The sequence below is a fragment of the Acanthaster planci genome, linkage group LG05, assembly GCF_054643075.1.
Source record: "Acanthaster planci isolate LZ-2023a linkage group LG05, COTS_SCS, whole genome shotgun sequence".
Classification (NCBI taxonomy): Eukaryota; Metazoa; Echinodermata; class Asteroidea; order Valvatida; family Acanthasteridae; genus Acanthaster; species Acanthaster planci.
The window spans coordinates 4266025-5241847 of NC_141781.1; the positions used below are offsets into that span (position 1 = coordinate 4266025).

The 975823-nt window shown below is 42.3% G+C and overlaps 47 protein-coding genes, 3 long non-coding RNA genes and 2 pseudogenes across 94 annotated transcripts in view; 24 read left to right on the forward strand and 28 right to left on the reverse strand.

Annotated features, from left to right (window-relative positions):
- Positions 1 to 18129, reverse strand: part of LOC110986786 (uncharacterized) — a 128118-nt gene extending 109989 nt beyond the window's left edge. For 2 of the 7 annotated variants that reach the window (XM_022248986.2, XM_087137321.1), the window contains exons 1-2: positions 5777 to 6455; positions 3929 to 3980 (exon numbers count right to left, since the gene is read on the reverse strand). In XM_022248986.2, the coding sequence (XP_022104678.2) occupies positions 3929 to 3980; positions 5777 to 6241 (517 nt within the window). In that variant the 5' untranslated portion in view covers positions 6242 to 6455. Of the gene's footprint in view, positions 1 to 3928; positions 3981 to 5776; positions 6456 to 17950 lie in introns of those variants that run through there. The other 5 variants (XM_087137325.1, XM_087137322.1, XM_087137327.1 and 2 more) reach the window with 4 other exon arrangements.
- LOC110986800 (uncharacterized) lies at positions 15204 to 34439 on the forward strand. The gene is made up of 12 exons (XM_022249009.2): positions 15204 to 15721; positions 18786 to 18837; positions 23016 to 23150; positions 24875 to 25495; positions 25771 to 26121; positions 27165 to 27251; positions 27937 to 28419; positions 29041 to 29124; positions 29681 to 29722; positions 30450 to 30536; positions 31391 to 31537; positions 32046 to 34439. The coding sequence occupies exons 1-12, from the start codon at positions 15254 to 15256 to the stop codon at positions 32669 to 32671; spliced, it is 3183 nt and encodes a 1060-aa protein (XP_022104701.2). The 5' UTR covers positions 15204 to 15253; the 3' UTR covers positions 32672 to 34439.
- Positions 34440 to 34866: 427 nt separating this feature from the next.
- Positions 34867 to 57502, forward strand: LOC110986782 (uncharacterized). 3 transcript variants are annotated; one of them, XR_015425193.1, is made up of 4 exons: positions 34962 to 35188; positions 35971 to 36477; positions 52581 to 54530; positions 55225 to 57502. XR_015425193.1 is itself a non-coding variant. In XM_087136640.1 (3 exons), exons 2-3 carry the CDS (start codon positions 36088 to 36090, stop codon positions 52686 to 52688), a joined length of 498 nt encoding a protein of 165 aa, XP_086992766.1. In that variant the 5' UTR covers positions 34867 to 34945; positions 35971 to 36087; the 3' UTR covers positions 52689 to 57502. The 3 variants fall into 3 exon arrangements, 2 of the variants coding, with proteins under 2 accessions (XP_086992766.1, XP_022104668.1); XM_087136640.1 differs by lacking the exon at positions 34962 to 35188 and adding an exon at positions 34867 to 34945 and having other exon boundaries at positions 52581 to 57502; XM_022248976.2 differs by having other exon boundaries at positions 52581 to 57502.
- LOC110986783 (uncharacterized) lies at positions 46078 to 58299 on the reverse strand. The gene is made up of 3 exons (XR_002599190.2): positions 57826 to 58299; positions 47393 to 47521; positions 46078 to 47074 (listed from the first exon to the last, which is right to left on the reverse strand). It is a non-coding gene; the product is annotated as an uncharacterized LOC110986783 (long non-coding RNA).
- Positions 58300 to 58410: 111 nt separating this feature from the next.
- LOC110986792 (hydroxylysine kinase-like) lies at positions 58411 to 71665 on the forward strand. 3 transcript variants are annotated; one of them, XM_022249001.2, is made up of 10 exons: positions 58411 to 58583; positions 60310 to 60660; positions 61395 to 61552; positions 62351 to 62540; positions 64269 to 64529; positions 64915 to 65145; positions 66103 to 66540; positions 67496 to 67638; positions 68006 to 68192; positions 69641 to 71665. In XM_022249001.2, the coding sequence occupies exons 2-10, from the start codon at positions 60312 to 60314 to the stop codon at positions 70138 to 70140; spliced, it is 2457 nt and encodes an 818-aa protein (XP_022104693.2). In that variant the 5' UTR covers positions 58411 to 58583; positions 60310 to 60311; the 3' UTR covers positions 70141 to 71665. The 3 variants fall into 3 exon arrangements, with proteins under 3 accessions (XP_022104693.2, XP_086992765.1, XP_086992764.1); XM_087136639.1 differs by lacking the exon at positions 69641 to 71665 and adding an exon at positions 69407 to 69582; XM_087136638.1 differs by lacking the exon at positions 58411 to 58583 and adding an exon at positions 59694 to 59768.
- Positions 70885 to 76802, reverse strand: adal (adenosine deaminase like). The gene is made up of 9 exons (XM_022249002.2): positions 76651 to 76802; positions 76134 to 76288; positions 75466 to 75614; positions 75231 to 75312; positions 74237 to 74363; positions 73647 to 73727; positions 72964 to 73099; positions 72431 to 72531; positions 70885 to 71927 (listed from the first exon to the last, which is right to left on the reverse strand). Exons 1-9 carry the CDS (start codon positions 76687 to 76689, stop codon positions 71733 to 71735), a joined length of 1065 nt encoding a protein of 354 aa, XP_022104694.1. The 5' UTR covers positions 76690 to 76802; the 3' UTR covers positions 70885 to 71732.
- Positions 76803 to 77026: 224 nt separating this feature from the next.
- On the reverse strand, positions 77027 to 81738 carry det1 (DET1 partner of COP1 E3 ubiquitin ligase). The gene is made up of 3 exons (XM_022249040.2): positions 81410 to 81738; positions 79054 to 80666; positions 77027 to 78395 (listed from the first exon to the last, which is right to left on the reverse strand). The coding sequence occupies exons 2-3, from the start codon at positions 80613 to 80615 to the stop codon at positions 78203 to 78205; spliced, it is 1755 nt and encodes a 584-aa protein (XP_022104732.1). The 5' UTR covers positions 80616 to 80666; positions 81410 to 81738; the 3' UTR covers positions 77027 to 78202.
- Positions 81739 to 81950: 212 nt separating this feature from the next.
- LOC110986775 (heterogeneous nuclear ribonucleoprotein K-like) lies at positions 81951 to 163325 on the forward strand. Of its 2 annotated transcripts, XM_022248957.2 has the most exons (14): positions 81951 to 82086; positions 123636 to 123832; positions 144511 to 144620; positions 149639 to 149695; positions 150716 to 150759; positions 152898 to 152964; positions 153673 to 153771; positions 155927 to 156055; positions 156733 to 157136; positions 157454 to 157505; positions 158166 to 158196; positions 158816 to 158868; positions 160136 to 160305; positions 161733 to 163325. In XM_022248957.2, exons 2-14 carry the CDS (start codon positions 123787 to 123789, stop codon positions 161761 to 161763), a joined length of 1293 nt encoding a protein of 430 aa, XP_022104649.1. In that variant the 5' UTR covers positions 81951 to 82086; positions 123636 to 123786; the 3' UTR covers positions 161764 to 163325. The 2 variants fall into 2 exon arrangements, with proteins under 2 accessions (XP_022104649.1, XP_086992614.1); XM_087136488.1 differs by lacking the exons at positions 81951 to 82086; positions 150716 to 150759 and having other exon boundaries at positions 123802 to 123832.
- A 111-nt stretch (positions 163326 to 163436) lies between these two features.
- amacr (alpha-methylacyl-CoA racemase) lies at positions 163437 to 169996 on the reverse strand. 3 transcript variants are annotated; one of them, XM_022248961.2, is made up of 6 exons: positions 169874 to 169996; positions 168553 to 168842; positions 167626 to 167769; positions 166623 to 166783; positions 165204 to 165390; positions 163437 to 164625 (listed from the first exon to the last, which is right to left on the reverse strand). In XM_022248961.2, the coding sequence occupies exons 2-6, from the start codon at positions 168800 to 168802 to the stop codon at positions 164210 to 164212; spliced, it is 1158 nt and encodes a 385-aa protein (XP_022104653.2). In that variant the 5' UTR covers positions 168803 to 168842; positions 169874 to 169996; the 3' UTR covers positions 163437 to 164209. The 3 variants fall into 3 exon arrangements, with proteins under 3 accessions (XP_022104653.2, XP_022104655.2, XP_022104651.2); XM_022248963.2 differs by having other exon boundaries at positions 165261 to 165390; positions 169814 to 169988; XM_022248959.2 differs by having other exon boundaries at positions 169814 to 169988.
- Positions 169997 to 170243: 247 nt separating this feature from the next.
- On the forward strand, positions 170244 to 181422 carry LOC110986801 (mortality factor 4-like protein 1). Of its 2 annotated transcripts, none has more exons than XM_022249010.2 (11): positions 170244 to 170313; positions 173056 to 173102; positions 173376 to 173443; positions 173728 to 173817; positions 174788 to 174936; positions 175650 to 175738; positions 176241 to 176342; positions 176630 to 176721; positions 177247 to 177349; positions 178265 to 178334; positions 179328 to 181422. In XM_022249010.2, the coding sequence occupies exons 1-11, from the start codon at positions 170283 to 170285 to the stop codon at positions 179495 to 179497; spliced, it is 1011 nt and encodes a 336-aa protein (XP_022104702.1). In that variant the 5' UTR covers positions 170244 to 170282; the 3' UTR covers positions 179498 to 181422. The 2 variants fall into 2 exon arrangements, with proteins under 2 accessions (XP_022104702.1, XP_022104703.1); XM_022249011.2 differs by having other exon boundaries at positions 176262 to 176342.
- LOC147799028 (uncharacterized) lies at positions 181319 to 181611 on the reverse strand. Its single transcript, XR_015425295.1, has 2 exons — positions 181552 to 181611; positions 181319 to 181514 (listed from the first exon to the last, which is right to left on the reverse strand). It is a non-coding gene; the product is annotated as an uncharacterized LOC147799028 (long non-coding RNA).
- A 7-nt stretch (positions 181612 to 181618) lies between these two features.
- snapc3 (small nuclear RNA activating complex polypeptide 3) lies at positions 181619 to 189569 on the reverse strand. 8 transcript variants are annotated; one of them, XM_022249047.2, is made up of 9 exons: positions 189454 to 189569; positions 188176 to 188420; positions 187808 to 187915; positions 186768 to 186828; positions 185534 to 185635; positions 184720 to 184970; positions 183719 to 183871; positions 183078 to 183185; positions 181619 to 182652 (listed from the first exon to the last, which is right to left on the reverse strand). In XM_022249047.2, the coding sequence occupies exons 2-9, from the start codon at positions 188391 to 188393 to the stop codon at positions 182505 to 182507; spliced, it is 1149 nt and encodes a 382-aa protein (XP_022104739.1). In that variant the 5' UTR covers positions 188394 to 188420; positions 189454 to 189569; the 3' UTR covers positions 181619 to 182504. The 8 variants fall into 8 exon arrangements, with proteins under 8 accessions (XP_022104739.1, XP_022104736.1, XP_022104740.1 ...); XM_022249044.2 differs by having other exon boundaries at positions 189414 to 189565; XM_022249048.2 differs by having other exon boundaries at positions 189420 to 189563.
- A 99-nt stretch (positions 189570 to 189668) lies between these two features.
- On the forward strand, positions 189669 to 230217 carry LOC110986787 (spatacsin-like). Of its 2 annotated transcripts, none has more exons than XM_022248990.2 (44): positions 189669 to 189881; positions 191439 to 191629; positions 192059 to 192283; positions 192904 to 193768; positions 194605 to 194725; positions 195633 to 195783; positions 196259 to 196672; positions 197209 to 197300; positions 198225 to 198410; positions 199898 to 199969; positions 200586 to 200722; positions 200868 to 201079; positions 201207 to 201441; positions 202578 to 202778; positions 203520 to 203626; positions 204082 to 204224; positions 204474 to 204638; positions 205535 to 205604; positions 206534 to 206699; positions 207055 to 207272; positions 207812 to 207920; positions 208830 to 208989; positions 209561 to 209762; positions 210731 to 210823; positions 211723 to 211865; positions 212178 to 212378; positions 212910 to 213017; positions 213256 to 213460; positions 214329 to 214537; positions 215816 to 215953; positions 216459 to 216629; positions 216957 to 217124; positions 217736 to 218075; positions 218818 to 218972; positions 219470 to 219607; positions 220063 to 220135; positions 221646 to 221825; positions 222719 to 222861; positions 224387 to 224491; positions 225156 to 225324; positions 225542 to 225618; positions 225836 to 225985; positions 227344 to 227495; positions 227935 to 230217. In XM_022248990.2, the coding sequence occupies exons 1-44, from the start codon at positions 189679 to 189681 to the stop codon at positions 228107 to 228109; spliced, it is 7938 nt and encodes a 2645-aa protein (XP_022104682.2). In that variant the 5' UTR covers positions 189669 to 189678; the 3' UTR covers positions 228110 to 230217. The 2 variants fall into 2 exon arrangements, with proteins under 2 accessions (XP_022104682.2, XP_022104684.2); XM_022248992.2 differs by having other exon boundaries at positions 221673 to 221825.
- nol6 (nucleolar protein 6) lies at positions 229739 to 251284 on the reverse strand. Its single transcript, XM_022249027.2, has 24 exons — positions 251047 to 251284; positions 249762 to 249936; positions 249263 to 249379; positions 248302 to 248481; positions 247387 to 247555; positions 246640 to 246771; positions 246197 to 246357; positions 245963 to 246083; positions 244537 to 244700; positions 243865 to 243980; positions 242746 to 242926; positions 241986 to 242108; positions 240768 to 240916; positions 240063 to 240333; positions 238315 to 238432; positions 237246 to 237400; positions 236648 to 236811; positions 235783 to 235935; positions 235230 to 235327; positions 234468 to 234592; positions 233975 to 234064; positions 232723 to 232926; positions 232251 to 232352; positions 229739 to 231384 (listed from the first exon to the last, which is right to left on the reverse strand). The coding sequence occupies exons 2-24, from the start codon at positions 249909 to 249911 to the stop codon at positions 231226 to 231228; spliced, it is 3402 nt and encodes a 1133-aa protein (XP_022104719.2). The 5' UTR covers positions 249912 to 249936; positions 251047 to 251284; the 3' UTR covers positions 229739 to 231225.
- A 1376-nt stretch (positions 251285 to 252660) lies between these two features.
- Positions 252661 to 259736, forward strand: aagab (alpha and gamma adaptin binding protein). 2 transcript variants are annotated; one of them, XM_087136738.1, is made up of 8 exons: positions 252661 to 252773; positions 253542 to 253729; positions 254395 to 254494; positions 254865 to 254966; positions 255423 to 255494; positions 255978 to 256355; positions 257299 to 257403; positions 258160 to 259736. In XM_087136738.1, exons 1-8 carry the CDS (start codon positions 252710 to 252712, stop codon positions 258276 to 258278), a joined length of 1128 nt encoding a protein of 375 aa, XP_086992864.1. In that variant the 5' UTR covers positions 252661 to 252709; the 3' UTR covers positions 258279 to 259736. The 2 variants fall into 2 exon arrangements, with proteins under 2 accessions (XP_086992864.1, XP_022104699.2); XM_022249007.2 differs by having other exon boundaries at positions 255978 to 256340.
- Positions 259090 to 288443, reverse strand: LOC110986798 (sucrase-isomaltase, intestinal-like). The gene is made up of 23 exons (XM_022249006.2): positions 287553 to 288443; positions 285227 to 285375; positions 284141 to 284309; positions 283307 to 283403; positions 282884 to 282996; positions 282062 to 282187; positions 281228 to 281356; positions 280654 to 280767; positions 280299 to 280361; positions 279533 to 279646; positions 279068 to 279152; positions 278509 to 278638; positions 277639 to 277772; positions 277375 to 277409; positions 277014 to 277130; positions 276542 to 276690; positions 266485 to 266569; positions 265756 to 265812; positions 264722 to 264852; positions 263380 to 263468; positions 262596 to 262645; positions 261362 to 261523; positions 259090 to 260664 (listed from the first exon to the last, which is right to left on the reverse strand). The coding sequence occupies exons 1-23, from the start codon at positions 288066 to 288068 to the stop codon at positions 260602 to 260604; spliced, it is 2877 nt and encodes a 958-aa protein (XP_022104698.2). The 5' UTR covers positions 288069 to 288443; the 3' UTR covers positions 259090 to 260601.
- Positions 272625 to 273982, reverse strand: LOC147799029 (uncharacterized). Its single transcript, XM_087136737.1, has one exon. It carries the CDS (start codon positions 273849 to 273851, stop codon positions 272625 to 272627), a length of 1227 nt encoding a protein of 408 aa, XP_086992863.1. The 5' UTR covers positions 273852 to 273982.
- Positions 288444 to 292724: 4281 nt separating the features above from the next.
- On the reverse strand, positions 292725 to 328520 carry LOC110986778 (uncharacterized). 5 transcript variants are annotated; one of them, XM_022248967.2, is made up of 8 exons: positions 327951 to 328520; positions 312205 to 312352; positions 310764 to 310856; positions 309526 to 309618; positions 302187 to 302531; positions 300777 to 300942; positions 298540 to 298659; positions 292725 to 296702 (listed from the first exon to the last, which is right to left on the reverse strand). In XM_022248967.2, exons 1-8 carry the CDS (start codon positions 328338 to 328340, stop codon positions 296519 to 296521), a joined length of 1539 nt encoding a protein of 512 aa, XP_022104659.2. In that variant the 5' UTR covers positions 328341 to 328520; the 3' UTR covers positions 292725 to 296518. The 5 variants fall into 5 exon arrangements, with proteins under 5 accessions (XP_022104659.2, XP_022104656.2, XP_086993461.1 ...); XM_022248964.2 differs by having other exon boundaries at positions 302034 to 302531; positions 327951 to 328519; XM_087137335.1 differs by lacking the exon at positions 310764 to 310856 and having other exon boundaries at positions 302034 to 302531; positions 327951 to 328519.
- Positions 312592 to 332656, forward strand: LOC147799030 (transmembrane protein 186-like). Its single transcript, XM_087137336.1, has 2 exons — positions 312592 to 312599; positions 330821 to 332656. The coding sequence occupies exon 2, from the start codon at positions 330876 to 330878 to the stop codon at positions 331665 to 331667; it is 792 nt and encodes a 263-aa protein (XP_086993462.1). The 5' UTR covers positions 312592 to 312599; positions 330821 to 330875; the 3' UTR covers positions 331668 to 332656.
- Positions 332657 to 335910: 3254 nt separating this feature from the next.
- Positions 335911 to 340174, forward strand: LOC147799031 (uncharacterized). The gene is made up of 2 exons (XR_015425442.1): positions 335911 to 336522; positions 337295 to 340174. It is a non-coding gene; the product is annotated as an uncharacterized LOC147799031 (long non-coding RNA).
- A 2430-nt stretch (positions 340175 to 342604) lies between these two features.
- On the forward strand, positions 342605 to 711879 carry LOC110986820 (sodium-dependent phosphate transport protein 2B-like). Of its 2 annotated transcripts, XR_015425441.1 has the most exons (7): positions 342605 to 342761; positions 346459 to 346663; positions 347164 to 347439; positions 347996 to 348300; positions 349063 to 349156; positions 350004 to 351032; positions 710606 to 711879. XR_015425441.1 is itself a non-coding variant. In XM_022249041.2 (6 exons), the coding sequence occupies exons 1-6, from the start codon at positions 342750 to 342752 to the stop codon at positions 350903 to 350905; spliced, it is 1794 nt and encodes a 597-aa protein (XP_022104733.2). In that variant the 5' UTR covers positions 342605 to 342749; the 3' UTR covers positions 350906 to 352080. The 2 variants fall into 2 exon arrangements, 1 of the variants encoding a protein (XP_022104733.2); XM_022249041.2 differs by lacking the exon at positions 710606 to 711879 and having other exon boundaries at positions 350004 to 352080.
- On the forward strand, positions 381764 to 444983 carry LOC110986817 (gonadotropin-releasing hormone II receptor-like). Of its 3 annotated transcripts, none has more exons than XM_022249036.2 (4): positions 381764 to 381961; positions 437778 to 438641; positions 440948 to 441155; positions 441560 to 444983. In XM_022249036.2, the coding sequence occupies exons 2-4, from the start codon at positions 438069 to 438071 to the stop codon at positions 442039 to 442041; spliced, it is 1263 nt and encodes a 420-aa protein (XP_022104728.1). In that variant the 5' UTR covers positions 381764 to 381961; positions 437778 to 438068; the 3' UTR covers positions 442042 to 444983. The 3 variants fall into 3 exon arrangements, with proteins under 3 accessions (XP_022104728.1, XP_022104729.1, XP_022104730.1); XM_022249037.2 differs by lacking the exon at positions 381764 to 381961 and adding an exon at positions 404187 to 404497; XM_022249038.2 differs by lacking the exon at positions 381764 to 381961 and adding an exon at positions 422216 to 422298.
- LOC110986774 (uncharacterized) lies at positions 448844 to 457833 on the forward strand. Its single transcript, XM_022248956.2, has 7 exons — positions 448844 to 449518; positions 451762 to 452004; positions 452325 to 452410; positions 452670 to 452758; positions 453330 to 453524; positions 454079 to 454208; positions 455247 to 457833. Exons 1-7 carry the CDS (start codon positions 449195 to 449197, stop codon positions 455911 to 455913), a joined length of 1734 nt encoding a protein of 577 aa, XP_022104648.2. The 5' UTR covers positions 448844 to 449194; the 3' UTR covers positions 455914 to 457833.
- LOC110986773 (uncharacterized) lies at positions 457394 to 483596 on the reverse strand. The gene is made up of 17 exons (XM_087136636.1): positions 482933 to 483596; positions 482712 to 482771; positions 475738 to 475841; positions 474992 to 475090; positions 473745 to 473843; positions 472751 to 472900; positions 470161 to 470400; positions 468725 to 468823; positions 468460 to 468558; positions 467429 to 467527; positions 465517 to 465525; positions 464532 to 464729; positions 464045 to 464143; positions 463862 to 463954; positions 463079 to 463277; positions 460156 to 460278; positions 457394 to 459428 (listed from the first exon to the last, which is right to left on the reverse strand). Exons 1-17 carry the CDS (start codon positions 483363 to 483365, stop codon positions 459367 to 459369), a joined length of 2265 nt encoding a protein of 754 aa, XP_086992762.1. The 5' UTR covers positions 483366 to 483596; the 3' UTR covers positions 457394 to 459366.
- slc30a5 (solute carrier family 30 member 5) lies at positions 491532 to 507107 on the reverse strand. The gene is made up of 17 exons (XM_022248952.2): positions 507009 to 507107; positions 506717 to 506858; positions 505101 to 505223; positions 504426 to 504492; positions 503999 to 504084; positions 502933 to 503020; positions 502272 to 502356; positions 500913 to 500989; positions 500081 to 500251; positions 498295 to 498580; positions 497523 to 497734; positions 496669 to 496826; positions 495953 to 496082; positions 495206 to 495431; positions 493897 to 494123; positions 493059 to 493187; positions 491532 to 492551 (listed from the first exon to the last, which is right to left on the reverse strand). Exons 2-17 carry the CDS (start codon positions 506761 to 506763, stop codon positions 492372 to 492374), a joined length of 2292 nt encoding a protein of 763 aa, XP_022104644.1. The 5' UTR covers positions 506764 to 506858; positions 507009 to 507107; the 3' UTR covers positions 491532 to 492371.
- Positions 510895 to 516623, forward strand: LOC110986811 (protein fem-1 homolog B-like). The gene has a single exon (XM_022249028.2). The coding sequence runs from the start codon at positions 511881 to 511883 to the stop codon at positions 513825 to 513827; it is 1947 nt and encodes a 648-aa protein (XP_022104720.1). The 5' UTR covers positions 510895 to 511880; the 3' UTR covers positions 513828 to 516623.
- ppcdc (phosphopantothenoylcysteine decarboxylase) lies at positions 516171 to 588648 on the reverse strand. 2 transcript variants are annotated; one of them, XM_022249023.2, is made up of 6 exons: positions 588553 to 588648; positions 575844 to 576020; positions 559959 to 560060; positions 534337 to 534465; positions 522825 to 522993; positions 516171 to 517674 (listed from the first exon to the last, which is right to left on the reverse strand). In XM_022249023.2, exons 2-6 carry the CDS (start codon positions 576006 to 576008, stop codon positions 517610 to 517612), a joined length of 630 nt encoding a protein of 209 aa, XP_022104715.2. In that variant the 5' UTR covers positions 576009 to 576020; positions 588553 to 588648; the 3' UTR covers positions 516171 to 517609. The 2 variants fall into 2 exon arrangements, with proteins under 2 accessions (XP_022104715.2, XP_022104714.2); XM_022249022.2 differs by lacking the exon at positions 588553 to 588648 and adding an exon at positions 579653 to 579815.
- On the forward strand, positions 559974 to 594479 carry LOC110986804 (uncharacterized). Its single transcript, XM_022249014.2, has 3 exons — positions 559974 to 560114; positions 580159 to 582692; positions 592171 to 594479. The coding sequence occupies exons 2-3, from the start codon at positions 580847 to 580849 to the stop codon at positions 594114 to 594116; spliced, it is 3792 nt and encodes a 1263-aa protein (XP_022104706.2). The 5' UTR covers positions 559974 to 560114; positions 580159 to 580846; the 3' UTR covers positions 594117 to 594479.
- LOC147799032 (uncharacterized) lies at positions 597811 to 605187 on the reverse strand. The gene is made up of 2 exons (XM_087137270.1): positions 604751 to 605187; positions 597811 to 603731 (listed from the first exon to the last, which is right to left on the reverse strand). The coding sequence occupies exon 2, from the start codon at positions 603685 to 603687 to the stop codon at positions 601783 to 601785; it is 1905 nt and encodes a 634-aa protein (XP_086993396.1). The 5' UTR covers positions 603688 to 603731; positions 604751 to 605187; the 3' UTR covers positions 597811 to 601782.
- Positions 605833 to 615917, reverse strand: LOC110986779 (uncharacterized). The gene is made up of 2 exons (XM_087136774.1): positions 613871 to 615917; positions 605833 to 610342 (listed from the first exon to the last, which is right to left on the reverse strand). Exons 1-2 carry the CDS (start codon positions 615730 to 615732, stop codon positions 608290 to 608292), a joined length of 3915 nt encoding a protein of 1304 aa, XP_086992900.1. The 5' UTR covers positions 615733 to 615917; the 3' UTR covers positions 605833 to 608289.
- LOC110986802 (uncharacterized) lies at positions 618044 to 642268 on the forward strand. The gene is made up of 2 exons (XM_022249012.2): positions 618044 to 618425; positions 634892 to 642268. The coding sequence occupies exon 2, from the start codon at positions 635528 to 635530 to the stop codon at positions 637496 to 637498; it is 1971 nt and encodes a 656-aa protein (XP_022104704.2). The 5' UTR covers positions 618044 to 618425; positions 634892 to 635527; the 3' UTR covers positions 637499 to 642268.
- On the reverse strand, positions 632683 to 667534 carry haus1 (HAUS augmin like complex subunit 1). Of its 2 annotated transcripts, none has more exons than XM_087136712.1 (8): positions 667305 to 667534; positions 665668 to 665837; positions 663916 to 664048; positions 662910 to 663044; positions 660939 to 661062; positions 659926 to 659991; positions 658725 to 658844; positions 632683 to 633750 (listed from the first exon to the last, which is right to left on the reverse strand). In XM_087136712.1, exons 1-8 carry the CDS (start codon positions 667346 to 667348, stop codon positions 633502 to 633504), a joined length of 1041 nt encoding a protein of 346 aa, XP_086992838.1. In that variant the 5' UTR covers positions 667349 to 667534; the 3' UTR covers positions 632683 to 633501. The 2 variants fall into 2 exon arrangements, with proteins under 2 accessions (XP_086992838.1, XP_086992839.1); XM_087136713.1 differs by lacking the exon at positions 632683 to 633750 and adding an exon at positions 656880 to 657799 and having other exon boundaries at positions 667305 to 667511.
- Positions 648104 to 657532, forward strand: LOC110986807 (uncharacterized). Its single transcript, XM_022249018.2, has 8 exons — positions 648104 to 648216; positions 649295 to 649343; positions 652495 to 652629; positions 653214 to 653265; positions 653958 to 654163; positions 654750 to 655002; positions 655891 to 655953; positions 656441 to 657532. Exons 2-8 carry the CDS (start codon positions 649312 to 649314, stop codon positions 656591 to 656593), a joined length of 894 nt encoding a protein of 297 aa, XP_022104710.2. The 5' UTR covers positions 648104 to 648216; positions 649295 to 649311; the 3' UTR covers positions 656594 to 657532.
- LOC110986814 (stimulated by retinoic acid gene 6 protein-like) lies at positions 668988 to 688802 on the reverse strand (annotated as a pseudogene). Its single transcript, XR_015425314.1, has 20 exons — positions 688528 to 688802; positions 686242 to 686344; positions 686026 to 686111; positions 685565 to 685707; positions 684369 to 684507; positions 682709 to 682757; positions 682335 to 682454; positions 681265 to 681356; positions 680949 to 681004; positions 679933 to 679994; positions 678667 to 678817; positions 678135 to 678210; positions 677431 to 677506; positions 676819 to 676867; positions 676199 to 676322; positions 675316 to 675435; positions 674313 to 674476; positions 673535 to 673693; positions 672787 to 672989; positions 668988 to 671155 (listed from the first exon to the last, which is right to left on the reverse strand). The product of XR_015425314.1 is annotated as a stimulated by retinoic acid gene 6 protein-like (transcript).
- On the forward strand, positions 692081 to 711879 carry LOC110986812 (stimulated by retinoic acid gene 6 protein-like). 2 transcript variants are annotated; one of them, XM_022249029.2, is made up of 20 exons: positions 692081 to 692512; positions 694552 to 694675; positions 695360 to 695445; positions 696264 to 696406; positions 697659 to 697791; positions 698873 to 698921; positions 699477 to 699596; positions 699705 to 699811; positions 700596 to 700651; positions 701117 to 701178; positions 702844 to 702994; positions 703407 to 703482; positions 703704 to 703779; positions 703907 to 703955; positions 704292 to 704409; positions 704553 to 704672; positions 705911 to 706074; positions 707054 to 707206; positions 707554 to 707738; positions 709320 to 711879. In XM_022249029.2, the coding sequence occupies exons 1-20, from the start codon at positions 692466 to 692468 to the stop codon at positions 709650 to 709652; spliced, it is 2352 nt and encodes a 783-aa protein (XP_022104721.2). In that variant the 5' UTR covers positions 692081 to 692465; the 3' UTR covers positions 709653 to 711879. The 2 variants fall into 2 exon arrangements, with proteins under 2 accessions (XP_022104721.2, XP_022104722.2); XM_022249030.2 differs by having other exon boundaries at positions 707554 to 707748; positions 709320 to 709510.
- A 655-nt stretch (positions 711880 to 712534) lies between these two features.
- armc6 (armadillo repeat containing 6) lies at positions 712535 to 718049 on the forward strand. Its single transcript, XM_022249042.2, has 6 exons — positions 712535 to 712750; positions 713630 to 714289; positions 714619 to 714764; positions 715747 to 715878; positions 716591 to 716728; positions 717187 to 718049. The coding sequence occupies exons 1-6, from the start codon at positions 712576 to 712578 to the stop codon at positions 717388 to 717390; spliced, it is 1455 nt and encodes a 484-aa protein (XP_022104734.2). The 5' UTR covers positions 712535 to 712575; the 3' UTR covers positions 717391 to 718049.
- A 956-nt stretch (positions 718050 to 719005) lies between these two features.
- On the reverse strand, positions 719006 to 730226 carry LOC110986791 (MAM and LDL-receptor class A domain-containing protein 1-like). Its single transcript, XM_022249000.2, has 13 exons — positions 730076 to 730226; positions 729324 to 729488; positions 728506 to 728700; positions 727787 to 727930; positions 727322 to 727455; positions 726303 to 726384; positions 725749 to 725904; positions 725268 to 725521; positions 725073 to 725157; positions 724641 to 724757; positions 722856 to 722987; positions 721598 to 721714; positions 719006 to 720063 (listed from the first exon to the last, which is right to left on the reverse strand). Exons 1-13 carry the CDS (start codon positions 730119 to 730121, stop codon positions 719816 to 719818), a joined length of 1875 nt encoding a protein of 624 aa, XP_022104692.2. The 5' UTR covers positions 730122 to 730226; the 3' UTR covers positions 719006 to 719815.
- Positions 730227 to 731335: 1109 nt separating this feature from the next.
- On the reverse strand, positions 731336 to 744711 carry LOC110986825 (MAM and LDL-receptor class A domain-containing protein 1-like). Its single transcript, XM_022249050.2, has 16 exons — positions 744525 to 744711; positions 743389 to 743589; positions 742808 to 743082; positions 741986 to 742061; positions 741684 to 741860; positions 740813 to 741057; positions 740352 to 740436; positions 739345 to 739458; positions 737307 to 737471; positions 736584 to 736858; positions 735876 to 735951; positions 735128 to 735298; positions 734440 to 734684; positions 734173 to 734257; positions 733603 to 733716; positions 731336 to 733401 (listed from the first exon to the last, which is right to left on the reverse strand). The coding sequence occupies exons 1-16, from the start codon at positions 744613 to 744615 to the stop codon at positions 733163 to 733165; spliced, it is 2634 nt and encodes an 877-aa protein (XP_022104742.2). The 5' UTR covers positions 744616 to 744711; the 3' UTR covers positions 731336 to 733162.
- Positions 744712 to 745477: 766 nt separating this feature from the next.
- LOC110986815 (melanopsin-B-like) lies at positions 745478 to 748087 on the forward strand. Its single transcript, XM_022249032.2, has one exon. It carries the CDS (start codon positions 745898 to 745900, stop codon positions 746981 to 746983), a length of 1086 nt encoding a protein of 361 aa, XP_022104724.2. The 5' UTR covers positions 745478 to 745897; the 3' UTR covers positions 746984 to 748087.
- Positions 748088 to 748913: 826 nt separating this feature from the next.
- Positions 748914 to 781534, reverse strand: LOC110989938 (uncharacterized). 4 transcript variants are annotated; one of them, XM_087136643.1, is made up of 17 exons: positions 781011 to 781322; positions 779838 to 779990; positions 778726 to 778971; positions 777723 to 778028; positions 776772 to 777003; positions 775922 to 776091; positions 774600 to 774810; positions 773853 to 774016; positions 756108 to 756342; positions 755715 to 755881; positions 754848 to 755049; positions 754063 to 754229; positions 752963 to 753182; positions 752447 to 752613; positions 751556 to 751721; positions 750985 to 751155; positions 748914 to 749996 (listed from the first exon to the last, which is right to left on the reverse strand). In XM_087136643.1, exons 1-17 carry the CDS (start codon positions 781057 to 781059, stop codon positions 749858 to 749860), a joined length of 3165 nt encoding a protein of 1054 aa, XP_086992769.1. In that variant the 5' UTR covers positions 781060 to 781322; the 3' UTR covers positions 748914 to 749857. The 4 variants fall into 4 exon arrangements, with proteins under 4 accessions (XP_086992769.1, XP_086992768.1, XP_086992770.1 ...); XM_087136642.1 differs by having other exon boundaries at positions 754848 to 755052; positions 781011 to 781319; XM_087136644.1 differs by lacking the exons at positions 773853 to 774016; positions 774600 to 774810; positions 775922 to 776091; ... (3 more) ...; positions 779838 to 779990; positions 781011 to 781322 and adding exons at positions 756635 to 756801; positions 757141 to 757363; positions 758873 to 759181; ... (1 more) ...; positions 760512 to 760661; positions 762654 to 762903 and having other exon boundaries at positions 754848 to 755052.
- Positions 763458 to 767220, reverse strand: LOC147799033 (uncharacterized). Its single transcript, XM_087136647.1, has 2 exons — positions 766976 to 767220; positions 763458 to 765765 (listed from the first exon to the last, which is right to left on the reverse strand). Exons 1-2 carry the CDS (start codon positions 767046 to 767048, stop codon positions 765500 to 765502), a joined length of 339 nt encoding a protein of 112 aa, XP_086992773.1. The 5' UTR covers positions 767049 to 767220; the 3' UTR covers positions 763458 to 765499.
- A 2243-nt stretch (positions 781535 to 783777) lies between the features above and the next one.
- Positions 783778 to 796096, reverse strand: LOC110989935 (uncharacterized). Its single transcript, XM_087136645.1, has 11 exons — positions 795807 to 796096; positions 793229 to 793387; positions 792101 to 792349; positions 790775 to 791080; positions 789812 to 790040; positions 789193 to 789362; positions 788086 to 788302; positions 787375 to 787541; positions 786521 to 786701; positions 786139 to 786309; positions 783778 to 785700 (listed from the first exon to the last, which is right to left on the reverse strand). Exons 1-11 carry the CDS (start codon positions 795853 to 795855, stop codon positions 785589 to 785591), a joined length of 2010 nt encoding a protein of 669 aa, XP_086992771.1. The 5' UTR covers positions 795856 to 796096; the 3' UTR covers positions 783778 to 785588.
- Positions 796097 to 797321: 1225 nt separating this feature from the next.
- Positions 797322 to 827037, forward strand: LOC110989943 (uncharacterized). 4 transcript variants are annotated; one of them, XM_087137080.1, is made up of 22 exons: positions 797325 to 797574; positions 799443 to 799835; positions 800638 to 800778; positions 801754 to 801921; positions 802916 to 803266; positions 804068 to 804196; positions 804844 to 805014; positions 807614 to 807970; positions 809859 to 810215; positions 812129 to 812482; positions 813255 to 813608; positions 814379 to 814732; positions 815517 to 815873; positions 818128 to 818271; positions 818447 to 818647; positions 819364 to 819714; positions 820166 to 820294; positions 820659 to 820871; positions 822598 to 822948; positions 823724 to 823852; positions 825413 to 825569; positions 825895 to 827037. In XM_087137080.1, the coding sequence occupies exons 1-21, from the start codon at positions 797490 to 797492 to the stop codon at positions 825547 to 825549; spliced, it is 5226 nt and encodes a 1741-aa protein (XP_086993206.1). In that variant the 5' UTR covers positions 797325 to 797489; the 3' UTR covers positions 825550 to 825569; positions 825895 to 827037. The 4 variants fall into 4 exon arrangements, with proteins under 4 accessions (XP_086993208.1, XP_086993206.1, XP_086993205.1 ...); XM_087137079.1 differs by having other exon boundaries at positions 797326 to 797574; positions 825413 to 825562; XM_087137081.1 differs by lacking the exon at positions 797325 to 797574 and adding an exon at positions 798256 to 798377 and having other exon boundaries at positions 825413 to 825562.
- A 2739-nt stretch (positions 827038 to 829776) lies between these two features.
- On the reverse strand, positions 829777 to 831619 carry LOC147799034 (uncharacterized; annotated as a pseudogene).
- A 4042-nt stretch (positions 831620 to 835661) lies between these two features.
- On the reverse strand, positions 835662 to 878878 carry LOC110989940 (chondroitin sulfate synthase 1-like). The gene is made up of 3 exons (XM_022254656.2): positions 878740 to 878878; positions 876055 to 876970; positions 835662 to 840973 (listed from the first exon to the last, which is right to left on the reverse strand). Exons 2-3 carry the CDS (start codon positions 876829 to 876831, stop codon positions 839363 to 839365), a joined length of 2388 nt encoding a protein of 795 aa, XP_022110348.2. The 5' UTR covers positions 876832 to 876970; positions 878740 to 878878; the 3' UTR covers positions 835662 to 839362.
- A 2506-nt stretch (positions 878879 to 881384) lies between these two features.
- rprd2 (regulation of nuclear pre-mRNA domain containing 2) lies at positions 881385 to 895483 on the reverse strand. The gene is made up of 10 exons (XM_087136705.1): positions 895065 to 895483; positions 890881 to 891010; positions 890153 to 890253; positions 889869 to 889930; positions 889493 to 889619; positions 887995 to 888170; positions 887442 to 887562; positions 886722 to 886820; positions 886209 to 886319; positions 881385 to 885756 (listed from the first exon to the last, which is right to left on the reverse strand). The coding sequence occupies exons 1-10, from the start codon at positions 895213 to 895215 to the stop codon at positions 882188 to 882190; spliced, it is 4647 nt and encodes a 1548-aa protein (XP_086992831.1). The 5' UTR covers positions 895216 to 895483; the 3' UTR covers positions 881385 to 882187.
- Positions 895484 to 895525: 42 nt separating this feature from the next.
- Positions 895526 to 908103, forward strand: utp15 (UTP15 small subunit processome component). Its single transcript, XM_022254654.2, has 10 exons — positions 895526 to 896046; positions 896732 to 896824; positions 897492 to 897676; positions 899498 to 899802; positions 901104 to 901239; positions 901895 to 901979; positions 903021 to 903185; positions 903524 to 903625; positions 904903 to 905095; positions 906475 to 908103. The coding sequence occupies exons 1-10, from the start codon at positions 895954 to 895956 to the stop codon at positions 906720 to 906722; spliced, it is 1605 nt and encodes a 534-aa protein (XP_022110346.1). The 5' UTR covers positions 895526 to 895953; the 3' UTR covers positions 906723 to 908103.
- On the reverse strand, positions 908089 to 919055 carry rrnad1 (ribosomal RNA adenine dimethylase domain containing 1). Of its 5 annotated transcripts, none has more exons than XM_087136710.1 (9): positions 918977 to 919055; positions 917318 to 917435; positions 916462 to 916583; positions 915173 to 915365; positions 913634 to 913819; positions 911795 to 912611; positions 911081 to 911273; positions 909608 to 909792; positions 908089 to 908875 (listed from the first exon to the last, which is right to left on the reverse strand). In XM_087136710.1, exons 2-9 carry the CDS (start codon positions 917429 to 917431, stop codon positions 908790 to 908792), a joined length of 1896 nt encoding a protein of 631 aa, XP_086992836.1. In that variant the 5' UTR covers positions 917432 to 917435; positions 918977 to 919055; the 3' UTR covers positions 908089 to 908789. The 5 variants fall into 5 exon arrangements, with proteins under 5 accessions (XP_086992836.1, XP_086992834.1, XP_086992835.1 ...); XM_087136708.1 differs by having other exon boundaries at positions 911795 to 912608; positions 915128 to 915365; XM_087136709.1 differs by having other exon boundaries at positions 911081 to 911237; positions 915128 to 915365.
- A 308-nt stretch (positions 919056 to 919363) lies between these two features.
- Positions 919364 to 930489, forward strand: LOC110989942 (gamma-secretase subunit Aph-1-like). Its single transcript, XM_022254660.2, has 7 exons — positions 919364 to 919557; positions 921671 to 921809; positions 924454 to 924597; positions 926374 to 926486; positions 927134 to 927256; positions 928406 to 928533; positions 929151 to 930489. Exons 2-7 carry the CDS (start codon positions 921697 to 921699, stop codon positions 929304 to 929306), a joined length of 777 nt encoding a protein of 258 aa, XP_022110352.1. The 5' UTR covers positions 919364 to 919557; positions 921671 to 921696; the 3' UTR covers positions 929307 to 930489.
- Positions 930490 to 931884: 1395 nt separating this feature from the next.
- LOC110989945 (uncharacterized) lies at positions 931885 to 942749 on the forward strand. Its single transcript, XM_022254670.2, has 6 exons — positions 931885 to 932044; positions 933620 to 934188; positions 937132 to 937492; positions 939178 to 939246; positions 940019 to 940146; positions 940622 to 942749. The coding sequence occupies exons 2-6, from the start codon at positions 933790 to 933792 to the stop codon at positions 940856 to 940858; spliced, it is 1194 nt and encodes a 397-aa protein (XP_022110362.2). The 5' UTR covers positions 931885 to 932044; positions 933620 to 933789; the 3' UTR covers positions 940859 to 942749.
- Positions 942607 to 946462, reverse strand: LOC110989944 (uncharacterized). Its single transcript, XM_022254667.2, has 2 exons — positions 945888 to 946462; positions 942607 to 945261 (listed from the first exon to the last, which is right to left on the reverse strand). The coding sequence occupies exon 2, from the start codon at positions 944983 to 944985 to the stop codon at positions 943156 to 943158; it is 1830 nt and encodes a 609-aa protein (XP_022110359.2). The 5' UTR covers positions 944986 to 945261; positions 945888 to 946462; the 3' UTR covers positions 942607 to 943155.
- Positions 946463 to 948279: 1817 nt separating this feature from the next.
- LOC110989948 (neuronal acetylcholine receptor subunit alpha-10-like) lies at positions 948280 to 962401 on the forward strand. Its single transcript, XM_022254674.2, has 7 exons — positions 948280 to 949186; positions 953601 to 953740; positions 955496 to 955540; positions 956488 to 956597; positions 957543 to 957799; positions 959581 to 959865; positions 960423 to 962401. The coding sequence occupies exons 1-7, from the start codon at positions 949114 to 949116 to the stop codon at positions 961016 to 961018; spliced, it is 1506 nt and encodes a 501-aa protein (XP_022110366.1). The 5' UTR covers positions 948280 to 949113; the 3' UTR covers positions 961019 to 962401.
- The last annotated feature ends 13422 nt before the right edge of the window (positions 962402 to 975823 follow it).

The following is a 975823-nucleotide window of genomic DNA, read 5'->3' on the forward strand; positions in this document are numbered from 1 at the left end:
AGTGACGGAAATACGTCACGAGGGGGGGGGGCATAGCTGACGTCGACGCGCGGAGCATTGTGGGTAAATTTTTGCGAGGCGCGCGAGCTCTCTCAATTTGGCTGTTATCAATTCGACATTTTTTCTTTTCTGCCTGATTGCTGAAAATAGTCTCACTACACTTTTAGTTCATCCAGAAGTTAGATTGATAACCAATCATTTGAAACATATTGTTGAAAGACACGTGATCGGTGATGCTTAATAAGAAGATAAATTACCGTGATTATACCAAGGCCATGTTTTTATCATGTAAGCCGACACCATGGTCTGTGTCAAAGCATTGCCATTGGCTAACCAAAACTTAAAATAACGTTTCGCTAACAGGAAGTGAGGTCATGCATAAAGTAGCCATTCACGGTGCAAAAACCATCAGCGCTTCCCGGCGCCCTATTCGGGCGCTGGAGGACGAGCGAAGCGCAGCGGGTCTGTGAAAGTAAGTCATCATCCAAAACAGTTTTTCCGTAGCTCCGCTGAGTGATTTAATTAATGTAAAGAAACACTTTAGGGCCCTCCTGGGCACCAAAGCTTGTCTAAGGGGACCCCAGCGTGAGATCCTATGCTTTAAAGAAAAATGTGTAGGGAAAACATAAGCGAGCATACTTCTCAGAGTATTTCGAGTGCCGAGTCCGTTTTCAATATGTGGGTGGAAATAGAGTCAGAATACCACTAGTCTGGCATTTTTGGTGGATGCCAAAAGGTAGACGTGGGGCCTGTCTGAGAGTGCAAAGTGCCACAGCCTAGTCACCTCGCGACTTCGGGTCCACTTAAGTGGGAATAACAGTCCGGTTGACAGGACTTCAACCATTACATTCTCGTCGCTCAGGATGTGGTTTGCTAGCACGCCCATCTCCTTTTTCATCTTGCCCACTGTTTAACACACATGCCACTTTAATCATAGAGCAAGGATGCTTTAATATAGGCGTGGCTTGAAGGACAGGGTGCATTCCTGGTGCTTTCAAGTATGACACCGAAGTTGCGTTGTCGTATCATTACCGCTCTGCCTAATGCCTGGAAGTTGCGGATGGCACTGAGTTTAACTTGAGGTTCCAGGTTATTGATGTGAGGTCACTGAGACTCCAAAGTTCTTTATGATTGCTGTCCGGAGTCCTGGGATGTGTTGAATAGTTTGTCAGCCTGGGGACAGAAGGGGTCCAGTCCTTGGGACTCTCATAGGTTTAACAGAGTCTTTAGTGTTGGGAATGCTAATAGGAAGTCATGCACAATACACATTGTCTTCTTTCCTTCGTACCGACTGTTGTTGGCTAGGCTTTTGCTCGCCGAGATGAAGTCACATTTGGGAAGAGGCTCGTGACCTGGTCAGAAGTTGTACGGCAGGCATTTTTCGAGGTACACATGTACTAAATCAAAAGGCTACCGCCATTAGTTCGCCAGAGACCTGTGACTCTTCTTTATATTGTACTGTTTGAACCTAATTTGGGCTTTTTCTATGTCTTTCCTTGACCTTGGCTTAGTCTGAAATATTTGCCCCTCCAAGCAAGCACGATGGCCATGCAACCAGTCCTCATGCTGAATAAGTTTTGACGTTCCAACAATAAAAACACTTTTACAAACCTCAGATGCGATTCCAGGCCTTTTTCTTAAGCCTTCTGCTTCCTTACCCACAACACTGTGTAACGGTACATTTATGGTTAACAAAACTTGGTGTTTTAATGCTTAACAATGGAGGTAGAAAACTTTTTTCCTCCCATGAACCCAAAAAAAATACCTTCAGACTGCACTACACTAAATACGCGCCAATATTGAAAACAGTATATGCAAAATATAGGACAGAAAGAGTGCTCTCAGGTGACTTCCAGGAAGGAATGGCCTCACGCTTTTCACTAGACTTCAGTTTTCTTTTCAATTTTATAAGGGTTGGCCGAAAATTCCTCGAATTCCCCCAAACAAGTAGCGCATCCAACTCCGACTGTATAGCCGCCCGCCGCTATGCAAAATAGGCCCACAGCAGTGCACAGGTTGGAGGTTTTGTGAACGAATACTCCGAGTTGTAAGCCGCAAGTCCCGAATTCGTGACTTGTAGCAATATCTCTATGATCTGTCCCATCTAATTATGGCACCTCTCCTTGTAAATAACCCCCGGGATGACAAAATATTGATAAGCTCGCTCGTAGAAATCTACCAATTTAGTGGAATGCACTCATAATACTTTCCCAACTTTTAAGAACAACAGATGGCGCTGTTACAGGTTTTACAAAATTTAGTATTATTTTGGAAAGTAAAGAGCAGGTTCTTTCGAATTCTGAACTTGGAAGTCCGGTTTAGTTTTAGAGTATCACTTTGCCTTCTTTTTTCGACCAACAGTGTCGGGAAATTTAGGGACTTGCTAAAAGGATCAAAACCATTCTTGAAAGTTGAAAATAAGACGGCACACGCTGTTCATAATGTCTCCATGCCTTCTTTGGTTTGAATTTTCATTCGGTCTACGCTACGCAGAGGCGGTTGAAGAGGGAACTGATCCGAAAAGAGGGGTTTTCCTACCTCTGATGGGGGGCTGTATAGGGAAGGACACTTGAGGAACTGACATACCATCAGAGTTTCCTGTGGTCAAGAGCTGATGTACCCTTACCGTGTCTCGTTGGACAAAATGGAGCTGAGTATGAATGCGACTGCCCACCGTGATCCAATGAGTCTTCCTTATATATAAATAAGTGAGGAATTGTCTTTTGTGCGATGGGGGGGGGAGCGGGTTAGCGTAGCGGTTCTTTCCTCGCTTTGCACCAATGAGGACCGGGTTCGAGTCCCAGCTTGGCCCAGGCTTTAAGTGCATTTGGTTTCCAGTCCATACTCGCTCTCGCAGGTTTTCTCCGGGTACTCCGGTTTCCTCCTGCCTCTAAAACTGCAACTTCTTCCTAACTCCGTAATTTGATGCTGATTAATAAAGTGTATGAATAAACGTACAGTTATTGGCGCAAATAGCCGGAGTTGCTGAAAGCGCCATTAAAACAAAACAACAACAACTTTTGTGCGATGTTTGTTTGTGCGATGTTTATAGCTCTGTGATCATGTGTCTTGCTGAAGTGGAGTCTTCAGCACATAGCTTTGAGCACGCCTAAATACACTACCGTGTCCGGAGCTTGTGGGGTAACTCAGGCTGAAGAAGATTTATTTCAAGCAGTGCAGACGAACAGATTTTCACATTTGGTAAGCACTCAGGATGTGCACCCCTAAAATAGTAATAAAGCCCTTGCTTGCATTCTGGTTGCTGCAGAAACGATGGAGTGCAAAAGAAAAAAAAGCTGTGCCACCGTGCACATCCATTCACATTTATCTTATTTACATTTTACATGCCATTTCACCGTGATGTATGCGCACAGAACGCTCTCCCACAGAGGCAACCCAGGGCATTTTTTTTCAGGCTTAAATAATGGTTTTTATCACCGACATTTTTATTTTGAGGAAAAATAATCACTTATACTTCGGCTTCTATCGAAACTTTAAAAAAATTCATCCCTCTCCGAAATATCATCCCAGTATCCCGCCCATAAGCAGTCCCAACCCTAATCAGCCCTATCATTAGCAGCCCTGATCAATCCGAGGTGCGCGCTAACTTCACATCGGTGATCCAGATAGGGCTCCTGAACTGTGTGAATGACTATTCACAGTGTTGCCTTGTCATTCGACGAAATTAAGTAAAGATTCGCACTTTCAGTGAAAACTTAAAATTACAAGAGTTTCAGACAACTTAACGATAGATTTAACACACATAGTGCTACGGTTTATGGTTTAGCGTTGGTATTTGTAGATATTATATTATGTTATGTTCTGACAAAGAAACACTTTGGCACATCAATGAAGTCCTAAAATCAAAATTTAAAAAAATGGATAAATGGAAAACTTAAGAAATCTCAAGAGACTGTTTCTCTCTTACCTGGTGGGCACTTGGTTATTGTTTCATTACAGAAGGCTCTTATTGTATCCATCTGCAATAAAAACACAGCAAAGAAACCCTGTTTTCTCTTTTGTATGCATTCAGATTTGTAAAACAACAACACTGTATTCTATGCACTAAAAGTGTATTTTATGATGTAGGAACACCTGACTTGTAATTATGAAGAGGAACAAAGGGATTTGAACCTGCGACCGCCAGAGCACCATAGGTCCACCGGCGCTCCCCCAACCAAGCCATCCAGCCCTTTGTTGGCGTTTCTTCCCGTTCGTCAATCTTTTAGGTCGAGGACACTAATTAGAAGCCATACACACCCGTAGTACCGTAGCCAGGGATAACACAAGAAGACAGAATGCAAGCAGCTCATCGGCGGCTTATCCAGCTTTGGTGTCGGGGAGGGGGCAAATTCAGAAGCGAATGCGGCTTCGGGCTCGTTTAACATGATGTTGGGGGGAGCAAAATATCAAAAGCCAGCTCACCCACGGTCCCGACATCCTGGCTTTTATTTCCTTGTGTTGTTTTCTTAGGATTTTTGTGTTAATATTTGATATTAAAATGAATATACTGATTACTTTCTTTTCTACTCACCTATAAGGTGTCATTTCTAAAGAAAAAAATTCGGGAGGGGGGTTCCCACCGCTACTGGATACGCCACTGAAGCAGCTCTAGTTACATGTGAGTTGCAAACATGGGAAGTGGGGAACGGGAATTGATTCGGGGCACAACTCTTGACAGGGAAGTTAACGAATAAACAATTAACAGTAGAGGGGGTCAGTTTTTAGGGCTTTTTAAAGTAAATTGGTGATTTCATCGCTTTTTCATTTCCCTTTTCCCCCTCATTTTTTGGCTTTTTTATTTTTATTTTTCAATGGCTACAAAGAATGGCTACATGCATTGTTTGGCATGCACAGGGTTTATCCACAACGAACACAGGGCCAGGGATCCCCTCGTTTTTTCTGTTTCTCAGTATAACGCAATCTACATTTAGAATTTGCATCTTGGCATGAACAGAAAAAAAGCCCTTTAAGCTTGTTTTAGTTGAACTCTGAATATTTATTTGAACAGATAAAATCAGAGAAAACGCGGCTTGGTCTTGCTTTCATAGGATAACTTTTCCCTTGAACGGCTGTTCCAGATTTCCAAGGTGTACTAAACAATGTGTGCTAACTCGTCATGCAACGAATGCGTATAACATCTGTTACATTGTACAAAAAAAATGTGCGTCTTCTTCCGTAATTTCGGTTCCTAATTTCTTTCTTCCCCCTTTAAGAATTTGAACGGTATTTAGGTGGCAATGTGAATTTTGAATTTTCTTCTAGATTTTGTAGTTGTTACGATGCCCCTTAATACAGTTCACCTACACTCTTAAAACAACCTGATTTTCCTAGTTGTTCAAAATTGACTACGGATTCAGTCAAACACCTACGCTGACGTTGGCAAATCAAGCTTTCTGACAAGATTCCTATTCGATGCCTTTTGAGACATCAATGAACTGACTGAAAAAATCAAATCAGATTGACTAATTTGCAGTTGCACCCAGCTGACCCTGAAGAGCCACTCAAATTTTACTGAATTCTAGTCAGATTTGACTGATCCTTTTTAGAGTGTATCACTGTTGTGAAATAAAGTCGTAAATTTATTTTTGTGTGCGGTTGCATAGTGATGCACGTGACTTCACGTCTTTTAAAAAGGCCTTTTCGTCAGTGATTTCGCTACTGAATAGTCCTGAAGTGTGCCACAAAGTTCCGGCTCTATTGGAAACGTTGACCGTTAACCCCCGCATCAAACTCAGTTTCGCGGGGGGGGGTGTAATAAACCGTGTTCACTTACCGAAATGGTAATAGGTAGTCTTGCGCAGGCCTCAATGGACGAGACCAAGATAGTGCTGGTACCCTCGTTCTGAAAGGTGAATCTTCGCACCCTGTTCTGCCCCCGTTGGTCACCTGTCTCTGGTTCGACCGGTGCCGTCAGCTCCAACTCGGCCCGTACTTGGCTTTTGTTGTGATGATGACGATGATGTTGATGCTCCACCACCGGGGCTCCATCCCGCTCAGGATGCGCAGGGCCCCGCGCCGAGTGACTCTTGGAGCCCTTCCGCGGCCGCACAGTGATGTTAAACAGCGTCTCACCGTCCGGACACGAGCATTTCTGGCCCAACTCGGTTCTCAGCTGCGTCATAAAGACGTAGGTGACCGCAAAACAGGTTACTGAGAAAGCGGTTAATAGTATCAATCCAAAGTAGAGGATTTTGAAATGGAGCGTGTGGGTACACGCATCGCTTTTGTCCGTTGTCATGTTCAGTAACGAGTAAAGTTCTCTAATGATTGCGTGCCACTACACAGTACTTGCTGTATGTCCAATGAATGTGTAACAAATGCTCAACGCACTTTTGTGCGTGAGGGTTGATGACCTCACTCAAACTTCCAACCAATCCGGTTCGATCGTAAGTGTGACGCCACTTCAGTTTAAACCACGCCCACTGCACATGTATATAGAGTTTTGAACCATGAAACCGGTGGTTAATGCGCAACTTGACTGTTCATCCAATGGGAGTTTGTAATTCGGGATGCGCGCGTGTATGACGTGGTCACGAACCTGATAGTTAACTGCAGCAGTTAATAGTAGTTAATAGGCAGCAGGTGCAGGGCATCTACAAGCCTTCACTGGTAGTTTTGTTTCAAGGGTGATTTTTCTAAGCTGGCTTTTAACAAAACGATATCTCTTCTTTCAACTATATTACTTACATGACAAAAGCAGGATTATATCAAACGAAGACAGGAAAAACACTGGCGTTCCCCAGTGCACTAGGGATGCATTACTTGAAGCATGTAATTTTCGTGTCACGGTGTTTTTCATAAGCGGACATCATATTCAATAATTCCTTTAAAAAATTATAGCGTGCAGCCCTGTATGAAAGTCGAGATTTATTTCCTTTAAAACTTGTCTCCCGAAACGCAATGTTTAAAGTTAAAGAGGGGGAATTATAGGCGACAGTTATGAACTGGCTTACGTAAAGAATTTCCAGACAAACAGGAACTAAATGTACACGCACAGTGATCGTGAACCCTCCTCATGCACCTGACCTGGATACGGATCACACCATGTTCGATGTACTCTTCCTGGGGCAAAGCACAGAAAGAGCTGAATACACCACTTATTGTAGGACAAGATATGTCATGATTTATCACATTGGAGGCAGCCAGGGAAGACTTTACTTCAGGAATTTCGGACGATTATAACTGTCACTTCTTAACACCAGGAAGTTGGGAATAAAATAAGCGAGATACAGATAAGGCTTACAAACTTTCGAAATCATCGCAAACATCACAGTGTTTCGCATCATTCAAAACAAAACAGGATCTGACTTTCATACTTTCAATTCCTCTTGATATTAAAACAGTCACTTAAAGAAGAACGCAGACTGAAAGTGAAAGGTCACGGATCACTCGGCCAGCTTCCAGAACCCTCGCACGGCCCGGGGATTTTACATGGGGCCCCCCGATCACGTTCTATAATTTTGGAATTTGATTTCTGAAACCACTCACACACACACAAAAAAAAACTCATGTCGGAATTTTATCTTTATGTTCTTCAAGTAATATTGTGGAAAAGTTACCTGGAGATGGGTAAACATTTCAAGAATTTCATTCGCAATCTTTCACTTCCGGTATTTCTTGTGACCTGATGCTCTTCTTGTCAGCAAAGCTTTGATTAAGCCTTTTCATGAATGCAGATTATTCTTTTAAGTTCACTTTTTAAAATTCTAAACCGCTGAATTTAGGATGGCTCCTGTTATAATTTCAGTTCACATAAAGACTACACTACCTTTATTTTGTCTTAACTTTTTATCTACGTACAATTACACAGAGTTGCACTGATCGTGATGTGTTTTAGATTTTGGGTGGCGGGAGATCACATTTGTGCAAGTTATTTCTCGGGCACTTTGTTCAGTTTTCACTTAATATTCAAGTAAAGATTTCACTTTGAAAAAAAAAGGTGTTCGACTCTGTTTATAGAGAGAGAATGTAGAAAGTTACAGCGGGTAATGAAATTCTGTCTAAGATAATTAGAGCAGTTTGCAGCAGTTTGTAAGCAGTTTTGTATTACATAAGATAATTAGACTTCAAGTCTTAAAGGTGGTGTATGATAGCAGCGAATGTGCTGTAGATTAAGGTGAGAGGTCAGAGTACTCTCAAGTAACAACTGGAGTAAAACAAGATTAATGTCTGAATTAATTTTCTTGATGGTGGCAGACTGCTTGATTGTGAAAAATACAACGGAGGTAGCAGAACCCGATGGAAGGTTATGCCAAAGTTAGGAGACCTCGACGAAGCTGATGACAGTGCAATTGTGTCATTAAGACTAGGCCTACATTGTATACAATATAAAATGCAAACTAGAGTCACGAAACTGAATGCTTTTTCTGCAAGGGCTGGATTAAAAATTAACGCCAGGCCTTGAGATTGAAGTATTGAGAATCAACAGTAAATCAAATGACAGAACAGTGTCAGGCGGTCAGCAGCTAATGAGGTTCATAAGTATACATACCCAAGTGCAAATGTTTCTAACAAAAGCGGAGGAGAAGACATGGGTGGTAGGATATGCAAAGTAAGAGTTGTGTTTTTGAAAATCAAGCAAATATGGAATTCAAGTAAATTCACATTGCATGTCAAATTAAGACTATACAAATCACTAGTGCTGTCTGTTCTAATTGAACTGAACATGGAAAATAAATGAGGGAGACGGGAAGAAGTTGGACACATTCCTGTTAAAATACCTAAGAAGGATATGCAAAATTAGATGGCCGCCTGCTATTTTTAATCACGACATACTGAAGTTATACAGGAGGAAACAAAAGCAAGGGGTGGAAATGGCCCAAAAAGAGAGTCGGCTGGCCAAAGACAACAGGACGACGCACCGGAGGCCTTGGAGCGAAGCCAAATGTGGCAAAAGACACTCTTGACAAAGAGCCTTAAACTGTATAGGCAGTGGCATAGCGAAGGATTTTCTTTTGGGGGTGTGCCAGAGTATTTTGCCGACTTGTTCGCCAACTTCATGTCGTGTAACATTCGCAAAGTGATCCGCGGTACGCTACATTTTATGCTTCAGGGGAAATGCTAAGGGCCGACGTATGTCGTTTACTAATTTTGGATTCATTTGCCGACTGAAGCTCTATTTGCCGACTGGAATTAATTATTGGGGGGAGGGTGTCGCACCCCCCCACACACACACCTCAGTCGCTATAGGCCGAAAAGGACTAGTGAGATGCAGAAGTGAAATATTTTACAAAGGTCCCTTAAAAAAAAAACAACTAAGGAGGTGATCTTTAATTCTCGGTGGGGGTACCGAGGCCCGTGAATTAATCCCCATTAATATTAATAACTGCATCGCAGAAGGGTCAAACAATAAATTATAAGTATCTTGGAACAATGGTGGACGAGAAATTAAACTGGAATAGCAACAGCGAACTGTGTAGTAAATTTAATCAACACGTGTATTTCATGCAGAAATCGAAGCAGTTGATGTTGACCGGATTACTTTGCGTTTATTTTATGAGTCTGTGGTTCACAGTATCACAGCAGAATAAGACAAGGAGTGAATGGGTAAGAAAACCGCTCGGCGAATTATAGGTTTACATTTGCAATGCCTGGATGTACGGGTTAAAACCCAAACGGCTGCTAAGTGTAATAATGAAATAATCTGAGCCATCCACTTCTGTTTTTTAACGGTACCAGACTCCAAAAACCAAACGCTCAATCTCTTGTTCCCAACTCATTTACCTGTTTAACCCCTCAACCACGCGGTAAACAACATTATATACATGCAAGGGGGGGGAGTCGTTTGGTTTAGGGTTCTGATTTCGTCTTAATCTATAATATAATAGAGTTATTAATGGTATTTAATTAACTTTATCCTATTAAAAATTTATGGTTAAAATGCCATATGTTTTATGGTGTTGTTTTTATGTCCGATTTTAGTGAGTGAATTGCTGAATGGAACACACTATCCGTATTTTTGTAATGTAAACACAATAAATACGAGTTTGAACTTTCAGATGTAATTTTGTTTAAGATGTAAATAAATGAAGAGTAATTGCAAATTCTACCTTTTTCACCTTAGTTATTTTCTCTGTTTCAAGGGTTCAGTATGCGCCTTATTAGAGGCATTACTTCAAGGCTCTGTACAAACAGAAAAACAGAAAGATCACACATTCACCCGTGTAGTCTTCACAAGTTAACGAGATAAAGAATTCCCAGTCGATCAGCCTTACTACGAAACGAAGTGTGAGTATTTTTGGCCCGAGCTCAAAACAAATCGGGGCGGATAGAAAAGCAGGATATGGACAGGGGGAAATGGGACACCATAACAACTGAAATACTGCGTATTGTAGTAAGAGAGAATTTGCCACACTCCTTACAGCGTACTGTAGTAAGTATCAAGCATCTAGCGTTTGACAAATTGCACTGTGACGGATTGATACTTGTATGTTGAAACCAAGTGTTGTGTGGTTGCCTTTACCTAGTTTGGCAGGAAAATAGCAATACCTCAATGCAGTGGCGTAAGTTTGTACCAGAAATTGGGAGGATGGGGGACGGTGAATTGTGAGGGGATGACTTGCCTGGCAATGGAAATTGGTAAAGCTGCCTTGGGGGTGTGGAATTAAGTCAAACTACTTTTTTGACTTCCTTTTTCGTACTTTGAAATCTGCCTCAGTCTACAAACTCAATGCTTGCTTTGTAGAATTCTCAATGTTCTCACAAAATATCGAAGGTAAACTCACCATCGAAATAAAAACGGGGAAACATGAAGGCTACAAAATGAAAACTGAGGGCGGGGAGCAATCTTATGAAACCAGAACATGAAGGCGATACCAGTTTTGCATTTGAGCGCATAGCGATATAGGCTAACATATTCCTGAAAAAAAAAACCGTGGTAGAATGCGATTCGCTGTGGATTTTTCCATTGCCTTGGGATTCCCTGACAATCTGCTTTGAGTTAAAAACACTTCTTTCCTCGGTGGGAAAGAGCTATGTTGGTCTCCAGTTTCTTGGTAGTGACCATTTTATGTGACCTCCGTGGTAGTGACCGCAAGCGATTTTTTTTAAACACGATAAGAAAACTCCACTTGAATAAGGGGGTGTAATTGTGGCACTGGGAAATTGTTTCTTTCAAAGGGAAGTAAAGTCCGACATTTCATCAGAGGAAGTGTCCACCAGGAGTGAAAACTAGTCTCCTCTCAAGACTGGCAATAAAACCATTTTTTCAAAGGAAAGTACTCGATAAGTATCACCAGAAAGAATCGATATGTAACAATTCTAAAAAAAAATACACGCTGACCGCGACACTTGCATTTCATAGGGTTTTACGAAACGGGGCTAGAGGACAGGATGGGGCTAAGTTTTTCTTTATTTTGAAATAACAGGCTTGGGCGACTTTGACGAAGTCCGAGGCTTCCAACCCTGCAGATACTCTTACACAGTCAGCTCTGATATCAGGCCGCAGCCAAGGCCGTTTTCCAATACTCAACTTCGTCTCTGTCTCAGCCTTCGTTCCCAAAACCAATCCCCGATTGTGGGCCTGAATTAAGCGTTTAAATTACATTGAATTACTGTAATTTTTGGCTCTCGTACATCTTATTTGATGTTCTGTGGCACCATTAGACTAATTACTGAGCTTACAGCTTTAAAGTCAGCTAGTACAAAAAACAGTCGAAGCCTGAGACGGAGCCGAAGTTGAGTATTGGAAAACGACCATATTATTCATGACTGGATTTGTAGCGCCCTCTGTTGGGCTCGGGAGCAAAAATAAGAAGCAATATTTCTTTGGCTTGATTTTTCCCTGGTAAATAAAATTGTTCTCCTTTGGAAACGTGTTTCCCTTCTGAGCAAAATGGGTCGATATTTTCATGATGTAACAAAAAAAAAGTGAGAATGGCATTTATTTTCTATGTTCTCTACGTTTTTCGAAAAATTGCAGAAACCGTAAGTAGGACAGGAGGCGGTTGGTTGCCATTTACACTTTTCAAAAGATCTTACAAATGAAGACGATACCCAGATCACCAATCATCTTTTCTGTTTTCATTTCAGTTTGTACGTTCTAGGCGTTTCTCACACCATAGCACTGACCGAACATACACAAAAATCATATTCCTTGGTTTAACTGTCAAAATGCCTTTTTTTTCTGTCAGAGCAGTTTCCTGCAGTGTCCACACGGGAAATGTATATAGACGTGGTTATTTTGGAACATTTTCCCTCCAATTTCAAACCCTTTCCTAGCTTACCTTGCTTGAAGCACAGATAGAGCAGAGAATTGAAAAAAAGTGCTTTTGGCCATGAGAAAACCCTTTTTTTCCCTGTGCTCTGACGATCACAAAAGGGTAAAATGTATTACCTTTCCTTTTGTTTGCCTGCCAAATAAAATCCTGGGCTTTTTTTTCTGACCCGTCACGATAACGTGATTGACGCTTTTGACTGACATATCCACCAAAATAAAAAAAAGCTATTTGATTTTTCTTCCTCTGGACTGCAAAATTTTACTGAAGCAATCTCTTATTCCTGATGTCCGGTCTGTGTACACACTACTCAGTATTTGTTCGATAGGTGGAAAAACCGGTATGATGAGATTAAGGACTAAGTGAATTTGCTGTACTTTTGTCTCGTTAGGGGGCCTGTGTTCAATCGAGGCTTGGTCGAGGGAAAAATGCCCGAGGCTTTTCCTAGTTTTCTGAGATGCGGGACCTAGGAAAGTAGAAAAGTACTTTGGAACTGTACAAAGTCCGAGAAATGATTACAATTTTGACGGACATGTACAAGTACTTCACTGTACCTTTACAGCGTTAGTTTTGAGAGGCCAAATCTCTTTTATATGCATTTTTCAGTTGTTCTCCAGTGTCGTAAGTATTGGTTAATTTTGAATGTGGGGTAATTTGACTGGTCACATGACCACTGTGGAAAGCTTTGAGTGGTTGCACTTGGAAAACTACTGCGCGGAAAAAAATTGGCTTTCAGTAAGCTCAGCCCAATTACTTTGAAATGCAGTTCCTATGCGTGGAACTCGAAGAGGGTGGGGCTTTTTTCCTATCGGCCTAAAAAGTCTGATGACATCAGTGCACTAGTAGTATTACAAATAGACAAGTTGCATGCGAGTTCTAGTGCAGCATTTTAAACTGAAAAGCGTGACAAGAGATTAATTTTATGCTTTGATTCCAAACACCCTGCAAGTGTCGTAAATTTGTGCCGGAAATTGGGGGATAGAAATGCAGAATTGTGTGTTTGTCACGGGGGGGGGTTGACTTCCCCGGTCATGGAAATTTGAAGAGCGGGAAGGGGGTGTTTACAGCGCATGACACTGTTTAGGGGGCGATGTTCAGGATACAGATTTACATCTGTAATAGGTATTAAATTTATGCAGAATCTTACACCAGAATGGCATATTTATGGCTGTTTCGTTGTTCTTCCTTTCTGAGTGATTTCGGTTGTTAGGAAGTCCGAAATACTTTTCACAGTCAGCTTTAACCTTTTTTTTCTCGCGATGAAAAAGTGTGTGTGGGTATACAACCCCATCCCCAGGACTTACTCCCATGCACCCTGTGTTTCATATTCTATGCATGTAATTGTGTGGAGAGCATAATATAATTGTTTGGAAATGCAGAACCTACAGAGACCACCTGAAGTATTGCCGATTATCAGCTATCAAAAGGTTTTCAACTAAACCATCTGTACATTCTTTAGTGTCGGTATTTTAATTACAACTACAAATCGTCGTAATCAATAATGTCTATCTTTACCTTTTTCTATTCGAAGGTTCACAGATTGCTCTTTATTAAGCTATTGGGCCCGATATTGAACCAACCGATCTTACATTTGTTTTATGTCTGGAAATGTGTAGAGTTTAACATCTTTCTGAAAATAAAATGCATACAAATTTTGCCTTCTGCCAAACAAGCTTGTGAAGATGTGTACGCTTTAGTTTTTTCAGATGGTTTTCTGTGAGTGTGCTTAAAACAAACCTTTTTTTTAATTAAAGAGACCTTACAGGAATTTAAAGCAGGCTTATTTCCCTTTTGATTTCGGCAAATGTAGAATCAGGTTGCTAATATTTTTCCTTTAACAACCACTTACCACCAGCAAAAAATCAGAAACACTATTTCAAACGCGACTTGCGGATCCCCACAGAAGCCATGCGTTCTGCTGCTTATCCGACTCCATCACAAAATGGACCAGTTCAATTGGGCATTGTTCTGGCCGTTTGGATAATCACACCTCATTGGGCTAATAGCCTTTTTATTTCCACCTGGGACAACGTTCACCGATTGGACTCAATTCTAAGCTGCGATCCACATAAAAGCACGGGTCAGAAGGTGCACGCTGGAAGACCATTGTCACGGGCACGCAAGGCGCCGAAAATCCACAGTAAATCGCATTCTGTCGAAGGCCCCATGTTGTGTACGCGGAAACTGTTCTGGTAATTTTTGGAATAGTTTCACACACTCAACCGATTTTCAGGTGACAGTCTCTTTTATTTAAGTTCGCTTCCACTTTTCACAAGCGGTCAAGTTTCTGATTCAATGCGATCACAAGCCAAATTCGGTTTACTTTTCGGAATTGCACTTTGCCTCTTTCTTTTGACGGTATCCTTTCTCTGACGTTCTGGAAATGAGTATCTGGGACCCCATTTGGTGTGGAGAGAGCACGTTTGAGTATGCAGCTTCTAAATGTCGAATCAAAGTTCACTGTGTTTTTCTGTTTAAATTGAATGGATGAAGCCTCCTAGAGTTTCTCATCTGAATAAGAATGCAAATCTACACAAAAACATAAAACTATTGGCCCTTTGCGCCTATTCCGCTGTACAGGTAGATGAAACAACATAAAGAATGTTAAATCTGAGGGCAAGGTAGGCACATATGACCCTGAGCTGTGAAATTTCATCAGAAAAATTGAAAACTACAATGGAAAGTAGGAGTAAATTTTGCTCTGTTCCAATTTCCGCCACGGTCTGGTTGTCTATCTTGGACCCCCAAAATTCTCATTTTTATTTATGCAATTTCGAAAGTAAACCCTGGTCTCGTCAGGAGCCAGCTAGGAGTATTAAGGAAAATGGAGAGCACAACTGTCAGTAAAACACTTGATTGACGAAACGCACCTGCCGTCTGCAGGGAGGTAATTAATTAGTCATACAACTCCCATTGGTTGAAAGTTTACGTGAGGTCATCCTAGGAAACGCGCACGTCGTGTGTTCAGCACTGTGGAACATTTCGATGACTATAAAGTGGCACACGGAAGCCGATTAGTGTGCACAGTACTGAAGATGGCGGGGGACAAAGCCGGCGATGGTGTCCACACTCGTCACGTCAAAATCCTGTATTTTGGCTTAGCACTGCTGTCGATCTTCACGTTAGCCTGTTTTGTGGTCACCTACGTCTTCGTGACGCAGCTGAGAACCGAGCTTGGCCAGAAATGTTCGTGTCCGGACGGCGAGATGCTGTTTGACATCACCGTTCTGCCGTCGAGCGGCTCCACGGGTGACTCGGCACGGGGCCCCGGGCACAATGACCGCGGTGGTATCCAGGCGGCGGAGCACCAACATCGCCGCCGTCATCATCACGAAAGCCAAGTACGAGCCGAGTTGGAGCTGAGCGCACCAGGCGAGCGGGGCACCGATGACCTGCGGGGGCTGAACAGGGTGCGTAGAGGAGTCACTCAAGGGGACGAGGATCCTAATTCATTTAGGGCCACGTCCATCGAGGCTTATGCCAGACTACCTATTACCATTTCGGTGAGTGAAAAGGTTTACTTTCTCGCTGAAAAGTTTCAGTTACGTGAGCGTTTTCGTATTAAAGCTGGATGTGATGATAACAAGTTACATGTGGGAAATGAGTACATGTACATGAATGTCATTTCCAATTACCTGCTGAAATTTCCTACAAGATGTGATTTTTTTGTTGGGGGGTTAACTATTGTGGAGGGTTGTACTTGAATTTGTCTTGTAATTTGTTAAAATCAAGCTCTTCTATCCTATAATAACAGGCACTACTGATAAGTGTTTATCATTTTAGCCAAGTGTTTCATTTTATTGGTTCAAAAACAAACTTACCGAGATAAGGTGAGAAAAACCTTGGTCATTGCCCTACAAAAGGAAACATGAACCCCTCTTCAACAAAAGAGGGGTGAAAGTTTTGGAACCCAACCCCTAAAGATCAAAGGTGCACTCAGAGTCAACATCTGGAAACAATTCACAGGTGAAAATTGATACACTGGAGGTGGGGGAACTTTCTCAGTGTTCCCGACAGTATTATTGCTACAATTATCCCCCAGGTGTGGCCATAAAAATATTCAGTGTCAACAATACACCATCAGAACGGAAGCCTGGTTCTATGTGGGCCCAACACCCAGGGGGGGGGGGAGCTCCCACCACACCAGGACCATTGAAATAGTGCTTGTTTTCACTGGATTTCTTCTGCGTGGTTTGGTCCTGGAGTCCCATTTTGCTTGACCTGCCCCCAAAGGGTCCTGGTCTTTTCAAACAGGCCTGAAGTCATTTGAGATCACGAATAAAAGAAGTTCAGAAGCTGATGTCTGCTATACTTTATTTTATAAAACGGCCCAGCCCTCATTTTCACCTCCCCCAGGCTTTCCTTTTCAGTGGAGAAATTACCAATGACAAGAATGAATTGCAATTCTAAATTCCCCGTAAGAAATTGATTTGAGACCCTGATTTTTTTCCAACAAGGCCCAGTGGGAGTCAACTTGGTGAGTGCAGATTTGGTCCTAATTAAAGGCGTCATGTTCATATTTATTCGGCACAAACATGTATCTTTGCATTTTTGCTGGGAAGTACATTTTGTGTGCGAGGTTCTTTCAATTCACTTTCCCATCAACTTCTAGCACTATTTTTTATGAGCTCCCATCTTCAGTTTTGCCCTGTCTTGTGCATTATTTTCAGTAATTGCACGTAACCCTTGTCTCAAAGGAGTAAAATGTAAATCCCTTAATAAGTTGGCAAGATGTAATAAGAACGTTTGTGCAACTAATGTTTAGGGTGCAACCAGCATACCCACATTATATTATGCTAGCTCTCTCTCTGATAGTTACACATGCAGTCTATGACGAATCTTTGAAACCCGATTTGTTTTGGAGGCATCAGCTTATACACCAGCAGTAATTTGTAAACAACTTGACATTGAGACACATCACTTATCGCCAGTGGACCATCTTGCTACTGATCCCAGTCAGAGGAGCATTTCCTCCTCGTCTGGGATAGATAAAATCTGAACATGTACACACAGGAGATACACATGAGGACCATACACTCTGGTACCTTGGGATCTCTGGCCCTATATTGTAAACACCACCCAGGCTCAGTCTGTTTTCATTGACAATTGCTGTTTACTTTACTCTGATCCCGATAACTCGGCATGATTTGTCAAAATGTCAGCAAGTTTCCAATGAACAAAGGCATAGAGTGTGCTTGCAGCATGATGGATGGAATGTTTTGAACATTTACCCCAGATTAAGGGCACTTTACCATATTTTTCATTTAAAATGTTAATTATGGACTTGAACATTTTTAATTTAATGATTTCATGCTGTTTGCCCCTGCCCAGAGATTTAGGATATTTTGACCTTCGACGTACAATAAAACATAAAGAATTTTCTCATTTTCTGAACATGGTAATGTAATGTCAAGACTGAACAGCTTAACAATCAATCAATCAACAATAGTCTGCAGTTTCTAAGATCAAGGAAACATGATATTTGCCAACGATTTTAAAAGAAAACAAAAAAGTTCATGTCGGGCAGCTATCACAATCTCTTGGGATCCCCTAAAAATGTTAATAAGCACAGTGTGTCTTAAGTCCATGGTGTGACAACTGCATGTGCTACATGAAAGTACATGTACATGGAATTACCAGTACATGCCTCAATACACTGGTATCAAAGGAGACCTCTGAAAACCCCAACCAAACAGTAGTATTTGAACAGACACATCGCCGTGTTTACATACCTTGCCCAGGGGTCCTTCCACAAGTAGCATTTGGGGTATTCTGAACTTCTTTTTCTTTTCACAAAAGGCAGCATCCAAGAGAGAAAATGTAAACAATTTTTTTCCACCTTCTCCAGTGAATGGAATGGTAGAGACTAGTTTTTCACGCAGGATCCTTGACCCATTGTCTGCTCACCTCTTGCTGTCAGAGTATGGCTGTGTGGCAAAATGGCATCAGATGTTGAGCCTTAAGGGGTGAAACCCTCATAAATTTGTCAATATTTTAAGGGTTGCACTTCCAATTGTCTTCAGAAATGAGTTTAGGCTGTTGTAAAGTGTGTGGGTTGTATGCTTCCCCCCTTCTTTATTGGAAGTTGTTCCAGGAAGAGCTAGTTCTTCTGAGTGGCACTAGGGATTAGGGCTTGCAGAAACCCCCTTTCAAGGTTTCATTATATCACTGCTAAACTACTAGGTTTTTTGCTTTCTTCTTACTGTTTTGTGTCCGCACTATTTGTATCCATAATCCAGTCCCTCAGCTTTTTTCATGTCTAGTGTTGGATAATATGAAATACTTTGTATTGGAATTTATTTTGTCTCACATGTTGGAAAGTTTTTGTTCTTATCAAGAATGTGTTCCGATCAGGAATGTAGAAAAATCAAAGTAATATTTCTAGCTATGTGTATTTGCTTTGGGTGACTTTAAAATCACATTAACCGGTTTATTTCTTCCTAAATAGATCTTATTATTTAAAGCTTTCTTACTTTTAAGTGGATGTCACAGGAATACCGTAGTTTACTTAATAAACAAATGCTGACAGAGAAGGAATAAAATATTTGCCATACTTTTTTTTCACAGATTGACTCGATCACAGCATTTTGTAACAAGACTATAAGCAAATGTCCACCAGGTGAGGGAAACCGTTTCTTGAATTTTTTTGTTGTCATTTTAATATCAATCATGTTTTGGGTTTCATCATTATTTTTTTGTTACACTGTATGTTTGTGGAATTTTCTCGCTGCATGTGAATGTTGTACTTGTGTGCCTCATAATGTCAAGATATAATTGGAAAATGTTAACACTAGATCCAAAAAAATGCCCATAATTCAAGTGACATGGAAAATTTGTCTTTTGCACAAAGCAATGCTTTGTGATAGTGTAGAAGGTTTGAGCCCTTGTCTCTGTCATTTTGTCATATTTAATGCATCCTTACATTTATCGAAATTAGTTGTTTATCCGCATTCTGTCAAATAAAATTAAAAAACAGAAAAGGATGGAAGTGTTGACATGATTTGGGCCATATTTTTTTGTTCTTCTGAAACGCTAATTGTACGAACCCATTCTCAGTGTACATGCAGTATGCTAAATATAAAGCAATCCTGGAGCCATGGCCAGTAGGTAGAATATGTGGATGTGTTTACCATAGCATGTGCTGGATTGTTGGCATTCACAATTGCCTGGAAGCTGTACGGCTTCCAGTTGGCCCGTAGACTGCTGATAATCTTTGGACCTGCTGTTAGGTGACTTTATCAAGAGAACTCACCACAAATCAGACACATCAACAAAAGATTCATCTCAAGTGGAATTCCGGTGACAAAAATGGAAGAAAAAAGGAGTCATTGTGCTGATGTTTGCAACACAAAGTTGACCTCTTAAACAAAAACAATACAAAGTTCATCTTATCTGTTTGTTATGGGATACAAAAAGATGACAAAAAGCTCTTATTAAAGATCTATAGTCTGAAATCTGACATAAAACCCCGAACCTTTCCTTGTAATTTCAAAGCAAAATAGAGTACCGAAGTGAATATGTCACGCGCACAACTAGTGTGTAAAAGGCATTAGCGCGAGAACCAGCGCGTGAACCAACACGCGTGTGTACTCCATTCGTTTGCACTGCACTTTCTGGTTCACAGTGACGTCACAAATCGGTACTCTATTTAATATTGGTGTCATTTTTCTGGGGTGAGTTAGCAGCATAAAAACTTATTAGCATTAAAAATAATGATGATGGATGGTATCAATATAGAGGAAGGAAAACAAGGCTTTATCGAATTTATGGAATCAGAACTTTACGGGTCATAACTTCTTTGCACTCAGTTTTTCCAACTTCACACAATTGGGACCTGGCCCTCGAAATTTGTGCCCTCCCCCCTGCTAAAATTTTGCACATTCACCCCTTCATTTGGTTTTGGTGCTTGAACTACGTGCGATACTTCTGTAGATATCTTGTCACAGTTGGCGCATCGGCGCTGTGAAAGGGTAAGAAGATCGAGGGCACTTTGTACAGTTGTCCCTGTATGGAAAACAAATTGGAAATAATTGAAAAAAAGAGGAAAACAGGAGGCCTGTTTTCTTGAAAATACCTCAGGTTGCTGCTGTTGGTGGTCTCATCACAGTCTGTTGCTGCTGAATACTTTGACCTCCTCCCCAATACAGTGTACTGAAATCATATTCAGTACTTACAATCTGGGTAGTAATATACGCTGCTCTCTTTTTGGAGTTAATGTAATCACATACATGCAATCCAACTTAGACTTGGCAGTGTTTGTTTTCCTCATGAGCCTGCATCCAGACTTTCTAGGTCAGGCAAGCTATAAATATGTGGCTGAATGACAGTGGCCCACAGGCCTAATGCGTACAGTCAGGGATCGCGCCTGAATAGATTTACAAGTTCACGAGATGGTAAACTTAAAGTGCTAACGGGTAATGTGCTTAACCAGATGTGAGTACTTGTGTATGGTGTGAACGTGTCTTGTTCACTGGCAAAGTCTACATATTTTGAGCATGTGGTCATAGGTCACGTTAACTTAATAATTTTTACACTCAATGAAAAGTTTCTAGTTACTTTAACGTTAAGTATTGTTTAGAAGAGGAGTTGCTGGAGCATATGAAATTCAGTCGACTTCCCCCTCTTTGGTAAAGAGACCAGAAAGAATAACTGAGAGAAGCCAGAATAGTAAAAAATCCCAACACGAGGCCTTACTCAAAGAACGAGGAGTCTGGTCACTAGTCCAGGGTCTTCATCAATATGAAAGATCCTTCCTGCTTACTTCTCTACCCCTGTTTGGAAAAGTGTTGATGGAAAAAGATTGCATGATACCCTTCATCTTGATGGAAACAAGCAGTCAATGGTTCTGTCAGAAACCATCTCTGTAATGGCTCCTTCAAAACTTAGAAATACTTTAACAACTGTCTGATCATAATTATGTCTTGAAAGGCCAGTCAGTATTATGAAGACCACGTCTTGCCAGTGACAAGCTATATGTATTTATTATTAGAAGCTGTCTGATCCAGAGATGATAACGGAATGTGTGTTAGAATTGTATTCCGCAGTCTAATCTTTAGGTAGATTACAGTTACTAGAGGTGGCTTGAAGAAATCATTTTGAACTGACCTTGCTTTCTGTTGTCTCTTTGGTTTGTTTGTTCGTTTGTTTTGTTTGTTTCAAAATTGTGGGTTGTGCCTTTATCAGAGTAAGGATGTTAAGCGCTATACACTCTTACAGAACTTTTCAACTATTTTGGAAAACTTCATAACTTGTGTGACTCTGAGTAGGTCTTTAACCTGTGATCCAGAGCAGACATTAACAATTGACCACCGAGCTTGGGGGTGAAGGTTCTTTGACTTTGAGCTCAAATAATTTTTTTCCATCAACTTTCTTGGAAAAAGCAGAATACCCACTGTTGGAGGTAATAGCATCTGGTTAGATAAACAATGTTACACATTGTGGTAATTTGAATTGTTGAAGCTATTTGCCACCTTGATTGTTGGGCCGGGCTGGGAGGGGGGGAATTCTGGGTAACAGAAAGGGGGCACCTGACCTGCTAGGCACAAAAGCGGATTAAAGAAGGGGAAAGTAAATACCTGTTGGCAAGCTTCTATGGAGATTTTACTCCTGCGTGCATCTTTCAATTTGAAGTGCTGTGTCGAAAAATCAAGCTTTCAAAATCAGGGAAGAAAATTAAGAAACTTGAATTTTGATGTTTGTTTCATTCATTCATCAACAGATCAGCTGATAAGCAAAGCATTCTGTCATCCAGCCAGCTATAGCCTGCAAATCTGCTAATTACTTGATCTGTACCAGTGTTGTCCGTCACAAGTCCTTTCACAACCCCTTCATAAGTCTTTTCACAAGTCCCATCTTTATATGTAGTAGGGTGAATGACAAAGGAATACTATCAAACTTCATTTGAATGGCTTGTGACTTGGCTTTTACACTTAACTTATGATGGGCTTGCATTGGACTTCCGAGGACTTGTGGTGGACATAAATACAAAAATGATCATTTGATAGTTTGGTTTAAGTTTAAAGAAAAGAAATGGCACATTTCCTCTTTATCGTGCTTATTTCATTTTTAATTCTCTGAAAAAGTCCTACCCCAAAACCGATAAATGTGATTAAAAAAAAATCAGATTACTTAACTAAAGGAAAGAGCTTCTTTACATGCTGTCGTAGCTGGTTTGTGCTTTTTTACAGCCTGTTTTAGGCATGGATGATAGCTTATAGTAGCAGGGTTCCCACGGCCTGGAAAAGTTATGAAAAAGTCATGGAAATTTGTTTTTGTTTTCCAGGCCTGGAAAAGTCATGGAATTTTGTAAAAATGACTAAAGTCTTGGAAAAGTTATGGAATTTTTCAAACATTGTGTGTGATTTCTATTATCAGAAATAAGTGCATAAAATGCATGATCTATTCGCAACTTTAAAAGTCTGAATAGTCCAAATATTGGGTCTTGAATTTCCATAATTTGGTCATGGAAAAGTCATGGCAAGGTCATGGAATTTAATTGTCCTTAAGGTGCAGGAACCCTGTAGTAGCATATCCAAGGGGCAAAGAAACAAGTTGTCACTTCTTCCGGTCTGTTGCCAATTTTTTTTTCATGAATTGCAAGTGTCAGAGTTTCAGAAATAGTGCTGTACCTCCTTTCTGTGAATATGAAAATACTTTTGAAAAGCATTTCTAGAAAAAATAGTCTGATGTTCGTCTGCAGGACACAAAACCTACGTATTTCATTGGAGTAGCTGGAAGATTTCAAGAAATGTACGCACTATTGGTCCAGTCAAAACCCCTTGGTCTTTTTTCCCTCAGGACCCCAAGGTCCAGCTGGCAAACAGGGTAGCCCAGGACCACAAGGCCCTCCGGGTAAGCAGGGTGCAGAGGGCCCGATGGGTGAACCAGGAAGGCCCGGGGAAGAGGGTAAGAACTGCAACTGCAGCTCAGACAGTGAGTACATTTTGTCCCAGTGTAACGGTCCGGTCATCTGCTGTACTGAAACGTGGTAAAATGGGGTAAAACAAGCATGTGTGAAGTCGGTGGCATAAATTCTTTCTCGCGAGTGTGTTTGGGGGGGGTGGATGTGACAAAATCAAAATATTGCCTGACGGAAATTTCAAAGGGGTGCGAGAGGAGGATGATGGACACCATGTTACCGTACCAGAGGTGCTATTCATTAGAAAGAGGTACATCATTTGTTTACTTGGGTGCTTAACCCTGCTGAACAATGCTTTATATTACTTCATGCGAAAATTGGTGTTTTCAAAGTTTTGGGGCTGTTCTCATTGTCAATGGCCCATCCCCCAGCCATGAAGTGTTGAGGGAGATATATACTTCCACCTGTTACATTGACACCCCTGCATTGATAATCCCCTTACTGTGTGCTGTTTAATGTACATGCACCATTGAAATATTTTAAGCCTGCTTGGTTGCAGGCCAGTTTTAACCATCTGCCTTTTACGTCTTTAAAGTTTTCTTCAAAGCTGATTGGGTGTTATAATCCATGAATGTGCATGTTTTTGGAAAAGAAAAATTGAAATAATTCTTTAGAAAATACAAACTGTTCATGAAAAAGGAAAAGTTTCACAATGTTGGGAAATTTTAGTCCAACCTTTTCTAAGTTTTATTGTTTTATAATTCTAAAAACAGCAAAATACTCAGTTGACTAGGCACACACTAAAGGGGCTTAAATTTACCATTCCTGTTGCTGTTCCTTCAACACATGTGTTGCAACTGACAGTCCTAAATGAACTCTGACCTCACTTATTGAAAAACTCTCATGAAAGCCCATGTGAATGGATTCCAATTCCTATTAGGTCCTGATTCCCCAAAGAAATGATGTCCTAGCTTTCGTAGCTCTGGAATCTGATGCTACAATTGGGAACTGCCAGATTCCGTAATTTGAAAGGCTACAGTGCAGACGTGGTTGTTGACAGCAAATGTTAAGGGAAGTCAAGTCCCTTGTCTGTCCGTTTAACGAGCAGGTGCTTAACCCCCAGGGCTCTGCAGGGCATCAAGTGATTAGGAATAACTCTCTTTGGAATGGACGCTAATCCCACAGCAGTCTACCCTGGCTGACATTAGTTGTGTTTGTTACGATCATGATTTTCAATTACTTGGTTGATGTCTGTCCTCTAGATATCTGATTTTGGCCTGCACTTCTGTTAGCTAGGTGTTCTCCACATTCAGAAGCCAAAGGCTACTGTAGAAAAAAGTGATTTTAGATCGAAAAATACCAAAGATTTCTTGAATAATCTGTCTGGCAAAGATTTAGTTATTTTTCTTTCTAGAGGGAGATTATTCCTTTGGGAATGAAGAACTTTAGAACTTGCAACAGTTTCCAAAGCATGCAGTTCTAGGCTGGAGGTCATAGACTCCAACGCAGGCTGTCTTACAAAATGAGTTGTCAAGTTAAAAGCTGTTCTCCGTTTGAAACTTGCATATACTCCAGGAAGTTTTTATATCAAGAGAACTTGAACCCAGCCTAAGCTTATTTGCACTATGTTGCTTTACAAAATCAAGTCAACTTGATTACTTGACCTTTACTTTGACTGTACATGTGACTGTATGCTGTGCTCTATCTTTGGTATCATGTAGTATCGGCAATCATGCAAAATAATTAACGAAAACAAAAGTGAAAACTTTGATTAGAGAAGCTGTGTTCCCTCTGACAGATTTCACCCTGTTGCTGGAGAAAACAACAGAGTTGGCACTGGGAACAGTAATTGGGCAGCCTGGACCCAAGGGTGAAGCTGGGGAGATCGGACCTTCTGGACCTCCGGGTCAAAGTGGTGAAGCAGGACCACAGGGGCCACCAGGGGCTAGAGGTGACCAGGGGGATGTTGGACCAATGGGTCCACCTGGTGAACTAGGACAGAAGGGTGACATAGGGGATGAGGGACCCCAAGGACCCAGAGGTGATCCGGGGCTAGCTGGACTTGATGGGATGCCTGGTGATCCAGGACAAAAGGGTGAAGTAGGGGAGCCAGGACCGGTAGGTCCCCAAGGACCAATTGGCCCACCTGGAGCCATTGGGTCCCAGGGCCCTGATGGAAGCCCAGGACAAAAGGGTGATTCTGGTGAGATTGGACCCCCTGGAGAGCAAGGTGTTCCAGGCAACCATGGCCGACATGGTAAGCACGGAATGAAGGGGGATAAAGGTGAGAAGGGTGAACTGGTTTTCCCAGGACCAATTCGGATGAAAGGTGACCAAGGTGACACTGGACCAGCGGGCATGCAAGGATTGAAAGGAGAGGCCGGCAAGGATGGCACAAACTGCTCTTGTGTTGACCCCGGTAATTTGATTTGTCAACATCATGTACCCCAGTATTTAGATCTTTATTTTTTTTTTATTGGCATGTTATTCATTGAATGAAAGGCAAGTCACTTGGTTTTAAATGCTGTGGATTGCAAGTGGAAAGTACTGTGCAATTCATTTAGGGCCCATCCTGACAGTCAGACACTATTTCAAAAGATTTTACGTGACGATAATTTTGTTATTGCTCGAGATTCAATCTTGGAAGTTACAACTGCATGAAATAGATAATTTTAGGGAATGCTTTCTTTGCAGATGCTGACATGATGGCAGAGTTACTTCTTCCAACTTCTGCCGCAGCAAAGCAGCAGCTTGCAGGTCCCCCTGGCCCACCTGGTCCCCAAGGCCCGAAAGGTGAAAAGGGTGAGGCAGGTCTCAGGGGCTATAAGGGTGACATGGGTCCCCAGGGTGACCTAGGTCCACAAGGACCTGAGGGCCCGAATGGCACAGCAGGCGTGAAAGGTGCAAAGGGTGATGTGGGTGCAATTGGACCACCAGGGCCCAGGGGTCGTAGAGGTGACACTGGGCTGGAGGGCGCCAGAGGTCAGAAGGGTGAAAGAGGACAAGAGGGGCTTATAGGTCCTGATGGGGCTGCTGGACCAAAAGGTATATAGTATTTAATTATGCCAATAATAGGGTAATGGGACAATATTAAACTCAGTACTTGGGCCAAGAACGACACAGTAACAATGTCATGCCTCCTTCCGCTTTAAAATGTGATAGTCTAAATCCAGACCCATCATGCTTTTATTCCCATTCATAAGAACCTTTTGGGGCAAAAATATAATTAGTGGAATATCCATATTTTCCTGATGTGTGTGCACAAACAGAAATCTCCCTATGGAAATTGGTGTGCTGTGAGATTTGACAGAGTGAAAATTTGACTATGAAGTGCAGATACATTATTAGTGTTGTGCAACTTGCGAGGGAGTTAGAGTCCACAAAAGTTTGTGTTTCAGGCTTATTTATTTGTCATGAATGCAGGAAGAGTACTTTCTCAGTCATTTAAAAATAAAATGACAGCAAACAGACATATAAAAATATTATAGATTTAATTATCTATAATATGGGCGATTCACAACAGTGCGCCTCCAAGAGTTTGCAATGCATTGGCCATTCACTATGTGCAAAATCTGTCGACAGACTTTGCATGTTGTGATTGGCCAATGTGTTTCAAACTCTTCGAGACACACTATAGTGAATCTCCCATATTAGAGGTCACAAAGAAATAACAAATTAAGTAACTAAGACAACAGGAGTCAACATTTCATATATTAGATGTAAAAGTGTTTGAAACCAGTTGATATCTCTATCATCGGTTAAAAACCCCCATGTGACAGGCTTTCGACGAATATTAATGGATAACCTGAGATATTCATGAATGTCACATGAAATTGAAAATGGAGTTCAAATTTAAAACGTATCCTATTTCTCCCCGGTAGCTTTTACCACTGTGTTTCTAATTAAAAGATGAATTCTTGGTTCTTGGCTTATTCCCTCTTTTGGGATAGCCTTTGACAAACATCTATTTTCTGTTCACCCTCTCTTTAAGATTGCATACCAAGATTGCTGTATCAAAATATCGACCTAGCTATAGTTTACAGTAGATGGAAGTGAAGTGAAGTGTCTGTGGTATTCTTATTCACAAGGTGAGAAAGGTGACCAAGGAAATGTAGGTGATACTGGACCCATTGGACCACCCAGAGTGAGGGGAGAAATGGGAGATCTGTGTAATGGTGAGACCTTTTGAACTTGGCTTCATCACGTTGGAAGAGATCGATCCAAATCCTCAAAATGGGAGTTATTAAGTGATGGCAGAGAGATATTATGACACTTATGAGAAGACCCTAAACACTTGTGTCTACCAGTGGCATTCCTTTGGGGGGCATCTGGCCCCTTGGAAGCACTCCATTTGAATTTTTGAAATGCGCTCAACCTGTGTACAAGCCATTGTTCATTCTGCTTTCTGTGCCTCCTGAAAAAATGGCTGCACCCCTGGGTACTGCCCCACTCCCTGAAATGTTACCCTAGTTACACCACTGGTGCCTGTACTCATTGCCAAAAAAATGCAAGGTTGAGTTGACGTTGAGTCATTTGGTATTATGTTTGAACCTTTCTTGCACATAAATTCTCTTTGAGGCAACCTCAGGATGTTCTGTCAATTCCTATTCTACCATTTTAAATTGCAGTATACTTGAAAAGCAGAAAGCTTCAACTGTAATCCCACAGTACAGATATGATTTTTACGTCAATTAAGCAATCACTTTTAAAAATTAAAGCTTCACAAATCAATATAAACATGTTGCTCAGCACTTTGTTTAAGAGTGTAATAAATTTTTCACGAGTTCACATTTATATAGATATGATTGAATACCACATATTTGGTTTTTTGAAAAACAATTTATTTCGATTTCTCCCCAGTTACTGCTTTCCTTAAGGAATTGATGGAATTGGACAATGAGACTCGCAAGCTTATCCAGGGTCCACCCGGGCTGAGGGGTTCACCAGGCCCCATTGGCCCCAATGGGAAACAGGGAGAGCAGGGCCCCCGAGGGGATAAAGGTGACACTGGGGAGGCTGGGATAGTGGGCCCACAGGGCCCCGTAGGCCCACCTGGCATGAAAGGCACTCCGGGTGCGAAGGGCCTGGCTGGATCCTTTGGCTACCCAGGCGATCCTGGTGAAAATGGGGACCCAGGACCTCCTGGACCCCGAGGGCCTGTTGGGGACCCGGGGCTACAAGGCCAACCGGGCATCGATGGGCTTCCGGGCAAGGAAGGGGCCAAGGGGGACATGGGTGACAGAGGCTCAGATGGGTTACCGGGTCCCATAGGGGTACCGGGGTTACCTGGAGCCAATGGAACCCAGGGATCTCCTGGACAAAAAGGAGACAAAGGAGACCGAGGTGGGTATAGTGCTGATGCTATTTAATGTTTCCCTGTTTTAAAGTAGAAAATGAATAATCAAATAATTTTTCCACATTTATTTGAAACTATCGTTAAAATGAAGTGACAGTCTCTCTACGTTTTGCCCAGATACAAACACAAATGTCAAAGGACCTGCACACAGAGTCATGAAAATTAATGAACTTTTGCCAATTCAGACACTTTGACCGTGTTTAAATTTTCTGGCAAGATTCTCAAACCTTGTGTAAGTAATGTAGTTTGATATCAATAACCAGTGAAAACTTTTGAACTTTTACTGTTCTAAAAGGTGTCATGAAAGGTTAATTAAGAGTTGAATAGGGTTGTGTGTTCTGTTTGTTACTCGCAAAGGTACCCGGTATCTCAAAAGTGAAGAAGAGTTGCTGATTGATAATATCTTTTAAGGCAGAATACACCTACATTTACATGACCAATGGGCTTAAACCTTGATTCAAGTCATGCCAGCTTAAGGCAAACATGGAACCAATTACACCTTTCGATTATATTAGTTTCAAGATAAAAACGATAGAAAGTTTATGCATGTAATAACCTTAGCAGGGTGATTAGCTACTTCAACTTAGTGGAACACATTACCTTGATAGGAAAACTTGGTCCCGAGGGACAGCCTGGACGAGAGGGGACCAGAGGACAGAAAGGAGAGAAGGGAGACCGAGGCATCGCATCTGGTAGGTTTGATGTCATCACGATAAAGAAATAAACACATACCGACTGGGCAGGAATGCTCGTCTGTTCACCTCAGTGGAAATGTTTCTCGAAAGGAAGGGTTTGTTGAGATGTGACACTCATATAAGATGAGGTTGGCTAGTAGTTTTGAAAGGAACCGTGTGGATAAAGAGGCCTCTTAAAAGTTGGACACCTTTAAAAGTGCAGTGTTTTGGAGCCAATTTCAGCCAACAGAGTGCATGGCATCACAAGGGGGCAAGAGAGGACAGCTTCCCCTCTTGAAAAAATGGAAAAAGAAAAATGGGAAGAAAAGAGGAGAGGTCATAGAAACAACCAAGTTCCTTGAAAGTCCCTTGGAAGAGGCCCCCTCTACCGTTTATTGTTGGTCAGTGTGCCTCTGATGAGAGCCCGTCAGGAAACCATTTTTGCACTTGTGGACCACTCACAACTGCACTTGGAAATCATTCACTGGCTTTGGAGGTCATGTGGCAGATCTCCACACCAATAAGGAAGTACTGGCTAAGATTTTGTTTGTCTTTTCTTTCCCTTGTGGTCCAGGTATGGTAGAACTTGGCAATTCTGGTGATAATGGAAAGCCAGGTAAGATTTAAAAACTGCTCAAATGAGAAAACTTTATATGACTTTTCAAACAATCACCGATCTGAAGGTTATTTCAAATAGTGATAATTAGATGAGCCGGTCCCCTTTCTATCATCTGTTGACTCCCCCCAGGTATGCTCCACTGAAAGATTCTTTCAATAAATTTCTCCCTGCTGATGAACTTTGGAAAAGTTTTAAACAAAAGAACACTTACTACGCTGTGTTCTTTATTTTGTCATCCCTCCTAAAACATGCTTTGTGGGTGTTTGCTTTTGGAGTCAATCGTTTCAGCATAGCATTCAAAACGTACTTCATCACTTATCAGGGAACATTAGAAAATCTCAATGGAAAGCTCATATGTTTCATAATAACACATATGTAATGACTCAAATTGAAAATTTACAAGTAGTACAGATATACTGTCATTACCTTTCAACTTGGAAAGTTAGATTTTAATAAAGTTTGAAATACTCTTCCCAAGCAGCAGGGGCTTGCATGTTGACTAGTTTACACAGTTCCATTTCTTCCCTAAGATTTTTTTGTTTTTAAAACCTTGAAAATAGATGAAAAGTGAGAGCATGTTAAAATTTTGATGCTTCTACAAAAAGCAATTCAAAGCAGAGATTAACGTTTTATCTGTTTTTTTTGGTCATAAACTGTTCGATAAGATAATAAATAAAGTATGATAAATTAAATTCACCAGCAATTGTTTAAATTCCACCACAAGCCCCTTCAAAGACTACAGATGACCCCACGCCCACTACAAAACCCAAACAACCACCAGCAGTTGAAATGGAGAGCTCTCCAAATGCAGGTAAGCCCTACAAACATTCTGAAGCCACTAGTTACATTGGATACTGACTGGGAACATAAAACGATAATGTGGTACTTTCTCTAACACGTACTTCTATCTGGGTGAAACCAGGTCCAAATCCCACCAATCCGAAGTTGCACCCAGGTCACCCTGTGAATTGAATAAAAGATGGTTCAGTGGGTCCTTCTTCCCCAAAATATATGTCTCAAGGCCTTCTGCCCATAAATTGACCATCTTACTCGGATTTGATTCAGGAAACAGTGATGTTTACTCAATACAAACATCTATCAATAGGTTCTCCCTCTCTGTCTACAAACGAGTCATCTCTTCTTTTTACTGCCCTTGCAGGACAAGCTTAACTTAATCCCCAATTTTTTTCTTTTTGCCCTCAACAACTCTGGAAATTTGTATTTTTTTAATCGTAGTTCAACAAAGTTTCTACTTGCCTCTTATCATGGGCAGAAATCTCTCCTTGATCGTGGGAGGGGACATTAATTTACATAATTTACACTTTTTTGTGCACACTGAGTTTATTATCTTATTCCATTTATAAAAACTCAAAAAGGAAAATCCTTGATCCATCAATTCCTTTAGTATTTTGTTTTGCTTAAAACATGGAGGGGATATTTGACATTGTGTCCCTCCATATCAAATTCATGGGGGAGACGTGTCCCCCCCCCGATTTCCGCCCATGCCTCAATTACTTTGTAATAGTTGACGGGTCTGTTGGGCTGTCCTATGTCAAATGTGTGAAGGAGTATTCAAGAATCAGTCCATTGTCTCAGAAAGGAGACGTTCATCAGCCAAACGAATTCGCATGTTGTCCCCCTTGTTTTCCCTATTTTAATTGCCAGAGTGCGTGCTGGAAAAGATCGGTGCTCCCGTAGACCACGAGTATGGTAATACCTACTGGGGTTCTTGGATGCAGGATACCGCCCCAGACCCACCTTACCCCGACAAGATATGGATCACCAAGCATCTCCTTGGAGACGTAATTTATGGTAAAATGTTTATAAAATAAGTTTTAAAAATTCCCACATTTTGTAATCCCAGCTTTCTGAACAGCACGAACTTGCAGTTCTGAAATTCATTTAGTCCCTTTTTTGCTGTGGTAATTAAATTTCTAATTAAAACTGGGATCATGAAAAGAATATGAAATGAGAATTTCTTTTTTTGTTGTGAAAGAACAGCAAAAGTAAGGACAAAGAACAGAGCTTTTAATTTTCTTGCTTGAATATTTTCTCTTGCTTTCGTACCTCTTAGGAAGACAATTTGTAGATTAGAGACTCAAAAGTAGATTTTTATGTCTCTCAATGAGGACCGGCCTGGGAATAGGGATAACATTTTCAGTCTCCACTTAAACAATCATCACATTTTCACTTGCAATCTGAAGGTCATTTTCCAACTTTGGACTGGGTGTCCACTCAGAGACAGAGGCTACAGAGGCTAGAGAGGAAAAAGAGTTCTGGGTATCTGTTTACATTTATGAATCTGTTTCTTCTGTTGCAGAATACAAAAATATGGCCGCCCTGAAGTCGGGCATATACTCTCGGTACTATCGCCTGACAGATGTCTGGTCTGGTACGGGCCATGTAATCTACAACAATGCCTTGTACTACCACAATGGTGGCTTGCCCGAGATAGTGCGCTATGACATGAGCTCAGAGAGGGTCACAGCCCGGGGCACCATCCCGTTTGCCCTGTACCGCAGGATGAATGGATACGGGTACCTCTACGACTCAGACTATACCTACCTTGATCTGGCCATCGACGACAATGGACTTTGGGTGGTATATAAGACCACAGAGCACAACCAGAACCTTGTAGTGTCCAGAGTGGACCTGGAAAATCTCTCAATCATCAAGACGATTGTTTCCAATCACCCCCAGAGCTCTGCTGGGGACGCCTTCATCATCTGCGGCTGGTTGTATACTACCAAGAGCTCCAAGAACTTCCACTCCACCGTAGACTTTGCTGTGAATCTTTACACCGGAGATGAACTGGCTGACGCGGATATCCCCTATCAGAACGGCCACATGCAGATGACCGTGATGTCCTACAACCCAAGGAATCAACTGATATATGGCTGGGACAAGGGGTACATGGTGACATACAATGTCACCTTGACTACTTAACCCTGATCAAAATGAAGTCGGTGGCATAACTAAGGGGGTGGGGGGGGTTAATCCTCATTTGCAGTGCCCAACTTTTGAAAACCTTAAAAATGAACACAAGAAATATATACAAGCCAAAGTTCATTTGCTTTCTGAGTCCCTTTGAAAAACTAGTGCACCCTGGGTGCCTCTCCCCCCCAAAAAAATAATTTGAGTCCAGTTGTGTGAACATTGGATGGAAATTCTGAAAATGAATGGGACAGCTTAGACAAATTTATCCACTTGAAAAAAAAGAAAAAAAACAGCAAAATATACAAATGTGCAAAGTATATGCATACTTAAATACACATGCACTTGCACACAAACAAAAACTTTGATCTCAGCGAATGGAAATGAAAATTTGGATACCAACTCTCAAACTGACCCACTGAGGGCTGTGCCGAATATCCGATTAACTGAATATTCGATCGGTTATCAAATATTCGAGTACTATTTTCCGAATTTGAATATTCAAATGCAAAATCATTCTTGCATTGCACATTTTTCCTTTGTTTTAAATGAGAAAAATTGCATGTTTGCACGAAAAAAGGCTTGTTTCAAGTTGATTCAAATGAAAAGTGACAGAAATCTTACAATGATTCAAAAAGTGAATTATTCAATAAAAAGTTTAAAAGGAAAAGAAATTTTCAACAGGGCAAGAAATATTGTTCATCTCTTAAATCTTGCTAAATCGTGGCTGGAGATACTCCTAGATGTGAGAAGCTATTACAGTGATTATAATGTACAGTTGTGTGCATTATTGCAACTGATTTGGTATAAGATTTGTTCATCAACAATCTGTCGGTCAGTACGACCGAATATTTGATCAAATTGAAGGTTGAATCACTAACAACCAAAAACCCTGTTTGACACTGCAGTTGTAAATACATACCAACAACCGCTTTTATACATATAAGAGTACTGTACGTTTTGAAATTTTGCAATTTTGTGCTTGTAAGGCCTGCACTGCAGTATTTGGGTGTTGCCATGCACACATCTGGATCCCAGTGAAGACGAGACTCTGAGAGTTCTGGAGGGCAATTTTATGCCAACTGGACAAGGAGAGGAGAATGTATATCAAGGCCACCGAAATCTACAGTGATGCATGCACATGATTAGGCTCGTCACTTTGACAGGCTTGGACAGTATGATAGACCGAATCATCTCAAAACATGGAATACAATGGTGGAACATTTCACAGCCTGGGCTAACTTTGTAAATAGTGTAGCAAAATTGAAAGCAGTTGAAATATATAGCCAAGTAGCCATGGGAAAAAGTTTTGTAATATCTGTAATTTTTCATCTATAAACATGTAGAGTTTTAATTGTCAAGTTTATTATGTATATGTATAAACATGTAGAGTTTTAATTATGAGATTTAGATTTTATAGAAGTGTTACTGATATCTTTATTTATATTGTCACTCAGTGTGCAGTCGAAAACCTTCAAGACCATCACCAGGCCCACAAGATCATTTCAAGATAACACAAGACATCCTGTCAGAATTCAAGTCACAAGCAATTCACATGAACTGCCAAAAGCATTCCTTTGTCAGTGTTCACCCTGTTGCGTGTGTTATAAAGTGGCCTTGACTGCATTACTCTACACAATATTCAATCCGGTCACTTAAGTATGTGTGTACTGTTTATACTCTGTCTGCTGGACAGTGTTTAATTGTTTACTGTTCATTCAAAGTGGTGTAAATAATGTTTGTATTCTCGTATATTATTAAAATGTCATTTTAACTCTGACTTCATGTCCTGTTTTTGCATTTCGCCTGAGATTTTTTGACAATGAAATACAACACCTTGGCCTTGCCAGATTTGTTTTACATAGACTTGTGTTTGTTACCTGCACTGGGGAATTTGGAGGTTAACTAAAAAGGGGAGTCCTTTGCAAAAAGTCCGATCTCTTTTCGCCCTACCGAGTCAATCTTTTCCAGAAAATACCCACAATTCCCACAGTATTTCACACAGTTTAAAAATCTTACGATTAGATTTTGACCGGTTTAACTTGTGGCGATTCCCACTCGACCTCAAATTAAGCAACAACCAATCAGTGAAGTTACGATGGCTGATCAACTGCCGCTTATCAGCCAATCGAAATTGACGAAAACTTCCCGTCAGTGTCATTGGATGAGGGAATCCCGTCTGCACGTCAGTGATCAGAAGGCTACATCGGTCATCAACTGCTAGGTGATGACGCCCTCAGTCTTTTTGCAGTAATTGTCGTGGACTCTGCAAAGCCAGCACTGCAGGTACGTTACGTGTGCATTTTTACCGCACCGGTGTGCCGCTGTACTTTCGTGGCAACGGTAGGCCTAGGTCGTATGCACGTATATACTTCATGTACATACATGATTGCATAGTCCTGCCGTGCCCAGGCCAGTCCAAAGCTGAACATCGCACAGTTTGGGTGTGTGTTTTTGGTCTTTAGCCTTTATCATTGTACTTGCATATTTCAAGTTAACGCCGTGTGAGTCAGTGCTGTTTGCGTCGTGGTAAGTGGATTCTTAAAAAATTGAAGATAAAACATCGTGTCACGGTGCACTGACTAACGTTAGGCATGGGTTGGTTGGCGATTCAATGAAGCAGAGTTAAACCACTTGTTTGGTTCGTTTGCAAATACGTTCCGTTATGGTTATTAAAGTGCACACGTAAAGACATTACACACATTGTAGTGTTTATCTTGCCGTTTTATCATTCAGTTTAGAAAACTCATAAACTTATATACGCTATTGCCACATTTACAGTAACCGTGATACGGTTGAAGAGATGCTTCGAGCCAGGGTCTGGGAAAGTGTTAGGCCTAGACCATTTTTTCAGGGCAGGAACTTCGTTCTTGACAGGGCAAAGCAATTTCTTATTTGCAAAGTGCACTTGTTTTAGAAAATCAACTTGTCTACGGTCTAGTATGGGGACATTTCACTGGGCATTGATGAGGCAAAGACCAGGGGCACCAAGGCAATTGCCTCTGATGTCTCTGTGAAGTTCCTCCCCATTTTTTTTTCCGCGAAAGATCTGTTCTGTGTGGGTGTGTAAAATCTAATTACTGTTTATATTTCCTGCATTAACAGTTAAGCATACCGGTAGTTGCATGTTCATGTATAAACCAAACTGATGCCACACATTTAATGTATTTGTTGCCCAAGTACCAGATAAAAAAAAAATGGATCTTGAAGATTTCATAACATGTAGGTTTGCCATTTCTTTCTTTTCCTCTCAATGAAAATGGCGACAGTCTCCCTAGTGGATAACTCCTTTCTCAAACTGACTATTTCAGATTTCCAAAACTGGTTGCACCGTGGAGAGTAAAGGGTTGAATTTTGTGAGAGTGCAGAGCAGCTGAATGCATACATCAAAGGGGACTGAATCAGTGGCATCCCCAAAGTACTCTTGAATGTACATTACACTGACCACCTCACCACAACCAGAATCTGAGATGACAACTGCCTCTACTAGCCCACCCCCAGCTGAGGAGCTGGAACGCACCGTGGAGCAGTCCGGCCTCATCCTGACCAAGAAGAACATCGCCGATGAGGAGTCCTTTGTCGTCGAGCTGCAGGAGGTCTTCAATGTGGGCTACCTGACGCTGCACCCACTCTTCGCTCTCCCCGTCTGCTGGGCCTCAGCCAAGATCCGGCCTGCCCCGAACCGACCTCTGAACTCTGACCTCTTTGACAAGCCAGACGAAGTGCTGGACATCACCACAGTTGTGGCATTCCCGAAGGAGGCAAAGAAGCTGCAGATGCCAGCACAGTTGGATGTGTTCAGATGCAGCAGAATAACGGTGAGTTTGACAGTTGGACTTCTGGAGACTTGGAAGGGTGATAGCTGGATATTTAACTGCATTTAAACAGGGTAAATATTGAAAACCCCAAAATTTTATTCAAATGACCTAGTGTACATGTATGTACAAGTAATATTGATTGCAAAACTTCAATTGTAACTTGTTTGATAAGCTAGTCCACCATCACAATTCATTACTAGGGTGCTTTTATGAAAATTGGAAATTTAAAACTTAACAGAACAATTGCTTGCAAAATTTATTGATGCAGTGGTAAATTAACATGCGTTTGCATGTGTTTTGTATAGGGATTCAACTTTAAGATTTCAGTTCACAATTTATATTCCCGTGAGTATTTTACGGTATTCACTGCATAGTGCAGGCTCTGTGTCGCTGACCACAATTGTATTGCTGCTAACCACATTGCACAGTGCATTCTCCTGTGTGCTTTGATGTGATTCATTCAATGGAATGGAATGTCAGTATTTGTTTTTTTTACAATGGCTGTTACCAACTCCCCAAACCTGTCTTGTGAAGAGAGCTGTTGTGTCCGAGAACAATCAAAGCATGGACTCAATTACGAGTGGAGAGGATGGAATAAACTGAAGTATCCAGTGTGTTCAGGGTTGGTCATTTAAAAGTAAGGGGCCTTGCCCTGACTTCAAAATCAAAGTCATGATATGAGAGTTATCTTGCAGTGAAGCATACATGTACTTTGATTCTCTGTGGGTCAGGTTGTGTCTGCTTCTGTGGTTTATTTACCCTTATCATTCAGTATTATTATATTTCTCCCCATGATGTGTTGTTCTCATTTACATGTACACGTGTGTTCAGGTTGATGTCAGAAGTTCCATACATTGGTGTGGAATTTATTTTCAGCAATTCACAACCTGCATACAGTACATGTTCAGTTTGATTGTCAAAGGTCGGCGCACCATTACCTGTACAGATAGATTCTACAATTTACAAGTTCTGAAGTACATGTGTGATGACTGTAGTGCATGCATGTTGTCACCTGATGCAGGGCAGACAAAATCCTTTCTTGTGCCAGTGACAGCCAAAAACACCCCTATCTGGCTGTGATGCCACGGGCAAAATATAAACTTGTTTGTGTGCCTGCCATTTATGCATGTATACCTGTCTACATAACTTCCATGCATGTACACACCGCTTGACATTCATATCAACACAGTCTTACATGTATGGAAACTAACTTGTGTTCTTAAATTGAGTTGGCTAGATTCAGGGTGCGTGTCCTCATGAGTTGGGGAACCCTTAATCCCCAGAGTGCAAACTACCCGAAGTGCTCAATGGCACTTTAAGCTCTGCTCCAAACACCAGGCCCCATTGTGTACAAGTAGCTACTGGAAGGCAGAGTTGGCATTTTCCTCCACCTTCCCACACTAATACCATTCTCTCCTGCCTGGTCTGTGATTTCTGTATCTGAAGTGCTCAGCCCAGATTGACTGATGAGGAGACTGCATGTATTTGGACATTCTTCAGCACCTCGTGAAGGGCTTAGAAGAGAGGGGTTGAAGCCTTTCATGTTGGGTCTCCTGTGTATGTTTGCTGTTGTGCCTTGGGCACTGTGGAATTCCTGTCGGATTCTGGATATCAGGGGCTTTTAACATTTGATCCATGGAGTGCAATCATGTTAATGCAACATGTTCTTTTGGGTGTGTTTTTCACTGTACATGAATCAGGTTGCTCCATGGGGTGAAAAGTAGGTTTTATTATCGGTAAATTTGTTTCAAAACAAACTGTCTCTAGCACTCTCCATACATAACAAATAATTAACTTAGAATCTGTCTTGCATTTTCTAACTGAACAACAGAAGGAAACGAAATTTAGGATGCCATGTGCAATGTTTGTGTACCAGTACATTTTGTAGGTTCCATTATCGGTAAATTTGTTTCAAAACAAAGTGTCTCTGGCACACTCCATAGATAACAGATACATGTACATGTAATTAACTAAGAATCTGTCTTGCATTTTTTTTTAATGAACAACAGAAGGAAACGAAATTTAGGATGCCATGTGCAATGTTTGTGTACCAGTATATTTTTGTTGTATACAACATTTGAAAGAGTCAAACATAATGCTTGATAATATAGTCATAAACCCACACAAACTGAACATTTGGAGCCATTGTTGGATATTCCGTTTGGACATACTGTACATGTAGTTTGATTGATGGTCCGTTCTTTACAGTGTAGTTAATCTGTGAATTACTGAATACATGTACATGTAGACAGAAAAGGTGATCAGCTGATGGTAGAATAGACCTACAACATAATGACGTAATGCAGTGTTTACCGCGGTGCATTTTGGGTGAAAGGTGGGGATGTTGCAGGAACGCGTCGACGTGACACGTTATGTGTAACGTATACTATATGGCGTGTGTATCGACCTCACACGAAAAAATAAAAAATAAAAAAATCCCGATTATCATCCGAAATAGTCCATGTGAACTGCTGTGTTCCATTGTGTTTATCAAGCACTCAACAAACGCCAGAGCTGCCTTTTTTCAACTTCCACGGGACCGCAAAAGGCGACAGATTTGGATAAGTTCCGTTTCCGTGCCTGGAAACAACCTCCCCCACTCACTTGTCCACGGGGAAAATCGTTGGATCCAGTATATCGTAAGTTTTGTCTCTGCCTACAAAATGTAGACTTCATAAAGAGGTTGGTCCACGTGGACTTCACTGTGATGGCCTTATTTCTCACGGAACTTATCCAAATCTGTCGCCTTTTGCGGTCCCTTGGAAGTTAAAAAAAAAACAGCTCTGGCGTTCGTTGAGTACTTGATAAACACAATGGAACACAACAGTTCACATGGACCATTTCGGACAATAATCAGGATTTTTTTCTTTCTTTTTTTTCGTGTCAGATCGATACACATGCAATATACGTTAATACACATAACGTTCCTGCAACATCCCCACCTTTCACCCACAATGCACTGTGGTAAACACTGCATTACGTCATTATGTTGTAGGTCTATTGTCAACAAAATACTGGCATGTTGACCAATTCTGCAAAGATCTTGAGATCTTAATCTTGTGATATTGCACCGCTTGTACATGTACATGTAGTACAACATGTACGTACAACGTACATCTACATTGTACTTGTTTATGTGTACATGTAATACCTGTAATGTATAACATAAAGACCGATTCGCTGACACCGTTACTTGTAGTGTCCCTGCCATTCAGGCGTGCATTCCTAAACTTAACGCATGCGTGATTTTGGTTAGCAGCGTGCCTCCATTGGCTGAGGAAACATTTCAATGTGCATCTCATTTGTACAGGCGCATGGGGCCACTGCAGTAATAGCTCTTGATTCTTGTCACCGGATTGGTCTTTAACTTCAATTATAAGTAACCACTGGAGATTGTGCCTGCCTTGATGTACAGGTACCAGTATGTAAATCTCTCACGGGCAGTGACCTTCTTGGTCAAGAGTTGACTCTGTAAAAGGAAAAAAGTGCAGGGAAAGTACAGTAATGTGCGATGTGAACAAGAGTGCATGTAGGCAGCAAATGTATGATGTATTTCAACATCAGGGTCAATTCTGCATATATACTCAATAGAATTGCTCACAGTATTCTTTGGGGGGGACCACTTTGAGTTATGATTTTTTTATTTCAAGCAGATTTGTGATTTTTATTAATTTCTTTCACTTCCCCATTTGCTCCCCTAATGATGCTTACAGTTACCCTGCAAGTTCTTTCTACAGAAATACAGGAACTGGCCACAATACATATCTGGCTTGTTAAGATGGTTAATGCTGGAGCAAGTGATTGCAGTGATGAGAACTTGCCCTGTCTTGCCTCTGGCATGTCTGGGTATAGTGTGTAAACCAGTAGGCCAAAAGTGGATGAAGTGCATCTCCTGTGGCATTTGTCGAACATGTAGTCATACAATCCTTGTTACAGGAGACCCTGATCATTCTGATGGTACTCAGTGCATTAGGCTTGACAGAAATGGGATCCCTGCAAATAAAAAGTAACAAGGGTCTACATGTAAATGTACTATGCACATTGTTTGTTTGTGGAATATCAGGTTGCATAAGCCTAGACAAATTACAAAAAGGACATTGTGCGTGACCACACATGTAAGGATATCTTGTGCTTGCACCATAGGGCTTTCATCTTAATATTATGGACATGAATTAGAAGCATTGTACCACGTTTGCAAGAATCCAACTTAGCATTCAAGTCCAGTAATCTGGTTGGAGAAATTCAGGATTGATCATCAGTTGTGATCATTTCATTTATGAGTTAGTTTGGGAAATAATGTAACACATCTCAGAATAACTATAATTAATGTGACGATAAACTGTCTGGGCTGCTCAATGACCTTACAAAGTTACATGTAATTTTAAGCTTCAGTCATTTTTTGTAGAAATTGTCCTTGAATCTCCAAACTTAAAAAGAAAATAGAAGAGTCAAGGCCTATATAAAATAATGTTTCAAGGGCTGTGTGGTCCTTTCTCCATCAAAATCAAACAAAACCAAGTGTTGGATTTTGGCAATGTTATACCGTATTTTAGAGTTCAAGGATGCTGTTCCCTTACATTTTATTGTACCCGCATTTTCCAATTTTTGGTTCACTTGCAGTTCGGTTCAGGTTGAAAAGTTACCACTACCAGAGGATGACCCAACTTTGTTCTATTGTTTTATTAATGTCCAAGGTGTCAGTGCCCCATACCAGCAAAAATTTTGAAATCCTGCATGAAAGAAAAGTACAAAAAAAAAAGAGTTTTTGCATCTTAAGTTGAGAAAATTAAAATTTATCTGCATATCAAAACAACTCACATTCAGCAAGTAAACGAACTTGGTTTTATATTGTTCAGAAAACAACTACATGTATACCAGCATATTGTTTGATGCATTCTGTATATGTACAATGTACATGTATGCTTCTTTCAACATTACATGTTCATGTAAGTGTAGAATCAAGTATACATGTACTTTGAGTATAGTTAGTAATTTATGTTGGTTTTGATAGCAAACAGAAATTTATCAGTTGAAAAAATAGAGTAATTTTCTATGTAAATATCATATCAGTCACTGAATTCCATTGCTGTAACCTTGATTTTTTCCTCATTTGAAACAAAGGAAGCACGTATGCATGTACATGTACACCATGCTGTGCTCTGTTTAGTCTTTGAAACTGAATACATTCTTTTTTGCCCAGGATGTCAAAGTTCAACATTTCTTCCCAAAATGACAGGAAGTATTGAATTGATTGATAAAGACCTCCAAAGGGAAGTAATGATGTAACCCCGTAACCTTTGCTGTTTTCGGACCTACATGTAGAAGCTTCCTGAATTTTGAAAGAATGAAAGAGAACTTTGCAGAAACCCAGTGACTCATTCAGTACATTAATTAGATGAATGTTTGCAGCATTGATAGTGGCAGTGTTTACATGTACCCCAGTAAGTTGCAAAGTCCTGAACCCAATTAAAAACATATCCATCACGGTATGCGGAAGGATTTTGTAGGACTGAGAATTTGGTGGGCTGAGGAAAGCAGCGACCAGGGTCCGTCGCGTGACACAGGGCTTTAGGTAAAAAATGGTGTCAGCGTTTCCTATTAGATTAAAAAAATTATAATTAGGGTAGAGGTTCACATAGAATCATGTAGTTGTGTATTTAACATGTTTTATTATGCTTGTTTCATTTTTCGAGCCAAAACCGTTAGGTGTAATGATGGTCAAGTAATTTATGTTTTTATAATTTGTAACCATTCACAAATGATGCAGTTACCAGTAGATACACTAAACTACATTGAATGTACATGTCGTAGTATCAGGTCTGAATTAGCCGAATATGGAAAGTACATATATGTAAAAAGATTGCTATGGGCACAAATGCACAAAATCAAGCCATTTTTTAGGCTGAAAGTACAGGATGACATGTACACAAACAGGTACAGTGTACATGTACATGCACATACATGTACTTGGTTGGCATTAAAAGCTGCCATTTGTTATTTTTTTTTGAACAAAAGAAATGAGTTTGAGTTTGGGTTGGTTTGGGTATCTGGAAATGATAAGTTCTTTTTTTTTCTTGATTTGACCCAACCGTTGAAAATAAATTGCAACCATGCTTTTAAAATGCTTTGAGTTAAAGTGAAGGAACAGAGAGCTTGCCATTCATTTTTTCTGCTCAGTGTGGGATTTTAGAGGATTTGGGAAGGACCATGCCAAACATGCCGAGAAGAGGTGGAGGAGAGATTCCAGTTTTTCATTTGTGGGAAGTATGATTTTATTTGATTCAGGATTGATACAATGGAAGGTACACATTTTTAACGCCAGAAAATTAGCTCTGCAAACATTGTCTGGTCTGGACAACTGCCATCTGTTTCTCATCACAGATGTGTCCCTATAAAGCATTCATGGTTCCTTCTGTACCAGCCTAGACCAACAAATATTTACACTCACTGGGAGCAAATATGTCCCTAGCCAACCCAGGACCTCCTAATTTGTGTACATGACCTAATTTGGAAACCAGACTGATGTATACACAGAAATTAGGCATGGGCCACTGTTTAATACCCACAGGGCCCTGTAAGGGTTGGTCTTGAACCCTGTAGATGCACAGGACCCACCTGCCTTTTCATCAGCCACTTTTTGTCAAAATAAACAAGTCCCTGTGCACAGCTAAAGTGTACTGTCTAGTCCTCAGGGCTGCAAACACCGGGTACGACAGCCCTGGATGTACTGCAGTAGTACATGTATTATTTGGCAAATCGTGTTTCAACCTTAGCTGTTTTGAACTGTCCTGTTGGGCACCATGCTAAGGACATGTACGAGTATACCAGTATGTACACGTTCATGCATGTTATAATATGTACATGTACACATGTATTACATGCCTCCGAATTGGCAAGCCCTCCCATCCTATTCCACCTGATACTGCCTGAAGCTCAGTTGTTCACTGGTAGCTGTGAAATGGCCTTGAAGTTAAGGTGGAGTCTTGCCTCAGTATGCATGCTTGGTGAGTTTTGATTCAAAGGTTTGTGCAAGCACATAAAGGTGTGCAGGGAGTAATATTGGTACTCAGTACAGTGCATGGTAACCAGTGAAATCTCAGAAGCTATATTGTAGGAAGCTGTTGCCTGTCTCCACGGGGCCAGGTATTGACATTATTTCCCTACCTGATCTGTCTCCCCCTGCCCCTGCCCCCAAATTTCACTGTTCTGGGGAAAAGTGGAACTTCAGGGAAAACTCTCTGCTCACAATTGTTTTTTCTCCCATGTATGGTACCATGAGCACACCAGTAAGTTTACTGAAGAGGCCGGGGAGCCTTAAATACTGGCACATGTACACTAGGGAGGAAGTCAAAAAAGCACATTGGGCAGTAAAAATGTTGACAGATTGATGGTGACATATTTTTGTGAATTGCATGGTGCATGCCCACTAGACATGCAATGATGCACACACCAGTAAAAAGGTAAACTTTTTATTGCATCATTCCCCCCCCCCAAATTTTGTTTCAAGCAAGGAGTACATGTTTATTTTAATGCCAAACATATGCATACATGTACACTGTCATGATTCTGTCATTCAGTGTTTATAGTTCAGTAGTCTTGAGAGTAGAATCTGGGATTGTACAGTACATGTACCAGTATGTTTGTCTCCAGAAAAGTGTTCAACCTCATTTTACAATGTATAGCTCCTGGGTATTGCTGAACCGATTTCTAGTGAGGTTATATTTTGCAACAAAAACCCTGTCTCCTAAAATCCTGCAACGTGCAATCCGTTATTTGCACACTTGAAAGAACCATTTATCATCCATCCAACACAATCCCCTCCTATCAGAATGGACTTTTTTATGGGTCAAGTTTGACTGTGAATGCAACAGTTGTGTCAATGTCACAGGTGGTTGCTACACAATGCTGAGAGCAGACCGGTGTCACTGATGATGTGAATAGGAACTGATATTACCCACTTCGTGGTTTCCAGTTTATTGGATGCCAGATCATTCCGTGTCATTAATTGTGGAATTTAGTCTCATTTTAAGAGATCTTTAAAGGACTCTAGTACTCAAGTTGACCTGCATCTTGCGATTCTCTTCTCTGCACCTGTCAATTTGGGCATTCCATGAGCTCATTCTAGAATAAAAGACTGAATGCACTTAAGAAATGCATTGTGGCTACATGTACCAGTACATATACACAGTCTGCAGCAAAATTGTAAAGTAATTACCGTAATTCTGTTGTTGGAAAATGAGTATTATTGCTTCTACTGTGCTGTTGTCACTGAAGTACTGTATTATGGAATGGTTCGTATGTTTGCGCGTGCTGGTAAAGTGTACATGTATGTAATTTGGTTCTGTTCTCATTTACAATTATAATAGCCCGAACACAGGTGCACCTACTGGTAGTGGATACATTGTGTATATGTTCATAAATACAGGTACTGATGCATGTACAGGTGTACACCCTGCCTTGGTTGAAATGAAAAGTGCAGTGAAACCAGGCTGCACTCCATGCATGATTGTGCATGCTGAACAGTTTCCATGGCATAGATCTCAGAATTCGTATAGACGGGTAAGAAACAAATCCCTGTGTCGACTCCTGTGTTGTACATGTACATGATGTACTGGTAACAGGCACTGTATACAGGATATTACATCGTCACAGCCTACCAACTGCCATAAGCTGCATGTACAGTACATGTTCTGTACCACATATCGGTATGTACCTGATGCACATGTACAGTATGTACGTGTAGTCATGGGGACAGCAGTTAGTGAAGAAATGGCTTAGCAAATACATAACAAACGATGTACCCGTAAATTACAGCAACTGGCATTGGAAAACCAGATTACTGTCTCAGACCTGGAGGCTGCATCATTAAATGTCCATTAGTAGAGGGTTATCCTCATGGTTGGCTTATGAAGTAACATTTAATATATGTTACAGGACTGTAATTCAATAAGAACAAATGCTGGTGCAGTGTTCAGTGTAAAGGCGGATTCATACTACTTCAGGCAAGTGCGAAAGCAGCAAAATTGTGTCAAACCATTTGTAGCACGAGTGTTTGATTTGATGTCACAAATTCATGTTTGTGTTTGCTTCTGAGCCAAATGTGAAAGGCCTGAAGAATGCCCAAGATTATGGACGTCTAAATTTTCACACACCAATGTTTTATTTATGCATGTACATGTACGGTATACATGCATGTACATCACATGCTCTGAAATTGTAAAAAAAGAAAGAAAAGAAAAGCTACCGATAGGATTTAATCTGAAGGTGCAGGTGGCAGATCGGGGGGGGGGGAGTTGGAAAACCCTGCTTTGAGTAAACAAAATGGGAGGGGGGGAATGGAGGAAATAATAAAAAAATAAATGAAATTAGTGCAACAATACTATTGTAAACAATGTAGTGAGTTTCCGCTTGCCGGCAAAAGTGAGATATTAAAAAAAATCTCCAGACCGACTCCCCCTGGAAAATATTCCCAGATGATAAAATATTCCGTACCAGAGGTAATGATGGTGTAAAGTGCTGATGTAAACATCATGAGCGCATTATACATGTACATGTAGTAGGACTCATTTGAATCAAACACAGGAGAGAAACCTCTTACCGGTGTGTTTTTATTTTTTATTATCGCGGCACATCAGGAGTCACCATCCCATAGCTGCCGTGTTGTTTGTGCAGACACGGAACCAATAAATTTACCCACTGAGTCTTGTGCAGATCCTCTGCAATATTGACCAAGATTTTCTCATCCTGGTTTGCTGAACTGAAATGGTATGATTGATTGAGTGCACCAAGGACCTTGAAGGGACTTAATCAAGTTAGTTGCTTCCAATAAAAATTGAAACTATCTACAAACAGGCATGTGATATGCTTACCAAATCGAAACAGATGATTATATGCCTCACAAAGCAAGCAGTGCAGTTCCCGACTCAGAAAAATATTCAGATAAAACTCAGTATCTCATGATTTTCCTTCGCAGTCTTGCATGCACAACACAATTAATAGAACGAAAGAAGATATTTTTTCCCTCGTTCCAAATTTGTTAGTGAGGAAAAAAGAGTCTCTGTGCACCAGAAGTAAACCAAGTTGAACATGTTATTTTGAAAAAAAAATCCACAAAAATAGCTAGTCATTTAATAATTAAGTATTTTGAGGCTTGGAGCTCACGGTCTCATGAGCCATACAAACAGCACTTCGATCCAACCCACTTCAATTCCGCTTGAAGATTGCTTTCTCAGATTTTTCTGTTGTTAAGTTTTAAGAACCTTAAACAGTCACTGTAAGTCAGTTCACCTTCAAAGTGCTGAGACAACTTGTTTGTCCAATCTAGTCTATTTTTAGCAAAACGTGAAAATCTGTCTAATCCCTCAGAAGCAGGTTTAGTTTCCCTGTAGCACCGGCCTTCGTCTGGGAAAGGGTGACTTGCGTACAACCTGCCAGATGTACTCGGTGCTCCAGTCAGGGGCAGCAAAGAAAAATCCAAAAGAGTCTTGGCACAAGTCAGTCGATCCTTTCTCAATCTGAGCAGGCTCCACAAACTCGAGGTGGGGCATTTTCTCGGTGTACGGTAGCCTGCCATAATTCAGCAGTCTGAACCCCTCCACTGTAAATGTCAGACAAGAATTTCTTCAAATTAAAATTCTAGGATATATGTACCAGCACACCACTGCAGTGCTAAGTCTGTGCATCCTATACACTTACATGGTGTGATAACAGTAGACAAGATTACTTGTGACAGATACTGCCATCAGCAAGTCAGATTAGTTCATATGAAGCCTTTGGTGCCATATCCTCTCGATCTACAAAGCATGTTGGATGGCACGCATAGAAATTCGCCTTGCTGGAAAAATATTTTGCCTTCCATTGGAATAACTTAACCTTTAAAAACACTGAAGAATAATTCTGAAAATGGCACAAATACCTGTACATGTCTGTGCGATCCACAAACAGAAAAATTGCTAGAAGTTCACATTCACGTCTACTAGCTAGAAGAACTGAGCTAGTAAGCTAGGCTTGAATAGTTGCATAGACTGTTGATCTTGAAGTGATTCTGAATAAAATGAAAATATGTCAGGGAAAAACGTTTTAAGGAATAAAAACAAATTCTTGTATCATCAAACTGGCATTTACATGTACACACACACATACATGTACTTCTGCATAAAGAGGCAGACTTTCGTTTTTTTGTCAATAGATTTTCCACACCACTTGATTTGACAAGATAGAGCAAACATACTGTACATGAACAGTATTGACTTAGAGCTGTGAGGCAGACTCCATGGTATTCATCACAAGCCTCCCATCTATGCAGGAAACATTTACAGCTGTGCAGCAACACTTCTTGAAGCTGCAGCCCTAGTGCATCCCATCAAAGAGATCCGCCATTTAATCCGTTCGTGCCTAGTGTGTGAGGGCCTACAGGTACATGTACGTGCGTCGTGCTCTGCATTTTACAGTAGTCTCCAGTGACTTAGAACTGTACAACACTACACAGACTCATCTTTTTCGTTTCTTTTCTTTATTTGCGTGCAAAGGGATGGATCTCCTGATTCATTTGTGTGCAGATTTGTTGCCACAAAAGTTGATAGTCCGATATTGAAATGCCACTTTCTTGTGCATTGAAGCATTTTTGTTCCACAGCAAATACATGTATTTGAAGAGTGAAGAATCTCACCTTTACAGTATAAAAAAATGAATGGCCACTGGGTGCGTGTATCATAGTTACTATCTGATAACCTGTGAAACAAATGAATTATTCACTGCCCTTTTTGTTGAGCTTTAGTATTTCTTAGGGGAGTGTTCCACTGAGAGAAATATTGATTTTGATAAGTAGGGCTTGGAGTTTGCTGTTGTCCAAATAATTGTTTGATGTTAAAATGGCAATTACCAGTGAATTAAAGTTGTGTCACTTAAGTACCATTAGCCTCTGGTTCGCGTGAAACTTCCTTTAGCATTCTTTGGTTTAATAAGAGATTCATCAGGAAAGAATAACTACAATGTAAAACAATTTAACACAAGTGCCGATGGGCTTCCTCAGTGGTTTCTTGCCACTGGGAAATAGGGATGCACAACGTAGGAATGTATAGGTGTATTTGAGTTGATTGAATTATGCGTCAGGGCCCAACACGAATTTGTGATGTGGTGTTAAATATTGGCCCTGCAAATATGCAAAATTTGAATGCATTTCAACTCGCGCAAAATGTTGCCGCAAATCGTTCCTGGAGTCAAATTTGCTTTGCTTTTACGTTCACCTGAAGTACGATCCTGCCTTCATGAAAGTCATTTAGGGCTGATACAGCTCGGGTAAATGGTCTGTGGATACAGTGACCAAAATTGGTACATGTAGCTGTTACATGTACGGGCACCTTGGCAGGACCAAACTAGGGGCCTGGGCAGGTGACGTTTCTTCAAGATGGCGTTGTTTCTTGCACAAATTTTATGTACATGTAGATGTATGCAGGCCCATCTCAAGTTCAAGAGAGTCGATGTGGATGCCCTGCATCTCTTGAAATTAAGAGTCAACAAGAGCACATGGCGTGCAAGGACACTGTAGGTTTTGGCAGTTTTTTCCGTTGGATCACTTTTGGAGAGAGAAGTTGCCATACATCAAAATCACCTACCTCAGCCTTGGTTATGGGAATAGTGGGTCACATATTACATATTATAAACTTGTTCCTAGAGAATTCAGCACTCAATCCAGTTACAGCATTGTGTGTCTTTATTTGAACTTGCTATTCAAAGGGGCCTGGGAAACACCTGGTGTACAGACGCCACAACATTATTTTCCTTTCCAAAGTCCACTCACTGTACACACAGGCATGTCCGTTATTGACGTCTGCACATGTATCACGCTCCAATATTTTTTGTTCAAACTTCAAAGGACCCCATTACTTCCAAACACCTGCAAGAAGTGGATTTTGCTCAGTGCGTGCTCGTGGCGGGAAGCAAGCCCGCATAAATCAAAACACGTTGCACATGCTTGACGGCTTGTTTTCATTTGGCTGAAATGCAGTATGCAAGTATTTGTTTATCCCCCTACACTGGATACACCAATGGTAAAATGATACTCGCGGGCAAAATTCTGGGCTACAGTAATGTTGATGAACACAGTAATGACAGAATGTTCAACAAACTTAAACAATACCTGTGCTATTTGTCAAAGTTTTCTTTTAAAGTGGTACAGTTGCTTGTATGTGAAGAGGAACATTCCAGTCATAAGTAGTAGTTCACAATTCACATCCTTGATAAATTGTTTCAAACAGTACTCCGTAATTTGGACACCATGGACATCTACCTACCTGTCCATATAGGTCCCAGTACCTTACCACATTGCTGAATATTTTGTACTGATGTCTAGATATACTACGTGATATTTCCTGGGCTTTCTTTGAAAAAACTTCACAAGGTTGCTCCCGTGGGACCGGAACCCTTGACTTTTTCAGGATTCTTGACCTTTGTCAAACTTTGTGAGCTCTATTTCAACCCTGGTGGGAACACATCGCATTTTGCAAAATACAGGAATATTTTGGGTTGAGTGGATGGCCACATTACCAGTTGAGTGTACATGTGTAGCTGAAACCAGAACTTCATAGCCTGGTGTCTCATTCTTCTCATCTTTCACCTCAAAGGTGTCAGGGAGGAAATTAAGCCCCCATTCAGCGTGGCAAGGATGATGGCATTTGTGCCTAACCAGACCAGTTGTCTAAATCTTGATGGCAGCAGTTAAAGATGTGGTCTGTCACCAGTGGCAGTTGAAGACAAATATCCTGTACATACATGCACCTGCAGATCCATTAAGCTCTGGCCCATCCCTTGGACTTGATCTACCTCTAATGTGCATTTTAACCAAGAGTGAATGAAGCAACGTTGACAGATGTGGAGTTAAAGAGTTCATACAGTGAATTTTACATTCTCTTGAGAACATGTTTCATGCAACTTCCATACCACTGCCCTCCTAAATGTAGAAAAACAGCCTCTCTTGCTGAAAGGTGATTTTTACTTGTAAAATTTTCCATGCTTTTCTTGATAATGACGTTTCTGCCTTGCGTGAGATTACACTTTTGCTCAGAAATATAGAAATTTCCATTTTGGGCAGAAGTGGATTTTGAATTCCATATGTACAGTAAGTACATTTGAAGCACTTAGTCGTCATATTCATGTATTGCTTTTTTTCCTGTGGATTTGTTTGCATGGAGCACGTTCAGTAAACTAGCCTCTTGACGACAGCTCCACTACAAATGCTGTCATTTACAAGGTGTAGATTGAGGTGGCTTTTTTTTTTATTTGGATTGGATTGGAGCTTGTCGCAATGATTGGAAGGGATTGATCCATTAAGGCATTGACATCAGTCTTGGTCCCCTCATGCTCCTGCAGTAACACACATTTAGCTCCAGGCTGTTCATGATGCTGTCAATGGAAGCTTGTTGGAGGGAAAACTCTAGTGCCCACTAATGCAGTAAATTCTTCCCCTTCATTAACTTCTATTGTGCGTGCTCATATACATTTTCCTATGTGCAGAAATGGGTACATGTACATGTGCTTATGTGGGACTGTTTATAAAATTGTTTTGGGGTGGTGGCGTAATACAAACCTCTAACCGTAGCCTTGAACAAAAAGAACATTTGGTGAAATTTAAAACTCACCTTTTGTTCAGAATTACCTAGAAAATTCATGCAAGGTCGTTTCATTTTTATTGCCCCAACTCAGTTGTTGGCGAAGCCACTTGCCCTGCAAGAAAGTGAAATCTTTTAAATCAAGGTACATTGTACGCATGACATGTATTCGGTTTATAATAGACTGCTCATAGCGATGATTGCTAGGAATTCATGTCTCACATTTGGGCAGGGTGACGTTATATGCCGGTAATGTGCTGAAGTAGCATCAGGTGCAGGCCATTCTATGCATGAAATGGGTTTGCAGTTCACTGGCGAGGAATTTGGCAGGTTGGCCAGCGATACGTGCTATTTCTTAGACGCAGTTCGCCTCATCAATTTCATCACTGTTTAGCTGTGACCCCTCGTATCATTAGCTGTAGTTGATACATGTCAGTCCAGGATGGATGTTCACAAGTTCCTGTCAAAGGCAATTCAGCATATTGAGGGTCTCTTGAGGCTAATTTGAAATTCAAATCTTGATAGTAAATGGGGACTGTGAAACCCTGGGGAAGAATGCCTCACACCGTGCCAAGTGTTATAGACAAGCGATTTGTTAAATTCCTTTGGAAAAGAGGATGCTTTGACCAGCCATATGAGGGTAAAACAACGTGTAGCTTTATGATCAAGTAATTGTAGTTTACCAACCAAGGATTGCCATACATTGATACACCAGGGCCTTGTTTTGCTTTTGATATTACCAGCGCATATACGGCACATGCACTTGAAGTTACGGGGTACTTAATGTACATCTATCTAGACCTGCTGATGGTTATTGGATAAATAAATGAAAACTTGTGCTGTTTGTCAAGGATTTTGTGCTAACAGAGCCTCCTTCTATTTGTTCTGTTTCAGAGAGACCATTTAGCAGTAGTGAACCTACAGCAAAACACACTTAATCTCAGCCAAAAGGTTGCTTAAATTCAGTGACTTAAGAATAGAAGTCTCCATGCTCCTTCAACTGTTGGCCCTTTCTGCCATAATATGTACTATGTTTGTGCTGTTAAGTGGAACTATGAAATTTGGTCCTTTTTATCTTCATGTGAATGCAAAATGCAAAGCAAACTTCAGATGTCATGAGGCATTTGAAGTAAAATTTGTTTGAGTTTTAAATAATTACATGTATTCCGATAAATTTCACAAATTTGTCATGCAAAAAACTACATTTTGCCGTTGGCTGCAACTCTTGGAGCATTTAGGATCAGTGACATATCGTACTATTATTTTCATGTGAATGTCTCCCTTTTTATTTACGGATGAATTAAATTGCCTAGTGATAACTGGCGGAGTGACCATGCCCCAGAGTCGACTTGCATGGAATGGTCCAAACCATCCTACATTTGGGCAATGTTGATGGAACTAGTCTATAGTTAATTAAGTACAGTCCTTACATGAAGTTGCCCAGAATTTATGGATCTTGGGTTTAAAGTTGTCCGTCTTTTGCTTTTTCATTTTCAGCTACCACCAAAGAAGCTTGGGGGATCAAATGAAGATGCTCTTCTTATCTACTCATACAAACCTCAGGAGAACAACAACAAAACCGCAAATGATGTCATTGACAAGTAGTGTGATCATGGAACCTTCTGGCATCCCCCCAGTCTCTTGTGTGTCTACATGATGATGATTAGCCCCAACCATCCGGGATCCATGGCTGTTAGAGCTAAACCACTATTACACACCTAGGGCTCCATTCCCACAAAAAGGATAAGTATACAGGATTTGTATTTGGTTTTCTGTACAGCACAAGACTTTGTAGGATTTAGCAAGGCATCCAGCCTCCCCTCCCCCAAATCCAGTTGCCAGTCAGTTGCCCCAATCTACCAACATCTACTGTAAAACACTGGGCAGATTCTGTTGGATTCAGTTTATTATTGCAGAAGCCAGAGAACCTTCAATTTCGCCATGGGACTCTACTGGTTTCCAAAGTTTGCACAATTTGTTGTTGGGAATAATTTGTCGGGGTGCTCAGGTAAAAATGGAGTGAAGGGATAAATACAGCCATTTGACTGCATCTCTAGATCTTAAAGAGGGACTTATTTTATAATGAGAGCAAATAAACAAACATAAAACAATAAGATCTTACAACCAATTTCGAACTGAACAGGTGGTACAGAACCAAACCCTAAAACAGAATACATTTTTAAAGTGCTGCAATAATAATCCAGAGTAAACTCTGTTTATACCAACAAAGTTACTGGGATTTTAAAATATGAAGAAATCAATTCACAAAAATGATTTCCAAATGGAATTGAAAGTTCAGAAGTTAATCCCCTGATGTCAATAATGTGAATTGTATCTTTTTACAATCTACAATTGTATGTAGTGTTTCACACTGAAGAATTATAAATTTGTACTGCACCTCTGGAAGATTTGAAATGTTCCTACACTGCCATCCTTATGCATGTAGTTGATACAGTAATTATAGTTTCGTAAAGAGTGTATAGGAATAAGCAGATGAAAAATGTACACTTAATCCAGTGTGTTTAAGGACTTTTAGATAAATGGGTTTTGAGTTTCCCAAGTTGGAGCAGATTGTGCGCCCCTGTTGGGATGCGAGACCAAAAAAGCTCAATATCATGCACTGTATCAATCAGCACTTGTTGAATGCACTGTGTATGTACTTGTATACATGTATATCACAAGAATTGTGTAGGGTAAGATGTTTGGAATTTCACCATTATCCATGGAATGTTCGAATGGCAGTTATTCCTCATAAAGCCAGACTATCTTTACAGCTGTAAAAACAACAGAGAGCCATTTCAACAATTCTGGATTCTGTGTCTGAAAAGTTTTGGGCTGCATGAAAATGTGTACATTTTGCACTGGTTTGTAATTGTGCTCGGCGCATGAGAAATGTTATCCTTCAGCTAATGTGTACGTGCGTGCTGTGCATGTCTTAAACAATTTATCATCGTCAAATTTGCTTTTATGGAAGATTCAGAATTTGTGACCCAACATTCCAAAATCAGGCTGAAGTAGGTACAACAGATGTTTGACTGTGATACTCCTCTGCCCTACTGTGACTTTTTCATGCTTCAAGGTGATCTGTGGTCAAAATTGGTCTGCAGGGAGCTTTGGTAGTTGTTGGCAGTGAAGGTTGTGTAATCTGTATTTTAAGTGTACATACATTCCTAGCATTTTCCTAGATAATGTTTTACAAATCTTCAGCCTAGTTTTTGAATGGAAGGTCACACTGTTAGGTCTTTGGATGACTACATTCTGGATATCTTTATGCCTGCACAAGAAGTAGTTAGTGCTTTCATTATATGTACAGACACAAAAAGTAGTTGGACGTTAACCGCTTTTGATCTGCCATGTGTTTGTACACATGTATTTAGTGAGAAGACCTCCTGTCCGGATGATGTCATGTTACTTGACTTAAAGAATACACATTAGCACAAGTGTCTGGTAAGTGTTAGAATATGATGATTTGCCCTAAGGATAGCTGGCTTTTTGTTCATATTGTTTTGGACAGTTTGACCGAGTGCACCTGCTTGTTAAATAATATGGTTAATGGTCAGGGAATACCATAAATCTACCTTTTGTGCCTCTGCACGTGCAAAACACCTATTTGCATAATTTCATGTTGCCCTTTTGAGCGAGGGGTTTATTGTACTCCTACCAGCCAGACGGCCTCTGGTCTTCCTCATTCTAGAAACTGTTGTTGCAGAGAGTCAGGTGTAATAAAACTGCTTCTAGTGTGGGTGCACATGTAGGTGTACATACCTGCTAGCCCAATCAGGACAGGATGCCAAGTCACGTTACATGTAGGTTTGCAGCGTGATGTCCTATGCCAATGCTTGTCCTGATACGATGTTCAGTGGTCAGTTGTGGGTAATGTTTCCAGAAAGTGAACCATGCAGAGTGAAGGGGTTTTTATAGGATGTCTTTCCATTTGACTCAATTTTGTTTTGGAGTAGTGGAGATTTACAGGCGTGGTAAAATCACACCTGTAGACTTGCTGCAAAAGGATAGTAAAAACAAAAAAGAGAGGAAAAGATCATATCACTCAGTCTTGCAAAATTACAAATTGTGTTCAAACAAATTAAAAAAGCAAAAATGCTCTTGTAACTCTTGTTTGGTGTGTAAACTTGAAAACTAGGAAACGAACAAGCATCACACCGCACCAGATGCACAGTCCATGTTGCCCGAGTTACCGTATAAAGAGGTGCATTTCATCTCCCCTACTGAACGAAAACTTTCCCAAGGATTTCTCGTTTGATGCCCTGGCCTGTCCACATCAGAGAAGCAACTGCTCAAGCATGAATGCTCTAGCCCTCCTTCCTGTACTATCGCATGCGGAGTATATCTCCATTGTTCCGTGCCTGTTTGGATATTGTAAACTATTTAGAGTGTGAAGCATTGCCTAGCAAATCACAGTGATGTAGATGATAAATAGATCCTTATGAGATGTAATAATGCATAAAAAGCTTTTTATTCATTCATGTTAAACTGTGCTTGGTTGAAATTTATTTTAACTTGTGTGACTCTTTGATACTAGATATTTTTTAGCACCTTCAGTTATGACTATCTGAATTAAACCTTGAAATTCATTATACTAGTTAGCACTTTGTTTATAAAGAAAAAAAGTACCTTGAATAAAGAGTCATCTTGTCATGAATATGCAATAATAACACATTACATGGTGTGTAATGTTCACAATTTAATATGCCCACCACTAATGCCAGAGTTTCTTCATTTAATTAGTTGATTTTCAGTCCAAGCAGTGAAAATGGATGATTTGCCCCCAAATAAGCCATTAGCAAGTTAAATTTGAATCAAATCTGGTACACAGAGTTGTCTGATTACATATAAATGTAACAATTTGAACTCCCCAGACTGAAGACACTGTTGCTATACCTTGTGATTCGGGGCAAGCTTTTGCAGAACGACCACCATCCCTGGAATGGACTAGTTCCTTTGTGCCCTTCTTATCCATTGAGAACAGTGTATTGTTGCAAAGTGTCTCTTATGTAACCAAGCAAAAGCTTACCCCCGAATCACGTTGTATAGCAACAGTGTTTTTAGTTTGGAGATTCAAATTGTTACGTTCACATGAATTTAAAGATCTCAGTGTACCAGATTTTGTTCAAATGTAACTTGCAAAAGGCTTATTGACTCACATGTATTTCCACGTGTATGTATTTGAAAATGTATGTAAAATAGGTTGAGAATTTACAATATTTCTACGTGAACAGTAGTTTACATTGTAGGTTACCAATCATGTTCAAAATCATCAGTGAACGAAGTTGGAAATGGTTCTCTGGCACCTTTAATGTTGGCCGTGAATAGCTGTTAAAAATGCAGATGTAGGAAACAATGGCATTTATTGTTACAGTACTTGAAAAGAAATAACCCCCAAACTGTTGTCTTAAAATACTAATATGCAAAGCATGGTATCTTGTGTGAGCTTCCTTTTATTTTTTTGAAATTCTATATGTTATATGCATTCCTTCTTTACTGGTATGTGCTTTTTGAAATATTTATTATAACTTTTCTGGTATAGCTTGGCTAATTATACGTTCGGTGTGTGGGCTTTCGTAATTGTTTTAACAAATTTATTTATAATTTGGTCGGTAAAGATGATGCGAGACCATCTTGATGAAGTGAATTATTTGGCGTACTTTTACTTCTAATACCAGCACATTTTGACGCCTGATAAGAGTTGATGAGTGGTGTTGTCCACTTCTCACCCAAATCAGGAGAATTGAAAGCAGAAATCAGATCTGACAGTTACTCAAGAAAGGAAAAAAAGATGAACAAACCAAAGCTGGAAATGTAGAGCTCAAGTCTTGCATTTCTGTCATTCCTTGCCCCAGTGGAGGTGTAACCTTTGACTCCACCATACAAGGCCAGGTCATACTTCAGGCGATTGCCAAGTGAATTTGACGTCATAGAACATTTACAGCAAAATTCAGTCAGGTTAAAATGTGTTCAACATTCCCAAATTCGCAGCGAGAATATTTGATCAGACTTGACATCTCTGCATTGCAGTACGAACCCACCTGAATAGGTAATTCATTATGGTCGTACACTTAAACATTGACTTGCCAATCATGTCAAGATGCACAGAAATAAGTATGCTTTCCCTTGTCAATAATAATCCTTATAATGTTCAGCTTACCCAGGTATTGTTGATTAATTTTAAGAAAAAAGACCCAAGTTCTTCATTTTCAGTCATTTACCTTGATAGTTTTTGCCCACTGCATCCAAGATTCTCACAAATAAGCATTCCATTTCTTTACATCCAAAGAATATGCATAAAGACCCACTTTGTGTTTTAGGTTTATAAATTGCAGTTAAGAATACTGTGGTATCTTTTGTGTTTTTTTGACTGAACTTTCGCTTATGAAAATCCAAATAAAATGTATGCATCAATACCTTGTGGTTGTTTTTTCTTGTTTTTGTTTCCTTGAATGTTGGTTCTTTGGCTGACAAATACCAATACGTGTATTAAATACAACAACGATTGTAATTGTGTAGTTCTCACACAAGCAGATTTGTGGGGCTTGCATGCCAGACATATCATAGTGCGCTAACCATACACACCTAGTGTGGACTTGTGAACAAAAGATGTTCACCTGATGCAGGAAAGGAATAACGATTTAAATTATACAAAAATGAAACTACTCATTTGCGGTAGCCACAGAGGTGAAAGACAAGCTTTAACCATGCTTCAACTGAGCTAAGTACATGTACATACCATTTTGAACACTGTCTGCATGGAGGAAGGACATAAGTTAGAGCACCTGTACCGTACATCCATGAACCACTTCCAATATTCTGGGTGCAGTTTGGGCCAAGAAATGGTGTGATTGTGTCAGTATGGCCCAGGATCATCTCTGTAGATTCAGGGGCACCCATCTGGGGGCAAAGCAGACAAAAATGTGACTGAAAATTTATCAGAAGAGCCCCAGGAAGCTGAGGGATGTCATTTGAAAAATGGTCGCTGATAAGACTTGGGAACATTCACTTTTGGGGGGGTGAGTTTGTTTTGGGCTGAAAATAAAAAAATTCATCGGTTAACCTACTAAAAATTGAAAATCAAATGAAATTTGGACCAAACAACACATTGTTTTTTGTTTGAGAGGCCTCAGGGACTTCATCTGCCTGCCATGGGGCTCCAAAGTTGGTTGATTTTACACTATTTTCAATAGAGCTTGAATTGGTTCAGTGCACCCAGTTCTGTGCGACCGGTCCCCTGCGTAACGAATGCCACGCCCACATACTCCATCGTTAATTTTGCGCAGAAGAGGGCGCTTCAGACATTATAACAAGTGTTTTGCATAACATGGTCAACATCATGTTCGTTCGATCGCACGTGCATAGCATAGCACGGACATCTACCCGCGACGGTCATGCTGCAGTGCATAGATATGTGCTTGGACTTTGGATTCGTCCGTTGTAGTTCATGCATTGCTTGGTGGGCCACGCAACAGTTACGCAAGAGACCATGAGAAGGTAATAGTACAAGGTGTCTGTTGTGGATTTTTATGATAGTTGTGGCACAGTCATGACAGCAGAACTATCAAAATTGCCTGTTTTAAACATTTGGACATGGTTGCCCGACAATGTCCAAATGTTAAAAAAGGCGATTTGTGTGGTCCAAGTTACTCGGACTGTCATAAGTCAGACTTCTCATGGGACATATATATGGTGGGAGGAGGGCATGCACAATTATGAAATATGAGATTTTCAGTGTTAATAATAATGAGCTAGGCTAATAGTTATAAACCTGTTGAGATTTTAAGATGTTAACACGAGATTTGAAGTTAGTTCCTCTTTCGACGTTCGACATTCAGTGTTGAGCAAGTAACCATTTGACATCTGAACATTGAATAAGTAACTGTTTGACATTCAGGATGCACATCCTTAAAAGTGATGGAGTGAAAGGGACAACAACGCACGCCCCGCCATCATGCACATCCATTCACATGTACCTAGTTTACAGTTTATGTGCCATTTCACAATGTACATGTATACACAAACAACTCTCAAACAGATTGAACCGAGGGCAACAAGTTTTTTTGGGTCAAACAAGCTCTGAAATGTTGGCAACGGTTTTTAAGGGCAGTGTAATTATTTGAGGAAAAAACGGTAAATTTTTTATACTTGGTGCTTTCATCGAAACTATTTCAAATACATCAATCCCACGCCCCAACTCTAAATGTCTGTTTTTTCAAAGTGCTTCTGTACACTTCAGTGACCCCGTTGCCTCCATTTCAACCAGGGCAAAGGCTACCCCCAGAACTGTGGGGTCCCACGTCCGGGGCGGACGTGGGACCCCACAGTTCAGGGGGTGGGCAAAGGCAGTTTTCAACAGTTGAAACGGCTTTGATGAAAGTCGTGTCGGTGGAGTTCTTCGCTTGCAAACCAGAGTGGGAAAGTGAATGCATCAAACCATACTTTTCTCAAATCAATATTAAATACCAAACCCCACGCCCTGCCTGCAGATTACATTGAATCTGATGTCATTGTTCTCAATCAGCGATGACTCCTGGCAACCCGGGGCATGGTGTTTTTCACGGTTAAACAAGCCCTAAAATGTAGTTGGCAGAGTGTTTTTTAATCCCTTTTGCAGGCCATCTCTTTTACGGATATGTATTCTGAATTAAGAAGGATCTGAAAACTCATTTCTTCAGTGAGGTATTTAATTAATTTCATTGCACTAGCGCCTTGAGCACCTTGGTGGATCTGTGAACTCTTTAAATCGCTGTTATTATTATTATTAATGTCAAACAGTTACTTATTCAACGTTAAACGACTGTAAAGTCACAGATGTTACATTGCTTCTTCCCATGTCCTCCAGTGGTTTGTGCCTGATATGGCTGCCCCTAGAACTGTGGGGTTTGTCGTCCGCCATGCTCCCACAGGAGAGTGGTGGACGATGAACCCCACAGTTCTGGGGATATGATACGGCAGCATCAGGTTAGCATAATCCCCAGGAAGCTTAGACGGTTTCAGGAATGTTCAAATGCTGTGAACCCAATGTGCAGGGATAATGATAATACATGTACAGTGTACATGAGTGCCTTTAAATGACAGCTAATGTTAGATAATGTTGGCCTAATGTTAGATAATGTTGGCCTAATGTTAGATACTGTTGGCCTAATGTTAGATATTGTTGGCCTAATGTTAGATACTGTTGGCCTTATAAATGCTTTGGTATTATGATTTCATCCCTCAGACATGGCTCAGCAGGCATCTGCAAATGGCCAACTCCAACTCTATCCAGCCTGCCTGGACAACAAAGGCGCAAAAGCACTGGTCAGCAAGCTCTATGGCTGGTCAGTTGATCACATTAAGAAACTACCGGGCTATGATGACCTGAATTTCTACATCAGGTCCGCCAGCACTTCCTCCCAGCACAGCGAGTTTGTCCTCAAGGTCATGAACTCGCGGGATTCTGGCAACCGTGCCTGGTTGGAGGCCCAGACAGATGTCTTGCTTCACCTCACTGAGCGTGGGATCCACTGCTCGACCCCTGTGAAAAATCTGCAAGGCGATTACCTCAGTTTGGAAGAAATAGTTGATGAATGTAAGGCTTGTCAAATTGGCTTGTACAGTTTACAAGCTCTCTGTAAATTGGAGGGGTTGATAACAGGAGCTGTAGGGCATGATCAGTCAATCAGTACGATTATACTGCCAGTCTGTCCAATATGAAATCCCTGACTTTACTTCCCTTTTTCTAAACAATCTTTTACAACCATTAACAAGAAAGTACAGGTTGATTGGCTTACATTTGTATTATTAGCAGATTATGCAATAACACCAGCAAATCATGCAAAGATTGTGCAGATTAGCTAATCGATTTGGACAGAAATTATACTGATATTCAAAATTTCTTTGCAGGCTTTATCTGAACTGGAACCACTGTTATCATCTTACAGTATTTCTTAGGCTTGCCGTTTCAGGAATTTTTCAATGCATCCATTCTGAAAATTTAGAATGCAATATGGACAAGTCAGACTAGACTGATCCATTATTTTGATGTCACATTGGCACTGTGTTCATTGGCACTACACTTGCAGATCCCTTTTTAACTGCGACATGTGTGTGCGTTTTAGTAAGCCATTGCACACCTGTTTTCTTGAAACTGAATGGTTCCTGACTTTAGTCTGGACTGCTGAATAGTGACACAATTGAAGGAAACCTACGTGTGGTTGAACGAACATTTTTATTGCTTGATGTAGCCTCACTGCACCTTTTAGTTTGTAAATCAAAATGTGAGACAAAGAAGGAAACATTTCTTTTGTTTTTCTCTCCCTTCAGCTGGCAAGCAGCCGGCAGGCCTGAAGTTCATCGTGCGCATGCTGATGTTCCTCCCAGGCAAAATGGTCAGGGACCTGTACCAGCCAAACATGGCTGTGCCGGATAAGTGGTTCTACGTCATGGGGCAGAATCTGGGAACTATGGACAAGGCCTTGCTGGTAAGGCACATGGGTGATTGATGTTAGACAGTATTTGGTCATGTGCCCAGTATTACAATGTAGGCTTTAGTAAAGTGCCCTGTCAAAACAGCCGTCAGTGTCAGGGCAGAACTCGTTATTAAATATCAACATCCCCCGATTAAGGTCTTCAGTCAGCTTATCGTACATATACCTCACAGAGGTCTTTTTAACCAGGAATCGTCCTGAATCTTCCGAAACTCCACACGTTTAAAAAAAAAAAACGGGTCCATTCTTTGCACTCTAAAGTCACAGTGGCTAGGTTTTACTTTCTTCAATCCTGGAAAATCTTCCCAAACCAATCGGTAGATTTGGGGGAACTTGGAGGGCTATATGTTTCAATATAGCTTTTATTACTGTAGGGAATGCAGGGTGCACATCAGAATTTTACAATTTTTTGGGAGGGGGTCGTAAATTGGAGGTTAAGTTTATTCAGGTATTTTTAAACTCTAAAGAACGTCATGAAAACTTTTTGAAACAAGACTTGAAATGTTTCCCAATCTCGTGTATGCTATATCTTTCATTTTTGGAATGACTGATGATCATTGAGGTCAGATGTGGTTAAAAGAAAGTAGCGTCACTTTCGAACCCAAAATATGCAAAAATACAACAAAGAAGTCATTTGACGAAGACATGGTAGATTTTTATGATGACATGAACAGGAGGGACAAATATTTATTTCCAGGTGTAAAACAAATTCAGTTTGAAGTTGGTGGAAATCTGCATGGTTTTATGTACTGCCAAGAATGGCTTTTCCTTGTTCGCTCATCGACCTTGCAGGAATTTCATGAGCCATCGCTGGCAGTCTTGGAGAAGCAAGCCTCTGAGTACAAGTGGTCACCGCAGTGCGTTCCACATGTGCGCGACATCCTCTGGGCGGTCACAGATATAGACAAACGCAAGCTGGCAGAGGGCATCCTGGATGAATTTGAAGTTCAGGTCGTGCCAAAGATTGGTAGCTTACGACGATGTAAGTAAAATTAAAAATGGCATTCCCAAAGTGTTTTCAAAGTTAAAGGCAGTGTATAGAATTTTCATGTACTGCAATTTGTCTAAATTTGCCAATTTTGTGGTTTGTGATTTACTTTGTGTATCACTTCAAGGACCCGTTTCATTTCTTGAGTTCACTGCTTTGAGGGAAATCAAGAAAAATGCTGTTCAGTTTTTAACACTCATAGCGTAGCTTGTGTAATTTATCTTGCAAAAATCCATGGGCCACAGGACGCTCCTGAGTGCCCGGACAGTGCACCATTTCTGGCCCTCAAATATGCATTTTATCCATGGCTTTGAACAATGACAACAAACTTCCACATTTTCATTGAAAAAATGTTAATTATTTCAAACGAGTCCAAGTTATCTTGATGATCTTTGAAAAAAATGTAACATTTGTCTTTTTTAAAAAATGACAGCATTCCTGGTGGTAAGATTTCACAGCTTGTCAGGTACTATTAACCACTTCCTGCTGGTGGAGTTTGCACATGTGGGACGAGTTAAAGGGCAATTTTTCATGATTTTTCTGTTTTCAAAATTGTTCAAAAATTCATAACTTCATTTACTAGATGCTTACACCCACACGAATGACTGTCTGGTGGCTACTCTAATCTTACAGGCAACCTCAGTTGACACCAGGGTATTGCAGCTAGGCCTGCCGCCCAGTAAAGAGAGCCCAGAATTGTGTGGTGTCGCATAATTTTCTTTGTTCCCCAAATTGGCCCGGTGCATTGCCAAATGGCAGTGTTGTCTTTACAAATGCAGCCAGATTAGCATGCATCAGTATTGTATCGCTCATCACTGGAGTGCTGGAGCACTCTTGTCCCCGCTGATAATCCGCGGTTGCTGAATGCCACAAACAGTGGTATACTGTTTCAAAACAATGACGGATTACCTCCGAAAATGCCAGGACTTTGCTGAAAATTTTTGGCAACTTCCAGCGGCTCTGTCTTTCGTTCCAAGTCCGGTCTTTTGTTAAAAGGCTCAGTTTGTTTTGTCTGATTTCGGGCACTCCGGCGGTGCATATAAAGCCAACGTCTCCAGTCCCAGGCTCCTTGGCGCTGAGTGGTGAAGAACCTACTTCACACTAAGAAATTTCAAGATAATTCAACAGTCCCATTTTTGAGATCTTGCAAATCCCATACACAGTCTTTAAATTGACATAGGTACACTCTAGGTTTCCTTTGTGGTTGTAGGTGGTTGTAACTTAAGTGACCAGGCTATAGAATGAAAGTGTCTTGTGGCTAAGGTCACTCGTTTGAAAGTTATTCACTTTTGAGTCGTTCAACAAGTTTAATATAACATTTTTCTGATATTTATGAGATATAGATACCATAGATATTTATGCACTACCAGTACATTCTGAAATACTGTTTGTGAACTGTGCATGTCATGATTTTGATGTGGTTTTTCTCAACCAGGGTAGTCCTATAAGTTACCAAAAACTGTTCTCTCTTTGGGTTCAGGGAAAAAACGAGTGATACCTTGGTTTTAGAAGTGGGTGGAAAATCTCAGATAAATATGTAGCAGAAACCCCACAGAATCAGGTAGGGACTGAAAAGCTAATCCACATGCCGGCTTGGATAGTAGTATTCGAACCTGGCCACAGAGATAGAAGGCAAGAAAAGTATCACTTTGCTAATCCCACATACCTTGCTATGATGGAAGGACTTGAGCAGTTAGAATTTGTTGCTTGTCATTTCTCTAGCTGTAATCCATACCGACTTCAATGACATGAACATTATCAGCTTGGGCAATGGCCCTGTGCCCAGCAAGGCTGACTGGCACACGGCCGGCGGCCCGGACATTCCAGCCCATCAGGACTCGCAGCTCCAGGCCCTGGGGGCCATCGACTTCTCGGACATTGTCTGCTCCAGCTTGGTGTTTGACCCTGCCGACTCCCATGCGTATATGATGATGAGCCAATTGAATGGGGATCCGCTGGTCTCCGGTGGACACTTTCTGGCTGGTACGATTCTGAAATGTTGACATTCAAGTCTTGCCAGTGAGCCAAATCGGCATTTCAATTGTGGTTGTGATTATCAAGACTTTGGTAATTCAATATGAAAGCGGAAATGTGCAATATTAGGTCAATATTATGCATAATTTGTAAACAAAATGATATTTTTTCAGAAAAAAACGAGAGGGAAAATAACAGTTGAAACATTTATTTGCAGTTTCTTTATTGAAAAATTTCTTCTTGCTTCCAAGTTATAAATGATATTGAGATTTGTAACAAATGGCCAATCACAGTTTTCGCTTTGACGTTAAATAACAAACACAGAATGGTTTCTGCTGAATTCCACGGTTATCAAGGCTTTGACATCTTATTTTTGGGATCATTTTATTATCAGGCTACAACTCGGTGCTGCCACTGACACCGACAGAGCTGGGTCTGATCCGGTGCTGCACCGCGGGCCGTCTGGTGCAGAGCCTCGTCAATGGTCTGCACGCATACTCGCAGGATCCCAGCGACGAGTACGTGCTGGACACACAGAGGACAGGCTGGAGCGTGCTGGAGCAACTTTGGAGCAAGTCCAACGACCAACTCCTGAGCCTGTGGGACAGGATCGCAGATTTATACCGTAAATAAGCATGGCAATTTTTACAACAGAGCTATGCGAATAGATTGCTGCAGTTAGCTAGGCAGCCTGTAGCTCATCCAGATGTGGTCAGGATTGACACTGCAAACATCGGGCCTTTTGACATAAACAACTATTAAATCGAATCATTCCAGCGTGTAAACAGTTTGCAGTAGTCTCTAATTCAGATCTCTATTATTGATTTTTAATTAAACAAAACGGAAGCAGAATTTATGGTACATGAGATATATGTATGTCTTTAGTGGCATTGTGTCATTTCGTTGCTTCTAATATTGTAAGAGTGCATTTCTAAATGGTCACAAGGCTGACCCTAGCAATCTCTGCCCCCCCTGGAAAATATTACCAAGATGGTGAGCATGTGATGTGTTAGGAGGTCTTCAAGTCTTGGCTCTGTCGCTGTTTTCAGCTTTGCCCAATTTTTACCCCAACCCCAAATCTCCAGTTTTTAGCTCAGCAAACAGATTTTTGCTTGAGGAGTGAGGAACAGTTGAGCAAATGAAGAAAGATTTTTTTCACCCAGTTTGAACATGAGAGAAACCCGCTAGTGATTTCAGTGTTGGAGATGAAGCTAACATTTGGGAAACTCCCTTGCCCCACAGCGAGCGTAAGGTAAATGCCGCTTAGAGCCATTTCAGTGACTGTTGTAAACTTCATGATGAAGGAGCTGTCACCAAGCTGTGATTGTTTTTGTCCAAGATGTTCAGTATTCGAAAGTTTAACAGCTGCAGAACTTTTCACGGAATTAACCGTGAGCATGCGTACAGTGTACATGTACATTGTGTAGTGTTTCTACACGTGCATGATTTCATCAGCGTTGTTAATAAATCTTTTCTGTACATCAGTTCATTAAACGTGGTCATACATGCTCATCTGTTATCAATAATGTACCAAAGACCTGGTCAACATACAGACTCCTAATAGATCAACCGATACTGACAGGTCCATCTGTAGTGAAGTCTCCCGTGTTGACTCACTCCGAACAAGACACTGACTTGATGTCAAAGTCTGGCAGTACAAGAAAAATCAAGCCTAGCCTCTCTCCAACGGATGTGAAAGGACTGCTCCAGCAATTGTACCCCATCAAGACTCAGCACGTCGAGGAGATCAGAGAATTCATCAGCTATGACGATCAGAACTTCCACGTCCGACTTGGAGGCGGGGAGTCGGCAGCGAGCATGGGCGGCCAGGAATTTGTGCTGAAGGTGATCAACTCCGAAGATTCGGTTGACAAGGGTGCCTTCGATGTGCAAATCGCTGTCCTGCAATTCCTGAAAGCTAAGGGCTTCTGCTGTGCTGCACCAGTGGTAAACACGAACGGGAAATACCTGAGCTTGGAAGAGGTGTGCATGTCTTACGAAAGGACAGATCCTGATAATGGTGAGACAGTTTTTTCCATGTATAGTTTAATATTTATTTCATAAGACACTGGGCTGGCTACAGGGAAATTTTTCATAATGCCCCATTCAACTTTGAATTGTAAGTAAAGTCCAAAGATCATATAGCGCCGAAGGCGCAAGATGGATAACTCTGCCCAAGGTGCAATTACCATGGGCGCCATTTGAGCAAGCGATATGCGTGCGCAGTTTACGGTAATGCTTCGGCGCAGGCTCACCAGGTGCACGTGCCTGCCGTGGCGCCTGCGCCTGTGCATTAATGTGCATTGCACAGGTGTATCGCTTGCTCAAATGGCGCCTATGCGATTACAACGTTTTATGTGTGTTTACGGCAAAGTTTGCCATCTTGCGCCGCTATATGATCTTTGGTCAAGTCCTAGGTTCTGCAGCGTTCATATAATGTTGTGGTTAGTATGTGTCATTAATAGCAATACTGGGACACTGTAACATGTCTGCCGATCAGAATAAGAAGTCATCACTGTACTAGAATCGTGTTCACACGTAAATCTTACTCTTAGGCACCAATTAAATTTCAATAGATGGGGTGTTGTAACTTGACGTAATGGATCCATATTTTTGTTCAAGAACAAATGCAATGTTGGCGTGATTGTAATGTCATAGTGGCTAGACAGTGAGATTTGGCCAGCAAAATAGAAATAGTTACTGCGGTGACAATAACGCTCATGGACAGATGATACGCATAAGTTACATGCCTCCTTGACGAATAGGATGCCGTGAATTGCAAAGTGTATGCACGCTTGAGTGTGGAAATGAAGTTACTGTGCGTCTCCTCATATAAGTCTAAAGTTGTGTACCATGGCTGCCGTGCTGCACAGAGCAAGGCTACTCTGTGTTATCCAATGTTGGATGGCAGTGCTGGTGTCAGACCAGCAGTCTAGCTGCAAACCACATGAAGTACTTCCGTTGCTCCTCTACAGGTAACCCACAGCAAACTGGAGTTTTCCTGGTCTTTCTGCAAACGTACCTCCCTGGCCAGATGATGAGTACAATCGAACTACTTCCCGAACAGCTGTGCTTTGATGCAGGAAGAAAACTGGCTCAGATGGATCAACTTCTCTGGGTAAAACTTCGCATTCCTAGAAATTTTCACTTGAGGAAATCCGTCTAATTACTGAGTTCGTTGCGCTTAATGCCAATCAGGATTACCCTCTGCCTGTTCGGATTTGACTAATTTTAATGACCATCTTTTTTTTGCCACTATCTGCCTTGAGCAAAGCATCCCTCATTGATTGAAAAGATCTGTGTTTGTGGGAGTATCCATTTTGTTGGTAGCAACAAAACTGTAATGCTAAAATTGATATTTGAGGAGAGTAAGCCTGCTAGTAGCAGTAATAGTCAATGTTGAGTCTATTTCTGGACGGGTCATAAAGTTTATCGTTTCCCTGGTACAGTTTGTTTAAAAAATCCAAACCTTTTTTTTTTTGCAGGATTTCCCAGACCCTCCTGACAGCTTCAAAGGCAGAGCAGCAGCCAACATCTGGGCCCTGGAGAGTATGCCCAGAGTACGCGACTACATGGGTGAGGTCAAAGACCAGAGGAGACGAGAACTCGTGGAGAGCATTGTCAAGAGCTTTGAGGAGGAGGTTGTCCCCCAAATCAGCTCGCTGAGAAAATGTGAGTGCCTGATGTAATCACGAGAAGCTAGTCTGGTGATACGACTTAATGGAGTGACAAGGACTTTATTAACCACTTCGTGCCGGGGCATTTTGCAATGTTGAGGATGCTGGGCCGGCATGACTATCATTTTTTCCGTTTTCAAAATCCTTCAACAATTCATCATTCCATTTAACAGTCGTTTATAGCCACACAGAGTAATCTTCAGGCACTACTCTAAGTTGACAGGTGACCTTCATTGACGCCCGATTATTTCAGCCAGGCCTGCAGCATTGTAAACAGAGCCCAGATAGTGCGGTATTATATAACTGTCTTTTGTTCACGAACCTGGCTCAGTGCACTGCTGACCTCTTTTCAATAGGGGCCAGATTAGCATGCAGCGGTGCTGTGTGGCTCTTCGCTGCGGTGGTGGAGAGCTTTTGTCCCCGGTGATAATCCGCTTGCTCTAAATACCCCAAACCCTGGTATACAGTTTCAAAATAACGCTGGATTATCACCACTTTTGAGAGTGAAAAATGCCGGTAATGCCCAGCAGCCTGGTCTTTTGTTTGGAGTACGGTCTTTTGTTACAGGGCCCTGTTTCCTTTGTCCGAGTTCGGAGACCCCGGCCACACATATAAACCATACGGCTCCGATTTCGGAGTCCCCGGCTGGTAGTGGTTAAGGCTTGCCTCGCAGTAGCACAGCTATTTTGCCTGGTCTGGAGATGTCCAGGTTCTAACTAGGGACTAAAATTAACTTTTGTTATTTAAATAGTTAAATCACTTGTTTCTCCCACTTGTGATATATCTTAAGGTGATTTGAATTCAAAACTTTGTGTCAATTCTTTTTTAACCACTTCCTGCCGGGGATTCCGGATCCGGACACATATGCTTTATATGCGCGGCCGGGGTCTCCGAACTCGGACAAAGGGAACAGGGCCTTGTAACAAAAGACCGGACTCGGAACAAAAGACCAGGCTGCTGGGCATTACCGACATTTTTTCACTTTCAAAAGTGGAGATAATCCAGCCTTGTTTTGAAATAGTATACCACGGTTGAGGGCATCTAGAGGGAGTGGATTACCACCGGGGACAAAAGTGCTCCACCACCGCAGTGATGAACCACGCAGCACATGCTAATCTGGCCCCTATTGAAAAGAGGTCAGCAGCGCACTGAGCCAAGTTCGTGAACAAAAGTTACATAACACCGCACAATCAGGGCTCTTTTTACAAGGCTGCAGGCCTGGCTGAAATACTCGGGCATCAATGGATTTTGTCTGTCAGGCTAGAGTGGACAACAGACAGTCCTTCATGTGTTTGTAAGTGTTCAGTAAATGAAGATAGGAATTTTTAAAGAATTTAGAAAACAGAAAAAAATGATAATTATCCCGGACCAGCATCATCAACATTGATAACTGCCCTGGGTAGCAAGTGGTTAAGAGTCACAATTTCTTGTTTTGATTGACAGGTCTCATTCACAGTGACTTTAACGATGATAACATCTTAGTTGCTGAAGTATACTCTGGTCCAGATTGTGAAGACGCCGACTTGTTGCCACTGACCAAAAAGAGAAAACGGCACCCTGTGTACAACATCACAGGGGTTGTTGATTTCAGCGACTTCGCCTACAGCTGCCTGGTCTTCGAGATTGCCAGCGCTATGGCCATGATGCTTTACTCCAAGGCGGCTAATCCCACTGCTGCCACCGGCCACCTCCTGGCAGGCTTCCAGTCAATCATTCCCCTTACTGCCGAGGAGCTGGGGCTGCTGTACACCTGCGTAATGGGCAAAATAGGGCAGGAGCTAGTCCTGAGCCTCTACAACAGCCGGATGCAGCCAAGGAACCCCCACGTGGCTTTCACCCAGGGGCAGGGGTGGAAGTACATGGAGGAGCTGTGGGGAGATCCCGGCGCACGAGCCAAGGTTGAAAAGCTGTGGAATGACACCGCTGCTTTGTACAGAACCTGATGACTTGAAGGGTTATGAGTGAAGAAACAGGGAGACAGATTAGAGAAATTGTGCTCATGTATACAACCAAGGCTTTGATGACAAGACCTTCCTCAGGGATGTTACGGCAGGATGTTTAGTTCACTTGTAACTTCAAGGACATTGCACATGTTAAGCTTGTGTTGCACATGTAGTTGAGTCTATCATGTGTCCAAGCAATAGACGCTATGCGTTAAGGTGGAAGTCAGAGGCTATGTGTTATTTTAATATCTTTACAATGAATGTCCAAAAGGTTTACTCAAGCCTATCCCAGAGGGAGAAAGGTATAGCCTCTAACATGACGTCATATGCATAAGTTCTATTCCATCATAGTATCATCAGGTCCCAAGCTATTCAAATAAACTGACAAAAGCATTCCTTGATCATTGTTCACTGTTAACTGAGGCTAGTCTTGTGAACGGACTTGGATGGACTCAACTACATTTCTATTACGCAAATTGATTGTCTTTACTCTGTAGTTAACTATCTATCGCAAATAAAAACAAAGTTGTGCTCAAGTACAAAACCCTTTCATAAAGTATTGCTGGTTATTAACAAAGTCAAGGCAGATGGACATTTTGAAATCTTCGCTGTTGGAGAACTAGGAAAAGGTAAAGGCAAAATTTACGGCTCCAAAGACACCAGTGCTGTCTAGGGACCCGTTTCTCAAGATGCCTCAGGAAACGAGTCCTCACCATTTGTTGTAATAAGCAAACACTTCTTCCATTTCTTTGGACCAAGCCCATTTATCTGATCACATTAATTAAGCCTTTATTGTGAGGTTTCACAAGTCGAAACACAATGTATTTATCTTTACAATACTACACACACTTGAAGCGGAGGCTATATTTTCATGAGATCATTTCTGTATTTAAAAAAAAAGTAAAAATAATGCAACTGAAGCCTTGTCTTTATGCACAAAGTAAACCTGAGTTGTTAACTGAATGTCTGTAATGTTCCTTTTCGTAAGCTTCCTCAGCATGTCACAGTTATTTAAAAAAAAGCCTCTCGGACTTCTGATTGCTTTCTGGAATGTACAAGAATTACCATTGCAGATTTTGGCTGTAGTACAAGGGTAGGAAGTCGTACAGAACTTGGAAAAGTGAATACATGGTGTACGTATATTGCTTTATAGTTGTGCTGTGAAAAATCTTTCAAAAGTTAAAAAGCCGAGAAGTATGGCTCTTGACTTGGGCTTGAGTTTTTTAAGTAACTGAGGCTTTGGTTATGGTGAGCAGTGACTCATTGACTTGTCAGACTTTGGATTAAAGTTGGTAAATTTTACCAGATGATGCATGTAATGATTTAGAAGAATAATTTTTTTTTGTGCTGAGAATGTCCAAAAATGATGAATTATTAACATTATTTGAGACAATGGCAAGATATGGAAAGGAACTAACTAGCTTGTGTGCTCAAATTCTAACTCCTGGCTCTGAATCGAAACATTTGATTATGATAATAAAGAAGATTTTAGGTAAATATTTCATGAGTAATTGAGAACTGGAAATTGAACTGACTTGAGACTTTGGCTCTATACTGTGGCCATGCAGAATCCTATTGAAATACCAAACTCGCTATGAAGACTGTAGTCTGGATCTTTCTTGAGCCCACATGTTTCTCAGCCAGTGTTTCGTCTCGTCGTCGGCGAATATGCACGCTATGCTGCCAAAGGACAGTTCCCACATCTGCTCGTGGGTCAGGTTGAAGGTGGTAGCCGCGATCTGGTACTCTTGGGACAGGCTTGTGGCAAAGATGCCTTTGTCATCAGTCTGGAGAAAAACCAAGAAAGATACAGAGAGCCCAAGATTGCATTTGAAATGGCTACAGCTGCTGACTGCAGCATATGAGTTAAAAAGAAAAACTAAAGCCACAGCCTGTTTACATGGCTTGTGGGCTATGTGCATTGCGAAGAGGGCTTTCTGTAACTTAGCTTAGGCTTCATTGTTACAAATTTACCCCCTTTTGATGAAGTTATCAAGTTTCAATGCAGCTCTGTTTTCTGGTAAGTCAAATTGTTACATGCACTGTTACATGTATTTCGATATAGTTCTAATGTTGGATGTCTGAAACCGGTGGAGAATGAGACGAAGCTGTGATGGGGAATAAAGTCTATGCTTACCAGTGAAGGTTATTCACTGGTTCCCGTGTTTCCATTTGAGAATGCAAACCACGGCAGAGATTTGCTTCAGATGAACTCGGTAAACTAGGCTGGTTCCCCTCGGGGACAGGAACTTCTCTGAGTTTTGAGAACTCTCCCTAACCCAGTACTTACACATATGACACACGGGTGGCCACGCTCGTACCAGTACTTGAAGTGGTGGTTGTCGAACGATTTCACCGTCTGGCCTACCATGTTGGAAGTGAGGCAGAGCTCTGCCAAGTTAAAGAGTGGAAGGGAAAACAGTTTAGAAATACAGCATGATGTCTGCTTACTGCTCGACACTGGTGTGACGGGACTTGTTATAACCCCAATGGAAGTAATTTCTGGACAATTGTATATGTCATATCCAGAAAATAAACGTTCTTTTCTGCTTCAGTGCAGTCCTGTGCGTGATTGCATTTTCTCCCTGGTGCAGGTTATTGACGGAGATAGATATTGTCGGTTTTAAACGCGATAGCGTTCACCCCAGTTAGTTCGCAATTTAGAAGTTATATGTGAACAAGTTGGGGATCGCCAACCAATCCACTTACCTGATGGGATTAAGCAAAGGGGTCACTAGAGGTCAAAGGTGAGGAAAAGAGATGTCCCACTGTAAACATCACCGACATTGCCCCCCTCAATTAACAGTCACCTCCCACTGTTACCTAATGGTGTTCGATGTTTGCTGACAGCTTCCACAATCTCTTCCGATCCACCATCATCCGACTGTAGGAAAGTACCGTGGCCAATTCTGTCTGGAGGCACATGCACTAGTGACAGACTCTCGGCTGTGTTGGGAATCTAGAGGTAAATAAAGAAGAAAACTTGCCTCGCTCTGGTGAATTTGAAAATTGACCTTATTTGATACTGCACAACACTGTGATATTCTTACAGTATAGCAATATGCCCACTAAATAGCCTGGCATGCTGTGGGCATTGCCAGGAATTCTTTCCTGGAGGGAGGCAAAATGTTTCTTTCAGGGAGAAAAGCAAGGGGGGGCATTCGGCAGCAGCAAACTAATAAATAATTAACAGCAGAAGGATGTCGATTCCAAGCTAGTTTCAAACAAATTGGTGATTTCCATCCCATTTCATTTCTATCATTTATTTTCTTTTCGTTTCTTCCTTTTTAGTTTTATTTTTTTTCGGGGAGGGGCAAGTATCTAACGCCTCCAAAGCCTCCTTCCACTCTGCAAGAAACCAATGCCCGGAAAGTAAGCATTGAAGCCAATACTTGGGCTTCCAGCTTCCTAGCTGGCAAAGGTTCAGCCACAAATGCATTTAGCTGGAACCTGAATACCGCTTAACTGCTATCACCCCACAGGGTAATTTGTTCACAGCAATTCACCTCTGCTATGTGTAGTGCAAGCTTCAGTCCACTCTCCCTTGCATCAAGGAGCAGAGGTATGTACTGCCTCGCATCATTCTTCTGTAGGAAAAGTGCACGCAATGTCACTGGATGTTTAACCGCACGGAGAAAGTGCTGGCAAAATAGGAGTACGTCAACCTTGACTTCTGGTAAGGTGATAAATGTTAATTTGCTTACAAGCTTTTGAAAAGCTATGAAGGTATTCGTGAATTGCTTTCTAAAAAATAAGGAAACAGGTCCTCCTTGAAAACAAGGACGAAAGACTGGGCTTTGTACAATGGTGAATACATGTCGTTGTCATGTGATTGGCATGAACCACTTCAACATAGCATAAAAGGACACACCCGAATGGACATTGTCCAGGTGCTGTAGATGACTGTGGCAAATATATAAGATGACAAAGGAAACAAATGACACGACAACTTTCCACTGAATGTGCCCAAATTGAAACAGCATTGAGGTGTCCACAAATTTCACATTTTTACAGCTCCAAGATTAGTTTGGCCCAAAATTCCTTCAAGAAAATAGTCCATACGTAGGCCTTGGCGCATCCCTACTGTGACATGTACCTTCGGGTCCCCACTGAAGTCGATGCCCACCACCACACCATCACTGCTGGCCTGGAACTCCCTTGCAAGCTGAACCGTCTCACGGGCCGTCTCCAGATCTCGACCGCGGTCGATCGTCAACAGAAATCTGGGACGGAAGGGGAATTACAGGATGGCATTGTGCAGTCAGATGCAACAGACCCTTTGCCGATGGTAGCCACCTAGGTATCTTTTCTTGTTGTAATTCACTGACAGTAAACATTACTTTGTATGCCCTGTGCTACAGCAGACATGCAACTCTGTGATGGGTGGCAAGCAAAGAATTCCCTGAAATTTCTGTGAGGAAACTTTGGAAGGTGATATTTGGCCAACTCACAGGAAAATAGACTTGCTTCCTCAGTCCGGTATGCCCACTGGGGTTTCTTTGTTTTTTTGGAAGCATGTCTTCAGTCAGATATAAGCACTTCAGGTACATGGACCAAAGAGATTTTTTGAAACACAAAACCCAGACCCAATAGCTACCATCAATTACATTATGATCATAACAAATATCGTCAGTACACAAAAGGAAAATAAGGGGCAAACTAGGTAACCTTGCATACGGGAGAGACGAAATCAGGAATGAGTTGCTCTGAAGTGACCTACCAAGGATCTTCACGACCATCGGATACCAATGCCTGAGATTGGCTGGCCACTGCGTACGACATCCAGAGATTGCTGCAAACCAACTCATTCGATGGGAACCAACATATGGACCAGCTTCTAGAGGAGGGGACAGACACTAACTCATATGGACCAACTGTGTTGAGTCACTGAACTAGCCTCCACAGCGGAGATTACGATCATGGGAGATCGTTATGTGTGGCATGCCTTTGTTGTTGTCTGACGACAGTCGACCCGATGATTATGATGGCAAGGGCCATGTGAAACACTTCAACGGAAAAAGGTCACATGCTTCCCAAATATGGGAGCTACAGAAGTCCATAACGATAGCCCTGCACACCTGCAAACTCACCTGACTGTGATGTCAATGCCATCGTCTTTACACTGCTTTATTGAAGACAAAACTGCTTCCACATAGCTTCTCTTTGTCATTCCTATATTTAGAAGAAAACAAATGACAGCAGCTCAGGTTCTACCTCCCTTAATCCTCCAAAATTCCCCAAAGGGTAGGTTAAGATATAATTCCAAAAATCTTTGGGAGAGAAGTCTTCCCTATTACCTAATACTTATCCATCCAAGCCACCTACCAGTCTCCGGTACATCTTTAGGAGTGCTCCGCAACTCCAAATACTTGATGCCATCCTCAGCAAACTCTCGGATGACATTGCGGGTCACTATCGCAACAGCTTCGCAACTGTCAACAAGCTGGTGGATTAACTTGAACATTTCAAAGCAGCTAAAGGTGAAAAATGGAAGAAGGCATGTCAGAAAGAGATTGAAGGCAACTCATTCCTCAGAATATCCTGCTGTAATGAAACCAGCAGGTCTCATGAGGCATGATCGTTGAAGTATTTCAAGGACAAATGAAACCTAAAAATCCCTCCATGCCAGCTGAAGTGGGGAGGTATTTGAACTTGGTTTCCATCCAGGGTTTCAGTTTCACACATATCCGACAGGATATAATTTTATCCCCCCCCCCGTGAGAACTCTTCACGACATGTCTGATGTGTAAAACGATAAAAACCTTTCGAACATGACTCTCCACATAAAGCAGGAAATGAAACCCCAGACTGGAAAACAGCCTACATAGCACGAGGCCCAACACAATCATGTGAGAAAAACTCACTGACTGTATTTGCTACTGCATAGAAAATGCAAGCAGATTTCCAAGGGAAAAACAATTATTAGACCTGTAATTACAACAAAAATAAGAGTAGGGGATACAGATGGACAGAGAGAAGAAAATACTAGGTACCCATCCAGTGTCATTTGTTCTCCTTTCTCCACTTTGTTCTTCCATTGCCGTAGCGGACTGATATCTGGTTGCGGTTTCCCTTGTTCCTGATTCTTTGCAAGTAGTTCTTCAATGGTTTCTGTACTTATTGAACCATTGATATGGGCATGGAGCTCCTAATTTAACAAATGAAAACCACATTGTCACAATGAGCGTGGTAAAAATATGTGGCAGACATGGCAGAGGTTGTGGATAACATTTTTGTTAAAAGTGACATAGGCCCTAGGCCTATCTATCATCAGAGAGTCCTCTATATATCCTAAAAAATCTAGACATGCTAGTTGATTTCGATTCAACAGTCATGGCCCGTATCACGGTAGCCATGGCCCTGTGGGGTTTTTCATTCGCTGCGCTCCCGCCTTCGTCGTGAGAGCTCTGTCTCATCTCAGTCATGTCACGTCAGTGACAGCGTCCACGGGTCTGGGAGTCCGACAGACAACGGAGGCAAAGTCCATAAATTCGTCTTCTGAACACTTACGATTTTAGGCAGGTGCTTGTAAAAAGATTCAACTTCCATTTCCGAGTTTTTGTCGTGGACCAAAGCAATAATCGATGACCGCTGAATACAGGCCCAACCCACTTTTACCCTGAAAATATCATGAACTCGTGATCATGGGCGCTGCCATATTGTAAATTATTAATATCATCCTATAGAGGGCGACATTCATTTGGACCATTGATGTCACAGACATGAAGTTAACTATGTCTGTGGTTGATTCAGAAATCAGTTGCATCCAAAAGTTGAGCGTTTCCGTCAAAGTCTGAATATTACCTTTATATGAAGGGTGGGTGGCTCTGTTTCGAAAAAAATTCGTAAACAATCAGAACAAAACAGCACCCAAGTTACCAACACATTGTGATAGATTAACTTGAAGCTTAGCACCTATTTATTCACATTCACAAATGCAAAATATATAAATAGGGAATACCAGATGAACACAAGATCAAGGGAGTTGGAACCATTTCCAAATAACAAACTGACATAGGGGTGTCAATGGTCTGATACACATATCTCCGAGCCTTTTGGACAAAATTATTGACAAAATATTGTATGCCAAAGGGGTGTTGAAGCTGAAACAATGCATCCAACACAAGGAACACAATTGTCCTTGTAACAATGCCACAATAAATTAAGACCTGCCTACTAAAATCAAATAACGTAACCTTTTCCCGTCCCATATCAGAGGTGTTTTTTTTTTCTCACAAAGTTGATCCTGTACTAAGGATATCCCACCAAGCAGCGATGTGTTCTAAGGAGGAATCTCGGGGTGAAATGTAATGAAAATATTTGCACTGAAAGCTTGAAAAAACAGGGAAATATGTTGAACACTCAGTTCTCCTCTAATGGAGAATGGAACATTCCCGGTGTGCTATGCTCAGCAAACAATGTTGGTTTAAAAGCAAAGTATTACAGTGATAACGGCACTAGCTGAAATGGACCAAATTTGATTTTGGTACAAAAGTGCTTTCAGCTTCATGCATTTGCCAATTTTTTTTTTTCTCACCAGAATACTACACAGAAAGTAATGTCTCGCTACTATAGAAGGCTTATCACAAAACTGGTCCAGAAAACCTAAAAAACAACAAAATTTAACACTGTGGGCATAAAATATAAACCTTCAAGCATAAATGGCCGGTAACAGCTTACACAAAATAAAGATCATTTAGCATCAAAGCCAACAATGCGAATGCTTTATGTTTTGTCTCTATTTTCAACCTCAAACTTCAGTCTTATTTTTTTTAGTTTTTCAGAACGAATAAAATGTTTGTCAAGCCCATAACCAGGGGTCTCATTGCACAAATAACCTTTTTTTTTCTTTACAAAAGTTGCCAACTTTTTCCAAAAATCTTAAGACACTCTATTTAAACTGCTCTTATATTTGATACAGTGCAGTTCTGAATTTGTTTCATCTGAGTTTTAATAAAAGATCAATCGTCACTCAGCCGGTGTCATCTTCAAGAAGACAGAGCATCACTCAGCAGCTCTCAAGAAATCCCGTCTTCAAATGTGTGCACAGCACAATTGAAGTCTAGTCCATGGGCTGGTGTCTGACATGGAAATTGACCACATACTCTGTGTTAGTCCGCTGGACTGATATTGCGAAGGGCTCGTAGGGGTGAAAGGTGAAAGCCACTAAGCGGCGAGCTGACGGTGGAGATGGTCGGCCAAGCATCCCTGCGTGGATCTTGAACTTCAAGATGCCAGAGTCCCGAGCATAGAACCTTCATCGGTAAGACAAAAAGCAGAAAGTAATGTACTTATCATAAATACTGATAACAGGATCATACTCCGCTGTGGGATGAAAGGCTTTCACAGATGAATTCCAATAAACAATTTTTAGGATATTGGAAATATTTCTGTGGAGATTCTACTGAATTAGTGAATTATGGAATGTACGCTGGATGTGGAGTCTGTTAAATCTATTTAAGTATTGTACATGATAAAAAGGATTAGTTCTCCCATTGAACTGATGTGCAGGAGATCAGATAATACTTTTGGCATTTCTGGTAATTAATACAGAAAAACTGGCTTTGACAGCCAGCTGTAAAGTTACCCATTCCTGGCCCCTGGTTCACTAAAACAAACCGCTTTCATAGAAATGCCAAGCTCTTCCTCCAACATAGCTTCCATCCATTTCAGGGAGACTGTTTGGAAATTCTGAGGTAGATTGCGCTGATAAAAAAACTGATATAGCATGGACAATGCAGCAGCAGAAATCTCTGTGATTAACTGCATATCCCTCCAGTGACACAGTGAGCAGCTCAATGACACTGACCCCTTGCTAACAAAATGACCAGTGAACAGTCAGTCACCATTACACAGCAAGAAAAAGTGCTTTCAAAGGGTATTTCATGAAAATTAATGTGCCCGGAAGTCTACCTGATTGGGTGATCTCCACATGCTTTGGGTCTCTCCATAACCGACACCCACTTGTCATCGTAGCTGAACAGAGAGAGGTCCAGGTAGGGGCTGCTGCTGTATGACTGGGAGCTGATTGGGAGCTGGGCCAAGAGCCTCTTTACTGCCTCCGTATGCCCACCGTACCGCGCGTTGATGATGGTGTGCTTGAACCGTCTCTGGATCTGCCGGGCATAGATGTTGCTGGACGCGGAGCAGGTGAACTGGGCGTGAGCGTGCAGAGTGGCATTGCGGAAGAGATCGCAGAAGTTCTCAAAGAGCTCCAGGAGCTCCTCGGAAGTGTTCTCGAAGACTGCCACCACCTCAGTGGTCAGCATGTTGTAGACGACAAAGAAGGAGGGCTGGGAGTTGGGGTCCTGGGTCCGAAGCGTCACCACGTCCTCGCTAGCGTACTTTATCAGGAGGTGGTTCTCGTCCAGCAGCTGGATCTTCCACATTCGCAGCCAGCGGAAGTAGTCAAAGTACTGGAAGAAGCGGCGCATGGCTGTCGGCGTGCCCTGGTCATGGGCCTGCCGCCACAGGTACACCAGGAGCCGGTGTTTTAGGGAGTTGATGCTTGTGTCCCGGTAGGGCCGTGCCAGGGAAGAATTGGGCGGGAGTAGGCTGCCCTCCTGGCTCGCCAGCAACACCAGTCCGTCATCTTCATAGCAGAACCGTCCTATTGTCCGCACATCGATGAAATTGCCATCTGAGGTGACCTGGAAGATGTGGATAGTCTGCTGTTGAACTGATAAAACCGCTAGGATATTCTTGTAAAGGTAGAGTCCCTGGTTGTGGGACAGGAAAACCTTGTCGCATTTGAAGGTCCGTGAATCACAGAGAACCCCTAGCTGCAGGTCCACCAGGTGTAAGGAATAGTCCTCCAATGGTGAACGCGGGTTGGGGGAAACTGACTCATTGTTCCGGTAAACATCATAGAAATGTGGATATGGTTCTTCGGGCACGTAGGCCGCAGATCCCACAATGACGTAGCGGCCGTCGTCCGTGAAGAGACTACACTCACGGTTGAGGTGCTCCCCATTGGGGGCAACGCTGACAACATGATGCAATGCAAAGAATCTCTGGAAGAGCTGTCCACGAATTCCCTGCGCTTCCACAACATCCACAGGTGCTTTTTTGCTTATCCTCTGCAACAGGTCACACGCTGCAGCTGGCCCTTGGAACCTGTAAATCTCCAGTGATGTCTGGTCGGCAGAGAAGGCGATGAAGTACTTCCCATCCGGAGAGAACTTTCGCAGGAAACAAGGTGGTTTCTCAACATTCACCACCGTGAATCCTGGAAACACGTTCTGGTGGAAGGACCTGGCGACATGGAACTGCGTGCCTGGTTTGCACCGATGGGTCTGGCGATGGAAGAGCCTATAGACTATGTTCTGGTGAGGAATTTTCCGAGGGCGGATGAATTCTTCTTCTGGCAGATTTACGCTATGTTTTGTAGTTTTTCCAAAGTTCCCTGTGGAATCACTACCACTGTTACTATTTACAATCAACCCATTTTGTGAGATTTCTTTTGGGGTGGTCATAACTCATATTTGCAAAGCAGAAACAGGCAGAATTTCTGAAACTCTGTTAACCTGAAAGCAAAAAAAATCAAATACAGTTGTAAACATTCTACATAATTTACTTTCCTAACTGCTACAAAGTTCTAAATCTTTATTACCAACAATTAACATGGTTATATAGAGATGTGCCTGTTTGGCATGATCAGTCGATCTTCCACAACTGTGAATGAGAATGGTGATCAGCTGATGGTGGAAATATTAACAAATCTTGTTAAAAGATTGACCAATCAGGCAACAGTCGACTGACTGCACTCATGCTGCACAAACTGTACTCAATACACAAATGGATTAGGATTCATGAGTACAAACAAGGTGCATGTATGGGCTACACATGTCATGTATTTTTATAAGGACGTATCACATAAATACATGCATAATGCTTTGAACTTGCGAAAAATAAATTCGCAGCCTTACCCAGACTAGGCCTAGGCCTATGTCGGACATTAACGTGTGTGATAGTATAGTCACCGGGTCCCTAATTTCGCCACTTACTAAGAAAACCAATCAGACTTAACAATTGGTGATGAAATTAGGGACCTGGCGACTATACCATCACGCACGTTAGTCATGCTATGAGTATTTGACTGGGCTACACTTTGTAACTCAAACAGGACAGACATGATAAAACAATCAGTGAATCACTGTGATGTGACATGGGGAGCAAAAACATTTACCATCATTTCTAACAGTGACATTCTTCAGGAGATCATGTTCAGGGAGTTAGGGGCCTACAGTAATAGTACGTTTTCACTCACCACACAGTCAGTAATTAGGACATGAAGGATGGCACTGGCAGTGTCTTACAAACATCAGCACAGCAGGCCGGGCACGATCAGGGCGATTTCCAGCACGCAAAAAGCTGAACAAATTCTAACGATCAATTGATTAATTAAATAACAAATCTTGCACTTAAAAATAAGCGCGTTTATTATTCCTTTAATCTCGAAAAATATACCCAGGTATAGGCTGCTCGTATTATATTACATTTCACAAAGCAAAGAAATGTTGACGTGAGCGTGAGGCATCACGCAAATTACTCCATGGAGGCAGCCATATTGAAGGTACGTTTACCATAGTCTTGAGTGATTTTTCCGTGTTAAAGAAAAAAATGCAACAAATGCAAATTGGACATTTGAAATATTGCCAATATATATCTAACGAAAGGCTGTAATGAAAATATACATTTTTCATGTTTAATGATTATTATATTTTATTTTCAAAGCTCAGTTTAACAAGTTGAGACTATGGTAAATCACGCGGGCATATGAGTTTATGTACTGCGTGCACGCGCCCGCATGCACGCAACATGCCTGAATGAGCTGCATTTTATACAAACGACGTACACGTACTGAACGTACGTACATGTACACCCAACGCTATATCCTTCCTTTGTGCGGGATGCTCAAGGTACTTCCTCGTTTGTTTGCGTATGGTAAGTACTTTTCTCCTAAAAAATGCACGTTCACTGTTGTTTATCTTGTAAAATATATCATTGTTAGACAAAGCATGAAACACACGTTTATTTTAAAGTTGCAAAGCTGCATTTTATACTCGTTTAAAGAATTTTCACGACGGTATTTATTTTGATGGAACCGTCGACATCAACCCACTCGTCGTGCCGTGTGCGTCGTGCATGTTGCATACAGTGTATTGGGTTGCAGTGTGTGAATTTCGTTGTGCCTGGGCACCATGCGTTTCCATCGGCTTCGAGTTGAAGTCAGCTCGGTCACACAGCAGTTCGGAAGAAGTAGTCATCCCATTTCTAAGGCAACAGGTTTTTAAAAAAAAGTTACTAAACGTACCAAGATCTAACATTGTTAACAAGACTTTGGCCTAGGTTTTATTACTATGAGTATGAGAACTGACTATCATAACCTTTTTGATGCTCGCAATGCACAAAGCCTTATTTCTAATACCACTTGAGTGATTTTGCATAATTATTATTATTAGGCTATTACTGGTTTATTTTTAAAAGTACTCTTACTGCCAGTGGCAGAATTGTGAATACAGTTTACATGTACATTAAAACAGATTAATATAAAATTATACATACATTTAAAAGGGAAAAATTATAAGAAAACTGAAGGCCTTGAATACCTTCAATACCTTGCAGTAAAAAGCACATTAATATCAGTTAAAACATGCAAAAAAGGGTAAAATTAAATAACACAAAAATACAAATTGATGCCATGATGGAAAACAATGCCGTTTACAAAATGTTATACATATAGTAAATAGAGATAAGGGGGAAAGTGCAGGAGGGAGAAAGGGACATAAATATTGGATAAGGCCAGGAAGGGGTCAAAGGGAAGGGGAGGGAGGGGGTCAGGGGTCAAAGGGAAGGGGAGGGAGGGGGGTCAGGGGTCAAAGGGAGGAGGAAAGGAAGAATCGATAAACGAAAGTAATAGAGAATAAAAAGCAGGAAGGGGATATGGACTTAAATATCGGATAAGGTCAAAAAGGGGTCAGTGGGAGGGGAAACAAGGGGAGGGGGTCAAAGGGAGGGAGGGGAGGAATAGATACACAAACTACATGTAGCAGGAAACGTGAAAGAAACATTTAACCAGTGCAAGAAAAAGGAGATCTATTTTACTGTTAACCCCTTTGCGCCGGGACGCGGCTAGAGCCGCCGTAAAAATTGAGATCCTCAGCCCGCTTTCAGCTATTATTCTCGGCCCACGCTCGAGCGAACACTGTGAAAGAAGGCAGACCCTGGCTCTTGTATATATGGTGATTGGCCTTTGTGTGTAGCCCAGAAATGAAAAAACCGAATTTGCATCATAACAGGGCCACAAACCGAGAATTTGCGGTTTGGCAGGTGGCCTTCGTGGCCAAGCGAGGCTGGAATTCTTGGAGTCGGCTTTCGAAAAGAAATTCCCGTCGTCAAGGGGTTAACATTTATATTTTCAGAATTTGTGACTGCAAACATGGATACTGATGAATAAAGATGAAAAATGGATCATTCAGTAAGAAATCCTACATAGCATTGTGTTTCCAAGTGCTACACTTCCTAAGCTTTTTCTTGATAAGTGCTTTAATTGAATCCAAAAATGTGGATATACAAATGTCTAAATATCTCTGGAACGCAGTGCACTACAGGGGTCCTTCATAAATCAAATTGCTTTTGATGTACTCAATCCAGCTGTATCAAAAACTGATAACCTGAATCTGGTGACTCATTACCCATTTTTCTAGGCTGCTATGAGCCAAAACATGGTGCAGCATACCGGTAGACCGACCTGATTTCATTCTTCAAATGTTGTCAAGCTTCCTGAAGTATAAACTGAAATAGGGACATTTTAGGGAAAATTACGGTACTCCATGAACATGTACATGTCTAGTTGGGGTGCTCACAATAGGGAACTCATGGCAGGGTGGTTGCAACTCACCTTCGTTTGTTATCGATACCTGCTGCGGGCACTGGGCCATGTTGAAACAGGCATGCTTTATGGAAGCGGGTGCATCATGCTTCATGCACGCACCTCCCGCGTGCTTCGCAGTCGTTAAACCTCGATAAATCTGCGGTCAGCTGTCGGGCGTGCAACGTGTTGATGCTACACGTAAATGGGATCGTGGTATGAGGGCTGACCGCATGCGAACGATCATCGTGTTTATCGTGCACGTATTAACTCTCTCCATAAGTGTGCCCGTACATGTACAATTTTTCCCCATTAGGAGCCAATGGCTACCAAATACTGTTTTTCTGTTTAAAGGGTTGTATGCATGACCGTGAAAGGCAGACTTTCCTTGTCCACATGAAGGGTCATGGGAGCCCTGAAAGGTGTGAGCTATCAAGTAGGAAATGGAATTGGGGAAAAAAAAGGTTCCATTTTGATAAATATGATAATAAATGATACACTTCAAAATTTCGATTTTGGAACATGACCTTTGTCTCTGACCTTTGTTTGTATTTGTAAACGATAAGGAAATAGCAAGGTTCTTGGTGAAAGGAGTTCATTTTATTGATTGTCAGAGTGTGAATTATTTGGTTTAAATACAGGTACCTGTAGACTGTAGTTTGGGCATGGCATAAAATAGTATAAATTTTATCGTCAAATATTGTAGAAAAGGAATGATGTTAGGGTGAGGAGCCATCTTGCTTCATTGCTTGGTAAATATTCATGCTTTCCATATAGGGAGTTCACTGTAATCATGCGGAAACAGCTGCTCTCATGAGCCACTTCTGGGCAACACATTCCAGTGTGTGAATGAGTACATGTACAGTACCTGTCTGGACTGGACACATGTACAGTACATCAGTACTCAAGATTGTACATGTCCATGTAATCAACGTGCTGAAGTGACAACTACAGTATTGTCAGAGTGGCAGCTTTTGCTTGTGATGAGCACCCTCTGTTGGCAGATAGTAGAGAGGTTTCAGGCACAGATATTGTGAGGTGACCCACTGCTGTGTACAGCAGATTGTTTCCATGGTGACTACTCACCAGCGGTTGTCTGAAGATGGTTATTTACACATGCAGGTGACTCCTGCCCTCTGTTGTCATGCTGAAGGCAGTTTGGGATGAGAATAACGGGAAGAACATTGTCAGTCCCCCCCCCCCCGAAAAAAAGACAACAGACAGTTCACTTTTGTTTTCACATGTGCTGTGTATCACTGATGCACAGAACTAATGCCACTGAAAGATCTTTTGTCTGCACATTGATCATGGGTGCACGAGTTTTTCAGAGTTGCCATTTGATGTGTGATCGAGACCATATGAAATAGATGGGTCCGGTGCTACCCTGAACCTTGAGTTCTTTTGTTTGGTTTCGAGGGTTTTTTGGAATCAAAAGTGAAAAGCCCTCGTATTTTCCTGTAACATTTCACCAGTGAGTTCAAGTAGTGATTTAGTCAGTCATACCACTGTCTTCCCACTTTGTGTGGCCAGTTGGTGAAAATTTGTTGATGTCACGGGGGAGACTCACAGAGTCAGCTGAATAATGCACAGTGTCCCAAATGGTAGATTTTGAATAAAGCTAATGGCAAAACTTCTAGCTACATATATATGTGCTGTATTTTTGCTACTAAATTCTTTTAATGGAGTGCTTAGTGTAAATTCCTTCTTGCTACCAGTAGTTGGTCAGGAAAATTGCAGATTTTGTAATTATTCGTCAACGGGTGACTGACAACTGAAATCCTGCATAATCTACACTCGGTATAAATGGTAGAGTTGCAGAGCCATTTAATTTCTCCCGTGTTGAATTTCATGTTTGTGATGGAAATGTGGAAGGCCACAAATGGCTCATGAGAACAAAACGGGCTTGGGGAGTCCATGTTTACTCTGCATTTTTGAAAACAGAATGGCCCAACTGTCCAATGTCTAAAAGCCCCTTAGGCTGTTAACAGACAAAACGTAAAGCTCATGTTTGCTTTGTGGCTGTCTTCCTGCCACGAGGTTCATCTCTTGCACTTTGCACACACAAATCAAAGATGGACTCTTTTCCTGCTCTTTTTTTTTTTTTTTTTTTTTTTTACTTGGAGACTAATTGATGAAAAAATAATTTTCATGCAGCCACGCGTGTGCTTCGGAGTATCTCCTGCAGAAGAAAGAACGGCGGCAAATTAAATTGCTTCTCTTCATTTTGCTTTCACTGGTTGGGTAAAGTGAATGAAAATGGGGATGCCGAAAATAGAAATTTAATTTACCTCCTGAAATAAAAAGGGAGAAAGATGACTTGGCACCAGACATGTACACATGCAGAATGTTTCTGGAATTGTAGATGGCTTGTTTTTTTTTTATTTGTGCGTTTGATATACGGACGAGGTGATTAGAAAGACTTGAATGAGGTAGCAGTCATTCCAAACAGTGTAAACTGTAAAATGAGAACTAAATGAAGGTTTGTGCACAGGTGAAAATTGTATACCCGTATTTCTTCTTTGATAGCCTTTTATGTAAATTTTAGACACCTGACCTGAAGGGAAGTACACATTCATAAGTGTCACTCTGAAACCGACTTACGATAATTTACCAGTCTCTAGAATAGTTTGAGGTTCTTTCTTTGCTCGTAAACATACATGTACAGTACCGGTATTCAGTGTTCCTTGACATGCTGCGCTAAAAAAGTAAAAACAAATGGGCATTCAACTGAAGCTTTTGCCAGTCGGAACCCTGTTCAGTTCTGCAGTGTCCTGAAGAAAATCCTGGGTTTTGTGTGAAGACCAAGTGGCAAGTCCCATCATATACCGGTACATGCATGTACATGTATGTACTCTTGTGTTAAGGCCTTGTAACATGCCACACAAGTTTCTCATGCCAATTTATGACTATTTTTTTGAAGAAATTGGACATAAATTTTGGCATTTAGTACAGTCATTCGTCATCTTAAAAAATTAACATCATTCACTTAAAATGTCTCACATGTCGAGTGTCTTTATGTGCTCTTGATCGTTGTCATTTTTAATGCCCTTTCGCATTAATTTCTTGGGTTTTACGCAACAAATGTATTCATGTTTTCCATGAAAACTGGCAAATTACGTTCATTGTTCATTTATTGGTTTACACCAGTATCAAACATTTATTTGTCATCTATTTTCTATGTTGAGCCTGTCAGGTTTTGTAAATTTGTCTTTTGTGTGTTAGTAGTGAGCCTTTATGTTCTGTGGGTTTTCTGACAATGGGGTCAATTTTTTAATGGTTGTAATAATTTGAGCATATCCCACTAGATGAGTTTTCAAGTAAAAGCAATTTATTGCATTAGAAAGACCAAACTGGGGTCTTTGTTGTGATGTACATGTATCACTTAGTTTGGCGTCCTGATGAATGTGGACACTACGTGTACATGTATGTCCAGGCGAAAATAAACAGGGTTGATTTACATGTACCGGTACATGTGGGTGATTCTAGAAATTAGGGGTCCATTTTTTTCATGTCCCGGTCACATCTGACATACAGGTACATGTATGATTTTGCAAGTTCAGAACACATTTTGTGATTTCCAGAGTGAGGAATTAATGCAAATTACCTGCCAAAGAAATAGTTATACCCGTACGTGTAGTTTGAAATCAATTCCGGTGATATTTCCCATGTCAAATAGCAAAGATAAGATGTAACAGGGACACAAAAATGTCACACTTTTGGACCCCTAATTTCTGGTATTACCCATGTACAGTACCACTCAGGCAAGATTGTTGTAATGGCTTTTTACTTGGAACTGGCATTGGTGACTTGAGACTCAGTTTATGTACATGTACATGAGGCCATATTTTGCTTCCTTCGTACAGACCTTATCCACATGGAAGCCATTTTTGAACTTATTCCCTAGGGAGTCCCTGAATCTGTTTTATACTTTGTAAACTGTTGATTATGGTTGCTCCAAACTGTTCAATAATTGCCATGTGTTCCAAGCCCCTCTTTCAATATTTTCTAACTATGGCTGAAAGTACTGACATGTACATGTACTATACATATTTGTACATATAATCATTAGTTTGAAATTATCAGAGTAGATGGGCACTAGTTTGTCATGATATTTCATTTTATTGCTTTCATTGCAACTCTAACATTCAAAAATGAAGAGTAAACTGCATTCAATTTCGATATGGCTGACTCATGAATAAAGGCTGTTACATTATTTTGCGAGGGCAATGTCCTTATGGCACTTGCGGCATCTTGTGTGCCATTTGAAGATTGTCACCCCCACAAAGCCCACTGCAAACCTTTTTGATTTGACCAGTTCACCAAGATCCTCAGGCCATCAGCAGCACAGACCAGAGAGGTGTGTGCTGACAAATCAGACCAATCTGATCTTACACTGGGCAAGTGAAGGAAATCAAACGTGTCTGAGTTTTTGCATCCGATATTATCGTATCGGGTTTCTCTGGAGCCAGTTTTTCCAGAAAGGTGTGTGCGGGCACCGAGTGCAGTGCTGGTCATTCCGTCCAAATTAGGAAGAAATTCATGCAATTCAAAATGGCAGTGTCTGTAAAAACATATCGCAGTCATTTGACTTGCCATCTTGTAATTGGTGAGAACTGTGCATACAGTATGCGTGGGCAGTGTTGTGTATCATAACGGTGACTAAAAGTATCCGTGATGCGAGGATCTTATGCACTGGTCAAATAAGAAACGTGCAGGCGGGCTTAAGAGTTATGATTTAGTAAGAAATGTAGTGTTTGGGGAATGTACATGTATGTATGTAAGGGTCTATTGATCAATGGCATTTAGATAAAAATGGTAACGGTACATGTACATGTAGCTGCAGGTACTTTAACCCTAACCCCCCAGGCTGTTTTTGCCAGGGACCTTCCTCAATCCTCCAGAAACCTCCAATTTGGGGGTGAAAAAAAATTGGATTCTTCCTCGATCCTCCGAAATCCTCCAAAGTTTCCTGAAAATATTATTCAGAGTTGTGCCTACTGCTTCAATCCTTCAAAATCCTCCGGCAATTCCTGTCATTAAGTTGAGGCAGTGTGAATGGGATTCTTGAGCAGTGGGGCTGATTCAAAAGAAATATCGGGCTGAATTTATGCATGACTGAGCAGGAACAACACAAGGTCTAACCCACGACCTTCACTCGTGGCATCCTTCGCAATTAGCCATGCACTATTGCCATTCACCCTCAATCCTCCAAAACCGCCCAAAGAATTTTGGAGGATTGAGGAGGGTTAGGGTTAAATACTTACATTTCTCTCAGAGATGCATTGTAAGTTTATGCCTATTGCATGTGGAATAGGTCACAAGGAAGAAGACTCTACGTACATGTACACTGTACATGTACCAGAGGCTATAGACTCGTTCTTGAGAACAAGAGAAACTTACCGGAACTGTGCCATAAAAATATTTGATTTTTCTCAATTTTGGTTTAAGATCTTAATGTGTTAGTTTGTGTGTGGAACATATTCTCCTTTGTATCGTCTGATGCTGATGTCACTTTGGAACTCTTTACCGGAATCTGTGAGATTATCGAAATCACTTGACACTTTCAAGGACAGATTAAAATCATATTTGTATAGACAGGCGTTTGGTTAATATTCTTCAACTTATCGTTATTGGATGTCTTTGCTTATTAGCGCCGTGAGCGCCGTTAGCGGCATATACTGGCGCTCTATACATGTTCATTATTATTATTATCATTAAAACCAAGAGTCCTACATGTACATGTAAATTCTCCAATTTCAGAACGAATTTACATACACCCTAGGAGGTTCGGATTGAGTGAACATAGTTTCCGAAGGAAACTACATAAGGAATGTCTTGACATTCTAACAAGACAGGGCAATGCGTAAGCTTTTCTTTAATAGTGACACGTCAGGGCTGTGGTTTAGGAGAGCGGTAAACACAAGTCACTCATCTGATCGAAACTTGTGAGTTAAATGCTGTTGCTCAAAGCAGCATGAAACCTTTTGGTCTGTGCCAGGGGAAAACATCATTCATGTGACACCTTCTTGACGAGCTACACGTGGCAGTGCATGTGCGTGTAGAAGCCAGAAACCGTAGCGAGATGGGAGGGGGTAACTCTTCCCAGAATATATGGCAAGATGCTTTGTGTGAAGCTGAGCCTAGTCTTACTGTGCTTGTACAGTTGGGGGAAAAAAAGTTTATGTACATGTACATTGTACACTTGGTAAACAAACGGTTTTCCTCAATTTTTTGCTGTTTGAAACAGTTTTGCCAACTTCTGTGTGAGGTCAGACAAATTGTGTCTCGGCTAAATGTGCATCGTGTGTGCTTCAATTGAAAATACAGACATTTATTATGGTTCAAAATATTAATATTTCTGAAACATCATTTTGTGAAAATTTTCATCTACCCCCTTATTGTCGTTTAAAAACACTTCAGAAAGTGGTCCTTGCGACTATGAGATGTGACAAAAAATATGGAAAGTGGCAGTAAATATTACGGTTGGAGTATGTTGAATTTAGACTTGTTTTGGTAAACATGAATACATGTACCGGTAAGAATCTTGTCGCTGGGTGTTTCATTTGAGGCATAAACCATGTACATTAAGTACAGGCCCATCTTGTCAGTCCTCATGAAAAGAAAAGTTGGTAGGAATGAGTGAAGTTGTGAAATTCATGGAAAACTGTTTTGTTCTACCAAGTGTAAACTTTTGGCTCCAACTGTTCGTGTACCGGGTATAACAATGACTTCCACCCCTCCAGCTCGCGGTCAAGTATCTTGATGTGAACTGATTTAATCTCAACATGCTCATGAATATAAAAACAGTGCAGGGGTAGGTGTAACATTTATAATGAGCCTTAGCGGGGAAATTCAAATTTTTAGAATTTGCATGGAGTGCCCAGGTCACTTTTAAACTTCTTTCCTAGTCTACTCTCAATCTGCTGAAATTCAGTACTAGACTTTGTGATTGTATGGTCTGTCGTTACATGTACACATGTACGTAATTTATAATAAGTTTACGGCCACCTGTAGGTTAAATTAAAAATAGTAATACTGGTGCAAGCAGTCCTTACCGGTAGGTTATAGCCTGTGAATTCAAGAACGGTCAAAGTTTCCTGTACATATTTAGTGCTCACTTTAAATATCCCTACCACGTCATGTTTATGTGGTGTGTATGCAGAACTTATGATGTCTTGTCGTAACCAATTAAAATCTCATTCTAAAGCAGGTGGAATACTTATTTTTCCTAATATGCATGTACACGTAGGGATCATTTTCTCGTTTCATAGAATCAGGAATGGGGAAATTAAATCCCAAGTCGGCAACTGAACAAGAAGGGAGATGAATGCAAGAGATGCGCTGAGCTGTCTAGCATCCATCCAATGGTGCACTGGCCAAAGAATTGCAGAAATAGTCACTCTGAGCCTTTTGCCATGTTTGTGTATTTTTAAAGGCTGCATTAGTGTAGGTATTGGTATGAGCAGTTTCACCACTATTACCTGTCAAGAATTTTATCAATTTTCTTGCATTGTATCAGCTACCTTACATGTACCACACTTTACGCCCCCCCAAAATTTGAGCGTTGCGGTACATGTGCCTATTCATTTCAGCTTTGCGCTTTAGAAAAAAAGCCATTCGTTGCTGCCTTCCCTTGACCCATTTTCCTCCTTGCGACCCAAAACGTTTCTCGGAGGAACATTTGTCTCTTTGCCGTGCCTCAACTTGCGGCCGGGATGAGAAGATTGGCTTAATAACGGTAACCATCTTTGACTTGGGCTTTTAAGGTTCCTGTTGTTCTGGAGACCTAGATTCATAATAACAAATGGGGGCTTTCAGAGACCGCTACAAATGAAAACAAATTGCCATTACCACTACGTATTTGTGCACATTCTTTGTCCAGTTATGGCTGTTTTGGAGTGCATCTCTTAAGACTGTTCAACGTTAGCACATTTACAAGTATAGATTTTACGTGTACCCGGTACATTGTCTGAATCTGAAGCTGCTGTGCATGCAGAGAGGCATTCCTCCAATAAATGGACGGAGAAAATTTCAAAGAAATTGAAATAGTTCAAAATGATGTTCTTAGATTTTGTTTGAAATGTGTAGGCTACGACATACACACATGTATCGAACTTTCCTTTTATTATACAAATTTCCGTAAGAAGGGGAGGGGACTTGCACAACAGAAGAAAAAAAAAAGTTATGTACAGTGTATGTATGATGATATAACGCATGATATACTGTACATGTACATGTACAAACAGTATATTACAGTTCCCATCATGGGTAGCATCACTGTTTCAGCTCCTCTCATTGTGTCGGCCGTCTTCAAATTTGCTGTTGTTTTCATCAGTCAGCCATGAATGCCAGTTTGAAGTCTGATGGATCAATATTGAGAGTGACTCCTTCCTGGCGTTTGCCTCCATCCCCCAAATTGTTGTTGATTGTCAACTTGACATTTGAAATTAAACCCTACCGTGGCTTTTGTTTGACTTCTCCCCCCCACACCCCAGTTATAGCAAGCTCCAGCCGACAATGGCTGTATTGTCTCACTGTTTTGTAGGCTAAGACAGTATTTTAGCTTCATTGTGCAAAGAACAGTTCTGATGAGAAATTATACCCTTCATGCCTGCCAGTAATCAAGCACACTGGCTTCTCTTTTCTTTTTCTTTTTTTTCTCCGAGGGTGGAGTTGGAAAGATGCAGCACGCACGTTTCCTCCATATCATGATTGAGTTTTACTTTTCAAGTATATAATATTAAATTGCCTGTCCTTGGTGCATCGATTCATCTGCCGTGGCGCAGGGTCTCTCCATTGTGGACGCTCATCCATGGCACGTCAATATTTCATCGCTGACCAAGCACAAGCAAATTTTGAGAAGCTATATTCATGGCCATTATTAATGAGGATGTGAGCCTGACTTGGCCCCGGTGGCCCAGCCGTGGCTGGCTTCCCCTGCTTTTCCAAGCAGCCAATTGGAATCCCACACATCGGACGGCGCCATCCAATCAGCGGCTCCCGCACGACGCTAGATGCTAATAATGGCACACACTGTGGTCGTTCATTCATAAGACTTTAAAGCGTGTGGCGTGGCCATTGTGTTGTCATCAAGCACTCGGCGGTGACTTAGTCAAGTGGTTAATGGTGAAAAGCTGAGCATGGCGCAACCAATCAGCAGTTGACCTGTCACAGCAACTAACCCGTGTAATTTCCTTGTAACGTTAGGACTTGCATGCTGTGTCTCCTACTAGCATACTCGCAGGAAAAAAAATTAAGCAGCAGATATGCACTTCATACCATTCTTAATGAAGTACTGTACATGTCAGGAAAATTTATTGCCAAACATACATGTATATATTTAAACAAAAAAGAAATATGGCATTATGTTTCCTGTGTCAATGTTGATTTTACAAATTACATTTTAAAGATTGCTCAAGTCATTGACAGTCGAGTTGAAATTTGCATTGTTCTTTAGCTACTCAATTTATGTATATTGTTTTTAAATACGGCAATATGACAATGACAATCTGAAGTGCATAAACCGCTTAATTGTGCTTTGGTTTTCTCACAAGCATTTTACTTTGCAGTGTGTACCGAGCCACTCTTAGATTTTGACATCATTAAATTGTTTTTATTCACGAGCATAAAATGACGGCCTTGAAAGCACTGTTATACCTGTTATATACGTATGTCCCGAGAGGATTTCTTCTAGGTTGGGACGTGATGTCGAAGGGGACTTTTTCCAATGCAACTGTGTCTTGGTTGCTCTGGAAAGTTGTTGACTTTAATAAGTTACGCATTGGAACTGGCATGGCTTTTAGCAGATGACAGGGCCTTCAAGCAGGCTCATGTCTCCAAATTTTTTTTTAAAAGGGGGGGAGAGAACCTACCAGTTTGTATTTCTCTTTTAGACTTTGGCCGCTGCTCCAAGCTACCCACAGCCTTGTGTCTGTCGTTGATGAATCACTAATTCCTAATGTATCAGAAGTCAGGAATTGCAGGTGCGAATTAGCTTTCCCAGAAATTGCATAAATTTTGGTGACAAATAATAATTGAAATCCGGGCATTGTACGTGCATCAGTGGTGTAGCAGATAGCTTCCTGTATGCCTATATGCACTAGTACGTTGTACGTGCACATCTACACAAACACCTGCCTAAGAAAAAAGCTCGTCTTTTAAAAGAGAGGTATCAGCATAAAATTTTATTTCTTGAGCGCAAAGTTAGGTTGTAAATTTGATTATACACAGTGCACGATATGACTATTATGTGCGCGTCAGTGGTTTTAACTATGATCAAGAAATAATCACTTGCATGTACATGTACCGGTAATTTGAAAGCAGTATTTTCTAGAATACTGAGGAATGCTCTGAACATGTGTACAAATACCCGGGGTGAAATTTTTCCTGATTTTTGGACTTTTCATCAGGATTTTCCTGCTTTTCAGGATTTTCCAAACAATTAGGAAAATGCTGGAATGTTCAGTAATGTGTTTTTGCTGATAAAGGACAAGAAATGGGTATTTTAAGGGGTGCTGATAGCTGATAGCATGGATACCGGTAGATGTACCAATCACAAATGTACGTATTTGGGTCATTCCGTGAGGTTAGGGCACAATTTGTGACGGTGTCCTAGTTACATGGGTAACTTTTACCACCTGCCATGACCTGTAAAGTAGGTCATTTACTCTGTAAAATAAAGTGTGTACCGCTGTATTCAGCCTTGCAAGATGTATGTGCCGGTACATGTATGTACGAGTATAGCAATGTCGGTTTGGAATCCACATGCAGGGAAATAGCTGTTCATTTTTATGGAACCCTCGCAAGAAATGGACACCGTCGCAAATTGTGCCCCTACCTCATGGAATGACCCATTTGCTGTGGGGCCCTCAAAGCCTCTGGTGGTTAATTTCATGGACGTTTCATTTTCCTCCGTTCACATGTATGCACTGGTACCTGTACAGTGTACCGTACATGTATGTACAATGTACATGTTCTGGTAAGCAGACTGTACATGTACAATCTCTGTGAGTACTTGTGGGCACATTGTCACGTGTGCAATGTACTTCCAAATGAAAAGAAAATCAGCTTTCACAAATATTGGTGGTATTAAAAATACATGTGTGAAACTGGCACATGGGATGATTTCCAATACAGTAGATTCACCTGGAAGCAAGATTCACGTGTGATGAATGAAGTGTGTTTCATGAATTCTTTGATGGAAAAGACGGTCCACGCTTGTCACGAGGGCTGACTTGGGAGCACTGACCAGGCCCGAAGAGAAAAACGTGACCAACTGGAGATTGACCTCGTACAGAAAGCAACGAATTTGAAAGCAGAGACACAATTTTTTTATCCGTCTACTTAAGCCTCCAAGACATTCACAGGCAGAAGCCGTCGGTAGGAACAAGTTAATTCCTCTGGAGTACAGATTGGAGTGATTACGCATGGTACACGTGTAATACTGCTTTGCTTGATGAGGTGAATGTTGAGCTGGCTTAGTACGATGCACAGGTACTGGTGTGGTCAAGACTTGGGAAGTAAGGACTCCTTATTTGCAGCATTTTACTTGTTTGCAATCCACTCTGACTAGAAGCATCTCTCCCTTCCCCCCCCCTAGCAAAGAACAGACAGGCTGGTTGGGACAACTTGGTGCACTGTCACTACAAACATTTAACAAAAAAAAAAAACCATGTTGCACTAACAGTGAGCGTCCATTGTTAGTGCACCATACTTTTGTTAGATGTTCATAGTGTGTGCCCTACCGAATAGACATTGGTGGCGTATCCACTAATGGAATCCTTTTTCTAATCTTTGTAAAAACATGTCATCTTTTGTTCCTGCACAGAGCAGATACTGTACATGTACATGTAGGCCTACATTTAGTCTGCTGTTTTGATGTTCTTTATCACTCGTACTACATGTACACGTAGTACGAGTGTAGTACATGTACCAACACATACATAAATTGTTTTATTCGCAAAGGATGCTCTTGTCTAGCATGTCTATTGTGATGGCGTCATGCTCGGGAATGGTTCCAAATTCATGATCACAGTTTTGTCAACCATGCGAGATTAAACTACACATTTGAGCCTGGAGGTACATGTACAATGTACATGTAGTGGTACCCTCCCTGGAACCTGCAAGCAAGCAGGGTACTTGCATGTGGGGTCCCTATCAAACTAGTCCCACAAAGCTTCCCTTAACTGCGAGTTTTCAGTGAGCACAAATGACAGCAGGTGCAAAACCGGATTGCCCATTGTATAGATTCATTTGTCTGATTGCAGACTACATGTACATGTATGACAGAAATTATCTCAGCACTCACAGACCATTTAAATGTATTGAAATATGCCGGTACATTAGCCCAGTGGATGTCATCTACATTGCATTGCGACTGATGTCCAGGGTATAAAAGTCCAATTACAATGGGAAATTTTTTTTCAATGGTGTTTCTCACTTTTTTACCTGGCGGAGGCAGTTCAAATGTTGTTCACAAGTGCCTTGTGTCCCAAATTCCCTAAATACTGTGTTGAAATTACTAAATATGCCTGCAGACAGCGTTTTTTGCAGGAAATTTAACTTTATTCTTTCCGTCATGAACAGCCTATGTTCCTCTAGTATCTAGTATACTCGTTTGCACATGCACGATATGCGTAGCAACCGACCGCCCTTCATGCATGCGTGGAAGAGCTGTGGGTGTGAAGAAGTCGCAGATAAAATGGGCTTCCAGAGCTATGGCTAGGTCTGTTGTCCGCTCGTCTCCATGCATTTTCAATGGGGCGAAGACCTAGACCTAGCTCTGAACAACACAACTGACCCAGTGTGGGCTGAGCCATTTCGCGAATGCGCAAATGCATGATACTAGACGAATGTAGATTGTTCGCACTGTTGGAGGACTTTTATACCCTGGACGCCAGTGGTACTGTAAATGAAGACAATGTCCAACCTGGGCTACATGTACATGTACTGTACATGTACTCACTGGTGGATCAGCAGGAACATGTTAGATGTAAATGCAGTAAAGGTTCTGAATGTACATTACGTACCATATTACCAGTGCAGGTGCAGCTACATGTACATGTAGTTGGTGCTATAAGAGACATGAACCGGTAGATGAAGACAGTACCGGTACATGTACATGTGCAGTGCCAAATGGGAGTAGCCAGCTAATCATCTCTCCCATGTCCACTGAGAGGTTTTCACAATTTTTTCATTATTTTTCTGTTATTTGTCAGTATTTATTTAATGAACTGAGCTGCACGGACATACGTGTCATGTCTTCCTGTCATTGCATCACCAATCAACAAACGACTTCTGCTTGACGCCAATCGTCTGAATTTGTCTCAGACAGAATTCACACATAGATGTATGAGTATATTGTATGAATGCAGAATTGACTTACTGAGCTTTTCAGAGCCTGCAGTTGAATGTCCTTCTTTGGAGAATTGCGCATGCATCGGAGCATGTTTCAGACCGTTCACCTAATGTGGATGAACTTTTTTGACCTTGTGATGTCTTGCCAGAGAATTAAAAGATTTTAAAAAACAGTGATTTTTTCCTCGTATATTTGTAGCTGGTTTACTTGTGCTGTGACATGAGTACTAGTGTGGAACATACATGTGCCTGCACATACATGTACATGCATTGTGAAACATTCTGCTCATTTTCAGTGAGTTTAATAAGTTTATCTGATGAAAGTGCATTTTCTTAAACATACCGGTACCAGTCAGAATTTTCTGTGCTTTTCCTGACAAAAACACGTACATGCATGGGCGGTGTTACTGAGATGCTGTTTGAGGAAACAATATTCATCACAGGTTTTTTAGTTAAAATTGTGACTCCACAATGTGCTTATTGAAAACATTTTGGGGAAGACTTGGCTCACTAGTTTACTGTCATGAACTGAAACAGCAACAAATCCCTAGTGACAAAAAACTTGATGAAATATCCCAAATTCTTGCAAATCTTGGTGCTGAAACAACATACATTGTTCACCTGTACACCTGTCATTTCAAACTAGCCGATATGAGGACATGTATAACCACCACATGGTAATTTCAGAATTAATAATTGGCTAATTTATCAGTAGAAAATCCTGAAGGTTACAAACTGCTCTTAAAAATGGCAAATTTAAAAAAAAAAAGAAAATCAGGTTTAGTGTGGAGACAGGTGCATTTACAAGTACTGCATTGAAAACTGTTTATTGCGTAGGCCTTTTATTTTTGGATGTGCTGTTGGCATTTAGGTAATGTAATCATGTGCAAGATTTGTTACTTACATGCACGATTTTGTAAATATGTGACATTATGACATGTATGATTATGTAATGGTACATGTACATGCAGTGTAAGGGTATGTACAATGTTTGTATGTATTTGTATGTGCCGGTATCCATTGCTGATTTTTTTCTGTCGGTGTATTCTGAACTGGAAACTACCGGTAAAACTAAAAAAAAAAAAATCCTCAACAGGTACATGTACGTACACGTATGTGCTTACTCTACATGTACTGGTATGTGTACATGAGTTATTTATGAGCGCCTTAATGAAAATGAAAATAAAGATCGTTGCACATCGTGTACAAGTATGCCCGTCACTTGGTCATAAAAAGTACAAATGCCTCCCGGGGTGGCGTCAGTGTACCGTACATGCTGGCAAGTTGCATCACTGCACTTTTATGCCAGAAATTGCCTGCGTTAATGGCTCTGACCTCTTTTTTTCTCTCTTTTTTTCCCCCCTATACGGCATTACAATTTGTTTGATGAACAAGGAGGCATGATCTTTAATGACCAGTTGGGTTGCCGGTAGTGATACAACATGTAAGAACGAATTGGGGGAAAGAGCCGAAATGAAGCAACTAAACAGAGTCATATCGGGGGGGAGGGGGGATGGGTCATCGCTGTGAAAAACCGACACGGTGCATGTTTGTCTACACGTGAAACATGGACTCATGCATCGACATAAAAAGGCTCGCAGATGGTAGATTTGAGCGAAATGCAGCCACGTACCTTTCTGTACAGTGCTACCCCGATACTTGCACACGTACAATGCAATTTCTGAAAAAAGCCTGACCCAGCCAAGACAGCTACCGTACTACATGAACATGTATGACAGCACACGTTTAATGTCATACGTGTACCTGTGAGTGGCATGTGCTTTTTTTTTTTGACCGACCAATTCTGACCCAACAGTGTGACGTCAACAGTGAGCAGAGCTAACAAACTAAAAACTCAGCTAAAAAGCTGAAGTTTGTCTCCATTAAACTTACCGGTAGTGGTCTGAACGATAGATTGTCCAATCAAGTGCGACATACAATTAATATATATTTGTTGTTATTTTTCTTTGTATCTAGCGCCTTCAGCGCCTTCCATCAGGTGGATACGTGCGCTTTACAAATCTCCATTATTATTAATGTTATTATTACACAATTGCATAAATTATACATTTAATAGCAAAAAGTGGTGTACACTACTCCATTTCCATTTTCAGCAATGCCAGTTTATCACACTGCTGCTACATGTACATATATGTACAGTGTACATGTACCGTGCATTGTACATGTCACCTACATGTACTGTGAGTTAAATGCAGCTATCTTCGTACTTTGTTGAGCATTTGGAGACTGATGTGACTACCGACTTTGAAGTAATCTGACGCAGACATTCATCTGTTACTTTATCTTTCCAATATCTGACCTACTTGTGCATGTTTATGTACATGTATGAGTTTCGAAGATTTGTTGGACATGTAATAGTATATGTGGGTAATTCCAGGAATTAGGGACCAAAAGTGTGAGATTTTTGTGTCCCTGTTACATCTGAAGTTTGTTATTTGATATTGATTTAAAACTATTACTGTTTAGCAGGTAATTTGCATTAATTCATCACTCTTGGAAATTAGAAAGTGTGTTCTAAACTTACAAAATCATATGTCAGATGTGACAGGGACACCAAAAAAAAAAGTACCCTAATTTCTGGAATTAGCCATATTCATGTATATGTACGGTACATATTTACAAGAATGTGAACCCTCGTTTATTTTGAATTATGGGTGTACATGTACCGGGTATTGCGTGTGTATATCAGTTTAAAAAAAATAGATCTATGTGTGCACCCTGTTTTCCTCTCCCGGCATGCAGAGAAGTAACGATGAAGAACTCACCTGACTGTACTGGTGATAAGCCTTCTGATTCTTCCTGACCTGTCTTTTTCTGTTGTGGCTGCTCAGAGCAGTAAGAACCCAGAAAGCATCTCAGAGTGGTTATGTTTGATGTCTCAGACAGTATCAGGTTAATGTCACACCAGGTCATCCACCCAAAGAAAAATCGACCGTGTATAATAGGAGCCCCGTCCAGTCTGGACGAACGGCCTGAACCGCAGCGCACGGTGTTTACCACATTAAAAGGTAGACAGAGGCAAAATGTTGCCTGCTGTACCGGGCACATGCATGCTCTTGTAGGCTTGGACTTATCCATACTCCTGTTTGTGTGCAAATGAATAGCTGATGTTTGTTAATATCGGTGGGTACCGTACATGTAGGTGTTCACCATGTAAAGGGGATAATTTTGTTGTGAAGACAGCTGGGACTATCGGTTGATTGTGGGGGAAAAAAAAGTTGTCCCGCAATGTTTTTGATCCCCACAACATCTACATGTTATTTCAACATGTGTGTGTGGTTCTCCCACAACTATGAAACCAGTACTTGCAGAACCTGACAAACGAGGTCTGGCATGGTGGGTTGAGGCGCCCCCCCAGAATAAGCAAAATTTCTGTGAGCAAAAGTGCACCACCAAGCAGTGGTCGGGATTGGACAAGCAGCTTTATTATATCCCAGCAAGATTCAACCGGAGACAATAGCTGGTTGAACTAGTGGTATGTCGATCTCAACAGAGCATACATAAATTTTACATTCGGTCTTGTGATACAGGTACATGTACATTGTGCGGTGTCGATGATGAACTGATTGTACATGTACTGTATATGCCTTCATGTAGTTGTATTGTGCTCGGCCTCACATTTCTCAGCCCCATCTGCTTGTGGTTTTCATTTCTAGTTGCATGTACGTGTCCATGTATAACATACTCAAACTGCAATGGATGTACAGTACGTACATGTACCGGTATACTTGCACATACATGTCTGTGCGGTCTTGGCTCCATACTTTTTAGCCATTAATAAAAATGCCATCAAAAATTTGCCGGACTGTTCATCAAGTGAATCAATTGGGGCACCGGGTACAATATCAAGCGTGCCAACACTGGGCAAACATTTACACTTTTGCCGTCTGCCATACCAATAACAACCCCCGCACCAAGTCTCCCAATCAGCCTCCATAACATTGTCGGGCTTGGGTATCCATTTTATCGACTACCTGTGACACAGGAGCAGGTTCCCACGTCTCATTACCCCCTTCCCCATCCTAGCCTCCTTCCCCCCCCCGTTTCTGAATGGCCTTTTGGTGGTAAAGGCCTCTGTATATACTGGTTACTAAACAGAAAGTAGGGTTTTCCATACATACAGTACATCTTGCCACCGTCCACCCAGTCAGTGCGTATCTTAGTATTGACCCAGCACACTAGCTGGGGTCTTCCCATCGATTGGATGATTGGCTCCAGGCTGCCTCAGTATTTTTTCTTGTCTCGTCTCTCCCCCTCCCCCCCCTCCCATTTTTCTCTCCGTCATTTTCCTTCTCTTCCAAGAGACCAACAGTGTTTCCTGTCTTCTTCGCCAATCAGTGAAAATACAGTGCTATTGTTGGTATTCCAAAAAAAGGTTTTTTTTTTCTGCCTTATGCATTTTGTTGGTGAAGCTGTGGTTGGATGACATGTGAAGTGTCATATCAGGCATGCATTCAGCACACGTTGATGGACATGTACATGAACATGTGTATCAAGTACATTTACTATACCGGTACTTCTACTGGGCAGTAATGTAGTCGAGTACTTTTCGAGTACCAAGGATCTCTGCAAAATTGTGAACTGGGTAAGAGGGAATAAAGCTAGAGTGCATGCATGTAGGCATTTGATGGTACATGTAAATGCACAAAGGTAAGGTTACAAATTAAATACGACTTCAAATATCCCCAGTTTTGTAAAATTTAAGTTTTAAGGAGAAAAGTATTCAGAGAGTACTCAGCTGAGTACATGTACTTTTCAAGTACTGGTAGTTTTGTCCTAAAAACTTATCTTTTTTTTATTAAAAAACAGTGATTGTCTGGAGTCATCATCGTACTTTGTAAGCTCACCGGTACCTTTGTGCATGCACCATCAAATGCCCATGTATCAGCACCTCACCTTTGTTACCTCCCAACTAGTCAAATATTAAATAGGCAGAAAACTTGGTACTCAAAAAGTACTCGACTGCAACACTGGTGCTGGGTGCTGGTACATGTACCTTGATCAATCGAGAGAAAGCTGTGCAAGAAGCATGCATGTGTACTGGCACATGTACGTGCACAGGTAGTTGGGTTACAGAGACATTGGCCTACATGTAATGTACAAGTGATCATGAGGCTTACCTGTATACATGTATATTGAAACACAAAAGGACTTCACTAGTTTTAATTTGGAACAAGCAACATGATAATGTACATTCAGCACCTGACATGCCTGACGTCTTTTGGTTGAACTCCCTGTTTGCTTGTACCCAGCCTGTTCACCCCTTTTTCCGGTATCATTTTTCATGTACATGTACATGATGAATGGTTGTGACACCTGCAACTTCATGTACTGTACTGATACTGGTACATGTACATGTTTATTGGGACAGGATGGGAACATTATACATAACGGTTTGCCCGTACCCAACGTATATTAATAAGCACTGTATGCTCAGTGCTTGTCCGAGAGATGGGAACAGTTATTCTTGTTGTACCGGGTGCGGTGTGTTTGGACAAGCTGAAGCACACTTAGTACTGTTCAGTGATGAAACTTCCACGGATTTATCCGGAAATCTGGATATCCGCGCGTCAGAAATATGTTTCCCAGATTTTCCGGATTTTCATTGATTTTCCGTCCCTGGTGAAAATACTGTACGCGTTATAGCGAGCCTAAATCTCGTGCCGTATCATGTAAAAAATGTGAGCAGAACGAGCTAACATGAGTAGTCTAAAGAACAGATCCATCTACAGACATCACACATGGACACGACTTCACGCTCGCATATAAAAAAGGCCCTCTTCCCTTTTGGGTAGAATAACACCTTGAACAAAGACTAGAAGCTGGATCTCTCATGCACATGCGCGTTGCTACTCATCTGACATTTTTTGTTCTGAGCCGTGTGTCATGTCAAGCTGTCAAGCGAAATAATCTGCTTTTCATCCAACAATTGGCAACATGTACAAAGTGGTAGATCGGTCACACAATATAAAGGACAAAAATATCAGAAATGTCTTTAGTTGGAAATAGTTGGAGGAGAAGGATTGCACCCGAGATTTTCTGTCGGATTACGTCCGGAAAATAGACCAGCTGGGATATGCAATTTGTTCATGGTGCAATGACAGACTCAAGTACAGCTCTTCTGGTAAGAAGGACTTGAAAAACACACCAACTTGTTCAATGTAGGCCTACAAATCTCACCTTAATTTCATGCTGTAAACAGGAGAAAATGTCAGGAAAATGTGCCAGAAAATGCCTCAGTTTGCACCACAGAGCATCTAGAACCCAAAATTTCCTGGGGTCCTTAAGCAGCCATGGACCCCATGCCGTAGGGGCTTTGTGCTTCGCGCTCGCATTATTACAACCGCCATGATATTTCATGGTTTTTAGGATCTCAGGATATTTGGGAAATTTTGAGTTTCATCATTGAACAGTCTGGACTCAATAGTTTCAAACTTAACAGTACAAAGTCCAGTAAATTGAATAACACATGTCATTTCTCTTTTCAAAGGGGTGTGGCATAATTTGCAAGTCATAATCATCAACAATGTGGTTTTTAGACAAGTCATTACACATTTTCTTTTGCAAATTTGCTCCTAAAATCCAGTCTGTCTCCAATCTCCTGTGGTTGCTTTGAACAGAGCTTACTTTGAAATGTTCCACGGGGCATGTACTTTGCATAAACTTGATAACCCAAGAGACATAACCCTAACCTACCTTAATCCTCCGGGTGGTTTTGGAGGATTTGGAAGGATTCAGGATGAATGATGATCTGAACATTGGAGGATTTTGGAGGACTGAGGATGAATGGTGATAGGAGCATGGAGGATTTTGGAGGATTGAGGATGAATGGTGATTGGAGCATGGAGGATTTTGGAGGATTGAGGATGAATGGTGATAGGAGCATGGAGGATTTTGGAGGATTGAGGATGAATGGTGATTGGAGCATGGAGGATTTTGGAGGATTGAGGATGAATGGTGTTTTAAAAGGCTGGAGGATTTCAGAGGATTGACGATGAATGCTGATTTAAAAGCTGGAGGATTTTGGAGGATTGAGTTTGAGGATTGAGGATTGAGGATTGAAGTACTAAAAATCAGTCAAATAGTGGTGCTTATGGTCACACATTATACTGTTTCAACAGATATGTACCCAAGGGCATTGTGTTCCATTGTTCACTGCTGCTGGTCATAAATTACGCAATCCTCAACTGCAATGCGTTAACACAAAGGCACATGTCTGCTTTGTTTACATTTTACAAAAGTAAAGCCATCAGCAAAAAACCAGCTTCAGTCCAGTAACCAACCTGATGTGCCCACCAACTAAGCCCCCCCCAAAAAAAGCCATAGTAGGGCCATGGAGGATTTGGGAGGATTGAGGATTCAGGTACCTTTCATTTTGTGCGCAAGCAAAAAAAAAAAAAAAAAACAGGATTGGAGAGGATTGAGGATTAGCCCTAGTTAAAAAGCCCTAGTGGGTTAGGGTTACAGTCTATCAATCTGATTTGAACAGCTGTTGGATGTCTCACCATGTCAGGATGCATTGTCCAGGTACATGTACATTTATGTGCCCATATCTGAATGGCCTTACTCTTTTATTGCAAATTTCCATATTATGAAAATATAAATTCTTGATTGACAAGACTATTTGCATCCTGTGTAGTGTGCATGGAAACTGCACACGGGTACAGTACATATCCATGTCTGGTGGAGGATTTTTCAGTAAAAGATCATCAATTTCTCATACCAGTATTTACCAAGACATTTTCTGGGGGCATTAAGTTCTGTGCACTCTGCATAAGGGCAAGTTGCCGTGATTAACTTCTTTATTTGTCCAAAAAAGAACTAATTATTTGGACAACTGTACATGTATTTCTCCCCCCAACCTTTATCATAGCGGTACATTTACGTTATGGTACTGGGATCATACAATCCAGAATACTAATAAGAAAATGAGTTCAAAAAATTCTTACAATGGTCACATTATTTGTTTGAATTGACAAGGAGACTTTGCCCAGATCAAGGCACAAGTCACCGTGTACACGGTGAATGCACCTGCATCCAGAGGGTTTTGGTAAATTTATTTGGAGGATACCGGTACATGTACATGTAGGTTAGATGCTGGACATTGCTTTCTGTCCTCTACACCACTTCAGTGCCGGTGATTTTTCCTTTGGTTCGTGCAAATTCTCTCCGCTTTTGACTAACCCGGGCATTGACGTCACTGAGATTCTCTCTCCCCCCTCCCGAGTTTACCATATCCTAGGCCGGTTCCCTGAGGGCCTTGGAAAAGATGATTTCCCCAGGAATATGACGGAGTCAGCGCTGGCCGTGGTAACAGTATGCCATAGTAAAACCCTGGTGTTTTGTTAGTCTCGATGACTTTATTGTAAGTACATAGGCAAGCGTTGACTGGGGCTGATAGCTTCTCGTACATCGAGATGATTTAGCTGTTATTAAGCTTCCATCGATACCTCTCAAAATTATGGACTTTTGTAATAAAATCTCCATTCCATTTTCTTTAAGGATTTGTTGAAGTACGAAAACATTTGTCTTTGTGACCCATGTAATTTGGTCAACAAGATTGTACTTATGGCGGGAAAAACCCCAAATCAACTGCCATACGTGTACCTGTCCCAAGTGATCAGCCGTCAGGGAGATGTCAGACTGCCTTATTCACTCTTTGGGACTCTTGGATTTGAAAGAAAAATTGGAGTGGATGCTGATAAGATAGTTTCAACGGGTCTATAATTTCTTCCTTTTTTCAAGTTGCATTACTTCTCTGTGCATTCTGTGCTTATTTCCTGTGCAGTGTGCATTGCCTTTGAAATTCTGAGTGTTAGATGGGGAACAAATTAGCCCCATTTCTTTTGTTTGCTGTGACTACCGTAGCACCACACTGTGTTGGGGAGACTCCTTCTATAAGATAGTGATGCTCCGTGTCCCCATCGGTTTTGCAGCCATGTACATAAACATGTACATGTACATATGTACCCGTATCTGTACCGATATCATTCAACAGTTCTGTTCAGTTCCCACAACCGCATGGTGTTTTCTCTAAATATTAAAACTTGAACATTTAGGTGCTTTGATACATTCAGGTTTTAAGAATCGTAAATTATATTTTTCACATCTTTGACATCAAGCGTGTTGACAGGTACATGTATAGATGTCAGGTGCCACTATCTACAGAATTCGCCAGAATGTAAGGGTAAGGACGCAGGAAAATCCAGCACATTTACATGTCATCTGGTGTGATGTGGTTAAGCACCCCATGTAGAGTAGAAAAGTCACAGTCACGTGCACTAATAGCACCTGTACATTGGAATTCACTGAAGAACATTTGAGTACAGATTGTAGAAGCTGCGCTCGGCCAGCGAAAAGCTGAATCATTGGTTTGCCCCTGTACTGACCAGTATTTTGAAAGAAAATGCCGGTTCTAAAAAATTCCATGGCATCATCATCCCTTGCTCCTCGGACTTCAGAGGCTGAAGTACCGTGCTTGTTTTTATTAACCCGTTCCCTGTGTGTTTGCATGTACTGTCATGTACACTCAGTGAGCAGTGCATGCTGAATTTTTTGTCATTACAAGGACCCATGGTCGGCTAACATGCAACTTGGCAGCAGACTTCAGATTGTCCGTTGTGACAATTCTGGTGGACATTGCCTGCAGTGTACGGAGTACATTGTACATGTACATGTACATGCACTGGCTCTGTTTGTTACAGTTTTTTCAAGTGCCCACATACTGTATGTACATTCAAATGGAAGACCTGTTGCTTTGTAAACTTTTGCAAACCCTTGGCATAAACAAGTAAGTCTCTGAAAACTTCACTTTTAGCTGACAAATTTCTCCCATTTTGAGGCCTCCAAAATAGCACTAGTGTTGCCAGATTCAGCAATTTTTAACGGAAAAAATGTCGGAAGCACCGATGTGACTGTTTTTAGATCAGTGGCTGATTAAATTGTGGCAACATAAATCAAGGTTTTGCATTATTGTTTTGTTTGGTAAGTACGTGTACCAGTATTTTGATACGTGCATGTACACCGCACACATGAGTAGTGAGGGGCACTACGACTGGTAAAGTGACAGTGGAGATCCTTTCCCGAACCTGAGAGGCACATCCATCCACGTCCATGGACATGGTTGTACATGTAGTTTATTGAGGTACACGTACAAATGTACATTTCTACTTGTAGGATATTCACGTGAACAGAAGATCTGAATACAGTGTACCCTCCAAATAGTACATACATGTACCTGCTATAAATTCAAAAGAATTGTAAAAAGATCAAATTGATTTTGAAGGACGTAGTCACCTTAACAGATTCAATAGATTCTTTGAAGGCATTAGCAGTTGTTAGTGTAGCTGGTGGGAGACAGGTGCATGTATGGTACATGTACATGTGCTAGTATTTCTGGTTATGCAACTCTGCTGGATATTGTACTGCAGGTTCAATTTGTTAATTGTCAAATGTTAATTGTCACAGTTGGGCTTGCGATGAACAGAAATCTGGAGCAAGGAATACATTCTACCTGCACATTGTACAACACATGTACCTTCATGTCAGATGCATGTACGTGTACATGAACATGGGAATGTCGTAAACATGAGGCATTTGAACAATTCAAGCTTGTCATCATGTCTGTGGTTGGTAGGACACTTGCAGTAACAACTTGAACAAAGATTAAACCAGAGACTGGGCTGAGATAATTGACAACCCAGTCCCTCTTCGTAAAAATGAATCTTTTTTGTAATTACATCGCACTCATTTGTGTCAACTCACATGTACATGTACTGGTACTGGTACATTTTTGACGTCCATGCATATACATGTATGCACAAATGTTGGGCTCCAGATCACATCGTCATAGTTGAGTTGAGTCAACAACTTGTAATGGTACCAATTAAAAATGTGGGGGGGGGACCTCTGTAATAACGCTAATTGCGGGAGGGGCTGATCCATTAACATAATGTCCTTGTAGAAGCATCAGGTGGTATCCGGGTGTACACTTGCTAATTGATGACTGGGCCGCCAGCTTGACATTAAACCACAAGAAACCTGCCATCCAACGCTGCCTCGCAGGGCTGGCTCATGTGATGCCAACTGTGACCGTCGTCAAAAACCCATTTGTGGAATTTTTAATGTAGCCCTGTGGATAATGTCCAAGTTATAATATACAATACATGTAATGCTGGACGGCAAGAAGTATGGTACATCACAGTTAACCTCGGGTTAATGTGGGGGGGGATGTGACTATACAGTTGTTGAATGGTGTAAATGTACTTTTTGGCTTTGGCCCTGTAAATCATCTTAGTAGGTTTTTGTAAACATTGTACAAGTTACAACTTGGGTGAGCACTTCTATGCTCCATCATAAAACTGATCCATATATGCTCTGGCTGCTAACCCATGATTAAATCTGCCAGCAGCACAACTGTGCACCTTCTTCTATGGCGGTAGCAAAATGCTGTGAAGACCTCTTTGAAACTCTTCCGGAACACTTTGTTTCAGATGTTGCCAAAGACAACACTGCTGAAGGAATGCAATCTTATTGCACTCTGTCTCACAAAATACTTTTTCCTTTCCTGTCTGAACTTGATCATTCCAGTGTACATGCATGTACAAATGTCTACAAGCACCATCGTACATAATAGATTCTGTATAGAGGTGCATGTTGTATGAACACTTTCAAAACCCTTGAGTTGAGAAATCCCTTGATGTACATGTACAGGTATATGTACATGTACAGGCAAGAAGTACATGTACATGTTTATTACATGAGTGTGCATAAATGATGCTGGAAATTATCAGTTTAATACCAGAATACCCATAATCCTGTTTGAAAAAATGAAATCAGTGGTTTCATGAAGAGATGAATTTCTTGAATTTATTCCTCCACCATGCTAAATTTGTATCCTTGATGTTGATCATTTTGAACCATGTGAGAAAATTTAATGTTTTCATGAACTGATAAATTTCATAGCCCTCACCACATTGTTTGGCCCCCCCCAGCGATAAAATGGTTTTCAACACTGAACAGTTACATGTTCATGTAGCCGGCATTGATGTATTTCCATGATGAAAGATGTCTGGTTGATAAACTAGACCCACTTTACAGTTTTGAAGTGATCCCCCTCCAAATCAGGTCACCACGGCAACATTTCTTGTGACATCTTAAGTGCTCTCCAGCCCGTACCTCTGGGGCCCTGCGTACCCGTACATGTACATCCATCCGCATACGGTTGGACCACCCCGGCTGGCAATTTCAGTACAAGTCATTTGTACAGGATTTGTCCTGTTGCGTTTCAGGTGGGATAATCTACAGTGACACAATAGCGCCGAAGATTAATGTCTAATTATGCAGATTAAATTGTCAGGTCAATTTACTGGGAATGTCGTAAATTTTCTCTTTTGCTGAAGTCCCATATATATGTACATGTAGATGGAATACTTTAGGCCCTTTATGGATGGAATGCATACCATGAGTATAGTGCATAGTGCTCCACCATTCTTTGTCTGGTGCGTGGTGACATTTCATGGGCCTGCCTTGCACTGTGAACATGTACAGTATTCAGCTGTTGCAGTGAAATGTACAGAAGAATTTTCCCACTGTGTACATTACTTGTACATGGCAACCATACATTTACATTTATTTCAATGCTACTCTAGTTAATCAAGGGTGATACAATGATACAATCACATTGACAAACCGTGTACAGTGTATCTAGATATATTGACAGCTACTTGCAGTTACATCAATATAAATTGATATTTAAACTCAATAGGCAACATCTTGCTCTGGAGTGAACCAACAGCCATTGTGCTCCAGCGTATGAACAGACAAACAGACGAGAGACAGTCATGAAGACAAAGCACATGAAATGTGTAATACAGTAATCAATTATCCCCATGACAATGTTTCAGTAATATGTAATTGGAAAGTAACGTTGAAGTTTTCTTGTAAAACCATGGAGACTAGGTGATGATCCTGACTATTGTGGATGATTCTCTGGTAATTCTGGTGTCATGTGCCCCCGGTGCACATTGGTCAAACGGTTTTGGAGATTAAAGTTCGCTGCTAGAATGGACTGGTACTGTTTGTAGAAATGAATGTTGGTGACACGTGGACTTGCTGGGATTGCGTTTCAAACAGTCCATGTTCACTATTGCACTCAGTGATTGTTCACTGTATGTGACCTGCACCTGTTGAACGAAGCAAGGCAGAAGGAAGGGAGAATTTTCTTTTGTTTTAAATTTATGAGCAAAATTGCACTGTGGAGGTTTGTTCAAAGCAGACTCAAATGAAAAGTGGCAGGATTATATACCTTATGATTCAAAAAGAGTAAATCAGTCATACAAAATTAAAAGGCAACAGAAATTTTCAACAGGGCAAGATGTATTATTCGTCTCTTAAATCTTGCTAAATCATGGCTGGAGATACATGTACATGTAATCCTAGATGTGAGAAGCTATTACATGTGTATACATGTAGATCATAATGTAAATTTGTGTGCGTTATTGAAGTATGGTTTGTTCATCGACAATCTGCCAGTCGGTACGACCGAATGTTCAGATATTCGATTGATGTGAAGGTCGAATAGTGAATTATTTGAATTGACTCTGCCCTTTTGACCTCATTGCACATGCACATGTACACGTGTAAGTTCTCGACTGACCATTTTACAAAATGATGGTGTTTGCAAACTTTTTGACTGCAGACATCCTTAAGAGAACTTACACGTAAAAGTAGTCATGTACAGTAGTCACATTGTAAGTCTCTATTTGCTGCTTGCAATGTATGTATGGGTACCAGTACGTGTTGCACTCATTCATTTTGGTTACCGGTACCTTCTGGAGAAGACCTTCACGTTATTGACAAACCGATCAGGGAGAATAGAAGGCATCGTGTGTCGCGTTCTTGATATTAAAAGTGAACAATAACATCAGCTTCAGCTCTGTAGCTCGCTGCTCGTGCCAAATTAAGTACATGCACACGTAGCTCCATTTGTGCAGAGTCTTCATGATGTCCGGCCTTCCACTTTGATACACCGAGTAACAGGTACCAAAAAAAAAAATAATAATAATAATAAATAAAATAAGATTTAAAAAAAAAGAGGGGAGAAAAATCATTAAACGTTAATTTGTGCCAGACCCGTGTCGGCACTGCGTCTTCCACTCAATGACTTTCCTCAAAGGATGCCTTGGAAAGCAAAGGCCTTCAGAATGTATTATTTCTCTTTTATTGACTGGGGGGCTACCTTGGTGCTCTTTTGACATGTTGTTACGAAGGTAGTTTCATTGGGAGTCAGTGGCGTTTCACGTTTCTTTTGACTGGCAGCCAGAATTTGATGTGACAATACGTGTCCCATATATACAATTCATGGCCCTATCTAGTCTTTGTATGCATGCCCTAGACATCTTCATTACCGAGTGCTGCATCGTAGTTGCTGAGTTGCTTTATTGTGTGGTATGGACTTCCAAGGGTTTTTATTCTGAGCCATCAGGACCTTGCCCATTGGATTCACCTGCAATTGCGGTGCTGCTAATTGAGGACTCTATTCCTATGTGCACAGAGTGCCTCTGTGACTTGACAGTGATGTCGGTTTAATAACCAGCCTGACACTGCCAAGTTTTTTTGATTGGGAAATCTGCCGGTATTGAGATTGCTGCTGGATTCCATAATTGCCGTGCTCGGGAGAGATGAGGGAGGGGTGGGGATGTGGAGCACAGGTACATGTACATGAAGTTGGCTGCCTTTATAAAGATAGATTTATTTGGGAAAAACCAAGAACAGACTCCTGTTTGAAGTATTTGCATTTGCTGAAACCAGCAGCAAGAACAAAGGAGATTTTGTTCTCTTCTCAGCTCAGCAACGGAGTGTGCTCTTCTGCGTCACAGCTGTATTTTTTCCCTACCAATTGACTCGTAAAACTACTGGTAGCCGATACGACTTGGTGTCAGTACACAAGCTAAAAAAAAATCACTGTGTTAACAAATCTCACACAGGTGCTGGTATCATACAGTGTATGTAGCAGCACAGAATAAATGCTGCTACTGAATATCAAATTGAATTTTTCATTTTAAAATTTCATAATTGATTTAATTTAAATGAAAATACAACCCTCTTTTTAAGTGTAATGGGGCAAAGGTATGGTATTTCTGCAAACGTTGGCTTCCCGTGGAAAAGGTAGGAAATATGAGAGTGGTCTATACCCCTCCGAAACAAAACTGAAACAAAAACAATCAAACAGTTCCTCTAAAAAAACAAAAACAACGAGGAAAAGAGACAACAACAACGAATCCAAGAAGAGAGGTTGCTGAGAGTTTGTTAGGTGCACTCAACCAGTGGTTTTTATACATGTAGTTTGGGGGAAACATACCGGCACAGGTATGGTGCTGTAATGTGTGCACCTACATGTACGTGTACATGTAGGAGTTGTTCACCATGTTTTGGAAGGGATGGAACCAAAGAAATGAGTTACTTTATGCATCCATTGGCATGTCCGACAAGCTGCGCTCTTGTTCTCACTGGGGTTGACATACATGTACATGTACCCTTACGTAGGTGTGTATATCTTTCTCGACTACCAAAGTGGATGGGAAAGTTTTTATGCTTTTAATTGATACTATGGAATGGACATTTGTTGAAGTTTTATTGGTCGAGTGTCATGCTTGTGAGTACACCGCTATGCACATGGTAGTGGCAGCAGTAGCCGTGTTTGCTTAATTAGCGGCCTTGCTTCCAGTGGAGGTATAGGGACGCCTATTGTTCACTGCATGCATCACCTGTTGCGCGGCTGCCAGCCCTCCCTGGTGTGCGTGTGTTGGAATTTCCCTGACTCTGGAGAAAAGTTGTGGCAGAAGCTGATTGGCCGAGCCAGGGGCGTGGGCCGAGAGGCCTCTTTGCTACGTGGACGCATCTCAGAGGGGAAGAATGGGGAAGAATTTTTTGTTGACTATAATGAAGCCGGTAACATTTGTATTTTAGGTCCAGCTCCCACGTTGAGTCTGAAATGCCTCGAGAATATAAATGTCTCTTCACAATGCTGCAACCAAATCTGCACATTTGTCACGCACATGTACCGTATATTTGCATGTGTTAGCTGCATGCCGTTCTTCCTGTTGAAATGTGTGTAAAATGAATCTTATCAAAACAGTATGATCACAAATTTCCATGGTAATCAAATGGAATTTTGAAGATGCATGTACCAGTAGTCACCTGCATGATCATGGCTTCAGTAAATTCTGCATTTGTTTTTCTCCTCCGTAGATTGTGTGCGACATGCGCTGCATTTCTCCTATAGATTTGTCTAAAATGACATGAATTTTAACAAGAGTCGAAGAAAATTCGTGATTTGAAATAAAGATGGAATGAAAAGGGAACATTTTTGTTTCCTTACACAGTGCCACCGTGACTCATAGCACAATAACAGGCACGTGTAGCGGCACCTGTTTTTTCGGTCATAAAGTAACACCAGTAACTTTGCCTGACAAAGAAGTGACATGCACATCCGTCCGTGTGTACATGTACACGATCCAAGTTGTATGATGATCAGTTTCGTTCTGACCAGCCAGCACTGTTCAGTTTTATGTGCAGAGGATGCTGCAGTTACTCCCCAATGGAGCAGGCCGTAGTCTCAATTACGGTAATGCATTCTGAGTGAGTGTAATTTTTGGTACAAAGGACACGCACAAACGTGCACAACTACATGTAATAATCATGCAGTTCTCTTAGCTGAAATGGCAATTAGAGCATTATTTTACCTCTTAGTTAAAAAAAAAACCCTACGCGGCATGTTGAACCACATGCATTTTGGTTCCTGCAAAACACTTGGCAGAAAGTGAATACTACGTACATATAAAAAGAGCACGCTCTCTGTGTAAAGGGATTGTTTCTCCATACCTTTTTTTCTCAAGTTGGGCCCCATTTTCTATATTAACCTTTCCACCTGCCCCTTAAAAGCTGTGTGTACATGTGTATGTAAGTGAAACCCCCCCAAATGAAAATTTCTACACAATATGTACTGATCTCGAATTTTCAAAGCAGGTTTCTGAAGTGCAAATGTCAAATAACACTGAGGAATGCAGAAAGAATAAAGCTTTAAGAAGTGTACACGTATGTATAAGATTCTGTTTGAGTACATGTACAGGTAGGTTATTGTAAGGTGTTCCAAACCTGGCAATGTTGGGTGCTTTCATAGAACAACTTTGGACTGATGCAACATACTGGAGATTACATGTAACCATGGTAACTGGAAACTGAACTGATGTTTTGTGTGAACATTTTGTACATCGTTATTTTATGGTCAGATTGATGGATTAATTTGCATACATTTGGCAAAAGCACTAGATAAGCACTTTATATTTTTATATTTTATAAAATTTTTGGCTCCTAAACCTTTCGTGGTGAAGCAGTTTTTTGGGTTTTTGGTGCATATTGTTACTAACATGAATCATTTCCCATTAGATGGAGCCATGCTCTGGGACAGAAATCAAGGCTCTAAGTTCTAACCATCTTGTCTAGTTCCTTCCACGACATTGCATTCCCCCCAAAATTACATGAAGTCGATAGTTTCATTATATTTTCATTAGGCACGCTCGGGGCAGAGTTTTATTACGTTAAAGGCATGGTACAACTGTCATTTCGTGCCATGGATCTGATCTGCCTCCCCCCCAAAAAAAGAGTGAAGAATAAAATCAGATCAATAAATCAGATTTATGATAATCCGAAGACGGAAAAAGAATTGAACTCAACTTTATCCTTTGACCTGTGGAAAAATGATTGCTCTATCAGTATTCAAATCCTGTTTCCATTTGTTGGTCCTCTTGTAGTATTGCTTGGAATGATATGGCTGTGGGAAAGGCAAGGGGAAATATTGGCTAATGAGTGATGCCATGGCTGTCTTGCTGTGTCTAATTACAAGTAGCAGCCAGTCTCTCTCCCCCTGTAATTGGCAATTACCGTTGATGTCTAAATTGCCCCCCAATTGGTCACGGATGAAGCATCCAAGGTTGGGTGCAACTATGGTACAACAAAGGAAACGACCCCAGACTGGATAGGGATGGGGGGAGGGATTCTGTCAGTCAAGGGAGGGGTGTATGAGCCCCTCCCTTCAGCACAGTTCAGCACAAGTTCACTGATTGTCCAAGGATAAAAGGAAACTTGATAGGCGACCTTTTCCAAACTAGGGTCTACATCTAGGCTCTGTTAGATTTCTCTTCTGCATTTTCATCACATAAACTTCAAGTGTTTGTACATTCTGAATGATAGGTGGAGACGTTGGTCTCTCCTGATTGTGCTTTCACTGCATAAAATGTGACTACCTTTTGAATCCTTGGTAGTGTTCAAATTTGGTTGTTTTCTTGTTGAGCGCACGTGTCTTGTACTGGTACATGTACATGTATGCCCCCGGGAGGCCTTTGGACTGGAATCCCCAGGTCAGGCTGTGCAAAGCAAACGATTTAAATTCAGGTGAGCGGCGCTCTGTGGAAGACCATGTTAACAGACGTGCATGTGTCTCTGTAATTTTCCTGTCAAATGGACTGACTACAGCAAACAAAATTTCTACATTGTGCTTTAGCAAGGTGTATTGATACATGCAAAGCCGGGTCCCTTGGTGACGACCAAGTTGCAAGGAGGGAAAAAGGGATGGGGAAATCATGGCTCGCGCTTGGCATGAGCTTTGAATGCAGTTTATTTGTCTTGACTCATTGACAACGACACTGTTCAGCAAAGAAGTCTTGAGGATTTGCCACAGTTTTTAGGAATTTGAATGGTGTTGGAGCAGGGTATTCACTTGTATATACACCCAGCATATTATCATAACTCTACATGTTTACACACATAGTGGACCTTCATGTACATGTAGCATTTGCAGTGTTTTTCTTCTTCTCTGGGCCACAGCGTAGTTCATTGCACTTCATAGTTACACAAGATCAAACACTATTTTATGTGACGTTTTGATTTTTGTGTACTGTGAACCGTGTTTCATGGAAATGCTCACACAAATGGGATTTCATGAAAAACAAAAGTGAAAATGCATGTACTGTTGAGGTTTCCAATTTTGTTCATAAGTCCAAACGAAAATTTTGTGGAATTTTCAACTGAAAATTTTTCCATCCTTTGTGTTTTCTAGGCCTTTGGGAAACTTCAGACTACTAGTACAAGCATGTGTACATGTCTACACTCACGTTCATGGAAATTGATTGCCTTTGGCAGCTTTACTTGTGTCTACACTGGTTTTAATGGTTCTTGTGACAAAATCCATGTACACGTAGCACATGCATGTGAGTGAGAAGTACATACATTGACGTTGACCTCTCCAGGGCTCCAAAATCCATGGGTCAGAAGGTTTTGGAATATTTGACAGGATTTGGGAAGATACCGCACGGCCCCCATGCATTCGTGTTGGTACAATGTACATTTACCTCAGGATGTTCAAGGGGCTTGATGCTCGTGAGAAGTGAAGTACAAAGAATTCCTTTACTGTTCCAGGATTCTGATTCATTCTCAGTGAGGATGCCGAGGGAGTTAATGCACTTGTAAGATTGAAGATGCACTTGTAAACGTGAAGGGGTCAAGGTCTCTAGAGCGTGTTACGGTGTGGCAGGTACATGTATGCATGCGTGAAAATATGCATACCTGTACATTATATATAACTGTGGGTTCATACTACATACCCTGTGGTCTTTGCCGTATGGCTGCATACATGTTACTATAGTTGATACTCGTACCAAAGAATGTTCACCCCCTTGCTGAGAAACCATTCAGCTCCAGTGTCCCAGAAAAGCTATAGAAATCGCATGAGATTACATGTACATGTACTTTGTATTTAAGCCAACACTTTTTTGGCTGAATTAATGTTTCCTTGGGGATGTTCGTGTACTTTCTTGGGAAGAAGGAGCATCATTGTAGAATCTTTTCATAAGAATTGGAAAAGTACATCCTGTATACATGTATGTACATGTTTGTGTACTGTGAAGCTGTTTTGCTTGTACATGTATGTGGAAACATACTGTACAATAAAGCAAAAAAAAAGCATAGCAACTACATACATGTACATGAACAGGGTCATTCTCCAATCTCCATCCCCTTTGTGGTTTCAAATTGTTGCACAGTTACGTACATGTACATGTACATGTACGTGTACATGTACACGTACATGTACATGTACACGTACAGTTACATGTACATGTACACCTACTGTATATGTAGGTCTGTGGCCACTTCTTCAGCCCACAGGTTGCAGGTACATCTACACTGTACCTGTACTGTGAGTGGTGTGGCAGAGGGCACCGCCTTCCCTGTAAATTTCTCCTTCGTCGTCGAGATTAATGTGGCTGCAAGTAGAGTGCAGCGAAGTGCATGCACTGTGCAGTTGAACTTGGTTGGAAAGTACTTTCAGATAGATGTGTACAGTGCTGTTCATGTAGGGGTACTGAGATGTGTACTTGGTCTTGAACCTCTCCATCAATGTCACAGTTTTAAGTGGGAGAAACTACATGCACATTGCAGTATGTGTGTACCTTAAGGTCCTGGTTTATCTTCCAAGCAGCTTGAATTGAAATACAGGGTCTTTGCACGTGTCGTCCTTTATTATGTGAATTTTCATGTTGAATGAAAAAAAAAAAATCTGCATTATCTATACAATGTCCTAAAAAATAAAGGATGCTTCAGCTGTTTTTCCCATCGCTATTAATTTGTGATATTTTTGTTTTTTTAGTCCTCAACTATGGGCTTCATAAACAGAATCATTGCGTGTACTGTATGCTTAAATATGCATGGCGTCTTATTTCAGTAACAAGTAGTGATGTTTCATCTGTGCATGAGGGGGATACGTACATGTACAATGTATGTGTACACGTGCAGTACCAGTATGGAGGGAGTTGTGCGCAGAGAGCCCTGTACACCTGCCATAGCCAGTCTGGTGTGGCTCGTTAATATTTCATCTCTAATTTCCCCAGTGAAAGGTATGCTGGTGCACTCATTTGTTTGCAAATTGACATTGATGAATATATGTATGTCTCTGTGTCCAACCTCCCCCCCCCACACACACACACACTCACCATTCACGGAGTCATTGTGCGCCTTTTTTTTTTGCTTTTTCCATGGAATCTCAAATGTGGCATTCTCCCTCTACGTGTGCCTCAGGGACTACCGGTATTTCTCAAAAACAAATTTTTCTCATCAAGTCTCAAAAAGTGGAAGGTACCGGTAGTACAATTTTGGTACTGTTAATTCCTACCCCCTCCACCGACTTCAAGATGTTTACTCCTACATGCTGCAATACAGAGGTATAAATACATGTAAACGTGTGTTTTGAAGACACATTTTTGCCCGAGATAAAAGGGTATTGTACATTGATTTTGATAAAATAGTAAGTCTTTATGATTTACTGTACATGTATGGTGTTTCCTTGTATTTATCTTGTGTTGTAAATATCTTGTGCCCCTCTTTAAACATTTCAGATTTGCTCTCTTCAGTGTAGAAAAAAACTGAATAAATTCGAATGTCTGTGTATTTTTAAAATTTGAACCACAAAAAAATGGGAAAAAAAAATAGGTCTCAGTACATGTACATGTATACATGTATGTTTTGAACCATGAAATTTGAGCAATGGCACACAGCTGTGAAATTGATCTGAATATGAAACGAACCATAATCTGATTTAGTCATGACCACTGATTCATTTCGAAGGGTACTTTTGTCTCTCCCATATCCTTTGACAATTGTGCGTACAGGTCTGAAACACACGTGCTACGTTGCGTTTTTAGCGCTTGTACTCACGAAAGGTGATGTGCAGGAAAAAAAATTTTTTCTGGCCAAGCTTTGCGCCAACTTGGAAAACCTTGCAAAATATCTGACAGCCCCTCTCAAGCGTGTAATGATAGCCCAAAGCTCGCTACTCTGGTCGCACGAAACTCGTTCCTATGAAATTACATCCTGTCCCCTTCCAAGACAGTGTCGGATGAACATGCACAATGTACCGATGCGCATGTGTGACCCGATCTGACGAAAATGAGTCGCAAGTCACAACAACCACTGTGAGGTGGAGAGACCTGTAAGACTCTTCCCATGATAGAAATCAAGAGGAACCCTCACCATTTTCACTGTGTGATACTTCAAAACAGCGAGCTCAGATCATTCTTTCAGATCAAAATCAAAAACAAAATTAGTTGTAAACGATTGACTTCCGTACATGTGCCTTCACTGCCAAAAAATGGTTTTCTTATTTGGAGGGAAAAAAAAATTCTTTTCCTACGGAGTGAAACAAGGAAATATTTTGGTTCGATCACTTCTTGTTCTGAGAAACAATTGTTTCTTGTTTTTGTATCTTATTCATCTTAGAATTCTGAAGTAAACATTTTTTTTCCTACCCCTTTCTCACTCTTATGGTGGAAGAAAAACAAGCTAGGTTAAGATTTAATTAGCCGTTTGGCTACACCGCCAAAGCAGCTATTGTTTTCGTTCTCTGGTTCACGATGGTGAAGTATAGGACACTTTTCAAGAGACAAGAACAGAAACTCCTCAAAATGTCCTTCTTTTTCTACAGTTCTAACAATGAACAATGCCACAGACAGTCTGTCACGTTTTTTTTGAGAAAACTGCAAGGTACAGTTGCAAACATTTGAAGTACATATGAATGTTCATGCAACCTCACCAAATCACACTTTCCAAATATTTTTCTCCCACCTAAAATTCAGTACATGTACATGTAGGTTTTTACCTCTTGGCAGAAGAGAGCTGTTGTGGTTTTTATTGTCTGAGACATGTTAGATGGATGTGCATGCACACGTTTCACAATCAGATTTTTGTTCGGAGGCCGAATAGTTGCCGTCCATGCTTATGCATAGGAAGGCACAATGCCTGCCAGGTTATTAATATTTTTTATTAACTTTGTTGGGGGTCTGTAACCCTGACGACAAATCTTCCGGACAAATTCTCACCAGTGACCGAGCTTTGGTGGTAAGCTTTATCCTATTATGACCCATTATTTTCAGGAGAGGCCTTTCACATGTATGAAGGAGGCAGATGATGATTTTTTTTTTTTTCCTAGTTCATGCCTGGGACCGCTGTGGTGGATGTATTGTAGCCTCTGATTTAGTAGTCTTTGCCGTCCTTCCTCACAATACAATCCAAGGTGAAGTCGCTCTCGAAGAAATTGACATGCAAGGGGGGGAGATAAAAAGAATTGTGTGCTCGCTAAAGCGACCTTTGTTTACATCAACCAAAATACATTTCATATTAACGACGAGAATCTTTGCCTAAGAAGGGTCTCTTTAAGTGGAGATTTTAAGGGGCTCTTTGGAGTCTGGCTTTTCCATTACGCTGCATCCTTTAACCTTCCTCCTCACTCTTCATGGTAGGACAAAAGTGACGGGTGAAGAAGAAATTTAAAAGCACCCTTGAATGTGTGACGCTGGCGTCAGGCAGGAAGTATTTTTATCTTAATCTTCAAGGGACGTTTTGAAACTGGTGATTGAATAAGTTCTGTTTTTTCTTCAAATTAGTTACTCGGCTCTGGATACATGTACATGTAATAACTGCTGGTGGTGTGGGTATACATGTACATGTACTTGTCTGCATGCTTTGAATGTGGTGCACATGCCTGCACATGTACTAGTCATCTGTAAATTTGTGTATCATCTTTGCATTGGTGCCAGGCACACAGCACCCATGGTGTGTAGTTGTGGCCCATGCCTCTCTGTTGGTCACCAGTGGCAGGGTACCAATGCAGCGAATGTGGTACATGTATACATGTACATGTTCCGGTACATGTGTACCGTACAGATGCATGTTGCTTATAAATACCAGAATGCAAATGTACATGTACCGGTACTAGTACATGTACATGCATGTTTTTGAGTGGTATTTGCAGGTAACATTTTCTTTTTTTGTTTAATTCTAGCGTCTTGTAAGGTACAGGTGGCACCTGTCATTTTTGGGAAAGTTCTACACGTTCACATGTGGAAGTAGCGGTACATGCTGTCATAAAATTCGGGCTTTTCATTTGATTTAAGCAATATACTCATCTCCATCAAAGGGTGTGGCATTGAGTAAAATACTGTATGACGTGAAACGTCGAAAGGAACAAACCGAGTAAATGATGATGGCGACCGTACGTGTACATTTGTAATTTGCCCATAACAAGGCCAAGTGGGCTCGGGACAGCTGCACCGCCTGGAACACAAGCAGGAAACATCTCCTCATCCCAAAGTCCGCTTTGCACCGAGATTGGCGTTCATTAAGCCCACCGCTCCATCATTTGGCTGGCAGTTGAGCCTCTTCTTCCTTCGTCTTCTCAGCTCGTCCTGATTCGCAGCGCGGTATGTCAGTGATCTCATCGTGGGAGGCTGTTGTTATCATTCCGTGGGATTTCATATTTAAAAAGGAAAAAAAAGAAAAAGTTTCTCCAAAGACCAACCAGTAGATCAAACTTCATACTGGCATCGCCAAGTGCTGATTTTAATGCTCTCAAATAACTCAATAAAAAAATTAGATTTACCGTTGTAGACGTGTCACACGTACAAGTTGTATACACGTATGTCTATATACATGTACAAGTCATGAACAGACAGCTGTGTATGAATGATGATATTTCCCCTTTAATCATTCATATTATGTAAATACTCTTTATGCTTTATCACTCTATAGTGCAGGTAAGGTTGGAATATATTTTATTCTTTATTCATGCAGCTGCGGGTGATCATATCTTGTTAACACACGTTGTATGCTTTATCACCGTCAAGTACCGGTATAGGTAAAGTTTGCATGCAGTTTATTCTTCGTTCCCATTGCTTGTGTCGTTATTATTGCATTTTCATGGAGTTGTACGCGTACCTCGGTGATACGTCAGCGCCTATCTCTGCTCAGTTACAGTGACATGCTGTTGGTGACACGGATTTCCTTGCTGTTTTTGTCCAGCATTTGTGTACATGTATGTCAGGGTTGTTATTGAAAGAATTTCTTTTCTTTTAAGAGCACCACGGCATAAACCTGATATGCAGTAGCATGTGAAATATACATGTAGCATGTGGAACCGTACAAGTCTGTACATGTTTTGTGGTTTGATATTTACATGTAGCATATTATCCCCATGGCAAAATTGTCGGTCCCCAGTTATGATCGGTAGAGGACGCTGTGCGGTTACATTTTAAGGATACTTGTACATTGTCATGTACGTGACTCCAGAATACTTTTGACCATACCGAGTACATACAGAGAAATCAGAGCTACGCATACAAGTACTCTCACTGGTACCTTGCTAGCACATGTTGATCTAATTTAGGAAGAATGACTAAATCTCTCACAAATGACGCATACCGATCATCTGCAGATTTTGGGTGCAACCCTTATTTTTGTTATTGGTTTTTTTTTTCATTTTCTTGCAAACAAAGTATTGGTTAAGTATTGTGTTAGCATGTCAGAAATATTGGACAAGAGCACTACTGTATTTTAGCCTGGGGAATAGCCATTCTTCATACCAGTCCATGTAAAGGGAATCAGTAACAGAGCCTTTGCTGTCCTTGTGTCTTTGACGTAAACATTTAAATTTATCTGGTAAGTTTGTCACACAACGTTTTTCCAGCTGGTGTTTGACTCGCCATTTTGTCTACGTGATTATTGAGAAAAAAAAGTAGTTAGCTGCTGAAATGTCACAGTGGCTGAAATACAGACTTGAAGGTCCCTCTCGCAGCTTGGTACATGCCTGCCTGATGTCGGCTCACTTGCCTCTTGTTTTTTCCCTTCAAGTCATGCAAAAGTAATGGGAGGCCATGGTGAAGTGACATTCGTAAAGGCCAGAATCACTCAGACGTGTAACGCTCTGTGTTTGCTACACGTTCAATATCATCAGGATGAGTTACCTGTACGTTTAGCTAGGATGGAGATTAGCGGGGGGTAGATGGAGTTGGAAGGGGGGGTTACGTTTAGTAAATGAGCTTGGCCGTGAGAGCTATAAACTGAAAAACCATGCTGGGCAAATACGACACTATTGTGCTCACCGTCATAATTGCACTATTTATTGTGGTCACTGTAGCCGGCCGTACCACTTTCTAACAACAATAATGACAACGGGCGTTATTGCATGGCTTGTGGGTAGTTCAACCCATCATCACAGGCAGACGCATGGCACACTTGGCTCAAGGCCCTCATTTGAATTGCTAATCAGGCAGCCCTCTCTCCCGGTCTCCAATCCTAGCAGGTCCACAGTTACACACTGCATGCATGTCCCATCTCCTAATGGTCTCATTTGTCATTCCAGAACCCACCTGCTCATTGAGACGGCAGCAGCGGATTGGACGAACCCGCATCCATAAAAAAGGAACCCGTGCCTGTCACACGGCAGTCTGTCAACAGCTAGCGACGACGGGATTTACAACGTGCCAAGTACTGGCTCTGCTTACTGTAGAACGATGAACATCGACAACAAGCTGCAAAGCATGGCAGACGGCGGAGACGGTGAGTACTGATCTTCTCATATTGAAAAAAAAAAAGAAGAAATCCTTCCCCTTTCCCACCCCTGTATCATTTTTAACGTCCAAATCTTTGCAGTGGTACAATCTGACCCATCAACCGTATCATCTTCCAGCCCCTGAATCCCACGGTAAACGTTCAGTGATTGCAGTACTTGCATTCACCATTCCCATTTTTTGGGGGGATGGAGTTCTTTGAAAATGTCAAGCCTTGATATGATTGCATCAGTCTTGCCTTTGAAAGATTGCATTTTTCCTTTGCACGAGCGGACAGACCTTGGTGATGTTTGTCAGTTTTGTGCGCGGAGCACAATGGAAGTACGGCAGGGTAATTTTTTTCCTCTGTGATGACTGCAACAACAAAAGCAAAAAAAAAAAAGAAAAAAAAGAAGATTGACTGGCATTGTTTATGGTTCCAGGCAGGCAAACAGTCCCTAGCGATGTGTGTTCAAAAATCAGCTTCTGTTGCCTCTACTTTATAGGGTTTTTAAGCATATGCTCAGGGATAGATTCAGGGAGATTCAGGCATAATTAGGGATTAATCTTCAGAGAAATCCGCGAAGGCTCTGTCACCAGATAATGTGAGCTGCCGAAATGTAGCTGTGGGCGACAGAGAAAAACTAAACACAGTGGAAAGTGGATGGAGAGTGGAGGCAGGAAAGATGGGATGATTCAAAGAAATGGCTTGACCAGACAAATCTATGAATAAAGGGAAAAGCTATACATGTGATAAAAGGACTGAGAATAAGGATGTTGGATGAGGAGATGTACATGTAGCCTGAAAACAAGAAACATGTTTGTAGCAGTGCTGAAAAACATATTGTTTCCAAGTGCTATCTGTGTTAGTGTTCATCTTCTTTGCGTGGCTGTTTTGCTTTTTACACGGTCAGCATCATGCGCGCCGGCTGAGAGCAAAATGTGCTCACTTCAGTGAGTTCAGGCGTTTGGCTTTAGGAAGAGGGGTTAGGAATATTCCAATAACAAGATTACTCGCTTCTTGCGCATTGCCCGAGTCTATCACCCGAGGCATGCAACTGACAAGGGCTGTTTGTCACAAAGTTATTCCGCCCGAATGGGCCCATTCTTGTCTCTCAGATGATTACAAACAAGACAGGAGTGGATGACGCCAATGGCTGTTTGCAGACGTAATTTTACAACAACACAGGTTTCCCCTTCCCCCCAAATTTAGGCATCAGTGAAACACAAAAAAAGATGGGAAAATAAATGAAGTGCTAAATGCTTGTTTGCTTCCAACTGCAGATCTCTACTATTCAGGTGTCTTCATTTATTCAGGTACATGTGCATGCATCTACATGTACATTTACAGTGTATGCAAAAAGATTGTCTCTGCTTGAGTTTTCACGGGGGGAGGGGGCAGTGTCTCTATTATGTGCATACAGTACGTGTAGCTGGTACATGCAGAAAAATTGTTTGTCATGCTGTGAAGAGGAAAAGCAAGGGAAATTGCCTGAGTGGAGTAATGCTTGGTTGCTAGGATGAACAAACAATCCCTCCAGCATAATGCATGTGTTTTACACGAGGCTGCTTCAGTAGTGAAGTGGGATGCCTGGCTCTTTGCATTGCAATGACTCATTAATAATTCAGCCCATGGGATCCACTTCATTTCATGAAATATTGAATGACCACTCTCCCAAGGATCAGAAATTCAGACGGGTCTCTTTTTTTTTTGTTCTTTTGTTTTTAATGTATGTGAGGTAAAATTTCTGTTGTATACATATAGGTCGTAACAGTGCGTGTTGGAAATTTGGGTGTGGTTGAGTGCAATCTTGCGCAACATTGATGGCTCGATACTAGGTAAACACACTCTCTTTGTCGCTAGTATCACGATTAGCTGGGCTGCGCGCCCTTCTCCTAGTCTCCATCATGGATGGCTGGCGATGCTAATCGAGCTGTTGGATGATTCCTATGAATATCATCATGAGCATTTTTTTCTGCTTGGCAACAGAAGAATGTTGAGATCACATGGGTAATGCCAGGACCAACTGGCATTCATTAATCTGGCATGAGATAATTTTTAATTTAGCATGCACAGGGTGTTGTTTTCTCGTGTGGGATCCCTGTAACAGCGTACAATTTGCATGTACGGTATGTGAATGGAATAGCCCATGAAATTCACTGGTAAAAAAGGGAAGCAGGTTGAATTTAATACTACAGTGCCAGGCATTTTGCTGTCCACAGCAAGAAACAATACAGAGGAAAGAAAGTAATATTTCCAGATTGATGAAAAACATCTTGTTAGGTGCTGTGAAGAATTCATTTTGAACCACTTGTACAGAGTACATGCTCCTGGATACTGCAGTGAATTTGAAGGAGCACACATGTAATGGACATTGTACGTATGTACTACGGTAGGTTTGGGATATTGTATTGTATTGTATTGGTTCTGGTAGGGTACATGTACATGTACATCATCTGTACTGCTGGTAGTACATTATGCCTGTTGGAAGAGCATAAATTACTGCATGTTCATGGCTGAATTATATTCTGATGAATAATGGTGCCAGTGCCTATGCACTGTACATGTACATGTACATGTACAGTACACATGCATGTGGCTTGATATTCTGTGACATGACTTTGAACGTCAGCAGGCACAAGCAACAAACTGGCCTACACGTGCATGCTTATTATGTGCCGGTACTTTTAACTGGTTCCCGCAAAATGAGCAGTTTCATTAGTTTGGTGCTTTTGTGTGCATCAGAAAGGGCAAACTCAGCTGTCTGTTTTAATGCACACGTAGATGTACATGTACGTTACACCTCAGTTTGGCATCCTGATAGACATAAATGTAATTGTGTCGGTGGAAATACGATGAGGTTCCCATTGATTTGCATTGTGCAGGATTCTTTGAAAGGCCTTATAAATTCATATTGTACTTGCAGTACATGTATGAATCAGAGTGACACTGGTTTGTAATGTTACCTTAACATTAATGTTACATTAGGTTTTCAAAATGAATCACTATCCTGGGCTGTAGTTTTAACCAAATGTGCCTTATATAAAACACTTCAATTTGCGACAGATTTTTACACATTAAAAATTGCTCCTTTTTGAGCGGCTCCAAATACCTGGTATCTTGTTCATGAAATCCTTGAGGAGACCAATACACCTTAGAAATTCCTTGTGGAGACCTGTTCAACCCATTCTCCTGGGTCTCCACATGGTACCATGTACATGTACATGTATCTGTCCACAGCGGACAAAGCCATGTCTCCACTGGGGTACAAATTTTGGTATGTGTGTACATGTATGTGTACATGTATGTACTTTGACAAATAAATTCCCCATCCCGCTTACTGCATCAATGCCACCTGAGCCTGCCCTCTGTTTCCTGCTCTTGCACATGTTCATACATCCCTCCTCAATGAAAAGGGATAAATAAAAACTTTAAAAAAAAAAACAAACAAAAAAAACAAAAAAACGACTCTTGCCCTGTCTCCAGCCACTACCATTTAGGCTTTCAGTGCATTACCTGCGCTCAGCGGCCAGACATGAAGGATGTGGATATGAGCTTGTGGGAGATGGATGGGTTGTTGCACGATGGTTGCCAGAAGGGCATTTGGCTCTTTGTACTCTTTAGTTTTCTGTCTTTGCTGCCTCTTCCTTCCACCCCCCCCCGCTTTGCTTCCAGATATTTTCACGGTAAATGCTGACGTACGCCAGTGATGAAACACCTGATGTTGTGCAAGCGACACTCCATATGAGTTTGGGCTGCATGAAGTCATTTCATTCTAATCTGCTTGTGTTTTTCTTCTTACACCTGTTCATAAAATACTTGTTAAACCCCAGGCAGTGATTTGTTTTAGCTGTAACCCCCCCCACCACCACTACTACAGCAAGAAGAGGATTCATGTTCACCCGCGCTCGCTGAACATCGGGCAATAAAATTCTAGAGGCCTTCACAACTGTTCCAGAGACTTGATTATACCGTACATGTGCATATGTGCTTGTACATGTAGTTAAACTTTTTTTGCACTTTGAATAAGACTCCAAAGGTTTACGTACCGGCACATGTATGTGCATGTCACCAATTCTGCACTTGGATGCAAAATCTATGCTGTCCATGTACTGAAGATACACAGGGTTCCAGGCTCAAGTTGGCAAATTTTTAAACATTTACCATAGTTTCAGCTAAATACAGTATGCATGTATGTTGGCAGCCAGTTCCAGCATGTACAGTGCTGTGATTGATAAAACTGACAACAATTGCCATGAATGGCTTAATCCCTTCCTGGTACATTTTAAATGCCAAATTACAATATATAATGCTTTCCACGTGACTTGAGAATTTGCTTCTTTTTAAGTGTGGTTGAAACCCAAATTTGTCATTTTTGTGGCAAAAATATATACGTGTACATGTAGGTTTTTGCCAACATTTGGTCACCAGATATTGAGAAAGATGCATTTTGTATAATATTTTTTGCATGTTTTATTAAAAATTTGTTTGAATGTTTATATTTCGAAGGTTAATCTTCACAAGGAATTTTCAGTAGTTGAAATTTTACCTGTTTATGCTGTATATTGCACTGTACTGGTACTGACCATGTGTGATTCCTATTGAAATGATAACAAGAGTGACTTTTTCCCCCGTCCACTACTGGTTATTCTAATGTGTCACATCGACGGTTATCGGACAGTAAATGCTTCAAAACCAGGGCAGCAAACATTAGATTCGCTCCTTCTCAAGTGAGCTTTCCGGAATAAGAAAACAAGGTCCGATCCTCTCGATGGTGAGCCTTCACTGCCGAGGATTCGGAAACCCGACACTGTAGGGCGAAAGATTTTCAATGACCGTACATAACCTATAAAGTGTTCTCTAAATGTCACCAACCTTCTCAGTTAGGCAGTCCTGTCCATTTTTTTCCCCCTTCTTTCTCTCTACCAATGAAATTCAGAATTATTTCCTTCCCATACTGAATTCCATTGCCGGTTGTTTTCCCGCATTGGGGTTTTTTTTTTCTTCTTCTCGCTTTCCCTGTCACTATCGGAGAATCTTGACGGGTGTCTGATTTCTTTGTCTCCTCTCGTTTTGTGAATTCTCTGCAGTTTGAGGTTCTCGGGGAATTGTTTTTAGGAGTCACAGCCTGAATATAATTTTGTTTTAAATCCATTGCAAATCAGAGTTTTGCTGCCTTCTGCTGGCTTGTGTGACATGAGAGTGTGAAATCAGATCGCCTGTAAACCTTTATTCATTTTTCTATCATTGCTTCATCCATTCTGTTGCTACGAAAAATTCTGTCGTGTAATATGAGCTGTGAGAGGACGGTGAGTTACTCATCCTTTTCCATGTGTTCGTTCATCTAGAAGTCCGCTTTAGATGTGGTTCGTGTTTTATTAAGAAATAGTAGGAGCTTGAGTAGAGATTTTTTTTTTTTTTTTACAATTTAGAAATGAGGTTGATGTCCACAGTTGATTGGTCACCACTGTATGAAGTAGGCCTCGATTATTGTATCAAGTAGTGGGCAGGTGTTACAGAAACACACTCATTCATATCCTTTTGGGCTATTCTGAAAATAGACATTCTCCCAATTTCCTCCGCTTTCCTGGTCTTGAATTCCACCCATGAGGTGTTCATCTTGCGTGCACATCACGCCTGACTGATCAATTCGAAAGAACGATCGGAGCTAAATTACCTACATGGACGGTCGGAGTCTGGTTTGACATTGATGCCCCCGTGGGTCCACTGTCAGTGGCCTCTCTCCTTTCTTTCATCTTCCCCCCCCCTTCAAATCCATATTAATCTCATGGAAATTTACCAGGAGGGGCATGGGCCTTGTGCTGGCCTTGCCTGGTTTAGGGAGGAAAAAAAATAAAAAAGAAAAAAAGCTACGGTATCTACAATTCCTGCGTCTGCATACACAGCCGTCGTCACCATCTCTTGTCGTGCAGGCCGTGGTTGAACTTGGAACCCCGACGAAGATTGATTTCTCGTTTGGGGGCCGGCATATTTCGTCCCGTTGCTGTAGCACAATTAATGAAATCTGCCTTGTGATGGTTCCAGTCCTGCTAATTAATGGATGACAGTTTGGTGTACACACGCAGGCCTCCAGCTTGAGCTTAATTCCCCCCTCCGCCCGTGCTACTGCGTATCAGAGGTCACTTTGTTAAAATGCGCCAGAAATTAGGCAGGGCATTTAGTAACCAGAGTTCTGACTCATAATGTTTGGTCTATCAAAACAGTTACATGTAACTATGAAGCCAAAATGAGTCTGTATACAAGGAAGGGAATTTATTTACACACTCTGTATGCAAGTATACCCTGCCTTTGGGAACTCAGTCAATATTTGACTAGCCATAAAGGTATCCATATTGTCTCTAAGCCCTTTTTTTTTTACTTGCTTGCTGACCTAAAAAAAAAAAAAAATCGCCCCTGTTTGTCCAAAGATTTGGGGTCTCTGCTCCTGAGGTTTTCTCTTCAGAGTGAGGGGGAACTGAAATCTAATTGACAGGAGGGGGAAGGGGGAGAAGGCAAACACAATAGGGTAGAAGTGCTGGGGCTGAGGGGAGGGGCGTGAGTGAATTGTGGCCTGGGTTTATTTGCTTGAGTCCCGCTCGGTTTGGTACATCGAGGCTTTGTGTCGAGATGGAACACCCTGATGTCAAAAGATGGGCCATTTCCAGGTACACAAAGAGAGATCATCCGCGAAATTACTTGCCGTCGTTTAATATCAGTCCAGTCTCCGCCTTTTTAACAAATAGTTCCATTGTGTGTACCTGTGCATATGTATGCGTGACTCCATAGGATTTGCATTGAAAAGTTTACATTGGTTGATTGCGCGTGTATATACAAACAGGGTTGATGCAGTGGTTTGGATTGGTTTAGAATCTGTTCATGCACCATTTGTGAGCACTGGTCACTGCAGTTTATGTACAGTTGGTACGTGTACATGTATGTATATAGTTTTGTTCCATATACAGTGTAATTCCCGGTCTGCAGATCTTCGTGTGTAACGCACTTCCGAACTGTTGTGTCCCGGTCATTGTTGCCAAGTATATTTTTTGACAAATTTGTTACTGAACTGGTGATCTGTTTTTGCCCAGAAAAAAAGAAAAATGTAATTAAATAAATTTGGTACATGTAAATGTGCAATGTATATGTGGCAAGTATGTAGAGTGTGGTCTCTCAGGAAGTGAGCAATTTCTCAAAGTCTGTACAAGAAGAATTCAAAGACACACACATATGGGTACTTTACATATACGTGCATATTTGTATAAATGAAGCAGTTGTGCTGTACCGCAGTTGATTTCAATGGCTTTTAAAATGATAATGTCCACAATTTGGTTGGAAAAATACATTAACATGTACCGGTAAGTGCTGCTCATGGACTTCAGTATGTCACATGAAGAGGCGCTTTGCTCTGATCAGTCTTAATGAGAAATCTACACGGTGGCTCTCTGTGTATTATCGCTGCTATCTGGCCACCTGATCCCACATTGCACAGCGTATCCCTTGCATTGTGCTGGACGATTGATATGCAATGAAAGCCAGATTGGAGAGCAAGGAGGAGAGAGATGGGAGAACAGAGGCCAAAACGAAAGACGAAAAGAAGAAGGAAGAGGGAGGGAAAAAAATGGTTTGTCTCGGGCTTTGATGATATCATCCAAGTCTGCTGCATGTATACATGTAGCGCCGCACTCCCAGTGCAAGCTGGGAATCTTTGCAGGTCTGCTACTGCTAGTCACCATCTGCTTTTCCTCCTGTAATAGGCCAAGAGTGGCCGAGAGAGCTTGGGCCCCAAAAGCCATCATATTCCATCACCTGAATCAATTTTGGTTGTGGCATTACACCGTTATCTTGGAGGGGAGCTTTGAATGGCTGAGAGGACAGTGCCGGCCTGTCGAAGGTTCGCAGCTTCCATGAAGCTGGGTCTGTGTATTTTTTGCACTGTTGTTTTCTTTCGTTTTTCTCTTCACTTTCAGTTGCTGAAATTAAATTTAACCTGTTTTGAATAATTCCCACTGAATGACAAACTCAAAAGAGATGCAAGAACGTGGGTTCTGCAGGGAAATGTGCCACTCAGCAGTACAATTATAAATGTGTCTGTCCTGCACGAGTGCATGAATATTTATGTTTGTATCGGAGCACAGTGGCAGATAGCATCGTTTTTTAGCGGCCGATTCCTATCGGGCTTGATTCAGCCAGAGCGCCTGATGCTATCGAAGGCGCGCGGGGCCAAGACTGTTTCCAAAAATTGCATCTGACAAGAGTATTGCTGTAGATGCATGGCAATTCTGGCTGCTAAATTAATGCATTTTGAGGAGAGGGTTTGGGATGGGTGGGGGTAGACAGCAAAGGAAAAGACTTACCACCGAATTATTTACTTGAGAGCTTTATCTCTGGTAGAGCTTTTTCTTTTTTCCCAAAACTGTGGAGCTTCACTTATAAAGGCATAATACCGGTGGACAGGACACCATTTTTTCCCTTTTGTTTCCTCAAAAGGCATTATCACATGTCCATTAAGAAGTTTTATTAGTGTACAGTGTAGGTGCTTTTTATTACAAGCTCTTGAGTCCTGCAAATATAAATTTGTTGCTGGGAATTAAAAAAAAAAGGCCAGAAATTTGCTGGACATACATTTACATTTGTGTGTACTGTCACAAATTGCATGAAATTGAATTGTGACAGTTGGTTTCTTTCTTTTTTTGGGGGGTTCATAACAAGTGAACATGTGTGCCTTTGTTAGCATCTAAATTTGCATCAAACTGAATACAGGTAGATGTGTCAACATGAAAATAAAAAAGAAAATAAAAAAGGACCTGCCATTGATGGATACTCCCACTTGTTATGATTGAGGGCACCCACGGCCCCCAGAGATTGAGAATCTACAATCCTCAATTAAATATGGCACATGGGCAGAGGTGGGGGTGGGGAGTTTTGTCGCACCTGTCATGGCCTGTGCGGGTCAGAGATTGACAGGTGAACCGTGAGGGAGATCGGTGCTGTTTATTTTTGATAGCCCAATTCTGTGCAAAGAATTTAAAGCAGGCACACCAAGAAAATCTTAATGTTTATTAATTCTTAATAGTGGACTGGTGATGCAGTCTTCAAAATTTATCAAATATTGCTTTGAAAAAAAGAAAAAAGAGTGGAAATGTAAAGTTTTATTGTTTTGGGCCGGACGAAAGCACTCAATTTTGATACCCACTTCCTCCTGGCAATTGATGCACAAAAAGATACATCCATAAATCGAATTTATTCACCACTTGTAGTTGCTCCACCTGCACAGTGTGTCTATTGCGAGGGGGAATTGGCGCACAGCCGTAATTTCCCTGGTGTTGCAACTTTCTGGCACGCGAGGGGCGACGGGACGCAAGCCCGCTCGACCACATTGAGCACGTTACTGGGGATTTACGAGACTTGAGTTTGAATATGTCTGCATCGATCGATAGCTGGAAGCTTTTACAAGAAGGTAGAGACTGACATCAGTTGTCCAGTCATAGGATTGGCAAGGGATAAATGAAATGCGGAGGGGATGGGGGAGAGGCCTTGGTAAATGTACAGTACATGCACATGTATGCAGAAAATCTAATCAGAACTACCGGGGTACGGTAGATGTGCATGCACAGGTGCATAAACCTGTAGGTCCCGGTGAAATACATGCTATTGCTACATGTACATGTACATGTATGTGTACATGTGTACCAGCATTTGTACATGTATTTACCTGTGCAGTGGACATGTGTACCAAGTGACATGTGCAAGCCATTGCCACAGTGGACATTGCGATAAAGAAAACAAATTATCTCACAATCCGAGCTTAGCTTACTGGGAATGGTCTTGCTGCATGAAGTCGATTCAGTCAAAAGTCCTGTCTTCCTTTGATAGCAATGCAACCATGGATAGAGTAGAAGTAGACTTGTGTCACTGGGATTGAACATGTTGAAAGAGTATGTACATGTACCAGTGCATTACCCCGGCACCAGTATGTACATGTAACTATGTATGTTCATCAGAGGGCTTGGGATGTGATACGTCCATTCAAATACCTATTGCCTGCTTGCTGTCAGGATATTGTACATTTTGCTTGTCTGGAGCAGAGTGGGCAACCCAGCCGGAAATTCGGAAATCCAAGTGCATGTCGGCGTTGCCACGCAGCAGTGCAGTCTGGTTTGGAGTGTTGTTGGCACTGCGCCATGTTCACCTTGCGGCCCGAGCGCTGAAATGCCACCTTGTAGCAGTGTTTCGGTGGAGATATTTTGACAAGGCCCACTTTTGCGGACCTTCAAGTGACATTCACCAGCCGGAATGCATTTGAAAAAAGTAGTAGTGACATATCTGGAGTGTTACAGTACATGTACTACCGGGGCTAATTTTTACAATCCTTGTATTTTGATGTACATGTACATACATTTTGCTGCACTGTATGTCATTCTTAACCATATTGAACCCAGTCCCTCTTGTGTCAAAAGATGGCATTTTCTTTCGGATTTTATTTATGGGATTTAAAAAAGATAACATTACAAACAACCTTTTTAGGTAAATGTAATTGGCACATTGAACAAGCCTCACACTGTTACGCCGTTAGATTCTGTTGCATGTGCATGTATACATGTACATGTATGTGTATATTCACCTGTACATGTACGTGCACTGTACATTGTACGTATAGCAGAATATGGACATGTCCAAAGGCATTATGGTTGAAGGTGAGCAAACTCTTGCAGAGTTATGAGACTTGTCGACTTTTTCTCTCCACTGGTTCCTCTTTGAACCAAATTCAGGATGGTGTTTTGTATTTTTGTGTATGCAAAATGTAGTGCCTGTTTCTCAGCAAAGCAAGTCTGGTCCTAGCTGATTCGGCTCATCAGGCCAGTGTTTATCTCCGGTTTCCTAGGCATGAAATGACTGAGAATATTTCTATTTAAACTGGATGGGATGCCAGTCCATCGCTGGTTGCTTGCCAGCTAATGCTGGTACCCATTTATACTCCTGGGTGGAGAGAGGCAAGCAGGGGTGAAGTGGCTTACCAAGGGCCATAACATACTGTCAGCAGCTGGATTCGAACCTCCAACCCTGTGATTGGAAGCCATAGACCCTAACCACTTAGCCACTTGCCCCCTACATGTAAGTGAAGCCTATCCTTAGACCCTGTATATGGAACCACATTATACACGTATGGTATTATGACAGTACAGTACTTCTGTACATGTAAATGTACATATTAATGCACACTTTGAGGTTTATAACACCCTTGCTTTTCGTGCTTTTCTGTTGCCAAAGAAAGCAATTCCCAACTTTTTGTAGGGGCTTGGATGTCATGTTTATCCATTTCCCCGCTTGGAGCAAGCCCAGTCCTGCCAGTGCTGTTTGCAGGCTCCATTGCCATATTTTCATTGCCTTCACTGTTAAAACAAAATGAGGAGGGACGTGGCGAAGAGCGGTACTGGTTGAGATAGAAGTAAAAGGATGAGGGGACAGGAAGGTGTACCAACAGGTGATGGGCCCCGCACTGAAGCATCCTTCTAAGCTAGGCTCATTGTGGAAGGGAATCTTCAATTTCTCCCAGATCTGTCTTCCTGCTTCATAATGTTGGAATCTTTGTCAAGTTGGGTATTTTCCATGATGGTGACATGCAATTTCCATCCGTCTTCCGTGCGCCTACAGGCTTGCGCCTCTGACCTCAACCCGTAGGACTAAAGCTCTCCCCCTTCTCCTTCAGCCATTGTTGAATTATTTATCCTCTGACGCTCGTAGCGGGATACTGTTACTTTATACCTGGGCATTGTAATTCGGCAGGAGTCATGTTTTTAAGTGAGGCCGTTAATCCCCTCGCCTGACTCCTCGCAAGCGCGGCCCTGGCCAGTGGCAGTACGTGAAAATTGCACTTGCCGCCGGTGAATGCCTTCCAGTGACTGGGGGATTGGGATTCTGTGTCTCCGTCTCTATCCCCTTTTACCCCTTAGCTGGCAGGCTTACATGTACAGTACCTGGGAAATGCTGAGGCTTCTTGCGTTTCTCTGCTTCCGGTGCTGTTCCAACTCTTCTGCTATCAGTACCTCGGCAGATGTGCATGACTGAGACTAAAGATGCCTGCAGACACAAGTGAAAGTAATTATACGCAGCTGTTTGTTCAGAACTACATATCTCATAAATACACATGTAAAAAAAAAAAAAAAAATTCAGCTCCGAGCTGTTCCCCAACAGGATTTGGATGGGTCTGTCAAGATGCTTGACTTTCTTACAGGTGGGCTTGGAGGGAGATTTTCTCAGTATTTGGTAGATTAAGTTGTACAGGAGATTTTGTGTCAGTGACAGTGTTAAAGTGTCAACTTGGACGTGCACATTTTGTACTTGGTCAAACTTGACAATATTACAAAAAGAAACTGATTATTGTTTGGAGCCAGTTTTCAAGGCTTGTAGGAGAGTAATGCATACCTACTTGTAAATGCATGCATTTGGATGCCTGAAAATTGTGTCAAGTTCAAATACATGTACAGGATTCATCAGTCTTATCTACAAAAAAATTCTCTCCCTTGTAAAGACGACAAACCGTCGGCTGTTGCCAGTGACTTGAGATACACTGCGAAATAAGATTGTGCTTATGGGAGGAACGATTCCCAGTAATATTTTCTGCCGCTAGCGTCTCCGTCATTGAGATGAGATTGTATGGCTACACCACTGTGGGATGATGGGGAAAAAAAAAAAATCCTGTGGGCGGCGTGAGATTGCTCCACGAATGAAACCGATTTCTGTGCCCGTCCTCTATTTTCTGAGCAAGCTGTGGTTGGCCAGCTTCTCTCTCCCATTTCTTGTTACGGCGACCTGGGGGAAAAAAATTGTAATCAAATTGAGGAGATAGCTGCTGAAAAACTTGTCTTTTTGCAGCTGCAGTCTGTGTTTTTGTCAAGGTCTGGCAGGGCAATGGAGACTGGACATGTTTGTTTAGTAGGAATTGGATTGTCTGGGTAGGCAGACAAAGTAGGTACATACATGTAACGGCAAACCTTGTGGGGCTTTGTTTTAATACCTCTCAAGTGTTTTTTTTTCTCTCAAGCCATGGAGAAGGGACTCTTTTGGAAGGCTGTCAGATTTAAAAGTCAGATGAAGATTTCTCCCGGAAATCTTGGACGGTTCTGCTTTGGGTTGACGAATTCCTGTTCCTTTAAGGGATGTGGGAAAAGAAGCTCAGAAATGAATCAAGACTGCACATATTGATGAGGGCATCATTGAAAGCAGGTGTCTTCATTTCTTGATTACATACTGGTACCTACACGTACGCGACGCATAAAATGCATAGCATCACCCTGCCAGGAATCACCTCAGTAGTCCCCCTGTGCAGCCGTTGGTGGGGAGATGTCCACAGTTTGCATAATCAGTGGCCCCCAATGCCGTTCCCTCCCATTATGTTGAAGGGCCCCAGAGATGGCAGGTGGCCCAACACGAAAAAAATGTAATGCATGTTGCAATTAAGCTGGCATTTTATGCATGGATTGCCTGGCAGATGTCGGGAGGTGTTGGTTCATATTCGGCGCTTTGGCCCGTCGTTGCTACTTCTCTGTATCTCTTGAGGGGTAAGCCTTCAGTATCACTTAAAAAGAACACACTCTATGTGCATCCATCTAGATCACACTGGAAAACTTCATGAGAGATATTCAAGAGTGATTAATTGAATCCCAAATGATGCCATCAATATTTCTTTGTCAACCAGGAGACTGTAACAAGTTTTGTGTCTCAAGTACTTGCTGCCCAGCTACGGTACGCAATTACTCTTTGAGGAATTTTCCTTCAGTTCAACCCAATATATTTTTTTTTATAGAAAGTGGTCATAAACCATTAATTTCCCCCCCTCCCTTTTTTTTATTTACCTTGCACGTTCAGGTTGCCTCTTTCTGTTAGCAGATCTGAACGTGATTCATGTTTCATGGGGGAAATTTTTTCTTCACTCGGCCAAATGAAGGATACCGTAGCTGGAAGATTTGAGCAGGAGACGTGTTACCATAGTAAGAGCATGCCCCGTGTTTGTGCAGCGGCATATCTAATGAATATTTTACAGAGTGCGCTAATTTTTACGTAAAAAAAAAAGAGGGTTGCCTGCTGTTTGCAAAGGCATCGTAGGTGTACATGGCCTCTTGCTGTTTCTTCCATAAATTTTGGATTGTGGACGTGGCCGGTCTGGCTCTTTTTTTTTTGGTGGAGGAGGGAGGCATTTTTTTTTTTTTTTTCTCAAGCAGGATCGGCAGCGTTAGCATGTTGCCCAGGCCGTGCAGGCGGGGTTTGTCCAACGTAAACCCTCCTTGATCTCAAGTGCCATACTGTGCTGGGCACGAGTGGCTGGCAATGCCACGCATTTCAATATTGCCCTCCTTGTGCACATTCATCAACTGTGCATGGGGTACGTACATACATACGCGTACCCTGATACCTCAGTGCCTTGTGAGTTAATTCTCTTCCCCTTCCCCCTTGGCAATTTCTAAGTACAGGCAGCCCAGTGGACTTGAAATTTTGCCAGATGCTCGGGTTTAAACGTTTGACCAAATCCCAGTACAGGAAGTTGGAGCACTTTGTAAAAATAATTCAGAATGGAGTCTGCAAGGACATGTTTTCATTCACGCAATTGTTCTCACGCCAAGCAGTTTGAATTGGAAGGTTAGTACATGTACTTGATAGTTACAGACACTCCCTGCTACATGTACCAGCATTTGTTCTGTATTTGTGACATTGTCACATTCAGATCCCCCAAATGACCAAAAGAAAGAACCCTGACTACTGTTTATTTTCCGAGCAAAAGCCCTGCAGCCTGCCTCTATCCATTGATGAATTACATGCAATTCTCAGAAAGTTAATGATAAACTTGGGAAGGTATCAGTACATGTATCCCCCAAAAGTGCAATTTAATTTTTTTTGGGGGGGAGGGGAGGGTGGTCCATCTTTGTGAATTCAGCTGATCCGTGACCAGGAATTACTCGCTGTAATCAAATCACTTTGGGTTTTGATCAGATCCTGAAGCTTTTTACCTTCATCAAGTGCTTAAATAAAAATACTCAATCTCTTTGCCGTAGCAGCTATTCCGTATCCAGTGAAGTCTCTTACAGAAGGACCCAGCGCACCTGCATCCGACCGTGTGATCAATAGACGCGACGAGAGTGAGCAAGAGAGAGAATAGTCCCCGACTAACGGAAGGAAAAAAAGTCTCCCTGGTCATTAGCAAAAGGGCAGAGTTCCTGTGGGTAAATGATCCTATTGGATGTGAAAAGGCTGTTATGCCTCGTGCATCCTATTGGATGTGAAAAGGCTGTTATGCCTCGTGCATCCTATTGGATGTGAAAAGGCTGTTATGCCTCGTGCATGGTCACATACATGTATGTTAAAAGAAAAAAAAAAAACCCATTCAGGGAGAGAAATTCTGCAGAGATTTATGCACAGTGGTCTGTAATTTCACTGTTCATTGCAGGAGTGTGGCAATGCCATGTTTATTCCCTTAGTATGATGTGTGACGGTCGTATACTAGTATTTATCCATGTTCACGGATCTTTGTCAGGAAATACGCTGTAGTTCTGCCAAGAGCAAGTAAAGTTGTGGAAGAGCGTATGTTTTTTACAGTAGGATAATAGGAATGAGTACATGTACATTGTATAATGCACCTGAGCTGCTTGTTGTCTTGGGTGTATTTTTTTTTTTCAGCAGAGACCATTTAAGGCAAATTGCCCACGTACATGCATGTACACCAAAGGTAATGGTGTATGGTTTATGCTTAAAAATGTCCAATGTACACATACTGGTATGTACGCTACTGCTACCTCAGGGATGTTTCGGGCCTAGGATGTTGCAGAACAAAAAACCCAGTGAGCATGCATTCTGTGTAATGCAGTGGTGCACTGGATGCGGGGGACACATCACATAGGACAATTCTTCCTCTAATTTGACTTCATTCGATTAGCTACTAATCGGTGCCTCCGTCACAAGAACTTTGTGTCCGCTGAAAGCCGCTGCCCCCCTCCCTTTCATGGCAGAGTCTTTTGTTTCCGTGCCTGGGACTAAGCCGTGGACCATACCAGGTTTTTCTCTTCACAGGACGAAATGATTTTGCCGACACGCCTCATTACATATTCTCCCAGGGTGTTGTCATTCCAGCGTCATGATGTCAATTTGGAACGGGCCCAAGGTCCCTGCGTTTGTATCCAGAAATCCTGAACGGAACCCGTCGCTTTGTGCTGTGTACCTCCATCCGCTCATTAAGAAAATTTACATATCTGCAAGACATTCCCCTAGAGAAAACAGATGACTTGTTTTCTTTCAATTTTCCGATTTTTTTTTCCCCCTCATACATACTTCGGCAGATGACAAAGATGATAAAATTGCATTCAATTTTGAGTGAAATTGAATTCAGTGCTTTGTTCCTCTACCCCTGCTGAGGTTTCTAATGCCCTCCGCCCGCTCTCTAAACATGAAGGGAACTATTGCAGGTACAGCAAGCAATCTTCCGAAATGGCACGGATGACTTATTTCATAAAGTGATGATTCATATTTGGGGGACAAAACGAAAGAAGCTGAAAAGGGGAGTAGGGAACGAGAAAATCTTGTGATGGGGGGACACAGGTGAAGGGAGAGGAATTTTGAGACCGAAAATTGTGTGAAATGTGGTTAGGAGGCAGAAGCATTCAAACAAATTCTGAAAGGGACAGTGGAGAGGTGCATATACCGTACATGCATGTACATGTACGTGTCCTGCAAATCAGATTAATCTTTCCTGCCCCCGGGTCACTCTACCCGGTAGGTGCAGTTGAAACAATACACAGGCATGCAACTTTTCCTGGAATCAGCTGATTTCCTTGTTTTTCACTCCTCACTCATGCCACTGAAAATTGAAAAACATTGAACAAAGTCTGGTTGCATGCCTGAATACATGTACATTTACTAGTTTGGGCGGTCAAACATGTACATGTATCAGTACACTATACTCATGAGCATCCTGCGTGTACCGTGTATTAAGAAAACTGCTATACCGGTACATACATGCGTTACCTGATTCCATGTCAGAATCGATTAAAATTGATTGAACTTGATTCCATTCTTTGAATTAGAATCATGATTCTACTTTTTTGAGGAATTGATTTCCTACGGTCATTGATTCTGTTTCCTACAGGGTACATGTATTTCCCCGAGATTCCAGGGAGTGCCCCAAAAAATAAGATCTATAAGAGTTCCTCAAATCATGACTCCTGGATGGAATGGGATTGATTCCAAAACTGTTATCTTTTAACACTGTTTTGAAATTTAGTTTGAGTCGGTGTTGCCGTGCCCTCTCAGAACCACCCATTATTTTTTGCGAGATTGGAGGAATTCTAACTAGTGATACATGCGCGCGCCAATGTACATATGTACGGGATGACGCATTTATTGTCTTGCCAGCCTCCTGGCCGACTTCTTGCCGGTGTTTTGGTCAGTTTCAATTTAACCTTCTTCTTGTCTCCTATACAAGTCCTCCAAAGTTACTGGTACATGCAAGTGTGGCTCCCAATATGTTGGAAGAAATGGCAGCCATTCCCTAAAAGTTCTCATTTTGGACAGTCCCAGAAACTTTGTCCACGTCTGGACCAGTACCAGTATTTTACAGCATTTGAATATCGTTTGCGTTTTTGAGTTATGCACAAATAAACATATGCACAGTGTATGTATGTATTTGGTATCATCCAGTTAAAGAAAGATGCAAAGTGACTTCTAAACCCTACAACCAGCAGAGCCACTGATAGTAAAAACGTTTTCATTTCAAATGCAAGGAGACCACGATGCACAGTCCAACATACGTACATGTATATTAGATTTACACATCACCTGTTACAAGCAGTTTGGGCTGGAACATCTTATGATCAAATCCCAGATCCGCCGAATGGGTGTGTAGTCTTTTGTTTTGTTTTGGCATTCTTGTTCATACATGTACGCATACAGTGCAATGTTAGTGTTTCAGTGACAGCTGTTTTTTACCCCTTCGGGCTGTAATCTATGAACCCCCTTTGATGGTCTATACATAGGGCCACTTCAATCAGTGTTTGTTACCTCCATAAAATAGCAGACTGTCCACAGATGTGATTGATGTTCATTTTAATACGGCCCATTAAAGGTGTGTACGCTGTCACAGCAGGGCAGGGCAGCACTGAGAACGATTCCAGTGCAAGCTGTGCGTGTGTCTGAACTTGGGCATTGGCTCACAGTTAAACTTGCTGTCCTCTTTTGGATTCTGAGCAATGTTTTTGTGAGGACATGTACGGATTGTAAGTTATTCTTTGCATGAATAACTTGTGGTACTGTGTTTGAGGTCTTTGCCCGTAGTTCTATCGGGGACAGTTTGCATTGAATCACAAATAACTCATTAGTTTATCCCGTATTTGATCATCATCCTGCAACTTCATTCACTTGGGTCCTTTGATGAAGAAAGAATAATCCCTTTGGTAGTCCTCAATCTTGTGACCTGTGTGAATCCATGAATGTGTTTAACAGTTCAGGAGGCAGTGTCAGATAACTCGTAAAATAGCCTGTGAGATCACTCAGCCAATGAGGAATGTGAATCGGGTTCTCTGGCCATCTGCAGCCCCAGAACCGTGATTCACCAGCCTCGCGCCGCCGCATGCAGTGCTTGGTGGTCGCTATCTAAACACGGCATCTCGCTTAAACCCGATCGTCATCAATATTGATGTCTGGGCTTGCTGGAGGCCCCCTCTCTGGAATAGATACTATACATGTTCATATGCGGAGTCCGGGTTTAGCGTATACTGGAAACTAACCGAGGGTCGTTAGTGCGTTTGTTGTGCTGGTGTGGCTTTGCACTGCACCAGACACCCCACCTCTCCTCTGGATCCGATCTCCCGGCAGGATCGGATTACAGGTGGCTCAGTGCAGGAGTCAGTGGTGGTCATAAATTGTGCGGATCGTTAACAATTTACCTGGCCAAGTCGTTTGCTTTTAGGGGAGCCCCTCTCTTAAAGTTTCATCGGGGTGCTGCCGTGTAGATTTGCAGAGTTGGAGATTCGGTGCTGGCGCTTTCCCAAACTGCTTCAAGTTATCAAATTATCAAAATCAATGCTTGCAATGTACACTGTACATGTGCATTTGTGGTACATTGTAGACATGCTTGTTTATGGAACAGTGTTCTAAAGTACATGTGCATGTACATTTAGTTTCAAACTTAAAATGTACATGTACATGTACATGGAGTGCTTATACATGTAAATGCATCATGTGCTGTTGAAATACTGTTTTTGTAGATTAATTCTTGTCAATCAGTGTGTTGGCTGTTCATGTTATTTTGTCCTTTATACTCATGCATCCTGTACATGTACATGTACATGTGGTGGAAGGGGGAGGGGGCAGGGAGGCCACTGGCTCCTCCCACTTTTTCAACCTGGAGATAATGGTCCCACTTTCGGCAGGTCCTTTCATGGCTGTTCAGTGCCTAAATGGTCTCACAAATGTCGTCCCCACCTCACTTTGAAAATGTTCCGCCGCCATTGTGTACATGTATCAAGATAATGTGTTATCCTCATCGCTATTTTTGTAGTGCGTTATTCAGCAGAGGTCATATTACATGTACGTGTTTACTAGGATAGTCAGTCCAGATGAGAACAGCAATCAGTGGAGCAGATGAACCTCGTTGCCACCTGTTAGGGATTTGCCACTGTATCCAACCACTGCTTGGACGCATCCTGCCGGGCCTGTTTGTGACATGTCGGCACACACACGGGCAATCTTACACCCCCGACCCATTCTGATCTTCCCCTTTGATATCACCTGTGGCAGGTGATTTGCATGAGCCTGTCTCCCTGGATCTGAAAAGACCCAACTGATCTCACCCCCAGTTTTCCTTTATTGCATTTTCACAGCATCTGCCTTCAATGTTTCTTTCCCCCTCTCCCCATTTTTTTTCTCTCTTCGTTTGCTCGCCCGCTTGCCTGGACACTGCCAAATTGAAAATCTGCTCTGTGAATCCTGCCGACACATTAAAATTCAGAGTCTGGCCAATTTGCCCCGGAGTCAGGAGAGTGTCTCAACAACTTAGATTACCACCCCTCCTCCCCCCATCGTTGCTTGTACCATTTGTCTTCCTTCTAGTGGAAGACGGGCTTGGTGCAGATCACATTCGGCAAAGCGGGACTATTGGAAACGGAAGGTTGAGAGTGCAGTGGGAAGTGCATTCAGATCTTTGATGGTTTGATATTTGCCAACTGAGTGAAATGTGTTAGTGCAACTGCTCCTTGAAACATTTATCTTGACACCTGAGTGGAGCCGATTTTGTGTGCGTTTGATCAGTGGCTTTTCATGGTCAAAATGCACGCCAGTGCGGATACTGATGCATGTATCAAATCTATTTGTTGCAGCTCAAGAACTCGGCAACAAATTGGCAGTTGAATATATGAGCGTCTTAGTGGCATTGCTTCTTGAAAACTTTTTCTTGAATCTTTGGAAGGATGGGCCAAAATTTCATTGCATTTCTTTGCTTGTGAAATGTACATGTACAGTATGTGTTCTTATGGCCTCATATTAATTGTCAGATTCCTTCTGAAAGTCGATTCACTTACTTTGGATGCTGAGGAGAAATGGGCCAAAATGTTTTCAGCGCACGTAAACGTACATGTACTGGGATATACTCACTTTCCATGTAAACAATCTCATTTATTTAGCCCCTCTTTTTTTTTTTTTACCTCCTTCAGCCCCGAAGCGTTCTGCTGAAGATGGTGGCGGTCAGAACTTCAAGCGTGCCCGGGGAGGCTCCGGCTCAAAGTCTGGGGAAATCGAGCTGCGTGTCCTGATTGAGAGCAAGGTGAGTACCCTAATTCCTGGCCAGGATTTGTACCCCCTTGGGGGAAGGGTGAGGGGTGAGGGGAGGAAATTAGGAAAGCCTTTGCATTGGTGATCTCTTTCTGGAAGAGTTACAGGAATTTGCGGCCCTAGAAACATCCTGCATCTTTCTCCAGGGAAACATTTACATGAATATACTTGGTGATGACTTCCGTTGCGAGCTATTAGGAACAGATTTGGTTACTGTTAAGAGGTTTTGAAATGTGCCGAAGGACATAGCTGTCTCTCGTGAAAATACTAAAGATCAGAATGCTTGGATTATTTTGTCTGCCTTTATTCGTGTGTAATCTATTAAAGAAACCTTGTGTTTCAAACATGAGCGGTGGACAGTTTTGCATGAGAATGGTCACACGAGTAAGGTACAGGTGATAAAAAGATAAATGTTCAACAACAGTCTGTAATGCATGTGCGTGTGGCAAATCTCATCCAATAGTAAAGTGCATTGTATCGCTGAGCAGTTTACCACTTGTGAATCTCAGGTGTCCATTTGCCGAGAGTTTCTGTGTGATTGCCTTCCTCTACATTAGACAAACCAACCATGACCACTGCCGTAAAACTGTCTCAGTGATGGCAATGGATCTTTAAGCTACCAACATTTTTCTTAGCTTTTTTTTTTTTGGGTAGAAACTGCCTTGGGACATTCTCTGTAGTATTAACACCTTCAAGAGTCCTCCAAAAAAAAAAAAAAATTAAAACGATCTTCGCACTGCGTCTCCCTCCTGCAGATGGAACGGCCAAAGTTCTCAAATGACCCAGGGCCACTGTGGGGAGAGCCACTCGTGCTGGCAAGGGAAGACGTGTTGACTCTTCCCAGCCCAGGGGGGTCGTGGATAATGCTGGGGATAGTTGTCTTAGGCATGTCTTAAGACTCTGGGAAGTGTCTTCCCGAGAGTCTGCGCTTCCTCTTCCGTGTCTCTGAGAGGCAAGTCGAGACCACTCACATTTTTTTTTTTTATTTTTGGGTCTGTGCTCTGTCTTGGGGACGTCATAAATAAAAAAAAGCTGCTGAAAAATTAGTCTTTCATTTCTCAGTAGTGTACAGCATTAATTCAGTAGAGTAGTCTTTTCATTGAGTTGCCCCCCCCCAAGATTAAAATAAGGCAAAGAACAATGCTGATTCAAAAATGTAATGAGTACATATTTATATACATGTATCTTCAAAGAGGTGGCAGCATGCAGTCTGGTGACATTGTAGAGGCTGTCTTGGAGTCCCGACAGCAGAGTTCGGACACAAGGACTGCATTCACATGCACGGTGGATGGAGAAAGTGATGAGATGAATCATTGGTCATTTACTGCTTGGGCAGACATTTTGTGTACAGTGCAAGTGCAGTCTGTGCACAATGTGTACAATGCCACACGTGCTATAATGACATGACTCCAAGCTGTTGCCTGTTGTGGGCTCGGATGCCACATTTTAATTACACTGGGAATGCACATGTCGTGTTCTCTGTATTTGCACCGGGAATCATGGAGTAATGGATTGAGTGGGACGCGAATGGGCTGAATGTAATATTTGCACAAAGTGATGGCGACCCTTTCTTAATTAAGTTGACATTACGTCCGCCTCTTGAATGCATGCTAATTTCTAATGCAAATTTCTAATGTCTCTTTCTTTTATGGGGTGTGCGGGCGATGCACAGTTAAGCTCAACCGGGGGGAGCGTTTTCCTGGCTTCCATGGCCTTAATTTAATGAGTGACAAAAGAAACAGGTTTGAATCTTTATGACGTTGGGGTCTTTGTATGGTCACTGTATCATTAAGTGAGGAATTACTCTGTGTCCTTTTTAATTTGAATGCACATGCAACTTTGCTACCTTTGCCAAAGTGTGTAAATAACCGAAGACTTGGATGTCTTTTGTAAGTGCTGTTTTGGTATGTGTGGAAAGGGGGGTGTTGCTTTTCTGACGTCAAGGGTAAATCATGCAAGCAGGTTTAATAAGATGGAGAGAGCACTATCGCATGAGCAGCCCAAAAAAGAGACAACAAATTGCACGCGCACATGTCGTTGGGGAGGGCAGAGGAAGGAGTAGAAGGGACAGAGAGAAAAAAAAAAAAGGAATGAGGTTGTTAGCTGTCGTGCATCTTGTTAGCATGACAATAACATGGAAGGGGGGATGATTTCCCTGGGTAGCTGTAGGCAGGGCCATTAGTTGTTGAGTGTCTTGGCGTGTGCAGTCGTGGCTGGGCTTCTGGCCATTCCCCGGGACTCTTGTCTCTCTCTCCCTGCTCGCACTGGCTGGCGAAGAGTATCGTACGGGAGGGGGGGGGAGAGGGATTGCTAGGTTGATTTATAGCCAGAAAGTTTCTGTCCCCAGGAACGGTCATTCATTAGCAAGGATTAAACAGCGGGAACTGGAAACATTTTACCCATTTTTTAATGAGTTGTTCGGTCCTACTGTATACCACATGTACGTCTTAAGAAGGAGGATGTTGGATGAACGCTGTAAAAAAGCTATAAACATCTGAAAATAGGTTGTAAGGTACATGTACATAAAGAACATTTTATCTGCATACTGTACATGTATCTACATATACATGCCCGCACATGTTGTAAAAGTCTGTGGAATGTGAAGAGTAGATACACATTAAATCAGTGAGAAACTGTAGCCTGTGCATGCATTCTATCATTTCGAGTTATTTGCGGAAATCTTGATCTGACGGGGGAAAGTTATACACACGTGTGTAGAAAGAGAGTGATGAGTGCTGTTCATTGCTGGCATACATGTGAGATCTGATATGGATGGCAGCACTTAACATTGGAAGTTTTGGACGATGAGAAACATTGCAGATAAAAAGTCCTAAAATAGGTCGGATTGGTTGTGAACTATATGAATGCTCCATTTCCTGAGGAGACCCTGGCAGTTCTGGGCTGTAAGACGGTCGATAGTAGTTCCCAGCACATGAAAGGCTTTTAGGAACTCCAGGGACTTGCATAATCGTATTATAACTTTTGTCTCTTATCCTCAAAATGTGAAATTTATTCAGTGCGCGGGTCGGTGTTGAAAGGAAAAAAAAATTGGCTCTGGATGTAATTCGTTTAATTCTGTCCGTGCAGTTGAGAGCCAAGGCCAAAGTATTGTGGCTTGCTGAACACAGGCGGTATTAGGAATTGCTGACGATGCGTGACAAGCCTATTGAGTGCGTAGAGGCCCCCACACGGGCAGACCCTCTCCCCCAAACAAAAGCCAAAGTGTATTTGAACAGTTTGCCCCGTGAATGCATTCATCCCATTAAGCCTGCCACCTGGCTGTATTTTAGTGCCACGCTCGCATTGTCATTCTGTCTCCTGTGGAAAATGACGGTCTTTTTTGGACACAAGGTCTTGTTTTGAGTCATGTATTTGTTTTTGTAATCTGTACTCATCAAATAGCATTTGTCCTGGGAAAAAAACTGACATGTTAGGATGACTAGTACTGAAGCGTATTTGAAACAATAGTCTTCACGAAGTTGTCTTTCAACATTTATGCACATTTGTACTACATGTATGGATGTATCACAATATTCAGTTTACACATGTACATGTAGTTCACATGTATAATTTCTGCAAAAGACAATATCAAACTAAAGGCACATGCCAAAATGTAGATGTACATGTACACATGTACATGTACAAATACATGCTCATATATTTGCATACATGTGCATTTATAATATCGAGAAATTCACAAAACTTGGAGGACCTGATGTTTTGATCCCAGCAGAACCTTTCTCTTTCTTTTTGCCTTTGAGAAAGGTTCTGCTAGGATGGAAACGGGATTTTTATTTTACATGTAGATCACTGCAGTCAGCAAGTAGTTTGCAGCAGTTTTGTATCACACGTGTATATCAAGAGATTGTTTCCATTAATTTAATTGTTTCAAAATTGTATGAGATGCAGCAAGTGTATGTTCATTTTCTTGCTGAATTATCCAGGAGTGTTGTTCAGTGAACTACAGTAAAGGAAAAAAACAAGACAGAAGATAAAATTCCAATAAGAATAATGTAAATCAATCAATACAAGGGCTCTTAATTTTGATTTCTGTACATGAAAGTTAAGTTGTGTTTAAATGTAAAATATTAAAATTGACAGACGTGAGGGTTTAGAGCTTTTCTGTCAATGTAAATGTAAAAACAACAGCAAAAGATGTGTAGTACTGTGAAATGTTTTTATTGAAATGAGTTTTTTGATGAGGCTGTACTCGAAAATGCATGCATAATTTTGAAGGTTCAGTGGTGCCAATGCATCAGTGGGAGGTCAAAAATTGAGAAAAAGAATGACAGCTTTTACCGCATCCAGGAAAGATCGCGCGTGCCCGCCTGCATCTCGGCGGGGTTTGTGCCAAGGGCTTGCCTTTGTAGCAATCACAAAGCCTGCAGCTATTCCCAGCAATGCACCGGGGGTTGTTTGATCATGATCATAGAGCAGTGCGCACATCATTGTTTGGTGATCTCTCAGCTCAGTTTTGATCAGTATACTTTGTGCAGGACCTACATGTGCAATGTACCTTTCATAGGAGGGTATGCATAAAGATTGTACCATGGATTTTGTATTAAGACTCTGGATTGAAAACATTGTTAAAAAGGGAAACTGGCTCTGCGTATCCTTCCCAAATGAAGACCTGGCTATAAAGGATTGTCGATTTCTGGTCATGAGGAAGTTAAAAATGGTCAAGACAAAAGAAAGTTATGATGACCTTTCATGTTTTGAAATAAACGGTTCTGGAATCGAAAATGGGGTTGGGATGAAAGTTTACATAAAATCGCGTCATCACATGAAGTTACATGCAGGCCATCTCTTTGTCCTCCCTGATTCTTCCCAATTCATCGGGAGGTTTGGGGAGGAGTTTGCATGGGACTGAGACCTCTTGAAGCACTTTTGCTCCGTCTTGGAATACGAAAGATTTAGGAAGCCTCCTTGGAGAAACGTCAAGGAAGTTGTGAATAGTGGAGTAACCCAATGATTTACGTGTAGTTCTGTTATTTTTGGTCTTCCTCCCAGAATGCTGGTGGCATTATCGGCAAGCGTGGTGAGAACATCAAGCGTCTGCGTGCCCAGGTTAGTTACTGGTACCATCGTTGCCGTTCCTTTTTTGTTTCGTCGGCCTCAGCTGAATTCTCATGACAAATTGCTGGATCAAATGCAATTAGTTCACTGGGAAAAACAGGTTGTCCGCCCCAATATCCATGATTGAAAGGGGGTCGTCTGAAAGCGAACATACCTGGTGGTGAAATGGTAACTAGGTGACAGAGGAAACAGTGCCTTTTAAGTGAAATTGTTAGAGCCTGTACATGTGCAGTAGATGGTGCTTGGAAAGAAAGATACATGCTACTTGTTATTGGATAACAAAGGTATAAAATTGTCATGGTTTGTGGAAAAATCTACATGTGTACATTTATTTTTGTATTTCATAATGCTACTTTGTGTGGTTTTATTTTGATGAGAAATCTGCAAAGAATTGCTGAAAATCAGACTGTGACAGAGATACCCATTCCCAATACCTGGAAAACCTGTATTTTGAAATAATTTTAAAATTGCTAAATTTCAAGGAATTTTCTTTTTTTTACGCTGAATTCCACACTGGTCTTGTGAGTCGTAATAGAAAGTAACGTCAGTGGGCCTGCAGTCAAATCATGTTGAAGCCGTCAGATTGCACAGTCTTTTCAAGCAGAGAGTTTTATGCAAACTGCAAGCTGTGCTTGATTGTTAACCCATTTTTGTAAAAAAAAAACTGTTTGCTCTTGTTGTCAAATACTATGCTTCTTGATTAACGGGTTCCCATGCCCATTTTCCCATGATGCCCTTCTCTCTTCTCCCCCCTCATTCACGCTGGCCACCCTTTCGACCACCATGGCTCGGGCCCCGCCTTCTCCTCCGTCCGTCCGGCCCTGATTACGATCGACGGCCTTCTTGGTTGTTATGCGATCGCTGTGCCCGATTACCGCCCACTTTGCCCCATGGTCCGGCCCCTTCGAAACACGGATATCCCGACTTCTTCAACCAACGTCCACCGTCCACCGTCACACCATGGCCCGCCTGAACCCCTCGCGGCCCGTGGTCCAACTTCCACTGGTCCAGTACACTCCCCTTGTAGGCGTGCCCGATTGCTGTGGGCCCGAGCGGTATGTCCAACCACCGAGTGCCATCAGGCATTCGCCCCAATTGTAGCTTCACCACTTTAGGTGTATTCTGCTTTGAATTTTTGGCTTTTTTTTTTTTTCAAAGATCTAATCATTCCAGTTGGGACTCTCTCTTTTTTTTGGTTGGTTTGGTTATCTTCTTTTAACACTGAAAGAAAAAAAAAATTTGCCTAGTTGCTTTTTTTTTTCTTTTTAATTTCCTCATTTGATGAGAGTGGAGGGACTCCAGTGAGAGAATTCAATTCAGTGAATTTTGCAACAGGAATTCGGGGTTAGATAAAAATAGCAGAAAAGGGGAATGGTGTTCCAACATGTGTGTGTACGTGCATGTACATGTACTGCACAGAACCCATTGGTAAGGACAAATTACAGAGAAGTCTCAACAGTGTGTCAGACATGTCGGGCTCTGGAAAACAGTATTGTAAAAGGTGGTTTCTTAATCTCTCAGTATTTGTAGTACCTGTACATTACAGTTTCATACTTGTAAATACACGTATTGGTCTGTAATATGTGTGTTTAATGAGAAGCGTGGACATATATGACTGTGTGTCATTTGGGATTTGTTTTGGAGAGGATTTCCTTTTTTTCTTTGACAGTTCATATTTGAGGTGATAGCGTTCCACGCCCTTCTACATGTACATGTATTGCATCTAATATACACTGCACTCATGCTTGAAATCTTTGCTGCATTTTTCACTCTCTCATTTTTTTTTTTTTCTTTTTCTTTTTTTTTTGAATGTCATACAGCGTAGTTTTGAATTTGCATCATGCAAATCATGTTGCTGTGGATTCATTGAGATTTTTGAAATTACCTGCTGAAACATGACCCCCACATTGAAACCTTGATGTGGATTTGCAGCGTTGTGTGTGCTTAAGATTTACAGGCGGTAGTGAATGTGCTGTACGTATCGGTATATGTGCAGTTTTGTTGGTGTACATACATGTACATGTACGTACATGTAAATGTACGTACATGCACATGTACGTACATGTACATGTATGTAATTTTAATAAATGGTCAGGTTTGGATTGTTGAATAAAATGTACATGTAATACATTTTGAATGTGGCGACATGTAAATGTACATGTATGTATGCAGTCAAAATTTGTGGGTCGATGTGTACGTGTAAATATGACTCATCTCAGCACCAATGTTCTGGCTACAATATGCTTCATCAGTTTTTCGTGTCGACTCAGTTCCAACCGCAAACCCGACATGTTGAAATCATCTGTGTCACAAAGCTGTCCACGAGGTGAATTTCCATTGGACTGCTGTACGTGTGAACGGTGTACTGGTTGGGAGCAGAATAAGCTGTCAGGATTCTTTGGATCCTTTGTTGCCAGTGAAGATGGCTTCATGAATTTGACAAATTCCTAGAAATCACCGATTTAAAAAAATAATTTTATTGCAGTGCTCTTCAATTCCCTAGTACTCTGCTTTATGTTTGGGGTACTGCAGTTACTCAAGACAATCGAACATCATATACTGTAGATTACCAAGGTGTTCACAAGAATTGTTGGTGATTGCCAAAGAGGCATGTAAAGTGCAGAAAAGTTTCCGTCAATTTTCAATTTGAAGTGCTGTCATATTTGCCCAGCAGAAGTTCATCCTTAGAATTAGTCCTTTGGCATTCTATTTGCTTTTTTTTCACATAGATTTTATAACCCATGCTTTTGGTTTGACGAGGGATCTTGCTAACACCCTTTGAAAACTAGACAGGTTTTTTTTTCATTTTTCTTTCTGTTTCTGCCGAGAATCAAGGAACTTTTTTTCCCACAAACCTGCCTTTGGGTATCAACGTTTCTTTCTTGTTTTTTTTTTTTGGGTTTATATTGGTTGGACAGGGTTGCAGAAGTCCCTGAGGTGCCATGCTCTCTCATATTCATTTTGGTTTCTGACTGATACTTTTGAGGGTTTTTTTGGGGGGGGGATAAGAGAGTCATCCACACCAGTATGTCCCATCAGCCTCTCCTGGTCTGGCTTGATTGATAAGGCAATCGATAGGTCAAATCGCTGATTGACCACTGAACGTTCATTAATGAGATTGGCTTTACCCCGTTGAGGGGGGGTCTTTAGAGAGAAGCTGATGCTTATTGTTCTCTTTTTCTCCCTGGCTTAGCCTGCTCACCGTCAAAGCAAACAAGGACACTGCCATTGACTGCCTGCTGGAGTGTGTCGCTCTTCAAGTGAGTATATTGTTTTTGAGAATCTGGGTATTTTTTTTTTTTTTTGGTGGGGAGTTTGTTCGTAGAATGAATTTATCCTATCCTTTCTGGAAGAACACCGGAAAGAATTATTTTTTTTTATCTCGTACAATACGCTGTGTGGCCCAGGGGTTACAAGTACATGTATACTGCATATTGATGGCAATTGTGCTTGCTGCTCACGCATATGCAAGTGTGAGTTTGCAAAGGTATAGTTTTGTTTCTTCTTCTGCTTGTATTCTTTCCCCGCTTCTCTTAAGTACTCTTTGTCTTTCAAATTTAGCAGTCATTCATGGGTACAAAAGCCTTTTTTCAATGAAAATCCTCATTTAACTTTTGTTAGCTTGCACAGCACAAAAAAATGAAGTTTTACCAGTTATCGATTATGAAATGTAGGTAATATTTGGGAAAGATTTCAGCTAGGGGTGCATTTTCACTTCAATTTGAGAATTTTTTAATAAGAAATTGGGCAGTTGTTGCACATCTTGGGATAACCCCCCCAAAAAAGGGAAATTCTGTAATACTGTGGAATAAAATACTCCTCGGTAACTGGTATAAAAGTAAAAACAAAAACAAAAAGAAAAGTTATGAATTAATTTCATAGTTCTTTCTTCAACTACTACAAGTCACTTCGAATATTTTGCATTCCAATTTTTATCTTGAACTGTTCGCTCTCTCTCTTGTGTTTAGAAATGTGAGGGGGTGCCGGAGGTTCGTCTTCTCGTTCATCAAAGTCATGCTGGAGCCATCATTGGACGTGCAGGCTTCAAGATCAAGGATCTCCGCACTGTAAGTCAAGGCTGGCTTTGTGTTCTGTAATCTCGGGGGCCTGGACTGTTCTGCAGGCTGCTGATTTTGTCTTGTGTCAGAGGCTTCACGAGGGGGAAGGTGAAACAGTAATTTTTAACAACGAGTTTTTGCCCTGGCACTATCTTCATGACACTCTACCGGTATACTCGGCGCTTGTCCGAGAGCTCGTGAAAAAAATCGCACTGGCTCAGGTGGGTCTCAAATCCACAACCTCCTGCTTACTAGTGCAGTCATCTCAACCACTTGACCGCCGAGCTTGCCGGGGGTCGGCTGGCTGGTCCAATGTAGCAGCTGGTACCGCAAACTGTCTCAATACACGTGCACTCTGTACATGTAGGTGAAAGTTGTTGGATTGAGGAACGCCAGGACCAAAATAAATCCTGAGACAACTCTATCAAAAAAAAGTGGTTTGATGACATCTTTTATTTAATTACAGTGAACTGAGAAAGTTGAAATTCGGGTTCCTGGTGCCAGTCTATTCAGGCGTGCAAAATTTCCTCTCCTGAATACATGTACCTCCCTGGTGAAACTCTTGTCAAATGAAAAACACTACTCCAAGTGTGACACAGCCTCGGATTCCCTTGGTCTTCATATGGCATCTCAGTTCACTTTCAGCAAATTGCTGTGGGACTTGGCACTCCGGTTTGTTGCATTGTCCGAGAAAGTGCAACTGGTGAAATGAAGAGGAAACGGTCATAAGACAGACGGACTTGTTGATGGAGAAAAACCATTAGGAGAGCGCTAAAAATAACTGGGCTCTGTCCAGTTTGTCCGCTGGGTATTTTCAGCCTTGGAGTGAGCTGTGCCTGTCTGTTAAACATTTCAGACCTGTACATGTACCAAGGCAAATATGAAAATCTCAGTATGGTTGCTGCTCCATCAGTTATTATACATAGTGTAGGAAAAAATAATTGGAAAGCTGTCACAGATGTGTTTGTCGCAATCTGTTCTTCTGACAGCTTGGGTTGCACAGATTTATTGTGCTTTAAACTGGTACATGGAAAAAGAGTGGTCCTGAGAAGTCTGTCCAGGGCAGTCCATTCATTAATGGACTGTGATAGGAAAAACACCTCCAGGGGACATGCCTGTTATTTCATCCTACTTGTTGTATTTGATATCCTCCTCTGGATGAAATCAAATATGACTTGGCAAATTTTGGTCGGCTCCTGTAATAAATAAAGTCACCCCGGTGTGAAATATTTTCTGTCTTTGTTGGGGGTATAATAGTGAGGATGGATGATTTGTCTGGCCTTAAAACAAAACAGCTAGGTTTGAGCATTGTTTGTACAAGTCAGGCTTTTTTTTTTTTTTGGCAGCTTGCCAGCTGTCCGTCGGGATGACAGGTGGTATTGGATATGTGTGTGGCTTCTCGTCATAGTTTGGCAGGGTTTAGGAAGGGGGGGAGGGTCGCTGTCTGTTATTGATTCTCTCCACTTCCCCCCCCCTCTCCCTCCCTCACCGTTGTCCCAGACTGTCCTGTCACCCTGGCCTGCCGTCAATGGTGGTTCCTTCTAATTGTATCTGAGATGGGCCAGTGCATTGGGACCTACCCAGGTGTTGAGACGTTAATGATATCAGAAGTATTGATCAGGAGTGCTTGTTGAGGAAATTGAACTTGGAGGCCTTCATGACAGCTTCAGAACCGTATGACTCAGCGATGAAGATGATGATATTGTAGTGTTTTGCCAACCAATCAATGTTGATGTGATGTGTATGTACCAAAGGTTTAATAACTCAGTTATAATTTTATTGTACAAATGATTTTTGATGTCAGTAGAATATAAGGAATTGGAAAGGACGTTCCAATTTAGGTACCGAATTGTAGAATTAGAATGAGAAAAGGAATCAATCATGTGTCATTTAAATTTGATTGTCAAGCCATTTTGTGAGAATCTGAATTTATGAGAAAATATTTTCAGGAGAATACGAGTTATTTGAATTAGGTGTTTGCCTCGTAAGAGTCAAGTACATGTACATATGAGATGTATTTGAACTCCAGATTACCTGTCAAAATTCCTTTCTGGAGTCCTCATCAGTGGAAAGTGCCAGACGGTAAAGTTGAAGCTGTCAAGTCTGGTAAACCTTGCCGTTGAGATGACTGTGGAGATTTTGTTTTTATCATTTTATCTCGCAGAAGACTGGTGCAACCATCAAGGTGTACACAGAGATGTGTCCCAGCTCATCGGAACGTGTTGTTCAAGTATGCGGCACACTGGAAGTCATTGGTGAAGCAGTTAGAGCCATCATGGAGGTGATAGAGGATGTAAGTACATAGTGTTTTAGTGGTTTATAAAAAATACTCTGAATGGCAAGACATCTTCAACCCTATGGAGGAAGGCCTTGTTTTTTCTTGAAATTTTCTGGATTCTGCCAAAGTTTAACATTACAGTATGTAGGCATCCCGCTGTAGGTTGGTCATGCTCTCAGACCACATTAAAGACATGGAAGCTGAGTAAAGTCAAAGTTTGGGCAGCCGTAAATCAATCAACCCTCCCCCCCCCCAGCCATACTGCAGGCTGCTTAGGAAAGAAAATGTGCTTTGCCAGAAAGAGCAGGTAACCAGCCAACGTGTCATATGGTGTATAAAGGAAGTCACTGGTTCCCAGCTAGGTCTTGCTCAGAGGAGAAAATTTGCTGAGCAGTGAGTCACAAGTCACCAGAGCCTCTTTTAGGCAAAATGCCTTTAAAAGATTTTTGCTCAATGGTAGAGGGAACTCCGGAACATTATCCACCCGTCAGATTTGTCAGGATGCCAAACTGATTGATACATCAAAACAAAGACATCAATTTGTTCAGTCTGGAATTGAATCTAAAATGAAATTACCAAATGAAAATGGTCTGAAGACTCATTTCGTGGGGTCCAGTCACATTTTCTGCCATTCAGCTCCATATCGTAGGGCCCTAAACTAAAGCAAGCATGTTTTCCTTGCTGTTATGCAGGTCCCCATCAAGGGCTTCAACCAGAAGTACGACCCCTTCTGTGCCAAGGAGTTTGTGGCACATGGTTACGGGGGCTTTGTCTCCGAAGCCCCCTGGGAGGGTAACCGTGGTGCTCGGCCTGGTCGGGGTGGTGGTGGTGGTGGCGGCGGTGGCGGTGGAGGCTTCCGTCGAGGAGGCGGCGGCGGCGGCGGTCGCATGGACTCCTACGGACCAATGGGCGGTGGCGGCGGGGGTGGCGGAGGAGGTGGCGGCCGAGATTTCGGGGCCGGTGGGGGCGGCGGTGGAGGTTTCTACCCGGATGATGGTGGTTTCAGGCGAGGAGGGTTTGGCGGTGGGCGAGGCAGGGGCGGAGACCGAGGAGGCCGGATGGACAGAGGGGGTGGTGGTGGTCATCGGAACTACAGGTGAGAAGACCGGTATTTGGATTACAACGCGGGCCATTTTTCAAACTGCTTCTTTGTGTACTCCTTTGGCTTTACTGATGGGATACCCCTAACTTCAGAGATTCTATCTGAATAAAAATTTTTTTTTTTTTCACTTCAGAAATATCAGATCATGGGACATAAAGCAAAATACAGAAGCGTTGTCATTTGGTCCGAACCTTAAAGGTGTATATATGGTTCCACAGATAAAGACAGAAATCCAAACCAACACATTTCTTGGTGCATGTGTTTTGTGTAAAACATTGAAATAACTCGATGCACTCTTGGCTTTGTTGCAGTGACGATTCATTTGGTGGAGGTGCCGGTGGAGGGTTCAACCAACAAGGCGATGTAAGTACAGTTGATTTTTTATGGTAGTTTTTTAAGTCGTTGGTTTGCCGTAGCAGCATGCGAAATATCTCTTTTGTGAGTACTTGTGGTTCTGAAGAGATCCGGAGGGTACTCGGCATTTTAGACAGTATGCTCTTAATGTTGATGCATCTCTGTATTAAGATGGAAGGAATTCCGGGGGGAGGGGGGTGAAGGCAAGATCCCTTTAACGATTCTGCCAGCCTGCTTTGACCATCTGCTTAGCACAGAAGTGTGCTTAGATTAGACAACAGGTTACCCGACAAAATGCCATGGAGTGATAGGGATGATTGTTGTAGGCATCCTAGCCTCTTGTGCCTCGACTGCCTCTGGGCATTGTTCTCCCGAATAGATTGTAGTGTGTGGGTAAGTTTAGACACAGTGTGATTCTTCTCTCTGCCAATCACCAATCCTCCAAAATCCAGCACATCGTTCTACATTTTTTTTGGACTGGTCAGCCTGGCCAGGGACACTTTACCTCGGACTTGACATGCCAACTGTGATATTGTGCTAAAAGTGTGGCATTGTCGTGGCTTCTGAAAACTTCCTGGAATGCTTTCCCCTTTGAAATTGAAACCTAGTTGATTGTGAGTGCATCGTGTTATATAATTTCTGCTTATTTTCATCCTCTTGTCATCACAGCCCAGCGGCTACCAGGGAGGCAATTTTGGGGGTGAGTTTGCTACTTTTCTGGCATGGCAACGGAGGGCTTCATTTTAATAAATACGAGGAGAGCTAAAAATCTCTCTCCGTAATTCACCTTGTTGATTTAAGGAGAGCGATTAATAAATCAACATCTGCATCATAAACCAACATCTGCAATCAACATCAACAGTCATAAATCAACATCTGCCGGTTTGAAAAAACCACGCACTCCTTAAATTTTTAAGGAGCGCTTTTTTTTTGCTCTCCTTGTTAAACATTAAGGAGCGCGGAGGAGCGCGAGCGCGAGCGCGCTCCTTTAAAATGAAGCCCTGCAATGTATGTATACAATGTGTATCTCAACAAAACAGGGTTCATTTTTAAGCTGTTCTGCATTGAGGTTCCGATTGCATGGTATGCACTGTTGGCTTAAAAATACAAGTAGCTTGTCTAAGGACATCCCACTTCTAACTTCTGAACGCATTATCTTATTTTTTTCCCCCCCCCCATGATCTGATGTCATGGAAGGGTGCCCTTATCATACGCAAAAAGTGCAAGAATTTTGGAAGGTGGGGTACAGGAGGAAAAACCCTTGATTAGCTTAATGAAAGATTTTGATTGACTCATTTACTTTTTGTTTTGTTTTATAGGATCTGGTGATTCAGGCGAGATACTCACAAGCCAGGTGACTATTCCTAGAGAGGTAAGATCCTGTGTATTATTCCTCTGGATGAAACACTGCTTTGTCTCAATTAAAGGGGGGTACATGTATTGTGCATTCCAAGGTCACTAGGGTCAAAGTGCGTAGGTCATTAGAGACCCCTTGGCATAGAGGCTTTTGAAGACGCGCTCAGAAGATGTGTCAACAAGCCTCTGGCCGATGAGTAACAGTTCATACAAAAGACAGGAGGAAGTGTATTCATTGGTCAAAAACCTGCCGATCTAACTGGAGATTGTTAGTTGGGAGGCAGTGATAATCTCTTTACACCTGGCCGTCAGATTGCAGGTGTTTTTCAGGCCGACTCTTTGATGACGACGTCATTTTTGTTTTGGTGTGCCCTGCGGCCCATTGTCTCTCTGTAACAGTCACTTGTATTGAGCTCAGCATTGGGGGTTCTGGGATTTTCGGTTATTACATTGCAGGCCAATGCCCAGGGCAATGTGGCACTGATAAGATTTTTCCTTTGCCAGGAAATTTGCCGAGTCTACATGGCATCTTTGTAGAGTCTGGCTAGTAAGCAGTGGCTGGCCATTTGCTTGAATTGCTGTTACAGAGTCGAAGGTCACATGGTTCCTTGCTACTTGGTCAAGGGACCATAAACCTCTTGTCAAAATTCCCTCCCATTTATTGGGTCTGCCTTAGAAAACAAATTCCTCTTTATATTCCAACTCCATGTTTTAGCTAGATTGCCAATTATCTGACCCCAAAATAAGGCGCTGAGAGTTGTCATGCTGATCCCCTCAGAGAAAAAAAAAAAAACAACCTGGCTTTCCCTTCAATTAGTTCGAGTCAAAGATATTATCACTTATACACTGTCAGAAGTAAAAATGCATTGAGCAGATTTTTTTTATCAATAAGTTACCCTGTACACTGTCAATAGGTAAAAACCATTCTAAATGGGGGTTAGAAAAATCAAGAGTTTGTCCTACTGGTACATGTATATGGGTAATTTCAGAAATTCAGAAATTGTCCCTGTCACAACTGACATACGAGTTGTAAGTTCAGAACACATTTTCTAATTTCCAAGAGTGTTGAATTAATGCAAATTGCCTGCCAGACAAATAGTAATCGTTTGAAATCAAGTCCTGTGATATTTCCATGTCAAATAACAAAGGTCAGATGTAACAGAGACACAAAAATGTCACACTTTTGGACCCCTAATTTCTGGAATTACCCATATCCCTTGTGCAGAGAGTTTTCTTCTGTTTTCCCATTTTCACTCTGTTTTTCTCTTGCTGTCCGACTCCAGCTGGCTGGTTCCATCATTGGCACCAAGGGCAGCCGGATCCAGGTGATCCGCCAGGGCTGCAAGGCCAAAATCAAGATTGAGGAGCCCGAGGAAGGCAGCTCGGATCGCATCATCACCATCACGGGGACCAAGACCCAGATAGAGAACGCCCAGTGGCTCCTGCAGTCCAGGTACGGCCACCTTCCCCACATTGTCTCTTCTTCCCAGTTCTCTATCGGAACTTTTCTCCCAGATCTGTGAAGACAAACTTCTGCCCAAAGTTTTGGCGGATTCTGCGGCATAGAGCAAGATAATCCCAGCTGCTGTCTGTGTCAAGTACAAAGAGTGGGTTCCTGCACAGTGGTGGGATTTTAGATAAAGGATGTATCCTGGCAATTATTGAAGTAAAGGCAGTTACTTAGGGACACCGGAGAGATGAGGGCGCATCAAACTGTTCTTCCTTCACAGTCGACGAAGTGGATTCAAGAGACTAAGAGAGAGCATTGCATTCAGCTGTGGATTCTTTTTTTTTTGTTTTTGTTTACTTTTTCCATTCACTACGAGTGAACTACACTTCAGAGGGCAGTGTTGGACCCTTGAATGCCTGTCCCCCCATGGAAGACTAGTGATTTTGTTGTTGTACCAAAAGAAAACATAAAATCACTGTCTGCCACTGGGGTGGCTGGCCCAAGCAACGTTGAGAGTCCTGAGCCCGCTTCCAATGAAAGGCATCATTTGTACTCAACTCAAAAGATCACTAGACCCCACTTATAATTTCCTTGGCACTCCCATTGCAAACACAATTTTCTGGCAAACGAATCTTTATCAGGTTTGTGGACGAATGACACTTAATGTGTTAATCTAGGAGCTTTTGTGACCCAAGGTCACAGCAACGCCAAAACACCATCGGCTTGTGATGTAGTGTTTTGATTTCACTGCAAAAGGTCACAATGCTCCAGGATATTACAGAGAGTTGCATCTTTCCATAGAGACTGAGGCATGAGCAGCCTAGAGCACACTGAATTTTGAGGGCAGAAGTTTGCTTCGTTTACTGACGCTGCAATGGAATCTGTCTGCGGGAGGAAGCATGCTTCATCTCTGTGCCTCATTTGCCACCTGTTAAGCAATTCCTAGAAATTAATACCACCACTTGTAAGGTTTTTCTTTTGCTGTTACTATTTGTTTTGCCGACCTCTCCCACTTTGTGCTGCCAGACAGTTGACCAACAGGAATCAGCCGAGTATTAAGCTAAGTATGGTGACACCTGTTGTAAGGGACCCTAAGCCTGACCCTGTCGGATCACCAGTGCAGAACTTGCCTTTCTGTTATCTAGCTTCAAGGCCGGCTCATGCTGACAAGCAAACGAGAATGTAAAATGAACTTCACAGCAAGGATGAAGGGGGATGAAATACAAAAGAATTGAGCTGGGAATTTTTTGTACAAGTACACCTGTCATGCCTGTACTTGCTCCGAGCTCAAAAATTACATCCCCGTACACATTTGACTTGAGTGAACCTGCCCTCTGGCTCTCGCACTGAATGCCAAATTCTCTGAAAAGAATCTTTCTCTGAATTTGTTAAAACTATTAGAATTGTTTTTTTTTGTCTTTACAATGCAGCGTGAGGCAGTATTCTGGACACTTTTTCTAAATGGGCAAGCGAGCTTGAGGGGCTTCAACACCAGCTGGACATCAATGCATCTGGCAACACATCTTCCTTCAGCAGGGAACACAGGATGTTTGTAATCGGCATTTATTGTCAAACTGGAGCTGCTGGCTGCTAGCAATGTTACTGTACATTGGAGTAAACCCAAGGGATGCATATAATGATAATTCCTATGAAAGCAGTTGATTAGTACCAAATGCAACCGTTTAGCCATTTTCCCTTCTGTTTTCCTCTAGCTTTTAGAAAAACATGTATTTTTGTGTGTATAATTTTTATCGACTGATTTGGGTTTTTTGCATTCTTTGAAGTGCTGCTTGTGTACGCAGATGAAATGAAATAATGAAGAGAATGTTTTGTTGAAATTGAGTCAGCCTCTGAAAATTTGATTGCTTCTAGAAGTCTTAATCCATGTTGGTATATTGACCGATGAGATCCTTGCATGGAATTGTTTAATTTTTAGAAAGGTTGTTTTCCTCACATTCGTCTGCCTCTGAAAATTTGATTGCTTCTAGAAGTCTTAATCCATGTTGGTATATTGACCGATTAGATCCTTGCATGGAATTGTTTAATTTTTAGAAAGGTTGTTTTCCTCACATTCGTCTGCCTCTGAAAATTTGATTGCTTCTAGAAGTCTTAATCCATGTTGGTATATTGACCGATTAGATCCTTGCATGGAATTGTTTAATTTTTAGAAAGGTTGTTTTCCTCACATTGGTCAGCCTCTGAAAATTTGATTGCTTCTAGAAGTCTTAATCCATGTTGGTATATTGACCGATTAGATCCTTGCATGGAATTGTTTAATTTTTAGAAAGGTTGTTTTCCTCACATTGGTCAGCCTCTGAAAATTTGATTGCTTCTAGAAGTCTTAATCCATGTTGGTATATTGACCGATTAGATCCTTGCATGGTATTGTTTAATTTTTAGAAAGGTTGTTTTCCTCACATTCGTTTAAATTTTTAATTTCAGCTTACATTTTGAATCGCAACCGTTCACCTGATCTGATTGAGTTGATTAAATTACCAAAATAGTCACAGTGAGGATTTCTTACTGAATTTCCAATGGACAAAAATGCCAAAAGTTTGATTGATTTGAAATCCCCAATTTGTAGGATTTGCACAATTGAATTATAGTTAGGTCATGAATTGACAAGTAGTTACTCAGTTGAAATTGATTGTAAGGTGTAAATCATTTCTGCTTCTAGTTCTGTATTATGGTCTCGGCTACATGTAGTTACCTCACTTATACATGGGTCATATTTACCAATGCATTGCATGCTTTGTCCTTTAAAAAGGCAAACAACTAATGACAAATGTAAATTGCAAATTTTAGTATGGAATTCATGTATGATAATGCCGCCCACCTTGTAAAGTCACGCCCCTCCCCTTTTTTCTATTAACAACAAAAGTAGCAAAAGGCATGCGAGATAAGATAAAAGAACAAGTGTAAATGATGAGAATGGCTGGTGTTTTCAGTTTTGACGGATTTTTCCTTTTTTTTTTACATGGAGTTTTGAGCGGAAATAAACCAGTGATGCCTTTTCCAAAGAATGTTGTTTGGGTACTTGATTAAATGCAAGGTAGTTTAAACAGCATGCACAACGATCGATGGAGCAGCATGAGATGAGGTAGTACCAGTAATGAAAGTCCACGACAAGTAGGTCCTCATCAGTAGTCTATTTGCCTCCCGTTCCTGCGGAGGTTTTACACATTTCCATACAGGTCATTGTCTTAAAAACATCGGCATACTTGCAAATGTGACAGCAAAATACACGTCATCCATTGCTTCAATACATTTCTGGCAAATTTAGAAACTGTGAGTTCAGGGTATAAAAAAATACGTGTACATGTATTCATGTCAGTCCGAAAATGCAGAAAGAAAAATAAAATGTGCATAAAATGATTGCAACTGAAGCAACTAAGCTGCATTGTTCACTGGCTGTAGTTTAAGACACTCCGGAAAAATCTTGTACGACGAAGACTTGGGCACAACGATCTCCTTAAAATTGCCTTTAGCCCATAAAAACCATAGTTTCAAGCTTCATTAATTTATCACAATTGATTTAATCCCTTGCCCTTAGCTTATGCAAAATGCCCTCTGATGTCACGATTTCAATAAAAGTTTGATGACTACAATCTGCTTAACCCAAAGAGGGCGCTGTGTAACCTAGCAATGCCTGTAACGGTGTACATGTAGTTACCACAAGATGACTATCCAAATCGTCTGCCATGGGAATCACTGAAATGGTTAGTTCTGGTGAGAGATCATGTGGCAATGCTGCTGGATGCCAAAGTCCAAGCTGAACCATATTTCTCCTAATGCTGTCCAAAGTATCAAAATCGTGCAGTTTCTGTCTTGTCTATGTACTAGCAATCTAGGATATTTTTGCATCATGTCCTCTGAAACTGAATATTTTCCAGGCTGTAGGAGAAGATCACAGCTTTGACTGCTGCGCCTCCTGTCCCACAATCCCTCTGTCTACCAGGCTCTGAATTTCATCCTCGCTCAGTCCCACTTCCAGGAGCACTGTCTTGGTGCCCTGCCCGACTGCCGTCTGCTCGGTGGTCCTCACAACGGCTGGCGTCCGAGATAGCCTGGGTGCAGGGCCGGGCTCCATGCCTTCCCCGTCCTCGGACTGCAGGAAGGAGCCTCCCCGTGCCTTGTTGTGAGGGTGTTCTGGTGCGTCGTCCCCCGTCAGCACTGGGGTCACACAGGCGTCTGTGCCGTCAAAGATGCGGCACCAGTCTGCCTGGGTTTTGCTGGCGAATATCCTGGTGATGACTTCCTTGGAGGACGGCCAGCTGTGGCGGTCCACTTGAGGGGGGAGGTCAGTCTCAGACAAACCAAGACCTATAAAATATATTTTGATATTTTCAAAAGAAAATCCCGAGACCCACTTTTTATGTAACTTTATACTCTTCAAATCATGAAAGCATAATTAATGTGCATTTTAATATCAACAAATCACCAAAGAAAAAGAAATCTGGGACTGCACAGTATCAAAAATTTTAGCAGTTTGCGCACCAGTCGATGCAACATTGAGTTTTTCTTCCTGGAACCTCACAGTTTTTATCATAAATATGGAAATTACAGTCAGCGCAGAAGCTAAACAGGCATACAAAAATGAGATTACTGAACCACGAAGGTGTATTGTCAAGGGTTGTAGTGAAACATTGAATGCGAGTAAAATTATGTTCTCACACTATCTCAGTTGTATATTGCTTTGGCTGGGTATGCTTTTTGGGCTGTACATTAAATTTCAAAAATTATTATAAAATGCAAATTCCCATTGGCCTATCAGTTTGGTTTTTTTTTTAATAACTGAAAAGGGTCATCAATCCAACAAATTGATGTGAGAGACAATGAAGTCTACCATCTGCTGTCTGCATTATAAATGACGAAAACTCTCCTCAATAACCCATCTGTACCTTTAAGCAGCTCGCTATAAAATTGGGGCTCCAGGGCTCCTACGGCCATGTACTTGCCATCTGATGTCTTGTAGGTGTCGTAGTAAGGGGCACCAGTGTCTAATAGACCAGTGCCCCGCTCCTTACCAGTCAAACCCAAGTCTCGGGTGGTCCAGAGGAATGAGCTGACATAGGCCGAGCCCTCAACCTATGAAAAAAAAAACGTAGGCGAAAAACTTGCAACTGACACTTGTTTAAAAATTTTAAAGGCTAGCTGTCCAACTAATTGCTGTCACTAAAATATTAATGTGTGCATTCTACATGTGCATACCGGTGAGGTTTAACATGTGACATTTTATGGGTATATTGAGAAAGGGCAGACAAAGTGGATATAATCTACTTGTTGTAACAAGTCACTAGATTTGGTGCCTTGAGTAGAGTTGAATCACTTTAACATTGTGAAACAAGTCAAGTCATTAGGTCAAGAAGTTGAGTCGAGTCACTATGCAGTCGAGTCGGGTCCAGTCAAGTACTGAGCTCGAGTCAATTGGAGTCACAAAATTTTGAACAAAAAAACAAATACAAACATAACCACATGTATGTTTTTAGTATTGTTTATTTCCATTTAGACATACTGAAAACAGATTAGGGTGACAGGTATCTAGTCAACTTTTAAAATTTGCTTCTAATTTTTTTGAAACTCGAGTTTTATAAGCTTGTACTCAAGTCAAGTCTCCATGAAAGATTCAAGTTAGCGACTCCAGTTGAGTCATTTACCTGTCAGGACTCGACTCAAGTCACCAAAAAAGTGACGAGAGTTGGATTAGAGTTAAGTAATTGACTCGAGTCATTACAGTTCTGATAATGAGGCAGAATTACGGGGAGCAAATACATTCAGTCATCTCTAAAATTTTCAAGTATGTTGTGTAGGAAGTGGTTAAAGATTATTCTAAGTTCACTTGCGCTTTTAATAATGGGGTTTGCTCTTCTAGTAACATATACATATATAACACTGGACATTCAGTGTTTGTCTGAGAGATCGCGAAAAATTCACTAGATTACTCAGGTGGGACTCAAACCCATGACCTCTTGTTTACTAGTGCAGACATCTTAACCACTGATATTGCCGGGGTCGGCTGGCTGGTCCGAGTCAGCTGTAGCAGCGGATACTTGCAATCTATTACAAGATGTATTTTAGGTCACTTGGGCTCGCTAACCAAAAACAGTTCATTTCAAGATTTTGTATGGACAAACAATCCTAACATAGCAGGTGAGGCTTGAATAAGCTGTCACAAGAGAACAATTAAACACGTGCCCTGCAGAACTGTAACGACTCACTACCAAGTTTGTTTGGTTTAATGAGTTCATCTGCATCATTTAAAGTATGTTCACTGCCAGTCCAATTATCACAGCCTCCAATAATCTGCGTGCTGTACCTACCATGTTGGCATCTATGACTTGACCTTTGCCCGACCGAGTTCTCTCCAGCAGTGCCATGGTGATACCTAGGGCACAGATCATCCCACCACCGGCAAAGTCTGCCATGGTGTTGACTGGTGGGGTAGGCTTCTCGCCTTCACGGCCAAAGAACGACAAGACTCCTGGATAGGGCCCAAGAGACAGTGGAAAAAAAGGTGGGGGGAATTTTAAACCAAGATCCCCAAATTGGATGGGAAACTGCAACCAACCTTTTTAATTTTGGGGGCTATGCTTGGAAATAAGTTCAACAAGGTCAGTTCCCTTGCCAGAATACCCGGGATAAGGTATCAAGAATTCATATCCTGGGTCTATTATCCCGTGGCCATGCAGATGTGAGCTCAAGCTACATGGAAAGAGTCTATCTGTAAAGTAGGTGCAAAATGGATTTCAAACTGACCCATTCTAAATATCTGTGAGCTCCCACTTCATATGGTTACAATTTAAAGCACTCATTGTAAGGTACCAGAAGTGGTTGTCGTACAAATCGTGGTCAATGGTGCAAAAAGTACAAAAACACAAGCAGCTGCCGGTATAGGACCAGGTTTTTTCGAGGATGCATTTATTGGTGTACATTTGTGAGGTGGCATGTCGAATACAGAGTAAAACTGAGGAGAGACGGAACAAAAGTGTAAATTCATCAGTGGTCATGTATGTGCTTTACAAAGTAAACAGGGGGTGCGTTCGCGCGGTTAGTCCTGTTAACATGAGTAGGATGCGTGTGCATTACACTCGGGAACAGGAATATACTCCCCCTCTAGCAAGAGTATATGCTTGCTGACCCTCGGGTCATACTCCAGCCGTTTGAGCGCTGAGAAGTATACTCGTGTCAATGTGAGTAGCTCGCTCGAACGCACCCTTGGTGTCAAAAGAGTCCACAGAAAGTTAAAGTGCATGACCAATAGACATTCTCAGCTTGGATAAAATTTCATTTCTCTACTTAACCTTTTAGGTTGTTTTATTTTACCCGAGAGTCCAATGTAGTTGATGTCGTGTCCAGCCATTTGCTTGAAGGGCCCTGACTGGCCAAACCCTGTCATTCTGGCATAGATTAACCTGGGGTTGTCCGCCATTAACACTTGAGGTCCCAGACCCAACTTCTCCATTACACCTGTGAGAAAAAAAAAAACAAATTGCAAAACATGATCTGCTGATAATCCGAAATTCTTCATATTACATTGCAGAGTCCTAAAGCTACACACTGTGGGAGAATGCATTACTAGGAGATGGTCTGGTGAAAAAAACCCAATCTGTTATCACAAGGTACATTTGGAATCAGTACTCAGTTACTACTTTCCTTCTGCACAATAACATGCTAGCAGGCTATGAACCCCCGAGCTGGACCAAGAAAGGGTGCAATTTTTCTAGCAACAGAGGCTCCTTTGGTGAGAATTGCACTTCGCTGGTTCACAAACGACTATGCATGTGTACAGGTGTGTCGTTACCAGCAAAATGAACACTCCCAACCTGCATGGCTCTTGTGAGTGAGGGAGTGCTTCTGCTTGAGGTGGATTGAATTCCAAATTTTTCTAGTTTGATCCATGCTTCCCATGGTAGGAAGAAAACCCAAGATTTATATCAGGACCTCAAGTTTTCCAAGCAACTGTTTCATGTCTACAACGATGGAATTTTTGGAAAAACTGAATGAGAAAAAGATGGCCAAATTTTTATTTTCACATACATATATTTATTCTTTCAATCCTGGTGATTCCAATCTTGAAAAATATGGAAACTCACACCAGTCTCACATCTCTTCAGAAAGTCTAACCCTTCTGAAAGAAGGCTTTATTAAGCTGACCGAGAGTAACTAGCGATGGAAGGCGGGGGGGGGGGAAGAAAAGGAAAGCTCCCTGGGGTCCCTTAGCCTGGCCCATCAGACCCATCAGATGTCTACCTGGTCTGTAGGGTTCAATCAGAACGTCTGCCGTCTTGCACATCCTCTTGAAGACCTGAACCCCCTCAGTTCTCTTCAAGTCCATACTGATGGACCGCTTCCCCCGGGACAAACGGTCCACGGTGAACAGGCCCTGCCCCAGACGGTCCACCCGGATCACTTTGGCCCCAAAGTCAGCCAGGACCATTCCAGCAAAGGGGGAGGGGGCTAGGCCCGCCAGTTCAATGACTCGGGTACCAGCTAAAGCCATGGCAAATGGATGAGTTTGTTAACTGCAGACACAGCAAATGCTGAAAAAAATGAATTAATTGGGAATAAAGCTTTCAAAATTGCAAATTATGAGTTGGATCTTTATTTCGGTACACTATGCTCTTTGAGCTGTAGAAGAGAGAAAAGGTAAAATAACACGATTGGTATGCCCAAACTACATGCATGAAATAACACTGTTTGGTTCAACAAAAGGTGGAAAGGTCACGACAGCCATACAGCTCTGCCAGGCCAGCTATAATCAGGAAATTTTGATAGAGCCCTAAAAAACCTCAAAAAGTTAATTTATTGAGGGCCCTATTTATTTTTTTGTTGGCTTTGTCCCGGTGGCTCTGTTCCTTGCTCTACGGGACAGTGCGGACATCCGGGATTCCTGCAAAATGACAGGTACTACACCGGTGAAAACAGCGACCTTGGCGACATACGCATGCACCAGCCAGTCCGAGGATTGGGTTATACAATCTTGTCTTTGATCTGTACGTACAAGCGCTCGTTGCAGTTGTTTTTACCGGCCGCGATGTGGTTGCTACCCGTACTTTTGTGAAACTCCCGGATGTCCATGCTGCCCCATAAGCCTTGTCACAAATACTGCATGGGTGATTTTGCACAATGGTAGAAAGGTATTGTGGGAAGGAAAAAGGGGAAATGTTTGCTCCTTTTTCCTTCCCACAATGCCTTTCTACCATTGTGTAAAATCACCCATGCAGTATTTGTGACAAGGCTTATGCTCAAGCCCACCAAAGCTTTAAAAAATCCCAGAAACCGGAACTTTCTTCCCTTGCACTGCATGAGGATTGCTAGAGAAAGTATTGAAATTCTGAACACAACTGGATAGCCTAGTTCTTTTCAAAGATTTTGCTGTTCCAACTTGGTTTTGGTAGGCTAACTAGTAAGGGGGTTACGGGTAATAAAATAAATCTTTCCAAAGTGTATGTAGGATTCATGCTAGCCTATTTGCTTATTCGCTGAAACTGAGGTCCAAAAGGCAGATTACCAATGGGGACAATGAGCCGACAGGTGGCAACAGTGTACTCCCACTATGTGTGCCGTGTACCTGGTCCTAGTGGGAGGCCCTGCGCAAGGCCTCTGCGAGAGATCACCAGGCACCGGCACCAAATAAGCGGAGGCCCGGTGGCCAGCAGTCTAGTGTAAGCATGCAGTGTGTGAGTACGTACATGTACTTCGCCAACAATCAGCGCAGCTAGCTTGCAGTGCGGCGCTTGTGCACATGTCATACATGTCAAGCGCGGGATCACCACTTTTGTGACATTTAGAAACAAAACAGAAAATATACATTAAAGAAATTGTATTTTGAGATAAATTGAAAATACTATTCCATTAAATAATATTTTTACTGATTTTTATAATATTTGAAACTTTTTCTGGTTACATATTTTGTAGTTTTACTCTAAGTACTTGAGATTATTTTTTGAAGTATTGAGAGAGACAGTAAAATTTCAAACATGGCGCCACCCAAGACAAAGTTTGCTGAAGGTCTGTTTGGTTTTAATTTACTGTTTGGTGTTTATTTGACATTCTTCCGGCACGAACTATGAATCAATACTACTTTGATGTGGCTTTGTGATAGGCGTAAATTTTATGTTTCATTATTTACCGAAAAGCTGAAAAAGCATTTGATCATAATTTAGGCCTACCAGTGGTATTGCCATGCGTGTCGGACATGTTTATAACATTATCATAGATTTGTCAGTGCATGGAGGTCATTGTTACGCCCCAACTATAGCGTCTGTCCCAACTATAGCTGGGACAGTCCCAACTGCAGTGCTGCTGTTGGGCTGGCCTAACTATTGTCGACCAATTTCTGTTGAAAATTTATCAATCTTTTTCAAGTGTATGGCATTTTTATGCTTCTCACACTTGGCACTTGGCAAAATATGGCACTTAACCCCTTCATGTCGGGAGGCGTCCACAGCCGCGGCTTTGTGTGAGGATTAGTGCATACCACACATATAGTCTATTACCATGCAGCTGCTGGTTCAATGGGGCCTGCTGCTGGACAGCGCTTGCATACTGGGCATACAACAGCCCAGCATCAGCAGTCACGGTCAAAAGAAACCCAGCGTGAAGGGGTTAATCATGTTAATCTATGACATAACATTGTATTTGTAAACAATATGACTTTGGAACATGCTGGGTGCATGCACACTGGACCTCTGTGCTGTAGTTAGGCCGGCCCAACTACAGCAATCTAGTTGGGACAGGTTTAGTTGGGGCTGATGCTGTATTTGGGGCGTACCTTTATGACTGCAGAATGAACATGATGAACGTAGTCAGGATAGTGAACAGGCATGACAGGTGATGTGTATATTTTGCCATGACTTTGGACTGCATTGTTGCATTAAACAGCCAGCAAGGCACCCACATAATCATGATCATTACCACAAAGCCTTTTTCACATTTCATGTGCGCAAGCTCAGAAGACTAAAACTGAGGGGAACAAATTCATGACAACGATGTTGTGAAACGTTTGTTAAATGTATGCTCGTGATTGTTAGTGTTGTTGAAAATTCGTTCCCTTTTAGCTTTTTCCACTTACTCGTGCAACATGGCGATGAAATGGGAAATTGGCTTACATGAAATAAAGGTGCTCCTAACTGTACGAATGAATCGCAGCCAAACACTAGACTTCAGCACATGCTGCTTGGGAGCCCCATTTCGGGCACTAGGCTTTATACACAAAACCAGGGCCCGAAACCGGACAAAAGAGCTGGCCTTGTAACAAAAGATTGCACTTGGAACAAAAGACCGAGCTGCTGGGAATTGCCAATATTTTTTCAGTTGTCAATAGTGGAGGAAATCCGTCATTATTTTGAGAGATTACATCACTGTTTTCAGGCTTTCAGCACGAGCGGATTACCACCGGGGACAAAAGCAATCCAGCACTCCAGGGATGAGCGATACATACCGCTGCACACTAATCTGGCCCCTGTTGAAAAGACCCAGTAGTGCACTGTGCCAGTTTTTGGAACAAAAGAAAATTACATAACATCACACAATCTGGGCTCTTTTTACAAGGCGGCAGGCCTGGCTGAAATACTCGGGCTTCAATAGATGTTGTCTGTCAGATTAGAGTAGTCACCAGACAGTCACTCTTGTGGGTGTAAACGTCAGTATAAAATGAAGCTATGATTTTTTGAACAATTTTAAAAATGGAAAATCTTGAAAATCACCCGGTTTTATGTTTTGCAACTTCAAATTTCAACCGGCAGCAAGTGGTTAAGGAACGAGAGTAACAACTTTAATGTAACGACAACACATAAGAGGAAAAGATGGCGGCGCCTAAGCAGTAGAGGCGCACATCACTACTTGGGGACTGTCCCTGTGTATTTGGAGAAGTCCCCTTATTTTGGGACCAAAAAACCAGTCCCCTAAAAGAGAGAATGTCTCCTTAAAAGGGGACATTTTTTCCCAAGTGTGCTTAGGTCAAAAATATCCACATGCTATTTTCGATTTTTTCTCTCATATTTTCCATTCTTATTTAGTTATTTAAATTGTTTTTATGAATTTTGTGCAATGTTGCGTGATTAAATGTCTGTTATCATAAAGAATTGATTTTCAGAAAATTGTTTGGATGCAGTCTTTCCCCACCCTTTAGGTTCCATTACAGACTCCTGCTTGTAATCGGAGAAGTAAATGGTAGAATTTTTTTTTAAACAGCAGCCTTGGTGTTTTCTTCTGCTGAATCCAATTAAGGCATTAGAAGGATCCCCAGGGCAAGGGTAGGATCCCCATGCCCACTTGAAAAAAAATTTGTCCCCATTTAGAGGGACATTCTCTCTTTCCAGGGACTGGTTTTGTCCCCAAATAAAGGGACTTCTCCAAATACAAGGACAGTCCCCAAGTTGTGATGTGCATCTCTACTGCTAAGGGAGCCGGATAACAAGTTGTGAGAGGGCACCATAACACAACTGGCAGATCTAGATGATCCAGTGCTCGTGGCCGACACCACAGGCCTGAACAAAAATTATCACAATGACAGAGTGACAGTGTGGTCAAGTGGTAAAGGATATGTCACATGGAACCAAGGCAGCTTACCTCATCAGGCACATCGTGTTCATGTTGCACCACTTTTGGAATTTGTTTCTTCTGTTCTCTCTGACTGCCATTCATCTTTTCCACCATCTTCCCTCACCTAGGCCTGTTAGATAATGCTGTTTAGTAGATGGGTTGATAGTTTCATCATCTTGAAGTTTTTTATTTCTTATTTATCATAAGGGGAGAGAGTTCTTTGTTTTCATGGACCACTGCTGTATGAAGCAAAAGTAAGTAAATACACTGGACAGCAAAAGAAACTTGCCACTTCTGTCAAAGGCAAGTTTCAAAAATTGTACAAAAATTGTTTATTTCTATGAAGTGAATTTTTATGTGTGGGCTTTGACAGAAGTGGCAAGTTTCTTTTGCTGTCCAGTGTAGTTTTGCATCCATAGATATTAAGAATAAATACAAGTTATTAAATTTTTCTGTAAAAAACTTCTGTATCAGTGCATACTGTTGGTGCTAAGAGCTCATTTATGTGTTTACATTTTTTTATTCAGTGTGTAAAAGCAGTGGTCAAAGATAAAACAGTCAAGTACTACATTCATTATAATGGCTGGAATAAAAAGTGAGTATACATATCCTTTCTGTATTTTTTACTGTGAAAATAATGATGCTTCCTTTTCACTGAGGCATATGTATAAGGTTCTGTTTTATTTTTATGGGGAAAAACAATGGTCCCATGGAGAAATTTGTTGAAGATAAGGCAAAAATCAATGCATCCTTGTGCAATATTTGCTGCTGTTATTGTTTGGATAGTGTAACAATGCTATCCTGTTCCCTAAGTCTGATATTGCCGATGGTCTAATTCCTGGAGGTGTTGACATGAATTTCTTTACTTTTATGCATCAGCTGGGACGAATGGGTTCCAGAGAGTCGAGCGCTCAAATTCAACGAAGCCAACCTACAGAAACAAAAAGAACTTTTCCAGGCCCATCAAGCGTGAGTAGAAAGGTCACTGTAGACCAAAGATCGTATAGTGCCAAAGGCGCAAGATGGATAACTCTGCCCAAAAGATGTAACTACCATGGGCGCCATTTGAGCAAGCGATACGCCAGCACAGTTTACGGTAATGCTTGGGCGCAGGCTCACCAGGTGCATGTGGCTGCCGCAGCGCCTGTGCATTAATGTGCATTGCGCAGGTGTATTGCTTGCTTAAATGGCGCCTATGCGATTACAATGTTTCACGTGTATTCACGGTGAAGTTCACCATCTTGCGCCGCTTCGCAGCGCTATACGATCTTTGCTGTAGACCCCTCGCGTTAAGGCGGAGTCAGAGGCTATTCTTTACTGTTTTAAATGAATTGCAGTGAATGCACAAAAGGTTTACTCGAGCCTATCCTAGAGGAAGAAAGAAACGTCCTCTAACGTGACGTCATACGCAGGGGGGTACATTGATCTTCGTCATTTTGGATCCTTCAAAATTTGCCTGGATTGTGGAAGATTCAAAAGATGCGAACACTGTCAAGGGGGATAAGTCACAGTAGCAGGGCTTCTGCTGTGGCTGTAAATTTCTGCAAGTGTTTCCACGCCTGGTTCGTTTTATACTTGTAAACAAGCGCACAGGCTGAAGTTTGAGTGACACGGCAGGAGACTTCATATCTGTTGACAGCCAGTTTTTCCTTTTGCAATCGAAAATGGACAGAACAAAATTTACCTGTCAGTTTTGACATTAGAACTGAATTGTTTTAATTGAAAAACAAAAATCCATCCCTAGTTATTATTCAGATATCTCTTACACAGAGAAAAACAAGCGCAAAAAGAATTGTTTTCTCGGTGTAGATTTTTGGGATGGGTCATTGAGGTCAAACGCCATTTTAACGGGGGGGGTGAAGTCTGCAGATCAGAGATTTTATCACATACCCTCAGAAGAGCTCAATCCATTCCAAACTGATTGTGATTTTATTTGTAGAAAAGCCAAGCGAGCTCGAGCCCAGAAGAAGTCAGACAAGCCCAAGGAGGTGGATAAAGAGAAGGAGAAAGACAGAGAGAAGGAAAGGGAGCGAGCCCCAACGCCCTCGGCAGAGAAACCTCCCACTAAGAGGACCAAAACTGAGACAGGTATGCCACCCCTCTCCCCCTGTGGTGAATGTGCTGTGAATCCCCTTCCTGGGTCTTTTTTCCAAGCATTCAACCTCGGTCCTGTATAATCCTTCAACCGTCTGTTTAAACATTGGATACAGCCTCGATCCTCCAAAATCCCGTTATTTCTTGACTGTGCTCCTTGGAGATGTAACCATTGCCTCATTCCTTCAAAGTCCTCAGAAAACAACTGTCTGTGTTTTGAGGCAGTGCAAAATATATCCATGAGCAGTGAAGATGGTTTTAAGTGTAATCCAGGTCTACACTGACCCATGGTTGAGCTTAAACAACTGAAGATCTGGCCTGAGACCATGATACAATTGATCCTTTAAAGCTATCTACACATTTTTGGGCAGGATGGGGTTAATTGTAAAATATCCTGTGCAGGGTTTTGAAGTGTTTATTAACTGTGATAGGTGTTTTGAGGGACCAGATGGTACATGTGAAATGAAGTGTAATGTGGAAGTGCATTAAACTGCTCACACTAGCCTTATCAACAAAAGATTGTACATGTACAGGGTTTTATCAGGCATTGTGTACTGCACAGAGGATACTTCAATGGTTTTGAAGTCTCTGCACTGGCAGATGTGTCCAGCCGTATCCTGGAGGTCAGTTTCTGTAACTCTGGACTTCATTGCTAGTTTCTATTCATCGATGGTTACTGATTGCTGGGCTCTGATTTTTGTTTCCAGCCGCAACTGCCGTGGAGTCTGTCAGTAGCACACCAACACCAGAGCCACCCAGGAAGAAAAGGGCACGGGTTGATGCCACTGTGGAGAACGTAAGTCTGTAATCAATATATAATGTATTGATCAGATGATTAGTGATTGGGTGGTTAAAGATTAATGTTTGATTAATCAAGGCATTATATAACAGATGATAGTGTATCAGTTGATTACTAGACACTGATGGAGATATTGATTGACAGATTGATTTATTGGTCAGTAGAAATGAATGATACTAAGGGCCTGATAGTTGGCCAAGCCAGAGCTCACTCCTTACCCTGCCAACTTTGAGTGTTTGTCAGTAAGGATATAACTGAAACTCAATTCATTAAATGTCCTATTTTTGATGATGTGAAGCGTTTATCGTTAGGAACTGTTCGAAGCGAACCACAAGGCCTGATGCAACACAGTAATAAGGCTCGCGAACAAAGAAAAAAACGGTCGAATTTGAGAAGATGGATCGGAACATTTTCAAAATCTGTTATGTCCAAGCAGTGCTGCCCCTCTGCAGCCAAACTGAATTTGCAGTAGAGAAAAGAAGTCAATAATTGATTTCAGGAGGAATCTTTTGTGAACAAGGTGGAGATCAAGGTCAAGATTCATGACGAGCTGAAGCCGATCTTGGTGGACGACTGGGACCTCATCACAAGACAGAAGATGGTAAGAAAGGGTTGTCCTTTTGAAGCTTTCTCATTTTTCCCCTTAAAAAAGGTTTTTGTGAAGGGTGAAGATTAATTTTGTTTATTCATGTATGTCTGTTCACAGGGTATATAGATAATATGTGTTAATTCCTAGCTGTAGCTGTCATCATAGATTGGATAAACCACTTCATACTTTGTTAAAGGAAATCAGTTAAACTTACACCTTTCACTTTGTTGCCCTTAACCTATTCCCCTGGGCCATTTTCCCCTTGTTATCCACCCCTTTGTCCTTTTTGTGGCCTGCAGTTGCTTCATTTACCTGCCAAGAATACTGTGGACTCGATCCTGGATGACTACGTCAAGCACAAGAAGTCAAAGAAAGATATCACACCATCCAAGTAAGTGTAGACATTCACAGTTTGTGTACATGTAGTTGTTGGACTCAAATATCAAGATATAGATGTTACTTAGCCAAGTTCTCTTTTCAGCCTCACATAGATGGCAGTACATTGATCTCTAGGTTCAGGTGCACATTTAACAATTATGTTGAATAAATGAAGTGTTGGGTTCAATCACATGCTCATCAGTTGACAAGACTGATGACTCTGTGTGTTGTGTTGGGTTCAAACGTGGCCTTAAAGCATCCCAAGATAATTATATGAAAGTGTAAGGAGAAGAGTTCAGCAGTGAAAATGAATTTGCATCATGAAAATATCATTCAGAACAATTGTGTACCGTTAAGTTTGGTGCCTTCAAGCATTTCCCGGTCATTTTGAGACAAATTTAGTTCTGATTCAACCGGAGACATTTTGAAAATTTGCCCGACATGATGCAGAATTTCAACTCAAAATGTATTTGAAATGGATAACTCAATTGTTTGTTTCTCATCGGTTCTAACGTTACCTATTTGACGTTCCCTCCAGAGAGAGTGCCATTGTGGAGGTAACCCAGGGCTTGAGGGAGTACTTTAACGTCATGCTGGGCACACAGCTGTTGTATAAATATGAGAGACCTCAGTACGCCGAGGTGAGACATCGAAATCCCCCCTCCCTTCCCCCCTTCCCCTCTTGAGAATGTTGTTGTTGGAACATTTGTTCGCCTGGCCCCTGGCACATGGCAGCATACCTCTGCATTGACAATTGTTGAGGTTAGAATGCACTGCTTGTAGCTCAGTGCACTCCAGGCTGGTGGTGCTACCTGCCCCGTTGAGGACTATCCCGTTGTCGGCAACAGACTTCTGCATATTCTGCACTAGAAGTGTGCCAGCACGCATACACACAAGTGAGATTGGAGCTAGGTAAAGGTCACGAAACAAACCCTGATCATGTTAATACTTCGAGCCTGTGGAGCGTAATATACCCATTGTTGTCATCAAGTCTCCTCAAGATTGTCATTGGACCCCTCATGATTATCACAAGACCCCACAAGAGCATCTCAAGACCTCCATTCTGAACTCAAGTCACAAGCTATTCGAACGAAAGGCAACAACAGCATTCCTCTGTCACTGTTCATCCTGTCAGTTGTGACTGGTCTTGTGATGGTCTTAACGACAACACTGAACGTACCACATAAAAATGCTGGAGCTCTAGGTTTACATAACGTGAGGCCAAGTTCCTTGTAATGAACTTCAGTCGAGTCATGTGGTACTTTTCCACGAGTGGGATAGACTAAAATGGTGTATTTCAACGTGGTGTATTTCAACGTCTTTCATGCTTCTTGAGAATGAGAAATCACTTTAATATGATGAAACATCCACAGTGAAATTTAGTTTAGTTGAAATGACATTTTTTTTGGTGAATTTGCAGATACTTGTCTTGAATCACTAATCCATCTATGAGTGGCCTTTACGTGGTATAAAAGATTAAGCTTCACTATAGTGTACAGGTCTCAGTATTTGAAAAAGTGAGTCTCATATTTTTATTGTTTGATTTACTTGCACAGATCCTAGCAAGTAGACCTGATGAACCTCTGAGTAAAATCTACGGGGCGCACCACTTTCTCAGATTATTCGGTAAAGAGACCTAATGGCTTATGACCATGATAGATTGTTGGAAGTTTTATCGGTGACAGCTAGTCAACCATTGGTCGATTTCACCCGGTACTCAGGATATATTATGTGCACTGATTACCAGGGAGAATCGACCAGTGGTCCGTAAATGGTCGCTGATCCAACCTGCCCTGGAATGCAGACTGGAAGATCCGAAGGGTTTTTCTACATCTGGGCTTCCTCTCTGTCTTTTATCTCCAGGCTTCAGTTTTTAGAGATGTAGTCACTGGGGTTGAGACCCTTGAAGATCCACAAAGCTTCATTTTCTGATGCAGACACATCTAATAATATTGAGGCTAACGTTTTAACATCTGGCCACTGGATTCTACAAAATAGGCATTTGAAACTGAGGAACTTAAGAGGAGGTCAAGGATCGAGAAAAACCCTGAGTTTTTTCCCAAATTGCAGCCTTGTCTTATACTTTGTGAGGCTCCCTGCCCTTCCATTATTTTGTAAAGGGGAGAATATGGGAACCGATCTAGAAATGGACCTTAATCATAGCAGTAAATATCCAAGCCTTATTAAATACCACAGAAGTGCCTGATGTACTGGGACATTGTACATTTGAGTCCCATCCTAAAAAATGAGTGACAAGTCATCAAAGCAATCTCTACCAAAACACAGCTTACGGAAAAAATGGGCTTCATTAAGACATGTTTTGTGAGATCTGGGTCCAATTTCATAGAGCTGCTCAAGCACAAAATTTGTTAAAGCACGAGAAAACCTGGCTTGATAATTCAGGTAACCAGCCAAAACTCCATTGAGGTGTCTTTGGTTGTCCTTTCTCTATGGTTAGAATGACAATCAGATAGAGTTTGAGCTGGTAACCTTTGTTCTTTAAGCAAGTTTTTCATGCTTAAGCAAATTTTGTGCTTAAACAGCTCTACGAAATTTGCCCCTGGTCATGAAGTTATGGTGGTTACACACACCAGTTTTGATGTGGCTCTCTGGTTGCAGTGAAGCTGGGCAGTCTGTTGGCCTACACCCCGCTGGACGAGAAGAGCGTGCAGCTTCTCCTGACCCACCTGCAAGACTTCATGAAGTACCTGCACAAGAACTCCTCCACCCTCTTCAGCACCAGCGACTACGAGACGGCGCCACCAGAGTACCACCGCAAGGCCCTCTGAAGATGCGATTGATGGAGTCGGTGCTGTTCATTCATCCCCACCTGCTTTCGTCGGCCTGCGCGACACAATTTCTTCAACTCCTCATAAATTAATGTGAGCAGTAATCGGGGTCAACCGTTTCTTGTTCACCATGAAACGTGCACAGAATGGACTTACACTAAGGTAGTCAATTACCCACAAGGCTCTGTAACACCTGTACTTTACACGTTTCAGTGGAGGGCATAAAGCCCTTTCCTTCACCCTGTTAGGTGCTGGTGACAAGTGAATCTATGTTGCTGTATACAGCTTTGCTGGGGTCGTATTGAATGGGGCTAATTCCTTCCTGGTCGAAGGTCAACGAAAAAGTCCCTACAGTGTCGAAGTCTGTTCAGAAAGTTCAGAGGGAGGAAAGTAGATCTAAATCCCGCAACTAATCCAAGCCTGACTGAGCCTGACTATAGCCTTGAGGATCGGGAATTTAGCCCACTTTTTAATACCCTAATGATGCCATTCTTGGATGATGGGAACAGTCTTGCCAGGCCCAGGTGTAGGTCCAGGTATGGGATGTTTCCGAATCCCAGCATCATCTCAGGATGTGGCTTCTTGCCTTTTATTTTCCTGAACTTTGTTTTCCAAAAGAAAGCCACCTGTTTCAATGCAGTTTCTTTATTTTTTGTTGCAGAAATGTTCAATAGTCTAATGTAGGAACAAAGTTTGGAGATTTTTTACTGTGTTCCTGAAATGTTGAAAATTAATTTAAAGCCAAAATTGAGGCCAGAGTAGGAGATGAAGCCCAAATTTAAAACATGGCTTCAAGCTCCCCCCCCAAAAAAAAACAACTCCAGAAGGGGCTGTTGTTTAAATTGAAGTCAGAACTTGAACTTTTCACTGGTATGGATTCAAGCTTTCCCTTTTTTACCGATTTGGCTAGGACTTTGATCCAAAATTACTGTCAATTCTGAAATGTGGATGAAAATGAGCAATCACATTCACTCTACAATGATTGAGGTTGCTAATTTGTCACAGGGAGGTGTCTTTTTTTTGGCCATTGTACACACCAGTCAACTCGAGCAAAACATCAGACTTGAACATGTCCCTTTGGAAAGGAGATTGGCAAATCTTTGCATTTCATTTCTAATCTTTGTACAGATTTGTAAATTTTTTAATCATTGTACTCCTAGAAACTGAATTTCAGAGTTGGGAAATATCCTCCTTCGTCTTAAATACTTTATACCATCTTCAGAAGTAGCCTCAAGAATTTTTATTCTCCTTTTGCAAATGCACAGTTTGTAAATGACGCCATGTTTGTGATGGAGAAGTGTCGTCTTGCTAGTTGTGTAAAGGACCAATTACTGCTTTGCAAAGAAGGTTGGTTTCTGAAGGAAGTTGTGCACCTTCTCAAAGATTCAGACTTAAGAAAATCGCAGGTTTTGAATGCATTTAGATGCAATTGGGCTAGCTCAGAATCATGAAGGTATTATGAAAGTGTTTATGTTAACACCAGAGTTGAAGGCGATTGTATTCTCCCCCGTGTTGCCAAAAGTAGGTTGTGCCCCGACATATTAAATTCAGTGAATTGACACCTCTAGGGCGAGGGTAAAACCAAGATATTCAGCTCTCCATTATTGATGAGAGTTCGTCACTGTTGTACTGAAGACAGGAATTGAAGTTTAGATACGTGTAGCTGAAACCAATCCACTTTTTAAAAAAATGCTTTTGTATTACTGCGCATAACCTTGATGGGGGAAAAATTCAAATTTCCGACTTGCGTCCTTTAAGGTGTGGCGATTAATTGCTTAACTCGATAAATTATTGACATACAGGTAGCTGAAACTAAACCACTCTTTGTGAAATTCTTTTTTTACTCTGTACGACCTTTTTCATCAATATGTAAATACAAGTAAGTCGTAGCTGTAACGTGTAAATTAAACACAAAGCAAACAAAACTCTTTCAACTTTTCCTTGTCTTTGATTATATAAAAATTCTGTCGTCGTTTGTAACAAATGCAAAACGAAACATCTGGCACAAGTTTAAATTCTGCCCATGAAGCTGCTTCTTTCACGTCAAATCGAACCTACCTTGAAGTTTTTATATGTACATTGTTTCGTCAACTGCAGAATCTGACACATTTACACACACTTCAGTTTGTGATACCAACTTGTCATACTGCATTATCCACCTCATGTAAATAAGCTCAGGTGTTGCTGACCACAGCATGCAACTCCAAGTGACTTTAGTTCTAGTAAGTTCAGCATCATGAGAGTAATGAGTTGGCACCCTCGTGTCAATTCTCAATCAGAAAACAACACAGCGAACTCAATAGTTGTTACCGTGTGCGAATGGGTAAGGCAAGCAGAGGCAAAATTACATGACTTATCAGAGATTTTGTGTTAAAACGTCCTCGGAGGGCAATGTTTTTTTATCACTTGGATATGCTCGAGTAAACCTTTTGTGCATTCATTGTTACTAAATTCAAATAACAAAAACAGCCGACACATCATGGAGACGCCAGTAACACATAACCTCTACCACAACCCTGGTTACAGGTTAAGTGCAATGAACAGCTGCAAAGTCCTGGTCTTAGTTCATTTGAATAGTTTGTGACTTGCTTGAAGCTATGTGCAGATAACATATGTAAGACTTAGTACATACTTGACACCGAATATGCCAACTGTGTGTACATTCGGTTGTAACCTCTTAACCCCTTCGCTATGGAGGACTGCTACTACCGCACCATTGTGTGAGGATTAGTGCATACCACACATACAGTCTATTCACCATGCAGCTGCTGGTTCAATGGGGCCTGCTGCTGGACAAAGACCTCCATTCATGGCATGCCACAGCCCAGCAGTCGCGGTCAAAATAATCCCGCCGTGAAGGGGTTAAATGCATCATTTGCGCACCTGTGACGTGCAAATGAGTTTGCAGATGTCATCACCAGAGTCAAGGCAATGAGCGAGCCATGCCCTCAACAGTTCCTGTGCATATCTCAAGGCTGCCTCTCTCCTGCCAACAGACACTGTCCGGCTAGCTGAAGATGCTAGGGTCAACAAAGGGGTAGGCGGTGAAGGAACCCAGTTTGTTACCCTCCTTGTCATAGTGGAGCATCCTGAAGCACTTCTCGCAGAAGAAACTGGGATCGATGCTGGAGAAGCTGTCCCCCACTGTTTTCCATCTGCCCAATATAAGACAAGGAAATAAAGAGAAACTCCAATAATGGTCAACTGGACTATTTGTCCAACAGATGGCCATTTTGCAAACCCCCGCTTGTGGGCTTCAGCATCATTCCCGGTTGAATAATACTTAGTATTCTTCGGTGGCCAAACCAAAACGAAATAATTTAATTTATGGCCTCAAAACCAAGGGTTGAAGTTCCTGAAAACAGACTGGTTCCCAGTCCCTTTTGTATATTCTAGACTTTAAAAGGAAAAAAGAGGAAGGAGCCAATCTGTACGGACATAACTTGTTGGTTTGCCTGCTAGTTCTAATCTTCGGAAATTACTGAATCCTCGTACACCCAAACACTAAGCTTCCCCAAACTGAGAATTACATTTGAAATTTAACCAATCTGTCTAGCACAAAAAAAATGGAAATACTCACTTGGCAGTATAAATGTTGCAACAGGTGCAGAGGATGCGTTTCCAGTAAGGTTTGTGTATCAGTACTGGGTATTTGCTGAGGTCTTGAATATCAGTGTTAGTGAGCAATCTGGACAGGAAAAAGGACAAAGTTTCTATCGAAAAGTTGCTTCTTGAGATTTTTGGACATGTTCTCTTTGATTACGAGAGTAGCTTCACCCTTTTTTCACATAAAAATTTTCCTATAAGATTTTCTTGAATGGAAGAAGGTATACAAGTAACTTACATGCTAAATGATGATTCCTGAAAATTTAAGACCCACAAAATGTGTCACTTTTTTCTCGCAAAGTGGTAATTTAAGAGATTTAAAAGCTGCTTGCAAGAATGCTGAGAAGGGATTAGTTTTTAAAGATTCAGCAACTGATTCTCTCACTTAAATCATTTTTCTTTTCTTTTTCAAGTGAATTCTGTATGCTTCCTGGCAAAAAACCATGCACGAGACGATTACGAGACTATGCTTCATTGACATGCACAGACAATATAACAGGCCTAGGCATTATAACATCTGAGAAATCACAATGCTTCTCTGAGAAACTGTGGTTGAACAAAACTGAGATTACAAAAAAGGAAAGGCACACACAACAAATCTCAGGTTTCCGTTACCTGAGATCGGTGAACACCATGATGTGTTGGCAGTTCCCCACATGGCAGTACAAGTAGGGATAGCCTAGCCTGATGTCCAGGTCATTAAATGTCACATCGTCCATGGACTTGGAATACGTGGTCTTCTTGGGTTTCATCCAGTCTGTGACGACCCTGGGGAAAAAAGCAATCCAAGAAAAAAAATGTCTAGGCTCCTAGTCACTATTTAAAAGCACTGTGCAAGACAATCTTAGCAGGGGGGTTCAATCTTTGTACTGTGCATCCACATCTGTGCATGAGGACTGAGGAATCACTGTGAGGGTTAAGCAGTACATTGCTGTATTGTCTTCACACAGTCCAAGGGCATCTGCAAAATTGTACTTCAGTGCAGAATTCTCATTATGCAGCCTTTGAAGAAGAAGTCAAATAACCAATCCTTCCAATAATCTGGGGCCCAGTGGAAAGTGGAGCTGGGCAAAGGAGTTTGCTGAACAAAGAAAAATTGGTCAGCATAAGGTTACCAGCCCAAATGCAGTGAATTCCAATAACGGCTGTTTTGCTTTGGTGCAGTCCTGCCCAGACCTCTTTCAATGTCAGTTAAATCTCTTACTGTTCAGTTCCATAACTCAGTCTTTTGAACCCAATGAATGGGCAAGCTTTCTTCCATCGGTCCTTCACCGTGCAGAGCTACAAGGCACGTAGTGTACAACAGCTGTCCAGTTGTGGTGGTAGGATATAAATGGCCAGTGTTTTTACCCAACCATGGCTACTTTTGCCAAAGGACACACTTCTTAATTTCACATATAATGTCAGTTAAATCAACAAGAGATGTAAACAAGTTAACAATCGAAGACAGTGCAGACTCCATTTTTTTTATTCATTTATCACTTTGTAATCCAAACTTCCGAGACTGTAATGTATTGTATATTTCTTGTTACCGATTCCAGGCTTTTCTGATTTGCGACCACCTGACATGTGGCCCTGCTGTGAGGGCATGTTGACATGATAACCAAACTACATACTGGCTCAAATCTCGGCTGAGGGGATCTCGGCGGTCATTGTAGAAGGTGTCCTCGATCAGGAAGTATGAGGACTTGTACACGTCCTGCTGCTTGACATCCTGGGGGGCGTCAGGGACCTGACTGTACTCGCCCGACGCCACTGACATGTCGGCTGCACAGATGATCTTGTCCCTCAGTGCCGTAAGCTTCTGGTCCGCCAAGACTAGCAGCTCTCGGTCAATGAAAGTGGGTCTGTAGACATTTTTCAGATGCTTTTGGGAAGAATTGGGGACCAGGTATTTTACTCTTGCGGAATATTTATAAATGATTAAAGGACAAACGTCTTAACTCCAGCCCATCCTTGCAAGATCTTGTAGAGTTTTTAATCCTCAATCCTTTGGCATTCATTCTAGGAATATTCCCGAATCCTTGAAAATCCTCCACTGTGCAAGAACCAAGGGTACATGTCTTCAAACCTATAACTTTTCCTGAGGAATCAAGCCCAACGTAAAAATAGGCCTAAATCTAACTAGGGTAAACTGCCCTGAATCCTGGAAAATATATCTCAAAGGAGTTTGAAAAATCTAGATGGGTTGGGGCTATAACATCCACAGTGGCAAAAAGGCAACAACTTAAACACACTTCACGGCATGAAGATCTTAAGGGTTCAGATTATGCGTGATTATTACCATTTTGTATTACTGATCACAGTTATCTCAATTTATTATTGAATACTCCAGTAAACTGTAAAGTGACACTGACATATCACCTTTTTGCAATATGGACTCAGTGTGAAACTGAAGCCCAATGAGGATAAGTGTTTAGAGCTGCTTACATGGATGGATTGTGATGCTCTGAACAATGTGACAGAGAGGATGGTCATTGGTTTCTTCACACAGACTTCCTCCTCTTGGTCAATGTAGGCACTGTAACATTCCTTGAAGGAAATGAGAAGCAAAACAGAACAAAAATGGGTAACCGGTTTGGGGGAAACTAAAAGGCAAGAGTGTCATGAGCCAAGATTTTTAACAAAAGACAAATTTAGGATATCACTGAAACTCTGTATTAAAATAGTGCTTTAGGTTTTCTCATAAACAAACAGAATAAAATAGATTTAAACAGAAACTGACAACTACATGACCATATAAGAGTGGTACTGAATTTCATGACCTGGTTTGAGAATGTGGACGTCCCTGTCCGGTTGTCCTACGAGGCAAGTAAATAACAGCGTTATCCCATTGAGTTGTTCACAACTTGAAATAACACTCTTGTCTATGCAAGCCTCTGGCTACTGGCTACAACCACTTCCCATGACCCATGTGCTATCACTAGCCACAGCCACTTCATTTTGGACATGCAGTCTGATGCAGTCTTCAAGTCACTAGCCACAGCCACTTTAGTTTGGACATGCCGTCTGATACAGTCTTCAAGTCAAGTCACAGTTATTTTTGCTGACATAGGATGGCACCATGGAGCTGTGGGATGGCACCAAAAATTGTCCTGATATTTGTGACCCACTCTGCACAAAAGGGTATTAAGTCACGCAATGCCACAACATGTAATGGCCTGTTCTATTTAGAGAGGGCAAAATTTCTGCAAAAATGCAATTTTGTGTTCTTTCCTTTAATAGCTTCTATATTGTTTACATCTTCAGAATTTGTGACTACAAACATGGATACTGATGAATAAAGATGAAAAATTTATCAATCAGTAGGAAATTCTATATAGAATTGTGTTTCCAAGCGCTACACTTTATGAGCTTTTCCTCGAAAAGTGTTTTTATTGAATCTGAAAATGTAGATATGCAAATGTCTATGTATCTCTGGAACCCAGCGCACTGCAGGGATCATTCATACATCAAATTGTAGCTTGTGATGTACTCAATCCAGTCATATCAAAAACTCATAACCTCAATCTCGCGACTTAGTACCCATTTTTCTAGAGTCGGTCACATTTGAGGAAAACACTGGAGCTCAGAATGGTGGATACACCAATCAAGCCAGCACAGTATGTTTTAAACAAGAAAACCTTGAGGGGGGGGATAAAATTCAAATGTGCCCCTGACTTACTAGGTGCACGTCTGTCCTTCGAAATCGCTTCTCCACTTTCCTATATTTTTTGTGTCGTAATCTGGGGAGGCAGAACAATTAATCTGGCCATCAAAATGAAAATTTCTGTGAATGCACAAAGAAAAGTCCTATGTCGTACCTCTCAGTGAAGGTCGACGACATACTTATTCCTGAGAGCTTTGACAGTGCTGTTACTCATCACATGGCTTGAACTGAAGTCCCAAGTTACATGTTTATATTCATTTGCAACATTTTTCCTTCACAACTACACAATAATCAATACTGGAGTGTGCTTCCTAAAGGTTGCTGACATATGGGAACAGGCAGGGGTACGAAACGCAAGCTGTACACAGTAATAGAATGCTTCATAAACAACCTGTCTATGCAGGGCAGCATCGACCACTCAAACTCCTGCCTTTTTAACCCTAACAGCCCTGAATATTACAAAGTACTACTAAGTAGTAAAATGTAGCATTCAACACTGTCGCTTATATGAGTACATGACCTTATTGTTCTTTGAAGCCATGAAATAAAATACATAAGACAGTGTACCATACAATGGTCTGGCACTATGAATGCACGATTTTATTGTTCTCTGTACCAGTAACAATGGAGGGTGCCCTAGCCACAAGTACTCATTTGTAGCGCTAGGTCCCTCAGGCTCAGACTGCTACTAGTATTTTGTTGTACTGAGCACTGTAAGCCAAACAATATACGTGGCTGTTGGGGTTAAGGCGTAAGACTATGTATGTTGGTTTGGAACCTCGGCATCCACAGGATGGTTGTAAGCTACAGGTATACAAACTGACTGGCGTGTCTTTTGCTTAAATAACTTGGTCCTATTTCAAATAGCTGCCAATGCAGAATTCTGCTAAGCAGGGAAAATATTTGCTCAGCAAAATATAGAAAAAAGTCAATGGCCAAAATTGTACACCATGCATACACCTGCTGCAAGTGATTCTCAACTGATTTGTGCTCAGGACGAAAATGTGCATAGCGGATTGCTGTGAAATTCAGTCCTGGTCATCACTGTAGCTTACTGTAATGTCTTGAGGTGTTCAACTCCTGCTGGTATGCCTTGTGGTGTGCCTAGAGATCCTTCATTAAGTGGACAGTCATCCTCCGCTGGGCAATGCAACATTTCTACACTGTCAAACCAAAAAATACCCAAGATTGTTTGTTAACAGGACAGAGAAAATTTGATGAGCAATTTTCTGGAAAAAAGCTAATATTTTCACTATGTGAAGAGTTTTGTAGGTGAATCGAGATTAAGCAAGCAATTTCACAAAACTGATTGAAACAAAAAAGTTAAAACTTAGATATAGACATTGTTTCCTTTCATAGAATAAGGTGAAGTCATCATTCCAATTTAGTAATATACTCCAACATTTTGGAACTAAGGACTGACCTACAAACTTTTTCCAGCTCGTCAACAACCTCCTCTTCCGTTCCAATCATCTCAGCCATCTCCCAGTTGGATTTCGGGATCCTCGCTGGAAGCATGGCCTCTTCCGATCCCAACACTTTTTCACACTCCTTCAAAAAGTCGCCCACATGTAGCAAGGGTGACACAGTGAAACCCGGCTCATCCATGTACCTCTCTGAGGGTCCAGCTTGGTCCCCCATTTCACTGGACCTCAAAGAATGTTACACCTGAACTTGAGAAAAGAGAGCGATGGTTGAGAGCAATGTTATTGCTTCTGTTGTTATCGTTGGACTTGGTTGCTTTGATTTTTGGTCACGGCATTCCAAGTAATAAAGACCAGCACAACCGCAGGGCTGAGTCAGTTCAAATACTTGAATATTCAAGTATTTGACCTTCCATTCAATCAAATAATTGAATATTCAAATATTTGTCCTTTCATTTGATAGAATATTCCAATATTCTGATGTACCAAATTCCAACAATAGGTGAAACAAACATTTCTACAAAAAGTAAACAAGAAAGCTTTGATGGAATACGCAAAATGCATTCATCTTCACATACCTTTAAGTTTACTCACAGTACCTTGAAATAGCATAATTACTGTGCACTTTATTTACCAAATTTCTTTTTTATTTTATTTATTTTTTCCCTCCGAATATTTGATTTCAAAACAGACATTGAATATTTGATGATTAATCGAATAACGGAATACACGTATGCTAAGAATTGGCACAGTGCCACACGTATAACCATGGAGCTATGAAATAGAGCTTCGTGATGTAATCAAAATGCAGTAAGGTACAATGTAGCTAGCTTTGGGGGATGCTAACCAGCAGGATGCAAAACAGGATGGACGGCAAAATCAGGATTTTCTCAATCATTCTGAATTCTGCCTCTCTGAGCCCAACAGTTCTAAGAATTTTGTATAATGGTAGAAAGGCTTTGTGGGAAGGCAAAAGGTTCAATGTTTGCTCCTTTTTCCTTCCCACAATTCCTTTCTTACCATTGTGCAAAATCACCCACACAGTATTTGCGATAAGGGAAGTTAGGCTATGGCCATGGCTATTATTCTGCTGCATGTGCAGATGTGTGGAATTCTTCCCCTCATGTCCCCTGCTTTTGGTCATCATGGTAGTGTTGGGTCAAAGCATGGAGGAAGGAGGGAAAATAATGTACACGTGATTCCTAACACAGCATGCAATTACTCAACAAAATTTCACCTGAACCTGTTTCCGAATAATGTGGCAGAAGCAATGTCACCTTTCCTACAAATTCACAGCAGTCACAACCAACACCACCGGCAATGCACCATCAATGCATCATCAGGAGAAAACAGCATTTCCAAACTTGCGCACCTGACAGGTCACTGACTAATAAACTCTTTGTTCAATTATTATATTAGACGTCTGGGTACAGTCACGTAGGCACAGGGCTACCTCTAGTGCAGTACTAGTGAACGACTGTTGCATGTTTCATTTACAAAAGATGGCTGTGTCAACACCAAGCTTTGCTGTTTCGTTACAAAAACTCACGAATTCAATCAAACCTGAGGACATACTGAACTTCTATTATGTGTCATCCGAAAGAGGTTTTGTTTTACATCATAAAAATGGTGACGTTGTGGTTGTAAATATTGGAGGCGAACCAGAAAACAACAATATCATCGCTCGAAATGTTCTACAGTTGCGGTAAGTAGGTAGGCCTGTGCGGCCGCGTCGAACTAGGCCTAGCCTAGCTACATGTAGTTAAGTAGTTTGTGTTCTTAGGGCTCACATCATGTATTCTCATTCTTGTTAGGCCTGAATGGAACTACTATTTATTTGAAATAAATTCGAATAGGCCTTTCCTTAATGCCGTTGACAAACATGACGAATGTAGGCCTATGTGTGTGTGTATTATTCTATTAATTTGTATTTCTTGTGTCTTTTATCATGTTTATTTATTTGGTTTTCGTTTTTGCTTCTGAGTTCAGTTGTGCTGTTGTAAATTGTGTAGATGGCACTGGGTTATTTTATTACATGAAGTATCATTCTCGCAGTCATCAGTTGGTTGAATGTCAGACAACTGGACGATTTACCTGCTTGAATTGGGACAATCCTTTAACTTGAGCGTGAGACAACTCGACCGTTGGGACCACTCCACCATTTACATGTACTAAGTCGTCCATTAAGTAGAACAAGTCAACTTTGATGTGGTGACAACTCCACTGTTAGAGGCATGTGCAATTACCGTGGTGTTCAAGACAGATTGCCATTCAGTGTGTTTTTGCATTTACTTGGGTTGCGTTATGCTGCGTTTCAGCATGGGAGGCTACTTATAAATGGAGTGTGATATTTCCATCCGTAAACTGAGCCAACATTTACATGTAAACCTTTAAATATTACTGTGACTTGACGTGGTATCACGCATTTCATCATTAATATTACTTCCTGTTTGGATGGCAGTCTTGTCACCTAATTAGCCTTCTGTGGACTGAGTTGGTGTCAAGCAAACCTAACCCCACCAATTCAGTGATCAAACTCAGACATGCCAATACAGTTTTCAGCCTAGCCGTGGCTGGACGCCCACAGATTGTACAAGTCGCCATATTTTCTCTGGTTCACCCACGTACATATTCTGTAGTTGCGGGGATGTACGCTTGTCGTTGTGCTGATTTTGTTGGAATATGCTGTGGGGACAGAGAAATATCCCCACAACTCGGTCATAATTTGCCTAACAATGAAAACTTCCCGTATTGCGTAGAGGGCCCATATAATCACAGACCCACTGACACAGTGGATTTGTGTCAGTACACGACTGATCACAGCGGATAACTTGTCTCAAATGTTGAATTATCCTGAGTCAAGTTGCCAAACAATCAGTTTGTCTGAGCCCCTGTGGGCATGGTCGGTTAAACCATGTATGGAGGAACACCTCCATGCTTGTGCAGGGCTGACTGTGAAATCTGCTGTGCAGAAATTGGTTGCTCCTACATTCACACCGGAGAACTTGCACAATTATTCTTGTATCCAGCAAATAATCATTTCCTTGAGGAACTTAACATGCAATAACCATAACGTGATGCATCGGATGTCAACATCCTACATGTGCAGTGTTCTTCCCTTGAAAACAAAATCCTCCTGTCACGAAACTTCTTCCTTCACATCTTACCAATGGACAATGCTTCTTTTTCTGTTTTCATGTAACCACTAAACAGAAGTAGTGATCTACTGGTATTTTAGATATAAATCTCTTTTAAATCACAGCTTACACTCAGGCAGGAGGACTGAGGCTTTGCCGCAAGCATCATTGTCCTTTCTTGCTCTAAGTCAGGACCTCTGTCTAAGCCTACACGATGTATCCTTGGGTCGTGATTCGGAGTTGGTCAGATCATCGTCCAGTGCAACATGCACTAAACGGCAGATGGAGACATTGTTGCAGGAGCACTGGAAAGGAGGCAAGTTTAATGGATACCCAAGAATACATCACTGTTGGCCACAATTGGTTGATCTGCGTAATTGTGTGATCTTGTGGGTGGTGAGATCTGTGTACTGTTTGGAGGTTTCTAGTTCAAATAGTGTGCTGGTGTTCTAGGCAATCTCTTTGTCCAACTTTGTATTGGCAGTGCTTGAAACCCTCTTGAATACGCTGCAGCTTAGAACACGGGGGCTTTTATTTTAAAATTATTCCCTTCCCCCCGAAGTAATACCTCATAAAATTACCTGTAAGCATTAAGATCTAAATTGAATTTAACCAATGTGTGTGGCTTGTTATCATGATTCCTTTGCAGAATCGTACACCTCTGAAGTTTTATTTTTGGTTATGGTGATTATGTAGTTGTTTAAACATGTTTCAGTTTGATTGTCACTTGCTTTGTTATTGACAGACTTACATGTACCTGATTCATCCCACATCCATCTCCTGGCATTTGAGTCATCGACGGCAACCGTCCTCTGTGGCAGCCTCTTCTTAGAGTTGACCCTCCGGGAGGACAGAGAGCCAGAATCCAAGGAATGCCTGGCCTTGGTCTGGGACCCCAAGGAGGGCAGCGTGGTGCACTGCCAGATGCTGCATGGATTGGTCTTCCTGTTGCACCAGTCTGGAAACATCAGTATCCTCTACCTAAGCCTTTATCGAGCCCTTTCTCAGTTTAGCATTTTTGCCCATGGCTACGGCTACAGAAACATGTCTTTGGTATCATTTGGAGCTCTAGCCATTGTAGCCAACTACAACTGACTCAGACCCTAACCTGTAAAGAAGTGGTAGAAATAACTTGCACTGTCTTGATCTTGAGTCATCAAGTTCATTTTGAACTTCAGTTGAATATCTGAACTTGTTGGGACTTACAAAAAAAGTCTGTGTACAGTATTAGGTTTACCACCACAAGCCCTCATTTTTCATGATTAAACTTTTGAAATTTATGTACGGTATTTGGTTTGCAGTTTGATGCATTTGTTCATGTTTGCTGGATCTTTTTTGAGGAAGATAAATTGTACCTCCCAAAAATTATTAGTTCATAACTTAAGCATTTATTACAATTTTTCTATGCACTTGTTAATGCCATTTAGATATGGTTACGTTACTGACAGGTGTACATTGTATGTCATTGAATTCAAGAGTGTAATTTGTCTTACCTGATTTGTTGATTGTAACTGATAGCCATCAGTGTCATTTGCTCAAGATCTTTTCGTGGCTGGGCAATTTCTCTCTTTAACTCTAGTCTAACTGTAGCTGTGCATTCAGTGAGCAAGAAAGCAGCAGTAGCCACCGTCAACTTCCAGAAGTTTCTCCATCACATCTTCCCCAGCGCTAGCATGGAAATGCTCCAGCCTCTCCACCCCGAACACCTGGAGGTCAGTCCCGACCTGCAGACATTAATTCTAACACAGCACCAGGCTAAGTTCAACATCTACAAGGTCAACCTCAATGAGTACTTCGACACCTACCCGTATCACCTCAGAGTTCAGAGGTCGGGTAGGTTTACTTTCCCTGCAGGGAGCTGGAGAGAAGGGGATGAAGACAGGATCACTTTTCTGCACGGTGGAGTCAAAGTTCAACAGGAGGGAACTGGTGGAAACAGGAGCTGGTTGAATACGTTTTCATCAGCCTCGAGGGTCATCTCACGGACTAAGATAATGCAACATCCATCCAGACAATCAGATGCTCTTCAGTCATTCCATCATCGTGATCCAGCATCCAGAACCGAGCCTAACTGGCTTGAGCGCGTGGGCTTGACAGAACTAACTACCTCAAAATCTGGTACCACTTTCACAGAGCTGGTAGGCTCGGGGAACAAGCATAAACTCGGAGGCATTTCTGGCTTTGACAAGCCCAGACCGAGGCAGGAGTCCCTCGGTTCTTACCGGCCGAAACTCATCTTCAAGAAGCGCGACGATGAGTCATGCTTGTCTTCCAGGCCTTCGGCCGCAATCAGAGCCACGAAAGCCTTCCGGGACCTGAAGGTTGCTGGCATGTCCCTTACAAGGACCTCTGCCGTGATATGGTACAGAGGCAATGCCAAGCTTGACGTGAACAAGGGACAGTATGGAGGGGTGTGTCTTATTGACCTGAGGACAAATGGCATTGATTACTTCAGGTAAAGTTTAGATATAACTGCAGTAAAATCATCTGTAGACATCTTACATGTTCCTATTTTTTTTCAAGAAGTATGCTATGGAAAGGTTTCACTCAGGACATCTCAAGGAGTTTCCAATAAGCCTTTTTGAGTTAAATCTGATTAAAATCTGGTACACTGAGTTCTCTAAATTCACGTGAACATACCGATTTTGAATTCTCCACACTAAAGACACTGTTGCTATACCTTGTGATTTGGGACAAGCTTTTGCTTGGTTACATAAAAGACGGCTTGCACCAATACACTGTTTCCAATGGATGAGAAGGGCACAAAGTAACCAGTCCATTCCAGAGATGATGGTTGCTACATGTGTGCAAAAGCTTGCCCCGAATCACGAGGTATAACAACAGTATCTTTAGTCCGGGGAATTGAAATTGTCATGTTTATGTGTAATCAGATAACTCAGTGTTCCAGATTTTATTCAAATTTAACTTACAGAAGGCTTATTTGGAAATATTTTGTGTCACTTTGATTTATATAGTACTTTAAAAAGGAAAACATTCTCTGATGACTATCAGAAATGAGGTTGAAGTTACTCTTGTCAAAGATTTTGTATTGTGTTGCTTGATTCTAGAAAGTTCACACTTACACTTACCTGTACAGGTACACGTACATTTGAACTCTCCCAAGACACTTTACTGCTGTCACAGAGACCGATAGATCTGAGTTTTAGCAAGCCTAATTTTGTTATTGCAAAGGAGAACCCCAAAAAACAAACGAATAAACATTGCTTTTAGGAATGCTGGATATTCCCATTTGGGTCTCAATTCTGGTTTAATTCATTCCTAATGGGGCAGCTTTGCAGAGCCTGTTGCCGTCACCTTTTCTCACGACTCCAGCCATCCACACCTTCTCTTATCAAGTGGCAGCGTTGAGGCCATTGCCTATGGTGTGGATCAGGAGACTCTTGTCAATAAGGTGTGTTACGGCAATTTCCACTATTATCCCTTAACCCCCACCAGCCGTTTTGTGCTGGTAACCTTTCCTGATTCCTTTGGAATCCTCCACTGTGCAGTTAACCCTGTGAACGGTAGCTGGGCTCTACTGTTCTCAATCCTGCAAAATCTTCAAAACCTTCTGGATTTAAAGGTTAGAGGAGGTACACTGTATCCGCTTTGAAAAGAAGCACCCCCTCATTGGTTGAAAGGAGTCATGTTGATGGGGAATGTTCATTTTGTTCGTAGTGACCTGACCATAATGCATGCATTTGATAGTCATTGCTGAATCAAAGAAGTGCAGTTCCCACCAAAGGACCCTCGTTTGCTGGGAAAACCGCAGTCTCTTGGTCCTGCTCGGGCCTCATGGGCTTAATTCCCCCACTCCCAAATCTTCTAGCAAACCCATTGCACAGTCTTTAGACTTAAATTTTCAAGGGTTATCAAGTCCATTATTAAAAAAAAAATGGCTTGGCTCTACCTTCCTCCATCCTGCAAAATCCTCCAGAATTCCCTGTGTGGATTTTATAACATACTGGTATTCATTAGCCTTACTTGATACCATAAAATCTTGCCCTGATCTTTTGAGGTAATTGCTAAAGATGTATGTATGTTTTTTAAATCATCATATATTTTCTTAAAACAACGCTTGAAAATGCAGCGAGTGCAGCCATTCTAGCGTGAGTTTAAAAATAGATTGATAGTCAATACCAGTCATTTGCTCACCCATCAACAGCATGGTGTGTACAATTTACCTGTGTGTGTACGCAATGTTCTCTTCAGCATTTCTCTGCTTATTCCCTCTGCGCTGTCTGAGTGAATTCACATCATTATGCATTTCCGTAATCTGAAACCTCTTTATGTCCGTTCTTGGGGTGCGTCACCTGTAGCTGATGATCTTCTGCAGTGCCAGCCTGGCTGAGACGGTATGTCACTTGAATCAGTGGGATCATTACTCCATACCCATACATGCCCTGGAGGTTGGCCTCAAGCAACGACAGCTAGACACGGTGGCCTTCTTCCTCAAGAGCAGGGAGAATGGTAAGAAACTGACAATTTTAATTGTCTCATGTTTAATGTTCAACTACGCTCTCATTTTGTCAACTGATGAAAGCGCATTGGTTCTGAAAGAAGCCCAGAGCATGGGAGCTAAATTTAGAACTGGTTTTGAAAGAAAGCTTTGTCTAGCATGGTCAGCTGTCAAGAAAAAGAGAAATTCACAAAAAAACTTAGTTGTCTGTTTGTAAAGCACCTAAAAACCAAAGGAATAGTTTGATGAAAACTCTTGCATCAGGTCAATTTTTCTTTAAACTAACAGTCTTGCAGGGCAATTCTTTTGTTCCACAGGGAAACTTCCTTTATGCATACCCTGTGGAACAAAAGCACTGGCCTATAAGATGGCAGCCATGCAAACCCTTTATATGTTGTCACTAAGTATTCTGTTATAACTGCAAATTCAGTCCAGCTTGGCCTTCCACTGCCTGCCCAATAAATGTTTAATTATAAATGGATGTAGTTTTCAGGTACTGCCCAGTTCCTAGCTCTACAGCCCGCGTGGGCAGCCCCCGCACCCCCCCTCCTCCTACGGCCGACCAGACCCAGCTCTGGCCGGCCCTGGACCTGCTGATGGCTTCAATCCGCGCCCACGCCCGTGAGCACCAGTCACGGCAGTACGCCCTGCAGCTGCTGAACCTGACACTGGCCCACGCAAACCGGCTGGTATGCAACGCTACGGAGACAGCCCAGATACTGCGACAAGAGGAAGACGGGGGTGGGCCGGGCATCCTGGAAGGGTTCAACCTGACAGAGGAGGTGTTGGCGAATGCCCTCCAGAGGCTGAGGGGGTACATCCAGGAGATGTGGGTGTACCTGAACGGGTGTCCCAAATGGATCGGGGAGAAAGAGACAGAGGAAATGGCAGTAAACACAGGTAAGTGGTCAGGCTTCAGTAAGCACCTGAAAGGCTAATATAAAAGCAGAATTAGAAGCTGTCATAGCAGAGGCACCATAGTAAAAGTCCTGGAATTACTTCTCAATTTCTAGGGTGGTAAAAGGCATGGAAATTTGTGAAGACCAATTTATTTTAAAGTTGAAAATTGTGCAAATTCATGATTTACAGTAGTTTGGGAAATTTTGATTTTGTTGATCGATAAAACGTGACAAATTTGACAAGTTTCAGTTTTGCATTCAGAGGGTTTTCATATGTAGAGTCCATCGAAATAAAGACTTTCAGTTGCGAAATGAACATAAAAGAAACTGCATATCATAATAACAGGCTTGTAAAAACTGTTGGAGCTAGGAGATTATTCGGTTACTGTGACTAAGTTTGAACTTCTTCTATTATCAAGGAAATTCACTTTGCTGGTCAAATTCAGCCTAGAAAGCTGTGTTTGTGTGTCAAGGCTGAGGAGAAAAAAAAATCATTGTTATAGTCTTGACAAATATTTCAATAACATCTTGCTACAGATGAGGTTGATTCGGGGTCGAGAAATTACTTTCTGCCAGAGGAGAAAACAGCACAGATACACATCAAGAAGTGGCAGAAAATGGCACAACAGGTGAGAGTTACTGGACATCATACATCACGTTGTCTTTTGACAATGAAAAGTCGAAATTCCACAGAAGTGGACCGCAAAAAGTTAAGTAACTAAACAAGGTGTAAACATTCTTTTGACGGTGTTTGTACCATATTTTTTAACTCGAAAAATGAACTTTGTGGTGAAATGTTTGTAGTCGTTTTCCAATGAAGTCTTGGACTGAATTTGTTGGCACGGGAATATCTGAACTTTGTCGATTGGTGTGCTGCTACACTCACTGGTCATTTGTCACAAAACTATTCCGATGCATCAAGACATACATGTAGCAGTGATCATAAAGCCTGGTTTCCACATGGTCATTCGTAATGCAGACGGTCTGCAAGACCTGAAAACGCAGACACGAACAGAAAAAACATTGCATGACATCATTCACCCAAAAATTGAAACAGAATGTCATCCAAAACTCCCTGATTTGGGGGGGAAAATACCCTTTAAATGGACTGTACCTTGTCTTGATGCCAAATCTGCACCCCATCATGTATTTGGTTGATGGCAAAGTTGAACCTGGCTTAACTCTGCCGATCGTTCATAGGCTGGTTTGGGTTTTTCTGCGTTGTTGGTTACACAGCTGTTTGGCATAAGTCCGTGTTGCTGTTTGCATCTTGATTGCATCGTCCTCTGGGTTTCTTGCGTCGATGTGCAAACCAGACTTTACCCTCTGTACATGGACAGTGTACATGTACCTCTTATAAACTGCAATTCACCATTGGGATCTTCGCTATAGTCGCAGTCAAATGTGATGCATTGGTTCACCTCTTCAAATTCAGTTGTTGGGTTAATTTCCAAGTTCATGCTGACATTGTGTATGATTACCAAGTAGAAATGAAGTGTGGTGTCAAATTGTCATTGTTGATTTAAATATTGGTGAATTTCTTTTGCTCTTAGGAAGTGATCCAAGATGCCATTTTGAATCGCTGTCTGCCACTGGCCCAGGCCTACTTGTGCAGTTCCCATGGAGCGTCAGAGGGTAATGTTCAGATGTCAGATTTGATTGACCAAGGGCTCCATCTTGTGCTTAACTCTCTGCTAAATGCTGACTTGGACACGGCCACCAAGATGTTGCAACACATGGTATGAGTCTGGATTTAACCCTAAAAAGCCAGATTTGTTTTCAGATCTTCTTGGCTGTCCCAAGACCAGTCTTCCTAAAACTTGACATGGAAGTTGTATGTAAAGATATCAGTTCATTTGAGTACTTTGGTGGACTTTCAATTTAACCTGACGTACAGTTTTAATGTTACAACTACTTTCATGTATAGTTTACACTCTCGGATATCAGTTTACATGTATTAAGCATGTCAGTAGCAAACGTTACAGTTTTTGCCAAAGTGTCTCCTAAAATTGGTTTCAAATTGACCACATGACCCCTTTTGGGGTCAACACATCGGCAGCCAACAACAAGATTACTCGTAGTCACAGGTGTGCTGGATTTTGCCACTCTGAGTATACTTGTAGGAAATGAAATGCTATTTAATGTAAATTGAATACACTGGCATCACTGTAGAACATAACAAATACCCTGCTGACAGTGTGGAGGGCATACACCTGTAAAATGCTCATGTTCAAACAGACACTTGAAAGGTACCTGTTAAATATGCGAGCATGCGTACAGCGCTTGGCAAATGGAAACGCCCCTCTGATATTATGCTCAGCAGTCAATGCGTTAACCATATGCTGCTGGGTTAAATTAGAAGTTGCATGACGTATTCCCGGGCGATTTTCAAGATTTTCCATTTTCAGAATTCTTCAAAAATTCATAACTTCATTTACTGGATGTTTACACCTACACAAATGACTGTCAGGTGGCTACTCTAATCTGACAGACAACATCTATTGACCCCGAGTATTTCAGTCAGGCCTGCCGCCTTGTAAAGAGAGCCCAAATTGTACAGTGTTGCGTAATTTTTTATTCCCGAAACTGGCCCAGTGCGCTGCTGGCATCTTTTCAGATGCAGACCAGATTAGCTTGCAGTGGTATTGTATCGCTCATCTCTGGATCACTGGAGCACTCTTGTCCCCGGTGGTAATCCGCTCGCGCTGAACGCCTCAAACAGTGGTATAATCATTCAAAACAATGACCAATTTCCTCCGCCATTGACAGCTGAAAAAATGTTGGCAATTCCGTGAACCTGATCTTTTGTTCCTAGTACGGTGTTTTGTTATGATCTTTTTTTGCCCAATTTCGGGCATCTCGGCTTTGTGCATAAACCAACGTCTCCGGTACCAGGCCCCCCGAAGTGGTTTAGGTAGTTGCAATAGAATACAATTTCTAAAGAGTGGAGCATTCTATAGTTGGTAGAAATACCTCCATTTTTCATTTAAATCAAATATATGTGGACACAAAAACTTTAAGTGTGCTGGGTAAAATGCTGGGATAACTCATCTTACAAGTGCACATTCTAAGCTTACTGCAAGTTAATAGGTACCATTCGAAAATTATTTTGTTTTGCTCAATTTTCAACACTGTACATTCCTTGGAATAAGTACGTTAGTGGATGGATCTGTGTGATAACTTGTCCATCAATTCACTCTTTTTGCGGCTTGTGTTTTAACGTCAGGGCTATGATGTCAACACAGAGTTGAAGAAGATGTGTCTATACACAGCTAACCACAACCTCAGAAACTTCTTGGTGAGTTGTGTTTATTCTCCTGCAGCTTGTGAGAACCGTCTTTTCAGGGGCATTTACGTTTAGGTCATACAGTGTTGCAGGTGCACCTAGATCTGAGTTGGATGTCCATGTGTAAAGTGGTTGATGTAAATGCTACCCTGTACTTCAGAAACAGTCTGAAACAGGTTCAAATATAAAATAAATTTGAAGCCCTGGTAAAATACCATCACCACCACCACCACCACCACCACCACCACAAACAACCCACGACATAATAGCTAATAACAAAATAGCTAACAACAACAACAACAATTCGCCAGTTCAAGGTCATTGTCAGAGTTTTATCTTGTGAATGGTTGTAACTCTCCACATCAGGCAATGATTCCAAGTGCAGTGGCTCAATTTAAGTCTAGAACTAGTTTTTTTCTTCCTCTTTGATATGTACTCATGTAGACTTGAAGTTTACTCTTAGGCTCTTGTTTCCTCAGACTCAAATCTTTAACTACAGACCTGCTGTCAAGCCAGTCTGGGTTCATATTTAAATACGAATTACGATTGCTTTGTAGTAATTTGCATTAGCCTTTCATCAATGAATTTTATAATGAATTCATTACAAGTTGATTAATATTCATTTCAGATTGACCACCTCAGCCAATCAGGACAGTTTACAGTTGAGGAGGAGGGCATGATAAGCTTCATCCACCAATTAGAGCACCTGTACACATGCCAATCATTTGAGAGGGCAAAAGCATTGGCCTTGGAAAGCGGGAAGAGGTAAAGGAACAGTTTTGTGGTTAAGCCTTTTTGTGACATCTCTCTGTAAGAAATCTGATATTTAAACTTTTCTTCCTCGTCTCGCTCTTGCTTGTGTCATTTCGGTGCAAGTTTTCAAATGCCTTTGGCTTCTGTATTCCGTCAGAGCATGGGCAGGGGTCGTCCCTCCCAAACAGTCCCTGAACTTCTGGGCGCAGAACTTCCTGGAGAACAGCCTTCACCGAGGCGAGCTTGTCATCAGTGAGCCACCCAACTGTGAGAACTTCCACTATGCCCACATTGTGCTGGAGTGGGTTCGAACCTGGGACCAGGAGATGAGAGAGCGAGTTTTACTGGACGTTCTTCTGAACTCCAAAGGTGAGGATTTTTGAAGAAGCCATGAAGGAGGTAAATTGGACTAATGATCAAGTATCCAGGGGTTTTTGTAACTCTTTTACTGAATTCCCCTGACTGAATACATCGTTACTGTACCGTTTTTTTTCAGGTATCTCTTTCAGACCGCCCGTCTCTCCTAAGTCCACGTGGCGCTATCTGACTGCCCACTTCCACAGCAAGCACCTGGTGGATTGGATTACTGCCAGCCTGCCCCGAGCAGGCAGCCGTGCCAAGCCTGAACCCCTCAGCCCTGTCCTGACTCAACCACTGTATGCACAGGGGGCGGATGACTTGGAGGGCTGCCCAGGCTATTTGAGGGAAAAGATCCTGGATGAACTTGCATGGTTTGTCATGCTCATGTTTTGTTTTTTAAATCTTAAAAAAATCCAGCAGCTGGTCATTTGAGACGCTTTGTATTGTAAAACACTGTCAGGAATTTGAAATTTTAAACGTAGAATTTCACGGAGGTCTTAGAAACTTCACAGGATGGTTTTGACTTTCCATACATGCATGTGTTAATGCTGGCAGTGAAGACTTTTGAATATAGCCTAAAAGTGTAGCTGTAATGAATTTTTCTTCAACACAATTTTTCTGCATCGTTGTTCCTCAATGTATGAAAACTCTTACACACTCCTATTTGGTTAAATGCATTGAAAAGTGCACACTTTTCAATAATCAAATTTATCAGTGTTTTCCCGGACAAGTGAGGGCGCTGTTGCTGTGAAGTCATCAAGGGAAGACATGGCTCAGTGCATAGGTATTTCTGGTTAAATTGTTAACCCAGAATTTACCTACTGAAAACATTTCTGAGAGAGGGGTTGATGGTTTCTTATTGCTATGCACATAAACAACTATGAATCAGCAAAGAAGGGAAAACTTAGTCAAGGAAAATCTACAAAAACGCAGGACATTTTTGTGTACAAACCCATGTAACATTGAGGCTTCTTCCTGAGATGACATCACCGTTTTGCTCATGGATATAGAAATACTCATTAGCTTAAAAACCGAAAAGGCATTAAAATACCCTTTGAAATGATGAAACTAAAGTTGAAAATAAGGTTTATTGAGGCACAAAGTTGCATTTTACAGGTTTTTAGTAAAAAACATTGATTGCAACTACCCTTTAGTATGTACATTTGTGCCTGTGTTGACACTTTGACTGTGATGAACACTGAAAAGTGTGGTCTTGTGTGGTATCAAGTTGGGAATATGGAAGTTTGGGTGTTTAATGTATCATACAAGTACCTACGCTGCGAGATTGGATTTGTATCAATGGTTGAGTGGCACAGACATCGGCACAAGTTAAGGTGGATGTTACAGGTTTGAGTCCCATCCACTTGTGAAGGTATTGGCTACAGGCTCACAGAAAATAGTTAGCATGAAACGCATGACAAATTGTGTTTGCCAAAGGCAAACCAGATATACTGAGAATCTAAATAAGGTTAGAATGATTAACGATGGTTTCATATCCCTTTGACAGTCGTGGAATCTTCTCGTCCATGGAGCTTTCCAAGTTTGACCAGCTCTTGACCCGACTCAGCCGCACCTTACAGGTGTATGCAGATCCACCGTCGCTCCACGGAGACCTTGACATCAGGGAGCGATTCAACCAGTGGTTTATTGAACTCTGTCTCAGGGAGGAACTGCCTAATGTCTTGTACCTCTACCTTGACTACTATGGGTAGGACTGATTCTGTCTTTTTTAGTTATTTTAGCACAATCAGGTGTTTTAATCCTGACTGCCTTGGTTTTGATTTGGCCAGATGGACCATATACTGCAAAAAGACTACAAGTATTATGTTAGCTGAAGTAGCGTCTTCTTAAATGTATATTGCTTGAGTTGCGAATTGTGCTTAACAGCCGAGGAGATTGAATTTCAGATGCATCGCACTACTGAGTCCTCGCACTCTATTGGGCATCTGGCGATGAGAATTAAAAAAAGAATATTCACTTTTAAGTTGGTCATCAAAGCAGGATTTCAACAAAGTGTAAACAGATACCAATCGTTTGGAAACTTGTGACCCACCAGTTCAAAACTAGGCTGAAGAATAATAAGATATTATCGGGAAGATGATACCAGTACATGTAGACATGTGAACAATGCACATTCCGCAACTTTCATTGACCTTAACTACCGTAGCTTTCCACATACAAAATGTTCACTTTGGATCTTGTTGAAGTATGAAAAATCAACATTGGGAGATGCTTAGACAAACATCCAAATTATTTTATCTGCCGGATTTGGGGATATTCAGTCACAAATTAATGACAAAGCAATCACTTTCGGTGAGGAACTACACTTGGATTTGCTTTGTACTGACCACAACGACCAGAGAGGCCATTGGCTCACTGCAAAAGCGTCTTGAATTGTGCTTGTAGACGATGGTTTCGGACTTAAGTTTTGTCACGTGTTCTTTTCCAGGTTGTATTTGTCTGAGAATGAAGTGATATCGATGCAACCACCGCTAAGCGAGAGTCGATGGCTAGAGATGCTTCTACACTTCCGATGGGTCGGACGGCAAACGACAGGTAACACAGACAGTTTCAGATTTGCAGTTGATAAACTGAAAGTGATCAAAGGAGGATTTGAACCTGAGACCTTGGGACTGAAAGTTCTTGTGGTTTACTAACAGAGCTGTTTAATAGTACATTGATCAGCTTCATTCTTGGATGCTAGTCAGATAGCATATAACCCACGTTTTGGGGCTCAAATCTCACGGTAATCAATTTTTTTAATCAAATGATACCTTTAAGTAGCGAATTAAAGTGATTTGGAATTCTAGTTGGAGGTCATCTGAAAGTTTTCCGAAGTTGGTTTCGGGCAGGTAGGCATTCCTTGGGCATAAGTGATGGAGAATGGAGAGTGGAGAGAATGGCGAAGGAGAATGTTGCAGTTGTTGAGTTGGGTTAAAACACTTCTGATTCAGAATGTTTCACAAAGGATGTTCAAGTTTCATTTCTGTACTTAATAAAATTCCTTCCAGATCCTTCTTTGATGTTCCAAGCCAGCCTCTCCAACTCCCAACTGTTGCTAGGTGACAGCCAACCAACAGTCTCACAACTCGTATCCAGTCATCCACTGGTTGCCCTGGCAACCCTCATCTTTGCACCAGGAACATTCTCTGAGGTATTGCATTGTCAATGTGTCCTTCGTCTCGTCCCTCCAAACTGTCCTCCCGTTGTACAAGTAATTGAACACCAGTTAGTTCAAATTAGAAGTCAATTTGGAATCAAAGTACGTGTCATTGTTTGCTAAATGTGAAATTGGAGTTTGTGGCCATTGTTACACTCGAAGAGTAGACCGTGGGGCTTACATCCTGCCTTATTTGTAAGCCATAATAATTTTGGTGGGAAACACTGTATGTGTTTGCACTAGGCCATGACCCCAGCAACCACCGTTGAAGAGCAACTGTGGAAGGTAGATTCCGAAGCCTTGGAGATGGCCCTGAAGGCTTACCCTAAGCTACAAAAAGCCGTCTTTCCTCCTATCGATGTAGACGGGGTCAGTCAGCAGGATATCACTGTCTACCAACTGCTACAGGTAAGGATGGATTTCAAGTGTCTGCGACCCCACAAGTCGGAGTTGTTGCTTTTTGTTGTGGTTATAGGCCTGTCTGTTTCAGTATCACTGTCGTATTGTTGCCAACCAGTAGCAGGTAAACTGTTATTGCTGGCCAAGAATACAAAATAAAGGGTTAACAAGTAACTTGGAGTGAGCAAAGCACCATATTATAAACATAACTTAATGCTAAATGAAAAAAGTCCTCTTGTTAACAAGGCACTGTACTTTTTCAGGCAAAACCTGACTCCAACCAAGTGTGATATTTCTGTAAACTCTGGTCACTTATACAGCAGCTGATTTCACAAAACGTAACTTTAAACGGGTGCTATACTTATGTTTGATCTCACGAAAAGTTGCGTAGCTGCGCCACATTTTAATAACATTCAATTTCTTAGAAGAGGACAAAAATGGCTTTTACGATGGCTGTCCTTTCCGCTATAACAATAGTCATCAAACAGTGGTTGAAGCACCTCTGCCCGCCATTTTGAAAAAGATTTTGTCTTTTCTTCGTCAGAACTGGACCAAAAACCTCGCCGTTCTCTTACAGCCAAAGGAGTTTTTCATTACCTTTGAAATGAAAGTTGTACATTTCTTCTTTAAGCCTTGTTAAATTCAGCAATGATGAGGCTTAACCGAATACGATAAGCTAGTCAAATTGTTCACCTTTGCTCCATTTAGTGCAACTAACGCCACCTGAAATGACTGCATAAGTTATGCCATAATTTGTTGTGTAAGTTCAGTGCATAAGTTTCGTGAGATCGGTCTTAAATTGGGGCGCAACTTATGCACTAAATTGTGGCGTAAGTTGCGTAAACTCTCGTGAAATCACCTGCAGATAGCATGCCATATGGGAGAGATTTTTTGTTGTTGTGCAGGGCAACTGTCCATATGATCCAGCCAGGTTGTTTAAGTGGCAGTCAACCAACCCATTGGTCAACAAACGAGGTGAGCACCACCTGTCTGGCTCAGATATTTTGAAGTGATCCAAGTCTAACTCAGAGGGGCTGGTTGGTTCTGCAGCATTGTTTTAGCGACCCCCACCCGAATCAAGGATGGTTCATGCTTGGCATGTAAAAGAACACAAATGCGAGTTTGTGATTTGGGACCAAATATTTTGCACTGCAAATTCACAAAAGTTGAACACATTTCAACCTGGGCCAAAATTTGCTGCAAATTTGTCGTGATGTGGAATACCCTTTGCTTTCTCATTCTCCTGAAGTATGAACCCAATCTGACTAACCACCGCTACTTGTAAGTGGGACTTGCACACCAAATACGACATGCAATAAGCAGGTTGGTATCGTAGGATCATAGCATGGACTACGTTCTTCACATTTGTAAGCTAGACCAGTTTTAGCTTTCGCACCGCAGCAGTGGCTCTCTGTTGTGTGGCAAGTGGGGGCGCTTTCATGCTACGCTTACAAGTGTGCCGAACGTAGTCCATGCTACGATCCTATGATACCAACCTGCTGACAGCATGGGGTATTTGGTCTGCAAGCCCCACTGAAAAGTAGTGGTGGGTAGTCGGATTGGGTGAAGTATGAACCGGCTTTCAGCCCAGTTGCTTGAAATCAACCTTTCAATTGTCACTTTCCAGTTGTTGGAAGTGATAATGGATGGGAATGATAAGTGTGCTTGCTATTTCAGTTTAATGTGTAGCTGGCTGCTTCACTCCATAAAGTACATTTTTTTTATTGCTACATAAATAGTGAACTTGTGAAATTTGTACTTATCTTATTTACATGTATGTGTCGTAAAAACTTCACATTTTCTGTTCTGCCTTTACGCTCAAATGGCCTGCACTTTGTTAGCTTGCCCAAATTCTACTCAAAATGTTCTTCCTGAAGTCCTTTGCCGTTTTTGTTCTTCCTCAGATCGTACCGAGATGCCCCATTTCTCCCAGCAGCATCTCGCCGAGCAGTACGCCTACACGGAGGCCTTCCGTTTCACCCACTACCTCTACCAGGGCCGGCCCTCCTTTGCCTACCTGGCATTCCTGGCCAGCCAGCTCCAAGGAGGAGGGACCCTCACCAAGAAAAAGTAAGTTCCGCACCGACTTCTTTCTCTTTTGTCTGTGATCATGTTGATTTTAGTTTTGGCCTTGAAATTTAGCACTGGAAATTAAAGATGCTTTTTGTGTACTTACCATGGGTCATGTGTATTGCTGTAAAAGTTTGCAAGGATGTGCAGTAGGTTGTGAAGGACTGCAAAGTTCCGAGCCATGTCAGAACTTTTTTTTCATGGCATATCTCTATGTTGTGTATTGCATTTTGATATGATTATTTGTTTGACATTTCATTGACAGGATTTTAAAATATATATCTTTCTATACCAGTATTTGCTTGCACCCATCTATTGCATATTCATATTCTGTCATGCATATTCACGCCACCAGAGTCCTAGCAGCATACTTAAAGGCCTACTGCACAGCCATCAAGTACTTCTCCAATCGTACGATTGCCGCAGCGTGCGTTGCATTCGTTGAGATGCTGGGGCAGGACAGCATGTCCATGCGAACTGACCTCCAGACTGCCCTGACCATACTGGAGAGCAGCGAAGTGAGAGGTGGGGCCAAGACCAGACAGGAGAGAGAGCAACTGGAACAGAATCTGGGTAAAATGAGCCTTGTGCAAGTTCACTTTGAGTTCAGGTGAAATCTGGAATCTTGGTGGTGCATTCCGAATTGGAATTCATAAACAAAAATGCATTGTTGAAACCTTCAGTTCCGGAATAGGCTGGTGTCTTTGTACACTTCCTACCCCTCAAGAATATGGTATTGGCCTGGATTTTAAAATGAAATTCAGCCAGGAAGTTAATCCCTTGTGACTTTTCTGAATATGTTTGTTTTTTACCATCAATGCGAAATTCAAACAGTCATTAGAATACTCATTCCATGGCTCTCATTGTCCAAAATGTTGGACATTTCTTACCCACAACATTAATTTTTGAATCTCTAGTGTCACTGTAATAAAGCAAGATTTTCAGTTACAGAATAGCTCAAGATCCAATTTTGTCTGAGATGATTGGTCACAGTCAGACGCCTGGTGCACATCTTCTTTGATACCTATAGAAACTTTATAGCATATTTATATTTGAAAATTTTTAAATTTGATCTAGAAAGAATGAATGAAATTTGTCCCTCTTTCACACAGTCAAGAGGCTACTTGCTTGTCTCCAAGGCTCAAGGAGTAATGCCGAAGAAGTCCTGAGATTGCTGGAGGAGGCTATCACCATCAAGCTCAGTCTTGCAAAAGTGAACCTGTGAGTGTAGATCTCATGGCTGAATTTGAGTGAACGACCTGATTGAAGTTGCATAAGTGCCCTCGTTTTACTTGCCCGTGGAGGAGAGACTTACAAAGGAAAGAACAGTTTCTTCTGGTCGGTGGAGGTCAGTCCTTTGTTCAGGTCTGTCCTCCATGGTAAGTGCCTGTGCTTGGCCGATGAGAGAGTTTTATATTATCACATTAGGAAACACAGTGCCTTGTTGCTGAAGTAAATCACAATCGTGGTTCGACGTAAAACACATCGTGTGGTTATATATAACAGGTTTTGCCCTTACCCAACGTAGATTAATTGGGTTGTCCCACCCGAGTAAGCTTGTGAGGTTTTTTTCGCAAGCTTTCGGACAAGCACTGAGCATACAGTGCTTATTAATATACGTTGGGTAAGGGCAAAACCTGTTATATATAATTAACATCTCCCAACGCAAAAATACATCTTGAAAATAGTTGGCGGTACCCGCTGCTTCATTTGACTCGGACCGGCCAGCCGACCCCGGCAAGCTCGGTGGTCGAGTGGTTAAGACATCTGCACTAGTAAGCAGGAGGTCGTGGGTTCGAGTCCCACCCGAGTAAGCTTGTGAGGTTTTTTTCGCAAGCTCTCGGACAAGCACTGAGCATACAGTGCTTATTAATATACGTTGGGTAAGGGCAAAACCTGTTATATATATTTAACATCTCCAAAACGCAAAAATACATCTTGAAAACATCGTGTGGTTGTCTTTGTGGTTTTGAGATGAGGATTCCCCACCAAAGCCACCCTGTGCATACTAAGGCGGGGATGAACAAAATTGCCCAGCGTGTGAGAAACGCCCATTGGAGCCTAAGCTGATATTTAATTACGGTCAAGACTTCTATATTTTTCCCCTCGTCTTCGTTTTTCCTTCATCAGGTCATCCTGGGAGGCGTCCGAGGAGTGGTCGATAGTCATCCTCTTCTGCCGACGTCACCAACTGCCTCTTAGTGCAGTCTATCCAGAGCAGTGTGCTTCAGACAACCAGTGGCTCCACTTCACCTGCTTTGTGCAGGCACACCAATATCCCAAGCAACAGGTGGGAGCCTCCCTCTGAATAGGGGAAAAAAATATGCCATGTTAGGTCTATGGAAAAAGAAACACAAGATTTTATTCAGCACTTTCTAGCATGGAAGAAATCAAAAATAGTAATCCAAAATACTTCTGAAATACAGGAAGCATTTTTTTGTTTTGATTTCAAGCCTTTATATATATGTGTGACTTTGTTATTATGCGACTGGTACTGTGACCGGCTGTGAAATTTTTTTTTTAGGAAGGAGCAACCAGTTATATGATGACCTTGCATAAAGAGGATTGTGGTTAAGGGCTAAGACCTCTATTTGATATAATGGTGTCAACTCTCCAAAGCACAGACATTCCAACATCTCGAATATTTCTTCTGTTACCATATCAAGCAAGTCCTTCCCTTAGAAGTTGATTTCTGTTTTAGTACTGAAATTTACCGTGGGAGGGAACAAAGGTTTCTAGCCAGCAGAAAATCATATGGTGAAGAGCACCATGAATAGATCTTCTTGTCATTAGAATGAACAGAGCAACCTTTTCTCTCCACAAAGTTACATTATCTGGAAGATTGTCACGATTCCACGCAGGTTCTGGACTTACTGTCCAAGTTCCGCAGTGCCACCATCAAGGAGCATCTCCAGGATGCTTTCCGCAATCTCCATCTTGGGCCGGCCATCATTAAAGATGACCAGCCCAGTCGGGCCGGACGGCCAGCCTCGCAGCCCACCCCACGCATCCGAGACATCAAGGCCCACTACTACCAACGGGTGGGATTCCTAAGGCGACACAGTAAGTCAGTTGTAATACCTTGCTTTAGCGTACATCTTTAGTGTGACGGCACCATGAAGATTTTTAGGTGTTAGACTACAGGCTGTGTAATAAAATGTTTCTTGTCTGGATTTTGAAAACGGGAGGAGGTAGTTCATTTCTCAAGGGGCAGATTTTTGAGAAAAAAAATTCCTGACTCTCTGCTAATTCTTTGTGTCTCAAAGGGTTTTTACCCCACTTTCAACACTTTCACTTACACATCTAACACTATGTATTTTAATTAAATAGATACATCTAACAAGTCAATATGTGTTTAAAATAAATTTACCTATACCTGAAAAAACAGAAGGCTGGCCAGGAAGAATGCGGTGGTCAGGAACAAGACAGTGGTTTATTTTTGTACTTGGACTCAAAGGTTGACCTTTAAAACATTATCCACCTATTGATTGGAGGGTGTAGCATTTCTGAGGAGTGCAAGAGGGGCCTCTGCCCCAGCCACCATGCTACATCTCCAAGTCTTGTGAGACTGTAAGGGAAATATTCAAATCTTTGGTTTGACTCCGGGTTCTGCCTTGAACTTTCCCCTTAAATGCCTGCTTCTTGCCTGAATTTAGGCAGCCAGCTCTGGCAGATAGTCCTCATGCAAGAACATCAACTTAGAAGGCAGGATGCCAAAGTCTAGCATATTTTCTTCTGAACAAGTCATGGAGAAATAGCCTGATTCAGTGAAGGATTTGTGGAGTTGCTAAAGAGATGGGAGAAAAGTAAGAGAGAGGGAATTGTATGGGTTGTGTTTTCAGAGAAAAAAAAATCCCTTCAACTTCTCCTTGCAGTTTTATTTCTGCTAGCCTCATTTTGTTGGTGAAGGTGGCGTTCATATCTGGTCAACAAGTTCAATTTTGCAGAAGTCCAAGTCTGAATCTAAAGATTTTACAATTTTTTCAAGGGATTTCAAGGGAAAGTGACGCGTATATTTTTCTTTAATATAGATACTGACATGAGTTCTGAAGATGACACGACATGCGGCAGTGAGGATACTGTGTCAACAGATGAAAGCACCCCACAAAATGTCCTACCTCAAGGTAAATCAGATCTTCTCCATACATCACAAGTATGAAGCAAACCAGCCTCTTGTATATTAACCACTTCCTGCTGGGCCGGGATATTTATCATTTTTTTCTGTTTTCAAAATTCTTTAAATTTTCCTATCTTCATTTACTGGACACTTACAAACACGTGAAGGACTGTCTGGTGTTCACTCTAGCCTGACAGACAAAATCTATTGACGCCTGAGTATTTCAGCCAGGCTTGCAGCCTTGTAAAAAGAGCCTAGATTGTGTGGTGTTATATAACTTTCTTTTGTTCACGAACCTGCCTCAGTGTGCTGCTGACCTCTTTTCAATAGGGGCCAGATTAGCATGTAGCGGTGCTGTGTGGCTTGTCGCTGCGGTGGTGGAGTGCTTTTGTCCCCGGTGGTAATCCGCTCGCTCTAAATGCCCCAAACCGTGGTATACTCTTTCAAAATGAGGCTGGATTATCTCCACTCTTGAGAGTGAAAAAATGTCTGTAATGCCCAGCAGCCTGGTCTTTTGTTCCGAGTACGGTCTTTTGTTACAAGGCCCTGTTCCCTTTGAGTTCAGAGACCCCGGCCAAGCATATAAAGCATACGTGTCCGGATCTGGAATCCCCAGCAGGAAGTGGTTAAACAGACCTTCATTTTAAAAACAACTCTCTTTATTTCGGTTAACGTCACTCTGTCAGGTTTATGCACAAGAAAAATTGAAAATGTCACTTTTTCACTTTAAATTTGGTTAATATGTTTAAGAGATTAACAAGGATCTATAAGGGGACAATGAAGCATAACAAAAACACTCTGTGGAAATCTAATAAACACGCCTCTCATGTTGCAGAAACAGAAATAAGAACAGGTATGCTTTGGAATAATTGCTAATTTCTTTTTTCTGTCTTTTTTTTTCCCCAGAGCTCGACATCAACAGAGTTCCCAAGGATTTGTTTGGTGTCCTGTTTGAATGTAATGTTGCGCCAGTCCCCTGGAAGTCATTGCTTGCTCATGCTGTGGCCCTCCAAGAACCTGTACTTGCTGTCATTGCTGCCTGCTATAAGGTACGGCGAGAGGGAGGGTCTAGAATGGAAAAAGTCATATCAAAAATGATTAGTCTTGATCTAGAAATTTGCAAAATTATGTCACTTGATAATGCCGTCCAGAAAATTAGATATGATTTGATGAGGTGTGTTTTAGGGCGTTGCAAAAACAACATTTTCAGCTCTGAGGTCGTTGCAGAACTCACACAGGTCAAATATGGCAGTTTCCCCCCCTACTGATTTTTTGCACTGGTGCCTCAGTTCCACCCCAAAAGTTTCCCAGACAGGTAACTTGTCTTTTGGATGGTAATATTTGGGTCTTGTTCCCGACAGGATTGTGTGACCTTAGACTGTCTCTGCACCTGGTTGTTAACCTCGATGGATGACCCAACCTCAGTAGCAAAGGTCACCGAGTCCATGGCATCTGTCCAGTGGCACAGCTGGAGTCTGGTAGAGCTGGCGGCCATTGTTGAGGTTGCCATGGCAACTGACCTGGTGACTCTGCTTGCCAAGGGATTCTACATATTTGATAGGGTAGGCTTTACGGTTTATCAAAGCAACAATGATATATCAGAAAATTAAAGAATTTGTGTTGCGACTTGATTTGGTTATACCTCTAATTTTACAAGTTAAGGCCAGTGACTTTGCAGCAACAGTTTGGATTTGAAGTGGCTCAAATTTTCTTGCTATAGATCAAGTTCTTTATTGCGATCACTTTTCTAAAAATGATGGAAAGAGCACATCATATGTTTTGATCCGAGGCCATTCATAAAGTTACAAAATAAGCCACATCCAAATTAGACTGGGAATAATCATTTGTTCAAGAATTTGAAAGGATTTCCAATTTAATATTAGAACATTGGTCAATCTGTTGTGGAAATAATTCTTGTTTAAAATGATTGATCAAAATTACATCATTTCAACACAGAGGATAGTCAGCTGTTCATTACATCCTTAGACATGAACTAGAACTTATTACCTATGTTTCTGTGTCGCCTGGAGTAGCTCTTGTACTCGAAGAATGTTTGGAGGAACCCTCCTGTGATTTTGTTTTTGGTGCTTCAGGACTGCACATTGAATCCTTTCCTGAATTTCTGCGAAGCGATGCTGGTCAAATGTGACACATCGCAGGCAAAGACGTGCCTCCAAGACTTCCATACATCCATCTTGAAGGTGAGTGATTGTTGGAAGTGATAGTGAAATAAACTTCGGGGAATTATGTTGGAAATGGTCTGTAGAAGCCTCTGTCCTGTAGGTTGTTGACTGTTTCAGGGAATATTCTCCTGTTTGTTGAGAAACGGATTACTTTGGAATGACTGAGTAAATGCAGGAAACAGTTATTGTATTGTCACTAGATGTGTTGCAGGAAAGTTGCAAATTTAGTTTTTGTTTTCTTGATCTGAAAAATTAGTGTCGTAGGAAAAGCATCAAGGGATTGGTGGGCCAAACTCCAAAGCCCATGGCAGCTGTCAAGATTGGCAACTTGCAGTGGTATGAAGACACAGCCAGCTCTGTGGTCCACTCCATGGTGTCTGCCTGCACCACCTACTGGAGTACTTGCCGTCTGCTTGACGTCTTGGCTCACACCAATTTCTCAAGGATTGTATCCAGAGAAGGTCAGTTCCACTTGTTAGGGACAAATACAAGTGGTTATAATGTTAGTTTTCCAACATTGTCTTTATCAACTCCAACTTGCTGGGCATTTTCTTGCTTCGGTGCCCTGATGAGGGTCTTCCAAAAGCTTCAACAGTGCTGGAAAGCAACGGCACAGTTTTTGCACTGAAATATTCCAAGGGACACTGAAACCTATGTGAAGAGTCAGCAGCTGGGCTCTGCCTCTCTCAAACCTAGAAATCTTCCACAACCTCCTGGTGGATTTTGAAGGATTTTGGAGCATTTGGTGTAGTTGGGTGGAAAAGTGTCAAAAGTCAAGCCTCCTCATCGTCGGCTGCTTGTCATGACTTTGCCCACTGCTCATCTATTCAGACTTTTATTCAGGAATTTGCATGTAGAGGCCTCCGGTTTTCACATTCATTTCATGGACGTGACCCAACACAACAGAAAGGGTTAAAAGTCACAAGAATCCCTTGTGAGCTAGAGGCCTTTAAAAGAATCTTGCTTTATAGAAATCACAAGGAACTCTGGATATGTCGTACCCACACAATGCCAATTTCCAGTCAGGATGCCAAACCAAGTGGTACATCAAAATAAAGACATCAGTTTGCTCTTTCTTATGCAAACTAAAACTAAAAAAGGCCTTGAGACTCACTTTGTTAGAACTTGTCACGCGTGAAATCAATGCCTATATCAAACAAAAGCTCTTGCAAAAACAGGCAGTGTAAGCAATATGAGACTTAATCTGCTTGGCCCCCAACTTCACCTCAGTTTCCTTCTACCAGACACTAAAAAAGATTGTCCTCCATTTGTACACAATTTTCAATCTTGATTTGTTACCAAACTGGAAGCCCTTTTTTTCTTTCACAGTGCCAGATTACAACAAGCTCTACAAGCTGACGCAAGCCCTGACGGACACCCCAATACACACCCGCATCACCTGTCTGTTGGAAGGGACCGAGTACATGGACGAATGCCACAGGGTATTGGAGTGCTTGAAGGAGGCCCAGTTGTTTCAGAAGGCCAAGGAGTTTGCCACCGTTGCCGGCCTGCCGGTCGATCAAGTTATAGTAGAACAGGTATTGTAGTTAACATTGTTGATAGTTTAACCACTTGCTGCCGGGGAAGCCCGTTTTGAGCACCATGGGTTTATACGCAGAGCCGGGGTGCCCGAAATGGGACAAAAGAGCTGGTCCGTGTAACAAAAGACTGTACTCGGAACAAAAGACCTGCTGCTGGGAATTGCCATCATTTTTCGGCTTGCATTTTTCGAAGGTAATCCGTCACTGTTTTCAAATAGTATGCAGTAAACAGTATAGTGGTTTGGGCATAGTGCGCCCGCGGATTAGCACTGCGGACAAAAGTGCTCGAGGGCCCCACTGATGAGTGACACAGCACTGCTACATGCTAATCCAGCCCTGTTTGAAAAAACGCCACTCGCATTCACTGGGGACTTAGGAAAATTACGCAACACCTAAAAATCCTGGGCTCTCTTTACAGGGCGGCAGGCCTGGCTGAAATATTCAAGAGTCAATGAAGGTTACCTGTCAGCTTATACTAGCCACCAAAGAATCATTCGTGTGGGTGTAAACGTCCATTAAATGAAAGGATGAATTTTGAAAATTGAAAATCTTGAAAATCGCCCGTATGTGTGCACTGCAGTTTAAAAAGCACCTGGCTGCATGTGGTTAACTAGGGATTTGAACTCCTGGGTGTGATTTCTCCAGATGTTTCGACAGAGTTTAGGATTTTTGTAACCCACACATTCTGAGGCTTAACCATTCAGGTAAAGAAAGTACAGGGTTTGTATGATCATGGCCGTTTGTGAAAGAACCCGCGTCTTGTTAGCTGTAAAGAACCCTGAAAAAGTTGCAATGTTTTATTGTCTTCTGTACAACTCCTTGGCTGGATGTTTTATGGATTTCTCTTCATCCCCCAATCTCACTCCTGGCATTATTTAGGCTTTTTCTTTTACTAACTTTCACTGCAAAGTCTTTTCTGCTAAGAAATTTTTTCTCCTGTTTATTGCAACATGATTGAATACATGCATTGTTATACTTGCATTAGTGTTTTCCTCTTTTAGTTCCAGCGTGGTTGTCTAGTCTGTTACTGAGTCCAAAGTGGTAGCAGCAATAATTAGATTGATGTCCATGTGGTCCAAACTGAGCTGTTATAATTTTGGTTATGTCTAGGCTGCAGTTCAGACATAACCTTTGACCTTTGAGTCTTTGCCTCATAGGCCTTGACCCCTTGACCTTTACCCTTTGCCCCTTTAACCCTGGAGTTGTTTTATTACTAACTGGTCACAAATATTTAACCTGTTGTCTCTCCTGGCTTTCCTCCTTGAATGTATCCAGCTACATTGTAGTCTTGCCGGCCTCCAGAAGTCCCAGGTGTGGTATGCGGAGGCCGGCCGCATGATCTTCTGGAAAACCTGCCACAATTCCTTCAAAGCCAACCACGTGTCTGGCAGGGCTGCATCAAAGTTCTTCCAGGTGAGGCACAGAAATGCGCTAAGTACCCAACATTATTTGCCTCTTTTGACTTTCCACTACTTATTTCTGCTTATCACAGAAAGGTGCTAAGCTGTATTTCCTGTGTAGTAAGCTCAATGAAATTTGGCTTGGATGGAATATCAGGATGCAGCAAAGCACACAATTTTATGTAAGTGTAAGCAAACATTGCTTACCAACTGAGACAGGAACACAGAAATAGTGTGGCCTTTATTACTGTATTGCAAAGATTAGTAGGAAATTGGGTTTCATGCATGCAGTATAAATCCTGATACTCTGCTTATTTAGTGCAAAAATTCTTTGGTTGTTCTTTAAGTGCAGAATATGGATCTCAAGCCTGGAATTTCTAGGTTAGTCGATCTGTGAAATGAGGCCAAAATAAATTTGGAAATAAAGGCAGCATACGAGGACTTGAAGCCTTTATACTGGTAATGAATTTCTGAAAACTGAGTGCTAGCATCTGAAGCTTGTTATTGTATGTGTATAGAGCCTAGTGAAGGAACAGAGAGACCTGTCAGTCAGGGAGAAGGCCAGCCTGCTGAGTCTGGCTCACCGGTGGCTGGTGAAGGAGACTACCAAGTCCCCTGAGCACAAGGCCGACCTAGAGATGTTGCAGCAGGAAGCCTGGAAGTGGAGACTAACAGCTGAGGTTGAGAAGGTATGCATGAAATGTACACATGAATATTTGCTTGGATTTCAGTATCACCTGCCTCATAAATCGTGGAAAAGTTCAGTTTGTAATCTGTTTCTCTTGTATAGTGTACCATTTAAAGACGACACAAATTTTTATTAATAATTAATAAAAATTCTAAGTTTAATAAAATGGTTTTGAGCCACTTAAACTTTGAAATGTAGACAGATTGAAATAAAACTGTGAGTGAATAATTTGTACATTTGTGCATCTTTTGGGACATTAAAACACACAAAGCATGACACCTAACAACAGAACTTCAATTGACCACTTCTTTTTTTTTTCAACATTTAGATGGACGCTACCCCTGTTGCACCGTCATTGCTAGAGGGGGCCTTCAGCTCAGACCATACAGAATGGTTCGACGAGAGGGGCTTCAAGTGTCGGTTGTCAGAGGAGTTGATGTACATTGCGGAGATCAAGGTGGATGCGTACGCCCCTCCTATCCTAAAAGACGAAAAGGTGAGAAGGTTTGTTGTGGATAGAGACTTGTCTTGTGATCTGTTTGGTAGGCCTGTGTACTGGTGATGGCACACTTTGTTTACATGTTCACATTGCTATGGAACCAGTAGGGGCCCATGGTCCACTGATGCACCATAGGGAAGCACACATAAACAAAGTGTGATGTCATCAGAACAGGGTTCAGGGGTAATTGAAGAGTCTGAGATGAGGCTGGAGACCAAGTTAAGTTGTGGAAAAAGGATTTTCTTTTAACATCACAGGGCTTGTAGCCTAGTGGTTTATAACTCCGGATCATGGGGTAGGGGGTTCAAATCTGGCAGCTGGTTACGTGTTACAACCTTGGACAGTTCACTTTACCTTCGCTTGCTGTCTGCAGTCAGGATTAAGTGGGTTCCTGTGATAGCAGAGATGGTTATTATGTTTTTAGTTGTTTGTGCCTGGAATGGCAGTACAGAGCCCTATTCTCCCGAGGGAGATGAGATAGTTTCAGGAATGTTCAGATATTGTAAGCCCAATGTGCAGGGATACTGATAATATACCGGCACCTTTGAATTTCGGATTTTGTTAGTTACTGTGCACATCCATGAATATTGACATATTGCACACTGCAGGAGGTCCAAGCCTTGAATCGGATTCTTGGTCAGCTCCTGGACAAGTGTTGTATCCGGCAGGCCCACCGCCTGGCCGGTCAGTTCAACCACCCTCACCAGGATCTGGCAGTGGTTCTGACCAGCATCCGGTTGGCCTCGGGCCACACGGCACCCGGCCACCTGGAATCTGAGATGAGGCGGTTGGTAGTGGCAGCAGCGGGATCGTCAGTGGCAGCTGCGGGATCAGCTTTGGGGTCTAGAACTGGCATGCCCAGTGGTATTGGGAGAGGCAGGACACGGAAGACCAGTGATGCCTGGAGGGGGATGATGTCCAGAGGCATGCTGACAAGATCTGCCAGCAGTGAGTGTCTTGACGGTCTGACCAAACTGAACGTGGAATACCCAGTTTTACCACTGAAAGTCTTAATTGTAGATGACACTCCTGTATGGACATATGCTGATACAGTTCATATACTGCTGCTCCTTGCCATCCTTGGTCATGCTGTAAGAATGGCTAAATAACTAAATAATAACAGGGTGCTTTTCTATGAGTAGTAACTTATGAATATCCTCCTAAACATTTGTATGAGCATACTAATAAAAGGAGGATTTTAGGGCTGCCAACCTGCCACATTGGCACTCTCCCAGCAGAGCGCTCCTTCTTTATGTTTGTGGTCCTTCATTTGCTTCAAATTCTCATACTTAACCATCCTCCATAGTTGGAATCGCTCAGTCTCCTTACCACAGACAGAATGTATGGCCCAAAATGCAGAGTTCCCTTGGCCTTTTCAGGGAGTCGCCAACTCACAGAAAGGGATATGTTACTCAGTGCAGTGGCAAACTTACCGTACTGCTTCCTCCACTGTGCAGACCTTCAAGTATTACCTACCAGTTCGTCACTGTCCTTGTAAAAGTGGATACATGTGGACTTTTTAATACAGGAATATTTTGGGATCATATCTTTGCCAGGTACATCTGCAAAATGCTTTGCAGTTACCCTAAACCCTTCCTTCTTTTTTTTATAATAACTTAGTTTATCCTCAAGCCTGGAACATCGATATCATGAATCAGTCATACATTCTTTGTATCATTGTGTCTTGCAGCTGTAAGTGTCAGCAGCATGGCTAGCCTGGACCCCACCGAAGACCCAGAGGAAGTGGATGATGCACTACTAACCATTGAAGCCTTGTGTGCCAGCTGCTCAGCCCAGGCTAGGCAGTGTTGTGACAAGATCATCAATGCCTACAGGATAGCCCAGGTAGGGTTGACCATGGAGACATTATCATTGTTATGTGTTCCAATAGAAGTTTGAATATTAAAGAGTCATAGATAGTTATAATAATGTCATTTGTTTGTCTTATCATGTCTGTCTCCATAAAGAGAATGTATTTATTTTTAAATCACAGAAAATTTTCTTTTGAAGGAATTTAATCAGAATTTTTTTCCGTACCAAACAAATAATAAGAAAATTGTGTTTTTGAGTTTTGTTCCAGAAATCTGGAAGAAGTGCAGTTATCCTCATTCTGCATTCAATATGCAGAAAATTTCTGATATTTATACAATCATGAAAACATTTTGCACTTGTGTTCATTGTAATTATTTAAAGATGCCTTATCAAAGGTAAAGGAAATTATGAGAGTGTTCTCCAATGGGTTGCATTCTTTCATGATTTGTTCTTAGAGTTTCGGTTCTTATTTGGCATTGAGTCCATGGTAAGAACTCTTTACTCCAATCTGACTTTATGTTTGGCCGCAGGTCTTAGGTAGCACCTATGGGTCTGTGGTCGTCCAGGCACCATTTGATAGCCTGAAATCCATACTGCGATGCAGTCACCCACAGAGATTTGCCCTGGCCAAGACCTTTATCCTGGCCAATGAGATGACTGATGAACAGGCAAGTTGAAGCATTGCCATTGCTGTGGTATGTGGACTCTGACCTCTGGGCAGTTGTTGTTGGACCTTTGTTAGCGCCCGGTGTTGCTGATCAGAGAAAATCTTTGATCAGGGAAATGCTTCACTAACCTGAAGTAACGGGGGGTAGGGGAAAACTGAGCCATGCCTCCCAAGTGGGAGTTTTTAGATGTTTTATCCTTTAAAAGAAGGAATGACACCTTTTTGTGCCCCCAAGTATGCAAATCGCTCCAAAATTTAGCCTTGTTTCTCAGAAAACATAAAGATTGTCATAAAGAAATTGTCAAACTTTTATTCCCCTTTCTCTCCTCAAAAAAATTACACTGGCCCCAGAAAATGTGATTTAGGACTCGCCCTTGAAAGCGTGATCAAAAAGCGTGTCGGACTGGATTTTTTTGCTGGTTTTTGAAGGCCTCACATTCTCCCAATTACTGACAGGTTGCTGGCTTTCTCTGTGAGGCTGTTATCACAAGCCTGAAGACCCGCCAACCGCCACCTCGAAGGAGAGAGGGTAAGTTAGTGGCTCTACAGCTCTTACACCGGTCCCCTTGCCCTTGGTGGCATCTTTTGGCAGATAACTTATGTTATGGTCATGGCAAACTCGTGGTATGAGCCCTGAGCCAGACCAATAGAGGGCGCAATTTTCCTAGCAAGGGCAGGTCCGTTGGTGGGGACTGTCCTTTGCTGGTTCACAAGCAACTATGAAATGCCTGACCAACATGGCTCTTTTCAACTGATGAGGGGGTGCTTCTGCTCAAGGCGGATTCCTTTTCAATAAACAACACAGGTTCTGTTGCATCTGCCTGTATTCTGGAACCTTTGGATTCAGATCTGTTAGCTTTCATGATATAAATGCACAAGAGACAGCAAGACAACTGTGACCCATCCTTAAGGCAGATTATATCTGTTTGCATGTAAATCCCTTCTTTCATAACTACAGTAAATCACCATTCTGGTGTACTACTGTACTTGTACAATGGCTCCACAAGTAATCGCTAAGTATCCCAGTGAGCTTTGAAGCTATTCATGGTGAACGTAGCAAGTAAAGCCGTTTCAGACAGGTGTTCTAGAGTTGCGCCGAACCAGATTAAAAGCAAATTTTGAACTGAGTACTGCAAAAGTTTGACATTTGAAACAATTAGGAGCAACACAGGCGAAAGATGGACATTTGAAGGCATTCGGAATGACAGCAGAGCGACTTGGTTTCAGACGTTGCTTTTTTCATGAGCTGAACCCATTGCAAATGTATGTATTAAGTTCGTCTGTCTGAAACCAAAATTTAATTGGGCTGACCCAAGTCGCTCTTAATTCTATGTGGTTCGGTGCAACGCTAGAACCCCTGTCTGAAATGGGTGTTATAGAGATTTGTATTGTGTGGAGACGATGTTAACTCAGGTGAAGTGCCCCACACCTCACCGCCTCCAGACACAATAAGCAGCTTCATCATTGGAACCTCTGTAGTCTCCAGACGATGGACAGAGCACACTGTCTGATATGTCGAGTACCATCCAGTTCTTTTCAGAACTACACGTTTTCCGAAAGAAATATCATACCCTTGGTGCTATCGCAAGTTTGTATAATTTAGCGGGAACCAGAAGCTCCTCACACATGAACTGAAACAAATGCATTCCTCTGCCAATGTTCACCCACTGCCAGTAGCGAAAGTACGCCTATTGATCAATGAAAGGCACCAATGATTTATTCTGAAGATTGGCATTCTAGAAAGAGGGTCTTAAACTCTCCTGTTTCTTAATAAGGAGTCGAAGACAAGGAGAGAATTAACCAGACAACAATGCATTTGGTGCATTTCATCAAGCATCAATGATTACAGTGTACTTGATGTTGGTCAGGCTGTATTCCTGCTGTTGAAATCTGTAAGACCACTGCAATAGTGGGGCATCTTCATCAACTGTTGCTATTCATCTGACAGTACTAGTCATAACCAGTGACAACTACTTGTGACGTACCTCTTCAGTACCCTACTTCAATCTTTTTATTGATGTGATTTTTCTGATCTTCAGGCAGTCTATCCTCTCGCCTCTCCTCAGCGTCCCTGAGCTCCTACGTTGGCCAGGAGATCGGGGAGCGGGAAGAATTTGGCCAGGCCATCCAGCTCTGTCGCAACCCGGCCATCTTGGGCAACCGGCTGCTGCAGGAAGCCACCTCATTGGTCAGCTTGGACGATGCCAACACCAAGTCAGGTCAGTGGGACGTTGGCGGAGGCTGAAGCTTGTCAGTGCTAAATCTTGACTTAGATTTGGGTCCATCTATTGCTAATTTACATCAGGCTGCAGGGTGGACATTAAGCTGTTTATAGGATAAGCAAAACATGACGATAGGATAAGCAAAACAGCGGAGAGCCAGCTACAGACAATGTGCATCCGAAACTGTGCCAATCAAAATCATGTTGTTACCATTTCCATAACTTCAGCTCCAACTGTTTCTTTGTAAATCTCAAATGGGTGAAAGATAATCCTCTTTAAACGTAATTTTCCACAATTTTTTTAACTCTCTGTTAGAGGCCTAACTTTGCCTGAATGGGACAGAGTTCACATTCCCATCTCTAGCACCTTACAAATCTAGCCATCAAAATCTTTTGAAATTCCCCAATAGGTTTCAGAAGATTTTGCAGGATTGAGGAAGGTAGAGGCAGCACGCTATTACTTTCCATTAGGAGTTTGTCCTTATAAGTTGGAGTACAAAACATGTGCCATCGGGCTCCTGCACAGTGAGGACTTAGAGGATTGGGAAAGGTTCCTTCGTAGGGAAATATCTTGAGACTCTGAGTTGATATAAAACCTACAGGTTCTCCAACACATGGCTTGACTACACTCTGGGCATTCAGGCACTGAGTTGGTTTTAGAACTGCGAAGGATGGAAAGTTGCTAAGTGCAGAAAAAAAACAGCCCAGCAGAAATGGGTCACCAGCCAAAAAGCCCCACTATGCACTCTGCCTTTGACCAGGGCTCTGGAAATTTTGCTTAGCATATAAATCTGCTGAGCAGTATTTCTGCTCACCAGCAACCCCCTCCCCCACCCCCGGTTCCAGAAATCCTTTCCAACGTCATATTTTGATGTTCCCTTCTCCTCACAGTGTTCACTATGGAGGTTGAGCTCATCATCCGTGCCCATGATTGTCACACTGTCTGCTGCAACATGGAGGGCATATCCAATGTACTTAGGAAGTGTCGGGAGTGTAGCAGCGCCCTAGCATACGCCGAGGAGTACAGTTTGCTGGTGAGAAGAGTGATGCTTCTTGAAAAATGTTTAAATCATGTAACTTAGGGTCTTCTGTGAAATAAAGCTGTGGATTTGAACATAGTACCTGAGTACCTGACCTCCGATGTCAGGAAACAGCCTTTAAATTATGGAATGAAGTACTTGTTACCAACTGTACAAATTACTTAGTAGTGTTGCAGTTGGGTCCATCACAATCCAGTCACAAGGTCCTTCACAAGGCCAGTCACAAGTCCCTTCACAAGGCCAGTCACAAGTTCCCTTCACAAGGCCAGTCACAAGTCCCTTCACAAGTCCCTTCACAAGGCCAGTCACAAGGCCAGTCACAAGTCCCTTCACAAGGCCAGTTACAAGTCCCTTCACAAGGCCAGTCACAAGTCCCTTCACAAGGCCAGTCACAAGTCCCTTCACAAGGCCAGTCACAAGTCCCTTCACAAGGCCAGTCACAAGTCCCTTCACAAGGCCAGTCACAAGTCCCTTCACAAGGCCAGTTACAAGTCCCTTCACAAGGCCAGTTACAAGTCCCTTCACAAGGCCAGTTACAAGTCCCTTCACAAGGCCAGTTACAAGTCCCTTCACAAGGCCAGTTACAAGTCCCTTCACAAGGCCAGTCACAAGTCCCTTCACAAGGCCAGTCACAAGTCCCTTCACAAGGCCAGTCACAAGTCCCCTTCACAAGGCCAGTCACAAGTCCCTTCACAAGGCCAGTTACAAGTCCCTTCACAAGGCCAGTCACAAGTTCCCTTCACAAGGCCAGTCACAAGTCCCTTCACAAGGCCAGTCACAAGGCCAGTCACAAGTCCCTTCACAAGGCCAGTCACAAGTCCCTTCACAAGGCCAGTTACAAGTCCCTTCACAAGGCCAGTTACAAGTCCTTTCACAAGGCCAGTTACAAGTCCCTTCACAAGGCCAGTTACAAGTCCCTTCACAAGGCCAGTTACAAGTCCCTTCACAAGGCCAGTCACAAGTCCCTTCACAAGGCCAGTTACAAGTCCCTTCACAAGGCCAGTCACAAGTCCAGTCACAAGCAACAGGTTGAACAATTGCAAAAGAATGCTTTTGATGCAGTTCATTTGAATAGCTTGCGACTTAGCTTATCAAAGACTGGATGACTTCTTATGGATGGCAAAAGGGAGGGTTAAAAGGATTTTGTGGGTAAATTTAAGAATAAGACTACATGATTTAATCAATGCAAAACTACCGTCAACGTTTGGCTTCTGGTTGTGTTCGTGTGATCACTGAACGTGATTCATTGTAACTACGGTTTCAGAAGTCTCGTATAACTGCCATTTTAAAGGTACAGTGCCTCTTTTTTTATGGATGGGGTTTATCTCTGATTTCAATCACCAGTGCCATCTTGTTCATTTAAAATAACATTTTGGGGGTGTTTTTGCCACTGGAAAACTGCCTCTCGTGATAAAGCAAGTAGATTGCCCACGGAGGAAACCTGGGATTCTTTTAAGTAGGTCAGGGTATGTTGTGTGTAAATGTCACCATTTCCTGCCTATCTTCTGCATCATCTCAGGTGCGGTTACTGACAGGTGTCGGGAGGTACTGTGAAATGTCTTACATCTTTGATGTACTCCGGGCTCATCAACAGATTGAGCTGCTCTTGAAGAGACGAGACAAGGTAAGATGGTCGCCTGTAATGCTACAAAGGTGTGCACGACGGACTAGAGGTTGTTGATTCATGCAGTTATGTACAAATTGGTTTTGTTCGGTGTAATTAGCAACATTTGAAATTGAAGAAAAACCCCATGAAGTTTTAAAAGATTTATAAGAAGTTAACACACTGATCGAAAAACAGTATGTTACACTGCCACAATTTAACAACATTTTCACATTAAAGAGTGGAATAAAAAGGGATCGTTCTATTTTGGTCCTTTACAATATCCGTTGATATGTGGGGACTTTCAGGTCTTTGGCATGTCTGGCATATTTGCTATTCACACAGGGCTTTGTGAAGTCAATTTCTTTGCTTTCTACCTCTGTGTGTCAAACTCAAGATCTTGTGGGTAATGTTTTGTCAATTTTGCAATCGGAGACCAAGCAAGTCATTAAGTTAGATTCCTCATGTCTGAGGCTTTGCTGTGCAGTTCCTTTACCAAAGATATGACATGTAAGTTGGGTACATTTCCATTTTGAGTTAGAAAACAATATAGTCTCTGATGGTCACTGCAGCCGGAGTGCCGGCAGTCATTGGTTTGTCCATGTACAGTGAACAAACAAAACCCTGAGAATGACAGAAGACATCTCTAAGTATCAAGCATGGACTTTCCCCCTCCTTACTTCAGGATGACAATCTGAAAGTTGCCTTGCTGGACTACCTGAAGCGTTGCGACCCTCCCGACACTGAGGCCTACAACTTTGTCGCCGTCAAGTTGGAGATGAATCGAGAGATTGCCGAGCTGCTGGAGAAAGATGCGCATGAACAGCTGAAAGCAGTGAGCAAGAAGACGATGGGTAGGATGGCTTGAAGTGATTGGAAAAGATTGAAGTGATCGGAGAACATTTTTTCCATTGAAGAAGCTTAACGTCAGTGATTTTGCACCACGTTTTGTGTTATGCTTGAATGTACTTTGTAAGAAACTGGAAAAAACCCTCATTTTAATGGGACTTGTATTTGCTGAGTTTGCTCCTTGGTGCTTCTTTATGATTTTTACTTCTTTCTGTTGGTCAGATGCCAACATTGAGTTGCAGAACAGTCTGCAAGTCATCTTACAAGACTTCACCAAGGCCGCCCAGAGCTTTGCTAAGGTACGATTCACCAATCACAGCTCTGAACCCTGATTTAGTTAAATCATTGGTCTTTAAACCGTGACGCCTCATGTATGGTTTCTACACCATGTACCAACATAAGATATACTGAGTCTGTATATGATGTGCCTCTCCATGGTGGTTCATAACAATTACATGCGCCACAACAGTCATGGCGAATGCAACTCACGTAAACAACCCTTGTCATCGCTAACAGGACAACTGCCTACGTCATGCTGAGCAGTGCGTGAAGCAAGCCCGTCTGGTCGCATTACAGCTTCATTTGCTCCCAACCAAGGCGCAGGTCATTAATCTAGACTCCAAGGCCTTGGCTGCGTTCATGACTAAACACCAGCGATTCCATGAGGTGAGTGGAGGCTTCTCTTAGGGATTGAGGCTGAGCCTGCTGGATTGATAGAATGAGGGGCATAGATTATTACTAAATGAGTAAACTGGGTCGTTAAAGTGGGTTAACTAGGGTAGTCCATTGGGCAAACTGGGTTGGGGCATCGGCTAGCTGGGGTTAAGTGGGTGAAACCGGGTCAATTTAAAATGCACTTAATGCAAACGAAAGTGCTCATATCTATTTCTACTGTTTGGATAAGTTTTCAGCAGTCACTTTACATGGTTATCAATCACATCAGTGGGGCGGGTTCAGTGAGACAGTAGGGTTTATCAAGTGAGATGTGTGGGTGGGTAGCTTGTAAATTGTTGCGGAGTAGATCAACTAGGTTAATCAAATGAGATGTGCAAAGTGCTGGTTTGACTAAGAACACTATTACATAGGGCTACTGGGTGAATCCAGTTGGACAACTGCGATTATCAAGTAAATGGGCAGTGACATTAATAGGCACACTAGGTAGTAGAAGTATGTTAACCACTTGCCTCCGGGGTTTCCAGAACTGGGCACCTTGGGTTTATACGCATAGCTGGGGTGCTCGAAATCGGACAAAGGAGCTGGGCCTTGTAACAAAAGACCGTACTCGGAACAAAAGACCGAGCTGCTGGGAATTGCCAACATTTTATCAGTTGGCATTAGCGGAAGTAATCCTTCATTATTTTGAAACAGGGTACCACTGTTTATGGCATTCAGTGCCAGGGAATTATCAGCGGGGACAAAGCGCTCTAGCGATGAGCGATACATTACCGCTGTATGCTAATCTAGTCGTATTTGAAAAGACGGCAACAGCGCACTGGGCTAATTTCAGGAACAAGGAAATTACTCTCTTTACAAGGCGGCAGGCCTGGCTAAAATACTTAGGCGTCAGTGAAGGTTCCTGTCAGATTAGAGTAGCCACCAGACAGTCATTCATGTGGGTGTAAACCTCTGGTAAACGAAGTTATGAATTTTGAAGAATTTTGAAAACGGAAAATCTTGAAAATTCCTGTAACTCGTCCCGCAAATTCAAATCAAACCCGGCAGCAAGTGAACGTACTGGTATGGTGAGATGACAGGGAGCCCTGGTGTAGAAAGACATGGTTATCGATTGGTCGAATGGGGTACCTGTGTCGATTAACTTGGCAAACTGGACTAACCTCAACTCCCTGGTGCGAGTGTAAAATCTCATTGAAATCAGAGGACTTAGCCCTGTTAAGGTTAATCAAGCATGATACTGCAATGATCCTTTCTTCATATGGGATCGATATTTTCAGGTAAGTGGAGTATTTTTTTAGGAACATGGATTTTGCCTCACTAAACCATTTGGACTTGTTGACTGCACTTAGGCTCTTATTGTTGCCGATGCTTACGGCTCACACACCTACTGGCCTGATGCCATCTACCACAATGTGGTTATCCAAGGAGACTTCAAGTACCTAGAGGACTACAACAAATGCATGCCAGTCAACGACTTGCTGTTCAGGGATGTCGCCAACAAGTAAGAGACCCTGTACTTCACAAACCATTTCCGTTGACCAGGAATCCATATTTCTTTTTTTTTATGGTATAGAAATTAACACGGTTTGCAGCCTAATTACTTGTGTGCATTTGTTGCCTTTGCTTGGAAGTTGAAATTGGCAAATACTGAAATGTGCATAAGTAGGTTGAACACTGTTCATCAAGTGCCATGTGACGATCACCGTGCGAGGGCATTACCTGAGGCCTAAAACGAATGAGAAGAATCAGAAAATTAAGAAAAATATGGGAAAACTAGGGTTCCAAAGGGTGATATTTTTAGCACATGCCACAAGCCCAGTTATTGTTGGAAACAATTTGTCCTTTTGTTTTTGACAAGCCTGTCGCATCATGTGTATGAATTTATATTTATTTGCACGAAGTGAAATTGTTGAAGTTCATTCCTTTTTTCCCCCCTAAAGATATCGGAAAGAAGGTAGCAAGATGTACCAGACTATCTGTAACATGAAGAAACTATTGAGTCATTGTGAGGAGGTGCTGACGGCTTACAAGATCGCTACAGAGCTCAGCTTCCAAGATGTGGCAATGCGTCTCCTGGAGGGGGACGCTGGGGCCTACTTGAAAGACGTTGCCTGAGGCATCCCGCCCAGTGTTGTAGTCGATTCACAAGCCCTTCCACAAAGAGAGACCAGTCATAAGTAACCGGGGAGTGCTTTTCTCACAGATCATTCATGGACAGTTCCAAGAGGGACTCAGGGGCTACGGCTCATAAAAGGAACATTTGTTAATGAGTAAAAGGATGATTTTTAGGGATTGTTTCCCTTCCAAAAGTGAAAGTTCCAAAATTTAGCCTCACCTCTCTGGAAGACCATATAAAGTTACGTAAAGTCCCAACTCTTTGGCCTTCCCAAAACAACTCCCCCCCCAAAAAAAATACGGTCCTGTCCATGAGTTCATTTGAATAGCTTTCGACTTTCAGACTGGCTGACTTGTGATGAACTTGCCATGGTGTCGACTACAACACTGAATTGGCTCCCCTCGATGGCTTGAGCAACAACAGCTTGGGGCTATTGATGATGATGTAATCATTTTGTCACTGTAACATTCCAAACCGTTTTTGTACAGTCTTTCACTATCATTGGGACCAGGAGTTCTGTATCATTACCAATTCCAATGTTACCAGTACAGTTTTATATGCTTGATTATAATGAAGAATTGTTTGTTTCCGTTCTAACAAATACAAGGCTTCTTTCTCTTCCTTTGGAGGGGAGGAGGGATACAGCAGAGTTGACGGAGTAATATTGGATGGCTTAAAGGGAGATACAAGAAGATATTACACGAGCTGTAATGACACTGCATGAGCTGAAGACAAGCTGTAACAATATTGAAGATTTTTTTTTTTTTTTTTTACATTTATAACGGGTTTTGCCCTTACCCAACGTATGTATTAATAAACACTGTATGCTCAATGCTTGTTTGAGAACTTACGAAAAAATTCACAAGCTTACTCAGGTGGGACTCGAAAATACATCTTGAAATATTGCAGGAGTCAAAGGGGAGGGCAGTGTTGTTACAGTGAGCGCACTTTAGACTTTTGAACAAGCTATCCAATATTATCATTTATATCAGGTTGACGGTTCCGTCCAAGCAAAATTAATTTGATCAACTAATCAAATCCTTCTGCTTCAGCATTTTAATTTTCAAATGTATTGATCACAGAAAGGTATTAACACTGGCAGTGTGTGCGATTACGCCACACAAAGTAACAAGCAAATGTGATTGCGCACGAGTGTGGTACCGCCGCAAGATATTTCATACTCGAGATTGATTCAAGAGAACTATGTAAAAAATATACTGACGTGTACTTCCAATAACTGCACACTCTGCTTTTTCATTTTAAGTACATGGAAGCCTAATATGAATATCTTTTTGTGGCAATTGGGTTTATGTGACAAGCATTTCATGATAATTTGAATTTTGTATCAGGGAGATGTCAATATTAATTAATGTTTGATATTATTCTGAAGCAAATCCTGTATTTTACAGAGTGACATTTTTTAAGGATAAAATCCAACATTTGATGAATAATTCTGTCAAACAACATTTGTGTGAAATTTCTATTACAATTTAATACAGGTCTATATTGGATGGGCATTGGATGTGAGAGAATTAGGAAGAGAGAAATTTTCTAAAAGTGCCAAAGCTTTTCATATTCGTATGGAAAAATAAATATTTGTAAATATGTAGAACTAAAAATGTACTGCATCTTCTAATTCTGAAATGAGCAAAGTTAGGGATAATGATTCTTCCTCAGAATTGGCTCACTTGCATCGTGGACCCCCCCAACAAAAAGGGTTGTCCAGGCTTTGATACACTGGACTAAACTGGTCTGTTTTCCGGGAAAAAACTTCATGGATTTCTCTTGTGGGGTGAATCAGCTCTTCAGAATGTTAGAGACTAAAAATCCTCTTTTCAGTATTTTTGATGTTTCATTTGTTAATCAAGATGGATTTTAGTGCAGTTATGTAGACAGTATCCATGGAAACATCTCCAAGGAAACCGTCTTTTACATGTTGTTGATAAATATACAAACAATGAATGTTTATGAGAACAGATCATTTCATCAGTAACAAAATGAAACTGAATGAAATGTTTCCTTCCGTTGCACCAGTGTCAAACCATTTCAACAGCTGAGTAAATCCCAGAATGAATAAACTCCAGTACCACCTACAAGATCAAAAAAATTTGTGTGGTGGCCGATAAGAATATTGTGTGTTTGTAGCGTAGGATGGATGACGTTACCAACAAGTCCACAGATTGGATTACAGGCTTTTCAGGTGTTGTATAAGAACAACACTGTTCAGATAATAGTAAAATGAGACTTGGCATGACAAACTTGCCTGGAAAAGTAGAAAAAAACCGAGGTTTTTGGCATTAACATGAAATGGCTTCAACAACGGGACGTTAATAGAGGAAAATTAAGTTCATTTTGCAACTCTTGCTAGTTGGAAGAAAAACTAGTTTTACAAATGAAATGATACAGATTATTGGAATTTTATATTGAGAAACAATTATTTGAGTAACTGTGACTTGGAAAGAGTTCCATATACCGACGCCACCTTGACACCCTGTGCACAAACCCTACGGGACTGGTCTGAAAAATCTAAGTAACAGACTTGTTTTTTCCCCTCAACTGAACTTTTTTTGTTTTCTGAAGGCTAACAGGTCACTGTGGGGAGCTATTACTGGCATCCGTACATGGAACTTTTCCCGTCACATTTGTAAAACATTCCACCATCCATCTCATTCCACCATTATTAAATTTGAATAAAACCTGGTATTCTGAGTTCTTTAAATTCACATGAAGGGAACAACTGGAATTCTCCATATGAAAGACATTGTTGCTGTACTTTGTGATTCGGGGGTAAGCTTTTGCTTAGTTACATAAGAGACGCCTTGCACCAACACACTGTTCTCAATGGATAAGAACGGCACAAAGGAACCAGTCCATTCCAGAGATGGTGGTCGCTATGCAAAAGCTTGCCCTGAATCACGAAGTACAGCAACAGTGTCTTTAGTCTGGGGAATTCAACTTGTTGTTTATGTGTACTCAGATAACTCGGTGTACCAGATTTGATTCAAATTTGACTTGCAAATGGCCCGTCTGAAAATCTTGAAGTCCTGATACAACCCCTTTTCTGTCCATATATCTACCGACAGCTCAAGGCCCTGTCTAAGTACTGCAACATTCTTCATATAACCCATTTTTCTGTCCTTATCTCCACCGACTGCACCAGGCCTTGACCCAGTATTTTGAAGTCCTCTATGATGGCTTCCACGTTGGGCGTCACCACGACCTCTTTGGAGGTTGAAGCGCTCGGTTGTGGCATCATACCCTTGGCTTGAAGAACCTGAAAAAGTTGTAACACACAACCTATTACCTCCTGCAGGTATAGAGTTGAAAAAAAAGGTTCCTTGAACTGAACCACCGGTTTTACATGCATAGCTCCCCCCCCCCAAAAAAAATATTTACGTTCAAGTATTAATGGCTGGAAACTTGATTCAAAATCTGTACAGTAGTGTTGAAACAAACTGCTTCCTCAATATAATGTAGGTTTCCTTCTACATCGGTGTAATCAACCTGTCATATGTTTGCTATCTTGCATGGGGCACTACACGTAGCTGACTTTACTGCATGTCAATTGAGATCACCCATATCCAAAATAAACCTAAACCAAATAATCTCTGTCAAATGGACAGTTCCAATTTTAGTACAAGTGGCGACAAGGAAACAAAATTTTTAATGCCGAAATACATAAATTTCACAGTGGTGTATGTATTGGCAGTTCCCCATGCAGAAGTCTTTGCCCCTTAGGTAAACCCCCCGTTGGAAATTTGGATACACGTATGTGCATGGCCTATGCACAAGCCACAGTCATTCTGTTTTCAATTCCTCTTTGAAATAAAAGATTAAGAATGCACCCTCCCCCGGTGGCCCCCCCCCCGAAATTGTACCCTGGTTACGCCTCTGGAAGCTTAAAATCAATTCATTAAAGTTAAAACAAAATCCTTCTTCACGTTTGTGATGTACAGTGCTTTTTGTCTGCTTTGTTGAAGCCAAGCCATGTATAAACTTTTTGAGGGTGCGACTTCAGTTTGTGGCAGCAGTGTGCCACAGTGGAAAGCCATAGCCGCAAAGAAGTCTGTGGGTGTATGATACACCTGATCTCTGTACGGCTCTTGAACAGTGACATGACCAACTTGAAGAGTTGTGTACCTTGAATGGTTGAGGTTGGAAGGCATTAGGGTTCCATAAGACGGCAATGAATGAACCCCCATGACGATCATGGAAGAACAGGGCTAGGTCACCATGGCAACTCTAACAAACAAACATAGCAATGTATATGAGTCACACTAATTGACAGTCTCTTCGGAAGTCATGCCTAATTCATTTAAAATGACCAATTTGCGTGCATATAAGAAAATACACACAAATACACACACAAAAATGACCAAATCAAGTACAGAAATCAAACTTTCCAAGAGAGATGTGACTTAAATTAAATTATTTCTAAACGATACACGTATAGAATGAAAGACTTATCAGTTAATAGCAAAAACTGTAAGCAAATTGTAAGTTTCTTAATATTCTAACATTTTTCCTTCATCAGAAAAAACACACATTGCATACATGAACCACAAAGTTCTACATTCTAAAAAAAATCACACAGCAAAGAGAATATATATACCTCTAATTCCTTGAGGTAAAGAGAGACTGGATCAAAGTCAACCACTGGCAACTGAGAGCTTTTCTCTGTCAGATTCCCCTCCATACTTGACGTCTGACCTGGTGCCCCGCTACTCCTGTCCACCACTTCCCCTCGTCGAGGGACCAGCTTGGGTCTCAGGTGGATGACCACATCGTACAAGTCAAGGGGTGGCCTGAAGACTTGCTGTAAAATGCAACACAAGTTTTGACAATGTACGTGCAGCCTAAAATGCAAGTGGAATGGCAGAGTGGAATGTGCTTGCGCTACAGAAGAGGTGATCTTAGATTACCATAAAGGCAAACGCAAGTGTTACCGACTGATTCTGTGACCAGAATGAACAAGTTCAGAAGTATTCAGACAGCACATGCTTTAAATGAAGCCGCCCATTGTAAGTCGTTTGTGTGGGTTTCATGAAATCAATCTTAATTTGTTGAGCAACTTATGCAAGAAAATGTGGCACAAGTGGAGTTAGGCCACTGCGTAAAGGTTTGTGAAATCGGCTACTGGCATGACATCAGGTGCTTTGCTCTTGAACAACTCTGCCTTTCTGAATTAGCAAACTGGCTCATTGGAACCTTAGAAGCCATTACTGTGGTGCCACTATGGGTGGGTAGTGCACACCCACTCCATGCCTCTTCAACCAAGAGGGTGTTGTCATTTGCCTAAATGTATGTGTGAGTGTGAGTCAAGTTTGAGAGAATGTAGGCTTGAGTGTGATGCCTTCGCAGTAATGGCATCTTTTCAGATTAGTCGACACACACCAGTATCTTGACAAATTGAGAACCAATGCCAGCGCGTGTTGGAAAACATGGTCCTGCTTTTCAGTGAGAGCTAACCAGGCTTGTCTAGGGTCAAGTTTTCTTGCCTGTGGAGGATGCGTGCAAGGCACGGCAAACACACTGGTAATATAGTGTCCTTCCAGTAGTATTTCAATCCCTTTGAGAGTTTTTGTTCCCAAGTAATGCAATGACAGCTTTCTAGCTGGTTTATATTATGCATGTATATTTTCAGCACTTAAAAAACAATCAAGCAATATCGATTTCATTTGTTTGTTTAAGAGTATCCAGAAACTATAAAGTTAAAGTGCTTAACAGAGAGCCAGCTTCCCCAAGATTTCCTCACAGATTTGACCTTTACAGCAGTGCTCAAAACTGAGAATACTTATCACTTATGTGTTCTGTCTTGTTTAAAATGGTTAAGTAGGACATTCTGATCTTGCTCTAGTTCTAACCTTGAAGTCCACATTGGTGTCTACAACCATCATCTGTGACATCAAGACTCGTAGTGACTCCTTTGCTAATACTAGTAATCTGCGAAGAATCTGCAAAACAAGACAACATGGTCACAGATTTCAATGTGCAACATGGACAAATTTGATTATCTGTCGGGAGAAAAACTCCCTTGGACTTCCACCTATCAAACGAATGTATTGAGAACAGAAATGTTTCATTGATTTGTACGCAGACTTCCTTGCATCAAATTTTAGTGGGGCATACTGGTGGATTTTCAATTAAACTCAAAATTTAAGCAGTGATGCATTTACATAAGTTTGCTTTGATCAAGTCAGATACCTCAAAACCCTGCAAAATCTATGATCCAGGCTTCCGTTTTTGCAGTTTTGCCTTGGGAAAAAGAACACATCACAGTTCGCATTAGGAGACTAATTTTGTGGTATGAGTAACATTGGTCAATGACCATGTGCTATTTTGATCTCTTGGGCACACCTGAGCTGTCGGCTGTTTCTGGGTCCACACTGAATTGTGCTTGTCAGTGGGCGTGGCTAGGAACATGGGTGGGAGTTGGCTCCTCTGCTCCGTGAAATGTTGGCGGATTTCATCGTAGTCCGAATCTGTCTCATGAGAAGACACACACGGGTTTAGGCGGCACGTTCATTGTTTATTTGGCTACCAAATTGAACTGTTTCTGTAAGTTTATTTTTTGATTTTACAAAGTGTTTGAATGCGAGTTGTCCATGAGAGCCAGCTGCAGCGAAATTTCCTCTAAAAATATCTAATGTTAGTAGCAATGTGGGGCTGAGCTTGAGAAAACCTACAAAAACGACGGCATCATCAGAAAGTTGCCCATGTCTTGTGCACTGTGTAAGGATACAAGATGAAACTCTTTAATATCACCAGCTGGTACACTGGCAAGGTATGACCTGCAGAAGTAGGTACCAATAAAAACCCTTTTTATTTAGGAAAAATGTGTTTTAAGATTATAACAGATTTCGTAAATTTAGCTGCGTTTTGAAACAAAATCCCACATGGAGAAGCAATCCATCATTCCTTTCCGTATTTACTCCAGATTGCCCAAAATTAAAGTAGTGCTTCTCCATGATTATTGCAACGGATTCGGATGCTACGCAGTTCAAGTCAAACAGAGAAGGAAGCTGTCTTTAAAGTCTGTTTTCATCTGTAGTTACCAACATCCTTTCTTGCTTAAACTCAGCAAGAATGGCTCTGTCGCTAAATCAGCCCCAAACCAACCTTGCATTTCATTGTTGAGATTGATGATGACGGCAGTGGACTGCCAGTCGTGAGAGCTTAACAGGTGGAGAAATCGCAGGAAACCAACCAACGGAGAACTACACACAAGAAATCAGACAATATTGATGATGAATACTGTGTTCAAGCCCATAAATGAATGAAATGAAACAGCTCTAGAAAATTAAAGGTACTGTATTTCAGACAGTTTCTAGCTGGATGTACATATTGAGATTTCAACTATTTATATAACTGGTAATAAAAAAAGTTTTGTTTCATCAAATAATGACAGAGCACTTTAGGTTCTTGGTGATAAGTTAGGATAAAGAGACATACACTCTCTGATTGTGAGGACTTTCTATGGATTGAGGACTTAGTATTTGTAGTTAGTACTTAGAAATTATTGTGCCAACATGGTATACATTGTGAGGACGAGTGTAAATTGTGAGGGCCATATATACTACGTGTGAATCTAGAGAATCTGGCACTCACTGTGAGGACCTGCTCCCAACAACGAGGACAAAGTTGAGGCTTCTTCTGAGGACATGGTACTCACCCAGGTACTGTAAGTGGAGCTGGCTGGAGGAACAGGTAAGCCACCAAGAGGTCAATGGCCTCGTCTGGCACATGATTGGACAGAAGTTGGGCACACAGCCACCGCTTGGCTAGACGGGCGGTTCCAGAGAAGGGCACATGTTGTTGCTGAAGCCTGAAATGAGATTCAGCTGCAGTTGACTCATGAGTTGATTGCGAGGAATTACTTGATCTATGAGTATGTTCAACGAATGAGTTTGTCACAAACAGATGTCCATGGTATAAGCTGTACGCTGATGGCGGAGAGAGGACAGAAATGGGTCCTCATAACAACAAGATACAACGAAGACAAAAACTTGCAGTTACACCCAACACAATACCGGGTACCTCATACATCATGCTTTGTATGCAGGACACAATTATATTACATGAAATCTGTCTGCTGACAACATTCATAGTTGGATTCAGTGCATCAGGCAAAGGAAACATACCGGATATCTAGTTCCAAAATGGAGCATATTTTTGTGAATTTTTTTTACAGGATTGTAACATGGCTGACAGACACAGTGCTGCACTGCTGTAACTACAACTGCTCAGAATTCTTTGCTAGCACATCAAAAGTACAACGGTCCCAATGCTGCCACAATCTTTTCATATGAATGATAACAATTACTTTTCTCTATTGTTTCTGTTTTCGTGCAGGTTCTTGAAGGTACTTGTGATAAGAATGAAGTCAACGACTGCAATTCCCGTCTGCCTTTCTCGACACCATAGCATCCTCAATCCTTCCTCAAGTCCTCCTATGCTTCCGAGTGAATCTTGGGCACTTTTTTTGGGGGGGGGGGGAGAAGGGGGGGTTAAGATTGACAACTGTGACCGCATCTCACCCATGCAGCGTGCTGGTGAGTCGTGGCAACATCACCGTCCTGATCTCCAGCTCCAGAGACTGAGGATTATCGCGCAGCACCTTCATACCGTCAGGTGTAACGGTCTCCTTCAAGAGGCCGATCTCTCGCCTGTGAGCGACCTCCACGCGGAACACGTACCCCTCCTGTCATCAAAGTGGGATACGGAAGTCAGTCAGGACAAGTGAGTCAGAAATAAATCATCGTGCTGGTCAAGTGTTTGGAAATTGGTCACTCACTCCATCCTGATGCTGACCACGTACTGTGATGTACATATGCTTACCTACTCATATATTCTAAGTTACAGTTTTAGGAGTTTGGCAGTCAATGGAATTTGGGGGCTCTCGTTTATTTTTGAAAGCTCTGCACATGCATGCAAATAAACAATATTGCAATACCAAGCAATACAGGACTTTGTACAAATGTACAGTTTCTTTCAATTTCAGTTGTAATAGCACACATGGGTGGTTACAAAATCAGGAAATCTGCTGACCCAACACAAATCCGCCAGCCTTTATGCACAGTTCTTGATATTAATTTTAGTAATAATGAGAAACAAAATGCTTGAGGTGGCTCCCACCTTGAGAACATCGACGTATTTGGGTGTGGCTGATGTGACCAGTTTACACTGATTATGCAGCAGTTGTCCTAATCGGATGTGGAATGCTGCCTTGATTCGCTGGATGGCTGCAAGGTCATCTGGCCACTTGCCACTGCCTTCCAGTTGGCAGATTACTGTTGGATGACATAAACCAGTACAAAATTGTGAAAAATAACGACAGCTCCACGGTTTTAAAGGGTTAGAGTGTTAGGGTCACCATTTTCAAACCTGAAATCATCCTGTTTTCAAATACAAAATTCAAATTAAAGATGATTGTTAAGGTCCCAGGCATGGCGATTTCTCACAATTTCACTCATTTAACATTTGTTACCTCAAGGGCATATCTTGACAGAATTGACTGGGACATCAAAGCAAGGAATGAATAACTGTTTGTGTTCACAGGCAGGACACAACTGTATCTCTCAATAAGCCACACAAATTATTCCCAAAAGCAATTATTTACCTGAGTAATGTGATTATAACCTGCTTACATTCTGGAGTGAAATAATTTATCCTTTTTGCTTTATCCCTCTTAAGGTGAAAGGCAGGGGAGGTAATGGTTTTGTTTGATTAGCTGAAATATGCAAAAAAATTGGCGTCACGTTACAAATTTTCTCGAGGGAGGTCAAAACCATGTTCATAATGACCAAAGTAAAAAAAAATCATACACCAAGGCAGAAAATTCTTGACAACTACACGAGGGTAATTCCACAAATTACGGGTCCATTTTTTCAATGTCCCTATCACATCTGACATATGATTTTGTAAGTACAGAACACATTTTTCTAATGCCAAATAAACAGTAATAGTTAGAAATCAATTCCGGTGATATTTCCATGTCAAATAACAAAGGCCAGATGTAACAGGGAAAAAAAAATTACACTTTTGGACCCCTAATTTCTGGAAGTACCCAGGAATAAAACAAGCATTATAATTTATTTTATTGAAAGATATTTCACTGACAAGGTCTGAATGTGAATTACCAGCTAACCTGCTGGTACCCACTATTAACAAGGTACAAATGAAAACTATGTAGATTATAACCAACCTTTGATGGCTGGTACCCAATCTGGGCAGGGCTGATTCGAGACAGGCACTTGAATGTAACCATGGATGCGGGCTTTGCCGACCAATTTCCTGGCCTGAACTGGAGTGGGTGGAAATACCTGGATTGTGTGTAAAGACAGAGAAATTCACACTGTGAAGTCACAAACACCAAGAAAAAACAGAGGCAGGCAAACCATTCCTCGAGGCTCATACACACGTCCAGTAAGAGTGCTGGTCAAGTGTTTACTGCTTTCAACCCAAACTCTCAGGCATGTTTGGAAACAACCTCGCTAACTTCTCCACTGAAGTCACTCTGACACCTTCTCCACTGAGGTCACTCTGACACCTTCTCCACTGAAGTGGAAGTCACTCTGACACCTTCTCCACTGAGGTCACTCTGACACCTTCTCCACTGAGGTCACTCTGACACCTTCTCCACTGAGGTCACTCTGACACCTTCTCCACTGAGGTCACTCTGACACCTTCTCCACTGAGGTCACTCTGACACCTTCTCCACTGAGGTCACTCTGACACCTTCTCCATTGAGGTCACTCTGACTCCTTCTCCACTGAGGTCACTCTGACACCTTCTCCATTGAGGTCACTCTGACTCCTTCTCCACTGAGGTCACTCTGACACCTTCTCCATTGAGGTCACTCTGACTCCTTCTCCACTGAGGTCACTCTGACACCTTCTCCTCTGAGGTCACTCTGACACCTTCTCCATTGAGGTCACTCTGACTCCGTCTCCATTGAGGTCACTCTGACACCTTCTCCATTGAGGTCACTCTGACACCTTCTCCATTGAGGTCACTCTGACACCTTCTCCATTGAGGTCACTCTGACACCTTCTCCACTGAGGTCACTCTGACACCTTCTCCACTGAGGTCACTCTGACACCTTCTCCACTGAGGTCACTCTGACACCTTCTCCACTGAGGTCACTCTGACACCTTCTCCACTGAGGTCACTCTGACACCTTCTCCACTGTGGTCACTCTGACTCCTTCTCCACTGAGGTCACTCTGACACCTTCTCCACTGTGGTCACTCTGACACCTTCTCCACTGAGGTCACTCTGACACCTTCTCCACTGAGGTCACTCTGACACCTTCTCCACTGAGGTCACTCTGACACCTTCTCCACTGAGGTCACTCTGACACCTTCTCCACTGAGGTCACTCTGACACCTTCTCCACTGAGGTCACTCTGACACCTTCTCCACTGAGGTCACTCTGACACCTTCTCCACTGAGGTCACTCTGACACCTTCTCCACTGAGGTCACTCTGACTCCTTCTCCACTGAGGTCACTCTGACACCTTCCCCACTGAGTCACTCCGACACCAATTTCAGGCAAATTAGACACACCATTCTCATGTCCATCCTCATGTCCATTTTGTCATGACGGGTAAGCCCCCAGAATATCAATTTCTCACTGACACACACCCAGTGCACGGGTCAGCACACAAAAATGGGTAAACTTTAAATGACCACGACAAAACCCTTTGTCGGCTTGAATTGAACCTAAGATGGACGTCTATACAAACGTGCCAAGTTTCAATAAGATTGGTCATGGGGCAGATAAGATTCAGGAGGGACCCGAGGCTGAGAGAAAGTCGAAAACACCCTTCCGCCCCACCCCCCAAACAACTTTTTAATTCTATCCAAAGGAAAGACAAATATTTTAAATCCTTCATGTCCAGGAAACCAGAAATAAACATTAGCCTGATGAACCAACTTGGCTTGGGACTTACCTCGGTGTACCTCAGCACAGGGGAGATTCCCTGCACTGACGTCATGACCAGTGGGAAGCCCTTCAGCCCCCTGAGATCCTTGCAGACCTCGTTGTAGGCCTGGACCAAAGTCATGTTCTCCTCCTCTCCTGTGCCAGGGTGGGGATCCTGGGGTGGGTCCTGGGGTTTGCTGTCCGGTGTGGGCTGTGGTGTGCCCTTGAGAGGTTGGTGGAGGATGGGGTCCAGTTGGTCACCAACGTAGGTTAACGTGTCCGGTGAAATTCCCGCATGACTGTGGGAAAATTGACAACATCTGGAGAATGATACAGATTCACTCCTACTTGAAATTCTTGTCTCAAACACAATTTGGATCTTTGTGAAAAATCTGGTAACGACTTTCTCAACTTTTTTTTCAATTCCATATATTGATCCGTGTGCTGTCCAAGATCCGACACATTTTGAGTATAAAATCACATAACTCAACACTCTATTTCATGACAACATTCAACAGTGCACTGCTTTTTGCAAATTTGAATTTCCCCAGCACTCCAAACTCTGAAGGGATTGTTTGTTATGCGTATCTGCCACTTGTAAGTTTATCTAATAACATACTTATCACAGCCCAAGCAAAATCCCCTTTCACAAGTTTACAATTTCAACTTTAAAGAGTTGATAATTCAACTATCAGTGTCAGTCCGTATGTTGATTGCATTTTTGGCTACTGACATTTTGCAGAGGTGTTTGATGATGTGACTGCAGATGAGCCGCTTCTCAGCAGCCGTCTGACCTGGCCAAACCACGGCCTCGCAGATGGAACCGTCCTGGAATCGACGTAGCTCAGAGCCTTCACCCCAAAATTTCTGAAATTCCTCTGCCTGGTGGACAAAATTAAACAGAGGAATGAACGCAAAGCAGCCAGGCATTTCCCAACTGTGGAAACCCAGCCTAACCAATAAAGTAAAAAAAACAAAGAAAATTCAGTCCCAGGATAAGGGTGCACATTTACAATGACAGACATCAAGCAAGCTGACACTTCATTGGTAGATGGTTTCATTCTTAATTTAAAAAAGCAAGCTTTCTGTGAATACTTTGCACACCGCTGGGTAGGCTTTGTTTAAGTATCCCATTAACTAACACTAAAATTCACATTATCTCAGTCAAAATGACCAGATATGCCCAGGTGCATGTCCTGGCACATGCTTGTGATATAACCAATTACACCAGAGTGGGTGTTGGCCAAGGTGCAAACTACAGGCGCAGGTGACTGGTGAGAGGCGTGACAGTTGTTCAGCACATGTTTTAATACAAGTGTGAGCACAGGTGCCATCATGACCATAAAATGTGGGTGCCAGACTGGGTTCCTTCTGCAGGTGCCAGTGAAGGTGCTAGGTATAGTGTAAGCATTGACACAGCTGCAATCCCAGGTAACAGCATAGCACAGGTGCATAGAACAATTTGAGCATGAGCAAAAAATGAGTTGCAAGTCCAACTGGAGCCAATTTCACAGAGCTGCTTAAGGACAAAATCTGCTTAAGCATGAAAAAGCTTTCTTAAAAAACAAAGGTTATCAGCTCAAACTCTACATGATTGTCATGCTAACCAAAAGACAGCTAAATACGATCCCAAAACAATAAACATAACATGGAGTTTTGGCTGGTTACCTGATTTATCAAGCAAGGTTTTCTCACGCTTAAAGCAAAGTTTGTGCTTAAGCAGCTCTATGGAATTGGCCCCAGGTGCAAGTCCAGATGGAAATACAAATTACTGCTGCAAATGAATACACAGGTGCGCCGGCTACTTACAAATCGCTCTGTGTGAATTTGAAATATAAAGCTAAACAGGTTGTGTACATCAGTGTCTAGGTTATTCAAGCTGAGCTGGAACTCTGCAGCATGCGCTGACTGATCAGCATCACCTTTCAATTTCATCCTCCACTGAACTCACCTCCGGTGTGTTTGCCTCTGGTCCTCTCTCCAACACGCTGCCGGCAAATTCTTGATTGAGAAGCAGGCCAAAGGTCAAAGGACCCATGTCCTCTGGTTGAGGGGGGTCATCTGAAATCTTCCACTTTGGAAGCAGAAAAAAAGTTCCAAGTAGTTATTCGTGACTCACTAGAAATACAAAGTTCAATCTCAAGCGAAAAGGGTTGACTTTGTTGTGACTGCATGGCTTGGTGATATTGTTGGCATACACAAAATTACATCTATCTGACTTAAAAATTTCATCAACAGTCACGTGACACTAGATTTGAATGGGCCTGTTAACCCCAGCAAAGCCTGGCGGTGAACTACATAAGATGTATGGACGTCCGGCTTGAGTCCCATGTGAGCGAGTTGTCGGACAACACTGAGGGTGCAGTGCTTATTAAATCATCTAAGTGTAAAACGCAATGCTAATTAAAAATGACACATGGCTGCCTTGTCTAATGCAATAGCATTAATCTGTGTAAATGTATCAAACTATTAGCCCTAACAGTCCTCAGTCCTCCAACAGGTGAAGGATTGAGGAGTGTTAGGGTTAATGCCCCCGAAATCAGTGTCGTAGTTGGGTACATTACCTCAAGTTCGAGCGTAAGCACAAAGAACTTGAGAAAAACTATGAAGACAAATATGAGTAACCCCCCCCTAAAAAACACAATGCTACCGCACCGATAGTAATGGCCATCTGGTCGTCTGCAAAGCTTGTAAATGATCCTGATCCAAACCTGTTTATCTTCTTGGAGACGTACTGCTATCATATCCACCCTGCTCCCCAAGCCACGATGCAGCAACGCTAGCAGTCTTGGCAGACACGTCTTCACGCGGTCCCCGCCATGGTCTAGCAGACTGTCCTCCAGCTGCTTGAAGCGTTTACTAGACTCTTTCAGCTGACCCAAGTTATCCAGGCTAAAAAGTTGGACATTTCCTATTTCAGTTATTACTCTTTTCTATTATTTCTCGCTAAAAACAACATCAGCATGGTGCTTCTAGAGCATGGTGCTTCTAGAGCATGGTGCTTCTAGAGCATGGTGCTTCTAGAGCATGGTGCTTCTAGAGCATGGTGCTTCTAGAGCATGGTGCTTCCAGAGCATGGTGCTTCTGGAGCATGGTGCTTCTGGAACATGGTGCTTCTAGAGCATGGTGCTTCTAGAGCATGGTGCTTCTGGAACATGGTGCTTCTGGAGCATGGTGCTTCTAGAGCATGGTGCTTCTAGAGCATGGTGCTTCTAGAGCATGGTGCTTCCAGAGCATGGTGCTTCTAGAGCATGGTGCTTCTAGAGCATGGTGCTTCTAGAGCATGGTGCTTCTAGAGCATGGTGCTTCTAGAGCATGGTGCTTCTAGAGCATGGTGCTTCTAGAGCATGGTGCTTCTGGAGCACGGTGCTTCTGGAGCACGGTGCTTCTGGAGCATGGTGCTTCTAGAGCATGGTGCTTCTAGAGCATGGTGCTTCTAGAGCATGGTGCTTCTAGAGCATGGTGCTTCTGGAGCATGGTGCTTCCGGAGCATGGTGCTTCCGGAGCATGGTGCTTCCGGAGCATGGTGCTTCCGGAGCATGGTGCTTCTGGAGCATGGTGCTTCCGGAGCATGGTGCTTCTAGAGCATGGTGCTTCTAGAGCATGGTGCTTCTAGAGCATGGTGCTTCTAGAGCATGGTGCTTCTAGAGCATGGTGCTTCTACTGGAGATTTAAAATTTTACATTAGTGTCCAATGTTTGATCAGCAAAGGGTTAAATTGTGAAAATCTGAGTACTTTTTTCAAACATGCTTCTGAGCTGATCGGTGACCAAAGATTTTTCTGTTTATCATGAGCAGAAACTAACACTCAAACAAACTCAAAAACTCACTGAAAGATGTGATCAAACTTCCTTCCGAATGGCACTGGCATCATGAAGAGAGAATCAAATCCATCAATGGCAGGAGTGTCCAAGTAGACCTTGGCCAGATTAGCCTCATGACGGACCTGTAAAACAAGGAAATAAGACAATGTCAATGACCACTGCTAACTTTCCACAAGCACACAGAGTTACTAACACCATTCTTGGCAGTTAGAGGACTCCATACTTATAGGAACCAGTGAAGAGCATGTCAGATCACGAACATGCCTTGGTTCATGTGCATGTATATAGAAGAGAATGCTCATAGCTTAACCTAACCACTTCAAGAATTTTTTTGCTTTGCAATAATAAAGTCTATAATGAAATCTGCCTTTTGCCATTGGACTTTTCAATGCACTGTATATTCGGTACTATACTGGTGACAGAAAGTTCACAAACTCTTCCTAGGTTAAGACTTAAGCCCATGGCCTTCTGCTTACTTATACAAGTACAGCAATTTACTCAATATCATTTGAGAATACACTTTGAAGAATTTTCTGCAAGAAAGTAAGGTATGAGAAATGTTCTACTCGCGAATTCCGAGAGAATTAAGTTGACTGTTTGTGGCTAGGTTTTTCCAAGTTGAGGTGGGGGGGGCCATATTGCATTGCGATATACCAAGAAATGAAGTTCCCATAATACCTGCTGGAAAGTAGCCTTGGTCATGTCAGCACAGAAATTGACGTAGCCAGAGGAATCCAAGAAGACGACGTCAAAGTGCTGATGAAAGTCCTTGAGGGCTGGGAGGTGTTTGTCAGAGGTGTCTGAGCAGAGGGTGATACCATGGGTGGTCCAGTCACTACCCGCTGTGCACCGAGAACAGATGAAAGACATTTGTTAGTTCAGTGCCACTTGAGCAAAGCAAACAAGAACTTTTGCATCAGGTAAGGTAAAATCTACCCGGGCAATCTACCCAGGTACAATTAACAAAACAGTATCAGGGAACAAGATCAAATAAGCTTCCTCATGAATACGGTCTTTTTGATCAAACTTCCTAGAGCAGCTGAAAGCAGATAATAATGCATAGCAAATTTATGGGCTAAGCAAAAAAATCAGCTGGGAACGAGTCACAGGCAATACCCATCACATAACACTCTAAGTTGGTACCCTGTTTCTGCTTAGCAAATATTTCCTGTGCTGAGGAGCCTCCTGCAAGTGGTCTCCTCAGCTCCTTCCTGCTTTCATTCATTATTTCTCAGGTACATGAGGACAGAAACAGCAATCACAAAACAAAATATTGGAAAATTACAAAAAAACACAGTACAAAGTTCAAACTGGTTACACCCCAGAGGGATTGCCAAGAAGCAAACTTAATCACTACCGTGAGGCTCTCCTAAGATGCTATCAGAAAAAGGAAGCTGGACACTCACGGGAATAAACAGGACACTAATTGTCTGCTGCTTATAAAAATAATTAACATATAATATCCAAAAATAAAAAAATAACTAACACAGGTATAAATAAGCTTATTCCTCATTTAGTAATAGGATACATGTACATGTACACTGCGCTAATAACACAAAAATTCACAAATTACAATAAAATTCTAAAAACCCTAAAAACTTCCACGTGTAAAATCTCAATAGGTCAAATTCAGATGATCCAAAATTAATCCCAAATGACATCTACAAAACGTGTCCCCCTTTAACAATGTGGTACAACCCTGACTAATCAAAAATTAAAAACACAGGCCTATACACAGAATTAAAAACATGTACATGTAGGAACCCACTCCCTAAGAACAATCTAAAGATTGCATTTTAAAAATTACCCATTAAGATAATGATAACGTTGGTTATTCAAGAAAGCGGTCAAGCCCAACATGACACTGTCATGAGTCATGAGGGAGAGTTGGTGCTGGCCGCGTGTGGAAGTCCCACCATGTTTGGTTTAAACTTTTAATCAGTGTTAAATTGTGTTTATTTCAATTATTTTGGGTCTTTGTAAATAGTTGTTCTAATAGGTATTTTTTTTAATATCGTTAAGCACTCCTGAACATTTTTTATGAAATGAGCGCTATATAAATTGAATTTAATAAACAAAAATAATTAAGCCTGTCCCTGCTTACCCAGATAGTGGACGGTGTTCCTGAACACCTGGTACCCGCTCATTAACTTGTTAAGGACTCGCTTGGACAAGAGGTAGGCAACCAGCATGGACATGACGAACCCGCTGAATGAGTGTGCTCCCTGTGAACAAACATAACTAGATGCATTAACCCTAACCCTCCAAGGTCATTCCGAACCACAAGGAAGTTGCCCTTCAGAGGTTTAAAATGGTCACAAGGGATTGGACAGCAAACCTTATCCAGCTGGCGCTGACGTAGCCAGACTTTCAACAGCAGTATGCCATCTTTGAAGCCTGGGAAGTCTACGGCAGCGTTATAGAGACTGTGCAGGTGGCTCTCCATGGACATGTCGGCTAGGATGGAGCTGTTATAACAGGGAGTGGCTGGAAATGTCTCTGTGAGGAAAGAGTGGGAGATGGAACGACTATCAGACATCAATGATAGAAACTACTATGTGCCATACCGGCAGTGATTTGATGTGTCACCTTGAATGGAGGCCATTCCAATGCTTTAACAAAAGGTATGTAGTTCCTGGTAATACTTGAACTGGCCATCCTTTGGCAAAATCTTCCTGGTACCCGGGATATACTTCATACATAGGTTTGGCAAAATCAATCAGTGGTTGACAAACTGTCTCTGATCAAGTTCGAAACCTGCTCAATTCCTAATGCACTGACCTTCAATCTCACTCTTCCCTGTGTACCACTGCTTACGGATGTTACTCTTGCTTGGGAGAAGTCTGGACTTCTTGAAGTTACTCTCTGGCAGGCACGGATGCAGTTTAACTTGAATATGTTTGACGTTTTTCCCTGTGGATGAAAAATAAAAAAACAACTCGGTTACACACCCTTCACTTTGCTTCGTAAACGCGATAATATACTCTATCATCTATACGTTACTGCAACATTTGAATTCCTTCCCGTATCTTCCAATAAAGGCCGTACATACCTGTAGCTTAGACATGTTTAGACAAAGTAAGAGTACTTTCATGCAGTTGGAATTACACGAGTGTTTGCTACTTTATAGCTCCATGTGTCTACTTTTGCCCATTTCGATTGGAAAACATCTTATTCTGTTCAACAGAGTCCCCTAAAATGAAACTTCCATCCATTTGTAATCACTGCTGGGCTGCACGGTATCTCTTCACTTTGGGTAGTGAATCCATCCCTGATCAGGAAACAGCCCCAGCCAAACCCACCTGACTTCAATACCATACCATTCCAGAATATTCCAGAATATTCTTAGATGCAGGAACAAAAAATGCATGAACCCAAACCCTGTGTTCTCTGGACTAAAAGCTGCAAAGAAGACAAAGGTAAACAATATTGGATCTCAGACTAGAATCTGGGAGGGCCAAGGTTAATGCTTACGGTGAGTGTTTAACAAGAGAGGAAAAACGATTGACACATAATAAGTATCCTCACCGGCAAGTTTGAGTACGACCACGGGTCTCATGTGGTTGGCATCCTTCCAGCAATAGTTGACCGATTCTACGAGGTCATGACCTCTGAGCTGATTGGCCAGGTATGCGCAGTACAGCGCCCTCTTGTGGTGATATCGGAAGTTCAGGTAGTCTTTGGGTTGTCGGCAAGCCTACAACACAAGCAGCAGGTAAAAAGAAACATTTAAGAAGGAGAAAATATAAAAATGAGTATTACCCTGCAAAGTACGAGAAGTCTGATCAAGGTAATAGCAGTTGCTGATCTAAAGAAGGAAGAATCCTTTGCCAGTGAGCTAAACACTACAGGCTGCCTTCTGATTTCTGATGTGATCCCCTCCGAGCGGAACAAAAGAGGGTGTGGTTTTTTGGTACTCACTGGAAAGGCCTGCCATGAGGCACGCAAGTATATGCGCATTTGACGTGGAGCATGCTGAGTACGCGTAACTAATTTAGTCCGGCATGTATGGTCTTTGCGTACACACAGAAAGTGTGCAAGAACCTGCTTGTAAACACCTGTCTTTCTTTTCACCGATTGGGGAGCGCTTCAGCACGGGGCGAATATGAGTCACTAACTTTCAACCAACCGGCTAACAAAAAAATGTACAATTTGGGAATGCGCAGGCTGCATTAATGTAGGCCATGACAGCCCAGTTGGTGGTGCTAAGCTTTCATGATGTCACTATTCAAAACCTCGATCTTCTAAATCATTCTGTATCATCCACAGATTTCTGTTCATTTGCTCGGATTCCCTTTTGAATGTTCTCAATTAAAAAAGAACACAATTGCCTGTGTGGTAGGACACTGGCGCAGCAATCCGCAGGTTGTTAATGTAGGTTCGAATCCCGCACTTCTCAATGTTGCTTTGCTTTGACAAATTCCATTGTAAATGCATATTGACCTGGGGCATCTCCACTGCCAAGTCGATACTGAGGTCAGGCTGGGTCAGTATGTCCAATAGGAAGCTCCCAACCACTTTCACCGAAGCTGGCTTGTGGAATGACATCTGACCTCTGACCTGCGAGCGGTCCCAGGATGTTGGGCACTTGACATCATTTGGAAGCCAAGATGGATCAGTTATCTGTGCACAAGAAAACAAACTGCATTTCAAGACCCAACAAGCATTGAAAACCACATTCAAACAAAATTTGGGACAGGTCATTAGTAATGTCAGATAAGGGAGTAGTCTCCATTGAATAGTTTCCATATAAAGTCAGCATGTATACGAGTGAAATAAAGGTATGAGCTGTCTAGTCTTGGGCTGTTTTTTTCAAATCGTAGCCCTATCTTCAACTCAAGATCGAGAAACATTTCCAGACATTTACTGTTGGAGCAAAACGAAAGCCCCTCAAGCTTAGGCCTATTGGCAGACAGTTTGATACTTCTGTGGTAGCATCCTAGCCCTAACAGCCTTCAATCCTCCCATTTCAATAGGATTTGACATACACCCTAGGGGGATAGGGCTCAATTCATGGGGGACTCAATTCATGATAAAGCCTGAGGTTAACGTTATGGGTTGGAAAAGTTGGTAGCGGATCCAACTGGGAGAGGGGTCTACTGGACCAGCACACATGCCCCTCTATTTTCAATTTTTCTTTTTTACTTTTAAATATACTTTTTTTATACTTTTACATATTCATATTTTTCCTTCTGCTCTAAACTGATAATTCAGTAACTTCAAAGGACAGAAACAATTGATAAAAACATGCCCTGCTTGTATGAATGGGTTTCATCAATATCTAAGGCATCCTCTTTTCTATATGTGTGTCACTAGTGGGTGCCGCCCTTTTTTGGTAGATGCTGGATCCACCCCCTGAAACTCCCCTTGGATCTTCAAGAATGGCCTGTGGTATACACCATACCTCGTCTACCTCCTGCGATGGCAGGCTTGTCAGGATATCGTTCAGCTCCTGCAGGCTCTTTGTGATGAGTTGCTTCTTTGTCTCCTTGACCCGTACTTCACCGATCAACTCTTCCATCTGATAATGGATGCACACCAGGGGTTGAATATCAAATAAAATAATATCAAACTATCACCTAACAGTCGCGGTGAAAAGTTTACATTGACTTAGACCGAAACTATTTTATCACAATTTAAGATTTCATACCAATCACTGGCGATCAATCCTGATCAATTACAACATCTACAAGTAATACATCGGAAACACGGCTTTAGTTTTGAACACAAACAAGATGTCCTGATGAGCAGCAGAAAAGAGAGTGGTTTTCCGAGCATGCGAAGTCTTTAAAAGATAAAATTTGCAATCAAACATTTTTGAGTGGAAGCATGGGCAAATGTACATTTTCAATCACAGTGGTACATTTCACCTGCGCGAGTTCAGACGTTTAATGTTAATGTACCTGCATACGGAACAGGTTGGACCGATACAAATTTTCTGTTTCTCTCAGTGTGTTCAGCTCCTCATTAGTTGGTGGCTTGTACAGTGCTCCTTTACTCAATTTGGCCCTCTTGAGGGGCGGAGATGATGGCTTGGTAGGAGGGGAAGCCATGCTACTGGCGTGATATCTTGATGATCTACAAAAAACAAGCAAACAAATAAACATCCCATCAAACAGAACAAAATAAACAAAAAACCAAACAAGTGTGCCTGAAGTACTATGTGAAAGTACTTCACACAAATACATGTTAAGACACATCTAATACACGGACTGAGAGATAAGATACCACATGTACCAATGGGCTCTCCCAAAACTTGGGCAGCAGTTAGATATGTCTTGACATGGAACAACCGTCGAGACGATGAGGGGGTCAAGTGACGTAATGTTCAATGACCTTATTTTAAAGATGGCGACTGCGAGAGCAAGCCCGTGAGACTGAATGTGTGAAAGCAAAAAGACTGGAAAATACCAAAACGTGAGTGAAATCATTCAATAAATGGCGCTAATAAAGCGGAGAGGCTAAGGATCATTTCTGTGTGCAAAAAAAAATTGGGGCTACGATTATAAGACGGTGCGCCGAACTTTTTCACTATGCCGACACGCAAATTGCATATAGGGATGTGTGGCTAAGGATGGAGCAGTAGCGAGAGTCCGTGCCACGCTAGTGGGGCTAGTCACGCCCCAACTACAGTGTCTGTCAAAAACTGTAGTGCTGCAGTTGGGCTGGCCCAACTATAAATTGTTGACCAATTTCTATAGAAAATTTCTCGACCACGTCAACTTTATCCAAGTTTATGCATCTCACACAGGACACAATTTGTCTAAACATGGCACTTCATCTATGACATGACATTGTAAACAATGTGACTTTGGCACATGCTGGGCACATGCACACTGGACTTTGCCGAATCAATGCCGGAGTTGGGGCACAACACTTACCAAATTGTAGGTTGGGAGCAAAGACAAAGTGGTAAAACACTAACAGCGCAAAATGGGTGCAGTGATTGAAAAGCTTGAACAGCATCTTATTAAAGTAGTAGGCCCTAAGCCTGGTAGTAACAACAAATCAATATGCCAATATGCACACCGCGCCGTACTGCTGCACACGCTTTCACCACGTGTTGACGTTCACGTTCGTCGTGTCAGCAGTGCACGGGGGTACCGGGTCATGCCAATCGCACTAGTCGCAGGGCAGTCGCAAAATAACGAATAGCAAAAAGCACATAAATTTATCGATAGTACTTACCTTCTCAATAAAAATCAACTTAACGCAGCTCATTTAACCCTCACACTATTAAACCACAGAGCAAAGACACAGATGACCATCAGCTCCGGCCAAGCGAACGTAGTCGACAACAGACCTTGCCCGCGGCATGATTTCACCTTACTATAATTACGGCGGCGAAATACCGTACACATAGCAGTGTGATGGCCGATTTACGACACATAACTCAGCCTGAAGTCAAATTTATTCTTTATAATGAATGGTATGTAGATTTCTCATCTTACCCAAACATTGCCAACTATTTGTTCTTGCTGCCAGAGTATTCAGGAATTCTATACATAGCTTGAAATACAGATCAATCGAGGCTGTTATTTACTTTAGTTCAAGTAATATATTTGAGGATACAGTGCAGTCTAATTTTTGTGATTTTACCGAAGGTGTCACCAACTTCATCAGATCATTTTTTTATTTACGCCTGGTGTGAACTTTTTGATCGCTTTGTGGGGATTTTTTAAAACTCAACGTCGTCTTGGTTGCAGGCTTCACCCCTTTTTTTACTACCCCTGACTTCGGAAGTTGTTACCTCAGTAATAAGTATTTGAAAACGGCCATGCAGTCAACCTTAAAGGGATAATGATCTGTCCTGATTGCGGTACATGTAATAAGTGAATAATTAATAACAAATAGACATATGGAATTAAATCTGCATCAACGTTTTTTGAACACAGTCTGTAAATTTATCTTCGGAAATCAATAAAGTGTCAATAATGGATTGGAGAAGATTTCACTCCTTGTTTCAAAAAGAAATTAAACATAAAAAAACGAACATTTTTTCTTTTTATGGAAAGTGGATCCTTTGAGTGTACCAGAAAAATACAAATTAGACTGATTAAAATCAGTATTAGCCTTAAGCTACTTGGTAGATTTTTTTTCATACCAAACAGAGCCTAGCTTTAGCTCATATTTGATTCGTCTTTGTCAAGACGTTGTTGTTTTGTTGATAAGCAAGAGGGCGCTCACAAGACGAATACTGGAACGCACGAACCACAACTAGCCACGCGTTCAAGTTGTGGTTCGTGCACAGACCACTGACCTACATTATAGTAGAGATCAGTGCTACCGTGACAGCTGAGAGTACGAGTGGTTCGTCTTGTGACCGCCCTCTCGCGTTTCAACAACACAACGACGTCTTGACCAAGACTCGTATTATGTAGGTCTACTCACTCATCTTTCATGCCATAATTGAATTAAAAACAGTCTCATCACTTGTAATCGTTTTAGCTTAAACAGAGAAGTGCTAATATCATAATCCAACTTTTTGGGCTAAATATCTTCTCTGCTGATGTTGTGGGCGTGACAGGGGGACGGGCGTTGCTGCCCCCGGAAAATGAAACGAAATAAAAGAAAAAGAGAACAGGAAATGGAAATCACAAATTCACTTGAAAAAGTTCCCAAATGCACCCCTCCCAATGTTAACTGCTCATAAGTTCTTAGCTCTTGAGTACTCAGCCCCCCCGAAAATTCATTCCTCTTAGGAAAAAAAATGGTTTGTCCTTTCCTTGGAAAAAAATTCTGGCGACGCCCAATGACTGATTGCCCACGTGTTGATCATCGGCCGTTGTAATCAGAGCGACGTTTGGGACCGTAGAAATAGCGTTGTGCGGGTAAACAATTATATTTAAAGATGGCGGCGCCCTGTGTGTTAGTTGCCAGTTGTTGTTCATTGGAGACTTCGCATATTATAAAGCGTGAGTTCTTCATCAAATTTGTCCCTGATCTCATAAAATAACAGTGGCTGTCAATATTTGCAAATAATAATGCAACTTTGTTCACTCTATTTACATGATTTAAATTTATACATATCACCTTGGGCATTATCATGATAATATTATTGGAGCCTAGGCTAGGTCCACCACACACAGCGCGCCCGCGGTCTCGAAACGCTACCCATAAAACTATAAAATTGCACGTGCGGGGAAAATTTCCATGTGAGGCATGTGTTTCAAAACACTTTCGCGATTGGAAAATCAGCCCGAAACGTCCAAATTTTAATATGTAAGAATAGTTTGATGTTCGGAGAAAACAATATTAACGGCTGTTTTTAACTCGATTTTGTAGCATTGTAAAGAATGTACTTAGTGTAGCTAATATCTTGCCATGCTTGCTGGTCACTTCAACCATGTCAACATGGTCAAGCGAATGGGATAGCTTGTGTGTCTGTGTTTTGATAAAAATTTTTGCTAGAAGCTACAATTCTGCGCACTAACTGCATGTAACTTCAAATTTTTAAAGGTAGGCCTCTTAGGCCTAGACATACTTGTCAGAAATTGCTGAATGGTTCTCAGTCTTAAAAATTAAAATCCTCCAAGCCACTAATTATAAATATAAAAGAAACATTTGATAGACATCAGTATTTATTTAAAAAAAAATAAATATCAAAAAAGAAGATTGCGTTCTGTATATTTATTTCACATAAATCATGTTTTCATCGTTGTTACTGAATATTAAACCAACAGAAATTCTCGGAACAGAAGAGCTGCCTCCTGCGTCGCCCATTATAGAAGACATCGTGGGATACCCGTGGTCCATAGAAAACAAATACTACACCGCACAGGTTGAGATCTGCAGCACACCATCAAAGACAATTGGCGATGCTGAATTTGCTGAAAGACTTGAAGCTGTTATCATCTTGTGTGATGACAAGGTATAAAAAGTTCACTTGGGGAGGTATTTAAGATGCTAATAATTAATGAGCGTGACTGAGAGAGGACGCAATTTTCCTAACATCAGAGGCTTCTTTGGTTAGAACTGCACTTCACTGGTTCACGAACAACTATGAAATGTATGCATTACGGTTTTATACAGCAAAATAAGTACCAATGACGAACATGGCTCTTTTGAACCAATGAGGGGGTGCTTCTGCTCAAGGCGAATTCTAGACTGAGTCCGGTATTCACACCATGGAATTAGGCTATAAAACTGACTAAGGGGTAGTGTCAATGCAATGCTAGCATTCATTACTGTATAGGAGAGCACTGATATCTGAGAAACCACCTGCACAGAGGTATTATGTCTTGCAAGGAAGCATGAATGAGATCCTTATCCATGTTGATGGAACCCGATTGAGGTAGTGGATAATGTATCCTGAATCATTATCTATGCAAAATGTCCGAAGCTACTTTAAGTCACTTATTGTACATGTAGATGTCAGAGTTGATGCAAACGTCTCAAACTTGTAAAATGTATTTAGAATTGTGACATTATACTGCTAGCTGCCTTCCTTAGTTGATTTTTGCAAAACTGTTGTTGGACTTTTCATATCAGATGAAAATGGTGAAATTGTTATTTTTTGGCCATTCTCAATTGCAGACCAGCAGTTTTGAATCAGTCAAGCAATGGATGCCATTCATAGAACAGTTATCCCCGTCAACTCAGATATTGGCTTGTCAACAGTTTACTCGGAATGGAGGTAGGTGAAAGGTCAAGATGAAATGATCAAACTCAGTACTTTTTCTACCGATACTTTTATGGATGATGGAACCACCCTCTCTTATGTGGAAATCTGGAGAAATGCAAATCCTGGTCATTCTTCTGAAGCCCTCCAAAATCTTTTTTATTAAAGCCCAGTTGGTAAAATGTCCAATTTTTCAAGTAATTATAGCCTTGCTCTGCCGTCATCCTCAGTGCTGCAGATGTCCCTTGAAATCTCTTTGTAGGTATTGAAAGAATGGAGAGGGTTAGGGTTTAATAGCAGAAATGGAAAATGGTAACTCCCCTGACCCCGTCCACCTGTCTCAGTTGACTTGCGATCGTTAACTGTTTGCTCCCTCTTGTTACAGAGGTATCAAGACACATGGCTCAGCTGTGGTGCCTGGATAACTCCTTTGAGTTAGTGGAGCTGGAACGAGCTGAAGATGAAGACGAAGAGGACGAAGATGAATGTGAGACTGGGATAAGTTTATTCTTACGAAGTTTGGCAACCTTTGCTCTTTTTAAGTACGAAAAAAAGGAGGAGGCAATATAAAGTTCACAAATGTGCTGGATATCTGTGAGGAGAAATCATATACTCACAATATTTAAATATTAAATATTTATTATAATTTTGAATAGTCTATCAATCAATAAACATTACTTTCATTATGTCAGTTTTATTTAAGTAACAAGTAACAAAGAAAGGTAATAACTAATACTAGAAGGAGTTGTGAAGAAGGCAGGAAAATAAATAGGTAATTATGGAGGCATTTCTGAAGCCCCTGAGTTTTGAAGTGCTTTCAGAATGCTGCATGGCAATATTGATAGCACGTGCAAATTAATTCAAGTCATGGATTTGCAGAGCCCTTGGCCATTTTGAGTGATATTTAATGTGTTTTGATTGTTTGTCTGCCATTTCAATGCAGATGACATTACTGGAGTCAAGCGCATCATCTCTGCCCTACATGCTCACACATGGTCCAATCTGGAGTTGAAAGGTAATCCACTGTCCAAGGCTCGGGGCCCACTTTCATGTGGAAAATACTGCTTAGCGATTTTTATGTGCTGAGTAAAACACAAAGAAAAACAACAGCAGCTAGAGCCTACTCATAAGCCTTGTGGCACAGCATTTTGGGTCAATCACCTGTTTTATTATAACCAAAGTTTGCAGGACCAGTTAACTCCTTTGCTTAGCAGCTGTTTGGAATTTGTCCCAGTTTAACACCAGCAGTGCCGAGGGTTGTCTCTATTGTTTAATACTGTGATGTAGTATACAGTAAGACGTGGTGGACATAGCCAAATTATATCTATTGCGATGATACAATAGCTGTTAGTACATACCGTGGAAATATAAACAGATGTCATTATTGCCTTCATAACGGTTCAGCTACTCCGCTCTGAAATCTCCACCACAAACATCAATTACTCTCATATCCATTTATACTTTCTGTTTTTGTTTTCTTCAATTACTTCATTCTCAGAAAGCAGAGGAATTTTTGGTCGTCTACAATCTGAAATGCTAAACGCAAGCAAACAGCATTCGGATGAAGAATCCACACACAGCAGTGCTGTGAACTCATCACCTGAGCCAAACACCCATACACAACTCAGGACAGACACAGAGCCATCTGCAGTAACAGTTACAACTGACACGGACAGTACCTCACCTGAGAGCAGTGGCCTACCTGCTAATGATGCAGTACATTGTCATACTGCTGGAGAGAAGACCAACCAGCCACCTGGCAGCACAACTGGTGCAGAGTCTAGTTCAGAAGGCAGGGAACAAAGTGGAAATGATAGTGCTTCCTCTGGAAAAGGAGCAGCCTCAATGCAAGACAGAATAGGTAGGAAAACACAACGTAGGGTTCTTTGCACTTCTTTAAAATGATTTTTCTCATGATCAGGATGCATCATGCATGTTGCCAACTTGTGGTGTGCAGAGTTATTAGAAATGGATATCCAAATAAAGTAGAACATGGATAATCAGGAAATAGAAATAAGAAGATGCAGGAAAAGTTTGCATTAAACTGGTCAATTCTGTCTGATCCAAAAGCCTTGGCTCATAAAAGTAGAATCTCTTTTAGCGTTCCATCTACCTGCTTTGTTTACTTGACAAAAACCTTTTGAAACCATTTCATTATCTTTCTGTATTAAAGTCCTTAATTAATTTGTGATGTTGGCTGTTGGTACCCAGCCCCGTAATGTTAATTTGGTCCCTGATGCCAACAGTTACTTGGGTAGCCAGTCCCAATATACAACCCTACTCACAACCTAGGTATGCTATAAAAGAAAAATTGTTGTGAGCACCTGGTCTGGGAGAACTGTGGTGTTTGCAGAGTGCTTGGAATCTTCCTCAGTAAGCAACCAACACATTTATGGCTTCCAAAGACTTGGTTAGCTCTGTAATCTGCCTTGAGTAGAAACACCCCTCATTGTTTGATAAGAGCCATATTGGTAGGGAGTGTTCATTTTTGTTGCTAGCAACGAGACTGCAATGCGTGTATTTCAGGGTTGTTTGTGAACCAACAAAGTGCAATTTCCACCAAAAGAGCCTCCGCTGCTAAGAAAATTGCGCCCTCTCTTGGTATAGCTCAGGATACTGGCAGCATCCTAATGAACCCATTACATCTTTCTATAATACACATGCCCATAGCAAACATTTACAGTCCCTATCCAATGCCCTCCATGTACGTCATTCCTGGACATAGGCAAGTATATTCAGATACAGGCAAGTTTTTGTCTACCTGTGTGGTCCAGCAGGACTCCTTAAATTCTGACTTTTGTCCTCGTCATGTTTCCTAGACAACTTGTTGAACGATGACATGGAGGTGTTCAGAGCTTTGGGGAATGAGGACCCAGGAGAAGAGTCCTTTGAAGAATTATTTGCACGGATGGCTGCCATGAAAGGTAAGCAGGGGCTCCGAGCAGCAAAGCAATGGGCTAAATAGAACACAAAACAATGGATCAACACTTAACAAAACAGTCTCAAGAAATCTCAAGAAAAAGATATACATGTACAGGTAGGTCTTTAAAGTATGAGAACAGTTCTGGTTTCATTGTGGAGGGAAAGAAGTTTAACAAACTATGAATGTTTTCAAGTGAGGTTTACTTGCTCTGAGAGACCAAGGGCATACTTCCATATGAATGCCATTGCACCAATCTTGATGCAAACGACGAGGAGTTGATACTTGCAAAAGTGGCTGTATCTGGGAAGCAGTAACGCTGCCCCTCTCCTGAACTTGTTTAGGTAGTCTGAAGTGGTGTTTTCTAGGTATGGTCTCTCCTGCTGGGGTAGGGATTCCAGTTCTTCTGTGCTGCACTTCCTTTCACTGGAGGATTGGTTGAGACTGGAACCTGCCCCTCAACTAACATTTTCTTTGACAAACTTGTTCCAACCTGTTTCAGCTGGACCTTGGTTTTTGCCTTTAAGTCTGAACTTCTTGTGTTTTTGCTGACGAACCATTAACAGTGGAAGGGTCAATTTCAAAGTTCTTTCAAGCAAATTTGTGATTCATCCCCTTTGATCTCTTTTTGCTATCTTTTTTTTCCCTTCTTTATTTGTTATTATTCCGGGGGGGAGGAGTGTAAGGACTTCCCTCATCCCTCTTTTGCAATATGCATGGACATGTATGTGAATAAAACTTGGTTGTTTTTTTTTTCAAGAGAGGGCGGCAGGTTTGTCTGGTGAGGAGCGCAAGAAATATGCTGAGAAGGTTGCCATTTCTTTCTGGAAGGCTTTAGGAGGGGACGACGATGAAATAGATGGATTGGATTCAGATTAGCGTGGGCGCAGAGAAAACCTGGCTTGTCTAGTTTGCACACACTAAGTGTGAGCCTTTGTGAGCATAATACTTCACGTTGACTCAATGGGAAAAGAGTTCGACTCTTGTGCATACAGTGGTCCGAATTACCTATCTTAGGCATGGACATCTGTGGAAAAATATTGAAATTTGTATGATGAACCTTTTAAATATTGCTGATTTCATAGACTTAATTCTTAATACTTGAAGTGATCTGCTTAAAGGTCAATTGTGTTCATGGGATAAAATTTATTTCCGGAATGTGAAGTAGTCAAACATAGCTGGTGGCTACAAAAAACCCTAAAATTTCTAGTAAGACAAATTACACAGTTCAAAACGTATCTCATGATGACTATATTTTCTGTGATTTTTTTAATGCAGCGGAAGGGTTATCCTATATTCACTGATTTATAAAGAGCAAATTTCAAACAGTTCTATTCAAATTCACTGTACAGTGAAGATATTAATCTATAACGTCCTCTAGCAGAAGGCAAAGAAAGGCTCTTTAGGCAGCGTCAAACAGCCCACATCATCTGTTCACAGAGCACAGCCAGGGATCATGTAAATTTTTGCACATGAAGGGAAATTGTAAAAACCAGGGGAAAAAAACCCTTGTAGCACAGGAGAGAATCAACAAACAACTCTTATCACATATGGCCCGGGCCAAGAATCAAATCCCAGGACAGCAAGTGATGAGATAAAGATATACCATGGGGATTATGAGATGTCCAGACATCAAAATGGCTTGCAGTTACTATGACAACCGAAGATATGGGCACAAAAATGCTAAAAATTATTTACAGCACTGAAACCTTTAATGTTATGCAAATAAGATTTTTGCAAATCAAATGAAATGTGCCGTGGTCATTTTATTTTAAATCATGTGACAAACAAAGAAAATCCGATTGGCTAAAATATATGTTATCAATCATTTCTCTTCTTTTCATTGATTAAGCTCTGCATGACCTGAAAAAGAAAGACGATATGTACACAAACGACTTACGAATTTCATCCAAATTGAAACCAAGAGTAACTACTCTATTATGGTCACTGTCTAAAAAACAGCAAATACAAAAGTGTCGCCAAAATGCCTGAAAGTAGAACAGAAAATAATTCCTAATTCTGGGTATTTTGGAAGAAAAATCACCATAAGTATTCCTTGTAAAGCTCAGTTGTGAAAAAATGGACTTTTGGTATCGCATCTATATTTCACCTGTTAATTGATTGAGAACCAAAGAACTTGACTCTCTATCATTTCTTCTCCAAGAGGGAGCTCATTCTAAACAAGTGAAAGTTGTTGAATTTTAATTATTCGTCAGAGTTTTCTTTGGATACCACTGATGGGTGGTGACTGCAAAGCTTCAGTTCTTTAAATACAACAAGTTTTATTCTATAAAATGTTCGATTCTTGTAAATAAAGTGGAGAGGAAGCTGAAGAAATGAGTGTGATTTCTAGCATTTCATTTTGGAGTTGTTTTGCATCCGTGTCGTAGAGCTTGTATTGAGGTTATCTGCCAGCGAACCTCATTCAGCTGTGTTTGGTCCTTCATATCTTAGTTGCAGCATAGAGTACCAAAGTGAACACATTACGTGCACAATTATATGGGTAAAAGCATTAGCACAAGCACTAGGACATAAACCAACATGCACACATGTACTCAATTTGTTTGCACTACACTTCCTGGGTCAAAATGACGTCACACTCTGGTACTCCATAGTAATACCAGAATTGGCTCTGCTATGTCAAAGAGAGGCTGCACTGGCAAGCTTTGCACTTTTGAATAGATACTCATGCAACCTACACAGCAATGATGATATAGAGGAGTCTCGGTTCTGCAAGCAAAACCTCACTTTCGTCTCCGTATGCCAGTAGTTAATTTTCAACTTATTGGTTTTACCCTTACACTTCATGCCTTAACACTTGTATGCTAAGTGTTGAATAAATGTCATAGTAAGGGCAAAACCTGTCATTTAAAATTAACATCTCTGCGATGCAAAATACATCCTTGGAGACATCGGGGTAGTTTGAAGGGCATGTATGGCTCGTTCAACGGTAACCTTACTGAGCAAATACTTGATCAGCGCCTGGTGTCAGGTAACCTGGTACCCTGTGCTGTTGTTGTTTCTTATTAATTTTGCCATCAAGTCAAACGATTTCCTGAATTCGTTAACTACAAGCTTCCGTCTGTCTTCAAGCTTCTGTGTGAGCGATGAACTACATCTGAGAAGCCTTGAAATTACATGCCGGCAGAACCATCTTCTTTCTTCAGTCAGCTGTGAGTGGGTCAGTCTATTTGGTTTATCTCTACTGCCATTCCAGGATGATGTTGTCAGTCATTGGATGATTCAAATTTTCGATTGTTAAGACCTGCATTTGAAAGAAAGGCATGCAGTGTCATTTTATGGAAACTCCTGTGAAAGAGGAGAGAATTCCAATTAAAACGAGCAGATCTAGGGGGCCACGGGGACACGCCTCCCCCTCTCCCAAAATAAGTATAAAACCTTTTCGTACAGAGATGATGAAAATGGGGTAATTTTGCTTATTTCATTTCCTTTTCGTACAGAAGAATGTAAAAAGCCCCCAAATGTAGCCCCACCCCTTAAAAAGGGCTGCAAAGGATTAAATGAAAATGCTGTTCTGGATCTGCTCTTGGTAAAAAGAAACACACAACAAAATCATTAAACCATATACTTGTCTTTCGAACTGTTTGGTTAGCTATTTTGAATACTTGGAGAAGGATTTTAGCTTTTTATTAGCAACTTTTTTTCCCACTGACACCCCTTTTCATCTTTGTCGTGGATTTTACAGCACCACTGCATACCACTGGCACAGATCCAACACAGCAATTACATTATTAGCAGCTGTGAATTTCAAATAAAACCTGAAGGATTGCATGGTAGGTAGAAACTTAAACACTTGAACATTTGAACTAACATGCAAATAGAGCAAACTATCTAAAATGTTAAGTCTTAAACCTACAACTCTTTAATGAAACATAGTAAATGGTGCTACTGTGTAAAAAGTCTTTTCTTGTTGGATTTGGATTTGGAGTTGGATTTCTTACCATGTTAGCCTGATTGAAGTTCCACCTAAGGGAATTCAGCTCTACATTCTGGTACAAGACTTTGCTGACCAAACTTTTAACGCCCCAGATCTTGATGTCGTCCATCACCAGATCCGCCATCAGTGATGGATTGGGATCCGTGATGGTGGATTGGAGCACTCTCTGAAAATATGTGCAATGCAACAAACACTGTCATTGCAGGGCGCTGATTTCTGACAAATATTATGCCTGTACTACAACAACAACAAAAATATACCAGGGATGAAAAGAGATGGGTGAGCGAGATGAATGTACTCTGTACAGAAGAGAAAATGTTGCAAAGCAAGAGAAAAAGTATTGAAGTTTACTGTCTACATTACTTAGCACATGTCAAAACATTTGCAATCATCATATTTAGACTGGAAATGTAGCCTCATAGAGACCAGCACATGATTTTTAAACAGTTATTGTTTACCTATGAAAGATTATCATTACTCGGCTCAACCAAGGTTATTACTCAGCTCAAACAAGCTCATTACTCAGCTCAACCAAGCTCATCACTCAGTTCAAACAAGCTCATTACTCAGCTCAACCAAGCTCATTACTTAGCTCAAACAAGCTCATTGCTCAGCTCAACCAAGCTCATCACTCGGCTCAACCAAGCTCATTGCTCAGCTCAACCAAGCTCATCACTCAGTTCAAACAAGCTCATTACTCAGCTCAACCAAGCTCATTACTTAGCTCAAACAAGCTCATTACTCAGCTCAACCAAGCTCATTACTTAGCTCAAACAAGCTCATTGCTCAGCTCAACCAAGCTCATCACTCGGCTCAAACAAGCTCATTGCTCAGCTCAACCAAGCTCATCACTCGGCTCAACCAAGCTCATTACTTAGCTCAAACAAGCTCATTACTCAGCTCAACCAAGCTCATTACTTAGCTCAAACAAGCTCATTACTCAGCTCAAACAAGCTCATTACTCAGCTCAACCAAGCTCATTACTTAGCTCAAACAAGCTCATTACTCAGCTCAACCAAGCTCATTACTTAGCTCAACCAAGCTCATCACTCAGCTCAACCAAGCTCATTACTTAGCTCAACCAAGCTCATTACTCAGCTCAACCAAGCTCATCACTCAGCTCAACCAAGCTCATCACTCAGCTCAACCAAGCTCATTACTCAGCTCAACCAAGCTCACAAGCATGATAGAATTTCAGGCATAATTATAACTAAATAACATTCTCAACTATTACTCACATTTCCTGCAATGTATTTCGCTATAAAATAGTCTCCAGATTCAATAGTGCCTGAAAGAAATGAAACTAATTGATCATAGCAGAAACGGTACAAAATTGTTCACCTCAAATCAGATTTGTTTAATTTTTGCCAAACCTCCTGGTGACATCTGAATTATTAAAACCACACGTGGTACATAATCTCCAAACAAAAGCATTTCCTTTCCTGCAATAACTCTGGAGTTGCATAAACAAAACAAACATAACAAAATCAAACAACAAAACACCTTGACAGCCTGATTATTTTAAGTAGCACAAACAAAAAAGTGGCACCAACTGAAAAAAATGATTGCCTTATTCAAATGATTGCACCTGCAAAACAATAACAGTATACTGGTGACATTCATTACTGATGTCGCCAGGATTTTTTCAGGGGTAGATATCACTGTTTTCAGGGGGTAAAGTTGCCGGTGTTGGGGAGGGAAGCATTTACCTGCAGCAAACTGATACACAGTGAACAGCGGAAGGAGGTCAATTCTGAGATACTTTCAAGTAAATTGGTGATTTTTAGCTTTTTTTGTTTCCTTCAATTTATTCTTTTTTCCCCATCTGTATTTTTGAGGGAGAGAAGTGCCTTTCTTCCCTCAACCCCATGATACCTATGACCATTACCTATGTTCTTCAATCTCACCTGTAAAAGATCAGTGCTCTACACAGCAATCACAGTCCTCACGCGTGCTGATTATCACAAACAAAATAAGGAATCGCACGGCGTGCATTGTGTCGATTCTGTGTCCTAAGCTTACCTTTTGTTTCGCCGTCATCCCAGAATAGCTTCCCCGTTGCCTTCTGGGAATCGTCCAGGGCAACTATCAGTCCAAATGGATTGGTGCGACTGGAAAACATAAATACATTCAATTATCACAACCATGGAAACCTGTGATACAACAATTTTGACAACGAGAGATCTTGCGAGATGAAAAGAAACTTTAAATTACAACATGCTACCTTTTGGGAGACGGACAAAACAGGAACATAAGGGCCTTCATTGAATTTGTTAAAAAAGAAAACATGAGTTTGTGCTATTTTTACACCTTGAAAAAAATGTAAAGAAGGTATAGACTGTTAGCTTGCCACCGGTAGCATTCTGTTCAATCATGCCAAATGAATGTTAAAGTTTTTTCTTATGAAATTAAATATTTTGTGAACTTGTCTCAAAACGTGTCTTAGAACCAGGTGATTACACCATTGATACAAATTATATCCCAACACCTTCAGGCAAGAAGGGTTTATTGGGATACCTCAGTTAAAGAAAACAAAATAAATGATTGATATGCAAACCACATTAGGCTTTAGAGGGACAGGAAGTCAAGACACTTTCTCTTACACATGTACACTTGTAATTGTTTGTTTTTGCTTCCATCAGTTGAGCTGAGGAGGAAAAGGGCCTTTCCTCCCTCAAAGAACAGGTCACATCCAATAAACTTTTTGAAATAATTACAAGAAGCGTGGTCCTGGGAGATAATCCCCGCAACAAAAACAGTTGAGTATAAAACACCCAGACATAGGCTCCTCACCTGATAAAGTCCATGAATGACAAATATTTCTTGAAATGCATTTTTCTCATGATGCTGGACAATAGCATCATTCAGGATAACTTATAACTGCATTGAACAGATCCCACTTTCCAAAGGCAAAAGTGTGAAACCTCACTCTTAAATAGAGTGAGAGTCTCTAATAAATCTACTCCAAAAGAGAGAAAAACACTCTAAAAGAGAGAAAACCACTCTAAAAAGAGTGAAAACCACTCCAAAAGAGGGAGATTTCCACTTTGCCACGAAGCCATATTGGGGACAACTCAAAAAAAGAGTTATCCTCTTTTTGGCTCCTCTGCTTGAGTGATTTCCACTCTTTGGGAGTGATTTTCACACTTTTTGAGTTAGTTTTCACTGGTCTTTTGAAGTAGATTTATAGCAGACTCACTCTTTTTGAAGTGAGGTTTTCACTGCTTTGTCTTTAGCAACTCGAGAATGGGTCGGGTAGGGGACACTTGTGGTGGAATGGAGGGGGGCAGATCGCGAGACAACAGAGTTTGCTCTAATCACTTAGCTTGCTGGCCATCAATGCAGACAGTGCACACATACAAACCTGTACACGGTAGAATTAGCCGGTTCCTGGGTGGGCAATATCCATCCACCCCGCACGTGAATGTTGATTTCAGCCATAGGGGTGTACATGCTGACGGTGGTCTTCTCATAGCTCCGAATAACCTGGGTGCCCTGCAGGTCGAGCACATCACTGAAGTGAATGGGAAAGTCTTGCACTACAGTCTTGGCTTTATTGATTCCCCATTCAATTAAGTTTTAATTTTACATGTTTTCTTATTCGTTAAAATCGAGCTGCAAGCCTCTCTATGACCAGCTGACCAGTTACTGTCTTGAATGTATTAGATTTAACTCATTAGGATTTCTGACACTACCATTAGGGCTGAGTCAATTCGAATAATTCACTAGTCGAATATTTGACTTTCATTTTATTTGAATATCCGAATATTTGGTCGTACCAATCAGCAGATTGTTGATGAACAAACCATATACAAAATCAGTTGCAATAATACACACAATTCTACATTATAATCAATATAATAGCTTCTCACATCTAGGAGTATCTCCAGCCATGATTGAGCAAGATTTAAGGGATGAACAAGACTTCTTTCTTGATGAAAATTTCTATTCCTTTTAAATTGTTTAATGAATAATGTACTTTTTAAATTGTTGTAAGATTTATGACACTTTTCATTTGAATCTGCTTGAAACAAGCCTCCATAGTGCAATTTTCTCATGTAAAACAAAAGAAGATTTTCCTTTCCTTTTTATGAATTTGTATTCAAAAATTCAAATTCGAAAAACAATATTTAAATATTTGAAAATCAATCAAATATTCAGTTATTCAGATATTTGGCACAGCCATAGCTACCATTCATTTTTTCGTGGGTATTTTTATGATAAGTATCCTTTTCTCTTGCCTTACATACTTTTGATCTGTTTGTGTTGCAATTTTGGCTAAAACAATGCAGAACAATCCCAGTTGATCTGATGACGTGACAGAAATAAGAACCAGAAAAAGGAGACAGGCTTTATTGCAATCATGTTCCAATTAAGGTGTTTGGCAGTGAAGCTTACCGTTTGGTAGACATACCAAGGTCCTTCAGGGACATAAACTTCCACAAATTCTGTTCCCTGCGAACAACAATGTTTAAATTTTGGTTTAATTTCGACTTGCATTGTTACAATACATGGATTTTAATGCTTACTCCTCAAAAGCCTTGTGTGACATTGGTATAAAAAAAATGAAAGGTACAAGTATTGTGATGACATATGTCATTGTAGGGTGTCTCTTATTTCATGGGTCTACAACCATAAGAACTTGAAAAGTGGGTTTGATGCTAAAACTTGATGTGTCAAGTGCGCAACTAGCTTTAGATAGCAAAGATACCAATCAATATATTCTTGTCCGTTGTTTATATGATGATTATAATGATGAGATTTAAAAGCCCATTGTGCCCAATCATGTTCCCTTTCCAAAGCTGAACCTCAACTGAGAACATCATGACAAAGGACGCAATGTCTCTTAGAGATATGAAATGGAGACTGATCATGTGATTCATGCTATAAGTTTACAGTTTCAAGACCATTCCTGCAATTGACCAACAAATTCACATCTGCTAATTTACTTTCTCATCAAGTCCACGGATGTCAAAGAAACAAATGCACATAGCTCAAGGGACAGACAAGCTTGGCACACACTAGCATGTCGACAAAGAGAACCTGGTCTAGCATTGAGAGAACGGATCACAGAGAAAGGAAATTGGGAGGGAAGGGGAGAAGATACTGGAGTGCTTAAAGTTTTACCTCATCCAAAACTGGGCTGATGAGGAGGGCAGGCCCCCACAAGAATTGCCGATCAATGTCCCACGTTACACTGTCTGAGGTGAATCTGAGAAATGAATGTGTAACGGGGAAAAATGGCACACTTCAGATGAGAATAAAAAAAACATAAAGAAGAGACTTGAAGAAAATAAAACACTTGGGGAACTCGCAAAACAAAAAAAACTTTCAACAGGATCAAAAGGGAGGAGTCGCAAGAAGTCTAAAAGAATAGGGATACGGGAGCTGAAACTTAATTCCAATAACAAAATCTTTTATTTCTTCTAAAAAAATATCCCCCCAAAAAGGAATGCAACTAGAGAACTAAAAAAAACAGGACTAAGTCGAAAATCAGAGAATTGTTGAAACCAAACCTAAAATGTAGGGGGAAATATGACCAAGACCAAAATTAAATTTAGAAATTAGACCAATCCTAGCCCAAAGCAAATCTGCAACAGAATCAAGGTAAGGCTTAACCAATTTAAAACAAGACCAACCCAAACTAAAAGAAAAAAACCAAGAACCTACAAAACCAACAAAACCGACAAAACCAACACAGCACTTAAGAAAAGTTACAGATCAATCCAACTCAAGCATCAACTACCTGTAAGTCAAAGGAAAAGTAATAAAAACCATATAAATACAAGTTGAAGACAAAGAAATTAGCCAATGCACAAAGTACTACTCTACACATCCACAGTTGCTCAATCTACATCACAAACTTTTTAGCTTCAGTAACAAACATGTACAGTAAGGCTGAGACCTGCCCAAACTCGTGAATATCAATGAGGTAATAAACAAAAGGTCCAGCCACTTCCAAGAAGGCAGGCCACACTAATCCTTAATCCCTGCAATTACCTAAGCCTCCTGCTGAAACATGTGCACAAGCATATGGGAGTTCATGAACAAAGAAAACTGACTTGCACTGGATGCATGTACTGGCCACATGGTTACAAAATACATGTACCTACCACACACAGGTAAAAGCACAAAAAATTGATAATAGAATATACGCACTTGAGTTCAAGACTACATAATGAAGAAAAGTAAAACAAATCTATCTGTGTTTCGTCATATGTACCAACTACATGTAAGTCAGCAGAATTACACTTCAACTCAATTTATTCTGCTTCACTTTCAATCATGGTATGGAGTGAATCTACATAGCAATCCTCATCCTCATAACCAACTTTAACTTAAAAGGTTCATAAGCACGGACTTAAGAATCAAATCCAAAAGCAGAGAACTAGAATCGCAGATACAACCTATTTGCTACTAAAAAAAGAACTACATAGACTCCATCGTCAATCTTCCTAGTGAAGAACTTCCAAAAAAAATGCACTTGTGTGAATACAAACACTATGTTCATATTTAAACAGGCTAAGCAACAATAACAAAAAATATCCGAGTAACCCAAAGGTTTTCAGCAATGATCAAAACACCTTGTAAAAGTTACAGTCATCTAGCTAGAATTTGGTTCAAATCTTACAAAAGAACACTTGGCCAATAATGTGAGTAAAGATGAAACAATATCTCAAACAATGAAAGTGACATCTATCATCAAAAGCAGTCAGCTGACACAAAATACAAAAGTCTTTCTCTTTAACAATACAGATTAATACAGAAATAAAAGTAAACTCACCAAGTCCACCGCAGGTCTAAGCTTTCAGGGCAGAACTTGACTGGTATTTAACAGGTGTGTTACTTCACCGACTGCCAACCTGCTTACTGAGACTTGGGCTCAAAGCATGCCCACAGTGCCTGTCCAGTTGCATGAGTCATCAAGTAAACAATTATGAGGGGCACAATGCAACTTAGGATGGGTAAACTAGGGGGTGCTACTCCTATGTGTGCGTGGACATTTGCATTTAGTACCAAGGAAATAAACTAAGTTAAATCTGCCCCTGCTACACTCTCGCCTCACTAAATCCATTGCTGTCCTCAGCAATAGGCAACAGGGAATAATCGCATTAACAAAAATACAAAATCGTGGATGCTATTTACAACTACTATTGTCGTCACCTAGTCCCTGTATCTCGCGGGCAACCTGATGATTCGTCTGGGCCGATGATGTGTCTCTACCGTCTCAATGCTGCCATCATCACTGGGCTCATCACCATCAGTATCGGAAGGAGGTCTGGACTCTGTGTCCGTTGAAGAGTGACTAGAACTGACTAGTGGAGACTTTGTTCGCGGAACAAGAAGATCTGCTGGCACTTCAGCATCTGAGTCGGTCTCGTTGCTCTCCTCTGACGCATAGAATGGACAGATGGTCAGTAAGTTGCGATGGATGGTTCTGGTTCTCGTGCAGCCCAGATCCCGAATGATGTAGACTGGAAGGTTCTGTAGCTTCCTGACTACTACATGTGGCGTCGACTCCCACCGGTCCTTCAGCTTACATCTGCCTCTAGGAGTTTTGTTTGCAACCAGCACGCGATCACCAGCCTTAAGTTCTTGATTGTGCACCTTCAGGTCATATGCTGCCTTCTGCTTTTCGCTTGCCTTTGTAGCCATCTCATTCACGGTATTATATGCCACACGTAGGTGTTCTTCCAACCGCCGGACGTATGAATGCTGGTCCCCGACATCAGGAGCGGACTCTGGTGTTAGTTGTGGTACTAAGATATCAACTGGCAGCTTGGGCTGACGCAAGAACATCAGGTAATAGGGTGAGTAGCCAGTAGACTCGTGCCGGGTGCTGTTATATGCATGTGTAAGTGCCTCTACATGCTCTGCCCAGTTGACCTTCTCTGTGGCTTCCAGCGTCCCAAGCATTGACAGCAGCGTACGGTTAAACCGCTCTGTCATGCCGTTACCCTGTGGGTGATACGGTGTCGTCCTACTCTTGGAAACACCTAGAAGCTGACACAACTCCGTCACCACCGCTGATTCAAAGCATCTGCCCTGGTCCGAATGCAGGCGCTCTGGTATCCCGTAGTGTACAATATACTTCTGCCACAACACCCTGGCTACGGTGATCGCCTTCTGGTCTCTGGTAGGGAACGCCTGCGCATATCGAGTAAAATGGTCAGTGACCACGAGGATGTTTTCTATCCCACCCTTTGACTGCTCCAGGCTCAGGAAGTCCATACAGACCAATTGCAGTGGGCGAGATGTCTTGATGGCCTGCAGTTCAGCTCTTCTAGATTCCGGGGTCTTCCGTAGCGCGCATCTCTTGCACTTCTTAATGTAGGACCTGGTTTGCGAGTAGAGTCCAGGCCAGTAGTACCGGTCACGAACTAGGTGGAGTACTTTGTCAAGCCCAAGGTGACCCATAGCGTCGTGCAGACGTTGTAGCACCTTCTGTCGCATGACTCGGGGAAGGACTAACAGATGCTGTATTTGACCATCATCATACTCCCTGCAGTAAAACAGCATACCACTTCTTACGCTCAGCTTGTCCCACACCCGTATCAGCTTTCTAACTACTCTTGACTCCTTGGACACCTGTCTTCTACTCGGCTTGGCCGGACTTTGACGTTTGAGATCAAGGACTCTCATGATTGCTGCATCGTTGTGCTGAGCCTCTTCCAGGTTTAGCCCTTGCACACAGCTGGTACCACAGCCACTGTCACCGAGAGACCTCTGAACTTCAGGGTCACCAAGGGAGCCATCTTCTCGACTGGGGTCGCTCTGGCAGCTGGACGAAGGGGATTCCACAATTGGGAAGGAGACAGCATTACTGATGACCGGCATGGTTGGTGTTTCTCCAACCACAACATCTGTCTTCCCATCAGCGGCATCAAGGATTCTGGTTACTTCGGCCTTCCCTATACGAGACAACGAATCTGCGTTTGAATTGGATTTGCCTGGCCTGTACGCGATGTCCAGGTTGAAGATAGCCAGGTCGCTCACCCATCGCTGGCCTGATGCATCTAGCTTAGCCTTCTTCATCACATAAGTGAGGGGATTGTTGTCTGTGACAGCGGTAATCTTGTGCCCATACAAGTAATCCCTGAACTTGTTGGTCACAGCCCAGTGTAGCGCGCGAAATTCTAACTTGTGGGCAGGGTACTTGGCCTCTGATGAAGTTAGAGTCCGACTGGCATAAGCAATCACTCTCTCCTTGCCATCCTGTACCTGCGCCAATACTGCACCTAGACCACCACCAGATGCATCGGTCTGCACTATAAATGGAAGACGGTAGTCTGCATAAGCCAGGATCGGTGCTGTGGTGAGCCGATCACGGAGAGTCTCAAACGATGCTTGGCACTCGGCTGTCCAATTAAAGGGCGGGTCTTTGCCACCCCGTGTACCTCCAGTCAATGCAAACAGTGGACCTGCTATCTTTGCATAGCTTCTCACAAATCTCCTGTAGTATCCCGTCAGGCCAAGAAAACTCTTGACATCTCTCTTGCACTTGGGTACTGGCCACTCCCTAACTGCTGTGACCTTCTCAGGATCTGTGGAGATGCCGTCACCTGACACCACATGGCCAAGGTACTTGACACTGCTCTGCAGTAGATGGCACTTGGTAGGCTTGAGCTTAAGCCCATGCTCCCGCAGTCTTGTGAATACTTTAGACAGGCGACTAACATGCTCTTCTATGGTGGAACTGAAAACAACAATGTCGTCCAAATATAGCAGCACACTGTCAAAGTTCATGTCTGCAAACACCGTTGCCATCAGCCTCTGAAAGGTAGCCGGAGCATTCATCAGACCGAAAGGCATCCTTGTGAACTCAAAAAGGCCCATGGGAGATGTGAAAGCCGTCTTAGGGATGTCTTTCTCAGCAACCTTAACCTGGAGATAGCCAGACGTTAAGTCAAGACAAGAAAAATACTTGGCCTGACCCAGAGCATCTAGAGCCTCGTCAATCCTGGGAAGAGGGTAGGCGTCCCGAACGGTGCGAGAGTTAAGCTTGCGATAGTCCACACAAAGTCTGATTTTACCATCCTTCTTGCGTACCACAACAATTGGCGATGCAAATGGGCTTTGACTGGGCTGAATCACTCCTGACCTCTTAAGCTCCTCTATGTGGCTCTTGACCTCATGGAATTCAGCGGGAGGGATCCGTCGATATGGCTGCCTGAAGGGGGTCGGGTCTATGAGGGGAATCTCGTGTTGCACTGTGTGGGTGAACCCCAAGTCATTTTGGTCCTTAGAAAACACATCCTCGTTCTCCTGTAGAAGCTTAGTCATAAGCTGCCTCTCTTCACCAGACAGGGCATCAAGATCAACATCAAACCTGGCCTCTAATGGTGCACCAGCTGAGGTCTCATGGCAGTGGGCCTTCGGAACTTCCCTCGTCTCTTCGAGTACCCGGCTTGGACTGGACAACACCTGTCGACCCATGACTAATGTGGCCAGAAGCGTGTTACGTCTTACTAAAACATCACGTGTCGACACATTGAGGACCCGAACAGGGACCTTCCCATTCTGAACCTGGACGAATGTGTTTCCAATGGCCAAGGAACCTCTGCCAGGGGCCTTGTGAGCATCTTCCACGAGTGCCTGGAATGTCCTTCCCCGGGTAAATCTGGGTGCCTCTGCCGGAATATCTGCCTCTGCACCAGCTTTCACTAGGAACGGCTTGCGGCCCTTGTACCTCAGAGTTCCAAACTCACCATTCCTTTTCATGAGGTCCCCACCATCAGCATTTATGTACTGGAGGGCAGAGTACCAGACTTCTGATGTTTGCTGCACCTTCTTTAGAAATCCTTTCCCATGTCGATCATGTAGGGCATCCCGGCAGGCCCGGAGAACATTAGTTCCCAACAGCCCTGGAATCTTTCGGCGGAACTCTGTTGCTGGGACAACAAACACCGGAACCTGTTGTACTTGGCGTCCGAGGACGTTCAGGTCGACCAGGATGACCCCGCTGTACGGCACTTGTTGGCCTCCAGCACCCTGAATACTGACACTTGTCTGCCACTGCTCCTGGGCTTGAAGAAGAGGATGGCTGGCTACAAATTCATCAGTGATGGTACTCACTTGTGACCCAGTGTCTAGCAGGACAGTGCACTTCCTACCAGAAACGGTGACCTCTACATCACTGACTGGCCCTATCAGACTCTTCTCTGGCTTGTCAACCTGGACGTTGTCTCCGACGGGGTTTCCTCTCTCTACAGGGCTCTTCATTCTACTAGATAAACCCACTGATCGCCCATCATCAGAGGGTCCTTCTAGTTTAACGGAGGTTGTTGGGATGAGGTGGAGGTTGGCAAACTGTTCTGCTGTAGCTGGTACCTTGGCTCAGGACATCTCCTGGCAAAATGTCCTGGCCGACCGCAGTTGTAGCATGTTTTTGTTGCCCCGTCAGACCTCCCTGGTGGATGACTGCTTTGATACATGCTGCACTGCCGTCCTGGATCCATCTGAGCATTATTCTCCAACCACCCTACACGTCGTCCAAGTTCCATCTGGTTTGCAAGGACTTGGTTGAGCATGGTTTTCTGCTCCTCCATCAGCCTTGTCAAATCATCCACTCGGGGGTTGGTGTTTTGTTCCGTCGTTCCTGGTGATACTGCCTGCTTCTGCACTTCGATCTTGGGAGCACTTGTTTTCGTTGGGACATGGGCCATGAGATGATAGGAGTTCCTCATCATCTCCTCCTGGTGATGTTTCTCTTCAGTGATAACCCTCAACTCAGCACGGATGTCTTTGAATTTCATGGTCCTGGGTCTCATAGGTGCTAATCTCTGCCTGTAGTGGTTATCATGCAGTCCCGTCATGAATTGGGTAGCCAGAATGAGGTCTCGGCTCTCTCCGAACAAGTCATGCTGACTATGTCGTCGCCCCACCTCCTCAATCCGTCGCAATAACGCCTCAAGAGCGATGGCGTAGTCACTGGCTGCCTCCCCTGGTTTCTGTACTCTGCTGTAGAACCTCGTCATGGGTGATGAAGCTGAGTTGTCTTCACCAAACTCCTCCAACAGTTCAACAAAAGCCTCCTCCGCTGTAACTCCCGAGGGCACTCTGCTCTCAAGATTGAGAACCACATCCCGCGCTCTTCCTCCGGTGTTGCGGACCACCTCGTGGAACTGTACTGCATCCGGTGCCTTCCCCTTTGCCTCCAGTAGGTACCTCATATCTCGTACCCATTCTTCGATGCGGATGCCTTTCTCTTTGCCAGTGAAGGCCTGCACCCCCTTCACTTGATGCGTTGTGACTGTCCTCTGTGTATCATATACTGGTGCGGATGCTGGCCTCATGATGGGATCAAAACCGCACATCTCAAGTGGGGTGAGCTGGTGTGGGAAAGTTGCAGTTGGGGGGTCTGGGTGACAAGGAGTGACAGGTATATCAGTCATCATGTCAACTGGGTTAGACTTGATGGGAGTAGACGTCCCCAGGTGGGATGGAGTTTCCATCATGAAGGTCACGGTAGGTGGACTTGGAGTTGCGGCCATCGTGAAATTTCACTGTTCCTAGGCTCAAGCACTGTGTTGGTTGACCCTAACCGATATTCTTGACCAGAAATAAGAACAAAGAAAACCAAGCCTCATGACCAGCAACCTATACCCCTACTCAAATAGATATCTATAGCTAAGTTCGTAATGAACAGTTTCCCTAACCTGGATTCTCCACCAAATATAGAAAGAAAAAAAATGTAACGGGGAAAAATGGCACACTTCAGATGAGAATAAAAAAAACATAAAGAAGAGACTTGAAGAAAATAAAACACTTGGGGAACTCGCAAAACAAAAAAAACTTTCAACAGGATCAAAAGGGAGGAGTCGCAAGAAGTCTAAAAGAATAGGGATACGGGAGCTGAAACTTAATTCCAATAACAAAATCTTTTATTTCTTCTAAAAAAATATCCCCCCAAAAAGGAATGCAACTAGAGAACTAAAAAAAACAGGACTGAGTCGAAAATCAGAGAATTGTTGAAACCAAACCTAAAATGTAGGGGGAAATATGACCAAGACCAAAATTAAATTTAGAAATTAGACCAATCCTAGCCCAAAGCAAATCTGCAACAGAATCAAGGTAAGGCTTAACCAATTTAAAACAAGACCAACCCAAACTAAAAGAAAAAAACCAAGAACCTACAAAACCAACAAAACCGACAAAACCAACACAGCACTTAAGAAAAGTTACAGATCAATCCAACTCAAGCATCAACTACCTGTAAGTCAAAGGAAAAGTAATAAAAACCATATAAATACAAGTTGAAGACAAAGAAATTAGCCAATGCACAAAGTACTACTCTACACATCCACAGTTGCTCAATCTACATCACAAACTTTTTAGCTTCAGTAACAAACATGTACAGTAAGGCTGAGACCTGCCCAAACTCGTGAATATCAATGAGGTAATAAACAAAAGGTCCAGCCACTTCCAAGAAGGCAGGCCACACTAATCCTTAATCCCTGCAATTACCTAAGCCTCCTGCTGAAACATGTGCACAAGCATATGGGAGTTCATGAACAAAGAAAACTGACTTGCACTGGATGCATGTACTGGCCACATGGTTACAAAATACATGTACCTACCACACACAGGTAAAAGCACAAAAAATTGATAATAGAATATACGCACTTGAGTTCAAGACTACATAATGAAGAAAAGTAAAACAAATCTATCTGTGTTTCGTCATATGTACCAACTACATGTAAGTCAGCAGAATTACACTTCAACTCAATTTATTCTGCTTCACTTTCAATCATGGTATGGAGTGAATCTACATAGCAATCCTCATCCTCATAACCAACTTTAACTTAAAAGGTTCATAAGCACGGACTTAAGAATCAAATCCAAAAGCAGAGAACTAGAATTGCAGATACAACCTATTTGCTACTAAAAAAAGAACTACATAGACTCCATCGTCAATCTTCCTAGTGAAGAACTTCCAAAAAAAATGCACTTGTGTGAATACAAACACTATGTTCATATTTAAACAGGCTAAGCAACAATAACAAAAAATATCCGAGTAACCCAAAGGTTTTCAGCAATGATCAAAACACCTTGTAAAAGTTACAGTCATCTAGCTAGAATTTGGTTCAAATCTTACAAAAGAACACTTGGCCAATAATGTGAGTAAAGATGAAACAATATCTCAAACAATGAAAGTGACATCTATCATCAAAAGCAGTCAGCTGACACAAAATACAAAAGTCTTTCTCTTTAACAATACAGATTAATACAGAAATAAAAGTAAACTCACCAAGTCCACCGCAGGTCTAAGCTTTCAGGGCAGAACTTGACTGGTATTTAACAGGTGTGTTACTTCACCGACTGCCAACCTGCTTACTGAGACTTGGGCTCAAAGCATGCCCACAGTGCCTGTCCAGTTGCATGAGTCATCAAGTAAACAATTATGAGGGGCACAATGCAACTTAGGATGGGTAAACTAGGGGGTGCTACTCCTATGTGTGCGTGGACATTTGCATTTAGTACCAAGGAAATAAACTAAGTTAAATCTGCCCCTGCTACAAATGCATAATCCGTGAGAGATGTGCTCATCACAGATATGGCCAAACAAATCATCCGAAGGCAAACATGACATATCCTCATGACAGTATCCGCCCCGAGCTCAAGTGCATGCCTCATGGTTCGCCTGTGCGGTGAGTACCAAAAAAACATGCCCTCTTTTGTTCCACTCGAAGCGGAAAGCCAGGTTGTGGTAGGGGCAGTTTTTCACAACAATATATAACTGCTGGTGCTAATTATGAGTCATTGAAATAACCAAAATGTGGCTGATATAATCAGATCAATCAATATCAATTCCTGATCAGAGCAATTATGATAAGCACAGCTTGGACATAAATTCAGGATAAATCAAAGATGACAGATTTACACAGACAGGTCTTCCAAGGACTACACTGAACAGATTACATGCCTACAGCTGCATCAATCCAGAGGCAAACAAGTTAAATCAATCAACTTCAGTTTTTTCAGATGATGGGTAAATATGATATTCTGAGATTAGGCAAGAGAAAAAAAAATAAAGTACTTCAAAAGAAAACACTTCACAACAAAAATGTTGACAAACGACAAGTGATTTTGAAAGGGATACCGTTCATAATCCTTGTATAACACATAAAAAGGAGCAGCTTTGTTTTACTGAAAACTGAGGTATTTTAAGTCTGATACTTACTCATGCATAAGCGGTCTAACCACAGTAGATCCCATGGTGTGTGCCTCGTAGAACAAAGTGTATAAATACGGCAGCAAGGTGTAACGGATCAGAAGAACGTCTCTCACATCCTTGGCGAATTCCTCCCCAAAAGAGGCTGGATCTTGAGGCTTAGATGTACCAGAGAGTAACTTATGAAAAAGTGCATGTAATGCATGGCAGTCGTAATGTAACGAAAACTGGCATCCAACCTGGGCTGGCATGGCAGTAACTTTAATAAAGCAATCAATGGGCTTGGTAGCCTTTATAAATGTCATTGTTACTGCTACTTTTGTCATCATAATTTCTCATTCGGATCACAGCTAGTGTCTTCAATGGCATTGCCACAGTCACAAATGGTTCATTGCCATTAATATTGTCACTATTCCACTCGTCCACCTTCTCAGCATTGTATAAGGCATATTTTGTCTGAACCAAAGACAACGGAACTCACTATATTATTCAAGCCGTTGTGATTTCTGGCAAAGGGGTAGAATGCCCCTAGCAGGCTCCAGCGCCGACACAAAGACTCGGTGGTGTCCTGGAAAAAGCCGCAGATGTCTGCACCGATCTAGATCCAACAAGGCATGAGAGGTTAACCCATGAAATGTTTAAATTTACAAGAATAAATATTGTTCTTTCTCCTTTGCATAGGCACTTGTTCACTCTCTTTATACATATTTTCTTTCTTATTTACTTTTGTGGTTTCTAATTTGGTGGAAATCAATCTAAGTTTGACTTGAAAAGTTCCTTAATAAAGCGACTGAATTGTGACTAATTCATAATAATGATAAAAACCATCAGCAGATACTTACGTAAGGAATACCAAACAGATTGAACTCAAGCATACCTAGATGGAACAAAATAAATATCATTTCATTGAAACGAGCATTCAAAAATATAAACACAATTGCGAACTCACAAGTTTAAAAAACCACCAAAATATTTATCTGCAAACATCAAGCTAAGTTTTCATGTGTATCAAGAGGAAACTTGATATGCCTTATGTGCTTTTGCAGTGATACCTTTATAAGCTGTCAGCTTTAGAGATAATTCATGACCGGGGTTGTATGTCTTACCGATGATTGACTTGTGCATATCAGGCCACTTGCTTGTATTGTCCCCAAGCCAGTGGCCAACGTACTTGCCACTCCCTGGGTAGGTAGACCTAGAGATGACAATGCCTCGCTTGCCTGTTGCTCTTTCATTGGCGCTGTGATGCAAAGTGGCGAGACAGAGACAAACAAAAGCAATTCTTGAGCAAACAGCTACATAGAGGCTTTGCTGGAACTCAAGCCCCTCCTTCAAATCTCATGACTTACTATGATTTATAGGTATTGAACAAACACAGACTCAAATTGACAAATCAATGACACCCCAATGCCAACCTGGCCAGTCACTTAAGGACACCACATCCAGAGGCAACATCTACCCACAATTCATGCCAAGTTTCTTTTCAGTTTGAAGTAACCCTAAAAGGGACATCTTGTGCTATCTTACAGCCACGTTAGGTAATTATTTTAGTGGACAAAATTACAAAAACAAAATGACAAGTCCTATGATCGATAACAATTAACTCTAAAGAAGTCGCAGTCAGACCCCCTAGGCCTACCCATTTTATGGGATCACTGTATACTTTGTTTTCATGCCGTCTGCCCTGAACTATTTTCTCTGCAGGTTTTCATACAGATTAAGTGCCTAGTAAGCCATCCAAATGTTTAAAAGTAACAATGGTTGAAGAGCTGGGGGCGCAGACAGGAAGGACATATTAATTGGGCAGGACATTTTTAAGACATAAATTGTAAAATAATATGTTGCAACAGGTATCAACACGTGGTCACGTTCCTGTTGTTTACATATAGGGTTGAAATAACTGGCATTGCCCAACATGATTTTGTGGACGATGTTCCACTCAAAGTGAAAGGTCCCGCAAAAATCGTCAATCTTACACAAGGGAAGGTGATGACTGACTCCAACCATAGAGACTGTGCATATTGTAGTGCATGGTCTTTTCCGAAATGGTGCGATGTTGCATGGCATTCATGCAGACTGTCTTCTCAGCCAAGTTACCCCAAATTCCTGGCCATGCAAATAAAAGTGGAACTCAAATATTTGATTTGATTGAATAAGTTTCTTGTCCAAGTCTGCATTTAAAAATCTGTTTTACACTGGATTTAGAGCATAATTGTAAATATCATTGCAAACAACTAAATATTACATCTTAAAAATTGATCTGTTTCAATGGACGCTCACAATAAAATTATTTTATAAACAGCAACCACAATCAATAAACAATACAAAATTAACAATGGAAATGTCATTTAGTAGTGAAATCTGTTTCACTACTATATGCCTTATTAGCTCCGTGAAGATCTTCTGGGCTTTTGCCTAAAAGAGCATAGAATTACAGAACAAAGTAATTAGCATATCCAACCCAATAGGTTGTCACTTTTCATTGCAATTTTCCCAAGACAGGAGCCAGAAATAAACGAATGACTGAAAACTTACGTGGACGGTATGGCGGCCTGTCGTATTTGTTGTCGGTACAACCTTCCGTTGATCCTTCGACAAAATTTGCGGGTTCATTCATGTCCTGTAGGAACCGGATGTTTTTTCCATTTAGTTACACATGTACATTGCTTGGGATGCCAAGTCATCTTCGTTATTAGGCTAGATTACTTGTGTGTGTTTCTGCCACTTTTTATGGCAAACCTCTGGTCCCTACTGCCTGTTTATCATCAACTGTGGGAAGGGTGACTAAGTTCACATATATCTAGTATTTCCATGAAGAATCAGTGGACAGGAAACAAGCAAAGGTGAGAAGTGAACCTTCAACCTCCAGGAGACCGAACTGGCAACCCAACAGCTCTGCTGTAATGAAGTGCTGGATTTTCCAATTTCAACTAATGAACTGAGCCTGGCAGGAGAAATGCATGTTAATGTCTTGACACAGCCAGCTGGGCACATACTTACAATCCAGATTCCATCAAACTTGACTCGGTTGTAGAAAGCAAGAATTTGGTTGGTCCACCAATCTTGTGTGCTTTGTTTGCGGAAGTCAGGAAAAACAGCATAGGCACGGTAATTCTTTTGGAAATAAACAAAAAATAGTACAAAATACAATATAAAAACAAATGTAATTATATATCCCATCATTTTACAATTAGAAATATGTTGGCCTATATCTTAAACCAACCAGAGCCAAACCAAAGCAAAACAGAAGAAAAAACAAAACAAACTGCAAAAGGTAATAGTCTTTACAAATTGTAAGTGATAAATGATGCAAGTACATGCATCTCCTTGATGTCATGTTTGCATGGAAGTAGGCCTTCACAAATCCTAAGGTTTCTCAAAAGTTTCAGCTGATGTGAATTTGCATGAAGACATTCAACACAACTGACTTAGCTGAAGCTGCGTCTGGGAAATTGTCTTGCTGTGGCTGTTGCCTTGCTGTAAAACTCATTCGGGCCATGCTCTAAAATGAAATAGGCCGTACTCATGACAGTGGATGGTGATCGTTGAATTTTAGTCTGAGGCACGGATGCTTGAGAAAAGACTAGCATGCACACCATTCGGTTCACCACCTGTGTCTTGCATGTGGCAGTGGCTGTTATCAGCTAGTCTTGTGTCAAGCACCATACAAAAACGGGTGGTGAGGATCTCACATTATCACTTTGATCAACTTGACTAAAGGTTTGTGGTTATAGATGAATTATAATAAGCGATTACGTGGTCTCACCTTGACTTGATAGTCCCAGTCTTGGTTTGGATCGACAACAACGCCTGGTAGATCAGGCCATACCTATCAGGGAAAAGGAAATCAGGTTCATAATTAGTTATTTTTGCAGACGCTTATTTGTTGCTGTTATTCCTGTCCCTTGCTAAAGAACAGTGCCGAACAAAATTGAGGAAAATATTTTAAATGTATACTGAAGAAATGAACAAGATAACAAAACAGAATGAATGCCTATACCAGAGAAATGACAAAGAAACAACACACCCTATCCCATCAAAAAGTCATAAATTTATTCAACAACAGATAGACAAACAGACATGCAGACCAGCGAAACAAAGAAAAATGTACAGCTGATGACCTTTCCATACAGGTCACTTTCCCCGTCTGGACCCTTGATGTAGACGTCACCGGTCACGCCCTCGTCATATGCGGGATACGACCCAGAGGTCTCGTTGGCAGCAATGGCCGGATCCTTGGGTAAGAAATGGCATAAAAATATCTCTGGAAAATAGATTCATCACAGAAATAACAAGATAGGAAATAGTTAAAGAAAATTTACGTTTTGAGTATTTATCATTTATTGAAGACAACAGACCTGGACCAAGATCGTGTGCAAAAGTGAGTATTAAAATTTCACGGTATAAACTCAGTTATACAAAGCAAGATTGACTGACATCTGGTAATTATTTCACCCATATACGAATTCTCAATCCCCAAGATCGAGTGGCAGTACCGTTTTATAAGTACTTTAATGAAATCAGCAACCATTAAAGGGGGAAAGGCAATTTGCCCACTTCGTCGTCGTCAAATCTAGTTTTGCGTTGTTAGTAAATCATGTTTGTTCAGCCTTGCATTTTCTTGGCCTCCTCTGGAAACTGTAGGTACGTGCATGGGAAATCAGCAATCACCTCATCAATCTATCAGATTCATACCAAGATAATGATGTAATGAGTGCCATTGGCTTTGAGTTCGTCCACAAAGTCCCCGAGTCCCTGGTAGTTCTGGCCGATGGTGAAATCCATCTGTCTGTCCATGTAGTCGATGTCACCATACTGTATGTCCTGCAACATATTCAAAGATTTTTCTGTTGGTATGTCTCATCAATCAACCACTTACATCCAGGTCAATGTCAATAACTATCAGATCAGTATCATTCAAAATGGTTAGTTCCGTTTTAAGAAAAAAAATGCCAAATATCTCTCAGACAAACCTGATGGATCTATTTAGTAATCAATAACTTTACTGCTACTACTGTTAATGTTCCATACAATCGTTGTCAACACAGAAAGTATGAACTTTATGGTAATTTTGTACCAATTTGCAGCCTCGTCCACTCTCCGTCATGGTAGGCCTTATTCATTATTGTTTCTCAAATTACATCAGGCATTATTTGTCAACTGTGTTACAAATTCATTGTTGATAAAATAACAGCTCTTTCCAAAAAGGTACCATGCAGGTTCTCTCTCAAAATGAGCAGAATCTGAAACCAACCTTGATCGATACTTTTCTGGGCAAAACCTACACTTTTTCTGACTCAAAATAACTTATATTTGTCTTTTGGCCTGACAAATCTCTTTTTTGACCAAATTTGAATAATTAAATTTGCAGTAAGCAATTTGTGTAAATAATGCAACAGGCACCATCCCATTCGCTGTAATTATCAATCATGACTGTTGGAGTCATCATATAATTGTTTCGATTATTACTCAATTCAAAACATTTGACAACGAAAAATTAATGTTAACAGCGAGGCATGGTTAACCTACCAATGGGATGTCATACTTGCGCATGCCTGCCACAACTTCCTTAACTCTGTCCAAAGAATTGTAACCATAGCGACAAAGCTGGAAACCAAGTGCCCAGTATGGCGGCATGTAGGGACGCCCGATTGCCTGCAGAAGTATGAACCAGGAAGATAATGTTATTACAAAGATTGTTATACAAAAGCAGAAATCTTGTGCCAGCCTAATTTGAATGATATATCAGATTACAACATTTAGCACGACTCCCTAATAGAGTACCGAAGTGTGATGTCACTGGGAACCAGAAAGTGCAATGCAAACGAATGGAGTACGCGCGCATGTTGGTTCATGCGCTGGTTCTCGCGTGTATGCCTTTTACACACTAATTGTGACGTATTCACTTCGGTACTCTATTGTCTATCAAAAACAAGTACAATTTGAGGGCTGTGAATATTATGAGACTGACCACTTTGAATCACTCATCTTGTTGGATTACATATACAGAAACTTACAGATAACTGTGTTTTTTACTTTGGGAGAGTTTGATGAGTGAAGTTCTGCAAAGATTGTTGTTATTAGCTGAATAAGATATACACTGAGTAAAATTGATTATCACTAACTTGGCAGTAAAGGACTAATTGCCGAGTAAAAGGCATGATTTCTGTACACTGCATAAGCATTTCAATTATGAAACCAACTATGACCCATTATTACGTAGTTGCATGTGTTAGCTAAAAAACACCTCCGCACTTTCCGAATGCGGGACTTTCAAGTACAGCCAAAGCCAAAATTACTTTCTGGTACGGCGGAGATAGGACTTCTTCCACAGTACACCATTTTACTCACCTCTGTGTATTGCTGAACAACGTTCTCAGGAGTGGGCCCAAGGAACATATAGAAGTCCAAAATGCCTCCGATAGTATGGTAGGTCAGAGCTGGTGTAGGTTGGAATGCTACGTCTGAAAGGGAAACAGAAAGAATACTGTTTTACAACGACTTTTTGGGGGGAAGGATGTTGCATCCTGACTCTACTACTGCGGCTGCGAGGAGTCAAGAAAATTTTCTGTTTCCTAACAAATTAAAAGCTGAAAATGTTTCTCCGTCCCAGATTCAGGTCTTTTTAGCATTACTGCAGTGGTTGACCTTTATTGAGATGATATACGAGGAAAAAAGGTGTAGGCGGGATGCAAAATTCAATTCTTTCCACTTTTTGTAATAAGAGCCTCAATTCCTTCCACGAAATACATCAGGGCAGGGCTTGGGTCATACCCATTGCATTGCTGTTCAGTAGCAACACCCCATGGGCTTTGTAGTCTTCCTCAAGGCTCATGTAGAATGGATGGACACCGTACAGATTGGCATCCCCCTGCACACAGAGAGAGAGAGAGAGAGAGAGAGAGAGAGAGAGAGAGAGAGAGAGAGAGAGAGAGAGAGAGAGAGAGAGAGAGAGAGAGAGAGAGAGAGAGAGAGAGAGAGAGAGAGAGAGAGAGAGAAAAGAAAACCTCGTTTTTTTTCTTGGCGTCCCAACTCCCTGTTGAGGTGATTTCGAGCCCTACATACACTGATAAAGGCATTGAATTTTCACCCAAATGGTGTCAAAGGGGAGGGGTGTTACCCTGGGGAAAATGAAAAATAAAAAGGGGACGCAAGAAATTAAAAAAAAAATAGGAAAGGGGATGAGGAACTCATAAATTTGCTTAAAAATACCCCACTCCCCTTCCAATGTTCACTGCTGTGTGCTTCCCCAACCCTGTTTCCCCTCCCCTGGTAAAAGTGCTCCCCCCTCCCCATTTCCTTCGCAAAAAATCCTGGCAAAACCCATGTTTTTACTCCAGGCCTTTATCTGATTTTCCTGCTTTTGAGATTTTGTTTGTGTTGTAGAAAATTGTAAAAAAAAAATGATAATAATTTCTGTACATTCTTGGGTTTTCTTTTCATTATTTTCTCAGTGATGTTCCTTCTTGTGGGACACCGTGTCTTATAAGAAAAAGAAATCCGGCACAAAGTAAAACGGCTGACCCTGTACGCGTTCGTGCAACGTACACTCTTGAAAAATAGCCGTAGATTTGCAAGGTGTCCTGTCAAGGCGACCGTACTACTTACGCCCGGCGGTTGATCGCGAGAAAACATGCCCCATGATGTCCACTGGATGTTGTGGCGGAACGACGGGTGTTCATTCTCGCCGAAACCGTAGAGATTGGAGGAGGGAAGGGTGGTGGTGATTTGAAGGAACTGATCAGAAAAGATGAGGGGGCCCAATGACGTGTCCCATCTGGCGATCAAAGGGACAATAAATACAGTCGTTCAAGATTCCGCAGCTTGACTTGCATTAACAATAGACAGATAGATCAGCAACAACTCGACAGTGCAGTATCAAGGGAACTTTCAACCAATCAGGGCCATGGACGAGACACCGCGGGAAGCGAAGACGTATATATACCCCACATGGACATTGTGCGTGAACAAGACAAGGTGCATTCTTATGTCACAGTGACTGACTTTTAATAATTATTTACGGGATTACTCATAACGATATCCCCTTATAACACGAACCCCCCCAAGGGAAATGATAGGTGAAACACTCAACTGAAGAGGGGTCTTCAAACTTCATAGCATTGCTATAGGGGACGCTGCAGAGTTCAGTTAAAAAATTGATGGGCATTTAGCTCTTGATTACAGTAGGAAGAAGAAGCAATGGGAAGTAGCACCTTTGACCTTGAGTAAATTACAGCCTTATACAGTTCCCGGGCAACAACGGACAACGAGCCTTCAGTGGTGTACGTACTCAACACATTATTTCCTGTCAATATTGTCACCAATGATCTCTACAACGCCCCCATAGCAACCAGTTCCTATCCCCACGTTCTTTGTTTGGTAAATAAATATTTCGGTTTTCGTTTCCGATAGTGACCTGATAGCGCACCGACTTTCAGGGTTTGTGTAGGGCGGGCTTTTCATCACTTTACGTTGCTATTTAGTTTATGGGGACTTTTATTCTGCTCTCAGTCATTTCTTTCCTCCTTTTGATTCTCTTTTCCTTTTTGTTTCGTTTTCTCAAGAGGAGCTGTCATGTACATCCTTTTCCCCAACACTTTTCGCATAAAGTCCGTACAAGTAGAGCCACTTCATTAAAAAAGACTGAAATACCCAACTGAAGATACAGCTTAAAGTCTGCTTAGCTCCACTTACAAAATGGTACCAGTGTCCTTCCGAGTTATTTTCAAGGTGAATGGATCTGAGGTGAAGGCTACGTGATACATCATTCTTGCTGGCTTGGTCCCAGAAGCTTGGGGCATATCCAACGGGACCTCAAACCGCTTGTTAGCAGGATCATAAAACTGAAACAAACCGGTCCCAAAAGTAATTTTATATCTCATAAAATAAACGTCACACATCGCGTCAACGATTTGTTTTCAAATACAGGAAAAATGCCTCTAAACAAAGATCTCACAAGAATGACCTGGATAATGATCGTATATCTCGTACAGACGAACTTCGGAAAAAAATCAATTTCATAAAAACAAAGTTGGAAAAATATATCCCATAAGAACGGACTATACGTAAAACTATACTCGACTTTTGGAAAAGATATGGCATTATGGAACTTTCGTAGAGGGTACCACTTCCCACAAAGCAGATCGAGGTCTTTCAAATTCGGCCGAGTACGTTCAAACAATTTATAGCTCTTCACGGAGACGACCGCGGCTTAATGTGTTTGATGTAATCCTCAATGACGACAGTACGGTTTATTTAGGGGCGTACGCATCTAACACCGTATACACCCTTGTTTGCTTGAATAAAATGTCGTCCCTTAAATAAAATAAAACAAACGTCTTATCACCTGCTGATATGCCAGGTCAATAAAGGCACTATAAACAACGTGTTATGAAACGTGATTTTTTCCGATCATTGGACCCACAGGCCTACATGCGTTCAAAATCCATCGCCTGCTGTAAGCAAGAATTGCCATCCACCCCTAAAATGCGTTCAACAAGCAGCAGTACGTCCGACTGAACTCCGACGCTGATCCATAAGCAAGGTTGAACTTGCCACCGGGGCGAGAATCAAATAAACATTAAAACATCCCGACTGAATACTTGTTTTTGATTTCCGGATAATGGCAGCGCGGAACTTCTCTACACATTGTTTGATTTGAAAGACAGGAAGATAGTCATCATGGTTACTCTAAATGAGCAGTGATGCGTCTTAGTGGTTGTCATGAGCTTTTTGTTCCGAGAAGAGGGACAAAGGTTTCGAGATGAATAAGCAAAATGGGTAGACGTTTGTTAATATGGAGGGTGACTGAGACGATTTGTTTTGACTGACAAATTTACCCCCCCCCAAAAAGAGTCATTTTTTTCCCTTGCTCAGTGGTTTGACGAGATTAACATTTTCTGACCCCTTGATTAAAAAGTAACGAATTTGAAGTGCCTTGGGCTCTCGTAGAGCCAAACAGGAACATTCGTAATATTCGGACACAGTAACTACAGGTGAGTCCAGGTAAAATATTTACGATAGCCGGAGACAGCTTGGCCTACACGAGAGGTCTGACAATTGATAATGACTCTTGGCACTACCAAGCAATTCGAGAGATAACATTATTCAACGGCTGTCTACCAGTTTGGTCAACACGATCTGTATCACCACGGTCAACATGCAATGAGGTCGAAGCCAAAGTTGCAAGAACAACTTTCATCCCCTCCCCTATTCACGGCCATACAGGCTAGGGCAGCAGAGTACAGCTGTTAATTTTTTTTACTTGCAGTATGGGGTTCATGGTCGAATTTACCAAAAAGGGCCGTTTTTTGTTAGGACGTCTTAAAGTCAGGGTTAGCCTCCACCCTTTCAGACCTTGGCCGTGCAGCGACATATTATACTGAAACTCATTGTAGACTATAATAGACGCGAATGTCTAGTTCACCTGTAAAGTCCTGAATCAGACGCAGCGTTTTGCAGAAAAGTATTTCAGATCATGATCTATCGAAGAGCACTTTTCCTGTCTGCAAACATCAGCAATGAGCGTATAACAGAAGTTAATTTTAACATTTCACGAGACTCGCACGTCAACATGTTAAATGTTGACGTGCGATTGTCTCAAAATGCCGACAAGACGACTTTAAAACTCATGAAAGCTCGACACGAAATCGAAGATGCAGAGCAATACGCTGCTGCGGAGTCGGCCCAGCTGCAGCAGCTCCCTTGAGGCTGATTGCATTAAGTAATCATTCATGTTATATAAATGTACATGTACTGTGCCACATAAGTCAAGGCCACGCGACATGCAGCATGCACACACCAGATTTCGAATGTCTCGTCTAGCACTGAATTCTATTTCTTAGGCCTGCTTGAGTGTGCTTTCTACTTTTTCAGGGAAATGGGTGATTTCCCTCAGAAAAAGGGAGCAGAAAAAGTTAAATGAGTCATTTTAATAATGTACAAAAAGTCCAGGAATATTGTACCAGGCCCTTAACGCAACAGAGCTAATTAAATCAATTGAAATTCTTCAATATCTCACCTTAAATCGTAGCCGATATTCGGTCTGAAATTCGATGTCCAGAATGAGTCTACCGATATCAGCGTCGAAGAGGGTGGGCGTGGACGGGATTCGGTCCAGCGTGATTCGGTACCCGGACGGCGTTTCGGCCTCCTTGCCCACCATGCGGTACCCGCCGTAGTTCTTGGGGAAGAAGCACTTGGGGGCCCCCTGGTCAGCCACGGGCGCGGAGTACCGGCAACCCCTCCTGTTGCACTCCGCCTCCGTCCCCTCCTCCCATCCAGGGTGACAGTTGACCCTCATGTAGTCGTCGACTGCCTCCGTTGGGGTCGGGGGAGCCTGGGTGGGTTCGGGGCTCTGGTTTTTCAAGTAGTCAGGGTGGAAGAAGTAGGTGACGGGAACCGTCACCGCGGCCACGGCCAGCGCCGTGAGCACCACGGCTATAACAACCATACCAACTCGGCCTGATCCGCTCTTGGAGGCATAGCCATCATCAATGTCCATGCTTCCTTTCACCATCGTTTCTTCTCTGGACATTCCTCACCGAGAAATGCCACCGATTATCACACTGATTGATGGAGTGCACCTCTGTAAACTGTGGCACAACCCCCGTCGATCCCTATATAGGGCGTGTTATGATTCTCCACACGCGTACCGTGCAAAGTCTAGATCGCTATCTCGAAACATTCAAATAATGATTATGAACAAGTACGAAGACACTTGTTCCACCGGTCCAATGACAAGTTTCGATAAAACCTCTTCAGAATTTCCTTACCTGTTAAAATACAAAAGGTTTTATTTCACTTTAATTTTCTAGAGTAAAAAATAACTCATGACCTATTTGTTTAAATGAAGTAATGGGATCAGTGCAGCGCTGCGTTCACGCCGTGTCCTCCAACCCAACTTGAAGTCTGAATCCTGTACAAGTGTATGTCCTTTGAGGTCCCCTATGGAAAAGAACTTCCCCATTCAGTGCAAACCTCAGCTCAGCGGAAACAAACGTTGTACAAGGAAACCCAGGATGCGCCACAAGTTAAGGTGTGACTTCCCTTGTCTAAATAGTGATAAATAATGTCCAAACTCAACACTGAAATATTCATATATATTCCTAAAAAAAAACCACACCCGTATCAAATGCAAAAAACACACATTTTTGTTTTTATTCAGTAGTTTTTGGTGTGTTCACATCAAAAGAGAGCATTTCCATCCCTCTTGCAGAGTGGTATTGTCACCGCGATCACGGTAGGCCATCCGGGTAGTGTGTCCGGTGTGATGAGTACGCATGTCGTGTTCGAGCTGCTCGTGTGAGTTCAAAGGTTATTAGTTTATTCTATGTGGGGCGCACGTGCCCCCCGTGCACAGCGGATGCCCGCGCCTTCCCCAGGTCTCCCTCCATTTGATATCTGTGAATAATCTCTGTTGAGTTTATGTGCAGCTGCAGATTATTTTCTTGTGTGGTGCTCCCTTGAAAAAATGTGTGCAACCCGGGTGCCTCCCGGACATAAGCCCAAGTTACGCCGCTATATCTGTGGTTTGGGAATGTTGAAAATACATTTACATAACAAAATCCCACTTGATCAGACGTAGAAAAAAATCAGTCCACAATATATGTAACAGATTAAATAAATGTACCAACCCATGCAATTTGCGAAGTACGTTCTTACACCTCTCACAAAGCAATTCAGTATTATAATGAAAGTTGGATGGAGTTCTGCTAGGGCGATGACACCAGACACTCTCCAGATGACTAACTAGCTTGTCCATTCACGTTCAAATCATCTTTGGTGACTGTAGAAGAGATCTTTAGAGTTAAGAGGAATGAGCTTTTTGTGAAAATAAGAAAAAATTGAGTATCGGGTAGTCAATCAAGTATCTCGGTTTGAAAAAGGTTAACACCGGCACAAATACGCATCAGAGGCGGTATTCCCTCGTTCGCAGCTGTGAAAAGGTGGGAAGCAGATTTCAACAGAGCATGGACGTACATGGGGGGGGTATATATCCCCCATACTCAGACTACTGAATCACCCCTCACCCTTTTTGTGGTGAGCACAAAAATACAATAAAGCGGACTGTGAAGAATTTTCCAAACTTTCAATGACAAAAATGCGTTCAATATCACTCAAAAAAGCAAATTTTTAAAAAGCCATAAATATGCCATTCTAAATAAATATTACAGATATATATCAATATCACGCACATCGACCTCTATAAAGAGTCAAATGGTGTCACCCCCTGTCCCCCTTCCGATTTTTATATTTTCATGGATGGGCACGTCACCCCCCCCCCATCCACCATCATCCTCCATTTATCCGACACAAATTTACGCCACTATAGCAGAGGAAGAAACAGAGTTAAAGAAAAAACAATGAAAGTATAGCTGGCCTTCAACTGCCTCCCTACGGAGCACATTGATCAAGTGTACCAATTTAAATAGTGATGGACGATATAAAAACGATTGACGGTGTGTGTTGTTTACGGAACTAAAAACCAAAACACTAAGCTATTTCATGGTAAGGGGATAGAAAAATGCGACAACAGCTTTAATTAAAAATAAAATAAAATGTAAGCAAGTCCCAGCCCGCGACAACGTAAAATCGACTCAGGGTTGGAGTTCAACAACGACGTCAGTTACTAAACCCGGGAACCCAAGGACAGTGCCACAGTTTTTTAAAATACGACCCATCCCATAAAGACACAACTTGGAAACAAGGAAACAACTTACTGGACGGGAGATATAACATCGGATTTTGCACATCCGCATCGCCACTGGAGTCCAAATATTTACAAATGAAGGTATGAAATAGGATATTTCAGTTACGAACTCGTTGCTAACAGCATCGTATTTATGATTCGCACAGTGGAATCAGCCAATATTGAGTTCAGATAAACAGTGCCTGAATAAAGCCATCAAATGTGATTAGTGGGTCGTTGGTGTCACGTGTCTATGAGTTGTCTTCTGCAAACACGGGTTTCTTGTTCTCGCGCTCGAACGGCGGGAACACGACTTAAGAACACTGTTCTCGGAACAGGATCACACACCAGCTCCTCGTCAGGGTTTTACAGGAACACACGGAAAAACTCGTGAGATTTTGATTTTTGAACAGCTGCAAAAAGTAGAGAGAGGGCTCCCAAATCCATAGACCATGTAGACAATGGGAAGTTTTGCAAAATTAACATTAATTATTTTCTGTAACACAGAAATGAATGTTCCTGTTATAGAAAAGAATTCAGCCCATCCAAACATTAACTCTCGAATAACGCAGCCTGCATGGACGCCGCCAGTTAGTTGCATGTTGCTTGTCACTAGCATCGCTGGTTTGTTCCCGGCGTTCGAGCGACCGACCCACGAACAACAAATCGAGCTGTTCGTGAACACATGGGAACAAACCGCCCGAACTCGGCCACTGTCTCCCGTCAATAGCGCCCTCTGCTGGTATATTAGTTGAGCGTGTTGATGAATAAACCAGCCGCTTGTTAATTGTTGTGTATAAGTCAGGTGTCCAGGTCAAGTTTATTTCAAGTCAGGTCTGTCCGGGGTACGTCATTAAGTTTTAACCAATCAGATTAGCCATCATCTCGACAAAGACCAACTTTCTAGGGGGACGGTATACTTCGGTCCCAACGGACTCGTCCCTAGCCGCTGGCAGGTTGCCACATTGACGTTATCTAGCTTACATTTTGGTGGTGTATAATTGTGAGAGGTGCGTTCACTTCACTTAGATGTTGCTTGAACATAGTTTTACTAGCTTCTCTTTGTTGTAAGGTTTGCTTTCAGGGTGAAAATGTCTCACTCCTTGTTGGTTGTTTCATTCATTAAGTATTTATGCAAATTGTGAAAAGTACATGTACCTCAGTGTTTTGCATTTTGAAAACCGGATTCATGTTTGGTAGATGCGTGTGACAATTTAAATTCGTTGGATCGCTCAGATAGAAAGTTTATGGCATTCTGGTATTGTTAATCACCAGTTTTAAGGACTTGGAGAGTGTATTTTGCATTTCTATATTAGAAGCCCTATGGGACAGGTTTGGACTAATTGTCACTGGTATATTTTATAGTTGGTCCAACTGATTTTCAAGTCCTTTTACACTGGGTGTCTGCGTCCTGTCATGAGACCTACATGTGTAATGCTTGGCTTCTGTTTGCATTCCGCAGTGAAACTGTGTTTATGAAGAAATGCCTTTTCTTGTTCCCTCATATTCCAGTGAGTTTAACCTCAAGTACTTTTAGAGATGGGCGTTGCTCCCACTTTTGTGTTTGCCTGTTTAAGGCTCATAGTTGTCAGAATTTTGTGGTACCTGGTTGTTTGAAGTAGCACTTTATCTTCATTGAATAGTTTTCTCTTAGGTAGAATTTTTCAAGTGTTCAGTGTACACATTTTAAGGAAGTTGTTTCCTGTATTATACTGTACTTCTTCACTTCAGCTGAACTGTGTAACCTCCTGTGAATCACGTGGAGACAAGCTGTAGATGTGACCTCATGAGAAAATCTTGATCATTTGAGAGGTTCTGATGCAGAGATGAGTCAGGTTTTGAGCAGGAGTGTTCCTACTCACGATTAATCAATGTAGTTTTTATTGCGCGCACTGTTATACATGCATAAAAAATATTTGGTTTCGTTTTGTACCACTTGGGTCGCGTGGTATTAAAGGGTTCAGGTAGCGAACATGTAGAGGGCTGGGGATTCCTCCATTATCATTAAGTTGGTAATTTGACCTTTGAAATCTGCAAGTGTGCAGGGCATGATTTTGGGCAGGTCCAAGCTGCTTGTATTTGGCTGGAAGTGGCCTGCAGTGTATTACTTCCTGGTGCAATTTGTGATACTCTTTGGGCACCATGGAGGGGGATTGCTAGAAGTTTTCAAGTCTCCTTGGTTGGCTTTTGACTTTGCATGGGGTACGCTCGGGGTTACTTCGGCCAATTTTTATCCTGGAATAATATCGGGCTAATCCTACGGAAGTATGAGGCTCCAGTCAATATTCTCTCTTGCCGTTCTTTACCCTGCCTGGCTTCGTCCTCCGATTCCCCCTTCGGTGGCGGAGGGACTGCGAACCCTGAGCCATCGGCCGGGGGCCAGACATATACATACGAAATGATCAAAGTAAAAAAAAATTAAAAAATACACAAGCCACAAATGTTTTATGCAAATGTTACCACTCTTTGGAGGAAATAAGTTGAGGCCACATTTCACATCCATTCTGCATGGACACCAAAGCTTTCGTTTATTGGTTTCAGACACCACGGGCCCCCACAGTGAGTTATAGAATTATATATTATATACCTTTTTTATATTTACAAAGTACTTTAAACAACCGAATGCACTGCATGTCCGTGCTAATCATTTTCTTTTCATAAAAACAATATAAACCAGTTGCATAATTTTAAAACCGAAAGTCACTTATTCAAAAAGCTTTTAGTTATTACTTGATGGAGGACGTGTATCTTGTTTTGCTTTACAAAAATGTGTCCAAATGTGGCGAAATCATTTTTCTGAAGTTTCAACCAAACTGAGTGACCTGTTAAATGAATTTCTTGAAAATTAACCCAAAATCAAATCGGTCGGCGTAAAATGCAAGCCTCAACATTCATACAGTGTTAAAAATAGCTGCGGATAGCATGGAAGGTTGGAGGCTTTACAAATACAAATCATACTTGCTTGAAGAAAAGCTAGATTTTTGTTTTTGGTATCAGGTTATCAAGATCAACAAACAAGTTTCAAAACATGTCTCCATACCTCACAAAATGTTATGACATCTGCAGCCGTGATTAAAAAATGTACTTCCAACGATTTCACCCAAAAGGGAACAATTATGGCTCAGGGCAACACATTTTCAACATTTACAACCCGTAAAAAAAGATGACAATAATATTCTCAACAAGACGGCAGTTCCTACCCTCCCCGTTCTTATTATCTAGTCACTGCAGCTCTTAATATTTTTTGAACTTTGACCTTGATTAAGCAAACTCTGACCTCAAGCCACAGTTACCATAGGGACAAGATACGCTTTAAACGGTGAAATCACAGGGCAAAACTCTACCTCACAAGCAGTAAAATACTGGGCCCAGTGGACCTCCACAAAGCTCACAAATCGTCATAGAGTGTCAACACTGCTAGAAATTTTTACTCCCCTCTGTAAAATTTATCTAATTATTTTCTAATAACAGTGTGGAAAGTTTGTGTTTATTTTTCTCCGTTGGTCAGTTACGTATACTACACTGGCAAGGGAACCACTGACAGCGATGAGACCGGAAAAACGATTTTTCTTTAAAAAGAATGAAATTCCAATTTTAAGGGCCTTTTTAAATCCCAGGTTGTTCTAGATTCAGCCTTATCTATCTTCTTTTGTCATACCATGTTACAGTTCCGCCAGGAAATGGGAAGATTACATCAACAAAACATGATTTTGAAACACTAGGAACACTTACCTCAAGTATGCTATCACATATAATTGCTAAGTTTGGAATATTATCTTCTTCACATACAACAGGTAAAATTGGATTTTGTTAAGAACAGAGGTACGTTAGCAATGGCTTAAGGTTAATCTGCAGTTCAACAGTGACCCAAGCACTGACAAGTTTTCATAGTCTTATTAACAATAATATACACAAAGCACATAATAGTCAATGCCATACACATGTACATTTATATACACTCTTGACGCTGTAACACATCTTGATATAATAAACCTTTGTAGAGATCTTTCTCAACGTATATTCATCTTATTATTATTATTATCATTTTGTTTTTTTTAGATATTTGCACATTTTTGTTCTGTCTGTTGGACTATAAAATGAACAGTGAAATATGTCAAAATGAAAACAAAAAGTATGAAATATGGGAATAAATATGTGTTTGGCTGGTCTCTGCTCAGGAGAATGGAGGCAACTATGGCCCGAGCAGCAGGTGAGGGCATTATTAGCATTCATTCTCCTGACCAAGCACAACTTTATTCCCATTCATAAATACCGTTTTAGTCGGAGTCAAAAGAAGTCAACATATGATGGATTTCCAAGGAGTTTTTTCAAGAGTATTACTTTCATATGCCCGAACACCCCTGTCTATTTTATGGTATATTCCTTGAGCAAGTAGTCCAGAAGAATCTCCATATATAGACTTGGCATGCATGTGACAAGTTTTGCGTGCCACGGTGCACGGAGATTCTTGACCAACAGGACTGGATTAAACTGTCTGGTATCCAGGTGCCAGCGCTGCGGACATTATCACATCGCAGTGGGCATTATCCAATGTTAAAGCATGGTCACGTTGCGCATTGTTGAATGGGGAAATTGTCTAAGGTATCTATGAATGGATGTTGAACCCTGTTGGAATTTACTGCTACACAATTGCAAATAAGCAAGGAAGAGTCCTTGTTTCACCTGCAGTACCTTATTGCTACTCATCTTAAGCTACACTGGAACAATTATCACCGTTTCTGCATTTGTTGAACAAACAGGTGATGTGTGTTCAGTAAATGCTTTGCTTACTTTGAACACGAGTGTACACGTTTTAGACATATCCAGCAGCACATTGTAACTTATCGTTAACACTTTGAAGCTTTTCTTAATTCAGGATTACTTTACAGGGGTGTACTAAGCCAGAATGAAGGTGTGGGTGTTGGGGTGGCTGTGAGTTTGTTTCTGCATTCAATTGGGGACCCTGAACAATAGACAATAAGGTCCCCGATTGACAGAGGGTCCCCGATTGACAACTGTGTACAAAACATATGGGTGGTCTTCTAAAAAGTTAGAGTACAAACAAAGAGGAACAATAGGGGGTCCCCAGTTGCAGGCAAATACACACTTGAGTGTGTGTGTGGGAGGGGAGGAGGGTACCATCCTGCATGTAGTGACTCACATAAAGAAATCTGTATGGATGGAAGTCTTACGTCTATTTCAATTTCTTTATCTTACAAAGCCTTAGAGCATGGCTGGGACATTTTATTCTCTTTTTACTTTTCAGCTTTTTTGTGGTTATGGGGGAGGGGAGGGGGAGAGGTGATTCAACCCTCTGAACCCTCTCTACTGCACCACTGATAACTCATACTGGATTAACGTAGCCACTTTTCCAGCAAGCAGCGGGCAAAGCGCGCAACCACAATGGCACCGGAAAGTACGGCGGAATACTCAATATGAACATATCAGGGTCCCATGTCATGGAGCAGCTCAGACAGAAATACTGCTTAGCAAACTTTCCTTGCTAGGCAAAATCAAGCTGGGAACCAGCTACAAGTGACATGCATCAATAGAGAATTTAGCTGGTAACCTGCTGTTGCTAAGCAAAAATGTTTCCGTGCTTAGCAGATTGCAGTGTTTGGCAGCTTCACCAGAACTGGCAACTGGGATGGTGGTCAAGGTAGATGACCATCGAATTCCAACATGAGCAGAGCTCTTCTCCTTCCCAATGTCTCTCCACCTACGAACATCGGTGGCATGAGTTTCTGAATGCCCAAGCTCTGATGTGCCACAGCAAAGACACGGTGTGTCCTCTACAACTCAGGTAGACAAGCATTGTTTCAGCTATTCACTACTCCAAGGGTGCCAAGTTCTGCTAGTCTCTGGATTTGACAATACCCCCCTGGTGTCTGACACAATGACAACGTGATCCGTGACATGCAATGTTCCCTTTAGGCAATGCTGTAGCACAATGTCAATGTCAAGCCAAGCACAGGAAATTTGTCTTGACAGTGTATGTCTCACACAGAACCTCAACACATGGTTCTTCTCCGACCAAATGAACTACAGCTGTGATTTGAAAGTAACCAGATTCACTGTCAAAATAAATGTTCGCTGTGGAATTTACAAGAATCAAACCTGGAAAACAGTCTTTGAAAATGGAAGTCTTGAGACTGGATTACTCACATTCAACACCAAATAAGTCTGACGTGGTTACCTAATTTTCTGTGTATCTGATTGCGATTAATGGCAAAGCATGGTCACAAAGGTGATGACAATGAGTCAATCGGTGGCGAGCATGTCCAAGAAGTGCAAGATCATAGCATCTGGTTCTCCACTGGATGCAGCAGGGCCATGTGCTCTGCTCCTCGGATGTTGAGCTTGTGTGTTGTGTAGTAGTGTATCATGGGTGGGATGCCCTTAAACGGTTTGCTGAACTCCCCCAGGATGTAACCTTGGGAGTTGCAGACGATCTTCATGTGCATGAAGCCTTTGGCACTCCTGCAGCCCAAGGGAAAAGAAATTCAAGACAATTGCTTGTAAACATTCAACGGGAAACAATACTTGTTCAACTTGAGAACACGAGTTGTTTCTACAAGACACAGTTTCAGTCACATCGCTCGTTTCCTCATCGACATATTGTTCCAGTTTTGAGCACTGCATGTTCTTGTAACAGGAATTTTTTTTGGTTTAAAGAAAAATATCGAAGCTGATGGAATACGCCCTTCTTTTGCTTACAGACATTGAGCACCATTTTGTATTACAAAAATTTTTTTTGGTTTAAAGAAAAATATCGAAGCTGATGGAATACGCCCTTCTTTTGCTTACAGACATTGAGCACGATTTTGTATTACTCTTTTGATTGGATACTGTTGCTACAAAAACAAAAGCCTCTTCTTTTGCTTTTCTGATTTAAGGTGAGGTCATATCAGTTTGAACCACACCCAACTGCACACATAGTTACATGAAACCACGGAACTGGAGCTCAACATGAGTGTTCATTTAATTAGGTGCTTGTAATCAGTAGTGTATACATATGAATGAGGAAGTCACTTACAAACCGGATAGACATGTAGTACCATTTTACCTGTGTGGCAATCTGTGCATAAACTTAATAAGTGGTTGGCAAAAGTTTTCTTGCCCAACTGGCAAATGATCTTTACATGACCATTTTGATGGCATCTTTTGCCTGAACTGTTTAATAAAAATCATGCATCACGATACATAATAAACTTCAAGCTCTCTGAGTCATGATTTTGGCTTTGCCAGAGATGAGGCCCAGCGGTTACAGTTTGTAACTCCCATGCGTGCGGTGGCAGTTTTGATTGGAGCTGCTTCTTACATGTTGAATGAATCACTTAACTCCTACTTGGCTCTCTCTCTCCACCCAGGAGTAGGACTGGATACCTGTGAGGGTAGAGATGGTTGTTGTGTTGTTGGCTGTGTGGGCCTGTGATGTCAACAGTTAACTGTGTATTCCCCCCTGGGTGCTGAGATGGTTTCAGGAAACGCATACGGTCCCACTGGGCAGGGACAATAATGATGTAGCACTTTGAGCATCACTGGTGGTGCTTGTGGACACTTCGTGTGATCATTAGGGTGGCCATCTATTCGCTCTTTGCACGCTGCCGCAACGGGCAGGCACAGCCTCGATCTGGCAGCTACATGTAGTAGAATCGTGTCAATGTAGCTTTTCAGATATTGTCCAATAGCACGGTACCGGTATAAGAGGTGATGCAGCACATACAGATTTACTACATGTAAACAACATACACGGGAATCACTGAACCGGCTAGTGTGAAGATCAAGATCGAGCCTGTGTGTGTCTGTGGCAGCAGCGTGCAAAGAGTGAATAGACCGATCTGGTGACGAGAATCAGGAGCTAACAACTGCGGTGGCCCCACGCGCGTGTGCAAATGACATGCGCATTGAAATGCTTCCTCAGCCAATGGGGGCACGCAGCTAACCAAAATCATGCATGCGTTAAGTTTAGGGATGCACGCCTTAAGGACACGGAAACCGCAAGAACATGTAATGGCGTTAGCGAATCAGTCTATAGTTTGCCAACCTGCGGTTTGCACAAAATGATGCTGTGATGTTGCAAATGAAAGTTAACAACCATTTCGCGGTCCAATTGTAACCTGTGTTGTAGTCAAGACCCCACGAGACCATCACAAGACCAAGACAAGACCTCCGATCTGGATTCAAGTCAAAAGCCGATCCAGGGCAACTGTACCAAAAGCACTCCTCTGTTACTTTCCGCCCCATTCCTTGCGACCGGTCTTGTGATGGTCTGGACTACAACACTGATTGCGACTGAAACAATGATGGCGCTCACTTGAGGGAGAGAGAGTAGTCCTTCTGAGCACTTTCACTCTGTCTGACCAGGTAGCTGCATTCCTTGCACGGCTTCAAGAGCTTCTCGGCTTCTAGTCTGGATAACTTGCCGTGGTAGAAGCTGTGGGAATTAAAACAGACAACAACAAAAGCACAAAATTTGCTTAAGCGGGAAAAAACTTTGCTTAGTCAACACAGGTTCCCAGCTAAAACTCTATCTGATTGTCATGCTAACCAAAAAAACAGCTAAATATAATCCCAAAACAATATACATCACATGGAGTTTTGGCTGGTTACCTGATTTATCAAGTAAGGTTTTCTCGCGCTGAAGCAAATTTTGTGCTTAAGCAGCTCTATGAAATTGGCCCCTGGTTAGTGTGTTGGACAATTCCTTCCCAAGAGAGGGGACAACAAATCTTTGAACTGGTGTCTGTAAAAATTCAGTAAACACATCCTACATATCAGTGAACAACTGGCAGTGGAAGGGGTGGAGAGGGGAGGTGTGGCCACTGACCCCCACCCCACTTTTTCCCAGGGGGGGAGATAATGGTCCCAACTTGGCAGGTATGGCTGATGCAAGAATGGTCTTACAAATGTCCCTTACAAAATTGTTCCCTTGTGTGGTCAATGTTCTAGGCATCACTGGTGTAAATCCAGGAGAAAAGGGGGGGGAGTGGCCGTGGAACCAGGTGCCATGGTATTCAGGCAATTTGGGGGATATTGGTGAATATGGGAGAATGAGTTTTGAGGTTATTTATCATTCCTTTCTACCCAGAGGTGTAAAAAGCCCTTAAACTTATTTTCACCTTTCCAAAAGAACAAAAATGTTCCACGTAAGGCTGAGTGTCACATTCCTCAATGTTTGTGCCCACATTTGACAGCGACTTTAACTACAAATTACTGGAATTCACTTGATTCTTACAAAGGTAGGGTTCTTGTCTTCTGGACTAAAAAAATATAAATGATTTTGAAAGCTGAAGTTCACGCCGCTGAGCACCATCATAAACACATCACCAAAGAAATTACTGAGGTACATGTAGGCCTCGGGTGCATCGGCGACCATAAATTGCCGTACCAAATGACCACTATACACGACATCTTTTGCATACCCCGTTGTGCTTGATAACTCAGATGCAAAACTGATGCAAAACTAGAACCAGTTAATGGGGGAAAAAGGGCCTTAACCACTTGCCCGTGGTATTATTCCTCTATATGGTGTCAGGGATTTTATGGCTTTTGACACACCTGAACAAAGATATTGACAAATGGGAGCAGCCACCAAAACTGGACTGGGAAAATCAGTTTTTAAAGAACTGGTACAGTGCTCTGGAGGTTGTAGGTTTGATTCCTGCTCCAGTACATTTCTTTTGTTCATCTTTTTAATTTATGTGTACATGTAAGCACCTAGTCGGTACCCTGTATGGTGAGTTTGATGGGCAACATTATTCAGTGACAAACTTAGCCTAAATGTGGTATTATTTTCGGCCGAAAACACAGACTTTTTTTACAAATGGCATGATTCCATGGCCACAGTCCCTTACAAAGTTGGGCTTGACAAATACTGTCACTTGGTGGTCAATTGTTCAAGATTTGTGTCATGTTTCTTGCTGCATTACTAGTTTTTAAACTACAAGACAACGTCACGGAGCAATATTTGCTACCATGCCTGGCATTGGCCACTTGAGGGCTCCATCCACACTATGTGGTATGAGCCTGTGTTTGTCCAAACTTGGTGCGAATAAACCGATTATGCTCGTTAAGTCACATGACCTACATGTATAGTGGGAATCAAATGTCAATCAACATGGCGTCTTTCAATAGCGAAGTGTTTTTTGTGTTGTTTACCAAAAATAAAGCAGATTTTGGGTTTTGTACTCAGCAAATCATAAATCTGAGTAATTTACCGACCGTTGCCTTTACTTCTAGTAAATTACACCTATGACGCTCTTTGCTATGGAATTACACCATGTCTGTTGACGTCTGACATCCACTATAGATCACATGGCTTAGTGGGTGCAATCAGTCTCTTACTAGAGCATGGGGACAAGTACAGATATTAGCCAGTACTGTATACAGAATTCACTGGAGTGGGTTTAAATGTTCTCTGTGTTACTGACACAAAAATCCCTACAGGTTTACACATCATTTGGTGTGAAGTGATAAAGACTAATTTTGTGGGATCGGGTCACCCACGACCCCCCTCCCACTGGCTTGTCAGCCCCTTCTGTCAGTCCTCACCTCTGCTCGTCCAGGCTGAGGTTAGGATCGATCTTCTCCCCTTGCACCTCATGTTTGTGCCTCAGCTCCAGCTTCAGCTCCGTGTTGAGCTTCCGCGGTGAGCCCCGCCTCAAGTTGTCGGGCGTCGACGCCCCCGACCTCGACACCAGGCTCTGCTTCTCTTTCTCTGAAAGGCAACCCAAAAATGAACCCAATGTACTGTACACCCTCCCATTCAAGACCCTTATTTCATTTTCATGCAGTCAGAAAACATTAAGGCACCTTTCAGTTTTTTTTTTTTAGTGCACTCCGTACGCAAAATTTGCAGAGAGTGTTCATTAAAGTTTTATAGGAGTAAAATGCAGCAAATGAATGCAGATTGAGGTTGGACTGAAAAAACTTATGGCAAGGCAGCCTTTGACGGTGAGTACATGTACAAGAGAGTGAGATTTCAAAGCTTGCATATTCAAGGAAGCAGGTTGAAACACCTATGGAAACCTTGATTATTGTACGACTTGGTGCATCATATGCACTGCAGCTTAAATGCCTGCTTTGAAGGGTGGTTTTCTCAGAAGTAACTTTGAAGATTTCCACCCACCGGCATCTGATACATGAACCGTCACCAGCTTCTGACAAAGGAGTCTTGGCTTAACTGTTTTTTTTTTTTTTGGACAAGGGCAGATGAAAGGAAGCCTTGATTGAAAGTACAAAACCTATATAACCTATGTAACCAAGTTTCTTAAATGAGAATAATTTAGAAAGGAAAATGTTCTTAATTTCGTATCGCTGCATATCTATTGCAATATTATGGGTATGTTCACAGCTGAGATGTCAACAGCTCTGATATGAAGGGATTTTCATGATTTTTTGGGAAACAACAGACAACATTAGATAATGTTTGACATTTGTTCACATTTGGGAAAACCAGCTGTTGATTTTGATCAGCATGCAGCATGCACCTCAAACACTAAGTGTTTAATTTTCTGGATATGTAATTTATATCTCTACTTTCAGAAAAAAAGGAAGAAAATCTATTTCTTCCTTTAATGCAAAACTACCAAAATCCTGAAAGGTTGCTAAGAATGAGTATTTCTGTAGAAAATGAGCATTACAAGAGGCATTTCTGCGTGTACCACACCCGCCACAAAACTGCCACGCTGTTCAATTTCAGACGGGTCTCACTCAACCCAAAGATCCCGTTTTTGCATGCTGCTGGCTGCACAGTATCAACAGAGGGCGCTCTGAATGGAAACCAAGGACGCTACTCTTTACCCCCACCTGTCAAGACCTGCGACATTTGCCTATTCTTCTGTATCCATTCCCAGGGCTGGTCATAATCATCCTGTGGTCGGGTGTCGCTATCTGGACTGGTTCGGTTGATCCCGCCCAGGTGCGCGACATCGGACTTACTCCGTGACCGCTTAAACTCACCGCCTGGTGACTCCGGCGGTAGCCGGGGGAGGGCAGGGGACCGCCACTCCCACGGGTTGTCGTATTCTCCCTGTGGCCTCATGTCGTTCTGGGGTGTCTGGTCGGGGGCAGGGGACAGGGGCGGGTCCGACAGCAAAGCCGTGCCATTCTCCTGGGGGTCCTTGGTGGCCCCGGGTGCTGCCTCCTCTCTAACGTTTATCTCCTCCCAGAATTGATGCTCCTCTGGAATCTCGCCTGCTGACGTCCGCCTGGGGATCTCACTGGTGTCTGGCGGTTCCTCATATTGATGCTGGTGTTGTCTCACTGATGATTTGCCTTTGGAGGGTGGAGGTTGCTTCTTAAGATCTGAAAACAAGCAAGCAAACCTACATGATTGAACCTGTTTCAGTACGAAATCCCTGTGGCAAGTTGGCCAATTATCGAACAAAAGACATTTTGCTAGTTCTACAGAACTAGCCAATTAAAATGGGTAAGATAGGAACATTAATTTGTCCCACAAACTTGTACCAGTTTTAAAACACTGTGACTTAAAAGCAAATGCACATTAAAGTCCATGCACTTCCCCTAAATTAGAGTCCCTCTTGACAAGTTGTAAAAATTCCCCTTATGAAAGTAAACTACTCTATACTGCTAATGGCAGCAAGCTCCAGCAGCAACTGTAGCTTGACAGCCGGTCACTTGCTTTAACAATGTGCAGGTGCAAGACAGTCCCAACCAAACCACCCTGATCCTAGCATTTTTGTGAGATTCCGTCACCACAAACACTTTGCCGAGATGAACACATCTCCATGTGCTCTACGATCTGGCCACTTTTCCATGGCAGTGATTCTCCTCTGTACTTACAAGTACATGTACATGTAAAACGGTTAATGATAACCAATGGTGCAACCATACCAATTGGTCTGGTACCGGGCGACTGGACTAGTCCAACCATCCAACTATGGTTAACTATAGTTGCCAACTGAACTTGCCTGAGACACTCTTATCCACGAGCCAACAAGAAGGCAATGCACAATTACTATGTCTCTTCAAAGCAAACTCCAGCATTACCATTCAGCCTATCTTTACTGTTGTCCTTGTGCTGACAGCAGTGAAACTAATTGGAAATGTTAGGGAACAATCCATGAACATCAGAGACATGCTTGGTTCTTACAGCTGAAACAATCTCAGGAGATGTGTGGGTCATAAAGTACAGGGACCGGTACATGTGCATGTATGAATGTCATTATCCATTGTCCAGACATGTTTGGTACATGTACATGCACATGTACTTTCAACGCAATTATTGTGCTTACTACCAAAATACTCAGTTGTTTTATTGTGAAAAAAACAAGAGGAATATTGATGACAATGTACTGGTATTCAGGTGGCCTAAAGTCTTTAATTCTGTTTGTTACATGTATGCATTATTGCATTATCCAATGTTTGCATGCAGCATTAAATACAGATGTGGTAGTAAACTTGACTCTTAGAAACCACTAGACCACATTTCTGCTTTAGTCAAACAACATGTATTGATGCTTAGACTTGGTAATGGGAAGTTTAATTTCACTATCTTTCAACACCCCCCCCCCGGAAAAAACACAAACACTGACAAAGGTATGATGCAGGCCATGCTTGAAGCTCAGTATCAAATACGAACATGCATTACCATGTCATATGAGCTTTTCACACACATCAGCTCACCCAAGTAAACACGCTCACAAAAAAAGAGATTTACACAGCAAGAGAAATAGGAGGATCAAAACAAGAAGAGGGAGCTTCCCTGCTTATGGGACAAGCCAGCGTGCAGTGTAAGAGATAGACACTGGTGAAACTGAAAGAAACTAAGAACAGGTGATATCGAAAAACAACAGACTCAACTTGAAACTTAGCCATTACCAGAAAAAGGAATTTCCCACCCGGCACCAGATATCAATAGCACATGAATGTTAATTTATATAACGGGTTTTGCCCTTACCCAACGTATATATTAACGTTTATATCAACATCTCCTCAATGCAAAAATACATCTTGAAAATAGCACATGAATGATAAACCACCCTTCCTGCTATGCACAAGCAATTACATTTAGCGATCACTTAGTTAAAACAACATGGTACCAAGACTGGGAGATAAGCCTGTGGACTGACAACAGGAAGTGATGAATGGGCACCCAGAAACAAATCAGCAAATCCATAACAGGAGTTCACTTTCAACACACAAATACATGCAAACCATACAAGCATGTACGTATCTGTGACACAAGTGACAAATCCTCGGAGCTAATTTTTGAGTTAAAGGCCTTTGAAAGAATCTGACCATGATGCGCGACAGGAACCTCAAAAGTTTCCCCCACGTACGTGTAATGTTCATTCTCACCAGGATGTCAAACTGGGTGATAAACACTTGTATCAAAAAACAAAGAAAAAAAAAAACCCCCAAAAACAAAAAAACCCACATTTCTTCATGAATCAAAATTCTTGGAAATAAACTTCAGGTCTCATATTGTGGGATCCAGTCACAATGTAACCCAAATCACTGGACAGCCGCTTACATCTGGACACCAGGTCAGTTTTGCAATATTGCGATGGATCAAGGACTACATGTACATCTGGGTACAGCCAATCGGCTATACTTCCCAAATGCAGGCTTACACATGTCATTTCCTAATTTCGTTGGCGCACAGAGAAGAAAACTACACCTGTGTTGCATTGTGGGAAATTCTAGACTATTCCTGGGCAGAATGCCGCGTGGTTGGGGTGAACAGACAATGTTAAGAAAACTGCAACAACTGTCCGAATCAATGTGTAGTTAAAATGTAGACTAATGAAAAGTCTGTAATTAATTATGATTTTTTTAATGAGCACTACTGGTAAAAATGGTATTGATACACTGTCATGTACATGTATGTGGGCTTTGTATGCATCTCTGGGTACCAGCACATGAAGATAAAACTGATCTCATGCAGACAACAAGACAGTTGCATGTACAGAATTAATATAAACTGCAAAAGGACATTTTTTGTTTATAGCTATTTTTTGGGGCAGGGGGGGTGTATTCTTTTTCAACAGGCTTATTCAGACAAAACACATCGCGAATGCCATTTAAGGTGTCTGTCTAAAAATTCTGATCAAATATGTCAATTGCACCAAGGCGACAGCATCACACTGAGTGTTGACAACGCGCCAACTTTACCAGGGTGACAAACAACTTCCAATGCCATTGCAATGCGACTGTGAAAAATTTCAGAACCCTGGGTGATGAACTTAACAGGCGCCTTCTGAAACGCACTGCAGTCTATACTGAATGGCGAATAAATGTGGGGGTGGGCGGGGGGACGCATTATGTTCCTGCGTGATAAGGCTGGATTGTGCAATTAAGTCATGTGTGCATATTATATGGTGGTAAAAATCTGCAAAGGCGACAAAATGTCTGCCATGGGTCAAATACAAGGACGTACATGTACGCTACACTGAAAACAAAATGTGCAAAACTGAGCACATGTATGCATTTCTCATCATTATTTTTTCAGCCCGTTCGAGTAACAATTTACTTTTCTATTCAATTGCTGTACATGCTGTCCAGGTGAATTTGTGAACGTCTGAGAGAAATGCCCGCCATACATATAGTTGAGATCGTATGGTAAACGTGGTGGATAGTAGGCATATGTAAGTGTACATGTATTTCTCATCAAAGGCAAAAAACAGTGCACGTGATGCAAACAGGAGCAAATACACTGTACACGTATGCATGTCTACATGTGGACAACATCATGATTCACAAGACTGCATCGTATTCCCTACAACAAAGTGGCTGAAAAACTCACTACTCCCAAACAAGCACCAGACACAATCTAACAGACACAAAAGACTGTAGATGGCATGGGAAGCGGATGGTGTGTGTGGTTTCCTGTTGATGTGGTCCATGTCAACTAATGCAATCCTGGTCCACTAGTTGCACAAGGACATATTCAAGTACGTGTTGGGCAACTGCTGACAAACAGCTGGGATGCCTGGCCGGCCCGCATGGATTTCCAAACAAGTGTACTTATTAAATAGCCCACTGGCATCTACACATGTAACTCAACAATACTTCATCCATCCTCATTAGCAACATAACCAGTGCCACAAACTTCTAGTGATGTAAACGGCCTCTTATAACCATGTACATGTACAATGTACTAGTACCGCTACGTGTGCATTTTTTGAGTTACATGTAAGGTGCAACCACTGATTTCAATTTATATTGTCAACACTTGTTTCTGAGAGTTCCTGGATACTTTTTACTGTGAAGCATAGATGTACATGTAGTTTCTTGAATGGTGAAATGAGGGTAAAATTGCCTTTTTACGTATTTATCACATGGATTACATAATTAATGCCTTTCATATACTGGTCTGAGGATGATGTGCTCTGTGGAGTTGGTCTGGGGTTGTCTACGCAGTTTTTCTGATTTTTGTTCTTTAAAAGTGAGTTTGTTTCATTAATAAAATTACACCCGAGTTCAGTCTTACCGCTGCACTGCCTGTTGTTGCCTCGGATGACACAGTTTGTTTTGAATTGTTGGCAGAAGTGGGGGAACTGCTTATGAGACAATTGTGGAAGCCCGCACGGGGTTTCCACTTTCCAGTCATTAATTCAATCAAAGTCTACCTTTGAAATAAACATGCACTGTGGCATGTTCGATGCTTTTGATCTTCCTGGAAAGGACAAAGATTCTGTTTGTTCAAATCTGCCCATTAAGCTGCAAAACTGGAGCTGCAGGTTGAAACAGGAAATGCCTCAGAACAAATCACACACAAAAAGGTACCATTTCTTTGGTGAAATGCCAACACAGGTCATGAATACATCGTTCGTGTCCAATCTCTGTTCAGCTTTTCAACCTCGTGTCATGCTCGAGTTGTTGTCGAGCAAGCTGAAGAGCCACTCTTCCTTCAAAACTCAAGAATGATGATGAATAATGCGAGAATGAAGTATGACAAAATACGAACGTTCCATATGGGCCACACAATAAGATTCGGGACAACTTGAAGATAATAACTGTATTGAATACTGACCAGGAAAAGCAGAGCTACAATAACATTATGCACAACTTGGAAAAATAAAAACTTTGCATTTGCACAATATTCACATCAAGTACATACAAGGACCGGTAGGGATAAATATGCGCATGCATAATTGGGTCATTGGCTTGAAACAGAACAATAATTAGTAAATAAGGATCATGCATCATGCTCATCTAATTACGGTACCATTAGAAATCATTCAGCTATGAACTGTGTTGACAGACCATGCAAGCCAGCGCATCCATTATGCATATTATATCAAAATATACACAGTGCCATATGGAAACCTGCAGTCACTCAGACACTGGGGCACACAGGTGTGTCAGGCAGCTGTGATAGAGCCAGCAGGGACGTTGTGTAAACTATGGCCCCCAGAAAGTTTGGATTCAACCTAAAATTCTACTTCAAGGCTTCAATCCCAAAATGCTCCTCTGGGCATGGAAATCAGAATGAGTGCATTTATCCCAATGAATAGTTTTCCACAGGAAGCTTGCAACTTAATGGCTGCACAAAAACAACAGGCAAACCTTCAAATTATCATCATGCTAAGAATGAAACTAACTTTCTTGCTTCATGCCAAATTGCAACTTTGGAGCAACTAGTCACTTTAAAATGGAACCTTTCTCCATTCAAAGATGGTAAGAGTAGCATAGTATGGCAATGCGTCTTCAAACAAAAGAATTACATGCTGAAGCCCTTCAAAAGGCTCAAGGTTAGCACATTTAACTTTCTTCTGCTTTTCACTGGTAATCAGCAACTGTGCATACATGTACAGGTAACATACTAGCCCGGAGTGCCATTTCGACGGAGAGTAAATACTCAGTTACTTAGATTTAGTTCTTTCATGCTGGGGTCACAAGTCAATCCCTAGACTCTTTTGAGTGTAAAGGAACCAGGAAATGGAAATATTTTTATACATTTTACTAAAAACCCTTGAAATTGCATCTTTAGGTTTCCATTAACCTTATTTAAATTTCTGTTTTGCAACTTTAACCCATATTTTGATGCTTTTGGTTTTTATGCTAATGCATACATGTATTTGCATATTCATGGCAGAACTAACATGTCATCTGTGGCACTGATCTCAATGTTACACTGATTTGTTCACAAACATTTCTAAATTTTGTTAACCACTGCTATGGCAGATTTCATTTTCTTTGGCAATTTATTGCTGTATAAGTATATGGCAATAATCCGGCAAAAATTCTTTTCACAGAAATGTTCCCAGATAGCAAATTAGTGGTTCACATTTTGAACATGAAAACATGCAACCCAACCTGAACCATGTTTTCCTGGATTTACATCAAAGCAAAAGTGCCCTCTCTTGTCCAGAAATGCTTGGCCAATTTTTAATGTTGGAAAAAGTGCACCGTTCAGTTCACTTAACTCAAAAAAGATGTCAAACAGTCTTCATATATGGAAGAAGAGTACAGAGACACACAAAAAGTGATTCTAAGAAAAATTCATTTCCTGGAACCTTTAGCTTTATATTCCTTGGGTCTCACTTCAAACTTTATCCCCAAGTATGCATTCATTTTAGGGACAGGCTAAATACTTGTGAGATTTTCTTTCCTCAAGGAATCAAGTGAGAAAAAGACACAGCCAAATGTGGAGTTGGGAGACAAAAACTGATGGTTTGCTCTCAGGGAAAGCTGCACATTTTCACAGTTGAAACTGACAATATCATTCCACACAGCCAGCAGGTGGGATTTCAACTAGGGTCATCATCATCATCAGCAACAACAGAACCAGGGAGGCATCAGTGATAATGGGTGCTTGGACTGTGTGTCTCATTTCTGAGCCGAAATGAACCCGTTTTAGTGACAGAGACATGAACTTGTGTGCGTGTACACATGACTGTGTTGTCTTGTGCCGTGTGTACACAGTGGCAGGATCCAGGTTCATTATGGCTGCACTCGCATGTGCCACTCTCAGTATTCGGGGCAGCAGGCAAATGTTCTCAGATCACACCGCATGAACGAGCAACGTTTACCTTTCTGTGATCTTGAAAAAACCACGTGATTTAAAAGCATACCCCTGGCCTGATCAAGAGTATGTCATTGCTCACCCGTGAGTTATACTGCTGTCCATGCACCCATGAATAAACAGAAGTGTAAGGGAGAAACAGGAATCGAAGGGAATATGCGGACCTAGGTTCTCCTTCTCTATATTCCTATGTGCCGGTAAATTCCAATGAATCTACATCCACCACTCTCACCACTCCACATGCATGCAACTGAGGTTTCTCTAAGAGGCAGAAAAAAAAATGCGTCCAGGAGACTTCATACTTACGTTTGATAACATCGTACGGTAAAGAATAGTCATCCTCTGGGATGGCCATTCGATTGGGATCCCATCCTTCTTCTGGGATGTGATGTTTGGTTTCTACGGCAACGTTAGTGTGCAAGCAAGGGTGAACAATGCAATAAAAAGTGAGAAGTCAGTCAGCGTGGGTGGGGAGTCGGTCGGATGCTTTCTTGCTCCCGAGTGTGAATTGGTTGATAATTGACAAAGCCTCCTCCTTGAGATGGGAGATATTATTTGGATTCCAGCTAGACGGAATGCCACATATCAATGCGGCATCTGCACACATGTACATGTACTTGTTTGCCGTTACATGTGAATATTCTGTCTGTAGTCAAAATCTGCACCTGGTTGTCATTATGTGGGATAAAGTCTTTCTTATGTCCAATCCCCCATTCCCTGCTGACAAGAGAAGCCAAGTTTTGTTGTTAGCCTTATTTTTGATTCAGCACCGTGAAGTCAGCAAAGTCGGCATCAGAAATTTCAACGATGAAAATTTCATATCATGATCAAAATCAGTGGAATTAGTAGACTTGCTCAGATTCATGATCAAATTTGATGTGCTAGGATTCATGATCTGATTTGATGTGCTAGGATTCATGATCTGATTTGATGTGCTAGGATTCATGATCTGATTTGATGTGCTAGGATTCATGATCTGATTTGATGTGCTAGGATTCATGATCTGATTTGATGTGCTAGGATTCATGATCTGATTTGATGTGCTAGGATTCATGATCTGATTTGATGTGCTAGGATTCATGATCTGATTTGATGTGCTAGGATTCATGATCTGATTTGATGTGCTAGGATTCATGATCTGATTTGATGTGCTGGGATTCATGATCTGATTTGATGTGCTAGGATTCATGATCTGATTTGATGTGCTAGGATTCATGATCTGATTTGATGTGCTAGGATTCATGATCTGATTTGATGTGCTAGGATTCATGATCTGATTTGATGAGGCATGCAGAGAGAGAGAGAGAGAACAATCTTCAATTCAGAGTTTCATTCCGAAAGATTACAGCCATAATTTTCCTCGTCAGACTGCAAAACAACAGCTTTAGCCCTGCACACTGCAGATCAGGATAAATCCTATGCAACTTGCAGTTTCAAGTTAATCCATTCTGACCTCAACAATTAAATCTGTCTCGCAGTTGCTCATTTCTCATGAATCATTCCTTTTGATTCAGTTTTGCTTTGTTGGGGGCATGCAAACTTACTTTTGACAATATCATACGGCAAGCTATAATCATCATCTGCGTAGGGCTGATTGGGGATGGGGCCGTCTTCTGGCAAGAGGCCAGATCGCATCTCTTGAGAAGCAAGGCAGCAACCATTGAGGAAACAGAGCAGAGATTAGTGGTTATACGACATTAAAGTTAATAGCAAATGGCACTGACTGTAATACTGCATTAACCAGTCTAGTTTGAGTAGCAGGAAGCCTGAGGCCAAGCAAAAAATTGGTTGTGTTTCTACTACACTAGAAATTTGAGTTGGCAGATATTGGTAAAATAAGATCTTTCTTTTTTTCTGGAGAGGAAGAGCTTTAAATACTTTAGCTGAAAATGATCAAAGTAGAATTACTATCAAGATCTTTTGTTTCTGGTGCACTCATATGACTGCCCCTCATGTAACTCAAACTGCCAGATTTAATCAGCTCTGAATATTTACAAGTTAGTCTTAATATAAAAAACAGATACTTGTGGATACATGTAGTACATAAGAATGAGCGAATCTTTTTCAAGTAAAAAATACATGTAGCTGAAATATTTTTTTTAAAATGAAGGGCAATCTACACAAAAATGGGCGACGGGTTGGATACCAGAAGTGTAACATTTTTATTTCACTTTGAAGTAAAAGATACGGCATCTAGTTTATTTTCTAGGTTTGCTGATCTGAAACACAACCATTCTTTCGTCTTTGGCCTACATGTAACCTGTAGAATCACTAGCAAGCAAAGAGAAATAGTGTTCAGGCTGTTTACTACTTTTCTTGGGGAGAGCACACGGGTGAGTGGGAGTAGAAAGAGAAAGTTTCAATGGAAACCTGCAAGGCACTGCATGAAAGCCACAAGCTCATAGCACGTGTTTGGAGTGTCCCAATGCAAACAAAGCTGAGCTGAGCCATTAGTTATATTAGTTTGCAAATGTTCAAGACACCAAAATGTCTCTTGTTATTGGGCAAAAGACGTAGGAAACGTTAATGAGGGTTTTGGCCGGCCACAGAGTGTTAGAAAGTTCAACAATATTTCACTTATATGTTTTCATTCAAAATGCTTACAAAGTAAAATTTATTTTTGTACACATACTGCAAAGATCATTTATGTAAAACGCTTGTATTAAAAACAAAAAATGACTTCACTAAACCCACAACAATGTATCATAAACTGTCTCCATGTACTTCTGCACATTACCATGAACTCTTTATGCACCCAGTATACTATAAATACATCATAACGGTGTTCCAAAATAGCAATGGAAATGAACTAATTAGCTGATCATTCGCATGATATCCTCGACACGCATGGAGCTACATGTAATGTTAACACAGGGGTGCTAAGGCCTCTTATCGGTTTTCTGGTCCTGAGATCAAAGAGATAACTCGCCAAATTGACAAGAGGTGACAACCCGCGCTGATGACGCCCGAACACTGCTGACTTACGTTTGATCATTTCGTAGGGTACCGAGTAATCATCTTCCGCGTACGGTCTGCTGACGTTGTGGCCTTCGGTCCGGGGTGGAATGAAACCGCTCTCCATGGCTGCTTTCAGGACATCTTTGGGATCACTGTAGTCATCCAAAACGATGGGCTGCATGAGAGAACATAAACACAGACAAGAAACAATTGATGATCAAAAATTTATTTGTTTTCCCCAAATGTACTTGAAACCATTGCTTTAACCACTTCATGCTGGGGCATTTTTGAATGTTGACGATGCTGGGCCGGCATAATTATCATTTTTTCCATTTTCAAAATTCTTCAAAAATTCATCATTTCATTTAACGGACGTTTATAGCCGCACGAAGTAATCTTTAGGCACTACTCTAAGTTGACAGGTGACCTTCATTGACGCCCGAGTATTTCAGCCAGGCCTGCAGCCTTGTAAAAAGAGCCCTGATTGTGCGGTGTTATGTAACTTTCTTTTGTTCACGAACCTGGCTCAGTGCACTGCTGACCTCTTTTCAATAGGGGTCAGATTAGCGTGTAACTGTGCTGTGTGGCTCATCCCTACAGTGGTGGAGCGCTTTTGTCCCCAGAGGTATCCGCTCGCGATAAAGCCCCAAACCCCGGTATACGGTTTCAAAACAAGGCTGGATTATCACCACTTTTGAGAGTGAAAAATGTTGATAATGCCCAGCAGCCTGGTCTTTTACTCGGAGTACAGTCTTTTGTTAAAGGGCCCTGTTTCCTTTGTCCGAGTTCGGAGACCCAGGCCACGCATATAAAGCACACATCTCCGATTCCGGAGTCCCCGGCAGGAAGTGGTTAATACTGTACATGTTCACTGTTACCATATCTGCTCTGAGCAGGAACAAGAGAGGTGGCATGTTTGTTCATGTACATGGCAATGACGGTCCTTTGGTGGGAGCCCAAAGTGTGCATGCTAAGGTTCACATGAGTTTCTCATGGTACGGTTTGCACTGAGCGTGCACGACCAATTTATAGAGTCTTTGAGTGTACGCTGGGCATGTGGTGTAGCCCTTCCAACCAGCCTTTCTCCTCTTTGTCAACAACTTGTACATGAGCTGGCCAGGTGGCCCAGCTATACATGTACATCTACATGTACCTGAAAAAAAATGAAAACTTCAAAATGAAACCATACACCCTTGCCTAATTGAAGACCTGGGCACAGGATGAGCCTTTTCATTTCCTTTCCTCAATATTATGAATAATATATTTCTTTTGGACAATGTTTCCAATCAAAACAAAGAAGTATTCTGTACCACACTTGTACGTACATGTACAGTGCATTAATTTAAATGTACATGTATTTCCTTGTTAAAAGATCTTTTATGGTATAATTACCACACTCACAAATTAAAGTATAGATGGAGGCACGGTGGAAGTCCGGCATTCACCGTACACCTGCACACCTCATAGTAATCACTGACAACATCAACACTAGAAATTGTAGGCCGAGCATTTCCTTGTACATCGCTAGTCTAATCTATAGCCAGCGGCATTTCAATCACATCCTGTGTCTGTCTCCTCTCAGTACGGTCACATACGATGACAGAGCAATGACAGCAACATCCAAGGCTAGAGCTTTCTCTATTTTCTACCAGACTCTGGCCGCTGCGAGGCATGGCCCACATCAGAACAGAAATTGAGAATTTCGTCCTTCATGCTCCCATAACTTGGATGAGGAGAAAGTGCAAGGACATATAAGTCTTAAGATGCACATGACTTACACGGTACCAGTACAGTACATGTACTGTACAGCCTGAGAAGGTGCAATGAACTTTTTACCAAATGCATTAATGTAAATGTGATTTCTTGGGCACACCACTTACACATTGAATCCTTGCGCTCCCCAATTAAGGGTGTCTTGTGAGTGAAAAGTTTTCAGGCAATCTGATCACGAGAAACCTATATTGCATGTACATGTACACATGTTTTGCTAACTGAATTTGAAGTTTTAATGGCAGTAAACTCTGCATCCATGTCCATGTACAGTACATACGTACACATGTACATGTACATGAATCCTTCAGGTGTAAGTGGGCCTGTACTCTTTGTCTATCTTGCATATGGACATGTATGTACAAGAAGTACACAACCTACTGTACAGTAACTGTATTAAGTATTTTTCCACACAATATCCCACAAATGGACTGCTACAATTCAGTATAATTATCTGTAATTCAGCATAATTAAAACTAAGCAAATGTACATGTATATATCTGTATGAGTAATTTTCATTATTTATTTACAGCACTCCTCTTGCTATAGAATCATATTATGAGTTAAATTTAAGGATTTAAATTAAATTACTTGATTAAATCACATAAGCAATAAATGTTACCACCTTTAACTTTTATAAACAGACTGAGCCCAGGTACCGGTACACACCGCTATATGTACATTGCACTGTACGTGTGGACGTACATGTACATGTACCTGTCCAAGTACATGTACATGTATGTACCTGTCCAAGTATGTACCTGTCCAAGTACATGTACATGTATGTACCTGTCCAAGTATGTACCTGTCCAAGTACATGTACATGTATGTACCTGTCCAAGTACATGTACATGTACATGTATGTACCTGTCCAAGTACATGTATGTACCTGTCCAAGTGTGTACCTGTCCAAGTACATGTACATGTATGTACCTGTCCAAGTACATGTACATGTATGTACCTGTCCAAGTACATGTATGTACCTGTCCAAGTGTGTACCTGTCCAAGTACTAAGCATGTACCTGTATGTACACCTACCAAGGGTAGTAGAATCAAGGTTTTCAACAAGGCTCCAAGTTTTGTCAAAGCATGATAGACATGTAGTTCACAGGATTTTGTTGTTTTTCAACCAGAAAACAACATGCACCATAAGAAGGAAGGACCAGTGGTTCACGTCATTTTTTCACTCACTGGTCTTCCCTGGTTGGCAACAACACCGTATACACTGTAATTTTATGACTACATGTACATGTACATTGTTTACTGCTACCGTACTTTACCAGGTTTAATTGACAGTTGAAGACCTTAGATTGTCATTTTACATAATGATTATAAATCATCCGTTGAATCCAAAAAGTTGTTCTGAATTAAAACAACTTCAGTGACTTGAGCTACATAGGAAAAACCCTGCCGACCCAGATTACTTGATATCCATGTGCGTACACGTACAGTAACAATAATAATAATGACAATTTATAGAGTACACAGATCCACCAAGGTGCTCAAGTCGCTCGTACAATGAAATTAATTAAATACCTCACTGAAGAGAGGAGTCTTTAGTATGTACTAAAGGGCTCAGTAAAGTGTATAATTTGCCATTTAAAATGTGTGAAATCTGGAAAAAATCTGTGAATCATCTGGGAAAAAATGAAAGTTTTGCCACTACCGACAAAAATTGTTGATTTAAATCAAAGATGAAGTAAAAATTACTTGATTTAAGCCAACCTTGATAAAAGCCAGTAAACGTATGTAAGCGTAGATGTAGGTTTGCCAGGATTTTACATGGTGTTACAGCAAACCTTTTACCTGTACATACTATGCACCTTTATCCGCCACCTTCACCATGAAAAACTTTGAATCTCATTCTCCAATGTTTAGTTGTTTCATTCTGCCGAGCTGGGACCCATTCAGCATTATATGTACGCCTAATGTGAACAAAACCTTTCTGACAAGAATATCAAATAGAATCTAAAAGCTTTATGCTATTAACTGTGACAGTTTGGGGTGTATCTACGCCCTGCACTTGAATACAATGTCTCCTGGCCCAACATCTACTCATGGGCTTTTAGCGTCACACAACCAAAACCCACGTGCTGGGTGCACTTTTCACAACAAAGGCAGGACATTTATACAGGCAGTCCTGCTCAGGGTTTTCTATGCCTGCTTGATGCATTCCTAAATCAAGGCACACATGTACATATATGCCCACAAGGAAGTATGACATCATTCAATGCTCCCAAAAATAGAACATGGACACAGGTTTTTGTCCACGGTTGTAATGCAGCACACAGGGCAGTCTGTATGCACGTACGTGTACATGTACATGTACATGTACGTACACATTTTCCCAAGCACAAAATGAGACAAACTGATTTCCTAGGTAACATATTCCAAAAGATAATTGAAGACTAAGGTGGCGTTTGTCATCGTTTGTCAAGACTACGTGTACATGCATCTACCGGTATTTAGGGCTGAATTAATTAAACCGATTTTCATGGTTTTTTTTTAGGTGATGATGTAATAAATGAGAAACAAGAAATTAAGGGTGATTAAAATTCATAAAGTGCTGCCATTCTGAATTCCTGAATTCTATGCATGCATAATTCAAGTAATTTTTATGGAATTATTCTGACAGGCATGCACATGTACCTGTAGAAATTATGACATTGTATAATGGCATGATGTACAAGATTTGGGTGAAATCTGCCCCCTCCCCTTCCCCAAGAAGCAGAACATTTATTCAAAATGCATCCGAGATTAAGGTGGGTAGCACTCTGGGTTGTCTACGCATTTTATCAATAAAAACAGGTACTGAAAGAAAAAAACCAAAACAAAACATGAAAATTAAATGAGGAAAAAAAATCAAACCAAATAAAAAAACAAGTTTCTGGACCACCATTTTACATGTATATATTCCGGCAGCTCCATTTACATGTATAAATCTTATAAGGGAATTTATACACGTACATATGCATTATATAGTACATGATGTAGTGATTCTGTTTTGACAAGAAAACTTGATACTTTCACTATAGTCAAGCAGAGCTATCATCACCACAAACAATCTCTCATCCCGTTCAAAACAATCCTAGGAATTTCTGTAAATAAACTCAGCCAGGTCCACCACGGAGGGTTTGCAAGTGTACAGGTATTTATTGGAAGGCTACGAGTATACCATACTAGAAGTGTTTGGATTGCTGAAGACCCATGTACATATACTGTTTACCTGTATCTTTCTTTGCCGGGGCTCACATTTTTACAGCCAATTTACGACTCTACCATACATTTCAACCCATGCAGCTCCCTTGGCCGAACCATACCGGAATAACAGGAAGCTGAATGTTGATGAGCGAGTCCCATGGAACAGACGAAGACATAAAAAATGCACCCTTTCTGAGTGGATATCTGCCTTCAGGAAGTGAGTGACAGACTTCACAATGAACATTTACATGTACCAACAGACAGAAAACTTAAGTTGTGTGCAATGCACTACTCAGTTTACATTATAAAGGCATATCATTCAAACCAAAAGGTTCAAAACTGTGACCACATAAACGGTTGCCTGGTGGAGTTTCGTGGTTTTGTTATTAAATTAATAAGACATGTAAACATGTAAATGCAGGAAAGGTACCCGGAGGTTGTACATGTACAGTAGCTCTATGGTTGAACACACTGCACATGTACAGCTACACATAAATATAACATAAAACACAGTCAGATGAGTACACAATGTAAGTTCACATGAATTAAATAGCCTGTGGAGTTCTGGCAATGCATACAATACAGCTAGTCCATGTGTGTTATTTTATGCACACAGGTGCCATTGATATCATAATACTCTTTTGAATTAGATATGTGTACGTGACCATGTACATGTACCGTACATGTATGTGATATCAAACAAGATGAAATCTGATCATTTTTACATTTTAACGTCCAAAATACAAGCCAAAGATTTAGCTCACAGGCGTTGGAATGTAAGGAGGTTTGACTACAAGCACACCTGCTGCAAAGACATACAAAGTTCAAGTACCCAACCAATGATGATGTACAGTTCAACCAACAGGTGTGATCATGACAGTTACAATCTATGGTATGCCTGCCCGAAGAGGACAATCCACCCTAATGGTGTGAATACTCCAACCTGCCATTCATTTGTCTCTCTGGTCTCATCAGCTTGCCCAGCACCTCAATTCACTGGTTCCAGGAAATGTTTCACTACGTAATTATTCCTTTGCCGGTGTAATGTAACACTCAACCAGGATCTTGACTCCTACTGTTGATGTACGCACATGCACCAGGGGTACAAATGTACAAGCACTTCCGCATGCAGCTGAAAGGTTAAGACAGGTTACAAAAGAAACTTTTTCTGAAGTCCAAACTTGTAACTTGTTCTCAAGTGACTTACACACATTAATTCTCAAAACTAAACAATGCAGACAAAAATGCACGTTATGCATGTGCACGTGTGACACACGTTTCACATGTACCGGTATATCTTTCAGTATTTTTTTGAGGAAATCAATTTGCAGTCCTGTTTTTTTGATCCACTAAAACAAGTCAATCCGTATGAAACAAATTTGTTGTGTACGTGTTTGTTTTATTTCTATTCATACATACATGTACATGTACATTTTTTATACTGGTACATACATGTACATGTAGGTGAAACCCAACATACATGTAACTAATGCAATTTCATAAATGGACATAACATGTATAGTGTAAAGAAATCAACAATACATAGAGGACCAGCACATGTGGGTGCAAACAGAAACATGAAAATGTAACAGAAACATACACATGTACCCACAGAAGCATGTACAACATGTACATGTACATGTATGTACATACACATGTACATGTATCTACATGTGCATGAAACAAAAACATGTACATGTACATGTGACAGAAACATGTGCATGTACCCATAGAAGGATGTACACTGTACATGTACAGGTGCATGTAACAAAAACATGTACATGTACATGTAACAGAAACATGTGCATGTACATGTATATTTATTGCTTTCTTATAAGAAAGCAATTCCACTTCCACACTGAAAGGAAAAAATATACACAATGCTTTGTCACTAAACCCTAAAATCTCCTGAGAAACATTGATCTTGTGGCCATGGTAACAGCCAGCTGACATCTTTTAATAAAACCCCTGTTGCATACAGTATGTGGAGCATGATTGCCAGCTGAAACAAGGGCAACTGAAAAGGAAGAAATGAGAGAAATCTGTCAAAAGGTTCACACTCCGTTACACTGAGGTTTTTAATAACAGACAGGTCAGTTTCTGTCACAGCTGAAAAAGAAGCCAACCTGTCACATTTTTCTTTTCAAAAAGACCATGACCAAAGACATCAGCACACAAAACATGTACTGTATTTCCCCCTGTGCTTTTTCCCTCACATCTGCTCCTCAAAGGTGACAATCTTTTGCTCTAAAGCTGTTGGGGGACAGGATGGGGGAATGGGAGAGATAGCAGGATGACGGGCCCTTAATATCAGGTAGTGGTAACTGGGAACAATCCACGGGTGAATCTTGTCCAAATGTACACGTAAATCTACACGTATGCCTAATGCATTGCCAGTCTCCTAATGTGCCCAATCTGCTGGCACCCACAGGTACATGTACATGTATTGTCTCATCAACTGACACTGTGCATACAATTACACTAGCTGCTTTTAGTCTGATTAGTTTAGGGATGGCATTCAATTAGAAAGAGATTCGTGATGTTTATCCAAGGTTCGATTACAACACCAACCTCTGATTACTGTGGCTATTTAGCCTTGATACCTGTATCAAACAAACAGAACCGCACAACTAGTCAGAAATATCTGGTGAATTTGTGTGTACATTGTAACCACGGCTAATTCGTCACCCCATGGGCTATATCCGAATGTACGTGTACACGTACTTGGCTTCAACTTGACATTACACATGTTAATGTACTACTGTCCTGACTGCAGCCACTTCCAACAGAATTGTGCGTACATGTACACTGTACATGTAAATTCAAGCTGCAGCAAAATCATTCACACATACATGTACATGTACGTATGCGTGCATGTATATGGCATGTTCTTCATAAAATGGACCAAAATGCAACTCCAGATGTCATTTTTCAAAACTTCTAAAAGGGTGACTTTGATCATGTAAAATACAAATTAGCACCTTCAGATTTATAAAAACTATTATATGGGGATAATTAGGCATAATATGTACTTATGATGGACATTTGGTTGGCTACCAGTGCAAATCAAATGGAGTTGAATTCATAGTTTTACGTCAAAGTGTTTACAACAGAGGACTTGATTTCAAAACTTCTCTCAACAAGAAGGAGAAATCAGTATATTTTTCAACTGATGTATTTTAAAGCACTTGAGAAATAACTTTACAAAAATATAAGCCACGAAAAAAAGAGCACAAAGTTGATGGAAAATGATGAGAAAAGTTTGGCTATCTTCATTCTCGTACTGTTTATAATCAATCTCACTATACCAACATATTTGCCAGGTCTTGTATCTTTCGACCACAAAAAATTATCTTTTAAGTTTTGCTACATCAAAAATTTATAATGAGTACAATACGTTTGTTGCGAACATCATATTTGACAAAATTTTGATGACGTTCGAGAATTTTGACAGAAACTGCACGATGTTCGAGAATGCCTAAAATGCTGTCACATGTAGTGCTTGAAAATTCCATGCCTGATTTTCATTTTGCCGGTTATTTTGGAGATAACTCTGCTGAAAATAAAATTAAAATTAACAACTCTAGTATTAGATTTTCATCATGAATCGTACTTTATGTCTCGAACGTCATTTTTTTGTGAACATTATTCAGAATGACGGATTTTCTTTTGAGAAAATCTGAAGAGAAAAATTGCGGCGCATCACCATTCCGTGGAGGGGCTCATGAATATGGAATAAAAAAGAGGGCGTACTATCTGGGTAGATGTCATAGGTCAAACAGGCCACGATGCAGCTAAGGCCGTGTCCGAAACGGGCTTCCAGAGCTACGGCTAGGTCTATTGTCTATGCGTCTCCACGCATTTCCAATTGAGTGAAGACCTAGACTTAGCTCTAGACAAGAGACTCGGATGCAGCCGAAATGTTTCTCTAACGTCACCGCGAGAGATTGATGGAAGCTGCAAAATCGCCATGATTGGTATTTTGGACTGCGGTTTTCAGGGACATACTTGAAGAAAATGTGATTGGTCCAGTCGTAAAGGATGATGGTTTGGCAGTGCTTTTTGCACTCTTTTTTAAAGCTTGTGTTGTTCATTGATATATGGATTTTACTCACTTTTTTTGCAGTCGATTTTTTTGACACTAATGACAGAATCGAATGACATTCGCGACTGCCGACTTCGGGACACGATTAATTGTGAGAGGTACTTTTTAATTTCGTGATTATGGTTTCAATATGTGTAAATATTATCACCTTTCACCACATATACATCTGTGTAAGATAACCTCGGGGATTATCACTCCTCAGTAAATTCTGTTTGCTCGGATTTTAACAGGGAGTTCACGTCCCTCAAAATTGCTAATGTTCGAGACTTTAATTAACTCCAATTAAGTTGAAAGGTTGACACGGTCATCATTGTTCCAGATATCAGCCATGACTTCCCTCATTACATCAAATATTGGCAATTAATTCAGTGCTGTTCACTTCAGGAAAAATGAACCCCCAAAGTTGAACATTATCTAGTGGTCCATATTTTGAGGAACCTGCCATACATGTATGTGCACCTACATGTACATGTAAGTGACGACTCGGAATTATCCTTTTTAAAGATGAACCAGAATTAGGGATGATAATACAGCCTACAGGTACATGTGCACACATGTCTGTACATGTGCAGGGACATGTTTGTGTACATGTACCGGGACATGTTCGTGTACATTGTACATATATGATACATACATGTACTGTATGTACACGTTTGTCAAACATTTGTTAATGTATAATGTACATGTACATGTGGTAATCTACATGAAATTAGTACACAGTACAAATAAACTGTAAGTGTCTGCAGATTTATGGCCAGACAAAAAGGAACATGTTTTTTACATCAAATTTTCCTGCTGTATTTTCCTTGTCTACATGGATAATTTCCCAGTTGCAAAATGAGATTCTCCCTTTTGTCATGTTTGTGGTTTCATTATCAGCCCTACAATCTCCTCTTGAAAGTATCCAAACAGACACACATGCACTGTTGTACATGTACACATCCATCTGTTTTTAGCATCACTGGCAAGGATTATTAATTTCAACACAGTCCCCTGGGGCAATTTCCTCTTATGATGGTGACCCCAAGTCTTATCATCAGTTCCCGGGCTCACACAGCCCTCTACAAAGACATTCCTACCCAAAATAGCCGGAATATCCGTGCGAGATGCCATTGGGGTGAGTCTACAAGTGTGAGGCTGCAGTACCAGTACCTCCGTGGTGTCTCACAACATGCATCAGGCTCCATGGAACTCCCTGCAAGTCTCAAGGCGATAAGCTTGAGCCATTGCATATGACATTTTGCACGCTGCAGGGGTGCTGGAATTACAAGTTCAGCTCTGTATCTGCGGGGAGTGTAATGATTAGTCTGTCATTGCTGGTGCATGTGTACCTGTTTAAGATGGTGTGTACATGTAGGCCTACATGTACATGTACCTGTAGGCCTATGTGCCAGAAAACGCATGGTGCACTTAATTTTTATTATGTACATGTACATGTATACCACATATACTGGTACCCTTACTGTAGTAATATACTGAACATTCATCATGTGAACAAGGCGAGTGAAAATTGATTTGAGAACCATATTGGTCATGTATGGGTACTATGCAGATACATGTAACGGGCAAGGCCAAGCTCCTTGTGTTTTAGGACAGTACGGTACATCACAACATTACACGGCCCACGTGCGTGTCTAATGTCAATTAATTTCCTACATGTAGGAAACATGTTTGCACGACTTTCTGCTCTTCCTACCGCAACTTTTTAAAATGACAGGTGTATCTGACCTCTCTTTCTGGGTCACTCTCATTACGTAAATTAGTAGGCCCACACTTTGTAAACATTAAAAATTTGCTAGGTGTTGTTGCTGAGGCAGCATTCCCGTAAGACGCAAGCTCATGTTGGAGGTTTTCCAATCAAACTGTGCACCAAAATACATGCAGGCGTATGCTATGATACTGAAGACAATGTATGGACAGGTGTTATTTGTGAGGAAACCTTGCTCACTGACCTATTGTCAAGAACTGAAAAGAAAAAAAAATTCCAATATTCAAGCAAATTTTAGTGTAAAAATACATGTAGCTGTTGCATTGACATTTTCTTGAATGAATACATCTTTTCTCACAAATACTGCTATAAAGAATTTGCATTAGCATAAAATCAAACAGTACATCAAATACTACTATAGAGAATTTGTATTAGCATAAAATCAAACAGTACATCAAATACTACTTCAGAGAATTTGCATTAGCATAAAATCAAACAGTACATCAAATACTACTATAGAGAATTTGCATTAGCATACAATCAAACAGTACATCAAATACTACTATAGGGAATTTGCATTAGCATAAAATCAAACAGTACATGTACATCAAATACTACTATCTTAGAGAATTTGCATTAGCATACAATCAAACAGTACCAAAGTGTCCTTAAACGAGCACAACAAAAATTTCAATATGGTTCAATGGAACACAAAGGAATATTTTGCAAGAACTGCACAAAATGAACTGTATCGTCTGGACCATTAAAATCTTCCTCAAAGTTACAAAATACCTTGCCGTTCTGATACTGCACATGTACTTGTAGGGGACCACTGGACCTGTGTTATGGTACCTTCGTGCATAAATTATCATAAATTAACAAACAAAGTTTCATTGCATTTAAACCTGTGTTTATCTGAAAAACCCCATTTAAAATGTAGGCAATAAAACAAGGGTGTGAGTTGCCACACACACCGAAAGCTGAAAACAGCTGGCAAAAACTCAAACTTAAAAGTTCCCATATTATAATTTTATACAAAGTAGACCTGTGTGCAAAAAAGTGAACATTCTTAAGGTAACAGACAAAAATCTGAAACCAGATGAAAAGCTGAATTCTCACATCCCCGATAAAAGCTGGCCTTCATGTACATGTACATACATGCATATGTACACCGAATCTTTTAATTTTGTGATGTCCCATAGATGCTTACAAGTGCTCCGCAAAATAGCTTGGACTTGGCTGTGACAGTTAACTCTACATTCTTGTAAAAACTGACCCCACACAAAGGGGATTACAATGCCTGTGTCCACATTGTACATATGTACATGTATAATTTCTTTCATCATGTACATGTAGTCCATCATCCCATGTTTGTATGGAGCACCATATGAAAACCAATTAATTACCCTAGTTGGGCAAACCCTGGGTGGAGAAATTTAACTTACGAGTAAATGTTTCAAATGTGCAACTTACATAAAATATAAACCTCTGTAGCACAGTGTACATGTATATCATTAAACGTACATGTACATGTATATTACATGCATATACATGTACTTCACTGTTGGTGCATGTACATGTTAGAAAATACATGTACCGGTACAACTGTTGTTAGAAACATAGGGTTATACATACGTGGAGCAAATGTACATGTACATAATACTGTACAAAAACCGGGGGTACCAGTATTTGTGCAAATTCTGGGAATATTGACGAGTACAATGAAGATATGAAACAATGGAAAATTCTGTCCATACAATAGGTACACGTACATGCATTTGTATGCATCTGTCAAAAATGTATCATTAGTAATTCTGTGAAATCAATAGCAAAGTCCTGAAATTTAACCTGGCTACTGACAATCCACAAGGATAAGGTACCCTGGTACAGTTCAGTACACAGGCTATTATGTATCAAGCCTGTGTGCTGCATGATAATTGCTTACTGTAATGTTTCTCATTGTGTTCTGGTAGGTACGCTAGGAACACGTGCTGGCTCTACACATGGAAATGTCATTAGAAGTTAGAACAGCAAAAGCCTGCAGTTCTCTTGTCACTTATTAAGACCACATTCATGACAATACTGAAAGATGAAAAATCACAATAAAACAGACATGTTGCGAACTTGCAATTCTCTGTTGAATGTCGAGAAGTACAAAGACCATGCTACTCACACATACAGAAGATGTGTTCTGATGCTGAGAGAGAAGTGATATTTTCATCCGTAATAATTGTTTGTGGAGCGATGATTAAGCCTATGTGTACATGCTAATGTGGATCCAGCGAAATAGGGGCACCATTGAACACCTTGGTTCAAAACAGTTAATCTCCCCAAATCACAGCTTGTGCTACATGTATGTGAATGCAAACAAACTGTCTTGGTGCAAACAGCAAACAAAACATGTACAGGTTGATGACAAGACGCTGGCCTTAACGACAACAGCAATCAGCCCTAACTGGCCGCTACTCCAAACATGCGAATTCATGCACAGGTGGTGGCCTAAATTAGCGCCCTTCATTTGACAATCAATGATGTGCGCTGTACAGGGGATGAGTCACGTCAGCTAAACCTGGCAATGAACCCACGGGACGTTGGGAGGAGACTCCGACAGAGACCACTACCATCTTAATCGGCATCATCCTCAGTACATCCCTGGGTGGACGGCATAATGTTGGCTAAATGAGCTCGCACTTGACTCCTTGACAGATGGTCAGAGGGCTAAACAGTGGTATCATGGTGTATCTCCACAACAATGAGATGGCAGGAACCCGTTCATGAATGAAATGATGTGGACTATCAAAGGTCATCATAAAGTGCATGACAGTGTGCATTTAATTTATACAGGGTATAAGTTAAGGTGTATTTTCAAGGATACTTATACCAGTACATCTAACGATCATGTATGCTACCTGTACAAGTGTACATGTAGTGAGTACATTTCTTCCATTTGATGCATGATTTGCCAGGTTATCCGACCTGCCAATGTCTGTTCATCATTCATCCAATCAGAGGTCAACTGACTCAAATAAACAGACATGTACATTTACACACAAATGTGGGTGTTCAGGTGTTCATACTGGTTGCAAATATTCTGCAACACAGGCAGTACTCTTTGGTCACTTTAATCTCCAACTGCCCAGGCCCTTTTGGCTAGGAAACACCCTCAATCCTTCAAAATCCTCCAACAACCACCATGACAAAATTGGATACAGCCTCAGTCCTCCAAAATCCTCTGATATTTCTTGAATATGTTCTGTGGTGGGGTGCCCACTGCCTCAATACTCCAAACCCTCCGGCAGTTCCTCTCATTATGTTGAGGCAGGGTTAATGGTATCCTAGAGCCGTACGGAAGATTACACATGTGTAATATGTGTATAAGAGTATAATGTAAACATAAATTTATGCATGGCTGAACTTAAACAACACAAGGTCTACCAGTAACTCTCAACTTTGAGACAATGCATCCATCACAATCAGCACTGCAATTTTGCCATGTAGCCTCAAGCTTTCAAAATCTGTCAAACCTGCACAGAGAATTTTAAAGGATTGAGGATGGTTAGGGTTCAATGCTTTTGCCCTGCCTTCGTTACTTGAGATACATGTAATGGTACGTGCATACATTCAACATTGTATATGTACAGACTGTGTGAATGTACATGTACATGTCTATGTTTGAGAGGTTGTTAGACATTCAGAGAATTTAGTTACTGGATGACTAACAAACTTGACTCTACACTGGGATTGTGCTCCAAGTCAACTTAGTCAAGTATACAAAAGCTCTACATTCAACTGGCAGTCTCCCAACTTGTCAATCTCTTTGTTCTAGCCAGAAGTCACATGAACCCAGGCGTGCTGTGTGGTCAGGAATCATGCCAAATACAGTACTGTAATGCATGCAGTGAAACCATAGGCTGCCAACATGGGAAATGGTTGTCATGGATCCCTCAAGGAGGATGCAGACTTTTATTTCAAAACAATATTGCATGAAACCACAAGGGAAACTGACCTGCTCATTTGCCTCGACCAGGGCACAGACACCCTTGTCTCTGAGCCAGAGAAATGTTGGTACACCCTTCTATCCATATACTTGTACCTATACAGTCAAGCAAACTTAGCAGCCTGACCTCATTCATCGCTGTACTGTCAACACTTATTAAACAGAAGAATTGAACTGTTTGGGCAACATGTACATGTACGGTGTACATGTACTTCATACTTCTGTCACACTGTCAAGCCTCAAGGTGGTGGCCAACAAATGTGGGGATATCTGAATTTTTAAAGCAGGTTGATGTTTGGAATGATTTCGAACCGCCATGTAAGCATTTTCAACGAGATGTTCCTGTACTCTGCAATTTTTCTGATATTGGATGGTATCTCCAATTTCAGCTTATGTAATAGACAGGCATTGTTTAGGAAATTAAGACTAAAATAAACAATTTTTTCAAAACCACACAAGAGTTTGTGTACAGTCTACAGTGTTTTTTTTTCAATTCTAAATTAATGGCATACATGAGAGTGAAAACCGATCAGAGGAAAAGTGGAATGTTTGTGAAGCCTGAAGGATGAACCCAGTTGGTACAGATTTAGTAAATAACATGAGTTTCCCCATCAATCCACTTCAGTCATCAAAACATATTTTTCTGAAGGAACAATTTGCACATTCAGTTTTGATTTCAACCAAATATTATTAGCTTTTGATAACAGTTTCAGTTGCTTTTCGGCATATTCTGCATAACTCTTTACAAGAAACATGATAAAATTAGGTATGCAGTATGCTAATGATAAATGTTGGTGATGATGGTTGGGGCCTACGGTACGTTGAACTTGAAGATTAAAAGATCACTTTTTAAATGTACTACTAGGCTATTTACAAACATGAACTGGTTCTGGTAGGCCTATAGTATCAGCTTCAACTGTTGGATGGGCCTAATCCTAAATTCATGGACATGATGGATAGGCCTATGTAGTATGTTTAACAGTTAAACTTACCGTTTTTGTGTTTGGACTTTTCGGACCACCTCCACTGTCATTTCTTCTCCTCGTATCCAACAAGCCTTCCCCACCACCGACATTTCGGCTGTTTGTACCAAACTGGCTTCCTGAGCCAGCACCGCAGCTTTTCAAGTCCACTGTTCCGGTCCCGTAAGAGGTCTGGCTGCTAAATCGGAACCTTTCCACGGTGCCGCCGTGCGGTGTCGGGGAGCTCCCCCTGGGTGAGGTCTCGTTCGACATACGGAACACTCCTCCGCCGCCCAGTTCATCCTCGGAGTCGCTCATAGAGCTCTTCGTTCTCCGCTCCCCACCCTGTTTGTCGGTGTAATCTCGCTTTGGAGGGTTTGGGGCCTTCTTCCCCTGAAACTTTCGTAGCAGCTTTTCCATTTTGGATGCACAGATACTAACCTTGAATGGAGAATGCGTCGAGTTTTCACATAATCATGATAATACACTCTCCGTGTCACAGTTTTCCTACCCAATATTTGCTTTCATCGGTAGCTTTTATATGCGGCTGAATCATTTCCTGGATCCACGTAGTCTGCAACGACGATGCAGTGTAGTATTGTTAAGTGATCCGGGGGTCTGAAACCAGATCATTTTAGTTTTGATGTTGAATCATGGGTAAATTAGGGCACATCTGAACGCAACATGGCGGCGCCCATGAACTCGAACGGTCGTCAAGCTCAATCTGGCGTATTGTGCAAACAGGCTTAAGAAAATAAACCTGTTAAAACTAAAAGTGAAATGTCATTAATTCATGTTGATATTCTTTTCGTCAAGAGTTTGTTTATAATATCAAACACAGGTGTGTATTGAATATCAAGCCCCTTTTTCGTGTTTTTTTCGTCATTTTTTTGCACTCACCATCATGCTAAGCCTATTTAGTATTTGCACTGCTAACAACTAATGTGAAGTTGGTTTAGGCTAGTTCTTTTGGCATGTTTGCCTTCTTAGCTTAGCCTTAGGCTTGTAGCGTTCATTGATTAAATAATAATATTGAGGTTATGCACCTTCTACAAGCATAACAAAGCTCCAGTGAAATTCAGTCATGGCATGATTTTCCTTTGGTTTTTTTTGGTGTGAGTGAACATGAAGAACTCATGTCTTTAAACAGGTGTTCAGGAATAGGAAAATATATTTTTTTACAAAACTTGTAATTTAATGAGATATTGGTATATTAATGAAGGTGTTTATCAACTTTGAAGAAATTCCTAACTGTTAATAATGTGAGCTTTTCTGAGATTTGTTTCAGTGTGCCATAGGCCTAGTAATAAGTATGGAGCCCTCAGCTGAATTTGTGTCCAATTACCAGACCAGATGCCACCATTTTGAATTTTGGACTAAATTTCATAGCACTGATATTGTTCACAGAAGTTTAACACCATTTATTATGAAGGTACATGTAATAGGACCAGTATTTTACTGAATGAATTGGTAGTTTAAAACAAAGAGGTACATGTATGGCAAGGAAAGTCAAAGTGTGCCATGTTAGGAGACTCCACTGTACTTGAAAATTTGGTCGTGTTTCATCAATACGGGCGTTTCGCAAAAGTGCGCCTCTAAGAGTTTGCAACACGTTGGCTAATCACAATGCTTAAAATCTGTTGACCCAATGCGAGTTTGGAAAAGGTCAACAAATATCGCTTGTTGTGATTGGCCGATGCGTTGCAAACTCTTGGAGGCACACTTTTGTGAATTGTCTGTACTCATCATGGGCACATAGCATATTCACATTGTTCATGCATGGAGCTGTCGAAAGGATATTGTGCTATGTTGCCACTGGACATGGTTTATAACCAAGGGCGGATCCAGGGATGGGGGGGCGGCAGGCACCATGCCTTCCCTCAGGAGAAAGTTTCTTTGAAAAATGAGAGTATTGTAACTTTTAGGGTGTCTATAGGCTTGCTTTCCAGAAGTTCATAAAAAGCTCAAAAATTTTGGGCTCCCTTAGAGAAAAATGTGGCTTCCTTCAAAATTTAGTTCTGGATCCACTCCTTTGCAAATGTAACAAATTTTCTGTAGAAAACCAATGAAAGCTTTCAGTGGATTACCAGCAAGCAGAGAGACATCAGCTGCATTTTATTGCATTTTTTGGAGACATTTTCAATCATTTCTGAAATCGAAAGGGTTTACTGACTTTGTACAAAACCTCCAGAATACAGTGTAAATCTAGTCTTTCTAGCACTGAAGTTACGACAAGGAAGTTGAAGGGAAGAAAAAATTGGAAGACACTGTTGGCAGATGAAGTGATAACGAGGTTGACTTGGGATTTCCTTATTTTTCCTGACTCCAGTTTTACCTCCATGTTTTGATATTTTGTTGTGTAGTCTGTATGCTAACATCACATGTTAGTTGATTCGATAAGGATGTGGAAAAGGATGTTGGCAAACTTTCGTTGTTCCCATGCAAATCCACGTTTTAAAGTTGCTTTCTTTGATTTCTACACCACCACGTACAGTTGGTGAACACATTGCCCACTGAAAGTGAAAAGAAAGCCTTTCATCATGTCAGTGATGCCATGTTCTTTTGGATTTTCTGAGAAAAAGAAAGTATGATTTCAAAACTCAGCAATTTGTGATGAGATTTCATGATGTAATTTTGGTCTTGTTGGGCTTTTTTTTTAGATTTGAATATTTCTCTTGACAGTTTCAACTTTGTGTTTACTGATGTCATTATTGTTTCAATGGTTTTGTGTTCCAACGTTTCCTCTCCCTACAATTAAAAATGTACGATACATGTGTCATCTGCCATCATACATATATTTAATCCTTTTTAATTCTTAAATATAGTTAGTGTGTTTGAATGTTCTTATTATCAGTTACACAATGACCAATTTCAAACTAAACGTGTCAATTTTTCAACAGGGGCAAGAGCGAGTGTGGATTGATAATAGGTTCCCACTTAGCCAGTCATTTCAAAATGTCTGTGACACTCCGGCGGTTAAATTCCTGCACTCGACGGTTTGCAGTCTTCTTGGTACACCACCCTGTTGCGTTCTCCTCTTTTCAGACATGGAGATGGGTTCACACGTGTGTTCGTCTTCTTCGGAAAGAGCAGCTGAGTAATAAACGTTGTACATGTAGTTTCTCCATTGCGGGCCGATTAGAACATTTGTCAAGGAACTGTCATGTACATTTTCAATCAGGCTGCTTACTTCAGCTGCCAGCCAAGTCATTTTCTAACTTTGGTCCTCAAGTGCAAAAGTCAGACACCGACCATGGAAAGGGCAATGATTGTGTGAAAGAGTACTCCACGATCTACCGTTTCCCGGCCATGAGATTTCTGCGGGTTGTTTCTCGCTTCAAGATCGCACAGACTTTTTTCACTGTGGGCATCATGCCTCCGATGTGGTATCTATACACAGTGGGAAGGATTGCTGAAACTCAGCTCATCTACTCTCTCTCCGTGGCAACCTTTGCCCTGGTGATGCTGTACGCCATGAGTTTCTTCCTTCGCCGTATCATCGGGTTCATCTACCTCCACCGCAACCGGGACAGCATCAAGGTAGCTCACATGACCTTCTGGGGGAAGAGACGGGACCTGACTATTCCAGTGGCTGACGTCATGCCCATTGGAGAGACCAGGGAAAAGACTCGTGATATTCTCATCAAGTTGAAACGTTACAGCACCAAAGAAACATTGTATTTCAGTCTTAAGTATGGCTGGGTCACTGATCGAGAGGGTTTTTGTGAGGTTTTTGGAGACTTTTAACTTTCAGTGTCCAAAAAAAAAACACCCCACTTCTTTGTTTGAAGTGAACACAGAAAGAAAAGCACTGGAACCCTTCAAGAGCAAGACATGAAATATTCCAAATTGGGAATTGATTTGACAGAAACAGGATTTCAGATTAAGAAATAGTTATTGGGACCAAGTGCATCTACATGAAGAATTGAAAAGAATCCCAAATTGTTCTGTTATAATAGTTTTTACATAACGAATGCTTGATAACGTGAGATCCATGTGAACATATATTGTGCATGTGAAATTTTGGCAAGGTTTTCTTAAACAAGCATCCAGTTTTAAGTTTTTAAACACCTTAAGACTGGTGTCTCCTGTGCTCGAAAGCAATCACAAGTGTCAATTTCTGACACAAGATCCAATATTCGCACTGCAGTCTTGCACAAGTTGAAGACATTTCAACTAAAGCGGAAGTTTGCTGCAAATCTTTCGTAACGTCAAATTTGATTTGCTTTCACAGTGGCCTGTAGTATGAACTGGCCTTCAGTTTGGGAATTTCAAGACATTCATCTATCAATTTCACTTGCCTTCAAAGTCAAGGCCTGGCTGCTTCCTTTTCAGGCCTCCGACTGTAAAGCTGCAGTTCAAAATTGGCCCATCTTTGTTCAGCCATTGGCCAACAATCTTGAAAATATAAATACATTCAAGATCAGGTTTTGAGTATGTCAGTAGCTAGGTTTGCAGTCGCACTCCCTTACACTGTGTCACTAACTCGGCTCAATCATAATTGTTTTAAACACTTAAAAGTAGCTCTTTGACTTCATAGCCTAAGCACTTTGTAGGACAGCACCTGTGTATAAGCTGATTAATAGGCTGAAATAATTTCTAATTTGTAAAATGCTTCAACAATTGCAGAGTATTTGAACAGTCTGCATGATACGTTTGGCTTGTCAGCTTCCGCAGGGTGGATTGAAAGTTGATGTTGAGGAAATAAATGTGCATGTTCTAACTGGCATGAGAAAGGCTATTATTTGGTTTTCAAGTCATTCAACACCTATGATTTCTCTGCCTTCCACAAGATTTTATGGAGTCTTCTATCACTGCATTTTATAAAGCTTATTTACTTAATACAAAAATATTTCAACAATTCATCGACCACCTGCAAGTGATTAAACCCAACAGGGAACTTTTGTTACAAATGTATTACCCGTAAGCTGCTTTTAAAATGCCAGTAATGTGCATCAAGATCAAAATTGATCAACAATTTTCTGAAGTTCAACTAAACACCCTAAGTTTTGAATTCAGTAAGTAGGGGCTTTATTTTTATATGAGCCTTGTCTATAAATGGACTTTTTAAAACCAGTTATTTCAATTTACTACCATGGACACTAACTTCTATACACCTGAATTCACTCAGACCACAGAGCTGCATATAGCGGAGAGAGTGGGGGGAACTTCAGACTTTAGAACCAAAATGGCTGTTCATTAGCTTATCCATCATTCCGGTTCCTCGGCTGACCCGGTACCCAGCCACTGAAAGCTAAAGAGCGCCACCAATACTGTGCTGCTTCATCAAAAGAGGGCGCACTATTGCAGTGGCTGTCAGAGCCAGCGATGTTTATGGGTGCACTGAACTAATTCAAGCTCCATTGAAAATAGTGTAAAATCAACCAAGTTTGGAGCCCCATGGCAGGCAACTGAAGTCCCTGAGGCCTCTCAAACAAAAATCAATGTGTTGTTTGGTCCTTCAGATTTCATTTGATTTTCAATTTTTAGTAGGTTAACCAATGAATTTTTTAATTAGCCGCCCAAAACAAACTCACCCCCCAAAACGTGAATGTTGCCAAGCCCTCCCAGCGGCCATTTTTCAAATGACACCCTCACCTTCCTAGGGCTCTTCTGACTAATTTTCAATCCCATTTTTGTCTGCTTTGCCCCCAGATGGGTGCCCCTGAATCTACAGAGATGATTCTGGGCCATACTGACACAATTCCACCATTTCCTGGCCCAAACAGACCCCTCTTTTCGAAACAATCTCTGGGGGTACTTTTTCTGCGCCTCGGCCTGGCGGAGAATTTTCCTTGAATTGGGACACTGCACCCTTTATATGTCTGTGGTCGAAGCCCGCGACTCAGGTTTGATATTGGCTTGCGCCCGTGGGTTTCGGTTGATTGCAGCATATCTCCTAAGCTTTTGTTAGCGGGGAGGATCAAATCGTTTATTTCCCCATTTGTCTGCCCGAGGAAAAAACTGCAAGTTTGTAATTCGATTGAAGTTGTTTTATATTCCTTCACGGCAAATCCTAATAAAAATAATGTCATCTAGGTTCGAATACACCTAGACCCCCATCTTTACCTACGTGAGGCCAACACAGACAGGGAAAAATTGGGTCAGCTTTTAGCAACACCTTTTAATCATAACTGTGGCACAGTGACTGGAGGGATCACCTTGTAAGTATTTGCGGCTGGAAAAAAGAAGTAACTCGTTTAGTTTCTTCGGCTACCGTCCCCGGGCCTTTGTATAGCTCACCAACTTCCCACATTGAGAAGCATCGGACGTCCATGCTGATGAATTCCAACTCCCCAAACAAGCTCTTAAGGCTGTGAGCTACCATTGCGACGTTTTCTAGATAAAATTTACGCCAGTGGATAAAAGGCCAGCTATGGGCTCTTGTCAAAATAAAAGTATAACTCCAAGGCAAGTTTTATGCTTCTGTTTGACCAATATTCAAGCATTGTAACTTGAAGGCAGCAGGTAGTAACTTTATTACACTGATAACTCGAAATTAGATCCTATATTTTGGTGGAGGGTTGCCGTTTAAACGGTTATTCTGGCGGTCCTAAGTGGACTTCATAGGGACTTTGACATTAGGACGACGACACACAATGTTAATAACACTGGCACGGCCATTCGTGGAAAACATTGGGAAGTTCGTATCGACAGATGTTTATGGGTGTCAATTGTCTCGAATTCTCGGAGAAGTACAAGTAAGTGCGTTCCTATGAATAACAGCAAAATAAGTGGAAATATGGATGATTTCTGTCGGAAAAAAGGGAACTGGAACATTGGCGTAGATGGAATAATTCGCAGTCGCCCAAGCCATTGAGTTGCATTTAATGACATAGATACTACAAAAGTGCTACAAATGCATTTCAATCGAATCAAACTTCATGGTTCAACATTTCAACCGTCTTAGTATAACTTAATTTTTCGTTTAGTCCGACCCAAAGCAGCACTGGTCTGAAAATGTAAGTTAAACTTGTGACATTAAGTCGAATCACAGCATTTGCATGTACAGCGTTCCTCCACGTACAGTTTACGGATCTGCATGGCATGTAACCAGATCAAATTTTTTCAGGCGTGTACAATGGGGTCTTGTTCGTTATGTGATTTCGTTCCATTCCGTTTCACTTACAACATGCGGCTATGAAAATACTAGAGTGTAAAGAAACAGTCTATGTGGGAATATTCAAACAGTTTTCATCGGCTATTCTGAACGTCTCAAATTTGCATTCATTATTATCGATTTGTTATAGCGATTTGGATTCTTTCAGTGTCTCGTTTTTGCCCTGACACTTTCAAGCCCATTCGTCTGCCATTTTGTACCCACGGGCTAGGCTACATGACTGTCAGGAATGCCTGACTGCCAGTTCCGGGCAAGGGGCATGAATTTCAGTCTGCATGCGGATGGCGGGGATGACGATTGTGAGGTCGATTGTACAACAAACAATTATGCACAATCCCTTCATGCCAAAGGTGTTTTATGGCATGTATATATCCGTATCATAATTATCCCTTTTAGCACCATTGTGCCAAAAAGGGCGCAAAAATCAAACACCCCTTTGCATGCCACAGTGCCAGATGAGCACGACAAATTGCAACCCCTTTGCTACCGACGTGCCATTCAGGAACAATCTTACAGGCAGGTTGTCTAAAGCGCAAGGACGCCCTCACTTGAACGCACACTTCTGATTGGTTGCTCGACGGCAGAGGGGCGCCCCTTGCTGCGCATGCGGTATAAGTTTGGGTGGGTTACGCGACGCGCTGCCTCTTTTTTCACGCATCTGACATTGTAATGTTTCACACATATTTTATTTTATGTATTTCATTTCTCGGGAAACACAGGTAAACAAAACAGACGTGCGTGGCGAAAACACTGCTCTATGTGTTGCGCAATACCCTTCGCTGCGGCAGGTTTGCTTTTAACACGTACGGTACATGCACGGTACGTGCCGCACTTTCATCTTGCTCACGTGCGTGCCTTGTTTTTCGACTCGGCATCATAGTACGGACAGCTGACGCACGTACGTACGTGGGGTTGACGGTACATGTACAGTCGAACCTCGTTAATAAGAGCACTGTGAGAGTCAGATTCTGCATATTACAAGCAACTTTTTAGGCCCCAATCCTTTGTTTTTCATTGTTTTATTCCTGATAATACAAAGTTCCTTTTATGACAAGGGGATTTGCCAAGTCCGAAGGACCTCTTATTAATAGGGTTGACTGTACACGTATACGCATACGGTTCGGTTTGTTTTATGGCACGGTGGCATAGCCTTCATAAGTCTGTGTACACGGATCCGTTGTGCTTCGCCGTTGTACTGTAATAGGGTAGCAGCTCGTTTGCCGTGGTTTGCGCGCGTACGGCCTGGATCTCTGCGTAAACCACCTTGGACAAGGCTACCAAAACATGAAAAACGAAGACATGTTGGAAGAATTGTTGGCCGATAGCGACTCCGGCATATCGTCTTCCGATGCTAGCGGTGCCAGCGGTTCGGACGACGGTGAAGACAATTTCTCGGCAGCAGCAAAGCCCAATTATCGGCGCGCGGGTGTAGCAAAGCTGGACCATGGCGGAAACATGGGAAGACAGCACCCGAATTTAAAGGTGAGCAATCTGACTGAGGAAGGTGTCGTTCATTTCCACAATTTCCCACCTCAGTGTTCAAAACAATGCATATAGTAAGCTTCGGGTACAGTACATGGATGTCAATCCCGAGGGGTGGGAACTTATATCCCTCCCCCCCAAAAAAATGATTACTCGGTAGGCTTGCCTAGCATGGAATAGGCCACTGGTGCAATAAACCTTTTTGACGTTTGCAAAGCATTATGGGCTTGGATGGCAAGAAGAAGCCCAGCCCTAGGGGAGAAGTGTACCTGCCAAACTTTCATCTATTTTCATTTTGTTCCATGCTCCAATTCATGCCATCCTCCTCCGACGGTGTTGAATTATTGACTTGGGGTGAAGATACATGTATTCCTAAACTTCAAAGCTGGCAGAAAAGAACATTTGGGAAAACCCATCCAATCACACAATTTTTTTTGTCATGGACTGTGCTTTGACTAAGAATATGAATATTATTAATGCTCCAGTATTGTCTAATCGAAATCATGACTTGTGGCTCGTTGATCCCGCGTCGACCAGTCACGTTTAATTTCAGCCTTTACAGCGACTGGTGCCCTAACAAATACAGTTAAGGGTGATTTCTTCTTCTTACAAACATGTTTAAAAACGGTTGTTTTTGAAAACTGTTTCTTGTATAATACGCATCTAAAGATCAGCTAGAAAAATCCGGGTGATTGTCAGGCCGCCGTAGGTACAACCCTAATACCTACATGTTCCTTAGCAACCTCATGGATTTTCCTTTTTTCTGTCACAGGCCACACTGGAGCAATACATTCTGCAGAATGGATAGATTTCACGCCAGTGCAGATCTTCCAGTTATTTTTCTCGCAAGTTTTGTGGGGGCTACTGGTCACCGAAACCAATCGTTATGCTGAGCAGAGTGCGACAGGGAAGTCACCGGGCCACCCAAGTCGATGGTCTCCAACAATCATTCCAGAAATAGACAAAAGTATAATATCTAATCAGTGCTCTGAACTGTGTAATTGCTGAGCTTTCGGTAACTGGGTACCTTGGTCAGGGCAAGCAGATTATCTTTTTGTCTATATTCTGTTCACGGTTCTACGTGGCCCTTTCGTATGCCTCATTCTAGGAATGATGGACTTTGTAGTGTAGTACTACGGTGTGTGTGGGTCTCAACAAGCAGCCTCACTACAACATGTAGGCCTACAGGAGAAACTGGAACATTGTACACGGTGCCATCTATACAACAACTATGTCTCGCAACAGATTCATGGCAATTCTCAAATTCGTCCATCTGAGCAACAACCAAGCAGCTCCGAAAATGGGCACTACTCCTGACAAGCTGACAAAAGTCCGCCAAGTCGTCCAGACAACAGTACCCTCGTTTCTTCGTAGTTATAGACCCGGTCAAAACCTTGCTCCTGACGAGGCCATGATCAAATTCAAGGGGAGACTATCATTCATACAGGATATGCCAAGAAATCTAATCAAATGGGGCATCAAGTGTTTCTCCTTGAACGAATCTGAAACGGGGTACACACGCGCCAGGACAGTGTACACAGGGTCACAAGCACAGATATCAAGTGCCGACTCGGAGACAGCTAGACAGTGTAGCTGATCCCACAGCAGTACCTCGACCTGGTCAAGTTGTTTTGAAACTTGTTGACGGATTTGAAAATCAGGGACACTGCATCTTTGCTGATAATTGGTACACCAGCCCTGCTCTTGTTCGTAGTTAGGCTTTGGCTTTTGTGGAACTGTGCGATACGAGACTCAAGGAATTCCACATTTTGCAACCTCCAAAAGTTTCCTATGGCTAAAGGAGATAAACCCTGCTTTTATGAAAAGTCAGGACAACTGTGTGTTGTATGGCAGGATAAAAAGTAAACTATGGCAACTGTAATGTAACTAATAAGCAGATTCGGTGTAAAAACTGTCCCACAGGTTATCGTGACATCAGCAAACCAAATACACTGTACCGTCATTGAGTACAAGAAGCAAATGGGAGGAACCGATCTTGCATCACAACAGTGTGTGTACTATGCACATGCTCACAGAGCGGTGAAGTGGTGGACATGAATATTTTTTACTTTTCTTCTGAAGACACGTGTTCTAAATGCTAAAATAGTCTTAACATCAATCGCAGACTGTCAAATCTTGACTTTTGACTCGATCTGATCCAAGGCCTGCTGTCAATAGAGAAGAGTGGTGGTGACGGACACGTGCACAAGAGCATCCTTTGTATGTCAGATGTACCGCATTATCCAGGCAAAACTAGGTAAAAGCGTAACTTTGTTGTTTGCAGTACCAAAGCTTGGAGAAGGCAAACGCGCATGATTTTTAAGACGTGTGACAAGCTAATGTGAGTCACTGGATGCTTTGAGAAATTTCACTCCAAGATTCCTTAAATCTGTCAACAGTTTGCCAATTTTTGTTTGTTTTTATTCTGACCAGTTGACTAGAAATCCCAATTCCCCCCTTTCAATGTTTAGAAACGAGCCAGCATGGTGCAGAAAACAGAGTCTAATTGACTAGTTTGGTTTAAATAATGTGTCAATTTTTGTTGGTTTTAATTCCAGTTGACTAGAGATCGCTAAAAAAGGAGACTTAAATGCCTTTACAAGAAACTTCAGCTTTAAAAATATGGTTCTAAGTTACTGGGTTGTTTCAACTAAGTGCCCAGACAGCGAGGATGCAGCCGCTGTCCCAAAATTGCTTGTCCTTATGAGTCACAACTGTTTAGTGTCAGACGCACGTAGAGGTGTCGCGTGCTGCGAGCATTGCTTATCAATACCGGCGACGTGTCAAGGTATACTCCTGTGCTTGGCGCAATGCACAGCCTTGAAGGTCGGGACATCGACAGTGACTTTGTACTCCACTAACCGGCAGACAAGCGGCAAATGCGGGTCCGTCAGTTCCGGAGGAGATCTTTCGATTTGAGCACTCGCACTCCGGACCTCTATTTAAAACTTGTCGACTACTGTACTTTGGCAGGAAGTTCACTTGAGGCCGGAGGACGTTGCCGTAATCTATCCGTGACATCACCTGCCCATGGACAAGTGAATGTTCGGCCTCTCATCATATTGTCAAGGGGCTCCAAATCTGGCTGTCTCTTCGAGCTGCATGTACGCTGACCAACAGACACGCCGCAAAGACACATAACAAAATGTTGCTCCAAGATTTCGACACTGTGATGAAGGAAATAGTTCCATATCCAGCGGGCACCATCAACGTGTCTGGAATTTACTGTTTTCTGTGTGCGATGAATTCATTGAGTTTTGCACCCATTCGAACATAAGAATTTTGCATTTTTTTGAATTAGATGTTCACATATCCATCAGATCACTTTTTAGTTCAAGTCAGGTAGTCTGGCAACGCATTTACAAGTTCCCACAGTGGACAAAAGTACATGCTTGATTTCACGGTAACAGCGTTCTTACATCTCAGACAATTATAATGCAATAAATATGATCGATGAAATATGCAATTCTAAACGCTGTTCCATTGTTTCTACACTAAATGTTCCACTTAAAAGTTATTGAGATGCCGTTTGAGTCTGTTTCCTCTCACGGTACCCTTTTGAATAAATGAAATTAAAAAAAATCACATAAATCACATTTCCAGACGTAGAAAATAATTAAAAAACCTGCCACGCAGTTCCAGGATCCCTAAATCCTTGTTAGAATCCTATATTATTGTATGCTCCTGATCATGAGGGTAGCATGTGCCCACATCGGTTTTGTTATAGCTGCGGCTAATCCATGCAGGACGGCCCCCTGCATTGAAAAACCGCGGGAACTTCGGGTCATGTAAGGGACATTTTGCTCAGTCTGTCGACGCCGTAAAGGAAAAGACAGACATTTGCATTATCCAACTTATTTCCTTTTTTTTACTTGGTCTATAAAAGAGGCACATTTACCACCATCTGTTTTACGCTATAGTTAATTGGTGGTAGGCCTTACATCCGAACAAGTCTTTTTATTGGATCGTGTTAGAAAATCAAATATAACCCAACGCCGACGTGAAATCACATCTGAATATCACACTATCTATCTGTGTTCTACTGAAAATTTATATCTTTTCAATGTTACGTTAAATTTTGTGATATTCAAACTGTAATATTCAAGAAGCACACAATTCTGAGATAGAGTTTCCAGCAAGATAAAGCTGAATTCTCGACACATATTGCATACAAGAGAAAACAAGACGCAAGTTTACTCTTTTCCTGCTTCTTCGAGCAGGATTTTAATTACGACGATGAAAACGAATGTTCGTCTGATCATACTCCCCACATTGCATCCACGAAAAATGCAGTGTTGAATATTGAGAAGACGGTAATTGTAAAATTGGCAAATGATGCAATGATTGGACATATTCCAGAATATAAATCACTGAATTAATTTCCTTGAATCGGAAGATCACATTTGCTTCGATCCTGAGGTTGTTCGACCGTTAGTTTTAATTGGCATGACGGTGCTTTGCAGAAACCGAAAAAGGTTCGGTTTTTTCCTTTAGGGATAATAAAATGAGCCCTTTGTTGCGAGCACGCACGATACTGAGATCACTCTCATTTCGCCCATAAGTTGTACGGGCGGCCAAAGTTTGTAGAAAAATAACCCTTTAATTGATTTTCGATTTTACCCAAAACTCGTTCGAAATTTACATTTATACCACTAATTTTAAAGAGGGTTGTATTTTGCGTGTATTATTGTGGTGTTTTGATAGCTGGCTTTTAATTCAGGGTGTACTTTGCATGGGTGGCGAACTTACTCGAATTTACTATAACAAAAGTGACCTGGAGTTGGAATCACTTTCCTTTAACTAGCAGTCTCTTGCCCACGTAGCATCATTACTCCAGGAAAATGGTAGTTCCATTAAGGAGATATTGTATCCCGGTTGAACTTTTGGGAGCAAGACTTGTCGAAATCAGTTGTACGCTTGGATAAATGTTTTGGTTATTCTAAACTATAGGCTGTCACCGTGACGTTGCGGAACCCCGACAGCCTGATTCCCAAGAGCTCAGTGCGCTATTCGTGAACGGCGATCACGACGTAACTCACTAAATGACTAATGTGTACACAGGCTCGAAGGGCGTTTGCAGCCAGCACGCTATTCTTCTGTAAATAGGGGCAACAACAATAGGTCATCAGTCACGATAGGAAGGCCTGCTGATCACGTGCCAGTCTCTTGGCTGTCACGTGAAACACTACCCCACTGCAACAAAATCACCATTATTACTGCGGAATTTCATATTCCCTTATTTCCACGCTGGTGGGAACTGCCACACTAAATGAGCCATGCACATTCAACTGCCACACGTGTGCCGCGGTTAAATGAACTTCAGAAACCCCTGAAATCCGGCATCTGTTGTCAAAGTTAGTCTCAAAGCCCCTGCATGCCTGTTAGTGGTTTGGTTTGTGACTCAGCTAATGTAATATGCAGGACGTCAGTGAACATCAGGGTCACCTAGATGTTTTTCAGGGGGAGGGTGAATCAAAGTTTTCGGGGGCATTTCCAAAAGGGGGAACCACTCATAAGATACGCATTGATAAACAAGAGATTGGGTGCAATTTTGCATTTTTTCAAACGAATTGCTAATTATTAAAATCCTAATTTCATCTCCTTTTCTCTCATTTTCTTCGCTTCTCTCTTGTTTGTTTTTCATTTTTTCCGGGGGGGGGCACCACTTGCCCATGACGCCAATGTCAGTGAATCCGGTTTCAAAGAGTCCATATTTCGGCGTACACCGTCTTTTGTCATGAAAAGCAAAGCGCGCCGATGGACGCCAATGTCAGTGAATCCGGTTTCAAAGAGTCCACCTTTCGGCGTACACCGTCTTTTGTCATGGAAAGCAGAAGCGCGCCGGTGGAAGATTCCATTCAACAACAAAGATGGGTAACTTCATGAATCTGCTAAGAACACGTTTAATCAACTTGAAAGCTATAGATCCCGAAATTTAAAAAAAACCAAGGTTTTCAAATAATGCTTGAACAAGCCACTGCTCATTCTTACAATCAAAGAAAAGGAGTTTACAGATTTTTCTGAAACACCACCTTTGCAAACAATGCAAATAATTATCCCCCACCTCTGCAGTTGGAGTCGTCCCCCACGCACGAGTACCACTCAGAGCTGGCGCTCACCTGATCATGGCCAAGGACCGCAGTATATAAGCCATGAGTCTGCAATTTGCAGGCACCAAAGTCTTGTCGGTTTGAGTTCTTTCAACCTTTGGAAGTTTCGAACCAAAGATGACTTCTGTGGTAAGTTTGACACAATCATTCTCGTTTTAACCATAACCTTCAAATGTTACGTAACAGGAAAAAAGTAGTGTATACATTAATTTAATCACCATTATACTATTGTTAGGCTAAAATAAGCGTGTCGAATAATTGAAAGTTATTCTGAGACAGTTGTCTAGAGGAAACATTTTGTTAACGTCGTTTCTAGCCGTGTTGCTTATATAGGCCTATATATATAGGCTTATATATCTTCAGGGGTTATTTTATATGCAATGCAAAAGTTTTGACAACTGTTCGCATCATGACATGTAACTTGCAGGCGTTATTCATTGCGATTTTGTAAACGGAGAAAATCGGTGCTGAAAATGTTGCAAATGCCTCAAATAGTTCAGCAGAGCTGTACAAAAGTACGTGTAAAACATGCCATCTTGGCAAACGTCAGGCACATTCTTTCCTTTTCTCAGTGTTTGAATTCATGCCATTGCTTCATTCATGCCATAAGTGGTGAGGAGTATAAACGAAGAGTGACACTTCGTATTTTTCAATCTGTATCTGACTGGTATAGTCGGCAAAGCATCCCGAGGACACATCACACCAACTGTATTAGGTTTACACCTCGCGTGGGGAGATTGACGCAAATTTAAAACAATTTGGGCTTGGGAAGGGAATTTGGTCATTCGTAGGACCCGTTTTACTTGTACGAGTAAACAACCTAAAAAAAAATAAGGCGCCTCATTTACAAGTAGTTTGCTCTAGTGAGCTACCATCCATTTAACCGTTTTGTACGGATGAGTATAACGGCACACCAGTAAGTAAATGAGTTGGTCAGGTGGTGCCAAACAAAGGTATATCCTTCCAATAGATTTTTTGTTCATAGGTATTCGCGTTTGTAACTCAATAAGCCATGGGTTCGGGAACTTGATGTGCCACTTGCATCTGATTGTAAAGTATAATGGTCAACTGCACATTACGTAATCGTGCATTCATACGCCTGTTGCATTATTTGCTGTATGCCAAGCTTGCGCTTGGAGGCAACGAGAAATGCGCGACGAGGAGCAATAAAATGAAAGTGCGTGCACGAAGTTGGTTTAATCTGGCCAAATTTCTCCAGATTATTGTTAACTTTTTTTCAGAAAATGTGAGATAGAAAGTGGTACGTCAATAATTGTGAAGGTACGCTTCGTTCATTTAAGATAATTTTATAGACACTAAACAAACAGCCTGAAATTATTACTTCACTTTCTTAAACCTCCAAAAGTCCACAAGCTGGTCTCACTCACTTTTTTTTTAGTCATACGTTGAAGAGGAGAGCTGTAGACACGAACGTTTGCCCCTCCCCCCTCTGGTTCAGACTGAGGTGACTTTAGACGATGCCTGCCAAAATCGCATTCTGTCTCCAGTATCTCATCCACCCAAATCATCTTTCCATTTTTGTAGGAAAATCACATCCAAGCTGTTCATGTTCACCACTGTCTTGTCATTTGGGCTTAAATCCGTCGTTAATACGGCCGTTTCACAATAGAGCACCTCCAAGAGTTTGCAACGCCTTGGCCAATCACAACGCTCGAAATTTGCCGACCCTTTCTAAACGCGCATTGGGTCGACAACTTTCGCGCATTGTGATTGACCAACGCGGTGCAAACTCTTGGAGGGCGCACTATTGTGAAACGGCCGTATTTGTATGGTTGGCATTTTCAGCTGACCCTTATTTTTTTGGCTCCGACCGAGAAATTTCCTACCAAAACTGAGAAAATGATAACTTAAAAATTTCTCAAAACGAGCAATTATTTTTACTACCTCCCCCTCGTCGGCTCTCTCTCAAGGCCCAAAATATGAGAACCATTGCATTGACTATGGACGCATAGGAAGGACTTACAAGAAATGGTTTTATTCCTTCGAACGGGAACAATAACGCAAAGTGACCCCAAGAATTATAGACCCGTAAAAGGACAATTGGACAATTGCACCAACTAGGCTAAACAAACACCTCCAGTAAACGGAGAGTACACTTTGGGTCCGCTACCAGCCATGCACAGTGAAAGCGGCAGACACGGTGGTTTTGAATTCGAAATGTTTGGAGGAAAAACTCACGCCGAAGAAAGGCCATCACAATATTATCTCTCCAAAACACAGAAAACCCCTTTGCAAACGTTCAAGTCGCAGATATTCGTTTTCTCAAATTGAAATGAAGTTGTGATTTTTTTCGTTGATTTGATAAAGACACGTAATATCACGTGGTTTGGTGTCTGATCCTACCGGTCTGACAAAACCACATTAGGTCTTTATCCACACAAACTCCACACTAACAGACCAAAATGGAATTTACAGAAACTCAAAGCTGGTTGAGAAACTGTCCCACCTGCCACAATTAATTTAAGGACTCCATCTAGTTGAACAAATTTAGCTAATTTACCTCTGAAACGAAGCCCCATGCAGTGGTTTGGAAAACACAGATGGTGGTCTTGATGGGACGCGCACCCACGCCCCGCGGTACCGGGGGATCATGAATATCGTCTCGCAAAAGCCGACAAAATGACGGGTCAAGTTGAGGCTTCAAAAAAATGACGGGTGATTTTGAGGATTGCCATCTGGCATTGGTCACGTTTCAAAAGTCGCTCTCTCTGCGGTGACGCCACAATAGGGGGTGAAGGTGAGGCCAATCTCAACCTGAGTAGGAGAAATGAGAAGAAGCAGAGTTTTCTCGTGAGATCTTAGATGATAGTTAAAGGGGCAGATCGCAATTTATCATATTGTCCGGAGTTTTACTGCACTCCCTTAGACTGGTGGCCTTGAGCTTTGAATGACTGGTCAAGTTAGGGCTTCCCAGAATAACGGGTCAGCTTAATGACTTCCGTCTGCCACTTTTCAACGTGGCTCTCCGCCGTGACGCTGCAGTGTGGGCGGAGGCGAAGTTATGTGAGGTTAGGAGAAATAGACTCATGTGCAAGATGACAGTTTTCCCAGCGAGGCTGCAGATGCAGGTGGTTGAAAGGAAGATCACGATTCTTAACCATTCCACGTCACAAGTTGGTTCCAACTTTGGGAGGGCATACCGACAGGCAGGCGCACCAACTGATAGACAACCCATTTTAATTCTCTTCTGTTCTTTTAACAATATTTACATCAAAGATACTAATCAACTAGATGAAAATTCAGTGACAGTAATCTCCAAGTTGCTTCTGTTACAATCAAGTAGTATGGCAAAAACTGTGCTAGGATCTAATGAAAGGATTACAACTTCCTCGGTGACATTTGTAGGATGAAAAAACCTTTTCAAGTTAAAACCTTGCAAACGTATTGATAAGTTGCAACTCCCTAAGACTAGATTTGACAATTTTAATTAGTGACAGAATTTCTTCATTCATTTTATCTTATATACTAAAAAACAACAACAAACAAACAAAAAACTGTGTCGTGCCGGGTGCCTGTCGGTAACACAGATGACGAATTCCTGTCCAGACTACACTTTTATAGTGACTTGTCACCATACATGTAAATTACTCCGCGCATAGTGTTATCCCATTTTTTGGTTGCCTCAAGGCGCCAGAAAAAAGAAACTAACTGTCGACCGTCGCACAATTTGATCAGAGTCTCAAAAGTGTACGCAACAGTACTAGTTTTTCCTGCGTCGCGGGTATCCAGAAAACATGAGAACGCAGCTACTCAGTTTGGCCTACATTAAGTATAAAGTTTTTATCGCGACTTTTTATCGCGACAGACGGAGACTAGCCTTTGTCAAGTGCAAGAGGTTGCTTTGGAGGAGAAAAACGGCCTTGCAGTCATCGACGCCCCTGGACCCGTGAATGGAGGGGTCGACTATCATTCGGAGTGGCCACAGGACGAGGAGAAGGGACTGAAGGAAGAGGATGACGATCCCTGGGCAGCTACTCTCCCCGAATTACGGGAGGGGGAGAAATGGGCCAGTACGTTTCCATAGAATAATTACGTTCTGTTTCATATTTTGTTGTGAATAGTGTAAGTGCAAATAATTCATAAAGTTCTAGGCTTACAATTTCTGTGGTACCGCAAAACCTGTCAAATCATTTTCACAATGATGATATATTTACTTGAAATCTGAAATGTATGTCTAGCTGTATTATGTACCTCAACGTTAACCTCACAGTACTGTAGACTTGTGATTCACGTGACTAGGAAGAAGCCATTTTATCGTCGCTTTGTTTGGTTATTTATTCCTTATGACCAGGCCCACAATCCTATAATATCTCTGAAGAAATCGCTACTTTCAAATGTGATGAAATAGTGCTTTAGTATACTGTGCCTGACAGAATGACCACGACAAAATGACCACATCAAATGGACGCATGCGTCTCCTATTCTCGCACGTTTTAACGGCTTGCTAGTCATTTTGTTTTTCACAGTTGATTTGACTGTGCCCTAACTTTGTCTTTGCGTATCTTTGCAGATCTGTCCAGCGCTAAACGCGCACGCTTCATCGTCCTCATCATCGTCAAGGTGATCCTCCTCTCGGGGTTCCTCTACATGTTCATCTGCTCCCTGGACTTCTTGAGCACGGCCTTCCGTCTGTTGGGAGGCGTGGCGGCCGGGGAGGTGCTCAACGACCATTTCCTGCTCAGCAATCCCGTCTGCGGGCTCATGATCGGCGTGCTCGTCACCGTGTTGGTACAGAGCTCTAGTACCTCCACTTCCATCGTAGTCGCTATGGTGTCCGCAGAAATCAGTGAGTGTACTTAATTGTCTTCGCATTGCTGACATGGCCTCACAAGCCCATTATCAAAAATTATTTGTACCAATTATAATATCCACAGAAAGCAACGCGTGCCATCTGATGTATTATCGTGCATTAAGTTTCGAAGTTTATCAAGAACTATACCGTAATTTGCCCCTGGTATTTTGAGTATCTCGAATGTAAGTTTCAAAAGAACATTATAAATTAATGTCCGAAATATTGTTTTCTTGCATTTAGTCCTCCCATTAGTAAGCAATTTATTACGTTACCGTTGAGTGCAGCACCTCATGTTTCTCAAACATAAACTCTGCACCTTGTTGTGCACAGCCGGCCCTGCCTCGCTCCCCTGTGCAACCCATCAATACGCGCTGTACATTTTAAAGCAGTGTAGATATCCCTACCAACATGATCTAAATTAAACATAACGGGGATGAAAATATGTCCACTCCCTCCACGTTTTCTGTTAAACCATCGAAAAATGGAAGGACACAACGGCACCTGCCCAGGCCCCATTTTCACGGCGTCTCGTGATTGCCTCTTCTCGCAGTCGGCGTCCGGCAGAGCATCCCCATCGTGATGGGGGCCAACATCGGCACTTCGGTCACCAACACCATAGTAGCGCTGGGCCAGGCCAAGGAGCGCAACGAATTCCGGCGGGCCTTTGGCGGCGCCACGGTGCACGACATGTTCAACTGGCTGACGGTGTTCATCTTCCTGCCCATCGAGGTGGCTTCGCACTACCTGGAGGCGCTGACCAACGCCATTCTCGGGGGCCTGGATCTACAGGAACAGGACGTGGACTTCGAAATTCTGAAAGCCATAACGGGACCTTTCACCAAGCTGATAATCCAGGTGAGAAGATTGGAGACTAGGCGAGTTAGAATCGGATTGTCTTTAAAGTCTACTTCCATTTACTAATATCGCTGATGTACCAGATTAGTTTTTCATCAACAACTTTAATTTCTGATTCGAACTCTTTCAAAATTCATCGTGACTACAATGAGACAAAAATGGACTCAATTTAAGGAGATATAACAGCAATGACGAGGACAAATGGTACAGAAATCAAATTTCAGTCGTTTTCTGTAAACATGAAGAAAGCAGTAAGTTATTTACAGCAAGTAATGGCATAAATATTAGTGATTACCTTATTATGGCCTCCAGAATCATTTCTTGGCACTAACAAGTTGTAGAAAACATGATCTACACGTATTCTGTTCAGAATGAAACGGGAACTGTACTTCAAATTCAGATTCGAGTAAATTTGCTATAGAACGTCAATTTTACCCTCCTTTTTAAAAAGTTGTTTTGATTCACCTGGCTACACAATGACTTTGTATTTTTGTCACTTCATTCTTCACACTTGATTTAGTTTTTTTAGTGCGCACATGGCCTCACTGTAGTGTCGTTTATTGCCCAAGCTTTAAAATTTGCTTGAGAACGTCAGTTTTTACCTTCTGTCATTCAAGTTCATGGCTTACTTAACCGCACCTGTGGCTTGACAACGAATCTGTATTTGTTCATTCAGGGGGATTTGTACAATTTATGGAGGTCGTGTTTGAGGGCATCGGTATTAACTAAACTCCCCCATGCACGTTTTTGCTTTTGTTTCAGATTGACAAAAAAGTAATTACGGACGTTGCTCAAGGTATCGTCAACGCAAGCGATGTCAGACTCCTTAAGGTGTGCGATCCTGACGACACGGAGTGTAGGTTTTTTCTCCTCTTTAGCATCTCATTGAGTAAACCTTTTTTTTTCTTTTGTACCATGTAATATTGAGACTTTAATCGTTTCCTTCCATCAAGTTCCCCACGGAATACCGAAATTATTTATTGGTATGTATGTGTGTGGTTTCTGAGGCTTTCGAAAATAAATGTGAACCTTGAAAACCCAATAAGATGCCAGACTTCATAATTTCATAATTTAAAGCGGGCAAAATATCCGACATGCCGGATTGTAGGACAGTTCAAATATTACATCAGCCTGTGTACCCATTGAAGACCCTAATGATAACGGAAGCAGGGGCATAGCGAAGACAGCTTCTTTGGGGGATGTGCCAGAGGCAATGTGCTGACTTTTAACTTATTCGCCGACCTGGTGTCGTGTAAAGTGGAAATCTGCAGTACGCTACATTTCATGCTTGCGTACCGATTTCGGATTCATTTGGCGACTGAAGCTCTATTTGCCGACTGGATTTAATTAAAGAGGGGTTCCACACCCGGCCCCACACGACGCCCCTGAATGAAAGCATTGAACCTACCTTACCAAAATCAGCCATGCCATCCGTGGCGCTCTGATTGGTCTGTCGCTCGATCTAATGACCGGCAGTACTGAGATCGCATTTTAAACCTGCATTTTCTGTCATATTTCAGCGGCTAATACACGTATGCCATTCAGTTGGCGATAGTTGCGATTTGATGCAAGTTTGAATGTTTCCTTGCCAAAGTTTACAGAAGGTCTGAGTGTGGACAGGATGTATTCGGTCGCGGTGTTGAGTGCTTGAAATTAGGTTTTCAGTATTTTTCTAAAATGGTTTGTGCATGCTCTGATTACAGGCTCCTACAATCACCTGTTTGCCCATACCACCATGACCGACACCGAGGTTGGACTCATCATGCTGGCTGTCTCGATCATCATCCTCTTCGTCTGCCTCTTTGCCATTGTCAAACTTCTCCACTCTATGCTGAGGGGGGGCATTGCCGTCCTCATCAAAAAGTTCATCAACGCCGACTTCCCCGGGCACTTGTCATTCTTGACCGGCTACTTGGCCATCCTGATCGGGGCGGTGCTGACATTTGTCGTGCAGAGCAGCTCCATATTCACCTCGGCCATCACCCCGCTGGTCGGCATCGGCGTGATCACGATGGAGCGCATGTACCCGCTGACCCTGGGCGCCAACATCGGCACCACGGCGACCGGCATCTTGGCCGCCTTAGCCTCCTCGGGTGGGTCACTGCGTAACGCGTTGCAGATCTCGCTCTGCCACCTCTTCTTCAACATCTCCGGCATCATCATCTGGTACCCGATCCCCTTCATGAGGAAAGTGCCGATTTTTCTTGCGAAGACGCTGGGAAACACAACTGCCTCTTACCGATGGTTTGCCATCTTCTATCTCCTCCTGCTCTTCTTCGTGGCCCCGGCAATTGTCTTCGGCTTGTCCATCGCGGGTATTGTCCCCCTCCTTGCAGTCGGTATCCCTGTTCTCGTCTTCCTTATCCTGATCGTAGTTATCAACATCCTCCAGCGGAAATTCCCCCGCATCCTTCCCAAGTTCCTCCGTAGCTGGGAGTTCCTTCCTAAACCTCTCCACTCCCTGGAGCCCCTCGATCGCCTTCTGAGCTGCTCCTGCATCAAAAAGAATTTGGCCAGGAGAAAGAAGGCGCAGGACACTACTGAACTCAACAAAGAACAACATAAGGCCACTCCAGTAGACAACCCGGCTTTTGATGCGGTATAAATCGAGGCAGAAATGTGAAATGTGTGCGAGGCTGACCATTCGAAGCAAGATATGGGACGGAGAGAACCCCCCGCCTTTGTGTTGGTCATTGTTTGATGGGAATCAGACTTTGAGGGGGATGTGTTAGGTAACAATAGTCTAGGGATTGGACACGTAAGGGGGGATACCCCTCCGTCCCATATCTTGCCTGGTTATAAGGCAGACAATGAGGTGACTCAGTCACCGCATCAGGACTGTAGAAAATACTATTAAAAACGCATTGAAAATAGTTTTACAAAGTTTGTTAAAAAATTGTTTTTATGATGTACAGCTAATCCACATGCTGACTTTTTACTACAAAAGTAAGCTTTATATTTTTAAGCACGACATAATTTAATAACTATGTAACACAACTGTTTCTCAACTCTTTTAAACATGACTCCTTGCAGAGAATGTGACAAACATTTTGAAAAGCAGACACACTGTATTTAGCTTTCCGTTGTCATAGATGCCTGCCGATGTGGGTTTTGTTTTGAAAACAGTTGAAGGGGTGACTGTGCGTTTTAACCTATAGGTTTTATCATTTCATGTACACTGTGTAATACAGGTACTGTAGCTGAAATAATTTGTTGCCACGAAGACCTTATTTGAACTTTGTCTGGACTGTATTTGTGACCCGCTCTGTAAAAATGAGTCGCAAGTCTCCGGAGCTACTTTTGAGTTTCACTTTGTATTAGATTGAGGAATTTGAGCTCTCTCTTTGATGTGTCATTCAGTTTGGTACAATGAAAATGGACGTTGTGTAGATATTGAAATGTTGAGGATTTCTATTGCTTAATTTTAAACAGAGTGCAAAATTCTTTCAAAGGCCTTGAACTCCAAAGTGGCTTTAGTGACGTGACTCATCCTCACAGAGCGGGTCACATTGTAGATTTGACTGTTTCGTAGCAGATTGTATAACATGACTATCGAAGTGTCTGTGCCGCTTTGCAAAAACGTGGATTGTTTTATCATAACCACATGGACTGCTACAAAATCGCAGAGCTGTTGTGTATGGAGAGGTCGGTGAAATTTTGCCTCTGCATTCACTAGATCTTTGAAAAATTCAACATTTTAACTTCATCCTTACATTATGTCTGTTTCAAAGTAATGCAAATTTTATTCTTAAGTAGTTCATTAAAATATTGAATAACTAATGTTTCAGTTTCCTTGGTTCGTCATTTTGCAAGCGATGGTGCTTTACACAAACACGACATGTCGGTATGGAACCCGACTCGTCTTTTCAAGATTTTACAAAGGTGTAAAAACAACATTTTGGACTGCTTTCACAGCTCCATTGTTTTCTTGTGGTCACTGCGTTACTGCGCTTTGGGCACAAACTACTCGCACTTGCGTGACTTGAAACAAGGTGGAGTCAATTTTGAAAAGACCTGTTTTCAACCTATTCACCGTCTGAGGGCTTAATCCGTTCCGTCCTGAGCCCACACTTTATCACCCGTTTCCCAAAACTTCGACCTATGTGGATAAAACGTATACCTACCTGTACATTTATATATTTCTTGTTATCACTCTTACATGAACTCGACACCCTTGTCTGTGTAACTGTGACCACATTTCCCTGTGCACGGTTTAGGTAAAAACTTTAAGATTTTTAATACCCTTTAAAGCTTGACGTGTCACGAAAACAGCACATCCAGACTTTGCAGTAATGGTGTCGAAATGTCGAAAAACCTCGGTTTCGGCAAGAAAGAAGTTTGGTTTACATGTTCGCATGTCATCTTATAACGGGGAAGCATGGCAAGGACCATTGGTGCTTATTTCGTCCAGAGGCGGTCCTGTTCTACGACGTCGGGCTGCTTCATGGAGTGTCCTTTCACATTTCTGTGGATTGTCAAGCAAAGGGGAAATTTCAGAGCGAAATTGGATCCCTGATACGAGCGAACTCTTACTGGGCGCATGGGGAGGGGGAAGTTCCCCCTTCCAGACATTTTTACCAAATATGTGGAAGGAATTGACATTGCCAGCATTTTAGAAACAGTGCTTCCTGCTTTATTTAGGATTGGATTTTTCACAGATTAAAAAAAAGGACAATCGTTTTTATGAAAAAAGGTCCAAATTTGCTCTCCTAGAACCAAGACTTGTATACTTCACTGAACTCGGGAAGCCATCTGGATTGTAAATGCAACGTCGAAACGATACCGAGGGACTAAACGTACCGTACTATTACTTATAGTGACTTCAAAGCCTCATCTTGTGATTTAATCTCAAAGTGGCAAAAAGTAAATTTATCACCGAATAAAAAGAATGGCACAGCGTGTGGGACACTTAAAAAAGTGATCACTCACATTAGTGCCGGTACTTCATCACTCACTGGTACATGATTTAATATTCAAGGAATCGCGGTGTTCACGACGTAAACCTTACTTAGGTCGTACATGTGAAGTAGGTGATCACTTCCATTAAGTGCGACTTTATAATCTGCTTTTGCTTAGGCCTATATAGATTTCAACCATCACACCGAATGTATGATGGGCTTTTGAACTTTAGTTTCATTTTTCTGGTTAAAAATCAAGCTGCCACGAAGCACGTTTCACACGCACACGTCAAAAATGTGTATTTTGACCTGCATATTGCATATACCGGTTCTATTTCTGAACTTGAATGATATCGGATCACATTTGCCCCTGGTGTTTGGCTTAACCTTAACGGCACCGCCCTGCTGAAGTTCACTTAAGTCCTTCCATGTGGTGTGCATGTGATAGTTCTACAACCACAGTAAATCATACCACACGTAACGCCAGATTTTTACAATACCGACAAAGTTACTGGGCAATTCAAAATGGGGCATTCAGTCGATATCTTAATAACAATAACTGAGCACAGTATTTGAACTGGTTACAATACACAGCGAGAGATATATTTTGCAAGTAAACATTCTATACATAGGACGTGAGGGTCAGTTTCTCCGAGCTCGTTTGTACATCCTTCTTTGCATGAAGCCGAAAACAAAATACGTTTTGCTTAGTTGTGTTATTAAGAGAGTACTGGGGCTGCTTTTTCTTGTGATGAGGAAGTTTGCTTGGAATTTTAAAAGTTTTTTTTCAGGGTACCTGTTTGCACAACCCTTGAAAAGTCCCTTTTTAAAGAATACGCCAAATGTTTCATCAATGTAAGCATTATTTCATCGGTACATGCACAAACAACATGACAACAATGGGATTAAAAAACAATTTTCTATCATGACAAGCTAAACATTATTTTGTCTGCAATTCCTCAACATCTAAGCTCAACTTGCTGAAAACTGACCATCGGTATTGCAAACATGTTTAGTGTTTAACATAAAAAAAAATTAAAAACAGTTGCCAACAGAGTGGGAAATTGTTCGAAAGTGTGGTTAACTAATTCTAAACAACTTTTTGCAGTGTAAAAATTTGTGCGAATACAGAAAAAAATCACGAGTACATGTACATCGGCTGATCAGGGAGTATGGGGTCAAAGGGAGAATTTTTTTTCTTCTAAAACTGAGAGAAAGCCAATTCTGGGGTTATCTCTTTCCCCTCCAACCCAATGTTTACAGCAATCTCCAATTTTAGCTTCATGTCTCAGAAAGGCCAGGAAGGTTTTTTTTTAAATATTTATTTCTAAATTTGGGCTCCTAAACAAATCTGGCCTCCGAAACTTCGGATCTGGTCTTGTATACGAGACACCCAAGATAAATTCAAACATATATAAACTCAACAATACGCTTCGTGCTGGAAGTATGCCAAACTATGCACTGTTCTTGATCACTCAGGGGAATCTAAAAATATTTTGAAAATGGAGGGACTGAGGTAGAGAGCTGTCGAGGAAGAAACTACGGCTCTATTCACCAATTTTGAAGTTTGAAATGGGTTCCATTTAGCGATTCCATAATCAGGGTAATTTCCATCATTATAATACAATGATGGTTAAACTAAACATATGCCCCCCCATGATAAAAGTCGATTCACACGATTAATAAAATGCAGTAGTACAGAGGTCACACGATGCTGCCCCATTCAGCGGAAACACGAACTGATGGCGTGACCCGCAGGTTGAAGTCGATATTTACTTGTGTAGAAGTAATCTAGTATAGGCTTAAATCGGCCTTCGCGACACAAATTCATTTTCAAGGTTAGCCCATCTCTTGAACTGTCTCACTGCTCAAGCATTTTACAATGTGCATCCTGAATGTCTGGCGCAAGGAACAATTTAGATGGTTGATTTGCAATAAAATGAGACCTCTTGTGTACGCCGCTGTGTTTGTACTACACGTTGTCGCTTGTTTTGTTACCGGTGCCCTGCAATACACATGTATACGGGCTGCTCTGACCTGCCCCCTTGGCTCATGACTCGGTTGTGATGCCAACTTTAGAATTTGCTGCCTGAATTGAATTCTTGGACGTTTCACGAACAAACCTATGAGAATCTCGCTGTGTTTGCAGAGCAACGAAATGTTTCGCGCAAGTGTCTGGTGGCGAAAATGGCGATTTGGGGAAACAAGTTAATCACGTATCAGCTCCGGCGAGTTTCGCTGCCTGAAGTGTGACCAGCTTTAATAAAGAAACGAATTAGGGGCCAAATGAATTGAAGAAATGAAATAAAAAGTTTGCATTACTATTACTTTTATCCCATCATTTTTATCCATAGTGCACGAGGCACACAGACGCTGGCATGCTGCCAATAATCTTATATCAATGGCAGCTTCTTTTACTTCCATAAATTTATCCTAATGAATGTGACGAGTTCGCTTCTCGTGTCCAGTGAGACAACTGGAAAATACATAGCCGTTGAAAAGCTTTCGTTCATACCATAGGGTATCAATCTCATTTTTTTTCTCATTTTGCGTGAGGAAGATCAAATTGCTAACGTTGGACTCTAGGGTTAATTTTCCCCATCCTTGTCTCTCGTGTCGAATAGCTAGCCAATGAAATTGCCCATCACGGATGACTGACGGAAAAAACGAGATGGAGCCAAAACCGAGGCTCATTTGTGCAGATTAAGAAAAGAACAGTTTGGAGCCATGGGACAAATTGACTGACCTATATTCATTTCACCTTAAAAACCGACAGACCTTGAGTCACTCCATTCTTATGGATATCGCAGATTTTATATCACCTCGGAATTTCTTTAAAATGGTTCTCACATCAGTAAAGGACAGCTGTTGAAACTAACCTTCACAAAATTTGGTAAATGTTTTGCCTGGAACAAATTATGTGAGATGATGAGAACATGGGTGAACACTCTTTCACTGAAGGACGTAGGATTCATTTGTCAGGCAAGGGAATCGTGTTAAGCATTGAGGATTTATTGATAAATTCCTGAAAAACATAAACAAGTCTTTCAACTTTGTCAATTACATGCACTCAGTTTTTTTTGTTACTGATATCATTCAAGTCCACAGAGATTTTTTTAAATGCCCAAGATTCAATTTGATTTGAAAAGCTATTGTTTGCACAATAAGTCAGGAAATAGTTAATAATATATTCATGCCTAAACCAAGACACTAATGCCAAACATAACTCATAACGATCCGTTCCTCGCGTGCTCAGTGCAGTATGATCAGGTGTAGCACCGGCTTTTCCGTAATCATTTCTGGCGTAATCCAGGCAATTTTCCGAAAGACCTCTTGATCTCAGTGATATGATTTCGGTGATTGAAGCGTGGTTCCACGAGTGCACGTGTATTGACTCTAAGGGATTACACAATGCACTGTGAAAAACGGGGTATACGAACGCTTGGTGAAGGTGAAAAGTTCACACTAAAGGTGGAAAGACATGACCACGTCGGATTTACACTTGCTGAAAAGTACCAGTGGATCCCGATAACTTTGTGCGATCAACAACAGGAGAGTTGCTATAGATAGATGTCTCAAACTTTCAGGGGTGGAAGTGACAAGATATCTCAACTGTGGAACATTGGTTATTTCGGAGAAGGACCACATGTTCGATTCAGGCCACCGTAGAATCCGTCCCGGGACCAGTTCGTGTGAGGGCGTTCGATTAAAAGGCTGGGCACGTTAGTTGTATTGCACAAAAAGAATTTGGATACTTAGAGGGGTTTTGCATAGAAATATTTCGAATAAGTCCATATCGTAAATTTTGTGAAAAATGGAAAAGATAACGTGTCCTGTCAGGTTTACCGTATCCTCTTTTTATGCTGCCAGTCGGTAAACAGCCTTCAGTTGCCAAAGCCAACGAAATGGTAATGTCCTTGCACGTAGACTCCGTTTTTGAGAGCCTTTTGTGGCCATCGATCTAGGAGCTTTGTGTGAAATGAAGTAAGAAAGCTGCGGCCTGAAATAGCTCTTTTTAGCAATTAAGTGCACGCAACATTTTGTCTAAATTGACGATTAATTTAACTTTGAGACTATCTTCAGAAGGAAAAGTTCTTGTAAAATTGAAGTCATCGATCGGAATCACTATCCAAGAAATGAACCCAAGAAAAATATGGTGAAATGGGCTTTGAGATTTGCCCTCTTGGAAGTTTTTAACTTTTCCTGATTGTTTTGAATTTATCTTTAGATTCTGCTGCATGGTAGTTACCTACCTGCAACTTTCAATTTCAGCTTCTTTGTACAGCCAATAGTTTTTGCAGCCACTCCTGGCCTGTAAATATACACAGGTTTATTACAAGTCTGCAGATTTGCTCTCGGGAAAATCCAATCACTGTGGCTTAAACGTCCTTTTCTGTCTCAGTTTGCTTTGTCCTGACATGTCGCGTTCAAGTGCACTTCGGAATTGTTTTCGGCTTGTAACTTAGGATGCGCGCGTGTTGATAGAACGCTACATCCCGAGAGATGCGTATGTCCCGTGAGTTTTGTGAAAAGCTCGTGCGTCAGACTAATGAATGCAAAAATCACCATGGCAACTGCCATCCACTTATTTAAACATGGCTTTTTTGTGTTGTAATTGAATTCCCTTATCAAGTAATTAACTCAGGCTCTCCGAGAAATGCTTGTCACGGGCCGCTGAGGTATATTATTTATTTTTCCTGAGGTTCGTTCGCCTGTCAGATCTCCTTCAAAACATCAAACAAGAGAAATCATTGCACAGGAAAGAACTCTCATGTTATATAGTCTTCTTGGATTGCACACGTAAGAAAATGTGATTGAAAGTGTTGTACGGCACGCACCTGGTCACCAAGATAAAACCAAGGTGTCAGAGATTTACTGGGTTTGGAACATCGGTTACTGCTGATTATGAATCCGCGGTTACCATGGTGAATATAGTGTGAGGAAAAGCGGGAGTAGGCAATTTACCAGCAAAGCCTTCCACCAAACGGATAATGGAAATGCACTATCGCTGCTACAATCCTTTTACGAGGAACTAATGCTGGATTTGTTTCCCTCCAATACTGTCCACGAGGGAAGACATTTCCACATCCAGAACAGACACTGATGATGATGCATTTCAGTTTCCTTTTTGATTTTCCAGCAGACACTGGCAACGTCGGGAAGTTTTTTTTTAGTGGACTACAGTCTGTGGAATTATGCGTGTTACCCGGACGACGGCTTTGCTGGGTGCATTTCTTTTCACTGAGTTTCACAGAATGAAACTTGAACGGGTTACTTCCATTGAGCTAAAACCGAAGCCAACCAGTCAATGTTTTCTTTCTCTATACCGCAAGTAGCTTGCCTCTTCTACAGAGTTGCCTGCACTCCGTCGAAGGCATTTTTGCGATGGAATCCCAGCAAGACGATCGAGGGATAGCAGTGAGCATCTCCATGGTGCTCAGTACATCTTTTCTGATTTTGACGGTCACAGGAAACTTGCTCGTGTTGCTCGTGCTAGGACGAGCAGGACAACTCAGGGCGACGGTGCGGCTCCTTTTGGTCAATCTCGCAGTGCTTGATCTCACACTTGGATGCTTTGTTCTACCCTTCGTGGTCAACCCCTCCAACGACTCACTCAGTCCTCAAGGGAGTCCAGACTCGGCAGTTTTCTGCCAGGCCGTTGGGTTCATGCGAGTGCTGAGTCTCTCTGGATCTTCGTTCACTCTGTTTGCTCTGAGTTACGAGCGCTACGTAGCAATTGCCTACCCCTTGAAACACATGCACATGATCACGGTCGAGACGGTGGTCAAGTACATGGTTGTAATCTGGCTTTTGGCCGTCACCGTGGCAGTGCTACCATTTCTGGGTTTGGGTCAGTACCTGTACTCACCTCACCAGTTCGTGTGTTGGCCAGAAGGGCACACTTTCACCCTCGTGTTCGTCTTTTTAGTCTTTTTCACCACCTTTGTCAATATGGTGTTCATGTACTTCTGCATCTTCCGAGCGGTCAGAAGGCGTCGCAGTATCATCCACGCCCTGGTGCTCCGTATTGCGCAGGGTTTCACCGGCCAGAAAGTGGAGAGGTTTCGCACTACCACCACGATTACTCTCGTGCTAGGGGTCTATGGCATCACCTGGGCCCCCTTCTGCTGTACTCACGTACTTTCCATCCTCTTTAGGGCGTTCACGCCAGTTGCTGCCACTGAGATGCTGACTACCTGTTTCCTGTATGCAAATTCAGCCTGTAACCCATGGATTTATTGCGGTCTGAACGCCACGTTTCGAGAAGCTTTCAAGAAAACAATGCGCTCTTGTTGGAAGTGGGTGCGCACAATATTTTCCACAGCGACATTTTTGAGAACCAATGTGCGTGAAAATCCTGCAAACATTAGAGTCGTTGTCATTAAACCTACAAATACGTCACAATTGCATACAGAGTTGCATCTACCATAGTAAATGACGAAACTGCATTTGAATTATCACAGACTACTGAATTAGCTGATCATTGTGCCAATCGTTATTACCCCTGCTCATCGGGCCCACAAACATATCAAGGATCTCTGTAACATCCCAAGGACTGTATAACTCGATGTTGCCATTTCCTTGCAAACTACTAGCCAAACACAATGGTACGCCATCTTCCCAGGTTATTCCTGGGACGGTACAAGCAATTGCGGCGATGTGTCTTGCCTGAGGACACACCTTGCCACACAAAGGGCTGGCCTACAACCCACACTCTGCCTCAGTTACCATCACTTCTCGAGTTACACGACCACATTGCACTTTACAGTTACTCAGCTGAGCACTTCAGCGCCATCATTTTTTGCGGCTTGCCCTAAATGTGTTCTGAAAGTAAACGACGAGGTTGTGACGGAATTGTAATTTCTATGCTGATCTTAAACGAACGGGAAGATGTCGTGGCTCAACTGTTTCGTGCGTCAATTTTCAAACGTCTCACCTAAACTTTCCGTGGAGCTCTTGTTTTATACTCTATAAAGTTCGTTGCCTTCATTGCTAAAATGCGCGCACGCATGATTTGTGCATGGGGGGGGGGACGGGAGGGTGTTGTGCGAACAGTGCCCCCTACGTTCAAACTCTTTTCATTCAGTATTGTGAAGCGATGGCGTGCATATCCTTAGTTTCTTAGCTGCGTGAACATGGACCACGATCCAGGAACAGCCGACAATTCAACTGTGACTCGGAGTGTTTAACCCGTATGATATATTTCTTATATGGGACTCTCACTTATATGAGAAAAGTTGATTTTCGAGATCAAAGTTGTCTTCGGGAGAGATATTTACCTGCAATTCCTTTTTGACCGTACCGTGCTAACTTGCCAACGCGTTGCCCGCACACGCATTTGTGTGCGACGGTTGGTTGTGGTCCTGCATCTCATCTCCACGCGCTGTAAGTTTCATTTATTCATTCTTTATTTTTCCACCTAATTATAGACGGTAAACGTATGACAAAAAGGAAAATGGTTGTGGATGGGATCCCATAAGAGCAGTGCTTGTCGCGTAGGGATCCCATTAGGAACAATACACAATATTACGATCAATACAATAGTTACGACAAACAATTAAACAAGAAGAAAGTAGGACACGTAAACACTAAGCCTTGTAACCCTGTAAGGCACAAAAATTAAATGGTGTTGAGTAGAATTTGAATACCCACTTAGTAGTTTAGCTTTATATTTACGCTTGAATGTTTGTAGGTTCTCTAAGAGGTGTCTAGGGAATTCCACAGCCTGGGGCCCTCTTGCTTGACTGTATTTTGTGTAAGAGTAGTACGTGCAAAAGAATGATGAAGTTCCATGTGCTGTCTGGTGAAATGATGATGCACTTCTTCATTTTTGATAAACATAGAACAAACGGATTTAGGTAATTTTTTGGTGTTTAACTGGTGCATGAGGATCCCAAGCTGAAGGAAATATATATCATTTACTTTAAGAGTTTTGTACAAATAAAACAGCGGACTGCTATGTTCAAGGTAGGCGGCAGAGTGGATCATTCTTAAAACTCTTTTTTTGCAGTTTCAGTATTCTATTGCTTAAACTAACCTCACAATTACCCCAGGCTAATAACCCATATGATAGATATGGTACAATGAAAGTATTATAAAGTTTAAATAGTACATTCTGAGGGAGGAGTGGCTTAATTTACTCCAATTTTGTTTGAAACAGTCGTGCAAATAATATTTTTTTTCATGAAAAATTCTGTTCCATATACAGATTTAAGAATTTGACACAGTCGGATTTTTCAATTTGTACATCATCAATAAAGATTACAGGTACTTCGTACTGTTGCTTTTTACTTATTTAACAGCATATAGTTAGTCTTCTTAATATTAAGAGACAACCTATTTGCTTTAAGCCAGTTTGAAACTTTAGTAAGCTCGAGATTAACATTACGATAAAGAGTATCGATGTTAGGGTGACTATAGAATAGGTTACTGTCATCAGCAAATAAAATAAAGGTAAACAAGTCAGAAGATTTAATAAAGTCATATATATAGATGGAAAATAAAAGTGGCCCCAGGATGGATCCTTGCGGAACTCCGTGAGGAACAGTAACGACAGAGGAGTGAGTACCATTAACAGATACGAATTGTTGATGATTTGAAAGGTAACTCCTGAACCACTCGACTAAGTTTTGATCGAACGTGAAGAATTTGTTGACTATACGCGTTCCCAAAAGCAATGGACAAAATTTGAATGGGACGCATCACTCATTTTTTATGTAGTGGAAAAAGGGTCATGTTGAAGGGAAGGATTGCCTTTAAACGACTTCAGTTGGGAAGGTTAAAAAAATCAATGTTGAAGGTGGGAGTTTTACAAATTTAATCTTTGTTATGCATGGAATTTACGGTGTTAATTTTGAGGAGATCACAGCACAGCGTTTTTATTATAAACGTGTTTGCACGCAGGATCCATAGCTGGACCGAGAAGCTGACATGGGAATCCTTTTCTAGAATCTCCATGAAACAAAAGCTGGTGTACATATTGAAAATAGAACAATTTCTTCAATAATCCTTGTAGATAATGGAAACGCAGGAGATTGGAACTTTAAACGAAACATTTCCTTATGAACACCCCCTTTTAATGAATGGAATAGGCTTACAGACCGTTGTGCGCACATCACGCGCAAACCCCTCCCCCCGCATATACAGGTGACTGCTTGCGCTGCTCTTTGATCGTGACATGAACATGGGCGGCTCCAAGATCAAAAAGTATTAAAACCATGGAAGGCAAATGGGCACACGCTTTGTTAACTACCAGTTACTTGCTGACCTCATCTTTTTCCTTGCGTGATTCATTGTTGTTTATGTCAGCGAGAATGAAATGTTCCATTGAATTAATGTTGGGTTCGCAATTTGAACACAGAAAAAAGTATGCACTGAAACATGTCTTTCATAGATGACATCACGGCAACAGTGCCCTCAGTTGTCCAGGAAAGCATGGGCAATTTTTAATGTTTCAAAATTTGCTCTTTTAAATATAATTACCTGAAAAGGGATGTCAAATTGTTGTCAATACGTTGGAAAAGAGTATACAATTGCGGAACGGCCAAGAAAAATTCTTTGCAGGAATCGATGCATTGCGTGTTCGCGAAATATCTGGTGTCTCTAAATGGACACCCGAGAAGTTCACATCATTATCACTAGGATATGCAGAACAGTTATAAGATTGACTTTAAATATTGGACAAATATCTGCGTACGATGAATATGCGTTATATAGCAGTGTCGTTTTTACTGAATTAGAGCAAATGTGTTGATGTTCTTGCAGCTATCAAGAGTAGTACAATCAACACATGCATTATTTACAAATGTATTCTGCTGGTTGGTCAAAAACATGTGCACAGCGTATATACTCGTCAAAAGTGACAAAACGTATCCAAGCTAAGGTTGTGGGAAAGGTTAACATTCCTGTTTAAAATGAAGTCTTACATAATTACAGTATTACGTAGAGAGGGCGCTCTTGGGGCTGTTGGCTTGGTTTTTTTACTCCGTCTTCTTCGTCATGTTTTTTTTTTAGTGGTTTCGTCTGTTTATTTTAACTGATTGCTGTACCAATTTGTGTGATATTTGTCTGCCCAGTGTTCTTTGTGCTGCTGCCCCATGTTTTTTTTTATTTCTTTTTGCCGCTGGGGTCTGGATGGGAGTGGATTAGTTTGCTGATCTGAACTGTAGTGAGGAAAGTGCAATATGGCGGATGTGTTGCGGAGCCTGATGGGTTGTCTCCAGTTATGTACTTCGTTAGTAGTTTTTCACCACCATTGCTCGCCTTCACAACACTTGAGACTGGCAAGTAAACACTTTACCTGTCATCTAGACACTTCCATGTTGATTTGGAACTTTAAAGCCCAAAACTGGAAAAAAGGGTGTGATTACTAGGTATGGGTTCTGTAACACTAAAGCTGCGGTGAATAAATGGATTAAGCACGGACAGCTTTGTTTATTAACTCCTGGTTTTGACCCACCAATGGAGATCACTATATACACGGACATTCAAAGTAATCCTGGCCCTTTATCAACTATACGGACTTCTGATCACCGTCGAAGTTGTAATACACATTTCCAACATATCCAATATATTTCCAATATTATCCGTAGCTCTGGAGTGCCTCCTTGCCGTTCGTTACTGGAGAATCTGAAATCTATTTGTATCCTGAAATACTTGGAAAAACGATGAGGACGAAGGAATCAACACAGAGATATTCGCCAACGGTGTAATATCCTTGTGTTATCATCCCAGCGACAACTGAAAGCTGTGACCCACCTGCTTAGCAGATCAGCTCTCATTAATATACAAACCAGCCACCCGAAACCATGCCTACCTGGTGTAATGCTGTTTAATGCAAGGTCATTAGCCAACAAGTTTAATGACTTTGAAGCCATTCTGGATTGCCAGCGTGACCCTGTTCATCTCATAGCAATTACAGAGACTTGGTTCTCAATGGCAAATCCAGCCAGTTCGTATCCGTTACTCTCATATCGTCGGTTTCATCGAGACAGAGAAGGTAGGTTTGGGGGGGGGGTGTTGCAGAGAAGACTTCACTGAACGTATTCCTGATAACCTTGAGGTAATGTGGCTGCATTTAAAACCTTCCAAACTGACGCACCTATTAAAGAAAGTTTACATATGTATTTTGTATTCACCACCCCGCTCTCAGTATAAGGAGGTTTTAAAGTAAGCATATCATAAACATGGTCGACGTTATACGGTCTGCTGTGGATAACCCAACCTTTATAATAATGGGTGATGTTAACGACTTGGACTCGGATGTCCTTCAGCACCATACTCTACTGGATCAAGTCGTCAAGCAACCAACAAGAGGAAACGCTGTTTTAGACAAGATATTGACTGATCTTGGCAATTTTTATATGGAACCAACTACCTTAGCACCGGTCTCATTAAGTGACCACTCAACTGTTTGTTATCATTCGCATAATACTATTGCACCGATCAACCCCATACACGGATCTCATTTCGACCTTACCGTGATTCATCTGTACGGGAATTCGGGCAATGGATAACTGAGGAAGATTGGTCCATGCTTTACTGCGATGACCCTGATGACATTGCTGGGAAATTTCATCAATTAGTTATTAATCAGTATAAGAACCATTTTCCATCTGTTCTTATTAAAAAGCGACGTAATGATAAACCTTGGATGAATAATCATATCCGGAGGTTGATGGCGCAACGTGATGCAACCTTTAAGCAGAAAAGAGATTATATACGGTTACGGAACCAGGTCCACATTGCCATTCGTGAGGCAAAACAAAACTTTTATGGGCGTAAAATTGAACACTTAAAGAGATTGGAACCAGGAAAATGGTATGAGCAGATCCGACATCTTACTGGGCAAACGAAATCTCATGTCCACTTTCCGGATACCGATAAAATGCCTGTTGAATTGGCTAATATTAACCTGCACTTTTCAAAGATCGGTTGCAGCCTCCCAGCTCTTGATATAAGCCTGTTCACTCCATATTTACCAGCTTGTTCATCACCCCCAGTGATATCACGGCAGCAGGTTTACTCAAGCTTATCAAGGCTGAATACTTCTAAAGCAGGGCATCCTCATGATTGTCCTACACGATTATTTCAAGAGTTTGCCTATGAGATGTCGATTCCAATACCCATATATTCAATGCATGCCTAAAAGTGGGATGGTTTCTAAAAATTTGGAAAAAAGCATCTGTCTGTCCAATTCCTAAGGTTAATCCTGTCAGCACTTTTCATCAGCTGCGACCAATTTCAATGACTTCGGTTATATCACGGTTATTCGAAGGTTTTCTGGCACAATGGGTAACGGATGATATTCGATATTCCATTGATGTGCAACAATTTGACAACATGAAAGGTTGTTCTGTGGAGCATTATTTAATCAGCATGCTCAATACAATCCATAAGAATTTAGACAAACCTGGGAATCATGCAAATATTTGCTCTTTTGATTTAGTAAAGCTTTTGATCGTATAAACCATACGATTGCAGTAGAGAAACTAATTCAGCTTGGCGTTGATCGCTCCATTATACCCATTGTGTAGCTTTTTAGGTGACCGTTCACCAACTGTCCGATATCATGGAGCCACCTCAAGAGATATTAGACTCACATGTGGTGTTCCCCAAGGTACAAAACTGGGGCCAATTATTTTCTTGGCAATGGTTAATGATGTAGCTTATGTGTTGGCTAATCACTGGAAATAATGTGGATGACGTCACCTTACTTGAAGTGATTTGTAAAAATCAGAATTCAGATATGCAGAACATTGAGCATTCAATTGTTGAATGGTGTGAGACTAATAATATGAAGCTCAATCCTCAAAAAGGTAAAATCATGCAGGTCTCGTTCTTACGTAACTTACCACCTCAACCTAATATAACAATTAATGAAAGTCAACTCCAACTTGTTACATCAACGAAATTACTTGGAATAATTATCCAAAATGATTTAAAATGGGATCAGCAGGTTACCAGTCTTGTTACTAATGCATCTAGACGGCTGTTTATTTTAAGTCAGCTCAAGAAAAATGGTGTCAGTGTTGACGATTATTATTATTATTCTTTTATTTACCCAGGGTAAATCCAAACAGCCGAAGGTGATTTCCATTAATTAAGGAACTAAATTGGTCTTTAGACCTGTTATAGTCTATATATTATAATATTATATCCAAATCGGTCGGAGTCACTGATCTAGTTATTAAATCGTTTCAAACAAACCTCAGCCCGAAGTAATATTCTTACCCTGGAAACTTATAAAATAATAATATAAAGGTCTCTTAATGGAATGTATAGAAAAGCGAAGAAAGTAATCCTAATCCATGAGAAATTAATGAATGAATACTACAGTAATTACTGAATAGATATACGGTAAATAATCCTAATCTAGCCGGCAAAAGAAAATACGAATGGGCCCACCGTTGTCGGTGTTTAAGTCAGTTTCCATTTGGTTTTGAGTTCTTGTGATGAGGGCCTCCCTCTTGACTGTTCAGATGTCCCTATAACGCTACCTCCAGATAAGTAGGCTGGAATAAGGGCAACCGTCACCGAACAACCAGAAGTTCTTGTCCGGGCTGTTACTTTTCACGGGCCTGTCTGCCTCGCAGAACGGACGGTGCTTTCACAAGGTAGGGACGACTCGGCTGGTCGCGGGCCTGTCTGCCTCGCCCAGCACGGACAGTCAGAGGATTGCCTCTATCTAGGCAAACTTGCCATCTGCAATTTTCGCAGCAAACGATAATGATATGTAGACCCTATAAATAGCCACTTCTTTTCATAAAGGAAGCAAAAGGGGGTTTGATCGCCTGCCTTCGTTACAAGATGTCATAAATATTATATAATAATTAATCAAGGCTGATCAAAGCTTCATTAAGGCTTCACGTACCTTATAAAAGATGCACACTAAAATTAAACAAGTTTGACTGTCCAAGTATCATTATGATGCCTCATTAAGACGAGTAAGGATCCTTAGATAATAATATGACTGCCGTTCAGTGTTTAAAGTGACACAAACTGTACAAGAAAGTAATACCACTAAGCTCAAACTAACGGTCTGCTGGCAGAGATATCGGTTATTGCTCCTGGAGCCCACCGCCGGCCCAAAACCTGGTCATCAGCGTTTTTAAATAATATCTGCAAGCTTACGAAACCATAATTTGCAAAGCTTCCGATCGCGATCGATGTTAGAGTGGCGTATATTTTTTATTTTAAAATCCGCGGGGTTTGATCACATGACTTCACTGTTCAGAAGACAATCCTCTGAACGCCCAAATGATATAAAAGACCAGACCATGGCTATATAAATATTCATCCGGAATCATGCATTATTTATTAGTTCTTACCGTACACATACTATCTGGGCATACGACGAACACGCACAATACACACATGCAGCACAGTCTACAACACGGGACACAAGTTGTTTACTGAAGCATTGCAGGATCTGTGCTCGGACGATGCTGACATTATAGCCCCCTTTCTATGAGAAAAATCCTTGTTTTCTCCAATAAGTTGACCGTGCAGCAGAACACTGAATGATTCAGAGGCTTAGACTATGGCCCTGCTTAGGTAGTCAGCTCCAACATTATCAACTCCTCGGATTGACTCTAATCTATATCTAAAGGGCTGAAGGGACAACGCCCATCTCATAATACGGCTAATGATGTGTTTAGCCTTCTGAAGGTACACCAATGGTTTATGGTCCATCTTGAGACTGAATTGTCTCCCTTCGAGATAGGTTTGAAAGTGACGAATACCCCAGACTACGGCTAAACACTCTCCTTCCGTGGTGGAGTAAGCACGTTCTCTCGACAGAAGCTTCTTAGTGGCATATGCAACTGGGAATTTCTCCCCATTGTTTAGTTGCAATAGGACAGCTCCAAGCCCTTTGTCGGATGCACCTGTCCTGAGGATGAATGTTTTCGACAGGTCATTCAGATGGAGAATCGGCTCAATGGTGAGATTCTTCTTGAGCGTTGAGAAAGCGATCTCTTGACTCTCCTCCCATCTAATTCTGTTTGGTTCCTTTGACTTGGTACGATCTGTCAGAGGGGCGGCTATGGCTGCAAAGTTGGCCATGAACTTTCGGTAATAGCTAGCTAGTCCGAGGAAAGAGCTCAGGTCGCGGAGCATTCTTAATCTTGTCTAGCTTTTCTGGATGAGGTTGCAGTTGTCCATTCCCAATCAGATGCCCAAGGAATTCGATCTTTACGTGGCCAACCATTCATTTTGAAGGTTTGCCGTGAGGTTTGCACCACGCAGACGCGTCTTAGCACTTCTCTCAGTGATTTCAGGTGTTCGGACCATGGCAAGTGTAAGTATATGGCAATAGTCCAGCAAAAATCCTTTTCACAGAAATGTTCCCAGATAGCAAATTTGGGGTTCACAATTTGAACACGAAAACACGCAACCTGAACCATGTCTTCCTGGATTTACATCAAAGCAAAAGCGCCCTCACTTGTCCAGAAATGCTTGGTCAATTTTTAATGTTTGAAAAAGCGCACCTTTCAGTTCACGTAAACTAAAAAAAATGTGTCAAACAGTCTTCACACATGGAAGAAGAATACAGAGATACACAAAAAGTGATTCCAAGAAAATTTCATTTCCTGGATCCTTGTTCTTGGAGCAGAACAAAGATCTGTGTCGAGCTGAATTCCCAAGTCATCAGGGATCCAAACGGCAAACGCTCCTTGAGCTCCCTGGTTACGGTATTTCGGTAGGGCGTCCTCACATTTTGAAATTGGTTATCTTCTGCGCGTGGTTGCTTGAGAGCACAGACATGAGAGTCGAGTTCGGGGGGGGGTGTGTTCTTGACTTGGGTTTCTTCTTTTCCGCTCTCGAACAGTGGGAACACGACAAGAACACTATTCTTGGTACAGGATCACACACACCACCTCCTTGTCAGGCTTTTACAGGAACACAGGGAAAAACTCCTGATTTTGATTTTTGAGCGAGATGGCCTACAAAGCCAGAAACAATGGGAAGTTTTATAAATTTAACATTAATTATTTTCCGTAACACAGAAATGAATGTTCCTTTTGAAATAGGATAGACTCAGTCTAGTTATCCAAACATAAACCCTCGACAAACGTACATGGATGCTGTCATGTTGCATATTGCTTCTCACTAAGGTAAAAAAAAGTCGGTCCCTGTCAGCGCACTCGTCGATTTTGAACGTGCCCGTCGATTTTCCCCCTTTTTTCCTCAAAATTTTCAAAACAGCGCCCTCTATTCCCGCACCACCTGAATGTTTGCGAGTAGACTGATTCCCGGCCACAAGCTCACAAGTCAGAAGGGCAATTTGTTCCAGGAACCAGACTAAATTGTGGGTAGCTCGTGCCCGGTGATAGATCTGTTACGACTGCGTAATGTTGAACACAAACAGTAGACCACGAGTAGGTTACTAAGTTGCAGCTGATTAACAACAATCCCTTCACCCCGCTCAAAAAAAAAAAAAAAAAAAAAAATCCGCATCGCCAAATCAATTCTAGAACTTGGTCTGACCATAGACTGAGTATTTTTTTGGCCTTACTACCAGCGATAACCGGTTATACGTTCCCTGCGTTCGAGCGGCCGACCCACGAACCACGAGTCGAGCTGATCGTGAAGTCCGAGACCAAGCCGAACTCGACCTCGTGGGCTGCATATTGCGCCGCCAACGTTTGAGAATATATCATTTCGCTTTTGAGCCTGTGCCTCTCCGTGGTCATTACATGCCACTCCTGGTGACATCCAAGTGATCAAGTATTCTCCTATGATACCTAACCTCGCTGCACTTTTTTTACAGAGGAATTCTCAGGCATTAAAGTGTATTGCTAATTTAAACGTATACATACAGAACCCACGTCAGTCATTCGTTTCAATAAGACTGAAAAGTATTTCTGTCCAAGTAATATAGACCGTTCTGCGTCTCGTTAGCAGATTCCCGCAACGGTGGAAGCATCCCATGTTCACTTCGAGTTAAACTACAATTATCTTGACAACACCAAGTAGACCTCTTGGCCGTACACCGGCAGTAGTCTAATGTAAAAATACTTAAGTTTGATAAATCGACGGGCTGACGGGAATATTGAGACAATATATCACAAACGCTGACTGGTTTCATTAAAGTTGAGACTGAATCAAGCTAGCTTGTCATGAACCAACAAGCCTACGCTGGTAGCACCACTTATCTCATTTAAAGGTCGGACTTTGGACTACAAAGACACGCTCGGAAAGGTTAAGTTGTAAATCTTTGGCAAAAATGACCAGAGCTTGATGATTTTTGGAGGACTTTCGGCCATATCGCATGTTGGACACGCTTGGCAGCGGTCCATTAGGTTCGTAATCACACGGTTGGGGAATCTGCCCATCCATCAGTCAACTGATCAATGAGTGAGTTCATGGCCAGTTGATGGGGGGGGGGGAGTTGCCCCCTCGACTACATCACAGAGTTTGTATAATTAACAGCTCTTTCAAGAACCTTGTTAAATAGGTATATGTATTCACTGAAATAACAACTCACCACAGATGGCGTGGCGACAGCTCTAGCCAAAAAAAATGCCATTTTCGGGGGGGGAGGGGTAGGGTGAGGGGGAGAAGGAGGAGGGCAACAGTTTTTTTTGGGGGGGCAGTTGCCTCGTTGCCCCTCCCCCTAGACTACACCACTGTTGACAAGTCAGTCTTTTAGTTGTTTGGTCAGGCAATTTTAGTTGATCAAGTGCACCTCAGACTTGTTAGATCGATATAATAAATTTTACATTTTACAAAATACCAACTAAAATAAATTAGGATATATCTACTACTTGTGCTAAATATTAACCTCACGGATAATCTAGGTCAACCTACCGGGGATTTAATGACCCAGACCTTGGGATTCATTACTGTAACCGAATGGCGTCAATTATTTTCATCAACTGGAAAGCACTAACCTGTGAAATTATGAAGCCAGAGCTCACTATGATGACTCTTATGATGCTTGTGGGTGCGAATTCACGTGTAAATATAGTGGCGTGAATAAATGAAGTGTTAGCACTTCGGAAATGAAAAATGTTGTGTTGGTACTTCGATGTTGTGTCTTCGACAAAACATGGAGTCCTTCCTCCATGATAAAGGGACTCGTAGCTCTTGAATATGACTTATATTAGGTTGCTCGCTGTGGATTTTGTTGTATGACTTCGAGGAAATATGAAAATATGTGTGGCAGTATGTATGAATTTTTGGTGTCAGTGCTCAATATCGATGATCACATTGCTAAATGTACAAGTTTCACTATAAAGCTTGCTTGTTTGATAGGGTCATTCTTTCAGAAATCACTGTCACCAAGGTAACCAAGACGACATCAGGTTTTTCTAGTAACGATATCACTGGCCATTTGCTATGCTACGATAACTCTTGTGTAGAGATTCTGTTCCTTGACAGCTGCTCCCATACAAACCAACAAGAATGCTTTGCACAATGGGTGAATGTCAAGTGAAACCTCCCCAGTAGGTTCCCGGACCTCAAGGTTCCTGACGACTCTTGATAAAATCTTAGGTCCATGTATCGCCCATGGCTGAATACAGTTCGTGACACAACATGTAACTTAAGGGGTCACCAGGAAAGCCCTGTCTGGGTCAGGACGTCGTGTAAAACAATTCACCCGTGCAATTCACGCTCCGCGCTTTCATCAGCTTAAGTCAAAGAGAATGGACGAGGACTGTAAATTCGTGTATTTTAGAGTTCTGAGTCTTTTCTCTGTCAAATACGTCCCTCTTAGTTCTGTCCTGAAAACAAGGGAACAAAAAGTGGCGATTCTCACTAATACTTTGAGCTATGAGATAATTCGATCTGTTGCTTATAGCTATGCAAATTGGCCTCCCTTGGACTTATTGTTAACGCTTTGTCTGGGCGTACAACCTTTGTTCCTTTCACCAGCATGCACAGGTTTGTACTGAACTCCTGGAGTCAGTGTTGGTGGATTATACGTACTCTCTTCATTGCCTCTGACATCCTGCTACGGAAACCTACAAAATACAGTATGTAAAAACAGTCATTTCATGCCATCGATGTAATTGTATAATACTGAGGATTGTAACACTAATTGTCGTATAGAAATTTGCCGAGAAGCTCGATTTGGAACAACATTTTAATTGACCACTGAAATGATGACCACTCATCTGGACATTATTTTTTATATGGCTATACATCGACGTGCTCACCGAGTATTATGGAATTGTTTCGTTTGGAAACAAGTAACATTTTAATGTTACACAAGAACTTGAAGTACTGAGCGGTAAGTTTCTTGCATTCACTTTGACTGATTCAGTTATTTATCCATTTCCATGGATTGTCCTTTATTTACGGTGGAAATTTATTGTAAAATTAAAGGAAATGGAAGGTCAAATATGACATGACAATTTAAGAAATCATCAAAGCTAAATGAGCAATAAAATTAACAGAGAAAAAGTGAAATTCAGTGGAAATCGCTACGACGCAGTTTTTCAAAATGCAAAAAGATAATTCATACATTGAATAATTTAAATATTGAAACAAAGCCAATAAAAATTGATTAAGAGATCCCAAAAAAATTACAAGGGAGGATTTAATACCATTTGAAGGTTGAAATCACTATAGAAAAAATAAAAAAAACCTGAGCCTCTATATGAAAGATAAATTGCACAAAGAACAGTTCGTATAAAAACAGAATTTATCAGAATGTTGAGAAATAATAATAAATAACGTGCTCGATAATTTACTTGAAAAGAACCAGACATTGTACATTTTATGGAAAAGACTTCAACGGGCTAACGCATAAGCACGTTTTCTTGAGCTGTTTACAACACATGTAAATTCGTTAAAATAATCCACAAAGTATTGCAGATTCTTTTCTGATATTTCATAGGATTGGGAGGAAATAATCTACACTTTGTACTGAATAGGGTGACGTCACAGGAGTAGTTTAAGTTCATGGATTCTGAGTCTTTAAGACGAAGAGTACGCTTGAGCGGTAGAGCATGGCACACTTTGCATTAATAGGTTGGCGACTTGGCTTTATTTATTAGTTGAAGCCATGGGATATCTTAAGGGATCGTGTCGTTGGTCACCTTGTCGTTGGCTGTCTTCAAGCCAGTCAGTTAATGAAGCATTTAATCGCCAGAAACTAGAAATATTTGAAATCAACGATACGTGACAGAAGTTGAGCCCATTCTTATCTGGCAGGGTAGCAAGGCGCTATTTAAAGAAAATTGTAGGCCTACATTTCAGTCAGCCGACAAATCCCTCCAAGTCAGCAAGGGTTATCCAAACATTTTTTGTACCTTTTTTGTTATGAATGAATCCTGATCCCTAAGATGTGTGGTCTGCATACTCTGTAATTACCGAGCGGTCTCTTGGAAAGGGGAAAAATGACGTCCCCCCTCGGTAAAAGTCAGCCAGGCTTCAATTCAGTCTGGCGCGTGCTGTGATTGCACATCATCCGTATCCTCACGTGGCGTCCGGGGCAAGACGTGATTGTGGGTGATTAACTCCTTGAACTGCTGCGGTGCAGCGACGGGATTGCTGGATAGCAAAAGGCGGTGATAGACGAAGGCGGTACCGTCCGTCGGCTAGCCGTGGGGAGTAGACACACCAAGGGCTGATCAAGGTAATCAGTCACGCACCTTGCCTTGACAGTGCTATGGTTTGGAAGACGTTTCACGCTTCATTTATTTGACTCTGCTGAACGGCCCTTAATATGGCACATATACTCAGGGAATGTTTTGTATTGTTTGGCTAAAAGATATTTACACTCGGTGTCATTACCAAAGAGTACGGCAGAAACGTCAATCGCCAGCCATATACTAGCGTTAGATCCACAGTTACTCTCCCACTCAAATCATGGTTCAAATCAACCACAAATTCTGCAAACTTCAGCTTGGCAATTAATGGTTGGCATATAGCTTTAAAATCCACAAGATAAGACGCAACGTCGTGGGGTTTTTTTGGAGGAGGGAGGTAAGGGTAATTCTTCTGTGATACCATTTAACTGGCGAACTACAAAAATATTATCTGAAAGAAAAAAATTAAAAGTAATAATATAGTATTTACAGATATGGGAATTCAATGACAATGCTTCAAATCATACTCTTTATTATCGGTTCAAGACGTGTATATGGAAATTGATACCATGACGTCACGTTAGAAATGGGCGTGATTTCTTTTGTGTTTTGCTGGTAAGGGTTGCATGAGCAACGACAACTAGTCATAGAGTGTGTCACAGGAATCCAAACCATGCAGCGTGCACTCTGTCTGCCCCCAATGAACAAAGCGCCATCTCTCAATCGTACAACCACGGAGTCTAACTTTTCAAGCCACATTTTGAAGGAAAACCTGAAAGAATAGTCTGGCACCACCCAATTAACAGATTACATTGAGCGTAACAGATCCAGGGAACACAATAAAAATAACTTGAATAGGGTCTGTACTGTGGTGCATATACTTGGGAATCTGCAAAGGGAACATTCTTTGCTCCATACATTCGCGAATTTTGAAGAATATATACTACTAGAAAATCAACGAAATGAATTTGGGAAATTTCAGCCACTTCGGAGACATTTTGAAAACAGGGTTTTTGTCTGGAGCTAAAGATCTCTCAAAGTAGTAGGAATCTATTGGTGTGGCAACCCGGCTAACGGTGCCACCACAGTGGCCAAGGACTAGCTGTAAGCCCCTTGTTGCCTCCTGTCTCCAAAATTAGAGAAGGAAAAATCCTGTTAATATTTCGTCTGGGTCAGTGTTTTAACTTCGACCAAACTCACCGAGTGCCCCTGCAAAATGTACCCCAGTTTAGCTCAGTGGCGTAACTACGCGGACGGGGGGTCTTCCCCGCCCCCAGAGAATGCCCTGAAATGCATCCAGCAGTAATGATTCCACGGAAAGAACAAGCTGAGCTTCACACCTCTCTGGACATTCTATAGCTCTATATATACGCTCTTCGCACTGTGGAGTGCCTTCAATACGAAGCTCTTCCGGACTTTGGGGTCCTTTTCCGCTGCGTTCACCAGCTACCCCAGATATTTGAATGCCTCTAGGCCTACCTCTTTGAGGGTGGCAATCCTGTTGGTTGCGAGAGGGAGTGAATTGGTATTGTAGGTAATTTCTTCTGTTTTCTTGATGTGGTGAAGATGGATTTTCTCCTTTTTTTGGGGGGGGGGACTAGTGGCCTAAACTGGGAGTGTGGTCGCTTGACCAATGGGATCATTTTATGATGGCACTCATGGATCGTGTTATTTTGTCTGGCACTTGATCTGATTTTCATGACGGGAACAATGCGTAAGTACTGTGGTCTGCCACTGCGGCGTATCACATCAAATGACATGATGGAGCCCAAGTCAATCATTCTTCCGTTTGCATTGATGCACTGACTATATTCATAAAATTACCAGGAACGTTTCACCCTGTTTCAGTTCTGCCGGAGCTGCTTTTTAAAGCTCTTCCCTTAAAGTAGCTCTTCCCGTTGGCAAGCTGTTTTTAAAAAGAAATAGAGAATAACACGCATATCACAATTGTCTAAATATGTCAAGTACAAAAAAAATGCAAGCTAAACTCTGAAGGCATGGTATATTGGAATTTATTTGCATAAAAAAGCGCATAAAATGGCGGCAGTATACGTTCCGCGAGAAGGTAAAACCGCGACAAATTTACGGTGTGTAGTTCATAGGCGAAGCTAGTATACTGGTTGTTAGAAAAGATTCTTCGGAAATTGAAGTTCCTCGATCGAATGAAAGTGTATATTGGCAAAAAGCGTACGTTTTGGTTGGAAATTAACAGGAAACGTGTTGTGGACCGTGCCCGGCAGAGTACAGCACACACTGTCGTCACTTAATATTGTGGCGACTTGCTAGCATCGGTGTGACGAAAATCTGACGGCCATTTCATGAGCTAGTTTTGGCACTGAAAGCCATGTAAATGTATATGAAAAGCAGTACAGAAAGCTGAGTCCACTCCATGCATAGACACGTCTATTAGATTTAAAGGTTGTCACGGCTTATGATATTTTGAAATATTCTTCATTTCCAAGTGTATAGGCTAGTGTAGCAATTTCATGACGAAACCTACATTTTGATTCGGCATGGCATAAGCACGGCATAATCGAGCAGGTCAATTAAAATATGACTTTTAAACCTAACCCCCAAGAGTGTCTGTAAAATCATATTGAAATTGGAGGATTCAGGAATGTATGGGCTATAAACGTCATTGGGGTCAATTTGAACACAAATCATGGTAATTTAAAAAAAGAAAAGATTTTCAATCCTTACCCGGTACACTCCTGGTAACGAATGAAATTCGATATAGGTAAAGGTTAAGGTTTAAATGTAATGAATACCTGACGGGACTATATACGTAAACAGATACGTAAACAGAACTTGTCTTTACGTCCAGAACACGCTTCAAACTGCTTTGATGAGAATGCCATACTTAACGAGTATTCTATGGTGGCTTGTACGCTCCATGCTTGAAATCCAAAACAGTTGATTAAAGCAAACAGTTTGGGGAAATTGTTATAATGACTCAGGTTGTAACTTAACATTGCCGATGCAATTACACGTTTTGTTTGCCCCGCTCCTACGTCATACGACCACGCCGCTATCGGCGTTGATTTTGCACGGGTATGTGCACATTTTGGGCCTGTTGTTTGTTTCGTTCTGCAGGATAATAAATCATCGTACGGCACGAGGAAATGTTACCTTAACAGAGTGGCCCGAGGTTTTTTTATATATATATGAAAATGACGCTCGTGCAAGCTATGTCAAAACATGTTTTTATTATGATGTGAATACTGTAGTACCCTTACAAAAATGCTTTGAACAAACAGTGCATTAGGGTTTCTAAAAAAGACTGACCTTTAACAGAAGTGTTGAGAAAACAACAAAAAAAAACCCCAAATAACAAAAAAACAAAACGGTTTTACCTACGGCAGTGGCGGCGTAATTAAGTTCTATTTATGAAGTTGTCAGGGGCACACGGGGTACACTGACATTTGTTTTAGGTGGGCTCCACCCGTTTAGGGCACAGCATGTAGGTATGTTTATGCAAACTATAAATATAAAAAGGGAGGGGCTTGGGTCACAGACTGATGGAGGAGTGTCCCCTGTACCACACCCATAATTATGCCACTGTTTACTCGCTAACCCAATAGAAAGAAGAGGTACCGATTAGTGTGCAAGATTTCAAGATGCAGACAGCTGCCGAAGAGACGAGTCGTAACGTCACTTCGCAAAAACAAAAAAAAAATGGCGTGCAAAACTCCTAAAAGTGTCGTATGAAGTGACTATTTAGGTGTTTACCATTCCTCGAAGCTAAACTGGTACTTAAGTCAGCTAGTTTCTTGAAAATTGGGATTTCATTTTTTAGTCATATTCAGGAGAAAACGACCCAAATGCGAAGCCAATACCGGCGTCATCCCAGCGCAGGCGTTTATATGGGCCCACACTAACGACTCGACGCATGGAGACGCTCAGTAAAGTTGAATATGATCCAACTTGTCGCGCTGACTTTCTGCATTCATTATTTACGTCAGTCACGACAAAGCGTTTTCATATATGACTGCGTATCATCGGGAACTGTTTCACGCTGCTTTCTGCTTCTGTTGATGTTAATATAAAACAAGGCTCTTTAAGCCTTTATGTCGATAAAGGAAATCAGATGTCTACTCTTTAAGTTTATGTTGCTTCTGTCCCTGTGAATACCTTTAATTTGACTTTCCCTCCGGTGGTAGCTCGGCAATTGAAAGAGCTCCTTAAAAACTACGATTCTTGCCCTGAAACAAAAACAGAAAGGGAAAAACTGATAAACGATTTAATGATGTGCATTTTGAAAAGTGGTCCCCTTGGTTAACTTAGGCATCAAGTGACTATTGGCAAGAAGCGACTAATGGCCGGGGGAAATGCAGTTCGTCGGGGGAATGCAGTTGAAACCATTTTTTCCATCCCCGTTGTTGGTTCACCGGTATTCGATCAATTCCAGAGATTGATCCAGCTTGTAGTGACTTCCGTTAGCGGGGAACTCGAGTGGTTCTGCGCCTCGCGCTCAGGAAGAAATAATTCTGAACCATACCATTTTCCCGCTTTTCTGAGTAATTTATGAAATGAAATCCAGATTTCAATCCGGCTCCTCCTTTAAATTCCTTCAAGGTTTTCTTCTCTTGCATTGATGGAATGGTGTAAGAAAGTGCCGTTTCCCCCAATATTCAATCTCGGAGGATCGTTCCCAGAATGTTTGACAGACGGCTGTTGTATGTTTCTGTGACGTGCATGAAGGTCTTGATTGGTGCAACGAGTGTCCGAGACACCACAGATTTCTTTAAAAAGGATACTTGTAGAGTTCTTGATCTCCTGGACAGCTGAAGCTATACATAACGCTTACATGTTCTTTGAAAAAAAAAACCTGCCACCTGCCACACTGTTTAAACCAGCTTTCGAATCATTATTGGCTGGAGCCAAAATCACACATGCGACCATGGAAACCATTAGCTGGAGCTTATATACGCGTATAAGCCGAGCAATTCGAACAGGGCCTTATGTGCCACATGCACCACACTTCTATCAAAGTAAGGGCATGAGGCCTGACTTTTTCGACTTTCAAGTTTCCGACCAGCCCGTTATAGCCCCACACTTCATTCGTAAAATGCAGTTTCAGGTCGTAGAACACGTGCTGACGATGAAAATCCGCAGAAACAAGACATTAGTTACAGCTGCATGGGATTAAGGGACCCCTTTGATACGGTATAAAATCTCGACATTTGTCAAACAACCTGAGGACATGCAACTATGGGATAAAAACCTTTGAACTGATGTGAACTTTCATCTGCAGTCTTACTTTGGGTTTGACCAACTTTTTAAGGAGTATGTTTAAGGAGTTTGTATAGCCGGTTAATGCAGCTATGTACTTTCCTGCAGTTTACCTTCTTTTTGTACTTTTCCCACTGGCAAAGTCGACGTAATTACCTTGCAAAATAAACATGGTCTTTAGTGAGTATCCTCTTGTTTCGGTAGAAGGGAAACAAACACATCTCTCGACATTTTGTCTAGTCGATCGTACAGTTGAACCAAAAGGATGATTTTCATTTCGCTTCGCCGAGAAACCATCCCTGGTAGATCGGTCTGGATGCCTACGTACATGGCCTTTCGTGGTAAGGCTCTTTGCAGTAGAGTATTGTGAAAGACATCTTACGCTAATTGTTGCCTGACTTGAAGAGATCTGTTGACCTTTAAGGGGCTTCCAGAGTGGGTTTTGGTAATGTCAGCGGTTTGCTCAGGAATCTCTCTCAACGTGCGCTATACGGCCGTGTTTTTAAGCATCAGCTCAAGAACGTCACCGCGAGTTAGAGTGATCGATGCACTTTAACAACAGAAATCGGGACCCGCTAGCCGATGAAGTTTTTTTATACTCCCCTTCAGAAAAACTGCTCTAAACCCATAGCATTGAATTTACATCGAGTGATTTCATCTCTCAGATAGTTGGCTCAGTATCGATATTGCATGTTGTTAATTCTGAAATTCACGAGTTGGCCGTGTCCAGTTTGTACAGATTAGGTGTTACACACCCGTGCATACTATTATTCACATTGCCACGCGATTCGACTACCCACTGTTGTCGTATATTCATAAACAAGGCTTACACAGCAAAATGCCACCATACGAAGGGTGCCGGTAATGTATTATAATAGGCACATGAATTAACTACTTCATGTAGCTTCATTACCATTGGTTGGTTTGTATTTCCCCATTATTCTCAGTCTGTTTCCTGGATGCTGGAAACGTTTACAAGGTACACACGATTTGACTTGTCCAAATTTGTAATCTGTATCACATAAAGCGGTGAGAATGTAATTTCCATGTTTGGAATCTTGGTATTTTCCTAGAAGCCTAGCTTATTTATCAGATACGGTGAACCAATCCAATCAAGTTTTTGAGAAACCCAATAAGGGTACAATCTGACCGTTTCCAGTTTGTTAAAAATGTTTGTAACTGTACGTACCTCTCTTATGCGGTGCAGCATTAAGTTCATATAATAGTGCAGTGCACTTAAGGGTGGAAATATCTTTTGAGACTTAGCTGAAGCCCATCAAGACCTTTAACGAAAAAATATTTCAGGGCAAGGTGCTGTGCTTATATAAGAATATTATTTTTTAGCCCGAAAGAGTGCTTTTTATTCCCACCGAGACTCTCGCTGGAACAGAGTCAGCACTGTTCATTGTTCAACTACTGTAGCTTTGCCTTAAATTGACGAAGCCTTGAAAAAAAAAATAACCTAGTCTAAACAAACAAGTCACTCTACCCCTCTGTAAGGACAAAACCTTTGCGTAAATAACAAAATTCGAACTTTTTTGGAATCATTATTTCAAGCCCCTCCGGTCGAAGACTCGTTGCCCGTGAACATGGATATATTTCCGAGAGTGTGAATTTAGTGATTTATTTTACATTTCATACTCAATCGCCTTTACACAGAACGCGACAAATATTGTGTAAATTTATGCGCAATTATGAATCGTACATAATCTTCTATCAACCATACCCGGTACAATGTGACATAATCGTTAAATGGACTTTAAAGTGACATTAGAGCTTTGCAAGGCGTTTGACTTTTCCCGTAACTAAAATGACGAACAATAATGTTCGATCATCGCATGTATTTAGAGCTGCAGTATTTCAGATTCACCTTCAAATCTTCCTTTGTTTCAAATCTTGTTTTCGTTTCTTTCAAAAATGTATGGAATACGTCAATCTCACAAAAGGGAGTGCAGCAACAAGAGTGGATCTTTTTTTGCTCTTTTAAAATTATGTCACTGCCAAATACCTCATTAGCATAAAAATTGTGTAGTGCTTTGTGAAGAGTGGTTATTGTTGCTGTTGTTATCATTGAGGTCACTCTCCTTGATGCAGCCGGTAAGTATCGGGGGCGTCGTTTGCGTAAGGTTATTTCAATGTTACAGAGTTGAGTTGCGTTGATATAACTATTGGCAAGGTTGCTATTAATGCCAATGGTGAGGACCTGCTGACTGTGACGGCTCAAGAACACGCTATAGGCGTAGAGATTAAGTGTCTTCAAGTTTTGCTTATACTGTACAGTTTCTGTCTCTTTTGCAAAGAGGTAGCGCTTGTATTTTGACAAAAAGTATTCATGCATCCCTACGTACCGACTGTGAGAAAAGAGAGAGAAAAATCAGCATCAAGCCTGCGATTTTGCAAGGGTGGTGCTTAATGTAGGCTTACGCAACCGAATTCATTTGAAACCAATTAACATCACTTTAAAGTCACTCAACGACTCTTCTATGTATGAAATCTCGAAATCGGTTAAACTCACCAAAGCCCTCAGAGAAAGTAATGAACAAACCACTGAATTGTCATTGTTTTCCAGTTGTCCGTCATCAACTTGACAAATATACAAGATCTTGTCTGTCTTCCGTTAATCTGCCCGGGTGAGAAACCCAACACTTATGCCGTGGGAAATTTCAGAGGAAAACCCCCGAAATGATTTATGAAATGTAGATCAATTATCTTTTTATAATCCTTCTTCCCGTCATGTTTACCTTCCCTAACAGACACGTAGGTTTGAAACTGATACCACGATTGGAAGTTGAAGTGGATTCCCTTGAGCCCTGGTAAGGACTAGTGCACGTGCCCACCCCTCACGTTGGGATGCGCTACCGATGCGCTATAAGGCTGTCTCCGGTTTCCTTCGCAATCCCAGATTGACTTAGGCATCCTTTCAGTCAAGATCCGTCGGGTGCTGCCGGACTCATCCTGGGGATCTGGAGGACGCCTACACGGTTCAAGGTAAAACATTTGCATTCTTCCTGTTTTTTTCTTATAATGTATCTATTTTTGACGCACTGTTTACAGTCAAGTGGGAATTGTTTGCCCTCATTTTGCCTACAAAACGGAGACAAAATTTTGAAATATCCGGCTATCTTACGTATTTTAACAATCCTGTGAAACTGCCCTTATTAAACTTTTTATGTGCAAACCTTACGTGTCATCGAAGTCAGTTATTTCTTTGCCCGTATTTTATCAGAAATAAGTGGACAAAGAAATTGACTAGTCCAGGAGCGGGATTTGAACCTGCTGCCTGCAGACCACCAAAGACAGCGAACAGATTAGTTGGTTGAGAACGGCCACAATGTTCCAGACGTCGAAGGTTTCAACGCCTCCCCTGTCGATTTCTTTGTTTACAATCAGCTTCCTTGTATGGTTTACTTGATGAAATTTCTTTTCATTTAATTGGACTCATAATTAACATGCAATAAACTTTTCCTGCATTCAGATACGAAATTCTCTTTCCTGTCTATTTTACGAAAAAAGTCGAAAGTCAAATTTAAAATAATGTCTCGTGAGCAGAATAGGCTCCAACCAAGCGAGATCAGACCTAAAAGGAAAAACAGCGAAGCTAGGTAGAAAATGAAATTGATTGACTCGGTCATCTTTGAGTCCAGGCCAAATTATTCGCGAAGAATCAATTTCAAGACATCACACCTTATTTTCTGTCTTCGAAATTGTCTCGTGGGGGCTATTAAGAATGAATTTTGTCCCATAAGATGCCAACTTCTCTACAAATTCTTTATCTTTCTCAATTACATATATTCTGTATTAAAAAAAAAGTCCTTATAGAGAGGTCTATTTCTTTGGGAGAATGTACATACAGATGCATTGCGAAGGAGGTTTTTGTCCAGTGCATGGTTTGAAATAAATTTCTTCCCATCCAGATTCTCATAACTCTTGCAAGAGGTAAATTTAGATTTGGAATCCTCGAGAGTATTTCTTGATGTCTGTGCAAGCATGCACAAAGTTGTCTTTACTGAAAGATTATTTCTCATCTGTTCAGCATAATGCTGAAAAACCTTTGTCCTTTGGATGGATTTTTTAACACAGAAATCTTTTATCGGAGGTTTTGGGCGTGGATCCAATTATATGGCAACACATGCACGAGAGCCCGATCAGGAGTTTAAACATGTAGACGGGTTTTCTACGTCGTTAGAAAAAAATCTTCAGTGTACATGTCGATTCTGCTGGCTCTCTGTCCAGGCCTCGTTTGTGTTTAAGTCGCAAAACCAATTGATGTTAAGGATTACCTTCATTGTTGCTGCTGTCCAGAGCTTTCGGGTGAGGCAAAAATCTTTCCCAATTTGACTTTTAGCTGGGAACCTGTAAATTACCGCCCCCGTGTTTGAATAATCACTTGAATCATTGGGCTATTATACACACGTAATACCTGTTGACAGTGAACTAACAGATTACCGGTACAAAGTCCGTGAAAACGATTTTTGCACGTTGCCTTGAAAATTTGAGATTACAAGATATGTGAGAGGATTTCTCTTGTCATTTTGACAAGGAGTACGCCACACTCTGACGAGGCAGAATACACCCTCATGAGTTTAAAGAAAACAGCCCTGTCAGGAAGACATGTGAAATCAGGCTATTTCAGACACTTTGAAAAACCTTGCCAGCACAACACGATTTTATCTTCTATGTTCTCTATCTGCAATTTGTTAATACTGTGAACCCCCGGGAGTACTTCAAACGACGGAATCGAGCTGCCCGAGTGATTACAAATAAGGACAGGTATCAGGAAACACTCAGTCACTTGGAGACATACGCCTGATCCCTTTTGCGCAAGAGGGGCGTTTATTTAACGTGCACTTTTCATGCAGTAGAATCTCATGAACTTCCCGCCCGTCTGTAAATCCCCCCTGGCGCACGCCCTCCGGATATTTGATCATGTGTTTAACTCAGTGACGATATTATTTTTTCGTCCACGCACCACAGTCATGGATGCCGCTTTAGCAGCGACCCAGACGATCGGGGGAATGCCTGCAGTTTTTTAAAGGGCGATGGAACTGTTTGTGATGATTCTCCCATTTTTTAAAATTTTTAAAATGCATTTAGGCAGTTTTTCAACTCAGATTTTTCCCGAGCAAAATTTTGAAAACAGTTGCTTGTATAAGGCTTATTCACTGTTTGACATTTGCATGCTTGCATGCTTGCATTGAATGGTTGAGATTGAAAAACAATAATTACGCTCTAGTGACGCACGCAATCATGGTTTTTGCTATGCATGGAGTTAGCTACGTTGAAAGTTAAATCAACACGCCGCGTTGTCCGTAATGGTAAACGCACCATGGTAAACGTACGCAACAAGTTCACAAAACAATTCCATTTGCTACATTATTGTCAATATTTTGTGGCCACCTGCCAATTTGCAAGTAGAAAGTGTTCTATATGAATGCAGATCTTATCCAATTGTTCCCCTCTGCTGTTTTAAACATTACACGATCGTAATCCCCAGACTAGGTTTTGACGGACTTCGACTATAAAGCAGCACGAATTTTCTCCGGCGAATTCCCCGTGCAGTTATGTTATACATAAATGTACTGTGGTCGTGAAATCCTAAGGCTTGTAGATAATGCAGTGGAATTCTTTCGTTGTTTTTTTTCTATTTGCCATTCGTTGAATACTGTATGAGAACAAACCAAACAGACAGAAATCCACAGATACTTTGATAGTCACAGGACGATTATAGAACCTTCTTTATATAACGATTGCAACTTTGCATCTCGGTGGAGGAGTGAAGTATAGTCAACATGAACTTTTTCACAAGTCGTCGAGAGGAAAGTCTGACCATGTATGTTACATTGAATGCAATTTTAATGTTTCGTTTTGGGTGTGCACTGAGAAAGTCATCCTGCCACACACGATAAGAGGCTACGCTTCCGCCCTGAAATGCATTGATTTTTTTGTATAACTTTTTTCATCTATCCCAGTATATAATGAATCCCGCTAGGGATGACATCATGAAGAGCGCCCTCTGAAATGCTTAATTCCCTACGAAGACAGACCTGCTTTTCTCGGTATTAAGACAAGATTTTCAACTATGCTATTTGAAATAGTCCTAAATGCTTAGGACCTTGGATAACTTTAAAGTTTCTTGTAGCTATTTCTGTAGGGACACCTTTTGTGGGATTGCCAAAGCAATACCTCATTTCCCGTCACCTTTAAGACCACTCTCATGAGTTATAATCAGGCCGCTTATAAACCACTTGGCTGCGTCTTGAAATGACACACACCTTTCTCAGAACTAGTTGCGGCTCACTACCATAGACTCATGCGTAATTCCAGGCCTCAACCACGTAACAGACAGCCTTATTAATATGGTCCGCAGTTTCGTGCGTGTGTTTGAATGCCAGTGGCCAAACTCCAAAATAATTAATCCTCTTCGAAACCTCAGGGCGCTACAGTCTGCGCAGTTCAATGGTGGATAATAAACAAAATATTTGAGAAGAGATCGTCGACCGCAGCATTTTCCGGCCTAATATGATCTTGAATGTCGCCAAAAAAAATCGCCTTTTCCCCTGCACCTCACGGGAGTATTTAGTCAAGAACGTCTCATATTTCGTGGACGTTCCTGCCAAAACACGCTCGACATTTTCATCTGCGGTGCTGTGTCCTCTAGAAGGGTCGGTGGCTTGGCATAAATTTCCCACAACTAAAATTAACTTTTTCGATGGGGGAAAGTGCGAAATATGAGCCCGAATATAGAACGGGAGAACTAACAGGAGCAACTTGTTGCATGGCTGTTCGATTTCACATGTAGGAGTTTCCAATTACGTTTTTTTCCTTTTGCGAAACTGTACATCTTTCTATAAAGCGACAACCTTACTGAATCCGCAAATATTAGCAGAGTAGGATTGGCAATCTGAAGGCATGAGTTGCCTCGGGAGGCAGTCACGCACAATAGGTCATTTTGCTACGGTGAAATTTACAACTTGACATTTTTCTCGGGAGGAGTACATCTAACACTCTACTAGGCAGTGTTTGTTTTACCCGACATTGATAATTTGAATCATTTCGATCTTCAATCAGTCAATTCGAGTAATGTTATATTATCTGTTTTGGGAGAGTTTGCCAAAAGGAATGTGGGGGTTGATGTTTTTACGGACGTCAAGGCACTAGGCTCTTGGCAGCGATTGTCTATTTTTCCACTTCTTTTGGGTGAATCCATTTCTAACGCAGCGCTTTCAATTAATGTTACGTGCATTCACATTCTGCAAATTAATGTACAGTACCAATGGCCGGACCGTTATCAAGGAAAACCATACCTGACGTGAAGTTTGAAATGCCATTCCATTTATTTTGTGACTTTGATGCAAATCACGTGGACATCCGTGCTGCTGAAACTTAGGTAAATGCTTTTCTTTATCTACACACAATCCATTGAAAGGATTCGACCTCCTCACGCTCACAAACAAAGGCAGGTACGTACGTGTATTAAACAATTTATAATTGACAAAGTGTGTCTTTTAAAATTTCATTTAATACTATGCGGAAAAAGTTAGACATACTACACTCCACACATCCGTAGCCCTAAAAATATACACAATGTTCTTGATATAGAGTAAGACTTTTCATTTCAAGGGTAGCTGCGACCGATTTGTTTCAATGCAAACCTTCAAAATAGGAGCCTACACCTATTGCGTCTCAGTTAACCTTATTTTAAACTGTTGTTTCATGCACTATTTCAAAGGCTATTTTACTGCCTTTTTGGTTTTTATGCTGAGTATTTCCAGGTTCATGAGCAAAACTGTGAAGTCTTCCCAGGAAGAGAGTCTTAGTGTTGCATTGCTTGTACACAAAACGTCTTGTATTTTTTGTAAATTTTGCTGGACTTGATTTGCTGATTCTTTATTGTTTATGCAGGGGGCGATACGCAAGCACCAGTCCCTTTCTAAGACATGTTTACAGGAAATATGTTCTGGATTCACACTTTGAACAGATACACCTATGCACTGAAATAATCATGTCCTCCCTGAATGACATCACAGTGACAGCGCCCTCAGTTTTCTTGGAAAATGTGGATAATTTGAAGTGTTTAAAAAGTGCACTATTCAATGGATTTAACAAAACGGAATGTAAAGGAATTTTTATACACCGAAGAAGACTACAAATATTGCAGAAAAATTGTGTCTACGAAAAATTCACTGATGTTACACTCACTTTAAACTGTGCTTGCCCCCGAATCGCTAGGTATTTGTGCTTTGGAACCTGTATTACAGTAGAAATGACCATCCCTATGGGAAATTGCAGAGGAGAATGTCCGATCAAGCAAGCTAAAGCCGCTCTTTGACTTGATTGGCTATTGCTAAACTGTGCATGCTGCAATCCTTTCAGGGCCTACCAAAAGGCTCTAACTGGAACGTCAGATGTCATTGACTGGCATGATAACCACTTTCATATCGATGCAACTTGTTTTGATTTGTAAAACAGAATAAATATACAAAATATATATATACACAAAAGCAGAAAAGGAAAAAGAATCACTTCCTGAAACTGATATCGTGAATGCAGTGAACACCTTTTATCACAGTAATCGCTGTCGCCACAAGCAGATAAAAGTACATGTAACACAATCTGGATTTCACTTTGTCTCTGAAATTATATTGATTTATTGACGCCAGTGCGTTAATAATTTTCTTTAATTCTCCTCAGCTTTTATCTTTCCGCCGGATTCATATTTCCCAGGGCTGCGAGAGATGGGTTTTTCTGATGTGTACCTTTGTAAATGCGAGCAATGCTACATTGTATTTCTTCGTGGGGGCTTAAAATCAACATTATGATGTGCATGCATCCTTTTACTTGAAGTTGAGGCAGATGATGAGACAAACCTCCTCCACGAGGGAATCTTAATGGGTTTAAAAGCCCATTACGTGGATGTTTCACTGCTTACGTGGGTTTTTCACTGCATTAATATCAATTCCTGTAAATCTATAAGTGATAGTAAGATGGCCCCTTCCATTAAGTTTTAAAAATATAGTGTCTAGCAATGCAATGCTGATAACAACAAATGAGGGCGGTGCCGACGTTACGCCACTTTAGACCTACGCGTTATTTTTTGGAAGTTATCTATATATTTTTGCATAAAGTCCGCTCATTGAACTGATCGTTATGTACTGAAAGAAAAAAAAAAGGCCGAGGCAAAGACTTGGAGAGCAATTGCTGATCCTGGAGCGCAACTGAAACAATGAAGCTTCTGCTGGAAATGACCTCACTACTCTGCTCATTAATATGGAAATTCGCCAATTAGCATAAAATCCAAAAAGTCCTCGACACCTTTGAAAACGGAAAGAAAAGGAGTAAAAGTTGAAGTTGAACACACTTTGTTTATCCTCTAACATTTGGATTGGTTGTTGAGTAGAAGTCACGCTAAAGCTTGGGGCGAAGTTGGTGAATTTAAGGAGACAGCTCTGAACAAAACTGAGGCTCGTGTCGTCAAACTTCGAATCCTCTTTTAAGGTGGAACTACACTGTATGAACTCTGACATTTGTGAACCGTATTTTAAAAGTATTTTTATACGTCGTGTAATAGTTTTGGCAAATGACAGTTAATGACGTCACAACTAAAGCGCCCTTAATTGTTAAGGCAGTGGCGGCGCGCTACGTGGTGTCATGTGGGTGCAAATGCACCCAATGAAAAGCCCCTTGCACGCACGTTTGCACCCAAAATAATTTGTCACATAGGCCTATAATGACACGGCGATCAACCTTTTCGTTTGATGACTCCGCATCATAACCCAGGAAAATTCTGCCTTGCCCCACACTTGAACCCACAGCCACCAAGGTCTGGTGCCGCCACTGTATTCAGGAAATAATGGTTAATTTCGAATGTGTAAAAAGTGCACTTTTCAATACATTTAAAAAAGGATAGTCAAATGTTTTTCAGTCACTGAAGAAAGGTATAAAGTTGCAGAAAAATCGTGTAGACCTATTAAGAATTCATTGCTGCTACCCCTTTAAGGAGACAGCTCTAAACAAATGAAACACGTGTTGCCGGATTTATTATATTACATGACATATGACATTTTGCAATGGTATGTAATATTTTGTAATATGTTGATATTAACAGTTTGGGCGAAGGACAGTGGAACAAAGTTTTGTATAGACCTCACGCCCTTTTTGCTGACCAAATCTCTTCAAGGGGTTTGTTTGGTTGCATATATGCACGTCATAACTGGTAGTCACTTTCTGCGCATGCTCTTCCTTTTGACTGGTATACACGTATGTAGCTATTCGTGAAAATGGCACACTTCATAAGTGACAGGTTAGGGATAGGTATCAAAAACACAGTATGCAGAAGCGTAAACCTATGCTGTCGCTGTAATTTTCAAACTCACACCCCCTTCGATTCGTAGTCTCAAATTATGTTGACGTTGAGTGATCTTTACAACCAGGCAAGAGCTTCATTTCTGTCGCCAAAGGAAACTAAATATTTATCGTTATGCCTTCTACCCTTACCTTTAATTCAATCAAATCACGGCAGATGATTGATAAGATACAACGAGATACCTCGTATTCGTGAGTGTATTGAAGTTTGATCGGTGATGTGGGCGTTCGGCTCGTCATCGCATTGCAAAATCAAGAGACACTGGGTATCGTTCTCGACCCTCCTGCGCGGAATTGATCGTCGTTTCCAGCGTTTCGACGACATGGCCTGCCCCCGATGTATCGGCTGTGAGGAAATATAATTTTTTATTGTTACAAGCGCAAGCCACTCTACCTTAATCACAAGGAAACCATTTTTAAACATGTTCCCTGAATGTATCGTATTATAAGATACTCTGTGAAAAGAGTTGGTGCCAGACTATTTAGGGTTCAATGCCTCACTTTTTTTTTTAATGTTGCTTAAAACATTTAGATATAATGAATCACGAATTTAAAATCATTCATCAGTATTAATGGCATTAATTTGTAATGAACTAGTTTTATTTCAGTGCTTTCATTCTTATTCTCAGGTGCCAAAATTAAAAAGCCAACCTCGTTCTCAATTCAATATGGCTGTGTTGTGAATAAGGCCAATGAACTCTCAAAGTAAAATGGCTTAACTCGAGATGGTGGAGTTGCTCCTCCCTTCAACGGCAGCTTTGCATCACTTAATTAAGTCTTCAGGCTGGTCCTTCAACGTCCGAAGGAGCATGGGAGTGCCATCGCTCGTGCTGATGGTACCGGTGATTACCAAAATTTCACAGCTCTCTTCAGCTGCGTCCTCGGGGGGAAAGAGTATCCATGTTATCATATTTACGGTACCAAAATTATTGATGAACACTTTGTATTTCTTTCAAGAAGGCTGAATAAACATGTCATCATAAATAGCACGGCCACGATTCTAAATTACATTATAATGTGTTGGCTTTGATTGGCTTCAAGAAGACAGAGCACATTTTTAAAGGATAATTTAGATTAGATTCAAAATCTCATCATGAACACCGTCTAGTCAATGTTCCTTCAAATCTCATTCACCACTATCGACACAACTTTGTAATGCAAGCCTACCAACACTGATTGTATGCAGTCTTTCTACGGCGTCCGGTTTCCATGCTCAATATCTGTTGTGCTTTTCATTAAAACGCAATGTCCGGTGCGTTGTGTACATTAACTGACATCTCGCGTGCTTTGCTCACAAGCGAACATGTACTTTTTCTTGGGTTAGGCCAGGCGTTCCACGCTGTGTACACATGGCAACGCTTCCGTTTCGCTTAAAAAAAAAACAAAACAGGACCCTGGAACAAGGCACACAGGAGAAAGTTTATTAGAGTGTCGGATCCTGGACTTGAGTGATGTACAGGTCACGAGTGAAGACGCACTGGTAGATCTGACTCGCCATCTGTCACCAAGGGCCCAGCCTGGACCTCATTATTGCATATTAGTTGAAGCACAGAGTGCTGTAAGTACAGGCTGTCCCTGAGTTTCCATAGGTTTAGGTCCCAGACTTGATGGGAAACCCAAGAGCGCGTTTTTACATTCCCTGCACTCTCTTTGGGTTCTTTTATAAGAGACACCCGTTTCTGACACCGAAAGCTGCAGATTGACCACTGTACATGACAAGCACGCAATAGTTTCAAAGGAAACCCCCGACTTTGATGCGCTCATTTTAACCAAAACGTTCGCCAGGGAAATGCCAAAGTGTTCTGGAAACTCATGTTCCGAGGAATCACGATATTGCATCGTTTTGATATATTTTCTTAACTTCATCATTCATTCTTGGAGATGAGGATCTTTTCGAACAGTAACTTGATTAGCGCTTCTGATAAATGACTGAGGATGGAACTTCTGTCCGGCGGGGTGTGCGTACCCTCTCCCGTGGACCAAATTTATGGCCTGTGTTCCTGTATTGAAACGAGACTGTATATCTCTTTGTTCTTGCTTGCTAGGAGTGATTTGACCACAGCTTGATCCAATTATGTCCAGTGCAAGTGTCACGTGACAAATCCAATCCATTTCCCCTTTCAACAAGTGGGCAAGCTATCCGCCCCGTAACGTGACGCGGGACTCTCTGCAAACGAGTTGATTAACAGCCTATATCAAATTGGGGATCAGTCGCTGTGAACGAAATGCGGAAATTAGCTTGATGGTGTACGCAAGACAGATTTTTTTCCAAGACTGTGTGAAAAACAAGTGATTGGAATGACCTGGCAAATCCAGGGCGAATTGTCTCGATGACAAGACTTTCAGTAGTTCTGTTGGATGAAGCTTGAAGAATAACAACGCTTCAAGCGTGAACAACAATGTCAATATCATATTCATGCTTAAAAAGGCTTCTTCGTGGTTGATAAATTCACCTTTCAAGGAACCATTTAATATGCCTCAAGTATAGAGTGTGCCTTTTATTTTTTTATGTACCTCGACTGATAAATAATCTGGGCAATCCCCTAAAGTTACATCACAGCAGAATAAATGTAACCTGGAGGAAAGACTATACAGACACGTCAAACGGATACTTCAGAACGTTTTTAGCTTTCTGTCAACCATTCATCGCTGTCTTCCCCCTTATCAAGACACCAGGACGTAATCGATAGTTCTCACCCAGCTCAGCGCCCCCCGGCCCCCCCCCGGAGCGGGCTAGAGCATAAACTCAGGCAACGCCCTGTCGTCGGTCTCTGACGTCATCAACCGCTGTCATACAACATCAGCCGAGCCAGGCCAAAAAGACAAGAAGTTCACGAAGACAGCCAACTCTCTGTCGATGTGGTGCAAGCCAATGCCCACAGGGAGAAGAAATGTGCCTGGAGATTTACACGGCATCCGTGTCAGACTCGTCGCCACATTGATAGGCATTTCGTCGCGTTGGAGGTCATTGCATACTGTGGTTTCACTCATCGCCCAACGCCCGAACAGGGCTCCAGGAAGGGCCGATGGCTTTTGGGTGCAGTCCATTCATTCAAGTGCGAATTTCTGGTCAGCTCATTAGCATTAAAAGTGCCCCCACAGTATCTTTTGAAAAAGGAGATTGTATGGCCCCCAAAGTGGTGAGATTGTGTAATCGTTGCCAGGATCAACTCCCTGGGTCTTTGAGCTTTGATACGAGAGCAGAATGGATAAAAAATACGGTTGAAAAATGGTCCTAAGTGCCCGAGAAAGTTGAGGGTTGCCACCTGAAAAATGGCTGCAATCATACTTCGGAAAAAGCAGTTTTCGGGGTATGATTTTGGTTTGTGGAAATAATTAAAAAATGTAATAAACCCACAAAAAACTGAAAAGAAATTGAAAGATTAGGGACCAGACAATAATTCAATTTGTGTTTCAGAAATTTCAGGGATGTTAGTATGCATGTTATTGGGCCCTGAACAGTTCTGATTTTACACTGTTTACAATGGCGCTTCAATTAGTAGACTTTACCCTTTTGCTCTTTGTGATTGGCTACACTGTGCACGACCTCCGAACGCGAGGTTACCATTTCCTGTTAACGAAGCGTTATTTTAATCTCATGGTTAGCCAATGACAATGCTTAGGCATAGGCAAAAGTGTCAACTTTCATGTTGAAACCATGGTCTTGAAACGATCATGGTATTTTATCTTCTCACGAAGTATCACTGATCACGTGTCTTTGGGCAATACTGGATGAACTTACATGTATATAGTGTAGAGAGGATACTTCCAGCACTGAGGAAGAAAAAGAAAAAAAAATCGAATTGAAAACCGCCACATTGAGCAAGCTCGCGCGCTTGGCAGAAATTTACCTACAATGCTCTGCACGACATTAGCTGTGACCCCGTGTGACGTATTTCCTTCACTATTCGGGCTCTGCAAGACGAGCGAAATACTGTGGTGTGGTGCATGATGGGTGCTGTGCGGGTACAAGACGGAAAGGCATTTCCTAAAAGAGAAGAGTCATTTTTCAGTCCAGGTCTTTGATTTTCGAGTTGGTTAACTGAGGAAAATGTCACAGTCTGTTTTCCTCTCTTAACTTTGCTATTCGTAATTGCATCTGGCACTCTATTTAATTCACTATCGCATGCTTGCTCAATTGAACCCTTTGAATGAACACAGGCTGCCAGCCGTACACAGGCAGGCACAAAATAGGCTATAGGTATGCATTTGTGTGATAACCGTCTGTGCTGATGGAGACCGCGCATAGGTACAGGTCATCTTCCGCGCGCTGAAATTGTAACTCCGTTATTTTTCATGCAACAAATCAACTTTCTTTGACCAATTTTCCTTCAAGCATTTGGAACATTACTAACCTTCGACATTTCGATACATTTCTGTCAAAAAGAAATTGACATAAGAAGGACGATGGAGCAATGCCAAACCATTATTTCCTCCAGTATACCTCGGTCATGTACCCCTTTCAATATCTAGTTTCCAGTCAAGACACAGAAAAGCCAATAAACGTGGCTGAAGTGACAAGTACTATACTTAGGGAAGCCTCCCTTTGCTTTCAGGGACGCTGTTGCTTTCTCGGCTCCGTGTGTGTCGAGTGTTCTTGGCGAAACAAACAAGGAGGCTTAGTTTCTCGCTGGCCCGTCATACGATCCCGCTGACACGGTTTGCCACGTCGGCATCTTGTGTTCACCGTGGAGAAGTGACCATCGCAGGGGTTGTGTTTCCCCGTCACCTGCCCCCCGGAGTCCTGAGACCCGTCTTCTTATGATATGATCCCGGCCGAGCCATGGCACCCTCGTGAGTGTTTCTGGGCAAGAGTGTGTCTACTGCACTTAGGATAACTTTTTTTTTCTCAACTAATATTAGAGTATTTATTTTCGCTGCATGTTTTTGGCTTTGATCTTTGATAAATGTGGCGTCAGTGTCACACGAAGATGACATGGGATGCAAAGTCGCCTTTTGACTCTTTGGATAAAAGAAGTCTCGCAGTGCATGCGCTATTTGCAGTTCGACCAAGAAGCAAAGAGGTGGTTGAACTGACTGGTGCACTTATAAGCAACGAATGTTCTATTTGTGAGATTACTTATCTTTCTCTCAAAGCTTGTGAATAAAAACCTCCACCACGTCGTTCATTATCCTACTGATCGATCCATTACGTCAGAAGACATTTAAAAGTAACGGAGAAGCCTACCGAACACCCCCAAACCATTGGATCATTTGCCTTATAATGACGTGAACCCACAAAGGAGTGGTAACATTATCTTAAAACTATTTTTCTCACAGAAGTAGAATATTCCAGGAAGGATAATTTAGTTGATAGAGCTCCTATGTGAGTTTTCAGAGGTTGAGGATTCATATCCTTCCGTTCACTTGTAGAAATAGTTTATGAATTCCTCAAATAAACAACTTTTAGAAACTTTAAAACTTTAGAAACCAAAGAATTCGTTTTGGAACATTCGAAATTCCATGTTGTGTCATTAGGTATTCGGTGAAGCAAAAGTCAAGTGTTCTTGTGTCATAAAGCATTATTCTGATTATTATCTCTGTTATTGTAAAATAGACTATTGAGTGTAGGCCTACGCCTCTTTCGAGGGAAAATTACTTGTGTATATGAAGATTTATACGGCACTCTCCGGAGATTGAACCTGTCCTTTCGTCCCTTCACCTTGACTCATTACTGCCTTCTTGCATCAGTCCCCGTGTTTCGCACTCCAATCACCTTCACGTTCAGCCGTGCTTGGCTTTCCTTGTCAATTAGAAAAGTCAGCCCTTTGCCGCAATCTGCACTAAAAGCGTAGGTCTTCAATTGAATCACGTTGATCGCCCAGCCAACGTCCAAAAGCAATCAAATTCTCACACGTGGTCAGCATCCAATTCTTCGGATTTCTGGCGAAGAATGCCTTTGAAAGCGCGACACCAGTCAATCACTTTGTTGTTGCTTCACCCCCCCCGTTTCATCCACGCACAAACTCTTAGTGATGTTAAAGAGGAGAGTTCCTTTTCCCGGACCCTGAAGTTATCTAGTCAAGAAATATCTCTGAAAAGTAAGAGAAACTGACGTCTCCTTAGCAGACTCATTTTCAAAGACACATCCGAAATTCTTTTCAGGGTCTTTGAGAGAGCTCCTACTAGGATCAAAACGTCAGGTCCTCTGTAACTTTTCAATTTGTGTACTTCAGGTCGCTCCAGTAAGTGTGCGAAGTTGCAGCATTTTCAGCTTTTCTGCAAGTTGCGCAAGTCCAAAAGACATTTTCCAATGTAGATACATGTAGTGTGATGGTGTGTCAGTGATGTGTGTCTTTCTCTGCAGTTAGTCGCAGAAACGGACATTTCATTGGCATCTAAGTCCTGAAGAAATGCACTGACTTTGTAGTGAATACTTGGCCCTTGAAGTCTTACGTCCTTGGTGTGTAGTGTCGCCAGACAGCACCTGCTTTCACTCGGTAGGCATAAAACTCACTCAACGCTGTTGGTTGAAAGTTAAAGAGAAAAAGACATGCAAAGACAGCCAATAGTGTCACTGCAATACAGTTTCAAAGGGAAGTAGTGATAACCTATTGGATATGGCTTTCAACATGTGGGAAGACGACTGAGCAAATGAACTCCTGACTGAGAATTAATGCCTGCTACTATTGTCTACACTTATGCGGACCAACTCCGCAATTTAACGCACAGAACTGATACAGCGGGTAAGCCTTCGCCTGCAGGGCCAGGGAGACTTTGTTGCTGTTGATGTCTGTCCATCATCGGAGCTTGCGCACGATCAATCGGTCTCAAAGATTTCAATGTCCTGTTGAGATCTTGTGGCCATGAAGTTCAATCTGCGGCTAAGGCTTCGAGCGGTCAAAGAGGGATGTCACATAGTTTCATAATGGTAGGCCCTATGTAATAATCTCTATATACACGCTTCCTTAGGCCATATACTCACCCATGGTTCAGGTCACTATGCAATAACCCGTTTGGGCGACAACTGACTTGACAGAAAAGAACCACTGTCCTCAATACCACGATGTAGATGGTATTAGATAATACGGTTCCCAACAACCTGTCTCGTCACCATGGATAGCAGGTTTTATTTGAACACCAATATCTCAGGAACTGTAAGTCCGATTAAGTTGCAACTTGGTACCCTCGGGATCGGTAGGACGTGTTAAATATAGGTAAGAACTGAGATGACGTCATGATGGTGTCATTTCATTTTAACCTCATCTCACCACATGCCAACTGGCGTTGTAATCACGTAGTTTTGGTAATTTTTGTACATTTCTGAACGTTCACTGCAGTGCTTCGACGTTAACATAAAGACATTGGTCGTTTACACTGTGAGTCTCATGCAACTGGCCAACGAACTACAGATGTGGAATGCAAAGAGCAAAGGTGATTTACAGTTGCTTGATTTCATAATTTACAAAAATGCAGAAAAACCCTGTGGCTTGTTCACCTATAGCCGTAGATAGTTCCAGTTTGACTTTTTTAATGCCCAAGAAATAGTTCCTAGTCTTAATTACAGATATTCAAATAAATTTCACGATGTCATTTCAAATTACCGTACCCATATCCTTGATTTTTGAGAAATGCTGCATTTTCTCTCCAGTCCTCGAAACAAGCATTCTGAAAACGTTCCGGCGTTTATATTTTACCAGTCACAAGTTAGGTTTTAGGCGCTTGCCGAAGATTCCGATCAGCATTTTGGCGGTCTCCCAATATTAAGGCACTTTCCTCGAGGGGCCCTAGCTTTTTGTAGGTACGCCGGCCACGGTGCAACGCGTAATACTAGCGGTAATGAGAAAAACCTGGCAAATGGCGGTCATGCACAACTCAAAGGATATGATTTTGAAGGAATCTCCGAAGGGCGCACGTAGGCGGTAAAAGTCAGACTGTGTTGCGGGAAAAGAAGTGACGGATTCGGCATTTTCAAAATCAAGCAAGACATTTCAGGTCTACGTGATGCCACCCACGAATTACAGGCAACATTGCAGAGCAGTGGCGTAACTAGGGTGCTAAAGCTGAGGGGGCACCTGGGGTGCACAATTTTTTTCAGGGGGCACTGAGTATAATTGTGGCATGTGCCCCCCGTGTCCCGCCCCCTCCCCGTAGTTACGCCACTGTTGCAGAGTTGGGTCGTAACGCAATAGTGGACAAAATCTAAAATGAATGTTGTCCAAATGAAGCGGAACTGATGGTTACGATCGTCGTCTTTGTATCCTATATTCTTTATAGTCTACCCGCAGTCTACGTATCTCATTCCTGTCCACACTGTGTGCATTTTGTTTAATGGTAGCCATATATGCTTAATGATTAGTTGACACTTATTCTGTCGCCGGTTTCAACAGTGGCGAAGATAATTTTTCTCTCTCCGTTTCTCTGTCATGCAGGTATGTTTGCTATGCCTCCACTGTCCTATATTTTCACTGTTTAAAAATACCTGTATATCTAACCTCCTTCTTCTGAGGGGTATAGAATTTTGACTGCGAATTTTGTATATATAGAGCTGCAGAACAAGGTAGTTTGAACAAAAATGTGTTCATCGTATCTGTAAAAAAATTGCAGACATGAGCGCTTGCTTTCGCATTGAATATTTTTTTGCACTGTTTCACCAAGTGACTTTTTACGGTCTCCCTGACATTAACAAACGAGGTTTTTTTTATCAACAGAGACCCTGTGTTTGGGCACTGGGAGAATGCTCCGATAAGTGATTAAGTTTTGCATCTGTATTCTACTTTATTCCGTAATTCAACTTGCTGACCGCCAGAACATAATGATCAGGCCTATTTAGGCCTATCTTTTTGGTTTTTGTGCTTTGTCTTTTCGTTTGTTTTGCTTATTGATTGGAAATAAATTACCTCCGCGCATATTTGATCTTTTGGCGGGAAATAACGGAACAAAAGGGCACACGCGTTGTAAATTGATCTTATTACTGTAATCTTCACTGTGTTTGGATTTCGCTGGCAAATCGGCCCTTTACCTATTTACATTCCTGGCCACTTTGTGCAATCAGAGGTCGATTGGAAGTGAAGGTAAACGCCATTTTCAATCTCACGACTACCCCCAAAGCAAAGTATTTCAGGAAGAATCAATCTTGGCGGTCATCTCAACGCAAACAGATTGAGGCGATAAAGTAAAAAAAAAAGAAAAGAAAAGAAGAAAATCGTTCTCAATTTGGCGGGAAAAATAAACCTAAGCAACCAATGTGGCACTTTCTCTGGATTGTAATCGCCGTATCTTTGACCTGTTTATGGTGTTTGCTTGTATTACAGTTCCAGGGTTGAGGGACTTGTCCAAGCATTCCTGTCAGTTACTATAAGAATGCAAACTGTGTAAGAACAATTTTTGTTAACTGGAAAGAATGTGGTCTTGCAAGCAGTGCCCCCGGCTAGAGACTGATTTTTATGCTATCCCTAGTTATCTCTGAGAAGACAGTGTATAAGGGATAAAGACGATGAAAGGCAGCGATGTCACAGTGAGGCCAGTCGAATCAAATGAAATTTGCAGGATATATTTGTATCTTTGACAATTCAACAATTGAATCAGGATCTTTATGTCCAGGAAGAGGTCTCCAGCAAATCGAGTTTGCTTATTCCCAGCTGCATGATATTAGATTCTGCACTTGCAGATGTGAAATCAAAACTAAAATGAGTGTGTATATATAGGTTGATAAATTGTATGACATTGATATTCCTGCTGCGATTTCTGCATGTAATGGTAGACCGGGTTTTTCTAGTGGAATCCAAGCTGAATCAAGCACGCATTCAGCCCTTAAAGCACGTTTTAGGAATGTAGTGAACGTGCCAATTCCAGCTGTCCCCCTGAAACGCTTATGGGCGAGTTCGATTGGTTGCGGATACACAAGACCTCTCCCCGCGGACGACACATTTTTTGTGGGAAACTCAAAGTCATAGGTTACGTGCGCGGAACGTTGATTTAAAATGTTACTACGTGCAAGCGGACATCTTCTCGTCTATGGTGAGAAGAACTAGCGCGAATCTGATTACTTGTACCAAAAGAATAGATTATAGTTCAATAGCAGATTAATATTATTTCCGTTATGACCCTCACATTTCTTAATTTAAAAATAAATATACGTGTTTTGGGGTGTATTAAACCCCTCGAAGAATACATTTTCACATTGAACTGGGAAGTTTTTTATCAGTTGCGTTCCTTATGAGTTGTCTAATGAGACACCAACAGCACTCGAAAAAAATTGGTTCACAATAATCACATGAAATAATGAGAAGGTAGGCGGGAGCTAGTGTGGGCACGCTCACCACTCTCCTCAACTCCAACACTTTTGTTGAGAATTTAAATTGTTTAAACTATACTGGTCAACATGCACCGGCTACTCTGATTACAATGTCATAATGACTCTCCCAAATCATCTATCTCCTTACGACAGTCAGCCATTGGCAAATTCAAGCGACGATTGTTTTGTCGGCCAGCGGTGTAACCTGCGCACAAAAATACATCCTGGGTACCAGGCACAAGTTGTCCTGTTCTGGTTATTTAAAGTCGATACTCCGACTCACGCAAGTCGCCAATGACGAGTCTGTTGAGGACTCAGTGACTTTACAACAAAGTCTGCATTATTGCGAAATACGGGTTCTCTCTGTACGAACTGACTTGGCTCTAATTTAGCGATGAGTAACACATTTTCTTATCAAGTGCTTCAAATACAATGTAGTTCTATGCTCACCAATGCTTTCGTCACAGATACGGATGGACATGCGAAATGTGTGGTGATCAACGATCGAACTCAGTTTAGATGAAATCCGGCAGTAACAACTAACTAGGGTCAAAAGGCCTTGCTATTTATTCAATTTGCAAAGTGAGTTCAAACTTTCGAGGCACTGGACAACAAAGTTTTGGGGCTTTCTTCACTGATCTTGATCACCTGACTTAAGCCACTGAATTTGCCACAACAAGCAAAATTTTGTCTGAATTATGGACAACAGCGTTATCTTTCTTTTGCATCGTTCAACAAAGACTCCATGTTGGGATTCTTCTCCTCGTAATGGGCTTGACGGGTCACGTACTTGGGCCAGGCAAAAGTCAGAGGGTGTTAACATCAAAGGCAGTCGAGTTTGCACACAGGTAAGCGCATGTATAGTAAATGAACGAAGAATATTTTTTCTTATATATGGTAGGCTTTTGAGACACTTGGTGGCAGCAAACATACCGCTTTTTTCCAAGTGTTAATGTCACGTCTAACCTTTTCGGCTTTTTCGGACAATCTCAGGGCTGGAGAGGGTGAATTCCTTCCCCCTTCTCAAGATAACAGGCGTCCTATGCCCGTCTTTTTGAAGCTTTACATGCATGCTTACAGTCATTATGACGTTTCAGTTCAATCCTACTCGAGGGTTTTTTGTTAATGAGGTCATTTGTAGTTACATATTTGCGCCAGCGCTTGCATTGAGCAAGCAAATGGAACCACGTTTGGTGACAGGCATTGGAAAGATGGACATCTCGTGATAACGGTAGGTCCAATTTTCATAACTTAGTTGTCAAAATGATTGTTAAGTCTTAGTACAAGAAAGTCACAAGGTTCGGCCCTGGGGTAATACATTGCGACAAAATCGGAAACACGTCGAGGAGGGCGGATTCCCTCCTGGCTTTTTTTTTTTTTTTTTAGATTGAAGCTAATGGGCGCCTGTCCAAATTAGTTCACCCAAGAGAGCATGACCGGTACAGTGCTTGCCACTTGCCAAGTTCCACTAACTCTATTATATATTGGAGATCGATGCCAATAGTTCTCACATGTACATGTACAGATGGGTGAAACCGAAACGCAGCACCTTTTCTCACGGGATTGGAATTTGAAATGATTTGACCCGCCTTGGACGTGATATTAAAAGGACATCGGCGCAGCCGCCGTTCTGAGACCCTGGTGAAACGTTTGACAGCTGCGGTGCTTGGACCAACCACGTACCAGTTATGACTCGATAAGGCTGATGTACAATTAGCCTGGGGCATGACAGACTGCTACCATTACGAGTCACGTCCTTTCGGAGGGGAAGTTTATGCTTTCAAGACTGGGGATCGGAGTAAGTAAACTGATCTGGAGGAGAAAAAAACGCACCATGACAGAACCTGAGTGTTCACGTGAGGGTGCACATTCATATAAAACCTTTTAAATTAAGAGCAATTTTTTCACGTGGATGCTTTGCACGTATCAAACGATGCAGGAGACATATTTAAATTGACCTGCTGAATTCCACGGTACAACCCATACAGTGTATCACAGTGGTGCTTGGGGAATTCGTGTATTTTGTTAGGAATGTATCCCATCGACAAACGCGCAGCTGTCTTTCCTTTCCGTCATGTGGGTATCTCTCATAGGGCAAATAAGTGTCATAATCATTCATGACCATCTGCGCCTTGTAAATTTGTCTAACCTCCCGCGCAAATTTCCAGCAAACTTTAAATGCTGGAGACTATTACACTCCAAAATTATGCAGAACACTCAAGGTGTATTCATACTAGATTCATACTTGATAGACTTCAGCAACGAATTCAACAGCGTTGAAATGTCTTCGATTCTTGCGAATTCCCAGCGCGAGTGCTGCAGTGGATGACTTCACCTGTCCCTCTTCACTTGAAGTGGAATAGTAATTGAAAATCAGCCTTGATTTGGTTCGTTAATTAAGTGTTCTAGAGTGGCCTGTCATTCACTCCGCAACGTAAGGCATGCTACAACCATATCTGTAACCATAAGCGTTGTGAGGGGTTGGGCGTGCACTTGTCCACTTGAAACTTGAAAAGATAAAGGGGGGGGCAGGAAAAAGGGAAAACAAAAAAAGAAAGGAAAAGGATTGTAAAAATGATTACCAGTTTGACTAAAGATACCTGCCTGTGGGATGAGACCATTTAACAGAGGATGATTTGTTACTTTGCTGCCAATGTAAGAAGTGCTGCGCCATCCCCGAAAAAAATCCCGGCAATGCCTATGTCAGTAACTGCACAGGGCAAATATTTGCTCCTCTCTTTGAAAACTCAATCAAGAAAGCATTCCGTATATAAGAAATATTGTTTCGTCAAACGCAGTCCGTGTTATATTCTAGAGTTTTTAATTTTATGCATATATTTGAATAAGCGGACGCCTAGTAGGCCTAGTGTATATTTTATGAAATTATATGTCTTTGATCTATTACGCACGTTTGCTTGCTGAATCATTAATTAATGGACGCGTATGATGCCAACATAGGCTAGGCGATTTGATTTTTCAGCTTGTCTTGTTCAAAAGCATGGGCATTACGTCTTTAAAGAGAGGACCGTTCTTTGTGCATGATACGGTCAGTCCCTGGCTGTTTGATATTTTGTTGCATGACAAAACAGGAATAAAATATGTGAGATTACATCTGGAGTTCGCTATGAAATATTAGGCCTATTCCTCGCGCGACTGAACGGAGCTGTCTATAGTCAACATGCATGTCAATGCATCGATTTAGCAGCTTCGTTACATAACTAAGCGTTGGTTATCCATCCCTCAGAAGTGGTTCAACATTTCTAGCATTGCATATGGAGGAAAGCATAACTGTAGAAACGTGGTTGCCATAGCAACAGGGGAAGTGCAGTAGGCGCCATATTGATTAGATCTCCTTTCTGTATATTGCCAAGAAGGCTCCAGACTATATCTGAAACGTTCAGACGTATAATGTGTTTTGCTATGCTGAACTCGTCTGAACCTCGATGCGTCAGAAAGTCTTCATTTTCAGCGTGTGGTGGTTTGCGTCTGAGATGTCCGATCAAAGGACTTTCACCCCGAACCTTCTCGCTATGACATAAGGCTCACCAAGCATTCTCCCCTTGTTGGTCCGATAAGGATTTCTGATCAGCAAGCCTTTACCCTTGTTTCTGTGACCTCAGACTGCGAGCGGTGTGAAGGGATTCCAATAAAAGCTACGTATAAATAAAATTAACATCACTTCGCTGCGTCCGAAGGCCGATGTACAACAGCTTGTTAAAATGCCCCCACCAAGTTGTCCGTCAGTCTCTAGACAAATCCCATCAAACTCGCCCATCCGATGCACGAACACGTATGTTTCCTTTTTTAAACTGTGCCACTCTCTCTCCGAACTGTTTTTTCAAGCGTGTATAGATCGAAGCAAAGTGTGAATAGTCAAGCAGGTGTGATGTTTTGGTGCATTGGTGGAGGTAATGCAATTTTGGACATCACGCACTCACAATACAATGCTTCCGCTTCTTTGATCTCTAAGTGAAAACGCTATCTTCAGGTGCTTCATTCAAACAGAAGCCGTACATCAACACTAAGCGCGCAATTCACGGTTTACTTCAAATGGAATGAACACAAAGAAAAACTGTGGATTTGCATTTTTTTCAGCAGCCAGTGGCCTCGGGATTAGTACAGCGTATGTGAATTGCAAGTCTGGTTGTGAGTGACACCACGCTTCCTCATCAACCGAGAACTGTCACGAGGGCCAACATTAGCAGTTGACCTTGTTTTTCTCTTGGTTCCGAGTCCGTTGCTAGCTGTTATCACCATGGCGGGACGATTCCCGCTTTCCTGATGCCCCAATGGGTCAGACCTGGCGCGCCCGCGCGATTTCCTTTCGCGTTCATCATAACCAGGCACCTGTGGTAACCATCCATCAGTGCCTGTAGGCTATCACATGATGACATCAATAAATTGACACGATCTGTTACACCACGGTAGAAATAAAACGACACATGCATCGCAAGATTGCACACAGTAAAGCACTCCAAGTAAAGTTAACTGGCAGCTGGCTAGGAGACGACGACTTTTCTCTCATACAAGCGGTGACTATTCGGGGCGACGCGTCACCGCCTCGTCGGTGATTTTGGTGCGCATGACGTCACAGCAGCCAGTATTCCTGGTGCTACGGGTAGTAAATTGTCTGTCGTATTCGATTCACCGCGCGGGCCTGGCCGGAGGCGCTTGATGAAGTTTCACCTTGCTCCATCTCTTTCGCCTCGACACTGGATCATTTTTTGAATATTTCACATTGCACACAGTAATTTTGATTTCTGTGATCGTGCAGGATTGCGTCTGTCTTTCAGACTTTTTTTGTCATGCTTTATGCCCGACAGTAAGGCGAGCATTCAAAGAGAGCATGATATTTTGGCTTCAGATCATTCGCTGCAATTCAGCTTAAGATTCACCTGAGACCAACATATCGTCAGATCGTAAACGTAAGTTCTGTTTGGATTTTTGTAGATATATCCTCATCATATTAACGCATCTTTGGTCATCATGGTAAGGGACGAGTACATTTCCAGTTTATTTCATCGTACAAAGTTTGTTTCCAATAGATTTTAGGTCTTCTTGCGTTCTGTGCAACCGTCGTAAAACAATGCTTTTAATACGAGTATTTGGGATGGACTTTTCGTGTATATTATCATCTGACTTCGTTGACGTTACTGTTAAATGCGTGCAAGGTGCCTCCTTTCTCATGGGCTCCAACATTATCAAAAGAGCAGAAGGATGCCAGTTACATTGAAGGCAAATTAAGGTTGTCAGTAACGTGCTGTAGGAAGATATATTTTTTTGTTCGTGCTCTAGTTGGCACTGCCTCATGAGGAAGATTTCTTTGGTTAGTTTTTTTGGTCCCCAGACTATTGACCTACACGTATTCTGAAGTATCCAAGAACAGATATAATAAAATAATTTTGAAATGAAAAATGTTCTCGGGGCTTTAAAGCAATCGTAGACGTTTCTAACGACGTGTTGTGAGCCTTGACTCTTAGAATTATGAAGGTGCGATATTCATTGTCTCAACCACAGACTCTGACCAATAGTTTGTCTCAAGTTGATAACAAGCACCACAACATCCAGCACTCTTGTAACGAGTCACTTGAAGGTTTGCAACTCGAGTCGAGTTGAGTCAGTGTACCGTAGTGACTCCAGTCGTGTCATTTGGCGAAAAAGTCGAGTCGATGGTCAAGTATTTTAGCTCAAGTCAATTCCAGTCACCAATATTTGCACATTATACGATAAATAAAAACAAGACAGGAAGTCATTTTTTGGCATTTTTAAATTTACCTCTGGGTGTCTACATGTGGTCACACAATAGTCTTGATGATAATATGGCATGTATGAACATTACAAACGGGCCTTTTAAGTCATTGAAAGTATTTTTTGAAAATAAGTGTGCCTTTATTTTTTTGTAAAGAGGTGCGCTTTCATATTTTTATTTTATTTCAGTCTAGTCTTATTCATCTTTATTCGAGTCGGGTCGAGTCATTTGCTTGCAGTGACTCGAGTCATTATTTACTCGTCGGAAGTCGAGTCGGGTCCCCAAAACGTGACTCGAGTCGGCTCAAGTCGAGTCGTTGACTCGAGTCATTGCAACTCCGACATCCTGCTCCTGTATCAACTAGTTCCAGTCTCTCCAAGCATGAGCATCTGCTTTTTGACCTGGCATTGCAGATTAAATAATTACCCACTGTGTTTTCCACTTGATTAATCTCCTCGAACCCATCATCTGCAGCGAGTTTGGCATCATTATTCACCTCACTGCCTGAGTTTATGAATTTGCGTTTTCACTGACATGCATAATTGACGTAGAGTAAACACCAGAGCGCCTACGTGTCGGCTGTGTTGTGACATAAGTGAGATGGTCCATCAGCTGCGACGTGGTGGACCAACGCACTGGATATCATCTTTTGGAGATGGGGTTTATTTTCCATATGTCACAACCATGGAAGTAGTCACAGTTAAAGCTAAGTTCACTGGTAATGAAGCAACTTAAATACAGATGAAAGGTGACAGATGAAAGGAACCTAAAGGAAGCTTAGGCTTATACAAAGCCTGGTTCCGTTTATGAAGTGTAAATATGTAAACTTAAGACAATTTATTTGAAAATAATTGTGATTAATTTTAAACACTTTTCAATAATAAATAGAGTTAAATATATTCCTTAGCATTTGAAATGCATAGATCCATAGATCCTCTTGGCGGCGCACTAGTGTGAATCGCCGGTATTCTTTATTGAGAAAAAGCTCTGGTTGCTGTTTTTGTTAAATTTTTCCGACACTATGGGTCAATCGGTAAACAACCCCATGTGCTAATTTCTTTAGAATCAGAGGCAGCGTCCTAATCAAACGAGCGCAGAAGGTCCGAATTATTGTAACTTGACAGTAGAAGTCTTAGATATAAAGTCTAAGTGAAAAACGCCGACAAGCTTCCGATTTTAGAATAAAGATATCCTAATCCTTATTCCAAACCATTTTGATCTGTACTAATTTTCACCCATGCCACACGCATGTACAAAACGCTCTCATTGGATGGTCGAATCATATGAAGTAAGTGCTCTTCCAATCGAAATGAGTTTTCTCTCATAATCGTTTGCAGGAAGAACTCCATTAAATGGATTCTGTTTCTGTAGTGTACGGAATCTACCGGCTTTGAGGAATTATAAACGTGTACATGGACTGCTCCAGATTTACCAATCCAAGTTGAATTAATGCACTTACAAAAAGCAGTGGAGTTGTTAATCACGAAATTGGCAAAAAACATGACAACTTTGTTTGCTGTCAGGAAAAATACTAACACCGATGTCTGACATTAATCTTTCGAATGTGAAGCGGAAAGAAATGGATCTTGGTACACGTACTCTAGAAGCACCCAGGTTTTGATAAATTTCTCGTTCGTTTTTTGTTTCCATTACAATTAATACTTCGTGAAGAACGAAAGAATAAGGGTCTAGACAAACTTGGTTATCACCCCTCTTAGTTTACTATCTAAGACCGCAATACACACTACATCCTCACTGTCGCATTTTATACTGGCCTCTATCCTGAGGAGCTGACAATTCAATCACAGACCCTCGAAGGCATGAAAAACCCCTTTTTAGGGATTTCGACTCTATATTCTTAGGCGTAAGAACGTCATTACAGCTTCGAACAGGGTGAGAAATGCGCTCTTATTAAATTTTGGCTCTTTGACCGTACCGACTATTGTAGATGTAAGCCATGGATAGGACGAGACGCCTCTGTAGGTTTCGAACAGTCGCATAGCAACAGTCATTGATGTATCTTCTGATGAGGTGTTGTGCCTCCAAGGTGCCCATTCTTTTTTTCTGCCGGCAGAGATTAAAATGTTGATGGTTAGATACCCATGCCAAAGCCAAGTCCATTATTTCCTCCAGAGAGATCGATAGAGACAGATATAACAGACAACTTAGTATTGACTCCTGCCAACTCCAAGTTTTGTCGTGTGGAAGGAAATGACCACTCCGATTTTCACTGGCAGTATAAAGCAGCCGTTGCTGACGCCCGTCCAATTGCTGTAGCTTTAATTAGGTTTGAATTCCCCCGACTGACTGGTCCATTGCCGTCATATTTAACTTTCTTGCAATGTCCGATCTCTCTCGAGTTTTACAAGGAATACCGGACTCATGTTTCGCCCAGTTCTGTGGATCACTCCCGCAAAATTAGTCGGTATGGGCGTCCTGTATACGTATAAATCAATTCCTCTTAAGTTCCTATTAAACAATCCTTAGGTTGCTAATTTAATACGGGCGTTTCTCAATAGTGCGCCACCAAGAGTTTGCAACGCGTTGGCCAATCACAATGCGTGAAATCTGTTGACCCAATGCGCGTTTGGAAAGGGTCGACAAAATTCGCGCTTTGTGATTGGCCAACGCGTTGGAAATTCTCGGTGAGGCACTATTGTGAATCGCCTGTATTCTGCAATAACAAAGTGGCAAGGAAAGGCGCAAATAAGAATTTCCTTATGCAAAGCATACGGTTTCTTGCAGTTTCAGACCGTTAAAACATACGATGGAAATATTTTGATTGCGATACCGATGTGCAGTTAATCCAAAAATCGGAATAAACTCCCTTTTGCATAACAAAAAAAAATAATTTAATTTCAATCCAACCTCTGAACCGCGGCATTCCTGTTCATTCAGTTCAAAGGTATATGTTCGACTTTGGTTTCCCTGAGATGAAAGGGGCATATCTTTGATAACACCCTTTTCCAACGAGGTAAAGTACAGAGCAAGAGAATTCGGTAAATGGGCTGTGTGCATGACGTAGAGTAACATTACGTTCGGCTTCGTTTTTTCGAAAACAACGAGCTGATGGTATTTGCAAATTGGTTTTTGATTTCTTCGTAAAAATCCTCCAGATTAAGCCCTGGGCCAAACGACAGACAGCCCCTCGTTAGAACCGGTATTTGGTGCCTGATTAGCTGTAGTTGTGGACAGTGTAGTCTGTGAAGACGGAAATGAGTGTCTCCTCGACGAAGGCATAGATGAATCCAGTGACCATGGTAAAGTCATCACTGGTCATTTGCAGTTGACCCCTTTGAAAGCAGTATTGTGACAGCCACGGACGTAGGAATCGAGGGGTGGGGGCCAGTGCTCACCCCCCCCCCCGAAAATATAGTGGGGGGCAGGCCCCCTTTAAAAGTTCTGTAATTTGCATTCTAAGAGGGGAAGTTTCGAGTGGATAATATTTGTAGCAGTGTATGATAATTTTACTAAGATCACATTGGAGAATGGAAATTTTAATGTTCGCTTTCAGTCGGGACTTTGAGGTTCCTGTCCCTCCCGCGCCCAATAACGACGAGGAGACCCATTTCGCGCAGTACGCAAGCGAGCCGCATCGCAGGCCATGTCAATGTCTGAAACAGGCTCCACTTCTGGCTAGGTCTCCAATGGAGCGAAGCCACAGACCTAACTCTAGACACCAGATTCGGATGAAGCTGGTCCCCTTGTCTACATTATTTTAATTTCTTTCTATTATTTCTACCCTCCCGAGGCTCCACTACAGTCTCCACATAGAAATAAATCCCACAGCGACACACCCTCGAATAAACGTGTTTTCTCGAAATCACCCAAAGTTTATTCCCAAAATCAATCTATAAGAGAGAGCATCTCTGAATGGGATAGAGCCATCACTTCTTATCCAAAAATTGAATTATCCACAAGCTTCTTTCTTTGAATTTTTTAACAGTTTAGGCAAAGTAAGATTGTGTTCATTGTGACCTCTCCTTTTGTGGGTTACAAGTAAATAAAAGTTTTACTGAAACATATTCCTATAGTATTTTAGATTTAAAGCTTGTGCATGTTATCAAGTTTTTGATGTCATCTAAGGCAAAACTTTGACATCGCAGCTGGTTTGTGCACAGAAATTTAAGATTTTTTTTCTTTTCTTAAAAAAGAAAACTCCACTAATGCTTAGACTTTCCAATACTTATTTTTAGGTGACCACCATTCCCTTAGGCAAAATTTGGGTTCTTGATTTTGTTATGCTTAATGCTTCTGTGAGACACTTTTCCTGTTACGAGTTTACAAAACATCACCTTCATAATGTGCAGTTTAAGATAATGTAATTTTTTGAAACTTTAATTATTACATCAGATCTTACAATTATTAACTTATCTTTTTTTTAAACTGTCAAACATGGATTTGAAATGCTGAAATTTCAAAACATCGATTGCTCAAAAATTTTCCAGTGAGGCTTATGTATCATGCACTACAGAGCACAAAACCTTACACAAATTTGCCGACCCCACACCGTACAGGTTTCACGCTACGCGCTCACAATCACATGCACTGGACTCCCCACAAAGAGATTCCCCCCCCCCCTAGAATCATCTTCCTGCGTGCCTGGTGACAGCTATCGTACGGAGCCACTGTTCAGTGAGAGTTGCTTAATACAAACCCTAACACGTTGCTTACCACATACATCAGATTGTCCAATGATGCCGCCATTGGATTCTTCTGTAGGTTATAATACGTTACCAGGATATTGGAGCCTAGTGTATCCAGGGATTGGCTTAAAAGTTACTGATCAAACAAGGTCAATTTGTGTGTATTTTTAGTTAGCGACACTTGTCGTCTTCTGGGTAAAACTTGAAAAGGGAACGATCAAGTTGTTGTGTACATCACGTGGCACACATTTAGAGAAACTTACGAATGCAGTTAAAGAAGTGTCCCTTGTATGCTTCTATCCTCTGCGGCACAGGGGGACAAAGATTTATCCTCTGCTCGGTAGGCCTTGTAAGTCCTCTCAGGCAATATGCATCCTCGTGAGGCTGCGTATAGCAGATTTGGGGTTTCATCCTCGCACACGGAAGACTTGCTCCAGGCCTGTAGACCGTGCTATATGATGACGTCATACCTATCAGCTGCTGACAGGTAAAATAGTCATCAATGTGCTTTTCCCATAACTCCCATATTTTTCTGGTAGTTGGGTGATATATGTACTTGTAGCTGTATTTCCAACGTTAAATAATGTTAAACGAGCGACAAAAATTAACTTGGAGCAACAAGTAGTTGCAGATAAATCATTTTGCTTTTGCCTGGTGGTTTAGCACGGGCAAGACTTAATAAATGTTTTGTGTCACCTCCAAGGACAATAATTAAATTACGTTTATATTTGTAAGGCCTTAACAGGATAAAGTATTTGGCAAATTCTAATCGTAATGGGAGATTTTAATTATATTAAGAAATTATTACAAATGGCAATACCCGTTTTTGTTAAAGTCAAATATCTGTATCTTTACTTTGCCTGAGAAATTTACTCCCGAAGGTTAATTGCCATCGATTCACTTTGTTGGATGTGCCTTGTAAAGTTACCTTCGTAGCCTTGGAAGTTCGATGACCCGAGTTGCCTGGGAATGAAGACTCAGCTTGAATACAGCCAGGCCTTAAGCTCGCACAGATTGCTTGGAAAATGGAAATACAAGTTATCCTGCCTATTTTGTTCCACAATACCCACCTTCCTGAAATAGTCTGAATGTCGCTCTGTGCAATTACCTTTTAAAAACCATTTGCCGTTAAAAGGATTTTTCATCTTTGCCCGTTACTTTGTACAGGACTGAATTTGTTCACGGGTATTATTTTCGTGGTCCATTGCAAAGCTACCAAAATGGATTTGTAAGTCGCTAAGGGCAGGTGTAAACCCCTTAGAACAAGGACGGATTTCCTTTGCATTCTCTCTTCCGTACATACCACATCCCACTGATCTTTTGAAAGAGTTCAGAATTCGAATGTACTGCGAAACCATAGCAACCAGCCAGGCAGGCGGCTATTAACGAGCGCACCTTGGCAGCCTCTGTTCGTAGCATGCCGAGAAACATTGGATTTCTATGCAAGGATCGCGGAAGACGTCCCTGAAAGAAAGAAAAAACATTGCTCGTAAGACCTTTGATCGAATGTGAAAATGGATTTTATTAAACCCGCCACAGGGGATATATCATGTCCAATGACTCAGTTTTCTGTGTAATTCGAGACCAAAGTTGGAACATAGGTTCTCTCTTGGCTCCAAAGGTAGAATGATATATGAATCTAAAAGATGGAGCCACAGCCAAGCTGGAATTTAGAATGTGGCACGGTACATACACACGGTGCCGAATTCGTACTTTTTCCGAGTCTGGCCGATCGGACTGCATGAACGGAATCGTCACGCATGAATGAAAGCCAATGAGATCGTGGAATTTTGCCACATAACAAAACGACGAGTCGAACGAAGCGCTCTGCCTCCAACACCTTGAGAATAACTAATCCAACTTCACGAGTTCATTCATTCGTTTGCTCTTTACTTTCCCACAAAACTGTAAGCAATGATGAATGTGGATGGGGTCGCTTAAAAGCAGTGCTTGTCGAGTAGGAACCTCGATTAAGAATAATACAGATGATGATAATACAAAATAATGACGACATTCAATGAAACAAGTAATAAGACAGTAAGTTTGTAACCCTGTAAGGCATACAAACTGAATAAAATTAAGTAGAATTAATATACTCAGTTAATAATTTAGCCTTGTATTTTTGTTTGAATGTTTGTAGATTCCATATAGTCTTTCTTCTGGAGACGTAGACAAAAATTGCCTAGCTTGGGACCTTCATGTAAACATGTCAGACATTCATTAGTTATTTTAGACATGCACACCCACACCGTAAAACCCCACTCACCACCTGAATGAACGTTGACCTGAAGAAATCCCCGCGTCACCCTTCGAGTTCATACATTTCTTGTGACTGTGGAATAGCATTTCCATTTACCATGGAATAGAGCATCTGTTTGCGCGGTAAGTTGGCACCGAAATTCAGCGACATGTGATCATCAACCCTCCAATCAGATGAAAGGATTTCTCTCAGGCGTAGTGTGTTTTCTTCATGGAAGTAGTCAACCCAAACATGGAAAAGTTTGACGGAAAAACTCTGGGGAGGTTTGCAATCAAAATGGTGGCTTCATAAGGTTTGGGATCATCAATCACTCCGGACGGAATGACACATCATTACCTAGGCTATATATGTTTAAAATACCCAACTGTAATTATTAGCGCTGGCCGACTTCAACCGGGGCAATCTAGCCGCTGTAGGAGTTCAGCTCTTGGGAATTTGCAGACGTTGAGAATCACGAGGCCGTCATTGTTGGGCCCTGACGCGTCGTCTCAATTCCAGGTCGAAATGAGATTTTGTACCAGAGCTGGGATCCAAGATGGTTGTACATCAGTTACGAAAAGCGGAGTTTCGTTTTTGAGTTTGTTCCCGAAGATGTTAAAAGAAACGCGTATGTGTCTCATTACATGTATACGGTGCTCATGCATATGGATTAATTTGATTTTGTGGGCTGTGGATACGTGCAGATATAAATGCAGAGGACGTAGGCATATTGGTAAGGTCGGTGAGTTAGGTGTAACCTATCTACGCCTAGCCCCATTTCTGTTTTGCAGCATGAGCCTCGCGACCACGCCTAGTCCCACCCCTCGAAAACTCATTAAATGCGATGGGATATCTACAAAAAACCCTTCACATGTCACTTGACCAAATTTGGAGATGGACAAATAGTCTAAGATTTTTTGTGGAAAAAATTGCCTATTTGCCACCATTTTAGGACTTATATCTCAGTTGTCATTCTTGAAATATTGAATATAAATCCCATTTTCAGTGTAAATATTTGCAAGTTTCAATTCAGATTTATGCAAACACAATGAAATGTTGGAACTGTAATGATATATCAGAATAGCGCAACTCCAATTTAGAATCAGAAATAACACAGTGTAGACAACACCGGGGTCTTCGTTCGTTTTATGTATATGGCTCCGAGCTGGACCAAAAGAGGGCGCAACTTTCTCAGCAACAGAGGCTCCTTCAGTAGTAAACTGTGCGTCGCTGGTTCACGAACGACAAGGAAATGTGAGCGTTGCAGTCGCATAGCTACTAACAAAATGAGCACCAACCAACATGGCTCTCTTCAACCGATCCAGGGGATGCTTCTGCTAAGGACGGATAGCACAAAAATGACAAATTTCACCTCGGGAAGGGTTTTCCTAGATCATATCACAAAATTCCTGACACTTTCAGGAGTTTGCAGGGGCAGCGCCTATCGTCGTCGTTTTTTCCCTGGTCTTTCTCTGGGTCTTTCCAAGGTTTTTTTCTGAGTGTTCTGTCTGTCGTGCTTGGTTAATTAAATCCGTCAGAACATTTCAGATTTGTTTGACATACTCGGAATTAATCGGAGAATTGTAATTAAGTCATGTTAGGAACCAATCAAGGAATGAGTCGGTGCACATGTCCGTCTTAAGCTTCCTGCAGTCCTGCTAACCAGAGGAATTGTACCTCAACTCGAGCCAGCTCGGGGCTTTAAAAAAACACCCGAACCCTACACGCATGTGCCCTTTCGTTTCGCACAGTTTAGGTTCACCAAGGCCTTGCAACTGAATTCTCGCGGACGCGTTGAGAATCGAGATAGAGATAATAAAACCCGTGACGATGGCACCCACGCGCGCACATAAGTGTGTATTTGCCTGCAACTGGGGACCCCCTATTGTTCCTCTTTTGTTTGTACTTCAACTTTTTTTAGAAGACTTTTTTTAGAAGACCACCCATATGTTTTGTACACAGTTGTCAATCGGGGACCCTCTGTCAATCGGGGACCTTATTGTCCTCTATTGTTCAAGGTCCCCAATTGAATGCAGAAACAAACTCATGCACACCAGGCTACCGGAAAATAAGTTGTGGGTTTGGCAGTATCTGAGAAAAAAGAAATAGAAGAGAAATAGAAACTATTTGTGGGACATCGCTTCCTTATAATTACCTCTTATTTTGTTAGCATTTTATTAGCAATTTATTTTCACATTCTGTAAACATAATGTGGTTTTACAGCCACATAGTAACAACTCTGAATAGGAGCACTGTTGGGTGAGTGGCCAGCACCCATAGCAAAAATGGTTTCCAACGACTGTGATCCTTCATTGAGGAAGACAGACCAGACTCTGATTTATTGCACAAATAACGGCGGTTTTTTTACGTACAGGGTCAACAAGGAATACTTGAAGCTAAGAAATAGACTGTCTTACGTCAAAGGCGTGACAGTATTTCAGATCTGAAATGAATTACGGTACATCTAGCGGGTTTCCGAATTAAGTTATGCCATATGCGCCACAACATGGGGCTTTTGGGCGTCGCACTTCATAACATATTGCCTTTCGCTTGTCTAGGACCTAACACCTCCAAATTGCACCTTTTCGCTGTTAAATTTGCTAGACCATGGAGGAGGGGACCTCCATGGCTAGACTAAAAGTTGCTGTTGGAAGGTGCGCAGACTGGTAATTGCATCAGTCTGCGCGGCGTGTGCGTATTCTGCGCAAACACACTCCTCGCCTTCTCGTGTTTTTTTTTTGTTTCGTCGTCTCTGGCTTCTTTCCGTTTTTTCCCCAAGGCCTTGAAACATTTTAAAAGGGGGCGAGTTTGGGCGCGAGGCCCTGCATGCCGGTATCATCTTTGCCAAGACCCGCTGGGAATGCGGGCGGTAATCTGCGAGAGCCTGACGGCTGTTTGCTCGATGATTTGTTGCCTCCTCCGGGCCAGATCAAAATGTTTATTTATAAACCGAAGAGGAGAACTATAACCAGTATCCTATCACTCGACATCCTAGCAACAAGATAGTACTACCTCCACGCTGCGATGACCAACGAAGTGAATATCTCTCATTAGTCAAACCAAAAAGATCACCATTAATGCGAGCCAACCTACAGGGGCTAGAAAACTACAGGAAACCTTTACAAACATTTGTGACTTACGGCGGCGCGACTGCCTGCCTTGTTTATACCTTGTCGCGTATTATTTCATCTATTTAATTCAAGCTAGCTAGCCTGGAGAAGTGTTTTTTATTTCCAGAATTCTCCAACCACCCAACCAGTGAAAATACATGCAGCTCTGATGAACAGGTGCAGTGTTAAATCAGTCACTTGTTAAAAAATAATCTTCCACCAACATGATCATTTGATTTTAGAAAACAATACGAGCAGTTCACAATAGTGCGCCTCCAAGATTTGCAACACGTTGGCCAATCACAACGCGCGAAATCTATTGACCCTTTCCAAACGCACATTGGGTCGACAGATTTGGCGCGTCGTGATTAGCTAACGCGTTTCAAACTCTTGGAGCTGCACTATTGTGAGACGCCCGTATTTCGCAACCCATCGTTTGCATGCATGTAGCTGTAGCTGTCATTGCTGGATATTGATTGGGCTTGGTGCAAAAATGTTTAACATTAAGTTTAATGCTTATCCAAATATCCCTCACTAATTCATAAACTTGACGACTGGAGATTGCAATGAAAAGTGACAATTTCAGTAAACTTGAATAATTGCCCATACGTAGTATTGTCATGAGCACCAGTTGTACATGTACATATACAGCGAAGATCGTGCACAGTGCAGTGACAGATGATCCCACGGTTTGGAATGTTTGTTAGAGCAGGACTCCTATACAGAGGCAAACTGGGGATAAATAGATTATAAAGGCCAACATCTATATATCATGTCTTCTTGGCATCTTCAGAGACAAATTTCGTATTTGAACTAAACGAGACACATGTTCCCTGACTACGTAGCTTTGGGACGCTACCTTCCAATTTCTCTCCTTGTATAATTTCAGCCTGGCGGCTCACAAATCACTGATTTTCTTTCTATAAAGTCAGTTCTGTTTCCGGCCTGTCTAGACGACGAAACAAAGTAATTCGTCCTTGATTAGTATACATCTTAACATTCCGAATGCCATTACAGAAGAGTTAAACTCAGGTATTGCGTCTCTCGGTGAAACAAATGGGATTCATTCCGTTCAACAAGGGCAAGCCTCCAGGCTTTGCGTCGGGCACGTAGTAAAACTTCTAAAGGCCCTCTCGGACGGAAACATTCCATGAATTGTGTGCACGGTCCTCTTAATTCTGTAGAAATAATTGCCGAGTACGTCTGCGGCTGCGGAGGTTGCGCCACTCACCGTGGAGTGGAATCCTGCCCACAGGCTTTAATTCAGTTAGCCTTGGTATTGGTCTTTGTTTTAGTGAGAAGTCTGAGTTGTCAAGCTCGGACAAAGGTTAAGGAAAATTCTTGCCTAACGAGTGTCTTAAATTCTTATTTTTGTTGACTAATGCAGCTAATGTATGGACGATTGATTAATCATCAGTTATAATGCCAAACAGTCTTGTTACTTCTATTTATTAATACGAGCTTGGGCCAGTCTGGGCTAAATGAAAAAATCGGCCATTGGGTGCTAGTAATTTGGAGAAAAGTTGATATAGGAATTTTTGGGAGAATAAACCCAGTTTTCCCAGCTGTCACACGTATTCACCATTCCAGTGTTGCTTTTATTGTGCATTTTGCATTCGATTTTCTATTTGCTGTCTCGATTTTTCTCCCACCAGCGTCCCTCTCCTTACATTTTCCAAACCGCTGTGTTCTGCCACTCTGCACCCTAGCTCAGCGCCACTGCACCCCAAAGATTTGTGCAGACTCTCATAGAATTTGTGTGATTTTGAAAGATATTTGTGTCAATTTTCTTTGTTTTGATCCACATCGACTAAGGATGGGTTGACGACCACCGCTTACTGCTATAGCCTAGTCACTCTGGCGACAGCTGTTAGTCAAAATGTTTCCGCTGTCAATAGCCTGAATGTTGAAAATCGATTTCCTAGTGTTGTGTTTCGGTGAGAATTGTATTACTTCCTTTGTTTCGAGGAATCGGTCAATATTCTTGGCAACAAAATGAGAATCCGGTTTCCGCTGCACGTTTTCGTCGGTCATTCCTCAGAACAAAGATCGACACAAGTCTCATAGTTCCACCGTGCGCCGACACAAGCGGTGCAGTTTCGACGGCTATCAGGCGACCGTGAGCAATGAATTGCCGGGCACCAGTCTTTCCCAACTTCTGGTCACACCATCCTCGAAAAAGGCCAACGATAATTGGCTGAATTACGGACTACCAAAATCAAATCTCAGAGATTTTTCCGTTTGTCCTGTTCTCAGGTTTTTCCCCCATGCATAATCTTGTTCACGGACTTGAATGAAAATTGTATCACGATGAATGGACATTACAGTAAAGCGTACATTAATCTGATACCGGTAGCCTTCGAAAATGTCAAATTCTACTCTGAGCAGCCCACTTACTTATCGTTTACGCTGACTCATCTACCTTAAAATTCCCCAGAGGTCCACCCTTTGAGGATTTCCTGAGTACAGAAAGGCGCAACACTTGCTGTCAGTAGTGGTCTATGATGTGCCGCATCCATAGATCTCAAATCACAATAGTATCAGGGAATTTGTGGTTATTCTCCCGTTAGAGGTGTTTTCGTTTTTGAGGACATCCATGATACATTCTGGCTGTTGATTACAAACAGTATACTCATCTACTACTGCCAATCAACGTGAACATTGACCGCCTCAAACTTAAAAGCAACGCCATGCAAAAAGCGACCGGTAGGCCTAGTTATGAAAAAAAATCTGAAGTTGTACTCGATGTTTCGACCGTAAATACTGTGGTTGTCTCTGGGAGAATGCCGCGTGGCATAGCGGCGGCCATAAATGCAGTTCCCCATGGGTACGCGGTTTCTACTGTCCGAAGAGGGTCGGTCAGATGGCTTTCTTTTTGTTGGTAATCTCCACTTCATTTTCCCAGTGTGAGCTAAATTGATTGTAAATCGTCTTAGATCGCGAGGGCATTCGGAATGCTTGCCGGCAATGGGGACATTAGTGTATCTTGTTTAAGATGGTCTCGTAGCCGACTGGGAATATCGAATTGGCGTGGTTATAATTTTGAGCCATTGTCGGCACACTTTGTCATAAGGCAAAAGAATTGTCTTGGTCAAGATGGTAATACCCTGCCAAAAGGCAAATCAATATACCCAAGGCAATATGAATTGCCTCTGGAAAGTAATCCTCGGGTAAAGTGAAATACCTGCATTTCCTGCGCGCAGTGATTACCCTCTGCAGAAAACATATTAATGTATCTGCAGGGGCCAATGCCATAAAGTGATACAATTCTCTTCATTCTCAAGTTATTTTTCTCTAGCAGATAATAAAATCATGATGCTTTTTCTCCCTTAGAGGTTACCATTAGGATTTCGTGTATTAATTTGATATGAGTCGTTAACCAGGTGATATTTCCTTATCTAATGTTTGGCGAGTAGGCCTATTGAATTTCGAGGGATAAACGGAATGATTTATGCTTGTCGCAAGCCTCTGCTTTATGTCTTTTGCTCCTTGTAAAAGAGTAATCAATTCGGCAAATGGCTTTTCTGTGGACGAGAAGTAATGCCGTAATTTGCAATTTTTCGAGTTTCACAAGAACGCCTGGCACTTCATACTGGGCCCCCTCAAATCTGAAGGTGCAGCGGGGTATCCAGCATTGGGGGGGGGGATTCAAAAGCGAATGCCGCTTCGGGCTCATTCAACATGATGTTGGGGAGAAAAATCAAAAGCCTTACGGTCCCAACATCCTTGGTTTTATTTGGTGGCGTTGTTTTCTTAGGATTTTTGCGAGTAACATAAACTCCGTGGGGGGGGGTTTCCCCTCCCCCTGGATACGCCGCTGTGAAGGTGAAATCGAAATCAATGCTTGTCGTCACTTGTATAAATTATCACTTTACTCAATTCTAAAGCATTGTTCTGGCCCATCGTGTAGAGCAGGTGTAGATGCAGACGAGGTTATCGATTATTCCCTGGGCGCGCGGTAAACCTTGAATACCTTGAATACTATTTAACCTCGTTTTAAGGAACCCAATTGACTGGAAGAACCTCTGCTATCTCTTTCCTTTCAATCGGCCGAGCATCTGTTTGTTCTCCCAGGCTTGATCTAGCGGCACAACTTAACTCAGCGTGCATGATTCTCCCTGGTTTACACTTTTGAGTGCGGCAGTCTTTAAATGTGTCTTCCGCTAGAGAGAGCGAGAGGTTCCGTTGGAGCACCGGGCGCCCCTGACTCAAGGACCCTATTATTTAGAAGGAAAGAAAATTAAGAAGTATTATCCGCAGAACGAGCAGATTTATGAAATCCTTTGTCCCAGCGTCTATTCGTATTTTAAATCAACAGCAGTAATTTTTGTTTTGCTCTGTTTTTGTTCCGTTGTCATAGGTTGTCCGCGGATGTTTTGGTAGTTGTCTTTTGTTGTTGTATGTGATGTTGGTAAAATGTCTCCTTTGATCTGAATACTTAATTATTTGTTTATGGTGAGGCAGTAGTGACTGTGAAATGTCTGTGGTAGGTTTTGTGTAAGATACTGCGTTTACGCGTTTTACTTCATATTTATACTTGTCACAGAAAAAACAAACCAACCAACTTAGATTCAGTATGCGCGGTTTAGGCACTCATACCTAATTCCTTTCATCAAAATACTAGACTTCTCGTTCTCCCGTTTCTGTCAACACAGCAAACGCATAGGAGAAGTTCATTATTTCAGCGTTAGAGTGCAGAATAAACAATGAATATGGCAGCTGGAAAATAACTACCGCCGTCAGCCTCCGCCAGTGTTTACGGGAAAACCGGAAATATCCCCAATTCATCTGTGTACGTGACCACAAAGCCAAATCCTCCCTCGAAATCATCTCAGAATACTTCTGACGCACGACGTTTGCTCCGAGGAGGTTTGGAGACGTCGGTAAACTCCACCAGCCTGTCAAAAGTCTTAAACAGCAAAGATTCACCGGATGGTGGGGTCGTTTCCATGGCGAGAGTAGTGGGCTTTGTCTCTGAAAAAGAAGCAAAATAGGCAAATAAACAATTATTCAACCATTATATCAATAGGTAGCACACGTATAGAAACTACCATTTGCTTTTTACTATTTTAAAGCATTTAGGCCCCCTACTCGTGTTTGTATGAATAACAAAAACCTATACTATAACGAAATCCTTTCAACTAGGGATCCGCCAGTAAGAGAGGGAACACACACGTCAGCTTACAAAGAATGGAATTAATTTACAGTTGCCATTCGCCAACTGTCCTCTGGCATTTATTCAAAGCTATTTACTTATTCAATAGCTATTTAAAAATTGGCTCTATGGATTCAAGAGGATATTAACTTAACAAAAGTGGCATTTGCAAGGAAATTAATCCAATACATGTAAATTTGGCTGTATCGCACACTCAATCAATGTGTCAGCCAAGTGAACAAGGACATGTCATCCCCAATGAGCTTTTAACCAGTACTCATAAGACCCAGTTCTGCACTTGACATTTATACAGCATCACCTACTAAATTATACAATTATAAAGTAAAGGAAAAAAAGACCTTTCTTCCGATTGATTTGTTAAAGAAGTCATCAAACGAAAACAGATTGCAAATTTTAAGATAGAATGATGTCGATCGTTTGGGGTTGAACAGTCTGATAAATGTAGCCAGTCAGAGGAGTTTGAGCCATGAATAAATCCAGCATAAACCTTTGTTTATGCAGTTTAGTGCAAACTGCTGAAAGATGATCGATGTATTTTCCTTGAATGATGTCTTTTCTACGTAGAAACACTTGCTTTGGGAAAAGGCAGATGCTGTATAAATCCCGCTGTCTTGTCGAGGATCCAAAACATTGACAGATTGGAATGAGCTTTAAAAATGTCACAAGTTTAAACCTAACCCAATATCCATCAGAATACTGCAGCTTGAGTTTTTTTGTGGTCATCTAAACTGCTCACTCACACACATCGACTGCGATATCACAATTCCATGATGTCAGTCAAGCCATTGCCCTTGAGAAGAGGCGTTCATTCCTTCGGTTTATAGGAAACAATGCACCCCTGAACCTGAAGATCTGAAATAGAGCCTAAACGTTAACTTAATCTAAATTTTCTGACGCAGATGCTGCAGCATTTCACTGCTGCTACGTTCTCAGAAATAAAAGCAATTCCCGCACTGATGTTTAGTACAAATTGAGACTTCAAGCTATTTAATGAGACAAAAACGCACACATTCTGGAGTTGAGCTGCCAGTGGCTCCGTTTTCACAGCACTGTCAATAGTCTTTGAAATATTTTGAGATTGCATGGCTTCATGCATTGTGCTCTTGAAGTGCCAACATGCAAAGTGGCAACATACTATGGAATGCCAAACCGGAATTAATTCAAAACAGTCATTGAAGGCCAGGAAAAAACAAAATCATTTAAGACGAATTTATTTTACTTTATTTTATTTTGGTTATTGTCTCTCTCTCTTTAACACCGAAGTCATGGTATGCACATGAATTTAATGATCTAAGCTTACATATACAATTGAAATATTAAAATTACAAATGAATATTGTGAACGAATTTCTTCTTTCTAAAGAAAATTATCCAACGGATTTTTGCTTTCTGTTTATATACCTGCCTTGGTATATACCATATAACCACGGCCCTGACCGATCTATAAGGGATTTTGTCTGAAATTGGTCGGCCGAAATTACATAGGTATAATTGGATATTGAATTGTCTATAATGACCTCCACGTTTAATAGCATTTTGTACTGCTGTTACATAGGTAGAACGACCAAACAGGCCTAATCAGTTCTCGTTGATAGATTAGAGATGTGCAGATGCACTTATCTTTTCTGAGAAATTCTGAGAAACTGTGCCTATGAGCTGGATTGGACAGATTATCGGGGGGGGGGCGTAGGGGCGATTGTGTTTTACCCGTAAGAGTCTTGACTATGCATTTGCGCTTCGACATGAGCTTGTGAGTACACGAGAAACTGCTCAGTGGTTTGAAAGGGAGTGTCGGTCATCTGTCGATGTGAGTACCCTTTTCTTTAAACTCCGTGAGCTGAGAGAACGGGTGCAAATCATTATTGTACTTTGCTCGGTAGAAGTCTTGCAGAAATTAAACGTGAAGGGGGTATCTGTGTTTGTTAGTCCTCGTCATCCATTCGGATCAAAGTCAACCAAAATGTTATATCAAAATTCGATCTTGCTTCCAGAATAACTCGAGGTGTATACTTCTCCGAGTGTGACAAGTATATAGCCGAATACAGTCACCGATCTTTGTCTCGGTGCACATTTGACATTTCAGTTTGACAGATATTGATTTGGAACCACCTCTGAAGGGTTACGAAACCTTGGTTCGACTTTGACGGGGGAGTGAATTTCGATATTGTTCCATTGGATAGTAATCGTCTGCATTTTTGAGAGGTCTTGACAGATAAGTCTGACTGGGCACATTTTGCCTTGATACAATGCATGAGCTGTCGTTGATATAAATCAAACCTTCCAGGCACTGTCCCTCCCCTTGTCTAGCTTAGGCAATAGCCATACTCGTTGTTGGGCGCGGCCATGCAGTACCCTTGCGGCCCCTGTATATCTCCCCCTTGAAAGCACAGTTCTGAAGTGCGGGGTTGGGAAACGGATCAGGTCAACCATAATCATATCTCCTCAGATATCCCCCTAAACTCCCGGAGGAGGCAGTGGCTTTCAGACAGCACTGTCAAGACCGTAGCGAAGGAAATACGTGGAGAGAGGAGGAACGCACTGTGGTCGAGAGCTACTCTGCTCTTAACGCGGTAGCTGAGACGTGTCCAGGTCGTATTTCACCGACCTAGGACATAAAAGACAAACGACCGGAGAAGAAACTTCACATTTTGATCTTGTCAGGATGAATGTTTTCTGGATATACGGTACCGGAAAAACTAGGTCCCATCAATCGTAAGCATGACAGTTTAAAGTTCAGGCGTTCGTTTTAATGATTATTTTACGTGATCGAGAAGAGACACGGGAATGCTACCAAATTGTATTTTTTTAAAATACTTTCTTACCTTGCTGCCCGTCGTGCAAGAAATGTTTCGAGCGGCGAGTAAATATGTTTACGCGCGTATTTTTGTAAGCCTAATACAGCGGGCATACTTGGTCGTGTTGTTGTTTTGTTTCAATGGCGCTTTCAGCTACTCGGGCTATTTGAGCCAGTATATGTTTATTCATAACCTCTATTAATCAGCATCACTTACGGAGTTAGTAAGCAGGTCCAGTTTTAGAGGCAGGAGGAAACCGGAGTACCCGGAGAAAACCTACGAGAGCGAGTACGGACTGGGAACCAAATGCACTTAAAGCTTGGGCCAAGCCGGGACTCAAACCTGAGCCTCAATGGTACAAAGCAATGAAAGAACCGCTATGCTAACCCGCTAAGTTTTAAACGAGTGAAGCATAACAAACACATTTTAGTTCGGGAAAGCAGCAGTTTTTGAAACAAATAATTCCGACTTCAGATGGTGTTTTACATGCGGGTTGGCATTTTTTCTTGAAATATTTAGGGATATGTGTGAAGGCAAATACTTTGGAGCAGGAATGCCTCACTAATGCGTATTTGCCGAAGGTAGGAACAAAACACGCTTTGAAGTAAAAACAGCTCCCTTACAGAGGTTCCAATACGGGCGATTCACAATAGCGCGCCACCAAGAGTTTGCAACACGTTGGCCAATCATAACGCACGAAATTTGTCGACCCTTTTGCAAACGCGCATTGGGTCGACAAATTTCGCGCACTGTGATTGGCCAACGCGTTGCAAACTCTTGGTGGCGCACTATTGTGAAACGGCCGTATTGCGCCACTATGATACCGTGATTTGCGGTTCGCTTGCGGCCATACCTTGCTGTGATAATTTTGCCCTTGACTGATTGTCCAATTAAAAAGAGCGGTGTTCCTTTGAATTGTTTGTTCCTCATGCTTCTCTGTCAGCTATGAAGTCATGAAAATCACTTCGGATTTGGGCTTAATGCAGATTGTAAGTCATGGCGCAAAGAAGAGGAATTCTGTTCAGGAGAATGAGCGAGAAAGTGTGGATTCTTAATTTAAGAATTCGTAAATTAGGAATCCAGACTTGCGAGTGTATTCTCTGACTTCAACCGTTGCTTCAAAGGAAGTATCGTCACAAAATTGAACAGGCCTTATTCGCAGCATGGAGCTATGAAACGTAAGGAGTCAGCACATACAGAGATAAAAGGGTCAATGATGGCCACCGCCAGCACTGCACGTGCTGCAAGGACAAAACAAATTCCGCGCCGCTTGTGGGCTACAAGGAATGCTTGGAGTTGCATTTGCAAAGGATCGTGGGTACCGCGCATGCATGTCCGTAACACTTCCGCATGTTCAACATGGCTACCTTGAGACAGAAACCATCGTCGTCGGAGACTTAAATTTCGATAATTTCAGTGATTGTTCTGATATTCCAATGACAATGAAAGTCTGGTTACGTCTTTACTTCCTCAAAACGTCTATCTTAACAATAAACAGAATTACTAACTAATACAAATTCTACAAAAAATACGCACAAGAAAACTGAGAGAATGTAGCTGGTCCAGAGGAAAATAAAAACACAAAATCATGGGAAGATTCGTTGTCCTTTCTGTCATTGTCGACAACTGTCTCGGCATGAAAGCTCACCACGTTGTCAAATGCATACCTGCGGCATGTTTCCACCTTCTTTTAACCGTAGGAACCACAAGGATTGCGACTTATGATATAAATATCGCAGTTCATATTCTGGGTATTTGTTCTCTACAGCCAGAAACGCAAAATGTCATAACTGACTTTAAAAACGTCCAACTTTTGCCAAATAACCACCGCTGATTTGGAATTTTCGAGCGCATCTGCGGAGATCACTCGCTGACTCCTGTCGGCTACTGAAGAGAACTGCACATTTTCTTCGTGCATCTTTTCCACCATTTATTTACTCCAGTATGCGGCAGTGAAACACGGCGAGTGTTTGGGTTACCAGCTACCTGGCGGTGGCGATCGCTGTGTACAAAGAATGCCTAGGGTCTTCAACACTGCAGCTGGTAACCGCGCTTTGTCTATGGAGCCGACAGGAGCAGTTAATCAGATTATGGTCTGTAGGGACTTCGTTCTAACTCCTTGTGTTTAATAGCTCCATGTTCACAGGGAAGACATTCTTATCTTGTTTCCTGAATCTATTTTATTCAATGTAATCTGTTAAATGGGATGGTGCCAGACCATTTCGGGTTCCATACCTCACTTTTAGTTTTTTAAAATGCTGCTTGAAACATTTAGATGTAATTAATCAAAAATTTTATCAGTGAAATTGGTTTTTGAAGAAGGTTCATTGTGCTTTCATTTTTATTCTCAGGTGCCAAAATAACAAAGTTAACCTTGCTTTCCATTCAACATGACGGACTTGTGAATGAAGCCAATTTCGATGACTAAAACTAGCTGAATGGAGATGGAAAGGCATTTCGCAGTGTCGGCGTCTTCGGAGGCCCTACGCAAATGAAGCTCAGAATTAGCGTGTAACACCTGTCAACAACACGTTGTTGTTATATAAGGCATATATAACCATATCAAGAAATAATAACATGGTGAAGCCGGCAGTATCATTGCGGTTGTATTATGTCAATATACACACCACCACCGAAAAGATCTTTTCAAAGTTTTTTTGCCCAATTTTCGTCCTCACTTGTTACCATATGTTCACAAAGTGAGGATCTCAACGACAGCTACACTCTGCGGCACTCCATTTATTTCTAATGACAAAAAAGAAGCGTAACATTTTACAATACATCGATAAAATGCAAAGTAAATGTTATGAATTTTCTAACCTCTACTTTTGATGGATGCATTATTAAGCTAGCCTAATTGCAGGAACATTACATAAGGCAGTTTGTGGCCAAACGAATGTGGGTTTTGGAGCAAAGACATATAAAAATATGAATGTTCAATTGCGAAACTTGTGCAAGAATAGCACGACACATGAATATAGCAGAGAAGTCTTCTCGGTTGTAATGACTGCACGTATATAGATCTTGGGCTCTCATTTCAAAGATTATAACCTGCTCTGAGAAGAAGCACCCCTCATCGGTTGAAATTAGCCACACTGGTTGGGAGTGTTCGTTTTGTTGGTAGCCATGTGACTGCAACGCTTGAGTTTCATACTGTGGTCGTTCGTGAACCAGCGATGCGCAGTTTACTACCAGAGGAACCTCTGTTGCTTGGAAAATTGCGCCCCCTCTTGGTCCAGCTCGGACTCGGAGCCCATAAGACGATTTGTGTTTCCCCCATTTCCACCTCATGAAGAATTCCCCTACTGGGTTAAACTCACACAAGAGAGAACCTCATGCATGGCTTGTAGTGAACTGTAAGATATACGGAAAGTACTGTTTTAAAATGGGCAACTGTCGGTGAAATAATCGCTGCGATCAGCGGGTCTGATCTTCGGTTTTGTAAGAGAGTGGGGACCTACCGGTGTATTTCCCATGCGAGGACTAAAACGAATCTTGAACCACGCTGCAGGTTGTCGAGCAAGTATCACTTTTCCGAATCGAAGTCCGATGATTCCTGGCCACATTCGATTAACTCGCGCGGAGATTTACGTGCTGGCGCCTTGTTCCGGAGCAGGGTGAAATTATCAAATTGGAGCATTTCCGTAGTGTTTTCTTTCACATTTCTCCTTCAGTGTGTCGGCTGCATTTCCTTTTTTCTCCCTTTTGAATAGTTACAGTTCCTTTGGTGTGGCTGCATTCGCTGTTTGTGAAGGGGAATTCATATTCTGGCCAAATAAATCGGAATACGACATTGCAGCTGTCACATTGTTTCGTCCAAATTGTCATACAGACATGTCTTGATCGAAAGAAAAAACTGTTATAGCTAAAGAACTTGTGTGGCACGTGGAAGGTGTAATGTGCAATTTCTCCAGTTGTGGTGATCAAGTGCGGTTGACTGACCGCATGCTTTTCTCGTGGGGCCCCGTTTTCGCTATTTTCCGGGATAAACCGTCTTGGTTTGTGCTGTCATGAACTGGATTTCAAGGATTTATTCTACGATTCATTATTATTCCTCCATTAGGTATTCCAAATCTCCATTCCTGACCGGGGTCCCAAATATGTAGATCGTACCAAATGTCAGCTTCAATAATTGGAGTTCTAGCGCGAAGGTCAACGAGATGCACCTGCCACGATGATTGGGGACGAGGCTGGCAGTGGTTTTGGCCAGAAATCCGGGCCTCGTCTGAAACGTCTGCCGGGTGCGAAGGTACCCAGCCGGCTTGAGCGACTCGCCTGGCAGAACAGTTGGTGGCAATCATTTTGCGCCAAAAGTGACTCTCCAAATCAAAGCGCACTTGAAGCAGCTTCCGCGAGTTAGCAACTGAGAATTTCAACACATTTCCCGTGGGGAAAAAGACATTCAGGTGTTTTCTGTGGAAAGGGGCCAGGTAATGTCTTCCTTAAAATTACCTTCAGGAAGTTAATCGTGTATCTCAACAGCGATGGCTACTTCCATTGTTTGCCGATGTGAATTCAGTCAGTTCGTCCGTAACTAGTTCTTTCGCTGCTGCAAAGTTACAACTGTTTGCATTTGGAAATAACAAAGGCAACCACTAGTGATTTGAAGTTGAGATGGCTGTAGAGTGGAGTAAAGTGGAGCTGGATGGGAATTTCCTTTTTTTCCTTAAAAGCTCATTCGTCATATGAGCAATTGCTATCCGTTGGACTGATTAAACCTAACTTGTGCCCAGACTTATTTGTATATACGTGTAGATATTTGCATCTGAATTCTCCTTTTGCCTTTGTACTTTTACCTGTAAATTTTACTTCACTGAGTTTAATGAATGAAATTTTATGCAAGGCCCCGTGGCTTTCCTGCAACCACGTGCTGTGAACTAAATAAGGTATTAATTAATCATCGCTACTCAGGTTACAGACTTTCCCGGCAGGCAATATTTCAATTCTTTTATAATGGAATCTCCCCCCCCCCCGCGGCCGTTCAACCTGGAATAGTGCACTTATCCGAGAAAGTATCTAAACACATGCAGTTGAGAATTCCATCAAAGAATCCAGAAACTAATAACAAGATGCGTCAATCATCATCATTCATATCATTCATCTCCTCGGAACAGGAAGAAAGATCAACATCTTTTGGCCGGTATTTGCCAGGTCCTTGAACATTTTTTCACTTGACGAAGGGACAGGTTTTCACCACGGTGAAATTTACTCAACGGGCCTCAATTACTAGAGAAAAGGAACAGGCGCGTGTCGGGTTGCAGTTTAATGTGGGTGGGCCTGGCGCGCTTTGAATGTTGGAGTGAGTTGAAAAAGTGATTTTTATTCTAGCGCCGCATGTTTATAGGACACTTGGAAGGTCGAGGATGTTTTCTGTCAAGGTTTGTTAGGACAAGCTGTTTTATAGGATCGTAATGCTTGTGTCTGGTGGTGGTTGGCTGTCAACCAATTGGTGGCGTTTGTACTTTTGTGGGACAAAATTGAATCGAATGCTGTAAAGTCGGTCTAAATTAGAGGTAAGCCACTCTCAAGTGTTGGTTGTATCTAGTCTGGAAGTCTTTGAGTTGAAAGTTTTAAAGGGTCATTGGATACGTCTTGTGAGACTGATGATCTTCATTAGATCATGTCACCATGAAGTCACTGTAAGAAGGGTTAACTGAAATGAAAAGAGTTTTGTGGATGCTGACAGCGGTTTCAATTGCTTCCGGTTCGCATCTTTGGGTAGAACGAAGAACAGATCTTCAAGAAAGGAAGAGGATATTTATGGGGTATATTTTTTCAACTCGCGTTGAGTTTTACTTTTGGTAAATTTACGTAATAGCGGAGGCGTGGACGTGTTCACAAAGCCCTTTCCTTCAAGGGTAGCTGCAATCACTTGATTTGGATGCAGTTAACCTTATTTTTTTCAGCTCTATTATTTTCAACTTTTGTTTCACTATTTCAAAGGTTAGTTTACTGCCTTTTTGGTTTTTACGCTAATTGGTATTTCCATACTCTTGAGCAAAACTGTGATGTCACCTCAGGAGGAAAGCCTCAAAGTGACATTGGTTTGTACTCGAAAAGTCTTGCATTTTTGTAGATTTTGCTGGACTAAATTTGCTGATTCATTGTTGTTAATGTACACTGCAGCGCCAATACTTTTCTCGGAAATGTTTTCAGTAAGTAAAGTCGGGGTTCACAATTTGAACAGAAAAATCTATGCATCGAACTGTGTCTTCCCTGGATGATATCACAACAACGTCGCCCTAGTTGTCAAGGAAAGCATGGATCATTGTAAGTGTTTGAAGGTAGACCGTCTTTATCAGGCCCAAATTGCAAAATGTACATGTACTTAGATCGTCGCTACAGGATTAGTTAAGCACGAATAAAGAACAGATTTTTATGAAGCAGGTCTGATTTTGTGGACGTGGCCGTTAACGTGTGGCGAGTGACGTCACCATCGAGGCCTATCCATCATTTTTTGTAGCCTGGCAACATCGCCAATGCACTCGACGCGTAAATGATTCTTGCGCGCATGTAGCATATCGCGTGACCAAGAAATACTCAAATTTGTTACGTCTTATGCATTTATTTTACAGTTTATTCGTTCCTGTGTAACTCACTTGAAGGAGCCCAGTTTTGGTAGCGGTGGAATTTGGGGACGATTGGGACACTGAACATAATACGGTTGTTCTCCGATTGATTGCCACAGCCAATGGCCACAGCGTTGTGCGCATGTTCAAAATGAAGCAACCAATGAAAGTGCACGGTTATGTTTGCTGCCTTAGAGCGTTCCAAAAGCATCCCATCGAGTGAGCCAAAAGTAATCCGCGAGGTTTTACGAGAACTGGGGGAGGGGGGTTCGCGGCATCGTAGCATGAGCCACAATATGTGTGACGTAAGGCTTAGCAATTTTCTACAACAAAAACAATATATAAAGTTATTTTGTGAACTAATTTTTTTCAAGGTTATATAAAAATCACGTCAATTTCCCATCATGTTACTGCAGGTACTAGTAAACGCAATGGAGTTGTGGCTTTACTGGTGAGTGCTTGGTTTGAAGACATAAAAGTGAATATAATATCAAAAGTCGAATGCTCTGATTGCTGGCCAGTAGAAACGCCCACCTAAGCTATAAAAAAGTCAGCTCGATAGAAGTCAGCAAAGATAATCGAAAAGAAGAAAAAAGCAGATTCTGTTTTCCCGTTGCTCTAAAAAGCAAACAACTGATCAGAGATTCTATGCTGCACGAGTGAATCCAATAAAACGTCTTATACTCCGATCCATGGGGGATTTGTGCTGTACCGCGTTTGTCGGATTTTCGTCTCCGAAATTTGAAGCAAATTAATCTTATGAAAAGATCAGCGGGCATTGGACGTCAGAGGCACGAAGCGATGACCAGGGTGTTTGAAACCTCTCGAGGTGGAACAACCGTAAAACTTTCGATGGCTGTGACGACCTTTCCGAGGTTTAAGGCAATTTAGGCTGGTCTTTCTTGCAGCCGATGAGTGAGAATTAAGGTCCAATTTGGCAGCACGCTTGAGCCTCGAAAGTGTATAAAAATGCTTCGATTTGACTTTTTGTTGTTTCTTGAAATGAGGAAAGCGATCGCGCATAAACAATTGGGGGACTGTTTCTTTAATAAAAAATGGTATCAGTGATGTTGAGTGTTTGCTGCTACACGTAGTTTCATTTACAGTAAGTTGACGATTGTATTTCATTTTTAGTAGGATAGGAAACTGTTGCTGTTAATTTCTTTTAATTTTACAATTATAGTTTATATGATTCGCTTGCTTCAAACCATGGAATAAATCACACTTTATGCGTGTAGGTCTACGTGCAGAACTGAATATTTCCCGTCACACGCTCCTAACAGCTTCCAAAGCTTTATATGATTATGATGGATGAAAGATAGAATGTGGACAAAAGCAAAGTCTGATATCGAAATTTCTCAGAAAACATACCGGTATTCACCGACAACGACCCAAAAGTAGTGAACCTGTAATCGTGTTTTAAGTAGGCTAAGTGGATGAACGTTGGTGTGTGGCGGGAAGAGATGTCGAAAGTCGGGCAGTATCATGAGACATATGCGCAGCAGGATTGGGCGCGGGACTTCCCGCGAGACACGAGGTTTCACACCCTTGCCGCGAAATCTAATTACTCTGGCAGGGCACAGAGCGACTGGCACTCTTCACCTTGGGCAGATCCATTTGGCTACATCTTCCAATTATCGACAAAGATGTAATAGACCTTATTCACGACATAATTCACGTTGTTGATTTGAAAGCGAGGTTCACAAATCTGAGATTAAAAGTGAAAGCAATGAAAGAAAAGTTCACCACAGATTAATACCAGCTTGTAGTGATGGACAATTTCAAAATCAAATTTGTTATTAATGAGATCTAAATGTTTCGAGCTACAAAAAGAAAATGAAAGACGGGCTTGGAACCAAAAATAGCCTGGCTACACCCCACTAAACAGACTCTATTGGATACGATAGATTGAAGGAACATGACCAAAAATGGCTTCCCGTGAATAACGTCTATCAAAATACATGTAGTGCAGAATAATCGGATAGGTTTAATCGTCAGTGCGTTTTTCTTACTTGGACAGAACTGTCATTTCGCAGCCCTTCTGTCTCCCGTTGAACCAAGCTCTGTGGTTGAACGTACGTGAAAAAGTACGCAGTAACCTCGAATGATTGACTGGAGCCATGATTCCATTCACCATAGGTCTGTGTACGCAGGCCTCTTTAAACGCTCGGTGGTCGATATCATTTCGTGTATAGACGCCCAGGGCAAAAAGGGGCAGAAGGATATCCATTTCGCTGATATACAGTGGGGAATAGTCCGGGCAACTGGAAAGCTATATCACGGAACCCTCGCGGCATTGCATGCACTTTGGCCGCTACAGGTAACGCCATTATGCTGCGCAAGTCAGGCAGGTATAGAATCTCCCTTTGGGTTGGAGTTGATATTATCGCGTACGGTCAGGGAACGTAGACATCATCTACCCCGAGGTGGTGTAGATGATACAGGGGTATGATAGGCTGGCCCCCAGGCGAGCATTACCAGCGAGGAGCGGGAAAACACAGCGCGGACATTGTTAAGCAGGTTGCAAACGCGCTCGGGTCTAATTTCAGTTTAGCAGTCAATCGATTTACCATTTTTGTTCCCAGACACTGAATTAGGGATTGCAGCAGCTGCAGGGAATGCCATAGATAAACAGGAAAGCTCGATTTTTTTCTTTCAGGGAAATTTATTGTTTACGTGGCTGAATTTTGCGAGCTTAAGTGGTGCCCTGGGAAGAAGGTGGCCCTGAAACCTGAATCAAAGCGGTCAATTGCTGCTGCGCAGGAGAAGCGTGGTCGAAAGTCCTCTTTTGGTGAAGTCTCGGGAGTGATCGGGCTGAACTCTTCGACTTCACGGGATGCTGTTTGGGATGTGCTCTCCACTTGAAGTATTTGCGCTAAGGATGAAAAATAACTGCCACTGTCGGAGCCTCGCGAGGGTCCGCCGTACAGGAGACAGTTGTCTTACCCCATCCCCTATGTATGGCGTGGGGCACTTGCTTGGGTCTTGGTTAGGAATTGTCACACTTCGTAGTTTGCGTTTGCGTCGTTCTTGTCGTTTTCTAGCTTGGTCGGTGTTTATTTGGGCGGAATCAACTTAAAAATTAAGCGTTAAGTAAATAGTAAAAATCCTTATGGCAAGAGTGAAAGGAACCCGGCGGAAACTGAACTTCATGGTACCAAACAGATCACCGTTAATGTAGCCCATGGTGTATGCAGCTTGCCTCTTGTAAACAGAGGTTGGGATGTAATGCTGCTGCCATTTTGGTTTCGTGCTACCCATTTGAATATTTACCCTAAATGCTTATTGCGGGCCTACTTACTCCAGACATAGGCACCCAAAGTGGAATTAGGATTTTGGACAAGAATTTATGTAGGCCGCGCCTACTCTCTAAAAAAGCCATTTGCTGTAGGTATAGCTCTGTACAACCTGGCTGTCCAAACATGCTTGATTGACATGGACATACATTCTTGGCTTGATATAGTGCTTGCCACATGGAGATAACGTGGACAGATACCCCTCTCCCCTCTTAAAAGCACATAATCCACTTTACAAAAATGTTAATGTTCCTGTTGTAAGATTCCTTCACCATTGAGCGAGGGTTACCGTCAAATACCGCACATGTATAGTCCCCGAAAATTGCCAGAAGTTTTGTACCCAAGACCGTCACAGATGAGTTGCTCCGCCCCCCCCAAAAAAAATCCACTTCCCTTTCTAGTTTTTCAGGGCAGATGTGTCCTCACATTTCGCAAATACCGACTCGTCGAGACTATAGACATGGCAATACCTGGACAAAATTGTACTCAGTCAGGCCGTATCATAAGCATGAATCTAAGTAGATTATCAAACCCACTGTTGTCATTTTTTCGAAGGGCGTTCATCGAAGGGACATTTGGGATATATGACAGGAGGCGGGAGGGAACCAGTACTTCAGTGTAAATTTTACGTGAAATTCTTGGTAGAATTGCCTGAAGTATGGCAATTCATGCGGTCATACCATCAAGGGGGGTTATGAAAGCTTTCTTACGTTTTCGTGGATAGAGCATTCTATTTAAACCAGTCCACGTGTCAAAGAATTTCCTTGCTTCACACCCTTGGAACAAAATTTCTCAAGTGTCCATCTTGAAAGAAGATATCAAACAACAAAAAACTATGAAAACCAAGCATGCTGCAATATGAAAAAAATAGGCCTATAAGTGTAAAGCATGACTTCAGAAAGTAATTTTCAAAAGCTTTCTTTCGACCGTCGTAGATTTAAGGAAACTTTGAAATGCTGAAGTAAACCCTTTGTGGACAAAATCCCCAGTCACAAGACTCAACTGTATTTGGAATTATTCACATCTTAATTACAAATTAAATGAGCGATGACTTTCTGTGAACATTTGCCGAAAGTTTGCCGTAGGAATAATTAAGGGCGATGGTTATTTTGACCTTAACTTCGGAGGCCCTTCGATTCCAATTTGTTTGCCCAGTTTGGCATTATACGTTGAAATAAAGGCAGTTTAAATTTCAACTACTGATGATATTCGTCATTTGAATTCTTACAAACAGGTCTGATTCCGTTTTGGTAAATATTCATGCTTGCTGATGCTGATGTTCTAAGAAACTTGACCGTCCGATTTTTGTCGGACTTCCTTGGTGCATCCCCTGAGGGTTGCCCTAAGCTTCGGCTGAGGTCCCCAATAGCCATCTGATGGTATCTAATTCCCTGCGTAGCGGCAACAACTTTTGAATTAAACAAATGTAGCCACCCATGAAACGCTATTAACGGATTCAGATGGTCCGTCGGCTTTGTCCTTTGAAATACCTGTTGTCAGATGATTGTCCAAGTTCACAAGCGGTCACGGAGTGAATAGCCATCTTGAAAACTTTTATCTCAACGCTGAAACCTAGTTTCCAGATAGACGTAACGGTCGAGAGTGCAGAGACAAACAGTCCCGTACGATGGGCAGTATCGCAACTTTTTATCGCAGAGAGTCGTCAACGCTGACTATGCTCAAATTTACCGACTGTGTCCAGTCGTAGCAGGCCTATGCCTACACAAACGCGCGTTGGTCATGGCTTCTCGAGTACCATCGTGCGCATCTTGCCTATTTTCTCCCTGAGAAGAACAAATTAAACCAAGTCTCAAGGTAATATGAAACAGCGAAGTAGCAGCTTAGATCCAGAAAAAAATGGTGAAACCTCCGACACACAGCATTTCATACAAACCATTTCAGAGTTTCGGGCATCATTGTGTTTACTTTTTGCCGATTGACGTCACTCCCCGCGACTGTTTGCGTCTCGATACTTTATTGCTGCGTTCTTTAAAACTAGACTTCATCGGCACATTACAGACGGCCTCACTTGAACGCTAATATTCTGAATTAGTCCTGTTCGGGTTTTTTGTCTACATGATCCCTTGTTGGTTTTGTTCCCTTTGACTTTCGGCAGATAGGTTATGGTAGGAATATCCCATGCCTGTGTCGGAATTACCTGGCTGTGCCCTAAACTTATGCACAAGTCTATGGTGGTGGTAGTGGCAGCGACTAGTTCCCATTGAGTTGTGTGTAATTTCAAGCCGCAGCCAAGTGATTCGGACCCAGCCTTTAATTATATTGACTTGACTTATTCATCAATATCGTAGATACACGCACGACCAACGAATCACCTCGCTGGTTGGCGTTCGCATGTGGTTCTAAGCTTTAACCCAGTGGTGAACAACATTTTGCATTATATTGCAGATATAGCTGAAGACATATCAAAATAAAAGGGCAAGTTCTTTCTCCCTCGATGATTAAAATTCCACTTTTGAGAAGTGAATGGTCTGTCTTGGCTCATTGTTGTCATTTTTTTCTCTGAAAGTCCTCGTGTGGGGCAGCAAACATATCAGACAAAATCGTGATGTACAGTCGGTGGCTTACTTTTTTTTACAGGCACATAGATCCGACGAGTTTTTTAATATCACTCCGCGCTCATTATGTACTCACGGTCTCGATCTCACGGACGCCGGTAATGCATTTAAATGGGGCATGACAAACGCAAACTAGTTACGACGTCAAAATATAATGATTGACTGTGCACACGTACCTGTCCAAATTTCATTTTATAGCAGTCTTTAATTTGATATGATGTACCAACCTCAAGCACGCGTCCTCGCGACCACTGCTTAAACAGATTCCTAGCTACCGTACAACGTCGCAAGCTGTGCAGAAATTTCATCGCTTCAATGCCAGCAGGGTATATATAGAAACTTGTAAAGAGCCAATATCCACGTGATCCATTGGGAGTGCCAAAATAATTCAGTTTTAATTTAATCTGAAAATTGTTAGATTTGGTAGTTGTGCCGTGCCAAATATCACAGTTTTACAACAGTATAGTACTGAGCAACTACTACATGTCGAGCCTCCATAGTTACAGAATGTCCAGAAAACGGCTGTGGAAACGTTTACGTCATATGGAACGCGGCACTGCCATTGCCACAGATGGACATTAGATTAAGTTACTCCTGAAATACCACTAACCTTAATAATGATCGTGTCATCTAGTCGATTTCGGCCTCGTCTGGCATAACATTGATTCCTAGTTCTAGACCGTAATCATGCCAACGACGGAACCATCGACGGTCGGCCTTCTCTTAAACCGGTACTTCGTGATGAATTGAATATTTCGTATTTTCGGTCAGGGATTCAAACTTTCACACGGTGAAAAGAAGGCTGGCTTTCATGTAGTTCTACGCCAGCATTTTGGACTGAACTTTGTTTCTCAGACTGCACAGATGCTAAACTCCTCGGAGAAAAGCATGAAAATGCCCAGCAGATCAGCGTTCGGTCGCCCATATTGATCTGGTCTGCGGTCGGACGGCTTCGACCAGCATTGCCGACGGGCTGGTATTCATGGCTCTTTTCCGATCGTATCTCTGGCACAAATAAACAAGGTACGGCGATTGTGTCTTCTTCGATAATATCACCCTCTCAAGAAATACAACGTGGTGTGGAATATTTTTCACTATTAATGGGGAAAACGTCGACACAGTCACAAACCTGAATACAGTCGCACGTCTTTCTTGTGTTATACTAGAGCAGAAAACAGTTGTCAGAATCCCCACTTCCACTGCCGTGTCTCAAAACTGAAGAGTGACTGGGTTAAGCCGATGGCTGAATTTTTCATGTTAAGTTGGCCAACAAAAGAATGTTCTCACGTATAAATTCAAATATAAATGAAATAAAAGCAGTAGATGTGACTGTGTGATAAACATAAGAGATAGTTTATAGAAATGTTGCTCAGCACTGGAGTACATCCTTAAAACCGTGTGTTCAAGGGAGGCAAGTAGATCATCTTTTCCTGCAGCTTTGTTGATTTTTTTAAACATGAATGATCATTGAAGCTGAGGCGGGAACCAGGCGGTCGGTACTACCTTTTAGTTAACAAGGGGCAAATGTATACTTGAAAACAGAGACCCACCGTACGGGTATTTTGCAGTGACAAGTTGGCCAAACGTCTGTGGATACAGACATGTACAAACAATCAAATTTCTCCGTCTCACACAAGTTTTTGGACAAAAAAAGATGGAAATTAGTCGTGAGAAGCTAGTATTTGTTGTAAAACAATGCCCTTTTCCTCCATTAAATTCCTGCTCCCGTGCAAAACTAGCCTCGGAATGAATTATGCGGAAACCACATAGGTAAAAGAGTTTTCATTTTGCAGCCTGTATCTGGTTAGGAGCAATTATTGGAAGCAAAGCTGAAATATCAGTACAGCTGGGAGCCCGCCGGATTAGTGATGTGGGTATTTCTGCAACTCGCTAGAGATGCCGTTACATATTTACATAATGGATCAGGAAAATCATTGGTTTCTATCAGTCGCTGTTGTCGGCGACCATCCTCTTCTGTTGCCAGTAATCACCGGTTTTATCGTTGCGAGGTTTTCTATTAATATTTTCTCATAATCACTTTCCCCTGCAGATGTCTGTTCTGGGTCGGCAGTGAGTGAACAGAGAGACCGTGCCCGCATCGTCGAGATGGATTTGAAAGGCAGTTGTGACCGGTGGCTCTTGGTAATGTTCAGCAACGCAAGCAATCGACGACAGGGTACTTGGCGCATTATTTGAAAAGAGCCAGTTTAAGGTTCTTTTTATGTGATGTGCTGCTTTCAGAAGAATTTTGGTTGCAGTGTACTAGAGAGTAAAGATATTATTTTGTGAGTTTGATGTCGATTCGTCACTTTGGATTTTTGAAAACTGTACTGAATAGTGGATGCATGGTTTTGTCAGGCCTACAATGGCGACCACGGGAGTAAATCCAACCTTAGTGACCTACATTTATGACTTCATCAATGAAACAGTTGATTTCTACAATGATACCACCAACGCGACCTCAGCCTCAGGCGAAGGTGGGACTGCTGTTATATATCCTCAAAGGAGCGACTACTATGTCCGTCTCGTTCTCTACGTCATAATATTCGTAGTCTCCACCATTGGCAACATAGCGGTCTTGTGTAGTCTCCTCCGCGGCCGGCGCAGAAAGTCTCGCGTCAATCTGCTGATCCTGCATCTGACGGTGGCCGATCTCATGATAACACTCTTCAACATCCCCATGGACTTCTTCTGGATTTTGACCATCCAATGGTACGGAGGGGATGTGATGTGCCGCCTGTGCATGTACGTGGCCATGGTGGCCATGTACGCCTCGCCGTTCGTCTTGATCGTCATCAGTTTGGACCGGTTTGCCTCAATTGTTTTCCCGCTGAGCGTCCGGCAGGCGGACATACGCTGTAAGGTCATGCTCCAGGTGTCGTGGGTTGCGTGTTTCGTCATTAGTATTCCTCAGGTGAGTCCATCAGCGATGCAGTCGAGTACTTTTTGAGAACCAAGTTCTCTACCAAATATTTAACTAGTTAGGAGGGAACAAAGCTGAAGTACATCGGCATTTGATGGTACGTGCATAAAGGTAAGATTACAAAGCAACGTAACGACTTCACACCATCACTGTTTGATTAAAATTAACTTTTTAGGACAAAAGTACTCGGAAGGTACTCGGCCGAGTACTTTCCGAGTACTTGTCTCCTTAAAACTTAAATTTTACACAACTGGGAGTGTCTGAAGTCTAACATTTATTTTGTAATCTTACCTTTGCACATTTACCATCAAATGCCTGTGCACTCTGGCTTTATTCCCTTTTACCCAGTTCAGTATTTTGCGGAGAATGTTGGTACTCGGAAAGTACTCGACTACAACACTGGAGTCCATCGCCACTCACGCAGTTCCATTCATTATTGGCTTCTACATTGCCATTGTCAGAGTGGTCCTCTTTGTTGTCCCATTTCCTGCCATGCCACTTTATACCAAGCCGGGTTTTCAATGCCATTTTGTCGTCTCCGCAAATATACCGCCGCTTGCTCCATCGTTGCCATCCACCCGATCCGACTTCACACCGCTGTTAATAAACGAGGCTTTTACAGAGAAATGACCCTATGAAGAGTGAGGCCCAAGTGTAATATTACCAGATAGAGAACGTGTTGAAGTGAGCTTTTGACCTTGAATAAAAATACGTCAAGCCTACAAATTCGGCAGTAAATACAATAACCTTTCAATCTTTTCCTATTGGAAAAAACCCTGAAAAATAGAAAATAAAGATATTCGAACCAAGAACACCAATAATACTAATCCCTTTCCCTATACGCCAGCCGGCTCGATCAAATTTCTTCTTTTCCTTCTTCAAACTCCAAATAATGACGCCCAAGTTGTTACGTCATCCGTGTATTTCGGCCCAGTTCCGAATGTGATCAGTTTTCTGTAAAAGACACGTTTGTTGACAGCAGAGGGTAGTTGGGATCGGGTGCAGCCATCACACTGCATAATTATCACCGCTAGCAACATCGCTCTGACATCCCAGTACCACGTGACGATGTATTATTTGCAACCTCAACTCACCACCATCACTTTACTTTAAAGAGGGCGTTCCTTCCCTTCCCAATATCACCTTTCCCGCCTATATGACTTCCCTCAGTACGCGTATATCATCTTCATCCCGGTGCACAGCAAATCGTCGGTAGAAGCTTTGAAACGAATTCCATAAGCTGCGATATGAAAACCATCACCTCTTCTGTTTCTGCTTGGGCTGATGAACGTTCAATCTAATACTGAATGAAAATTTTCTTTCCATTGCTTGAATGTGAAACATTTTACTGCACGGACCCCGAGTAAATCCATTTGGTGTATGTAAAGTCGACGATTAGCCTGGTGTAAAATGGCGACACCATGCATGCCATGGAAAATGTACTAGCCCTTACAAACTGTAAAAACACGGAATTTTATAGATTTTCAACTTGTTTTTTGTACCCACTTTTAGCATGGTTAACACACGACATGATTAGATATTGACGCTGAAATGCGTTCCCTGATGTATTTTAAATACGTCGCGAAACACGTTTCAATTTCAACGAAATTTTTTATTTTTGTATATTTTTTCATACGAGATATTTTACGGCTGAAAATGTGCATTTGATGTTTTCAAACAATTTTAATTTTTTTATTCCAATAGGAACACCATCTAGACAAAAAAATGGAAGAACTAGACCCCACTCATTGCTTGGAAAAATTAGAAAAAAGTGGTCCTTAACTCTTTTTGTGTGGTGTAATTTAAATACTCTTTCATATGCTACACATTTACCTATGTGAAAACCTCGTAGCATTTAAAAGCATTTCTAAATGCATTTTATCGTAAAAATTTAAACATTAGGTGATTTTTCTTTTCAAAAGTGGGTACAAAAAGTATTTAGGAATGTATTTTTTTCTCTAAGCGCCGTTTTTCACACATTTCCGGCTCTCCTAACCTTGCTCCCATTACTACAATCTTGCTGGGCTAATTTTGATTCTTAAAATGCCTTGCGCAATCCCGACCGCAGATATATACAGACGCACTGAGAACAGTTTCTACCAATGAATCTCAGGTTTCGACTGAAAATCCCCCCCCAAAAAAAAAAAAAAATTGGCAGATCTGTTCCTGTATTTGCATTTTACGTGAGCATAGATTAAAATCTATTTTGTCGGTGAAATTTCTTTAGAGTGCTAATACTTTTCCGTTCTACGAATGCTTATGACTTATGAAAATGATGGGTTATGGTCACACAACAGCTTCTCGTTCATGAGGTGATGGCCCATTATGACGATCCAACCTTCCTACAGTGTGTTGACTACAACTTCATGACTAAATACCGAATATTGTGGCACATGTACCACTGGTTCGTCGTCTGTGCAACCTACGTCATTCCACTGGCCATAATCGTCGGTTGCTACACAGCTATTGTCATCAAGATCTTCGGCAGCAGTACCATCCGGAGCTGTGAGTAGGCATTTGAAAAGTAGTTCCCTATTGTGATACCAGTTATGATGATCTTGTTGTCACAGATTTAGTCGCAGAAAGTCAGGAAGATTATGCAATCGATTTATGGAAGCATGCAGTTTATTGAAAGCCTAATGCTTGCATTCCATGTGAACGTCTGGGTTTTAAAATACTGATGAGCCAGTAATGGATTCGACCCTTGATTTTGTTTTGATCGAGCTGTTTGTGAACATACGAAAACGAGTCGCCTGAACTCAGCCAACATGTCTACGGATAAATCGATGTTTTGATTGTTTCATAATTGAAAATGTAGGAATAATTTTTCGGGAAAGATTTTTAGGATCTGCCATACGCGGCCCCCAGTTTAAAATATAGTTTGGACTGGTCTTGCTCAATTCTAACAGATTCGGGTAACAACGGTGATCGAATGACACTGCGGCGCTCAGGGGCCGACACTCTTCCCAAGGCTCGCACGAGGGCGCTCGTGATGACCGGCGCCATAGTAACGGCCTTCATCGTCTGCTGGACCCCGTCCAATATACAGGGCGCCATCATCCACATCAAGGAGAAAGAAGATAAAACCACACCTATATGGCTGCAGCAAGTCTTGTTGGCATTGCTTTTCTCCAATGCCGCCATCGACCCCATCGTTTATGGCATGTTCACTGTGGATTTCAGGCGGTACTTCCCCGGATGTTTTGAGTGGCGGGGTCGACGAATTGTCTGGCGAGGTCGAAAGATCAGCCGTCGGTCGACAACCTCGTCTAACAACTACCCACAAATGACGTATGCTTCATCTACTCGGTTAGGTGCCCCCACTGGGTCCACGGCCAATTATCACGTGATAAGTGCAGACACTAGACAAGTAGCTGAGAGGTGTGTCTAGGTGTATATTTTTGAGAGAAAATGGTAAAATCTTGCTTAATGTAACATATCCCGCTAAGCCTGTAGGCCTAGATGTAGCCTAAAATAAGAAGTTAAATCGACTTTTACTCAGTGACCAAGCTTGCTGCCTTCGCAAACCTGTGGAATAGCGAGAGTAAGTGGCTTCGACTTGAATTAACATGAGTGGCTCCGGAAGCCACCCACTGGTGGATAGCGATGGCGGATGCATCATCCTACGGACGCGCGCATGTCTCTCTGCCGGCAGACTGACGAACGCAGCCTATATGTTTGTCTGATGGCCTTAAAGGCACATGTGATATTGCAAATTGCCGAAGGGAAAATAAATTGATAGAATGTTAACGATTTGTGAAGTCATTGGTGAAAATTCTGGGTCTTTGCCCGTCCCTTCAGGGCTAAGGTAGCCCTCAATAGCTGGCTACTCTATCTATATCGAGTGCAGTGTATCTTATGTAATGTTGTATACATAATTTATGCAGAAATTTGGTGACCGTCAGCAGTTGCTGAAACGTCGTGTAAGCCGACAAAAGCACGGAGTTGGAAAGTGAAAAAGTGACAATGAAACCTAAAATATTGTCCGCAATACCGTGGTAGTGTTAGGTATTAAAGTCGTACCCAGTTATATAACTGATTAAATACCAGTCGTACATAACTCTTAGTCTTTAGCTGTTATTTGGTAATGTAGTTTGGAAACAGTCCTTCTCGTGATATGCGCGTTAGGCACCACCCCAGTCTCCAATTTCTGGTCAGCGCGCGGTCTCCAGAGACCTGCGCGTCGCCAAGTTTGCTTAGTACGATGCCAAAAAGCTGCCAAACTTGCTTGATTGACTGGAATCCTACTACTGCGTAACGTTAAGGTGTTTTAGGTTGGGTGCGGTTGAGTAGTGAACTGAGTCGTCGTCCTTGACGAATCTTTTGCTGATGCTGCTACGTAGGCAGGTGTTTGTGTCCACGGTGACTGACCAGTCCTATGCGCGAAGCGCAGATCCTGGCAAAGTCTGGGCAGACGTTGATTTTGCGACCCTGATAATGGTGAAGGAGGCCGACGACGGACAGCAGCATGTCGCACTTCACGCCGTTCCTCCAGGTGCATGGGCTACTCTGTTGTTCTCAAAGTGAAGGAGTCCCTCTAGGGCCCATACATTTAGTCAGGCACTCTTTTTCATATGACGTCATTTCTGTATTATACATTTACGAGGTGATCTAATGTCCTGTGTACATTTACAAGTTGGAAACGCTTTAAAACAGCAAATAGTGGAGGCCCAGTCTCTTTCAGTGTTGGTAACGGTGGTATGGTGGTATGTACAAGCACATATGCATGATATAGGAAAAAAGTTTGGGGGGGGAAGCCACGTCGTTACACCACTTTTGGAGCCAGCCCTGACCAGAAACCGGAGACCTTTTTTGCCTTAGCAGTGTTTCGGAGTTGGTACGGTACACCCTCACGACATCTCAAAGTATCAAATTTCACTCCGTCGGGTCAGTTCAGCAAATTGGATAATCAGTGATGGAGGTTTTTTGAAGACGCCGTGTAAATCAGCTCTGACGTCTCAGGCGAACTGAAAAGAAGATGGCATTTTGTTCGGGAACAAATTATCAATGAAGTATTTTGATTTTTCAGGAAATCACGCTATTTCCGGGAAGCGCCGCCAACGTAGGGCTTGATAGCTCAGTTATTAGAACACTAGCTGGTACCGTGTTCCGGAGGTTGCTGATTCAAATCCCGCTCCAATCACTTGAATACCTAATTGAAAGAAGGGCCCTTGTTTGAGTTGAAAAGAAAAAAAATGAATATTTTTGAAGGAATTGCAAACGAAATCATGTAAACTCTCTTAGGTCAAAATGGTGGAGTTTGGTCTTTCTTTTAATGAAGTATTCAATTTCTTGTACATCTTTATAATTAATATGTAAACACTATAGTCAGTTTTCCCATATAATTTATTTGATGATATTTGTTTGGTACATTCTAAGAAATTATATTTTGAGGTCTCGCTCAGCAAAAACTGAAGTAATGAAATAAAAGTGTGTTTATTCAACATACATATATACTTAACACAGTGTGAAACGAAAACAACCCCGAAGAGACCAGACTGATTGTAAAACCTGTTAGAGACAGGTTTGATGGACGTTAATGACAGGGCTTAGGCAGATGTTAAACGCCAGTCACGTGAAGCCAATCCAATTGTTTTTAGTGCTGTCCCGATTTAGTAGATCCAGCCACTTTTTAAACCAAACTGCTATCACAAAAATATTGACCGGGGTGGCATTGTAAAACTAACCCCCGAGGTGATCCATTCGCCTCAGGAAAATAGAATGCTTCATGGATCACTGAGGCTTTACCATACCAAGAGATAAAGCAGTCAATAATTGTTTTATAACTAAATAAAAAAAGTTGCAACTCAAGTCACGAGTTACAAAAATAGCGACCCGAATCCGACTTGAGTCCAAGTCAGCTGACTCGGGTCTACAAATCTGATTGTTCTTTTCAGAGCAAGGCTGCACGTGTATAGTATTTTTGGAGTGGAGGTACAAAAGTAGCAAGCATCACACTTTCGGCCAATCAAGATACAGAATCTGTGAGTGAGGTGTTATAAAAGTAACTAGTCTACCGGCAAATTGTATATACAACTTGACTTGCATTGTTCAATTCTTAAAACTAATTATATGTATATTCAGTTACTTAAACTGAAATATTTATCGGAGATGTAAGTATTGAAGCATATATTGTTGTAATGCACCTGTACAAAGAAATATCACCGGATATAGTCGTCACTCAATAAAGATTTTATAATATGTAAGTTAGAGCTTATAGTATCGTCAAGGGGGAGAACAAAGGACGTGGGAAATGAGATATGAGATACGAAAGGGAGGCAGTAAAAGGTGTGAATTAATGGATACTTAAAATAAACGAAGCCTGTAAGTGCATGATTTTTGTGGAAATAGTCGATTTGTTTGCCGATCACTCCCACAGCCTTAAAACCTAAGCATTAACAGAACCAGCGGTGAAAGTCCCTGCTGGTCTTAGTGTACGCTAACCTTACATATCTAGTGTGGACTTCTCTTGTGAACAAAAGATGTCCACACGATGCAGGAAAGGAAGAGGTCGTGTGGATTTACACACGTCCACAGGACGTTTCCCCTTCTCTGAAAAAGACGTTTAGAGGCATTTTGGGGTAGGGGTCATCTGTCATTAAAGGAAGAGGAACAGTCAAGGAAACCTTTTACAAAAATCGTGTTCCCAGTTCAAGAACGAGAATTTTCACTGAGTTTCCTTAACTGCACGAAAATAAAGTAATGTCCACAGTAGGTATGTAAGGTAAATGTTGTGTGTGAGTTTGTTTCTGCATTCAATTGGGGACCCTGAACAATAGAGGACAATAAGGTCCCCGATTGACAGAGGGTCCCCGATTGACAACTGTGTACAAAACATATGGGTGGTCTTCTAAAAAAGTTGAAGTACAAACAAAAGAGGAACAATAGGGGGTCCCCAGTTGCAGGCAAATACACACTTCTATGTGTGTGCGGGGGGGGGGGGGTTAAGACCAAAATCCCAACATTTTCCAGCCTTGGAAATTCGACAAGCAGGTGGATGGATGGATGGATGGATGGTGGTGGGTGGGGGGTTAGGTCGACATCAACCTGTGCTGGGAGCGCTGATTGGTATACCTACATCTTGTATGCGAGCTTTCCGTATACGGCTTATTAAGTATTTGCACCAGTTGTTCCCCAATTTGGCCTTTGGAAGTTCGAAATACATGTAATGTATGAGTTTGGGGCGATACTATCTCTCTGGGATTTACGCCTATAAACAGGTCATAGTCAGGCAGAAGCGCTACTTCCTCTGTGGGACGGTCTTTCAAATTGGGAAAACGTTAAAAAAACCTTAAAATATGACAACTTAAAATGTAAAAAAAGGACGTTCGGCTCAGTTTGTACCCAGCTTATCGTTAAAACGTTCAGTGCGCACATTGGAAACACAAAACATGAGGTTATAATTCTCGAAAGGAATTGAACGTATAATGTTTTTTCCGTTTATAGGTTAACCATGTTTTTTTGAAGTTTTGACTCTTTTATATCAGCTTAAAAAACACCAATCCTGGGTAGGCTTACCTGTAAATGGACAGTGGGCGCCATTTTCTTAGCAAGGGAGGCTCCTTTGTGGTCGGAAATGAATTCGCTGGCTCACGAACGACTGTGATATGACGCGCTACGGTCGCATCGCTACCAACAAAGTGAACACTCCCTGCGAAAATGACTCTTTTCAACCGATGAGGGGGTGCTTCTGCTCAGGGCGGACAAGACGTGCATTGTGAAGTATAAGTAGGTTAGCGTCTAAATAAAAAAGGATTTATCATGAAATCTTACATGCAAAAGAGCCTGAGTGATAAAATCTCCCGAATACTTTTGTCGAGCGCCCTCCATCAATGACACAATGGAAAAACAGTTGCGAAAGTTAAAAGATGATGTCACGTGAGATTGGTCTAGCCCCATCCCCCAAAACACCTAAAAGGCTCTAGAACCGCTCCTGGAGTAAACAGGAAAAAAATTGAAATACTGATTTAAGATTATTATAAAAATACCCGACATTATTTTGTCAAGGCCTTAAGCAATTCTCTGGCAGACGTCCTTTGTGCATTATCCTCTAAATTCTCCTATTTAGACAGGCTGAAATTTAGACCTACTGTCATTTGTAAGTTGGAGATCCTTCCCGTTAGTGATTCGCGACTGAAAGTTCTTTCAAGGACTTTCCAAAAGGGAAAAATGATGACGGGCAAGCACGTGCTTCAGATTTATCCAAAAATAATCTCATTGAATGGTTCCTGATGTCACTTAAATTCAAGAACTGTGTGCCACATGCAAATAAAAAGTTCGCGTTGGCCGTTGAATCAAACTCTGTTCAAGACGCGAGACGAAAATCGCCTCCCGCTTGATCGCATCTGAGCGATGATGAGGTTTATTATCGAGGTTACAGATGTAGTCTTGGAGGTTAAGACCATTGCTCGTCGCAGGCTGTGCAAAACGGGACAGATTAATGACTTTATCGCGTTCAAGAATGGATCTGCCGCCTCGTGATGGAGACTGGTGGACCGCTTAAGGATGTTCATGTAAGAGAGCTTGATGGATTTTACTGAATGGTTTAGTCCCGCCTCCCCAAATACCAGAGGTGTGATATAAATGACTTTTGCAGCAATGAAAGATGCAATCAATGTAGATCAAAAATGATACTTCCGAGTTGTGGCCTTAAAGCCCCATTTTAGTCATTCCTTAAAGAACCGCTGACTATCATCCCAGTACGTTGCAATATGTCGAGGTTTATCTTGGGCGGTAAAACTATAATTCACGCGTGGCTTCCAGTCCCCGAAGACCGGTTGGTGTCATGGACAGTACTGTTTCCAATTGTGCCGTGAAAGTTTGCCAGCATTTCAGTTTGTCTCCGTTTTGCTTTGATAAGCATGGACTCTTTCTCAAGCTTACTTTGTCTCCTCTTGAGCATTTTTTTTTTTGCACACCGTCTATTATGTAACCTGCGTTCGGCCTACATCTGTCACAAACTGTGGACTTCCTTTTTGTCCTCTGTCACAATGACTATGATCTTTTCCTTTCCGAGTTTTGACGATTGCCACCGATCCCTCCTCTGTGCCGGAGGGTTTGGGGATAAGCTTTTCTTAGTGTGTATCACGCTATAATAGATCTTGCCCATTAGATGTTTTAAGAGCGGAAGCAATTTAAATGAAAAATCAGAGGCTGTCCAGCTAGGTGATGCGGTACAGTGTGTGCACGTAATAGAGCGTTGCTTTGGCCTTCTGTAGAGACGAATCGTTGACGTTACCGAACCTGCGCCTGACTTTTAACTACGTTTGTTTGGAAATGCTCGCTGCGTCCTTTTCGAACGACCGTGCACCCGTAGGATCGAGGGTGGTACTGTATGTCCCAGTTTCTTTGCAGTGTTCTGGCAATTTTTCCTTCTACCTTGATCCATGCTTGGTCACATGTGGGACCCATATCTGACTTGACAGCCACTGGCAGACGACCGACATCTGAAAAAGCGCACTCGGCCATGCCCAGGAGTAACTCTCGGTCTGCTATCCCCGAGCTTGATCGTGACTGACCTGCTTTAGATGTTGCCGTCTAATCCAGCCAGGGTAGTGCGAGCCGGATATAGTAATGAAAATTACACGATTTACGATCAGGTGGATCGAATCAGTGTTCCGTGTGTTTTTACTTCAATTACCGGTTCGAGTCTAGAAACAACGTCGTAAAATGCTTTTAAGTTAGCCTACACCATTCCATTTTAAACATTAACTGCAAATTTTAATTCATAATCCTAACACTACCGAAATATCCAGTAACCTTTAAATTGCGTAGGCTACGCTTCTGGAGGATTTAGATTTGATCTGTTGATTATTTTTGTTGGACGACTTTTTCCGGTAAAAATAACAATTACAAATGATTTTATTGTTTGTTCTCAAAGTCGTACAACTTGTTTCCGTCTTTAGCACATTTTCTGTGATTCGCCCTTGTATACGTGACACAGACTACGGGAAAATTTCAGTCACGAATAAGTCGAATTTATCAACTGCATTGACAGCGTCATTTTCCAAAATATAGGGGTTTATAGGAGAAGATTAAAAAGTTCTTTATCGTCCATCAATAACTATAGTTGAAACCCCAAACCTTTGCTGCCATGAATAGGCACTTTATTTAGACTCAGGTCCTGCGTGAGTTTATGCCGCCGCCCTCTGGAGCTTGCTAGTCTCAATTTGCACCGCGAATGGGCAAAGCAGTGTGTGTGGAAAAAAAAAAATTGCGTGTCCCAGCTCTGTGGGTGTGCATGACCAGTGAGGCGCATATATTTCCTGCCACAGGAAAGAATGAAACTTATTGTACAGCCGACTTAATGCTAAATCAGTCAGCTATAGAAACTGCCTCTCCGGTAGGTAAAAAAGGTCAAAGTTTCAACCGCGATGGCGTTACTAAGGGTAACGGGAATGGGAGTTTCTCGTATATGCTCGCGTACGTACTGGCTCCCGCACGTGAATAAAGTCAACCTGAAGTCAATGAGACCGCCATATTTCCTTTAACTTTACGCTGGGAATTTTAGTGCGAGCAGGGTAGTATTTCGGCTGCTCTACACGATGTTGTGGGCACTGGCCCTCCCTGGCCTACTGCTGTCTCGCACCCTCATAGCGAATGGTGCAGTCATACCGACCGGGAGACAACACCACCCATACTCGCCGCTCAGCAACTGTTCGGCGGCGAAGTCGAGGACGACCGCAAAGCAGCCGGACCTCATCACCCGGCGGACTCCAAGACCAAGAGGGGCCCCTCACGGCTGGGATGAATCACTCTCATCACCACTGTCATCATCATCATTTTTGACATTCCGTGAGGAAGCCCTGAAATTACACAACACCGCCAGAAGGAGGACGGAGCCACCCGCTGCCGACATGCCCAGGCTGGTAAGTGAAACGAAAAAAAAACTTCTGCCAAATTGCCATCTGTTCGATTCCTAGGGCATGTTGATGATGGGTCATTTAAACAGACCTGGCAGACTAAAAGCAATTCGAAAGTCGAAAACATTGTATACGTTACATACAAGTCCAAGTCCCCAATGAACGGGATGTCGTTGGTCATATACAGATATCAGCCACTTACATTTCATTTTTAGGCATTTCTGTTTTCCATGTGTTCCCCCCCCCAAAAAAAACCCCAAAACTACCAAAAACCAAAACATGACTACGTTCACTCTCTCGACTAGCAACCCGAAAATTTAATGGTACATTCCACTGTCACTATACTTTAATCCAATAGTTCAACATGGCTATATTTCCCGTCAAATCAATTATTTGTTCAGCTTACCGATATTTCAAACCAAAGACAAGTAGCGAAAGAAGAGCACCAAACGCCCTTTTTATTCTTTTTATTCCTCCTGACAAAAAATGAGAATAAGATACACTTAATATTCTTTTCCCCACTGAACTGCTGAAGTAATGCGGATTTGTGCCAATGACCGATTGACATGCAAAGCTCTTCAGTCCATGCATCCTCCATCCCCTCGGTCGCATCCGCAAGATTGATGGCTAGAAGGGTGTTTTCATATCGCGACAGCCTAGTCTTCGCTTTTGCACCGTGCGTCCATGACCGCCCCCCTTCCTACGGGTACGGCAATGGCTGATGTTTGTTTTTCGCTTCTCTTGTATTGCGTACATAGAGTCCGTATTCTGATGCCGTTTCATATTCGGCATTTTGTATCTTTATAATGCGTTTTGTATCGCTTGTATATTGAGTTCACTAAGAAGAAGTGACGTAAAATAAGGCGGAGGCTGTGCCCGCTTTAGATACTGTCCAAGAAAAAAAGAGTAAATGTTGTCTACCATTGTTGCTAAACTAAGTGTCCTATCTCAAGAAACTTACCTCAACATCGCACCCCCTTCTCACCCCGCAAATTAGACCCACGATGGTGTCACTTAGGAGGGCACACCCCCGGCTTGAGTTCTGTGCACCCTTGTTCCCCCCGCTCAAAAATCAGAGAAGGAAAAATTCCCAGGGTGATAGTCCGCCTTGATCAGCGTTTTAACTGTGATCGAAGCCATATTGAGTACCCCCTCTGATAAATGAGGGCTCCCCACGTGCCTCCCTCCTCACTGCAAAATGTATCCCAGCTATGTCACCGCCCATAGCTCGATAGAGTCTTAATTTTCGAAGTAGGTTTTATAAAATTTAGGTTGTTGAGAATAGAGAGAGGCGTGTTTTGAATATGATATGTATTACCTGTGGGATTACAAAAGAAGTCAAGGAAGCTAACACCGAGGTGCACAATGGACCGGTGAACACACTATACGTTACATTTTAGTGATACTATCTAACATCGCCACAGAGTCACACACACACTGATCTTTGTTCTCAAGATTAGATCTATCGAGTCAATGGTTTTAGTTAATTGGTGATCCAACGAAACATAGCAACGGCACTTGCACGCTGAGTACTGTGTCAGTTAAAGCTGGGGTACTGATGGCATAAAACATGGCAGAAGGCGTACAGACATGAGATGAAATTTTGGGAAGTTTCCTTTCAGTTCATGTGCTCGTTACAATTCGTTAGGATTCAGAGAAAATCGACACGGAGTTCAAACAGTACGACTCAATGAGATGGGTTTGGAGTGTCTGGCTCCAACAATGCAGACAGCGTCCCGTCGCAAATCTCCGTAATGGCCATATGACTGCACTTTTTTAAGACTGGACTTTATGCTACCCGTATAAATTGCCTAGAAAGCAAAGTCTACCCTCAGCTTCACGCGTGAAGACTGTTGAAGTCAAAACCCATTCGTCTTGTATATCAACAATCATGAGAGACTGAACCACTTATGGTTGGGGGATCTGAATAACAGTTTCCAGAAAGGTATCATTATCTGGTAACGAGCACTAGCGCTTGTGTATTTTTGTGCCTGCAAAATCGCAAAGTCACGTTGACTTGTAAAGACGGAGTACCAACAGTATGGTTTTAAAGAAAGAAACAGCAAGGATATATTTGAGACACGATCAACTGTTTTATTGGGGTCGATTTGGAGGCAGACAGCATACTTTTTCTTGGCTGTTTGAGGCATTTGGGGCGGATGGCAACCAGGGGCAGTAAGATAATTTGCCAGGGCATATTACCCCACGTTGCCGCTGGGTAAATTTCCTCTCATTTTTTTGTCTGGCAGAGTTGGAGTTCAGGCCTGGCCCGACTGGCCGAGCTGTGGTCCCGTCGCTGCACCTTGGACTACGGTCTGCCGCTGACGCCCGCCCCGCTCGCTTACGACGGCCACCTACGTCAGAACGTTTGGGCTGGGCCGAGAAATGGGACCTTGGCTGGCGCCGTCACCGCCTGGCGGACCGAAGGGCAGGAGTTCAACTACGGCACTGGCGCATGCTACCATGCCGGTGGATGCAGGCACTATCTTACGGTATGACAAAAAGAAGTTATTATGAAGAGAATCAGTTTCCAAACTTAACTGCCTCCTGGCGCTTTCTGTCACTGGTCCTAATCTGTGATGGAACTATTTATTGTTCAGATCCGAATATTCTACAACTTTACCCTTCAACGTCAAGGGCCCTGGTGAAACTTAATGACATCAAAATGAAATCAGGTACCTTAGCAGCATGTTATACTTCAGTTCGTTTTTGACAGATGAAGCTTGTATACGAAAGACTTTACCTGTTTTTAAGTTCTTGCGGTCTATTGTCTGGTCAAGATATTAATCGTAACCCACTTGCTCCTTTTCAGATGATTTCTGCGTCGGTTCGAGACGTTGGATGTGGTGCGTCTGTGTGTTGTGATGGCGCCATCATCGTCTGTTACTATGGCACCAGGTGCGATCATTTTCTGATTTTCATCATGCATGTCGGAACACCGATAAATCGTCCGTAAAGTTATTTTTCGTCAACAGTACATAAAATTGGAATAGAAGTGTAAAACTAATCGACTCACAAGTAACTTTTTTTATTTCCAGAAAAGGTGTAAAGACATGATTTAATGACAACTATTCACACTGTGCTACCAGTTTCGTGTAAATGTGAACAAATATTTTTCCCCTCAATTAATTTTGACGGTTGAGTTTGTTTATTACAGCTCAGGATTTGACCCACCCACACCTTATACTGCCGGTCCACCATGCACTAAATGTGGGCAAGGAGAGTGGTGTGATGACGGACTTTGCCGTAAGTAGGCCCCCCTATAGCTTAATCGTTGGACAAAAACTACTGAATTCTCGATAATGGCCAGTGTAAACGTTTTTGTCTAGACATCTGACATAGCAGTGCATGTGTCCATTTTCAGATATATGAAGGTTAAAAACTGAATAAGCCGATTCTGCCATTTTCTGCTTGCAGAAAGTTGATTTTTTTTATGTTGTGTCACCCGACTAAATGTGGCTTGTGCTTGGTGGATTTTCTAGGGGCGCCTGTAATGGATAACTAAAATCTCAAATAGCTATTAACAGATTACGAGTACTTGGAGGACCAAAACGGAACAACAAAAGTTGTCTTAATATCTGTTAGGATGAATAAAGGCCCCAAAATTTGATACCTAAACCCCGATCCTGGATTTTTGTGAGCAGAAAATGGGAAAATTGGATTGTCCCCTTTTTGGGCTGTATTGTGCCGTGGGATCATTGTTTTATTCTGGTCTTTCACGTCTGCTTGGTCAGTCAACTAACAAATGAACGGAAACAGAATCTCAACGTGATCTTTTGTAATAAGACGAATGACACGATCGAATTGATGTTTAAAGGAACTCAAGGTCAACAGTGGACGAGCGAGTCTGCCGACAAAGGCTGCCAATGTGACAAGATGGAGAACGCACCATCAGAAGATTTAGAGTCTGACGACGGCAGCCTGACTTTGGGCTCATCTATCATCCTATATCGTCACCGAAGACAGGCCGTGGCCAATGATTCAAGCACGCCGACTGACTGTGGGCATCTTGGTACGTGAATTTGATCTGTGACCCCATTCATTAATGCATGACCCACATGTTTAACTGAGCCCGGGGTCACGTCATCATCCAACAGTGTGATAATGTTCTCCTTATAATTGACGCTTACCAGTCTGGTGTCATTTTCAAAATTAGGCGTGCAATGAGTGTTTCCTCTCATTTCTTTCTGCCATTTTTTCCCCTTTTGGGTCTTGGGATGGGGTACCCAGGACCACCTAATTCTTGCTTTTGGGAGTTATATTTGTCACTTTCGGCTTTTTGTTTGTGGCAAAATATTTAGCTACAAATGCATGCTAAGAACCTGTCAGATATGGTGGTATGGTAAAAGCTCCTCGAGACACATGCAGAAATATCAGAAAGAGCATGTCGAAAATCCATTTGTTGTCTGAAATCCATCTCAAGCAAGACCCCTACTCTGGAAAACACTCCAACAGCAACGAGAAACTTCTTTACAAACCTCCAGAACGTACAGTGCTCACCTGCTCAAAATCTTCCACACTTGTGCTATGCTTTCATAAGATCATACAATCTCCTTAACTCCTCAGATATCCCACTGTGGGTTTTCGTTGGTTTGCTTGTTTTTGTCGTCATGCTGGGCCTCGTGATGGGAATCGTGGGCATGACGGTGTATATTTGCAAGGATACGTGTAGAGCATGCAAGACAAGATGCAACAGGTGTGTGAAAGGGGTTTGTGTTACTCTTAGAATTAATCACAAGGAGTCCCTTTTATAGGGTTTGTCTCATCACAGAGGAATACTTCACAATTACGGTTTGTTGTTAAAACCACTTGTTGCCAATGGCAGTTATCAGTGTTGATGATGCTGGTCCGGGATAATTATCATTTTTTTCTGTTTTGCAAAAGTCTTTAAAAATTCCTATCTTCATTTACTGGACACTTACAAACACGTGAAGGACTGTCTGGTGTCCACTCTAGCCTGACAGATAAATCTAATGACGCCTGAGCATTTCAGCCAGGCCTGCAGCCTTGTAAAAAAAGCCCAGATTGTGCGGTGTTATATAACTGTCTTTTGTTCATGAACCTGGCACAGCTCGCTGCTGACCTCTTTTCAATAGGGGCCTGATTAGCATGCAGCGGTGCTGTGTGGCTCACCGCTGCGGTGGTTGAGAGCTTTTGTCCCCGGTGGTAATCCGCTCGCTCAAAATTCCCCTAACGCTATGCCCTAACCGTGGTATACTGTTTCAAAACAAGGTTAGATTCTCTCCCCCTTTGAGAGTGAAAAAATGTCGTTAATGCCCAGCAGCTTGGTCTTTTGTTCCGAGTACGGTCTTTTGTTACAGGGCCCTGTGCCCCTTGTCCGAGTTCGGAGACTCCGGCTACGCATATAAAGCATACATGTACGGATCCGGAACCCCCGGCAGGAAGTGATTTTAATGTGATTCTGAAAAATTAATGAATGTAAATGAATATACAAGTATTTGCCATTAAAGCATCATTTCCTTCCCGGTGAATTTTTATATGATCACATGTAATGGCCCAAAGTTAGAGTTTGCAAAGACATCTTAGTTTTAATTTTACCGCAAGAAATATTATATTTGATCTTTGGTTAAACTTTGCCAATTGAATGTGACCTTCAGATAAGTTGTTGCAAAGGGCAAGCAGCTTTTCTGAGTAACAAATTCTTACATCTACACATATCAGCTAAATGTTAAAAACATTTTTCCTTTTAACTTTTTTTTTAATACAACTGTAGTTGTAAAAGAGACAGAAGTGGTAACGAGGAAGGTGGGGGCTCCAGTCCAAGACACAGATGCTGTTGCAACAGGGTAGAACCTGTCGTTGGTGATGAAGCTGTTACCGGTGTTGCCACACAGACTGACCAGCAAACACATGAGGCTGACCAGCAAATACATGAGGAGACTAACCAGCAAAGACATGACGAGGATACCCCGGACGGACCGACTGCACAAGCACCTTGTACGTCAGGTAATGACCAAGCTAGTACCCGTGCCGAGCCATTGGTAGAGCATGTAGAGTTTGGCGTCCAGACCGATCCCCCTCGTGAAGATCCCGGTGCCTGTGCTGAGCCGCCGGTGACAAGTGTGGCAAGTACCAGCACAGAGGAAGTTGAATACAGTGACAAAGACGTGTGCGTAAAACCTGAGAGTGTTGAAGTTGAAGTGCAGGTGTATCCTGAGACTCAAGATGCACAGGTGCAAATGACCTCAGAAAATGGAGGTCCTCCCTCACCATCGTCGCCATCACAGGCATGGGGTGTCTGCTTGAGGAGAGGGTGCACAACCTGCCCCTTGCACACCCACAACCAGCGGGAGGTGCACGCAGAGAGGACAGAAACGATCAGGAGGGTGGTCAGAGCCAATCGGGATACCAGCCTAAGGCCTGGGGATGTCGTCTTCTGAGTCAATCTGGTGATCAATCTGACAGCGTATAACAGGAAGTTTGCGCTATCCACTGTGTGCATGAACTGTAAGAGGGCACTACATAGCAATTTCCAAATCCTTTACTTTGTCTTAATTTATGGCTTTATTTTGAGCTCTACGGGGAGCAAAAGTATACATGCCATCTTCCGTCAATTGAAGGAAATGTTTAAACAACATGGCGACTCACGTCACACTTCGGTACTTCATAATTTTAGAAATTAACCATAGAAACCAAACAATTCCCCAATACGTGTATTCTTATCAGACAAATGGATACTGATGTAGCAGAAAAGAAAACAGCATAGAACATTACAGTCTGAACTTGGTAAGACTGAATTCATAAAATTTACTCCCCGGGATCAAGACAAAGCTGCGATTTGGAAAAGCCCCATGCATTAGGTATGTAGGTTTCGCCAACGATGTGAACAAAAGCCAAGGTATGTCTGTGTCCGACTTGCTTCAATAAATGTTGAATCTGTAATACACATCACTAGCGGATAATGTTCCTGGAGTACATTCCCAGCATTTCGGAATTCCAATTTGTGCATATTTACATGTTATTTGCTGAAAATGGAGGGGGGATGTTGCCCGAATATTGCCACTGATGACAGGTTCATGATGTAAATTACCTCACTTGAGCTCAAGGCAGACTATTGTACCCCTTTCTTCCCTCTCTCTAAAAAAATATACGTAGCTGCACAGGAATTCAGGTGTATTGGCCGTAAATACTGGTTCCAAGTCATTAATTAAACAACAACTACAGTAGGGTCGAGGGCTCTGTAACTAGTGCCCTAAATACGCTGGGTTGGGAAACTCTCCAGTCAAGGAGAAACCAGAGACTTTGTATGCTCTACAAGATGAAATACGGATTGGTTGACGTTAACCTAGATGAGTTCGTCCAGCCTAACACAAGGAAAACTGGGGGAATGATCAAAATTGCTACAAATTCGTCATAAGTCTAAAGCATTCCAGGACTCATTTTTTGTTTCCACTATAAAAGACTGGAACAATCTACCCGCTCTCGTTGTAAATAGTTCTTCACTGGATGTATTCAAATCCAAGCTAAAGCAGCACCGCTAAAATGCTTTGGTCAAGTCATTCCACACGCAGTGCGCTTCTCAGAAGTTAGCGTGGATGTGTCTTGGAGGACATTTTGCTGACCAATTCGGATTCAGATAATGAAAACCATCTAATTGAGTGACAGAGAAAGTTTCAGTCAGATGCTGTGTGTTACTACTTGGTGCTCAAGAAACATTTTTCAGTCCAATTGAGCGACTGTGGTCACGTACGTCCATTATCTGAGTAGGGACTTCAAGTTGAAGACAACTTTTGCCACCTCATCAACAAGTTCTAAGTGGATTTTGATTACATGTAATTTTCCAACGGCAACTGTGCTCATCAAAGTAGGCTTTTCACAAACATTGCAGATATTATAAAAATGGCAAAGAAAACAGAATGCTTATTTTGTTAAGTTAGGTTTACTTGTAACCACCGTGTACATACACCATTTCACCAAATATGATAAATACTGCGTTTATTAATTATGTACATTTTCGGAAATATTAAATAAATTAATACAAAGTATAATGTCTTTCTTTTGAGACTTGATGAACCTTCATACAGTCAATATATACAAATATTTTCAATCTAGAAAACATTTCCATTTGGAAGACAAAATGTAAACTCACCCTTGAAAACAATATGAAACTTCTGTCTGGATGACAACTCTTTTTCAGAAAGCGGAGCTCTTTTAGGCTAAAAGCACTGTTTGACTTAAATACAATGAATAAGATTGGCTGGGAATCCCAGGGTGCTTTTGTGATGGTACTTGAAAGCTCCACACACGTGTATGGAGATGAATAAAAACGTTGTCGGGAAGACATTCATTTTTGTCAAAAAGACTGGAATGATTTTGCCAAAGTACTGTTTGACGTGATGTTATTTTGAATAGTGGTAGATAGAAATTTTGCAAGATGCATTGGAAAATGTCGCACCTCCGGAATGAAGCAAAAACGTGACACTATTTCATATGATCCAATATTTCAACTGTTTGTATGTTCTTTCCGACAGTTCCACAAACAGGACACAACTTGGGATCTTTGGGTCCTTTCAATGGGTTTTAACCTCCCAACCCCGAACTCCGCTTTGAAAAATTCTCAGACAATGTTTTCACATTTGGCACACGTTTTAAACAATTTGTCTGAAAACTGTAAAACAAATCTGTTCCTAAAAATCAACTTTACGAAGTAGTTTAGTGTCCCTGTCACACCTTTTGAGAATGACACCCATCTCAGAAAGGTACAACCAAATTAACATAGCACAGGGTTAAAGTTTACAAATAAAGTGTGATATCATCATAAACTTTTTGTTATTAAATGCAGAGCTACATGAATGTGTAATACAATATTAGTGGACTGATTTTTACTTAGCACACAGAGAAAAGGAGAAAAAAAGTAGATGAATCCAGCGACAAGTGTTACTTAACATATGCCAAATGGCCCCATACAATGGCTACAACCATTGTGTTGGGTTTTGCATGGAGCAAATGCAATAGAACTCTGACTCTAAACACTATTTATCAACACTGCTAACAGCCATTGGCGGGGGCCACTGCTAATGATCAGTGATGTTATTATGGTCACTGGCTCTGTCTGTCTGGAAACATCTTAAACTCATAATTCAAACTTCTTTGAAGTTATTAGGATTAAAATAAACTGAAAAGCGAAAAAAAACATTCTGGAAAGACTTCTGCGTTGGTACAAGTTTGTTTGGGGGCATTTTTGTTATAGGAGCATCCGTAGTAACTTCTTTGGTTCGCGTATTTGTTTTACCCTTGAGGGAGAGTCGGTTGGCTGGGCGAAAGGGGGTAAACAAAAATAAACTTGCTTACCCCATATTTTTTCAATCTGTTTTTCTTGATAAGAAAATCCAGAAAGAGTTGGTGACATAACATTTTTTTCCCCTCATTCAGAGCCCGAAACAAGGGCAGGTTGGAAACAGGAACCACAGAATTATTCTACAGAAGCCTTCAATGTTCAGGTTAAATCAGAATGCAATTTCTACATCTTCATCATAAAGCTACAAAAATATGCGATAACATTTTTGGATATAAATAAGCCACACTTCTGGAGGAAACAAAACATGAGTTTCAGAATAGCAAAGGCACGGATCTTTACTGGTGACACCTTTACCGTCACTTCACTATGGAGGCAGAGAAGTACAAAACATTTGAGAAGAATGGAAGGGAATGAATAGTAGACTGGGTGGAAGAATAGAGAAAGACTGACCTTTAACCCTAACCACTTTGTGAATCTAACAACCATATGCATGATTTCAATGGTCCCTGGGGGGCTAGGATTAATGAATACAAAGGTCAAAGAAAACTGTCGGGATCTTGCTGAGGCCAAGTTGTCAAAGACCACGGCATGGCAGTCACGAGATTGAGCAGCCGTCTTTGCCCTCCAGCTTCTGATTGGCTTTCTTTCGGATACTCTCTGCAAACAGACAAATCAGTCCAGTTTTAACACGTTGACTGCCGGGTACGAGCATACTCATAGTCACAGGTGTACTGGGTTCTGCCACAAGTGTACTCATAGGAAATGTTGCAATCCTGTAATGTAAATTGAATACACTGGCATCACTGTAGAACATCACAAATACGCTACTGACAGCGTGGAGGGCATACACCTGTAAAATGCTCATGTTCAAACAGACACTTGAAAGGTACCTGTTAAATATGCGAGCATGCGTACAGCGCTTGGCAAATGGAAACGCCCCTTTGAAAGTATGCGCGGCAGTCAAGGGGTTAATGACCTCTCTCGGAGACACAGCCAGGAATGGCATTCATCGGTTCAGACAAGAGGTGACAACGGAACAGGCAAACACAGCATTAATATGGTCATATCTTGGTTTGACAAGACTGGGAAGGTGTCTAAAATGTGCCTTCACCTTGATGGCACTGGCAACCGGGGGGGGGGGGAAACTAGGCCATCCCCCCCAAAAAAAAATTTGATTGCACTTTTCAAATACTAAGAGAAAGACAGATTTGGGTACTATTTCCTTTTTTTGTCTCTGAAGTGTGTAAAAATGCCCTAACATTTAGCTTCTCATTTAAGAAACATTGTAACGATTACACTGAAAAATTGCCAAATCCCCCCCCCCAAGAAAAGAACCAGCAGAGATTAATGTCACAAATACAGTAGAAGGTTAGACTCATTTTACCCGCAAGACTCTTCCTTTCAATTGCCACCAGACCCTCGTACAGTCCTCTCAAAGGATTCTCCTCCATTCCGTGAAGCCAGATCAGCAACATCCGGTACGTGTGTTCCTTCCAACTTTTAGGACCTGAAGAAGCAATAAGCAAACCAGTTTGAGCAACGATAATTGTGACTCGCTCCGCGAAAAAGGGGATAAAGGGACGCTGTGCTATTTCACACAAAGGGATTTTCTATGTGGAGAGTGTGATTTTTTTTCTTCTTGGTTTATTGGCTTCTATTACATCAATACTTCCACAATTTATACAAGAAACGTAACTGTTGCTATGGATATTCAAAAGACTTTCTTCTTGTCTGCTTTCTTTTTCTACTTTCTGTGCTTAAAGGGCTTTATCTCTGAGAGCACTTCTGTTAATGTGTATGATACGATGATGCAAAAATCAGTATATCTCCAGATCTCCACAGGGTTCAAACCTACACCAAATTGAAGCTCATAATGTAACCAATTCAAATGTGCGTGTGGCTCATTTTGAAAAAAAATTCCCATAATACACCCCTGGTCACAATTTAAGCTGACAGCCTTGAAACTCAGGCTGCATCCGAATCTGTTGTCTAGAGTTAGGTCTAGGTCTTCCCTCCATTGGAAATGTAGAGATGCGTAGACATTAGACCTAGCCGTAGCTCTGGAAGCCCGTTTCGGACAGGGCCTCAGGTGTCTCAAACTTTCAGCCTAAATACTACATAAGAATCACACATACATTTTGTCAGTCTGCCACACTCACAGCATTAAGTAGATGGATACTACGTAACTTTACACATTAGTTTTAATAGCAAGGACCTTGACAGCATTATAGCACACAATCGACCCAACCTCGAAGCAATGCCTCAACAGCAAAGAAGACACAGGGTAGTGGGAAACGTGTCGTCTGGTAACCTGGCACAGAGACCACACATTCCAATGTCAATTTGTTGCATGAGCTCAGTGTGTACCGTACCAAACATGCACAAGCCTGTACACAAATGTGGTGAGTTCCCTCCAAATGAGAGTCATTGATATGAAAAGACCGCCGTGTCTTTCTCACCAACAGAGTGGCTACCTTTTAAGTTGTAGTAACGTCACATGGTGTTAGGGAAATGGCTGGAGGCATTTCAGGTGTCAGATTTAAGATTTAAGTCACGTCTGTCCTGCTTTGATCTGATTACCGGACCCGAGCCCTATTTTAATAACCCTATTTGTGATACCCACATGCCTATTAGATCTGTTATGTCTTTATCTGATTAAACCTGAGCCCTACCCTAATGACCTTATCCATCATACCCGCACGCCACTTAGATCTGTCCTGCTTTGATTTGATTACCTAACTGAAGCCCTACCCTAAAGACCTTATCGGTCATATGTACATGTACATGACCATTAGATCTGTCCTGCCTTGATCTGGTCTGGGCCCGATTTCAGAGAGCTGCAAAGCACCACATGGCGATCAGAAAAACTTACATGCTAGGCAAAAATCAGTCAGAGATGTGGTCAGATGAATATGGCGAATGCCATTTTGGTTTTTGCAAGTGTTTTCTGAGCACTTGAAAGTGGCCAAAGCATTAAATTCCTGGAGAAGAACATTCACGTCACATCTTGCGATGACCACCTGATGCCCTGACCTCACCCGACCCTGATCAACTACACGCTGGATGGTGCGCAAACATGATCTAGCAATCTGTGAACACTGCTGCTGGGTTAACCACATGCTGCCGGGTGCTTTTAGCAGTCGCGGTCAAAATAATCCCACCGTGAAGGGGTTAATGGATGTTTACACCCACACGAATGACTGTTTAGTGGCTACTCTAAGCCGACAGGCAACCTTCATTGATTCCCGAGTATTTCAGCCAGGTCTGCCGCCCTGTGAAGAGAACCCAGAATTGTGAAGTGTTGCATAATTATCTTTGTTCCCAGCGAATGAGAGTGGCATCTGGATTAGCGTGCAGCGGTCCTGCGTCGCTCATCAATGTGGCCCTGGAGCACTTTTGTACGCAGTGCATATCCACGGGCGTGCTATGCCCAAAACAGTAATATACTGTTTAAAAACAGAGAAGGATTACCTTCGAAAAATGCAAGCCGAAAAATGATGGCAACTAGCAGCAGCTGTTTTGTTCCGAGTACAGTCTTTTGTTACACGAACCAGCTCTTTTGTCAGATTTCGGGCAGCCCGGCACTGCGTATAAACCCATGGTGCCTGAAACAGGGTTCCCCGGCAGCAAGTAGTTAAAATGTCAAGCGTGGCGTGCCTTGACTCACCTTTAGCTCACATTCAAACATACTAATCCCCCAATTTTTTTCCGGTACACACACACACTCCCCTCAGTCCGAGATGTCTGTGGAGGCGGACTGTGTGTTTATTGCATGGCCCTACCACAGAAGAAATTTTTCTCCCTGAGCTTGCCCCGGGATGTTTATAAGTGTGAGGTCATGAGGTAGAAATATTGCACAAGTGCTGCTCAAATGACGACCAATCAGTCCGGATTGTCTGACAGTATATCAACAGTAACAACTGAGGGCAGATACGGTTATGTTTAGCCGTTTGCACCTGGTATGACTGCATCGAGCTGTATACGCCCAAGGGAGCTGAGATGTTCAGATGATGTGAGCCCAATGTGCAGGGATAAAGACTTCATTATATCATACACTTTACAAGAACTGTTCATTACTCTTATTATTACAACTGTTCTTTTTTTGAAAGCACAAATTTGGGGGAATAAATAATATAATCCATAAAAAGTGGGTGCTCCAGTACCTGTGTAATGGCTCTGTACGGCTCCGGTCTGTTCAACAGTTGATCTGTTCAAAACCCAGGGTAGAAGATGACCATCCTGTGATAACTACTTCCTGGCCTAACCCAACCCTACCCTTTGATCCAATGACTTCCACGTCCTCATACCTGTGTACTGAGTCTGTACAGCCTTGATCTGTTCAGCAGAGAACCCCCAGTAGAAGACCAGTCGCGTGGCATCGGCTTGCGACAACTGCTTCATGGCCAGCTTCCATAGGATTGGCTTCATCTGGCGTTGCTCCTCCGTTGACTCTTTGCGGAACTGAACGCGCTCCTTTCCTTTGATATAGGGTCGGTTTTCATTTTTCTTGAATTGTGAGAAACAAAAAAATTCAAACAAATAGACAATAAACAAAGAAAATTCAACCTTTGAAGATGCCTTCCGCCAACTGACACATTCCTGATACAGTGATGGTGGGGCTTTTTTGGTGTCACGATAGGGAAGCGACATCAAGGTGCAAGTGAAAATGTATGCAAACACAAGACGTCGAACAACAAAGCCCGCATGTGGTGTCCACGATGTAGTTGCGTTACTGTACAAGACTCCGAATTTACCCAGCACTGTGAAGCAAGGCCGAGTCCAAACATGTGGTGTGATCCAGGATACACAGATTCATTGGCTTCTATCTTGTGTTCTAAGAACAAGACAAAGTTAGAAGACCAAACATCTGGGGCAAGATTGCTTTGACGGTGGTGCATTCATGAGGCGTCCAAGAGGTCACGCATTTAGAGACAGCTCCAAGAAATTTTTCATTCAACCCAATGTAAATTAACCTAGAAAATCAAACTAATCAAGTCACTTTCCCCTTACAGCTTACTTTACAGAGTGAACCAACACCTGAGAATTGAGGGTATCAACGAGCTGGATGTCAGACAGTGAAGGGAACTCACCCTTTTGGTGAAGTACCTGCTAGCCTTGATGATCATGTCAGTGATGGTTATATTTTCTGCTCTAGCAGCCATCATCAAAGCTGTCTTGCCGTTCTGTTAAAGAATTCAAGAGGTGTCAAAATGATGAGAAGCCTCTCCTTCACGCCTTTTATTCCTGCTGGAATTCTCATTTCTCATACTCACTTTATCGATTTGATTCACCCATGCTCCAGCTATCAGTAGCGTCTCCACCACATCCGTCAAGTTGTTCTCTGTGGCTTCATGCAAAGCGACACGCTTCTTCTATTGTAAAAGGTACAAAAATCAAAAGCGTTATTTTGATGGTTCATGTTCAGACAGAGTGACACAACTTCCTTTTCAGAGTGTTCTTGATTACAAGCAACCAACTCCTGGATGTCAACACGTGTGACAGTATGCTGTAGCCCCATCTCGTACAACCACAAAGCGGTGGCACTGTCATGCATATCTCTCATGCAAGACTTCTGGTCTTGTGCACATTCTGACGGAAACTGATAGAGTATACATGACCTGCTATGAAATACTGTGGAAAGAGGTGTGTGCATGCGACCAACATTTCCACAGCCTTTCTCCAAATATACTTCAGAAATGTTTATCACGCCTGACCTTTTGAAGCATTTGGTCAACACCCCAAGATCCATGCTTCACTCACATCGTTAAAGACATTGACATTGGCTCCTTTAGCTATCAGGGTCTCCAGGGCCCCAGTTTGATTGGCAATGGCAGCAAGATGGATGGCCGTGTTGCCTCCCTGGCACTGGGCATCCAGGTCTACTCCGAAGTTGCACAGCACTTTGATGACTGACGAGTGGTTGTTTTGGGCCGCAAAATGAACGGCCGCCATCACTTTCTGGGCAAGCAAATAACACAAATGAGGAATTTGGTTTTTCCTGCATTAGAAGACCATAGACTTTTACACAACAGGGTGTGAAAAATGTTTTTGATATTGGAAAATTGACAACTCTGCAGTATCAAAGTATTAAATCATTATGTTCCATCCCAAGATTAGTGTTTTCTAAAAAAATCGAACTATTTCCATTTGACGGTGTTTCACTGAACGCTTCAGTGTTCAGTGAAAAACTATACTGATACTGGCAAATTGCGGGAAACCTTATGCAAACACTTTTCAACAAGAGGACTGTCCTGTATTAAGATGGCTACCACGCAAAGCCTCTATTAGATTTCAAAGCGTTACATACTACTGGATATGATTATTTTTCATCCTAACATTGGTGTTTCTCAAAAGAACGAACTACTTCAATTTGATGGTGCCACACTGCACACTAAACATTCGAAACAGAACCATGCTTAAGCCATGCTTATATTCATGTACACTTATAACTTACTGTTGTGCTGATGTGAAAAGTACTCCGTGCAACACAACTCACATTCTGAATGCCCATAACAGCATATGGATCATTATTTTCATTAACAGTCAATGCCTGCTGGTACCTTTGCCCTCTGGTGTCCTATCCCCTCTATCACTATTTGAATCTGTGTACATGAACTATGTAATGTGTGTTGGCAAGCAAGCACGCCAAATTCCTTCACACTGTGATCTATAAAAGATTTCTGGCTTTCAGACATAAACATCCTCTACATTCTAGAAAAAAATGATCCTGCTCAAATCCACTTACCCTTTTTTCCTGGGAAGTCAGTGACAACATGAAAGAAGAAAAAGAGGCAAAGTAAAAACAAGTTGAGAAAGCATTTCCTAATTTATCAAGATCAAGATACATCACGCCCTTCCAAACAATTCCTTTCAAAACACACCAATAGAAATTTCCTCTACCATGACGGCATCTTGCTCTTAAAAATTCATCTCTCATATGTCAAATTCATTTATTTTATAAAGCCTCAGAGAATAAAAGCCTCAAGAGGTCCTTTGCAACTACCTTCAAATTAAATTTACAAACATGGAATATTGACAGAACCTGTCCAAACAGTTTTTACAAGCTACCTTTTAACAGGTCAGTGGCTGGAGTAGTTCTGGGATTAAGTTAAAAGCTCGAGATGTTGAAGATAGAGAGACACAAAGAAAAGTAAATACAATTGACAATATGTCAGTGGTCGCAAGAAACGTTAACAACCACTTGATTTGGCTGAGCTACCTGCCTACCTACCTACCAGATGAACAACCTGTCCCACAGATGTACCCCTTGGAATATCTAGTATGACCTGAGGAAAGTTAATCCTAACAAAGACGCCTTTCCATAGGTATGTTTTTATGATGCGTTGCTTATACCCTGCGTTAATGCGTTTCATTTTCACGGACACGAAAATCGACCCCCCCATGAACGTAACACATGTATGCACTGCGTTCGGCTGTCAAAACCACCTGAGGCAATTTGGACGGATACGCAACGCTTGGCATGTGGAAAGGCGCCTTTAAGCCACTGGTCCAGATGGTGCACTGGCCAACTTATTAAGGTATTTGCCTATGAACTCAGTTAAGTATTGATAAACATTCTCATTTGTTCTTTCAATGATGGGGAAGTTGGAAAAGCGCCGCTGTTGTCACAGTGCTGAAGCAGAGCTCCACCCTCATTAGACAAACAACCAGCACCGCCTAGTTCTTTCTAACTCCATTTTTATGACGTTAGCTGAAAGTTTCATTTGTGGTTGGATGTTAAAGGTACAGTCCATCATTAGTCATTTGTGCGTAATGTTCATCTGAGGCAACCAAAGTCCTCAAAATCTAAAGAAAAGTAAAAACTAACTCTATGAAGTTTCAGCTCAGTGAATGCTGTATATTCAGAGAAAAGTACTGTTCTAGGATCTCGATTTCATTTCACAAGTTGCATAGTCACGTTTTGAACTGCGCCTGAATTGAGAGTCCCGGACAAGTGGCTTGGCGATCTTGAGCACTGAACTGACATGACATAGCAACTGCAGGTGTGTGTGAATCAAGTCAATACTTTCGTGCTTCAGCAAATTAAAAAGGAACTATTAATGGCAATATCCAAAACTGTGGCCTTTCATTGCTTTCTTAAAAATGACAGCTTGCCCGGAAGAATCGCTCCACTGTCTTTAAAGGAAGTATGCCTTTCCACAATAATTTTGTTAGTTACTTTAAGGACACCTGCAGATATTCGGCTGCCCCTTTAAAATACATTGGCCTTATCACTGATGAGAGACAACAGTATTTCATGCTTCTCCGAATGGGGCAACCCTCAAGGCACCAAATTTCAGCCTTTTGGGGTTCCAAATTATCATTAATGATGCCGCTGTGAGTCGTAACTCTGAAATCTGTCGATAGTTTTACTTATGTTGATGGTTTTAGTTATGCTGAGAATACAAAAGTCAATGGCATGACCACTTTACTAAGCAATTCAGAGAATTCTTGAGGTTCTTGAGGTTTGTTTCAATAATTCTGACTTATGCAAAGGTTCTAAAAAGTTCCAGCACATGAACAGAGGATTCTTGGTCTCTCGTTCGATGTAGATCTTAAACGGTAGGCCCAAGCTGATCACTCGATCAAACAAGCAAGCAATCGACTTTTTCTGTTCCGATCACTAAAACAACCCAAGTGTTTCTATTGAGACTTACATTGGCTTTCACATTGCAGTCCGCTTTCTGCCTGAGAAGGAGATCAACGACATTAGCATGCCCTTCCTCGGCTGCATACAACAAAGGGGTCATGCCCTCCTATAGTGACAAAAGAAGACACCCAAAAAAAAAGACACAAAATGGTAACATGGTCAGGAAATCTGCAAACAGCAAACAGCAGATCGGAAAAAGAAGAAGAAGTGACGAGCAAAGGGCTCATGCTCACCCACAGCCCAAAAAAGAAAGAAAAAGAAATTATACCATGGATGTTATAAAAAAAGGTCTGGACTCACATGCCCACAATCAACACACAAAGGTTGCTGAAGCCAACGGCGGCCATCTTACTGTGCCAAATAAAACAACTGCTGTGGAAAGCAAGCCAACAATCACCTTTGCATTTGGCACAGTAAGATGGCCGCCACTGGGCTCAAGAGCATTCTTAGTCCATTCTTCTTCATACAACGCTCATGAATTAAACAGTGGCACAGTCAGAAGAAAATTAAAACAACAAATGGGAGAAAGGTCAGTAGAAAAAAGATAATAAAAATAGAAAGCAAAAAGGACATGCCCTCCTTAATAGAAACTAAAATCAAACACTAAACAGCAGCCATACAGGAAACAACCACAAAGAAGAATGGGAAGGTCAGAAGCATGAAATGACTAACAGCAACAGAAACAAAAAAATGAACATGAAACAGCAGCAGGGTAAGAAAAATTGAAATACAAAGCAGCACCAGAGTTACTTATATAGTAGGGTCATGAAACGGCATAGAGTGAGGGATTATGCCCACCCACAACGTATCAAACATGGGATAGCACCAACTCAAAAAGGGCAAAGGTATAAAACAGGAAGGTCAGATGCATTTGACATTGAAAGGGAGAAATAACAAAGTATTACAGCTGTGCCACTTAAAAGCTACCAGCAAGATTCAAAATGGTTTGACTCGTAAACTGATGGCTTGGCAGTCAGATGACATCTATCTTTAATACTGCATTTAGGTTTCAGAAATGCTGAATCTCGTCCGTCGTACCTGGTTTCTGATGTCGATTTCCAAGTTGTTCTCAAGGAGGAGATTTACCATTTCGATGTGGCCTCTCTTGGCAGCCAGATGAAGGGCTGTGCTACCATCCTACAACACAGAAAAAACCCAAAACTGTCCTGTAAAATTGTCCCGGCTTGGTTCACAGGGATCTGTGTTGCATTGTGGGTCTGCATTCACAACAATAACATTAACGCTTCAAGTTCCACCAGTGTAAACATCAGAAGACTGAGCACAAGAGATTTGCTCAACTTACCGAGGTTCTAGCTAGCTTGTTGCACTTGACCTGTATGAGGTACTCCGTGGCTTCCAAGCGGCCGTTCTCGGCGGCCAGGTGAAGAGGGGTTTTGTTACTCTAAAAACAGGACCATGCCAAATAATTAGGAAGAAAAGTCAAGGCTGTACACAGAATCTATTAAAAAAGGACGATTTACAGGCTATATCTGTGAAAATAAGACTTACAGGCATTCATTTCAAAGTATTAACTGAGGTTTATTAAACCTTTTAAACCTTTTTATTAAATCTTTTTAAAAAAGAGGTGCTTGTAGTGCATAAAAATAACTGGTTCTTTTCTGAACCTCAGCAATTCACAAAGGGTTAATTTTTACACGGTGCTACCTCAAACCCACCGACACTGTGTTCTTCATCATGCAAGCTTTCAAATCTCATCAAACGCAAACATACAAGAGTGACAGCAAATTGAAAGATGTGGTGTATGCCGACAAAACATCCATGGGGATCTTCAGTTTGTCATTTTCACATCGAGCGCATCGCATTGTCTGCACCATTGACGTCTTGTGACAATGGCAGTCAACTACAGAGTGAGATGTCGGCAATCAGAAGGGAATAAGATCAAGTGCAAATGTGTATACAATTCCTGAGAAACCAATACTGGACTTGATGAGCAAGGTAACAATGAAGCACCTGCTGCTCTGACAAGGTGAGTGTGTGCTTTTAAAGGGTTAAACTAAACTCCAACTCATATGAGGAAAAAGAGGCCAACTTCATCTATGCACGATAATTCATCCTATATTGGTGTCTGCCTTGTACATTCTTGCTTAGTTCCCTTAACAAAAAACAACTCTGGTCGATCAAGGGTCTCCTCTTCCTCTTCAGAGCAATCCATGAATATTCAGGAACAGGAGAAGCTGCAAGTCAATCTAGAGATGTCTTTAACCTTCTCAAAAGAGACAAAAGGCCTCAAGCACAGTCAAGAGTGACTCCCACATACAACATCTTGCTTGCAAATCAGTGCTGGCCAATCTAGTACACGTATTTCCTTGTGTCAAATAGTAGGGAGTTCTTCAAGCATATTTACCATTGGAACCAGACATAACAAAAGCTACATCTCAAATTAATCTTCCTGTTTGATCCTCGCTATACTATGAAAAGTGCTTCATGCATATTCAAGAGCCAGCAAAAATTCTGACGATCAGACCAAAATTATCAGGAAACTTTTCATGCAGGTCTATTTATAATAAGGAATGGCTTTTGGCTCATATTCACAAACCACAAAAAATAGCTGCAGGTCTGCCTAGAATATCCTGAAACAATTCTGTACAAGAAGGACCTCGCGCAGAAATCTGAGAAACAACCTGTACCTCCAACCAGTGCTGGCCAGTGTAGAAATCCCCTGGTAATCAGCCATGCAAATGAGGACCTCATGCATATTCATGAGCCAGATCAAACTACCTGAAACCAGCTCCTGTTCTCCATCAGCGAGTCTTCCCCTCGGAACTGAGGCTTAGGCTCCCTTATCTGTGGACTCTTCCTGCTGCCCAGGGGCATGTGACCGCTGAGGTAATTGAAGGGCGCTACAGACACTCGCCTGATGTTACTCATCAGTGAGTTATTGGACATTCGGTGCACGCTGCTTGTGGCATTACCACTCAAGGCATTATTAGAAATCCAGGCTGCCGCGGGAGTTTTGTCCTTGGGTTGCGCGGGTTGAAACGACACAAACTTTTAAAGCCTCTTCTCACAAATCAAAACATGACCCAGTTGGTCCGTTTGATAAACACACCTGGGTGATCTCATGCAATTTGACAGGGACCACATTCAACATGAAATCACCACAGTCTTCCTCATCAAACCTCGCCATCAAATACAGGCATGTACATGCATGTCCTTACTTCTGTACTTATTTCCTGCATATATACGTGCCTGTACCAGTGCAGTTACTGTACATACCAGTGACAAGAAAGCACCCTGCAACTTTGCAACATCTGCTCTGCACACAGTTCATTCCACACTACAATCCAGACGTTTGGAAATCTTGGGTTTTTTTTTCAATTCACAAAATCAAACCAGTTTATATTTGAATCTTGGGGCGTTTGGCCTGATCCTGTTTCGAAGAAACGGCTTAGATGTTTGACACTGCCATGCTCCAGTAAAGGAAGAAATTGGGGACAAAAACGATCCATTTTCAGGTATTTGTGCAACCATTTGGTAGTCACAGCAACTTTTCCCAAGTGCATGTAACTGTGGCAAAGGGTGAACTGTACTGAGTTGCAGGGTGGGAGGTTGGATACCATACCTGGCCGGTGCACCGCTGCTCCAAAAAAGAGCTCTCCGGACGGAACCTGTTCTTCTTTGTGGCGTCCTCCTGGCTCTTTTTATCTTTTAGGCCTACATAGCTGGCTGCAGCGCCAAACAGCCCAGTCATCTTGAGGATTCCAAGGACAGAGAGTGCACACACAGATACAATCATGCAAGGGTGGATTTCATGAGTGAGCAGGCACAACCAGTTGGGAGGGGTCTTGTTCAGTGACTGTGAGCAATCCAATAACGAAGGAGCATTCCAACATGTCAGGCATGCAGGGGGGCAAGTTAAAATGTTACCACTATGGTCAAAACAGTAGTTGACCAACACCTGATCAAAAAGTCATTAACAAATTGGACCACCTGTCATTTGGAAACAGGCCCCCTGCTGGTTATCTATAGCCAATTTCAGTTCTCAGTGTGGAGGGAATCCACAGATTTCACTGACCCACAGTGCTTGAGAGTGGCAACTTAGGGCAGCATGTTAGATGGGATGAGATTGCAATACAGAAAGTTTGACAATGGACATTTGAGTGTTACTGTATTGCCCATGCACATTGTTAAAGAGCAAATGACGGACGGTCAAAATATAGTTCACCTGCTGAACTGCACTGCGGAAGCCATTTTGCACCAATCCTGCACTTGCAGGGAGTGAATGCCCTGGCTGGCCCCATGTTCAAGGGACCCTTCTTGTGGTTGGGAAATTTGAGACACACTTCTGGGCCCCCAAAAGACTGTCAGGGAAATAAACTTATCCCTGTAATACTAGCTACATGTATTGTTCAACATTCAAGCAGTCCCCACAACCACTGTGCCAGTGAGTGCGCATGTGTGCCACCCACAATTCCAAGCCACACAAATAAATGATCACAATTTTCAAAAGAGAAAGGCACATCAACCAGAAGAGAAACTTTTTTTGAAAGATCAATCCGTGTTTACTTCTTGATATTTAAACTGCAGAAGCCAAATTAAGAGCAAGCTCAGGTGATTATTTCAAGGTCGAACCTTTCCATGAATGACACACTACAGGCAATCCCTAAAGACTTGCAACAGATGTCTGTCTCCATGTGCATTGACGTCATCAGTATTTCCCAATACACGTAGACCATCTGTCATGATCTGTGTATGCTGGCAGAGCATATATGAGAGGCAGCGGAAAGTTCCAAAATGTAAATCCCCCAGATAAAAGCCCAAAGGATTGCGTTTCAGCAATCACTTACACATTTATTTCATTCTTTACAAATCAGGTTTTGTGGGGCTATCTAGTGCTGAATCCACCCAAAAACCTCGAGCTATTTTTTGCGCAGCAGCTAAACGAAAGTCATAAGAACCATTCAAAAGAACCAGTCATAAGAACCAGTCACAAGAAATATGCACTCCATTACATTTTGACTGGTAACCAGTTTTTCCAAGCAGATAAGTAAAATGACAACACCAAGAGAGGTCGCGTGTCATTTCTTTCAAATGAAATGAAGAACACTTAAAAGGGTACTAGTGGTGCACGATTTCTGTTTGAATGTACGGTCTTGGCAAGTGCGCTGAGCCTAGCCCATAAAACCTCCCACCAGCCCTTCTCTCTTTTGCAGCCGTCTGACTAACCCTGTCATTTCATGCTCTGGCGATCATTCACAAAAACTGTGCTGTTTCTTATCCATTCCCTCTTCCTCCCTCATTGATCCCCTTTTCCTGACAAAAATCTGTCCCTTCAAAATGTGTCAGAAAAGTTAAGCTCCATCTGTACCTTTCCTTGCACTGCCCCAAAGCTCGGCAGGAGTCCAGACTCGTCGTCATCGGAATCCATGCTGTCCTCCTCTAGGAGGTTTTCCACAATGTACCTCAAGATGTCCACGTGGCCGCGAGAGGCCGCACAGTGGACGATGGTGAGTCCTTGCTGTAAGCAGAGAATGGTCAACTGAGTTTGCGGTCCGATTTTTTTTAGAGTGGTTTACTTCATGTAATGTGGGGCATGCTGATTGACATTGACAGGGCCTCAAGACGAGGGCTGTGTCCATAAGTTGTGGCTATGGCTGGAAATAATATGTGGGCTTACGGAAATCATATGCATGTGATCCTCCAGGTCATAGCCAACTGACTCAGTTATGGCGACTGTTTCTCTTTACGGGAGCTCTAAGGTTGACTAATTAACTGTAATTGACCTGCGGCCAAATGTCATCACAGAAGGGTAGCTCTAGTCTACTTTCCTCCAACCTGTACTACAACATGCAAACGTATGTAGCAAGTTTTTCAGACCGATTATATCAGAATTGTGCAACCATTCTGATAACCTGGTGTCAATTTGTCCAATCGTATGTAGCATCAACTACAATCTCTAAATTTTCAGCTCTGCTTAATGTAACAAACTCCAGCAAAGCTGAAATGAGAACCCCCACAAGAAAAGAGGGTCCTGTACCATGCGACGCACTTGATAAATGCCAGCCTCAGGCACAATATATAGTTTCAGTTTCTAAACGCTCTCTGCGTTGACTAAACCCCACAGTCTACAAATGCTTACGACCGCTGTTGCATTTCAGCTACGTTTGGCTAATGAGTACCCTAGTGGCAGTGTTTCAACAACAGCCGCCACCCACTGCCAATTCAGTATTTCAGCAAGTTACAGTCATTTGAGAATGAAGCATCTGACACCAGCTCAAACCGTTTTGGGTGCATGTGAGTCAACGTTTGGCTGTGCTGACAGGGGTCACACTACGTCATCAATTTTGCTTCTATTCACCTACCTTATTTTCAGCCTTGACCAGAGCTCCACCATTGCACAGTGCTTCAATTGCTGTCTTCTGTCCGAACCACGCAGCCCACAGCAGTGCGTTCATGCCAAACTGCAAAACATGAAAAACAGCTCCATTCGATCCAGCTCAATTTGATTCAACCATTTCGGCATAGTGTTCCAAGATTACTTGTGCACGTCTGTGATCAGATTTCACAAAATGAGTCTCCATTTAAAAATGCACTGCACCATCGCAGGGCTACTTAACAGAATTTATTAATTTTTAAACTGGACTTTTATTGCTATTCAGTAATTTCAGAGAATCAGAAAAAAAAAATTCAGTAACTTGCTCCGGTAGTGCTTGAACCCAACACCCCTGACTCACGAGTTACCCCTACAGATGTCTTATCACTTTGAATCACAGTAACTCGTAATGATCGTGAAGGAGAATGCCCCCCAAAAAGTTTTAATATCTTGCACTTGATTTCAGAAATCTGGCAAAACCAGTGCTGTAGTCGAGTTCATTACAATTTACAAGTCCCTGCAAGTCCATCACAAGTTCATCTAGTCTTAAGCCAAGTCATAAGCTTCTCACGTGAACTGTGACAAAAGCACTCCTTTGCCATTTTTCACTTGGCTACTTATGGCTGGTCTTATGAAGGGACTTGTGAAAGGACTAGTTATGGACCCGACTTGGTTGTGTGAGCGTAGACAAGGTACAAAGATTTACAGCTGATCTCTCAGTAATAGAGTCCTGAGATGTTGAGTTTTCTCACGCAGTGCACGCTTGATTTGAGCCCCTGAAGAGGGCTTGGCAATGTAGTGAACTGCACCAATAAAACGGAGATGCTGAGTGCATGCATGTACATGTACTTGTTGGGATAGTCGCATTACTTTTACTTGGCAAGGGTGGGGTTACCAGCCAAGATGCAATGCAAAACATATGCCTGCGACTGGTTCCCGGCTCATTGTCGCACAGCAGCTAAATGCTTTACTCTACTGCGCTTAACGTTGTGTGTTAGGCCAATTTCTTAAGTGCAAAATCTGCTTAAGCACGGAAAAACCTTGCTTGACAAATCAGGTTACCAGCCAAAACTCTGTATGACGTATGTTGTTTTGGAATGGTATTCACCTGCTGTTTGGTTAACATGACAATCACACAGAATTTAAGCTGGTAACTTTTTTTCAGCAAGGTTTTTTGCGCTTAAGATAAGTTTATGATTAAGCAGCTCTATGAAATTGGGCTGGTGCTGGCCTCACCTTGTCCGCAGCATCAACGTTGGCGTCGTTATCAAGTAATGACTTGACGACCTCCACGTGACCCTGGCCCGCAGCTAGATGGAGGGCAGAACGGTCTTTCTATCAGGAAGTCAAGAGGTAAATCCAAAAACGATGTGAGTTTGACAGATCTGATTTTATTTTTACATGAGTTGGGATTCTTGGGAAGTTTTTTGGTAAAGTGCATGTCCAACAATCATAAATCTGACACATTTTGCCTTAATTTTCACGTTGAGAGATTCAGAAACCTGTTCTATCTGTAAACTGCAATGAAGAGTTTACGATTTGGAAGAAAGAGAACAACTCCATCTTATTACTTGCTGGAAAACTAAATCCTCTCATTTCTTAAAATGAATCCTTTAACACACTTATGAAGGTAAATGGCACCTTTGCCTTCATTTCTGATTTGTTTACTTCCATGGGTGTACAAAAACGTGATGTACTGATGACAATAGTATGGTGCTGTGGATGCCACACTTTTGGTTGTTTGCCATCAGTGATATGTGGTCCATGCTTCTTTGTACACCGTTACGGGTCCATGGCACCCTAATCTTGTTTCACTGGGTGTCAAAAATTCAATGGACCACACCACAGTAGATTGTAATGACCCATATGATGTACAATCCTTCCCAAGAGTACAGGTTGTTCTTGTGACTGGTTAGTGTTACATGTCGATTATTCTAATTGTTGGCATAAACCTACCCAGTCAGCCAGTACTGTACACTTACCTCATCCATGCAATTGACGTTGATTCGATCTTTGATCATTTTCTCAACTTCTGGCAGGTTGCCTGTCCGGGCCATTTCATGGAAAATCTTTTCCTTGGGAAGTACTGTTAGGACATACCAACAAATAACAGGAATTGGACAGTTAGCCAGTTGGAATACTCACTAATTTTCTATGCTTTGACATGTCTGACAACATGTCCATCCATGCAGAGCTCTGTAAAGAGCTGTTAGAATTTTGACAGCTGATTGACTAGTCAGTTGCCCTGACAGAATGTACAATGCGCAATCCTGCTTCTCCTAAGCCAAGCAAAGAAGAAGGTTACAGTCCTAGATATGTTTTGAAAGGGAAGACAGTTTGGGCTTGTAAGGAGTCCCAAAACCTGGGGGAAAAAGTAATGTTAAATCGTCAGTTATCCAAGTGTTTAATCAGCATGCTGATTAAATATCAGTTGGATCACGATGATACTACGGCATAAGCAGTAGAAAAGATGTCAGTGACCAATCCGCCTGTGTTACAATTAGTATCCAAGATTTGACATACATGTAGGAACATCAAAGGAAGTTGATGTTTGATACCCACTCTAGGTAACGTGACTCAGCGGGTGCAATCGGTGAATTCGATGAATGGTTACTAAGCAAAGCACCTTGGATCTGATTGGGGTTGACTGATGCTATGTAGCAAACATAACTGGTACATGTACATCACCATCTCCCCCAGAGCTGTGGGGTCCGCTGTCCACCATGCGTGAGGGAGCACAGCGGAAGACAGACCCCACAGCAGAACACGGATCTACTTCTGAGGGTACATGATGACCATATCATGAACAACTGCAGCTAAGTGCTTTCTCTTATTTACACTAGGCAGAAACAGGTTTCCTTATCTGATCAAATACATGTACTCTCTTTTTTAACTACAAAGAGAAAAACCTCATGTGACCAACAATCCTCAACACAAGCTTAACATCAGTACCTACATGTAGGTATTTCATGCATAGCTACATGTATACATGCTGAGGAAGTTGGACATGTGGGATGTGTCAATTTACAATGGAGGCTACTAAACTGGCAAGGCTCAAACCATGAGAAGTTGTCAGGTTGTAAATGGGCAACATTCAAAATCTTTCTAGACATGCTAGAAAATACGTAAGACTTGGTTTTCATAGAGACATGCATAAATGAGTGAGGGCGCTGTTTCTTTGGGGACTCATTTTTTTAAATTGGAAATTGTAATTTAAACATTTCTTCTGCATGCTCTAGCTCCTCTATTTAATTTCCAATTTCAAAATTTTTGAAATTTCAAATGAAGCCAGCATTCAATTCAATAAATAAGGCACGAATAAGAACAAACATTTTATGAAAATATGAATTTAAGGCTTTTCAAACTCCACAATCACTTTTGTGTAAAAAAAAAAAAAGAGTTTGCTCTACGTCAAACATTTACAAAAAAACATCCCAGACATCTCAAAATATCCCTGCCTTAAATCAATATTTTGTGCATAACAAACTTGTATCAAAATGTTTCTTATGACATCCTCTTGACGATAAAAAAAACAAATACAAAAACAAAAACAAAAAAATTGGGGCCTACACTTGAAAGACTCTGACAATGAGCCTCCCTAGCTTTGATAATGTTGAGGACATGCTTAGAATAAACAGGTCCCAGTATTGATGAAGGAATGTATAACTTATTACAGGTCAAACATGTCAAGGGTGGGGTTAGCACCACTAGTACAAGGCAACAGTCATTGGGGAGGGTGCTGGGAAATAGTTGGGGTTCAACTAAGTCAGATAGTGTGGAAAACAAAGAGTCGATTCATGTTCAGAGTCTGACGTCTTCCACTAGCAGACCAGCACCATCAACCATCAACTAACATGGTTGATTCAAGGCCCTGCTTAAATTCTTCATCTTAGGACGAATTCTCCATAGGACATGTTAAGCAAGCATGGTTAGGTCAGGTACATACACGTTGCTGTAGTGTTACTGTCACGACTGTTACTGTTTCAATGTTTGTGTTAGTCACTTTTACCATGGAGGTAGACGTTAGTGTTAACTGTTATGAGGGGGAGGACTTACAGATATCTTCATCCTCCGAGTCATATCCTGTGCCTGTTCCAGAATGCGACATTGTGACATTTACTGCTGCAATCTCATGCATAAAAACGCTTCAACTAACATGAATTCCTCACATGATGATACATGTACGGGTATAACTCAACATGGCCATTTTTTTCCGCTACGGGATGGGTGTTTCTATGAAGCTACATGGACGGGTGAACAGGTGGATACGTACGACTACGAGGCCTTTTCCGTACGTGTACAGTCGGCCTACAGGGTACAAGGCCCTGTTTACGCACGCACCGCTACACTTTTAGAGTTTAGACTGATGTGACTGGTCGCGTCACCCCAATCCACGGGCCACGCATAGACTGGCATCCTGCTCAGATTTACGTCATTTGCACTTAAGCTTGTTATGCGTACATGTACTGTACATGTAGTACTGTACATTTACACGTACTGTACAGTACTATGGAGGCATTTTGGGTAGGCGGATCGGACTGAGACTTGTGGGAAGAGATTTAAGAGATTCCCAGTGCCCATTGTAGAGCCAACACCAAGCAAGGAAACTGAGCCACCAGTATACCTTTAATTATCACACAGTTCATTCGTTAATAAAAACGTGACCCGACTTGAGAAGAGTCTAAAATCACGGAATGGACGTCAACACCCCCCAGAGACTGGTATGGTGGTACATGTGTTATATGGGGAGAGTACCATTTTGCCATGATCTCTACTAAAATAGAAAATCTTTAAGAAAGAAAGTAGTCAGAATTTCCCAGAAAGTGTATCTTTGAGTAATAAGAGTGTATAGCTCGGATGGGAGCGGTGTAACATGTTAATTTCGAAAAATAATTTGCTTTCTCGTTCAGCGTTATAAATAGGGAAACATAATATTGCTCTCTCAGAACCAAACGTTAATATCTTGCTCTGTCGGGGCAGCCTATTTTTACTCATTATAGCCAGTTTTTCTGAATTTGAAAAAAATTATGTAGAGAAGAGATGCCCGGCGTCACGTTGATGAGGTTAATATAACATACAATAGCCTGCCTTAGGCATACAAACTCGAGAATCTGTATCGTTGGACAGTAAACATGTCATTTATCCTGTCAATCCAAGGCAAAGAATTTTCTTGCCGAGTCAAATCAAGTGGCAAGTCAAATTTGCCAAGTCAATTCCCGAGTCTTTTTTTCCCAACTCAGTGAGCTTATTCGACGTTGCACATTGAACACCGTACTTGTACACCTTCAGCTCCGTAACTTTCTGTACCGGGGACTAAAGGGGGGAGCATTACTGATGAGGAGCGCCTTTGCACTATTTCTTCCTTTTCAGAACTATTGAAATACAGGTTCTGTTAGGAAGATCAAAAGATATCTCCAAATTCGCCTTTCCCCTTCTCAACAAGAAAAAGTGTGTGCTTGTGGGGGATGCTTCAATAGCCCACCTCCCGGGTCAAAAAGTGTGGGGGGATATATTCCATCCCCTGGGATTTACGCCCCTGGCACCTTTTCTGCCAATATGAGGTGGCCTGTGTGTTTGTTTTGCAATACGTGCATAGCTCTGATGGAGTAGTCTGTGAATTTTACATGATACCTTGACGCTTAAATGAAACATCATGAGACATGATTGCTACAGTATTGTGCCTCTATAGACCTTTTCCAGTGATATCACGATCGTGCTAGACCTCTGATGTGTTGTGATGGTAATGAGTGCATAGTGTTGTGATGGTAATTCACTTATTCAAGATAAACTAGTCAAGCGTGCAGGTTCGCACGTGCGCTTGCACGTGGTTGAAGCTGCCCGTAGGAATATATACAATCGCCGTGGCCAAGGCGTTCTACACGTGGTGCCGCGGTGGTAATGTTTACATTTAGTCACGTGTGTGAAAAATGTCTCTACACACAGACACTAGTCAGTCGGTGTAAAGACCCTGTCATTTTCTCACACAAGCCAAACAGAAAAATGCGACTCGTCGTGTCTCCGGCTCATGCTCCAAGCCTCCTTGGTTGTTAGTCCGACATCATTAAATGCTCTCCGTATGTTCAGTACCAAATTGCACACATTTACTAAAAGGTTAGTTTCTTGGAAGAGAACTAAAATTGGAAAGTTGGAGTCAAAGTCTCAATAGCCCTGTTAGTTGAGAAATAGCCAACTTCCGTAGGCTATAAGCATCAGTCTTAACAACGGTGCAACATCACAATCGGAAAGCCCAATTGTGCCAACAAAGTATACATTTTCCGTCAGCATGACAGTAATTCGTTTTAAAGAATTTTAACGAATTTTTTAATTTTCGTTTTGACGAATTACTAATTCGTAATAACGAATTACTTGAGCCTCCAAATGGCGCTGTTTTGCGTTGATTCCCATGTGATTCGAGGTATGCATGCTTCATACTATTTTTCCATGGCCATGGGCGCCTGGCCCTTGACATGTCTCTGCTATGTTTGATGTGGAGAAATAACGAACGCCAGCAAGGGGCTTTGTGGATCAGTGCGTAATTTGTTAAAACGAATTACATGTCAGGCTGAAAATTTGTACTTCATTGGCACGATCGGTACCCATCAGTATTATTGTCACTCTGAAGAACCGCTTCTCATTTGCAGCGAAGTGAAGTTGTCATCACAAAATTGTATCGAAATTCGCTGAGTTGCAATGTGTTCACCTTAATTTGCAACTTCACAGCAACCTCGATCTTTATTTGATCTGACGTCATAATTTGCCTTCTCCTTTAATATCAATCGATCGCCTTTATTGTGAAAATACACTGAACTGCATATATACTTACGCTGCCATCTGTAACTTCTCATAACTGCACAAAACAATACAACAGTTTTCTTCGTTACTTCCTCAAACATGTTAGTCATAACTGGACAGCATTATTGAAATGGTTCTGAACAAATTGTTTCAAACTGCTTGCTGGCCACAGCAACCTGAAATATACTGTCCTTGAAGACAACATGACCAAACACTAATTTTTTTTCGACAACGTGGCTAACGCCCTACGTCAGAAACAGGCAACCGCAGGGGGGTAAAACAAAACGATTATGATCTGGGGACCATTACGGGAAATGTGCAGATACAATATCGTATAATGCATAACCGGTTTGCGTCGTCATTTCAAGAAACATCCGTGAGTCATGTACATGAGCAGACTGATGTAGCTTGAGTATGGTGTCCAGAATGAAACAACGTATAATAGGTATACAACCACCGAGATGTATTCTGAGCTTTTAGACTGTAATGGGCGCCACGATGGGGGAGGGGCAGGGGGGCGTTAGCACCCTGGGAAAAAAATAAGAAAAAACATAAGAAAAGAAAAAAGGAAAGGGAGAAATGGGAAGCAAAATTATTATTTTGCTTTAAAAAAATACCCCAGAAGTGATGGATTGTTAGTTTGTTACTGATGAGTGCTTTTCCCCCTGGAAAAAAATCACTGCATTGCCCATCGTATATACGTATCCATGATTCGCCCCCTTCCCGGAAAAAAATCTTGGCGACGCACACGAGTATAATTATACGCATCTTGTACTTCGCGTACTGTTGATCCATGGCGTATCCAGCATCTAGAACTGTGCCGGGGTAGGGGGAAAAATAAGTAAGTTTTCTAAAGTGCAAGTCCATTTTTCACCTGTTGTATTCACCCCCACTTGAACGGCAACGATAGAATTCCTAAGGGTCCCTTTTCTGATGGTCAAATGTAAGCTGGAACACTGAGCGGTACCGTATTGATGCTGTTTTTCTCAAAGTACGTACAATCCACAACCGGCACAACCGATATACGATGAGACAGATTTGTCATTATTTTGAATTACTAGACAACAACAGTATATGTGTGTGTGTGTGTGGGGGGGTGCCGACACCATGCATACGACACTGGGGCGATGTTCATGATACAAGATGTACTGCAGAATCTTACATCAGAACGGCACTGAATTACATTTTGGTTGTTGGGAGGTCCAAACAAATTCTTCACAATCCGTCTTAATTTTTTCTCATTACGAAAATGATGATTCAATAGCCCACCCTCTCCCCCCCAAAAAAGTGGGGATATATGCCTTCCCATCCCCGGGATTTACGCCCATGGTTGCACAAAATCTAAAAGTGTCTGTCATTTAAAGGCACTGTTATATTATCATTCCTGCTAATCAGGTTCACGCCATGATCCACCAAAGGGGAGACGTCAAGTTGATTTGAGCAAACCTAGCGGTTTCCCTGCACCCTCTCTCCCTGCATCACTGGGTTGCCATAAAGGACGAAGCAAGTAGGCCTGTATACACTGAAATTTCAAGGGACTACCTCTAGGCTTATGGAATATATTAAAAGAGACTTGTAACTGATACGGTCTGACGACTACATAGACATGCTGGGGAAAAGTCTTCATGGACTTACTTAAGAGAAAACGCAAAATATTTTGTAGTCGGAAAGCCAAGGGTTTTGTGATTGGAAAGGCATGTCACAGTTTACTCATGATACGTAAACCTTCAATATCATGAAAATGAAAGGTCTATAGACGCCGAAGAAGAAAATTGAAGTTAAAGGAGAGATTTCACACCCCTGGAGTTATTATTTCTCCCAAAGTATACAAACTCGAAAGTGTACAATGAATTTAAACACTCGCTTTTCCCGTAAATATTGTCCTTCTCAGCATGTATATTTGCGTTTGATTGAATGTGTACTGCCTTTTTCAATCATTGTTTGAAGAGGAGTTATGGGCTTACGACAACTCGAAACATGCAGAGGAGGAAGGAAGACAGGCGTATTCCACAGAGTTACGCAACTCTATGACCCTACTTTTAATCTACAGCCGAATACAAATTTGGAGGCATTTTAAACGGGAACAGCACCAAAATTACATCGCTTTTACGTTGCTTCCCTCTCTAAATGCATTATTCAATTCAAGTTTTTTTTTACAACTTACGTCTGTGTTCATGCAGCTGACCAGGAGTCGCTGTGAGATGAGTTGGGACACCAACATTTCCTGAAAAAGGACCCCAAATGATATTGATTATTTCTGATCTTTGAGCATTGTCCAATAGCCCCCGTGATCTACCTATTTGCTCCATCCATTAATAGTGGCGTGAGTGGTCATTTGCATCATTAAAATGCGTTCCAAGGCAAAAGCTAATCTGATCAATTTACCATTTTTCCCGTGCTTAGCCCTGATCTGGCGATGGCGCAGCCTGGCTTTCAGGCGTGATGCAGTGGACGTTCGAGATACAATCACCCCAGAGTCCCTCTGTTGCTCCGCGCTGTGCTGAGTCCTTCCCCCTCCTGAATTCGGCCACTCGCTTCCGTCAGTGATGATGGAGCCGTAACCGCTGGGAATGTCACCGGACTCTGTCAATCCGTCATTTTCATCTGCAGAAAGCGTCCCCCCGCGTCTCAATCTGCGCTGCCAGTGGCCCGTTTCTAATAAGTCAGCACAGTTTTTTGGAGCATGGTTACCATTATGAAAAGTGACACATCTGCTTCGGGTTGATGAAGCCGCAGGCTGGCAGAACGACTCCGCCTCAACGTCCTCATCAACGGGTTTCAACAAAGTACCACTGTAACCACTGTAATAACTACTCATGTCGATCGCTTACGATGGGAATTCACAATGATTACTAGAAATACGAGTTGTTCTAAAGCACCAAGTCCATCGGACGAGCACTCTCGTCGCTATTATGTTACATATTGGCCACCTCAAGCTACACATAACGAATGTCCGTAAGAAAACTAACAGTCACAGTCACGTATTGATATAATATTCTCTGATTTGCAAAAGAGAAAAATATAGTAATGCAATAATGCTATTCACTGATGTGCATAGAAAACGTCAGAGTACCTGCACCTTTACTGGTGTGCATTGTCTCGTTTCGCACTAAATATTGCTGGTATAAGCATGCGCGGTGGGGGAACCTCAAGGGAGCGTGTGTACAATAAACGTCAACTTGAAAGCTGACGCATTTGGGCAGCCGATAAGTGTCCAGGTTGAGATTATCTTTTAAAGATGTAATTCAGCGATGGAGGCCATTAGTCGCCATATTAGGCTTAGGCCTGTGTGTAATTAAAAACATACTAAACCGAAATAAAAATAATTCTTGCCATTGTTGAATACGACTTGTAGGGTCCTATTAAGTTACCCGGCTGGGTCGTTATAAAAGTTGTCATCTCTCTAAAAATCGTCGTTGAGGGCAGCATGTTAATCAGCCAAAATTATGGCGTGCGTTTATTATATGGAATGCCATTATCTGCCGTCGTCCGTCGCGCGTCGCCTTTCTGAAAACTCAACCAAGTGTTTTTTTAGGGAAACTTTTTTTCCGCAAATGCGCTGACTTATTTCATGAAATTCTAGAAAGAAATCTGCTAGCCGATACAGACATTCCATTTTTATGCCTCGCAATTTCACCGTGAAATCCACAAATACTATACAGCAAATTGTTTTTGCCAATTGTGCTGTGGATAAGTAACTTTTTATTGAATGACAGGGGCAATTATCACTCGGTTATATGTCAGAAAACATGACGTGCTGGGGTTTGTGGGTGTGTATTAGTCATAGTGATAGGCCGGTGAGCACAGGTAGTCCAGCATATCAGCTCTATTTATGGGGCTAACAAGGTAACATTACTGTTTAAAAGACTTCTGTGTACCTACGTGCAACTCAAGTCATGTCTAATTTGGAGTAGGCCCTATACAGCAGATTTCATCCTAGGTATACCCGCCCTCAAAATAATGTTGAATCAGTTCGTCTCTTATAAAAGATGTAAGGCCTAAGGAATCAAACATTGTAAGTAACTTATTATTTATATTCAGTTCAACGGTACTCTTGTATTTCCGGGGTATGATCTCTTGGGATATTGTGGAAGCACAGAGAGCATGGCGGATCGATCGAACAAATCAGTGCGAAAAGATCAAGGGTCAAAGTGAAAAATAGCACTATGCAAGCGTGAAAAGAGTGACGGGGCGACGCACGACGGGCGACGGCAGATATGGAATTCCATAGACGTGTACAATATGTGGACGTGATACCTTGCAGTAGTTCCGGGGGGACTCGCCGCGCGGTGCGGCCCACGCATGCAGTGATCACGCACGCTACGAAGGCACGCCGTTATACGCAATAAGGCTGGCAATGGGCCTGCAGCGCATACGAGCTCGAGTGTGGTGCCCCCAGCCCAGCGGCGACGGTCAGTTGAAACTGAAGTTTTGAGGTAGATAGGCCTAAAACTACGATGGCCGGCCGCACTCGACCAAAGTCACTGTATGTCCAATAACTGCATTACGACTGCTGTCGTTCTCCGCAGAAAAGGCTCGATATAGGCTTAAGTTCATTGACATTTCCCTCACAAATTTTGCACCGTGAGTTCCACATTCATATTCTTATCATTTACACACGTACATATATTGAGTTCAGTGGTATTCAAGAGTTGTGACTAAAATTTTAATACAAGTCAAGCATTTCCAATGTTAGTATCAAAAATGTAACTTAAAATCGCACACAGAGTCGAGACTGCCGCTCGTGGCGGCTTTGCATGCACATGCAATCGCGTGACTGTGTTTCGACTAACGCTGGGCCTAGAATGTCACTCGACAACACCACGCGACGTCGTGGAAAATAATGAGAACAGTCGCCGAGTTGTGTCTCAACTTTTATTTATAATGGGCACAAGAATAAATTACGCAAAAGCCTCCGCATCGTTATGTGGGGTTTGGGGCACGAAAGAAGGGAAAGAGGCAGTTAGGTCAACCCAACCCAACCCAACCCAGCCCCATCCAACCCAAACCATCCCCACCCAACCCGGCCCAACCCATCCCCACCCAACCAAAGCCAACCCATCCCCACCCAACCCAACGCATCCCCACCCAATCCTTCTCCATCCAACCCAAACCATCCCCACCCAACCCGGCCCAACCCATCCCCACCCAACCAAAGCCAACCCATCCCCACCCAACCCAACTCATCCCCACCCAATCCTTCTCCATCCAACCCAACCCATCCCCAACCAACCAACCCAGCCTATCCTCATCCAACCCAAACCATCCCCACCCAACCCGACCCAACCCAACCCAACCCATTCTCACCCCACCAAACCCAACTCATCCCCACCCAACCCTTCTCCATCCAACCCAACCCATTCCCACCCACTCAACCCAAATCAACTTAACCCAACCCAACCCCACCAAACCCAACCCATCGCAATGCAACCCAACCCAAACCAACCCACCTAAACTTACCTATTTTTAAATAATGGGTCTCGTAGTACCGTTGACTCCAGAACTCGTCCCCTTTGCAGCATCTGAAGCAGCAGAACAGTGTTCCTTGGAGTCTCGACCAAAACTTCCCTGACCGCTTCAAAGGCATCTCTAGTTTTCAAAAAGGAACCATTATTTTTTCTTTGAGCGAAGAATAGATCGAGTCATAATGTTTTTAGCGAGTGCTGATCTTTTTAATGGCTCCTTTGCCTTAGAAAATAAATACAAATTCGAAAGTCTTTCTTAATAACATTTTTTCTCCTTTTGGACAATAATTTTTTTTGCCGAAAAAAGGTATAAATGAAAGTTTATGTTCAAGGTAAAATAAAGTAAACTGCCTGGATTACGAATTAAAGAAAATATTGGCAACGTCACTGTATGTAGCTCACCTATTGGTGGTATACAGTCGAACTTCGTTAATTAGAGCACCGTTAATACAAGATTCTGTTTAAGACAAGGAAATTTGTAGGTCCTTTGCTTTTCATTCCTGATGATACAAGGTTCCTGTTATAACCATGGAGGAAGGAGGGGACAAGGTAATTAGCAAAGTCCAACAGGCCTTATGTTAATGAGCTTCGACTGTACTTCTGCCAAACCTGGTTCACTACAGCGACGAAGCTACTAATACTATCGCTAAGAACAAAGCTAAAGGATCACCAAGAAGGTACCCTAGACGTCAAACAACCTTGCAGCCATCCGGTTACGCAAGAATGAGAGGGGATTCATTGCAGCCGCATGCAGGAACGAAAGAGATTTTTTTATATAACGGGTTTTGCCCTTACCCAACGTATATATTGATAAACACTGTATGCTCAGTGCTTGTCCAAGAGCTAGCGAAAAAAATTCACAAGCTTACTTGGGTGGGACTCGAACTCACGACCTTCTGCTTACTAGTGCAGACGTCTAAACCTCTCGAATTTTTTTCGCAAGCTCTCGGTCAAGCACTGAGCATACAGTGTTTATCAATGTATACGTTGGGTAAGGGCAAAACCCGTTATGTAAATTAACATCTCCCCGACGCAAAACACATCTTGAAAGAGATGTTTTTGTTGTTTTGTTTTAATGGCGTTTTTAGCTACTCAGGCTGTTTGCGCCAATAACCAAATGTTTATTCATAACCTTTATTAATCAGCATCACATTTCAGAGCTAGGAAGAAGGTCCAGTTTTAGACGCAGGTGGAAACCGAAGTACCTGGAGAAAACCTGCCAGTGCAAGAGCGAAATGCACATTAAGCCTGGGCTAACATGCCCCCCCCCCGAGAGCGGTGTATTTTTTAAAACCACTCTTGTGACGTCACCCTATTCTGTAAAGTGTTCGATAACAACTTACACAATCACAATTCATGAACAATTTTCTTCATTTGAAGAGACAGTGAACTGTAGTTCTCAAATCAGTCACTCGACAAACTTGCTTGGTGGTGTAAAAGGTCCCCAGCTCCGTACAGTCATATCGATAGCCTTTGCTAACTTTTATTTAGCAAAGGGCCTATTTCCGCAACAAACAAATAGATATACTGTATATGTAAATCCATTTGGACCGTAGGACAGTGTGTGTGCCATGCGATACGCTGACGGTGTCATCTGCATGTCTGTGTGCAACCTCGTATAAAGCATGTACGTGAAGTACTGTGCTTGTGAATGAAAAGTAGTTGTGCACCCAGCCGAGGAGTTACTTGGGACAGATATGAAGCTTTTATGTACAGCCAGCCAACGCTAGACAAATGATGGAATTCATGTCACTGCTCTCAAAGCATCAGTAAATCCTTTCTGTTCTTTTGTAAAAAAAAAAAATGGACAACAATAGTGGGGAGGGACGTGGTTTAAATCGGAGAAACGACTGAAAAGGTGGAGACTCTTCTTCTTCGCGTCCTTGCCCATTCAAATCAAAGGATCTCCACTTTTTCGTCGTTTGAGAGAAGCTCTGTGAGAAACATGCCGATTGTTGAGTGAAAATGATGTTCATGAATGTCGTCTGCTTCCTGAATTGTGCTTGCCTCTGTCAGATGATGTAACCGTGTCTGGTTCTTTGTTTTCAGGGGCCACCCTGCTTCGACGTCACTAACATGTTTCTGATTCGGGGTCACCATGACAGGACACTTGGAAACCGTCTTCTTGTTTCCAACACGTCGTCATCTATTATCTTAAGATGTCGACTTCCAATAGGATCTGCGCTAAGTAATCAAAGTTATACGCACAACACCAAATAATTGTTACTAAAAATGCATTTTTTTGCGGGGTACTGATTCATTCTTTAAAAATGTACACTTCGTTCCTTACTACATAACTATATGGCCATGCGCCATGCCTGTTGTAGGCCTACTGAATGCACCTTCACAGAAAATTACACTCAAGCAGGAAAGATGCCCTTTTCTACATAATTTAGAATTTATGCATGCATCGTGTTCACATGCATTTGTCAGTACTGAGAAGTGAACCCTTCATAATGGTACAACATGCCATTAGAGAAATAAATCCCAACACCCCATACACATAAATTAAACATGACTGGAATCATCAAAATATCACATGACGTGCAGGGAAATGGATCATTCTATGCTGTACATGAAATAGAAAAGAGATCATTCTTGAATTCCGGTCCCATTCTGGGCTGTGAGAGGAGGCAGAAATGCCCTTTTGTGGAAATATAACTATATCAGCCATGCACTTCAACTTACTGAAGCAGTCAGTGTTATTGTCATTCACAACAATTTTAGGAGTATGGAGCCAGACTAGCCGCTTTATCCCACTTGTTGTACCTTGACGCTCATTTTGTTCAGGACGACATAAAATTTGGTAAAGTGTGACGGCCCCCCTGCTGCATGCGGGAAGGTAATAACAGCGATTTTCGGGGACAACAATTACTCGAATGACTGAGCCGTATTGTATTCGCTGTTATGCACCTGCAACCGGGTATAGTACGTTTGTTTGCAAGTCACGGCCTTGGAGTTAGTGTCCGAGTCACTGCAGCGTAAGAAAAATATCGTTTGTAGACAGTACAGGGGATACAGTAGTGTAGTATATAACCATGGTGTAACCTTTTCCATGGCTAGGAAAAAAAAAAGAATGGACCCATGCGCGTGTTAATAAGAAATATCACGACGAAAAACTGTAAATATAGAGACAATCGACGGATCAAATCGAGGGCCCGGATAAAAGGGAATCCTGTATATAATATTTGCGCCAAATCAACAAATCGAAATTTACCGGATTTAGCAACTTCGAATCTATTGCTGTGATGCTTCTCATCAGTTTCTGTGGATTTATTGAAAGTTTTCCCGACACACCATCCTTAATTGGTGTTGTTTAAGCAGTTACATTTTCGGAAACTTACTTGTCGCGTAGCGTCACCGATCTTCAGACACTCGATCAGTGCTCGATGGCTCGTAAGCAAGTTTACATCAAGGAGTACCCCCGTACGTCGCGGGCTTAACCTGACGAACCCTACAGATGAAGGGTACCAGTCACTTCCTGTAATAGTCGCCTGTAATTCATAGAGTCCAATACCCGGGACGCCGACGTCAGACCCTTTCCTTTGATCTAAGGAGCTGGGCGCGTGAGTACCCGGCTTGGTGGGGATTCTCTCCAAGGAGTTTATTGCGTCTCCTGGCACTGTTTGTTCTCGGGCTTTGCACAAGGGAGATTAGGACTCCAAACGGAAAATAATACATGTATATCACTCACGGTATATCCGCCACTACGCGCTCGACACGCTGGAACCATTCACGTATGAAACATGCTGACCGTGCACATGTATGTTTTGCTTCGGCTTTTCTGCATTTCCAAGACAGCAGAATTGCCAGAATGTTTTTGTTAGGGTGGTCTAAAAATAGATATCTGCTTTGGGGGAATTACTAAAGCCTCACTGAATTCAGTTCAGTCTTTATGGTTTCGGCAAAAAGGAAACTTGTGAACCTTCATGCCCCAAGTCTATGTGTTTAGTGTGAGTTGCGTCCACATTTTACGGGTATGTTCGATAAAAGTTTCCAAAAGTTGACATAGGTTTAACCATGGGGAAAAGAAGACATGGCCTCTACCGTCTCGCTTGTTGGAATATATAATTATGATAAGTTGACAAAGCACACGCGGCCATCCCGGGTCAAGGTTGCCTTAATTGGGTAAGCTAATTAATCGATGTGACCACTCTAGCCCAGTATCGTATGAGAACACGCTTTCACAGGGAACTGGCATCTTTTCGAAACCAACCCAAGATTGTAACTTCGCTCTCTGCAGTGCAAACGGTATTCATCCCCATTAGTCCTTGCCAACACTACACATTTTAAGCATTTTAACTGGCGGTACATGTATTTTTGTATGGTTTTAAAGAGAACACTCTTGGCTACGAGTTTTTGTCATCCTATTTGCTTTTAGCGATCAAAAGATATTCCTCATGTCAAAACAAGCACTCAAGTGAGAAAACAAACGTCAAGTACCCTTTCGGAACCACACGTAGGCCTACTCAAATAGAGATACATATATGCCTGCATGGTGCTACCGCAACCTCTTTACCGAACTTGCTACCTTCACCATGAAAAGCCTCAAAGCCCATCAAATGAGATTTGTTTGACTGAGTTTTCTGGGGTATAATCTCTGGATCGCCAAAACCAAAAATGAAGTAGTAAAAACATCATCAAGCCAAGAATTTGTTAATCTTCTCAAACACCATGCAAGGTATACATACCCGTCAGTTCACATTTTGTTTAAATTGGATAGTACTTGGTCGCACCGTTCTTGGGGATGCGCTGTGCTTTTATGCATATTCCGGTTAACCATGTTCAAAATTTGGGTATTAATCACGGGCTCGTCGTTTTAAGCCGCCTTCTAATGTATGCCATGACGTCAGATTTCCCGCAGAAAAAGAGGCAATGTCGAAAGTATAAAAATTAGTCGTTTGTCCACAATCAATCGAAACTGCAACAAGAACACACTTTGGTCTAGAAGTTGGCCAGGACTGTTTTGTACAAGTCAAGGACCAAGACTGATTCCAAATTTCTTGCGCATGTACACATGCGTGCATCGAGAATATCAGTTCTGCAACGTAAGAAAAAAGATCGAAAAACTTACGTGGGTCAGTTGTTACAATGTTAGGCTTTTGTTCTCAAGTTCAAACATTTAAATGGACTTGGTCTGAGCTCATTTAGCCGTATTTCCAGAGCCAGCCACTAGCTACCATTTTCTTTGATTAACTTCTTCGCAAAGAGAAAACTTGTTATAGTATCATGTCGCTACCTAGACAAACACAGTCTGACCATAGAGGAAGGACGGCACAGAAGGAGTTTGAACTGCCCCAGGCCATGACATCTGGCCAATTACCGCTTTCTGGCATGCCTGGTATGTCCATAGCCAGAGCACACCGAACGCTTGCTACGCACCATCTGTTTCACAACCATGAAACCTCTTTGTACAGTATGATCGCCGCCGCAATTTGTCGATGGTAATCTCCATCCTTCAAATTTTGTATACTGAGGTATAGGAAATTGAATATTCATGCCTTTGTTGGTGCTCGGTGTGATCTCATGACGTCAAATTTAATGCTTGCAGTTCTTTCACCAAAATCCCTTCCTTTAAATTTCAGACACAGAAAAATGAGGTGATAACTGAGGCTGAGGTGGATATTTTAATTGGTGGACTGCTGGTGCAGTGTTCAGGAAGCCCTCTTAAATCAAGTTTCTTTGCTCAAGAACCGTACACTTGAAGTGCGTGTCAAAATTGCTGACATTCCTCCTTTTTTTCTTGAAGTTTTTTTCTAATTCTTCAACTAAATCATCTTAAAAACCATAGAAAAAAATCTGAGATACATGTGATAAGCCCTCGTTCAGTCCAGGACCTGCTGCACCAAGAGAAGGCCCAATTGTCCTTGAAATGGAGCCCTCTTTGATGGAAACTGTACTTTGCTGGCCCACAAATGACTATGAAATGCAAGCCTTGTGGTCGCATAGCCACCAACAAACTGAACACTCCCCACCAACATAGCTTGTTCCAACCAATGGTGCCTGCGATTCATTAATACCTCTTTTAAAAAAATGGAACCTCCTGTAACCATAAGACCTAAGGTCAGCATACTGGCAAAGCACAGCCAAGCTTACAGTACATGTAAGCCTGTTTCACCCAATCCAGGAAACCCGGCACAGCGTCACTGACATCAAGCAGTGTTCTCATGATGCAAAATTTTTCTTGTGTGCAATGGCTGACCGGTGGTGCTCAAACTGAAGTCTTGCATGGCATCTGCTCTAAAGGTCAAAATAGGGTCAACACCGAGGTCAAATGGCTTGGTTGAATCTTTTTTTTTGACAGTACATCACTTGAAGCATCTACTTTGGCACATTTCACGAGTTTATTCATGACACTCTCAGACGGCTTTGATGTCGTGGAGTGTGTCGTCCTGCTGGCCAATGGCATTCAGCTGTTGGGTCGTCTCCACCAACTGGTCAAAAGTCACGCTCAGGCCAGACAGGTGCTGGTAATAGGCCTCTTTCTCCACCTGCACACTGAAGTTCTGGATGCTACACTCTTTAAAGATGGCCGCCACCTGCAATAGGAGTTTGCATAAGTTTCCCAGCATCATTTTCAATAGGGTCGAAAATGGATTTGGGCCTGCCTTTCACAACTCAAAAGATGGACGCCCAGCTTGCCTTGGGTATAAAGCTTGTCATATAAGCCACTTTGTGAGGCTGGAAGGTAAAAGTGTGCATAACACAACTATCACATCATTTGAGGGTAAAGAGCCAAATTTAGCTTCAGCTTAGTGAGTTGACAAACTTGTTCCGAGGAAAATCCAAGGGAACTAGTTTTTCAACCTCCAATACCTCCTCGGATGTTCTCCACCAAAAATACACCATGTCACATTAGTTTTACGGTAACTAAAACCCATGGTATCACTGATCAAGGGAAACACAGATTATGTGTTGCCGAGCAACAGTTAAACAGCAAATACAGTAGTTAACATGTGGCAGTGGACAAATTAATAAGACTTCAGCTCTTGATCATGAATATGTATGAGGTATGGCAATCGCAGGTGTTTCCCACTCTCCCTTACCTGCTGGATGACCTTTTGCTCGTTGGCTTTGGCTGTGACCTGCACGTGTAAGGTCCCAGCGTAGCTGTCTGCAGAGTGGCACCAGAAATGGTGCTCCCTGTATGACAGCACGTCATCCAAAAGCTTGACCTGGAAACCCCAAAAAATCCCACCGATAAGGCCACCTGATGAATCCCCGAACAGGGCGGAAAGATGTTTTTGTTTTATGGTGAAAACTTGAGAACACTGCTGAGTGGGTGCAGCTGAGGTGCATTGGGTATAAGAGAACATGTCAACAGTTGGAACACTGACGATCGTTCCAGTGAAACGATTGCTTGCTCCAATTGGGCGAATCTGAAATCTCAAGGGAAACACGCCATCTTCCATGAAGGAGCCCTCCAGTTGTCACAGGAATGTTCCCAGGTTAGAGATATTCCATTACTTTTAGGCAAAAATGTCTGCTTCTGAACAGATAATGTAAGAAACCGACTGATATACAAACGGGCTATAAAAGGCCAAAATACCTGAAAGGAGTGATTTTTTTTTTCCATTTTTTATCTACTTCCTTTGCATCCAAACCTAGCGGATATGTAAATGTAGTTTGTAACCATAGATCATAGGATTGGGGGTTTGAATCTAGCAGTTTGGTAGATGTTGTCACCTAGGGACGGGCAAGTCACTTACTTGCCTCTCTCCACCCAGAGGTATCAATGGGAATGTCTATGGGCCTGATGAGCAGGGGTAATAATATTCAGAGCCTTTACCTACATGTGGCTTCTAGGTTATGTGCACTTTATGTTTTCTCATTATTAATTATCTGTGAAATGGAACTGGCAAAATCTGAGTAACGGCCTTTCACCTTCTTAAGACCATCGGCGATGCTGCTTTCAAGCTCTGGAGGGATCCTCTGAACCAAGATGGCCGCCGTCTGACCAAGCAGCGGGAGTACGCTGAGGAAGATCATGACGGCGATAAAGATGGAGCAGATCGGGTCGGCCACCAGCAGCCCAAACTGACCAATCAGGAAAGAGGAGACAATGACCCCCACACTGCCGAGGGTGTCCGCCAGGACATGGAGGAAGACGCCTAGGGCAAGAACGCGTGAGGACATTCATAAAGTGTGAGGATCATTCATGAAGTGGGAGGACATCAGGAAAGGTAGAGGCATTCATGAAGTGTGAGGACTTTCATTAATTGTGAGGATGTTAATGAAGTGTGAGGATCATTCATGAAGTGGGAGGACATCAGGAAAGGTAGAGGTATTCATGAAGTGTGAGGACTTTCATTAATTGTGAGGATGTTAATGAAGTGTGAGGATCATTCATGAAGTGGGAGGACATCAGGAAAGGTAGAGGTATTCATGAAGTGTGAGGACTTTCATTAATTGTGAGGATGTTAATGAAGTGTGAGGATCATTCATGAAGTGGGAGGACATCAGGAAAGGTAGAGGCATTCATGAAGTGTGACGACTTTCATTAATTGTGAGGATGTTAATGAAGTGTGAGGATCATTCATGAAGTGGGAGGACATCAGGAAAGGTGGGGGCATTCATGAAGTGTGAGGACTTTCATTAATTGTGAGGATGTTAATGAAGTGTGAGGATCATTCATGAAGTGGGAGGACATCAGGAAAGGTAGAGGCATTCATGAAGTGTGAGGACTTTCATTAATTGTGAGGATGTTAATGAAGTGTGAGGATCATCCCTGAAACTTCAGGCTTTTCGAATCAGACATTGATGGCAACGGTAGCTTTGCAACATGTGTGCTCAAGTCACAAGACACAAACTTTGGACATGGTCTGAGCTCCCATCAAATCATGTACATGTGAAAGTTTCATCCAAATTAGTCCCACTTTCCACGGTTCCTAAAAATCCACCACATTTCAGATCTCACCAATCCGAGGAATACAGAGTCTGGTCACTTGTACTTTACAGTGGCTTCGTACCCCTTGAAAATTTAGAGTCTAAAGAAAGTAAGAGTTATAAAGAATATGCCATTGGCCACCTGCATGGTTAAGGATTTGGAGGGTCCAGGAAACTGTCCACTGGAGGCAGTTACTTGAATAATATCAGCACACCAGCACACGGTATGCCTCAAATCAACAACTAGTTATTAAACCAGTAATTCTTAAGTCTGTTATGCTGTTAACAATCGTGCAAGAACTCTGACCTTGCATGTTGGAGTTGGTGGTTTTCTTGGCAGGCGCTCTGGCATCATGGCTGTGACTGAGGCTGTTATGGCTGTGCCCGTGATGGCCACTGGAGTGGGCGTGGCCCCCGCCCCCGTGCGACTGGCTGCAGGCTCCTCCCCCTCCTGCCTTGTGGGCGTGGCTGTGGGCGTGGCTGAACGCAAAGATGCCGATCATATTGACCAGCAAGCCAGCAATAGAGACGGTCTGGAAAGAAGAAAAAAAAAACTCAGAACTGAACGGGAGATAATTTTAGTTGAGGAAATGCCAAGCGTCAAGAAGGAACTAAATCAGGGCAAATTCCTTCATCTTTTGCCCGAAACCCCCTCCAAAAAAAGTGACAAAGGAAATGCCTTTTTCGCTTCCGGTAAAACAATCCTATATTGGTAAGCATGATGCACACTAAGGTCAGTCATCTGTAGGAAATGCTAAGCTGACAGATTCCCACATTCTGAAAACCCTAAATGTGTCTTGATTATTTCATTTTATATCTTCGAACATTAAAGATTATGAAAATGAAGAGAGATTACATAGATTCAAGGAAGAGGAGAGGTATAAAACCGTTATCAAAGTCTTCCTCTTACGCTCCAACATTTAATTCCCCGTATCTCTTCCGAGAGCCAAAGTTTACCATCCACCCCGTTCAATCAAACACTCAACACAAAACAAATTTTGCAAATGTGCCCCCGGAAGATGAGCTGCATTCTTCCAGGAAGCTCTTCGCTCACCAGTAACCTCTCCGAGTTGATCTCTGGTGGGTCCAGCAATCTGCCGATGGCCGCTATGAAGACGAAGCAGGCGATAACGACCAGGAATAGGCCGTTGACATAGCCCGACAATACCTCCACCCGCCCGTACCTGAGTGAGAGAGTCAGACGTTGTGAACGTGCGTAGATTAAAGACAGCTTTTGTTAGACAGACTGATGCACTGTCGCAGCTTGCCAAGTTCTGTCTAAGGGGGGAGGGGAGCAACCTACTTTGGGGGGCATAATCTGGTGTAGAGGCATGCAAAAATTTCAACGTCAAATGGAGACACAGCTGTCGGGGGGGGGGCATGCCTCCCTGTCCTTCTTATACAACCTCTTGCTTATGCTTCTAATCAGACCCAGGCAATGACGGACAGCTGGATATCTGCCCCGAGTTGAAGTGCGCCCCCAAGCGGCAAAAGGACAGCAGATGGTATTACGTTTTACATTCTGCGTATGTATGCAACACCATACATTAGGAATAAATTCCTTATACGTACTCAGCGTGCTCTGCGTTAAATCCGCCCCTGATCCCGTTATAAACTCGCGCCTATGCAGTGAGTACTAAAAAAAACACGCCCTCTCTTTTGTTCCACTCGGAGTGGATTAGTCAAGTGCATTATGCACCATTCATGACAAGAGTCCCTCCTTTTGATTGCCCTGTGTAGCTTCCCGGTTCCATGCAGATGCCCCATTACCCGTAGGAGAAGATCCTGGTGGCCTTCCATCGCGACATGACAGCGGCCGACAGGCCCACCACCAGCGCGGTGCAGTCAAACAGCATGTGGAAGCCGTCCGAGATGAGGCCGAGGCTGTTGGTCCAGGCGCCGTAGGCGAGCTCGATAAAGGTGAAGGCCTACCAAGCAAGAGAAAAAAATAGGTGTGAACATCACTGTGGGTGAGTTTAATCAAGGTGAAAGTCTGTCAAGCATTGGAAATGCTCTGAGATGAGTTCGAGGCTGTTGGTCCAGGTGCCGTCAGCGAGCTTATTGAAGGTGAGGGCCTAAATGTGAACTGTCACCACGAACTGAGCTGAAAGTCAGAATTTAAAAAAAATCGAGATATTGATATTTTTGAAGTCAGCAGAAAGAAAGCTTTCCAATGGTATGTACATTGAACACTTGGGTAAAAGTGTGTGGTAACAATGTGACACTATTCTGGCAGCTTTGTGTCTTTGTGTCCGACTTTGTTTCAACATTTCTGACTGAGCACAAATTATGCTATCATCGAAATTGCTTAGCAGAAAGCAGAAGACACACAAAGCTGCAAACTGCTGACTGGAGGGGCGTAACATAGACAAAGCTCAAAATTTAGAGGTCAATTCTTTCAGAAGGGCTGATGCTTTCAATGGAGCATTCCAACGGTGACCCCAGTAAGGTCAGGAGAAGGAAAATAAGGTATAGAAGCCTAAATACATGTATACCTCGTGAAGGCCTCAAGTCAGCCTAACATTTGATATAAAAAAAACCCTAGGAAATCAAGTTTTTGCCTCAATCAAATTTATCTCTGCAAGCTGGGACAAAATGTTGATCTCCACGTCGGGGCAACTTACCAGATTGATGCAAAGGTAGTAGAAGATCTGCCGCGAGTCGTACTCCTCTAGAATCTGCCTGAGAATGTTCTTGGAAATAGTCATGATGGACTGTGATGTTCTGTGCAGTGCGTCCCCTGTAAAGTTGTAGAGGGGGAGCCCCCCTGCCGTGTAGCCCACCAGGCTGCCTTTGGTGTTTGCCTTTGGGATGGGGAAGCCGAGAACCCTTGTTGCTGGAAATGAGACCAGAGAAATCAGGAACTCTTCAGACCATATTGCTTTGTTGACAAATACTTTTTGCCGGTCAGCTGGATATGAAAACACTCCACAATGGTGGCTACGAGGGATGCAATATCTTCTCCCAGAGACTCCTAATGGAGGGAACTGGAGGGTACTGTGTCAAAACTGGGTAAAGTGGATATTTTTGTCTAAATACCACAGTCCAAATTGTTTCGTCCGTTAAAGGATCCTCATACCCCCAAAAGGGTGGCAGTACATGTATTGTTTCTTAAATTGGCTGACATTTTTAATGGGGGGGGAGGGGCAACTTCCATTCCCCCTTTGTCAAATACATCAACCTCCTAACATTATGCACTGGGTGATACGATCCTCAATCAGCAGAGACATTTAGACAGTGCTCATTCACTGTTTAGTTTGCTAGTCCTTGGAGTGCATAGCTGCTTCCCACTATGGTATGGCTCAAGCAATTGTTGGCCACTATCTCAAGGCAAAAATTGTGCAGCGGAGTTCCAAGTTAGAGCGAGAGTGAAAACAGCCATCAACTGAATCTCACCCAACATGAAGAGCAGGGTGCTGAACACTACCCCTCCAGACAGCCCGTGCTCCACCGCTTCCCCCTGGCCCATCTGGCCCAAGACGGCACTGGCTGCCCCCTCGCCGCTCCACAGGTAGGCCAGCAGCAGGGCGCTGGTGAACAGGGCGTAGGCGCCCAAGCGGCTGGTCTTGAAGATGTCCAGTCGGTTGGTGCACACCGACTCCACGTAGTAGTCCACAATGAAGACGACCAAGACGATGACAGCGAGAGGGGCAAGAAGTGACCACCAGGACAGGACTTGGCTCTGGGAGGCAACGAGACACAGCAAATAAAAGTACAAAGCGGAACCTGTTGGATACATTGCCAGTTCCAACTCTCTCAGATTTCATTCTTGCATCTTCCTTGGCCAGTCTAGGAAAAATTTAACGACCAGACAAATCCTACTTCTTCCCTGGATATAACAGACCCAAATTCTCACAGGTACCACTTCAGAAACAAACACAAATGCTAAAGTCCGCTTATCGCCCCGGGAAATAAATTTCCCTGTGTCGCATCGCAATTCGCAATGCTTTTTTAGCCATTTGCTATGCACTTATTTTATGAATCACAGTTGCTGCGATGCAACCAGAATGTTTACGGGTGAATTCATTCAGTACGAGAGAGTGGCACTCTTTGCGATTACTGGCCTTGTAACCTGAATTACTAAGCTAGCTGTGAAGTGCCGATAACACAACGAAAACACAACTTAAGCCAACTATATACAGTCAACTCTCGTAAGTACGAAATCGGCCATTACGGAATTAAATACTTATCGCTGAATTATTCATAATGCGAGTGGCAGAACTGGAGCAACCTCCCATGAGCATGTGCACTTGCATTCCTGGCCAGACATGGCTATCCAATCACGATGTCACCTTGTGACATCATGTTCCTTTCAGGCGCGCGTGCCTGGCCGGGGTGCTTACTATAAATTCAGCTTAGACCAGCTTATCAATTAATTGTGCCATTTCCCAGCCGGTATCAAACATTAAGAGACAAACGAATAAATTAAAAGGAAAATCCTATTTCTCCACAGCACAATTTGTGCAGGAAAGAAAACTTACATGAATGAGCCTACAGCTGCTATTGCTAATCAGTCTCAACTTTCACACTAGCCATAGCAAATAGCGCACTAGTGGCAAGGAGTGCTAAGGTAACCTTCTAACAGGACTGTGAAAGTTGTTTTGATTCAATGCCTGCAGTGCAGTGTCAATGAATATGTAGTCGACTTATTAGGGAGTTTAAGATTTCACATCGCGGAACCACTATATGGATGCAATGGCCAAACAACAATGTGAAAAGGCAAAAAAAACCTGTCATATTGAGGACAACGTGCTGGCCACAGCAACTGAGCATGCACACCATTAGAATTTATGTCTGTTCGGCTGCGTCATGATTGCGCCATGAGGAATCTTAAACTCCCTATTATCCTTGCACATGCGCTGTCTCGTTGTGTTTCTGTTAACGTTACATTACTCGCAACTCGATCGCTCAATGCGGACGAGACTCTGGATTCATCATGATTTTGGCTACAGAAGTTTATCCGACTGCTGTGCAAAAATTCTTTTGTAGAGCAGATTTGCTAGGCAAAGTTTTTGGTGAAAATTATTCCCTGCGCCCTTGGGTTTGCAGTGCACAAATTGTTCCTGCTCTCTCTAACATCCCAATCCAAACAAGACAGTGAAATCGAAACGGTCTCTCAACTAAAAAACAGTTCCTCTGCAAGTGGATTGAGTCAACTGAGAACTCCCCTGAAGAAACTTACGTCATGAATGAACATGTGGAAGAGTGCCCACGGCAGCAGCATGACGGCCTGAAGTAGGGTGGAATAGGCGTGGAGTCGTTTGGATCCGCCGATGTCTACCGACAGCTTGCGGGATGTGTTCTTGTAGGCAACATTGACGCACAGCATAAGAACAAGCAGGAGGACACCTCCCTGAAATTGATCGAACAACAAGGTAAATAGCAATACAATGGCAATGATTGTCAAAAACAGTGATTGCCACAAAAGCTACTGTCGGCAGCAGGAGTGACCAACAGCTGTAGCAGGAGCGACCAGCACTGGCAACAGCAGCAGCAACAACTGCCGCCACCACAATGTACTGAAGTGAGTATGTCCCGTGCACAATTAGGTGTGTAAAAAGCGTTAGTGTGAGAACCTGCGCGAGAACCAACATGCGCATATACTCTATTTGTTTGTGCTGCTCTTTCTGGTTCACAATGACGTCACACTTCGCTACTCTTTAGTGGTAACCACTATCAACGGCAGAAGTAAGCAACCAACAGCTGCAAGCAATAACAGAAGCAACGGAACAGAAGCAACCAGCAATGGCAGCAACAGTAGCAACAGCCATTGTAGAGGTAACCACTATCAACGGCAGGACGAAGCAACCAACAGCTGCAAGCAATAACAGAAGCAACGGAACAGAAGCAACCAGCAATGGCAGCAACAGTAGCAACAGCCATTGTAGAGGTAACCACTATCAACGGCAGAAGTAAGCAACCAACAGCTGCAAGCAATAACAGCAGCAACGACACCAGCCGCTGAAGCTGTGACAGCTATCAACAAAAGAGCTAAATTTGTACTGTCCACTCACCCTGTGGTCTGAGACTCCCAGCCATGCAATGCACTGATAAAAGATGTGCGTTATTGCACTACTGTGGTGACCCTCAGCTGTCAGCATGTAAGTTAAGAAGTAACATGACTAACCAGAAATACACGTACAAGTTCTGGCTTCCCTGCTGTAAAACTAGCGTTATCAAGTTCCCAGCTCCCCTGTTTGAAACAGAAGCTCAGACCCGTGAAGTGACCTCAAGAAAAATTGTGTTACTCTAAACTCAATTCACTATAGTGTATTTTCTTCATTAAAACCCTACTGCAGCGGAGAGCAAACCATTTAAAGGTACAGTACATGATTTGCAGTTATCCAGAAAGTAACTGATGAAATTATAGTTGAAAAGCATACTTGATTATGGGACTAAACTCCCTGTGACCTTATTCTCTCAGGCAAACTGTCACTTCACAGAAAACATCAAAAGAAGGCCATTTCCAACAATGTGTCCCAAGGCACTTTTGTTGAAAATTGCCATGAGAAGTGTGGACAACCGTAGACACCACACACATGCGCACACGGTTATTATAATTCGCTGATTCAGACCGTGTTGAGGCCCAGTAAAAACACATGACTCGGCAAAATTTAACATGAAATCAAAATCCTAAAGTATTGGTTTTTTTTTCTTGAAATATATGGTATACACTGACCTGAATCTTCATCAGGTTTCTCCTAGACACCATTATTTAGATTTTTAGTAATATTTTTTTTGGGGGGGGCGGCAAAAGAAATGGTTTCCTTTAATGTGTGTACATGGAGATACAGAGCTATTTTCTGAAATCTCCTTCCATGTCAGTTAACCCCATGACGACTGCAATTTTTTTCCGAAAGCCGACTCCAAGAATTTCAGCCTCGCTTGGCCACGAAGACCACCTGCCAAACCGCAAATTCTCGGTTTATGGCCCTGCGTGCCCTGCACGCTTTGAATTACACAGTGAAAAGGCTCATTGTTCGGTGGCATGCGGCTCTATTCAAGCTTCCACATTCCCGTTGCTTCTTTTCAAAGTGAGGACTATTGTGAAGCTGGTGATTATGATGCAAATTTGGTCTTTTCACTTCTGGGCTACACACAAAGGCCAATCACCCTATATACAAGAGCCAGGGTCTGCCTTCTTTCACCGTGTTCGCTCGAGCATGGGCTGAGAATAATAGCTGAAAAGGGGGCTGAGGATCTCAATTTTTACGGCGTCTCTTACCGTCTCCAGGTGCAAAGGGGTTAATAAAGGCAAACCATCTTACTATTTTTTTCTTCCTTGGAACATATCTGGTACAGAGCTCTTTAAAAGCCAAAGATAAACAATTCGGTGCATCTTTAAGAAGTTTTTTACAGTACTCAAAGGATACGGTGCTCCACTTGGGCAATCGTCCGGTCAGCATCAAACAGCAAGAGGGACAAGATTGCAGTCAGAAAAACAAAGGCCCCTCTCGTCTGTAGACAAAGCGATGTGCAAACAGATAGCAGTGATATTATTGTAGAAATACTTCTATTATTGTAAAAATACTATATTTGGATCCAAATACAAAAACTGTATCAGCCTATTCCTTGGTTCTTTTTAGAACCACACATACTCATGAAAGAGATGCCCATGCACGGTGCTACCGCAAACCTCTGCAACTAACAGCAACATCTAATAATGGCCAATTTCTCTTACATTGCTTTGAACTGATAAATTAATACCGAGCCCCGTGATCAAAGCCTTGAGTGACTGTGCACGGTTCGTATTACTGAGTTGCCGGATCTGCTTGACTGGGCTTGGGTTGTGCTCGATAGTAATTAAGTTCAATTATTTCGGATTTCCTTTACAAGTGTTTGGGAATAGAGATAATAACAAAAAAGGACTTCACAAACTGATCACAGTTTATATAATATCATTAATCTTCTCGGCATGACACAGCTACACCACAGCCATCATGTGTGAGGACACAAACATGGTGAAGGGTTCGTACACGCACTATGAAGGGTGAGAAAGGGCAAGTTCTTCCTCAGAACTGAAACGAGACTCACCCTTGAAGGTCCCCCTCCCCTTCCGGTGAAGAGGGCTGCGACTGCAGCAGACACCACCACATCACTGTGCTCAAATAGGAGAATAGTCCTAGGGAGGGTAGCGTGAAAACCAATCAGTAATCTTGTTCTGTACACAAGGGGCACCAGACCAAAGATGGTGAGCAAACTCGGCCAGTTTTCGTAACACTGCTTAAGACCTGATTTTGAATTAACAGAAACACCATCTATTTCACAGAAACCGTTAAGCAGTAAGCTAAGCAAAAGTAAGCTCAATCTTATGGATTAATTTGTTTAAATCAGGGATGTAATGCTAACAAATCCCCATACATGTGCAACTGTTGAGATATCCCATCCCTTCCATGAAATACATGAAGTGGTTAAACATCAGTGTTTATTTTGCTACAACAAATACAACTTTTGCGTTGCTGTTATAAGCAGTAAGTACTATGAAATTGGGCACTGGTTCCATCATTGCCTTGAACACTACCTAGTAAGTTCCATCACTGCCTTGAACACTACCTGGTAGGTTCCATCACTGCCCTGAACACTACCTGGTTGGTTCCATCACTGCCTTGAACACTACCTGGTAGGTTCCATCACTGCCTTGAACACTACCTGGTAGGTTCCATCACTGCCTTGAACTCTACCTGGTAGGTTCCATCAATGCCTTGAACAATACCTGGTAGGTTCCATCACTGCCTTGAACAATACCTGGTAAGTTCCATCATTGCAACCCTTGGGGGTTAGGGTTAACGGGCACTTCAGGATTGCAAAATGCTTTGCAAGTGGTGCCAATTGAAACGACTATAAAGAGAGGAGTATCCAGTTTCTCCAATACAACCCACCAAAGAACACTCTTTCTGTCCTTGCTTGCTTCTCCGTCAGGAACTTGAGCAATCAAAACCCCCCACGTAAAGCAATAACTACCACAGCATGCTGCGTACTTAATCCTAACCACTCGTCTGGCCAGCATCATTCTCTAATGCTGGAAATGCTTGAGCCACGGTGATAACAGTATCAAGGAAAACCCCGACTTACATTTGAGATTGAGGGAAGGTTTAAATACCTGACTGTTCCGCACAGTGTCAACCCAAATATCCACAGCAATGTTATCAGGGCACCGAAGAATGCATGGCGGAACACACCTATCCACTGCACAAAAGAACATTTGACAGGGAGAGAAAAAAAAAAACAGTCTCAAATTTTCTGATCTTCTGTCCTCCGACAACCAGCAACAACTGGTGACCGCTCTTTTCTCAAACCGCCACATCAAATCCTAAATATCTGTTGTAAAATGAATCCAAACAAAGAGCTCATTTAAGTGTAATGATTTGTTGCTGAACACACTTTAATTCTAATGGAAGGGGAAATAAAATCTTTCAAATTTTGGCACCTCTACCCAAAGCATTTCAAAATGAACTTGAAAGATACCGCTAAATATCATCCTGGAGTTGCATTCAGTGATTCCAGCCCTGTTTAGTCATTAATCTCACCTGTCTCTTTGTCAATCTTTTCCCAGATGAAAATGGCCTTTGGATTGGCAACAACAGTGCAGCAGACCTGTGTCGGGCAAACACAATGGGTACACAGCTTGCCACTTCATATTTGGCTGAGAAACCACGGTAAAAGATGGCACGGATGTAACACAGCATTCAGCCTTCACAGACCTAGGCTGACAGTCCACATGCTTATATACTGTTTGCTGCCACAGCGAGACATATTCTTTTTATCGTACTGGGCAAATACAAGGTTTGCACCAAATGCTCGGCAGACATGTCGACAGAGTTTTTTACTTCCAAAACTAAACTTACCGTCCCTACTATTCATGTGACGAGAGCCCAAAAGACTAAATACGCAGGGGGAAAAGAGCTAACTCTCACAGTGTAGTGAACATTATAAACGACAATAATTTAAGTCTCTTTGTTTGGGTTGAGTAGCTACGTAAAATCTTGCACACTGAGAATGAGTGTCATCATGTGTAAACAAAATGACCCCCCACGCCCCAAAATAGATTGGACATCGTAGCTCTGCAGGGGGTTACCAAAGGGCAATGTTCAGTATGGTTCCCCTCTTTTTTAATTCAGCAGAAGGCACAGAGACATGAAGGTCGGGGACTTCCGTGGTTAAGAAAACACACTTCTGAAATCATAATGCTGCTGTAAACTTACCCAGCTTTTATGAGGAACACAAAGATGATGAGATGCACCACCTTGAGCACATCATAGGCAAGACAGAGACCCAGCGACCTCAGGCATTTAGAGATAACTAGCAAGGTGATGTAGGGCACAAGTCTACAGACGTGGGCAAAATCAATGACCACTGATTATTTCATATGGTGAATCATTACAAAATAAGAACCCATCATTACAAATCAACATCTTCAGTCCCAACGTACCAACCAAATTTGAATTTGGGTTCTCAAATTTAAACCTTAATACACAATGACACGCGAGGGCCTTGAGTGTAGTTCAGTGCTAACCAGAGATTCCCAGTGAGAGTTCCATCACTAAAGTTTCCCTTGCAGTAGCCGTTGGAAAATGATTACATGTCCTGAAAATCCAAATTCAGCAGTGACAATATTTGAGTCCTTATACTTAGAAAACAATGAGAATTTTTCAGACTAGTCTCACAGGGTTTGTGCTCAGGGTGTCAGGTGGAGTCCATGAATGGAACTCTTTCCTATAACTATTATCATAACTATTATCGTGAACAGGCCTGTTACGCCCCAACTATAGTACAGCATCAGTCCCAACTATAATAGGAGCCGTCCCAAGTATAGTTGGGCCCATCCCAACTAGAGTGCGCTAAGTTCGGCCAGCCCACCTAGATGTACAGCACAGAGGTCCAGTGCATGTGCTCAGCATGTGCCAAAGTCATATTGTTTACAATGTTTTACTGTTTTACAATTGTTTACTTCATAGATGAAGTGCCAAATTTTAGATGAATTGTGTCAAAGGTGAGATGCATAAACTTGGATAAGGTTGAGAAATTTTCTACAGAAACTGGTCATTAATAGTTGGGCCAGCCCAACTGTAGCTACAGTTGGGAAAGATGCTATACTTGGGGCGTAACAGGCCTATTGACATGCAGGTATCACTGAAAAACAAACTGGTGGTTTGATTTGGAATGGCTCCAGACTCATCATGCTTTTTTATGGTTAATGGTGCCAATGGCAAATCAACATGACCAAGCAACACTTTGCAACTATCATGGCTACATTGTCAACTAAGTTCTACGAAAGAATTTCATGCATGGACACGATGGACGCCACTTGATACCACCACTTTTTAAGTGAACCTACCTCAACATTTCCACTACTGCCATGACATTCATGACTGCAGGGAAAAATGGTGGTGTCCGAAGTTCTAATTACAGACAAGTATTTCGGGAAGAGTTCCATATACGGACAACACTAATTTCCCCTTAAAATCTTATATCATTAGCAGCTATTAGAAAGTGATAACATGTCCTAAAAAGGGAAATTTAGATGGGAAAATTCCCAAACATTTACTTGGACAACACCTGGGTTTTAATTTCAGGCAAGTCTCATATCATTGGTTTGTGCACAGACAATGACAGAGGCTACCCCCAGAACTGTGGCAGTGGGGTCAGACATCCGCCCCGCTCCCACGAATGGGGCGGACGTCGGACCCCACAGTTCTGAGGGTAGACAGAGCATCAAGCATGTCAAGTCAGGAAGTGTTGTCCGTAGGCTAGGCCTGGCTATATCATCGTTCTAGTATTTCTGTATAAAGTTTTGGCAAAGCAGAGAATACAACCTCACCTTGACGTAGCGCCTACCCTACCCAAATTGGTGTTGCCTGTTAACATTACTGTAGGGGGCTTGCGGACGGTCGTCTACCACCCGTCTTAATTGAGCTAGGCGTGCTTGCTTGCTCGTCTGAGAATCCGTCCAACTCAGGCCCCTATTTTGTGAGTGAAAAAAAGCAAAACAAATAAAAGTAAACCTAAATAGCGTATAAATAAGCATATTTGGGTCTTGTTAATACTCTGAATACCATAATGGGTGGTTGCTTTTTCCATAATTTTGTAAAGAAAGCAATCCTACTTCTTACCACAGAGTAAGGTTACATGTATGCTCATAATGTTGTCAGCAGTGACGTGTATTCCTTCGGTCGATGACCCAACCTGACCGCATGTACAATTAATACAGTGTATGGTGTCCACACAGACGACGAACACAACAAGAGCAAATGCGTTTGGGTGTCGGGGAACCTGACTAATTTAATTATTAAATACATGCCACAGGAGGGCGCTCTTTAAATTAACGGCTTCAGGGGTGCACTGAACCAATTCAAGCTCCATTGAAAATAGTGTAAAATCAACCAAGTTTGGAGCCCCATGGCAGGCAACTGAAGTCCCTGAGGCCTCTCAAACAAAAATCAATGTGTTGTTTGGTCCTTCAGATTTCATTTGATTTTCAATTTTTAGTAGGTTAACCAATGAATTTTTTAATTATCCGCCAAAAACAAACTCACCCCCCAAAAAGTAGAATGTTGCCAAGCCCTCCCAGCGGCCATTTTTCAAATGACATCCCTCACCTTCCTAGGGCTCTTCTGACTAATTTTCAATCCCATTTTTGTCTGCTTTGCCCCCAGATGGGTGCCCCTGAATCTACAGAGATGATCCTGGGCCATACTGACACAATTCCACCATTTCTTGGCCCAAACAGACCCCTCTTTTCGAAACAATCTCTGGGGGGTACTTTTTCTGCGCCTCGGCCTGGCGGAGAATTTTCCTTGAATTGGGACACTGCACCCTCAGTGGCGCAGCTGCCCGCGAAAGCACTGTTAGAGAACGGCCAAAATGACATTGTCACTACGCACTGAGGGCACTTACAAGTACATGTAAAACAATTACAGCGCGCACGCTACGCCAAACGTCCTACAACGATGTCATTTTTGTTCGGCGAACAGTGCCTTCCTGCTGCCAGGGGCCGGGGGATGGGCAAGAAGTTGCCCTCTTGTGACATATGGCTAAAAAAACTAAAAGCACCAGCATTTTAGAAACGGTACTGGCACTTTTTTTGGGGGGGTTATAGGGCTCTTTAAAAAATGAAGTTTGGACAGTTATTTTTGTTAGAAAACTGTCCTCTTGCTCCCCTTGCAACCCAAGAACTGGATACACCACTGCGCTGATTAACGATGTGATGTTAACAAATTAACGAATTAGCGATGTAAACATGAACAGATTGGGGTGTTTTTTAGGGGGGGTGGGGAACCAGAAGTAGGCTAATGATGCCATCGGAATCAGAACAACAGCAAGAAAATTAAGCCGCCTGGATACCGGTACAGTACAGGTGTACGCGATGACTGGTGGATTATCGTCCGCAATTTACTGGGGACAGTGAGGTAGGGATTACGTATTCCATCCACCGCACTAGTAAGGGTTAACGGGGGGCATCGGAATATTAATAATTTAATATATGCTTTGTTTTATCCAAATTTCCGAGGCAACGAATCTGAGGGTTCGATAGCCCATAAGTGAGGAGGGTGCCCATCAGACAATTTCCTCCATGCAATTCTTGTTTTCATGCATCTTTCTCAATAATGTTTTGGTCACCAATCGTTAGGGAATGTCCAGTAGTTTGCCTGGACAATTTTCACGTGTCCACAGTCCTACCATGACACAAAATATATCCTGAGTATAGACAGGCTGTGGGTGTCAACGGACGTGGCACAAATAGGAGTTCCGTAGGTTTTGTGGAATTATACTGCCCCGAAATATTAATTTTGCCAAATAGTTTAATTTTCACCGCGGAAACGAAATGTTGTTTAATAAAAAAGTATGGGGCGGCACTGCACAAAGTAATGAAGGTATTAAACATTAACAAATAGGGACTGTGACCGAACGCATTAATGACGCAAGCTTTCAGGCATTAAGGGGGGCAAAGTATCAGCTGGGGGGGCCATATCACAAGAACAAAATATACAGCTCGCAGAACCAAGAGGTGGAGGTAAAATAAATCATACTTTGGTAAACCTTTTTTGTTTGTGGTATGCCTTAAAAGACGGCCTAGGCCAACCCAGATGTGATCATTCATACATTACTCAGTATCTGATGTTAGTGGCTCAGAGGATGTCCTAACCCTTAAAGAACTGGGGGGGGGGTTCCACCATTTCGACATTTTCCAGATATAGTAGCAGTGCCTTTTTTATCAGGAGTTGAGCCTTTAGAGGTTTTAGAATAACTATCGGAACAGGGCATCATATTCCGGATTGGAACACTGACGCCGGGAGGTTTGAATGTGGACTTTTCTGCATTCAAATTACTAGTCCCGACACAGCTCCAATGAAGGCCCAGTGGGCCGAAAATTCAGCACCTGAACAAACCGGTGAGCACTGTTCTTACTTCGCCCCTACATTAGGCCTACTTATCATCAGTGCTCTGCAGTTTTCTTAACTTAATATAAAACTAGGGCGCTAACTTCTCATTCTCCGCCGGTTGAGAAAATTTGACGCCGTCCTGGGCGCAGACATTTGAATCTATGTGCGTGCTTGTATAACATTCAATATCAGACAGAAGGATTTCAATTATACATTCTAAATGGATCTATGGAACGCTCAAGTACAACATGCGCGAATGTCAGCGCGTCTTTTGAATAAGGCGCACACATTGATCTCGATATAAGTCTTTATCCGCCCCGCGCTGAAGTGCACCCCCAATCGGCGAAAAGAAAGGTAGGTGGTTAAAAGCAAAGATTGTATAGCGCCGCGCAGCGGCGCAAGATGGGCAACTCTCTACTGAATCGCGTTATCGCCGTGGGCGCCATTTTGGTGTAATATTGCGCCACAGTATAATGCGCGCCAAGTACAAAAAATGTACATGCACAATGTACGTTTCCGGGCGGCGCTCCGTGTACGCATGGATCGCGAAGCACAATGTCGGCGACGTGTGCAGCCATCAACCATTTTTTTCTCCTCCAGGTCTATGCATCAACAGCAAAAGCAGGTTCAAGAAAAGCTCGGAACTATCATTCTTACATTTTCCCAAGAACAAAGAAAGGCGAGTAGTAATTTCAATAGTGCAAAGTGAAATTTGCCCAAAAATAGGCATACAATAGCGGCAAAAATCAACACATAGCTTGAGCCCCTAAATTAATGACATTCATATTTGTAATGAGCCTCTGACCCGTGAATGCATGTACATTGTCATTAGCTTAACATTCTACTAAACACCTAGGCAGCGCTACAAATATCTACTAGCATATTGGACAAAGGATGAAAACCACACCACCTTCTTTAGCAGTTTTATCAAGCTTTCTTTATTTCACAGACTATACAATCTTTGGTTAAGAGCGGGTTCTTGTACTCGTTCTGAGTGTACGCAAAGGCTGAGTTCGGGCGGCTTGTTCTTGTATGCTCAGGAACAGCTCGATTTGTTGTTCGTGGGTCGGCCGCTCGAGCGCCAGGAACAAACAACCGGTTATTGCTGTTAGTTAGTGGCAAGCAACATGCAACATGGCGGCGTCCATGTACATGTACGTTATTCGAGAGTTAATGTTTGGAAGGGCTGAATTCTTTCTATTACAGGAACATTCATTCCCGTGTTATGGAAAATAATTAATGTTAATTTTGCAAAACTCCCCATTGTCTCTGGCTTTGGAAGCCATCTCTCTACTTTTTGCAGCTGTTCAAAAATCAAAATCTCACGAGTTTTTCCGTGTGTTCCTGTAAAAGCCTGACGAGGAGGTAGTGCGTGATCCTGTTCCGAGACGGTGTTCTTGGGTCGTGTTCCCACCATTCGAGTGCGAGAACAAGAAGCCTGTGTCAAGAACAGGCTAGGCCTAGGCCGCCCGACGCGACCAAAGACCATGCATGCCAGAATAGAATAGTTCCCCGTGCTCAGCGTGCTCCGCGTCAAACGTAGTGTACATGTACATGTACTTGCGCGCCTCATGACGCGCCTATGCTGTGAGTACAAAAAACACGCCCTCTTTTGTTCCACTCGGAGCGGATCATGGAGATCAATGGCGCACACCGCGGTCGTACATAAAAAAAACCATCTGGACTCACAATGCCCTTAATCAGCTTATAGAGATAACTGAATCCACTCGCGGCCATTTTACCGAGCCGAATACAAAGCTTGCCCGGCAATGCCCGCCTTTAGTTCTCCCTGGCGTCAACAGAAGGGAGCCAACCCACGCTTTTGTATTCGGCTTGGTAAAATGGCCGCTGGTTGACTTCGATTTCATACAAAGGCGTTGCAAGTCCTTTTGTACGGCTATTGCGCCCAGTGTGTGTGTGTGTGTGGGGGGGGGGGGCACTGGCCCCTCCACTTTGCGACGGGCCCGGTGACACGTGCGCCAACAGAGGCCCACTGGATGGGGCCGCTGTCATTACAATTGTAGATTTGATGCGCGTTTACTCTTGATCACAGCTGCTTGATTCTTGAGACTCAGTCACGGACATCGATGGCTTCGTGCTTTTACGCATCGTTGCCCGCGTGAAAGGTCTCCCTCCCGGCTTGGCCTTTCGCCGTCGCTCGCTCGCTTCGTATACGCACAGCACGTACTATACTGTACGTGCAGGTGTAGCCGAGTGTGGATAAAAATCCCGTTTTGCATGCACAACCCGTGTCAGAATCAATTGGCTACGACCTGGAACAATACACGTAACTAGGGCAAGTGGCTTCAGCCGCAAGACAGAAGCTTCCATTGGCGCCCGTGTAATTTCTAGCCGCAGCCTTTGAACGCAGCCACCAAATTGTGGAAGATGACGTCTGGGAGCCAAACAAGCTGGTAGCCAAATGTACGCCACACGGAAACACACATGAAACAGGAATAAGAACTGGCACCAGCTAGAAGTGTCGCGACGTTGCATATATAGCTCCGCCACGACAACTTCACGGGAACTGACTAAAAACCTAGGGGAAACATTTATAATACATACCCAAGTCTGCAAGTTGCTACGGGGTCGACACAGAAAATGACAATTTATTCACCCATACCACCGCCCTTGCAGGAACCTCAATTACAGAATCTTAGCACTTTGAGCTGGCGAGTATTTCAGGCCGCCAAAAATGGTAAACCTATTACTCTAGGGGCATTGCTGTACGACAAGTCGCCGGCAATAATAAATCTCGTGCTGTCTGAATCAGTCGAGTGCGATGATTACCGATGCACCGCCCTGGTCGCTGCGGCTCGAAACGGACACAACACAGTGGTCAAACTCCTGCTTGACCAGTATGGCGTCAACACAGAGCAGACAGGGACAGTCAAGTTCAATGGCTACGTTATTGAGGGGGCCACAGCGCTGTGGAGCGCTGCCGGGGCGGGCTATTTTGAGGTCGTCAAAACGCTGGTCGATCACAGTGCTGATGTTAATCATGCAACCGTGTCAGACTCCACCCCGCTGAGGGCTGCATGCTACGACGGAAGGCTGGACGTGGTGAAGTGCTTGGTGCAAAACAAGGCTGACATCCATAAACCAAACAAATATGGAAATACATGTGTCATGATAGCTGGTTACAAAGGGCACGGTGCTGTTGTCGAGTACTTACTTGTCAATGGAGGCGATGTGAATGCCCAAGCTAACTGTGGCGCCACGGCGATGCACTTCACAGCAGAGTGTGGCCGGTTGGCTATTGTGAAACTTCTGGTCAGGCATCATGCCAAGATGCTTAAAAATGAACATGGACTCACGCCTCTGATGGTCGCCTGTGACAATGGCATGGCTGAGGTAGCAGAATTCCTCATGTCATTGCCAAAGGTGACTACAATGGAAAAAATCCAGGCTTTGGAATTGCTTGGTGCATCGTTTGCAAATGATAAGGAGCACTATGACATTGCCAAGACGTACCACTATTTCTACTTGGCCATGCTGCACAGATGCATGGAATCGGAGAAAGTCAACATCAAAGAGGTGTGTGAACTGTCGCCAGCTTACGCTGATCGCCGCGAGTGTGTCACCCTGCAAGAGCTGAAGGAAATCAAGGGTGACCACTTCGCGCTCCAGATGGAGGCACTGATCATTCGGGAGCGCATCCTGGGCCAGCAGAACCCCGATCTGCTCCACCCAATCATCTTCCGGGGAGCAGTGTGCGCAGACAGCATGCAGTTCAGCTCCTGCATCTCCCTGTGGATGCACGCCATGAACATCCGGCATCGTCTCAACCGTTCCATCCAGAAGGACATTCTCCGTTTTGCCCAGGTCTTTTCCCAGATGCTGCACATCGGGGAGGAGGTTCCCTTCCAAAACCTCTACCATGTGCTGGCCCTGGCCGTCGTCGAGATTGAGAGCTGGCAGGCCAAATTGAAATCAGCCCAGGATCAGGTGGACAGGAAGTCCCTGCAGAGTGTACTAGATGCTGATATACTCACCACGCTGTACATCCTGATGGTGATGATCAACAAGCACGTCAACAAGACCAAAACCCAGGAGCACCAGTCCAAGAAACTGGTGTACCGCTTGATCTCGCTCAACCCGAGAACTGCAAACGGATCCACGCCCCTGCACATGGCTGTCAACCAGCTCACGCCAGTGGACGACTTCCACACGAATAACGTCTGCTACTTCCCCAGCTATCGGCTCGTGGAGTTGTTGCTGGAGTGCGGTGCAGACCCTAATGCCACAGATCACTTCGGGGAAACGCCGCTGCATGTCGTAGTTCAGTACAACAAGCCAATAAGCGACTTCACCACGTTGCATTCCATCATAGTGCTCCTGGCAAGTAGAGGCTGCCATTTGGACCAGACGAATGATGAGGGGAAGACAGCCAGTGATGTGTCTACTACAGGGGTGGCAGAAATCATCCTCATAGCCCTAATCAAGCCGTCTTTGAAATGCATAGCTGCAAGGACCGTTAAAAGACATGGCATAAAGTATAAAGGGTTGGTCCCAAAGACATTAGAAGGTTTCATAGAGATGCATTGATAAAGTAGATTCTGTCTATAAAATTATGAGCTTAAAAACACTTGTTTGGGTTTGAAACCACTCAACAGTTTGGTGATTGAATTTAGGCAGTACTGGTTATGGTACGACGACTGTGAATCCTTGATATTCATGGATTACTCTGAAATTTCAGGTTTCTTGAGAAATTACCAATTTCTAAGAAAAAACTTTGCCCAGATATCTAAATCCAAGGGCGGATCTACATTAGGTTCATTAAAACGCAGTATAATAGAACAGGCAGATATGGCCCCCTCTCTTGTATTCATGAACTCTAACCCCCAGGGTGTGTGTAAAATGATATTGAAATTGGAGGGTTTGGGACTGTTGGGGTTAATCCGCCAGCATTTGAATCTCCTGTTCCAGCCCTTCATGTCGAATTGGTCTGTTGTATGCTAACTTTATGTAAGAATTGGCCATGTACCAAACAGACAGTACTGTAATATATATGCAGCAAATGAAAAAGATTGGTTTCCAACATCTTTCACAATTTCTTTGTATGTAAACGGAATACATTTAAAAATAATCCATGCGGCTGGCATTAATGTAGTAATGAAGAATCCAAGTAATGTAAGCAAATTACGTGTACAAATGGATGTCAAGTTCATTTATTTCTGATTTATTAACCCTAACCCTGCATAATCCCAAAAATTACTACTTAGTAGTAAAATGTAGCAAACAGCGCTGTCGCCTGTATGACTTTATGCCTGAGCATGACTTTATTGTTCTCTGAAGTCATAAAATACAATAGATAAGACAATGTACCATACAGTACTGTGACACTTTGATTTTATTGTTCTCTGCACGAGTAACAATGCAGGGTGCCCTAGTGAAAAGTAGTAATTTGTTGGGCTATATGTAGGTCCTGCAGGCTCAGACTACTGTAGTATTTTGTAGTACTGAGTCCTGTAAGCCAAATGATATGCTTGGGGTTAGGGTTAATTAATGTATACATGTATGTGTGTTATAAATTTAACACTGCCATGAAACCAGAACTGTGGGTAAAATTCATGACAAAAAGTCTGAGGCCGTTTTCCAACTTTGGCTCCGCCTTGGGCTTCAACTGCTTTTTACTTTTGTAAGCAAAAAAGCCAAAACTTACAGTACTTCAATTTAGTTTAAATGCTTCAGGTTCACCATCAGGGATTGTTTTTGGAGACGAAGCCTGAGATGGAGACAAAATCTAGTACTGGAAAACGGCCCTAAAATCATACCAAAGGAGAACCACTTGTACTTACATCAAAGTTTATTCGCTTGGACTCAGGAAATGGCTGTTTGACTTGCTTTCTCAAACAGTTAATTCAGTAAGACATGTACATGTAAGTTTAATCTGCAATTTTCAAAAAACCAATTTGTTATCAAAACAGTGTCATTACATGTTTTTAACCACTGTTGTAGTCGAGACCACTTAAGACCTTCACAAGACTAGCACAAGGCCAACACCAAACCTCCAGTCGGAAGTCAAGTCACAAGCTATTCAAATGAACTGCAACAGAAGCATTCCTTTCTCATTGTTCACGGTCTTGCTTGTGCCTGGTCTTGCGCATGGTCTTCTGAAGGTCTGAACTAAAACAATAATTTTAACATATTGCACAGTGTAAATTGTACCCTATCTATGCTAGTGTCTATTGAAAGTACATGTACATGTACATAAGCAGCTGTGTACTGAAGGGCTGAGTCAATTCAAATAATTCACTATACGAATATTCAACCTTCAATTCAATCCAAATGTTTGGTTGCACATGTTGCAGATTCGGTTGCAGACTGTTGATGAACATGCCAATATACAAAATCAGTTGCAATAATACACACATATTATAGCTTCTCACAATATTATAGCTTTCTCACATCTAGGAGTATCTCCAGCCACAATTTAGAAAGATTTTAAGAGATACATGTACTTCTTGCCCTGCTGAAAATTTCTATTCCTTTTAAATTGTTTTATGAATAATTTACTGTCTGAATTGTTGTAAGATTTCTGTCATTTTTCATTTGAATCTGCTTGAAACAAGCCCCCATAGTGCAATTTTTCTCATTTAACATGATGGAAAATTTTCCCTTCCTTTTCATGAATTTTGTATTCGAAATATAATATTGAAATATATTCGATAATCGATCGAATATTTGGTTATTCGGCAACATACATTTACAGTAATCATGTGATACAGGTATATCAAGTGCATGCGACATTAACGACGTCATCTCAGGCAGATAAATTTTTATACGTCTTCCTCTCTTAAAAAAGAAGAGTTCTGATGATACCGTGAATTGCCTACCAGTAACTATAGGTTTTTTTTAACATTGCTCAAGTTTATCTTGGCCCTGAGCTCTTTGCATTTTGCTGCTTAGCTTCTCACTCACTAAAAAGTCCAACTCTACAAACAGCAAACCCAAGGAAGGCAATAATGGACCTCGAGCCTGGTCGATGGCGCCAGTTGGTGTGCTGTAGAGTTCCAAATCCTTCAAACTCATTTTAAAAACCCAAATGTTGGTGAATTACTAGCAGCTGGCATGCCTTGGGTCAAAGGTTGGTGTTAGCATAGAGCTAGGAACACAGCCCTATGGTCTTAGGCATCAGCAATGCATCTACTGTACAATGCAGTCTACTGAGAATGGTCCTTTTCAAGGACAACCTTATACTAATAAGTAGTTTCTTACACGAAATGCTCCTGTTTTATATAAATTGATTTGCCACTTTGTGTAAATGAAGAATCTACATGTACATGTACTATATCCATTTAATAACACTACGGTAACGTACATGTAGTACGACATGAAGAAGCTGTCTATCCACCTGAGTTTATACTGAGTAATAGGAATCTTGAGGCATAAGTCAAAGTCTTAACCCTATAAGGAAGGGGGGGGTTGAAATCCATGTACACGTACATGTGGAGTTCTTGCGCAGTGCCCATTTTGCCAAGTCAGGTCAGCCCAAAATGTGTACTTTTTCCACTGTGGTGCTCAATGCAAGCGGGCTGGCGCTTCACATGACCTTAAAAACAAAACGATGTGTCTGATTGAGTTCAAACTTCACATTTGCAACGATACAGACGGTTTCTGCATGCAAACGTTTTTAAAAACTGAGCATGGCACAGATGAGTTCTTGGGGACGAAGCAATCACCCCCCCTCTGGGACAAGCACCCGGGGGGGGGGATGTCGTCATTCTTCCTGATGGTGGTCCAAACACCTCGACTGAAACACCAAGTTACCACCTTGATTCTCTTCAGAACTATTTTTCCTGGGGTTTGTTGTATAAGCAGCATTGCAAGCCTGCTAAGCTAAACACCTTTTTCCTGGTCATTTCAATTTTACCGAGGCAGGAGCCAAACACTGCTTTCATTGATAAAAATGAAAGTATTGCAGATGCTGATAATAGGGCCACATATGCTCCATCTGACTGTACAGATTCTGCTGGATTGTGCAGGTGGAAAGTGGTCAAGCAAGATAGTTTCTGCATTCGTTTCACGTGCAAAATACTGCATAAACCTATTCTGCTTTCATGCTCGGTAATTGGCTACAGTACCATCCACCATTCCTGAATAGAGTCCTCTGGCATTTACTTCAATCGGCCGAGCCTCGTCAGTGGACGACAGCAGCAGTCACACACTGACAAGCTGTCCCCATCTTACCCATCTTGGTAGACTGCTGGTGGGTTGTAATCGGGTCTTCAACTCGGCAACCATAGTGCTAAATGAGCAGGAATCCAACACTGTAAATGAGCAGGAAACCGACACTTGTGGTGCTAAATGAGCAGCAACTGTCTTGGCTACCTGTTGAGAGCATCAAGTACTGCTGTCACAATGGTGGACACTTCAGCCATGGCCCCAGCACCTGCAAAATATAGCACAAATATATATGTATATGCTGCAGAGGTGGCAGCAAGTCATAATATACAGTCCAAGTCAAGTCACAAGTCATTATATGCAAGTAAAAGTCAAGTCACAAGTCATATGCAAGTTCAAGTCACAAGTCATTAGGTCCAGTCACAAGTCAAGTCATAAGTCATTTGGTCACAGGGCAAGTAAAGTCACAAGTCTCTTTGTCCAAGTACAAGTCAAGCTGCACATTATTTTGTCCAGCTATAAAAAGCAAAAAGAACCAGGCGTCAACTTACAAAGTTACGAGTTATGAATTTTGGACAGTTGAACACCTTTTCTCCAATGATTTTGACAATGCCTCCATAGTTCCCCTAAAAATATATGGGGCTGGTTGAGTAGCATCTGACTTGGGTTGGTAAAATGTCATTTTTTGGAAGTTCAAGTCAAGTCACAAGTCAATTTTTGCAAGTCCGAGTCAAGTCACAAGTCAAAGCTGGTATTTACAAGTCAAGTCACAAAAATAGCAACTCGAGTCCGACTCGAGTCAGCAACTCTGATATGCTGTATTTATAACAATTAGAAAATACATGTAGATGGAGTTCATTGAAGGTTGAAGAACATGCATGCTATTTTTCCAATGAGCTGTGGAATCTTTAACATAAATCTGTAGGTGGGATCTTAATATTCCGTCAGGCTTTATTTTCTAAAGTTTCAATCAGTCTTGTGTATCATAGATTATTTACAGTTTTTATTTTATGAAACCCTGATGAGTGGTGGATCAAATGAAGTCCGAAGCCACACTTTTTTCCTCTTTCTGTCATATTTCTTCTATTTCCCCTCTTAAGGAAGGGGGGGATGTGAAAATGCCAACTTGATACAAGCTCCCGGAATGGTTGATACATGTAGGTACAGTTGTGGGTGAAGCTCTTTCGTTAAGGTCACCTCTGGGACATAATGCCTGATGCTGCAACATGTCTTCATGATCTGTATTAACCCCTTATGGTATGGCTGAATGGATTTACCCTTGTCAGATAGTGTAAGGAGATTTGCAGTGCCATAAACTGACCACAGTATCCTGTGCATTCTTCGATACACTGGTGACGACTGGGAGGCTGCTAAATCTACTGGCAGAAAAAATAGCAATGCCGCCCTCTGTTGTTGAACCACAACACTACATATGTACCTCATCTTTTTATTTGTTCCACTGTGCAGAAAAATAGGGTTGTGCATCAATATCGTACACTGTTCATGCTCGTACTGTGTTCATGTACAACTGATTGTGCATACACAATAGTGTTTTGTTATGAAAGGTTTGTCAATTTTTTCAGGGGAGGGGAGTAAATGTTAACAGGTCATGAGATAAATAATGGAAAAACTTGATACTTTCACTTATACATGTGCACATGTACTGGTACATGGTCATGACATACTCTGCCAAATGAAACTTTCAAAATATTGGCAATATGTAAAATTGTGTTTTTCTACATGCTTATCCATTAAACGATTTACTTTTCATCTGGAAATATATTCAACAGATAATCTTTGTTTACTCTTAAAAGAATATGATGTCTTGATAGCCAAGTGAATGTGGATGAGTTGAATTTGCTGGAAATTGATATTTCTACGACACTCGGAAACATGATGGTTTTGAAACCAGTATTATTACTGAAATATCTAGCAGACTTTTTGGAAGCTTTGTTTTGATTCTCAACAGAAGAGCAAGAAAACTCTACATGCATCAGCAGTAACGCATATCTGACTCTTGCTTCCATTGCATTTTAGTCTCGATGTCCTTTTAGCAATTTCCATTTTCCGACACTGGTCTCACATTACAGAGAGTCGCTATTTCTGACCCAGAAAAGTCGGCTCCAAAAATTGACATAAACGACCGCACTGGTCAAACATCTACACATAAATCCCAGTCCCGTATGCACACTACTGCCAAGAACGTGCCTTTCCCATGATCAAATCATGAACTCCACTCAGACATGCCAATCTTGAGGCGGAAAAAATATTCTGTATCACCTTTGATATTAGAGAGATACCAGGACTTGTCCCCCGGGCTAGTGATGGGAGCTTATTACAGCTCTCCCTCTGTGCATGTCAGACACAAGGAAACCCCAGCCCTCACTACTTTCCAGTCAGCTCTCCAGCAGGACTTTAATGGATCCGCACAGCATAGTCTTTTTAAGGGCTAAGTTTCAATTTTCGTGTGGCCATTTTAAGGGCACTATGGTGTCCTTCTGTTTTTTTTATGCCAAGGAAAATTTCATATTTTATGAGAATGGCACTGGTGGATCCCATGGAGTCCCACAAGGGCTGGCCATGTCCCCCCCCCAAACTTTTTGTTTTTTATACCATCTATAATTGAATGTGATTTTAGACAGCTTCATTCTTTCCCAAAGTACATTAAGACACCTCCCCTCCATTTGGCCTCATCCCCTTCTAAAGACCACAAAGGGTAATAAACTTGAAAAATTTCCCCCTCCAAAAAAAGGCCCTTCCAGAAAATTCTATTCTGCATTTGCCAATGTTACAGATACTCCTGCACTAGAATCTGCGAGATTTTAACCATTTTGCTATCAAAATTTGCTGTCTTATTTAGCTACTTGTTGTTTTAGTACATGGGAATGTACTGAGACAACTCAACAGTTTTTAATGAGCAAACGTTGGGTTCACAGTTTCAACAGATCCCCCTACCCACCAAATGAACTGGGTCTTCCTCAAATCGCATCACAGAAACAGCACACTCAGGTGTCAGTGAAAATGATTACATTTAACATTTACAAATACATGATGTAAAAGTAAATAAAATGATGTAAATGAGGGATAAAATAATTTCCACATACATGTAAGAAAGAGGGGCACAAGTTGAACAGAATATGATACCAAGGCCATTTAAAGAGATCCTGAAATATTGAGTTTTCCTCCAACTGCAAAGGGCTAACACCAGGCTTTCCCTTTATTTCATTTCATTTATTTCATTTCTCGGAAAGAACAAGTTACAATAAACAAATACAAACACAATAAGACAATATTCTGATCAGCCCCCGAGGGATTGCCCAAAAGAAATAAATTCTTTCAAAGGGGCTCTCCAAACTAATTGAAATAAATACAAAACATATACTACACTTATGATAAATAATTATTCTCTGAAAAAAGGAATTGAGAATGAAGAATAAAAGAAAGAACCCAAAAAAAAAAAAATTGTCTGTAAAGAAGACGGAGAGAGGGGGGGAATAGAACATTATGTTATGATTAGAAAGCTTGTGAGTTGGGTTCTTGGTTAAACAAGTGGTCATGTAAAGAGCAAAGAAATTCTTTTGGAGATGGTTGAAGGTACATATTCACATCTTTAATAGATACTCTCATATCAGGTGCATACAAATTAAAGAATAGATAAAACGACATGAACTTGCGGAGGACAGATGGTGTTGGACCAAATGCGACACAAAATGTCTTGGTATGGCTGTACAACCACTGAAAAAAGGTAGGCAGTAGAGTACCCCCAAGGTAATACTTGGATTATCTCTGCAACCATGGTAACAAGACAACTCATGAACACAGTAATCTCTCCATCTTGCTCTTGCAAATGTCACAATCAGAGGAGGAAATGGTTGGACAAAATTTCTGCATTTACACACGTCTGCTTTAATGGCAATCTGCGCACACCATGACACTGGGGTGAACAAACTGCCTGACACACATGATGGCACATTATTTACTCAACGGGTGACTGACATTTAACAATACCAGGGACGGCCAATTCCAATATTAGCTTTTTCCCTTCAACGTAAAGTGACATTTTGTCTGTTTTATCAGGAGATTAGTTTGTTTCTTTCCAGTCAGTTTGCATTTCCAGTGACGCTGTTGCCAGAGTAGTGGGTGACAGCGAGGAGAGTATGATTGTTTATAATAAAATGATTTTTAAACGTCTATTCCATTCGGATGGTGGTATCTGTTACAAATTTAAATGAGAAAATGAAGGTCATGGCGCTGGGACAGAAGCCACCATTCCTGACCACACACATTCAATACTTAAAAAACGATCTGCCACTAATGAGGCCAGTCTTGAAAAGCTGCAGCTGAGCCTTCAGTTGTGGGGGGGGGAGGAGAAACAAGAGAAGCTCATTATCGAAGGCTAGGGCTGCACTATTCAGTACGTCGGTGACATACATGTACATGTTGCAGCCTAAGGGGGAGGTCTGATCATGTCTTGTTATGTATTCAGACTTTCGTCCGCGGTCCCCGCTACTGCTTCCTTTTTTTGGTTGTTGGTTTGTTTGTTTGTTTATTGTACATTTTGTTCAATTTTGTAATGTTTTGTTTTTGTGATGGTCAAATAAATAATAATAAAAATATGTCTCCTGCAAACCACTGAACTACATGTACAGCAGTGTGCAGTTTTTTTAATAATAAATATTACTTGATGTCTGTGCTTAGCCCTGAATATCATGGTCCATGTCAAGTAAATGTGCCATGGCTTAACAGTCTTGAATCCATGAGAAGCAAGCAAGATCTAATTGTTAGGTTTTAATCAGTTTTTTGGGAAACTTGGGTTCTACAGTGAGGCGTCGGCGCTTGCTTGAAACTGAAAGAGCCTTGTGTGTACGGTACGTAGGCTGAGTTAGAGGACATCATGTATACAATGTGTACAAGAAATGGGATGCTTAATTAAATTGACAATTTCCAACCTCCCCCCCTAATTTTTCTCCAGTTCCCCCCCCCCCCGCAAACTCCCTGATTTTAGGCTCCTGTGAAACTCTTGCGCAGCATGGGACTATTTTCTGCTATGAAGGACAGTGAAATCCCAAGAAGAGGAAGCTTGTAACATCCCCCACCCCGTTCCAGCATTACAGGCCTCCTAATTATGCCGCAGCCGGAGACAAATCTGAAGCCAGCGGCAAGAACTGAGATTTGGGAGAGGGTCCAAGACAAACACTGCGGACAGCGTCTGTAGACTTCAGGCATTCGTCGTCCTCCCCAGTCGAGTGCGTCTCACACTCAGATGACTAATACCGTGCAAAAAAAAAGCTCAGACAAGACCTATCGGCGATTGACCTCAATACAGCCAGCCAGCCATCCAGCCAACCGAGGCAAATAATTCTGCCGACTCCCCCCCCCCCTTGTTGGTTTCGGTACAGTACCACACATCCTAATTACCTGTATCTCCGCAAGCCAACTTCTTTTCCACGCAGGGTACTTCGCTATAGCCCAGCGACTTGAGAGTGTTGATCTGCTCGGCGGTGATGGGGTGGTTCCACATGTGGGTATTCATGGCGGGGCAGAACAACAGAGGTTTGGCCAGGTCCCACGCTCGGACAACGCACGTCTGTGTGAAGAAACAAAGTTAGTGCTTGGAAGCTTATTGTCACCTCACTGGCACAGGAAACTTTGGACATCTTAATTAAAGTGGGCTTTGTAAACAAATAAGCCAGTCTCAACCTGGAAAGGAAATATGGACAGTTTGTGAACAGGGATCAAAACTTGGAATTTTTGTTCTGTTTTGCCAGAATCACCACTGCACAATATGCAACCTAGAGTTGGAAGGGGGCTATCATCTACATGTATAAAAAAAATGAAATAAAAATCCATTCCAGACACATCATGACACACTGTCAACCTCAGGTGCCTATTAAAGTGCTTCACACATTCAGCCGGCCCCCCTCTGAAAAACTTCTCAACTGTATTCCCTCCAACCCATCCACAAGAAATCCTGCATCTCAAAAGTGGCACATCCCACTGCACAACATAATGGTTATCACTTCAATTACCTTATGAACATGATGGGATCGCAGTATTTTGTATTTTTTCTCAGGGGCGATAAAGGTTGTGAGCAAACAAACACCAAACAGGAACACGGGCCAATCCCACAACACATCCCAATCTTGAGGTTCCATCCCAAAAGCCCTTCTCCAAGCTCCAGTTTATTTCCAGGAATCATCATGGCATTACTATATCAATTTCCTTTTCCCAGAACGCTTACAATATGTGTACTCAATGGTTGACCTACCTCTCTCCCCACTAACGCACTTAAACCTTCAGAGGCACTTTGAAATGTGTAAACAAAATCTGCATTATGTAGGATTCGGTAAGACATGATAAGAGACAAAAATACATAACCATTTATCACGAAAGGTGCATAATTGCAGCCAAAGCATGAAAACAGGAATTCTCCAAAATCTGCAGTTAACACACTGAGAGGCTGCAACACATCAACAGCTTTACTCTTCTTCAACAGGAGCCCGGTAGCAACTCAGTCACTCCCATTTGTTTTTCAGCTCCAAGAATCTCCCGGGAGGCACAAAACATATCACTCAATAATGAGGATACACCAGAAATTCTCGATTTCCTAAGCTCCTTTGAAAACTGATAAGCATGACAGTGAAATACAAAGATATGAAATCGGATGCAAACGCATACACATGTAATAATTCCTGAATATATTTTATAACTTTTTCTCCCTTGTTTATATGTTCCACAAGCCCCGAGTTGCTCAGTGCAAAATGTCACATATTTCTGCAGGGCAAATTACCTTACAAGCTAATCTCTATCTAAAGATGAAAACGATGACATTAAAACAAAATGATGATCTAAGCAGTCAGGTGGTGCTGATGAGATCCACATCTTTCCAGAATGGAGACCTGCTGTCGCTACGGAGTTGACCTATTTGTCAGCTCTGTGTATTATACATGTACATGTACAGGTAAGTTCTACTGGTAATTGATGCTTACCAAATTATTCTTCTAGGGTTGAAATGTCAAGTCCACTAACTTCTGGTAACTTCAGTCATTAAACAATTTTTCAACATTTTTTTTACAGAGTCATCATTGTTTCTGATCTTTTTTTTACACTGTCCTCGGCAAGTATTATCTAAGGATTTTGCACTGGGAAAATCTATTTGGAAAATAAGGACATCAACGAGATCAAGTGAAGCACGAAGTCAGTTCCTCCTCAGAGATTGGCCTTTTCAAGCTGTGTTGGCAGAAAAGCAAGGGGTTTTGTCACATTTTAGGCCGCGCCAGACATGCCATGAACTGTTCTGGCCTACTAGAGGCTTATCGAGCAGGAACTGATGAAGATGTGTTGCGGCAAAGTCCACGCCCGGAACGGACCAATCGGCACGACTGCATCGATGCGAGATACAATCATAAGAAGCCATGTCTGTGGGAGATGACCTTTTCAGAAAGGCAGTGAGAGAGAGAAAGTTGTTTTCTACAGGCCGTCATGCATTGAGCAGGCCCATTTCAGGCTGAATTTGAGATAAGAATGCATAGGAGTGGGTGTGAAGGAGAGGTAGTCTTTGCCAGAGAAAATGGATACTTGAGGAGAGTCCATTTTATTTTTTCAAGCCCTCCGGGCACTTTGCAAAAAACTGTTTACCTAAACCTGCTTCATGCTGACAGAGGAAACAGTTTCATGTATTTATACATACATGCCGGCATGCAACTGGGAAGCCAAAATAAGAGAACAAAAAAAAGAGAGGGAAGGAATTCCAAGCTGCACAGGAAAATTATATTCCTGTGTCCACTTTGAGCAGAAGTACCCCCTCATTAGTTGAAAAGAGCCATGTTGGTCAGGAGTGTTCAGATTGCTGGTAGCGACGCGACCTTAACACGTGCATTTCATAGTCATTTGTAAACCAGTGAAGTGGAGTTTTAAGCAAAGGAGGCTGAGTTGTTTGGAAACTTGTGCCTTTTCTCGGTCCAGCACGGGGCTCATACACAATGACCTATTTCCTATCAGGAACTATACCGCACCGCCAATTAGCCTCTCAACCTACTGAGCCCCTCAATGACACACGCACTGCTCGGGAACTACATGTAGGCACAGTCACGCTAGGCTAGGTGACTTTAACCCTCGCACACGATTCTTGGCTCTTACCTCATGATCAGCCCTTGAGCAGGACTCAGGACAACTGAACGTCGCTTGCGCACCCCTTATACAGTGTACAGCCTAGCGAGCTGCCTGCTACTACAACTGCCCCTGCGTGCACGCACTACATGTGACTTCCACTATCCAATCGCCTCAAGCGCAAGGCGGAGCCTATGTGCTGTGCTCACCTAACACACAGCTATACGCGCCTAACATCTGCCCTTGTTACTGGGCAGAGCACCATCTATAACTTCGCACCACGCCTAGTGACTAGCGCCCTCTGTCACGTCATAATATTGACAAATAAAAGAGAACGAAGAGGGATAAGCTGAGTACAATTTGCAGTGAGGCAAAGTGGGAGGGGTGTTGATATGGAGCGTATGCAATATGAGGGGCATAAAGCTACTCAAAACAAAATCAACCCCTCTCCAAAAAGAGAACCTTATTCTACCTAGTAAATTTATATGTCTGACTGCAACAGCATTAACTGTAACTGAGTTGTGCAATATGATAGTGCTCTGCATTCATGCAATGAATTGACTGTAACTACCATCTGTTATCATTTTATGGTAAATGACACCACGAGGACCGACGTCGGTGGAGTACGAGACTATCCGTTGCACCGTTAATATTTCATTGATTCTAAATAACGTCAATATTTCAGATTCAAAACACACAGGTCCTCAAGTTGGGCAGTGATCACTACTGCGGGTCACTGCTTTGCTAATTCACTGATTGTGACGAGAAGAAATTATCTCTGGTTCGGCATGTTTTCGTTTGACCATCTTAGCAACAACCCCCCCCAAAAAAGACACAAATGAGAAACATGGATACCATCGCAGACGGAAAGCAAGACATCAGTGGCAATCAGTGCTATACATGCATCTCTCGTCCCGTGCTGGATGTACACACGTGTTGGGGAGCTACTAATAACCAAGACCTTAGTTCCTCAGGGAGCCCAAGGCTCTTTTCCATCGAGCTCCCCGTGTGCAAATTTCATTTTGAGAAAAAAAAAAAAGCAATCAGTGTGGACGAAGAGTGGGAGCGCTCTGCGTTCTCCAGCATCGGATTTCAATCGAACGGCACAAATGTGCGGTTCAAGGAAATACATTTAAAAATAAAAAAGGGAAAGAGAGAAAAGAATGGGGGAAAAAGTGGTCATTTACTCAGTCAGCTTCTGCTATGGAGGGAAAAATGCACCAGACTAGGCCTAAAGTGGCAAGGAGAGCTGCCCAGGCTAAACAAGACATGCTTTTAGTTCCTTGAGTTTATCTCCTTGAGTGACTAGGGGACTGAAATTATCTGCAGACGCTCTCCTCGCATTGTCAATTTGCCAGTAGCCAATCTCCAGAGAGACTGGAACAACTGTGGCCTGCACCAGACTTCTCCCTAGGGTTGGAAAACAGAGAGAAATAGGAAAAACTGAAATCAGATCAGGTCACCAGCCTGCTTGGGTGGAGAGCCAGGAACAGCGGTTTCGGATTACTCATATTTTGTGATGTGTTTGAGGATTGGGTATTTGCCGAGGATTTCTTTGGGACAGTAAATTTGCACAAACTCCTCGACAAACACGCTTTATGTCAATTCACAAACATGAGACTGTATTCATTTGACTGAAGCATTTTGCAGTGACACAGACATGTATTTTGCTTGTGTGGAGCATAAGTGAACAAACCTCAGGTCTGACCTGAAAAAGCTGCGTGCACGCAGCAAACAAATTTGGACATACGTGTATTTGTAATGGCTGATGCAATCAGTACTGCGAGCAAGGAGGAGATGCAAACGTGACACGGGTATGTCATAGTCACGCACATTCAGGCAAGAATTCAATAACACTTTTGCGAGTTAACTTCGACCCAAATGTGGTACACTTAGTTCTTTAAATTCACATGAACATAACAACTTGAATTCTCCATACTAAAACCACTGTTGCTATACCTTGTGATTCGGGGCAAGCTTTTGCTTAGTTACGTAAGAGACACCTCGCAGCAATACACAGATTATCAATGGATAAGAAGGGCACAAAGGAACCAGCCCATTTGAGAGATGGTGGCCGCTATGTGAGAGCTTGCACCGAATCACAAGGTGTAGCAACAGTGTATTTAGTCTGGGGAGTTCAAATCGTTACGTTTATGTGCAGTCAGATAAGTCAGTGCACAATATTTCATTCAAATTTAACTCGCAAATGGCTTATTCTGAGACAATGCAAACTTTAGTCCTTGCTATTTGTGAGGCACCAACACTTCATTGTTTCAAGTCACGTTCAACAACACTTTTCTTTCCTTAGACTTATGAATGTTCTGAGTAGTTCTTTCTTGGCATTGTTTATTGTGTTGTATGCCCATAGTTCTGTGTGTGCTGTTACTTTGATGCTGTTTTTGTGTGTTCCTGATGTCTTTTTGGGCAACTATATTTGTAAGTAATGGTAATTTTATATATAAATGTGTTTTGAAATAATGTGCGGCCTATCGAGATCTTTTTGTAGATGTACATGTATTGGGCTTTCAATATCAATTATTATGGTTATTATTACTAAACCTCAGATCCTGCTTCTTCAAAGACTACATTTCTTTTAAGGTACATGTATCTGCTACGAGCAGGAACGAAAGAGGGCGTATTTTAAAATGAAATTGGCAGGCGTGTAAGTTTACCTGCGTTTAACGTGGAGCACGCTGAGATCGCGCATAAATTTATTCTGGAATGTATGGTTTTCGTGTGCATGCTGAATGCGTGCAAGTACCCGGTTGGAAAACTTTGTACCCCCAGTCTGTCTTTCTGTCACCTGTGAGGGTGCACTTCAACTTAAGGTGGATAATGTCTGTGAAAGGCAAAGGACAGCAATAAAGAAAAAAAAGTCTTCAGCAGATTGGGGAATAAATTAAATGGAACAACTAGGTCAGAAAAGCACAGAAAATAAGTGCAATTGCTGAACCAAACACTGGTTAGCAGCAAATGTGTCATGCTGTGTACACCGCTGGCCAAGTGTTTTTGCTCTGTTCCCCTCTGAGAGCAATAATTTTTAATGTCAACCCTAGGGACTTCAACAGTAACCAATGTATCCTTCCTGGCTTTCAATGCAAATGAATACACATGTAAAATTTGTCAGTGTTATTAGATGGTTCATCATCTTTTTAAAAAACCCTCAACGTAACTTTTACAACGTCTGAAAGCGGGGACAATTTGTTACTCTGTACTTCTACACTGTAAAATAAATGGGTCAGAAATAAAACAAATTAGCTAACATTGACTAGAACATGGAGCAAATCACCACCTGCTCCAATTACATCCTTACTGTTCCAACTCGATCTCTTTTCTAGCATTTCCATGGGAACCGCTTTTTTCTCGATGAGACCCCTCTCCAAGGACTGTTATGTGATTGCAGCATACAAACAGGAAACCGTGCCTTTTCTAAGGTTACACTGTACTTAATTCAGGGGTTCTCTCAAAGCATCCTTAATGAGACGGAAATCCATAGAGTTTCCCCCTGCCCCCAAGGTTATCTCTGATTCGTTCTCCTTGGAGAATTTCTAATCCTCCAATATTTGTTCTGATTTCTTTTTCCAAGATCGAAAGCTGTCTCTAGAGACGCATGATGCAGGAGGTTTGAGTGATGCGTCAGCACAGCTAAAAGCCAGGAGCAAAACAAGTCTGAGGTAAAATATTTAAACATCCGGTATCTTGCATTTTTAGTTTCCACGCCCGTGTCCAGATTGTGTAAAGAGGTTTTTTTTCCAGAACCAAGATGTTTATGCAGACGCGCTACGTGGGCGAAACAGATCTAACCCCCTGATCTGGAGTGAGAAGCTGCAGCTACGCTGAGTGTTGTTTTTGCTGGAAGGGGAGTAACAAGGAATTGATGTTGATCAGGTCTTGCAACTTTGGCAGACCACTAAAGTACTTTTTGAAAGGCAGGAATATTTTCTACCCTGTCCCGAGTACGGGGCGTAACAGTGAAGGGGTTAACCTACACTTAGCCAAAACAAATGCTTCATTCCAAATGGGGGAGGTATTATAAGCCCTGCTTTCCAAATGATAATTACTCTTTTACATATTACCGAAAATGGGTCACTTGGGAGACATTCCCAGAGGAACGTGCACAAAAATTTTCGAACTTTACTGTCCCATAATTCAATATTCCCTAATCAGATCTTAACCAAACTTTGCATGTTTTCCTTTCAGACTCTAATCTATCATCTCTCAAAATGTGGATGATAAAAATTTTCCTCCTTTTGGTAGTTGGAGCATTAGGGAGACATTGAAATGTCTCCCTAATGACCGATGTCTCCCTAATGTTGAACAATTTACCAAAAAATGTCTCCCAAGTGACCTATTTGGAAATATATCACCAACACTTCATCTAGGTTTGTTTTAAAGTCTTCATACATTCTCACTAATGCCTTTGTTAATGTTATGAGTTTCATGCATAGATAATATACATGTAGGTAGGAGGACTTTATTCTAAAACATTTCACATAATAAATACAGGTTTATTTTGTGCTGGCAGACTTTATAGTGATAGTTGTAACTAAGATTCGTAAAATACCCGGGACACGTTTTCTGTTCTTATTGGTTGAAACGTGTCACATGTTTTGACATTTGATAATGCCTGCTGCGTAAATCACGTGCTGGCACATTGATAAGAAACAATTTAATCTGGGCTGATTGGTCAGGAGTCTTTGTGTGCACACGACGTGCCACGCGCATGCAAAGTTCATTGAATGGATTCTTTTGGACAACTTTTAAGATCTTGCTTAGGAGAACGAATGCTGATAATGCTCTCGCCTGCGGCTCGGGCATTAGTCGCGTCCATTCTCCTGAGCCATTTTCTTAGTAAACGCTCAGGATGATTACACTGCTGGTGCGAGAAAGACACAACAAGCTAACATACTTCGACTGAAATGAACATCTGACACATGTACATGTATGTGGTATGTATCATTTAACTGCTAATGGAAAATAAACCATACATGTACATGTGTGTATTTCATTCCAAACTTTGATATCATAGCTGACTATTTGTTATTTTATCTTAATCTATCAAACTCCACACCTTAAAAATTTTTTCATGGAAAATTAGAAAAACCACTTCAATGATGACATCTGAGATGAAGAAGGTTTTCTGCCTTACTCGGGTAACGGCCTCCTTCAACCAAAATAACATCGGTGCTTCCAGCAAAACTAATCAAAAAGAATCGAGGACGGAAATGTGAATGATCTGGCAGGGACGGAAGGCTGGGTGTGTTGCCCTAAGCCATGACTACCGTTACATGCATCAGAACCCCCTCAGTCATACACTAGTAATTTTTTTGGTGAAGACAGGTAGTAGGCCTATTCGTAATTTTTTTAATCATCAATGACCTTAAATGGAACACGCACAAAGCATGCCCACAAGCCGTCAAGGTTCTTTCGGCGAGATAGACAGAGCAAAACAGTTCATCATGTGTAACTAGGGTCGAGTGGATTGAACGCAGGCCTATCTTTATTCAGGTGGTGGGGGGGGAGGGGAAGGCTTTTTGCCTTTTCAGCTTCAAGCACGTCTTGAGCACTGTCAAGGCAATGAGGTCCCCCCCCCTTCCGTGGACTGGATTCATCATCGATTCGTAGCCAGGATGTGGCAGGTTTAATAAAAGAGTGCCGGGGAAATAGACCAACATGATTACTTCGCTCGAGGTGATGTGAGATGGCAAAGATGGAAATCAGGGCATCTAAAAAACAGCATCAGATATTGATTTTTTTTTTAGGGGAGTCAGGAAGGAAACAAGATGTGCGTCTAAAAATTGAACATGTACATCTGCCTGTAACAACTTTTGAACACAAAGCCCTATGTAATGTTTTGGACAGTAAAGTACAGGCATGTATTATCTTGATCATATCTTGATCATGTGCGCACTCACAGTAAGGGACGTGGGACCACCCTTCTTTTACGCGACACCGTGCTAGTCACTAAAATTGCTGCTGACGAGGTTGACTCCTTCGAATTCTCAGAATGGATAACAGCGCATGGTTCTCAATGATTTAGGATCGTGATTGTATATTGGCCACCCTACTCACCGAATCACAGAATCCTACAGGTGCTTTTTTGAATGAGTTTGCCGATTACCTTGAATCAGTGGTCTTGTCCCCTGAGCCATTATTAACCACTGGTGATTTTAATATCCACGTAGATAACATCAACGATCTGGATGCATCGTGGTTTAGTGATCTACTAAAGTCAATGCACCTTGAGCAGCATGTGCATTGCTCCACTCATCAGCATGGACACACTTTAGACTTGATCATTACTCGCCAATCTGAATTGGTCATTATTGGTCTACCGATAGCAGACTATATGATCTCTGATCATATTTCCGTATTGTGTAATCTGTCTTTCACGAGACCTCTACTTCCTGTAAGGGAGCAAGCGTTTAGGAAATTGAAAGCCATAGAAACGGCGCTGTTGAAGAGTGAATTGCGGGCATCAGATTTGTGTGTCAATCCTCGTCTTCATCTATCTCAGTTGGTTGCAAGTTATGATGCAACCCTTGCTGAAGTGTTCAATAAGCGTGCTCCTCTTCGCACCAAAACCATTACGGTCAGGCCCCTTGTACCCTGGCACTACAGTGACATCAAGGCTGCCAAGATTGCCAGGAGGCAGGCTGAACGTAAATGGCGCCGCACAAGAGCAGTCTCAGACTTGAACATTTACAAGGCAAGGAGGAATTTTGCTGTTAACTTAATGGCAAGGGCGAGACAGGACTTTTATCAAAATATCATAAATGAGAATTGCTCTAGTGCCAAAAAGCTGTTCCAGGTTACAAAATCTCTTCTCAGGAAAGATATTACATGTAACTCTCTGTTACCTTTTTCTAAAGACAGAGTTTCATTTGCGAATGAAATGGGTCGGTTTTTCATAGGGACAATTAGTAAAATTCATGCTAAACTTGACAGGCTGGTTGATAGATCATTTGAGCATGTTTCCAATTCTGGTGTATATTCTGGATGTCATAAGGATTGTTTTTCAGCACTTTCTGAATTAGATGTGAGAAACCTTATTAAGGATTTAGCCCTTTAATCTTGCTTTCTTGATCCTATGCCAACAGCTGTAGTGGCTGATTGTATTGAGGTTTTACTTTACAATAGTTCGCTTACTTCTGGCACTTTTCCCACTGAATGGAAGCAGTCCTTAGTAATACCAATTTTGAAAAAGCATAATCTTGAGCCGGTGTTGGAAAACTACCGGCCGGTTGGCAATCTTTCATTTGTGTCAAAATTGACTGAAAGGGCTGTTTTTAACCAAGTGCATGATTATTTAACTGTTAATAAACTGCATCCGCCACTTCAGTCTGCCTATCTTATGAAAATGAACAGTCAGCATGTTGTTCTGCTTATTTTACTAGACTTAAGTGCTACGTTTGATACTGTTGGTCACACTATTTTGTTAAGTTGGCACGGTCCAAATTTGGCATATGTGGTCTAGCACTGGATTGGTTCTCATCTTATCTTACCAGCAGAAGTCAAAGTGTACTGATACAGGGATTCCAGTCAAACAAGTTTGATCTTACCCGTGGTGTTCCACAAGGTTCCTGTCCTGGACCCCTGTTGTTCATCATGTACTCCTCAAGGTTATTTGATATCATTGACACTCATTTACATGTACCTGATTTTAATTCATGCCTTCATCACTAGCCAGTTGGATTATTGTAATAGCCTGTTTTATGGCTTGCCACATGTTCAACTTGCCAAATTACAAGGAGTTCAAAATGCTGCGGCAAGACTGGTTGTAAATGTAAATAGACGTTGTCACATTACCCCTATACTTAAAGATTTGCACTGGTTGCCGGCCAAATTTTGTGTCATGTTTAAAATTTCACTGCTCGTTTTTAAATGTATTTACTCCTCAGCGCCTGATTATCTGTGTGACCTTTTTACTGTTAGAAACCAACATGCTTATAGTTTGAGGTCAACAAGTGAAATATTACTTGAGTATACTAGGGATAGCATGCTACATCCTTTTGGTGATCGGGCTTTTGCTTCAGTTGCCCTAAAGTTGTGGCATGCACTGAGGCCTGTAATACGGGGGGTTGAATCGTTGGGTAATTGAAAAAACAACTGAAAACCCACTTGTTCAAACAGGCATTTGGGTCTTAAAATACTCAGTTTTACCCGCTGTTTATCTTTAACTGTGTTTTCTGCTGGTGTCTATTTTGACTTTATTTAGTTTTTTTGTGTGTCCAGTTGAAGGGTCCTCTTTGTTAGAATGAGCTCTGGTCCATAATTTTGTTTGCCGTGTGATTTTAAGCTTTCATGTGTACTGTGCGAACTCACTTATTTGCCTAGTCCTATTTTTCTTATATCTTTTAGACTAAAATGATTTTGTATTTAACTGTAATTGTAATGAATTCTTATCGTAACTTTTATGTAACTTTGTAATTGTGCCTTTTAACATTCCCAGATGGAGAGGGCGCACAAGAAACATAATAAATTATTATTAATTATCATATTGCAAATCAATAAAAAGACGACTCCTGGTATGTGCAGGTGCTGAAATCAACATTTTGTCCTCTTACACACATGTTACATGTACTATTGGTTAACCCTTACTGTCAAAAATCCTCTGAAATCAGACACCCGGTTGGAGCATCTCCATGGATTGAGGACAGTGTTCCATCCGCATTATTAGCTGATCCCATACAAGTTTCAGGTAGATAAAACTGACTGTTCTTCTCCAACCCTACATGTATAGCCCTGCCTCCCTCTGCAAAGTGGGCTGCAAAGTCCTTGGAATCCTTTCCTATAGAAGCACACGAGATACTGTACCTACCACGAGATTGTCACAAATGCCGTTGGCAACTTTGGCAAGGGTGTTGGCATCGAGTGGTGCTATGACGAGGAGGTCGGCGCGTCGCCGCAGCTCGATGTGTAAGACGGGATCATCGCGGTTCTTCCACATCTGGATCATGAAAAGAAAGAACATCAAGTACTGAATGTTGTTGCATGGGACACAATGCCAAAAATGTTACCGAATCTTACAAATAGAAGAAGTTTTGGTGAAGTTGATGGACATCACTGTTGTCTATGGCAACTTATTTACTGGTCTGGACCCCTATCTCATTGTTTACAGACATGTGCTGACTGGTCATGGCTGTTTGGGTTGTGACTGGTATTACCGTACTTCCACAGCAGCATAATGAAAAAATGTAGATAGAGATGGAATCTACGTCTTCTGAGAGTTGTATTAGCTACCATAAAACAGTGTACAGGTTCAGGCATGACCGGGAACTGACCCAGTGACAAAAGGCTGACGGCGTGGAGAAAAAAGTCTTACTTTGTGGGTGTGGCTGCTCAGAGGGTTGGCATTCACTATAAACATACACGTATACATGTACCCTACACGTGAGTAATAATTCAAACCAGCCTCTTCTACAATTTTCAAGATGTATTTTTGTATATTTTTATATATTTTTAATATACGTTGGGTAAGGGCAAAACCGTTATATATAACTCTTCTACAATCTTCCCTTGCTTTTCTTCTTTAAAAGACTGGTCCCTCTGATGCATCTGATGCACAATATAGCATCTCTGATGCTATATTGTGTGTGTAGAATCTAACTATTCTTGCTGCTACATCTCCATACTAAAAACATGAAACTCCATATTAGCACATCAGGGTGCAGTGTTCCAAATTAAGGAAAATTCTCCGCAAGGCCGAGGTGCTTAAAATGTACCCCTACAAATTCTTTCGAAAAGAGGGGTCTGTGTGGGCCAAGAAATTGTGGGATTGTGTAAGTATGACTTAGAATCATCTCTGTAGATTCAGGGACCCCCATCTGGGGGAAAGCAGACAAAAATGTGATTGAAAATTTGTCAGAAGAGCCTGAGAAGGTGAAGGATGTCATTTGAAAAATGGCTGCTGAGAAGACTTGGGAACATTCACTTTTTGGGGGGTGAGTTTGTTTTGGGCAGATAAGTAAAAAATTCATTGGTGAACCAACTAAAATTTGAAAATCAAATAAAATCTAAAGGACCAAACAACTCATTGTTGTTTGTAAATTGTATGAGACGCCTCAGGGACTTCAGTTGCCTGCAATTGGGCTCCAAACTTTGTTGATTTTACACTGTTTTCAATGGAGCTTGAATTAGTTCAGTCACTTCAGTGCACCCCTCATGATAGTAATTAAGAATCCAGACTCCATCTTCCATCATAACCTTCATTCCTGTTTAATCCTGCACATATAGAGTTACTCATCCCAGATGCCTTTTGCCTTGACCTGATTTAACCAAACACCCCAGGACAGGCCCTGACCCAAATCCCCTAGGCGAGCATTACCTGCTTGAGTGGCTCTTTTCACACAAGCCTTCTTGTTGGGAGTTAACATTATCCAATTACTCATTGCAGTCTACTTGAGCTAGGGCCTGGCCCCCAGTTTGTTTATAGTCTGATGTGGTAATTAGATTAGTAAATTGCCACTGGGGCAGTGGGCTCTCTACAGGACAGTACATTGACTAAGTGGCAGTCTGTGCAGGGATGGTCTGTGTTAATGGTGTTTCCTTTGATCAGTTACCAATTAAGGCACAGACAGGAGGGATATGGGCCATGTAATAACCCCCCTTATTTGGCAGTGGGAAACCCCCATGGTCCACTATTGTGGATTCTTGGGGTTATTGTTAATTCCATGAACTTTCCAACATCTAAAGCAGCAGCAAAAATAGAGAACAAACCATATACGATATACTGGTACCTGTATATTATATTAAGGCTTTGCAGGTATACCGTGGGATCTTCAAGAAGAGGTGGTGTTCATCTATCTCTTCAAAAAGAGGTGGGGTTCATCTATCTCTGCAAGAAGAGGTGGGGTTCATCTATCTCTTCAAGAAGAGGTGGGGTTTATCTATCTCTTCAAGAAGAGGTGGGGTTCATCTATCTCAGTCTTCAAGAAGAGGTGGGGTTTATCTATCTCTTCAAGAAGAGGTGGGGTTCATCTATCTCAGTCTTCAAGAAGAGGTGGGGTTCATCTATCTCTTCAAGAAGAGGTGGGGTTCATCTATCTCTTTTAAGAAGAGGTGGGGTTCATCTATCTCTTCAAGAAGAGGTGGGGTTTATCTATCTCTTCAAGAAGAGGTGGGGTTCATCTATCTCTTCAAGAAGAGGTGGGGTTCATCTATCTCTTTTAAGAAGAGGTGGGGTTCATCTATCTCTTTTAAGAAGAGGTGGGGTTCATCTATCTCTTCAAGAAGAGGTGGGGTTCATCTATTTCTTCAAGAAGAGGTGGGGTTCATCTATCTCTTCAAGAAGAGGTGGGGTTGATCTATCTCTTCAAGAAGAGGTGGGGTTCATCTATCTCTTCAAGAAGAGGTGGGGTTGATCTATCTCTTCAAGAAGAGGTGGGGTTCATCTATCTCTTCAAGAAGAGGTGGGGTTGATCTATCTCTTCAAGAAGAGGTGGGGTTCATCTATCTCTTTTAAGAAGAGGTGGGGTTTATCTATCTCTTCAAGAAGAGGTGGGGTTCATCTATCTCTTCAAGAAGAGGTGGGGTTCATCTATCTCTTTTAAGAAGAGGTGGGGTTCATCTATCTCTGCAAGAAGAGGTGGGGTTCATCTATCTCTTCAAGAAGGGGTGGGGTTCTTTTCATAACCATACCTACATGTACATTGTATTCTTGAAGAGATACATCCCACGGTGCAGCCACAATTTCTTACCATATATACGACTTCCACCATGCAAAGTTTAAAATCTTACTTAAAATACATGTAAAAACTTAAAGTCATGGCTGTACACTGTTTCCATACTTGTACATGTATGTATCGGAAAAAGCAATGCACATTTTCTTCATGAGCTCTGTGGTGTAGGCCCAATGTAGTGTCTGGCTCTGCTCCCTCCCCACCCTAACAATAGAGGACACTCGCAGGCATGGAATTATTATACAGGCACCATTATAAACTTGATTGCTGAATGAATTAATCTAAAGAGTTACTGGTACATACAAAGTCAGGGCAAAAGTTTTAAAAATGGCAAGATTGAAAAAACAAACAAACAAACAAACAAACAAACAAACAAACAAACAAACAAACAAACAAACAAACAAACACCCCAACACCCCAACAAACAAAGAAAGAAAGAAACAGGTAACATGCCTCAGTTTGATATCCCTGCCTGTCTTTAAACAGACACGGTCTGTTTTCTTAAATAAAGAACCTATTTGCCATAAGGTTCAAAGCCAAAATGCCAAGAATATTGCAAGTGAGAAGTACATGTACATGTAAAGTAACATGCAGGTGGCCCGCTCAAGGCCAATCTGCAGGTGCTGCTCAGTATAAAGCAAATTGGTTACCAGCCAAATCGCTATAATTTATGCTGAATTTCGTTGAACAGATAAAAACATGAGTACAGTTGTGCCTGAAACAGGCTTCCAGAGCTAATGATAGGTCTAATGTCTGCATGTGTCCAAGTGTTTCCAACGGAGTGAAGACCAACACCTTGCTCAGTCTAGACAACAGATTTGGATGCAGCCTGTAGGATACACACCTTATACTCACAGAAAGGCTGTGACTAAAATGAACTTGACCTTTCAGAGGGTAATTAGACACTTAACTATTTTTTAAAAAAATGACACATGCCCCTGAAAAAATCTGGATTCATAAATTTAGAAAATTCAAGTTTCCACCAATTGAAGTTAACTCCAAATACATGTACATGATTCTTAGAGTGATGCAGAAAAGCTAACCTTGTGGACAATTCCGGTTTTCCTGAGATGCGGTCTGGAGAAAATTAAACGGCCGTTGTTTGGCAGTTAAGGGTACCGGTATGTGAATGAACTCTTGATCTACCTCCTGCTTCTCGAATTTTTTTCAGGACAAAACTCAAAAAAATTTGATATTACTATGATACCAGTGCCTGCAATTTGAATTTCAGATTCATGAGCAGAATTCCAAAAACTATCAGTGAAGTTATACTGTAGTCAATTTCAAATTACAGTAAATAAATCAGGAACTGAATGGACCTGAACAAGCCAGGAACATCTGTTACGAATATTATCTGCCCTGAGTTGAAGTGCACCCCCAAGTAGCCAAAGAAAGACAGATGGTTGTAAGTTTTCCAAGCAGGTTATTGCAAGCGCTCCGCGTGTACGCAAAGACCATACATTAAAGAATAAATTTGTTATGCGTACTCAGTGTGCTCCGTGTCAAATGCGCCACTGATCTCCATTATAAATGCGCGCCTATGCAACGAGTACCAAAAAACAAAACAAAACAAATCTTTTTTCCAGGGCTTTTCAGGCTGATTCCTAAACTGCAGGGGGTTTCAGTGGTTAGAGGGGAATAAAGAGGCTCATGTGATAAGGACTTCATGTTGACCATAATGTCTAAATGCAGACAGCGAAACCATTCACCACTTGGGACAAGCTCATCACCGAAGTAAAAATTTCACTCTACAAGAAGTCCTCAAAGACGTATTACCAGGATACAGTTGCACTCTAGCCTTAATATACATGTACACATCACTTGGCAAATATTATAATTATTTGTTTTTCCAACCGAGCATCCCTGATGCCCACATAAACAAGCTAGAGCAGCTGAACGACCTGCAAACAATTCTCCATCAGCCCACGCTGCAGCGAAACAAGTAGTGTATGATTTATTACCCAGCAGATCCAAGTTAATATCACACCCGTGTACATGTATAATTAGTTGGTTGCTTTTTGCAAATCGGCTGGGGTTTATCTTTTTGGCTCGCGGGCCCGATCAATAATTCGGTCTGACGCTTCTGCCTTTCTGAAAGTACACAACCAGATATGGCAAATTCTATGTGATGCCAAGCTTTACAGCCATCATCATGTGCATGCATATTACAATATGAGTGGAAAAATTCAAAAGTTTCTAATCTCAAATGAAAAACAGGGTCCTAAAGGCGCAACCCCCCCTCCCAAATAAAAAATTAAAAAAACAATGCGTGGGCCTTTTCGTTAGGGATATCAGATTTTGGAGTGGTACCATGCAAAGAATTGTCTTAGAAAATGAGTCGCAATGATCGGGATTTTACCCATTATTGATGAAACCAGCGAGCATGACCATGTGGCACTCAATGCGGATTTGACAAATAAATTGCTTGGCTTCTTAAATGCACAGCACACTTCTCAATTTTAGAGCACAAGTGAGACATATCTACTCAAGTTGTGTCTTCTCATAAGCAAGGGAACTACAAATGCAAAATCCTCACTCCAAGAATTGAAGAATTTCATGTTGGTATGAAAATCTACAAATGATCAGGACACTGCATTTTTGTCACACACCAAGAAGGATGCAGAAGTGAGAGGCGCTCAGGAAAAAGTGAGGCATTAATTTGAGCTGAGGGAATTGGACCTTCTCAGCTCAATACGGGCGATTCGCAATAGTGCGCCTCCAAGAGTTTGCAACGCGTTGGCCAATCACGATGCGTGAAATCTGTCGACCTATTGCGCGTTCGGAAAGGGTCGACAGATTTCACGCGTCGTGATTGGCCAATGCGTTGCAAACTCTTAGAGGGGCACTATTGTGAATCGCCCGTATTCTGCTGTTTGCATAAATTTCCTCAAAGCGACAGGTGCACTGCATAATTTGCACCTGTTATTTGGAATATCTGAGTATCAACAAGGAAAAAACCCACTTTTCCACAAAAAACTACAGTTTCAAAATTAACTGATGAAAATAGATGTCGAAATTTCATTGCAAGTGAAACTGATATTTGACTCGTGAAGTTTTCTTAGTTTGATGCTCAGTACAAGCTGCAATTCCTTGTGACTTAAAGGGCGGCGATGAATGTGTTGAATAGTTGTTAACAAACGATGCGAATATATCTGGCTGATGGGGGCAAATGCCTCCTTTAATAATTTATTTTATGAATAATGTGAAATTATGTATGCCTCATCTGTTGACTGCGGCATGGACACACAACAGCCTGTGCACTCCCTATTTGCAAAGACACTACTCCTGGATGTTCAATGGAGAAAGATACATCTGATATTGAGATATGGATTGACAGATTAATAGATTAGATTACGCTGATTGGCTGCTTGTGCTTTGTTAGATAGTGGGTGGGGGGGGAGAATTTGTGGTGTAAGACTGCATTAGCCGCGATAGAATTTGTGGTATTCCGGGAAGGTCCGGAAGTGCAGTTGCCAAACACAATAAATTACAGTGACTCGCAAAGCATTATCGACTCGTTAAGAGCAATTCATTGCCAGATGGTGATTTAAGTCTTTCGCATTTTATCGAGCTGGAGCCAGACTGAAGGGACTCTGTGTTGGAGCAAAAAGGGGGGGAGGGTTGGATGAGAGCGGCAGAAAAAAATCAATACAAATCAGATGTAAATGGAGCCGGGAATGAAATGTCAAGGCAGAAAAGATTGGCTGGCAGTAAATGATGATGGTGATGCTGCAATTGTGTACAGCAAGGGGATTAAAAAAATGAGCAGAGGATCACATTCAAGTCAATGATAAGGGACCAGGGAAACACAATATACTGAACTAAAGACAAGGATGAAGATGGAAGGGAATAAAGAGAATAAGACAAGAATGAGGAAAATGAGGGTAGGAGGATGAGATGGAGGAGAACTGAAGACAAGGATGAAGATGGAAGAGGAATAAAGAGAACAAGACAAGAATGAGGAAGATGAGGGTAGGAGGATGAGATGGAGGAGAACTGAAAACAAGGATGAAGATGGAAGAGGAATAAAGAGAACAAGACAAGAATGAGGAAGATGAGGGTAGGAGGATGAGATGGAGGAGAACTGAAGACAAGGATGAGGATGGAAGAGGAATAAAGAGAATAAGACAAGAATGAGGAAGATGAGGGTAGGAGGATGAGATGGAGGAGAACTGAAGACAAGGATGAGGATGGAAGAGGAATAAAGAGAATAAGACAAGAATGAGGAAGATGAGGGTAGGAGGATGAGATGGAGGAGAACTGAAGACAAGGATGAGGATGGAAGAGGAATAAAGAGAACAAGACAAGAATGAGGAAGATGAGGGTAGGAGGATGAGATGGAGGAGAACTGAAGACAAGGATGAAGATGGAAGAGGAATAAAGAGAACAAGACAAGAATGAGGAAGATGAGGGTAGGAGGATGAGATGGAGGAGAACTGAAGACAAGGATGAGGATGGAAGAGGAATAAAGAGAACAAGACAAGAATGAGGAAGATGAGGATGAGATGAAGGAGAACTGAAGACAAGGATGAAGATGGACGAAGAATAAAGAGAACAAGAAAAGAATGAGGAAGATGAGGCTAGGAAGATGAGATGGAGGAGAACTGAAGACAAGGATCGGGATGGAAGAGGAATAAAGAGAACAAGACAAGAATGAGGAAGATGAGGGTAGGAGGATGAGATGGAGGAGAACTGAAGACAAGGATGAGGATGGAAGAGGAATAAAGAGAACAAGACAAGAATGAGGAAGATGAAGGTAGGAGGATGAGAAGGAGGAGAACTGAAGACAAGGATGAGGATGGAAGAGGAATAAAGAGAACAAGACAAGAATGAGGAAGATGAGGGTAGGAGGATGAGATGAAGGAGAACTGAAGACAAGGATGAGGATGGAAGAGGAATAAAGAGAATAAGACAAGAATGAGGAAGATGAGGGTAGGAGGATGAGATGGAGGAGAAATGAAGACAAGGATGAGAATGGAAGAGGAATAAAGAGAATAAGACAAGAATGAGGAAGATGAGGGTAGAAGGATGAGATGGAGGAGAACTGAAGACAAGGATGAGGATGGAAGAGGAATAAAGAAAATAAGACAAAAATGAGGAAGATGAGGGTAGGAGGATGAGATGGAGGAGAACTGAAGACAAGGATGAGGATGGAAAAGGAATAAAGAGAACAAGACAAGAATGAGGAAGATGAGGGTAGGAGGATGAGATGAAGGAGAACTGAAGACAAGGATGAAGATGGAAGAGGAATAAAGAGAACAAGACAAGAATGAGGAAGATGAGGGTAGGAGGATGAGATGGAGGAGAACTGAAGACAAGGATGAGGATGGAAGAGGAATAAAGAGAACAAGACAAGAATGAGGAAGATGAGGATGAGATGAAGGAGAACTGAAGACAAGGATGAAGATGGACGAAGAATAAAGAGAACAAGAAAAGAATGAGGAAGATGAGGGTAGGAGGATGAGATGGAGGAGAACTGAAGACAAGGATGAAGATGGACGAGGAATAAAGAGAACAAGACAAGAATGAGGAAGATGAGGGTAGGAAGATGAGATGGAGGAGAACTGAAGACAAGGATGGGGATGGAAGAGGAATAAAGAGAACAAGACAAGAATGAGGAAGATGAGGGTAGGAGGATGAGATGGAGGAGAACTGAAGACAAGGATGAGGATGGAAGAGGAATAAAGAGAACAAGAGAAGAATGAGGAAGATGAGGGTAGGAGGATGAGATGGAGGAGAACTGAAGACAAGGATGAGGATGGAAGAGGAATAAAGAGAACAAGACAAGAATGAGGAAGATGAGGGTAGGAGGATGAGATGGAGGAGAACTGAAGACAAGGATGAGGATGGAAGAGGAATAAAGAGAATAAGACAAGAATGAGGAAGATGAGGGTAGGAGGATGAGATGGAGGAGAACTGAAGAAAAGGATGAGGATGGAAGAGGAATAAAGAGAATAAGACAAGAATGAGGAAGATGAGGGTAGAAGGATGATATGGAGGAGAACTGAAGACAAGGATGAGGATGGAAGAGGAATAAAGAGAATAAGACAAGAATGAGGAAGATGAGGGTAGGAGGATGAGATGGAGGAGAACTGAAGACAAGGATGAGGATGGAAAAGGAATAAAGAGAACAAGACAAGAATGAGGAAGATGAGGGTAGGAGGATGAGATGAAGGAGAACTGAAGACAAGGATGAAGATGGAAGAGGAATAAAGAGAACAAGACAAGAATGAGGAAGATGAGGGTAGGAGGATGAGATGGAGGAGAACTGAAGACAAGGATGAGGATGGAAGAGGAATAAAGAGAACAAGACAAGAATGAGGAAGATGAGGATGAGATGAAGGAGAACTGAAGACAAGGATGAAGATGGACGAAGAATAAAGAGAACAAGAAAAGAATGAGGAAGATGAGGGTAGGAGGATGAGATGGAGGAGAACTGAAGACAAGGATGAAGATGGACGAGGAATAAAGAGAACAAGACAAGAATGAGGAAGATGAGGGTAGGAAGATGAGATGGAGGAGAACTGAAGACAAGGATGGGGATGGAAGAGGAATAAAGAGAACAAGACAAGAATGAGGAAGATGAGGGTAGGAGGATAAGATGGAGGAGAACTGAAGACAAGGATGAGGATGGAAGAGGAATAAAGAGAACAAGACAAGAATGAGGAAGATGAGGGTAGGTGGATGAGATGGAGGAGAACTGAAGACAAGGATGAGGATAGAAGAGGAATAAAGAGAACAAGACAAGAATGAGGAAAATGAGGGTAGGAGGATGAGATGGAGGAGAACTGAAGACAAGGATGAGGATGGAAGAGGAATAAAGAGAACAAGACAAGAATGAGGAAGATGAGGGTAGGAGGATGAGATGAAGGAGAACTGAAGACAAAGATGAAGATGGACGAAGAATAAAGAGAACAAGAAAAGAATGAGGAAGATGAGGGTAGGAGAATGAGATGGAGGAGAACTGAAGACAAGGATGAGGATGGAAGAGGAATAAAGAGAACAGGACAAGAATGAGGAAGAGGAGGCTAGCAGGATGAGATGGAGGAGAACTCAAGACAATGATGAGGATGGAAGAGGAATAAAGAGAACAAGACAAGAATGAGGAAGATGAGGGTAGGAGGATGAGATGGAGGAGAACTGAAGACATGGATGAAGATGGAAGAGGAATAAAGAGAAGAAGACAAGAATGAGGAAGATGAGGGTAGGAGGATGAGATGGAGGAGAACTGAAGACAAGGATGAAGATGGACGAGGAATAAAGAGAACAAGACAAGAATGAGGAAGATGAGGGTAGGAGGATGAGATGGAGGAGGACTGAAGGCAAGGATGAGGATGGAAGAGGAATAAAGAGAACAAGACAAGAATGAGAAAGATGAGGGTAGGAGGATGAGATGGAGGAAAACTGAAGACAAGGATGAAGATGGACGAGGAATAAAGAGAACAAGACAAGAATGAGGAAGATGAGGGTAGGAGGATGAGATGGAGGAGAACTGAAGACAAGGATGAGGATGGAAGAGGAATAAAGAGAACAAGACAAGAATGAGGAAAATGAGGATAGGTGGATGAGATGGAGGAGAACTGAAGACAAGGATGAGGATGGAAGAGGAATAAAGAGAACAAGACAAGAATGAGGAAGATGAGGGTAGGAGGATGAGATGGAGGAGAACTGAAGACAAGGATGAGGATGGAAGAGGAATAAAGAGAACAGGACAAGAATGAGGAAGATGAGGGTAGGAGGATGAGATGAAGGAGAACTGAAGACAAAGATGAAGATGGACGAAGAATAAAGAGAACAAGAAAAGAATGAGGAAGATGAGGGTAGGAGGATGAGATGGAGGAGAACTGAAGACAAGGATGAGGATGGAAGAGGAATAAAGAGAACAGGACAAGAATGAGGAAGATGAGGGTAGGAGGATGAGATGGAGGAGAACTGAAGACAATGATGAGGATGGAAGAGGAATAAAGAGAACAAGACAAGAATGAGGAAGATGAGGGTAGGAGGATGAGATGGAGGAGAACTGAAGACATGGATGAAGATGGAAGAGGAATAAAGAGAACAAGACAAGAATGAGGAAGATGAGGGTAGGAGGATGAGATGGAGGAGAACTGAAGACAAGGATGAAGATGGACGAGGAATAAAGAGAACAAGACAAGAATGAGGAAGATGAGGGTAGGAGGATGAGATGGAGGAGAACTGAAGACAAGGATGAGGATGGAAGAGGAATAAAGAGAACAAGACAAGAATGAGGAAGATGAGGGTAGGAGGATGAGATGGAGGAGAACTGAAGACAAGGATGAGGATGGAAGAGGAATAAAGAGAACAAGACAAGAATGAGGAAGATGAGGGTAGGAGGATGAGATGGAGGAGAACTGAAGACAATGATGAAGATGGAAGAGGAATAAAGAGAACAAGACAAGAATGAGGAAGATGAGGGTAGGAGGATGAGATGGAGGAGAACTGAAGACAAGGATGAAGATGGAAGAGGAATAACGAGAACAAGACAAGAATGAGGAAGATGAGGGGAGGAGGAGGAGATGAAGGAGAACTGAAGACAAGGATGAAGATGGAGGAGGAATAAAGAGAACAAGACAAGAATGAGGAAGAGGAGGGGAGGAGGATGAGAAGGAGGAGAACTGAAGACAAGGATGAGGATGGAAGAGGAATAAAAAGAATAAAACAAGAATGAGGAAGATGAGGGTAGGAGGATGAGAAGGAGGAGAACTGAAGACAAGGATGAGGATGGAAGAGGAAAAAAGAGAACAAGACAAGAATGAGGAAGATGAGGGTAGGAGGATGAGATGGAGAACTGAAGACAAGGATGAGGATGGAAGAGGAATAAAGAGAACAAGACAAGAATGAGGAAGATGAGGGTAGGAGGATGAGATGAAGGAGAACTGAAGACAAGGATGAAGATGGAAGAGGAATAAAGAGAACAAGACAAGAATGAGGAAGATGAGGGTAGGAGGATGAGATGGAGGAGAACTGAAGACAAGGATGAGGATGGAAGAGGAATAAAGAGAATAAGACAAGAATGAGGAAGATGAAGGTAGGAGGATGAGAAGGAGGAGAACTGAAGACAAGGATGAGGATGGAAGAGGAATAAAGAGAACAAGACAAGAAGGAGGAAGATGAGGGTAGGAGGATGAGATGGAGGAGAACTGAAGACAAGGATGAAGATGGAAGAGGAATAAAGAGAATAAGACAAGAATGAGGAAGATGAGGGTAGGAGGATGAGATGAAGGAGAACTGAAGACAAGGATGAAGATGGAAGAGGAATAAAGAGACCAGGAAAAGAATGAGGATGGAAGAGGAATAAAGAAAATAAGACAAGAATGAGGAAGATGAGGGTAGGAGGATGAGATGAAGGAGAAATGAAGACATGGATGAGGATGGAAGAGGAATAAAGAGAACAAGACAAGAATGAGGAAGATGAGGGTAGGAGGATGAGATGGAGGAGAACTGAAGACAAGGATGAGGATGGAAGAGGAATAAAGAGAACAAGACAAGAATGAGGAAGATGAGGGTAGGAGGATGAGATGGAGGAGAACTGAAGACAAGGATGAGGATTGAAGAGGAATAAAGAGAACAAGACAAGAATGAGGAAGATGAGGGTAGGAGGATGAGATGGAGGAGAACTGAAGACATGGATGAGGATGGAAGAGGAATAAAGAGAACAGGACAAGAATGAGGAAGATGAGGGTAGGAGGATGAGATGGAGGAGAACTGAAGACAAGGATGAGGATGGAAGAGGAATAAAGAGAACAAGACAAGAATGAGGAAGATGAGGGTAGGAGGATGAGATGGAGGAGAACTGAAGACATGGATGAGGATGGAAGAGGAATAAAGAGAACAGGACAAGAATGAGGAAGATGAGGGTAGGAGGATGAGATGGAGGAGAACTGAAGACATGGATGAAGATGGAAGAGGAATAAAGAGAACAGGACAAGAATGAGGATGGAAGAGGAATAAAGAGAATAAGACAAGAATGAGGAAGATGAGGGTAGGAGGATGAGATGGAGGAGAACTGAAGACATGGATGAGGATGGAAGAGGAATAAAGAGAACAAGACAAGAATGAGGAAAATGAGGGTAGGAGGATGAGATGGAGGAGAACTGAAGACATGGATGAGGATGGAAGAGGAATAAAGAGAACAGGACAAGAATGAGGAAGATGAGGGTAGGAGGATGAGATGGAGGAGAACTGAAGACAAGGATGAGGATGGAAGAGGAATAAAGAGAACAGGACAAGAATGAGGAAGATGAGGGTAGGAGGATGAGATGGAGGAGAACTGAAGACAAGGATGAGGATGGAAGAGGAATAAAGAGAACAAGACAAGAATGAGGAAGATGAGGGTAGGAGGATGAGATGGAGGAGAACTGAAGACAAGGATGAAGATGGAAGAGGAATAACGAGAACAAGACAAGAATGAGGAAGATGAGGGTAGGAGGATGAGATGGAGGAGAACTGAAGACAAGGATGAAGATGGAAGAGGAATAAAGAGAACAAGACAAGAATGAGGAAGATGAGGGTAGGAGGATGAGATGGAGGAGAACTGAAGACAAGGATAAGGATGGAAGAGGAATAAAGAGAACAAGACAAGAATGAGGAAGATGAAAATGGGTGGACGAAAAGAGAGCAATAGAAAAGAATAACAATGATGTCAAGATAGAGAATGGTACATGTACCGGAACATGTAATTTTATTACATGTACATGAAAATAGCCAAAAGAACTGTGTGGGTCCTCTGCTTTAATGCCCTCACTACTTGTATTTCACGAATCACAAAGCAGCCAATAATCATTACTGATGTTTCTAACACCCCTGATGGCTCAGTCACGCACTCACCAGCCCACTTTGTCCTTATCACATTTCAAAGCCAACATCTGCCCCTTGATGACACACCACTCATATTTGCTTTGTAGTGAGGCACACTGATAAAAAATGCAAAGGCTCGGAAATGAGGTCTGTGGCTGGAGGTATGACCGCATGATCACACAAGTTCATGAAAGCCAAATTGGATGCTGATATGGGATTTTTATGGATTCATATGGACTTTTGGAAGGGCCACTATGGTGTGATGCAGTGAAGGGAGGAGAGAGCCTGGGTATAGTAACCCCAACCCTAGGCCTTTTTGCTAAGGCACCAGCCTCAATCCTTCAAAATCCTCTGATAATCCATGCAAAAAAACTGCATTCAGCCTCAATCCTTCAAAGTTCTCTGGCAATTCCTGTCATTACGTTGATGAAGTGTAAATGATATCTTGGAACGGTATTAAAGATTTCACACATAATGCAGGTACAAATCATGCACGGTGGAGCATAAACACCTATAACAAATTTTGAAAGTCCTGTCAGACAAAACAAGGAAACAGAAGCAGCAAGATTTCTTGGGCAGTGCCACCAACTAATATGATATTCATCTTCCTCTTTTATTTTCCAGAACTGGACATACAACGGGCGTTTTCTTGATGGGGTGATTTAAGAAGAAAACAAGTGTCGCTTCTATTTTAAAATACAATTTACAGGTTTGCAGGTTAACTCTCTACTGAGAGCAGCAACTCTCAAAGCTGCAGGGACTCCACAGCCAGAGATGCAAGCATCCATCTTAATTAAACCTTCATTTTATACAGAGATCAATGCCCCAGAGAGCACATTTTTCACCCTTCAAAACTCTTCAGTGGGGTGGTGAAGTGTTTGATTACAGGGACCTGAAAGGCCAACCGATAGCTTGGGCAGAGGAAAGTGCATGTACACTACAGCACGTGACAGAAGGTGGAGACTTCTTGTCGGGAATCCATCAAGCAAAAGGCTGAGAACAGTTTGGGAAAGGCAAATCATGAAGTCTGCAGAGATTACTTTGAAAGGTTAAGCAATCTCCGTGATGACAACCCAATATCAGACCATGTTTTCCACTCTTCAGAGTTGACTACAAAAACTGCACGTATGAAATTGGCAACTACATGTGCATATCTCAAGAGCCATCAGCAAGGAGGTCAGACACTTCTATGGGAATATTGGAAATTGACTTTTTTAAATGTTCAAACAACCTTCTGAGGTGTCCCTTTGGACGTGTAGTTTGATTTTAAATATTTTAAATCAGCATTAAACAAGATACATGCACATGTCCGTGTACAGTGTACATGTAGATTATAATGCGGCTATGAGATGAAGAATACTGTTTGAAATAGCGGGTGGGCTTATAAAAAATTTAGAGGGTTGGTAAAGAGACTTGGCAATCTTGCCCAGAGGGCTCCTAAAAATAAAATCAGACACACTCGGCCTGTCATACATACCTGTATATTACAGTCAATTATTGATCGCACAATCTTCAGTTTCCATGCCTGATTTTGCTATGGCACTTTTTCACAGATTTCACCGTCTTGAGGTCATGTGCCGGACACCATGCATTTACATGTACATATGTGTACCAGTACATCATAGCGAATTTGGTCTAAAGGAGACCAAGACTGGAAGCAAAGCTGTCTTCTTTTTATAATTCAATTATGCAAAGTCTGAATGAATCCTCATCGTCTGATTGGAGGTTTGCTGATCAAGTGCCCATGAATCAGTCATCCCCATGAATGGTGTGGCTGCACTGCAAAAATTGATGATGTTCCGTTGCATTGACAAATGGATCAATCAAATTTCCAAGCATCCATTACAAAAAATTCTACAGTGGAGGTGCTATTGTGGCTCACCACAGAATACTTGTTTCCTGTTTTTTTAATTGTGGGGCTAATCTTGCTACTCCAAAGCTTAATAAGCCATTTGCGAGTTTTAAACATCGAGTTATCTTATTGCACATAAACGTAACAATTTGAATTCCCCAGACTAAAGTCACTGTTGGTATACATGTAGCTCGTGATTTGGGAAAAGCTTTCGCATAGCGACCACCATCTCTGGAATGGACTGGAATTCCTTTGTGCCCTTCTTATCCATTGCAAAGTGTGTATTGTTGCAAGGCATCTCTTATGTATATAACTAACCAAAAGCTTGCCCCTAATCACAAGGTACATGTACATGTACATGTATAGCAACAGTGATTTTAGTATTAAAAATTCAAATTGTTATGTTTACGTGAATTTAAAGAATTCAGTATACCAGATTTTATTCAAATTTAACTCGCAAAAGGCTTATTAAAAGGACGCAGCTATAACATGGTTGAGCCAAAGGTGTGTAAAGGAAGCAAAGGCCAGAATGATATCAGTGCGCTCAATACCTTGCCATGCGTGTTTGGCACTTGTGACATTTTGCGATTACTCGCCGTGAGGCACCGACATGTAACTGACCCCCAAGTCAATGACTTGGGGAAGTATCTCATGATGCAACACAAAAACATGTCAGCCTAGTTGAACAAAGCGAAGGAGAGTTCATGCTGCTTTCAACGGTTCTGAAAAATGGTTGCACGTGGGTAAATTAGCTCAAATCAAGTAAACGGCCAAAATGTACATGTAGTTTGTGGATGTCCATTGCTTTCGACACTTCAAGTTCATGTTCATAACCTTTTGACCCAGTCTGGCACCTCAAGTAACCTAAGATCATTCATTTATTACCACATGTTGAGCATGTTCACCTAGATCTTATACATGTACATGTGTTCATATATGATGACATATCACAGGTAAGCGCAAGGGAAGAAATTGAAGACACATGTAAAGCAGGTGACAAATGGAATATTCCACTCCCAATGGAACATTCCATCCGCTCATGAAAGTACAGTGTATTCTTCTTACTGCACTTATGCAAATATGATTTGCATAAGAACGGTCTTCACATTCAGTAGAAAGTTGTTGTGCATATTATATAATGCTGCAATTTTCTAAAAAAAAAAAAATTTGAAGCCATTGCTGAAACTTAGGCTCACAGCTGAAACCAATATATTGGTATTAGTGGGTCCCTCAACGTGGCAGAAGAAAAAAATATCAATTTGCAAGAGGTAACATCATGATAAGCACAGGTGAGTGGGCAGGATGAAACCTAATGTTCGAGAATTCCGAGGAGGGGTAACCATTATGGATTGCTTTCCAAATTAAATGCGGATGTGGCAAGGACTGTATGTGCCCAACTTGGAAACTAATGAGGCAGTCTGATAAAGCCCATGGGGGATGATGACATTTTGCTGCAAGGGGTACCTGGGAAAGGAACTCACCAGGACGAGAGAACAGTGACTGTCAGGAGGTAAAGACAAGGATACAATGTAGATGTCTTCTGAGACATGTAAACTTCAGCATGCCTAAGAAACAAATATGACAAGGGACTTCAAACATTGAGATTTGCTGCGTGCATTTTAAAACATGGCATCTGCTTACAGATGCTCAAGGGGCTTTCATAATACATACACCTTGTGTATATTCACTTGTACATATACCAGTGCCAGTGTATACATGTGTCAGTACATGTACCTTATCATCGGTCAATAATCTATCAGATCCAGGGGTTAAATTGAAATTGGCCCAATTACAGATACGCTCTTCCAGAATGTCCAGAGGTACATCTGCATGTACATGTAACTTGTACAAAACTGAACACACAGTACAACATTGCACTGGGTAGTGTCAGCCATACCGGTACATGAACTGTAAGTACTGGTAAATATTACTTTTCGCAGGCCGTAAATCGTGGCTGCAGATGGCCCTAACAACCCACGTGCTGCGCTGATACAAAGTGGCTCCAGCAAGTGTCATTGCCAACAACAGCCCAAATTTCCAGAGACTGCCTTGCATGAATGTAGACCCAATTCTGCCAAGTGTGACAAGGCATGCATGCTCAATCTGTGTACTTCAAAACAATTTGAATTTAAGCATTTCTATGTACCCCCTACAAATATTGCCCACTGCACCACAATTTTGGACAATATTTGGATCTGCTTGTGACAAACCGGTAGCAGATCAAAGATGGGGTACCCAGCGCCCCCTTCCCATTTAATTTTCTTTTTTTAGGGGGGGGGAGCAGGACCTGTGTATGAATACATTTGTACTATGCATCTTTTCCTTGCCCGGTATCCTACCCCCATTTCTTCTTAAGCACTAGACTGTAAATAGCTTAAAAAGACAGAAATTCTCTTCCCCTCACCTTCTCATTTGTAAATGCTGGATCCCTCACTGTGAACTGTCAACATAAGGCACATATACCAGTACAACATGGATTATTCCTCCCTTTAAGAGTGGGGGGGGGGAATTGTCAAAGCAGCCAGCACTTCTGGATCAGTCATTTTGCTCCACTCACCCTCTGATCATGTTGTCGGTACATAGTAGTGTTGACAACAACTTGAGCGAGACATCGGCCAAGTACATTAGGTGACGTGTGACATTTGAACAACAGCGGCCAATGAATGATTAATAAATGGCAGCGCTGGAGATTCGATGAAAATTGCTTGCTTGAAACTCAGGAGTCACATTCAATGCGTGTGTCATCAAACAAGCCCAAAACCAAAACCCAAAATCAAGACTAAAATCATTTATAAAAATGATCGATAAAATACAAAATTAATAACTCTTAAGCATTATAAATGCCTCCTTGAAAATTTGGTTACACCTGTAGGCTAATGTGCCATGGTAGAAATAACATTTTTTTTTAAAGAAACAGGTGGGCTGTCACAGGGATTCGCGCATTCAATGAAATGCAACCATGCAGCATGGCGGCGGATAGCAGTCCATGTACATGTGCATCAACACAGAAATGTACAGTAGCACACGCACTTTACGCCAACAGAAAGGACACATCATCATGTTTGCTTTTCTCACCAGGGTCCCGGCAACATTATGTTGAGGTCAAGATATTATGACAACGAACAAGAAGGAATAAACTGTGCGCTATGCGTGAAAGACCAGTACCGGTAACACATGTACATGCACTGTACATGTACTTGTATGCCATGTACATGTGCAGTGTACATGTATGCCATGTACATGTACATATCTTTCAACTTTTTATAGGAACTCACATGACTTACATCAGCGTGTTCCACAGATATGGAGAAGCGGTTACTTCATGTTGACAGTACATGTAATCTCCACACTTATTGGGCTCGTCTTTGCAGTGTAAGTACATATGTAATTAATCCCAAAGATGAGTGTGGATGAACATTCTTCACAAACGCTGTGCCACGGGGATGAATTTGCTGCCTTGAAGTCACGCAGCATTTACAAAAAGTTTGACTAAGATTTTTCTACAATTATGACCTGTAAGCACACCAGCAAGCACATGCTGCAGAATACTGGATAAGATCCCACACTTTTCATGCATACATGTATTCCCAAAGATCATCTCTGCTCTTAAGCTTTAGAAGGAAATATTAACCGAGTGGGTTGTGCCTCAGCGACAACCGCTCCGACGAGATGCCAGTGGATCAATTTCCACATTGCGATAAGGCCTGAGATGCGGGTCCGAAAAAACACTGATTGAATGTAGATTTCGCGCAGGTGGAGGGGACCTGTGGGAAATGAGACCTCTTGGACGAAAGGAGATTGTGATTCGTGATCGGAATGAGACGCAAATGGAATGTGACTGGAATTATATGACCATGATCCTGCATGTGGGTCTGGCGCTGGGGTTGGCCTGAAGTGCCTGCAATAACATGAAAGCAATATGGTGTCTGAGACTGCAGAGTGTCACAGTTTTGGCGAAAGGCACAAATTGGCACATTTCATGAAGAGGCAAATTTCTCACCGGAGAGTAAAATCTGCACATAGGTTTTTGAGAATATCGCACGTGAAGTTGGTCTCTTTTTCAAACGCTTATTTCCCCAGTATTTAGCCTTCCTTTGCCTTAACCGATGCTGCTGCAAGAATGACGGGATCTTTAATAACACAGAACTACAAATAATATTTAAAGAAGTCAATAAAAATTGTTTATTTTGTAAACAAAGACGTTTGTCTATTCCTGAAAAAGCTAAAATTTGTCTGACTTTTGTCTATTCGTGAAAATGCGCGCTATTTTGCTATAGCACGTGCCAGGTACAAAATTGTTACATTTGTATACATCACTGGAGTCACATTGCATATTCGTGACAGCAAAATGAGTTTGTTCATGGATTTGCCCTTTATTGATAATGCTACATGTATTTCTATGGAAGACAAATCCGCCTCTTTGTGAAAACGCAAAATGCGGTATACCAGCAGTTGAATTTTGCCCCAGGACCATATTTTGGCTGCTGTCAGCAGATATGGGATAAAAATAACTACTCAAAGTTGTACAAGTTGCAGGCATCGCATTGGCTAATTGATTTTGAAAAAAAACCCAGAAATTTGGAAAAATCATGATTTGGGACCAAAGAGTCTCTTTGTGAAAACAGTGACAAAATAACAGATATACCTACCGGTATGGAACCCAGAGCTCATGGGCTACAGCCCTAAATTGCTCACTCTTCAGTTTTGCCTTAAACTTCAGCCACATGTTCATCTAATCAGATAACTTGAGGGTTTGCATCAAGTAGTTGGCAGTGTCAATGTCACAGTGACATCTAACAGCAAAAATATCAGTATTCTGGACAATATGCTCCGTCCATCAACTGGAGGCATAGCATATACCGGCTGAATCTATCATGAACATGCTTTTACATAAGGTAAAACTTGATACGAGTAACCACATATTGAATGTACTAGTACTGGTACACGTACTTGGAATACAAGCAAGTTTTGTAGTCTCTGTACTGGGGGTAAACATTTAGGCAAGCGCTTAATGAAGGAAGATAAAACAAGCAAAAGGCAAGTTGGTGAGCCCACTGCATACACCCAAATATTTAGCAAGTGGTCTGCGCTGAGGCAACACGCCCTGCCGAAACTTAGCATACACCTGCACACATCTTAACACTGTACGGGGAGCCGGCAATTCGTCGCGAGGCACATGCCTTCTTCCTTTAATTACATCAGATCAGCGTGATTGATGTCTGATTCGATTAGACACTTCATGTGCTCCTGGCCGTCTTCAAATAGAGTTTGTCCTTTTCAATATCCTATCCACTCCAGCCAAGCCGATGGTCTGCCCTGCAATGCCAGGACACGCTGGCTAAGACACAAGTGGAGGCCTCTGCAATGTCTGGCCAATTACTAGATTCAATCACCCCCCCTTGACACCTTCGGAAAGCTCCCTCTGTGAATTGATAATGTTTGACTTATCCCAGAGAGGCATTCTTGCGGTGAGAACTTGGTTGTAAAAGAAGTGAGAGGCTTAAATCAATACTTGGTTGAAGAGAAATTCTGACTACGTACTATAGTTAATCAAAGTGACATTCAAATTGTTTCGGGGCGAAAAAAATATGGTTTTCTTCCCAGGATGTTACATCAGATCGTCAGTCCAAAAACAAGAATGTTTCATCTTCAAACTTATGTGTATAATTGAAAGGAAAGTTGGATGCACAGCACCGCCCAAAATGACTACATCTACGTGTACATTGCGCCGTCCTGCATTTGTGCATGTACCAGTACAAAACATACGTGCTCTTCAATAAAAAAAGATACGTGTAAATTTTTTCTTCCTGACATTGTAGGGCCTACATACATGTACACACACATACTTTCTTTAAATACATGTACATGTATCTTGACTGATAATAAACAGACAAGAGAGACTTCCTTTGCACACATACATACATGTACATGTATGACTGCTTTAAATTTGTGCACATTCTGATGAAAAATGGTCACCTGTTCTCTGTGCCACAGTGCTCCTAACGGGGGTACATGGAAACTACACATGGAAACTAATGTCCACCTGTACTCTACATGTCATGAGGTGAGTACAGCTACACTGAAAATGTACATGCATTTGTACAGACTGCAGAGCATCATCAACTGCTTGTGTATGGACCAAGGGCAGCAACGTCCAATGACTGTGTTTTTCTGACTGCTGCTCAAACAGAATATCAAAGGTTAGCATATACCGGTCCATCTATGGTAAACTCTGAAACCTGCTTAGAACAAACACCCTGCAGATCCTTCAAGCACTTTGCCAAAAAAAATCAGTTCTGAGTCACATTCATGCTGAAATTCCACCACTGTGCCAGAAGGTCTTCCTTTTAACCCCGTTTATCCCAGATAAACCTCTGTTGCCAGTATTTGAATGCCATTTACGAAGAACTTTAAACATGGATATATGGTAAATCTCTCTCTCTGTCGCTGAATTGGACTGTAACCAGGGTGACACCATTCTTTATCTGATGACAATCGCAATAAGCTTGTCCATTTCTGCCAGACCTCCGATGACATCTACAGCTGGCTCGCTATCCACTGTCCACAAAGGCCCCGGCAAGATAAACACAGAAACATCTTCCCCCGTCCAGCTCCGTCAATCCTTCAAAACAGCTCTTTGACCATTACAGGTACAGTACATCTATCTCCGCTCAAATCTCCCCACAGCTGGCTTTGCCATTCCTGGAGTGCCATGTCAATCCCTGAGCCAGGGAAGGTATGGCTTGTATACCAAGAAGAAATACGGAAGTGGAGAAAGACAGAACTACATGTATAAAGTTTTTTGGGGGGGAAGTTTTTCTTTTAGAAACTGTGCAAATAAAGTAGCAATCAGAAGAAAGGCCTCTGATGTTCACACATTTTTTCTCTTCTCAATTACATGCATAAATACATGTAGAGGGGACACCAGTGTTCATGACCAGCAGACTACCGGTACTATAATCCAACCAGAATAAGAAGCACCGTGATGGCATGCGGGTGGTACTGGTAACCGTACATCATACATGTGAACATGCAATTTCAATGCCTCTCCAATCGATAGAGCGTAATGACATAAAAGAACTGAAAATTAAGAAATGCCTGCAACATGCCCGTACACATGTACATGTAAGTGATGCGATTCCACAATGAGCAAGTTCGGTGGTTCTTGTTTAGAGTGCTGTACCGAACAATACGAAAGCACTGATAATCGCATATGAAGTCAGTTTTCAAGTTTCATATTGGAACTTAAAACAAGCATCCCAAGATTTTTCTGAAAAATATTGCATGAATGGATACAATGAGTGTTATTTCTGCTTTGATGAAAATTGATGGAGAACTTCTTGAATGGAAAAGTACATGTATGTACACGTACATGTACATGTAATTACTCCTTGGATGGTAAATGTTAACTTGAGGCTTTTCCCAAGTGATTCAGCAATAAATAAACATTAAACGCATATTCGGACAGACCACTGATTTCTCTAACACTACGTACTGGTACAATTGAAAGTTTCAAACTTATAAATGAAACAGTGTCAGCAGCTGCCGGGCCAGTGTCACTGAACTACGATACATATACACCCAATGTACATGTACATCTACAGTACATGTTCCTACAAACACTGACCGCATACTACCAAAATCATGTTGACTCTTTCTAGGAATAATATAAATTATGCACACGTGAATATAGTTTAAATCCTTAATTACTGCAGGGTGACCTTCAATGCTGGCAGCTGATGAGATGAGTTTTATTCTGCGGGCAGTAGGTGACCTTCAGCATTTCAGTAATGGTGGTGGAGGGCCTATTAGGCCTATTGTGCACGGTAGTAATTACGTTACGACCACCTACATGTATTCAACTGGATGCAGTCTGAGTGGTCTGGAAAATAAGTCAAGAAGCATCAAGGTTAAGTGTCTCATCTGTAGACCCAGCAGCAAATCTCTGGAGGAAATCAAGTTTAGGCTAAAGAGGTCCACAATCTATGGACGCTCCTTTGTAAGATCCAAACATGTAGATGGTTAATTCCAGAAATTAGGGGTCCAAAAGTGTTAGATTTTTGTGTCCCTGTTACATCTGGCCTTTGTTATTTGACATGGAAATATCACCGGAATTGATTTCAAACTGTTACTTTTTGTTTGGCAAGTAATTTGAATTTATTCATCACTCTTGGAAATTAGAAAATGTGTTCTGAACTTACAAAATCAAATGTGAGATGTGACAGGGACACACACACACAAAAAATGGACCCCTGATTTCTGGAACTAGCCACATGTAAGTTGGATACATGTATTTGTTTCTCGAATGTTTTTATTTTTATGTCCGACATGTTAGCATTTTTTTTTTCTGCTGATGATGTCACATGTCAGTGCTTGGAAGTGGGTAGAGTGTGGTAACACTGTTTACCGAAAATGGGTCACTTGGGAGACATTCCCATAGGAACGTGCACAAACTTTACTGTCCCATAATTAAATATTCCCTCATCTAATCTGAACCAAACTTTGTATGTTTTCAATTTAGACCCTAATCTATCATCTCTCAAAATTTGGACATTAAAATTCGGCCTCCTTCTTGCAAAGAGGTAGACAGATGGTAGACTAATGTCTCCCCAAGGTTGAAAAATTTACCACAAAATGTCTCCGTAATGACCTATTTGTAAGAACCAAAGCCAGAGGTTGCATCATCCTGGAAAAGTGCTCATCACTGCAACTTCCCTTCCCCAAAGGAACAATGCAAATTATGACCGAACAAACAGATGAGACCAAGTGATCCCGTCCTACTTTCCCACATGCCGCCATCACACATGGCCTGATTGGGAGAACTTCAGGACCTAATCACATTGGGCTAGTCTAAATGCCATTAGCCTTTTTGCAATCAATCATTCCTCGGCAGCAAATCAAGAGGAGCTGGCCAACTGAGGGATGCATATTCGGCAGGGATGCGTGCCGCCCTGCATCACAGATGCCGTGTTGATGTATGGCTGTGCAGTGCTAATACTTTTCTGAAGTAACACTTGAAGCTATGGGCCAGTGAAACCATCGCTGGTCAAATTTCTTCAGTAATCAAATTACGTGTATCTCGTTTCAGGCTTGCACGAACATTACAATTTAAATGTCAAATAAAGAACTCTCATCATGAAATCAGAGTGAACAAAGCTGAGGGGGTGGATCCAGTATTATTGAGCGGGGGGAGGGGGCAAAGAGGCCATGGGCAACTGGGTTGTTTTGGTCATTAGGAAGGCAAACCATACATGTGTTTACATTTAGGGTACAAGTGTCTTGTGTGTAAAAACATTCCCTGCCAGAGACACATGCGCAAAGCAGTCACACACTTTTCTCTCAACCTTTTGTTACTTGTATTTAGAGTCTGAAGAAATGAACTATCTTTGACCAACAGAGTTGGCCCATGCTTAACATTTGCAGAAAATGCAGTGGACACCTTCCAATTAAAAAGGGGTGGAACCTTTTCAAAAATAAATCATTCATTACTCTCCTGATCTGGTCTTAAACAACTCAGCCAAGCACTATCCCCTTATTAAAGTCAGAAATCAAAAACAGTTCAATACATGAACAAGAAATCTGAAAAAAATCCTGAATACAGGAATAACAAATCAAATAATCTCTTTACAAGACAAAACAGGGGTTCAATCCCTTATTATTATCTTTTTATTAGGCATTAGATTTGTTACACCGTACGTGCTAGGACATCTTCCACCATCTCCCACTACCCTGTCACCTCCATGCATCTGCCAAAGCCAGTCACCGGAGAAACCCTCCAATGATGACAAGGGTCGTGAACTTCTCATTATTACAGATAACGGCCAGCCCTAGTGAGCTCGCTACACAACCAGCATCATCACAGTTGGGGCATGGCTTGCTGCTCTGTGGCCGTGCGTGTGTGAGGCAGCAGAGAGGCACTCATATGTATACAGCAAATTTAGCGTAGGCCGCACGTAGCTAATATAAAAACCGGTGACTTAATCAGGAACAAGTGCAGGGACTGAGCGTGTCAAAGGCCTACGAGTTAATGAGACACACTGTATTGTGTGAGCTCTTGTTGCACACTGAGACAGTACAGATGCTGGTACTCACCGACCACTCATCCGCGTCGCGGTAGACTGCAACTTCTCCGGGGAGATCTGATGCTTGGAAAAAGTGACAGGCATTCTCCGTGGCAATTACGGACACCTGGAGCTGTGTTGTATTGAGTGAAGGGAATGACAAATAATGGAAACTTTACAACATGAGGTAAGAAATCCTGAACTGCATTTTTCTGTTTCTTAAAACATGCAGGTAATAATTCTAAATCTTTGTTGTTGTTTTTATAAACCAACCTTTACTGCATAAAATGAAGACATGTATGAAAGTTTTACTGACAACAATATCACAATTCTGGTTACTTGCTAGCTGACTGGGCAAGATAATCAGTCAGGGTTAAGTCAGGTTTTACTTTCCTCTCTGTCTCACATTTGCAAAAATATACTATCCTTTCTCCCAAAATACATTCATCTATTTTTTCAGTGAACAACACTGTCTGTTTCTAATTGAGTTTATAATCCTCAAAGCATGATATTTGAAAAGGTTTTGCCAGATTTTGAAAAGTTTTCTGAAAATTTCTCCATCTAATCAGGTTCAGCTTCATTTCCACAAATGCGTAGTACCCAATGTACTGAACTTGGATCATTCTATACATTTGGGGTCCAAAGGGTGACATTTTTCCATCTCTGTTGCCTCTGACACACATACATGCACCACCTGACATGTTTGACAAGGGATGTGCATGTATCACTGAAATTAATTTCAAACTATTATTTGTTTGGCAGCTCATTTGCAGTAATTCTTCAATCTTGGAATTACACAATGAGTTCAAAACATTAAAAAATCATGTGCCAGACATAACAGGGACAGGAAAAAAACTAGACCCAAATTTATAGAATGACCCACTTGAATAAGGAAAAAAACTTCACTGGTACTCTTTGTAATAGTCTAGGGTAGTCAGATACATGTAAGACACATAAGCTTACACATGTACTGAGTACTGAATTTGGATGCAGTTCATCCAAATTATTACAACATTACCCTTACAGTCCCCAAACTGGTTACCTGCAGTTTAAAATTTGGCCCAATCACTAATCTTTGAACAGTTGAAAGCACCTCCTGCCTGAACCAGGTATGAACTTGCCCCCAATCAGGTTTGGGATTTACCAGCACTAGTAGCTTGGTAACAAATACCAATCTGTAGTTATGTACATGACAGATACATGTGTGAATTTTGCAAACAATACAGTTCTGACCATAAGGATTTACATGTATGTACATGGAAAACTCTTCTTGTTTTGACACAATAATGGATTAAAGCCTGAGGTCATGATTTTACAAAATCACATGCATTGACAGGTTGCAGCACAGTCATCATCATATGCCCTTGAGTCTCCAAGCCAACATGTACATGTAGATGAATATTTAGTAGGACACACATACAGTAAATAATTGCGCAATTTGGCATTATTTCCAGGGACGGCAATATGCAGACCATCATGCTCAATACGGGGAAGTTCTTTCCAGGCCTCTGTCCAAACTCATCAATAGCTTAAGATGACAAGACACACAGAGAACCGCCCATCCAAAATGGAGAGATGGGGATGCGCACTCATGTAACCCAATACCCAACGTGCCTCCGCATAAAAATCTGCGACTATTCATCCCCTCCCCCAACAGGGTGAGAAAAATCACTGGGGAAAGGCTGATCTGGCACTGTGTTTACTGCGGACAGATCCCAATTCCCCCCATTCTCCGCTAATTGGCCAGTTTTCAACGGGCATGTCACCTGTGGTGGTTCAGCCAGAATTACCAAATTATGACAGAAATTCTTGAGTGGAAAACTGCATCATCAGCATCATTCCTGCTGGGAACAAATTATTCAGTGCGCTCATTTTTGGCCAGCAAGAAAACTAACAGATGTGGTTTTTTTTAATTTCCAGACGGCAGCTTGGAGTCTGTATACATGTACCGGTATGTTGCTTTTTCAGGATCTGCAGTCACGATTATTTCTTTTCGCTGCACCCATAGGCAACTTCTAACCACGGATTTTTGAGGGGAATTAGAAACCAATCTCAGTCCCCAGTTTTCATCACCTGGGGCCAGATTTCCTGGCTCTGCCAAAGTCAACCATGGAAAAATTATGCTTAGATATAAGAATCATGCCGTGGACACAACACAAGCACGAAAATTCAATACTACCCAAGTACGCAAAGACTTCTCAGTTACAGGATTTACGTATGCATATATACATGTACATGTCAATGTATATATACCAAAACCTATATTTCTCTGCTAACCTATTAACTGCAAGATTTTTGTGACAGTTAGCCAAGATTTTTTTGCTTGGGCCCGGGTCAGGATGAAGCTGGAGAAGTGCTGTGGCGTGAAATCACACCACAAATAAACAGGTGTGGAAATCTCTTCAGAAATCTGAGGGAAGCAGGAGTTAATGCCAAATTTGCAACTATGGGTTTTTTTTGGTTCAAAACAGTAGTTACATATTGGTAATGCCAGGCAAATGCTCCACGAAAATCAGATTAAGCAACGGTACAATTCAAAATCACGTTAATCGCATACATGAATATGTACATGTAGCTGTCATGGTATGTCATGGGGCTGCTACGTAACAACTACAAGATTGTTGGTTGGAAAAGTAGTGGAATCTGCTTTTTATTTGTTTCTGCGATTCTGGTCAAAGAATATTGACGATTGATTTTAATCGTTCTTATGCTTTATCCACTTTGTGGATTGGGAGAGTTTTTGTTTGTTAAAGGGAAAAACAACGCATTAAATAGAGAACCTGTCTCGCACAAACTTCAGGAAATACATGCACATGGTGCTGACATTCATACATGTACGTGTTTATGTGTACACAAGCTAAAACAAAACATACATCTGCACATACGGTTGAGACCCTGTTGCTTAGGGCAGTTACATGTACAGTGTACAAATACGTGAATCCCCTCATTAGTGATGTAAAAGAGGAAAGCTGAGTTGACTCCATGCCATGAACTACACACATGTGGTGTCGGCTTTTAAGTAAATAATAAAAAAGTGCCAATATGCCTAAACAGGCCTAACGTGCTGTACATACGTTGTACATGTACAGGCACTTCCAACTTGTATACCGGTACCAGGATTCATACCAAAATGCTATTACTTTAATGCAAATTAACAGTCCGAAGTTTTTCCAAACCACAAGCATTATTGTGACAAGAGATGCCTTAAGCAAAGCATCTGTGGTTCCTCCATTAGAAACAATCTACAAACCGGTAAGTGTGTAAAAATGAATCCATAAATACACTATACAGTACATAAAAGCAAATGAGCAGAATGAACATAATGCTGAACAGAATTACATCTCATCTGACTTTTTCCCCACGCTGGTTATTCATTAAAACATCATGGCAACACTTCATCAAAAATCTATAACTTCACAACTGGAAGTGTTTGATTTTTTTCTTGGGAAGAAATTACTGTACAGGCGATCGGGGCTCAATTCCGAGTTTGAACTAAATACATATTTGATCATTCTCTCAATTTTCTTTTTGTCTCAACTGAAATGTTTATGAAATCGACCGGCATGCACTTTAGCAACGGCTTGCTAATTTGAACCACACGCTCCAGTTGAAGAGGCACTTGGTCCATGTGGCATATTAGCGATTAGAATATTGAATGTGGTAGGTGTGCGTGAGTGTGTGTGCACATTATAAATACCGTATCATTTGATGATGACTGAGTGATGAGGAGGAACAGAAATGCTTTTGGGTGCAGCTGCTTTGACACTTTGTCCAGGCATTGATGAAATAGGACCGTCTGACTAGATAAATCTTGGAATTCACTGGGCACGGAGTGCAGGCGGGACAGTGGATCTGCCAACCGCTCTTTAGCAAGTCCATCTACATGTATTTACAGAACAGGCTGGGGGACAAAATGAAATTGCTTTTGGGGGCTGCCAGCTTCGTTCTTCGCTGTAATCCGTTTGTTTGTTGGGGGCAGGAAAGGTGGTTCTGAGTGAGGCCGGAGTTCGGGTAAGAAAATTTAGTTACCTACCGTACTTTTTGACGAGAATATGAGTCTGAACAGAGGGCATACTCATGCGTTCAACTGAATAAATGTTTTGTGATACAGGACTGCAGAAAGAAAAAGAGGACTGCATGGTGTAATGTGAAGATTGGGCAGTCCCCTCGTTTGTGCCGTTTTGTGCTAACCATCAAGTCTTAAGTACTGGGCTGCACTGAACAGGAAGTTTTAAATAATTCACATCTGTCCAGTCACTGATCACGACTGGCTTTAACCGCCGTCGCTCAATGATTTTTTTCCACCTTTCAAATGCTGAAGAGGATTTCCATAAAATGGACGACTTGCCAACTCTACAAAAAAATCATGAGCATAAGATGCAATCTGGAGATATCCTTCAGTGTCTCATCCAGCTGCCTGTCCTAGGGACGCACAAATTGACGTCAGGCAGGTAGTTTGTCTGCTTGAACCAACTGACTGAATTTTACGATAACATAAAAAATATGCAGGTACATATTACACATAAATGTACATGTATATGGATATATGGATCTGTAAGTTAGATTATTGTATGTTTTGACGGCCTCAACCTGCATGTTCATACCAGCATTTTCCCAAATTTGCAGTAGCTGACATCAAATGAAGCAAGATAAGAAAAAAATCTTTGATTATAAGAAGGGTCCATCCAATGACTTCAAAGAACTCCATTCCAAATGGCTCTTTGAACAACGCATACAATTCTGCATTGCATGTATATATTCCTTTTTCCCAGGGGAGGGAGATTTCATAATGGCCGCCTAAAAACGACTCCTTAGAAACCCTTTAAGATGTTCCTGCCTCATTTGCAATGCCTGACAACTTTGCGATCATTTGCTTGCAGGCTTGCTGATGTCTTCACTCCATAGTCTGAATCATTCTGAATACCGAGAATTTATTGTATGTGGCCAAGTGAGATAAACAGATGAATATACCGGTATGAGGCTGGTGGGGGGAGGGGGTTAGACGAACAAATGTTGGCAAAACAGTTGCTGTCTGCACTGTGGCCCGCTTGCGTCATAATGCATGACTGGGAACATAGGCAAATGTCATTATCACCGTTCCCTTAAATTGTTACATGTGCACTGAGTTGAATGACAGCACAGTGGGCACCGGGCAATCAATGATGCATGTGCTCACACACTGTATCAACCCAACCACAATGAGTCACAAAGTCACCCAAATCATACATGTGGGCTTTATAGTGCCAAGTAAAATTGATGTTTTGTTCTCTATTGCAAAACCACTGCTATCCACATGGTATACACATACATGTGCATATACACTGTTCTTTGGTGAGGGGATGTCGATTACCTCATCCCCAAGTTGTGGATGATTGACCGTCTTTGTACCATAGATAAGTCAAAACTCGGTTTATGTTACAAGTACATGTATGCAGTTGTACTTATATAACTAGAGGCACACCAATGGATATTGACTGAAGTTCACCAAAAAAATTTAAACTACAAGTACCGTATAATAACAACCTTGTTCCCATGGGTACCATCTTACCGCGCCATGTTGGCCTCCTACCAAGCCTTGCGCGATCAAACCCCTGGTATTGTATCATTTAAATCTCCCACTATTTGGAACATTTAAATTAGGACTTTAATCGGTGTGTTTATGCGCAACAAAGATTTAAGCCTGCGTGATGAAAATCTCAGCATCAAGACTGACTTTTAGGGATCCGGTCATATTTAGAGTACATGCATGGCTTGTGTTACACACTATTTTTCCCAGTGTACATGTATAATGTATTGGTAGACCTGTCCTTGTCAATTAAAGTGCAGTGATACCGGTACATGTACACGTAGTGTGAGAACGCAACCAAAAGAGGCAAAAAAGTCCAAATTAATATCAGTGTAACTACATGTAAGCAATTCATGCGGTATACATGTAGATTTTCTGCAAATGCAGATGCTCTTGTCCACTCTCCATCAAGAAGGAAGATGATGGATGGATGATGTACATGCACTCATACATGCACTGCGTAAAGTGTGTTCTTCTGTTTCAGGCATGCCGGTGGGAGAAGAAAAAATGCGGGAAGTGCCAGCTTGCGAGATTTTCTACCATGTTTACCTGCATTTTATGTACATGCACCATTAGCATTCAGCAATGTTTATGTTGCTGAATTAACAACACATGTGACCCTGGCAATGATCCCTGGTTCCCATACAGCATGCATACCGGTACATGCATTCATACTAGTAATGTATGAATAAGCTGGTAATTAGCCACTAGATCCAACTCAAAAGATAACATAAATCCCACACCCAGCTTATGCAGCACTCAGTTGGGGCGTCGATACCTAACTATTCCCACTCAGTAGGGCTCATAATTACCAATGAAAATTACTGAAACGGTTCCCCAAGGAGTGCAGCTGAATACAAGCAACGGCATTCGAGTACAGATGACGGCATAAATACGGTTTGCCCTGATCAGCTATGAGAGCAAACGTAAAACAAAATTTGACAGGGACTTCAGTGTACATGTACAGTACATTTGTCCCCAAGTCAAGATTCAAGTCACACGTTCTCAAGTTCCTTTTCATTCTTCTGAGTTTATAGGACATCACAGTTGACAGGGTACTTTCTGGGTAAGCAAACTTTTTCTGACATCCTTAATTGGTGATGCGACCCATATACATGTGTGATTTGTAAAACGGGTCTCATCTGTCGGCTGAATTTTCTTCCCACCATAAATTCATGTGCCGATGTTTCTAATAATAAAACACGAGTAGAATGAAAACAAAGCAGTTTGGTTTTGCACTTGCAAGTCACAGATACATTTCATTCCTTCCTTGTGTTATTTTGACAAAATCGGTCTAGAGGATTTGTAAAGTTGTCCTCCGAGGTCAAGTCTAATGAAAAGTCATTTCTTTCCAATTCAACTCACAAGTCAAGAGAGCGTGACTCAAGTCGAAGCCGAGTCCAAATTAGAAATTACAACAGAACTCAGCTGAACTCGGCCAAGAATGAGAGAATGGGCTGAAGACGTAGGCAAGGCAATAAAGGCTTCAGCCATGCAGGTTAAAATTTAAGAACAAAATTGAAAATCCTGACAAGGATGTCTTGCAACTGTTCAGTTAGTTCGTATACTGCTGGCTATAAAACTGAAAGCAATCAACACTGTACAGCTGCCTTGCAGGTACACTCAGGTTATTACAAAGTCTTCCCTCACAGGTGGGTAGACTCGTCCGTCTGTGTGTTGGCTTTTGCTGAGTTTTGCAGCAATTTCCAATGCGAGAAAAAAATTCACTATTCCAAAGAAGGAGTATGAGACGATTACATTGTTTGAGGTCATCCAGTATGCATGGAAGTTAACCATGTTAACGGTTTCAAAAACCCGTCATATCCATAATATGGATTTTTTGTAGAAGTGCACATTGAAGTAAACACGGTTATCTTCAACTGCATAACAAACAGAACCCATCACTGATCAGTTTAGCATAGAATTGGCAGCTTGTGTCGGAAATTTTTTTCCCAGTACGAATACAAACTGCTGAAAGCTACAAGTACATGTACGTGTATGCGTATGGATCCTGCATTTACACAAGAAGTTTATGAAAATTCATCAATTTGTTTCGCGAATGAACGATTGCATCCACGTCGCACCATACTGTCACCAACCGTGTTTTGCCAGCTGCCAGCATCCAGACAGTAATATCTGCAATATTTACCCAGAGATGCTTTCATTGATCCTCAACTTCTCGGCTCCTAGGAATCGCTGCTCTGCCATCTGCGTTAAACAAATATCCCACACACAAGATCACAGTGTACTGGGTACCGGCCACATAAAACCTGTAACACAGATAAGGGGTACTAAAAACTTCAACGAAAGAAAACTCCAACCCATTACAGTGAGTGTTCTGCAAATTGTCTCTTACATGTATGTTACAAACAGGGAAGAAAAACATTCTTGAAAATTTGTTATTCAAGTTCTCCAACACTGAAATGTCCACAACACAGAAGTGCTGTTTTTCCTTTTACACACCTACATGTAAGCAAGATACTGTACATTATGTACCGTTCATGTACATGGATAAATGTACAGACAACTCTCATTATTACAAAGTTACTGTGATCAGGCCAATTACTCTGGGCCAATTTCAAAGAGCTGCTTAATTAAGCACAAAATTTGCTTAAGCGAAAAAAAATCTATGTGATTGTCATGCTAACCAAAAGACCATTCCATACCATTCCAAAACAGTTTACATCACATGGAGTTTTGGCTGGTAATCCGATTTGTCAAGGAAGTTTTTTTCACACTTAAGCAAATTTTGTGCTTAAGCAGCTCTAGGAAATTGGCCCAGAGTAACTGGCCTGATCACTGTAACGCGGGACTTTGTTGTAAAAGGAGTGAAAAAAATACACATGAATTCAAGAAGTTGGGATCTTTACAATTTGTATTTCCTGATACCGTTTGCTTTAGCAGTGTTCTTATATCGATAGCCGACTGTACATGTTTTAGTATGCTCAATAAAAGACCTGTTTTTAATATGATATCTTTGTGCACATGCACTGCATTTTAGATGAAAGGGACAGAGAGTGCAAGAAGGTATGTGAAAAATATAAGTACACGAAGCATTGGTCATAAAACTTTAGCGATACAAATACGTCAAAATACTTCCTTTGGTCTGTACATGTATCCAACATGTACTTGTAGGATAAAACGACTTTGATGAAAAAATGAATTCAATAAATGAACTGATTAATTGCAATGTACTGCAAAAAACTCCTTTTCCATAAAACAATAGCATCTTTCTGCCTGCCTAGAACACCAAATAATTAAAGAATACACATTTGTATTTTGCATGTGAAAACAGAATTCTAGATGAGCACATACATGTACATGTACACAATGTGCGTACATGTTAAATAATCGTTTTCTCCTAACCCTGTCCTTAAACCAGAACATACAGTTAGCCATATCCCAACTCACCACTTGTGCTGAAATTTGAATGCTGAAAACCGATTGAAAAATTCTTGCAATGTCCACTTTCCAGCCATATCAATTTTTTTTAAAGTAGAATTGTCCGGACCGTTTTTTAAAGTTACCCAACACAATAACTACATGTACCAGTATGTGCACAGAGATTTTCATATTTCACATTAGAGGTACCTGCTACTTCATAATTTGAGAACTACATCATGACACCAATACATGTATGTCCCACATTAATGACTGCAAAAACAGACATCCGTTTTTAAAAGGGGAGCTTACACGAACTGTAAGGGTGAACTTTCCCAGGTTACCTGTTCACCTCACCATCAGCATGCATACAGATTTGCTCACTTCAAAATTCAATATCCCAGGTCGATGGATAAATCATATTACACTTGACAATACAATATCTCAGCACAGGCATAATGTTCCTGTTCCACCCTATGCTCTAAGTGCGAACCAAGCTTACAGAGAGAAAAAAAAATCATATGATGAAATAAAGATACAGTCAGCCGAGTGCAATAGATTACCACATAAAAATAGAGCGATAACCTACTGCCGGTCGTTCGGCTGCCAAGAGTAATTTGAGGCAGCCTTAATGATTATTTATCTGACATTTCTGGCCTTTGAAACAGCTGTAATAGTGACGCCAGTCAGCTACGATCTCCTCATGCCTCTGTGCCACCCGAACCTGTTGATAAATTTGGCAAGACTGGCCTCTTCATAACAGAGTGCTCCATGAGGAAAATGACTGACAACAATCACTTTAGAGGTTTAATAACAGTGGCTTGAAGGAGTGCTGCGTGCATCCAATCAGGCCATGTACTGTATCAAAGCAGAATTTCCACTCTCCCTTCAAAATGGGAAGAATTACAAAATCTGTGGCCTGTCTGTCACAATCAAATTCACTTTTTACCGCGAGGTCTCCAGTGGTTCAGACCTAAAATGTACACGTACATGTAGTCCCATAACTCCTAATGGCGATTCCAGTTGACGATCACACGGCTACATGTTGTACATGATGTACATGTACACTTTACATGAGCCAATATCGCATTAGCTAGGGTCTTTGTTCACCATTTGATTAAAATTTTACCTTTTTTTCCTCACTTGAAGACCAACTCATACATCTACATGTATTTCACTCAAATGTGACTGTATAGGTAGGTTCATGCTTGCCATGCTAATTAAACGTTTTGCATGATGAATGATGAAATCAGAGTTGAATTGTATTCCTAATTACTTACATTGTACAAGCACTTGTAAGATCTACCATCACAGTGAATTACAGTGATTGTTACCGTAACATCACAGAGGTGACGGAAAGCAGGCCGAAAACAAGTAAAAAATTGATTAAAGGAAGTGATAAAACTTTTATTTGGGACAGGATTTTATGATTTAATGCCTGTAGAGGAACAGGGTCCACTGTGGGAAGTTGGGCAAACGTGCAGGGTGTCATCTGTGGTGTTGCAATCATTCAAAATATCTTTGGCCAACTTGCGTCAATCACACTCACTGACCGCATCCATAGTCTTCAAAGCACGCAGCTGAGAAAGCTGTGTCTATAGTTAGCAGACAGACGATGATCTGGGGCTAACCATCAGACGCAGACAATACTGTGTGATCTGTTCCTAAGCTACTCCTTTGACATTACTTTGCTATAGGTACACAAGGGGGGGGAATATGATCTTTCCCTGAATTCCCTTGACCTCTTATGACGGACCTGTTATTGTAATATAATCCTTCCATTTGCCGGACGGTCGATTTCAGTAGATCCTTCAATACTACTCACTCATGACCATGCAATTACTGGCTTGCAACCTAACTGGCGGTTGGAAAGACTGTTTGTTGTGCAGACTACATCGCATACGAACATGTGGCTGTGGGACGATGCTGTACGTGGACAACGGTCGATTTTCATTTGCACATTTTGCAGATATTGGTTTCCTCCTTAAACTGCAAATTTTGCTGTGCGACTGACGCGGCAGTAATTTTGAAAATCAGACAGATATGATCAGACCTAGCAGAGAAGGTGAAGAGGAAAAATGGTAAATGCAAAATGGTTGATTTTTCTGCAGCCTTTACAGCATTTAAGTGCATTTGTAACACAACGTATTTAAAAGCTGCGACAGGTCACTTCTGTCACTGTTCAAAGCTCATCTACCCGTTCTAATCAGACAGAACGTACATGTGTAAAGTCAACTGGAGTCGAGTGCCTCGTTGAAGACACCTTTAAGTAGGGATTAAACAACACGGGCTTGGCATACGTATCCACAGGGCAAAAAGGTACAGATTTGGGGCACGTAAAGTAGCTCTTTTCAACTAGCTCTTTCTCTGGTACAGAAAATAGGGACATTAAAATGAAAACGAGGTAGTTTTTGTGGAAGTTTCAATATGAGAGTGTGTACACGTACATGTACATGTAGTCTGCATCAAGTCAACGAATCCAATTATGGATGGTAATTTGTTCCCTTGGGATCCTGTTGGGCTGTTTATTTTTAAAAAACTCAACATATTGGTATGTAATCCCAGCGGCTTTCTGCTTTCCTCACTGGATTAATCACAGACAACACACCGCGGATGAGAAAGGACTCTCTTCTTCCCCAAAATGGTTCTCGGGTAGGCCCTTGTTGGCAGTTGGAGAAGCTTTGTTGGCAGTTGGAGAAGCTTTGTTGGCAGTTGGAGAAGCTTTGTTGGCAGTTGGAGAAGCTTTGTTGGCAGTTGGAGAAGCTTTGTTGGCAGTTGGAGAAGCTTTGTTGGCAGTTGGAGAAGCTTTGTTGGCATTTCGAGAAGCCTTTTCTAGAGTTGTCACTCCATCTTCGTAGCAATTTTATGATCCAACTGCCCCTTGTACTGTCCCTTCAATTATGAATACATTTATTTTTCCTAGTATTCTTATCAGCTTAATATTCTTTTTTGGTATTGTTCATTCAGTGTATTATCTCGTTCTTGTTCTCCCATCTTGCCTCTACACTTTTAGGGGCACGTTTTTCAGAAGTGATTTATACAGAATTTTAAGTCTTGATGTTTGTTTTACACATTTCATATTTCAATTTTTTAAACTGCTGTGTATTTCAATTTTTGCTGTGTTAACGACTTTATTGTTTTAAATTATTCTTTGATTATTTGTAATTTTAATTAATCCTTATGTCATTTTGAATCAGGGCCCTAATAGTTAGAAGTTTTGCACAGGCAACCAATAAAGCCTTCCCGTAATAAAAAAACAGCAGATAACATAATTCATTTAAAAAATTGAAAGATTACACATTCTACAGGCATGTCCAAAAAAGTAACAACCATGTCCAAAAAAGTAACAGCCATGTCCAAAAAAAGTAACGACATACATACTGCAGCTCTTATACTGGTTGATAATACAACGGGTCATGACAACATAAGTTCGGTTCAAACAGGCCAAATGGGATCAAGAAATGGATGCAAGAAATTCATGTTCAAGTTCCCAATGTACTTACACGTACATGTACCGTTACTACCGTAGCGTAAGACATGCCAATATCCTCCACTTGAAGTGCACTGACCACAGAGCAATGCACTGACAGACTCCAGAAGCTGACGAGGCAAAGGCAGAGTACGTGCAGATGTAGGTATCTGGTGATGCGGTGGGGAGATGGGGGGGTTGGGAATTTGCTGTCTTGACATTTCTTGGAGTGGAGGGCAACACTTGACTTAAACAACGTGACAGCTACTGTACACATACATGTACACGAACCTGTCCATGTATACGCATGCATTAAGTGCAGACTCTGGAAATCATTTATTGAGATTTACACTTAAATGGTCTTGCAGAACTCGTGGACTATTTGAAGGTCTCTGGAAATTGAGTTTCCACTACTTTTTGGTCGGGTTGTTACGAACCGAAAAACTCAACTATTTAAGAATAGTAATTATTCTTAAGCTTGAGTTTTATCCAATGCAACAAAGAAGTCAAAGAAAATCTGACTGATATCAGGAACGAATAAACAAGTACCGTATGATTTAATGAGAATATTACACTCACCATGTAAAAAGTAAGAACAACAAAGAAAATACTGATTGGAACTAGTTTACAATGATAAGGGTAAAGAATCAAGGAAAGATCTTGTTTAAATAAGATGATCTTACGGGCAAGAGCTTGGCTGGCACTACAGTGAAGAATGCTTGCCTCCACCTGTCCACAGATGGCGAAAACCAGTTCAGACCTTGATAGTACAAAAATGAGCTGTTATGGGGACAAAGACCATAAGAATAGAATGACCGGGACCAAACGGCGAAGGGTGTGATGACCGTTGTAAAAACTGGAACTTGATGATCCTACTAAGTGGAACTGGATTCAGTTCACAAACTCTCTCTTCTGGAATGAGATTCAGCTCTGCACTTCACGTGGTCAGGACGAACTTTTCTTACAAATGTCGCTCCACAGATGACTCGCCACCACAGGTTGGAACGGTGCAGAAGTCAACAAGTCAAAGACTTCTCACAGCCTACAAACGGTAGAATTGCCTTCCAAAATCTCTCTAGCTGTGTGTGTGTGTCTCTCTGTCTTTGCCTGCCAGAGCCCATCTTTTATAGCCTACAACGTAAACTCTTCCACAAACGTTTTCTTTACATAAGTTACTGAACATAGACTTTTTTAGCATTGCTTAATCTTATAAGAAACCTCCAGAACGTACACAAGACAACTGGAAATATCATCAGCAATACAAGAAATTTCTGGGACGTACAATATTCTGGACTACAGTGAGGTCACTCACTGTGGCCTGGGCCAAATGCGGGTAACACACAGAATCGTGTGCGGTACCATTACATAATCTGCCACAAGTACAGAGACTGTGTATGTGTCTACATGTACGTAGCAGGGTACATGAGGTATCCATATACATGTAGATTTACAGTGTAGCACTTGTCGAGAAAGTTCATATAAAAACTGGAAATGAAATCAAATGAAAATTGATGGATAAAGCTTGTTGAAATCTCACTGTGACTGAATCGCAAGTTAGCATACTTTTTCACTTGTGATCTAACTAGGAAAAACTGGGAAAGCAAACAGCACATGCACTGGGCACTATGCACCGGTAAGTACATGTACAGTACACTGTACATTGTACTTGAAAGCAGCTTTAGAATTTCTGGCCGGACAAATGTTCTTCTTGAAGGCTGCCCAACATGAATGTATGTATGTACTTGTAGCTGGATAGCTAACTGATTGAAATGGGGAGCGAATTTAATCATAAAATGTCCGCACTCTTGTAGTGTGCTAGTAGATTTTCATCCATTCTCTCTGTTTACAAGCTGTGGTGCAAATTCTGAAACATATAAGTGCAAAAGTTTAGTTTAGGCTGACTTATATGTACCGGGTAACCTCTCGTAATGCCTTAAAGGGATCATACAATTTAATTTCTTTTTTAGTGAGGAACTTTCTAGTTTATGCTCTTTTGTATGAGTTTTCAAATTATGTTGAGCATTTCAGTTTCTTTTTCTAGTGGAAATTTGCATATTTCTGACCAAAAGTGCACTCTCATGGAGAGTAGCTAAAAAAAAGAGGTCTCACGCTTTTCTCTCATATTTAAGGGGGGAAAGTTGCAAAACCAAAAGAAAATTCCTCAAAATATACATCACGGATCCCTTGAATTTACATGTAGTATGCAAATGCTCAGATCAATACACTGTACATGTGCAAGACCAGCGACTGTGGGTGAATTTTATCCATTTGTAACAGGAGCATCCCCTATGCTTGAGGGTCCTCAATTTCATATGTCTTTTTTTTTTTGCGTACGGTATGTCCAAGCGTGGGCGGTCAAACGAGGCAATTGGCTAGCGAGCTGCAGCATTATGCGTAGCTACCGTAGTCGCCAGAGTGTAAAATCCAATATTTGGGTGTAATCTGGTGTGCAGTAATCGAAGCCGATCATCATTGTATTTACAGTGAGTGCAGCCTGGAACGGTCCACAAAATTGCAGAGCCAGTGACTGACTCCCAGATGACTTGTACATTGCAACCATAATAGGGTATCACAGATCCATTAAATCATCAAGTTTAAACATTTATGAGACTCTGACATACGGTACTTACAGACACAGGCCCTGCTTTCTTTGATTGAAAACAACTTTTAAATCCTCATTACCAATTTACGGGGTTGACAATATCCTGTCTGCTGTAATGTACAAGATGAATATTTAACTTCTGTGCTCCAGGAGGAAAATCTAGGATTTTGTCAGGGGTGGGGAATCGTGACTCAGATCGAGTCCAACTATCCCTAGAAAAATAAAATAACATTAATGTACATGCAGGTCACCAGTTTTTTGTTTTTGTTTTGGGGGGAGGGGATATTGTGCTCCATCTTCACACGGGATATGAATCATACTGGTACATATATATACACATGTAGCAATAATAAGTACCGGTACTGTACATGTACAATGAAAGTCACAACAAATTTAACAATTTCCAAAGGATTTTCTTTGGCAATGTTACTCCATTTTTAAAAAAAACCCTCTAGCCATGTTATGGTTATCGTATTCCTCTCGCGAGCAGTTGTAAACAGTCTCCTTATAAGGATATTAGCGCACATGTGATGCATATAGGTAAGGTGGTGCACAGCCAGCCAGTGCTTTATCTAATGCTTAAGACCAGCCATGTGACAGGTTCTCGACCAATATGAATTGTTAAACTGCCTTAGGTACTATGAATGTCAAATTGAAATAAAACAAGTGTAAGTATACATATACATGTACCTGTGGAATTGTCAAGATACCGTACGTGCAGCCCTTGTCTACAGCATTGTACAACCACGACACATTAACATGTGATGGGATTCCTGCTTCCTGAGTGCAGAGGTCTTGGTGAGAACATTCACGGCATTGTTCATTTCAAGTACGTCTTGCAGAGAACTGACAACTTGACCCCCCCCCGGGCTGTTTCCAATTCTCCCTTTACATGTACCTGCTCATGCCTAAGCAGTTCCTGGACAAGTTGAGGGAGCTTGATTGAGGCGACGCTGCCTGTGCAGCCTACAAGGACGTGCTGCTTGGCTGATCTCGCTGCTGATTGAGGTGCGGCTTCCGAATGCTCCGCCTCTAATTTCACTCTCTTTTCTTTCTGAGCCATCTTAGTCTCAGCCTGGTCCGGTCAATGGAAAAGAGACAAAGAAAATTCAAATCAATGTGGATGAAACAGGAGGAAGTCTTCAACTAAGAGTCAGCCATGTTGAATTCAGACTACTTGGAATCATGGTCAAAGTACATGTATGTCCGTGTACTTGACCACGACACTTGACAAGATGTGCCTCCATCCACCACTCATTGTATGTAGCTATACAAACTTAGCTGCTTTGGCAGACGACAGACACACTTTGCAGAGTGCATTAAAGACACAAACAGTTTCAGAAATCGAATCAACTTATTCTGCACAAAATTGCCTGATTTTCAATCATTTCAGTAATCGGATGGTTTACCCCAGGAGCAGAATTTTCCTAAACTTTCCTTTAACATCCACTCCACCATCTTTTCAACGTGTCAAGATAATACGAACTGCGCTTCCAGCGGTTACATTTAAAAGACAATGTGTCTTATCTCTTGCCGTTATCTGGTAACAATCATGGATCTTTATCTTTGCCGCTCTCCGATGAATTTGGGTGAACTTTTATGAAAGAGAGATTCTTGTTTCCCTTGAGTGATAGTGCATGATTTTTTCATGTGTGAGGGGAGAAACCCTCCCTTTAAACACTTTGAATTTTCCAAATTTCAACAGATGGACAGTGTGCATGAAGCGTCAAAATCGCTAAGTGCCCTCAACCTGATTTCATATCAGGGCTACGGTAAATAGCGCCCTCTTCAGTCTGTAAGCAGAGCCAATAAAGGACATCCAAACAATGTATAGTATGCATGCACGGCTGTAAACTCACAACCCCCCTCTGCCAGACAGTGTTAATCTCTGTGCCTGCAGCATTACGCCATGCCTAACTGCACAGAGCACTTTCTGTGCACTTTGCTTGCCGAGTCTAGCAAACCTTAATTCTGGCCATTTACGGTGCTGATTTTTCGCGGCCTACTTAGTGCATTTCAGTAGACGCTCATGCGTCAGCAGTGCGCTGTCATCCTTTTTTCCCTCTCAAACGCCATTCAAAGGAAGTGATACAAGTGCAACGTACTCTTAATGTTAAAGGTATAATTCACTTGATATATAGAAGCATCTTCAATGTGCCAAAGCCTTTTCAAACCTTGAAAGTAATGAAATTATTAATCACTGTATTACATTCTGATACAGGGTATTAAATTCTCCAAGGGTAAATGAACCAAAACCCTGGGAAGCGGATTGATCAAATATACATGTATGTCAAGCCCTGCTTATGATATCATCAGATATAGTATGTGGACCCTTCTGCAAAAAAAGACAGCAAAAATAAAGATATTTATATGAACTTGATGATAGAAAGTAGGTTTGCGGTAGCACCATGGACGCATCTCTTTTGTGAATATTTGCGGTTCTGAAAAGAACCAGTGGTACTCGACGTTTCAAGCAGTATGCTCTGCTTGTCATCAGGAGAATGCCGGATACTGACTGGGAGTGGAGCTTAAGTAGTCTGGTGGAGGATTCTGGAGACAGGGATTAGACAGTATCCGGCATTCTCCTGATGACGAGCAGAGCACTGGTTCTTTTCAGAACCGCAAATACTCACAAAAGAGATACGTCCATGGTGCTACCGCAAACCTACTTTCTATTAAATACCTCTTCACCATGCAAACCTTCAAGACTTATCTATGAACTCGATGACTTGAAATGAAACATTGTCAGACTTTAATATCTGCTTTGAATATTCAAAGAAGTGTGGATTGATGAGGGATGTTACATCTTGCTAAGCCCAATATGAATTGGATGGAAATGTTATGCCTACAGGTACCGGTGCATCATGGACATGGACAATGACACGTACTCGAGTAACTGAATACATGTATGTCTGTGCCTAATTGACCAAGTCAAGTCCTGTGCATCAGGGTTTATCTCCAGTGCACCTGCTTCCATACCGGTCTGCCTAGGTGTGCATGTATAGTCCAGCTATTCTCAGAAAAACACAGTGCTCAGCAAGATAGAGTCGGCCATTCAGTACAGTGTTACTCAGTGCCTTGCAGGGAGACAAGTTCACACTTGACAGGGTCATACTATGGGTGCATTATTTTTAGGTGACTACATTTTTTAACTAGCCCAAATGCCATCCAAGAAACATACGTACATGTAATGTTCATGTACCGGGACGTGTCACACGAGGTCCTGTTGCCACCTTACCTTTGTTTCCTGATGTCAATAATTACAAATTCTGGCTATAATCAATCCTGAACACATGGCAAGGAAACAGCTCTATTCAGCACGGCACCAAAAAAGCTGGCCTTTTTGAATTTGGGAGGGAAGGGGGAGAGGCGGCAGCCACCCACTATTCGATGGAGGGAGGAGCATGATCCCCCCCCCACTTTCTCCACCGTGTGAGTAAAATCATACTGAAATTGAAGAATCCAGGACTGTCAGGGTTGGCTGAAGACACAAAATTATCCTTAAAATCAAAATAATTACTGGTATAAACAATTTCCTTTGCCGGAAAACAAATCAAATCTTATAATCTTGAAATACAAAAGACTGCCTCCACCCCCATTTCTTCAAAAATCCAAGAAGAGAAACAACTTTTAATTTTACAAGGTTTCCTATTCAGGGAATCTGGCCAATCCACAAAGGGTGATTGACATGTAAATATTCTCCTAGCCACTTCCATGTCAACCGGCATGTACTTACACCAAAAGATAGAGCATGTCTACACAATGTCTGTACGTTGCAGGTAATGAGCAAAACTTGATGTACTGCAATCTCTCAGTTTCATCAGCCATTAATCTCCCCATCCCTTCCCATCCCCCCTAGTTGCCCCACCCATGACATGGGATTGCTATATCCTTTGTTGCATGCTGCGCTCTCCGAGGGGGCAACAAAACCCCAGAAATGTTGGGACTGTTACTCTTATTAAAAATTCCCAATTAAGTTAGGCAAAATGTACATGTACATGTTTTTTAAGCTTGAAGCTGCGCTAAAGATGCATCACGTACAGAGCAAATAAAAATAATAATAAATGTCCTGCTTTTACACCCAAGCTTTGTCACTGCTTAAACCCATGATACTATAGTTGAGGCCGGCCAAACTTTGGTCATGCAGAACTGAAACCTTATGCAATTAAATTAAATAGCAAGAACTGGGCAAATACAAGTTTTAACAGGTTTAAAGGGTTTTTACACGTACATGTATTTGTGTCAAGGCTGTAGTGACAAATGGTTATATCATCATGTTCACAGGACCCAAACAGGGTTACCTTTCCCCCGATTGTCCACTTTTTTCATGTGTTGCTTTTCTCTTATTTTAACCTCAACACAATTACACATGATGTTGATTGCTAGTCTGTGGCCTTTTTCACATAAATTTTTTCCTTCCAACCAAAGTTTGGCACATGCAAAGTTGGAAGTTGGTCTCCATGGTTAGTCAGTTGACATTTAATTTGCTAGTTTTGTGGCATGGCTCGACACCGGTACGCCACTACAGCCTACGCGTACAAATCTCACCATCCCGGTGTATATTGTATGTACACCGGCACTAGGGCAGATTAGGATACAGTCTGACAGTCATGTCAGTAGGCGTACAGTTCGTGCAGTTTACACAAACCGTAAACGCTGGCATATTCAAAAATAGAATATTCACCATAAACAGTTTCAAACTATCACCTTGCTCAGTTTCTGTATCTCACTTGCAGTCTTTAAAAATGTCATCACCCTTTTACATGTTGGAAGAAACGTTCAAAGATTTTCGCAAAACATACACAATCGAAGAACAGACCCGCGACATGATCAGCTGTTTGCGGGGCTAACTTCCTCCAATCAACAGGGGGCGCAATTAATTTTCCCACAAGCACTTCAAGTTGAGCGCATGTACTTTTTATGAGTTTCTTGAAAATACGGTGTTAATTTTAGTGACGCGAACGACGGGTGCATATATAAATTTTCCCAGGTGGTTAGAAAGAAAACTTCATCAAATTTTCATTTGCCATACACAATTTAGGCCTAAATGGAAGATTTGCAATACTAGGATGTCAGAACTTGCTCAACTCCAGTTTGGCCTTGCTGTCCGTCAATTTTCGGACCCCAGTGATTTCGAAGAATGCATTTTTGCCATGATTTTGCCACGTCCTGAACGAATAGCTAAGATTTTTTTCTCCCTCTCTTATATACAGGAGGCTGTCCCATATGAAAGATGTTCTCGATTCTTACTTAACTTGGGCAAGGTCCACTTCAGTACGCGAGCTACCTGACCGGCACTCGGCTGAGCGTCCAAAGCTCTAGGGGCCTAAGGTTGTCTGACAAGAACTTCGGCAGAATTGTCATCCGGACTCATCTCCATTACACGGAAGGAGGCACGTCTCTGTCCAGCCCTCAACTTTGCACGCACTGTGAGCAGCTGATAGTCATCACTCTCGTTCGAATGACGCCGTGCATGTCGACAGCATAAAATACGCATCGATCCTCTCCGAAATCTGAAGAGATAAAACGTGACATTTTACACTATCCTGCACGCGTCACTTCGTAGCTCACCGCACGCCATACGAGATTACACGATATCTCGCTACCGCGCCACCCAGAGCAAATAAACCGTACAAACTTTCCGAGGTGTTAGCACCTTAATGTACTTTGGGGGGAAATCACCTTTTTTCATGTGACTATGTGATAAGCAGACAAGACTGAAGAGCGTAACAGCCCATTAGCTGTCGGCTACTGTTGAGGCACAAAATGCTCGCGCATGGAGTGTCAAGTGAAATCGGCACTTGTCAAAGATAATGGACGGGTGATACAATAGGTCCCTGTGTCTAGACACAACAAAGTGGTGATTTGAATGCACAATTCAACGGCCAGGTATCCACAACCATGACGTCGTACCGGTGCTGGAGAGGTGGAAGCCTCGCCATTCTCGTCATTGCAGTCGGGGCCAGCCTACCTCCTCTGGACTCGAACACCGGCCCGTCTCTCTCACCATCTTGTTGGGAGGGATGCACGTGCGAAAGTGTCTTTCAGCTCGTGAGGTGCCCGGATCTGGATCTCCCGTCTATCCCCTACAAGACCGTGCACAACAACACGCGGGCACTCTACCTCCCCGGGAACCTCATCGCCAATCTGACCGGACGCACCCTGCTGAGGTTCCGTCAGCTCCGTCTTCTGGACCTGGCTGACAACCAGATCTCTCAGATAGCCGATGATGCCTTCGAGGGCCAACCAAAGCTAATGCAGCTTATTTTGAGCGGGAATAAATTGTCCAACGTGCCGGTGGCGGCACTGCAGCGGCTCAAGTCGCTCCGGACCCTTGATCTAGCCAGAAACAACATCACGTACTTGGCCGCAGACAGCTTCCTCAACGTGACAAAGTTGCAGTCCCTGTCGTTGAATTCCAATGCTCTGCATGTGATCGACCCCGGCGCATTCACCGGTTTGGGCATGCTCCGTGTACTGATGCTCAAATACAATTTCCTGGAAGAGATCCCCATCGGGTCGCTGAGCGCTTGTGGCCGTCTAGAACAACTGCACCTTTCCTCCAACCGTATTGGGACACTTTACAACCAGTCCGAATCACTCGGCGAACTGAGCGTGCGCTCCTGGTTCGCACCCACGCAGCCAAGAAGTCTGGCAACGCTCACTCTTTCGCAGAACTTAATCGATTTTTTCTCCCCTTCGTGCTTCCAAGGCATGACGGCATTGGCCGTGCTCGATTTGAGCTGGAATTACATACAAGAGATCCCCGAAGACCTATTCAAAGACCTCCAAATGCTTGAAACACTCAAGCTCAACAAAAACTCACCGCTCTACGCTCTTCCCCCCGGAGTGTTTCGCGACACCTTCAGTCTTAGGATCCTCAAAATTAAATACTGCCAATTGACAGATCTCCCTGTTGACCTGTTGTACAACACGAGTCAACTGGAATTTCTCGATTTGACTGGGAACGGCCTATCTGACTTGAACTTTCTGTCGTCCAGCCACGTAACCTCTCTGACAGAATTATGTCTCGGCGAAAACTCGATCACAGACATCCCGGACGACCATCTGTTCGGCCTGTCGATGCTGAAAGTTTTAAACTTGTCTGAGAACCAAATGACCAGACTGCCACTACTTAACAGTCTGAGTTCGTTACAGGTTTTGGACGCAAAGAAAAATCAGTTGACCTGGTTAAGGAGACGTGCCTTCAGAGGTACGTCGTTAATGGACCTTGATGTATCCTTCAACAAGCTCCAGACGCTAAGAAAGTCAACAATTATGTCGCTACCCGATTACGCCGCGGCAACGATAAACCTCTATGGTAACCCGTGGGCGTGTGATTGCCATCTCTCGTGGACGGTCGATGTCGGCTACGGACGGTACTTTCTGAGCGACTATGTGACTTGCAGCTGGCCTCGGGAATTCGAGAATATCACACTTTACAGTTCGGAAGTAGAGGTCGTGCGGAATTTGAAGTGCTCGAAATATCCAAAGCGGGACCACTTGTTACTCTTGATCGGGACGTGGTTCGGCGTTGTGTCCGCTCTGATACTGTTGTTCTGGGCCGCGGCTTTTGTCCACGCGAGGAGGCGATTCCGGGTCAGACAACCCAGAGAGAGATTCCTTCTGTTCCGCAACCCCAGCGAAAAGAACGCAGGGTGCGCTCCCAACACCACCCACTCCAAGGTACGCTTCAAAGCGTTGGATTCTGAGACGGAAAGCCTGGAGGACGACGAGACAACAGTGTGACTTGGAGCGAGTGGTTCGGGATACAGCCAGGACCAAACCATTAGCGCGTCTGAGGTTACTTGGGAACAGCAACACACGAGTCCAGAATCCGGACGGTGTTTATTTTTTCTTTCACCTCCCTTAAGTGAAATCCGCAGACTGTGCAAAACCTTCATACACACAGGTTCTGTGTATATGACCGCCCCCTATCGATGGACAATTTCGCAAAATACTGCCATGCACACAGGCTGGAGTCACGCTCCCAACACCAACGCAGTCCAGGAAGTGGACTAGCAACGACAGAGACATTATAGTTCTACTTCTAGGTTGCAAGCCAGTAAATAGGAGGCCGAAAACTGCTTGTGCGGGTCAAACCACAATTTGTATGCACTGGAAATTTCTACAAAATAGAGTATTTTGTGGTCCATGAACATAAAGATTTGTAGGAAAGACACGTTTTGGCGACAAAACCGAATGCCAGCTTGTGTCTGAGTTCCTGAAATCAGTTCCTGAAAGCGGTCTATTTGTTTGAGAAGTGTATGCATCGATATTTTAAAATAGTGAAGGGGATTCACGACTGTTGTTTAGGGGTGACCTTCCGTGGAAAAAATATCTTCAAAAGTCATCGGTTAATAAATAAATGTTTGCAAAGACAATGAAAAATCCTAAAATGGGCTTTAATTTGATGCACGTCTCGAATGCCTGAGAAACTCGTATTTTTCCTGATTTTTTGAAGTTCAGGTATTTATCACAGTTGGCTAAGGCAGTTTATTTACTGGCCTGCAACCTTATGATCTCCATGCTAGCAACATGCACGCGGAAGGTCAGCACTCTTGATTCTCATCAGTGCGGCCGCATGCTAACTAGTCACCAGCGAGCGACTTCGCCCTGTCTGAGTTGCTGACCTACCAAAATGGCTAACGGAAGAATAATGCTTTGCAGACCGCGGAGGGAAGGATCGAAAGAGAATGTATTATCACATTCATATTAGGACTTGTTGCGATCCGTGAATTCATCTTACCTCAGTCACTAAAGTCCCGATATCAAAAGATATCTAACAAACAGTTAAGACCGCAAGATCGGAAACAGTAAGATATCCGGTTGTTTTTTTATACTCTTAAGATTATTTCTCGATTTCCTTAACTACAACCACAAATTGACGTTTAAATGTTTTTATTTATCTTGAACAAGTATGCGGCAAGCAGTCGACACCGTGTAAATTCTAAAAGTTCTCAAACGGACCATCTAAGGTTTTGACTGCCAAACGGACGCAGTTTTACATTCCATTCCACGTTGTCCATGCTTTCACGACTGACAGAAGAAACAGGTATTGTTACACATACAAGCGACGTGTGAGAATTCGTTAACATTGTTAAGTGCAGGCGAGTAAAATGGAGGGCGCATGATGTAACTTGTGCTTTCAAGTTTACTGTTTTAAGCCAATTTTCGGGCTCTACGTTGTATGTTGCTTTCAGTGTCATCGCCTCCTTATCTTTTAATGACACATGTATCATAAGAGTTTTCAGTTTTAACATTCTGGTGATATGAACCGTTACGATTTACAAATGCGTCCAGTGTTTTGGACTAATTTTTTGGAGCAAGGTGTTTTTGTGGGTTATTGCTCTTGTTATTTCTTTCTTGATTTTGCAAAATACGAATCGATTGCATGCTTTTTATTTCAGAACTTCTCTGATGAATTGAAACTCGGAAAGGAAACTTGGAAATAGACCTCACACGACCTTTCCTTTTGTGTAAATAATACGCCAATGTGTTTATGTAGCTTTTCACTGTTTATGATCAATTCTTTGCCTTTAAACATGGAAATTAGGCATTAAGATGAAGTAGCTTGTGTACAAATAAAATTATGCACTCTCTGAGTTTCATTTATCAAATTGCTCAAATGAATGAAAAGACGATTGCGCTCTTTCTTTTCAACGCCAATCGCAACACAAGACGAATTTACCTTAATGAGGACGATTCGGAAATGCTTCAGATTTGAATCATTCTGCACTTTAAATAAATTCTGTGATTGCTTATTGAAACCGAAATTGGAAATCAAGTTCCAATCGATGATGTTGGAGGACGAAATTAAAGTGTTGTTCTTGGGATTGTTTTTATCATACGTTAGCTAGGAACAGGCTTCGTTTAATTTAACTTTGTGGAGGCGCAGTTTGGTAAGCACAGTTTCAGAAGAGGTTGCACGATTTTCTTCGGCATTATAAAACTAATTTTGAGTTCAGTCAACACCTAAGCGTCTTGAATCCAGAACTCTACAAAAATTTTCCAAGCAGTTAGAACCATTCTCCACCCATGAACTGCGCAGAGCTCTTTGTTGAGCTGTGGTGTAATTCTGACGGGAGACTGGAGGTTACACATCATTTTTTTTAAGGGACCATTCGAAACAATTTCGCATTGGCATACATCTCAACTTTTCCAATAGTTTGAGGGGTTGGGCCACGGACTTCAACGAAGGAGGTCCGAGGGACGCATCATCCGGCCACTCCTTAATAACACCACTGACGATGGCTACGTTTGTTGACATGTGCGTGTTAGGCGTAGGTACATGTATTTGTAGCCAGCGAAGCGACTGTGGTAAGATCCGGTTAGATACGGATTATTATACATGTACTCGGTCATGACATGTTTCTTGGTCATAACACGTTTCGATATTTCGTTAGCCGCCGTGAAGCTTCAGAAAAAAAAACTTTATGCAGTTATATAAAATGTTACATTCAGTCAAATAAACCCGCCAGTGTTCAATTTTTAAAAACCTGTATCTCAGTCAGTTCATCGAGAAACCTGAAATAAAGACGACATGTTATTCCGATGGTGGTGACTTTCTGCTGTCCTGTGATTTGGTTTGAGTGTCACGTAGAAAAACAATAATCAGGGCGGGAATATACACAAACCTGGCCCGGAAATACCGAAATAACCTGTGATATCAGATGTTGTGCGATTTGCAAACATCGCACCGGTGTCCAACACAACAAAACCCGCTTATTCATACAATGCTGACAAGATCACAAGGGGTATATCTCCACGGGACCGATCCCTCCGAGCTTGCGGTGACAACGAACTTTCTGATCGGGACGATGCGTTAGATGACAAAGAAAAGTGTCCTTGTGCGGAGTGGTGACCGCTACGAAACTACCGGAGAGACCTGGGCGAGAGCACATTTTTGGGTTGTGTCATTTTCCAGGGGGGGGGGGGCACCCAGGATGTTACACCACTGTGCGTTGAAAGGAAAAAAAAACCTGTTGAAATTTGTTACAACGAAGAATCCAGCCGGGGACTCGTCTTAAGGAGTTTTCGTTTCAGTGAAGAATTTGCCATATCGAAGGACTACGCGAAACGCATTATTATCAGAATAGCTTTTTCATGCTGTAATCTTTCCGTGCACATTGTTTGCACCAGGCGGAAGTGATGGCTCTGGGTCACCTGTTCAAGAGTTAATTCACTCAAATGACGGCTCAAAGAACACGAGTCGTCAAAGGTAATCAAGAGTGCCGATGCGCATCAAGGCACTATCACTGAGACTTTTAAGCCAACTGCCAAGTTTCCGCTTTTGCAACCCACGGACGTATATAAAAAAAACCTGGACTTGCAACGCCTTTGTATGAAATAGAAGCCAAGCAGCGGCCATTTTGCCAAGCCGAATACAAATGCGCGGGTTGGCTCGCTTCTGTTGCCGCCAGGGAGAACAAAGGCGGACATTACCGGGCAAGCTTTGTATTCGGCTCGGTAAAATGGCCATGATGGATTCAATTATCTCTATAAGCTGATTAAAGGGCATTGCGAGTCCAGATTTTTTTTATATACGTCCGTGCTGCAACCATTGAGCTGCTTTGGTATTCCAACGGCGCATTTCCAAACAGAAGCGCGTATGAGGCTAGCCGGAGCATAGTCTTTTTTTTCCATAGCTATGAGCCAGAGACAGCCGGGTAACCCCCCCTTACCTGTCCAACCCCTATACATACTGTAGACGATTGTTACCTAACACATCCCCTCTGTAAGTCTGTAAAGAATTCCTGAGATTCCGATCAAACAATGACCAACACAAAGGGGGGGGGGCAGGGTTCTCTCCATCCCATATCTTGCTTCAAATGTGGACAGCAAACCGCGCAAGAGGGTCTGTCCCATCATGGCAGCCACATGCCGACTCGTCATGCGCGCATTGTTTTCTCAAAAGACCGCCTTTTTGAAGTGCCAAAGTCCACTGGCTCATTATTCCAAGATTTCGAGAAAGAAATTATGGCGACAGCAGTTATTCAGTGAAGTCATTTTAGGCAGTATAGTAAGTAAGGAGGCAAGTTTGTTGCTGGGTTACAAAGCGCCCTCTCTCAAATATATCACGGAGGTCATAAAATGCAGTCTGCACAATCCTCCTTTCACAGAGTTAAACATTTTCAATTTTTCTTCACCATCTCCGAAGGTTTCTTTAAGTGCCTTTTGGGTTTAGGCTAATGAGTATTTTCATATTCCTGAGCAGAACTTTGACGTCACCCCAGGAAGAAAGCCTCAGTTTGTCACAAAAAACTGTTCTGTTTACATTCTTTGATGGACTAAACTTTCTCTGAACTATGGCCGTATCACTGTTGTTTACCAACACAGCAATAATAAGCAAGCAACCTACCCTTTCTGAGAAATGTTTCCGGTGACTAACTTGTGGGTTTACAATTTGAACAGAAATACCTGTGAACTGAACTATGGCCGTATCCGGAACGGGATGCCAGTGCTACGACTAGGTCTACTGTCTGTGCGTCTCCACGTATTTCCAATTAATGGAGTAAAAACCTAGACCTAGGTGGCTCCAGACAGGAAATGACTAGATATTAACCCGTGAAACCTGGTCTGCTATTTTTCTCAAGACTCTTAGAGGGTTCATGCTTGGACTCTGTTTCTGCATCAATTGAAAAAGGAAATCCCAAACACAATGATAAAATTGGAAAATGAATAGCATAAATGGGTCGGATTGGAACCAGGGTCTATAGATCTGTAGTTCAAATCACTACCAACTAAGCTATCGAAGCGACGTAATGGATTCCCGTTTTTGAAATGTCTTAAATGGTGTATTGCATTGTCCCCTCTTCACGAATCATTTGTCACCCCAGCTACTGAAAAAAAGTAGCGCACCAGGTTTCACGGGCTAGTATGAAGTCGCTTCCCTCCAGACAACTGATTCGGATCCAGCTTGTAAGCATTTTCAAAACGAGTGGATCGACTTAGACTTCGGTTTTGCTGGCCCTAGTCAGAGCTTGAAATGTGGTTTCGAAAGCTGCTTCAAAATGGCTGGAACCAGCAAAACCAACGTCTGAGCCAAATCCACTCATTTAGGAAGCGCTCTATGTCTTTGCAAAATGGCATCAATCACAGCAGTGCCCTCAGATGTGTAGGAAAGCATGGACGATTTTGAACGTACTTTTAAAAAGTTAAATGCATTGCAAAACACACAAGTGCAAAAAGTGCATTGCAATGCATTTAACTAAACGGGGATGAAAAATAATTTTCACACTTTGAATAAAGAAGAGTATACATCTGTGGGAAAGTTGTGTCTACCAAAAAAGAAATAATTGCAACATTACACACCGTGTATGGAAATTGTGTTAAACATGTATGGAACGCGCCTCTGTCAGTAGGCTTGCTATGTAGGCCTACATGTATATGTAAAACTGAGCAAAAGGATTAATAGTGGGATGTATACATGCATGAAAGAACAAGCCTACGAAACATGCATTACGCCATGTAGGCCCTAGCCTAATGCATTACAACGTCACAATCATACAATTTTTTACCTCTTGGGGCTGAGAAGGCCACTTATGTCATCGATGCAATGAACAAATTCCTGCAATGTAGCAGGTACTAAACAAAATCTACAGTACCTTCAACAATGGAGCGATCACAGCTAGAAAGCTTCAAGTTTGCATTTGCCCCGCGGACGGAACCCTGTGAAGACGACGAGGACTGGTGATCGAACTATCCCAACGTGCTTACACTGCGAAATCCACAACCGCGAATTATAGCGCCATCTGTTGACTGAGTTTACTCAATGAAGTTCAGCTTTACTCATTAACTTTTGTTTTTGGTTTCGATTAATCGAAACACAGCGTTTTTGTGAGAAATACCACTGATTGTCCCAAACTGAGGTTGAAAACACCCTTCCTTCCCGACGTCTGATAAACTGTTTTGACATACAAACTCTTTAAAGTCTGGTTCCAAGACCAAAAGATTCAGACTATTTTGAGTAAGTCTCAGGTCCGCTATCTGCACGCCTCGAGCACTATTAATTTGGGCAGATTTCCGCCTGTTTGCAACCATTTCTATCACCTTTTCTAATTTTGCAAACCTTTGCGCTGATTTTTGGATAATGTCGTTGACATTTTCGCGAATGTCTCAAGCGTATAAACCGGCTCCCCTTTCTGATTTCCTCACGTCAGGGGACAGGTCTTTGTTCCTGTGTGATATGCTTAATTTAGGTACCCTAGGTCGAGTTCGGGCGGCCTGTTCTTGACACGGGGTTCATGTTCTCGCGCTCGAACAGCGGGAGCACGACTCAAGAACGCTGTTTTCGGAACAGGATCACACACCACCTCGTCGTCGGGGTTTTACAGGAACACACAGAAAACTCTTGAGATTTTGATTTTTGAACAGCTGCAAAAAGTAGAGAGATGGTGTCACAGTTTGCTCAAAGCACTTCAGGGCCACTGTAACTAGAAAGACTGGATGCAGGCCAGAAAATGATTGTAACAAAATACAATCTGTACTATTCACAATATTTGATATGAATTTATTTACAAAATTTCTCGATTCTATCATACAAAATATACACCATTCCGTATTTACAATCGGATGTCTCTCAAGTGAGCGTAGCTACAACTCCGAATCCGAAGTAAACTCATCAAATGAATGTCTATTCACACACGCATGAAAATCAGTAATTGCAATTCAAGTATTTACAGGTAAGTACAGGTATGTGTGAATTCAAATTTCAAATTCACTGTAAATTCACAAATCTAGTGCATCAAAGAGATATACACTTGATGTAAATGGCGCAACCAAAGTACAAAACTCGCGCGGCACTGGGACAGGGACTATCAACTCAGCCCACACACCTCATCATCATGATGCATCTCTTAGTTCTCTACTGTCTATCATTGTTCATCACGTTTATACTCAGTTGTGCTCTGTTCACATTCAAATCGCCCACAGAACTTCAGCCTTATTTTCTTTATCCACACAACCTGTGACAAGTTTTTACAAAGGCAAGCTCCACTGCAATACAAAAGGACAAGGTAGTGCATCCAAATTCCTAGTCAAAGTGGGTGAAAAATTTGCATGTGAGTACAGAAAGCCATGGCCCTGGTCATTGATGTGTAACCTGAAGAAGTAAAGTTATAAATTAAACATGAAGAGAAAGTCTAGTGAATAATGCATGCTACAGTTTAGTTCAGATTGATTGGGCACAGGAGCTGAACTGAAATAGAAAATATCTGACATTAATTGACCTGATAGAAAAAATAGGAATAAAATATGGAATTAATTAATGGAGAATTCTGACAGATGGCTTCCAAAGCCAGAGACAATGGGAGGTTTTGCAAAATTAACATGAATTATTTTCCATAACACGGGAATGAATGTTCCTGTTTAAATAGAAAGAATTCAGCCCACCCAAACATTAACTTTTGAATAACGTACATGGACGCCGCCATGTTGCATGTTTGTTCCCGGCGTTCGAGCGGCCGAACCACGAACAACAAATCGAGCTGTTCGTGAACATACGGGAACAAGCCGACCGAACTCGGCCTTGTACTTCATTGCCAAACATGTCCTCAAAGAGGGCGCTCCATGCAGCCCCCCTATTCGAACAACTTTCCAAAAGTGTTCTTTTCAGCGTGTCTTGCACATCGAGTGTCCCTTTTGCAATATCGCCGACATTTTGGAAAGCTCACAATCAAGCGCAAAACTTCTACAAATAAACGGGCATTTCGACATCACACCGGCCACGGCAGACATGCAGTTTCTAAACACTGGAGACACATTGGGGATTTTATGGGCAGTGTAAAATTCAATGACGGGAAAGGGACGTTTGAATGGATACATAAACTATATTTAACACAAGGACGAGACATAACCTGTTGCACTCAATTCCTTCCATGGAAAGAAAACCAGAAGAGTCAGTCGGGGATAATTGTTATTACTTTTTTGGGGAAAAGGAAATTATATATTGTAACATTTTAATCAAGAACTTGTGTTCAACAATGCCAAGAGTAATAGGCCTTCAATATGGGCATCGAAACCTACACTTGCTACGGAGCCCCTGACAACAGCAATATACCCCCAGACCTATGCTTCATCAGAAACAACTATGTTGATTCAAGTCCGAATACGGAGCTCAAGTTCACAGTGCCATTCGTCTTCACTTCCCGGTTATATTTACATCTAAACTCAGTTTACTTTTATTTACTATTTACTATTACCCTTTTCGATCATAACGAAACGGCTTGACGCCCCCGAGGTACGGTATAAAAATGGCGAAGCTTACTTCTTGTTTCACCGTTCCATTTAGTGTAAATGAAACGAGAATGCTTAAGCATGCTTAGTTTCACAGACTCGAACGTGAAAGAAGGAGGCAGGCCAGTCTGCTGCAACTACAGTGAGGAAACTTTGCCAAATGTGTTACGTTTGCCCGCATATTACAGAGAGGCCATGTTGGATTCTCTGTTTCTATCCAATAATGGATTGTCGTTCCCTCCTGACCTCGGTGCTGATGAATAGTTCACACCAATAAAACACAATGGAAGGCATGGAAGGCAAAATGATTGAGGGAATACGTCGATAATTCTGCACAACACACGTGCCTGCGTTCGGGTTTGCAGTAAAAGTGTTCAAGTTATGGTTCACAGGCGATGCGGAACGACGGGTCGGTCGTTTCGTGAAAAGAAGCTCCCCGAATCGAAAGCATTTCATCCAATAACACCAACAGGTACATTATTCACTTCACTGCTTTCGGTCGCTGCACGCGGGACGAACCAGCTTTTAGGGCTGCACGTGTGAGCGGAGAAAATGACGGTGGTACGGTGCTGGTAGTCGGTGAAAGCAACTCTCCAGTGGGCGCGGAAATGCCGGTAAGAGCCCATCGCCAATGGCGACTTGTAGAGCGACACCTTGCACGTCCACAGTGCAGACTAGTACTACACCAATGACGGGGTGTTGGAACCCGTCTGATGACACTCATCCCATTGCAAAAGAATATGATAGCTAGGAAACGCCACCCGGAAATTAAAACCCGGAAGACTCTTCACAATGACAAAATCAATACAATAACTTCATGTAAACAACAGTCATTATTGTAAGGGGAGCGCCATGCTTTATCGTAAACCAACAAGGGAGCCATGCACTTAATGTTCATCTTCTGGAAAATAAAGTCAATGCAAACAACTTTAGCAGTAAGTTCTCTGAAACAATCTGGAAGACTTTTTTTTTTCTGGCGCGATAATAAATACCAACAAAGCAGTCTTGCTCGCTAACTGCGCTACAAAACATGGTCTGCAGTGGAGAACGCTCCCCATATTTTACTGCGATAGCGGGCTTCTTCGTTTTCTGTGTAGTGGCGAGTTATGGCAGAGTCGCCTGCGATGAATGGAGAATTTGCCCCAGCCAATGCGTCTGCGACTTTGACATCTTTGTCGCAAATTGTTCAAGCAAGGAACTCATCGACGTCTTCGAGGTGGCCAGGGACAGGTCCTTTAACTGGACTGAGTCGCTGGACTTGAGCGGGAACCTCCTGAGCACGGTGACCGAAGAGACACTGTCTGGGTTTCCAAGCCTTCTGGATCTGTCCCTAGCCGGCAACCGTGTTCAGGACATAGCTAACGGCAGCTTCCGTCATCTGGCAGAGCGGCTTCATCGGCTGGTCCTCGGCGGCAACATGTTGGTGGAAATACCCCCAGCTATACGTGAGCTACGCGTTTTGCGGGAATTGGACCTGTCCACAAACAGACTATGGTATCTCTCCCCCGGTAGCTTCGAGGGTCTCGACATGCTGGAGTCTTTATACCTGGACCACAACACCATTGACGTCTTTGACGGGGCAGCCTTCCACGGCTTGACTTCACTCAATAAACTGTCACTGATGGACACCTTTCTAGCAGAAGATCCGGTGGGGTGGTTCGTCGATAGCCCGCTACGTGAGCTCCATCTCTCGCACAATGCCGTTCCACTGTCGAGCGAAGTCCGGTCTTGGTTCGACCTCAACAAGACCGCACCCCTGGAGATTCTAGTCCTCATTAACAACGAAATAGAGAAGGTGGAGGGTAGATTCCGGGGGATGGTGAACTTGATGAAGCTGGACTTAGGGACTAACAAAATCCGGAAGATCACAGAAGAAAGTATGGAAGGGCTGTTTAACCTCAAGGAATTGATTATGAATTCCAATTCATTGGAGTTAATTGATAAGAAGAGTTTTCAGAACATGTTTGACCTACAGATTTTGTCGATCGATGAAAACCAACTGGCAAGTCTTCTAGCTGGCCTGTTTAGCCGTTCCAATCGACTGACACGCCTGAACGCAGGGCAGAATAACCTGGAGGATATCTCGGCCATCACAGACGAGTACTTGCCGGAGATGAGGGAGCTGTATCTCTATTCAAATTCAATTCAGAAAATCAGCAGCCAAGGCTTCACCTCCCTCCCTGTGCTCTCACATCTGGTGCTCGGCGGGAACCTGCTGACACACGTCCCCAATGTCAGGAACCTTCCGGAGTTGCAGTCTCTGGACCTGAGCCAGAACCAGATCCGCTTTGTGCCGGCCAACGCCTTCGAAGGCAGCTTTTCACTCGAAGAGATCTACCTGGAACAGAACCAGTTGGAACATCTTCAGTACGAGCCTTTCGCCGAGCTGTTTTATCTGGTGAAGCTGTCGCTGGTTGGCAACCCATGGTGGTGCGACTGCCAGATCGAATGGATGCTAGAGCTCATGTACACACCAGAACAGCCATACTGGGTGGAGGACCTCTACGACGTATTGTGTGTAAAACCGCCTGAGCTGATAGGCTTTTCTCTCACAGATGTAACAAGGGACGATCTGGTCTTTCGATGTCCAAACCCCTTGGACCGTAACACCATTCTGGTTCTCCTCGGCTCATGGTTCGGGCTGGTCCTGCTCGTCTTGCTGAGATTCTGGATCCGGAAGTTTTGCAGGGTCCGGAAAAGGGAGAAGATAGGCAAACGTAACGTCAAATACCACCGTCGTCGAGAGCGAAGGGGGAGTAACGGAATCTTTGGCAGTAATTTCCGAGGTCGTCGCCCCATCGATAGGTCAGACTCGTACGCTCTCATCCTTCAGAATAAGGACAATGATGAACAGGATGGCTGTGGTAGCAACCCTGGTAACGGGGACGTAAGCCCCAGGGAAAGGATTGAAATTGCCAGGGTCACGACCGTGTAAAACGATTCACCTTTTCTCCTTGGCTTTTAAGGGGAAGGTTTCACAAGAAGACCTCGAGGCAATTGATAAAAATATTGATTTGATAAAAACATTACGACATTTATTATGACATTGTGGCTGTGTGTGTTTGGGTGAGAGAATCGATGAACAAACTTACATCCATGTTATCCCGATAAAGCAATTACACGCACTGCCAATGAAAAACGTGACTGGAATACTACCAATGATATATTCTATTTAGAGATGTAAGTAAAATTTATGCAAATGAATGGCTATAAAGGTTGTTATTCTGTCTTTCACTGAATGAACTAAGTATTACAAATTAGTTGCGCATCTTCTTTGCTGAAAATAATTTTGTTAAAAAGTTACTATTTTATCCGTCTCATTAAATATAAGTATACACAAGTAAGTACACACTTGTACATAAGTATATCTCAGTATACTCTCAACTTAAATTTTGACAAGTATTTGAAAATCTGCAATAGTTTTGGGTAAAGTGTTCACGTATTTGAATAGAATATACTTAGGTTGTCTCGTAAAATATTTTCATTTGGTTTTCATGTATGGGCAACAAACGTTTTGTGTACTGATTACTTTTTTGAGGTTACAGTGGCGTATTTTTTACTAATATTATAAAAAGGGATGTTGCAAATTGGAGAAAAAAATCAAAAATACTTCTGTAAAAATCTGCTAACAAAATCGGTTCAGTAGTCATTATAGTCAAAATTGAATTTTGCGAGGTGAAGTCTTCCTTTTATGGACTCCTTAGTAGAATACGCAATAAAATCAAATGTCATCAATTTATTGTCGGTCTACTCCGATGAATGAATAAAACATGTTTAAGCCACATTTAAAAAATGAACGTGATGCTTAGAACGCACTCCATGCATATAAATATGCTATAAACTTGTAATATTCCATTCAACAGCAAAATTTGTGCAATTTGAAAGATTCAGGCAACACGGTCACGTATGGCTTTTTCGTAAATAAGGTCTGTATAAATGATCTTTCAAAGAGGAAAACGGCAGTATCAGTCAAGGGACTCGGCAAACGTGGCGTACTATATCCACCTATATACACAGCAAGAACTTGCCCAGTCCCGCGATGTTCATCATTATAAAACGACAAGGCCTAATATATTATCGATTGATGAGACTATTACAGTAATATTAATTCAAACGTTATCACCAGCACTTTATTTTTTGTGCTCTTTAGAGCTATGTAAACAAAGAGCAGACCAAAGTAAACATAATTGATTTTTGTAGATGGTCGAAATAAAGCAGCACAGCTGGTGAATTGAACAAAACCTGAACAAAGGATTGCTCGTAAAATTCAAAGCATGTTACAGAAACCACGAATTTTAAAAAAAAAATATTTTTTTAATCTGTCCGTGTACATCCTTCAGACCTGTGTGTCGGGCGGACATAATTAGACTGAGATTGCGAGGAATTTGTACTAGCCAGAGAGTACATACTCAAGAATGATACACATGCAGGTTGTGTACAATTGGCATAAGTGCAGTGTGTGCTATACAAGCCTGCTGGTAGTTGGTTATAAATTTACATAAAAGGTGTTAGGTATTTTTTCTTCATAAAACTTTGCAAAGTTTTCCTTTCAAAATAGGTACGTGAGTGTACCTAAAATATTGGTAACAACGATAGGGTAAAATTGTACCCAATTTGGCAGTGAAAACTGCAAAATTTCTATACGTTGAAATTTTGCAGTTGTGTGCACCACGCCAATATTTTTTACAAAAGTTTCTGGTAAAAGTATTTAAGAAAATAAGAAAAGTTCCTGACGTGTAGCAAAACACATGAAGAAGAACATATTCTACAGAAGAAGATTGCTGCAGATAGGAACTCCTACAATTTTTTCATCCACCTAATACTTGTTCTCAACGGAATGCAGAAAACTCGTAACTTGATCTTTCTCATACTGGCAAAAAACAAAATTACTAAACAATCGTCTAATAACTCATCTTCGCAGAGCAGATAACATGACATTTGAAAAGTGTACACTTCCTGGCAGTATAGGGCCTCTCATCCACAACCTGTTGCTATATGTGACCAAGGTCAAGAGATTTCCCGATGAAGGCTTGAGAATAAACTGCCCAGTTTATATCAGTTAGACCAGAGAAGTGCAGCAGTGACTAATCTTCAAACTCCCATTTTTATAAGTTGGGTTTTTTTTCCAAAGTTTTTTCTATTTGCACACTATACTAACTAGTTCAATGGACAAAACTCAGGTTTGCGTTGGGGGTACGTTACGCACGAACAAGTTTTGAACATTACAATAGCTATTGTTAATTCTAGGCCCAAGGTCACTGTGGAGTTTAAAGTACCTAATGAAAAGTGGTTTTGTACGCTGGGCTGTTTGTTGAAGCCATTCTTCTTGTGTTATCGACATATCCATCATAACATAAAGGACAAAATTCTAGTGTAGGCAATAGGGTATTGTCAGGCTGGAGTAATTTTATGTGGGAATGGGCAAGGAATTTAAACGGGTAACGAATTCAGTTTCCAGGATAATATTTATGAAAGTCTGCTAAGGCCAAAACAAAAAGTCTCCGGTATCTGGTCAGCGTGTGCGTCGGCGAAATAAACAAGTTTTTTTTGGTATAATACGATGTCCAAAAGCTGTCAAACTTTCAACGTGTTTTAGACGGGGTACGATTGAGTTATATGTGCAGTAAAGAAGTCCCTCTAGGCCCCCATACATTAAATTGGTAGGGCACTTTTTTCGGATGACGTAATTTCTGTATTATACATTTACTTCTGGGGACCAGTCAAACCAGGTGGTCTTATGTCCTTGTTAGCAGTGGCGGTACGTACGCATAGGCTACAGCGACGGACATCGTGCGTTATACGTACATTATTGTTAGCAAAAAAGCAAGGGTAAAAAAAGCCGCGTCGCCGCACAAGTTGTGGAGCAAACCCCTGACCAGAAACTGCAGATTTTTTTGGCCTAAGCCTAGTTGGCTGCTAAACTGGCCCAAGTTGATGGATAAGCCTATTTGGAAGCTAAGTGATATTAATCAAACTTTGCTAAGTTTAGTTGGTTGCTAAGTTGGCTGCTGACGTTAGAGTTGATCAGGGGTGTTTCTAATAGTTGGCAACTAATTTTGTAGGTGACACATTAAGCAGCCAACACGGCGAGACGAATACTAGTCTTGAGCTTGCGCAATTATTAAACCGTGCAATTCATAGAGCCTGCTATGTTTAGTTGGCTGCTGTTCCTAAAAGTCATTTGACCCACCCAAAACGTCCAAAACATCACCATATCCTATTGACATGCAAATACAAATTTTCCGGTGGGGTTTGAAGTACTCTTGTGGTCTCAGCCAGTTGTATTGAGCGTGTCCATGTCATGCTGGGTGCATAAGAAATGTCTTAGCTGCGTGCTTAACATATCTAACAGCCAACCAGCTGGTAACATTCTTAGCAAGGCTTTATGAATACTAAATTAGTTGGTAACCACGAAACCAAAAACCAGGCTGCGAAGTCCTAGTTGGCATCTAAGTCTGCAGGCTTACGAATATCGGCCCTGTTTGCGTACGTGTTTTGTGATTAAACTCTGTCCACGAATTGTACTGAATTGTAGTAGCCTATGTCTAAAAAACAATGCAAGCAAACACTGTCCACTTGAAACATGTGTGACAGTATTTATAACTTACACAGTTTTAAAGAGAGAAGTCTGGGTTTGATGACAACTTTTATTTCATCTTATTGACTTATTTGGCTATCAAAGGATATTGACTGAGTTTGTGCCACTTTTTAGAAAAAAAAGGAGGACGCTGAAAAAGGATAGTGCGCAGCACTATCCCCGTTTCCTTTGAAATTAAAGGTGATATACATGTTTTGTTAAAACTTCAATTAGGTCCAATGATCACAAATTCAAGTCTCATTGCTGGGCTTACTGGTGGATATTCTCTGGATCCCCAACAGAAATTAAGACGAATCAATCAATTTTCCTGATTTTATCCTACTTGTTAGGCACTTTTATGAACGATGCTGTGAGGTGCTTTCTCCATAGTATCATAACACCCCGACAGTAAAATTCCACATAATTTCCTGATCACCTAAATCACTTCACTTCAACAGCATCGATGCAGACTTCACAACTTTGTATACTTGACCTTGTGTATACAAATGTAAATTATACGGAAAAAGAGCCGAAAACGTACGGTGGACAAACAAGGTTTTCAATCTAAAGGTTGTTTTTTTCATTGAACACAGACGTCCTTGTGCAAACGTTTCGCATGTCTCTTATTTCGAGGTATACCTGCTATCAAAAAAGAAGAAAAAGGGTAAGACTGGCCTCGTCTGGCTGGATGACGTCTTGGCTGCGGCTTGAATTTACGCGCGGCTCTATGGCTGCAGTCCACTACCGTAATAAACTCGTGCCTAATTTCTAGCCGCAGCCTTATAATTCACACATGGCCTATAAGGATGTGTCTGACTCAAGAGGCTGCTGGCCTTTGTTGCTTCTGGAGTGACTATCTAGGGCATGCTGCTTCTTAAAAATGTTCCAGGGACTCGTTTCATTCTCGTTTGTTTTTATAAATTTGACGCTACTGTATGGAAAGTTTCTTTCAATTTACACGGCTGTTTCTACCTTCTTTAAGTAACAGATTTTTGCTGAGGGTGTTAATTTTGAAGCGGATTCCTCCCAGGCACACCCCGAATGTTACACTGCAGGCGGAAATAGCGGACACAACACTAAATTGTACACTACTAATTTGCGGCATACTTTTTTGTGTTTATAGCAACGTTGGCGAGGTGGATGAAACGCTAGATTTGCGATGATATGGCTGATTTTTAATGAAACCTGTTTAAGCCAGTGAATATCAATTAACAAGGGATTATCTGACCGGACCCAGATTAATGAGTTATTGCTTATTTGAAGGCACCAATAATCCGTTCATTTTTAGCGTACGCAATATGCAGTCTCACGCTAGCGCAATGTCATCTGACTTACTTTACCCACTTTTTCTCCGTTCTTTGTTACAAAACCCCCTATTACGGCGGCAAGATCAAGAAACCTGGGGGAACGACAGACGCATTATGACATCACCAAATCCCAAGATTTGCTTGCCGCCCCCATTCGACGCATTTTTAACAGTCCCGCGGTGGAATTGAACTCCCCAAATGACTTTTTAAAAAAAGACAACCATATTACGTGGCCCTATGACTTCCCTTCCCTTTAGACTGTAAGTCTGATACGTCTTCTGCACAAGACTGCTGTTGCTCTAAACTCGAGTGCATTTATTTGCTGTCGCTAAAAGCTGGGCCAAAATACCACATCAGGGTGGAAAAAGAACCAACACAATGCATAACAAGGCCAGTGGTTATGGTGTGTCAGTAGACAGATCCACCACTGTGTCGAATTACTGGTGTATAGTGTATACCCATCAAAAACTGATCGATAGCCATCGTGCCCATTTGTAAAACATCTGTTGACAGAAGAATAAAACATTGAATTTCCAGCCGTGGCACGAAGGCCTTCGCATTCGTTGCAGGCGTACAAAATTGAACTCAACACACTTTGATTCATACGAGTAATGTAAACACAGTTCACTCGTGAATAATCGAATGAACTGCATACCTCAGTAAAATTTGAATTTGTTTTGGGATACGGTTTCAGTCGGCTACAGCCTTTTGAGTTCGTAAGTCTTCCTCCAGTGAAATGTTATATCCCATTCACTTATAAATTCTCAGTGACAGTTGATGCTGCATCTGTTGCTAACGTCAAACTTCAAACGAAATGTACTGGTATAGTGCTCTACATCAGGCACATTATTAACGAACGACAATAAACCTAATTAGTTTGGGCAGAGTGTGGATCATACTTCTGGTTTAACTATTTGTCCCCTCAATTGTTGTTCATATATTGGAATTCCTAGGTGTCCTCACATCAGTATTCTGGCAGCTTTTACGGTTGTATGGAAAAGGCATTACTCGCTAATGGACGACAGGGCCATATGTACGTCAGCGTGTAATTGCATACCGTTAACTTTCTACCAGGACAGTTAAAGCGCTCTTGGAGGGCAAAACACGGGCAAGAACCTCGCCGTGAACATGGCATAAGTAATCAGCCTGACTTCTGTTTTTGTCACCTTACCTGGGCAGAACAGGAATTCGACAAAAATACGGGCTGGGCCTGATCACTGTATTGAAACATAAAAGGGTTGGAAAATGACACACAAACAACGTATTTGAGCACGAGGAAAGGACAGCTCTGCCGAAGAACAATAAAAGATGTAGGTCCCCTAGCTGGTAAAAGGTCGGAAGTGCACGAGTGTGAACTGGGTCATATGATATAGGAGCATATGCATGAATGCTGAAAGGGCTATGCAGTGTATTTTTAATGTAGTTCTGGTAACTGTTTCTCTGTTTCCCATTTAACTTACAGTAATTTTCAGTTATTGTGCCATTTCTTTTGTCAGGAAAAGGGTGGGGGTTTGTTATTGACGGTAAGCACTTTTTAATGAAGTTAACCCTAATTAAAGATATCGGATATTTTTCCTGCACTTTTGAGAAATAGAAAATGGCCAAAAAAGGTTCCAAGTAAAATTCACGTCATGGACCGTTAAAAATGGGTCAAAGTTGACAGTCCAAAAAAGTATTCTCCAGAAAGCAAACATCAATGATCAAAATCCCACATGATTTACACTAAACCTCAAGGGTTCAAGGGAAAAACTAGAACCAACTTTCCGGGACACAAACTTATTTTTTTTGGGGGGGGTTAAAAACTCAGGATTTTTTTTCCTGGAACCTTTTATGGCCTTTTTAGTGAGGCTAAATTTTTGGGTTCTGTACACGCTTTTGGAAGGAAGAGAATCGAAACAGACTAAACATTGCCTCTCTGTCATTATTTTTTAAAAATGGTTCGGGGGGGGGAGGGCAAGGCGGAATGTCCCTGTTCTCCAGGACCCACCCTTGCAAGCTTTAGAAAAAAACTCTCAATATCAGTTTTAACCGAATGGTGAAAAACAGCAGTATTGTGGCTTAATGTATGCATGTGTTTTTATATCACCCTATTTAATACGGTGTTCCTTTCCCATATAATATGTAAATCCCTATTGATTTGAATTGTATTAAACATTGGGGCCTGATGTGGGAATTAAACATGGATGAAAACGTAAATAGTGTATATCAGTTTGTAATCCCACTTTGAAGGGCTATTTGCATTGATTTAATAGCGAATAAATGAATAAGAAGGGGCTTTGAACTACAGCCGAATCTCACGACCGAAGGACCCTTGTTTCCATGTAAAAAACACGACCTCTCTTGTTCCCTGTCTAGATTTCAGTAAATCTTCCCGGGTCAAAAAGAACACTTTTGGATCCATTAAGAAACCGAGAAAATATCATTTCTGGCTCAGAAAAGCCTTTTATAACCCACAAAAGGGTGAAGCAAAGCTAGATTCAATTTCTGGGGTGATGTCACTCAACAGTTTTCCAGTGGGCAAGAGTTTCGGTGTCCCAAAAAACACACCACTCAAAATGGTAAGATGTGCCTTGTCACACTTCTAAAACTAGTCTAGATTATTGGTCAAACTAGTTTCTGCTCTCTGTGTGGTTGTTTTTCACGTGTGGAACACAAAAAAGTCTTATTAACAATTAATGAGTCACTGCAACCATTCAAGCTTCCCGTCTTGTTAGTGTTCAGACAGCACTAGTCAAAGTTACCGTCACAGTGGTGCCGATGCTTTCTTTCCGTGTCACTTGCCCTTTGACTTCCAACTGTTCGATCTCTGGCAGTTCAGATCCCCCCTTGTCCCTTGCGGTCATCTCGTAGGTTGCGTTTGTGATGGTGCATTTGTCCAATTCATCAAAGGTGGCGCCCTCATTCAGGCAAGCGGGACTAGGTGACAAAGGCGCTGATGCCTCTGTCGGTTGCGACGTTGCCCTGACGACTTTTGTTTTAATCGTTCGACTAACGTAGCCCTTCTCATAGTTCATCGAGTGAGACAGGTAGCAGACCAGGACAAGCAAAAAGATGAGAACCCATACAACGACAATAATGACGACGATTAGCCAGTTCGCAGTCTCGCAAGGGGAGAACGGACCGCTCCTCCCGTTCGTCGTCTGTTCGCGCAGGTGCAGCGTGCGCAAGTCAAGATTAGCAGCAAAATCGGGCGATTTGCAGAACACGTCGTTGTAGAGGGCGCTCTTCCAAGCCAGCGCTTCCCCTTCCGGATCGACGAGCCAAAACATCCGACAGTCACATATCCATGGATTGTCGGTAACTGTCACTGATTGCAGAGCGGGCAAAAACTGAAAGTTTTCCAGCGACATTGTCGTCAGCAGGTTGTCATGGAGGTGAAGCTGACGCAACGAGGTTCCGTTAAAAGCGTAGGGCTCCATCTCGAAAATGATATTGTGGCTGAGATCGAGTATTTCCAAGTTCGAAAAATTGTGGACGTCGGGTATTTCAGACAACACATTTGAATTCAAATATAAGCTTGTCAGTGCAGGAAGGAAAGGGGAGTCAGCCCCGTTGGAGGAAGCAAATAGGCCTAAAGTAGTTAATCCATTTCCAGCCAAATTTAGCTGCACTGCTTGTCCGAGACCCGCGAATACGTTGCGTGAAAGTACAGAAAGGGAATTGTCCTGCAGTGAGAGGACGAGCAGGGCTTCTGTGTCCAAAAACAAACTATCGGGTATATGAGACAGCTCGTTTCCATCTAATGCCAACTCTTGCAGCCTGGTCAAGTCAGAGAAACTACCAGGCGCTATGCTTGCAATCTCGTTCTCGCTAAGATTCAACTCTTTCAGATTCTCGCAGCTCCTGAAAGTCACTTCGGAGATCTGTTGGATGGCGTTGTTATCGAGATGCAACTCCTCCAGCGGTAGAGTTTCCTGCGCGACCCCAAACCAGACCTCCACGTTGGCGGTGAGCGGGATCTGATTGTGGGACATGCGTAAGTAAGCCAGTCGAGTGCTGTTGGTAAACCAGCCAATGGGATCTGCGCTTATGAAATTATGGTCAATGTAAAGAAGCTCCAGATTTGCCAGGGGATGGAACGTGGTGTTCGATATAGAATACAGTCGGTTATTCTCAAGTCGCAGAGTATCTAGCTTTGTGAAACTTTCGAAATCATCAGACGAAAGGGAAGAAAGCTCATTGTTGCTGAAATTGAGAACCTTCAGCGATGTCAACACATTCAAAGCTGACGGTATGACAGACAACTTGTTCCCGGACAAATCTAAGAATCTCAGTTCTCTTGTTACACTGAAGGACCCAGATTCGACGTAAGTGATCTGATTGTTCTCCAAAGACAGTCTCAGTAACTCTCCAAGAGTCCTCAATGTGTCCTGCAGAATGGCAGTCAAAAGGTTCCCGCCAAAATCAAGTGACGACGTCACGTTGGATATATCAGTGAGGGGAACTGTGCGGAACCCCAGGTCTGAGCAGTCGATCGAGAGTTTCGTAGCGTCACAATCGCAGAGATATACGGCATCCAAACATAAAAAAGGATGGCATTTTGCTGTTTGTAGCATTATGCATACGAAGCCCAAACTCAGAATTTGTAGCAGCAGTGAGAAACCCTTCATGGCTGTGCCCATTCAGAAATAAATCCAGGAATTAAGCTGTACTGCCTGAACTGTCTCTGCATGTAAAGATATAACATGAGAAATTCACTCTCAAATTATTTCAGTTAAATTTACCGAGAACTTACGCAAAGTAGAACCACACTCTTGTATGTCATCATGACCATTAATGGAACTTCCACCATTGTCATGAAAGTTGGTTCCAAATGTCATCTTAAAAGTGACAATGACAATTTCAAGATAGTCCACTCGGACAAGACTGCTTTGAAGCAAGTTTGTGTGTGCTACAACATACAACAGTATAAGCCCCGTTGAATATTTAGTCTCCAAGCCCGGTATGTGCTTTGATATAGCAGTAAAAATACATGTACAAAGAACCAGACTATTATGTAAAGCAAGCATACCGAAATCCTCCTGTTTACATCTTTCCCTTCTGTCTGAATTCGTCCCTTATCGTGGACCAGATGTAATTCATTTGTACGCAGTTTAATTAATTAACCCTAAACCTCCTCAATCCTTCACCTGTTGGAGGACTGAGGAGTGTTAGGGTTAATTAACTCCTATAATAGTCTACATGCGTTTGTACTCAAGTGTGCTGAGTATTTTCATAATTACATGTCAGGGAACTCAAGAACTTGACATCATTTAGTCTGGAACAATATACACGTACATCTCCTGCTAAAATGGAAGCGACTCATATGTAACTATGACCGAACAAAACCCGTCAAATTTTAAAGCGTAGATGACCGCAATTGTCCCTTAGTGATACATAATTATATCAAGGCATCACTGGATTCATGTCCATTATGCGGTATGCGTGTTCCTGTCTAAAATGTGACGCTGAATCTGGGCTGGGGAGTATACCTTGCTGCTCTGAGTCTTTTGAAATAATTCTAACATCATAGAAAACAAACAAAAACCAAACACTGTTGGGCTGCATATTTTCCACAGCTCATATGCAGCATAGACCCTATCCATCTTTGAGCGAAGGAGGCTTTTCTCACGAGTGCAGCTGGTGCAATTCTAGTTTATTTAAAACTGCCTGTCCAAACATTGTAAACTGTAAATCAAACGTTACCTGACGAAGTTACAGCACTGATGAATCTATATAGGCGACGCTTCAGGTAATATACAAGACGTACGAAGCAAAAACTGGTCCCGTAACCTTGGGTTCTGGTGAAAATCTTACAAAACTTTATCACCCGGGAAATAGCCTCAAACATGCTTGGAAAGTTGACTTCATCAAATTAAACATCCTTGATACGCGGTCGTCCACAACACGTCGAGGCTCCAGCTGTAAGGCTGGGTTCTACGCGGCAAGGTCGTGCCTGTCAGCGTTATACCTGTGCATCAATGCTGTTGATGAATATTAGCGTGGGTTTCAAAAGTGACGTTAACGAGGCAAATCGTCCGTTCACCTCACCATGGAGGTCGCAACAACAATTATCATGGTCATAATGGTACCAGACAGGACTTTTTTTGTGGTGGGGCAGACTGGCTTCCCTGTCACATCCACATATACTTGAGCGGCAAGAAACAGCTGGTAGCATAATTTGCTCACTCTTGGTAAGCAGGAGACATTGGAGGGCCGAGTTCTTCAGCAAGGAGGAATGTTTTCCTTCCTCCATGGTGGAAAGTTGCTGTCTTGGATCTTATTTTGCAGACGCACGATGGTCATGCACTGCGACCTGATGAAAGTTGCACTTCAAGATGTGGGAAGTTGCTCAAACTATATCTGAAGGGTTGTACATAAAAATTATATACGGCAGTAATGCACCAATAATATCTTCTTACAGAGATGATATCTTTGTGCTGTAATGCGAGGGGATCTCTAGAACAAGCATTTTGTAAGTCTCTTTCTGTATATCACGCAGCTTGAATCTCGCACAGGCAGGTAGGCAGTCTACTATTCGCCTGAGTAGCTCCCACGAATATCGGACGGAGTTGAGCTCCAGGCAGCCACGGAGAGCACAATGGCGCAATTTGCATGCGTAGGCCCTCCTATTGTGCACGATCTCAGACTGTTTGCTCTGACATACCGAAGCCTGATAAACGCACGAAGTGCATACGTACGAGCGATTGAAGAGAGTAAATATTCCCGAATACGGAAAGTCATGCCGTCGACCCTGTTGACAAAATACCAATCAGACATGCACCCTCTGTATTTTATCGGCGTAATATATATACACATGGCAAAACAATATATCATGATGATACTAGTAACTTCAAGTTCACTCAAAATCTCCCAGGAAGCCAGGAAGCTTATACAGAGTGAATCACTAAGCTAGTAAAAAGGCATTTGCTATAGCAAAATATCAATAACAAGTTTTTAGCTGAAATAGCTGTAGCATTTAGTGACCAAAATAGTATCACAATTCCGCTTGTTAATAAACCAGTTGGCATGAAAATCTCAGAGACACCAAAATACTAACGAAAATGGCAAAACTAAAGTTGTATTGCATAATATTTCATATAGCCTCTTTAATTAGATATCGCATTGTCCTAAACGAAGCATAAAATTGTTAAAATATAAATTGGACAGCAGGTTCGATTATTCTGTTCCTAGGATCACACTTCTCAGAAGAAGTGCAAAGATAGAAGAGATTTTTAATTGGTCTGGGAATTTTATACATTTTGTTTGCGAAACCACAACTTGATTTAACGGCTACATGATGAACTGCATGAGCAAGTCATGGTGGAAAATCAACAAAGTCATTGCGTGCACGCCCTCACGCTATACGTGATAGCACGCCTCTTATTTCAAGAGTGTGAAAACAAATGGAATTCGGCGTGAGGTGGGCCTATACCGAAGTTTCAAAGTTAGTGTGCTGTGTGTTTTCTTCACGTAATCAAAGCACTATAAGCGTTATCTCCAAGGAACATGTCCATGGCGTCCAAATGTAACGATTATCATCAAGCATACTCACCTCTCTTACTGACGAAACATTAAAGCCACATTAGGCAGTGTTGAAGTATGGCGTGCAAAGTTAACATTTAATCCACGTATACAGATATGTCTATTCTTAAAAATTGACATATTCCCAATAAAGATATCTCTATCCTTAATAGAGACATCTCTATTCCCAATAGAGATATCTCTATTCCTCCCAATAGAGATCTCTCGATTGTACGTCCTGTTTTCATAGAGATATCTCTATTGTGTTTCCGGTCCCGCACACTGGGTCAACGAAAAGGTCATTGTAACGTAACGCACAAAGTTTCACTGGGACAAGGGGTTGTGGCACGTTTTTCCTAATGTAAACAACTACGGGAGTACAAGGACTAAGACACGATTCAAAGCATCTCAAGAAATTAGATTTTTAAACACAAAATGTCGAGGGCGATCTGCTGACCTCGGAAGCGGAAACCTAATAGAGATATCTCTGTTAGGAAAAGAGATGTCTCTATTCCGGAAATAAATGTTAACGTTGCACGCCGTATTGAAGTCAAGACCAGACCTGAGACTAGACACAAGACCAGTCAGGGACGCAATGAAGTAACAAATATACAATGCACTCAACCAGTGATTGGCGGTTGCAGTTCATTAAAATGGCTTGTGAGCTACATTTAAACTGTGGCCTTGTACTGATATAGTCTGTATCCTTGTGTCGGCCATCTTAATTTGAAGTGACTCAGGTCAAATTTTCCATTTTGGGAAACTCAGAGTAAAAATAACACCGACGAAATAAAAGTTCATACCAATTCACACCACTTTTTCTTGAAAATAATTTAAAATTTGTGAAAAATTATATCTAAATGTTTAAGCCTTATTTAAAAAGAGAAATAAAATGGAAGTGATTTTTGGATCCCGAAGAGTTTGGCTTCATCCCAATTAATGGATTACATTGAATGTGATAGAATCAGGGAACGAGATAATAATGGCCTCTCCTGGAATACGATTTATTAAGGGGTCTCGACTACAAAACTAACATTAGGTAATAATGCTTAAACATGTACATGAGTTTCGACGAGTTTGAAAAAAAATTATGAATAAAGCATAAAATGAAACATTTGCTGAACAAATTCCTAAGTTATATTTAGCTGTTGGCCTATATAATCGCGTGTTGATTTCCTAGCATATTTATCGGTGCTAAAATACGGAACTGAACTTTTGTACGGTGAGTGATTTCTGCTGTTGGTATAATACAAGACGCTGAAAAAACCCACCTACCATTAGATCCCCGAATCATCATCATGTCTGAAATGAATAGCCTGCATATAAACATGCTGCTTGGAACTGAAATTAGTGCATTAATTTCTATATACATTCAGTCAGCCTGTTCATTACCACCTCCACCACAACACTTTGTCTTTAATTGCCACCGCTTTCAATTCAGAGTTCTTCCTGAATCATTGTGATGGATCAAGACTAGAAAACTGCGTTTTGGCCAATAAATTGAGACCTTCTCTGAAAAGGAGTGCTGTTTAACTCGGTCACGTGCATGGCAATTTAATTCATTTACGTCTGTCATAGTTTAAAGCAAAGTTCGGTCACTCGCATGAGGAAGTAAACAATTACAAAGAAATGGGTCATTTGGAATAGCCAGTGACCTGGGACTCGAGACAAAAATATAGTAAACATCTATGATGGCTTGTGAGCACCATTTGCATGTATAATTAAACAGACGTTTCTGAGTGCGTGCCATTTTTGAAGACATCAGAGTGCGTGTCGTTGTCGAAGGCAGCAGAGTAAGTGTCATTGTCGAAGACACCGCAGACAGAATCCTCGTGTCTTAGATATGACGCATTAATATCAAGGTACATCCGTCCTTTCCTGTGCAAAGGGAAGGAAACCCACCGGTGCTTGAGGTCAAACTTTGTCGAAAGAGGAAGGACATGAGAGGGCCACTTGCTGACCCCGAGCTTCCTTCTCCGTTGCAGCCCCCTGCCGTAGTTCACGATCGACCTGACCCGCCTTGCAAACTTGCGACTGCTGATGTACTGCCGGACCCAGTATCGAGCAATGACAAATCCTAGAATCAGGAACCAAAGACCGAGACCTGCGGGGAGAATCACACCCAGTTGGAAGACTGGACACTGCCGCTCTAAACCTCGTTTACTGACGTACTGCAGAGGCTCGCCTTTCAGGGATTCGGGTTGCGTGCATATGATGTCCTGCGCTAGGTTCACGGCCCACGGTGGCTGCTCCTCTAACCACATGAGGTCCTGCATCCACAACAGTCGACAGTCGCACCACCAGGAATTGCCGCTCAGCGTCAGAGTCTCGAGGAACTGCAGCCCTTCAAACAGTTCCTGGTCCAGGTACACCAGGTCGTTGTGATCCAGGTAGATTTCCTGCAGTTGGGTATTGTGCTTGAAAGTATTCCCATCCATCCCTTTTATCTCGTTGAAGCTGAGGTCAACATTTTGTAGAGATGTGAGATTCTGAAATTCAGGGACACGCTGGACGCGATTGTAGTCAAGTCTCAAGGAGAGCAGCGCTGGGAGCGAGTTTAAACCAAATATGTCTTCGAGGTGGTTGGAAGTCAGAGTGAGATCCAGCAGGCTCTCGACTACAGCGCCGTTAGTGAGCCCTGCAATATTCTGCAGACGGTTAGAAGCTACGCTCAATGTGGTTATACTTCCAGTTGGCCTTAATGTAAGATTCTTCAATCGATTTCTATCAACCGTGAGAAAAAGAAGCGACGGTGTCTGAATCAGGCTTTCTTCGTGGATCTCCATTAAATCGTTGTCATTTAGTTGTAGCTCTTGGAGGCCAGTCAGACCAGAGAAATCATGCTTGTTGACAACAGTGAGTCTGTTTCCGTTCAGGTTAAGAACCTCGAGGGTCTGCAGACCAGCGAATACATCTTTTGGAAGAAATTTGATGCCGTTACTCTCCAAGAATAGGAGCTTCAGATTCAAAGTGGCGTTTTCGCCGAACCACCCGCGTATGCCACTTGTAAGTGGGATTCGATTGTAGGACAGGTGCAGTTCCTCCAGTGGAGTTTGAGTGAACCATCCAACAGGGTCATCGGTGAGGAGGTTGTCCTTTAGTGACAGCTTCATCAACGACGGCAAGTTCCGAAAGGTTCCTTCGTGAATGGACCAGATGGTATTTTGATCGAGGTACAGTTCCCGCAACAAAGAAAGTCTGCGGAAAGTGCTTGCGTTGAGCTGCTCCAGGTCATTTTGAGAAAGGATCAACTGCCGTAAGGAGAGAACTGCTATGGGGGCTACATCAGAAATGTGGTTGTCGCTCAGGTCTAAAGCCTTAAGCCGCCAGAGCCGAGAAAAACTCCCGTTGGGAAACCTCTCTAGGTTGTTACCAGCCATGGACAGGCGTCTCAGCCAAGGTCCCAGACGGACAATCGTCCCGTCGCTGACCTCGTTGACGAAATTCCCGTCCAGAACCAGGATCCTGGTTCGGTTAGGCATCCCCTCCACGGGGATCTGAAGTAGCCCGCGGTCAGTGCAATCAACCAGCATTTTGTCCGCGTCACATTCACAATCTGCTGGGCATACTTTCGCTGATTGCCCGCGTAGGAGCAGGCCCGTGAAATCTGCCGCAACCAGCAGCGATACAAGTACACGCACCACCATATTCAGGCACTGATGCAGAATTGACCTGGCAGTGCAGGAAAGTTTTCGTAACTTACCAAGAAGGACACTAAGATCTGGGAGTTTATTGCGCATATGTTCACTCTTTACAAGCATGGATAATACTATTCACACATCACTCAAGCATTCAGTCAGCTTCAGTCACGTCCAAGTACACGTGACCTCGCCTGATGCTATTGATTGAAAATTTTTAGGGAAATACAGAAACAGTTCAGAAAAAAATGTCGTCAAGGACAGATTATACACGTCGACATAAAACTTTTCTGGAGGGATGTCGAATTTTCAGCGACTCTCCACAATGTGGGATAAGGGGCGCGCAAGCGCTTTTCATGCAGCGTTGCACTCAACCTCAATGGATGTTGAAAATACCTTTGTTCATCAGAATGCTAGTTTAGACGGATGCAGCAGAATTCTGGCTCGCGAACAACTTCACTTTTTGTAACCCAACAGCAGTGTAGCATATAATGACACCGACTGAAAAGGTACGGTACTGTCTGGCTTGTAGTGTGTAACCGAGACTTGTCTGTACAAATTTTCTTTTCATTATATTCACAGTCTCCATCTGAGAGTCCCATCGGCAGTATAATTTTATCCTCAATTTAGGGGTATTTCCCAAAGGGATTGTATTGGGTTTCTTTTTTGAATCCCACTGATATTTGTACTCTCTTTCTTTGATGCAATTCGTTTCAAAAATGGTGGGTTACTGTAAGCAGGGTTGCACTAGACAATCATAATAGCAATGACCGTGAGTGCTTCAAGGTCGCATGTAAAATAACAAGTCAAACTGGGACGATTGATGGTGTTGAGTTCAACACGTATTATTATGCGGACATGCATGGAAATAAAAGTGGCTCCCTACCTAAAGTGGTCACAACTCATAAAGCTTTGGCAGAAGTTGCATAATGACCACAGACGCGCCAGTTTAGTACGAACTGTGGCCATGATAGGCTTCATTGTGTAGCCGATCTGAAGTAAATAGTCCAATGGGATACTACATCATTAGCAGAGGTGGTGGCAAGTCAACACTTGTAAGTCTGTAATCCAAGTCAAAAGTCATTTGGCCCAGTCACAAGTCAAGTAACAAGTAATTTGATCACAGGTTAACTGAGTCAAATCACAAGTCAATTTGATCCAAACACAAGCAACTAACAAGTCTTTTGTAAGTAGGACTACAAGTCAAATGGCGCATTATTTTATCCAGCTGTAACAAGTAAACGGGGCAGAGCATCGACCTTAGACTTACAGGTTTTAAAAAATGAACCAACTCGCTTGATTAGTTACATGTACACGTTACTATTTTACCAATTTCCAGGTGTACTAATACACTTTTACAGTATATATGACTTCATACTTACTTACAATACTTTAACAATTGCCAAGTATCATGCCAAACGCCTGCCACCTGTTTCTGCCATTTTAGATTATTAATATGACTACATGACTGTCAGCAATTAGACACAGGCCTAGTTTCTTTTCATGAAATGAACGAAGTCTTACGCTGATTATTTTAAGAACACAAGGAGTAAGTTGATGGGCCCGGAGTTTAAAACTTTCATGGGTTCGATCGAGTGATTTTCCAACTTGCGTTGGTAACAAGTCATAAAGTGCAAGCCCAGGTCAAGTCACAACTCATTTTTCGCAAGTCCATGGCCCTTTTCCAATACTCGACTTGGGCTCCGTCTCAGACTTCGTTCCCGAAACCAACCCCCGATTGTGGGCCTGAAGCGTTTAAATTAATTTGGATTACTGTAATTTCTGGCTCTCTTGCATCTTATTTGATATTCTGTGGTACTATTAGACTAATTACTGCGCTTACAGCTTCAAAGTCAGCTAGTTAAAAAACAGTTGAAGCCTGAGACTGAGCCGAAGTTGAGTATTGGAAAACGGCCCATGTCAAGTCACGAGTCACAAAAAACAGCGACTCGAGTCCGACTCGAGTCCGACTCGAGTTGGAATCAAGTGATTCGAGTCTACAGCTCTGGTTATTAGTCCATATGCTCACAACCAGTCACGTATTAGTGGGCCGCTAATGTATATGATGTTTCAACGCTGTGAAGCTACACCAGACCACCTCTATCAACCAGGCACACGAACGACCCAAAATGGTGAAACTTCGTGTTCGGTTATCGACTCTTTCGAACGAACTCAGCCGGGCGACGGGGTTTGCATGCATGGTAGCCTGGAGAGCTAAAGAGATAATTTGATGGAGACTTTTAAGACGTCTTCTAATTTCAAGATGGTCAAAAGAAGATTTCCCTCACACACTGAATACCTCGTCGATTGCTATACGTCTGACATATTAGACTATTGGCGGTAACTTGTTGAAAGCAATATACCCAATTTAACTGTCTAGAAAAGATGCTACGAAACAAACAGCATTTACACGCTCGACACTTCTCACATTCAGTCGTTGTTTTCAGTCGTTGCTACTCAAATCTCAACGAAAGGAGATCTGACCTTGCCCGATTGATTGAAACTAGAGACAAATTCAAAGCAATAAGAATGTCATGTAATCCATCGAAATGATGAAGGTTTCAGCCAACTGTCTCTTTCAAGTTACCATAACAGTAATTGTTTTTCCAAAAATCGTCTTGGCACGTAATAAGATCAACACGTCAGTAGCAATGCATTCAATTGTTGATAACTAGTGGATGATGTTCATTTTTTTAATAGAAAAGCCTCCAGGGTCGTTTTCCCATACTCAACTTCGGCTCCGTCTCAGGCTTCAACTGTTTTTTTAATTAACTAGCTGACTTTAAAGCTGTAAGCTCAGTAATTAGTCTAATAGTGCCACAAAGTATCAAACAAAATGTAAGGGAGCCAAAAATTACAGTAATTCAATGTAATTTAAACGCTTCAGGTCCACAATCGGGGATCGGTTTTGGGAACGAAGCCTTAGACGGAGACGAAGTTGAGTATTGGAAAACGGCCCATGCGTCGGGGTACTGCATGGTGGGCTAGATAAAATAGCGCCCCCTGGCATCGAGATGAAGAGTGAATCCTCCATTTTGCCCCAATTTCTCGACTAAATTTAAAGGTTTAGGCCTACTACGATCATTTAAAATGAATTTTTAAGGTCGTCGTTGAAGGGAACTCAAAAGATAAAATAACACATTGGTATTCATCTCTATAAATCGGTTGAATCTGACTATGTGTTAGTGTGAATTTTCTTTTCAATGCAAGTGGCTATTGATTGTTTAGCTGTTCAATTTGTTTTTACATATTAGTAAAGGATGTAGTATTATACAATAGTTGTTTCAAAATAAAAAATGAGATTTTAAAATAATGCAATTAAAGTAGTTTATTCCTCTAAGAATGTTTGTTGATTGCTCTACCTTCGCCTTTCACCAGCAGGTGTTTACGGTGTAACCTGGTTCTTGCTTTTCCGTTCGAAAGCAGGACGTTTGTCTCGTTTGGATTAAATTTCATAATAAGGCTATGACGCCACAGTAACCAACTTGGGAATATGTTTGTAATGCAATATTATTTATGTTCAGCTAGTGTCTCGGGTTTTCATTTTCAGTCCATTTGCCGTTCAGATTTTGCCCCCATCAGCGTCCACATTTTGCCCTTCCCCAGCTCAGCCTGTTGTAATTTTCCACTCTTCTTGACTTGGTACGCTGCTTTACAGGTTCACAGACATGTCTCTGCCATCGTTTTGTTGTCCTCGGTTTGCTCTGTGTATACATCGGGTTTGACCGTCACGTCTCGATAAGAGCGCACTGGCCTTTGCAAGGGGAAGGACAATCTTCGCTGGCCGAACTTGGCCGAAAGACTGTAAGATTGGTCGCCGGTGATCCCGTGACGCCGCCGCCGCAGTTTCCGTTTCCTTTCGTATCTGAAGTTGGATTTCTTGTCCTGGGAAAATTTGCGGACCGCCAGATACCTCCGGAACCAGACACGAGCCACAACGAGGACGATGAGCACAAACCAGACCGAGATGACGGCAGGCAGGACCAAACCGTCGTTCAGGCTGATGCACTGGTCCTGGAGGGTCTGCACCCCGACTTCCATCAGCCTAATGCCGTTCAAATAAGGCGGGTATGAGCACGCCACCTCCTCACCCAGATTCACGGCCCACGGTGGCTGCTCCTCTAACCACATGAGGTCCTGCATCCACAGCAGTCGACAGTCGCACCACCAGGAATTGCCGCTCAGCGTCAGCGTCTCGAGGAACTGCAGCCCTTCAAACAGTTCCTGGTCCAGGTACACCAGGTCGTTGTGATCCAGGTAGATTTCCTGCAGCTGGGCGTTGTGTGCGAAGGTGTCTCCGTCTATCCTTGTTATTTGGTTGAAGCTGAGGTCAACAACCTGCATCGATGTGAGGTTCCAAAATTCCGGAGCACGTTGGAGGCGGTTGTGGCCCAGGCTTAGGGTTTTAAGCTCTAGTAACGGGTTTAAATGATTACGATCAACCAAATCTGAGAACTCGCTGATGGACATATAGAGCTCCTCTAACTCCTGAAAGACACCCGTCTCTTCATTTTGTGACGGCTTGTTGGACGCATAACTTTGAGATGCAAGTACCCCCGCTTGGTTGAGCAAATCTAGCGGAAGGCTCTTCAACCGATTGCCGCTCAACGTGAGCACAGTCAAATCTGGCACGTTAAAGAAACTCCCCGCGAAGACATCAGTTATAGCATTGCCATCCAGTTTGAGCTCCTTGAGATTTCCAAGACCTTTGAAATCATATTCCTTGATAATGCTGAGGTAGTTCCCTTCCAAGTCCAGAACTTCCAGGTTCTCCAGTCCCCTGAACACGTCTAGTGGGAGAAATTTTATGCCATTGTTGGCCAAGAACAAGAACCTCAGATTCATGGTCCCGTTAGGGCCAAACCATTCACCGACTCCCGAAGTTAGCTGGATTCGGTTGTGTGAGAACTGTAGTTCTTGCAGCGGGGTATTTGAGAACCACCCGGCAGGATCAGCTTTAACAGAGTTGCTTACGAGCGACAGTTTTCTCAGGGACGGTAAGTTTGCAAAGGCGCCTTTCTGCACAGCCTGAATGCTATTCTCACCAAGGTAAAGTTCTCGCAAGCCCAAGAGTCCGAGGAAACTGTCTTCCAAAAGTGCCATCAGGTAGTTTCGGGAGAGATCTAGCCGCCAAAGTGAGGAGAGTTGTTGCAATCCGCCAAGGGGCGGGGTTAATAATAGGTTCCCGCTCAAATCAAGCCTCTCTAATCTCCGAAGTTGCGACAAGCCGTTAATGTTTGAGATCTCCTCCAAGGCATTGTCGGCCAGAGATAAGCCTCGGAGCCAGGGCCCAAGACGGGACATGGACGAGTACTCGATCCCAGTGAAGAGGTTATCGTCCAGGTTGAGATACCTGGTCCTATTCGGTACATCCACAGGAATATCGGTCAGTCCGACGCCAGTGCAGTCCACAATCATTTTGCTGGTGTCGCACTCACAAACGTACGGGCACGCCACCTCCCAAGACGGCCAAGTGAATGCAAGCTTAACGAAGTTCAGTAACCAACATAAACGAAAAAATGCCATGATTTTTACAACTGAAAACTACCTTGGAAATTCACGTCCAAAGCTAAAAACAAGCACCACGATCCCCTCCATCGACTTGTCGCTGTACACGTCCCCAGCGCACAAAACTCAAACAACAGAGGCCGACGACCGTGCCTGATGTAAACGTATCTAGGGAAATCGGTCTTAATCTCGTTTCTACCGGACAGCCTGTCTTCGTCTGCCAGAGCAGTACGCGTCCTCGATGCTTATAAATTCCTCTAATTTGGTGTGTTGGACTGCTTTGATCAATCAGATCGATATTTGCACGGGGTCGTTTTTTTGTGCCGTTGACCTAATTAATACCTGCTTATCATGCAGATATTGATCTGTTATTTCGTCATACTCTTAACTTTAATTTGTCAAGGTACGTACGCATACATCGCCAGGCGCTTTAAAAGTTCATTAAATTTTTACAACATTCAAGGGGAACGCTAAGTTAATTATTTTCCCAACTGATGTTTACAGTACAAAAATACAAGCGTTTACTTGCACTGATATGAAACCCGTTGTTAAATATTAGCATTTTCTGTTTACCATGTCTGCAAATGTAAGATAATAAATATCATTACAGAGACTTATTAGAATAAAAGCATCTGCTTTTATTTCTCTACATAAAGTGAGATGAAAAAGTAAAGAAATAAAGTGACAGATCAGCATAATTAAGTTGACCCTGCAAATTTCCCATTGATCCCCAATTTTTTTCTCAGTGGACAACACCGAGAAATGTAGAAGTAAAAATCCTATTATCTCCAAATAAAAGGAAAACAAAAGGAAAGAACAAGAGGCTCACCTGCCAAGTTATAAGGCAAGGCCAAAACAATTTGCGGTTTCTGGTCAGGGGCTGGCTCCAAACGTGGTGCGGTGACGTGGTTATTATTATTTTTGGCCATTATTTTTTTCCATGGAAGAAAATGATGTACACTCACGTGTGCTTTAGAAACACATGGCACTGCTACTGAAATAGACTGTCCCCTCACTATTTACTGTTTCAACTTTAGCGTTTTCAGCTTGTAGATGTACACAGATCATAAGACCACTTTGTTTGTCTGGTTCCGTATATAAATGTATAATACAGAAATGGAGTCATCTCAAAAAGAGTGCCCGACTAAATGTATGGAGGCCTAGAGGGACTCTTTTACAGTACATATTACTCCAAACATGTTGAAATTACGCAGTAGCAGGATTCTAGTCGATCAAGCAGGTTTGGCAGCTTTTGGACATCTTATTATAGGACTACCAAACAAAAAAAACCTGTTCATTTTGCCGATGCGCAGGTCTACGGCGACTCGCGCTCTGACCATAAACCTGAGACTTCTTTTTTTTGGGGGGGGTGGGCTAACGTATCCGTATATTTGCATGAGTGATGAGTAGCTAACCCTGAACCTTTACATAATTACAACGTGGGCGGCACCAGAGTAACTGTGACGAAGGGAGACGGTAAAATCTGCAAGGGCGCCCTCACTTATCGGTACTTCAAAGACTTAGTTCTAACTCTTTCTATAAGCTTTCTGAAGAAAATACCAGAGGGGACGTTATTTGCCTTTTGGAGATGTTCCGTTTTCTTTCTATATAGAGTGTAATTTTATGGCACAAAAACTGCAAAATTTAGAAGACAACTCTGCTGAAACGGCAAAAAGGGGAACCTCAGACAACCCGTGTGCGGAACATAAACGGCAACTCCCTCTGAGCACCAACCAACAGAATCCGCATAACCTGGAGATCAGAGTAAATCCAGGCCGTTGTCTGTCAGAGATTGGAACATGAAACTGCTTTCGTATGACCAACTTCTTTAATAACTATGGATGGCTTTTTAAAAACTGCGTGTCCCAGTTTCATAGGTCGTCAGTCCTGACGGATTTTAACCGTGAATGCATTTCTTAAGTGGAATTTTTACTCAGAGCCATTGCCTTTTTTTCTTTTTCAGGTTCTCTCTTCGGTAATTTTCAAATAAAACTGAGTTTAAAACGCTATCTCAGACAAATTATGAAAAAATTAAATCACTACTAGGCATTTGAATACGTCAGACAGATGCGATCATTAATGAACTGAAGTCAAAATGTTACACGCCGGTAACCTGTATACGAAATTTATGATATTCATTGCATCATTCCAAATAATAGAATATAACTCTTGATGTACCTACAGTCTATGTTGTCAGGCTTCGGAAGGTGGCGAAGCATGAACTCCAGACGAAGACGGCAGACGCCAAACAGATGAATATTTTACGTAGTACATTATCCAAGGGAAAGCTCGGGCAGTAGTTGGGAAATGGGTTTGTGTTCGAATAGAAAGACCCAGGACCTCGCACAGGGGGTGTTAGGGGCTCAGTTGAGTTTTGTCAAGGTTCGACTCCCGTGCCGGAGCGTCCGTGCGAATTTCAGTACATGTTACGCATGCACCATATGCCCGGCCCGATTCTGTCGTGGGAATCGAAGCACTGCTTTGATCGTATTGGCAGAATATACTCTCGGAGGAGCAGTTGTCACGTCAATCTCTCAGGCGCCACGATGTACCCACACATCTGCTCTGTGTGTCTTGATCAAGTGAATAGACCCTCTCGAAATATCAAGTCAAGTACAGGAATCTAGAGATACATCAGAGCTTACACTGTCCTTCAATAACTGAGGATATCTCCAACATATCTGCGTCGTGAGACGCTGTCGTTGGTAAAGGTAAGATTTTGCTTTTGTGTTTATAGAGACACTGCATAATAGGCTTAGAACGGTTAAATTGAACATACCTTGTTTGGGGTATGAACACCTTTGGTTTAAAAGTGCCAATTTTGCCAAAAGAGAGTTGATTCCCCTTAGGAGGTCATACCGACAAAAGTAACATAAAACTTGAGCTGATTGTCGGTGTGTTTCATCAGCAGACCCTTCTTGGGTATTAAGGTGGTGTTTTTTCTTGTTTCTCGCCAAGGCGTCTCTACGGCAACCGCCTACTTTGGTTTTTTTTAGCGTGGAATTCAAGACCGCCCCTCCGTACGACTTTGTAAAAATGTATTATGCTGAATTGTTTGGTTTTACAGACAACTGCGGATCCAATAGCAAATTTCCCTGGGGAGAAGGTAACTGAAGACACGCCTTTCTTTTTGAGGCGGCATTTTGGTGTTTCTGGACGTGGCAATTACCTTTCTCTCAGTACTATTCCCCTCTACCCAAAACACTCATAGTTTGTTTGCTCCTTTTTGTTGGGGGGGGTTGCCCTGTTGGCCCCCTCTCCCTCAGATAGGCTCTTGTTTACAAATGCATTTAAGAAAGAAGATGACTTTAAAACATAAACTAGTTGGCAGCATGGACTGGCGGCGATCCCCTCGAAATCAGCCACTGGCGTTTGTATGACTGATCTATTCCAAAAACAAGGGTTCAGCTGCCTAGAGAACTACGTGCCGGATACTTTACATGGGAACTGGCGACACCTCAAAGACGGGAGAAAACCTATTTGCACGGCTGGCGGCAAATTACATTATGAAATGGAGTGCACTTGTGCCGTAGACTGCCAGTACACCATGCAGCTGGTATGGAGGCAGAAATAAGTGCTGTATTATTCTGTCAGTCGGTTTATGGCACGTCTGACAAAATTTAATGATATCTTTACAGTTGTCTGCTTTGAGCAGAAGCACTTCTTCATCGGTTGAATACAGCCTTGTTGGTCTAGAGTGTTTGTTTGTTTGTTGGCGGCGATGCGACCGTAACGCGTGCGCATGCATTTCATAGGCGTTCGTGAACCATCGCAGTGCAGTTCCGACCAAAGGAGCCTCCTTTGCCAAGACAACTGCGCCCTCTCTTGTTCCAGCTCATTGCCAAAAGTAGGCGTCATTGGTTAAGATTATTCTGCATGGAATTGATTTTAAAGAAAAGCGCAAATTCTGTAAATGAATCTTTTTTGACATTCTCACGGGGGACGGTGACCTAAACATCAATTCAATGCCTAATTTTGACGGGGAAGTAGTTTTTGATTGACTTTCATAGCCATTGTTTAAGACAAAACTGATGCTGCTGAAAGGGATTTCCCAAAATTTCTCTGATGAGTTTTAAAGTATGATTTAAAAATCACTTTGTTCCAACTCATCATTGAACATGACTTGATTCCGAGCATCTGACAAGGTAATAAATTTTTAATTATTTTGCTGCCAAAAAGGTTGTAGATGAATCATAAAGGCACTGCGTGGTCGTTAACCTATCCATGCATGATGCAATGGGAATACAACGTTTTCCTTCTGTATTTTTTATTTCAAAATAATTTTCCTGTTTCACAGTTAATATTTTCTTAACAGTTTAATCGATGAAAAGGTTCTCACCCTATTGGTGGACTGTTCGGTGCATCGCTGTATTTTATTAAGTGAATCAATTCAATCTACTGTTGTACTCCTGTGCTGAAGGCGCTAAACCAAAATAGCCATGTTGGAATCAATGTCCTAAATTCCTCCTGGGGAGGAACTCTTTTAGTCTGGTTTCTGAAAATCCCAAGACGTCTCTGTAAACTGTTTAAAAATGCGACGCAGAAATCAAAGTGCTTCTATAAGCTTTAAGCGCAATGCTGGGAATGGCGCCTGAAGAGGAATTTTGCCAAAACAAAAGATGATTTAATTGGTAACTCAATTTTCAAAAATCAAATCAAGATAGACAACCCATACGATTGGCGTTTTGTTGATTAAAACATCAGACTCCCACAAGAAACGCTATAGGGTCCATACAGCTTCAACAAAAATATCTGAATAATAAAGTTCGTTATTTATATCTTGAGCATAATAATACTTCGAATGTTCTACTGAAGTTGAAATTTAATAATTACGTGGAACTCCAGCAACCCAGCCAATTTAACAAAATGGATAGGTCCATTTATACGGCACTTAAATAGAGCCACGTGCTTACATTAACTGAATGCCTGACCTTGAGCCAGAGATGAGACGAATCTGTCAAATGCGAATCATTCATAATACCTTGTGTAGGAAGTTCACGTACGAAGGATCTCGTCATATCATGCCCACTTGGCTCCAGATTAGTTGACAAAATTGCGCAGTCGCACAAGTCGAATCAAGTTCGCGTAGGTATCATTTGCGGGTGGGAAGACAAGACAAGTGGATAAGATTAGAAAGTGGTCTTTCACGAACAAGTTGACCTGTAAGGAGCACACGAGAGAACACAGAATAGTGGTGTTTGTGCTAGTTTGATGTATATTGTCAGGTATTTTTTTTGGGGGGGGGTGTCTTCTCATTTCCACAGAGTAACCCTGGACCGAGGTCTCTGCATCACTTACGTGGGCTTGCATCAATGCACATCCTGGCTTCGTGCACGCCAGTAAATATAAGGCATGACAACGCACGCGCGCTTTAATGAACTTACCAGACAAAGATCTCGACACATAAATAATTCAGCCTATATCTCTGAGCTCTTCGAGAGGCGTCCATTAAATTTCTCCATCAATTTTGCATTGGGCGGAGAGATGCAATGCAGAGTACTTTACCCCCCATCGTCGCTGCGCACGATGGTCAGACTTCAGGCAAAATGGCGGAAATGAACGCATATCAGCACTCCTTTCTGACAGGCACAAGTGGCCGAATCTCTGCTTATTGGATGTCATCCAGGACATTTCCAAAAGTGATATAAATATGTTTCTGAAATGGCCCTTTAAGGGACGGGGGGAAAAGTAAGACAGATACTCAAGAAGTAATTTAATGCAGTACAAAATACGGAACCAACATTGCCAAAATGTATTTCTGGGAAGGGGTAACTTTACTAATCTTCAGCTATTTATGGAAAAGAAAATTTAGTTGGATGTGCAGTCCAGTCGTTTTCACAAAATGCATTTCTTATAATTTTATCTTTTTTGTCACAGTCGTTTGTTGTTCACCAGTGGCTACTAAAAATATGCTGGTCGTGAGTAATAAAGCAAAACAATAATCCACAAAGTGTTTAATCTCGCTCAGCTAAATAAAACAAACACCACTAACAAACACTACTCAAAATGGCAATACAACCCTCCTAAAGGTAACGACGCAAATATACATTCAGAGGTAAAATCCACCAACCAAGGTTGAAAAATCTGCCCTTCAGGGTAGTATAGGCAATCTGAAAGCGGTCTTTACACACCTTCCGCTATGTATAATTCAAACATATGGAAGATATAAGAACCAACTTGAACATTTCGTAACTGGAACAAATCTCTGGCCAACAGCGTCGAATGTTTCATTTTATATCAAATCAGTAAGAGCGCCGCATGGGGCAGATGTGCACAAATGTAGAGGTCATCGTTTGCAAATAAAACAATCATTCGACATTTACTGATACCTTATAAGTTTATGTGGCAAAGGCACTGAGTCCATTGGGTGCTTCCAAGGTGAAGGAACTTGCTCTTGGAACTTGAATTAGTGTATAAAACAACGCAAATGAAACTACATTTTACGAGCACAATCCTCGTCCAATATTTATGCTAAGATTCTTGTCCAATAATTTACAAGATTTTGCGAGAATTCACAACTTTGTATAAATACAACAACATGGTGTGGCGCTGTTTTGGGAATATCTTGCCTTTAATACCGATATCGAATCCGGTGACTATAGCAACGCTTTCGCCGGTCATTTGCAGTGGTTCTCACATAATGGCGCTTATTACAGTGATGAAGCCTGTGTTCTGTTATAGTCGCTCCGCACAAAACCCAATGAAGTCCCTTCCACCATAAATAGGGGCTATCAGCAATGCCCAGTGAAATATCGGGAATTTGTCTATGGGCTAATCATTACATGTATATGTAAATTGGCCGTAAAAAAAGGCGAGTCGATTTACTGATGCTGGAACTGCGCTTTGTCATCTTGCAAAGGTCATTAACCCGGCCCCATCCTCAGCATCACCCCAGTGGAGGTTAATAACTAGAGGTCTCTCCTCACGGTCGACTGGAGCTAATCAAAGACGCACAGGGAGATCTAAGTCATTGCAGTGATGAGCAAAACGCTTCAGCAGTGAGCCTCTGTACTGTGTATAGGCCCACTGCTACGGATGGCCTTGGTTAAAACCCACCATATTGTATAGGCGGCCTAAGTTGGCAAAACTCACCCTTGGTTTGCAACAACTTTTGCCACAAAATGTTCACTCTACTTCGAATCAGTTTCAAAATGGAAGGCATTGCCATGAGTGTTTATGATTTAGCGTTTTGTTAACATTTGCGGTGAATAATTCCTGTGGTTTTTGTTTGAGCTCCGACCTGGACCAAGAGGAGGGCGCAATTGCCCTAGCACAGAGGCTCCTTTGGTAGGAATTGCAGTTATTGCACTTCACTGGTTAACAAACGACTTATTAATGCACGAGTTACGGTCGATCACATCGCTACCAACAAAATGGGCACTTCCGACCGACATAGCTCTGTCCAACCGATGAGGGGGTGCTTCTGCTCAAGGCAGATACTCCTGGCTAGCCAAAGTCTTGCTAACCATGGGGGCCAATTTCATAAAATTTGCTTAGGTGTGAAAAACCTTGCTTGATAAATCGGGTAACCATCCAAAACTCCATGTGATGTATATTGTTTTAGAATGGTATTTAGCTGACTTTTGGTTAGCATGACAATCACATAGAGTTTGAGCTGGCAACCTTTGTTTTTTAAGCAAGGTTTTTCAAGCTTAAGCAAATTCTGTGCTTAAGCAGCTCTATAAAATTGGGAAGTGGTTGCCAAAATGTGTGCTTGTGACGTATGAGTTTACATGAAGGCCAGGCACCGCCAAGATGTAATCTTGTGAAAGATTTTGAAACGACCGTTACAAACAGCGGCAAACTGAAAGCTATCGACCGTGTTCCTCTATTTGTACAAAGCATGTTTGGATTACGGTACTTAAGATACAAGAATGCGCAAAGGCGGTCAAGCTCTCTGATGTGAGATTGTGACTAATACTTCACGTGCCACTGGCATTGAGATTTATAGCACCTGCTTTCCTATCCTGGAAGCCAGGTGAAAGTAAAAAACACCCATTAATCATCATTTTGTGCCAACGATAACACACTCAAGCGGGCAGACGGCTGATTATATTGATGCAGTTGTGATATCAGTTAAAAAAAGGAAGCTTTTTGGAATGGCAGAAGTACAAATAAGTGCAAAAATAAATAATACGCTGGATTGATTGCTGGCCAGTTTATGAAATGGTTCCTGTCGTACATTTTCTTGGAGAACGCAAACACTTTTTACAGTTTTCCCATCCAAGACGAACACTTAATATTGGTGGACTGGGAAAATCATATGATTTTAAATTAAGGAGGCGCCCTCCGTTCTAGAGGGAGTCATTTTTTAAAAACTTCTTGGGCATCTGAAAAGTATACATTATGGCACTGAGAAAGGGTATTGAGTAACTTCGATCAGTCTGTGGCTATTCAGCCTTGACAATGCCCATCGATCTTGTTTGCTAGAACAATTTTGGTTGAGCAGGAGGTTGTCAGTTCGGCGAAGACAGTTATCTGCAGCGCGGCATTCTTTGGGAAAAGGAATTGAGGTATACGAGAGGTTGCGAACGAGAGGTTTCAAATTTCGCGCAAAAGCTCGTTCTTCCACGGCATGTGCCGCGCGGGGTAATTCACGGCAGCTGAGTTGACGCATGATGGAGGATTAAATCACATGGTTGTCGCTGATCACTGTCAGGAAACGAACAGAACGATCGGAAACGAGGTTAGGGTTAAACACAAAACCGACGGCAGACCAGTCAAGTTCCTGGAGTCGCAAATGACACAGACTCATGAAATTTTAGGCGAGAGGATTTCTTATGAAGAGCGTAGGATTTCTAGTAAAGATCGAAGGATAGATAGCCCTCGAAATTTGAAAACAGTATGTGTGTATTGGGCGTTGAACACATTTTACAATGGCGTTGTTCCTATTCCTAAATATTTTGTAAGTTTTTTCAATATTTACAAAGTGTGCATTTACGCATTAACATTTTATATCCGACAGTTTTTACTTTTAGTTTGATCACTTAAGGCCTACCTCAACGGGGGATAAACGAGGCATTTTTGTACGCGATTGTACAAGACTGAAAAAAAAATAAATAACGTGGAAATTATAGAGTGACTTTTTTTGGAATCACTGCCGAATCGGAAAGCTTTCATGTGTTGTATAAAAATGTAAAGATATTAGCAATAATAACAGTGATTATAAAAATGAAATGTTATGCAATGTCTCAATTGATATTGTCAAAAGTGGGGGGGGTATTTAAAGAGAAGGCCAACAATTTGGAAATAAATATCCAAGAGTAAAATACGCAATTCTGCTGTGAGGGCGAATGTGCGCCTAGTCCCTCGGATACACTCATGTACACAGCGTTGATGAAATAACGACCAAAGTTGCACCACTTTGGCCGCAGCAAGACGGCAACGTATTGAGTATGTATTGTCCCGTTTTATCAACGGGAAATCTGTTCTGAATAGCGGTTGCTGTACCCACTGAAGCCGTCAATTCGAAAACGCTCCAAAGCTGCTTGCACACGTATTTGTTTGGACTTAATCCTCCTACACAGCTGGTCTGAAGATGGTTTCTAGTGAAACCAACTCGATCAAATTATCTTGGAGAAACAATCGTCCGGATAAATGGGAGCCCACCATTCACGATTCTAGTTCTATCTTGTCGCGTAATTCTGACAATAATATGTAGCAAATATTTCGGGACTCGAATGCACTTGTAGGAGGTAACCTCGACTGGTCACATATCCCGTGCTTAATCCTGACCTAGCCGCCCTGAGCTACTTGTGCGGCTGTCCAAACCACTGATCGATTAATGCCCGTTTGAAACGTGGTCCTACCGATGGCATACAAGGGTGCCTCGGGCAGCCGCCAAACGTCCCACATCCGTGCAGAGAGGAGCTAATGCGAAGCCGTTTCAGTTTTAGAGGTGGGTAGAAAACCCCAGGGGAATATTCTGGGTAAAAGCCACGGAATCGGGTACTAGGTAGGGACTGAAAACCGAATCCACATGATTGTGGACCGTGCCGGCAATCGAACCCAGACCGCAGAGGTGGAAGGCGAGAAAAGAACCATTACGCTAACCCAACTTACAAATAATAGCAGATGGTGATGACGAAATGGACACTAGTCACAGTAGCCATGCATGAGAATGGATAAATGTAATTAATCTGATCTTCCCAATATTTGTTGCGTTTAATGACTACAGGCCTACACGTGTCCCCATCGAAGATAAGACGTTGCACTTTCCTCTTTACAACTATAGACGGTATGCTATAATAATGGAAGTTTGAGCCATTGTACGTCGGATATCTTTCATCGATTCTCAAACACTATCTGTTACACCCCGAAGCCCTCTTGTAACAATTTATTCTTCGAATGTGCTTTTGTTGAGCCGGATGAACGCCCTCCCAAGTAGTTTTCGAAGGGCTGCTGAGGCTGCATCCGAATCTCTTGTCTAGAACTAGGTCTAGGTCTTCACTCCGTTAGAAATGCGTGGAGACGCGTAGACAATAGACCTAGCCGTAGCTCTGGGAGCCCGTTTCGGGCAGGGCCTTAGTTCTCTCAGCGTATAATTCGAAGTTTAATTTCGGGATCCATGCTTTTAATGTTATGAGACTTACTGACGGGAGATCGGGTCGCATTACCATCTACCGACACGAGTGTCTTGTCTGGGATCGTGCAAACATAGTCCCCTGCACACGATGATCAGATCGCCCTCGGCAATTACTGCTTGATACTGCTGGGTCGCTCCGGGAGGGCTAGGGTTTCTGCTCCGGGGGTGGATATAGGCCGAGGCAGGGACTTGCGCAGAGGTGAAGGGGGCCGGGAGTGTGAGGTTAGGGGGTTTGATCGGCACCACCGCCAGTCCCTAGACGCGCAACTGATACTCTGACGCGTGTGCAAACGGCACGAGCCACTCGAGGTTAATTTCTTAATTACTAGCTGTGGCGTCGCATGACACAAAAACAACCTGTGTTGGGTTTATCAACCCAAGAGTGTCAGCTACTGTTTTTCTAAGCCAATTATTCCACCTAAGCAAAATCAAAACATCATCAGAGAACCCATTGTAATTTATCGTGGAACAGGAGACCAAAAAATAGCAGCAGAGGCAGGTGACCTGTCCAAGCTTTCTCACCAAGATCACACACTCAAACACTAGCGTGGTGGGGGTCTTTCTCCGTTCAGTATGGCATTACCGGTACACACATTCCTTTTCGCAATTTGAAAAAAAAAAGTGTCTCCCCAATTCCACGATTTATTTCTGTGAGGAAGTTTTTGCACTTCGTACTTTAATGCGTGGTTTACTTTCAACCTTTCTCCTGCTTATCCTTATTTTTGTACTCGATGTTGATACCTGTACATGTTTGTCATTGGATTAATTGGCAGACAGGAGAAGAGTAATGTGTACAACACGTTTCACCCATCTGCCAAGCACCAAGATTTGGCTGGTGTGCTCTTACCCTTACAAGAAGTACAAAAACTTCAAGTGAGCTAAGCTGGCAACCCAAACGTACAGCCAAGCTGCCCCACGACTTCGTCTGGGGGTGTTTAAAGTCTTTCTCTAAGACGAAATTGCTACCATCGTAACCAAGAACATCTCTCTTACCAGTCGGTAGCCAGCGTTTGAAAAGTTCCCAAAACCTTTCATGGCGTGCGAGGCGTGCTATGCTGAGAGTACTTGGGGATCGGTTTACCTTTGCGACCGAACGCACACACATGCACGAACGCGATTTCCATTGAGTAGCCCCGGTTGCACGCTCTGAACAAGGACACGCGTGCGTGCTTCCACGCAAGGGTAATCTGAGCACGGTGGGTTCAAGCGAGCACACCACGCCAGCACTGACCCCAAGGTGCCAAATCGCCGGACTCTCCAAGCTGTCATGCACCGCGAGAAAAGGCAAGTTGGTGCGTCGTTCACACTTCGTGGTTTCCGGAAACGGACACTTGGGACAGCAATGATGGAAGGCGAGGTGTGTTGGTCAGACGAGATGAGCATAAAATGAATCCAAAACGGCGGAGGAGAATGTCATTAATATAGATAGTTAGTAATTAGGGGCAGAAGTGTACGACTGTGATCAACCTTAAGGGTAATTTCATATATTTAGGCTACGAATGTAACTTCTACTAATTTTGTAGCAAGTCTGCTCTGTGTGTGTTTTTTTTTCAATTTAGGTACGGTAATTTGAGACGTTTAAATAAAATTTATTTCATGGCGGCTGGTATACTTTAAAGAGCCTCAGGTCAAAATCTTTAATTTCCGAAAGACTTTTTCATTAGGTGGATGTTGCTCCTCAGTAAGCTGACGCAAAAGATTTGGGATCTGAACACCAGTTGACTGTTATAGGGTGAGTTTTGTCAATTCTGGTATAAACCCAGTGCCTTGTATATTCAAGACGTGCAAATTGTCAAAAAGATCCTTTCCTCTCTGAAATTTTCTGTTTGTTTGTAACCCAGCATGGGTGACGTATTTCCCCATTTATGACACGATTTTTTCGCTTTCATGTCAAATCTAGATCTTTGCAAGACGTTAATTTTTTGCTTGCATCGTTTGCTGAATCATCTGCTCGGTGCGTACGGCTCAATGCAATATTGATAATGAGGCGGCCGTCCTTTCCCACCAAGGTCGATTAATGAGCGTGCTCGGGCGAAATGGGGCGTTATTTCTCGGATAGTGCTCCGAAGGGCAAAAACAACGGCAAGAAGAGCAAAACGCTCAACAAATCCTGATCGAATACTGTCGAAATGGGAAGCACTCAGCAAGATAGAAATAAGGAACCTTGCAAGAAACAAACCTCTCGGTCAATTAGTCCAACTACTAGGAATTGGATAATTGCGTTCCTTTATAAATGGACGAGGAGGATGAGGGACACTACTTCTATAATCACAAGGCCATAGAAGCTTCAGAGAATACAATTCGCCGCATCCAAAATATTAAAAGAATTTACTGCCAATATTGGATTGCATTTCCAAAGGTTTCCCCAATACCTAACAGAAGTACCTTCATCGGGTCCAGAGAGTTATTAAAATCGTAATTGGAATCCAATAAAAGCAATCAAGAATAAAAGGACAGACTGAAGAAAAACATCTGAATGTGGAAGAAATTGGATTCGTGTTTTTCTTTTGTTTCTTTTCTTTCTGCGGTAGTCGCTGCCACATCAACAGTTTGCGCGAATCTAAAACGGACAGCAACGACAAAAGACTCTCTCCCGGAATGTATTTCATAATATTGGCAATAACTCAATTACTCAGTGTCGCTCAGGAAAAACACATGGAAAAATCTACTTATAATGCCAATAATAACGAACAATCTTCGTAGGGAGACACCGAGATATAGTACATTATGCATAGAAATAAGGTACAAGGTGCGTTTAAGTAAATGTAAAATATGCACATTGCCTGAAATACTCAGCTTTCCCTAGGTTTATAACGGGGAGGTTTGGGCTCGACGACGTTTTACCTCATTTCCGCAGAAACCGGAGATGTTTATGCATTGTTTTAGCGTATTTTTATCCTGCCTCCTTCTCTTATAAAGCTGTGCCACAGGCAACCGTGTATAAAACACGGTTCGAAAAGAGTTATGGATACAAACGCCAAAGAAACGGACATCTACCAAAACCAGCCAACAAACAAAACGTCAACTACAAACCCTGGAGCAACAGCCTTCAGTTTGTCGAGCACATCTGCGCCGTGGGAGGGGCAAAATGTTCACGGTAGCGTCATCATGCATACCACGAGCACCTGGCTAACTATCTGTATAAGACAATGAATTTATGATGTGCCACCAAACTCGATTTTAGCAAAACCCACTGCACTTGCAGCAGCACAGGTTTGTATACACAAGATGTAGGACGCAGTCAGGAAAATGGAACCATCACGATTTTGTTACCAGTGAGTCAAGGTGCTCTAGGGAGGCAGCATGGAAACAAAATAATGTTACACAGGCGTTGGACTTTCTGAATCCATTTCAGGCTCCATCTGCGTGCTATGTACAGATTCCGGTAAAATATAGACTGCAGTTTAAAAATAAAAATTGATATGACGCTCTTAGTGGAAGTTTCTTATTCTGTCCAGACATCAAACGAATGGCTTTAGTTCCGAGGAAGGAAGCGTTGGAGCCGACAAGGGTGCGAAAGACGAGATTTCGCAGACGGTCTCGCGGGGCTTTAGCCGCACTTAACCTCCCCCGATGTTAAACTTGACAGCAAGCTGAGTTGATTAAGGCAACTGTTCCCCTCGATAAAGTCGGACTGATTGAACTCATCAATAATTTTCTGTTTTGAAGCTAACAATGTCTTGAACAGACACAAAGAGACCGAGATGTATGATTCGCACGTTTCGACTGAGCATCCCTACCGAATAGGGCTGGAAATAATGATCTCATTAAAGACAGGTCACGTTGTTAGTCTCATCAATGATAGAGGTGCACAGATAACGTGCATTACAATTACTCGAAAATAGGCCAGCAAAGCATCAGAAGAAATTTGCTTTAAAAGAGAAGGCTGTGGAATCATTTTGTCTGGCGTCGTTTCTAAGTAAATGAGAATTGTAGCTATAATTTCACTGAAGGTGTAAGATCAAGCCTTAGAGCCCAGAACTAATGCAAAGCTGAATTTTTGCCCTGTGTTGGAGCACAACAATATTGGTCCATGGGGTACCATGGTAACTCAGTATCCTACAATCAACGCAGTCACACAGGCTTTGTACGCAGGAATCAGCAGTCTTACTGTCTGCTTGCAAGCTTCAGCCCAAACAGAGATAAGCGATCACTCCGCATTCTAGACAATCCGCACAACAGCGGAAGCATTTTCAGAAACTGCTTAACGAAGCAGTCAAAACACCAGTTTTTCATACAAAGCTGGCTCCAGGCTCTCGGCACCATTATAAAGTAGGTCACACGTGGTGTACATTAGTTTCGGCAAACAAAAAATGCGCGCGTATTACATATCCGTGGAGAAGCGTCACGGACGACGACGTACGGGGAGCAACTTGGTACGGAACCGGTACATATGAAGTTCCGGTTTTATACACCAAACTGTATTTATAAAAACAAAACTGTTTTTACTTGCACGACGTTTGATGTATCGTTTGTTCGGATCGCAATACCTTTGAGTTAAATTTGGGGTGACTGAATGTTGTTTTTGAAGAAATCAACGCCACAGATTTTGCTATGTTGCTGCGCGCACCATCACGTATGGATTTGCGAGTTATGCCGAAACTAAATTATTTTTTGTAACCTATATAAAGGCTGCTTTTCATTATGTACGTTTTTTGGATGTGTCGCGTACACGATGCGTTCATGCGTTAAATGGACACAAAAATTGACCCCATAAACATGACACACGTGGGCGTTGCGTTCGGCCGGATACGCTTTGCTTGGTGCAAGTGTTGACGCGCTTGTGGAAAGGCGCCTTTATACGTACCCGCGTACGTCCTGTGTCATGCGGATACGCGCACGGATACGAACGAATTAACTTGGACGCCAAAACTGTCTAATATCACACGCAGACCAGTCCATAGCTTATTCATAGTTTATAGCACTAATCGAAAAACCTCTCACCCAGGGAAGTGTACAGTTCAATTTCTCTCCCAAAGCATGTACCCGTAGTCAACGCTACTCTGCGTTTAGTCAGCGTCTAACTTCTGTGGACTACATCGATTCTTGACCGGGACTTCCTTTTGGGTCCTTAGTGTGAACCAGCTATTAACGTGCTATATTACCCTGTTATGGGACACCTTTGGGAATACTTTTAACTTACTGGTAGATTTATATGGCTTGTTAGAGGTCTTAAATCTCAATTCAGGAAAGGCAGTAATTATGGCCTTGGATATGTCTCACGTTACATTACTGTATGCAGGCACATTCTAATAATGATAATCGCCCGTCACTTTAAATCCCCGTTTAATTTGTCAAATTTTAAGCCGCAACGGACGCTCAGGTCTTCCGTGTGAGTGAGTACCTAACGAATTCAAACGCGACCACCCAATTAACGCCGCTGACAACAGCGCGTAGCGCAGGTGTGGGGCACGGCAGGCATTGCCTGGCGTTGATGTGTATCCACGAGCTTGTCGACGCGCGGTGTCCCCGTATACACCGACAATCGGCTCGACGATATCCTGAGTTCAATTATTCAGGCGGGCTGAAACTGGAGAACGTGACGGAACCACTCGTCAGGATGGAAAAAAATACAAGCAGAATTTTGCTATTAACTTAATGGCTAATCAGCTAAAAGGGAAAGCGATAGCTAGAATTAAGCTAGCCCCTCCATGGAGATAGGAAGATTGTGTCATTCCTGAAATTATTGCAAGGTAGAGACAGCAGAGGCGGGAGAGAGGATGGGCTTGTCAAATCCACTTCCAGTCAATTAACACCCATCTTCCAATGCTTGTTGAATGAACATTCGCTTTCATCACCATTAAAATCTACTCAAATAAAAGAATAATTAAGTCAGCGATACCGCTCACCAACCACAACCAATCGACCAACCAACGGATCTAGTAACCAAGGACCGAGCCTATAAGCCACCCAGTCAACTCCTCATTTTCACACTCCCATGTCCTTGTGTGCCCTATATATCACCATCAAAAACACGATGTGGCCACAACTAACCAACGTTTATCATCAACCAGACCACAGTGACCGCGGAGGTAGAGACCAACGGACCAACAGAAATAGTAAAGATGGTAACGGTGCAACAACTGAGTCGACAAAAGTCGACCTTGTCTGTCCAGCGTTGCGAAGACGAGCACCGCCGTACACCCCGTGTCGATCAGATTTTGCGAGGTTAATGTTTTTGCTTATCACTATGCATAAGATGAATAATTAAGGAGAGCCGTCACTTCAGCTTTTCATTTCGTTCGCGATACATTACCAGCAGCTCCTTGGTGGAACTCCCCTGGGGGACGGGGCAAGCATTCTCGACCCCCCCAGTCGATTTCCCGTGGCTCATGAATACCGAGAGCCCCCCGCCCTTGAAACTCGCTGCTGTCAGGGTAAAGCGTGAGTGGCTTGCCCGAGCCACACCGAGTAGGCCGAGGCCCCAGCTCAGCGTAGGAAAAAAAGTGTCGCTCCCTTGTTCATGTATTTGCAATCAGCATTTACCAAATCGATCATTTCCCCTGGGCTGCATGTGAAGAGGGGAAAAAGCCCGACATTTTCCGTCTCATTTGCACCGTGTTAATCCACTCACTACACTGTCCAAAAGTATCAGTCTCGGAATAACTCTGTTGTTCCTGGGACAAAACTCTGCGACACACTCCATTTTGCCTTGTCGTAGACTGACTTCTAATTGCCTACAACGGGATGGGAGTGTTAAATGCTGGATTAAAAAAAAGTGATAATCGATGGCAACAGTTCCCCCAAGCTGTATTTATTTCCTTCATTACGACCCGCGCGTTTCGTGACCGCTGCACGGCAAAAGTGTCGCAAGCAGCCGTCTGACGACTGTGACACTCGCGGGCAAATTATATGCACCATGTACGCCTGGAAAATGTAACGGATGAGAAATGTTTCCCGTGTTATGTCCACGCGTGGATTTCATACAGCGAAGCGAGCATTTCTGCCTCGAAAGAGCATTGTATGAGGAGATTTCCCGTGAAATCCACCACTGGCGATAAACCAGACAGACAACAACATGCCTGGTTTGATTCATAATTTATTCATTAGCAAAACGATACAATGTCAGCCGTGCACCACATCCATACTGCGTCACTGCGCTGTTTGAACCAAGCGCGCCTTTAGCGCCTTTTAATTCCTAATTTCCCCGAGCGTGCGGTTAGCGCTCAACTCTCCAGCCAGCTGGCTCTATTGCTGCCGCACTACCACGAATTTTGTTTTAAAAATATGTAACTAGCAGCATTCACGTCTGAGATGTGGAGTTTGCGGGCCGGGTGGTGGAGTCCACGGCATACACTTCCAGCCAAGCCTCGCCGCCATAATCTGCCGCACCCCAGGCGTTCCCAATAGGAGCCGGCTACACATTCACGCTGTGCTGGCCTGTCAGACATGCTCGGAACGTAAAGTAATATTTGTCTCGTTGAAATATCATAACAGCCTTCAATGGGAACCTGAGTGCATGTGTTAAGATGAAATGAAAGGAAAAAGGGAGATAATATCAAGGACTGCACTAATAATTGTTTCAAGTAAACTTTTCAAACGCATCCAGTCTTGTAAGGTAATTTTGACAAATACAAGTACCAACCCAACTTACATAGACATGAATGTGTTCCCAGAATAGCTATTTTTAATGCAAAGCCTTATACTTTCACCAAAGATATTGAAAATAAGATGAGGAAATATGACGGGTGCCTAATACCACTGAAAACATGAGAACCGAAGGAAATTGTTGATGGCGCATTATGGGACCACTGCATTTGTCAGAAAACACATTTAGCAAAGTACTAAGAAAATGCATTGTCACATAAGATTTGTTTGTTTATTTCCATACACCACAGATGTATTAAGATTAATAGATAACAGATATAATAAATAACAGATAACTGATAGATTGAATTATTCTGTTGGACAGGCTCTTGTCAATGAGGAACTGGAACTCGATTTTGTTGGCTGTTACAGAAATAGACGATGGTCGAAAGGTTTAACAAAAACTGACATGAGAATTAAGAACGTTCATGAAATCAACTTTCCCCTTTAAGATTAAAAACAGCATAGGCCTAAAATTCTTTTAAGACAAGTAGATCTTGGAAGATTGTGCCGATAGGTCGTTGTGTCTTTTAAGAGTGTCGTGATGTTGAGATTGCACAGTAAAAAAAAAACACACACCTTAGGGAAAAACCTAAGCAGACCAATATATAAGTCCGCACATGAATGAGTTCGGTCTTTTCAGTGACACCAAGCCGATTAAACAGCTGCGTGCGCATACTGCACCGTGCATACGTAGTACGCATCTGCAGCCGGCTGTCACGCAAGCGCCGCGGGTATAGGCTACTGCAGTTTGTGCATGAGCGTCAAAAGGTCCGAACGCAATCGATGTGTCATGATCACATACACACTGCGGCGAGTCTCGTGCGCGGGTGATAAGTATGAACCTGGAGAATGTACTCGGCACGTGCATCGCACCGGGGTTGGTGTTGAGGCTCTCTGTCAGGTGCGAGGCCCGTGGCACCTTCTCACCTTTGTATTAGGGCCCACACCTTGTGTGCACAAGCTCATTTCTAATCGCTCTCTTTTTCTGTGCATCTGACGCAGTTCATCTTTCAACCTAGAAGAGTGATGCCACTCTCGTCCGGGACGGAGTTCTTTTGACCGGGACGACTGGAGTTTAACGCGTGCACACATACGGAGCTGGGAGATTTTGTTTAGCGCGGGGCAAGATGTTATAATTACGGGCCAGCGAATCGCGCCGTCGGTGGGATGAGCTGCCTTACAAACAGCACGGCGGAAGCATCATACACATCCTAGGATGTACAGCCAGACACACAGCCGACCTAAGTAGGCGGAGTGAAACGAACGCTTTCCTTTCATCTCGCTGAGAGCTGGAAATGGAGTAATTATGGCACTGACGGCGACTGGAGATAACGGATCGCGAGTTGTGCGTTTTTCTTCATGCCATTGGTCTTTAATATTACAAGTTTGTCTCTCGTCTACGTTACAGAATTTGGTTTGCATCGCTGTTCACAGCATGTACGTTAGTGAGAGAGCGTAAATGGTGAACTGACTTTTGAATGAATTTTGAATTTTGAAAATGAAATTAAGCGTATTCTGACAGAAATAGTGATTGCAGAAAGAAAACAAGAACCTACGTAGCAGATCACACTCTCTGAGAGAGAAAAACAAACCGTGTCGACAAAAACAACCGTCACTGAATGTTATCGTAACCGAAACATGTTCACGATGCTGCCCCGGGTACAAGTGGTGCTGCTGGCGGTATTTGTGGTGGTGGCCGTGGGGGCGGAGACAGATTCCGCGTGCCCTGCGGGTTGCAGATGTAACGATATCATGCTGACTGTGAACTGCACCAACTCGGGCCTTCGGCGCATACCGGACAACCTGCCGAGCGAGTACCGTGTGTTCAGCTTCGACAACAACGACTTGAACGTCATCTACGGCCAGGCGTTCTCTCGGGCCACGGCGACCCGGTATCTGTCGCTGTCGCGCTGCAACATCATCAAAATCCAGGACGGGGCTTTCGAATTCATTTACAACGTCAGCCAGCTGTTTCTGGCAGGGAACCGACTGGACTCAGTGCCGAGGGAGGTCCGCAACCTGAGTCAACTGCAGTTGCTGGACTTGACCGACAACAGCATCGATCGCCTGGCCAAGTACAGTTTCTACGGGCTGACCAGGTTGCAGACGCTCTTGCTGGACGACAACAACATCACGGTGCTTTCTAAGGGCTGCATGAGCGATGCCAATCCTCTGCGCTTGCTGTCGCTGAGGAGGAACGGCATCCACACCGTCAAGCCGGGGTCCTTCCACTGTCTGGACAGTCTGGAGGAGTTGTACCTCTCCGACAACTCCTTTGCGAATCTGCCTTACGGATGGCTGGTGGGCCTTTTCAACCTCCGAGTGCTGGACATGAGAAGGGCTTACTCGGCTAATGTGGTGTACGACCAAATGCCGGAGGGGAACACCACCAAGGGCTGGCTCTTCCCCGGGCTGTCACCGCTGCTGGAGAGCTTGAATCTGGCCGAGAACGGACTCACTAATTTGGAGTTCAACGCGTTTCTGCCCCTGGAGGAACTGGTCAAGCTGGATCTGAGCGTGAACCAGCTCATGGAGCTGCCGCTAGGCGTGTTCTCCCATCTGAGGAAATTGAGGCGTCTCGACCTGAGTTACAACGTACTGACGAACTTGACCGATTATCTTTTCCCAGAGGGCTCAGATCTGGAGTATTTCAATCTTGGCAACAACCTCTTTGAGAAATTACAACCAGACCCCTTCAAGAATCTACAGAACCTAAAATATTTGGGATTGCAGCGAAATATGCTGAATGAAATCGAGTTCCTTCTGCAGACAAGCCTTCCTAATCTACGAGAACTGAACCTCGCCTCCAACGCAATCCGCAACGTCTCTGGCGTTGGCTTCACAGCCTTCAAGAGCCTACGGAAACTTTACATGCAAGAAAATCGACTGAGAGAGGTTCCAAACTTGCGCAATTTAGCGTTTTTGACTCACCTAAACTTGTCGTGGAACGGCATTACTTACGTGGCACCCGACGCCTTCGTCGGTACCAATTTGAAGGAGATCGACCTGAGGAATAACGATATCACCACGTTGGATCCGAAGACACTGGAGGGGCTCCCACGACTGGGCGCTGTGCGACTCGGGGATAACCCGTGGAGATGCGACTGCGAGCTGGAATGGTTCAGCCAGGCCTTCGTCAGCACAGACTGGGGGCGGGAGTTTGACGTCGTCACCTGCGACTGGCCTCCCAGCAGAAAGGATGCCAATGTGGTGTTTCTGAACGAGGAAATGCAGTGCACGTCTTACCCACCGCCGGCGTCCGTTATCGTCCTGGTCGTCATCTGGATCGTCATACTGCTCATCGTGGCCACAGCCATTCTGGTGCGGACCTACAAGATCCATCGGATACGCTCACGGCGCCGTCAGAAGGAGGACACTGGCGAACAGGATCGGTTGCAGCCCCCGAATCCCGACCCTCCGCGCCCGGATCAGCAGGCGTCGCTGCCGGCGCCACAACCACCCAAGCAACGGCCGGATCCAGGCAAGGGAAAGGAGAAAGGGAAGGGTAAAAGTAAGCAAGGCCAAAAATCCAAGGTTATCGAGATGAAGGACATGAAATCTATGAATGGGCTCAAGGTGAAGCCTTTCGATCGGGAATTTTACGTGTAAATAATGAAAGCCAAGATTACTTCATGTTGTAAAATAATTTGCACTTAGCACGGGTATTATTTTTCAGAGGAATGCTTTCAAAATGTTCAAGTATGAAGTATGTGCCATCAGCTTAACAAAGGCGTCATTTGCCTATTTCTGAAAAATTTCACTAGGATATTGCGTGACCAAAATAAAAAAAAAATGATTTAGGAAAACACGCGGAAGGCGTATTAACCAAACTTTACATTTGCACAGTCATGATCAGTGTTCGTCCACGCTTCAGGTATCAGAGTACGTATGTTACCAAGAAAGCTGATATTCATAGTAATCATAACAACTGTGCAGGCTATTTGCATGGTTGTGCAAGTTGAAATCAATCTCTGTTGGTCCTCGGGCATCAGAGAAAGGCTCACAAAGTTATTCCGTATGATGGGGTATCGTAAGTTTCCGGCAGCTTCACGCCAGAAATATTGATGCGGAAGTTGAACCTATAGTAGCAGTCTGATTAGCATCATCCACTTTTCCTCAATACTGTCCAAGCATGTTCTCTTGTCAATATATAAAATCGTAAGTTTTGTGAATTTGCAAAGAATTTATAAGGGGCGCAAGAGGGGCTCGACGGGGGCTATCCCACCCCCGAGCCCATTTGCTTTTTTTGAAAAATTGGAGAAGGGTGACTTTTTCGTCTATATTTTGATGATTTCCCTCTCTTCCAATACCGTGTACAAAAATCCCTCAAGTTTGGTCCCCCCCAAAAAAAATTTGGTTCCAGATCCGCCCCTTGACAGAAGTCACGTTTCACAATCTTTGGCCGTCGCTGTTATTGCTGTTTCTGGCAAAATGCCTCGGCTATTACCGGTAATGAAGGGCCATCTGCTGCACAATGCATGGTGAGCTCGAATATAGCAATGTGGGGAAACGCCGTTAATGCGGTGGACGGCACCACGCCACTCAAGATCGTCCCCGGCGGTTACTTTATTTCCGGCTTGGTTTCTAAAGTAACCCCTGGAAAGGGAACTTTCTTCCTGTGTCATGATTCCAAGCAGCATCAGCGAGGCAATGATTTATTTCGTGTACATGTATTTCATGTACAATTTCAACGAGTAGGACGGGTTTTCACGTTTGCTGTGAATTCTTTCATCCGCTTCTCCATTCAAACAATCCCCTTTTAGACATTTTGTTTACAATCATAAAAAATGACAATGAATATTGGTTATAAAGTTGAGAAATGTCGTGTCCCTGGTATCCCTTCTGATACCAGGGACGTTACGTACAAAAAAAAGTCTGGAATCGCAATGCTCTGGTATCGACTGAAGTCACTGGCAGCCATCTTACCATGCTGAATATAGTGATCGTGCCAATATAACAGTTGTTACCATGAACGATTGGTTAATGCTTTACGAGCAAGCCTTTGCAATTAACCTTTGTTTGGCACGCTAAGATGGCCGTCGATAGCGCCAATGACCTATACGCAGGCTGATTTAGCGTACTGCTAGTCCAGATTTTTTTCATATGACGTGCACGGATGGTAAAATTCGCCGCCGAATTGACTGTGTGTTAACACCTGACACTGCGTGCTGGAAAACCCGTTGATTTAAAGCACGGCCAAGCACCAGACGTATCCAAAGGTTTTGCATGTGCAAATGACCCATGATAAGAGCCAATGTAGTCTGGATACCAGACCCGATAATTCCAACTACTCTATGAATCAACGGTCAGGTATCACCCAATGTCCACGTGACCAAGACTGGAGGAATTCCTCCAGTTTCCGGAAATAGCCGCAATATTCCGAAGCCATCCCGTGATATTCGGCATGTTTGTATGGTACCGTTGACGTTCGGTTATTCCCGGCTGGATAGGTAGGCTAGCTGTGGAACGTAAACTCCCGTGTCCTCGTGACAGCTGTTGTACTTGACAGTACTTGACTACACTGAAATTGAAGGTTGACGACGACTGGCAAATGCCCAAACATAGGCCTACAAGGGTGCACCACCGTAATGATATCGAAATATCCCGCCTCTCAACTTGTGACCCCTGACCCTGGCGTCATATCTATTTATACCCGTTGGTAATGCCACACCTAAGATTTTTCCAGGAGTCGCCAGGGCTTATTTGGGCAGGGAACCATAATAGAGCCAATGATGATGAGCCATTGGGAAGGCGTGGGGGACGCACTGCTCAACACAATGGGTACGAGGTTGCCACACCATTGATCTCTGTGGTGCGCACAAGTACTGTGAGTTGCATGTCACGTTTGAGGCATCTGGCTAAAAAAATGTAATAATCTCCATGGATTATGGAACTTATACGCGGGCGTTCCAAACAAACTCGCATATGAAGGTATTGGGCAGGTTCAGAGCCACGTACAGTGATAGCTTACGATAAAGCTTCAGCTACAGGGTAAGGGGTGTAGTGAAGTCGATTGAAACGCAATTAAATCTAGCTCCTTTCCCCTCCATTCACCGATAGGCTAATTGAAAAACCAATGGGGCCGATTGCCACATCTTACCATAGACGCTAAGACAAATACTCAGCCGTCTACGCGCAGGTTGGCTCCCAAGGGGGACCATTTTGCAATTTCGTGCTCTGTCGAGTCGTCTACATTGCACGCCGCCACCTGGCATTGGGGAAAACTAGAAAGCCTAGTTTTTGTCATTAAAGTGGTATTTAGTCCTTTGGAATTAATCGGCATAAATTCTTTGAGAACTGGTCGAAATAATGCACGTGTAGTATGTATGTTGCTTTATTGTGTCAACGCGTGCATGTTTCTTTTTTACAATTAATAAGACTACCACGACCTGTTGCAGGTGAGCCCAGTCGTGTGTATAATGGCTGTCCTGCAATAATGTGTTATTCGCTCGGTTTGTCAGTAATGCGAGAAGGATACGCTGAAAATGCAGGGATCATCGGATCCCAAAAGGGTGTACTGTTTAGCTAAAGCGGCACCCAGATGAGTACAGAAGTTGGTTTTAAAAAGCGACTGGGGCCCAACTGCTTGGGTTATTTCATTTTGTTGTTACGGTATCAATTGAATGGAAAACATGAAGAAGGAATAGCTCATTTGTCTTTGCGCAGTCACATTGATAAGAAATTTGAAATTACTGAATATACGTGACTTATAGGTATCAACATTGCTTACGCCAGTGGAATAAATTAAAGCTAGAGTATCTTCAATCGGTTGAAGTGTGCACATTTAAAGGCTGGTATATATTAACTGTGTCTATTGAAACAATACTTAATTCTGTCAAATTCATTGTTTCAATACGTCAGTTAAGCTTCATACGCAATATCTTTCACTTTCTCTCCGTGTAAATATAGCATATTAACGAGCAGTCATTTACTGACCGAATACTTCGGGTGTTGATTCAACACTTTGGTTCTGAAGCACCCGACATTGCTCGTTTATTGATCTGGTTGTCGAGGGAAAGTGGTGTGTTAGACTGTGCCTGACGTTCTGGTGCGATGGAATATTCACAGTGTGGCAGAGGGTCTTCTGTGATGTTCATTGTGTCCTCGAAATCTCAGGAATTCTTTTGTAAAGACTTGTGTGTTCGGGTACTTAGGCACTCGCGCAAATCGTGCATAGTATATCGAGAAGATGATTAAAAATACCCACTTCCACTGACTTAAGAACAATAAACATTCACGTGTATTTGCCCCGAGAATCGTGCGAAGAAGGCGTCTTTAAAATAAAATAGATTTCCGCAGGCTCATTTAGAGCGTCCAAATGTTAAAATATTATATAATGACTTTATAGCCAATTTAGTCTAACAAGAATTTCTTCAGACATCATCCCGGCTGTTACGAAAGGGTAATATTCCTCTCAAGATGACGGCCTATCTTGGAGGGGGAGGGGTTGTATTGAGATTAAAGTAACTTGAAACGTGGATACATTCTAAGGTTTATCAACCAAGGGATAGTGTAGCTGACATATTAAGCTGGACAAGGACTTTTGTGTATATTACCACGTGGTCTTTTGTAAACATCGCATTATGGAATTCCCTGTGTAAAGTCAGTTTTGCCGCCCCTCTACGTTCTTATATTCGAAAAATTGTGAAGTATGCATAACGACATAAACCGCACACTCCAAGGTAATTGTAATTTGAACTCTCGTCTACTTTACGTGCTTTTGTACAAAATGAGTCAGAACAATTTTTCTGTCCTTTTCTGGAACACATCTACATAGTTGGATGTCGTATCTCGACACCATTTCATGTAAAGAGTAGCATAAAAGACAGCACCGATAGTCTGATATATATTGTAATTTAGCACACATAGCGTATTCAGAAATTCACAATCAGCCTGTAAAGGTTCTATTTTTCAAGTTTTCATATTGTCTTCTGTCATTCTATGCCGCCTTGTTTCTTATAAAGAAATTACTACCGCTGCGCCGTCAGCGGCTTTTCTCTGATCACACACCATCTCCAAGGAAACCTGATGCGCTCAACAATAAGTACGTGCTGGTATGATACTGCCATCGCGCCAGCTGGTGTTGAGTGCACCAATTTTGCTCTTTTGTGGTGGAGCCGCTACGTCACGACTGAGTGAATGCAATATGTGGTACCCCCATGTCAAATTCCCTGTAATTAGCTTTGGGGTACAACCATCGTGTAGAGTTATCGAAATAGCGACGTGTGTGTTATAGTATAGAGTCGTCTGCCTTTCGCATAGCAGGCAGAATATTATGAATGCGAAGTATTATTATATTAAGCTCTTATTGTAAAGAAAGTAACGGAATATGAAGATCTTCATAAATAATTATAAAAATGAACTATTATATAAAAACATTCCATGTGTATTTGCTTGTTAAATTATTATGGATGGTTTAGTGCAGTAATCCTCATGGCCATTTTGTTCTTCCTGCAAACCAAAGATGTTGGAAAATGGCTTTTGGGGTATTTAAATGTGGCTTGTCCAGGAAACTCGGATTCAATAAGAATTTGATAGGGACACAAATATTTATTTTTCACATGAAAAGTTGCTGGCACTCGGTAAACATATGATTGATCTGCTAGCTGTTTTAGAATGTTTCAGACCATTTTTAAGTTATATGTACATTAGCATAACATCCTCAGCAAAAATTATCTATGTTTGTCACCAAAATTGATGAAATTAGTTTTGTGTCCGTTTGATACGTGAAACCAATTTTTCTTCGAAATAAAAATAGGCGGACAAACATCAAAAGGCTCCAGAGAGCTTGGCATAACTTTTAACTCACAGCTCTTTTGGAGCAAAGGCTCGGCCGTTCAAGGCCACACACAAGGGAGGATACAGTGAGGGTGCATACATATACACAGGCACACCATTAAATATTTTATATGATCCCCCAAGTGCAGATTCAGATCCAAATTGTTGGCTTGGCAGGGCGTTTAACTTTTTTGGGAGGTGCAAAAAGTTTAGATTTTTTTCACCTACCTACCAGTAACCTTTATGGCTTGTTTTGGCAGAGAGGATATATTTTGGGGCAGCCGCTTTTTTTTTTACACACTTCAGGAAGAAAGAGAATCACAGAGCAAAGAAAATCGTCTTTCTCTCATTTTTTCAAATAAAAAGGCTCTTTTTCTGGGGATACTCCTTTTCTGCCCCCCATACGCCCTTGTGATCCCCTTCTTGTATGTCCTAATTTTATTATTCAAAGAAGAGTCATCTCTGAATGGGATTAAGGTGCATCCTTTTGCGCTGGAAAAGACGTTTGAAGATTCATTTATGTGTTCATTGTTTCGTGTGCACCTCAGTTCATCACCTTTTGTACCCCGTTCGGAGTCAGTCTGGCAAACCGTACTCGCTCCAGACCAAAATTGCACTGAGAGGAACCCCAGAGCTGATCCAAATATAGTTTGATCTTGAATAGGCATGTGTACTTCAGTCAAGCTGCGCGCAGAACGGGAGATAAACGTATGCATTCACAACCAGTTGGATTCTTGATCGGTCATAACTCGGTACAGCTTTTGTAAACATGATGGACATGACACGAATATGGAAGCTGGCGAGCAACACTAAAGCTAGACACAATCCGCAATTCACAGGATGGCGCGTACAATCCATATGTTACGGATAATTTTTCTAATGGTATGCTGACATTAAATAAAAATGTAACCTGGGAAGCAAAGGTCAGGTCATATTAATGAAACATTGTAATAATGATAATAGTTATTAGTGCCGAAAAACTGCCGGAAAAAGCCATACCGTTTTCCTATAATGGCGTAAGTGAAATAATTCATGCACTGTCTCATCAACGGTCTTACAGTTTCGCTTGCGGGTTTCCGTGTTCCTTTCTGTCTTTCATATTTATTTTGGTTCAGTAAGACTCTCATGTGCGAGTCTGAACCCGGTGTTAGACCCCTGGGATCAAGCACAGTTTGTAATCTGAAGAAAGCTGCATGGGTATTCGATGGTGCAAGCTTAAACTAAACTCAGGCGCATGAGTGAAACAAAAGCACTTTTGGTGAAACTGGGATTTTTAGGTTGGTGTTAGGTTTTCTGAAGCAGATTTGACTGCCAAACGTTCAAAGAAATTTTGTGCAAAACGCTTAAGCCCTCAAAATTCGTTAGACCCTGACCCTCAAAGCCAAGGCGCCAAATCCATCCTCAAAGCAGCCTCGAGACCTAGACTAGTCAAGGAACTACATCACTGAGTCTTGCACTTTTCAGGCTCAAAAGGTGCTTAGCAGTATCATGAAATGTCCAGTTGCTTTGAAAAGGGGAGACCGGTCGAAACCATTTTTGGAGTATCTAATACACCCCTAATTTTGCCTAAATTTGGTTGATAAGTATAGTTTTGCTGATAAACAAATGTTGAACACGTATAACATCTGAGCATGCGCATGCCCGTGTCAATGATTATTTTGTACCACATCACAGCCATGTGGTAAAAATAATGCTCACGACAACAGAGTGAAAAAATTTAGAGTGTTAAATCAAGCCCGCACTTTTCCTATCTCTTCACGGATTGCAAACTCAGCACGCGACATGCTGGTAATCAAAAAAGATGAATTGTAGACAACAGAAGTAGTCTACCACTTTTAAAAGCTTAATAAAGCCTTGACAATGTGTGGAAAATAATTGCCGTCGGTAATTAGGCTCCATTAAGTGGATATGGAGGGTTGATATCGGCCTGTCTGAAGAGGAAACACGTTCTGCTTTGAGAAACAAAATCGTAAGGGTCGTTTTCCTAAATTGGTTTCCCAAATGAAAATTTACAATGCGGTAATGCTTAATGCTGGCTTTAAAAACCGTGCAAGCCTCAATCGCGTTCAAAATATCGTTAAGATGTGATATTGGCTGTGCAAATTTCCAAGTCATTCTAGACGATATTTTCGGTGACTATCTGTATGGAGGCTAGCGAATTTCTAGGAAAACGTTTTTCCTTCTTCGGGCAAACTTCAACAGCTCCTCTCCATGATGTGCTTTTAAAGTTGACTGAATGACTTGAATAATGCAATGCAAATTGTACTCAGTCGTACTTCTTTTCCATTTCGCTGTAAATGTTTAAAAATTCTCCCTGCTACTGGACCTGCACGCGGCGCTTTCTGACAGACCGCGTGCACGGTATAAATTGCAACGGCATCAAACCACGTTTGTGAGGGCATCACGCATCCCGGGAAAGTGTCAATTTATGTGGATTAGTCTCATGCAGTATTCATTGGTGGAGCCTCTCGAGGTGCTATGTTGGACGAGGTATGATAATGAAGTTTAAAGGGTTGTATAAAATACAGTGAGCCCCTGCCCGCGACATAGGCTAAGGCTTGAAAAGGGTAAGACCTTCAAGGGGGGATGTGAAATATCCTGCGCTGGATTCCTTTGCTTATCATAAAGAATGCATATGGCATTTGACTGTAACAACAATCATCGCGAGTTTTCCCCGTCAACCATCGCAGGTTTTGGAAGGATCAAGAAATGAACTAACACAACATTCAAAGGACGGTATGACCCCCCCCCGAACTCCAAAACTCATACTGAATATTGAAACGAAAAACACACAGAAATACTATTAATCTCCGCTTCTTGTTATTATTATTTATTTGACCATGCAAATGCAAAGAAAAACAACTCCAAAACATTAAACAAAACAAAACAAAATTAGAAAAAAGCAAAAACGAGTATGGTCAAACTAAATTAAGAAAATCATGTGAAATAGAAGAGGAATTGGGATCACCAGGGATAAATAAAATAAATTAAAATATGACAAATACACGACAGGGACATAAAATGAGGACGTAAGAATGGACGATATTTGGGTCAGGACCTACAAAAGTAAAATTAACTACTGTTTCCGGCAGGTATGTAGGCCCCTGCAGGTGTAGGCCAAAACTTGCAGGGCCTACATACCTGCGGTAACAGTTGCTGGAGAATGATTGAAAAGAAAACAATACAGAAGTAGGGAAGAAAGTTTTTTTCACGCTTGATTCTGATTCTTAATTTTCTCCTGAGACCAAAAATGTTTTAAAATCACTCTGTTTATGCTATTTTCGCAGACCATAAAAACACAATCCATGCCCCCCCAAGTCTCCGGTTTCTGGTCAGCGCGGGCCCCCCCATAGACCTGCCAAATAAAAGTTTTTTATTTGGTATTATACGATATCCAAAAGCTGCCAAACTTCCTTGATCGACTGGAATCCTGCTACTGCGTATTTTAACGTGTTTTAGATGGGGTACGGTTGAGTAATAGGTACAGTAAAGGAGTCCTTCTAGTCCCCCATACATTTTTAGTCGGGCACCCTTTTTCAGATGACGTCATTTCTGTATCATACATTTACATCTGAGAACGAGGTGGTCTTATGTCTTTTATACATCTGCAAGTTGAAAACGCTTTTAAACAGTAAAAAGTGAGGGGCCACGAGGGGTCCATTTCCATGTTGGTACCCGGTAGTCCACACTGGACCACGAGAGTGCACAATTTTCCAAGCAACGCAGGCTCCCTTGGTAGGAACTGCACTTCGCTGGTTCACGAATAACTATGAAACGTATCATAGAGTCCATCATTACCAACAAAACGAGCATTCCCGATCCTTGTTGGCTCTTTTCCACCGATGACGGGTGGTTCAGCTCGAAACGAATAATGATAATGTCATGTTCTATTTTTTTGAGAAAGGGAAAAATAATAACAGATACAAGTTTTTGGGGAGTCTGTTGCGCCTAATGAACAAATTGTGGGTTCCTGGAACATCGTCATCAGTGCAGTGTCCTCCTCACATAAATGCAGGCTAACACCGGCAAATATCCCTTTCGTAAAATGAAGAAATACTGCACGCCCTCCCATTTGTCGTAATTGTACAGAGATGTCACTTTAATCATACCTGCACACAGTTTAAAGTGACACATCTTTTTGTAAAACGGAGGTTGGCGCTCAGTTCCTTTGGGATCATCGCTTTCATGGATTTTTTTTTGGCGGAACGAAGTGACCTTGTATTAATTTTTTTTACCGAAACTTGGCAGCTTAATTTGCTCCGCCCAGTAACACCACGTACCACTGATGACAATGCAGGGACAGATGGGCACCAAAGGCTTCTTGTCAGTATTAATGAAAAAGCCTATTCATCATTGCTTGGCAGTAGGCCTTGATCTGCAAAAATATACTTGCTTGTCAACGGCGATAAAGAAATGTCAACCATAACAATGTTCTCTCATGAAACCACATTGTCATTGATAGAGGCGTTAAAATGACAAAAAGCTTTGTGCTATTTTAGGCGTCACCGCAGTTTATCATTTAGAATCCCCATAAACCGAGAACAAAGAGGGAAAAAAAGAAGAAAAAAAGGTGAATAAAAAACAAAACATGGAAAAGACAGGTTTTTGATATTGAGTGCAGCTAGAAAAGTTACACAAGCCCGTCACTGCTCGCAGTGAAATGCGCAGTCCAAGATAACAAATTGTACCTTGACGTTCTTGCTTATTGTGTGATATTAGACTGCATGATTTTCTTGCGAGTGAGCCAACTTACTCCCTTTTTTGGTTTGAATAACGTGCAAAAATAGCTGGAGAAAATATTTCATGCGTTTGTGTCCTCGGCAGCGGCTTAAAACTAAGGGGGCATGAGGGTACCTCCGGTCGACGACTATGACCGTTTTCCAATGCTCAACTTCGGCTCCGTCTCAGGCTTCAACTGTTTTTTGTACTAGCTGGCTTTGAAGCTGTAAGCGTAGTAATCAGTCTAATAGTGCCACAAAACATCAAATAAGATGCAAGAATGCCAAAAATTACAGTAATCTAATGTAATTCAAACACTTCGGGCCCACAATCGGGGACTGGTTTTTAGAACGAAGCCTGAGACGGAGACAAAGTTATTGGACAAAGAGTATTGGAAAACGGCCTATGCCAGATGATATCCGCCATTATGAGAACGAGGTAGATCAGATCCTAACGTGCCCCATCTAGGAAAATGAGGGGCCCCTAAGTGCCACACCGTGAAAAATGTACCCCAGTTACGCCACTGGTTCTTAGGACTATGGAGGGTAAATGTATAAGGACATTGCTAGCCGCCTGAGCGGCCGTACTGGGCCAACCCGTACGCCGGCCATTAGTGTCCGCAGCGGCATTCGGAAAATAGTACATGTAAAACAAAAATTAATGGAAGTTGATTGAGGGCGCTCCCACTTGAAGATGACGTAAAAGTTTTCCACTGGGCGCTAGATAGAGTGCGCAGACGTAGACGACAACTTTGGCTCAGAAACTAACTTGGAATTTTCTCTTCGCGCCTTAGCTCAGATGTACGTTAACATGTAACAGTTAAGTAAGGGGTAAGTTGCATTTTATATGAAATTATCCAGTGAATAATTAGGGATATAAAATATGAGTCGTTTTCTGAAAAGCACGAGCGTTTTTCAGCAAAACCGTGTGGGTCTTCCTGTACGCAGGCCTGACCGTTAAAGCCTAAAGTTAGGTAGTAAAAAGGCTCAGGCTTTCCAGGCCTGTGCAACATGCGCCTACATTGTAGGCCTATTTGGAGACTAGGCCTAGGCACACTAACGTTAATTTGTATTCTACGCTGCATACAAGGTAGACTAGACCCACAGACTGGGGCACTGAAACACTCTTTTTCCGAATTTTGGACATAAGTACGACCCATCAAATCCGAAATTCGAATAAGAAGGAGTTCTAATGCCTCATCAGTTAGCATGGTTAGTGGGTCTAAAGGTCGATGACAAGTTTGCGCATCTTAAAATTGATTCCAAGCTTTGCCCACAGGCGGCCTAGTGCTTTTCAATCAACATGGCTGCTATGAAGAAGAATGCATGATGTGGTTTATATCACTCCCAAATAAAGCTGATGTTAAGCCCTTGGCCTTGGGAGATTTGGGGCCAGGATGGGGGGAAAACAGTATGCTTTACCTATCTCCATGATTGTTTTGCTTGAAACTGTGGTGGAATGCAGAATATATGAGGCCCCTATGCAGTTTTGTAGAAACTTGGCAGCCATGTGTTGAGTGTCTTAATAATACTATGTGGTAACATAAATAAAAATTAAATACTGCACACTGTGTAGAAAAAAAACAGGCACTGAGCCGGTGTTAACCATTAAATTTGACATTGATAGGAACTTGTAATTCTGCAATATTATTGATCTAGTATTCATAAAGCCTCTTACCCATTCATGAACAAAGGACTAAAGTAACTAGAGCTTGATATTCAACAGTGGCAGGCTATACCCGGGTGGGTTTGTATGTAGGGCCTTTATGTCAACAAAATACAGGTACCTTTACCCACTTAAAAATACCACATAATATAAATCAGAATTTTGATACAGCATGGTAAAGCAGTCACTAGATGTTCAGTCTGAATATTTTGTTTGTTTTGATTTTCCTGTAACTTTTTCCAGAGGTAACGCGGAACACTATGAATCCAGAAACAGATGTGCCATTTATGAGGTAAGATATTGGCATACTTCACGTAAGCCAACGCAGGAGAGCACTCTCTATTTACTTGGTTATGAACATGGCATGAACTTTGGCATGGTCAAGGGCTGAAAAAAATGGAATTTAGTTACCATAATATTTTCACATGTGTGATAAACTATTTAGGGTCATGGGATAAAAAATATATCTAGTCATACTTGTTAAGTGATATGTGGTTTCCAGTTAACTGGAAAGACTGCATGAGGGAAACCAACATATCAAATTAATCTTGAAATTTAAGAAAAATTAAAAAAAGGAATTTTTCTTTTCTAAATTGTGCTCTTCTGAGTCAGGGTGTTCCTAATCTAAGAAATCGAAAAAGCTGGTGTTGAGTATGGCAGCCAAAGGATACACTAACCCTAATTACCCTCTAGGGTGGATGTAACCTTATATTGATATTGCAGGATTGAGGAGTGTTTAGTTGGGTTAAACAAGATTCCATTATTATTTCATAGCTCACCACATGCAACAATTTAATTAAACTGTAGTCAAGAAGGCCAGCTGTGGTGATACTTATGTTGAGAATGAGAAACATGAAATTATTTGAATAAGAATTAATTCAAAGGAGACAAAAGCAAAATGAGACATGCGTATTTTCCTCATACGATCTCCCCCTTTGTTTCATAAAATTAAATTAATTCGTCCCAGGACCTGCTCCGTGGTTTGACCATTTAGTCCGAAATTCAATTCGCTGGAAAAAATGATATAGAAAAAGAACAACTTGGAGACGGCCTTTGAGATGTGTGTGTACAATGTAGACTACTTACATGTAGTAAGTATGCTACTAATATTAGATGGGTACTGTAATTTCTCAGAGGTGTACTTAAGACATTCTGATGTGCAGGTTCCACATGTATTGGATTGAAATCCTTAATTGCTCAAGAGGCAATGTAAATCAGTAAGGCTATCCTTTACAAGTGGTATCCAGGATATTAAATCAGGGGTGTTTTAGGCTTTTTTTAAAAACAAAACATTACCTGGGATCTCACGAAAAAATCATAAAAATACAGTTTTGATTTGCCTCATCAAACTAATGTTTTGTCTTATTCCACATAGACTACTCATACATGTATTTACCGGTACATGTGTTAAATCACGCCAAAGAAATGCCCACCAATTTTGTTTACTTAAATGCTACCTTTTTATTCATAACTGACTCTCCTCCGCATTAAGAAAAGGTCCAGTGAGCAATGGGTTCCCCTGCTTTGACAATCACTTGATTGTCTTGTGTCATTAGCAATATTATTCAGTAGTCTAGCAGTACATCTTTCCAAGGAAGCAGGGTTTAACTGAGCGTCATCAATTGTTTAACGGAGCCAGGGGCTTCAAAACTAGTGAGCGTCTCTTACTGGACACTGACTGAGTTTTGACAAAAGGGGCTCTTCAAGCACAAGAATTTTTCAAAAGCAAACCCTGCCAACAGTCAACTTTTCAGGACAATCTTTCAGGCTCACAAGCTACATGTATTCATTCTGTCCTAAATGATGAAGGGTAATACATGTGGCTCCCTCATCACATGTGATTGTTGTCAGATGGGCACATCCTGGTAGCAGAAATATCAGCAAAGTACATGTGATTTGGATGTTTGATCAGATTTGACTAAAACAGGCATGGTGCATTGCATGGATACGGGTAATTCCAGAAATCAGGGGTGCATTTTTGTGTGTGTCCCTGTCACATCTGACAAAGGATTTTGTACAATTGGAACAAATTTTCTAATTTCCGAGACTGATAAATTAATGCAAATTACCTGCCAAACAAATAGTAATAGTTTGAAATTACTTCTGGTTATATCTCCATGTCAAATAACGAAAGCCAGATGTAACAGGGACACAAAAATGTCACACCTTTTGACCCCTAATTTGTAAAATTACCCGTATCTTATTGTGGAGGGTCAAATTTTCACAAAATATAAAAGTCGCATACATGTACATGTATGGAGCCTCCTTTGATTTAAACCATTAGGCTCTGACCAACAGTTGTACCGGTAAAATGTTCATAATCTGATGGCTTAATGTACCTCAAAGGTCCTCTTGTTCTCCCTTGATGAGGGGAATTCAAAACCAAGGAAAAAAAGACATGTGCAAAGTTCTGAAGGCGCAGCTGACTGTGGATTTGACAGCACTTATCCCCGCCCACCTGCTCAGTTAAAATGGAGATATGTATAATTCCCATCACCCGCCCCCTTTTCCTGGGGCTATTTTTCACTACATGTATTTTATTCAAAGTATACTAATTTGCCCATCAGTCGGGGACAACAACCTTGATTTTTTAGGAGCTCAGGGGACAGACCATCACACTTTATTCAGTCTCATGACATGTTACATCCATGGTATACAGGAGTTTGGCAGTGTCCTATGGAGACCCATGAGTACCCCAAGACAGACCCCCTTTGGGGATGTAGCGTACGATGTCGGGGACTGTTGTGGCTACTTTTATTAAAAACACTGTGTCAGTTAACAGTTATGGATTACATGTAAATCACCTAATTCAATTTCCACAAAATTGATCTTTTCAAAAGACCTTTAAAGATTATAGCAATACATGTAAAAAATTCCAGTGTTTTTCTGAAGAAAGGTCTGTATTAACGGTCATTTGTAAGAGTTTAAGACCACCGTGAATTTTATTGGTATTTCTGTCACTGGGCCTGCATTGCATTGTCTCACTGAATGATTACTTAACATGTTTTTACAGTGGTGCATAACATCAATGTAGTGCTATATATCCATTGGAATGAATTTTTTTGCAAAGGCAGGCCTTGTATGACTTTTGCCTGTAAGGCAGCATGGGGGAAAAAAGCCAGTCTAAGTAATCAGAAATAAAGGAGGACACGCTAAACATTGGACTGTTCACATTTTAAATCATAGAAATACAGTCACCACTGACAGTCAAATAGCTGTTTAACCAAGGTACTAAGGTTACACATTAAAAATAAGCATACACGTAGGTTGTCATGAGTGATTGGCTTAAGCTTGGTTTTTCTTCAGCTTAATGCATTTTGTGTGGGTGGTCCTAAACTTTTGCTAATGATTTAATCATGTCACCTGTAGCATTAACTTTCACTTCAGTGCGAGTAGTGGAACTGTTGAAGCCGAAAGGAAAGCTTTTTTTGTACATCATTTAGGATTTCAGCTACTGTTAGGAGAAGCAGTCCGCAAGAGTCCTGCAGTCCTCCAGGGTCAAGCAGTGGGTCAAGCTTTGCTGATCTTCTGTCCGGTGGTCCATCTGCAGATGAACCATGGTGTTCCTTCGAACTTGGGTGAGATTTAAATCTAGGCCCCCTATGATAGTACCTCACTTAGATTTGGCTTTCAGTGTGATGTTGGTGGCTACGAGTAGCCTGTCACATGCTTTCATGATGTCGACTGAAAGGCTGTGTTTGCCATCCATCATTTCCAGTTATGTCATACAGTTCTTGAAAGTTGGGGAGGAATCATACTGAAAGTCCGCATCTTCAAAATATTCCTGCACACAAAGTTTACCTCAGAATTAGCATGACTTCGGAATTTTTTCCACATTTGAAAGACTTTGAACAAAAAGTTGCATGCATGTGCTTTGCTCTGGCCTTCTTGTGGGGGCCTTCGGCCAGGTCCTGAGAAATATGTGTACTGTAATTTGCTTTGGTAGTTTTCCAGTTCTACACCTATCCTTGTCATTTGAAACTTTCAAACAGCATGCCTATTTTAAAATTGCCTTCTGTTTTTAGGTATTGTGCAATATTGTTGCTGCATTAACACATTGGGGTTAGTTTTGACCAAATTTGGCTTTAACAAACTCTCTCAGTCAAGAAACCTATTCACACATTTCCTATATCAAATATGAGACTTTCCTGTTTTTGAACAGATCCCATTTGTCAGAGGATTCATCCAGCACCATGGACAGAAAGCTTGCTGTGGTAAAATTGTTTTTGAGCATTTCAATCCATCCTTCATGTTCCTGACTCTCCTGAGAACCTTATGTCTTTTTAATTTGTTAAGCCATAGAAATGGCAAGGTGTTTGCTTTTACTCAACACTACTTATAACTGGGCCAGTGTTTCTTTGCTGCTGAAGATAGCATGTAGGGCTGTGATGTTTTTGGAGCATTCCATTCATTTTCGAATATCAAAAAATTTATTTTTGAAATTGAATATTTAGACGTGAAAATCAGTGAAATAAAAGGGGTACAGTTCAATTACTAGATTACAGAGTTGCATTCTGAGAGTAAATTCAAGATTTTTATGAGTAAACTTTGCAGCCTGATGATGCACCTGCTCAACTGTCAGGTCACAGATAACTTTCCCTCGAAGTTGTTCTGTTTTCACTTTTTGTAACATCGAGCACAATTGTTTGCGTTTTAGTCGGAATTAACGGCAGGTACAACCAAATATTTGATGGAATGGAATGTGAGGTGAATTATTCAGTTAATCCAATTAACTTGGCCTTGGCAGCGAGAACTAAAACAAAAAAAAAGACTAATGGAAGTCTCCTTTTTAATAACTCGAAAACCTCAGTACATGCCAATATGTGTGCAGACGTATGGGGCTAAATAACTGTGCACTGAAACGAGCACCAAAAAAACACACTAAAGGAACTTTGAAATGTCACAGCTTACAGAGAATGAAGTCATGAGGAGCTCCAAGAGGCAATCCAATCAAGATTCCACCCGAGTGCAGAGGATGCGCTCAGACCTACCCGAGCCCAGGCAGTTGCGCACCAGACCCAAGAGAGGAAACAAGACCAAGGGCAAACGGCATGGGTGGGACATCAGCGAGCATATTGCCCAGCTGAAGCGAAAATGCTCCGACTTCAACTGGTTAGTCTGAAAAGTACTTGCCTGATTGGGGAGCATTATTGTGTTCACATTACTACGTTCGGGTGATATTATTGAAAGGGTCCTTGTGATCAAACTGGTTAGTCTGAAAAGTACTTGCCTGATTGGGGAGCATTATTGTTTTCACATTACTACATTCGGGTGATATTATTGAAAGGGTCCTTGTGATCAAACTGGTTAGTCTGAAAAGCACTTGCCTGATTGGGGACCATTATTGTTTTCACATTACTACATTCGGGTGATATTATTGAAAGGGTCCTTGCGATCAAACTGGTTAGTCTGAAAAGTACTTAATAATTCAAGCTGCATGTTACGTACACAGTTGCTGTGTGTATTCTTTGACCCTCAATGACACTAAAGGCTTTATGGAGCCTGAATCAGAAATATGACAAATATTCGGGCTCCCAGTCTGTGTCCGAATTACTTTACTGCTGTTTGAAATTGAGCATGAGTCTGTGGATGTGGCTGCGGCTGCTTCCTGTAGAGTTGTGTGTAACTTCAAGCCGCAGCCAAGTCAGATACAGCCCAAGTGGCTAGGATTCTCTTCTTCCCTCCCTCATCTTGACAGGGGAAAGGCCGCTGTGGAAATCAGGAACAGGCACAAGTCAGAGGAGGTGGTGGCCACAGTGAGGAGGTGCAGTCTGCCGCCACCGTCAGACACCCGGACCTCCTGGGAGCCTGTGTGCGAGGCCGGTCCACGCACACGTGGACATACTGTGTCTGGCTTGTGTCGTGGCGATGCTGTCCATTCTGAGGCGACAGATTTCTGGAGGTGGGACGGAGGAGCTGCGATAAGTCCTCTTGAGCTGGGCGACCAGGAGGTAATTTATTCATCGAAATCTCTAAACCATTGTAAATGTTTCTTTGCTGTGGCCTCTTACTTGTGTTGTAACATTCCTTGAAGCAGTAGAGCGGAACGTCAATTTACAAGTCTATTCACTTTTGTATATATTATTGCTCTCACGCTTTTTAGGTTCAAGTAAACATATCGGAAACAGTGACAACCTAAATTAAAACTTTATCAATATGTAGCCGAAGGCATAGAGTGACCCCTGAGAAAGCTTTCAACGAAGCGTCCAAAGGTTCTGCTATAATTTGAAGCTGTTTTATCACCAGGACTTTGTTGAGTGTGGTATGGGCAGCCACACTTTCCGAATTGAACGAATACAAATTTTAGTACATACAGTACATGCACACCTACATGTACAATTTTTTATTCAGTGTGAAGAGTTTTTCAGAAGTTTCTCAGACCATTTTGAAATGCAGTCATTTTGTCGGCAGATAAAAATGTGGCGGTGTAAATATCTTAAAAATGGATGTTAGTGTCGCAGAGTACAGTATTGACGACTGGAGCGATTTGCAGTATTCATGGTTGTCCCCCCCCCCCAAGTTAAGCACTTATTGGCATTCCAGTAAACGTAGAGCTTTTAAAATAACTGAATTACAGTACAGGCTGCAGCTTTCACACATCATTCACCACTCTCCTCTGAGCCCCCAGATACTGAAGTTTGTTTTCCTTGTCTCACAAGAGAGCTTTCTGTGTTAGCTGTGCATACAAGTCAATTCCATTGTAGCCGGGATTCTTTCATCAACTTCCTGTTCTGTGGCCAGTGCTACATGTAAATGCAAGCCCGGGACAAGTGCAAACATTTCAGAAACTGTCATAATATTTGGAAATCTGTCCTCAAACGTCTCCCTCTTTGCCTCAGATTCCCAGCTACCTATGTCCGCCCAGCAAATCGAGTTATCAGTGGCAGTCAAAGATTTCTCAGATATCCTTTGAAAGACTTCAAGAACTGTTAAAAAGTTGTTATCGGTGTAGAATTAAACTTTTACAGGGTCTATCGCTGTTTTCAGATACCGATAGATGTGGAAAAACAAGTGCTGATGTGTTCAACCCAGACAATCAGCAGAAATCCAATAATCTCGTTCGTTTTGTTTATGAAGTGAAAATGTCATTCTGAACACTGATGTTAGGCTAACGTTGCTGGTACTGCAACTCACTGCTGTATTCCTAATTATTTGTGGAACCAGTGAAAGCATGCTGAAGCATAACAACATTATCTATTAAAGTGAAGATGCATGGGAAACCCTGTTCATCAAAGTTTCTCCTCAAATAGAAGGGAAACGACAAGGAAAAGAGAAGTGTTCTTGTGCATGATGGCACTCGTACTGTGGCAACAGTGGTAAGTGTTGTCCTTCATCAACAAAGCCTTTGTGAAAGGAACTCATTTCCTTAACTGTGGCTTCTCTCTTCACGTTCCTGAAACTCCGCCTTTCCTTGAGAATCCAATCCTTTACAGCCACTTGGACAGTGAAGAAACTGTGGGGCTGGCCACCAGCAAAAGTCCAACAGTGTCTTCCCATCACAACTCAAGATGGGACCAGTTCATAATGCAACAAGAGGACTGATAGATAACATCAGATGCCCTCTCTAATGGTACATTATACATGTACCTAAAACAAATCGTATGATACCGACTTGGAACCAAGTCTGTCTGAGAAGATCCGGGCAGCACTCAACAGAGATTATTTTGTTCTCATTTTTACAGAAGACATTTAGAATCTTTGCAGACTAAATTGAATGTTAATATTGAAATGAAAAGAAAAAAAAATCTTTAAGTCATTTTCGTGAATGCCAACATCAATTCCTCTGTTGCCCATATTTAGTGAAAATAAAACTGCAAAATACAGAACATTTATTATGTATTAATTTATTCACATAAACTAAAACATGTACAAAGTTTCTTCAAAACTAAAGTTATTGACTGTTTACATGTAAACAACCTAGGCACTGAATGCTGTATTGCCAATGATCTCTTGCTGAGCAAAGCAAAGTAAAAGCATATGTAAATGTAGTGAAAATGTTATCCAAGTATTGCTTGCTTGCCAAATGTTATTGTTATTTTTAAAATGTAAATATATTCCAGAATATATTCCTTGTTTGCAAAATGTTGAAAAGTCAAGTTATTAGATCAAATGACATCTCATTCATCACAATATCCAATATCTTTTTGACAGTTTTGAAATCGCTGGCTGGAGCATAAAAATTCAGATTGCCAGCTCAGTACGTCATGCACACTGATGTCTTTTTATGTAAACATATTTTTTATTATTAAATCCATCCAATAGCAAACAGTTTATCCTGAAAAGCCCTCCAGGTTGGTCCACAAATTCAGACCAAATCTGTCTTGATTGCCCAACTCAATTGTAAATAGTCTTTTGGTGTTCAATAATATACATTTTTAGTGCTAAAGTAGTCTGGGTAATAAACAGATTTCTAGCAGTGATATCAACTCACTGAAGGTAATAATTAATCTGCATATTAGAATTTGAGTCAAGCCAACATGACTTGTGTTTGACAGATACAATACTTTGTGGGGCACACAGTATATAAATCAATTGCAGTTCTGAAACGGGTAGGGGCCTATCATTGTTGTCTTGGGAACATGGTGCTTGGTGCTTCTCACAGAAATGCGAAGAAATTCATGTTTGCCATTTGAGCCTAAAAGCTAAATTAAATTGCTCAACAGTTCTTGGAATGGATACTCAGCCTACAGGTTGTTGCTACATATGCATCATATCAATGTTCCTGGACAACTCGGCCTCCATTTTCCCCTGTTCAAAACCAAGGACAACATCAAAGGTGACAGACTGTGTCAAAGAATTGAATTTTGGAGCCGCACAAGGTGTCTGATTAGGTGGAAAGCTGAAGAATGCAAAATATTAACGTACATGATCTGACTCGGCCCAGCTTGTTTATATTTCATCGTACATTCGCTATTACGGCAAAGACACACATCTGTTTTTACTGGAGCAACTTGTAACAATGGCCGCAAAGCCTGTCGTCATTTTGACAGTGAATGAAGAATAGAGAGTAAAGTGATGTACTGATGTGAAAACAAATCAACTCTTGGCATACTGAAAAGGAAATCCTGATATAAAAACAGGATATTTTCATAATTCCATAAGTGCCTGTTCTGCCAGTTGTGTTCTCAGATTGTGTTACTCTCAGTGGTGAACCCAGACTCGACTCGACTTGACTGACCTTTGGATCGATGCTTGTGAGTTAACCACCACCCTCAGACTACCCTATGCCATTTGGTACGGTGAGTTATACATGTCTCGGATATTGTGCATTCCGCCTTCATTTTGTATGGGACAATATTTCACGAGCTGCACCGATGCGATTCTACCATAATAGGCCGATTCAGAAACAAGGATCAAATCTTTACTGTTGTCAAACAGAGATATTTGACCGAAGGCTTAGGACCAATGTACACGTACAAGGCACACATACATGTAATACACAGACAAAATGCCTGACCGGACTGACACTAAAGTGCACTAAGTGAGTCCATGTCAAGTGGTCAACATGGCGTCAGGCTACCGTATCTCCCAGACTGCCAACCAATATCATGGACATCTTTATGTGAATGCGGCCGGCCGGCTTGAGGCTCGCAGTTCTGGCTTCACGTCTGGCCAAAAAACCCCCTAAACTGCATTTAATAATGGCGAGAAAATGATCAAGGACTGCACCTACCAGTTCTCTCTTGGCCTCCTCGATCCTGACTTTGGCCAGCGATATGTCCGGTGGCAGGTTGTGGTAGCTATCCAACTTGGACTTGAGGGGTGCTAACTTGGCATTCAAAGCGACCAGTTCCTGCAAAGACGAGACAAGCCAGACCATCAGATACTTGTAAGTACATGTCCCGCTTGTAACGTGCAATAAACCTTACAGCACCCTCAGCTAGTACTACAGCCAGCATCATCTGCTTAGTCAAAGAGGGGTAAGATCTTGTCCATGTAACAGTTGGACTTAAGCGCCAGCTCTCACCCTCCCTAAAGGCTGGTTCATACTTCAGGAAAATGTGAAAGCGAAGCGAATTAGACGTCGCGACAACTTTGTGGCGAAATTTCCGTCGAGTTGAAATGTGTTCAACTTGCACGCATTTGCAACACCAATATTTGATCTGACGTCACAAATTCATGTTCGTTTTTGCTTTTGCGCCGGCCAAGGTCAAGAAAATTTCTGAACACTAAATATGTTCTTAAACTTAAAACATACCTCAAACAAGAAAATATGGTAAAACAGCAGCCAATTTTTCAAAAACGTTTTTGTCCAATATCTCTCCCTGTACCAACTTTGCAACAGGAACGCAAACATGATCTGTCTATCAGTCTAAACACAGGCACCAGTGATTGATTAAAGCGTCAAGTACCGGTATGGACAAGTATGCCTCAACTTGCCTGTGGCTGACGTTTAAATTTGCTCACTCCCAATTGCTTGGTACAAACATACACTACGTCTTTTGTCTGTGAAGTTGGACTTTGCTGCTGTGCCCAGCCGGTTATGTCGGCAAATATCACTCTGTGAGCACGCCCCAGAGTGTTGAAAAATATGCATTTGTGGTAAGAAATAACAAATAATGTTCAAAGTCCTCTTGTGAATCTGTATTCTGTGGCATTTGGTTCCGTATCAAATGTTGGCCGTTTTATCTTGCCTCTTTCGAAAGTCGAAATTTTCGGCCTAAAAATGATACTGTTGGCAAGTGGTTCGGAAAAATGACAAGGACGCATACAGAGCTTCTATAGCCCCACAGTGTTAAACAATGGCTGACTACCAAATTACGGAACCCATGACAGACATTGCAAATTTAAGTCTGTAGGGAACACAGGTGGACCTGTGACAGGTGGACCTGTGGGCTAATGGGAGCAAAAGTCGGATGGCTATCCAAACCTACCTCTGATAGCTTGACCAGGCTTTGGTGGTAGAGGGAAGGCTCGACGTTATTCCGTTCCAATTGCATCTGAAAAATAAGGGGGGAAATTCAGAACTGATTGATGATGGTCTTTTTACATCTCAGCTTACAAACAAAGAGGAGCACTGACTGACACAAACTGACCATGATTCAGAGGGACACTCACACTGGTCTGTTCATCAACATGTGCCAGTCACCACTTTTACTGGGCAGGGATCCACACACAAGTCAAATACACTTAGTGTTCTCATCAGTGGAACTCTTGCCCAGGTGTGCATGCAAGACCATCACCCCAGCAAAGCTACATGCAAACTACATACGGACAGATGGCGGTACACGTAGATGCTGCCTTTCTCTGGGCCGTGACATTTCCCTGGCCATTAAATACGTCCGAGGTGTAGCAGAACAAACATAGCACGGTTGATTTCAGATGGATAGTCAAGTTTAGCTCAACCCAGTATTGGGACTTGAAGTTGAAAAACTAATTACCGAGGCAGAGTTTAATTGACTATCCGCAATCTTTCTTAAAGGCTGTTCAACACGCTAACAGACCACCATCCTACGCTGTGTACAACACAAGACCCAGTAAAGGGGGCCTTTTAGGTTCCCGTCCTGTTCACACTGTTTCCCTGATTGTTTTTGTTTTTTTGCCAAGTCTTGATCTCTCTATATTCTGTTCTTTATGTGCATCAGTATGGAGGCTAAAGCTGGGTCGAAACCATGGGGTGATTTCTGTTTTTCAATAAAAATCAATGTCCACGTTAATGTCCAAACTGACAGGTACATGTAGCTTTTGTCCTGTCCATCACTATGACAGCAAAAGGGAATAACAACTTAGTGAGAGCATGAGGCGCTGCACTGTTTAGCTCAAATTGTAACCTGCATGCCGATTCTCATGTAAACTGTTCGTATGCATTAAAACACTCGCAGAATTGTTACACCGCTTGGGAAATGTGAGCGACCCCCTTTACGGTGTTTTTGTGTCACACATGCACCTGTAACTGATGAAGCTGGGCTTGATACTCCTTGGCCTTGCTGTTAAGGACCCCTGCTTGTTGATTCTTCTTCTCCAGTTCCGGGCCTTGGAACTCTGCCTGCTCCTCCAAGGCTTGCAGGGCTCTTTGTACGTCAGCGAAAACAGCAAAGAATGGAAATATCCAGCTGCCTTAATAACAACGCTAGAGGCCGGTTCATGCTTCGGGCGAATGCAAGATGGGAGCGAATTTGATGTCAGGAAATAATTGCGGCGAAATGCCCTTGAGCTGACATAGTCAACTTTGCAAATATTTGCTCCAAAATTTGATCAACGTCACAATTTTGCATTCTTGCTCATAATTACATGTATGAATTGGCCTTACGGCTTTCAGTCCCTGTGGATTTGGATCTGGGTCATTCCATAAGGTTGGAGCACAATTTGTGACAATGTCCTTGCTACATAGGTAACTTTTACCACCTGTCATGACCAGTAGAGTAGGTCATTTACTCTGTAAAAATAACATACACCTCTGTATTCAGCCTCACCAGATGTATAATTTGGAATCCACATGCAGGGAAATAGCTGTTCATTTTAACAGAGCCCACGTAACAATGGACACCGTCACAAATTGTGCCACAACCCCACGGAATGACCCATCTGGGAGAGTCCTAACATCAGGTAATGACTCAGGAAGCAAATATGCAGCTCGGGGGGGGGTAGTTGGACCCAGTTTCACTTCCTGATACATGTATTCCGTGCCTGAAATCTTGTTCCTCGTTTGCCTTTCCAAAAAAGAAACTACTTTTCTCTTGAAGAAATGAAGAAATAATCCAGCTGATCTGAGACTATTCCACAGAAATGTGGATCAAGGGCGTAAATTGCACAGGAAGCAATGGTGTCCTGTTACACACAAGTCGTATGCATGGCGACAAATAACCTACTTCTGGGTTTGCCATGTTTTGATATTGACTAATATTATAACAAGTACCTGGTTCCAAGAATATTTTCACATGTGGGTAATTCCAGAAATTTGGAGTCCAAAACTGTGACATTTTCGCGTCCCTGTTACATCTGACCTTTGTTATTTGACATGGAGATATAACCGGAAGTAATTTCAAACTATTACTATTTGTTTGGCAGGTAATTTGCATTAATTCATCAGTTTTGAAAATTAGAAAATTTGTTCTGATCGTACAAAATCCTTTGTCAGATGTGACAGGGACACGAAAAAAAATGCACCCCTGATTTCTGGAATTACCCATATACAGTACACCGTAGATATAGCTGTGCTTTAACCACTTCCTGCCGGGGATTCCGGATCCGGACACGTATGCTTTATATGCGTGACCGGGGTCTCCAAACTCGGACAAAGGGAACAGGGCGTTGTAACAAAAGACCGTACTCGGAACAAAAGATGAGGCTGCTGGGCATTACCGACATTTTTTCATTCTCAAAGGTGGAGATAATCCAGCCTTGTTTTAAAACAGTACACCATGGTTTGGGGCATTCAGAGCGATCGGATTACAACTGGGGACAAAAGCGCTCTACCACCGCAGCGATGAGCCACACAGCACCGCTGCATGCTGATCTGGCCCCTATTGAAAAGAGGTCAGCAGCGCACTGAGCCAGGTTCATGAACAAAAGAAAGTTATATAACACAGCACAATCTGGGCTCTTTTTACAAGGCTGCAGGCCTGGCTGAAATACTCAGGCGTCAATAGATTTTTGCCTGTCAGGCTAGAGTGGACACCAGACAGTCATTCACGTGTTTGTAAGTGTCCAGTAAATGAAGATAGGAATTTTTAAAGAGACAGAAAAAAATGATAACTATCCGTGCCCAGCATCATCAACATTGATAACCACCCCGGCAGGAAGTGGTTAAAGACTGTAAAACAGTTCTGTCGGAAGAATTAATGCTGGTGGTGTTTAGCAGAGGACCATTCCAAAGAATGCCAAGTTTAAAGGGACTCCGTCAAAATTCTTAGCTTACTTCCTCAGGGTGTTGCACTTGATGAGCGCTGCCTTTGTCTTGCTAAAGAGCTGCTCGCTTAGTCTCTTCTCTTGCTGTCGTGCCTCCTCTGTTTCCATGGCAACCTTGGACATCTCCATCATGGCTAGTAGGTAGCTAGAATTTTGTGCAAAATACACATAATTCCCACTGAACATGGGCAAAACCTCACTAGTTAAAAGCAGGGTTGAGCCTTGATATATAATAACTGCCGAAGTTTGATGCATATTCTGTAGCCCCTTACCTTTTTTTCAGCGCCAAATACATTTTTCCCCCTGTACATTTCTCACCATTACACATCCAAGGTTTCCAAAACATGTATGACATATTGGGTTTACAATAGTGGCTAACAGATGGAACCCTGCCAAGAGAAAAATAAGGCCAATGCTTGAATACCGTACACCACATGTCGAGTCCCACATGCGTACAATGTAGGTGCGAAACAATGCAGACCGTATACTACAAATCTGTGGAGTACATGGAAGTGCATGGGCGTTGCCAGGATTTTCCAGTGGGAGGAGGGGTGCTGGGAGAAAGGCATTTTTCCAGAGGGGCAGCTCTCCAGGAGGGGCAAAGCACTCGTGAGCAACAAACTCATAAACCACTAACAATTGAAAGGGTAAATATTGAGGTGTTTTCAAGCAACTTAATGATTTTCAACTGTTTTCAGCCGTAGTTTCTCGTTTCTTTTTTTTGTTTTAATCCTTTTATATTTCTCTTTTTTGGAGGAGAGATAGTGTCAATTCTGATAAAATTCTATTGTAACTGATGAGTACTTCATGGCTACTTCACAGATACTTAACATTTGCCAAACACATACTCAAAATCTGTACAGATCAATTAGACGAAACTCATGTGATTGGTGACTGCAGGGCTTGACCCCACTCAGCCTGATGCTGTATGTACATGTAGGTAACAAAGTGCCCTCTGCCGTACATGCACAATGTCTACAGGCCCAGGATGGAGGGGTTTGGTGGATCGGCCTTACCTGCTGGTGGAAGCGTCTTTGACCTCCAGGGTCCCTGCCACACTTGCCAAAGTCCGCAGGCTAACGTTGCCCGACTGGGAGAGGCTCGTTGCCGAAAGACCGACGGACTGCAATATGCCTGCAAGACGTATAGCTGCAGGCAGACAGATTAATGCCACAGATATACATTCAGTTCTTTAATCCTTGATTGAAAACCAAAAACAGGTCTTAAAATCATGACTTAAAAAGAAATTGCTGAGATCTTTAAGTTCTACCACTGCAAGCCAAATGAATCTTTAAGTCTGTATATTGCCCAGAATAAACTTTTTTGTTATTGGAATGAATACAGGAAACAGAATTGATCTCACATGGAAACTAAATGATTTCAAATCCAGCTTTCTCCTTCCAAACACTGGGGACACCCTCTTCACCATATGCCACAAAGAGTCTGGTTAACTCTTGGCCTTCAAGGATAGCTGCAATCAATTTTTGTGATTACCAATCTCCAAAATGCACCTTTGTGCCTCAGTTAAGCTTATTTTCATCTTTTGTTTCATTATTTCAGAGGGTATTTTTAAAATGCCTTTGGGTTTTTATGCTGAGATTTCCATATTCATGCTCAAAATTGTGATGTCATCTCAGGAAGATGTGTCAGTGTTATATTGGTTTGTACACAAAAAGTCCTACACTTTTGTAGATTTTCCTGGACTAATTTTTCTCATTGCTGATTGTTGTTTATATGCAATGTGCATAGCAATAAGAAACCACCAATCCCTCTCTCAAAAATGTTTTCAGTTAGTAAATTCTGGGTCCTCAACTTGAACAGGAACACCTACGCACTGAGTCATGTCTTCCCTTAATGATGTCACAGCAACAGTGCCCTCAGTTGTCCAATTTTAATTGTTTAAACACATGCACTTTTAATAACCAAACAGGAGTGTAAAAGAGGTATCATACAAGGAAGAGTACAAAGATGCAGACAATTGTGTCAAAAAACACAAAAATTCATTGCAGAGCACTTTAAACTTAAGATGAGAGCCAAATTCTGACATCAGGTTCAGTATTTGCAGTGCAACTTAGCAAGTTTGTACGATATGGAACAAGACTGTAATACATATACATTTCTCTTGATACTGTATTTTCACTGGGCCAGATTGGTTGCATGCCCGGTCAATAAAAATGCATATTACCCTCATGCTTGATCACTAGTCCCCATCCCACAGTCCAAAGTATAATGTGGGCACCGCTAACCAGCCCACTCCTATCCATTGATACCTGTGCTATTTTCACCCTTGTAGTTGATAATAGTAACATGCGGGGGTAGCAAACTGCAATACTATCAGCTGCCGATGGGGTGCTATCATTTTGGGTTAAATACAGATTCTACAAATATATGTTTCAAATCCATTAACTTGAAGTTTGTTCCTTTGTATGAGTTCCTTTACATGAGTTTTATCGGATTGAAAGATACTGCTTTCCAGCAGGACAGGGCTGACCGACCGACTGACACTGACACGACTGACACAGTGCACTGAGTTTTTGTGTTTGTAAACCTTTCTGTGCAGTGGCAGACCAAGACATACGTGCACACTGTTTCAATTTAATTCAAGACGCTACAGGTGGAGGAAAATACTGACAAAAAGTGGGCTATGATGTATTATCACCCTCTGGGATGCAGAGTGCCCTCAGTATTGCCTCAGGTGCTCTGGGTCCCCAAGGTGTAAAAATATCATGTCTCACATCACAGCAGTCAATAGTTAATAAATATCATACCCTCTGTGTTGTATTCCTCTGTTTTCTGCCAGGCATCTTCCGTGACAATCTGGGCTTCTCTGTCTCTTTCTTGGTTCCTCGTCATCAGGCCTTGAAGTATCTCCATCGTCCGTTCATTTATCTCATACTGGGGGATTGCAGCCCCTGCAAAGGTGCGCTCCAGCCACGCCCTTACCTGCAGGACAAGAATTAACAGCAAGTTTTTGCCGTCAGTAAGGCTAGATTGAATGAAACGAAGCTTTGAACTTTTCAATGCTTGATTTACGTTTAGTTTCTACGCATTTGAAAGAGGGCATTGGGCTTCATTTTGACATCCTGAGGAAAAGACGTACACGTAATGTGGGTGAAAGCATATTAGCCAATCTCAGCACAGCTCTTGTTTGTCAAAGCAAAAAGGACATGAAGGAAGAGATGGGAGCTGTGTAGTGTCATGCTGTTGACAACGATCAAGAGAGTATACATGTGGCCAACTTTCCGTGGTTTGGCAAAGTACTCGTGAATTTTGCTATTTAATGAGATAATAAAGAGAATAAACCTCCCCAGCAGACATCTAAATGTAGCCTGATTACACTAAGAAGAGATCAATGAAATTATGTTGCACAAAGATTTGTGAGGACAGAGCAACAGCAGAGTAAGTTGGCATAGCACATGGAACTCTTTCCGGTCTAGCCTAATCAAAATGAACAAAACTTTGCTTGTGCAATTACATGATGATTGATTGTCACTGCGATTGTATTCTTGGGGACCCCCCATCATGCCATTCTTTTGTCATTTTAATCTTGCAAAACTGGTTAGCCCCCCACACCCCACAGAACAAAGGCAACACTCTTTTTACAATGGCGTTACGCTGAGGCTATTTTTTTTGGAAATTTGAAATTATAATTGTGACTCTCTTACTGATAAACGAGCCATGCAAATTTGAATCCACCATTTGTCATGTGTTAAAACACTCACAAATTCCCCTCATAAAATATCCCTAAAGACCCGTCCCTTTTTGGAGAACAGTTATTGAGCATGATGTCACAGTCATCTACGAAGGTGAACTCAAAAAGTTAAAACGTAGCTCTCCCTTAAGTGCTCATGGTTAACGTCAGGCCTAATTAATCAGGTTAATGAGAGGCGCGGAGCCAACATCAATCATGTCAATGACAATGCCAGTGTTATGCCCCAACTATAGTTGGGCCTGTCCCAACTATAGTTGGGCCCGTCCCAACTAGAGTGCTACAGTTGGGCTTGCCCAACTACAGCAGAGAGCCCATGTGCATGATGTGCCCAGCATGTGTCAAAGTCATTTTGTTTACAAATGTCATGTCATTGGTCATAGGGCTAGATGAACAGATGAAGTGCCACATTTTAGATGAATTGTGTCAAGTGTGAGACACATTGACTTGGATAATGTTGAGTCATTTTCCACAGCCATTGCTTAACAATAGTTGGGCCAGCCCAACTGCAGCACTACAGTTGGGACTGTTCCAACTATAGTTGGGTTTTACGCTATAGTTGGGGCGTAACACCAACAAGTTGAACAACAACATATGCCAATCTGACACCGGTCCGGGGCCAAGTTCAACATTTTCCGTTGTAGTTTACTCTTAAAGTTAATAAACATGTCGGTTCCTGTAACTGGTGTCTAATACCTTACCTCTCTGTGTCTTTCCGAAACAACTTCGTCGCTTGACATTTTACCGTGTTTTACAGCAAGCCAAGTGATAATGGAGATGTCAGTTTTTTTTCAGAACATTGTAAACTCATAAATAGCGCCCTCATCAAAGCTTAAAAATTCCCGCCACATTCTTATGCTGCATCCGAATCTCTTGTCTAGTGCTAGGTCTTCGCTCAATTGGAAATACATAGAGACAATAGACCTAGCCGTAGCTCTGGAAGCCCCTTTCGGACATGGCCTTAGCTCCGCATTCACTTCCTGGTAGTTAGACTTCACTACAAGTCGTACGAGCCGTTTTCCAATGGCGGCAATTGGTATAAATGATGCATTAATTAATCAATTATTTCTGGTCACATTCGACAAACTTTTCGTCCTCTTGAAAAAGAAGTGCTGGGACGACTCAAGTTGTGCAATCAACTACCACAAAATTGACAGCTTCGCTTGCTGTCATGCCATAGCTAGATTTCGGGTCAGAACTGTTATTTCGTCAATACTGGAAGACTCCGACTGAGTGGATCCTCACGCTCAGAAACTTCAACGCTCTAGCTCTCCTGGCCTGTAGTTTTCCTTCTCAGTTCGTATAGTGTCTCCTGGTTGCATAGGCCTCTGTGCCATGAAACATAACGTTTAGTTAGACATCAAATACATCGAAGGTTCGGGTTTCTCTCACTCGGTTTTGATGGGAAAGCGTCATAATTCCTACTAATAGCTTAATCAGGCTTTGCAATAAAAGGTGTAACTTGAAAGTTAACGTAAGGCTTCAGCCGGCACTTGCTGGCACTTGTTAAATTGGCGCTTGAGCTCCTGTCGGGTGCTTGTACCGTACATGTATAAGTCGAACAAAGCAGAGCCTTCTGGACCCCAAAACATTATTAATTCGGCACTGTCTAGTTGACCTTGCCCAAGTTACGATAATATGAGCAGGGGCTGACTTATCACATCGGTTTCTTAGCTGGAGGCCAGTAGGCCTAACCCTCTCTGAGTAGACTCTCAGCGCATCAGAAGATTTTGTTCGGCGAGGCATAGATGTAGGCACTGCAAGAAAATGCCTACGTAACATTGCAAGTTTACTGCCAATTATTGGAGCAGACCTGCAAAAAGTGAAACGCAGGCTGAAAAACACTTCAGCTTGTACAGTGTTGTCGAAATTTAGTACTGGAAAAGTACGCGGCCAGGTGTTTTTTCTGCGCTTTTTTAAAAGCTACCCACTCCACCAGAGGAATCGGAAATTGCCTCCAAACCACAGTAGTTTTATTATAGGCCTACAGCGCATTGCTACACCCTCAGTGGCCACGAATAGGAAATAGATCTGTTACTTCATAACTGTTGTATCAATTAGAAACTACACTGATTTATTCAGGCTATCAACGGTATAACAGTGCAGATGCAAACTACTCAAAGAAAACACCTATGAACATAGGAACATGTAACAAGATTGCCAAAGGTGCCTTTGACTAGCTTCGACGAGTTGACGTGGGTTTAACCAAGATTTGTACTGTGCGGACTCGGTAGGCCTACTTAACCCACGCATTTTCATTTGCTCACACATTTTCTGTCCCCTTGATTTTGCAAAGAAATTTTTTTAATGGACATTTTCAACTGCCGACCTGGTTTGTCTCTCAACGCGGGAAATAAACAGTCTCGTGAGATGCTGAGATGCTAAGCAAATGAGTTTGGTTTGTTTAGCCCGCCCGCCATGCATGAGCGGGCTCTTATTTGCACAATCAACATTCTTTACATGCTTTGGACGGCACAGGTAGAACCACAGAGGCCTATGCTTGTTTTAGTTATCCAATCATTTCGCTACGTAAAGGAAAAGCTGCCTCAGCCTCCCCATTCAGAAAAAGTAACAAATTTCACGACTTGGTGTTTTCGTGTATCCGGTGACTGGTAACGCCAGTCACTGGTGGCCCCCTTTAATGGCAGTAAGTGTTGTGACAGCTATTGTATGGAGCCGCTGTTCCGTGGCAGTCGTTTCATGCATACAAAACCCAGCACTATGTGTAACACCACTGAAGGGAGCCATCAGCTAGAATGCCCAACGAAACATCAGTTTATTTGTCTATGCACTGCCAATCCCTCTTTTACTCACTGAAAGATGCATCCCCCGTGCTTCTCGTTGCCATCATAATGAGCGTAAATCCTGGGGGATGGGTGTATATAAACCACCCCCCCCTTTGGGGTTTGGGAGGATGGTCTATTAACCCCCCCCTACTTTTTTGAGCAAAAAATCTTTTAGCCGATTGTGAAGAATTTTCTGGAATGCTTGCAAAATCACTACAATGGGAAAACAATTTTAAGACGACTTAGAGACAGCTCTGACACTGTTAGATCTTGCACAAGTCCCTTCTACTTTACTTCAGCTTTTGCAAAGTTTTACTATGTAGGACCTTTCTAATCGAAAAAATATAAACAAAACACAGTGAGGGAATTTTAAACGAACCACATGCGCAAACGACATAGGTCGCTGTCATCCACGGAGAAATAACAATGTTTCGTTCCACGAAGTGACCCATCTGGATAGGTCGCTGTTTGCGCTCATTAAATATGACAATAAAACTTTAACAAAGTGACATATATGGTTTTGGCGCCCCATTTTGACCTAATACTTAACATTTTTGCCCAACCAAATATCTCATATATTAATTTAACTATCTTACTTTATTAAAATACGAATTCTGTTTCAATAAAAGTTAGTATAGTAAGGGAAATGAAAGATCCAAAACGGACCCAATTTCAAACGCGTTTTTCTCGAAATGTCAAAAACTGAGATAGGTCAGATAGGGGTACGACTGACGTGATGTGCGCGCGCTTTACAGCTGGGTTCTAACATTTCGATAAGAGGAAGTTTGAAAAGTGCTTGTAAATTTTCAACTACTTTCTCATTCAAAAACAGACTTTTTATGCGCACTGAGATCAAATTAATCAGTTATCGCTTAAAAATCTGTAGGGCAGGTGTTATAACACAAAAATTGAATGCTTTATCTGTCGATGGAAGCCTTGGGAAAATAAGATGCTCCGTGGATCACCTCGAGAGGCTAATTCTACACCACTAAAAGCAGTCAATATTTGTATACCGATCAACAAATAAACGAAAACCAGAAGACTGATCTCAGCGGACGAAATCGATCTCGCCTTCTTGTTCTTACGAAGCTATAAGACTGACCCTTTTTGGCCTTATAATTTTCCCCCACGGAAATCTTTACCAGCCTAAACTAAAGTTGACCCAGACAAAATATACGGGTGCCAGTCGAGAATGGCAAATGAGCTACGAGGATGTATTTTAAATATTTCATAAAAACTCACAGTGTTTACAGTTTTCAGCTTACTCACAGCTTTCTATTTACAGAGGAGATAATATCGAATGTATTTAAATAAAGTAAAAAAGAAAGAAAATTTCAGTCGGATTATTTCGTTTGGTTGCAAATAGTGACCACTTCAAAGTTAGAAAAACTTGACAGGGTTTGAGAAAGGGAGCTTTTGTAACACAGAGCAGCGCATATATTGGCACACGTTTTTCATATACAAGAACGATTGATGTCAGACTACCGCAGAATCTTGACTGGATTTGAGCAAGTCCTGTGGCACATCCCAGGCCACCATGCTCAGCCGCGTAGCTGGCCGGCCTGGCTCCGGAGACGCAGTGTCCGAATCACGCGACACCTCGGCCTCGGTCGAGCTTTGATTCGGTATGCTTCCTGTGAGCGGAGCAACGATGGGCGAGCTGGTGCCGATTTTACCCGTCGGCGTTGATAGCTCTTCCGCGGTGGCACTTTCGGGATCGTGTTCATCCATCGGCAGCTCCCTTGTTTCAGTTTTCTCATTCTGTAGAAGTAACACGGGGGCAGGAATCGTTGTTTGTTTAACATGTAATTTAATTTCATGATTTAAGCGGCATTGGGGGGGGTTCTTTGACGAATTAAGGAAACTGTTTCTAGGATTTTTAACAAAAGTACCGGCAATTCATACATCACATCTCTTCTCTGTATACCTGACATCCCTTAGGACATCCCAAACACCGAACCAACGACCAATGCACATTGTAAAGATATTAATAACGTAAGATATGAAATCGTGAAAATGGATGATTGTAATTTTAAATTTAATTCAACAGCTGAAATGGGGCACGTAGCTGACGCTGCACGGCGCAATGTGCGTGACATAATGGTAGATAAAGTAAAATGGCGTATGTCCACATAGCCTGCTCACATATTAAACGAAATTATAAATAGTTGCATGCACCACCGTGTGGACATGTTCTGCCCTTGCTTACCACGTAAAGGCTCATTTATGCAACGAGCAGTAAAGGATATTCAGACCTGTGAAAGGTATCAAACATTGGTTTCATGAGAGCAGACAAACCCTGCAATAGGGTGAGGAACCGCAGTATTTGGAGACCTATATAAGCGATTTTTCAAAGATGGGACAGGATCACACACCTCCTCGTTGGGTTTTACAGGACTTCACAGAAAAGCTCGACCACTGGGATTCTGATTATTGAACAGCCGCAAAAACTAGCGAGACCGTATGAAGTTTTGCAAATTAATATTAATAATTTTCCATAGCACAGAAATGAATTTTTTCTTTTTAAATGGAAAGTATTAGGCCTAAGCCCCGTTATCCAAACATTAAATATCGAAGAACGTGTACGTTATTGTATGGACTCCACCACAATGCATGCATGTTGCTTGTAACTGACAAGCGATAACTGGTTTACATTCCCGGCGTCCGAGCGTCCGACCCACGAACAACAAATCGAGCTGTTCATGAATATTCGAGAACAAGCCGCCGAACTTAGCCTATGAGCCCCAAGTGGGACTAGAGAGAGGGCGCAACTTTCCCTAGCAACGGGGGCTCCTTTGGTAGGGCCTGCACGTCGCTTGTTCTCTTCACCAGCACGGCTCTTTCAACCGATGAGGGGGTGCTTCTGCTCAAGGCGGGTAAGCGGTCTTAGCTATAGGAGTGTGAATCATGATGTCATGGACTGACACGCGTGATTATGCACGTTTTCGACGCGCCTTCGATTCCTCCCGTGGGGCGCTACTTTTACTGCAAAAATTCAGTCCGAGTGGGTTATCGCCTTGAGCGTAAAGGCAAAAAACGGCGCGACATACCATCTCCTTCAACGCTTTCAGTCACCGTGAGCTCTAAACTTCCCTGTAAATTGGCCCACTTTTGCTGCTGTAAATGTACTACAGTGCCGCCAACAAAAATGTCGTCTCAGCAGCAATGTGCCCAAATGCATTTTTTCAATACCCAAATGTCTGGGCACACAAACTGTAGTTTCCAATGGGAAAATAATTATCTTCTTACCAGTCTTGGGAGGAGACTAGTCTTCAAGCCTTATTGCCTGTTGCAACATCGGACTTCCCTTAGAGAGAAATCCTCCTTAGCCACGATTACAGCCCTTATTCAAGTTTTGTTTCCCCGCGAACTGTTATAAAATGCATGCATACCTCTCTCAGCTGTGCTTCCAGCCTTTCTCGTTCCAGCTGCTCTTTGACCAGCTGGAGCTCGGGTGCAATCCTCATTCGGTCCACGGTGAGCGCCCGATTCCGCATCAGAGTCAAAGCCACGAACCACTTGTTGCGAGGCCACAGTTTCTTCCGGGGACGACCGGAGCTGGTTACCTGACTCAACTCATTGTTGTCCCACACGCCTGCAAAGCAAGAGACGGAGAATTGAAGGACTCCCATTCCATACCATTCGCTGGGTTTGGCATCTGTGTCTTTAAGCTTCAGATGCATTCTTGTCGATCGTTATCCATGTTATTAACGTTTATTTATTGCAAAATTGGAAAGGTAAAATACGTAGTCCTGTCAACCTTCCATGAGGTTGATCTTGGAATTCAAGTTCTCATTTAGCCATATTAATTAAATTTGGACCTGTTTGGTTTCTCGGTTTGGTTAGTTTGTTTCTCTAAGCTTGCCAGAACACTACAGCCGCTTAGGCCTGGGAAATCACACGACGACGGCACGCCGCACGAAGTGCAATATAGCAGTCACCTATTGCCTAGGTAAATTTAAAGCAACTGTTCTCCAACCGAAGAACAGAGGACCGAACAATAGGGAAAATTTGCCAAATGCAAATCCTGCTACAGCATATGAGTCTTTAAATTTCTTTACATTAGATTTTACAGGTAATCAACCCCCTGGGGGAAATCCATACACGTGTACAAAACAATTAATTTTGATTGGAACAAACCCGTTTTCTTTCTGGGCTTCCGTTTCCAGAAAACAAGCGGCAACTTCTTCTCCCTCGTGTCTTTGCCGACGGACTTCCACAGGAAATGACAAAATGTAATAAGAACTGGGTGGGTGTGGGCCACCTCCAGCTGCAGAAAGCCCAAGTAGGCCTTGAAACCTGAAGGTGAAAAGGTGAAAGGTCAAGTATAGGTCAGCGAGGGATTTTATGAATTTACGGGCTACAACCGACCCCTATTTGCCTCGGTCCTTCCAAATGATAGGCCCTACAGACTGACGAATAGTCTGGCCTGATGAACGAGATGTGATTGTAAATTGATGTGATTGATCATTGGAACGATCATGGAAAACACTATAAGGTTTTAGGATAATTCCTACACTTTATGTGTTATTGGGTGACAAACTGATGTCGTTGTGGTGGTTTGGGTCGCGACAGGATTGACTGGGGCTACTTATAACTGTTGCCCTCAGCCACATTTCGTCTCATGTAAAACTTTCTTATATACTAAGCAAAATAAGTATGCTATCAGCCTTGAGCGGAGGCACTCCCCATCGGCTGAAAGGAGCCATACTTGGTCAGGAGTGTTCATTTTGTTGGCAGAGATGCGACTGTGACGCGTGCATGTCCTATCTTTTACTGTTGGTAAACCAGCGAATTTCAGTGTCGACCGATGAAGAAAATTGCTCCCTCTCTTGGTCATGCTCGAGGCTCATAATAAGGCAACACGAATGACGTGAGATTTATAGCATTACAGAAATATAACTGTGTCTAGTCTTACCATGGTCCCATAGCTCCTAGTCCATCATCAAGGTGCACTTATCAATTCTGCCAATGAAGAGGACACCGAAGAAGACCGCTTTGATGATTCGCATGAGGCAGGACACCAGCCCCACGATGACATTCAGAAAAAGGGTGATGTACACCGTCAAATGAAACAGCCGTCTGATGGAAGCAAGTGGACAGAGCGGGAAAAAAGTACAAGGAATTAGCAGGATTTAGTATTGACAAAAAAGAGACAAGAAACTGAAAATTCTCCTTTTCTTGAAATTTTAATGCCACGCACGAAGGAAAAGTATTTCGACGATTTACTTGGATACGGCGAAAGTAATAAAAATATTACGACTTAACCACAACAAACGTAGCATCATCCTCCAGTAAAACTATTTACGCTGTAAACCATATTCTTGATACCAAAGCATTTGAAATATATAATTTCAGAATAGATGACACAGATTCCTTTGTACCAAGACCGTACCAGGTTGCCACCAAAATGAACTCCTTCCATTTAAATTGAAATGTATCATTAAGATTGGGTCCAAAATGCGTCCATTTTGAAATGATTGATTACAAGGTAGATGGATCTACCAAAGGAATATTTTAGCTCACAAAAATTCCTCCTTGAGCAAAACAAAATAATGCAAAGGTCAAAATATAAATACAGAGTCCTACAGCAATATCCTTAGCGGCAGGTTATACGCGAATTTTTGACGTCACATTGAATACTGCTGTTGCAAATTTGCACAAGTAGAAAAGCCAGTTCATACTTGGCACAAAAGCAAACACTGTCTAAACCATCTCAACTCAAGCGTCTTTCGCCGCAAAATTAATGTTGTGAGACCGTGAATTCGCTTCGCTTTCTAGTTCATGCCTGAGGCATGCATGAGCCGGCCGTAACACAAGTTAATTTCGTCTCGTGACGTAAGCATTCAGGTCGCTTTCACACTGGCTTCCTTAGTAAAACGAGGTAAACGGAGTCTCACAGACACCCCTCTCCTGCCAACCTGTTGTCCAGGCTCAAGTGCACCTTCTCACGCTTTTTCTCCTTTTCTTTCTGTAGAAAGATTATGTGGGCCAGGGCGACCTGGACGTAGTAGAAAAGGAACCCCACGACGAAGGTGAGCCTGGCGGAGGAAAAGACATACAAGCACGGGTGAAATACAATCCAAAGGCAGTGAACCTGTCCATTCATATTATCAGTGCTTGAAGTTCTCCTTTTAGTGCAGTGTCATCACAGCATTCACAATTTTTGGCTCATACTAATTTTAATTGGGTATGAAGCCAGTCTACGCCCAGTTACACGCTAAGATTGATCAACAACTGCAATATAGCTAGATACACAGTTTTGATATCTTAAGGATTCTGACGATGCTGCTTCAAATAAAAACGAGCATCGACTTTTTTTTATTAGCCACATCCAAGAGCAGAAACACCGCCAATTACAGGAATGGAAATAAATAAACTCAAATAAATGTATTTTAAATTATGACATATAAATGATAAACAAAACCACTAGATAATAAATAACGGATATGTATGTGCATGTATAAATAGAGAATACACAAATTATTGATGCTAATGAATCCTTGTCGTTCTGCACAAGGGCATACGTTCAACATCTCGTCACTGCGAACGCCTAGGCGGAGCCCTCGTTGTTAGGTTACAAAGAAGAATCAATTGAGCCTATGCACACAACCTGTTCAACAAACAGCGTAAACCTTACAAAAGTGTTGCCAAATATCTCGACCAACAATGATCAATATATTAACTTTCTCCACTCAAGTAGGGAATGAAGTGCGGGGTTGAAAATACAGCAAACAAATTTTCCCCTTTATATCAGTCAAGGACAAATTATAAAATCCTCGTTTTAAAAAACTTTTCCCTCACCAATATCCTTCGAGAAATGACAGGGGCCACGTCAACTCATCACCAACCACTTTCAGTTGATAGATGACGAAATATCCGACGAAAAACATCAGCAGCCAGGAGACAACTTGGTTAATCAAAAAACCTGAAGTTACGACAGCAGAACAAGTAGGACAAAAATCACAACCAATGAGGCGGTAATGGATGACCTTGCTCTCTCTGTGTACAATTAAAAGCGATCCGATGTGTTGACAAGATAAGTGACACTTGAACCCTCCGATGTATTCGGGCCGATGACAATATAGACCTATTCTTCCTATTTTTTGATCAATACGCTGCAGCAACATCCTCCAATATATATGTCTATTATTCAAAAGAAAGTACCACAAGGACCCATGAGATTGTAATTGACTCTGGAAAGAAGTGGACAGGGCAAATCTTTATGACACCATGTGCATGACAAGAGAGTCCTAAAGTGGCACTTGACTTCGTCTTTTCATCTTGTTTGACGGTTCAAATCATCATTCGTTTACGTGTGTGTCTGCCTTTTGATTAAAACTAAAAGGAACATCCAGAAATAGATCAACTGCAGAACATATAAAATTTGTTTGATGTTCACTTGAAACAAAAACGATACCCACCCCATGCGGAAAATGCAACTGTATAACCGGAAAAACGGAGATTCGCCACCTGCAGTGTAAGATTAATAATAAATAAAGAAGATGTAAAGATATGGGACGTGTTTTTAGACATTTTTGGAGGTTCCAGTAAGATTTAGTTGGTTTGTCACAATTTTATACTTGAGAAGAAAACTGCACAACAGAATAAAACAGGGGCAGATGAAATAATGTTGAAAGATTTTCAAATTAGGCGGAAATGTATTTCACAAGTTTCAGTTATTGATCGATGGCAATATTTTTCATGAATAGAAATATACACGATCGGCTGTAACTTGTTACATTGGAAATCTATGCTTGGAGACTTGATTAATTTTTTTTAAGGAGATCAAATCTTTGTACACAGCAAAAGCTTTGACAGTAATATGAATATTTTAATTAAGAAGTTTGGAAATCGGATATTTGCACCAATGTCTGGAATATTAGTAACATCAACCAGACTTTTCAGGGCACGAATGGTGTATGTAATTAACCCTTACCGTTATCTTTGTATGGACACTGTGGTTTCTTAAAATCCGCCGACATAATAATTAAGTATGAAACAATTATTGTATAAATTTAGTCTACGGGACTTACGACAAGGGCAGGTAAACTGAACTTCTCCTTGGGACAAAAATCGCGAACTCCTCTCCATAGCAAGAGCGTGTGTTCCCTACAAATCAGAGAGTACATTAAAGCTATATATCTGGAACATCATTATGCGACCATCACGTTTCACTTATCATTGGCAATGAACAAAAATAAACCTCAATAGCCAGATTGGAATTATTATCAATATTGTCATTCGTCCGTTTGCACCTGCCGTTTCATTTTTTTGAGATTTAAAATCACAATAGCACAGGACCAAAATTCTTTCGTTGGTCCTATGGATATAGGGATATTGAATCAATACAGTAGCTGTGGTGTACCCAAAGGGGTGGGGCTCACCTCCCCCCTCAGAGGCTTAATTTGCAATTAAAAATTCATTTCAGAAAACTATACAATATGTAACCATATCGTAGACTACTGGCTCTGATATAGGGCCCATAGGCGTCATCCCTGGGGCAAAATGGGCCGGGGGGGGGGCTTACGCATCACGAGCTCCATACTTGCGGGATTCTGTTCCAGTCTCTCCTTCTGACAAATCTAGGTGCGCCACCACACTGCAGTTTTGAGGTATGCATGTGCATTAACGTAAAGGAGGTTTATTCAGTATCCAACCCAGCGCTACCTGCGATTCGTCATAAACTTGAAACACTTTTGTCTCAATCTAGATTTCTGAGTTAACCAAGGAACACTACCTGTAACATATTTGAACGTGGATGTTGTAGAGCACGGCTAACGCGATGGCAAAGTAACATGCGATCCAAAACGTGTCTGAAAAAAAGGAAGAAATTATCCTGGAGTCATGAGACACACAGATCTGGCGTTTTCATGGTAAATTCATAAGATATTTTAAAATGAATTTTGAACGCACTCCGTCTATCTCTTTCATTGATTTTCTCCAAGCTTTGACGTCATAACCATTTTTGCTCCTTCCCATTATATTTTAGGCTGCATACAAACTGTGCAGCATCATGTTCCTCGTTCTCGCGGTTCTGTATATAGCACTGTCAGTTAAGCACCACTTTTTATGAAGTCCCCCTTTACAGCGTTGTCATGTTTCCGAGCAGTAAAATAGCCTGCGACTCCCCAATCAAACGCTGCACCCAAGGCCTTGCTAGACGAGATATTACTCCTTTTGGAAAGCACAAGTCTAATAACTTATGTTGATGTTTGCAATCATATTCCGCGAGTCCCATGGACCTATCTTTTGGAGACATGCGAACAAACCTTCGGCAATATTGAAGAACATTCTGGCCTCAGTCACGTAACTGGTCGCGTTGACGAGGGAAAACGCCTTGTACAGCAAACCATCCTCACTTAGAAGCTGATCTGGAAAGGCCCATAATGCATTGACGAGTGTGATATACAGAAGGCCCACCTGTCAGTGAAAAAGGGAAAGGAAAAGACAAATAATATGATGAGACTTTGGAAGCCAATGGCTGACTACTGCATACACCTGCTGTCGACAGAGGCGTGTTATTCAATCAAGGCCGAATCCAATTGAATTGGACAAGACCTGAAACTTTACATCTTCACCCCTGGATTTGTTTTAATTTTTGTTTTCCAAAGTGTCATTTAATAAATAAAGATTTCGTCTAAATTTTAGGAATATATGTTTATTTGGGGAAAAAAGCCAAGGAATTTTGTCCATGGTTTAGAATTAGTCATCGCGGAACAATAAAATTCTACGTAATTTTGTTTTATCGACTCATCATTCTCATCGTAAGCTTTGAAAAGATTTCCAAGATCACGTTGCTTCCGATCTAGCATGGATGACTCGAGAACAAGACGCACGGACAGTAACACGGGCAGTTACTAAGGGTAATTCAGTTATCGTTTAGTGCATGGGAAATAGTTCAAATTAACCGTTATGGTTTAAACGCTATTTTGGAACCTTCATGGACCAACCAAAATACTAAACACATTTCACCGTCGTCCTTCAATATCTGTCTCGCTCAAATTTTAAAAAGTCAACATAGGGGGCAGTATCCGTCCCGAGTGGGGCCAAGAAAGGGAGCGACACGGCTCTGAGCAAACGGAGATTCTTTTGGTGAGATCATGGAGGTGTGATTCTACCTCCATGGTGAGATCTGCACTTCGCTAGTTCACAAACGACCATGAAATGCACGCTTTGCGTGTCGCTACCATTAAAATAAACAGTTCCCACGCACCAATACCACAGACTTCACATTAAAAACTGTAGGTAATGTAAAGGCTTCCTTACCACTGTCAATCGATCTCGTTCGTGGAATCAACAGTTAGGATGGTAAAACAATCCAGCCATCGTCTTTGCCAACCGCCACAGTAAAATGGCTGCCGGTGGCTTCAGTCGGTACAAATTAAGGTATTGCAAGTCCATACACAGACTACCAGTCAGCAGCTCTTTGTCCTGCTATTTGTGACTGGTGTTGTGTTGCTCCATCGATGGTCTCCGACCACAATACAAGGTTTAAGGGTACATTTCTAGCTTTGGTGAGTCAGTGAAGTTCCTACCTGGTATGTTGTGATGGTAGCTAACACGCTAGTGCAGATGCTGCGCGTTGAATATCGGAAACCTGTGACATCCAACCAATACGGAATGAAAGTCTATAGTCTCAGTGCACGTTCTGTCAAAGAGCATGGTAATGACTATTCGTGCAAAAAATACACGAAGTGAAGCTGAACCATTAATATGGAAGAATCTACTATTCTGAATCCACATTCTTTAACTTAAACTATGCCTCTCTCACAACTATGTCCTGTAAACAAAGGGAAAAAAGTGTCACCCGTACTGATGCTTCAGGGTACGAGGTGATTTCGATTCGGTGTTCAGTGTAACTGTACTTAATAAAAAATCATTATTAACCCTTGCCTGGTTGCACAGCCTTTACTGAATAGAGTGACGTAACAGCAGCAGTTTAAAAATGAATAATCTCAGGGATACAGGGATATGCAGTTCGCTGGTCGGAAAGGGAAAAAAGGCAAGCCCAAGTGTTAAGCCCAACCAGTAGACCTTCCCCGCGGCGCACCCTGATTCACATAACCGTCAATGAGTCCGGTAGTTCATTAGTGACTTAGTTTAATCACAAAACACCCAAACCCTTTCCAACGCAAACTGTCATAATTATGAAGCAAACTGTAGGACAGAGAGAACCTCCCCCCAACCCTGTGTTGGTCTTTGTTATACTGGTATCTCAGGAATTCTTTTCAGACATCTAGGGGGGATGTGCTAAGTGACAATAGGCTGGAGTGGGTATAGGGATTGGACTTGTAGGTGGCTACCCCTCTGTCCCATTTCATGTCTAGTATAAAACTGATACTCGACAACAATTAGATAATGAAAGATGTACGTTTCACGCGTACGCATGCACCTATATCTTGAACCACTGAAGGAGTTTTAGGTAAGTTTGCAAGCATGTCTGGACTGAAATTAATAAGTCGAATGATGGATCGTACCCTTGCTTGGCAGCCCTAGTTTTGGTTGTATGCAGGGTACTCGTTAAATGAACAACAAACGAAAGCACACATACCAGGTGCGTGGATCCATATTTTCCTGATGATACGATCCAATAGCCGTTTGCTTTCTCTAGAATGAAACAAAATAAACCAGGCTCAGTTTAATGTGGGTATTGGTCTGAAAATTTGCTTTTATTCTGAATTTTTCATGTATTTGTTATGAGAATCAACCCTCTGATTTTTGCTGAAAATTGTTACCTCGAAACTACTAATCTATCTACTAATTTTTATCTTTTTTATCCTTTTTTTTGTTGGTCTAATAATTTTGTTGTAATTTTTCAAGTTAATTTGGTATTACTTTCAAGAAATGAGAAGTATCGAGGAACTCACTCCTTTTCCGGAGGACTTAAAAGAAATTTCACCCGTTCGTAGTAATGCGTCTTCTTGAAGTAGTCCTCTTCCTCTGCCTGGGCAGTGACATTCTGTAACGGAAATTTAAAGATGTATTCCGCGTTATGTTGAAAACGCGGGGAAATAACGGGCTAGATTCTGTCAAATGTGTTCATGCGATTGATCAAAGGGCTAGCCTAAAAGGAGATGACTCGTGCTTTTGGATGACTACTAACATAACTGTGGACGAATCACAGGAACCGCTGATTCAGTGCGGTGACGTGAGTGAGGGTGAAATTTCCAAGGATGGGGGCAGTAGGGGTGTACACATTGTTTCAGAAGGGCACTGAAAGTCAGTAGGCCTAAGCCTCGAACTGTATACATGTTGCGCTCGTTTCAACACTCCAAAGGGGGAAAGTGGCCCCCGTGTGCCCCTCCACAGTCACTCCACCGATGGTACGTGACGACGATTTGTTTATTCTATATGCAGAGGCTGTGGTTTGGGGGGTTAACCCCCCCCCCCCCGCTCTGAAAGCAAAAGGTAAATAATTGTGGTAAAAGTAATTTTAAAAGATGACATCCTGTAAGGTTTCTTATTATTATGTACACCAGTCACTGTACTGAATTAACCAAAGGTCCACCTACCTGGCCGCAACGATCGGGCTGAAAAAACTCTGATGAAAAATTCCTAGATTTCCACCTGTTTTAATCTTCAATTTGAATTAGAAGAGAAAAGAAGGTAGGAGACGTTGGAGCGAAATCAAGGCATCAAGGAGAGACAGAATTCGCCTGTTGACTTTTGTAAGTTTAGAATCCTGCCCCACTGGAAAAGTAAGTGACATAGTGGTGGTGTTGGTGGTGATGACCATGGTGGTGATGGGGGATAATGGTGGTCAAGGGGTGATGGACGACGAAGGCAATGATGACCAGGAACATGGTTAAGATCAGCGGTTGAAGACGACTGATATTATGCTCTGTCTAGGCACTGATATGCATCGTGACTGAATATATGGCAGGACATCTAAGTTATGAAGAGGACATTAATGATATATGGTAACAAGTCGACCCACCTTCGGTTTGCAGAGCTTTCTCCGTATTGCCTTTAAAAGTTCAATGGTAAAATCGATGTTCAGAAAGCTGTAGCTTATGTACACGGGCACAGTCAACGCAATCGTCGTATTTTTCGTAAGCTGCTCACAAAAAGGAATCAATTGTAAATTGTCAATCAATCTGTAAATCAGAATTTAGGGTAATTACTGTCGCCTCTGTAAATTAGGAATTTTGTATGGTAACAACAGTATTGCTTTTAAAAATACAACTCTAAAAATTCCAACAAGCATTTGACGCAGTTAGTTTGACAGAATATGTCAAAATAAAAAATGAAGTCACATGGCAGAAAACTCACTGGCAAAGAATAAATATGAAACTAAAAAAAAGATCTTACCCCTTCACCCTTTTCACAGAAGACAATTATCATGAGATTGTAAGAAAGCCTGCAGAGAAACGAAAAGTGCTTTGCTGAAATGAACGTAGAGAAAACCTGATGCTACCAAGAAGGGGAGTGTGGATGAATTCGTCACCTCTACCTGTTGTGTGCAATAACAAGGACGCGCCAAAGGTCTACCTTCTAAAAGTGGCTGCGATATTATCACTAGATCACTAGGCAACAGCGATTCTATGGTCTCACCACCACCTGTACCTCAGCGGATCCTATCGTGCGTGTTACATATCCTCCATAGGATTTTGTTTGTTTGTTTGTTGGGTTGTTTGGGTGTTAGTTTGTTTTTGTTTTGTTTTGTATTAGAATGAGAGAAATACGACTGGGATACTATCTCATCCCTCCTGAAGGGCATATCTTGCCCAAAGCCTAAATTTCCAAAGGGACATATGCCTAAGTTTACATAAAAATGTACTTTTGCCTCCCGCCCTTGAAAAATGCCCTTCCCCGGAAATTCGATCCTCTCCTGCATGAGTGCACGTTCATTTGCCTTTGAGCTTAAATATGCTTTACGAAGACCTGAAAGCACTAAACAATACTCAGAAAAAAAAATTTACATTGTCTATAGGCCCCTAGCTAGAACAAGAGGGGGCGCAATTTTCCAAGCAACGGCGCCTCCTTTAGTAGTAATTACGCATCGCTGGTTCACGAACGACCATGAAACACAAGCGTTGTAGTTGCATCGCTACTACCAAAATGAACAGTCCGGACCAACATGGATCTGGTCAACCGATGAGGGGGTGATTCTGCTCAGGCTGGTTAGTGTAATTCGGCAACAAGAAAATACTGCGGTGGCAAAACGCTCTCGGATAGGAGGTGCGCGTGCGTTACTTGTCACTTCAACCAATAGGGTGTCATGATTTGCCAAAGCGCGCGTGCCTCAAGCTTAGGGGATACCGAAGTATGAGCGGTGCCAAGGAGGTTACGGCGTCTCCTTGGACTAATCTTAGTGGCACAACAACGTTACTCGTTCAAATCAACAGGTGAAGTGGAGTTAATGTACCCGGTAAAGGACAAGAAGTAAAGAAAAATAAATGACGTCTTATCCAGGTCTGTGTACTAAAATGCGCATGGCCAGAGAGCAATGCGTTAGTGACGTTCAATGTTTCGGCCATGCGATTCTCCTCTCCGTCAAAGTGACGTTATATAGGTTTGGGTTTTTTTTCCAAAATCGACGCTTCAATTGTTTTATCAGTCAAAGAATCCTCACCACTATCCTTAAAAAGTTGTTTTCAAAGTGGCAACACTTTCAGTTCCCTGGGGCAACCCACCGCCCCCCCACACTGGATGCACCACTGCATCTTTCTGAATCACAGTTTTATTTTGCTCGGCTCACACAGCAAGCTACAACGATTAATGAGTCCAAATCGCCTCGTGTCATACTTAGATGAGATTTGAAGCTTTTCATGGTGGAGGTAGCAAGTAAACTAGATATATCTCTTTCTTTTGAACATGTGGGGTTCTGAAAAGAACCGGTGGTACTCAACGTTTTGGACAGTACGCTCTGTCCGTCGTCAGGACGAAGCAGCTTTTATGGTGTGTAGAGGGCGTTGAGGTGTGAAGGGGATGCTCACTCCGGATCCAACTGAGGTCGTGTCATACTCACCAGATACTGGTGTACATCACACCGATAACATTTCCGATGATGGGGTGCATGGGTCTGATTCTTAGGCACAGCAGGATCGGGAAGAATACCAAAGAGATCAATAAGACATTGGCCAAGCCCACGAATATTCGCACGGTGCCTGGGAATGGAAGCAGAAACGGATGGTTATAGGGCGCACGAGTTCGAAAGTGACTTCGTCATACATGCCGACGCGCCACGATTTGCAGGCTCCCGTTAGACGATCGCTGAGGTTGCGCGTAACTCTATGTGCAATGCATATGCAGTGGGCGTGGTTTAAACTGAAGTGACGTCACACTCACCAACCGGGTAAAGAAATGCGTGCCAAGAGAATATCCAAATATAGTTTCTTGGGTCAAGACCGGGTTTCAGGCTGGAAATAACGCGCACCTAAGTGTAGAGGTCAGTGGTTGGGATGCTGCTTGCTAACAGCTGAGGCCATTACCCCCGAGGGTGGATCCAGAGCCATATATGTTGGGGGGGGGGGCTTTTTGGGGGGGGGGAATTTTGGAACTTTTTCGTGCAAACATTTTATGGACTTTCTAAGAGGTGACACTATAAATTCTAAAACACTTTTAGAGGGAGGGAACTGAAATTAGCTGAAATTCCTCTCTTTCTCTTTTAAACATTGACTCTTGCGTTTGGTTTTTTGGGGGGGAGGGGGGATTAATGGACCCATTACCTCCCCCCTGGATCCGCATCCGTTTCCCAATGTCTTGTGAATTATCGCCGGTAGTTTCGCGTTTAATATCCGATACGGCGACCACTCCTTATTATAGATTAGTGTTCAAAGACAATAAGACACCGAGACTACGCGTGTCGAGAGTAACCTGAATGCTTTGTGACTGAATTCTCTGTGTCCCTTTGTTTTCACAAATCAAAATCAGAAGTCCTGACGAGTACTGTTTTCAAGGATGTATAGCACTGCGCACGTAGCTTGACGGATGTGGGCTGGTTACAGGGAACGCCCAGCTCCAGGAGGAGGTAATCCAATTGCGTAAGTACAGGGGAGGGGGTGGGGCATGCGCCACCCAGCGGGTGCCCATAGTGTCCCCCCCCATTTGAAGTCGTTCATATATGCAGCTGCAGCTTATTTGGGGTTCCCCTCCACCTTGGAAAATGTGTGCACCTCCGGGTGCCCCCTGGGACATTTAGCCCTAGTTAACACTACTGCTTACCTCGGAGCATGTTGTGGATATGGGAGAGATTGGGTGAAAAGATCCATTTCCCCATGAACAGCTGCAGAACACTGGTTGACATGACGGAGAAGCCACTGGCGAAAGACCAGCGACTGTCGTAAGAGTCCACTAAATTCACTGGGCTAAATAAGTTAAGTTGAAAAAAAAAACCGGGCGTGTTAAACGCACGAATGCTATAGTGTTCATTTGTCGTGTAGTAGGCCTAGATGTTCTCCATTCTCATACAAGACGAAAACTCTCGCGAGAACTTTTGTAATACTTGCTTTTCTTTATTAAAGTCAGTGGATTGTTTGTTTTATACGGGAGAGCGGTGTGAACAGATTTCCTTTGGTCTCTGAGAAACTTTCTGTGATAAATTTGTAACTGACTCTCGTCCTAACTACACTTCAATAAGGCTAAAGAATTCGAGGTTTCTACAGAAATAAAATGAAAGAACTCACTATGGAATTCCGGGTCTCTGAAAACAGCAGTTAGGCCAAAGGCTAACCCTTTCTTCCAGCAATGAAACTAGCAAAATAATTGCCACCTGCAAGAAACCAAAGAAAGATATAAGAATGTAAACCTCTTTTATTCATCTGTTGAGAACACAAACGCAGTCTTGTCGCTGTCTTATCACAATCTACCCCCCCCCCACTGTAAACCATTTTTGTGCTTACCGATATTGGAGAAGTTACCCAGACCCAGTAATCGATCCTAATGCTTTCGCTGGCACATCCTGGGTGGGGGGTTGGTACGGGCTCTGTGGCATTCAGCATTTCACTTGGGGGAAAACGAAAGGAGTTTCAAAGTTGTGGTCATTTGTGCAAATTAGAAAAAGTCAGTGGTGATGGGTGATGACACGATGGGGTTCAATGTTGCGGTTGTGGTTTCGATGACAATGATGAAAGTTGAAATATTTTCTTCCGCCTGACTTTATACTGCAAGTCTCTAGAATGCGCTTTTCAGCCTTTCGCGTAGAGGATTATATAATTATGTCCTCTCACAGCAAAGATAAAAACTGTCCACTTTTAGCCATTTTGTCACACCTATATATACCACTGGTGCTATCCGAGCCCATTTTTCCGTTGTATCCATGCAGCGTTAAGGAAGGCGTAAATCGGATTTTTTTCCCACCAGTTTTGAAGATTTACGTGAAGATGGTTTTTAAAGTCTGTACAAACAAAAACTGCCTGTCCATGATTAAAATTCCCCTTTCCAAATGTATTTTGACTTGCATGTTAACGGGTAGATTTCCCGATCATATCACACACATTATAGGTGGAGAGATGCTTTAGTCTCATTGGGCTTAAAATTCTCAATATGCACTGCTATCCACTTGATTTCAAAAAGGAAAGTCATTCTTTGTTATTCATTTAATTCACGTGTCATTTAAATTCAGTAAGTGTATTGAATTTGATTGGAGACATGTGGAGCAAGAGATTGACGAATAAACCTTTTGCGCGGAAGTTAATTTTGAATAGAGTCTAGTTCTTTAAATTCACCTGAACATAACAACTTGAATTCTCCATACTAAAAACACTGTTGCTATGCCTCGTGATTCGGGGCAAGCTTTTGCTTAGCAGAGACGCCTTGCAACAATACACTGTTCTCAATGGTTCAGAACGGCACAAAGGAACCAGTCCATTCCTGAGATGGTGGTCGCTATGCGAAAGCCATCCCCGAATAACGACGTATACCAATAGTGTCTTCAGTCTGGGGAATTCAAATTGCTACGTTTATGTGCAATCCCATAACTCAGTGCACCAGATTTGATTTATATTTAACTCACAAAGGGCTTATTAAAGCAGGCAATGTTTTGCGGTCGGACCATGCATTTTCTTCATAGAACTAAGCAAAATTAGCATTTCGTACCTTCAAGAAGTTCAAATCATTTGTTGTTGTTGCATAAAGTCAGTGATTCAGGACATTTATTCATAGCTTTTAAATCACACTTTCTTTTCAGCTCAAAAAGAATTAGAAAGGATATTTTTAAACTCGTATTACTGAAAAAATGAAGTTAAAAAAAATGACACATACAAGAACGACATTTACAATTCAACTTTCACCAAAAACTAGAATTATTTAATCTCAAAAACGAGTGACAACATGAATATCACGGGCTACAACATGAGAAAAAGGGCCGCAATTTACAACGAATTAGAATGCTATAGCCGCGAAAGGAATTTCCCGAAAAAAATTAACTATCATTTTATCAAAACAAGAACTAACATTACGTCGTGTCCTTACTGAAACTCAAAGGAATGCACGGAGGCAGAGTCATGATAGAAAATGATGCTGCAAAACCAAAATGCCAATCTATAAATATGACACATAAAAACAAACTGATACGTAGATAAAACACTCCTCTTCGATTACGGGGCACAGAGGGTTTGAACCTTATCAATTTTTCTCTTGGATGCTAATCACATATCTCATCTTAAGACGTTTATCTCTCATGCTGACACTTGAAATTGGTGAATATAAAAAATAGTTCCTCGATGAAAATTATGTCCGAATACGTGTACCTGTTGCTGAAACAGGAAATCGTATTTTTTTTTTAGATTTCACGTTTTACTGTGATTATGAAAGAATTCTGTGGTCCGTTATTTGTGAAAAATAATAAAACGTTTGATTTGAATTTCCTCATAAAGCTGATCATTTTGTGTTTATTATATATATTACTTCAGTCACAAAACAAACCACGTTCGAGTCTCTTCTCAGCAGAGTTGACTCGTCGTACTTTCATTGTGGTATAGTCCTTTTGTTGGGTTAAGTGAAAAAATTACATGTTTACTAACACATAAATACATGACAGAAGTGGCTATGCTGGTATTAAAAATGGTGGTGATAATGCTATTAATATGATTATGCTCATGATGGGGATATAAATGCCTCTTGTGCCGAGAGCGCCAAAATGAAATAAGCTATACAAAATGGCTTCATACATGCAAACTTTTACTTACTATGATGCTGCATCTGTGTACAGACTACCGGTAGCCATGTTGGCTAGCCCTCCGTCGAGCGTCGTCTCCAGAAAGTACGCCTTTTCTGTGATCGTAATCCTGCACTCAGTTGGGATCTACGTGTCGGAGGTGAAATAATTGCCTGTACAGATTCCAGCGTTTTCAATTTACATCAAAGGGGGGGGGGTTGGTACACGTCAATACTTGTGGTTCACTGCAGATTTCTGTGGGCCTATTTTACGTTTTCTTCGCACTACACAATACATGCGACACGCATTAGCAAATTCCATGCCTTTCTATAACGTGGTTAATGATTAAACAAAGAAACTGACACAGTATACGGAAAAGGACATCTTTTGTAAATTGAACTTCGCTCTTGCTATGACATGTCGCTGCCTACACGCATTACGTTGAGGTTACGGCATAGAAAGGGCGAGTACAAAGGCTAAGTCAGAGACCAGACAGGAGAATAGCAGGTACCTATAGGTAATGGCTTTGGGGAGTACTTACAGTGGCATAACTGGTTCCCCCCCCCCCCGCCGCGGATGTTGGTGCCACTGGGTACCCTTCCCCCATTTGAAATCGGTGAATAATCTCTGTTGAGTATAGCTATGCCGCTTATGGTGCCCCTTTTGAAAACTTCACGGTGTGCACCTTCGAGTGGCTCCCGCATATTTAACCTTAGTTACAGCACTGATTACTTGCATTTGAACTGGAGTGTGTATTATGCGAAATGATTACGAAACTAAAACCCATTTTGAGTAGAAATTAACGGTATTATATCATTGGTGTGTCATTGCAGAAACATTTCGTGCATGTGTGCATGAAAGTATGACGATTAATCCCAAGTCACAAGTTTGTTTGTTTGTTTGTTTGTTTGTTTACCTTTTCAACTGTATTTAAATCTTGGTGAATTGAGAATATTTCTCGGGAACACGTTTCATTGTCAGAGAAGGTGGTTTGCATTATTCTACCAGGCCAACACCTGCTCTGTAAGAAGTACCGGTAACCGGTAATCCGCTTACACCCGTGCTATAGACTCATGACTTTTGAAAATAAAGAATTCAGAAAGCCTCCAAATTGGCAGTAAAAGAAAATTAAGTAATTCAATTGCATAAATCTGTTTATCTATCTGGTGGTAACCTACTCAAAAATGAGTGATAACATGTTACACGGTTGATCCACCCATAAACAATATACGGCGATTGCCAAAATAGGCAGAGAATCTGTGAAGTGTGATCGGCAGCGCTAGACAGTATTCCTCATTTTCTGAAGCAATTGCTACTTTACACATGAATAGCCATTTTGACGTGCATTAATTTAAATTTTCTATCATTTTATGAAATGTAACAAGCAGCTAGAAAATCTTTAGAGAAATTTAAAAGGTATAGAGTTCTCGACTAAGGTGGTTTTTCGGTACTTGTTTAGTCTCTTTCACTCGCTGCAGATGCTAACACCTGTTTAGATGACGCAAAAATTAGGTTTCCGCAGGAGTGGCTGTCTCTGCATTCGAGTGGTCGTTCTCCGTGAACTGTTCATGAAGCTGTTATTTTCACTGCACCAATCCAGTCCATGAAAAGGTATTACGCTAGCAAAGGGCCATGGTGTTTCTTTATAAGGAAAAACAATGTGCTAACGTTCTTCCCTCAAAGGTTTATTGATATAGCCTACTGGGAATTGAAAAGAATACTGTTTCTAAACATTTTATTTTACTATGTTTTTCCCGACACATTATTGCCGTAATGTCACGAAAGGAAGACGGTGTTCATTTCTTTGGAAGGGAAACCACAATGTGTTCTTCAAAGTTGGTGTTTTTGTGAGAAAACTTGCTCACTGGCCTGGAAGTAATGAAACAACATGTACTGAGGCAACGCGTCAACAAGGAAAAAATTCATACATCCAAATTTCCAACATTTGACCTGCCAAATTTGGTGCTGAAAACATTGAAATATTATAACCTTAACTGACGTCTCACTTTTCCTAATGAATATGCAAGTTTCAAGCACAAAAGTAAATCCAAATGGCTCCAAAATGCCAATGGAAACATAAAAATTCCAAATGAGGTGAAAAGGGTCACAAAGGTGCGCATATACACTGTATCAGAACGGCATTAAAATTGCACCGCTGAAGTGGCTACGTATTCTCATAACTTGCATTTATGTCTCCTCAATTTCTAGGGGCGGGTCCGGCACACACCCCCTTATAACCAAAATAAATAAGTAAATAAAAATAGAAGAAAAATACTGAGGGAAAGAAAAAAGAGGGAGGGATGCACAGAAGGAAAAGTTCTGCTTCTGGTTAGGGGTCGTCCATAAAGTACATACGCTTGAAGGGGGAGGAGACTTGGTGCTGTTGTATATCATGCGTACAGAGGGGGGTTCAAGCCAGCGCGTACCGTACGCAAACTGAAAATTTGCCTTCAACGAATCTTCATATCAATACACTTTCTCATACAATCAGTTACCAGAATCAACTTTTCTGCTTCGATAAAAACATTCTAACACAGTACCCCCACCATTTGTCCTTCCGTGCCAACGCCCATTATATTAGTAAACCGCAACATTACTCATGACACACAGACCTTCAGCGTATTCCAGAATTGTAGAATGCGTATGCGTACGGGAGGGGGGTGGAGCCACTGTGTACGCCATGCATACGGGGGGGTCTGAAAATTCATGCGTACGTACTTTATGTGGACGGCCCTAAGCTTGCCCAGTTGGTTCTATGTAATGCGGAAAAGCACTAGACGAACATACATGTATGCCATATCGCCACCTCTACATGTACAGCTCAGTAGTCTACGGACTAGGGCAGAATTCGGCTGGCATATGGCCAGAGTCGGGTGATTCATGTATGTACATGTACATGTATATACCTGCTTTTAACACTACACATCAGTTTGTCTTTAGTGTTTGTTTTGGTTTCACTGTAGCCTACATCAAGTAAATAATTAGGCAATAATGATTATAGCCAAAACCGAGCGAGACCCACACGAGCAGATCTATACAGGCCTTAAATACGTGTAAACACTTATCTTCTATCTTTCTAATAGTGTCCTGCTGTCAGTAATAAAAATATAGAGGCCAATAAAATCAGAAACGGGATTCTTGTACGCACTCTGCATCTCAAGTTTCTCTAAAATGAAAGCTTATGAGGTTGATAAAGTACTGATAAAATAATCCTTCACTCATTTTCAGCCCACTGGAGCCATAGCTCTATGTACAGTTTTATCAAGCAGGCCAGCAAAAATGCCAAGCGGAATATATCCATGTAACCGGCGCCTGCACTGCAGTTACACCACTCATTAGATTGTAAATCCACCGCAGGTAGGCTCAACGTACTCGAATTCGTTTAATTTTGCAGACCTTTGCTCTTCTATTGCCCGAAACCACGATTATGCAGCGTGCCTGAAGCAAAACACTTCGGTCCGGCCAAAGGTCACTTTTTGCCGACGTCGTGTCCCATTTATATTGTCACTGTCACACTTCCCGCAGACGGCTCGTGTGCAATTTTTTCAGAGAAATGCATTAGATATTACGGGTAGAAGGTCAAAGTGCACGCGGTTCACTCTAGCGTTTCGTTTCATGTAAGCCAAGGCCCTTGCTATCAACATGCACCATTGTTATATGCATATTCCAATGTTGAAGCAAGCTGTGTTTACAATTCTTGGTTTTCATATTCCCACAGTTTTCACGCTTGGGTGAGCCGGGACAGACTGGCCCGTCTGCAGTGTTCTTCAGTCCATAATTTTATCTGAGCTTGCGTATGATTTCCGGATTGTATTACATGTGTAGGCCCGGACAGTGTGGGCCCTAGGTACACGCGTACATGGCGTTTGCACTTCATAGATCACCGTGACAACACTGCCTAGATCAATTTTGCGTTGAAATTCACTTAAATTGGAGTCCTCTCACGTCAGCCCTGACGAAAGTTTTGCCATGGAGGACTTGTCTAATTTAACCACTGTTGCTTCATTGTCGACAAGGTGGGTTTTATCATTGTATGTCCCTTATGCCGTCATTTGTGAATTTATTTGTGGATTTCTATGTGTATGTAGTGTGAATAATATTACATGTAGTAAAATACGGAACATGCAGATCGCAGTTCACGAGATTGATGTGATGGTGATGATGTCTTGTGCAGGCACGGATCTGGGGTCATCCGCCCCCCCCCCACACACACACCCTCCCCCGACTCTATCCTTGCTATATTTTTCTTTAGGGCTTATTACGTGCTTTCCGTCTAACGGCTAGAGGATCCCCTTAACTCGTAAACCATAAACCACGAATGGGTCTTATATTGCGACAACAGTTAATACCAAAGAAATTTAATGGCTTCATCATCGGTGACAACTAGGGCTGAGACAATTCGAACAATTCACTATTCGAATAGTCGACCTTCAATTTGAGCGAGTAACCGAATATTCGGTCTCACCGACCAGCAGATTTTTGATGAACAAACCGTATACAAAATCAGTTGCAATAACACACACAATTGTACGTTATAATCAATATAATAGCTTCTCACATGGAGTATCCCCAGCCACGATTTAGCACGATTGAAGAGATGAACAAGACTTCTTGCCCTGTTGAAAATTTCTATTCCTTTTAAATTGTTTAATGAATAATTTACTTTTTAAGTCATTGTAAGATTTCTGACGCTCTTCTTTTGAATCTATATGAAACAAACCTCCGTAGTGCAATTATTCTGATTTAAAACAAAAGGAAATTTCTCCATCCTTTCATGACTTTTCGAATATTCAAATTCGAAAAATAATATTCGAATATTCGACAATCAATCGAATATTTGGTTATTCGGATATTCGGCACAGCCCAGGTGACAACTATGCAGTATTAACCCACCCCCGTTCGAACAAAAAATTCACAACCCCCGAACAAAAAAAAAAACCAAAAAAAAAACAAGGGACCCACCCCCACTGTGGTGACGCCGTGCTGAATGAGTTGTGAAAGAAGACCATACTGATGTGTTGTTGATTGTGGTGAACTCTGAGCCTCTGAGGGGAAGATGGACGATGGAGATTTTGGATGGAGAAATGAGACGGGTCGTGGCAGAATCTTGGGCGGTGCTGACATGCCCTCAGAACAGTTGGATCCAATGTCCTCCTCGTTCCCGTTTTAAAAACTTTTTTTTTCTTGGTACAAAGTACGAGAGTATGTAGGCTAAGCTACCATACATAGAACTCAGCATTTCTATGGGTACACAACTTTAACAAGAATAAAAGCCCTGTTCATCACCCGGTAAACGTCATGTAGAGCCTACGGCGAAAAAGGCTTGTTTTCTATGGGGTTCGTGGGAGCAGGACGGACGTCAGACCCCACAGTTCCAGGGGTATAGTGTTGACAAGCACTGGTTCTCCTGATTCCAACGTTCCTGTAAAAAATGCGGCACTTTTGTTCTTTTTTGCTCACCGATCTTTTCCACAAATTTCCTGTCATGGTTTGAAGAATTCATAAAGATTTTTCTCAGAGGGTTGAAAAGGGAGTAAAATGAGAAATAGAGCATTGTTTCGTTGGCTGCGTTGTCAGTCCCGAAGGAAAGAAGTTACAGACAAAAGCAGTTTGAAAAGCAGGCAATTTAACCACAGTTGTCAAAGTACTTGGCGTGTGGATACATAATAAGAGTTTCAGAACAGCGTGGATTAGAGTAAAAGCATTGGGATAAATGTCAGTATCCGTCAGCATCCTACTTGGAAATATCAGTTTCGTCTTGGGTGAGGCAGTTTGTTAACAAATGAAATCATCCCAAAATGTTAGTTAAGGAAGAAATTGGAACGTTAGGTGTACATATACTTCTGAAACTGAAGGACATGTAGGAAATAAGTTGGTCAACATGGAAAGGAAGGGGCTTGGAATGGATTTAGGGGAGGAAAGTAGCGGGGTAAGGTCCATCTTTACTGGAGACTCTTTTCAAATTGCCCTAAATGTCCTAAAACGTGCACCGTAATATTCTGTGTTGTTTACACAGAGCATGTACATGTTAAACCATATATGTGTTAATTTCTAGCTCCGGGGTGGATGATGCGTTGACGAGGTTGCTTGGAGAGCAAAAACCAAATATGGGAACATCAAGCTGTTTTAACTCGTCGTATGAACTACGTGACTGGATCCAGTATAGTCTAATACCAGCCGTAAGTATGACGTCACCTCGTATTGTAGGTTCCCGGTCTGGCTCAATCTGGCTCAATATCGTGGAGGTGTTTATAAAGATATAGCTGCAGTAGAGTTTACTAAGACACATTTTATTTTCATGCAACTTTTCACTCTTATTTAATGTTTGAAAGCTCTAATTAGAGTAACATTGAGACCTTCCTGGGATGACATCACGGTTTTGCATTAACATAAAAACCAATAGGGCAGTAAAATACCCTTTGAAAATATTGAAACGAAAGTTTAAATAAGGTTGGAGCTGACACACAAAGGTGCATTTTGAAGGTTTGTATTAAAACAAATTGATCGCAGCTACCCTGTGAGGAAATCCCAGACAGGTTTGAAGATCCCAAATAGGTCGGAGAATCTCCAGTAGACGTCCTAGACAGCTCTTATAGGACCAGTATTGTAGTAATGAAACTCACAGACAGGCTTGATGGCTGCGGAAACTCCCGATCTCTTGTTCAATTTCAAGAGACTTTTGGATCAGATGTTTCTCACCTGAGTGTCAGAGAAGCAAAGTCATTCTAATACATTCGCAGAGGATCGGAAGAGGTGCAAGCCGGATGGAAATGTAACCCCCTCTATTCAATTTTGTATAGAGAAGTTGTGCATGAAGACATTTCTCACGTGAAACATGAATTATACTTTTTGTGTCTTTCTAGCTTACGGTCATAATAGTGTTTTCATTTCTGGATCCAAGAAAACGCCTCTGGCCTAAATGCTGCAAAATGAGGCCCAGCATTGCAAGGTGAGAATTGTGGCATTCATTTTTGTGCACAAGATTTATATGTCCTTTTGGAAAGTGGGTTCTGAACTTTTTCAGTAAACCATAGATGTGAGAAACCCATTTGTTTTTATCTTGGGTTCAGAACTATAGCCATAGACGTTATTTGCGAGGAATCCTTTTTTTTTATCTTGGGTTCAGAACTATCTCAGTAAACCATAGATGTGAGGAAACCATTCGTTTTTATCTTAGGTTCAGAACTATCTCAGTAAACCATAGATGTGAGGTAACCATTCGTTTTTATCTTAGGTTCAGAACTATCTCAGTAAACCATAGATGTGAGGTAACCATTCGTTTTTATCTTAGGTTCAGAACTATCTCAGTAAACCATAGATGTGAGGAAACCATTCGTTTTTATCTTAGGTTCAGAACTATCTCAGTAAACCATAGATGTGAGGAAACCATTCGTTTTTATCTTGTTCCCCGAATCTGTCATCTGTTATTTTGCCTTCCACATCTCACTTTCAGGTTTTTTTAATGTGGCTCAAAACATTTAGATATTCACGTAAATTATCACAAATTTCAAATTATCCTAAGCAAAAAGTGCCATGATTTGTATGAGCTATTTTTACTCTCGGGTTACCAAAATGAAAGGTTTTATGTTACTTTCAAATCAAGATGGCCGACGTGAATCTGTTCTTTTGACCAAGAAAACCTGTGTCCTGAGAGGAAGTGGGTACCCATACTCTTTACCGTTAAAATACCAGGGTACATGCAGTGCGCTGTATTGCTCCATGAAACGTTTGTGATGTGGGCGTAATGTTTTTTTTTCTTTCTTTCAGTCCTGCAAATTTAATCGATTCCTACGAGGATCGTTGGTCATTCGGCTGTGCCTTTGCGGCCATGTCCACCTGTGTCATAATACTTTTCACGGGGGAGTGGTTTTTCAACCCCGATTTATCGGGTGTTCCGGAAATGTTCAGAGGTATTTCCCTTCACGTTGTGTTGATTAAAATTTTGATTGTTGGGGGATAGATTTGCATCCACTATTTCCCTTTAAAGTTGTCGTTTCACTACAGACCTACATTGTCTGAGAAAAACACGGTTGATAGAAAACAAAAGACTTTCACAAAACTTTGCCTAACTTCCTCCAAATTTAAAACATCATGTGCACTAAATTAAATGGTCAAATTATCTACCCAATTTTAATAAAACGTGTGGTGAAAATTGCACTGTTGGCGTTCTACACTTTATACTGACGTGAACGACGAACCTACGTTTTCATGCGGTGCATGTTCTTTACACAATAGGTGCCATCAGCCGCTGTTCATATGCAACATATTAATGTAAGCACGCGTTCTTCCCTACTTTATTACTGACGTGTGTATGGGCGTATGTTATTGGAAACTGCTTCAATTGTAACCTTTGCTCACAGGGCTGCCATTGAAGGTGACTCATCGCAAATATACGTCTGTATCGGTTTCTGATATGAGTGGATAGTTGAAGACGTTAACTTGAAACGTATAATACATATTATACGTTATCTGATTCTTTTTATTTCCTGTTATCCGTGGAATGGCTATTTGATAAGCTATTAAATGAACAAGACTATGGAATGCTATATACTCACTGGGACTGGGCTGTCAAACGTACAACCAGAAAGGGCAGACTGTCATTTACCAAGCTATCTCACCGACGTGAAAAATTCCAAGCGTTGTGATTATTTGAACTGAGCAACACATCGATATCACAGCAGATTTTGTGAAATGGAAAAGTTGTCAGAAGACCCTCAGCTTCAAATCTACTAAAGGAAGGATAATTTTTTTTTAAATTTTTTGGCCAGTAACCAACACTCATAATACGTACGTCTCGGTTGTGTGTGTTGACGCAGAACGGGAAGCATCAACAAATGACCCCGACCGGAATAATGTTACTGTTGTCAAACTTCCTACCTATCTCCGATCAAGCCACGAGGTCAACTCCGTATAAAAATAACCGTTGAAAGTGTACACTCATTGTGCAACATTATTGCGTTTTACAATATTTGAACAGAAATACTAAATGTGCCGTGAAGCATTATCTCGCAACAAAGCAAACCATATAATAAAAGCTACCTTTCCCCCAAGAAAATACGACACAGTTTTAAAAAGTTGTGTGAAATAAACAACCCAAAATCACGTCATGCCTACGTGTACAGCACGTTCTTAAAATATTTGCATGGTATTTCTTTATAACAGGCACCGTCCAGATATTCATCGTGATAGTCAACGTGCTGGAAATCAGCATTGCCTACTACCCTCTCCTCCTCTGCCTGAGCACAGATCACGAAGTGCTTGGAAACGCGATTGGACTTATTTACACGATAGCCTGGTAAATAAAACCTTGCTTTCTTCAGAAAAAAAACAACAAGGTATTGTTGAAACGACGATTGTTTAACGCGGCAGTTGTGCCATTTTCAAAGACGCTCTTTATGAACTGTAAAAAACATGCAGGCTACGATGTTGTACCACGTTTTTTTCTAAAAGATTTCTAAAAATACTCTCCTTCATGTTTATTTAACCACGCGTGGGAGTACCTTCATACACTCATCCGTGTTAATGTTTAACATAGTACAGTATGTACATGTATATTCACTATGTGGTTAGAGGTGGACCACTCCGTCATGATGTGTACTTGGTCTGCCCAGCGAGACTGCGAGATGAAAGGATGGTCCTAGTCTTGTCTCTACCCTGTCAAAACACTTGACACATTCTTGTATCCAGTGTTTATATCTTACGGATATGTGACCAAACATGTGCAACAGATATAAGGGAAATCAATAGGATATAACTTAACTTAGCACAAATCCTAACGTTATCGTAAGATTCCATGTGTATCTATACGTTCGCTTAATTCCTCTTAGGAGTTGTGGTCCTAAACTGTTATATTTAAAATGGTTATTTTTGTGAGTTGTTGATCGTACCTAGACCTACTGCGTAGATAAGATAGGCCCATGAGGTATGAAGTCCAACATCCAAAGTAACAAACAAAAGGAAAAACACTTGCCGTAAATACCTCACCAAAGAGGTCAAAATATAATTGACTGTTATATTTTGTCTCACCCAAGATTTCAAAAATCTTTGCAGTCTTTAATCTCTTGCCATAGAATTCCTTTTCATTTGTTGGTAATTGGGATGCATTGTAGTCTCCTCTCCTCTTGCCTATGTGTCGCTCTTTAAACTAACTGTCCCATGCGGACAGCAGACTTCTGCAGCACATTTACAACCGCGCCTGCTTGGTATGCTTGCCTGAGGTTTCTGTATGCACGCGGGGAGGGGGTCTCGCTCGTGTTCAACTTGTCTCCAGACGTGCTTGGACAAGAATTATTCGCACGAGAAAATAGCAGACAGGGGGATGAATATTGGGAACAAGTTTGTAATGGAAGTGTGCTGTACTTTCCTTGTTTGTACAGGGGGTATTATTACGTTGCAACGCGAGCTAACTGCCAGACAGATGATGGGGTGAGTCTGTGATTTTTTCGATGATTGCTGAACCTAAACAAAAACAGAAAGGGTTATTTTCTCTGTTGCATTTTGTAATGAGCAATTGAAGTCTGATTTTTCACTGCTTGACCCCAAACCTCTAAAAATAAACCCAAATACGTAAGTTTTTAGAAATATTCGTCTTGTTCTGAAGAATTGTTGTGATATAGACGCTAACTTCCTGAGATGTTTGTATTGTGGCCAGTTTTTAAATGTAGCTTCACGCCTCAGAAGGGCATGTAAGCATGATATTTTCGAATTTTCTTGCTCCCCACCTCCGATCAATTTTCCCCGCCCGTCTAAAATTGATTGTGGAGACCTTGTCCCAACTGTTGTTGCTACCGATCCTAAAATAATACCAACGTAATTGTTCCCAGAGCTAGAGTTCTAATTGTCGTTCGCATGGGTTAAGGGTAATAGGTATTAGTTTAGAGTTGCACAGACAGTTAGGGGTAAAGGCTAGTTAATGCCAAGATCGAAAAAAAATGTATGAAGCATCTCATAGAATTGTTCTCACCGTATTTTGCATTATAGCTCGAGACACGGGTGATTACAGCTGTATTAGGCCCCGTGTACTTCTGCTATATGGCCTTATTTCTCCGCTTCATCTATGGGCTGTCCGTCAGTTTACGCCAGATGTTTTGCCCTGAAAAAGTAAGCATAATATGCACCTTGAAACACAGTTTTCAAGTTATTTTCTAATCCGCTTTGGGAGAGAAAAGATCAGTTTCATAACATGAATCCATTTCCTTGCTTGGAAAGGAATCCTCCGTTAACATGGTGACGATTGGTGGCGAAAGGGACGATGAATTTGCCAAGACACACTTCTACACAAGAGTAAAATATCTTCTGACCCCACCCAAACCAGGGTAAGCTTTTCATCCCATCGCTTGTGCGGGGAGAGTTTTGTCCAAAAATCAGATATCACCAGAGAATGAAAACAGACCGACGCAGAGAACTCGGGCATTCAAATAATGAAGTTTGCATACCGGTTAAGTTTTGACCCTTAATTTGCCCAGACATTGCTTGGCCCGGTTTACACGCTGAGGTTACAGTTGGAATAGGCTGGAGACATGACTTCATATCAAACATGCATGGTCGTGGAGAACAAAGTGACTGAAATCGTTTTGATTCCGATATAGGGTGGTCTCCATTCTACCCGACCTCTAGTTTCATGGACCACTCTCATTTTGCCTACAACTTACATGGGCTGCCAAAATTTGCACAAATATCAGTTTGGTTGGTTTTCGAGTTTATTTCCAATTTGTCCAAATGACACAGGTGGATCCCGGAGGGGATGGGGGCCAACCCTCTGCTCAGAACCCAAAAAAGAATTTAAAAAAATGAAACAACATGTATATTGGAATAGTGAAACTATGACATCCCAGAGGGATTGATATTTGCGCATCGGTAACAATGTTATCGGAACAATCGGAATAAAGGAAATCTAAGCGGTTTGATCCGCCCCTGAAATGAGATGCAGAACCATTGATTCACCAACACGTGCAGCTAAGGCCCGTTAAATCGTCATGTTCCTGAGATGGGAGTTTTGCTTTAATCGACAGAGTTGACCATTATTGGTCAGGGAAAATTAATAATTCAGCAAGTTGAAGCTGGGTGTAATACATTCTTTCCCGTTAATTTTCTTGGCAGGGGTGAGGTGAGCCTCAGTGTTCGACTGCGCAGAAAATTTATTGAGGATGCACCAGGTACAGTTTTGTTGGTTATTCATTAGAAATATATATATCGACGAAAGGGTCTCAGTTGACCTTTGTCCCCGCTACCTCTTTAGATGTCAACGTCATCAATACACAGCACTATTTTTAAAAGGACACAAAACATATATGATTCAGTATGGCAAGAGTAAATGATCAAAAGTGGTGGTAAATTGCGCGCTCAGGAGCAAACCACGGGTAAAGGAAACTCATATTTCTTGCTTGGGGCTGTCTACACTAAAGGATTTTCTTTTTAATTGAGGGGCTATTTTGACCGTGTGGAATGCTCGTTAAATTGAAAAAAAAATGTCTTATTTCATTGTCGTTTCACGTTTCTTTCTCCTCGATGTTGGTTTCAGTCGTCAAACTCCTGGCCTTAGAAGTCTCAATGATTAATACAAAACAAATATTTTAGTTTTATCTAAAACAAAACATTTTATTTGCTCTCTATTTGTACAGGCTTCAAGTTTTCAAGACGGTGCGTTTGCACGTTTATTCTCAGCGCTCTGACGACGTACCAGGCAAGTTTTTGAAAGCGTAGTCTATTTCAATGCGCTGATCTGCAGTGACAATCCACACACCCTGTGTTTGTTGGCGAATTGTGGCGTCCACAGCAGGCTGGAAACATTGGCACTAACAATGAAAATGTAGTAATGATTAAAAAAACAACTTCAAACTCGGAGTTTCTCAAGTCCTCACAAGTCAGTCACAAGTTATTCAAGTGTATTACGAGGCAAAAGAAATCATTCGTAATCGTTCAACTTGTGACCTTATTACCTTTTGACTTCGGCATGACGATCGGATGGTAATCTGTTTCTCGTCGGTAAAAACGATTCCACGCGAAAATAGAAACGAACACCACGTGGTCTTGCATAATACTTGTTGTTCAGAATGAGCGGGTTTCCCCAGAGTAGTTGTGACATTGAATTATAAGGTCGAGCTCAATAAGAAACGTATTACATGTTCTACGGGTTAGTCTTCTATTTATTTTCAATTTGCCGCACTATGATATCTTCTGTGTCAAGTTCGGTTGCTGTTGCAGGTTTTCATTCAAAGTGAAACACTCTTTTCATTTTCACTTACATTTTTAATGTTTCTTATTCACATTTATACTTCCTCCATTTTATCTTTATTTCATCATTTTTCCTTTTTTATATTTATGTTAATGTAGCGTATGTCTTTATTATTGGTATTTGTGGTTTGCTTTTGAAATTTGCATTTAACCAATTTATTTTCAGTTTAATCTCAATTTCAACTCGCCCTCTGTTATTAAAGTAAATATTTTTTTTAACAGAATAACTACAATGATTGCAATACATGTACATTGAATAACTTACAGAGCAGATTAATCGTTTAGAAACTTACCCATCAGTACTTCCTTGATGATATTCGAGGGACTGCGTCGAGTAGACATGTACATGTAATTCCAAGGTTGTAAACGTGGTTTCCATTTGAGGAGACTGTGAACTTTTCCCAACATTAGCTAGCCGCTCACCCAACTTGCTTGGTGGTGGTGTAAAGAGTCCCCAGTTGTATAGGGTTATTCGGATAGCATTGATACTGTGAATTTAGCATACTTTAGCAGCTAACTCACAGATAAAAAATACGTGAGGTAATGATGACAGTCTGGTACGCCATACGATCCACTGAAGGTGCCGACGAAATCTTTGTGTGTGGTTTAATATGCATGCGAAAAAAAGTATAAGTGCGCCTAACCGATAAGAGCAAAACAGTTCATGGCTTGGGTCAGGAGTAAAGCCGTTACATGTATGTAGACGCGCCGCAGATGTACCGAGCTAGCCAACAGTTGACAATGGATCAAATTCATCTCAAGACTTAAAGCATTGTATAACTGTTTGTTCTTAGGTACATTAGACCATTGGTACATCTCCACTTTCCCCCCTCGTTTCTCCTTAACGTAATCTCATGTTATCAAGAGTTTGAAAATTCAGCTTTGTAGCTCATTTCAGCTTTTTTGTTTAGATGTTGGCCCTGAATTTTAGCTTTTTTGTACAACTGGTGTGCACAAAACGTATGGGAAGTTTCTACATTTCAGCTGTTTGTCAGCTGTTTTCAGCTTAACTTTGAAATGGCCACTTACACCCCAGTTATTGAGATGACGTAGAAATGGAGACAATTCCTAGCAATAAGTGAATACAGTCCTTCAATTTTGCTCGAATCCGCAGCTTGGCCTGGTGTATGTCATGTCCTTATCAAGTGTTTGGGAGTCGGCGAACCGAACGCTGGCAATAGGTGGCGACCTGTACAATATTTTTGCCAAGGTCAATGAAACCGATGCGTTCCTTGGCCTCAAGACTTTCTTTGACATAGCAGAGGGTAAGATTGCAATATCTTAAATCCATCTGTAAAGACACAATTTCAACTGTCTTATATCTTATTATTTTAGGCAAAATCAATTGTTTTATCTGATTTCTGATAAACGGCTCTCAATTTGCCTACAACTTGTTTGGGCTGCCAAAGTTTGCAGAAATATCACTTCTCGATTTTACCTCCAATCCGATCAAAATGGACATTGTCTCAGTGATTTTAAATATGGCGGTAGTTTCTATTAGTATTTAGTTATAAGTGTATTATATTATCCGATGTTCTGATAGCTGTGTAGAATTGTTAATACTTATCTTATCTCATGTAGAGATTTGTTTCTTTGAAGTGCTCTTTACTTAATGTGTATATATTTTCCACGGTGGCCTCTGTTTTCAAGTCATTTTTTGAACCTAATGTTTTACAGACACCTTTTGGCCGACTTGTTACTTCGCTATCGCCACAACCATAGGGTACAGTCTACACATGCAACTCTGCTACAGGTGAGTCTCCTATTTCTATTTGATATCAATCTGGTGATATATAATTAAACAAGTATTTGAATTCATGTGCTACAGTTCGATGCTGAAAGCATTTCGAATAGATTGCGTTTTCTGTGTGAGTTTTTCCGCGGCGATTGGATTTGATGATATTTTGCGCAGTTGGTGTCGTTTCTCAGACAAGTTTTCTTTCCTTTCTGTGGCCATAATTATTTTCTGTTTAGAAAGCATACACTTCGACTTTGGCGTGGCAACAAAGATTTTTGCCCGAGCACACAGGCCAGTTTCAGCTCTCTTGTGGTGAGTTCTCTCTGAATGGAAAAAGTCTTTCAAAGAAAAGCGTTCGTCTTGTCCTTTATACATTTCAGACTGTAAGCAACAGCACCCGAGCGTAATCATGCCCTTAAAACTTTTGGTTTGTCAACAGGTCGCTAATCTTCGGTTCACAGGCTACCACATTGGTTTTTCAGTTTGGGGTGAGTGGCTTTTTCTTTTTTCTTTCCTTGGCATCACCTGTTACATTTTTGCGAAAATAAAAATTGTGAAAAAATCGTCAGAATGCTCGGCATTTTAACAAGAACTGAATTTTTAAAGCAAATTCCCACTGCGACCAACATGCAGAGGAGAACCTGCCCTCGACTCCTTTGAAAATTCTGGTGTATATAGGGTCTATTTGATATGGATGATCGGCCATTTGTGAACATTATTTTGTGCTCAGTTGACTTGGGGCGTTTGGCCTATCGTGATGGCCGGGTCATTGCTCAAGATTCATCGACTTGAACAATTTGGTTTTCGTATTGTCCCGTTTACAGGCTTTTTCATCCTTCAAGTCTTGTCTTGGACTCTTGTGTTTTTCATCGTTTACTTTATCATCTATCCTCTCACGCAAGCTGCAGACACGCTGGTTTTAAGCCTTCTGAAAAATTACTGGTAAGGGATTTTGCCCTGTTCTTGTTTTAGTTCGAAAAGCGTGCGTATTGATGTCCTATAGGCTGGTATCGTGCACTTCATTATAGTTGAGAACTATGTTAATTGGGCGGGAAGGTTAACACTTGTCTTTTGTCCACTTGCAGGTTGAGTTTCTTGGTTGGTTTCGTCTTGTATTACGCCCAGGTTTTCCTGTCACAGTTGGCGTTCTTGCAGAGTCAGAAAGACAAAAGCAAGATAACGACATACTTGAGTCTTGACAACAGGTGAGTAGTTTCCAGAACGCGACTCCAAGTAGTTGGTCCGTCTACAACAATTTACTGTCTGTATTGTACGGCGTGTTGTTTTCTTGTGAGAGATGAGCCTAAAAGAAATCTACGCCGCCAATGAGAGCTAATTTCAAGTAAAATTTGATTTGAAAGTAAATAATTGGTATGTTTTCCCCAACAAATGAAACGGCTGCCTCAAATTAGTAACATTGCCAAGTGCCATGAACAAGGCTGACTGCCCAGCGTTGCTAGATATTGTAGGTTTGGCAGTATTACCGGTGCATTAAGTTAAGTCACGGACTTCAAATCTGAAGCAGAACTATTCAGCAAATTGATGAGCATATAATGAATCTTTGCAAACCAGTCAGGCACACTCATTCAGATAGTTTTACTTGTTTTTGCTTGCGCACGTCCCTGTCGTATGAACCAACTCAACTTCACAATAACAGTTATGCTTACACCAAAACTCTCATCTCAAGGCCAGTTCAACCTTCTGGTGAATGCAAAATCTACGTTAGCAAACATTTTGCAACGACATTCGTTCGAGGTGAATGTGTTCAACTTTTGTGCGTATTTTCTGTGCACGTACATTAAGGTCGGACGCCACAAGTTTGCGTTCGTGTCGGCTTTCGTTCCAAGTATATGAACCGACCTTCAAGCAATTCTGTGAGTCCAGCCTCTGTGTGTTTCTTTGATGCGGCTGAAAGAGGCCAATCAGAAGATTAACTGAAATCTCTCTCAGCCTTATTTGCAGACGAGAAAACGATTAAAATTGATTACTTTGAACTTAAAAATGCTACCCCATCTGTATGAAATGAGTGGCATTGTTGCCGGAGCCGCTGTTGAGTTAAAGACCTTTGAAAGAATCCTCAGTATTTGGACAGCTACACAACTTTCATTTTCATCGTACCAAATTGAGTAACACAATCAAAACAAAGAGCTCAAGTCACCCAAATAATACAAAGTAAAACTCAAAAGTCGCTCCGGTGACATAAGACTCATTTTTGCAGAGCGGGTCACAAAATAAGCAACACTCCTATTTACTGCAAAGAGTTGGACATTGTTACTTTAACAGGCAGTTCCTTTTGGGTTGATGTGGTTAATGACTTGACTTGGCCATTACGCAAGTCATCAACTTGTCCTGCAAAAATTGCTTTGACTGATTGCTTGCGTGGCTCCCATCCTGACCTTCATAATAATGCGTGGATTTCAATTTCTCCAACTCCTGACATCAGGCGAGCCTACAACGTGACCGTCTACATCACCCTGTTCATGAATGTTATCCTGGGCCTGCTCTCCTGCCTGATGCGGATTTTCAAGGCGGTTTTCTTCGGTGTTTTGTTCATTGGCCGCATCGACCGCAGCACGTTAATGCGGGGATGGGAGCTATGGGATCCGGGTAAGGCCGTGGACCGCTGTCTTTACACCACGAGATCCATTGTAATATTCCCGCTATCATACTGGGTATATAAGGCACGATAGTGAGCAAGTAGTTAGAACTTCGCCCAAGCAAGAAACAGAGCGTCAGCGTTCAATAGACCCCTTGCAGCTGGTACTCAGTAATGGTTCTCTTAACATGGACGGAATCTCTGAAAAACTTGACGTGAAATGCAAGCCTTCTATCAATGGTACGACTAAAACATGTGAAGAGGTGTACGGTGCCCGTGCACGATACAAAACAGTATTCGGAAGGTCCAGTTTTTATAGACATTTGCTGATCAGAAACAGCGTAGGGACATCACACCGTACTGCACCCTATCGTGGTGATATCGCTAAGTCTGTGATCCGTCAGAATTGAAATCGTGGAAAATGTTAAGTGGGCCTTCTGTCAGAGGAGTGGCATAAATCTCTGCTGGAAATGGGGGGGGTGGCAGATAGTGAAAGATGGAGGGGATGACATGAACATTTGAAAAGTGGGGGGAGGGGGCGGTGATGGATGACACAATATGACTCTATATAGAGGTCAGTGTTCATGATGTTAATGTGCATGAGTAATATGGATTCAGAAGTCAGTTCTCCCTTTTTTGAGTGATACTGAATGCAGCTTAGTCGTTGGAACTCGAAAAATTCTTCACCATCCACTTTAATTTTCTTGCTCACCACAAAAAAGTGGGGGATGATTCAATAGCCAAGCCCCATCTCAAAAAGTGGGGGGCATATATACCCCCCACATTTACGCCCATGTGTCAAAGAAGTAAAAGCAGTTCTCCCTAGAAACTAGTGGTCGAAAGAACAACTAAATTTGCCGAATAGAGACAAATTTACGTTTTAATCTGTCACAAATCTGGCAACTCATAATGTAGGCTGAAGCAGCAACCTGAACAACAGGTTTAGATGGGCCATGGTATACGTGATTTGTTTTTTTTTTCAACCGACAGGTTTTAAGGCCTACATTGGGTTCTTACAGTTGGAAGTGGCTCACACACATCCTGTAGTCGTCACATTTTGCCATCTGCTGTGGAAAAGCATCGAATCTAATAAAAAGTCCGCATTGCAGCCGACCTACAAGACTTTCGAAGTAGTCGAAGAGGGTTTGTAAACTGCCTTGATACATGAAACAGTCTACGGTATATGTACTTCAGTTTGAAGGAGGACCACAAAAGTGGGCTGTCATAATAGTTGGTCATCCAACAGCCGTCTTGTGCAGTCTCAAACAAAAATACTTAACTTCAGTCATTCGGAATATAGGACACAGAAATATCTTCACAGTTATCAAATTGATGCTATTTGCTGATGCATCCGTCAATACCTATACACTCATATTACGTCATATCGTTGCCATTTTTTTTTCAGATAATGGCATTCTGTGTGTATCGATAGATTACCCAAATTTCAATAAATAGATCACCTCTTTTATATCTGTCCAATTCTGTGACAGCCCAAGAAGATGCCAAGAGCAACACGGGACACAGAGTGATTTGCAAACGCGCTCGAAACCGCTGGTTCGTGGCCTTGACGCTCATGCGCAACCGGGCGCTGACTGTCAGTCGGGTCCCTGTACTTCCCGAGCTGCAGCAGGTCAGGGAGGACACAATGGACGCGACTGATGATAGCACGGTAAAGGTGAGCCCAGGTAAAGTATTGAACTTTTTTTACGTTCACGTGAACCTTGTACTGCCTGCCTGCTATGGTCTTCTGTTTCTGCTTGGTATCTTTGAACTTCGTTTTCTGCATGCTGATAGAACACTGTGGGATGCTGTGAGTATTTCTGTCTGTACTTTTGTTTTGGGGAAGTTGCTAGTGTATCATCTTTGCTAAATAGGTATTTGACAGACGCAACGAAGTACCATTTGTACACAAAAGTGGCTTTGGTGTCTGTCTTGAAACATCGTGGAGCCTTAACTTGTCTTTCACATTTAGTTTTTGGGAACACTGTTGGATCATAAATAGCCACCTCATGTTATCTTTCTTCTGTGTAGTTTTTGCGTTTAGTTTAAAGTAGGATATGCACCACGTATCGATTCTACTTGCAGCGTGTAAAAGTGAGAGAGATAAAATCAGAGAAAGGGTGTTTATGGTTCGGATATAAATTTGTGACTCGCTCTGCAAAAACGAGTCTCATGTCACTTTAGCCAGTCTTGAGTTTGACTTTGTATTAGATTGAGGAATTTGGGCTCTTTGTTTTCATGTGCCACTCAGTTTGGTGTGATTAAAGTGGACGTTGTGTATGTAGATGTTAAAATGTTAAGGATTCGTGTTGTTTAAACACTGTGCAGGATTCTTCCTAAGGCTTTTAACAGTGACTCCTGCAACACGTGACTCGTTTTTGCAGAGCGGGTCAGAGTTGAGACGTTTTATGTCCACCATGTAGTGTATAAAGCATTGCATCAAACCTATCACTGCACGACTTCTAAGATTCTGTTAACCTGCTGCACGCAAACTTTACGTCGATACTAACAGTTTCGATTCTTCATAATTCGGCTAACAGCTGCATTAATTTCTTGGCGCCTCCCTATCTTGCACGTTTTGTGTTTAATCACTATGTATGATCCGAGATTTAAGCCGTGTCTCCATTTAGTCTGCATGGTTATTATGACACTGCGAAGCCGAAAGGTTATGAAAGCGTTTAAAGGAATTTACAGTTGATCAAAGAGTCCGTTCCGAATGAATGGGAAAGACTAAGCCTTATTTCACGCAGACTGTAAAGCTGTCTAAGTGAAAGCTGAACGGTGTTTCTTTTTGCTGAGCGATAAAATCACACTGTTGCAATTATAGCTGTGAAATGAAACTTTTTACATCATCCATTTCAGCCAATTTTATTGACACACTGATCAGCATTCACAACATTCAATTTCACGCAAAATAAATCGAGATTGCTGAAAAAGGAAGTTTATTCCACAAAGTCCTCTCGCGAACTTCAGGAAAACCCCCTCTGGAAATTTCTTCAACCGACTTTTTTTTCCAAGTTTAACATTTTCTACAGAAAGCCAAGATACAATTGTATCCAAGGTCGACTTACAGTGCTGACGCGAAGTGCGCCAGTAATCGTTTTAAAAAATGACTGCGCATGTATATTTACCTGCTCCATGCATTTCGCATGCGCATCCCGCACTGCGCTTGCGTGTCTCCCCCCCATTTATTGCTCATCGGAGATTGACCACTGTACTATCTTCCACACGTAATCCCAAACTCTGCACGTTTCAGATGCGGTGGTGGGAGGTCCGACCAGTGTCACATCTGAGACTGAGCTGTGAATCCAATTACGTTCACCTCAGCGAGATGAATGATCTGGAAGATAACCCCGGACTCCAACGTCAACTCGAGGACGTCCTCCAGCCGGCCGTCCGCACCAGAGCCCGCCATAGTTCCGCCGAATCGTCCCCAAAAGAGACGGACTCGTTGCTCGATGGGTATACCAGACCGAGGGGAGAGTCCCTACGGGACACGCCTTCCACTAGACGGCCGGCGAATGCTCGGAATTCTGCATCCGCTGTTTTTAAGCTGGAGAACGACTCACGATCAGAGACGGAAGCGTGATCGAGATATAACTTCTAGGTGTAATACGCTTGAAAACCTTTTCATGTTGCTGGCTTATCTAATCTACAGATTATGTTGGCATTCGATTCCGCGGGTTCTGTCCATCAGGCACGGTCAAATAAAAAAATGTCGAACTGCCTATTGACACGGCGTGCGTTTTGGTTTCTTTAACACAAGGGAGGGCGGTACTTCAGACATGTGAAGGCATTTGACTATTTCGATAAAAAATCTTGCCTACACTATGTGCTTTTTAAAAAATATTTGCCAACCAACTGAAGGTGACTTCTTTAAAGGTCTGCAAATCTGCAATATAGGATCCGATGTTGACGCTGAAGTCTGAGGTGTTTGTTAAATTGTACTCTTTGACAAAGGGTAGGCATGAAATGCTCCCAGATCTTATTCAGGGAACTTTTAGAATCACACACTCTTTCATGTTAACCTATACCACATTAGTGGCGTGTTTGGAGGGTTGGACCGGAGAGGGGGGGGTTCTCCAGGGGCTATTGCCATTTTTAAAAACATTTTCAGGAATTCAAGGACCCAACATTTCATAACAGATATTACATATTTTCTAGGTAGGGAGGTTCTTTCACAAATAAATAAATTCGAACAATCGTTTCAGAAAAAAACACACTCTGTTCCCCGTTTGTTACTCAACCGTACCACGTCAGTGGTTTTTCAAATTCATGCATACAGTGTGGGTTGCGGTCCGGTAAAGATCTGTGAATTATCATGGTAATGTGTCCGATGATCACTTGAAATAGAAACAAATCTCTCGCCTGTGCTGTTGTGTCGACGTCTGTTATGTCGACATCTGTTGTGTCTGCTTAGTGCAAATGGTACATTTGAAGCAAGATATGGGGCGGAGAGAACCCCCCCCGCCTTTGTGTTGGTCATTGTTTGATCGGAATCTCAGGATTTCTTTACAGACTTCTGGGGGTGGGATGTGTTAGGTAACAATAGTCTAGAGTGTGTATAGGGGTGGAATAGGTAAGGGGGCACCCCTCCGTCCCATATCTTGCCTGGTATATAATGATACTGTAAATAGGTGATTGGTGTGGATTTCAGTGCAGTCAATTCAAATGTCTTTCACAATAGTTTGTTCACGTTTAAAAAATTGGAAGTGTTAAATTTAAACCGTCGTGTAAATTGAACAGTATTGCAGGGCGTCTGTCTGCCGCCAACATAACGTATACATGGAGATAATTTTTCCCGTCTTCGGCATGTTCTTTGAACTGTTAAAATTGTCTCCGCAGGAAAAAAAAAATAGACACGAGAGGGTTCCCATCAAAATGCAAATGTACAAAACCGAATCTTGATGCTGATATTTCTTTTTACCACTATCCTTTTTGAATAATGGTCTTGCCGTATTTTGTCAAGTCCTGTTGCAATAATGGCTCAACTTTTACTCTATGTAAAACGTGCTCTGTGGCAATCGTAGGCAATACTATGGATTGAAGTGCTGCACGCATACTAAGAACGTAAAACCTACGAATGATTCCAAGTTGAATGTGTCTGCAATGAAATGTATGCGTTAATTGCTCTCCGTACAGTCGGTGCAAATTCGAATCGCACTGAAGCTAAGATTGCTGCTCAAATTTGTCGTATCGATTAACAGAAATTATTCCAGTGTGAAATATGTAGTCCAGATTGATCCGCGTAAAATATTGTGCCTTCTAATTGAACATTTGTATTGTGTTCTTACTTCTTCCGTTTTGTAAAATAGTCTTTCAAATGATTCCAGGGGATAATGATCAGAAGGGAAATGCGAGCTTTTCATATTTAGAGTTGCAATAAAACTACGCATTCTTAATTTTAAGATCATCACAACAGGCCTATCATTTTTAAAATCTGTACGTGACAGATAGCATTTGCAAGTCTTGTTACTGTACTGTTAAGCTGTTGTTGATACGATATTTGAAGTTTAATCAGAAGCTTCGAGCTCGTTTCGAGGCAGGTAGTGTATTGGGTTTATTTGCAAGGTTTGATAATGTTGAAGCTGAGGAGGTCAACACGTCAATGGCAGACAATTTTTTTTATAACTAGCGTTAAACTGTAACTGTCACTCAGAGTTCCTGAGACACAAACTAGATATTTCCAAGAGTTTATTCCAAAGATATGTGTTACAAGATTTTAAATTCAAATTGTGGTTTTTTGCCTCAATGCGACGCGATTTTTATTGCTTTTTGCGTGGATGTTTGCTTATTAAAAGGTACATTCAAATTGACACGAGTACTGCATTGCGTATCAGTTCTTGTCTCCAAAAGTACACGAAATACCCGGCTGTCTATGACATTAAATTTGTTTGCCATTAATGAAAGAAAGGGATTTTCCCCAATACCATAGTACACGTACGGAAGCGTATAAGGGCCACATGCAAAAAAAAAAAATCCGGGTTACTATCTCGCCGCAAGTGGCCCTCATACGCTTCTGTATGCATGCGAGTCTCCATTCGCTGATTGTCCAAGTGAAGTTCGCCTTTCCAAACACCGATTGACTTCACAATGTATATTTTTTAATATAAAAAGACTTTGGAGGATATTTATAAAGAAAACAGTTTATGTTTGGAAAACAATCATTGCCCTCTAAGTATGCTGGTCTTTTTTGCACTGTTTTACTCCGACTGTTCAAAAGATTTTAAAAAAATGTTATTGCCGTCTTGAAAAGTTTTCTATTTTATCAACTATAAACTGATACTGATATTTTGTAGAGTTCTTTTTGTTTGGGACTGACTGCAGCAATTTTTCTGAAGGACAAGCAATAGAGGCGAGATTGCTTCCTCCTTTGAAACTACAAGTACAATGTACATGTACATAATTGCTGCTGTCATAACGTATTTGCAACCATAGAGGTCGCCCTCTTATAAAGGCTCTTGGTGGCACTGTTTGCGGTTGCCAATGTGAAACAACGTCATGATCGTTACATGTGTTTGAGCTGTCATTTCGGCCGGAAGTTCGGGTCGTTAAAAAAGCGAATAATGGCCTCTAAGCGAATTACCCAAGAAACCTTTGATGCAGTTGTGAAAGAAAATATCGAAGAATTTGAGATGTCGCCCGAGGAAGCGCTTAGAGAAGCCATCGAGCAGTTTGAATCGCAAGGTAGTGTGGCCCAGTTTTCAGACGAACATTTTCATGAATTTAATACTAGTAGTACTAGTAGTACTAGTACTACGTGTAGCTCCGTGGGGCATGACATATAACTAGCCCCAGCATCACTAATCAGGTGCTAGTGTAGCACGGACTCTCACTCCCGCTCCATCCTTAGCCACACATCCGTATACGCAATTTTGTGTCGGCGTACTGAACATTTTCGGCGCACCCACTTATCATCGTGGGCGCAATTTCTTTCGCACACACTTTCTTAGCGCTGAATGATTTCACTCATGTTGTTGTGGTATTTTCCAGTCTTTTTGCCTTCACCCATTCGATCTCACGGACTCGCTCTCACAGTCGCCATCTTTAAAATAAGATCGTTGAACATTAAGTCACTTGACCCCTCATCGTCTCGACGGCTGTTCCATGTTAAGAATCTAAACTGCTGCCAAAATTTTGGAAGAGCCCATTGGCACATGTGGTAAAGATGGTGACTGTATTGCAGTGTAAGGATTGTGTGGGATGCCAGGGATGCTCATACATGTTTGTATGTAGTTTTTTCATCATTTTCATGGGGGCACTAAAAGCAAACTGTCTGTGGCTTGCTCATGTCATAGGCTGTGTACATTGAAAATCTCAAGGGTGGGAGTCTAGGGGTACTATACATGTACATGTGCGTCTGCTGTGCACATACGTACCTCAGTGGCCCCGTCCCCCACCTGCAGTTCCCCCTCAGTTACACTGCTGTGTATATGTAGTTGGTACTACTGCCAGTGATTTCACTCACTGTAGGCGATATAACTAAGGTGAAAACAAATTTCAAAATGAGAAAAAAAAAGTAGGTTCATTTTCTGTATGGATCATGTCATTTTTAATTCCTCTTAGGTGTTAATCTAGTTAACATTCTCAAGACAGTTCCGGCAGTTGGTGGTGAAGGGGATGTAGCACATGCAGCAAGACATCCTGTTCTTGAAGCCTTGGACCAACTCCACCAGGTGCTACAAGGGGTAGTCACCGACAAGGAATCGGTCAAAGCATCCCTGGCAAAGTTTTCCTTGGAGTGTGGTGTGGATATCTCACATCGCATCGCAGCTGCCAGTAACAATGCTTACCCTACCCTGAAGTTCCTGGTGCAGAAGTATCTGAAGGACGAGGGCATGCTGTTGGCAGCTCTAGACGGCATGGCAGCTCTCCTGAACGGCCAGCCCGACTTGATCCAGGGGGCGGATGGTCAGATGCTTTGTGACATCCTGCGGGAAAACGTCACCTCGGAGAAGATTGCCGCATCCTGCATCAGAACTATACGCTTAACGTGCACCATGCACGAGATCAATCGGAGAGCCTTCGTCAAAGCTGAGCTCATACCATTGCTGATCCAGACTCTTGAAAACTGTCCGACTGCCGCTGCCATCAAGGAGGCATGTGGAGCATTGAGAATCTTGACGGTGGATGATGACATCAGGGTTCCCTTTGGAAAAGCTCATGACCATGCTAAGATGATCGTGGAAGCAGGAGCCATGAAAGTGATACTTGGCACACTAACGGGTAAGCCTTACGAACTACACCTGCTGATATTTGATTCTGTGTAATTCTATAGGAGCAGGAGTCTTTTCCTAGAGAAGTATCAAATTATTAAATATTGTTTCACTGTATAATATATAAACTAAAATTTAATATAGGCAAAGTTAAAGTACTGTTTCTAATTTCAAACTGAAATTTCCAAGACGATCCTGCACTTAATCAGACTGGTCATTTAAACTATACCTGAAAATTTTCTACTCTTTCATAGGTACTGTATGTTTACTAGAGTAGTCTGAAGTGATCACTTTGTTTTCTAATAGTGGTGTTTCTTCACTGTTTCTTCCCTCGACCAGCTCATGTAGACGATCCATCTCTTGCCGGTGATCTGTGTCTGACACTAAGCCGACTAGCCGTACGCAATGAGTTCTGTCAAGAGATTGTTGATCTGGGTGGCTTGAAGCTCGTGCTTCAGGTGTTGAATGACAACATGGAGAGTCAGGTACACTTGCCTCTTTGCCAACTTGGCGTGACATGCCAAGAAATACCACTGTTCTTCAGGGAGTAACGAGGGACTTTCGCATATTTTTTTGTAGAGAGTTGTTCTTTACACTTAGAAGTGTTAACATGCACATGTATATGTATGCCTTTTTAAGGCTGAGTCAATTCGAATAATTCACTAGTCGAATGTTTGACGTTCAATTCTATCGAATATCCGAATATTCAGTTATACCAACTGGCAGAGTGTTGAGGAATAAACCACATACAAAATCAGTTGTAATAAATGCACACTATTGTACATTATGATCACTATAATAGCTTCTTACATCTAGGAGTATCTCCAGCCATGATTTAGCAAGATTAAGAGATGAACAATACTCCTTGCCCTGTTCAAAATTTCTGTTCCTATTAAATTGTGTAATGAATAATTTGCGTTTTGAATCGTTTTTCATTTGAAACTGCTTGAAACAAGCCTCCATGGTGCAATTTTTCTCATTTAAAACACAGGAAATTCCCCGTCCCTTTTCATGAATTTTGCATTTGAATATTCACATTCGGAAAATAATATTCGAATACTCGATAATTGATTGTATATTGTGGATATGTGGATATTCAGCACAGCCCTGTGCCTTTTAAGGCTGTCCACAATTTCAGAAGACTCAACTGTAACCCAGTTCAAGGTTCGAGGGTGAGGAGGGCTAAACTACGAGGGGTGAGATTTCTCAGAGTTTGAGCTGATTTCAGCTTTTTGTGTCTTGGATTTCAGCTTTTTTTCTTCACTGGCTGTGTACAAAAGTATAGGAGATTTTCACAGTTCAGCATCTTCATGCTAGTTTTCAGCTGTTTTCAGCTATTTTTATCATTGGTCAATCTCACCCCTGAAATATCATTATTATGAATGATGTCCCCTGAAAGAATTTCTGGCAGTTATGACGAGTTGGAGAAAAATTGTGGTTGTAAAAAGCAGTATGCCTTCCATGCAGGTTGTCGTGAAGCACGTTCTGGCCATGCTGAAGGCCATTGCTGGTAATGACCAGGTCAAGGTAGCCATTGTCAATGCAGGTGGGGCCTCCATCATCATCCAAGCGGTCAGTCAGCACATCAAACAGCCTGGGGTGAGTAGGGCAATGGTGTGGTGTGAGAGACTATTGCTTACATGGAGGTGCTGTTGAAGCTAACACCCTGAGCTGACAGACTGAGTGTTCAAATTTATTTGTGATGATGGAAAATAAAATTTGTGATCCTTGAACCTGCACAAGGGGGCTCTTGAGGGAACATTTTTGATTACTTTTTGCCTGATAAATCCAAGTTTTTTAAGAACGACCACTGCTCCTGGAAGCAAGACGTCCAACAAAATGGTATTAGTATCTATGAGTCATGCTCACCTAAGGAAAATGAACAAATTATCACAAAGCGTCCACTGGATAGTTTTAGTTTTTTTATAGGGTAGACCACAATGCAATGTATTTTTCAACAACTGGCTAGTAAAATCACTTCACTACATTATTCAAATGGGCCTGTTTTCACGTACAGCACATTTAATGCATTTTAAACGAATTCATTCAAACCTCATCCTGCTTCCGGGTTTAACCCTAACCTTCCCCAACCACACAGAATTAAACAGTAGTAAAGTGTTTAATTCTGTAGGGATAGGTCTGGTAGGCCCAGACAGCTGGCTTTTGCATTGGGTTTGGCATTGGAGTCCAACAGCCTATGTGCACAAAGTCCCATGTGGGTATTAAACTTTGTGTGAATGGGGAAGGTTAGGGCCAGCAACCCTTTGGGGGTTAGGGTTAATGGCCTTGATCATTCACTAATTCTTCACAGGTTTGCGAGGCTGGCTTTGGAGCCATTGCAGCCATAACGCTGAGGAATCCCAGCCATGCTAAGATAGCCATAGAGGCTGGCACTGCGCCTGTCATCATACAAGCCATGCAGATACACCCAACGGAAGCAGCGACACAGGTCTGTAGCGTAAGCTACAAAAAACCAAAATTAAATGGAATTTGGAAGAATTTATTATCGGATCCTCACAAAACTCAAGCGTCCATATGTTCCCTTTACCTTGCCGAAAGCCCCGTTAGTGTTTATAACACGAATCTTGTGATGGTGTGATACAGACTGTTTCCCATGGATTATAGCTGTTCTTTATTTCCCACAGAGCCAGTATTCAGGCAGAGGGTTATATTTGCAGATCAGCTGGATTGATGTACATGGGAGTAAAGAAATATCAAAGTTGAAGTGGTGACTTGAAGGTTGTTAACGGCAGGCAGTATGCCGAATGGAAGATCCTGGATAAGACTATGATGTTCCAGAGTAGTTCAATGTGAAAGGTTTGGAAATTGTGAAGCATTCTGATTTCAGAGCTTTTGGCAAGCTAGACAACTCTATGCCTCTTTTTTTTCCTCCTATCTAAACTCCAGAAACACGCCTGCATGGCTCTCCGCAACCTGGTGGCACGTTCCCGCGAGTACTGCCCAACCATCCTGGCCCTGGAGGCCGAGCCCTTGATCCAGAAGGCCCGGGCATTCTGTGAGGATGAGGCCAAGGCAGCCCTACGAGACCTGGGCTGTGAGGTGGAGCTAAAGGAGCTCTGGAAAGGAGAGAAGAACCCACTGATGAGGTGAGAAGGGCTGGTGTCCTGGCATCAATATTGGTACAAGACCAACTGGTATCTCCATTCCAGACTTCCCGGACCTGTCAACATTTGCCAAACATCCAACTGAAGGCGCAAGACTTTTTTTTTAAAGAAAAGTATGAATTGCCAATATAAACATAGGATAGGACATAGAGACCACAATACTTGAAATGGAACGGCCAACTCTCCTTCCTTTGTGCTCATTCGTATAGCTCGTGATCATTCATATACAAACAGGTTACGCCCCCCTAAAAATATTAATTTCCTGAATCCCTATCACATGATAGCTTGTCTCAGCCTCTTTTTAATGCACCCTTGTGGTTTTTATCCGTGTCAGACACCGCCCTTAATTCCCACAAAAGTGTAAGACAATGTGGGAGAGATTGACCGGACATGCAGCGTGACTTTGGGTTCCAGTGCTGATTTCGGTTGACACTTGTCAGAGCAAATGAGCTTGAGAACGAAATTGTGTACAACGCCTATGCCGATGCATGCCGACGCCGATATCTGAGAACAAAATATACCTGTACTTTTATTTGTGTATATAATTTGCTTGAGTGTTTAATGCTGCATGAGTACAATTCCATTGTGTGATGGATTGCATTGTTTGATGAGTGTATCATAAAGCATGCAGATTTGTGCATTCCACGTTTGGTGTCCTGTATCGAAGTCTTTCCCCACCTGCGTGGCATAAAGGAGGGTTGGAAGACCCCCCCCATCACAAGACCGCGTCCCATTGTTGGTTAGGAGAGACTGAAAAGAATGCAAAAGTTGATATCCTTTGTCGTCAATGTACACTGCTGCAGGGTGGTGGTTGCCTAATGGTTAGCATTTGTTACTCATCCTAATCAGAGGGTTCGTCGAACTTGGGCGGATCCGGGATTTTTGCGCCGGTACCGGGTTTGGAGAATTTTGGGGTTTTTTTTGGGGGGGGGGGTTTACTACTCGGTGAAGCCATTTAATCATTTTGTTTTGACCACTACATGGCTTAGTTTTTAATAGTCTTCCAACCTTCATATGGAGGCTCCTATAAATTGAAACCCTCTTGGGGGACCTGACCCCCTCCCCTTGCACCACCTCATCGCTGATTTGCTCCCAGCAGCTGGTTGTTGACCTTGGGAAAGTGGGAAGTCGGTTGACCCTGCTGGCCTTTGTAGGTCAGGATACAAGGAGTTCCGAGAGCAGAGATGGTTGCCTCGCTTGTTTGCATGAAGCTGTGCGAACCTAAAATGGTTACATCTGAGATGGTTTTATTTAAGAATGTCCCAAATAACAGAGATAACATTGGGCAAAGTGGATTAGGAGTCTGTTGTACTATTTTCGGAGGATGGATTAGCGCCGGGGAGATGTAAATTAATTTTGGATTTTTTTGCCCTGCCCGACGTGTATTATAACACTGTGTGCGGTTTGCCCCTGAAGGCTTGTGAAAAAACCACAAGCGTACTCTGGTGGGACTCGAACCCAGGACTGAGTCTGTCGTAAGGGCATGCCATATATTCGATATTGGTGTTTTGATTTAATGTAAAGGACACGTTAGCCCGGTGTCCAATGAAAAAAATACGAAACGCAAAACAACTAAATGATAACAGAAATAAAATCAATCATACATGAACATGTAGCTTTGTTTTTCTTAGGTAACCAAATAATTTTTCACAAGGGGTCAATACATTCAGTTATAACACTGTAAAGTACAAATACATAACATAAAATAATCACATAATAAAGAAATATGATATAAATATTATACTTTTCCAACTCCTACACTATCATTAAAGCTTTTTTTTTCGATTTTGAATTCAAACAGACTGCAGTTCAGCAATATATACCGTACTAATTACAGTAATTGTCTCTTGTTAACACTGACAAATATTTGATTCGTTACAATAACATGTACAATAACATTCCAATCGACAGTAGTATAAATGTTGTGTAGGCCTACTGAAAAGGAAAAGGGCAGCTTTTATACTTCTCGATATTCGACCTTAATGTATTTACATGGTTCAAGTGACATTACAATACAGCAATTTGTTGTGCGCAATTTGTGACGAGATTACCAGTGGAGAAGTGGTGCGCATTTCCTTTTCGAAGACACTGATGTATCGATAATATGGAGCTTGGAAGAATGTGTTCATAAACATGCATAATATCAGGTACAAGGTGGACACCGGAAATTCCAAACTAATAGTGTGAGCGCAACTTTAGGCATGGCTAAACTCTCGATGACCAAATGAGCATAAAAGCCTGAAATGTTCAGTTGTGAAATGATGCATTCCTGAGCATTGTCCAAAGCACGGGGCTACTTAAAACCAGTTCTAAAACCCCGTAAGTCGTAAGACAAATGTATTCACTGACCCCTGAACGAAGAATGCCACGGTAAGCGAAGCTAAAAGGTAGGCCAGCCTTGCTGTTAGTTTTCATTGGCCCCTGCTAGTGGCGGGCTCTCCCGGGCCTGAGACGTATGGTGCGTCCGCCTCCTTGCTGCGGTTGGCTTCGACACGGTCTGGTTTCCATTCGTCGCCGTCTTCGTCCTCATCGCAAAGTGCAAAGTACGAGACCACGACCAGAGCAGCCACCACGACGGCCAGCAGGCTTCCCCCGAGGTAGGTACCCAGGATGACCCTGGACGTGTACGGGGCCACGCCAGATTTCACCTCGGATTTATCTGTAAGAATTCAGAGACCCTCCGCTGTTAATGCCAGGATAACAAGAACGGTTTGCCTGTAAATGAAACGAGTTGCCGCTGAAAAAGCAACTGCAGCAGCGGCACATTCGGTTACATTTGAAGTTGACCTAATACGGCTTTGATGAGACTGCCATTCGGCCCTAAACCCAAGCATGTCAAGTTCTGGAGGTCTGAAATTCAAAGGCTATAAAAAGTATTGTTTTCAGTGAAGAGTAGTCCCCTAGGCCTATAGTGTCGTGCTTCTTTCTGACTAAGGATGGGTAAAAATGAACATAAATGTAATTGTAGTGTAGAAATCTTTTCATTTTTTCCCCTGAATTTTACTCCGAGGCTCTGTAAGGATCTTATAAAGGGGGCCTTCTGGAGTTTTCCTTCTAATCCAAAATCCCAGTCGAATGGACGCGTTCGTTTTTACAACGTAAAAATCCCAGATTTGAAAGAATTCAACAAACACACTTGATCTTTGAATTTGTATTGACAGTGGATAATTTTATTTCGTATCCCCCCCTTTAGGTCTCCTATTTTGAAAACACCCTTCTGACTTGTTACTAATTTCAAGGTGTACTGTCGTAAGTTCAGCGTTCTGGCTGTGAGACAGGTAATCCAGTCTTTGGCCATGTGGTCTGCATGAGGAATATTCGTTTAAACTTTAGATGTTATCCAGGACAATTATGACGGTGTTGGATTCCCGACTCTCCTATAGGCCTAGGCCTTTCTTAATATTTATGCAAATTTTATTCACGGTAACTGAGAACGAGGCTGCAGGGCACTCGCGTGTCGCGATGGCTGTAAATGGAAGAGATCTTTCCGTGGTTCCCGAGATAACCGTCGGGTTTGTGGAGGATTACGCCAAAAAGGGCTCCAGAAGCAGTGGAGAGCAACAGCTTGATAAAGGCGTCAAGTATTTTTTAGACGGCCTACATTCATAATCTGAAGAGTAAGCAGATTATTAGGCCTTGCGAGATTTTATCTGGGACTTTTTGTTGACGTTGCATGCATACACCGTTCATGCCTGAGCCTAAACGGCCGGTTGACGCCACGATCGAGCAGGTTGAAGACATTTTTGTCATTTAGTGGGTTACCTTTAATGACCGGGCTATTTCCTTTCCAAGTTCAGAATTCTATAGATGCTAATTTGTAAATTACAGACGTCATTTCATCATGCTGAGCGCGATTAATCATGGAGGAAGGAAAGACCGGATCAATCGAACTGTACCAAGTTGCAATAAAGTGTACGGTTTGGGACCAGTGATTACGATTTTTATATGAACATCTTATTAAAGAAGAAGTCGTTTCAGAAGTCACAATCTATCTTGAACAGTGGCCCTCGTCCGTTTGATCTTAATAATCCACGATTTCCGGAGGATCCTGTTCTTTGGAAGTCGATGAAAGCTAATTTCTGGCGATGATCTTCGTTCGTGATTTATACAACATGGCACTGAACAATGCTTCGCCATGCTCTCCGACAGCATAAATATTAAGAAAGGCCCATGTGGAAACAATGATTACTTGCCTCTGATGCACTCCCCGTCACCAGACTCCACATAGCCATACTGACACTGGCAGGAAAACGCATTGTCGTTCTGGAGACAGACTTCGTATTTTCTGGTGCATGTGGTTTCGGTACAAGCTGTGACGATGAGACAGTGACAGGGTAATTTACTTTGGAGTTTTGTCCCTGCCCGATGTGTATTATAAGACTGTATGTCAGTTTAATTCGTTAGGTTGTCAAAATAATGTACTTTCCAGTGTTGGGGAATAAGTAGGCCTATCTGGAGACGAATCCTACAAGATAAAACCATTACTTCATAGTACCTTTATTTGAACTGTTTTTGAAACGGAAACATGAAACACTACTGGGAGATAGTGGTCCTCTACCACAATTTAGGAGGAGCAGTTTCCACCTTATTTAACATTTTAAAGATCATCAATCTGTAATACATATATATACAACAATATATTCTCTTTTTTCAAGCGATATAAACATTACTGTTTTTTATTTACTTATGTAAATTGTAAAATACTGGAAGTTGAAGTCACTAAGATGCAGTTATAAGTAAACTTGATTGTAGACGGGATTTCAGAGAAATTTCCATATTCGCTCTGCACGCTGCTGCCATAGGTATGCAGAGCCTGGAGCTTATTGGCAGCTTATACAATTGCGTCAGAATCGCGTCAACGTAGCTTTTCAAATATTATCCAATCATGTGATAGGCCTATAAGAGCTGAGGCAGCACGCGTAAAATTACTAAGCAACACTACACACGGTGGTCACTGAACTGGCTATATTTATTATGTAAAGCTGCCAGTTCGAGGCTCTACATGCCTATAGTGGCAGCATGCAAAGAGCGAATGAGCTGATTTGACGCCATAACTGGGGTGACACCACATGCACTTGCACGTTGTTGAGCTTGACGCGCGCGTGTATTTGGCAAATCACGACACCCTAGCTGTTGGTCAAAGAGGCATGTAACGCGCGCGTACAACCTGTCTACGAGCGTCGTGCCACTGCAGTAATATGGCTTCTAATTTTGGTTGTTGAATACGGGCGTTTCACAACAGTGCGCCTTCAAGAGTCTGCAACGCGTTGGCCAATCACAACGCGCGAAATCTGTCGACCTAATGCGCGTTTGGAGGTGCACTATTCGCCTGTATTACAATCTGCAAATTACAGCTGCAAAGTATTATTAGCGGCGGTAATTACGTAAGCTGCCGGACTTGAGTTCTGTTCGCGTAAATCACGGCTAGAATCAATGCCGACATTGCCTTACCTTCAATGCACTTGCCGTTGTATTCCATGGTTCCCGGCTTACAGACACATTGGTAACCCGGCGAAGCATCTTGGCAGATTCTATCAGAGTCATAGGCGCACAGTGTGGGGTCACGGCTACACTCGTCCACATCTTAAAACATAGGATTGAAAAAGGAGGAAATATAGAAAATATCGATTTCAAGCTTGGCAAAAATTTTCAAACTGGAGAAGGTTGGTAGCAAAACTGTGAAAAAAACCCCGGTATAGAGGAGAAGTTGTTATTCGTATATCTCGATATTAAGCTTCTGCGCTGCTCATACTTTCCATTAAAATCTTACGAAGATAATCACAGAAAAATTACTGGCAGTGACAAAACGCCATTTGACAAAATATGCCGTGTGATTAAGCTTCTCTAGAGAGGCGCGCTCATATCTTATTTATAAATAAATGAGGCTGGACTGGAGGTGTTGTAATTTTGGTGGTTTGGGTGTGAATGAGTTGGGCTGCCGTGGGTTGAGTTGGGCTGGGCTGGTTTGTGTCGGGTTGGCTCGGGATGGGTTGGGGTTTTTAATTGTCAGATGGTTGGGCTTGGAAGGTTGATGCGTGGAGTTGCGTTGTATTGACGGGGTTGGATTTGTGAGATCAGTGAATGTATCACTTTGATACTGCATGGAGCTGGGTTGAGTTGACGGGGTTAGATTTGTGAGATCAGTGGATGTATCACTTACCGATACTGCATGAAGTTGGGTTGAGTTGACGGGGTTGGATTGTGAGATCAGTGGATGCACCACTTACTGATACTGCATGGAGTTGGGTTGAGTTGACGGGGTTGGATTTGTGATGTCAGTGGGTGCATCACTTACTGATACTGCATGGAGTTGGGTTGAGTTGACGGGTTGGATTGTGAGATCAGTGGATGCACCACTTACTGATACTGCATGGAGTTGGGTTGAGTTGACGGGGTTGGATTTGTGAGATCAGAGGATGCGCCACTTACTGATACTGCATGGAGTTGGGTTGAGTTGACGGGTTGGATTGTGAGATCAGTGGATGCACCACTTACTGATACTACATGGAGTTGGGTTGAGTTGACGGGGTTGGATTTGTGATGTCAGTGGATGCATCACTTACTGATACTGCATGAAGTTGGGTTGAGTTGACGGGGTTGGATTTGTGATGTCAGTGGATGCATCACTTACTGATACTGCATGGAGTTGGGTTGAGTTGACGGGGTTGGATTTGTGATGTCAGTGGATGCATCACTTACTGATACTGCATGGAGTTGGGTTGAGTTGACGGGTTGGATTGTGAGATCAGTGGATGCACCACTTACTGATACTGCATGGAGTTGGGTTGAGTTGACGGGGTTGGATTTGTGATGTCAGTGGATGCATCACTTACTGATACTGCATGGAGTTGGGTTGAGTTGACGGGGTTGGATTTGTGAGATCAGTGGATGCACCACTTGCTGATACTACATGGAGTTGGGTTGAGTTGACGGGGTTGGATTTGTGAGATCAGTGGATGCACCACTTGCTGATACTACATGGAGTTGGGTTGAGTTGACGGGGTTGGATTGTGAGATCAGTGGATGTATCACTTTGATACTGCATGGAGCTGGGTTGAGTTGACGGGGTTAGATTTGTGAGATCAGTGGATGCACCACTTACTGATACTGCAAGGAGTTGGGTTGAGTTGACGGGGTTGGATTTGTGATGTCAGTGGATGCATCACTTACTGATACTGCATGGAGTTGGGTTGAGTTGACGGGTTGGATTGTGAGATCAGTGGATGCACCACTTACTGATACTGCAGTCAAAGCCTTCGAATTCCTTTGTACAATTACATCTGAAGTCTTCGGGCGAGGTTTGCCAGCAGATGCCATTATTTAGACATGGATAACTGGAACAAAACCTCCTACCTGTGAATTAATGTTCAATAACGAAAATAATATGAAACGGCCATGAAATCGTAGAGACGCTCTTTACCAAAGACCCCCAAAAGTCTGGAAAATTTGGTCGAGATATGTTAATTTTATATTTTACAATTATTTTTTTGCAAAGTTTGCAGTAACACTGACTTTTCTTTATTCATCTAACGTGCAGTAGGCTGTTTAGAAACCAGTTTGCAAAGGACGATCGGGCTGAGGCGAAACACTACCTCAAATTGTTTCAACAAAACAGAGAGACAGTTTAAAAACAGACATGAACAAACCAATAATATCAAAAATTCTCACCTCGACATTCGTCCTCCAGAAACTGGACATCATCTATTGCAATGTAATTATCATCGCCAGTGGATGTGGTAACGTTAATTGTGATCTGTAAAACAATGCCGCGAGCATTCATTAAATCGTCAGCAACTGGTCCTTTTATTGGATACAGTCATCAACTGTGATGAAAAAGTGCCAAAAATGTGTATGTAAACTTACACGATATTTCCCAATGACTGAAGTCAGATCAATGTCATGTTCCACCCACGTTTCTGTGTAATCCAACGGGACGGGAAACACGTCTTCTCTCCCAGACTCGTCGCTGACTGAGACCCCCATGTCCCCGGATGTCTTAGCATGATAGTAAAGTCGAAGCGTGCATGTCGCTTCACTGCTCCATCGATAGTAATAGGGTGTCCTCAGCCGTGCTTCACCGTCAGAAAATCGGGTGTTTACGTTGGTCAAAAAGTGACCTGAAATATGAATGACTTTTCTTTAGGTTTGTTCGTCGTGCAAACAAATTTCAAAATCCAAAATGTAAAATTTCACCTATATTATCAGATTCAACATAACAGTAATTACTTTATCGAGGTTCTTGCTTTTATGTTCTTGTAACGTTAGATTCACTGCACTCTATTTTATTCCAAAAAGGACTTTAACAAGGCCTTGATCTATCCTCAGAAAGATTTCATTGCTGTACCGGAACTTGTGCCCAGCGTGTGGTCAATTTTTGGGCCTTTGCCCTCGGCCGATGCATTGAATCCAGACCAACGCGACCATCTGCCATCTACGTCGAAAAAGCCACAGGTGTCTGCGAACAAAGTGCCTCCCTCACAGTCGTAGACAAGGGGTAGGGCTATGTGAACGAAGCAGGTCGATAATTACGGGGTGAATAATGTGCCGAACCTGGGGGGCAGGGATGTCTAAATATGTTACACTGACTCGATGAAAGATCCATTATTCCAAGTAAAGTTGAATTATATAACCTTGCCAGGAGATTGTATTGCTTCAATACTTCTTACCGATATCAAGAAGGGTTTGTTCTCTCTTAAGCTCATTTTGGACTTCACTTTCAATAGTTTTTGCAAGTTTGACTAAGGGTCATATTTAACGGTACTGTCACGCGATAGCATGCTTTGGCAACTATGTTTGAGTGTGTCGTTTCTGTGCAACGTGATTCTTTTCCCCGTTTGAACACATTTACCTCGTATTCAAATAAAATGGTAAAGGCCGTTGACAAGAAAAAACGCCTACCTCCGACCTGTAACTTAACGTCGTCAACGGCAGCAAAAGGCTTAGTCGTTGCACCAGGAGACAATGTACTTTCAAATGCCAACTGCAGTATTTTGCAGGAGAGAATTACAGAGGCAGGGAATGAGACTCCGAAACAAGATACGCGTTGGGTAACAGGCACTGTGCAAATTTCGATTTGACCAAAGGGGAAGGTGAACTTAAAAGATGATGTTTTCACTTAGAATTGCCTTTGGGATAATCCAAGGTGTAGAACGTGTGGTGGACCTGGGACCAAAAATAACTTGTTACTCCCTTTTTGTATAACAATGTGCTCAGGCATCTTTTGAAATTAAATATTCACGGAATCACAAGGCTGGGGTACACTCTGAATGAATACAATTTTAGGAAAAAATACAAGAAAGTTTATATTATATGTTCCCGAGGTGGGACGTTTAATATTGAAGGGGAAATTTATTCCCATGAACTGGGGGAAAAACGGAGAAGAATGCCACCAGCATCGGTGACAATCGCTGGTCTTGGTTCGAAGTACGCCCTTACTCATCCGTGAATCCAAATTGCATAAAATGTTTGTTACTCCGCAACTGTACCGTGGGTGCTGTGTACAGCAAAGAGGAAGTTGCAGCACCTATCTGATGGTTTAAAAGTAATACATCATTGTGCAATGCAACCAATCAGGTGTGGTTTATACGTACAGCCTACTGAACCACTAGTACTTAGAATTATTATAGCACACTGCAAAAACTAGGGTGTTAAATTTAACACCCGCGGTGTTATCAGAAGACTACACCAACACTTTTCACTGGTGTTGAAATTTTGGTGTTGTTTGGTGTTATTTGTAACACCTTCTAGTGCACTGTAACACTTATAGGTGTGTAAAGTAACATCAATAGTGTTAAAGTAACACCCTATGGTGTGGTCATCTGATAACACCCAAAAGTGTTGATTTTAACACCTGAGTTTTTACAGTGCGGCTTGTGTTCATAGAAATGACGCTGTTTTACTCCATAGCATTAACCAACCTGGAACGGTATAGGTGGGTAGACTTCAGAGAGCTCCACCGTCACCCATCGGCCGGTTATGAATTCGTCTACTGAAGACCAGAGAGCTAGACGAGCGCCATCTTTCCGGAGATACCTCAACTCGAGCTTGCAATCTGACAGATGAGAGTTGTTTTTAATTTTGCGCTTTTCGTTTGTCGATCACCTGCACGTGTATTATACCCCCACCTTACATGTACATAACCAACGCAGTGCCTACTACATGATGGTGGACTGTACTCGATTGGAAACTCATTTCATCTGTCTTCTTGAGGTCGCGCAATGATGATTTTTCTTGGGCAGTCAAGTATGATTTATGGAGCTTTATACCACGTGGATGCAAGAATTTAAGCAGTCATTCCTAAATCCTCATTTGATATCACAGTGGGTATGTATTAGCCTGTTGTATGTAGGTGTTGGTTTTAAGATTGAGCACCATCAACTTACTGTCTTGGGTACCTCGAAGGTTGTACTGGAATCCAATCACGGCAAATATGATGTCATCGGTACTGCCATCGATTAGTGGGGTCAACAGGCTTGCCGTTGCTGGTGTGGTCAGGGTGCGGGTGTTAAGTATCGAGTTAGCATAGGCTAAGTATAAGTAAAGGTGCATGCATAAGATTTTTTAAGGAAAAATTGGTAATTTATTCAAAAGTGTGGATTGTTTCTGCCATCATCGTGCGACTTGTTTTCGTTCGTAAAGTAACCCTTCCCTTGAAAGGAACGTACTTGTACCGCTTCAAAAGCGCAGAGGCGTAAATTTGTGATGAAAAAATGGGGATGAGTTGAGGGTAGGGAATTTTGTGGGATGAAATTAATAGGGGGCGGTGTTCATGATACAGATGTACATCTGTAATAGGCATTCCTGCAGAATTTTACATCAGGATCGGCGTATTTATTATTATTATTTTTACTATTATTATTGTTTTCCTTATTACGTGATCTCCCTTTTTGAGTGCAATTGAGTACATTTTGGTTGTCGGGAAGTCTGAAAAATTCTACATAATTTTTTTCTCACCACGAAAAAGTGGGGAATAATTCAAAGCCCATCCTTCTCTCTGGTCAAACAACAGACGGATATGCGCCATGCTAAAGCTTTAACAGCTTGTTCCCAGGGCCCTCCATCCTCCCTGCTGCATGCGCTACCGAGAGAAAGACAGATATACCTGTAAGTGCCGGTGGTCCTTCTTCGCCGGTGAGTCCGTTGTAAAGAATGCTGCCCGGTTCCCAGTTGATGTCATCATTATTTTCGGCACTCCAGCCGCATAGAAACGGTATTGGTAGGAGAGATGATGGGTTGAAGTCGCATTCGATGTCTACCACGATAGGATCTCCTGGCGAACTCTGTTGAGGAATGGAACCTTGGATAAAAGAGAGAGTGAGAAAAAAAACATATCGTCTGAGATTGTTCCTAAGCACACAAGTGGATTTTTTTATACAACCTGACGACCGTCCAATTTCGCATCCCTGAAAGAATCCTCACTCCTGCCGGAGGGAATACGGTGGTACCGCTTCTAAAATGGTGACGCTTTCATCTGCTCCTATAAGGACAAGCAACGTGCCACTGTGTTGCATGTATAATGCTATTGTTGACAGGGACCTTGCTACCACCGGACAGGTGATATATCGCCTCACTATAGTCTAAAGCCTTTTAGAAAATAAGCATCCATAGGCATACTATACAATTTTGTTACATGCATGACAAGTTACATGACTATTCCCCGTGTGTCTTGTTGACGTCGAAGCTGATGAAAAAGTAAAGAAAACAGACAAAAAAGATAACAGCTGCGCTCAACACATATTTTGAAGATCTAACATGCGTGGAGACAGTCGAGTGGATTATAAAACAATTTTCAATATAGTTTTGTACACATAAGTCATAGACTATTCATGTCGTAAGTATCCCGTAGGAAGGAGAATGTACCAGACGTTTCCTTCTTCAGTCCGAGCTTTTAATTTATCTCCATTATTTGGTGTTTCTTACCACTGTTTGCGTCTTGCAACTCTGCCTGCTTGCGCAGGACGCTCAGCAGTAGCGCCCTCGGGTCGGCCAGGCCTCGGTGTCGGCAGTACACGTCCTCCGAGTCCTCGCAGTAATAGGGAAGCAAGTCCTCGAACAGGCGAGACATCCCGCCAGATGCCACGGCGGCTGTAGAGGAAAAAAACACAGGTTGCCTATAGAAGCCAGGAACTCCGCAGGCTGTAACTATGCACAAAGTGTTCTAAACTTCTCCGGAAGAAATCGCATGCTTTCTAAGCAGAAGATTATCGGGACAGTGTAGTTCACTGACTGCATCACAGCGTACACCAAATGTGTGGACAGCAATATTCGAGACCCCAAACAAATAGGGCCTATTTCAATAGCAACATTGACAACATGTCGACCTGGAACCCTTTTTTAGGGGCATTCAGGTGTTGCTAACGGAGCCATTCCACTCACAAGATTCATAAATACAGTGAAATAAAACGTCTGGCTTTTCAAAATCTCAAAATTGAGCAATTAACACCACAGCTCTTCTTGTTATACAGAGTTGAAAATCTTAACCCGTGCTTGCACGGGTGAGCTCCAAAGGCTCGCGCACGCGTGTTCACACGCAAAACGTAATTGCAATCAAAGGGTACGTGGATAGATGTCAAAAGGAACACAACGTGAACGGTTCTGACGACACATATCGTCTCGACATCCGTACGAGGCTACGTCCTTTCTTTAAAATGACACCCAAATACATAGCTTACCATTCAGCGCCAAAATTAGCAGTATTCCAGCCTCAGATCGCGTCATGTTGAAATATTCTCACATTTTGTGTCCACGTAAATTGTTTTTTCTCATCTACGAATTCGAAGGGTTGAATAAAAGATTACGGCGATTACTGTACTTTGTCCCGCGGTCTGTTCCGTATTAACTCTATTAACTAACACATTCATGAGATAAGGCAGCAAAATGATAATTTTGTTTTTCTTTGTACTTGAGACTCTCTTCATTTTTGTAAGGTTATTAAGTTCAAAGTTGCATTCATGACTCTTGAAGGATACTCACAAAGTACCAGTGTATGTTCGGGTAAATGGCCTTTCCCCCTAGGTTTGACGTTGAGGTAAGGCCAATGAATATAGCGGATTATAAATAATGGAGCGAGATGGGATGGTTAAAGGACAACCCACAGGAGATGTGATCAGACGCGGTGATGGTTGAGGTGGAGATATGATGTTGAGACTCTTTGCCTGACTGAAGTCAAAGAGAGTTTCTGTTCTTCCAGTGACACTAATGTGCACTTTTTAGTAGCCGTCATTCAAGGTTGAAACTGGTATTACTATTTTTTAATCGCAACAAATTGAGATAACTGAAGCACCATCGCAAATTTGTCTATATTAATGTGGGCCTCTTTGTCCCAGAATCTATTTATACCTTCTTGTAACTAAGTGCTTAGTCGTGTGGTACCTTTGCCCATTACCAATCTGTTACGCTCACCATTGTAAGTCGTTATCTCACCTGTTATGGCACCAAAGGTCCCGCGATTTCTTCCCTTTTAACCATTAACAGAAAGCGGCAAATAAACAACGCCATACTGTCGGGTGAGGTTGTCATGGAGCAGACAGTCTAGTTCCTTGCCTTCCAAAATAATTATGAATGACATTTCCTATAGCCGGCAAGAATATCCATATACCAGGAATGGGACAAGAAACGATTTGTTGCTTGCCCAGCATTTGAACAATGAAAAACGACAGCGACAAAATTGCTCTTCTTTTAGTGTTTCATTTTGTGTTATAGGAATCTTGAGCATTTTAACGGGAGGGCAGTAGGTTCCATAAGCCAGTGTAAATAGCAAATGCACTATACGGGGAGTCCTCGTTAACCACAAATCGCGTTTGATATTTTAACTTTTTGCGATGATTGCAAAAGTGAAGTCTTCGATGGGTCCAGAAAGACAATGACTAAAAAATACCCTTAACACGTCATGGACAAAAGAGTTAGAGTCAAACACTGGCATCAAACAATAATATTTTACATTAACATATGTTTTATTCAAATTCTGTTTGGATATAAACACACTTTTCTTCAGCACATCAGCAACCAATTAAAGTTTGATTTGTATAACGTTACAAACTGACATCTCTGGCAGACGCGTGAGGCTTCGTTAGAGTGGTAACAGTTCATAAATATATGTGAATTTAAATCTCGTTAGGGCAAACATTTGAGTAAAAATCTTCTTTCTATTTCTGACTACCAAAACTGTAGATTTCTGTCATACGTTACCTCTAGTGACCTGTAGTTTGGCTTTTCATTTTATTATAAAATATACAAGCAAGCACAAAAGGCACGTTGTTGGTCGTATTAACTAACAAAACTTGCAAAAACATATTAAAAAGGAACAAAGAAAAGAGGTGACCATGTCAATAAAAAATATTGCCACAGTATATTCCGCTTAGTATTGCATAAATGCTACAGTACTAATATGTTGAAACATTCAATATGAATCAAACATTTTTTGACTAAATAACTATTTCTGTTGAACACATCGTTTTCAGCTTTTTCTGGCCCTTATCGGCTAATAACTCTGACCAGTTGGTAAAACCGTCATGTTTTCCACAGAGAGTATGTTTTCACCTACTTAATTGGTAATACACGTACCTGATTGTTTCACCTTAGATGCTTTTATGGCATTTTATCCGGACAAAAGAATGTGTAATTTGAAGTTTCTTAGGGGAACTTCAGCCCATTTACACGATATACACGACCGATGAAAAGAAAAAATATGAATAACTAACCTCAACGTTATGAGCCATCAATTTTGCAGTACTTAAATAAATCGCAAAGAATCTGTGCATAGTTCGACTATTTTGCTGTCTAATATAGAAAAATGGTTCAAGCCGAAGAAGACATGCGAATTGCAAAGTTTTAACGTCAGAAAAAGCATAACACATTCACCTTCGCGACTGACTTCAACGATGTGCACCCAGACTAGAATGAGGATGAAACTTTGGGGGTAGCTTTTAATTGAAGATCCTCACAGCCATGTTGTTTTTCCCAGTGACGTCCATTTTAAAAGCAGCACACTGAAATGGGACTGTTCACACTGATCTACCTGATCTGAATACAATGCACAAGTATGTACTCTCAATGAAATAACAATGAATATCCATCATTATACACGCACACAAAAAAAATGAAGAACAAGGACGCTGTGACCCGGGCGCCCATGCGCAGACGCGACGGACTACCGGTACATACACCCATTCAGGGGATGTGCACGCATGTTTTAAACATTAAATTGCCTCTTTTATAAATTCCTTTGGGGTCTTTAATCGTGCCAAATCTTCCCTTCATTCCTTTCCAAATAAGGTTGAAAAGCTTAAAATTTAACCACTTACTCACATAAAATTCTCTATGTTTGATCATATCTATACAAAAGGAGACAGGAGAGCTGAATGGACCTTAACTAACCCGGTGAAAGACATACTCGGTGGCGAAAGATACATAGCTTTGCAAGAATGACTATTTCGTCAAACTTGCTACAGATACCCAATTTCTTGCTCTTAAGATAGCCATAAAAATGATTTGAAGCAACATCTTCTGTAGTGAAGTTATTAACACAAGCGTTGATGTTTGTAAGAATTGTAATCTGCCATATGCAATCTGAATGTGTAGGCCCGACAAAAGAAGGAATCTTAAGATTTGTAAATGTAATGTGAGAACATTTTTTCCTTGGTCTACGGTTCAATGTACAAAGAAATCATTGCGACACATTGTTCTCTGCAACTGACAAAGATAGTTTCAACTACTTTCAAAGCCTGCGGATTCCCTGAACCCGTCGTGCATGGAAGCCACTAGATCCTAACCTCCCCGTGCTTCTCCCGCTCGTTATTTTCGGCCTCGAGCCCGTCGTTTGACATGGCCAGCTGCGTGCCGTCTGTGGAGTCGTCCACCTCGTACTCTTTGCTACCTCTGTTGCCACGGCAACTGGACCACATCAAATACACCACGACAAGGAGGACAATGAAGGCGCACCCACAGCCCACGCAGATAGCAACGATCGTCATGGTGTCCATCGGCTCGTAAACTGGCGCTGTGGATCAAGCAAAAAAGACTCAATTTTAAATCATACACTCTACCGTTCTATAACGTTTACACCTTCTTGCTATAAATGCATTCACCTCAGGAATCCTTACAGGTTTAATTTCAGTCAACAATCGCATCCGTCAATACCGTGACCGCATGGTGTTAACCATTCTCCTGTCTACACACACGAAATCAAATCTCTACGTACGTGCTTCGCAATGCGATCCGGGATATCCCTTACGACAGCTGCACGTATAGCTTGTACCCGTAGGAGTGCAAGTCCCTCCGTTCAGACAGGGCGAGCTTGCACACATGTCGACCTCTGTAAGGTGGCAGAATAATACATTACGGTGTAGTATTATCATTCAGATGTGAGAATAGGAAAGCCGATGGGCCAATTTCACAGAGATGCTTAAGCATGAAATTTGCTTAAGTGCGAAAAAACCTTACTTGATAAATCAGGTAACCAGCCAAAACTCCATGTTATGTATATTGTTTTGGGATCGTATTTAGCTGTTTTTGGTTAGCATGACTTGGCCTATCAGATAGAGTTTGCGCTGGTAGCCTTTGTTTATTAAGCAAAGTTTTTCCCGCTTAAGCAAATTTTGTGCTTAAGCAGCTCTATGAAATTGGCCCTGCAGGTACCTTCTGGTCTAAGTATTTTGCTTCATTTTCACACAGCCTCATTTTTTTGAGAGAACTTTAATAACTTTATGATAACTATACGCCTTTGTACTGCCAGCGAATACTTGAATTTGTAGATGGAGACATGTCTTACCCATGCAGTCATTTCCAACCAGGCTGATGTCATCGATGGCAATGTCACCTTGTGGTCCATTGCCTACCACGCCCTCAAAAGTGATCTGCACAGACCCATATCATAGGAATGGTTTTTAATTATGTTAACTGGCTAACGAGTAACAGAACTGCTTATTTTCGGTGCGCTAACGTACGCACAGTCGAGTTGTTTTCGAATTGAAAATGTATTTGTTAAAAGTAGCATAAAGCGTCTCATAATTCGAGATAGACAAGTTGACAAACTTACTTTATATGGCCCGGCTACATTTTTAAGATCGATCTCATGCTTCTTCCACACATCTTGACTTGTCAGAGGTACTTGATTCACCTGGTCGGACACGGCCACGTTCAACTGGCCCAGGTTTGACCCAAGTGAATGGTAGTAGAACTCCAGTTTGCACGCCGACCCTTCCATCTTGTAAAACTTCAGAGCGTCGAGGATTGCTTTGTCGCCAGCCGTGTGGTTAGAGGCTTCTATGTACATGTAACGGCCTTCAAGAGAATGGAAAATGCAGTTTTGTCTCCTTGTGCCCTCCATCCATTTAAATCTACAAAGTGTTGAGTTCAGTTTATCTCCCATATCGCCTTCTTTTTGATGGTTGGCCAAAGTTTGTCGAAATGATAAGTTTCCTTGGTTAAACCGGCTTTTCCCCATTTGTCCCATTACTTAGGGAGCATATGTTTATTTGTTGATAGTTGCATGGTAATTTGTGACAATTTGTGTTAATTCAGACATACAATCCTTGGTCGGGATATCTTTTTTGTTCCCTCTGAAATTCAAAATGATAGAATTTCCTGTTTTTGTAACCAGTTGGCCTACTCAGGAGACCAAGGTGGAATGTGTGCGCAAAGGTCATCTTTCCCACATTTGTCTTATCGGCTAGGTCCCATTTTGAAAGTGACGGTCCACGATGTCACCCAAGAGTTGCACTTACCTATTTTATCTTGTCCAAAGGTGTGGTCGTACATAGGGCCAGTGCCGGCAGTTTGTGTTTGGCCGCTCTGCCTCGTCCAGTCAAATTGATCGACGGTGTTATGAGATACTTGGTCAAGGAAGCACAGGTCACCATAGAGACTGCCCTCGAAATCACAGCTTTGTGGCACCTCTGTTTCAGGGAAGAAAGAGCAATAGGAAATTTGAATGAGTCCTGTCTTTTGTGAAACTGGCAACTTCGGATCTTTAAACCCACTTTCTTGTGAAATTTTAACCCCATTTAAAATTGAGACTCATTTTCTGTAGAAGCGCGTTGCTATGAAAACTCTCCGATCGGCAGGATATATTGGCTCTTTTTCAAACCTTGATCGCCCCTCCTGGCGAGTACAGTCTGTTTCGTTTGTCCTGTTCAACAGCGACGACTCAAAATACAAACCAACCTCGATACTTCGTCCGTGTTGGTACTGTCACCAACTGTTCCTTCATATGTTGAAGCTGAAACGCTTATTTAACAACTAAAAACACTCTCATAAATATATCGAAAGAGGCTTCGAATAGAACATAATTATGTTAGTGGTTGGGTGGCTGAAAATTTATCAATACCATTCATGTCAAATGCCGTAATAAGTACTTGACTTGTAAGCAACCAAGCAAAACAAAGCAAGACAAAAAAGGCGAAGTCGAGCTTCTAGCTTTTACAATTGCAATTAACATTACATTAGCTGAACGGTACTGTGTCACTGACTTACTTCCAGTCTGAAGCAAGACGTCATCTAAAGCAAGATAGGCGTTATTTGAGTCAGTCATTCGTGCTTCGAAAGCAATCTATGAAAATAGAAGACAAAAACTGTTTGAATGGAATGACGAGGTCTGAAACTGATAGCTGGGTCTACGCATCTTTCCGCCAACCAATCAACCTTTCATCCTAGATTTCGATATAATGTAAACGTCGTACAAGGTCATGGTTCCTTTGCACAATTACTTTTTATTTACCACAAAAAACTTGTTACACACATTTTATATCCCGGCCCTGATGGTTACAGCGATGTTTCCTTCTTGTAACACTCGTCTGCTGTCTACTAACACAAAGCATTTTCAATCGTGAAAAACGATTAATGTCTATTTTTTTCTTCTTATACATCTGTAGAAATGTTTCAACTGCATTTGATAATTTTGGATTGAGTGGTGTTTTTTTTTTACCTTTGCGCTGAATGAAAGAATGAAAAGAATGGTAAGATGAAAAAGTTGTAAGGACTAATGTGAAAGATACAAAGGAATGACGGCATGAGTAATCTCTGAGGGTAGCCTATCCTAAGATGAAGCAGCAGTCAGAGAGTGTAATATAACTATGTGGAATACCGACAGATGTCGAGGGCAGACCAAATGCTACGAAATGAATTGTTTTTGAGGAAAGAACTACAATAAGCAACAGTGATAAGAGGATCATCGTCACTCACCTGAAATTTGGCGGGATAATTTATGTTCATTCTGGCCTTTTGCCAAGGGTCATATCTCTCCATGGAAACCCCTTCGGCAGGGAATGACCAAACGGTCTCCATGGGTTTGGAGGACTCTTCGTGGACGATCTTCACCGTCAGATTGGACCGTGCGGAGCTGCTGTGGTACCAGAACGTCAGCACCGTGTGGGGAGCATCTCGGCTCCCTGAAATCATCGGCGTCAACATTCTCGACAAAGTGCCCTCTGTCCCCGCAGTCCGAGCGTAGTATTCATCTGAATTAAGGAATAACAAAACAAAGTTTTCTAAAGGGTCCATGAAAAAATAGGACAACAAAATTTACACGATAAGCATCTGTCGTTTTAAGTTCAGAAAATAACGAGACACTCTTCTTGATAATATTTTCATGGGCATTTTTCTCACCGTTTGCAACTGACACATGAAGCCGTTGTTTCTGTGATTAATTGCACCTTAGCAACCCACTCACCATGAAACACCCTTAAAAATGGTAATGTGAAGAAGTGTCAGGAACGTCAATTGGCCCGAAAGATGCACTCGAAAGGTGTAGATATATTTTTTTCATAACGCATGTAAACCCTTTCATGACATAATCTCCATTTCAAGATGTGATCGTCAATACACTGGGGCATATAATCTTCGGAATTTTTTCTACACACGGGGGGGGTGACTGATCCTACAAAATGAGATCCATCAGACACTCACCTCCAGAATGATCAGTCAACGGACCAACGTTGGTTAACAACACATACTGTCTCGCCCATGTGGCTGTGACTTCGCCCTCGACTGGCTCGCTCTGCCAACCACACAGATCCAGGGGCAGGAAATCGCACTGTATCTCCGTGGTGGCATTCTGGGCGGGATCTTCACCTGTTGAGAGAATTAAATTGAGAAGGCCGTGAGGGAACGAAGGAAACAAGACTGCAATGATCACATGGACGCGTTCCCTGCAGCCTAATGAAAGCTACCGGTAAATGGGCCTCGTGTGCGAAACGCGGAAACACGGCGAAGCTGGAATCCTTCTAACCTGCAAATAACCCAGCTGTTGCCAACAAACAAACGGCAAGAAATACGTATTCGGCTGACATCTTCCCTTCAAGGAGAAAAAACTCAAGGATCCCAAATGGCAAGCTTCGGAATCAGGTAAACTCCAGGAATAAATTTAATCCTATGATTGGTCACAAAAATGTCTTCCTGCATGCAGAATGGATTCCGCTCGAGTACACTGCAGCTCAAAGTGATTAATTATTAACACAAAAAGTCCCTCCTAATTCCAAAGTACAGGCTGATAACTACTGATTGCATGCATGCGTGAATATTTTAATTTAGAACACTACACAGCGCAGTATTCGGACACGTGTAAGCACAGAGGAATCTTCATCGACCAACCACGCAAGAAGAGGAGGGGTATGACCTCCTTACAACCTGAACAGCGACGGGGCGAGTCGTGCTGGCTGGATGGAAATCAGCTGACAGCAAAGTAAACGAACATTAGAAAAAAGATTAGACAACGTGGCGTTATTCGTAATGGCCTCTTGTCTCAACGGTAATGTGACTGGACGACAAAACCAACAAGGGTGAGGTGGGTGGGGTCCCACACAAGCACCCTTCTCACATCATTCCTGTCTACACACCTACTTAAAAGACTCATTTGTCATCCAGGGAATCAGCTCTCAATTAAACAAGGTGTATTATTTAAAAGTACTAATCACATGAACAATATTATGGATAAAATGTCATGCAGAATTGAAGAAAATTATAAATTCACCGTCTCAGAAACATGTCTCTTAAGTTCCTGATTGGCACAAACTGTGGTGTTGATTTAATACCCTTGTTATAATGTAACCATAAAAGGACCAGTGGTCCTATAGAAATAGCAAAGGACGTGAATTCAACACCAGTGTTACAGTGTGCATGTAGAGAGCACACCCTACCCAGATAGGCCTGTGTATTAAATCAGCGGGCGAATTAGAGTTCAAAGGTGTTCCCTCCTGATAATGATACATATAATCAAGAACCATTGTTAGTATGATTATGTACGCTGTAACTATGCGGAGAACAATCACGAACGATACTGATATCAGTTTCCGTAATCAAACCTGTCACTGTTTGTGTAAACTCGTGTAGTTTCCATGACTTAACAATTTAGATAAGAATAAATGATCATGGATGGACTTTTTTCAAGTCCGACAGATGTATTATGTTCGATCAGAGTACAGGTAAAAATAGGGGAAGGGTAAAAACGACATCGCTACAAAGTAGTTTCATTCAGGTTTCATTCAGAAAAATATGGAGACTCTCATAATTCACGCAGGCAAGTCCCAACACAAATAATGATACAAACAAGGAAAAAGACTGACACAAGACACTGCTTTTCGGTTGATACCATACATGTGTAGTGCCTTGCTAATGTGCAAAATTTTCAAAGTTACTATAGCACCAGACTACTTGACGATCTATCTTTTTGAACTGATAATAAAGAAGAAGTTTGGACACGTGCTAATCTGGCCTTAAGCATCAAACCTGAAGTCAGCCTGCTTCAATCTTGGCAAAAATGTAGAAGAAAGGACTTTGAGGTGAAACCTCAAAATTGGCAGTTGAAATTCACGTAATGCTATTTTGCCTCGTGCAATGTTGGATGATTGCGTTTGCCGAAGTTTTTCACGTGTCCCTGTAAGTCGTGCGGTGCGTGCTTTCTTCTTTGTGTGATATTTTATCAGGGTCGTTGGAGTGGGACATTTACCTCTCTCGCAAATTGGCGGGACGTCCCATCCGAGGCATTCGCAGGTGAAGCTGTCCCCGTCTGGCGTGCAGATTCCCCCGTTGAGACAAGGGGAGCTGGTGCATGCGTCAAACCCTGCAATGTCACAACGAGAGGAAAAATCCTGGTCTCTCTTGGAAAGACAAATGCCAATGATGGTTCTTTTCAGCCCCTGATCCTATTTAAAGTTTCTGTCTAAATAGAGCCAACTACATGTAGATGGCATAATGCATCTGATTTTAACGAAATAACGACGTTGTGGATGGCGTCATGTCGGAGAGGGCGCCTTTAAGGGCTATTAGTCAGAGCTCTAGATACTAGAAGCGCCAACTTCAGGCTTCATTATGTGGGCAGTACAACATGTAACCATTACGTGTTAATTTTCCATGTACACTGACGCATAATCCATCACTTCGGTTCCAACACGAGACACTCATGTGACAACTCTATCTATAAACAGCTCTGGTAGAAAGTCCACAAGGCATTCACCTGTCACTATTAACAGAACCAGCCATCCCAATGGGATTTTTTCAACCATCTCTTTTTAATGACACCATCTCTTTTTAATTTGTGGAAATGCCTTTTTATCTCCCGCAGTTGTTTTCACGTAATTACAGTCAGTTCAATAAAACATAATGTCCTCAATTAAGGTAACACAATCTGAAGATTGGCAATTTCGCCCAATGACGGACAATAGAAATGTTGACTAGAGGCTTGTCGACAATGAGATGACGAATCCAGTTGATTATGTTACAAGCAGACTATTACGGTTGACTGCATCTTCCAATAACTGTGAGCACATTGCTATGTACAGTATATGCATTACATGTGCATCGGACGGTTCGGCCGCGCCAAGCCCTAGGTACCAGCGTGCTCAGAACTTCAGCGCAGGCGCACGAAGCGTCATCCACCAGTCACTGGTTAACCTAGTGATTAAACATGGGACTTTAATCATCCAAACAATTACTAGACTAGTAGGGGTACCTCACCTGTGCATTTATCTCCAACTAAGCTGATGTCATCAATGGCGATGTCCCCGAGGTTTCCGTCACCCCTCATTCCTTGAAATGCTATCTAAAAAAAGACACCCAAAACCACTCGATCCGTCTGAACACAACCTCGACCTCACGTTGTCTGGTTTTTATACACCAAAGAAATGTATTCCTTTGTGCCTTAACCCAAAAGAAAACCGAACACCAATTACCTTCCCAACTAGCCACTGTAGATGCTGGGTTAAGTTTAACACGGATAACTTGTTATCTTTTATAGTTTCCCGGACAAAATAGAGAGTTCAGAAATAGTCAGTCTTTATGTTACTTTTACTGGTGGTAAAAAGGAAAAATGGGTCTGATCAAATCTGATACCTGATCTGGTTCTGCCATAATTATTTCAAGTAATGCTTTGACATTAAAAGCATTAGTACGGAAGACCACCTAAGAGGCATACAAACCCTGTATGTCCCGACTACGTGCGTCAGATCAAGTTCATACTTCTTCCAGGTGTCCTCGCTTGTCAGACTTATCGCGTATTCTTGGCCGGGCAGCCACACGTTCAGGCCCCCGATATCGCTCCCGAAGGCGTGGTAGAAGAATTCCAGTTTACAGGGGCTAACGGACAGCTTGCTGTATTCCATACTATACAGCACCGCTGTCTTCTCCTCTTCGGGGCGGGTGGCTTCGATGAAAAGATAGTGCCCTACAAGCAACCAAACAAAAGCAGACAGAATAGGATGGAGATGCTGTCCAGAGGATTGGAGTTGTGTTTAGAGGAGCAATATCCATGCAGTGCACTTCTTGTGTATGTGTTTGCTCAAGAATTTTGAATACTTTTATCCGAGATTAACTTGTAGCCTGGACAGAGTTGCCAAGTGTGGCATCTCACATTGGATCCTGTATGGCTCTGTGGTCGTAAACAGTAAAATGAATGCACAGGGTGATACGTGGGCTTATAGTCCATCGTAACCTATCCAGTCTTACTGGCCTCGAGCTAGACCAAGAGAGAGCGCTATATTCTTAGCAATGGAGGCTCCTTTAGGCGGAACTGAACTTCGCTGGTTTACGGACTACTAGGAAATGAACGCCTCACAGTCGCATCGCTACCGACAAAATGAGCACTCCCGACCAACACGGCTCTTTTCAACCGGTGAGGGGGTGCTCCTGCTCCTACAGTTCTTTATACATGCATATTTTTCTACCTATACAAGGTCCAGTTTAGGGCGAAACTGTTTCTGCCATTCAGTGGTTTCTTTCTACAGTGGCTTGCCCGGTCTTTCTTCCAGTAATTACGTGCATGCATCGCTCCTTTATGAGGTTACGACTTACCATTTCCTCCCTTTCCCAAGGTATGATCGAAAAGCGGGCCCGTGTCAAGAGAGGGCGTTTCTCCGCTCTGTAGCGTCCAGTCAAAATCGTCGACGGAGCTCTCGGCCAGTCCAGCTTGGTAGAACTGGCACAAGTCGCCGAAAATGTTGCCTTCGAAATCACACGTCTTGACAACCGCTGGAGCCATAAACGGATACACAAGAAACTGAAATGGCTTCTCTGAAGGAAACCCCAAAGTTATTTTCTTAAACAAATTACCGTGACGTACAGTGAAACGAAAGTGTTGTAAAACAAAAACTCACGTCCTGTTTGAAGAAGAACATCATCCAATCCAAAGTACTCGGTCTCGTTGTTCTGCATTTCGGCATCGAAGGCAATCTGAAAGAAATCGGAAAATCGATATCAATCATATCTTTCAATCGACAGTATTCTGCCCAGTGGGGGCAGATATCAGCATTGAACAAATCAAAGTGAATACTTTGTCTTGAGGAAATTTATGTAAATAAAAATAAGGTCACAAAATAGGTGAGCACTTTGCTTCCTTTTTACAGAGCTGAACTATTTTGTGCTCAACTCCATATCAACGAATGAGCAGACTTGAACAATATACCAACTACTGCAATAAGTTCAGAAAAGGAAAAAAATAGGCCGTGCTCGGAATCCATCCTTCATCGATAAACTAAATGACCATTGCCGCAAGAGTGTCTTGAATATAGATATATTACGCAGAAAATGTAAAAAGTGAGACAGTGGATGTGCATGACTGGTAGCAGTTTGTACAAAATAGCAGCATATTTGGTATAACGATCACTCGGAGACAAACCAAACAAGATGTTGTACAGTCACTTTTCCGACCACCAAGCAAAGGTTTACACAGCCAGGACCACTGTATGTATCTCTTGCTATTAAGCTTCAGCTGCAGTGTAATGTCAATTACATTTCGAAATGAATCTTCCTCTGCTGTTATGAGCTTTAGAAGTTTAGATAGATCTAGTTCCTCAAACCACGAATTATTAGGCGTATCGATTCCTGGGTTCGTTTCACTCAATTCAGACTCAATTTAACTCATTGGGGAAGTAAACAATGGGAGTTTTGCTCCAGATTTTAACAGGCCATAAAATTACCTGAAACTTAGCGGGGTAATTGATCGTATGTCTAGCAAGCAGCCACGGATCTCCCCTTCCAAGTGCCACGCCTTCCTTAGGGAGAGCCCATATGATCCTGCTTGGCTTAGTCTGGTCCTCGTGGATTATGCTGACGGTGAGGTTGGCAGTGGTTGAACCCACGTGGTACCAGAAAGACACCACCGTGACTGGCGCGTCTGGGTTGCCTTCAATCATCGGTGTCAGGAGACGCGCGACCTGCCCCTCTCGTCCAGTCGCCGCGGCGTAGTAGGCATCTGGTAAACGACATGACGAGAATGCACTTCAGACATTGCATTGGGTTGTTTTAGCTGCCTTGATCAATGCACGTGTCAGTGTCACGTGATTATGGAAGTATCACGTGCTCGTGGAAATGTCCACTCCTGTTTTTGTTAGAGCGTATGACATACAGTGATGGCTCGAAGAAAATTAAGCTCTACATCCAGAGAGGAAATAACTAGCCTCTCCTCACTTCTGGTACGACGTTGGGGGCGTTGCATTGACCCTCTCTGTCTGAAACTCAAAAATTAAATTTGAAAAGGCAGATAGAGGACAGGACATACCTTCCGAGTGATCAGAGAAGGGGCCATAACCGAGGCCGGTTGTGGAAGGGTCGGAGATGCTATCAATGATCGTAGTCAGAAAATCCACCCTCTTCCACCTGGCGGTTATGCCAGGAGCAGTCTCGCTCGTCCAGTCGCACAACCTCGGTGGCTTAAAGGAGCATTGGATTTCCGAGTACAAGACGTCTGCTACATCAGCACCTGCAAACCAGGATGCAGTCCGAACTAATGCGGGCTCGAGAGGGATTTCTTAAACTCTAATAAAAGCCCTCTTGCCTTTAATGTTGAGACGAGTAACCCAAAGGGATGAATGAAATCGAAGGAAAGTGCTAATGAAAAATTGCACAAATAAAAATACACAGATGCATCCTTTGGAATTGCTTTCGCATTATGTTTTCACCCTATTTTAGAGTTATCGACGATACCTCTACTGGCTTGTAAATATGAAATGAATCCTGCAATTTTCTGCTTTTCACACTTTCCGGAGGGCTGTTAAACAGTGGCTTAAGTTTGGAAATTGGGTGGGGAGGGGGTTAGGGGACGGGGAAAAAGTGGGGAATGGCTTGCCCCTTGCACTCTAAAAACTCTGGGGTCAGATTGACCCAGAATCGGGTCCCCTTCGGCGAGACGCTTTTCTGGGTCAGATGACAACCCAGAAAGGGTCAAATACGACCGGAAAGGGGGTCACTTCTTGACGCAGAAAAGGGTCACGGCGATTGGGACCCAATTTTGGGTCAATCTGACCCCGGAGTTTTTAGAGTGTGGGGGATGACGGTAGAGTTGTATTCAATTAATACGTCGCTATGCTGATTGCCAATGCTCTGCCCATTTAACTCAGGTGAGGACAGTGCGGCCAGGCCGCTGAAGTGGTTCTTTCTTCAACCTCCAACTCTATGGCCCAGTTTCACATCCCAAGCGTGCAGGTCAACATGTGAACAGATATAAGACCATGCCACAGACTCAGGTACCTTGTAACTGTAAACTTGTAGTGAAAAGTTTCCATACATTCGGCTTAAAAGTACTTGCCCCAATCCTGTACAGTTCCAACCATTCCTGCTCATTTCACGGGTAATAAACTAGGGCATTGGACATCAGAACCAGACAACCCCGTAAGAACTCAATATTTTCACACTAACCTGTTGTCGACGAAATCACCAGTCCAATGCAAACCAAGGGTAGAATTTTGATGAACATGACTCTCGATGAAGACCTGTTATATATCTGCATCAATGAGGTCGAACCTGTTTTGATACATGTATATGTCTTGCAGTGCTTAGTTTGGGGTCAACGCAATCAACAACAGTAACACTGGGCTTTTTAATCTTCGGTTCACGGTCCAGACCTATATGGTATCATAACGCGGCTGGGCAATATCTATTTACACTTCTGTCGTTACTTCGGGTGGAAGTTTAATCATTAACAAAAAATGAGGGAACTTTTAAGCTATGCGAGAAGTGCGTATATCCACTACCAACAGCGACTATCTCTGTCGGTAACAAAGGTTTGTGGAATGATGACGCCAAACTCAAAATCAGTGCACAGTACTCTTCTGATTTGCTGGGTAATAAAGATCCGAAGGCGATCAGAGGACAGGGTGCAAAGGCTGACCCGCCCTGGAAGTTGACTCGGCCACTGTAAGACTTCAGGAAAACTTGCATAGGCCCTTATAACATCTTTACGTCAGGTTTGCATCTAGCTCGCGCTCGCGTAGTAGCTAATAAAATGCTCAGTCCAAAGGCAACTCGTCAGCAGCCTGCATATAGCAGGTGCCCAGCTTTTGAAGGAATGTTGCAAATACTTTTTTGGTCATGACTGTGCATCGGTAGCGGAAATATCATTACCTTTAAATGAAATTATTTAATTATATTTTTTTCACCTCACCAATATCTGACTACCATTATCTTTATTTATTTCTGTTCCTGATAAATCTTCATAATGGAAATGTAAAACTACCGAAATCAAGAGGGAAATCTTCAGTGGAAATGAAAGGGATTTCATTCATCAACAGGCCATCAGTCCCAAGTCGAATAAGGCCACGGTTATTGAAATAACACTAACTGAGAGGAGTAAAAACAGGCAAAAAAGCCAGGTAAATTGATTGAAGTCTACAAACCAGGAAGAGTTTGTTTGTTCTGTTCCCAGAAATGATACAATGTATGACACGATTAGTTTTGAAATTGGCCACAAACGTTTACGTAAAAACGAACAAAAAGCAAAACATAGTTTAGATGTGAATCATCGTTATTTCCTCCTCGGCACGTAGCCCGGTAGATCTATGTTGGAGCGCTAGTTACTGCAAGGAAAACATCAATCATGTAATTAAAACGAAAGGTGTGAAGCTGTTTGAGCAAAAGTAGTAGTGTCACCATAGAAATAAAATCAGCTTCATTTCCTCATTCTGACAGTCTTGCCAAGGGGCCCAAGCTTACCGCACTGAAGCTTGGAGTCACGGTAGCCAAACAAAGCAAAGATTCTGCTTTTTTTTACCGTAACTGCTGGCTTATTCACCATGACAGAAAGCATTACAAACGCGTCTACAAATTGCTCGTCGGCTGATTTGTTGTCAACTGACGGAGCTTTCACGAAGTATGACTTTCACCTTGAAGACCCAGTCCAAAGGATCATCATCGGCTGTGTCTACACCCTGGTGGCCGTTGTAGGCTTCGGGGGAAACCTCCTGGTGATCCTGGCGGTTATCATGTGTAGGAAACTCCAGACTCGCACCAACGCCTTCGTGGTTAACCTGGCCGTAGCCGACTTCTTGACGTGCAACACGGCACCATTCACGGCGCTGGCACTGTTCAGCTTGAACGGATGGCCTGAGGACGTGCCGCTGACTGTTTGCGCTGTCATGGGTAGTCTTTTCTACGTCGGTCTGGGAGGTAGCGTTATGAACTTGGCTGCAATCGCCATAAACAGATACGTTCTCATAACCAAGACAAAAGCCACATACTGCTCCATCTACTCCCCAAAGAAGATGGCAGCTATGCTGGCCTTCACGTGGCTATACCCTGCTGTTTTAGTCTCTTTACCCTATTTCGGGTTCGGCAAGTGGGGATACTCCGAGAAATACAAGACTTGCATCAACCAGGAGGACTCCTTGAAGACTCAAGATCTCTACAGCTTGGTGGCCTCTCTCGCCGGGTACCCAATCCCTCTTATCATCTTGTTGGTGTGCTACATCAAGATCTACCTCCACATCAGAGGCCACTTGAAGAACATGAAGGCTAAGGGAATGAGTATCGAGATGATTTACCTGTCTAGCTCCAAGACTACAATCCGACCGCAACCCCCAAAGAACCCCCAATCCACCAGGTTTAGCAAACTACAGGTGGAGATCACAAAGAATTTGTTCTACGTGATCTGTGCTTTCGTGGCATGCCTGGCTCCTTACACTATCTCAAGCATGATCTCTTCTAGCGATCCGGCAATTCCCTGGACTGGAATGATGGTCATCTTCAACAGCAGTGTCAACCCGATCATCTACGGGGCCAAACACCCACACTTCAAGGGGGTGCTTCGTCAGATGTTGCGGTGCCGGTACCATCAGATCCCCGAACCTTCCAGCTGTCTGCGCAAGATCATATCCCGATAGATGCAAACCCTGTCAATATCAGTTGATTTACAAACTTTCGCTGATCAGGTTTGTTGATTTAGTTCGTTGTTCCCACGTCGTTACTTCTAGGGCATCATCATTCCTCGGCCCTTTCCTTCTTTGCCAGGGGCGGATCCAGAATTTTCCAGGGGGGGGGGTGATCCTGGATTTGCCAAAAGGGGGCTATGAACTAAATCAGTAACGGTAAAATGCCCTCACGGCGTGAGGTATCGTCCGGAGCCACTTTGTGTTAGGCGCTCTGTGGTGGAATTTTCAGAAACCTCTTTATACTTTTTTTAGAATTTATATATCTTGATTAAAAGGGGGCGTGCGAGCTCCACGCCCCCTGGATCTGCCCCTGTTTGCTTATTCTTGGCTGTCAGTTTCAACATCTTTTTAGCCTCCTGTCAGTAGCTAACTTTAAGGGCAATGCGTGTACATAGATTTCACACTGTAGTGAATTCCTGAACAGCTTTAGCGTTGCAGTCCTGCCCTGGCTTTTTCAGAGGTCGGTTAATCCCCCTGTTTGTTCAGAGCTGCGGCTTTTATAATTGAATTCAATGGACAGGGCAGAGCTCTTCATTCCAGCAAAGTAGTATAAAAGCTTAGTGCATGCAGAATGCAACATTCACTCCTTCGCTGTGCAGCCGAGCTTCCACAAGTCACTGGTCCACTACTTCATCTAGCAGCTATTTTTTTCTTAGTTCAACTTGTGTCCAGATGCGGGGATAGGATCTGATTAGGCAGTGTTTTCTCACTACGGTGACTGTTCCCGCGGAAGGACACATTTCCTAAGTATTAATTATTGTACATATAAAATCTTCACTGTTTCGTCGAGTCAAGAAGCGGCCAGAGAAGACCGAGACTCAAGTTTTTCCTTTAGGGGTAATTGTTATTATCTTTATTTAATTAAATTAAAGACCTCTAAAACACCTGAACATATTTGGCCAAATACCTACGCCCGCTACATTCTCACTTTTTAGGCCTACAACAACCATTCAAATTCCTGGCATCTAAGGGTATTTCTGCTGTGTTTATTGCAGGGTTTTATAATCAACCGATAAATTATCTATTATTCCACGTGTCAAAGCAGTTGAAACATAGGATAAGTGTTTATATGATTGATATCAATTAGAAAAACCATATTCGTGTATCAACTTTATTTATATTTTTTTGATTTGATCAATCGATGGATCCTGCATGTATAGGATGAAAAAGTAATAAACAGCCTCTTCAGACAATGGGGATCTCAAATGCCCAGACAGACGTCCCATCTCTGGTTGGGCCATAGGCCTATTTAGCTGAACATGGACTCGAGAAAGAAAATTATCAACCATTGGACCGGGAATTATCAACCATGGTACCGAAAATTATCAAACATTGTATCGAAAATCATCAACCATTGTACCGAAAATTATCAACCAATTTATCGAAAATCATCTCCGTTGTACCGAAAATTATTAACTATTGTATCGAAAATCATCAACCATTGTACCGAAAATTATCAACCAATTTATCGAAAATCATCTCCGTTGTACCGAAAATTATTAACCATTGTATCGAAAATCATCAACAATTGTACCGAAACTTATCAACCAATTTATCGAAAATCATCACCGTTGTACCGAAAATTATCAACCATTGTACCGAAAATCAACAACCGTTGTACCGAAAATCATCAACCATTGTACCGAAAATTATCAACCATTGTACCAAAAATCATCAACCGTTGTACCGAATCTTCCTTTCTGCCAGAGTGCCGAGGACAAGAAGGTCACTACTTCCACGTGTCACATAAAGTGGTCTAGTGGTCAAATTCTGAATTTGCAATATGTAAACATGTTAACACTAATGCTACAGCCAGTAAAATGTACATTTGATTAACGATTTCATTTACTGATGGACGAATTTACTACAGAAGTTCAGACGATTTGTGTCAAAAATGTAGTTTATTTTTTCACGACATCGACAAAAAATTATCAAGTCTCTGTTTCAGCACTACAGCACACTTTTATGTGTAATAATAACTAACTTCACGCATATGTTGTACGATTATAATGTATAAACACGTAACATTTCACACAATGCTATGTTATATACAAGCGAACAACTTAATTAAAAAATTATGACAAACGTAGTACTTTGCTATTCTTTCGAAAAGTTTATTTTGTTATCGAAGGGGTTGTCCGGTCATATTTGGTTGACTCGCATCTCGTCCTGCAATCTTCATCCGAATCCAAGTCATTTTACGATTGAAGACGAGACTTTTTACCCTCATTTTATTTTCTTTGTCCAATTTTGAAACACTTGGAGTTGTCCCACCCGCTTGCCACCGAAGTTCCGCTGGCGAATACAAAAAACCACATTGTAATAGTCGCAGAGCATCATGCAATACCTATTTTTCGGTAGCTTTACTCAAAAAGACGGAATAAACCTCCTCTGTTGGGTTTTCCGGAAAATGCAAGTTACAAGTACCAGAACTAAAGTCAGCGTAACGACTGCGTTTTTAGGAGTTCATTCATCATCCTTTTCATCTACAGGTTATATTTGAGAGAACATCTAAAGTTCACATTTAAGTGTAGCTGTGCTCGTACGTGCGCTGTTTGACATACCATATGTGGAACAAAACACTTTTACCGATGTAGGATTTGAAGACTTTCTGAGGACTTCCAAATGCTCATGAGATACTGAGCCATCCTCTTCAAATAGGGAAGACCCGTGTTTGCGTCAGGCACATTAAAGCGCGTCTAGAGGCTTAACCATCAAACAGAGCTAGGATTGTTCGCTAAAGCACAGAACTCATTAATTTGTAGAGAACTGATGGGCCGATCCGTCCATCCAACAATCCCGTACCGTCCTCTAGCCACACGGAATCTATCGTCCAAAGAAAGGGTTCACGGTGCTGTAGTGACAGCCACCTGGTTCTGGCTCGTAGTCTAATGTCTCTGTCTTGAAACCACCCTCACCGGCCAGCAGACACGAAACACGGGTTGCCGGTATGCAGCCAGTGCACCTGTAGGTAACATGCCACAACGAAAGATAAAAATGGACGGTGTGATGGATAATAAGTTGAAATCGTTTGAAAGCGCTTGAGAGAAAGGCAATGATAAACCAGTTCAGGTCATTTCTGAATTACTTGGCTGCGGCTTCAAATTACGCACGAGTCTGTGGTAGTGAGCCGCAGCCACCCTTGTGAAATTTGGAATTTGTGATCATCAAGACATCTCCAATTAGTAAGGGCGGTGTGGTTCAAAAGTATGATGTAAAGGATGAAAGTTTTTTTCTCACAAACTACTCATGCATAGAATGAAGTCCCCTTTTATAACTGATGAGTAGTGAGCCTATTTGAGTCAAGCGTTTTTAAGGCTTGCTGCGCGTGTTAAGTGAAGCATGCGTACAACTTTCACGAGCAACTCTGGCTCATTACATCAAAAGGCTTAGGTACACTGATGACGTCGGGCTCGGGCGCTTTAGCAGACCTGCCAACATGCCGTACTCCTTACTGAAGTCAGGCATTACCACACAATAGATTAAACATTTAAATGAACTGAAGGCTCATTTAAATACCTTCTATTCTGTTGTGTGGTAATGCCTGACCTCAGGAAGGAGTACGGCCAAATAAGACTTGAAGGTTTTCATGGTGAAAGAAACTAGATGAGTAAAATGATTGCGGTTGCACCATGTATCAATCTCTTTCTTGAGTATGTGTGGTTCTGAGAAGAACCGTTCTGAGAAGTACGGCCAGGTTGGCAGGTCGGGCTTTAGTATGGAGCTTCCGATCCAGCTCCTTTAAGAACGAGCCTGTTGTAAACAAACCGTGACGTCATCAGTGCAAATCAAATCATATTAGGATACGGTAACAAACATCCAGACCGTACCGGAAACTGTATGTTGGTGCAGAATCGACGACTAGGCCGCACAGACATCGTGGGGATTTGGAAGGCTGTAAGTCCAACAGAATTATGTTCCCGGCAAAGCACGCTCCAGAGTCTCACTCTTACCTACAATAGTCATCTCTACGGTCCCCATTGACGTCCATCATGTACCACGTATCCACGTGACCTGCATCAAACCAAGACCCAGTGCTGTTGTAGTCCAGGTCACTCTGGCTGCCTCCCATTCCAGCCAGCGAGCAGGAGAGCAGGTAGCCGCCGGTTGAGTTGGTGACCACCCTGAGCATGGAAATCAAGCAGATCGGTCAGATTCGTCATTTCTAATTGAAATTTTTCATTTTGTCTTTCCAGTACTCAGCTGACCCTCCCCTCAAGTCAGACAATGTCACTGAACCATTTGACTTTATGAATCACAGCCAAATATTTAAGGTTTCCTACTTAACATAATCCTTTCTAGTATCCATTTCAGAGACGTTGCTGCAGGTATCGAAGTTTTGTTCAAAAAATTGGTCGTAACACACTTACACGCATTCTGTGTGGAAACAGCATTGTTCTTGGCGATTTGTGACTAACAATAGCGGCCAATGGTCCACATGGAGTGAATCACAACTAATTTGTATCTCAATGTACACAAGTCCGTGCCGTCTGCGTGGACGAATCCGTTCAGCCCTTGCCTTACCTACAGTAGTCGTTGGCGGCGCCCTGCCCCTGAACATCCACCCAGCCGTGGAACATGGACGGCACGCCGAGGTTGTGAACGTCGTAGCGACGCGGCTTCACGACACTGCTGTAGTTGAGCAGTGTCATATTGAATATTGGCGGATCTGGCTCATAATTCTCCATATCTGATGAGGATGGATCAAACAAGATGAATTAAACAAACGGGTTAAAGGAACCGGCTAACCCAACCCGCATTTTGAGGCTTGATTTTCCCTTGGATACCTTGAAAATCCAATAAACATTGAAAGAATGCCTCGAAACATTTTGTGACTTCAAGCGAACGGCTCGAAAATTCATCCATACTTCGAGTGAATGCTTAAAAATCTACTCTTTGAGGGAATGATTCAATAATTCAACCTTCAACTGAATGCCTCAAAGTTCAGACTTGGATCTCTCGAAAAAATCAGACCCCGAGTTAAAAAAAAAATTGGGCAAACGGCGTGATGTATTTGGGGAACAAAACGATGCGCAAAGCGTGGCTTGCATCATCGCACAGTTGGTCGGGTTTTCAAAAGATTTCGACTTGCCTTCAATCGCTTGTGGTTAATCTGTCAACGGCAAGGCACATGATAATTCCAATTCATGAATACCTTTCGTGTATCAGAATGAGTAAATCAACACATAAAATTTGTGATTTGGGGCTCTCAAAATCAAAATACGGACTAATGGATAGTATTCACGTAACAGATTTCATAGGAGTCTGAATTTAATTGTCGACCGTTTAAGACTGACCACATGACGGGCTTCCCACCAATAGGAATGGCTCAATTTTTTTTCCAGCAAAATTTGCCGAATTTGCATCCCCCTAGCCTACGTACACGCCCCCATCAACCACGCACTTTGGCCATACCTCCTAAGTAGCAAGTAGACCCGCTATTTCGACTTGGTAGATTTTCACACACCAGTGATTCCGGCCAACTGAAGCCAAATTCATGCAGCACCGTGGAGCAATTTCTCCTGACAGAGTCACACAGCTCCCGACAAGGTAGCACCTGGGCCCCGCTGGAGGTGTCGCACCTGTAACACAACGTGACCGTAGTGGCAAATCATTCGTAAATTGAACAATTCATACAAAAACTAACAAGAACATGATTTATGCAATCATTTATTTGAGTTTGAGTGCATAGGACAAAATGGGGATTTTTCTGAAGTAATCAAAAAATTGCTTTGTTCCATGATATCCGTAATGAAGCCCTCTAAGACGGACCTAACACCATTACTAGACTGTTGGCGTTTTCAATTCCTGACAAATATTCCTAGACCTTTTTTCGGGCATTTCAATTTTGTTCGCCATGTTTTCATGCGTAATTTATTCCAACCATCAGTTTAATTGGTTTCCTGCTGATGCCAACTCATCGGAACGTACAAGGGCAAATACATAGCGCACAAGAAGCTTCCGGCGTGGGGTGAGCAGCCGTACTGCACGAGCGGCACGAAGGTCTGCAGCTGTAGCTCTGCGTCGCTCTGCAACTGATGGCCGATGGGGTTGGGCATGGCAGTGTAATTGTATCCGACGTCAGAACGGCACATGGACACGGTGATGTCTTGGCATCGCTCATGGGGCTGGGTATCTGTCACCGGCACTCCTGTGAAGGGACATAATCCCCGCGTACATTACATGAGTGGACACCTGGTTCAAAACCAAGATATCATCATTCTACTTTATAATACCAGAACCATAGCCATTCGTGTGAAAGCAAGTTTCCTGGTCGCAAGTTTCGCACGCTTTCGCGTTGACTGTGTTCTACTACACTGTGTTGTCGGTTTTTTTAATGAAATTCCATATCAAAACATATTCTTTTTCACTCTGAGACTTTTTTGTATTTCACGCTTACATCTGTGAACATTGTCTTCTTTTCTGCCAGAATGGCGCCTATGAAACAAATCAGTAAACAGTGGTTCTCTGGGCCAAAGGTCATGCCCGGTCCTTTTAAACGCACATTTTTGGGGGCGGACAGGACAAAAGGCCTCCAGCTGGACCAAGAGAAAGCACTATTTCCTTAGCAACGGAGACTCCTTTGGCACTAACTGAGCACCGCCTGTTCACGAACAATTAACTGAACCAAGAAAATGAATACTCGAGACCAACGTGGCTCTTTTCAACCGATGAGGGGGTGCTTCTACTCGAGGTGGATAGTGACTTAGCAAATTTGAAAAAAAAACATAAGTCCACGTGTCAACAAAGCTCATTGCAGCGTATTGTGCTTGTGAATCGTGTCTGCTATTGCTTAGAAGGCAGCAATCCCGTAATATTTAGACAAACTCATGACCTCGTCGCTTCCCCATGGCTGTTGTGCTGTTCCCATTCGTTTGGTTGTGAATCGATGGCCCACGGAACATCTTGATTGATTTCTCACGATCGTCAAGAAGGGGGTGAGCAGACGAGCTATAAATCCGAGCGAAACCTCGGGAAACTCCATGCGGCTTCGATACACGTAAAACTATCAAAGGTGACTGCACAATTACCCCCTAGAAAACAATCGTTTCCTTCAGCGAAGCTAGGCAGGTTCTCGCACATCAGGCTGTCGGGCCAGGAGAATCCGTACGCACGTATGAGCCCTTCGCACCCGTCCCTGGCTGGTACACAAAGCTCCCTGCAAGGCTGGTTTGGGCTGTTGGAGCCTTCAGTACACCTGCAAGAGACGGGCAACCGATCACAGGCAATGTTACCGGGGCGCAAGTCCCAGGAAGATTATGATGAAGGTAAACTATGTCCATACTTTTTAACTAGGAGAGAAAAAAAAGAGATCTTGAAGGTTTTTGGAACTCCCAACAACCAAAACGTATAAGTACCAAAAAAAGAGAGGAAAAAATGCAAAAAGCTTTATATACTCCATTTTAAAGTAATCTTGCCAGATGTTTCGACTGAGACTCCGCCACGAAATTTGGCCACTGCTCTGATTTAACAGTGTACATTCAAGGACTTTTCCCAACAAATTAACAACATCGACCAGAGAACAAAAAGTGAGTCCTCCCATATTTCTTTCGATTTCTATCCTCCCTCAAAATGAACATGGTGTTCTAACCTCACATGACATATTCAGTTATGTTTTATATGGACTATTTCCAATGGCTTCCTTTTAAACAGCTCTCAAGAGTTTGGTACACTTTTTCCAATCGGAGATGCCCGCAGTTATAGTAATTTTGTTTTCACCACCTATGCCCTCGATTTACACACGCCACAAAACTCCCATTTTCAAATGGAATAACGTCCTCCCTCCCACTTCGAGGAGAGAAAGACCAGTGCGTACTCTGGAGTGTACACGGCGCACAGCAGTGTCTTCAGAAAGGATGAACATCCGACTTCCACCAGTGGCCAGAACTGATGGATTTCCAATCCTGCCTCGTCCTGAAGTAGATGGCCAAAGATATTCGGCATGGCTGTCTTGGTGTAGCCGATGTCGGACATGCACATGGGCACAGTGATGTCTTCACACTGCTGCGGAACACCTCCTTCTAGGTGAATGACGTTGACAGGACGTCATAAAAACGGAAACAAGCCAGTCATTGATATCTTTCTACATAGTGCTTTCTTCGACACACAAGAAACACCAAGCATCCTCTCGGCTGGTGCTTTTGAAAGCGCAAAAGGAATTGTGTTTTTGTAGCCAAATATACATGTATCTATATATTTTTTCTATTTCCTTTGCGACATACAATAATATACTTATAACGTAGTATAATTCGGATAAAGTATGACTTGGTTTGTATTTCTGCTGAGTAAATACTTCCTGGGGAGTTCTTCCAAATGTGGCCAATTCACAAAGTCCAAGCTCCCTCAAGAGGTCATAGGTGCATCGTATTGAAAAACATCTATAAGGAATTGTTTCAGCCAAGAAAATAGTGGATAACAGCAAGCACTGCAGTTTGCTTTCTTTGCTGGGTGATTGTTATCTTACTAACCAGCTCAGTGTTCTTTGGCTTAGTCTGATCGTGTATAGTACCCTCTGTGCACTACATACAAACTACAGGGATGTACAAAAGAGGAGACGGAAATCCTTCTGCAATCCTTTTAAAGATGGAGAGGGGTGAGTGGTTAACAACCACCGGCTGGCCAGTCAACGAACCTTATGCATAAAATAAGCCTTTTCAAACACACAAGGCTTAATGTACATTACCTCCTATGTAGCAATCGTTTCCTTCACTGAAGCTGGGAAAGTTCTCACACGCAAGACTCTGTGGCCAAGCGAATCCGAAATCATTCATGAGTTCTTCGCAACCGTCCCTTGCCTGTGCGCAAAGCTCTCTGCAGGGCAGCAGAGGGCGCTTTTCACCATCAGTACATCTGCAAGACGTGAATGTTATAATACAAGCTAATATTCATATCACAAGTGTTGATCTCGAAGCACCTGCCCCCCAAAAAACTAAGGCTATGTACTTTAATGAATATGCCTTTTCGGGATCTTTCCAAACGATCGAATTTATGGAACAAGAATGAATCTGTCAGAGATGTCGGGGTAAAATAAAATGGAAACGCAGGCTCCTCTCTCGTGAAAAAAGAAAATGCATACTGTGGAGTGTAGACGGCACACAGAAGTGTCTTCAGGAAGGGCGAACACTGCACTTTCACCAAGGGAAAGAATTGGTGGACTTCCAATCCTGCCTCGTCTTGAGTTTGATGGCCTAAGATGTTCGGCATAGATGTCTTGGTGTAGCCGATGTCGCGACACAACGGCAAAGTGATGTCTTCACATAGCGGAACATCTTCCACTGAATGGGTGTCATCGGTTACGTTGACAGATGCATCTAGAAAAGCAGTAATAAGCCACTGATATTTCCACATAGCACATTGTCTAATGCACAAGACTTTTTCAGTTACTAATGTTTTTGAAAGCACACGAGGATCAGTGTTATCCGGTGTTCTCAGCAGACTACACCAGCACTTTTCACTGGTGTTAAAAACTCTCCCCATGGATCTTTTGCGATCCTTTCAAATCGGGAAAAGTGGACATGAATTAGTAAACCCGCTGAGCAGTGAAAGCACCTGATGCAATAGATTAACTCTAAACATGTACGACTGTGTGTAGGCGTACATTACCTCCTAAGTAGCATTCATGTCCTTCACTGAAGCTGGGGAAATTCTCACACACCAGATGCTCTGGCCAAGCGAATCCAAAATTATTCATGAGTTCTTCGCATCCGTCCTTTGCCAGTCCACAAAGCTCTCTACAGGGCTGCAGAGGGCGGCTCGCACCATCGGTGCACCTGTAAGAAGCATTTGAAGCAAGATATGGGACGGAAAGAACCCCCCCCCCATAGTCTAGAGTGTGTATAGGGATTGGACAGGTAAGGGGGGTACCCCTCCGTCCCATATCTTGCCTGGTATAGTAAGATGAGGATACTACAGTCACCGTGTTCACACCACAGGTATTGATTTTGTAACACTAGCTAAAAATTCACCAATATAATTCAATTTCCACACCCTTTTAAGGGCCTTTCCAACTGAATATCGAGTTTATAGAGCAAGAATGCATCTTTTGCGGGGTGGGAGGCAATGGAATGTACTAAAGGACCGCAGGCCCCTGATGGAAACAAAATGCATACTCTGGGGTGTATAAGGAACACAGGAACGTCTTAATGAAGGGCGAACACTGCACTTTCACCAAAGGATAGAATTGGTGAACTTCCATCCCTGCATCGTCCTGCTTCTGATGGTGGAGGAAGTTAGGCATGGAGGTCTTTGTGTAGCCGATGTCGGATTGGCAGAGTGGCACAGTGATGTTCTCACAATGCCCACCGTGATCGTCTGGAACGTCGTTAGGGGCGTCTGTGGAAGAAAGCACAACGCCGTCATGGTCCACTGGTCTCTCACTGTAGACTGACTTCGGGCTTCCAAAGGTGGCTACCATTTTCCAGGTTTCAATGCAATATGCATGGAAGAGAATGGGGCGACATCTAAATGACTTGTGAATAGATATCAAGTAAGATTTTATTTTTCTACCCTTCGTATAAGAATCGATAAACTGACTCCACAAAACAACCCGGCCAGTATTGAACACAAATCCCACTTTGACTTAGATTTTGAGTCTCCCAGTGAGATTTTATTGAGCAATTGGCGAGTAAGCACATCTAAAAATGGCGACTAGTGGCATCAAGCTCTCGATCTCAACTATGGTGTTCCACATGTGCCATCCAGCGTCGCATTTTTCAACGGGCGTCGCATTTTCCGACCGGGCGTTGCATTTTTCGACCGGGCGACGCATTTTCCAACGGGCGTCGCATTTGTCGACCGGCGTTACATTTTTCAGCTAATTTAGCGCTTTCCATAATCATTACAAATATGTACGCACACTTTTAGCATCCAAGTCAACAAGGTCAGGTCCGGCTGGACCAAGGTTGACCAATGATGATTAATGGCTTATTCACACTGAAAGGCGACACCCGTTGAAAAATGCGACGCCCGTCAAAAATGCGACGCCGGTTGAAAAATGCGACGCCGGATGGCACATATGGAACATGATATTCAACGCACTGCTGAAGTGCACCCACAATCGTAACCTTTAGTTAAGCTTTCGAGGCTGTGTGTGTGTAACTGTAAGGCGACTGGACCGGAGACCACATGCACGCATGGCGCCGCGCAACTCACCTGGTTTCCTATCCAGTCGCTTTGCAGTTACACATACACACAGCCACGAAGGCCTTGACGAAAGGCTACCCCAATCGGCGAAAGAAAGACAGTTAGTTACAAGCGGGTCCTTGCACGCATTCTACGTGTACGCAAAGACCATAGATGCTGCAATTAATTAGTTCCGCGTACTCGGCGTGCTCCGTGTCAAACGCGCATATACTTGCGCGCCTCATGGCGCACGTATGCGGTGAAAACCAAAAACAAACAAACAAACAAACAAAAAAACACGCCCTCTTTTGTTCCGATCGGATCGGAAAGGCCTAATGATTCCTTTTTGAGTGATCCTGCTACAAGTGTTATTCTCTTACCGATCGACATTATTTTCGGAGGCTCTCATGGTAACATGCTGCAGAGTGACTACACACACAATTTTACCTTCAACTGATATGTCCAGAACAGGTTGGGTAAAATTTCCCTCACAAATACCATTCTTCAAGGCACCATGGCACACAAGATGGAAGCAAGCCTCTGTCTTTTTTTCATAATAATTATGGTATACATTATTTAAGTATACCACCGTCCAACTGACAGTGGGGTAAACCAGAAAATTATTCGGCAAAAGTAGGTATGAACTAAAATGTTAGTATGTTTCAAGACTGTGAAACCAATTGCCTCGGAAGATACATGTTGAAGTTGTCGGGAACTTACCCTCATACGCCGGTATGTTTGCGATTGTCGTTGTGCCCTCTCCGAAGTCATTCAAGGCTGTGATTTCAATGCTATAACTTCCTGGGTTCCAAAGGGGAAAGATCTCAATCGTGCGAACGGGTGGGCCTTGTTCGGGATCGACAAGATGAAAGATTTCTCTCTCGACTGCAGAGCTGGTGTCATTAGTGAAGCGGATGCGAATTGCCTGCGTGGTGGACGCTGGAGAGAGGTACCGGACGGAAGCCTTTTCCACGCTGTGCCGGCTGACGGCTGTGATCCAATTCGAAGGTTGGTTCGGTGGGAAGAGATCTGCATGGAAGTGATATCAAAGCCCAAACCAGAACATAATTATGAAAAGAAGATAATAAGGAGAATATCTCACACATGTTTCACTATTTCCATGCAGGTTATTCGACCGATCCTTTCCCAGGCAGTTAAGCACAATAAAGAAGTCCTTCGTATTTCAAAGTAACGGAATTTGCTTGATTTCTTTGAACTACTCACCAGACAGGCATTGCCATTTCTTCATCAAAGGGAAATACTTGTTACATTCAAACTCTGGTGTCCTTTCCACACGAAGCTGGCGGGCGGTGGGCCGGCAGTCGCGCCAAATGGTCCGGCAGAGCTCGGCACACGGGCGCAGGTAGACCGACTCACTGTCCACTCCTTGGCGGATCAGGTTTAACCGAGGGAAGTGGGCGGTGCAGAGGTAACGACCTAGTTTGTTCGAGCATCCCGAGTCCATGAGATCTGATGAAAAAAAAACCACATTTCATCTGGGATATTCCATTATACTTCGACAGTCCCTAAAGTCTGCTCTCGGACGTAAGAAACACTCTCCTCCACGCAGTCACCGTTCCTCTTAATGAAAAAGTACCTTGGAAAAACCATGGTTATACTTTGTTTCAAATCCACGCTGTCGGTATCACTCACCATAAGGACCAGCATGGTACTAAATTATTACCACTGAAATAACCTAGGAGATTTACCATGGCTTGCAGCATGTTTACTATGCATTACAATAGTCTGGTACGTATCGCAGTATTAACATGGCACAGTGGTATACTACATCATGGTATTACTGTCAGACCGTGGTTAAATACCATGGTACAGTACATACCACAATATTACACATGGTTCGGTATGGTACTTTTCCACGGTGTTAATATGGTTAAAACAATCAGTACCATATGTTACTGTGCCACATGGTTTAATATCACAGCACAGTAAGATGGCATTATCGCGGTCCAGCAGCATGGTGCTATACTATAACACAGTCTCCCGCAATAACTCCCTAAGCCAATGCAAAGATGTACTACAGGTATGCTTGTTTCTTTCCATCTAGTGCCCTGCCCTGGCATTGTCTTTTCTCATCCTGTCTTTCAAATGCTTACCACAAATCCTAGTCCAAGTGCTATGTGAAAAAGCATCTGTCACATTGAACGCGACATATCTTTTTCTTTTTCTTTCGACGTGTTTTTGTATGTTTCTTTAGCCGATCGCAAATTAGCGACTTGAATTTCCCCAGAATGACCCGGGCCATACGTCATATCATATCGGAAGCTGGACATTAATTTCAACAGACCCAGGATAACCACGGCTTTCCACTGATGATGCCTTTGGCCTAAATGGCTAGTACCTTGCATGTGGCCAATGCTGTCATTAAGTTCCACTCCGAACGGACTCGGGGGCGCACCGTCGTAGGCCAATATTCCCTCATCTCGACACAGTGGAGGTACGACAGAGGGCGGTAGATAGGCCCGGCGACCGATGGCTCTACAACAAAAAGCTTGAAAACAGACAGCAAAATTTTTAAAAAGTAAGAAACGGCCTGGGAAAAAAATTCGACGCAACTCCTCGGCAATAGAGGAATCCCATGATTTTCAAATGGCCCCATTTAATGGCAGACAGCAGTCTGTTGATTTCCTATACCCAGCAAAAAATGAGACCAAGGGGTTCCCCCCCCCCAACATGTCCAATCCCTATACACATTCCAGACTATTGTTACTTAACACATCCCCCCAAGATGTCTGAAAGGAATTCCCCAGATTCCTGCGAGACAATGACCAACACAAAGCAGGGGGGGGGGTTCTCTCCGTCTCATACCTTGCTGCATATGTGATTTCCTGTAGAGCGACTGTCATAGAACAATGCCATCGCGCAGCAATTATCACAGTGCTTTAAGCCATTGGCGGGGGCCACCGCGAATGACCAGTTGCATGTATAATGTTACCATGGTCACCGGATTTGTCTATAACAGATCCTTACAAAGGGTTGAAGTGTGTGAAATGCACGTAGGCCTATATATGGTCCCGAGTGATTGGGTTTGTTGGTCAACCCCCTTCCGGAAATAAAACGGTACCAGTACAAACCTGCCAGAAACCAATATGTGAAGTCCACCGAATTTGTTTTGTGTTATACTTATCGGTATGACTATCGAATAATAATTCGCAGATCAGATATTGGCCAGAACTTCTACACAATATTCCACAGCACGACGAATAAATTTACCACTTTGCTACGTATTAAAAATCTCCAACTGACGTCATGCCACCCCCAGAATTCTTAATTTTATATAATGCTGTATTTCACATTTAGGTTCCGCGATAAAGAACGAGAGTAACGCTCCGCTCTGAATTTGTGAAACGTATACATGTACAGGGTAACGGGACGTAAAACACTGTAGTTCAAACGATTAAAAAATTCAGCTAGGGACAACAGAGTCTTCTTCCCGTATCGATCAAATCTCGGTAGCCATAGTAAGCCAAACCCAAGACCGCTAGCATGTGGGCGCCCTCTCTTCCTTAGTGTCCAAAGGTCAGACCTTTAGTCAGACCAACGCTCACTTCCAACGTACACAATGTAACCATTAACACAATAGTCCTCCAACACAGCTCAGCCACTACATACAGCCATTATCTAGGGATTATCCCTCTCATTAACCTACGGCACGAGCTGTCTATTGTGTAGGGATTATCGCTTCCTACTTCCTCATTACTTTTGGGCCTCCTGGTGGGCCAGTCAGTATGCCATCACACACGATATGACTCATCCTGTTTCATCATGTTGTGCCATAATTTCATAAGCAAGGTCAAATTGTGCCCAAAAATGTTTACCCCGTGCTATGTTCATTCCTATTTTATCCCATTCACCAGGATCAACCTGTGCCAGACTTTCTGACCTTATGCCTATCCCTTACCAAAGGTCAACCTGTGCCAGAATTTTTCACCCTACACCTCATTCCTATTCATATCAATATCATATTATTATTATACTTATGCATTTTATGACCTTTTCCCTTTTCTGGGTCAAAGGTCAAAGTGTTTTCAACAGTCCCCCCCCACTACTGGTCACAGTTTACATTAAAGAATCGGAATGAACCGTCTAGAGTACCGTCTGGAAACCATCAGGTAATAGGTCAGAGCAAGAAAACATCACCGTGAGATAGTTCAGCGCTGGCGTCCACTATTATGGCCACGCAGATATAAACATACTGCTCGTCTGTTTCACATGGAGGTAAGGTGATTTCACAAAGAAATTCTTCCACAGCTTTGCGCACCGTGTCTTCATTCCTGCCTGATGTAAGTTATAGCACATACTGTAATGCTCGCGTACATGCAGACACTCATTTGACAACAGTCTGCACCGATAAAAGACGAAAGAATCTGAAACCGCTTCAGCTGTTCTGACTTCCTCTTTTTTGCATGTTTGGGGTGGAGGACTATGAATATAGGTCAAAAGCGTTTGAGTCATGTTCCTCGAGTAATATATCACAGCTTACCCGTTATGCAGAGTGCAAGAAGAATCACTAATGTCCCCCTCATCATGGCAAACGTGCACCTTAAGGCTGTACCGTAGGCTTCGCAGAGTCCAGATTGAGCGAGGTGGCACGAAGCTGTTTGCTCGACAAGGCCGTGGCATGAATACGTATCCCTCCGAACTCCTTGTAGAAGGGCACCTTCTGGTCGCGCAGTAGTTTTTGCAAGACCGTGATTGGTACCGACATGGTACTGACAACGAGCTTCCAATCCGAGGCAGCGGTTCATGGGGCTAAGGCAATAAACAGGGAAGAGGGCGTCCAATGAACTGGCAGCCGTCTTGCCCCAGGGATCAACGGTTCGTGCTACTCCATGGTAACCAAAGTTTTCTTAGACTGACCTCTAACTGAAGCTTAGGGAATTTGTATAAATAAAAACGTCATTCCTCGACTGTGTTGTCGATGGTTCTCAGAAAAACAGTCAGACAATACGTGACTTTGTTGTTTTATTTTTTCAAGTAACTATTTTCTATTTTAAGATGACTATTGTTTAAGAGGCTACAGGTAGCTAGTGGTATGTCCCAGAAATGTCCAAGGTTACATACTTGTATGTTAACTTTTAAAACTTGTTTTCATAAAGGTCACGCGAGAAAACTTCCTGACGGCTTTGTGCTCTCTGGGTACAGTCCACTAATTCAAGCCCCATTGAAAACAGTGTAAAATCAGCACTGTTCAGGGCCCAATAACATACATACCAACATCCCTGAGATTTCCGAAACACAAATGAAATTATTGTCTAGTCCCTAATCTTTCAATTTCTTTTCAATCTTTTATGGGTTAACCAATTACATTTTCAATTATTCCCACAAAACAATATCACCCCCCGAAAGGTGACTTTTCCGAAGTCCGATTGCGGCCATTTTTCAAGTGGCAACCTTCAACTTTCTCGGGCACTTACGACCATTTTCCAACCGTAGTTTTTTAGCCATTCTGCTCTCACATGAAAGCTCAAAGACCAAGGGAGTTCATCGTGGCAGCGATTTACACAATCTCACCATTTTGGGGGCCAAACAATCTCCTTTTTCAAAAGATGCTGTTGGGGCACTTTAATGCTAATAAGCTGGCCAGAAATTATCACTTGAATTAGTGGTCTGCACCCCTCTTCTGAATCTCCTACCCAGGTACAATCTTCATTTTGCACCCACCCGCGTGCTATGCAGCACGTTTGCCCTGGTAGGATCTTGCTATCAACGCACTGCACATTTCGCAAGCTCGTTTGACGGTGTCACCTCGCGACTGGCACGGTGCTACCAGGCGAAAAGCTTGTGTATTAAAGTGCCCGCAAACTCCCTAGTCACGAGCTGTCAACCCAATGCCGTACAGTACGGGCGAAGGTCGTTACATGAGGCCATTGCGATGAACTTTTTTCATATTCACATAAAAATCGATATGGTGAATCGCTACACCCGTAAACAGGGCCCCTCGTATGCTCCTCCGACGGTACGAGGGCGCTGTTTACGGGTGTTATGCATGGCTAGAGTATGATCACTGCCATACAACCAATGTATCAAACTTTGAGATTAAGAGGCGCAGCAGAACGAAATAACAAAAAGGCGGGCTTCGATATAGTTTGATATGTAGGCCTACTCAAGTCCAGGAAATTAAAATGAGAATGAGATGTATTCCTAAAAGAAGGGCCGTTGAAGTTTCTCCCTCAGAAATACATTCCGAAATTACAGACGACACCGTGCAAAATTCAGCGTCCTCCCACCAATGTAGGGCAATTATCCAGGCACCTCTCACGTACTATACGAGCTAATTATAGGAGAATTGAAAATACAAAGGACTTTAAAGCTTATAGGTCCGTTTGAAGAATTTCAACTTAGACACCTGTCTTTCTGTTTCTTCATAATCTTCTTCAGTGTACAAATGGAGCTAACAGACTCTTGTTACGCTGTAATTGAGTGAATCCAACAACTGATGGAATTCATTCTTGTATGTATGTTGACGTATTCGTGGCAGACTGAAGCGTCACAACGATTTCAAACAAACTGTGTGACGTTTAGACGTAAGCAGTTGTGCAAATTAGGAAACGAATTGGATAAAAAAAAATGGTCAATGCTTACAAACCGAAATCCGGAATAAAAGAAGGATTGTGGTGGTAATAATACAATAAATGTTTGGTCCCACAGCAAAATTCAAAATTGGCACCATTTATGGTATGATCCAATGGTATGACGAGTCAATAAAGATGTGTCTACTACGTTTTAACGGTTTGAAAGCGGCTACATATTTGTTCACTCTTCGCTTTAAAATGAGAGAAGTGATTGAAACAGGAATGAATGCCACTCGTGGTGGGAATGATAACAATGGCTGAATGTGCCCCAAATGACAATAGTGATCATGTCTTAACCACTGACAGAATTATACAATGATGAAGTTTCAAGTATAAGAGTTTTTATAGAATACTGAATTCAGCGAAATTAAACAAATTAATGACGAAATTTAAAACCGCAACCAAGCGAAGTTTAAAAACAATACTGGAAGGAGGCTGATAATGACCATCAGTTCATAGCTTCCCTAGCCTCCTTGAGCCCGATATTCAAGAAACGATGGTAATGAGAGGAGCAAAAGCTAAACTAAATTCTAGCATCACAGGATGTCGGATCAAGTGCTGAAGATTTTGAAATGCATGGTTTGTGGATTGTTTTGTGTCAATCGTGTATCTGTATCCGTAAACTAAAGGTTTATTTTAGATTGATAACCTTCTGCGCAAGAAGTTAGTCTCCTTTACAGTCGGAAAAAATAAAACGAAGAAAATTATGATTTTAAAAGAGTATAATAACTGATTTTATGATTGGTCTGAAGGTTTATTTGCAGATGTAAATGACTTCAAAGCCGGCGTAGCAAGAGGGGTCTGGTTCCGGCCCGAAATCGTCCAGGGTGAAGTCGCACCTCTGCGATGTACCCTGGCTTTTGCAGTACCTGCGAGCGCTATCGGTGATTTGGTTGACCAGACCAGCGTACATTTGACAATGTCCAGTAGTGCTGGAAAGGTGTAACGCAATGTGGGCAATGTACACATCCCCGTTGGTGCAGGTTAACTCTGCACGTTCATCGTAATTATAGCTACGCCCTGCAATTTGAAAATACAGAAAACAACTGCTAAAGATTAGATGCCTCGTCCATTGTCACAGAAAATAAAAAGAAAAAACAAACAAACCAAAAAGGTTAAAACCAGAGGGAAAAGATCGACACTTTCGTTTGAAAATGAAAGTTTGACAATTTTCGAATACTGGCGATTCGCAATAGTGCGCCTTGAAGAGTTTGCAACAGGTTGGCCAATCACACTACGCGCGAAATCTGTCGACCCTTTCCAAACGCGCATTGGGTGGATTCGCTCGTCATACAGCGTCCACAGAGGGCACTAGGCGCTTGGTGTTCTTTTGAGGAACTGATGGTTGCACTACACCAAATACGCGCCCATAGAAAACAGTGCAAAATCAGACCGAAATAGTGCCGCCTGTTGACTCTCGTGAAGAGGTTGGCCTCCGTTTTTTTTAACTGGAAATTCAAGATTATGGCCAGAAGATCACTTTTCGTTTCAATTTCATGGGGGTTAGCCACGAAAATCTTTTTTTATCTGCCTTTCGAAGAAGATACCCCCAAAACAATAGTAAAACTAAGCGCTCATTTCTGAACGTAGCCGCCCGCCTCTATCCAAAATAGGCCCGCAATTTGGGGCTTTTTGTGAAAGAAATATCCCGAACTGGAAACTATCAGTCCCAGGGATTTATAGAAATATTTCTAGGATGCCTCCTGATTATGGCATGTCTTATTGTAAAAATCCCGTGGGATCACAAAATATTAATGAGCTCGCGCGCAGAAATACAACCATTTGGTGGAATGCACCCTGATTGAAAGTTCTCAAATAGAGTACATGCCCTTATTAGAACAAGCAAATAATAATCCATGAAATTAAAAACTTCATCAAACAACACAAAGCATTCATAAGCCGGTATACAAGGGAGCTATCTGATTCGACAAAGTTCATTCGTGACGGATATTTTGGTCATTTGTGGCACTGCAGCAAATAAACTTGTTTGCTCTTGTTCGGGGCATACGGCAAAACTTCTCCAGGAGTGACAAACATGATCAAACACCTTAAGATATCTACTACAGTGTACATCGAAGCAATCTGCTTACGTCATACGGCAGGTCAGGAAGGAAGATTGGCGTAGCGGATAAAGCGTTTGTGTGTGGCAGCCTTTACGAACGCACATGTGTTGTTTAAACTTGAACCAATATGTCGTGTATTTAAAAAAAAATGGCAAAACGATACTTACAATCGCGTTCTTGGAGATCTCGCTCTCCGGAGACAAGACCCAACGCCAACAGCAAACATAGCAAGTGGAACATCGTGATGGGTATGCTGACCGAGTCTATACGGCCAAATTGTTGCTGAGACAGTGAAATGAATAATGGTAGGTACGGGTGATGGCAGTCTGTTGGATCTGCGTCCTTTTATCCTTTTCTTACGGGATGGGTAAAGATTTAATTAAAAAAGTGTCGGGGCTTGTACAGGAAGGAGGGAAGTCTGGACCAATCCAAACCACACGTTTAGCCTTGTATTCATAACTATGACTGGTGAAATGCGAAATTGATATTCCGTTGGCATCTGGCCCAGGATATCGTATGATCACCATCGCACAAAGACAAGCTTCCAAAAATAAGCGATTAGCTTTCACTGAACTAACCATCGCTATTGCATAACGGGGAATGATAATAAATGCATTTTTGAAATTGAGTTTATACAGCTGCGGGGACATATCAGTCATAAATTTTAGATACGCGTGATTAGAAACCGGTTATTTGGCATTATAAGGCCGTTGGGGAGACCGAACACCTTTCCACCCACGACCCCTTTTTTTAGATAAAAATGCCAAGACAATCATTATTAAAATAGATTTATGGCCTACCCCACCTCCTCCATACATCGGGACTATACCCCACCAGCCATTACAACTAATCTATTTTTTTTTTCAAACCAGCCAGTTGACTGTAATGGGTATCAACGCATCTGTCCTCATGGACAGGTGCTCAGGACGCTTTGTCGCTATTACCACTGCTCACTAGGCCCATGAATCATTTCCAAATACCATCCCAATTCCTTGAGGGAGTTTCCGGCTCGATGCTGGCATTTCTGCGCAAAAGCAGCTACTTCAACTACCCGTTCAATAGCCATCTCTCCCCTCACGGTTGCCAATTTTTCTAGGTGGAGAGAAGCAATGAGTGACACTGTGCGTTGTCCAAGGCCTGGCGCACGCACCATCCCACAGGCCGGACTCGAGTCCACAAGCTCCAAGACACTTCAACCACGGGACACTAGAGCACTCAACGGTCTAATAAGCCGTAATTTTTCTCCATTCATTAAAGGACCCTTTGTTTACGCGCAGTATACACGGCGTGTGTGAACATTAGCCTTGCAGTTTCTGTTCCGATTTAAGTAATCATACAGGCGATGCGATATAATAGTACTGATAATACAGGACTGACAGGTGGTTGAAATGGGTGATTATTTCTAATACCATATCACATCTGCAAACTGACACTTTCGTTTGTAGACACGCCAACACAGTCTGTCGAAATCGCTCTCTTAAAGTTTGTCAGGGAGCCCAGTGAGATTTCATTATGACTTTCAGTGCCAAAGGTTCGACATTTGGAATACGTAGGAGTGACTTTTATTGTAAAACGGGATGTCTTGAGTGCAGAGAGTGGTGAGTTAGAAGGGGGGAGCCCCTTATAGACTCCCCTAAAAATTGAACTTGAACAAAATTTTGAGTGCAAACCAAAGTTCTTCCTAAATTGAAGGCTTATGGTGCAGTGAGTAACATTTGCTTACTGAATGATGCTACGTCCAATTTAAGTCTTTAGCTGGCTCTAATTACACATATCAATCATAATTAGAAGTGCAAGGATTAAACACGTTTCAATATGACATACTTATACTGTGCTGGAGCAAATTCCACCACTTAAGAAAGTGTCAAGTAGTGCCATTCCTGTTTAAGAGAGAGTTCCGGTCAAAGGTCACCAGCGGTCATAAAACACCAAGGATCGTATTTATTGCTGTCAGACCTAAATGAATACAAAAACACAGGCCTACATACATGTGATGAATTTCTTGACTTTCAGAGCTCTAATTATATTGTGCGAAAAATATTACCAGATACCAGTATGTATGGGGAACTTGCAGAAATGCATTTACATGTACATGGGAACAAGACCCCCGGGGTCACCAGTGCCAACCATGATATAGCTAGCCTAAGGGTACATCACACCCACTTTGGTAGTTTTAGAAGTGGACATAGAGTACAATTATGTAGACTAATAATATGTAATGCAGAACTTTCCTTTCCCCACAAGACCACCCCCCCCACAATAGGAGCCATGCCATCAACTAAAAAGTTTGAGCCACTATAAAGCTATCAGAGAGTTTATACGTTAACGCGTCCTCTGACGGCAGCAGCTTTGGATCACAGGGATAGGCTTGAGTATCTTTGTGAGCTGATTAGAAACACAGTACACAATTGACGTAGTTTAGTATCTTGTTTTTCAACGGCTATGTATTACACGTGAAAGTGCAGTAACAGGTTAAAAAGCACTGCCTTAGGTGCGTCTCTCTCCTCTGTGCAAAATGGTAAGCAGTCGCTGACAGCAAACCGAGAGATACGTTGGACAATTTGAAAGTTTTATGTTCGCCGTCGAAAAGATCTTAGTTTTTATAATTCTTGTCATTTTGATCGTCATTTCGCAGAGTATTTAACCCAGCACTCCCCAATGTTTTTTTTTTCTTTTTTGGTAGCACGGCCAAACAACAACCTGTTAAGATAGTAACACGAGATCAGTTTTACCTCGTACATGTGAGTTGAAAGCCGAGCGCGCTAGTTGTGGGTCGCACATCGTCTGACGATTAAACGGTGAACAGAGGGTTTGAAAGTGTCTCTTCTCGCAACAACCCGCTAATGGTTAGCCAAAGAGGAAAGAAAACGTCAGACAGCGTCCGCCACACAGCTTCTACTGACGGAGGATAGCGCACCCACATTATACTTCGCGCTTGTTTGAAAAGCTTTTTATTTTGTTCAATGGAGGCGCCGTACCCAGCGCATATCTAGCTTTTGTTGAGTGGGCTGAGGCGGAATTCAAAAGCGACTGCGGTTTTGGGCTTGTTCAGCATAATGTTGGGGAAGAAAAAACTATCAAAAGCCTTACTCGCGGTCTCGACATCCTACGGCAGATACGGAGATAGAATATAAGAACATGCGGTGGATATGTTTGGAAAGGCGCATTCTACATAATGCTTCACATAGGTCTAAGATTGTTTGCCGAAGCACATCACTTATTAACTGTACAGAACTCATAGACCGATCCGACCATCAGTCAAGTCCGATCCCCTGATCCCGTGTCATCCCCTACCCATACGGACTCTAATCCGGAGAAAGGGTCGGCAGTGCTGTTGTGACAGCCACCGGGCACCGGCTTGTAGTCTAATGTCTCTGTCGTGAATCCACCACCGCCGGCCAGCAGACACGAGACATGGGTAGCTGGTAGGGACCCGATGCACCTGAGGGTACCGTGCCACGATGAAAATAAAATGTACGGATTAGATGGGTTACGCTTGTGTTTTTTTCACAAGGCTTCGGGGGCAGACACTGTGTATACCATGTTATACATGTTGGGCATGGCAAAAAACCCAAATTAATTAACGCTAGGGTCATCAGTACACAGGTTTTCCGCAAATCACATTTGCATACTCTAACAAACACCAGACCGCATTGTGAATTGCATGTTGATGCAAGATGGACATCTAGGAGTTGCACAGACAACATGGGAGCTTGGACGGTTGTCAGCCCAACACAATTGTCCCCCTCGCCTGGGCAAGCTCAACAGCCTCTGTCTTACCTACAATAGTCATCTCTGCGGTCCCCATTGACGTCCATCATGTACCACGTATCCACGTGACCGGCATCAAACCACGGCCCAGTGCTGTTGTAGTCCAAGTCACTCTGGCTGCCTTCCATCCCAGCCAGCGAGCAGGACAGTAGGTAGCCGTCGTTAGAGTTGGTGACAACCCTATACAAGATTAAAGGAACTATAAGTTAATTTTCGTAGAATCTTCTTTTTTTGCATATGTTTTGACTCTTCTTCAATGTTTGAAGACTGTATAAATCTTTTTTTGAGCTGCGAGAACTGAAAAGTGTTAAACATCAGAAATTGACCAGGCATATGCGGACAAGTGAGGGCGCTTTTGCCTTGATGTAAATCCAGGGGCAGCTCAGTTTGCATGTTTTCATGTTCAAATTGTTAACTCGAAATTTCCGATGTGAAAACATTTATGAGAATAGGTTGCTCACTGGCTTATTGCCGTATACTTACCCAATAAATTGTCGAAGGAAATCTACGATACCAGTGTTTAAAAAAATTCAGACATTCATTATACAAAAATTAGGGCAACACTGAGATTCAGTGCCTCGGATGACATCATAGTTTTGCTCATGAATATGCAAATATTTATTAGTATAAAACAGAAGAGTTCCAAAACCTGAGTTAAAATAGTAAAACAACAATTTACAATAAGGTTGATTGAAACCCAAAGGTGCAATTTCAAGGCTTTTAAGTAAAATTTGATTTTAAAAAACTCTATTAAATGGTCCCTTCAAGGAGATCATTCGTATCTCGTTCACAGAAATGGTTCTCCCCAACAGGCCCATGTGTTCCATGCGTGTACTTGGCACCGTGTACAACGCGTAATTGGCACCGTGGCCTGGCCAACGACAGCAACTACTCGGCACCGATCAACTAGCGTGTGATTGTAACTGTATGTGCATACATTTGTACCACCTCCATTTGGTCGAATGTGCCAAGCCCTTGCCTTACCTACAGTAGTCGTTGGCGGCGCCCTGCCCCTGAACATCCACCCAGCCACGGAACATGGACGGCACGCCGAGGTTGTGAATGTCGTTACGGCGCGGCTTAAGGGTACTTGTCATGTCGAATTGTTGTGGACCAGGACCATCGCTCGAGATCGTTGGTTCCAAATCTGAGGATGGTAGAAAAAACACAAAGAGGAGAAAACTATCGCGTTAAGGGAGCCTCCTTACGCAACCAGGCATAGATAATAATTACTGTTTACCGAAAATGGGTCACTTGGGAGACATTCCCATAAGAACTTGCACAAACTTTACTGTCCCATAATTAAATATTCCCTAAACTGATCTGCACCAAACTTTGTATGTTTTCAATTTAGACCCTAATCTATCATCTCTCAAAATTTGGACGGTAAAATTCGGCCCCCTTCTGGGAGCTGGAGCTTTAATGACCGATGTCTCCCTTAGGTCGAAGAATTTACCACAAAATGTCTCCCTAATGACCCATTTGTAATAGTGATAAATACCGATTTCTTATAATAAGCACGTATCCACCCTGGCCTGCTGGGTGTTCAAGGTGCTTTATCATTATCTCTCATTCACATCACAACTGTCACTTTCATATATTGTTAAAATACATCATTGTTTAGAGATTTTACTGAATTTTCCGGCCTCCAGATTCAATTAGTATCCCCATATTGTAAACACACTTTGGTCATACCTCCAAGGTAGCAAGTAGACCCGCTATTTCGACTCGGCAGATTCTCGCACACAAATCTCTCCGGCCCACTGATGCCACATTCACGCACCACTCCCAAGCAATCTATCCTGACAGAGTCACACAGCTCCCGGCAAGGTAGCACCTTGGCTCCGCTGGAGGTGTTGCACCTGCCAGACAAAATGACTGCTAGTCGACCAAAGTTTCAAGACTTAAAATGCGTACACAATTAAGCTGTAAGCAACAGGATACCCAGTTCTGATGGGAGGAGGCAAAATTGGATTTCCTCTGAGTGACTGCCTTTTTTATCCCGTGAGAAAGGTACCAGTACCATTTCTAAAGTGCTGGCGCTTTAATATAGTTTGTAAACGTCGGGGATCATGACCGGTAGGGCTTCAAAATGAAGCCCACCCCTCACCTTTAATGGGTAGCTGCAATAGATTTTTATATACAACTTCAAATGCTCTTTCGTCACTTTTAATCTAATTTCAGTGTTTGTTTCACGATTTCAAGGGGTGTTTTGCTGCCTCCTGTTTTTACGACTATTTCCATATTGTATAAGTTCAAACTGTGATGTCATCTCTTCACGAAGAAAACCTCAACGTCACATTGATTTCTGCACAAAAGAGTTTCTGTATTATTTGAAGATTCTGCTGCCCCAAATTTTCTCTTCTTTGGGGATTCGTTGTTATGTGGGTCAATGGCAATAAAGCAGCAATCAAGCTTTTCTTAAAAATGGTTTCATTGAGTAGGTAACCATTCTGGATCCGCTATTGGAACAGAAAAACCTGTACTACACTGAACCGTGACGTGTCTTCAAGGAATGGCATCACAGCAACAACGCCCTCAGCTGTCCAGGAAAGCATGGACAATTTCAAATGTTTGAAAAAGTTCACTTTTTAATACATTCAACTCTATAGAGATGTTCAATAGATTTCATACACTGAAAAGGAGTATAAAATTGCAGAAAAATTAAGTCTAAGAAAAATTCAATGCAGCTGTACTTTAAAGTTTACGTATTACACATTTCAATGTACATGTATGTAAAAATCATTCAGGGAGTAGAGCATGTTGATTTCTTTATCTCTGTTATCTTTGAACTAAGTTTTGTCAGCCAGCTTTTATTGCATACATTTTCCCTATAATGCAGTTTGTAGTGTGTTGGCAGAATGAACCTGGTACTTACATGGGCAAATACATGGAGCAGAAGTAGCTTCTGGCGTGGGGTGAGCAGCCATACTCCACGAGAGGCATGAATGAAGAGAGCTGTATCGCCGCCTCACTCTGCGTCTCGTGGCCAAGGACGCTGGGCATCACCGTGTGATTGTATCCGATGCCAGACTGGCACATGGACACGTTGATGTCTTGGCATCGTTCGTGGGCGGGTTGTATTTCGGTCATATTCGCGCCTGTGACATGAAGAGACAGGTCTGATAATGAAGCTCTGATGGGTAAGTCCCGTCTCGCGGCGAACTGGTTCAAAAATAAAGGTTGTGTGGTACCTTAGGAGCAACTCGAGTAATAGCAAGTTTTGTGACCACGAAGCGTTTTATAGCCGTCAAACACAAGATTGCACATTACCTCCTAAGTAGCAATCCTCTCCTGCAGAGAAGCTGGGCAGTTCACAACTATGACCTCCTGGCCCCAAGAGTCCATACTCCTGCATGAGACCCTCGCATCTATCCATAACCTGCACGCAAAGCTCTCTGCAGGGCAGTATGGGGCGACTGGAATCGCCAGTGCACCTGAAAGGGACGGACACTCAACACGGGTAACATTGTCAGTTGTTAATTCCATGTTACTGGGCACAATAACAAATTCCTGTCTAAATTGAATATGTTAAATTTGACCCAGGTCATTTTCTGAGAACAGTTGTGCTTCATTCAAAATGACATACAGGATTACTTTCAGGGGGTAATGCTATTGACAATCATGAATGCTCAAAATGATATTCCACATTCCGGTGAGGATCCCAACGCAATGTTGTCCTGCTTTCGTGGCTGAATGTTATGATTGACAATAGTTAATCATTTGGGGGGCCTCACTGCCTAGTTCCACTCGACTTATTTTATGTTTGTACTGTACTCCATTATCGTCACTATATACAAAAGCATTGCCCCCCACACACACATCTTTACACAACACCGCTGACGCACAATTTTTGGTGTATATGGAATATGGAAGATTTCCTATTGTTCCCCTTTGTTCATGTTTAACCTTTTTGGCAACGGCTCTCAACAGTTCTCAATGGTGTGTCCAATCGAAGCTTTATTTTGAAATACAACTATACAATCCCCAAGCTCTATGGAAAAACAAACCACTGCATACTGTGGTGCGTGCATGGCACACAGCAGCTTCTTCAGGAAGGGCGAACACTCATGCTCTTGCAGCAAAGGATAGAACTGTTGAAGTTCAATTTCCACTTCATGCTGGGTTTGATGGCCTAGGATGTTAGGCATGGCTGTCTTGGTGTAGCCGATGTCGGACTGGCAAATCTCCACCGTGATGACTTCACAAGGGTCGATTATTAAAGGTGCGTCTAAAACAAACGGTAAGAGCTTTCTGCATGTAGTACATCATCCAACGAACAACATAAACTGTCCTCCTGTGCTGATGATTATTTTTGAAGAGCACAATGCACTGTGTTTTTTTGTCATAGGTGGCCATCATAAACAAAATGTTTGTGACCGGTATTATTGGTGCGTAAATTTGCCGAGTACTATTTTCTTTTTTTTTCTTCCAAAAGACCCTTAACTCTCCTCTGTGAATCCTCACCCCTTAGAAAGGCCATAGAAGTTTGATAAAACAAAATTTCAAATGGTACTGGGGCCTGGTATAGGCCTAGGTGCAATATTTTGAAACAAACAAAACACAAATTATATTACTAGTGTGGACATTGCTCTGTTTTCGTGCAGTTAGGAAAACTCTTTGAAAATACTCATTTTCTTGAACGGAGAACACGATTGTCAGCTGGATTGTGTAAAATGTTTTCTTGACTGTTCCTTTTACGACAAATAACCCTAACCCCAAAATGCATTTAAACGTCTTTTCTCAGAGAAGGGGAAACGTCCTGTGGACATGTGTAGTCCACAGACGGTCTTCCCTTCCTGCATCGTGTGGACATCTTTTGTCCACACTACGTATGTAAGGTTAACGCATGGGGCTCGCACATGAACGTGAAATGTATCCAGCCGAGAAGCGATTCGCCAACCAGGCGCGTTTCTGGAGCCACTTCCCCCAATAAACCTTACATGAAGAGCACGTTTTTAAAGTATTTGGCAGGTATAGTAGCCAATGTAATATTGTCCAAAGTTTTTTTGGGGGGCAGACAAAAATTGGGGGGGGGGGCTAAATCTAAAAAATCTAAATCTAAAAACCAAGCCCCTCCCCCTTCCCCGTAGAATGAGCCTCTTACGCTGCATTTGGCTTGCAGACTGGCTAAGCAAATGTTTTTGCTCAGCAAATCCCTGTTATTTAGCATAGCCCATTCGCCCTCGTTTGCCCTTAGCGGGCTATATATCAAACTACGAGGACATGCAAGAGAAGACCAAGGGATTGTCATCAAGGATCTTCCGGAATCAACAACAGCGAAGGTGGATGGATGAGTAACAACCGCTGCCCAACATGCACGATTTTAATACGTACATTACCTCCTAAGTAGCAATCTTTTCCTTCGCTGAAGTTGGGAAAGTTGTCACACGACAGATATTGTGGCCACGATACTCCAAATGCATAATTCATATATTCTTCGCAGTCATTCCGCGCCGCTACACATAGATCTCTGCAGGGCACCACAAGGCGACTGGTACCATAAGTGCATCTGAAAGAGATGAATATTATCGTACAACGCTGTGTTCATATATGGCACTGGTTTTGATCAAAAAGACAAATTTAAGAACCAAGTGCAGTCTCCATTATAAAAGTTACAGTTCATACCTCGTCGAGAAACTTTACTCTTTTCAGGAACTTTGTCAACAAAAAGATCTGGTTTATGGAACAGGAGTGAATCGATTTTCACCAAACACATAGCATCCAGGAAGGATTTGTCCTTTCATTTCACAAAGGTTTTGTAGTGGCTTTGTACACCTGTCCTTAATTTAAAAGGGAGTTCAACCTCGTGTTTTCAATTTGCATTACATACTACGGGTTTTTTGGCGGAATGCGTCAAACCAAATGTAGACCTCTCTCCTATGAATCAACCAGTGGCGTATCCAGCGCGAAGGGGGGAATCCCACTGACGGAGTTTATTACTATTATTGTTATTATAATTATTATTTTATTGTTATTATTTTTTCAACTGAGATTACTTCGTAGGTGAGTGTATGTATCAAAGAAATTAATCGGTATTTTTAGTTATCAAATAAACAGATACGTTAAATGAGCCCGAAAGTGCAATTGCTTTTGAATCCCCCCACACCAAAAGCTGGATAAGCCACTGGAATCGCCTCCTCACCTAAAAATAAATTTAACAAAACAAAACATAAACAAAACAAAACATACTCTGGTGTGTACATGGCACACAGGAACGTCCGTAGGAAAGGCGAACACTGCGCATCCACGAAAGTATAGAACTTGTGAACTTCTAACTTTGCGTCGTCCTGATTCGGATGATGGAGGAAGTTAGGCATGGAGGTCTGCGTGTAGCCGATGTCAGACTGGCACATCTCCACAGTGATGTCTTCGCAACGCCAGTAATTTTCGTCGGGAACAGTTCCGCCGTCGCCGGAGACGTCTGGGAGTGACAACCAAAACAAAAGAAAACAAAATTTATGGTCCTGTTCTTAGTAAGTCTGTTTCTACCAGAGTTCTGTCTTCATTGTGTGACAGCATTTTCGGGGGCAGACACACATGTGAGGCGCACATGTTGCCTCACAATTATGGGGCCGTTTTGTTTACAAACGCTTTTACCTAAACTTGGTAACGCCTGCCTCAAAAAGCACATTCTGTTTTGTTGAAATGGGAAGGGGTTCGTCTTTATTTAGCATTTAAAAACTATTCGTTATTCAGTGTTTCAATATTAGTGATATTTTTGTAAATCTTTGTGTATGATTATATTGGTTTTGCGTTCACAGCCGGCCATAGTTTTGCCAAACATTTGTGGTAAAACTACGCTAGCAACGTAGCAAAAGTCAGGTGTGCACACGATGTTGCTTTCAATTTTAATTAAAAAAACAGTTAGGGAGATTGCATTAAATTTCCTCCGATAGTTAGAAGTTATCATTCTTTGAATCACCGAGAAGAAACGTGTCTACGGAGGCAAAGCAATGTCTTTTGTATTGTACTGTTAAAAAATTTAAGACATGGTCAGAATTACTCAGATTTATAGATGTTGCGCTCAAATGGAAATTTGTTTGACAAAAACAGATGTGAATATCAAAAATTTTGTACGAATCACAAATGTGGAAGCAATTTCTTCGGAAGAAACGGGGAGGGAAGTCATTAAGAACTTACTTGAATTATATGCCGGTATGTTGGCAATTGTTACTGTACCCTCTCCAAAGTCATTCAAAGCTGTAATTTCAATTCTATAACTCCCTGCGTTCCAAAGGTGAAAGATCTCAATGGTGCGTTCGGGTGGGCCTTTAGGATCGACAGAATGAAAGATTTCCCTCTCGATTGGAGAGAAGGTCTCGTTCAAGCGGATGCGAATTGCCTGCGTGGTGGATGTTGGAGAGAGGAAGTGGACGGAAGCCTTATTCATGCTGTCCCTGGTGACGGCTGTGATCCAATTCGGCGGTTCGTTCGGTGGGAAGAGATCTGTGTTGAAAAGATATCCCAAGCCAACAGCAGAACATGATATGAGAAAACCACGTAATGTCAGATCTGTTCTCAGTGCTAAATTTGATGAAACTGATAACTGATTTCAGAAGGCACGGAGGTTGATTGAATAACTGCGTAGTCTGGTTTGTAGTCTTGGGGTTTAATGAATTTGTTCAACAGAAAGCAACTTCAGTTGAAATTGTATAGGCCTAATTCACTTCAGTCAATTTGTAACAACGTGCTGATCTTACTTCTGTAACATTAACCACTCGAACTGTTTCAGAATTCTGTTTGTTGATGGAAAATAAAAGAGATTTTGACCCTGTTCAGTTCAATATCTTCATTCTGTAGGCTTTTCCAATGATCTCATCTGTTAAAGGGCGTTAAATGGCGTTAACATGGCATCTTGAGTGCAATGGGGAATCCTATACTGGACAGAACAAAAAAAATAGTTGACTTCAGTAATCGGCATTTTTGCAGCATCTGATGAGCAGAGTAAAATGAAATCTCCAGTGTTGAAAAGATAACATTCTAAGGTTCGATTTTATACCCAAAACAACAACTTCTTACTGATGGAAGGAAAAAAATGTTACTTTTGGTCACATTTTTGGGAGAGAGGCCTTCCTGTTCCAACACCCTAGGCTAATCGTATTAAAAGTAACATATTTTGTTTGCTTGCGTTAGACTATCTTACCAGAGAGGCATTCCTTTTTATTTTCAAGACGGGAATGCTTTTTACAGTTTAACTCCGGTGTCCTATCCAGGCCAAGCTGACGGGCGGTGACCCGGCAGTCGCGCCAAATGGCCCGGCAGAGCTTGGCACAGGGCTTCTGGTAGACCCCCTCACCGTCCACTCCCAGACGAACTCGGTCCAACCGTTGATAGTGGGTGGTGCAGAGGAAACGACTCAGACTGTCCGAGCATCCGGAGTCTATGAGATCTGAGCAAAAGGAAACCCCGGATTTAATTACAGTAATATATTTAGAGCTTTGTGTCAATAATAATAATAAACGACTGACAGAAGTCAAGGTCGAGCGTTATTTCTTACCTTAATCACTGATAACAATTTTGGTGGCGAATTCTTTGAACAATTTTGGAAAACGCTAAGAGTTTTACATTAAAACAGGTTCTGCTCACGCCCCCATCCCACCTGAAAAATGCACTTACAAATAAAATTTCGGTCTAGGTATGCCTTACATGCTGTATGAATAAATGGGTTGACGTATTGCATGTTTTCTGTAGAGTGTCTAACTGGGACGTTTGTTTCTGCCTAGATGCGGCATAATATCCTTTGGTTTATTAAAACGTAAAAACAGGGGGAACAACATGATTGTTGGTTTGATCTGCGCGTCAAGACAGCTTGGAGGTTTGAATAAATCATGCAGAATTGTGAGGCTTTTGGGGGTAATTTCGTTTAGCCAGTACCCCTAGCCTTATCTTGCGTGTATTTTCTCCTGCATACTGTCACAATTTCCAATTCAAAGATGTACTTCTTTTGTTTCTATATAGTACGCTGCTGGAATTGGTTTTTTATTCATCCTGTTTTTAGATGCTTGTAACGTAACTCAGTCCAAGCATTTTAACGGGAACAAGCTTTGAATAATGTCTTAATTAATTCCTTGTCTATGATCTGTAATATAGCCTTCACCTTGAGTTGCCGCAGAAAGGCCTTGGGTTAGGCAAACTGTTTTAGAAAAACTCTCCCACTCAGACCGACCCCGGCTATATACGGGCCTACCAGAGTCTAACCTACCAATACAGACCATGACTTCTATGTAAAGTTCCTTTACTTTTTACGAGTAATACCTTGAAGGTACTCGATGATAAATTCGAGTTCCACTAAGAACGGACTCGGGGGCGCACCGTCGTAGGCTAATATGCCCTCATCTCGGCACAGTGGAGGCACGGCAGAGGGCGGTAGATAGGGATGGCGGCCGATGGTTTGTCGGCAACAAAGACCTCGGAAACAAATGGCAAAATCCAAATTTGTGAGACACAGCGATGTTGCTCGGTGTGGGGCTTTATGTAGCGACTGACACTGAATAGTGGTACCGTACAACAGTTAGGACGAAGCTGACGCCATTGGCGGGGGCCACGGCAACGAGTGACTGCGTTACCATGGTCACCGCGACAGTAGCATATCCAGGTCTCATTGTGGGAGGAGTGCAACATCGATTTTTTTTTTTTTTTTTACAATGACGGCCCCATTGGCAATTTATTTTTCATCTGTAAAAGAGTCCTAGTTAGTTCAGAGCTCAGAGGCCCTCACAGCTTTTCTCTGAATGTCGGATTGTTGTGGACTGGTGGACACATTGGCAATGCATAACATTGTTATCAAACTTTTCCTTACACTGGGTGTGATCTTCACTACCATTACTCATTATTGCCAATTATTTATTTATTTATTTTATTCATCTTTTAGGGTCAGAGCTAGGGGTTGGCCACCCCCTCCCATGCATGTCTGCAGATTCTGGTCAGGCGCTCATTTGTGAATTCGCTAGCAACGTTTGTTAGTCACAGCGCCCTCTTTTCACAAAAGTGAAGCATGACCAAAGTCATTTAAAGCCGCAGTCTTTGCACACCTTCAAAGTTGTACGGGTGCGACCTACCCCAGCGGTGATTTGTTCAGACTCAAAAAGCATTACAAATTCGAGCGAAAATACGTTGCTTGAAAAGGAAATTGGACTGAAGGCTTTCAGGAAACACCAGGGGGCCAAACTATCGTCACTGGCAGGACTTGCGATAGTTCATGGGCCTATATTTCAACCTTTAACCCCAAATCATGTCCAAGTAACTTAAACCCAGCCATAATAATTCGATTTGAAAACAGATACAATATCACATTTTTGTGATAGCGAGCGCTGTATGTAATTCCACCATACCAAAATACACTGATTCGACTGCAAGTTTTAATTATCCGTTCCAAACACCGTTCGGTCTATGGTCGGCATCAAATGATTGTTTCATGGCTGATCTTACCTGCCATGCAGGACGCAAGAAGAATCCCAATCACCAAGGGCTTCCTCATCACAGCAAACTTACATCGAGTCCTCAACAGAGTGCAGACTGTCGTCGACGTCTCACCTGAGTGGTAGTTGCAACAGTTTCGCTCGGTGGACTGTGAAGTTCTCAGTACAAAGTGTCTATGGAGTAACCCTCGATACTCCGTGGGGACACTGAGCTCCACCTCTCAGCCTAGTTACGTGCCAATAACTTAGGTCGTGATATTGTAATAGTAAGCCTCTGTCCGATCGAGGCTGCGATCCACGGGGCAAGTAAAAACAACAATTTAGGCATCCAATTGAATGAACCTTTTTTGCCCTTTTCTTTCAGCGAAATCGATAGTTTTGTTCACCTTGACTTTTCTCGCCGCAGGGTTTCTTGTACAAATAAACACGCCACTCCTTCACGGATCTCAGAAGAAACAGTCGTAGTGTAGCCATTATCAGTTTAAAATGAAATACTGTTTAAAGGCTACGAGAAAGTATTAGCATGTAAAATGATTTTATAGTCAAAAACGTTAGGAGTTGCCTTAAATAGTTCGTTACACCTACGACTTCCATTATTTTTCAGGTGAAATATGACTTTAAACCTGAACTTTTCAATAAAGATTCCGTGACGAAACTCCCTGACTGCACTTTCCACCCTTCTACATCTCCTGCCCTGGTATCTTCATTTACAACCAGACGCATTGCGGGGACCTGGTTAGATTTCGGTGAACACGCAGTAACTTCGCAAGTTCATCTCGGTGCTTCTTCCGTCGCCACTTCCCCCGCAGTCATGGTGCAATCGAAAGGTCCGCAGCCGTGAACCCGGTACCACGCGGTGCTAGCCCGACGCTGGGGTCGCCAAAGGCCGTCGCGCTAAATCATGCAGAGGTCGAGTTCAGGCAGCGTGTTCTTGACACGGGTTTCTTGTTCTCGCTGTTCCCGGAACACGTCCTCGTCAGGGTTTTTCAGGACCACACGCAAAACAAGTGGGATATTGATTTTTAAACAGCCGCTAAATAATAGCGAGATGGCTTGCGAAGCCGAAGACAGGGGGAAGTTTTGCAAAATAAATACTGATAATTTTCCTTTACAGAAAAATGAATGTTCCCTTTTAATTAAATAAATAGGAATTCAGCCCAGTTATCAAAACATCAACCCCCGGAGAATGCATGGACGCCACCACTATAACTATACCAGCGATAAGCGGCTGTAGGTCCCGGCGTTCGAGCGGCCCACCCACGAACAGCAAATCGAGCTGTTGGTGAACATACGAGAGCAAGCCACACGAACTCAAGCCAAAATGCTTGCTAAATCCCCGACCTACCATGATGGCTCGAGCTATGTTTCACTGCCAGACTGCCAAGCGTGTGGCGTGTGCAGAGCCCGACTAGACTATACCAAAAGGGCGGGTTCTCATGCAAATACGTCCCTCCTACACAAACGCACGGCAAAACCAAGTACATGTATCTGTTGGAACCATGGGCTCTGAGCTGGACCAAGAGAGGGCGCAATTTTCTTAGCAACGGAAGCTCCATTGGTAGTAGCTGGGTCCAGTCCACTAATTCAAGCCCCATTGAAAACAGTGGAAAAATCAGCACCGTTCAGGGCCCAATAGCATGCGAGTGTACGCCAACATCCCTGAGATTTCTGAAACACAAATGAAATTCTTGTCTGGTCACTTATCTTTCAATTTCTTTTCAATTTTTTGTGGGTTAACCAATTACATGTTTAATTATTCCCACAAAACAAAATCACCCCCCAAAAAGTGATTTTTCCGAAGTCTGATTGCAGCCATTTTTCAAGTGGCAACCCTCAACTTTCTCGGGCACTTAGGACCATTTTTCAACCGTAGTTTTCAGCCCTTCTGCCCTCATTTGAAAGCTCAAAGACCCAGGGAGTTGATCCTGGCAACGATTCACACAATCTCACCATTTTGAGGGCCAAGCAGTCTCCTTTTTCAAAAGATACTGTGGGGCACTTTTAATGCTAATGAGCTGGTCAGAAATTCTCACTTGAATTAGTGGTCTGCACCCAGCCGTGCATCGCTGGTTCACGAACGACTACGAAATGCAAGTGTTGCAGTCGCGTCGCTACTAAGGGTGCGTTCGATTAGCTTCCCTGAATACACCAGTGTTACACACAAGGGAAGCCTCGAAATGAGGGTAATCGAACGCTGCAGTGTACTCGCCAAGGCATTCTGGGAAAAGGTCAAGTCCCCGCCACGTTCCATCGTGTACGTCCATGCACGAACAGTCCTTCGTAACGTCATTACACTCGCGCAGCCTCCAGAGACCCGCTCGCCAGCCGCGGTAGTAGTGGCTGACACCAGGGCAGGCACGAGGATCACGTGATGGCTAAACGAACGCTCTCGTGTAAGTTTGACTAACACGTGTAAGCTAATAGAACGCACCCTAAAATAATGAGCACCCCTTACCAACACTTTTCAACCGATGAGGGGGTGCTTTTGCTCATAACGAATTGACGAAAAAGTCGAAAATGAATCAAATTTAAAGGATCCATGTGAGGCATTTTACCAAGACAAACTATTTGTGCATCTTAGTTTATGCTTTTCTCCAGGGTATGAAAACACATGTTTATGGGGCGAGTAGGAATTTAAAAGGACTTTAACGTGCGATTTTTCAGCATTTGAAGTCGTTCAGCTTTCTGGAGAATGCTCATTGGGAACATTGTCGAGAATATGTTGCTCAGTGATGGACTTTACACAACAGAAATGGAAAGTTACCACTACAGAATCATAAAACTCTAATGGGGGTTTTAATTTGTGTTTTACAAATTGATGAATTGAGGTCTAATTCTAGTGCAGGGATGACATCGCAGATGTTGCCCATTAAAAAGAAACTGCATTCGCATTAAACCTAAGAGGCTAACAAAACTGTCAAAGTAGCTGAACAAAAGTTGAAAATTAGATTAAATGTAAAAACAAACATGCATTTTCAAGGGTTAAAATAAAATAATTGCAATTTTTTAACTTTTTGATCGTTGCTACTCTGTTAAATGTAAGGAAATTATCTGACACGTCTCTTCTTGGTCATTCTCTTTGAAAATTTCACCTTAAAACGTTCATTTTTTTAGTGCTTTTTGTTTAAGGAGTCTTCTGTTCAAATTGTGTGCCATAATTTGCCTGTTGAAAATATTTGTCAGAAAACTTAGCTGACTGGCCTGCTCTCGTGAACTAAAACAATTTATCACTAGAGTGACGGACAAACTGAGCCCCAATTCTCTCACATTTTTAGCTGCTTTGAGAAATTTTTTGCCATGGATAAAAATTATGTATTTGCTCAGGTGCAAAAGTTCTGTCACTGTGTAGAGCACAACTTTTTTATTTGCGAAGAACAACGCAAAGATTTACTTAATCCATGCTATTCGCGAACATTTCTTAGCGCGACAAGGCTTGTGCAGCTTCGTTGGCAGTGAAGAAATGGACTTGAGGACTGATGAATTTTGACTAAAACTGGTTTTTTGGTCTTCAGACGAGTGAAATTTAGGATACATTATTGCCATCTTCTTAAAAGTGTCTTGTATTCGTATTTTCCTACCATTCTTGACAAAATGTACTTGTAAACATTAAGTTTGAATTTGTTTCATTTTCGGTAGTCTCGCTAACTCTTGAAAGAGCCTGCTTCTTTAAGTATCTCAAGGCAGGGGAGTACACATATCTTGACAGGGCAGCATTTCGAGGTTATCTGAAACTTTAGCAATCACTTATAAAGTTTAATTATAGCCAGAGGAAGCATTTAATAACTACGAGATAGGCTGAATTTTGCAAAAACCATGCAAAAAGTCAATTACCTGAAACACAACGCTCCCCTCCCCCCAAAAAATGGGGAGCGAAAACGGAGTCTGTCAGCTGAGTGAGGGATCCACTACTGATTTCCGAGTGCATGTCTTCACAGGCTTAAAACAGTTCGGGAATGCATGAAAAAAAACTTCACCTGGCCCCTGGCTTTTACGGCTCTTAACTTTTCTCTTTGTCCAACAAAATACCACCTGACTGACAATGTGTGTGCCTTGTTTTCTACTTTGCTATATCCGGGCATGGACCGTAATCTGTAGTCACGGCTGTTCGTCAATAAAGATCTCCAGGTCCCTGTCATGAAAAAAATATTTAGAGGAACTGGGGGGCGGGATGAAGCGTCATGAAAATCACGACAAAATCCACCTTGAAGGAATCTTTATTGTGATAGACAAATTTGTATTTTCTCGGAGTTGTATTGGCTAACTGAAAACACAGGCAGGTCAGCATAAAGTAGGGAAAACAAATGTTTTCTCCAGCGAGTGAGAGGTCCCAGGCACTGCGGGGCACATTCGTTGGTAGGATATAGGGAGAACATCTAGGGGACGCATGCTCGCGCAGGCGCATTAAACCGCTACTTCTCTTCTACATATAAGCTTCACACAGACCTATGATCAATTGCTAAAGCTTAGCACTCGTTAAGTTACACAAAACTCGTGTATCGATCCGTCCATCAGTAATTCCCATCCCATAATCCCGTATCATCCCTACCCACGCGGAATCTATCGTCCGAAGAAAGGGTTGACGGTGTGATTAAATGTGACAGCCACCTGGTTCGGGCTCATAGTCTATTGTCTCTGTCTTGAATCCACCTTCGCCGGCCAGTAGACACGAAACACGGGTTGCCGGTATGTGGCCGACGCACCTGTAGGTAACATGCCATAATGAAAATAAATGTATCACCTTGAAAAACCACAAGGAGGCGGCCATTTTGTCATCAACGATAAACTGTTTGTGTGTTCCCAGCGTTAGATTGACCGACCCAAGAACAATTCCCCCATCGACATCTACAAGGATACCGTGCACGATATGGGGCCGATGGGTACCCCCCCTACATGTCTAATCCCTATACACACTCTAGACTATTGTTACCTAACACATCCCCCCTAGAAGTCTGTAAAGAATTCCTGAGATTCCGATCAAACAATGACCAACACAAAGGCAGGGGGGGTCTCTCCGCCCCAATACTTGCATATCATACGTCTACATGTACCGCAGACAACATGGGTGCTTTAGGTTGTAACTCCAATGCATGCTCCAACAGGGTTGTGTCCCTGGGCAAGCTTCACATCCTCGATCTTACCTACAATAATCATCTCTGCGGTCCCCATTGACGTCCATCATGTACCACGTATCCACGTGACCTGCATCAAACCAAGACCCAGTGCTGTTGTAGTCCAAGTCACTCTGGCTGCCTCCCATCCCAGCCAGCGAGCAGGAGAGCAGGTAGCCGCCGGTAGAGTTGGTGACCACCCTGTGAAAGATTGTGTGTACCGTATTTTTATTCGGAACCATTGCCTGATGTCGAAATCTGGTTCACGATGATGGTCCAAACAGGCGCATGCATTTCATGCAAAAGTAGGATGCACGTGACGCTGCTTGGTCAACGAGAGCCACTAGTCGAGTGGCGTATGACTGATTTGTAACTGAATGTGCACAACAAATGCACTAAGCCCTTGTCCTACCTGCAGTAGTCGTTGGCGGCGCCCTGCCCCTGAACATCCACCCAGCCGTGGAACATGGACGGCACGCCAAGGTTGTGAATGTCGTAACGGCGCGGCTTGAAAGTACTCGGGCTGATGTTGGGTGTTGTAATGTTGAATTGTTGTTGGCCAGGACTACCGCTTGAAATCGTTGGGTTCATATCTGAAGATGATAAAAAAAAGGAGGGGAAAGAAACAATCACGTTAAATTAAACGAGTCTTAATTCCGTTGATGTAGCTTGGCCCACAGGCAAACGCTGTCTCAGTTCAAGGTAGAAAGAGACACAGTCCTTCTGTGTATTTCTTGAACTGAGACAGTGTTTGCCAACAGGCCAAGATGCATCGAATACAACGTGGTCTATTGCAAGCGTGCGATACTGCATGTACTGTGTGCAATCATTCAATGTACATGTACACTGTACATGTAGGCATTCTGCCGATGACGTCATCAAATCAGCCAGGGAACGCACATGGCCAAAAGGGGATTTTTTGTGGGCGGTGAAACTCAGGATCTTTTTATTCATGTTGGGGTCACAATTAATGGGGTAAACATTAAATTTACGATGTATTTGAACTGGTTACGTATTAATTGTTATTTTGAAATACTTCACGTGAACTGAATGTTTTCAATTTCTGTTAACCTTTAATTGAAGGTAAGCTACATTGAAGACTCAAAACAGCCAAGGTGAAAGTGTGCCTTGGGTCCCTCGGGTGTTAAAAACCATATCACTCACTCACACTCACATTGTTTAAATGTGCCATCACTGGTAAGGAATTTCACTGAACCATACGGGCTTTAGACTTGATACCGCCCATAGCATACACTTTGGCCATACCTCCAAGGTAGCAAGTAGACCCGCTATTTCGACTCGGCAGATTCTCGCACACCAATCTCTCCGGCCCACTGAAGCCAAATTTACGTAGCACCATCAAACAATCTCTCCTGACAGAGTCACACAGCTCCCGGCAAGGTAGCACCTTGGCTCCGCTGGAGATGTCGCACCTGCCAGACAAAATGACCCCGTGTCGACCAGCATTTCAGAATTCAAAATTCGTGCAAAGGTAACAAGAATGTCAAAAGCAATAGGGTATTCACATTTCAAATGTTTAAAAAAGTGCACCTAAAGTACCCCTATGCTGCTTTGTTCTTATTATGACAATTACAACTTCACCATAATGCCGTGTGTTTTACCTGCTTCATACGAATTGTTTTTAACTTCACTTTACAAGTAGATCAATTTCATAATGTCTGGATAGTTTATGTACTTCATGGGAACAAAATAAAAATGTATCAATCATTTCACTAACAGAAAATGCCAGTATTAATAGAGTCTGCGCTTCTTTTTTCGTGTCAGGTTATGAGTGACTCTATTAAAAACTGGCCAACTGACCTGACCCTGCAAAACCCACTGTTCATGAGTTTCAGATCGTGATTCCTGACACCCTTGGCCTTATACCTTTTTGAAAGCATTTTAGCGAACCTGTAAGTACTTGCAAAGCACTGGCCAGCAAGATGGTGGCCATGCAAACCCTCTATATATACGTACTGTGGAGTGTACATGGCACACAGGAACGTCTTCAGGAAGGACGAGCACTGCGCTTCAACCAAAGGATAGAATTGGCGAACTTCGATTTCAACTTCGTCCTGAGTCTGGTGGCCAAACCTGTTCGGCATGGCTGTTTTGGTGTAGCCAATGTCAGACTTGCACATGGGCACAGTGATGGCTTCGCACTGCCCAAGAACTTCGGTCATTACAGGAGCACCTAAAACAAACGGTAAGATCTCACCGCATGGTGTATAATTCAACGTCCAAGATACACCGCCCTCCTCGGCTGACAATTATTTTTAAGAACACGAGGAACGTGGTTTTGTGAGTAAATCTTAATAAATTAGTATTATACTTGTACATTGTTTGCTTCTAATTAAAATACAATGAACGGAATATACCATTGGTGCTCATCGTTAACAAAATGCTTGTAATTAGCATTATTTGGTACTTATTTTTTTGCTAAGGACTACAATGCAGTATTTCAGGATGTGATCAGTCGAGAATGTCCTCTGCGAAGCGACTAGTATTGGGACCCCCCACCCAAAAAAGGATCAAAACTTTTTTCAAACAAAAATGATGGAATGACGATTTTGGCTTTCTTTCACTCCCCTCCCTTCCAAAAGAGCAAGGGTGTAAATCCTGGGGACGTGGGGTATATGTCTCCCCCAACTTTATGACTGAAAGGCGATTGGATTATTCCCTGCACGTTTGTGCGATGACAAAATATTATGGCGGTCTGCGAAGAATTTTTGAGCAACCAAATGTATTGAATGAATGGCATTCAAAAAGGCCTGAACAATCCACAAATCATGAAAATTCTGTTCTGTACAGATGCGATGTTTCCTGACACACATGAACAACCTTACACAAAGTGTGCGTCGCCAAGATTTAATGCGTCGTTAACGGCAAATTCTTGTAACAGGTATGGCTGGGTGACTGGCTAAGCGAACATTTTTGCTTAGCAAATCCCTGTATATCTAAATACGAGGACATGTAAGGGAGGATAAAGGGTATATCATTCAGGATTTTCTGTGATCCTTTTAAAGCGGCTAAGGTGGATTTATGGTTACGACAACGCCTGCATGACGACTTGATGCACGTTACCTCCTAAGTAGCATTCTTTTCCTTCACTGAAGCTGGGCAAGTTCTCACATGCCAGATACTTTGGCCACGAGTATCCAAATATCTGGTAAATGTCTTCTTTGCAGTCGTCTCTTGCCAGTACACACAGCTCTCTGCATGGCACCACACGGCGGCTTGTACCATCAGTACATCTGCGAGAGAAGAATATTGTACAACGCAAAGTTCATTGTATAGCACAGATTTTGGTCTCATAGCACCATGTATCAGGGGAAAAAATCTTTTAAAAAAAATCAAGTGTAGTTGATATGTACCTCTTCAAGAAACGTTACTTTTTCCAAGAACAAGAGTGAATCTATGGGAGTGTTTTTAATATCGGTTTTTAAACACATACCAAACGAATGCATCCACCAAGGATCTCCTCTTTCATTTCACAAACGTGTGAGGGTGGCTTTGTACACGTGTTCCAATTAAGGACGTCTCGTTTCCTAACTGGAAGTGGAGTTCTCCGAAGTGTTGTCCACTAGCATCGCATACTATGTTTTTCACGAATTGCATCAACGTAAATGCAGACCTCTCTCCTATGAATCAACCCCTCACCTCCCTCCCCCCAAAAAAAATTAATTGATAAAATAATGCATACTCTGGAGTGTACATGGCGCACAGGTATGTCCTCAGGAAAGGCGAACACTGCGCATCCACGAAAGAAGAGAACTGGTGAATTTCCGCGGCTTCCTCCTGAGTCCAGTGATGGAGGAAGTTAGGCATGGAGGTCTGTGTGTAGCCGATGCCCGACTGGCACATCTCCACAGTGATGTTTTCGCAACGCCAGTAATCTTCGTCGGAAACGGTTCCGCCGTCGTCAGAAACGCCTGGGAGTGACAACCAAAACAAAAGAAAACAGAATTCAAGGTCCTGTTCTCAGTAAGCCTGCTCCTACTGTTCTGCCCTCACTTGTCTGCCAGCATTTTCGGTGGCATTCGTGCGAACATTACGATCATGGAATCTTCTCTTGTCGACAGACACTGACTGTAGTTTATACGGGCCTACTAAGTTTACAAGAAAGTTTACCCAAAAAGTACATTTTGCTCCTGCGTTGGTGAAATGGGATTGGAAGTCGTCTTCATTTGGAATGGAATTATTTGTTAATCAGCGTTTCAATATTTGTGTGAGATGTTTGTAAAACTTTGTGAATAATTATTTCGGTTTCGTGTTCACAGGTGGCCATAATTTTTGGCATAGATAAGTGGTAAAACTTTCCTTGTAAACTACCAATTAAGGTCTATACACGGAGTTGCTTTCGATTTTAATCCACAGAACAGATATGTACTATTTTTCCTCCATAAGTACTAGCATAATTATTTAATAATCAATCGCACACCCAAAAGGAAATGCGTTTACAAAGCAGAGCCATTTTGTACCTCTGACCTATTTAACATCGGTAGGCCTATTACACACTGAGTATTACTCACAATTAGATGTTGCGTTCACATGGAAATTTGTTCGACAAAATAGATCCGGATTATCAAATATCACAGGGAGTGTTAAGACCTGCGGAGACCGTATCCTCGAAAGATATGCGTAGTGGGAGTTGGTAGGGACTTACTTGCATTATATGCCGGTATATTTGCAACTGTCGTTGTGCCCTCTCCGAATTCATTCAAGGCTGTGATTTCAATTCTATAACTCCCTGCGTTCCAAAGGTGAAAGATCTCAATGGTGCGTTCGGGTGGGCCTTTAGGATCGACAGGATGAAAGATTTCCCTCTCGACTGGAGAGAAGGTCTCGTTCAAGCGGATGAGAATTGCCTGCGTGGTGGATGCTGGAGAGAGGAAGTGGACGGAAGCCTTATCCAGGCTGTCCCTGGTGACGGCTGTGATCCAATTCGGCGGTTCGTTCGGTGGGAAGAGATCTGTGTTGAAGAGATATCCCAAGCCCAAAGCAGAACATGATTTTCAAGAGGTAAGCGAGTGATGTCTGGAAAGGGTACAATATCAAAAGAATGTCTCACGGGAGGGTTAATTTTTTTAGTGGAGGATATTTGATTGGCTTTTAACGCGTAGTTAGACCCAACTGGCCCTTCGACCCTAACAGGGCTGATCCCTCCAATTACATCGTAATTTTACAGTGTGTCTCAAGCGCAAAATGCAAATCAAAATAATCCATTTATCCCAAAAATGATGGTTAGAAGTCGTTCATTTGGTATCGAATGAACGCTTTTGGTATTTTCTACTCCGACTGAAATGTGAATTTGCAGCTTGAGTTGCACTGTACTGTGGCGTGTATCTTACAAGTGTTTGCAATCACTGAATTTAAATCCTACATTTTCACACAATTGTATTGGCTCTGTTCTTCTTGGGAATTTTTGCAGTGGTAAACTTGGTGAAACTGACGCTTTATTTCAGAAGCCACACAGTTTGAGTAAATATTGTGTAGTCTGGTTTGCAGTTTTAGAGTTTACTGAGTTTGTTTCACAGAAAACATTTGCAGTTGAAATTGTATAATTTACCTCTATCAATTTGTAACAATGTACTGAGTTTACTTCTGTAACAATCCAAGAATTGTGTTGATAATGGAAAATAACAGATCTTGAGGCTAAACATGACCCAACAGAACCCTATCCTGTTCAATATCCTCATTCTCTACGCTTTTCCAATGATCTCATCTGTTAGAGGGTATTAACTGGCGTCAACACAGTACGTGTATTTTGATTGTTGTGGTAAATCCTACTGGACAAAATAAAAAAGGTATTCCGAAGTCAACATTATCTTCAGTAATCAGTCATCAGTTTTGAAAAAGATAACACCTTGAGCTTGAATTTTGAAACCAAATCAAAAACTTCTGAATGATGCTCCCAGCACCCACATCCTGGGGAGTTAGGATTAATCATTTCAAAGCAACGAATTAATGGTTTGCCTGAGCTTGATCTTACCAGAAAGGCAGTCAGCGTTCATCTTAAGAGGGTAGTTTCCTTTACAGTTCAACTCCGGTACCCTATCCAAGCCAAGCCGACGGGCGGTGACCCGGCATTCGCGCCAAATGGCGCGGCAGAGATCGGCACATGGCTTCTGGTAGAAATATGCATAGCCGGTACCTCCCAGAGAGATCAAGTTCAACCGTTGATAGTGGGCGGCACAAAGGAAACGACCCAAAAGGTCCGAGCATCCTGAGTCGATCAGATCTGAGTAAAAGGAAGTCCCGGATTTCATTCTAATGTGAATAGAGCAATACCTTCTGTCAATAAACGTAAGACTGGGAATGTTTTCTTTTTTTAGAAATCAAGGTCTAGCATTATTTCTTACCTTAATCAGCCAGAAAAGGCAAATTCTTTGAATAATTATAAAGAGCGATAAGAAATTTACTCTAGAAAGGTTCTGCCCACGCAACCATCCCAATCAGAATATGCACTCAAAAGAACATTGGGTCCGGGCATGTTTCCGTCATTGGCAGGGGCATCATTGACACACTACATAGTGTGTCACTGTGACTGTGAGACAACACTGTACCCAGATCCGGCATAACGTCCGTTGTGATTGATTAAAATGAAAAAACAAGGGAAACCACTTAAGAACGTGATCTGCGCATCAAGACATCTTGGGGTACTTTGGGGGACGTAAATTAGAGATCTGCTTGGGACGCACTTTTGGCTCTGAAAATACTTTTGGCTTTGACAGTACTTCTCTCTTTATCTTGAACATAAATTCTCCTGCTTAGTCACATTTTCCAAAGCCACCTTTGTTCCTGTCCCACCTATAGCACTGTGCGTGAATAGTCGTTTTTCATACTGTTTTCTAGATGCCTGTAACATCTCAGTTCGAAGATCATTAAACTGTGAACAAGCATCATGCACTTTTGAACATGTTGTGTCTTTAATTAATCTCTTTTCTATTTCTGCAAACTAGTACACGACTTTCACTTTGAGTGGCCACTGGGAGGCCTTGGGATGGGCGAAATGTAGTTAACCCCCCCCTCCATTTCCCCGATTGGCCCCTGCTAAAAGTGATATCTCAGAGATGATGTGTTGAAACTCCCCCTTGAAACTCCCCACTGCACGGCTTACCTTGCAGGTATTCGATGGTAAATTCGAGTTCCATTGCGAACGGACTCGGGGGCGCATTGTCGTACTCGTAGGCTAATATGCCCTCATCTCGGCACAGTGGAGGCACGGCCGAGGGCGGTAGAAAGTGTCGGCGGCCGATGGTTTGTCGGCAACAAAGGCCTTGAAAACAGACGGCAAAAATCCAAAACGTAAGACAGAGACTTTCCCGACGACCCTCTTTAGCTTGCGGAGAGCCATGTGTAGGGGGTTTGTGTAGCGACTGTCACCGAACAGTGGTACCATACAGCAGTTGTCAAGATGCTTACCACCTCTGTCGAGGATCACGGCAAATGACGAGTGATGGCATTACCATGGTCACCGGGACAATAGCGTGTCCAGGTCTCATTGAGGGAGGGTTGCAACATTGATGATTTTTTAACTGACTTATCAATTTATTTTCATCTGTAAAAGAATCCTCATTCTGCGCACACACCCAATAAACGGTAGAACTGTTTCTGAACTACATGTACTAGGATGCGCGCTATCAATTCGAACATGTCTCGAAAGGAATTATAAGTTCCTGCTCCAGCGCTGGATTTGCAAATGCTTCGTGATATAGACGGACAGCGTAGCGTGATTGTCAAGATGGAGTGGGTATAGCTGTAGTCTAGTGTCAGTGAGTGTCAACAGAACGCCAACGTACCGAAAAAGCACTCGAAATGCACACTTTAGAAGTACAAATCAAATTAAATAGTAAAAGCTTGTAAAAGCTCCCAAATGTAGCCTTACCCCTCAGAAAGGTCCTAAACGATTAGGCATACATGATAACATTTCCTCTTGGCCTCCCTGCCGGCAATTTTTTTCCCAAACGGTTTTGATTTCCTGTCTTGTGATTGGTCTGTTACATGCATATTTAATGCATGGTTCTCGACCTCACAAACCAAACGTATGGTGAGAATTCTCACTTGTTATTTACAGGTTTGAAAAAAAAGAGCTGTAGAACGAAAGAAATGGTTTCGAACCTGAGACGGAGGATTTCAAATCGGGAGTACTTCCAACTAATCCACACATCATGGCTGCCAAGCTCCGGTGAATTTAAAACCTTTATACTTTATCATAATCATGACCACTCATTGAAGCCATCGACAAAATTATGAATGATGCATATGTACAGAGGGCGCCCTATTTCGAAACGGTTGGATCTAGTTTGGGGAAAAAAATACGCAGCCAGCCCCCCTCCCGCAAATGGTTGCGGATCCCCCTTTGATATCAAAAACCAATGTTTGTGCTATAGGCGCCAGTAAAAGAACTCGAACATAAGGGCAATTTCAATATTCCGAGCTCTGGTCTCCAAGTCCCTTGTCCAACTGTGGAGCTTAAAGGGACCATGAAATAGAAATATTTACAAAAACACTTGAAATTGCACCTTTAGGTTTCAATTAACCTTATTTGAAATTTTCGTTTGCAATTTTAACTCATATTGTGGAGCTTTTGGGGTTTTATGCTAAAGCACATTTTCATTATTCATAAGCAAAACTATGATGTCATCTAAGGCACTGAATCTGAACGTTGCACTGATTCGCGCACAGAGGATTTCTAGATTGTTTCAAATACTGCTATCGTAAATTTCCTTTGGCAGTTTATTGTGGTGTAAGTATATGGCAATAAGCCAGCAAGCAACATTTCCCCCCAAAAATATTTGTTTTCAGATAGCAAATTTGGAGTTCACAATTTGAACATGAAAACATGCAAACTGAACCATGTCTTCCTGGATTTACATCAAAGCAAAAGCGCCCTCACTTGTCCAGAAATGCTTGTTCAAGTTTGAATGTTTAAAAATTGCACTTTTCAGTTCACGTAATGCAAAAAAAGATCTCAAGCAGTCTCCATACGCTGAAGGAGGGTGCAAAGATGCAAAAAAAACCGTTTCTAAGAAAAATTCATTTCATGGATCCTGGAACTGTGCGGCACAAGATGTAATAGGCCGTGTCCAAAACGGACTTTAAGAGCTACAGCTAGGCCCTTTTCGACGCATATCCGCGTATTTCCAGTGGAGTAAAGACCTAGCCCTAGCTCTGGACAACAGATTCGGATGCAGCCATATAATTATGTTACCATCAACCTCCGCACACCCCCATCAAAATCTCCTGTTTGTGAGTCGCAGTGCCCACTTTTCACAAAAGTGAAGCACGACAAACGTTATAAAGGCACAGTTTTCATGCACGCTCCAAACTTCTGCGGGTCAGACCCACACAAGCGGTTAATTCTTCAAACTTAGAGAGCATGTAAAATTTCATCGGAAATACGTTAACTACAAAGACAATTTGACTTGCACGAAACATCAAGGGCTTTCAGGAAACATAAAGTGGCCCAAAACTGTCATCAGTGGCACTGATAATTTGGGATGGTTCATTCCCGGCCCCGTGACCCTTCGTCCGGTAAATCAAATTTAACCCGGCAACATACCCGTGTAGTTCTATATGACAAACATCGACAAACATCCACGGCTTTGGGTCCGTGTCGGGATTATATTATTCTCACGGGTGAACTATATACCCACGGAGGAAGTAACATTCCTCCATGATCTATCACACCTTACCGGTCGTGCAGACTGCAAAAAGAATCCCGATCACGAGTGGCTTCCCCATCACGGCAAACTTACATCGAGTCCTCCAACAGAATGCAGACCATCGAGTGACCTGGTAGGCCTAATGTAGCTGCCACTGTTTTGATCGGTGGATTGTGAAGTTTTCGGCCACTGGTGTACGGAGTATAGTCTGCGCTGAGGTAGCCTCGACGCTCCCAATTCCAAATTCGTGATACATTGTAAGAATAAGCCTCCGATCGACAGAGGGTGCCACCCAGGGGGCAATAAACAGCAGAGTAGGTATCCAACTGAATAATACCCTCCTTGTCATTTTCTTTCGGAGAATAGTTTTCTCAGCTTGACTTTTCTCCCTGAGGGGTTTCTTGTATAAATAAACACGACATAAATTCCCTCGACAATGTTATTGATAGATCTTTAAAACAAAAACACTCAGCAAAAAAAGCTTTACAAGTCCTAGTGATATTCGTTTACTGAAAGATGAAATATTGTTTTAGATCGAAGGCTGCGAGCAAGTGGTACTAGTAGAGTGCACAATTTTTTTTTAATTAAGAGTCTCCTTGAATAGTTCGCGACACCTACAACCCCTGTGAACACATTTGTTTCTGGTGAAATATGACTTCAGACCTTAACTTTTCGATAAAACTCGACACTGGACGACATTTTCTGCTCCTTTTCATTTCATGTCTGCCTTGATTGATTTATCTTCAATTACACCCACACGCACAGTGGGCCCCGGGTAAGATCTCAGCAAACACGCAGTAACTTCGCAAGTTCGTCTAAATAGGTGCCACCTTGCAACAGACCCCGCAGTCATGGTGCAATCGAAAGGTCCCAAGCTGTGAACCCGGTACCACGCGGTGCCACTGCTGGCCTGGATCTGTGAAGGCCGTCGCGCTGAACGTTATTCACATTAAATCAAAATGTTAACTACCCTGAACCCTACCGCGTGATGGCTCGGGATATCACAAGAAAAATGGAAAATCTAGCCAAAAGGGACACGAAGGAATATTACTTGCAAAACTATGCGGCACAAGCCTTTGAAAGCGATTTCCGAAGCGCGGCGCGTTTTAGGCAAGCGAGTAAGGGCCAGTGCATGGACATCACTTGGGAAATTTCTGAGGCTTCGTTTTTCCCACACTGGTTGATCCCCCTTTCCACCGTTTATGGTTTGTCATTTTGCAGCTGATGGCAAGGGGGGGGTGTTCAAAGCCCCCAAGCACTCCTCTCCCTTGCGTCACTGATACAGATGTCACTGCTGTGGAGTAGCTCGAGCCATACACTCATGTACACGTACAGGTACATTGCCTTGACTTCAGTGCAATAATAATTATACCATGCGATAGTTATTCTGTGACCAAAGGAAGGAGGTACACGTTATGGGTACATACGGATCAATGGGTGTCCTGAAAACTCTGGGGTCGAAATACTTAAGTTGCGCAATGTCGCACGTCTCACACCCCAAGGTTGTGGTTAAGGGGTGGGCTTCACCCAGTACATAAATAAACCAATCCCAAATAACTTCGGCTCAGCTTCGCTTGCGCGCCCAGCTCCATCGGTCACTGAGGGTAGAGAGGTACGGGACGGTCGTCCAGGCGGGATGCGGACGAAGCCGAAGTGCTGAGCAAGTAGGCCTATTCTCCCTTGCATTTAATTTCTTTCGTCTGACGATCGAGAATGCCCTCTATTTTGAAGTGGCAAGAAGTGTTGGTCATTGTCCTGACAGCTTCGGTGAACTTCGTTGCAGCTGGACATGCAGACGGTTAGTGCATACTTATAAAGGACCACTCCTTTTTTTACACTCCCCAGTGCCGCAAGTACATGTTTTACATTTAACCTTACTATAATGGCCTATGGCATGGAGTTACAGCGGCTCCAAGGGGGCCCAAAAGTGCGCCGTTAATGTTATATGACAATTAGGCTTACTGTTTCAGTACCACGTACGGGCCCATGTTTTCCTCATTGCTTCAACAAATCGTAAGTTTGTGCCAGAACTTGGGGACGGAGAAAGGTTGGGGATGACTTGTACCATGAAAATTCGAAGAGCTGGAGGGGGGGTGCATGAGTCTGTTTGGAGGTCGATGTTTATGATATATACATCTGTAATTATGTATTCAGAATGGCACATTTATAGGCCTATGCATTAAAAATTGTTTTCGCTTTTGAGTGATACTGAATGCATTCTAGACCTTGGATGTCTGAAAAATTCTTCACAATCCGCTTTAATTTTTTGTTCACCACAAAAAAAGTTGGGGGGATGATTCAATAGCCCCCTCCCTCAAAAATTGTGTGGGGGGAGGGAGAATATACACCCCCACGTACCCCCACTGTAATACGCCCACCACACTTCAGTGGGATGTTGTGTACTGAGAGATGTCACACTGCACATCGCGCCAAAAGTACCTTTAAAATGGAGCGTGAGCAACTGTTGGTGGCGCTCTCTCAAAAACTTTTGTCGCCGGCGCGCTTCGCTATCATGTGTTGCTACTAAGTAGATAAGGCTTGAAGATTGTACCTTTTTCCAGTAATGTCACCGTCGTGCTGGACCTCTGATGTGTTGTGATGGTAATGAGTGCATAGTGTTGTGATGGTAATCTACTTACTCAAGATTAACTAGTCAAGCATGCAGCGTTCGCACGTGCGCTTGCACCTGGTTGAAGCTGCCCGTATAGGAATATATATATGATCACCGTGGCCAAGGCGATTCACACGTGGTGGTATTGTTTACATTTAGTCACGTGGGTGAAAAAGGTCTATACCGCGGCGCTATCTTTGTTAATTAAGGCTAGCCTACTTTTTAGTTAAGCATGGCCTAATTAGCCATAAACTGGGAAGTGCAATAGACACTGGTCCAGCCACTCTGACTTGCCCTTCTTAGGATTTATGCCTAACTTAGTTGGAGGTGTCATTAATAAGTTAATGTTGGTGTTATCGGTCATGTTAGTAGGTGCGATTGCAGCGTGGTTAATCGCTGCCATGGCTTTGCTGCTTCCAGTCAGACCATGGAGGAAGGAATACATTAGATAGGCCTAACAAATAGAGGTAATTCCAGAATTTAGTAGTCCAAAAGTGTGACATTTTTGTGGCCCTGTTACATCTTACCTTTATAATTTGACAAGGAAATATCATCGGAACTGATTTCAAACTCTTTGTTTGGCAGGCAATTTCCATTAATTCATCACTCTTGGAAATTTGAAAATGTATTCTGAACTTAAAGAATCATAGGCCTATGTCAGATGTGACAGGGACACCAAAAAAATGGACCCCTAAATTCTGGAATTACCCAGGCCTAGGCGATCGTTCAGTCATGGAGCTATGTACATGTATTATAATTTGTAGGTCTAGGCCCCCTAAGTATTAAAAAGAATAGCTCCATGGTTCAGTCTTCATGTTCATGGTCTTGTCCACGTAAATGCTTATGAGTGTAATGCTAACAATAATGATGAGGCATCTGATGAAATGTTCGATTCCTCAAGGCAAAGTTCATCTGTCGTCTGTACGGTCATTTCTATTTCAGATTGCAGTTATTCTTACCATTGCATTATTTGTTCTAGGCCTAGGCCTGTACAATATCAGCATAAATCCTGTTTTGTTCAATCAGTCAGTCTCACTTCTGTGTGTCAAATGCAGGACCATGTGAACCCATCACGGTGAATGCCTGCCGGGGTAAAGGGGTCATCCACCACTACACCCGCACCCCCATTGAATTGCCTTACGGTCCTGGCTCCGAGGACCTTGACCGATTCCAGACCCAGCATGAAGCCATCCACCAGCTACGGCCTTACCTGCCCCTCCTGAGCAGGGGCAGGGGCTGTCGGGAGTATTTCAAGCCCTTGGCCTGCGCCGCGTACCTGCCGGCTTGCGAGGATGGATCGGACGGCGCAGTGCCACCGTGCCGAGACCTGTGCGAAATGGCGCGGGCCAAGTGCTGGCGTAGCGTGCGTCATGTTGGCCTGGGCTGGCCTCGTCAGCTGGACTGCAGTAGGTTTCCAAGACCAACGGAGAACAGTGCCTGCATTTCTGGTATGAAAGAAAATTTGTTTCTGGACCCAAATTTTGGCCAAGTTTATTGCATTCATAATCACTGAGGCTCTTAACCCCTTCGCTATGGAGGACTGCTGCTACCGCACCTTTGTGTGAGCATTAGTGCACACCACACATACAGTCTATTCACCATGCAGCTGCTGGTTCAATGGGACCTGCTGCTGGACAAAGCCCTCCATTCAGGGCATACCACAGCCCAGCAGTAAAACTGGTCTTGAGGCTGTCGGTGCTTTGTAGCCGGTCTGAAAGAAGAATTGTTTTGTCACATCTCTGGTTTGATCATATTTTAGCTCATTTTACGAGGGAAAAATTAACAGCGGCAGAGGAATCTTTGAACAGTAGTGATTAGCCGTCCCTGCATTATCTTGTGCATTGCAGGGTGTACCTGTATATGCATGTAATACATAACACTTGTTGGTGTGATGTCACATGGTAAGTGTGACATGTAGTTATGTCACCCTGTCGTGACATTCAGGACCAATGAACAGTATGCAGGACAAAGGTATGAGAATATTTGTTACAGGAATTGAAGTCATATTCAAATACATGACCAATAGCGTTGGGCTAACAGGGGATTTGCAAGGATAGAGCAAATTCCCCCAAATGAAGCCAGCAGCTCTTGGGTCATAACCACACCTTCTTTTACATCCCTGCGCAAAAAATCTTTCTACGGTCGTGCATCAGGCCTTTTCATCAAGTCTGTCGCTCTTTTGCTGGTGAGGGGGTACCTCTAGTCAGAATGGAAGAAAAAATAATGGTGGATGTACGTTTATGCCGATAGCATTGAACCTGGGCCAAGTTGAAGTCACAGGGAGCAGCACTGGTGACGTGGAGGTGGTTGAGGTGCGAGTGACCTGTAGCTACGACCTTTCACCCCACTTGCAACCGCAGTGGCTGGCCCCGGATGGTCACATGATATCTGGTGAGGATTGCAAGCCACTTGGCATATAGTAAATTTTGCTAGAAGTTAAATGCTTTGATGCGATGAAGTTTTATTAGACTCACTTTTTTGCATCTTCATACTCATCTTCGGGGTATGCAAAGTGCTTGAAATCCGTTTGAAGTCAAGCTTTTCTGAACCAGTGAGGGCGCTGTTGCTTTGATGTAAATCAGGGAACACACTGTTTCTTTATCATGTTTTCATGTTCTAAATTCTGCAGCCCCTATTTGCCTGATGACAAAAGGTTACTTGCTGGCTTATTGCCATATTCTTGCACAACAAAACGTTGATGGCTTTGATCGGCCAGCCCTCAGAAAAAAGGTTGCAAAATCAGCAGATTCTTAAAATTTTTTATTTTTCATAAACACTCTCAGTCCAGCGGCCGATTTAAAGAAACGTGCTGTAACTTTGAACCATGCGTAAGTCTTGCACTGCAAATTTATGCCTCAGCGGCGCAATATACTTGCGTTCAATTTCACAAAGAGTTGCTTAGCTGCGCAAATTTATTAAATTTCTTGGATGAGGACAATAACAGCTTTTTGGACAGCTGTTACCTTCCAACATAACAACAGTCGTCAATTTCGCAGTTCTCTCACAGCCAAACAAGATTTTCATTATACGTTCTAAAATAAAGTTGTAAGTTACTCGCATGAGCCTTGTTTAGATCAGCAATGACGAGCCTTAACCAAACACGAGCTAGTCACATTGTTCATTTTTGCTTTGTTTGGAGCAACGTATACCACCAATAATTGACCGCGTAAGTTATGTCATAATTTGTTGCACAAGTCACGTACCTCCGCACTGTGTAAATTTCCTGAAATTGCTCTCAATTAATTTGTTGCACATTGTAGCATAAGGGACGTTGTGCCATTGGGTAAAACTCTGTGAAATCGAATACAGCATGGTGTATGTAAACTTTTGACCGCAACTGTAATTTTGTTTTCTTGTAATCCTCAGACGATGAGCGAGACCGCATCTTTGCGCAGAGGACAGACAAGCACACCACAACCCTTGTTGTGCTGCGATACATGGATTCCTTCGATAGTGGCAACTACAGTTGCGTCGTGGGCAACAGGGACTTTGTGCGCTCTGTGACGCTCGCCAATATCTATGAACCGGCTGCAGGTTTGAGTTCATTTGATTTGAGGTGTTTCTCTGTAGCATGATGAGTGGCCTCAGGAAGTCCTGTAATTTCAAAGATTGCAGGAATAAATACATTAATAAGTAATGGGTGGATGAGAATTGTTCAAACCTTTCCTTGAAAATTTTCTGACCACTGGGGATCCAAACAGGGAGATCTAAATGCTCGCTTGTTTCTGCACCTGCCATCGAAAATCCATTGGAATAAGCCGAGTTAAATTTGAATAAAATCTGGTACACTGAGTTATCTGATTGCATAGCGACCACCATCTCTGGAATGGACTGGTTCCTTGGTACCCTTCTTATTATACCCAGCAAGAAATGAGACCGAGGGGTACTCCCCAACATGTCCAATCCCTGTACACATTCCAGACCATTGTTACTTAACACATCCCCCCAAGATGTCTGAAAGGAATTCCCCAGATTCCTGCGAGACAATGACCAATACAAAGCAGGGGGGGTTCTCTCCGTCTCATACCTTGCTGCATATGCTTCTTTTCCATTGAAAACAGTGTATTGGTGCAAGGCATCTCTTATGTAACAAAGCAAAACTTTCCACACAGAACAAGCGTGGAGAATTCAAATGATTATGTTCACGTGAATATAAAGAGCTTATAGTGCACTAGATTTTATTCAATTTTAACTTGCAAAAGGCTTATTTATCCAATCCTTGATATTGTTGGATTCAGCTAGACGATACTTTGACAGCAAGTTTGTATTGATTCTCCCTTTGCAGTGTTTAATCTACCCACCTATCATAAAGGCAGACAAAAATAGTTTTGGGCAGGCAGTTTTGCTTGTACACAATGTGTAAAGCAACGTTTTTCACGTAGTTCAGCAGTGTTGGTAAAGAAATTACAGTTGGTGCCAAGGGGTCTCAGTTTCAAAAAAACGGATTGACCATATGAACTGGTATTTTTTTTAAAATGTGTGCATGAAGTGAACAAACATTTGAATTCTGACTCTCTGTCTTGCTTAGACCCGACGACTTGCGAGCCCATCCAGGGTTCCTGGTGGTGCCAGAGCAGCATCAACTATGCCGAGATTCAGCTACCCAACGCCTACGGCATGGCCACGCAGGAGGAAATCCGGCACAAGCTGGAACGCTATGGCGAGGTGGCCCGGTCAGGCTGCTCTCGCTACCTGAGCGTGGCACTCTGCTCCACTTACCTGTCGCCCTGCAACACCAGCCGGGAGGCCAAGCCCGCTCTCTGCCGTGATTTGTGCGAGCAGGTCGGGGCGGAGTGTGCGGACGTAATCAGAGATGCCGGAATCGCACCCTTACCTTGCGAGGAGTTGGTGTACCAGGCTGACGGTGATTGCTACAATGGTATGAACTCCTCACCAGAATAGATTTGAAGAAATGCCATGTTCAAATCACTTGACTGAAGCTTGAAATTGTTTCTGGGTCCGTAGTTACGGCTGCATCCACTTCCTCTGCTGTCCTGTATAATTTCAAGCCGCAGCCAAGCAATTTGGACACGGCTTTGTCGCCATAAACAGACAGTAAGAATCTTTCATTGTGCACCTCAAGGTCAATATATGTGATAACGCCGATCATTTGGATACCGCATGCAAACTTAGAGAAAACATACCATTGCAGAGAAGATGCATTTACTTTTATTCAACTGTCTTGAAATTACCTTCCAGATTTGCTCCTAAAAACTGACAAGACATGCTCCACCTATGCCTAGGAATGTTACCACACAGTCTTGGACGTTTTCATTGCTGCGCATTCTACCTGTAGATGGAGTCTCTCGTATTTTTAATATCAATCAATGTGATCAAGAAAGTACAGTTTACATAACATGTACGGTGCATACAGTATATGTTGATTAAAAAATGTGAAATCCCTCCTGTGAGTCATGCCAAAATGAATGAAAAATGCTTCTGAAATGTACGAGCGTTTAGGTTTTTATCATGCAAGTGAGCATTGTTTAGTTATCGAAGGATTTTGTTAAAATATTGAAAACAAGACAGACTGACGGCAATTTTATTTAAAACTGCAGGTTTTATGATATGAATGTAACCACCTCACAGAATGGTCTCCTTGAGACCCCAGATGGAACTAGAATTTTCTAGTCAGCATCATTCTATTTTTATTCCATTTCTTTGCCATCATCCTGATCAGGAATCAAGATTGGTCCAGTGGCAGTTCTTGACACAGCAACAGGAAAAAGAGTGGAGGTGATTTGTCATCATGCGTCCAAGTTCTGGTCGGCCTGGATCACGCCAAACTCAACTAAGCTGTACGCTGGTGGTGAGCAAAATGCTGCCCTAAGTGCGTCACATGCAGTACAGGGTTCATTCACAAAAGACATGAGCCTTCTGGGGTACTCTAACTTTATAGAAGTTACCCTGTACCGCATGGACTAGAAGCCTAGAAGTTGTAACCACCCAATCAAAAAAAATGCATTGTGTTGCATCAAGACAAAAACTCTTATTTGTTAGGGCAACTCTGGTACTGTCTACTAACAAATCTTGGGACTTGTGACCTAAGGGTTAGGGCATGTAGTAGCTTCCAATCATAGGATCAGCGGAAGGAGTTGGTTACATGGTGTGACCTTGGGCAAGTCACTTTACTCACATGTTTGTGCATAATTGAAGCTCACTGTGCCGACGTACAGTTGACAAGATTGTGTGATGAGCTATTGCATGATGTTATAAATCTCTCTGTAACTTCACATTGTGTCATCTTAAATGGGAATTCTGTCTTCTCTGGAATCTCTGTGTATAAATCATCCACACCGAGGGTTCAGTTCTTAACGTATTGAATTGCTAAGAAAAGACATCTTAAAAATGACACGAAAACTGATAATGTCATCATGACATACTTATGATGATGGGTACATTTTCTGATTTTTGCGGAAAAGCCAACAAGTTCATTTTTCTATTGTTTGGCCACAGTAACTCCAGAGTCAGCCCGCGTCACGGTGGAATCGGAAGGCAGTAATGTTCTGCGCCTGATCATTAATGATTTTGTCGATTCGCAAGATGCCGGCATCTACACCTGCAGTGATGGCGAGTCTTACTCCAGGTCTATCACCCTTGACAGCATCCATCAGCCCAATCCTTCCTGTAGGTTCTTTTATCAATTGTTTATGAATAATTGATGTGTAATTTATTCATTTGTAAAGCAAAGATTCCATACACTTACACATTTGTTCAGATGTGCTGTGTGGTGAGACATTAAACTATGGCGGTTGGACTCAAGGCATACAAGGACATTTCAGGCAGCCACCAATTGACCCATGTCTCCCCACGGAGCACAGCCAGCGATAGTGAGTGTCCATGGGAAGAGAAATCCTCGCAACACAAGAGACAACCAACGAGCAACTCTACTTAAATAAGGCCCAGGATGGGAATTAAAAACAGGACCACAGTGATGGGGGCGAATGCTTCTTCTTTCGTGTGGGTAGCAACTGATCAGGCAATTCCTTCCATTTGCTTCAGCCAATGGGACGAGGGAGTATACATGTAGTTGGAGTGGAGAGGTCAAATCCTTCATCAGGGGCGAGAGAACAGGACATTCTTAAAGAACGTGATGTACTGTCTGCCCAGCTTCCCCACAGACAGGCTGCCGATGGGTGTAGTCCTCAATCATACAAGCTCAAGTTGAAGCGAGCAACACCTGTACGTAGTCAATTAAGTGTTACCACTCCTTTCGAGGCAGTTTTGAACTGGCTGGGGCCTTGGTGTGTGGGCTGTATGTGATCTGAGCAGGTCATGGAGTCTTTCCAAGTGCTAGCTCTTCAAATCATCCAGCAGATATAAGTTGGAATAGCAAAGGGCAGTTGCATGGCTAGAGAAAAAGATGCCATGAAGGCAGGCGTTGGCAGTCAAGGTATATGCAGTCTTCAATCACATGCGGCAATGGGTTACTAACATTTCTGCATGCATTTACATAGTTACATACCAATTTATCAGTAAGCTTTTCTCTGCGTAGCTTTGGGGAAGCTACTCCTGCCAGGACTGATGAGAGATCAGTGGTTGTGGGGTGAAGCCATCCAGTGATGAGCCGCCAGTGTCATCGAGTGCACGGTCTAGCTTGCTAACATGAGCACTGCGGCACCATGCCTGGGTGAAGTGTTCATCTGCGTTGTACACAGTGGCCAATGCTCCTGTGCGGGGAATAGAAGTCTTCGCTCCACAAGATGTACCCGCCAGATGGTGTAGGAGGTTGTTACGTGCCAGCTAAACTAGGAGGTGTTGTCTGTGGGTCAGTTGACAGTCCAGTTGGCAGTTTCACACCAAGATATGTTGGATGGGCAGCAAGTGCAGGGCAAGGGTGCCGCATTGATGGTAACGGTTAACTGCCAGTTCGCTTCCTTAACCACTTGCCGCCAGGGACTCCGGTACCGGAGCCATAGGCCTATATTCGTGGCCGGGTCTCCGAACTCGGACAAAGGGAACAGAGCCCTGTAACAAAAGACCGTACTCGGAACAAAAGACCAGGCTGCTGGGCATTACTGACATTTTCACTCTCGAAAGTGGAGATAATTCAGCCTTGTTTTGAAACCGTATACCAGGGCGAGCGGATTATCACCGGGGACAAAAGCGCTCCACCACCGCAGAGATGAGCCACACAGCACCGCTGCGTGCTAATCTGGCCCCTATTGAAAAGAGGTCAGCAGTGCACTAAGCCAGGTTCGTGAACAAAAGAAAGTTATATAACACCGCACAATCTGGGCTCTTTTTACAAGGCTGCAGGCCTGGCTGAAACACTTGGGCGTCAATGAAGGTCACCTGCCAACTTAGAGTAGTGCCTAAAGATTACTTCATGTGAGTATAAACGTCCGTTAAATAAAACTATGAATTTTCGAAGTAATTTGAAAACAGAAAAAATAATAATTATCCCAGCCCAGCTTCATCAACATTGATAACTAACCCCGGCATGAAGTGGTTAAGATAGAAGGTGTTGTGGTGGATTGGTAACACTGAGCTGGAGCCTCTATGTTTTTAGGTACAATAAGCTCCATGTCTGTTAGCACATGCTCTATGCTTGTCCAGCTCTTATATGTGTATGGGAAGGCTAGATCATTAGCATACCCATACTGTTGTGAGGTTGTGATTGGTAGGTCACTGATGTATGTTGAAGAGCATTGGTGCCAAAACTGAGCCTTGGGGAACTCCGTTTCGCAGGCGCTGCGGACAATTAGATTGTCCGTCACTAGTCTTCAGGGCAAAGCTACGGTTGGCAAGTATGTTTGTGAGGAAATGAACTGACTAGACAGGAGAGTCCGAAGGAACTTGCCTTGATGCCACACAGCATCATGAGCCGTGGTGAGGTCCACCAAGATTGCACCTGCCTTGTGCCCCTTCTCAAAGCCGACCTCAATGTCATTTGTCGGCAATGATTTGGTCGATGTTACAGTGCCCACAGCAGAAGCCAGCCTGCTTATCTGGAAGTTGGAGATCAATGTTTGGGTCAAGGCTAGCCAACAGAAAGCTCTTCGGGAGGACCAAAGGAGCAATATTGGTCTGTGAAATACAAATGCTTTACACACTAGCCACTCGTGCTGCCAAGAAAGAAACAAGAACACAGAACTACTTTACAAGTAAAACTAAAGCCAGCATTGGCTCTCACCATTCACTGACTTTTAATTTGTGCTTACCTGCACTATACCCAATTTTATATATGTTTGAATGACTTCTATTTCTCCTTTTCTCTCCTCAGCAAATGAGGTTGTGATTGGTGATGTGCATGCAATGGATATAAATGGTGTGCCTTTCATTATTGTGGCATGCGCTTACAACTCTCGCCCTGCATTTCAACCCATCTGGCTGGATTTGTACGGCTCAGAGGTTCCCCCTGGTAGTTTTCCTTTGGATCAGACGCCAGATTTTTCGACTAACATCAAAGCAGTGAACACTACGGACAGTATCACGACTCTTGTCATAACGGACTTCCAGGATGCCATTCATGCCGGAGTCTACACTTGCCAGGGTCAGGGGCCAGACTCAGCCAAAACAGTGAGCATTGGAGACATTTCCCGGGGACCACTCGCCACCAACCAAATGCCCCCTTCTGGTGGTAAGTTGAAACAATCTTCTCAGTCGAGTTCTTCAACAAATAGCAATTCAGACAGTTTGACCCTGTAATTTGTTGGTTTTGTTTCATGTTGAAACAGCAGAAGTTCTCATTTTGTGCAAAATCGGGAAACATGCCTTTTTCACCATTTTAACAATGCCTGTAAATTATTGCTCAATTTAACTAAGGATGTCATGTAAGTGTATTTATTCCTTAATTGCCCGGATTACATTTGAAGTTTCATGAGTTAGATACAGATAAACATTTTAATCCATGGTGCACCCCGAACTTTTGTGGCTACTGTTTCATATATGGTATACACTTTAGAAATCATGCAGTATGGCCCTTCTAGGCCTTTTTGTTGATGTTTCCTCGCCTTATCTGTTTCAGAAATTGTAAAGTGTTGATAAGTTGGAATAGACTGTGCTACGATCAACTCGCATTCCAAGCCTCTGTTTCATTATTTTTGCATGATGTAAGCTAAAGATCTAGGTAAGCACTACCGAAAGGCACATAGGTAATTAGACTGGTTTCCATCCCGTACGTAGTCTCCATACAGACATCTTACCGATGTCTTGTGAATGTAGGGACTAGTACCAGGGATGAATCTGGCAGAATCCTGCCGGTTGTACGTAAATAAGGTAATGATGCCCTCTCAATGCACAAATCAAGCGGGAACTGATACATTGTAACATATTTTGCTTTTTCTCATTGCCGAAAATAACTTCACTGTAAATTTTTCATTTATCTAAAATTAAAACAATAATCACTGATTTGAAATAAATTGCATTAAAATGATTTATCGATGATAATCAGTGAAAAATAAATTACCAAACTGTGATCAACAGAGGCTTGGCAAGGATAGGTACATGTTTTTATGTTTTATTCACCTCCCCAGCTGAAATATATTTCATGCTAAAGCATTGCTATTGACCTTACAAAACATAAAATATTCAAGCATCCAAAGTTACAGGGCTAATCGCACACGTTAAACCGCGGTTAGCTACCAGTCCCTATATAATAGGGATGGGTACCAGTCCAATAGGTAATTCATCAGAAGACAGGTTTGTAATTGTTTTGAAACATCATATGTTGCTTTCATTTGTGAAATCCGGAGTACAGTAATTGAGTTACTAAAGTGAAAAAAGCAAGCTCACTTTTTATTTCAATAGGGTCAACTGATGATATCTTTAGCCCTTTTGTTCGATTGTTCATATTTCTGTGTTTCTTAAAAATGTCATATTTATGTATCCAGGTGACCGACACACACAGCTGTATATCTCTTTGTAAAAATTTTTGATAGCAGGTTTGGGATCATCCATTCCTCAGTGTGTGATGTTTGCTTTACCCATCTTCATGCTCTGTTTATCATGGTCAGGTACCCAGACCCAAAGATACATGTACCAACTATTTCCAGAAATCTTGAGGCCCAGCGGCCACCTGGTCATGTGACTTAAGTGGGAAGATTCCTTCTAAAAAGTTCTGAAAGAAGCAGAAATTCTGGAATCCCTTCCATTGATATTGGGAACTGTTGATAATATATCCATCAATATTTGGTGTGTATATTATTCTCTGGGATAGTGCTTTCATCTTTTGCGTAACTTTGATTACTTTGATTATTTGCAAATCATAATGGACGTTTGTGTGCTGTCGTCGGATTCCCAGACCAAAAGGTCGGCTTTTGACTCGCATCCAAGCTACGCACATGTACATAGTTCACGCTGATGGAAATATCATGCACAAGCCTTTCTTAGTGAACCCCACATGACTGTATTTCAGCCAATCAGGATAAAGAGCCAGAGAGAAGCAGTGTTCATCTGTATTATTATCAATTCATTTTGTAAATTTTTTCCCCTTGTTCTATATCTCCCTTTTTTTCTTCCCTCATCAGTAAATGAGATTTTGATTAGTGATGTGGTCTCAACAAGTGTTGGTGGTTCAACTTTCGTAGCTGTGGCATGCATTTACATTGCATACCCTGTATTTCAACCCGTCTGGCTGGATTTGTATGGCTCAGCGGTTCCCCAGCATAGTTTTTCTTCAGATAAAGGACCAGATCTTTCCATACGCATTCAAGCGGTGAATTCATCAGAGAGTGTCACAACACTATTGATAACAGACTTCAAGGATGCCACTGATGCTGGAGTCTACACTTGCCAGGGTCAGGGACCAGACTCGGCCAAGACAGTGGTCATTGGAGACATCTCCCGAGGGCCACTCGCCACCAGCCAAATGCCCCCTTCTGGTGGTAAGTTGAAACAATGTTCTCAGTCGAGTTCTTCAACAAATAGCAATTCAAACAGTTTGACCCTGTAATTTGTCATTGTTTTTGTTTCTTGTTGAACAGCAGAAGTTCTCATTTTGCGCAAATTGTGGCTATGTGTATTTTTTCACGATTTTAACATTGCCCGTAAATTATTGCTCAATTTAACTAAGGATGTCATGTAAGTGTATTTATGCTTTAATTGCGATTACATGTGAAGTTTCATGAGTGAAATACAGATAGACTTTTTTTAATTTACGGTGCACCTCAAACTTTTGTGGCTATACAAGTACATGTATTTACTGCCCTTCAGAAATCATGCAGTATGGCCCTTCTAGGCCTTTTTGTTGATGTTTCCTCGCCTTATCTGTTTCAGAAATTGTAAACTGTTGATAAGGTGGAATAGACTGTGTTACGATCAACTCGCATTCTAAGCCTCTGTTTCATTATTTTTGCATGATGTAAATCTAGCTAAAGATCTAGGTAAGCACTACCGAAAGGCACATAGGTAATCAGACTGGTTTCCATCCCGTACGTAGTTTCCATACAGACGTCTTACCGATGTCTTGTGAATGTAGGGACTAGTACCAGGGATGAATCTGGCAGAATCCTGCCGCTTGTATGTAAATAAGGAAATGATGCCGGCTCAATGCACAAATCAAGTAGGAATTGATACATAGCATATTTTGCTTTTTCTTTTGCGTTACTGAAAATTACTTCACCATAAATTTTTCATTTCTCTAAAATTTAACACAATAACCACTGATGTGAAATAAATTGCCATAAAATGATTTATCGATGAGAATCATTGAAAAATAAATTACCATACTGTGATCAGCAGAGGCTTAGCAAGGATAGGTACATGTACTTTTGTTTTATTCGCCTCCCTGCAGAAACGTATTTCATGCTAAAGCATTCCTATTGACCTGACAAAACTTAAATATTCAAGCAAAAGTGACAGGGCTAATCGCACACGTTAAACTGCAGCTAGCTACCAGTCCCTCATATAATAAGGACCAGTCCAGTTGGTAATTTATCACAAGACAGGTTTGTAATTGTTTTGAAACATCATTTGTTGCTTTCATGGTTGAAATCTACGCTGAATAAAAGCAAGTTTATTTTTGATTTCAATAGGGCCAACTCATGAATGAAGTCTTTAGCCCTTTAGTTCAACTCCTCATATTTCTGTGTTTCTTAAAAATGTCATATTTATGTATCAAAGGGACCAACACACACAGCTGTATCTTTGTAAAAAATTTTGATAGCAGGTTTGGGATCATCCATTCCTCAGTGTGTGATGTTTCTTTACCCATCTTCATGCTCTGTTTATCATGGTCAGGTACCCAGACCCAAAGATACATGTACCAACTATTTCCAGAAATCTTGAGGTCCAGCGGCCACCTGGTCATGTGACTTAAGTGGGGAGAATTCCCCCTTCTGAAAAATTCTGAAAAAGGCGGATGTTTTCGGAATCTGTTCCATTGATATTTGGAACTGTCGATAATATAGCCATCAGTATTTGGTGTGTATAAACTGCTTTTCTTTGCCAAAGCTCCATTTGTATCACAATTCTTGGAAGAGTTTCAATTTTTTTTTATTCTCTTGGATACTGCTTTCATCTTTTGCGTAACTTTGATTACTGTGATTATTTGCAAATAATGGACGTTTGTGTGCTGTCGTCGGATTCCTAGCCCAAACAGTTCTACTTTTGACTCGCATCCAAGCTACGTACACGTAGTTCACGCTGATGGAAATTTCATGCACAAGCCTTTATTAGTGAACCCCACATGACTGTATTTCCGCCAATTAGGATAAAGAGCCAGAGAGAAGCAGTGTGCACTGTATTGTTATCAACTAATTTTTTTCTCTTGTTCTATATTTCCCTTTTTTTTTTACAGTAAATGAGGTTTTGATTAGTGATGTGATTTCATCGAGTGTTGGTGGTTCAACTGTCATAACTGTGCCCTGCGTTTACGTTGCTCGCCCTACATTTCAACCTGTGTGGCTGGATTTGTATGGCTCGGTGGTTCCCCTACGTAATATTTCTGTGGATCAAGAGTCGGATCTTGCGATTCGCATTCAAGCAGTGAGCTCAGTGGAGGGTGTGTCAGTGCTGCTCATTACAGACTTCCAGGATGCCACTGATGCGGGAGTCTACACTTGCCAGGGTCAGGGACCAGACTCGGCCAAGACAGTTGTCATTGGAGACATCTCCCAGGGGCCCTTGGCTGATGGAAGGCCAGAGAAACCTTGTAAGTCAAGCTTTGAGATGATCACAAAAGGACAATGAAACCATCCATTTACCTGAGTGCTTTTACCACCTAGATTGACTTTATTAGAACTTGATGTGCAGTACTCTTGCCGTGTTTTTAACTTCTTGCTTAAAGACCCTATACAGTGTTATACTAAAGTCCATGTAAACTGAATATTTATATCTAATTTCACGGCAAACTCAATGTTTGTTGCCACTTTTGAGCCTTTCCAATTTTAAAGGAGCTCTCGCAAATAAACCTGAGCCTAGAATCTTTTTCATCACCAAATTTCACCAGAAAATGTGACATTTTGCTGTCCTTTCGTCTTGTTTATGAAGTGTTGTTTCAGTACATGACTGTTATGATGGTTTATTAGGAAAGGTTTTCTCAAAAATTATTTCTGGAATCTGATCTGGGTTCAAGATTTTTAATCCCTCGAATAGTTTATACTTTGTTTTAATACTCTTTTGGAAAGTGCTCTTAACTTTTGTGTAACTTTGATTGCTTTGATTATTTGCAAGTAATGGATGTTTGTGTGTTGTGGTCGGATTCCTAGACCAAGAGTTATACTTTCGACTCTTATCCAAGCTACATGTACGTAGTTTGTGCTGACAGAAATTTCATGTACAATCCTTTATTAGTGAACCCCACATGACTGTGTTTCCACCAATCAGGATAAAGAGCCAGAGAGAAGCATTGTTACTCAGAATTGTTATCAAGTCATTTTGTAATTTTTTTTATGTTGCTCTATATTTCCTTTTTCTTTCCGCAGTAAATGAGGTTTCGATTAGTGATGTGATTTCATCGAGTGTTGGTGGTTCAACTGTCATAACTGTGCCATGCGTTTACGTTGCTCGCCCTGTATTTCAACCTGTGTGGTTGGATTTGTATGGCTCGGTGGTTCCCCTACGTAATTTTTCTTTGGATCAAGTGTCGGATCTTTCGATTCGCATTCAAGCAGTGAGCTCAGTGGAGGGTGTGTCAGTGCTGCTCATTACAGACTTCCAGAATGCCACTGATGCGGGAGTCTACACTTGCCGGGGTCAGGGACCAGACTCGGCCAAGACAGTTGTCATTGGAGACATCTCCCAGGGGCCCTTGGCTGATGGAAGGCCAGAGAAACCTTGTAAGTCAAGCTTTGAGATGATCACAAAAGGACAATGAAACCAACTGTTTATCTCAGTGCTTTTACCACCTAGACTGACTTTATTGGAACTTGATGTGCAGTACTCTTGCCGTGTTTTTAACTTCTTGCTTAAAGACCCTATACAGTGTTATACTAAAGTCCATGTAAACTGAATATTTATATCGAATTTCACGGCAAACTCAATGTTTGTTTGCCACTTTTTAGCCTTTCCAATTTTAAAGGAGCTCTTGCAAATAAACCTGAGCCTGGAATCTTTTTCATCACCAAATTTCATCAGAAAATTTGACATTTTGCTGTCCTTTCGTCTTGTTTATGAAGTGTTGTTTCAGTACATGACAGTTATGATGGTTTATGAGCAAAGGTTTTCTCAAAAATTATTTCTGTAATCTGATCTGGGTTCAGGATTTTAATCCCTCAAATAGTTTATACTATGTTTTAATACTCTTGGAAAGTGCTCTTAACTTTTGTGTAACTTTGATTGCTTTGATTATTTGCAAGTAATGGATGTTTGTGTGTTGTGGTCGGATTCCTAGACCAAGAGTTATACTTTCGACTCTTATCCAAGCTACATGTACGTAGTTTGTGCTGACAGAAATTTCATGTACAATCCTTTATTAGTGAACCCCACATGACTGTGTTTCCACCAATCAGGATAAAGAACCAGAGAGAAGCATTGTTACTCAGAATTGTTATCAAGTCATTTTGTAATTTTTTATATGTTGTTCTATATTTCCTTTTTCTTTCCACAGTAAATGAGGTTTCGATTAGTGATGTGATCTCATCGAGTGTTGGTGGTTCAACTGTCATAACTGTGCCCTGCGTTTACGTTGCTCGCCCTACATTTCAACCTGTATGGCTGGATTTGTATGGTTCGATGGTTCCCCTACGTAATTTTTCTTTGGATCAAGAGCCGGATCTTTCGATTCGCATTCAAGCAGTGAGCTCAGTGGAGGGTGTGTCAGTGCTGCTCATTACAGACTTCCAGGATGCCACTGATGCGGGAGTCTACACTTGCCGGGGTCAGGGACCAGACTCGGCCAAGACAGTTGTCATTGGAGACATCTCCCAGGGGCCCTTGGCTGATGGAAGGTCAGAGAAACCTTGTAAGTCAAGCTTTGAGATGATCACAAAAGGACAATGAAACCATCCATTTACCTGAGTGCTTTACTGCTTTTATCACCTAGACCGACTTTATTAGAACTTGATGTGCAGTACTCTTGCCGTGTTTTTAACTTCTTGCTTAAAGACCCTATACAGTGTTATACTAAAGTCCATGTAAACTGAATATTTATATCTAATTTCACGGCAAACTCAATGTTTCAAGTTTGCCACTTTTGAGCCTTTCCAATTTTAAAGGAGCTCTCGCAAATAAACCTGAGCCTAGAATCTTTTTCATCACCAAATTTTACCAGAAAATTTGACATTTTGCTGTCCTTTAGTCTTGTTTATGAAGTGTTGTTTCAGTACATGACTGTTATGATGGTTTATTAGGAAAGGTTTTCTCAAAAATGATTTCTGGAATCTGATCTGGGTTCAGGATTTTTAATCCCTCGAATAGTTTATACTTTGTTTTAATACTCTTGGAAAGTGCTCTTAACTTTTGTGTAACTTTGATTGCTTTGATTATTTGCAAGTAATGGATGTTTGTGTGTTGTCGTCTGATTCCTAGACTAAAAGTTATACTTTCAACTCTTTTCCAAGTTACATGTACGTAGTTTGTGCTGACAGAAATTTCATGTACAATCCTTTATTAGTGAACCCCACATGACTGTGTTTCCACCAATCAGGATAAAGAGCCAGAGAGAAGCATTGTTACTCAGAATTGCTATCAAGTCATTTTGTAATTTTTAATATGTTGTTCTGTATTTCCCTTTTTTCTTTTCACAGTAAATGAGGTTTTGATTAGTGATGTGATCTCATCGAGTGTTGGTGGTTCAACTGTCATAACTGTGCCCTGCGTTTACGTTGCTCGCCCTACATTTCAACCTGTATGGCTGGATTTGTATGGCTCGGTGGTTCCCCTGCGTAATTTTTCTTTGGATCAAGAGCCGGATCTTTCGATTCGCATTCAAGCAGTGAGCTCAGTGGAGGGTGTGTCAGTGCTGCTCATTACAGACTTCCAGGATGCCACTGATGCGGGAGTCTACACTTGCCGGGGTCAGGGACCAGACTCGGCCAAGACAGTTGTCATTGGAGACATCTCCCGGGGGCCACTCGCCACTAGCCAAATGCCCCCTTCTGGTGGTAAGTTGAAACAATCTTCTCAGTCGAGTTCTACAACAAGTACCGGTAGCATTTCAAGTAGTAACAGTTTGTGACACTGTAATTTGTTGATGTTTTTGTCATTGGAGACATCGGTCAGGGCCCTTGGCTGATGGAAGGCCAAGGCAACGTTGTAAGTCAAGCTTTTAGGTCATCACAATAGGTCATTAACCACATTAACCACTCCTGCTGGGGAGCCCGATTTTGGGCAACGTGTGCTTATACGCGTGGCTGGGGTCTCCGAAATCGGACAAAGGGAACTGGGCATTGTAACAAAAGACCAGGCTGCTTGGCATTACCGACATTTTTTCACTCTCAATAGTGGAGATATCCAGCCTTGTTTTGAAACAGTATACCATGGTTTTGGGCATTTAGAGCAAGCGGATTAGCACCGGGGACAAAATTGTCCACTACTGCAGCCATGAGCCACACAGCACCGCTGCCCGCTAATCTGGCCCCTATTGAGAAGAGGTCAGCAGTGCACTGTGCCAGGTTCGTGAACAAAAGAAAGATATATAGCACCATACAATCTGGGCTCTTTTTACAAGGCCGCAGGCCTGGCTGAAATACTCGGGCGTCAATAGATTTTGTCTGTCAAGACTATAGTGGCCACCAGACAGTAATTCGTGTGGGTGTAAACGTTCATTAATTGAAATGATGAATTTTTGAAGAATTTTGAAAACTGAAAATCTTGAAGAAGTCCTGATTATGTGCACTGCATTTTTCAAACCACCCAGCAGCACCCGTTTACCTCAGTGCTTTACTGCTTTTACCACCTAGACTGACTTTATTAGAACTTGATGTGCCTTACTTTTGCCATGTTTTCAACTTCTTGCTTAAAGACCCCATATAATTTACAGTGTTTCTGTACTGTCCATGTAAATTGAATATTTATGTCCAATTTCATGTCAAACTCAATTTTTGTTTGTCATTTTTGGGCCTTTCAAATTTTTTGGAGCTCCCTCAAACAAACCTCAGTCACGCAGCTTTTTCTTCACCAACTTTTACCAGAAAATTGGACATTTTGCTGTCAGGGAGTGGTTAACATTCAAGGGTTTTTCTGTCAGGAAGCCTGTTGTAGGTTGAAGCCTGTTGTAGGTTGAAGCCTGTTGTAGGTTGAAGCCTGTTGTAGGTTGAAGCCTGTTGTAGGTTGAAGCCTGTTGTAGGTTGAAGCCTGTTGTAGGTTGAAGCCTGTTGTAGGTTGAAGCCTGTTGTAGGTTGAAGCCTGTTGTAGGTTGAAGCCTGTTGTAGGTTTATGGGCCACGAGAAGGAACGGAAAAATATTGAGTTGGGGTAAGAGCTTGAATTAAGCATCTATGTATAATGGATTGTTTCTTAAGTGAATCACTGTCATGATGCTTATGAAAACCAGAATAATTAAACACCAAAAGCCCAATAAAAAAAGTGACGAGACCATTCATTTTTGTGCGTCTACGATTTGCATATTCAAGGGTAGGTCAGAAGTGTGCTGTCACCCAAACAGTAACATGCTTGTTCCACGTATTTCATCTCCAAAATTTACCAGAAAATTGCTCTTTTTGCTGTCCTATTTGTTTGGTGATACTTTGTTTCCATACATGACAGTACCGGTAGATAATTTAGCAAAGTTTCTTGAAATCGTTTTCATAGGTGTATATTGTGTTCAGCGTTTAAAATTCCTATTCTTGAACTTTTTCTGTCTAAAATGTCCTCATATCTCTAGTGCCAGCATTTGTCTTTGAAAAGGAATGGAAGTTCTTTGATGGTCCAAGAGGTGTCGTTTTGCAATCACATTAACCAAATAAATGCAAATCAAAAATATTTCATACATTTCAAAGGAGAAGAAAGATAGACAAAATACATGTGTGTTCACAAGTATAATTGGTGTCATGCGCTCTTCCATGCAATGAAATGTGTGGTGTTCCATTAAGTATATGTTATCGTTAATGGAATATTTGTCATCCTATTTGTCATCAAGATTTTACCCTTGCTTTACCGTGAGATTCTTTTCTCTCTACATGATCATTGATTTTTCTCGCTGCAGGTGTAGAAACTCTCTGTGAGCACTCTTTCAATGAAATTGAAATCTGCGTCAGTGTTATTTGGGTATCTCTCTATAAATTGCATGAAATGTCTACCAAGAAATAAAATATCTCTTCCAAAAGAAAAAAATTGTAAATTGTAGAACTTGGACTCTAATGTATTTGAATCTGCTACAATCTCCTGTAAGCTTGTAATTTTCCTGTTCTTTCCATAGTAAAGGAGGTCCGGATCAGTGAAATTGTCAGAACAAATGTTGCTGGCTTGGATATGACAGCTGTACAGTGTACTTACATTCTCCAACCTGCATTTCAACCCGTCTGGCTGGATTTGTATGGATCAGTGGTTTCCAAAACCCAAGGTAGGTACATGTGGGCCTCAGAAGTCTTTTGATGTCAGGAATTGATTTTTGTCCATTAAATCCTCCTGTGGTAAGCCATATATTAGGTTATTGCCTTGGCAGGATGGGAAAAGTTGAATCTCCAAGCTTCTATTAAACTGATGCCATTTATGTTTCGAATTTTTTTTTTTTCCAGATCCACTGGCTCACATCCAGGTAGTGCATACTAGTGACAGTATCACGGCACTTCTCATAATGGACTTCCAGGATGCCACTGATGCAGGTGTCTACACTTGCCTGGGTCAGGAACCAGACTCAGCTGAGACTGTCATCATTGGAGACATTTCTCTCGGACCACTAGCAAACCGTAGCCAAGAACCATCTGATAAGCAACCTTGTAAGTAAAACTCACAGACGGACTCACAAATGGACTGGAGACCATGTAATAACACTCTGTGATGTTTGCTGCTGCACTGCCGACTCAGGAAAATGGAGGGTAAAAAAGGTGACTAAATAGTTGAGGTTGGTCACAGACATTCAAACGGGACTAATAAAGACTGCTTTTGTGGGAGATTTGGAGACCCTGGTGGCAGCAGGCAAAGCTTTTTTGGCATGTGCTCAGAACTATACATAAATTTCTCAGAACTCTGAGCACATGCTTAGAGCTTACAAACAGATCTATGGGATTTCGGGGAGAAAGTAAAGAAGTGAAAAAACAAATCTTGATCCCAACAAATCGGCTTTCACGCAGCTCGCAGAAAAGCCAAAAAAGTGATGAGTTCAGTAGATTTTAAATATGGGCCATTGTATGAATTAGAGATCCAATTTTTTATGTCCTTGTCACATCTGACATACATGTATGACTTTATAAGTTCAGAACACTATCTTGGTTCCAAGGGTATTGAATTAATGCAAATAACCTTCCAAACAAATAGAAATAGTTTGAAATCATTTTCAGTGATATTTCCATGTCAAATTACACAGATCAGGCATCACGGACACAAAAATGTCACACTTTTTGACCCTGAATGGATAGAGTAACCCATATGTGAACGATCCAATAAGAAGTGTGTTTGTCTCTGATTTGAAATTTTCCAACCTGGTCAATTTCAGCCTGCGAAGAAATCCAGATTCCGGCCTGCTCAGTTGGCATTAGCTACTCGTCAACCTACGTCCCTAACTTGGTTGGCCTCAGTCAAGACGAGCTGGGCCCCATCTTCAGCAGAATAGAACCCGCCTTGGCTGGTTCCTGCGGCTCTTACCTCCGCGCTTTCACTTGCGCCCTCTACCTCCCCCCGTGCCGGGAGCAAGCCGTGTTGCCTTGCCAGGAGCTGTGCTTGGCGAATGTTGACAAGTGCACAGAGGAGCTTGAGCCTTCCTTTTCACCTGATGATCTGGCCCAGATGAGAGAACAGTGCACCCAAATGCCCAGTGAAAGTGACCCTACCATCCCCTGCCATAATGGTTTGTACCCAAATGGGTAGTACCTCATTGTAATGTTAATATCTGGTGAATTTATTTTCCTGAAGAGGCTTCAGTCACGTGGATGTCCTGTATGTCGAGAAATTGTGCAGATAAATTCATTGTATGGGTGATTTCTTTTTCGGAATCTAAAACCAGTTGCTTGAGATGTTACGAGTATGAGAAGTCTGTTCAGTGTGTAGCAAAATTGGAATGCGGTTCTTAAGTTTACATATTGGCATTTTGCTTAATGATCATTGATCAGTCTGGTCATTCACTGTCCAATGAATTTCAATTAATTATGAATTACTGACCTGGTAATTTGACAAGGATAAATTAATTTCAGAATTTGATAAGTGTGACAATTCTAGCGCTGTCAAGTGTGCAGTGACTTTCTCGTCATGTTGTTACAGTTCTCTGTTTTATTTTTTCTTTTCTTTCCTCGCACCAACAGGTAAGGAGGTTAGAATAGGCTCAGTCAAAGGTTCTGGAACTGACGTCATCCAAGTGGAGTGTACCTACAATCTCCTGCCAACTTTCCAGCCAAGATGGTTCTCTCCAACGGGGCATGAAATCTTGACTGGTAGGACAAAGCCTATACTTGCTGTCATGTTAAAAAAGGTGTCAAATCAGAAAAGAATTACATAACTGACATAGATCCTTGTCATGTGATTGGTGGAACCCACACCATGTGACCTTGCTGCCTTTCATGGAGGGACTCAGAATATCTCATTGGACCAGGTGAACAGGGTTTACAAGTCAACAGTTATGATCATGGTTGTTCACACTGCTTTCTAGCCGTCGACCCTCATTAAATTAGAACAGAGCACCAGAGACCAACACCTGAGGAGAAGGTTGTGACCCAATTCATGCTGTTTGACAAGCACACACCACCCTACTTCACCCTCATTAAACTAATGCAATTTATGTTTCAAATAATTTCCTAGATTCTGAAGCTCGCATCCAGGTAGTGCATTCTCGTGACAGTGTCACAACGCTTGTCATAAAGGACTTCCAGGATGCTACTGACGCAGGTGTCTACACTTGCCTGGGTCAGGGACCAGACTTTGGTGATACAGTGGCCATTGGTAACATTTCTCTTGGCCCACAGGCAAACGGTAGCCAAGAACCCTCTGTGGCAGTACCAGCTGAGCAACCGAGTAAGTAATACTCATAAACTCACAAATGGACTGGAGCCTACAAGCCGCACATTGTAGACTTCTCCAATGTTTAGCGGCATTTCATGAAAATGGAGGGATGAACAAACCAGTCCGGACACTGGGTGATAGCCACAGACATTCCATCAGGGCTCATAGTCAACGTTGTACCCTTTCCAAGAAGTGGAAGTATTTTTTCAGCATGGTGTTGAGCTTGACGCATGCCATTGCATTGGCAAATCGTTTTTGTCATGATCAGGAAAACCATCAAGTGGACTCGTGTGCATCTCTCAATAGTCGGTCCATTTACCATTTTGTACTAGAGAATGAGTTAACAAGATTTGGCTCTCTGTATACACAAGCGCAGCTAACAGGTTAAAGGTCAAGTGTGCCCCAACTCACTTCTGGCTGACATTGCAACATGCTAATCCTCCATCAGTTGTGCATTAGGAGGTGGACTGTGTGTTGAAGGTGAATTTGGTCATTGTGCACGGCCCTGGGTATGCCCTGAAGTGTTGAAAATAAAAATATTAGGTTGTTGAAAGGAGTATTGTACAAGTACCATTACTTTGCAAGATGTATTTTTGCATTGGTTAGTTTGTATAACGGCCCGGGTTTTGCCCTTACCCAACGTATATATTGATAAACACTGTATGCTCAGTGCTAGTAAGCAGGAGGTCGTGGGTTCGAGTCCCACCCGAGTAAGCTTGGGAATTTTTTCGCAAGCTCTCGGACAAGCATTGAGCATACAGTGTTGATCAATATATACGTTGGGTAAGGGCAAAACCTGTTATATAAAATACTATAACAACAAATCTAGCAAATCAGTTTTTGTGGACTTCGGCTGTGGATCAGCAGTTGGCCACTGTATCTTGCCTTACGAGAGTCAAATCTTTAGGCCAAAACTAATTCCGTCAGTAGTGATTAACATCAGAGGCTTGTCCCATTAAGAAGCCTGTTGACATGATTTGTGTGGCACCAGAAGATACTGAAAATCATTGATTGGTGGAAAGAGCTTGATTTGAGTGATCGGTGTGTGGTGCATTGAGTGGATTGCTGTCTTGTGCTGTGTAAAAAAGTGACAAGACCATTCATTTTTGTGAATCTGCAATTTGCACATTCAGGGTCAGAAGTGTACTGTCATCTCAAACAGTAGCGTGCTTGTTCCACGTATTTCATCTCCAAAATATACCAGAAAATTGGACCTTTTGGTTGGTTTTTGGTGATTCATTGTTTCAGTACACAACAACATATCATGCAGCAAAGTTTTCTCAAAATTATTTTAACAGGCAAATTTAGCAGAAATGTGGACTAAATCTGTTCACTAGTATATTCATGATATGGGCTCCTCTATGCAATGAAATGTTTTGTATTCCATTCCATAAACATTCAGAAAACAAGACCTGTCTTCATCATGATTTGAGTTTTGCCTCGCCAGTGAGTTTCTTTGTTTCTGCATGATAAGGAATGCCTCTAGCTGTATCCATGGGAATTGTAAGAGATGGCATCATAAGCCCTTTTCAACAAAATCTAAATCCATTTGAATCAATTTTTTTCTTGGTATTTCAGTATGAATTTCTTGAGAAATCAACCAGAAAATGACTCCTGATTCACGCAGCTTGCAGAAAAGCCAAAATGTGATGAGATCATTAGATTTTATTTGTGTGAAAGATCCAGTTAGAAACATGTTTGGTCCTGATTTGAAATTTTCCAACCTGGTCAATTTCAGCCTGTGAAGAAATCCGGATTCCGGCCTGCTCAGCTGGAATCGGCTACTCGTCGACCTTTGTCCCTAACTTGGTTGGCCTCAGTCAAGACGAGCTGGGCCCCATCTTCAGCAGAATAGAACCCGCCTTGGCTGGTTCCTGCGGCTCTTACCTCCGCGCTTTCACATGCGCCCTCTACCTCCCCCCGTGCCGGGAGCAAGCCGTGTTGCCTTGCCAGGAGCTGTGCTTGACGAATGTTGACAAATGCGCAGAGGCACTTGGGCCTGCCTTCTCGCGTGATGATCTGGCCGACATGAGAGAAAAGTGTGCCAACATGCCCAGTGAAAGTGACCCTACCATCCCGTGCCATAACGGTTCGTGCCCAAATCATAGTACCTTACCGCTGTGCTGCTATCTTTAAGGTTTATTTACATGTACCTTAAAAGCTTCAATCATGCAGATGTCCTGTATGTCCAGCGTTTTCTGTCCATAAGTTTGTTGTGTATTTGCTTGTTGGTTTCTATTTCAAATATCCAAAACCAGTTGCTTGAGATGTTTTGGGTGGTCACCTTTCAGTATGTAGGAAAATTAGAGTGCAAGTTGATTATACCGTCTGTGCATTAAATATCCAACCAGTCACAGTTTATTTTGAATTACTTACCTGGGAATTTGACAAGGATAAATAAATTTCGGTATTTGATAAGTGTCACAATAAGCCTTTCGTGACTAAATTTGAATGAAATCTGGTACACTGAGTTCTTTAAATTCACATGAACATAACAATTAGAATTCTCCATGCAAAAAACACTGTTGCTATACCTCGTGATTCGGGGCAAGCTTTTCCTTAATTTAGAGATGGCTTGCTACAATACACTGGTCTCAATGGACAAGAAGGGCACAAAGGAACCAGCCCATTCCAGAGATGATGGTTGCTATGCGAAAGCTTGCCCCGAATCACGAAGTATAGCAACAGTGTCTTTAGTCTGGGGAATAACAATTGTTATGTTTATGTGCAATCAGATAACTCAGTGTACCAGATTTTAGTCAAATTTAAGTTGCAAATGGCCTATTCAGCCCTGTCTAGTGTACAGTGACTTTCTCATCATATTGTTACAGTTCTCTATTTTGTGGCATTCCTCACACCAACAGTTGAGGAGGTTAAAATCGGCTCAGTCGAAGGTTCCGGAACTGACGTCATCCAAGTGGAGTGTACCTACAATCTCCTGCCTCCTTTCCAGCCAAGATGGTTCTCTCCAACGGGGCGTGAAATCTTGACTGGTAGGTCAGGGCCAACACGTGTACTTGCTTTGGAGTGCTGAGAAACTGTCATGTGAAAAGGTTTCAAATTAGAAACAAAGCTGTGAAGTTGTTGTATTACCGACAATAACACCTGAGAATCTTCTACTCAATTAATTAAAAAGGAAAGTCTCCAATAAAAACCAAATATGTTCTGTACTTTGCACCTCATGTGGGTCTTTCCAAAACATTACTTACAATATGGACAATTCACAATAGTGCACCTCCAAGAGTTTGCAAGGCGTCGATCAATCACAGTGCGTGAAATCTGTCGACCCAATGCGCGTTCGGAAAGGGTCAACAGATTTCGCGCACTGTGAGTAGTCAACGCATTGTAAACTCTTGGAGGCCCACTATTGTGAATCGCCCATATTGAAGATTGAAATGATAATAAGTACTCTTCAAATTTTAAAGTCTTGTACTTAATTTTAAACTTTGAAAATAATTGAAATCGCCATATTTTGGCTCGTTTTAAAATTAATGAAATACTACCCTGAAAAGAGACAAATGAATGACCCACAAAAACAGGAATTCAATTTGATCATTAACATTTAGGGTTTCCACTCCTGAGAAGGTTATTTTTCAAGTGGTTTTCTTAGTGTCAAAATGACCTTTCACTGCTCAGTTAAAATCCATGTTCACAGTGGCATAAAATCAATTTAACAAAAAGTCGCACTTACTCACAATAACCTTTGTAGTGAGGAGCAACATTCAACAGGAGGGGGGCCTGTGGCAGTTCTTGCCATGCCTCTACGCTTGGTCACGTACCTTCCTTACTCAGACACACTATCTGCTCCCTGTGCACGTAGCCCCCTCAAAAAGATAGGCAGATGGGGCATCTATTTAAGCAGAGGACCCAACAGGGCTCATACATGCTCCGTGTTGTGAACAATCAAAGGAGCAGTTGTTCATGATGAGTCAACCAAACAGGACCATCACTTTTTCAATAATCCAGTATGGCGCAACGGCGTAACATCACATCACATTTTATTGCACAAAAATTCAAGAGGTACTTCACGAAACATTTGCTCTGCGTAAGTCCATGACTCGCGCAATAAATAACAGCATAACTCACGCAGTCATATTGGGCAGCATAAGTTATAAAATGAGTGATTTGACTAACTCATCATATTTGGCTAAGGCTCATTATTGCTGAACGTAAGGCTCATACGAGAAAAGCACAGCTTTGTTATAGAAGATATTACCGTTGGCTAGTGAGCTGCAGCCACTCGCATTACTTGCACATTGCTTAGGCCTAACAGCAGCAGGATTCATTTGTACATGAGCTAAAGGCTGTATGGGAATTTCTTGACTGCAGCTAAAAAAAAAACAAAACAGCGTGAGCCCCATGTAAGCCAGCAGCTAGTGACTGCCACGTGATTCCCACAGCCAGGCGCATCGCTCCTAACCACACAGCACAGTTGATTGGGACACTGCCCCGCTTGTCGTCAATGACAGGCTGCACAGCGCCCTCTACAAACCATTGCTGGCAATGCATCTATTCACAAGGCCCGGCTTCTCTCCCTTGTTCATTCTCGACAGGCTCTTACAGAAGGGTTCGGGTGATCGAAACCTCCAACTCTGTCACCATGCTGGAGATCAACAATTACGACCCGCGACAGGACCAAGGCACCTACACCTGTGCCGGTCAGAACCAGCAGGTTACCGTCGACTTGTAGAGGACCTCCAACAGTAAGAGGTTGAAATGTGTTTAACCTTATGGATGTGCATTAGTGACGAAAGGGGAGGTGCACAAGTTACATGGTGAAAGTGGAGGCTTAAGGACTAGCTATGGTAATCACAGCTGGTCTCATTTTGGAAACATTGAGATTGCCTTGCCATTAAGGTTTCCACCGTTAAATAAGTGTCTTCAACTCTTAACCTTCACTTTCACAAAATCGAAACCTGCAGAAATCTAGCAAACTTAAAGTTATGTACTTCCTATGTACTGATAAAGCCTAGTCATCAGGTAGTGACATTTCATGCTGAAACCTACATGCGTCGTTGTTTCTCCTTTCCTGCAGATTCAGGCAAAAAAGCTTGCCAGTGCCACACCCGGACTTGAGGAATTCTAACTTCGGTTTAAGACTGAAGCTTTGCGTCCAAAGCCTGGATGATCTGTAATAGCAGGATTGTATGCTGCTGAATTATTAATCAACTTAGTCATGATGTCATTTTGATTCTCATTATTGCACATTTTGTATTGTATACATTTCTCCATGGAACCTCTTGGACCTTGTAAATAAAGGTCACTGAAGGATCTTTCTCGTTTGTTTCCTAGATAATATGAATTGTACTGTGAAAATAGTACACCGTTTTGGTTTTATTTTTATCATTTATGCTCTAGTAAATGTGTTTAAGCATGATGTTACTTTGATTATGATCAGTCATTAAGGTTGTATACCAATCATTTGCCAGTGTCGGAGGGAGGTCATTTCGATTTGAATTTACAAACTTGATCACCATCTGTTAGAAGTCCATACTTTGGGAAAAACTCCGCATTTGACCATTCAATTTTGCAGCGTCATAATCACCAAACATTAAAAGGGGACGCCTATTAATTTGTGGGGACTTTTAGCAAAGAAAGGGGCTAAGGTATCTTGGGAATGTGGGGAAACGGTTTGAAAAGTTTTTAAATTTATTGTCCCTCCTCTTGAAGCTTTCAATTTGGATGCTTCCATATTTGAACAGATAAAATCAGAGAAATCATGTTTTGCTTAGAGGTGCTCTTACAAAAAGAGGTTTCGTTTTCACATTCTCCCCCCCCCATATTTCGACATTGTCCACTTATTGAGATTTTTGAGACTGGGAAAATCATGGGCCATCAAAGAGCATTGTGTCCAACAAATATAACAACTTACACACAGGTAAAGGTTTTTAGAGTCTTCCCCCCTGTAATTTGACATGTACTCTGTGTATATAATTTCCTTAGAAGTATAGCTTTTTGCGTGTGTCTGCGTCTTTGTCTTGTGCCTTCACAGTGGCTATAAACGTGACCAATATTTGCTGAGGCTAGATTAAAGTCCCCAAATTGCTGCAGTACGGTTAGGTTTTATTCATGGACCACCCCTGATGGATTGATGTTTGTTTGTTAGTTTTTTTATCAAGCAGTAAAGAGTTTAATGACAGCAAATAAATATTTCTCACTTCTACCAGGAAAACGCAAAGACTGGCAACGCATACACGTCCTTTGTTGTGCTTTTAAAACTTCTTCAAGTTGTCCATTTAGATTTTCTTTTGATTGAGTAAAAACATGTCGGAAAGGAAAGTAGGCAAGAGTCTTAGTCTGTTGGTGCAAGTTTGCATTAAATGTCTAAGGTGATCAAGAGGGAAACATCCAGGGATGCTTCTGTGTCTATCGAACCAATAAGCTTTCTCGTTCAGTCATGTCATTATGTTGCAAGTTTTATCTCTTTGTTCACAGTACTAGTTAGAGGGCGCTACTATGCTGACGCGGATCTGTACTTTGGAGTAATACTGTCGCGTCTGAGCTGTTGGGGTCGGCCGCGAAGTATCCTTTAAACACGATACGCGCTAGACTTGATAACATATTCAAGATTTTGGTAATGTTGCTTTGCGCTGTGACCTGGAGGACTTTATTACAGATCACTCATCAACCAGCATATAAACATGTTTAACAAAGCCAAATCTATCATCAATCTTAATATTGTAAGGATAATATAGATCTCGATCGTACCAGAATTGTACTGTTTGTAATCATGGTGTAATTACAATGAATGATCTCGTTGCACTGTTGGTTGCTAGATACGAAAAAAAGGAAACGTATGCCTGATCTGTGCGAACCAACTGCCGTCAGGCTAGCAAACAACAAAGTGGAACACACCCTAGAATTCAACGCAAATTTCAATAGAGTTCACAGCGGCGTGCAAGCGTGACGACTTTACACATGCCAGTCCCAATCTTCGGTCGAGTGGTCAAGAGAGACTCCTGACCACTCGACCGTTACTCTCATTACATAACAAGGATAAATTCAATTCATTCTAATTCACCACGGCACTCAACCGAATAAATAGATATTCATCCTTTAAACACGATACACTAGACTCGACAAATTCAAGATTTTGGTTTCGTTGCTTGACGCTGTGACCTGGATGAACTTATAAAGAACGGGATGATATTAAAAACCAAGAGATTTGGAAACTGACAAAAGATTTTCAAAAGTGTATCCCGTGACGTTTGAAAAGCATGTCTGGCACTCCCGCTTTGACAGCTTCAGAGGCGCCACCAGCCCTCGAGCTGTGTACGGCAGACTTAGATGTATCATTCGTAACGCGCGCGAGAGCGCCCATAATTAATTCTCTAACCCTGGAGTAACTCATGGGTTTATTAGTTTGTCGTAACATGTATCCGTCTTTGGTTTTGACAGATTTGTAAATGTACATCTTTATCAGAGGTAAATAAAGCTCCCACATGGTTACTGGACAACTAAGCAAATAAGTTTTCGCTACCGACTCTGCATTTCCTTGTCTGTTAACATCAATTTTGCTCGATTCAATATCGATAGATAGGCCTAAGTGATCATAAAAATGGATATGTTTAGAGAAGCCGATTCGTTGAAACGTAAAACCCTGCATATGAAATATAAGCATCACAGCCAAGGACCTGATATTCATCAGATAAGATACGGTTTTAGATGGTTATAGACTCGAAATATTCTATATTAGAGGGTCCTGAGAGCCATGGAACTGAGGAATTCAAGAAATATGAGACTGAACCTCTGGGCCGGATTTAGGGCTTCCAATTCTGAGCAATTTGGATGCAATCGGGTCCGAAAGTGGCACTATTTTGGCCGTTTCGCAGAAGGATGCATTTTCAAATTATGGCTACTTTTCCGGGCATTGGAATTTCCGTCATTTTAGGGTGCTCTGCTTTGGGTAAGAATTTCTCAAAAATTTGTCAGTCGACCCACTAAAAATTAAAAGGAAAATGAAAGAGGACATGACGAACATCATTTTGCTGTCCAGCTTGGACACCTGTGAGAGTTGTATTTGAAATTAAAGGATTTATCATTGGTGTCTGTGACATTTATTTACAAGGGTGCACCCCTGCGACTGTGGTGCCCAGTGTTGCCATTTTCCAAACTTAGGCGCTGTAGCGACCCAGCTGTTGATGGCGTCCTCGACCTGTATAACTAGTAGGAGTTGATTAGCCATGTGGCTCAAAATTTTAAGAAGTCTGCTTTTTGAATTTTGCTCCTGGGTATCTATTCCATTTCTAAAAACTCCATGTCTAATACACATCCTACTAGTATCTATGGCAACAGTTTGTAAATTTTTTCTTCCTGCTACCGCAAGGCATTATTTTTTACAACTGATTGTCTGTAAACCGTTTGATTCTGCTATGCTGAATAGCAGTGTGTGAACCTCAGACTAAAGAAACCGCTTTCAATTGCTCCCCAAGATGAACTATGAGATTGTTCTTGTCGTAACCAATGGCCATTTGAAATAGAGTTATTTAGCTCAACAATGTAGCCCCGCTAGGGAAACCCGCAGCGCTGAGTACACCACATGTACATTGTACTTCAAAGCATCTGGGGTTGAAGCTAATGGGGGTTGTTATTAAAGAATTAAGGTTATGTAACCAAAACTACAATTGTTCGCAAGTCAATGGTGAAAGAATGACGTTGGAATTCCAGGAATCCCTTTGTTCTATTCAACAGCACATTGCCTTTGTCATGATTTTACTCATAGGTCCCATCCTTTTTACGCCGATACAATTTTCCTGGCTAAACTGGCGAGTTTGCGAACGCTAACTTGACAATCCTTGGTTCAAAACAAACACTTTGGTATTATATCAGCTATAATATCCTATTTAATACTAAAGACTCTCCTTTCTTGTCATTTTATCAAACCATGTTGCAAATCAACCAGCAAGCCAAGCCACTTCATCTCGGATATGGGATTCCACATACTGTTGTCGGTGTCCGGAACAAAAACCATCAATCAAATCTTTCTCGACATCGGCAGCTGTACCGTTCAGCCTGCATATCCCAGGCCGTCATCTAACACAATCGGTTTTCCTTCCTTTCTCCATTTCTAAGCCAGTGGTCTAACCATAGATCTCTGTGGTCTAACCACCTTTGTGAAGACGACAGGGACCGTAGATAGACAGACAGGCAATACCTTGACTTTGAAGAATATGAGGGCCCCATTCTCAAACCATACAAACCCTAGATACTTCTGATGGTCTGGTAAAAACGTGATGGTATCCTGATTTTAAATTAAATTGACAGGAAACCGTCTTTTCTAAGGAAAATCAAAGTAGTGCACATGTCCTCGTATTTGACCGACTGTTTCCAGACGTATTTGTTTACTTGTTTGAGATATAAAATTAGCCGCCATTTACTTGAACTCTGTATTGAAACGGACAAAGGATTGACATTATACGGTTGGTCAGAACATTCAGCGACACAGTCTAAATGTTTTAGTTCTGAAATGGCTTCCTTGACAAATGTGGCATGAGCTCGTGCCGAGTCATTATCAAACTTGTACATAAAGGAAGTTATTTTGAGGGTTTCAAGTGGCGTTTCATAAAACGGAATGACGTAACCCTTCTCAACAACTTCAAGAATAACACTGAGTTACAAGTGATGGAACGTCAGAAGTTCCTATGTAAATAAAAACGATTGGCAACTTTCATATCAATTAAACTGTTTTCTTCGTACTCGAAATATTCATCAGTGAAATTAAAATGAGACTTGCTGGTAATAATATAGTCAACTTGCTTCAGTGACGATTCATTCTGGCTAGTATAGGCTCAGATGGTGGGTGCTGTTCTGGAGTTAGTGGTGGTCTGGGCTGGAGTGATGTTGGGACAAGATTTCTTCCCATGTCCCTGGTATGGCTGCCACAGGCATAACTGATGTCACGGCTTGTGGGAATTCGATAGGGGTGTAAAAGCCGACGCTGAGAAGATGCTGCAGGAGCAGAATCAGCATAAGTTGAGGCCCCACATAGTCTGTCTTGAAGCGATTGGCTTGGCTGCCCTTCGTGGCCGAAGCTTTGAGCTGACGCGCGTCTCTGGACTCCGCACATATGATCTTCTTGTCGTCGCGTCATCGGAGTTCGTTATTTTCGAACTTTTCTACCGTAGCCCAGCCATGGAGAGGGGCTTATGTCAGCCAGTTTTTGCTTCTGTCGATGTTGTAGAAGATGCACCTCTTTTTGAAGTGCACACTTGACTTCTGATAAACTGTTCTTATGATCCGCCTCTGTCAACTGGTTCAAGACAGACTGGTTGAAATTATATTGTCTCTCGTGCCCCTCTCTTTTCCAGGTTAACTGGGTACTAGTAGCAGATTTTAACTCAGCTGCAAATCTGGCTGAAACTTCGGCCAGTCTGTCTTCAAACAACTTAGCTTGATTAGAAGAGAACTGACCAAGTAGTTGTTGAGTATTTTCCCTCGTAGTGGGCGAGCTCATCTTGTAATCTAAGATTGGCCTACTAGACAGGCACGATGTAGTTAAGCAAAAATTTGGATGGAGGTCACAGCTGCGTGCAAGCGTGAAGACCTTATATGTTGTTATTGTTTTGCTTTAATGGCGTTTTCAGCTACTCAGGCTGTTTGCGCCAATAACCACACGTGTGTTCATAGCCCTTAATAATCAGCATCACATTACGGAGTTAAGAAGAAGGTCCAGTTTTAGAGGCAAGAGAAAACCTGAGTACCTGGAGCAGTGGCGTAGTCACGCCCCCTCACAAATTCCCGGTGCCCTCCCACTGAAAAAAAAACCCCGGATATTAATGGATATTGCACAAGGCTAATAAAAATTTGCCCCCCGCAAAACAAAACAAAACAAAAAAACTGAAAGCTGGAGCCCCCCCCCCGGTAAAAATACGCCACTGACCTGGAAAAAACCTGCAAGAGTGAGTACGGACTGGAGACAAAATGCACTTAAAGCCTGGGCCAAGCCGGGACTCGAACCCGGGCCTCATTGGTGTAAACCGAGGAAAGAACCGCTACGTTAAAACCCCCTCCTCCAAAACCCGATACATGCCAGTCACAATCTTTATATGCCCTCTATTGACCAACTCGACCGTTACTCTTACAAGGACAAAGACACCACGGTGCTCAACCGAACAAACAGACATTTTCCCATCGCAGTGTGCAAAGGTACTTTGGAAACGAAATTGGTTCGTGGCTTGAAGCGTGTTACAAGAAGTGGCAGAAGTGAAAGAATTTCATGTTTCAGTTCATGACGTTAAAATGGCACATCACAAAATAAGTCAAAGCACTGAAAAAAAAAATCGCCGTGGAAAAAAACCGATAGCGTACCGTGAGCAATTCATCACCCAAAAAGGAAACTGGGAGGTAACTTACTAAAATAAAAAGAAGGAAAATCCGTTAAGTCGTGAAAGAAAATATTCAAAGGTCACTCAGCGACTGCGTCAACACTATAATCAGGACTACCGATAAAAATGATTGAACGTGTGCGTTTACGCAGTACTTCCGGTTGCAGATGATGCCACTCTTACAAACCGGATATGGTGCATGAATTGGACAATTCCTGTTCTTGGCATTACCATCCAAGACATGTTATTCACGCTTGTCCCCTAATATAAAATAGCATGCAGTGAGCATCAACTGAGACAAACGACGTCAGATACGAGGGAAGCCTGCATTTCCGCAGCATCGGGTACGCACATGGACAGTATCCGTCGATACTGAGCAGCCAACGTCCACATGTGTCTGTTCGAAAATGACTACATTACTAAAAGGATCGTGGTAAATGCAACAACATTTAATTGGCCTTTGGTCTCACAGCTACGGGGGCCCATGAGTGCCAATTTTATTTCGGCAAACATATTTTTATTGCGAAATAACGCAATAATATTGAGAAATGACGCAATACGTTTGCGAAATAATTAACGCATTGAGTTTGAAAAATAACGCAACCAGTTTGCAAAATGACGCAACAAGTTTGCAAAATAACAGTTTACAACAGTTCTACGGACATTAAGTGAACACTGCAGGTGATTTCCCGTGAAACAGTATTCGAGAAAAGCTAAGCATGACATTAAGCAAACCCGCAAGCTTCTACTTCTCTCTTGGTTTGAGTTATGATCACACATTGTGGTTTTTGGCAGTAAATCATGGTATCATCGTAAGTTTAAGAACCCTAAAACGATGTTTGGCCTATTACGGACGGTCCAGGAGAGAGCACAAGTCAACGATGTTTCTCTCTTCATACTGGGGCAGATGCGGTGGGGGTGCGTTCGAGCGAGCTGCTATGTTTATGAGTATACTCCTGGGTGCTCAAACGGCTGGAATACGACCCGAGGGTCAGCGAGAGTATTATACTCTCGCTAGAGGGGGAGTATCACTGATCTGTATACACTGGATAGGCAGCTCTGCTCTGCGAAGTGAAGGGACTGCGTGGCTAGCTAAGTTTAGGCTAATCAATACAATATGGCAGTTTCTAAGTCACCGGCTTTAGCGCCATGAATGAATGTACTTCGTCAATGGACTGAAATTGGAGGCCATTCTATTGAATATCCTAAGATATACCAGGCAAGATATCGGACGGAGGGGTACCCCCCTTACCTGTCCAATCCCTATACACACTCTAGACTATTGTTACCTAACACATCCCCCCTAGAAGTCTGTAAAGAATTCCTGAGATTCCGATCAAACAATGACCAACACAAAGGCTCTCTCTCTCAAAGGTTCTCTCCGTCCCATATCTTGCTTCGAAAGTCCTACAATGGCCGCGCGGTCACTTCAATTCACACATAAGCCTACTCTGACTGGGGAGCGTACTCCCGCCACAGACGTACATAAAAAAATCTGGACTCGCAGTGCCCTTAATCAGCTTATAGAAATAATTGAATCCACTTGCAAACAAGAATACAAAGCTTGCCCGGCAATGCCCGCCTTTAGTTCTCCCTGGCGTCAATAGAAGCGAGCCAACCCGCGCATTTGTATTCGGCTCGGTAAAATGGCCGCTGGTTGGCTTCTATTTCATACAAAGGCGCTGCAAGTCCAATTTTTTTTTAAATATAAGTCCGTGACTCCAACACCCAAGGTAATGCGCACGCAACCTACTACGTTCACAGGCGTAAACACGCGAATGCACCCTGCATGGACGTATAACATGATTTCAGCAGGCAGTACGTGCGCGGTGACACAAAACACGAGAAGACGCAACAATCATACATCACCAAAACCGCCCTGTTATTTCGCAAACCCATTGGGTTGTTTCCAAAATTATTGCGTTATTTCACAATACTATTGCGTTATTTTGCAAACTTGTAGCGTTGTTTCGCAATAAAAATATTTTTGCCGAGTTAAAATTGGCACTAACGGGCTTCCGTACACAGCCGCACATGAGACAAACATTTCTTTTTTTTTCATTAAAAAGAAATTGGCCGATTTTCAGCTTCTCCTAAAAATCCCGAAGTTGACTGAAGCGCAAGTAATAGGACGGATCAAAACAGGAGTCTCCTATATTGATAACAGTGAAATCCAATTACGGCAGGAGGAAGTCCGGAAGACTTTAGAGCGATACTAGCAGGTGCTTCCATCGCCAGAGTGAATTTCTTTGTTTTGAGAAGAAAGTTCCATGGCAGTAAGCTTAAAAAGGTCGCAGATCGGGGGGGGGCTCTTTCTTCCTCAGAATGACCCTGTACGGTGATCACAACAGCACCACAAACTTCAGCCTTGCAATGTTCGCTTATAACTTCCTCACTGCTCCCAACTTTCGTTGAGCTAGTATGAACCGAGTTATTATGAACGACTGTAAAATGACCTGGAAGGTCATTTAAAAAAAAAAAGAAAATAAAATTAAAAAAAAAAACCCAAAAGAACCAACCAACTACAATGACACAGAAACGAATATGTGAATTTGCTCGTTATTTATGAAGCCCCATGGGTGTCACTTTCCCTTTGTGATGTGTGTTTCGCAAGGAGGCACATGTCTTTCAGCAAGTTGCCGAAGCAAGATAATAAGTTACAGTAAAAAGATAATCGATGACTCGCGGTGTCGTGTTGCTGGTAGCGACGTTTCGGCTGCTAGTGCTGCTAGCCTTCATCAGGCAACTGAAGTCTAGATGCTGCAGGGTCCGCTATATACCGCTGGTTTGAGATGGTTTGAGCCGTGTGAAAAATGGCAAGGCGAGAGCATACAACTACAAACCGCAACTGGTGGAAGGGTTAGGGTTAAGGATGGCTGCTTGGGTAGTGCATGAAGCTACATGTACATGTATATGGGTAGCGTGATGAAAGGTAAAGTTTGAGCAAGTGGTGGGTGGGGGATGGGTTTGGAGTTGAGGATGTGTACTTGGGCAGTGGAGTAAAAGATGAGGTGAGAGCATGGGGTAGGATTACCAGATAAGCATGGGTACTTAGGAAATTAGGCAAAAGGTCACCTAGGAGTACGGTGCGGGTGTGTGTGGGAGGGAGCTAGTTGAAGAGGTACATGTAAGGAAAAATACTAAATTCTCACCAGACGGGATTAAGCGGCGGTATGTGTGTATTACAATGTATATTATGTAGTCGGCAAAGTAAACTTTTCAGTGGCAAGGTTTTTTTGTGTATTTTTCCATCGGCAGTCCTTAGAGGGTCATCAAACCCAATTATATCACATTTGCGCTTACCATCAGGGTCTTATGGAACGCAGAAACAACTGTCATTTCCTACATACATGTATAACAATGATCAAACCGGTTCACAGAAAGTTGTCAAACTAAATACTGAAAAATCCATATTCAAATACGGGCTTGGGAGAAAAACACCAAATATCGGGGGAAATGAAAAGGAGGGGCACTCCGGTTGGGTTGTTGCACATATCAAACCTTTCTTTTTTATTTTTTGACATTGGTAATTTTAATTTATTGTCAAAGTTTACTGTCTGCGTCCACAACTCACGATACAAAAAAACAAATTAGTTTATAAAATTTTACAATTAACATCAAAAAGATGGGATTTTTCTCTATCAAAATGAGTTTCGCATTAAATGAGGTTTTCTTTCAAAGCAACCCGGACCATACTTTTTACACAAGAGCTATCCATGTTATTGAATTTACTCCAACTACTTTATCTATTGCTTTCTCTTTGTTTTTGACCAAGCATGTTCAAGGACATTTATGCAACTCAGCGTCAGGGATGTTAACTCTATAACAGGTTTTGCCCTCACACCGATCGTACATGTATATATTCACATGTACAGAGGTATGTATGTGTATACTAAGTATTCCTGGCCACTGTTCAACATACATCACCCCCCCTTATTTCCAATGTCTAGACAGATACCACCCTGAGCTGAACTTGACCCTGACCCCAATTTGAAATCTTGAAATAAACAAAAACTGCAGGCAAATCCCGTGACCACCACAACCTACACAAGCTGAAGCTCTTCTTCTGTCAGTGCTACCACCCCCTCAAAAAAGTGTGCCCCCTCCCCCTGAAATTTCCCCCAGTTAAGTAACCACACAACAGGCACTGAGTACGCCAAAGAGCATCCACCATGTACCACTTGCTCCATATTTCTAATGCATATACATGAGGCAACGGGTAAATGGCACTGGTGACGTACAATTACTCAAGCGCCCCTTCAATTTGCTATCAGTGATAAAGTATAACTTTGTCACTGTTTGCACAAAGAGGTGGATTTCTCCAAACTGCATATAAGTAAACTTACAAGAAAATCACATTTGAAGTTGGTCACTTTTTTCAACAGAGAAATGGTTCCGATTAAGTGAAAGTGTTTATCTAAAACATTGTACAAAAGCACGTATTAAATAACCCACCATAAAAATACCAGAAATTGTACTGTCTAATCTTTAATTTAACAGTTGTTCATAATTATTCATTTACCTAAAATTTGCCTATTTGTGAAAACCTAAAAACTAAGGAAACAGTATCGGCAATATGCAAGCCGTTGCCATCGCAGGCAAAATTGTTACATTGCATAGTTCAAGAGTTAAATTTGCCTCCTCGTGAAAATGGCAAAACCAGTTTTGCCCTTCATAGCTCAATGTAATCTCTATGGAGCTGACATGTACATTTACACCTTTCACAAAGAAACAAAAGTGCAGCGTAACTGGATAATTCCCAACGGAGATCATCATGATTTGGCTGATTTGAATAGATTTGGTCAAAATGATTTCATCCAAGTCTCGGCATTAGATAGCACAGTTGGTTTGGCCAAATTTGTCTCTTCACGAAAACGGTGACCACTTGCGTTAAGAAGGTCACCAACGAGTGCCTCCTCTCCGTATATGACCATGTGGGTAACATTCAGCATGTTCACATGTCACATCAAATAACAAATTGCCCCCCCCCACTGGAAAAAAAAATAATTGGGGCACATTTCTGAAATTTTTGTCCAAACAATCTATCATCTCTTATTACATAAACCAGTGTAAATAAATAAATACTAATATGACATGACATGATTGGTATCACATCAATTAAAAGGTAAGTTGAGAAATTTATGGCAAGGTTTGTACAATCATTTATACACATGCACAATTAGTTAGAAGTTCATATATATAAAATTCATTTAAAATGATCTGTGTGCACATTCGAAATGATCATGGATGTAACTCAATGTGGAATGTCATAGACTCAGCGTATGCCCACAATTAATCCTAGCTAAATGCTTAAAATACATTCACAGTTCCCTCTTCAAATTTACAATATCGCCAAGTCTGTCAGTTTAGCACCAGATACATGCATGTGTTGTAAGTCCGTGTTGCACAGTAAGGACGACACGACTCAATTACACACAAGCAGGAATTTGACCTCAAAAGAAACAAAAAGTTTCACAGTAATTATCACAACCACACTTTCGGTGAAAAATAACAAATAACAATTTTAAAAAAATAACAAACACAATATTAAGGCTTTAATTTACATTTAATCAAGTGCACACACAATTTCTTCTTTTTTTTTTCAATCAGCCCATCATGTTTCTGTCCCACAGGTAACAAAACGAAGACGAGAATTACATTTTGTACATATGAATGGACAGAGGATAGTACGTGTTTCTATGTGCCATTATGGCATATTTATTTACTGGGGTTCAAAATTCAAGTCCAACCAATGAACATGGTATAGACTGATTGCGCCCACTTAGTCAGCCATAGTCACATGACCCATAGTGGGTCTCAAACTTCAGCAAGCACAGCGTCCTCCCATAGCTAAGTGTGTCATAAGTGTCGCTTACCAGAAAGAATGCCTTCGGTTGGTAAAGCACTCACATTACTGATGAGCTTAGCACTAGAGCAAAAATCAGCCTTATTTTTGGTAAACAACACTTACGGCACACTTTGCTGCGGAAGGATGCCATGTTTGTTGATATTTGAAACCACTACAGGTCACGTGACTTACCAGGTGCACTCAGTGTATTACGTACTTATAGTTCTGGGGGAGATGTTTATACTTTTTCCAAGGGCATGTTCACATGCCACAGGAAACTGTGATTGGTGCATATGTAGTTCTTCTACAAATCCTCTGACACCGTCACAAACGTCCTGATTGCAAGAGCGCTGGTAACACCTCTGATTGTCTGGTTTTCTCATTGTGCAAGTATACACGGTTGGATCTAGAACAATTTTGTTTGGAGACAATACAGACATCATGCCAATTAAGGCTGGGAATTCACGTTTCATTTGAAAAGCATTTAGGAAACTTTCCCATACCATTTAAACGTTTAACCCTTACCACGCCGTCACTGGAAATTTTTTAAACAACAAATTGTATACAATTTAAATAGTTGACACAAAGTTCCAGCGATGAATTCGTGGTATTCCTTTGACATAACCGAGCAGTAAAGTGTTCGGAAAATCTGATGACATTTTTACTTGCATTGTTTACAATAAAAATGAATGCCACATTGCGCCAAAAACGTCAAACCTCTAAAACGGCGCCGTTCCATTTAAACGTTTGGGAAAGTCTGTAGACAGGTTTGGAACTTTCTTCGTTTAAATGTGTAAACATCCCATCCTTAGACCCAAATACAGTATTCCTGTGACATAAACCCAAAGACAAGTGAAAAAATACTCCACCTTCTTCCTGACAGTGAAATACTGTAACATGCAGAGCACCCACCCTTGTATGACCACTCTGGGGTACATGCATGTGCTAGCCGTCCGTCCGTCATGAACAGAAACTGTTGCAGCTGTTGAACCCTGGTTGAAGGTTTTTTGCAATTTGGTTCAGGTTCATGGCCATGATGTCAGGTTTTGTCAGGAAAGGGTTTTGCTAATTCCGAAAAGTGGCCAGATTATTTCTAACTGTAGACAGTGGTGAATGGCACTTTTCACCCTTGTGCAACGTGATGGCCACTGTGCTGTGTGCAAAAGTGGGGCTAAACTTCCTTTGAGCGTATTAGCTTTGTATAAAACTTTACAAGGTAGATAAAAAGGATGCCTGGCAAAATTGCCCCGCTAACACAGGGCGTCAGCTACAAAATGTACCCTGAACATGACTACATTATAAATACTTTATCTACAAAAGGTAAGCCAACGTTATCTCGTTTCTTTTTCCTTTTCTTCACTAGAGCTCAACTTGTTTTTCTCCAACAGCTTCACCAGATGCAGACTGCTACCATACTGATTGAACTTTGAGCCCATACACATTTGATACTGCTTGGTTTCTAGTTTTGGATTGCAAATGACTGGGTGGTAGATGTGAATGAGTGAGGGGTCCGGGGCTCGCAATATTGTCACGTTGCTGCTGGCAAATTTTTGGTAGAGGTCCACGTCCTCCAGTCCCCAGCCAATAATGGAAGAGTCCAAGCCCCCTGCCTCGCTGAGATCGCCGTTGTAGAGGCACGCAAGCCCGTAGCCGTAGTGGCGGAAGAATCCCGTTTCCTTGCTGATGGCCAGCTTGGATTCCGGCTTTGTCCCGGGCCCGTAGGTGACCTCGGGGCTGTACTGCCCGAAGACCACCGGATAGTACACTTGCCTGCCTCGCTGCGTGTTCAGTCTGCAGCGGGTCAGAAAGCCCGGAGAGATGTGCATGTCCACGTCCACGAAAAACATCAGGGCGTCGGGCGGGAGCTGGGAGGCACCCAGGTCTAGCGCGAGGCCCCGGGAGAACTCCCCACTCGCATGTAGAACCTTCAGCTTGGCCCGCAGGTACTTGCCAGAATACTTAGCGACCAGGTTTTCAATTTCCTCAGAAGGGTCATCCTCTGGAAGCTTGAAGAGCACTATAATCATCTCAACATTCTCACCTGGTATTAAGCACATCCGCTCAAAGTTTTCCATAAAACGCTGCAAGGTTTCTAGTCTTCCGGCTAGCGGAAGGATAAAATGTATTGTTTCTTTTAGTTTGCTAATATGATGAGGATGTTGGTGAGATGGGGCATCTCCCTTTTGATGTATGCCAAATAACGTTTGCGAGATGCCATGTTTGATTTTTTCCACACTGCTGTCCTCTTGAGCTTTCTTAGTGGGGTGCGACGGCCGTAGCTCAGCGTCATCCACCCTGATCTCAAGCTTTCCAAAGGACTGTTGCAAGTAGGCATGCCGCCTTACCGGAAATCGTTTACTTTTGCTGTGCTTGTGGTACATGAGCAGCAAATCCAGCACGTAATCAATGCCGTAGAGAGGCACAACCCGCGTGTAGCCATACAGGATCTCCTTGAAGTCGATGGTCCGGCCCACCTTCCTGGAGTTGGCGTTGATGAGGGCCATGACCTGACCCGCTACGTGATCCAGGGCCTTGGTGTGGTACGGTGGCATGCCCTTCCGAGGCGCGCTAGCGCTGGTGGAATACCAGTACTTCCCAAAGAAGTTCCAGGGCAGGATGTCCTCTGGGCCATCAGGGGCGTACTTGAGCAGGCCAGGTGGCAGTCCCAGGCTCTGAAGCTGATGGGGGTCCCCGCTCAGGCCCTGGCGGTCCTCCTCCTCGTTCAGCAGCTGCCGCATTCGGAGGATGCTGCGGTACAGGTGCATAGTCTTCATCCGCAGGTCCATGATGGCCGTGGACTGCAGGTAGTTGTGCAGGCGGTACATGTAGGGCGTTCTCTTGATGGGGTGCAGCGTGATGGCTTTGTGGACGTCGGACGTGTCCAGGCTGCCGGTGAACGCCGTGTCCGACTTGCTGTAGTTGTTGTAAAACAATGCCTGCATCTAGAGATCAGAGAAAATCACATCACACGCTGTAGAAAAATTACATAAAAACCACATGCACCGCAAAAAGTCAAACATGAAAGCTCTTGTACATGTATAGTGTACATGTTTGTTTGCACACCAGGTAAACTGTACCAATGGTGTCAATTTCAGGTGCCATCCCTGCCTTTCCAATGATCGCCAGTCAAAGGGAATATGCACATGATAACTCCAAATAAATGAAATGTACAATGCACAATGTAAAGGTGCATTACATACTTGGTGATGCACACATACCTGGACATGTAAATTCAGTCCTACCAGACTCCCCTACTTTGCAGCTTTTTGGTACGGTACATGTCAGTATACATGTATTTTCAATCAACGCACTGTGCAAGTACTTCATTTCGGGGCACCCCGAAAGGTTCAATCAGGGTACTTTAGTCCAAGTACCTCTTTGTTGACTGACAGGGGATTTTCACCTGATCGTATGGACCTTCATTCTTGTTTGAAAGAGGATGATCAGACTAAAAATGTTTTCTTGAGCCACTATCTGTGGATGCATCCATGAGAGAGGGATTTTCGGCTTCAAATCCTGGAAGGTGAGCAACGGCAGTTCTAAACACTTTGTAAGTCCTCTCCCGGGGCAAAGACTTAACCAGCGTTGGCCCCAAATCCACCTGTTGTCTGTTTCAAGCACTTATCTGCTGAATCATATTCCCACGTGAATTGCACACATGTCAGTATACGAGGGCACGGACACCTACCGGTGCATGTGTGAACCTGTATGTGTATTTGTATCGTATGAGATGGCCAGTGTGGTGCAGGGTAACGCTGCAATAAAACTGAAGAGCGGAACCATGCATGCAGGCATCAAAAACCCTTCAAGATCTACATGGGGGTTCTGTCCCTGTGGAGTGTACCCCTTTGCTCTCTCAATTTATTGTCATTTCAGACCCATCATTCTGTAGGCGAATGGCCAGCATGGAAAATTAATGCGAAATCCTTGTCCATGTACAACCACTGGAGGGCGTCAGCATCCCAGACACAGTGATAACGACATGCACATCATCAGCAAAGTTTGGTTAGTCTCAAGTCTAGAGACAAACAAAAGATCAGGTAACAAGGTGCATGGAAATGTCCCGCTAGGAGTGCATATGACACTTCAAATTCTTCAATTGGTACCCAACACAGCGAGGTTCGATTGTGCACAAAACCATCCTCCTTTCATAAACCTTTTAAAAGTTCCGTAAGTGATGGATTTGTGCACATTCCTTTCACCACAGCGGATTAACTTGGGCTGCAACTGCATGCTGCAGTAGTGCACACAGCCCGGCCCGTGCGACGGAACAGTGGCACAAAGTCGGGCAAGCTCCTTGGCTTGAGACTGCTCAGAACACGTCAACCTTTGTATCGGATCCTGGTACTTTTCATTCCAAAGTATGTTGAGCTTTGAGTTGTTTCTTTTAGTCGCACAACTAAATTTCTTGCATGCACCATATTCTTTCCAGCTTTGTACCGGTACATGTAAACTACGCGGATGCGCAAGAATCTCTGAGAAAAAAATTCCCTGCCTCACAGTGTACATGAACTTCACTGGACAGGGGGAGCTGGTGTGGAAAACATAAGACAGATTCCACTTGCCAGAATAAATGTATGATCGGTGCCGGTGCTGCAGATCTCTCCCTTATAAGTTAACGATCGTTCTACTCCAACCATCAACATGTATGGAATTTTTGCAGGTTTATAATTCAAGACATTATACCCCTAGCAACGATCCTACCACTGTTGAACACAGGCGCTCTGTGGTATTTCAGGGATTTACGACTTGTGTGCAAGTTTACCAACCAAGGCCCAACAAAGAGGGAATGAAGCAGTCATTCATCTCATGACAGTGCTCAAGTACTACTTTTGCTGGTGTTCTGCTGCTATGGGTAGCTTGCGCCTCGAAGCCTGTTTTCTCCTGGTACAATCTTCCAAATTCAAAGTGCAAATATTTATTCACTACCTCTGGGTATAATGTACTGGCAAATGTGCCTTGTACACACAGTGCCCCAGTGGTTCAACTGTTCTTTTAGCCTCCCAATTTTAATACCCTACCTGCTCATACTTTACATGAAATTCTCCAGGGCACTGTAACCCTTCCATCTCTCCATGCTGACCACCCATGCTTCAAAACTTCTACAGATGTCTTGCACGCCCACTGATATCAGTTTTATAAATGCACAGTGACAGTATGGTGTACATGTATGTATGCACATGTCATGACCGTGTACATGTACCCTTGGGAGGTTGTAACACCACCCAGCCCCCCCCCCAATCCGCTCCAAGACCCAGCCCCCCAAAATATGGGGAAATACTAAAAAATAACTAAAGTAAGCACAGCAATCCCACTGTAAGCAAAGTACAGGGTGCATGTATGTTACGTGTAATGTGTCATTATTGTCTATGCTTGTCTGCAAAAATGAGACACTAAGAACAAACATTTCCAGCCTTCGCCCCCCTCCAAAGTCCTCCATGTAATTCTGTCCCTACAAACATGCCCTCCCCTTGTAAAGACCAAAGATTTTCTTTTTGAATAATGAGAAAAAGGTGAATTTTGGGGACTATGTCAGTTCTCTTGCTTCGCCCCTTCCGAAGTTTTAACACAGGGTAACATACCGGTTCGTTAAAAAAAAAAAATCAACATTTTTGACCCCTTCAAAATATTTAATTTTTTTTTTAGATCCACCCTTTCTTGGTGTTCCAAGGCAATACAGCAAAAGCCTTACTTTTTCCAGTCACAGTGTACAATCAAATAGGCTCAACCAGTAAGCCCAATGCACAATCCACCAAGCTAGACATACAAGAATGCAGAATACTTTGAATAACTTGGTTGAAATTTCGTCAATGCCATGCACGTACGTGTCCTGAGTAGGAATGGTTGTCTCTCAGTTTTGCGCGCCACATTTCTGGACATTCTGTCATTATTTGGGGTGTACTGATGACAGATCACACGAACAGCCAGGGCACTTTTATGGTGAAGTGTGTTGGCACAAATTCAAGAAAGCAATTTCGGACATTCCCCTGTTGGTGTGACTAGAAATAATTACAATTCAAGATGTGTTGATGCCACCGTCAATTTGGTCCATGAGAGAAAGTCTACCCCAGGAAAGACAAAAATTACAGAACAACAGCGAGAAAGTCTAACATAAACCTGGTAATGATGGACAGGATACATGTACCTGTAATTGATAGGAAATTTACAGGACCCACAAGACTTCTTAAATTCACCAAGGACAACGATTTATTCGTACATATGATGAGATTACACCATCACAGCCAATTGTTCCAGCATGGAAGCGTTGGACTGGAATCACACAGCAAGGATTACCTGCGCAGTCACGAACATCCTTGCCATGCCCTGTTTACTGATGAGACAGACATGTGCATGTACGGTACGGAATACCCCCTTATTAATTTATGACATCAAAGACCTTCATCCATCAACCTTTGGCTTAGCGGAAGATAATTAGACATAACTGCACTGGAAAAACAGCATCCCCACTAAAAAAAAAACAAAAAAACGCCAGTAACAAAAATATGAGTCATTATGCATAACAGCCCCAGGGTTAGTCTTGCTCGTCCTGGGTGCTTAATTAAATTCTAGATTGTCTTCAAGGCTGATATTGCCCCTTCAAACTCCCAAGCCCCTCTGGAACTAACCATGAGGCAATACCAACCTTCTTGATGTTTTGTGAAATACACACACAACAAAAAACCCTACATCTACAATGAATCAGTCATTCTCTTTTGGTTTGATTCTGGAATAAAAGCACAGGAAGGTTCCGGGCACTGCCTCTCAGAAGCTTGAGGAAAACTGCCAGAGAAGATGCATGGTTGACGGAAAATCACATCACGTATCATTCAGGGTCATTTTCATTCTTGTGAAATTCTCATCCAACATGGTGCAGGTTAAGCGGTCACAAGTCTCTGAAAATGAAACCTCCACCTCAGATGAGATAAAAAATTCTGTCCTGGTAGGCTAATACCATATGGTATGTACTTAGATACCCCATTAGCATGACATAAAATGGCCCCCCAAAATCTGTGAAAAGGCACTACTACAATGAAAGACTGAAAGCAGAAAGATACATTTTGTAAGTTAAATGGGGGTACTACCATTTACTCAAAGGGTTCCATTAAAACAAAACCTCCCATTGCGTGGGCCCTGTAAGGTCACAAGTGGATTGTGTGTGCATGTACACATGTATGGGTGTGTCCTATGATGGGATTGCCATTTTAATCTGAGACTTCTAGGAACTACACGTACAGCTCTGTGATCACAGCAATGATAACAGCCTCAAAAACAACTGGCGCTCAGCTGAGCATGAAATCAGCCAGGCGGCTGGGCACTAAATTTCTCGCTCGGTCGCACACCAGTGAATTCAACTCCCCAGGGAAAGAAACTCCATGTCTCATATTTTTTGACCCCAGACCTTCATTGGAACATCACAGCCAGTTCCTTGGCCTACTGGGCCTGCAGGCTACAACTGCGGTTCCTTAGCAAAGTCTGCAAATTATGCAAGTGCATGATGTGTGTGTATTTGCCTGCAACTGGGGACCCCCTATTGTTCCTCTTTCATTTGGACTTCAACTTTTTTAGAAGACCACCCATATGTTTTGTACACAGTTGTCAATCGGGGACCCTCTGTCAATCGGGGACCTTATTGTCCTCTATTGTTCAAGGTCCCCAATTGAATGCAGAAACAAACTCAGGAACGCCTCTAAGGTGATACAAGGAAGACCTGCAAGATTTCAATGCCTGGCTTATCAGGACAGAAAAGACTGCCTGGATACAACAGACAGCTTATGGACTTAACAGGAGAGCGGAAGAGTCACTGCCCAACCATTAAAACACCCCAACCTACATGTACATTGTACATGTACATTCCCCAGCTCAGTGATATTCTTGGCCCTTCCAATAAAAACGCGTCACAAAGGAGAAATATACACATACATGTACCAATAAGACCTACATGTACCAGTACATGTACATTTAAATACATGTATTACATTTCTGTACAGTGTAAAACCAAAACACAAACTCTGTGGGGTTTCTCTCTACTCTACAGTGTGTAGCAGGCAGGAAGGGTCACAAGTTGGTTCATATCAATTATCATGTACATATGTACATGTACATGTACCAGGGTCACACATTGTGTCCAACCAGTATGTTAATACACTATGTAGGTTATGTCCTGATATTTCTCCCTGTCAACTCCAGATGACCTCCTGTGAATGCAGACAGGTGGAGTTGAATACACTTTTTGGGGCCTGAGGTCCATCCTGTGCTGGTGACTGTGGCTAGAAAATGTCCATTATCTGCATAATGGGATAAATCGACACTGAATACATGTTGAACAAAAACAATACTGGTACATGAGTATGTACATGTACATGTATGCAGCATGTACTGTACATGTATACAGTACATGTACATGTACATGCAGGCCTACGTGTGAACAGTAACAGCGCTTACTAGTACAGTACACTAGATTGTTGCAAAAAGTTGTGCAGCATTTTGTCACATTTGAAGACACTACAGTGGTACCCGGTACATGTGCGTACCGTGTAGATTAAAACTACATGTAGGGGTGAATCAAAGTACAGCTGAATTATTCACTGATATTTGATGTTTTAATCTCCCACAACTGTTTCAGAAAGTTTCAAAACATTCAGATGTTTATCTTGGCAAGCCCCCCCAAAGCTGTCTTACTGGTGCTTGGCTGGCCTTCAACTCACACATTTAGTGTCATTCCTCCTGAGCGAGTCTTCAAAATTCGTTTATTTTTGAACCGGGCCAGCGTTAGCCTAGCTGGGTTGACATGGTGGTGTCAACCATTTTGCAGTGAGTGGTGACAGATGATCACAGATGGTCTACTCCTCACAAAAGTAGTACATGTACCGCCATGTACATGTACATGTACACATGTACATCGTACATGTAATCAAATAATATATACATGTAGCTAGGGCCTACATGTACATGTACATGTATTAATTAGTCTAACATTCTTTGTAATTCACTGCAATAAGCCTTTTGCGAATTAACTTTGACCCAAATCTGGTACACTGAGTGCTTTAAATTCATGTGGACATAACAATTGGAATTCTCCTTACTAAAACCACTGTTGCTATACCTTGTGATTGGGGCAAGCTTTTGCTTAGTTACATAAGAGACGCCTTGCAACAATACACTGTTCTCAATGCATAAGAAGGGCACAAAGGAACCAGTCCATTCCAGAGATGGCGGTCGCTATCATATGCAGCAAGGTATGAGACGGAGAGAACCCCCCCTGCTTTGTGTTGGTCATTGTCTCGCAGGAATCTGGGGAACTCCTTTCAGACATCTTGGGGGGATGTGTTAAGTAACAATAGTCTGGAATGTGTATAGGGATTGGACATGTTGGGTGGGTACCCCTCGGTCTCATTTCTTGCTGGGTATAGTCGCTATGCTCACACAAAAACCTTTACATTCTGATTTCTGACTCTAATAACAGAGTAAACTTGTAAAAAAGTACAAGTACTTAGATTGAAAGCTCTTTACTAAATGGCAGCACCCGATAGTGTTGGAGATTTCAACTAGTATGGTGGATTTGCATGGCGGCCATCTTGAAAGTCAATATTTTTGTTCCACAAGGTACATGAATGCATAAAGGAGGTTTCCCTGAGGAATAAACAAACTGCCCTGCAAGATGGCTACCATGCAAATCCTCTGAATACATGTACATGTTCTTTGTACCAGTAGTTGCTATGAGCACTGGACAGTGTCTGATACATCATTCCCCATCCCTGTATTGAAATGGAGGTACTGTACATGTACTGTAGCATGGAGCCCAATAGTACTGTGTAGTACACTTTAAGTACACATGCAAGGTACCTGTACCACGCAAATATTCAAGCTGCTCTTTAATACTGTAGGCAGGCTGAACAATGTTTTAGACTTTGACAGTTGACCCTGGTTCATTCAGGAACTAGAAAGAAGAGCATACAAAAACCACCACAAAGTTCACGAAACCAATCAAAATAAACAGAGTGAAACCGTGTTGCTCTTCAACATGTACCCGGCATATGTAAAATGTAGCGGCACTGTACATGTACATGTAGCAAGAAGACAATGGCACTGACAGCACAAACCACCAGCATGCCTACATGTCATGTACACTACACGGGATAGTGTTTCTATTCCTATTCGTCGAAACGAGTCACATGACCGTGTATTAATATTTTGATAATGCCCACCGAGAAGCGATAATGCCCACTGCGTAAATCATGCTCTGGAACGTGGATACGAAACAGTTTAATCAGGTCTGATTGGTCAGGAGCCTGTGAGCACATAAGGCGCCATGTGCAAGCCAAGTCCATTGAATTAGAGGGGCATTCTATTGGACAACTTTCAAAAGGAATGTACCATAAATGGGGCAAGGGCGTTCAGGAAAATGAAAGTAAAATTTTAGAACAAAACCGTTGGAATCCATCAGTTGTCGACTTCTTTTGACCCTCTGAACGAAAAGGTATTTATGAATGGAAATAAATACTGGTATGTGCTTGGCAACGTTTAAGACCTTGAATTTATAAATAAATTCCCTCATTCACATGAATAGTCCCTAAGTTTCACTTTTGGAGGCAGGAACATTAAATCTGGACTTTTCCCCCTGGATTTGAAAACTTATAAGGAAGGTTTGCCCTAAAAGTCAAATGAACAACAGTTGAAGTCAGAAAATGTTATAAAAAGCCCCAATTGTTAACCGCCCATGATGAGTGCAAGCACTCCAGTGAAAAAGGCATTGCATGTACACACGCTGGAGACAGAGCATGACTTTTATAAACCTCAAAAGTCCAATAATTATCTGCCTGATAGCCTCTGTGCAAGAACCTACCGTTTGTAGGTAATGGATTGGGACTGATTGGTAAGAGACGGCATGCGCTATCACTCACCAATTGCTATTTGTGAACCCCCCCCGTCAGTCAGAGTCATGTCTTGACTAGTGGTCTTAGGGTGTACCGGCGCGGTATGTGATCGTGATGATGAGTTACCAGTAGTCTTGGTTCCACGATCTTGGTTCCAAGACGTTCATGGCGGTAGTTCCTAGTGTAACTGCAACTAAATCAGGCGTGCTGCGTGTGTTGCATAATTGCTGACAACAGAGGGCTTTCTCATCAATGAATGACCGGTAACGCTATCATACAGTATATCCGTGTAGATACATGTACGACTGTGGGTGTGTGTACTAGTGCATACACAAAGCCCCACAGGCTGGTACGCGTCAAAAGAGGGTGCTGTCACAGTGGAATTGCATTATGCGCCACACACTGCACACATATTGGATAGAAGTACCATAAAAGGCGTCTTGGGCCCAAGACTACCTATCAACAAACAGTAACATCTTGTTCCACAGTTATTCATATGCCTAGGCTAAGTAGGTTTACTATAGGCAGGTATTAGCCACTTCCTGCCGGGGCAGTTACATGTATCAATGTTGATGATGCTGGGCTGGGATATTTATCATTTTTTTCTGTTTTCAAAATTCTTTAAAAATTCCTCTCTTCATTTACTGGACACTTACAAACACGTGAAGGACTGTCTGGTGTCCACTCTAGCCTGAGACACAAATCTATTGATGCCTGAGCATTTCAGCCAGGCCTGCAGCCTTGTAAAAAGAGCCCAGACTGTACAAATGTACATGTGTGGTGTACGGTAATCCGGCAACCAAAAATAGATGCACTGCAATAGCATAACTTCTACCGACAGGGTACGTACACCGTGTAATTTGCTTAAATGCGAGCACACGTCAAGTTTACTAATGTACGCTTCTGGTGCCACTGCAGTATGTGACATGCCAGCGAGTCTATACAGAGCAGGCTTTGTTGCACACAGCCTGGGTGTACGCAAATGTGCAGGTTCCAGTTCACAAACTTTCAGATTCAAAAATCGTAATAAGTTTTTTGGACAATGACGCGACCACTTGTCCGCAATCCACAGTGTGTAAATAAACACATAGAGTGTAAACTTCTGCACTATTTTCCAAGCTCATGCCGCTTTATACACCTACCGGTACATACCGGTATACACTGCAAAATGACTAAGACATGCATTTAAATATTTTACTAACATTTTGTACCCGAGTGCACTTGTCATTTGACCTTTAGAATGACCGTACTGTACCCAAGCGGGATGTTGTTTTGTACAAGTAGGGCGTACAGCTCCACCCAACACAGATTTCTGTCTTCTCACAGCCGGCAAAAGGACACAGTGACGCCGGGAAGGCCTTGCAACAGAGCCCAAGGATCTCCTAAAAAACCACCACTTCCCAAAATATGTTTCCTGACCACAAAGGCCTATCAGGCCACAACATTTACATAACAATTACACCAGACAGTGGCTTGCAATTCAGTTTGATGTCACTAGGTCGGAGGAGTGTCATTTTTGTATTCTGAAAGACAAAAATCTCTCCAATCAGTCTTCAAGTGGTAACGTGTTGACATAGGAAAAACTCCCTTGTTTGGCATGCTTTAATTGGGTCGTTACAGAAGTTAGACAAAGTGGTATATTATTCTTTAAATGCTTCATCTGTATACTAATGTACTAAGTTCTGCAGATTCTTTTGCAAAAGGTTCCACATGAGAACAAGAAACTGTCCCTTGTCGCCAGCCAACCATGCCCTACATGTACAGACCAAGGCCATCAGCTTGGGTTCCCTGAATGTTCCCTGAATGTTCCGAGCGCTAGTGGCTGCTGCCATTCATTTTCCTTTTTTCCTGCACTGCAAAAGCTCATTGGCCAATTGGTCTCTTTAACGGCTATACTGTAACGGGACAGATCCAGCGCAAAATTCACAAAAGGGGGAAGGCCAGGGGGCTAAATAATTACAAAAATGGGGTGTGATCAAAAAAGACATCATCTTCATGAACAAGTGGGGCCACTTTCATAAGTGCATGCCATTTTTTTTAAACAGATGAAAGTTTTACCAGTACATGTACATGTGTACCTCTTAAATATTTTTAACTAATGGGGTGGGGTTGCAAGAGCTGTTCCCCAGGGCCCTAAATCTATTACTGTTAGTACACATACCGTACATGTACTACGGTACAAAGGATGACCCAATGACCCATTACTGTAGATGCTGCCAAAGACGGGACGAAACTGATGGCGCGACCGTTGCGGCAGAATGGATGGTCACTCAGTAGGCCAAATCACTGGATAAGCACATTACATGTACCTGTAGCTATCTGTGAATGTGCAGACGGCAGGTTCCTCAAAATATGGACCATTAGATAATGTTCAACTTTTGGGATTCATTTCTCCTGAAGTGAATAGCAGTGAATGATGGAAACAGGGAAGTCACGGCTGATATCTGAAACAAAGATGACCGTGTCCATCTTTCAACTTAATTGGAGTTAATTAATTAAAATTTCGAATGTCAGCATATTTGACAGACGTGAACAACCTGTTGAAATCCTAGCCAATAAAATTTCTGGAGGAATGATAATCCCTGTGGTTATTTTACACAGATTTATACATGTATGTGGTGAAAGGTGATAATATTTACACATATTAAAACCATAATCACGAAATTAAAAACATACCTTAAAAGTCCCAAATTCATTCAACTCTGTCAAGAGAAATTGACTACAAAAAAACAGCGCTTAAAATCAAATTGATGTACACACAAGCTTTAAAAGAAGTGCAAAAAAAGCACACCCAAACCATCATCCTTTTACGACTGGACCGATCACATTTTCTTCCAGTACGTTTTCGAAAACTGCAGTCCAAAATACCGATCATGGTGATTTTGCGGCTTCCGCCATTATCTCGCGGTGATGGCTCGCTTTAATCTCATTTTCAGCAGGGATACCGATATCTTCAAAATAAGCGGCAAAATGAACATTGCGCATGGAATTTTCAAGCACTACATGTACATGTGATGGCGTTTTTAGCATTCTTGTACGTCATGCATTTTTTGTTGAAATTCTCGAGCGTCATCAAAATTCCGTCGAATATGTAAATTTTTGATGCAGCCAAACTTAAGAGATTATTTTCGGTGGTTGAAAGGTATAAGACCAGGCAGATATGCTGGTATAGTGAGAGTGATTGTAAATGAATGAATTCAACTCCATTTGATTTGATTTGTCCAACAAATGTACACAGTACGCCTAGTTACCGGTATCTCCAAACAATCATTTTTATAAATCTGAAGGCGCTAATTTGTATTTTGCATGATCAAAGTCACCCTTTTAGAAGTTTGGAAAAATGACATCCGGAGTTGCATTTTGGTCCATTTTATGAAGAACATGCCATGTGGAATACACATACATGTGCACACATGCATGTACCGGTACGTACATGTACATGCAGTGGTCATGGTGGTTGACCGAGAACGTCACCAGTGAGTACCATAGCAACACTGTGGGAGAGGGGTGAGTGGGGGGGAGGGAACATGTCCTTGGGCTGTATCAGTGCATGTGTGGCACATTCATGAGTTCATGAAACGGTCTACATCTCATTAAACCCCAAACACTGCTTTTACCCTGAATATACCAAACGGGAGAAATAACACTTTTCCTGTTTGCCCTGGTACCCATGACTGCAGTTCCTCTAAAATACGGTTTAGTGACTACATGTACATGTACCGGTACTTTCATAATTACACAAATGTACATGTACACGTATACCGTATGCAGCAACTGTACGTAACATCTTCAATGCCTATTTCCCCAGACAGGGTCTCAGTTTCGCCATTGGTACAGGCCACCCTGGCCTTAGAGCAGTTTTCAATTTCAGGTTTGGTTCAAACAGTACACAGTACAAAACCAAGCTCCAATGTGACTTTGTGACATCAGATCAAAACCAATGCATCTTGCCTGCAATTTCGCAAAAGTTGAACCCACTAAACAAAGGCAAATTTTGCGGCGAATGAAGTCATATTGTACATCTGTGACGTCAAATCTGCCTCGCTTTGGCATTCGCCTGAAGTAGGAACTGACCTTCATCATTGAAGTTTATGCTGCAGACTCAAGTAATTTTTCCCTCTAAAGTCACAGTGCTTACTGACCAAATGACATCCCCCCTTACCCAAAATATCACCAGGATATCCATTTACTGAATATGAGCATGGATATGTACCTTTAGGTAATTTGTCTTCGCACACTGTAGGCCTACATACATGTATGTACTTCTAGCTCCAAATTGGAAATAACATCTGGACATGTATATTGCTCACACTATGGTATATTTCACAGTTTTAGTTTCCCCTTTTTCTGCTGACTCATACTACCTATTGACCACAGAAACCAGAACCTTCTATTTATGGTTTTGGTCTGTGCCAAGTAAATATTTGTACAGACATTCTCAAACATCCAGCTCTGATCCAAGGAGGAACTGGACAACAGATTTCCTGGACCAAGTGCTTCATAGTGCAGTACATCCAATTATACCAGGGTGTGCCAAGTGGGCGTAGACTTGCCAACCAGATTCAGCCACCTACACACAACTCCCAGAAAAAGACCGGACAAGTGCCTAACAACAGAGTGAGTTACTAACCACACTCTCCACTGTGTCAGTAGATTTTCCGATATGAAATGTTCCAGGTTTGCACAACTTCTGGAGATGTACATGTGTAACATTACTTTTTTGATGTGGAAAGCATTACATGTACATGTGCACAGTACAGGTAGATTGGTGTCTGGGCACCTTTTGGGCATACTACTGAACTACTGTCAGCCTGGTTTCCATATGGTCATTTGTAATGCAGACGGCATGCAGGACATGAATACGCAGACACGAACGGAAGAGACGATGCATGACATCATTCCACCCAAAATTGAAACTAACTGGTATCCGAAAGTCCATGATTTTTTGCAGAAAATGTGCTTTTAGATTGACTGTAGTGTACTGCCTCATGATGCCAAACCTCTGCTCCAGTTTCAAGGCATTTCATTGATGGACAGCTGTGTTGATCATAAGGGTGCAATATTTCGGCATTAATCCTAACAGTCCTCAGTCCTCCAACAGGTGAAGGATTGAGGACTGTTAGGGTTAAGGAGAAAATGGGCAAAATTCATGGAACTAAGTGAGAGGGATATGGTTACACGCCGGTCACGCCAGCATGCATGTTTGTATAGGGATACCATGGCTACTTGAGGCAGGCGATCGGCAAAGTTGAACCTGGCTCAACTTTGCCGATCATTCACGGGCTAGTTTGCATTTGTTTGTGTTGTCAGCGACACCTCAATTTGACATGTTTCCATGTGTTGCAGTGTGCATTTTGATTGAGTTGCTCTCTGCTTTTCTTACATTGTATGTCGATATGGAAACCAGGCTTTACACATACATGTACATGTACATGTGAGCGTTTGCACCAGCATGTGTATGGCATGGATTTGAATCCCACATGAGCAAGTTCATGATATTTTTTTTGCAACTCTGTAGTGAATACAGCGTACAAGTGAATTATATTGTTGTAAAGGTAAATACTCAGTATAAGACTCTAGAAAATGTTCCGTTTCTAATGCAAGCATAAATAGAATGCCAAATTGTTCTCTGCAGTAATGACCAAATCCGACATTCCAACAGTGCTCGTACGCATGAAGCACCTCCTAAGCCATTTGGGATAATTACACACAAAAATGACCATAATGTAGACCATCAGCTCAGCTGTACACCACCTGAAATTCACCGAACATGTTTGGCGTGACAGGAGCAGGTATTTGTCACCTGCATGACCTCTGCCTTGATGAGACCTGTACCGAATTGGCTGGTTGCCATGTTTCCCTATTCAAGGCAAATTTTGACAACCCAATTATGTACCCAAACACTGACTAATTCCTCCTGGAAAAAATTACGGCGTGAAGGTATAGGGGCAAATTTGATTTTCGTTTTACACCTAATTTAAAATGTTTCAACTTTTTTTTCTTTCCAGAACAGACCAAAGAAGTTCATTTGGGCACTTGGCAATGATCCAGTGGGTATCCACTTTAGTTCCAAGCAGTGCGTTAACCCTTCAACCTCTTGGCACCGAAACCTTGCTGACTTTATTGCCAGAACTGCACCCTGTGGTAAACTAAAGGCAAACGAACGACAGATTCTCTGAACCCAAACCCCAATCGAAGTGACAGAGACTGGACTGTACACTGTGTAGTTGTAAATCTACTAAAAGTCTGGACCAAATTCAAGATTTGGACCCAGAAGGATTTTAAGAATAGCTCAGGTGAAAACAAACCACAGGAAGGCACAGGGAACAACTGGAGTTCATTTTCTCTGAGAGTGTGTGACACATGAAATACTTGAGGATTTCTGGAGACAAATAGAGCTACAGCACGGTCCTACAGGAAGCCACCCTCTCTGCAAAGAATAATCCTAAACAGACAAATAATTGGCAATTTGTCACAAATTGCCATGGCAGGGCATGTGCAACATCAATTTTTCCCTCTCCTGTGCAAGACAGATTCAAACTACAATTTTTCACTCCAGACGATCCTGGCATTGACAACTGTGATGGGAACAAACACTTTTAATAATGGGCCTGCAGTACATCTCACTCATTGAAATAAAAAAGTTCCTTACATGTACAGGTGTACTGCGCCCATTGTCAACCCCCAGCTCTATATGGAGCATTTGCAATGCTTCAAAGAACAAATCATGAGGCCCTATTAAGTTTTACATATGTATTGGCAACCACAGATCACATCTGTGAGCAGAGACGTCAGTTTAAGACCCCAGCAGAAACCAGGCCATGTCCCCTCCCCAACTTGCAGCTTACTTCATTTTCTCAGTCTTAATAACAGGTGATGCAAAATGAAAGATTTTTTAACCATTGTATAAGTCTAGTGAAATGTGCTGCAACAACCATTCTTTTTAACTGGTCTCACATTTGGGGGGAAAAAACTTGTATTATTTCCCTGCATGTACATTAACATTACGTTCCAGGGTGCAATGAAGTTTGTTTTTCAGGTAAGTTTGACAATTTACCGCACATGTACCGGTATGTAATGACCAAAATTACCGGTGATCAGTTAAACTCCAACACAACATGTTTAAAAACAGTCCTCTCTTCCCAGAAGCTGAAAAATTTGAAGACAAACTGTGCTGAGCCCCTCCATATTTCAACTCCATGAATTCTTGAAATGACTCTCTCAATTGTGTCTGACTCAATGACCTTCAGTGGCCCAGACAAGCACGGGTCATGTGACTTTGGGTCAGCATGGGAGGCACTTCCTCCCGAGATGGCAAGGTCAAAGGTTGGCCTTCGGGTAGGATGCTGTGAAAAGACGCACCTGGTCGGGATCCTACGCAACTATTCAGTAAATGACACAGGGAGACCGGAATACATATATGTACATGTGTATGCGTCGTATTGTGTACAACATGTACGGTACATACATGATGTACAGATGTACCTTAACATCGTACTGTATGGTACATGTAGTTATATAAATTACACTGCAAATGTACATGGGCAAGTCATGCAGACACAGTACAAGCATGTTTTGCCTGTTGCAAGCTTGCCTTGCAGGCCGGGGAGGATTAATGCATGGCACGCACCTACTGTATGACATCCAAAGCTTTTAAGGCCCTCACTGGATGATTAACAGTACTCAGCACTGCATGGACAGGGAATATGGAATCACTGTCTGACCTTGACAGAGCCGATCCTGGATAATTTGGAAATTATTTGAGAGCTACAGAAAAATACATACGCAGCCACACAAAGCAGTCCATGCTATGCTTCTTGCACTGAAGCCATCCAATTCAGTTCATGGTACACTTTCATGCGAATAGAGAATCTGCATTGAACTGAACAGAACTGCACAATCTTTTTTAGAATGGTCATTGGTACCTCTGATATAAGTCTACAGTATGTTTTAAGCTGTTACACTAGAACCCGACCACATTCTGACAAATTCCCTCACTCTACTTGTATGCAGTTGAAGTAGCCTCAAAAAATTCAGTCACGCGCAATGTTATCATGCCTGTGGATCTGCAGTGGAAAATCATGATCAGAAAAAGGTGTTGATCATACTAAACTCATGATCGGTGGAATCATAGCGACACTGGTATGATGAAAGGTTTGCTCAGATCCTGTATCACAAACATCTTGATTTGGTCAAAACTCATCACCACAGCATTACCTCACATTCAAAACTATCAAGAAATCATTCTGCAATACAACTTCCCGTCTGCATGATCACAGTCAAATGCATGTATAATATATATATAGGAGAAAAATCTTTTTTTTTTAAATTGAAATTTGGTGTAGGTGGGAGGGTCCAGAAAATTTGGAAAAAAAGTTGAAATTTAAAAAACACTGAAAATTTTGAGTGGCCCCTTATGTTACATGAAAGTGTTGCTCATGTATACAAATGCACAATGTACATGTACAAACTTAAGCCAGTTTGGGTTCTTCTTGAGTCCCTGGTGTCCACTTAGCAAAGTTAACCTCCGTCTCATGCCACCAGGAGTGTGCAAACTCTACATACTTGTACATGTACATGTATGTACGTGCATTGTGTGTGTACACGTGGGTGTACATGTACACGTACGCACATGAACAAAGGCTACCCACAACAATTTCACTTTCAACGTTTGGACCAAAGGTCTGGAGACGTGAGGCATATCGGTATGCCATTTAATGTGGGAGGAAGAACCGTGACACGAGAATGCACTCCAAGCCTTAATTGAATGCTACGCGTACATACCATACATGTACATGTACATACATGTACATGTATGTGTACCGTACCTCTGCACATGCTTTACTATGCTGGGACCAGTTTGCACCGTGTACGTCATCGTGGACAAACATGGTCAGATGTTGCCCTCCCGGGATGACAAACTGAGTCAATGGTATGAACCTGGCTTGTTGATGGGGCCAGGGAATTATGGGAATTACTAAAATAATAAGCTAGGACCAAATTGGGTACACAACTGGAATGCAAGGCAGGCGTTCCAAATGCCCCAAACAAAACACTCTGGGGTTGGCCTAAAGCTATAAAGATAAACTATAATCCATCCTTCTGATAAGTTTCTCTCATCAGAGATGATAAATTCCTAATTGTACAAACAAAGTTTATGCAATTGGTTTCAGTTTCCAGTGTGAGCCAACAGTGTGAGACAACATCTGAAGTAAAACTATAATGACGTTTCTGGCCGAGGTTTTTTTTAAGATTTTTTTTTCAATTACTTCTTCCCTCACCGTGATACTCCGATCTCTTACGTCACCTCACATCACTTCATGTACTTCTTTTGACGCACTGTGGTAATTTTTTTTAGGTTTTCGGCGTGAGCCAACATCTGATGAAAAATAACATTTTGAGCCTGAGGTTTTTATTTCAAATATTTGTTTTCAAATTACTTCTCTTTCCTTGATTACATCAATCTCTTATCTGACCTGATACCACTGTGCTTCTTTTGAAGCAATGTACAATGTATGCATTAATGTACATGTACACACTGTACATGTGATTTTCTAATTGCAACCTTATAAACGGCAACAAACATGTAACATCCAAAATGTAGCATGTGTACATTTATGGACTCAGTGCTCCAGTTAATCCTACTTTCAATTCTCATTTTCCCTCTTTTAAGGGCACTTTGGGGTCTTTTGTGTTTTTATGCTTGTGCAAAATTGAACATTTATCAGCCGAAGTGTGATGTCATTTCAGAAACTTCATTGTTCCAGCTACAGGTGCGTGTATTTCAGCATTCATTGTGCCAGCATATTTGTTGCTGTCGTAATTTTTCATTTCTCGGGTGATTGAGAGCAAAACAGTCAAATGATAGAGCAAAACCTTCTCTCGAGTCTTTTCAATAATTTGAATGTTCAGCAAACTTCTAAACAGTGCCTTCCTGGAATGACACCATTCACGGAACACCATGCAAACTGTAAAACTGTAAAAACTTGCACTTTACAATAAATATTAAACAAAAAACGGATACTGTACAGTAAATGTAAATTTGGTTTTCATACATTCAAAAAGGAGGTTACTCAAACTGCCTTCCCAAGTATTAAGGGGTCCCATGTACATGTACCAATCACGTGTGCACATCCGCAACAAAGTGCATGGTGCCTACATTGTACATTTCACTACATGTACACCTGTACGTACATGTACATGTACACCTACATGTACGTACATGTACATGTACACCTACGTACATGTACATGTACACCTACGTACATGTACATGTACACCTACGTACATGTACATGTACACCTACGTACATGTACATGTACACCTACGTACATGTACATGTACCGGTACATACAGAAAGAATGGAGGAATAAAACCAAGCACACATGATGTCAAGCACATGAAGATTTAAGGTGACTATTGAAGATTAATTGGTGACAAATCTCTCAAACCCCAGGTTATGGATCTTGGAAACTTTCAAGAGATAATTTACCGGTAGGTATGCAAGTCCTGTTGGCTGCATTGTAGGGCACATGCCCCGACAACACTGTGATTAACGCCAAGGAGATGAGGGATGGTTGGACCATGTTGGATGGGCCAGGTCCTGGGCATCAGTTTCACCTGTTTCACCAACATCATCACTGAGAGTACATGTAGAATTTATGAACAGCCTATCAAAATGCTTACATACCGGTACATGTACCGTACCGTTACACGTACATTAGGCATATCTGAAAATGGTGAACAAAGCCTTTCAATTGCCCCTAAGCTGGATGAAAACCCTCCATGCACTATGACAAAGTGCGTGGTTTGTTGATGTTCATACCGTACTTGTATGTATTTTGCTTCAACTTCTCAACATTTGGGCAAACTTCTTTAATGTATGCATTGGTATTACATGTACATGTATAGCAGTAACACTGAGTTAAAATTAAGAAAAGTTATTATCAACCTTTCAAAATATTTTGTTAAATCTGTGCAGTACCTAAACATTTTACTGAATGACACTAGTAACTACATGTACATGTATGTGCTAGTACATGTACATGTAAGCCTACATACTGTATATCCTAACGTTTTGATCCTAGTCGAATCTTTTTACCTTTGAGAAAGATTCTCCTAGGATGGAAACGTCAGGCCCTCCATATTTTGTATTTTAGGTCACTGCAGTCCGCAAGCAGTTTGCAACAGTTTTGTATTACTTACATGTACATGCTGTACATGTACAATGTTCATGTGCACACATGTACGTACATATACATGTACATGCACGGTAGGATTACATGTATTTTGGTTGACATGTACATACATGTACACATAACGTACATGTACATGTACATTTACAGGTGTTAGTGTGCAAGCACATACATACATGTACAGGTGTACGGTATGGTACATGTACGTACCAGTATGTAAAAACATTGTAGAGCTGCTAATCACCCCAATATACTGTGCAGAATAGGCCCTGCATGTAGGTCCAAAAGCACTCCTGATTTAAGAGGACCATAGGACCAAACTTTACAGTACACATGTACATGTACCGGTATATGGATACAAAAAGCATACATGTACATGTACATGACACAGGATCTGGCCAGATACATGTCCACCAGCAACGTTTAACCACTTCGTGCCATAAGACCTACCCCCACGACAAAAAGGATCTAGAAATCTGTATACACAGGCACAGCTGACAGATTGAAAATGTTTGACATTATAACAAGCCAATCCTCTGTTTGTTTTGTAAAAACAAAGAGTGGACGAAGCCTGTGGAGGCAGACTGTCTGTTGAGCTTTTTTAACTTTCATGTAGTTGCTGCGTTCAGCCTGTTGTGGTGACATAAACTGCACTGTATGTTACAGGGAAATATAAAAAAGATTGTTCAAATGACTCGTGAGAATTAGTATACCAGTTCAATTTATGGATGTTGGCATTTGGCTCTATACATGTACACTTCCTCTTTTCTAAACGCTGAAGTTTCAGCCAAAAATAAAGCCATCCTCAAGTGGGTAAATACTGGCAAATTTCCTAACTAAAAGAGCAGTGAACATCCAGCCCACACAAGAGGTTTTACGTCAAGAGAAAGATTAACTTTACACAAGTGCCCAGAGAGAGAGGGGTCTACATTTGGCCTCTTTTCAAACCACAAAAATGCTGGGGTAGTTAAACCCAGACCTACTGGCACACATGAACTGGTACATGTACATGTTTCTCTGATCCCTTATTATTGTAACAGTCTGTGTTTATAAATACCAGATGATACTGATCAGGAACACACAACAGAGCAACTCATGAGCAAATCGCACACATTGCATGTACCAGTTTAATGCTTCCTCGAGAGATGAATACATTACAAATGAGGGGTTTAATTTTTAAACACATAATCGCAATTATTAATTAATTAATTAATTTCATTATTAATGACTACTGACTACTTTTTATAGAAACTGAAATTAATGATTTTTGGGCCAACATTCTTCTGGTCTCGACAGTACTGTACTCGTACATGGACATATTTATCAGTACATGTGCGTATGACAAATTACAGGGAGGTGCAATTATTACAAACCATCTTGAGAGGAATTGGCTTGCGTACATTGTACAAGTAATTGCTAATTACCATAAACTGCCTTTTGTGATCCCTTGATAATAAAGAAAATGAATGATACGCGACTCGCACAATACACGTTTCACCGTTCACATAATGTACAGTTTTGTCATGCCGTACTGTAGTACGCTACATGATGTATTATTCCACTATCTGTACCGGTACATACGTACCCTATTGGTAGTCATAGCTCATGGGAGGAATGAGAAAGTACATGTACTGTACATGTATGGACTCTTTTGCTGTCTATCCCCATTGAGCAGAGGCAACTCCTCATCAGTGGGGAGTGTTCGTTCCGCTGGTTAAGACGCGTACACAACTCATGCATTTCATGGTCGTCAGTGGACCAGCGAAGTCAAGTGGGCCTCTGTTGCTAGGAAAATTGCGCCCTCTCTTGGTTCCACTGGGGACCCATTAAATGTACTGTACCAGAAAATATATGTCTTGACCACAATGTACAAATCAGGGAGTGAGTACCATGTCACATGCACCTACCTATACATGTACAATGTACAAGTACTGTAGACATGTGTATAAGGTTATTCAGACTGATCATTTTCAACATGTGCACATGTACATACCGGTACATGTAGTGCCATGTTACATACCAGCACAATCTCAAAGTTTTCAATCATTTCTGGGGGGAAAAAATCAAAATAAATTTGCATAATGAATAGTGTGAACCATGTTCCCATTTCATGTCCATCTCGATTGGAAGCATGGTGGCAGGTGTGCAGAGAGCATCTCTCTGCATGCCCACCCCCCACCTGTTGCTTCCTGGTGCCAGCCACAGCTGGGATACTGCTGATCGGAGAGGAGATTCTCTGTTTCATTAAGAGCACATCTGTGCTGTGCTGAGTGCAAATCGAATGTCACAACCTTTCAAACACGTGTGGGTCAACCCTGAGCATGCACTCTGTGGGGGGGGGGCAGCTAGGGGAGGTAAGGAAATAGCTGTCAATTTCTGAAAGGTTGAACAGTCATGAGGTAGAAAGGATCAAGTCTAAATGTTACATCACCAACAACCTGGCTAGGCATACCCACCAGTAAATATTTGTCTTAGAAATGCTACAACAAACAAACAAACTCGTCTCAGTTTTACAGGATCTTACGCAAAAACAGGACTCCAAATTTGCAAGAACAAGTGGCTCCAAATGTACCTGTAATAAATCTCCAAAATGCTTTAAAAGAAAACACCCATGCCCATTTTTCACGCTGCTGCCAAGACAGTCTGGGTCAGGACTCAACATACGCGTACTTGTAGAATCATTAATTCTTGCCCTTTGACATGCTGTAAAAGTTATGAACTCCTCTCTGGGCTAACTCAAAGTCTGAAATAACGCAGAAGAGAAGCATACGGATGCACAAAAAGGGGTTAAGAAAATTCATTGCACGGATCCATTAAACTTTGTTATGCAACAGTGCGATTACATGTGTAACAAACTACATGTATACTCTCCTTACAAAAAGTTTTTACATGTATGCAACGGTTTGGGGGTAATAAGCCCCTCCCCCCAAGAAAAGATGTCGAGGCACCGGTACCAATACCTGCATTGATGCCACTTTGAGTTGGGTACATGGATTGAACATGTAACCTACCGCTACCGTGTACATGTACGGTACATGTACACCGTTCAGAGCCCTACAATTAAAAGCCCAGTGGTGAGGCGAGTGGAGGAGACGATTGATGAGCAATAAGAGAACAACCAGAATGGCAGAGTCGTACATGTTTATGTATTCATCCAAGACATACACAAAGGCAAACATTCAGGGTTGTAGCTACACTGGCCAGTGCTAGCCACCACTCAACATTACCGGCCGGCACTGGGGATGACAATGAAGCTTGCCGGCCGGCACAAGTTACAATGTACACTACATTGTTATTGCAATTTTTAGCGTTGAGAGAGAAAATGGACTGTTTTTATTATTCTTTTTAAATTGCCAAAAACAGCAAGCACTAAACAATTCCTAGCTACAACCCTGATAAAATACACAATGCAGTCAGGGTCCATTTGGCATAAAAATAAAATCCTCCGTATTCAGAGCCAAAGTTGAGACACTCGTGTCCTTCTTTCGAGCATTCCCCAGGCAAAATGCGATGCACCAGTGATTCCGGTGCCTAACATTTTTTGCATACTGTACATCTCCTGGATTCCTTCATCACTAGTGCCACTCCCACTAGTGCCACTCCCACTGGTGCCACTCCCACTAGTGCCACTCCCACTAGTGCCACTCCCACTGGTGCCACTCCCACTGGTGCCACTCCCACTGGTGCCACTCCCACTGGTGCCACTCCCACTGGTGCCACTCCCACTAGTGCCACTCCCACTAGTGCCACTCCCACTAGTGCCACTCCCACTAGTGCCACTGGGTAAAGCACAACGTTCAAGTGATATTCGTAGACATGATACATGTACCAGTAGTACAAGTACAACTTCTATCATTTCTTCCCAGTGTAAAACACTTAGCTACAGGTACAAGCATACATTCTATATACAAGCATGGAGAAATAAGAAATAGAATACACCGTGGGCTTTCAAATACAAGTACACTGAGCATTTTACACTGGAACTCACTAAGCTAAGCAAATTATACTAAACTTGCAGCAGGATAAAAGCACAGTCAGTATTAGAGAGGTTATCGATACTTCGTGGGAACAAATTTTTGTCCTCACAATGTGGCTACGTACAACTTTCCCCACAAAAGAAATACATGCACCAGTAGTCCCCTTTGAAAAAAAACCCCGAAAAACGAAGAAGTAATAGTACACTGTACATGTACATGTACTGTACATGTATGTATGCCTCAAGCATATGAATGATGGGCAAATTCTTGTACAAGTACACAAAACATGAAATGGCACCGGTAACCACAATAAGGTACTGCAAACTTTACTTTGTTGCTTTAACCCTGTCCCATTTTGTTTCTTGCGACCACTGTATAAACACGGGCCATGCAGGGAGACTTTGTCCAGGAATCTAGTTTGTTGAATGCGCCTATCGCAGTCAGTCTGGATTAAGGGAGCAATTTGATTTGACGAGACGAACGCCAGAGCACATGCCCTCCACCGATGATAAGGGCAGGAAGAAGAGCACAGAAATTCACACAGTCGTAGTTCAAGTAGGGGCCAATAAAATAATCATGGGGGGGGAGGGAGGGAAAGGAACAGGTAACATTTCCTCTTCCTATTTGCTGGTCAGTGAATAATTGCTGTGTTCCTTTGCATTGAAGATTTCCTGTGACGCAACACATACATGTGCATGTACTATGCAGCGGCCTGACATTTTAACAAGTTCTATAGACTATATATGTACAGCACCTGTACGTTTGGACTGATGAGCAAGTATGAATTCTATGCTTCAACATCTACAGTGTGGACCTCTGAGAGAAAGCGGAGGGAAAAAAATCCGTCGATATATTGCACAAAGAGTACCATCATACCGGTAATTGCCTCAGGGGGACAAAAAACTATCAGATGAGAGGAAGGAAACACATGCTCCATCAATCGGTAGGGCACTTACTAATAATAAACTTGTCCTACAAATCATATTTCGCATGCAAATAAGAGACAGGATAATTCTGTCCTTGCCGGAAGGCCGTTTGATGTTTATGTACATGTACATGCATGTCAGGCCATTAATAAAAATCCCTTTCTGGGTCTTAAAAGGGAGACTCACCTTTCGGACGTTAGTTGCTGGCGTACATGTACACGTACATATCCATAAACAGACCTAAATGCAATTTAGACCTGTAAGTTCGTGAACTGAACCAAAGAACTTTGAAACATCTTTGATGGGGAATGGGAAGGGAAACATTTTGTTACATAGTGTGCAAATGAAAAAGCTGAAACGTGTGTCACATGCATGTCTCAGAAATGTAGATTCTTCTACGCTCGAGCAATTTCTAGTGCCGTTTGCTAAATGTATCGTATGTCTACAATTTGACATTCTCAGGGGCCTAACCAGTACCGGTAACTGTGCGGTCTTGATTGTTCCCGCAACAATTTTGTTATGGAAATCACACTACAGCTAATGTACCGTAACTACAACTTAACTAGAGCTAGCTGTGCTTGTCTTTTTATGTCACAGATCATCATTTCCTGTTTCCAAGTGTGGCGAGAACTGCATGGGTCAGGGGAAAAAATCATGTTCAACGGATGTTCCACAGAGGAGGCCCAAAAACCCACAATGAGGGTAGGGTAGACAACCGCAGATCACCAGCGGAGACTGGTCACAGTGGAGGGTCTGATGCCAGACTGGCCAGCCAGACACAACACATCTGGATGCACAGTGGGAGACTTTCTTCCATTAATACCAGATGATGGCATTTGGGCACAGGGAAACCAGTGTGAAGATGAACTGCCTGGTTTCCATCAAGGGGGAAGAGATCGGATGAAAACGAAATTTAGCCAGGAAATACCAGTAATCAGCTGAGGTTTAGTGGGCCCTAACACCATAATGGTACCGGTACATGTTGGGTACCCCTTCAAATACCCATTTCTTGAGTTCTGTATCAACTTTTAGAAACCAAAAAAAAGAAAAAACCTTAATGGAGATCTCATCATCTCAGCATTTTCCTACTTGTTTGAAATATCCTGAAAACCAGGAAAATCCTCATGAAAAAATCCTGAAATTAGGAATAATCTCATGGGTTTCAAAGGTCTGGAAAGGCTGCTCTTCTCTGCTTCTTTTAATTGGATCAGTTTTATGACATTCTTAAAGTTAATGTTTATGAGTGCTTTTAGTTTGTCTTGAAGAAGAATTTCATTAAATAGCGTGTTCTTATCTACACGTACATTATATGTATCCACTGACCACAAGCAGAAATGGTATGCCTACAAAACGTAGGATATACACATGTGGATGTACACTGTACAGTGCAATGCATGTACTGTAGATGGGGCACTCTGTGATGTACATGTACATGTCCATGTTGTATGTACATTTAGGTGTATGTACCCATGAAAACCAATACAAACAGTACATTTGGTTGAATTAACACTGTATCTTGTGTGTACCTGTGTAAGTATACACTGTACACATACATTACATCATACAGTGGCCCCAAGAGTGAAGATAATCTGTTTTCTTATCTTTTCTATGAAGTGCACAAGTCCATGGCCCTGAATAAACATAGATGGAATCTGACTTTTTCATGCTTCAAATAACCAAAGTTTATGGGGGACAAAACCTCCAAAAAATTACGATGAAAGATATGCACGTGTACTGTAGAAATACAAATTTGCATCTGAAATGAACGTCTTGAACAAATTAGTGGCTCTCATGATTGCACAGGGTTCAAGTGATGAAGTCAAATAGTTCGCAATATTTGCACATTCACAGCACCAGAACATCATGAGGCACACATGCTTGTCAAGCAGGTGCCCTGACTGGCACAAAGAAAGTTCAGAAAATTTCACTTAGCAGGTGACCTAAGTCACTTACTGTGTACATGTACATGTACAGTACCTGTATGCAGTGTACACATGTCCATTCGCCCCCTGTACCATACACATGTACATGTACATGTACCGGTACATGTACATTTGAGCCAGTTTGGTATTCCAAATGGGCATGCCCAGAATGAAGTGCGTTTCCAAGGCCACTTGGATCTGCTGTGTTACAAGTAGGAGCTCTGCCTTATCAGTTTGGCCATGAGCAGACTAATAAGCATGCTTTTTTTTCCAGATTTTATTTTTTCTAAAATATCTAACCGACTTCTTGAGCAACTTAAAGGTAGATTCATGCTTAAGCCTTAAGCACAAAAGCAAGCACCAACTTGATTTTGCAGTGTTAGCTCAATATGAATGTATGCATTCAAGCTGCAAATTTGCAAAACTTGAACACATATTGTATATGTTTCAACTCAAGCGAAATTTCACTACAAATGTTTCACAAAACGTCAAGGTTGCTCCGCTTTTGCATTCACCTGAAGCGTGAACCAGCTTTGAGGGTCATTTGCTCTACAATGTGTGGTACCTTGAGTTGCTACAACCACACAACACTCGGAATCCATATAATCTGCCAACTTCCTCCAGCTTGGATGTGCTTGATTTATCAGCATGATCTCAGGAAGCTCTAGTCGCCAACCTTGTTGACAAGCACCCACTGTACATTGGCAACCAGGAGACACTACCCATAAATCAACCCATGGCGAGAAACTGGAAAGGATATGCCCACTAATGGATGTTTTTGCTTTAGGAACTAGACTAACTTGTCCAATATGAACATATGGTTAATGTGGGTCAGGCCCTGTACAGTACATTCAAACATTAATGGTAAAAAATTGGTACCAGTACAATACTTGTACCAGGTTATGAGGAGTATGGTACCAGGTACATGTACACATGTAACGGTATGTATGTGTATGGACCAAAAATGTTGTTGGGACAAATTTCTACAACTTGAGCCGTGTTCCCATAGGACCTTTTTGGTTAACTTACCACGACTTAATTAAATCCACTGGGAACACGCAGTAAACTAACGTCCCTGTTAACTCACCGCGACCGTGCCGTAAAACCTGTACCAGGCCGAAAAGGGTCGCGGAAGATTTCATGCAGCCACCGTAAGTGTACATGTAGCAGGGGCGGTAAACAGTCCAATGGGAACAGTTCCCATATGGGTATACGATACACTGTGACCGCGCTAAACCTACGGTACGAACACGACTGTCGCTACCGAGAGATTGACAGTGGGCACGCGATAATGGTTGTATGGTTCCCAGTCTCCTTGCATACAGCACACAAGCATGGCCTGCACACAGAGCAAAGCTACATGTATTCACACATTGTGTATGAGTACGTCTGGTTTGAAGATGGCAGGTTTGGCTGAATATGTCAGATTTTGTCATACCGGTATTTTGTTGGATTTTGCACGATTTGCACAGCACTGGCAGTGTAATTCAACTAGTCTTACACACCGGATAAAGGTTTCGTTACGGTTAAAAAATGTCCAAGTGGGAATGTCGCGGTAAGTTTCTGCCAGACCACTGAAGAAAAAGTCCAATGGGAACATGGCTTTGGTCCTGACTGACGTGGTCCCTCTCATGGAAAGAGCTGTCCCCATCATAGGGTGAAGACTTACTCATTGCTGTGCACACAGCATGCGCTGTACATGTACATTGTATGCACAAACAACAATGTACATGTATAACACGTGTACCTTAGATCAGTACAGTTTTTGTGTGCATTAAACAGATGTTAAAACAGATATTGTGGGAGCCACACTTGTAACGTACATGCACAGTAAACAGGAACAAATTGTTGATGCCTAAACTCCGTTTAACTTTTGACTTCCTTGACAAAAGAAACTGTCCCCTCAATGCGCTGTTCGAAGGCCTATACCCATGTACAAATGTACATGTACGGTGTACATGCTCATACCAGAACAAATTACACGTTTTCAGCATACCTTGGAAAAATTCAATTGAACCATTAAATTTAAATTAAATTTGAACAGCCTGTATGATGTCAGAACACCCTTGATGCAGTTCCTCCAAGTTCCAACAAGTAAGAAAAACTAAATACCGCTATTATACCCTTATATCCAGTCGGGGGCAACTCTTACACGTACTTCATTGCACATGTTCTGATTGAGTTATGGAAGGCATCACAGTGACTAAACATTTCTACATTCATTTTCAGAATTGTAGAGTACATTGCTGAATTGTTTTGCTGCCTGACTGAATAGAAAAAAAAGGCAACAAATAATGTGCATTGTTTGCCGAGTCGGTCCTGCATACATGTGGTTCTACGGTATGTGTGGTTGTTCATTAGTGTTTGGTGGGTTTGTGCTCAAACCATGGCACAAACGTGCACATGTACATGTACAGGTCTGCATGTGTAAGCTTTTTCAAGCACGGAAAGTGTTGAACGGTGAAAGAACAGAGAAGAACAAGATCACGAAGTTTAAACAAGGGAAATTGAATACTGCAATCAGGAAGTCAATCAGGAAGAGAATAGAGATTCCTCTCCTCATCTTGCTGCAACAAGCAAACACTCTACTCCATGCTCTGAAATTTAACTCTTTTTTTGGAATAATGAACAGTGCCTGGGCACTGTAATAGCATTTCTTTCTGCAGTATGGTGACTGAGAGGTCATAAAACAGTGTCCAGTGGGACTCCCTGAATCAGCATTTTTTTTTCTGGGAGTGGGATCTTCCAGCTGTTACAAGAGACTTACATAAAAGGCCCAGATAAACCAAGGTGAAATCAATCAAACTCGGTTACATGTAGGTAACAAGAGCTAGGATTCCTACATGTACACTGTACTGTGCATGTTCACTGTACATGTACAACATGTACGAGGTACACATGCTCATTCTTCAGGACTCCTGGGGATCAAGATGGGTGCAAACCTCACTATAGCAACTCAAATGTTACAAGAATGTGCATGCACCCTCAGAAAAAAAAAAACATCAGGGCAGAATCTCTGACATTTAGGTGCTGGGGACTCCCTGCAGTGCTCACAGGTCAAGAGAGGAAAGCAGGATTGTCGGCACGACCAGTATTTGGTGTACGGATGTCAGCGTATGAAATTCTGTCTTTAGTCCCTACCAGTGGCCTACCACAAAAAAAAGGGTTCTGCCAGAGATCCCTGCTGGCCTTTTGAGCTGGGTTTATTTTGTATACGGCGTGCACCTAAATAAAGGGCTTATCACGCAATACTTTCTCCCCGTGACAACTTCATTGCCGAAGCTTCATTAAGCAATTTGTTCTCCATTGTGGAATCATGTGTGTGAGTTTTGTTGATGAATCCTTGTGAGTGGCAAATGCCCACCACACAATAACAAATGGCTTGAGGTACATTGTGACTGTGTGGGTACATGCCTGACCCACACAGAGAATTATCAGCGCAGACTTCAGCAGGGTCTTGGCATGCACATCATAATTAACAGCCCGTTCCCACTTGATCCACCAATTGGGGGATCTGATCCACCTTTTGCCAAATTGCCGGATCAGATCCCCCAATTGGTGGATCAGATCTGGCAAATATAACGTTCGCAACGAACATATTACATTCATTATAAATTTTCGATGCAGCCAAACTTAAAGATAATTTTTGGTGGTCGAAATATACAAGACCTGGCAAATATGTTGGTATAGTGAGAGTGATTATAAACGGTAAGAGAATGAAGAGAGCCAAACTTTTCTCATCATTTTCCGTCAATTTTGTGCTTTTTTTTTCGTGGCTTATATTTTTTAAAAGTTATCTCTTAGCTGCTTTAAAATACATCAGTCGAAAAATATACTGAATTCTCCTTCTTGTTGAGAGAAGTTTTGAAATCAAGTCCTCTGTTGTAAACACTTTGATGTAAAACTTTAAATGAATTCAACTCCATTTGATTTGCACTGGTAGCCAACCAAATGTCCACCATAAGTACATATTATGCCTAATTATCCCCATGTAATCATTTTTATAAATCTGAAGGTGCTAATTTTTATTTCACATGATCAAAGTCACTCTTTTAGAAGTTTTGAAAAATGACAGCCAAGGTTGCTTTTTGGTCCATTTTATGAAGAACACGCCACATGTATACTGTACTAATGACACGTGTGCAACATAAAACAAGTACCAGTAGGCCCTATACTATACCAGAACAAGATGCCATTGGGACAGACCACATTTACCAAACAAATATTACCCAGCACGTCAGTACACTGCACCTTATGAAATGTTATAATTACATGTAGGTGGCGTGCTAGTACAACTGTATGTATTTAAATTCAGTTAATTAATGGGCTGGAACAAAAGCTAACAAGACATGTACCAGTGTATATACACGTACAGGAACATGTAATTAGGCAAGTTTTTACTAAATGTGGAGTCTTTGACCTCAAAACCCTCTATCACATTTCACAAAATGACTGTTTCTGGACATATTCGCTCTATTTGGAAGGTATCTTACATGTACCGGTACCTCCAGCCTCTCAGAGCAGTTTTGTTGAGGAAAAAGAACCCCCCCTTCCACTATAGCAGGATCTTCATTAGACAATTCTCTGAAAGGTCTGCAGGGATGGGGGAAAAATCTGCCCCATCAAGCCACATGACTCATCACTTGACCATGCAACCACAGGCTTCTGTAAACAAGCCGGTCCTGTTGGCTACACTGTACATGTACTTGCTAAATCATGAGAGGGGGCACATGGGTATAGTGAACAGGTTTTGGTAGGGTACCAGCAGAGGTACATTGTAAATCCTCAAGGACACCCCTGAAAAAAATCTCCTTGTTCAGTTTCAACGCTTCTACAAATAATTTTTTCTCGATGCATTAAGTGGTCATTTTCTTTATTAGGGATCATCCATTTTAACAAGAGTACTTAGCGCTTTACACTGTTCCCTGGACCCCTTCCAAGAGCATACATATGTACAAACTGAAAATTAAAAAAATGGAATTATCATCATTTTTTGAAAAAAAAAAGGGTAATGTAAACAGCCTCCTAACCGCCTCCCCGCAATGTATGGTTTGCGTGCTATTCATGAAATGATTACAAAAAAAATTAATAATAATCTTTGCGTAAAGTTACACAAAGCAGGGTGGTTGTTTTCCTCTTGATGCTTTTACTACCAGAATCACAAGATCACAACAGATCAGTGAATGTAACCAAACCTATTTTGAACAACTGACCCAGTGGTATCATTAGATCTGTACATCCTTTCATCTTGGCTGGTGAAAAAAAAGGACAACAGGTGAACACAATTTACCAGTACATGTACAAGTATGTATAACCAAGCCTGTAAACCTGCAGGTTGCGTCACTGCCAATTATTCACTGATGAACTGTGCTGTATGACCACAATGATCAGTGGGTGTGAAAAAGGCCCACTGATACCCACTGGCCTTGACCACATAGGAAATTAAAGTTTGTGGAGAAACCAGAAAAGTTTATGTCCACATGTATGATGTTCCTGAATGACATCTAGCGGACCCAGACGAACACATGCACACTTGGGATGGTACCAACTGGTGCTGCAACAACTATACATGTACTTAGAAATTTGGGACCATTCGAAATGACTGGTACCGGTATGTACCGGTAGTACACTGTAGTTGGGACCATTGCGGTTGGCAAATTCACTACCACCTGAGGCACATGTACACATGTATATGTACATGAATAGTGAGTGTGATACATGTACATGTGCATGTACCTGTAGGATAAATTTTCATAGATGTTGCTGCAGACGCGCCAACATGTGCAATTTCTATGCCCAATTTTCATCATTTCCAAGCCAATTCCTCCCTTTTCCTTGACATCAAATATTTTCACACAGATTCAATTTAGAGGAATATAAATCCCCGCTTCAGTAAAAGACTGAACCGGACAGTTGCGGATCACTTCTGCATCATGTAACAATAACCACAACACCGGGCGTATTAGTGTATTTTCGGTATTACATCGAAAGAGCTAGGGGACCTGCCTCACAGCATTCAAAGCTGTGCAAAAAAAGCAAAAAAAAAACGTAAATGTTGACAACATGTCAGCGGAAACCAGAAATCTGCCTTTTCATACCGGTAATTCCCTTCATTAGTTCAAAACATAGCCGGAAATTTTTCCAGAATGCACCGTGGTCCGTGGTTAATTTTTGTTTGAACCGTTTCCAAATTTTCTATTCCAACTGCTGTAAATTAATAGATACCGTACCGGTGTATATTAAAAACTGTGGTAAACATATCTCAGAAAAGAGGCCTTGCTATGCAAGAATTGACTCTCACTTAATCACATGTTCTGGATCTGTCAATTATACGGTAGCCTACTGCACATTTACACTGTACATATCAAGTTCATGTGCATGTACAGGACGTTACAAATAACAACTGACAATGTGAACTGTCCACTGGGAAATTTGTGTGTGTGAAGGAATAAATCTTCACTTGTGTGAAAAGAATGTTTCCCTGCTATTTTGCACAACGACTGTCTTTTGAAGAGGTTAACCGTGACATGAATTTTTTTTTTTTTAAATTTCCAACCTGTAGGCACTCTTCTTGCCTGGATGAATAAAGACAAATAGGGGCCTAATCCATCATAACAGCTCTGGCCAAGGTTCCACAAAGATCACTGACCTGGTACATGTAGTTTGTACACAGTACTGTGCATTACACATTTCAGGCATTCTTCCAAGCCAACTAGAGATTTACGCACTGGTGTTTTTGTCAGCAACCCATTCATGAGGTAGAGGATGTCATTAATTACTCCAGAAACAGCAGTCTGCAAATGTACATGACAAAGTAGGGGCCTACCTTGTACATGCACATGTATGTAAAAAGCATGTACATTGTACACACACGTGTGTGTACATGTACGTACATGTGCATACTGAGTACATGTACGTACATGTAAATGCCAAGTAGGCTTTGACTTTCGTTTACCATTCATTTATTTTTCAAAGACGAACAGTGACACACAGCCGAACTGTTACTTCAAGTTTTCAACCCGTGGCTGTGCCCAAGATAGAACATGACATGGTCAATGATTAAATAAGCCTGACTTGAGTGACCCACAAACTGGGTGGGGACTGATCAAACATACTTAAAGGGGGAGGCATGTACTGCAGAGCAAGGTTCAAGACCCATTTTGCGCCACTGACTCTGTCCCCTCCCTCCCAACACAGTTTTCTGGTCATGTTCGAGGCAGACACTTCTCCGGTAAAAACAGGAAGCAATTTTCCTCATTCATGGAGATTTACATGTACATGTACTTTCACCAAGACAATGTTGTGCAAGATGAAATATTCAAGAATGTCAGTTTCACACCTACAGTCAAAGTTTAAACTTGGCGTCCACACGTACCATACGTACACTTTTAAACAAACAACATTTGTTGGGCCACCAGGCTAACTGGTATTTCGACGGAACCAGTACCGGTAGGTTGGAGAACATTGAGCTACACATACAAAGAGCAACATGTACGTATACATTATACCTGTACCATAAAATGCCCACAAGCCTACTACAGTACAGTACCTCTAGAGATCCATGTATATAATTACATCGAGTTCACGGAGACCAAAACAAACGTCAAGCATTAATCCGGCCAAATTGACAACTTCGGCTGTTATTTTTTTAAATAAAATACACTCGTTCTGCATGGTGTTAAACATTTTTGAAACTAGACCAAAAATCATTTGTTTCAGTTCAGACGATGCCAGCACTTGCATAATCCACAAGCGATACGATGTCAACTGACACTGCTTAAATGACAAACAGAGTGCTGAACTGAAGAAACAAGAAACCAGCCCCCCAAAAAAACTAGTTTGAAAAAAAAAAACTGGAACTGCCCAAGAGAAAATACAATAAAAAAGTTATGATCATATCACCAACAGTGATGGTCGGAAGTGCTCTCGGAAGAATGATGGGTGGTATAAAATTCAGTTTGCTTTGAAAATTGACGTGCACTCGTGCGTGAGAATGAAAACTAGAGTATGAAATCATGGCTAGACATTCCATGCGTTTGGAATCTGCCTGTCTTACCAAAAGTAGACATGACTGAGCAAAACGTGGGACTGAAATACAAAGTAAAAGACCTAAACTAAGTCCTACTGGGTTTTTTACTTGCTTGCGGTATATGTGAGAATGTTCCCCAGTATTACCTTGGTTCTGATGAATGTCTGATCAAAAGCTAGTAGAAGAACAAAATTGATCGCACTAGCACGTTTCGTTTGACCGCTATATTGGCCTAATTTCACGCATTGTGAACTGTTTCAAAAGTCGCCCAGGATGTAAGCTATAACCTTTACCCAATTGGTGTGGATAAAAATCATTTATCAAGAAAGGCCCTTGACAATGGTACATGTGTATTTACAGGCAACAAAAGCCCCAACAATAGCCCCTCTACTTAATGCACAAGTGACTTCAAATCCTAGCATCCAGAACTCTCGCGCATATGCAGCAAGGTATGAGACGGAGAGAACCCCCCCCCTGCTTTGTGTTGGTCATTGTCTCGCAGGAATCTGGGGAATTCCTTTCAGACATCTTGGGGGGGGATGTGTTAAGTAACAATAGTCTGGAATGTGTAAAGGGATTGGACATGTTTGGGGGTACCCCTCGGTCTCATTTCTTGCTGGGTATACTCTCACAGAGACCTACTTACATTGTACATGTACAGTGGTAGGAATTGTGATCTCACAAAACCACTGTCACTTTCCACTAAAGCCTGTCCATGGGAATTTTGCTGGGCAGATTTATTTAATAAATGCGAACTACACAACATTAAGGAGCTCCTTATGTTCCTGAGTTCTGACATCAATTTTCCTAAAATAAGAAAGTTTTGGAGGTATAAAATAATTGAATACTGAATGACAATTTAAACTTTGTGCAGGAATGAATCTGTGTTGTGTTGACCAGCTGGTCTGGTATCTAACCCCACATACTCATGACAAAAGTTATCACTGGCCGAAGTCACCAGTAGGTTACTGTGCCTACAATGCAAGGCTGAATTCAAAAGACAGAATCGACTAAGGCTGTGAACAGCACCTGTGGCGATGTCTAAACTCTACGGCCTTAAATTCTTGCCCAGAGAGAGAAAAATTTCTTTGTATACAAACCTCATATGCCCACGTGCAGTCAATCTCGGCAAACTTCTTGATGCACCGCCCTACTTCCACATCCTCATGCGTGCTCCACATGTTCTTCAGACAGTGGCTGATGTGGGGCACCACCTTCCGCAGCGTCTCCCGGCTGAAGATCATGCCCGGCCCACCCATGCAGAAGTTGTCGCCGGTGTCCAGGTTGAGCAGGCCCAGCTCCTCCTGCTTGCCCAGCCCGGCCTGGCCGATGAACAGCCGCTGGGTACTGTTGATGGAGCGCAAGAATGGCTCCAGCTTGTCGCCACGCACGTACACGTCGTCATCGGCTCGCATGAACCATTCGTACTTGTCAATGAAATTGTCATGCATGTACTTGATCATCAAGAAGGACTTCTTCTGCGGCGGGTAGGAGTCGTCTACCCCCTGCAGCCTGACAACAGGCAGGTTCATCCTCGGGTCAACCACCGAGGTCGCACTGGAATAAAAATCTACTTTGCCCGGGATTGTCCGAGCCCAAGTCCGGTTGACGGCAACGGCCCGGGTGCTGAGATATTTCTGGGCCGTCAAGACTCCGATATAAATAAAATTCTTTGGTGGTGACGGCGGCACAGTTGTGTCCTGTGAAGCCGCCCTTGGGTTTACAGCTGCATTGCATCTCTTATCAATGGCAAACATTTGCCTGGAGTCCAGGGGAGCACGGAGCCATGTTGCAAACAGAAATCCGAGAGACAAACTTGCTATAACGATGCACAATTCTCGTCTGTCTATGCGTCTCAGTGTACGCCGTACAGTCATGACTGACTACTGCACCCTACACCAATAACACCGTCGGCCCCTCTCTCAAAGTTATTGCCAGCTGCAACTTGGGCAAGAAACTACATGGGTGCTCTAATGTCCGCTTCGTCAGCTGAAACTACCGCTTGTCATGTTCATGCTGAAAACAATCAGATCACGATTAATTTACAACTTTATCATGTTTGTCGTGTCTAGTAACCAGTTCCCCAATCAGATTTGACAGTAGGCCTAGGTGGCAAAATTAGGGACCTGGTGACAATAACATCACAGGCATTATTGGTCCCTTTGGTCGGTGTCAGGTCAACTCGACCGTTTGCCAACTCGACTCTCGACCAACTCGACCATTGATCAACTTGACCGTTGTTCCTTCAACCGTAAAGGTCAACTCAACTCTCGACCAACTTGACTTTCGACCAACTTGACTCTCGACCAACTGGACCGTGCAAACGGTGCAACAAGAACAGGGCATAGTAGGAATGCATTTTTCCTAGTTCTGGATCGTGCATGTAATTCGTTTTACTGTGCATGATGTAATCTGTGCATGCGCAGAGTGTGGTAACAGATTTTGGGGGTTCGTGCGTGCATGCTTCTAAAATTGGAAAAATTATTTTGGAGTATCTCATTGGCACAAGTTCAATTATTGATTGCATTTCAGTTGATTTCGTGGGTTCATTGAGCCAAAATTAGCATCCATAATTTTCACGATCCGGAACCGATCCAATATTTAATTTTCCCCTTTTAATATCTATTTTTCAAGGAAAGAGTTTGTCTAATAACGGTCTAGTTGATAAATGGTCGAGTTGACTCGACTTTGAAGTCGAGTGTTGGTCAACGGACAAGTTGGTTCAACGGTAAGTCTGTCGACGGTCGAGTTGGTCAGGAGTCGAGTTGTCTCGAGTTGAGTGGGCAAACGGTTGAGTTGACCTTCAACCCTTTGGTCAGCCATTACTTACCATGCTTTTTTAACTGGGAAGACTGCAACAACTTGACTTCGTTGGCTGTGTACCAAGTTTACCGAGAGTTAGGTGCATTTCAAAGACACTTCAAAGAAAATTTGCAGGATTTTTCAATTCCAGAGTCGCGTCATTTCCAAATTTTAGCAAAAACTTTTCATTCATTCATTCATTTATTTTCCACAGTGTTCACAAATAAATACATGTACATAATATCTACAAAAATGGTTCGACAAGAGAGTGAAGACTAGGGGGGCCCAAAAGAAGCTAAGCTTGTGAATATGGGTCCCTTGTACATACATATACTTTCCTTCATTAATGGAAAGAATTCCATACACAAACACCACTATTTTTTTCCGTGCACTGCAGTGACCTATAATAGCAAAAAAGTGCTCTAGAAAAAGGTCAAATTTAGCGGTGAAAAAATGAGTTCTCTTACGCTCAGACATAAACACAGAGAATTTTTCAGACGAGTTTCACAGGGACTGTCCACGTGCACAGGGTGTCAAATAGCGTCCGTGTATGGAATTCTTTCCAAGAAAATACCTGTGTTAAAAGGCTGTAGCCTGGGCCTAAATGTTTGAGGAGAAAAGTGGTGACAATTGACAGGATGCAACCTTTTTTTCCCTTCAAGAACTGATGAAGTACAAGTGAAGTAGGACTGCTAAAAATAGCCCGAGCATGTAAGCACACAGTCGTGCGCGAAGTTGCCGTGAACACCCGCTGAACAGGCAAGAACACGCAAGCAATGCGCTGCTAACAACACGCGTGACTGATCCGTTACATGTAACGTTAGGTCAAGTTACGTCCCCAGTACTAGTGGTGCCAGCCTGTAGAGTGTAGCAGAATCTCGCCAGTTTCTCCCAACTTTCTATCATGGAAGTGGTCACTCTCCATTCAAAAAGCCAGTCAATTCCCCTCCATTCCACCCAATAGGGTACTAATTTCTACTTACTTGCTGTGTTCTTAAAGGAACGGTCATTTTGGCACTTAATCTGCTTCGACACTCGTCTCAACTTCCCGCTGTGTTCCAGCAGACACGTCTACTACCAACGAGCAGGCAAGTGCCGTCCGCGGATATTAAACAGGGCAACTTGACAAGAAAGTTTACTTCATCTGGTAACGAGACTAATATCATATTAAAGTGTACTAGGTTGAGAGGTGACCTGACTAAATATTTTAACGCGTGGCGATATTATTGGTAAGGTGTCTACCGCCCTCTAACCTTAACTGAATTCCAGAAAGAAAAGTTCATCGCTTGTTGACGTCATGACCGCTCCATTATGATGACTGATGACGAATCAATCTGCATAGGTCCGTGTAGCCCAAATTCAATGACACAGTTTGTCTTAAATGTTGTAACTAATGCCAAAAGATGCAACATCATTTCGAAACAGGCATTTCCTCCCCTTTAATCCTCAAAGGAAGCATAGCAGACTGATTTGGGCGGAGTACCCTTACATCGCGTTGTTTTCTGACCATTGCGTCGGTCTCAGACATTTAACATTGGTAGGGCTGGGGATGCGTGAATGGTGGAGGACACACCCGCGATATCATTCCTTGGCCAGCGTCCAATGTTTTCAGTCTACATTTGTCGCTGTTTCTACCAACAAACATAAAAGACAACGCCAAAATAAACAGTTGCCCCAATTTTGGACCCAAAACAAACCGAAATAAATCGAGCCCCCCCCATATCTAAAACTTCTGAAATCAAGACGGCTTCTTTCGCCAAAATCATCACTTTTAAAATTATGAAAATGGCAAATTGAATGTTTCATCTGTAAACAAACGAATGATTCCTATTGCTGCACGACTAAATGTGTCTGTGTACTGCTGCTTATGAGCAGATGTACTTTTTGCGCTGGACTTTTATAGGCGGCATCGCTACTCGTTAAATCAGTTTCATATGTCTGGACTGCAAAGCAAGTCCAGAGAGGTGAATCAGCGTCATTTCTGTCTGGCGATAAAAACCACGGTTTCTTAAAAATGCCGCTGACATTGGAGAACTCGCAATAAGCGGGTTTGAGAAAGTCCGTGGAAAAACGGAGAAGATGCCTCATGCTGGATTTTAGAAATGTTAGAAAAATCACTGATAAACATCCAGCAGTGAGATTGTCCAATGATAAAAATAGCTGAAAATAGCTGAAAATTAAAGAAGCTGAACTGTGAAAATCTTATACCGGTATAACAAAGCTGAAATCTAAAACAAAAAAGCTGAAATCAGCTAAAAAGCTGAGAAATCTCACCCCTCAACATCCCTCGGGTGGTAAGCCAAAGGAAGAGAGAAAAAGGAAGGTGGAAACGGAAAATTCAACTGCATGAACGTCAGGCTGGTTTTGAGTTCATTTTGAAATGCCGTCACAATGCATAATTGATGGCAAAGAATTATCGTTCTGCTTAGTCTTGCGCCGGGTCTGAAATGCGCAGTTTTAGAGCTTGATGGTAAGATAACGGTACTATTTCAGGACAGTTAGGCCGACAAAAGTTCCCGATGTAACAACTCTAAAAACCTGCACAGAACTTGGTTAATTCTATTTAATTTGTCATATTTGCAGAAAGGCTGATACAATCATACAAATTTCAAAAAAATACACAAAAAGGTAACTGAATCCTTTTCGACCCTGAACTTCGCTCAGCATTAAATTTGGCGCGATGAGGTAGATTCGGATTGAAAATCCTGTCTCAGAAAGTAGTAAAATGTTGACTTTCCTCGAGAAAGGCGCAAGTGCACGTAAACGCAAGGACCCCCCCCCCTTTCGGTCGCGCCAAGTACATGACATAGTACGTATGGCCTGCTTCGGTCATCGGCTCGCATGAATTCGGACTTTGAATGCCTTCAGTGACAGACCTACGCATGTTTTTCCATCGGTGAACGGCAAGAGCTCATAGCTTGACTTTTCTTAATAACTGTTTTGTTTTTGTTTTTTAACTTCGAGTGCGTTTACCCTCCACTGTCGTCATTCAGTCGGTTGGCATTATCTTGTGATAACGTGTGTCTGGAAGTGAGGCAAGTAGAAAATCGGGGTCATTTGATAGGGGAAGAGAAAAGGGCATTCTCAATACTTGAAGAAAATGTACACATTAAGTCATCAGATTTCCGTAAAATCAAAAGGGGGGGGGTTCCCAATACCATCCCTTAATGGTGGCGCTGTTGAAAGCCGACTCTCGGACACGGGTGAGGCTCTTCATGAAGTCTAGCAATTTCTGTCGTGTGCGACATTTAGACCAAGTAATATAATGGTAAACCTACTGTATCAAAGGTGCGCCAGTGAAAAGGGGCACTTACGCGGGATGGGGGCACTCGAGTACTCGTGGAGAAAAAAGGGGACGCTTGTTAAAAAAACCCCGGATGTAACAAGGGGAAAAATCGCATTTGTTACAAAATACTAGATTAAAAGGCGCTAACTCTCCTAAACCTCTACCATGCTACACAACTTGACTTGGAAAGATCCTTTGAACCACAAGTGTAAGTAGAGAGACGTTATATGCAGGACAATTTTCATTGTACTGATGCCCTAAATGTACGATTCCTGTAAACACTTATGACCCAGGAATGTCACAACCCCAAGTAAGACGAAAGATGGGAGAGGGAGAACAACATTTATGGCGTTCCATTTGTCAATGACTTACCTTTTAATTAAACATTTACTGAAATCCATGTTTTCTGTTTGAGTGACACCCAGCTTTTTTAAGTGATAACATGTTGTCAAAATGAACCATTCAACTATAAAATTCGATAACACTTGAATACTAGGTCTGTCTTTCTACATTTGATGCATGTTCAATTTCAACTTTAGATGGTCATGGAATAGGAAAACGTCCTTTCTTATTATGTGAGGCGAGGGGTCCAGGCTGTCTTGACGAAAATGAACTCTGCCAGAGCAGTGGATACATGGTCTTAATAAGTTCACGTATAAATGCTGTAACTTGAAAGCATGAACACTAGTATACACAGCTCACATTCTTCTGTGAAAATCTGCAGTTAGAAATGTATAACAAGAAGTTATACAATTTACAGCAATCTTTTTGATATGATCAAGCGAGTTTCCAAAGCAACATTTGGAGCCAGTGTTTACTGAAACAGAATTAGAAAAACGAGAATTTCCCTTCCACATAAAAACTCTAGAGCAATGCTTGGTAACATCAAGTACCACCAAATATAAAAATATCAGTGTTTGGTGAGAGAAAAAAATCTTTAAATCAGTTGACCCTCGGCAGCTTGTGCCACCAACAATTTAAATATTAAGGAAAATAACTATTTCACAATTACTGATTTTGCGATCATTTGTTTGTACTGACCTCTCTTAAATGATAGCTAACTGTATTTTCCAGAAAAAATAATACAAACTGAACATACATGTTTTTTAAAAGTGGATAAAATGAAATTGCTTCCTGTACAATGTTCAGTATCTGTAGTGAGAAGGTGGTGGTCCCCACGTAGGTGGTGCGGGGCGCTTGTTGGGTCCTCTCCAAAAATGGGCTTCTTCCCTCCTCTGGCTTCCATAATCAGTTGGGTGCCTTTCCCTCTCCGGCCGGCCCTCTAGAGTGGAGATCGGTGCCCCTCTTGGTTGCAGGTCACCCGTCAGCGCACTGAGTTCCTTCTCAATCAGCTGCTTGGTGTTCCGGAAGTGGGACTGGTCGTACAGCCCGCTCGTGTCTGGTGGCCCCTCCTGGCCCCCGGGGGGGTTGAAGTGCTGCCTGTGGCCCGCACCAGGGCCCTGCTGCCCGCCACGATTGAGACCCTGAGAGAAGTCTGTTGGGGGTCCTTGGCTGTAATCCTGTCCACGGTCCGGGTTGTAGTTGTAGTCATGCCTGTACCCACGGTCTGAGTCACTGTACCTTCTTCCCCGACCGAACCCTCCGTCTCGGCTAGAATTGCTGTGAGGAAATGCGGAATATCTGTCTCTTACAGAGTCATAGGGCTGCCCTGATCTCCTGAATGCGTCACTCTGACCTTTGTCCTCACGAAACCTTTCCTGGTACGTCATTCGTTTCCGTTCCAGGGTCTCAATGGGCCTGCTGTGGCCATAGTCAATCTTTTCTGTGGGGCATGCCTGAAATTCTGTAAAACGGCCGGCTACCCCTTGTGATCGTGGCGGGTAGTGTGGTTTTTCCCACATCTCCTTCGCAGACTGACCCAAGACAGGAATGCTCCTTTCCCTTGCTTCAGCTGAGCCCAGCACAGGTATGGGCGATGTGGGTTGCGGAGGCTCTGCAGGTTGCTTCTGTTCAGAAGTAACGGGTTCCACAGGAGAGACTGGTGGAGGTGTCTTTTGCTCAGTATGAACAGATGCTGGGGCATCCACAGCAGGCTCTCCGGGAGTATCGCCAGGTTGCAACTCGCGAGGTGTGGGCATTGGGTGTCCTGTGCTCGTCTGGCTTAATGAGCTCACAGCACGCTTGGCATTTGGGGGTGGGGGGCCAGGCGGAGGGGGTGGTACACGAACTGACATTCTAGGGACCGCATTTCTGGTGGTGGGTGAGGGAGAAGACACAGGGGTTGAAGGTCCAGTCAAGGGTGCTGGATTACGTTGGTGAGGTGGGACTTCACCAGGAAACTGGGGCGGCCTAACAGGAGTCAGCTGTGGAACTGGGGGTGGGGGAGGTTGACCACCTTGGGGATGGAGAGGGGGTGCATTTGAATTTGGTGGCAAATTCAAGTGCAAGTGGCCCTCTTCCAAACTAAAATTTGGAGGAGGGCCACTTGGGGGCAGAGCAGGACCGCTTGGGGGTAGACTGCTCAGCAGTGGGCCACTTGGCAGTGGACCACTCATAGGGGGTCCACTTGGTGGAAGATGCGGATCGCCGGTGGACGAAGATTGAGTACTTGGGGGTGGGGGTTGACTAACTGGGGCTGGAGCAGGTGGGGGACCACTAGGGGGTGGGGGTGGACCGCTTGGGGGAGGGGGCAGACCACTGGGGGGAGGGGGCGGACCACTCGGGGGAGGGGGCAAACTACTTAGGGGAGGGGGTGGACCGCTGGGAGTTGGGGGGCCTGCAGGTGGCACTGGCCTTGCTGGTTCTTTCTCAAAGTGCTCTTCTGGAGGCGGTGGTGGTATACTTTCACTGCTGACTCCTGGCTCTTCGGGTGGCAACGGTGGTGGTGGTGGAGGTTCCAAAATAATAGACTGGAAATTAGGAGGCTGTGGTTGGGATTGAAGACCAGGGACAACATTTGATGTGATGGGAGGACTGAATACTGCCTGCCCTTTGGTCCTGTGGTGCATCATTCGAGCCATGAGAGAATTTGATTGGCCTGCACCAGCATCGTCAACTGATGTGACGTGGCTGGGAACATCTCTACTTGACGTGGCTGGGAGCATCTCTGATGATTCTGATGAAACTGCAGTGCTTCCAACAGCTAACGAGACAGCAGGTGTGATGGGGCCTGGAGTGTTCATCATCTGACACAGGGGTACTTTGCTAGGTTTCTGATAAACAGACGGACCGAAAGGTGTGCTTTTGCCAACGGGGGAGGGAGTGGAGACAGGAGTTGCAGGAGGGGGTTTGGATTCACTTTGAAAACTGCTGACGAGCGCACCGATGGAAAATGGCATTGAAGTCCGGCTGCCAGTGCCAGCATGGTTCTGCTTCGAGTTGGGCGCAGTTGCACCGTGAAGTTCTTTTGAAACTGCTGTCACTGAGCCTGCCAGGGTGGAAGGGGCTAGTGTATTTTTCAACTGACCCTGAACTGTCCCAGAAACAGCATTTGTGGCTGCTGCTGTGGATGTCGGCTGGTGGACAGAATTTGGTGCTTCTTTAAAACTGCTGACAAGAGCACTGATAGTGAATGGCACTGTAGCCTGACCTGACGGACTGGCATTGTGTTGCTTCATAGATTGTTGGTTTGCATTAGTTCTTTCTGGCGCTCCCGGAGGTTTCTGGGACTCTGGAGAGGCTGCCCCATCGGCTGACTCACCACCCTGGGCATCATTTGAGAAAGGTTCCGACTTCTCCTTCTGAGCAGCACTTTGTACAGTTTGAGTCAATAAGCTCAGGCTGCTGAGGAATGAAGAGGATGGGGCTTTGCTACTGGGGGACTGTCGGGAGCTGGTGATGATCTTGGTCAAGAACTCGATGGGGTTGCTCGTGGCTGCCTTCAGCACTGGGCTGTCTTCTTGGGTGGGTGGGGTGCTGCATTCATCTCGAAGGGGAGTCCCGCCAGGCTTATTGCTGTTGGTCGATTTCGTGCTAGATTTGCTCTGGGCTGAAGGGAGACTTGTGTTCTTGCCAGAGGGGACGCTCGTGGTCTTGCTACCTCCATAGCTGACTGAATCAACTTCCTTTTGAACTTCAGGCTTTGTTGTGGGTGAATGGAATCCCCCAGCCAGAGGGATGATGCATGATGCCTGCGGCTTCTTCTTCTCCAGGGGCATTTCCAAGAGGTAGTCGACCATCTCTGGATCGTACATATCATCATCTGGCGGAGACAGTGGTTCCTCAGATGGTGCCACAGGAGGGGCAGGGAGGTTGTTCACAGGGGTGTAAAACTGCCGCTGTGGTTTAGGAGCCGCTGCAGGGTACTCGCTTGCAAACGGGTCGTACTCATCTGTCTCTGGGCCTGGGGGCGGCACGGGTGCTGGCACAGCAGGGGGTACAGTTATGATCGGGCTCACCTGCTGGTCGAATGCCTTTGGAGAGGGGGTGTAGGAGGGGATAGACACAGGGGGTATGCTGGAGGAGCTCTTGGACTCCGACCTCTTGGGCGAATCAAAGAGGTTCACCGAGGATGGCAGCTTGGGGGTCTCGTGCATGACCTGCAGGAGGCGATCTTTGATCTGGCCGTAGTTCTCATCTCCTTCCTCCTTCTTGGCAGTTGCGGTGGTGGAGTTGAGGGTGGAACTCGGAGCCACGCCTGCCGTCGGTATCGGCGGATAGTCTTCAGTAGGAGAGTAGTCAGCAGACGGGGACTCGCTCGAGAATGGCGAGTAACTTGGGAGGGGCTGGTTAAAAGCGCTACGGGATCCCGCACCTGAAATGGAAAAATGAAAACATGAAAAGTTAGTTAACAGTCTAAAACAAGAAACTTCCCCTGATTGTAATTTCAGGAATATTTTTCCAGAATTTATGAAAAACATTCAAAACTTATTCTTCATCGCAAATAATCAGCATAAATTTTCGAATAACAGTACAGCTAGTAATGCTGGCACGAGAAACAAATGTGAAATTCAATTTAAATTTACTCTCACAAAGTACAGTAATACGGCCTGAGAAGCCCACGGTGATAGAGCCAGTCCCTCTGTATGGTACCCTTCCAAAGGTGGAACTTTCAAGGTGCTTTTGCGTGATCATTTGACAGTTATTCAAATTTAAGACTGGTGCTGGGTTCTGACCCTCCAAGGTTTTGTACATTTAGAAAAAAGAAATAGTAATCTTAGTTCCCTTTTACTCTTAAAATGGCTTTCCTATGCAGGGATAATCTACCTGTGATTGTGCTGATGTGACTGATGCTGGCTGAAGACGAAGTTGTGGCCTGCAACTTGCTGCGGAGCGCTGCGATGCGAGACACCCTGCGCGTGGCCACAGGTGGTGCGGCTGCACGTGGAAAGCAACAAAAACCGGCTTCTTCTAAGTCTGGCTACTCAATCACCTACCCTTGCATAAACTACGCACTTAGGAAGCAGAATATTACTGGTCAAGTGGTGGGTACTTTAGATCTTTGTACCTGGGCAGAATTTTTTTGGCCAGTTGTCTGGGTGTGCCAAGCTCCACCTCGTGGAGGGTACTGAAGGATGGTGCAATATCTGATTGAGGGAGATTCCTCATGGAGCAGAATGTAGGATACCAGTTTCATATCAGACATTTCGCTTGGCAATCTTGAGTGTGGATATCTCAAGGATATGGAGGCGAAATATGGGTGACAAATATGAGACTGGAAGGACGTGAGGGTAATTCCTGTGTTGTTTTGTATTAATTTGGTCACATCAAGGTCCTCACCAATGATAGTGCCCCGTTTCCGATCTTCCTCTTCATCCGATAGCTCCATGTCCTCAACTTCAATGCTGTCGGCGTTGGGATCTCTAGGAGGAGTGGCTCCTATGGGTGGGGGCAACAATATAGTCTAAGTGGGATGTGATTATAACGTACACCTTGCTGGCCCTTAATACTGGCCAGCTAAAACATCTGAATGGGATTCACTCAAAACAGGACAGCAACTGTAAAGTCTCTTGTACAAAAACTACTCAGTCTCCTCAATCTAATAAGGGTTATGCAAACTTAGAAAGTTCCTGAGGACAACACTCAGCAAATGTTACGCAAATATGGGTGCAAGGCGCTGCCGCATTATGAAAATGTAACAAGTACGTATAAAAGCATGATCAGCCGAAAACCTGCGCCACTGCTCTTCTATGTACACCCATAAGGCTTGTGCTGTTTCCTGAGGCTGAATTTCTTCAGAGAATGAGGCTCCTGGTTATCATTCTGTGAGTTTCTCAGGGTGCAAAGGCATACACCAGTGCCCTGTATGTTCGTGTACAATTCTGCCCTTTGCTGGCCATTCCTGACACGCATGTACGACAACTGCTGATTAAGGGAGACGCATGTTTTTAATACAAATTTATTGCTGGCATAATATTGTAAAGAAGTATAACACCGTAGCGAGGCGAGGGCGCTGTGCACCTGAATTAAGAAAGGGAATCTGGATGGGATTGGACTTACCAGGTGAAGGAGCGTCCATGGTGGGAGAGGGAATGGGGCTGAAGGAGTCGGGTAACAAAGCCTTGTGCTCCTCTAGTCGCTTCTTGAGGCTTGCCACTCGCATGCCAAAATTCTTGTACGCCTGCAAGTTGTAAATGTGAGCATGTGAACCGGTAAGCCCCTTGGTGATGTATTTTACTGTGGGACAACATTTGACAGACAGTGGAGGACTAATCACGATGACTGTGTTTTAGGAGCCTTGACTAGGGAATGACTGGAGGTAATCTGTACTTTACACAGCTTTCACCGCTCACTGCTCATACAGTAAACTGCCTGGGAGTACTTGACCAGGCATACGCCCACCTTCTTTCAGAATTACACAATCTTTCAGTTGAGGCTTATCCCTATCAAGAATGTGCAGATCTCTGAAGAAATCTGCGAAGTTGGGACACACACCGCCATCAATTTTAAATGACGCCGACATTTTGGTAATAATAAATAAGGGAAAAGCTTCTGCCAGTAACTCCAAGGTCAAAATGAGGCAGAGGTTATCCTGAAGGACACCCGGACTTACATTTGCGACTATTTTAGCCTCCCCAAACTGGGCTTCATAGAAGATTTCGCTCTTCTGAAGCAGATCAAACAGTTTCCTCCTCAGCTCTACCTCCTTAGTGAGTGAGTTCACATAGTCCTCAAGCTTGATGGCTGAATCCTCAAACTGCTGGGAGAAACGCTTCCCTCCAGCTCGATCTGCCAACAGATGAAAAGAAAGGAACTTGGAGTTTTCAGTTTTGAATAATGGCAAGTCTTTATGGGCTGTTCTGGAGACCTGCTGCACGTGGAGCCGTAGAACACATTTGCATGGCAGAGTGAAAGTTGATTTAGCCAAAGCAAGGGTAAATTTCCCGGGGCTGTTGAGCACAGATATCGATAGCAGAAATGAAGTTATTCCAATCCATACATAAAGAAGTTGCAAAACTGATATCTTACCAAATGCCTTACGATAAGCACTGCATGTACCGGTAACTGCGGAGGTCTCAAGATAAAAACGTTCAGGTTCTACTCTTGGGATATTCCACGCTCTGTCTCATGACTTTATTTATGAACTAAGGCCCTGCTCCAGACTGAGGACTCCAAACATTAGACACCAGTACTTCAGAGAGCCAAAGGAGGACCGTTTGTCCAGCACACGAGTGCGAGAGTGCAGCATACATTCTCAGCCTTATGCTCAGAAGGTCAACTCAACCTCTCCACTGTATGTCGGCTAGAAATCTTGCTAGACACATCAGTCTGCATCGCTTGTCAAAGTGGCCTGCCCGCCCAGTGCAACAAGGTCAGAGAAGGGCTAGTTCGGGTGACAACTATAGTCAACTATAGTTCAACTAACAAAGGACTATCTAGTCAACCGATTGCGACCAGGCCCCAGGACATGGTCACACCAGTGGTTATCAATAACCAATTAATTTATCATTAAGGAGGGAACCATTTACATGAAGATAACTGTACGAGCTTTCAATGACCATGTATGCTGCAAGAATTGCAAACAATGATGAAATGTGAGTGACGATGAGATTTTAAAAATAGGCTGACTAATGTCATTTGGGAGTGACTGAATTGCCCATGCGCATTGTCAAAGGGCAACAGACTACTGGTCGAACTATAGTTTTTGCCCGAACTTGCCGGAAGTCAACAATTCCCATGGCCAAACAGCCTGGGAGTGTGTGTTTGCCAGCTGCCACAAGATCCAACAGTGGTCTTGTTCAAGTTGACCAGCTTCCATTGTCTCAACATAGGCAGTTTCTTTTGGCTGTTGTTGATTGCCACGTGCAACAGACATTTACACCTGCTGCACTATGCGGTGTCTGGCAGGGTTACGGTTAAAACCTCTCCATACAGGAGGAACACTCCTGAATGTGACAGCACGGCAGCAACTGCGCTCAAAATTCAAATTATCTTTCAGCAGTGACGGCATACAGCGTACCATTCTTCATTTCTACGGGCAAATATTGACACGCAGGATGGAGAGGAAAGGAGGCTGAGTACTTTTCAAAGGACTGGCGAGAATGCCTTACCTTTCAGCTGCATGATGGTTTCTGTGCTCGCGACGTCCACATTGAGCATGTTCAGCTGTCTGTATTTCAGTTCTACCTCCCCCTCAAACCTGGCCAGCTGCTCAATCACCTGTGGCACTTCTTCGTGCTGGGGATGATATAAGATTGCAAATCAGTGGGTACGTAACAGTGTTTTCTGACTGATTGGTCTTTAAGTATTGTTGCATAAGCCGAGATTTCTGACTAGGAAAGGAAAACTGTTAATTCTTATGACTTCCATTTTAAAAGTCTTTAATGCGGACCACTGGCTAAGATCAAGATTTCTGCTGTGTCAAATTAACTGCAATTTGATAATATTACCTGACTTGGACAATCTAAAACTGCACCGGATACTCACGTTGAAATCAACAAGCAGCTTTGTGTCCGGTCTTGGCTTGGCCTTGGCTGGCTTCTGGGAAACTACAGAGAAAAATAGGGGCAACAGTCTCTGAGAACACCAAAGCTGGTCACTTGATTTTTGACTGAGGGGACAACCTTGACCACGGAAAGGAATCATTATTCCATCTATTCATGCCGATTGCAGAAATTGCAGAAACGCAAATGGTCATTTTCAGTCTCTGTTTCAAGCTCTTAAGTCTAAGAAAGTGGAGCAAACGAAACACTCATGGGACCCGGCCATACCTGTTGCCTTCTGCAGCTTGTCACAAAAGTCCACCGAGTAGATGCTCCTCTCCCCCCAGATCTTGAAGATTCGCAACACTTTCTCTCGGATGGCGTCCTCTCTGAGTTTGAAGAGTCAAGTTCACAGCCATTCAGAGACAAAAACCAAAGACACAAACCCAAATTTTCAATGGTGAAAGGATGTGCTTCTCTCAGCTCAAAGCAATGATGTAAATGTTCAAGGTACTACTTAGAAATTGGATACAATTTGGTAAAAGTTGACGCTTGAGTGGGTTGTTTACATGTGAATGCATATTCCATTTGGCTAAAGGAGGGACTTCCCATTTAAAATTAGTTACTAGAAAACATGTATTATTTGATTCAATCCTCACATTGACTATACGCAGCACAGCGCAAACAGTATGCCTACTTGGAAACCTGCAACCATGGCCGTTGCCTTGTTTTTTTTTAGGGGGGTTAAGTATTTTTCAGCTGCAAACTCGTAAACCTATAACAGTGGAGGTAGGGTCATTTGAAAGGTATTTTCCAGCAAATGTGGTGATTTTCCTTCCCTTCACGCAATTCTTTTTCTTTCTTTTTCCTGCTTCATTTTTCAATTTTTTTCCCAGACAGGGGAGGGTAAGGAGGTTAGGCATTCCCCTTGGACCTCCCCCTTATGACAGCCATGCCGGTGTTCAGGCAATTACCTATTTCTCCATACCCAGTGTTGTACAGGGGAGACGACTTACCTGGAGAATGTGGCAGCCTCTTCCAGGACCTCGGCAAAGCTGTCCAGGAACACCGTAGCCCCTTTCCGCTTGCTGTTTTGTATGATGTCATTGGCCAAGTAGAAGAGGACCAGACGCATGGGAGCCTTGGCTGTAGAGAAAGAGAAAACAGAATTGCCCACCATTATACACACAGTGCATGCACGCCCTGTATATGCATGCATGCCATACATTTGGGTGGCGTGACGCGGTGTTCCAGTCGAATGTGAGCAATCATGGAACGATGTGTATGTCGCTTTCCATGCCGCTTTCCATGTACCTCACTGAACAGGGGCAGTCGATATGAACGTGTAAGGCACTACAGCCAATAGGAAAAAAGGGCACTGCCATCTTGGCCGTGAAACATGCTCACTATTCGGAAGCATCACGACCAAATGGGAGGGCACTGACAGCCTTGGCCGTTGTAAAATTTGAGGCCTGCGTCAGACTGGAAATAAAAAAAGTATTCAGACCGGGCTGTACACGCTCGATACACGCCCTTCGCCGCCTTTTTTTCCACGGCTTAACCACTTCGGACCGGGGCATTTTTCAACGTTGAGGATGCTGGGCCGGCATGACTATCATTTTTTCCTTTTTCAAAATCCTTCAACAATTCATCATTCCATTTAACAGTCGTTTATAGCCGCACAGAGTAATCTTCAGGCACTACTCTAAGTTGACAGCTGACCTTTATTGACGCCCGAATATTTCAGCCAGGCCTGCAGCCTTGTAAACAGAGCCCAGATTGTGCGGTGTTATACAGCTATCTTTTGTTCACGAACCTGGCTCAGTGCACTGCTGACCTCTTTTCAATAGGGGCCAGATTAGCATGCAGCGGTGCTGTGTGGCTCATCGCTGCCGTGGTGGAGAGCTTTTGTCCCCGGTGGTAATCCGCTTGCTCTAAATACCCCAAACCCTGGTATACGGTTTCTAAATAACGCTGGATTATCACCACTTTTGAGAGCGAAAAATGCCGGTCATGCCCAGCAGCCTGGTCTTTTGTTCGGAGTACGGTCTTTTGTTACAGGGCCCTGTTTCCTTTGTCCGAGTTCGGAGACCCCGGCCACACATATAAACCATACGGCTCCGATCCCGGAGTCCCCGGCTGGTAGTGGTTAAAACAACCTTGCCCACATGGCATCGAGCACTGCACCCCTTTGGAAAACCAGGCTAGAAATAAAATAATCGCTTGGGGACAAGGTTGTTACAAAGTAGCACTTGCATGCATGGCGCATGTGTCCATGTACATGTACTGCAAATTCAGTGAGTGTGTATTACGGGAACCAGACTAGTAGACACATTGCATTTTACATGTATCTTGTGCATGATGACCTTATGGATGGCGGTGCGGTTGCACCCGCTGCCAATGTTGTTATTATTATTATTTCTTATTTATACTGGGTGACTCAGTTCATAAAAAAACAAACTGTTCTCCCATGAGTCACAATGAACAATCATAAGACAAGAGAAAAAGAGAATTAAAATTGAACCAGATGAAACTACATACAGTGTATCTATAGATAAAAATACAAAGAATGACTGAAATAATATGAGTAAAGAAAACTAAAAATAAAAAGTAAGCAGAGTATCAATTGTAAATTCACAATAACAACATTCCAGGGAGCTGATTTTCAAAAAATACTCAAACTTGTTGGGATGGGATGCTTTAATGCCAAAAGGCAGTTTGTTCCAAGCCTGCACACCTCGAAATTGGAATGTTCTCTTCCCAAATTCAGTCCTTGGGTGAGGGAGACAGAGATTACCCTCCACACAATGCCTAGTATGATAAGAGTGCTGATCACTCACATAAGAAAACAAAGTGCCAAGGTAATCTGGAATGAGGCCACTTAAACATTTATTAACCATTTTATTCAGACATGTCAGATGGCGTTCACGTCTGATGTACATGTATAAGCGATCCCATCCCAACTTGTTATAAACGAAAACACGAGGTGTTCTTGGTGGAACCTTCAAGATGACCCTTCCTGTTTGATTGAACGAAACATCGAGACGTTGCACTTTAGAAGCTTGCTGAAGGCGTGCATGTACATGTATGAAGGCACGCATGTACACGTACAGAGCAGTGCATAACATGAAGCGGAATGTCGATTGGTGTTTCAGGTCAGTTCTAAGGGCGACACATGATGTTCACCAAGAGGGGATCCACAGCCATGGCAGACAAGGGGCAGGCCATTTTTGTGGCCCTCGTGAAACTTAAGCTCTGCAACAGTGGGTAGTGTGCTGGTGTGACAGACGGTAAATTTGTCCCCCAGTCAGGGTGAGTTTTTTCTTGTTCTTCTTTTTTTTTGAAAGTTGGAGAAATCATGCGAGCGAAGTGACTGCAAAATGCACAAGCACTCATTCTGAGTTGACTTGTCTCAGTTGGCAACTTATAACAATGGTACAGCTGCATACATGTACATGTCTGTTTGAGGTACAGCTGGTCGAGTTGTCCATGGTTGTAGCTTTGGTCAAGTTGTCTCACCAGTCAACAGTCGTACCACAAATCAAAATCCTCCTAATTCACCTCCAAAACGGCCTTTAAACTGTCTAATGCACCCGGCCTAGGATTAAGCAAGAATCAGAGGTTGCAATAATTACGGTAAGGTTTACTAACATGTGGGAAGAAAAGAGAAATATCCCCTTCAAATTGGAAACACTCTTGTCATTGAGCTCGAAGTTGCCATCTTCTTTATTCATTGGTTCAAACTGTATGCTACATGTAATCTGGAGATGATGTCACAATGCATCAGCCGCGAGCAGAGCTAGCAGACCATTCACAAGAAGCATGCAATGTAGGCATGCGCATTCCCACGACTCTTTTCCTTTTCTAAGCAGCTCAACATCTGCTGTCCAACTCAATATGGTCATAGCTAGCTACATGTGCACAAGCCCTATGAGACTGGTCCGAAAAACTCTGTTTTCTCAGTAAATGACTTGGCATCTTTCCTCCTAAACTGAACTTTTCTGGACATGTTGTTGCTTTCTGAATATGGGGAATGATTACTGGCATCCCTATACTAACATCCGCATATGGAACTCTTCCCAGCTAAACACGGCACTGCTCAGGTAACAGTCGTTGGCATGCACGTTAGGACACTGCATCCATTTTGTGAATGGTCCACTAGCTCAGACGTGCCAGGGCGTTGTGATATTATCTCCCGGTACATTAGCATACAGTATTGAACCGCTGAATGAAGAAGATAGCGACTTCGAGCTTCATGACAAGAGCCTTCCCGATTTGAAATTTCTTTTTTCTTCCCACATGTGAGTGGGCCTAAACCTTACCAATACCATCATTATTGGAGCCTCCAATTATCGCTTGATCCTAGGTCGGTTAGACAGTTAAAAGACCGCCTAGGTAGGGACATGCATGAGTGAGGGCACTGTTTATTTGGAAACTCATTTTCTTCAATAGGAAATTGTGATTAATATTTGTCTTTTTTTGACACTGTAGCTTTCCTATTTATATTCCAATTTCAAAATGTTTGAAATTTGAAGTGAAGCCAGCATTTGATTCATTGAAATGAGGCACAAATGGGCGGTGGGGACATCCGGGAGTTTTGCAAAATGCCGGGTAGCAACCACACCACACCGATGAAAACAACTGCAACGAGCGCGTGCGTACATGTACGCACTAATGAAAGAAACAATTGTTTCCCTGATCCTCTAACTGGCTGGTGAGTGCATACGTCACCATGGTCGCTGCATTCATCGGCGCAGTGTGGTTGCTAGGGCCTACCCACCTTTTTGTGAGCGTCCCGGATGTCCGCACAAAGGAACAAAGATTTTACAGAAACATAACTTTTGATGTTTTTAGTTAAAATCCACACTTATTTTTGTGCACAAAATAATCACAGTTTGCTCTGCATTACTTGCATGACACATGAACAAACACGACAAATACATTTCAAAACATCCCCACTCCAAATTGATTTTTGTTTGCATTGCTGAGTCCGATGGAATCCAAATTCATATCAAAATCTTTCTTATGACATCCTCTCCAAGATAACTTCAAAAATATTTAAATAAAACAGAAAAAATATTTGAAAAATATCCTTTCTAGCCTAGCCCTTGGCCTTCTTTACTGACTTAACATGCCATGCATGCTCAGTTACTCAGGCCCAGGCCTAAGTGATAATTTCCCCTTTTTAATTGACGCTTACCTTCCTTCAGATGTTCCATCCACAATTCAATTATTTGTCTGTAGTGGTTCTTATGATGGATTATCCACAATGAGAGTGTCTGGATGCTGTCCTGCGTGTTGTTCAGAGCTTGAAATTTGCGCTTCAGGCTCTCCACATTCAGACCCGCCATTTTGGTTTGCCTTGCCGCTACAGGGGCTACGCTGGCGGTCGGGGCACGTCGAACGTAACTTCACCTAAATCAACAATCAATTAAGCTGGTGTTTCGGGATCTTTCGGCTTTATTGTAAAATCGGTCAGTTACCCAAACTTGAAAAGTTTTTATTTCCAGCAAACTGATTTGGAATTTCTATGCAGTTTTGAAGGAAAGGTAAAAGTGCACGCCAACGAGCCATCATCGACACTCCGTAAAGTCGCCATTTTGAGCAGACACTAAGTCAGTGCGCACGCGCAGGAAAGTACACACGTGCGCGGTGCATTCACACATTGCATGTATTATAGCCTAGTGCATCATCTCTGGTTCTCTATGTGCATGTGGCGCATGCTGATCGCGATTTTGTCTTCAGAAACCTCTACGGGGCTCAAAATCCCCATCAACTTGCTCCGTACATTGGAGTGTTTGCGTTAATCTTATTCAGGTGTTGGCACACTAAATTTAAAGTCTGCTTTCTGTGAAAAAAGATGAGGTTTGTGGACACAGTGTGAAAGGTGACAAGTACATGTACATGTAAGCCTACATGTACTGTACATGTATATGTTGCATTGCAGGCTTTGCCCTGTGTACGTGTGGTGCTGGCTGGATGTGCATGTTCACTGTACTGTGCACGTGTACTGCAGGCCTAGGCCTACAAGTTATAACGTGATTAAATTTTGAACACTAGCGCTAGGGACTAGAACGACGAGGTGCATCATGGCTTCTGATTACAAGAAAGTGGTGGTCAGAACTGTTCCACGTGGGGATGCTGAAGTCTCTAAAGAAACTCAGTTCTGGAAGAATTTTGAGGTAGGCCTAGGTAAAATTGTAAAGTTAAAATACCCTGGTGATTCTTTTGATTCATTGATCATGTTGATTGTTTTCACAAACGAGCATGACCACAATGACACATACGCCCAGAACTGTGGGGTCCGACATCTGCCCCGCTTCCAGGGGCAGATGTCGGTTCCCACAGTTCTGGGCCGGTGTGTGACGGGGCTGCCCTCATCATGCCCATTTTGCAATCTCACCTGGCCTCCATGCATGACATGTACTAGGCCTACTAACCTGTCCATCTCTGAAGTTACATGTACCCTCTCCTGCATGGGTTCGGGTTGTGTCTTGGCAAATGGTAAATTGACCTATTGCAGTACTCTTTGTGAATAGCTTGCTCTAAAACTGATACCAGATAATTGTGCTTTTCTCCCATTGAAAGTGAGTAAGCGTGTGGTCCATCCAGGTTGGCATTGAGCGCATGCGGTTGTACATGTACCTTACAGTGCTCTACCAACTGAGTTACATGTATGATATCCAGCCTTGTGTTGGTGACTCTTTCCATTTGTCAATATCTTTGTTCAGGGGGGTGGCTAGCTTAGAAGCAAACTAAGAACAGCATGATGTAGCCAGCAATCATACCCCAGACACATGATGCAAGCAACGTTAGTAATGTTGAAAGAAAACTTAATGTTTTTAACGTTTGGGCATTTCTTTTCAGTTCCCAGTCACAGTAAAAGAATTTGGAGCAGTCACCTGTGTTGACTTCAACCCACAGAAGCCCCATCAGTTCGCTGTCACCAGCTCAACAAGGGTATGCCACCATTGGTGTACATGTAAATGTCAGGAATTGATGACGTAGGATAGTCTTAAACACTAAATAGGTTGACCACCGAAATCTCATCTTAAATTTGTTGGGTGTGATCGCTTGATTGCTGTGCCTTTGGTTGATCTTGTGGCATACATTGCCGATCCTCCTGCCGTCAGGTCTTTGCCAATTCTTTCTACTTCATGGTAGTTGAAGACCGTTTCAAACTTTAGAAGTACCGGCATTAACTCTTAGGTTTCCCAGAAGATGGCTACAGACGGATAGCGCATCGCAATTAACCAACTGCAACTTAAACAAGCAAATGGCTAACATGGTTGAAGGGGATTGTGGGAAGAGAAAAAGTCTAGATTGGAATGCCTTTAGTGCAGTTCATTCAAGTGGCTTGTAACTTGGATTCAGACTGAGCGTCTTGTTTGAAGGCCTTAAAGGGCCTCGTCTACAACGCTGTTGGCTTGGGGTAATTGATAAACACTTGTTCACATGTGTACCTGAGCTTCTTGCTGATGGACCGCAGTTAGCACATGAACCTGTTTCAGCATTCTGACATGTCTGAAGAAAACGACCAGACCCGAGTCTTTAGATACAAAAAAAGCTTGATCGTTACAGGTTGCCCTAAATGTCTTCTGCTTTCCTCATCCTCCTCCCTGGCCAGGTGCAAATCTTCGATCCTCTAACAAACCAAGTGGAGAAGACCCTCTCCAGGTTCCAGGATGTTGCGTACAGTGCCACCTACCGGGCAGACGGTAAGCTGCTGGTGGCCGGAGGCGAGGAGAAATCAATCCGACTGTTTGACGTCAATGGAAGGGCCATACTAAGGATATTCAAGGGACACAGTGGGTAGGTCATTGTTGGATTGCCTTCAGAACTCTTGTTTTTTTTTAACAGAACCAACTGAAGTTCCAGTTGTTTATTTAAGAGTGGACATACATGTATGGTCCTAGTCGTCCAAAAACATACTGCGGACAAAATTGAACTAAGGGAAATGTGCTTCTGGTTTTATATTTGATTAGCCGGTGGAAATTGATATATGCATGCTGAACTAACAGTTTACTGAAAATTTCTGCTGGGCTGTTTTTTCTTGAGGATTGCAACCCCATATCTGTGAAATCTTCTGTTTTAAAAACAGTGAATTTAGTCTCAGCGCTACATATAGAGAAAGTAGTGCCAACTTCAGACTTTGGAACCAAAATGGCTGTTCATTATGTGTGCAATACAGCATGCAGCCATTGTGTACTAATTGTCCATGTGCATTGATGCATAATCCACCATTTTGGTTCCACCAATTATGACACTCATGACACAACTCTATAAACGGCTCAGCACCCGATTTCACGAAAACTTTACACAATGGCGTAACTCCACTTGCGCCACATTTTATTGCGTAAGTTTAGCAACAAATTAAGACTGATTTTACGAAACTTACGCACTCTGTAAGTCCGCAACTTATGCAACAAATTATGGCGTAACTTACGCAGTCATATTAGGTGGCATAGGTTGCACCGAACGAAGCGAAAATGAATGATTTGACTCGCTTAGTGGGTGCGGTTAAGCCTCTTCATTGCTGAACTTATTAAGGATTATACGAGAAATAAACAACTTTGCTCCAGAAGGTAAAAATAAACTTGTTTGGCTGTGAGAAAACTGAGAAACTTTTTGTCCAGTTCCGACGAAGAAAGATGAAAACTTTTTCAAAATGGTGGGCGGATGCGATTCAACGACCATTATTCAGTGACTGCTATTATATTGGAAAAGAACAGCCATTGTAAAAGCCGTTTTTGTCCTCGTCCAAGAAATTTAATACTATTAACCATTCCCTGCCAGGGATTCCGGATCCGGACACGTATGCTTTAAAAATGTGGCCAGGGTCTCTGAACTTGGACAAAGGAAACAGGGCCTTGTAACAAAAGACCGTACTCGGAACAAAAGACCAGGCTGCTGGGCATTACCAATATTTTTTCACTCTCAAAAGTGGAGGTAATCCAGCCTTGGTTTTAAACAGTATACCATGGTTTGGGGCATTTAGAGCGAGTGGATTACCACCGGGGACAAAAGCGCTCCACCACCGCAGCGATGAGCCACACAGCACCGCTGCGTGCTAATCTGGCCCCTATTGAAAAGAGGTCAGCAGCGCACTGAGCCAGGTTCGTGAACAAAAGACAGTTATATAACACCGCACCATCTGGGCTCTTTTTACAAGGCTGCAGGCCTGGTTGAAATACTCAGGCGTCAATAGATTTTGTCTGTCCGCTAGAAAGGACACCAGACAGTCCTTCACGTGTTTGTAAGTGTCCAGTAAAGGAAGATAGGAATTTTTAAAGAATTTTGAAAACCAAAAAAAAATGATAAATATCCCGGCCCAGCATCATCAACATTGATAAATGCCCGGGCAGGAAGTGGTTAAAACGCGGCGCGTCTACGCAACTTTTCGTAAAATCGAACGTAAGCATACCGCGCAGCTACGGCATAAATTTGTGGCACAAGGCTTACGCATGGTTCAAAGTTACCCCATGTTTCGTGAGATCGGCTGCTGGTCTCAGTCCTCCAAAATCCTCTGTTTCTTCTTGTACCTGTCTCTTTGAAGGGTTAGCACTGCCTAAAGTAAGATGCCCAAATGCCCACCCTGTGATGTGTAGCAGCTTTTCTTTTTTTATCTGTTAGCCCTGTTCATGTCACCAAGTTCGGCACGGACAACCTACACATCATGTCTTGCTCGGATGACAAGTCCGTCCGCTGCTGGGACATCCCCAGCGAGATGGAGACGAGACGATACGACGAGCATGCCGATTATGTCCGATGTGGGACAGTCAGCACAGCCAGCAAGGACATCTGGCTGACCGGCTCCTATGACCACAAAGTGAAGTTGTTTGACCTGAGGACCCAAGCCAGCGTCTTGACGCTGGACCATGGTCATCCAGTGGAGAGCGTGCTTATGTTCCCTGGTGGGGGAATGTTCTTGTCCTCAGGTAGATAACTTTTGTCATCAAAATAACTCCCGGACTTCTGAGCATTGTCCCCTAAAATGACGATGATGGTAAATTGTCAATAGTCAATAAAGTAAAGTGTTATGTAATAGGCCACAAATGCGTTAATCAATAAGCCGTGTGCGAGTTAAATTTGAATAAAATCTGGTACGCTGAGTTATGTGATTGCACATAAACATAACGATTTGAATTCCCCAGACTAAAGACACTGTTGCTGTACCTTGTGATTTGGGGCAAGCTTTTGCATAGCAACCACCATCTCTGGAATGGACTGGTTCCTTTGTGCCCTTCTTATCCATTTAAAACAGTGTATTGTTGCAAAGCGTCTCTTATGTAACTAAGCAAAAGCTTGCCTGGAATCACGAGGTATAGCAACAGTGATTTTAGCATGGAGAATTCAAGTTGTTATGTTCACAGCAATTTTAATACATGAGTGTACCAGATTTAGGTCAAAGTTAACTCGCAAAAGGCTGATTGGAAGCAACTGGAATCCTGCTTTAGGCAAAGTTTATTTTATCCTAACAGGTATGACTAATTTCACCGTCTGGAAATTGTGCACTAAAATTTATTAAAAATGTTTCTGAAACCTTATCTTTTAATAATACTGAAAAGTTACTGGCATTTAGCAACTCAGGAAATGATTCCACTGCATAGAATTATGTATAAAAACTAGAGCGCTGAAGCATGTACAAAGTGATGCTTGCTGGTCGCATCCATGTTTGTGCACAAACCTATGGCAAACCCCAAATTTGGTATGGCTTTTGTACGACTATTTGCATATCTGCGTCTGTATTCTTTTACGATGCCTCATCAAGCCAATGAGCGAAAACCTAAACACACAATCAGTAAGTGAGTGTTTCATATTGCTCTGGGTATCGCTATTGTGTAAACGACCGAACAAGCAAACGCATGAGCGTATGCGCTGCAAATTTAATTTTGCTGTGACGTTTTGTAATCGGATTTTATCGGTACTCGATGCATGTTGCATTTAGAGTACATAATTCAAGATTTATTCTATATGATTTCGAATGTTCTACAAGCTTGCACATGGATTCAACAGTCTGCAACGAGGGCGGTGTCAATTCTTCTCAACGAGAATGAGAAGGTAGCGCTGTAGTTATTTAATATAGCTCTGCGCTCCACTGTCCAGTAGATTACAGTGGCTGCATGTGCTACTAAATATCAGAGACATCAGTCGCTTTAAAAAACAGGCATTTTACTAAAGTCAAGAATAATGCTATTTCTTCTACAAACTATGGATCCTTCCTTTCCTTGCTGTCAAGGTGGAAACTGCGTCAAGGTTTGGGATGCCCTCGCTGGGGGTAAGCTGCTCGCTGCCGTCAGCAATCACCACAAGACAATTACCAGCATGTGCTTCAATGGAGCTCGTAACAGATTGCTCACTGCATCCATTGATAGGTATGAGGCTGTTTATCAGTGAATGAAAATTCAGGATTGGAATTGGAATCTCTGCAATTCTTTGACAAGGCTGCGATCAAGGAATTGAATTGAATAGCAGGTTTGCATGGCTGCCATTTTACAGGCTAGTGCTTCTGTTCCATGGGGTATGCACAAAGGAAGTTTCTCTGTGGAACAAAAGAGCTGCCCTGCAAGATGGCTACCACGCAAAGTCTCTATTGGCCATGTTTATTGCTGTGAACGGAAATTTAGATGACTGACAAGAAATGGAAGTAGAGTTCTTGTCGAACTGAAAGCGCCCTACTACAATTGTAACACTTAACTTTTTCCTTTGGACAATTCCCTTTCTGTCACCAATCAATCAGAACTCTACTTTGTCCACAAAGTTTGCTCGCGTGCTAATAAGCCACATGATCAGCTGTAGAAAAACGAATGGTTGGTATTCAGCGCATCCTGTCCAAGTGCATCATCACTTCAGATCGCAGCTGTACAAAAACTGCACGAGTTTCTGCATTTTGTAGCATCCCAAATACCTGAAATATTTCCCTTCCAATCTCTTCAATGCTCCTCGAAATCAACTCTCAGAAACATTTTGATGGCCTGCCTCGCCTCTAAGGATCCCAGAGATGTTGATTGATCCTTTTCCTTGATGCAGGCATGTCAAGGTGTACGATGTGGCCAGCTATAAGCTAGTTGCTAGCCTGGACTACCCAGCTCCTATCCTGTCCATGGGTGTTTCGGTAAGAAATAGGCGAGGTTCAGCAGCGTAGCCTCAGAAGGACGTGGAGATAAGCTTTCCTGGGTGTGGTGGGAAATTTAGACTGCATTGCACACACCTCAGTGGACAGAATTAGAACAAAGACCAGTCACGTGTGAAAGATAGAGACAAGAGTCTAAAAAAGCCTCCCCCCCAAAAAAAGAGCTGATTATGGAGGAGCCTGAATCCCAGAAGACACCAGCGCTGGGACCATCCAATCCTCTCTTCAAGAGTGCTGTCATTGGAAGAGTTTATCTACAAAAACCCTTTTTCTGTGAGCTTTTTGAATCTGCCTAGATCCTTCCGTGTGCAAAGAAGATAAATGGGCATGTTCTTCGTGCTTAAGTTTTAAGATGGCAACAAGTCCTATTGAAAATAGCAGAGGCTGAGGGCGTTCATCAGTCTTGCCACGTTTCTCATGACCTTGCAGGATTTTGAAAATCTTAAAAGCGGTAAAGTGAATAGTCCCATCCTTTGAATTTCCAGTAATTCTCCTACCCCACCCTCACTATGTATAGAGTTCTGAAGTGTGACATTTTGAACCAGGAAGTGTAGTGGAATCGCTCGTGCTGATTCACGCACTGGTTCTTGCGCTAATGCCCTTTACACACACGTAATTGTGCACACGACACAGTCACTGTGGTATTCTATAAACATAGTCATTGCTTTAGTACCATTTGCTAACATGATGTCCCACTTTGTATCTGGATCCGTTGCTCCATCAAAGTGGATACCTGCGTCTCAACATTGAATGACCTTTGCAACCATAGGTGTCCGGCGCAGTTGGGATAGTGAGAAGTTGTTACAGTTTCAGAGGTGGGAGGGAAAACCCCAGAAGAGTGTTCTGGGTTAAACCTGTAAAATCAGGGCGGGACTGAAGACCCAATCCACACGTGGATCGAGCCGGGAGTCGAACTCGGGCCACAGAGTTGAAAGGCGAGGAACGGACCACTACCCATTCTTGACCTCCCAGAGTTGGTTTTTTTTTTTATCAGAAATGGTGCCATTTTTATTCCCTCTACAGCCAACAGACAGCACAGTCGTGGTGGGTATGTCCTCAGGCCTGATATCCATCAGGCACAGGAAGCCAGAGCCCGGTGATGCCGAGAAAACCAAGAGGAAGCTGAAACTGAGTCGGGTATCTCATCGGTACTACGACAGAGGTCACAAAGTCTACACCGCTCAGAAGGTAAACAGCTAGAGACCAATTACACGTGTGCTGTGGACTTGCCACGTCAACCCCAAGTTGTAATTTTCTATCAAAGATTAAAGACAACCAAGTTGGGACTGTTGTGTTTTTTTATTGTAAACGTCTCAACTCTTTCACATTTGCCAGTCTTAATCGAATCCTCAACCCATTTTTATAACCAAAAAGACGTGCAAATCTGTCTTTGGCATTGTTCCTTTTCTTTTATTAATAACATGCATGCCCATGGAGAAGGAAAGGACTGCTGTTCATCACACAAAGGACTGCCGTTTCTGTTAATGGAATAAAAACACATTTTTAAAAATCTGTATTGATTGCAGGGAGACATCGTTGTGAAGAAAGATCCCCGAGACTTCCTACAGAAGTATGACACAATGCTGAAGCGGTTTGAGCACTCCAAGGCCCTGGATGCAGCCCTGAAGGTAGGGACGATCTGACGCCTCCGAGCAGGAGTATCCCCCTCGCTGGTGGCAGCACAGAGACTAGGCTGACCCTCTGCGTCAATGGTGTCGTGTACTTGGCAAACCCCATCGGATACACTTTGCACAGATTTGCAGACTCATAAATCATAAAGGCATAAATCCTTGGGTTATAGGGGTGAATGTAAAGTTCCCTTTCTTTGGCCAGGCGAGGGATGGCGCATTGATCATGCAGCCCCCCGAAGTTTCTTTGGTGGTAAGAAATCAAACATAGGGTACGTAAGGTTATTTCAACTGTGCCACTTTGATGTGTGAAGGCATGTAAGCGTGCAATAGAATGCGCAGCACGTGCATCTGTGTCACAAACAGCGCCCCCTAGTGTAAATATAATGTCTAGCCCTCTGTCTTCCACCTTTGCAATAGCCATTACAGTGAGGATTTGGGTGAGCGGTCCTTCATAAAGAATCCGATTTCCTTGAACGTTTTGTGTTGAGGTAATCCCAGGTCAACATGGCGATTGCTCTCTTACTGACCCAGGTAGCCCAACGTAGATCCGTCATTGTCGTAGGCAAAGGCCGAGGCACCGCACTCGGCATTTACAGTGTACGCAAGCTTTCATACATTAACCCTCCTTTGGTTTTACAGCACAAATGTGCACAAATGCCCACAGTCACTGGTGAGCATGTAGTTTCTATATGGAACTCAAACATGCACAGGTTCAGTGTGTACACAGTAGATTGCCAGAACAAAATGACCCAGGGTCTTTTGTGCAGTCCTCTTCACTGCATTTGGTTTACTGCACAGTTATGCACATGAAACAGTGAAGCACAGTTGTTGGGCAGCACAAAAGTGCAATCTGATATTCCTGTGAGGGACTGTTGGTGCAGTGCACAACACAACACAGCTGTGCTTCTTTGAGGTGTTCACCAAGTGACCCAAAGAGTGACTTCAGCATAGGAGGGTCAAGAAATTCAAAAAGTCTGAGAAAATGTAGAGCCCACAGAACACCCACAGCTGGATCAGAATGATAAGGACGGCTTCACATGGTGTAGGTGGTGAATATTAGGCTGATTGATAGAGGATTCACAGTTACTTTGCATGGAAACCAGCCTCAATGTCTTATGAGGTACTGGCAGATCAAAAGCTTGCCGACTATAATAGCGGCCAATCTTGGGCGGAAACTGCATGGCTTGGTACTTTGATGACCTGCAATTAAAACCTGTTGGAGAGGAGACTCATCACGAAAAATGCCATTCCTGTATTTCTGCATCATTTTGTAGACCAGCGTGAGAATCAAAACCCCGGAGGTGACGGTTAGCGTACTCCAGGAGCTGGTACGACGGGGCGTCATCAAGAGGGCCCTGGCAGGCCGGGACGAGAAGTGGCTACGTATCATGATCGCCTTCCTGAAGAAGCACATCACCAATCCCAACTTTGCCGGCACGGTGATCGACATAACCAACATGTTGCTAGGTGAGCCGATTCTTCTTCATATTGGGCAAGGGGTGTCCCTTGCCAAGGGGCGAGGTTTGGCTAGGCTTGTCAGCAGAGCGTTACCCTTTTTCACCTTCCGAAAGTCTTTAAAATCCACCGTCTCCATCACTGGGATATTTTGTTTATCTGTCGTCATTGACTTGAGTTTTCATCAGAAATATTTAAACTCATTGGAATTTTCTTCCCACACCATTTTCTTCACCATGGAAGCTTTGCTTGTAGCCGTGAATATGAAACATAGCATACAAGGTCTCAATAGAAGCATAGAAGTGTATGTTTCTTTTGATTGATAGCTCAATCTTGTACAGTGCCCACTTTTATGTATCTTTACGTGCACTTGAATAAGGGATTACATGAATGATAACTGAAATTGTACACTGGAGTCATGTTGTTGATTTGACTACTTCCTGTTGGTGGCCGGTGCATAAGTTGTCATTTCTGGGAAATAAAAGCCACACTGTCAATGTTAGTGAACTAACAGTCTTTTGCTGACTCAAGTCTGATTTTCAACAAGTGTTAAAGCAATTGGGATCTCTTATATCAAGAAGCAAGTTGACCCCAGTTCTGATCTGTTTCTTCTGTCTCAAGTTAAAATTATGAATAAACGTATGCCCAACTACATGTATACAAGGAATTCAGTTGATCATTCACACACCCTTAACCCCTTGACGACGGGAATTTCTTTCCGAAAGCCGACTCAGAGAATTTCAGCCTCGCTTGGCCACGAAGGCCACCTGCCAAATGGCAAATTCTCGGTTTGTGGCCCTGCATGCTCTGCGCGCTTTGAATTAAATGGTGAAAAGGCTTATTGTTCAGTGGCATGCGGCTCTACTTAAGCTTCCACATTCCCGTTGCTTCTTTTCAAAGTGAGGACTATTGTGAAGCTGGTGATAATGATGCAAATTCGGTCTTTTCATTTCTGGGCTACACACAACGGCCAATTACCATATATACAAGAACCAGGGTCTGCCTTCTTTCACCGTGTTTGCTCGAGCATGGGCCGAGAATAATAGCTGAAAAGCGGGCTGAGGATCTCAATTTTTACGGCAGCTCTAGCCCCTTCTAGGCACGAAGGGGTTAAGGTGTGTTCATACGTAAAGCAAATGTGAAGATGAAGCAAACTTGCCGTAAATTTGCTGCACTTTCGCTTGAGTTTAAACGTGTTAACTTTTTGTGAATTTGCAGTGCCATTATAAAATAGCATTCGTGTTGGGTTTCACACCCAGTGCGAAGCGGTCTTCAAGTGACTTCAAAAGTCTGACTGATGGCGTCTTGAGATTTATACCACTTGTTTAAAATCCCAGCATTTGAGATGGAAACCAACTTGCGTCCCTCCCTTCTTCCTTGACATATTTCAGACATCTACACCCCAGTCATCGGGGAGTCAGAGGAGCTGGTCAGTCACTTCAGGAGGCTGAAGATAACGCTGGACAAGGAGCTGCAGTATCACCGGACCCTGCAAGAGATCAAGGGAATGCTGGACACAGTACTGGCCGCATCACAGACTGTCGATCACGGCACTCGGGAAGACTTGGCCGCGGCCAACACTGAGATTCCCACCGAAAGAACTGAAAGAAGTGGAATGGCTGTACCTATGGAGTCGTAGCGATTGGAATTTGAACCATCAGCACTTGGAGCAGTAGGGCCGTACCAACATCAAGTATTCGAATATTTATTATTGGAATCAATTATTTGAAAGTGAAATATACGGAAAATAAATTTGAAAAAAGTTCAATTCTTAGGTAACAAGACTTCATTCTAAAACCTCAGTTCAAGGTAAGTGCGGATAAACCCTTGTTTTATGACCCGACTTTCTGTCGGCGACTTGAAAAAGCAGTTGACTTCCGCCCTCATAAATCCTCAACATTTTTCATGTCAGCAATTTTTAACATTGACTGCCGTTTGTGCATGATTTCCTGTCTTCATGTACAATCACTACTTTCGAAAGCTATTTCACCGTTTTCCCGATGTCTTCTGAATGTTTCGGGAAGTTTGTATTTATACAACCAAATATTCCGTCAAATGAATGGTCAAGTATTTGAATGCTAAATTATCCGAACTGACTCAGCCCTGTGGCGCACGTGGTGGTGTTCACGTCAGGACTTGTATGCCACATTTTCATTTGGATGGAGCCCTGACTGTACAATGCCAGTAAGGCCTGTCAACCCACCTGGACACTGGAGATCCCTACTGACAGCCGTTACATCATAGTTCCAAGTGACGTGTCATTTGACGTGGTTTCAAGCTCTTCATTTTAATTAATACCCAACTTCACCAAATCCCAAATCGTCTAAAATATCAGCTCAGACATTGAGATTCGTGTTTGAAATCCCCACTGGTGTGTTCAATCCATGAACATTCATCGGTGCTCCAATTTCAACCCTAGCAGTCCTTAATCCTTCAACCGGTGAAGGATCGAAGACTGTCAAGGTCAGTGGAATTGTTCCCATGCTCTAGCAGGATAGCATTACTGTAGTGATTTGCAATGAATATTCACCTTTATGCAACCTGCAATTTTCAACAAGTGCGATAGGGTTCTTTCGTCAAACACATCCCAGGGCATGTCTGTTTTTCTGTGGCTGAATTGCAGAGACATTTTACACCTTCTCTGCCACGGAATGTGGGAAAAAACTGCTTTCCAGGACATATGCCCGTACAATGTGTCTAATTTTATCTTATCTTACCGTGTTTTGGGCAACATGCCGATAATGGCAAAATTTACCTTCCGGGTTGGTATTGGAATTTTTTAGTACCTGTTCTAGAAATGTTTCCCAAATTGTACCCTGCTGGGAACAACCTGTGATCAAATCTCTGTCATTCCAATCTCAAACTGCCTACCTTTGCAAGTGGTCAATTGATATTTCCTTGCTGGTTGGATCTACGCGTTCAAGACCACTATCAGTTTGTCAGTTCAATTTTTATGTAAGATGAACTTCAAATTTGCTGAATGAAGTGAATAAAATGGACAGTGGTATTTATACACATAACTCGCCGATTTGCTCTCTTTACTCAGAGGAAATGGTCATACTACAGGTCCTTGCAGGAGGGATCAAATTGATTTTTCACCCTAGCTTTTTTGACATTCTGGCAGTAGAAAGAAGTGTTAATATCTTATAATCTTGACGCATTTGTGCATTGACAGAAACATGTTGAGTTGTTTGGTAAGGGAGGGGGTTCAGACAATGTGAAAGCCAATTAGCCAAGCAATATTACTACATGAGGAATAGCCTAAATTTAACATTAAGGCAACCCCAAAATAGAGAGACATTGCCCCTATTTGTCTAACAAGAATTGTATTTTTCCAAAATTGCACATTAACTTTACCACATCATAAGATCGGTTTACGACCTGTTATAGAATGATTACATGGAAGTTATCAGGCTAATTGTATTTCACAAAAGCAATTTACAAAGTGGCAGGTGGAGCCTCTGTGGTATATGTTCATGGATGTTTTTAGTTTTCCCTACTTTGCCTGATAAGCTTGATATACTGGGTGCTGAAGCCAAGTTTCCCTACCATGTTGTCAACCATGTATTTTGATGCTAAGAACAAGGCCAGGACAAAAAGGAGAAAGTCTGTCTCATCTTGATTGACAGGCCTGAGAGACTCCCAACTCCAAGATTCAAACCGACAATTTAAAAAAAAACGGCCAAAATGGTGGCAGCTGGGTCTGTCACCTCGTCTTCTTGATAGCCAGCAGAACCAAATTCCTGGGTGACAGTAGGGGGTCGAAGATTGGCACCAGACTGCTCTCTATACCTGCGCATGAGTGGAATCAAAATGGGAAGAGATCAAATGCTATTCCCGACATGAATCTGGGTATTCATTTCTATCCAAGATTTGCAATGTGGATTCATGCTATGGCATGGCAGAGTTTAACGTTCTCATCAAGAGATTTAATTTCACTTAACTCTTTTTTCTCGATTATATTTTGTCATTGTCACCAATCCTAACCGACAATCACCCTAACATTTGTGATAAATTGCACCTTTTTAGCTATCGACTACTATCAACTGATTTCTCCGTTAACTTTTATTGGCGGAATCTGCCCCTAAGATCTTGGCTGACTCATGTACAGTCTTTTTGAAATTTGGAATGCTGTAACACATTCACTACAGGTAACTAAATGTGCAGTTAAATCTGAAATAGGCACAGGGTCACATTTTTGGTCAGCTCAAGTGCATTGAGCATTATGGGCAACAAGTCTTGGTAAAATAGGCAATTCACATGTAAGATAAAACTAGAAAATCTTCCGAAGGCTCAGAACGTAAAAACGAAACGCACTGAAGTAATATTGAAGAAACTGTTTGGAGCCACGCCCTGGATTCTTTTAAGGTTAATGACCCCTAAAGTTGAAACATGAAGGACGTGTTACATGTATTAATGGTTCCTGTAGGATTTGGTAGGATCTAGGAAGAGGATGATTCTGTAAGATCCAGGAAGATCCCTAGAGACAAACACAGGGGGCAAAGGTTAAGGGAATTCAGGGACCTTTATCCAAGAGGAATAAAGCTCTGTCTAGCAGGACCAGGCTCTCTACAACGGGGGCCATCAGCTGGCGTAGGCTGTGGTAGGTCAGAAGGTTGTGCCACCGGGGTAGGACAGTCTCACCGACTGCATGAATCCTGTCAGGGTCGCTCTGTAAGCCCAGCCTGCCGAGGATGCTGGAGGCATACCTGTGTGAATAAGGCATGGAATTTTTGAAACTGATGTGAACATTTTGCAAGACTAAGAGATTTTTATGAGGTGTTCCCACAGAAATGCAGGATTGTTTGATTCTTGTCTGAAGATGCAAGTGGTTTTAACCACTTGCTGCCGGGTAGATTTTTCTTGAGCAAGACAATATGCTGGGTCCTTTTCAAGATTTTCCATTTTAAAAATTCTTCGAAAATTCATTAAATGGCCGTTTATACCTACATGAAGGACTCTTTGGGCACTACTCTAATGCTGACAGTTAACCTTCATTGACTTTTGAATATTTCAGCCAGGCCTGCAGCCTTGGAAAAAGAGCCCAGATTGTGCGGTGTTACGTAAGATTTTTGTTCCTGAAACCGGCACAGTGCACTGCTGACCTCTTTTCAATATGGGCCAGATTAGCGTGCAGCGGTGCTGTGTGGCTCATCGCTGCGGTGGTGGAGGGCTTTTATCCCCGGTGGTAATCCGCTCGCTCTAAATGCCTCAAACCGTGGTATACTGTTTAAAAAAACAAGGCTGGATTATCTCCACTATTGAGAGTGAAAAAATATTGGTAATGCCCATCAGCTCAGTCTTTTGTGCTGAGCACGGTCTTTTGTTATAAGGCCCAACTCTTTTGTCCCAGTTCCAGGCTCCCCGGCTCTGCATATAAAGCCTATGTGCTCGAAAACGGGTCGCCCGGCAGGGAGTGGTTAATACCACTTGGGTCATAATAGAGGCCCCCCAAACAGAGCTAAGCAAAACTATGAGGCCAGCAAATCCTCAGGAATTTCCTGTCAACTGTAGGGAGTGCCCTGCAAAACCAGAAGAGAGTACTGAAAGTGATTCCATTTTGAAATGCAGGGTTGGAAACTGGCATTTTAACAACAGCTGTAAAAATCACATGAAGCATGCGGAGTCTTCATGAGGGTGTGCATCCCCAGTGAGGAGAACTCATATTTCCAGTGAAACTTTCCAAGTGTTTCTCCTGTACATTAGGAGATCGGAGAGCAGTCGTGAGATCTACCATGGACTTCATTTAAAAATTTCCAGATCTCTGGTGGTAAAGGTGCGAACGTCACTCTTGCTGTTAACAAACCTCAGCATCATTCTCTCTCGTGCAGAGATTCAACACTTTTGTGCCCATTGAGTTGAAAACTGACATAAGGTACATGTACATATTTTCTTAGCCACTGTAGGCCTGCGGTGTGTCCTTTATTGGCTATCATGACTACCACACACATACAGAGTCACCCACAAGCCCATTCAGAGACCATGAATCTAACTCACTCCTCGAAGCTCTTCTGGTGGGCTCTCTTGATGCTGCTGACCCCCTTCCTGATCCTCCGCGCCCCCTCCTGGCTCCGGTTGAGGTCGGGGCACTGTTCTTGGATCAGGACCTCCAGGGCTGCCCGGTAACCCTGGGTGAGTAGGCTGGGATCACTGACTGAGGATGAGCGAGAAGAAAAAGAACCACTGTGACCTGTTTGATTCAAGAAATGGGTGGAATGAGACAGCTCAGCCTTCAGGTCAGATACAGAGGTGACAACTGAAAAAGTGTTGGCAATTCCTGGTCTTTTGTTGCCAGTGCGGTCTTTTGTTGCCAGTGCGGTCTTTTGTCACAAGGCCAAGCTCCTTTGTCCGATTTCGGTCACTCCGGCTTTGCATATGAAGCCAACGTCTCCAGTTGTGGGCACCCTGGCACGAAGTGGTTAAGCTGAAGAATGCACGAGTGCAGTGCCAGCACAGTTATGGCATCTTATCGGATTTGTCTATAAATGCAATATTGTTTGGAGGTTCTACTGTTGTTTGAGCCTGTTCTCTGATTGCACGGATTCCGTGTGAGGAAAAGAGGGTCAATATGAAATCCCTCTGTGTAAGGAATAAGGATAAGCTCTGTACAAACTTCCATATGCCCCAACCGAGCCTACGGTTTTGACCTGTGTTTATAGAAATCATTCACATAATGTTGTAAAGAGAAAAATGAAATATTGGTGCACTCACCTTTTAACCTTGCTCGGTAACCCTCAATAAAATGACAGGCTAGCTCCAAGGGTTCAAAGCTTAGAGTTGAGCCCACTTTGTGACACAGAGATTGGACGTGCTTGCTCATAGGGAAGCCGACGTCCAACTCTGAGGCACTCAGGCCCTTGGGCCGTGAGACTTTGTCGCTGCCTGAACTTTTGGCTGGAGGCTCTGAAGAACATGACTGGTCTAGGTTGGGACTTCCAGGATGATTTGGAGAGGAAAGGTTTGCTGCATCTCCGCAGCTGTGCGAAGGAAGTGTCACGGGCGAGTAATGACATTCGCAAGACTTGTCGCAGAAAGACATCCTCATATAGCAGCAGGCCACGGAAGCCAGGGCCACCGCTGGGGGGCACTCGGCAAACGTCCGCAGCATCGTCGGCCCCAGATCACCGCATGTGTGCAGCCCTGTCACTAAAAACGCCTCACTCTGGGAATGTTTCCCAGTTGGGTGACAGCTTGTCTCCCCTTGTGTCGCAGAGCAATCTTGGCAAGAACTGGGGATGGTACACCCATGAACAATTGATAAATCTGTACTGGAAGATGATTTATCTGATCTGACATTACCACTCTCTGCGGAATCCATCTTCAGTCTTTTGTTTGTGTATGCCTGTCTCCCTGTCTGGCAATCCTCCCTTGAAACAGCATGGGGCCCTCTATCATCCTGGTTGGATCGCGTGCGGGCGCTTATGACCGACAGGAACTCTTCCACTGTGATGTAGGGGTGGACGGTGCACACCACGTGGTGGGGTGATGCAATGCCCTCTGGTTTGACTACTCCGCTGGCTCTGGCCTTCTGCGGCAAGACAGTTAATTAAAACAGGAATTCAGAAACAAGGTCACTGACATCCAGAGTTGACAAGACAACAGTAGCACCCTGCATTCAGTGAGTAACAAAATGGCCACAACATCTGCTAAATGAAGATGCACAAATCACAAATGCACCTAATTGCTATCCGGTTCGTGACTTCGTCATACATGCACACGCACCACTGATTGCAAGCTTCCATTGGATGAACACTACAGTTGCGTGTTAACGTCCGGTTTCAAGGTTCCATGTGGCTCGACGTGCAGGGGTGTAGTTTAAACTGAAGTGACGTCACACTTACAGACCAGATGAGGAGTGCATTACGCACTGGATAGGGAGCTCCATGAACAATCTTTTCATGGTACGAGGATATCAGCCTTTACCGAAGTGCATGATAGAATGTTCCCCACATGGGAAACATTTTTTCAATTATCATCGCAATGTACTCTTTTCATTGAGCCCCGCCTTTAGGAATGTTTTTGTTTTGGTGTCCTGCGGTACCTGTCACACAATTTTTGAAAACACAGGACCTGGTCCTCTCATAATTTACCCATTTTTCTGGGACAGATCAGCCAAGAGTGTTAATTTTTTTCCGCTTACATGACGTGCTTATTGACGGGGCTTGCACGCAAGTATGAGACTGTGAACTTTCCATTCCCACGAAAAAAACAACACTGTCTGTCGGACTGGATGCAAGTTTCACAGATACACTCATGTTTTTACACGAATGTCACGTTTCAAAAAGAAGCGAGAGTCTCATTCCTTCCATTGCAGGAAAAGGTATGGAAAAAACAGGCTCTCTTAGAGGTGCCCTTCTGCTGCATTTCATTCCCACGGCATCGCAATGAACGCTCTCTGCAACTTATGCATACGGACTAGTGGTGCACTGAAGACGTACGTATTGGAAGGCACCATCAGGATCAACAGCGTACTTTTGCATTTTCAACACAGCAGGCTACAAGGTATATAGCTCCCTAAGACGGAACATTCGGCCTCTTTGATCATCCTACCCTTTCAAAGTAGGCCTTAACCTCTTGATCAAACTTGGCGGCTCCGGTAACATGGCAGTCGACCGCCTCGATGCTAGTGACCCGGTGACCATAACCGAAGGACAGGAGCCTGGAGAGATGACCCTGACCCGAGCCAACGTCTACGATGTGGCAGCAAGCGGCCTTCTCGCACATGGTGTTAATGACCTGTGTAGGCGTTGAAACAGCGAAGAGGGGACAATAGTACGAAACTCGGTCAAGAGTGTTGCAAGTATCAGTCGCGAGTCAGGCCTGTCTGAAACTCACCCCCAGAGCCTAATTTCTGCTATGCATCTACAGTTTGTCCCAACAAATTTCAAATTGGTGATGACCTACATGTAGGTCTAGGCAACCGATCTGAATGCAGCCTCGGTCACAGTCGTGTTTTTAAACCAGGCAAGCAACTTCTTGGTCAGAGATTAGTACATTTTGTGCCTGTGTAATTACACCCTGGTTAGTTCTGCTCTTAACTTGAGGTTTCCGGAAGTTTCAATTTCCACACACACACAGAGGGTTGTGCTTGTGAAATTCAAGAAGAGATTCTTTTACAATCAAATAGTTGGCACATGTGAAGGAGTTTGGGCCATACATGCCATAATATACAAATATTGACTGCTTCGTGTAGTAGAGTAAAACTAACTTCCCGAAGTGATCCATGGAACATTCTATAGAATAGGATGCTTCCTGGATCCCTGAGGATCACCAAGAGATAATAAAGCAGTCAATATTCATTTTATAACACCTCATTCACAGATTCTGCACAATTTAAGATAAAAATCAGAAATAAAACACCAAAGAGCAAAGTGTCGACGTTCTATTTTGCAAATTGTGTGTAACGTTAGAATGTGTGTACCGACAACATACACTGCGTGACATACTTGACCTATTTGCATCTTCGTTCTCTTAACCTATTCAATTTGCAGCTAGTATGTAGCCTGGTTCAACTTGTTCGAGAGTGACAGAAAAAGGTTTACCCTATGAGCCGAAATACAAGCCTAGGTACTCAGTTATGGATAGCGTTCTTTGGTTGTTATGGGTATAGTTCATTTTCAGAGCGAGGCTGCATGTGCATGGTCTTCTGGAGTGGTGGTACAAAAATAGTAAAACAAACAAGCGTCACATGACACACCTTCGTCCAATCAAGATACAGAATCTGTGGGAGAGGTGTTACAATTAGGAATGTGACGATCAGGTCAGGTTATCATGACAAACCTTACTTGTTTCTTAAAATCTACATGTTTAATCTAAGAAACGGTAAAGAAGAAAAACAAGCTCCATTTGTCAGGTGAAGCTCTTTAAATAACAGTTGACTCCAAACAGGATCAAGAAAGGCAAAAAATGTGAGTTACTCGTCTAGACGTCTCAATTATAAAAAGTGAAAAATAATCTTTGCAGTCTAGGTTATCAAAGCTGAGTTAGAGCCTGTTTTTACAGGAAAATTTGTCAATCATGTCTAGATAAGAAAAAAACACAAACACCGGACAAATTGGAGCCCTCAAAATGACACTTGGCTAGATTTACTGCGGCCAATCGTTCAATCTCGTGCTGCTTCTTGGGTTTGACGTGCGCTCGGTAGCAGTGGGACAAGTCTGGGTTCCTGCCACTCTGGGGGTGGAGCTTGGCCGGCTGGGCAGCGGTGCGAGGGAGGGCCAAGGCAAGGGTGGCGGCTCTGAAGGCCAGAAGTGACAGCGGCCACACAGTTGAGGACTCACTCCTGTTAAAGATTAGCATTTGATGGGGTACTACGTTCAGAAATTGGTCTGCAAAGCTATAAAACCGTGTAGTCCAGGATTCCATATCTGCATTTTCAAAAAAGTGGTGCCTTGACCACTTTGCATGAATTACATGTAAACACTCGGGGGGCTTTCTCCTGTCATAAATGAAGAGGACGTTTAAACACATTCTGGTGAAATTCTGTACCCAGTAATGGGTGATGCTGTAGTGATTCTCATTGAGTTTGTGCACAGACAGAGTCTGGGACTAGTCCCTGGAGGTTGAGAGTATGCATTGGCCTCAAGCAGTCATGGGCCATGATGTGCACTGTAACAACTGTGACCTGCTCTAGAAAAATGGGTAATAAGTCACCAGATCCAGATTATCAGTTTTTGATATGACTGGATTGAGTACATCACAAGCTACAATTTGATATATGAATGATCCCTGCAGTGCGCTGGGTTCCAGAGATACATAGACATTTGCATATCTACACTTTCAGATTCAATTAAAGCACTTTTCGAGGAAAAGCTCATAAAGAGTAGCGCTTGGAAACACAATGCTGTACAGGATTTCTTACTGAATGATCAATTTTTCATCTTTATTCCTCAATGTTTGTATCAATGTTTGTAGTCACAAAATTCTGAAAATATAAATATTATAGAAGTTATTACAGGAAAAAACACAAACCCACATTTTTGAAGAAATTTTGCCCTCTTCAAATAGAAGAGGTCATTATGTGTTTTGGCATGGCACAACTTAATACCCTTTTTTGCGGAGCAGGTCACAATTATCAATCCACAACACTGTCTTGGAGTTTCAAAAAAGCGAAAAATTCACTCAAGTCTTGTAAGACTGACTGGCAAGGGTCTGCATATTAGTAAAGTCCAACTTGGTCGAGGAGTGGGGTTGTGGTATTTTGCCATTTTTAAAATGTCACGAGTCTTAGGCCAAAAATACTATTGCGCCTAGGATAAGTTCATTATGGAAAAACACCATCGCCAAGTGGTTCTTCACAAGAGCATTTTAATCCAAAAGGTGCCATAAATGGTAGATTTTATGGCAACAAGGACTAAATCATTGAAAAGCAGTTTTACCTCTGTGAGGTGGGTGGGGAATTCATAAGAACGGACTCTGCAATGTCGGGTGGGGTCAGAGAGGCAAGAGCTGTCTGCCAGGAAGGAGGCAGACGACTCCAGTGGTCCTTCAGAAAGAATTCCTACCAGAGGGGAAACAAAACACAACTGTTTTCTGCTGATGTGAATTAAGTTTATCACACCTTTGCATACACCGATCTTGTTACAGAGCACCTAAACACATAATTAAACGAAGGGCCCAACTCCAACAAAACCTTTTTTGTGTTGAAAGAAAAAAACTGAATAGGTTTTGAAGGAATTGCAAAGGAAATGAAATAACTCTCCAAGGTCAAAATGGAGGAGTCGGACCTTTCTTTTAATGAGGTATTTATGTGTTTAGTAAATAATGCCGTTTGTTACTTTTATGCGTCTGTGTCCAGACTATGTGCTAAAAAACACCATACTAGGTATCCATTCATGGTTGTATGGGGTAGGGGCATTTGAGCCTGGTACCCAGGTAATTGGGTACCAAGGCCTGTGATGAGTTATATGGTCGAGTTCATCAGAACTCTATTCACAAGTCCCTTCACAAGACCAGTCACAAGTAACAAAGTAACTGGTGACAAAGGACTACTTCTGTCACAGTTCATTTGAATAGCTTGTGATTTGACTTCAGACTGAATGACTTGTTCTAAGTTCATTTCGGCTTTTCTCAGATTTTTCCCAAGATGGCTTAACCAAAATGACCAAACTCAAAAACTGCGAATTGGAAATCAAAAGCAATCCACTGACATGGTGATAAGACAGACATGACCAGACCCAAAGTCGGTTTCAAGTTGGGTCTGCACATATGTAAATTACACATTTGACATCTTACCACAACATACGATTCTGTGATCCAACGATACTGGCAGACTAGCACGTGAAGCTGTCTGGTCAACTCCTCAACCTGCCTTGCTGAGCTTTCCGTACACGATAAAGATGCTGCCATATTTCTGCATAAGATAGTAAGCCCCCCAAAAAGAAAGAGTTGATGCCTGCAGCTGTTACATTACCTTGATTACAATAGCAAAACGTCACAAAAATCCCACCTACATGTACCATGAGAGATATAGCTGCCTTGCTTGTGCATACATGTAAGTGTATAAAACTCAGTTTAGATGTCAAGCTGCTCAACTCTAAATAGGGAAAACTCTGTCTTTTTCTGTCTTTGATTTTAAATTTAAACGGACTGCAGAAAGCAAGACCTATAAATGATGGATACACAGTTCCTGTTATCAGCTAAATGCCCCAGCACTTTCTCAGAAAGAATTCCATATATGGACCCTGCTTGACACCTTGTGCACAAACCAAGAGATAGACTGCGTCTGAAAATTCTTGGTACATGTACTTTCGAAGTGAATCACTAAATCTGAATTTTTAGGTCATTTTGTTGCTTTCAAATGGCTAAAAGGTCACTGCTGGACAAATCGGTGTTGTCTGACAATGGAATTCTTCCATCTTCTTTGCTAATGTAGTCACGGTACTAGTATTTAAACGTTCATACCAAAATCTCATTTTGACCTTTGATGGAAAATGTTGAAGAGAAACTCTTCGAAAATGTTGAAATCTGAATTAAAACCTCAAACCGGGCTGATCAGCTGATGATTAAGAAAGTATTTGGGAATATGTTTTGCTCTCGGTCATGCATTTCAACATGTCCAATGTGCTTCCCCATAAAGCGCACTTGGAACGGACTGAACACAGTCGACAGTCATGACAGTTGGGGCAGCCATGGAGAACCCCACAATGTCAGAGCAGTACCCCTAGAACTGTGGGGTTCGTCACCCACCGGTACCCGCTGAACTGTGGGGTTCGTCACCCACCAGTACCCCCAGAACTGTGGGGTTTGTCACCCACCAGTACCCGCTGAACTGTGGGGTTCAACATCCGCTGCACTCCCAAGTGGGAGCGGGCGGACGTCGGACTCCACAGTTCTGGGGAGTCAAGTCATGCATGTACAGTAGTTTGAGTACATGTATCTCCGGCTTTGATGCTTATGACTTCTGGAAATTCACAAATGTCGAGATGTCATGACTTGAATAACTTAAGCATTACCCCCTGAACTGTGGGGTCCAATGTCCGCCCCTCAGCTCTGGGCATTACTTCAGCATATCTTTTTAGGGTTGTCGTTAGGGCCCACCAACAATACTGCCGTGACTAACATTAGGCCATGGAGGAATAAAACACATGGATAGGCTTAACCGTTGGTTATGTTTCCACCTTGCTTTGGCTAAATGCTACATCATTTACATGCAGTTGTACTCCAGACCTGCCCTGTCCAGAACTGGAAAGTAGGCCTTGCTTTAGCCCCACTAGTACGGGGCTAGCCTAGCTTGTAGCTAGCTATGCAAAGAGGCAAGCAGAAGCACAGGAAGGATACGATGAGGTAGTTCAAATTGGCCATATTAAACATCAGCATTGAAAAAAAAATCTTGGGTTTGCAGACCAAAGCAAAGGCCAAAGCTTCAGAGTTTGGTCTTCAATCTGATCTTACTATGGAGGAAGGAACACCACTGATCTCTTGAGTCGTGTGTATCGATCACGGACATATTTATACACACATGTGGCAAACGGAGAGCGCCCTCTTGATATCAATGGGTGTATTGTTTACCTGGGGGCGCCCTTTTAACTGTAATCACCGTTCTTCAAACGTCGGCTTCTTCCGATTAGAAGCAATCTCTGCGGCGTTATCTCGTTCTCCAGGATCGTTTGATTACAGAATAAACAGACTCTCAATCAACTCTGGGCTTGAGGTTTGCTAATTGATATTAAAACATCAGCATATGGCCCTTAATCTGACCAGAAAATCCAAGTCTAGAGCCTAAAATCTCGAGAAGCCAATGCTTGAAATTTGAGGAAGTCATGATTTGGAAAACGTTAGGATTAGCTTCCGGTATCTGTATGCGACCGAAGCCGTGTGACGGGACGGTGAAATTACGGTGTTCGATTCAACAACCGGAGTCTTTCTACAAAGTTTCTTGTTTTCGGTGTGTTCACAGCGCCAGTTCACAGATTTGGCATTGATGACTGAATTCTCACGGATAGGGTTTTAATATCTTTTTGAAGGTGTTTTTGGTACGTAAGCAAATAGTTTAATCCGCAGTCTACATCATTATACGCCTAGGTATTCGATGTCGTACTGTACTAACGTGCGTGACTAGACTGGTGACCGTTATGTCGCACGTCCCTTAGTAGCACTTCGCCTCTTACTGTGAAAACCGGCCAGACTTAACAATAGGCGGCGATATTATTAGGAACCTGGCGACTATACCGTCACGCATGTTAGGCAGCCTTAGTTTACTGCGGCATGCGCCATGGAATGATGGATGCATGGTCGCGCATGCCTCTTTCTTCTTCCATGTCCTCCAGGCATGACCATGCCTAGGGCTAGGCCTACTTCGAGAACTCTAAGTCACTAACTCTGTGATACTCTGTGTGACTTACAGGAGACAAGGTTTACATGGCGTTGTAACGCTATGGGTTTTTTGAATCAAATTTTTGTGGTGAAATGGCTCAAAGCCGCATCTTGGTTCGATCATTTTCGGTGGCAGGGGATAACATCACACATGGCGCAGCACATGTCGCGCGTCTCGCCCGATGTGTGTTTTCAGGGCACAGCAGCAGCTAGGACGGTTCCACGATGAAAACAACACGAGATGTCATCCCCCGCCACTGAAAACAGTTGAGCCAAGATGCAGAGCAAGTGCGGCCATTGCGGGTTCAACGCATGCGCAGGCTGATAAACACGAACGGCATGAACAGAGCGACAGTCAATGGGTGGAAGCGAGAAATTGGTGAGCAGAAATCTCATTTTTTTCAAAAATACTGCGTCTCATGCTGTTCAACTTTTGTTATCCCCTTTTTAGGAGGTACATGTATAGATTAAGCAGATATGCTGATACGGGAAAATTGGATTTAATACTTCTTACGGCTGTGAACCATTTCACCACAAAATTTCAATTCCAAAACCCTATAGCATTACAGCGCCATATAAACGTCTCCTCTAAGTCACACAGAGTATCACAGAGTTCAGGACTTAGAGTTCTCGAAGTAGACCATGCCAGGCCTGTACATTGCTGCTAGACCATGTACCAAACCCATGAACAGGGCCCTACGCATGCTCCTTCATTGATTTGACGAAGAAGTATACGCAGGGTTCTGATATGAAGTGAACAACATGCCATAGGCCTACTTAATGTAACTTGTCAAACATGTCAAGCATCAGTTCCCCTATTCTCTAGTTTGGCATGTTTTACACCTATAGCTTTGTTACGATCAGTTGATTTGTGCATTCCTTCCATTGCATTTAATGTCTCACTTTCCTTTTGTAAACAATCTTCTGTGTCCTGTCTTCTTCCATGGTCCTCTACAACCACGAATAAGATATGAAAAAGAACATTGAGAATGGTTGGACATGGGTTAATGGAAAGGGTCTACCCATGGAGGCATCACGTACATTGCAGATCCATTGAGATATAATGCCCGACATTTCCACTAAGGCTGTGTCCGAAACGGGCTTCCAGAGCTACGGCTTCCATTGGAGCGAAGACCTAGACCTAGCTCTAGACAAGAGTTTTGGATGCCGTCTTAGTCTTATGTTAAGGTCTGGGACAGTATCCTTATTAAGAGTAATGATTCATGGCGGGCACGGTAAGTTGCTTGGCATGATCGTGCGGCCGCATTGCACCATCAGTTGATCCTGTCTACAACTTTTAACTTTACCTCCCATTATGATAATATTCCACGTCTGTGAATTAGACAGAAAAGGTGAACAGCTGATGGCAGAATTATGGGCAAATCTTGCACCAAGATTGACAGATATCGCTCCAAGATCGAGTGATTCCCAAGATTGACCAGCCACACGGAACAATCACACTGCTCTAGAGCCAGGTGGAGGGAAGAGGGAGAGTTGGGAGAGGTGCTGTTGTGTTTGATGTGCCATAGTGCACCGACACGTCACATTTGAATTTTGAAACAGTTGATGGTTGCATAGTGGGTATATCAAGACGACACCAAAGCACCAGAAATGGGGGTTTGCTCACGGGTACTGTTAGGTACATGTACATACATGTACACATTGGAGAACAGCTTTTTGAATAGCCACTTGTATTATGAGGCAAATGGGGCTACATGTGAATGCGTAGTCGGTCACTTCTTAATGATAAATGCCATGTCTTTGCACTTACAGAGGGCACCGACCACAACGTTAGAAAGATGACGCTCATGCAACTGTTTGGTGCACTTTTCATTGCGTACGGACCTCCCGCATGTCTCTTCATCATCACAATCGCTCGCAACCCGTTACGGGTAATTGTCATGATCGCTGGGTGAGTCGCCATTGTTACAGCTTCTCAAGTCTTGAAGTCAATTCAAGTAACTGAATATCCAATATTTGACAATTCATTCACTCAATTTTTTAGAATTAATAAACTTATTCTTGACTATAAGGAAGTCCCCACTTATGACATGTTCAATAGCCACCATGGGGGCAAGTAGGGTTGCTTGTGCCCTGAGCGCATCTGTGTGGACAAGACTTGGGAATTTTTGTTAGCTTGAAATCTGGACAGTGTTGTAGTCGAGACCATCACAAGACCAGACATGAGACCAGACACAAGACCAGACACGAGACCAGTCACAGGTAACAGGGTGAAGAATGGCAAAGGAATGCTTTTGTTGCAGTGCATTGGAATAGGTTGCGGCTTGAACACAGACTAGACGTCTTGTGCTGGCCTTGTGCTGGTCTCGTGAAGGTCTTAAGTGGTCTCGACTACCACACTAAATCCGGACAACTCAAATTTTTTTTATCTATTTCCGTGAGGTTCAAGTTACTGTATCCGCTCTGAGCGGAACAAAAGAGGGCGTGTTTTTTTGCTACTCGCCACATAGGCACGCGTTTATAATGGAGACCAGTGGCGTGTTTGACGCAGAACACACTGAGCATGTGTGAGAACTTGATTCCTTAATTAATGTATTGTCTTTGCGTACATGCAGAACGCATGCAAGAACCCACTTGGAAAACTTACAACCATCTGTCTGTCTTTTGCCTCTTGGAGGTGCACTTCAACTCGGGGCGGATACAGTTTTACCAAAGTTCCTTAACCCTAACAGTCCTCAGTCCTCCAACAGGTGAAGGATTGAGGACTGTTAGGGTTAATTAAAAGCCGAAACCAAATGTGCACTGTACCCTGTATGTTTGCGACCAGTAGTTTACATCAACCTGAACCGTCCTGATTCCTCCAGTTTTGATACCGTTTCACACACACCCTAGGGAGTTCGGATTACAAGGGTAGGCTGGTAAAATGTTTTTCCTAATTTGTAATTTATTCCCTGATTAATCCCATCGAGGTCACAAACCCCCAGAACAATGGAAATGGTAATATATTGGCCGTAGTTGGGGGATACCTGCACAATCATGCGTCAGCTTTCTTTAAGTTTCCTTACAAGACCTTGAAATACAATTTTTTTAGCATGCAATTTTTGTAACCAAATTATTTTTTTGGCCTTTTTATTTTATTGATTTTCACTTCCTGTTCCAAATATTTGATTTTGAAAAGAAATATTCAGTTATTCAAAAATGATGAAAATCGATCAGATATTTGAATTCTCCAATATTCATGACAGCTATAACAGCTTCTTAGGATTGTTCCATTAAATTGTTGGAGAAGAATCATTTTTTGACAATCTCTCCTAGATGAGTATCTGTAAGTAATAATGAGACTTTTGGATGTCCAGGAACGAATCCACTAGCTTTCTGTCATTTTCTTAGATTAAAAGGAATGGACCCCTTTAACATTCAAAAGTTTTTACATCTGACACTCTAAGTTACATGTCTATATTGAAGAGATATTCCATTTTCCCACCAGAATATTTTTTTATCTTGTTACATTTTCTCCCAAATGCCTCCAACATTATTTGCTTCTTTGAGTTTCCCTTAGCCCTATAAACCCTCCTCAATCCTCCAAAATCCTTCGGGCAGTTTTGGAGGATTTTAGAGGATTGAGAGTGAATGGCAAAAGTGCATGGCTTATTGGGAAGGACGCCATGAGTGAAGGTCGTGGGTTAGACTTTGCGTTGTTCTTGCTCAGTCATGCATGAAATCAGCCCGATATTTCTTTCGAATCAAGCGCTCTGCTCAAGAATGCCATTCGCACTGCCTCAACATAATGACAGGAATTGCCAGAGGATTTTGAAGGATTGAGGCAGGAGGCACACATCCAAGTAACATTTTTAAGAAATTTTGGAGGATTTTAGAGGATCGTAGGAAGAATCCAATTTTTTTTCACCCCCCAAATTGGAGGATTCTAGAGGATTGAGGACGGTCCCTAGCAAAAACGGCCTAGGGGTTAGGATTAATTTGAAGGAAACTTGTGGACAACAAAGTTCCCTAAAGTTCACAGAATGTCAATGCAGCACCTGACTTGTTTACGGCCCTTTATGGAAATGTCACAAGGATGCTTATGGATCATGTACCTGTAAATAGATTTCTTTACTGAGCTACTGATATTTCAAATGTCACAAACATGTAGCTCTGGCAAAGATACATGTACATGTGCCCCTTACATGTAGGATCAACTGCTGTCTGAGAAAGAGGCAATTTGTAAGCTCACGGAATGGTACCCCTGTTATAGCTACGTGTAGACATGCCTTGTATCAGTTAGCACTCTAACATTTCAATAGCGTTACTGCTTACAGTATGTGAATGATTGGATTTCAGGATAATGACTCAGTTGAACAGACTGTGAACCTTTCAACCTCAATCAGATAAGGTCACTGCCATAAAGGATCTCGTGCCAGACCTTCCTTTGCCCCGTCTCAAATTTTCTCTGTAATTGGGAACACGTCATGAGTCCGTTATTCGGGGTAGGACATTTGCAAATTATGCCACGTGGTCGGGTTTGTTACGAGTGGAAATCCGGCTTGTAATCCCTCAATTGTCTGTTGTTTGTTTTTTCTGTTGCCGTCTCACCACAGGATGTTTTTCTGGCTGGTATCCTTGCTTTTCTCGTCCATATGGTGGTTTGCTGTGGTCCCTCTCAGGGACCAGCTAGCCTTTGGCCTGACGTTCTCGGTCCTGTTTCAGGAACTGATGCGTCTCGGATACTACAAGCTTCTCAGGTGTGTATGTTGAAGTAACTAAAATCATAAGGAGAAAAAAAAGAACAAAAACGATGCCTTTTTCACTACCCGTGCAGAAAACAAAACAAAACAAAGTACCACCCTTACCCATTGTCATTGATTAATGGTTCTTATGATGTACGCATTTTCATACATGATGACAATGAGGCCAAACAAAAAATTATTGTTTCCAACCCGACCCAACCTAGATTCTGTGTCTTTTTGTTTATAAAATTGATACAGAAATACACAATGTACCTGCGGTCCCAACCCCAGAGCCTAACATGCGAATGATCCTTCACTTTTATTACATTTTTGAAGCTGGTTGGCTGGCAGAATGGCGCTTGGTCAAGTGTGTTTGTGCCCACATAAATCTGATTTCCAAAACCAGATATTCTTTCGCCACTCACGGTTTTATTGGCATGCACATATGTATGTGCAGTCATAAATCTGTCATTTTCGCTCGTCAATTGTTACCAGTGAGTGCACCTGCACAGATTAATTGATCATCATTGCACTCTCAAAAAAGTTTGAGTGATAAAAAAAGGAAAGAATGTTTGATTGATGAAGTCTCCTCTCCTCCAGCAATGAAGGGGTCACCCTACCAATTAGGGCAATCCTTGGCACTTCTATCATAAATTCCCCAGATTGTTGAGAGCTCTCATCCATTACATGGGACCGTTTTAGTTCAACATACCATTCAGAGAATGTAACCCTCAAGAATGTATGCCCTTGGAGAGCGTTTGTCAAAAGTTCGAAATGAGCCATTTTCCCATACACCTGATTTTGCATTGTGCACTGAAAAGGTGTAAGACCTCAGCAACTTGGATCTTCTATGTGTCAGTTCAAGAGAGATTAGGGCACTCAACGTTTGAATTTGAATTGACTGAAAGCCCCTGAATGTAAGCCGCTCAAAGTCCAACCAGTAACGTGTGGCGTAGTTTCCCATCCAAGCACTGCTTCCCCAAACATTTGCCTCGTTGAAAACAACGTGAAACACCAACAGTTTCAGGTGTGCAAATCAACGGTTATTTTTTCCCTTGCCCACCTGTACAAACGTGTCATACATACTGTGGACCTCTGTACCAAAGAAGTCCACATAATACAGGGTACGATGGCATTGTGTGGACTTGCACATGTCCACTTTTCCCCTCTCTGAAAAACAGTTTCAGAGGTATTTGGGGGTCAAGGTTATCGTGGCAAAATGAAGAGGAACAGTCCAGGAAATCATCGTCAAAACTCCAGCTCTAAGCAGTTATCCTAGTGGGGGAAAAAGGAGCATTTTCCTGAAGTTTCCTTAACCACAGGAGAACAAAGGAATGTCCACACTTTGTCTGTAAAACAAGATATGATAAATCTGATACATTCGCAGGCAGAAAAATTTCAAACTTGGATGAGATCAAGTTCCTGTCTTCAGATCCATGACGTGTCTGGATAACAGCACCTCTGGATAAAGACACAGAAAGTTTCACTGGGAAACCACAAGCACATGTATTTGTATTTTCACTAATCACACAGACATTGCCAATGTTGACATGGAATCCATCCCAGAATCGCTCTATCAGTCATGAACTATTAGGGCAGGTGAAATGTGTTCTTCCTCTTTGAACTCCCTTGGTTGGGGTACGTTCTTTTCAAGACTTGGTTTCATAGTATTTGCTGAACCAGCTCTGGGAAAAGATTTCCAGACCAGCTGATGACCAAACAAGAGAAAGCTTATGTCTGTAGCAAAGCAAGATGAACGCTTCACCGTTCCCCTGTTTTGGACTGTCACAGGAAAGCCGAGGACGGTCTGCAGCAATTCAACCAGACGGGGCCACCAGACCCGAGGTCTGCTCCGAATGCAAATGGCACCACTTCAGACAGCGCACGCCACGTTTATGCATACGGTAACCGGTGCTTTCATTGTCCAACTGATAATTGCCTTGGAGAAGCACACACTACAGAAAGTTTGATGGAAACCGTGAAAAGCTGTGCTTCGGAAACCTGTTAGTGCATCCATTAACAGGTCCAACATGTATAAGAGAGGCCCGTGGCATTATGGCCTCTTCCTAAACAGAAGTGAAACAGAACCAAAGGCAATATTGCAGCTGTTTCATTTCCCATCTTTCCATATGCATGTGCATGTGAAACAACCCACAATTCAGCCTCACCTTTCCAAAAAAAAAGGCCATAAGAGATTACACAGAGAAATTTCCAATTTTGGGGGCCACCCCTTCGTCTAAAAAAAAAATTTCCCCCCGCCCTCGCCAAAAGGAATTAGTTCTAGACCTACCTTTAGTATTTCTCGCTTGAGGCTGGGTTGTTAGTGCTCCTTATTCATGACTATCCACATCATAACCTCAAATGGCTCCTCGCCACGGAATGCCTTGCAAAGAAACTGGTTTCATATTGTCCCATCTGCAAAGAGCCATGGACAGCAACACATACAGGCACACTGTAGCCGTACTCATCAGAAGCAGTTGTACGGTCGCAGCCAGTTCACAGTTTAGGGGATGCAGTTATCACAGTGTTGTTTTATATTTTTATATTCCAGTGGCTGGTCTCGGCTTTGGGCTGATGAGTGGCGTTTTGCAGTTGGTCAACGTTATCGCTGACTCCAGGGGGCCCGGAACTGTAGGGATTGATGGGGGACCATCTAACTTCCTCATCACGTCAGGTCTGCACTTGGGGAGAGATAATCCCTCGTTACATTATTATGCAAAACTTGAACCAAGTGAACTTTGAGAAGTCAATAGCTACTCCACATCAGTCAAATAGACATTAGTGTCATTCCTGATTAAGATTTCGGAACGTTGAAAAGTGGCCATTTTTCCATTTAGGTCAAAGTTCAGGTAACAGTTGTGACCGTGGCCGAGTCTGTTTTTATTCTTTGTAGGGGCTGTTCACAATACGCCTACGTAGCAAGGTGTAGAGTTGAGGGCCATGGGTACCTCCTGTGTACAGGGAAAGTTGCTTGCCTTACATAAACCAATATCAAGGCATCTGCACATTGTCAATTGTTATTATGAAGGGACTGGCATGTCGATGTTGACAAACATCATATTTTGTGATGATCACAATAGAAGCTGCACCTGTTTAAAGTGGCCAGGTGTACAGCGTTCCTACATCCTTTTTCAATGGCTTGTAATATTCCTCGAAAGCTAAAGTTTGGTAGTGCGACTGCAGTTAAAATGAACAAGCTGCCTGTCTCTTCACTAAAAGGACAATTCGAGTTCAACTTCTTTCCACCATATCTGTACAGCATGGTTTGTCCTAAGAATTGGTTGCTTATGTTAAATGTGTGTGCTGCTGAGAATGTAACGGAAATGACTGTCTCTTTGTCAAGATGTAAAACCTGACAGAACGCTGATAGATAAAAAATGTGTAAGTTTTCTTTTTTGAAAGCATTGAATGCAAGGCTACTTCACAAAACCTACGCGAGACTTTTTGGGAAAGCCCCAACACAACGGGTTGAATTCTAGGCGTGACTTGCTCTTACGAGTTGCCCTGATGACGGGACAGTGAGATGGAAGACAGATTCTGTCCCACCACTTTTTGACAAGAATTTGTGGACAGGGTCCAAAAATGATACTGTCCTGGGACGAGGAGGGGTTGACAGTCTGCGCTGGTGCCTCTGTGTACTGCATGGGGGGTCTCTTGGAGATTGTGTGTGACATGCTTACTGGGTGGGCCAAATAGGGGTGGGGTTACAGATGGAAACAATTTTTGTATGTTACATATATGTGAATGGCCCGCGTAATAGGTTGAATCCTTTTTGCTTACCTCTTCGGTGCACAAAGTTTACAGGGCTTTGATCTCTTCACAGCTTTCCTGACTATGGCGTTTGTGCTCCTTCACATTGTGTGGAACGTGCTGTTTTTCTGGGGTTGTGAGACGAAAAAGTACTACGTCAATGCGATCGTAGTGTTCTCCCATTTCCTGGTATCTGAATTGGTAAGCCTTGACTCCGTCTTTCCTCATGCAGAAATTGTTTGAATGGTGCAGCTCCTTTTTAGCTCATTTTAGTTAGTTCAAATTGTTGGGGGGGCATCATATTGTTCTAAAAGGGCATATGCATCACAGGCATCAAGAACTTGGTTTATTTTGGGATTACATCAGCACATTAGGATTTACTTGTGATGTCTTATATGCCATGCCTATTCAGAGTACATGTGGATTTGTGTGCATTCAGATGAATTTTGTGTCCTCTTTTCTCTGCTTTGCATACCAGTATATGGAGTATATGTGGATTTGTGTACATTCAGATGAAATTTGTGCCCTCTTTTCTCTGCCTTGCATACTGAGATATGGAGTAAATGTGGATGTGTGCTCATTCAGTCAAAAACTGTGTCCATTTATAACGAAAACTATCAACAATTCATGTAAACACACTGGCTTAGGTGACCTAGGCACACAGGAGTAAAACACAAAGTACATGCAACACTAGTGTTGCTGCTGTGCTCTGCATTTACAAAAGGGTGTTGCCCCTGATCAGTCGCTCCTTGGAGTCTTAAAACGGGGGACTCAGTATGTAATTCTTTCTCCCTTCCCGTGTCCCTTTCCCCCCACAGACCCTTCTGAATCAGGAGCAGCTCTATACAGTCACCCTGCCGGTGGCCTACGCCATACTCCTTGTCCAAACAGCCTGGGCCTTCATCGTCGTTGGGGGCTCGGTGTCCAGCCTTCGCAATGCCTTCAAGTGGAAAGCCCAGCGTTACGCCCTGTAAATACGCCAAGTGGATGAAAAGTAACATTGCTTGTATACTCTTGTAATACATGTAGGTTCTGCGTATCTGTATGATTTGATCTGAAAACCCATTTGAGCAAAGTTTTTATCTCTTTATGATGGACTTGCATGTTACTTCTTTTTATAGAACTTGTTAGTTGGTGTTCAAGATCATTTGTTTCACCAAGATTGGTTTCATTAGCAATATCTGTGCCAGGAAAAATTCCCTTCCGATCATGCAAGCATGAAATCCGAGATAGCTGCCAGGAGTAAGACTTATTCAAGTCAATAGTGGTCAGACGAGGAATGTTGACATCAAAACAAAAATGGTTCAACTGCTACAGAAGGAAAATTTCCTAAAGGTGGCGTTTAGAGTGCACCACAACCCATTCCCATTGACATGATGTGAACGACATCTCTATCTTGAAACTCATTTGTAATTTTGTGTGGTACACGAGTATAGTCACCAGACGGGTACTTCCTTAACTGAGTAAAGGAAATAAACTTAAACTTTGTGGCATTTCCTCTGAGTGTAACCGGAATAGATCATTGCCTCATCATATAGACCTTTATCGTGGTACTGCCATGTTTGCTTGTTCCCGGTAGACCCATTGGCAACAGTGATGCAACTTCACATACTGATTAAAGGGAACCGACTCTTCTTCCTTCCAGGCTCAGGCTGCATCCGAATCTCTCGTCTAGAGCTAGGTCTAGGTCTTCACTCCATGCGTGGAGACGTGTAGACAATAGACCTAGCCAGAGCTCTGGAAGCCCGTTTTGGACACGGCCTCAGTATGGTTACATTGCCTTGAATGATAGACAGGCAAGATGGCTGCCCCATGATAGAGGTCTATACCCTTTTTGTCTGGGTGCCTTCCATATGTAAGAATATAGGCCTGAGCAAGTTACAAAGCACCCTCTATTTTGCATCAAATAGTGATTGCTTCAATAATTAAGTAAAAGCTCTGCAATACATGTACATGCAGCCCACTATGGACGGTGTGCTGACTGTAAGGATACACTTTACCACTGCACCATTAACTGTGTAACTGTTAACAGTTTTCTGTGACGTTTTCCCTGTTATTTTTTATGTACTTTTTTGCCTTTAATTTTTTCTTAAAGTTAAAAAATAAAGATGGAGTTTATACCTATGTGTAGGTTTTAAATAAAGTTCATGCATCCTATGACTGTTGATGAACCGTTGGTGCATTATTATTTCAAAGTTACCTACCCCCTAGATTAGGGTACCTGGTCATTTGTCAGTAACCCACTTGAAATTAGCTTATACGTGGGTGGGAGCGTTAAAGCGTTATTCAACATTTGCAGGATCAACTTCAACGCGTGTCGCCAAAAATAATGACTGTGTAAGCAACAATAGCATACATCAAATGGACGGTGATATTGGTTCTGAAATTATGACCAAAATGTGTTTACTCTGTGCAGAAACAATCTCGAGCTTTTCAAGAAAACTGGCTTGGGGGATCCGATAATTATGGGGGCGGGGCGGGGACCAGTCAACACTTCAAGACTTAAAAACCTTTAAATCAGCAGAGGGCGCAATTTACAGGGTCATGGCCACCGGACATGACAACTAGCTGTATAATGGGGACTAGTCGTCATGGATTTCTTGTTTTTGAGAGCCGGATCAGGCTTTAATCTGGTTATCATGAATAAGTATGCGTTTTATTCAGATCACGCGGATGGTGATCGACGGTAATAATATGCAAATGATGGCTGGAATGAGTGCTTCACGATCCTGTAGGAAGGCCCTACATCATACATGCAAGCCTTCGAAAATTGCAACATGCATCTCAGATGTTCGGATCTGACCACACGCAACATCACGCTACATGTACCTAGGGATATGGGCGGGGAGGGGTCAACTTTATCACACCAAGTTGTGAAATTCCCTAAAGCCTTTAGAAATTTCACAAATTGATGGTGCCAGTTTTGATGCCCTCAACATGCTAAGTGGTTCACCAGTGCATGGTCTTGAAGCTTCGAAACAAAGTCTCCAATGATAATTACATGGACTTTGTGCCCCGGTGACTTCAAGAAAGATCTTCGATAAACATCATGGGCGCGCGTCGTTCGGTGAGAGCCAGTCGCTTGTAGTCGCCTCTAAGCGATCGAACGACACCACGTGAACAAAGATCTTATTGGACAACTTCCTAAGGAGTGGAGAAACACCAAACTGAGACGAGCATCGGCCGAGACTGTCGATTGACCTAGCTTTGATGGTCCAGAAAGCCTTTAGTTTGTCTCAGCACAGCGTGGAATCTTTTAAATACAGTTACTTTTTTTTAACACACGGCAGTCATGTTGTGCGCTTAGTTTACTCTCGGTGTAAATGGTCCAGTAAAAAATCTTTGTGTTCAATATTCTTTGCCACTTAGTCGTCTGAGTGTGTAAATAAGCCCTGAACGCTTTTTTGCGCGGGGGGGGGGGAATAAAAACCCAACGGAAAGACAGAAGGACAGCCCGCCCCCAGACAGCCAGACAACAAAGGGAAAGACTACATCGCGCCCAGGTACCGCGCACGCGATGAATGAACATACTCACACGGGTCAGTAATCTCATAAATAATCAACCTTTGATCGTCCTAAGTAGTCGATTCATTGCAGTTTTTCGCGGCATATAGAGTTTGCAGTTGGCAAGACCTTTGATGGCGGCACTGCATCACCTGGCTACGATTTCAGCCATGCTGTCGCACATGCAATGAAGATTCGAACTCCTGAAGTGAGTACTTTAGGCCTACGCTTTTCTGTTTACAAAAAGTTGTAGAGAAATCGAGTGAAAATCCATTGAGCCATTGAGCTAGGGAACAGCTCTGACCTTAAGCACACGGCAGACATGACTGTGATTTCTCATGTCTCCTAGTTAGGTTTTTCTGTCCCCTAATGAACACGCGTTGGACACTGTTGCCTCAAAATGTCTACTCAGAGGGTTAACGTTTTGTTTAGGTTTTTTCTCTATGTAAAAATAAAAACGAGGTTGATTTAAGAATTAATCTCACAAGAAATGGCCGGCTGGGACCTCAAGTAGACACAAAATAGAAAAAAAACAACAACTCAGACTTGCTTCAGGGTCACTAACCTTTATTCAAATGACCATCAAAGATACCAGGCCGTGTCCAAATCGCTTGGCTACAACTTGAAATACATGTAACACACGACCCTCTGCGAGCGGGCTGTGGCAACGACCATGGTAGGCTCGTGCGTAATTTCAGGCCAAAGCCGAGTGGAGTGAACATTGCCTAGGTCTTGTAACCTGTGGACGAGAGCTGTGACATCTTCCAATGTAAACGCGCATGGGTCTAGTTCTTGGCTTGTAGGCTAGCAGGAGCATTGGGATCCATAACCTGCTGTTGCCAGACTGCTGGTTATCACAATTGTCACTACATTACAAAGCTGTTGTTTTATCTATACGTGCCACTGTAAAGTTCTTAATTCAAAGTAGTTTGGTCTTTCCTGTTGTAGATGAACCGAAAAAGGCATTTCTATTGAAATTAATGCAGCTAGGCTAGGGCTGGTGTAACTTGACAAAAATAATGGAAGTAAATGTTTAGAGAGTCCCGGGCTGCATCCGAATCTGATGTCTAGAGCTAGGTCTAGGTCTTCACTCCATTGGAAATACTCGGACTCGGAGACGGGCAGATAGTTAGGCCTCGCCGTAGTTTATAAAGCCCGTTTTGGATCCGGCCCCAGCTTCAAGAATTTTGGTTTGGGTTTGATCTTGCTTTGAGCCGGTTTCTTTTTTTTTGTCGAGGAATATAGGATTCAAGCTAGAATCGGGGGATACCAGATGGGATTTGCCGGATACCAGACTGGATGTGGGAACTGCATGATCAGATTTATTAAACAGAAGGGGAGAGGCCGTGTTGTACATACATAATGAACAGGCAGGCCTAGCTTAAAGGGGCATGCATGGGGTAGCTTTGCAAAAGTGCCTCAAATCAGGGCACACGACGTTCTGCAAAATGCACAAAACGTTACTGACTGGTGGCCCCTGCTTCACACGGTTTAGCTAGTCGATCTTTCTGGGTATCATGAGCCGCCAGGCCGAAGACAAGTCACAATAATGAAAGCTGACTCCAGGAGGAAGGCAGCTTTCCGATACCGAAGAACCGCGGTTCAAAACACTTGTTATGCGATGGCTTTCAAACTTTCGGCAATACCTCATAGAAACATGACAGTCGAGAGACAGCATGGTATTGGTCCGTTTCTTTTCATGCTTACTTTTGTTCCTTTTCACACAGCCTACCGTTTAAATACCCAGTGTACCCATGACAGTGTTTTGTATTCCAACTTGCAGGTCGAAATCTCGCAGTCAAAGTGTGACGAAAAAAATGATGCAAAATGAATCTTTAGCCCCCGGCTGCCGCGGAGGTGAAGAGTGACGCTTGCCTCAACTCCACTCAATAATCAGCACTCACCGCACTATGAAATAAACCACAACGCAGGCATTTAACATCGTTTGTCATCATGGTGAAGTCTTATCATCATCCATATCGCCGCCTGACTGATCCGGAGATCTCCCTCACGAGGCCAGCTGCGGCTCTGAGACGGACCACCACAACCGTGCTCGTCATGGTGGTTGTGGCTGTCGTCGCGACGCTCATCATCATCGGTTCTCTGGTGGCGTTTCTTTCCATCCTCGCAGGCGAGCCGCGGGTGTCGTCGGACTCAGCGACGACACCGGTGGATCTGGGACCGCTATTGGAAAGACTGAGTTCCCTGGAGCGGGAGGTTGCCGATTTGAAGGCAGCGTGTCGACGTCGTTCGATGCCAACTAGGGAACATCAGAACCAACAGCCCTCTGACGAAGCGAGCTATACAACGGATTCACCGGCTCTCTTAGAGTTAATACAAGTTCAAGCAAAGGTAATCCTCTGTTGCAAGTTAGAAAGGAATCAAAATTTATTTATTTTTTTCCTTTTTCTCCTTCTCTTTGCTATTTTCCTGAGGCGTTGGCGACCTTTCACCCCTTTGAGGTTGCGCTTCTTGCTGATTCTGCTCAAACGCTCCATCGTGAGCGGGTTCAATGTTTTTAAACAGAGAAACGTCTACACGCCATTATTTGTGCGTGGGGTCTGTCACATAGAAAACAAGGTCCGTTCTCTGTGCTGTTACGGATCCAAAGCAAGATTCTGAAAGAGTTGAAACTTGTCTTAAAATCTTTTCCTGTCAATTTGCAGTAGAACGTTTCGGTTATGATTCATAGCACGTGATCAGCGATCCGAGAATCAGATTACCAGAATTTATTCAGGCATTATATGAAAGCTAACCGATGTGCCAAAAACCACCACACAATCCGTTCATCAGCGTGTCATTTTGCAAAGTGATGCAAAGAGCACTTATTTAGCATAAACTGTATACGATTTTTTGCCACTGACCTTCACTGTATATATTAATTAAAGGGAATATTTATGTTAAAGGGAATCATTGGATGCGTTCAATTAGGTATATGTACCATGAATTAATAGGGTTAAATTTCGTCTCTATACGGCCTTGATTGTTTGACACAGCACGCACAGTAGGGTTGCCCCGTGTATCGAACGCAAGGACTTTTTGTCAGCGTGTTTGTGTATTATAAATACACGTCTTTTGTGGACAACTTTGAAAAAAAAATTATTTTTATTTCAGCGGTGTCTGAGAAACACATAAAATCAAAGCTTAGTTCACTATCTGTCAATTTCTGTTCAATTTTACGTGTGATCCGATGACCTTTGGAGGAAATTTTCCTCCTGGATTGTGACCCTTATAAAAGCAGTTGGGAAACCTGTCGCCATTTTGAAAACTGATACCGACACTCCTTAGCAAACTGGACCTTTTTAGGGCACTGATTTCATCTAAATCCCCACAAGCTGGTTTTCCTATTGGTAGCTTCCACCTTTCTATTCTGCACTCCTTCCACCTTTCTATTCTCTACTCTATAGTTCATAAGTGAATTTTGGGATTATACTGACCTGCATCCCCACGCCAGATGCCCTTTCAAACGCCAATTCAACATATCTGGTCTATTCCCTGGCAACAAGCGTCGCGAAAATAATGGGGTTGACACCTCTAATTAGGTTCCTGGTTATCATCACAAAGTTTATTTCAAATGATGTTTTAAGTTTGAAATGTTGAGCGACAACGTACGAAAGCGACGGAGTCGTTCCTGCATACCAATTGCTCACCGTCTTGTTTGCGTGCGACCGATCGAAAATACCTTTGTCCAAAAATCAGTTTCTTACAGTATTGTAGATGAGAATTTGCCAATCTTTGTACAGAAAATTGAAGGTATTTTAAGTAGCGATACTGTTTTCGGGGTTATAGCAGGGTACATTTACAGGTTGCTGACTTTCTTTGAAGCTCTGTAGTCTGCTTCACCGTGAGAAAAGAGATCTCCTTGGGGTCTAGCTAGTCTTACCACTCCAATTGAGGCAGTCGATAGTTTTTTACGAATACAACAATGCTATACTTGTACAATTTCCCAGCACATTCTGTGTGTGACGGCGGGGGAGTTTACCACAGCACTCAACATTGTTACAAAATACAATGAAATTTGCTTGGTGTTCAGTACCAAGGCCGTTGCTATTCTAGGGACTGCCCCGTAAGCCTGCGAATGAACTTTGATGTTTACTCGTTTCTTTTGTTGCGTGACCAAACTGCTCCCAGGGGAAAATCCCTCCGTAAATCTGGGTTGCTTTCTATGAAATGTCGGGTGAAGGTTGAAAATTGGGAATTTGAGTAGAAGTTGTGTTCACACTTTGTGGTAAATAATTCATGAAAATAACATTCTCCTGTATATCTGTTTCACGTATATAAAGCACGCACACGCAATGCCGCAAATGCCAATACAAACAGGTTTCCGATTAGCCATGAATTTTTCAAATGCTGTAATACGGGCGATTCACAATAGAGAATAGATCCACCAAGAGTTTGCAACACGTTGGCCAATCATAACGCGCGAAATTAAGTTAATTTTACGACGTTGTGGGCGAAGAAGTGTCATAAATGTCGATTTATGCGGTTTTCGAGGGTTCTCCTTTTATTCGGCATCTTCACTGAGTTAAAAATAATCCCATGCAGTTGTGTTGACTGTCGCGCGTGATAAGATGACATGCAGTTTGTGTCTTGTTTAAAGTCACATAAAGGCCCTAACAAGGCACACAAAAGGCCCAATCCGCATAAATCATAGTAGTCGTGGTGTCGCCAAAGTGAGCGGTTGCTGTCCATTTTTTTTATTGCAGTGAATAGTAATTCTGCGAAAATCTGTCACGAGTTCCCAAATAAAAAGTGGGACTTTTGGACCTTCGTGACTTATATCTGACTTACATCAGTGTTTGTTTTGTGGAAATGTAAAACAGCCTGGCAATGAACTTTGCCCATTGTTACTCGAAAAAGGTCGATTTGCATGCCCACTGGCAAGATCAGCATCGACTAGGGGATCCTTTGAAAATATTTACCCCTGAACGAGAGCCTAATTGTGAGCATTTCTTTGTCAGTTGAAAAACTTTAAAGTGGTTGAATAACAATCTTTAAAACTGATATTTCATTGCCAATTACAATTCGTAATGGAATAATGATTTCTTCCTCCTTGTGAAGATAAACCTTTGCCACATTCAAAAGGTGCATCATGGGAATGGATGACAATAAACAATGCTATATGGACTAACCATAGAAGCAAAACATTGATCATTAACCTAATTAAATATACTTCACATCGAGTAATCAGGTCAAAAGTAAAACCCATGGCTTGTTTGTTACCCGGTTCTTTTTGTGGCGTGAAACGTTAATTACCATTAGAAAAGCTGAACTCTAACTTTTCTTGCTCTGCAGACACCATCCCGAGAATTACCATCGGTGACGGTTTCAACTTTTCCACCACTTGACGGTGAATCGGCCGATATCGTATCGGTTGAGCAGCAGGTCAGCAAGTCGCCACACCAGCAGCACCGGCGACCAAGATCACGAGATCGTGTTGGACCGTCCCGACGGCACAGCGGAGACTCTCCCGACGACCAGGCTGGGCTGTCCACAAAGGCGGCAGCCCCGTTGGAAGACGGTGGGTCACAAGGTCGCAGTAGCGGAAATGCCAAGAGGCGAAGGGATAGGAAGAGAAACCGCTCTCCCGATGAGGGTCGGCACGCTCCGGAGCCTTCAGGGCCTCCAGAGGACTCGGGCTGCAGACACTGCACTGGTAAGTTGAACGTTTAGTGTTGTTCCTCAGAACTGTTTTACAGGAACATGCCAAGCTTTCCCGAGAAGCTTGGTCTGTTTAGTTTGCTAATTAATATTCATTTGTGGAAACATTTTGGATTTTTGTCCAACGCGAAGGAGCGTTACCTTTTCACGGATATAAACATACTATATTGTACTGCTAAAAGTCTGGTGCCATATTAACATTGTTACATCCCATGCTGACCCATTTATGACAAATAGGGGTCAGGATATGCACCCTCCTAAGAGTAGCGATAACGGCAGAGCTAATTTTTAAATGTAGCTGCAATGCATGTTTCTTCGACACATTTTTTATGCATCTTTGTACTTTTCTTCAATGTATTAAAACTCTTCCACACTCCTACTTGTTTAAAAAAATTTGGTACACTTTCAAATACTCAAAATTATCCATGTTTTCCCAGACAACTGAGGGCGCTGTTGCTGTGAAGTCATATAGGGAAGACGTGGTTCAGTGCACATGTATTTCTGTTCAATTGGTGAACCCAGAATTTACTAACTGAAAACATTCTGAGAGAGAGATTGACGGTTTATTATTGCTACGTATGTACATCAACAACAATGAATCAGCAACGAAGAGAAAATTAAGTACAAGAAAAACTACAAAACGCAGTACTTTTTTGTGTACAAACGAAAGTAACAATGAGGCTTCTTCCTGAGATGACATCACAGTCTTGCTTATGAATATGGAAATACTCATCAGCATAATACCCCCAAAAGGTATTAAAATACCCCTTGAAATAGTTAAACCGAAGTTGAGAATACGATTTACTGAGGCACAAAAGTGCATTTTACAGGTCTGTATTCAAAACATTGATTGCAGCTACCCTTTAAACTTTATGCCCTGAAATTTCAAATAGGATACGAATAGATGATATGGGACCGTTAAAGCTCATCTGCTAATTTGCATAAAGATAAAGCCACACAATACAAAAATTGTTAATTGGAGTCAGCACTGTAACTACCCTTTCTTTCAATATGAGAATCATTACAATTAACCATGTATTATTCTGTGATGGTTATAGATGCAATATAATGACGTCATTTCAACAGATGTCATATCTGTATGCGTAAGACAGTGTTTTACAAGACATTGCCGTGATGTTGAAATTGCTAATTCACTCCTTGAATGTCCAATGTATCCCACTGAGAATGTATTCGAACGACATCAGTCAGCGAAAAAAACAGAGGGCGCCATTTTTCGCTTAACAGATAGAATAAACCAGGCACGGGTTTAACTGAGCAAGTTTATACAGGCCTCTCAATTTCAGAAGCGCACGCTCAAAATGGAGGTCGTTCGAGACAACGTCGGCCCATTTGGCTCAGCCGTACCGTAACTCACACCCACTTAACTGGTTCGAACTGAATAGACGTCAGGGTGCTTTGTTCTCAGAATGGCCTTGCCTTTTGACACAATGAACTTTTTCATTCACGTATAAAAAAAAGCTGCTGGTGCCACTCTGAAACAAGTGCTGAGACTACAGGTGCCCAGTGTTGCCCTGTGCACGATTTTGGGGTTATCTTGTGGAAGAAAAACAAATTAAGCGAAGGTTAAGGCATCCCAGCAAAGTATCCAAACGAAAAGACGACATCTTACATCAATGGAAGTGATTTGCTGATGAACTCACTGTGGATTTACCATTCCAGGGAACATGTTTGGAATAGCAGCTCACATCGAGGGGAACCGGTTTGGCAACATTCCTATCTTAGACAGAGGTAAGGAGAAATGATCTAATATCATAAATTAACTCAAGTATTTATCGGTGATGTCATTAGAGCTGCACATCAGATTTACTTTGTGACGTCATCTGCTCCCTGGTATAAAAGTCCACCAGAAGGAATTTTTAGGACTTGCCATTTGATAACCACATGGAGTAATCTTCTCAGAAAATTGGCATAGGTTTCCCATTGCCGTCGTAGACTCGTTTCAAGTAAGTTAATCTGCATGGTAAAGAATGATTATTGAGAAGTGTGATGCGGTTGCTAGGCAACAAACATCTAAATGAGCATTTTAATTTGGTTCTATTTGATTATACTCAGATTTCTCCTTAATACTCATGATATTTGCCCATTTGAAAGCAATTAACTCTTAACATGCATCGTGTTTTTAATGTACACATTAGCCTTATTTTTTCATCTCCTGGCTTGACATCATAATTTATCCTCGCTCCATATCAAGATCCGACACCCCTTGGGAATTTTAAGACTAGCTAATTCATACATATAGTTGTACCCTTTCACAAATGTCTTACATTTGGTCATTAACCCACGACTAAAGAGTGAGCCCTGGCTCCTGGTGTGTAATGTGGCAATTCAGTGGCAGTCTCATTTTGGATTTGTCCGATATTCACAGAAAACAAAAGTCTGGTCAATGGACTATTGAAACTCAATGATCCTTTTATTATTAGGCAACGTTTAACTTATTTGAAGTCTTCGAAAGGGCAGTTTTAACACCCGTTGATTAAATCAATGACGCACTTTCTTACAGATGGATGGATAAGTGGTCTTACAGTGTGGAGAATGTCTAGCCACACCCTTGAGACTGAGCAGTTTAAACTCAGCATTCTTGGTGGAGTCACCGTTAAGGAGAGCGGCTTGTATTACGTCTACAGTCAGGTACCTTGTTAGTTTTCGCAAAGCAGTCATTGACTAACAAGCATACAGTATATCCAAATTTGGTCAGCCTTGAACCCTGCATTTGAACAATTCACGTGGAACTTAGTTTGCTCATCACGCTGCCGTTGGCTGCTCTCTAGCGTTGGTCTCTGCCATCTCGCACAGTTATTTTCAAGCAAATGTTTCTCTCCATTCTTACTCGAGACAACCAGCAAAGTGGCTGTGCCACAGGGCCTGCTTCCAATGGTCGACTATCCATCTAACTGTCTATAGTTTTGGTTGATATTGTCGGAACTGTTATGTACACTTAACCATAGTCGTCGCTGAAACTTGTCCAGAAAGGGTACTGCCGTTTCCTGCCCCCCACATACACGTCTTCAGTTTAGAAATGTGACTCTCATTCAAATGCGACTTCATACACCAGTTATCAGCGTACCCTCAAACGTTGAGGTCCACGTTTCTTGTTTCCTCTAAGGTTCTTTTCTACGACCCAAACAGCACAGTGGGCCAAAGTATCTGCATCAACGACCGCCCACGCTTCACGTGCACCAAGTCGAACATCAGCGACGAGGCCAAGCAGAGCACGTGCTTCATTGGTGGGGTGGTGCGCATGTCTGCTGAGGACCAGGTTAGAATCAAGCTGTCCATTCCTGGCCTGACCGTCGCACTTTATCCAGACACCACCTATTTTGGGTTGTTCAGGGTTGCTTAGGGCCCTAATGTTTCTTGTTTACTTTTAATTAAGATTAAACAACACTGAAACAGAGCCCCCTCCCCCAAACACACAAACCAGAACAGAACCTCCTCAAAAACAGCAACATCAGACCAATGAAACCTCACAGTTTGTGCTTGCGCAGACCTAACTACTAGGGGGAACATTTACGTCCCGAGGATTTTGCAACAAGTGTCCCTCCCCATTAAGTACCTTGTACCCATATTTCTGTACCAAGTGCCCCTTTTCCATAATGAGTGTCATTTTTACCCCACGTGTACATATCGTGTAACAAGTACTACCGGTACCCTCCCCCCACAAGTTCCCTTTTTCACGAGCACACTTTGTACACAGACGCCACCGAATACGCAAGGTGATTGTGAAGAGCGCCGCTTGTTCCCTGCTGTGTGCCCTGAACAGCGCCGCCCACACAAAAAAGATGTCCCCTGTCCGCTGTTCGATTTTATGGAGGTTGCATGACCGTTACAAACCCACTTACCTTTCAGGAAGCAGTTTTTCACATGTTACCCCCGAACCTTCCTTGGTTAGAGTTGGTTTCGAAAGAAAAACGACTTTGTAGTTGACTGTTGAACAGGTGAACTCGTGAGTTTGTGTCACCAATGATTTTCCTTTAGGTATTTTGTTCAGCTGTTTGTATTTATTAAATTGATGGTTACTTGAGTTATATACATCGTGGCAAACCTATTCAATACCCCTTTTATACTTTTATAGGTGTGGTCGCATTGCTTCCATTGTTAAACGTGCATTATTGCAAGTAGAAGATACCTTAACGCAACGTTCATGGTGCAAGCACCATGCAATATGTCAAGGGTCGGAAACCCTTGATTGAGACAGGGCATTTTACATACTAAAGCCTGTCACGCGTCAGAGGGAATTTCTGTACTCAAACTCAAAGCTAAAATCGAGACACTGCCACCCTTAATTTAGGCACCATGTATTCAGCATCCTTAGTTTTAGCTTTTGATAAGGCATCTTGTATTCATCATTCCTTGTATTCAGATTTTTAAGGTAAAAATTCAGACTAAGATCAGTTTTGTAGGGGCTTGGGTCATTTTGAGAAAAAAATGGAACAACATCACTGCCTTCCGCGTATCACATTTTTGGGGGTAAAATGAATGGTTAAAGAACGATTGTGCAATAATTGTATTAGCACGACTATGATCGCCTCATGAGTGTAAGACACCTCGGTCATGAGGGCAGTATTGCTTACAGGTGGTCAACCTGAGGTGTTCATGAACTTGAAGTGCGTACTTGACTTGGTCTAAACATACGCCGACGATTTAAAATAAACATATCACTTGTAAAATCAATGCTTGAATGTGGTGCGCATAATGAGTGGTGGTTGATCTGTGTATTATCATTTGGTGAATTTGTGAGTGTAAATCTTTGTTTCTCAGTAAACCACGACTTTGATCGATTTGAAAACTTAAAAGTAACGTCATGACTCATGAGTATGTCACACAAAGCTTAGAAAATGTACAAAATATTCCTTTGGGTTATGGTATGAAAGGTTCTCATAAGTTCATAGAATCCATATCTAGTTCTCTTCTAATTTTGTTTGTGTTTATTTTTCTATGGCTTATACAGATTTTGAAAAAATGTGTCAATTTTTACTTGTTGTTTGATCGGAAATAATGTCATTTTTATGCTACTTTGCTTCACTCATACGCATGAAAAACGATTTTAGTGTCACAGAACGTCAGAATGAAGGGACAGACACAAGGATATTACATTTCCAGAGTTCATTATACATAATGGGGAATGGGTCTTGCACTTGCACGGTGTTTGATGGAAAATACTGTCAAATGGAATGGAGATTCAATGCAACAAATAAACTTAGTTCTGCCATCAGCATTTTCTATATTTGCAATACTATCTATTTGTGTCAATGATTGTCAAAATGTTTAACCTGTCATCCCATTCAAGAATAGTACTCGTTCTTCCCAAAATACTGTGCTGTGCAGCCGCAACCATGGACTCGTTCGTGATTTCAAATCAAGTGATTCAAACGAAGCCTATTTAGGGCATATTCTTCTAACATATCGCCATTAGCCTATTTGAGGGGTGACGGACACAAAAGGGGGGAGCTGTTTGGTTTGGGCAAAATTTGCTGTGTTTACTCCAAACTTAACCATTTTAAATAGCGCCCTCCTATAAACTGCGAAAACTGTGGTGTTAAAGAGAACAGATTTTGGTGTTATTGTGCCCGCCACGCTTCAGAAAGGCTAATGTAAACCACAATCTTTATGAACCATTTATAGTTCTTGAGTGAAAACTCACGACGCAGACACAGCATTACCCGAGTCTCTTGACGAGGGATGATAGCCCGTCATTGGATGGTAAATGTCGTCCCGGTAAAAACGCACAGATTTCTTCTGTCTCAGACTTTCTGTGCTCGCCTTTAGGATGCTGTTGACGCTAGTCCGAGCCGTCGATTCTTTCATATTTACGCTCTTTGAAGGCTGCGTCTTGGCAATGAATTTCGCGCGCCGTGCGCGTGCGGTGCTGGTTTGTTTCTTACGAGTCGCTATTTCCCTCAGATGGGGTACGAGGTTGGATTTTCCTCTTTGACTTCTCCAGCGTGATGACTTGCTCAGGGCAGTTCCCGCTTGCAGGTCCCAGTGGAAGGACTGTCTCATTTCCCTCCTGAAGTCGTCTGTCTTCAGCCGCCTTTGGATCTCCTCCACTGTGCGGCACGTCTTGCAGTTAGACACGATGTGGCCGTGTCTGCAGGTGGGGCCGGTCCGGGTGCCGGACGATGACGCCGGCTCGGCCAGTCGTGGCGAGTCCGAACTCACACTCGGGCCGTGGCCCGGATCACGCTGGATCGAGCTCATGGCTTTCTTCAGAATCCCTTCCATCCGTGAGGGTAAGGACTGAACGCTCGCGTTCACCGTAAAACCCCGATGGTAAGCAAGATCACTGTCCAGTCCTATCATACTCTGCGTTACTTCAGTGCCTGCAGTTTTTCTCTCACGCTGGTCAAGTGGTTTATGAGACACAGTATTCTGCGTCTTCTCGGTTTCCTCGATTCTTATTGGCTGCTCAATCGGATATGTGAGGCTTGGAATCTTGAGTCGTTTTAAAGGTTCGGGTGTTGTGTAAGGATTTTTGGTTGATGGCAAAGAGCCCACAGGATGCACACATTTCTTGCAATACTCCATGTCCAATCCATGTTTCAGGCAAACAGTCTTTTGACCGGCCAGTGCGTTCTCCTCCTCAACATTCCCCATGGGTTGCACTGGCTCTGGACTCGGCGTATCGAGTTCTACTCGCGGAAGGGATATGTTGATCTGGACTTTCTGCTTTGGAGCCGTTGGGATTTGTGGCACGGGTCGAGGTCTTGGGAGTATTCCAGGATGATACGCAGCGCCACCAACGCCACTACTGTTTTCTTCAGTATCGCATATTAGTGGCGTTTCTGTTAGAGTTACGGCATCCGTGGTTGCTGCTGATGCTTTGGCATTCACATCGTCGCTCCTGTAACTTATAAACCCGCCTGGTTTTTGTTTGTTGGCCTTAACTGAAGCGTCATTACTGTGCGAGTGGCGTTGGGTTTTACAGTGTTGCAAGCGGTCAAACTGATCATCTGTCCGAAGGATAACGACCCTCTTCACGGTACCGTCTTTCTGGACGATGTCCCAGAAGTCAGTCCCTTCTCCCCGCTGTTTCCCCGGTCGTTTTCCCGTCGATCTGTTCAAACCTGTCCCGGACTGCAAGATTTCGGGGAGGTATCGATCCTCCAAGGCCTTCTTGTCGGCATCGGTCAGGCTCCCGTAGAGTCTCCTCAGGTCGTCATCGCTGGTCCGTAGAGGTGACCGGCCCTTGCGCGGCTTGTAGCTCAGCGCCGCCTGGAGTCGATTACTGGTAGCGACCGTCGGCTCCCTGACTCCGCCTGCCCTGGCTGCCAGCTCCAAGTGGGCACGGCGAAGCCTCCTGGCGTGCTCCGTGTACTCCAGCATGGACCGCTGGAGTCCGCGCTGCTTCTCAATCCGCCGACTCTCCAGCATTGCCCGCTCGGTGGTCTCCCTGAGGATCGCTTTTGCCCGCGCGAGGGAGTCATAAGGGCTTGCCCCATCATCTCTGATAGCTGAAAGGTCTGACATTATTGACTCCTAGACGAAGTAAGCTTCATTCGGCTGGGTGCCCTACATTCTTATGCGACGGGTATTCGGCGATGTACAGCTCGAGGGATTTGTCAACCAAACAAACTTGCACTCCGCTTATCTCTGTCTAATGACATTGGTCTTGACCCGAATACGATACAACAACTTCTGAAGGATAGAGTTACCAGACACGACGTTGTAAATGCCGACTTTGCTACTCCGTCCAAGGAATACTAATGAAGGTGTAGGTGGTGACATCTCTGCCGCTATCACAAACTACCAAAATAGAAATGAAAGGAAGAGACATTGTTTTGGGTGCTGAGGTATGAAAGAAATCGAGTTTGAAGAGAATTGTTTGACGACTGATAATTCACGAAGAGTTCGCTCCAATTCCTTGGCTAGAACAAGATTTCATATTCATGTAAACGTGCATTTCCCCTGAAACCTGCATGATTCAGACGGATGATACAACTCAAACAGGTTTGTAAAGCACGGACGTGTCCATTGCTTGCACTGGATATAATCATCGTGGCACTGCGTATCTGCTGCTTACACCGAGGAAGCAGCATACAATAGGGTTCGTGTTTGATGGACGAACCAGGACACGAAAGACGAACTTAGTACATGCAAGAAACATAGCAAATCAAGACTACATTAATTGGAAAAGGAAAGAATGGTGCAGAAAACCTCACCTTTATGAAAAAACAACGCAAATCATTCATTTCGAACTTCGACGCTGGTGATTTTGCTCATTTTCTTACATGGGAATATGAGACGTGAATATATTATTCAAATGGGAATTATTATTCATAATACAATGATAACTGTCAGTGGAAACATTGCCGGTGTCTAGCACTAAAGGGCCGCGAGTCATAAACAAGAAAACGATCAACAAAACCTACCATTCCTTTTATTGACAGGGTAACCGATGCGCTAGACTGCATTATCCTGGCCGCACTTTTATAATTATCTGCCTGAAACACATACACCGATGCCATTTCGATGAATAAATTATCGGCCAGTCGCGGACTGCCATTCAGGGACGAAGCCGTTTTGAAACAGCAGTACATGAGCTTCCATCCTCAACATGAGCAGGTTTCGTGTTCTCTCAACGTGGTGATGACCACAGTTCCTCCGGTGGTGTACGTGCGCAGAGATATTGGCGTATCGATCCCACTATGGCTACGAGACCTGTGCCTCATTCAATGCCCAATCAATATCCATGCTCTCTTTTCGAAAACCAGTTTCTACTTAGCAGTTACATGCAAATGAGATTTGACCCACTATTAGTTGTTTCCCCGGTAGCAGACGGAAAAGACCGCCGAGGCAATAGGATGGGGTGCAGGCTACGGAGTGAAGGAGATGGCCACCAGGTGCAAAATACGAAAGAAATGGGAATCATTACAAAAGCGATGTGAGCCCCTTGTTCCACATAAACACGGGCTGGGCTCTGCACAGAATGTTTCCCCTTATCTGATGAACAGCAGAAAATACACACGTTCATGGGCTGTGTACCTAAACAGCACTCCAGAACCATACCCCCCCTTCATGAAATTCGTGCCGACAAGCCCTTCCCCGACTGCTTCATGAAGGTAACATTGAGGGCGCTATTCACTGTGCAACCGCCAGAGAAGTTCGCCTGCATCTCCTTAGTATAACGTACAAGCTGTAATCACCTCAAAGATTCAGCGTCGCAAAGATTCAATGTCATAAACAAAACAAACCAAACCAAAACAAAACCAAACAAAACCAAACAAAACAAACCAAAACAAAACCAAACCAAGCCAAACCAAACCAAGCCAAGCCAAGCCAAGCCAAACCAATATTCATGTCATAACCACCAAAATTCCGATATTTGATATAAATCTTACTAGTCCTTAAAGTGAGCAGGCCCGCCGTTGTATAAACCTTCCAGACCAAAACGCCAACTATAGAGTATTCTACTAACACGGCATGGTTTTTACTTCAATTCAGTGTCTCTCTGCCCAGTATTTGATTTCGATTGATTTGACCGAAGTCGAATATGTTTTTATCTATCTTGTCCGAAAGATGGCCGAATTTATATCGTTTCAATATGACAACAGAGGTATCTGAAGAAATCCTCGATATAGGAAAACACCCCATATTATGCGTCGTAATCAGTGTTAAAATAGAATTTGACAGCATTGAAAAAGTTGAAGTGTATTATGGGAAGATGGATTTATTAGAAACCCATGAGAGATGTGTTTACATGCCAACACATTGTGTGCGACTTTCTACTCTTCAATTTAGGAAAACCTTCTGAGAGTCAGTTTGCTAGTTTGTTTCATTAAAAGTGCACTAAGTTTTCCATGCCTTTCCGAGCATCGTTGAGACTCTCTTGCTGTTATGTCACTTGAGTTGAGGAAGACACTGTGAACCCAGAACGTGCTCAGTGAAAACATTTAGGAAATGCACGAGTCAGGTGTCATGTAACGAAATAATAAGACACCATGAAAGAAATTGATGCAATACACAATTTGGGTAAAATTTAAGCTGAACCTTCTGGCGTCACTCTAAGATAAGTATGATAAACGACAAAATGAATATGAAATTAAACGGGACAGAGTAATGCATTTTCAAGGTCTGTATTATCCCTAAAAGAGCTGTTGGCTTTCGATCGGACCATCTTTTTGCTGGGGGAAGGCCGGGGTGAATTTCTCCGTCAAGAACTCAACTGTTCCATGCCTGGTATGTGTGTTATGAAATATATCTTTACCTAACAAGTACATCTGATAAGGTTTGGTTCTATCTGACTTTGGGATTAGCTGTTATCGTCATTTGAAGTTCGTGGCCTCGAGCCTGTCGGCCCACGAGCATTGAGCACGCCAATCAGAGAGGTTGACGTTTTTGGCTGACCTGAAAAATGACCGTTTCTCGAGAACGGAACGTCCACTACTAATTGAATACCTCATTAAAAGAAAGGCCCAATTCCATCATTTTGGCCTATGGGAGTTAATTGATTTTCTTTGCAACTCCTTCAAAAAGATTCAATTTTTCTTTTGAACTCAAACAGGTTTTGTTGGAGTTGGGCCCTTCTTTTAGTTAGGTATTCAATTATTTATGCAATTTGGGTAAAATCGAGAGATGTAACTGGAAAACTTCCCGAGAGCTTAGCGGGGAGAAAATGCATTGTGAAAAATGCCGGGGAGGACTTCAAATTCCGCCTCGGCTCTTTTAGGGTTGAAAGTGAATTACACGGAATGTTCACTTCGAAAGGTGCACTTAAAAAAGACTCACACATCAGGGTACGACCATGCACTTTTGCAGCGTCCACTTCTCTCCTTTTGAAACTTTTTTACTCACAACAGAGCAAATGAGCCATTACTTTATTGGTCATAATCATTGGCAACCAGTTACTACCAGGTATACAGCGGAATGGTAATTACCCCTTCGAACAGTTGCCACTGAGTAAAAAGTTCCGCTTAACAGCGCCACCAATCTGGTTCTCGATGACCCGAATAATTGGACCACACGCCAGTGAAATCATTTTTCATTTAGTTCCCTCATGCGTCTGCCTACCCAGCACGGTTCTCATTACCAAGTGACGAAAGGAGCAGGGTAGCGCGCCTTCTCTCTCCCTCGCTTAACATTATTGACCTCTCTGCGGCACAAAGGCGATCGATGCCGGGCCGTGAAAGCCACTTATGCCCCGGCCAAGGTGTTCAGAGCTGAGTCGGTAAAAGATGCCATCCGTTACGTAAGGAAGACCCTCCACCGATACATCAATGGCATTCTCTCCGCAATCTCCGACCGGGGCTGGCAGCGGAGAGGAAGACACACACATCCAGTTAAAGCAATCAGTGCTTAAAATCTAAGTGCCCGTCTGGGCGGTGCTGTAATGACTATCGAGCGTTCGCATCTGTCGAGGCATTTCTTCAGGAGAGCTTGGCACTAGACCGTCCGTTCCCATTCATTTCCGCTACGGAGCATCTCGCACCACGCGAGGTCCAGCGCATCGCCCGTGATAACCCACCTTTCCTCGGCCCCAGAAGAGGAAAGAAGCCACGCCAACCAGTGAAACAAAACCAGGAACTAGAAATTTAGACCAAAGACCGGTTGTTTTGTAGGCCGGGATTGCAGATCAGCGAGCCCGGTTCGACCAGAATCATGGGGCGAATGACGAGACTTGCCCCCTTCACCCTTGCCGCACTGTTCCTGGCAGCAACAACATGCATCCACGGTAAGATTCAATCACATTATCATACGCACGACACCTGTGTCTTTCCATAGGGTACACTATCTTGACATTGTCTATTCGCGCGACTATAATTTGGTCGAGTAAACGGAGCGCAATCGTGCCGTATTCTACATCATTCGGTCTGTAGGCGTTTTTCTTTGGGTAGCAGCGGGTGTTTTCTAAAACGTTCTTGTTCTATTCTTTACAATATCCAAACTAGTAAGTAATAATTTAGAAATACGGCATTAATGATTACGTTCAGGCAGTCTTAAGGTGTTAGCCTTTGTCACAGCAATAAACGCAAAACAAGCAGTCTGTGTTCATTTTTTGTTCTCCCCCAAAACAACATTATAATGATTAGCGGAATTTAAAACCAAAACTCAACCCCCCCAAAATCATTATTGCCCAAAGCAATTTGATCATTGGCATTATCATTGCTACCTTTTTACATTAACATGTCAACATGTCTCATTCACGTTTGGTGCACTAATTCCGAATTCCACCACATGCACGTCCACCTTCCGTCCCTCACCTGAAATAATTTTTGCCTGTGTGGCGTTTATATGTACGAAATCGACCAGCGTGCGGTGGGCACGGGCATATAATAAGTACATGGCAGGAGATTTGATTTTGATGGTTCGTTGTCGTCGCTCGCTGCACGCACGCGAATGGATAATGATGTCATCTGGCATGTCGTAGGTATCATCGCTGACCCACATTAATACGATGGCGGGGCCAGGGCCGAAGGGGATTCCCTGTGAATGACCATGTCAGGCGGACGATTATATCGGGCGTTGCGTACGCCGTCAAATGCACATTTTCAAACCGAATTCGAACTGCAGTATGAAGCAAGGATTCACAGGGATTCGTGCACGGGGCGTTTTCCCCCATAATAAAGCAGTCTAATAATTATATTCGACGAAATAATGGATGGCGCACGACAAACGGGAGACCAGTCTGATTAATGCCGATGGAATATGGCATGTGCCGAATCCCACAGCCGGTGGAGAGATGTGCGATTTCATCGGTTTCATTATGCATGCGGCATTATGCCACACCAAAAGTGCATTAGCCCCGAGAAAGATTAGCAGGCGACACGCTCACAAGAAAACGACTCTTCATTAAAGGTAGCAGTGTGATCAACGCCGTGCACGAAAAAAAACATGTCGAAACAGTTGTCCTATGTGCTTTTCGTTCATAGAATTGCCAGAACGATTACAATCTAACAAATAGGTGAAAATGTTGGCTGCAAAATATTTCGGGCTGCCTGGCGGACGCCAACAATTATTAGCCGAAATGGCAACGTCCGAGTAGATTTTACTCCTTTGTGAATTCTTCACGAGATTGTACGCAATTAGACGGGCGGTGAGAATAGCGTCTGGAGACGAGGCTAGCTCCTAATGACGTTGACAGTGATGTCCGTGATGACGGCAAAGTTATTGAATATTTACGACCACGAAGACAATTCTGACAGTTACGGTGCTTGTTCAAACATCTCGAGTGCATAGAAACCAATTTTGATAAGATGACTGCCAAACCGGTTTTGATTAAGATAATTTCAAATCACAACGCACAGGGTTTAGTGCATGGTTTCTTGTCTATATTAACAGCTTACAAAATGTCTATTTTGATCTGCGTTGGAAATGTTGTGATTATGAGCTAGCCATTGAGAGAAAACAAAGAGAACCCCCCCTTTGAGTAACGTGTGCAAAAAATAGGATCTTCAGTTGATAGTTTTTTTTACTACAACCGACAGCAAATACACCGTATTCCGCATCGCGTAAACATACACACAACCACTGGGTTAGAAAATGTCTAAATGCTCGCTCGAGTGCGAACAAAGATGATGTACCAATATTGGTTGTAATTATGCATAAGTCAGTGGAGATCGTTTGAGCGAGGATTTCTCGGTAAGGTGGGCCATTCCCCTCAGGTGTATTCGGGTTATTTCCGCACTGACGGCAGTGACCGCTCGAAATTTATTAAAGGTGTGCGCTATCTGTACTATAGGGGCATTCTCTTCTAAAAGTGTCGCAAGGTGATTACTTTTTTAACCCCAATGAATGAGTTTTTCCGAGAAAGAAAGACAATGGTATGAGGTGCATATTTTTTTTATCCCCCGGAACGAATGAGTTCGAAGACAATCGAAGAAAGAAACGGAAGTTGTGGACATTGTTTGATTTGATAAAATCATCCTAATGAAAAAAGCCTCTAAATCTGTGAATGAAAACAAACATAGAACGAAAAGCAAGGACGCAAAATTTGAGGGAGGTAGATCTCAGCAATGCAGAACACATATTATGATACACCATAACATCTTCATGACTTATTATGAGCAAACGATGAGGGCGTGGCGGACTTTTTGAGGGGGGGTGCACAAACCCTGCCACCCATTAGAATCTCCTCGCCCCCCCTCGATGCGTCACTAGTTGTAACAACACTGGCGCATCTAGGATTTGTCGTGGTGGGGGGGGGTCGGAATTAAACCCTCCCCCAAATAGGGCTTATGATACTCGAACCCCCGCACGGTTTACGCAACAGGAATTAGGATGTAAGGCTGATGTACAAAAGAAATATAGCAGTTTAAGAAGTAGGTGCATGTTGTATCTTCCTTTTTCAGAAAGTTAAAAACATGAAAACCTTGAGGGAAGGCCCCCCGAATGGGCGTGGCGGAGTTTTTTCTATCCACACTCTTGCTATCACAAAACAATGGATGCACAAACCGCCTGGCAAAGCTCTGTTAATTGGTAGAGGACGGTGTTTTAGATTCAAGGAAAAAGTGAAACATGATACCACTTCCCGTTATTCACAAATTGAATTTTAAGACTAAAAAAAGGATCCGTCTTGGAAAAAAACACACTCACGAAGATTTGAAAGAGGAAAATTCTCGGCAAGAAGTTACCGAGCATGGTATTTTTTTTTCAGACTGGGATTTGATCCCTTCTCACGCCCCCACGTTACTGATGTTCACGCAGACTTGTTACTTGGATTTAGTACACGTTTTGTATACCGCACACAGGCAGTGGCAAAAATGGGGCCATGCGATCAAGACTGTGGAGGAAGGACAACCTGTAAAGTGACCCCCCCACCCCCCAACACAGGCCGTTGACCCTCGCTAGCATAAAAGGGAGGGAGAGGAGGCTTTGAGCGGTAATAAAACAAGAAAATGCATGTCATACTATGTCGCTGAAGGATAGAAGCATACATTGTAGCTTGCAAGCATATGATAAAGTGTTCTTTGAAAGTGGCTCTTGAGCAGTTTCGACAATTAAACCTGACATTGGCAAACATTTGTTGGCATGGCTACAGTTTTTATAGTCGGAACTGTATTGCTAATGTCCCCCGACAATGACCTTTCTCGGCATACTCAGCAGCCTAATCGCGTTAATTCGTGCATGGAGACGGTCACACTTCTCTTTCCCGGAGGCTGTGCCGAAGATGTCTGGTGTTTTTCGAAACACTAGCAGTCAGTGTTTCTCTTGTCTTACATGTGCTTCTACACTTTTTATGGAGTGTTTTAATGAAATATTATATTGATACCAGATGTTCCCGTCTTGAGGTATCGTTTTTTTAGCACCATGGAGAAAGCGCATCAGCCACAATCTTCGTACTTCTGAACACGGTGCAATTCGTGGTCTTTTTTTAGCTTCAATGGAAAATTAAAGCAAAAAGTTGCCCCTGCGCCAACTTTATACGTAGATGCGCTCACATTTTGCTTGAATGCTAACACTCGTCGGGATGGGTTAGCATGTGTGCAGTGCATGCGATTTGATAGGTAGACCTAGCCAACATAAACAGCCAAGACAAATTGAATCATGACATGCGTTCGGTGACTGAGTCCATAGCTTGGCAGTGTGTGCGGAATCCTGATTATGATGGTCCCCTACTGCCCCAGTTGGCAGGCCTGATTCGCCCGATCCCAGCCGATATAATTTTATAAACCATCGGGTGGTGACGATGACTGGTTCTCGCTGAACTAAACGAATCGCTCGTGTCTTCCTACACGTTAGTGTATGCCGTATTAAACGTCCATATTTTGTGTTTGAGCAATATCATTTGCTTAGAATTTGGGATCATTCTTATACGTAGTCATTTATGGCGGTCTGGCCTGAACTTATGTAATTGCTTTTAGCAATACACGGTTGCCATGATGTGGTCCCTCGCGCTGTGCGCAAAGGAGTTGAAACCCCAAAGGAAACAAAACTAGATCACCTAACCAAGATATAACACGACCAATTCATATGAAAATGGGCTGGGACGGCATTTTCACGAAGCCTGAAGGACGAACAAGCGATGGACTCCGTATGGCGAATCATCGGTCAAAAATGACATCGTAAGAGATATCACGGGATCTGTTCTCGCCCACTGAAATACCGTAATGATAGTATAACACCGTTCGTTGGTCCATTCTCATCAGGGCAGTCTATGGAGCCTCAGGAGTACGAGCTGGTAACCCACCTGCTGCAGGATTACTTCCCGCTGGTCCGGCCGGTGGCCAACCATCGTGACGTCATCGACGTCTTCATGGACATGACTTTGGTAGAAATTGTCAATATGGTGAGCATCCCGTTACTGATATTCTGTCAACCTGACATTAATGTCGAATTTCATGTTTCTCATGGACCCGACGGGGATCTGTCCACATCTGTTGTATCTCACCCAGACCTAATTGGCTGGTTCCTAACAATCAATGTGAATGCATAAGAACTCATGACGTACACAATTGAGCTCGTTTCCAATGTTAGCACGGTCTACATGGGTTTAGTGTTTCAACAAAACGGGACAAAAATCAAAGTCATAGTCAAGTAGTTCTGTATTTTGAGATAAACAGTGGTGGAATTAAAGAGACTATTATTTACGACATCGGCATGTTTTAAAACATGGACGTCTTATAACCATTGCACTATGCAAATTACAAAGTCAGTAGCCTAGCCAGGTTAGACATTTCAAGAGTCAAATTGGAACAGCATATGAGCTATACATCAAGGCGGAGAAAATATATGTTTAAATGCAAAACCCGGACGATAAATGATAATTGAATACAGTGCCTATACTCTTACAGAATATTTAAAAACGACTGTTATCATTTACTAGTGTCTTAATAACCAGACAGGGCCAAAAATCTGTTTTTTTCAAGAGCAACACAAAACGTGGCTACGCACATGTGCCCAGTTGTCCAGGTTTAATATACCCAGCTTGTTTGGGGTCACCTGGCCAACTCGAATCCTGCATGCTTACCAGCGGATACAACAGACAAGCGCCGCGCCGCCAATGATGATATTTCTTGCTTCGGGGATGGGATTCGACCCAGGCAACTGACCACTGAAAGCTCAGTAGCGGAGTGACAGTGGTTGTACCAGTAATTAGGACGTTACGGTTTTGGGTCCCTCGCGGTCGAGCTTGCAATTTTCCGTTACCAGTTTCTGAGTATACAGCTCTTCTTTACATATCGCATCGAGGGCAAAACTCACTGTTAATCTTTCTCATCCCTCAGTCGAGTTTCAAGGTCAAAGGTCGCAGTCGCTCAAGGGAAATGCTTTTCGTTTCCCACAGTGCAAATGCATGGGCATGAACGGGCACTTTAAGATTGCACATACCTTTAAATCATGTTTTTAGAGGCATGAACTCGAAATCAGATAAAGGTTAAAGCCTCTTGAAGAAGTCTAGCTCGAAGACCCGTATGCTTGCCCAAATCAATAACGTCAAAATGTGTCTCGTCGCATTTACAACAACTTGTTAAGCTGTACGGTCTTTCTGCATCATCTGTGTCATTCCCTCCGGATGCAGCGTGTAAACCGATCGATTTTTTTCCTCTCTACGAATTGTACACCATATTTCTTCGGGTAGAAGGAATCAATGGACTATTTCGTTAGTCAGATGCTGATTTTTTTCCCTTTGGCTTCTTTGGGTGTTTATTTATTGAGCGAGAATGATATTTCAAAAGGACATATTTTGAGCAATATTAATTTCCCAGTACATTGGCATTACACACTACAAAAAGGGTGCATGAAAAATGCACCAATGCTTTCATATGTTCCTTCAGAAATATTTGTAGCTCAGGTTCTTAGTGAAATTTGTCTCCTTCAAATATGGGCGATTCACAATAGTGCGCCTCCAAGAGCCTGCAACGAGTGGGCCAACACAACGTGCGAAATCTGTCGACCTTTTCTAAACGCGCATTGGGTCGACAGATTTCGCACACTGTGATAGCTCAACGCGTCGCAAACTCTTGGAGGCGCACTATTGTGAAACGCCCGTATAAAGCGCGGCTGGTTGTGATGTAATTACGTGGCTTTTCCTTTTCTTTTTCAGGACGAGGAAAACCAGATCATGGTGACCAGCGTGAGGATGTATCAAGTACGTTTGGCATAGGTTGAAAGTTTGAAATTTGAGAAAAAAGTTAAACCATAATGCCCAATCAATTCCTGACACAGAGGCGAAAGTGACTTTCATTGTTAAGAAAAAGATTCAATAGTGTTTCGCAAGATAATTCCGAGGATCTTCAACCATTTTTGCCTGTTGGTTTAACCCTCTTCTTAAATGCCCATTTGAACCAATTACAATTTCCGACGGTAGACGTCCGACATTCAACACGCGACGGCCGACGTTTGGAGTAGCGCAGAATGATTTCATACACTATTGGTCTAATTTTAATTTTTGGTGTTGACTAACCAATATTTTGTGGATTTTTTCTCTGAGTGAATTACCCCCAAACAATTTGTTTGAATTGCTCCTTCAACCACTCAGCTCTAGCCCTCGTAAAGATGCAGCCCCATTTTGGGGGGGTTAAGTCTCAACAATATCCATATTAAAGAAGACCTCAGACCTTGGAATCCGTAGCATTCACAGTCCATAATCACACAAGCATTTGACAGTTATTGGTATAGGCGATGTATTCATGGTAATTAGTGAGAAACAATGCTCTCTGCTAGGTTGTGCTTTAGCGACCCCTAATCAGAAACTTGTTTGTGACGTCATAGTAATAACCATGCAGGAACATGACTAAGGTTGTCCAGGACCTGAAACAGTTACGTCATCGGACAGCAATACGATGCTGCTCTCTCTTTTCACATTCTTGCAAGAAGGAAATATCTCTCTTGAATCGCTGCATGTTAAACCAAAAATATTTGCTTGAGAGAAGGCAAGAAATGTAGTCTACTCATTTGGCGACACTTTGAACCGCCACTGAACCAACTTCAACTTTGGCCTTTCATTTTGGTCGGGACAATGACGTCACACAGTGACAAAGGTATAACTGAAGCCGGGAAAACGCCCAACCAACGGTTACTTCTTATTCCTTTCAGCAATGGAGAGATGTGAACCTTCAGTGGGACCCCAAGAACTTTTACAATATCACCCAGATCACTCTTCCGTCTACAGCTATCTGGAAACCCGACATCGTTTTATATAATAAGTAAGACTTTATTTATTTATTTAAAAAAACAGAATTCGTGGCTGGGCACGGTGTCAGCAACAGCATATTTGAAATTGTATAGGGTTACAGAAGTTGCTTCCATTTTAAAATCAACTTACAAAAAGCTGTATTTTTATCCCTACCGGAAAAGTATGAAAAGGCAAAGGTGCCATGTAAGACTCTCGCTTTGTACAGCAATGTTCTTTCCCCCTCTTGAAACGGAAAACAAAAAGTAACATAGAACTTGCTCGGACGCATTGTTTTATCCACCAGGGAGGTGGCAAATGTTGTTATTTATTTTATTTGTAGAAATTGAAAGCATTAATTTCTATGCCACGCTCATATAGCACCTAATAGTTTGTAAAGGGCAAGAATTCTTTACCGGATGAAAATCCTGGATAATCGTTTACAAAACAAAAATCCCTTTTCCTGCCCTGGATTCAAAACCTGGACACGCCACTACTAAAAAGATTTGGATTTTAGTCAGAATGAGAGACACTAAAAAACAGCCAAATGGATAAACCAAACAGAGTTCCTGAAACAAGCAGAATATAAAAGTTTGTGAAGAACATGTACAGACGTTGGACGCTGATTCAGCGTGCGAGTGTCACGGGCACGCGGCCAATAGCCTGGCTTACTTCTCAAACCAATAGTCCGTCGAAAAAAAATCATGTCATGTCTTACTCCCCAAAAAGCATAAATCATCCCATCTCGGCGCCTTGTGAGTGCGGTGGGTATGATCGAAATTAGAGGCAAGGCTCTGGACCCAGCACAACTCAACAAACACACGGCCCATCAGGAATCGAACCCGGGGGCCACAGTCATCTATAGTCACCTGCCCTCTGCTCAAGCAGAGCGGATGACTTACCACTAGACACTGGCGAAAAAAATAACATCCCTATTCAAAATTCCATCACCAAGTGGTACAATATTTTGAACCCACAGCGCCAACGACAACCTTGAGGGCGGTATCCGACAGACACGCGCCCTAGTTGATTCCGACGGTACGGTCACGTGGAAGACACTGGCCATTCTCATGAGCGCCTGCGAGATGAACCCGCTCTTCTTCCCCTTCGACATCCAGAACTGCTCGCTCAAGTTCGGCTCCTGGACCTTTCACGGGGATCAGATCAACCTGCAGCTGAATGTCACATCGGCTGACACCTCAATGTTCCAAGTCAATGGAGAATGGGACTTGATCGGTGAGTAAATTGGCTCCGTCGTGCGATAAACCTGGGTTGAACGTCATTAGTAAGTACATGTATTCAGTCACAGCCAGTTAACGTTGGATTTTTTTACCTGTAAAAGCTGCCAAATCTTCAACCTTGCAATTGCGCTTTGATCCAACTATAAGCACATCACAACGCGTTAATACGTCATCCACGGAAATGAAAAAAGGAACGAGTGTACGTACATGTGCTCAGTAGAATAAATAAGGAAAATTATGTGTGTTAACACGTCATCCGGTGTCAAGTGGTAAAGGGTCTCTGCAGGGTATTTCTATTTTTACTACAGCCGTTGAAAATGCACCTTTGTGTGTTCAGTAATTTGTTTTAAACATATCTGGTGCCTTTTCGGCTTATGCTAATACGAATTTCTACAATTATGAGCAAGTATTTGATGTATTTCCATATAGAGAAAACTTCAATTTTGCATTTGTTCACAAAAACTGCTGTAATTTTTGATGGTTTGTTGCTCTAAACATTTTTAACCTCGACATTAATCTTTCTCAGAAATGTTTTCAGTGAGCAAGTATTGGGTTCAAAATTTGAACAGAAAAACCTACAATGAGCTGCTCTTTCCCTGATTGAAGTCATAGAAACAGTGTCCTTTGGTGTCCAGAAAATTAAAGACACTTTCGAACCTTCAGAAAAATGTACTTTTAAATACACTTTAAGCCTCAAAGATGTTTATCTTTTAGATATAATTATGTTTAACAATGCATTATGTTTAAAACGCGAGCGAACCAGCAACACTTTGTTGTTTGGACAAGTAAAACGCCAGTGGATCCTCGTCCCTTTTACAAATTTGATGACTGTTTAGGGGGATTACCCAAGAGGCACAGTAGGCATTCTGTTTTGTTTGGGCATTCGAGGGAGGTCGGGGCCAAGGGAAAAATGAAGGCCTACAAAAATAGTAAAGTGTGCCATGAAACACAAATACCTACGCAATTTAGCGTTTCTACATGAATTTTGATTGAAGTTTAGCTTTAATGAAGCTACTGCATAGCTTTATTCAGCTTGTAGCATGTAAATGCAGAATGAGGCTCCAGCGCTAACCAATCATAGGAAATTGGTGGTGATGCCTACAGGTCAGAGTATAGGGTCTACAGATCTCTGGCGCCTGAGGCCTATGGAACTCTTCATTAAAGCCTGCTCTGAATTCCGATTCCCAGATAACTGCTGTGTTGGTTGTTAGTTGTGTGTTAGTTCTGTCCCCAGACAAGGCACCTGACCTTTCTGTTGTATTTTGATATTACTGAATCCTTTCGATACTTCGTACCCTTTAACTTAATGATAAAACTTTACACACATGAGGCAAACTCCAATGGTATCAAGAACGCTGTTAATGTTAGAACATGATTGAGTTTAACAATATAGCGAATGACCACGCGGTTTGTGTGCTTTTCTAGAAGATGAGAGTTAAGGCCATTGTTTGTTTTGAATGTTTGGATGCCTGTTGCAAATTGATTTTAATTCAACAGTGGAAATTATGGATGACTCTCATCTGGAATTCTTGGTATACAAATATAACATGGTTTATAGTTAGGGTAGATAGTTAAAGCTACTTCCAAGCCTAAGGGGGTACTGAACAAGGGCTCTACGAGGTACATGTAGTTGAAATTAGGTTAACTAAATTCCCCTCGTGAAGCACGTGATGATGAATGGACCACTGAGCCTAATTCGGCTCTTGATCATGAATATGTATGTTATGGTAATTCAAAATATCTGCTGCCTGCCCATCCATTGTCTCTTCCACCTAGGAATGCCTGCCACCCGCGAGGTCAGCTACTACCCGTGCTGTCCCGAGCACGCCTACCCGATCGTCACCTTCTACGTGCTACTGGAACGCCGCTCCCTGTTCTACATGGTCAACCTGGTGCTGCCCTGCGTGCTGATCGCCTCCATTGTGCTGTTGGGCTTTTTCCTGCCGTCCGACGCGGGCGAGAAGATCACGCTGACCATCACCATCCTGCTGGCGTTGACAGTGTTCTTGCTGCTGGTGTCCGAGACTATCCCGCCGACGTCCGAGGTCATTCCCCTGATCGGTGAGTGGGGAATTCGAGCACTGAACAGGGTCAAACTGCAAATACACATACCCCGGAATTGGGACCCAGTTCAGGGGGATAATATTAATTTCTTTTGGTCGACCGTTTTGTTTGTTGACAGTAATCCTTACTATAAAAGTGGGATTAACAAAATCTAATTTCGTGCAGTTGCAGCTGTCAAGCTCCCTTGGTAAGATTTGTTTTAGCTTGCATCAGAGGGGAAAAAGGAACTCCTGTTTATTATTCCAGTTAGTGTAACACCCTGATGGAAATTAGACATTTTGCGAGCGAAAAATGGATGTCGTCTCTGACGACGTGACTCTAATTTTGTCAAGTTGGGTAACATGTGGTTTGAAAAATGGCCCTTAGCCTATCTGGGAAGGATTATGGAACTGAAAACGAAATTATTAGACATTTATGATTTCTCCGTCTTCTAATAGTTTCCCTTCAATCTGGATGAAAAACTGGATGAAAAATTGGTTGAGAAAACAAAATCTGCCTCGGAATTCAAGTCGACACTTTCCAAAGAATATTTTTATTCCATTTTCCATTTGAAGGGCAATTCTACGCCTCTATCATCGTGTTGGTCGGCATATGTGCTGCCCTCACTGTTATTGTTTTAAGCATCCATCATCGGGGGGATAGCACGCACGTCCCCCGCTGGGTCCACACTCTCTTCCTGGTCAAGCTGGCCACCTTGCTCCGAGTCCGCAACCAGATCTCACAATCGTCCATGGAGTTGGAACTGCACGGGCCGTCCGAGGCGGACGTGAGTAGTGTGTCGCCGCGAGGGGGCGTCCTCAACCCGATCTTTGAAGGGGACGACGGCATCGAGGAGCAACACCAGCAGCAGGACGACGGTGCCGAGCGTAGACGGAGCCTCGCGGAGAAAGAAGGATCGGCGATGGAGCGACAGCTCTCCACGGGGGGAGACAGCAGTATCATCGAGCAATACATCACGTCCATTTCCAAGAACGTTTCGTATTTTGTGCGGCAAGGGCGCGAAGAGGACAAGAGCCAGAAGATTGCCACAGAGTGGCAGGAGGTCGCCATGGTGCTGGATCGGCTATTCATGGTCGTCTTCACGTTTCTCATCGCGTTGGTGGCTCTGTCCACACTGCTTGCTGCTGCTTTGCGGGTTCCTCTATTGTAGCGGGAAAAGGTCTTCCTTCACCCCATAAACTTGTCTTTCTTCATGGTGCCCTTTTCATTTTGAGACAATTTGCAGAACGTAATAGTAATTGCACGCTGACAAAAACAGAGAAGTTTATTTCAATATGTAGCCGTTATCCGGAGGTCCTACACTATCAGACGAGATGTCATACTACGACTCAAAGCAGGCTCGCGCTGCCCCGTCTCAGCTCATTCTCATTTGCTGACGCAACTGACGAAAAATTCCCGCCTTTTTTCCAGACGCTGTCAATCTGTATTTGATAAATACTTCTCGTTAACATTATACACTGACTTAACCCGTCCTGGTTTGGCAGTACGTTCCTTTTTTCAGTGGCAGGTACATGTATACATGTTAAGTACTGTACTATGCTTGACGTTGATGTAGTCTTTTTCATACACTTGTTAGCAGTTGACTGCATTTGTGAGTGTCGAATCATTTTCGTTTGATTGATTGTTAGATGTAGGGGCAGGTCCTCGCTCATTGGCTTTTCCCGTAATTAAAAATTAATATGAGCAGTACTGAATAACGATAATTTAATGATATTTTAATCACAGTTAGCTTACCATTATGTTACAGGATATTAACCCAAATAATATTAGTTATTATTCAAAATACAGAAACACTGCTCGCATGAGAGAAAACAGCTCCCGTTGAGCTGGTAACGGCTGACTACTTTTAATAACAAACTAATGTGAAGGTAGAACCGTGCAAGGTCAGCATTCCTGCGCTCGCTGGAGGGCCACCGCAAAATCTACCCGACGGTGCTCAATCGAGGTAATCGTCATCACGCGCTCGGAGATGATGGGTGCAAGCGAACGCCACTTATAGAAAAGGTGCAGTTGGATAGCTGCAGATCAAGGTGGTGGGAGATCCAACGAAAATATTCTCAGGAGACACAACGTGACGTTGCAGGTGTAAGAACGATGTCACAGACGCACCAGAAATGGATCAATTTCTGCTTGTAAATGAACTTGACAAAAATTGATGGGGGAGGGGGTTAAAAGTTGAACCACTGTGATACACTTAAACACTGTCTTCAGATTGTAAGAGCATGGAAATTTGCCTATACAACTAAAAAGTCTTCAAAGATGTACGTTGCATCCGTTTTAAAGTGTTTAGCTATACATCATAGATCAATTATTTAAATATTTATTATGTAAAAAATTACTCAAGTGTATAAAAATATGTGTTTTCTGTATGTTCGTTTGTTTGTTTTACGTGAACGTTGTTGACTGTCATTCTGTTTTATCGAACCTATATCTTTTTATTGTATCAATGTAAAGAAAAATTATCTAACTGTTGTTATATATGTACTTTGTGAAATGTTTACAGAGATTATATGAAAAACTAAATATGAAGAGTTTGAAATTAATGTTGAGTATTGTGTGATTACAAAGGAGTTGAGAAAAGGATCAGGACTTTCTTCAACCTAACCCCCCCCAAAAAAAACCCCAGATATCTGAGAACCGACACCAGGTTAGCAACACATGATAGAGGGACGGGCGGTATGGAGTTCAACAGTGTCTTTTATTATTCACCTTGATTTTGTTCGTAGTTTAACTAATTCTGGTGTAGGGAAACCGCGGGGTCCCTGGGTGCCTTCAGGTTTGTGTTGGAAGTCGGGTTGTCAATGCTACCCCGCGCGCCCCAACTAAATATTACAGTCCGATAAGAAACAACTACAACAGCGCGCGTATGCCAAAATTTAGATGACAAGTCTCTTTGTCGTGGGCGAGCTGATTTGATCTTAGTCGATCCATGATACCCACTTAATATTTCTGTTGTCGGATATGACGGCCACGACAAGAGGGCGCTGTGCATTCGCGTTTTATACACACCCATTTTCAATGTTTGACACCAAACAACACTAAGTGGTTGAGAATGCATCAAAAACCTCAATTCCAGAGAAAAAATGCAAACAAATTGTCTAATGGCTGTATATGGAGAGAAAATGCTCAAGGTCAGCCAATAGCAAATGTGCACAAACTACTGCAGACTGCCTATATACACTAACTAGTGCAAATACAATGTGCAGTAAGCAGCTGAAAATTACACTTTTCACATGAGCAGCTTCAACTACCTGTTCCTATGGGGAGGGTTACCCAGGCTAGAACAATGCCAACTGCTCAGGCCAAGTGCACGAAAGACATAAAATTTTGGCCATGCTTTGACATGAAAGCTCACCGTAGACATTACTCCAGTTGACAGGCTCCAGCCCAGGAGTTGAAAACATGAGCCCAAAATAGGCCACTTCCAACACAAGAGTGGAATCAATCACCAAAGAAAGTGTTTCGAGAAATTTGAGTCACCTGTGCATATCCACGGCTTGGTCAGTTACATTGGTCCCCATCTGGCTGTATACTTGACCATCTGAAAACCAAACTGCCCCCCCCACGGTTGGGGTTGGCCTCTGTTAGGGTTAGCCTCCATAAGGGTTAACCTCCGCTAGGGTTAAGCTATGTTAGGGTTGGAATCCAGCTTCTAATCAAAGAATTTCTCGAAACCGACACACAAACAAAATGTTCCACGTGTACATTTACATGAAAATGTATAATTTTCATGCAATTACCTTGATATTTATTGTGTCCGACAATCATGAATCCAGTATTTCTGATGGCTCATATTCCATAAAACTGTTATTCGTGGCTTGTTGTGGTCAACGTAAACAAGAGGGATGATTTTTAAACCCAGCCGCCACTACTGCCCGAACGCCGCCACTTTGACATATAGGGTACAGTCCACTAAGGGTGCACCCTGGTATTTAGGCCAAAAATATGTCCACCAAGCTCATTAATAAAAGTTATACGCTCAAAATTTCTATACTAGAAGGTCCTGAGAGCCCTGGAACTGGGGAATTGAATGAATATGAGACTGAATCTCTGAGCCAGACTCAGGGCTTTCAATTCTGAACAATTTGGATGCAATCGGGTCTGCAAGTTGCACTATTTGAGACATTTTGCAGAGGGATGGTTTTTCAAAATGGCTACTTTTCTGGACAGGGACATTTTCTTCATTTTAGGGGTGGTCTGCTTCTGGTGAAAATTTCTCAAAACTTCATTTGTCCACCCCCCGAAAATTGAAAGGAAAATGAAAGGGGACATGTCGATCATCGTATTTCTCTGCAGCCTGGACACCTGTGAGAGTTGTGAGTTCTTTTTAAGATAATCGCTAAGTGTGGGGATTTTCATTGCTGTCTATGGGAATTTATTTGTAGCGGTGCACCCTTGACGCGGAGCACGCTGAGTACGCGCAACGATTTTAGTCTAGAATAATTGTGTGGTCTTTGAGTGCTCGCCGAACGCGTGTTAGGGGTGCACCACTACAAATAAATTCCCATAGACAGCAGTGATGAATCCCCATACTTCACAAATATTTCAAAAATACTCACAACTCTCACAGGACGTGTTCAGGCTGCACAGAAAAATAATGTTCCACATGTCCTCTTTCATTTTCCTTTCAATTTTGGGGGGGTTGACCCATGAATTTTGGAGAAATTTTCACCAGAAGCAGACCGCCCCTAAAATGCAAAAAAATGTCCCTGTCCAGAAAAGTAGCCATTTTGAAAAACCCTCCCTCAGCAAAATGGCTCAAATAGTGCCACTTTTAAACCCGATTGCATCCAAATTGCTCAGAATTGGAAGCCCTGAGTCCGGCCCAGAGGTCCAGTCTCATATTTCTTGAATTCCTCAGTTCCATGGCTCTCAGGACCCTCTAATATAGAATATTTTGAGTCTATAACTTTTATTAATGAGCTCGGCGGACATATTTCTGGCCTAATTACCAGGGTGTACCCTCAGAACCCGGTTGGAAAACTTAGTACCCCCGTCTTTCTTTCGCCGCTGAGGGTGCACTTCGGCTCAGGGCGGATGACGTTTCAGTCACTCAGTATTTACACAGCAACATTCTGTGCAGTAAGTTGAAAGACTTTGTTATCTCCTTATTAAATTAACATGAACAGCAACATCTCTGAGATGGCCGAGTGGTTAAGCTCGCGGTCGTCAGATCGTCAGACGGTGGGTTCGAATCCCAGAAGTGACTTTTTTTTATTTTCCCGACGCTTGCTGTCAGTAGCTATAAGAGACTCCAATTCACCCCCGTCAAATACCAGCAGTACCTTAGCCTAACGGGTAAGCTCTGCGGCTGGCACTGTCCGCGAAGTCCAGGTGAGCGCCTTAGTACAGGTTCGAGACGTATGGCCGACTCGGCGGCCAGGGCTTAGGGGCCTGTCTCGTTCCTCCCTTGCATGGCCGCTCGACCCTTTTGGGTTAAATGGATGGGCAGGGAGGAAGTGCGGTGGGCCGGGAACCCGAGACCCAGAAGAGTCCTATATGGAAGCCGGTAACTGCGATTCGTAGCGAATTTCAGGAGTCCGTGCGCCTGAATGCTTGGTCAACACCGCATAACTTTTGCATTTTTCCCCCCCTTCATCACATTTTTTTTCCATGTCCCTGGTCGCAGAACCCACAAGGCAGTTTTCTAGTTTTGAATACAGTGAGCTACAGGATTGATGCTGTTTCATTCATTTTTTAAATTTTCGACGGTGAAACTGATCCCGACCGTGTCGGGTCCATTTCTTCTCAGTGATCCCAGTCTAAAAGCTGTCCGGCGTATAATGTTTATTATTGGTGATTCAACAGGAAGAGATCCAGGAGTGGCACAGTCGGGCGGCAATCGCCTTCCCATTTTATTGATGGAAATACATTTCATTTGTTATAACAACAAATTTCGTTCGCTTTCAACTGCAGAGTAATTTGATATTTGTCAAGAAAAATTCTCTCAAAAAAGACGTCCCACATCTTCTTGGCTTTCCCGCAAAAGTTGCAACAAATGCGTTGCATCTGCCGCTGCTTTTCTTGTGAAAGGTTGATCCATCACTTACCCTAGTCAGACAGGTCTGCCCTAAAAATACAAGCAGGAAATAAACTCGAAAGAAATTATTAATCCTAGTTGCTGGAATTCAACCACAAAAACCGACATCGAGATTGCAATGGATGTCAAATCAGTATTAGCTTTTGGTTTTACCCCATTGTCGCCTAAAAAGGCGCTTAGGCCATCCTGTCCCCTCCCCCCAAGGTAACTCACACTATACTTAAGTTTGATTCGGGTTCATTTAAGAGAAGCTGTCAGGGAGAGCCTTTAATATTGACGACCATTGTTTGTGTGAATGTGTACTTCTGCTTTTGCCACGCGATTTTTGTGTTTTTGATTCGTCTATAATATTTGGATGATTTTTGATCTATTTTACTGTACTTGTCAGGCTAATTCTCATCAGTTGGGACCACAATGGAGATAAGTTAAATTAATTGAACTTTTTTGCGTTATCCCTACTATTTTTACTTTCGGAAATCGTTGAGTTTGCTTTTCTTTAATTCATTTTTGTAATAAGATGTTTTTGGAAATAGTGAATAAATCAACTCAACTCAAATCAAATACACTATTTCCCGCTCCGAGCAGGAATAAAAGGGGGTGTGTTTTGAAATGAAATCGACAGTCCTTGAGTACTCACGCACCGCATAGGTAGGCAAGTTTATTCGCCTTGAGGGTGCACCCTCGCTAAAAGGCCCTAAATATGTCCGCCGAGCTCGTGAATAAAAGTTATACACTCGAAATATTCTACGTTAGAGAGTCCTGAGAGCCTTGAATTGAGGAATTGGAGAAATGTGGCACTGAACCTCTGGCCCGGACTTTGGGCGTCAAATGATTTGGATGCAATCGGGTCCGAAAATGACACTATTTGGCCGTTTTGCAGAGGGATGGTTTTTAAAATGGCTACTTTTCTGGGCAGGGACATTTTCTATATTTTAGGGGTGGTCTGCTTCTGGTGAAAATTTCTCAAAAATTCATTTGTCCACCCCCTGAAAATTGAAGGAAAATGAAAGGGGACATGTCGATCATCGTATTTCTCTGCAGCCTGGACACCTGTGAGAGTTGTGAGTTCTTTTTAAGATAATTGCTAAGTGTGGGGATTTTCATTGCTGTCTATGGGAATTTATTTGTAGCGGTGCACCCTTGACGCGGAGCACGCTGAGTACGCGCAACGATTTTAGTCTAGAATAATTGTGTGGTCTTTGCGCGCTCGCCGAACGCGTGTTAGGGGTGCACCACTACAAATAAATTCCCATAGACAGCAGTGATAAATCCCCATACTTCACAAATATTTCAAAAATACTCACAACTCTCACAGGACGTGTTCAGGCTGCACAGAAAAATAATGTTCCACATGTCCTCTTTCATTTTCCTTTCAATTTTGGGGGGGTTGACCCATGAATTTTGGAGAAATTTTCACCAGAAGCAGACCACCCCTAAAATGCAAAAAAATGTCCCTGTCCAGAAAAGTAGCCATTTTGAAAAACCCTCCCTCAGCAAAATGGCTCAAATAGTGCCACTTTTAAACCCGATTGCATCCAAATTGCTCAGAATTGGAAGCCCTGAGTCCGGCCCAGAGGTCCAGTCTCATATTTCTTGAATTCCTCAGTTCCATGGCTCTCAGGACCCTCTAATATAGAATATTTTGAGTCTATAACTTTTATTAATGAGTTCGGCGGACATATTTCTGGCCTAATTACCAGGGTGTACCCTCAGAACCCGGTTGGAAAACTTAGTACCCCCGTCTTTCTTTCGCCGCTGAGGGTGCACTTCGGCTCAGGGCGGATGACGTTTCAGTCACTCAGTATTTACACAGCAACATTCTGTGCAGCAAGTTGAAAGACTTTGTTATCTCCTTATTAAATTAACATGAACAGCAACATCTCTGAGATGGCCGAGTGGTAAAGCTCGCGGTCGTCAGATCGTTAGACGGTGGGTTCGAATCCCAGAAGTGACTTTTTTTTATTTTCCCGACGCTTGCTGTGAGTAGCTATAAGAGACTCCAATTCACCCCCGTCAAATACCAGCAGTACCTTAGCCTAACGGGTAAGCTCTGCGGCTGGCACTGTCCGCGAAGTCCAGGTGAGCGCCTTAGTACAGGTTCGAGACGTATGGCCGACTCGGCGGCCAGGGCTTAGGGGCCTGTCTCGTTCCTCCCTTGCATGGCCGCTCGACCCTTTTGGGTTAAATGGATGGGCAGGGAGGAAGTGCGGTGGGCCGGGAACCCGAGACCCAGAAGAGTCCTATATGGAAGCCGGTAACTGCAATTCGTAGCGAATTTCAGGAGTCCGTGCGCCTGAATGCTTGGTCAACACCGCATAACTTTTGCATTTTTCCCCCCCTTCATCACATTTTTTTTCCATGTCCCTGGTCGCAGAACCCACAAGGCAGTTTTCTAGTTTTGAATACAGTGAGCTACAGGATTGATGCTGATTTAGTTTCATTCATTTTTTAAATTTTCGACGGTGAAACTGATCCCGACCGTGTCGGGTCCATTTCTTCTCAGTGATCCCAGTCTAAAAGCTGTCCGGCGTATAATGTTTATTATTGGTGATTCAACAGGAAGAGATCCAGGAGTGGCACAGTCGGGCGGCAATCGCCTTCCCATTTTATTGATGGAAATACATTTCATTTGTTATAACAACAAATTTCGTTCGCTTTCAACTGCAGAGTAATTTGATATTTGTCAAGAAAAATTCTCTCAAAAAAGACGTCCCACATCTTCTTGGCTTTCCCGCAAAAGTTGCAACAAATGCGTTGCATCTGCCGCTCCTTTTCTTGTGAAAGGTTGATCCATCACTTACCCTAGTCAGACAGGTCTGCCCTAAAAATACAAGCAGGAAATAAACTCGAAAGAAATTATTAATCCTAGTTGCTGGAATTCAACCACAAAAACCGACATCGAGATTGCAATGGATGTCAAATCAGTATTAGCTTTTGGTTTTACCCCATTGTCGCCTAAAAAGGCGCTTAGGCCATCCTGTCCCCTCCTCCCCCAAGGTAACTCACACTATACTCAAGTTTGATTCGGGTTCATTTAAGAGAAACTGTCAGGGAGGGCTTTTAATATTGACGACCATTGTTTGTGTGAATGTGTACTTCTGCTTTTGCCACGCGATTTTTGTGTTTTTGATTCGTCTATAATATTTGGATGATTTTTGATCTATTTTACTGTACTTGTCAGGTTAATTCTCATCAGTTGGGACCGCAATGGAAATCAGTTAAATTAATTGAACTTTTTTGCGTTATCCCTACTATTTTTTACTTTCGGAAATCGTTGAGTTTGCTTTTCTTTAATTCATTTTTGTAATAAGATGTTTTTGGAAATAGTGAATAAATCAACTCAACTCAAATCAAATACACTATTTCCCGCTCCGAGCAGGAATAAAAGGGGGTGTGTTTTGAAATGAAATCGACAGTCCTTGAGTACTCACGCACCGCATAGGTAGGCAAGTTTATGCGCCTTGAGGGTGCACCCTCGCTAAAAGGCCCTAAATATGTCCGCCGAGCTCGTGAATAAAAGTTATACACTCGAAATATTCTACGTTAGAGAGTCCTGAGAGCCTTGAATTGAGGAATTGGAGAAATGTGGCACTGAACCTCTGGCCCGGACTTTGGGCGTCAAATGATTTGGATGCAATCGGGTCCGAAAATGACACTATTTGGCCGTTTTGCAGAGGGATGGTTTTTAAAATGGCTACTTTTCTGGGCAGGGACATTTTCTATATTTTAGGGGTGGTCTGCTTCTGGTGAAAATTTCTCAAAAATTCATTGGTCAATCCTCCAAAAACTGAAAGGAAAATGAAAGGGGACACGTGGAACATCATTCTTTTTTATGTGCAGCCTGAACACCTGTGAGATTGTGAGCATTTTTAAAATATTTGTGAAGTATGGGGATTTATCACTGCTGTCTATGGGAATTTATTTCTAATGGTGCACCTCTAATTCAATCCCCATTAATTGAAAACAGTGTAAAATCAGCACTGTTCCGGGCCCAATAACAAGCATACCAACATCCCTGAGATTTCAGAAACACAAATGAAAATTTTGTCTGGTCGTTAATCTTTACATTTTTTTTGTTCCTTCCTCCGTGCTTGAAGTAAAGCGGGTATGCTTGTGTTCTACACGATGCAATCTCCATAGCCTTACAATAGAAGCTTGTGCGCTATGCGAACCCCAAAAATGTGTGGAGTAGTGTTTGTATACGTATGCGGCAAGGTATGAGACGGAGAGAACCCCCCCCCCCGCTTTGTGTTGGTCATTGTCTCGCAGGAATCTGGGGAATTCCTTTCAGACATCTTGGGGGGGATGTGTTAAGTAACAATAGTCTGGAATGTGTATAGGGATTGGACATGTTGGGGGGGGTACCCCTCGGTCTCATTTCTTGCGGGTATAAGTGTTTGAGAACTGGCGACTGGTCCCCTTGATATTATTATGGATGGAGACCAGACTGCTATAATGTTTGCTGGCTATGCCTCTGTCCGGCCATGGAAGCCACTGACTGCGTTTTCCATAGACTTCTGTGTTATTGCAAGCAGTAGCCAAATCATATGGTCGTGGTCCTTGTTATAATGATGCGCTGCGCCCTCTGTAGTTCCGGGCCCTCTGTAGTTGCCCCAAGTTTCTGTCGTCACAACCCAGCAGATTGAGTTAGAACTTCTTTTCTGGGTCGTTTTGTCCAAGAGTCGCGTAGTGTATCAATTAACACTAACAGGGTGGTTAAATGAATCGAAAGTGAATTCGAACCACCCAAACTTGGGTTGCCACCAGTGTGGTAGTCGAGACCATCACAAGACTCAAGACCATGGCCAAGACCAGTCACAAGTAACCGGTTGAACAATGACAAAGGAATGCGCGTTTGCCGAAATTCATTTGAATGGCTTGTGACTTGAATTCAGACAGGAGGTCTTGTGAAAGTCTTGAGTGGTCTTAACAAGCCCACAATCCAAACAAGTCAAGTCCATCACATGCTCCTGTAAGTCCATCGCAAGTCATGTAACCACGCCAGAAGCCTTTTTCAAATGAACTTTAGCAAAGGACATTTTTGTCACTGATCACCCTTTCAGTAATGACTGATTTTATGAAACTACCTGTGAATGGACTTGGATAGGGCTGTGAAAGAAGCCACGATGGACTCGCCAGGGACGCTGATGTGGGGTCCATCCACGGGAGCAGCAGGTCACCCTTCTCTTCCAGGTTTTCGTACTCTGTACGGTTGATCTTTGTGCGTTTTCTCTCCACGAACCCCAGCCCCCAAAGGCGCCTTTCCAGATGTACGTTTATTGGATGCGTTGCGTTTCACTTTCACGGACACAAAAATCTACTCCATTAACATAACACACGTGTGTGTTGCATTCGGGCCGTCAAAATCGCCCCGGGAACGAATTACGGATACGCAACGCTTGGGACAAGTTTTGACGCGCATATGAAAAGGCGCCTCAAGTGTCTTGCCCTCACCAGGGCCGTTCTGAAAGGCCAAGTCTTACTATATTACGTGTACATACAAACTTTCAGCAACCCCTATAAATATAGTCGTATGCTGACCCTGTCACACGAGTTGGTCGCGTGTTTATTGGTCACAATCTGGGGTCAAGATGTGGATGTCTTGCGTATGATCGCCATGCGAGTGTGTAGGCGCATTACAGACGTTCACACCCTTGCGATCTGTGCATCAGTGGCTGCCCTCGAAATACTGAATAAGTTCATCATGGAATTAAAAAATCCTTTACATTGCCCATTGCGTAGGCCTAGGCAAACGATTGATCATACCTTTCTTTTTTTACCATGTCCAACCGACAGGGGGCGCTCCAAGTTCAATTTTGACGTTTTGTTTTGACCGAGGGTAATATTTCTGCTGTTAAAACAAAGAGTGCCGGTCGTGACGATATTCAGTTCTTCGCCGGCGGCCGCAAACCAGTGTACGTGTAGCCGCTTCTGGCGTCACGGACCACCGCGGAGAGATGTCAATACCGATGCCAATCCCGCCGGCTTGGCATGCTGCGCAGATGTCCCTGCGACTTTTCAATATAATGGCCGCCCCGGTAATGAATTTACAAAAACGTAATTTGTGAGAACAAATTGGGCTTGTCCAAACGCATTGGTGTGCTCGTGCATGAAGAATTCAATTTTGTGCTCTTTCCACGGTGTCAAGAATATGGATGGCTTATCTGGGATGTTGGGGTCCAGGAGTTGGAGTTTATCGGAGTAAAACGGAGGCATGGATAAGGGTTTCGACGGAATGTATCGAGGCGAGTTGGGGGATTAGGTACCGCGCTGGGGTGGACCCGTTCCCCGGCAGCTGCGGCGGCGCTTTGAGTCCGTGTCATTTCTATTTACTCTGTAAATCTGTTGGCAAAACACATCTAGGCGCGCATTCTTTTCTGAAATTAAAAACAAACGAAGAGAAAATTTAACAGGCCCGAGCTCGACCCCTGTGGGTGGCCTCACGACGACCCGCGGGGTAAAAAACAGAGGAGAGCAGGGGGAAAATTGCGAGAAAATCAAATATGATTTAATGTCTGGGTGTTTTGTGGAAACTATCGCTCTTGACTGGCATAATTTGGTTTAGGTTTGCGTCGATGTGCGCAAGATTATGACGTGTGGAGGGCTCCCGTTACGGATGTTATCTGAATTGGAATCTAGGACCAACACAGGATTGTTTTTAAAAATAGAAATGTTGAATTCCAGGGCCGTAGAGGTCTTGTCCAGTGGGATAGGTGGTCGCATCGTGCGGGAATAGTGTTCAGAAGACTCACTAGGGAATATCGTTATCTTTAGCAACTATGCACACGCTTTGAGGCATTTCCACAGGAACTTTATAGTTCAGCATAATTTGAGCATCTCAGACTTGAGAATGGTGTAAAGCTCAGTACTACTCTGAGGCCTGGGCTCACAGATTTGGTCGGGTCAAACACTGTCGACTTGAACTCGCGAAACCTAATCCGTCTCCTGGGAAATTTAATGTTCACAAACTCATCGACAATCTTATGAAATTTGGGTTACCAAGCTTCTGAAATATAGATATCGAATGATTGTCATACATAGGTTCTGAACTTCGACCCGATACCCCGTGCTGTGACAGAGGAAAATAAACTTACCATGTATTTTGAGGTCTGCTTCCGGGACTTAGTCAGAAACAACTTTCCACTCCGAGTAAGGAGTGCTGTGAACAACTATTCTGCTAAAGCTGAAATGTCACCACTTTGTGGCCGAGAAAGAGAAAATACGGGCGATTCACAATAGTGCGCCTCCAAGAGTTTGAAAACGCTTTGGCTATTCACAACGCGCGAAATTTGTCGACCCTCTCCAAACGCGCATTGGCTCGATAGATTTCGTGCACTGTGATTGGCCCATGCGTTGCAAACTCTTGGAGACGCACTATTGTGAAACGCCCGAATTGGTACCTGAACCGAATCCTGTCAGTCCGTTTTGAACGAAGTGGATAATAGCTACTGCGTGGCAGCTCCACGCATCTGGAACTCTGACGTCTTGTCCTTGAACTACAAAATTGAAATCATTACTGAAAACCTATCTAATGACTTGAGTTTTCAAGGACTAATTTTGATTGTTGGTGTTACTTTCCATGATTTGTTTGTCTTAAAATTTGTTGCCCCTTGAACAACCAATAGGGCTGATATTAGCCCATTTAAAAGTCATACTTTTAATTATTGTTATTACATGTATTTAATCAACTAAACTGGCGCTTGATTATTTTAGAATACATTCTAAGATTATGAGAAATGGGTTTGCGGGTACACCATGGAATCAATCTCTTTTGGACGAGGCAATGTGGTTCTTAAAAGAACCGGTGAGTACAAATTCAGAGCACGCTGGCCGGGACGTCGAGATTACACTCGCCGGTTCTTTTAAGAACCACACCTCGTCCAAAAGAGATTGATTCCATGGTGTACCCGCAAACTCATTTCTCATGTTTCATCCACCATGTAAAGCTTCAAATCTTACGTTCTAAGATTACCGGGTACTCATGAGCATGAAACCGACTTAAATGTTGAAAACGCTCATGACATTCAGTGCCGTTTTTGAAACGGCATATTGTGGGTACCACAGTTGAACAAGGAAATGATTTTTAGTGTGTGGATTCAGGACAAACGGTTGTGCAGTTCAATCACCAATATTATGGGCCGTCTGACTCCTTAAACCTATTCAAAATGCCTATATTTGTTGTGCATGCATGTACGCTGATTATCCTGCAGATTCCGTCCATGAATCAGCATTTGTTTTGGTATACATGTATCTTCAAAGGCATGGAACACCAACATTCATGTAGATATTGAATGTGAAAGCTTAGCCCTCGATTTCGTCAGTGTCTGCACTTGAGAAATGGCAATGGATCTGTTATCTAATTGCACGGCAATGTTTTGAAGAGCTCGGTTTACCTTTTTTGTTGGCAGAAGGACAAAGAGACTTCTAAACCTAAGCATGCATTGAGAGCCCCTCGATTTGAGATGCATGAAGGTGCATTGTCTTGAGTTGTAACCCGCGAATGCCACTGTAGCCAGCCGGAAGGGCATTCTCTCTGTCCGAATTTATGAGTATCATGTTCCCAGTAGCTGCGAGGTAGTTCACACCCCGTACGCCCCAACCGTAATTCCGTCAATTTTAACTGGTATCGGATGCCTTAGCGGAGGGCTCCCTGCGGATGCCCCGGGGAGGACAGCGGACCAGCCCGGCCCAACAAGAAACAGGGGACCGCTGATCGGCATCGCTTTCTTGTGTCGTTTATTCTGTGAGCTTTGTTTTCCAGGTTCGGCGGCTCGTCTTTAGTCTCCCTGCACCTGACGGCACGGTTGTTGAATTTAGTTTGCAAGGTAAACATGGCGGCGAGCGACCCTGAAGGATTCTTACCAACGGATTTTATCACTTACTCTTTTCTCACCTGCTAGTGAATTACGCCCAATTTCTGCGACTCAACAAGCCGGTGAAAAGACTTTGGTCGTGCATATTGTGCGGATGGGAGAAGGTTTTTTTCCTCTGCTCGGGGTTTATTCTGCCAATTGCTATCTCTGCGGCCGCGTTTATTGACAGAATTACCCAGGCAGCTTGTCCAAACAAGACAACCTCACAGTGGCAAATCGGATGATTACGACTGGCTTATGCTATTCAATATCTTGCTCAGTTGGGTCCCCAATGACGTGGCGAGATGCTTTAACACACAAGCGAATGCCTTCATCTTCTTTCTCGACAACAGGCACCCGTAACTCGATCCGTCAGAAATGCTCGGTCATTTATAGTTTGGCAACAGTAAATTCGTCCCAATATAAAAAAAATGTTAACATCATACCGTCAACATGTTTGTTTGCACAAGGCCCGGGCCTGTCTCGTCCCGGTGCGGTCACCGCTGAGCTGAGGCGGGACCGCGCTGCGCGGCCAAGCGGGTTTCAGGGTGGCCGCGCCCCGCTGCGAGTCAGCTGCACTCGCTGCGGTGCCCGGGACTTGTCACACAGTACTGTGCAAACAAATGACAAATTGGTACATCAAAATTTAATAGACCACTCCGTCGCTACCAATCGTGCCGTTTGATTGGGACTCTCTCTCCCCCCTTTTTAAGCTTTCTCTCTCCTCTGGTCTCTCTCCCGTATGCCGGCAGTATCTCAGCGGCTTGCCCCTGGGTGGAGAATCGACTCTGACGTCTGACAGGGGCCGCCCGAAGTAACCAGCCTTGACACGGGCATACCAGAGGCCCCTGGGTCCACGGGCCCGGAACGCCCAAGCAGCGACGGTGTAAAACTATAACCGATTGCGATGATTGGATTAAAATTGTGACAAACTAGAGCCCAGTGTGTGTCCGATCGTGAGGTCAGTTGGGGAAGTTTGCTTTCGTGAAGCCATGGCATCTGACGTCCCCCCGTCATGGACTGTGTGTGCGTGACATTGACTCTAGCTAGAGGTGAAACAGAT

Bases quoted from the DNA above. Each gene is read 5' to 3' on its own strand.
- LOC110986800 (XM_022249009.2), top strand. From the start codon at position 15,254: ATGGCGGGGGACAAAGCCGGCGATGGTGTCCACACTCGTCACGTCAAA. The intron at 27,252-27,936 runs GTGAGACCTTTT...ATTTCTCCCCAG, and splicing joins AATGGGAGATCTGTGTAATG to TTACTGCTTTCCTTAAGGAA. The intron at 31,538-32,045 runs GTAAAATGTTTA...CTTCTGTTGCAG, and splicing joins CCTTGGAGACGTAATTTATG to AATACAAAAATATGGCCGCC.
- LOC110986782 (XM_087136640.1), top strand. From the start codon at position 36,088: ATGTACATTACACTGACCACCTCACCACAACCAGAATCTGAGATGACA. The intron at 36,478-52,580 runs GTGAGTTTGACA...TTTCATTTTCAG, and splicing joins TCAGATGCAGCAGAATAACG to CTACCACCAAAGAAGCTTGG.
- LOC110986792 (XM_022249001.2), top strand. From the start codon at position 60,312: ATGGCTCAGCAGGCATCTGCAAATGGCCAACTCCAACTCTATCCAGCC. The intron at 61,553-62,350 runs GTAAGGCACATG...TCGACCTTGCAG, and splicing joins CTATGGACAAGGCCTTGCTG to GAATTTCATGAGCCATCGCT. The intron at 67,639-68,005 runs GTAAAACTTCGC...TTTTTTTTGCAG, and splicing joins AGATGGATCAACTTCTCTGG to GATTTCCCAGACCCTCCTGA.
- adal (XM_022249002.2), bottom strand. From the start codon at position 76,689: ATGGAAGTTGAATCTTTTTACAAGCACCTGCCTAAAATC. The intron at 76,289-76,650 runs GTAAGTGTTCAG...TTGTTAAATTAG, and splicing joins ACAAGCACCTGCCTAAAATC to GAGCTCCATGCCCATATCAA. The intron at 75,313-75,465 runs GTAGGTGGCTTG...TTCTAAATATAG, and splicing joins TAAAGATGTACCGGAGACTG to GAATGACAAAGAGAAGCTAT.
- det1 (XM_022249040.2), bottom strand. From the start codon at position 80,615: ATGACCACCCCAAAAGAAATCTCACAAAATGGGTTGATTGTAAATAGT. The intron at 78,396-79,053 runs GTAGACTTCCGG...TTACCGATGAAG, and splicing joins TGTGGAGATCACCCAATCAG to GTTCTATGCTCGGGACTCTG.
- LOC110986775 (XM_022248957.2), top strand. From the start codon at position 123,787: ATGAACATCGACAACAAGCTGCAAAGCATGGCAGACGGCGGAGACG. The intron at 156,056-156,732 runs GTAAGTACATAG...GCTGTTATGCAG, and splicing joins TCATGGAGGTGATAGAGGAT to GTCCCCATCAAGGGCTTCAA. The intron at 160,306-161,732 runs GTACGGCCACCT...TTTACAATGCAG, and splicing joins CAGTGGCTCCTGCAGTCCAG to CGTGAGGCAGTATTCTGGAC.
- amacr (XM_022248961.2), bottom strand. From the start codon at position 168,802: ATGGCTTTAGCTGGTACCCGAGTCATTGAACTGGCGGGCCTAGCCCCC. The intron at 166,784-167,625 runs GTAAAATAAAAC...GGCCCTATCCAG, and splicing joins CAACTACATTGGACTCTCGG to GAGTCTTGTCGTTCTTTGGC. The intron at 165,391-166,622 runs GTAGGTACAGCA...TTTTTTTCATAG, and splicing joins AAGTCATAGATGCCAACATG to GTTGAGGGCTCGGCCTATGT.
- LOC110986801 (XM_022249010.2), top strand. From the start codon at position 170,283: ATGGCGCCACCCAAGACAAAGTTTGCTGAAG. The intron at 176,343-176,629 runs GTAAGAAAGGGT...TGTGGCCTGCAG, and splicing joins TCATCACAAGACAGAAGATG to TTGCTTCATTTACCTGCCAA. The intron at 177,350-178,264 runs GTGAGACATCGA...TTACTTGCACAG, and splicing joins AGAGACCTCAGTACGCCGAG to ATCCTAGCAAGTAGACCTGA.
- snapc3 (XM_022249047.2), bottom strand. From the start codon at position 188,393: ATGGGGGACCAAGCTGGACCCTCAGAGAGGTACATGGATGAGCCGGGT. The intron at 184,971-185,533 runs GTAAGCAGCTCT...TCTTCCCAAAAG, and splicing joins GAGCATCACAATCCATCCAT to CATCTGAAAAATGTCTACAG. The intron at 182,653-183,077 runs GTGAGTATTTCC...TATATTGGGCAG, and splicing joins TGCAACATTTATACTGCCAA to ATGGAAAACAGTGGGGGACA.
- LOC110986787 (XM_022248990.2), top strand. From the start codon at position 189,679: ATGGCTGTGTCAACACCAAGCTTTGCTGTTTCGTTACAAAAACTCACG. The intron at 200,723-200,867 runs GTAAAGGAACAG...GTATTCCGTCAG, and splicing joins GCCTTGGAAAGCGGGAAGAG to AGCATGGGCAGGGGTCGTCC. The intron at 204,639-205,534 runs GTAAGGATGGAT...GTTGTTGTGCAG, and splicing joins CTGTCTACCAACTGCTACAG to GGCAACTGTCCATATGATCC.
- nol6 (XM_022249027.2), bottom strand. From the start codon at position 249,911: ATGGCTTCCCCTCCTACCAAGCCATCATCTCCGCCCCTCAAGAGGGCC. The intron at 240,917-241,985 runs GTGAGTTCAGTG...TTTGTCCACCAG, and splicing joins CAGAGGCAAACACACCGGAG to GCAGAGGAATTTCAGAAATT. The intron at 232,353-232,722 runs GTATATATATTC...TTTGTTTGTTAG, and splicing joins TTTACCTCAAGGAATTAGAG to AGTTGCCATGGTGACCTAGC.
- aagab (XM_087136738.1), top strand. From the start codon at position 252,710: ATGGCGGCGCCCTGTGTGTTAGTTGCCAGTTGTTGTTCATTGGAGACT. The intron at 253,730-254,394 runs GTATAAAAAGTT...TCTCAATTGCAG, and splicing joins TCATCTTGTGTGATGACAAG to ACCAGCAGTTTTGAATCAGT. The intron at 254,495-254,864 runs GTAGGTGAAAGG...CTCTTGTTACAG, and splicing joins ACAGTTTACTCGGAATGGAG to AGGTATCAAGACACATGGCT.
- LOC147799029 (XM_087136737.1), bottom strand. From the start codon at position 273,851: ATGGCCGCAACTCCAAGTCCACCTACCGTGACCTTCATGATGGAAACT.
- LOC110986798 (XM_022249006.2), bottom strand. From the start codon at position 288,068: ATGTCCAGAGAAGAAACGATGGTGAAAGGAAGCATGGACATTGATGAT. The intron at 285,376-287,552 runs GTGAGATATTGA...GGTTTGTTTCAG, and splicing joins AATATCGGCTACGATTTAAG to TTTTATGATCCTGCTAACAA. The intron at 278,639-279,067 runs GTAAGTTTTCAG...TTGCATGGCCAG, and splicing joins CAGGCCGCCATACCGTCCAC to GAATTTGGGGTAACTTGGCT.
- LOC110986778 (XM_022248964.2), bottom strand. From the start codon at position 328,340: ATGGAAAAGCTGCTACGAAAGTTTCAGGGGAAGAAGGCCCCAAACCCT. The intron at 312,353-327,950 runs GTAAGTTTAACT...TCTCTCATGCAG, and splicing joins AAAGTCCAAACACAAAAACG to CCCATCGTTTTGGATGACTA. The intron at 298,660-300,776 runs GTGAGGACTGAC...TAATTCCCACAG, and splicing joins CTCAGCCTGGACGAGCAGAG to CTTCTACCACGGCAAGTTAT.
- LOC147799030 (XM_087137336.1), top strand. From the start codon at position 330,876: ATGTCTGTGACACTCCGGCGGTTAAATTCCTGCACTCGACGGTTTGCA.
- LOC110986820 (XM_022249041.2), top strand. The intron at 346,664-347,163 runs GTACGTTTCCAT...GTATCTTTGCAG, and splicing joins GGAGGGGGAGAAATGGGCCA to ATCTGTCCAGCGCTAAACGC. The intron at 348,301-349,062 runs GTGAGAAGATTG...CTTTTGTTTCAG, and splicing joins TCACCAAGCTGATAATCCAG to ATTGACAAAAAAGTAATTAC.
- LOC110986817 (XM_022249036.2), top strand. From the start codon at position 438,069: ATGCATGGTTTTGTCAGGCCTACAATGGCGACCACGGGAGTAAATCCA. The intron at 438,642-440,947 runs GTGAGTCCATCA...GTCACACAACAG, and splicing joins TCGTCATTAGTATTCCTCAG to CTTCTCGTTCATGAGGTGAT. The intron at 441,156-441,559 runs GTGAGTAGGCAT...CAATTCTAACAG, and splicing joins CAGCAGTACCATCCGGAGCT to ATTCGGGTAACAACGGTGAT.
- LOC110986774 (XM_022248956.2), top strand. From the start codon at position 449,195: ATGTTGTGGGCACTGGCCCTCCCTGGCCTACTGCTGTCTCGCACCCTC. The intron at 452,411-452,669 runs GTGCGATCATTT...TGTTTATTACAG, and splicing joins GTCTGTTACTATGGCACCAG to CTCAGGATTTGACCCACCCA. The intron at 454,209-455,246 runs GTGTGTGAAAGG...ATACAACTGTAG, and splicing joins TGCAAGACAAGATGCAACAG to TTGTAAAAGAGACAGAAGTG.
- LOC110986773 (XM_087136636.1), bottom strand. From the start codon at position 483,365: ATGAGTAGTTATTACAGTGGTTACAGTGGTACTTTGTTGAAACCCGTT. The intron at 482,772-482,932 runs GTAAATTGATCA...GTCCTTTTTCAG, and splicing joins GGCTAAGCACGGGAAAAATG to GAAATGTTGGTGTCCCAACT. The intron at 468,824-470,160 runs GTAGTTTGATCT...TCCTGTTTTTAG, and splicing joins AGAACAGGAGCTGGTTTCAG to AGTAACAAAACCCCTCTTCA.
- slc30a5 (XM_022248952.2), bottom strand. From the start codon at position 506,763: ATGTTAACAGGCAACACCAATTTGGGTAGGGTAGGCGCTACGTCAAG. The intron at 502,357-502,932 runs GTGAGTCTCGTT...CTTTGTCTACAG, and splicing joins GGGGAGGGGGACCTTCAAGG to ACGAGAGGGGCCTTTGTTTT. The intron at 498,581-500,080 runs GTAAGTTTCTTC...GTTGCCTCCCAG, and splicing joins TCCACATGTTCATTCATGAC to AGCCAAGTCCTGTCCTGGTG.
- LOC110986811 (XM_022249028.2), top strand. From the start codon at position 511,881: ATGACAATTTATTCACCCATACCACCGCCCTTGCAGGAACCTCAATTA.
- ppcdc (XM_022249022.2), bottom strand. From the start codon at position 579,697: ATGACATTTTTAAAGACTGCAAGTGAGATACAGAAACTGAGCAAG. The intron at 576,021-579,652 runs GTGATAGTTTGA...TGACCGGACCAG, and splicing joins AGATACAGAAACTGAGCAAG to GCTGAGACTAAGATGGCTCA. The intron at 517,675-522,824 runs GTAATTAGGATG...TATATTTTGCAG, and splicing joins GTTGGCTTGCGGAGATACAG to GTGCTGGGGCCATGGCTGAA.
- LOC110986804 (XM_022249014.2), top strand. From the start codon at position 580,847: ATGACGTCGTACCGGTGCTGGAGAGGTGGAAGCCTCGCCATTCTCGTC. The intron at 582,693-592,170 runs GACTTGGAGCGA...CGCGATAATAAA, and splicing joins GGACGACGAGACAACAGTGT to TACCAACAAAGCAGTCTTGC.
- LOC147799032 (XM_087137270.1), bottom strand. From the start codon at position 603,687: ATGGGCACAGCCATGAAGGGTTTCTCACTGCTGCTACAAATTCTGAGT.
- LOC110986779 (XM_087136774.1), bottom strand. From the start codon at position 615,732: ATGGCATTTTTTCGTTTATGTTGGTTACTGAACTTCGTTAAGCTTGCA. The intron at 610,343-613,870 runs GTGAACCTGTAA...GAGTGATGTGTG, and splicing joins ACGATGGCAGAGACATGTCT to AATAGTATTATCCATGCTTG.
- LOC110986802 (XM_022249012.2), top strand. From the start codon at position 635,528: ATGTTCACGATGCTGCCCCGGGTACAAGTGGTGCTGCTGGCGGTATTT.
- LOC110986807 (XM_022249018.2), top strand. From the start codon at position 649,312: ATGAATCCAGAAACAGATGTGCCATTTATGAG. The intron at 649,344-652,494 runs GTAAGATATTGG...TACATCATTTAG, and splicing joins ACAGATGTGCCATTTATGAG to GATTTCAGCTACTGTTAGGA. The intron at 655,003-655,890 runs GTAATTTATTCA...TCTTTGCCTCAG, and splicing joins TTGAGCTGGGCGACCAGGAG to ATTCCCAGCTACCTATGTCC.
- haus1 (XM_087136712.1), bottom strand. From the start codon at position 667,348: ATGTCAAGCGACGAAGTTGTTTCGGAAAGACACAGAGAGGTAAG. The intron at 659,992-660,938 runs GTGCATGTGTGA...CTTATTTTTCAG, and splicing joins CCCAGCTTCATCAGTTACAG to ATGCAATTGGAACGGAATAA. The intron at 658,845-659,925 runs GTAGGTTTGGAT...TCGTCTTTGCAG, and splicing joins GCCTGGTCAAGCTATCAGAG to GAACTGGTCGCTTTGAATGC.
- LOC110986812 (XM_022249029.2), top strand. From the start codon at position 692,466: ATGGAGGACTTGTCTAATTTAACCACTGTTGCTTCATTGTCGACAAG. The intron at 695,446-696,263 runs GTGAGAATTGTG...TCTTTCTTTCAG, and splicing joins ATGAGGCCCAGCATTGCAAG to TCCTGCAAATTTAATCGATT. The intron at 704,673-705,910 runs GTGAGTAGTTTC...TCCTGACATCAG, and splicing joins TACTTGAGTCTTGACAACAG to GCGAGCCTACAACGTGACCG.
- armc6 (XM_022249042.2), top strand. From the start codon at position 712,576: ATGTGTTTGAGCTGTCATTTCGGCCGGAAGTTCGGGTCGTTAAAAAAG. The intron at 712,751-713,629 runs GTAGTGTGGCCC...AATTCCTCTTAG, and splicing joins CGAGCAGTTTGAATCGCAAG to GTGTTAATCTAGTTAACATT. The intron at 716,729-717,186 runs GTCTGTAGCGTA...TCTAAACTCCAG, and splicing joins CAACGGAAGCAGCGACACAG to AAACACGCCTGCATGGCTCT.
- LOC110986791 (XM_022249000.2), bottom strand. From the start codon at position 730,121: ATGACGCGATCTGAGGCTGGAATACTGCTAATTTTGGCGCTGAATG. The intron at 727,931-728,505 runs GTATATCTGTCT...ACTTATACTTAG, and splicing joins AGGACCACCGGCACTTACAG to CCTATGCTAACTCGATACTT. The intron at 720,064-721,597 runs GCAAGTAATCAT...GAATTCTTACAG, and splicing joins TGACGGGGAGTGCATCAGAG to ATAAATCCGAGGTGAAATCT.
- LOC110986825 (XM_022249050.2), bottom strand. From the start codon at position 744,615: ATGCAGATATATAACAGGTCTTCATCGAGAGTCATGTTCATCAAAATT. The intron at 735,299-735,875 runs GTAAGTCAGTGA...TCCCTGAAACAG, and splicing joins CGTCTTGCTTCAGACTGGAA to AGGTGCCACAAAGCTGTGAT. The intron at 734,258-734,439 runs GTAAGTTTGTCA...GGGTCTGTGCAG, and splicing joins ATGTAGCCGGGCCATATAAA to ATCACTTTTGAGGGCGTGGT.
- LOC110986815 (XM_022249032.2), top strand. From the start codon at position 745,898: ATGACAGAAAGCATTACAAACGCGTCTACAAATTGCTCGTCGGCTGAT.
- LOC147799033 (XM_087136647.1), bottom strand. From the start codon at position 767,048: ATGTTCCACTTGCTATGTTTGCTGTTGGCGTTGGGTCTTGTCTCCGGA. The intron at 765,766-766,975 runs GTAAGTATCGTT...TTCAAATTGCAG, and splicing joins AGATCTCCAAGAACGCGATT to GGCGTAGCTATAATTACGAT.
- LOC110989938 (XM_087136642.1), bottom strand. From the start codon at position 781,059: ATGAGGAAGCCCTTGGTGATTGGGATTCTTCTTGCGTCCTGCATGGCA. The intron at 777,004-777,722 runs GTAAGTTCTTAA...TGTCACTCCCAG, and splicing joins CATACCGGCATATAATTCAA to ACGTCTCCGGCGACGGCGGA. The intron at 753,183-754,062 runs GTAATTGTGCAG...GTCCCTTCACAG, and splicing joins AAACGATTGTTTTCTAGGGG to GAGTGCCGGTGACAGATACC.
- LOC110989935 (XM_087136645.1), bottom strand. From the start codon at position 795,855: ATGGGGAAGCCACTCGTGATCGGGATTCTTTTTGCAGTCTGCACGACC. The intron at 790,041-790,774 runs GTAAGTCCCTAC...TGTCACTCCCAG, and splicing joins TATACCGGCATATAATGCAA to GCGTTTCTGACGACGGCGGA. The intron at 787,542-788,085 runs GTACGTATATAT...TTTGTCTGGCAG, and splicing joins TGTGCCATGTACACTCCACA to GTGCGACATCTCCAGCGGAG.
- LOC110989943 (XM_087137080.1), top strand. From the start codon at position 797,490: ATGCCCTCTATTTTGAAGTGGCAAGAAGTGTTGGTCATTGTCCTGACA. The intron at 803,267-804,067 runs GTATGAACTCCT...CATCCTGATCAG, and splicing joins TGACGGTGATTGCTACAATG to GAATCAAGATTGGTCCAGTG. The intron at 819,715-820,165 runs GTTTGTACCCAA...TCGCACCAACAG, and splicing joins TACCATCCCCTGCCATAATG to GTAAGGAGGTTAGAATAGGC.
- LOC110989940 (XM_022254656.2), bottom strand. From the start codon at position 876,831: ATGACTGTACGGCGTACACTGAGACGCATAGACAGACGAGAATTGTGC. The intron at 840,974-876,054 runs GTTTGTATACAA...TCTGATCTCTAG, and splicing joins ACTGCACGTGGGCATATGAG to ATGCAGGCATTGTTTTACAA.
- rprd2 (XM_087136705.1), bottom strand. From the start codon at position 895,215: ATGGCGGGTCTGAATGTGGAGAGCCTGAAGCGCAAATTTCAAGCTCTG. The intron at 890,254-890,880 runs GTAAGTCGTCTC...CTTCAAACTCAG, and splicing joins GAGGCTGCCACATTCTCCAG to AGAGGACGCCATCCGAGAGA. The intron at 885,757-886,208 runs GTAGATTATCCC...TTTCCATTTCAG, and splicing joins TCACATCAGCACAATCACAG to GTGCGGGATCCCGTAGCGCT.
- utp15 (XM_022254654.2), top strand. From the start codon at position 895,954: ATGGCTTCTGATTACAAGAAAGTGGTGGTCAGAACTGTTCCACGTGGG. The intron at 901,240-901,894 runs GTATGAGGCTGT...TCCTTGATGCAG, and splicing joins CTCACTGCATCCATTGATAG to GCATGTCAAGGTGTACGATG. The intron at 901,980-903,020 runs GTAAGAAATAGG...TTCCCTCTACAG, and splicing joins TCCTGTCCATGGGTGTTTCG to CCAACAGACAGCACAGTCGT.
- rrnad1 (XM_087136706.1), bottom strand. From the start codon at position 917,431: ATGGCAGCATCTTTATCGTGTACGGAAAGCTCAGCAAGGCAGGTTGAG. The intron at 916,584-917,317 runs GTAAGATGTCAA...CCCCTCTGGTAG, and splicing joins TCACAGAATCGTATGTTGTG to GAATTCTTTCTGAAGGACCA. The intron at 909,793-911,080 runs GTGAGTTAGATT...TTATTCACACAG, and splicing joins CACCAGAAGAGCTTCGAGGA to GTATGCCTCCAGCATCCTCG.
- LOC110989942 (XM_022254660.2), top strand. From the start codon at position 921,697: ATGACGCTCATGCAACTGTTTGGTGCACTTTTCATTGCGTACGGACCT. The intron at 921,810-924,453 runs GTGAGTCGCCAT...GTCTCACCACAG, and splicing joins GTAATTGTCATGATCGCTGG to GATGTTTTTCTGGCTGGTAT. The intron at 926,487-927,133 runs GTAACCGGTGCT...TTTATATTCCAG, and splicing joins ACGCCACGTTTATGCATACG to TGGCTGGTCTCGGCTTTGGG.
- LOC110989945 (XM_022254670.2), top strand. From the start codon at position 933,790: ATGGTGAAGTCTTATCATCATCCATATCGCCGCCTGACTGATCCGGAG. The intron at 937,493-939,177 runs GTAAGTTGAACG...TTACCATTCCAG, and splicing joins GGGCTGCAGACACTGCACTG to GGAACATGTTTGGAATAGCA. The intron at 940,147-940,621 runs GTACCTTGTTAG...GTTTCCTCTAAG, and splicing joins TGTATTACGTCTACAGTCAG to GTTCTTTTCTACGACCCAAA.
- LOC110989944 (XM_022254667.2), bottom strand. From the start codon at position 944,985: ATGTCAGACCTTTCAGCTATCAGAGATGATGGGGCAAGCCCTTATGAC.
- LOC110989948 (XM_022254674.2), top strand. From the start codon at position 949,114: ATGGGGCGAATGACGAGACTTGCCCCCTTCACCCTTGCCGCACTGTTC. The intron at 949,187-953,600 runs GTAAGATTCAAT...CATTCTCATCAG, and splicing joins AGCAACAACATGCATCCACG to GGCAGTCTATGGAGCCTCAG. The intron at 957,800-959,580 runs GTGAGTAAATTG...TCTTCCACCTAG, and splicing joins TGGAGAATGGGACTTGATCG to GAATGCCTGCCACCCGCGAG.